The sequence below is a fragment of the Megachile rotundata genome, chromosome 9 (assembly GCF_050947335.1).
Source record: "Megachile rotundata isolate GNS110a chromosome 9, iyMegRotu1, whole genome shotgun sequence".
Lineage (NCBI taxonomy): Eukaryota > Metazoa > Arthropoda > Insecta > Hymenoptera > Megachilidae > Megachile > Megachile rotundata.
In genome coordinates this window covers 4597429-5742379 of record NC_134991.1, presented here as the reverse complement: position 1 = coordinate 5742379, position 1144951 = coordinate 4597429, and the positions used below count along the sequence as shown (strand labels likewise).

Here is a 1144951-nt window from a genome sequence, read left to right as displayed (position 1 = left end):
TTAAAATGTCCATCCATTAGTACACCCGAACTTGCCCACTTTTGCACCCTTAACATAGACCAACACTTCATTTGAATCATTCTCGACATAATTTACTATTTCACCCCCGAACCCTAAAATTAATCTCAATTCGTATCCCTTTGTAAAACAGCTAATGACAATATTCCCCAAACAGCCGAAAATCGGAGAACACGATTAATGCGATTAACCCGCGCGAAAACCGCTTCCGTGTCATTAATTCCGAAAGGATTTTCACATAGGGGTACATAGCGATTTCCTGAATTCTGGATTGACATAGGGGCAGCTGCCTTCTCTATCCCCCTGTAAATACAAAGAGGGAGGAATGCATTCGATTCCCACGGACTTTCGGTGTAAACATTCGATGGTGACGTTTAATCGTGCCACCCGTTCATCCCCTCAACCCTGTTTGCAACGCTTCCCACGTGCCTCGGTCAGGTACATGTACTTTGCTCATCCTGGTAACACGCACAACGGCAATTACAATCCAACCAATTTATCCGTCTTATCAGAAATTTATCTCTAGTAAGGACGACGAAGCGAGGAGCGACGATACCGCCACGACAATTATCGTTATCGTTATTGAACGGGTCCGCGGTGGTGTCGGGGATCAAAGCACAGGGGGGATGTAATTATTGCGCCACCTGCGCCGGGACGATCGTCATCGTTGTTTTCCGATAAGATCGACCAGATAATGACACGAGTTTGCGGGGAAACATTGTGCTTTATTTCCTGACCAAGCTTTTGTGTTATGATATTTCAGCCTTTCTACTTTCCACCTTTCTGTTTCCATTTCTCTCGGAAATTGACAAACCGTGGGACAGTCTTTCGCTGCTCGCCTAATTACGCTCGACATTAGCCACCCATGAGTGAATTATGACCGGACTGACACGAGGGAGGTGTACGGATAATTCACCGAGGGGACCTCGAAACAGACCGTTGGCTAACTACAATTTTTTGTCGAACTTCTGATTTGGAAATTTGGGAATCGGAAGGTTGGAAATGCAAGAAGGGGATTCGGTTAGTAAATTTGGGTGTTTAGGAGTTTGTGAACATTGGAATTTGGGGGTTGGAAATTAGGAAATATGAGAGTTTGGAGATTTAGAAGTTTGAATACATAGGAATTTGGGAATTTGGAAATTTCAGAATGTAGAAATTTGGGACTTCAGAAATTTAGCAAACCAGGCATTTGTGACTACAGGAATTCGATTATAGGAATTTTGTAAACTTAGGATATGGCAATTAGCGTTTCAGAAATTTAAAAATTAAGATGTTTGAAAATTTAGAAATTTGAGAACTCAATAATTTAAGAATTTAGATTCTTGGAAATTACAATCCAGTTAAAGAATTTATAAGCAAGTCCACATTTCAAATTTACATTTCAAAGTCCACAATCAAATCATCCTCAACCATCCTTACCGCTATCTACCCTATTTTAATCTTATAGCACTATGATTGTTAACAGCAAGTTTATCTATACCTTTCTATCGATTCCCACCCAAAGAACAAAATTCCCGTATTTAAAGGATCGAGGCTGAAGTCGTTGACAGAAAGAACCAGTGTACTCGAGATACTCCGCAGACATTTTATATTCGCAACATTAGAAAGAGCACGCTTTGCATGCTTTCGAAATTCCTCTCCCCCTTCGTGCGTTTTAGCTGAACAACCGTGTCGCATAATGCTGTAAAGTTCCGCTAAATGGAACCACTAGAAGGAGAAAGAAATGCTCCGGGTCCACTTTCGCCTTGCATTCATTCGCCGTGTCGATTCGTAAGCATTCACACCTATACCTGTCCACGTGATGCACTTAGGTATCGATAGTCGCGGATTGTGTGCGATACTCAAAACCAAAAGCTTACTTCTTGTTGATAAGACACTTTAGGTTTAGGTCTTGAGTGGCAGCTGAAATACATAGACATGTATGTCATATGGGTAGTCTATTTCCATTTTCAACCCTTAATTTGGTTTGTCACTGACTTATTTCTCTTTTGGATAATTTAGATGAATCTCTTGATGCAGTGTGAATTGAATGCAACTTATGTGGAGTTTAATGACGTCATTGATTAAAAGTAACATACAGTATTATAAGATATCCTGTTAATCATTGGAAAACTTGCCCCTGTTATTATATTTTATTGCTGAACATTATAGTCTAAATCATCTTCATTTTTCTCAAAGTCATTCAAGATCAAGTCATTCAAAAGTGTAGTCTTCTTAAAGCATATTTAGATCAACCTTCAATCTTCAATCATCAACGAACATGTTCACATGTCAATCAAGTAAAGTGACTCAGGATAGACATACGTATTCATAAACTATATTATATCTTGGTAATAAGAGTAAGAGAAGAACAAAACCGTGGAAAACCTTCATTTCCCATAGGCAGCGTGATATGGCAAATTGCTCGGGCTAGCACTGGCAACGCAACATCCCGTGATGAATTTTTAACAGACGGTGTATTACAGGAATTTAATAAACGTTTATTGTTCGTTGGAATTTAATTGCCGCATTAAAAGTTCGCGCTGTGCTTTTTGAACCGCTGCCGCGTAAAAATTCGTACGGCACGAAAGAGGAAGAACCAGGGTCCGTTCTTTTATTTTTTGTTCCACCGCGTAATCATATGTTTTAAGGGGGTGGACGAGGGATCAGAGTTGAATACCACTGATCGCGATCGCGACGGCTACGAAGGACAATTAGATTAAAAGCAGCGCCTCTCGCGGCGGCTTGAGATCCATTAGTGCCCATTGTACCACCCCATTTGTACCCCGACGTACCACCCCCGTGTGCCGTTACTTCAGCCCCTTCCACCTTCTCCCCTGTGCACAGCCACCATCTCGAAGCCAGGTACTTATTCTCAATAGTAATATGCTCACTTCATACTTCCATCCCCTCCTGCATCCTCACCCTCTTTTCCCGCCTTCGACACCCACGAACACGTACAACTACCCTTCTCTCTCTAACGTACCGGTCCTCGCACACACGTTGCTACCGTGTCACTCTCTCTCCCGTTCCTCTGTTCAACGTCCTGTTCTCTTCCTCTGTTCTTGAGAAGCGGAAAGTCGCGAGAAGTGGCACGGTCTGAAAAGATTTCTCCGCTTGTGAAAATCACTAGCTGCTGATACCGCGTCCAAGACCACCGACATTAATGATACCCTGAATGACATCAATTAGTCCATCTACCGTGATAAACCTCCATCGTCGAGATTACTACCTATTCTCGACGGCTTTTCTTCCTCGACTACCAGCACGCTGCTAAGTAACTGATTTCCACTGATTGCACTGTCCTGTGCGATATCGCGACGCAACATCTTAACTACGGTAAACTTCGTTGCACGCACGAGGGGTTGGAAACGCTAAGAACTTCCAAACGTTTCTTTTCTTCGGTATACACCGTGAATTAGTTTTCAACTGTTATTGCAATTTTTTCTGATAAATTGTGTATATTTGTAGTATATTTCCATACGGTAAAACTACCGCCCTTCTATTTTTTTTATCCCATAAAAATTTTTTACTGTTTGAGAATTTTGAGAAGTTTGAAAATATTTTGGGAACATAGAAATTTAGGAATTTGCTAATTTAAGATTTTATACACATTTTTTATATCACAACTAAAATTTCAATTACTTCATACTTCAACTACAATCGAATTAATACATCATATCGAATATCATATCAAATATGTTTTTTCTACATCTGTCAGCGGAAATTTGTAATTTTATATTGTAATTTTTGTACACAATAAACAAATGAATTATCATGAAGATATTGTTTGCAATTCACATTGCGAAAAATGTGTTGCTTATTCTCGCTCGAAAGGTGCAACGATTTTTCCACTCGTTCGCGAAGCTTCGTGACGCTTAAATTGTATCCACATTTGCAAGCTGTTAGAGAGAACGAGCCACTTGAAAACGTGACTACAATATAATGGTTCGCGATATTGTACGAAATCGGTGTATAATGAAACGCAACGTAGCGAGGAAGATCATGATACGATTGTACGGCTATTGTTTAACGCTTTATCCGTTGGAAAATATTAGGGGATCCTTTTCCGCTTCCGAGAACGTTTCGGCTTCTTGCATTATCTTTACACCATTTTGTTCGCGAAAACCGCGTAGTTAATGTTCAAATTCTGTCGAAATAGAAATGCGACTTTAAATAAAAAATTTTGGGGTGATTCATGATGTTAATAATAAAAATTGATCGTGAATTGTTTCGAATAATAGAACGATCGAGTGGTTGAAAGAAAGATCGAACAGCGGTGCAGACGGCTCGAATAATGAAAGCAGCCAATTACACGTTGGTTTCTCGGTTAGGTATTCCCAAAACTTCAATGGAACATTTCTGGACACCCGCGGCGTAAGAAAAATCCGCGCGAAGACGCCAGACTGACTGTCGTCCGGAGTGCGACGATGCGAATGTTTGAGAACTGCTCTCGTTCACACGTTGTGAAGCTGAGTGTACGATTATGCTTAAAAATTAGTGTCGTTGCGTTCTAACTCTATACACACGGTGCGTACACACTTCATTAAGGCCATTAGAGGGCATCTGGGCACAGCAAGGCGACGACCTGCAACCCCCGAACCGATCTTTTTCGCCTTTTCAGCCCCTCCAAGGGTGACCGACAATAATGTCCTTTACGCCGATAGGCTTACGCCAGATATCGTCAGCACCCTGTACGCCTGCACCCCTGGAAATTGAGATATATACCTGCACGGTTCAGAGATCTCTTTTTTTCCCTACTTCCTTTCTTCGGTATTTTTGTATTTTCAAGTACACCGTAATTTTATTACGAGCAGTATTTTAGGTATTAAGTATTTTAGGTAATAAATATTTTAGGCATTAAGTTTGTATATAATAGGAAGGGCGGGAGGATATTAATACTGACTAACAGTGGAGTTCTCGTTATATGTGGACGCCATCACCATATGTGGACGCTGCGCATGGAGGTCTGTGAAGGTCATTGCAATATCTAGCAATCTCTGCTTTGAAAATTTAGAAATTTGGTCAGTCAGAAATTTATGCATTTTACTATATTATTTATTAACAGCATATAGAAATTTTTATGTGACATCAGAACCTATATGTCACATGAATTCTAGGATCAAATCCTAGGACCCTCAAGCGCATGACGATATACAGATCAGATAACAAGATTCTTTGTTAGTAATAAAGATTGTTAGTAATAAAAAGTGCCTCAAACATGTTGATTAAAGAGTGTAATAATTTATGCGCCACACATGAATTCGTTTTCACACGGACTCCTTCGAGCTGGCTTTGTTAAATTTAACGACTCGAGAGCGACCGAGCCGTTTATAAACGAGCGACTTTTTGCGGTCGCAACCCGATTTTTCCACGATGGAAACGAGGAGTGAAAAGAGCGAGTAGTCGGTGAATTGCGACGCGATCTAAGGCAGCCCGATAAAAAAAAGTATGCACAACCGCGCGACACAGATAATCAGCTTAATGTAATGTAATATTACAGTGCAAGTCGTGAGACGGGGAACGGATGGTTTATCAAAAGCGTGCCCGCAGCCTTTCGTGTCTCACGCTTTATTAGATTGCACACTGCCAGCTGGAAATTAATAGTACGATTAATTTATGACTGCGAAATGTGTCCACGCCAAAGTCGCCGCTTCTGCCACATTTTATTCCTCGAAACGCGATAAGAACACCGACGAATAATTGCCCTGTTATAAACAGAATTAATGAAATATTTTCTCGACACGCTTGATTCATTATCAAAATTACCTACTAGAGATGAAGAAGGAAATGCTACGATATTAGCCGTATTTTAGTCGATCTCTGAATTTCGTTTGGACACCTTTCAACGTATGGATGTCGAAAGGACCCCCGATGCGCGACGTATACGTGCATGGCTTGATGCACCTTTTATCCCGCGAAAACCGCCTCATTCGAGAAAATTGATCGAGTGTGAAAGACCTCGTTCCACGATCCATTAGAATGCCGTGAGCTTTGATCTTTTCAACGAGCTGGAGCATCCGATCGGTCAGACCTCCTCCCATCTTTCTTCCCTCTACTAGTTTTCTTCTTTTTTAACGAAAACGTATCCGATGAAATCAACCGAACCTCATCAAACTGCATCGAGGATCATCTTTTTAGTCTCCATTTATTACGATAATATCGTTCTTCGTCGAGTAGCTCACTATTTTTTAACATGGAATCAATAGAAAGTCATATTAACATGTAAGTCCACTTTCTTTATTCCATCGATTTTTGTAGGAGTTTTATACTTTTTGTTGGGGAGTAACAAAATTGTATATCTTTTTTAAAAAGTAGCAAAAACTTAGTTCTCTCAGGCACAGATGTGGATGCTCAGTTATTGATAATTTTGAAATATTAACAATATTGTATGTTACAGTGGGTTAGCAGTCTGGTACAATCAAGTGAGAAGTGATTTTCGAAATTTTTAAATTGTTCAGAATGAACAAAGTGGCATGGAAAATAACTTCGATTCTTTCATTGGAATAAAAACTAGAGGTATTAAAACGAAGAAAATTTCTTAAATGTAAGGAACGCTTGCAACGTTCCTCCACTTCGTACGATAACAAATCTCCACAAATTCTGGAAGAAAGTAAATAATTGAAGGAACTGATTTTGGAACGATCACCGTAAGAATCATTATGAAAGCTGGTGGCAATAGCCCTGTGGGAAGGCAAGGATATCGTTGCACCGAGCAAGAATCCGTTCTGTATCCGTTTAGCCCTAAAGTGCTTTTACGGTCGTTTAAGGGGCGGGTTTAATGGCCGTTTAAGGGGATTTCGGTGGATAATTAGCGGTGCTGGATAAAAAAAGAAGCGTCGTTCGGGTATGTACGCGCCTCTCGGTGTGAAAAGCCGCGACAAAGGGGGTCGGTTACGCGATTACACGTAGACAGGGGAGCCCTGTTCGACGATTGGTAGATCCGCTAGGTGTTCGGTGCTGCTATTGGTGGCACAAAGACGCTGCCGATCGTCTGGACTCGAAAATACAACGGGCTCGTCCGCACGGAAGCGTGGAAGGAGATTTTTCGAGGGCCTTTCTCCTCAATGGGGTCCTATGACCGACCTCCTGCGGTGCCATCGGCAGATGTGGACACCCGGTATACATATACGATCTCTCAGTGTACGCGCGTACAGAGACCGAATAATAAATCCACGCAGTGTTTGGCCACAGAAGTATCTTTTATTGTAATTTCAGTCCGAAAGGAGATCTGAAAAAGGAACCCTCGAGAGGTGTAAGCTTACCAGCTTTTCCTCTAGCGCCTGCCATGATGCTTGCAGGAGAGAGACCATCGCTGGCGTCACCATACCCAGAAAGAAGACACTTCTCGCTTTTTATTTTGTTACTCGCGTGCATCGGACGACCTCGTGCTTGTTGAAACGATGTTACACGATGCAATGTGTCCCTTTCGATGACATGCTAGATTATTTAATTCTGCTGCAAATTTTTTTATCGAGAAAGGGACCGGTGACATGATATTTCAAGCACTGGAATTTTTATCGGACTTTCATATTTAGTTAGTAGCTTTGCATTTGCATTATGGAATCTTTTAGAATTACTCTGAGAACGATTTTTAAATTATTTTGGACGTACAAGTTGACACTCTTTGTAGAAGTTATGTTAATATCAAGGGAGCAAATGATGGTGAGAATGTTATAACCCTAAGTAACCTGCACGACCACTGGTTATAGACAATAGGCTGACTGTCTATTTTGTATTCATTTAGTGCTTCTAATAAAATTAATTGATTTTACATAAATGTAGAAAGAGATTAATTTTCTTTACATGATGTTAATACGAACAGTAGCGAAATTGTAATCAGTCCAACAATAGTCAAGCCCTAACAAAAATATGATTTATTAAAAATGACATACTGAAGACAAATATCCTTCAGTGAATATACTGACATGAAATGTAATAATATATTAGGTCAATCTTTACAATAAATACAAGAACCTAACCTAACCATTTAACTACTCGGTCTACCATTGAATTGATCATATCGATAAAACTGATCGATAACGCGAAGTAAAATAAGAATACGCCATAGAATCAGAGTGAAAATACTTAAGTAGCCCTCCCCCTAAAAAGAAAGGGTTAATAATTGACGGTAGACAGCTGATTCGAGCTAAAATTAAATTCCCTCTCTCGACGACACGTTAGGCGGATAATCAGGATTCGAGGATCGCAGTAGACGGCAGCCTCCATTGTTTCATTCGATTTACACCCGTGCTCCATACCCATAATACAGAACCTGCAATTTACAGGAGAATGAAAAGTTAAGCCCGCGCAGAAGGCTCAGGGGTGGCGTGCAGACAATGGGCCCTGGCTTTAAAATCTCTCCAGCAAACAAATGGGAAAGCCCGGCTCAAAACGTAATTGAGATATTGAGATCTGATTAAGATGAAATCAATAACACGGACCGGTTGCCGCATTTTGCCTCGTCCTACATTCTGTCTGTTCACGAATCTTCAACGATCCACGATCACGGGGGTGGCGGCGCGAATGGCTGACGGAATACTTTCGATTTCTCTCGACAAATTCGAGTTCAAAGAGCCAGCCCCTGAGTACAAAGGGGTTTAAGTAGCGAGCAAATATTTCTTGGGTTATGCTTGTCTGACTCGACATATTACATAATCTTTGCAGCATCTATTTACACCGAGCATTTCTACCAAATTCAGGTTGTCCAAGATTGTTGTAAGCACCAATTATTTAAGAAGTCATCAAACAATTTTTTAAGAAGATTCAAAAGTACTATAAGTACTTTTTCAACTCTTTCTCAAGAGATACAACTATTCAACATGGCTACTTTGCTAGGATCCAGTTTTAGGTTAAAATAAGCTCATCTACTGATTCTGTGTGAGCTACACAACTTTAGCAATCTTTTCGAAATACATTTCTTGCATTTGACTATCAACATTCTTTACATATCCTAACAATTAACATGATACATCCACAACTATACAAAATGAAAGATGTCTGTAAAATATGATATTCCCTTTGCGTTAAATGAAAGGATAAGGTTGATCTTGCAAGAAAGATTAATATCACCCGATCAATTTTGTTATTATTAGCCATCGGTCTCGGGATAGTTGACGGTCAAACGAGGGCCAGATTGCCTGGTCGTTGATCCATCAAATTGGCAGGAAATGGAGCGGAGGCTAACGCGAGCTGGGTGTTCATGAAGTCGCGCTAATTAAATAAAAGGACGAAATCGAGGAGGACGAGAATGGCTGGCGTGCGTAACGCGTCACGTGTTGGCACGTGTGTACGCCTTTCGTCTGTCTACGGCTCTGTTCCTCTATAATGCATTATTAGTTCGCGGAATGCGATATATATTAGTTTGAGACCCGTCGACAGATTCGGGAATCAATTAAATAACAATAGCCGCTCGTTAATCCCTCGCTCGAGACCGCAGACGCAACCGTTTACCACGAAACCCCCGCGATCATTAATTACTCTTACCTTCGCTTTTGATCATCGTTGTTGCTCGGTAAATGTACTGTTTCAACGTTTAACTGCGTCTTTTAAATCAGAGTAAAACGGTATTCAAATTAATGATTAATCCCAAATTAATGATCATTAATATTTCGTTACAGGGTCAAACTTTTTCTGTATTGAAAATTGATTTCACAGAAAATTATCGATAACGAGATCAAAAATAAAATAACGTAAAAATAACGAGTTTAAATAACGTAAGTTCTAACGAGAGTTTTTCGATAATTTTACGGGTAATGAAGTAAGTGATTCTTCTATGTTTGACAGAATAGTATTAAGAGTATTACAGAGTGTTACACGTAGCAAATGTGCAATAATCTCGATAATGTATAAATTCTAAAACTGCTCTCTGCTTGAGTGTAATTACACGGTATAGAATTGTAATTATTACTGATATTCGATGGGTACTCGACGTTAAACATAATCAAACCCCGTAAAAATAAATCTCTGCAAATTGGATAAATTATATTGCACAACCGCGTTCACACAAATTATGCATATCGAAATCCCAATGACTGGTTAAATAAATATCGATGCACACTAATCAAACACGTTGCCATAAAAATATATAATCATAACGAACTGTTACAATATTCTCTAACTTCGTTCTGTGTTATACGAATGTATGGTCACAGAAAGGTCAAAATCAAAACCGTAGGATCTGCAGGATTGCAATCTACCCCGAAAAGTATCAAAACCATCCCCAAAATGGTGGTTTGCGTTCGAGAAGCTAACCGTCCGTGTTATTAAAGTTTGGAAGCTAACTTCAGCCGATATCAAGCGGTGATCAGCAAATGTAATAACGCGGTTTCAAGATCCTCGGCTGGTGACAATTCGAGGGCAAAGGGGTTCCGAGAGCTAATCGCGAGGCGGCTCGGAATTTTCCTTAAAAAGCTGTGTATCAAGAACGCGTTATCGTCGACGGTATGCGTATATGTACGTTTGATCGTGGAACACGGGGTAGCGCGAAGATAGACGGAAGCGCACATAGGCGGACGTTGCGACCGCGGCAAGTTCCATTCACGCATACACTCGCTCGCAAACAGATTCCCGGCTTGAGTCGAATATATTGAAATAATCTGGGCAAATACGACAAGTTCGGTTATGAAATTTGCCGAAGGGCTTGTGAGCTCTCTCTGCTCCTGTCTCTGCCTCCGTCCTGCCGCACCCTTACCTCCTGGTCCCTTTGCCACCCCCTCCGAGCCCCTTTTCAGCCTCCTTCTTCCTCCCTTGCTCCTCGTGCAACCACCAACTATCCCGTCACTACGGCATCGCGAATCTCCCCGACCTGCTTCAAGTGATATTTGCTCAAAATCGGTTCAATAGCAACTTGGGTATTCGCCTGTTCCTCTTATACGTTTCGGGTACCCCTCACATATAACGTCTGCGCCGACGTGTGCGTGCAACCACGTGCACCAGTGTACGAGCACGTATGTGCTACCAGAACGTTTCGACGTGGGTCTTTGGCGGCACGGCCTACGCGCACGTGTGTCACACGGAATATCGTCTCGTCGACGATTACCTCATCGTCGCGAAATTAATTCGCCTTTTTCCACTCGATTCTAATACACTTTTCGACGGTTTTCGACTTATTCTTTCATGCGTAGATTGGTCTTTCATGTAGGGGGTGGATTTGAAAAATTATTGTTTTGGATAGGTCTTTGAGATTTTGGGATTCTCAAGTTTTGAAGATCATGAGAAGTTAAAGAATTTTGAAGCTTTAGTTTGTAGACCTAGGTGTTTTGGGATTTTGTGGAGGACATTGAAACTTTGGGAGATTGGGACCTTGGAATATTAAAACTTTGGTATACTGAGACCTTGGGATATTGGAAGTTTGGATTATTGGGACTTGGGATGAATTGTGTTGCAGGGACTATAGATCCTTGAGATTTTAGGATTTAAAAACCTTTGATGATGGAACAGGTTTTGAGATCTACCCCCAAATTCGATGAAACCTTGCAACTCTCAGACTCTGGGTCCTCAGAAGTAAGAGAGCTTGAATTTTTGGTACTTTGAGCCCCTAGGACTTAGGACATATTTTGGGATCTACTGCATGCAAACTAATTGTAATAAATTATCATTTATAAAAATTGATCTCGACGCTAAGTAGTGAATCTCACCCTCAAGAATTTCACCCCAATTTCAATTTCAATTTCACCCCAATTCACACTTACAATTAGTGAATATCTAGTACAATATATAAGAGATGTAAAGGATATCGGTAGATCGTTGACCCACTGTATTATCAAATATAATAACATGAATCGCATATAAACGTGCGAAACGACGAAGCTACGTGGATTTATAACGCGCGTAGTCAAGCAGAAATCGAAACCTTTGATACACGGGGTGGGACAATTAAACGCTAAACTACCCCTCGAGGGCACGGGCGCACCCCTAATGCGCTCTTTATGGCGACTTAATGCCCCTAATATTGCATGCGACCCTTGTTTATACCAGTTCAGCGCTTCCCATTTTCGTCCTGTTTTCACTTACGTACGTACGACCGTCGCTACATACGTGTGCGTACATACGTGTACACGGATGAATATGTATCCACATATAAATCCGGGTTCTTCTTCCATAAATTCTCATGTTGGATGACCGTGTTCGTGATACTGACCGTATCGCGAGCTTCGTTTCGCTGTACCGAAAATACTTGCCGTTTAATGTTCGCTAATGAGCTTCAATAATAACAGTGTAAGCACGAGTAATTACAGGCTACGTGAAATTCCTATTGGGTAAATGCAGCTGCATTTCGAAAGGAAATATCTTTACGAATGTAGTTTAACGTGGGAACTTTGCGTTTATAATTGCAAGAATAATTGGACTTTATACATACCTATTTTTAAATTATTGTTTATAGATTTTTAAATGTTCTTATTTTACTGTTACTTAAGTCCTTAATGTTCTACGTCTCTAATTTTCTAATTTTTTTTTAAATTTCCAAATTTTAAACTTTTTCTTCTGTTCTCCAACCTGCCACTCAGTTTCTGATCACCTTACCTTCCATGTTATCTAACATACACATATTTTCTAGCGTGATATGTTCACTGTGCTCTCTCAAGACTACTCTTGAGATTTATAAAAGTACCCGAAATTTGAATAAGCTGCAAGAATTTTTATGAAGACACACTGTGTCTGAAATTAGCAATGAGAGGTTTACGAAGAGATTTACAAAGTGGTAAAAATGGTAGTAGTTTCTTTTTTTAGAGCGGAAAGAGTTTTCAATAGCCGGTATCAACACTCCCCGCAAAATGGAGCAGCTACAGAAATTCGATAAACATTCCTGACAGAATCAATGATTTCTCCGTGCGTCACGTTTATCCAGAGGGAGAATCCTCGCAAATACGGTTGACATCGAGAGGTGGGTAACGGGGTGGCAAAAGGGGGTTGAAGAAGAAAGCTACCCCCGTGACCAGCTCTGAGAACCCCTGCCGCGTAGAGGGAGATGCCATGGGAAAAATTGATGTTGTGTTTGTCGTAGAGATCTACCGGTCGAATAATGTAATGCGGACGTTTCCATTGAGTCACGGCTAATATATCTGTCACCGTATCGGGGATGCTCGACGTAGCCCGCGGGGTCACCGTTCTTTATTAAATTACCAAGTTACGAGCTGATGGCTGGCCAGACCGATGAAAAGAGCCACGGAGATTGATCGATATCTCGAAGGTGCATCCTATTCAACCGTGGCTACGGTGGATCTTTCGTGAAAATTAAACAAGCCGCGCTGCTTAATTGAAAAGCGAGCGAGACCTTCTTTCGGCCGAGATTAAGCGGGGCTGCAAGAAGTATTTAAGGACTTTCTTGGTTAGCGTTAATTAACTCGGACGCACCGGCGATATACACCGACGTTGGATAGTTTTAGGGTCACTTCTTCATCGCGAGCTTTATTACGTCCGAGGATAGAATTCATTAACATTCTTCGCTCACTTTTGTACGGGGTTATTTTCTAACAGGTGCTACGAATTACGACAGCGAAATTTTGGTGCATAAATTTTTTGGTGATTAGTCAGTTTGACTCGTTATAGTACTATAGGATTTTTAATTACTAGTACACTACTATATGTTCAAATCTCTGTGTATTCAAATCCACATATGCCCAAATGTCTACGTCCCCATATCCATATATGGTCCAATGCCTACGTCCCCACATACCTACGTCTCCAAACTACTGTATCTTCGAATTCCTATATCTCCAAACTTCTATATCTCCGAATTTCTGTATTTCCAAATCCCTATAGCCCCAAATCTTCACATCTCCAAATCCACATATGGCCACATACATATGTTTCCACATCTCTACGACTCCAAACTACTGTACCTCCAAATTTCTATATCTCCGAATTTCTGTATTTCCAAATCCTTATAGCCTCAAATCTCCACATCCCCAAATCCACATAGGCTCACATACATATGTCCCCACATTCCTACGTTTCCAAACCTCTGCACCTCCAAATACCTATATCTCCAAATTTCTATAGCTTCAAATTTCTACACCCCCATATTCCCATATCTTCAAAACCCTATAGTCCAAAATTTTCACATCCCCAAAATCACATATGCCCACATACCTATGTCCTCACGTCCCTACATCCCCAAACCTCTGCATCGCCAAATTCCTATATTTCTACCTCCATATTTCCAAATCCCCATATCCCAAAACTCCAATACCCTATACAATCCTTACTTTATAAAGCATTCAGTCACATCACAAACGTTGCTAAACAGCACCAAAAACGAGACCAATTAAACGAGTCTAATTTGAAGGTAGTCGCTAGCAAAGTACCATTGCCAGTGAAAAGTTGAACGAAAAGCACATTTTCCTTTGATCGTAAAAATCGAAGTATCATCTCATTTTCTGGGCACAGGCCAGGCCCATTGAGGCGTCGTTTAATTGAAAAGTGAAAATCGAGGGAAAACCGAGCAGAACGCAAGATAAAATCGCGATGTTCATCGGATGAGAGGGTCGCGCGGGAACGGGTTGGAAGATGTTTGAGGATTTTTTGTTCGACCAGGGCGCGGCGTCACTTTTACGTAACTTGCACTCGTTAAAACCGTCATACGAGGAAGCTTACAAAGCCGTCCGACCGGGTGCATTGATTTCCGGCTTAAAACTTAAGCTCCCCGGCTGGCAAAACTAATAACTGCTCGGCAAGGTCCTCTCTCTTTCTCTATCGTCCGGTTTTTTTTCTCTTTCTCTGGCGTTAGAGGATTTTTTAGGTAGTAATTTTTGATCCTAGATCGGGGCTGAACGGTGTCGTCTTCTGACGTTTTCTATCTATCGATCCTGCGTACGCTTGTCGACGGAAATTAGACGTATTAAATTATTCTCATGGCTAATTTTGACTATCGTTCAATTTCACGTTCAATTTTATGTTTCTCAGTCGTTTGCTATAGATAGCGCCTTTTCTACGGTTAACGTTTTTGATAATGGAGTATTTTAGTAGTCGATTTATCGAGTTGAAAGTATGGGAGGTTTTATAGTTGTGAAGCATAAATTTGTATTATTACACTCACACATTAATTTTTGTAGATTTTTGTTCCACGTTTTCAGGAGCAATATAACGAGACTGTACCATGAAGTCTACTTTTATGAAAGCCGAAATGTATTTACCATACTGTAGATTATTATACATTGCTTTTTGTATATTTTGTATATGTCAGTCTTCACACATCGTTCCACGTTTCTAGCGGCCATATAACGAGACTGTACCATAGTCTACTTTCATGGAAGCTAAAATTCTTGGAAATTTTTTTTATAGAAAGACAAATACTTTGAAATGCTAACATTACGATGACCTATCGAAGAAAAATTTTTAACGATTTTATCTTTGGAGTACACGCATAAATTCTGACAAATGGAAAGCATCGCAGAGCGATAGATCGTTATGCAGATCGATTTGATTACAGACGATACGAAATTGGAAGCGAGTTATTTGCAGGTGACATGGGTATAGTTGCTGCGGCGCTGAAGTTCCAGTAATTTAGAGGTAATGCGATTAAACTGCTCGTGAGATTAGAACTTCATAAATTGGTCGCTCCATATGACATATGACAAAGTAATTAGGTTATCATTACGTGACGGTGCCAGACGTTAACGGGATTATTTCATATTTATAAATATTTCATCGATTCGTTTCGAATTTGCCATTTTCGGATTGTTCCTTGTAACAGACACTTCGAAGCTTTAACGAGTTTTAATATCGCCGCTCTTTATGGCCGACACGAATTACCGGACAGATACGCGATCGAATACGCTGGACGTTATTTATCGCGAACAGGAAATGGTAATAACGATGTTCAAACAATTTTGTAGGAGTCGTGAAATAAAACGAAAAGAGAGGGAAAAAATAGAAGGTATTTTTTCGATGAACGTCGCGAGCAAGTAATTACGATCTTTATCGCGAGCGAAACGAAAAACATCGCGTGTGATTTATAATGTATCGAATGGTAGAACGCAATGATGAGCGACTTCTTCGTTTTGTATATCGCTGCGTAAACGAACGATATATTAATCATCCACGCGTTTCAACGAAAAGTTGATGGAATCATGGAATATTAATTGTGATGCAAATTCGGTGACGCGGGTGCAATTGAACACGCGATACCTGTGAATCGATTGTACCGGTACCAGGAATATTCCGGTAAATCGATCAGCCGACATCTGTACCTCAGTAATTAACATACCACCTTTTTCCATCTTCTCAAAATTATCGTATCGTTTTAGAACTACTTTTAGCTTCAAAATAAATTTAATATCGGTTAATTAGGAATCTATCAAGTTTGATGTAGTCAAATATTCAACGTAAATTTTCCTCTTTTTCGAGGGAAACTATCGATAAGATTTAGAATAAGTTTATGCATTATACGCGAGCTCTTGCATTTTTCAGTTTACGAATCCAATTTTAAATGACAGTGGTCATCGCGAAATAGCTCTGAAAATCGGTTAATACCTTATACGACAGTGAGTATTAATTTTATTGACTTTTTGATTAAATTCCAAAGACCTCGTTGCGATATAGCTCGTTCTAAGCTTGTCTTGTCCTATAACTATTTCAGCTTCTTATAAATAAATCTATAGAATAGTATTAACATTTCAGTACCATCTATTCCTGACTACAGTGTATATTAACGAGGGCCACTGGGTTTTAGGCAAGAAGTCCAGCTTCTCCAGTATACATCCCTAAGCTAATACTTTTAAATAATTATAAATATATATATTCTTTTAATTTCACCTCAAAAAAGTTGGACAGCGATGTTGCTAATAATTAAATAGTAACCAAATATTTTACTGAATTCTTTTTCTTTAATAGCTTCCTACTTTGTAACAAATTTTATTATCAAATTTATACGTACATATTGTAATGTTCAAGGTAATAATTTCTTTTTATTTAAACTCTTATTGAAATGTTAAATTATTCAGACTCTGTTAGGTTACATAAAATTGATTTCAAAAATATTTACATGCCTAGCAACATGTATTATATTCATCAACAAATAGACTAACAAGAAATCCTAAAACAGTTCAAATTTTTCTAGCATGTTTAAAATAGTAGATATTTAGATTTGATATAGAGTTTAATCGAATCGATGAGGACTAAGTTAGATGCGTTAAGAGAAGACTGGTTGCATTGCAGACAAGTGCATCAGGACGAAGAAGGTGCGTGTCAAGTGGTGGCTGGTCCACCCCCAGTAGCCGACGAGCCACTCGTCGGTAAACTTCAACGTTCTTTGCCGCGATTTCTCCGTCTATCTCTTCGTTTCTCGCTCGATCTCCTCTCCCTCTCCCCGCACACTTGGAGAGGGTCTCATTTCTCTTTTAAGCCGCATACAATGCGGCAAATGAACCGAATTTGCGAAACTCGGGGATCGACGAGCGGCGGATGGCCCTCCACAACAGTCTTAGTGGCCTGGCCGGGCTGATCTATAGGCGTTAGAACTAACACCATTCAAGGTGTCAAGGAAAAAAGAGGTTGCGGGCCTCGCAGGTACTTGCGAAAAATCCCTCGAGATCCTGAAGAGTTCATTACCTGGCTACGTGTTTCTCGCGTTGAGGGGATATCCTTGCAGAGATGAATCGGACGCCACGGACCCCTTCTCACGGTAATTCCTCCTTAAATACGGATCCTGCTTCAAACATTCTGCATTATCGACTCTGTTGACTTCGATCCTTGTTTCGAGGACGATTTTTCTCGTGTTTGACACGCGACGTAGGAGCTTTGTACTTTTGAATAACGGTAGGGTAGTACAAAAAATGGTGATGTAGGGAAAGGTTTGTAGACAAGTAGATTAGGGGTGGTGTAGATGAGTACTGTAGATGGTGGCAGTAGATGAGAGGTGTTTGAGATTTTGGGAAATTGGGAATTTGCAAATTAGGGATTTGAGAAATTGGGGGTTGATTATTTTGGTTTAGGGAAGATTTGTAGCTAAGTAAATTAGGGGTGGTGTAGATGAGTACAGTAGATGGTGGCAGTAGATGAGAGGTGTTTGAGATTTTGGGAAATTGGGAATTTGCAAATTTGGGATTTGAGAAATTGGGAGTTGATTATTTTGGCTTAGGGAAAAGGGACGTGGAAATTTATGAATTTGGAGAGATGGAATGTGGAAACAATGGAAGTTGGAGTTTAAGAATTTAGGAGCGTGGGCTGTGAAAATTTGAGCATTTGAAAAATTGAGAATTGAACATTTGAAAATTGGGAGAATGAGAGATGAAAATTTCAGAATTTGGAGCATAGGATTTGGAACTTTGAAGACTGTAAAACGTGAAAGTTGAAAATTTAAGACTTGACAGTGGGGAAATTGACAATTTGAGAATTTGGGAGGGTGGGAGTTGAAAATTTGAGATTTGGGAGCGTGGGAGTTGAAAATTTGAGACTTGACAGAGCGGAAATTAAAAATTTGATAATTGGGAGCATAGAAATTGAAAATTTGAGAATTGAGTGCGTGGAAATTGAAAATTTGAGGATTTGGAAGTGTGGGAGTTGAAAATTTGAGAATTGGGAGCGTGGAAATTGAAAATTTGAGAATTAGGAGCGTAGGAATTGAAAACTTGAGAATTTGGAGCGTAGGAATTGAAAACTTGAGAATTTGGGCGCGTGGGAGTTGAACATTTGGGAATTGGGAGCGTGGGAGTTGAAAATTTGAAAAGTTGAAAGCGTAGGAATTGAAAATTTGAGAACTGGGCGCTTGGAAATCGAAAATTTGAGAACTCGATACCATAGGAGTTGAAAATTCAAAAACTGTGAGCGCGGAAATAGAAAATTTGAAAACTTTGCAGCACAGAATTTGAAAATTTGAAAACTTGCAATCCTACAACTTAAAAAACCTTAAATTCTCCAAATGAAATCAAAGTGTCTATTCCAACACCTACACCCGCTCCTTAATTCCACACCTTGACACTCCTCATCATATCGACACACTTTGTATCTCCCCGTTCATCACCACACCCTATGTGCTCGTTCCCCAGCAAAATCCACCCGTTCCAATAAACTATTTTCCGAATATTAGAACGTTAGAGTTACCAGTTGGCGAATGTTCTTTGATCGTTGACGGAATTTACGAACAGGCGAATGGAAACTCTGGACGTATCGACAACCGGCGAGAAATCGACAGGAAAGAAAGAGAGGTGGCACAGAATTTTCGCCATTAGAGAGGCCGGGAAGCAATTCAATGGTGCGTTTACGCGGCACGAAATTGTTGGCCAGTATTTGTGAGATTAATGAGTTTCATAACGTGCTAACGACATTCACGGTCAAAACGAAAAGTAGATTACGCGGCTGAATTGGAGGAGGGAAGGATGTGACGGGGGACGAAAATGGCGCGGGGGTGGCGGCCCGACAAGGGAAGGAGGGTTGCATGCGTTACGCTTAGCCATCTGCGAGTTTTGGTGACGATGATTTTACTTGATGAGGCCGCTGCTACTATTATCAAACCGTTCCCCTGGGTACTCGGAATTTTCGAACGTTTCGTCACCATTTAAATCGTCGCATACACCGAACGTTACTTCCACGAATCGAGTGTAAGCCGATCTTCGAGATATACTTTAATTAATTCAATTATATACTTATTGAATTTTTACTTTTATAGGACACTTTGTTTCTATGAGAATGTAACTGAAAATCCTCTGTGATGTATTTAAAAAATAATTACTTCATTATAGAAAATACAATTGCAGAAAATAAATTTATTATAGGAGATACATGTTCCTTTTTGTTAATTATTATTTCATTATAAAAAACGTAAAGTACAATCAATGACTAAGTTTGCTGATCAATTAGATTAAGTTAATCAAGTTAGATTAATTTATTATCAGATGGAGGCTTTATACGTTAGCATACCTGTTTACTCGTACCTGCTTTATTTTCTTGCTTTACACATATCATCACATATGTCCCCTACGGTACAGTCAATGTCTAAGCTTGTTAATCAATTAGGTTCAGGTAATCAGGTTAGATTAACTTGTCATCAGATGAAGGCCTTATAAGTTAGCATACCTCCCCTAATTTATTCGTACCTGTTTTATTTTCTTGCTTTACTCATATCATCACATATGTCCCCTACGATATTCTTCCCAGTTTTCATAAATCTAGATCATCTATAAATTCAGGTATTTAAAAGCTTAGAAGTTCAACAGTTTAAGAAGACGGGCAATTAAAAAATTAGCCCTCTGTGCACATCGTGTGTATAACGCCCTCAAAGTTGCCCCTCAAAACGGAACATCCTTCGAAACTAAATATCCAAAGTGTCCCATGAAGGACGCCGAGCACTCTCGAGCGGATTCGGTGATTTTTTCAACTGCGCCGCCTAAAACGAAAATCGCCCGACGAGAAAAAAGAGTAACCCTAGAATATAGAGAAAAAGCAGGGAACCGGTTGGAAAAACGTGTCGCATAGAGGTCAGAGTTGCCTATGGAACGCGACATCAGCGTTATTCGCGTTCTCCTTGTTGCATCCGGGGCATCCGCGGTCGCTCTATCTCTGTCAGTGGGCAGAGAGACACACAGGGGCGCGCAAACACGCGCGCATTTTTTTCTCTAATCTAATCTATCGACAATTTGACGGGCGAAAAACTCGCCGCCATTTTTGCACCACCCTCCTCCTGCACCTCCTACCTTCGCTCGTCCACCAGGTTGCACCCTCTAGCCACCCCCGTGGCCTCGCTCCTACCACCCCCACGTGGCGCGGCGTAAAGCTATTAAAATTCATAACCCCGGACATACGCCGAGGGGTTAAAACGCGTAGCGTTCTACGCGACCAGAGGGTTCCACGGGGGGTGTATGTGTATGTGTGCGAGGAGGAGGATCTGGCGAGAAAGGAGGTGGTGTGAGGTGGCCAGGTGGGGTTTCGGGCGGTGGGCCAAAGGGGTAGGTCGGGTGGTCAGGGCTCGAAATGAAGTAACCGAATTTGCGGACTCGTGCTTCATGCCTGTAGCAAAACAAGAGACTCCGTTGCCCTGGCAAGCCGCCCGCGGCTGGATTTTGAATATGCATTGCTTCCCGGTGCAGTGTCGCATCCATATACATGGGAAACACGTCTTTGTGCCTGTGTTCCTATGGCTGTGGTGTGCACGCCAAGAGTCGGCTGGAAAAGAGACAACCCATCGGAGGAGGGGGATTGGTTATGTGACGGAGAACGGGCAGACAATGAGCACCTATTGGATTATACCGACCTCTTTGGCCTGGCCAAGCGGTGCAAATCTCTATTAAAAACTTCAAATTGCTGACTATGGTGCTCTGCTGTTCTTCGTCGTCTTATCTTAACGCATCTGCTTCGGATATTCATTTACCTAGGTCTGCTCTTCCTTCCATCCATTTTTTTTCGTTGTTCATGTGTGAAGCTACAAAAACGTCATCTCGAAAGAATGTAGGTCTCATTGGTTACAGTAAAGTCAAACTGTCTCGTACGTATTTCCGGTTCTATCTTATCATTGTTCAAAGTGTTCTTTAACGTGTTATCAATGTCAGGATGATGCATAAATTTAAACAAGTTAGTGGTTTTATGAGGTATGTTTTTACTCATCAATGACAGAATGATACACAAACCTGAACTAGTTAGTGGTTTTATGAGGCATGTTTTTACTCATCCATGTCAGGATGATGCACAAATTTCAACTAATTAATGGTTTTATGAGGCACATTTTTACTCATCAATGACAGAATGATGCACAAACTTGAACTAAGTCTTGATTTTATAAGGCATATTTTTACTTACATTTTAATAAACTGATATTTCTATGACCAAAATATTCCACACCCCAAAATCCCAAAGTCTTAAAATCTCTTATAAAATCAGATATATCGAAGTACCTCCATTTCAACAATTAAAGGACCACATGGTGTAGGATTAAAGATTGGAAGACCTCCAAATTGGTTTGAAACGACCAAGGTCGTTTTAGGAGGTTCGTTAGGTAGTGGTTGAACCCCTGATACCAAAGGGAGGGTTGCGTGAAACTTCACGAGGCCGTTAAGGGTTTTGATTATCGAATTTCAGTATAATAAAAATGTATGAAAGTTTTGTGAAATTTTAGCAAATCGGAGATAGAAATATTAGACGTGTATGGTATTCGAAGTGCTGGAGGTGTCCGATGGAGAGCCGTCAAATATTTGCGAAACAGAACGCGAATCGCGCAAAGCCGCTTGTACATACATTTTCTAATAATTGGTATAAATCCGACCACCGGTTACGTTCTACGGTTCAATGAGTGGCTAACCGTTGGCTTAATGAAATTCTATACAAATTCACGAGCCTCTCTCACGCGCACCGGCTGGAAATCATGACGAATTAATGTTACTAATTGTAAACAGCGCGATTATGGTGGATGTAGTGAGGGGTAGTAGGAGTGGTTTCATTAGAACCGTTTTAACGAGTGGGATCGGAGGTACCGGCGTGTAAATAGGATTAATTTCTATACGGATAATTTCGAATAATTGGACGCACGAACGTTTGATGTAATAATGAATATTCAACGATGCAGAAATTTCCCTATTAATGCGTTTTAATATCCTTATAACGCGTTTCAGGGATTGCTCCGTTTGTCTAAGTGAAAATTTCATAAACTGATCAATTTAACCAACCATCGTTTATTGGATTTGAATCAGCCACAGTTCAATTATTCAAATAACTACTACATAATCGATTAAGCAGATATTTTCGAAAGTAAAAAAGATTTTCAGTTTCAAAATTTCTAAATAATTATATATTTTTGGGGGATGGACATTTTTATCGATCGAGTTTCGTCGATGAGGAGTATGTTCTACTTTATCTGGCTTGAATAAAATGTTATCGACGGTGGTAAAATTTTACCGACGTCCTATCGATCGTTCTACAAATTCAGCTACTCGTTCGCTTCCACCCTGCTACGCGTCAGCACCTGTTCAGTTAATCTTTCAAAAGGGGTGGAATAATGTTTCACTTTATTATAATTTTTGCACTTCATCAAAATGAAAATCGTTCGCAAAATCGAATCGTATGAGTGAAACAATTACTCTACTCAATTACGAATCAAATTTAGTACCCTTAATATGTACTCTTAAAGAAACGTACCCTCATGTACTAAGTTCCACAGAAATTCTCCGCTTTGTTCCAATAATAAACTCCATTGTACACAATTTCAAGCAACCGCTTCTCGATGCTCACAGGTTTCGATACCGCTGTCTGTCAGTGCACCGTTATAATTACGGAGTAGCAATCAATTAGTACACCAATCATGCGTTGATTAAGGGGTCGATTGGAATGTAATGGGACTGTAGGTGGTCAGTGATAATTAACGTTCGTGGAAACCACCCCGATGCGTACTGCGTAAAATCAAATACAGCACCGGCCACCCTGCGACGCAGGAAACGAAATATTCGTCCTGCGGGGATTGCGATTCCGTGTCTCACCCTGTCGGTCTCCTCGTTGCACCCTTCGAATCCTCACGCGTTAAAGTTGATCCCAGTTAACGCTATACCCCTGTTACTATCAATTTCAAACATTCCTTACGTCAACTATTTCATCTATTATTCTTTTACATTTTGGAGAACGCGGTTATTTTACCAGTTTATCATTTCAATGTTCATTTCGTCTTAATATTGTATTTCATTATTTTACTATTTTATCATTTCAATGTTCACATCATCTTAATATTGTATTTCATTAGTTTACTATTTTAACATTATGTGATTTTATTATTTTATTATTCTGTCATTGTAGTATTCTGCTACTTGAGTACTTTATTGTAATATTGTTATACTAGTTTATTTAATTGGTTCACTATTATATTATTTCCTTATTACAATATTTTATTATTTTATTATTCTGTCATTGTAGCATTCTGCTACTTGAGTACTTCATTGTAGTACTGTCACACTGATTTATTTAAATAGTTCACTACTCTACTATTTCCCTATTACAATATTTTACTATTTTATGAAAGTAAATGAGAATTTATTAATGTTAGTTTTAGGTGTCTACATAGGGATCGGTTAAATTAGAGAGCTGCAGTAGGAACATAGGAAATTAAGGGTAGACAGAGGAATACAAGAAATTAAAAATATAAGAATGTAGGGGTGCTATACAGAAATCTAAGAATGTAGCTCCTAAAAAATAGATGATTGTGTATAAAAAGAGAAAAGCAAGAAGCTTCTAAAAGGTAATTAAATACCACGAGAAGAATCTTTTCCGTGCATTCCCCGTTGGCGACGTAAACGTTCGGAAACGTTAAAAACATTATATTCACGAATATAATCGTCGGGGCGTTCGGTGGATCGGCGAGGCGGAAAAAGCGCGAATTGACGTTGTTCCATCGACGGCTTTAATCCGGCACGAGTTTTATGCAATTTGTCGTTCGCAAGCGACCAGGGCCGATCGTGTGCGTGAATATACGTAGAATCGGGAAGATACACGTATCGGCACGCACACAGGCCACCGTGCCGCCGCCAGTCAACTTTTAACGGGGCGCATTTTATTTTTATGCCGGACTACCTTTGAAATGCAAATCGATTGTTGGACGAGCCCCTGCAAAAAACCGAGCAATTAGCGGCAGAAACAATCCTGGCGTATTTGCACGGGTACTCATTTCGGAACTTCTCCACCGATCCAGCCCAACCCCACACACTGCCGCCACCCATCTATCCCGAACACCCACCACCCTCTATCGCCACCCTGTTCCTGACCAATCCCTATGCCTCTGAACTGGCCGGAAGTCGCCCTTCGATACCGATACCGGTTTCACCGATTTTTTTCCAATTACCAATGGCTATCCACCTGGCGAAATTGTTTAATTAACCCTCTTTTTTCAATACCAACACCGGCTTACACGAAACGATTTACGGTTACTAATGAATGTTGCGATCAACGCTCCACATATTGAGGGCCTCCGACTAAATTATTTGTAATAAATGCTTCATGCATTCTCATCGATTTAATCCACGTTTTAAGAAACCTTTATCATTAATTATGTAGGTTAGATTGCTCACAATTTTGCTTGCGTTCTGCGAGTATCTGCTTTGGTAATCTGCATCTTATGGATAAATTCTAAATAATTTTCCCTGTAACTCTTCAATCTTTACATTACAATCTTTACAGTACAAGACAAATTATTTAGGACGCTAATTTAATATAGTGTACGACATTATATGTCTGAAATGTATAAGACTTTGCTATCATATGTTTAAAATGTAAAAATCTTATAGAATGACTTTAGTTAAAGAACATCCAAACTACCCCCTCCTGCAATTAATCACTCAAAATGCTTCTACGCCTCATCCAGACCAAACCAACGCAGAAAATTACTGGGAATATAGTCCTTGATAAGCAATTTCAAGATCATTTAAGTTAGTGAAACATTTTTGATATAATTATCTAGAAACGTGTTCAACAAGCTGGTCAATTTGTAGCAGTGCTCCTTTTCGTACCGATTCGCGGAGAAAGAGTTAAAGAGATTGATATGACGCTACCTACGACTTTATTATCGTTTTATTACGCTGCGTCGCAATTTATAACGTTCGTCGATGGGTGAAATTGAAGAGGCGGTACAACGGTGTGCGCGCGTGTGTGCACACGGATGGATGGGAGAGTTGAAAAATTGTCGGTCGACCGTGTTCGTGTAGCGCCAGCCTTTTAACGGATTATCATTCGGTTGTATTATAATGATATATTCCCTGGAAATGCAGATTTTGATTGCCGTCGAACGGCGGACAAGTGGATTATATGTTTATAATGAGGGATGCGCGAAACGAAAAATACTCGCGCGGGGATGTGGAGGAAAAAAATGTACGTGTGTGTATACATAAAAAAAAAAAACAACTTCGTCGTTATATTTTTCCGGTCGAATACGTCCGTCAGCGTTTTTATCCGGCACGAAAACGCATTTGCGAGCCCGTTTATTCACGGGATTACATCCTCGAAGCGCGTTCCGTAGCACGGCAAATTAGAACGTTCACGTCGATATTTATTTATTTTATTACGGCTCGATTCCGTCGTTTATTCGCTCGCCGATGAAAAAATTTTATTTTCCGCGCCGATGAAGAACGCTGTTCCGAACGTCATCGCCCGAGAGTGTGAGATTGATTCTATATAAAATTGAATATCTCATTTTTTTTATAATCATGAGTTTGTACTTTCAACACAGGAGTTCAATTCTGTGGTATAAACTTTCATTTAAACTTCGTATTAAAGCGTAAATGAACGTTAATGACTCGATCGTTAGCTCCGTCGTTAATAAAATAGGGGTTGAAATTGTAGAAACACTTTTTTTATTTTCAATTTTATATATTCCTTTTGCAGCGTTATGATATTCAGATAAGTTGTAGCACAATATTTTTGTTTAATTTTACGTTATTTTATTTTTAACATTGTTTTCAATGCAATTTGCAGGTTACGAACTTTTGTGCTAGCATATACATGTTTTTGTTGTATTATTTTATATTAGATAATTTAGTTTGGATTTTAAAATAGTTGTTGTATTTTCTTGACGGTATTTTGTATATGTGCTAAATAATTAATTTTATTTTCTTGTTCACAGCGTACATTTTGTACGCAGCAAATGTTAAACTCCTCAAAAATTTTTATTCATGATAAATACAGAGGTTTCAGTATTTTATAATTTTTCAAGGGAGTATCTCCTAAAACTTAACAATTTTCCGAACATCAATTGCTTCCTTAATTAAAAAATCCGTTCATGTCTTATAATCAATACGTTTAAAAATCAACATCGTATTAATCACCCTATTAACCTCTACGTACCATGTATGTCCACATACTTAAAACCTTCGATTGACAAATAACAAAACAGTACAATAGACGTTAAAAGACGCAGACGAGGAAGCTTAAAAGGAAGAATCAAGGATGCATGTAACATTTGTAATGGAGATGGCGAATGATCCTCGTTTAAATTGAGACCTAATAAAAGCTCTCTGTCGTTTAACGAAACTCGTTTCAACTTCTCGCGAGTTCCGCATGAAAATTTCACGGGAAGCTCACCACCCCGCTTCCTCGAACGCAGATTCGCGCGTTACCGTTTAATCCTCCATACGGGTAAAATTTATTTTCATTCCGTGAAGAGGAAGAAGGAAGGTTCGCTGCAGGTGGTGAAGCCGTTGGAAGGAGAATCAAAGGTGAGCAGAGAATGACCAATTAGCGTGGCCAGCAGCAGCAACGTCGGGTATTACATTAATCAGGGTGAAAAAACGAAATTTTCCCTGAGCGTATTTTCGCGTTAAGGGGGTAACCGCGACTTTCATTTAAGTTACCTAGTGGTAGCCAAACTACCCCCGTAACTCTACCCCGCTATCTCTCCCGTCATGTTCATCCCCCTTTCACCCTGTCCTTGTCCAACGGAAGGGAAAAGGAGACGACACAGAGAGAGATGGTTCACTTTGTTCCCTTCCTTCATTTTATTCTTTCTTCCTGTTCTCCTTTTTTTCCTCTCTTTCTTTCTGCGCGAACAAGGCGAAGGGAGAGCCAGCGAAAAGGAAAGGCAAGGTTATTTTAATGAGAATCCAACCCGTTTGCGGCGCCATCTCGTGCCCTCTGCCACGTCTAATGAACGCCAGTGCAAATATTATTTCTGCTTATGTACTTGCCAACTTAGAATGACTTTGACTCTAATTAATAATGCTAAACAGTCGGACTGCGCCGCGTCGGTGCATTCTACTCACCTCTCTTCTCTGCGCTTCTTTGCAGCGTTCTACTTCCTCTTCTTTCTGTTTCTCGTGGATTAAAGGAACATTGGTCGTTTACCATTGTGTTCGATTCAGACTGATATTTTATGCAATTACATTTAGTGATTTAATGTGAATCGCTTTAGTGATTTATTGTGTGTTCATATGTGACATCTTGGATTTTGGTATAATTTCCATAATGCAAAAGTGAAAATTCTTATTCCGACCTTATAGTTTATATATGCACAGAAGCAGAGACTAATTTTGGGTGAAAACGATTCTCAAAGAGGTGCTATCTTTTAGTACATTATTTAAACAAATAGTTCCTTGAAATTCAGGTCTGCATATTTTGTCCGAAGATGCAAATTTGGAATTATTTTACTGATACGAAAGAAATGTTCCTCGTAATTTTTCCTTCAATTTACCTAACCTATCGTTTCGAAATTTTATTATTGAATAAAAAACACGAGTGCAGAAATTCGAAGGTTAATACTAAAAATAATTTCTAACAATCGAATTCGAGTATCCAAAATGGAATGAAGTGGAGTTCTAAAGCATCCAACGTGGAAAAACAAGGAGATTGGCAAACAACGTATCTCAATCTCAAGATCAGATCAGCAATCTGAGGAACCGCGAAGCGAACGGTCCTGTCATAGCCAAAGCTAGGTATCCATTTCCAACGTAACCACCGAATTGTCTTCAGGACTGTTTGAACATTCCGCCCCGTTGGTTTGGTGTTTCATTGATCTGGTTGGTCCTAAACTGGTCTTATTCGGCTCCCTTGTCGGTTCTTTACTTTGTCGAGGCAATAAGGTTAGGCAGGCCAAGCATCGAGCAATATTAGACAGACGACGTCTCTGCCAGAATCTAGGTCCTCCGCCTCTTGCCGCCTCATCCCCTTACCTGGTCCCTAAACAAATTTAATAAAGCCACGATTTCCGTGCCAATTTCAACCCTTAAGAGATTGCTTGCCGCCTCCAATCTCCAAGCCGTTGCTTAACACGATATACGCGTGTATTGCTGACCGGTCGCTCGTCTACAATCAATTATCACCCACGTTACCTCAATACGTAAGCACAAATTGCGCTATTATCCTTTCTAGGAAGTAGAATGTCTTCACTTCCTAACGTCGAAAATTGCAACGTTTACTTCAAATACCTTAGAGATACCCTTGAGTGTTGTCTATTTATTTGCAAGTTTATTTTCATTTGCGTTTTGAAATATATGACGTATGTCGATTTGAAGCTCCATAAAGGTCTGATGTAGAACCATTTCAGTAAATGTCATTGGCTGATTGTAAAATTCGTTGCTAAGTAGTAGTAAATTGTACATTGCAATTATTGACTGCAACGAGTACTTCTTAATAATATGAAGCCATTTGCAAGAAACCTTATAATTTGACCAGAAGAGTCTTGATAAAAAAAATCATAGGTTAAGGAGTTCCTCGATAAAATTAGCAAAAGAACTTCCGAATGTATTAATTTTTAAAAATTAAATAAGAGAAAAATGCAACAGGTACAGTAAAAAGTCTACACATGGTGGATTTAAAAATAAAACAAACCTCTATTAAAATAAATCTTTAACCTTACATCTTTAACATCTTTAAACACACATAACCTAACACTGCAATACAAAAGAGTTCTAAACGCTCCCTATTTTTCCGGCATGACGCGTTCCCCATTTCTTTCGTCCACGTGCACTTCTCACGCACTCTATCAGAAGATTCAAGATCAAACTAGCTTTCAGGGTTTCTTCCGTACAACTATATCGGTGTTGGCAGCTCGCTTCGGCCCCGAGTATTATTAGTCTTTGGAGTTAGAGAGTACGCATGGACTCGAATCTCCAGGCTCGCTCGCATGGTTAACTTCTGCAAACAGGAATTACCATTTTATTGGGCGAGTTCTGCCACCCTCTTACCGCCGGCCCCTTCCAACCCTCTCTGCCGCACTTCACAGCGACCCCTAACGCGACGATTGGAATACCTAATCGTTCAGGGACCATTCAGCACTATTGTTCCAGCGAGCCGGCGTTGTTGGTGCTGTTAACGTCGAATCCTTTCACGCCCCGTCATTGCACCCGCCCGTTTTTTTTTCCACCACCTTCGAAAAAGATAACCAACTACCCTCTTCGTGGACCCCTCGCTACCGATTCGTGCAGCCTGGCTGGATTTTTCAAACGATCCTTTGTAACCGCCTGCTATGGCACCGGCGATGAATTTTAACTCCGAGGGTCTTGCAGCATGATTTCGATCATCGGTTTTGGACGGCGAATCATTGTACCTTGTTTTTCTCGCTTTTTGCTTGTACCGTTCATCGATACGGTTGTACCATTAATTATTTTAAATTGTACTCTGTACAATAGTGTACACATTCTGTTTGTTCTTCAAAATTTTATTATGCACTCTGATACACTCAAACTGTATCTAACCCTTAAATTAAATCATGCTTCTAACCCTTTGAACTCGAAGGCTTTTAACATTCAAATGTTCTGACATTCAAATGCTTCAGAGAAGAGAATCAAGTGCAAGGTTAATTTTAGAAAATTATTCTACAAAAACAATTGCAAAATTTATAAAAAAAAAATGTTCCATAAAATTACAAGTAACTTGAAGAAAATATTTTTGAAGTTATCCGAAATATTTGCATGTGTTTAAAAAAAATTCCACACAAAGAAAAAATGTTAGAAAAGTCATTCTATAATTTGACAAAAAATAGCTGACTAAAATGGTGATTTTGATAAAAGTAGACCAACTACCAAAAATAACCCGAAAATTGACCAGACCCTATAAATCACTGAACCGTAAAATCGAAGAATGGCAAAATAATTGTAAAAATAAATATTGGTTGTTCGATTACCGTCAAATATGTTGCTCAGACGATTTTTAATAATTCCGTCCTTTTTTTGTCTCGCTCGATTTCTCGACTGCTCGAGTTCGCCCGAGTGGTTCTTCGATTTCAATTAAGTCGAAAGTAAGGCGAACAATGAGCCGCCAACTTGGCTCGACGCTCTCCGCGAAATTAATTAAGCCTTAATTGAAATCGTTCTTTGAAATGCTAATTCCTTAACAAATACGCGCTGCCTCGCGCGGAAACAATTAAAAATCCGCCACCGCGTCGACACGGCCTTCTCCAGTCGTTTTCGAGATCATTTTCTTTCGCTATTAACGCTTATGCCTGAAAGCGAAAGAACAAAAATAATCCGCGGAAGAAATCGAGTAATGTCCGAGTAAAAAAAGAGTGGAGGAAAAAGCGTGGATTAAAAGCTGACCTCGAGAAGGATCGATCGGAAGGAACGCTCGCGAAAACGAGCAATTTTATTTCAGGAAGGATCGTGGACTACTCTGATTTTTATTTGAGGGATCGTTTGTGGGAACGAACGTGTGGTATGATTAAATATGTACATCAAATTTTATTTTACCACGAGCAGGTATATATACAAATAGACGTTCGGGGGTGGGTAACTGTCTACGTTCTTTTTTCACCCTCTACTTGTTTTCTCTCTCGATTCGCATGGAAGACGACTGGTGAGAAGCTTGATTTTTTATTCAAATTATGAAAGTTTATAAGGTAAGACGAATCTGGAGATTTGAAGTGCGATTTGGGGATCTAGGGATTTGAGAGAAAAGGAATTTAGGGAACTAGGAATAGCTGAATCTAGAGATTAGGGGGTTTAGGGATTTTGAGAGTCCAGAGATTTGGGGATTCAGGGATCTAGGGATTTTTGGCTGCAGCGATTTAGGGATCTAGGGATTTTTGAATGGAGAAATTTGTTGATCTAGGGATTTATAGATTTGGAGATCTAGGGATTTTTCTATCTAGGGAATTTTCGATCTAGGGATTTAGGGATTTTTCTATCTAGGGAATTTTCGATCTAGGGATTTATGGATTTAGGGATCTAGGGATTTAAGGATCTAGGGATTTAGGGATCTAAGGATTTGGGGATCTAGGGATTTGGAGATCTAGGGATCTGGGGATCTAGGGATCTGGGGATCTAGGGATCTGGGGATCTAGGGATCTGGGGATCTAGGGATTTGGGGATCTAGGGATTTGGGGATCTAGGGATTTGGGGATCTAGGGATTTGGGGATCTAAGGATTTGGGGATCTAGGGATTTGGGAAATTGAGAATTTGGGGATTTGGGAAATTGAGAATTTGGGGATTTGAAGATTTGGGAATCTAGGGGATTTGGGAATGTAGGAATTTAGAAAGTTACAGATTTATGCATCTAGGGAATTATAGATACGGAGATTTGTGATCTCAGAATTTGGTCATTTGGAAATCTGAGAATTTGATTTGTATGACTATTTCTTATGATTGAAATGTGATTATTTCTTGTGATTTAGGAACTTGAAATTTAGGGACTTGAAATTTGCATATTAGGAATTTCAGGGTACAGAAGTTCAGAAGTTTACTCATTTGAAAATTATGAAATTCAGAGATTTAGAAATTTGACAATTAGAATATTGAGAGATGAATTTACAAACGTATTTAACTTGAAAATTTGGAAATTTACAACTCTTAACAACAAAAACCCTATCTCAAAATCGCCGCATCCCAGTCTCCTTCCATGCAACCGAAATTCACATACCGTAGTCATTTATTACGTACTTATGCACAATTCTTCGCCTTAACGTATTAATACTGCAGAATATTGTTTATGCCAAAATGCGTCTCCCGCGCTGTCTGCACCTCGAGTCTATGCTACAAGAAATATTGGATTTAGTCTGTCAGGGTTCGTCGCAGCTCGATCCAGTCCGATATTGATTTCGCGATCGAACGATTCGATAGGAAATTCTGGAAGAGCGTTCGCTTGTTTAATGCAGGACACTCGACTCTGTTTCGGAGATAAAATTGCATGAGTTTTACACGTGTTCCGTCGCTCGTCGACGTAGAAGCGCAAGTGACAAACGTTTTAAAATAGCACGAATCGTGTCGCTGTTCACCAGGCTCGTACATGATTATCAAACAATTATGCTAAACGTATTTCGGATACAAGATCAGTTTACACGATCCTCTTGGCCGATGGGGTCGTTCACCCTTCTCGGTTTGTACCAATTCATCTCATTGATAATTCTCTCTGCCGGTCTTTTACCACATTTAGGAATTTACTTTTTTACGTTAAGAGTGCAGGAAATAAAATTTTGTCAGGTTTCTTTAAATAACTCTAGTATCTTATGTAATTCAGATTTTGTAGACGTTTAGTTTGTATCTTGAGAGTTTAAAAAAATTGTAAGTACGAAGTTTTAAATCTGCACCCTTAACGTGGGTATAAATGTCAAGAATTGTTATAAATTCATGATTGATATGCATCCACATGCGATTGTCTCGATACTTGATTGCGTTTAACACGTCAGCCAACTAATTCGATCAATACTTTTTCGAAAATGCTAATGTTGCTAAGTTGAAGCTACCTGATAAGGCTGTCCACTTGACAGCGTCTGATATCAGATCGACATCGACACATCGCGTCATTAATGTGCGTCCATTTGTAAAATATCATCAAAGTATTCGATGTCGTTCAGATATCAGTTAATTCTTTGAAGGGAGGTTTCAGATCCACTTAAAGTTTGAAATTGCTAACGCGTTAAACCGAACAGTCCAGATATTCGCCAGTCTCAACGTCCATTCGAAAGAACACGTCTTCTTGTTAGAACTATAACATATTACTTACTGATCGTTCAGGAAGGGGTCCTCGGTTCACTAACAAGTCTCTGACCTTACATCTACTCTCCTCAACACTACGAAAAGTCTCTGACCATTCTGTTCGTTTATTGCACTATTATGAACTAGTTTGACTTTTCTCTTCTCCGGCGAACTCGAATCGACTGGTATCAAAGAGCGACGTAACAAATTTCATTTACCAATCAGCCAGTAATCGGACCAGCGACTAGCTGCTTCTCGATTACCATCGAGATTCGTGCGTTTCATAATCGTCCGTTTCTCTCGTCGAGGTGCTCGATAACCGATAAACCGATTCCAGGGGAAACGACCAACTCGAGTCGTTCCAGCAACTAGAAAAAGGAGCGAGAGAACTTGTTTGTCGATCTGTCTGGCTTCTACTGGACATTCTCCGTGGTCGAAGGGTCGAAGGTAGAGTAGTTTCGCTTTCGGTCACGCCCGCGGTGTTAAAAGCGTGGCTATGGCACGCTCCAACTCGGTCTGTTGCCTTCCTCGGTTGTACGTTAAACTTCAGACCATTTGCAACCCTTTGGTGATGCTTTCGACGTGTTCTTTGGCTCGCATTCTCAGAGCCTGGATGCTGGTTGAGCGGAGATCGTGTCCCGGGGGACTGGGAGGTGCTGCTGGAACGTGGCCGCCGGTTCCTATGCTCGCCATTCCTCCGCTTAGGGTTCCTGTTAACATCATTCGTTTCCTATTTATTTCTCCTTATTATTACCTCATTTACAAGCTTGATGCAAGTCAAATAATTGTTCATACAAGTCAAATAATTGGCTACAAGTCAATTGGTCACTTAAATCACCAAACTGATAGGGCACTGTACATTGTGAAATTTTTAAGATCATTTCAACAGACAAACAGTATTAAACTTCAACCACTTCAGAATCTTTTTGAGGTTAGAAAAAATTGCAACTTCACTATTTATAATTCTACAAATATATGCTGAAAGAATTTATAATATATGTACAAAAATTGGTAATCTTCATATGTCATCTTTAATCGATGAATAGTAGGTTAAAAGTCTACATATGTGTAATAGTTCTTGAACAACTACAAAATTTGAGGTTAGGTTTAAAATTTAAACCTAGTGAATCCACGATGGCCAACATAAATTATACGAGTCATAAACTGGAGATGTTATTAAAGAATCAATCTAATATTGAACCTAATTTAAGTTAATCAACTGAAACACTGTCCCTCACATTAATATAACCACCAATAAATGAACACAATTGCCTCGAATTAAATACTGTAATAATGTTTTACCTGGCACAGTGTTTGCAACGGTGGCAACGTTCGGTGGAGACGGTAATCGTCTAGGTGATGTCAGATAACTAGGATATCCCGTATGAGGAGCAGCCAGGAAGCCAGGAAGAGCGCTTAATAATCCCGGAGGAGTCAGCCAAGGATCACCTGGTAGACCCAAAGCTGGCCCAGCCACGTTTCTGCGATACAATAGTAAACTTCAATCAACTCGTGTATTCGTAAATACGGAACATTAGTATCCACACAATTTTATAAGAATATTACCTCATATTTGCCGCGTGGTATTCGCTGAGACCGAGTCTTGCGGCTTCCATTTTCTCCTGCCTACGCCATTTTGCTCGCCTGTTCTGGAACCAGACCTGCAACACGAAAATACAGGAAAAGATATTACGTTGAATGATAACTTCGTTGTTATTTAAGGAATTTAAATAATTGATACAAGTATGAAAATATTGATCAAATAATTGATACGAGTATTAAGGTATTGATCAAATGATACAAGAAGTTATATCAGTAAGTTCAGTAACTTTGAAGATTTCTTTCACATTTTAGTAAAAGAAGGTAATCGAAGAATATTAACATGTGTAGCATTAGTGAATTGAAAGTTATTCAACATTGTATTATATCAGTAAAATGTATTAAATCTAACGTGAAATTATTAAACATATTTAATGTCATTATTAAACCTAACGTCCTAAAACCTAAATGACAAAAGCATCTTCTACGCAGCTAGAAAAAGTAACCCTCGTACCAATCTGACGCATCTTGTGCAAATATACTCTCAGAGAGAAAGAACATAAATTCCAAACACACCGATAGAAAGGTCACTCAAGAAATTTTTCCAACAAGATTGGAACAGGAAGAGTCTACGACGAGTTAGACAAAGAGAGACAATCGCTAAGCAGAGGTAGCCAGAAAATGGAGTTCCTTTGGCGTCGTGTATCCCGGTTCAGGGTGAGAAAAGTGGCTGCCAAAGCTCTCTTATCCCGTTTCTCTCTCTTTCCTGAATTCCGTCTTCGTCTCTCCCCTCGAGACTCTCTGGTTCGCTTCAATTCCGCAGCTTCTCTCCTTCTCATTCATCCTCTCCATCCAACGCGTTAGTTTCTTCAATTTCACCGTCTCGCTCGCTCTCGGTAGGAAAAGAGGGTTGCGGAGAAATATCTCTGGGCGGGGCGGTCCACCCCTGGAAGGCAGCGCAGGCCAAGAAAATGAGGTAAGAAGGGAGCTCGTAGGGTGAGTCGGTGCGGGGACCACCCTTCGACATCAAGAGGGTAACGAGGGTAACTGTGGGGCAAAATCGAAAGTGAGCGACGTGACGGTGCTCGCCCAAGGTGGACCGAAGAAGGGCAAGAACGGCAGCCGTGTCGAGGAGGGACGAAAAGGACGGTCGGCCATGTTGATTTCTTTATTGTAACATGGCTGCTGTTGGCAGCCCGCTAAAGTCTATCGCGATAAGTATCGAGGCTGCTGGCTTCTCGACTTATGAATTATTCAGTGCCGCAAAGACACGCCGATAGGCCCTATTGAGCCTGTCTGTGACGAATGTACGAACGGGTTCGGTTGTACACGAGAGAAAGATCCATCGATGGTAGCAGTGAAGTGGTCAGACTCGATCATCCTTTTTTGGTCGACCATAAATCGCATAGTCACGTTCGTGTGGGCTGTTCAGACCAGTCATCGTTATGGGTAAATGATCGATTCCCAAGGAGAGCAGAAATGGAATTGCTTTAAGTGTTTCTGAATTACTTGATTCATGTGTACAGTGTGTAACGGACGGGCTAATTGCTCGATTAAAAGTTGCTTAACGTTCGCTACCGGTATTTAATACTCTCGATGTACATGTTACTTTTAAACTGATATTCACGTTGACAAATATATAATTAATGGAGGAACGTTGTGTAATAAGTTTTTAATGGCAGTTAATTTGTGCGAAAGTATATTCATGTTTTTAATTCGAAATTGAGATTGTAAGATTTCGATGGGTTTCAAAAGAGAATGTAGTTAATAATATTATAACACATGATTATAAAATAATATACAATATACCATAATACAGTATAATGTAATGTACTAGAATTCACTTAATATGTATTATAATAAATATTAATGAATAAAACACATGACGGTGGTTAATTATATATCTCATTATGGGATATTACGATACGTGTATTATTGTATATAATGCAGTATAAATGATAGATTAAATGATCGTCAAAGAACTCACAGGGACTTTTGACTTCTTTACAAGCATTCCGTGTTGCATATTACATGCATCTACACAAAATGAAGAAAATAAAGAATTTATGTTACAATAAGAAACATCCATTAATACGTATCTTATGTATCCTTATATGTATCTTATGCAAACTTTTAATTCATAACCTATGATGCTGATAAACGTGTGTACTGTAATTTAAAATACGAAACGTCATTTCTTGTAAATTTTCAGAACTATAAAACAAGATATATTTTCACGCGTAAATTCCTATCGTTTACACAGTCATTGGTTCACGAAGCAGGATACAACGAATAAAGCAATCGGATTTCTGGAGAATCTGCAGATCCCGAAATCGGATTTCCCAGAAAGACTTCCGTCGCACCGAATATCCTCCCTGTCTGAGGGACGCGACGGGCGGCATAACGCGCGTGCGTCGCAAACGAATTCTCGGCGTCTCATCTCGTCGACAGTGGCACCTCTGCCTTCTTTTATTATGTAATCCACTCCGTAATTTCCCATTTAACTCCACGAATTCCCCCGGTGCTTTTACGCAGTTGCAAGAAGTGTCGCGTTCGAATAATAACGGAATAAATTGAATGTTGTCATTATCGTCACCGGCGAAACGGTCGAAAACGTTGAAGAAACGAAGCCGAGGCAGCGAGACGAGAGGGGTACATCTGGGGGACGGATATCGAGGCATTCCCGGGCTCATCAGGACGATATTCCGCTTTCGAGGACGAGAAGCAATTTTCTTTCCTGGCTCCGTGGATGAGGAAAGGCCATGGACAAGATGCCACGTCGAAATGATGGGAAAATAAGCGAATTTCCCTTCGTATCTCTTATATATCCACTTCTTCTCGTCTTTCATCTCTCTATCTGTCCTTCCTTGTCCTCCACCCTTGACTCTTGTCTCGTGTACAACGATGTTTCCCTCGAAAAGAGAACTGCTGCTGAGTACCTCTTTCTCCCACCTCCCTCTCGCGGAAATATAAAGAACAGGGCTAACGCGGCTTAACCATTTTAGGTCGTAAATTTATTAGAGTAGGTACTTCCACCTTCTCCATCTCCGACCCATCTCTCCGCCCATCTTCAACGTTTTCTCTTCCCGTACCGTTTTCTTCTTTCTCGGCCGACCATCTCGCCCTGCACGACGCTCCAATGATATTGCCAAGGTAAACTCGCTTAGACGGTTTAAATGCAAGAAAATTGGAATAAAATGGAAGTAATTCCGGGATTAAAATTGCACGTTGCGTCGGCCTGCGTGGAGTGCGGCCTGGACATGGGGCGACACCTCCTCGCGCATGACCACTACGAACCTGAAGACACCAGACGAGTCGTACTCTGATTCGGTAGCTGATCGAGCAGTTCACGATTGCGCGGTAATTGACTGGCCAGAGAATACTAATTATACTCTTAATCATTCTACAGCGGGGTCGTAAAATTGGTCAAATATGAACATTCAATCTTTCATACGATTTAGAATTACCAAATGAAAGTCTGCTTTTCGTAGCACTAGGGTGCTACAGATACAAACATATAGGGTGTTGTACTTAAGTCATCTAAATTATTACCACAAGGAACTAATGCCTTTGAAACGATATCCACGATTTCATATCACCTCTCCAACTATTTTGCACATTTTGTTCAGCAGTCAAAATCAGTACATTCGAGTTAGGTTACCCTTTTACAAACGTTACAGAAAGCTCCCTAAAACATCTCCGAGTATAAAAATTCACCTATGTTCAGCAATTTTTCTGGACATTTTTCCCATGCGTTCTGCAGGCGGATTACGCTCGAAACGCACCGAAAACGTGTTCACGCCAAGCCCGTTTACGGAGGACGGAAAAGCACTTTAGGGGTGCCCAGTTGTACCCGGAAAATCTCGGGAAACAGCGGTAGTTTACATGGGAAATATCGATGTTAACGTAGTTCGGCCAGCCGTGTAACGGTTTTCGTCGATCGGCCATACGGTGACAAGTCGTGTCTCGACGAGGTCGCGTATCGCGGCAAAAATCAGTTTTTCCATCGTTGCCGTCTCTTTTATCCCTGGTGGCCCTCGTCATCGTTGCATGGACGCTGCGCATCGTTCCGGGACGATGGTCGCTTTATCCTCGCTCTCGTCGAATTCGGATTAGCGCCGGTAAAAAGGTATTCGAGAGCCGCTCACGCCATTGTCGTTCGTGCTGGTATTAACAGATTTCCTCTATTGTTCAATGGCGGTGGTTTAAGTTGTTCCAAAGAGTTACGAGTTGGAGAGGTATCTATCTCATACTCGTTTCGATTCCTTTTATACCTCTGAAGATGATTTATATGGTTTAGAGATGATTTATGTGGTTTAGAGATGGTTTATGTGGTTTAGAGATGATTTTATGTGGGAACAAATTTTTTTGGGAGAGATAAAACAATGAAGTGTAATAGTTTCTATATTATTGTAATATTGTAACATTTGTAAAAATCATGTTCGTTATAGTTGTCTGTTATAGTAGTATTTGGTTCATATTACATATTGGAAAAATCAAATTCAAGTTTTATGTAAATTTATGTAAACAGATTTATTCGATGGAAGCATTATTTACACATATGCATATGTATACATATACACATATGCACGTATCTCCACATGTATATATGGACATACCTATCTATACATGCACATGTACCTATCTGTCTATCTACATATACCTACATATTCTTAACTAATCCTTAGTACATGTAGTACCATTTTATACACATATGCACACATATCTATATATTCCATAAAACACCTAATACTCATATACAATCAAATCTGCTCCAAATAATAATTTTTAGAATGCAAAAATGAAAGTTTGTATAATAAGTAAAATATCGAACATGTATCAATCGAACAATCGTAATGGAAAGATGGAGAGAAGATTAAAAACTCGATCATAGGGGATGATAGCTGTGCAAATAGGTCGGCGGAGAGAGACAGAAAAACAGGACAGGGTTAATAGTTATTTTTCCTTCGGTCGTATTACAAGTTTATCGAGAAGCTCTATCGTGGATATAGAGCAGGGGGATGGAAGGGACAAGTTTCGAATATAAGCCTAGATTCCGGTCCAGGGCACCGTGACCATGGTATGCATAGAGAAGGGAGATGTTTGGAGAGGGTTGGAGTCTATTATTCAGCGTGCTTTTTATGCCCTCCCTCCATCAACCCTCCTTCTTGCTACCCTAGCCCATACTATTTCCCCTTCTCCTACGACTCTGTCAAACTGTCGTGCAAATTCAATCCTCCGTACAGTCGTTCTCATTTCGATTCGGTTGGGAGAGCCCACGAAACGGGCAACGTCTGTGCATCCGCACTGCGGATACACGTTCCGTGGATAATTGACGATGCGGCGTGATTCGTGCAGCGTGCGAGTTAAATCAATTCCAGCGGGTGAAGGGTGGTCAGTTTCTAGTTAAAACCGGTAAACTGCTTCGATGATCGCATGACTCTAATCATTCTGATTTTTGACACCGTTTTGCGTTACTCGCATATTCAACTACTTTCAACACGGAATATTTTTGACGAACGTTCAAACCTTCATCATGTATTCTGTATGGTTGAATAAAGTAACCGATAAAATTAATTGCCCTGGCGCAAAATGTTACGTCCCTAATATTCCTTCATTAACCATAGTTGCATATACATATACGTTTAATAGATTTGTCAGATACTTGCACTAAAAGAAAGTGGCACATTTTTTATATTTGATAAATAGAAGCAAGATATTTTTAAGAAACCTTCATAAACATTTCATAGACAAAATGCTTTTATACTCAAACTTGTTTTAAGAGTATTCTAAAATTGATGTTAACTAACATAGTAACGAAAGTAACAAATGTTCATAGCAATTAGAAATGTCTTAGACTGAGAATCACTGGCGAGCTTCTCCAATAAAGCCACCCCTGTCGTTGCGTGTAATCACCCTTAAACACTCCAACGCCCCGGTCTAACCCCGACGAACTGCGATACAATACTAATGTGCTACAAATAACATCCCAAACACGAGGCGATTTCACTTTTACAATGAGACTAAACGGCTCCATGTACAACTACTATGGATACAGCAAAGATCGTTCGTAGTCGAGAGGATCCTTGTACACCCGTTGCCGAACAATGAGCCTTGTTGTGCGTATTTTATACGGAGGAGATGGTTTTTGTCAGGAAGTCATGGAGCTAAGAAGTGTGGAAACATTTTGTGAACAATCTTAGACGGAATCGAAATAGATTTTAGAGTTAAAATGGTTATTCAGTTTTGGGGGTTTAAGGTTATTTAGCGGGTGACGATACAAGGTGTGGTAATATAACTCGTGGTGAAACTGTATGTGAGTACACATGCTGTAAAACTGTGTGTGGTGAATGTTAATTCGTTGCAAATTATTCGAGTGATTCGACACGTGTCGATGCGATGCGTGGAAATATTACTCGTAGTGATCTAATGCGTGGAATTACTACGCCTGGAGATACAACGCGTAGAAATACCACTCGCAGGGACCTAATGCGTGGAAATACCACTCGTGGAAATACCACGCGTGGAAATGCGACGCGTGGAAATACCACGCGAGGAAGTACGACGCGTGGAGATACCACGCGTGGAAATAAGACGTCTGGAAATACCACGCGTGGAAATACGACGCGTGGAAATACCACGCGAGGAAGTACGACGCGAGGAAGTACGACGCGTAGAGATACCACGCGTGGAAATAAGATGCGTGGAAATACCACGCGAGAAGGTACGACGCGTGGAAATAAGACGCATGGAAATATCACGCGTAGAAGTACTATGCGTGGAAATACAATGCATAGAAATACCATTCGTATAGATGTAATGCGTAGAAATACCACGCGTAGTAATCTAACACGTGGAAATCCAGCGCGCAGTAATCAAACTTATAGTAATCATCATTATACTATTTATCCTTTTTTTTATATTTATCCACAAAATTCATCGAGATAAAAGCTCCACGTCAAAGTAAAAAAGAAAGGCGTACAAACTATGAAGAGTTTCATAACTTGATGCGTTTTTATCGAATGTTGAAACAGAGGATATTTTTCAAGCACCGAGAGAACGTCGAACGATTGTTTGCATTGATCGTTCGCATTTATCGAGGCAGATTCGAGGATAAATATATGAATATTACAGTTATTTGATTAACGATGGAATTATGCAAAGTATCAAGCGTTTCAACGACGGATATTAATCGCAGGTAAAGAGCCGTTTAATCGATGCATTTAAAATTAGTCGCGATGGCCTAGTTCGAAATGCACCTATTTCGTTTCTCGTCGTTCCACCCAACTTCTTTTTTTAATCCGATAAAAGAATGAACGGGAATAAACGTTATTAATGGATGAGCCCTTTCCGTGTAACAAAGGATTATTAAATTGTGGCCGATCTAAAGATAGACGGATGAAAAGCGAACGCTTGCTAATTCTCGAAATAAGAAAAGGTAAATCGTGAGACGCGAGAATAATGTGCTGGAATTTAGCGCAAAGGGGCTGAACATTTTTCTTATTCTTTCCCCTCTATTATTTCCTTCCTTTTTCCTTTTTTAGACGGATTACGGACGATCGACTTTCTCAATGATCGGAGAAACACGGAAGTGTCAAGAACACGAATCGTGCCCTGAAATTCGATCCTTCTTATTAAGACCCTGTCGACGTCGAAGGAAAGAGGGGTTTAAATCGAACGACGAGGGTGCTGGCCGTTGCGAGGCAAAAATAATTCAGCGAAATTATGAAAATCCGAAGGCTTTCCTCCTTAATGCAACACCGTTTTCAAAAATTACTTCGAAGAATTACAAACCTATCACATAAATTACCTTCAGTGAAATACCGCCATTTTATGCAAACCAAGCGCTAAGAGATGACTGCGGTAATTACTCCTATCCAAAATATACATATATACAAAGATCCCTTAATATAAAACTTCCTTAATACAAAACTTCCTCAATAAAAATTCTTTCAGAGTTAATTTTGTGATCCATTAATTTCTCCATAAATAATTTTCTACCATTCTTAAATCAAGACCGCGGTGAAATCAAAGGTTGAAAGTTCTTTACACCACGTGTCTGAGCACCGGTTGTCATTAGCCCGTGGTCTCGTTTTAAAAAGTCGGTCACAATGCGGGAGAAACCGAGACAACGGGCCTAACTTCCAACATAATCGCGAGGGTGTACCGCGTGAATGAGGCGCGCAGAAATTCGGCAAATTAGCCTTATGGTCCTCCTGTATTTTGACACCGCGCGTTCATTGTCCCCTTTTTCGCCGTCAGCCGCGGAATCGGGTTCGACTGAATGCACCCTTTGTTACCAGAACCTATTTGCCCGGCAATATGCTCCGTACGAGATCGACTCCTCTCTGATGCGATCTTTGCAAGTTGGCGAGCCGTGATGGCCGCCATTATGGTGAACCCACGAAAATGGAGAGACAATCAATCTCTCCGCTACTGAAACGTGTTGCATTGCAATAATTTAGTTAAATTTGCTTTAATTAATATTTATTTTGGTACAAGTATATTTATTTTGGTGCAAGTATATTTACTTCGGGCTCTTTTATATTTTGGTGAGTTGTTTTCTGTTTTGTATGTGGATTTTCTGGGAAGGACATTAATATCAGACTGTTTCACTGTAATTGCGGGTGTTTATGCATTTCTGATAAATTAATGATATAGACATAAATTAATGTGAACTGAAATATATTTACAACAATGTCTTTATGAAGACTGATTTGTGTAAAGTGCATTTTTTTATGAAGACCACAATACCTTCATAAAGACTGATTGTTTTTGAATACACTACCTAAACATTGTTCTTCATACCTTCACAAAGTTTGATTGTTCCTAAATACACAAATTAAACATTGTTCATCATACCGATGTAACAGTACCACATATAGTACAAATTGAACTAACATCCTCAGTTTAGCAAAACACTGTCCTAACCTATTTAGACATGAGTCGAAAAATATGAAACAAAAAGTTGACATAAAAATGAGGGAAAATATCGCTTTCTTATAAAGGAGGGTTTAATTGATAGGGTTTCCAAAAAAGCTAAAGGGTTGAAAAAGCCGCGAGTCGGATAAAAGGGGGTTGCATCGACTGCAACGTGGCTGCACGTGAAAATCCGTCGCCGATGTAATAACTCTAATAACTCGTAATAAAGCCCGGCTGGAGTCATATTAGCGTCAGGAGCACGCGTGGGCGCACAAAGGTCGGCCGCCCTCGACAAACACTGTGACTTTTGATGATTATTAACTTCACGGGGCCAGCCACGTCGACCAGGAGATGGGTAGGGAGAAGGCGAAGGGGAAAGGATCCATAGGCCGTACACAGTAATCTGTTGCCCCGGAGGCTTTTCTGGTCCTGCCTTTCACCCCCCGGGCTTCCTTCCCGTTCGCCGACTTCCCTCGGCTACCCCTCCTACTACCGCCTGGGAACCAAATTAATAGTTAGTTCTGCTGGATATATCTCGAATTCGGTGTATTCCCCCGCGACTGACCCAGCCTTTCCTTCCTCCTTGTCTCTGGCTGCGTTTGACATCGGTTACTCGTTAAAGGGTCGCGCGATATCTCGATCAAACGAACCTCTTGCGGCCCTCGAATGGGGTTAATTGAACGGGATCACGGAATTGATAATTTACAGTGCCCTTTGCCATGGACGCTCCGTTTTCGGACAATCGTTACTTTCAAACATGGCTCTGTATTGAGACCTCTTCTGAACAACTATTCTTCAAAGGAAGGTCTGGTAGGCGAATGTCTTCATGCTGCGCAGGTTTAGATTACCTAGATGACTAAGAGGAGTATCTTCTTCTTAGACAATTGTCTTTTTATATTTATGACACATTTGTAATACGAAAGTCATTTTGCATGGGTCTGTTAATTTGCTACTTCTTCATAATTGGTGAAGTTCAACCTGCAACTATTTGGATGAATCATTCATAACAAGATGGATGCAAAATTGTTATACGCCATTTTCTACCAACATGGTTATAGAAACGATTAAGAGAAAGTTTACTAATCTGAGAAAATGGTACAGAAGGTGAATGATGTTCTCGGGAAAGTTATCTAAATGAAGGTTCAACTAGATATGTCCAAATCTAACTCATCATCTAACTAACCTATCATTCTTCTATATCTTTCAATTCACTTATCTATATGTCTTTAAATTCTATGAAGTCTACAATCATCATATTACTTTTATGACTCGTATGACCTCACTCGGGTAAAATAACAAAACAAGTATTAACAAAATATTCCAAATCAGACTGAAATAGAAAGTCTGACTGATAGACCGATAGAAAATCTGTCTATGGATACGATGGATTTCATAGTATGTAAGAAGGTTTTCCCACGAAGGAAGGATCGTGAGGCAGGCCCACGTAACGGAGGCTAGCAAAAGACCTTCATGTAGGGCACACGCATTGAAAATCCACGTATGTGCCTGCTCGTTTTAATATTCCATATAATGTTATGAAACCTTTGTCGGCATATGGTCCTGAGGCCAGCAATTAACAATTAGCTGGCGGTCCTTGTAATCGAATTACGAAGCCCATTGTCGGGCTCAGGTACAAACGTATTCAGTTCCACTGGTTGCTGCCCTCCCTACCTTCCTCTCCTTCTCTCTCTCTCTTTCTCTCGATTCCCCCTTTCCGCGCCTTCATTGGCTCGTCTCCTTTTTTTCCAGAGTGGTTTAAGATCGAATTTCTTGCCGCTGCATGCGCTCCGCTCCGCTCGGACGGCGCATAGATGCAAAATGCAACCGTGAGGGGATCCCTTACAAAGGCACGGACCGAGCCACTCTCCCCGTCGGGGATGAATGTCACTTCGTGAAAATATATCCGTTTCAAGAGTTTGAGATTTCTACTCTGGCCGGGTGAAGCGCAGGTACACCCTGACACAAACCATCCAGATGAATGCGAACCTGGAAATCGTGCCCGGGATTAGTAACACTAAACTGTTCTGTGATCCCACGCGACGTCTTCATCTCTTTCGGATCTGTAACCATCTAGAATTCTACCTTCTCGAAACCTCTGCAGTATACGTAGATCATCGTGAAAAACAGTTGGAAAACCACTTCATTGAAAAAATTCCAAATTCCACTTGTAATATGAATATTTTACAAATGGCGGAAATGGCATCCTGATTTACATGTATAATGTTCTGGACCATCCCCTTTTCGACGCGATTTTACTCTTGCAAAAATAAAATTTTTTATTCTTGTAAAATCCTAAGATGAAACGACTTCCTTTAGTAGAGATAACAGAGATTTACTGCGTGATCAGCTAGCTCATTTCCGCAGATACGATGGTATTCGTATAAAAACTACGTTCTTTTATTTTCATTGATCGTTTCAGCTTCTTGATATATGCAGGATATTATTAATATTTAGCCAGTGTAGCAAGGTACATTTTAATTTAGCCTGAGGAGTACTTTGCGCACGTGGCAAAAAGGAAGTCTGAAAAGATATCTAGGAAAGGCGTCGACCGAGCACCAATTACCGCAACAACAACCATCAAGAGTGCTCGAAACGCGGGTTCACGAGGCTGTTGAACATTAAACGGCCGGAAACGGTTGTCGCTCGCAAGCAGAAAAGCTTCGGTCGAAAGACAAGCAAAGGAGGTTGCACGGAGGGGGCAAGAAAAAGCTCGTAGTCCATCGTTTTCCTGTAAATACGTCCAGGAGATTAGCTGTCCGAGGTTCTGAGGTCTGTGGCTCAATTAAGCACTCCGTTTAGCGCTTGACTAAAAAGGGTTGCCGTGGAACCCTTGGGCTCTCTGCCCCCTCGAGCATCAATCATGTCGGAGCAACCCTTTTCCCCGAGGGCGGTTTTGCTCCTCTATTGAGACGAAGTGTTGTGCTCAAACACAAAAACACTTCATTTGGCAGATTAGCCGTTAAACACCGAGGGAGTACGGGCACGCGTTCACGCTCCTCGGGTAGCGGGATGAGCGGCTGAAAAAAGACTGGTCGCGTTCGGACGATGTTCGCCACCGTAAATTGCGGACGTAATTACAAGGATAATTAATTGCGACCAAGTCGTTCTCGAAACTGTTAACGAGTTCAGAAGGACTACCGTACACTTCGATGGATAGGAGACGATAAGAAACTACCATGCGTGTGGAACTTGAGCTTCCTACGATATACGTAATGCTCAACACGCGACGATGGATTAAATCTTGCTAATTGCGAACAAGAAATCCCACCGAGACTGAATGTTATCGCACACTTACTTTCCTGCTAACTTATATTCTTTACCTGGAACAATGATGACCCTGGCTTATCTCAAGGATAATATTAATCCATTTTACCGCTTAATAAAATTAACTTCTGTAAATATGCACTTTGCATTTTTCATTATCTTTATTTATGCATCTACATTCGTATTCATCTTATTCAGACCACTAGTACATCTCTGGGTGTTTGTATTGCAATAGCTGTATAGGGATATAGGAATACAGGATATGTATATAGGGACATAGATATGTAGCTACCGCGATATGAAGCTACTTGTACTGTAGAGAAATATCAGTACATATATCGGTATGTACACCAGTCTATGTATGTATAGTATGTATGTGGATATGTATGTGGTTATGGAGATATGTAGATACATGGATATGTGGATATGGAGATATGTGGATATGTGGATATGTGGATATTTGGATATGTGGTTATGTGCATATGTGGATATGGAGATATGTGCATATCTGGATATGTGGATATTGAGTCCTAATGTTCAGTAGCATGAATAATCCTCGTAAAAACCATAATCTAAAGATTACTTCAATAAGAATTAAATTGATAAAAAACATGAAGAAATAAAACTTTAAATTTTGAAAAGTCTCCTCATCGAGCTACTTTCATCGTCGAATATATACGCGTAGGTGAACGCGCGGGTTGCTCGCAAGCGAACGAAAGGACGAACACTGGGCCGTAATGGAGTTTCCAAATATTCGGGGAGCCCTCGCTCAATTTCGAACAATTTGCATTTAGGGTGAAGTGCAATTAATAGAAGCGGGGTGTTGTCCCGCGCCATTCCACGCCTATTAACACTATATTCCGCGGGAGTTTAGCATATCGAGGGGGCAATATTGAGTTACGCGACAGTAATTATAATACTCGTTAGACGGCGCTGCAAGAGTTTACCCACTTCGCATGCTCTCGCGACCCGCAGGATCGAAGGACGTGTTCCTGCGCCGACTTAAGGGTCCTGACAGTCTGTTACTGAGAAAACGACGCCAACCAACCTCGACCCTTTTCCACCGACTGTTCGAACGACGGGGGAGGAAGATACACCGTTAATGAAACGGGAGGTGTTAACGAGTTAAAGGGTAACCGTAACTTTTGTTCCAGTATAATCGTTTTCAACGGTGGAACACGTCTCCTTTTGTCGCCTAATAAACGCTACGGGAAAAGTTTGCTTCTTTTCTTGTGAAGATTGTTTTATGAAACGGTAGACCTTGCGTAATCTCGATTAAAAAAAGATGAAAGCATACAAAGTGTAAACACAGAAAAACGATGGATCTCATGATGGGGTAAATAGAGAGTCCTCCTTCAGAAAAATCATAGAAGCAAACTCTTTGAAAATTCTCTATCATAATGTATTAGACAAAGATTCCTCCAGAGGGATGACTCCATTTTGACATTATACGAATGAACAATAATGCACTATTAAATCATCTAGCTTGAATGATTCTGCCTATAAATTTTTCTGTTTCTCCACGTGCGTGTAGATGTCGAAAACACGTGTTCAATTTGTCACCAGACAATCGTCACGCAAATGAAACTTCAATTACACGTTTCACGCGAGACGGATGAATTTGTCTGACTTATATCGCCTGTTTCTACTTGACAGGCCATCGTGCGAGAGTCAGGACTAAACGGCCGACATTTTTCCGCTCGCTCGTCGGCTTAGGACTAGGGACTTGTCCTACGCGTTCCGTTGCATTACTGTTTTTTTTTCCTTCCACCGTGACAGCCTTCGTCCCACAGCAGGTGTCCCGCTCTCACGATCTTCGCTATTTCTCGCCGCCCCATTTTCTCTCCTTGCTGCCGACGGGGCTGCTCTCGCGCCTAGCACGAGGCCATTATCTTATTTTCCGCCTGGAAACATCGCACCCACAAGAAAAACGATCTGACGCGGGGGAGGGTGTCTGACAAGAAAGGCCATTCGCTGTTCACGCGGAAGATCGGAGGTGCTTGCGTGTAATAACATTTGTATCCGCGACGTCTTCTTTCCATGGTCGGACTTTTCTTTTTGAAAAATTCAACTACCTTTTGTTAATATTGTTGGATATGAATTTTTGAGATTTCTATGCAAGGACGTTTGTGTATTTCTAGATAGCTATGTTACTGTATTTTTAGATCCACAGTTTTCGATTCGTATATCAGTATAAGGTGAATTAATGCATGGGAATAGCAAGCGTAGTAATCTAACGCGTGGAAATACAGCGCGTAGTAATCTAACGCGTGGAAATACAGTGCATAGTAATCTAACGTGTAGAAATTCAGCGCGTAGTAATCTAACGCGTGGATACACAACGCGTAGTAATCTACCGCGTGGAGATACAACGCGTAGAAATACCACTCGTAGTGATCTAATGCGTGGAAGTACCACTCGTAGTGATCTAATGCGTGAAAATACCACTCGTAGTGATCTAATGCATGGAAATACCACTCGTAGTGATTTAATGCGTGGAAATACCACGCGTGGAGATTCAACGCGTGGAAATACCACTCGTAGTGATCTAATGAGTGGAAATACATACCACTCGTAGTGATCTAATGCGTGGAAATACCACGCGTGGAGATTCAACGCGTGGAAATACCATTCGTAGTGATCTAATGAGTGGAAATACCACTCGTAGTGATCTAATGCGTGGAAATATCACGCGTGGAGATTCAACGCGTGGAAATACTATTCGTAGTGATCTAATGAGTGGAAATACCACTCGTAGTGATCTAATGCGTGGAAATACCATGCGTGGAGATACAACGCGTAGAAATATCACTCGTAGTAATCCAATGCGTGGAAATAGCACGCGTAGTAATCTAACGCGAATGTTCTTGAATCCTCAGGATCATGGTTCGTCGCCCGATTTCTACGTTCTTATATTTCCACTCTTTAAATTTCTACGTCCTTAGATCTCCACATTTTTAAATTTGCACTTTTTAGATCCCTACGTCTTTAGATTTCCACATTCTTAGAATTCCACTCTTTAGGTCTCTACGTCCTTAGAATCGTCATTCATCAAGGTGTTATTTTGATTTATATCTGTGAACGAGCAACTTACATGGATGCCATTAGTCGTAATACAACCTGGTGTGAAAATTCTCATGTGCCCTACACTAAACAGTTTTATGGTGCTATGCATGAGTATTAATATCGCGAGGTCGAGCTTATGGTTCTCGGTCTAGTGACCACGAGGGGGTACAAATACGCTCGGATACAACCTTGAGGGACATGTCCCTTCGGAACTTATGTCAATCCAGTAATACATAACTTAATCGCGGAATAAAAGTAGATTTATTAGCTTTCTCAGATCTTGGTGTACTTGTTTTATTGTTGGATTAATTACAGTATTCCCTTTTCTGAATTTTTGAGTGTTGGTGGATAAAACATAATGTAGGTAGGATTCAAAAATTTCATTCGTACACATATGTCCGTGACAATAAAATATTTATTAATTTTCAGTTTAAAATTCACTTCCGAACATTTTTATCACATCGCCAAATGTATCCATCTTGACTGCATCTTTACAATTAAAAATTTGTTGTCGCAATAAACACGACGCTGCCAGATTTTCACTATAAACACGATGTAGTGCCATTAGCGTTCTCTATCAGCAGCAACCGAAATAGGAAAACACGTGTGTCATAATAATCATCAATTACCAGCGCGTACGATGAAAATCACGCGGCTAGCGTAATTGGTATATTACAAGATTGGGAAACGATCGGTGAGGTCATCAACTCTACTCTAGGGGTGACATTCTTCAAATTGCGCTATAATTTCAAAACTATATTTCAAAATGTACTTTTTAAAATCAACACAACCACTCTAATCAAATTTTCGAATTACTGTAGATTACAAAATTTTTACTTGACAAAATTTTATCGATACTTGACAATTTTACTATTCTTATATTTTATTGATACTTCAAATCTGTATCAGGTATCCATCTAACAATCTGCAAACGCTATTCAACGAAAAAGTCTGATCATATCACTGCTTAGATATTTGGCTTTTGCAGATTGCTATCAACCTAAGAGTTCAAATGTATTAAAAATATTTTTTTCGTCAAACTCAAAGTAGCAGATGACCAACAATGTCAATGATGATAATTTCTATTAGACTTAAAAGATTAAGAATGAATTTGACTTGATCTGAATGAATGTTTTAATTTTGCAATTTTGTGTTAAACAAGTAATTAATTGCGTATTACGGGGAGTATGTTTGCGTTGATTTCTCCGTTTTTCCGGATTGCGTGCGCAATCGCGAAGCGGCCAGAAGCGTGTAGAGAAATTCGCGGCAGTAGCCATGGTTACCGGGCGTTGATCGCCGGGACTGGGCGTAGGCGGCGTGCGTGACTAATTTGACACCCCGTAGATATAGGTGCGCCTAACCCAGACAGTCACCTGCGATTCGTGCCGGCCTCGTGTCGGCGCTAACGATCACGATTTGCCCCCCTAATAAAACCGAATTAAACGGCCCGATAAGCGCCCCTCTAAATCGATCCCAAAGAACCAGCCATCACGCTTATTCCACCTTCGATTCGATACTTTTCTCTTTGGAAATTACCGTTTTGCCGAATTCGACGCTCTCTTTCATCGATGCTTCACGCACTTCTGAATATGTTTGTCAGACATTTTTTTGTATTTCATGATGATTAATAATTGCTGTGGACGAGATAATTGAATAGATTGGAGAAATTATTGGAGAAATGTTTTTGGAAACATGTTTTTAGATATTTAGGTACTATTTTCTTGTCACTTGTGTATTTCTAGAAGAACCTTGTCCGTATTAAATAAATTCAAGAGTACTAACCGTGGAGCAAATGTTCTTCGTGATTTCTTGCTCCACCCTCAGAGCCCCAAGCGCAGGAAAATATCGGAGATCGTATTGTACTCAATAACTTTGAAATCATATGTCAAACCTATGTATCCTATGTATCAAGTCTTCCAAATCCTATATGAAATCAAGTATCAAGTAATTTTGAAGAATTAGTCCTAAATGACTGAAAAGTGCAATTTACAAAGAAATTTACGAACTAAATTACAAAGTTGAAATTATTCTTTAAAAGTACTTATATAAAAAATGATAAGTGCAAGAGTTTTAAATTAAATGTCTTGAGATATAAATTGAAGTAAATATTCGATAAATGGTTTCCTCTACTCGTAACAGTTTTAGAGGTACTCGATTTTCACAGGGAAACAATTTACGTTGAACTTACACTTCGTGCTCTATATTATCCACGTTTGTTATTCTTAACGAGAGGGGTAAGAAAATTTCACTATCGTATATTATACCATTAGGGAACATCGTCGACTGTGAGTTTCGCTTTAACGTCACGCGAGCTTCGCTGTAAAAACTGACGGTAACAACGATTTGTTAGAATCGAAATCGATGCAAGGGTTTCCTTGGAATCACTTATCAAAATTAATTCGGTCAAACGGGTATCGATTTAATTGTCCTGTTGGAAGAAATATTGTGAATACAATAACTCTGTCATAAAACGTTCCTTTTATAGCTAATTTCAGTTTTGGAAAAAGGAAGTAATCACATGGAGATAAGTCAGAATTTGAAGGATGTTGGAACAGACTTGTTTTTTCGCCAAAAATTCACGAACAGTGACAGTTCACATGGTGCGTTATCATGCAACAGAAACCAACTTCACGGCGCTCGATATTCGGGCCTCACACGAACGATCCTCTTTCACAAATGTTCCATAACACCCAGATAATATTCGCCATTAACATTTTGTCCCTGTGGAACGAATTCCCGAAGTATAATTCCTTTAGAATCGTAAAAGCAAATTAACATTGTCTTCTTTCGGGACTTCTGGAATCGCAACTTTGATTTTGGAGGGCCTGGAGATTTCCACGTAGCACTTTGGCGCTTTGTTCGAGGTTCATACTTGAAGCAGCAAGTCTCATCACTAGTTACAATTGGTTCCAGGAATGTACAGTTTCGTCTGGCTGTTTTGATAAGATCCTCGCAATATTCAACGCTAGCAATTTGTTGCGCTTGCCCGTGATTTTATGACACGGTGACGAAAAGTTCTGTCGCATTAAACGCTATAAGTTTACAATTCGTTGCTCGATTCCAATAATGAATGTTGTGTTTTGTAGGGGAGGTATACTGTTTTCAGATGACATATTGTTTTAATAGATGGCGCTATTTTTCCTTAAATTTAAAAAGTTCTGTAACTTTTTCGACATAGTATATACATGCGATGTTGAAAATGTTAAAAATTTTCTGTCAGTAAATGTAAAAATATTACTGTCAGATCACGCGCAATGTATAGAATTTTATGTTCATCATTTCCTCATAAAGGTAATGTGCATAAACATCTGATTGCATAGAAACTAAACAAGATTCCTATATTTATTAGGTTTGCAAAAGTGTATGATTTTATGATTATAAATAGAATGCGCGTAAATGGAATGCTGATTACAGGTAAAAATGGGGAATTGTAGGGATTTAACGCGGGTCAATCGATCAATCGACGGAAATTCATTATCGAAGGAATAGAGGACACACGTGTCCGGGCTGGAGCTCGAATCGGGTATTTTGCCAGCGAGTGCGGGGAATGGAATCGACAATCGGCGGAAAGCACGACGTGGTGGGCGGAAAAAAGCGGGCAGATTGATTTTTCGCGGTAGGCCAACTAATTTGGCGAGAGAGACGGCCGCCGATGGCCATCGTTCCGCGCGGACGGTCCGCTAGCTCGACGATTGCCAATTGGAAAAATACACCAATTCGATTACAATTTTTTTCGTCGTTCGCGCACACCGGGCCACGAAAGAATTTCAAACCTACGACCAGAGAAATACGCTGGTCGATTTTCAATGGTTCAGGGACGCGCGCCGTAGGGGAGGGGACGTAAAACTAATATCGAAGCTGCAATCGTTTCTGAAAGCTTTTCAGAGCGCAATTTAAAAGCGATCTTCCCTGTTTTCGTTCCATTTACAAAGAAAATCGGCACCGATCTACGCCCCCGGGAAAATATTTCGCTAACGCGGAAATTATCCGCCGAATCGAACGTTAAGTAACGTCGTGCAAGAAAATCATCTTGCTCCCGGGGGCAAGAGCGTAGAAAATAAAGGGTGGCCTTTCTACTTGGAAGGTGTTGCGCGTTATTTACCGTCACGTCGGCATGGAAACCGTTTCAAAGGCAAGAGACACGCGTCGTTCTTCAACTATTTCCTCGCGTACCAAACTACCTTGATGAAATTCTACCCGGTGAACAATTACCCCTCGTTTAAAACAATAATTCGCCCTCGCCCCCTCACAGAACAAACTTGTTTGATCTTTAACCCCCGTAGACGACAGTTTCTTTCGTAGAATGGCCTTTTTTAACCCTACTGACTGTGTTCCATTGCAGATTACATGATCAAAGATTTTACACCATGTAGTTTGTCATAGCTCAACTACACCCTGTAACAGTTCACATATAACCGACTGCTAATTGCATTTTGTATTTCGTCGTTAAATAACATTTACCAATTTCGTTCGAAATTAATGAATTAGCTGAATTAATCTTTTTTAATAATTAAATTAATCTTTATTATTAAATTAAATAAAACTTTCAGTTAACGTTAATGAGTCGGTAGAAGTCATCTTTGAATTAACATCCATAAATCAGATGAACTAATCTTTAAGCAAAATTAATTATATAAATTTTTATATAATCTTGATGCGTGTTATATTCATCCCTTATTGTACTTGATTTATTTTACATGATATGAATTTACAAAATTATATTTTTTATATAGTCTACAACTGTATGAAGTTAGAATGAATCCTCTTGTGAGAACACTTCTAAATGTTCTTGTGAGAACATTTTTAAAACAATAGGCATTAGAAATAAATGACAGATAAAAATGGGGTTTTGATAATATATAAGAGTGTCGATTAAAATACATATACAGAGTGTATATTAAAATACATATAATTGAGAGCTTGGATTGTTATTAATTGATAGGTTAAATTGTTAAGTGACTAGTTTGCAGATAATTTATCAATGTACGAAATGTAACTTGCGTATCGATACCGCTAGACGTATTATCGGTGTAATTTTCGAATGAGGTGAATCGTCATCGGTGGAATGAAGCGTTTCAGAATGCTTTTTAACGACGGCCAGTTACAATAACAAGCTTAACAAGCAATTCGACGTTTCGATATCGGCCGAGGCGGAACGGAATCGTGTGTCCAATAAAATCTCCGCGCTACGCGGACGATAATTATCGCGAGAAAACAGCGTTAATCCCCGCAATCAATCTGCCGTATATGCGCGGAGAGCGGAGGCATGCATGAAAATCTGGAAAACGCGCTTTACCCCGGTCACAATCGGGTGACCGCCGACCGGGACACCCTGCCCACCCGAACAACCCGGTTTGTCCAATAAAAGCTCCGTTTCCCTTTGCTATCACCCCCCTCTGTTCCACCCCTCCGCAAAACCATCTCGTCGAGCGGCCTAATAAATCCGACAGATAGGATTGGCGTGCGCTATCAATTAAAAATGATGAAACCGAACGTGCGTCCGCCTCTTCGTTGCGCCTACTATCACAACCAACCAGCGTTTTCTCCTCCGCTTGTCCCGTTTTATCGTTCCGTTTGTCTTTTTCGCTCCCGTACGCTTCGACTGATTCCTTGTCTGCTCGCGTAATAAGCTTAAGCGATTAGGTGTACCTTAGGGGCGCACCGACGTTCCCTTCTTCGACCTTCCAGGCTCCTCGTTCGCTTTTCAGCTCGACACCGGGCGAACTACGAAAGGGGCAACCGGCACGAACGAGACGGTAAGACAGAAAGAGGCGAGGCGGGTCGGCAAACCCCTCCGGAGAAAATTGAAAAAAGGACGAGCGGGTGGCGCACGGGGTGGGTCGGCAGCACCGGCAGGTTTTAAACGCAATTTAAAATTTTAATTGCGATTCTCCTCTGGACGAGGAGCACCGCTGCGTTATCCGCCGTCCTTTTTCACGCGATCACGCTTTATCCACTTGGATATTACGAGCCTGGGTTTCTTTGCTTATTAATCGGTGATTGTGGTAGCTTCTATGTTTAGCATGGGGAGACTTCAGTAAACTGATATTTTTTTAACTTATGGTCACATAAAAGTTTACAGGTCATGAAACAACTGTATGAGTGTATGAATTGACTGATAGTATGAATTTTGACTGTATGAATTTTTAATGGTAGACTACAGAACAGGTCTTTAATGGGTCCATCAAAATATTCGCAAATTATACGTACCAATTATTCAAATATTTCTAGAAATTTAGCAGCAAGTTTTTAAAAGTTTTTTCGAATATTTAAAAAATAGACGACCTGAAATCTTTTAATTGTTACACTAGTACTATCTACATATCACTTTGAAAGGAGGTGTCCTCATGAAAAGAGTTCAAGAGTTCTTCAACCCTTATCTACTATTAGACAAAGTCACGAACAATTTCTTAAGTTAAAGAATTTCTTCAACAACATACACCACAATCTAATTTTCAATACAGAATTTATGAACCTTGACAGAAGAATATTTAACTTCATAACTTAAGGGTTGCTTATAGTACTTGTGGTTAATAAACATTCCTTGTCCCATTCCTTGTCCCAGTTAACAAACATTTCTTGTCTATATTAGTTTGTCTATAGAAACTTGTCTATATAATTTCATAACAAAAGTTGATTTTAAAAATCGGCAACTAAAATTGCAGGTGTTTTAAAGATCATAAGGTAATATTTGGGCCTCGTTGAACAGAATATATCGCATAGACCGCACGAAACGCGTACCCCTAGGAACCTAATCGATGCGTCGTCGCATGCGACTGCGTGCTTTTATCGCTGTCACGCACATAATTAATTTAATTTAGTTTAATACGACGGGGCCAGCGTCAGCCGGCGATTGCTGTTCCGATTGTTTGCACGGAAACGCTATCATTAAACTCGGCCCGCTCGTCGGCCGCGCACGACACTCGTGTCCGCTCGATTCGATAGAGATAGAGAACTACAGGGAAACAGAGACAGATATATTTGCGAGAGATCGCGTTGACGAATCGCGTCGATTACCGTTAATAACCTAGAACGCTAATTTCCGATTTCAGAAACTTTTCAATTTTTCATTTTGCAAAACTTTTACGTTTTAAAATTTTTTTTCTTGAAATTTTTTAGGTAATTTTTCCTAATTTTAGATTTTTAAATTTGTGGTTTTTTGGGTTTGTAAATTTACTGATTTTTAAATTTTAGAATTTGGAATTTTTTGTGGGTCTGAATTTTTACATTTCTAAATTTCAGAATTTCTAAATTTTAGAATTTCTATGCTTCTGAGTTTCCATGTTTTCGAGTTGTTGGACCTCCAGATTTCTGAATTTGCGAATTTCTCAAACCCCAGATTTCTAAAATTCCGAATTTCCACTCTTCCAAATATCTAAATCCCCGAATTTCTAAATTTCCAAGCTTGCAATTTTTCCAATTCCTAAATTTCCAAATTCTCACATCCCCGAATTCCCGACCTCCAAAATTTCTACAATCCCAATTCCCACATCCCCGAATTCCGACTTAACAAAATTTCTACAACCCCAATTCCCACATCCTCGAATTCCTAACCTCTAAAATTTCTACAACCCCAATTTCCTACATCTCCAAATTCCTAACCTCCCAATTCCTAAACCCCAAATTCCTACATCCCCGAATTCCTAATCTCTCAATATCCATAACCCCAATTTCCTAAATTCCCAAATTCCTAACCTCCATTTTCTAACCTCCCAAATCGCACAATGGAGTCTCTAAAGTCTCCAAACTAAAAAATTTCAAAAACATCCATCCTTTCTTCCTCCTGCATCGAATTTTCGATTCCACAAAAATCGCCACTTCTATGTCTGTTTCCACTCCCCAATTTCTACTCCTGCGAAAGGTTGACCGAGGTGTTATTTTTACGGTCCGTATAAAAGTCGATGGACGGAAATTCGATTAGTCCGTTACGTCAACAGTGACTTTTAATAAACGCTGCAAGTCGCGTTATTATATAGAAGTACCGTTCGTTTGTTGGTAAAATCGTTCGAGTAACACAATCGGCCACCGGTGTCGTGAGGGTTAACGAGTTAATACGTTGTTAGTTGCGTGACTCCGCGAGGCGGGGCGATTATTTAAAAATGTATGAATATTCGTCGTGCCAGCGAGAAAGAGATCTTTCGTTTCATACCGATTAACAACGCGATTCTATGCAATTATTCTTCTTAATCTGCCATCGGACAGATCTGCGATTACTGAGAGAAAGTGCTTACAACGTCGCGAATTTTTGAATTTCATGAAACTATCTTTTCTTGGTTAGTAAATAGCTATAAGCTTAGTTAGTGTTATAAATAGCTGACATCGGGCTTAGATATTTTTTATATGACAAGATTTCTGAATAATTAACTTCTCTGTCAGCGATAACATGACTATACGTGTATGTGGTTAATATACATGGTTAATTTACACGGTATCAAGTTACAGGAGGTTCAAAGTACGTATTTTTTATCGAGTTTCATGAGTTTGCAAATTTTATATAAATTTTTCTCAGCAAATTACGTTTTATGTAGACACATCTGGTTTACAGTTATTAGCACTTTTTATTATTATATTGATTTTTTATTTGTGTTATAAATAGCTGACATCGGGCTTAGATATTTTTTATATGACAAGATTTCTGAACAATTAATCTCTCTGTCAGTGATAACATGACTATACGTGTGTATGTGGTTAATATACACGGTATCAAGTTACAGGAGGTTCAAAATACTTATTTTTTATCGAGTTTCATGAGTTTGCAAATTTTATATAAATTTTCCTTAGCAAATTACGTTTTATGGACACATCTGGTTTACAGTTATTAGCATTTTTTATCATAAATTTTTTACTATGATATTGATGTTTTATTACCACATTGATATCAGTCATAAGAAGTCGAGAACTTTGTTATTAAATTTCAATTATGAGTTTGCAAATCTTATATAAATTTTTCTTAGCAACTTACGTTTTATGGACACATCTGGTTTACAGTTATTAGGATTTTTTATCATAAATTTTTTACTATGATATTGATTTTTTATTATCACATTGATATCAGTCATAAGAAGTCGAGAACTTTGTTATCAAGTTTCAGTTATGAGTTTGCAAATCTTATACCTGCCTTGCTATATCAATTTTAGTAAGAATTTTAATAAGAGTATTCTTTTCATAAAAATAGTTATATTTTCAAGATACTAATTTTTGCTGTTGAAGATATTAATAAAAAGTTACATAATATTCTAACATGTCTCTGTTGCACATATCAACACTAAAACTACCAAACTGTCCAAATGACCCCTTCACAAGTTTCTTATTATAAGGTACACATTTTGCTAAACTACATTCCTTGCAATCATCATCGATTTTCATCAAGATAAAAAATAAATGTGTGTACTAATTTATGTTTCGTCCTTTGTTTATTTATTTTTTAACTTCACTTTTAATTTCAAATTAAGTGCACATTATATATCGGTACGTTTAGTGTTAAAAATTAGGTTACATCTTTAGGTACATCCTTGAAATCAGCATCGATCTTCATCAAAATAAAGAATAAATATGTGTACAAATTTATATCTCCTCGTCTATGTATTTATTTTTTAACTTCGTGTTTAATTTCAAATTAAGTGCACATTATATGTAGGTGCGTTTAGTATTAAAAATTAAGTTACATCGAAAGAATTACAATTTCTTGTATGAAAGAAAGTAACTCACCTGAACACGAACTTCCGGAAGATTGACTTTCATAGCCAGCTCCTCCCTGGAGTACACATCGGGATAATGAGACTTCTCGAAGGCCCTCTCGAGCTCGTGCAGCTGGTAGGTGGTGAAGGTCGTCCTGTTTCGGCGATGCTTCTTCTTGCCGCCATTCCCGTTTAAATCGTCCCCGCAGCCTGTCCCGATTTCCTCGTCGCTGCCGCCGCCGGTGGAGTTGCAGCTGTTCTCACCTGGAACCCACGGGAGTGGTCAGGTCTCCTCGGAAACGGTCGTTACGGTTAATAGGTACGGTAATGGTGATCGATTTATCCAGTCCCAGCTATTACCTCTATTATGCGCGTATAATGCCAGCTATTACAAGTGTTGTAACGCTCATCACCGTTCTACGAGCTGAATTTCGCGATCGCGTGCATCCTTCCGATTGTTTCGTTTATTCACGAATTTCTCTTGCGAACTAACTGATCGAACAATTTCTTTGTTGATGAGGGACGAAGTTTGTTGGGCTCTGTTTTGGGAAATTGGAAATTTAGAGGGAGGTAAGTTGGAGAATTTAGAGGGGTGAGAATTTGGGGTGGGAGAATTCTGAAATTTCAGAGTTTTGGAACTGGAAGGAGGGTAGACAAATTTGGGTGTTTAGGAATTGGGAAATTTGAGAATTTGGGGTGTGGGGATTTGGGTGATTAGGAATTTGAAAATTCGAGAATTTGGGGATTTGAGAAGTTGGGAATGTGAGAATTTGGGCGCTTAGGAATTAAAAACTTTGAGAATTTGGGGGTGTAAGAAATTAGGGATGTGATAATTTGGAGGTGTGACAATTCGGAAGTTTGAAAATTTGGGGGTGTGAGAATATAGGCATTGAGGAATTCGAAAATTTGAGAATTTGAGAGTGTGAGAATTTGGAAATTTGAGAATTTGAGAATGTGAGAATTTGAAGACGTGATAAGTTTGGAATGTGAGAATTCAGAAACTTGAAAATTTTGGGAATGGGATTTAGGGGGTGTGAAAATTTTAGCATTTGTAAATTTGCAAATTTGTGAATTTTTGTAAACTTCTGAATTTCTGTAAGTTTGTGAATTTATGTAAATTTGTGAGTTTTTTTAAATTTTTGAATTTATGTAAATTTGTGAATTTTTGTAAACTTATGAATTTTTGTAAATTTGTGAGTTTTTGTAAATTTGTGAATTTATGTAAATTTGTGAATTTTTGGAAATTTGTGAATTTTTGGAAATTTGTGAAGTTATGTAAATTTTTCAGTTTGTAAATTTGTCAATTTGTTAATTTGTCAATTTGTCAATTTGTCAATTTGTCAATTTGTCAATTTGTCAATTTGTCAATTTGTCAATTTGTCAATTTGTCAATTTATCAATTTGTCAATTTGTCAACTTCTAAATTCGTCAATTTCTAAATTTCTGAATTCATGAATCACTGAATTTAAAAATTCTAAAATTTGAAAACAAGCTCTCTAAAATTTGTAAATCAAACGAAAATGTAACATGAAATCACAAAAGAATAATTCTAAAAAGAACATATCACAATTTTGTTCTCCAAAAAAACTTCATTTTTACCAAAAACTATAGAGCACCGATTTATCGAAAATTGCATCGAAGCAAAGTATTCAAAGGTCCACCCTCTACCTCGTATTATTCAATTCCAATGGCACACTTCGTACTTGCTATTATTGATTTACACGGGTTTGTAATTATTGCCTCTATTATGCACAACGACGTATTCATTACAACTGTAACGATTGCAACACGAACGAACTCATAATATTACACGCGTTCAATATTACCGAATCTTAATAATTAATTATCGATTTTTGTTCAATGTATAATTTGAAATCTGTCCTGTAGAAATTCATAATTGAAGCACGAATTAAAATGATGGAATATTTTATTTCTGCCTGTTCCTTTATCGACGTTGAACAGTTAATTAAATGCGATAGAATTTAAAAAGGTAATCGCCTTGGAAAAGCTCGAATATGCATTGACACGCGTGTTTGTGTATACTGAATGTCGTGTTGAAGATTGTAACCGTTGATTAAATATTTGTAAGCTCTCGTGCTAAATGAAACGAAGCTTATCTGCCATTTTACAAAGTAGCAACCATATTGTGGCTGTGTTACGCGCTATCGCTAAAGGAGCAACGAGTTGGAAAAAGGAAAATTTACGATGTTTGACGATATTTTATAATGCTTGAGTTATCGCGAGATTTGCTTATGAATTACGGTTTTAATTAACCTTACACATTCGCAATTAAAAGATTGTTTATCTGTTTCCATCTAAATAACCTAAGATTTCATTTACATTTTATTAATCTTTACTTCTTTTAGTACATGAAAATTTTAAGAAATTTTAGGTTGAAAGAAATATACTTTAATTGTCTTAATTTGTTAACAAGTTTCAAGTTTTATTTATAATTACAGAAGAGTAATCAAATTCTCAAACATTTCTAACATTTTCATTCTAAAACAAAATTTCATAAAGTGCTGTAAAAATTTTGTCAAAAGTTTTGTTATAAAAGTGTGTAATAATCGTATAAAAAAGAATTTAAAGCGTAAACTCAAAAACAGAATATTCGACGCACAATCATTTATGGCAGAAATCGCTGCAATTTGCTCATAACACACCGGAAATTGGCGGCCCAGCAGCAAAAAGGGAAAAACCGAACTTTGGACGCAATTACTCGTTTTATTTGAACGAAAATTTTGTAAATTGCCTCGGGAAAGCATTGTTCAAGAAAATTAGTTGCAACGTTATTAAACAACAAGTAGCTCGCGTCTTACGAGACATTTCGTTGTCGTTAAACAAGTTATAGCACGTAACCGCGTACCATGTACTTCCGGCAAACTATTACACGCTCCTTTTCACTGCAAATTACCGCCATCTCTCGCATTATCCGTCCTTATTATAGTATCCAGGAGCACGAACGCCGTTATCGAGGAAGAAATTGATTCTGTGGAACCACAGGGAACATTCTCTCTACTACCACATATTTTCTTTGACAATTTTTGATACGCTCTCGCTAATCACTCTTTAGCGTGTATCTTTATCGTTTTTAAATATATCTTCGCTATATCGCCATTGAGGGAACTTTCATTGGTTATATAGGGTATCTCATAATTAGTGTTGGTCCCTGAAATGTAGCTGACGTGATTCTGAATAAGATTTACCTCTGCAAAAATGGAGTTTAAAGCTTCGTTTTTGAATTATTAAGGAATATAATTTTTTGCTCCGTAATTTCGATGCGCTGTATTTCCACGCGCCATCATTCCACGCTCTGTAATTTCTACGTGCCGTATTTCCACGCGTTGTAATTTTCACGCGCCATAATTTCACGCGCCCTATTTCCACACACCGTAATTTTCACGCGCCATAATTCCACGCTCCGTAATTTCCACGCGCTGTATTTCCACGTACTGTATTTCCACGCGACGTAATTCCCACGCGCCGTAATTCCACGCGCCGTATTTCCACGCGCCGAAATTTCTACGCGCCATAATTCCACGCGCCGTATTTCCACGCGCCGTATTCCCATGCGCCGAAATTTCTACGCGCCATAATCGCACGCGCCGAAATTTCTACGCGCCGTAATTTTCACGCGCCATAACTCCACACTCCGTAATTTCCAAGCAATTTATATTAAGGAATACAATTTTTTTTAGGCTCGAAGTTGTCGCTCTCGCGTCTGCGCGTAATCTCGCGCTCTGATTGGTCCGTGCCTTAATAATTCAAAAACGAAGCTTCAAACGCCATTTTTGCAAAGGGAGATCTTATTAAAAATCACGTCAAGTACCATTTCAGCGACCTACATTAACTTTTAGACGCCCTGTATATTGGGGTGATTAAAATTTTGTTGATGTACAGAGTTTGTTGGTGTATGAACTCTGTTTTGTGGATTGGACTGATCCACAATATCTCGTAGATATTGGTACTTAATCATACACTTTATAATGCTTGATATAACAAGTGGAGCTGTAATCTTTCAATACTCAACGGAAATTTATTATTTCATACGTATTTAATGTGTCAGTGTTATATATTACTGTGTGTTATGGTAGGGTTGTGTCATATGAAAGTTGCCGTCAGGTGATATAACGAGGCGTCGTAACGAATCAGATTTATTCTAATAACAAATAATCAAAAATCTGCAAGTACTAATCCATTCCTCGCGTGTGCTATACGCGCTAAATTTTTTCGCGCGAATAATACGAAATTATATGTACTTATAAAATAACAAAAAGCCGTGGCCCAATTTTCCCCAGCAATTCCGCCGCTAATCGTCCCCTTGCGTGTGTATTGACAGGGTTCATATTTTCAAAAGAAACATGAATCTACACAGAATAAAGCAGCGATACGTGTCCACACGTTCTAACGTGATTAATTTGCAACGGGAAGGAAATGGAGGCCCGTTTTCCGGCGTTCTTCGACCATAACCAAACGCAACAATCGAATTCGTCCGAGCTCCAAGTGATTCTCTTTTCGACGTCCCATCCCGACACCCTGTGGGGTATATATATTCAGGCTCTCATTAACTGCATAATTAACCTTCTCTCGCATCGCAGCGCAGCGCATTAGATCGAATTGTGGGGGGGTAATAGGGTGGCTCAATGGCGGCGTTCTCGTGTATACACACACACACGAGAACGCTCGTTGGTGCACACCGACACCTATGCAACGTATACAACCCGCTTACGTGTGTGCATGTGCGGCATCGGGTCGGTGCTAACCAACAGCCTAATAACCTCGCCTTGCCTCGTGATTGACGCGCCTGTACCGGCTAATTATCAACAACAATCAATAATAGCCCCCGAGAGTGCCAACACCATCGTCCTCCTTCGCTCGAGGTCCTCCTACGAACCCTCTCTTTCTACCCCATTCACCAGACAGAGAACACCCTTCCTCCAGGCTGCAATCACCTAACAGGGACTTCTGTTCAGAATGCAACTACCTCCTTCCTTTAAACTTGCCTAAATAATGGCGAGATGAACCTTCGACTTTTGATGGTTGTTTCGACTGTTGAATGGTTTGACTCATTTAGCATGAACTTCCGATCGGTAGCACGATAATTATACATCGCGGATATTTTTATAAAACTTGCAGAACGGAACGTTCATTCAACTTGATTAACAAGATGGACAAGCAATGATCGACGATGGTTTCTAACCGAAATTCCCGCCTCTGTGATGGACAAGCGGCTGAAATTAAATTACGAGCGCATACATTGCGTCTTTTCCAACGTTCGTGTCAGAAATTTCCTGGTACTAATTGATCGAAAACCGTGGACATATCGCTATCATCGAATGTTATATATAGCACGGTCTCATTATATGGCTGTTCTTTTATATAGGTTCTTCCACATGGACAGCTCTTTTATGCTCTTAACCTCTGTAGACATTTCCAAACCCTTAAATTTTTAGATTGAATAATTAGACATTTTCAGACGCTTTTAAATTTCTTATAAAAATATACTCATTGCTGAATTCACAGATTTTTAGGTTTATAAAGTTTCAAGTTGTGGTACATAAAAATTTAGACATTTTCAGGTTCTTAATTGTCAGATTTACAAATTTAGACAGCTTGAAAATTTTCAAATTTAAACCTTCATTTTAAAATTATCAAACTTCCGTATCTTCCATATTTATACAAGGAGTTGTATAACAATAAATTCATCATATCAATGTATATGTATTGGGTAAGAAAAGAGAAACTATTAAATTTTTGTTGGTGTGTCGGAGAATGATAAACTCGAAGTCGCTGGCGTTTAAGAGGAAATTAACGTGGACAAGTAATATATCTATAGGAGGACACAGAGACTTCTGTACGCAAGGTGAACACAACCGGGGCGGTGTAAACGCGTGTGTGGGTACGTCTGCGCAATAATTGGTTTCGGTCGGACAGAGTAATTATCAGTGATTAAATTCCACGAGGTGCAGGTGCGGAGAGCCGATGCGCCGTCGCTGTTGTTCCTCTCCGTTGCACCAAGTTGTATCAAGAGCACCCTGTGTATCGTTCGAAGTGGCTCGAATTTTCGAGGATTTAACCCTTTCGCCGCTAATGTCGGCTAAAATCATACTCTATTAGACCAACAACGATACCGTAGGTAAACCGAAATTCTGATCATCAACCACTTTAATTTTCGTTCATATTCACAAATTATAAATACTTATAACAATTTCAATAATAAATAAAACTTTCATCTTCAAAGTCCCAAATTTAAAGATGTCGAAAATTGACAATTTTTAACTTTGTAATTCTCTGAACTTAAAATTGTTAAATCAATGAGAAAATTTTAACCTAACCTAACCTAACCTTATCTAACATAACGTACCCATAAAAATTTGGAATCGAGGTACATTTTTAGTCGACCTTCAAAAATTATGAAAATGGACTTCAATTAGCAGTTAACACCTTCAGCAGAAATACAGATTAACAATTTTTACGGGTTTCTAAAGAATCGTGTTTATAGGAGAATGAAAAGGGTTATTTATACCCGGTATTGCATGGATACCCGCGACCTCACAGCAGACAAATACATTAACACGAGTTTATTATCTTCCTTAATCGATTCTCTGGTAAGATCCCGGGGCAGAAGAATCGAAAGGTGGCCCGTGGCGTTTTGAAATTTATCAGTGATCAGTGTTGGCCCATTAGAGCCGGTGCCCGATTCAGGAGGAGGCTACGATTGCTTCTCGACCGCTTCGTCCATTATACTATCTTTCCGTGTCAATCTTTTAAGTAGCTGAAATGGACTAGAACCGCTTCATAATCACGCGATACCATCTTGTTTCTCCCTTGAATACGAAATACCGATGAGCCTTAGCTTGTTTCTTCTTCAACTTCTACATGATTGCTGTTAATCGATTAACAATGGATTTCGATAATATTTCTGATGGTGGTGTTTACGTATACTCTGGCAATGTAGAGTTTAAGGCGAGGGATGGATGCAGAATCTTTAGGGATTTCGATATTTTGAAGGTGGCAGTTAATTATTGTGAGATATTTAGGGAGAGATGCTGTAGCGTGTGGTACAGCGTGTGATAATTCCACGCATGCAAATTCAAGGCATTGTAAACCAACGCGTGGTAATTCGATGCGTAGGGATTCAATGCGCAGGAATTCGGCGCGTGGTACTTCAATGCGCAGTAATTCGACGCATTGCAACTCAACGCGTGGTAATTCGGCGCGTAGTAACTCAACGCATAGTAATTCGGCGCGTGGAAACTCAATGCGCAGTAATTCGGCGCGTGGTACCATCATGTGCAGTAATTCGATGCGTGATAAATTCGGCACGTGGAAACTCAATGCGCAGTAATTCGGCGCGTGGTACCTCCATGCGCAGTAATTCGACGCGTGGTACCTCCATGCGCAGTAATTCGGCGCGTGGGAACTCAATGCGCAGTAATTCGGCGCGCAGTAACTCAACGCGTGGAAACTCAATGCGCAGTAATTCGGCGCTTGGTACCATCATGTGCAGTAATTCGATGCGTGGTAAATTCGGCGCGTGGGAACTCAATGCGCAGTAATTCGGCGCGTGGTAACTCCATGCGTAGTAATTGTGCGCGTGGTAACTCCATGCGTAATAATTTGACGCGTGGTAAATTCGGCGCGTAGTAACTCAACGCATGGTAATTCGATGCGTACTAATTCAGCACGTGGTAACATGGCGCGTGGAGGTTCCGTAAATAGTAATTGGTAATAGCAACAAGGTAATACAGCGCATTATGATACGAATCGTAGCGTAATAAGAACGATAGTGCACCGTAAGCTTGATAGTACACCGTATAAAAATGCAAGTCTCAAAGATAATTTAAAATGAACCCATTTGTTAGATATACAGTTCTCACATTAATTCCCTTGAACGCTAATTAAATAATTAACACCGGCAATTTTCCAGGTATTAAATGAAACAGGTATAAATAACGATCCCCAATGAACGATTCCTTTTCCTGGTAAAAAGAGATCCCGAGCCTGATCCGTGAATTCTTGTCTCTCATTTTTTTCAACGTTGTTCGATGTCGCATCGTCGTTTATACTTAAGCACGGCTGTCGATTCGAAATCGAATTTCCTTGATCGGCGTAGGAGGACAGGGGTGAGAGAAGGAAAGGCAAAACGAGAGGAGGAAATAAGAGAAAGAAGACGATACGCCGTCACACAGAGGGCTTAGCTCGCCGACCAAAGAGGATTACAGAATTTGTCTTCTCGTGGACCGTCACCGGTGCACCTTTCTCTCTTTCTCTCCCGCTCACTGAATTCTTTCGTTCTCTCCTTTTTCTCGCTCGTTTTCTCTGATCTTTATTTTCTCCTGTCTCTTCGGGCTCCTTCTGCTCGTTCCTCCCTGTCCCTCGCTCCACGGTTTTTATCTCCGGAACGAAACGCAATGGCCACTTTGCGCGGCACAAAGTTTCGACGGAAATTTCTTCGTAAAAGCCACTGTCACCTGTCGCACTCTTTAATCCGACGCAACGTATCGATCCACGAAAAGTGTTTCCACCCGACAGCGTTATCCGGTTTTTCAGCGTATCGGTCAACCAGTGCCCTTAGAAATCTCTGTTTTGTTAATTCGACCATTCTTGCAAAATTGACAAGGTCAATTTCAAGGTACCATGTATATTGTGCATATAGAAATCATAGTTTTCAATGTTGATGACCCTTAGGGCCATATAACGAGACTCTGTAACAACTCTCACAATAAAACCCTTCTTGCTACACCTTCAGTAATTTGTCAACCCAATAATATAAAAAGAAGATAGAATTTCAATTTACTGATGGATTTCACAAAAATATGCCAATACACCTGCTTTTCACTCCATAAACAGAAAATTGTCCGAGTTAAAGCTTGTTAACCAGTTTTTCAAAGCACACGATGCACCGTGATAAAAAGAGCAGTAAGAACGTGGGTGAAGTTCATCAATTTGATTTATTAACGGTAACGCGAAAAATGATAACATGTTACAAAAGCGTAAATCAGGTTTACTTTTTATTGCGCGGCGTGCAACAGAGGTTCTTCGTGGCGCATCCAGCGTGAAAGGTAACTCAATAAAGTACGTTTAAACATTAAAACAACGAGACGAAACATCAGGCAGCGATTTGAAAAATTGGAGAACGCTCACCCACGGAGTTCGTGATCCTATTTCATTCTTCGGCGATCAAATGACGGACGTTATCGGCATCGAATCGGAGTCATTAATTTAATCATGCAGTCATGAAATCACTGGACGAGATATTGCGTGCAATGGCCGGCTTTATCGGATAATCATTTTTCTTGCGATCATTCGACGCGTTTAATCTGATGAATTTTATTGGCGCGAGAAACCGGAAGGTTGGAGAGAAAACGCCGATTCCCCGATCGGCAAGAGGAGAGTATCAGGTTCGTCGATTATTCGCGTACCCGGTATCGAATTATTAAATTGTCAAAGCGGTGGTGAGAACGAGCGGAGAGCGAGAGAGAAAGCGCGCAGCGAGCCTTAAGAACGCCTCGGCAAAAGGCTCTTAAGCTGTCATCAAGTTCTTGCAACGGGGATAAAATTTCCATCTAAACGGGTCAACGTACCGGTAATCATCTCGAGGTGCGTTAATTGAAACGATACCGGAGTTAGAAATTGTTAACTGAGTCGAGGGGTGCACCACCTCTGTCTAATTGAACTGAAGTGGCGAACCGATGTTTCAACTATAATTCATGACTAAGACATTCTTTTTCATTCTTCTTCATTCTTCTTCGTCTGATTTGTTTCATTTTTCATTCATTGAATAAAAGAATTCAACTTGTTGCTACTTACGGCTGAACTTTTCGAATGTCACATATTTTAGAACAGCACATTTAACAGCATCGTCAATGACTTGCAGGTGGTTCTTTTTTAATATAATTGAAGTTTTGTTTTATAACAGTCCATCAGTAAATACAACTTTATATGATGTTGCAGCACCTGTTTCGTTAATTGATCGAGAATATCTGAACTGATCGAGTACACGTCTCGCTAAACTGACGTACCTCCGTAACTGATCGAGCACATTTCACGTTAACTGATCGGGCAAACGTTTTCGATGAGAAAGCAAGTACCTTAAAAGTAATTAAAATTGTTTATTAACGAATTCTCCGGCACAACAAGTTCACCACTTTCTGACAAAGTTTCAGCAAGAAAATGAGGTCTCAATTCTGTCAAAGAGCAATTAATCCCTGAAGTTTGTGTCATGCAACTTGCCGTGTTCTCGTGAACATAATCCGCTTCTTAACCAAGAATTTTCCAAGCGAAATAGAAAAAAAATGAAACGTTGTATTTGACTTGCGTTGCCTGCGAACGGATCGAGATTCTTGTCAGTGCTTCGGCTTCATTATAATAGTAATCAACACGGCTGCCCCTCGTTATCGTTACTACTTAATAATTTAATTGTTCGGTGGCGTGCAGCCTTTATTGGGATATCTCTGACTTCATCGTGCGACGGTCGATTGCTGTTGTGTGTTCTCATCCGTGAATACCCTCTTCTGTCGTACTAAAAAAGAGTTTAAAGGCGCTGTAGAATCAATGATTTCTTCGGTCGATCTCTTTTCTGTCCGTGACGTAATTAAGTAAGATGGTAATTAGTGTTGGATTATTCAAAAGGATTAGTTTATGGAGTTAAGAACGTAGGATTTTTTGTATTAGAAAGTTTCTACTTTTCAAATTTTCGGATTTGCAAATTTTTGAATTCCCGATTTCCAGAATTTTCAAATTTACGAATTCTCGAATTTCTGAATTCTCAAACTTTCAAATTCGCAAATTTCCGAATTTTGAAATTTTGAAATTTTGAAATTTTCAAATTCCCAAGTTTTCAAATTACCGAATCTACAAAATCCCCAGATACCCAAATTCCCGCATCTTGAAATCCCTAGATCCCCAAATTCCTACAATCTTCAAATCCCTAGATCGCCAAATTTTTAGATTTCCAATTCCTCAAAACCCTAGATCCAAAAATTCCCAGATTCAGAAATCCCTAGATTCCGAAATCCTCAGATCCAAAAATCCCTAAATTCCAAAATATACACATCCAAAAATCCCTAGATTCGAAAATCCCTAAATTCCAAAATTCCCACATCCAAAAATCCCTAAATTCCAAAATTCTTATTGCCAAAAATCCCTAGAGTCTAAAATCCCCACATCCAAAAATCACTAGATTCGAAAATCCCTAACATCCAAAATTCCCACATCCAAAAATCCCTAAATTCCAAAATTCCCACATCCAAAAATCCCTAGATTCTAAATTGGCCACATTAAAAAATCCCTAGATTCCAAAATTCCCAAATTCATAATTCACCAAATCCCCAAAACCCCATTTTGGGCAAACCAAAAATTTCAATATCACGTCCCCTAAAATTTTACAATCAAGTCATCCAGAAAATTGCAATATAACGTGCGGCGATACAACATCAATGCGATCACCTATGTGTCATATAACTATCATATATTTCTGCTTAGTATCAATGTGTGTTTCGGCTGATGCGAAACGTCTTTTTCAATAAAGTGTGCAGGTACAACACGTGGCCATGCGAATGAAATTGAATGTTTCGCGATCGTCAGCAAGCTTGGAAAGCAAGCCGGAAGCAGAGAGTGCGCCACGCAACAGAGCACCCCATCGTGCACAATGTACCTACTAATAATTTAATTGTTCTCTAACATGCAAGGCTTATTACAATCTCTCCATCGACGTCGCTGGCACGAATACAAATTCTCGCGTTTCGATTCGAGTCGACCTGCTCCGCAATAGTCTTTCTCCTTCACATCTTACCATTTTCAATTTTTATGATTGGCTGTCTCGAATCGGAACGTTGTAATTTCATTCTTCGCTGTTCCTCTGTTATCGAGATAACGCGGTACTCAAATAAACCCTTCTGTACAACAATTATCAATTTTACACAAATCACGAATACATTTGCGATTGCTGCTCTGCAATTTTCTTGATATTTTCTTATTGCGGTGCAATCGAGTTGCATGTAATTTTGATTACAACTGCTATTATGGTCACGAATTTTTACTGTTTGTTATTCTACTGTCAAGTGTTGTGTGTTGAAACTTTTTTTTAATTGTTAATGTTTGTTCTTAATGTAAAATTGTTATGTTAGTTATGGACAATGGAGGATTTAAAATATTCAATGTTACATGATGACAGAATTTGAGCAAAGTAATACTTATTTTATATGAATTCATAAATTGCTTTAATGTATGAATCACTTATTCATATTCTCAATACAAAATAAATATATCAGTATACTCATACATGGTTTGATGACAAAATTATTGGAAACCTATTACAGCTTGAAGTTTAATAAAAATTACTGCAGAAATCAGTCATCAGCATTCTTAGTACAAAATGGCTGATCCAAACAGTCATGACATCAACAATTACATTAAACTCGACCTCGTGACATGAAATCATCACAAAGTAGTTGCACATCAATTTCAAGGTCCATTACAAATTTCTTAAGCTCCAAGTGCACCATATATCAAAATTTAATAAAATGATGTAGCCCCATTTATTCCAGCCTTGAGACGAAGATATACATGTTATGATATACATAAGATATACATGTACGAGACCGATAAAATTTTGAAATTGTTTCTCTGTATGAATCATACACAAATTGCTACCACTATTGCTAGAAATGTAGTCGCCGAAATCACAGGGTATCCGACGCGGAGTTTCCTCTTCCTTTCCATCCCGTTCCTCATCCCTTTTATCAGTTCTGTCTGTCTCCGTATCGTCGCTCGATGATGTGTCTCATTGGATTCGTCCAGGCACGGAGCCCGTCTGCTCGCACGATCGATCACGAAACGTTTCGGTATCCGAGCGAAATAGCTTCCCTGACGGACGGTGTACGATTGATCGACGACACCTGTGCGCCAATTACCACTCGCGAGCTTTGATCCAACGGTAATTCGGTTAAATCGGCGCGTATCTCGCTCGCTCCCTCGTCTCGTTCCTGTCTTCGTGACTCGTCTACGTCCGACCGTCTCGCTTAACGATTCAGAAAAAGAACAGAATTTCGTGGTTGTACGGAAATCGCATGGAGAATCTATCATTTGATGAATGATAGAACTGGGAGACTGTTCAATTGTTAGAGAGATTCGGGGTATTTTTTGAAATTGGATCTGCATCTTCTAAATTCCTGTTTCGTAAATTCTCGTTGAGTAAATCCCTACTTCAGAAATTTCCACTTCTTAAATTTTTTCTTCCTAAATCTGTATTTTCTAAATTTTCACTAACTAAATTTCCACTTCCTAAATCCCCACTTTTTAAATTCTCACTTATTAAATTTCCACTTCCTAAATTCCCAAATTTCTAAATTGCCCAGTATCCAAATTCCCAAATTCCTAAATTCCCACTTCCTAAATACCCAAATTCCTAAATTTTCACTTCTTAAATTCCTACGTTCTAAATTCCCAAATCCCTAAATTCCCAAACTCGCAAATTCTCAAATCCCTAAATTCCCAAATCCCTAAATTCCCAAACTCGCAAATTTTCAAATCCCTAAATTCCCAAACTCGCAAATTCCCAAATCCCTAGCTTCACCAAATCCTAAATTCCCAATCTCCTAAATTCCCAAACTCCTAAATTCCCAAACTCCTAAATTCCCAATCTCCTAAATTCCCAAACTCCTAAATTCCCAATCTCCTAAATTCCCAAACTCCTAAATCCCCAAATCCTAAAGCCCCAAATCCCAAATTCCCACTTCCTAAATTCCCATTACCTAAATCCCCACTTCCTAAATCCCGAAATTTGCAAATTTCAGAACCCTCAAACTATCCACCCCAAAAATTCCCAAATCCCATATATCCTCAATATTCCCCAATATTCCCTCCCTTCCAAATCTCAAAAACAATTAATTTCTCACCACGTCCGAATTAACGAAGCACTCAACTTCAAGCTGTCCGTCATTATCGATCGATCTCCCATAAAAAGCAGCTAAGCGCCGCGATTAAATAAAAAGCCTTAATCCGCTCTTATAACAACTGGAAGTAAAGAAGCGCGAATAATTAATAGAGTAGAGATGTTCCCATCAGATATTCACGTGGATATCCTGTTTCCACAGGAAATCATAGTTTCAACTAGATGCGAGTCTCGTTCGTCGTAAGAACAATCGATAACGACCATTTCCCTAGTTAATTAATTTTTCGTTCCAATTAAAAATATTATCTTGACGCAGCTGCGAAACCGACCGAAAGTACGGCGGACGAAGGAGAATGTAAACAGGGACGCGAGAGGATGAACGATTAATGGGCAGAAAATATTCCCATTGAAAGGAAGGACAGAATTAAAGCGGTCGGGATATATGTAACGGCGTCGCGACGTTCTGAAACGCCGCAGGTAAAAGTGCTTTGTTAGGGGGAGTAATTTCGATCGCGTGACAGCGGCAATGTAGCGCGAAGGGGGAGGAAGGCACGGGCAATTACGTGTAATTTCATACCCATTTATTGCCTGGATAGCTCGTTTTTCGATTCTACGCTCTCACCATCGAACATCCAATCGATAGACAATTGTAAATTTTACATTCCTTATGACCCTTCGAATACGACTCTTCGCAAATACAACTCTTCACCACACGTAGAATTCCCTACGCGTAAAATTTACCACGCGTAGAAGTTACCACGCGTAGAATTCACAACGCTTAGAATTCCTTACGCGTAAAATTCACCACGCGTAAAATTCACAGCGCGTAGAATTTACCACGAGTAGAATTCATCACGCATAGAATTCTCCACGCGTAGAATCCACAACGCTTACAATTCCATACGCGTAAAATTCTCCACGCGTAGAATGTACCACGCGTGGAATTTACTACGCGTAGAATTTACCACGCGTGAAATTTACCACGCGTAGAATTTACCACGCGTGGAATTTACCACGCGTAGAATTTACCACGCGTGGAATTTACCACGCGTAGAAGTTACCACGCATAGAATTCACAACGCTTAGAATTCCCTACGCGTAAAATTCACAGCGCGTAGAATTTACCACGAGTAGAATTCATCACGCGTAGAATCCACAACGCTTAGAATTCCCTACGCGTAGAATTCACCACGCGTAGAATTCACCACACATAGAATTCGCCACGCGTGGAATTTACCACTCGTAGAATTCGCCACGCGTGGAATTCATCACGCGTAGAATTCACCACGCATAGTATTCACAACGCATAGAATTCACCACGCGTGGAATTTACCACTCGTAGAATCCACCACACGTCGAATTCGACAACTTACATTTACATATTCATATGTACAATATTATTTCGTAATACATTTTCTGTAGATATTTATATTTTATTTAGAAGAGAAATTTGTATGTACAGGATTTTACATGAAAATTAAACGCTGTTATAATTTTTTTAAATAAACATATTCGTTCCATATTAACCCTTAACTGTTGTGGCATGACTCATAATTATAATACATATGATCAATTTTATAATGAGTTTTGATTTATTTCACCAGCTTACTTTCTGCTTTTTAAGCTAATAATATAACAGAATATGTTTTAGAATATATACAAGTTAAAAAATAATTTTCAAGTAGAAAAAATATCAGAATAATTCTAATTCTAATCAGAATTATTCATAAAGAAAAACTGCACAGAAAGTACATTCCACTGAATGAAGATCGTCAGAGAAATGAAGCTGCAAGTAGCAGGTGCACTCTTAAAGCAGATCAATAGCAAAGACAACCGATTAATTGTCTTGACTCGACGAAACGACATACTTTAATTACGCGGGAGACTTGCGTGGTCCGCGTGTGATTAATTGGAAGCGTGCTCTCGAGCAGTTAGCTTGTTGCAGGCCGGAAAATCAGAAAGGATAATTGTGCGAATTACCGAACGAATTGATGCAATTACGGTGCGTGGTCTCCGCGGCATTATCGCGGCGTTAAGGAAAGTTATTCGTTCGCCCCGTGTTTCATTATGCAGCGAAGAATTAATGAAATTTGAAAGTGCATTAATCTTCTGGCTCGCGTACAAGGTAAGATTGATTGCGGCACACTTCACCGTTTCTCTTACCGGCAATTTTCTCCTTTTTCTTTCTTCTCGCCACCTCTCTTTTACGCCCTCGATTCTCTTATCCGACCGATTTATCTCGGCTTGTCATTTCGAATTACGTTCACGTATCCTCCAACGCGAAATTTTGCCTATGCGACGATAATTACACGACGATACGGCAATGATATTTTACAGGAAGTTTCATTTTTCTAGGTGGATATCGATGTGGTAGATTATTACACGTTGGATATCTACCTGTTTGATTCTCACGTGTTAGATTAGTACGCGAAAGATAACTACGCTTTAGATATTTACGCGTTCGATATGTACGCGTTAAATTACCACGCGTTGGATATGTACTCGTTGAATCACCAAGCATTGGATAACTACATGTTAAATATTCAAGCGTTAGATTATAAAACGTGGTGTATTTATGAGTTGTATTTACCATGCGTAGAATTGCCACGCGTTGAATTCACCATGCTTCGCTACGCATACTTACGACGCATGGAATTTGCTACGCGTTGCACTAACCACGTGTTGTACTTATCACACGTAGAATTACTATGTGTGGAATCCACCACGAGTAGAGTTCACCACGCATAGAATTTACCACGCGTAGAATTTACCAAGCTTAGAATTCATTACGCGTAGAAATTACCATGCGTAGAATTTACCACGCGTAGAATTCACCACACGTAGAATGTACCACGCGTAGAAATTACCATGCGTAGAATTTACCACGCGTAGAATTCACCACGCGTAGAATGTACCACGCGTAGAATTTACCACACGTAGAGTTCACCACGCGTAGAATTTACCACGCGTAGAATTCACCATACGTAGAATTCACCACGCGTAGAATTTACTACGCCTAGTATTCACCATGTGTTCTATTTACAACGCACGGTATTCGCCACGTGTAGTATTTCCCACAACATTCGCCACCTTGAATTCCCATTATATTCACCCTGTCATATCACCTCTCCTTATATCACAAAATTTGCAACCTTGAATTCCACCAATTTTTCAGTTTCAACCGGTAGTATAACAGGTCCCCTTGCTACCAGAGTAATAGTGGCGGTACACGAGGGCCAAGGATAAGAAGAAGAAGACGCCGCAGAAGAAAAAGATAAGGTGGAAGGAAGAAGACGAAAAAGAGGTTGAAGAAGAAAGTAGATGGGGCAGGCGCGATCCATTAGTAGACACGTCAATTCAGTTCTTAAGAAGCGACTGACTTAAAGCCGCTTCCATCTATCTCTTTTTTCGGCCCGTTCTCTCTTCATTCTTCCCTTCTTTCCATCATACTTATTAGCAGAGGCCGAGCTCGCTTTTTACCTTTTCTTCTTTCTCGCGCACGGTATCATAATTAATGATAATTCGATTAGCGGGACAAGACTGGGCTCTGGCTAAGCAGCCTCCGTTCTCTCTCTCTTTTTCTGTTTTTCTTTTCACTCCCCATCGCTCCTCGATTTCTCTCCTTTCAATTATCCCGTCACGACGATGGACTATCCGGAATTGTCCAGAAGCGCGAACCCTTAAGTAGCTCAATTACTGCTCGACCTAGCGGAAGAAATTATAGGCATTCCTTCAAGCTTTTTCTTCCGACGAAACTCTCTCGAATCGAGAAAATTTTAAGCAAGGAATGTCAAATTAGTTTCATTATAATTAACACAGTTGGATGTTTTCAGTGGAAAAGGACGACGTCGAACAAGAACCTTGCAAGTTCCAGCTGATCGCCGGAAGTTACCACCGATGGAACTTCATTATTTCTCAACTCGTATCAACCCGAAACTTTCGGGTTCTCTTGAAGTTCGAACGCGACGAAATCGAGAATGAAAATCCAGGGGTTTAATTGCTATTACTTAATCAACAGACGTCGAATTACACAGTCATCCTCGTATCGCGACGCATTAATCGGCGAGAAAGACTCGACACTGAGCCGAGGAATCGTAAAAATAAATCGGACATCGATGACGACTCTCTTCGGAGATCTACCAAACACGGTGACAAACGACAAGTGCATTATGCAAAAACGTTTCGGTTATCGATCACTGTAGCCACGGCAACGAGATTACACCAGGCTTAGCTGCACGACTGAAACATCGACGAAGATCGTGGAGGATCAAACCTGTTAACTTGTGAGTCAAGTGTTTTGGATAGTTTTCGATTTCTGTGGAATTTGATAGGATAATGAATTACAAAATGTGCAGTTGAATAAAGTCAGATAGGCATTGTACAATTTTTGTAGACTATCAAAATAAAAATACACATGAACAAGACTGTTAAAAGAATGATTCTTATGGAGCAGATTATCAAAATAACAGTCTATATGAATTAAAACATCAAAATGATGGTTTACAAGAAACAGACTATTAAAATAGCAATCCATATGAAACTGACTATCAAAATAACAATCCACATCAACTAGACTACCAAAGCAATGATCCACATGGAAGCGATTATCAAAGTAACAGTCTACTTGAACCAGAATATCAAAATGATAGTCTATATGTGAAACAGACTATTAAAATAACAGATATGTGAAACAGATTATTAAAATAGCAATTAATTATGAAACAGATTATCAAAGTAACAAACCACATGTACTAGACTATCAAAAGGATCCATATGAAACAGACTACTAACATAACAATCCACATGAACAAGATTACTAAACCAATGATCCACATGAACCAGACTACCAAAATAACAAATCACATGAACTAGACTATCAAAATAATGTACATGAAATGGACTACCAAAATAAAAATCCACATAAACTAGATAACCAAAGTAATGATCCACATGAAACTAACTACCAAAATAACAATCCACATGAGCTAGACAACCACAGTATTGATCTGCATAAAACTGATTATCAAAGTAACAGTCTACATGAACCGAAATATCAAAATAGACCACCACGACAATGATCCACATGCAACAGATTACTAAAATAATAATCCATATGAACTAGACTAGCAAAACTTCAAATCTCTACATTCTCAAATCCCTAAAATCCTAGATTCCCAAATCTTCAAATCCCTAAACTCTTACATTCCCAAATCTCCAAATTCCCAAATTCCTAGATTTCCAAATCTCCAAATCTCCAAATTCTTGGATTCCCAAATCTCCAAATTCCCAAATCTTGAAATCCCCAAATTCCTAGAGTCCCAAATTTCCAAATCCCTAAATTCCTAAATCCCCAAATTCCTAGAGTCCCAAATTTCCAAACCCCCAAATTCCTAAATTCCCAAATTCCTAGAGTCCCAAATCTTGAAATCCCCAAATCCCCAGATTCCCAAATCTCAAAATTCCCAAATTTTCATATCCCCAAATCTCAAAATTCCCAAATTTTCATATCCCCAAATCTCCAAGTGATCCACACGCAATAGACTACCAAACAATCCACATCAATCCAACTCTCAAAACAACCCTCCTCATGAACCCAATAATGAAACTAATACAAAATCGTCCAACCAAATTCACATCAATCAAAATCCCAAAAAATCACCTCACACAACTCCATCACTACCCATCAGCGAATAAACTATCACTAAAAAATGATCTATTACTGAACTATCTACGAACAGGACAATAAAAATAAAATGTTGAAATATTCGATATCCAAGGGTTAATTTAGGCAATCGATCGTCACTTTCGGTGGTGCGGCATCCCGATGTCCGTCGAATTGATACAAGCTCTTGTTGCACGTGTAATTTTTTCGTTAACGGCGGCTTTCGATGACGCGGCCAAAAAAAAGGAAGAAAGAAACGAAAAAACGAGGCAACCAGCGCCCATACGAAATTGTTTTGTCGATTTCGAGCCTTCCGGCGAGAGCGTCGCGTCGATAGAGGTGCGGCGAAACGTGCAGCCGATACCTTGTTGTATACCGGTGACATCGCGAACGACAGTCGGTGGCTAGAGCGTTTTCGCGAGACAACGACCGAGTGTATCCAGGGACCACGACACGATCAAGAGGAGCACGATTCGCTCTCGAAATTGGAATTATCGGATATACGTTTAGACGGGCCGATACAGGAGACAGGCTCGCGTTTCACCTCGTCCCGGACGACTAATTAGCGCCCGTACACGACAACGTGCCACTAACACCGGCTACGTGATCCTCGCGATACTAACGATTTTTCAATTACACGTTTACAGTCGTACAGCCGCTATGTACGTTTTATTTCGATCTGGTGAACTCGTATCACGTCTCATATCTTGGGGAGAGTTATCCAATTTTTGAGGGCATAAAGTACTTTTTAATTTTATTTTAAGTTTTATGATTTTTTAATTTTGGAAGGTTTGGGGTTGTTCTATTTGCGACGTACAAATCTGGGATTTTTTGAATTTTCGAATTTTTTTAGATATTCAATTGGGTTTCTGGATTTTCTAATATAAATTTCTAAAATTTTTCTTTTTTAAATCACCGAGTTCTTACGTTTCTAGGACTACAAATTCTTAGATTTCCACATCTCTCGCATTGGATCTACAAACTCCTAGATTTCCAAACACCTAGATTTCAAAATCCTTAAATTTTTGGACTCTCAAATTTCTAAAAACCTTGATTTCCAATTTTCCAAATTCCCAGATTCTCAAATCCCCAAACCCCTAGATTCCCAGATCTCCACATCTTAAAAATTCCTAGATTCACCAATTTTCAAATTCCCAAATTTCTAGATTCCCAAATCTCAAAATTCCCAGATTCTCAAATTCCTAAATTCCTAGAGTCCTAAATCTCCAAATCCCTAGATTCTTAAATCCCCAAATCCCTAGATTCCCAAATCTTCAAATTCCCAAATTCCTAAATCTCCAAATCTACAAATCTCCAGATTTTGAAGTCTCCAAATCTCCAAATCCCCAAATTCCTAGATTTCCAAATCTCCAATCCCTAGATTCTCAAATCCCCAAATCTTCAAATTCCGAAATTCCTAGATCCCCAAATCTACAAATCTCCAGATTCTCAAATCCCCAAATCTCCAAATTTTCAAATTCTTAGATTCCCCAATCTCCAAATCCCCAGATTCACAAATCCCCAAATTCTTAGATTCCCAAATCTCCAAATTCCCAAATCCCTAGATTCCCAAATCTTCAAATCCCCAAATCCCTAGATTTCCATGTCTGTAAATCTCCAAATCACAAAATCCCCAAATCTACAAATCCCCAAAATTCCTATACTCCCAAATCCCCAAATCCCTAAATTCCCAAATTCGGCATCTCTACCTCACAAAAAAATATTTCTAATCTCCAACTCTAAAATTTCGTCAACAAATAAATTGAGCCCAAAATAATCCAAAACATGTACTGTAAATAACATGTCAACAAAATTACTTAAGATAACTGAAATAAACGAAGCACATTAATACCGTCTCGATAAAATACTGCCGTCATTTTCGTTTCATGGATTTCATAATCTCTGGCAGAGTGCAAAACAAATACATGAAATCCGTACGGATCCGTACGGATATTATCTACTATGACGACCGAAGCAGACGAAGTGCATTGGTCAAGGGTAGGTGTTCTGTTTGATAAGTAGTCGATCGTATTATCGGATTTAGACGATGAAGTGTGCGTTGGATATAATACAAGAATCTTGCATTTCAATCTATTTGATCTGAAGTTTAATTTTATCGAACATTGATTGGTCTTTTGAACTGTGATGCATAGTGTAATGATTTTATCTTTTGATGATTAGTTTAGTTGGTTCGAGTAGTTGGGGAGAGTAGATGAGAATTCTGATTTTGTTGTTGGGAGAGGTGATATGTAATGTTGTAGATAATCTTTAGATATTTTCTTAGAGATATGGTGATAGAGGAATAGAAAGACATAGGGATATAGGGATATAGGGATAGAGGGACCTAGCAATATTAAGATGAGGGAGAAGTTTAGAAGCACATGTATGAACAAATTTGGGGTTTTCAGGAATATGGATGTAGAGGTCCTAAACATATACTGTAGAGAAATAGGAATTCAACACTGTAAGAATCTAGAAGTCCAGGAATTTAAAGACATAGGTACCCACGAATATAGAGCTCCAGAAATATAAGAATCTAGAAGTACAAGAATATAAAAATATAAGAAGATATAAAGAATCCAGAGATTACAAATCTAGAAGTGCATAGATATCTTGACATACCTAGAAACATTACCTAGTAACGTATCTAACAATACAGAAATCGCAGAATATAGAAACCTGGTAACGTAGATCCAAAGATACACAGCTCTAAATATTCGTAAATGTAAATTTCCAACATAACTGTATCACCCCATTAAACAAGAAAAACACAAAAACAGCGCTATTAAAGTTCCGCAAAAGAAGCATAATGAAGTTATTTAAAAAATGAAAATTATACACGGAGATATATATTCCGCACGCAATTATTTCCCGATTTCTAACGCGAACAAAAAAGTGCTAATGCATTCGAGCAATTAGCGAACGCCTAAGAAGCATTAAGGTTGTCAGGAGAGTATTATCGCGAGCGTCATCTTAATTTGCCTAACTAGCGTATTATTAATTGCCTCGATCGTATACGCACAGAAATTTATTTGTTCCATTAATCGTGATGTATCGAACCACTTTTCTATCTCCGATGATCACGAACGTTTGTTGAACGAATTAAAACGACAGGACCAAGCTTCAGTCACAATTTTATTCTTGTTACCGAGTTTAAAATGTATGTGAATTTTGATCGAAACTCCTGCGGTTTGATACCCGATTACATTGAACTCGATTGGAGCGAAGGATAATAGCGAAACCAGTAATTGGATGAAATGATTGATCGAAGCTGCTTTGTTAATAAGTCTCCGAGGGTAACTTGAGCCGTTTTGGGATTTGGGATCCAATGTCCTGGATCTAATACAGGGGTAGCAACAGAACACGCTCATGCGTGAACCGTCGGACAGATCGTGCGACGCTATCGTGTCTATCCTTCAATTAATTCTCTAAATCTATTAGTTATTCAAATACACGTCACAATTCTTTATTCACAATTTTTTTAATTAAAAAAAAATTTTAATAAGTTAATAAATCAATTTGCACACCACTTATCCAAATACTGTAACCACAGGATGCTCTTTGAACTAAAAAATTTCATTATCATAACTTAAGTATAAAGTAAATTTGTCAGAAGGGGTTCAAGTCCACCATTAATTAATTTAAGGGAAAAGGTTGGGTCTTAGATGTATATACATCTCATTAAATATTGCATTTAATTAAATTGGACTACTTCAATGAATCCATAATAAGATACCTATTAATTAATTACTGCTATTCAAATCGATAAGAGATAACAAGAGAACTAAAATATTAAATCTACTGTATCTACTGAACGAGAATCACATGGTTGACAAACTTCCTAGCATATCATATATAACCTCGCAAAGTTAGGTATCAAATTGAAGCTTCAAGCAACTTTGCAAACCCCACAAGTGCTAAATCTTCTCACGATTCATCATGACAAACATTCACATTTGATCCAATTAGACTAAACCGACAAATCAGAATAAACCTGAGAATGAAACGTTACCAGTGTTCTCTTGGGTGTCTCTCGCGTTATCCTCCATCTCTTGATGGCCCCTTTTGTTATTCGCCAGTCCAAGGATCGCGTCGATACTGTGTCTCGGTGTGCTGCTCGCGGGTTTGGGCAGGACGATGTCCTGACTGTTCTGAGAGGCCGTGTCAACCAACTGCTGCGAATCCATCGTAGAAAACCTTCCCGCTAATGGAATGATTGTTGAGAATCCTTGTTAAATGCTATTAGTGTTCGATCGAGGCACGAAACTGTCCGTGACACGTGTCTTCGATTACAAAACGCATTTTGAGATCACCCCTGCCACGTGATGCTTGACAATGTCTTCGAGAGCACTTGACTGTTTGAACAATCGACACCTGGACAATTATCACAAAGTCTATGTCGAACGAACAATTCGCACGCGAAGAGACACACGATGACAACGGTACCAATGGCTCCAGCCACCATCCATGACTGAGCGTCACACGACACTACCAGCTGATTTTCCTCCGCACTGATCAAAAACTGATCCGTCACAGGAGTCGGTGTGAACTTTCGCGAACTTGGTTGTCCACCGATTCACGATCGATCTAAAATCCCTTGACGCGTAGATCCACCGAGCAGTGTCCGTCCATCAGGGTCGACGGGTACTCCTGAAGAGGCAAGCCAGTCGGGCCAGAGGGAAATAAAATTGTCGACCGGCTAAGGTCGAAGTTGTTGAGCGTGCGTCGTGCCAACGAGGACTAGTCGGTTGGCCAAGCAGCAACGGGGTGGCCTTTGTTGTAGTAGCACACAACTACTCCGCCTCGAAGAAGCGAAACGCGGAAAGAGGTGGTCCAGCGTTTGCCGAACGAGGCGTGGCCTGATTCCACGAATCCGCGTGGCCGTTCGTCAGATCTGGAGCCAATCGGGGCCGGGATCGAAGAACATGGCGAGACAGTGGTGCTCAAATCGTTCGCAGAACGATCAACCCTCCCTCGCGGCGCCTGGGTGGGGTTAATTCGTAGGGGTTGAGGAGGTGGTGGCTTTCGTCGGGCTTCTGTGACACTGTACCCACACGAGGCCAATTTCGTGTTCGTGTACAAGGCACGGGAGGGTTGTGTGAACGCTTCGAGGGATGGATACAACGACGGGGTGGTTGGCGGGCGCGCACACGCTGCCTTCGCGTAAACGGTGCCCGCACACACGCCCGATCGGCGCGGCTTGATTCTTGCGGCGGATTCTGGCATTCCCTGTAATTGCCAGAAATGAGCTAAAGCTTACCGCTTACGCCGAGCCTTCTACGCTTCTGGCGGCGAGCTACGCGCATTCGGCCCGACTTTGCCCCCGCGATACCACCCCCGCGCGCATTATGCGTGCACCCGACGAGATCGCGACGCCTGTTGGCGACTTTTCGAAGACAATTGCTTCTCAGCCGTTTAACTGCTTGTAGACTCTGGGGTAAGGATAAGGATCACGCCTCCACGCGCTAATTGCTTCCTTTCGATCTCTCGGTATCTAAATTTTCTTCTCTCCAGCGTTATTGCAGTTGCTGCTTCTTTATTTGCTATAAATCTTCGCATGATTTTCGAAAGGTACTTCTACCTTTATGGACGATTGTGAGAAGTATAACTTCCAGATTTACAAGGTCACGTAAAAATGCAGCAAAAATTTTAATTATAAAAGACATGTGGAAAATGTCATATGGACATGTATCATGAATATAAATGTAAACTTTTGAAAATATTCATGTAGCAATATAGATATTGGCATAAGTTATTGATCATTTCATATTGCTCTTCAAGCAAGTTAATCTTCATGTGGATGTAGATTTACTGAAAATTACATACCTATATGAGTTTTTTACATGTATACACATAACATATGTATACGTATATGTACATGTTTAGTTTTTATTATGTATACATATTATATATAAGCATAATCTGCAGTCTTGAATGTTTCAAGTTTGACAAACAATTCAGTTGTATACATAAAAACCATATGTGCATCTCATGTTATCTCCACATACTCACACACGAATTTTGATTACAAGTAACAGATTTAAAGTGCTATTATAAATGCTATTATAAGTGCTATATTAAATGAATAAGAAAACTTCATTCACATAAATGTCCTCACTTGTGTCACCATGTTACCAAGTCACCATGTGTGATAAAGTACATATGTGATTATTAACTCAAATTTGAATATTAAGTTGTTGATAAAATATTAGAGACATATATGTTGACAGACATTTTAAGGGATTTAATTATTCGATTAAATTGAAACCAAAGAATGTATCTTTCTATAATAAACGTAGAAGGGTGCGTGAACCACGGGTTGATTGATACAATGTTATTTTCCGAACGATCTCGATATTTCGCGTTTTGAGTGGGCGATCGAAACCGCAGCCGAACCACAGACACTGCGACAGATTTTTATCTCGATTTCCTTTCACAAACTTTCGGAATTAGCTTCGTGACAAAGAGACAAGGAAAGCCGTACGGTTTTCGGTTGTCTGGGACGTGGCGCGTCCGGCATGGAAGTTGTTTCTTTTTCGTTCGCGCAACCGAAGACCAACGTGCACAAAACAAATCCCCGTTTCCCATTCCACATTCGATTCCGCGTATCGTCGTTACCATTTGGCGTTTTAGCCCAGGGGGAAGTGTACGCCCACAAAACCGCGACACAAAAGATATCCGCCTGTAGCGAAACAGTAGCTGTTCAAAATCGATCCGGCTAAATCCAGCCAAATTATACGTTTCGAACCGATTCACGTTCCTTTTGTCACAGAAAAAGCCTCCCGTCTGGACCCACGCCGATTATAATTGTCCTACGAAATAACGGCTGAACTGTGTTTCGCGGATGCTTGTTTGCTCGAAATAATTCGACTTTTGAATAAATTTGCGGAGGAGTATGATTCGTTTTGAAATGGATCAATTTTTGGCGGTGACAGATGTCTATTAGATTTCGTTTTATGTTGTTAGTCGGGATATTAACACTGGAGTTGGATTTCCACTTCCTAAATTCCCACTACCTAAATTCCTACTTTCTAAATTCCCAAATTCCTAAATTCCCAAATCTCTGAATTTCCCATTCCCTAAATTCCCAAATTCCTAGATTCCCCAATCTCTAAATTCCCCAACCCCTACATTACAAAATTCCTAGATTTCCCAACACCCAAATTCCAAAATCCTTAGATTTCCGAATCCCTAAATTCCCGAAACCCCAAATTCCCAAATCTCTAAATTCCCAAATCCCTAAATTCCCCAATCCTTAAATTCTCCAACCCCTAAGTTTCAAAATCCCTAGATTCTCCAACCCTAAAATTCCAAAATCCCTAGATTCTCCAACCCCCAAATTCCAAAATCCCTAGATTCCCAATTTCCCAAATCTCTAAATGCCCAAATCCCTAAATTCTTAAATTCCCCAACCCCCAAATTCCAAAATCCCTAGATTCCCAAATCCCTTAATTCCCAAATCTCTAAACTCCCAAATCCCTAAATTCCCAAATCCTTAAATTCCCAAATCCCTAAATTCCCTAATCTCTAAATTCCCTAGCCATTAAATTCTAAAATCCTTAGACTCCACAACCTCCAAATTCCAAAATTCCCAAATTCCCAAATCCTCAAACGTAAAACTCTCAAAATTCCCCTATACCTCTATTATAATATCTCTCTCATCTCTCAGAAGCTTTCACAAAACATTCCCACGTGCTCCACGCTGTCGCACGTCGAGTATACACGCGTTAACAAGCAACGCGCGTTTTCCATGGGGTTAATCTCGCTCTCGAATCTGGCTCGTGGTGTTCGTCCACGGGGCAGAGAGTAGGGAAAAGGCTTTTAGGTCCTGGTAGAAATCAGATCAGAAGTTGCATTTAACCGGATCCCACTTACCGCGATAAATATCTGCCAGAGGATCGAGGGACCGAACTCTCGAGTTGGATCGAAGCGATTATTTCGTGCTTGGCCCGGTTAAGAAGCAGCGGCAGCACTTAGCTCCAGTTTTAGCTAATTTCCTGAACGTTGATCCTCGACTTGAAACTCAGGGGTTCCTTCGTAGACAGCTCTCTTTCTTTATTTTCGTCTCGAGTTATCCCGAAAAACTCTCAGGTAGACGTGACGGTTAAACGTTTTAACCTGTTTAACGTTTTGGAGGCAGCTGATACTGTCCTGACCGAAAGATAAACGGATTTATCTTCAACGAGTACAAGTTTTGCCTTTCGTTCGTCAAATTTGAGGTATTCTTTTCTGCATAATTTAGGTATTTATTTTGGACGTTGAGTTTTGTTGCGTTCTTTATTTTTCGTTCGATTTTGATTTTAAACTTCGTAACTTGTTGTTATCTTCTATTGTGATGTTGTAGTTTCTTATTTGGACATGTGTATTTTAATATGAAATTCACGTATGAAATACATTATTTTTATGTGGAATACACGTATGAAGTACATAACTTTAATATGAAACACATGTATGTAATACACATATGAAATACCCGTATGAAGTACACGTATGAAATACACGTATGAAGTACATCATGTTAACATGGAAAAAAAGTATGAAGTACATGATAAATAGCATATAATATTCTCCTTATGTGACAAAGAAATCATGCAACACATGGTGCACTTGACTGTATAACATATAACACATGGGGATACATGTGATACAATGATCTGCTCCTACAATTTCACTTTCATTACTCGTTCATTTAAAGATCGAAAGAGAATTCCATAAACCACTCGAGCCGAGATAAGAATCGTTATTCTCCTCATCCATCGATGCAGAAGATCTCATACGCTCATAAGACCCTGTAGTCCATTCTCCAATAAAGGGACAAAATCGAATCTGCTGGAAATTACCTAAAATCTGTACGGCTGTACGGGGCTTATTGTGGTGGTCGTCTTGTAGATCGGTGATCGGAAACGATCGGTTCACAATGGCGCGTGTCGAGGCCGTCGAAAGGAGCAACGTGGAAAGCAAAGAAAATTGTTTGCAAATCGTGCACAATGAAGAAACTAGGCCGTCTATTCACGCGAATCCACGCAGCTGCGTTTCAAACGAACCTCGATCACCGAGATAAGTCTAATTTTCTTGTGTGCAGCCATTGAGACCGACCGAATCCGCTCCAATTTTCTCTGGACGAGCCGCTCGTGTGCAACGATCGAGAGGTGCGAAACGGGAAGATGAAAGAAATCGCGTCGATGTTTTCGCGGATGAAAAGCTTGTTTGGGCTACGGTAGCCACGGGTGGCGGTTGCCATTGTTGTTAGAAGGATTTCGCGACAGGTTTTGGGAAAACTCGCAGCGGGGTGCCCACTCGATCTTCAGATTTCAGGAGCTTTATCCGTCGTACGACACTCTGTGTACTTCGAGTAATCTTAAGATACTTGAAGAGTGTTGGGTACAAATAGGGTGATCGATACGGCTTTTGGAGGATTGTATGGGGTTATTGGGGATCAATGAGGAGATGCAAAATCGAATTTGGAAATTTGGGGTTGGGATTTTGCCTGAGAATTGAGGATTTTTTACTTTCAAAATTTGTATGGACACATTTGCAATAAAATTAATTTATTAAATCTTGTGCCAAAATGAATTATTTTTATTCAAAATACATCAGTTCCCCTTGGCATCAATACAAGGCTGGGCATGCTTACACAACGTTAACATAGGTTTTTATATGTCGTTTTGCGAAATCGTTCAAACACCCTTGTCACAACTACCTGGACTTATGTAACAGTGTCATAAAACGTTCCTTTTATAGCGAACTTCAGTTTTGCAAAAAGGAAGTAATCACATTGAGACAAGTCAGAATTTAGAGGATGTTGGAACAGACTTGTTTTTTTTTCAAAAATTCATGAACAGACAGTTCACATGATGCGTTATCATGCAACAGAAATCAACTTCCCGACACTCGATATTCGGGCCTCACACGAACGATCCTCTTCCACAAATGTTCCATAACACCCAGATAATATTGGCCATTAACATTTTGTCCCTGTGGAACGAATTCTCGAAGTATAATTCCTTTAGAATCGTAAAAGCAAATTAACATTGTCTTCTATCGGGACTTCTGGAATCGCAACTTTGATTTTGGAGAGCCTGGAGATTTCCACGTAGCACTTTGGCGCTTTGTTCGAGGCTCATACTTGAAGCACCAAGTCCCATCACTAGTTACAATAGATTCCAGGAATGTATAGTTTCGTCTGGCTGTTTTGATAAGATCCTCGCAATATTCAACGCGAGCAATTTGTTGCGCTTGCCCGTGATTTTGTGATACGGTGACGAAAGGTTCTGTCGCATTAAACGCTATAAGTTTACAATTCGTTGCTCGATTCCAATAATGATTGTTGTGTTTTGTAGGGGAGGTATGCTGTTTTCAGATAACGTATTGTTTTAATAGGTGACGTTACTTTTCCTTAAATTTAAAAAGTTCTGCTACTTTTTCGATATAGTGTGTATGTATAACTTGTACAAATTCAAGCCTTCATATCTGTACTGACAGACAAAAGAGTCTTAATATGAATTCAAAGTAAATTTAACAAGACTTATTGCCAGTTTATAAATAAAATATCAATCTTGCAAAAGCTCAGTGCATAAAAAACCGCACTACATAAAACGTTCGAAGTAACATGAAAGTTCGCCGAATTATATTTCATTGTCCGCGAAACCGCGGTCCAGAGAATACCACGAATTTAGGTTCCATTTTGGCTTTTTCCCCAGGTTCGATTCGTCCCAGTGGCGTGGCACGCAGCGATCGAAGTTTGTGCCACAGAAATAATAACGACTCGAATCGTCCCGAAAATGATAGAAAAAAAAAGGAATTTCTGCGGGAGGGAAACGGTACGAAATCGAGTTAGAAAAGTTTCGGGAAACTGGACTGCGCGACAGCGCACAATGCGCATTTCTAACAATCCCGAAAGCGTGTTCGTATTGCTTTTTAATTCGAATTCACCGATAGCCGACGGTACGGTGTTCGCAAGAATAGCAGCCCGGCAAAACGCAATTTCGCGTTCGCAATTTCTTCGACAATGGCCGACAATCGCGCAATAACCCGGCGCTGGCCAAAGCCGGGGAAAAATCGGCCACGCCACGAAAAAGCACCGCCAATCAGCCGTTCGCTTTTGTTTACGCTGGTAATATCGATGGACAGAGAGTTCGGCATCAAAGCGGCCATATATTCAAAGGATCACCTGGCTATCTTAGGCATATGTTTAAAACGCTTCAAACTTTCATTGACATAGACAAGATTATTAGAACATAGGACTTTATGTATATGAAGCAAGAGAATGATTAAAAAAAATGAAAATTTTTAACCCTTCAGATACCTAAATTTTTAGTAAGAAGATGTCTATGTGTCTCAAGAAAGAGTATGATAAAGCAGGTCAAAATTTTTAGTTCTTCAAACATTGAAATTGTTAATAAATAGGAGTCTATGTGTCTCAAAAAATAGGATGGTAAAAAGGGTAAAAATCTATAGTCCTTCAAACACCAAAATTATTTATAAACCTGAGTCTATGTGTCTCAAGAAAGAGTATTGTAAAGCAGGTGAAAATTTTTAGTTTTTAGTGTTTGATAGCCACACTTCTATGTGTCTCAAAAAACAACATGATAAAAAGGGAAAACACGTTTGATCCTTTAGACACCAAAATTGTTAATAAGCCAGAGTCTATGTGTCCCAACAAAGAGGATGTTAAAAAAGGTACAATTTTTACTCGTTCAGGCATCTGAATTATTAATAAGCATGAGTCAATCTTTCTCAAGAAAGAGGGTGGTAAAGAAGGTAGAAACGTTTAGTCCTTCAGACATCTAAATTGTTAATAAGCATAAAGCTACATGTCTCAGGGAGTATGATAAGGAAGGTTAAAATACACTCCTGCAGGTATTTAAATTGTTAATAGCGTGAGTCAGAGTAGATGCCATCTATGAATGTAATGGGATGGTAGTGAAAGATGTACTTATCGTTAGATGAGTAGTGGAAACTTGCTGAGTTTTATCCTGTGACTTCGGAATAAAACACAGATATTCATGGGGTGTTCTATAAATTCCTTCATAACTCGATTTTACGATACATCTAAACATTCTGATATTAATAGAAACAGTGTATAGTGTAATTAGAAACCTATTATCCAAATCACTGACAATAAAACGTAAGATCGTGAAACGTAAGATGGTAATGTGATGTTCCCAAAAATAAGTGTCAATTTCCAAAAGGTTGAACGGTAAAAATTGTGATATTCGGTTTGGCAAATTAGCGTTTTAGGAGTAAAATGCTAAAGTTGAGAGTCACTGAGACTGCATATCCAGAGAGCAAATTACCTTTGCAGCCCACAGGACAAAATTGTTCGTCCCTCTCTGGCTGTGGAGCGTTCATGGACGTTTGTCTCGTTCCAGTGACCCCTTCTCTTTCTCCGGTGTACACCTCTCTGTCCGTGTCGTCCTCCTGGCTCCTCTTCGTCCCCGTTCCATCATCCTCCGTGGTACTCCGGCTTAATTAACTGTGTATACACTGCAGTCAACTCCTACCGTTGTCTTGCTCCCGCCAATTGGAGCTCGAGTCGTCCGGCTCCGCACGCCGCGCCACGCCAACGACGACGACACACGCCACGGGTATCCCCCGTTTAATTCTCGCGGCATGATTTCATCAAGTCAACCATCTCCGAGCTGCGTCTCGCTCTCGTGCCGGTTCACAACCATTTCCTTCTTGTACACTCCGCGTTTCAGCGAGTCGCGTCAATTTCGAACGGCCGAGACGCGCTCGTCGAGACGTCACCGGGCCAAATTAGTTAACCACCGGTTGTCGATTGGCATATCATTGTGTTCGCAACAGACCCGGTTAGAGAACTCGTTTTGATTGGGCGGAGGTGATCGTGTCAACGAGCTGCGATCGAATTGCTATTGGTAGACGAGGTGATGGATAATTGCCGCTCGGTTATGATGACTCGGGGGTGATTCGAGGATCATCTACGTACTCGGTTTTTGGTAATACAGAAGGTGGATGCATTTAGAGATCACTTTATATACGGCAATTTGGATCAAACTTCTGAATTAAACTTTCAAAATGTTGTCTCTCCAAATTGATCTTCTATAACACCATACAATTCTCCAAAAGCTGTAGCGATCACCCTATTTGTACCCAACACTCTTCAAGTATTTTGAGATTGCTCGAAGAAATACACAGAGTGTCGTACGATGGATGAACACATTCCTGAATGCTTAACACTAAACCTACCGACATATAATGTGTACTTAATTTGAAATTAAAAATGAAATCAAAAAATAAATAAGCAAACGAAACATAAATTAGTATACACATCTATTTTTTATCTTGATGAAAATCAATGCTGATTTTAAGAAATGTGCTTTAACAAAATGTGCACCTTATAATAAGAAACTTGTAGAGCGGTCATTTGACCGGTTTGGTAGTTTTAGTGTTAAACACCCAAATTGAATTCACAAGTCCCCAAATGTCTCCACATTCTCTAACTCTACAATTCTCAAATTTGCCAGAGCACAAATTTTCCAACCCTCATATTCCTTAAAACCAAACCTCCCAGCCCCTATTAGTAAATTCCTGAAATTTCACAGTGTCAAAATTTTCCAACCCCCAAATTCCTCAAAACCAAACCTCCCATCCCCTATTCTCAAATTCCTCAAACTTTCCAGTATCCAAATCTTCCAACTTCCAAATTCCTCAAATTCACATCCCAAATTTTCAAATGCAGTCCTCAAATTCTACACACCAAATTTCCAAATAGCACCAGTACCCTTAACCCAAGAACCTCCGCAAATTGCAGCATCTCCATTCGGATTAACCCCCGGGAGTGACGATTTGCAGCGTGATAAGAGTAGGTCCCGGGTCTCGAATGATCGCGTTCCTCCAAGTGGTTCCCGTTGATGGTTACGCTTTTAATCGCGCGTACGACTGTCTGACCCTAGGTCTCGTCCCCGTAGTTTATTTAACAGCGCCCTGGGCATCGGTAAACACGGGTTAGCGAATTGGCCCCAGGGCGAGACCGAATGATAGTTAACGTACCGCTAAACGCCATTGGAGAGGACCTCGCGTCCCTTCCCGGCTGGAATACACCAAGCCTCGTATATTGCGTGCGCGAGGGGACCGAAATTTAATTTTGTGCTTTTTGTACACGCCAAATCGTTGTCTCTCCCACTTGGCCGTTCCCTGTCCTTCTCTGTCTTTCTCTGCCCTCTCGCCTTTACCCTGATGAAATGGGGGCGATAACGCAGGCGTCGAGGAGATTTCGTCGCGATTTTGGACACCGAGATCAACGACCATTGTGTTGCTGAATCTCGTTCGTTTGTGCATCGCTCGCGGAAGACTATTTTTTTTTCTAACACTTTGAACAATGGAATTTTTTCAGAGAAGTTGAGTACTTTATTTTTTATTCTGGGATAATTAAAACTTCTCAGGATCCGATGATCCACTTTCTTTTCTCTCCTTTTCAAAGATACGTAAACTAGTATACCTGTACATCTTTTGCTTTAAAAGAAAAAATCGATGAGACTACTTCGATACCATAGAAGTATACCAAGTTCGTTTTATCCGTGCAATTACATCGTCAGCATTTCTATTATTTTTCGATTTCGTGTCTGAAACGCTGGGTCGATACAGAGGGTACTAATTCGATCAAGAGCGGATCAATCAAAGACGAACGATAAACCGTGGAGATAAGGGGTGGCCAAGGGGTACTCGCGTGTTCGCACACTCGTTCGCGTCCACTGTTAGGCGTTATCAAATTTGAAATCGATTACGGGCTTTGTCGCAAAATCGGATCGCTGCAGATGGACCAAGCTCGCTTCCTGCTGCGTGCATATGTGCAAGATACACCGGCAGAAACGCGCTAGGCGTGCGCTGCAAGTTGCCGACGTATTTATCCCTGTTGGATACCTTTGTAGCCGATACCGGAGTACCCTTTCGGGCCATGTGTTCCGTTTACCGAGTCTCTCCTTGCTCTCCATGTTTCTCTGCTTCTCCCTTTGATCATTATTACTTGTTACCAACGGTGATCCGTGCTTGCTATAATTGCAATCCGATTTTTGTCAACGGGTATCGTTGCTGGATCGTCGAACAGAATCAACGCGATCGCTCCTTCTATATTTTAATCCGTTCACTACCTTTCGTCTTTTACTGCTAGAATATTTGAGAATTTTATAGGGTAGTTTTATAGGATTAATTTTAATAAAATCTCCATAGTTTTTCTGCATATGTTTTGGATATGTGCTGATGATGTTTGTTGAGATATTTAATTTTGCTTGGTTAAATGTTAATTTAAATGTTAGTTTGGTTAAATACAAGTTTGATATCTGCTGTCTGTTCGATCATTACCATCTTTCATATTATGTATGAATATGTGTGTAGAACATGTTCTATAACGCATAACATTCTTTTGACCAAAACTGAAGACTAGCTTCAGTCTCAACTTAAGTATTAGATCTAAAATATTAGACTTCTATCTTCAAATTAGTGAACAAGACTTTGAAATTGTTATTTCAATCATTAAATATTAGTTAAGAAAGTTGACTCTAAACGATGGTGATTCTTACATATCCTCACTTATGTGATCACCGTAACCATCATGCCGTTAATGGAACCATATAAAGTCACCTATTCCTTCTTCACACCTGTACATATTTATTTTGATAAATATACACATTTATTAGAATAGATGTCCTTTCACATCGTCTTCCACATTGAATAAATAAAAAGAATGACCTGAAATCGCAGTAGCCTGAAAAGCGTCGCTCCGTAGAGTAACGCAACGTTATTGCGTAGAGAGAATTTTTGAACAATAAATCTGCGAGGAGTGTCAATTATAAAATTGTCTGGGTTGTCTCCTCCGAAACAGTCGGTGTGGAGTAATGTCTGTTGAAGTAGTCCGGAAGCGAGACGACAGGTGGAATCCGCGAAAGTCGAGCGAAGACCGAGTAACGAGATCACGCTAACAGAGTTCATCCGGCTCGTTTATCAAGCGCACTAGCTTCCACCTTGCACGGGGATCAAATTCCGCGATGCGTAAGGCAGCAGACAATTTTCCTTCGCTTTTCTGCCGGTTCGTTCCCAGTTCAAAGTCTTGGTAGTCGATGGTGATCTTCGGCGTGGTCGTTTACGCGAGCGGAATTTTCGCGTACGCTCGGCTGACTCGGCTTTATAAATCCGATGTTCGACGGCGTTGTGTGTCGGGATTCGGTGGCGTGGCGAGAGGAGGCAAGACGAGGCGAGACGAGCGCCCTCCGCCAGCCATGTTTGCGGGTTTATAAATTGGGTTCGGCGCTGGGGATTTTTCTATTAGGACAAAATTGGTTCTTTCAACCGCCACCAGAGCGGTCGGTCGCTCCCTCTGCCCCTCTGCAGCCCACGTTCCACGTTCCAGGACCGACGTCGTTCAGCTCTCGATCCTCTCTTCTCCTCGTGCATGTGCTCCTCTACTCACTCGCGCTCTTCCCCTCTTTGCCCGCCCCTTCGCTACCGCTCGTCCTCGTCTCCCGCGAGCGAACGAGAGGTCCGCTATGATGGGGTGATTTGCCAGGGGCTGATGTACCCCGGCAAGGGGAGGGGATGCTCGTAGCAGCTCTCAAAAGTCGATATTTCCGTCACCGGTGTTATCGGTGTTTCCTACATTCTGTGTCCAGCGTCACCATAAACGAGGTTACCGATCAAAGTGCCGTCGTCGTCGTCCTGGCATTCTTACGCTTTCACGGCGACCAGTCTGCCGACTTCCGCCATGTCCTCGTTACCTTCTACGTTAACGTTGTCTAAGAATAAACGTTCCCCGACGAAAATACAAGTAAATCGGATAATTCTGCCTGCAAAAGCGCTCGCTTTCCGGGGGATGCAATTACCTCCGTAATCGCCACGGTACAGCTTTCATTGCCGCGCACTTGCTCCTTCGTTAAGGCTAGTTTTCCACGAAACTTTTCCGACTGAAATTTTCAGCTTAACTCGTTAACATAAACAGATTACCAGACAATTACGCGACAGATTCTGCGCGAATTGCCAACTCGTTTATTACGAAGATGCGCCACCAACTTTACAAGTTATTTTCTATTTTATATATCCTATTTATACATTCTCAAGCTTATCTTTAATTCTGCAATTTTCATTTACTAAATAATTTTCAAGTTTGCAATTTTACAAATTTAGAAATTGAGATCCTCGTCAAGGTCCTCAAAAATTTCGCATCGTTGCGTATTACTCGGTATACGACAAATCGTATTAGGTAACTTTTAGAGAATTTCGAGACAGGAATAGCGAAATTGCCGCGCGAAATAACTTAACTCAGTTAAACGTGTCTCTTGAACGGGTTCTCGAAGTGCTGATCAAACTATCCCCGGAGCACAGCTGCGAAACACTTCGGAATCGGTTCTTATTAGTTTCCTTATTCACGGGGTTACTTTGGCACCGATATTTAACGAGGGAATCTAATTAGTCGCGTTCTCTCGACATCGCCGGAATTAATTAGATCGTACCGCACGATTAATGGGACGATTGTTCGTGATACTCGATTTTAACCGGTCCTCCGTCGATGTTTTTCCTTTTTTCGTTTTTCCCTCCGCCGTTCGATTTTTTTCTCTTCTTTACCGGTGGTTCCAGAGCGCGGCTGATTAGTCGCCGCCATTTTTCCATCGGGCCAACCTATTATCGGCCATTGAGGCAAGTACCGGCTAACCGGAATAGAAGTTTAATGAGGTTTACCACGGCGAATCGGGGCGATTTCACAAATACCTCCAAAAAACTCGAAAACTATTTTCAAACGTCACTGTTCTTTCAAATTAATGACTTTTACTCTGACGAATATTTTGTGTCACTCTTTTATTACGATCATTACAATCTTTTATTACAATCATTTAACTAGTTTTACGTTCTTCGTGATTGATTAACATTCGTTATACTTTTGAAGAAATATTATAATACGCAAATACATAATTATCAAAAACTGTTCAAAAGTTCTCTATTTTTAACACGTGACGTCAACGAAGATGACTTGTATATGTATAATAAATCGGAAAAGAATGACAAACAAAATTTTTACAAATGCTCACTCACCGTTAGTATATATTTCCATATTAATGACATTTTTAACAAACAGTGTATTTTAAATATTCGAACGAAATTGATAACAAATTTCTTTTTTAGCGTCATGTGAAATTGATAAGAAATTTTGACTTATTTATCTTCATACGAAATTGATAACATATTTTAAATATTATATCTTTGTTCGAAATAGATAAAAAATTGATCTTCGTACAAAATCGATGAAAAATTAATCTTCGTACAAAATCAATGTGAAAAATTGATGATACGAAATCGATAGATAATTCCGTAAGGAGATGGAATAACCCTAACGAAAGTGCGTCAATACGGTAACTCGCTGGTGGAGATTGCACATCACCGAGTTTCTAACAATATTGCCACACCGGAACGTTTCGCCAAACAGAAAACGTTTCAGCTGAGTGTGCGCAAGGGTGGCGGACTAGTCACTGCAAATATAATAAGGGAAGATAATGGAACCGGCTTCCGTAACGAGCAACAATCAAATCGCGCTGTCTCTCGATTTCTTCGCCCGGCAATCTCTGTCGCGAGTCAACCCTCCCACCCCCTCCTTTTGTGTCCCGACAAAACGGACGATAATACAAGTTATACGCGACAGCCAAGAGAGACTAAACGGGAACGAACGAAATTATTCGATTTGTCCGTCGCGGAGGTCGAAAGTTATCGAAAGTCCCGTTGGGGGTGAGACGAACCTGCAAAAACGCGGTACACTCGGGTGCAAGCGTGTCTATGTAAACTTTATAATTCTTTTTAAAAATTTTTGGAGATTCATATTATTATATCTTTCAATTTTTCATTTTTATATTTACAAGTTAAGAGGTTGAGAATTTTAATATTTTCTCATCCCTGAATATTTGATTTTTTAAATACTGAAATCTTATTAAAATTGCAAGGTTTGGAATATTTACGTTCGCAAACTAGACCTACAAATAGTACTCAGGTCCTTAGATCTCAAACTTTTGTCTTTACATTCTTAGGTTGAAGACATAGAGAGGTTAGGTTCCTTTGTCTTCAATCTCAAGGTCTCTTAATTACTTAGGCCCTCAAACCTATATTTTTACTTTTTTAGATTTTCGAATCTTGATGTTCTCAAATTTCTAACTCATCAAATCCCTCAAACAAATTTCCAAATTTGTAGATTTATATATTCAGGGTTCCTGCACCCTTAAATTAACTCATTCAAAAATTCCTGTATTCTTAAGCTTTTCTCAAATTTACAAATATCTATGCACCTACTTGTCCAAGTCGCTAAATCTTCAGATTTCACTGCAACTTCATATGCACCAAAATGTCTAAATCAGTAAATCCTTAGATTTCACTTCATCTACAATGCACCAAAATGTTCAAATAACCAAATCTTCCAATTTCACTGTATCTCCAGATGCACCTAAATGTGCAAATGACCAAACCCCTAAATTTCACTGCATCTCCAAATGCACCTAAATGTGCAAATACTCAAGTTCCCAAATGCCAATATCTCCAAATCAACGTCCCAAAATTTCTACTCCCCAGAATTGTCCCAAAAATCTGTAAAAATCGAGAGTAACATTTGCAACAGTTATAATGTCGTCTATGAGATTTGTGGTGGACTGTACATAAGAGGGCGAGCCTCGGTCATTTGGCTTGACTTCATAAGTCATTAGAATCAGCCCTGAATCGAGTCGTTTGTCGCGAAACACCCGGTGGACAGTGACGGGAACGGGTATAAACGGTACACCGCGGGGGTTGCACGGAACAGAGAAAACGAGGGAGGACGGGGGTGCGCGCCTAACCAAATTACATCAATCCCATTTCACATCGTTTTGACATGGCAATTGAGTTGAGTCCCGCGCAACTGTTGTGTTTTTGCCGGGATGCAAGAGACGGGAAGAAGCGCGACATCGTCGAACGGGGAAAACTACCCCTCGCGAGAAACGTTCAAGTTTTCGCCCCCTCCGTTTTCGAGCGAACCGCAGAGGGCGAGTGCCTTAACTTTTCCTTATCGAAAATAAGTCGTTAGCCGGCCTTTCATCTTTAAACGAGTTTTCGCGGTGCCCTGAGTTTTTACCCGAACTCTCTCTCTCTCTTCTATCTTATTTCTTCTCCTTATTCGTCCTTCGGGACCGCACTTCTTCGCTGTCCCTTCTGTTCTCTCCCGTACAGCCACTTTTGCTCACGTTGCCTCGGTTTAAGGGATTTTTCAATTTCGCCCTGAGAAGCTAATTCAATTTCTGCGCGGGACCGATGTGGAGCAAAGCACCGGTTATCCGTGACACTTGGTCGTTACGCCTGATGAAAACGCGACGCGAAGTAAAATAAATCGGTGTATCCCGGGACAGTCCTGATTCGAAATTAGAGATTTTGAAATGTCTTTATAAATGTGTAAAATAAATCACGCATGCGGAGTTAGTATGTGATAACATCAATTTCCTCGTTTCGTTTTGTCGTAATTAAACTGCGTTTATTTATTATACATTAAAATTTACAATTGGTACATTCAAAATATACAATATACACAACATACATATTTGCATATAATATAGGTGTAAACCTTGCATGTGTAATGTATATCTAACCTTGCATGTGTTATGTATGTGTAACATATGTGGTAAACCTTACATGTGTAATATATGTATAAACTTTGCGTGTGTAACATATGTGTAAACCTTGCATGTGTAATGAACATATATATAAACCTTCACTTACACGTGTTATAAATACATACCTACAATTTTAACTATAATCAATCCAATAATATTCTTCTCCACATCACACATATGATATCCACACACGAAGAAGCAATTATAAAAATTATTTAACAAAGAGATATTTGGAGATACTTAGACAACTTCATGTGCAAATGTCTATCTACACACAGCTGATTGTCCATCGTTGATGAAGATGTTAGAAGGCGTTAATTGTATACGTCCCTAGAATGCCGTTGCTAATTGACTCACGGTTGATGCAATCTAGCTGGCGAGTCGCAGAGTAACCGTGAATTTGTTACAGCTTGTTTCTCGCTCTATTTTTTCGAGGAGCTATTAAATATTCAAGGGATCCGTAATGGCTCGGGGTGTAATTAAAACGACACTGCAGATACAACCTGCTCTTGCAAATATCTTTCACGGTGCCTGTGTGCACTTTTACAATTTTGTTCGACGATCGTTAATGTTGGACCTGGGTCAATTGAAGCATTTGGTATTTTGTATGAGATTGAAGGTTTTTTGTGTGTATTGAATGAGATATGTGTGCATATGTTATGGATGTGTATATGTGGATTTGAAGATATGTCGATTCTTAGGTTTCTAGGTTTTTGGGTTTCTAGTTTTCTAGGTTTCTGAGTTCTCAAACTTCTGCATCCCCAGATCCCTATATCCCCAAATCTACACATCTCCAAATCCACACATGCCCAAATCCACACATACCCAAATCTATGAATCGTCAAATCCACACATCCCCAAATCCACATATTCCCAAATCCACACATCCCCAAATCCACACATCCCTAAATCCATACATCCCCAAATCCATACATGCCCCAATCCACGCATCCCAAATTCACACATCCTCAAATCTACACATCTCCAAATCTACACATTCCCAAATCCACACATGCCAAAATCCACACATGCTCCAATCCACATATCCCCAAACCCACACATCTCCAAATCTTTACACCCCAAATATCTATGTCCCTAAATCGTTATCTTGTAGCCCTAGTATGCTCTGCTCACACTATAAATATATATGTAAGAATAAATTGCACCTATGAAACACTGAATTGCTACTTGTCCACTTGTATTTTTTCTATCTTGTATGTAAGTTTTAAATAATTTAAAATAATTAAACTACATCGTGAGTACTTAAATCAAATACATGGCACAAGAAATTACCAAGGTCTCGCACGATCACCCCAAAGAAAAAGAAAAAGTTTCTCGTCGTCTCAGGGGGAGAAAAATGAACGTGTTGGCTCATTGTCAGCGTTCGAGGGGTGGCGAGAAGCAACGGTCCCCTTCCTCTTGTCAGCCTCGTGGTGTGGCTTAGAAGAGTACAATGCTGTAAAACCGCCAGCAATCCGCTTACCAAGTGACATCTTTACGCAATTACCAATAATTGGTGGCCGGTCTCGGCCCAAAGCTTCGTAAACCTTATTAGGATAAAGAACGCAATCGGAGACGTACCGAGGGGTACGTTTCGAGTGACACGAGAATTAAATTCGTTTTCAATTAATTGTCGTTTAATTTTGCATTTATTCGAAAGTAATCTGTTATGTACGTTGCTTGAAATTTTTCACAGCGACAACGTTCGTTAAGGGTGGAAATTTTCGTTATATCGAAATTATTACCGCACCCTGTTTGCAGAGAAAATATAATTTTAATTTGATTCGTTCATTATTTCGGTATAAACGGTTTAATGCTGCTACCATTTCGGAGCCATCTCCATGGTTATAATAATGAAAAAGCTGCGTTCCATAATGTCGAAGAAAATTTAAATGAACTGACGTAAAAGTTACCCCATTTTGGTTCTGAATTAACCGTTTAATTACGAATGTAATATTTCGTGTAATTAGCGAACAATTGTAACGCACGGTTTCATTTTCTCGCGTCAAACGAGAACGCGAACAAATTCCAGTTTGATTTCAGCAAAACTCGCTTGTTTCTTTCGCGAGTCACGTTGATCCGTGACTCGAGTTCGACCTCGAGTTCGTAATCGATTCACGGCGCGAACGTGATAATCGTATTATCGAAATCGAGTAATAATCGAATGAAAGCATTTCGTCCCGACCCAGATGAGCGTCTTAACGAAGTTCCACCGAATTATCAGCAATTATCGGTCCTTCGGTGTAATTCTGTTAGCCAGCCTGAAGTTGGAAAAGGCGCCAACTAAAAGCGTGTTCCATCAAAAGGTCAAATCAGATTTCAACCCCGACCGTCCAACCTTGAAGACTCTCGATTAAATCAGAATTTTCTCTTTAGCGCCTTCTTAATACCGTCGTTACAAGAACAATAAAGAACGACTCGTATATTCTCGTCGAAATATTCTGGTTCAATACCTTCGACATCGTGGAGAAATGTAAGAAGATGAAGGCATTGGGAAGTCTGTAAAGGAACCACGAAATTTTCGCTTACACCCCATGTGACATCGAATCGCTTCGAGCTGAAATTCTTGCCATTGGCGTATACTGCGATGTAATTGAGAATTTTTGAATTTTAGTTTGACTTTAGGATTTTGGGGTTTTTTAAGATTGCAGGATTTTAGGATAATGGGTTGTATTAGGATTTTCGGATGTGATATTAGGATTTGGGGAGTTTACGATGTTGCAATATTAGAATTTAGGGATTTTTGGATTTTAGGATTTTGGTACTTGAAGGGGTTGAAATTTTTTAATTTCTGAATTTTAAGAATTTTGGGATTTTATGGTTTCAGAACTTAAGATTAAGATTATTTCAGAATTTTTATATTTGAATGTTTTAGGTTTTGGTACTTGAAGGGGTTAAAAATTTTAATTTCTGAACTTTAAGGATTTTTGGATTTCATGGTTTCAGAACTTGAAGGATTTAGAATTTTGTGTCAAAGAGTTTGAAGCTTCAGGACTTAGGTACTTGATACCTGTACAATTTTGGAACATTCTAAAATTGCAAAGACTAATTAAAATCAACTCTGCCTTCGAACGAATAAAAGAATCTGAAACTTCAGGACTTAGGTACTTCATAACTGTACAATTTTAAAACGTTCTAAAATTACAGACTAATTAAAATCGACTCTGCCCTCGAATGAATAAAACTTTCTCAAATCCTTTCCTCAAGTTGTTCTTCCAAGTCGTTCAAACCAAGTTCCACAATAAATACACCCATTTCATACCCAACAAAAGTTACGCCAATGACTGTAACCGATCCGTTTGTAACCCCAGATCGGTTGATTCCGCATTCACAATAAAATTGCCTTTCCTTCCCGACTGTCTCAAAACTCGCGATTCCCGCGATCGTATACACGAGAAATCAAGAGAGCCCGAAAGAGCCTTCAGCTTGTAGAGAAGGTGAAAACGTTGAAGAACTTAACACGCGACAAAGGGTGTGGACGAAGGTAAGGGTGGAGGGTGACACGGGGTTATGGTGGAAGGAGAAACATACGTAAACACATGTTACACTTGGGAAAGCACTTCTGTTAGAGGGTCTCTTTCTAAGAGACGGCTTATAACGTGCCAGACGAGGTGAAGGAAACGTCTCTTACTTCTCGAAACGACGTGTGGCGACAATTCCATTGTGCATTCCATTCGGTCGGCCGCTTTGAGATACAAGCATGCACATTCTTTGTCCCAACGAGCTACGAGGAAGGTCAGACCACGGAGGGGTACGAGAACGATCTATACGGTGCCACGAAAGGAGGATTAAAGGTAGAGAGAGGTATTTTGACACCCCGTATAATGCCACGACTGCGGGGTGCACCCAATTAGGTAACGTTTGGGGCGTGAAGGGCCCACTTTTGCCGCGGGAATAAGATACTAAACTATCTCGTGAACGCTGTATTAACGCGGACTTTCAATGCACCGAAATTTTCATCCCTATTCAATCGTTTAGGAGCTTTCTTAGAATGGAGATGTTTAGAAACATTTCACCCTTATTGTGCCATTTTAAACAATGACACTTCAAGCATGTTTCCTTACAAGCTTTGTAATATTTCGCCTCCGTATTGTTAAAGGAATTTGCAGACAAAAGATAATACCTCGACAAAATAAAGTTGGCTCTGAATTAACCCCTTGCACTATTTTTAAGAGTGACGTAATCGTACTTTGGTGATGGTGGATTTTATTCGAATTTTTTATACAATTTGACTTGTTGATTCAATTTGGAGATCAAGTCTAATTATTTGAATAGACGATTGATATCAGTTGAGGCAAGATTTTAACTTTCCTTGTCTGTTTTAATATTGTAGGTGTAATTAGTTGACGAACCTAACAAATACATTACAACCCCCATGGACTTAATGAGTTTCTATGACACGTGTTATTTTCTTGTTCAATTATCAAGACATCGCAAGAAGAAGTACTTATTGAATAGCCAAAAATGTGTATTTATTACAAAACTAAATGTTTACTCATTAAAAATTAAATTATCGTAACAAAAACAGTGTTGAGCAATTTATACCGCTTAAAGTATAAGAAAAATTTTGTCAAGTGTGACATCATGTATTTATTGAGCAAATCATTGACGAATGTTCCAAAGCGTTATAAAAGATAAAAAGTAGGGTCCGAGCAGTGACGTATCAAGTAAAGTTCACCGGGTGACACGATTCTTAATCTCGCGGTCGAAGGAAATTTCCTCGGCAGAAGCCCGGTCCCGAAGAAAACGCCCCGAGACGATCGACCAATGCAGCATCGTTCCAGCGGGAAAATAATGAAATTTGCAGGATAATCGGTAGGCAATTCATAGTCGCTGAGTGGTTTCTATTAAGGCTAACGACAGCCGGCACCGAAAGGGGCTCTACGAGCACCCGAAGGAAGACAATCTCCCGTGAGGAGATGGGCCTTTTTTTTTCATCCCCGTTCGCGCGCCTCGGCTTCACCTCCTCTTGATCCTCGTCACCACCGCCAATCGCGAGGATCTATTTCCTATCGGCGGACCCGTCTCTTTCTTTTTCGCCTCTTTGCTCTGCGACACGATTTCTCCTCCTGTTGCAACCCCACTCCGCCTCCTTTTATATCTTCTGTACTTTCTCTATCTCGCTCTGTTTTATGCAGTCTCTTACTTTGACTCATCCGCTTCTTCTCTGCCTCACCTGTGGAGCTCACGGCACTCAGGTTGGAAGCAGGCGTAAGCGGAATCGTCGGAGAGTTGATTTTAGGTCGGCTAATGTCGTTTCGCTTTTAATGAACTTCTACGTTCGTTAAGTACGTTTCTCCATCTCCGTCTTCCCAATACGACTTCTACTGCATCTGATTGGTACGATTTTTCTGTTGGACACTTTCGGGGGATTTTAATGAAATTAACACTGGAGGTTTCTATGGGCTTTGATCGTTTTGCTGGTAATATGTTTTACGGGATAGTGATGATCTCTGGGAAATTTCTGCATTTTATGGTAGAAACTTTCTTCTGGAATTGCAATGTGATAAATAAAAATAGGGATGTGGTATGAATGAGACATTGTGGTAAGATTAGTTTGGACAACTAGACTAGATGTCTATGTAGTTGACTTTGATAATTTATGAACTTGGGAATTTAGAGATCTGGACAGTTGAATATTTGGAAATGTAAGAATTGAAAGATTTAGAGGGTGGAGAACTTAAAAATCTGGGGTGTAGAACTTGGAAAAATGTAATTTAAGAATTGCAAGATTTAAGAATTTCTGGACTTGAAAATTGAGAATGGCAAAATTTAGAAACGTTAGAAAGTAATTTCTTACAGTCGGTTCACTATACAAGAACAAGATGTCGCTACTATGGTGACTCGAACCTGAAAAATAAAATTATAAAATATATTTCTACGTCAAAGATGCGTTCAGAATATCAGCGACACTTATTGTCAGACTGTCGACTATCTTTCCCATATCAAAATTAATTCTTTTCTGCCTTTCTCTTCACATACATCACACACGTTACATATCCCATAAGTACTGTACAAGTAATTTAGAATAAAGGTAAAACATACAGTTACAAGTTTCTTCACCATTTTATAAGATGGCCTTCCTACCGTTTCAACCGAACGCCGTACCGTCTCGCCAAACTAGATATTAAAATAATTTATTTCTCACAAGATACGTTCCATCTACCGACATCTTGTCTATCGCTACTTCGTTATCAACCAGCAAGAGCGCAGCATCAGCGGATTTCGTCAAACCGATTATCAAATAAAAAACCTGAAGTCAAGCATAACACGTCTATCACGAATAGATCTCTTTTAATCGTACAATTTTCGAGACGCGGTCGAGGTCTATTATCGATAATGCTTTAAATAAGATCTACTGTTGCATCATGCACATGGAAAAATATCCCCGGCTAATGTGTATTGTCGATGATAATTGATAAGAATTGCTTATGCAAGTTTTTACGTAATCGCATCCCGGATTGATCCTGAGAAATTCGCGTCACCGTTAAGGTGTCACCTTGTCGCGGCAGGCTTGTCAGCTGATAACCTTATAATTGTAAATTAGTCGCTCACTTTCGCTAATTACTCCTTGGAGATAATTCAATCTTTGACCTCGTATTCCCAAAAATTGTTGATTATGATTATTCAAAAAAGATTGCATTTTTTTTGGTGGGTCATAGGTTACAAGTACATTGAACTTCATAGGATCTCTCCAATTCACTCTCTAAGGTTTTCTTGGATTATACTTACTTTTCTGAGGAAATCTCTGATTTCTGGAGTTTTTGATTTTTTAGGAGTAAGAGTCTTCGCTAGGTCCTCAAATTTTTTGTATAATTTCCCTAACTTGATATTTAGATTTTCCTATAATTTTGTTAGGTACTCCAAAGAGTAATTTGAGTCATTTCTCCAATGAGATTTGTCAAGAGTAAGAATTTTTAGATTCTTCAGAATCTTTAGATCTCCATAACTTTTCGTAAGTCCCCATCTAACCTAACCTAACTCTCCAAGTTCTAAGCAGTTTAATATCCCTCAAGCCCTTCCACAATCCTAGATATTCCCTAGACGCATAATCACGTATTGTTTTCGAACGTCTCTTGTCCCGCCGTTATCGCGTGACGTCTCAGCAAAACGAAAACTGAAAACGGGATAGCAAAGTGACACTATCGGGCTGATTTACAGTAATCATGATACTCTTCTTATTGGGATTCCTTCGATTCAGTTATTTAGCGTCATTGAACTCGAAATATTCGTACATCATCGTTGCGATATGGAAAGTACAGAACTTATGGAGTTCTAATCGAACGATTAAAATGACGGACGTTACGAGTACCGTTTCCTCGTTGTTATACAATCGATTTATATATAAACTGTCATTCGCATATTTTGTCTAATTACGTAATTGCGGATTACGGGTGATAGATACGGTGTTATTTTGCATAATCAAATGGTTTTATTATCGGAGCGATACGTTGGTCACGTTATACGTTTAATTCTATATAATAGAATGTGTAACCTTTCAACCTTTAGCGATTAACGGGGAAACAATTATTCTTCAATTGCAATTTCAATTGCAATTACTTCATTTTTATAGTCAAAAAGAATTCACTGCTGTGAAAAAATATTTCTTATTAACTAAATCTGCAAGAAATCTTCCGCATTCTGAAATTTCTCAAATCCTTCACTACTCCTTCAAGTAAATTCTTTAAGCGATTAATCTCTGAATAAAATTTTCATTAAAAGATGAAAATCTTTCTCACAAAATCTACAAATTCCATCGATACATAATTTTTATATACAATAAAATTTCTTCCGATTTTCATCCACTTAAAAGCCTTCAACACTAAAAGCCCGTTAACAAACTTACGTAAAAAGATTTCTACATCAAATTTTTATCGATTCGCAGTTTAAAAGTAGATACGACTCGTTCATTAACGTGTGACACAAAAAAGCGGGCCACTATTTTATTCTTTTCTAGTTTCTTCTGTCTGACACATGTTTATGTATATGTTAAACGAGTCGTACATAAACAATCGCAGTCTAATTAAGTTAGGTCAACCGCCTCGTCTGCCGAGGAAGATGATCACGAGGAAGGAACGAAGCCAAGTAAATCCTCGTCGTGTCTTGCATCAGAACATTGCTTACGAAATTTCATGTATTAGATTAATGCGAGGCAAAAATAAAGAAAGTGGCGTGCTCCCAAGTTTCTTTGGTGGGAGTTGCTCGTCTCCGCGAAAGATACATACACTGTCTGCTAAAAGTTTCTGATAACTGCGAAACACTATAATTATTTTAACTCGTTCGATTTTACGTTGATCACTTTTCTTTTTATTGTAAATAAAATTACATTTGGAACCTGTTACTGTGAATTTCTGTAGAAGTTATTCATTTTCAAATTTATTTTATTTTTGAGACTATAGAAGATCTGATAGAATTTTTATTTGTCGTATAAAATCAGCTAATATTGTTTTGTTCAACGATGTGAAAAACGATCTTAAATATTTTCTTGTAAAAACGTTCTTAAATGTTTCCTGACGTTTGCAAAAAATTTTTGAAATCATCTAGAACATATGTGTTTAAGCAGCAAAATAAATATCGGAATATAAAAATAATTTTACTCAAAAATTCATGAATAATCTTGAAGTCACAAGATGCCAGTATAAAATGTAACAACAATATAAAAAAAATATACAATATGTAAAAAAAATTACTGAATAAAATACTAAAATGACCTAATAAAAGTTCCACTAAAAAATTGTCTATTAATCTACTAAAAATTGTATTTGTCAAAATATTCCAGCAAGCCAGAAGAGGTGTAAATTGTTGCATCATGAAAGTGTTGAAAAAAGCTCGGTAACTGGAAACTTTCGAGCATCGATGTACATACGTCAAACGTAGCAGCCAATAAAAGAGAAAAAATTTATCAAGCCAGATTAATTATCATTTATTTCTCAGCCCCGGCACGAGAATCGAATGTCACGGTTCGTCGACGATCTATCGCTAATCGTCCTTCTTGCTCGACTTGTTGCTCGATCAATAATCGATTGGTAGCTGAAGGGGAATCTCCACGTCCTCGTCGATTCGTATCGTTCGACGTCAATCGTTTGTTTATCGACGTTTCCGTGACTTCTCGCGAATATAGCAATATTTTTCAAACCCTCCCTCATCGTTGAAAGGCGAGGACAAAGTGGCAACAAAGACTCTCTGCCGCTTCGATAACATTGTAACAATCGAACAAGATGCATTTTTCGTTCAAGAAACAGATAAGCTTGAAGACGAAACAACATTTCGTAACAAGCGATTAATCTCCTGGGCGGCCATCTTGCAGAAAAATGTTACACGAATTTTCGACCAAATTTCCATAACATTCTCTGTCATTAAATTATTATTTCATGAAGATATCATTAAATTACTTTGGTCCATAAGAGAATGATGTAATTTTAGTCGACCTTTTTCTAGTTTAAACTTTTTCTATTTTAATTTAATGTTTAGACATGCAATGGAGAGGTTTCGTGAGATCATGAGGAAAGTGTCTGACGCTTTTCGGAAAAATTCAGCGACGAGTGTCGGGGAAACCGGGTCAGTGTCACTGTCATTTTCGTCATTCATTCATGCCGATGTAAACGCTGAACAGAATTACATCATGACTGGCAGATATTGCGAATCTTTCGACAGATGTTCTCGTCGCGTGTGATTCTGATTCACCGACAAAAATCCCACGATTCAATTTTTCTTACATCCAAAATTTTCCCCGAATACTAAGAAATCGCTTAATTCCCCTCTGGTCTCGTTTTCCTGCGTAGTTGCGTGAAGAAAATAAATTGCTTAATTATTTACCAAAATATTCACCGTACGTCATTCGTGAAGTTATTGTACGAAGTTTGTTTACTACGTCACACGATTATAAAGAGTAATAATATTATTACAATTGCTCGATAGTGTTCTATTTTAACCATCCTTATTTTATGTAGGTCGTCCATTTTGTTTCGAGGAATCGTTTTCACTCGAAAACCTTTTTTTATTGATGACAACGTATTATGAATGATCGATGGGAGTATTAGTAAACACATCTGAACACGCGTGCTCCTTTCAGAACGTGTTAACGTTATCTGACGCAACCAAAGCTATCGCTAAATATAAAAGCCGGGTAAACGAGAAGCGCTGTCAGTGTTGATAGTGGTAGCGTTGGTATTTCATGAAAAAGAATGTGTTGTTAACCGGCGCACCTTTCGTTCGACTATTTCTTTGTCACTGTGTTTAGTAAATTCAAGACGAATTTCAGTTAGTAATTTCAGTTAGTAATTTCAGTTAGTAAAGGGAAGAGTGCTAGGTAAATTGTAAGTAGTGAATCCCTTTTCAAGATGCATAAGAATAAGGAGGAATTGAAGATGGATTATTCGTTGTTTACGAATGAGGTGTCCAAGCGACGACGATCGGCGACTACCAGGGAATTAAGTAAGATTTTATTGATGATTTTTGGTATTATATGGGGAACTTTTATGGGGAACAGTGACAGAAGAAAGTTGTGAATTTGAAATGATTTTATTCTAGTGTTCACTGTCATCAAGCTTTGTATCGTCACGCGTTATATTTCCACGCTTTGTAATTTCCGGGGGTCATATTTTCTACGTGCAGAATTTTCTATGCATTGTACTTTGTACGTGTAGAATTTTCGAAGTATTGTATTTTCTACGCGTGGAATTTTTAATGCGTTGAATTTTGGACGAATTATATTTTCTATGCGTTGTATTTCTCAAGCTTTGAATTTTCGACACGTTGTATTTCTCAAGCTTTGAATTTTCGACGCGTTGTATTTCTCAAGCTTTGAATTTTCTATGCATTGTATTTTATATGTGTAGAATTTTCGAAGCATTGTATTTTCTATGTGTAGAATTTTTGATGAGTTGAATTTTCTACGCGTTGTATTTCCACGCGTTATGTTTCTACACGTTCTCCTTTAACTTTCTGTATTTCCACGCTGCGTATCTCCACGCTCCGTACCTTCATGCTCCGGATCTCCACGCTTCGTATCTCCACGCTCTGTATCTCCACGCTCCGTACCTTCATGCTCCGGATCTCCACGCTTCGTATTTCCACGCTCCGTACCTTCACACTCCGTACCTTCACACTCCGTATCTCCATGCTCCGTATCTCCACGCTCCGTTTCTCTACGCTCCATATCTCAACGCTCCGTATCTCCTACGCGTTATTTTCGCCAAACGATTTTCTATATTCTCTACGCACTGTATCTTCGCGTATTGCATCATCAAACCTTCCTACGTAGCAGTAGAGTCTACTATACTTAATACTGAGATTGCAATCACAAGAAAAACTAAAATTTAATGAAAAAACAGAAATTTGATAACAGCTTCTAAGTAATTTTTAACGATGTATTACAGCGAAAATAGCGTACTCAGCGCCCAAAACCCTGGTATCTCTCGCCGAGGGAATGCCAAACGAGGAGACGTTTCCATTCACAGAAATTTCCATCAAACTTAAGGATGGATCGTCTTTCACCCTCGACGATCGAGAATTGGGTGCTGCGTTGCAGTACATTCCTACCCAAGGATATCCACCGCTTCTTCAGGTAAGCAATTTCATAATATCATAGCAACTTTATTCATAATCAGAAAGATGCATAATTTAAACGTCGAGTAACATTTAAGAGAATCACTTTTGAATCACGAATATGCGTTGTTAAAGCAGTCTTTCAATCTTATAATATGATTGCTTCCAATATGTTTAACAACGTTGGATATTAAATTGATTTCAGACCCTGAGGGAGTTTCAGAGAAGGGCGCACGCACCACCCTTATGGGAGAGCCGCGATATTGTGGTGGTATCTGGATCTCAGGACGGATTAAGCAAAACTTTGGAAGCCATAATTGGTCCTGGAGATCCACTTCTGGTGCATGATCCTTTTTATCCGGGCGTGGAAGTTGTGGTTAGTGATTCACCATTTTCTGTTTACTCTTTTTTTTATTCCTTTTAAATCAAATATTTCGATCGTAAGCAATATCTTGACGAATGCTACACATATTAATTTTTAGAAAGTTAAAATTTTTAAATCCTTATGGATTTCCAAATTTTTTAAAGGCTTTACATTCAGATTTCCTTAAAAATCAAAGGCTACTTAAACGATAACCAAACGTTATCATTACACATTTATGTAATCTTTAAACGTACAATTTGAAGAAAGCATAAAATTAAATTTTAATTTTTATCTTGGTCATTAGTTATCGTCAACACTAGTAATTAATGTTAATTTACCTATGAAATATTTATTAAGTCGTTGCGTATGTTATGAGCATCGTTCAATCTATTCTGAAATTTCGTATGTAATATTTTAATAGTAAAATATAATTTGTAAACTAGAATAGGTATAGGTAAAACTCTTCCGGGTCACTGACGTGTTTTAAACGATCTGCAAAGTTACAGGTCATCGAAAGATAAGAAATCGGTCAACATTACAGCCACGCGCTGTTTAACAAACCGTTTAGATAGCTTGAAAAACATAACCTTGCCGCAGCAAATATCTGCAAAGTTCATCTCTCTCGCGTGCGCTTGATTAGCCTAGTAATTTTTCATCGACTTATCGATACATATAATAAATCTAATTTATAATACAATTTCCTCTAATCGGAAAGGGATAGTTTGTTCTTTAAACAATTATTTCAATACCTCGTTATCAACGTTATTTGATAAAACCATACGTAAAACAATTGCTCATTTCGCGTTACACTGTGCAAAGATTACACAAACAACTCCTCTTATCGCCGTTACATATTAACAACAGATAACAAATAGTTGACACAACATAAACGCATCGGGTTATCGGGTTCAAGATGAAACATATGTTCAATAAATATTTATTTAATTACAGGTGACGCCTCATAAGGCGGAGCTGATACCGATTCCGCAGGACGAGTATGGCGTTGTACCTGAGATCCTTAGAGAGACGTTGAAGAACAGGGAGTTATCTGGCAAGAAAATGCCAAAAATAATGTACATAAACGCCACCGGGACAAATCCTACGGGAGTCGTTATTCCATTGGAGAGGCGGAAGGAAATCTACAGGATAGCGTGCGAATACAACTTCCTGATTATTGATGATGATCCTTACCATTTCATGCATTTTGACGATGTGAGTGAAATGTTCAGATTTCCAAAAATTTTACGTCTTTTGACATCTTTTGATACTGAGAAGTTATATTGATACGCTTTAGAATCTGTGCGATAGATAACTGCGCATTAAATATCGACCCGTTAGATATTGGCGCGTTAGATATCGGAGCGATAGATTTCGATGCACAGAGTAGCCATGCGTTAGATTGCAACGAGTAGATTTCTCACGCATTAGATTGCAACGTGTAGAATTCTCAAGCATTAGATTTCGACGCGTCAGATATCTCCACGCGTCAGATTTCGGTGCATAGAATCGCCATGCGTTAGATTGCAACGCGTAGAATTTTCACGCGTTAAATATCGACGCATTAGATATCTCCACGCTTCAGATTTCGGTGCATAGAGTCGCCATGCGTTAGATTGCAACGCGTAGAATTCTCACGCATTAAATTGCAATGCGTAGAATTCTCACGCGTTAGATTTCGACGCGTTAGACATCTCCATGCGTTAGATTTCGATGTGTAGAGTCACCGTGCGTACGATTGCAACGCGTAGAATAGTGAAACCTTAGACTTCATCAAGTTTGATATCTCGATGCGTTAAATATAGACTCGTTAGTTATCGACATGTCAGATATCTCCCCGTGTTACATATCGATGCGTAAAATTTCAATATATAGAGTCTCCATGTGTAAGTTTGCAATGCGTAGAATAATCAAACCTTAGCTTCCTCTGCGTTAAACACCACCTTCTAGATATCGACCCGTCAGATACCTCCACATTGGATATCTCCCCGCATCAAATTTCACTGCACAGAATCTTGCATAAATTTCAACGCGTTGCATCGTCCTATACACATCGTCTTCACCCCCATAATCGACACAACAATCCAATATCCGCTGAAATACCATTAATACCCGAATTCATCCAAATTCTAATGCCATCGATCGAACATTAATCGCCGCATATTATAATACCGTAGCATAACGTTCCAATCATTTATCCCACATAAATGCAGTTTAAACAGCTGCACTCCACAGGTTACTAATCAAGTCTAAATCGAATCGTGTTTGCACAGGTGGAACCGAAGTCGTTCTTATCGTTGGACACAGAAGGACGAGTGATCAGGTTGGACTCCTTCTCGAAAGTGGTCAGCAGTGGTATTAGATTAGGATTCGTGACGGCTGCAGCTCCGTTGATAGCCAGTATAGAACTACACCTGCAGAGCAGCCATTTGCACGCGCCTACGTTATCGCAGGTTGGTAGGGTGGTTTTCTTCAACCCTTCGTTGGTACATTCTGGGGATATTCAGACGATGTTTCAGTTTTATCGAGGCACGATAAGCTCAAAATACTGGAATGGAAAATTTGTTCCAAATTCGATGGTTAATTTTGGGTCATTTGGGACATGAAGCAGTTCTAAGATATCGAACGGTATAATTTTGCTGACGCGAAATCGAGTTCAGGTCTACCTCCCTAGGTTATCGTGTCGATTTTTAGACGCTTCTTACAGTAGCGCTTTCTATAAACATGTCCAAGGTATTACGTCAATGAATTATCAGACGTGTACATGATCGAAATGTTTGTAACAGATTCGATATGCAAATTATGTGATCATATTTTTGATGAGAAAACAACTATACAGGAGAACCACAGGAATTTGTAGAAACTGTTATCAGGCAATAGACTGCAACAGTCAGAAATAATTATTAATTACAATAGAAATTAAAATCATTAAAGAAATTTAAAATGTGGCCATTTTGTATTCAACGATCTTTGACTATACAAATTATAATTAGACTTGAACTTTAAATCAAAATGTATTAAATATTAAATAAACATTTGTCGCGAGTGCGTCACCGTAAGTGCGTCCCAAGTCTAGCTCGTTAAAATACTGCAAGGGGTTAAACAACGAATAAACTGAAACTCGAGCCAATAACCCTAAACCCTAACAATCTCCCACTGTTGAATAATCGAAAAATCGAACGTTGAACAGTCGAATTCATCCTTTAAACTATTTTTTGACAGTCGAAGATCAGAACAGCCCTAATAAATTAAAGATCGTAAATAAAATGCATGTCACCGTATGCTTCGTAACGATATAATAATCGCGAATAATCGCGAAAGTGGGCGTCGGCCAACCGTAAATATTATTTTACCCGAATGACGAAATACAAGAAGAAAAATACTACAGCCACGCTTCTTGCAATTATCGTGTAAGCTTTGCCAACAGTGGCGCGTGTCCGCTCTTATCGCAAACGTAAACATGGTGATTGCACATTATCGTTAGTGATAGAAGCACGCGAAAGGGGAAACCGTTTTCTTCATGATCGCTTGCTTGTTTCTAGGTGATACTGTACAAGCTGATAAAGACATGGGGATACGATGGACTGATGAGTCATTTCATGGGGATCAGGTGTTTTTACAAACAACGGAGGGACGTTATCGCGGCGTTGGCTGAAAAACATTTGAGAGGTTTGTAGTTGTGTTTTGTTAATGGATGGTCAAAGTTATGGAGATGGAAATTAGCGGGTATGGGAGTGTGGGGTAGGTGTGTGGGGGTAGAGTGAGTTGGAGAGGTAGGGATTTGGGGATGTGGAGATTTTGGGGATATAGGAATTTGGGGATGTGGAGATTTGGGGACGTGGGGACTTGGGGATGTAGGGACTTGGAGACGTAGGAATTTTGGGGACGTGGAGGTTTTGGAGATATAGGAATTTGGAAACTTAGGGATTTGGAAATGTAGGAATTTGGAAACGTAGAGATTTCGGGATGTAGGAATTTGGAGACTCAGGAATTTGGGGATGTAGGAATTTGGGGACGTAACGACTTGGAGATGTAGAGATTTGGGGACATAGAAATTTTGGGGTCATAGAGATTTTGGGAATATTGGAATTAGGGTATGTAGGAATTTAGACACGTAGAAATTCCATTTAGTAATTTGGGGGCGTAGAGATTTGGGGGTGTTCGTATTTTGCGGACGTCGAAATATGGAGACCTAAAGATTTGGGATATGGAGGCATTTGGTAACGTAAAAATTTGAAGATACATAGATGTTTTTCATATGTTATTCCTCATATTCCTCCACATTACTCATAGAGACACTGAACAACCTATAAAGAATTGTGGGCGTACAAACTTGGAAATATAGAAATTGATGAATATAGGGATTTACAAGTACAGAAATGTAAATATAGGGACCGAAACTAACTGTCAAAATATATGCAAATTACTATAGATACAATAATCTAAACCTTGTTGTCCTATGTTTCTATAGGTCTGGCAGACTTCTCAATTCCCATGGGAGGTTTCTTCCTGTGGATCAAAGTACGAGGCATCAAAGACACCTGGAAGATGATCATGCAAAGGGGTGTCATGGAAGGTGTCATAATGGCACCTGGTGCAGCCTTCATGAGGGATCCTAGCAAGCCCTGCAATGCTATCAGAGCAAGCTTCGCTAAAGCTTCTTATGAAGAAATGGATCTGGTATGTTTTGATATAATACGTTGCACTTCAAAAGAACGCATAATCATCCGTTGTAATTAAGTACTGCTGAGGTTCTAAATCTACTCTCTTGTGTAGATTACAATCATTGTGTAGATTACACTCATTGTGTAGATGTTAGGATACAAAAATCATTGTGCAGATGATAGGATAAAACCTAAAAATTTTAAATGTAGATTTTCATCTTAAAATATAACAAAAATTACTAACTCAGATTAGAAAATCTTGTTTCGGATGCAACAGATTCCTTCTTTACCAACCGACGTACAAACTGTTACCAGCATTCGATACATTTACTAATTTTTGTCTTTCTGCTTCTTTTGCAGGCGTTAGAGAGGTTGGCGTACCTCATCAGGTCCGAGTTGCTCAACAATTATTCAATAATGAATGGGAATTAGGGTATTAGTCTCTTAGTTTAGTAGTATTATATCAGTTAAAAGTGGTGTACCTGCAGTTGTTCTATTAGCGACATTTAGTAAGAAAAATTCTATGACGACGATGCACAATACCATTCGCTGTTAATAAAGGTATCGTGTCATCAAATGTAGAGAATTTACCGACGGAGATAAAGGTAGAAAATTCAGAATCAATATGGGTGCATGGAGAAAATCTATCGAAATATTTCTTGCGCTTCTTGTTAGATGACTGTCAAATCAAAGTTTCCGAATTGCTTTAATATTTATAATTGTATATTAATGTTTTTGTACCATGTGTATTTTGTACGATCATCTTTATAGCAATTTTAACGAATTACTTTCACTTTCATCGTTTCATTCATCACTGTTTAAAAATCAATGTAAATTTTGTATGTATTTAAGTTCTGTACAAACGCGTGTATTTATCAATCGGCCAAGTATTGTCAAAACTTTAAACATTTTTGTAAATAAAATTGCATTATTGTACCACCGTGTTTTGCATTCCTTAACCTAACAAATAGAGGGTGTCTCACAATTGTAGGTCCCTGAAATGGTAGCTGACGCGATTCTGAAATAAGATTTCCATTTGCAAAAGTGGGGTCGAAAGCTTCGTTTTTGAATTATTAAGGAATATAATTTTTCGCTCCGTAATTTCCACGCGCTATATTTTTACGCGGCGTAATTTCCACGCACCATAATTCCACGCTCTGTAATTTCCACGCGCCCTATTTCCACGCGATGTATTTCTACGCGTCGAAATTTCTACGTGCCATAATTCCACGCGCCGAAATTTCTACGCATCGTAATTTTCACGCGCCATAACTCCGCACTCCGTAATTTCCACGCGCTGTATTTCCACGCGGCGTAATTTCCACACGCCATAATTCCACGCTCCGTAATTTCTATACGCCGTATTTCCATGCATTTTACTTCTACGCGTCGAAATTTCTAAGCGCCATAATTCCACACGCCATACTTCCACGCGTCTAAATTTTTACGCGTCATAATTCCACTTGCCATAATACCACACACCGTAATTTTCACGCGCTATAACTCCACAGTCCGTAATTCCCAAGAAATTTGTCTCGAAGCTGTCGCTCTCGCGTCTGCGGGTAATCTCGAGCTCTGATTGGTCCATGTTTTTCCTTAATAATTCAAAAACGAAGCTTCAAACCCCATTTTTGCAAAGGGAAATCCTCTTCAGAATCACGTACCCCCGATTTCAGAGACCTACACTAATTGTGACACACCCTGTGTAGGTAATTAATTTTATATGTGTACTATACATGTAATGCTAGTAATTGAACCAGCAAGGTATTGTAAACTAAGTTTAAGATCGTGTTGACCTGAAGAGCGAATGTGACCTGTAGAATGAGCGTTATTGGACGCCATTCTCTTCGGACAATCGCAGATCGTAAAGTCATAGAACTGACCTCTATGATCCCCATACGGAAAATGAAAGTGAACAGGTTTCTCACCAAAATCCCACTCCTGAAAATGTGGCCATTCGTATGATCGGCCGTATCTGTGCATCCCCTGTAACGGCTCCCAGAAACGTCTTTTAATATACACTATATCTTCGAAGGGCCCTGGGATTTCCCTTCGTTTCCCGCAGGAGAAAATACACACAAGTTGCTCGCCTTAAATCCGTCATTAGGTTTATATTAACCTGGTTCACCGAATTCTCCTTTCACCCTTGTCGCTGATACGCAAACGTTTATTTCGACTGGTGCGTTCTCTTTCTTTGGTCAATTTACTTTCTTGTTTTTTGGAGGTGAAGGCTCTTGCGTTTTATGGGGATGTGTTGTATCGACGTGTGTATTGTAGCAATGGGTGGTAGAAATTCAAAAAGCTTAAAAATATGGAAACTCGTCAAATTGTAATCTTAAAAATTAGCCACCTCAGATATAAAAAGAAAAAACCGAAAATATGAGAGTCTGAAATTAGATTAAACACCTCAGTATCTCGAAGTGATGAATAAAAATTGCGAACATCCAGTTGACGTCTGTCAACCGCAATTTTCTGCACTTATTTTTACTCCGATATCTGCAACCAAAAAAAAAAACAGTAAAGAAGCACAATATCCGAGCAGATGGACGGCAGAACTGTCATTCATTTCGAAAATATTCTTCATAGGAAATCGATATTAATGCTAATGAATGCACGGAAATAAGCTGTATCTTTTTGTTTATTCTCGCTATCCGCGAGGAAGGAAAAAATGAACATCTGTCACGTTTGTTGTATGAATTTCTAAAGTTTATTTCGAATCGGAATATGTCATGCAAGAAACCGCATGCTGGTTCGACGTCAAGAAAGCGTGCAGGCCGCGGGATACTTCATGGCTTATATTGCGGCAGATTAAATTAATTTCGTTCAATTAATTGGCAGTTAAGATGTTTAACGTTAAGTGAAAGAGTCTTTCTCCCCTATTTCTTTACGTTTCTCTTCTACCATCTTTCGTCCCTTCATCACCTTTTTTCGAGCAAAATTCGAATTCATTTTTTAAGATATCTATTTGATTAATTCGTGCTGAATCGATTTATACAGAGTATCTCACAATTATAGGTCCATGAAATGGTAGCTGATGGGATTCTAAATAAGATTTCCCTTTGAAAAAATGGGGGTTGAAGTTTCGTTTTCGAGTTATTAAGGAAAAACACGGGCCAATCAGCACGAGATTACGCGCAGACGCAAGAGCGACAAAAAAAGCCTACAAGAAATGTATATTCCTTAATATAAATTACTTGGAAATTACGGAGCGTGGAGTTATGGCGCGTGAAAAAACGACGCGTAGAAATTTCGGCGCGTGGAATTATGGCGCGTAGAAATTTCGGCGCGGGGAAATACAGCGCGTGGAATTATGGCGCGTGGGAATTACAGCGCGTGGAAATACAGTGCGAGGAAATACAGCGCGTGGAAATTACGGAGCGTGGAAGTATGGCGCGTGGAATTATGGCGCGTAGAATTATGGCGCTTAGAAATTTCGACGCGTAGAAGTACAACGCACGGAAATACGGCGCATAGAAATTTCGGTGCGTGGAATTATGGCGCGTGGAAATACGACGCGTGGAATTATGGCGCGTGGGAATTACGGCGCGTGGGAATACAGTGCGTGGAAATACAGGGCGTGGAAATTACGGAGCGTGGAATTATGGCGCGTGAAAATTACGGTGTGTGGTATTATGGCGCGTGGAATTATGGCGCTTAGAAATTTCGACGCGTAGAAGTACAACGCACGGAAATACGGCGCATAGAAATTTCGGCGCGTGGAATTACGGCGCGTAGAAATTTCGGCGCGTGGAAATACGGCGCGTGGAATTATGGCGCGTGGGAATTACGGCGCGTGGAAATACAGTGCGTGGAAATACAGGGCGTGGAAATTACGGCGCGTGGAATTATGGCGCATGAAAATTACGGTGTGTGGTATTATGGCGCGTGGAATTATGGCGTGTGGAATTATGGCGCTTAGAAATTTCGACGCGTAGAAGTACAACGCATGGAAATACGGCACATAGAAATTATGGAGCGTGAAATTGTGGCGCGCGGAAATTATGCCGCGTGGAAATTGCGAGGCGACAAAATTATATTCCTTAATAATTCAAAAACGAAGCTTCAAACCCCATTTTTGCAAAGGGAAATTTTATTTAGAATCACGTCAGCTACCCCCTATTTCAGGGACCTATAATTGTGAGACACCCTGTTTAGAAAAGGAAATATATTTTAAAAAATTTGAGTGCCAATGTAGTTGCATAATTCAAAATGCATAATTGCATAATTGTATCTGTTTTTATATACAAAAAGAATTTCCACGTGTTTGTAATCCTTTAAACTTCGAACGTTTAAATATTGATGACAAGTTCCTCAGAATAGAATCTTAAAACACGTAAATAATAATTAAGTATTTTTATCGTTTTCACCTTCTGCACTCTTGTGAAATGCACCGAAAAATTCTTTAATAATTCTCACCGAAATTATTTTCGTGCAAAATATTAATTCAGGGTCCACGTTTAATTTTGAATTAATTTTCATTCTTATTTGGACTACTATTCCTCCAACATGTATGAAGGTCTTTTATCTTAAATCTTAATTGATGCGCTATTTTAATAGTGAATTTTAACCACTTAAACCAATTTATTTGTCAGATGCGTCAGTCAAAACTAACTATTCATAGCTGTAATGTTTAAACAAACAATAAAAATGAAAATATTGTGAATATTTTATATTCAGCGATGCTTAATAATTCAAATTATAGTTGGACCTAAATTTTAAGTGTCATATTATAGAATCAGTAAAAAAATTATTATTTTGAATTATGCTGACTGAGAGTCACTTTTCGAGCAAAGGGTTAATCGTCGCACAAACTCAATTTCAATCATTACGTTTCACAAGAGGGTTATATCCAGCGTTTGAGGACTTACAGAAGATTCATAAATTCGATCAATGGTCCGGATATAAAAGAGCCACCGATCGACGTCCATCTGCCAAAACATCCCAAGATCGACTACCCATATAAAAATTTCTCAAAGTCACTCTTCAATCCTTAAGTCACCTACGAGCATTATTTTTACAAATCTAACCCCCAACCTATCTCCACCGCTGGCTTTCAAGGATGCGCGATACACGAAAGACGGGGGTAGACGGGTACAGAAAAAAGAGGAGAGAAGCGGAATTCTCGGATTCGTACCCTTAGTCGCGGCTCACGCTCGTATATAGCCGGCTACGCTTTCTGTCGTTCTTCTATTCGCCGTTGCCGCTCCATATAGCAGCTACGGTAAGGGGGTTATTCCCCGGGGGTAGGTCGGGAGGTGAGATGCGGGGGTTGCTCGAGAAAGAGGAGAGAAGGCTGGTTGGACGAAGAAACCGAAAGGAAGGATAGAGAGAAGCTGAAGAGTGGAACAAACGAGAAAGAGACAGTGGGAATGGGAGAGTACAGGGTCCTCCATAAATGCAGTCTCCTTAATAAAAAACGTTCCACGAAATTAACGTACTTTTGATCTCCCGTTCGATAAAATGTTTTACTCGATGTTTTTTCAAGTACCTTTAATAACTGTCGGGAGATTTCATACGCACAGAATGTTTCATTAAAAAAATATTAAATATAGATTTCGGATCAATTTGAACGGTGCCGTGTCGAGTGATGTTTATTATAAATTTAAGTTCATACATTTTTGTGCGCTGATGCGGCAGAATGCAACTGCAATTTCGGATCGATGTTTTCACTTTTTGGTTAAAAATTGCGTTCATTTTTGTCGATGTATTATGCGTTTATTGAGTCGTGTGTGGAGGGACTGCATTAGAATGCAACTGCACATTTACTGATTCAGTTTTGCACTTTTAATGCAATTTTTATTATAAAATTAATTTGAGAAGAATTATTGATTAATTTTAAAAATTAGCAAAATTAGAATGTATTAATAGAATGTTCAATGTAATAGTAGCACAATGTTTTATTATATGAGAATGATTTGGTACGTTATTGGTATATTATGGTATACAGTTGCTATATTACAATATTATTATCTGTATGCCATTATATGTATTATACAATACAATATACCACAATATATACCATAATTTGTATATACAATATACATTCACAATATAATGTACCAATTGTCTATACAATTTTATAATTTTATTTTATATTTTACAGTTGCATATACAATTGTTATATTATAATATATTATTCTCTGTATACCATATTACATATCATACATACAATACAATATATAATTTACAATTAGTATGTTTATACCATAATATACCATAATTTTCATATACAATATAAAATTACAATATAATACACCAATCGTCTATATAATTTTATATTTTATTTTATATTTTACAATTGCATATACAATTGGTATGTTATTGGTATATTATTCTCTGTTAAAAGAACGAAAGACAAGGCCATAAAAAATGTCCAAAAAAAAAAAAAACAGAAAGAAGTATCAAAAAAGAATTACTCAGATCATGATAAGAGTAAAAAAGGTGCAAAAAGGAGATGTTGTATATATAAACATGTAATTAGTACGTTGTATAGTTTGTCCAGAATGCATGAGAGAGCCTGTATAACGAACGTAGCTCGAAAGGAGAGGTTGGCAAGGGTGTGCGAGGGGTAGTGCAGTTTCGTGTTGGCATTACTCTTGATTTCCGTGGTGACGTCGCTACCTCGGCTGCCCTTTCCCTCCAGCTACCGTCTCTTCTTCCTCCTGCCTTCTCTCCTCCACCGTGTCTTGTGTTTTGCCGTTTCTATGTGGGGGCTACCACCCCGCCCATCTAGCCCGTTCTGATACGGAGAAAGAGCAACCACCCGGACTATCCGGCAGAGATAGATCCTTTCTCGCGCCCTACCTATATCGTCCTGGCCACGAACACAACCCCTGGTACCCTTTCTTTCTGTGTTGTCGCCCACGGAAAAAGCCTTGCCCTGCCCTTTCTTGTCTTCGCGCCCGCGGCCATTATATCACGGTAAACATCTCAACCACCCGAAACCGTGTTACAACGCCGTGCTAAAAAATTAACGAACACCGGCCAACTTTTTCACCTGGTCCATAATGACCTGCTGACGAATTAAATGACTGATAACGAACGGCTCGTTGGTTGTTGGCGGAAGAAAGTTTGCTCGATGAACACTGATTGACGGAGTAGATTAGAAATTTTACGGATATTATACTGATTTCGGAATTTTTTAGTTTTTGGATGGGGTCAGGGATTTTCGAAGGGTTTGTGGAAGAGAGAATTTGTTCTGTGTTAGCGGATTTTGGGGAATTTAGGTATTGGGAAATGTGGGAATTGGGGAATGTAGGAATTTGGGAATTAAGGAGTTCAAGACTTGGGAGTTGAGGATATAAGAATTTGGAAATTTCGAAACTTGGGAATTTAAGGATTTAGAAATCTAGGGATTTCGGAATTTAGGGGTTGGGGAGTCTAGGGATTTTGGAATTTGGAGGTTGGGGAATCTAGGGATTTAGGAATTTAGAGATTTGAGAATTTAGGAAGTGGGATTTTACGAAGTGGAAATTTTAGAATTTGGGAAATTAAGGATTGGGGAATTCAGAGCTTGGGGAATTTAGAATTTGGGGAATCTAGGATTTGGGGAATGTAGGAATTTGGGAATCTAGGTATTGGGGAATTTAGGAATTGGGGAATCTAGAATTTGGGGAATCTAGAAATTGGTAAATTCTCAATTCCTACACTTCAAGTATAATATATAATATATTTTCTATATTACAAACATATTACATATTATTTTCCACATATATATTAAAAATGTCCAAAATATTATTCCTACACAGTTTCATGTCTCCAATACTACCAATAAACGTCCACATTAATGTCTCTATAACATGAACAGAATTTATCTCGGATACAATTCTGTCAGATCGTTTTCAAATCTCGGAGAACCATGGATATTTATCTGCGATGAGTGGTTTCTTGTAAAACGATCGCAAATTGCATGGAGATTCCAGATGCTAGCGAAATTGAATTAGGATATCTTCTGCTTCTCGTTCACCAACTAAAGAGATCGATTGTGGACTCGTTCATTCGTTTTAAATGAACGAGTTACGTCGAGACGTTTGCTATTGGACGCATCAAATCTTCTTTGCTTCGAAGAAAAACAGATAACAAAATTATGGAAGAGGTAGAATTTCAAACAATTCGAATGATTGTATAGACTTATGATAATCATGTATTTTAAATATGGGTGAATGTTAAATTGCTGTGGGGGTTGATAATAATTATTATATTCAATCTAGTGGTTCATTTATGCTTGCTGTTGATAGATAATTCCCTGCGTTCGGGGCTCTAGGGAGGGGAGAATTACTTGGACATTGAGAATTTGGGTTAGGATTAGAATTAGGAGAATTAGGATATGGTAAGAAAATTTTAAGATTGAAATTTTTAGAAGGTTCCCAAACTTCCAAATTTCTAATTTTCACATTCTCCAATTTACTAATTTTCAATTTCCAATTCCCAAATTGTCCAAATCCCAAATTGTCCAAATCCCAAATTCCCCAAATCCCAAATTCCCCAAATCCCAAATTCCCCAAATCCCAAATTCCCCAAATCCCAAATTCCCCAAATTCCAAATTCTCCAAATCCCACACACCCCCAATCCCAAATTCCCCAAATCCCACACACCCCAAGTCCCAAATTCCCTAAATCCCACACATCCCAAATCCCAAATTCCCCAAATTCCACACCTCTAAATTCCCAAACACCCTAATCTCAACCTCCCAATTCCAAAATATCCAAATTCCATCATTCCCAACCATCCACTCTCCCAATTAAAAAAATATCCAATTCAAACGTCCGAATTCCCAATATCCAAGTCTCCACTTTCAAAGTCCTCAACATTCCGAAAGCCACTCACCCATCCCCGTAAGGTACATAAACACGACACTAAAATCACGTTACCCCCCGACAAAAATGTCCCATCTACCCAATATCCACAAGCAAAGCCGAATAGCAGTAAGTCGATTCTAGAGACGATCCTTCGATCGTCCATCGAGCCTATTTGAAACTCCGAAAGGATCGCGGAACAACGAGTAAAAGAGGAAGCGAGGGTTTGGATCGGCGCACAATATAGTCGCCGCGATTGCCCAGTAAATATCGGAGCGAGGTTATAGCCGGCTCCGCGGCCCGTAAACCAAGACATTAAATTTTATAATATTGCGTCCCGTCTCGCTCCCGTCCCTCCTCGACATCGGCCACCGGCGACCCCTCTCGCACACCTAACCTAACCCGCGGCCCGCTCGTTGTCGCGCTTGCTCGCACGCGGGCGTGCGCGTGCACGCCGTGCTTTTATTGGCTATTTACAGAGGAAATGGCCTCTAAATTAACTGCAGACTACCGGATTGCTACGTATATCGAACGGCCTCGTATAACGCCTCGCTGCTCTCGCCCGTTAAGATCAAAATCGAAATGACAGCGCGACGACGATTAATTTCGACCTGGCAAAATGGTGCCCCCTCGATTTCTGCCTTCTTCGGAAGGTGAGAGGAGTCGATACGAGGGCAGCATCGGGCTTCCTTTTAATTGCGCCCTGAATTTTTGATCGCTCGCTCGGAGAGAATTCGACCGAGGGAGATACTGAAGCCGAGGGCCCTGAGAGTTTTATGAGCACCGGCAACCTTGATATTGTTATTTATCGCTGTTTGATAGTGGTTTCGAAGGCGCTGCGAAGGGGTTGCTAAGGAAAAATTCTACTCGAGCCTGATCTATCGCTGGAAATTTAAATGTACATGAAGGACGGAGAGACGGTCAGAATAAACAGGAAGAATTTTGAAGTGAATGCATAAAAAATCTTGTTTTCTTGCAACTGCATTATCTCTTTGAAAATTGCAGACTTACTTTGGTTGAATACAGGACTTGCTGAACTTATGTTTAAAATGAAGAACATTGAAAACAAAAAATAAAGTTTGTTGTTAAAATTTAATTGCATGTGATAATTACTGAAGTTGGTGATAAGATTCAATGGTGACCTTAAGATATACTTGAAATTATTTTCAGATAATGAATTTAAAATAACCTTGAGATTATTTGCAGATAACTTTGAGATTACCTTGAGATACCATTACGGTTGCCTTAAAATAACCTTGAGTTAACCTTAAAGTAACCTGAAGATAATTTTGGGATTGCCTTAAGATAATCTCGAGAACACCTTAATTTAACCTTCAGTTGATACATAACCTCAAACTGATCTCAAATCTAGAAACCTTCAAACCTCAGACCAAAGTTAAAACAGAAAAGTTGACGTCCAAAATCGTTCACTTCAAATCAAACTTAATATCAAACCTATTTCTCAAAAATTAATGAGACTGCAAATAAATCGATTAGTCAAAGTTAATTTTAAACATGCGTACCAATATATCAATAGATAAATATAATGTGTGATAGTAATGCGTCCATAGATAAATGTAATGTGTGATCACATGTGAGACATATGAGAAATATTTTGTGAATTAAATATGGAAAACGATCAGATAAAACGGTGTAAAGTTTTCACGTAGAATATCGAAGCTGACAACACGGTGCCAAATAAATTTCATATCTCAATTAGTTTTTCGGCCACGTGCCGTCACGTGCCCAACGTTCAGGCTGCAGTTCGATCTGTGTTCCCCTTCTGGTTCTTCGACGGCTAGCAGGGGCGTAATTCAAACGCAAATATATTAAGTGTTGTCTGCACCAAGCTTCCGTTTAGTGTGTCGGTTTCATTTAGCCAGATAAGCATCTTTAGCTTCGACTGGACCCGATTCTAACTGACGGGATGAGCACGGCTCGACGAGTACACTGTTTCCGTCGATTAATTAAACGTACCTGTACCTGGGTGCGTTAGAAACTTTCGTGTTATGTATATTAAAAGAGCGAGGAAGATATATATTTGTACTATAGATTGTTTATTTTCTGTTGTTTTAATGAAGTCTTTTTGCAAATTATTCTTTTTGTTTGTTAATTGAATTTTATATGATATGTCATGTGTGATATGAGTGTACACATACAGGGTGTATAATAAAGGTCGGAACCCTTGAATATTTCGAAAAATATAAATTTTATCAAAAAATGTTTCAGACAAAAGTTGTAGGGTTTAAAAAGTTCTACTTACTGGCAATATCATTTTGACCTTGAAGAGTCACTGGAAGGTCACGTGAAGGTCACTTCAATTTTTTCTAATGGAACACCCTATATATTTTTGCATATTCTTGTAGCTTACATCGAGACCTTTTCAAAATATTATAATAAATGATTTTTATATTAATTTTTTTGGAGTTACTAAGGTTTGAAAGTTCCAATATTTTAACAAATTACAAAATATCTTACAAAATATTCATTTTTCAATAATGTTACCCTAATAATTTTATACACAGAATAATGAGATAAATTGACTGGCGTAAAGAAAATACACAATTGTTTAAAAAAAATAAATAAATTTGCAACAATTACAAATTTACGATGTTTCAAAAAAGCTATCTTTTGACATTGATACTGATCATTCCTCACTCCCAGGTACGCGGGAGTACAAGGGGGGGTTAAAAATTTTAAATAGAACCCCCTATTTTTTATTGCATATTTTTGTAGCTTATTTCGAGTTGTTTTCAAAACATTATAATAAATGATTTTTATATTAATTTCTTTTTGAGTTATGAGTTCATTTGTTTCATACATTACATCTTTTTCATTGTCTCAACGACAATACCAACTGGCGAGTGAGATATCATTTTATGTAAAAATACTGTAACTTTTAAGCCTCATAACTCCAAAAAAATTAATATAAAAATCATTTATTATAATGTTTTGAAAAGGTCTCGAGGTAAGCTACAAGAATATGCAAAAATATATAGGGTGTTCCATTTAAAAAAATTGAAGTGACCTTCACGTGACCTTCCAGTGACTCTTCAAGGTCAAAATGATATTGCCAGTAAATAGAACTTTTTAAACCCTACAACTTTTGTCTGAAACATTTTTTGATAAAACTTATATTTTTCGAAATATTCAAGGGTTCCGACCTTTATTATACACCCTGTATGTGTATATTTAATGTATTAGACATGTGTATTATATTACATATGTATTTTGTATATTCGAGTATTATATTACACATTCTAATGCACATACTGTATCACACATGTGTATACATATACTTAATGTATTACATATGTGTATGTACTTAATGAATTACATATGTGTAATACATTACATGCATTATATAGTATGTTTAATATAATACTCAGATCATATAAGATACAATATAATTCTTACTTCAGTCACTGATAATATTAAATTAAAATTATTGCAGTAATAAATTAGATTATTTTAGAAAACTGTTTAAAGAGTCATCTTTAAAAGTACGCAGTTGAAATCAAATGATCCGTAACCACAACCTCAGTATTCCCAGTGCAAACACGATCAGTAAAGACATATGTTTGAGCAGTGTAATATATACATAGTTCCTGCTCGGACACATCGTCCTACAACATATTAACAGCTTAGCCGGTAAGCCTTTTATATTACATTTTTCCCTCTATGGGGTCTCCTAATCCAATGGGGTAGCTAGCCGCCCTACAATGCGGGAGCTAACATAGCGAACTCGAGCCGAATCGAAGTTTGATACTGTACGTGTATCGAGGAACCGCCATTTCTTAGATTTTTGCAGGTAAGCGATATTAGGACGATGGTTAATTGAGTATTGAGTTTGTGACATTTGGCGAGGATTGATGAAGAGTAGTAAATTCCCACATCTCAAATTTCCACTTTCTAAATTCTCAGATACCGAAATTCCCGCTTCCTAAATTCCCACTTTCTAAATTCCTACTTCCTAAATTCCCAAATTACCAAATTTCCAAATTCCTAAATTTCCAATTTTCCAAATTCCCAAATCCCTAAATCCCAAATTCCTAAATTCCCAAATCCTTAAATTCCCAAATCCTTAAATTTCCAAATCCCTAAATTCCCAAATCCCTAAATACTCATATTCCTAAATTTGTACCACCTAAATTCACACCTCTTAAATTCCCACTGCCTAAATCGACTCCAGACCTCGAAAATTTCCATATCCTCAAGAATTCACAACTCCAAAGTCCACAATAATTCACCCAAAAGTCCACAAATCACAAATTCATCTCCAAAACTCATAAAACAAATTTAACCCATTTTACAACTAAATCCACGGTAACAAAACTAGAATAACTAATATACTAATATACTATCCACATTTGTTTACCAACATTTAACAAGAATCGACACACAAAGCGCAAAGAGTTAACCCTCCAGCTTTTCCCATGAACATCGTCGATCCGGAGGCCAGTTTTCTAGGGACAGTCACTTCCTCCAACTTGACTTTGTGAACGTTTCACGCCCGAAGCCCCCAATTAAGTAGAATGACTGACCCGATCACGGGTACCGTGGATTTATTGTCTCGCGAGACTCTTTCGTATACGATCGAGCAACATGGACATAACTTTGTCGGTCGGCTTGTGTTTGCAAGGCGCACCCTGACCGGGGTTGGCTCATTGTTTGCCCTGAAACGCACGCAATGCGGAATCATCCCTCGACGCGTGACTTACGTGCCTGTAAAGCCAAACGCAGCGGGACACGCCGTATATCTTTCGCGAGATTTTCACTCCGTGAGGCAATCGACTTCATCCATCGAGCGTTTCATTCTTTTTACTTAAAATTTTTACACTTTTATCGTCTTAATAGATAAAATATGATAAATTTATATTTTACGATTACATTTTAATTTCTTTTTGAGTTTCTAGATTACCAAATTTTTGAGTTGTTCAATTTTTACGCTTGCAAATATTATAATTATTTAATTTGGAAATTTTCACTTTTTCAAGTTTTGCTGTATCATAAATTTCCACTTCTTCAAATCTTTGAATTTCTTACTTCTCGAATTTCTAAATTACCAAATTTTTTAATTGTTCAATTTCTACACTTTGAAATATTTTAATTATTAAATTTGTAAATTTTCACATTTTCAATTTTTGCTGTTTCGTAAATTTTCACTTTTTTAAATCTTTGAATTTCTTACTTCTCGAGAACGCTCAATACGATGATCGATTCTGAAGTTGTCTTCTTAGGTCCTCAGCGTTTCGTTCCATTTAGTTTTCTTTTATATAAAAACGATCGATGTCATGATAGCCTGATGATCAATTCTGAAGTTATCTTCCTCAGATTCTTAGTGTTTTATTCTATTCTGTTTCTCTTTGTATTAAAACGATCGATGTCATGAGCTCTTCAGCGTTTCATTCCATTTATTTTTCTTTTATATGAAAACGATCGATGTCATGATAGCCTGATGATCAATTCTGAAGTTGTCGTCCTCAGGTTCTTAGCGCTTTATTCTACTTATTTTCTTTTTATATCAGAACCATCGATATCATTGGTCTAATGATTGATTCTGAAGTTGTCTTCTTCAGTGTTCTTTCATTTTAAAACGCTCGCCATCATGTCAGTCTGATGGTCAATTTTAAAATTGCCTTCCTCACTCTGCTTGCTTACATTTTATTCACCTGCCTTCTTCTATTGTATGTTATAATCCGATCGACTTCTTGAACAAGGCTAATTTAAACTTTTTATTTTCAAAAGAAGTTGAAGATGGACTCTCTGGCTGTTAGATAAATTAAAATGTTATATCATGCCAATCATATACACCATTTGCAAGTAACACTGAAGATCAACGTTTAAATGTAAGGATAAACATCATAAAAGTTAATTACGTTTAAAATGTACAAAACTGATGTTTGAGGTTAGTCTGCAAGTTTAATGGAAGTTGAAGAACGAGCGTGCAAAGGCTATCACGATCGAGTGCAGAGTGCATCAAAATGCAGAGCATTGCATCGGTACGAGGCAGTAGTCAAGAATTCGAAGATACGAGAGGCTCGGTAATAAATCTTTAGGCGGGACTTAAGTTTCGAAGTAAATCTTGCCACGTTTTAGCAGTAAGTCCAGAGCTCACCGCGAACGGGATCAAGAATAGCGACTCGCTGGATAACAGCTTGCATGGACCAGCTACGTTGCTGTAGCGGCTGCGTAGTCCAGGAAAGGTGCTAAATCCACTTGTGACGAGTTTAAAAACGACTCTATCGCCCATACTGATGTGTCTCGGCCATAATCCGTCAAGGAAGCACGCAACTCATGCTCCTTTAAAACGTTCGGAGAACGTAGTTCGCTGGAAGTGCTTCTCGAACAGAATTTAACGACGGAAACGTTCAAAATGGCACTTGGCACTTTTCTCTTTCGGGGAAACAGAACTTACGTTCTGATATAGTACAGAACTTCAGTTCTCAAATTTTTTATTTCAGCCTAAACTTGGAATTTGGACGTTTGGAGATTTAAAAATATGGATGTGTTGAAGGTTATAATTTAGGAAGTTGGAGATTCAATAAATAAGATATTTGAAAATGTAGAAATGTAAAAATTGAGAAATTAAATTTAGAAATCCGAGAAAAGCGAAATTTGAGAGCTTAAAAATTGAGAAATACTATTTCAAAATTTTTAAATTTCAAATTGACCCTCCTTGCAAAAAGTACCAGAAATGTAAAACGTTTCAAAAACGACTGAGTAGATTTTTATGTATCGAGCGGAGAACACGTATCGCGAGAGGGTAGATTATCAACGTTCGATTACATTTTACAATAAATGGTCATCGCGTCGTAGTAAATCACGAGCGAATAAAACAACATAATTCGCGTCGTTTAAATTTACGTTAATACCGCGTTTCGAAACGATATACCGCCGTGCCACAACTAGATCAATAATCTCGTTATTTAGACGATAATAAATTGTTTTTCAATCGTGCACAGCAATCAAAGAATTATGTTCATTTCGCTGGTATTCGTTCCGAAACTAAGAGACCATAATAACGCGTATGTTTCGGTGATTATCGTGAACAGAAAATCGCCGGATAAAGAATTGCGACGAACTGGCGGCGTTGGTTGTTGGAGGGTGAGGTAAAGTTTGGCCAGACTAGAAGAGAGAACAACGTGATTTAGATATCGTCTTCTTGCGGTAATCAATTTCCATTAACGAAGTCTCGGCGCAGGTGGAAAGGGAAAGAGGTGAGGCGAGGGAAAACGGAAGGTGAAATGGAGATAAAGAAAAACCGAGATGCTGGAGACAAATCTAAAGAGCCTCTGTAATCGAGTTCTCGGCATTTTTTATCCGTACAAACAAGTTAACACTACCATTTTTCGATCAAATCATCTTACAATTTTCACTAGAATCATTTACATTTTCACTAAATTTGGCAGAAATTTTAGGGCGAAAGGTGCAGTAAAATCTTTTATTTGGATTGATGATTTTTTCCAGCTTTGTTGTGAGAGATGGAGTGTTTTGTGATTTACGAAATTCTGTAATTTATTTTTTGGGATATTGTTTTTTAGTGTTTGAATGGGGTTTGGAGTCTTTGTGTGTTTAATTTATTTGGTAGTTAGGTAGATAAATATTTAGGTATGTGGATAAGTAGAGAGTTGGACATTTGGACAGTTAGGTATCTGGACACCTAGGCACTTAGAGATCTAAGCACCTTGAAAGGTAGATACCCAGATATCTACATACTTAAATACATAGACACTTAGACACCTAGACACCTAGATATCTAGATAGCTGCATACCTACATACCTACATACCTAAACACTCAGATACCTGGACATCTAGAAACCTGGACTCCCTGATACCTGGATATCTAGATATCTGAACACCTAAATACCTGGACACCCAGATACCTAGTCACCTAGACATCCAGATACCGAGACACCCAGATACCTAGTCACTTAGATACCTAGACACCTAGACATCTATGTAGACACGTAGACACCTAGGTACCTAGACACCTAGACACCTATGCACTCAGACAGCTAGACACCTCAACACCTAGATCTCGAGATCTCACCATACGTGTATCTCCACATATTCCCAAATCTACAGATACCAGGCATGTCCACATTCTTAATGTCCACATATCCCCACATCTGTATATCCCAAATTCTTATGTTCTCAACATTCCTACATCCAACATATAGAATCTATACATTCACCAGATCTCTACATCACTAGCTACCTATTCCATATCCTCACATCCCCACATCTCCACATCCTTCCGTAGTTACACGAAAAAAATATTAAGATCTCCCTGGTCCCCTAAGAATTCCCCAAGTGTAAAAACTTGAAGAAGCGATCTCTTTCATTCTACAACACAACAATAAACAAATCCGAGATAAGGAGAGAAGCGTCGGTTCCGATCCTCTCCAGAACAAGTCCGTGAGCCGAGAAAATTGAAAAACTTCTCGGTAAAACTGTCCCGCCACTAGAACTTGCACTGAACTTAACCTGCTCCTTCTCACCCCTGGCTCAATACATTCTAAAAAGTAATTAAACTTTGGACACACGCAAGAAGAGGCTCGACCACAAGTTTCCGTCGAACGATTCTCAGGGGCGAGTCGCAAAAATGCTTGCAGCTGAAGTCTGCGACGAGCGGATGCAATTAAGGGGATGAAATAATGAGATTGCCAACGAAATGTTTTCAATACTGTTAGAACAAAAATTTGTTTGTTAGAACTCCTTTATTTGATTTTGTTAATTTCAATTTTAGAAGTTTGCGAGTGAATTTTGGAATTTGGAAGTTGAGGAGAGGTGAAAGGCGGGATGTTGGATTTTTAGAGGAGGATTTTGGATGTGAGGGATTTGGGGATTTGAGAGTTTGGGAGTTTCAGAATTTGGGGAGTTGAGGATTTGGGGATTTGAGAGTTTGGGGGTTTCAGAATTTGGAGAGTTTAGGATTTGGAGAGTTGAGAATTTGGAAATATGGGAATTCGGGCACATATGAATATGGACGTATGTGAATTAGGAATATGTGAATTTGGGAATATGAGAATTTGGGGGTGTCAGAAATTGGGAATGTGAGAATTTGGAAACATGTGAATTTGGGCACATGTGAATTTGGGCATATGTGAATTTGGGCATATGTGAATTTGGGCATATATGAATTTTGGCATATGTGAATTTGTGGATGTGACAGGTCTTTCTGCGCTACGATTGCACCTCACATAGTGCAAATAATTGTCATCAATAAATAATATTTGTTATCCACACATCTACATTTCACATCAAGCTTAAATAATCTAAAAATTCCCAAATTGACTCAAATCTCTTCTCCTCGCCAAGGCTTCACGTTACCATCCAATATTCATTTTCAATCCGCAAAACCTACAGTCACATTCCACCACAAGAAAAATAGACTTACAGCTCGTTTCACTCTGCAATTGTCATCAAAGCATCGACTACCGTTAAAGCGATCTACTTTATCGTTACACTGTATGACGCAAAATCCTCCCGTCAAAAAAGTTCAGCAAAACCGCGTTCGATACAAAACCCGCGTTAAAAATCTTCCTAATGAAAAGGTATAACATTTGAATCGAACAAAATGTTCATCTCTTCAATTTATTGTATTTTTAGCAACGGTAGCTCTCGATTAAATTTATAAAATCGAGGGAGAAAGGGTGGGTGAAAGTCGTGGTGGGTGAAGACAGAGGCGTGTTAACGGGCGAGGATCGCTGAAAATCCGGCGCGTAAACGGCGCAACCCGGGGATTGCGGCAATTAAGCAAAAGCCGGCCCTGTCGAGTGGCAAAATATTTGCAGAAACGTGGCATCGACGTTCGGGAACTCGTTGCTGGCCATAACTGGAATGTGAGATATGGCAGGAACTCGATCGACGTCCAAATGAAGCACGCTAGAGAGTCAGCAAGTGCCTGGTCGGATATTATAGACCTGTGAACGAGGCTGAGGGGTGGTTTCCGCGTTAAATTGAAACGCTCGAAGGTAACGTCTAATGAAAGCATACGCGCCGAGCTAATATCTACCCCACTAGAATGTAATAATTTCGGAATGGTACTTCAGAGAGAGGCTGTGCTTCTCTGCAACAAAGGTTTCAGCCCGCGTGCAGTTATCCGGAATCGCGAGCGCTTACCGGGTTTCGAGGAACCCGCGAAAACTACTACGCAGGGGTCAGGTATAGACGATTTATTAAAAAGTTCAGCCACGAGCGAGATCGACCCGCGTTGCCGTGCGTTGATTTCGTTATCGGCGCTCGAGCGCCCACGAGAGCGAAGGCCAAACGGAAAATCAAAATTTGCACTTCGAGTCGATTTCCTACATAACTGCACCGATTCGGACGCGCTGGGTACGCGTTACTGTTCCGATTCTACTACCTACTCGTTAACCAAATCGACGATTTCGACTGATTGAAATTGAGAGTGGCTAGACGATTTTGTTCTAGTGTTGGTTGTAATTGCTATGCAAATTTTACGTTGTTTTTCACTTTTCTTTTTTTGGGGTTCTGAAATTTTTGTGTGATTGAGGGGGTGATTGTTTTGGAGAAAATTTCTGTTAGGTTATTACTTGACTTTGACTGTTTTTATAATATTTGGAGAATTGATATTATTGTATAATATTTGGGGTATTTCTGCAATTTTATAATTTCAGGATTTGTGAGTTCATGGTACATTAGTGAATGAAGATAAAATAGAGAAGACCGATGTGAATTGGAGTGAAGTAAGAAAGTGAGGATAAGGGATTTATGTACAAATAAGGTAAAAAGATGATGAATATTTTGGAGAAAGTTATAAGGTTTGGGGAATAGGTATATATTTCTTTAATTTTTTAATTTCAAGATTTGTTTTATGAAATTCATTGTTTCATTGAATTCATGATAAATTGGTGAAAGAAAACTTTAAAAGGTTTAAAATTCAGATTATGTAATTTCTTGTCTGTAATGTTCATAATAGCTATTACCTATTATCAAGTTTCAAAATCCAGAAGTTTCCTTGAGTCTCCAAATCCATATGGTATTTTCAATTTCAAAAATTGTCAAAATTCTAAATTTCCAAAATCTCAAATCTTGAAATCCTCAAATTTTTACTATTGTAATTCTCAACAATATTTCCACATTCTCAGATCTCCATTTTACTAAATCTGCAAGTTCTCAAATCCTTAAGTTTCCAAATTCACAAATCCCCAAATCGCTAAATTACCGAAATCCTCAAATCACCAAATCTGCAAATCCTTGAAACCCATAGGTTTCTAAATTCCCAAATCCTCAAGTTCTCAAGTTCTCTAATTCTTAAGTTCCCAAATAACCAAATTGGCAAATCCTAAATTTCCAAAATCCCAATCTTCCAAATTCCGAAATCCCAAAATTTCTAAACCACAAAATTCCTGAACTTCCAAATCAACTTCTCAAAATTCCAATTTCTGAAATTTCGAAATCCCCAAATTTCCAAATCCTCAAATCACCATATCCCCAAATCCCCAAATTACCAAATTTCCAAATCTTCAAACCCTAAAAATTCCAAAATTCTCAAATCCCTAAATTCCCAAATTCCCAAATTCCCAAATTCCCAAATTCCCAAATTCCCAAATTACCAAGTTTCCAAATCTCCGAACCACCAAATTCCCAAATTACCAAGTTTTCAAATCTCCAAACCCCCAAATTCCAAAATCCCCAAAGCCTCAAATCCCAAAATCCCCAAATCCCCAAATCCTCAAATTCCAAAATCCCCAAATCCCCAAATCCCCAAATCCCCAAATCCCCAAATCCCCAAATCCCCAAATCCCCAAGTCCCCAAATCCCCAAATCCTCAAATCCTCAAATCTCAAGATCCCCAAATCCCCAAATCCCCAAATCTCCAATCCCTAGAACCCCTAAGTTCCCAAATCCCCAAATCCCCAAATCCCCAAATCCCCAAATCCCCAAATCCCAAAATCCCCATATCCCCAAATCCCCAAATCCCCAAATCCCCAAATCTCCAAATCTCCAAATCTCCAATCCCTAGAACCCCTAAGTTCCCAAATCCCCAAATCCCCAAATCTCCAAATCCCCAAATCCCCAAGTCCCCAAATCCCCAAGTCCTCAAATCTCAAGATCCCCAAATTCCCAAATCCCCAAATCTCCAATCCCTAGAACCCCTAAGTTCCCAAATCTCCGAATCCCCAAATCTCCACAAGCTCCCAAACTTGCAACTCTCTAATTCCCCAAAACCTCCCATACCAAACCCCAAATTTCCAATTTCTCAAATCCCAGTATCCCCAACTTCCCAAACCTCCACATTCCAAAATCTCCGTATCACAAAGTCACATAGTCTATCAATCTTCAATAAACGGTAGCAGTAATTGTAACACGGAAGGGAATTTGCGCGATCATTGAAGTATATTAAACGAGGAACAGGCAAACGTTCAGTACACTTAGTAAAAAAGAGCGAAAAGGGAGGTATAACAAGTAGTCTTTCGAGCTTGCACGTGGCTGTAATATAATCGCGCAACGGTTTCATGAAAATCTATCGGACGAAAGCTTTTGACGATCGACTGTAATCGTGTATAGACAGCCGAGCATTTCCGGAAGCCAGGGTTGAAAAAAGTTTTCAAGAGTTCCAGCTGGAGAAGCGTGCGCGTAGAATGAATTTCGTTGAAGGACCATTTCCCTGCGATTGTGTATATGTGTATCCCATCTAGACGTTTGCATCGATGTATACACTCGCGTGTGTGCACGTGTGCGTACGTGCGATTGCAAGTGCGCGCGCGTTCACACTCTAGCCGGTGGCTCGGTGTTAAAGAGTGGGGGCACGAGAGCATGTGGGTGCTGTAAGCACAAATTGCCACAAATTGGAGAAAATTGAATGAAGCTTACAGCTTAACGAAGGCACTAAATCCTTGTGGAACGACCTATCTCAACGTACAGCCCATTTTCGTGATAAGTGAACAGGTGTCGCTAGTGATGAAAACACACCATTGACGAATCGCTATTGACTTGTCGATAACTTCTCAAAATTCGGATCGTAACGTAATTCTTGATTCGCTAATTTTTATACATTGCTAAATGGTTAATCACATTTTTGTCTTTGACCTTTCATGAAGGTGGTCAAGCTTCTATAGAAAAAATCGAGCTGACTGAGTTTCACTTTTGTGGATTTTTCAGGACTCAAAAATTGGGAAACGGGTTGAGAGTTGGGAATGTACGAGTTTGGATATTTTGGCTTTGGAGAATTGATGTGGAAATTCTGGAATTCGGTGGACATAAATTTTGAGGTCTTGGAATTTGAGGAATATTTGATTGGGAAACTGAGAAAGGTGGGAACGTAAGGTTTTACACAAGAATTTGGAGATCTGTGAGAGGGATGTGAGAAGTGTGGGATTTGGGAATGTAGAAATATGGGAATTTAGAGATTTGGAGATACAGGGATTTGAAAACGTAAGAATTTGCAGACGTAGGAATTTGGGAACATAGGAATTTGCGAACATATGTATTTGAGCACATAGGAATTTGGGAAAATATGGATTTGAGGACATAGAGATCTGGGTACATAGAAATTTGGTAATATAGGTACTTCAAGATGTAGCAGTTTGGAACATAGGTATTTGAGGATATAGGAGTTTGGGAATATAGGGATTTAGGAATATAAAAATTATTTTTTGCAATGTAAACCTAGTGTTATTATAAAGTAGTTTATTATATCAAGAGATGTAATTTTCCAAGAATCGCAATAAATAAAAAAAGCTGAATTCAACGACCGTTTTTATCAGAAGAAAATGGGTGTACGGTACATCCGTCGGATTACGGTATTTAAAGCACATTTAAACGTTCTCTGTGGACTCAACTGGTTACAGTAGGCTTCCATCGCGGTTAACGGGCCCGACGCTAATATCTTAAAACGACTGGTCCGTTCGCGGAGCAAATTCAAGCAACTCTCGCCTTCTCGTATCTCCCCGTGGTGGAACAATATCGATACAAACTTTCTTCCCCTCGATCGAGAGGCAGTCTTTTATTGAAGTGCGCTTCTTCCACGTTAAAGACGCGAACGAGTCCGCGGGGTATCGAACGAGTGGGGGCCAGCAGAAGGGGCAGAAACATAAAGAGGGAAGAGACAGTTCCCTATTTGTAGCGAACCGGGAGACACTGACGAGAGCCCGGGAGGCGTGCTAGACGCGAAATATGTCTGGCGTATGTGGAGAACCTCGTACACTCCCTCGGGATTGTTATGGGGGCATTCCGGCTTCTGGTATGTAATATCAGAAATTCCTGTCTACCTGTGTGTCGCCTGTTGCCCGTGCACGTTGTTCCAATTCGAACGGGCGCGGACGGGGGCACACACGCCACCTCGCGAAAGTGGTATTACTTCTGCACGGTATACAGAGGCCCAGGGTGAACGACGTCCTCTGATACGTCGAATATTCGGAGAACGCAACTATGCGCTCTACGAGAAAAATTAACTAGCCGATGGGGATTTTGTTGCATATCTAATGCCATCTTTTTTCTTCGATTTTTCTGGTTACCTTACTTTAAGTCTAATAATTAATATTAAATATAACCAGCGATCTATTAAATTTTTTGATTAATGGTATTAGTCGTACCATTTCTTACAACTAGCTAACTGACCAATGGCGTCTAAATTTTAATAGAAGTCTACTGCAACTATGGGTGGATCTCAAAGAACATTGTAAAGCCAAATATTATATTAAGGGGGTGAAAATTGAATTCAGATACGTATTTAAAGAAGCACATTCTTATTAGAACCTGATTTTCTCTTCATTCAAATTTCTTCTCATACGTGTTGTATTTAACTGTTTTATACTAGTCAAAGTTAACAGGACACCAATTAAGGTATACTTTCGCTATATTGCCATGAACGGATTCCAACAGATTCAAATCCCAATTTCTGAAGTTAGTAGTATCAGATGAGATAAAGCGTGTGTTTTCAAGTATTATCAAGAATTAAATTTGAATTTTTGAAAAAAGGGCTTCCGGTAAAATGCGAGCACCTAAAATGGACCTCCGGTGGCATGGAAGGGTTGTTTTAGCCAGAGGCATCGGTTGTCTGCATTCGACACATTGTCAATTTACCACTGTTCGTCTCGCCTGTTTAAAATCGATCGTGTACACGTACATATGCCTCTGCGTGTTTTCGCCGCCTAAGTGTTTCTCCGTCGCTGTCATTCATCTTCTTTAACGACGTTATAAAAAATGGTGGCCAACATTTTTAATATTATTATCAAACGTATGGAGGCTAACGTCAGATTTTATTTGATGTACTTGATATTTGGGTAATTCGGGTATTTGGGAATTTGGGGGTTTAAGAATTTTGGGATGTGAGAATTTTAGGGGTTTGAGAATTTTGGGGGTTTGAGAATTTGGGGGTGCGAGAATTTGGGGGTGCGAGAATTTGGGGGTGCGAGAATTTGGGGGTGCGAGAATTTGGGGGTTTGACAATTTGGGGGTTTGAAAATTTTGGGATGTCAGAAATTGGAAATGTGAGAATTTGGGGGTGTCAGAAGTTGGGAATGTGAAAATTTGGGAGTATGAGAATTTGGAGACGTGAGAATATGGAGGTGTGAGAATTTGGAGATGTCAGAAATTGGGAATGTGAGAATTTGGGAATGTAAGAATCTGATGATGTCAGGAATCGTGAATGTGTGAATTTGGGTATATAAGAATGCAAGAGTGTGAAAATTTGGAAATTTGCGAATTTGGCTGCGTAAAAAGTTGAGACCCTAAGAATTCAAAAATTCCACAATTTATCCAATATTTTGTGTCCATAAATACTCTTACACTTAACCATTCCACTCCCAAAAATTAAAAATCCTTCTCTCCGTAAATTTATCAAAACGTAAAAATACGAGAATTGCCACAATTTCCTACAATCCTTTAAAAACTTTTTCTTACCAGATTTCGAAACGTATCGAATCGATGTAACTAACGTAATCAACCATATCGCATTGAAAATAGTGGCCATGCAGTGGAGACGACGACGAAGATAAAAATTACGAACGCAGAATATTTGAAATATGTATATTGTGTTGGTGGGCGAGAATTCCTGTGGCACGAAGCTCGAATAGTAGCGCGCATTCCCCGGCTATGTCTGTTTCATTAAATTGGAGAATTCCAGCGTATTTTTGGAAACAGAGGAACCGAGTTAAACCGCTGGTTACACCATTTTCCGTGGACCAACAGCGTTCGTTCGCACATATTGCCGCGATACACTCGAACATTTCGTCGGTTGATCGGTGATCGAATACTATGGTTCGGCAACGTTAATTATTCTTAATACGATTAGCAACGTATTTGCATATACGAATTCGAATGTTTTTGTTGCATTTGCCTGCGTTTGTTGCCTTCGATAAATGCAAAGGGAGAAGGAAGAAATAGATTCATTAAATGTTCTTCAAAAATTTATTAGAGTAACAAATAAAAATATCAGGAGAATTTGAGATTAAAAATTTTATTTCGTATTTAAAATTGTGTATTGTAAAATTAGTTCATTTCCTGTGTAATGTATTGCATGTGTTATGATTCAGAGATTAAATGTTTACATTCCGTGTTAATTAAACATCTTTTGAAATAACATATCAATTACAACAGTTATAACATAGTCATCTATTACATTTAAAATGTAGAACTGCTATTTATTAAATAATTAAAAAATTGAGCATGCAGTAAACAATCTTCTTAAATATCTAATTAAGTATCTAACTAGTCTCTTCAGCATGAAATATGATTTTGAGACAAGTTCCATAAAATGACTTCATACAGCAACATACGAATCGAGTCAAATAATTAATTGATTAAGAAAGTTATGTCGAATCTTCGAGCAGAACCATTCAGTTGCATCAAAAAGTACACGTCGTCAACCAGAAGGTGTAATTTCAAAATCTAATTCCTGGCTGCTCTTTCAAGTCGCTTTTAAAGCATGAACGTCTCTGATATTAACTCTGCGTTGTAAATTATTTTCATATTAATGCAAGAATGCCGAACAGTCAACCGACGAGGCGTTTCTGCCGTGTTTATTAAATTTCTTTGACATCCACTCCCCGAATCAATATGGCTTCTATGCGTGTCGTTTCTCGAAGATCTGCTTTCAACGTAAGAGCTCGCAATTTCCTTTGAAATTTTCATCCACCCGTTCTAACTGTATCCGTATATTAACCGTGCTCTACCGTTCGCCAGTTAAATAATCGACGACGAAAACAACAACTAATTGCATCCGATAAAAATGAATTTCGATCGGCCCGTTGTATTTCAACGTTTATTACTGATTCTTTGGTATTGTCCGGTGGACAAGTATAAATATTCGCACAACGATGGAAACAATTTTCTTTCCAACAATCGAATGTTTCCGATAATTATTCGTGTCGGTATTTGCAAATGAAATAAAGAAAGGAAGCTTTCATTGCAAGAGTTTCAATTATTATCAGCAATTCATCCCATTTGATTGCCCTTACCGATGTCTCCACTCAATCCTTTTCATTTCTACACGCATCAATCGGTAATTACAATATACTTTTAACTTTTCATTTTATCGGATATTGCAACTTTCTGCAACTACTTATTTTATTTATTATATTACAAATCTACAGTATTTTCTATCAGGTACATCAAAATATTTCTATCATTTGTATATAAGAATATTATATTTCTAACTCAAAATTTCATGCATATAACATTTATTGTCAGGTTATAATCACCTACTAAATTGATTTAAGAAATTGGATAAAGAAGTTGTTAAAATTAAATGAATAAAACTAAATGACTTGTCAAGAAGAATAAATGTATAACCTTAACGAGGACCATTAATATAAACTTGATTTTTCCTCACACAAAATATTGCAAACTAAGCTCAAAATAAGTAATGTTAACCGTGACTTTATTGAGGATGGATTAAAAAAATTAAGACATCAAGATAAGAATGTTTGAATAATACGCGAAGCGCAATCCAAGTGGTCAGACAAGTAGAATCAGACAGTAGTTACTGTATAACTTTTGAGCAGCATCAAACACAACACACCTTACTTCTATTATTACATATCGCTAATACCCTTCGAATTTATACTGCCACTTAAATACTTAGCATCACATGTGTTCAAATAAATCAATACAAAAAGTGTTGGTTTATTCAATAAAACACGAAACACTGAATCTTTAAATCTTACAATATTCGTACATTGAATACCACGATTCTTTAGAAATTTAGAAAAAGCTTTCCATTTTCCAATTTCTCAAAATATATACAAATCGAGGACACTCTCTAATCAATTACCGCTGTGTAATTCTTTCAGTACGTCATTCGGTTATTTGAACGTATTAATCAGCATAAGAAAATTTGCTAAAACCGTGCGGAAGTTAGGTTTCACCCAGTTTCAGGCCCAACGAGACCGTAATTCCCAATCGTCGAGATAAATGTCCCCCTCGAATAGTCGCGTTATACATCCCCCGGTGGTGGGACTCGAGTAAAAGGAATATCAAGTCGGAGTCGCGTCAATACCGTGGCGAAGTGTTTGCCGGCATATCGTCGCTGGCTCGGCCGACTTCCGTCTTCGCCCGCCACCTTATAAAAAGGGTAGCTATTGAATTAAAAGGACGTAGCGAATAAAGCGGCCGGGCTACGCGGTAGCGCAGAGCCGGGCCAGATAAAGAGGAAGAGGGAAAGAGCGAACGAGAAGAGCCCGTGAGAGGGTGGGTTATCGTTGGCGAAACAAGAACAGAGGAAACGTGGAAAAAAAGTTGGAGGAAACGAGAAGGAATCCTGTTCTCTCCTTCGCTCCTGTCTGGCCCTGGCGTGCAACTCCCAGCAACCCCCTGCATCCACCGGACGCCGTGCTCACCGGCCATAAAAATAAAATTTCAATAAATCTCCAGGCAGAGGGTAAGCTAGTGGGGCATCCAGAGGGCGGGCTACTCGCTCATTGGAGCTACGTCCGTGGCGGTTACCGCCTACCGCAAAACAGAGACAGCTAGACTACAGTAACCTGGATAGAGTTTACCTCGGATATGGACAGCCCCGCCAACCACCGTAGCCCGCCAGCTGCACACTCTGCCACTGCCGCTTCTCGATTTCTTTCCACCGGTTTTTCTCACCCCTTTTTCTTCCCTCTCAGACGACTCACGCCTCGAGCACTCTTCCACTTTCTTCCTCTTTTCGATTATTCCTCCACTCCGAATTTCTTCCTCTGTCCGGATCGTCACACCGGATCGATCTTATCGACTCGTAAACAACTTCTCTCTATACAAATCGTCCAAGTTCTCATTCTTTTTAATAATCCGACAGTTTACAAAACTACAGATCAATAAACACTCGTTAGCCATCAATTATCGCGAAAAAAATTGGACAAAGGTGCTCGAGGTATCGGCGATTGTTTTCAGGATCCTCTTCAGCTAGCTACGTTCCTGGCGAGTCTGAAGCACAGGAGCGATTTGATATCACGCCCACGAGGCAGTCGCGGGAGCGAGAAAGAGCTACCGAGGGCAACGGGGCAGAAGAAGAGGAGCGCAAGAGGGTGTTACGAGCTAGAGAGAGAGAGGGGCACCATCCGTGGATCGGGCAAAGTGGGGGAGCTCGGATATGGCAGCTAGGCAGTCCGCTGTTTGCCTTGCTGGGACACGGGCCGTTCCTCGGGCACATTCCGGAATATACCGCAACATTGTCGTGCTAAATCTACGCTAAATTCGCTGTATCTCTTGGTGGTTGCTTGAGCTTCAGCGGACGAAGCTCGCGAGGGTGGTTCGCGGTAAGTATTTCCGGTAAGTAACCCTTTGACGTGTCAATGGTACCCGATGCGGTTTGGATGTGTTCTCGACGGTGCCGACGAAAAAGGATACTTCTTGTGGATATTTCTGATCACTTGGACACGTCCATAATTATTTGTCCGGGGGTTGAAGTTGTGGTGGAGGTTCGCGTGTGTTCAGAAGTTCCGAACCTTAGAGCCAAAGTGTTCTTTTGCATCAAATTCTTCGGTTTCAATTATTTAACGGTGGAAAAATTGTTTTGAACATTTGTTCAAAAAATGTGACTTGGCTCTTGGGTACAGACAAGGTAGGGAAGTGAAGTTAATGATGTTAAGTCGCTTTTTTATGAAGAAAGTGGCACTTTCGTGACACGTGTAACAAAGAGATAGTAAAGAGGAGTTAATTCATAGAAATTGTTCAGTAATTGTATTAGCATATTCTAGGCATGACGAGGTAATTTCTTCTTAATAGACAGGTTAAACATTCCGGTGTTTGACACTTGAGGAAGAGTGAAATGTCTTTGATGTCAAACTTCAGATATCTTCTGAATAGGAATTGGAGGTAGTTTATTGTTTATATTTATCAATTTTTAATTAGAGTCATTTCGATGTTGAAGAATAGGTAATTCACTGTGTGTTATTTTTTATTTACCAAAGGGGTAAAAAGATATACGAAAAGAATGATATTCAGCAAATACAGGGGATAAATTATAAAAATAGAGCACTAATCTTCCCTAAATTAACCAGAAAATCAAAAAGTTAATAAACAGTTTTGAAGATAGGTTGAACAGCGACGGCAAATGATGGTACTTGAAACGTGATTCTAACTGTAGTTGCGATTAATATAATTCTTGTTACGTTACGTTTAATTAATTATGTGTTAAAGCACGATTATATGAGAGGATTTTTGTCAGATACGCGATGTTAAACATACATTTCATATTCGCTGAGTGAGTAATGGAACCTAATATCCTACACACGCTAAAAAGTATTTGCAAAACTTTCCACCACGCATAATTAATTAACCTAATTTTATCTATTTTAAATGCGAGAGGTAATAACGATATTTCAGAAGGATAAATGACCGCTTTAGTGTCATTTCAAAGTTTGTTTTGGAATTAAAAGATCGGTGGATCTAAATGCTTATAATTCACGTGTTATTTTACTCTATTTTTTTTACATGCATAAAAGACATCCCTTATTAAAATTTAAAGTGATACCAGGATAATGCGTCCATTTGTGTTTAAAAAGTTGTTAATTATGAAAGGACGATTCGTATAATTGCAGGCGCGAAAAAATCTGTTAAGACAAATAATTCTGAGCATAAAATATCTTCTGATGGTTATTTTACGAATGTTAAATAAATGAACATTTACAAATTTAACGATTAATTATTTTTGCTGACAATTTTCAAACTGCCTCTACCCGTCGGCGTCTGCTCTTTCAATAATCTTCGTTGCGAAGACCAATTGCAATACACGGTATCTCACAGTAATTCAATACACATTTATTTCCATCGAGATTCGATTACTTTAATTCTCACATTTTACCGGAAGTAATTATCCGCTGATTAAAGAACCTGTTTTAATTAACGTTTCAATTAGGATTATTAAATAAAAGAATCATTTATCTTTTGCTGGGGGTTTCACACGCTTCACTTTTATCTTGAATATTAAACTAATTAAAAGTTTTGCAAGGATTCGCTTTTCGAACGCTTTATCTTACAATCATTAAAATTTGTAGAAAATTTATGGCACATGTTAAAATATTATTAAAATGGCAGGTATTATGACAGATATTATTAAAATATTTTAGAAATCAAAATTTCTTAGTTCTTAAAATCTGGGAGTCAGAAATTTCGAGAGTTAGAAAGATGCAAAATTTTGATTTTTAAATTTGCGAATTGACAAATTTGGAAAGTTGTAGAAGTCATGAATTAAAGTATCGGAAAATGTGAGGTTTGAAAATGTTTAAACGCGAAGACAGGGTTCCGTATTCAAAATGGCGCAGTAAGAGAAAGTCAAACATTCGCGAAACAAATGGGAAAAGTGGTCTAATAAGAGGAAAAACTCTGGTCCGATAACACGTGGCGACCTGCTGTTCTCTCTCGTTCAAGGAAACCGTTTCTCGAGTTTGATGACCTTAATTACCTCAACACTGTTTACATTAGGCAGGAAGTTAAGGAACGATTTAGAGTTGGGAGCTAGTGGTAGAAACTGAGCAAAAGTGCGACGAATCTAACCACACATTGTTCTCATTCACGTTCGTTTTTCTAAATCAATTATTTCAATAGACAGACTTTAACATTTTCAATAACCTCTGAAATAGTTCATTTTATTTTTTGTAAAATTCTTTATTGGTACTGAACGACTATATAAATATTGTGTACAATTATCTTTTACTGTAAAATCAAAAATTCGGTTCTTGACACTCAAAGCAGTATGAATTTTAATAATATTGAACTATTAAAACAGTAGAGTGACAATACAGATTGAATTATTGAAAAAGAAACTAAATATTTTAATATTGAGACAATATATACAAGATTAAAAGACTTGTTCTTAATAATGTGTCTGACCACAAACGTCACATTCCACTGACATCAACTTTCCATCGACATCAAATTATTAATATTGAAAGAAATAAAAATTGCGACTATATGAACATTAATATTTTGATGCAAAAGAGAGTATATTCTGACGAAGATGAAATATTCTTAAGGGTTGAGACACTTGGGGGTCCAGTTTTTTGTAACGAGGCTCAAGAACAAATTTCCGTTCTGTAACAAGGCTCAAGAACAAATTTTCTTCTGAGAAAAAAATTATCAGAAGTGTCAGGTCCAATGTTAAGTCAGGTTACATTTTTCTTGGAAAATAAAACCCTGATTGTATAATACAGTCAATGTGTGTTACACTATATGGCAAACCACTTGCTCTAATGAACAAGTTTATGTTTAATCCCCCCAATAATTCACGTAACTAATTACATGTGTAATTTAATATTGCATGTATGTAATTTAAAATATATAAAAATGCAGAATAGCGTTTCAGGTTAACTTTGTCACCGATCTTCACACTTTGATAACATAGAGCCATCAGATCCACCATTTTTTCATCCCTTCGTGAAAAGCGCAAGGGCGGTTAATGTAACAGACGACTGGCGACCAAGTAATTTTATTACGAGAATTAATTGCATTTGGTGCAGTCGGGAGACAATGCAACGCTTTCGATTCCCGACGTCGAAACGAACGTGTCCATCACAACGTTTCCGGATTGAATAATGTGATTTATGAATTTATTAATCAGACGCTTTCGACCGTTTCGATCCGTCAATCGGCAACTTTTCAAACGCCCATCAATGCGTTTTTGTCACGAGACGTTGACTCGTGGATCATTCGACGTGTTCTTTATTGAATTTTTTTCTTTTTGAATGGTTTGGGAAAAGGAGAGGATAGAGGAAATAATCGAGGTTTCTCTTTATAGAGTCTTATCGATTTAATTCGATTAAAAATCCGATAATAGGAAGGAATAGGATTAAACAATCATTCTCGGAGGTAATGAGAGGCAACGGTGGAGAAGCAAACAAAAGGTCTGCCGCTAATCCTGCCTGCTAATCGTATATCTCGTTTATACATTTTTATCGGGGCTTGAATTTAGAGAATTAGATGGTTATGCGGTTTCTTTGCGGAACGAGTGTAAGGAATTTTCAAATTTCTAGAGCTCGAGGTTTTAAATTTCTTCATTTAATATTTTGACCAAATTACCAAATTTCATAAAATTCTCAAATTTTCTAAATTTCCCAAATTTTCCAATTTTTCCTAAATTCCCAAATTTCTCAAACTTCCGAATTTCCCAAAATCCCTAATTTCCACATTCCTCAATTTCCAAATTTCCAATGTCCCATTTTTCCCAATTTCCACATTCTCAAATTTCCAATTTTACAAACTTCTAAATTCCCTAATTTCCATACTCCCAAATTTCCAAATTCCCGAATTTCTCAAATTTCCCAAATTTTCCAAAATTGAAATTTTCCCGTTTCCCTAAATTTCCCTAAATTCAAAAATTTTCCAAATATCCCAAACTTTCTAGAAATCCCAAAATTCCAAAAATTTTCAAATTCTCAAACCCACAATTCCAATTTTCCCAAATTTCCCAATTTTCCCAAATTTCCCAAATTTCCCAAATTTCCCAAATTTCTAAAATATTAAAATACAGTCCTCAAGTACATTTCTACCAGAACATCACTTATTTTTTGCACAACAAGTTAATACTCATCCTCTTGACATAAACACATCAAAGAACGCGCCGATTTCATTTTTCATACAAAAACGATTTAAAACCTTGTTTCCCAGAAAATTAATTGTAATCGGGATAAATAAAACCACACAACTTGTGTATTATTCGTGCCTTCATACAGTGATACTTCAACTCTCAGTTCGTTTCTTTTTTCAATCAGTTTCAGCAAAAACTCGGGAAATTCAAGTTTAAAGAACAATCGAATGTTTCACGCGTTCTCTTCACGGTTCTTTGGCACAAGCAAAAAATCACGATGAAGAGATCAAAGAAACCTTCCGAATTTCAGAAGGGTACTCATAAATACCGGTTCTGCCGGCAAGATCGAAATAAAATCATCAGCACCCATAAAAATAAAAACCAGTCATAAAGTTCATTCATACGGAGGTTCCATTGAGCAAACGGTTGCTGCACGGTGGTCGGGCCACACAGTGTTTCGAAGAAACACTCGATGCACATTTTACGATCCTTCGATACATTTGATCACTTATTGGTCAATTACTATGCAATTTTTTAGGAAGGTTAATTCTCGAATTAATTTAATTATTTTCATCCTTTGTGGAACAGGTGCAGGAATTGTTATGGATTGAATTTTAGAGTGGTTTTTTTGGGAATTTTGGAATTTTTAGATTTGGGCGTAATCTATTTTATAGATGTATTAATTTCCAAATTTCCAGACTTTCAAATTTTGAAATCTACAATTCCCCAATTTCCAAATCTTTAAATTCTCAAATTCCAATTCCCAAATTTTCAGATTCCCAAATTTTGAAATCCACAATTCCCCAATTCCCAAATCTCCAAATTCTCACATTCCAATTTCCGAATTATGAAATCCACAATTCCCCAATTCCCAAATCTCCAAAGTCTCAAATTCCAATTTGCAAACTTCCAAATCCCCAAATGTTGAAATCTACATTTCCCCAACTCCCAAATCCCCAAATTCTCAAACTCCAACTCTCAAATTTCCCAATCCTTACTTCCCAAATTCCCAAACTGTCCTACATCCAACAACCCGCTTTTCCAAATCCCTAAACCACTAAACCCAAATTCCTAAATTTCCGATTCTTAAATCCAACACACAGCTTCACCTTCCATCGAACATCAAATTTTAACTCGCAATCAATTAACAAAGAAACCGAAATCACCCTTCCGGTAAACCACTCATTTATTAAATAACCATGATAACGAAAACGATAGTAAGTTCCCGTACAAACGATTCTCCCCAAAAATATTCGACAGAAAATCCAACACCTATTTTCGATATTTCGAAGAACCTCAAACATCGGACTATTAACGTTGTTATGCGCATATGATCGTATTAAACATATCGAACACGAGCTCGCAGACGCCGAAAATGAATCATTATTAACAGGGGTGGATTATAAAATATCGATGCAAAACTGCTGGCTCGCGTGGCATATTTATGAAACCGATAAAATTCCTTCGTTAGCACATTATCGTTTCGTTGTGACTTCATAACGCTTGATGTATCGTTTCACGCTTAATTAACTGGTTACGCGAAATCGAAAGAAATGTTCGGTTTGTTAACCCTTATCCGTGACCTACGATCCGTTTATGAATTATGCAAATTTCTCGACAGAGTGGGTATTACGTACCTTTATTTTTCACCCTTCTAAGGGATGACAGCATGCCATTCTCTGTCAAGATCCGTTGGAAGAATTTTAATTTACACAGAGATCTAATTAACATCTGTTAGGGGAGATTCGATTGTATTATTACCGCGTCTGCGGAACCTAACTGCGAGTTTTGAGAATTCGTGTGATTTTCATAAATTTTATTTTTTGAATTACAGCACACAGTGAAATTATTATAGGAGTACTTTGTAGAACATAATTATATTGTGTCGAGGGTTGATTTTGTCAAATACAGGGAACATGTAAGAGAATAAAATATGGTCAGGTTTGTTTTCAACAGAACTAAGTATGATGACTTTGTGGATGTTCCTGAAGAAATTTGAAGGTTTAGCTTTTTAGCTACTTTCACAATTGAGGGATGATACAAACCTGATTGACATATGTACTGACAGTACGATAGTATTTAGGGTACACTAAATTTCAGAGGTATTAATATAATAGTTACATTAGTTAGTTCACGTTTATAGCATAACAGATATCGTTATTATTTAGGATTATATTAAATCATTGTATAAAACAATAGGGTATTGATAACATATTAAAGCATTATTGATACCAAAAATATATTGCCTTAAGACATTCTGTCTTTCCTAACGTTTCTCAAGATAAAGTTTCTCAATTATATATGATGAAAAATGAGAAAAGGGAATTGAAGTATTAATCAATTTAACAATGGTTAACTTCCAAAGCAACCCCAACTTCAACCAAATTCAAAGCTTGAGGCCAATCGAGACCATCCATTTCCGCGATCTCCTTTCCACCTCTTCCATAAATCCGTCCAAATTCACCGGCGATCCAGCTCTGTCTCCCATCTTACAATCGCAGAAAATCCCTAGTAGGTTGAAACTAGTTTACAGGCTTACGTAAGTCTGAGTCGTTCAAAGCGCGATGGCCGCTCGATCACGGTTCCGTCGGCGAACAGTCCTCCCACGCATTCTAGAAATTTTCTACGACCAATACGCGATCGGTTCGCACGAACACGTGTCCATAGGTGCACGAGACAGAGTTGGATGTGTGTGTTTGCTCGCCTAGAAGCCGGAGGCCGGTGACGATTCTCGCACCTCCGTGCTAAGTGGTCCGTGCTCCCCTCACCACCGACCGGCCAGCTTCTGCTCCTATACAAATTTAAACTACATAGAGCGAAAAAAGGGAGTGAGAGGTTGTGAGGCGGCGGATCCTCCGGGAGATACTGTAATGGCTCATTTTTATCACGTTTCGCATTCGCAGGAGCGAAGGATCTTCATGCGCAGGACCCGAAGAGGCACGACAAGTTGTACGCCGTGATGGGAGTGAATTTGGGGCCCGGGTTGTCTGCCAACCTCACGCTTCATCGGGAATTAATCATGACCGTGCCTGACACGGGTAAGCGTTTTACCGTGTTGAAACGTTTCTCTTTTCTGTGTTTTTTACTTCCTTTTTTTCCGCCCCTCCGGACTGACTTTGTCGGTGACACGGAGCTCGATACATTTTCAAATTCGCGCGCGAATGTACTTGAGGAAATGGAGTTTGTGTCGATGAGATACTCGCGGTAATAGAATACGTTCGCTTGGTTTGATACTCGAGAATTCAAGGGAGGTTTCCTGCCATTTTACGCTTCGTGGAAAGTATAATTCCTAAACTTTATTTATTTTATTTTAGCTTGGTAAAATTAAATTAGTTTTCTACATTTTCGTATTTACAACCTTTCTGAATTTTTACATTTGGAAATTTCTTTCAACTTCTGAATTACTAGGTTTCTATATTTTTTCTTTCTCAGATTCTTAAATTAACAAATTTTTCTCAGATCCACAAATTTCGGAGTTTCACAAACTACTAAATTCTCGGAGCGTCTCTGCATCCCTCACTTTCCAGATTCACAAATTTTTCATTTATGTATTGTTAACAAGTCACCGCTCATGTTTTAGGTTCTCAATTTTTTGGAATGTCTCTAAATTCTTAATTTGGTAAATTGTGTTTGCAGACATTCAAATTTCCAAGTTTCGAGTTACTCCATCATCCCTCTTCTCCAAATAATCCCATGTTAGTAAATGCAATATGTTTACACAGTTGCTAATCTTTAAATCCGCAACTTGCCATGTTACAAAATTCAAAGTACGATTGAAAATTGGTTCCATATTACAGGAAACACGGGGACGATCGAACAAGGCGACAACAAACCCGCCAAACAGAAACGACATCGGACAAGATTCACGCCAGCTCAGTTGAACGAATTGGAAAGGTGTTTCAACAGGACCCACTATCCGGACATTTTCCTCAGGGAGGAAATTGCTGTGAAAATTGGCCTCACAGAAAGTCGGGTGCAGGTAAGTGTCATTGATAAGATTTCCTCTCAAATTTTCTACGATTCGACATTTTTAATCCCTTGTGGAACGTAAACTCGACACCCTGATATAAAATACACCCTTCAAATTGTGTATAGGTGTAATAATTGCGTTTAGGTATATTAATTCGTGTCAAGCTTATAAGCAGATGTTTATTTAACTTATAATATTTGCATTTATCATCCCCGAATGGTTAATAAGAATTTTTTGAAGTAAACAGAATTTTTCTGGACAAAACGTGAACAAATGTATGTAACATCTGCGTTTATCATCCCTTAAACGTTAATAAGAATTTGTTAGTACAAACAGAATATTTCAGGATAAAACATAAACATGTGTGTACATAACATCTGCGTTTATTATCTCTTAAACGTTAATAAAAATTTTTTAGCATAAACAGAATCTTTCAGTAAAAAACATAAACACGTAATCACCCCCTAAATTTTAATAAGAATTTTTTAAGATAAGCAGAATATTTCAAATATCTTTTAAAGTTAATCTGATATATTTTGAAGATAGAATTTTGTAAAGTAAAATGTTGAGTATACGGTTTGAAGGAATAATGTTGATTTCTCAAGATACGTTTAATAGGCATAAGTAAATGGTACGTCTCGGAATCAATTCCGTCGGCCTACCGTGGCTTTTCGGATTAAAGTGAAACTTGGAGTAGCGTTAAGCCTTCACCCTACGGGGTGCGGAATTTTGGTGGACTACGGGACAACCGCAAAACTTTCTGCAAACTTTCCCCTGCTCCGAGCAAATTTCAAAGATCACGGGAATGACCATATTGCTGTTAATGAAATTTTAACGCTTTGAACGTTTATTCGCTGCAATATGTAAGTGAAAATTATTTGAGGGAAGAAAATATTTTTGAATCCGAAATGTGTCAAAAGTAAGTTTCCTAATATTAGGTTTCCTTAAGGTCACATTAGTTTGGTATTACTTTGATAATGGTAATAATTAATAATTGCTATGAAAATAATTTGAGATTAATTCTTGCAATTTTTCTTTAAATTGCATTTCAGAAGTTTTTATTAGGTTAGAAATTTTTGTACACAGCTCTAATTGACAGTCAAGAAAACTAAAATAAATTAACGGAATCGCAGTTATAATTTATCACTTTGTAGTTTCGAATTTTCTTCAACTGTTTCATAATTGATTCTTAATCAACTTATTTGTGTATTTACTTTCCGCTCGTGTTTTATGCAATTCGAATACATAAGTCCCTGTAAATATGACAGAAGATTAATATTAAAAAGCGTTCGGATTTATTAATATACCGCAGAAACGCAAACCGATGATACAGCTAATAAACCTATCATCAATTACAACGAATAGTTAATATTTAATACCCACTAAAAAATTAGTCACTTGCTTCACTATTACGTGGTAAATGATTCAAGTACGCATTAAATAATTTACTGTGGCGTTGCAATTTTATAATATCGAAAAGAAAGGAGCAGAAACGCCGATAATAAACAGAATATTTGGAGGAAGCTTCGTATTTGGGTCGTTATTAAATAACGAACGTCGTTGACCGCGCTTTAAAGTGGGAATTGATAAAAACCGATACTCGTTGACCAACAGGGGGTAGTTTCCACCCCCAACCGTCAGCCGGTTGGAGCTTTTTTAAGTCTCCGGGGCACGTCTAGAAAAACGAAGCTAATAGAAATTCATGAAAATTTTATTCGCAACTTGGAAGCGTCAGTCAAGCCAAGCGTCGAGCTGCATATCAAACAGTTCTGCTCGTCTTCGTTCTCGAACACGTGGAAGCGGCGACATGTGTGCGACGTTCGTGCACAGATCCCCGATACTTTTTCGTCCCGATTATCAGGAAACCCACTGCCTCTCATATGTTAATCCCCCGTTTCGTGACATCGCGATCGACGCCGTCCAGAAATATACTTTACAGATTCGGTCCATTAAATACGCGGACACTTTTATTTCGATCTCGAAAGCTTATGACGCTGCTTCTTTGTGTCTCTCTTTGAGAAATATTGTTCAAGTTCTACAGTTCAAAGTTTCTTTATTTTTGAATTTTTATATTTGTGAATTTATATGGTCTCCAATTTTTATGTTCACAAAGTTAAAAATTTAGGAGTTAATATTGGAGTTCATAAATTCAGGAGTTCAGAACTTTAGAATTTGCTAAATCCTTAGATTTATACAGTCCTATATTCTCAAGTTTCTATATTCGCGAATTAGACCTCCAAATTCTGGCAATCACATAAGTTTGAATTCCCAAATCTCCACGTCCTCAATCCCTACGTTTTTAAATTTCTACATCCCCAAATCTCTATATCATCAAAATCTCCATGTCCTCAAATTCTTAAGTTCCCATATCCCTACACCCCCCAATCTCTACGTCTCAAAATTCTTAAATCTCTAATTCCCACATCCCCAAATCCCCACGTTCCTAAATTCCCACATCTCCAAATCCCCACGTCCCCAAATCCATAATTTCCCAAATTCTCAAATCCAGAATTCCCACATTCCTAAATCTCTCAATTCTCTACTTCCCAAACTCCCAAACCCTCAACCCCCCAAAATTCTAAGTCTCCACCTCTTCAAATCCCCTAATCTCAAATTCCCAAATTCCCAAATTTCCACTTCCTCATCACCAATCTTCCCAAACGACAAATTCTCAAATTTCCAAATTCCTAGTTATCAATATATCCCCTCCTGATCTCCAAAATTCCTCGAAAAACAAGTAACTCCCAAATCGAGAAACAAGTAACCCTAAAAAGATATCCATCGTACCGTCGAATGTCGGATTCAAATATTCAGCAATGATTAATCAGAGTGGTTGAAAAACAGGAGAATCAAGGGAAAAAGTCGATGCGAGTTGCAGGTAGTTCGAGAAGGTGGACGCAGAATAAAGATAAAGGGAGAAGGTAGGAGACACAGCAAAAGAGAAAGAGCGAAGGGAGCATCGGGGTGGCTGGTTGCCTAATTGAAAGAGGTTTTCCGTGGGCGAGGGTAGACATCAGAGCGAACGAAGCGTTTCCAAGGAAACCCAGCGGCGGGCTCTCGTGTGGAGAGGGCCCAGGCACCAATGGGGCTGCTAGGGAAAGGCGCCGGCGCCCAGCGTCGCTATACTATCGAGCGTCGCTATCAAAGATTTCTTAACTCGCCATGGCGGACCCGTCGCTCAACGTTTTCGCGAGCATTGGCCCACTACCGTCACTCTTTCTGGACGGCCACCCTCCGCACACGTGCTCCTCTGCAACCCCTTACGAACGAACTCGTCCTTTATTATTGCCGTCTTCTACAAATTGAAACTGCAATTTCTTGCTTACCGATTGCTTCTATGGCCTCCTCTATCGTTTACGATGACTGTATTAACTTTTGGACGTACGATTTATTTTCTGGATGCGTCAGGCGAAACTGTTATAGCACTGTTACTGTAGTTAATTGTAACTGTTAACGTCTAATTGTTATTCTAACTGTTATTATAGATTTATTGGAGATTTTTGTTTGGGTTTGTTGGGAAAGATTGCGGATTTTGTTATAGGAATGTTCTTTGATGCTGTTGAATATTAGTGAAATCCTTCGATTTTGAGATTTTGTTTTTGTGTTTGTTCTTGCTGGTTTTTAGAAGGAAGTCTTTTTTATTTTTCTTAGAAGAAGTTGCTAAGTGATTCTAGGATTTCTGACTACTACAGAAATGTTAATTTCTTGAAATTTGAGATTTTATTCTTGTGACTGGTTTTGCTCGTTTTTAGAAGGAAGTCTTTTTTAATTTTCTTAGGAGAAATTATAAAGTGATATTTTATGCTAAAATGATCTTCGATTTCAACTACTACAGAAACATTAATTTCTTGAATCTCGAAATTTTATTTTTGTGTTTGATTTTGTTAGTTTTCACAACGAAATCCTTTTCACTTTTCCTTGATAGACTTGTAGGAAGTTTATATCATAGTACTTTCTACCGAAATAACCATTCAGTTACTATTGTAATCTTAGAAGTTCACAAATTTTGCTTCCTGTGTTTGAAGAAGTCATTGAGAAAATTTTGAAACTTCTTTTTTGAGTCTGAAAAAGTTCGAAGCTTTGTTGCTGTGATATTGGGAACATTCACAAATTTTCATGTTTGAAGTTTCAAGACGTTGTAACAATCGTAAATTTTCGAATTTCTTTTTGTGCGAAAAACTCTTCAATTTCTCTTTGAAAAAGTTAGTATTGTCTTCGTTGTCATTTTGTTACTATTGCAACTTCACTTAATTTAGAAAACTTCACTTCTGTGTAACTGATATTTTTTCTGATCAAATATTGCATAATTTTTTATTCGAAAGAACTCATGCAGCAACTTACTATTATATAAAGTCAACGAATCATGGAGCTTCATTTTAGTGATTAATTTTTGTAAAATATTCAGGTTATCTAATTTTCCTCTCAAAAAGTTCGATTCCTTGCAGTAACATTCGCAGTTCATACACATCACTACAATCTTTGCAATTAATTTTAAAAGCAATTGCAATTGCATTTTGTTTAAATTCCAATGCATTTTATTATCAAACTTTTCCTCTGAAACTTCGCCAAAATCCCCCGAATACTTACAATTAATTTCAGAGAAAAATTCTAATCACATCGAATTGCTCCCAAAACCTCGCTTTAATTCTAAATCCAATAGCAACGAAATAGAAATCATACTTTCAAACGACGAGTTCTCGAAATAACGAAGAAACTATCCGCAATTAAACGCAAAACTAAAAAAGCAGCTATCGAATCAAACGACTCCCATATTAAATTACGACTTGAAACCGAGTAATTATCGATAGCAAGAATCGCCGAAAGCTGCGTTTATAAAGTTTGCGCGCGAACGATCGGGACTTTTTAATCGAACGAAACAATCAGGATTGCAACGGGGGTAGAATGGATCAGAGAAATCGGTGCATCGAAAAATTAACCAACGACCGGCATTAATGCGATGATAGCGTTATAGTGAACTGGGGGGCAAAAGCGTTTCTAATTATCAACAAAATACTCGAAATAGTGCATTGAAATATTACGATTTATCGATCTGTTGTAATTTATTACTACTCGAAAAGAGATGTAATTGCCGTTCCGTCTCTAATTGCCGTTAATTAACAACTATTATATTGCTTGCACGATAACGCATCGTCGGGGCAACTGCTTTACAATCAACAATTACTTCGGTGCGGCATCACGTAGCCGATTCCGAATTATGCGAGGCATTTAATTACGCTTTAACGTAATAACGTTTTCAATTGTGCCACTCGTTTAACGTTGACCGTGGCCATACGTATCGTGGTCCGATTTATCTCAGATACAAACCGATGCGCGAAATATTTTTTTTTTTGTAAACGCGATAATCAGATATTTAATGAAGGCGAACCCCTATGAAAATCCCCTCAATCAGCCAAAAATAAAATAATCAAAAGCCGCTGACTTTATCGTTAAAAAATTCACGCGCCTCCTCGCGGACCTTTCACTTCGTTTAATTAGTACCAATGGATATAATGAATTCTACATTAGACCAGCTTTTATTATTACCAATAAAATACACACATCGCACCGTATTTATCTCTTCTCTCCGTTTCATTTATTTCACTACGAAGAGTCGTATTGAGAAAATAGATTGTTTAACTCTTCCTATTTTTTTATGCGACAATGGTAACAACTATAACTAGTAGTTACTCATAACTTAATTATGAGACAATTAATAATTCTGTGTTTACTATCAAGTTTATAGACTTTTTGTAGTGGAACACTTGTTTGAATTGTATTTATGGAATTTCGAATTATTAACATATTTATAGTTTACAACACATTGTGTAATGATGCATAGATTTTCCTATATAAATTCTCCCTAGGGTTTTTATAAGCTTTTCATAGATTTTTCTTAACGTTGCGTTAATGTGATGGCATCGACACGTATGTAACATAACCTAATTGTAAGTTCATGTATTGTATCGTACATTTGTAACATAACCTAACATTACATTTTTACTAGTATTATTTACATTGAGTTGTATTTGCCATACATTGAATTTCTCACGCGTTGTATATCACGTGTTATATTTCCTATGCGTTGGATTTGTCAACCATTTTGTTCTCGACGCACTGTATTTTCTACGTTGTGTATTGTCCACATTCTGAATTTCTACGCTTTGTATTTGCACCCATTGTATTTCTTACGAGTTGTATTCCTCGTATATTGTATTCCTCGTGTGTTGTATTCCTCATGTGTTGTACTTCTCATGTGTTGTATCTGTCACACGTTAAATATTGTACATGTTATAATTCTCACACATGAAATTTCTTGCACATTGTACTTCCGCCCACTGCATTCCTTACGAGTTGTATTCCTCATGCGTTGTTTTTACCACACGTTGATTTTTGTGCGTGTCATATGTCTCACACATTGATTTTCTTACGTGTTGTATTTATACAAACTATATTCCTACACCTTCAACTTTTCAAGTATTGAACTTCTCCAACATTTTGGGAAATTTGGGAATGTTGGGAAACTTGGAAAAATTGGGAAATTTGGGGATTTGGGTGATTGGAAAATTGGGAAATAGGGAAATTGAAAATTTTAGATTTTGGAATTTGGAGAGTTGGAAATTTGGGTAATTGGAAAATTGGGAATTTGGAAAATTGGGAAATTTGGAAATTGGGAAATTGGGAAAGTGGAAATTTGGAAATTCGGGTTCCAAATCCTTTTCCGTTGTTTTACGCGCCATATTTCTACAAGTTGTTTTTCCTACATATCCTCATATTAAACCACACGTGATCACCATATCCAGACGTATCCCCACGTGTTGTATCTCCTTGTCTCCCCAGTTGACTCCTGCAATCATTATCGATTATTGTGTCCCACAACTTATGCATGCCAATCTACATCCCTCCAATCCTGTCATGTTACTATTATTCTAGTATTACCCTAACACCTATTATTCCATCAAATATTATTCCAAAACAATGAATACCACAAGTGATCCAAAAACCCCAAACTCCGAAACTTGTCATTCAACAATCGATTCAAAGACCACAAAAATAATCTCCCTCCAAAAGTCCGGAATAAATTTTTGTTCTGTGCAAAATCCTGATCAGAGGTCAATGGCTGGTTTTTTACGCTCCCGTGCAGTTTTAGAAACGTGCAACTCGTTCCTTACCGTCAATCATATCTAGAATATTAATTAACCGTTTTCGATGCTTCGAATAAAGCTCGATGATCCGCCAATCCGCGTATCGTTCCGCGTGTGTCCGCGCGTGCGCTCTGTTCGAGACGAAAAGCTTTTGCAGCCGGACATTTATCGCACGATAGTCTATTTTCGGGGACATGTATCGGCGCTTTACGGTTTTAATTACGCGTATTTTAATCCGCCCAGGAGACATTTTCTGTTTCCAAAGCTGCGCTTCGGCAGCGACGGCGCGGCGGCGGCCGCGGAACGAGCTTTATTAGACCTGCACACAGCCGATTTAAATTTAATCATAATGAAGAGGCGATTAAAATTGCAATCGTCCACGGAATAGAACCCATAGCGGCGGCCAGTTAACGTCTGCTAACAGGCATTTAACTTAACTGCCTCAGGTAACTGCTCGTTTCTAGGCTGAAGGGTCCTTTCGATTACTGCCGCCCCGGAAATTTTATGGGGCACGACCTTTTCGCCGATGGCTACGACTTGCATGAAAGCTCCGAAGGAAAGGGAAAAAAACAGCGACTGGAAAAAATGCTGGATGCCGGTGTCTACGTTCGAACTACCCCCGCGGTCGTTCGTTTTCCGCCCTCTGCCGTTGTTCGTTATCCATCGTCATCTTCTCGAAACACGGATTAATGCTACTAATGGATGTTGCCTCGAATGAAAAGGAAACGTCGTTTAGGTTTATGAACCTGAGCTTCGGTTTTATGATTATCTCGGTGATAATGGTCCGTGCTGCAATCGGACCGACGCGACGTAGCCTCTTCGAGAACAGATGTACTTCACAGTTTTCCCAATTCTCAACTTTCCACTTTTCAAATTTTCCAATTTTCCAATTTCCCTATTTCCAAGTTTCCCGAATTTCCAGATTTCCAAATTTCCAAATTTCCAAATTCGCAAATCCCCATATTACCAAATTTCCTAATTTCCACATTCCCAAATTACCAAATTTCCATTTTTCCAATTTCCAAATTTCCCAATTTTCCAATTACCCAAATTTCCAACTCTCCAAATTCCAAAATCTAAAATTCCCAATTTTCCAATCACCCAAATCCCCAAATTTCTTAAAATTCCCAAATTTCCCAAAATTCCCAAAATTCCCAAAATTCCCAAAATTCCCAAAATTCCCAAATTTCCCAAATTTCCCAAATTTCCCAAATTTCCTAAATTCCCAAAATTCCCAAAATTCCCAAAATTCCCAAAATTCTAAAATTTCCAAAAATTCCTAAACTTCTAACTTATGTAAGTTCTTCAACAATTTTTTAACATCACATTTTATTAATAATTGTTGCTATTTCCCTTTATGCTTCAATTTATATTCGGCAACCGTATACAGTCGCGAATTTATATTTTCTAGAAATAGAATTTCATTAACACGTTGGTCGCCCATAATGGTTATCGGCAACGTACATTACGAATTTAACACGTTCGTATCGTGCGCATTCATCGAGCGAATGAAATAAACAAAGACAATATAAATATTGATAGTGATATTAACTATGAGTGCGGTATAATATTAATGATATTATTAACATTGAAAATAACAATATTAATTATATTAATAATTTAGTGCGTTTTACACATGCTTGTAATGAACATTATTCTGTCAAATAATTAACATCCGAGTCGCACAATGATGTGTCTTCAGTGATGTAGAGTGTAGAATGTCAAATTTACACAGATTTGATAACATAGCAATTTGGGAAATATAGAAATATGTCAGAAGAAAAAGATTAAACTTCTAGATCTCCAAATCCCTAGATCCCCAAATTTCAAAATTCCCAAATCCCTAGATTCCCAAATTTCAAAATTCCCAAATCCCTAGATTCCCAAATCCCTAGATCCTCAAATCCCTAGATCCTCAAATCCCTAGATCCTCAAATCCCTAGATCCTCAAATCCCTAGGTCCCCAAATTTCTATATGCCCAAATCCCTAAATTTCCAAATCTCTAGATCCCCAAATCCTTAGATTCCCAAATCCTTAGATCCCGAAATCCCTAGATCCTTAGATCCCTAAATCCCCAGATAACCAAATCCCTAATTCGTAAAATTCCTAATTCGCAAACTTTCGATGCCTAGATCTGCAAGTCCCCATATCCCTAGTTTCTCAGATTATTTCCCAATTTCCCCAGCTTTTCATATTTCTGGTTCTCCACATCCCAAAAATCTCTGCATACCCTGATTTATTTTGGGAAATAATCGAAACTCGAATATACGACTACGCTACTGCTAAAAGTCACATATGCCGCTCGGAGAGACGGTCCACAGTGGCGAATGTCGGAGTATTGCTTTCAAAGTATCCCACGGGAGCTGGACGAATGGCGGTGTCATTCGACCATCCGCTGGGACAAACAAGTGACTGCACCGAGGGTAAATGTAGTTTGTTATTGTCTCGTCCTGAGAAATGGGAAATGACTTTGGTGTTCGATAACTGCGATCACGTGACAGTTCAAATACTTTGTTTAATACGAGTACCACGTTGAAAGTCTCGTTATATGGCCTCTACGCAACTATACCCACATTGTTGGAGAACAGCTTCAATTTTGATCTTAGATGTTTCTTTTGACTAGAAACATTTGTGGTAATAAATATGCAGCAAGGAATATTCTTGCGAACGTGTACTATCTTACAAATTCCATTCACCCTCTTTACCTCTCAATTCATATTCCCAATAAAAGTTTCAAAGTCGATTCATTTTATTCGATCGATATCGAACGATTTCACCCTAACAGTGTATTTTCGCGGCTACGAAATTATTCAGAGCCGGTAGACGTCATAACAAAATGGGCGTTAGATGATGCTCCCTGGGGTCATCGCGGCGACATAGTTTATCCATTGAGAACCCCAATTCTCCTGCTCCATACGTAGTCATCCGCGTGTGTACACGGGGATGCTTTTCTCTTCGCCTGTTCCCGTGGTCGTCGGTGTTCGTGTGCGTACACAGCACCCGGCGTGATATTTTTCGGCTCACGACACGTAAGAGCTAATATCGCGGTCTATGCATATTTATACGGCATTAAAAATCACCCCTCCCTTAAAATGCATAGGCTGTTGCATAGCAGACGCGTTGGATCTTCGTCGACTCGCGTACGATGAAGCGTTTGTCATGATGAAGAGGATGAGGAACTGGTTACTACCCCTTCTTTTACTATTTCATCGAGACGCTCTTGTAGTTGCGTTGTTCTTTTTGTTAGACTGCTATTTTGAGTGGTTGTTGTGAAATTTTTAGGTATTCAAGGTACTGTGGTTTGGTTAGGTTAGGTTAGGTTGTGGTACTTATTGAAAGAAAATAAGGTGACTATGATAGTATGTAGGGGTGGTATTCAAAGTACTGTGGTTAGGTCAGGTTAGGTTAGATTGTGGTACTTATTGCAAGAAAATAAGGTGACTATGATAATATGAAGGGGGTGGAATTAATTGATCATCGTCATTGTTATTGTTAAAATAATAATAATGTATTTCAAGTCAACATTTTGGATAATTAGTTATATACATTATATATATAATGTTAATGGGTCTCAGATAGTCCAAAAGTTTATGTCAGATTTCATACATTTCCAAATCCCTACAAGTACCATCTATCTTCAAGTACCTTCCCCAAATTCCATGTGTGAATCTCTATAGCGTATATCCACACTTTACATTCGCTAATCCCTGGATCACACATGTTCTCAAATCCTTATATGCTCAAATCCTACATCCTCAGATTTCTGCATCTAATCCCTGCATCCTCAAATCCCTACATCGTCAGATTCCTATATTTCTACATCCTTGCATCTCCAAAACTACTCCTCTAAATTTTAATATCTCTATGTTGCACATAATCTCAAATCCACATATCCCATATCTCTAACTCCCAAATTTTGACATCCCCAAATCTTGATATTCCACATTCATACACTCAAAAGTTTTGACGTCCCCAAATTCTTACATCCCCAAATATATATATCCCCAAATTCCTACATTCCTAGTTCCTAGTTCCTACGCATCCCTAAATCCTCACATCCCCATATCTTCAACTTCATCCCCTAATCCCGTAAATTTCTCATCTCCACAAAGGGTTAATACACTCTGCCCGTCGCAAAAAGATCGAACGTATGATTAAGGAAGCTATTTTTAAAACACACCAGATATTTCCAGCGCATTAGTAAACGTGTTTGAATTTCGAGAGAGCGGGTTTAATGCGAGACTAATGTTAGGAGGGTAATGCCCGTTGTCCCCGTGTATTCTTATTCCGTCAGGACGTTGATTTATTTTGTAGCGTGTGCCTAGGCGTATTCGATATTCGTTCGATGCCGTGGCGGACGGCCGGAAACAATGTGTCGGTGATTTAACGCGAGACAGAACCGTGATCGAGAGTGATTCGCGTTACGGTGAAACTTGACGCGCGCATGTTTGATGCGCCATCGTAAAACACTCGATTGCCGCGTACACGTGTCTGGTTATATACGCTGGACGCATCCGCGTAAATGATCAGTGATAGTTTATGGGTAGAGAATTTTGCCGATGGAAATTCCAGATCGATCATATCTGACTTTCAATGCTTGATTCAATGCGCGCTCGTACTTCCATATCTGTCTTCTGCCATTTTTGATCATTTTCTACGCTTTTTTTTAAATGTGTTTGTTAGGTGGTCTTACGTACTTTTTAATTAGATTTCTTGGTATCTTTGTTATTTTAAAATTAATTAGGGGATATATACAACTGTTATCAGGGAATTTCATTTGACCATATGGGTTGATACTTGTAGGGTTGATTTGTACATCTGTGGTTTTAATATTTGTTTCTGTATTTCTTTATTTCCAATTTTGTTAATTAGTACATAAGTTTCCAACGCACAACTGGAAAAATACAAATTTCTAAATATTCTAATATATGTATTAGTAAATTTTGTAAAAGAATGAATATGTGAACATTTCAGCGAGCATTTAATCTACTAAAATATTTTTCTTGGAAGTACCACTCAGTTATTGACGACATTCGAATGTGCCAATTTTCGAAAGTTAAATCCAGCTTCATGAGTAATTCGGGCTAATTTAACGACAGAATCGTCTTAACGGTATTGCGTTCATGAAATAATAATAAAGCATAAATGGATCAAGTTTACGGTTCTCCATGGTTGCCAGGGTTGCAAGTGTGCATTTTATCGGTAGTTACCACCTTTACGACTACCTATATTTTCTTAAGATTACTGGTAGTACCTTTAAACACTCCGAGGAAATCTACCTACGCATTACGTTATCTAAATGCACGTAATTAACAATTTATACACAGTAACCCTTAAAACATTTGAAATTCCGCTACAAGAATTGTTGTTAAATATTCAACTTGTTTAATTGAACATTAAACATTGAGAAAGTTCAACTAAAGTTTATCATTTTTTAAGCGAAGTAAACGATCTTAATATTCGTTTAAGGTGAGAAACGATGAATATTGTATAGATTAGTCGATGCATAGCAGACATGTATCATTGAAAAGTCTAAAAATTCTGGAGATAGATTAAAATTCAATCGGTTAATTTTTTGTTAGTTGCTGCTGTTTATTCTGGGCTTTTTCATTTAAATTTATCGCACCCTATCTGTCCGAACATTTTTGGAACATGTACATTTTTAGAAAATCAAGTCACATAAATGTGGAGCTGAACTGAAGAAACAGGGGGATAATGTGTTTGTCTATGTGTCACATTTTTTATTTAAAGTCTAGGAAAAAAGTTAAACTCTTGTCTTATAATATCGTGGTCCACACATGATATGATCTTTGATACATACTCGACTCACATTTTCTTCAGGATTGAATTTTGAGTAGAATTTTAATTACCTGCTCAATGATCCACATCCTAAAGTTAGTATTTAATCTCTGACATTTAAATATTCTTTGACTATCTTACTGTCATAACAATAAATTTCTTTGTCTGCACTTGCCAGAAACTTTGGTTTAATTCCAAATATAACCTGTACAAACAATTGCAATTCATTGTAATATAATTTCGAAATATAGCGCCTCAACATTCTTTACCAGTTCAGATAAAGATTTGCCAAAAAAAAAATCGTAGGTTAAGGGGTTAAAGTGAGGGTGAACCTGAAATTTTAATTCCGAGTGACATTAGATCATGACGATCCACTAATGGCCCAACGAAAATGTCCCTCCTGACGTGGCGCAGTGTGAAACAGTGGGCGGTCCGGGTAATGCGTCTTGCCACCCTTGGACAGGAGGCCAACCACCGTCATCAATCAGGCTAACATCGCACAAACTTATGTAGTATTTATTTTCATTAAACATTAGCCGCACCGTTTTCTTTCCCCGTGTTGCAGCATTATCCGGTCAGAAAACTATCGCCGGCCAGATTACTTGCAATGAATTATCAAACCGATATTGATCGAAATCAAAATTCAACACCGTTCAATAACTTCTTAATGCTTGATCGTTTATTCACGGCCGAGATCGAAACGTAGACAGATATTTTAATTAATTTTGAACGGTGTAAATAGTGTATAGGTCGCGATTCCGCTTTTGAGTTTAAAATTGTGCGTGCTTTTAACCCTTAAGGCTCCGACTTTTAATATGTGAATATCGCAGCTTATTTTCATCGTACTTTACCTTGCAAGTTTTAAAATTTTTAAATGCAACAATGACGTGTAAATAATAATATTAATCTTTATTCATCTCAGAAGTGATTTAATTTTTATAACAATGTTTATATAAATTGTAATGTGTGGGATTTTTTCGAGGGTGCTTGAGAGGCATACTTGAGGCGTTAAGCGTTATGTGACTGATGTAACAGCGTCATAAAACGTTCCTTTTATAGCTAATTACAGTTTTGGAAAAAGGAAGTAATCACATGGAGATAAGTCAGAATTTAGAAGATGTTAGAACAAACTTGTTTTTTCTCCAAAAATTCACGAACAGACAGTTCACATGGTGCGTTATCATGCAACAGAAACCAACTTCCCGACACTCGATATTCGGGCCTCACACGAACGATCCTCTTCCACAAATGTTCCATAACACCCAGATAATATTCGCCATTAACATTTTGTCCCTGTGGAACGAATTCCCGAAGTATAATTCCTTTAGAATCGTAAAAGCAAATTAACATTGTCTTCTTTCGGGACTTCTGGAATCGCAACTTTGATTTTGGAGAGCCAGGAGATTTCCACGTAGCACTTTGGCGCTTTGTTCGAGGTTCATACATGAAGCACCAAGTCCCATCACTAGTTTCAATTGATTCCAGGAATGTACAGTTTCGTCTGCCTGTTTTGATAAGATCCTCGCAATATTCAACGCGAGCAATTTGTTGCGCTTGTCTGTGATTTTGTGACACGGTGACGAAAGGTTCTGTCGCATTAAACGCTATAAGTTTACAATTCGGTGCTCGATTCCAATAACGATTGTTGTGTTTTGTAGAGGAGGTATGTTTTCAGATAACATATTGTTTTAATAGATAGCGCTAGTTTTCCTTAAACTTAAAAAGTTCCGTTACTTTTTCGACATACTGTGTAGTTTCTTCATAACAGACAGTATGCCCATCGAGGCTGACCAGTGATCATCACTTCTACTTTGCAAACTTCGCCAAGCATAAGTACTTCGATAATTTGTTATTTAAAGAAAAATCCAAATACACGATCAAAATATATTCGTTCCACATCAACACAGCATTAGACTAACCTAGTGAATAGATTTCCGCAAACCTATTTGTGAAATGACCTCCGTAACCTCTTGATCAATCTTGATCAATCGTCCATCTTCGTCTTGAACAAACCATTTCATCGTCATTGTCCTGTACAGGAATTGCTTGATAATATTCGATGAATAATTGTAAACTTGTGTACCTCTTCGTCCGGAAAAATTCAGAACATAAAAGAATGTCAGTTGAATTAAATTTTCATCGTCGGAAGATCCCTGCGAAAAATCTAGAAAGCGTTATCTCGCTTTGGCGGCGATTCCAAGCATTTTTCCGCGAAGTGAGTCGAACTATTCTTCAATGGCGTGCTGAAAGCTACTTCTATATATCTTAGGGTGTTGGGCAGATCCCGCCGCTTGCCTTGATGGCAAGCTCAATTTATATCAACGCCCGTTGAAACCCCCTTTACGAGGTCTCGCCGCCTCTTTCACCTCACCCTAACCTTAGACCACCCCTGAACTCGCCCAAACCTTCGTTCTTGCCACCTACAGACCCCTGAGAGATCCCGGGAACTCTTTTCTACAGTTAAACTAAGCTATTCGCGATTGACGTGGAGAAATAGAAAGAATCACGCGTTTCCCTGATACTTTCGGTTCTTTTCAATTGGGGTTAATGTTGTGATTAATTGAACTTGAGTTATGACAAATTGAGTTCATTGCTAGATATGTATATTGTAATTTGTCAGTTTTATCAGCAACTTTTGTATGATGGATGATGAAGATTTTATACTTATTGCTTTTATTCATGTAGGTTGTAATATTAGCATATTGGTATTAGTATAAAATGGAGAAATTGTGTAATATTTTTATGAGATATAATATACTGAATTGTTCAGAAGCAATATACAAATGGATGTACAATCAGCTATCCACTGAAGGGTTAAAGGTTGAACAATGTTCCAAAGTCCTAAAGCACTGAAGTCCCAAAGCTCTCAAGTCCCAATCTTCAAAAGTCCCAAAGCTTCAGAGTCCTAATCTTCCAAAGTCCCAAAGCTCTCAAGTCCCAATCTTTCAAAGTCCCAAATATCTCACGCTCCAATCTTCCAAAATCCCAAAGCTCCCAAGTCCCAATCTTTCAAAGTCCCAAAGCTCCCAAGTCCCAATCTTCTAAAGTTCCAAAGCTCCCAAGTCCCAATCTTCTAAGGTCCCAAGCTCTCAAGTCCCAAAACTCCCAAGTTCCAAAGCTCCCAAGTCCCAATCTTCCAAAGTCCCAAAGCTCACATGTCCCAATCTTCCAATGTCCCAGAGCTCAAAAATTCCAACCTTCACAGTTTTGATAATGGGAATACCAGAGTCCCAAAGCTCTAAAGTTCCAAAACTACAAAGTATCAATCTTCCAAAATCCCAAACTTCGAAAGTCCCAAAACTACAAAGTATGAATCTCCAAACTTCTAAATCTCCAAATTCAAAAAATTCCAAAAATTCGAAAGATTCCAAAATTCTCCAACTCCCACAGTCGAAAACCTAAAAAATCCCAAAACCGTGAAACGCAAATCTGCCCGAACATGAAAATGCGAAGGCCACGAAAATAAAAATAAAAAAAAATTCCAGAGGCCCACTTTCGAAAACGGTAATTTTCCATGAGCGGCAGATACGACGTTCTAATTAGCTAATTATCTAGGGGTGACGCGTTAGCGGTCTCGCAACGGAACGTTAAATTCACACGGACTCCTCGGTCCACTCGTGTACAATGAATCGCGCCTGACAATAATCGTTTATGCAAATTCCGCGTCAACTTGGTGGGTCGGTTGGAACCGTCGGATAAATCCGCAGCTCGCATCACCGGCAGAAAAAGTAAATCTCGTTTAACGAAGAGCGTAATTAAACCGCGTGAATGGGGCGTTCTAATAAATTCTCACGGTTTCGAAACACGTTCCATGGCGGGCTCGTTGAAAACGCGAAATACGGCTGACCGACGATAGAAATTCCCTTACGGACATAGAAATGCGACACGGTATTGCCGGATAGCGGTGAACGGCTCGTTCGTTCCAATCGAACGTCGGTACGTGGCCGTCATCGCGACTGATGCTGATTATTCGAGAGCATTTCAGCTCGTTTTCACCCTCACCGTGATTCCAGGTGCTTCCTGGGAACAGCTGCTCTGGCGCACGCGCCTCACAACCGAAGTGATTGATCAATTTTTAAAAAGCAATGTTCCTAATTGACCCGCACGAAAGCAACCTTAGTCATCGAAAGGTGTGGACCTTCGATCCGAACGTTTGCCTCAAACCTTCACCTTTACTGTGTTAACTGACCATCTTCGAAATTTTATTCTATTCATGCACGTTGGATGCACAACCCCTCAGCAGAAAATGTAGAAGATTGCTGTCTTAGAGAACACGATGCACCCGACAGACATTCTCGCTCCTCGGAGAACAAAGAAAAATATCGCAAAAATGCTGGTGTTATATGTAATACATTAGAGGCCTCTAGTAATATGGAAATGTTGATTAGTGAATGTACATCAATATTAATCGCGAATTCCGCGAAGACCGCATTCGAGAATAATTTACAGCGTCATTGTCCAAATAGTTGCGTCCACAGATGACGTGAAAGGAAAGCGTATCGATTCGCGAGGTCATTTAACGGCGACTATAGGTAGTTTTTAAAGTGCCTGAAATTTAACGAGCACTGATCTATTGATCACACTAGGTATGCAATTAGCGCAGAAACATTCGAACTAACCACCTTTGTCCGCGTGTCGTCATGGAGAACGATAGTTTCGCGTGATTACTCGACCCGTATCGTCATATTTATAATTAACGCAATTTAATTGGTATTCGTAATCGCCCCTAACCGCGAGTCATTCGAGGTATTCTATACGTTGGTTATTAACGATAGTTCGATATATGGGTATTGAATAAAAATCAGATTTTCTGTTCAGGGCGTAAAGAGATCGTCGATCGTCGGACGCACGAAAGCTCTCGTTTTGCGTGCAGTTATTTCGTAACAAGAGTCATTAGCATTCACCTGCGTTAATTAACGGAAGTTCTAGCGTGCGTACATATGCAGGATGCATCAGCCACGCGCGGCGGGGAGGGAGGGTGCAAGTGATAATGCGCGATATATACGTGCGACAGTCCCTTGTGCTTTTTCCCTCTTCTGGCCTGGTGCCGTCGATGCTCACGTGGCGTGTAACAGCAAATTATCCACGGGCTTTTAGCCGCCAGTTCTGCTGTAGTTGTACCGTGAAATCGTGCCAACCACACCCACGAACGCCGGCAAGAAACATTGACAACGCCGGCAAGACAAAAGGGATCGAGGGGGAGGATTTTGCATATTCGAACCGAGATTGCTTCCTAAACGATTCCTCTTTCGTCACGCTACCTGAGCAAATATTCGCAACCGAGCTTTTCCGACACATTTCATCTTTGCAGATTTAGATAGACAGTATTATCGTTAAATGCTACGCCAATGGGCGATCCATAGACACTGATTTGATCCCAATGCACTTAACACCCATCCAGCTCTAATGCTACTCTCTCGTCACGAGCGTTCATCCTTGAGAGGCAACAGACGTGCCAGATGTTCCTAAGCTTCGCCAAATGAACCGATATCCCCATAGACGGTATACGGGTCAAATCATTTTTGTCCTATCTGGTAAATATGGTGCACAGGAATCTTATTCTACTTCTTTTTCATTTAGACTGTTTATGCTAGGATGACACACGTTCTACACTTCTGACACATACACATGTGATCACACTAAGTGATCAAGTTTAGTGCTTGCAATCAGACTTAGATTGATTGCTGAGTAGCGTTTAATATTTTCTGTCAGACTTTGTGTTAAAACACACAAAACACTCAACTGCTGAAGGGCGCCATTTTTATAATTTTCAACTTGTACACCTTTCATCCTTAAAATTTTTAGACAAGTAGCTAGGAAGCACAAAAACTAGCTGACAAGTAGCCAGACAAGCAGATAAGATTAAAAATAAAGACCTGATAAGTTTGACTCTTGGATACTGACAGTACTAGTTACTTGTCTGGTAACTTGTCTGACTACTTGTCTACTCTAAACACAACCTAATAGTACAAAGTTGCAAAGAACATAATGAAACACATGAGGATTGTTAATAAACGTGCCTGTTCAATTATCATACATTATTTTAAGACAGTCAGTACAGTAAACACAATCTTTCTTTATAATTTGCCAGCACATCTGAAACTGTTAGACTTCAGCGGTCATAGAATGTACCTTCAAGTAGACCTACTTGTATGGTCAAGTTCAGGATTTTAATTGTGAAGATTTTTTGAAGACTTACGAAATTATACCATTGTATCACAATTCATCGAAATCATGTGATAACTCTAATATAGGTAGACAGTCCATGACATGTGAGAATCATATGAATGATCATATGAGATTATAGAGAGCTAATGAAGCACACAAGATAGTCCACATAAGAATACCTTCTATCTAAATGTAACTCGGATGTTGTCGAAGAAAATCAACATCCAAAAGGCAATGTATAGTTAGAACAAGAGTTTTCATTCCGTGGGAAGTTGATGTCTGATAATAAAGCGTCTTCGCGTTAGAAATCCGACGATCGCTTTCCGGCAATACCTGGAGTACAGTGGAGCGTGTAAATCCCATATATCCAATTAGATTCGTATAATCCCTGCATGTTAGCAGAGGGTGTCTCCACCCCTCGAGCTGGTTGGTTTGTCTCGTTTCCTCTTGGCGTGCCGGAAGCAAAGCTCGGTTACTCTCGCAGGTACGAAACGCGTTGCTACGTTGTGCGTCGGAGGCGCAAGCGCAGATCCGTGCTCTAATGCTAAAGTACTAATTTATGGGCACATATGAGATGGCTATAGCGCGCTTTACCGTGCCAGGAAAGGGACTGTAGTCCGTGGAACAAGGGGTGGAAGAGGTTGGGGATGGTGGGGATGTAGGCCGAGGGTATATCGGAGAACACAGGGGTGGGCTTTGCATGCGATATCAATAAATCAAGTCCCCGGGACCCCGGCAGCTTAGGGGGCCACTACGTGGCCAGAATCAACAGCTCATAACGTCGGCTAATAGCTACTCGCCCTGGGGTCGAAGATATTGTCGTAACACCCAGGGACATCTTAACGTCTCGCGCCGAATTTGCTTTCGGGAAAGAATCGTCTCAAAAGAGGACACGATTTACTCGATGTACATTACCTTTTCGAATACCATTTTTTAGTATTATAGCGTCGACACCTGTATTTTAAAACACGCTCTGCAAAATTCCGATTTGAATCTCTAAAAGAATTTTAATCGTATTAAATGAATTTATGAAATATAGCGAGTGATAGAAACTTAATAGGTTAGAATCGTGCAAAGGTTTTTACATTATATTTCAGGGTTTTAAATGTGTTTTCCGATATCCTTTGATTTATGCATCGTGCACTCTATTCTCATACCAATCGTAATAAAAACTAATCATAATGATATATTAATATACCTTAAGTAAACATTAATTACGAATAAGTAATTAAAGCAAAAACCGATAACAAGCAATTATACTTCAGCTTCTGTATTAAATTTATCTAATTCTAACCGAATGTTTTAAAATAGCCCACATTTTTTTAGCATCGGGAAGCTCGCGGCACGAAAGCAGCACGAATTTATACATAGAACAATCTAACACTTTTATAACTTACCGCAAGAATAATTTAACAGTCACGCGACCGTTCCATGTTCTATGACGATAATATCTACCACTTACCAGTTCGATGGAATCCTTGAATAATTGAACGTTTGCAGGTGTGGTTTCAAAATCGCCGAGCAAAATGGAAAAAAAGGAGGAAGTCCACGCCGGTTTACCGTTCCGCGGGCACGTTGCTGCCATCTCATGGCCTGCCACCGTTCGGCCCGATGGGCTCCGACCTGTGCGGTGCTGGAATGTTTCATGGATCTGCTGAGAGATGGGGAATGGGAACAGGTTAGATACATTCACTTTTATTTTTGCAATAGACAAATACGATTTGTAGACAAATAAGGTTTATGTAAGTTGGTCCTGGAATGTGGAGGTGTTGGGGGACGCAGGAGTTGGAGGACACAGAAGATGATTGTAAGGATGGGTCTAGGGATCTTCAGGGGTATTGGGGGATGTAGGAATAGGGGATATAGGTATTTGGAGATGTAGAAATTAAGAAAGCCAGAAATTGGATGATGTGAGGGTGGTAGTGGAAGATGTACGAATAGAGGGTGTAGGTATCTGAAGATGTAGGAATAGGGATATAGGTGTTTGGAGATGTAGGAATCTGGGAATATAAGGACCTGGGAATATATAGAAATTGGGAGATTTGAAGATCAAGGTATATTGAAATCGGAGATGTAGAAATTTTGGGAATATTGGGATCTGTAGATATAAAAATTAGAAGATGTAAAAATAGGTGATGTAGGTATTTGGAGACGTAGGAATCTGGAAATATAGAGATCCGGGAATATAGAAATTGGGAGATTTGGAGATCAAGGTATATTGAAATCAGGGGATGTAGAAATCTGGGAATACTGGGATCTGTAGATATAAAAATTGGGAGATGTAGAAATAGGAGATGTAGATATCTATGCAGGTAATAATTTAGAAACTTAGCATCTAAAGATCCAGTAATCTACTAATCCACTCATCCAGCCATCTACTCATCTAGCCATCTATTCATCTAGCCATCTACTCATCTAGCAATCCACTCATCTATCTATCTTCTCATTTACCCATCTACTCATCCTGCCATCTACTCACCTAGCAATCTACTTATCCAACCATCTAATCATCAAACCACACAAACATCCACAACCCTAAAAATCTACCAACACAAAAATGCAACAACCCATCCTATTATTTCTCATTCTTCTATCATCCCCATTTCTCCCTAACCTAACCGCCTTTAACAAACACCCTTCCTCCCAATTGATTCTCCACAAAAAGCAATACCAGCACAACTATAGTTAACCGAACAAATAGTAAAATATAAAACGCGAAATTACACCGCTGACAGGAAAGTTCTTGCTCTATTTTAATCGTACTTCACACGTCAAACATGTATAATCATATTATCATTGGTCCACAGAATAGCTAGAGGGGTGCGAGGTCTTAAATAGCCAGATCATAGACGAAGTCTCAATAGCATTCTGTCTTTAATTCAATTCCGCGTGTCTATCGAGCAGGACAGTTTAAATTGCCTCGTGGATTCCATGGATTTTGATCGACTGTGTGTCATCTTTTCCTCGCGATACTATTTTTATTGCTTCTTTTAAACTGCTTTAGGTTATAGACCGTTCTTTATCGCAGCTTATACTCTTCATTTGATGTCTCATAAAATTTTTTGGCATATTAAAATTTTCTTTGGGATTTTTTCTTGTATTCCGCAAACTTCATACATTTTGATCGACTGCATGTTATCTTTTCCTCAAGATATTATTTTTATTGCTTCTTTTAAACTGCTCCAGCTAATAAACCGCTCTCTATGACAGTCTTTACTCTTCATTTGATATCTCACGAAATTTTGTAGCATGTTAAAATTTTCTTTGAGGATTTTTGTCGTGCCGATGAACTTCATAATAGACAAATAAAATCAATATGAGTAAAATCGACGTTTAATCGAAATCACTTGTTTCACAGGTCTCGGACAATTAGGCCAAGGAAGTATGACGATGGGCGGTTTCGGCCAAAGTTTAGGACAACTTGGTCAACAAAGTACGGGCAGCCTGGGTTCCAGCTTGGGTCTTGGTAATTCTGGCCTCCCGATCAGCAGTCCGTCGCAGACCGTCTATCAAGCTAGTTACGGACTGAATTCCCTCGGTAAGCTAAATTCCCTAAATAGTTACCTAAGAACCCAGAAATTCTTCCAAATAAATTTATTATCGTCTCGTTTAATTCGAATTAAATGAATCGCCGCGTTGGATTGTTACATGTTAAACGGTCCATTTGCCCACGTAAAAATAGAACTTGTAATCTACTAGTTCGAAGCTTCCAAATTGCTTCATAAACTTTTCACGAATGTTTCTGAAGGATCTTATCGTTCGTTGACTTTAATAATCGTTATCGATAACTGACTGTTTTATAACAAAATAAGGATTGTATTAATACAATCGTATAGGTTTATTTTGAAAAACAAGCTGGGTACTTTGAAATAATTTTATATGAAATGTTAGACTCTGTATTTCAAATTGAATTACTAAAAAAAAAGAGTAGAAGTAGAAGACATTTCTTGAGGGAAAATTTTGTCGTTGAATGTCAATGTCATAGAAGATGATTTTCTTCAGAAGTGTCATATTTACTTGCATTCTTCAACTCTGTATTTTTAATTGAATTTCTAAAAAAAATGAGTAGAAGCAAAAGGCATTTTTTGGGGGAAAATTTTGTCATTGAATGTCAATGTCATAGAAGATCCTCTCAGAAACACCATATTTACTTGCATTCTTCAGCCACCATCTTCAAAATATCAAAACGTTTGTCCAAGTAATTTGAAATGTCAAGTTCGATAGAGAAGCGTTACTTTATGGCAGTTTTTATGCAACGACCAAATAAGATCATAAGTGGAGCGAATTAACACTGGAATATTTATGCAATACAAGAACAGCCGAAACGTTTATAACCGGTCGATTCTACGAGGTCGTTAAGAACAGCAATAAAAGTTTGTGTGCCGGTGTTTAAAACGTGATTTAGACCGGCATAGATCGCAAACGGATCTTTTTAGGAGAGGAATATTTTCCATCCCGAGACGAATATTAACGCGACGGACAAACGCAGACGCTTATAGCCGATTCGATAATCGTCTTGCCAAACTTTTGGACCGTGACCCTCTAAAAAAGACGATGTGCAAACAGTATCGAGGCAACCCGGTACCTCTTTGACGAAGTCGTTAAACGTTACGGTGCATTATCGCTCGAAGGGGTTATGCGGCTGCATGTAAGGAATTTGAGACAGAAACATAAACTCCGTCCTCTTGTCTGTTTACGCAGGCAAACTTCGAGCCCGGTCTCACACCTAGGTGCGAGATCTTTCGCTGTATGTTTACCATAACATCCCGATGCAACCTGTCTTGGTTGAGTTACGCTTCACCTTATCCAGGGACCTTGTACCTTCGAAGACGAGCTGCCTCGAAACGTGTGTGAAATTCTTTGTCTCACCAAATTTTACCCATTGCTCCGAAGTTCTCAGAGTTTTAAAGAACATTGAAGAATGCGGAAATGTTCGGAATCGAGACATATTTGGGGCAGTTTTGATGCAGTCGACAGTTTCACAAGATAGATCTTTCATTTTCTTTAGTAATTTGACATTGCATAGGGTTCTGTGATACTACGGTTTTTGGAATCTTCTAGGTGAAATAGTAGGTTGAAAATATTGTAGTAGACTGTTGTATTCTTCATCTTTGGAAATTGTGGCAGATGATTTCTTCAAATTACATATGGATAGGAGATGGATAGAAAGTTAAGGTCTTGTATCGTATGATTGTGTGGTAATTTAACGCGGGGTAAATCGACGAATGATTATTCAATGCTTAGTAATTGAATGTATGGTAAATAAGCGCGTAGCAATATAACGCGAGGTGGTACAACGCGTGGTAATACGACATGTGGCTATATAATGCGTGGTAATTTGATACGTGTTAATTTATCTATGTGTGACAATGTAACGCGTGGTATTTCGGTATGCGTGGCGATATAATGCGTAGTAATGTGGGACGCGTGGCGATATAACGCGTAGTAATGTGGGACGCGTAGTAATTCGGCAAATGGCGATATAGCACGCAGTAATTCGAGACGCATGGTGATATAACGCGAGGTAATTCGGGATGCGTGGCGATATAACGCGAGGTAATTCGGGACGCGTGGCGATATAACGCGAGATAATTCGGGACACATAGTAATTTCACAAATGGCGATATAACGCGTAGTAATTCGGAATGCGTGGCGATATAACGCGTACTAATTCGGAATGCGTAGCGATATAGCGCGTAATAATTCGGAACGCGTAATAATTCGACATACGGCGATATAACGCGTAGTAATTCAACATATAGCAATATAACGCGAGTCTCTATAACACGCAAAAAAATAACACTTCACAATAACATCCTATAACAGTATAACACTATTAACCCCAATAACCCGAAAAAACAAAAATAATTTTCTTCGAACGCGAAATTTTTTCTAAATAAGAAATAAAATAAAGTCGGTGAAACAGAAATCCATAATTGAACTATACATTTTTCCTAATCATTTATCTTCCTCGTTCCATCCATTTCTTCCTTGTCACAGTGATTCATATTTAAAAACATCATATCAGATTTCGTCAGCACCAAATACATAGTGACACGTCTAAACAGATTAATTATAACCGGTATATTCGATATCACCGCTCACGGAGGTCAACAACACCTAAGATCAGTTTTTCCGATATAGACCTTCGATGAAAAGGGAATCACGTTTTGTCAGTCTTTCAATATTTCATTGTTCATTTCCGATGACTTCAATTACAACAGCTTTTTGCGGCGACAATTGAAAAGCAGTGTCTACGATGAAAAATTGGATCGTATGATAGTTGAAATTGAAGTACATCACTTATGGTGGACGGAAATAGTAATGGTACGTCAAGTTTCACTCTGTTAAATATAAATACCGATTGAAATATTATCTTCCAGTATTTTAATAGACTGTACGATATAATGTACATAGATCAAACAGCATTATTTCTTTTAGACGTTTTTTGTACTTCACACATGTGAACACATATGAACTCTAATGCAGAATATATTAAATCTATCATATTTTGAAGTTAGATTTTCATGCTTCAGAAACTACATCTTATCCAATAGTAATTATTTTACTCCAAAACAATTCTCATTTAGACTTCAAAATAATTGTATAAAATAACAATAACATATGCTCACATGTGTGACTTAATATGGTTCGGCTTAAACCTATCACTACTAAATTATAATCATGAAAAGCAGAATATAAAATCACACAGATGTTTTTATACACGTACATATTAATCCTATCTCAAGTGATAAGAAATATATTCAAATCACCATTTGACGGTAGCAAACAAGTTAAAGTGTCAGATATGTCTTCATATGAAATCAAGCGAAACTTAGTTGCAAAAAGGACGGGGGTTCGATGGCGAAACTGTCTTTAGGTGTAGCACAGTTTCACAATGTACTAATGTGAGCGTGTCTCAAACGCGAACGTACGTGTGTACATACGTAACACGTACAAGGTGTCAATTATCACGTATTATCGCCGCGGGGCAGGTAGCGTCAACCGACAGTAGAAGAAGGAGGAAAAAAATTACCGTTCCACAGACGCGATTCATCATACGTGTGGTTCATGTGGACTCGCTTTAAGGTAGATGCCAGTACACCGTGGCTGACCACAGTCAGTTATCCGCTTTTACTCGTCGGTAATGTCTAAGGCAAACACCTTTTAGAGAAACGTCTTATTTTTCGGTTTTTGACGATGATTAGCATCGAACGGTAGCGTGGCCGAGGTTCACCGGTTTTCGAGTCGATTACGGGCCTCTATTTTGTTTAGCCTCGTCTAGTGGCGGCGGTCGAAAGAACGAGGTGTAAATTAACTGTGGCCAAAAATGCCCGACTTTCGAATCGCGATCGACCCCCTGAGACCTCTTTCGATTATAGTATGTTTGGGATTGAGATAAGCTGTGGGAGTGAAGTGTAGGGGAGGTCTGCTCTTGATTTTAGGGGACTTAGTATATAAACTTTAATAATTTCAAATCTTCAAATTCCTAATTCCCTAAATCTCTGATTCTCTGAATGATCAAATCACCAAATTCCTAATTCCATAAATTTCAAAGCCCTCAAGTTCCCAATTTCCCAAATTCTCAAATCCTCAAATTCTTAATTTCCAAATCCCTCATTCTCCAAATCCCTAATTCCCCGAATTCTCAAATCACCAAATTTCTAATTCCCCAAATCTCCAAGTCCCCAAGTTCCCAATATCCCAAATTCTCAAATCCCCAATTTCTTAATTCCCAAGTCCCTAATTCCCCGAATTCCCCAAATCCCTAATCCTCCAACCCCCTAATTCCCCAAATCCTTAATCCTCCAACCCTCTAATTCCCCAAATCCCTAATCCTCCTACCCCCAAATAACAAAAACTTTCACTCCTTTCCCCCCAGAAACCACATAACTCTCGAAAAAGAGAAAGCGATGTACTCACACGACCGAACGAAAGAAATAAAAAATAATTAATATTAATTGAGTCCGCCGCAGCGTGTTAATAACTAATCATTCCGTTAATTAGCAGATTGTACAATTTATCAATGGACGCTGATCGAGCCGTCTACAAAAGCACCACGGAATCAGTTGTCCATTAGTTATTCCATTGTTTCCATAAAGCTTCCTAAAAGGGACAACTGTCCGCAAACCCGTGTACTCGCAACGATACCGTCATAAAAACGATCCCTTTTCCTTGTTTTTCTCCCGGAGCCCACCAACGTGGATACGGAAACGACTTTACAACACCCGGTAGCACTACCCCTAACACTTTGTGAGTCTACCGTATTAATATCTACCGCGAAGAAGGGAAACGTTCTACCGTGTACCTGACGCACTTGTGAATTGCCCTTTCGCTACCTGACTACAGGAATTTCTGGATAGTCGATTCACGAATTAACGATGTTGGAGTCTTCTAGTTTCTATATTCTACTACTGATTTTCTTAATTTTGTTCGTTGATATTAATTTTTGAATTCTGGATCACATATGTAGTTTAATGTTTAAGTATAGACTGTGTATTCGTTTCAGTTATGGGTATTGTTTACTTTTAACTTACTACTATGTACTTTTAGTTACATTTGATTTGAAATTAAAAGTACAGAAGAATGATAAATAAATGATACAAAGTATATTCATCGTTTCTTCATCTTGATAAAAATTATTATAGGTTTCAAAAGTGTCATAGTTTTGTATTATTGTTTACAGTCCTTTGACCAGCTTGATAGTTTTAGACGCGTTTATCGAGTTAAGGTTGTCGCTTACTTTGCAAAGCTGAAGTCGTAGGAGCAACTTTGATACTCGTGTACATTAATAATACGAATATGTCGATGTCGATCTTGCTGTTTAGATGCTGCCACGTGAGCGACAACTCTTACGTTAACTACAACAAAAGTAGTTTTAAACGACGCTGAACATTGCACTGAGTATGCCAACGCATGCGTATTAATATGGACATCAATACATGACTATTAGACACAAAGTGATAGCAGAAAAATTAGACAACTTCCATTTAACATTTTTAAATTTTTAATAGACAACATAATATCAGTTTAACTTCTCTTCAGTTTATGTATATATGAAAGTAGCTTATTACATAAAACATGTGGATATCTTTACATTAATATTTTATTTCGAATCAAATAATAAAGATATATTGCATGCGACTCTCAAGCAATGTGACCTCTAACTAAAACTATCAAACTGATCAAAGCGACTTGTTAAAATATAATTTACCTTGTGACATATTCTATGCATCCATTTTGCAATCGCAAATTGAGATTGTTCAACCCTGTAAAAATCATTCTTGTCCCCTCAGTACAAAACAATACTTAAGTCCAACAGAATTCAACCTAAAAGGTTAAACGTCAGATAAAGAAGGTTAAATTATAATTTGCAGGGGGTGTGCACGTGACGGCGTCTCGGGGTTCGCCTCCAGGAGGCTCGAGCGTGGGCGGAGGTCAGGGTGGCGGTCTAGGATCGGCCTTGAACTGCGGTCAGGGCTCGCCAGGGACGACTTCCGGTAGCGGAGGCGGTGGCGGTGGCGGCGGTGGTGTTTCCTGTGTGGCTGCCGACGTGAACGTGACCGAAGCGTCGGATTGGAGAGACGCCCACAGCATCGCGGCGCTCAGGCGTCGTGCCTCGGATACGTCGCAACAATACAGTCCACAACCACCGCCACCGCCAGCAGGACCACCTCAATATGCCCACGACATAGAGTACAATTCCGTTTACTGAGCTGCTCCGGGATTCTCCGTTTACTCTACGACTGGTTCCATCGGGGATTTCGAGGACGATCGATTCCCTTGGTGGACGACGAGACCCTTCCGGGCAGTCCATGTGCAGGGTAACGCGTGATCGGAGGAAATACTTGTTGCTATTTCGTGGTTCACCACTACGTGATCTTTTCCTCATGGTTTATGTTCGAGGCTGGAAAATTTGGGGATAATCCTTTATCTAAGGATGAGCTACAACGAATTTTCTCTCATTTATAATTGTAACGTTGGATTCGAGGTTCGAAGTAGTGATGGGTAGTATCCGCCAGAGTGCGGGACATGGTGTACATGGTTCGTGGTCTGTGAAAATTGTTTTCAAGTTTAATTTAGTAATTCGAAAATTACAGTGTACAACTTGACAAAGTTGTGAATCCCAAAATTTGCAAATGTGGAAACTAAAAAATCCTGTAAACCTGTCATTTGCCCGTCACAGCTCAAAACCTAGCTTCCAATATAACAAACTAATAACAAATAACGTGGTGCAATCACGAAGAAAGCTAAGCATTTCTTCTTCCACTACGCGTGACCGTGAAGTTCAGAATGTGAAACTGAAGAAAGAGGAAGTTTTCGAAAGGACGATAAAGTGGAAACGGAAGGTTTGAGATGTAATAGAAAACGACTTCTGCGTGTAACATTGAAGAAGCTGTGCAACACTGGTTACTTAATATATGCATACATTAACGCTGTCACCGGTGCTCGTCGGACAATTTTAAACTCGATGTACAGGAGTTTTCGTGCGACATCTTCGTTGTTTTTGAAGAAACAAAGAAAGATGAATCGTACGGGAAGTCGCGCACATCCTTCAATTCCGATTACAGATTCAACGTTCATTTGAACGTTTACTTTAAATCTTCAGAATCTTTGAAGCAAGGTTAAGTGCAATCTAAACGAGTATTTGTTTGAACGTGAACGATTAATTTATTATATGCGTTACGTACTGTTTCAATAATGGAGTTTTTAGGATTACACGTAAGAATTCGCGACACGGTGTGACGAAAAGTATACGACAAGTTATTATAGTAATTATGTATGGTATTGTAAATATAGCAAAAAATTATGATCATTACCGGTAAGTATTGCGTACAATTAAATGGCTAAGTTATTTTTACTTGACCAGTTTAGCACACGATCCAGCTTGCAGTTCCTTTTACAAATCCGTCAGAAACCAAAGGAAATCCTTCGATTTTCAGCGAATTTCACACGTTCACGCGAAATGACCACGGAGCCTGTTCAACGATCGCATCAAGCTTTAATAACGATTTAAAAAAAGCTAGTCTCTTTGTTCGGCTTTGTATCAGACTGGCTATCTGAAGAAGTTTTGATCGCTTCGAGAATAACAGGCTGTATGTGTGTATCGTTGAATCTTGCATGAGAGGATAGAGTATTTCGAGTAATTAACCCTCGGACGGTGCATCAATACCATTCTTTTCAATTTTTAGTCTTCAATCTTTAAATTGACACTTATTGTCAATTTTATTGTAAATTGACAATTTGAATAATAAATTTCTTATTATTGTAAATTGACACCTTTTTGGTAGTCACTGTGTTAGTGGACTTACTAATATAGGTCTTTTCAATCACTTTGTAATGTATCATTTTTCAAACCTTTCAAATTGCAGAGTCAGTACTTCAAAATTATGAAGTTATATATTTTCGAACTTTACGTCACAAAGTTTAATAAATTTGACATTACAAAATTTCCAGTGCTTAAACTTATAAAATTAAACTTGCGAAGACCTGGACTTTCAAGACCCTAATTTCCATAGTCCTAAACCTCCAATCCCAAAAGTTTCATAGTTTCAATCTTACAGAGTCCCAAACGTGCAAAGTCCCAAACTTGCAAGACCCTAAATTCTTAAGGTTCCCAGTTGCAAAGTTTTTAACCTTCATGAGTCCCAAATTTCTAAGGTTCCAATTCTTCAAGGTCCCAAACTTCTAAGATCCCAAATTTTCAACGTCCCAATCTTTCAAGGTGTCAAACTTCCAAATGTCAAAAATTTCTAAAATTCCATCTTGCAAGGTCCTAAGCTTCCAAAATCCCAAATCTGCAAGGTCCCAAACTTCCGAAGCCCCAAACTTGCAAGATCTCAAACTTCCAAAGCCCCAAACTTGCAAGGTTCTAAACTTTCAAAGTCCCAAACTTGCAAGGATCCAAACTTCCAAAGTCTCAAACTTGCAAGGGCCCAAACTTCCAAAGTCCCAAACTTGCAAGGACCCAAACTTTCAAAGTCCCAAACTTGCAAGGGCCCAAACTTCCAAAGTCCCAAACTTGCAAGGACCCAAACTTCCAAAGTCCCAAACTTACAAGGGCCCAAACTTCCAAAGTCCCAAACTTGCAAGGACCCAAACTTCCAAAATCCCAAACTTGTAAGATCTCAAACTTCCAAAGCTCCAAACTTGCAAGGTTCCAAACTTTCAAAGTCCCAAACTTGCAAGGGCCCAAACTTCCAAAGTCCCAAACTTGCAAGGGCCCAAACTTCCAAAGTCCCAAACTTGCAAGGGCCCAAACTTCCAAAGTCCCAAACTTGCAAGGATCCAAACTTCCAAAGTCCCAAACTTACAAGGGCTCAAATTTCCAAGGTCCCAAGCTTCTAATATCCCAAACTTGCAAGGGCCCAAACTTCCAAGGTCCCAAATTTCCAAAGTCCTAAACTTACAAGATGCAAAATTCTCAAAGTTCGACACTTTGTTTTAAATTCTAAGTGTCTCAAAATTCTAAAGTCTCAATCTTCCAAAGTCCCAAATTTGCAAGATCCCAAATCCCAAACTTCTAAAATCTGAAATTGACAAAGTAATTTTCAGTGAATACCATTCGGGGGTTAAACTACAAGTTAGCACCTTCGTATATCGCAATTCCCGGCAAACCTAGAACGCTATAAATATAGATTGTTCTGTTGTTGTATACCGAGGCGTAAGTTTTGTAAATAGAGTATACGTCTAATATTAATAATAATCGAATATTATAAGCGGACCCGATATCTCATTTAAGAACGAACGCGAGTATACTTGGACATTGTGATATTTTGGGCCCGCTGTTCCCTTTATTTCTTCCAACAGCGACCAGCACACGATATTGCAAAGGGAAAAAGCGGTACCAGCAGCGACCGCGACCGACGACGAACGTCGATTATTCTAGTTACGAATTTACGGTAGTCTTAGGTACAACTTAGTGATAATACATGAAATTAACGAATATGCAGTTGTCAGTGTATCACTACGAAACGTATACGATTTTTAATGTACAAACATGAAAGATAAAAAAAATATTAACGAATGTGGTATGACCGCGTGACGAGGATGTATTCAAGGTATATCATCCTGCTGGTGTGAATTGTGTTCGGGATGAAATAATTTATACTCGAACTTTCGACTGTTCACTAGGGTGGTGATTATTTAATAAAAAGAAATTTCTTTGTATCTGATGGGTTCAACACTTTCCAATGGGGGTAGCAATTTTTGTCTCTGCGTATTTTTCAACGTATTGACTTAACATTGAAATATTATTACTGAGTATATTTGTGAACCAATAACTTTTAAGAACAGCCAATTCACATGTTTTACGGAATCTGTTTCGCAAATAATATCGTTAGCCTAATGTGGTATATTTTGTTGGCTAGTCGGAACTGCTTGAATAACAAATATTCGATGTTTTTGTTCTTCGTTAACAATCGAGTCCGTATTTTGAGGCTGATTTACCCTGATTCGTACTTAGTCATGCCTAGTAATCTAGCGTATGAATTCATTCTTTAAAGTACGATATTAATAAGCTAGTAGCAGTCTGAAATGTAATGAAATTTTAATCAAGCCAGTTTCTCCGTATAGAGAAGAAAAGTGTTAAGGTGTCCAAGCAATATTTTAAACGTTGAACTTTAATCACCTCCTTAATGTTCACTCGTTCTTTTCCTCTTCGTTCTCGTTTCCTTCCGTCGTGCATATTTTCTAAGCTACCGACTGTCACGTTTTTATACATATTTAAAAATAAGAACCGAACACGGTGCTTACGAGTGTAATTGAGTCATAGTTGAACACGCGAAAGACAGTAATATTTATTTATTATCACCTGCGTGAGTGGATCAAATGATTTGGTGGAAGTGTCGTGCTTGTTAAACGATCGAATTGAATTGCGTGGATATTTTGCAACGATTATATTATGGACATTTTTCTTTTCTTTTGGTCCGTTTGCGAGCGATTAACACGTATTTGATAAAATGTGCTGCACCAGAGTGGACTGACTTTATGCATCTTCAACACAAATCATTATCGTCGATGACCTTAATTAGTGATAAATAGAAGAATTTTAATTTTTATCGTTGTATAGTTGTGTATAGAGGACAACTAAGTGTGTAAAATAAATCATTATCTAAAAGTAGCCCTGTGTATATCGCCACACGTTATACCACCTAACAATGACTCTTCGATTGTATAGTAGTATAATTTCCATAGTCCTCTGACTTAGTTCCAGCGTTGCAAGATCCCAAACTTCCAAGGGCCCAAACTTGCAAGATTTTGAATTCTCAAAGTTTTACACTTTTAAAGTTTTAAATTTCCAAGTGTCCCAAACTTCTAAGGTTCCAATCTTCCAAGGTCCAAATTTTCAAGTTCCCAAATTCTTAAGTCCCAAAATTCCCAAGTCCCAAAATCTTAAATCCCAAAATTCCCCAGTCCTAAAATTTCCAAGTCCCAAAACTCCCAACTCCCAAAACTCCCAAGTCTCAAAATTTTAATTTTCATCGTTCTATAGTCATGTACAGAGGACAACTAAGTGTGTAAAATAAATCACTACCTAAAAGTAACCCTGTATATCACCACGCGTTATATCATCTAACAATGACTCTTCAATTGTATAGCAGTATAAACACCATTTTTATTTGAAAATATACATTTGCATATTGAAGAGTACATGTTTATAGTATTATGCATAGTATCCGTAGCGCGTAGAAATAAAACAATGTTAATCGAACGTTCAATCAATATTTGAAGAAGAAGTAAAATAGTAAAGATGAATGTTCAGCTCGCTAGATCAGGTACTAGGAAAATACTCTTTCATTGAACACATTTGTATGAGTGCAAACAAGAGACTACAAGACAAAGACAATCAAAGATACAGTTACTGCAGTTATGCTTTCAGTATTTCTAAAAGGATATGTTAATGCTTTACGGCAGATAGTTACATGATGTACCTTAGTACATACAACAAGAATTTGGTCGCTTTTTAAATATCATTTGCAAGGCCATTATTATCAGGTAAGTTACAGTATTTTTAAGTAAATATTCTTATGATTAATTCCTTTAAATATGGAATATACAGTAAGTTTTTTATAATTAGTATTTTCAACAAATAGAATATTCTCTATCGCCTATTATTTTACATAAACTTTAACGTTATTCAGGATAAATAATTTGATACAATGTTTGAAGTGATAAAATAATTCAATCTTTTAAACAGTTGCACTTTACCAGTTATCTTCACAGAAACTCTATTGAAAACTAGTTTTTAAAATTACAAAACTAATTCAGTCACGAAAAACAACATTTAAAATATCGGCAGTTTTTTAAAGTATCTAATTGCACCGTAGTCGTAAAAAGCAACTGTCGAATCTATTTACTTAACAGAAGCGCGAAAGCATTTTTAATTTTAAATTTGCCGCCAACACACAGAACACCCACATATATGTAACGCGGTATAACTTGTCTCTCAGTGTCGGATGTAAGGGAAGGATTATAATATCTTTATTCACAGAAATATTGATAGAAATGTGCCTAAAACGTGCAGTATCGGATGCAACATAAGGTAAGTAAAATAACAAATAAATAATATTCGAAATAAGATATTTAGATAGATATTATAGATATTTGTAAAACGCGGGAACTTTCAGTCATCGTCGATTACATTCGATCGGTTACAATGATGGTAACGTACGAATGCACAGCGAAGTCGTACCCGCTATTATATTAATTTTTTAGTAAATTAAATCTATTTCACCATTACGTCTTAATTAAACTAACGCATACTTAATTAAACGAGTGAAAGTGTGCTCTCAGAAGACAGTTATGAATTCGCAATTGAAACGTGTTTCACGAAATGTCATGGCATTTCATATTTGAATCCACATGCAGAGACAATATGTCGAAAATGAATTTGTCAAAATTGATACGATTAAATGATTTTCGTAAAACTATTTTCTGGATGTTCATCCTCCGAGGTTTCCGGTTCCGTGTTCAATTTACTAAAGTCTCGCGGGTTCGGCCGTTTCTGCAATATCTTGAAGCTTTTGCCTCTTCTGTTTTCCAACAGACCCGACAGTTTAAAGTTTTCTCGCCTCTCGGCTTCCCAGTGCATTCGTTTGCGCATTATTAACAAACACCCTGTTTACAACAAATAAATTTGCAATTAGAAAACATTTGGTTTTGAATGTACTTGTATTTGGTGACAATGGCACTCTGATCTCTTTTATTGTTTTCTATTTAAAATTTTCTCAACAACATGTAAAATTGCATTGAAATCTAATAGCTACATATTTTGAAGCATCATGCACTATGTATCGTTAAATACTTACATAATTATTGTTGAATATTACTGAAGTTAAAGAGGATAATAAGGGGAATAACAAAAAACATTGTTGAAATGAAAACATGTATATTTGCCTTTACAAGATGAGCATCTAAAATAAATAAATAATCATATACAAGTACAAAATAAAAAATGCAATGTTTTCAAATGAGTATGCGCAAAAAACATGTCAAAAAATCTTAAAAACATTCAGCTTTTCATACAATGTACTCTTGGTTTGTATACAATATAAAGTTCAATAGTTGGTCTATAAATAAAAGAATTATCTTTACATTTGTGCGATCACAGAAAAGTGTAAACAATATTTACATAATAAGTACATAAATTACTAAATATTCTATTGTTTAAATGGAAGTTAAACAGTTGAAAGCTAATCAATTAATATTCCATCGTTTGATCCCAATTTAGGAATAAACTACTTCATTTGTTTCTATGATAAAGTCTAGAAACTCAAATAGTTATTTTGCAGAATAGTAATATTAAATATTATTACTGTATTATAGTAATAATTTGCACAAGTATACTCTCAAATATATTTGGAGTAGAAATTGTAAATACTAGACTGGTATTCTCTTAAGTAAATTGTACATTTATATGCAACCCTCTTGTACTGGCCTAGTTTTAAAACAATCTTTGATAAAAAGATTGTAAATGCATTTACATTAAAAGTACTTAACAGTGTAAAGTATGAAGCAGAAATTGAAAATAATGTATTACAGCTCCTATGATATAAATATGTGAAACTGAAAGAAATAATAAAACAAAGCACCACGTTTTTTATAGTTTAAATAAAAATGCTAAAGTTTACAAAAATTTGGATTTCCTATTAAATTGTAAAATAGTATTATATAAGAGATACATGCAAAGCCAGTACAGAAGTTTGTCAAATTTTATGCTAATTATTTTTTAGCAAACTAGACAAAAGTACGTTCTCAGATTTTCATACATCTTAAATCATTGGTTGTTTTTTCCTTTACTGGCTATTTAAGAAGTTGCTTTGTTAAATGATATGTATAAGATTACTAAAATTAACTAGATTTGATAAAATTTCTACCAAACGTTTGATTCTGGCTAAACTAATCAACATGCGTGCACAACTATTATTCAATAACCCAAAATTAGTCAAATGAATATTCTTATTCGACTAGTTTTGAGAATTCGACAGCAGATTCATCATACTGAAACAATCTACCTCTTTTCTGACATCTTGCTACAACTGCAGCAATTGCTACACAGAGGGCAATAAAAATGACTGTTGCTGTAACAAGGGATAAGACTAATGTTGCAGTTGTAGTACCTCCAGAGGAAAGATTATCAGAGTTAGTATCCGTTAATGGTGCTAGTTCATGACGAGGGTTTATGCGTGTCACTGAATTTCCACTTTGTGTCGACGAATTTATGTCTGCAAAAAGTAACATTTTAAATTTCTTAGACGTTTTCTTGTCAAAAAAAAATTCTACATCTATGAATTGTTTCTTTGCTTTACTTAGTTATAAAGATTTAACATTATCTTACCTTGTAAAAATCTGTAAACAGTGTGTATGTTCAGTTCTACTACATATATTTCAGAACCATCATCGGACACAGCTATATCGTGGGGACTGTCCATATCATTTTTTGGTCCAAATTGAGATAATATATTTCCAGAATGAATATCAAGAACGAATCCTCGTATATGAACATTAAAATTCAGAGTTGGATCACGACCATTGATCAGGTAAAGCTTTTCTTTATTGTATGCTACACTATAAATTTTTGTACCGATGACAGCAGGATTTTTATATTCTTTATGGAATGTTCCATTGACTGTAGAAAAAGATAAAATTCGTCCATTTTCTCTATCAGCAACAAAAATCAATTTTAAGTCAGTAGCAAGAGCTAAAGCATGAGGTACAAAAAATGCATTTGGTGGAGGAACTTCTTCATACATGCTTCCTGCAAAATAAGATACATTTGAAATATGATAGGTTGTTATTCTTTAAGTAAATACATATGGAGAACAGATTTACCTCCTTCTCCCCAATGTCGGCCCCACTTTAAAATTCTTTCCCCTTTTGCATTAAATTTAATAATTCTGGAATTGCAATAACCATCACTTACAAAGAATTCATTATCATTCTGTACAGCCACTGCTGTTGGTTTGCAAAACCGTTTGTCATCATTTCCAGGTTCAAAAGGTATTCCAAGAATCAGTGATGGTTTAGGAACATAATCTTGAAACATGCTATTTACATCATCATCATCGTTAGAAAACATTTTTTCTTGACTATATTGCCTTTTCTTTATCTTCTTTGCATTTTCCATCATTGCTATATCCTTAGCATCAAATTTAAATACCTGGTGCAAAGCTACATCGGTAACCCAGTAATTTCCATTAGAATCTATTGTTAAACCATGCGGTAAATAAAACATGTTTGCACCCCATTCTGATATTATTCTTCCAGTCTTGTCCAGAAGAATTATAGTGTTTTCCCGAATTGGTCCTTTATTTCTATCAAATCTATTTTCATTATCAAATGTACTAATGTCCCAAATTCGTCCAGCTCTATGAAATATTCCAATGTTTTCATTTGGGTCTATTGATACTGCTGATATGTGACCAAACTTTGTATTATTTGCCCAATGGGAATCCCATACTATATCTGCACATACGAAGAAAAGAAATATATACAAGCTTCTTAAATTCTGTAGAGTTATCAAATATTTTACCCACTTTTGTCTAATGCATCTGAATTGTAGATATCTGAATTTATTGTACTTTTGGGTAAATAGCCATTCTTATACAATAGAGGCATTTGATTCCAATGTAATGCCAAAGATCCTCTATCCCTCTCATCGTTATCAGGATATTCAGGGTACTCATTTACCCCAAACTTTTGATCAGGCAAAGGTAAAGCTTTTTGCTGCAATAGTAAAAATAAAAATTGGACATCTTGTTAAATTATTCTACATTGTTATTCCATAGCTGTTTCTTTTTTCAGTCATAACAATTACTCTTGTCATTTACCTGAATTTTCAAGTAGTCCTGAAGACTCGCTTTGGCAGCACTTAAAACAAATAAAACTGAAATGCAACAGGCAATGTCATGTTGTAGATGCATCATCCTTAGACGAAACAGTCATTAGACTCTTCTGTTCTCGCTTTATTTCATTCAAACTATCCTTAATTATGCGACTAAACGTTAATTATGCTGCATAATATAATCTTAAGAAATTAAACACCGAATTCTGATGTGGGTCATCTCAAACTTACGAAACTGCCTCAAAGCCACGCGTATGTTCACTGACGTATGCAACAGGGAACACGAACAAACCATCTGGCGGCCATTCACTGAAATGCGTACAACAATTCGATTGATTGTAAAGGTTGATACTAATCTATACTACTGATTTTTATTGTTAATAGGTTCTGCGAGTCCGATAACATGCAAAGGTCTAGAGTTTCAAGAACAATAAGCAAGATTTAGTCTACAAATTATTGGCCGGTTGCTGTGGGGTTCGTAGAAAAAAATTGTTATTAAATATTGATCCAAAGTCTTTTGACGGATCATACCCATTATTACGGACATTGTTCGTTACTACTCTTGCGTCAATAAAGCACAAAAGATTATTTTATAAAAAAATTCTACTTTGTGTTAGTATCTTCACTCACCTATAGATGGTGATAGAAGTATTGTTTCTGAAGCTGTTATACAAAAATATAGAAAAATAAAGCTGCGAGATATTTTCAGCTGATTAAATTAATTATTTTATAATACGTTATTAGTGCGCAAATTTTTGTTGAGAATGTTTAATGGAAAAAGTTTGATATTCAAAGTTTACTAAGTTTACTAAGTTTAATAGAACGACTAAACGAATTCTCTTGGAAAGTTAAATTATAATTATTGGTACAGCCTGCAAAAATTGACTGATAATTCAATCTCTCGGTAAAATGGCAGCAATAATCAAATTAGTAATTTTGTTACGGTAAACAGAGGTATTTTTTCAAAAAATATAAAAAATACTGATGTTAACCGAATGTATGAACCAGCACGAAACAGTGATGGAGAAATTTGTGTTCCCGCTATTTTTCAACTGAAACGGTAGAAAATTTACGGGAGCACGATGCTTTTGCAATGTCAGCGTGTGAACGATCGATGAAATCGACGCTTTGACACATACACCATTCGTTGCATCCGAAATCCAACAGTTTTATCACCGATCCTTCCATTCTTTTATCAGCTTACTACTATTTCATCATTCCATGTTACATAAAAGCAATTCGAAATTGATAAAAGAACTTCATAGTTTGCAATACTCGTACTTATATAATTCCAATTTTATCAGTTACATAATATTACTCGTAGTCTTGCTAATTTTAATTGCATTACACATCTCGATATAACAAGTAAACATTTTTTTCTCTATTATCACATATTTTTTTCTTCAAGAAATTTTTTATGATATCTCTTTTTATGAATTAAACATTCATATTAACATTCAGTAATGAGCTGAATATCTTATTAAAGTATTCAAAATTATTCGGAGTGATGTTTCACCCAGATTAGGTCGGTATATCGATTCACTCGTGCAGACATATTTCAGGTTCTGGACGCTGCAAGGCACCACAAGTTTCATTCTTTATTCCTGACACTTTAAATTTCCACAAGTACCGTTTCAATCAGAATGAATCATTTATATTCATACGCACGAACAAAATCTCCATTTACGGATACTTCTGTATCGGAGTGTTAAGTGCCTGACTCATACTCCCAATTGTGTGAGCTCAAGATATCACTTCCATTCATAAAATACATTTCTTAGAACTAAACCTTACTCACATCTTCGAAAATTTATTTTCATCAAGATAAAATCTTTCGAGACGACAAATGTTTTTTATTGCAGTAATTTATTTCATTAATCAGTTTAGGTTTAAATATGCAATGGATATTTAAGGGTTTTTATAATTAAAAATGTCCTCTTGTCCCTCTTAATTATCTACTAAATTATATTTACAACTAACAATAAGTAAATTGATTGACATGTGTATAAATTGACCTGTGTGTAAATTGACATGTGTGATCATAAGGGTTGAATCAACCTCATAATTTCTTAACCTCATTCCTCCATGTTTACACAAGGTTGTTTACGAAAGACAAGTTCGTCAAATTGAAAATAGCATCATTACATTCAAACCCCGCTGTTTCACAAATGAAAACTGCCGATCTACCCGTGCGAACAATCTTCTTACCCCGCTAAGAACCACAGGAGGTTAATGCGAAGAAAAGAATTCGCTCGTGTTTTGCTTGCTGTAACAGTTACAGGTTGAATGGATGAAAATCCTCTCTGGTTACACGATGTATCAAAGTGTCTTCAGAAGACGCGTTATAATATATCGATATCTTCTGGCCCGACCTTTACGCATCGCTTTCAAAGCGTTCGACGCGTGTAGAAGCTCTTTACGGGGGAGGACTACATTGTTACCTTCGACGTAGACATATTGCGCGTCTATGGGGGTCCATTTTCATTCTGCGCGCTCTGGGTTAATATCCCGATTAAATTTTCTTTTCTCAATGCGCCGCGTTGAAAAGAGATCCTTGCTGTCCGAAACTATGAATTACAGTGTCCGTTTAATGGATTTCCCAAGTCACTGGACGAATGAGTGGGTTAGGAGTAATCAGATAACACTCGCTCTTCTTTCTCCAAAGAGCTACTTGATAAATGTAAAAGCCAGAATCTTAGTCTCACTCGGATTCTTCGAGTTCTGAAGGCGGGAGTTTTAGGCAGCTAACATCCTGGTTTTCACTTTCGTATTTGGGAATTTAGGGAATCTGTGAAATTTGAAAAATTGGGAGCTGTGTTAAAAATTTAGGAATTTGATGACTTAAACTTTTGGAGAACTGATCAGTTGGTGAATTTGGTGAACTCATCAGTTGGGGACTTCAATAACTTCTCTACCTGAAAATTCTAAAATTTGAGACCTGAAAAACCTCTATTATAAATTTTTACATAAATCTAAATGTAGAGACGTTCAACCTGGAAATTCGAGTACCTAGAAACTGTAAATTTGTGGTGCTAACAATTTCGTCTAGCACTCAACTCGCAAACGAACAAAATTTCTGACTGAAAAGTTAGGAGTACCGGTGAATTTAAACGACCTACAAACTATTTCTGCGATAATTATTTTTACGATTAAATTCGCTGGACGTTTCACGATCCAGGGTGTCGAAGACAGTACGTCGTAAGATAAAGGATTCCACCAGAGGTGTCAACTCTTTCACCTTGAAGAGGACTCCCGGCTGGACATTAAGTGCGAGTATGGAACAACAGTCGTTCCGTTTATTTTCGCTAAGCAATTGTCCTAGCAACGACAATACACGAATCACTGTCGTCTGCAGCGTAAGAAGGGTGGCTGGATTGTCGATTAGAACAAAATCGAATACGCAACCCTTTCAAAGGGATATGCGAATAAGCACCATTGACGTGTCTCCATGGTTCCGGCCGGATATAATGGCAGAAGTGTCAAAATTCAAGGTATCCGGAACAATGAACGCAATGGCACAATGGGTAGAAAACGAGCACGCTTTTGTACCAAAATAAGTGGAAACCATCAATTTCTGTCGGGTTGAACGGACGATTTTATTCTACTCCTTCGAGGTTTATTCGAGAGAATTATGTATTCGTGCCGGCTTTTCCAAACTTCTTTGCATTGGGACTCTGATTTTTCTTTCGACTTTTTGTACGACAGAATAAATATTTTATTTCTGCAAATGGTTCTGATGGTTTTCGAGTATATTTCATGGAGACTGTGATTTTGCAGAAATTCGATAACTTCGTCGAAAATTTCTAAATCTTCAGACTTCCGAGTTAAATCTCAGAATTAAATTAACCCCTTCCCGTACTTTGACGAGTCTCACTTGTGACGTACTTACAGCTCAAATGTGACAAACCTTACTCAAATTTTGAATACTCTTCAACTTGAAATTTAGGTCCAGCTACAAGTTACACTATCAAGGATCCCTGAATATAAAATAGTGACATTTTAATTTTTTTTGTTCGTTCTAGTGTTATAGCCCTGTGTGGTTAGTCTTGACTGACGCATCTGTTAAATAAATGGCACGGAAGGGGTTAAAAATGAACAAGGAGTATAATCCGTGGCGATGGTACTTAGGTTCACTCCTACATTAGTATACATTGCCCCTATATCGTCACACACGAAATAACAGTTAATTTAGGAATGCAGGGTGAAAATACCTAATACCAAAAAGCGTGTATTTGATCATGGCCGTTTTACGCAATTCGCGAATCTATTCAGCTGGAAACTACCATCGCGTTTGGAAAGAATCAGCGACGAATATTCTGCCTGGAGCCGTTTGTTCGATTTTTCCCAGAGTCCCGGATGAAACGGAATAAAGTGGAATAAAAGAAGGCAAAAAAAAACGAGAAGAGACGAGAAGGGAGAAAGTGTGCCGCAGAGGTAAAAAGGAAGCGATCCGCGATACAACGAGATTCTTTAATCTCGTCTGTCGTTCGACGCGTATCTGTGACAGATGTTCACACAGATACCGACGAACGCCTATCGAGTTTCGGTTTTGTGCTTTTTAACCTTTCAGCTCGCGGGGCTGAAAGAATCGTCGCTACTTTCCTTTCTATTTTTCTCTCCCTCTCGGTCCTCCACTTTCGACCTGTCTGTTTCTCGAAACGCGAAAACAAGCGCGACAAAAGGAGAAAGAATCGTCGGAGTACGTGGTCCGCCATCATAGGAGTCGCGTTCATTAAAATATTCGCGTTTAAAAAGGAACTTCAGGCATTTGTGCATCTGATTGCGGCGAAATAGAACGTTGAAATGATTTCAACGTACGTTGCGGAGCAACAACTCCGCAACGGGGACAGAAACGATTCTGGTAATAGAAAAAATGGAAGTTTCTTGTGATACGATGATCAAAGAGCACGATCCGTTTGGCGGAGATGACAAGGGACGAAATTATACAGACGGAAGATTGCAAAGTAGCGTCGGATCGAGTAATCGTTAAATTTACCCCTTTCGTACAATGGTAACCGCGTTTTACCCCCGTGTCGTGATTACGGACAATTAAAAATATTCCAGTTGGCATACTTTCTGAAGTTTATTGCTGATTAACATCGGCGAATGCAGCTCCGTTTCTTTATTAACCTAATAAATTTATTTCTCATTTGTTTTGTCTTACGACGGGGCATATTTAAATTACTTTTAAGGAGGGGGCGATAAATAATTAAATGTGGGGACTGTAATTACGACGGTAATAAATTATTCATTACTCTTTTCTTAGGTTAAAATAATTTGAAGTCAGCTCTCATGTTGATTCAAGAACACGATATTGAAATTTTCTTGGGGTTTATTTTTTTTATAAAAGATAATTTATACACTGTAAACTATATCTTTAGTAAAAAAATATACATTGTACCTAAGATGCAATATCCCTGGTAAATGTACATCTATTATTTTTATAAAAGATAATTTACATACACTGTAAATTATACCTTCAGTAACAAAATATACAATGTACCTAAGGTGCAATATCCTTGGTACATGTACATTTACAATTTTCTTTATAAAAAATAATTTGTACAGACCGTATATAAATTATATCAATTCTGACTACTTACACCCCCAATATTTAATTATAAATATCGGACATCTATTTAAAATACCAATTGACATTTAAACATACCGAACCCCTAAAGAGCACTCTTTCAGTTCTCTCCTTCTTCTCAGTCTTCTTATTACATGCTTAAAAACGAAAAACTACCCTTAATCCGACAAAACAAAAATTTGTCACAACACTACAGTTAAGAACGAGTAATGAAAACTCGTACGAAACACGACAGACCGAGAATCGATTTGTTTGTCAGAATGACGGTGTCGAACGGAGGAAACAAGCTTGCCAGAATCGCAGCTCCGATCGCGCGTTAAAAGCACCATCGTCGATCGATAATACATGCAACCAAGGGCTGGCTGCAATAATAAATTATCCGTGCTCAAGGCGCGAAATAGCGATCCGCCTAGATAACGTCAATGAGCCAGAACATGCTAAGATTACCGTGGGATTTCAATTTGCTGTTCGTCCTTTCATTCCTCGTTGTCTTCTTTCCTTTCCGAATCTCCTATTCGAGCACTATTTTAACGGAACGTCAATAAAGATACCTCGGTATTTTTAGCGACACATTCCGTTCAGGGAATGGAAATATCTTTCGTTGGAAGTTTGTTGGCCGTGACTTTAGTTTTGTTGGAGGCAATTGTGGTACTTGTTACAGTATATCATGTGTGGTTTTATATTTGCATCATTTTTAGATTTGGAATGGACAATGCTCGTTGGAAATTTGTGGATTTGAGGGTTTGGAGATTTGTGGGTGTTGAAATTTGGGGAGGTGGGGATTTGGGGATGTAGGGATTTTAGGGTGTAGAGATTTGGGGGTGTAGGGATTTTGGGGATGTAGAGAATTAGGGATAGAAGAATTTTGGGACTTTAGAGTTTGAGAATTTAGGAATTTGGGGGTGAAGAAATTTGGGGATGTGAGAGTTTGAGAATTTAGGAATTTGGGGGTGTAAAAATTTGGGCATTTGAGAGTTTGAGAATTTAGGAATTTGGGGGTGAAGAAATTTGGGGATGTGAGAGTTTGAGAATTTAGGAATTTAGAGGTGTAGAAATTTGAGTATTTGAGAGTTTGAGAATTTAGGAATTTGGGGGTGTAGAAATTTGAGGACTTGAGAGTTTGAGCATTTAGAAATTTGGGGGTGTAAACATTTAGGGACTTGAGAGTTTGAAAGTTTGGGAATTTGGGAGTGCAAAAATTTGATAACTTCAAAGTTTTGACATTTGAGTGTGTAGAAACTTGGAGACTTAAGAACTTGCACATATGCGAATTACAAGAACTTCAGAACTTAGAAACTTGAGAACTTGTGGCTAATTAGGATGCTTGACTACTTGAATATACAGGGTGTTACCTGTAACGCTACTCACGATTTTTCTCCCACTTGCAGCCACCTTACGAAAAAAAGTTTAGAATAAAATTTGCAGGGTATGAAGTGCACAATAGATATTAGTAAAGCAAATTTTGAAAACAGTTTGTTTTCTTGGCAAAGTCAAGGTCACCTTGGGTTTCTTAAATAGGAACATACATTTTTTTTTATTCATAGCTTTAGAGGACATCGAGACGAATTCGAAACATATATTACATTATATTTTTATTAACATATTACTCGATTTACAGAAGTGGAAAAATGTGAAGTACTTAGCTTTTGACTTTGGTAGGGTAACCATTATTTGGTTCCAAAGAGATCACTGAATGTAAACACGCGACTAGAATATAAGAAAAATACACTTTATTTAATTACATGTTCAAAATGTAACATATGCCGCCTTCCATCACATAATATTCCAGTCTTTTACTTCACATTTCCACTTCTGTAAATCGAGTAATATGTTAATAAAAATATAATGTAATATATATTTTGAATTCGTCTCGATGTCCTCTAAAGCTATGAATAAAAAAAAATGTATGTTCGTATTTAAAAAACCCAAGGTGACCTTGACTTTGCCAAGAGAACAAACTGTTTTCAAAATTTGCTTTACTAATATCTATTGTGCACTTCATACCCTGCAAATTTTATTCTAAACTTTTTTTCGTAAGGTGGCTGCAAGTGGGAGAAAAATCGTGAGTAGCGTTACAGGTAACACCCTGTATACGAATTTGATTGCTTGAGAATTTGCAGAAGTACGAACTCGAAAACTTGAGAATTTGAGGACATACAAACTTGTAACCTCCAGAATTCGTAGAATTCACAAACCTGTTAACAAATTTCCAAAATTAGAGATGAAAACAAATGGCACACCTTATAACTTCTCAACAAGCAACTGACGTACCAACGCAGACAGTAACTCCAGCGATAAAACGCGTCCCCTCAACAACCAAGCTATCATGGTAACCACGAAGGTCAAAATTTCTCTCTCCGTAGATTAGCAAACATTCGGAAGGGTTGATATCGCGTCGCCAAGCCATGAAAATTAATTACAAACTCCAACAGTTTCTCGCCGCGCAAGGACACAGCAGCAAAGAAGGAGTAAAAAAAAGGATCCACCAGGGGTACTTTACGGAGGGGTGGTACGTTTATATTTATGGGGTGGCGAGACGTAAAGGACGAGGTTGTTACACGTTGTATCGTTGTTGCGAAATGTTCTCAAGTTTTGGATGTTCCGAGCGTGCAGCACGACGCTAACACAGGATTCAAATTACTCGACAAGGTTCGTTTTTGCGGCGAAAGTCTTACGGTACCATAAATGGTAATCGGTGTTAATGACGCTACTCGAGGGTGCAATTGGTGTAATTGAAGCAACACCGAAGGCTTTTTGTCGGGGACCGGTTGAGCATTGAAATCGCATTGAAACCTTAAACTGTTTTTAACCTTCTGAAAGAATCTTTTATGGACATTTTCTAAAGAAAAAATTTGTATGCATACTTTGAATAACTTGAATATGTATTGTGATCTTCGAAACGTTTTCACGTATGGAAACGGTGTATTTATTGCATAATACGTCTCCTTGAATCAGCTATTATGAAAAGAATTTCTGCAAGGTTCACAAATTCTACCATATTTAAGAAACAAAAATTATGAAAGATTTCTTCTATTTACAACACGGACACATCTCAAGGTTTACAAATTCTACCATATTTAAGTAGAAACAAAAATTATGAAAGATTTCTATTCGCAACACATCTCGAGGACATTAAAGAAAATGTCCGTTCTTCGAGGCGAAGCGTTTTTCTAATCGGTACGATAATTTTTCACTACCCTATAGAAAGCCACAACTCGGCCAGATAACATTGAACAAGCACGTTATAAGAGAGTCGTATTTGCGACAATGCTCGTCGGGAGGATGTAACATTCCGGAATGTGGATTGCACTTCTATTCCCAATGCGTCTGTGCGCGATATAGACGTAACTGTAGCCAGGGACGGATGAAACTTCTCATGGTATTCGGGGCCATCACTCTAAGGGAGTAGGTTTACGTGTCGCGAAATTAGCCAGCAACCGCGTAAGATATTCGGCTAATGTATATCGGATTACAGAGCGGGTGCCGTTTACAAAATAGCACGTAACCTTATACAGATATACGTCGTTTATTAATTCTAACCTCATTCATTTATTCACGGTCAGTATGAATAATTTGGTAGTGGGTTGAGAGCTCTGGCAATTTTGGAATTCGGGGAGTGGAGAGATAGGGGGTTGAAATTTTAGAGTTTGTGGATTTGGGAAATTAGGGGATTTGGGGAGGTAGAAGTTTGAGATGGAGATTTGGAAATTCAGGGATTTGGGGGTGTTGGGATTTGAGAGTGTAGGGATTTGGGGATTTAGGGATTTGGAGATTTAGGGATTTGGGGGTGTATGGATTTGGGGATTTAGGGATTTGAGGGTGTAGGGATTTGGGAGTGTAGGGATTTGGGGGTGTAGAGATTTGGGTGTATAGGGATTTAGATATTTGGGGGTGTAGAGATTTGGGAGTACAGGTGTTTTGAAATTTAGGGATTTGGAGGTGTAAAGATTTGGGAGTGTAGGGATTTGGGGATTTAGAGATTTGGGGGTCTAGGGATTTGGGGGGGTAGGGATTTGGGAGTGCAGGGATTTGGGGATTTAGGGATTTGGGAGAGGTAGGGAGGGGTAGAAAATTGGGGGTATAGGGACTTGTGAGTATAAGTATTTGGGAATTTAGGGATTTGAAAATTTAGGGACACGGATTTTTAGAAATTGTGCTATATAGTAATTTAGAAATCTGAAGACTCAGAAAGCAGGTTCAGAAATGTAGCAATTCAGAAATTTAGATACTCGAATTTTTAGAAATTTGCAAATATACCAATTCGAAAATTTAAGGACTCCCAACAGGAATTCAGAAACACAGCTACTCAAATATTCACATATTCAGAAATGTATAAATTCTACAATTTATTAATTCATCATACTTTAGAACTATTATAAATAAACTTGAAAGCCGAAGAATCTATCCCGAAACCTAAATATCTGACGACCATCCGGTCAAAACACCCCACATATAAAGAAAGTATTCCTAATGCCATTAAGGTGACAGATATCGAGACGGTATTCATCGTGTCTCACAATACGTTTCCCGAGCAAACCGGAAATAACATTAGGTCGAAATGTGGGTTACATTCTCATAAGTACAACCGTGGCGCTTCGTAGCCGTATTAGAGCGCCCAGAGGCGAACGAGGGGATGGTTGAAGGGGTATAAAGGGGTTAGGAAGGAAGGAAGAAAGAGGAGGAGGGGTAGGGTTGGTACGAGAGGAGAGGGCGACGAGGACGCCCTCAGAGCCCGAAGGTAAAGGAGTGGAACGCGAAAGGGGGATGAGCGTAGATGGCGATGGAGATGAGGAGATCGTTGGAATGGGAATGGCAATGGGGTGGATAGGGGTATGGGGGTGTGTACAGCTGTATATATGCGACGGTACGGGACGACGACGACGTCTGTTGGCTGGAGCCACGCTGTCGCTGCTGTGGCATCGATCCACCACTCGCTACGACTTTTTGCCACCGTTCCAACGAGATCTTTAACCCGAAAACTGCTCTGCGGCATCGCCAGTTTTCTGTTTAGGAACCGAGCAAATTCGACCTTGATCGCCCTACAACTTTTTAGCCCTTTTAGGGGTTGTACTTAAGGGGCTTTATTTTGGGAATTTTGGGGATTTTGGGAATTTTGGGAATTTCGGGATTTAGAAATTTTAAGACTTGGAAGTTTGGGACTTTAGGAATTTAGGAATTTAAAAAATTAACAACTTAGGAATTTTGGGATTCGGGAATTCGGGAATTTGGGAATTTTGGGATTCGGGAATTTTGGGATTCGGGAATTTTAGGATTCGGGAATTTGGGAAATTGGGAATTTTGGGATTTGGAAATTTTAAGATTTGGAAGTTTGGGACTTTGGGAATTTTTGAAATTTTGGGAATATCTGAAATTTTGGGAATTGTGGGATATTTAGAAATTTTTGAAGTTCTGGAATTTTTGAAATTTCGGGAATATAGGGAATTTTTGGGAAATTTGGAAATTTTGGAGGTTTTGGGAAATTTATGAAATTTGGGAATTTTGGAAATCAGGAGTTGTGGAATTCGGAATTTGGGAAGTTCGCATTTACCAATTCATTTATGCAAATTTATCTTTCGTCTCTTTCCGCATGACTTTTTCATTAAGGGTCCTGAATTTTTGGGTGTCTTATTTGCATGTCATCTCAAACTATGAGAACAGAAGATTTTGGTAAAACTGACTTGATACTGATTTTAGTACTGATCATTAACTTGATACCTGATACTTGATATTTGATATTTGATACTTGATACTTGATACCTGATACTTGATACTCGATACTCGATACTCGATACCTGATACTTGATACTTGATACTTGATACTTCATACTTGATACTTGATACTTGATACTTGATACTTGATACTTGATACTTGATACTTGATATTTGATACTTGATCGTTGTAGCATTGACTTGAAGTTATAAATTCTTGCGTCTTCACTTTTAATGTTCAAAGAGTCTAAATTCTCTGTAAGAATATGAATAAGTGATTTTGGCAAAAGAATTAGTCATTTGAAAAATACTTTCCTACATATCTTGACAATTCGACCCAAGTATCACGAACGATCTCGATTTCGATGATTTTATAGAGCTCCAATTGCAGCTGGGTTAGCAGTAATAGTTGCTGAAAAACGATACGAGTCCGATCGATTCGAACGTGTTCGAGGATTCTGAACGAGGTATTCAATCAGTCGTCGATTTATAAGTCCGTCGGGATAAGTTAACGCCGGGCTCATTTATGGAAGTACACGGCGATGGTTACACCGTGGTTTTGGAACTAGATTCGACTATGGTCGTGATTGCTTCGTCTATCACGTGTTTGACCAACATTTGATTGCAATCATATTCTTTCGTTGTATATTGCGCATTCAAAGTAACACGTTTATACACTGCAAAATTCTGCAGCAGTAGGCGAAGGAGTTCTGATTTTATTTTTCATAGATTAAACATCGGAGGATGAAGTTCGAGGAGCGTAAAAACGTAACGAAGAAACTCGAACTTATATACTAGCTGTATAATTAATGTTATAGCCAATGTCGGATGATACTTCGGAAAAGTTTCTGACAAATTACTTGACACTTTGCCAGCCAACTGGGTTACACAATATTACGGGATTTGCATATTTATACTAGAATTAATTTAACTTTCAAACTACTTTCGAGATCCGGATGAAATTCTTGTAACAAGCTTATCGAACATTATTTCTTCGCTATAAGCGGCACGTTCTTTTTTTTCGTACGTTCATTAACGAACTCTCTTAAAAATTTCTACGCTGCAAACACGAGTATCCTTCCCGGAGAGGGACAGATTGGAAAAGTGGAACGAAGAGGATGCGGGAGACATTAATTTTCATTCGAAACGAAAATATTTGTTTAACAGTTCAGCCGGTACCATAAAGGGTCCGCGTAACGACAAATGCAACGCGAAGTAACGATGTTTGCGCGTGACATTATTGGCCGTTACGTTGCTGCAAATTCATTTACACGTTAGAATGTTTCTCTGTCGTCGTTGAACCCTTCATTTTTCATTCCCTAGTGTGTGCTGTCCCCTACCCCTGTCCCTACACGAACACGTGTACGAGGGTCTTACGGGTGTAATGTAATAAAATTTCACGTTGAATCGCGAGCACCACTCCATTCTCGCCGGGGATAATTTGTCACCAGAAACTTCGGCGAAAAGTTCAAATTAGTCTTGGCCAGTGGCAGGTTGCCGGCCTTTTCTCAACTTTAGACCAGATATTTCGTCCACTAGTATATCTTTCAAATTTCCTACACCATTTTCCACCATTTTCTTTTCAAAATCTCCTTGGCTCTCCATCTGCATAACATCAAATTATTTTATACTAAGAATTATTCACAATCTAACAGGGATTTTTAAATCTTATATTAAAAATTCAGAACTCTAAAATGTTAAATGTCCACATCCTTGATCTTCAATAGCGAAGGTTCAAATTCTGAGCAATAATTTTATTTCTGCCTTTATATATTCTTTACATATATTATACACTTATACACATATGTATATATTTCATTCTTTCATACGTTTTTCATGTTCTATTTTTATTACTATTTTGTATAGAACTATTTTATTTTGATATACCTTAGCCACGCGTCGAATTACCACGTATTGAACTACTACGCGACGAATTACCAACCGTAGAATTACGACGCGTGGGACTACCATTCATTAGAATTACCACGCGTGGAATTACCACGCATTAGAATTACAACGCGTGGAATTACCACTCATTAGAATTACCACACGTGGAATTACCAAGCGTGGAATTATCAAGCGTAGAATTACGACGCGTGGGACTACCACGCATTAGAATTACAACGCGTGGAATTACCACGCATTAGAATTACCACGCGTCCAATTACCAAGCGTAGAATTACGACACGTGGGAATACCACTTATTAGAATTACAACGCGTGGAATTACCACGCATTAGAATTACAACGCGTGGAATTACCACGAATTAGAATTACCACGCGTGGAATTACCAAGCGTAGAATTAGCATAAGCAACATTTTTCATAATGTGCTGCCATCTCATAATTTTTCAGTAAAAATATTTTTGAGATTTCCTTTCAAATTAAAGTCAAGTTATACATACAATATATATGAATAACTATATATAACTATATATGAATTCAACAAAGAAAAATTGTTAACAATTACATGTTAGACAAAATACTACAAGGTCTCCCTAAAGTTAAGTCAATGCCCCCAACTAAGAGATACCCACATGTCTGGTTTACGGTACATAATTTGCAGGGCATCAGGGTTTAGGTAAGAATTAAGCGAACGTCTAAGCACTGTAGAGAAACAGAAATATGTCTCGGGTTTGTTGTTCGTGCCATATTCGTGTGTACTTTACGATCGCCAGTGTCTCCGCGGTCGTGTTGTTACTCTGGGAATATTCAGTGTAGGGTGGAAAAGCTCGGTGGAGAATAATGCCGGTCCCACAGTATGGGTCAAGTGTTTCACACCAGTGGACGTGACCTTTACAAGAGCGTGCATCTACCTGTCGAGTGACATCATGAGTCAGCCACGTTAATTAGCGGACTCGAGTGTCCCGCCACGCGAGTAGGTCTCAGGCTTTCAGGAAGGCTGCGGCAACAGTAAACGTTTCCAATGCAAAAAACCCGAGTCCTTTATTACCGGCTCAGCTAACGAAGGGCACCTTTAAGATCTACGAGGTCTTTAACCCCGCGAACGTAATCGTTGTAGCATCCTCGGTATTTGTATTATTTCTCCTCTTCGTCTGTCTTATTGTCTCCTGTTCATCCTCGTTGATCCTACACGAACGATTAAAACGGTTCCGAACGCGGAAACGGAGTCTTCATTGAAATTCAATTACGCCGGCTATATTAGCATTCACCGATTCGCCGTTTCTTCTCCTTGTTACGGATCTTTCGCTTCAATTATGGCCGTCCGTTCGATTTTAATTATCGGGCGATACAGATACTTGATGTACTTCGAAATTTGCACCTAGGGTTATTTCGTTCATCTAACGACCCTAAATACTTTATTTCGTTTACCTATCGAATATACAGGATCCTCGGTACCGCGTTAAATTTTCGTGTTATTATTATCACCCTATGTAAACTTCGCAAAATGCCCCATTTCTGTAAGCTGCCTTATCACGAGCTGGTTACAAAACGTCCGGGATCCGCTCGTGCCGGTACAGAAGTGGCTATGTCTTGACGGTCGTTGTGCTGAACGAAATCACCTGCGGAAATTCACTTACGCCAGCAATCTGGCCGTTTACGAGGAACCTGGAGCACGCTGCCAGCGGAGCACAATGAACAATAGACCTCATCTCCTTATATCTACACGTGTGTCAGACGGTCTTGTCATACACCGGCTGTTTCGCCCGTGTAACATGACGCATGCGTGTACAGCTCGGTGCAACGCACGCTTCTTGCAGCGAGTAGGCAAGCTGCGAATTTACTGATTTTGACGTTTGGAAAGTTGGGAACTTGGGAGTTTGAGGAGGTTAGTTGGAGATTTTTGGAATTTAGGAGAGATTTGGGTAAGGAGTTTGGAGGATTTGGGGATTTGGGAATTAGAAGATTTTTGGAGGTTTGAGGATTTGGAGATTTGGGAATTTGGGGCCTTGAGGATTTGGAGATTTGGTTCTGAGGATTTGGAGATTTGGTTCTGAGGATTTGAAAATTTAGGGTTTTGAAGATTTCAGGATTTGAAGATTTGGAGATTTGAGAATTTGGGGTTTTGAAGATTTCGAAATCTGAGGATTTGGAGATTTGAGAGTTTGAGGTTTTTGAAGATTTGAAGGTTTGAAGATTTGGAAGTTTGAGGATTTGAAAATTTGGGGTTTTTGAAGATTTGAAGATTTGAGGATTTGGAGATTTAAGAATGTAGGGAATTGAAGGTTTGAGAATTAGAGAATTCCGAGTTTGAAAATTTGAACATGTACCAAATTCAGATTATCAAATTCCCAAGTGCCTAACTTAAAGCATAACTTAACCTAAACTTATTAACCCGAACGTTCTCCAAAAGAGAGCACCATTGCACGCGAATGTACGAGTGTCGCGGAATCGACGTCGTACGAAGACTCACGAAGAACTACCATACCGTATAATGCCGTCGTTTATGCGGTGCACGTGCGCGAACAGCTGCATTTTAAAATCACGGATTCGGGCGCACGATTTGTCAGAAAATTCGTGTACGAAAAGTCAGCCAGTCAGCCCAGGGGGGTACCTGGATGCGAATTTCTTCGGCTGGCGCGCAACCTCTCGCTCCTCGGTCTTGACAACATCAATTTCCTTCGGGCAAGGACAATCAATTCTTGCCGCGAAGATTCCGCAGAGGACGAAAAGGGGTAACAAATCGTCGATGGATTTTTCTGTGACGGAAATAAGACAGCGGACGAGCGTTTTGTATTTGAACAGGTTATGATGTCGAAATGCAGGATGAATCTTCTTCGACCATCTTCTGATATTTTAAGCGAGAATTGTAAATTGTATCCTCTTTGGTTTCGGACACTATTAGGTTGAACTTGAATTTACATATTTGCAAGGATTTATTTTTACTGAAGTTTATTTGGATTGGTTTGTTTTAGGAACTTTAGGAGTTATCACGCGTCGGATTACCACGCGTCGAATTACCACGTGTTGAACTACTACGCGTCGAATTACCAAGCATAGAATTACGACCCGTAGGACTACCACTCATTAGAATTACCACGCGTGGAATTACCACGCATTAGAATTACCACGCGTGGAATTACCAAGCGTAGAATTACGACACGTGGAACTATCACAAATTAGAATTCCCACGCGTGGAATTACCATGTAGTAGAATTACCACGCGTGGAATTACCAAGCGTAGAATTACGACGCGTGGAATTACCAAGCGTAGAATTACGACGCGTGGGACTACCAAACGTAGAATTACAGCGAGTGGGATTACCACTTATTAGAATTACAACGCGTGGAATTACCACGCATTAGAATTACCACGCGTCGAATCACCACGCGTTAATACTACTATGCGTCGAATTACCACGCGTTAGTACTACTACGCGTCGAATTATCATGCGTCGAATCACCACGCGTTAGTACTACTACGCGTCGAATCACCACGAGTTAGTATTACTACACATCGAATTACTACGCGTTAGTATTACTACGCGTCGAACTGGTTTGTTTAGGAATTGTAGGAGTTGCGGGGGATGTGAGGTCGGTTTATTTTTTTTTTAATCTATTTTGGAAATTTTGGGTTTCAGGAATTTTTTTATTAAAAATGAACAATATAAAGAAAAAGAAAAATTTCGCTCCTCGAATGTTCAGAAAAAGATCGTCTCGAATGGATTAACCAAACCACGTTAAAAGTACTGAAACACGTAACTATTATCCTCGCATCTTGAGCGTTAAATTGAACAAGTGTTAGCGTACTTTTATATAAGCAATAACAAAGCGTATATTTTGAAACGTAACAACGTAGCGATATAAAAGCCCTTTAAAACTGACCCAATTTTATCTGAAACTACGCAACGGAAACAAGATGTCTCGCGGAGAACATTTCCAGCGAACGTGTCTGGAGAAATAAAGCGAAGGATACGTCGTTGGTAAGAGGAATTAAACCGTGGACTAACAACCATTACCGCTTTCATCCATCGTTAAACGCGGAAACAAGTTGCAAATGGTTAGAACGGGCTCAGGTAAGCTCGTAGTCCGGCATCGAAGCGAAATTTGCTTTGTCGAAAGTTGGCCCGGTTCGCTCTCATAGAAATCGATTTCACGCCTAAAGCGTGCGAACACTTTTTATTTGCGTTCCATATCTGTGTTTCGAGCGGATCATTTGCACCGGAAAGAGCGTGCACATTTTTTATTTTCCTACCCCCCTCTGCGCGTCGTTTTTGCCTTTTGTGGACATTTCCATCGGTGCACCGCAAAAGGGATTTTTCATTTATTCTTTGAATACATTCCAACAGCAAAGTGGTTATACGCGAATGGCTTAACGTTTGCCAAGCGAAATCGGCAAATTTTAGCTCGACCGAATGAAACGGCGAAAAACGTTGATTGACGAAGGGGTATATAGATTTTTATTGTTCGACAACAATAGTCTGTTTGCACGATTTAAAAGCGGCGTGTAAATTCTCTTTCCAATTGCGCGTTGCGAGCGGAGCACCGGACAAAAAAAATGAAAGAGACGCCAGATAATTTGTTTATCGAACAAAACGAGCCTCTATTGACTTTAATATTAAACGCTGCGGAGAGGTAGAACATAATGAGATTCTCGATTCTATTCGGTAATTGTATCCGCTCGAAAGTTTCAGGTAAACCCTGCACGTTTTAACGAGAAACTTTTTCGAGAGAAATAATAAACTCCGAGGAGCTTTGGTATTAAGATTTCGACCCGTTTAGAACCCGTTCGATGAAACGCTTTCTGCTCTCACGTCACTTTCTCTCTTAACACTTCGTGAACACGCTGTCATTCATCGAAATAAATATGCTGGAACGAGGAAGAGGGTTTTGTACGAGATTGGTGGCGCCCTTAGTCCGCGTTAAACGTTTATCCTCTGTCGAAGTAGGGGATGCCATGGATTTAACGTGGGGGACGTCAAAGGATCCGCCACTTTGATTTCCACGCTCGGTGATGAAAATGACGACCGCATTCGACTCCTTGGAAAATTTAATAGCATTGCTATTGTGATCTCTGATTAATTTAGAGTGATATTTATTGGAAATAGAGGTGCTCATGGGAGATGTGTTTGGGAATTTTTTAATTTGGGATATTGGAATTTTGGGAACTTTGGGAATTTAGGGAATTTAGGGAATTTTGAGATTTGGAAGTTTGGGACTTTGGGAATTTTGGGAAATTTGGGAATTTTGAGATTTGGAAATTTGGAAATTTGAGACTTTGGGAATTTTGAGATTTGGAAGTTTGAGACTTTGGGAATTTTGGGATTTGAGAATTTTGGGATTTAAAAATTTTGGAATTTGGAAGTTTGGGACTTTGGGAATTTAGGAATTTAGAAAATTAGTAACTTAGAAATTTGGGGATTTGGGAATTTTGGTATTTGGGAATTTTGGTATTTGAGAATTTTGGCACTTAGAAATTGTGGAATTTGGAGATATGGAAATTTTGAGAATTTTTGACATTTCAGGAATATTGGGAATTTTTGAAATTTTGGGACTAGGAATTTCAGGAATTTCAGGAATTTTAGTAATTTTAGGAATTTTAAGAATTTTAGGAATTTTAGGAATTTTAGGAATTTTGGAAAATTTGGAAATTTTGGGAATTAATTTAAGAATCCAGAACAGCACGTTCCATTGTAGAAACGTAATAAGCAAAATAATAAACGAGTGTATCAATATTTCAAAAACATTAATCAACACGAAATGGTTGTGACTGATCAGTTGTAAATAGTGCATGAACCGGGTGCAGCTAATTACATATATCAACAGTAGCTATTTAATTACAGCTTAATGATTGATCACCGAACTGTATTATCAAATAATCAACGCGCTGTTGCACTGTCGTCCATAAATTATCACGATTACGTCGCACAGGGTCAGATATCGAAGTTATTCAATTACATCGTGTTAATTATCGCAACAGACTACGAAGATTTCCTTTATTCGATATGTTCATTTCATATGTAAATTTTCTTCATTATTCTCACGACTTTGTTATACAAGAATCAATTATCGTACAATTGCATTGTTTCATCATTTATTAATTATTCATTATTTATTAATTATTTTTGAAATGAATGTCAGGTAAATTTTACTTCTTCAAATCATTTTAAAGCGAACCAATTTTATTTTTAAAAATTATTAGGATAGATCTTTTAACATTGTATAAGAAATCTTATCTGAGATCAAATAAGATATCTAATTATTTATACTTGTTATGTGCTTGTATCAAATTAAATTTTCCCATCGACCACATCCATATGTTGACAAGCTCTATAAACCTTAACCTTACCGAACCAATTTGTTTATTATCCCACAAATGCTCGATTCTGGTACGAATTCATATGTCATTCAAATACGAGACTCGACGATTAACCCCTTGGTCTATGATTTATTTCTCAAGTGCGTTAGAATCACAGCTCCAATATTAGAACAGACAAAAAATTCAATTTGGTGTCAATCTTTGCAAACTGGCCTTAAACTCCAAGTTACATATTCAAAATCCCAGTAAAATTGATCCTGAATCAGACTCGTCAAAATAAAGTTAACACCTTAATTATCAAAAGAGATCAGAAGATTGTACACGAATCTTGACGTAGTAAGAGTAATAAGAGAAAGCAAAATGAAAAAAGGACATCGATGGACACGAAGTGCAGGCTCGATTTAAGATGCGGAGAGGATCCAGTTTATCCGGGTACCGTTTATCTAAAACGGTGATCGTCCGAATACGGCTTATCCGAAGCGGTATACGGATCTCGTCTACCAGTATGTCGTGCACGACCTTGTCTTGTATCGAGCACACGTCCTGCGGAAACTCGAGCATGCGTTATATACCTATCGATTCGATGCAGTTTCGAGCATCGATACGATCCAAGTGGTATCCCTTTTTTCTCCAACGACGGCCAGTTAGTTTGAAATAACGAGACGATTGGGGTCGATATGGAAATCGAAATCTGTTTTCCTTACTACCGTCCTCTGCGAGATCCCTTCTAGGATAATCAAATTTACGACAATCCTTTTCTTTTGGTTTTTGAACACACTATCGCGCAATTTTAATCTTTTAGGCTAAATAATTTCGTGCTTTTGGGTAATCGGCCAAATAAATTCCTGCTCTCTGATTCTATCTTTAAGTTCTTAAGTTGCTCCCTGAGTTAGAAAATAAAAATTATTTATCTGCAAGAGGATTACGTTTCTAGTCCTCTATGCTACAATTTGTACATTTTTAATAATGTACTCAAGAAATTTTATGGCAAAGATATGAGGCGGTGTATGTTTGTTAAGAAGGAAAATTTTTAAGACACAACCTAGAAGGTTGCTTAAGATGTGCAAGTTAACAACCCCATTAGATATATTTCATGCCCCTGTTTGAATTAAAGGAAAATATTACATTCCAAATATATTGATACTAACTAAACAATGTAACTTTCTAATGATCTCTCACCACCATGAGTGCATTTAATTTCTGTAGAATGAATTACGTAATGATTACAATATGTACAATATGTGGTAGTGTAATACATGGTAGCTTGGAACGTAGCGATATTGACGCGTGGTAATTCGACTCGGAGTAGTACTAACGCGTGGTGATTCGGCGCGTGGTAATTCGACATGCGGTAATACGATACGTAGTAATTTAATACGTTGTAATTTGATGCGTAGAGATCCGACGCGTGGTAATTCGATACGTGGCAATTTAATACGTTGTAATTTGATGCGTAGAGATCCGACGCGTGGTAATTCGATACGTGGTAATTCAATACGTTGTAATTTGATGCGTGGAGATTCGACGCGTGGTAATTTGATACGTGGAAATTTGACGTGTAGTAGTACTAACGTGTGGTAATTCGACGCGTAGCAGTACTAACGCGTGGTGATTCGACACGTAGCAGTACTAACGCGTGGTAATTCGAGGCGTAGTAGTACTAACGCGTGGTGATTCGACGCGTAGCAGTACTAACGCGTGGTAATTCGACTCGTAGTAGTACTAACGCGTGGTGATTCGCACTGGTTGCCACAGTTCTCAAATATATCGATTAAAAATGCAGTCCAACGTAACATATCCCTGTTACTGTCGACATCTAAATAGTTACCATTCGAACCGAAACGAACCCCGTAACATTTACGTGCGCGTGAAAGTGTAGAGAAAGCGTGGCTAAACAAGTCGTTCGATACTTATTGACATTACGCGACAGGTGGATGAGAAAAAGCGGCTGTAAATATCCGTGGAAGGGTCCACGGACAGAATTTTATAGCTCGACGAATTTCCTGATTCACCAAGGAAATATCTTTTGTGAAACGCTCCGGGAAAAGATGGATTCCGGTGACGGAGATTGAGGCGGGCCGACGATGGAGATTTATCGATATTGAAAATCCAACGGGTAACGCCGGTGTATCCGGGGCTATTATTTGAAAGCTTGTCAATGCGTCAAAAAATCGGTCAGCGCAGAAATGATTACTGTCGTGTACGCGATGCGTTCGTTGTTTGATGAACGTTAATCGAAACGTTGACCCGATTCGATTCGGTACGCGTGTGCGTGCCGGCGTTCAATCGAACGTCTATTTGTTCTGCGTGCAGGCTGCAGTACATGAGAAATGATGCGTGCGACCGGTAGCCAGCGGTATTCGATACGAATAACCCAACAAACTGTTCGGCGTTTTTTTGGGGAGGAGACGCGCGTTGTAATGCGAAATTCCAATTGAAACTACCGTGTCATTTTACCACCTACGGATTCGACGAACGTGCTGGGCTTGCGTTCAGCTTTTTACTCGGTTAAACGAGATCACGCGACGGAATTTGCTATTGTTTATCGTGCTACTGTAAAATTGTTGCTCTTTACTTAACGTTCCACTTGTCGGAGAAGTCTTTAGAGCTTTTTGACTGTAAGGCGATATAACGCGAGGCAACTCAGTGCCTTCCTCGGCGCACGATTTTGGACTCTTAGGACTATGTAATGTGAAGAATGGGATCTTGGAGAGGTTCTTGGAATTTTTGGATTTTGAAATTTATATTTTGAGAACTTAAAAATTTGACAATTCACAAAGTTACGTAATCCATAGAAATAACGTAGTGATTCTTTTTTTTGTGTCTATCCCTGTGCAAAATACTTTCCATTACGATTACACCCTTTGCAGTGAATTATTCCAAAACTTTGCTAAACTACACATCATCAACGTCCAAATTTCAGATAAATTTCCCAATAAATCGCAACCGCATAAACCCCCAAAAGACCTCAGACTTCCGCGTTCCCAAATAACTGCAAGCCAATCCAAACAGCGCAAACAATTAACCCTAAACCTTACCCCAGCGCCCCGGAGCAAACAAGACTGATTAAACAACACCATAAAAAAGTTCTCATAACAATCTACGGGTCGAAGTTGGCCCGCGAAACGTTGAGTATCTGGTGTTATCGGTCTCGTTCCATGGCTGCGGGGCTTCGATCGGCTCGTCTTTCTCTTCTGCCCCTTCTTGGTCGAGCAGCCAAACCACCCCTACGGCAGCACTTTATTCCAACCTCGGCCTCGTCGCGATGTGGGTGGACGTGGGGTTGGGGGTGAGAGCGCGCGAAACAGAGAGAGAGAAGTTTGAGCAGCGACGGGGGTGGGGGTGTACGAGGGGGTTAGCGATGGTTAGGGCAGAAGGGGGGAAGGGCAGAGCGTGTTTCTCCGCGAACCCCTCCATTCCCCACCCTAGCCACACGGGCGCCAACGTCAAGCGCTTTCGAGACGTTAAGGCCGACACTCGTGCGGCGCACTTCGGCCCGACGACATCGGCTAGCTCTTCGTGGACACGTGCGTGGTTCGGTGTGCCATTGGTTTGCTCGCATCCCTCGTAGATCGTCGTCGACCGTCGAGGCTGACGCGCCACGAGGTCGTTTGCTCGCGTTTTCGTTCCGTTCTACCGTGACGTGCTCCCCGTGCCCGAGTTTTCCACCCCGTTCGATTCAACATTTCCCCGTAAAAGATCACGTGGCCAGGGAGACACGGTTGTACAGTGGCGATGCGTGCAGCGCACCGCGAAGGAGGGTGAAAAGTGTGACCTATGTAAATGCAAAGTGAGACACCGCGACGCGAAGAAGGGTCGGACCAGGTCCTCGATGCGCCCTTCTCTGCAGGGCGCAGCCTGTACGCGGAGGCAAGTCGAACATCTCTGACGAATCAGATTAGGATCGAGTGGAGAAATTCGCCGATAGAGGAATCGGACCAACTTGCCGATCGACCGACAGGATCATGAGGAAGTCTTACTTCGTCTTCGTGAGTAGTCTTTTGTCCTATGCCCGATTGGAGTGTTTCCGGTGTACACCCTCTTTTGACACCGATGTCTTTTTGACGTCCGTTTTATTTCCTGCGCTCGATTGTCGCTGTTACGCGCCAGTTGACAACCGGCCGTTCTTCGGGGAGTTCGTCACCCTTTGCCGCGCGACGAGCTCGTCTTCGCTTTTTCTTGCCCGAAGATCAAAGTCTGATGAGGACGCTTTAATCTGCCAATGGCGCGTCTTTTCCTCGTTACTCTTCGTCTAGGTCTTGCAACGAGATGTACGCTTTTTGAATACCCTCTCACGGGATTCATACGCTGTGTCCTTCGTCCTTATTCGTGCTGGAGAAATTAACGAACACGTGACTCTCGTTGCTGCAAGAGGGAATGAGGTCAGTCGGTGCACGCGACCCCCGCAATGTCGATTTCGGCCCTCCGGAACTTTTACGGACAGAACTTAACCTTTTCCTCGGACACCTGAGACCCTTTGAACACGGCTCTTCTTTACACTGATAAAGTTTAAGTGGATAGCTGGGAAATTGATTCGAGCTATCTCTTCTGTATAAAATTTAGCGACCGATCTTCGTTTCTTCAATTTCTGATAATGTCATTAAATCTTATTAAATGTAATAGTGTTATTATATTTTAACAACGATTCATAGTTAGAAAAATATACATCTGAACATCATCTAGTCAAAATCGGCGCAAATTATTTAAAATATTGACTCACGCGTGTTGATACAATCTGTACTGTTTATCGAACGCAAACTGATTCGTAGGTATTCTGTTTGAACATGTAGAATCGCTAGAATAGGCAACGGGAATTAGATGACTTACAGTGCCTTTGCCCGTTCATATGCAGAATGTGTTTATGCTGGAAGTTTGAGGTCAGGAATGTGGGTTACCGAAAATCAGAATTTGAAAAGCGCACTTCTATAGCCGGAGAACGAATGATAAATTTTCCAAGCTCCTCGCGTAATATTTAGGTCACATGCATGAAATGTGCTATATATGCATTTGAAAGTAAAACTAGGGGAAAATGGGAGTTAAATCGGAGTCAAAACGTGCTACCAAACGTGATTGATTACGATTTCAAAAGCGTTTCATCCGAACTTCTATCCCGTTAATTTTATAACGAGATATTCGAATTTCCTGGGTGTTGAATTTAGCGGGAAACCAAGTGAATTTTTTACTCGTCGAATTATCCAAAGTTCCTCGCATCCTAATTAATACCTCCTGTTAACGTCACGAAGTTAACTGTGGCGCAAGCTGGATCTCGCCTTGAACAGGATCGCACTTATTCGTGACTGCATCCTCTTAGTTCCCGAAGAAACTTATACACCTTTTGGATCGTATTGTACGGATTTCGGGCCGTTGCTGTTTGCCGCTTCAGAAACTTGCCCGAAAGTTGCTAGCGATCCTCGTCCTCGTATAATGCACAGAAAACGTACGGAGAGCTTGCTCGTTCATGAAAGAACTCATAAACGCGTGAATATTTTAATACACGATCGAATTGCTTATTCTTGTATTTCTATTTTGTTTAAATTTTGCTTTCAAGCTTAGACATATCTTTTTACACTTATTAGTATTATAACATTTAGGCTTACTTACAGAAAAATTATTTTTGTGACATTTTAGGGGAAATTCGGTTATAATATAATAATTATGGGAGCATTGAGGTTCGTAAATTTTTTATTAAAAAATTGTCAAATTTTTAAACTTCCAAGTCCTACAGAGACCTAAAAGTTTAAAAGTTCCAAAGTTATGAATTTCCAAATTTTTACAAGCTGAAATTTTCAAACTTTTAGAAGTTCAACTTTTCAAACTTTCAAAAAATTGCAAAATTTTTCAAATCCCCAAAGTTTCAAATTTTTGAAGTCCTACTGTCCTAAAAATTTTGATGTCCTCCAGTAAACTAGGTTTCCAGAGTGCAAAAGTCTTTGAGTCCCAGTTCCCAAAATTCGGAAATCCGGAAGTCCCAGTGGAGAAACAACAGGAAAGGCTTGGTATCTCGGTTGGATTACCATTTCCGCGTAAACCGAGCATCAGAATCTTCGCCTAACCGCAGCGATCGTATCTTCTTCGCAATCCCTTGTTCGAAGCGGCATGAATATTTCACGAACGCTTCAATCGCGTCGAACATCGGGGCTAGTTACCTGTTCTCGTGGAAGTGCTTCCGAGGCAGAGGAACAAGCGGAAGGCGATAGGCCATCACCTTCGAGGACATAGATCAGGTCGAGGAATTTTCTCAGCCGTTAAAAAGGGCTGGTCCGCTTTATTGCCGGTCAATTTTTGCGTGGCCACCCTTGTCGAGCCCTATTCTACCTGTCGTCTCTTTTCCCGGTACCTGCTGTTCGTGGAAGGCGTTTCAACCGGCACGAGCCGATCCGACAAATAAAACTTCGTGACGAGATGAACGGATAATGCAAGCGTAAAAACAGATGAGGCGTCGAAGGCGTAGTTCGAGTATTCGCTGCGTTAACGACCACATCCCGCTGAGTACTTTCGCCGATTCTCACTGCTATATCCTCACAATTCGAACACTACGATTGGAAATTATGTACCGATGTTTCGAGAATCTGCGAGTCGTTATCGTTTCGTTTTGAAAACAAGAAAGCGAAGAAAGCGTGACCTATATGAACTATATTCGCGAATCGAACTGATAAAATATTGCACAGATAACATTTCTTGCTGAATATTTAATCTTCTTGACGGTTCTGTACTCAAATGAAATTGTGTAATGTCACAATTATGTGGCGTGGTTTATGAATGAAGTTTATTCATAAAATGTTGGAAGCAGTAAGACTGTGTCTTAAGTCACGAATGTATATTTTGTACCTCTATATATTTACGCACCATAAACTATGTTAATTTTCATCGTAAATGATTTGGATAATTTTGTTACTTGCTATCGTGAGCAGATCTTCGTACGTGTAAAAATACGTATATGAGTATGTAATAATAAATCTGTCATTCTAATCCCCGAATGGTTCAATACCATTAGACAGGCGTGCCATGGAATGCGGCGAAAATAGGATTAATAAATGTGTACCACAATAATAGCCGACTGTGTGTCTACACATGTATCTCGTGCGGATTCACGCGCTCTAATGTATGAAAATTTACGAAATTAACAAATTAAATTAAAAACGTACAAGTCTCAAATCGTGAAATCATCAAATTATATATCATTAAATTCAGAAAAAAATTTTCTTTTGTCGTCACGTAAATTTAAATTAACAATCCTTCAGTTACAAAAAAATTTCACAAAATCTATGACTTTTTATTTTATCTTAAACCATGAAACTTTCCCCTGAGTTTTCTCATATGACAGCTTTTTAGATACCATTTTTTGTTGAAACTTCAGAGGGTGATTTTAGCGCCCAAAACTTGCGATTGAACGACTATAAAAAGAATACGTGTCTGTTCACCTGCTTAATATATCCAAGATTCATAAAAATTGGACAGTATGTTTCCTTGTCTGAAGTGCAGCTATTTTCAAGATTCATGAAATATTCGCATTCTTCCGAAAGCATTGAAAGTGGCCATTTTACGTACGTCCGCGGCTTTCAATTCGAGCACGAATCGGAGTTTGCTAAATCTGTTGGTTAAATCAATGTTACTCGATGACGTAGTCGGAGCTGTGAATTTTTTAAACTGGGCTTCTGCTATATCATAACTATTTATAACCAATTCGATTATACCTGCTCTTTTGGGGATTTTTAATAATATAATTTCCGCACTTCGTTCATCCTTAATGGTTGTTGCCTAAGAAACTTCATATAACAATTAATTTATAAATATTAATACATAATAATTATAATGATATCCCTACTTAAATTTTATGGAAATACAATTACTGTAGAAAATTAATTTTAAAGTTTATAGAGGACCAATGATCATAGCAGGTCCTCATAGAATAAATCAAACAAAGTTTATGGAACAAGTCAATCAATCAAAGTTTATAGAACAAAAGACTTGAACAGTCGATAGACTTTATTATTAAGAATTACTAGGTCATAATTAGTTTCAGTAATAATTAAAATCATTAAAATCATTAGAATCATTCGTTTAGGCGTTTGCAACCCTCAGATACGTGCCAAATACTCTTCACATTTTGAGACGCTTGTTGCAGTACAACTTGTCTACGTAGTTGCCCAGGCGTTCCCCATAGTTGTTCACAGCTTTTGGCAGAATTGGTAAAGATTGCCAACCAATAAACCCGCTTTGTTCGGCAACTACGAATTCGACCACGTTCGTTTTCTAATGAGCTGGGACGTCAGGATGTGCCAGCAGAATTACAAGCACTCTCCTTTGTTCATTATCTTTTTGCAACCTGTTGTCTTCTCTCGAGTTAAACGATCATAATTAGAGGTTTTACGATCCGAATCGACAGTGTCCCTGTCAATGTGACTGGATATTTCCGGGGGGAATTTAATTATGACATGCAATTAATGTCACTTCTCTCGATCGAATCTCCTGCAAGCGTGCGGCGTCTATCGATAGAGTTCAAATATTGCTTCCAATCTTTTCAAAGTATTTCTGTGAATAGGAATTCAAATATTTTGGCAAGTGGGTCATAGAGGTTTATTATAAAATAATATCAAGATGATAATTTTTACATTATTAAATTTATGAGTGTATTATGGAGAGGTCTTACTGCTGCTGGATTTATTAGGTTCGTTATAAACATGGAAACTAGAGCATTCTTAATTACCTCAAGAATAGTTCTTCATAAATTTACCACTGCATATTAAGAACGTTAACGAATAATTTATTGTCACTTTCAGCACCAAGCTTCAAATAGATAAATAAATATTACTTATATTGCAATATGTACAATATGTGGTACTATGATATATGGTAACTTGGAACGTAGCGATATTAACGCGTGGTAGTTCCATGCGTAGTAGTACTAACGCGTGGTGATTCGACGCGTAGGAGTACTAACGCGTGGTGATACGACGCGTGGTAATTCGACGCGTAGTAATACTAACGCGTGCACACTTAATTACCTTCTTAACGTCACTTTCTGCTCCAAGCGTCAAACTGATAAATAAAACATGACTTAGCAGTCCTTCCTCCTTAATACAGAAAATGATCTCCTACTGCAAGTTGCAAAACAAAAAAATATTGCATATTGTCCCCAGTAAATAACATTTAGATCACTACATCTTAACAGAGATATCCTATATAGTATAAAGTATCCTCAATTTTGAGAATTGCACGTTGCGCCATGTCGAAATCAGATCGTCAACCTAATTGAAGGCTTGTTTCTAGCGATTGAAATCATGATTATCGACGATACACGAAACGTTATGTAAAGTAGCACGCCAAAGGCCTACAGAACAGCCCCGCGGACTCCCAGTTACACGACTACCCATGGGAAATCTCGGCAGAGCAGCTCTGTCACTGCAAACCACCGGTTCGATGGCAAGACTTACAGAAACATTCTATGGATACAAACTGTATGCGCATCTAACAGCAGAAGTGACTAGCGCAGATCGGTAATGGCTTCGAGAATTTCCAGTCTCTTTGGACCGGCTGACCGACCTCGTCGTTCGCCATTCGAAATGTATTCTAGTCCAGTGTTCTGTTCGATCGAGTCTTTTGATTAAATTTTCTCGAAGCCCCCGGGTAATTTCCCCCGCGTGATTGCCGCGGTAATCAGTCAGCCTATTCGAGTCGAATATTACACAGCTCGACACAGCACCTTTTACGATGAACCACGGTAAAAAGAGACGTCGTAAATTGAACCTTGATTTTGGCGCTTTTTAGACGTGGCATTAAACTTTATTTGATTGCAAATTAGGAGGAGATTAGTAGGAGAGGATTTTTGGAAGCTTTTTCTAAAAGTGGGACGGATTGAATTTTTGTAGTATTATTTTGGGTTTCATGTTTGATAGAGAGGGTTAGGACTGGTCGTTAGTATAATAGTATTAATGCCTGGTAATTCGACACGTAGTAATACTAATGCATGGTGATTCGACGCGTGGTAATTCGGCGCTTACTAATACTAACGCGTGCTAATTCGGCGCATAGTAATACTAATGCGTGGTGATTCGACGCGTGGTAATTCAGCACGTAGTAGTACTAACGCGTGGTAATTCGACGCGTGGTAGTTCGATACGTGGTAATTCGATACGTGGTAATTCGACGCGTGGTAATTCAACACCTGGTAATTCGACGCGTGGTAATTCGACGCTTGGTAATTCGATACGTGGTAATTTGACGCTTGGTAATTCGAAGCGTGGTAATTCGGCGCGTGGAAATTCGATACGCAGTAATTCGACGCGTGGTAATTCGATACGTGGTAATTCGACGCGTAGTAATATTAATGCGTGATAATTCGACACTTAGTAGTATTAACGCGTGGTGACTCGTTGCGTAGTAATACTAACCCGTGGTAATGCGACGCTTGGTACTACTAACGCGTGGTGATTCGATGCATAGTAATACTAACGCGTAGTAATACCAACGCGTGGTAATTCGTCGCGTAGTAATACTAACGCGTGGTGATTCAAAATGAAATGAAACTAAACTAACAACACATCCGTAAACTTCTCTCACATCTTAACGAACAGATCCTCCCAAAATCGTCGGACCTTACATTCATTACAGCAATGTAGTTGTTCGACACCGTTTTCCCGAATCGTGTCGGAACAAAGTTCCTCGAGTGCAAATACAAATTGAAGACGTTGAATTCACCCGGTTGCATCGTCGATAAAAAATGCGCTCATTAACAGGAATGGTCGTCCTGTACGACAGCTATGTTCTGGTCCCTTCGATCAGTCTTTATTCGGGGCCGGCGTAAGTGGCCTGTTAATGGGTCGACGAGCGACTTTGCTGGTCCTAGCAGCCACTTTACAGATTGCCGTCGAGTAGCGTGCCGTTAAGCCTCCGTTGCTGTATACAGAAAATGTTTTAAGAAGCGAACCAACCGAGGCTGCCAGGCTAAAAGGATTACGGGCAAAGCGGCGTGACCACGCGCGACAGAGCATTTAACCGTGGATGCTCCCGAACAGCTTATCTCGCTAACGACCGCCTCTCACGTTTTACGGATTCGTTCTTGTCCGCCAATCTACCACTCGTAGGTGATGAACCGACGTTTTCTGGATTCTTATCTCACTTTTCGGACCGTGTATAAATCATGGAAAAATGCTACTCTGAATTTCTAACACCAAATCGTTCGCCATCGTTATCTGGAACTGCTGATTATACCCTGCACGCGCCACGAGATGAATCCTAGTGATGCTAGGCTACTGGGTTTACTTTCTTTTTGTATTCTTATATTACACTACTATGGTCTTTTATGGAAATGGTTTATTGTGGCTGTTGTTATATAGCTATTATACCATTGTTCTTACTGGTTTGTCATGACTTCTGTTATAGATATTGTTATAGTTCATTATGGCCACTGTTATAGTTTGTTATAACTATTGCTGTGGTCTTTTATGACCACTGTCATAGTTGTGTAAAACTATTGTTAGGTTACGTTACGTTACGTTAGGCCACTGTCATAGTTGTTTAGAACTATTGTTAGGTTAGGTTAGGTTATGTTAGACCACTGTCATAGTTGTTTACCACTGTTGTTAGGTTAGGTTAGGTTATGTTAGGTCACTGTCATAGTTGTTTAGGACTATTGTTAGGTTAGGTTAGCTTATGTTAGGCCACAGTCATCTGTGATTATTGTCGTAGTCGTTTATAATTGTTACTGTCTATTCTATTACGATTATTGTTACAGTCTGTCATGACTATTATCATAATTATCAGTATTATAATAACATTTTCTTTTCAACCAAACTCGTGTGTGTTCATATGAATAATTGTTCAGAAAAATACACTTTTAAATTTAATCAATAACAGCTACATTCTTTTAACTCATTTTATTGTCGAACTGAGTTTACAGTGTTCAATTTGTTTGACCTTCAGAGTTCATCTTGTGGCGCGTGCACAGTCTTCTTCTTACGAAAATGGCGGGAAAATTGCGCCTAATTTGCCCACGACATTTTCCCCGAGAAGCAACAGAATTTTCCCGGAGTAAACGTTCCCAAGTTGCGAAACCTCCTCCTCTTATATTGCCTTTTTCCCTACGGAAGGCTAACGTGCTCGACAGTATACCTTGCCCTCGAAGCGATTTCACCGTACTCGTCGAAAGGAAGCGGGAAAGAGCCTTCTTGAATTTTCATCGCGTGCACGTTCTTTTCGTATCGCTTTCGTTACCGAAAACTCGGATTTCCGTGAAAGGTTCATGATGGTGAAAATCTGTTTCGATCCGGGGTATCGGGTTACCCCGATGGTTCTGTATATTCGAATTCAATTCAATTTTCGATGCAGTTCGCTCTCCTATACGGTATTTGTTCACTGCAATTTGAAAAAATTGCTTCGATATTCATTGTTGCACATTTACTGTGCGAAAAAATTTTCCTAAAACCATCACATTGTCTTCAAGGACTTCTATGATTTATTTAACTCTTCAACAACTTACTTATTCAAAACTGAATATTTTATACGAGGTTAAAATAGTCGTACAATGTTTTGAATTATATATTCAAAATGAAAGGAAGAAAGTTCATTCATAATGTCACTCCCAATCACTTTTAAAATAGTTATGGAAAGTGACTGCATTCAGATGAGAATGCTAATAAAAATAAACTTTTTCATTATTTCTAGACATTTTGTTTAAATATGATATGCAGACATTTTGTACGTAGTTTCAGCATCTAATATGACTGAGTTGTTCTAAGAAGAAGGTAAAGGTGAGTAGGTATTAGCTATTTGTTTTGGTTCTATGTAGCAAAGATAATGCCTTTTCCGATGTAATAGCCTCTCCCGCGTTTTATGGATTTTCTAGTGGCCAATCGATACGAGCAAGACGTTTCAGATGACGAGGTCCAAGTACATCAAGCGAGTCGGTGGTTGTGTCTTTCATCGTTCGGAGCTGGTAATGGGCCAGTACCGTCGGGATATTCTGTGTATTGTATTCTAGATTTCTCCGACTAGCTTCCTAGTCAATAGTTTCGCGTCTGCTAGATACAACCGATGCTTCCTCTAAATATAACATCTTCCCTTGTATTCTTCATTGTGTTAGACGATCAATGTGCAAAGTGGGAACAAAACGAACTACCTTTCACTCGTGTTTCAATGTCTTATTATCTGATAAAACCATTCTGCTTAAACCGTATTCGTTCTTTACCTGCAATTATAGCTATACATCACGACATTTCTTTACCAAATAACTCACTTCTTCTCAAATCTTACAAAACCCTTCTTGCATAAAAATCTCGTATAAAAGTTTTTCAAAATATTTTGTGAAAATTTCAAAGTAAAGAATTGAGGAGGTACATTGAAAGAATTTTAGAAGGTACACAAATGTAGCAGCAAAAATATTTGTATCAAAGCTAATCTTCAGTTCAACATTTTTGTCCAAATTATCGACACTCGTACTTGCAATATTTTGCAAAAGTATCCATCGTACATTGCACACCAATTTGTAAGATCGAATATTTTTATGGATTATGTTGCATAAACTTGCATAAACAGCGATGTAAGATAATCGTAGTAAGCTCTTGCACCGAGCTATTCATCATAGTTGATCAGCGGCCCGATAGAGAAGAAAGATTACAGTCGCAAATAAGGTCCACTCCCAGGTATTTCCGAATTATGTCAGACACATGCTCACCCGTCACCGATAGATGCTATCTGAACGACATTTAACGCTACGATCCCCACTCGACGTTGACTATCCGCCTAACAATACACGATTCATAACGCTCGTGACTAGATTAATCGCGCGCGATTAAACACCGGTTTGCGTTCAGAAGATCGTCCTGGCCACGAGGACGGCTAACACACGTGTCGGGGAAGCAATTAGCCGCGTAAACGTCGGCCAGTCAGCGAACAACCGAGCCAAAGAGAAACTCACCCTCGTACAGGCTTCTTCCAGCGTGATTGATAGTCATGCTCGACCTCGTGGCCGCTTACGACTGTTTCGTCCCGATGACCGTACGCTAACAACTAGATATCTATAAATAAGTGCATTTCTTAACTGAGAGCGAGTTGTAAAAATAGATAGATAGATATACTTGGAAGAGTGTTGTGGTTTTTTGGTTATTGGGTATTTGGCAATTTTGGGTATCTGGAGATTTAGGTATGTGGACACTTAGGAATTTGGACTCTTGGCTATTTGGAGATGCGACGCGTGGTAATTCAATGCGCGGTTATTCAATACGTGGTAATTCGACACTAGTAATTCGATACGTGGTAATTTGACACGTGGTAGTTCGACGCGTGGTAATTCGATACGTGGTAATTTGACGCGCGGTAATTCGATGCGAGGTAATTCGATTCGTGGTAATTCGACGCTTAGTAGTACTACGCGTCGTGATTCATGTGTTGTAATTCGACGCGTGGTAATACTAACGCGTGGTAATTCGACGCTTAGTAGTACTAACGCATGGTGATTCGACGCGTGGTAATACTAACGCGTGGTAATTCGACGCTTAGTAGTACTAACGCATGGTTATTCGACGCGTGGTAATACTAACGCGTAGCAATTCGGCGCTTAGTAGTACTAACGCGTGGTGATTTGACGCGTGGTAATACTAGCGCATGGTGATTTGACGCGTGGTAATACTAGCGCATGGTGATTTGACGCGTGGTAATACTAACGCGTGGTGATTTGTCGTGTGGTAATGCTAACGCATGATACTCTAAGAATGTGAGTAATTGTAAGTGTGAAAATGTCAGTTCTAAACATTCCACAACTCAAAACTATTTTCAATTTTTGATCAAACGCATAATGCACCTTGCCCTATACAATAACAACATCAATTTTTGTTATCCCAACAATATCTATGAAACTTCCCTATTATAAAAGCATAACAAGCGTACCCAAACAGAAAGTCGCTCAACCAATACAACTGGAGTCGCGTGTATTTACAGAAGCGTATTTTCTGAACATTTATGTGCAAGTGTTTGCGCTTCGAAAGAAAGCTCCCTTTGGAATGACCGAAAAGCCAGAAGAAAAGAGAGGGAAATGTATTATGAAAATGGAATTTACCTCGAACTTTTAACTCGGACTCTTCCGTCCCAAGAGTTACGAAAATGTTTGTGTCCCGAGAGACTTTAGCCGGTAGTAAGCTTGTTGAGACAATAGGATGAGATCACGCATGTCTGTGATTTCCTTGAGGGACCGTTGCTTCCATAGATTTTTTCGTTTTATCATCGATCGATCCCCCAGCGCGATTCGGCCTTTCACGGGGACGAGATTAGATATCGATTGCATCGATGTCACGCATTGCGGATGGAACGATATTTTGCCCGGTCGATGGAAATGAAATAGCTCGAGCAAACGGATAAGCAGTATCTGTTTTAAAATAGAAATCGTTACTTTGACTGTTTTATTGACACGGGTTATCGATGTTGATCTTTATGGCGAGCTTTATTACGGTATTGTCACGTTATCAAGCTCGATGTGTCATATTCGACGAAGCACGAAATTTTCTCAAATTTTTAATTTGCGTTCTAAGAATACTTGGCTTCTTTTCTTTCTCTTATTATTGGTTCGATCCACCCGGTAACTGGGTTAAGCTTCCCGTTTCGAGGACCTCTTCAACTCTTTCTTCGACTTCTTCAACCATTTACAGAAAGAATGTATTATACATACGCTCTTTAAAACGAAATATTAATACTAAGGATGAATGCAAAGCAAACGTATAATATGGTAATTGCAATAATTGCAGAAAATTGGAACGTGCTTTGGTGCACGTCTTAGCAATTTCTGTTAACTTGCTAATCTCTGTTGGTAATCTCTTTGCTGACTTCAGAGGGATCTTTGTTAACCTATAATTAATCTTGAATATATATCAAAATTATGCATCTTATACCTACGTGATATACATTCAATTTACACATGGTACATAATACATGTAATACTTGAAACTTACATATAGTAGACCTACATATATGTGGTACCTTGAATTTGCATATATTACCTTAGTACCCACATATGACACCTTCAATTCACATATAGTACATAAGACCTACATGTGGTACCTTGACTTTGCATATAGTACCTTACTACCACATATGATACCTTCAATTCACATATAGTACATAAGACCTACATGTGGTACCTTGACTCTGCATATAGTATCTTTATACCCACATGTAGTACATTGAACTTATAAATAGTGCCTTGATATATACAACCTCGATACCTACATACAGTTTCGAAAAAGCCTTCGATCGAATTCTCAACGAAGTAACAGTGGGTGCATTATAACAGCGATAAGGTCTCGTGAGAAGGCAGCCCTCTTATCCACGTAACTAGTAGACCTAATCTCGCACGAGGATTCCTGGAGGGTGTCACGTTGGGTGCAGACCTATACCAGCGATAAAACGCGTGTACACAACTATTCAAGAGGAACTTCGTCATTGTCGAAGTTCAGGGAAATGATTTCTACTTACTCGAGAATGCACGTTTATCGGCCGACACATCCTTATCTATCGTCTCGTTATTTCGATTGTTTCGTAGCACTTGAATTTATTCGATCTTTTGTTCCCTCGATCGGTGTTTATCACGTACCGAGAAGATATATAAATACGTAATTGTATTTGTATACTTAAATATGCACATAATATTGGAAAGGGAAATAAATTGATTGTGATTAATAAAATGTGCAAAATGTGTGTCGACATGTTTAAAATGAGTGGATAATAAAAATGAAAGCATTGGTATTTTTGCCAAAATGTTTTGTATAAAATTTACTCATCGGAAAGCAAACTTGATATGGTTGTTACCGTGAAAGTCCGAAATTGGAGAATTTCGACTTTCACCGGTGAATGTCAACACATACCAAATATGTCGGTGAAAGATCGAATATTTTATTACATTCTTGTACATTCGGACCTTCACCGGCGTATGTCGACAATCACAGATATACTCTGGTGAAGGTCCAAAAGAGAGGAGCCGACAAAGAAGCGACTGGCTCTGTCCCGCCAAATCCTGTGTTCTGCTGGGAGTCAGTCAGCTTTGTCAATCTTATGCAAACTTTGATGATGCGAGCAACGTTTTCTTAATTTTTTTTCCAATACCATAATTTATACTGTATGGATACTGCAGTAAATCGTGATCTTTTTCTTGAAAAGTTAAATGCATTAATTGCGGGTATATGAGAAGACAATTGTTTTTATTTTTCTCAAGAAAAGCACTCTAAAATACTTTCTGAAGTGGTTTCTGCTAAAACTAAGTGCAACACACCTTTGGATTACAGACGATTAAAACGTTTTGACGTTTTAAAAATTAATGATGAAAGGAAATTAATAATACCATTAAAATCAGGGAAAATGAATATACAGTATTATGTTATCAACGAAGAATTGTTCAGTATACTATATGAAACTCACGCCAGAATAGGCCACGGAGGAAGAATACGTATGCTTAGAATGTACTATGTGTTTTAAATTCTTGGTCACTCCTCTCAGAAAAAGAGGCGAAAAAGTTACGTCACCCTTTTGTGACGTTTTATAGCGACTAAATTACGGAGAAAAAAATATAAATCTCCGACATATTCAACATTCACCATTAGTGCATGTTGAATGTCGACATTTACCGTTGTAAGTCAGAAATAAGGGTATTTAGCAAATATTTCGGACATACACCAAGCGACTATGTGACTGTTGACATTCACCGGTGAAAGTCGATATTCTCCAGATTTCGGCTTTCACGGTAACATGGTTTCATTCAGATCGACCAATCCTATCTCAACCGATAAGATTAGAGTCTTCAAGGTAAACCTATGGATGGAGATAATTTTTACCCAAAACTGCTGCATTCAAATGTCACAGATACAACATCTACTCAATGTTCAATTTTTGCAATATAAAATTAATGATAAGGTAACGAAGGCTTAAAATTCAACATACAAAACTTCTCACAGTCGCAGACAGCAATATTACACCCAACTCTATCATCGCAACATGACACAAAGATCGTTAATTTCTCTTCAATATTCAGCTTAGCCTAACGAAAGAGGTTACGAGGGTAGAATTGCATCATTAAAGCGGAGGATTTCGCGGGAATCAGCATGCGAATCTTTATTGACATCTTCGCCGGTACAACGATGCTCTATTTCACTATATACGCACACGTTGCGTTTCTCCGCTCGATGAAATCGCTTCTGGATGGACTTTCTAGCCAGTTTAGAAACGATTCCGTCGTTACACACAGCTATTTACCGTTCGTAGCGAGAAAGCGTAGCAAAACATAATTAACAAGCTGGTCGATAGCAAGAACCCTGGGGCTGTGAATAGAGTTACAGCGTAAAATCGGAATTTCGTGAAACCTATGGTGAATACGCTACATGTGATATCGACAAAATCACCTCACTGCAGTTTTCGTTAATTTCAAAATGCTCAATGGTAGATACTAGTGCTTTCTTCTAGTTAATAGTGGAAGTTGAGATTTTGCGAAATTTTCAATTTTGGGAAAATTTAAGGTGGAGAGATTGGAGAGTCTTTGGAGATCTTGGGGACTGGGTAATTCGACGCAAAGTAGTACTAACGCGTGGTGATTCGACTCGTGGTAATTTGACGCGTAGTAGTACTAACACGTGGTGATTCAACGCATGGTAATTCGGCGCGTAGTAGTACTAACGCGTGGTAATTCGATACGTGGTAATTCGGCGCGTAGAGATTTGACGCGTGGTAATTTGACGCTTAGAAATTCGACGCGTGGTAATTCTGCGCGTAGTAGTACTAACGCGTGGTGATTCGACGCGAGGCAATTCGGCGCGTAGAGATTCGACGCGTAGTAATTCGACGCTTAGAGATTCGACGCGTGGTAATTCAACGCGTGGTAATTCGACGCATGGTAATTCGATACGTGGTAATTCGACGCGTGGTAATTCGATGCGTGGTAATTCGATACGTGGTAATGCAATACGTGGTAATTCGATACGTGGTAATTCGATACGTGGTAATTCAATACGTGGTAATTCGATACGTAGTAATTCAATACATGGTAATTCGACGCATGGTAATTCGATACGTGGTAATTCGACGCGTGGTAATTCCATGCGTGGTAATTCAACGCGTGGTAATTCGATACGTGGTAATTCAATACGTGGTAATTCGATACGTGGTAATTCAATGCGTGGTAATTCAACGCGTGGGAATTCAACGCGTGATAATTCGATACGTGGTAATTCAATACGTGGTAATTCGATACGTAGTAATTCAATACGTGGTAATTCGACGCGTGGTAATCTGATACGTGGTAATTCAATACGTGGTAATTCAACGCTTAGTAGTACTAGTGCGTGGTAATATTAACGCGTAGTAATACAATACGCGATCTCGTCAGACCTTAGACACTGTTCAGTTCATACGTAGTCCTCCACATGAAGTCCACATGAAGACCTTAACATATGATATATTCATTTACCTATAATCCTAGTATACTATTTTTCGATGAACACAAACCTAAGCAGAATATAACCAAAGAGTACATAGTAACACATCACTAAAATATTTTCCAAGTTGTTACTCGACATTTCAGCCTCCGTAAGATGAAAGAAACGGCGTAACGGCGATGACGGAAGCGTTCTCGTCGAGTTTTGCAAGCGACTATTTGCTTTCGGCAGACGGAGAAACACGCGCAAGTGTTGTACACGCTTACACGAGTGTTCGAGCGGTATTCGTAAGGTTCAAGCGTGCACTTTATTAACGCTCGACGGCTGTACGGTTCGCGTCGCCGACAATCCGGCAACCACAACACCCTGCTGGTCCACGATTACAACGGCTGGCTTCATTATTATCGCGCAACTGCTCCATAATGTGGGCAAAAGGCTTTCATCGGACCTGTTATCCTCGCGGTTCTCTGAATTCATTTCAGGCATCTTCATGTCTGTAAAATTTAAACGTACTGTGTTTTTCATGTTTCGTGCACTAACAAGCAACTCGATACCATTTTTAACGATGTATTTAGGTTCAATATTGGAGTTCAATTTATTCTTAGTTTGTATTTATAGTTCCTTTTATATTTCTGTCTATAATTGTAGATGTTTATTATTGGATTTTTGCTGAGATATGTTGTAAGTTTGAGAGTGAATGAGAATGTAATCGTGCGTAGGAGGACTCCGGTGCAAAAAAGGTTCTTAAATCTCTTCACCATATGAATGTGAATGACAAAGGAATTGATCGTAGTGTTTCGCTTTGACCACTCACAGAACAATTCCACCCCCGCGTTCATCGAGTAATTCACGGGATTATGCCGTCTTAGTTATGGAAAGAATAATTCAACGAGTCTCGTCTTGTCTTTCGAGGGATTATGTAAATGGTCGGACTCGATTCGAATCTCCGGATTACTCCATGAGGTATTTCAATCGCGATAATCGTTGCTAACTGCCTGCCGCTTCTCTTAATTACTTTCCACAGCGTCGGCTCACTCGTCGATTTTTCTTTTTTCCATTCTCTTCTTTTCTACGCTCGGCTCGACGGTTTTACGGCAGCCCGGATGACAAATGAATTCGCGAAAAAGTTCCACCGAGCGTTGATATTTCTAACGGATCCCCCATAAGGTGGCACGTGGAACGGCCACTTTAAGCTACCGATTACATGACGCAGCAAAGACACTTACGTTTCCGGAGAAGATTGAGCACGCGGCATAAAAGTTTTATAGAGAACTTCTGATTGAACGACCATTTTACGACGTTAATACGCCCCTGAGTGTACGGTACACCCGATACACACGTTCGATTCCAGTTTTGATTCCGCAATTTCCCTTTAATCTTCGGATACCAAAGCGATGAAAATCCGCTGAAAGAAACCGGGCCACCAGGCCACTTCGCCTACTTTTTACCGAAGCGCAATTAGGAAAAGATCGCTCCTTCAGGAACAAATCTTCTGGGAACACGTTTGTCTCGAATCGCTTTACTGAATATTCACAAATGTAGCGCATGAGTAGTTTCATAAATATTCCGCAGATATTAACGAGGGAAAATATTTAGCTTTCCAAGTTTAGATACTTTAAGGTCCTAATTAATAAACTAATCTATTCATTACTTTATCGGTTCTATTTTGAATACATTTGAGAACAAAATTAGGAAAGTCAAAATCTAACTTTGTTATTCTAATTTAGGTTTCTGAATGTATTCAATCCAGAAATGGTTCCAAAATTTTCAGGTAACTTTAACGGTCTTAATTTTGAAGAAAATAGACCTCAATGTATATTTACCTCGTTCAATAAAGTACAAGATAAAGTAAAAACGGTTTTTGTAATTGTCCTAACATTCAAAATGCGTCAAAATGACGCACCCCGTAAACCTAGAGTTATCAAGCTCCTGGTATCCCAAGTTACAATATTCAAATATGGATGACCCAAGGGTGGAATCATGATCTCTTAGCAGCTCCTCGCTAATTGCTCTTCCAAACGCGAATTCGTTAACCTGATGTTGGTTAACGAGCTATTAAAAGAAGTTGGATTAAACGGGATCGGAGGGTGGTTAAAGAGATTTACATCGTTAGCAGTGACTTTTGCTCACCTTTGTGTGGATTCTTGACTATGTTTAGAGCTAGAGAGGATTGACTTTTGGGTCAAACCCTTATGAGAATGAACTTCTGCGTGACTCCCGTTGGGAGTGTTATCCCTGGACAGTAGTCCAGGTGAAATGGTTGGGAGGGTCGTTTCTTGAGGACAGTTCTAGTGTCTTTTACGTGTTCTTAACTATCGTGGTCAGTGATTAGATGCAAGTGTAATCGAATAATAAAAGTCAGAATTTTTAACAGTGTTGAGGACACTGGAGGATACTCCACGCGTTGTAATTCCACGCGCTGGTTACTCCACGCGCCGTAATTCCACGCATTGGATATTCCACGCTCCAGTACTCCACGCGCTATAATTCCACGCGTTGGTTACTCCACATGCCGTAATTCCACGCATTGGATATTCCACGCGCCGATAATCCATGCGCCGTAATTCCACGCGTTGATACTCCACGCGCTGTAATTCCACGCGTTGGTTACTCCACATGCCGTAATTCCACGCATTGGATATTCCACGCGCCGATAATCCATGCGCCGTAATTCCACGCGTTGATACTCCACGCGCTGTAATTTCACGCGTTGGTTACTCCACGTGCTGGTTACTCCACGCGTCGTAATTCCACGCCCCGGTACTCCACGCGCCGATACTCCATGCGCCGTAATTCCACGTGTCGCTACTCCACGCGCTGTAATTCCACGCGTTGGTTACTCCACGCACTGGTTACTCCACGTGCCGTAATTCCACGCTCCGGTACTCCACGCGTCGTAATTCCACGCCCCGGTAGTCCACGCGCCGATACTACATGCGCCGTAATTCCACGCGCCGATACTGCACGCACCGATATTCCACGCACTGTAAACATTTTGTATATCACTCGATCATTTGAAAATGTGAATTCGTTTGAAATGGCTTAAGGATGTTCTTAACTTTGTAATGTTTGGGCTGTGTTTAATTTTGTTGACATTTTCAAACTTTTATTATATTTGCAGTTAATAGTGTATATACATATATTAGAATAATATTATAATAAATTTGTGTAGTGTTACAGGAGTAACAGATCATATTGATAATATCTTTTACATTAACATATTGATAATATTCTTTACAATACATTTGATGACTTCCAATAATTATATATCAGAAACAAAAATAAACTTCACTGTGAGTTCAGCAAATTAATCAATTTCAAACTATTAAAGCCACAATCATTATATCACGGTATAATTTCCATCAGTGTAAAGTATCAATTAGTTGACATTTAAAAACAAGTTACATATTAATTTCCTTAATAAGTTACCGCGTGTTTTACACATGTCCACTTTCACCGCAACAATCAAACAGAACGTACTCGATACCGGTACTTATCGTACTATTAACTCTTAAATAACTATGTTTAAAACAAGAAAAATACAGTGTTTCAGAAATGTACTCGTTTGGTCTTTCTCACGGTCTCCCTAATAAAGTTCACAATCGCCAGGCAAAGTGGTGGTTTTCATAGGGTAGCGTTTCACGCACGCGACCACAGTTTGTGGCAATACTTCACATTCCATAAGGAAACTATGAAAACCACGGAATCTCTCTTTTGCGTGGAGAGCGGCATACCGTTTAAGGTACAAGTGTTCTCCTTTCTCCTTCAATTTTCCACGTAACGATCAGCTATTGCCCACATTTAATCAATTATGTTGTAAACTAAAGTTTGGGACGGTGTTTGGATATTTGGGGAATTTGTTGTTTGAAATTTTGGGCTTTGGTGATGTTGAAAATCGAGGATTTAGGGATTTGGCGATTTGGGGGATTTGGAGGATTTGGGGATTTGGGGATTTAGGGATTTTGGGATTTTGGGGATTTTGAGGATTTAGAGGATTTAGGATTTTGGAGATTCAAGGATTTGGGAAATTTGAGGATTTGGGGATTTGGGGAATTTGAAGTTTGGAAATTTTGGGATTTAGGGATTCAAGAATTTAGAATTTTAGAATTTGGAGATTTGAGGATATGGAAACTTGAGAATGTAAGGTTTTGGGGATTTTGGGGATTTGAGGATTCAAGGATGCGGGAAATCTGAGAATTTTGGGAGTTTTAGAAAACTTTGGGATTTAGGGATTCAAGAATTTAGAATTTTAAGATTTTGAGATTTGGGGATACTTGAGAATTTAAGGATTTCGAGATTTGAATCTTCTGGGATTTGGGGATTTGTGCCTTTAGAATTTGTAGATTTAGTCGAATGAAGAATTATGCAGTCAATGATCAGCAATTTGTGAAAATCAGTTTGATAATTTGCGAACTTAAAAATGTTTAGATATTCAAATTAGAGACTTTGATCTTTCAGATTCATAGATTTGTGGATTCATAAATCTGTAGACTAAGGAATTCACGAATTTGAAAACTACAGAATTTGTTGATTTGGAGATTCAACTTAAAGTAGAGCCACCCAAAGTTGATAAACATCAACAACTCGCTAATTGGACCAGATCTGACAAAGAATCCGGCAGGGGTTAATAACGATTGCCTTCCGTCTTATTACAATACTTTCTTCTGGTCGTGGTCTCGTTAACTCGCGGAGACAATTATCGTGGCGTAAACAGGATCGATAGCTCGGATCGATCGGTTTGGCCCGATTGAGTTGTTCTACTGGTTAACCGTGGAGCACCATTAGCGGCTACTTAGCCGGTTATTAGGAAGTTTCCCGGCTCGTTCTGTCGATCTCTCGACGCAAGAACCTCGTTCGAGCAATTACTCGGACACGAGGGTTCCGAGAAACGTTCGTGTCCCGCGGCTAGAAACACGGGACAGACACGACGACCAGACCGGAGTAATCGTTTCGTCGATATCGGTTCAACCTGGCTGCGAAAAGCTGTCTCCGTTTGGCACTTTGGTCTTCTTCTTGGCGGACAACGAGCCAGAAATCACTTTGATAGCGTGATTTAACCTTGTCGAAATAGAGATGGCTGGCTGAAGAACCGGGGTTTTTGAGGTGGACTCACGAAATTGACTTGAGACGTAATTTCTACGCGTTGGCTATTGTGTGCGTCGATATTTTAGGAGGTATAACTCGATGCGATGGATATTTCACGCGTTAGGTACTTGTTGGGCCGTAATTTCATGCGTTGATACTCCACGCGCCGATACTCTATGCGTCGTAATTCCATGTACTGTAGTTACACGCGTTAGCTATTCTACGCGTTGGTTACTTTACGCGTCGTGGTTCCAAGCGTTAGCTATTCTATGCGTTGGATATTCCACGCGCCGATACTCCATGCACTGTAATTCCACGCGCTGTAATTCTACGCGCCGGTACTCCACGCGCTGTAATTCCACGCATCGATTCTCCACGCGTTGTGATTCCACACCCCAATACTCTACGCACCGATACTCGACGCGCCGATACTGCACGCCCCGATAATCCACGCGCTGTAATTTCACGCACCGATATTTCACGCGCTGTAATTCCACGCGCCGATTTTCTACGCGCCGATACTCCACGCGAAATTGGTCCGAGCCACTTTGATCGGGCAATTTCCTCGCGCAACGATCGTTCCGCCATTACTGTAGTAGCTTCCAAGGGCCTCTTCGGCCATTTTCTCTTATAATTTCAACGCCGCGCTGAAATTTCATCCCGCGTTTTCACCTGATCATCGGAAACTTTCGTTATCTTGAATATCTTACTGGAACTTCTCCCGTCGACCAGAACGAGCCGAATCGTACGTGGTTATCGAGAATGGAACTCGTGATCCAATCTCTACGTTGTTCCATTGTGGACCGGATTATTTTGAACATGATTCATTATTCGTTGATTAAAATCGTTTTCATGTGGATAACAGAAGGAGTATCAAGCAGAAAAGAGGCAGATGTTTTGTTGAACATCAAAAACGTTAGTTGTTCATTATAGGGTGCCTAATTAGTCAAAAATTCGTTTGCGAGAATTATTAATGGCTCAACCGCGCTTTGTCACCCGTGCCACCGCTGCACCCTTTTGGAACTCCGAGACGAATCGGATTTTGTGGTCGATCCTCTTCGTTTGCTCGACCTTAATTACCTTTACGCAAATGACTTCACATTGGCGTAACCGCGGTGCCGCAGCAATATCTCGCGAGACTATCGATGAGGTTTTGATCACCTCGAGTGGCAATCTTGATCTTTTACGATTCGCGTTTGAAAATATCGTGCTGTTATTGATTCTCAATTTTACATATACTATATTGCATTTTTATAGTATAGTATAGTATACTGTTTTAGAACTTCTCATTACCATATTATAAATTTCTGCATGACTGTAGGATCATTTTCATGAGTACATTTTACACATGAGTATATTTTATTTTCTCTGTATAAATTAATTTATAAATTTCTCCAAAATGACCTTTAGGTTATAGGTTCAACTTATAATCACACGTTTATTCAGCAGAGAGTACTCTTCATTTAGTGCCTCGAAATATATAAATTTTATAAATTTTCTTTATATTTGCCTCAATAAGACTTATCACGTCTCAAAGAAATTTTTGTAGTCACGTTAAAAATGATAATTATATTTACAATTTGTAAAGGTCTAGTAACATTTCATTTTTCGTGTCAGGAAGGTTTCGAGTATATTTTGGAATATTAAATTAAGTGTGGCTATACAAACACATCGATTGTAGTAGCTTAAACAACGATGAAGTGAACCGCGTTGTGTCGCCAGGAATCGAATGCCTCAGTGCTCAAAGCCAACCTAATTAACGCTTCGAGTGCAAAGGGTTAAATGTGTCTTAAACAGGCGCATCCTCCGCCTTTGCAACGCGATTGAGGAATATTTGGGTGAAATGTTACGAGCCGATAGCCGTCGAAATTTTCGAGCGTGAATTTCCAACCCCTTTATCGGAACACGACCCAGTAAAATGCTATAAAAACGATCAACCTCTGCTTTGCAGGTCGTTAAATAATTTTCGATGCTGTTTCGACGGAATTATTCGTTTAATTAAATCGTTAGTAATATGTTAAAGAAAAGGAATTTTTGAGTGATGGGTGCTTTTGATGCTTTTTAATGTGTTGAATTAAATATTCTGAGATGAATATTTTAAGGTTGTAATTCGGAGTGTTTTAGTTTGCAAGTTTATTCGTTTTAGCACTTTTTGGGGGTCCCCTCCATTTTTGTACTTTTTTAGTTTTTCAATTTTCCAAATTAATAATTTTCTAAGTCTCAATTTGTACATTTTTCACTTCGCAAAATAAATGAGTTACCAATTTCACAATTTTCTAATTTCCCAATTTTCCCATTTTCCCATTTCCCAGTTTCCAAATATTCCGAATTTTCCCCCATTTTTTCAATTTTCCCAAATTTTCAAATTTTCCCCCTTTTCCAATTTCCGAATTTTCCAATTTTTCGAAATTTGTACAAATTTTCTCACTTTTCACTTGTCCCAAATTTCTGCATTTTTCAATTGTCTCAAATTTCATTTTCCAATTTCCCAAATTTCTACATTTTTCAATTTTCCCAAATTTCCCCATTTTCCAATTTTCCCAAATTCTTCATTTTTTCAATGTTCCCATGTTCCCAATTTTCCAATTTTCCCAAATTCTTCATTTTTTCAATGTTCCCATGTTCCCAATTTTCCAAACTCTAAAATTCTCACTTCTCGCTTATCCAATTTCCCGAATACCTAATTTCCCTACTTCCCACCCCACCACAAATCCCCTTCAATAATCCTAGCCTATCAGCAACTTCCCACGACAACATCTCCACTTGTCCCACAAAAAATTTTGCAATTCCCCCGCGATACAAAACCATCCCCCAGCAAAAAATTCCCGAAAATAGGAAAAAAGTACTTCAATTTCCCGCGAAGATGGTGTTTGACCAAGAAATAACAGAAAGGTGAAATAAGTTAGATTTATCGAGACACACTGGGCGGCATTTATTATCAGTTTCCTTCGATGTTCCTGAAGTTGCTCGCAACTTTCCACAATATGAAATTCCAAGTTTTCCGTGTCTCAGCTCTCATCCGTTAGCCGGTGGACACCGAAAGCGGTCCGAGCGGTGGAAATAACCGGGAGACTCCGGGACGTTGAGCAAGAAACGCGATCCGGTGCAATGTCGTGAACTCGTGCAAAGTAATGCGCTAAGTTCGTGTCAGCCAAAGAAGTCGGGGGGTTGGAGAGAAAAAAAAGCTTGTTCGAGTTCGCGTCAATTTGTCAAGCGTACCGAAACGTATCCGACTCCCATGTTCCGTTCGAACTATCCCGGATCGCCGTTTTCACGCGGACCGACTACGGCCGACGAGTAAACTCGACGTCCTCTTCTTCGTCCGCTTCGTCTATTTATCCTCCTCTGGTTTTGAACGGAATTGCACGCGCGCATTTATATCAACGAACTTCAGAAACTTTGCCTGCTTGCCTTTCTTGGCGTCATTTCTTAGAAGTATTTAACAGTATCGCTAGAACTTTCTGATCAAGCTGAAACGTATTGGCAAAACTTTTGCTACGTCTTTTTACGGTCGTGTTTTTATTAACTAGTGATCGGGGAATTTTGACTCTAGAAGATTGTTTTGAAGATTATGGATTTGTCAGTTACGTATTTGTCATATACACGTGTCGTAATTTCACGCGTTGGTTATTCCACGCTCCTATACTCCACGCATCCTAATTCCACGCACCGTAATTCCACGCGCTGTAACTTCACACTTTGGCTATTCCATGCGTCGTAATCCCACGCGTTGGCTATTCCACATATCCTAATTCCACGCGTTGGTTACTCCACGTGCCGTAATTCCACGCATAGTAATTCCATGCACTGTAATTCCACGCATAGTAATTCCACGCGTTGGTTATTCCATGTATCCTAATTCCATGCATTCGTTATTCCACGCGCCGTAATTCCACGCACCGTAATTCCACGAGCTGTAACTTCACACTTTGGCTATTCCATGCGTCGTAATCCCACGCGTTGGCTATTCCACATATCCTAATTCCACGCGTTGGTTACTCCACGCGCCGTAATTCCACGCATAGTAATTCCATGCACTGTAATTCCACGCATAGTAATTCCACGCGTTGGTTATTCCATGTATCCTAATTCCATGCATTCGTTATTCCACGCGCCGTAATTCCACGCATTGTAATTCCACGTATTGGTTACCTACTTCATGCGCTGTAACTTCACGCGTTGGCTATTCGACGCGCCGTAATTCAACGTGTAGGCTATTTCACGCGTCGATATTCCACGCGCCGTAATTCCACGCATCGATACTCCATGCGCCGATACTCCACATGTCGTAATTCCACGCGTTGACTACTCCACGCACCATAGTTTCATATGCCATATTTCCATGTGTTGGCTACTCTATGAGCCTCTATTCTCCGTGTCATAATTTCAAATACTGTAATTCCTCCCATTGACTATTATGTACGCCACTATTCTCCGTGCTATAATTCCACATGCCGTAATTCCATGCATTGGCTATTCTAAGCATCGTATCTAAAAAGCTAACATTAAAATTAATCTTCGATTTTGATAATGGAATTGCACACGATTTAATAATGTAAAAGTACTACTAAATTTGAAGATTAAATTTTTGAAACTTGATGAAGTACTGAAGTTGATTTGAAAATTAAAAAACTGCCAAATTAGGAAATTAAGAAATTCAGAATTTGAAAATTAAAAAGATTGATAAATGGGGATTTGATTTAATAATAATGATTTTAGAACGAATCCCTTAGGATTCACCGATATCAATGAACCGACTATGACATTTTTTTGCTCAAATTCATCGAGTTTCAGGCGTCAAGCTTCCAAGAATAGAGCATTTACATCGTCTTGCAGTAATTCAGACGTTGACACTTGACAGTTTCATAACGCGGACAATGCAGCCGCCACTTAATGAGATTCGTGAGATACGAGACACCTTGAGACGACTTTCTTTTTTTCGTTTCTACGTATTCTTCTTCCATTATGGTATTCCTCTCTGTTCCTTCAATGTTGATCACGGTTGACGCAAAATATTAAACAATTCCTATTATATGCATTTAAAGACCACAATTTACATTCTCTTGCATCAAGTTATCTTTCATAAACCGATATTATTATGTGTTTAAAAAAATTACAAAGAGGTTCATGTATAGGATACATAGATCAAATTTATCGGGTTCAATCAGATATTAATTAAAAACAGTGAATTCTTGTATAAGATCATTCTTGTTATATTGCCACGGATGATATCGTAGGAGTAGTAGAAAATTTGAAAATTAAAATTATCTTAGATTAGAATTGTATGAGAATTCAATGAAGGATTTGCGACTGTATTCTACGTATTTAATGAATACAATATGTCGCATGTTGAGTATGCAACTGGACCATTGTGCGAAGGGTGCATTATGCAACCCATCGAGTATGTAATGCGTTGACTATGCATCGCGTTCATTATTCTATGCGCTGACTATGTAACGCCCCAACTATTACATGCGCTGACTATGCAACGCATCAACTGTGCAACGCGTTAAGTTTTAACGCCCACACTATGTCACACCCCCACTATGCTATACGTCGACTATGTAACGCCCTGACTATGCAACGCGCCAACTATTCTATGCGCTGACTATACAACGCATCAACTATGCGACGCAATGAATATGTAACGCCCCCACTATGCCACGCGCCCGCTATGGAATGCATGAACTATGGAACGCGTTGACTATGCAACGCGTCGACTATGCAACGCGTCGACTATGCAACGCGTCGACTATGCAACGCGTCGACTATGCAACACGCCGACTATGCAACGCGTCGACTATGCAACGCGTCGACTATGCAACGCGTCGACTATGCAACGCGTCAAGTATTCAATGCGCCAACTATTCTACATGTAGACTATGCAACGCGTCCACTATACAGCGCTTCGACTTCGCAACGGCCCACATCGAGAATAGAACACATCACCTATGCAACGCACCAATTATGCAATGTACCAAATATGCAACGCACTACCTATACAAACTATTACTATCCTATCCATCACTACCACCATTCAAACTATCACCGCGCCAAAATTCAAAATCACCACTCACAATAAACCTTCAACCTCTACAATTGCATTCTATAAAACCTACTTCTTATTAACAAAACCACCACTCCACTATTTACCTATTTCAAAAACACTCCACAAAGAATCTGTTATACCCGTCCACCATGAAATATAGGTACTAAATACCTTTTATCTCGTCAGTTTTGATAAAAGTGCAGTCTTTCGCTCACAAAGCCGGCCACAGAAACGCTTTAACGTCGACGCGTTGTGTATTTTTCCCGAACAGTCGTCTCGCGTTTGCGTGCATCTCCACGCTTCGCGCGTTCACAGTTTCGCTTCGTTCTAAATTCCGCGCGGAGTTGGTCCGAGAGGAACCATACAGAACCGTTTATTGATCAACCTGTATATGCGGTGTCGCGCGGCGGGGGATTATAAACGAGCCACGTAGTTTCAGCATTCGTTCGTGAATTTCCCTCAAATAACGTTACACAGCCTGTACACTCGCGCTCGTTTCGCGTCTTGAATTACGTACTTAGTTCTTGTTACTCTTGTGCCACGTTAAGCCGCGTATACACTCGTAAAAATTTTCGTCGTGCGTTGAATGTGGGACAGGTGCTCAGAATTCCGACAGGCTTTTCGAATTTACCGCCCGTAAGAAATTCATGAATTAACGAGGATGCACGACCTTCGGATTGACTTGAAACTTTGCATACTGCTGGTTAATTGTACGCGTTATTTATAGGTCATTGTGTATGTAATTTATAGGGAAAGTGTTTATAATTTATGGTTGATTGTGTATATAATTTATAGGTTATGTATATACTTTATAGGCAATTGTGTATATAATTTATAGATAATTGTGTATGTAATTTATACGTAATTGTGGATGTGGTTTATAGGGTGTTCATAATAATCGAATATACGTAACTTGTTATAATTCCGTGTGATATTTATATGAATCTTTATATGTAAAATACATGAAACATGAAACATATGAAATATATGAATCATATGAAAATTATATGTAAAATATGTATATGAAGTTATGAAGTAAATATGAAGTTACGAAATGCACATGAACAATAATTCGACATCGCAATTTCGAACGATCGAGTTTAAAGTGGAAAGGACAACAAAGGCGCTGCAGCTATTTTCTGATTATCGACATCTTAAACCAAGCTCCATAGAGGCTGTTCATCAGGGAGGATAAAAAGACATCGGAATGACGTCGGTTCATCTTCGTCGTCATAGCGACGCCAATCAATGAATGAAATTGCATTTGCATCTCCCTCCCGATTCTCGAAAGATGTATATATATATATATATGTAGGTCAAGACAATTTATCGGATGAAGCAATCCAGGATCAAGCTGAACGAATAAACAAGACTCGGCCCCGTACCTCGAAATATCGAGTATTCTGGCTGATTTCAGCTTCGATACAGCTAGGTAAACAGCAGGAAGAAGCGAGCCCTGTATTTCGAGCGGAATTTCTGGCTGGATGGCGAAGATTGATGGACTTGTCCGTGGTAACACGGTATGCATGATGCGGCGAGAAACGACCGGCTAAGATCGAAGAAACGAACTGTTTCATACCGTGTATCGGCAGTTTGAATGGCCGCCATGGAACACGGCAACATTGCTATCGACACTTGCCAACGAAAAATGCAATTCACCGTGTGTAGAAAAGCTGCTACAGTTCTGCTATCGATTGTCTTGACATTTTTCAACGTTATTTTACCTTGATCTACGATCGACGATGGCTCGCAATAAATATCATTAATAAAATGTTCAAAGGACTTTCGAGCTAATAAAGTCAGATAATATTCAGATCATATTGCGTTCTTTGTAGTTTAAGGTAGGATTATAGTTAATTAGAGGTGGTAAATGGATAGTACTTTAATATATTTAGTGATGAAGTAAGAACAGGATGCGATTTTACGTACTGTATTGGAGATGATAATTCACTTTTGCTTGAACAAAATTTGTTTAAGTTAGTGGCGATGATTGTGTTAATTTAGAGGCACTCAGAATGCAATTCATTGACGTTCTATGCGTCGTAAGTCCACGCTTTGATATTCCACGCACCGTAATTCCACGTGCCGATACCCCACGCGCCGTAATTCCACGCGCCGATACTCCACGTGCCGTAATTCTACGCGTTGACTATTCCAGGCGTCGATTCTCCACGCACCGTAATTCCATGCACTGTAATTCCACGTGTGGGCTATTCCACGTGCCATAATTCCACGCGTTGGTTACTCCACGCGTGGTAATTCCACGCATTGGCTATTCCACGCGCCATAATTCCACGCGTTGGTTACTGCACGCGCGGTAATTCCACGCGTTGGCTATTCCACGCGCCATAATTCCACGCGTTGATTACTCCACGCGCCGTAATTCCACGCGTTGGCTATTTCACGCGCCAATACTCGACGCACCGTAATTCCACGCGTTGGTTACTCCACGCGCGGTAATTCCACGCGTTGGCTATTCCACGCGCCATAATTCCACGCGTTGATTACTCCACGCGCCGTAATTCCACACGTTGGCTATTCCACGCGCCGATACTCGACGCACCGTAATTCCACGTATTGGCTACTCCACGCACCATAATTCCACGCGTTGGTTATTCCACGCGCCGTAATTTCACGCGTTGGCCATTTGACGCGCCGTAATTCCACATGTAGGCTATTCCGCGCGTTGTAATTCTACGCGTCAATACTCCCCGCGCCATAATTCCATGCATTGACTACTCCACGCGCCATAATTGCACGTACCATATTTCCACGTGTTAGCTACGCTACGCGCCAATACCCGCCATGTCATAATTCCATATGCCGTAATTCCACCCATTGACTATTCTACGCACCACTATTCTCCATGCCATAATTCCACTTGCCGTAATTGCTCTCATGGGCTATTCTACGCATCGTAATTCCATGTATCCATATTTCACACGTCACTATTCTACATAGCGATATTCTGCGCGTTGACATTGTCTCATTGACTACACAATGCATCTCATACATCTAGTACAGAATACCTCACGCGTGCAATACAGACTATTCAACACCCTATGTATGCACCGACTATACAACCTGCCAACTATGCAACCTAATCGACTATGCAACGTGTCGTCTAACATACTAACAGATAAAATTTAGCATTCAGATAAAACGAATTAGTAATAAACCTAAATGCTCAAGTACAGACGCGCTAAGAACCTCAGCTCGTTTAGCTGTAACGTAATCGGATTTCTCGACACTTGGATGCTTTTCAATCAGCAGAACCTTCGATTCCCTGGATAGTTGGATACAGCGTTCACAGGTTGTCGCGATGGATATCTGTCGAAGCGTGAGACAAGACGGCCGGAAATCAAGAATTCGATATCGCTGGATTAGCGGCGGTCGTCGGGAAAGATCGTAGCGAATGCTCGAAGGAACTGTTCCGGATTCGCGAGGCTGAAAGGAATATTTGACGGGGCGAATGTTGATCGATTCAATTGACTGGAGTTACCTCGACGAAGTCAATACTTGTTCCATGTACGTGGCTGTACGATAAAATCGAGCAGACTGCTTCGCGGCTCGTTTGCTCGTCTCGCAATTGTTCCCTCGACTCGATTGATTTTTCCATAGCGCGGTATGTTTCGATACGGACGTGATAATTTGTTGCCTGTATTCGTTCTGTTAGAAACTCGATATTCGAGAAAGGGATTGTTCTGGTCAGACTAGCAAATACATGTATGGTTACTGTTTACATGTCATGAAGTTATCGTTACATCATTGGTTTGGAAGTCAACACTAAATCTACTGGCATATAGTGTATACTTAATTTGAGATTAAAAATGGAGTTAAAAAATAAATGAACAAACGACGAAACATAAAATAGAACGTACATTTATCTTCTACCTTGATGAAAATCAATGTGGATTTCAAGGAATGTATTTTAACAAAATGTGTACCTTATCAGAAACTTATGGAGCGGTCATTTAACTGGTCTAACAGTTTCAGTGTTAAAATGGAATTATAGAATCTGGTATAAATATCGAAAGGGTTAATAAGAGTTTGAAAAGATTTTCACATTTGACATGAGTTGTAAGTGCATCTTTAAACTTTTAAATAAACATGGTTGCTCAAGAATTGTGCCTTCAAAGTCTCCGATTCTTCCTTCTATTTTTGATGTTCTTTTCTTGTTACCGCGTTCACTTTTTCCCCCTCGATGTTCCCTTTCCTCGTTTAATTGGCCTCCCTCTGTCCGCGTTCTCCTTTTGTTTGTACCCCTTACTTTCTCCCTCTGTCTTTCGATTTTTCTTCGTTTTTTCCCACGTTTCAACTCCGGTGTCCGGAAACCCGAAATGCGCGTTTGGTGCGGAACAATTCGAGTGAACTGAACGGTCGTCGATCGATCTCACCGAGTTTCGATGATTTTTTAATCAACGAAATTGGACGGATGCTTTCTTTCGTTTACGCAGAGTTTTTCGACATTTTCGTTCGCGGTTCCTTTCCCGCTCGGTTTCCCTCTCACGGTTTTGTTACGCTTTTGTATATCTTGGCGTGTTTTTCTTCGAGTTCACCTCTGTTATTTCGTCGTTTCCTCTTTCTTTCGTTTATTCCCTTTTTTTTATGGATAAAAGGTCGCGATAAAACGGCACCCGTGGATCCGCCTTTTATTCGCAATTTCTCTCCTGGCCGACTAACGCACAATTTTCCCTTTCGCTTCCGCTGGGGAGAAGTTCTCGAAATCGCTTCTACGTACTCGAATAGAAATACCAATACATAACTCGTGCAAACTCGCGAGAGAATTTGTCGAGCCCCGTGAACCGCATAAAAATAGACCGCCCCTATTCTTCTGCAATTTTCGAATCAACATACATTTTCCTTCTATAAACGCGACTTGAATATTCGACCACCTCTGCATTCAACTTATTGTTAGACATATCGTTTTTTTCTTATACTTGGAATACCATTTACCTCTATGATACACTTGTACAATCATTTATAAACAAATCGAGTACATTACACTGCTATACATTTTCAGTCTCTTTAGGGGTGCAGACACTCAGAATATATTATCCTAAAATTATTTAATATTTCTTTTATAAATTTCGATAACTTACTAGGTTTGTAGCTGCTTAGTTTATAGCTGCTGCTATAAGTCAGAATTCATGTAAATGAAATGTAATAACTTCCTCAGAATTCATATAAATAAATAAATTTCTATTCACATAATTCCACTTCAGACATATCGTTTCTTTCATATACTTGGAATACCATTTATCTGTATGATACATTACACTTGTACAATCATTTATAAACAAATCGACTACATTACACTGCTATACATTTTCAGTTTCTTTAAGGGTGTAGACACTCAGAATATATTATCCTAAAATTATTTAATATTTCTTTTATAAATTTCGATAACTTACTTGGTTTGTAGCTACTTAATAGTTTATAGTTGCTTCTATAAATCAGAATTAATGTAAATGAAACGTAATAATTTCCTGATAATTCATATAAATAAATAAATTTCTATTCACATAATTCCACTTCATGAATGAAAACATTCTAAAGAAAACGTAATTTACATGGATCATTTTCAAGGTTTAAATGACACATAAAAAAGATGCACCATAAAAAAGTACTCATGAAAATATTCAACAGCCTCATAATCACCGTAATAAGCATTGAATTTCATGAAACGAGATTTACACTAAAAACGAGTGACAGCTGAATACCATAATTGACTCTCGAGGCACCAGCATTCAAATCATTTACCACTCGAATCAGCCCGTTACCTCGAACCACAACACATACCCGCAACAATTTAACGCGGTGGTGTACCGTTGATACCGTGGTACATCCTCGAGATGGTTAGTCGAGGAAATTAACACGTTTTGCAGCGGTTAATTAACGCAAATTGGTTGCTCGTCGTGACAGACGTTGCGTATAAGCGTTATCGCAGGGGTGGTTAAAACGTGCGTCGAAATGTTGGGGGATCGACAGCCAAACTCTCCCCTGTTTTTACTCTGCGACGAACTAGAAGATACATCTAGATAAATGCGGCGAAACGTGCCGAGGGCCGAGCGTAAAAATGTTGTCCCTAAGGGGTGAACCCGGGAGACAGGACTTTTTGGAACGAGATTTACCGTCGCGACGGATGTCGGCGTCGCAGTCTTCCATCAGGTGAACGCAGTTTACTGGAAAAGCCGCGGAAAACCGGGTTCTTTCGCTTGAATAGCCTTCCGAGTGATTGACATTCATTTTACTTCTTTAGTAGCTATTGGCGGATTGACGATAATCGGGGTAGTTCGGAATTTCAGAATTCTTTGAGTTGGAAACGTGTCTTAAAATTTGAAGCGTTGGAATTTGGGGGTTGGAAATTTTAGAGCTTGATAATTTTGGGGTTGCACTTTTTTTAGCTGGGGATATTTGGATATTTGAGGGTTCTAATTTCACGCGCCATAATTCTACGCGTTGGCTACTCCACGCGCCGTAAATCCACGCATTGGCTACTCTATGCGTCATAATTCCACGCATTGGCTATTCTACGCGTTGGTCACTCCACGCGCCGTAATTCCACGCGTTGGCTATTCCATGCACCGTAATTCCATGCGCCGTAATTCCACGCGCTGATACTCCACGCACCGTAATTTCATGCACCGTAATTCCACGCACCGTAATTCTACGCGCCGTAATTCCATGTGTTGGCAATTCCACACGCCGTAATTCCACGCGTTGGTTACTCCACGCGCCGTAATTCCACGCATTGACTCTCGATCGAAGTGAATTAGAACTACGTTAGTTTTTTAACAGTTTGGCTATCGGATGGAAAGGCTATTTTAAGATTGAAAATTTAGGAGTTTGGGAGTTTGGGTGTAGGGGAATTTGGGGATTGGAATTTTAGGAATTTTTCAGTTTGAAATATTTAAAATTTTGGAGGACTTTCAAGATTAATTTTACAATATAAGAAGCTTCATCCTTCAAAAATTAAAGTATTTCAAATTTGCATTTTTGACCTTAACCCTTTGCACTCGAAGATAATTTTATTCTTTGCAAACAGCAACTTTCAAATATTAATTGAAATGTTAAATGAGTTCTTTTGAAGTTATTACTTCTCTACTAATAATTGCCACTATTGTCTATTTCATTATGTTTATACAATACGTCACATGAGCATTATTATAGAATTAATTAAATAATGCTTATTTTAAATCATTCTATTAAATCGAATGGTGCCTGAGAGGAGCCACTCGAGCGCAAAGGATTAAATTTGATAACCAAAAATATTACCAATTAAAAATTACAAAAATTGCAACTCAGCTGAAATTGAAAAGTCCGCCATCGATCAGTGCCCAGATTCCAACAAAGACTGGTATTTATGCCAAAGCCGAACATCAAATATTCCCAATATTTAAAAGACAAAGCTGCAGCTGAAATATTTTGAAAGAAGCCATCGGAGCATACAGGCTGTTACTGATAAAGATTAACAATATCCCGAAAGGCGGTCGCTGCTCCCAGCGGAAAAGATTAATCATACTTTAAGACCGGGTCGCCGCGGGGACTTTCCTGTCGCCTGAAATAATCCTGAGAGCAATCTTTAAGGACTTCTCCTGTCGCGAAGGAACAGTGCTCGATGCGCAAACGTTTTAACGAGGCTCGTCGATGAACGAAGATTAATTATCGGGTCACCGGCCTTAATCGTATCTAATTCGAATAACAGGACGCCTGCCGACACCGTGAACGATTTATCTATCTCGATGGGCCGATATTTTTCGACCGGAAGGAAAAACGGAAGGGGAGTTGCGACGACTTCGAGCTACTGGCTCGGAGAACGTTTTCCCTATCTTGTTTAAAAGACTGGAAAACAAGGCTGGCTGGGCTTGGATGGAAGCGCAATTTTTTATCGGACAAATTCGATCTCTTTTTCTCTGTCCCGCATTTACAAACACATTGGGGGAGACCTTTCCCTCTCAACATCCAGATTTTTATCCGCTACGTTACACGATCCTTGTATCTCTCTTAGCATTCCTTCACTTTTTTTCTCTTGACATTCCGTTTCCACGTCGACGCCTGCGATTCAATTTTTTGGAAAATTTGATCACGCGCGCGTTCGAGCTTCGGGCAGTAGATTAGCCTTGCAATATGTCAGACCTTGTCATCTTTTCTTTGTTTATGGGTTTTATTTTTTAATGAAATTGAGTTTTGTCAGATTTTTACTACAAAGGCAGTTAATTTAGAGGCGTTGAGAGTGCAATTCATGGAGGGTCAATGCGATGACTATGCGGGGTGTTGAACTACATTATTTTTAGAACGCCGTAATTCCACGCATTGGCTATACCATATGTTGTAATTTCACGCGTTGGCTATTGCACGCGCTACAATTCTACGCATTGGTTACTCCACGCACCGTAATTCCACGCACCGTAATTTCACGCACCGTAATTTAACGCGCCGATGCTCTCCGCGCTATAATTCCACGTGTTGGTTATACCACTCGCCGATACTTCACGCGTTGGCTACTCTATGCGTCGTAATTCCACGCGTTGACTATTCTATGTACCGTAATTTCACGCATGGTCTATTCCACGCGTTGGTTACTCCACGCGCCGTAATTCCACGCGTTGGCTATTCCACGCACCGATACTTCACGCGCCGTAATTCCACGTGTTAGCTACTCCACGCACCGTAATTCCACGCGTTGATTACTTCACGCACTGTAATTTCACGCGTTGGCCATTCAACGCGCAGGGTAGGCTATTCCACGCGGCGATACCACGCGGTGATCCTTGCCTTAGACGCGGGAATGTATGGAAAGCTTGGACGGAAGGCTTGTTGAGTACTAGCGAGAAAGTCTGCTTCATCTAGCGGCGATGAAGCGAAGCCACAGTTTTATTACATTAAATCCTTACACTTGAAGCTACTTTTATTGCTGTTGGCTAACAATCCCAAAATTGTAGACAATATTTCGATAGTTCCATGTAAGATCCACAGACTATTACAATTTACTATTACATTTATTTCGTAGACTTTGTTAAATGTGTAATTATCCTTAGTCCAATAATATTATAACGTATGTCATAACCTATGTTGTAACACATATGTTATAACCTTAAACTGTCGAATCACGTTAAACTGTCGAAAAATTGTCTCAAAACTATGTTCCTTCTCCAGTGTAGGTTTTTGAATATCCATCTTTGAGAACAGAGGTTCCTCGAATCAAAAGCAGTCCACAAGCTGAACCGCATAGAATTTATCGATGTTGACGGAGCACTCGGCTGTTCGTGTCACGTTCCTGGTGCAAGGTTCTCCGTGAACCTGTTCGGTACATTCTGTCGAATACGTCTCGAGTTCGTGTCGCAAATACGCGTACGGCTACATTTACGCTTCGAATCATTTCCGACTGTCTTTTCGCGCGAGCTGAATTAACTTCAGACACGGGTTTCGTTTGCTTACGCTCCGCGGGAGACGCGCCGTAATTTGTTTGAAGGGTTTATTACGAAAATAGTACAACTCCTATTCCGTCAAAGCCTTTCTTGATTGTTATAAATACACAAATATTTTATATAAATATTAAAAATTGCTTTTTGTTAAATATTGCTAACTGAAAGGATTTTCAAATTGAATCACCTCGAATTGAATCTCAAAGAATTGACTCCCGTTGAATTAACTTAATCTGCAAAGAACCCGTCGAATCTCGGTAAGTCCAATCACGTGGAATTGAATGGTGTCGAACTAAGTCCTGTCAAATTGGATCGCGTCCAATCAAAACGCATCATATTCAATGATATCGACATGAATTGCGTGAAATTCCGCTAATTAACGGAACCTTGTCGAACCTTGTCGAATTGAATGCCAACGAATGGAACAGAGTTTCATACTCAAACCACGAAGAAAATTATTTTTGAACATCGCAAGAATGATTGTCTCGCGTGCATTACGTTTCCGGGCGATTAGTCCGTGAAACAAGGTAGAAAATTGTTCGAAAATTGGTCTTGATAATTTGTCGCACGAATGTGGGCAAACGCAATTGAACGAACGAGATGGATGTGTCAAAGCCATCTGCGAGACGCGACGAAGTGTGAACGCACCGCGAGCAGATGTAATAAAATCAACTCGAATGTTTATTTTTCTGCGGTACTCTTTCTTCTCTCTCCCTCTGATTTTTTTCGCTCACCTTATTCTCCGCTGGGAAAATTCGTCGACCACGCCATCGCGCGATTGGTGACGGCTGCCGGGGGTAGTTATTTAACGGGCACAGCCACTTCGTGTCGAGGAATAAAAATAAAAATAAAACAGAATACTTCGCTACGGCGCGGCATTAATGCACGCTGCCGTTTTTTTTCGATATAACGAATCGGCGAAATCAATGTTGAGAGAGTAAATAAAAAGAGGGGAAAAAGGTACGCGGAAAGGGAAAAACGGACGACAGGTTGAATGGCCCGAATTAAAAAGTAACGTGACTTCTGTGTTGAAATATTTATCGAGAAACCTGCAGGGTGATTCGGCAGTTTCTTAATCGATCGAGGACTTTACAGAAATGTGGCTAAGAATTGTTGATAAAGTTTGATGAAGTTATAGAAAAAATAGTAAAGGGTTTTCTTATAACGATGTTACTATTAGCTTTGCACTTCTTAATTTCTATCACCTACCTACAACTTCATTCACAAAAAAAGATTAAGAAAAGTGTCATCAATTAAATGTTTTGCAACAGAGTGGCTATGTGACAAATATATTTTTCTTTTATTATAATATCTCCTAAACTAATGATTTTTTACATAAGTAGGTTAATCCTTTTTTGTAAAGGACATGAAGGAGCATCAGCTGATGCAATAAAAAATATATGATTCCATTTAAAAAAACATTAATGACCTTCATATGTCCTTTACACGTCCACCTACAAAAAAAAGTATACCACCAGCATATGCCCCTTTCAAAACCATTCAACTTCATCTGCATCATTGTTTGCTATGATTAATAATAATGACGCAAATCTAGATGGCAAAATGTGGTGAACCACTCTGTATACATATATTTAACCAATCCATTTATCTGAATTACTTATAAGATCTAAAAGAAATGTGGTGTCGAGCCACACTCGACGTAGGAGTGCAAAGGGTTAAGAATATTAGTAGTATTAGTCTGAACGAGGTATTTGCACCCATGGTCAGTTTTATTTATATTTGCAAAATTTGGATGTAAAAGCTAAGTGTCTATGTGTGGAGTATTGGGGCGTGGAATTACAATTGTGCAAAGTATGCTCCATAAAACTCGGTATGAAAAATCAGAATCCAAGATTCCATTGCAAGCTGAAAAGGTTTTTGTGGGTCGCGTTGTTAATATTGATAAGGAAAGCAGTGGTCGCCGGACTGTTTGCAATTCGACAAGTTTCCGGTTGTCGGTAGTTTCAGTCTTCCGTGTTTGTCGGTGGCAAACCGTCGTAATAAGAGGCAAGGTAATCGTGAAACAGCGTAATAACGCCGGTTAAACAAACTCCGGCGGTCGCTAATAATCAGAATCGAATCAGGAAACCCTTCGTTACCCTATCCCCAGAGGGATTGGCGACTCGTTCAGATCCGTCTTTATCCTTCGTCTCCTTGATTCCCCCCTCATTCACAGGAATATCGTCCACTAACTGTTTTCCCGACGGTTTAAGAACCTTCTTCCTGAATTGGCCTCTATTGATTTCCCGAAGTATGATTGCGCGCGGCTATAGAAAGCGGAGTGCCGATTTGCTTCTCGAATCTCGAGGAGGCAACCAATCGAGCGTTGAAACGGGACCACGGAAATCCTCCAACGAAGGGATACGCTTTATATTTAAGAAAGAACGAGTTTGATAAATATTCGTGATCGAAACTCAGCCGCGAAGAATAAGGCTGACATCGAGGATAACGGGAATTTTTCTTCGAACGAATGTTTTTAAGACAAATAAAGGGAGAGCTTTTCTTTTTCTCCTCTCCGCGGTAGACTGGCTGGAATTTTTTAGGATTCCGGAGCTTAAGAGGGTGAAACTTGCCGCTGGCGAAGCATTGAAATCGCGGCTCCAGAAATCTCAACTTTTGCTTGAAAAGATTTTGGGTTCAATTCTTCTCTTACTATCGTGACAACCGATTATATCGCTGCTTCGTTTTATGACCTATCGACACTCGGATGATGCTTAGCATCGAGGGCTCTAGTTTTTATCTATTGGCAGGTAAACTATATTGTATAATATATTCACATACAACAATTTCATGTTATATCGCTACACATCACACATTAAATTTTTGCAAGGTATTAAATTTTTTAATATACACTACTTAAAATTTTGTCAAACATTTTTATCCTCATTTAATGACCTTAAATTCCACAAAATGGACGCTTAAATGACCACATGACATAAACATATGAACACAAAATTAGCATCCATTTCATCGAATGGTTATAATTTTAAAAACGATAGTTTTGAATGTAAACTGCTAAAAAAAGACGATTGAACAATCATAATCGGTTCACGAAAACTCCGAAAAGCAAACTCACTAAAACGGAAAAGAAATGGTTCTCGATGTTGTCCTAATCGACGACCATTTACCTTTCCGTGACTGGAACTCGTGTCGTTGTGCAATTCTTACGAGATTCGGGAAACAACGATCGTTACTTGCTTGATTCGACTGTTTCGCTTATTCAGGCACGCTTTATTGGATTTCGATTTGATCGAATTGCGACCAAATGCATACTCGTGTTTTCCTCGTATCTTTAGTATTTTACTCGCAATCAAAAACTTTGACAGCAAAAATGTGCAAATTGAAAGTTCTAGATTTTATTCCTTTGGTAGAAAAATACAAGTTTTCGAACGATCAGTTCTATCAGATCCCATTATCGAGTTCGATTCTCTCTCGCCATTTCGGTAATGGAGGGCGACTAATTGCGAGTAGCGGGGCTTAAGCTAGCAAATTGTAATTCGATGTTCCTTTTTTTATCCTCCATTGTTCTCGCTACTTAAGCGTAATTACATGGTAGCGTAGCGAACAACGTCTTTAAGAGGATAAAAGGCGTTCTTTTGAAGTAACCTCGAATAATGTTCGCGAAACAGTTGTTCGTCGAAACTGTTAACCGGGTTTGTTGTTCTTTTCTCTTTTCTCCCCTGTTTCCGCGAATAACGCGGTTATGCGCCCGATTCGATCAACTCCTCCGGTTATTTGGTCCCGTTCCTTCCAATCGTCGTCTCGTAAACCAATTATCGATTAAGAAGCTCGAAGGAAGGCCCCGTTCGGAGGGGAAAGGAATTCGTGGCGGATCGAACCACGATAAAATTAACGTTCTTTTACCGGGTCGGTTTTGCGGATATTCGGGATGAGGTCGATCGATGAACATCACCGTGGGCACACGTCGAGTTTTATATTAAACGGAAAGTATTCGATGTAAAAATAACTTCCACGCAGAGTTTCGGGACATTGATGTCATCATCTGGTTGCTGGATATTTTTATAGCTTCAAAATTAACGGATTTGTGTCAGGGAGCTTTGGGACCCTCTGTAAAATGCAAGTGATTATTGCATTTATTATTAATGTAGGCAGCTTTACTTTTCAAAAGTGTATTTTTATTAACTTGACACTAAAACTACCGCTTCACAAGTTTTTTATTATATGGTACTCATTTTGTTAAACATTCTTTGGAATCAGAATTGATTTTCATCGAGTCTTTCATCAAGAAAGAATTTATATTCATCAAGATATTCAACAAGATATTCATCAAGGTATTCATCAAGATATTCATCAAGATAAAGAATAAATGTGCGCACTAATTTATGTTTCGTTTGTTTATCTATTTTTTGACTTCATTTTTCCTCTCAAATTAAGTGCCCATACGGTAGGTTTGGTTTTTCTCAGGTTTTCTAAATTAAGTTTTTTTTTTAGGTTTTAGAAATGAAGAAAATAAAAATAAATCGGATTTGGTGATTCACGTATAGCAATTGATCCATAAAAAAGTCCAACTTCAAGTACATCTGGCATCAAATTATTCTATGATGTTGTAAGAGGTTATTTTATTCATATATTCCCTAAACGAAAAAAGTAAAAATAAATCGAATTCGATTCAGCCATATTCTTCATGAATAAAACAAAAAAAGTTTAGCTAAATCGGTTGAGTAGTTTCTAAGAAAAAAATTCCTAAGTGGACCCTATTTTCTCCAAATTGTTAAAAAATTGCAAACTTTGAAGGGTTGTTATTCATTAACAAGTTCGAACCCAGCAAAATGATGACTTAAACCCCCCCTAATTTCACATGGACTACAACATATTTCGATTAGAACAAAATGGTGACTTCCAAAAGTGATCGATTCGGCGTGGAATGACCCGTATAGCAATTGATCCATAAAAAAAGTCGAACTACATATGAAATGATTCCAGCATTAAGCGACAAAAAACGTGAAAATGTCGAACAATAGAGTCGGTAATCCAGAAAACGGAGGGCAAGTAGATCGGTCATCCACGTCACGAACAACCTTTTCGAATACGGTAGCTTCGTGATCGGACTGAGCTGATGCAGGAGTATGAAAAAGCATCGAGAAACAACGTGCTCGTATGCAGCCAGTCAACGACGAGCATTTTTCCCATGTCAGGTTTTCGTTTGGCTCGACATCGATTCCTTGGCATTTTGAGCGGGATCCCACGCAGCGAACGCACTCACAAAAGCCTGTGGGTGGTCCACGCATAGACGTCAATTTGCCTTGGCACAATGGCCCAATCAGAGCGCAAACAGCCAGCGCAGTTTCGAGCTGCATTTTAAATCGCGACGACGCGTTGATTGCGACCGCGGAGCGTTTTGCGATTAGCGAAAGATTCGCGAGACACGCGACCTCCGCCGGAAACGACAACTTTTTACGGGGCCGAATTGTAGCGAGATTTATGGCCGTGCCTTCCGCCGGACAGACTCGAGAATTAATTAAAGGGCGTTAATTAAAATTCGCCGGGGAAACGTAAAATCGGGCCAACGCTGGTCGCTCCTCACGGTTGTTGTCCCATCGATTTTATTCGCGTTCTGTTTTTGACGCTCGGTGTTTATTTTACTCTCGACACGTTATTCTTGAAATTTCCGACTTCGATTCTTTCAAGAGATTTATGTGTACTCGCAGGATGGCGAGGGGTGATTCAAAATGTGGAGGAATGTTATTTAAATTGGACAAATTTCTGGAGGAATTTCTTTCTTTTTTAAATCTTTTTTTAAAACACTGGTATTTGAATGTTACACATGTGTTGAATAATCTTTAATATGTTGATTGCCACGTCACTCATATATGGGTGATACTTAAGTATCTATACTGAGTTAACAGGTATATTGTTAAAAATTTATTCACTTTCCTAATCGCAAATTCTCGCATTAATTACATGGATCTATGGAAAATAAATGTAATAAGATATTGTGCAAATATTTAGAAAAATTGGTCAAGAATTAAAACACTACTGGATACAATTGAAAATTACTTTAGAGTTGTTAACATGTTAACACTAACGTGTTAATAAATTTATTCTAAAACACTGATATTTGAATGTTACACATGTATTGAATTTTTAATAGTTTTGTTTTAAAACTGATATTTTAATGTTAAAATATAAACCTTGAAATAGTAAAATCAGTATCAGGAGAATCATTTCAACAAATTGTTTAATTTATAATAAGTAATTGAAGATTGCAATACATGCCTAACATTTTAACGTGATTTATTTTAACACCGCAGTAATAATTGTAGCGCTGACACAACTGTCGAAAAATTTGTAGGTTAAGAGGTTAGGTTAGTGAGTAAGGTAGATGTACCTAGTATCGATCGTGTCCCCATTGTGCTGTTTATTTAATTTCCTGAATTACCTGTTCATTTATTTTCATAAGACCTCTTATTGATGTTGAAAGTTTATTTATTATTTAAATAATCATTTTTATATGATGCTGCTTCTTAACAAGGTATTACATACATACATTAAATCCAGTAAATTTGCAGAAAATTAATAAAAATCCTGGTAAACAACTTTACAGTACATAACAAGTAAATTAAATTTTAATAAATCTTTGAAAAGCACAATCATGTGATGGAAGAAAGAATAGTTCCATTTAAAAAATAAAACTTCATAATTTATATATTAATAAACAATTTTCGTTTACGCCAAGACAGAGTCCCTTTTATCCTGAAATTTTTATATAAACTTCGTTTATAATATATAAACTATATTATATACGTAACAAATTTCATCTATATAAATTTCATCAGTGAAACAGCGTGGTATACTTAAGCATATGTGTGAACAACACCTTGTATGTAGATATGTGTTCATAAGATAACTTAATTAAAAAATTTCATTAGAATTAATAGTTGCTTTCAAAGTCGATTTAAAGGACATTAATAAATTTCGGAGTCAACATGGTAAACTAGTGAGTTATTATTCGACATGACATATACATACATATGTCATGTACGTATGTCATATACGTATGTATGTGCAGTTGACGCACAGTATATCAGTGTGTAATAAAGTGTACGTCAACGCGTTATAATTCGACGTGTGATACATCAGTGCGTTGTAAAACGACGGGTAGTATATCAATGCGTTGTAAGACGACGCCATATCAATGCGTTATAAGTGGATGTATGATGTACCAACGCGCTGCAAGACGACATGTGACATATCAATGAATTGTAACTCAATACGTGGTATATTAGTGCGTTGTAAATCAGCACGTGACATATGAATGCGTTGTAAATCAACGGGTGACGTATGAATGCGTTGTAAATCGGCTCTTGTTGTATCAACACGTGATATCAGTGCGTCCTAATTCGAATAGTTACAAAGGTCTACTATATCAACACATTAAGTTTCAAATTTCCCAATTTACAAACTGAGAAATTTGCAAGCATAAAAATTATAAATTCTGTTATTAAAAAATTTTTAAATTCTACCATTAAAAAAGTTGAGACTATAATTTTGTGAAAACGAAACTTAAAAATTACTAAATATTCGAAAATTTCAAGTCTAAAAATTCAGATACCTAAATAAACTTTCACAATTCTGCGTTGCAGTGTCGAAGAGTTATTTACGGACCGTTTGTCATAAAAAATTAAAATAAAGAAATTTTAAATGTCGGTAAAAAGGTATCGCTTAATGCGAATGAAAGATTAAAGCTTCAAATTGGAAACGCGATCTAAGTTATTGCTAATGATTTAATATTATCGCGTTTAGTGCCAAATATAGTTACCCCCACTGCGGCTGCTGATGTTTTTAGGTTATAATCACTATTTCACTTTGGAAAGTGCTGTTTTGTACTTTTATAGCAGCAAATTCCTTATTAAAATATGAATTAATTAATAAAGTATGAAGTACCGAACAGAAAAGTTCATTAATATATAACTCTGAATTTTTAAATACCAGGTCACTCTATTTATATCATATTGTCCTCTCTTCATTAATAAAAATGTGTCATTTACACGTACATACATTCTCTATAAATAAAAATATACAATTTATATGTACATTTCCTAACAAAAATTTGTATTTCCTAACTAACTTACATATTCAAATATTTTCTATAAATTCTAAATTACTCATTCACATATTCCGTACAAATAAAATTGTACATCTCGTGTACTCGGTAGTAAACAATCAGTAAAAACAATTCAATTTCTCTCATTGAATAGAAAATTCATGATAAGATCGTTCAGATTAACCAACGTGCATCGCACAAAGCTCGGTTGAATTAAAAGCACAAAAATCAATATCCTTTCACGCCAGAGCTTACGTTTAGCTCTCAGCTCGTATGCGGCACACGATAGCGAGCCCCTTTAAGAAGTCCTTTAAAATGCAAACAACTTTCTCGCAATTTTTTCAACTTTTATTAAACTATCATTTCTAACGATACCGTACGGACACGGGAAGTTACGCGGACTTTTAAAAGAAGTAAGAGGTACAAGCTTAAACAGAATATTTACAAAGTGATCAAGCAATTTCGACTTTAAAATCAACCTACCGTTCTTGAATTGTAAAACAACGGAACGTGGGCAAGAAGGAACGAGGAAGATATTCGTGTTGTAAACTTGTTTCGTGGTGAAGCTTGGAAAATTTCAAATTGTGAGCTTTCAAGTTTGGGAAATGTAAAGTTGGGAACTTCAAGTCTGAGAAATGTGAAGTTGGGGGTTTTCAAGTTTGAGGAATGTAAAGTTTGGAGCTTCCAAGTTTGGGGAACGTCAAGTTCTGAGCTTTCAAATTTGGGAAATTTCAAATTGTGAGCTTTCAAGTTTGGGTAATGTTAAGTTGGGAGCTTTTAAGTTTGGGAAATGTGAAGTTGGGAGCTTTCAAGTTGGGGAAATGTCAAGTTGGGAGCTTTAAAGTTCGGGAAATGTCAAGTTAGGAGCTTTCAACTTGGGGAAATGTCAAGTTGGGAGCTTTAAAGTTCGGGAAATGTCAAGTTAGGAGCTTTCAACTTGGGGAAATGTCAAGTTGGGGGCTTTCAAACTTAGGAAATGTCAAGTTGGGAGCTTTAAAGTTCAGGAAATGTCAAGTTAGGAGCTTTCAAGTTGGAGAAATGTCAAGTTGGGGGCTTTCAAACTTAGGAAATGTCAAGTTAGGAGCTTTCAAGTTTGAGAAATATCAAGTTGGGAGCTTTCAAGTTTGGGAAATGTTAAGTTGGGAGCTTTCAAACTTGAAAAATGTCAAGTTGTGAGCTTTCAAGTTTGAAAAAATTCGAATTCGAAGCTTTAAAGTTTGGGAAATTCCAACGTAGGTATTTTCAGGCTTGGAGAATTTCGATTTGAAAACTTCCAAGTTTGAAAAATTCCTATTTAGAAGATTACAGGTCTGGAAAATTCCCGAGTGAGAGCTTTCAGAATTAGGATATTCCGACTTAGCAGCTTGCAAATCCGGAGAATTCATGACATGGAGCTTTTACACTTGGGAAACTCTAACTTGAGAGCTGCCAAATTAAAGTTTCCCAATCTGGAAAGCTCCCAAGACGTAATTTCCCTATCTTGAAAGCTTCCAATTCGTCATTTCTCAAACTTGAAAGCTTCAAAACCGAAATGTCACATTCTTGAAAGTTCCCAATTTGAAATTTTCCACGCTTGAAAGCTCCCAACTCGTAATTTTCCAAACTTGGAAGCTCCCAATTCGTCATTTCCCAAACTTGAAAGCTTCGAATTAGAAATGTGCCATACTTGAAAGCCCCGAATTCAACATTTTCCATGCTTGAGAGCTGCCAAATTGAAGTTCTCCAATCTTGAAAGATGCCGAAAAGTAATTTCCCAAACTTGAAAGCTCCCAACTTAACTTTTCCCAAACTTGAAAGCTCCCACTTAACTTTTCCTAAACTTGAAAGCTGTCAACCTTCCATTTCCCAAACTTAAAACCTCCCAACTTTACATTTCCCAAACTTGAAAGTTCTCAACCTCCCATTTCCCAAACTTGAAAGCTCCCAACTTAACATTTCCCAAACTTGAAAGCTCCCTACTTAACATTTCCCAAACCTGGTTATCTTCAAACTGAAACTCCCTTGAAAACTTCTAAAGTACGAATTTCTCAAAAACGAAAGCTCAAACCTTAACTTTTACCTCAATTTGCCTACCAACCAAAAATTTCCCAATTCGAAAGCTCCATTCCATAACCATCCAACCCTACCCAGAATTTGCAGCTACATAACTCAGAAGTAAGTAGTTGGCAAGCAACACACGGTATAAATATCGCAGTTTTAGATAAACTGGCTGTTAACGATGCGGACATTTGCCTTCGTCGCGCGTCCGTGTTGCATTGCGGTTGCAGTAGTCGCCGGCTGCTCTCGCGGTGCAGCATGCAGTTCCACGAAGGTCAAACCGGGCTCTGCGGCGGAATCGGAAACGTCTTTGCTGTAACGCGCGTTGAAACTTCGCCATCCACCGATACAATTTCCCTGCCATTACTCCTGAAGGATCGTTCGCGTCGATACCATCTCTCGCTATCGAATGAACGATAGCTGCCGCAACGCAGTCGAGGCTGGGAAAATGGGGCGTTAGTGTCGTTGCTTGTAACGCGTCTCCGTTTCTGGAGCAACTTCTTCCACGATTGGAAACCAGTAATTTGTTGGAAATTTTGGCAATCGGATGTTACGATCGACGAAGTAGGTCGATCGTTTTGAAGCCACCGGAACGTGGGGTAGTTTCGGAAAATGGCTCCGAATGGAACATGTATTTTACGATTGTTAACTTATTTAAGGCTAGTTATTCGGGTCTTATCTAAAAACGAGCATGTTTCTCGTGGATCTTTAACGTAGGACACTTATAGAGCCACATTTTGTACCAAATGTTAGCTTGTTAGAAGTTCAAAAGCAACTTTTAGTCCCCTCTCCCTAATAATATGTAAAGGGAGTTAGCGGTTCTGCCTTTGCGAAAGCAGATTTTAAAATGTATAGTCTCTACTGGATCGAAGCGGAAAATAGAACATCGCTGGGCAAGGGTCCTTCCATTTTGGTCTACCATTTATCCCATCTCTTTTCGACCCTAACGTAAACACACTCGTGGTTCTCTGAGCCACTCGGCTCCACTTGTAGACTACCGTAAGTGCGTGCTACACATGATTCATGAAAATTGAATTAGACTGCAGGAAAATTCTCAGGGGTCTCATTCAAATTTCAATTAAAATAGTAGTAATATACAATTATGAAGAGGTACGTTCTTCCGGTTGTTACTTAATTTTACTCGCTACTTAATTTATTTTGGTTACATTTTATATTTAATATTTTGGTATCAGGAAGTATAAGTAACTTTGATTGAACACATGATGGTGCAATTATAATTGTTCAACATCTGTCTGATTATAAATGAAGTATATCTCACATTGACTCTCTGACATTATTTTTTTTGGAATAACTCTTGGTACACTGTTAAAAAGAAAATAATTTTGCAATTATAATTGTTCAACATCTGTCTGATTATAAATGAAGTATATCTCACATTGACTCTCTGACATTATTTTTTTTGGAATAACTCTTGGTACACTGTTAAAAAGAAAATAATTTTGCAATTATAATTGTTCAACATCTGTCTAATTATAAATGAAGTATATCTCACATTGACTCTCTGACATTATTTTTTTTGGAATAACTCTTGGTACACTGTTACAAAGAAAATAATTTTGCAATTATAATTGTTCAACATCTGTCTGATTATAAATGGAGTATATCTCAGATTGACTCTCTGACATTTTTTTTTATTTGGAATAACTCTTGGTACACTGTTAAATAGAAGTACACCTCTGATTGACTCTCTGACATTTTTTCTTGAAACAACTCTTGGTACACCCTTAAAAAGAAAATAATGTTTGATGCAAAATTTCGAAAGAGTTTGTAGAAATTGCAGTTTAATGTCCCAAGAAACGTCTCTCAGATAAAAGCAACAAATTGCAAGTTCTCGATTTGATCTTCGTTCAGGCAGATTGTATTAGCAAAGGAGAATCAGCGTTCCATTTACGAAACAGCGGGCGAGCATAACAGGAAGTTCTCCTATTAACGGATCGATTTACTACAAATTTCGGCAATTGAATATCATAATGGAAATATCAGCGTCGATCGTTCTCGTAATAAAGTTAACGGCAGAACAGAGCGTTAGTTTCATCGAACGTACAGTTAGAGCGCTATCTCCGACTCCGGCCTCCTGGCGGAACTACTCGATTAACGGATCGATTCGTAGCGAATTTCGGTTTTCGAGCGATAGTATCGAATGGAAATATCGTGTGTCGATAGCCGCTACGGTAAAGTTATCAGGAGAACACGGGCCCGCGTTACATTCATCGACACCGACGTGTTGTTTCGAAACCGCGGTAGCTCGATTAACCAATCGATTCGTTTCGAGTTTCGACAAATTCGTTTACCGGCCGCGAATTTTCCTTCGAAGCGAACTTAATTCCTTTGTAGTATTTTGACAAATCTTGCTTTGAATATTTAGTACATTTCAATTTGAAGTTCAAGGACAGTAAACCAGTTTAAATTTCCCGCTCTCTTTCAATTGGGCGAGCGGGAAATTTAAATCGAGCAAAACTTTCATGTCAATCTCTAATAATTTGAAATATATTTGTAATAAGTTTTCTTGATATAATATTGTCTTTTGAGATATTTTTATCAATTGTACGATGTTAAAAACTTGAAAAAGAAAAGAATAAAACTGATTGTTCTACAAAAAACTTTTCCAATGATTGTAATACTATTGCAGTTAATAGTTCTGACGCACCTAACAAACTAATGAAACAAGGAGTTAACTTCGCATGATCGACGAAGTTTAGAGAGTGTTTCACGTTGGCGTATCAAAATATTATTCACCTGTTTTATGTTTGGCCTCCTCGACCGACTACAATTTATCCTTATCTTTAGCCGCGTTCTTCCGTGGGGTGCAATTAAATTTCGCGACGCGCCAAGAAAAACGGTGCTCGCGGCGTTGAAATTACCGCTACGCTTGCCTGGAAACATTTAATTATCGTCGGAAATGCCAGTTTCGACCTTCGTCCCCTGCTTTTTAACCGTGGAACGTTAATAAAACGCTGGCGTTTCTTCGCTCGAAGTACTTCTCTTTCTGGAAACGTCCTATATCGCCGCGACGTTTATCCTTTCGTTTCTACACCCTACCGAGACTCCACCGTATTACGGCTAGAACACTATACCTTTCTTTGTGAATCTTTTTTCGCGGGATTTAGTGATTTGCGGGATTTGCGAATTTCTCAAATTAGAAATTTTATATTTGAAAGTTTGGGGTTTAGGGATTTGGAAATTTGAAGTCTAGGGATTTTGAAAGGTGAATATTTGAAGATTTAGAAATTCAATGACTTGAAGAGCTGAAAACTTGATAATTTAAGAACATAACATTTTCAGACTTCGAGGATGCAAAAGGATTTCGAAAATTTGGTGAGTTTGAAATTTGAGACTTTGAAAATGTCAAAAGAAAAATATTAGAATTTGATGTTTTGACGAATTGAAAACTTGATGGTTTAGAAATTTAGAAACTTAGGAATTTGAGGAATTAAAAGTTCCACAATTTAGGAATTTATAAATTAGAAATCTTTATGAGCAGTAAATTCAGGAATCAAAAAATTTAAAAATTCGAAAATTCGACAAATAAAAATTTTCAAAACTTAAACACTTGCCAGGTTCAAAGTACTTGAAACCTCCTCCAAACAAAATAGAATTAAACCCACAAAACTTAACGATTTAATATGCAAATCAAAGCGAAGAACGAAGAATCTCTAGCAGTAACCGCGATCGTTGCAATCCGGTGAAATTCGTGCTCGGTGTGATTCGAACAGAATCGAAAGAGGGTAATTTTCGAACGGTATGTTCGACGATATCGATTGTGAGACTGTAATTTGAATTTTTTATTGAGTTCACTCGAGATACGCGAGCAGTATCTAAATCATGCCCGAATACCCTTCCTCCCTTCGCATTTTGAAATATAACAGCCTCGTCGCTGGGAAAATTTATATTCCGCTTTATCGGGCTTCGCTTCTCGTTTTTCGATTCGTCGATCGTGATAGCGACACTGTCGAACCTGTTCGAGAACGTCGTTACAAAATGTTCCTACTGGTGGAGGAATTTGTGCACGACGGTTATTGTTCGACGACATGCCACAGCTGTTAGGGGATGCGAAAATTATCGGCTGTGTTTAGGTATGAATCTACGTATCATAATATATGTATGTATATTATGTATCTAACTATAAACTTATAAACCTATGTATCTAAAAATGAGCCTATGAAGGTTCATAGCCTATGTACCTACCTATGAACCTATGTATCCACTTATGATCCTATGTATCCACCTATGAACCTATGCATCCACCTATGAATCTGTGTATCTACCTATAAACCCATGCATCCACCTATGATTCTATGTATACTCCTATGAACCTATGTATCCATCTATGAACCTATGCATCCACCTACGAATCTATGCATCCACCTATGAAGCTATGTATCTACCTATGAAACTATGTATCTACCTATGAACCTATGTATCCACCTGTGGTCCTATGTATCCACCTATGAACCTATGCATCCACCGATGAACCTATGTATCCACCTATGAACCTATGTATCTACCTATGAATCTGTGTATCTACCTATAAACCCATGCATCCATCTATGATTCTATGTATACTCCTATGAACCTATGTATCCATCTATGAACCTATGCATCCACCTATGAATCTGTGCATCCACCTATGAAGCTATGTATCTACCTATAAAACTATGTATCTACCTATGAACCTATGTATCCACCTGTGGTCCTATGTATCCACCTATGAACCTATGCATCCACCCATGAACCTATGTATCCACCTATGAACTTACGTATCCCCCTATAAACCTACATATCTAAAACTCTAAATATCATAAATACATATATCTAACAACATACTATAAAATCCAGATATCTATAAATCTAGAAATACAATGATGCAAGTATAGGAATATACATCAAACTACTACTATAACATAAATAATGGTATAAAACCCTCACAATGAAATTTAATGACAACCATTTATCTTGTAACCGTTGCCTTCCTCCAGCGCTATATGGTCTCATTGTCTAGACGATCGAAGCTCCGTCGCTCATCACGGTGGCAATTATTTAAACTGCCATTCGACGATCATTTATTTGCACGTTCGCACGGCGAATTTACACAACAGAATTGTTCCTGGCTACCCCTATACAAATATGTGGGATCATCGATGTCGGTTGCGTTCGCAGGACGTTTCATTATCGAAAAACACGCGATCGCCGTGAGCAAACACGTTCGCGGAAACAGCTGCGACCACTGCAATCGTGGTGTCATTTCCGCATACAGGCACTGCCCCATACAGGACAACATTTTTTCGGGAAAAATCCTGCTACCTTGTCACCGCGACGCGACGTCGTCATCGATCATCGAGCGTGATTGATCGACGCGGGCACATAATAAATTCTTTGTCGCAAATACGCGATAAACGACGTGTTCCATGATATCATACCACTTTTGTCCGCTTCGCTATCAATAACCTTTTAATTCATTTATTTATTTTTGCAACTTTTTACATTGATATTTGATAACGGCTAAATTATCGATAACAGTGCAATTAGAGGAAATTTTCTCGTTTACTTTGCTTTTCGTCTTCAACGAACTTGCAGTTTGTTCTACTTTCAGCTAAAAATTAAACGCGTGACGTCGAATTTTCTAATTCCCTACTGTTTCCGTCCATTTCATTTTTAATGCGCTGGTTAATGTACTGAGCTCCGAACGACTTCCGAAAAGAGTCGCCCGAGTTTAATTCGAGACGTGAAATTGGAAATTTTACGATTCCTGGTATCCGGATTTTAGAGTTTTTCTCGGACCGATAAATCTAGCTGAATTCAGTACGTGTAAAATGTTGGGTTGTGATAAAACACTGGGTTGAAGCATTTTTTAGTTGTAACGTGCGTGTGCAAATTGTAACTCACTTTTGTTGCAAATTCATAGTAATGATCGATAAACTGTCATGTGGGGATGTATTTGCTATATGCACTTATCGATGCGACTGTGTGGCATTAATTATATAAAATTAAATTATGGGACCCTTGTTATTATTTGTTAGTACAATTATTTATATATTTACAAGTATAATTTATATATATTTATCAGTATAATTTATGTACTTACAAGTATAATTTATATATTTAATATATAATGTACACATATGCACATATACATATGTATGATACGTCAATACATATATCATACGTTAATGTATACATATGTGTATGTATGTATGTATGGTACGTTAACTATAATACATTAATTGTATAGACAGGTTATGTACATATGTACATACATGTATGATACGTTAATATATCATATGTTAATGTATACGTATGCGTACATATATGTGTATATTTACGTTAAGTATATTAATTGTATAGATAAGTTAATTTATCTTAATTTACCGGTAATTCGCTGCAAAATAAAATTTTTTTAATGCACAAAACTCGGTTAACCCGCCCTCTTTGTATATAAAAGCGGTTCGCAGTTTCGGTCAGAAACATCAAACTAATTTAAAAGTTTCCTTAGTTAGGTAGCGCCGGGCTAGAAGAATGCTCCGGGTAGTTTAATCACGACGAAAAACAGAGAGAAAGCACTTTTAATCGAAACACAATTATCGGGTAGCTGGAGTTTTAAACGCGACGAACGAACGATGAATATATTCTCATCGACCGGCAGAAGTTTCCTCTATCGCCAGATTTGATATCAATTCGTGTTACGATGATCCACAATTACTCTTTCAGATTTAGACATTTGAAACTTTAGAAACCTACGATAGATTGATTTTATAAGGACTGCTATGATCATTGGCCAGAAACCTACGAATTAGAGTATTTGATTATATACAAATTTACAAAATGAAAAGTTTGAAAGTTTATTGCAAATGTAGTTAATTTTAGTGACTTGACAATTTTAACAGCTTGATAATTTAGCAGTTTGATACTTTTATTGTCTTGCCAATTTAGTAGCTTGACAATTCCAGCATCTTCAGATTTGAACATTTGAAACTTCAAAATTCTATTACCAGATACTATTATAATAAGAATTAAAGTGTTTGAGACTGCGTAAAATATAATAAAAAAATGTAAAAATCTATTGAAAACACCATCGCTCGATGAACAATCGATCCGAAAAGCAAAGTGGGTAGAAATGCTGATCGCGTTCCACGGCAGTGTCTTCATCATAACCGGCAACCCCCTTGCTTCTCCTCTTTCGATCCTTTTTTCCGGCGCAATCTGAAGGGGGTTCGATGTCGGGCGCTAGCTGCTCAAGATGTAGGCGTGATAACGAACTAATACGGGTTACGGTGTAATCTGCATAATAATACGCGGGCGTTATTGGCCCGTGGATTCCTCTTCGGCTGCATACAGATTCAAAATTACCCAGACACCGCGACGCGACGCCGAGAGCTTCTCTACAGAATCGTGGATCTCGACTTCCGGTCACGATACAAAAATTTCATCCTTTCGACCATTTTATCACATTTCGTTTTATACATTTTTTGCATGTATTCTTTTTTTAGCGGCATTTTATTGAACAGACTTTATTTGAATTCTTATTGCAATTATAATTAAAATTTTATTGCAATTTTAATTAGTCGCACGTTGTAATTTATTCTTTAAAATTTTAGTTGATCAGACAGAATTTTATTGTAATTTTAATTGCAACTTTATTGCGATTTTAATTAGTCACACGCTGTAATTTATTTCTGCGAAAACCGAGCATTCCCTAAAAATCGTATCGGTACTTTAGATTACTAATAACTTTAGAACGAAGAAATTCTTGTGGACATATATTAAATCTTTGCAAATTACAATAATAAAATTAGTGATAAACTGTCACCTGAAATTGCTGATCAAAGGTAGTGAACTCATTTGAATATAATGCAACGAATGAAAACGAGGATTAAGTCGATAATCAGAGACGAGCTTTGTTAATCCTTAATCAACCGATAACAGTTCATAAATATTAATAGCTTTCAGTGCTATAGAATATTAAGTACATTATTTTCACCGATGGACAATTCTTTATTCTCACATTTGACGATCTCATTTAAAAGCAAATTGAATGACGTCCAAAAATACACTTAAAAATTTCGAATATTGCATTCTATTTTTTAATAGCTTCGCAGCTAATCTCTGTTCTGTAATCGTTCGGGAACGAGTTTTACAACTTGTGTAAATTTCATTGGGAAGCAAAACACGAAGTTGAGACAAAAAGGGCCTTCGGGGTCAGGTTCACGTTTTTGCAACAGGATCGGTAGTTTTTTCTCTTATTAGCATTCACGAGGATCAATTAAAGTTTCGAGTACAAACGTTTCCACGTCGTCGGTCAGTATTTATTATTATCGAGCGTTGAATTTAATAAATGTTTAATTCAGGATGTTGGCGATCGAACGAGGGTGGCCCGCAGCAACGGAAGTTGTAGTTAACGTCAGCATTGTAAATTCCAATGGGAAGTAATTATTGAAGTTTAACGGACGGTCAGGCAGGAGTTATCCAAGTGTAAGAAAACTCCGGTTCCTTTAAAATTGAGTTTAATATCGGCGAGATATCGCGAGCAGACGGGGATCTTTGAAGTGTACCGACGTCGGATAAACTTCGTCGAAAAGTTAACCCATCGGGATCCTTGAATTCGTGTCAATAACTTCAATTATTCAGAACGGATCACCGACTTCTTCGCGCTCCCCTAATAATTCTGTACAAATAAGCTCCTCTGCGTAGCGGAATTCTTTGACAAGAATCTACCGATTATCCCTTGAGAATGTATTTCAATTTTGTAAATGAACGTTTTTCTTATTTTATTTATGGTCCAACGTAATTGAACGTTAGATGAACTTGTTTGGCAGTGTTGAAAAATTACAACACTTTTTAGTATTCATATATTTTTTTGTTAATGTGTGAATGTGTATGTATGTGACATATGAGTGTGTGAATGTATGTGACCTATCAATGTGTGGATATATACATGTGTTTGAACTCCACATGTGAATGTGTACATGTGTGTGACTTCTACATGTGTGAATGTGTACATGTAGATACACCAAAATATATACATATGTATAGTACCTTTAAAAAACCACTTTTATTTTGTACATTTTTCTCAGACATTTTCAAGTGTTCCCAAATTTTCAGAATTTTGACCACCGTAAATGTTTTACCAAGTTCTATTACGTTGCTGATAACGTAACACTGCAGCAAATTTATATTAAATTTGATAATGCGTGAACGCAATTTAATTAAGTATCCTACTATCTACCTTTGAGCCTTTGGTCTAATAATAATCAGGGCCACAAACCTTACCTCTTCTAATTACAAATTCATCGATCTCATACTCTCGTAATGCAAAATTAATTAATTCTATGATTAATTCTAATTCCAGTAGCCAACATTAGTGTACCAATATTAACCATTTGATGGAGACCCGAAACTAACAGAGAAATAGCGACATCAATTTCCGAATCAGAGAGGTTCAAATCCTTACTTTGTTGTATGATCTGAAATTTATTTAATATGATGACACAACGAAGCAGTCGATAATGTTTTTAAGTAATCCTACTGATTAGTACAATGTTTTGTTATAATTAGTATTTATAGTTGCAAGTGGTTATGAATAATTTTTAATTAGGTATGTGAACAAATTCTTAATGATATATGTGATGAAGTCGTACACATGTGTGGTACATGTGTAGAGTCATATATGTATATATGTAGTACATATGTAGGGTCATATGTGTGCATGTGTTGTACATGTGTAGGGTCATATATGTACATGTGTAGTACATGTGTAGAATCAAGAGTTATATGGGGTCATATAGAATCATATGGAGTCATAAGGAGTCATAAGGTGTCGTATAGAGTCATATGGAGTTATGTGTTAATAGAGTCACCCATATATAAATGACATAGTAGAAATGTTAAGCACCTTGAGAAACACAAATAATTATATCTTTGTTTTTATCTTATAAAATATTTGATAAAGACATCTACAAGAGGGTGCGTTACCATTCTACATACATATGTATATATTCAATCTGAAAGCATCAACGAGAAAAGCATCGAAAAGAATCCCAAAGCGCCACAATGCATTCCGAAATAAAAACGAACACCAAAAAAAAAGCAGCAACGTGATCTCTTAAAATTAGAAACAAGAGACAAGCGACTTGTAACGGAACGAAAAGCGACAAGTGCTCCTAAAGGAGATTCAGTCTGTCAAGATTCTATTTCACGAGCGCATAAACTCGGCTATCTCGGCGGACAAAAGCTAAGCGGAAATTATTGTCCGAGACTAAACACGCCGGAATAAAGTGAAAACAACAAAGAAACGAAAACGGGGGATGCGGTTGGCTCGTGATCGCGGACCTCGTAAGGTACGACGAAACAGGAATTAAAATACGTAAAAACGTTGGGGAAAGAAAGAAATTAGATGGCATCAGGGGATTAAGCGTAAATTAAGTGAGACGGTGTTTGCCTTGTTCTATCACGAGCTACTGTTATTGTTGCACTTGCAAACATAGAAACCTTCCGTTTTACCTTTCGGTATTTAATTATCGTTTTTAAGTCTTCGTACAAATATCCTACGTAGACTTTTTTAAAAAAAATAACTTTTGTGGGAAAAATTTGTGGTGACTATTACTTAAGATTGTTTAACACTAATCTTACAAAAGTTTATATAATTAATTAATAATCTTACACAAGTCTACAAGTTTCGATAAGTTTGTTGAGACTTTCTTGAAATCTACGTTTTCGTTAAGATTAGGAGTTAATACGATTTTATGTTCAGTCTGTTTATTTTTCATCATTCGTAATTTTCAATTTGTCAAACCGTTCACACACCGTTTACTGTGGAAATTATTTAATAATGAAGTGAGAAATGTACCCATTTATAATGTTAAATGTGAGTATGAAGTTTGAAGAGCAGCTCCAGCTAGTAGAACAAGCATGTCTGACCACAACCGCTGTAACTACTGCAACCGACTTCAACCCGCAAATAACAGTGTTTAAAAGAAATTGTCTTACATTTCCTACTTTAAGTACTTCTAGTACATAAACCTAATATACACGAGAAATATTAGTAATAAAACATCTGTAAAAACATTACACAAAACAGTTAAGAAGATTATAAGAAACTTTGAGTTATGATAGCATAAATTGCAGCAGTGTAACACTATCATGTAACATAATAATAACATTGTATAAATTAAGAGAGCCTCGCCTTATCACGACATATTATTCTTAGACTTCAAAACAACCTACCAGAGAACCATTATGTTTCGGTATTTAATTACCATTTGAAAGTTTCACAACGGCCATAGTGATTCTTGGCAGCGAATAGATCAATAACGTTAGCGGAAAGTTAAAATATAATGAGGTGGCGATGAACACGACGTGTGGTTGTTGAACAGAAATTCAATTGTTCGTGGGAAATTTCGGATCACCGACAGACCGACTCGGTCAATTAAATCACGTTGATTTTACGCTGGAAAGGACGCGCTGGAATATGGATCGACCAATGGTAGCATTTGTTTTGACTTCACCGCTTTCGTTCTGATTTAACCGACTTATATTTTCACGTCTGAAACTTTCAGTTAATTGGTCTGGTAAAAATTCAAGATTTTTGGGAAGTTTGCAATTTGGAAATTTGGGATGTGAGATTCTTGGTTGAGAATTTGGGGAGTTAAAAATTCGAGGGTTTGAGAATTTGGAGGTTTGAGAATTTGGGGGTTTGGGAATTTAGGGAGTTGAGAAGTTAGGGGTGTCAGAATTTGAGGATTTGAGAATTTGGTGATTTTACAAATTAGGGGTTTGAGAATTTAAAAATGTGAGAAATTGGAAATATAGGAATTTAGAGATTTACAAATTTTGGAAAGCAGAAATTTGGGAATATAAGAATTTGGGGACTTGAGAATTTAGGATTTGTGACTTTACAAATATGATTATTTAGAAATATACTAATTCCCAAAATGTCTAATAGACACATTACATGCTTCTGTCAACAAAAATTTTCAAAATCCATCTCAAGTATTTCTATCTTCAAAAAATCTTAGAAATCGTATGATCGATATCTCCAAATAAACAGACCCGATCTAATTGGAGTCAGATTCATCTGCAAAAGGTAAACGCAATGTCCTCGAGACGAACGCATGTCGCATTCATTCGCGCCATTACGCAATTAACACGGCTCGCCTGATTGCTGCGAAATACACCCGAGCTCCATTTTCGATGCAAATATTTATCGTCAAATATTTCCTAGAGGGTCGTGCCCACAGATCTGTAACATCTCTTGCTCGTGACCCGACATGTCGGTGCTCTCGTTATTTAATAATGAACGGTTGTCATTAGCGCAAGCCTGATTACTCATAATCAGCGGCGTTCGTCGATGTACTCGAACAAATTGACGCGTGAAATTGCACAAACGAGCAGAATGGCCGGCTCGAAATTAGCAAGGAAGCTTGGTAAGCAATGAGAAACAATGTGAAAATATCGTCGAGGTATATGATTATTGCGACGCGAATTGTATATTAAACGTTGAGGTTGTTAAATTGAAATTAACAGAGACAAATTAGATAATACCAGACGTTCTTATTATTAATACGTTGTCTGTTGTGGACAGCGTAACCTGTATAAATTTAATTAAATTACTTACTTAATGGTCATTGAAAAATTATGCTGGTTCTTAATAATCTGTTGTATGTCTAAATGTACATGTTAGACATGTGAAACATGTTACACACTTTTTTAAAAAATTATTGGATGTCTTTAACATGAAAGTAACGATTTTTAAAAATTAATTTATTTTACAGAATATTTTAAGGTTAGGTTAGGTTAAGGTTAGTGAAGGGTAGGTCAAAGTTAGACCAATGTTAGGTCAAGGTTAGATCAAAGTTAGGACTAATTTGGCCTATGTTAGGTCGAGGTTAGGTATATGTTAGGTCTAGGTTAGGTCATTGTTAGATCAACTTTATATCACGTTTAGATCAAGGTTAGGTCAATGTTAATCAAGGTTAGGTGAACGTTAGATCAGGGTTAGGTCGAGGTTAGGTCAATGTTAGTCATAATATATGTAGTCAATTATTAAATATTTCTCTCTGGTTTACATCTCCGCCTTAAATCCTCGAAACTATCGCAGTTTAAACACAGATTATTTTCAAGATAAAATATTATTTACTTAATCATTTCCGGACGCACTCTGCCCCAACCTCGACACCGTTGAAACTACCTACACACGTCGATGCCCCGAAACCCGTGAACGGTTTCGAATAAAATGTCACGCTTGGGGGACGCGAAAGCGTCCAACCGCAACGAATAAAAACGTTTTCGCGTTTAGCTGTTTCCGGCAGCTTTTCAAGCGACACGTGCACCGTGCAACAAGTTATTTTTTCGCCTGTTACCAACGAGGTGGCAGTAATCGGCCGCTGTTCAAACAGCCGTAAGATTTATCAGCGTCCACATGGTCCGATCGTCTCCTCGTAATCGCGAATATCGATCCACGAAGAACGAAATGCATATGACACTATTAAAAATTGCCGTCTGAAGTGGCAGAAGTATTTTTTCCACACGCAGGATTATCCGAATGAACGAGCGACGTGCGTGCGTCAGAAGTGTCTTCTGATTGAAGAGCTGGAACTTTTCTGAGTCACTGGAAACTTTTTCGGGAACTGCTAAATAACGATTCTGTGGAATTATTGGAGGTATTGAGAATATTGAGAAAAATATTTTGGGGCGGTTGGATGAGTAGATATTTCAGAAGTTGGAGATTTGGAGATTTAAGAAATTTAGAAGTGGGAGATTTGGAGAGTTTGGTGCTTTAGAAGTTTGGGAATTTGGGAAGTTGGGCTCTTAGGAATTTGGAGAGAGAAGTTCGAGATTCTGTAAATTTGAAGGTTTTGAAATTTGATAATTCATAAATTTGATGATCTAGAATTTGGAGATGAAACTTTGGAAATTTGGAAGTTGGAGATGTAGAAGTTTGTGAATTTAAAAATTATGGAATCTTGGATATTTTAGTAGGAACTCAGCTATTTAGATATTTAATAATATAGAAATTTAGAAACTCAGGAACATAAAAATTGAGTAACTCAATATTTAAAAAATGCACAAAATTAACAACATAAATTTCAGAAATTCCAAGATTCAAAAGCTAGCACCGATAAAAAAGTAGCTCGCTTACACCTGCAACAACGTAAAATCCCATCCCTATCGAATATAAAAAACGGAACACATCAAATGTAAAACTCTTTAACTTGGAATATTTCATAAAACACTCTGCAACCCTAGGAGAAAGCTGATAGTGGTACAAAAGAATCGAGGAGGAACGACTAAAGGATACGGGATAAAGGAGGTAAAGGGATAGAGAACGATAGTTTACTCGGCTTAACCCCAGTTTCCATTCCATGCAAATCCTTTGAACGTTACCACGGAGGAAAGGCGTTACGGTTTTATTTTAGCATCGATGTTTACCATGGATTTGCTTGTTTGCGCGGTTTACCCCTTTGTGGCCAGCCAGGGGAGCAAGGACGAATCGACTACGAGGGGTTCCTCGACGAGGGACCAAGATGGTCCTCGCTAGAAAAAGGGACAGCGTAAATAACTCGAGGCTGAATTATTCTTTCACGGGGATAGATATAGGTCGAAAGAACCTCGAATGAATGTCGCGTTTTATTTTCAGCTTCGTAAATAACTGACGGTACGAACGTTTTTGTCAAAAATTAATCGAGACTTTTATCTCTGTTACTTATTTAGACGCCAATTCTTGTACAACTCGGTTCGATTGTACATTGCCACTGTCTCACCTTTAATATATATTGACTGGGTTATAATTCGAGAGATTTATGCCTTTAATAAGTATTTAAAATTAGAAATATGGAGACAAATATGTGGATTTATCTGTAATAGTCTGGCTTTATTTCTGGATATTGGATTTGACACTTTTATCGCGTACTTGAGAATAGCTCAGTTTCAGACTGTAAGAGAGGTTGCTAACAATTATTCTCGATATTTATGAACATTTTTAAACGACCTACATAATGACAGTACCAGTCATGTTTATTGACATTGATTTTCACATACTAGTTTGAGCAAAAATTTTTCAAAAAATGCATTCTAAAACCACCTCTATAATGAAACCGATTGAACAGTACTACTAAACTGACTACTAAACCAACTATTAAACCCACTATTTTTCAAGGAAAATACCTAAATTCCCAAGAAAAGTTGAAAATTATAGAAAAATTTGTGAACGTAGAAACTTCCGAATTTTCCTAAAATTATCATCGCGGAATCTGAATAAGTCGATCGTGTAAATCGCACGGAGCAGAAGGTGTTCCTTGGAATTTGCTGGGGTAGTATGAAAAATACAAAGAGCCGCTAAATAATTCATGGCTGTTCGCCAGCAGCGAGTGGCAAACACAGGAGAAAAAGAAATCGATGGAAATCGGCGAACGTCGCAGAATCGGCACGGTGTTTTCAATCGTCGCCGTCGCCGGGCCATAAACATTTTTATAAGCGAGCTCGGAAATATTTTACGATACGACACTCGTCGGCAAGCACCCCGTCTAACGATCGGCTCCATTGCTCCCGGATGAAATCGTCGAAATCAAAGAAGAAAATCACCCTCCGCGATACGAGTGTTGCTGGATCCGACAACCTAAGGGATCCGTTTAATATCGCAAAAGGGAAATCCGACGAAATAGGTCGGACTCCGGTATCAATTATGAAATTCTTCGATCCTCTATTTTTGCCGGTTCGCAGGAAATTCTTGGATTTTCGATGTTCCCGGGCAAATTCGAACTCTGTGCACGCGAAATATCGATTGATTCCGGAAAATTCCTTTGAGCCCAACATCGTCAATCTCGATGAGATCCGCTGAGCGCACACACAGGATTCCCAGATATTCAACTTGTTTGACGTTCTATCCGGTATTTCAACCTGATGAAAATATCCCTTTATGAAATTGAACATTCACCTTTATAAGCCGCCCTTTCAATATGGCTGCTGAAGAAACAAAAGTTTTCAGATCGAAGATGAGTTATGAAAGCGATGAGTTAGATCGTTGTTAACGCGTTTTCAGAGTGTCGAAGAGATAAAGGATATTAGTATTAGGATATTGAAGTTTTTATTATGGACGTGATTTAGAATTTTCTATTTATTATATTGCAATTTTAGGTTAAAATAAAATATTTTAAAATTAAGGTTAGGTTCAAGTTAGGTGAAGGTTGGTTGAAGGTTAGGACAATGTTGGGTCAACGTTAGGTTAGGATAGGTCTAGGTTAGGACAATGTTGGGTCAACGTTAGGTTAGGATAGGTCTAGGTTAGGTCTAAGTTAGGTTGAGGTTAGGTCGATGGTAGGTCGAAGTTAGGTCTGGGCTAGGTCTAGGTGAGGTCTAGGTTACTCGGGGTTAGATCAATGTTAGATCAATGTTAGGTAAATGTTAGGTAATGTTAAGTCAAGGTTAGGTCGAGGTTAGGTCATTGTTAGATTATATAAGTCGTGGTTAGGCCAATACCAAAGTATTTCAAAGTTATCCAGGTATTAATCATCGTAGAAGCTTTAGTGGATGAATGTCAGACAACAACGTCTAGTCGATATTACGGATTCAATTTTGTAAAACGCTTCTTATATAACACTTCGAAAACGAACGAATTACAAGTTATTCTATAGCCGATTCAAGATTTCCGCCGGTCGTTTATTCGTGTCCTTTAAGGGGATGTAATTCGATTCAAAAGTCGAATTTATAGTACAAAGTGTAATCAAGTTTCGTCGTTTTGCGAAGGCACGTTGATTGTTCACTTCTCCCTCTGTTCCGCGTCTTCTTTTCCCGTAACTTTCCTGGAAAGCATCTCCTGCTGGTAACGGTGAACAACGAAAACGAGTTGTTCCAAGCAGCAACGTTAAAAGTCGTCCGCTGCATAACGCTTTTGTTATACATTTCTGCTCGAAGTGAATTCCGGAATCGTGTCAGTTGAATGAACTTTGTCGGAGAGTCCGGCACAATGCGGTTCGAAATGGAACAGCGTACTCCATCAGCTCGAATTTTTGATGCCAAGTACTAAAAGAGAAGGAATCTCCGGAAGCAACCTTAGCCAACTACTTAATGTACTTTCCAACGTCCTTTGAATTCTTATTTACGAAAGCATCCGCATTATCGAACGTTGCAAATATCACTGACGCACAGCTTCAGATTTCGAAACATCTCAAATTAATTTTTAATGTCAGGATTTCTTTTGTGATTCAACTGGCGATGAAGCATAACATCACAGAGTTGAATAGCAAGCTTGATTAATTAGCGATTACGTAATTAACCTTTGGAGATCTTTCAGATCTCTTTCAACTCATTTATTTATTTACAAAGGCAGTACGAGAGTAATTAATATTTATACATTTACCGTGCAAAGCTATCTCTTGCTTCGTTTGTAATCAAATTTGCATTAACATGTTTATGTTACAAATTCTTTCAAACCATTTATCTACAAATGTAGAACAAATTATTATATCGGACTCTTGAATGGGGGCTATGTTAAGGTTACCTATAATTTTTAGATGCAAATTCTAATACACCAAAGTTTATTATACATCAAAAGAACTTTTCTCAACGAAACATTCTTTGAAATGTCTCCAGAAAATCCTAAAATTTTTACAAGTTTCACAGAAGACATTCAGCGACATATAATACGAAAAGTGATGGGAACGATAACGATATCAAACGAAACACCCGGACATTTTCCTCAAGCTTTTTTCCGCAGAGAACCCGTTCAGCGCTGTCCAGAGAAAAAACGACGCGATGAAAATCTGACTGGAAATTGAACGGACGTCCCACGATTCCATTTTCCTCGGCCAGATCGAAATCGTAACGAGAGGCTTACTTTGTCCTATCCCTCTTTCTTTTCACCCTTTGTTATCTCTTTTGACCCGAAAACCTACATGTTCTTTTTTTCCTACACGTTCAGAGCATATTAAATTTCTCCTCGAATATTTTCGCGGTGTTTCCTGGATTTTTATAACAGCGATCAGATGAATTCACCTGGCACTGCGATTCCGACCGTTGACTAAACGACTTTCATCTCGTTCCTTCACGATCTCCAACGCTCGTATTCGGCCAAGATAGAGCTCGTGTACGAGAATATTTCGCCTGGAGCTTGAATTTGTCCTATCTAAGATATCATTCGACGCGTTTGAGTAATAGTTTCGGCCTTCATCGCAAAATCTAGAAGACGCTTGTAAAAGCTCGGAATATTCCATTGATATACTTCATTTCATTTTGGGAAATAGCTGATTATTAATTTAGAAAATTACTTGTATTATACATATGTGGTTTTCAGGTATTCGAGTACACATGTGGTATTCACATTTGGAGATTCTTGCAATGAACTTTGTCAGTATTATTCATATGTGGTTCTCACATATTCTAGTACACATGTGGTATTCACATTTTGAGATTCTTACAATGAACATTGTCGGTGTTATCCATATGTGGTTCTCAAATATTCTACTACACATGTAATATTAATGTACGTTTTAAAGTATTTTAATAGCCCTACTACAAAATGATATATCAGTTACTATGAATGATGTGTCTCAATATGTGTCTCAAGACTTCAGCTATCTAATGTTTTCATAATGAACGTACATGTCATGCAATCTATGTAACAAATGGTATCAGAAAAACCAAGTCTATAATTTTACAAAATCTTCACTGTGAAACCTGACTATGTCAAACTCATACAAAGATACCTATAAAAAATACAGTATATCTCTACCCAAAAGACATGTACATACCAACAGAAATGCATAACCCACGTAACTTCAATCTTCGAACAAAATAACAAACTTAATCCAGCTGAACACCTATATATAATATCCAAACTGAAGTTGTAGCAACAAACAAAGTTACAGATCCCCGAATGATTCCTCCGGGACCAAACTCGCGCGCAGTTGGTGATTATCCGTCAAAAGTGTACATCGAAGCAGTATGAAAAATTCAGACGTTTCAATATTTGAGCAAGGTAGAACCGTGTTCACTCATTCATCAGTACATCCAAGTTTAAGGATGAAATTTTCAGTTCGTCATGCATCGTAATCTAGGGTCTTGTCTCGTCGTCTAACGGGACCAAGTTCCGCGCCAAGACAAATGGAACTTTACAACGAGCCCGGAAAAACAGTCGGGAGTTTCGCGGTTCCAGTTTCGTACGGGCGCCATGACTCAGACAGACTTAAGTCTACGCTAATCCGAGCGAGGACGCCGGTTCGAGTAAATTTACTTGACAGATATATAGAACAAAAACAAGCCGACGATACTATTACTCCCGGTCGTTTACCGCGTTTCAACGTCAACCAAAGTCGTTAACAATCAAACGCATTTTTTAGGTGGTGTATTGTTTTTGGAGACGCAGAAAAATATGGAGTCTGATAGTTTAAAGTTTGGTCGGGAAGTGTAGTGGAGGAGGAAATTTAGGGTGTTTGGGCGTTTGAAAATTTGCGATTTGGGGAATTATGTGTGCTTGATTTGAGGAAAGATGAATTATGGAATGATGGAATTGGAAGGTGTGGGATCCGGGTATTTGGGGATTTGAGAAATTGGGAATTTGGAGAGATTGGGATATTGAGAGATTTGGGGTCTGAGAATTTGTGGAGTTGGGAATTTGAGGACGTTGAGATTTGGAAACTTGAGGATTTGGGGACGTCAGAATTAGGAAACTTGAGAATTTGGGGGCGTCGGGATTTGGAAGATTTGAGAATTTGGGGGCATTGGGATTTGGAAGCTTGAGGAGTTGGAGGACAGTCAGAATTGGGAAATTTGAGAATTTGGGGGACATCAGAATTTGAAAGCTTGAGGATTTGGGGGACATCAGAATTGGGAACTTGAGAATTTGGGGGACATCAGAATTTGAAAGCTTCAGGATTTGGGGACATTAGAATTTGGAAGTTTGATAGTCTGGAAGCTTGAGGATTTAGGGAAGTCAGAATTAGGAAACTCGAGAATTTGGGGGCGTCGAAATTTGGAAGGTTTGAGAATTTGGGGGCATTGGGGTTTGGAAGCTTGAGGAGTTGGAGGACAGTCAGAATTGGGAAATTTGAGAATTTTGGGGACATCAGAATTTGAAAGCTTGAGGATTTGGGGGACATCAGAATTGGGAACTTGAGAATTTGGGGGACATCGGAATTTGAAAGCTTCAGGATTTGGGAACATTAGAATTTGGAAGTTTGATAGTCTGGAAGCTTAAGGATTTAGGGAGGTCAGAATTAGGAAACTTGAGAATTTGAGTGACATCAAAATTTTGAAATTTGAGGGATTTGAGTTACATCCAAATTGAGAAACTTGAGAATGTAAATGACGTCAGAATTTGGATACCTGAAGATTTGAGTAACATCAGAATATGGAAATTTGAAAATTTGGAAACTTGATGATTTGAGTGATTAGGGTTTTGAGCTATAAAAATATGTAATATTAAAGAATTTACAGAATTAGTAATTTGATGCAAAAAGCTTGAAAATCTGAGGACTTCATTTTGAACATAGAAATTGGAGAATATAGAAATTGGAAGTTGAAGAATTTTCAAGGTTAGATATTTTCTAAAAATTAGATCTAAAAATCCAGCTACTCAAAAACTTATAACCTTACTCTTAAAAATTAAAAAATTGAAAACTTATTAAAGTTTTCCTTGAATACTTCTTTTAAAAGGAACTCGTTCCTACAAACAATGGACAAATAACACAATTTTATAATCCCGAAATTACAAGCCTAAATCCCCAACTTCGAAAATAAGTACATATTTCAAAACTCGAAACTGTACATTCAAAAATAGACCTAACACACGAATAAAAACCTCCCGTATAATCAAACCCAGTGACAGTCATAACTCGTAGCAGTTTCCTAGAAACAGCCCGATTTTTCAGCGTCTAGTTTGCAGACTCAATTTGCCGGACTCTACGTGGCTAGTGCGATTGGATCCTAATGTTGACCGTGTCGGCGTAAAATCAATTAGAACTCTTGAAAGCGCGTCCGAACGTTCGGGTGTGTCGCGTTAACGAAATTAAACGTCGGCTGAGATAATTGCAGGCTGTTTCAGTGAACTAACCTACGTCATCGCAAACTGAAAATGATGCGAATTGTGTCGATAATCGAGGTATTCGATTCGTTCGGTGGCTGGTCGTGCCTCGTTTGAAAAGCGAGCCCGAAACGAGAGGCGAAGAATGGGCCTCGAGGTAAAGGAGCTCGACGATGAAAGATTTCGCGAAGTTTCGCTCGTTGACACGCTCTTTCTTTCCCGGCGTGTCTGTCTCTGTCCGTTCGCTCGCGTCGTTTGAGTGCGCCGTTTTAAAAAGGAAGAGTCAGAGCACGGCTGCTGAGATTAGCGCGATTCCTTCAGACGAGCCGATTACTTTTTGAAAAGCGAACGAGACACTTTGAGTCTTCTGCCTTTTCACCGTGAACGATGCTTTTTTTTTTCGTCCTTCTCCGACGCTCGCGCTGTCTCCTTCCACGTGCAACTTGTCAGGCTCTGCATCGTCTTATTCGGCTCGTTTTTGCTCCTTTGATACCCTCGACCGGGACCGTACTCCTCCGCTGATTTCTTTTTCTCTTTTTTTTTTTGCCTCTTCACGAAACTCTTTGGATGATACGGGATTAGCTTGCTCTTGCGCGAAATGCCTCCTCTGATTTTTTTTTAGGTTAATCATGATGCGGTGACGTAACGCGGTGGGCAGTTCATTTCCATGTTTTAACGTTTTTAGACTGTTGGATTTCTTCATTTTCAGATTTTTAGATTTGTAAATTTCTGGATAAGTAAATAGTTTAATTTACAAAACTTCAAATCCTTAATATTACCAAATACCTAGATTTTCAAGTCCCTAGATTCGAAAATTCCTAGATTTGCAAATTTCTCGATTTCCAAGCCCCTAGATTCAAAAATCCCTAGATCACAAATTCCTAAATTAAAAAATCGCCAGATCCCCAATTCCCCAGATTCCCAATTCCCTAGATTCCCAAATTCCTAGATTTCCAAGCTCCTAGATTCAAAACCCCTAAATCCCAAATTCCTAAATTTAGAAATCCCTAGATTTCAAAATTTCTAGATTCCCAATTTCCTAGATCCCCGATTCTCCAGATTCCCAAATTCCTGGATTTCCAATTCCCTAAATTCCCAATTCCCCAAATTTCCAATTCCCTAGATTCCCAAATTCCTAGATTTCCAAGCTCCTAGATTCAAAAATCCCTAGATCCCAAATTCCTAAATTTAGTAATCCCTAGATTTCAAAATATCTAGATTCCCAATTCCCTAGATTCTCAATTCCTCAGATTCTCAATTCCCTAAATTCCCAAATTCCTAAATTAAAAAATCTCTAGATTACTATATCACTAAATTCGCAAATCCCAAAATTCCAAAAAAGAAAATCTGAACTTCCAAATCCCTAAATTCAAAAAGAAAACTTGAACTCCCAAACTCCTAGATTCTTAAATCCCTAAACTCTCAAGTTCCTAAACTTGAAAATCCCCAAATTGTTAACTCTGCAAATTTTCAAATGACTAAATCTGACTCCCCAAATTCTCAAACCCTGAATCCTAAAATTTTCAAATTTCTCAACTCAGTGAATTCTGAGACCCCAAATCACCACATAACAAAATATATATTTAGATACTTTCAATATTTATTTATTGGAATTCGGATTGAATTGTGAATGGAGCTTAAAGTTTCATACCTGACGCTGTCAGAATGCGTAGGTAGATGGTTCATGGACGTCCTGTGGCCTAGAACCCTTTACAAGAACGCGTTCCTTTTTTCTTCCCGCCTCTTTCCTTTCCCCTTCACGGCCGGCTCATCTTTTCTTCATTGACCACTTCCGCGTCACCTTTGTCCTCTCCAACAGCGCCGAGGGTCTCAAATAACACGCTCCTCTCTGCAATTATCCTTCCAGCAGTTTTCTACTTAAACGCCTTCGCGAAACGCAGAGAACAGGGTGAACGAAAAAATGGATCGTAATAAAGGATATTCTCTCTTATCTTCTTTGCAGAAGTCACTTGCTGTTTCAATTTATGCCTGGGTAAACGTTTGTGGGACGTTAACAAGTTATTACGGTAGTAATAAGTTTTTAGTTTGTTAAGAAATCAACTGTTATAAAGAGATTGACATTGTCAACTGAGAACTGATTTAATGATATGATTTGTTATAAGTAGTTTTCTTGTTCTTTCGTGGTTTTTGGTGCTGCTATGTGATCTATATTCGATTATTGTTCTATTGGAGAATCACGGTACTGGTTGCATCTAAATGAAGCTATATTTGATTTCAGTAATGGAACTGCGACACGAGAATGCAGATCATATTCCGGGGTATATTTTACAGTTAGCCACTATTTCTGTTTCGTACATTTTTCGAGTGTAGGATTTCACTTGCAAACTATATTTCACGTTAAGTTTGAATCAAATGTCTGCTGAACTCATTTCGTTTCACCAAATCTCCAACTCTCCAACCCTCCAAATCTTCAAATCTCCAAATCTCTAACCTTCCAAATCTCCAACCTTGCAAATCTCCAAATCTCTAAATTGGAAGGTCGGAGATTTGGAGATTTGGAAATTTAGAGGTTTGGACATTTGAAGATTTGAAAGTTTGGACATTTGGATATTTGGATATTTGGACATTTGGACATTTGGAAGTTTGGAGATTTTTGAAGGACCTGGAGGTGGATGATTTTTAGGTGATTAGGGTGAGAGCTATTTTGGAGCATTTTAACGCCCACACATGTACTACTAAGGGTGTGATGCGTGACGTTACGCAAACCTACTCTTAAACAAGGTTAGTCGTCCACACATAAGTATATATCAACTTCAAACTAAATCTCTGAATTTTACATTTGCTTGATTTATCAAAGTACTTTTATTGCTGCCTTTGTCTCTATTATCTGATCGACGACACTTTTAGTGGTTAATTCACAACAGCACTTTTGTTGACTGACTGATGAAGTGTACCTCTATTGACTATTTAATGACAGTATTATAGCTTGACTGTCAAAATTATCTTTCTTGAGTGTTTGACACCTTTATTGCTTGATTTACAAGAACACTCTCAATGCTGACTTGATAAACAGTACCCTTATTAGCCGACTTATAAAAAATACTTTCATTAGACGATCGACAGGACTCGATCTCCAAGACAGAATTGATATCCAAGAGAGCTTTCGATAACTTTAAACAGTAAGGTGGCTAATTAATTTTGGTTAGGAAGGATAAAGCCGCGAAAGAACCGCGGTAGAGTTTGGACAAAGCTGGAATTCGCATACAGGCCACAAAATACGAATCGTTGCCCCGTCGAGGCTCATAAAACACTCCACGAGCTGCGGTACCATTCCAGAGGGGTGGTCCATTCTGGCTCGTTCGAGCGTTAAGATCGCCCGCTCAATTACGATGAGAACGAACCGAACGTAGAGGAACAGAGAAAGAGAGGCGAGAACTGAAACCCATCGGGTAACCACGTTCACTATCCGCGATGTTCGATGAACCCAAATGGTAAGAACACCGGATATCGATGCACGGTGTCCTCCGTCAGTTGATTCGCATGGAAATTGAACAGAAAAGACCTAATCGTTTCCCGTTTATGGGGAGAGCAACGGTTCACGTGTATGATTTTGATTAGCGAAATGACAATCGGTTTTTGAGTTAAGTAGTTGGAGGTTTGGAGATTTGGAGGGTTGGAGATTTGGAAGGTTGGAGATTTGGAGATTTGGAGGGTTGGAGATTCGTAAGGTTAGAGATTTGGAGATTTGGAGGGTTGGAGATTTGGAGATTTGGAAGTTTGAAGATTTGGAGATTTAAACATTTGGAGATTTGGACATTTGGAGGTTTGGACATTTGGAGATTTGGACATTTGGAGATTTGGACATTTGGAGATTTGGACATTTGGAGATTTGGACATTTGGAGATTTGGACATTTGGAGATTTGGACATTTGGAGATTTGGACATTTGGAGATTTGGACATTTGGGGATTTGGACATTTGGAGATTTGGACATTTGGAGATTTGGACATTTGGAGATTTGGACATTTGGAGATTTGGACATTTGGAGATTTGGACATTTGGAGATTTGGACATTTGGGGATTTGGACATTTGGAGATTTGAAGATTTGGAAGGTTGGAGATTTGGAGATTTGGAAATTTGGACATTTGAAGATTTGGACATTTGGAGATGTGGAGATTTGGAATCCAAATCTCCAAATCTCCAATCCTCCAAATTAAGTCAAAAAGCCATATAACTACTAACTCCCAAAAGAATTACCAAGATGCCCCGAATAAGATTACATATTAATCAGCAAGAAGCTTTAGAACGTCCAGGAAGCTATAGATCCGAAGTCAGGTATTGAAGTTCACGCGAAAGCAGATGGACAAGAAGGAAGAAGCACAAAGAGTAACCGAGGGCTAAAGGGCAGATGGAAAGGTCGAAAGGAGTCGGGGCAAGTTCCATGGAGCATCGGTATGTCTCTCATGGGAGATCCTGTCCTAGTTGGACTATGCCGGCTGACTCGCAGGTTAGCGAGTGACTCCCAGAACGGATCTCCTCTGCTTTTAACTACGTCCCAACGCTGATTGCTTGCAAATTGCCTTCCTTTACTGGCGCCAACCATCTTTCCCGTAGACGACGCGATCGTGCCGTGACGCCTTACGATCAAAGTCTCAGTTCAAAGGTAATTATACGATCCACGGGCTTTGATGGTTCGATGGGAAAAAGTTCTAGGAGAGAGACAGACAACTCTTCGAACCGAATATCTGCCTCCGTTTGTATGTCGCTTTAGTCCGGTTTCAGAGACATGGAATCGTTAACTGTGTCTACTTGATAAACGGTATTCGATCTTCCAACCCTCTTTTCGATTTAGAATAACTTCTTAGAGACGTATGCTATATTGAAATTAGGATAAAGAAATTAGTCTGACATTTTCGTTTTTTATATTTGTGTAAAACTGCATTTTTTAAAAATTATACTAACACTGCCATTTTAGAAATTATTCTAACAATTCAATTTTAACAATTAATTTAGTGATGCAATTTTAAAAATTCCTTTACTGCTTCATTTTTTTTAAATTCCTTTAATGCTGCATTTTTTAGAAATTATTCTAACAACTCAATTTTAATAATTAATATAATGCTGCAATTTTAAAAATTAGTAAAATACTGCACTTTTTAAAAATTGCAGTAACATTACAATTTTGAAAATTATTTTAATGCTGCGTTTTTAAAAAATTCTATTGAGACCATCGTTTTATTACAATAAAAAATACAGTGACTTCATGATATATTATTCTAGTAGATTTGCAACAAAGCCACGAAAGAAAGGTATAGAAAATTTCTCATTTTTCTTTGGAAACTTCTTCGACAATTACCAAGACGTAGTTACCTGAGGGATCCCAAGAAAAGCAGGAGCTAATTACGAACTAACTAAATCGCGAGTCGACCGAATCCTCTCAAAACCCTTAATCTGGGGCTAACTTTTCAGAAGACAAAAAAAAAACTAAGTTTCGCTTAAGTGTACACGCTTGTTCATTCCGAGTGAATTCGCCAATGAAAATCGCAGCTAATCGGCGACGGAGAACCGTGGAAAGTTGGGTAAACAAGGAAAAAGGGTTTCTTAACGTGCATCGATTCGTTGAAGTTACATCTTTTAGAACTTCCAGGTTTTTCAAGTTTCGTTTTACTTCGAGTTTTTCAAACTTCTAGTTTGGGATTTTTGGGATTTGGAATTTTACGATGGAATTTTAAATTGGAAATTGAAATTTTTTAATTTTATAGCTTTGGGATTTTTAAGTAAAATTTTGAGACTTGAAAAAAAAATTTGAATGTACGAAACGATTGAATATTCTTTAAAATATCAAAGAATTGATTTACGACGGATGACAAATATTCAGTAATTAAGAACAACAGTAATTAACAAATATTGAGTAATCAAGTGAACCGTGCCGATAAAATTAATATCACTGAATATCCTTCGTGACATATCAATTTCGACAAAGTATCTGAAAAGTGTGATAAGCCCACAATGTCACGAATATTAATTAATAATATAAAATACTTCATCAACCTAACGTTCATTTTCTCTCGTTAAAAACTGTTTTACTTATTCCCTATAATTAATTATTTTACTTATTCCCGATAATCTGCAACAATTACGAAAGCAACGTTCCAGCTTATTCCAATAATGCAGCAATTTTCGCGAACAGCGCTGCTCAAAAGCGCTTTTAGATACGTTTAATTCATCTCTTGATTCAATAATTCTCACCGGCTTACGATCAGAAACGCGTTCTTTTTCGAACATTTAAAATGTTGAAAGGTCAGGAACGTTCGCTCATCTCGGATACAGCAATACATTAATTAACCGAATTAAAAGTCCATCTGCAACGAACTGACGTCGAATAAGATACTAATGTAACTTTGATGTAAAAATCATTTCATCTGATGTATCTTCCTTTATCAAGCTTCCTATTGAAATACATAAACCTCGTTAAAGATCCATAAAATTATTAATTTTTATTTTCAAAAAATTCGGATGAGGCAGAAGGTGGGATTTAGGAAATAAATTTATTAGGAGCAATTTTTAGAAGAGATATTTTAACAAATAAATTGTGGAGTGTATTCAATATTTACTGTATATTCATATGGAATTTTTAAAATAATTAATTAATGTGTGAAGCTCGAGAGTTCAGTTATTTTTAATATTGAAAGGTATCCATCAAAATTTTGCTTCAAAAAAAAAAAATTGCACCGTTGACAAAATAGAGTTGTCGAAAAGAAGAAGTCAGAAAATATTAATCTATAGCTCAGCACTTTATCCAGACATCCTATCGATCCTACCCTTTCGATAATCGACAATTAATCAAGCTGTATCGATCAATTAGAGCCTGAAGAACAGATTTAAAAAGTGCGAAACCTGTCCAAGAAGGTATCTTCCGCAAACGTTTACAATCTCGTAACAAGTGATCCACTTTTGCTAATTAAAGCACGAGTCAGCCACCGAGACACCTTTCTCTGGTGGGAATCAGTCGACCGTTTATAAGAGTATTAGCGTGCGTGTATGAATATGGAGATTGGTTTTACACGTGCACACAGATCGATACTGTAGACCGGTTCAGCACGTTGTTCGAATGTTAAGCAAGTTTGCCGACACTTCGACCAGCTCTGTTCCCGTTAAGTTAATTTAATTGCGAGTTTCTCGGAGAAGCAACCCTGGCAGCCACCTAAATCATTCGTTTAGCCCTGCTTAATTCTCGTCCGTTTTAAAACTGCTGGTCACATCTCCTTACCCATTTTCGAGTCAGCCAACCGCCCCCTTAGTTACTTCTCGCTAGCACTTCCGGCTGCCCCGAAGATACTTGGCATTTCCGTCACAGTTAGATGCCGCTCGCGGAGTCTGATCGCCTCGCGGAATACTAAGCACCGTTTGGCAAACCGACCATCCAACTTTCTTCTTTCCTCGATCTCTTTTTCACCCTCTTCTCTTACCGCGAACGTGATATTTTATTTATAACCCGTCGCGGACAAATTCACTACCCTTTTGTTTTGCTTGCTCTGATTTGAGCGCGAAATTCAAATTGCCCTTTAACGCGTTACGTGATTTCGTACTTTATCTTTGGACAATTTTTAAGGAAACAACTGTATTTATTCATTCTTTCATTTCCAAATGAATTTCCAAATATTCATGTCACTAATCTTCAACTTCAAAAATTTACAACACCTAACCTAACCTTATTATCCAACTTCTTTCTTCGATCTCTTTTTCACCTTCTTGTCTGCATAAAAATCACCACAACTCAGATATTTTATTTATAACATGTCGCGGACAAATTCACTGCTACCATTTTGTTTTGTTCTCTGAGGTTTGCGCGCGAAATTCAAACTGTCTTTCAACTTGTTACGTGTTTTTGAGTTAGTTTGCCTTTGAATAATTTTCAAAAAATCATTAAACCAACTGTATTTACACATTCTTTTATTTCCAAACGAATTCTCTTTCCAAATTAACCTTCAACTTCAAAAATTCTCTTTGACCATGACGTCATGCGTGACAGCTTAAATTTTCGTACGATAGGTGTATTGTTAAAAATTTGTTACTACATAACTACTTGAAATTATGAACAATAAATATAAATCATGAAAATATTCAAACTTGTCTAAAATAAAAATACTACGAAATAAATTGCCGATTATTTGAAATGTGAATGCGTGAAATAGCAGTCGAAGTTGCCTGTGAAGTTCCGTTAAAAGTCCGTCGGAAAAAGCGTACGTATTCAGTGGGTCTAGTACGTGTTGATCGAGCTTAAAGTCTAAATGGACGTAACTCGTCCGTAAGGGGACAAGGATTAAACAGCTTTACAGGAATTTCGTAGCCCTCGTTTTCCCAGGATAAATCCGACGCTTTTAACGGGGCAGGGCGACATACGTACACGTCCGTACAAGCGGTGGAAAGAAGAAAGCGGTGACATAAAGGTGTTCGTGTCACTCGGCTTAAAACAATTCAAACACGATTTTACGATCGTGCCGTGACTTCTCGCGCGACCAGAACCCGCGATCGTCTTCGCACGATCCTTTTCCCTCTTCCGAAAACACCGTTTTCCACTCTCGAAACGCCCCGTTAAACGATCTAAAACGGTTTTTATCTCGTAACCGGGCAAGCTTCGTAACGTGATTTCACGAGGCTGCAGATCGATAATTCCGGAGAGAGAAAAAATAAAAGAAATCGAGCGTGGTCGAAAGCTCGACAGCCAACGCTTTAGTCGTCTAACTTCTCTCGCGGGTTACTTCGTGCCGATATTATTCTTTCGGATTTCTTCCGCCGTAAAGTCTTTATTAAAAGCCGGGTCACCGCCGGCTTGGGCAAACTTTTAACTCGATTTTTTTTTGATACCCTTTCCATTGTCGTTATCGAGTTTCCACGATCAAGCAACCTTCGATCGCGTCTGCGTTTCTCTCTTTTTCGCCAAACGTTTCATCGTGGCTGCTCGAGTACGCGTTAAGTGTCCCCATGAAAATGTTCACGTTCATGTTCCGCTTTGAGAACCGTAACAAAGCTCGTCGACTTTGCTCGACGTTTCTCGTCCTAATATTTACGAAACCTCGTTTGACTCTTTTCTAGGGCTTTTAACAAGCGTTTGGGCGCAAGGACGATTACGGTATTGGTCTTGACAGTATTTTTTAGATGTTTATTTTTTGTTAAAAGTGATGTTGTTGATTGGTGTAATATTTACTGGATAATTGTACTACATTGTATTACGGTGGTATTGGTTTTGACGGTGTTTTTTAGATGTTCATTTTTTGTTAGCAGTGACGTTGTTGATTATGGTAATTCTTATTGTGAGATTGTACTACATTATATTATGGTGGCATTGATTTTCACAGTATTTTTTAGATGTTCATTTTTTTTTTACGTTGTTGATTGGTGTAATGCTTACTGAGTAATTCGACTACCACCATTACGAAGTTGTTAACATCTTCATCCGGGGCTGATACTGGTACTTGAAGTTCGAGAACTTTGAAATATCGATGTCATAATGTTTGAAAGTTTCAAACTGTCAAAGTTACAAACTTGTGAAGTTACAAAACACGATCGAAAATTTTAGAGTCCCAAATTCCAAAAGTTGCAAAGTAGCAAAGGTGCAAAAATGTAACCTTAAATTTTGGAGTTCCAAATTTCAAGAATTGTAAACTTCCCAAATTCTGAAGCTGTGCAACACCAACATTTCTAAGTCGAAATCATAAAAGTAGCAAACTTACGCAGTTGCAAAATTCTGTATCCAAAAATCTGAAAGTTCTAAACTTGGAAAATTTTACACTTGCAAACTTGAGTTGCAAAGTTGCAAAGTCGCAAACTTGCAAACCTCTATACCCCACAATTTGAAAGCCCTAAATTTCAAAAGTTGCAAACTTGCAAATTCGCAAAACTCTATACCCCAAAATTTGGAAGCCACAAATTCAGAAAATTTTACACTTGCAAATTAGCAAAACTGCACCCAAAAATGAAAAAATTCGAAATTCGAAAAATTTTGCATTTGCAAGCAATAGCCAAAAATATTAAATTCCCAAATTCCAAAATTTGCAAACTCACCAAGTTTTAAAGCTCCAAAAAATGTCAAAATTCCTTAAAAAAGTTGAAATTTTCCAAAATGCAAAAGTGGTGAATTTGGAAAATATCAAAAAAGGGTGGCAATGAAAATATATATGAATTATGGTAATGTATAAAGAGCACTTTCAATAACAGGAAAAGCGTGCTAGCCTAATTGATAGATGGCAAGATACGCGGTCATAACGACGCATTAAACATTTTCGCGGTGTTAGGTAATTATAAGCGGGGTGGAATTTTGGGGGGATAATGATGGTAACGTGAAAGCAGAACCATCGATGATTATGGCTAATACCGCATGATAGTTTGATTGGATTCCCTTTTGGTCACTCCGTTGGACAGAGCTGGGAATTATTCTAAAATGTGATTGATGCTACGTTGCGCACATCTGAGCCTGTTACATTTCCATACGATGATAATGTAATTATATGATGCATAACTAGGCAGCGTAATAATACCCTATATGAAATGAAAATTATAAGTATATAAGCTTATTTGTTATACGTAACATTGTACTTATCTTACAAAAATTATTTTTATTAGAAGAAAAATTATTTTTATAAACATCTTTTGTATATTCAACGAACATTATGCATTATGAACCTTAAATAACCGAATTATGAATAATTTTATCAAAGGTAAGGTGATTAAAAAGAGTTACGGTAGCTTACTATATTTAAGCTTAAAATTGAATCTACCAGATTATTTTTGACAAATAAAATGATTACCGAGAGTTTTTACCGTTACCGTTGGAATATGCTTTTCAACGAAATTTTCAGGAAGTAATTATGTAATTGAATTTATTGGGAACAATGGATTCCATATCGTGTTAATTCCACCCTAGCAAAGTCACCTTCGAGCGGTTTGGTTTCTACAGAAATTTCTATTAAAGCCATGATGCGCGTGACGGTAATCAAGCGTTAATTTCGCGATGCATGTCCATTTCATTAACGATTCTAATTGACGGAAGCTCGAGCAAGGTTGTATCTTTCATGAACGCGGCGCGATTACGGGGATGGTATTTTTGTTCGCCATTAACCCACTTGCATCATTAAAGGATCCGAAAGACAAAGTACTATCGGCAAATTGTAGCTTTTATATTGAACGGCTATTAATTACTTGCTAATTGCGGAAGATGGGTGGGTGGAATTAAGGAGAGCGCTTTAATTATACGTTTTAGTGTGTGTTGTAAGGCTTTAATGGGAAGTAGTTTGGGGATTTTATTGTTTATTGTCTGGAAGTTTAGGGGGTTTGGAAGTTTGAGATTTTGGAATTTTTATGATGTTGAATTTGTAGATTTTTAGGTTTTAAAGGTCTCAAGTTTCCAAGTACTTAAGTTCAAAAGTTCGAACTTCACAAAGTTCCACCTTCCCAAGTTCTCAAATTCTCCAATTCCAACCTCACAAGTGCCAACTACTCAAATTCCAAGTTCTCAAGTTTCACCTTCTCAAGTTCCAACTACTCAAGCACCAAGATCTCAAGTTTCACCTTCTTAAGTTCCATCTTCACAAGTTCTTAAATTCTCAAGTTTCACCTTCTCAAGTTTCACCTTCTCAAGTTCCACCTTCTCAAGTTCCAACTACTCAACCACCAAGGTATCTAGTTTCACCTTCTCAAATTTCACCTTCCCAAGATCTTAAAGTATCAAGTATCATGTTCTCAAGTTTCAACTTCTCAAGTTCTGAATGTCTCAAATTCTCATGAATGTATCAAGTACTCAGTGTCTCATCTTCTCAATGTCTCAAGTTGTCATCAATGTATCAAGTACTCAATACCTCATGTTCTCAATGTCTCAAGTTATCATCAATGTATCAAGTACTCAATGTCTCAAGTTGTCATCAATGTATTAAGTACTCACTGTTCCCAATGTCTCAAGTTGTCACCAATGTATCAAGTACTCAATATCTCATGTTCTCAATGTATCAAGTACTCAATGTCTCAACTTCTTCGATTCTCCAGTTCTCAAAATCTCACATCCACAAATTTTCAAATCTCCCCCTTTCAAGAATCCCAAACAATCAACTTCCTAAACCTCGAAACCCCTCAAACTCCCTGCTTCCTACAATCTCAAATCCCTTTCCCAAATTAATTCCCCAATCTCCACTCAGTTTTATCAAAATTTCTACCATACTGAAAACTTGTCTCCCATAAAAAAAACAAAGGCATTCGCTAAAAAATTCCCAGGATTTTCATTGGGATAAGTATCGCGTTTGAAACGGTCGGGTCATACCGTCATCTCGATATGTTTTTTTTTCGCTGTTCCATTAACGGTCGCCGGTTGGTAGTGCATGACAGGGGCGGCGGGTGAAAAACGGAAAAGCTACGCACGCGAAACGGGTTTAAAGGGAATTACAGTGTAGAGGTTGTGTTACGTAAACAGGTAGCTCGCGATGCAAAATGCAAGGGACGCGATATCGCAACGACAACGCGTTCGCCAGGCGAATTTCCATTTGCCTTCTGGTTACGTGTGCCCTCGCGTATCATGGAACGTATTGTTGCACGCAATTCGTTCGAGGGACACGCGTGAAACTCGATTCGGGAGTTGCCGGTACGCTAATTAACCAACTTTTCGCGATCACCAGAAACAACTCGAAACGCGGTCATCAGAGGGATGGCGGTTGTTCGCTGCTACCAGACTAATTATTGACGCCGAGATTTAACGCTTTGATTGACATTCCAACAACGGAATTCCTAGTTAGCAGTTTTGTTTTTCACTTCGTTAGACTGTTTTCAACTTTATTCTTTATTAATAATATATTTCAGTAAATGAACAGTTGTCGTTTATTTTATGAAATTGTTGTTTATTATGGTGTTCATTGAATTGTGTTATTATGATAAAATATATTAGGTATACATACATTTTTTCTATGTTCTTTCATTGTCAAAATAAATGTTTTAAAAAATTATAGCTACGTATCAACTTATAACATAACTTCTAAATATTTAATTCATTTTATAATAATTTATTACTGTTTATTATTTTGTAAATCAACCATATGTGACTCGAAGTGTTAACCGAATCAGTTATAACACACATATATTTTTTTTTAAATATTTCATTCAATTTAATAAACACATTCCTACAGCTTCAACAAAAATATTTGTAAACAATTTCGTATTTATTTGGGTATTTGATAAAAAAGTAAACGCTCCGAAACGATTACGTCATGTTCGAGTGTTCGTTTTTCGCCACATTGATATTTGTGCATATAAAACGGCCATTTTCCCACAACCAACCCGAATGAACCACAATCAGACTGTAAACGAGGTTTTCAAAATGAAAACAACCAACTAACCAACGAAACTTTATTATTCGACCGAATACGAAGAATGAAACGAAAAGTCGAAAAAACGAGAAGCGGAACAAACGAATCACGATATTCTCTCTTCGCCGGAACAATATCGAGATTACCGCGAACGTTGAGCGAATAATTAATCGTCACGGACAGTATTTTGCACCACGAATCGAGCCATTCACCGTGGACATCAAAAGTAACGATCAATTATTACGTCCCGAGCGAATTCGAGACGCCATTGTTACATTTCCCTATGAAGATTCACTATTTCTCTTCGTAAAATGAACCCCGAGTAAAAAGTCATAATAGATTCGAAATTGTCGATAAGCCAGAATCAATTATTACTCAAGTTATTATCGACACGAAAAGTTGCTATACAAATAGGTTATAGTTCAACAATTGTTCAGGAGTTCTAATAGGAAAATTTTAATTATAGTTCTAAATGTAATTTAGAAAGTTACGTTCAATATTTCAGGTTTGTGAACAAATTCGACCGAAAATAGGTCATTTTGGTATGTTCGGGTTACAAAGTTTCGCGTTATATGGTGTATGTCTGTGGGTTTGCGTTGTATTAACAGGGGTTACACTTCTACTTGTTATTACACTTTGAATGAACACGGGTTTTATTACAACATTGCAATTATTATATGTCGGAACATTATATGGTGACGTATTACTTTACATCGGCATGTGTTGGAGTACTAGGTACCGAATTGTTATGTACCAAAGTACCATGGGATGAATTATCACGCATTCAATTACCACGCATTGAACTATAATGTACTATACTGCCACGCGCCGAATTACTGTGCACCGATACTACCACGCGCCGAATTACTGTGCACCGATACTACTACGCGTCGAGTTACTGCGCGCCAATACTACCACGCGTAGAGTAACTGCGCGCCAATACTACCACGCGCCGAGTCACTGCGCACCCCTACTACAACGCGCCGAGTCACTGCGCACCGCTACTACAACGCGCTGAGTTACTGCGCACTGCTACTACCACGCGTTGATTCCTACGCACCGATACTACCACGCACCGAGTCACTGCGCACCAGTACTACCACGTGTCGAGTTACTGCGCGTAGATACTACCGCGCACTGGTGCCACCACGCGTCGAATTACTGTGCACTGATACTACTATGCATTGAGTTAGTGCGCACCGAATTACTGCGCGCCAATACTAATATGTGCCGAATTACTGCGCGTAGATACTAGCACGCACCCATATCACTACGCACCGATATCTCCACGCTTCGAATTACCACGTATTGAATTTTCTCGCGCAGTACTATCACATGCCAAATTACTACGCGTTGCATCACCACGCACCAATATATACTAACCTAACCAAAATATTTATCGAACCCAGAATCATTACACCATACGATCACGCAACCTGTCACCCCTCGTGACACTCCACACATTTTACGACACTGTATTATACATGAAAGCATCATAAAATGCACGTTTTCAAATATTCATCCGTAATCTAAATGAGGATCCACTTAAACGTCGTCGCAAAAATACATCGCGTTAGATATTCACGTGATTGTTATTATTACGCGAGTAGCATGTTAGTAAAAGTGTCAGTGAATCGATTTGCGTGACGCACGCGCGGGATTCCAGTTCGCGTGCACGTCTCGTGCACCGAGTAGTAATTAATAACGTGCTATTGATTAATCGCGTTTTTCAACGAATTCACACTTTTCTCGGCCGGCGACCGACTCGGCTACGGTTTCTGTCGACGCGAGCTCATTAGAACTCGCCTCGCTTCGCCGATTAATCACCGTCCGTTTTAAAAACACGCTGCTACTTTGGACGGCTGGATCTTTATTGGACGGTGTAAATAGAATTTACCTTGCCTTACCGGCTAGATCACGGACGTCTGGATAATTCAACGTGGATTCATCAATTTGCGGGGAAATTTATGGATTCTTCTTTACGCGTACCGGCTTTAACGCTCGTTCGTCTTTCTTATAATACCGCGACGGATGTTTACGTGTTTCGGTTTAAGTAGATTATTTTTATCGATTACGCTATTATTCACTGCCGTTATTGATTCAACGATGTCATTATCATTCCTTATACTACTATCTGATGCATCGTATCTGCAAGTTTATTGATTTTTTTTTTTTATTATATTCACTTGCGTATTTGGGTGTAGTTAGATTATAGACAAGTTAGACAAATATTATACAATATTTTACAAGTATTATATTGTATAAATCATAGTAGATATTTGTTGTGCAAAAGTGTAGAGTATAATGACTATTATTTTGATAATTTCAATAAGTCCAAGAAGTGTTCGAAATAAAAATTATTCAGCTTCTGTTCGTCCACAGACTTTTTCAGATTGAATAAAAAATTAAAGAATAAGTTAATGGTATTAGAAGATTTATGTCCTGACAGGCTTTGTATATTTGTTTTAATGCTCCTTTTATGTTCAGTCACGAAAACCGTATTTGCGAAAGTCCTCCATTTTCCAGCGGTCGATAACAAATTGCGTTAACGGTCCACCGTTTAAAATTGACCGCAGTCACAAAGTAATCGGACAAATTGTCCGAAACAGGACGAGCGAAAAAAAAAGGGCCGACTAATTCGAGAAAGAAAGTTCGTTCAGTCGTGATAACATTGTTCGATGTTCGGCTATATGCAGGCGATTAAATTAGTTGCAAAATTTTGATGGAAAATCCATTAACGGGCACGTCGCTGGAACACGGCGCACGTCGCTCGGCCAATTTCCTCTTTGCGACGGAAAACGTCGAGAGTGAAATTAGCTGTGGGAAATTTTTACGATATTCGATTTTAACTATTTTTCCTCGCAGGCTCGTGCAGCTGTGTACATACACGATCGTCGAATTTTCCGCGATATTTTCGTTTGCTTTGCGAAGCTGACTGCTTACTATTGAAAACTCTCGAACACCGGGTAAAAAATTAATCACGAATTATTGCCATTGGCTTGTTTCTTTCGGGGCTATGCTTTGTGCTGCAGGAAGGATTCGGCTTATTTTTAAATATTTTTTTGAAGAGTCTCTTTGAGGACGTGTGCTTATTTACCCTTCTTTTCGGGGGAAACAAAGTGGACGATTCTTTTAGGGTTGTCATTTTATAATTTATTTTCTTCGTTGCTTTTTAAAATAAAAATGTAATTTTATAATTTATATAAATGAATCTTAAATTATGAACAAAGTCATATGTGTTTACATATATGTGCATGTGTAGACATATGTGTATTTGTAGATTACTTAAATGCATAAATGCATGAAATCACACAAATGTGTCATACTTGCATAAATTACATAAACAAATCATGAAAGTATAAGTCACACAAATAAATCATAATAATATAAATCACATAAACAAATCATATTTGCATAAATTACAAAAAATATCCTATCTTTATAAATCACACAAATAGATCATACTTGCATAATTTGCAAAAGTGTGTTATAATTGAATTACACAAATAAATAAATCACTCAATTGTACTTCTGTATAAAATTAAATCTTGTCTTCTAAAATAACCTCAATCTTAAAAAGGCTAATTCCTTCACACAAAATGGGTTCAGTAGAAACGAATATACAGTACGTCATAGCAATAATCCGAATATAAAAGTTAATCTCCGTAATGTGTTTCGACGGTATATAAAGAAGTTCGGTAGAAAGTTGTAACTAAAATTTTGCCCGTCAAAAAAAGACAAACGCGGTAAATGTGACGGGCGGTTTGTTAAACGACGTCGGCTTAATCCGACGTTCGCGTAAATCAAACTGTAAATCACCGCTTCCTGCGTTGGTCGTACGTCGTTGAACTTGGAACAGGAGATAAGTCGAAGCATTAAAGATTTGTAGTAATTTAAAGTGTCCCTCAGGAGCACCTAACGTTTCTCAAACTTAGCCTTCCAAGTAATTAAGAGCGCGATTATGAATCTGTTCAAGGAGCTGCTTATTGTCCAAAACTTCTAAATTGATGTTTGCTTCTAGTGCTCAATAAATACCCTGTTTCATAGCGAAATCGTTCGAGTGTAATAATATCAACCTTTATGCAAAACTTTCGTTATGGAAGATTCTTTGGCGAATTTTATTTTTTAATTTATTTTAGTATGTAGGCATTTATTGTTTGTGTGACCCGTTAATGATTGTAGATATTCTTTGAAGTGTGAGTGAACGGCGCCATAATTCCACGTGCTGTATTTCCACGCGGAGTAATTTTCACACGCCATAATTCCACGCGCTGTATTTCCACGCGGAGTAATTTCCACGCGCCATATTTCCACGCGCCGAAATTTCTACGCGCCATAATTCCACGCGCCATAATTTCACGCGCCGAAATTTCTACACGCCATAATTCCACGCGCTGTATTTCCACGCGGAATAATTTTCACGCGCCATAGTTCCACGCGTCATAATTCCACGCGCCGAAATTTCTACGCGCCATAATTCCACGCGCTGTATTTCCACGCGCCGTATTTCCACGTGTTGTATTTTTACGTGTCGAAATTTCTACGCGCCATAATACCACACACCGTAATTTTCACGCGCCATAATTCCACGCTCCGTAATTTTCACGCGCTGTATTTTCATGCGCCATAATTCCACGCGCTAAAATTTCTACGCGCCGTAATTTTCACGTGCTGTATTTCCACGCGACGTAATTCCCACGCGCCATAATTCAGAATCACGTCAGCTACCCCCATTTCAAGGACATACACTTGTTGTGAGACACCCTGTATCAAATTATACCAGCACCTATCATATTCGCAACCTCAGCTTTTGATCATAACAAAAAGGACAATCGAAGCAGTGCAAGTCTTTGATTTCACAAAATGGATAGTTACATAGTTGTTAACATTCCCCGAAACCTCCATAACAATTCCCGATAGAATGAGAAGAAATTCTTGGACAACTGAACATCGTCGCGGAAACAGGTGTCAAATTCAGCCAATGAATAGGAAACTTTGCCAGTGTCCCTTCCAGTGAAACTTTGCAATCGAAACAGCCAGCACCTGACCAGAATTCTCTAGCTCCGCTGGAAGCAACGATACCCAATTCCTGGGTCATCTCTCCGGTGGAAGCCACGAATCGACCAACTCCTGGTAACAGCAAAAACTATAGCCCATTAATCGATTCACGTGCGGCGGGCATTCAGCTTCCCGACCCACTTTCGCCAGATAATGGTGGCGTCGGCCGGGTGAGTACGCAAAACTGGTCTTTTCACCGTCAGGAACGGAAGCACGTAATTTAGCAAGATGTAGGATGTGGAGTGGGTTGAGACTGGGATCGCGATATCCAACGGCAAGACGCGTGGTTATCGACCTCTGAAGAGGACGATGTTCGCAGTGGGGTAGCCGTTGTGGCGCCTAAAAGAGCCCACCCCTCTGCTGGGGGGTTGCAGGGATGAAGGTTGGCTCAGTTACATCATCTGATACGTAACCAAGATACTGCAAAGTCGCTCATGTCTGACCGTTCTTTAACCCTTTTTTGGGCTAATTCTTCAATTCTATCTCTGATATTCTATCTTTTTGATGTATGGCTACGTTTTTTTACAGAGATGCATGTGAGATGGTAATTTCGAATTCTGCATTTACTACTGGCTGAATCTTCAAATTCTTGAATTTCCGAGTTAACCATTTTCCAAAGGAAAATTCCCTTTCCAAATCCTAAAATCTTCAAATTCAACAAATTTCCAAATTCAAAGATCCTCAAAGTCGACAAATTCTCAAATCCTAAAATCCTCCAAAATCTACAAGTTTCCAAAACCCAACAATTCCTAAATTCTACAAATCCGCAAACCCTAAAATTCCCAGAATCTGAAAATGTAATATCCTAAAATTCCACAAATCTCTAAAATTCAAAATTTCACCGTCGAATGAATACCGGAACTCGCGATTAGTATAATATTATACGAACGAACAAAGCTACCGTGATAACCTCTTTTCCCAACAAATGTACGAGTCCATCAGTTTTCAAAGGGTTAAAGGAGACTCTATTACACCGAGTCGAGATGGGTTATGAAGAACGGTCTGGTCTTTATGAAAACCGTGAATACCGTTTGTTCGTGAACGGATGAGAAGGTAATTTTTTTTAACGCCCACCTTTTCATCCATATTTATGCACATGTAACGCCGGCTAGATAATAATTTCGGTGCACCCAGGACAATATTCTGAATAGAATGAAAACTACATCGTGGTTATTAATACCTTGAAGCAGAAGGAAAGCCGTTGGTTATTACGGCCAAGATAATTGATTCCTTCCTAGAGATGTTTGTTTCCCGATCTGGAGCACTGATTGTTCGTTTAATTACATTGCGCGATCGTTTGATACTGTTGCTGCTTGCTTTCCCGTCGAGATTGATCCTTTAAGACTGTTCCTGAGAACGAAATCTCGAAAACGATCTTTAATGAAGAATCGTTATTGGTTAAACACTTGTGGACGAATCTCACCCTTTCTATTCTCATGACGAAATTAAATATAATTATATACTATGGATTATTTCAAAATTTTATATCTAACTTGTAGGAACTTTTGACTGAATAAACGTTAGTTAAGATATTTTAAACATTTAATTAAATTACAAAGAAAATTACACACGTTGTTATTTCAAGGGTAATTTCGGCGCGTGGAATTATGGCGCGAAGAAACTTCGGCGCGTGGAAATACAGTACGTGAAAATATAGCGCGTGGAAATTATGGAACGTGAAATTATGGTGCGTGGAATTATGATGCGCGGAATTACGAAGCGTAGAATTATGGCGCGTGGAATTATAACGCGTAGAAATTTCGACGCGTGGAACTACAGCGCGTGGGAATTACGGCGTGTGGAAATACAGCGCGCGAAAATTATGGCACGTGAAATTATGACGCGTGGAATTATGATGCGCGGAATTACGAAGCGTAGAATTATGGCGCGTGGAATTATAACGCGTAGAAATTTCGACGCGTGGAACTACAGCGCGTGGGAATTACGGCGCGTGGAAATACAGCGCGCGAAAATTATGGCACGTGAAATTATGACGCGTGGAATTATGATGCGCGGAATTACGAAGCGTAGAATTATGGCGCGTGGAATTCTAACGCGTAGAAATTTCGACGCATGGAACTACAGCGCGTGGGAATTACGGCGCGTGGAAATACAGCGCGCGAAAATTATGGCAGGTGAAATTATGGCGCGTAGAAATTTCGGCGCGTGGAAATACAGCGCGTGGTAATTACGAAGCGTGGAATTACAGCGCGTAGAATTATAACGTGTAAAATTTTCGATGCGTAAAAATATCTCCAAATTTTTCAAAGAAATTCTGTCAAATTGCACATCAGTGCATTAAATGGATCTCGAAGTATTTCCTTCCAGCATAATTCAGCATATCGATGCTTTTCTCAAGACATATGCGTGACGAGATGTGGATGCGAGTAATGCTCGTTGCATCAATAGCTAGGTCCATGTATCGCGATGTATCTATCATGCTCGCCGAAATGCAAAAAGGGAGATCCAACAACGAGCTCGAGAATTTGTCTAGTTTACCTGAGTCCCGATGTTAATGGAAGATAAATGATATCGCACCGCGGTGCATCGCAAAGGGGCAAATGGTGGCCTGAAGATTGATACACCGCTCCGTGAACTTTCATAAATATTCGAGAAATATTCGATATTGATACAAACGAGATTCAAGGTGCATCGCGTTGTATGATCGTTCTTCTTTAAGCTGTTCGTCTGTTTTAAACGACGCTCGAAGAAATGGAGCTATCAGAAGACTTTTTTAAATTTTTCGAGTTGAGCTCTGCTTTAGCTTTCTTTTTGTACTTGGAGATTGTTGAGATTTAATGTTCAAAGGATCTTTGTATTTGTTTGAAGCATTGCATTAGTAACGTGATGACACTGTGTCTTATGTTCATATATGAATATTTATATTACTTTTTTGAATTTTACTAGTTGAGCTTTGCTTTAGCTTTCTTTTTGTACTTGGAGATTGATGAGATTTAATGTTCAAAGGATCTTATATTTGTTTGTATCTGCATTAGTAACTTGATGACTAGTGTCACGCGTTCATATGTGGACACTTACATTATCACCGTTTCGCAGCAAATGAAGTTACTTCAGAAAGTACAAATATCAAATTTCATGGTGCAGATACACGAAAAATTTTACAAGGAAGTAAAATGTAAAATTACACAAGTAATTAATCACTCGAAATAGAGATATCCGGCTACAGCTGAGTCAAACTTGTGGATAGTTAGTTTCAGTTACTTCTGTACATTAACCAGCTAATAATCTTACTTGGAAGTTCTCATACTAATTTAAGTCAATTTGCAGTCTACCCGTTCTAATAATAACTTGAACATAATTAGTTGTACTATGCTTTATACTTCATAGCGAACTTCCTTGACACCGGTTTGTGACTTGACATCTTCAAAAGCAATCATAAATTTTGATGCACGTTACTTCGGATAATGTACAAAATATGAAGTCAAAATCTTGCATAGAAACTCTAATAATTTATTATACAGGTCCTCAAATATTCTGAGTCCTAACTGACCCTTCACCTGTAGCTTTTAAGTAACAAAATTTTTATTTTTTGTCCTCTTCAACGCCATCATAAAAATGTACCATAACGTCACAAAAAATTCAATCAACTTCACAAAAATAGTAACGAAAAAAATATTTCTCGAAGTACTGATTTGGCAGTGAAATAAAATTATTGTAAGAAATAGAGAAAAGTGGAGGGTACATCTTTCGACAAGTGTCCAAAACGAAACTTTGAGAAACTAACTAACCAGTCAATGCATCCGAAAACGAGATGCATCTCGGCAAAGGACTCGACACATCATCGATGCACAAAACGAGAGCGAAATAGGAACAAGAGGCTCACGTAGCGTCACTTTGTATCCTCGTTAAAGCATCGAACACGTCGTTATACGTTCCTCTCGCGTGGGTGGCGCGAGCGCACGAGGCGGTAGCCGACCACGACAAAAGTGCACGAATAATGCCCGGCGATTTGTCACAGAGACAATTTGTAATCGTTTGTCAGCCGGTGTACACCGTAAACACAACTAACTGCCGTCTTATTCAAATGAGCACGGAGGCGAAGCCTCTCCTACAAACGATATGCCTATTCGCGCTGCCTAGCCTTACGAAACGCGAGTTACTTTTACCGCTTCGAAATTCCGCGTCTTGTGTACGCGAACGCGCCTTGATCCCGCCATTAATCTTCGGGGATAGTTCCTCCTTCGCCCGATTTCGAGGCTTCTTTCCGGGCTTCAGCTCTTTGTGAAATTCGATGTGGACTGATTTCTTATTTCATCTGGGAAGATTTTCAACTCTTGGATTTGGAGTGAGGATACGCAAAGATACAGGATAAGTAAATGACAGAATATTCAGTGACATAAAATGAACACATACAGCTAACACATACAGCTATCACATACAGAATGAATACTCTAGAGAGGTTCGACTCCTATGTGGACATGTGTCCACATATGTATTTATATGATATATCCATATGTTCAGGTCCAAGTTAGGATAAAATTCAAAGATACAAATGTATGAAATAATTTTAGTTGTTAATATGTCACACGATAAGAAGAAACTGTCAGCTTTAGAGTATTAAAGAGACACAGGGTGTCACTGCAAACAGTTGTCCACAAGGAAGGAGATTTCAGACCTGTCACATGACACGCCTCAGTGACCCATGCAGTTGAAAGAAAGAAAAGATGAATTTTACGCGACAAGTTTAACGCATCACGATAAATTGTGCATAATCATTGATTGAAGATAAAAATGGTCGAAGAGTAATGGATAGCGTGAACGGGCGGTAACGCAGATAGGATTTGAAATCTCATCGGCGTTTCGCAAATGATAAAGGACAAATACGACGAAGCTTAGTCACCGGTGATTTGTCGTCTGTCTGGCTCGTATTTCGTCGAGTTTTATTCGTCTGCCGGATTGCGGGACGTCCTGATTTCCAGTGGCCGCGCGTAAGCGACCTGTAAATTCATCGATATTTACGAGTCCCGCGTTCAGTCCGTAAACCAGCCATCGATTCTGGAAAATTACGCTTGCATCCGTTTCTTGCCGTACGAAGAGGAAGCCGGAGTCAGCACTTCCTAGAGGGTGACGACGAAATAGATGGCCGTGAGTATCGACGAGATTATAGTCGGACTTGAAGAGTACGTGTATTTCGGGGAAGCATTTATGGAACCGCCCATGAATGTTTGCGTGGAGCTATCTGGCGCCGGGGTGTCTGCTCTCTGATGGTATTACTTCGTCAGAGGCGAGGAGAAAGAAGAGGGATGAATGTTTGCGTCGTAGCTCTGGAACGGGATAGACGCAATTAGGTTTTAGACGATGAAAGGTGGAAGACCGATTCGATGAGAAATTGCAGGATGCACCGTCACCTGTTTCCTCTGCGGGATTAACGAGCACAATTGCTGAACTGAAAGGTCCTAGGACCTCTTCCGTTTATCGTGAAATACTCTGATATCTGCTATGGAGACAAATCAGTTTTTTATGTTTGTTTATATTTAAATAGCCAACTGAAGCTTTACCACACATGATTCTTTTTACAAGAATTATTACTGCAATATTAACACACATAGCAATATTAACACTTAGTTTGTGGACATATTGTATACATATGTAACATACACATATGTAACATATACATATGTTATGTGTGTTATGTAATTATATACATATGTCACATATGTTACCTATGTTATTATACACATGTTATGTATGTTATGTAATTATATACATATGTTACATATGTAGTCATGTGACACAGTCTGGATTTAGGAATTGCACAAATTATGTTTAATATTAAACTCCATCAAGTATGAACCATTGTTTGAACTATGTCACGAGTCACACAACACAAATCAAAAAATGACGAATAACTTACAGTCAAATTTTAAGATCATTCAAATCCCCACGACATCTCTTCCAAAAACTTTGTTAAATTTTAAGAATTTTCTGAAAGATCGTTAGGCATTCCCAAGAATGTTTCGCAGCAGAGAAAAACGCAATAATATCAGCGAAGAATGTGGACTGTTCTTGGCAACACGATGGCATCTCCATTATTGAATCTCATATTACGAACAGGACGTTGTATGTCAAGTCTGCCGGATTTCAAGACTCCTCGAGTAAACTTCATTAGCAGAAACAAACGTTATCACGGCAATCGATAAAGATATGTCCCCGCAATTTCAAGGACCATGAACTTGAGCGAGACCGAAGTTTCTTGGACTCATGTCAGTCGAGGGTTGAACGACTTCTGTGTTTATTAGCGCATGTAGCAATCGAAACGATCTGGTAGGAACACGTAAACGCCGATCATTGGTCGCAGTCATCCGCAGACACGACGCATTAACACAGCGCAGACATGATATCCTATAATCTTGCACGAAAGGCTGCATACTGTGACGCGTGATTCCTGTTTAGTTAATCGGAAGCTGGTCCCGGTGAGAAGCTGTCAGACTGCTATCGCACAGGTGGCTCACTTCGCTCGACTTGGCTGCCATCGAATGAGGATTATCAATTAAGCAACGAACAAAGGTCTTGTCTACGACAATCGAACACGCGCGGGGCACGTTAATGATTCATCGATCGACTACCGATACGCACAACCTCCATACTGCGATCGACGGCCCCGTGTGGCTCTCTATGTGTATTCGACAGCTGTCATCTTCTGTTAATTGGATCTTGCGGGTTCCAAGTTATTCCAACGTCTTGCCAGAAATCTTGCGATTAAGCATACAGACGCAGTACGTGCCTAATCGCCGAGTTCAGGTCGATAGCAGGGAGACATACGCGTTTGGGAAATTGCAAAAGCTAGGGGTGATTTCAGGGCTTCGGTCTTCTTTGAACTACTACTTCTACAAATTTGAACTAGTACTTGAATTTGAAGGATTGAATTGAGAAGGTTTGGAGATTTTCTGGGGGTTTGGGGATGAATTCGAATCAGTTCAAAAATTTGGAAACTTGGGACACGTTTCTATCTGAAAGATGACGTGTTCAAATTTGACGTGGATTAGCAATGTAAAATGAATAGGAATGTCTTGAATAAACCCATGTAAATGTAAGGATGATTGAGAAACTTCTTGAAATAAATGGAAACATACTTACATAAAATGTACATAATTTGTTTTAAAAGCTCTCGAGTATTCTACTATGATGGAACTGAAGATATGTGTCTTTTAGCGAACGCTTCTTGCAAGTTAATACTTCTTGAAGAGTTCCTTGCAATGCTGATAAAATATGTATGCGCGTAATCCTTGCATTTCATGGAGATGAAATTTCTACGCGCCATAATTCCACGCTGTGTGATTTCCACGCGCTGCATTTCCACGCGCTGTATTTTCACGCGCCGTAATTCCCACGCGCCAATACTCCACGCGCCATAATTCCCACGCGCCATAATTCCACGCACCATACTTCTACGCGCCGTAATTCCCACGCGCCGATACTCCACGAGCCGTAATTCCACACATTGGCTATACCACGTGCCGTAATTTCCATACGCTGTATTTCCACGCGCTGTAATTCCCACGCCCCATAATTCTACGCTCTGTACTTCCACGCGTTGTATTTCTACGCGCCATAATTCCACGCGCTGCATTTCCACGCGCCATAATTCCACGCCCTATAACTACCACGCGCTGTATTTTCACGCGCCGTAATTCCCACGCGCCAATACTCCACGCGCCATAATTCTATGCGCCGATACACCACGCGCCGTAATTCCCACGCGCCGATACTCCACGAGCCGTAATTCCACGCATTGGCTATACGACGTACCGTAATTTCCATACGCTGTATTTCCACGCGCTGTAATTCCCACGCACCATAATTCTACGCGCTGTACTTCCACGCGTTGTATTTCTACGCGCCATAATTCCACGCGCTGCATTTCCACGCGCCATAATTCCACGCCCTATAACTACCACGCGCTGTATTTTCACGCGCCGTAATTCCCACGCGCCAATACTCCACGCGCCATAATTCTATGCGCCGATACACCACGCGCCGTAATTCCCACGCGCCGATACTCCACGAGCCGTAATTCCACGCATTGGCTATACGACGTACCGTAATTTCCATACGCTGTATTTCCACGCGCTGTAATTCCCACGCACCATAATTCTACGCGCTGTACTTCCACGCGTTGTATTTCTACGCGCCATAATTCCACGCGCTGCATTTCCACGCGCCATAATTCCACGCCCTATAACTACCACGCGCTGTATTTTCACGCGCCGTAATTCCCACGCGCCAATACTCCACGCGCCATAATTCTATGCGCCGATACACCACGCGCCGTAATTCCCACGCGCCGATACTCCACGAGCCGTAATTCCACGCATTGGCTATACGACGTACCGTAATTTCCATACGCTGTATTTCCACGCGCTGTAATTCCCACGCCCCATAATTCTACGCGCTGTACTTCCACGCGTTGTATTTCTACGCGCCATAATACCACGCACCGTAATTTTCACGCGTCATAATTCCACGCTCCGTAATTTCCACGCGCCGTAATTCCACGTGCTGTATTTCCACGCGTCGAAATTTCTACGCGCCTTAATTTTCATGCGCTATAACTCCACACTCCGTAATTTCCAAGTAATTTATATTAAGTAATATAAATTTTGTTATGCTCGTAACTGTTGCTCTTGCATCTGCGCGTAATCTCGGACTCTGATTGGTCCGTATTTTTTTCTTAATAATTCAAAAACGAAGCTTCAAACCCCATTTCTGCAAAGAGAAATCTTATTCAGAATCACGTCAGCTACCCCATCTTTCAGAGACCTACACTAATTGTGAGACACCCTGCACATACAACTAGAACTAATAATTTTATGTGCTGAACTATGAAACGCAGATACAATCGCGAAAATAACTAAGCTTTGACACAAACTCTATGATAGCCTAACAAATTTTGATGATAAAAAGTTTGAGAAACGTTTTACACGGCTGGTAGAACGATTAGGTCACGATCCGCTTCGAAAACCGCGAAGACTATTAAGCGGAGGCGATTTACCGGCCCAATCAGAAAATCCATCACACGGCTCGGGGATTATAATATAATTTCGATCCATCGGGTAGATAATATCGACGAGAACTTGCTCCACGGATCACTCGATATTTCTTGCGCGAAATCCCCCCTCGGCTACCAGCGAAAGCTTCCATCCGAATTTATATCGACGATCGGAGAATAAAATTAAAGCTCGCGGCGCCGCGAGGGTAAGCAAATCGCTCTATCGACGTTTATCGAAGCAATTTTTCGGAAATCACCCGGTAAGATTTTGCGGGGTGAATGAAATTTTTCCAAAGTGTCGTTCTATTAAAATATGCTGGCGCAGGAACAAGCAACTGGCGGAAAATTCGTTCAAAAGTTTTCCGGGGCATACATTTTTCCTGGCCCTCCTAATTCAGCATCGTTCGAGTTGAAAATTTTCTATAAGAGATTCTTCCCTCGAAACAACTTCTGAATTACGCGTCTCGTAAATTATTCAAGGATTATTCTCGCGAGGAAAAAGAGACGGAAACGTTACGGTAAAATCGTGCGCAGCTGCGTTTTTGTGGTCGCGATAAGGGTGCAACGAAAGGGTTGAAGGGAATTAAAAAAAAAGAACGCTGACAATAAAACGAGCTTTATCGTCCAACTAGCTTGTAGGAAAACAATTTCGCGTGGGTAGTAGGTGCTCGACCCTGATTACGATACAAGCATAACACCGTGCTTACGTGAATGGCTCGTACGAGGAAACGGCTGTCGACCGGAGCTCGAATCGATAAGTTGATTTGAATATAACGCCGAGAACCGTGTATGCTGCTCGTGAACGCTCGACTATTTTTAAATTCCGTTAATTTTATAGCCCGGATGCTGAATAAATGTTGAAAGTCTTAATCGCGTCAATTATCGAAATTGTTTGCCGGTCATTTAACCTCCTTTTGTACTCTGGAGATTATCGAACGTATGAAAGTATTTCAGTCTTCTCTACATTTTAATTTTAAAATCTGATTTAAATTTTTCGTAGTCGTTAATTTTAATTAAGTTCTAATTTTTACGAAGTGTTTTCAAAATTGACAATTTTTAATTTTTATATTTGCAGATTTTTAGTTTCTTCAGTTTCTGTATTTCCGTATTTCTGGATTATAAAATTTTCCCGATTTCTAAATATTTAAATTTGATAATTTTTAATTTCTACATTTTTATAAATTTGCAAATTGAATATTTGAAATTTTTATATTGGAAAGTTTCGAAATTAGAAATCTCAGAATGAAAGTTGAATATTACTTCGCACTCCTGTGACCTTGAATTCCGGTACTTGATCAGCGACGGAGACGGAAAACCGAAATCGTTAAACGAAACGAGATAGGCACTTTTAATTAAACGTAAGTTAATCGGTACTGCGATGAACTTTCGTGAATTGTGAAACCTTTGAGGGAGAGTATTAGAGGTTTCGGTGTAAATGTCAGTCGGGAAAGTAGTATAGGTTAGAATAAAGACAGATATTTTACAAATATAAAAAAGAAACAAACATAGTCTATATTAATACTTAATACTCTTTCACAAATTTTTGGTTAAAATAATTTTGACTAAATTCACAAATTTTTTACTAAAATTATATTCTCCCTAAAATATGAAGAACGCAGGTAATTTTCATCCCCCAAATATTTCACATGTAATATAAAATTCAATAAACCACCAATTAAAATAACCAAAATTTTCAATGAATTAATTGTGCGCGTCCCTATAGTCCACATATATATTAATTAAATATTCACAACGAAATTATTAATCCCACAGAAACCAGAGATACATCGAAAAGCGATAAAATAATAAATCCACGTTGGAAATAAATTCGTTAATTCGAAAATACTGCGATTTCATCGGACCACAACGGCGAAGTCGCAGGTACAAAAAGGCCGCGAAGCTAGTTTTCTATAAAAGCTCTTCTTGCTTCATCCCTAAACGTACGTCGTTCAAGCGTTATTCTTTCGCGCAAAATGAAAAAGAAGACCGGTACAAGCTTTCTCGGGCAAGAAACAAAGAAATCTCGTTTACCCGAACCTGCATCGTCGCGGTCCGAAAGACAAAAGCAGGATAACATTTCGTCGCGAAAAAGCAACGCGGTCGATCCTTTAAAGCGGACGTGTGGAAACCGTTCCCGGCTTCTCGGCATTCTCCAAATTCCAGCTATTTTATTCCCGGATTGTCACCAGAGTTGTTCGTGCCCGTACAGGAATTAAATCACGGCTACTCGTGTGCCTTACCGAACAAATCGATAATCGAGTGACAGATACTCGATAGCTCGATATTTTTTTTAATGAATCCAATCGAAACGCCGCGTGACGACGCGTTTCAATTTGTACCGATCTTCCCGTTTTCAACAGTTGAATGCTCGGTACGTGACTGCCTGGCCAACGATCAATCGAATTACCAGTCGATACCGGTTGTCATCGATTTATCGATAATTCGGTAACGTGTGTCTATCGTTAATAGCATAAGTTTCGATGGATCTTTTGACAGCCGAATTTGGGGACTCCGAGGTGTAAGCTTTTGGGGTGGAGGTTAAGAATTTTTTAATTTTGGGGATTTAGGGATTTAGGGATTTAGGGAGTTGGGGTGTGAAATTAGGGAATATAGGAATTTGGAGATATAAGAATTCAGTGAGGAGACTAGTGAGGATTTTATTCTTACTTGGAAATGACGGAGTGTGGAGTTATGGCGCGTGGTAATACGGGGCGTGGAATTATGGCACGTGGGAATTACGGCGCGTGGAAATACAGCACGTAGAAATTACAGAGCGTGAAAATTACGGCGCGTTGACATTTCGGCGCGTAAGAATTTCGTTGCGTGGAAATATGACACGTGGAATTATGGCGCGTGGGAATAACGGCGCGTAGAAATATTGCGCGTGGAAATTACAGAGCGTGGAGATTACAGAGCGTGGAATTATGCCGCGTGAAAATTACGGTGTGTGGAATTATGGCGCGTAGAAATACAGCGCGTGGAAATACGGTACATGGAATTATGACGCGTGGGAATTACGGCGCCTAGAAATACTGCGAGTGGAAATTACAGAGCGTGGAAATTACTGTATGTGGAATTATGGTGCGTAGAAATACAGCGCGTGGAAATTTCGAAAAGACTTTAAATAATAAATTATTCAGATTTAAAATTTCCCAAATGTACTTACATACACACTTATGCATCACACCTATAGTACATACTCACGACATGGTATCGAACGAGTTACCCAGTCATTCGAAATGAACAATGTTATAACCAAAGACGTTCCAAAGCAGAAAATCATAAGAAGCTAAAGTGCAAAAGCGAAGAGAAGAGCCGCGAAATTACTTGGCATGGTATCGGGCAAACGATCGTCATGGGGTTAAAGTCATTCTCGCGTATGGTGTAGGGGGTGAAGAGGATGTCACAGCCCCCAGAAGAGCGAGTCGTTTCTCACGACTTCGGTATACACGGTGGTGCGGTTCGTACAGCGGCTCCTTGTCGTCTTTACACCCGGAGAGGGTTGAAACTACCCCGATACGTTTGCCAAAGTTTAATGCACCTTTGGTTTTCGGTCGTCGCGTTTCGCCGACGGCGCAAGAGCGTCGGGACGCCGCTCTGGCGCCGGCGATCTGCTTCGTTCTTCCACTTTTCACTGCTTCCACCCCTCTTTCACCCCCGGACTCATCCACACCCTCGTGACGGTGCTTCCTTCGCCGTTTGCCTCGTTCTTTTATATCCGATTCCTGGCTCGTTGCTTCTTTCTCCTCCCTCACAATCTCCTCGCTCCTTACGAGCTAAGCGTCTGCAAAGATATCTTTCCATCGTTGCGTTTTATTGTCAAGCTTTTGCTCGTTATCGGCCATCTTCCTTCGCGCTTCTAACGCGAGTACTGTTTCATCTTTGCCTTCCAGCTGTCTACGCGTTTATCCTTGTATATTGTTACTGCCTTTTGGCTACCTACCAATGACTTTACACTTCTAGGAGGACATAGAAGAAGAGGAGGACATAGAAAGGAAGGACATTGTCTTGCTATTCTTGCTATGCTATTGCACCTCTGAATGTAGAGTGTTTGTACTAAATCAGATACAGCATTTAACACACTGTCATATTACTCTCTTTTCAAATTTTTAACTGTATGACTGCATGTCGCAACTATATACTTTCATGACGTATTGTGTATCCACATATTCAAAACATATGTGAACCAAAGAAAATCATCTCTTCATGGTTCTACTTTATTAGCAACATCGTATTTACGACTGTTCGACGACTTAGTCGACAAGAGTGTTTCGTAGAAGCCCCACGCGATGTGTAACGTTGAGCGAGTGGGCGAATTACTCGTGTCGGGATACCACGAATAGCCCTGTGTGCTCGACGGGCACGAACATTCGCCGACTATGTCGGACCGAGTCGAGGCACGCGTGAACATCGATTCCTGATCGTTTCGGTGCCAGACACCACAAGGTCCTGTCACGTGATCGTGCATTGCACGGAAGAACGGGACAGGATGATTTCCATCGTTCCCGATACCTCCGAACCCGATCCTATGATACTTTTATCAGATACAGGTGCTTTACTTCCACATATAGATCACATTTTGTGATCATACTCTTTTTAGTACTTTTTTACTGTTTAGCTGATTTGGACCAATAGATAAATTGGATCAAATATCTGTGATATGAGCTGGTATGGTTGAGATCAAGATACTGTCATCTTCACTGATACTTTGTATAAAAGCAAAACACATGTCTGACACAAAAATAAATCACGTTACATTAGGACGAAAGCACTAATGATTTATTCCAATAATTTAAATGTATCTTTGACTACATCTTCAAGTCTGACACAAAAATATCTGACGTTGTATTAGAACTAAAGCACTAGTGATTTACTCCAATAATTTAAATATATCTTTGACTACATCTTCAAGTCTATACATCTCTAACATCCTAATTCTTAATACATCTCTTACATCATCCTAAGTCTCTCTAAATCTCCAAACCTTTACATCTGACACCTAACAGAACATCCAACATCTAACAGAGCCATCATTTAATTTCTCAGCTCACATCGGGCTAAATCATTCTCCCTTTCGACAAAAGCATTAGTCGAAAGTTCCCAGAGAAGATAATCGCATGCAATCTTGAAAGTTTGACCATGATACCCATCCGATCCCATCATTCTGGAGGAACACGTCGTTCCTGTATGGTTCTCGTAAGTTTCCGGCCAACACGAAAGCTAAGCAACACAAGCAACAGCGGAAGCCACGTTACGGGTCCGAGCACTGTCAGTCGCACCTTCCGGGTGCACGCGATTCAACGACGTTTACAATTTCCGGCAGACGTCGTGCGCTCCGACGTCGACCTACCCCGTCTCTGGTAATCGCTCGTGCAACACCTCCCAGGGTAAACTGCTTCTACGCAATCCTTGCTGTAATAATCCGGAAAACCGAATCGACGGAATATGTCGAACATCGTGTCTGTTACCATCATCACTATTCACGAGATAATTCATTCGTCAGGGGAGTACTGTGCAATTTTGGTACTACATTTCGTTCTCCACTTCTTCAAATTATACATGTATGTTCAAACATTTCTCTTTCTTCAAATATTTTTGTTATTTCCTATTTCTGTTTTTGCATTTTATACTACTTTGAATAGGTTCGTTATTTGTATTTTTTAATGGGGAAAGATAGGGATGCATTTTATGCACGGTGTTTGGTGGTGCTTCAAGGTGTGAGTCGTGTAGGAAGACTTTGGGGCGTAGTTCTCATATTTTACTCGTTCTGAATATTTTATTTAAAAGGAAGGTGTACATAAGTAGTTCATACCCTGTACTATATTTATAAGGTTAAAATACAATTGTATGAAATATTGAGATATATCAAAATAAGTATGTCAAATCCATATGGTATAATATTGGATTATACGTACACATGTGACACATGTTATATATACCTGTTATACATGTGATACGTGTTATGTATGTATGTTATGTATACATATTATTCATATAATGATATTATACATGGTATGTCCTGAAAGTAATGTCAGTAAGTCGATTACAAATCATTTATTGAACTGCTCGTTACAAATGATTAAAAATCTTCAAAATAGGCTCCTTCTGCGTCAATACATCGGCTCCAGCGAGTCTTCCAGCTCTCGAATGCATTGCTGTAGGCCTCCTCCGGAATTTCCTTCAATGCCGCCGTACAAGCTCTTTTGATTCCGTCTACTGTCCTGAAAATCTTGCCTTTCATGGGTGTTTTGACTCGTGGAAACAAAAAAAAGTCGGGGGGAGCTATGACCGGGCTGTACGGGGGCTGGGGAATCGTTGGCACCCCTGCTTTAACCAAGTAGTTGGAGACGATAAAGGCAGTATAGGCCGGAGCGTGGTGCAACGTCTAGTTGTCTGCCGATATGGTTCGTGACGATGCCATACACTTGAGTTTTTGGAATATTTAGCATATCGGTCATTAAACGAACACTTAATCGTCGGTATGAGTTGAACAATTCCCTCACTCGTGTCACATTGTCGGCTGTGGTGCTCGTGGATGGCCGTCCGGCACGGTCCTCGTCGTCGACCTCTTCCCGGCCTTTCAAAAAGGCCTTGTGCCACCGAAACACTTGCTGATCTGACAGGGCATCTTCCTTATAAGCTGACTTAATCATAGCAACCGTTTCCGTCGCGATCTTTCCAAGTTTCACGCAAAACTTGATCGCAATTCTTTGTTCTAACGAGCGCTTCATTTTGACTTGTACAGTGACACAAAACAATTCTCACGGATAGGCTCGTCCTCACTCTCCGGATGCTCGGAGCACCTTTAGCAGCGGAGATCTGTTTAGCTGACTTCCCGTACTACCAATTTCAATCGAAAAAATCGCGGCCCGACGTGAAGTCGCGTCACAATAAAGTCACTGACATTACTTTCAGGACATACCATGTACATATGATACATGTTATGTATACATGTTATTCATGTGATGATATTATACATGTGATACATGTTATGTATACATGTTATACATGTGATTCATGTTAGGTATGCATGTTATTTATACATGTTATTCATGTGATAATATTATACATGTGATACATGTTATGTATACATGTTATTCATGTGATGATATTATACATATGATACATGTTATATATGCATGTTATGTATACATGTTATCCATGTCTACCAGATCGAGCGAACGTCTCTATCAGAAACGACGTTCCCGTAAACAGTGGATCAATTTCTGATATTTCTTTTCTAGAAGAAGGGAAAGTGGTTCCGTTTGAGCCCATTACCGGTGCCATTCTGCCCGCGAAAGTTTCCCAAGCGATCCCCGACGACCTTCCTTTCGAATGCTCTCGAACACGAAAACCTCCTCGTGCATTAAATGAATAATCCGTAGCCTCTGAATTTCCTTTTTATAAGGCAAAGCGTTCGAGCGATGTTCCAGGTTCGACCGGCGCCGACCGCGAAATTTACTTTTTGGGAAAAGATCGCCGCAGGAAAAAAGCCGGAGAACGTTAGGAAGAAGGATCGAGGCGGAGAAAAAATGATTATTCGTCTGGAGAGTTTCCGAGCGTTTTCGCAAACGAGCTGCTCGCATATAACGAGCGACTCGCAACATCGCTGCTTATTCGTTCGGTTAAAACATAGTCCATTTCGCTGGTTCTCCCTTCTGGGATTTAGAAGTGGTCCACGATGATTTATGTCGCGAACGCCATATTGAACCGCTGCCAACGGCACGCGCCCGGGAAAAATTTCTAAATTATTTTTCGTGTCACTTCGAGTTAACTGCTCTTAACATATCGTTCTTTTCACGTCAGCTACTTTAACGTGTTTTGATTATTATTTAAATTCATTTATTTATAATTTACATTTAGACTTTCTGGTTCGATCACTGACATGATACTCATGAATTTTGGGAGCAATAAGAAAAAGATTGACAGATACAATTTTTTATTTAACAAGATTAAATAAATTTTATAACTGATTTTGACACTATTCTTTCGTCTTTTGATTCAAACTTTAAAATTTTAAATTCTTAAAATAATTACAAGAGCTAACCTTCGATCCCTTCGTAACCCAATAACCTTAAGGTTAACATATTTCATAAAAACCTTCTCATAGTTATGTACATTCCGTTCTCAAAATGAGATGTCTAGAGAATATCCATAGAAATAAGAGATCCAGGGAGAGTTGCAGACCGCAGGGTTCGAAAAGGACGCCATTGCAATTGGGAGTAAACAAAAAAGCACATAACAAGAGGCGAAGGAACGGGGGAAGCAAACGATGCACGGGGCAACGGTTCTCAGATTTATCGCGGTGTTCTCTCAGAATCTTAATACAGATGGGTTGGCCAGCATTAACGATGCACCTTTGCCGGATGCGTGCAAGAGAATCCGACCTGTTCTCGGGATTTGACGCTTCGTTGGCTTCGCTGTTCGTGACGATGCATCGTCGACCACAGAGAAACCTCCTCCGCCGACATCAACGTGCATTTCAACCCCCTTTCATCGTTCATTCGCTTGTTTCGATGGCTGAAAATCACGGCGTGATCACCTACCGTGGACCGGCTCTTTGGATCCTTTGCTACTTTCAATGATTTTCATTCACTACTGCAATTTTATTATCGGTATTTTTAGGGTTTGAACGTTGGGTTGTCAGTGAAATTTGCTAATTTCAAGTATTAGAGAATACTTGATTAATTTAGACTTTTATCAATGTCAGAGTTCTTCGAATGATTTTCATCCACTATTTTACTGCGTTTTTATTATCAGTTAGGTTAGGTATCAGAGTTGAATGTTCATCGTGGTTGTTATCAAAATTTATTTAATTTCAAGTATTAGAATTTTCCAATTTTAAAAATGTTAGAGTACTTTGATAGCTTGTTAAATTGTAGGGAAATTATCTCCAAGAAATCACAGATAAAATCACATCGACTATAAGCATTTTTATTGGTACACTAAGAGTTACAAAGAAAATCGATCGATATCCCATTGTTATTATATAATTGGTTCAATTATCTGCAACCTTTGCATTTCACAATTTTAATCGTGTTATAATTACGTTTCTATTGTGCCCACGTTACATATCCATTGTTCCATTTTCCTACATGAAAAATTGCTAATTTTTCTGAAAATTCATAACGATCTATTATAATTCTTTTTACGCAACTATGCAATGTAGAACACGTGCAGGCCTAGAATAAAAGACACTTATAATATTCTTACATTTTGATATAAGACAGTAATATAAATATAATAAATAACAAATTATATAATAATATAATAAAATATCTCTTTATCTCTGTCACTACTTGATCAAAACCAGCAACAGAATTTTCCCTAACAAGTAGAATTTTTCCGAATTCATAGAAATTATCAATGGAACTCGTTCGAACAACCCTTGAACTTTCCCGGTGAATTCATGTTCTGTGCCAAACTACCGTCCCTATTTCATAATTTTCCCGATGAGTTCCGGCGATTCTCGAACGGGCGTCAGCCACTTCTTCACCGGCAGTTCGCAATAACGCTCGAAAGTTGCTGCATTTATGTTGACGTTAACTTTGAATAATTCGCCAACTTCTTATCTCGTTGCGCTGTGCATGGTGCGTAGCCAGAAGACGCCGGAAGGAGAAGCAAGAAAACCGGCTGGCTTTCTGTTTCACGAAATTAATGCCCGGCCAGGCCAAAGGAATTTCCAGTGTATCGCGATTTCTCCACTCGAATCGAGTTTCCGGTTATACTGTACCAATTAAGACATTCTCTGTCCGCCTCGTTTAACAGTTCGAGCGTTACTACCTGCAGGTTATGGGACTTCCAAGTACCGTGTCAGATGGCCCATGATGCTGGGTCGGGCTGATTTTTATTTAAAACGAGTGATTTCGAGAAATTCAATTGGCGTGGTTGAAACGGTGGTAGGGACTTCAATTTTAGTAAATGGCGAACTTTTTTAGTAAAAGTAGTATCACGAGTTGGTAGGAAAGTAGTGAACACTTTGTATAATTAATTTAATTTTACAAAATAATTAATTTTGGATTTGAGGAATTTGGGATGTGGGGAATTTGGAATTTGGGGAATTTGAAATTTGGGGAATTTAGAAATTGAGGAATTTGGAATTTGGGGAATTTGGGATTTGGGGAATTCGGGATCTGGTAAATTTGAGATCTGGGGAATTTGGAATTTGGTGAATTTAAAGAATTTCGGAATTTAGGAATTTAAGAATTTGAAAGCTTCGGAATTTCGGAATTTGAAAATTTAGGAATTGCAAAACGTGGAAATTTAGGAACCTTAGAAGGATTTCTTTCCATTATTGGCCCTTTATTCCATTATTGACAATACAATATAAAATTACACCCGAGTATTTTCACGATAATTCGGTTACATGGAAGATACAGGCATCGAGTTATCCGAGATAGAAACAAGATTGCAAAAGAAAATCTTATCGGAATATTCTTGGAAAAGTTCGAGAAGTTAGAAGGCTTTCCACGTTAAACGTTGAACGGTTCATCAACGCCTCGCCGAGATAATACGTGTATCTTACGTAACTTGGTATAATTACATAGATGAAGAACACGGATAGAGCGACCTGGATCGCAGCCAATTGGCTACCTGAGAAAGAAACGACATTTACCGATACTTTCGCGTCTACTCGACAATCTATCAGTAAATTGAACTTAACTGGGAAGCTAAATTGCCAAGTGTATGTTAAACCTATCAGGTTATCACCGATTTCTATTGCCATCAGATTTCATCGTTTAAGATCGTTTAAGTTTATTGAACTAGGATCTATCTATTTGTGATCGGACAGATTCTTTGATTTATGAGGATGTTGAAGAATTTGTGCTTTTGCATTTATCATGATTGATTTTTATGAAATTATATGATATTGTTAATTGAATGTGTTTCACAGTTTTAGTTTTGAACATTTAATTTTGAACAATTTTTGTTTTGGGACGAGAAACCAGAAAAACTGAAGAGTGGACAAATTTTAAGTTTCATTTTTTATTAAATTTTTAAAGAGATGTTTATAAAGAAGTTGATAAGAGTAAATGTAAATGAAAATTTTATGAAAATTGTGTATAATAAGTTTGTATGCATTTTGGCAAGATATTGCAGTAAAAAAAAAATTATTTTTGGTACAAGCAGTTTTATTTCCTGTTTCCAATATCTCTTTTCCATCAAGAAGAAAATCAATATCAAGTATTTGCTGAATTCGCATTTGCAGCCGTTTGAGAATCATTTCAACAGATTTTCAATCACATCAGATTTACAAGTCCGCATGCGTGTGCATCCTCATGAGAATAATCTCAAGGTAAACGACGCTTTTGAATGCTTACATCGAAACGAACGACTTGGAACTCTATCTCACGTATCTATCGAATCCTCATTCGCGCCAAAACCAGATCCCGTTGGAAACACTCTTTGATCAGTAGCTGGCAAAGAGTTCGAAAACGTAAAGCTTGCAGTTGATAAATCTATAAATTTATAAAACTTTACAAAATTTAGAATCTTAAAAATTGGTCGAAATTAGCAAATTTTTGAAATCGGATTAATTGTTCGAAATTTCTAAAACCAATTTCTAAAAGTCCATAGTCCCAAGTTTTATTTAAAATCAAGTTTATTTAAAATTGAACTAAAAATAATCTGTATTAATATCTGTCCAATGTATTTGTGTAAAGTCTATTGATTTCTTTTCAAGATATTCACCCAGTCAAATATTTGGCAGTAGAATAAATATTCAATTATAATAGCTTTTCATGAAATATAAATTTGAGACACGAATGTACCTAATAAAATGTACAAGAAATAACGAACTATCATTGGAGGAAACTCGTCCTATTAAGAAAACATCGAGATGTTTCCTCGATCTAGATTGGCAAAAAGTACCTTCCACCTAGTTTACTGACCAACCATTAATACCGAACGTCACTTTACCACTCCATTTCGTTGAACCTCTTTCGGGAACACGATAAAACCACCTCGAAGAAGTTGGATTTCAACACGATCGATTTGTTCGATCTCGAACAGTGACAAATTTCAATAAATTCCATTCAAATCTTGTTCTCGAACTGCGACAAACGTAATGTCGTTCCACAAGGAACCCGTGACACGTGTCATCGCGAGATCCCCACAATTTCACGCACGGAATGCAGTCTTTCACGAACCTTATTTCCTGTCGATCAGCTTCCGACGTATTCTTCGCTACATTCGCGCTTCACTTGCGTTTGCGTGCAGGCCACAAAGATCGCACTATTATCGGTGAAATCGTTTAGGGGTCTTCAAATGTCATGTTTTGTTAGAATCATTTGAATTAGGTTAAATTGGTGAATTTAAAAATTTTCAAGTTTGAGTGATTAAATTGGCAGATTTTCGAGTTTTCAGATTAGTGAACTTTTAAATTATCAAGTTTTGCTCTAAATTCCATATTCCGCAAATTCCACATTCCCCAAATTCCCCAAATACCTCAAATTCCACTCATCCCAAACCCTAAATTCCCCAAATTCCACTCACCCCAAATCCTAAATTCCCCAAATTCCACTCACCCCAAATCCTAAATTCCCCAAATCCCGCATATCCCAAATCCCGCATATCCCAAATGCCGCATATCCCAAATCCCGCATATCCCAAATCCCGCATATCCCAAATCCCACATATCCCAAATCCCACATATCCCAAATCCCACATGTCCCAAATCCCATGTGTCCCAAATCCCACGTGTTCCAAATCCCACATGTCCCAAATCGCACATATCCCAAATCCCACATATCCCAAATCCCATATGTCCCAAATCCCACATGTCCCAAATCCCATATGTCCCAAATCCCACATGTCCCAAATCCCGCATATCCCAAATCCCGCATATCCCAAATCCCACATATCCCAAATGCCGCATATCCCAAATCCCGCATATCCCAAATCCCGCATATCCCAAATCCCACATGTCCCAAATGCCGCATATCCCAAATCCCGCATATCCCAAATCCCACATATCTCAAATCCCACATACCCCAAATCCCACATATCCCAAATCCCACATGTCCCAAATCGCACATATCCCAAATCCCACATGTCCCAAATCCCGCATATCCTAAATTCCATATATTCCAAATCCAACATATCACAAATTCCTCAAATTTCCCACATCCCCCAACATCCCAAATTTGCCAGACCCCAAATTCTAAACTCCCGAGGTCTTCAAATTTCCCGAAAGTCCATTCTCCAACCTCGGAACGTTCAAATCTAAAAATTTCCCAATTCTTCCCTTTGATCCATCACTAACCCATCACTAACCCATCACTTACCATCGTCATAAACGCCCTTGCCCCATAAATCTACATAAATAACGTCAAGGTTATAAACTAAAAGAGGCAAAGATATTAAATTAAGCCTCTTGCATAATCTGACATCGGTTAAGTGTAACGAGGTTGCATCGATCTCTTTATCAATAACCTTGTACATATTAATATCGCAATGCAGACCAACAAATGAAGCTATTAAGCTACCTTAGCTGCATAATAACAGTGAACGAATTATCCGATGCTCGTAACAATGCTACTCTGTATTAGCCATTCGGTACAGCACCGTATCATTAGACGTCCTCTTTAATATCGTCAGATATTTTTTGCTAGTTTCTCTTCATCCCATTGTTTCTCCTTCGAAGAAGGGTCGGATGCAAATTCGACTGTTTCTCTCGCCAACTTCGCAGTCTTGACGCCGGTTAATTCGCGCTAAAAACAGGACGAATTGGATCGTCGAAAAAGGTTCGGACTAACTGAAAATGGCACAAACGTTCTCTCTGTCACGAGTTGTCGGAATTTATCGATGGACTCGGAACATTTAATGCGAACGATTGATACGAGTAACTTTCGTTCGTTCTCATAGAATGCGAAACGAACGAGAAACGAATTTATCACCGACGAGAAACTCGGTCGTTCTTCGTTCTTTTTTTTACTTCTTTGCTCGTACATTTTATTCGAGGAAGACACGTTCCTCTTCCGTTCAAAGAGTCCGCGAAACTTCTTCCTCTTAAAATTCTGTTTAATTTATTTCTAGCGCGTACCGGAGGAGCTGGCTCGAATAAATTCTCAGGACACGGGCCGAACACGATTCTTGGCTATTTATTAATTGAACGTGTGTCTGCATCACCCTGCAAAATTTATTTCGGCGCTTTGTGAAAGATCCATGTTTTAGACAAGCTTTTATTTCAATTTCGAGAATGTGCTTCGGTTTTTAATTCGAACTGGTGACAAAATTTTTCAACTCACTCAAGCTCTTCATATGATGTTTTTTAAATTTGGAGACGTATAGCAAAATTCATATTGGTCATTAGGATCAAACAGCTCGATATGTTTTTTTAACTTATGTTGCCCAATGTACTTATTAGAGTACACTGCATTCATTGACTTTCATAAAACATGAAATGCACACATGTGTTCCTACTGTGCTTATATGAGTACAGTACTAACGTTTGTAATATGAAGAGATTTTTTAACTCATTTTGTCCCAATGTTCTTATTTGAGTACACTGCATTCATTGACTTTCATAAAACATGAAATGTACACGTGTGTCCCTAGTGTGCTCATATGAGTACAGTACTAACGTGTGTAATATGAAGAGATTTTTTAAACTCATTTTGTCCCAATGTACTTATTTGAATACATTACATTCATAGACTTTCATAAAACATGAAATGTACGTATGTGTTCCTAGTGTGCTCATATGAGTACAATACTAACATGTGTAATATGAAGAGATGTGTTATAATTTTTATTGTGACAGAATTTTTATTTGCCCCATAAAGTTGTATTGAGTACCTGGGTTAATTGTAAAAAGTTTGGACCTGGAAGTATATGTCATGTACAACGATGTAACGCATAAAAATAGATACATATGTGTTAAGAAATCAACGCATGGAGGTAGAACGTGTGGAATTACAGCGTATGAGAATAGAACCCGTAGTCTATGGAAGTCTGCAAACGTGATTAAATATAAAAGGAACGCGTTGAATAGTACATTCCGAGACAACGCAATCAGTAATAGATAATCAAATAATCCCGAAAGGGAAACCGGGCTAAGCACTTGCCGTGATTAGACAAGATAGCGATCTTGATTTATCCTTCGCCATCCGTTCCTCCAGTTCAGCTTCAGGCTACTTCAGTAATTAGTACCGAATATAAGACACAATTGTCCCCAGAAATTCCTCATTACTTCCTCCTCTATTTTCTGTCGACATTAAACTATAACAGCAAAAGCATCGAAGTTTTCAAGTAAATCTTCAGAACTTTTAAGTAAATCAAACGATCCTTTAGAATCGATAAAAAAGTATAAAATACGAAGTGGAACTTAAAACGCGAGTACACATTTTTCGATCTGTTGAACGAGGAGGAGGAATCAGGACGACGTGAATGAACAAGGATGATGGAGTTTCACGACGCACGGAAATTTGGATCCAGCGGGATATAAGGAAGATAGAGAAGCGGATACACGACCAGGGATAGAAAGGCTTTTGGAAATGAGGGCGTTTGAATGCCACCCCGAAAACGGGTTATCTCGTTATCTTTAGGGGTTTGTTTCACAACCTTTTCCTCCCACTTTTCTCTGCCCTCCATGTCAGCTATATCGCACGAAAAAGTGTATTAGTTCTCGGCCCCTGTCTCGTGCTTTTACGGCCGACCTCTCAATCCGAGTGGATACGCAGGAATTTTTCTGCCCACAAGTCCACTGTCTTTTCTTATTCTTGAAATATAGTCGTTCATGAAAATTGTCTATTCTCTGGGGTTTGTGCCATTGTAATCATTTGTTATTATAATCAGCTCAATATATGTACACATTTTTATTGGTACAAGGCAGACACGTATACATATGTTTACATATTATTTGATATGGATTGGACATGTATACATACGTGTTATTTTATCTAGTTGCACATATGTTTACGTACTATTTTTATTGACACAAGTCAGACATATGTGTGTTCACATATTATTGATACAAATTAGACATGCATACATATATGTTATTTTACCTAGTTGAACATACGTGTACACACTGTTTTTATTCATACAAGTCAAACATATGTACGTGTACATATTTTGATTAACACAAGTTGCACATATGTACATACCTACACATACTATAATTAACACAAGTCACACACGTACGCATGATTGACATAAGTTTGTTACATATTCAGTGTATGCTAATAGAACGTATTATTATGTTGTGCATACACTCTATTATTATGTGGCATACGCACTGAATTATTATGGTATACATTATGTTCTATAATCTCATACATAAATCGATCAGAGTTGATATTACGTCGGCTATTTTGAAATGTTCAAAATCTGACGGTCACCGACGTCAAGTTATTCAATATTTTTCCTATAATTTTTTATATTAATGTCCAAATAAATATGTTAAGTGTTTGCACGAATTCGAATTTATGTATATGTACAGGCCGCGCTGTTCACCTGTGTCCAGCGGCGACACCTTGTTTGTGTTTTTATTCGGAAGTATGTAACGATAATCACACTCATTGTCCTCGTAACCTCGTCCAAGTGAGCACGTGTTAACGAAAAACAATATCCTATGTAATCCGTTAGTTAATATACTATTCGTTAAATTTAACACTAGAGATTTCTTCACATTCTATTTAACTCTGCCCCCTAATAAAATATTTTAAGGAACAACTAATATATTCATACATTCTAAACGATTGAAACATCAATAATAGATAGAAGTAATTTATCGACCAATTTAAAAATGACAAAAATTACAGACTGCGTTAGAATGAGAAAATTCCATTAGGAAATTCTAAAACAACTATCACAGAAAATTCTCCAGTGATGATCCGTGAAACCGTGTTCGGAATATCGAATTCGATTGATTCGAATGGAAAAAGAAAATAGAATTTTGAATTTCCATCGGTAAATGTACGCGCGGAAGTTCGATGACGGACGGGCTCGTTCCGGGGGTGAAAATTTCGAGCGCGATCGATCGATCGATTAACATACGCGGCGCGGGAATGCATGAAATTGAACAGACGGAAGCGGGCCGATTACATGTCCATGAAAATTGCATCCTCTTCCCGTTTTCGAGAGACACCCCCGCTATTTTCGTTTCGAACGATTTGCATGTGGCACGTGTCACGTTGTCGTGTGCACGAGTTTTCGCGGATAATCGCGAAGGACGCTCGAATGGGTCGTTCTCGGTTCGTCGGACTCGGAACGTTTTCGATTACACTCGATCTCGTTTTTGCCCGACCTGTCATCGGGTGAGGCGCGTTTTTCAGCTCGACATTCGTCGCCAAACGCGTTTTAAAAAAGTGCAGCCATTTTAGAAACCTCGCACTGGGATCAAAGAATCGCGAAAATTCGATTAGAGCTTTTTTTGTAGGTGTTGTTTCGACTCGGATTCGAACCCGCCGCGAGATAATAGCGCTTAATTTCGTGTGATGGACAGTTTATCGATGGTATAATTACGCGTTTGTAAAACGTGTCCGCTGATCGAAACAGAACGAAATTGATTGCAGCGTCGAACGAATTCGATTAACCGGCAACGATCGTGAGGTTTTTCCTTGTTAATAGCGTCCGCGTGAGTTTAATAGAAATACTGGTATCGAATTAAGCAATCACGTAATAATTCGCTTTACGGTCAATGCTTCTATATTTTACTTCCAGTTTCGGATATTCTTCGTGTCGCAAATATCAATTTATATCATTATCCCAAATTTTCATCTGAAAGTTATGGGTTTTTTATAAACTTCAGGACTCCATTTTGGTACAGCTCTATGAAATAATATAACAAGATTTATCGTTAACACTAAAATTCATTTTAATTTTTTCATTTTAAAAAAAATTCGTTAAGACAATTTTTTTAGAATCTCTTTTAATCTTCATGAAGGTAAAGAATTAGTATGTATATTAATTTATACTTTACAATTTACTTATCTATTTTTCGACTTCATTTTTAATTTCAGAGTAAGTGTGTATTGCACATCGGTACGTTTCTTGTTAAAAAATGATCAAATTTAATGAAAAATTAAAAAGTAAAAATTGTTCTCAAATTTTTACAAATAAATTTCCGGATCAAGGTCTTCGTAGTTTTACCCAGAAGCTACAGATTTTAATAAAAATTCTCTACTTTACTTAAAATATCTCCAGGTCGATAAACTGGAATAATAAAAAATTGTTATGATTTGTTTCAACGATTCATTGTTAAATGGATGGTTGGAATAACACGAGTGTTGTGTGTGCGCAAAGAAAATATCAGTCCAGGTATCGCGATATTTGAATGTCGAGATGCAAATATTTATTCGTGAAGATATCAATCGGCGTACGTTGTTAATATATTTGTTTGAAATATGGAAACCGAAATTGTGGAACGTGGAAGGATATTTTTCTATAATGATCTGGTCATGTACAAATTTTCTTGAACTTCCTATGAAAGGTACATGTGAACTACAAGGTATAATAATTATATGTGTGAAAAATACATATGAAATACAAGGTATAATAATTATTTATACCATACAGTAACAATAATAGATATGACTTTTTAGTTAGTAAGAATATATGAATTATAAAAAGAAATAGCGAAGATATATTATTCAGTGATCCCTAGTTCACCATGTTTAATTATTTTTTTTTATTAGTGTGCTATATGCATATGGTATGTGTACATTTATATACATAGTGGAACAAATCTGTTTCTTTGTAATATTATTAAAACTAGTAATAGTCAAAGAAATGATAGATAAACTTATCCAATATTCCCCTCACTGAACCAGAATTTTCAATCACTTTCATCACATATTTCTGCTGCGCCCACATTATAATAAAATAACCCCCTGTTTCAATCCACATAATTTTTGTAAACGACACTATATCACCTAATCCCCATCCTCGACATCAACACCAGTCTGGCAGCCACGTGATTCTCATAAAATCCAACGGCGATATTCCATGGCACGCACAGGGCATCCATCAGACATGGCGTCTCGACCAGTTCGAAAGGAATCCCTCGGCCTTTGTCGAGTCTGAAAGGAGCCGCGAATCGCGGCTAGGAAATCGGACCCGTGCGAATTCAATTGCAAGGAAAGGGGAGCGAATCGAGGAGGGTTCCAGGATCGCGAACAGCTTTTCATGCTAGTCCTGCATGTTAGACATCGCGTCGACCCGACAAGCCTCCCCAACGAGGAAATTCGAGTAGCGTACGGGCTTCAGCAGCTGCAGGTGCAACAATATGCCCCCATACGCCTCCATCGAACGCTGACGAAAACGTCGAAACGAAACTGTGGAATTAAATATCAACGGAACTGATAGATATTCGGTGTAGGGGGAGATTTATTTACTAGGGTAAATTTTGCGATTTGAGGATTTTTGGAGAATTTGGGGGAATTTGTAGAAATTTTAGGGATTTGACAATTGTGGATTTTGGTGATAATTGGGCTAGTTGAGGATTTGGAGGTGTAGGGAATTTGAGAACTGAGAATTCTTTAGAGTTGCTATTTGGGAATTTGGAGAGTTCAGAATTTAAGAATTTGAGAGTTTGGAAATCTTAGAATAGAGTTCTTGACAATTTCAAAATTTTACAATTTCAATAAAACACCAATCAAAAAATCTCTTGATTTCCCGCATGCGCAGCGTCGAATTCGATAAACATTTCATTCTCGCGTCCACCGATGAATAATCCAGGCTCCGGCGTTAAAGTTTGCAAATTTTGGCTGGCAACCAATGCTGTCGACACGAGTGGATTACGATGGCGCGAGTGTGTTTATGAACTCAATGTAACGATCGTTCGTTGTGCACGAATATGAAAAAAAAGAAACGAAGAACAATTTAACGAAAGAGAGAGAAGAAACGGGGTCAGATGATGCTTTTTACGAGAACGATCTATCGCGAAGCACACGTTTCCATCGTGCACAACAAACGTCATGGCAACGATGCCCAGCGTTTTTACGAGGGTCCCGTCATTGTTTCGCTGGATTTACACGAAATCGATAAAAATATGGAACATCTAGCGTTCGAGTCGAGTAGGCGCACGAATAACCGGGAGCATTGCCTTCCTATTCCAGTTTCTTGGATGATGTACACGGTCCCACGGTTATGTTCTCTTCTGTCCTCCACGCAAACATGCATACTAGTCACACGTACGTAACCAGTTATCGATAGCGAACCGTGCATCTGTACGATTATTACCTTGTATATCACGAAGAAACTATATTCTTTCTTAACGTGCCTGCCAAAACAAGCCACATTCGGGGATTGAAATGTGGGCAGATCTGACGAATATCAATGAAATTGATACTCTATAACGTACTGTCCAGAGTACGGAAGAAAACTAGCGGGACGGGAACGGGGCTAGAGGGACGAGAAGAGCATCGCAGTGGTCGGATTGTAACGTTGCCGCCTATTGTCACACGCATTTTCGGCAACAACACGCTATTTGTCGAGGCGCACACATACATTAATCGGTCGCGTGACGCGGAGAGTGGGTCAGATATATGTAGAACAAGCGAGACAGAACGAGCGATACGTTGAGCGGCATTCCATTGTCATAATGTCCAAAAGTTTTACGCATCGCGTAAGAGGAAAAAGATAGAGTTTTTTAACATATAGTAGCAATATCTGTTTCTATACCTACGTAAAACTACACCATTACGGATGAACGGTGGGAGCTACGCGTGAGTCGAAAAGTGGGGATTAGGTGGTCCTAGCGGCCTACCCTCTTTGCCCCGTTCCCGTCCCGCTAGTTTTCTCTCTTACTCTGGACAGTACTTAAATACTGAAGTATTCATTGTAGCATTAATTTTGAGTCAATTCAAAGAGTTGAAGTGATACATTCACATCAGCTCCTGATACTTTGAAGAACATAGAACAATTCCAAAATCATTTGTCCTTCTCCAAAGCTGCATCAGATATACCTCCTCGATGGTGAATGATGTACTTGTACATAAATACTCAAATATTCAGTGTGACATTAATTTTACGTAAATTCAAAAGACCCTCATCAACAATATAAAAAAGCCAAAAAAAACCTGTAGATACAATGTAAACAGATATTTTTGAAGGATGTTACACTTCGTGTCATATGCGCGTACATCTGTGTCTATAAACAAGATATTCATGGCATTAAAGAAAGGGCCGTTCGTGACCGACATAAAGTTCCGTACGTGTTCGCGAAACATCGAAGCGGTGCGATCGATTTCCCCATAGCCGCGGTGTGGCCAGGGAATTTGATATTAATCCGAGATGGAAGCCTGCGGACGACAGGCTTGATCTCGCGTTAATCAACCGCGCGCGAGGAGCATCGACGTCGACAATCTGTCCGGAATACATGCTCGATATATCACCGCAGCGTGCATCTGGTCTCGCGATAATGTAACCTTAAGCCTTCGCATACGTTTCTACGTGGACGCACGCCTGAAGGTGATACTCCTGTAGCTGCACACGATCGGAAAGCGGTGTTCCTCGTGCGACCAGATAATGCGTCTTTAAACCTTCGATCGTGATTCACCGTGGATATTGGACCGATCGATCGATGTAATTGGCCGTTATTTGCTCTGCTACCTGCCGCGGCACGCATACGCGTGATGATAAATTCGATGGATCGCGTCCAGGGCTAATTGGACAGCGAAATTACTGGACATGCACCGGCAATGCTAAGTTTTCACGCGAAATTGCAGTAATACGATTGTTTGCACGGTTACGTGGAGTGTGTACCAGAGTTTGTTGTTCGATGATAAATAAGCTAGAATTACGGGATTTTCTGAACCTCCCAGTCTTCAAATATTCGAGCTGTATGCTAAATTCAGCTTGCAGTTTTTTAAATTCAATTGATGAAATGTTTCACGTGATAGTCACATCATGTGATGTCGATGTATACATTTGTTCGATGTTTACATTTATTTATAAGAATGTTGAAAGATTAAGATGATAGTACCAAACTTGATCGAGTTTCTAGTGCTTACTCCACTAAAAAAAATTAATCTCAATCATTTTTTGCTGTTAGGGGACTTTCATGAATTTTTCACTCAACTAAGTATCTACATATATACATATACATATACATATACGTATACATATAGTATACACATACATACATATACATATGCATACACAATTTTGACCTATAAATTAATCAACAAATTTTCTACAATATTTATTACTCGAAAGTTGCTTCCCTCTTGAAGCATGACAAAAATGATCACCTATGTACATCCATACATATGGCACATATATACATGCACATATCTATGTATATATGTATACATATATCCCTCGCGATAGTCATGTTATGTGCCATGATACTTCACCTTAATCTCCCCAAACATATAATTCAATACACAAAGTCAAATGGATAAGAAAGAGTATAAAAGAATAGAAAAACGAGAAAGGATGATCCCTGCGTTTACGTGTGGTTCCTCGCATCCCCCTTCGATCTCCCTGACACATAGTTGCATTCATGGACTCATGGGACATTCGTGGTTGTTACTTGCGAACTCTGAGGCAAGTGTAAGCACACATAGAAGGATAAGAATAGAGTGAATGGAGGGATGGTTAGTTCCGTAAGAGCTCCCTGAGGCATCCCATGGATTCTAGGACTTGGTTCTAGATTAAGACTCTTTTTTCTTATGTTGCTTACTCTGATTTATTCTTCTCGAATCAGTAAACTGGTATTATCTTCAACGTTCCACAATTATGTAACATGTAAGTAAAATTACTTAAAACATTTGAAATTACTTGAAACCTTTATTAAGCCACTTTGTGTCTTTGGCGAGGACGCGAGAAACCTGTAGATTTAGGGACAGTTTGAGGCAGTTAGAAGTCCTATGGAGAGGTGTAGGGTTACTGTTTGGGTTAAGTGAACGGGCTTCTTTCGAACAAGTTCTTACGTGTATAAAATTACTAATTTTTGAATCTGGAATATTTGTAAATTGGGGAATTTCCTCATTTTTAAGTCTACAAATTCTCAAATTCTTAAACTTCTGTGTTTCCTTCAATTTCCTAAATTTCTACGTTTCTAATTTCCTTCTAAATTCTCCAATTTTCATATTTTTAATTTTTTAATTTCCAGAATCTCAAATGTCTAAGTTTCCACATTCACTAATTTCCAAATTCCCCAAGTTTCAAATTCTCCAAATCCCAAATTCCCTAGATCCCAAATTTCCCAAATTTCAAATTATCCAAATCCCAAATTCCCTAGATCCCAAATTTCCTAAGTTCCAAATTGTCCAAATCCCAAATTACCTAAATCCCAAATTTCCCAAATTTCAAATTATCCAAATCCCAAATTCCCTAGATCCCAAATTTCCTAAGTTCCAAATTCTCCAAATACCAAATTTCCTAGATCCCAAATTTCTCAAATTCCAAGCTCTCAAATCCCAAATTTCCTAAGTTCCAAATTCTCCAAATCCCAAATTCCCTAGATCCCAAATTTCCCAAATCCCAAATTCCCTAGATCCCAAATTTCCCAAATTCCAAATTCTCCAAATCCCAAATTCCCCAAGTTTTAAATTCTCCAAATTCCAAATTCCCTAGATCCCCAATTTCCCAAATCCCAAATTTCCAAGTTTCCCAAGTTTCCCAAGTTTCCCAAGTTTCCCAATTTCCCAAATTTCCCAAATTGCCCAAATCTCAAATTTCCAAATTTTTCAAATTCGTCAAATTCCTCAAATTCCCCTCATCCCAAATTCTCAAATTCTCATCTTCCTCGATTCCTAAACCAACTTCCAAATTTCCCCATTCCCATGTTCCCAAACTCCAAAATTCTCAACCAATCAGCATCAAAAATTTCCCGATCGCTGAATTATGAAAAAGGTGTCAGTCTCTCGATAAGAAGTCGTCCTCCGGTAACAATCGTATCGAATAATTTCAATTTCGTACCATCCTTACCGTGGATAAGATATCAATACGTTGGGTGCATCATTGGCGGGCAACGCGGAAAGCGCACGTCGCGTCGCCCGGGCATTTACCTGATTGCTCGAATTGGCTGATATTATACCCGCGGCGAATTCGGTATTACCTCGATGCAAGATCCGTATGCCCCGTCGTTTTCCCTGCAGCTACGTGTGGGAACGGTATCCATACGGTGTATCGATATCGGCCGGATGGAAACACGACGGGAATTCCGTATATTTCCGGTCGATTCCTTAAAAATTATATTCGGCCCAATTTGCCGGAATTGCCGTCTTCTTGGACGGTGCACCAGCTGCTGTGCCGAGTACGTGTACGTGTGTACGCTCGTAGACGGTTACGTGTTCGAGCTGCGATCCACGAGATTCCGCTCGTACCCTCTCGCCCGGGTTATAGGATTCTCTTCCACGGAGAATCCCATCTCGCGAGATGATCAACGAAATTTCGCCTCCGGGCCTCCTCGGAACGAATAAACGGAAACGCGTTAATTCCGCATCCGTCTGCCACCTAAATCGAGGATTTTGATTTTTTCCAGATTGCGGCAAACTTTGTAAACGAATATTTGCAGGAGGAAATTTTACAGCTTAAATCAATTTATTATTTTCTCTTATTTTATTTGTATACGACGTCTTCTCGCTAATTGTCCTGTCGTATTTGTTTATTTATAACTTTATATAAACAGTCATCTCATGACGTGTTTAACTGTGAGCTTAAAAATATTCTGATTTAATTATTTACAGTTTTATCACATTAATGAAGAATTTCGAGGGGCTACATTTATAATTACCAAAATATAGAAATGGTAGTTTATTAGCGATCATCGTTTAATCCGTAATCGTGGTTAATGCAATTGGTATTAACAATTAATATTCGAAAATGTACCGATATGGGAAAATCGCGCAAAATATTAAACATAATGGTAATGTACCGCTGAATAATTAATTTAGAGTGGTTGAAATTTGTAATGAAAAATAACGGTAACCTAGAAAGATATTTGATTGTACGTTATAAATCTTGTTATTTTCGCCGTGACAAGAATTCGACTATTTTTGTTTTCAACTTCATTTCGTTTCGAGCTATCATCCCAACGGAATTGCTTTTGGCAGAGAATCTCGAAAGGAGGAAACGACGGTAATAGAAAGTTAGGAATCTATATTATAGTTCATGGAGCGTAACTTACGACGCTTCGATTTTACCGCTGTCACATTGTTTGCGAAACGCGAGGGGCTCCACCGAAGACACGCTATAACTGTAACCGAATGATCATTATACCCAGATATTAGCCAATTCGATGACAAACCATGCATACCTAATGGCCAGTTATCGCACGATAGTTATTACCGTTTAATTACCTTAATTTATCGTTGCGTCGGCCTAATTAGCGCTTACACGTTCGAGCACGACCGTCGAATTTACCAGGGCCACATATTCAATACACGACAATTAAACGCGTTTATTTTGTCACGACCAACAACTGCTCCCGTTCCGAAGCGCGTTAGCAAACTCTTATATTGGAGTTAGGGTTTCGGATGGGGCGATATAGTGCGCGGTAACTTGGGGTGAAGGTGGTTCAATATGTGGTAATTCAACGTGTGATGATTTCTTTGCATAATAATTCAATGCGTGCTAATTCGATGCGTAATGATTACACGCGTAGTAATTCGACGCGTGATAGTTCTACGCATGAATAATTCGTCGCTTGATGATTCCACACGTGGTAATTCGATGCGTAGTAATTCGTCGCGTGAGTAACTCGATGCGTGAGTAATTCGACGCTTGATGATTCTACGCGTGGTAATTCAACGCATGAGGTATTCGACACGTGCGTAATTCGACGCGTGAGTAATTCCAAGCGTGAATAATTCCACGCGTGGTAATTCGATGCGTGGTAATTCGACGCGTGAGTAATTCGACACTTGATGATTCCACGCTTGGTAATTCGACGCGTGAGGTATTCGACACATGAGTAATTCGACGCGTAAGTAATTCGACGTGTGAGTAATTCCACGCGTGGTAAATCGATGCGTGGTAATTTGACGCGTGAATAATTCGACACTTGATGATTCCACGCGTGGTAATTCGACGCGAAAAGTATTCGACACGTGCATAATTCGACGCGTGAGTAATTCCAAGCTTGAGTAATTCGATACGTGGTAATTCGACGCTTAATGATTCCACGCGTAGTAATTCGACGCGTGAGGTATTCGACACGTGAATAATTTGACGCGTGAGTAATTAATTCCAAGCGTGAGTAATTCGATGCGTGGTAATTCGACGCGTGAGTAATTCGACGCGTAAGGTATTCGACACGTGAGTAATTCGGCGGGTGAGTAATTCGACCCGTGAGTAATTCCACGCATGGGTAATTCGATGCTTTATAATTCCAGTGCGTGGTAATTCGATGCGTACTGATACCAATGATTAGTAATTCGACGAGTAGTAATTCGATGTGTGGTAATTCGATGCGTGATAATTCAACGCTTGATGATCCCAACGCGTGGTAATTCGATACGATAATAGTTCCAACGTGTAATAACTCAGCATACAATGATTCCATAGACAATAATTCATCACAGAACGTACCTCTGACAATTTAATAATCAAGTGACAATCTATATTACATGAAAATCTACTTTATACTTTTCACCCACCCCACCTCATAACCAAATTTGCTTATGTTTCCTTAATCCATCCTCCAGCATTGTCCCTGATAAAACATGAAGATATTTGCAAACCGAGTTGAAATGATGAAAGACTACGTTTTCCCTCGGACAACAACGTACTCGATTGGTAAAACTAGAGAGCAAACACGAGGACATTGAACGCATGAACGAAGATTCTATTTGAGGAAGCTAATTGTTCGCCGGGAACTTGCATTAGTAGGGGTTGATGTTGCGAATTCTGTGGCGGAGAACATGAGAGATACCGTCATATCGAGCGCGAGTATTAATTACAAACAGCACTGTCGCAGAGAAAATGCCGTAGTTCGCGTCTGATCACTGAAATGAAACGCCTCGAATATGGCGATGGGTTTAATATGCACTTATTTGTAAATCGATATCTATTCCAGGTAAGTACCTCTCATTTCGAGATGGTTCGAATAATTATTCATAAAACATTACGGTTCGTTTTATAACACCTGCTTGATTTACCGATATCACTCAAAGGTTAAGAAATGTTTTAAATGCGATTAAAATTAGAGGTATCCGAAAAGTTTTAGGAAAGAGTGAGTGTATGTCTGACTACATATGGCTGTTTCTACTTAGTAGTAGGTTAATTGATCGCTTCCGGAAGAGTTATATTGTTGGCCAACGGTTATGTATTTAACAACAAGTTAATTTACGGACCTCACAGTTGCCCTAATGATAGTGCGAGCTTGTGTAATTCAGTTTCACTAAATTAGTTGCAACCGCAGTCAATCTAAATAGAGTGTAATCTCGTTATTAAGATCTCAATTTAGGCAGCATTCAGAACCCTACTGATGTTCAGTAGGAATATGTAATCAGAGGAATGATCAAAGGCATAACTGAAACGGTAAACTATCCATGAAAAATAATTTTAATCTGTACTAATTAACAACTATACATAAAGCAATCTTGACAATTACTGTAACGTAAAACTCACAAATAATCATTTAGTAAATAGAAAGTAATATTCTTAAAAATCACCTCATACATGGAATATTCAGTTTTAATTAAAACTATGGTTTACCAATAGTCCACGTGGAGAGTGCCGACGATCAACAAGCTCTCGAGGAATTTCAGTTATTTGCTTTAAAATTCCACGGAACAAACTCGAGGAATTCAACGAAAGACATCGACAGAGAGAGAGAGGGAGAAAAAAAGAAGACCGCGAAAAATTCTATTCGATAAGTTTATCACGATTCTGCCTGTTCGAGGCACCGTTTGAAGCGATGCCAACGATAATAAGATTTGCCGCGGTCGACGATTCGTGATGACTTCTCGCGTTTTCATCGGGTTTCGACCTATTTCAGTGGAACAAGGTCCCCGTGTGCAGCTTCGTGCACAGCAGCCATCGATAACGTGGTTAAAAATAAAAGTTCCGTCAAAGGCGAACGTATCGCCACGTGAAAAGCCACGAAAAGTATCGTGGAACTCCATGTTTTCGAATTCACGTGATCGCGTTTGTTTCGAACTCCACTTTCTTCATGTCCCAAATATTTCTACCAAACTCTGCATCGATATAAATCACCGACATTGTGCCAATTTCGCGATGCATGGATTCCATTCTGAAAATAATTTTGATGATTCTTTATTCGTTGATTTAGGGTGTAGGAAATTTAGGATATGAAGAGTTTAGGATGTGTGGATTTTTACATATGTGGAATTCTGTCATATGTGGAATTTGATATATAAGAATTTTGACATATGTGGGATATGTGGATTTTGACATATGTGGAATTTTGGCATATGTAGAACTCTTACATATGTGGAATTTAAGATATGAGAATTTTTACATATGTGTATCTTAACATATGTAGGATTCTGTCATATGTATATGGAATGTAGATTTTGACATATGTGAAATTCTAGCATATGTGGAACTCTGACATATGTGGAATTTGGGATATGAGAAATTTGACATATGTGGATTTTGACATATGTAGAATTCTAGCATATGTGAAATTTAGGATATGTGGAATTTTGGCATATGTGGAATTAGGGATGTGTAGAGTTGTAGCATATGTAGAATCTAGGATATGTGGATTTTGACATATGTAGAATTCTGGCACATGTGGAATTTGGGATATGTGGGATTCTGCTATATGTGGAATTTGGAATATGTAGAATTCTAAGATATGTGGAACCTGGGATATGTGAATTTTGAGATATGTGGAATTTGAAATATGTGGAGTTTGGTAAATGGAGATTTCTAGATACTGCAAATTTTTGAACATAGCAATTTTCTAATTTAAGGATTCACTAAGGATTCAAATCTAAGAATTTTTGAACATGTTAATGTAATCTTATGCATCGTGTACCCCACTGTATATGTATAACCATATATGAGCAATAACCCTCATAATAAACTAAACGATCCTTACAAGGTATTGATATCATTAAGAGGTATAACGTTGATTAATTTCCGACAAAAACACAGAAAACGACGAAACATTCATTTTTTCGAATCAATGACCGAGTAAATCTGGTCCGAATGAGATCACGAATTAATTAGACGGGTCCGAGGCGTGTTTACCGAGTGGACTGGAGTCCGTGCGATCCAATTAAAAGTTAAAAACGGCCGCGCGACTGGCTTCAATTTATTTTCTTCCATATATAACGAACAAATGTTATTGTGCTTCATGGCAGCGTGCACGGACAACATTTTAATAAGTTCACTTCTCACGTCGTGGACCATCGTTGCGCGTTAATACTGAATATAATCAGTAAACGCCTTCTCGCCTCTCAGCGTTTGGTATATCCTGCGTTCTTATCATTATACGAACAAGAAATATCAAAACATCAAGACGTTATATAATTCTTATTAAATTAGATTATTTACTTAAATTTTGACAAAAATTAATTTACTTCGTTTTACTTAAATTTTAATAATTTGTGGTTGACCTTATTGATCCTCAAATTAAATTCTTTGTGTAGTCTCCAAGTTTTTAGGTTTTAGTTCATTTATTTTATATGTTTTTTTTTTCGTTAATATATATGGAAATTTAAGTCGAACATTTAAATTCTCATTGCTAGTAAAATTGGGGGAAAGCATTTAATGGCACCGTATACGGTTTTATATAGTTCCAACGATAAAACTTTAATTTTTATAGCGAAGATAATTTCGAGGTTGAACTTTAAATATATTCATTATCGAAATACATGTGTTAGAGAAACATATATGTAATTATGAGAATATGATTAAGTAGAGGTGCAATGGACACAGACTTGTTTTTGACAAGGTGTGAAATTCCTGCATCGCGACGTAACCATGTGGACTGGCTGCTAAACAGGAATTGAAATTGAATAATCCCTTCCATATCGATCGGATTAGCTGCAAATATGCAATACACGTACAAGGCTGGTTGAACACCTCATACCGCGTTGGTACACTTCCACTGACCAGTAAACTGATAAACGCTGTTTGATGTCTACAGTCTGAGAGGGATTGTCGATCGATGCCAATAAGCCAGTGTACACAGTACCAATCCGTTCACTACTCGTTCGATAATCTCTTCCGGTCTTTTTTTACTTTTCGGAACGATATATTATACCTTAGATCTTTCGCGATATTGTATTTGCCTCTCCAATGATTCAATTTTGTAATTTGTGGATCCTCATATTATATAACCTCACAAAATATTTTCCTCATACACAGAATATTTTTTGAAATCTAATGAAAAGTATCATAGAATCTTCCTACTGAATTATTCCTTATTGAATATTTTTTTAGAGAAATATTCCCTCAAGTACATTTATCTATCCCCCACAAAATATTTTCTTACTTGAATATTCCTCACACTATCATTACTATTTTACTATGTTAGTTGTACCTTTTTACTATATTTTACTGTATTATTTCTCACGAAATATTGTCTTGAATATCATAAAAAACAATAAGTATGTCAATGCAGGTTACCTATCAGCATATGATTTGTTAAAATTTCCAATAGAAGCTCAATACAATTCCCTTCCCGGTAAAACTTATTTACAAGTTTTAATTCTCCATAGGAACGAACTTTACGTATCACTGATTCCTCATTTCCGTAATTTTGCGGTATCAGCGTCTACGATAGACCTGTAAAATAAACAGCTGGGGGTTTGGAACGAGAAGAGAAAAAATAAACTTCGGACGCGGCACTTCTACTAGTTTCGCTCGGAAAACCACCTACGGAGGTGAATCCCGAAGGTAAAGTCCGGAATCTCCGGGGATCGTTAAGACTTTCGACGAGGCAACATCGGCTCCTCTCTTTCTGTCGGATGTTCGACCCTCTCGAGGTCTTACGCGGAAACTTACCGTACGAATGAAAAGACGTCGGGGGGGAGCAAGATGGAGGAGGGAGAACGGGCCAACGAACGACTGCAGCTGCGAAACTTCTCGAACCTTTTCTGCTGTCAAGTAGTCATTGTTACGTGCGTGCAACACAATGCCTTTCTTTCCTTTTCCGCGATTTTACGGCGTTTCGACGCTGCGAAAGGTAAGCGCGATCCGTTCAACGACCAAACGAACTTTTCGTCCAAAAATTGTCACCTTAGCTACAGTTTCTTTTGTCAAATAACCATGTGTCGTGAAAATTGAGAAGTGATTTTTGAAAGAAATAGGCAGATTTTATACTGTAACGCATTCACTCTAAAGCAGTTTAAAGCACTGTATTTCTACGCGCCATAATTCTACGCACAGTATTGCCACGCGCCGTAATTCCCATGCGCCATAATTCCACGCACTGTATCTCCACACGCCCTAATTCCCATGCACCATAATTCCACGCGCCGAAATTTCTACGCGCCATAATTCCACGCACAGTATTGCCACGCGCCGTAATTCCCATGCGCCATAATTCCATGCACTGTATCTCCACGCGCCCTAATTCCCATGCGCCATAATTCCACGCAGTGTATCTCCACGCGCCCTAATTCCCATGCGCCATAATTCCACGCACTGAAATTTTTACGCGCCGTAATTCCACGCACGGTATTTTTACGCGCCGTAATTCCCATGCGCCATAGTTCCACGCGCCGAAATTCCCATGCGTCATAATTCCACACGCTGGATTTCCACGCACTGTAATTCCCATGCGCCATAATTCTACGCGCTGGATTTCCACGCGCCGTAATTCCCATGCGCCATAATTCCACGCGCTGTATTTCCACGCGTTGTAATCCCCATGCGCCATAATTCCACGCGCCGTAATCCCCATGCGCCATAATTCGACGCGCTGTATTTCCACGCGCCGTAATCCCCATGCGTCATAATTCCACGCGCTGTATTTCCACGCGCCAAATTCTTAATAATATAGACATTAGACTTTCATATAGAAATTCAAGTGTCCACACTTGTCATCCACATATGAAGTATATTTTTCTCCGGTTTAATCACTTATAGTACTCGTTCAGATAAAGAATGTAACGAATCAAACGAGAATAACCTTATAGTGACACAGAAATTAAAAAGTCCTTTATTGCAAATTGATTCAGAGAGAAAAAAGTATACTATCGCACTGATGAGCATGTATCAGCGACGCGTAGTTCGTTATCGAATTTTTAACGATAAAAATGGAAGATTCACATCGTTGGTGACTATTATCTGCTTTCAGAAAGGTTCTCCTAGGATTCGATGTACAATTAAAACGCTCGTTAGATTCGAGATTGCGGTTGCAAAGGTATCGATATTTTACTGCGACACCATGGTAATAGAACGATGAAAAGGGTTATTTATTACGAGTATACGGTCGGGAAATTAAGGGATTAATCTTTTTCTAATCGGTGCTCGTTCGTTCTTATTTTTTTGAATGGTGAGACGTTTTGTGTGACTTTTAACCGCAGATTGCCTTTTATCAACGTAGTTGGAATATTGTAGTTATAATCATGTTTATGTGAAGATTAAATGAGTTTATTAAACTTGATTTATTTATTGAATTTATGCAATGTTATTTAACATTGCCAAATTTAACATATAATATTGTTAAACATTGTAATGTTATTTTATTATAAAAATAAATATATTATTTAGTTATTTATTATAAAATAAATTTTTATAAGGTTATGAAAGTAGATTAATTGTATAAATTTATGAAAGTAAATTTATTGTGCAAGATTAAAAGAATAGATATATTTATATAACGTTGTGCAAAAATATTTAACGCCCTCAAAGTTTGGTTTAAAGTACACGGTATCATGGCCGTGCGTGTTTTGTTGTATCTTCAGCAGTAGTCTTGTAAACACTAATCAAAACTTTCTTCTTAATTTTCTTCCGTAACTTCGACATTCTCGTGAACAGCATGCAACAAGTTTCGTTGCAACTACAAAGTACCAATCTGCAGGAAGTGCTCTTGAAATTTACCCAAGACTTAATCAAAGTATCAGCAATTTCAAGGAGTTCGTCGATTGATAGGTGTACCTCTTGCATCTCCATACAATATCGTCCTTCACGTTTCTGTATAATCATTCAAATTTTAACGAATCTTGCAGATAATTTATTCATTCTATCGATGTTTCATAACGTCCTTTTACATCAGAATACTCGAACTAATTTTGAGGTTTTGTGGGTTATTTCTGGTCATACAATTTTAGATCTTAATTCTTAGGACTTCAGATTTTGAGCTTCAGTCGACGAAATTGTGTCAGACTTTATATCTCGAGAATTAAAGTATAATCACTGTCATTGATGGCAGGATTTAGCTATCGAATTAGCTTCTGTTACTAGAGTTCTTAATGATATTCTTAGTGTAGTATCAATGAAAAATTGTTTGTGAACAATAGCAGTTTTAGGTCGTTTCTGTCACTACCAATCTTTAAACTCCACATCATCAATGTCTCCAGTTGTCTATATCAGTATCAAAACAATTAACCAAAAATTCAGATACTAAACACAATGTATAATAAACCTTCCACCATAATCCATCATAGTTCGACAACATCCACCTTCGACATCATTTCAGCATTCCGTCTCGAAAGAACTGTTAACCGATAATCTTTAATCATTTACACGAATTCGTGAACGGAGTAAATCACGCGAAGGGTTATCAGAGTGTGAGGTCGAGGTCGTCGAGCCAGAAAATTCGCGATGATAGCCCACTTTAGAGGGTGTAACCCCCCCGTAGGTGAGTGATTGCCGACGAGCCAGTCAGATCGCGAAGATCGATCGACCACCTAATCGAACGATGCGATGAACCGAATCGTGGCAGGAACCGTTGCAAGAAGGAGCAGAAGAAAAAATAGATGGCGAGAGAAAAAGGGCAAAGTGGAACGGGTTAGAAAAACGGACAAGCTTCTAATAACGTGAGCTCTCTCTCTCGAGTAGATGAATAGAGGCAGTATAGGTAAGGCGTGGGTCGGTACTATCGTACGCTCGAATCGGAAACCAATTTGAAAGCAATACTGCGCTCATCGTTCTACCTTATCTGATCAACGGTTCGAACAAAACGTTCTTGGATTCGGCCCTGATCGCTCGACGAAAGCCTGATGACTTAAGCGCCTTAACACCTCTTGGTATTTCAGTCGATTCCAAAGGGATCGTTCATCGCTTGTTCTTTCCTGCATGAGCTAGAATGAATGTCCTGTCCCAGAAACCGTGATTCCAGATACGTGATCGGGTACACAAATCTAATTATCTGGCTACCCTGCATGTATTTATACAAACTGTCTCTTCTGATTTACAGATCTGTTTCTATTACTTTTGTGAATACAAAAATCTTTCACATAACATCACTACATTGAATCAACTAAATCTAACATAATTTAACAACATCAACTTAATTTTATATACAGAATAATTGTACAACTTAAAACACATTCAACATATATTACATATATTCATATCAACATATGAATATATCATTATATATACCATTAATCTTTTGTTGACTACATTTTAAAGACTGAACTACTGCATTTATACTTACAGTAAAGTCTTCGACATTAACTTTGAATTGATATACCCGTAAGAGTTAAATGAAACAGTTAAAGTATTTCAGTTTAGAACAATAACTTAAGAAAAAGAATGGACCGAGAGTTATGAACCGACACGTTCCCCGAACAAGGGTCGTTAAATCAGATTCTATTACACGATCGCCTACGGCGCGATGCGTCGGAACCCACCCTGTTGCACGGAAAAGTGACAAAAGGGGCAGGTTATAAATCCGACCGCTTTTCTTTGCCCCGTGTCCACTCAAACTCGAGAACCTGTACCACGCCTTCGTTTCCTTCTCGAAAATTGTAAAAGAACCGCGTTAACGCCCACGTTCGAGGGCTCTAATAAATTTCTAATCCAAGTGGGACGAACTCCGGATCCGCTGGACAAACGCCTAATTGGTGGGGAAGATTTGTTTCGATTCTCACGACTTCCTTCAAAAAACCGTTGAAAATTTACTGCTGGACCACCAACGGAATGAGCCACCGGTGAAATTTATGTTAGGGAGCATCGAATCGATTTTTAAGCGATCACAAATTGTGCTCTGAAGCAATCTTTGTTTAATGGTGGGAGAAGAGACATTGTTAGTTTTACGAATTTATAAAAATTGAGTCTGACAGAGACATGGAGAAAAACTAACTTATTAAGGTGACCATATTAACAGGGTACCTCCCAAAAAAATTTTTTAAATTGATTTAGATAAACAAACCTCAGCCTGCTGCATGATCAAAGTATAAGTAGTATACGTGCACTACAAAGAAAAATATTAAAACAATACCATATGACTTATTAGGGTGACCATATTGACAGGGTGTCTCACAAAAAGATAAATAACAAACAAACTACATATGGTACATATGTGACATACATATAGTACATATACAGTGTATGTGTACCACAAAGAAAAATATAAAAAGAATACCATATAACGTACTAGGATGACCATATCGACAGAGTGTTATTAGGACCATCATATTGACAGTGTCCCAAAAGAAGACATATAATAAAAAATTACATATGCATATAGTGTGCATATACCACAAAGACAATTAAAAAAAAATACCACATAATTTAGAGAGTCCATATCGACAGAGTCCTCCAAGATTAAAAAAAATTGATTCAATCAAACAGCCTGCACGATCAAACTATAAATAGTGTACACACAGCAAAATGAACTTCGAATTAATTGGCGAAACTAGTGGTCCGTTTTCGAACCATAAACTAGTAAAGTGAACGGCAAAAACGGGACACGGTCAGGAAAACGAGGAAGAATGAAAGCAAGCCATTCGCGTATTTCATCGAAGATCGATTTCACGGCAACGAAGACTTCGTGGTTGACTTCCGATTTCCTGAGAATTAATTCCATGCCACGGTGTTCCACTTAAATTCGTCGGCGTTCCATTTTCGAGGTTAACCAGTGGTGCAGGCAGCTCCATTATAACCTATCATTAACGGATCTGGTCCACGCTGCCTCCTCGATAAACCCACCCTCTCGCCTATTTTTTTTTCCTCTTTCCACTCCTCAGGATAATTCAATTTACGGACGCCAACGTGATTAAACGAACCGCTTTTCTTCGGCGCTTTTCAGCCCCTCTTCGTGTACACAGTGGTCGGAAGAAACGCGGACAGATATAACCGGCTGTCGAGTTGCGGCGATGAAAAATGCCGCTGCACTCGCGAAACGGCCAGGAAATAGAATCTTGGGGAAGGGTGTCGAGGAGAGGGGATTTTGAAGGGAAATAACGCTGAAGAAAGTTAGGAACATGAGAATAGAGGGGAGAACATGTGTACATGTATGGATGAGCGGGTTGAATAGTGGAGGATACTGGAGTAATATGGGGTGGCAAAGTGGAAAGAGGATTGTAAATGAGGGTGGAAAGAATGTTTAAGGAACATGAGAGCTGTACTGTATGAATTAATAAACGGAGTTTAGAAATCCAAGGTTTTTATACATTTAACGTGTAATTACAATAGTTATGTATGATATTGTAATAGCATAGTAAGTATTCTAAATATTATTGTACAATAGTATTGTCTAACAGTAAATATAAATATTTTGTAAAATTAAATGTTATAAATATTTTATAAAATTAAATATTATAAATATTTTATAAAATTAAATATTAAAAATATTGTGTAAAATTAAATATTAGAAATTTTGTATAAAATTAAATATTAAAAATATTATATAAAATTAAATATAATAAATATTCTATACAATTAAATATAAGAAATATTGTATAATAGTAAATATTATAATACGATAATGTAATTTAGCAAGACATCACATTTAAAAAAATCTTCACGTTCTGACTTCGCAATTATATTTCAAGTCAAATTCGTTCTTTGTTATGTACATTCATTGTTTCGATCAAAGGTATCTTATTCACTGGAAGGGGCGAATGAAGATAAGGGTCGACACAGAAGGAAATAAAGATAGGAGGAAGATATTCAGCCGTGTAATATAGAAACCTCCATATCCAATGAAGTGAAATGGTGAACAGGGGATGACAAAGTAACCTACAAATGACCTAAAAAATTTTTCCTTTACATCATTATATTCTGTGAGGGAGGTCGTAAAAAGAATTTACGACGTTCTTTTTTGTCATCTGCTACTTGATGCTTAATACAAACCATAACAATTTGTTTGAGAGAAGTTTCAAAGTTTTAATGTGCCAAATCATAAAATCTTCTAATTTCAGAAATTCCTAAGTTCTCCAAATTTTTTTAAATATTCAAGTTTTCAAGTCACCAAATCTATATATCTACACAATACTCAAATTTTCAAATTTTTAAATTGAACAAATTTTCAAAAAATCAAATCACTCAAATTTTTTGCGGCTTCTAAAATTTCCAAATTCCCAAGATTCTTAAATTTTTCAAATTTTCTAAATTACCCAAGGTTCCAAGTCACCAAATATCTAAAAAAATCACAAATTTAAAAAATTTCCAAATCACTAAAATTTTTTGGAATTTCTAAAATTTCCAAATTCCCAAAATTCTTAAATTCCCTGTCACCATTACAAATTCGTGATGATTACTCTAATAAAACTACCCCATCCTATAAATTTCATGTACACACACTGTTTGAAATACCAGAGCGTTCCGTTTTATGCAGTATATGGAGCGCGAAAGAGGGTATAACTTTTGGAACGACATCGATACATTGAAAATTTACGCGACACGAAAATTTGCATCAGCCAGGTCAGTTTCTTTCGTTGCAAAGGCCACTTGGTATCCCATGGGGTTGCGCGAACGATCGGAAAAGTACGTCGAAACGGTTCGTGCAATATTGAAAGTAACGTTTATGGTGTTCTGCATGGTAGAATCGATGGTAACGCGTTCTGGAAATGTCCCGGTCACGTGTGCGCGACGACATAGCCGTGAAAATCCGTAACACCGTGAAATTTTCCGTTTCGCGTGCTGGATTTGGGTAAGCCGAGGTTTTAAACAGAAGAAATCCGCGGATTCGTGAATACTCAAGGATACGGAGAATTAGCGAGAAAAATACTTTTTACGTTACAGCGAGCGTGTTCGCGTAGTTTTCTATTTGCGTTTCGAAACGAAAAGATTCGCAACAGGCAACGGCAAAAAAGAACGGCAAAGCTCGTAGGCTTTTCAGAGAAGAAACGGGGAAAAAGTTATCTAGAAGAATTTTGCAGAACCGGATAAGAAGGACTGAGCGGAAAGAAAAATTCTCGTGAGATAGAATCTTCATTCAGGGAGAAGTAGAGCGAAGCCGGCGGAAGTGGAGGTAGAAAAATGTCGATGGTTCTGGTCTTCGATTGTAGAACCTTTGATATTTATCTGTCGATAAGTAATTTCAACGTGTTTGAGATTTTACGAGCTTTAAAGGATTTGGAAATTTTTAGAAATTTTTTTTTATTTCCGCATTTGATGATTTGGAAATTTTTAAGGTGCATTTGGAGGCTTGCAAACTTGAATGGTTTGGAAAATTTGGAGATTTTAGGAATTTTAAGAATTTTTGGGATTATAGGAATTTTAGGAATTTCCACGCGTTGCATTTCCACGCGCCATAATTCCACGCGGAAAAATTTCTACGCGCCGTAATTTCCACGCGTTGTATTTCCAAGCGCCATAATTCCACGCGCCAAAATTTCTACGCACCGTAATTTCCAAACGCATTCAAAACTAACCAATCAGACTTTTCGTTAACGCAACGCGGAACTTTGAATATGTTGAACAACGATCGATCACAGAGAATGTAGACGTAGAAATGTCAGAGAGTTTGACAGAAAATAGACAGCGATTCCATCGAATATATTATTCAACGCAGAGCGAGCTGCTCGTCTGGAAAATTCACGGGCCGCTTTAATTGGCTTAATCCTTGCACCGAGATAAGGGTAAATGAGAGTGATAAGGGTCGTAGAATAATCATGATCCTTGCACGTTTTGGGCTACCTTATTAAGGAAAATAAAAATTTACCTTCACTTTAATGTCAACCGAAGTGAAATTTCAATTTTGCAATGGTGGTTCTAATCGGCGTGAATTCGTTGATTTAAGGACCTCTAATTTCATTCTGTTAGTATGGCTATTAAAATTAAGAAATTAGTTGGGAAAGTTGGTGGAAAACTAAGTACTTTGAGATTCTTCACTGGAGTTAATAATTAAATTATGCTAAATTTGATGATCTTCTTGTTAAATAAATTAGATGAAAACAACATTGTTTCGCCTTTTAGACTAATTGTTTTATTTTACGTAATTTCTGCGCGCCATAATTCCACGCGCTGTAATTTCCAAGCGTTATAATTCCACGCGCTGTAATTTCCACTCGTTATAATTCCACGCGCTGTATTTCCACGCTTCGAAATTTCTACGCACCGTAATTTTCACGTATCGTAATTACTACGCGCTGTATTTTCTACGCGCCATAATTCCACGCGCTATAATTCCTCGCGCTGTAATTTCCACGCGTAATAATTCCACACGCTTTATTTCCATGCTTCGAAATTTCTACGCACCGTAATTTTCACGCGACTTCATTCCTACGTGCTGTATTTTCTACGCGTCGTAATTTCCTCCCGTCATAATTCCTGCAGGTTGTAAATGTATTCGCCGTAATTGCGCATTTAATTGAAGTAATTAATCAAATTCAAATAAAGAACAAATAGAAATATAATTACAATTTATCCGAATGTCCAAAGATAATGAATCGGAAATGTCCGATATATAGGAGGATTTAGACTGAATCGGAAACGGTAACCAGAGAAAAAGTATCGAATAGAAGGCCGGTTAGAGGCTGTTCCGAACGGTCCAATCTTATTTTATGGGGATAGGGAACGAGAGGTGTTTAGGTTTATAGATGACGGCAGATAGGTGAGCGAGTTTAACCCCGTTTTAGCGGTAGAAAAACACCTTTTGCCCTGGGAGGTCCACGGGCGTTGAGATTTTATCGCGTAACTATTGGGCGGTTACGGTGCACGAACATCGAACCAAGTTTAGCATACACACCGCCTTCTAATACGTTCACCACCATTCGACCACCATGGTGTCGAGTAAACAGCCTCGTTGCTTTTACGACTCGTCACGTGCCTTGAGAAAATTACCACTGTATTTTTTTTTTCGAATTAAACAAAAGTGGATGAAAATTGAATCATTCTTTGTTAAAATCATCCCCATTCATTCTTTAATTAAAATTATCCAATTCATTCTTTGATTAAAATCATCCCCGTAATTTTTTATTTTGTTTGAAGAAATATTCTGATCACAGACAAAATTTGTATTTATTTTCATTTGAGAGAAAAGTGTTTTTAAATGTGTTTTTAAATGATACATGAGGTATGGGGTTGAAATTTCCATAGTCATTGTATAAATATTTTCAATGTTTCATTTTGTTTAATTACTTTTTACCTGATCTTACATTTATAGTATGCTCAAAACACAAAAGCAATAAACAAATGAAATTGTTCTTTGTTACAACAAATAACGGAGTTGAAATTTGTATACTCAGAATGCATAATTCTATACAATTATACTCGACAGTATTTTCATTCATCCCATCAAGTATAATCCTCGAATATTAATTATAATTTCGAAGCACTGTAAAAAGGACTTAAAGTAGAAACAGTCGAAAAAAGTCGAGAGACGAATTAATTTGAACGATCTTTAGAACAGGGTGGCAAGGATTAATTTTTCCTAATAATATTTTATTAAGGGAGGAATAAATTGGAAGGAACGGTATTTCCATTACGGCGATTAAGAACGTTAATGAAGTTAGAAAAGAAAGGTAACTTTTCTCCACCTTGAACATCTAAATGCTAACTAACCTGTCTTATCTTTTTTCAATCTCGTTTTTATTCCTTTATATAATATGTCTCTGAAAATATTTCCATAGAATTATTTCTATTTTGTTCATTTATCTTCATTTAATAGCGTTCGTTGATGAGTTTTCGAATAAGGTATTGATTGTATCAGTCGATGTTAATGTAACGTGGGTGGCAAAAACGCGAAAAATCAATTAATTCAGCATATCGACCATCTGAAGTCTATTCTGTGAACAAAATAAATAACGTAAAGACTTTTCGCATTTGGTGATCATTGTCACTTTATTGATCAAAGTTTTTATATGGAATGAGTCAGAAGTAATGTTTATTATGACTTGTTACCTATTTATTGTGTCAGGAAATATTTTCAATAAAAAATTGTAGGGCCACGCTCTGTAATTTTCACGGGCCATAATTTCCATGCGTTGTATTTCCACGCGCTGTAATTTCCACGCGTCGTCATTCCACGCGCCATAATACCACATTCTGTAATTTCCACGCGTCACTATTCCACGCACCGTAATTTTCACGCGCTGTATTTCCACGCACCGTAATTCTCACGCGCCATAAATCCACGCGCCGTATTTCCACGCGCCATGATTCCACACTCCGCAATTTTCAAGTGCCGTATTTCCACGCCTTGTACTTCCACGCGCCGTAATTTGCACGCGCCATAATTCCACGCGCCGTATTTCCCCGCATTATATTTCCATGCGCCATAATTACCCACTCCGTAATTTTCACGCGCTCTATTTCTACTCCCTGTAATTTCCACGCGTCATAATTCCTTGCTCCGTAATTTTCACGCGCTCTATTTCTACTCCCTGTAATTTCCACGTGACATAATTCCTTGCTCCGTAATTTCCAAGCGCGATATTTACACGCATCGAAATTTCTACAGTACGCTCAAAATATGGGATTGAAATATCCATAGTCATTCTATAAATATTTTCAATGTTCCATTTTGAAATTTTTGAAATGAAATTTTTTTTTGTTTCAATAAATAATTGGGTTGAAATTTTCATAATCGTTGTATAAATATTTTCAATATTTCATTTTGAAATTTTTTGAATGAAATTTTTCTTTGTTTCAATAAATAATGAGGTTGAAATTTGTATACCTACTCAGCTCCCTAATTTCTACGCATCGTAATTCTTCTCAACCGAATCCGACATTTGCAAATTTCTTCCTGTCTGACGCCCTCAAAGCAGTTAATTAGTAACAGTCCAGTTAAATCGGTTTTCGAGATCGATCGAAACAATCGCTACGGTAGGAAATGGGGTTCCTTAAGTAGCTCACGACCATTTATCAGTAGGCTCGCGCACTTTTATGCAATCACGCGTATCAATGGTGCACCTTCGTCGACGGAGGTTCAACACGAACTCGAACCGGCAGCTCGATGCATTAAATCAATCCACCTCCTTCTACCGATGGATCGTTTTTCATTAGACTTCGAACCTCCGGGAGTGTTTGATTCATACCGGCTCTTGGTAAAGAGCGTTGATTATCGTACTCGTTCGCAGGAAGGGTGTGCGTCATTCAACAGGATAAAATGATAAGTGAACCTCTTCGTTTTTCACGCCTGTGTTCGAGAACGTTGATCGGATTTATTGCACGTTCTTGCACGCGATACCTAACGCTTCGAGTTGTGAACGAGTACTTGCTTTTGAGATGAATGATGCTTTTTGTTTGGCGCAGGGAAATTATGGTATGAGGGTCACATTAAGCTTTGTATTTTTATGTGATAGTATCGTAATTTTACGAGATGAATTTTGTATATTTCTGCGTGAATTTCTACGTGACGAAGTTGTATGAGTTGAATTTTGGTGCATGGAAGTTTGACGCATAGAAATTCCATGAATTATATTTCTGTGTGATGGAAATTCGGTGTTTTGTAATTTCAGCACGTTGTAATTCCACGCTCCGTAATTTCCATGCGTTATAACTCCACGCGCCGTATTTCCACGCGCTGTATTTCCATGCGCCATAATTCCGCGCTTCGTAATTTCCACGCGTCGTATTTCTACGCACCGAATTTCTACGCGTCAAAATTCTACGCGTTATAATATCTATGCGCCGTAACTTCAGCGCACCGTTAGTCAACGCCAAGTAACTCTACTCGGCATATCTCCACGCGCTATAGCTTTTCGCTTCATATATCCCCGCGCCATATTCGCACACCTCACTTCCCTACATCGTATCTCCACGCACCATAAAAAATTCTCAATAATATAAAATCAATTGAAAACCAAATCATCCTTGCAATAACCCCATCAATTTAATTTATCCCACATTTGAAAATTGTCGTCGTATGAAAAATAACAACGTAAATATATCTCACAGAGATTAAGAGTCATATTACTAACAATAAGTAACCACCCGGTAAATGTCCGGATGTTCGACATACGACCTCTAATAACAGGATCATAAATAAAAAATGTTATCTTAAGCGATGCACCGTGTAGATCGAAAACGAAGTATTGTTGAAAGTCGCCACAGAAGCGAGATTAGCTCGATGCCGGAGCATGATCTAATCTGTTTACACGAGCCACCTTTTAGCGAGGTTGCTGTTACACGCAGCCAAGACTCGATATTAATTCTTTCACACGTGGAAAATGAATTTGATTCACACTGAAGCGCAAAGTAGTGTCCCGTGTTCGAGTTGTTGAATTCTTTTTACTGGTAGTAGTAGGAACCGTGTGAAGATGCGTGTTTGTACAAGCAACCATAATCGGATATCGAGTTTTTTTATTCTTTCTTTATCAATATGAATGTGATTGATTGATGAGGTAGATTGAACTATTCTTTGGGGGTCTGTAAAAAATGATGCTCGAAGTAGATCCGGTGATTCGTAATTATGTAAATATGCCATGTTTTAATCCATGAATCATTCTTGTACCACATATGTTCATACATATAATAATGTACATATATGTTCCTTATTACTCTAAATTTATTTTTAAAAATATTTCAATGTATTGCAAGTGTTTGAGGTTATGATATAAATCATTCTTGTACCACATATGTCTACACATATAATAATGTACATATATGTTCCTTATTACTCTCAATATATGAATCATTCATGTACCATATTGCTGTTACAAAAACATTGAATTTTTCTTTAATCACAAATAATTTTGTAAGGCCATTAAAATTATTTATGTAACATTAAATATCATTTACATGACCTAGTAAATTATACTCAGTTTGAATGATTACTTCCCTTACATGTTTAGAGCGCAGTAAAAAATTACAGGGAATAACAAGGTGTTCGACATCGTTTAATTCTTATCTAAACCACTTGATTGGTCGCGTGCCATATCTCGATTAACGTCGCCGGTCCACATTAATTCTGGTAATTAACTTAGTATCGCCTCGACACGATCCGAATTGCCGTATCGACACGGAGTTCCAAGAAACTTCCGATGGTTCGATCAAAAACGCAACTTCGTAATTGAATCGATCGTGACTCGATTAATGATACGTCGCTCGTATTAATTGCTTGGTCATATTACGATCGTGAAAGGACTTATAGAGCTTCAATTATACATGTATAATTGTAATATATATTAAATTCTGGTATTTATTTTATAATAGCAAAGTATAGGTGCAATGCAGAGATAATTTATGAATACATAAGATGAAATTTGAAAGAAATATCTCGAATGATCGAATTCTTAAGTCCTCAAATTTTCATATGACCAAATTCTCAAATTCCTTATTTCGCAAATGACTATACCCTCAATTCCCCAAATTCTAAAATCTCCAATTTCTCAAACTCCAAATTCTCAAATAAACAAATTGAAAATCCCCTAATTCGCAAATGACCAAATTCTTGAATCTCCAATTTCTTAGATGACCAATCTCTCAGTTCCCCAAATTTTCAAACTCCCAATTTTTCAAATAACCACATTCTCAAATCCCTAATTTCTCAAATGACCACATTCTCAGACCCCAAATTCAAAATCTCCCAATTCTCAAATTTCCAATTTCTCAAATCCCCCAATTCTCAAATTTCTAATTTCTCAAATTTCCAATTCCTCAGATAACCAAAATCTCAGATCCCTAATTTCTCAAATCCCAAATTCTCTAAAAATCAAATTCGAAATCCCCCAATTCTCAAATTCCCAATTTTTCAAATCCCCCAATTCCCAATTCCCCAAACCCTCAAAAACTCCCAATCTCTCAATTCCCACATCCCCAAATCCCAAACACAAGAAACCTACTTCACCCATAATTAATAATTTCCCCAATAAATCATCAATCCAATATTAATTCAGCATCGACGACATAATCGAAGCGTTTCAAATGCTTCGACTACTTTGTCGCGAGTGAACGATAACTACATACAGCAGAGAGTACATATTATATTACTATCAAGATAATAACGGTGATCAGTTAATCGATCACAGCAGCTCGATCACTATAATTTTCTCTGTCTTTTTTTTCTCCTCTTTCCGAAGATAAACCATACACGGTCGGCAAACGCGCTAGGTGGTCGATTGGCTAATCATAATGATCGGGAGGATGAATAATGACTTTCCAGTTTCAATAGGAAGCCCCTACCAACTATTACGGCTTGATCAATTTCGAGAGGAAATTATGGTCTCTCGTATATTTTGAAATTTCCTCGTTAATGATCGGCTCGTATGATTGCGCGTAAATGCTGCGGTTCGTTTACGCAACCCTAAAGAACTCATTCACTTGTAACCAATAATTCTTACAATCTTATATTTTCATCGATCTTGTCAATTGACCTATTCGATATATTGTAACGTCGTAAAACCTATATGCATTTAAATTATTGATAAAATAGCGAGGTTCCCAAAGTACTATTTCCTAAAATTTCTAAATCCACAAATTGTTGTATTTCCAAATTCCTACATCCACAAATTTCAAATCCCAATATTTCTGGATTTTCAAAGTTTTCGATCTTCAAATATCTAAATCCCCAAATTTGTAATTTCGCAAATCTCTACATGATCAAATCTGGACATCCCCAAATCCTTACATCCTCGAATCCCTGCATCCCCAAATTCCTACGTCTCCACATCTCTATGTCCCCAAATTCCTTCATCTTCAAATCTCTAAATCCCCAAATCCAAACATCTCCACATCCCTAAATCCCCAAACTCTAACATCCCTAAATTTTTGTGTCTCCAAATCCCTATCTTGCATCTCAAAATCTCTATATCCCCAAATTCCCACATTTCCAAATCCCTTTTCCCCGTAATTATTTACTCATTTTCCTGCTTTACATTTTCTGCATTCTACTAGATTCACTTTCATACTCTTCAGAGTAAGTACTCAATCAACCAATAAACATCGAAGTCATTATAAGTTTCCTCGTTTACCTGAAGTATGAATGTTATTCTCTGAACGATTTATAAGCACAGATAAATTTGCGAGTAAAGTGTTCTTTCGACGTTAACGAACCGAACCTTGACCAGAATCTAATCAAGTCGGCTAATAACAAGCCGGTAAGCGCAACGTCATGCTCGTAAAATCCATAAGCGGTGTATCTTTGCATCGCTCTGCTAATCCTGATCCGTACGAGTTCATTTTCTGATGGGTCGACGCGTCTGGCGTTAACGTTTAATTACAGGGCGGCGTAGGCGTCCAAATTTATCGGTAATAAAGCTCGTCAGACATTGGACCGTTTTATTTGACGTTGCACCTATTTCTTCGCCGTATGATTCTTAATATAACATCTTCCACAACGTCTAATGCAACATCTTAATCTTTTGCACTTCTATGTTCACATCATTTCTAGTGCACATCACATTTCTCTTATATTGTAAATAATTCAGATAAATACGTTGTCTGAATCTATGTACATGTGGCAAGGATATGAGAATAAGGATTTGATCCAATCTGTAAGAAACTACCCGAAATTTTGTGAAGCGAAGTAAATTGAAAGTATAATGGCACAGTTAATGACTTTCTATTCTTGCAAGGCGTGAAACGTACTATTCACTGCCAACTTTCACAATCCTTCACAAATTCAGACACCATCAATCATGAAAGATTCAATTAAACGGAGGAACGTACGGTCACTTAACACGTGATTTCATCAATTATGATCGGCGACGGGTGCTAGTCGATTAAGTTTAATTGAATCGGAGGAATTTAGGTATTTAGAAATTTAGGGACTTGAGAATTTAGGAATGTAAGAGCTTATAAATTTGGAGATTGAAACATTTGGGAATTTACTTTGGATATTTAGGAATTTGGGAATTTTAGGACCTAGAGAAATGAGTGTGCGGATAATTATGAATTAGATATTTAGAAATTTGAGAATTTGGGAATGTGGGGATTTGGGGAATTTAAGATTTGGGGAATATGGAATTTGGGGAATTTGCGATTTGGGGAATTTGGGATTTGGGGAATTTGGGATTTGGGGAATTTGGGATTTGGGGAATTTGGGATTTGGGGAATTTGGGATTTGGGGAATTTGGGATTTGGGGAATTTGGGATTTGGGGAATTTGGGATTTGGGGGATTTGGGGAATTTGGGATTTGGGGAATTTGGGATTTGGGGAATTTGGGATTTGGGGAATTTGGGATTTGGGGAATTTGGGATTTGGGGAATTTGGGATTTGGGGAATTTGGGATTTGGGGAATTTGGGATTTGGGGAATTTGGGATTTGGGGAATTTGGGATTTGGGGAATTTGGGATTTGGGGAATTTGGGATTTGGGGAATTTGGGATTTGGGGAATTTGGGAATTTGGGATTTGGGGAATTTGGGATTTGGGGAATTTGGGGAATTTGGGATTTGGGGAATTTGGGATTTGGGGAATTTGGGATTTGGGGAATTTGGGATTTGGGGAATTTGGGATTTGGGGAATTTGGGATTTGGGGAATTTGGGATTTGGGGAATTTGGGATTTGGGGAATTTGGGATTTGGGGAATTTGGGATTTGGGGAATTTGGGATTTGGGGAATTTGGGATTTGGGGAATTTGGGGAATTTGGGATTTGGGGAATTTGGGATTTGGGGAATTTGGGATTTGGGGAATTTGGGATTTGGGGAATTTGGGATTTGGGGAATTTGGGATTTGGGGAATTTGGGATTTGGGGAATTTGGGAATTTGGGATTTGGGGAATTTGGGATTTGGGGAATTTGGGATTTGGGGAATTTGGGATTTGGGGAATTTGGGATTTGGGGAATTTGGGATTTGGGGAATTTGGGATTTGGGGAATTTAGGATTTGGGGAATTTCGGATTTGGGGAATTTCGGATTTGGGGAATTTCGGATTTGGGGAATTTCGGATTTGGGGAATTTCGGATTTGGGGAATTTGGGATTTGGGGAATTTGGGATTTGGGGAATTTGGGATTTGGAGAATTTGGGATTTGGGGAATTTGGGATTTGGGGGATTTGGGGAATTTGGGATTTGGGGAATTTGGGGAATTTGGGGAATTTGGGGAATTTGGGATTTGGGGAATTTGAAAATCCACGGAATTTGGGAATCTAAAGATTTCCGAATCTAGAGAATTTGGGAAGCTGGGGATTTGGAAATCTAGGGATTTGGAAATCTAAGGATTTCGGAATCTAGAGAATTTGAGAATCTAGGGATTTGGAAATCTAGGGACTTGGGAATCTAGGAATTTCAGAATCTTGGGAATTTGGGAATAAAATCCCCAAAAGTAATGCTGTCTCTCACAAATTTGAAAATTCAAAGAAAAACATGACCCTGTTCATGTTCCCATTTCTATAACTCAGCAATGATTTTCAAATTGCTCACGTTCTCCACAAGAAACACCGTCCATGTTTCGGTACTCCGCAGCTCGTTGAAAACTATCGGCACATGTTTGAACGAGAAGAAAGGCAATCGAAAAATGGTTCGTGTCCTCGAAATAAAGGAAAGTCCCTTCTGGAGAACTACAATTTAATTGTAGCCGCGTTTCCGCCCGAAAACGGATACCCACTTTCTGACATTACCGTACAAGCCGGAACTTTTATAACAAGCCCACACCGCGGCTCGTCCGCTTTTCCACCGCACGTACACCTCGTTCCAGGAAATTTCGAGCCTCTCTTTCTACAGCCGACGACCTGGACCAACCGGGTGATCCATATTTCATGAAAGCCCGCGATGTCGCTCGTTGCGTAATGTATTCTTGTAGAAACAATCGCGATTGGCTCGAATTTATTACGACAGACATTTTATGTACATGTAGATGGAGTAAGGAAAGTATTTCTTGTTGGGGATTTATTCGGTTACGCATTTTGACATTTTGGAATGTTCTTGTTTTTGAATTTGAGGGGGCGTGAAGTTTCAAATAATGGAATTCTCACATTTTTGTTTGAAAGTAATTTGAGGGAATTTGAGGGTTTGAGAGTTTGAGAGTTTGAGAGTTTGAGAGTTTGAGAGTTTGAGAGTTTGAGAGTTTGAGAGTTTGAGAGTTTGAGAGTTTGAGAGTTTGAGAGTTTGAGAGTTTGAGAGTTTGAGAGTTTGAGAGTTTGAGAGTTTGAGAGTTCGAGAGTTTGAGAGTTTGAGAGTTTGAGAGTTTGAGAGATTGAGAGCTTGAGAATTTGGAAATTTGAGAAAATGGAAATTTAAGAGAATGGAAATTTGAGAGTTTGGAAATTTGAGAATTTGAGAAGAATAATTCTATTTGAGAATAATTCCCCAATTCCCAAACCTCCAAATTCCCCTTCCTCAAACTCCAAAATCCAAAACCCTAAAAATCTCAATATTTCTAATTTTACAATATTTCAAATTTCACCCCTATTAACGTACCCCTACTTTTATTGTTTCAGATATGCCTGCTAGGCCTCGTCGTCAGCGACAACAGCACTATAGGTGATTCGAACATCGAAGATGTTTCGGAGGTATCAGAAGCCAACAACAACCTCGACATTGACTCAGGAGATCAAGTAAGAGTTTTAAACATCTATGTTCCACACGAAAGTTCCGGGAGAATTAAAATTAAGTATGTAAATTGCTTGCTTCAAAATCATACACACTGCTATTCGAGTTAGTGCTTTGTGTTGCTCAAACAACTGTAGATAGACGAGATGCATCGTATTGGTGTTTTGATTGTCTTCCTAACTTCAGGTTGCCTAAGCAAAGCAATCGAAACACCGGCGAAACTTGAAATGTCATAATTACTAATTCAATTAGTTGCGAAAGCTTTCGGTGAATTATATCACCTTCCGTTATTGTTAGGCTTTTACATGTATACGTATAAACAAGTTACATACTTAATTAGGTAAAATACAAAATAGCTAGTAAATAACTAGTAAATAGCTAGTTAAATAGCATCAATGTTACTTAAATTATATTGAAGTCATTTAACATGTTGACTATTAGAAATAATTGACATGATCAGACTTCTTATGTACATATTTACAAATTTATCTAGTAAAGACTTAATAATTTCACATATTAATTTTTTTCATGTATGTTGAGTAATTTAATTGGAGGTCCTGAGTCAAACAACCATTTTACACAAATAAGTGATACATAATGAGAAATAATATGATGTAAGTCATGTGAGTTTCCATGTATCATGGATCGTAACCATGTATCACCCAAAACTAAGCAACGATTACACTATACAAGTTCGATTTGCTCGTGTTATATCGTCACAGGTTGAATTTCCACGCGATATATCGCCACACGTTTCAGTTCACCTCGCGTTGAATTGCCTCGTGTTACATCGCCACTCGTTTTTTATTTCTACGCGTTATATCACCACACCTTGTATTGCCACACGTTTCAGTTTTTACGCGTTGCATTGCCGCGCGTTATATCGCCATTCGGTTTAGACTTCTACACGTTGTATTACCACGCGATACATCGCCATGCGTTGTATTGCCACTCGTTTTAGTTTTCCACGCGTTGTATCGCCACGCGTTATGTCGCCACTCCGTTTAGATTTCTACGCGTTATATTTCCATGTGCTATATTGCCACGCGTTATATTGCCACATGGTATATTACTGCGCGTTATATCATCACGTATCTTAGATTTCTATGCATTATATCGCCACACATTGCATCGTCACGCCATTCGAGTCATTGTATCGCCACTCGTTATATTGCATGCGTTATATTGCCACGCGACATATTGTAAGTCACGTGAGTTTCCATGTATCACGGATCGTAACCATGTATCACCAAAAACTAAACAACGATTACACCATAAAGCAAAGGTCACAATACCACGTACCTTGCAGTATCGAAACCGTGACAAATCGAAGTAACGATCTGCTTCGAACGCAAACAAGTCGCGTACAATCGTATATTTCATCCGTTTTTCGCGTTCCATGCTTTCGTACCTGTGGATTTCAAAAAGAATAAGGGACATTGTCGGCGGAGCTGCGGGAAAAATAAACAGCTTTATTCATGTCAGCCAGCCGGAAATAGGTCGCAGAAACCGTAACATCCAGCATGAAACCACGGGCAAAAGCTCCCTCCTCTTTTCTCCGACATTTTATATATTTTTGTTGTTTTCCCCTGGCGAAACACACGGTGCACGCCGGTGTAAAGTCTTTTACGCCTGGCGAGGCCTCCTCGTTGCTCTTTCGTGCTCTGTTTAGCCGACGACGCGAAGCTTCGTCAACGGGGTCTTCCGGTTCGCCATCTTACCAGCAACTCGACTAATCTCAAGATGACGTTACGGACGCACTCTTCCGGCGCTTTTTTTCCGGAACGCTGTCGCGAAACGACACGGAAATGGACCGAGAGCTTCCCTTTTAATGGACGTTCACCTTTCCAGTCTCTTTCACCTCTTTGCTTCGACATAATTTCGCTTTAAATTGATTCTTTAAAAGAATTGCATTTTTTATTGGAATTCATTTGAATCATGGGACTCGGGTTAGTTTGTATAACTTATAGGTCCATTGGAACATATCATTTCGCGTTAAAATTAAATCATTTGCATTTTTTATTGGACCACATTTTGGGTTAAACTGTAACTTTATATTTTTATAATCTCTATAATTTATACAATTTTTTAAATTAACATTATATTTGAGGGTTCGCTATTAGATTGGGAATGAAGTAGAAAAAATAAGTGACAGATGACGTTAACTGAATTACTTTATCTTGATAATGGAAAGAAAATAATCTTTGATTGTTGAAATCATTTCCTTTTCATCCTTTCAATTATAACCGTCTCGCCCATCCGCTCGACAAATTCATGACAGGAAAGCATCTCAAAATACTACTTATGGCACACCAATTTCAAGCTTAGAGTATAATAAAAGCGACTACTTAAAAGTTTCGTTAATATTCCCAAAACAGATTGTCTGACTCTTCGTCAAAGCAGAGGTATAAACTACTGAAACTGCAAAAACATTCGCGTCTGTCCTAACGAGTTTGTATTGACAACACAGACAAAGTATTTATTTTACACACTCATTTTCATCGAGCCTTAATCTACAAATTGATATGCAGTAAGCATAATTTAACTTTTACTTCAATTCGTACTTAGCAAGTGTTCAACGTCCGCAACCCTTAATTGCACTAAAATTTGAGCGCACGGAAATCGTACGGAATGCGACAAACAATAGTCGGAGACCCAAGAGGAATTCGTGTACCCGTGTCACGATGCAAGATCGTCGCCATTTGTGAAACGATCCTGGTAAATCGCTGGAGGAAGAGACGACTGGTTTTACGCGCGATAGGAGGACTTCCGGTCGCGTCGGAGCGAAATAAAATGGCGCAAAAGGAAGGGTGAAGTTGAAGGTTGTAGCGGGTGCCAGGATCGTAAAACTGGTCGCAGGTTTTTTGAACGTTTCGCGCCGCCACGGTTTACGGATGCACGCCGCGAAACTCGACAGGCGTGACGACACTTCCGGTCGCGGCGATGAGGAGGAGGGGATTTAATCGCGTCAACGCGGGGAAACAACGTTGTAAAGTTTGCGCCACGAGAGACACGGAGCGTTACGATTTTTCCAGCGTGCTGGTTGAATTAGGATGGATGAACTCGCCAGAGAGAAATTTCTCATTTTTACCAGCTTAATTTTCGTTTCATTTTCGTTCGCTTTTTCCTCTTTTCATTTTATTCCATTTTTTCCTTTTCAACGCCACGGTGGTCGCTTGTGAAACTGTTCCTGTTAGAATATTCAATTTATATCAATTGTTTTTATAGCGAATGTAAATGTACATTTGTGTGACCTACAAATTTTTGATTGCAAGCTTTCCATACGTAATTATGTCACACACAAAGTTTTGATAGGATATTTCGTTCAAACTATAACGAATAATTTTCTAAGTTTTTACAAAATTATTGTAGAAAATTTGCAAATTACAATAACACGTATTTTCGTTCAGTTTTTTAATTTACCACATGTTTCCATCTGTCGAACTTTTCAAAGTTTTAATTAACAAGTATGCGTATATTCACGTGGATATCTGAATGAAAAAATTTCAAGCATCCATAGAATTTTGTTACAGATCAGCTTCAATTTTAACGGTATTCAGAATTTCGTTCTACAGTTCCCAGCTGTGTAACCAAATTGAATTCGCAAGGTAGATCATCAGTCCCTATGATAATCAACGTGCTAACGTACGATTTCGTGCCGACAGTTCGACAGAATCCCTTTCAGAAGGTTTCTTTCGTATTCAGTGCAAAGGGAGGGAAGTTTTAATTCATTTTTCCGACGGATCGAAAATTAGTTAAGCGGCGAGCGAGTTAAAAGGGCGGAACTTTGAAAGGGATGAAAATTGTCGGACTGACCTACATACAAGCGACCAGTGTTCTTCCTCTTTTTTTTCCTCCGTGAATAAGTTCATTGTTTCGTGTGAACTCATTTAATTAATGGACGATTCCCGGGATTACGATTAATAACGCAAAAATAACTCGGCACACCGAATTTATCATCGGCTGCCCTTGATTTTAACAAATGCTGTTTGAATTTGTCGCGCCACAATGGAACTCCACAAAGTTTAAAACGTGCATTTATACGATAAAAGTACATTTTATAAACGCGACAATCCACGAGTTAACAATTGCTTTTTTTAATACAAATACTTCTGATCGATTCGTATTATTCTACGTAATAAAATTTGAAATTATTTTAAATTCGAGAGTGAAATACGTCATAGAAATTTCAAATATCTCACGAAATATTTGCTGTTCATAATCGAGGCACGTAACAAAATTTGCAAAAAATACTGCACTTAAATGTACAAATTGCATTTTTTAAATTTATATAAATTTTTAATTACATCGGATGTAAATTTTTACGCTGCAAATATGTAGAACGCTCTTCAGAAAGTTTCCGTAGAAAATTTAGGCGATGATTACCATCGTCATGATTAAAAATCAACAAAAGGGCCGCACGAAATTGCCAGCGAATTCCAGGTTTAAAGTAGCAGTGTAGCTGATAGTAAAGTAAAGGAAAAGTATCGATTTAAAGGTTTCGAGCAGTAGAGCGATATTCAAACCGCGTTTCGGGTCCAACAAGAAATATGAAGAAGCGTTACACGTGTATCGACTGCGGTGCATCGCGTTCCGTTTCGTCTCGTCTTACCACGATGGAAACTAGGCCAGCGTTACAGCCTCTGTGTGCTCGAAGCTCTCAAGAAAAGTGGAAATTCCTCGGCGAACACGAGAAGAACCTGTCAACGCGACAAAAAAAAGACTTGGCTAACACGGAATGTCTTTAGGATCGCGATAAAAACAATTCCCTCGTAAATTTTTATTCGATTTATTCGCTTACGTGGCTTCTTCGAAGGCATTCTTGAAATTCATCAGTACTTTCAATTATTGAGAACTACTTTAACTATATGTGCTTCGTTATATTGCCTTGTTGCAGTTTTGTACAATTTTTGCACAAGATTTTTTAAGGGTGGTCTTAAATTAAATTAATGTCATATGTTTTTGTAGTTTCAGTAATTTATACCTTTGCTTTGACGAAGAGTCAGACATTTTGTATTGAGAATATTGATGAAACTTCTAGATAATCGTTTTTATTATACTCTGAGCTTTAAATCAATGTACCATAAGTGGTATTTTGAGATACTTTTCTGTCATGAATTTGTGTCAGACCTTGCACGTTTCAAAATCGATCTCCTAATACACAGTAATGTAACACAATGACATTCTTCGCTGCGCTTGGAGATCAGTCATTCGGTGTCGGGAATATTGATGAAATTTTTAGGTAGCCATTTTTGTTATATTCTAAGCTTTAGATCAATGTGTCATAAGTGGTATTTGGATATACTTTTCTGTCATGAATTTGTGCCAAACGTTACAAGTTTCGAAATCAGTCTCTCACACTAACACAACGCAGCCATATTGATAATCAGCCATTTTACATTAAAAATATCGATAAAGCGCTTAAATAGGCATTTATATTAAACTTTAAGCTTTAATTCGATGTATCATAAGCGTCATTTTACGACACTTTTCTGTTATGAAATCATATCAGATTTGAAACGTGCGATTTGATTTACGGAAACGTCTGTAAAGCGATAAAAGAAAATAGCACGTCAGAAATAATGTCCGACAGAAGAAGTAGTACAACGCCATTAATTCTCCGTACTATCAGTAGCTGTATGAAAATAACCATCTGTTTGAGCGTGTTAAAGATGTTTTTTCATCAATGGGAACATCAGCGGTGTAAGAATCGAAGGGAAACTGTTCTTTGATTTATGATACAATCACGCTGAGGGAGGAGTTACGAGATGGTTAACGTGAAAGGATGAAGAGGAAATGATTACTTCAAAAACCAATGGATCAGAATTGATTACTGTATAAAGCTTGCTTGCTAAAAGGGCGGTATGCAAAATGAAGTATCAAACTAAATCATTTTAATTACGCAGATTTTGGGCAAAGCGTAAGACTACTGGTAATTAAACGCGAATTGAACGAATTACATTTGAAAAATTTTGTAATTTCCAAACTTCAAGTATTTTTCATTCGGTAATCAAATTTGTAGATTCCTAAATTTTTGCAGTTGACAGTTTTTAAATTTATAATTTTTTTAATTCGATAATGTACAAATTTATTAGGTTGTAAATTTATAAAGTTGACAACTTAAATTTGTGAGAATATAAATTTATAAAGTTGACAATTTCTGAATTTACAAGATTGTAAATTTGAATATAATTTATGAGAAACTTGTAAATTTTAATGTAATCTATGTGAAACTTCACTGTATTATTTATGATAAACTTCACAATAGAAGACGTCAGATCGCGTTTCATATCAATTTCCGAATGAGCGTACAAAGTATGTTTCTGAACAGGCCACGGATTATTTTAATTAATCAAACGTATCGGATAAGGGAGTTTGTCACGCGAAAAGAATCGCAGACGTGATTGATGAATGCAAACGCGATTTCTACAACGGATCGCAACAACAGATTACGAGACATTTAGAATGCTCGGCTTAACGGACGTATATCACCGAATGCGCAATTCGCTTATCGTATTTTGAATGCACAAATCGCAATTTATGAACACGATCGCGCAAACCCTGCGAACTTTCCTGCGTACGTCTGTATCCTACAAGATGGTAGCTACGTTCACATATCGCTTTTAAATCCTGTTTATACTCGCATAAAAAACTTTTCTACGTTATCTGATAGCTGACTCATAAATTTATAACTTATGCTTGCTTCGATTCAGGCTTTAATTAATATTTCGAATTTTATTTACTATTTTTGATAGTTTATTATTTATAGTGTTGTTAGATTTCGAATGGTTTTTCAATATTCGTTCGTCTTTGAATTTCACTTTAGGTATCTTATTGTATTCTAACTATCAGATGTTCAATTATCTAACCTCCAGTATATGAAAGTATTCATTTAATCTCCTTATGTTAATATTATAATCTCTGAGGAATTTCTGAAAATAGACAACGTTCATTCATCTTTAAATTTTAGTTTGGACACCTTATTGCATTCCAACTATCGGATGTTTAATTATTTAACCTCCAGTGGACTAACACATTCATTTAATCTTTTCATCTTAAGATTCCAATCTATGAAGAATCTTTGAAAGTGGATAGCATTCATTCAATCTTAAATTTCACTTTAGACACCTTATTGTATTTCAACTATCAGATGTTCATTTATCTAACCTCACGTACAAAGGCATCTAAACTCCAAACACCTAAATCCAAAACTGATTTTCCAGATCAAAAATACCACATCCTCAGCTTCAATGTAGTCCGAAAATGTTGACATACTTAGAAAGTTGGCATATTTCACGAATGATGAAAGGTAACAATAAACGAAGCGTCCATCGAAAATGCCTTCGATGACCCACTAGCAGTTGTCGGATGAAAAGTAATACCATTAAGTAAGAGCGTTATCTAGTGACATTTGTGTATATTGTTATTTCGGAGTTGTCAAGTGTTCAAATACTCGACTGTGTGCATTTCCTTTCCGAATATATTTCACTGTTTCCCCGTAATTGCATTGCCTGTCCCTGATTCGAGTGCAAAACTAAGTTCGCGAATGGCGGCCGCCCTACGGGTCTCGTCTCTGTGTTTCGCGAGCGAATTAGGATGTCACGGCTGTATCGAAATAACGTTTGTTTCGCTACGTATTTTTCGGGAATTCTCCGTGTCGCGTCGCGAATACCGAATCACCGAAACTTTCCGGAGTTGGAAAAATTTGGCAACTCGATTTGCCCGATACGACAGCCTGAAATTCGCCGAAACATACACGCGAACCTCCAGAAACAGGCACGATGGATGAAATTGGTAATTGAAATTGAGGCGGGTCGCGGTTCGATTGATCCTGATTTCCTATGACGAACTTCCGCAAGTTTTGTCAAACATTTTTACGTACTTTCGCAACTGACGTTCTGAATAAACTGCGGAGACACAATTGGAAAAATTTGTCAATTTTATAAATTTGTCAAGAAGAACATAAATATATGGAGACGTAAATTTAAGTTTGTAAGACTTAGTCGTTCCTATAATTTTAATGAATTAAAAAATCGTCTGACATCGAATATTACAAACTCGTAAGAAAGGAAAATAGGTAGCAATGAAAACGAATCGTTATTCGATTAACCGTCGTTGAATCCGTAATTGAACAATTCCAGGATACACGAAGAACAAAGAAGTAACGTAATTAGAATTCTAATAAATTGTTGTTCAAGTGGCAATTTTATAGACGTCGGTAGATCTGATAACTCGATTTCTCCGATAATACACGATCGTGTGATTCCGAACGAATCCCGAATAGACGAACATCGAAGCGAAAGAACGGGAGTGAAAAAAGGGTAAAAAAAAGGACGTAATTGGAATCGCGATGGCTCGTTACTCGATTGGCTGTAATTCTACCCGAGGCTCTTCGGGTGAAAGTTTGAACTTCGAGGAAAGTTTTGATGAGCTTCATGTTAACACGAATTATTTGGATAATTGCCAAAATGGTTATTAGTGGAAATGGTCGTCGCCGTCTGGCAATTGTTTCGCCAAAAGTGTTCGCGCTGAATCTGCTCGCTGGAACTTGTAATTGCTTTATCATCGAACAACGTGCCACTCCCGATGCGCAAGAATTCATTTTAAACGAAACTTATTTCATTTAATTGCATAGAGACGTGGGTGGCTCATGGTGAAGGCGAAAATGTACGCAAGGATAGTTTCTTTGGTTTTATGGTATTAGAATTGGGGCATCGACGAATTTGCAATAGCAATCGATTTGCTCGCGTTATATCGCCACGGGTTAAATTTCCACGCGATGTATCGCCACAAGCTTCAGTTTACCTCGCGTTGTATTTCTATGCATTACATCGCCACTTGTTTTATATTTCTATGCGTTATATGGCCACGCGTTATATTGCCACGCGTTGTATCGCCACGCGTTGTATCGCCACGCGTTGTATTGCCACGCGTTGTATTGCCACGCGTTATATCGCCACGCGTTGTATCGCCACGCATTACATTGCTACGCGTTGTATTGTCACGCGTTGTATCGCCACGCGTTACATCGCCACGCGTTACATCGCCACGCGTTATATCGCCACGCGTTATATCGCCACGTGTTGCATTGTCACACGTTTCAGTTTTCCACGCGTTGTATTGCCACAAATTATGTCGCTACTCAATTTAGACTTCCACGCATTATATTGACAAGTGCTATATTGCCACGCGTTATATTACCATCTGCTATATTGCCTCGGTTGTATTGCCACGTATCTGATTGTTGGATTTTCATGCATTGTAGCGCCACAAGTTATATCGCCATGCGATTCAAGTTTGCCACTCGTTATATTCCCTCGCGTTATATCGCCACATGTTATATCACCAAGTGTTAGGTTTTAATGTGTCGTGCTATCAACTAATGTATCGCTAATAAAATATCTTTTATAAAAACTCATTTTTCATCAATACATACACGTACAAAATAATTTGAATGATTTGAAAATAATTGCAACAGAAAGAAGCATTCGTTTAATTGAAATAGCACCAGACATGTAATTATTATTTGCAATGGGAGTATATATTTGGAAACAAACAGAATACCGCGTTTAAAGCATATACGCCGTTGTGCCATCGCTATATTTCATATTGCATCATTTCAAAAGCGTACCTTTGTCTTTTGAAACACGGACGCTTCATTATCTGTAATCTGAAAAAAAAATAGGAAAAAAGGGGGACATAAAACACGCAACGCGGTATTTGTTCGCCGTTGCTCCGTCGTTGAAAAATACCGTCAGCGAAATGTTTGTTTCGAGGATTGAGATGGAATGTGGGTGCGTTTAACTAATTCCGAAAAAATAGTGGCTTAACGAAAGATTCATTTTAAAGGTGACTCTAACGAGGGGACATTTGTTGCGCTCAATTATCTGCGAAAATATGGAACAACTGCGAGCGGAAAGAATTGCTCGAAAGTTTTGTTCAATTTGCACTCGGTTTAAATCTTTCTGGTTGTTAGATATATTTTTGGTGATATTTACGAGTCGTTTACTTTTTCAATCCGGTCTTTTTTAATTATCTAATCACTTGTTAAATATTTAAACTTATGTGATGTTCTTCATTTCTCAAGCTTCCCAAATTCCTAACTTTATATATTGTCAAGTTTCCAAATTTGGGAGTTTGCAAAACCTGCAAGTTTCCGTATATCCAAATTTTTAGATACAGAATACGAAGTTCTTACATTTGCAAGTTTCTTTCAATTGCTAATCAATCGGACCTTTAAATCAGTGATCAGATAGGAAAAAGCCGGTTGGCAAGGGTTGAGAAATGGGAGGTCTGTGGGTACAATGGGTCAAGCAGGTTCTGTCCCAGTTGGAAAAATCTCCAATCTTCCGGAAGTCATGTTTCCCGCTAATTAATGACACGGTCGAATCGGGTGCGAGCAAAGGTGCCGGCACGACAGGAAGTCCCACTCGCGACGTCGAAAGAAGAAATTGGTTCGCCACAAAGAAAGTGCAAAGAGTGAAGAGTTAGGTAGCCGTGCGTGCCGTGACAATGAACATTCCTATCTCGTCGTCGACGTCGTCGTCGCTGCGACGAACGGCTCTAGTGGCCCTCTCGAGTAAGGGTGAAAAGCGTCGACGAAGCACTCGCTCCATTCTCCATCCAGTGTAGCCGGCTGTAATTGTCTAATTGCATTTAACGGGTGTTCGATTTGAAAGCTGGACGACTGGCTGCTTATAGGCTGCATCTGAGGCAATTCTTGCGTAATAGCGGTCGTTCTCTGCCGAATTACCGTAACCGATACTAATATCGTTTCCGCCGAAGATGCAACGGGATCTTACGGACTAAGCGGCCTGCGTTTACGGGTCGAACGATCGTTCCGGGGCGTAAAAATTTATAGAGGAACAACGCCTCGATCTGGACCCGTGCCTCGTTAAACGGAAAACTTGTTTTCACGAACGCTGGGCTCGCTGTTTTCGAATAATGCGAATATTCGGATACTCTTACTTTTGGTACATTGAACTGTGGAATAACCCTTGCTCTTATGTGGAGTCTGATGTCATTTGGAAGAAATAACACATTTCTATACCCTCCATTTCTACATATTCGTAGATTCATAAAGAAATTACTATATCGCTATACTATATACTATGTACTATTACTAAATTACTATATTCTATTTGTATTTACAAATTCGTAAATTATAAATTAATGTAAGGATAGCTATACTTCATAGAACTTTCACAAATATTATTATTGTCTGATTTCTTTCTTCACGTTCTCTAAAAAGACTCTAACAAAACGCGTCGTTACCGTAGATTTCACAAAGTTTTATGGGGAACGCATCCCTACTTTGCACTTTTGGGAAAAACACAAGCTTGTCTGGAAAATATCAATCAAGTCTCGTTCAAACCTGGTCCCAAAACACTCTGAGAGTGTCATTAACCTATGATGGACCTAAACCAATTCTGATCATTGTCAGAATTCTGAACAATTCTGATCATTCTATGTTGCGAGGTTCTTATATGCCTCAATTCTTAAATATACAAATTTCCGAATTCGCAAATTCTTAAATCTCCACATTCCTAAACCCCTAAGTTCTTAGGTCCCCAAAGTCAGGTATTGAAATTTCTAAATTCTCAAGTTTCTCAATTCCCAAATTCCTAAACCCCCAAATTCCCATATCTTCTAATTCCTATATCCCCAAATTCCTAAACCCCCAAATTCCCATATCCCCAAATCCCTAAATCCCCAAATTCTTAAGTTTCCAAATTCCTAAATCCCCAAATTCCTAAACCTCCAAATTCTCAAATCCCCAAATTCCTAAACCCCCAAATTCCCAGATCACCAGATTCTCAAATCCCCAAATTCTTATCCCCCAAATTCCCATATCTCCGAATTCTCAAGCCTTGAAATTCCTAAACCCCCAAATTCCTATACCTCCAAATTCCAAAATTCTCAAATTCTAATATCTCCAAATACCTAAATCTCCAAATTTCTAATTTTCCAAATACCTAAATCCCCATATTCCCATATATCCAAATATCTAAGTCCCCAATTTCCTAAACCCCCAAATTCCTCAATCCCCAAACTCCCATATCTCTAAATACCTAAATCCCTAAGTTATTAAATTCCCGAATCCCCAAATATTCACTCACATCTCTAAACCCCAAAATCTTAAATCCTGCACCCCTAAATTTCCTCCTCCCACCAGCATCCTCCCATTTCCAACTTCCCAAATTTGCAAATCCTCAAATCTTCCCACCCCCAAAATTAAAAATCTCCACCTTCCCAAATTATCACACAATCTCCCAAAATTCTCAAATACCAAATGTTCAATTTCAACATGATTCATCACAACGAAAAAGTAGTATTTCAAGTCCACAGAGGTACGCTAACCAATAGTGGTAGGACAGCCCCTCTGCCAGCAGAACCTGTATAGGGGCACTTGTGTGTGGAGAAGCACTTGTTCATACCTAACGTACAGTTTTCATCTGGAGAGACAGGGTTTCGCGAGACGACGCGAATATCGATCTGTCGCATTTTTGGCAAACGTGAATAGAGTTGAGGAAAAAGGAGAACGCGGAAGCTCGCGAGTTGGCCGACGATTAATTCTCCGGCAGGAGCTCTGAATACGCGGTGAACAGTGGACAATCGAAGTCTAGAATTTTTTTGGGAACAATCAAACGTTTTTGAAAAAAAAGGACAGAAAAACGTACACTCCCGTTCATAAATGGAACGCCTTAACATTTTATTATACTGTCGCGAAAATAACGCGTGAAGATGTTCGAAGGAAAGGAAGGAAAAATCACGGTACGAGACAGCGAGAGTCATCCGGCTCGTCGCGAGATGCCAAGAAACATTAAAGAAGATAAACGGCCGACGAAGTCGGTCTCATTCATAATTCATGCCGCTAATTTCTCATGGCTGTACGCCGCCTCTACGTTATTGCATTATCTGGAAAATCCTTGAATAATTCTCATCCGGCCGCGGCTCTTGCCACGAAACTTGGCCCGTTTTCCAACACCCTTCATCCCGCTGTTTTCTCGTTTCGTTTTTCAAATCTTTTCATCGAACGATCTCTTATCGTTATACAGACGCTTATACCTTTTATCCAAGCTTCTTTAGTTCTATCGAACTGAATTCAATCTGCTGTGTCAAATTAAATCGTCCATGTCAAGTGTTACGTCCCGGATGGTACCTTTGCTGAAGGTCCGGAATCGCTCTTGAATTGACAATCTTTTAGACCACGCGGTACGTGCGCCCGTCGTATGTCAGGGATCCCAGGGTGCACAAATATGCCACAGTACTTACCCGAAGCTTCCTCCTTAACTTTTACAATAGATTTCTCGTCTTGGATCCTTAGGTAGAAGATCCTCCACTATGATCTTCTTCACAGGTATATCAATAAGTAATAACTGATACTTAACGTCGCGGATAACTGGTCGTGGAGTAGGAGCTAGACAGGGTAGGTATAAGGTGCGTAGGATCTTACGTAGTTGGTATCTACGACCTCCTCGTCTTTGTCTCCCCATGAGCTGACTAAAAATGCAGAGGCATCAAACACATCATATGCGCACCGTGCGGCTATGTCTCGTACCACCGTGGCGATGTGGATTACCTATCTCGACTTCGCAATGTAATTGATCTCGTGCGGCTATGTCTCGCACCACCAGATCCAGCGTAATCGAGTATACGTATTTTAAATAATCAAAAGCTCTTAAAGAGATCTCGGGTTTATAGGAAATGATTAAAGGCGAATATAACTAAATATAAAATATATTCAATACTAAAGATGATGTCGGAATATAAACTAATACAATGAACTTAGAGTTATAATATAAATGAGACGCGTAATTTGGAGTTGGTAGGAAATGGGTGGAATTAAGATGGAAGCTAGCAGAGTCCAGCACGAGGGAATCGAACCCTGTGACTAGTCGGACCGCTACTGTTGCGAAGCTATTCGAACTGGGCTTTTATATTGCTCGGTGGTGTCAAAAGGGAAGATAAAGAGAGATTAGTTATGATCTGTTATTGTCTGGAGATTGCGTGATGTAAATAGAGATTCGCGGAATTAGATATGAATGTGCATAGCAGGATGTTTAGGTTAAGATAAAGGGGTGAACTTAAGGACCTAGGAGTAAAGGAATGTGAGACTTATGCTATCTTATTTATAACGCATGCGGGACTGTGTCTTATAACTAATTATGTCAGAAACGCAATATATATATGTATATATATAGTCCTTAAGCAACTAGATCAAACGTCGTCGCACGACGTCACACAAGTGAAGTCATCTACGTTCAGCATACATGTATCTACAGATATTTCTTGATCTACGTCTGGAATTATATTTGAAAGTAACACTATAGTATTTTTGGTTAAATTCAAGATTTCAGGGACTTGCATATTCTCAGATTAAAATGACTGATTTCAGGATTCACATTTTATATTACAAAATTTTGTTACAGTCTTGCAAATATTTTTTTATTGACACAATAGTTAGTTTTGACAAATTAATTCATACTCCATTATTTCAAGGAATTGTTCTATGTGATATTTCATGTATATTGCTTGTTTATTTAATAAAGTATTTATAGGCTGGTTCTAAGATCGATCTTTTAGCGAGGCAATAAATAAATTGATCTTTTATTACTTTTACAGAAATATGCAGGTAAAGGGTTGTATATGTGATTTCATGCTGCATTAATTTTCCTATTTTATTTTCAATTTATTCGCGCTGATAACTTTAATAAACTGATATTAACCGAGCAAATAAATTGGTGATCTTTTATTATTTTCGACGATGTACCGTAACGCATCTGGGTCATAATATGTCGAGCGGGGTAGGATGAACGTTATAGGAGCAAATTCGACGGTTACATCTGCGATCTAATAATTTCGCGAATCACACGGTGAATGGTGGATGGAATAATTGGAATTCACCGATGGACGTCGATCGACGGATGGCTCTCGCGTTCGTTTGTTAATTTAACTGCAACGCGGACCGCTTGCTCGGCGAAATCTATTTTCCTTGCATTTCGGCTGACCGGCAAAATATTTTTTCCCCTCCGGTCTGTTGCGAAACGTTTCAACAGCTTCGGGGAATTGTTCTTTGATTTCGTCGATACGGATACTGTGATTTCGAAATGTTCGTTTATGTTGATTAATCGATCGCAGGTAAATGTTCGATAATCGAACGAAAGTAAAATCAAATAAAAATAGGTAGGTACTCGATATTGCATAATGGAGTCCTGACTTTGATCGCTTTATACGATCGCATCAAAAATTACTGAATTTTTGTATGAATATACATATGATTTTATCGATGTGTGTTTATTTATTCGGTATGGAATTTTATATTTCGATTACTTTCACTCGATGATGTTTTTCGCGATATTACACTCGTACCTGCAAATTATTGGAATCTGAATTTTATTAATTTAATAATGTTTTACAGAAGAAATTCCTGAAAATATTCATTTATTATTTACCTTTAATACAATATTATACAGGGCGTCTCACAACTAGTGTACTACGTGCGCAGACGCGATAAGGACAGCTGTGCGCTGAACGTCTGCGCATGCACAATCCTCGCGCTCTGATTGGTCCGCGTTTTTCCTTAATAATTCAAAGACGAAGCTTCGGACACCATTTTTGCAAAGGGAAATCTTATTCAGAATCACGTTAGCTACAATTTCAGAGACCTACGCTAGTTGTGAGACATCCTGTACACAATAATTAAAGTATAGTATTAAAGAAATACGACATACAGTAGTAAAGTCTCTATATGTATATGTATTTACTCTTCATCAAGATGTCTGATAACAGTAATTCTGAACTTGAATAACATACAACTAATCATGCACCAATTAAATAACTTACAAATCAGTTTAGCTTCAAGAATGATTCATTAAGATCAAGACAAATTTTCTAGGGCAATATTTTACTCATTTCAAGCCTGTAGTAAATTATACAAATAAATCCCAAGAAAGTTCATAATAAAGCGATGTACATCCTTAGGTCTACATGTATCACGGAAAAGATGAATAATTTCAAGAAATCAGGTGAATTCTACTTCCATTTTATTCTCTGCAAGTGCATTCCAATTACAGGACATTAATAACCGAATTTCCATTTTTGTCGAAAATTGTGCGGCGCCGTAACTGGAATGACGTGATTAAAAGCCGTGCCTCCACATTTTAATGAAACGCAGGGGAACAGATATTATAGCGAGCGGCTTTTAAATAATGGTTTTCGATGTTTCACCGTGGAAAGCGTCCACAGTCGAGCAGCGAAAGAAAGAAGAATAACACGAAGTCGATCGGGAGAGAGAAAGATAGGATGCCAGACCCCGTGGGTTAATTTAACTTGTTCCCATCGAGACACGCTCGGTTCCTCGAGGAGCGAGTAAAAAAATGGCACCACTCCGGGGTTAATTTGTAAGCGCTGCTTCGACTGAAGCTGGAATCGATGTCGGGCATGAATTCGCTGAGGGTTGAAAAGCGGTCGAAAGGGAGGGGGCTGAAAGTCGTCTCGAAACACGGTTTGCCGGTGGCACGGGGTTATTACACGTCAGTCACACTTCTCTCAAAATTGCGAAACTTTTATAAGACACAACGATCCTCGTCCAACCACGACCCACGCAACTTATGAGCTCGGCCCTTTATTATCCTCGAAATCTCACTCGATATTACACCGAGACACAAATTACTTTAAAATCCACTCTCTATTTACAAATCTCTTACATTTTCTTCTATTATACCACTGAAATAGATATCATCTCTTACTTCTTACAAGACTTATTCCATTACGAACATGTATAAGGGACATTTAATAGGTTCGAGCCCGGGGTAACAGCTGTTAATGTATTTGCCCATTTGGAGTGTGTAATATTACCTACTTGGGACTGAATGTGTTCACATCACTATTTTAACCATTTTTCTATATCAAAATTGTGTCAGGATAAACTTTGGATAACCAAAGTAGAATAAACTGAATATCTTTAACAGCCTCGTTGTATACTAATAAGTTTCGTTGCTAAATTAATTACCGTCCTTGTCGGAGTACATATGTAATATTACCTACTTGGGACTGAATGTGTTAACACTACTATTTTACCCATTTTTCCACGTCAAAATTGTATTAATTCCAGAATTGTAACAGAATAAACTGAATATCTTTAACAGCCTGTATAACGCATTTCGTTGCTAAATTAATTACCGTCGTCAGAGTATAATTGTGTACACAAACATGGAGAAGATTCGAGGAATCGTTGCTTTGAAAGCAAACACCGAACATTTAGTAGGACCGGGTAAACGTGAAGCACAATATTTTGATAATCCCAAGCCGGTACATTAGCAACCAGGTCCATCAACATTGTATCCACCGGTATTCGACAGCGTTCGCATAGCAGATCGGTATCGAGACTTCTTTTTCGATTAGGCTGGGATTCTTCAATCGTAAAAGCTTAATGAAGCTCCGGACGTAATGGCGGACGAGACGGTGAGCAGCCACGAATGATCATAAATATTAACGGTAATCCTGCGCTATCAGGAGTCCTGCGAACTCACGCGGCCCTCTCGGCTTTATCGGACCATAAAACGCTTCGTTGGAGAATGATTTCGTATTTAACGTACACTTGACCCACGTATCGCGGTGTTTCGTCACGAAAATTTGTGTCCTTTCGAGTTACTGCGCTTCTCGTTGAGGCTCGATCCATTAGACGAATCAAATGACTTGATGAATTTATGGTAAAATTGTTTTTATGAGCTGACAATTATTTGTTAAAATAGATAACTGATAGCTAGTGAAATAGGGAAGAGGCTAGTGAGACTCAAATGTGGATGCATCAAGGTTGTAATTTTTTAACTGCAGCGAACAGGACAATGTGGATGCTTTAAGGTTGTAATTTTTTCATTACAGCATACAGTACAGAGATGTGTAGTTTTTTAATAATACGTTTTTCAAGAAAATTATATTTTAAATTTTAGAGTATCATCACTGTTATATCTAATAATGATTAAACTTTATCAGGTATAACTTCTGGAGATTGGAGATTTAATTCTCCCTAACCTCTTATGAAGTATAGAAGTGGCTCTAAAATACTTTACGCTTCATCTATAGTTCAAGTACCTCAGAAATTTCTTTTAAATCAAGGGTGTACTCAGAAATTCTTAATTTTCCTTAATTTCTAGATCCCCAAGTTTCAAGGTTCCCAAATCCCTAGATCCCCAAGTTTCAAGGTGCCCAAATCCCTAGATCTCCAAGTTTCGAAGTTCCTAAATCCCTAGATCCCCAAATTTTTACATTCCCAAATTCCTACATCTCCAAATTCCTATATTCCCAAATCTCTAAATTCCCAAATTCCTACGTCCCCAAGTCCCTACATCCCCAAATTCTTACATTGCCAAATTCCTACATCTCCAAATTCCTATATTCCCAAATCTCTAAATTCCCAAATTCCTACGTCCCCAAGTCCCTACATCCCCAAATTCTTACATTGCTAAATTCCTACATCTCCAAATTCCTATATTCCCAAATCTCTAAATTCCCAAATTCCTACGTCCCCAAATCCCTACATCCCCAAATTCATATATCCCCAAATTCCTACGTCCCCAAATCCCTACATCCCCAAATCCATATATCCCCAAATTCTTACATTCTCAAATTCCTATATTCCCAAATCTCTAAATTTCCAAATTCCTACGTCCCCAAATCCCTACATCCTCAAATCCATATATCTCCAAATTTCCACATCCCCAAGTCCTTACATCGCCAAATCCCTTATATCCTCAATTCCCTACATCCCGAAATCCCTACCTCCCCAAATCCCTACCTCCCCAAAATCCCTACCTCCCCAAAATCCCCAAATCTCTATACCTCCAAATTCCCATCTTCCTAAATCCCCAAATCCCAAAATTAACAAAAACCTCAAAAATTCTACCTCCAAAAGATCTCTTCCTCCTCCTTATCCACATTTATCACAGAATAAACAAATTTGTCTTGGACTGTACCCCTATTTTCGAACGCATTCTAGAGTATAATGACCAAAGACTAAACGAGGATTATATAAACGTGAGTTTACCAAAAAGCATCCTCGAAGTCGAACGTGCCTCCTTGAAACCCGGTGTCAGGTTAAAAGGGGTGCGTAATAGGCTTAAAAAGACTGATGTCTTAAGCGGGATAAGAAATAAGCCACGGAAATAAATCTCGTGGAATTTCATGCGGCCGATTCGAGAACAGAGAGGTTATCCACGTAACGATATTCGGAAGCGCTTATGAGTTTCGGCTGTCCGAAAATAAAGTCCCGATAGAAGATAGAGCCGTTTCGCTTGCCTATTTAGGGGATACGACACACGATTTGGGCTGAGAGGGTGAGTGGTTTAAATTGGCGCGCGTGTCGGAGATAATGGACTCATTTTAATAACAATGGCAGCGGGGATATGTGTACCTGGATATATGGCAAAAAACCGGTCGTAAATTGTGGATGGCTTAAAGACTATTCGATGACGCGACTGTTTTATTTATGACTTGAAGTTTTAAATATATACTTGGGGAGAAGTGTTGGTCTTTGGTCATCAGATCATTTTTCTATATTCTAATTAGCTCCGGTATAAGGACCTCTAGGTGCAACCTACCTCTAAGTAAAATTTATATAAAAATTTTTTGTTTGAATTGTTAAAGTAGAACATTGATATTACTCGTACTCTGTGATGTCTCTAGGTGCAACCTAACTGTAAATAACATTTATATAAAAATTGTTTGTTTAAATTATTAAAGTAGAACATTGATATTACTCATACTCTGAGATGTACACCATGTCTTATAGATATAGGAGAAGTAGCAAGTATCTTTTCTACTGGTCTTTTTTTATAGCACATCAATTAATCAAAGTTCAGAGCTTCAAGTATGAATAGGCAGTATGTTGAAGGCAGTACTAATTGTGCACCTCTATAGACATCATAATATATGAGATCTTCATATATTTCTTTCGCCATCTTTGAATATAATTCTGTACGTGCTTCCTGTTCTACGCAAGTGTTCATATACTTCAACACTGAGGTATCAATTATATTACTCATGTAGAAGCTTGTTATTTCTCCTAAAATTTCAGATCATCCCTGCATGATCCAAAACGTCCTGTCACACCGAATCAGATACTAGCAATTATAACTAGTCAATTCGAGTGCTATTACAAGACCGTTGTTCATCCTCGATTTATTCCCGAAGTAGGCAACCGACAATAACGTAACCGAGTGTTTTCCTTTTCGCCGTTCGATAAGAGGGCTCGAACGCTGGGAATAGAACGGATGATTGAACTTTTAAGCAGGATCCTCGCGTCGCTTGCATTATTCACGGCTCCTCTTCCTCGTCGACGCTTTTCGTCCTGGCCACATCCAGTTCGGGACTCCATTCTCGCGTGCAGGTGTCAATTTGTCTTTTTCCTTCTTGTTCTCTCTCGCTCTTCGACACCTCTTCGACCTTCTGTTTTCGTCTCGACTGTCTTCCCCTACGATCTCCCGGAGCAAGGCGCCCGAAATGCTCTTCCAGGATGGCGCATTAGACTCCCAAATTATTGAAAGCAACAATAGGAGAAGCCACCCTACGGCTCCGTCTTTTTCTCCTTTATGCACGCTTGTCACACCGTCATCTTACCGATTCCATCTACGTTGGTCGCTAATGGAGCGTCCAACGTTCGAGATCGGTATCTTAGGGCCATTTTCGTAGCCGTTTCCGATAATCACGTCGTCCCGGGAAAAGCCAAGAGTCGAGGAACATCGTGTCGATGCGACATCGCTCGATCGCAACACCTGTCCGCTCATTATCCATGCAAACGCTTGGAGTGTCCTACGATCGGTGTTGTTCTCGATAATGCTGGACACCTATCTTCCTATGCGAATGGCATAACTCCTTGTTCGTGTTAATCACTGTTAGATCAAATGATTTCGTGGAATCTTCATCAAATATTTTATTGCAATAGTGTAGGATATTTTAGTTCTTTCTTAGTTTGCAAATGTGCGAGTAACTTTCTAATAGTAATTTGGAGTTGTAAACTTATATGCAGGTTTCTAAATTTAAAAATACAGAGAACGTCAAGATTATTTTGCAGGATTGTGAATTTCAAAGTTGTTGAATTGTTAGATTTTTTATTTATTGATTGCTGGAAATAGCTAGATTCGAATAATTCTAAATTCTCAAATCTCTGCATGATGACTTTTCCACATTCCCCAATTCCCACATTCCTACATCATCAAATCCCTATACTAAATTCCTACATCATCAAATCCCTATACTTCTAAATTCCTACATCCCCAAATATACAAATTTCGATACCAACGCCAACCCTTAGAGCACCATAGCCCAAAATCCCCGAAATCCCCAATTTCCAAATCCCCCAATTTACAACCTCGCAAATCCACAAATTTCCAAAGTATAAAATAGCAAAATTTGCAAAATCCCCAAACGGCCATAACTTGTCGTAATTACCGATGTAACGAATACCGCTACAACTCGGTATACCACCACGCAGTAAGCTTCTTTACGCACAACGTAAAAAAGCCGAGAAGCGCCGGTATAAACACTCCAGGGGAAGCATACTACAGTTTCAACCATGTTTTTCAGTTTTGCTTTCTTTCGTTCGCTTATCTTCCGTTGCACCGTCCCTTGATTTCTCAGGGGTGCCAACTACTCGCGCCAAAGAACGCGGGACAATGATGACACCATGCCAGACTCGTTCGAGGCGTCCATGAAAAACGAGCGTCTCGTATTATCATCGAAAGAATGATCGATTTTCTCTTTTGAAAAAAAAAGACTTTTTTGGTTTAATGCTATAGTTCGCCGTTTTTAATTGTTTCTTCCACGGTGTTCGACGTTTGTTTCCGTTCTGCAGTTTTTTAATTAAGATAGGTGAGCCCAAGGGGCCTGTAATTAACGCGGACAGGTGAAATGTGAAATTATGAACAAACAGGAACATTGTGTTGGAATGCTTAATTATAAAAAAATTTTACCGACGTTTTCGAGAAGGTTTCTATCGAGGAACATTCTTGTTTCGAAATAATGGATATAAGGTACTAGTTTGTTGTAAATGAATTTTACAACGGGAGGATCCATGAAAATGCTTTAAACAATAGCGTTCAGAAAGTGTACTCGAATTGTGTTAATACCGTATTATTGGAACGAACTCGGAAGCTAAGAACAATATTACGTTCGCGGTTTAATTAGGAAAATATCGTTCAATGTGCCGAGTAATTCTAAGTATAATATTTAATTACCAAATATTGATTTTTCGTTAGGAAACGAATGGTCGCTATTAGCGATTCAAATTTATTTTAGAATCTCTTTCATTCTTATTTTATTTCTGACTGCTCTCTTGAATAATGTATAGTCATTTTTCGTGTTAATTCTGCCTAACATTTCCGAATTGATAGATTTCTAAGTTTTTTAGTTTTTTAAATATCAAGTGGATCTTCAGATTTGTCAATTTTTTAATTTAGGGTATTGGAAGTTTGGGATATTGGGATTTTGGATGGGTAGAAATTTGACGAATTTAGAATTTTAGGGTAATGGTATTTTGGGGTGTTGAAATTTTGAGGGGTTGGAATTTTTGAGAGATGGAATATTGGCAGATTGGGATTTTTGGGGGATTCGAATTTTGGGGTATTGGAATTTTGGGATAGTGGAATTTTGGAGGGTTTGAAATTTAACGAATTTTGAATTTTAGGGTGTTGAAATTTTGAGGGTTGGAATTTTGGGATTTTGGAAGTTTGGGATATTAGCATTTTGGAGGAGTAGAAATTTGACGAATTTAGAATTTTAGGGTAATGGAATTTTGGGGTGTTGGAATTTTGAGGTATTGAAATTTTGAGGGGTTGGAATTTTGAGATATTGGAAGTTTGGGATATTGGGATTTTGGAGAGATAGAAATTTGACGAATTTAGAATTTTAGGGTACTAGTATTTTAGGGTATTGGAATTTTGGGATATTGGAATTGGACAGTAGAATCCAGGGATCAGTCCCATCCCTTAAGAAAATCCTGAGTTCAAGAAAATTTTCCAAACAGCAAGCAACAACGGTAAGTAATATTACAATGTAAAATTGACCCGCGCGATTACACGTAGCGGGCCGAATATTTACGCTCGAGTTCCCGGTAAATTCGTCTAACTTAAATGCTCAATTTCCGTGGTACGTGGTTGTAACGTGGAGCTCCTTTGGCGTCGCGTATCAGCCCGAAGCAGTCTGCCAGACCGAAACGTCGAACGTAATCCAAATTCCAATGAATTTCAAGCGAAACCGAACGCAATAGAGCAACGTTCGCGACAAAATGACTTCACGCATTCCCGGCAATCCCTTTCAAAGCATTCCCGCTAATTTACATGCATACAAGTCTAAGAGCGGAGGGGCAGAGTTTAATAAAATCAAACGAGAAGGGAGATAAAAGCGTAGGGATGGAGTCGGAAGGAACGAAAGGGGTTGAGAGAGTGGAAAGTGTGTTGTCAGAGAGTAACGGGCCAGCTATTCCCAATTCCCACCCAATCTAAAATCAATCTTAGTTCGTGCTCTTAGACGAACTGGAAGTAGGATTCTAAAGGGGTGTTGGGGGAGGGGGGTCGTACCGATCACTTTTAAGCAGGCTTGCAAGTCTGCATTATTCAAACTTCACCGCCAACCAAACTAGAGTTCCAACGGTGCTCTCTAAGGAACCCCCTTGTGTCTCTCCACGAAAGCGACACCCTTCTCTCACCCTTTCTTCTTCTTACGAACTGTTTCACCACCGCCCTCCTCGCTACGTCTATTCACGTTTTTCCGACAGAACCGCGCTTTTTAATTGCCGTTCCGTTTTTCTTCGGACGAGTTCTACCCTCCATTTTCGCTGATATCAGAAGTTGGGGAATTTAGGAATTTTTTAGCGGAAGGTGGATACTTCGTGGTTTGCGGGTGGGCCATTTGGACCAAAATTATAATACCCCAAAATACCATTAATCTAAAATTCTAAATTCGTCAAACTTCTACCGCTCCAAAATCCCAATATCCCAAACTACCAATACCCCAAAATTCCACTATCCTAAAATTCCAACCCCTCAAAATTCCAATACCCCAAAATTCCATTACCCTAAAATTCTAAATTCGTCAAATTTCTACCCCTCCAAAATCCCAATATCCCAAAATTCTAACCCCTCAAAATTTCAACACCCCAAAATTCCAATACCCCAAAACTTCATTACCCTAAAATTCTATATTCGTCAAATTTCTACCCCTCCAAAATCTCAATATCTCAAACTTCCAATACCCCAAAATTCTACTATCCCAAAATTCCAACCCCTCAAAAATCCCAATCTGCCAATATACCATCCCTCAAAAATTCCAATACCCCATCCCAAAACTAAAATATTTCACATCTCCTAAACCCTCAACCTTATACACTCCAAACTCTCAAAATCCGAAAGTCCAAATTTTTCCAAAATTCCTAACAGAATGAAAATCCTAAAATCCCCAAAATTCCTAACAGAATGAATAGTTACCGCAACCAACGCATAAAGCAGCAGAAAGGCAACAAATTGACCATATAAATATTAGTCACGCAATAAATCGTATTTAATCGTGCACAGCCGCGTTTACGCATGAATATGCAAAGTTTTGTTGAACAGACGCAAAAGTAAGCTGGTACGACTGCATACGACCGTGAAGATTCGTATGCATAAATAGGCAGGAAATTGTGACCACCAGATACAAGCGCAATATGCAAAGAAGCACTGATGTGTGCCTTTGCCGGAAGCAATGCTTCCTTCCGTTGGAGGAAGTTGCTCATTCGTTACTGTAGGATCATTAAGAGATCGGTTGTTTAATGACTTAACACTGTTTCAATCTTGTGAACGGATCGTTGATTAATTCTGGGGATTTTAATTGAAATCGATGTAAAATGTGAGGAGATAATATTGAAATGACCTTTATTAATTTTTGAGGTCTTTGTTATTTTGGAAGTTTTGGAATGCAGATGAGATCATTCTGATGAATTTTAAAATTAGCTTCTGGCATTTTTGGTTGAGATGTTTATTATTCATTGTATCGAGTGCAGAGCCTAAACTCTAAAACTACCAAACCAGTTAAATGACCGCTCCACAAGTTTCTTATTAAAAGGTATACATTTTGTTAAAGTACATTTCTTGAAATCAGAATTGATTTTCATCAAGATAAAGAATAAACGTGTATACTAATTATTTATGTTTCATCGTTTGTTTATTTGTTTTTTAACTTCATTTTTAATTTCAAATTAAGTACGCATTGTATGCCGGTAGGTTTAGTATTAAACTCCTTATCCTTACCCTTGTTACCATAATTTAAAAATTGCAGTCATCAGATATATTGTCATCAGACTACATTGATATACACTACCGTCCATAAGTATCCGGACACTTGGTTTCGTGACATAAAACATAGTTGAATTTTGTACGAAAGGTATTTAGGGTTATCATATCATTTGTAATAATTATTATTATCTTTTTTGAGGTGTCATAACGTAATAGAATTAATTTTTAAGTACAAATTATACAATGAAAGTGTGAAAGTAAAATTCATGTCCAGAAGTACAAAGTCCAAATTTGTGAATCTAATGAAACACTTTCGATTCTAAAAAAAATTTTAATTTCTACTGTGTTTCATTTCTATGGTGCAGAACGTATTCAAAGGGTTCTTCGATATGTTTTAAGTGTTTATAAACTGTTGGTAGATGTTTAGATTCCCTCAATGAAAACAAGAATGGAGGCAATGCTACGCATTCGACAGTTTCGGTTTAGTTCGTCTGTAGCTTCTTTTCCATCGAGATATGAGTTCCAAACGAAAATTATCAATGGAAAAACGTTCCAGTATTCAAACGTTCGCAGAAAAAAAAATCGATTTTAGTTACTGTTGCAGATACTTGAATAACTTTTATGCAAAGTGAATGCATATTTCGCTTGTGTCCGGATACTTATGGACGGTAGTGTATAATCTACACATATTCATAGCAGTGTAATCTGAGCAGCTTCTACTAATTAATTTCCCTGCACTGAAACATCAATTAATCCAACAGAATTTAAAGACTTCGCAGAAATTCGCAGATGTCGGCATTCACCGAAACAGCCATAATTAACTTGAAAACGAAATACGGAGAAGCCGGACAAAGGCAGAACGAGCGATTTTCTATAAACAAAAAAGCAGAAAAAATACTTGAAAAGAATTTCAATTGATACGAAGAGCTGGCCCCGAACCGGGTCACGCTTGTCAAAGCGTTGAAATTTTCTGCGAGAAGAGAACACTCAGGAAAATCGCGTAACATTTTCACCGTAGAATCATTAAATCATCCTGGGTCTCGATTAGAACGATTTATGCGATCGGTCGTTGGCGATGTTTGAAAAAGCGATTCTTATCGGACAATGTCCTTTCGCTTCTAACTGCGAATCTCTCGCAAATTGGCAACGAAAGGAAGGGGGTGCAAGGTGGTGAGTTGCGAATGAAGACGGATACACGACTAGATAGATAGAACAGAGAAGGAAAGATAGAAATAGACGAGCAGAGAGGACAGGCCAATAGGCCGATAGGCGATCTCTCATTCCGCAATGCGGGCTTTCGCACCGTTCTGTACTGGCTTCCTCAAAATCTGCTGTTTCCGAGTATCGAATTAAATGGAATCTTATTTTAGGGTCACCATTTTTCGTTTTGCAATTATTGAGGAATATAATTTTTTGCTCTGTAATTTACACGCGCTGTATTTCCACGCTCTGTAATTTCCACGCGCCATAATTCCATGCTCCACAATTTCCACGCGTTGTAATTCTACACGTCGAAATTTCTACGCACCATAATTCCACGCTCCGTAATTTCCACACGCCATAATTGCACGCTCCGTAATTTCCACGCGTTGTATTTCTACGCGTCGAAATTCCTACGCACTATAATTCCACGCGCCATAATACCACACACCATAATTTTCAGGCGCCATAATTCCACGCTCCGTAATTTCCACGTGCTGTATTTCCACGCGCTGTATTTCCACGCTCCGTAATTCCCTCGCGCCATAATTCTACGCGCCGTATTTCCACGCACCGAAATTTCTACGCGCCATAATTCCACGCGCCGAAATTTCTACGTGCCGTAATTTTCACGCACCATAACTCCATACTCCGTAATTTTCAAGTAATTTATATTGAGGAATATACATTTTTTTAGGCTCGAAACTGTCGCTCTCGCGTTTGCACGTAATCTCTGATTGGTCCGTGTTTTTCCTTAATAATTGAGAAACGAAGCGAGACATCTTGTATATGGGTTGATCTTTCAATTTCATTTTTTAATCAGTGTCTCAATATTAACAAAATTTTCTATTGTTATAAACAATTAATTTAGCTGACACAGCGTTGGTCATATATGACTACCGTGGTCAACATGTTAATAATTTATATTACGTCTGACCACAAACGTCAGTTTTCACTGTGCTGGTCAACATGTTAAATATGTATGCAATAAACAATGAGAACGTATACTGTTTCTGAATAACAAATATTGCGTACTGAATAAAAATTTGTATGTATAAACATAGTACATTTTGTATGTCTTATTAGCGTTACATGTGATCATTACATATGGTCATATGGTACATATGGTCATTTTCAACATTCAGCTAATGAAACTATAAAATTATATTTGCTAGAAATATTTGTCTATGAATCATCTACTTTACATTCACTTTTTCATTCAAATAACATATTTGATCCTAAATGCAAATATATAAAGGTAATTTTAAAACAGCTTGAACAAGTAATTCATGTATGAGTATTGATTCATAAACAAAAGTTCACATACGATCTCACATTAACCTAAATCAATTTTTTCAACAATATAGCCTGCATAACAATATAAAAATTGTAAGACAACAGAACAACATTTCTAAAATAATGCACAGTAACGTCCAAAATAATTACACAATGCGCCCTTATCTTAAAAACGCTCGAATTTGTTAATAAATCATGTCTCCAAAATTAATTTTCCTACAACAGATTGAAATATCATTTAACAGTGTACAGTCTTAAATAAAATAATTCAGAGACACAGCTTTTAAGGACCGCCAGTAAAACGAGTAAGCGTAGAGGAAGCAGCGAGAGCAGAGACCGCCACTTCTTTAATCAACGATTCAAACAACGAACAAGCCCGCGAACTTTTAACAAATGAACACGTTCCCGGAGCTTGTTCCGTGCTTTTTTAATGAACCAACTCGGCGAATGTTAACGCGCCGCGTATATACGCGACCGCTGTCACCTCGTTGTATCCCACGAACTTTCACGTTCGCGAACTCTCATAAAATAACCGTCAGAAATGTCGACAGGTCGATCGTTTTCGGCCGAAATTTTCTTGAAATCGACGCTCCAGTAAATCCCAATGACGATTTGCCTCCGGCATTCAAGGTTATTCATCCAGCACGAAAATAAAACAAACTGCTGAAAGCTTCGGAGTGGCTTTTCGTTGGTGTTTTCTTTCGATTTTCTAACCACTTTCAACCCTTCTGTTTGCGCCATTAATCGTTCATGCGTTTCCTCGAATTCATTTCGAGTTCGATCATCGAAGTTTTCTTTCTTTGCTGCTGTTCTTTCGAATGTGACTCATGGTGTTTTAGAAAGTTCAGTCGTTTATATAAAACTTTGGGACAGGAGAAGTTTGCTCAAAATGGCCGGTCTAGGAAGATCTAGGTACTTTCAATTACAGACGATTGAATAGGACATTTTTAAATTGTTTTATAATACCTTTGTTATGTAAAATATAGAACTCAGAGTATTTTTTATTTGCTTTTTTTTAATTGTCTACTCTAGGAAGATTTAGGAACTTTCAATTACAAACAAATAAATAGGACATTTTTAAACTGCTTTATAATACCATAGCCATGTAAAATATAGAACTCAGAGAATTTTAAATTTGTTTTTTTTTAACTTGTTTTTTTTTAATAAACATGAATGAAAATAGTTATCAAAATTAAAGTTGAAAATGGTATTCCGCCGAATGTAATGTAAACAAATAAATTTTCGACAAGCTGTGTACACGATGAAAGTTCTCATTTAAACAAGCACGATTTGCATTGGGCTATTTGCGCCACTTCATCATGGTTGTTTGCCGATGCAGAAAATATTTGTCACCGATATTTTTTTAAATTTCGTGTCATATAGAAATTGAATGAAAATCAAGTTTTTATTGATTGATGTAGCAACTGTGTTTGTTTTATTAACCTTTGGTGCACCTAACGCAAATATTATGTCTCAAATAATGTAGGTTCAAATTCGTGTATTTTAAGTTTTTTAATAAAATATTAGACATATTAGATTGTTAATGTGCAGGAAATATTTCTTTTATATTTATAATCTTTCTTTTGTATAAGTTTATAAGCTTTCAGTTGCTGTTTTAATAATTAATAGTGTTTAATAATAATTTGTTTTAATACGGTTGACATAACCTCAAAGTCGGCCATATTGTCACCTTAAATAAATTTATAAAATGGAATATTATATCAAGGACATTCACTTGTATGAAGATAATAAAAAATGTATATACAATTTATACTTTATTTATGATACCTAGAATTTTATAATGAAATATTTGTTAAAGTCATCTGCAAACGAAAGCGATTCCCATCTTGAAGGTACATAGACAATACACAAAGAAAGAAGCGTACACTCGAAACACGTAGTGGTAAATAGTCATTAATCCTATTCATTAGGAATTCGTAATTGCAAACGTCCTTTAAGAGGATTATAACGAAATGCAACAGTTATTTGCAAAGAGTCGAAACGGAACGAAATTTTCAAATCAGTTATTACTCGAAAAGTTATTACTTGAAATCGTCTGACAATTAAATGTCTGTTACATGCATGTGAAAACATAGGTATTCATATTCATAATTTACTTTTTATATATATGATATGTATATGCGTATGATATGTATATGTATACATATGATATACATATATATGTATATATATGAACATATAAGCTTATACATATGAACTTATACGTTTGTACACATGGACATATAAGCTTGTACATATGAACATATATTATTATACATATGAACATATGAACTTATACATATGAACGTATATTAAATATATGAACACATGTGAACATATATGAACGTATTTTACTATCTTATAATTAGACAAATGAAATGAACAGAGTTTAAACCACATTCAATTTAAAATTATTTTTCATACGACCTTCCTTGAATACACGATTCAATTTCCTCGCAGGTACGACGCAAGCGGTGCGTCACTGAAGCATAACGCGTTAATTCGTTCCGGAAATAAAGTAGGATATAAATTACCGGTCGTAAAAATACAAGATACACGCGCAATCATTTGTAAAACAAACTCGTTAACCTAACGAACATCTCATTTCGCGGTGCACACACTCTCGAATCCGTGTCATTATAATTTGCTCGAGCGTGAAATTATCGCCCATTACCCTCGATCGCCACTTTCGTGTCGGGGTCGGGGCACAGCCAACATAATACCACCTGTGTACACGATAAAAAGAGCGAAAAAAGGATACAGGAGCAGAGTTCAAACATCGCATCGGCTAGAAACTAGTCTCCAAAATAAATTTCCACGTAGGGGATGAAAACTGCCGATGGCCATTAACGTCGAGCTTCTACCAGGTTCTTTGTTCTTTACTTCGATCACTTTTGTTCGTGTACACCTCTTTCAATGGCGTTTTCCATAACCGTTGCAACTTTTATATCATTTTATATTTTCCCTCGATTTTTGGTTCGTAGTTTTCGTTACCGTTTTTCTTTCTTTCACGTTATCCTGTTTTTCTCTTTCTTTCGCGCAGAGAACGTTGGCCGGATAAAAGGGATTAATTGCCGGAACTCTTGCTGCTCTTTCTCTCGGTTGAAAGCCGATACAGCGGCTCATTATCGGGAAAAGAGAAATCGAAGGAGAAGTATATTTCATATTTTCGCAATGGCGGTCTTCAACATTTTACTCCCACTTTTCTTACTGACTATTTTTCTTTTATTTTTTATTGTAAAGCTAAACAATGTTTATAACTTTATATATATTCACGTTTATTAATTTTAATTAGAGGAAATATGAGGAGTATAGGTTATGTACAGAAATTAAACGAGTATAGGTTATGTTCAGAAATACAACAGATAGAAATATAACAATAGAAATGTTATGAAACTAGTGAAGTTTTAAAACAAATAATCTAGAAATATAGAGATCTAAGAATTTCGGAATATTTCCCAATTTGATAACACATCTGCAACAAACAGTTCAATTTTCGTCCACCGATATATCGGTTGATTAAGTTTTTTAAATTTCCTACAGAAAGCGTTCGTTTATTCGTTTTCTTTCGATCTCAATTCGAAATTCTCATTACAATCGAAAATTGCACGCTATGAGAAAAAAATTCGGACTTCTCTAAAAAAAGAGTTGAAATCCAATTCAGAATAATAACTAAACAAACTTCGTTATCAAGTGGTCGCTCCGGCAGGCGTTTCGAAAAATCCATTCCTCCAATATCACGTTTCACTTTCCAGTTTCCAACTGGACCACTGGTTTTCCTCTCTTTTTTAATATTTTTGCGAGCCATTTTGTCACGCTTTTTTTATTAAACGATTTTTCGACCCTAATTGTTATCGTTCGTTTACATCAAATGTTCGAACTCGGTCAGTGATCTCCACGATTATTCATTAATTACATTAGAACGTGTACATGACAAGCTTTGTTAAATAGAAAAATACTGAATTCAGTTTGGTAAACTGACATCTCTGTTAGTAGTGCAACAAAATAAAAATAGTACTCGTAGTTATACCGATAAAATAAATTTTGTATAAGTGATCGATTGAAAAAAAAATATAGACAAACTTTGAACAAGTACAAATTTTATTTCCAGGCGTCGAAATTTCTACGCGATATATTTTCTGCGCGTCATAATTCCACGTATGATAATTCCACGCTTCGAAATTTCTACGCACCGTAATTTCCACGCGTCGTAATTCCACGCGTTACATTTTCTCTACATCATAATTCCACGCATTATAATTCCACGCGCTGTAATTTCCACGCGTTGTAATTCCACGCTTCGAAATTTCTACACACTGTAATTTCCACGCGTCGTAATTCCACGCGTTACATTTTCTCTATGTCATAATTCCACGAGTTATAATTCCATGCGCTGTAATTTCCACGTGCCGTAATTCGACACTTCGAAATTTCTACGCAACATTTCCACGCGTCGTAATTCCACGCCTTGTACTTCCACGCGCCGTAATTCCACGCCTTGTATTTCCAAGCGCCGTAATACAACTTTCCAATAAAAATTAACAATCAATTTCAAAAGTGTCTAACGTTAGAATTTCATTTAGTTTTCATCAAATTTCTGACCCAGTTCGAAGCGACGTAAAAGGGTGTTAAAAGCTTCATTTCGTGGATTCACCCGAACGGCTCCGAAGAAACGCGGGAAGGAGACGCTTTGATAAATGCGACGTCGAGTAAGAACGACGATACATCAAAGTATTTAGCGTCATTCCGTGGAAATAGAAAAATCTCGTCCGTGAAGCGGATACGGGGGGTTCGTTCGTACATCGATATCCCTCTCGGAGCAATAAGTTCGCCGTGAGACGTGATAAAAATTTCGGCGCTGCTGCAGAAACCGCGTGAAATGCTTGGCACGTCCGCGGCCGAACCGAGCGGATTTCGAAAATTCACTTTTACCGGTCGGCTCGAGAGCTTGTCGAGTTGAATTCCTGTCTGGGTATTTCATAGAGGAACGAAGGGACTGCTGCAATCTCGTACACGGCCATTTAAGAATCCATGGGAATAAAGTGGATGGCTATACGCTCTTTCTTTGTTCTTACAGATATACAGTATGTCGGAAAAGTAATGGTTTTTAAATCTAAGGAAATCTAGGGCCATCTAGTGTCTTTTATTACAACGATTTCTCATTTTCAATTTTTAATGTTCTTTTTTTTTATTTTTATTTTAGTGGTTAACACATATTGTCACTATGGTCATGTATTATGGGACACGTTGCAATTATATTAATTACTAGTTACTGACAATATTAATAATTAACAGTAGAAATACAATTTCGACGCGTAGAAGTTACGGAGCGTGGAATTATAGCGCTTGGAAATTACAGCGCGTGGAAATACAGCGCGTGGAATTATGACGCATAGGAATTACGGCGCGTGGAATTATGGCACGTGGGAATTACGGCGCGTGGAATTATGGCGCATGAGAATTGCGGTGCGTGGAAATCCAACGCGTGGAATTATGGTGCGTGGAATTACGGCGCGTGGAATTATGACGCATGGAAATATAAGGCGTGGAATTACGGCGCGTGTAGTACAAGGCGTGGAATTTTTATAGTAATGTTATTAAGGGTTGAGTTTGCAGTAGTGAAATAATATTAATGAAATAATAATAATGTGTGTTGTAGAGTATTTTCAATGTCCATGGATCCTATATTTCCAGATCTCAATACGAATCCTTATATTTCTAAATTCCTATAACTCTACGTTACATTTTGTTTTCTAAAACAACTCCCACATGATATATGAACAATTTCCGGAGAAAAACAATAATTTCGCAGAAACGCGAGACAGGGATGGAAATTTGTTATTACATAGATTAATTGTCGAACAATTTCGCGAGTGTCGATTCAATTACCTATCGAATATTTCTACAGCATTGGCGGCGTTTTAACGAATTTATTCGCTCGCGATGGATTCTCCAATTTCATTAAAAGTAGCACGCAGAGGGGGGTGAAAAGGGGTGGCGGAAAACGTGCGGGCGTTCTGCAAATACGATCTCGGATTAATTCGACGCGCGGAATAATCGAATGTCGAATTTTTGCGCGGAATGATAAACAGGCGTGCACGGTGCCGCGTGTTGCCGGACGAGCATCGTTTTATTTAGACAATTTAATCGCGTGACAAATTGTTTTCTGCTTGCAGAGTGTCACGTGGGGCGAATGGTCACCTTGGTCAAAATGGTCCAGTTGCTCGAGGTAAGCACTTCATGATCCAATTTCGCTGACGCGATCTCCCCGTTGCGTTTCACGCATCCGCGGATATAACGGATAAATTTTATTAACGATTCATAAATGAAATTGTTCCGCGAGGTTTTCAGGGTAATTACCTACCCGCGATTTTACTGCTGAATTAGAAGCTTGCTCGAAAACCACTTCTTTCTGATTAATTAACCGTTTCAATTTATTTTGGATCTCTACAATTTCATCATATAAGTACTTCTTTTTCTTGATACATTTCTTTGTGGAACTTAATTTAGATTAAATGATTTAATTGAAATTAACACGGGAGAAATTTTCGCGGGTTAATTACTAACTTCCATTAAAATCATATTAAATTATCGCGCATTAAATTTGATGTTAAATTAGCGCTTCATATTACATTTCGAAATTAGCGTATTAAATTGGCGTTAAATTATATTTATACGCTATTGGCGCTATCATATCGTTGAAAAGTATGTTTAATTCGATGGATCCGTTTAACCTCGTGCACTATAATTTATTTGTCAGATTTAGCTCATCACGCAAGAATGAGGTTTGAAGCTTCGTTTCTGAATTATTAAGGAATATAATTTTATACTCCGTAATTTCCACGCGTAATTTCCACGCTCTGTAATTCCACGCCTTGTACTTCCACGCGCCGTAATTCCACGCCTTGTACCTCCACGCGCCGTAATTTCCACGATCCGTAATTTCCACACGCCGTATTTCCACGCGTTGTATTTCTACGCATCGAAATTTCTACGCACCATAATTCCACGCATCATAATACCGCACACCGTAATTTTCACGCGCCATAATTCCACGCTCCGCAATTTCCACGCGCTGTATTTCCACGCGCCGTAATTCCCACGCGCCATAATTCTACGCGCCGTATTTCCACGCGCCGAAATTTCTACGCGCCATAATTCCCCGCGCCGAAATTTCTACGCGCCGTAATTTTCACGCTCCATAACTCCACACTCCGTAATTTCGAAGTAATTTATATTATGGAATATAAATTTTTTTAGGCTCGATGCTGTCGCTCACGTCTGCGCGTAATCTCACGCTCTGATTAGCCCGCGTTTCCTTAATAATTCAAAAACGAAGCTTCATACCTCATTTTTACAAAGAGAAATCTTATTCAGAATCACATCAACTATCTCCCACCCTGTATATCAAGAACTAAAATACAATATCAAAGATTCGCAAGAGTTTAAGCTTCGAAAAATAACTGCTTCGTGAATTAAAAGCATGTCAGTGATTTGGCGTAGAAACATCGATAGCGGGTGTTTTCTGCAGGAATGGCAGGTTCGATTTTCGCAATACAGTAACGAAACGTTCAGAGATGTCGGATATCGCGTCGCGTCGCGGCGCCGACGCGGTCGTGGAATGTTAAACGTTTCAGAACTCATTTCGACGTCGGTGGAGTTCCGGTGGCGACCGCTCGAGCGGCCAGCTCGTTTTTCAACCGGCCAGAAACGGCGCACACTGCGCCAACGAATAATTTATGACCCTTACTACTGGTGAACTGCACCCCGAGAAGCTTATTGTATGATGTACGGTGCCGTACATTCGACGCTACGACCGCGGCCCCTTCTAAATCTTCGTTCGCGTTCCCCGATACAATTATTAAAATTTCTTCTTTTACGCTGTCGCCGCGCGCCAACCGATTTACGATCGCCGCTTTAAATATCCGCGATACTAGCGTACAAACCGACGATACTGATTGAAATATTAGGTGAGTTATTCCTTTTACGTGATAGAGAACGCGGGGCGACATAAGCACGTAGCAATTTTAATGCGCTACGTGGTGGGTGTGCGATCGTGATCTGGGGTGTTTCTTGATTTTTCGTATTTTAGAATTTTGTCGTAGTTTTTCGGAATTAGAAATTTTGAATTTTTGTGTTTAAGAATTGACGTATTGATTAATGTAAGATTCTTTGGGTTCTGAATTTTTGAATTTTAAAATTGACAAACTTAAAAATCTTAAATCTCCAAATGCACCAAGTTTTAGATTTACAAATCTCCAAATCCAGATATCCAAATCAACAAATCACCCAATACATAGATTTCTAAATCTTTAAATCTTCAAATCTCTAAATCTTTGAATCTCTGAATTTCTAAATCTCTAAGACTCTAAACCTCTAAATCTCTGAATCTTTGAATCTCTGAATCTCTGAATCTCTGAATCTCTGAATTTCTAAATCTCTAAGACTCTAAACCTCTGAATCTCTGAATCTCTGAATCTCTGAATCTCTGAATCTCTGAATCTCTGAATCTCTGAATCTCTGAATCTCTGAATCTCTGAATCTCTGAATCTCTGAATCTCTGAATCTCTGAATCTCTAAATCTCTAAATCTCTAAATCTCCAAATCTCCAATTCCCTAAATCTTCAAATTCCTACATCCCTAAATTCCCAAATCCCTAAATCCCCAAATTCCTCCACCCCTAAATCCCTAAATCTGTAAAACCCCACCACCCTAATCCCCCAAATCCCTAAATCCCTAAATCCCTAAATCCCTAAATACCTAAATCCCTAAATCCCTAAATCCCCAAATCCCAAAATACCCCATCCCTAAATCCCTAAATCCCTAACACCTCATCACCCTGACTCCCCAAATCTCTAAATTCCCAGACCACCAAATAAACCATAAAAAATCCCAAAATATCAACATCACAATTATAAATCATCCAAACATAACCTAGCTCCTAAAATATGAAAGAGTCCAGCGAAGTAAATTACGCGCAGGTCGTAAATTTTCATCACGTTACACCCAAATTAATTATTTACCGGTTAATGTACTGAATGATCTTGCGAATTTTTGATTTGTCAAATTTTCAACACGTGCCACACGAATTTTGTCGCAGTAATACATATCGACATTGCTCTCCCTAATACGCAAATTTATAATACATTACAGCCTTGTATCACCGAGTACCAGCGAGTACACATATGGTCCCATATTTTTTTCTTACGCGCGCTCCTGTGGCACACTGTCGGAAGTTTCATGCATGTTGCTTGTTACAGTACATGCATATATTGTTATTTCTCGCATTTTTTTTTAATTGCGCTTGTCCCACTTCGCAGAAGCTGCGGTGGTGGAATTTCACGTCAGCAGAAACGATGCAGGAGGAAACCGTGCAAGGGCAGATCATGGAGCACGAAATACAAGATCTGTAATCCGGAGGTGAGTCGCAATGCCAACTTGTTAGTTTTAATTGTTCTTGAATATGAAACATCGCTGGTAGCTGGAAATCGCGTTACTCTTAACGCGTCTTACGTGTTGTGTCTTCATCACGATTTAAACTGACGTTAACCGATTAGACTTATAGGTAAATGAAATTCAAAATTCTAGCTTGATCAAACATAATAACCAAACATAATAATTCCTCAAATATTATTGAACACAACTTTTGTTCAAATACAATCAATATGTACATATGTGTATATTTTTGAATGTACATTTGTATGCATTTTTTAAGTCATATGTGGACATGGACATTCATTTGTTAGCTAGATTAATTGTCTTTTAAATTCGTTTGCAGGTTCAACAATTCATTAATCATTTATATATATATGTTCACACACATACTCATGTTATCATGTACACATCATGTGTGAGACAAAATTTGAATGTTTTAAATGTCATAAAAATTATCAGATACTATATAAAAAAATTTTTAAATATTAAAATTCTCAGATTGTAAAAATCATTTCATCTTTATAATTCAGTTAAAAAAAAAATATACAGTCACACAATATACAGAATACAATATGTACATATACACATATGTGTATGTACAAATACACATATGTACATATGCGTACTTGTGAGCATCTTACGTAGATACATAAATCATGTATCTATCATGTATAAATCAAATACAGTCACACAATATACAAAATACAATATGTACATACATGTATAAATCCACATATGTGCATATGCTACTTGTGAACATTTTACATAGATGCATAAATCATGTACCTTAAAAAATCATCAAAGATAAAAGAAGCTTATAGTCAGAGTACAAAACAACGACGATAATGCAGCATATCTCGCATCCAATTACTGTCCCCAAAGCAGCTTCCTTATCAATATAATTCTATTGAAACTACATCTCCGTCGGAAAGACAGAGTAGTGTAGACACCGACGAGAACTAACATAGAGAACGTCGGTTGCAGCGTGTTTCCCTATATCCTTTATCAGGAACGCGGCGTATAGCGAGCAAGTTGTCACGCGAGTAGAAACGGGACGACTACCCTCTCCTGGCCTGGTAACACGTACATCCGCGTGATTATAACGGCACCGTGGCTCTGAGTAACTGGAGGAAATTTGCGGTTCGCGCAAACAACGAAACGAAGTTAACTCCGTCGTTTAACTGGCAACTTTTGAAGCTGCTTCGCCGTATTCCATCCGCGATACGCCAACCCCTGATTCGAAGCGAATGTCCCCGTTTACGTAGAACACGGTAGAACACGGGAAAAGGTGGCTGGATGATTGGCCCCTCGCTTTACTTAACCTTTTCGCGCCGGGAACCGAGAAACTTCCAATGAACCGGAGAGAATTCGAGAAGAAGATTAACGACGTTTACAGTGTTAACGACTGCTGGAATTTTGTGTCGCCATTTTCGAGTTTTCGCAAAATTTGGGGAAGGAAAGTTTGGAATTTCGGGTTTGAGGGTTTGAGGATTCTATTAGTCCTAGGTGGGACATTTAGCAAATTAGGAGCTGGGGAATTTGGGAATTTAGAGCGGTGGTTTAGAAATTTGAGAATTTAGGGATTCGAGGATTTAGATATTTGAGAATATGGAAATTTGAGGATTTGAGGACTTGGGGGTGTGGAGATTTAACGCTTAGAAATTCTGGGGCTATGATATTTCAGGAATTTCTCAATTTGAGGATTTGAAAATTTCCAAATTTCAAACCCATCACTACCACCGCCGAAACTCCTGTCCAAATTCCACTCCTCCTATCTTCCAAATCTCCAACCCCACATCCCACTAGAATTAACTAGTGTTCCCCCTGAAAACATTAACCGAAATAATTGCTATAGAGTCCACAGCATAAAGAAATCACTTTGGCAAACAAGAGACAGCAATCTAGCCTGTCGAAAGTCGAAACACGAGCCGCTTGACCCGTGATTATGTACAAGAGTTCATACATCAAAGAACAGGTGAACCTCGCTATCGTAATTAATTATTCCCCGGTTATTACGGCCTTATGCCAACAGACCGTTCAGAAATTACGCGTATTATCAATTCAAATTCGACGCGTGACGGTCAGCTGCAGTTGTCACGTATGACCGTGTACCGTTACTGCAAGTGCATCCTGTACGTGTGCATCCTGCAGCACACCACCGGCCAAACCTAACCCCCGGGAGATGTACGGATGCAGGTGACCCGACCTACATTCGAATCTGGGCCGAATTTCGACCCCTCGACAAGACACGTGGCCTGGCCATCCCCATTGATATCTGCCAACTCGATATTCCGTCGAATTTGGACGGGTCCTTTTGAAACGGGAACGGTCCGCATTGTTCGCGTCGCCTGTAGCCTCTCTGAACTACTCGATTTTCTAAGGACAACAAAAATAATAGATGTTTCGACGGAACGTTGGTGACCATTGGAACCGCGGATAAGTTACATGGTATCGTGAATTCTGTGCTGGGAATCGATACTCGCACCCTTTACAAATGTATCGATTTTTTAGTCGTTTGTTTTAGTTGTACCGTTTTCAAAATTCTGAGATTTTATATTGTGGAATTCGTAGAGCTCCAAATTCTCATATTTTTGAAATACCGAAATCTGTAATTTGCTAAACCCCCAAATTCTCAAATGTCCAAATCTCTGTGTAACCAAATCTCAAAATCCCCTAAATTCCCCAAATCTCTGAAATTCCAAAAATTTCTCAAGTCTTACAAATACCCCAAATTTCCCAAATTCTCAAATTCTCCAAATTCCCTAAATTTCCAACATTCCACAAATCCCCCAGACCCCAAATTCCCCAAATCCCAAATTCCCCAGACCCCAAATACTCCAGATCCCAAATTCCCCAGTTCCCAAATCCCCCAAATCCCAAATTCCTAAAATTCCACTCACTCCAAATTCCATTCACCCCAAATCCCCAATTCCCCAAATTCCACTCATTCCAAATTTCATTCACCCCAAATCCCAAATTCCCCAAATTCCACTCACCCCAAATTCCATTCAGCCCAAATCCCAAATTCCATTCACCGCAAATTCCACTCACCCCAAACTCCATTCACCCCAAATCCCAAATTCCCCAAATTCCACTCACTCCAAATTCCATTCACCCCAATTCCCAAATTCCCCAAATTCCACTCACCCGAAATTCCATTCACCCCAAATCCCAAATTCCCCAAATTCCATTCACCCCAAATCCCAAATTCTCCAAATTCCACACATACCAAATTCCATTCACCGCAAATCCCTAATTACCCAAATTCCACTCACCCCAAATCCCAAATCGCCCAAATTCCCCAAATTTCCCAAATTACCAAAATTCCAGAAATCTCCCAAAATCCCCGAAATCCCCAAATTCCCAAAATTCCACAAATCCTCAAAATCCCCAAATTTCCTAAATCTGCCAAATTCCTCAAATTGATATATCATATTTTATCATCTCCTGACCCGATCACCGACTGCTTAAAATGTTACAAGATGCAGAGAATCATACGACAAAAATAAGTAGATTTCGCGGTACAAAAGCAACGGTAAGTCAATGTTGATTATTCACGAGCCATCGATTCAATTGTTTGTGTTCCATTCGATAGCGGAATCTTTTCTCGCGAATTAATGGTTTCATGAATATTGCAGAATGAAACAAACCACTTGTGACCGTGGAATATTGCGCAATATTCTGATTGATAGGTAATCAGTTACTATCAATGCTCGTCACGATTCGATATTCACTTTTACCCCCTCGATACATCTGCATATTACCGCTACAATTTGCTCTATAAATTCCTAAGTAATCAGTCTCGAGTAGCTTGCGCATAAAAATTCATGACGCCGGAGTATTATTCACGATCAAATCATTTCAAACAATATTCATGTCTCTTGATTGATATTGCGTGGCGGGACACTCAATATAAGTTCGCTTATTTTGCTGAGTGAGAAATATCTCTTGAGACAATTAAGAGTAAATCGATTTTTTGTTACTTAATCGGATTATTTGTAAAATGTTGACAATTGTAATTTTTGTATTGTAACATTTCTTATTTCATATTCTTTCACATTTTTGTTTTGAATTTATTTCTTTGTCTGTTTAAATCTTTCACTACCTTTTTGTCTTGAACTTATTTATTTGTCTGTTTAAATCTTTCACTACCTTTTTGTCTTGAATTTATTTATTTGTCTGTTCAAATCTTTCACTACCTATTCGTCTTGAATATATTTATGTATTACGACAGTTTTGTCTGTGGTACATTTATTTGTTACAACATTTTTGTCTTTGATATATTTATTTTTTACAACGTCTCTTGAAAATATTTATATGAAAGATCAATCCGAAATGTAATAGCGGAAAGACAAAAAGAAGTAACGAAAGATAAAGAGAGATCCTCACAGGGACTGATAAACCAGGATAAATTTCCTGTTAGGTGCTCTTACATGTTACATCGCCCACCTTCTCGTTTTCAAGAATGTCACCAAGAGATCGATGACACGAAAACGACGTCCTTAGCAAGGAAGCCCGAGATTGTCAAGGGATTCAATTTCCCCCATCGAACAAAGGGAAAAGTGTGAAACCGTTCACGGACTATTCGAACCAACTTGATCGGTTAGATTGGGGGCATAGCGTTTAAAATAAAGTCCATTGTACACACATTTTGCTATACATTAAACACACCCAAACTTCCAATCAAAACACAGAACTTCCATGTGTGAAAAAAATATCAGCTACATATGGAAATATTAGAATTTCGAACACTAAACTAAAATTTTGAAGCTGGGTGTAAAATTTCAAACAATCAAAACAACTATACAGAACTTTCATGTGTGGAAAAAAATATCACCTAGATGTGTAACATATGTAGAATTTCGAACGTGATACTAAAATTTCGAAACTGAATGTGAAATTTAGAAAATGAATGTATACTTTCGAAAATGAAATTAAAATTTAGAAAATGAATGTTTAATGTCGAAGATGAAATAAAAATTTCGGAGATATAGAATTTTGGGGATGAAATTAAAATTTAGGGGAAAAATGTAAAATTTATGAGAAATGATAGCGAAGAGATTGTAGAAAGGAGCATAAAGTGTCATTGCCCGGGTAAGTTATCGTCGGTAGGTATAAACACGTTCGGAATGATCTGCCTCCATGTTGACGTTGTTTCGCGTATGGGGGTCGCGTATCACGGTATAAAATTGCATCGAGAATTTTCGTCGGTTCTCCTTTGGTCCCAAGCGAGAAACAACGTTCCTGGCCGTCGTTGACGTGACATTTCGCTCCGGGGGTCGTTGCAGCGCCGTTGCAACGAGAAAGTGGCTGCACTGGACGTTCGTAAATGCACCGCCGACAAAGCTATCGATATGGTGGCCTTCACAAAGGCAATGTCGATCTTGCCAAGCTTTTTCGCCGCTACGACCGGCGCATACGTAACGCGTAATATCTCTTTCGCTTAAACGGCCCCGAAACCGGCTTTATTGGGCCTTTGTTGCACCGAACGATTCTCTCTTTCACGCGTTCCTGCTCGCGAAACGTGCTGTCCATTTACCGCCGCGAAATAGAAAAGAAAGAGCCCCGATCGGTGTGCGATACCGCTGACGAAATTCTGTTCGAAGGAAAAATCGTCCTTAGGGATGAAGAAATCAGAGATAAATCTGATTCAAAGTTCCACTTTAACATTTCTGGCAGAAAGATTATCGAACATTTCAATATCATTTGGGATGTAATATGAATTGATCCTTTATCTTTATGTAACAGCGTTCATATTAAAATGATAGGGTACACTTTAAACTGAAGAACCTTGAAAAATTACTGAATGATAGAATGATAGAAACATGATAGAATATTCATATTTTCCAGATAAATTTCTTATGAAAAAATTACGATTATCTTGTATAAAGAGAAAACAAGAGTTACGTGTAATGGCTGTTCGTAATTTCCTGCCCTGCCTCTAGAGCCCACAACGCAGTGAAATATCGAGATGGTAAACCCAATTCACATACGCGACACGATATTAAAGACGTAACGAAAAACGTAAATTTGAACGAATATTTGCAATTAAGAGAAAAATATATAAATTTGAGAGACGGTCTCGATTATTCAACAGACTTAATAGGTTGACGAAATTAAAAATTTGGAGAGAAGGTGCAACACTTGTTCTGTCTTATAAATTCATTTACCTCCTTGCAGCCTTGATTGCACTTTAAATTAGATTCTAGCGCACTTTACACCGCCCACGTTGCGAAACAGAGATTACGTTATTTGCGGCGAAAAACTGCGGCTTGAAAATTACTCAGCGATAACGTTACGGAACGTTTAATTTCCTTGCCTCCTACTTTCGTTATTAAAATTGGCGATGAAGAACAAACATATATTTTATGATTATTGTTTTGATACGATGTTTAGTTTTGATAGGACAATTTTTTATACAATTTTACAGCTTCTCGTATATTTATTGAAACGTGTAAGATGTACTGTACGTCGCCGACTCTGCGGACAAATGGATATTCATGAAAGACGTAATGTTTAGTATATGCTAAATAGGTGTTGAGTTATAATGGTATATAATGTTAAATTGATAAAAGTTATAATTAGTGTAACGTTGTTGGTTGTTATAGTTAATTTTATATTATATTGGTAAAGATTATAAATAATTATTGTATATGTTATATAGTATTGTTCAATGTTTTAATCAGTGTCATGTATTATTAAATACTATAACTAATGTTATAGTTTATACTGTAGTTACATAGTATTATAGAAGTATACAGGGTGACTCACAGCTAGTGTAGGCCCCTGTAGATAGTAGTATACTGATAGTTCATATTGTAACTAATGTTATAAACAAATGTATTATTAAATACTATAATTAATGTTATAGTATTATAGAAGTATACAGGGTATCTCACAACTAGTGTAGGTCCCTTATAGTAGTTTAATAGTTCATACTATAAAATTAATACTATAACATACCATAGCTCACAATAATGAATAATAATATAAAAAATTCTTATAAAAAAGATATAGCTGTATAATCCCTATAACATCGTCCACATACGTCATGCATCTCATATCCGAAATACCGCCCGTTAAACAACAGTTCAGAAATTTGTCTCGGTTTCAACGTACGTGCAAAAATAATACGGATTGGCCGAATGTCTCCCATTTTGTCCGATGGTCGATTTTCTGTGGGGTCGTAAGCGTTCGTCGAGCTTTTTACGACGTCACATCCAATCTGAGTCGCGTGATTGGTCAACGTGAATCGACGTGCACACTCTTCGTGGTATAAACAAGTAAACACGAGGCTGACAAATCTGATAACATCGAACGTTTCTCTCTGTCTCCCATCAATTCAACCTTCTTCGCAAAAGTACTATGACGATTTCTGTCGATATACCACGGATAAATAGGAACATATTCTTTTTCTACGTCGCACGGAATTACGTTTCTGTCGATGAATTGGCAGATCGAGCACCAAATTGAAGGAACCTTTTTCCTTCATATCCTTGATTCTTTTATCAACAATACGTCCTCGTATTCTCTGGCCTTCTTGACTGATTATCAGACATTTTTCCAGTTTTTTATGATTTCGGTGACCTTTCGGATAAACACGAAACATCTTATTTATTTTTTGTAATTTTATATTGCTTCTGTCTTCTGACTTTTATATTCAGAGCTAAATTATCAATATAGCTAAAGGATTGAAATTCTTAAAAAATGCAATGGTTAGTCAGAAAAGTGTATTACTTGCATTTAATCTAAACGCTTAAACATTTGTACACAAAACGGAACTGAAAAATCATTGTTTTTATACTCCGTTATGATTGAAAATCAGCCGCTGTACGCGTCACGATATTGGCTTATTGTGAAAATCGGTAACTCAGACTCGCGCTGGAAAACGTGATTACGCGGATAGTTCAATAACAATTTGTTTTCATGAAACGAAAACAAAGAAGTATTTTGTGAAATTCGTTCGTTTTATTCGCTGTCATCCAATACGTAATGGTACATTCGGTAACGGGATAAATGTGCCATAACAAAGCGGGCTTACTGCGTGTGTATAGCAGATATTCGAAAAGATAGGGTAAAACTTCAGCGATACAATGTACTCGTTAAAAACGAACAAAAAAAATATTTATCCATTGAAAAGTCATTAATTTTCGACTGACAAGATATACGTTTGGAAAAAGCGTATTAAATTAGAGCGCAAGTGTGTAATGTATAAAAAATGGTGTGCTCGATGGAAAGCGTTACGTCATTCGTATTACAGTTCGGTTTGACCCAAAACTGTGTCATCTGTCGATAAAGTGTTAAACAGGTCGATAAATTGTAGGAAATAAATCCTTGAATTAACTGTAATTGACATATTCCCACGGTGATGTGCAATCGCGACAGGCTGCAATCGTTGCAGTTCGTGTAACGGCAGCTGCATCGCGATGCACGTTGCACGGAGATACGCAAAATTCGGCGAAACGAATTTATTTTCTCGATTATAATCGTCCTGTTTTTTCAAAATATTCGTTTGGACAATTTCGTGAATGAGGAAACGAACCGAAGCGAATTGTAACAATTCTTATTATACATATGTATAATGATAGCTTCGTTTGCAAAAATAATGACTTGTATTCATATTTACTTATTTGTTTATTTTATAATTGTTCAATTTTAAGCTTAATTTTAATTTCTCATGTCATCAAATTTCAGAGTCCTCAAATTCCCCTAAATCCCAAATTCTACAAATTCCACTTGTTCTCAAAATCCTTAAATTTCCCTAGTACCTATTTCTACGAATTCCAAAATTCTACGAATTCCCCTAGTTCCCAAATTTTTCTAGGCCCTAAATTCCTCTAGTTCCAAAATTCCTCTAGATCCCAAATTTTCCTAGTCCCAAATTTCCCTAGTTCCAAATTCCTCTAGTCCCGAAATTTCCCTAGTCCCGAAATTTCCCTAGCCCCCAAATTCCTCTTGACCCCAAATTCCCCTAGTCCCCAAATTCCACTAGTCCCAAATTCTCCTAGTCCCAAATTCCCCTTGTTCCAAATTCTCCTAGTCCCAAATTCCCCTAGTCCCAAATTCCCCTTGTTCCAAATTCTCCTAGTCCCAAATTCCCCTAATCCAAAATTCCCCTAATCCCAAAATTCCCCTAGCCCCCAAATTTCCCTACATCCCAAATTCTCCTAGTCCCCAAATTCCCCTAGCCCCCAAATTTCCCTAGACCCCAAATTCCCTTAGTCCCCAAGTTTCCCAAATTCCCCTAGTCCTCAAATTCTCAAATTCCTAATTTCCTACATTAAATCCCAAGATTGCCAGATTCTCAAAATACAGTTCTAAGACATCAATTTTCTCTCGACATGTAATCCCGCGAGCTATTTCGCCGGATAAGCGAAGAAATTTTTAGCTAACCAGAGATTGTATCGGCCGAAGCACGTGAGGCCGATTGATTTTATATTTTTTAAGTATCCAGCGGCTCCGAGGAACGAAGATAAAAATCCGCGTTTTATTGTGGCACGTGCTGGGGAATTGAAATGTTTAGGGCGGATCCAGAACCTCCCACACGATTCTGTTTCTCTTTATTTTATAGGGCGTAGCGGTGGTTATTCGCTGAAGTCTTCGTTTGAAATTCGTTTCGTAGCTTTATCGTTGTGTACTCTGAAAGAGACATTACAATGTAGTACCGAAACAAATTGCATCGGTTGCTTCTGTCGATGTTGAGATAAAGTAAATCTTACAGTTTAACTTATTCGGGCACGTCTTGTCTACGAACCATTTATATTAATCTCGTCGTGTATTGCTTTTTGAGGGTAGGTTGAATCATTTCATTTTTTTATGCATTTTTATTTTACTCATAAATTCGTGATGACTATAATGTAATACAATTTTGAGCAATTATATAAGTAATTGTAAAAGAATTTGTAATGTACAGAAATAGTAGCAACATCCACATGTGTGATCTCCATTTGATCAATTTGACATATGTGAACGAAATGTGCATGTGTATTTTTAATATCAATTTTAAAAGAATTTGTAATATACAGAAACAATAGCAACACATGTGTGATCTCTATTAGATCAATTTAACATATATGAACAAAATGTGCATGTGTATCTTTAATATCAATTTTAAAAGAATTTGTAATGTGCAGAAATAGTAGCAATGTGCCCGTGACCTCTATTTGATCAATTTAACATATGTGGACAAAATGTGCATGTGTATCTTTGAAGAGGTTAAATGGGTTAAATAAATTGCACTTATCCGATCCTTTCAATGTTCTATAATAGAATGCAAGCCATAAGATACCTTCAGAAAACAAGATACCTTAAGAAAAACAGCTTATTCTTAATGAAGTTATCGAATATTTTTCTATTTCACCTTGTCATTAATATTTCCTGTCAAACGATCCATAATGCTCCATTCCTATTGTGAATAAATTGCGACTAGCTGACGCGTGAAATTTTCTTGAATGCAATTCATCAAAAAACCGCATTCAGAAAAGTGGCAAGCGTTGTCTCCCCGAAGCTTCTCACGCTTCCATAAAAGAACATAAAGATAATGGACGAAATACGCTTCGAGTAAGACGAGAATAAAGAATTTGGAGCAATTTGCGGCTAGGCGGTGAAAGGTTGGAAAATCGAAGGCACTTTGTATTCTCGGCTCTTGACTCGTATTCTTCTTCCCGGTGTCTTTCGATAAAACATCCCCTGTAAAAAAATTACAGAATATAATCCGATACAACAAACGTTGCTCCGAAATTCCCTTTGGCCCGCTTTAATCGGTCATAATTATCGTGTCACCTGGTGTCCCGTCGAGATGAAACGATTTTTCAAACGCTTCGTCGCTCTACGCTTGTTATTTTTTTTACTGTTCCGTTGCGTACGAATCCGGATATTGAAATTTAAAAATTCAAAACGCCGTCCCACAGATTTAATATAACCGGCAGTCGTCCCGCGGTCATGCACAAAGAACGAAATTGATACGGAACTGCGGGAATTATTTAATGTACTCGTATCTGAATGCATATAAATTTTTTATCCACGGTAAAGAAAACGAAGAGACACAGAGGCGGAGAGAAAAAGAACGTTGAACTCGGATTTTTATAAAGCTTGACTCGTACAAAAGCTTTTACAGCTCTGCAAAAGATATTCCGCGATGCAAATATCATTTTAAACGGGGAACAATGCCAATAATGTTCCGAAACCGTCGCTACTTTAAAGCACGGTTCGGTTTTCAAAGACTTTACTGCAGATTATTCGGCTTTTCGGGAAATACTGCGATAATTTAAAGCTGATTTTGGGGTGGTTTTTCTTTTTCGTTTATTTTAGGATAAGTAGATTTTTAGATTTCTGTTTATTGGGTTCTTGGATTAGTTCTCAGATTTTTAGGTTACAAGATTTGTGGATTTGGGAATATATAGAGTTCTGAATTATTAAATTTGCTAATTAAACTTTAGAATTTTAAAAATTCCTGCATTCTTAAATTTGTAAGATTTCAAGTTCAGTAATATTCATCTAAATTCCTAAATTTCCTAATTCCACATCCCCAAATGTCCAACAAAACCTCTTCCTAAAAAACATCCACATAAATCCTTCCCAAAAAGGTATCACATATCCAAATCATTCTCCCTTAATCGTCAAAGGTTGCCATCGTATCGAACCGTATCGAACGCTCGCAATATGAACAAAAACTAGAAGCGGTATTAACGCGAGTTAATCCGAAGATCAAAGTGATAAGGAAATAAATTTATCTCCGCGAATGGAAGTAAAACGCGAGATTACAGTGGGTTTATCGTCGACTTAGAGGCAGAAAGATTTACGAAGCTCGTTAGCGGCAAAAAGAGAAACGATAGGAAAAATGAAAGGAAGCGAACGATGAAGAAACGGAAACAAAAGGTGGCGGTCACCGATCGAAGGAGGAAATAGAATATACGATCCTGTGATACGGACTCATCAGTCCACGAATGTAAATTTAGCCGGTGGAACGAGTACCCACGGTTAATGCAAAACCAAGGGAAGGATTATGCTGAAAGGAGGGATTACGTGGACTGGCGACCACGAAATTGGAAAATTTATGAAAACCTCTATGTTGCACTCCGACACACATATTCGCCGATATCTATCCGGCTGCTATTTATAAAGTAATCGAAGCCCAGGTTAACCTCGCGAAATATTAATAACTTGCATGCTCGATCATGAAGCTAGCCTTCTCTGACCCAGCTGCTCCTACGGGATACCCTGACGGACAATAATTTATCGGGACCGCGATAAATTTCACGTTAAAATCCGGCCGGAAGGGATTTACGTCCGCGAAGACCTTATTCGAGCCTTCTTTGTCTCTGTTTCGACTTTTTGCCGCCCTCTTTTCCCGCTATCTTTCTGTCTCCTGCGGCCCCGATCCTCGTGTCTTTTCAATTTCTCTTTCGTTATTTCTGGATACTCTTTTAACTGATTATGCGCTTCTGCCTTTGGCCTAGAATAATTCTGACGGTCTCTTCCTTGGAGAATTGGCTTCTAGGTCATTTCGAGGATTTTCGAGGATCGTCTTAAATTTTTAGATTTAGAGATATTTTTAGGTGGAAATTTGAGATGTGGAAATTTAGAGATTTTGAAATGTGGTTGTTTGAGAGTTTGAGGAATTTGGGAACTAGAGGAATTCTGGGACTAGGGGAATTTGGGGAACTTGAGATTTACGGAAATTTTGGTACTAGGGGAATTTGGGGAACTTGAGGTCTACGGAAATTTGGGACTAGGAGGAATTTATAGAGCGGGAATTAAGAAATTTAGAAATTTGATGAGTGGGGAATTAGGAAATTTAGAAATTTGAAGAGTGGGAAATTAGGGAAATTAGAAATTTGGAGAGTGGGGGATTAGAGAATTTAGAAATTTGAGGGTTTGAAAACTTGGGAATTTAGGAATTTAGAGAGGGGGGAATTAGGAAATTTAGAAATTTGGAGAATAGGGAATTAGGGAAATTAGAAATTTGGAGAGTGGGAAATTAGGAAATTTAAAAATTAGAAAATTCGAAATTTGCACAAGAAACTGGAAAATTTGAAACTTCGTAATTTTGTAAACTTTCAAATTTGCTAATTAAAAACTGAGAAACTCGTAAATTTCATAGTAAAGATTTCTGAAATTTGTCCTAAGAATAAGAATGCCAGTGAATTCGGTAAAAGTAAATTCGAAATTTTTCAAGCACAGGTAACAATAAATCTGACCACATGCAGGGTAGAACGATAAATTCGCAGAACCGAACATGAAGCATCTTTAAAATGCACCGTTCCGTGAAACTGATATCCGTCTGTTAAATTGCCGGCAGAAAAACGTTTCGTGCAACAGGGAAATGTGGGTCACAGGTATTAAGAAGAAAGTGGATTACAGTAATCCAGCGTGCGAGTAATGAAAGATTGAATTTTTTCTGCGTTTATTTCGAGAGCGTATCAAGAACGAAAGAGTATCGCGAACGGCTTTGATGCAAACGTAACAATAATTTCAGCAGCCAGTATAATTATCTCGACATCGCGGAAACGGAAGGAATGCATTACACGCGAGTTAAATGCACTTCACATGGGAAGGAAGTTCTATTATTTATAATTGCGCCGGCGCAACGGTGGCCAACATCGCTCTGCATCCACCCGAATACGATACACATACTAATACCCGAATAAAAGTGTAATTATGGCTCTCTGAAATTTACGAGTGAATGAACATTGATACCACAAATTGCTCTCGTGGCACCCCTTAAATGTTCCCTCTTTTTAACGTTGTAAAGCGAATTGTAACAACGATATTAGCAATTAACGGAGCAAAGATAATTTTACCCCTTGTTCTGTTTTCATAAGTCTCGCGACTTCGCTACTTCTGTGATCAATTTTACTCGAATTTTTAAAATTCAATTATTTGTTTTGATACCAAATTGACATAACATTTCAACGTTCTTTGTCTTAACACCAGATTCACAGTTTGATCACTTTTATTTAAATTTGAACTAAAGTAGGAAAATAAATAAATTGATGATATACAGTATGTCAGAAAAATAACGGAACTTCTTAAATAGAAAGAAAATAATTAGTTTAAATTTTGTCTCTTAAAATAAGGTATCTACGATGCGCCATTTTGACAGGTTTTATGAATCTACTGTTAATATTATAGCTGTGATTAGTTAATTCTAACATACCTAAAAAATAAATTATACTGCAAGAAGTTAACGGAAGATGCAACGGAATTCGACGAAAATCTCACAAATTTTGTACCCAAAAAATAAGATCATTTGTAAATTGAAATGATAATTAGAAGTATTCGACAGAGGGTTTGCAGTTTGCGAGAAAACGATGTAACTGAATACATCGTTATGGAGCAGGCACTAAACGCGAACTCAAAATGTCCCCATAAAGTTTCGATTACTCCAATAAAAGTTACGACCATAATATCTACTATACGAGCATTCGCAATCCTCTCTTTCAACCGTACAATAACACAAATCCTATAGAGCTTTCGTGTCCTCGATTCCACTGAAATTCCTTTGTACCTTGTGGATGAATCATACAGGATATTAAAACACTTTTTCTTCGTTCAACAATATGAACTTAACCTTTTCGAACGTTGCGGTTATACAGAGTGACCCGGTTTTTAAGCTGTGTAACTGCGATTATTTATTTTTTAAGACCTTACGTGTTTACGGGGGACATTTGACGGAGGTCTTCAAGATGGCGGCGTTTTGGTAGGGACATTTCTGTGAGCCAAATTCCGTAGTCTCCAAATTTCTGTAGTCCCCAAATTCCCCAGATTCCCAAATCCCCAAATTCCCAGATCTCCGAATCCCTAAATCTCTAAATCCTTGAATTATTGAATTCTAAAATTGCCAAATTCTAAATCCCAAATTCCCCTAATTCCACTCATACCAAATTCCACTTACCCCAAATCCCAAATTCCCCTAATTCCACTCATTCCAAATCCCAAATCTCTCAAATCCCAAATCTCCCAAATCCCAAATCTCCCAAATCCCAAATCTCCCAAATCCCAAATCTCCCAAATCCCTAATCCCCAAATCCTTAAACTACAGAAATTCCCCCTCCAAATCCTCAAATAACACCTTACGTCACATAACTACATTCCCCATGTCAAACTAAAAACACTAAAAAATTCCAAACTTAACCATTTAGTATAAAAGTCGAATATCTCCGAGTCTTAACAAACCATCCAGTATCCCGTTTCGCGAATATACTCAGGATGTTAGACCGTAAATATTGGCGAATTCGAAACACGTTTCTCGAAACAATTCTATAAACAACGTTTGAAACGATCCACTCAGGGAACAGGATCGTACACCGCGGATGAACCAGTCTCATTTTTGGTCATTAATATTCGATTTAGAGGTGGCACACGCTTGGCAATAATCTGGTGAAAATGTGAGCACAGGAATGAAAGGGAGACGTGTAAGAAGACTCGAACGGTTGGTGTACGGTGAAAGAATCACGGGGGATGAAACGGTCGACCAGAAAAGAGGGGGACACAACATCATTAGCATAACAAAACGGAGAGGCATGTAGTGAATTCAGATTTCCAACCCCTCTGCTTTCTCTCTGTATCCCGTTCCGGTTCTACTCTGTTAACACTGGTAATAGGATAGTGTATATTTCACGGCTACAGTTGGCTCGCATTTTCTTCCAGAAGAAAAGTGAGCGAAATCTTGAGGGAAATCCTTGTTTATTTTGCGTGCCGAAAAATAATCAATCGGAGGATTTGTGGAATTCTATTTGAAATTTAGATTACAGTGTACAATCCGAGAACTATATTCTTTACTTTTCGATACAATAACACATTTTAAAATTGAATTATTAAATTAAAATCAACTTAGAATCCAACGAGTTTGTGTATAAAATATGCATAAAATTATTGACTTAATAATTACATTTGAATTTGTGATTAAAAATAATTTATAATATAATCGTTTATTCCTAAACAAGATTAAAAATCATTTAATTAATAATTGCATTTAAATTTGCAATTAAAAACAATCTATAATATAATCATTTATTCCTAAACAAAGTTAAAAATCATTTAACCAAAAATTACATTTAATTTTGCAATTAAAAAATAATCTATAATCGTTTATTCCTAAATGAGGTTAAAAATTTCAAACTGCAGTTTGCGGAACTATCCCGCGCAAAAAAGAGCAAAAATGAAAATACAAATAGAATAAAGTGATGGTACGATCAAAAACAAAAAGTTTGCCTGACAGAGTTAAAAAATTTCTGCGGTATATTGTGCATAATTTGCAATTAGCAGCAGGAAATTTAGTGCATGAATTTTAGAGGAACATTAAAACTGAAAAGCTCGCTTTTAACCGTCTCGCATAAATGAAACTTTGACGAAGCTTCCGAGCGCTGCTGGTGAAATCGACTTGCTTTATTGCCCGGAAAACGTGGATCATGGGTGTCGGTTTGAAAAATTGAAACTATTAAACGACACATTAAAATTAAAAATTATGGATCACCTATTAAAATTCTACATATTCGCATTTTTATACTACAGCGACAAAAGTTCTAATTTCCTTTAACAATTAATATAATCGCATGCTTCAAATTACAAGCCTGAACTTCACACAAGATTTTAAAATAACGTTCATGCGGGATATTGCGTGAATGGCGTATAGTATGCATGCATTATGTTGTTATATTCCTAGTTTGTAATCGAGGTTTAATAGCGCTTAAAACTTTCCTCGAGCTATGGTTAAACTTCAATTATGTAATTCTGTGGAACGTGGGTAAAACTTGTATTTTTGCAAGACGTCAACAGTCTTTTAACCCCTCGGCTTATGACATCGAATCAGACGTTACTGTAACGTCGTACTATACAGTTACTTAAACTGTTTAAAGTGCACATGATGTTGGGAAAAAACCAAACTTAGGGCACCATATTTTTCAGACCATAGTAATCGTAGTTAACCATTATGCTGTAAACTTGTCTTTAAAAATTAGAATTTTTTCTGAAGTACTTGAAGAACCAAACTCCATCTTCTCAGATCTACGAGTCCCTAAATCTCCAGAACCCTAAAAGCCCAAATTTCTAAATCTGCTGATCATTAAATCCCCAAATCTCAAAATCCCAAACTCTCAAATCCAGATACCAAAGTTTCTCCATGCTCCCAGATCCACAAATCCCTAAATCTCCACATCCCTAAACCCCAAATTCCTAAGTCTGCTGATCCCTAAATCCCCAAATCTCAAAACCCCAAACTCTCAAATCCAAATACCAAATTTTCTCCACCTTCCTAGATCCACAAATTTCTAAATCTCCACATCCCTAAAACTCCAAATTCCTAAATCTGCTGATCCCAAAATCCCCAAATCTTAAAATCCCAAACTCTCAAATCCAAATACCAAAGTTTCTTCACCTTCCTAGATCCACAAATCACTAAATCTCCACATTCCTAAAACCCTAAATTTCTAAATCTGCTGATCCCTAAATCCCCAAATCTCAGAATCCCAATCTTTCAAACCACGATTCCAAAGTTTGCAAATCTCCAAAAGTGGCGATATAACGCGAGGAAAACCCAGAAGGAAATATAACGCGTGTCTAACAGCAATTCAATATTGATTCCGTACCTAACACATGTGAATTCCACAAAAGTATAACACGTGCTATAACACGTGCATATATTGTATATCCAAAATTTATTTAACCATAATATATCTATATAAGACTCCACGAACCTATGTTGAAACTCTTTTCGTTTAACCATCCGGTAATCGATACATCAATTTATTATTAGCGGCAGCTCATTATCGCAGTGGCAACGAACGCTGCGGTTATAAAATCACGTGGCAACCGAATTATTAACGCGATAATGTCCGATTCCGAGGCGTTACACGCGGTAAATTAATTAATGTTCCACGCCATCAGCGTCGGTCCTTTGTACGAAGCGTTTATTCATATTTTCGCACGCTCGCCCGAAGAACGATCGAGCGTTCAACAAAATGGTGCTCGTTCCCGTCGTTTGTCGAATCCAGGGAAATATCGTAATTCGTCCGCAAACGATTGCTTTTTTCCACCCTCCGTCGTCCACCGTCGAACCGTTTTTTAATATAATTCCAACGGATGCTCGTAATTTTTGAACATCGTAATTCCCGCGTTTGCATAATACTCTCGTTAAACGCGCTTGTTTTTTCGCATGCACTTGAGATCGCGTCCGGTGATTTCGATGCCTGGTAAAAACCGTGCGTCCCGATAATCGCGTTTCGTTTCATTAATTTTCTCGCCGACGAATTTGAACGCCGCTTTTTCGATCGACCTTCCGGACAGTCTCGCTGTTCAAACACAAATGATGCCCGAAATATTACGATTCGCGGTACGGTTCATTCGCGAGCGAATATTCCGACAGAAATAACTTCGTTGGCGGCGGTATTCATTGATCGAATCGTGTGTCAAACAATTAATATTTATATGCAATTTTGGGATTGGGAGCTAGAGATAGATATTGACCTAGTAATTTCATCGTTGCGAACTTTGGAAATTTGAAGGTTTGGAAATTTGGGGATTTTGAGGTACTTTGAAGGTACTTTGCAAATTTGGATATTTAGAAGTTTGATAGTTTAGGGGTTTGGAAGTTTGGGAATTTGTAGAATTGGGAATTTGGAGATTTAGAGATTTGGAACTTTGGAAAAGGGAGGTTTTAGGAACTTCAAGTTCTCAAGAATTCAGAGATTAAAAAATTCGGAGATCTGGAAATTGCAACACTTGGGAATCTGAGAAGTTATCTGAGAATTTAGAAATTTGGAAATTTGACTCCAGAATTTAGGAATCCTAAGATTAGGAAATTTACAATTTTAAGAACATCAGAATTTACGAATCTGATACTCTAATTAAAGATTCAAACGACTTTAGAAATTACAGTCAACAAATTTAAGAATCTAATAACCTGAGTCACTGATGATCTAAATATAACTTTGTAATCCAGAAATTAATCTGAAAAATCTAAAATTCTCATTTGTCAATTTTTCAATATAACCTAACGTACCCATCACTCAGAGTACCTTTCTATTTAAAAAACAAAGAAGTTTCATTGATGAAAATGTCGAAGACATTAGTCGAAAGGTTTCAGCGAGTTAACGACATCCAAATCCGTTGAAGTATCGTTTTCACGCACCGTCGCGACGTTGAAGAATGAACAGTGCCGGTACCGTTGTCCGATCGTATTTTTCATCGATTTGCTGGATAATCGAGCGTCTTTGTCCTTCTTACCGTGTATAAGTGCTGTCAGGAATGGACTCGGAGCGGTCGTGTGCATGCCACTAAACCGCAATCTCGGTCACGACAGAGGGTTGCGGTTTAGCTCGATTAGATTTCAAGGGCACTGTGGTGTCACATGATGTTCATTGAAACTGTCGCGTGTGTTGTCCCGTGAGATCCATAAAAAATTAACAAATTGATAAAAATACGCGATTGTAATTACGACAGTAAATCAAATGAATTTACATGTATCAAATGTACCACAGAGAAATAGCGTATGTTGTAATTGTAGCCAAATACGGCCTAATTGCAATCAAATATGCTGCAATTGTAATCAAATATGTCCTACTCTCCTAATGCCAAATATTACCGAATGGTCGATACGTATTTAATATGAAATAGAGCAGTATTGTTCAGTATAAAAATTGTATATTTTTAATAAATACTATTATAGTGTACTGTACGTACTATGCGTGTATATGTATATACACACATATACATGATGTGTACTGTGGCGGTTCGAATTATTTCTGAACAGTGTTTTCCGTGGCAAAGTTCGAACGGTGCAACAACCTCATACATCGACGTATAGCCTACGAGGGCAGACACACTTCCGCTTTCCAGACCATTAATTTTTTACGATCGGGTTTCATATGTCTAGTATGTAGAGAAGCGTGCAACCTTTCGATCCGTTCATATGGAAAATCTGTCCCCCACTTCGATTCACCCCCTACACATAAACTCATCGGACACGAAATTCAGTTGCTTAATTGTCTTACAATTATTTCATTTCACTGACTGAATTATTACCACGTTGACTGCCACGTCACACATATATGACTCGTAACATGTATGTATATGACTCTTAAGTTTCTATATTGATCTAACACTACATTGATCTTGTATTATTAAAAATTTTTTCACTGTTCTAATCCAAAATTCTCGTATTAATTACATAGTCCATGGACAATAAATGTAATAAGATATTGTGAAAATATTTGATAAAATTTATTATAAAATTAAAACACTGCTGGTTGCAATTGAAAATTGCTTCAATGTGGCAGTTAATGTATCAAGAAGTTAAATACCAGAATTACTCATACAATTGTAAGGTTAAGTTTTACACCTAATCTAACCTAACCTAACCGTAATAAGATTCATTGTCAAAACAAAAGAAATATTTTTCCTCTATACTATTTAATACTCGAGAAACCTGCAGATATCCCCGAACCTAAAAATGTTGATCACATTTCGTAAGGCAAATATTTGATCATCCTATTTTTTTCGCCGCGTGTTTTCTCTCCGTGAATCAATAAACAAGAATTTTTATCGAGAAGAAGCAAAAAGAGGAGGTTTAACGCCGGGATTTCGAGGTCCTTGGGAACAAACGCGAGCAAAAAGAGGGGGGAAGAAAGGATCCGAAGGACGAACGAGATACGTTTCCAGTCAAGCTCTGAATCCACGTTCCATTCCGAAGAGCAACGGGTCTCGTGTCTGATGGCAATCACAGAAATGCATTCCGTGAACCATGCAGAGTGCTGCATTTCCGTGCATCGAGACGTTCTGCCATGTGAATATCCCTTTGTACGTGCATGCGTACGTGGCCGGTCGCATAGAGGCGAGTGTGTGTACGCGCGCATGTATGAATCTGCGTGGACGAAGTGGGTCATCGGTGGTCGGCAAAGGACTGTAAACGGGAATTAGACCGGGTTGTGAAAGGAACCGCATCAGCGACAAGAAAATCATTTCATTTGCGTTCGCCGATTAATCGATTTTGGCGAACAAAGTGAACAGGAAAGAAAAGTGGTAATTTTCTAATTATCGGACTGAATGCTTCTCGTGTATTGTCTGCAATTGAGACCGGATTTTCAACACAGATTTTTAACGATCCTATAACTGTTTTGGAATTTTTATGTGCTTGATTCGATAAATTCCATCTTTCAATTTTGCAAATAGCTCTATTCAATAATGTGAAAGGTCAAAAAATTGAAAACTTGACATTAAAAATTTAAATATGAAAGAATTTGAAAGTTTGCAATTGTGGATAATACATTGCAGAGTTAATTCGCCTACAGGTAAAATGTTGAGTCGTTATCCGCTTTTTCTCTGCTTCCACTCGTTCGTATTAAATACATTCAACCGGTTAATGTTTGACGTATGTTCATTTGCTAGTCATTATTAATTGTCGACGTTCTGAGCCATATTGTCCGAGCGACGCTAACGATATGAAGCCGTGTACTCGCTTTAATTTCATAAAATAATAATATTAACAATTCTACCGGTAATATGACAGAATACCGCTGGTCACCACCTAATTAGATCTACCAGGATCACGGTAACTAAATTCAAATTCGCCTCTCCCGAGCTAAAATAATAACCGCATGATTTCATTGGCGGTAAAGATCGTGATTTAACGATTTCGATTCAATCGAAATACGTGTTCCGTGAGTGTCATACTGTGGTCCATAATTAACAATGAAGATCTGCTAACAAAAGTTATTTTAACTCCATCAATCAAGCGATTAGTGATATGTGTACTATGCTGAATATTCTGCTATGATATTAGTTGCAATTAGGATTTGATATGCAGGAAAGTATTCAAAATGCAAAATATAATATTAATTTATATAAGACTTCAACAGTGCTACATTAATTTATTTAATTATTGATGTTATCATGGATACGGCAATATAACGCGAGGGATTCAAACGCATGAGACGCAACGTGCAGAAATCTAATACATTACGACACAACGCGTGAAATTTATTATTTGGCGATACAGCCTGTGCGAATCACATGGCGATATAACATGAGAGAATTTAATATTTGACGATATAACGGGTGGAAACCTAACGCGTGGAAATCTAGCACGCAGAAGCCTAACATAAGAAAATTTAATGCGTAGACTCCTAACATACAGAACTCTAACGTGTAGAAATATAACACATGGCAATATAACGCGAGGGAGTGTAACGCGCGGCGATACAACGCGTGGAAAATTAACATGCCGAAATCTAACGCGTAGAAATTTAATTTTGCAAAAATTTAACGTGTGACAATATAATGCGTGGAAATTTATGAAATGGCGATATAACACGAGGGAATGTAACCCGCGGCGATACAACGCGTGGAAATTTAACATGCCGAAATCTAACGCGTAGAAATTTAATTTTGCAGAAATTTAACGCGTGACAATATAACGCGTGGAAATTTAAGAAATGGCGATATAACGCGAGGGAAGGTGACACGCGGCGATACAACGCGTGGAAATTAAACAAGTGTAAATCTAACGCGTAGAAATCTAATTTTGTAAAAATTTAACGCGTGACAATATAACGCATGAAATTCATGAAATGGCGATATAACGCGTGGAAATTAGATATATTCTAAATTGAAATTGCAGCAGAAATATTGAAGTTTACTAATTTCCCTCCTAAAATAGCAATTTGTGTTTGAAATGTAAAATTCATGATTAATTTTCAGTTGAATATAGCATTAACGTCCAACAAAAAAAAAAAGTTAATTCCGAAAGTTATTTTCGTTCCAACATTCTGTCGTATTAATAACACGTAGCTTAATGAAAAGCAAACTGGAAGCGGTGTTAATTTTACGCTTGATTCAAGAAGGATCCATCTGACGTCAGTGATTCACGAGCCAAGCTAAAATCAGGTCAAATTCAGCGGAACCAGGAATTGTTACAATGTGGCCTGGAATTAGGTTGAACTTTATTTAACAAACTTCTCTCTCGTTGCTACGAACAGCCATGAACATGGGGAGAACTTTTCAGATTAATATTACCGGAATAAAGTTGATCCACTCTTACAATCATTTTTATAGTAAAATATTAAAGAAACGACTACTCGTTCGTTATATTTAATCACTTTTAATTTGTGCTGATTAAATTTTGTTGTTAATTGAGGCATGGGATTACGAGAGGATTATTGGGATTCGTTATTTGCACGTAATCAGTAGTAGTGAGATTTATGAGGAGAGATGTATTCAAATAATAAAATTTTTTGGGGTTGAAATTTTTAGATTTGTGGAATTGTACATTCGTAGATTTCTAGGTTCCTAGATTCCTACATTCCCCAATTCCCACATTTCTCAATTCCCACATTTCCCAATTCCCACATTCCCCAATTCCCACATTGCCCAATTCCACACATTCCCCAATTCCCACATTCCCCAATTCCCACATTCCCCAATTCCCACATTCCCCAATTCCCACATTCCCCAATTCCCACATTCTCCAATTCTTGCATCTTCAAATATAAAAGTCCCCAAATTTCCAAATCCTCGGATCTCCAGATCCCCAAACCCCAAAATCCCAAATTCGCTCTCGACCCAATTCCGAAATTAAAAAATTTCCAAAGTGCATAAATTGTATTTGAATGGCCTTGAAATATCAATAGCGAGAAGCCTCCTTTCATCATCAATTTAGTTGAAACAACATCCATCTCTAAAGCCGTATTAAAGCATACAACACGATGCAATGGCCAGGATGTGAAAGGTCAATTGACGTCAATATCTGACGAAGAACGCGAAGGGAAAATCAGGTCAGTTTCCATGAAACCAAGGGCAACTGGCGGTCGGTCAATAACAAAGTTGCATATGCCCCTAATGCGTGTATCCTTCGATCGATGTCCTCAAGCTTTAATTAGAGATTGACTGACGTGTTCTCGTTGAAATAACGATGCGCCGTGAAAAATATACATAAAAGACATCGTGCAAAAGCATGACAGTGGAATTATGCTAATAAAGAATATTCTTCGTATCAAAGAGAAAAAAGAATTAGTGCTGGCTCAAAGATAGGTGAGCAAGAAAAGACCGTTCCGACGGTGGACCAGCGAAAGGAAACCAAATGGAAATTCGTTTTATTTGGCTGGAAAGTAAATTCTAACTGCGAACTCTGGAACGAAATCAAGCGCGTTCACAAACGTCTCTATGAAAGTTTACAATTAAAAGAGAGCTCGAAAGAAGGAATATTCGGAGCGAGGAAAGAATTCTGCCTTGAAATATTAATTTGGTTTTCAAACATCATTTCTACGATGGCGTTGAAATTTTACAAACATCGTCAAATTTAATTTAATTTAATTTTACAACTACATACATCAAATTACTACACGTCAAATATTCACACATTTAATAACTGCGCGTTAAGTAACTGCACGTTAGATAACCACCCGTTGAATAACTACGCGTTAGGTAACTACACGTTGAATAACTACGCGTTGAGTAACCGCACGTTGAATAACCACGCATTGAATCACTAGTTGTTACGTCAGCACTCATTGAATCACCACGCTGATGTACCACGCGTCAAACAAGTGCTAAATTACCACACGTTAAATCACCACGAACGGTACGCATCGAATCGCTACGCGTTAAATCACCATGTTGTCACTCGTACCTCCATGCGTCAAATATCGCCACACATCACACATTATCCCCAAATACCTTCCCAGACCCCTACACTACATCCACATAGGCAATTATCACCAAACCTCCTCCTCTTATTATAAAAATAATAATGTCTGAATATGCGTAACAAAATACTGTACCTTTCATAAACTAGAACGGCCTGCAATCCCATTCGCTGTCAGAGGGTACGTAACAGTGGAATCATAATTAAAAATGGCGCAGAGGGATTCGTTTCCGCTCTCCATTCAGGTATTCGTTTGAAAGTATCAGTGTCTGCGACCGGCCACGTCGAAAGAGGAACACAATCGCTCGGTAAATTACCCGAGCAGTGTCGCTTCAAAGCTCTGAAACGCGAGAGAACCGCGTCACGAAAAGCGTCGTCGTACCACGACGTCGAGGAGAAAGAATATGATTCACCTTCGACGATGTCAAAGTCACAGCCTGAGCGAAATACCATAGCTCATGAATAGCCGCTCATTGAGGCGCGGCAGAAATAAAGGAAAAAGTCGAGGAGAGCACGTCGTCGTCGTTGCACAAGAATCGGACGATATCTCCGGAGGAGATGGAAGTGCGCCTCGTGGAAAGACATTTTCTCTTATCCATCGACCGAGTGACGTTTCTACGTTGACGGTATAAAGGAAAACACGGGCTCGTGGTCATGGTAACTTCGTGCCTCTTTTTCCACGGAACGAGGATCTTCGGATACAGCTTGCGAGGCGGAAATAACGTCTCTAAAACGTGTTCAGGACAAGTGGCTGCTAGGAATCTTGTTATCTGCGCGGGAACATTTGAAAAAATTTGTGGAAATACGCTTTCAGAACCTCCATTCGAGGAGGCTGATTTTGCACCGCATCGGGGATTTTGAGACACGAGATATTTCGCGGGAAATTTTCTCGGGGGTTTCTAGCGATTTGAGGATACTTTCTTATGTATCGGGATTTTTAGAGAACTTCAGAGATGTACAAAAATGCGCCTATTTACAGGAATATTTACCTCCTTCGTCATAGACCATGTTTTCAAGCTTTGAAATACACGAGATCTCGATTATTTCGGTAAAGAAAAGATTTGGCGAGTAACCAAATTTTCGAACTGGATTCACCGCGAAAATCTTCACGACCCACATTTTATCACGAGAGATCCGAGAGTGTATCGATCGAGAGGTTACGGGACCGGGCTATCGTGGCTGAGAATGAAAGAGCACCGGAAAAGAAGAACAGGAAACAGAGGAGCCGGCACGTTTCTCGATTATCCGTATTTACGGAAATTCCGTCCACGTTACACCCGATAACTTTCGTAACGGATTACTCGTCGAAAGTTTCGCCCGGTGAGAGCTCGCCCCGATAAACTACACCCGACGAATCGTCAATGCAGTCAAATAGACCCGGAGGGTCGCCGTCGACTCAAAGGAATGGAAACGTATCCGTTTCCGGGAATTTTCATGTCTGGAATTTCTCCATGACACCACGCGTCTCGGAAAATACTTCTGCTGTTTCTTCTTTATCTTTCGGATATCTGAATACCAAGTTTTTCATTGATATGTTACTTGGATATAACGGATGATATTTCTTTTCAAATTATTGTTAATTAATATGTCGGTAAATTTATTTTGGTACTTGTATTAGCTGAATATTAAATACTTTGGGATTAATGAGACTTAGTATTTGGAATTTAAAATTCGACAATGTTTTATGCATGTTTAGTATTCAATATATGATCCTTAATATTTAATATCTGGTACTGAATGTATAATATTCTATGTTTAGTCTTTGATATTTGATATTCAGTATTTGATACTTGAGATGTAAAACTTTATATGTAAAACTTGATATCTGAAACTTGATATGTAAAACTTGATATATGTATAAAACTTGATATCTGAAACTTGATATGTAAAACTTGGTATGTGAAACTTGATGTGTGAAACTTGATATCTGAAACTTGATATATGAAACTTGATATGTGAAACTTGATACGTGAAATTGATGCTTGACACTGATACTTTATATTTGATACATGGAATTGATACATTTAGTAATTTGTGTTGATATTAACAAAATATGTTTTTGTACAGATAACATTACCCACATTTTGCTAACATGCACACTCTCCACGAAATACTACGAGAACATTGTTTATCGTACCACGTTAAAACGTGGCAGCAGAAATCCGGTTAAGATTGAAAAACTTCGTGACTGGTAACTAGCCGACTTAATCCGCATGAAAAAGCTACGAACTTGTTACAAAAGTAAACTGCTACTAATGCAGTTTTCTTCACGAAAACAGAACCGCGTTTCTTCCATATTTTCCGCGGCTGCTGTTGTCATGTGCACACAATCTCTCGTGTTCATGCAGTTATGTACAAATTATCACTATAAATGAAAATAAATACGTGACGTTAGACGTGTTAACACACAGATTAAATTCTACTATAATTTATGTGATCTTTATTGACAATTTTTTTTGAATGAATGTGTTTCAAAAATTCAAAACTTGAAATAGTCGGATCATACATTATATGTATGTCAGTACAATTATATGAGGAGTTTATATAACTTCTGTCACTAATTATTCAATTACACAATTGCACCATATAACATTAGTCAATAATCGCCACAACAATTAGCAAAATAAAATCCACAAATATTAATATCAATGCATTTCTGAGTACAACGATCATTCAATAATTGCTTAAAATTCGATTTCCATTCATCACACCGTATTTCATCAATCTCCATAAAGAAGAAACAAACGATTCCACCGTCATAATGCAACAGTAGAAGAAATATTTGACGGCGATCGTAACGAAGAAGGATACCCAACACTGCAAACAAGAAACAGAATGAAGATGCATCCCGACGAGCATCGGCAAGTTTGCACAGCGAAACTATGGCATTAATTCCAAAGGCAGATACACGGACTGCCACTTCTTCCAGACATCCATCGGGTTTCGAAGATTTTAATCATAGAACCGCGGATTCGGCTTGATCCACCAATTCCCGTTGCTAGCCAACCCAGCCTCCACTGCAAACACATTCAACCACGTTTTCAGCTTCGTTCTGACGATACTACGCGATTCTCTGCGATTCGACCTGATTTTCTCTCGCCTTCTTTGCCAAACGCTTGTTCCATTTTGCTAGCCACCTCCGCGATTATCGGCGTTGATTACGTTTGCGATGCTGGGAAATTTTGGAAAGCGTGCGGAGAGTAAACTGATAGAAATAGGCTCCTTCAGATGGAATAATATGATTTTGAAGAGTTTTGATAAATTAATTTTCGCGTTTAGAAGATTCTTTGGCTACAATTTATTGTTATTAAATTTTGTTTAGCATTTATTAACACTAAACCTACCGACATATAATGTGTACTCAATCTGAGATTAAAAATGAAGTTAAAAAATAAATAAACAAACGACAAAACATAAATTAGTACACACGTTTATTCTTTACCTTGATGAAAATCAATGCTGATTTCAAGGAGTGTACTTTAACAAAATGTATACATTATAATAAGAAACTTGTGGAACGGTCATTTGATCGATTTGGTAGTTTTAGTGTTAAGTTGTTTGTTTGTATTATATTATTATTGGTTTGTTAGGATTTTTTTATGTTCAAGTTTAAATAGGTTGGAAGTGTTCAAAACCTCGAATTTGGGAATTTGAGAATTTAGAGACATAGGGAATATGATTTAAGAATTTGGGAATAGAGAAATTTGGAAATCTGGGGATGTGAAAATCTTACAATTTAAGAATTTAGATATTTAATAGTTTGAAAGTTTGAAAAATTCTGGACTCTGGAAATTTGAGAATCTGGGAATGTTGGAATGTGGGAATGTTGGAATATTGAAATATTGAAATGGTGAAATGTGGAAATGTGAGAACATTGAAATATTGAAATGATGAAATGTGGAAATATTGAAATATTGAAATATTGAAATGGTGAAATGTGGAAATCTGGAAATATTGAAATATTGAAATGGTGAAATGTAGAAATGTGGGAATTTTGAAATATTGAAATGGTAAAATGGTGAAATATGGAAATGTGAAAATGTGGGAATATTGGAATGTGAGAATGTAGCAATGTGGGAATGTTTGAATGTGGGAATGTGGGAATGTGGGAATATGGAAATCTGAGAATCTGAGTATATGGAAATCTAAGAATTTGGAAATTTGGTGATCTAGAAATAGTGGAATCTGTAAATCTAGTAATTAAATTACCCCAAAACTGAAAAACTGCAAACTTAATACTAAAAACTAGTAACTTCCCAAACGAAAAAATCCCAATATAGCCCTTGAAACGCCATGTTCCCTCACGAAAGCCCGAAAATTCACCTCGGTTCTAACTAAAAGGCAGAAATTCCAAGTTTGACGTATTTGCAATTATCACATGATACGCAAATGAAAGGAGAAGAATGAAAGGATGTAGCCAAGGGGTCTAGTTTCGAGAGTTGAGAGGATAGTGCGAATGTTCAGGATGAAAGCAGACGAAGAAGAAACTATGCGAAACCAGGTTGGAAACCACGAAAGCCGCAGTGCAGAGTTGAGACGCTCCTTAACAAGGAATCTCAACTACTCATTACGCGAGAACGTTTCTACAACCCATCGTTTCGTCGGATCCCCAACGGGCATTTGCCAGACGTTTTAGCCGATTACGCTGCTTGCCCCAAAAACAATGGATAATACCTTGACTGGTGACATAGGTCCGAAAAGCCTCGACTCTCGCTGAAGCAACATACTCTTTAAGCGATTAACACGTTCATTAGCTACGTTTATTTGCAGCTTGTTTTCATTCGTTCGCAAAATAATGCGATATAAAGTACTTGACACGTATCATTTCTCATTCTTCAAATTATTTGTCAACAATTTAATGAAAGTATTATTGGCTGTTATTCGTTTATTATGGAATGACAGTATTATTCGTTGCTCATAAATATTTAAGGTAATATGACAGTAATACTTGTTATTGTTTCGAATGAAATAAAGGTATTAAAACTGGTTTTTATAAAATATGATATACGATTTATTTATAAGGTTAAGCTACTAGCTTTCAGTGACATAGACATATAACCATAAAGAATTGTTACGGTAATTTATTTTATACAATCGTTTGACAAATAAATTAATATTTTTTTCATTCAGAGGACAATAAAGAAAAACTATATAACGTCATTCACTTATAATATAAACCTTGAAAAAGATTATTACTTTGCTTAAAATAAATTGAAATAAAAATAAATGTCAACCGTAAGAATATCTCTGGTTTCAAGTAAAATATTTTCATCGTTCGCAAAGTAGAGAAATAAACTCAATCGAATTAGTACGACATTGAGATAGCTCTCCATATTCGCGGAATAATCGTCGTTCTGAATGCTCACCGTATCACTATCGAATTCTCTCAAGATTTCATCGAATTATCGATAGATCCCTGCGTGGCGAGAAGTTTCGGATTCGAAGTGGCGCAGGCAAGTTGCATCTCGAGTAACCCCGCACTTCAAACTACGAATCAAGTTAAAACTTCATCGATGTATATCAATGTTAAGTCGCGATGAATCTTCGTGAATTAACTAATAATAAACCAGATCACGTATCCAAATAGAGTTCCAATATTTCCGGACAAACTGGATGCTGGGAAATTTAACCGCTGGAAACTGGAATTGTGAAGGGTAACCTGGTGGAATATCAAGTTTGATCAGTGTCTTATAGTTTAGAAGAATATCTGTTTCATATACTTCGTTTTTGAATTATTAAGGAATATAATTTTTCACTCCGTAATTTCCACGCGGCGTAATTTCTACGCGCCATAATTCAACGCCTTGTACTTCCACGCCTTATACTTCCACGCGCCGTAATTCCACGCGCCGTAATTCCACGCTTTATACTTCTACGCGCCGTAATTCCACGCCTTGTACTTCCACGCGCCGTAATTCTACGTTTTGTACTTCCATGCGCCGTAATTCCACACCTTGCACTTCCACGCACCGTAATTTCTACGCGCCATAATTCCACGTGTTATATTTCTACGCGTCGAAATTTCTACGCGCCATAATACCACACACCGTGATTTTCACGCGCTATAATTCCACGCTCCGTAATTTCTACGCGCTGTATTTCCACCCGCCGTAATTCCCACGTGCCATAATTTCACGCGCCGTATTTCCACGCGCCGTAATTTCCAAGTAATTTATATTAAGGAAATAAATTTTGTTAGGCTCGAAGCTGTCGCTCTTACGTCTGCACGTAATCTCGCGCTCTGATTGGTCCGTGCCTTAATAATTCAAAAACGAAGCTTCAAACCCCATTTTTCCAAAGGTAAATCTTATTCAGTATCATGTCAGCTACATTTCAGAAACCTACTATTGTAAGACCCTGTATACTCCTACTTCTCTATATCTCCATAGTCGTATATCTTTCAAGTCCCTATGTCCCTAGATTCCACATACCCCGAGTTATATCCCCAAATCTCCAAGTTCCTACATACATGTTCGAATCTCCACATAAATCCATATGCGTCTAGTTTTCCTAATTAAAACGTACACGTTTCCATCGAGTTTCCACGTTTCCTGTAATTTGCATCCCTTTATTTCTACCGTAGAAACGTTCCAAGTAAATTCTCTCGTTACTACGATATCGGCTACGATTACATGAAAACGCGTAGAACCACGTTGAAAACTGCTCTTTGAATTGGCTGGAAATTTTCCACGAACACTCGCCCGATCCTCGAAGGAGTTGAATAGAAAAAGTCATTCAGACTTGCGTTACAGTGGCCAGCATTTTCGGGATAAAATTGACTCCGCCAATGGTCAGCTTTATTTCCTGCACTCGCAGTAGAACGCATAACCAGCATACACCCGCACTACTTCACCACAGATACACCGGTTTTTGCATTTTTTCCATTTTCTTCTCTCTTTTTTTTGCGCTCGCGCCAGCTCGTTTTTACACGAGAGGAATTTCTCTCTCGTTTTATTTCGCCCTCTGCGACTGTCCCTCAGTGTCCTCTTTTTATCGCCATACCTTTCTGCCTACAGCTTTTTTCGCGGAACAACGGCGTCGAATTACTCGGCGATCTATCATTTCTCGCGTCCGGAATGTAAAACGCTACTTGCGGGACACCTGTTACTGAACAGCATTGGCTGGTGAAAAATTCAATGAACTGGTGGAAAAAAAAGAGATATCTGTCCCTGCACGAATCGCGTGAAAAGCAAACAATCAATCCCCGTGCAAATATGTATTGGGGCGAAATTGCAAAATGATGCCGTTTCGGAATTGTGGCTTCCTGGGGAAAATTCGTTTGGGGAATTTATCCATAAAACGGTCGACTGTTTATAAAAAGTTCTTTTTTTACTTCTGTCCGAATTATTGCAATTTGAGAGGTAATTCAAAGTGGTAAAAAATGAATGAATACGTTTAAATATTTCGCGCCTTTACTGTCTCTTAAAAATAAAATTTTAATTATATTCGTACATTGAAATAAAATTATAAATTGACGTGAAGTACAAAATTTTACGTGTTGAAAAGTTAATTGGCATCCATAAATTATATTAGTTGAACATTAATTCACTGACTGTAGATAATTTTACTAATTGAAATAATTACAGTATTTCTCCGTTGAATATACAGGGTGTCTCATAACTAATGTAGGTTCCTGAAATTATGAGACATACAATAATTGTGAGACACCCTGTATAAAAGTCCCTGAGAATAGACATTGAGTGAATATTAAAATTTGAATACAAAGTCGAATTCAATAAAAATTAGTTGGTCAATAAATTGTCACGAGGTTAGATTAAATTGTACTTCGTAACTGTTGAACTTCATCTCCGATAATATTCGCGCACGATAATTGTTGCAAGGGAAATGGTAATAGTATGTTAACAGGTAGTAACACTGCTTGAATCCCCCATTGTCATAATTGTGATATAATCCCGCGGGATTAAGGATTTAAAGCTCTCTCGAGTCGGGGCCGCCGTAAAATAGCGCCAGTGTGTCTGCGTAAACGTAGGAAAAGTGAACGACCGGAAGGTAGAGGGTGTCACCCTCTTTCGCTCCTCGCAAAATTACTTTCACTGACGCAGGCTAAATGACAACGCTCTCCGAGCGAAAATTCTTTGAAATAACAAATGAAAGGTAGTACATGTACTGCAAGTTTGCGTTTTAGAAAACGCAGCCCCCGGTGACGTTCTGTAGTACATTTAATTCGCAAATACTCGGAGCCTCCTCGACGCGACGGAAACGCCATTTTAAACAGCACACGGAATAAATTTTGCACACCTATGCACGTTAAATTAGCATTTATCTTACCACTGTAAACTTTCAAAATTTCTAAGTTATATTTTCAGATCTAAACATTTTCAAATTTACAAATTTTTAAATTTTTAAATTGTCAAATTGTGAAATTGTCAAATTGTCAAATTGTCAAATTTTTAAATTTTCACATTGTCAAATTGTCAAATTGTCAAATTGTCAAACTTTCAAATTGTCAAATTGTCAAATTTATAAATTATAAAACATAAAAATATCAGTTTCTCAATTTTTCAAATTAAGAAATTTACCCCTTGTTGCTCATCAAATTTGTAATGACGTACAAATGAACAGAAGTGCATTTATTTTTCTTTGTTTAACAAATTATGCACATACATAATATATTCGATTTGTATTGTTGAAGATAGCACAGAAGAATGAAGGAGGACGTTAATGATCCTTTCATGAATTTACATCGGGCTATAGTTGTGTGCTGGCAAAAACGTACAATCGAAACGCCCTCGAGTCCTATCCGATCTGATTACGAGGTGGTTAATTACCTCGATAATTAGCGTCCATCGACGCGGTTGAGTATGTTGACTGACGTTGCAAGCCGCGAATGATCGAGTATCACGAAATGCAAACGAAACACCTTTTTTAATCTCGTATATAAGCTCCTAAACATTTTTCTTTTAATTAGTAAGTATACTTATTTGCAAAGGAATAACACAAATTCTAAAACGTTACTAATATAAAAAAGAAATACATATGTGACTATTAAATATGTAGACATGTGTTACATATGTAACAGCAAAATACATTATATTATACTTGAAGAGACTAATTTATAACTGTGAATATATGAATTATTTTGTCAATTCTACAGCATATGTGATATATGTAACATATGTAGCATATAGAAATAACACGTAACAGCAGAACACATTACATTATACTTGAAAAGCCTAATTTATAGCTGCAAATCTATCAATTATTTTGTCAATTCTCCAGCATATGTAACATATGTAACAACATACAAATAACATATGTAACAGTACACACATCACAGTATACTTGAAGAGCCTAATTTATAACAATAAATCTACCAATAATTTTGTAAATTTAACAACGTTTATAAATAGCAATTATTTTAAAATATAGTTGTCGCAATTTAAAGACAAAGTTATTGTTTCTGGTTTCAGCCTTGCGAGAAGCCGAGCGATTTTCGAGCGGAACAATGCGCCGCGTTCGACGACGTACCTTACAGCGGACAACTGTTGAAATGGTATCCGCATTACGATCCAAGCAGACCGTGTTCTTTGATCTGCCGCGGTGAACAATCGCTGGAGAATTCGGAGAACAGGCTACGACAGGAAACATCCGTCGAGAAAACGCTTCCGCGCGACGCCACCGAGGCTTTGCAGCTCGACAGCGAGGAAACCATCGTCGTTCAACTCGCGGACAAGGTTGAGGATGGCACGAAATGCTACACCGACGGCTCCGACGTTTGCATCAATGGTGAATGCATGGTGAGTGATGTTTTTAACTTTTATATACTTTGTTCATTATAATTTCCTTATTCTTTTATTCTTCTTCTCCTTTATTCTTTTGTATTCGTCCACTGGACCTGTTGCGACCATAATCACATTTAATTGTAGCAGGACTTAAGTCTAGCTTGTAACTGGAATAGCAGTCAAAAAGTATAAGAAACGCGTCAACCAATCAAACATTATTCATTTATTTCCGAATCTGATATATTGACTGAGCCGGCAAATATTCGTGGAATTAAAAAACACGTAAATGAATAATTTTATAAAATTTCCTTCCTTAACGACATTTTACCTCTTCAGAAAAATTTATTGCAAGCCTTTCTGTTCCTCTTAATTAAAACAAAAATGCAATTTTACCGTAGTTTTAAAAAAGTAATTTGAACCTTGTCCGAATGTTAATCAGCGTTAATATGGTGACAATCCTCAATTTCAGTTCGCAATATTAAAATATGTAGAATGGCAGTTGCATTGAAACTGCCATTTTTGCATGTTGAAACGTAAAATTGTAGCTAGCTAATTTAGTTGGACTGCATCACGCAAATTTGATTATCCAAAATGTAGCAAAGTGTATCCGTTTACTTGGAATCCAATTTGATAAGTGACTGGTGGATCGTTCGATTCGGGGAAAGTTGGCAGGTAGCGAAACCGGAAACGTTCATCTCACGGGAGAGAATAATTTTTGTGCAATGTCGGTATCCCTTCTGGTGCACCATATTTTGTGCCTCGCACGGAAGTTCGCAAGTTTGCCCTACTATACCACCCTCCATCCAATCTTGTGTTTTACACACGAGCGCTATTTCCGACACGCGTTTAATCGAGCATAGTGCATCGTAAAATAGTTGAACCGGTATAAATTCGATCGATTTAATTGAAAAATTTAGGAGAAAAATTATGAAATATGCATAATGGAATTAATGGTCAAAGTTGGAACTTAATGGTCGAAGGGACGAAAATAAGCGAAGGGGTGGTTCATGCATGTTGCATCCTTCGTTCATGATTTAGAAATAGAAAGTTAACAAATTTGATTTGTTAAATTTCCCCACATTCCCCAATTCCCACATTCCCCAATTCCCACATTCCCCAATTCCCACATTCCCCAATTCCCAAATTGTCCAATTCCCAAATTGCCCAATTCCCACATTGTCCAATTCCCAAATTGTCCAATTCCCACCTTGTCCAATTCCCACATTGATAGATTTGTGTATTTAGAAATTCAGCAATTTGAGTATTGTGGTATTAGGTAATTCAAAATAGAAATTTGAGGGTTGAAAATTTAAAAATATAAATATAAATATAGAAATTTTTGACTTTCAAATTTAAGTATTTAGAAATTCAGAAATATACTATTACTACTATTAACTTATGTACACGACAAGTCTCACGTTAATAATAATAATTTACATCAGCAAGTTTTTTATCAATGACAGTAACTTTTAATGTAACTTCATTTTATATCACCATTTTAATTGCAAGTTGAGAAATTAAGAAATGAAGTAACTGAACCGAGTTCAGTAAAATATACCGTGAAACATATTCTAAGGATCACAGAACTGCAAATAATCTTTAATGAACAATTACATTATCCCAGAAACGTAACAAGTAATAAACAGATAAACCCATGTGCACAAATTCCTCTCGAATATTGACGAAGCACTCGCTAATGTTTCGATATCCTAAATAATACCTAACACGGTTTTCAAACAGGATTATTTAATTCCCGGAACGAGAGGACCAAATTGTTTTCATTAAACGAACGCGGGAACTTAAAAAATTGGAACTCGTACCTCAAATATTCGTTTATTCGAACGCAGTTTGGTCGTCGGAAAATTACTCGATGCGTGAGGACAATTTATTTATTACAAATTTAATTAAGCGTAATAAGTCCATCGAATTTTGTTCGTTATTATTAATCAGTCTGAAGATTGCAGCGGATTTCAATCACCGATTATTCGATTAAAGCAAATTGCGAGCTCGGAGGAAAAAATAATTGTGGAAAGTGATGAATTTGACTTTTATCGATTGGAAATTGTTTGAGTGCTTATATCTATTTGAAACATACATTTGTTTTTATTTTAAAAAATATTTAATAAATTTTTAGTGTACTAATTAATTTGTTTTATACTTTTCACTTAAATGTACATACGTTGATGAGTAAATTGGTTATGTACGAACTTAAATGTATTCAGGTTTTACTGTTCTGTAAAAAATATTAAAAATAAGTAGTAAGACAGATAGTCAACTAAGATTTTAATACCTAATATCGTTTAGAGCAGAATAAAATCGATAAGTGCAACGAAGATGAATAACGAAATCAGTAGTATAGACAGGGCAATGGTCAGACATGTCATGTGATGCAACCACATGATAAATCATCCAACTCGTAAATCAGCAGAGTTAGCTTCCGAACAATTCTTAATTAATTTTAATAATACGTACATCATTTAATTGAGATATTTTGTATAATTCACATACATAATTACACATAAACATTGTATAAAAATAATAATAAAGATCGTAACTGTAATGAACGTGTACCACACATTTTAATTTTTTTCATTAAAGAAAAGAAATGGAAAGAGAAAGTTAGTTCGTGCCGTCCATTCCTGCAGTTTCTAGTTGATATTCGCGGCATTCCAGCGGAAGCGAGCCGGCTGCCAGGATAATTAATTAAAAGCGGTGATCAAACTTTTAAATATGCGATCGCGTCGAGGCCCTAAGATTACGTTGAAAAGCGTCGGTTAAGAATTAAGTCGCAATTGCTGCATCCCTTGTCGAAACTTAGCGAGGAAGAAAGTTCCAACGGAAACTCGAGGCCGGAAAATTTGCCCCGGCGGAGTGGCACACGACGCCCTATCTGTACCCACTTTCCACCCTATTCCATCGCCGCTGGACTCGTCCAAACTTATTTATAACTTTTGGTTTCTGGTCTACGATTGTGCGCGACCGCGTTCTTCTTCGACCGAGGAAAATACGAGCTAACGAGGCGTCGTCCTGTCGTCTTCGGCCAATATTTACCCTGGGTGCGTCGTAACGCCCGCACTTCTCGTCCATTAAGTTAATTCGATCTTACTTTACACCGTTGACGACTTTGTGTACCGAGAAACAGGCCACGAGAGGCTACTTCGACGATTAGTCGCTTAAGTAGTGTGAACCTTTTAGCCCATTAACCCTCGGACTCTATTCGCACCCGAATGTTGCTCTGCACTCCCGTTTATGATCGCGCATTGGCGAAATAGAGATTTCTCCTTCCAAATACGAGAAACACGGACGTGACTGGAAGTGAAAATTTACGATCCCTAAAATATGGAAAACTCGAACTTCAGCATCACATTCTCCAATTCCCACATTCACCAATTCCCACATTCCTAAATTCCAACATTCCTCAATTCCCACATTCCTAAATTCCAACATTCCTCAATTCCCACATTCCTAAATTCCAACATTCCCCCATTCCCATATTCCTCAATTCCTACATTCCGTAATTCCCACATTCCTCAATTCCGCGTCCCCCAATTCCCACATTCCTCAATTCCCACGTTCCCCAATTCCCACGTTTCGCAATGCTACATTTTCCAATTCCCACATCCCCAAATTCCCACATCCCCCATTTCCCACAGTCCCCAATTCCACATTTCCCAATTCCCACATCCCCCAATTCCTACATTCCAAAATTCCCACATTGTCCAATTCCCGCATTATCCAATTCCTACCTTGTCCAATTCCCACCTTGTCCAATTCCCACATTCTTACATTGCCGCATTCTCACACTCCCACATTCCTACATTCCTCGATCACCTCCTATTTCGACACGGTATAATTCACTTCACCGTACAGTTTCGTGCCACTCGATGCAAATCGGTTCAACGTAACTTAATTAGACGTTGCATTTATTGACTTACAGTCAATTCATAGTATAATATAATTACGATAAACACCTCTAACGGTAGAATTATATAAATAATCCAGAATTGCAGTTTAGCAGTCCTCAGTAGAATAAACCTTCTTCAACTCCTTGAAAAGCGTGAGGTGTAAGTTTTACGAGTAAAAAATACGAAATTGTAGGGTTTCCGAGGAGAGTCAGATAAGAAACGATTCACAGAAACGTTCGGAAGGGCGTCAAGAAATAATTAACGGGATTTCGTGGCGGTCACAGTGTCGACGAAGTTGGAGGGACAATATCTAATCAGAAGACAGGTCTACGTAATTAAGCACTAACCGAGCTCCGGTAAACGCAAACTGGTTTTGCATTATTAAAGCGTCGGCGAGTTCTCTTCTCGTGTCGGACACGCTCGATAAGTGCGCGACGCTTTTGTGCTATCACGACTCGTTAGAGTTTGTCTTCCTGCCCTGAAATTTCTCCGATTGTTTCGTTTTGCATCCCTTTCCACTTGTTCACCCGGAATAACTGTGTACTTGGCTATCTCTGTGTCCGATGCATTCATGCACTCTGTGTTTCGAGATTGTTGGAGTGCTTCGTTAAGAATTAACTGTTTTATAACTTCTAATTGCGAACCTGTTTCGTGAATTGCTATCGGATAGAGATAAATGCGGTGTAATGAAAGATTAATTGCGGCAAACGCGAATTTGTGTATTTGGAAATTTATGGGATTTTAGACTTCTTTGGGACGTTGAATTTCAAAGGGAATTCTGATATTAACAAGTTTTTGAGCTTAGAAATTTCTACATTCCCTAATTCCCACATTTGGCAATTCACACATTCCCCGATTCCCACATTCCCCAACTCCACATTCCCCAATTCCACATTTCCCAATTCCCACATTCCCCAATTACCACATTCTCCAATTCCCATATTCCCCAATTCCCACATTCCCCAATTCCCACATTCCCCAATTCCCACATTCTCCAATTCGCACATTTCCCAATTCCCATTTTCTCCAATTCCACATTCTCCAATTCCACATTTCTCAGTTCCCACATTTCCCAATTCCCACATTCCCTAATTCCCACATTGTCCAACTCTCACCTTGTCCAGTTCCCACATTCCCCAATTCCCACATTGTCCAATTCCCATATTCCCACACTCCTCCATTCCTATATTCTCATATTCCTATATTCATACATTCCTACATTCTCACATTGCTACATTCTTACATTGCTACATTCTCACCTTCTTACATTCTCACATTCCTACATTCTCACATTACTACATTCCCAATTTAATTTACTGACCATCAACCGTTTCTCAACAAATTATCCTAAGTCGGTATGCAGGATTTATCCGTGTTTGATCGCGCACATAATGGAATACAAAATAAATCCGTCTCTTTTCTGATAACAGGATCCTGGTCGAGGGTAAATCAACGATTTCCGCGACTTTCCGTCTCTCAGCTATTTCGTTACGTAAATTTGACTAGCGTTCAATTATTCAAATTGGCTTTCAAGGTTCCATTCGGTAGTCGGTACACCTTCCACAGCCCTTATCGTCCACCCGAGTTAGCCCATTACGTTCAATACACCCCCCACCCCCGCGTTTCACCATCCCTTTATCATTCCCCCAACCCTCTTCCAACGATTCTTTTCTCTACACTCGTTTCTGCCTTTTAACATAGTTTCCCGGAGAATGGGATTTTCCCGGCTGTGCAGACAGGGCTGGCTTGCTCTTCTCCCGATCACTTCGTCCGCCTTATTCCGGCTGTTTTCACTGAAACGATGGAATTTATCGTGCTTCCGTTGAAACTTGTACGCCCTTAATTCGTTGGCTACCGATCGCTTAACGGATATTGTGAGCTTTGTATTAATGGGCTGCCTTTTTATCTTCGATATCTGCGAATTTCTATGAAACCTCTGTTTGTGGAAGTACGATCGGTCATCGAATTATGTCCGTATTTGCGTTCATTAGCTATCGAATGCTCGGGTTAATTGTGAGTGCGACAATGGAGCTTTTACTTTCTTCTTTTTTATCGACCTTCATGTCTGCGAAGTTCTATACCTTTTTTGTAGGAACAAATGAAGGTCATTCCGAGAACTAAGTTAATTGAATTCGTTTATTAAACCAGAGCTCGCTCTTTTAACGAAGCTATTCGTACATTTATGGTAATTAACAATGAGGTGCTTAAAGGATCATATAACATAAATCATATAAAAAAATCTGCAGAGTCTGCATATAAAGGTTTATAAGTTTTAGTGAAAATACATGAATATTATGTATTATCTCAAAATTCAATGAATCGCAAGTTTATACAAAAAGTGTTCCGACGTATATCGACATTTGTGTCGATGCTCAGACATATATCAAGTTAGATATAAATAACGAACGTTAAATAATCGAAGATATCTTTCCAATAGTCTCCGCAAAAGGCAGCTAGGAAAGTGATTTACAAATCCCATCTGCCGTTCGTTTTAAAGGATCTAGAGGTTTTTGAAACGAGCCTTTTGTGCCCGTTGGTTCATGAACTGTCTATTCGCGTCCAGGGAAAGTATTTACTGGACGGTGATGGTATTATTTGCACGGATCGAGCCGAGGACAGCCTGGATTGCGAGAATGGAGGATCGACGCCGTTAAGTTCCGCGATATTTCATTTTGCACGCCCGAACGGCTGGCCGTTTCTCTTGGCTTGTTTACCTAGAGAAATAACCGGTTGCTTCGATGGTCCTATCCTTCAATTACGGGGCTCCGCTGCAGGTTTCCACTTCTCGAGCAAAGTAAACCTAATCCTGAGCGCCCGTATTGTGTGTCCCTTTCGTTCTGTTTGCCCCTGCGCTGTGTATTGTAGACACAGACAGAAGCACACACCCACATACCTTTACCTACATACCTATATGTACGTGCATACTATTCGAACATGTGCATAGCTGTTCCTTTCACATTTGTCCCTGAGTGTACAAAAATTTCGAGATCTGGAGGATCCAGCCGAGTCTGCATTCGAAATTACTTTCCAGACGGAATTTCAGACGATCTTTTATTTTATTTCTACGCTTGATTGCTTTTACTTTTATTGGAGTACGAATATGTTGAATCGTAGGGTGGATCAATATTTTATTTTATTTATACGGAAGACTGTGTCTATGTACTGTAGTTCTTGGATCTCTATATTTTCCTTGATTCTTAGGTGTGTGAATTCCTTAGATATGGGTGTATGTGATCAGCTATGAATATCGTTAGACTATATTGTTTGGGTAGCTAGATTTCTAGACCTCTAGGTTTCCTAAATTATTGCTGATTTGTGTGTTATATTTGGAAGTATTTCCTTATATTCCCCAATTCCCACTTTCCCAATTTCCACATTCCCCAATTCCAATATTCCCCAATTCCGCATTCCCCAATTCCACATTCCTCAATGCCACATTCCCCAATTCCACTTTCCCCAATTCCACATTCCACAATTCCCACATTCCCCAACTCCCACATTCCCCAATTCCCACATTGTCCAATTCTCACATTCCCCAATTCCCACATTGTCCAATTCCCACATTCCCCAATTCCACACATTTCCCAATTCCCATATCTCCCAATTCCCACATTCCCCAATTCCACACATCCCCAATTTCCCATTACCTTCACATCTCTATTTGTACTAACTCCCTATATCTACATGCCTCTATCCCTCCATCCCCATACTCCATTCTACCCTCCATCCCTATATATCATACTACCCTCCATCTCCACATTCTCCAAATCCTATACCTCTACATCCTCCCTATCTTCCTTCTCCCCAAAATTCTCCCCAAAATTCATCTAACGATATCAAGAAAAATTAAAAATCTCATTATTAACGAATTCGACTGCAACTGAATGATTTGATTAATCGTGCTTCCTCCAAGTCCTGCGTCTTCAAGTTCTTTTTCCTTCCCTCTTTTATCTCGCTCGTTTTTATCCTCGGAGAAACATGATTCGCCAAAGTTACTTCCTACGCGAATTCCTCGAATAAGATGCACGTGGAAGAATTTTTCGCTGAAGTGTAAATGCGGTTTCTAAATGCTGGCGAGGAATGTACGTGTTCCTGATGAAAAGACGCGGTTCCACGTAAGCGAGACAGAAGATTGACAGAATTTAGTGGGAAATTCTCGTGGAAATGCCAGAATCGAATATTAGCCTTTCGGGACCAGTTCCATGATTCTCTACGTATGGTACGTGCATCTTAAATTTTGCCGCCGTTGCGGTAGTCTTTTGGAGAGAATACAAATGACGGTAATGCGGGTAACATTATCGTATAAATACGAGAAATTGACCATTCTGTTTGTGAGAATTAATTAGTAGCGCACCAAATTTTTTCTGCATTTTCTTCACGTTTGAAAATTGAATGTTACAACATTTTTAAGTTTTATTAATAAGAACCGTGATCTGGGGAACACGTACTGGACGAGTTAACAGAATCAATTTTCTGGAAACGCGGCACACTTTTCCACTTTAATCAGGGAAAATTCGTTGGAAAAACGACCACAGAATAATTTGTGGAATATGTTACATGAATTTTTTAGTATACTCTACATGCAAAGAAGCTTTTACTCACAAAGTGGCAAAACGTGGAAGCTGAGAAAAGTTATTTTAACTTATTTATGTATTATGGTACGTTAAAGCTTTCGTGGAATATTGGAGAAATGCATTTAATATTCTGTAAATGGATCTTTGTAATTTTACATCTCAATCTCTAGATTCTATTTCTATATTTCTATATTTCATTAGGTACTTATGTAAATCTACAGATTTATAAAGTTATAGGCAGTTAAATTTTTATATAGTGAGGTCCCTATGTCACTTTTCTATACTTCCAAAGATATCCCCAAATTTCTACACCCCCACATTCCTATATCTCCAAATTCTTAAGTTTCCAAATTCCTAAATCTCCAAATTCTTAAACTCCCAAATTCCCAGATCTTCTAATTCTCAAATCACTAATTTCTAAAACCCTCAAAATTCTCAGATCTCAAAATTCTCAAAACCCTAAATTTCTAAACCCCCAAATTCCTAGATCTCCAAATTCTCAAATCCCCAATTTCTTAAACTCCCAAATTCTCAGATCTCAAAATTCTCAAAACCCTAAATTCCTAAACCCCCAAATTCCTAGATCTCCAAATTCTCAAATCCCCAATTTCTTAAACCCCCAAATTTTTAGATCTCAAAATTCTCAAAACCCTAAATTCCTGAACCCCCAAATTCCTAGATCTCCAAATTCTCAAATCCCCAATTTCTTAAACCCCCAAATTCTCAGATCTCCAAATTCTCAAAACTCCAAATTTCTACATTCCCAAATACCTACATCCCCCAATTTCTACCTCCTCCCCACATTCCCATCTCCAATACCTATTTCCTACCACTCATATATTCCTAATTACTCACCCAATAATTTCTAAATGTACTACCACCAACATCGTCCGAACTGCGACAGTCGATCATGGATGTAAGAATCTCGTTAGGCTCGTGTTTCTCCCTTTTTATCTCCGTCCCAAGTATATCCTACCCCGACTGGTCTCCACTTTTACCTGACACCTTTGCCACCAGTTTGGTTCACTCTTCTCGCCCGGATAAGGGATGAATAATGTACTCCTCGACCTCCGTGCAAACCTCCATGCAGCCTGAATGACAAATCAGTTTGCCGTCCGAGCCAGGTCACGAATCGACGTCAGCTTACACCGTCGACTTTTTCTTTCTTCTGGCACCGCTGAATTTGTACGGGACGGCTCGTATTCAGATTCTGACGTACCTCTTTATTGTCGTATTGATTAATTTTTAGCTTTCACGATTTGTACCTTGCTCATCCAGCTTTAATTTAGACCTAAGTAAATTTCTTTGTTCCAGCAGTTATTCCTGTAAATTACCTACTGTTCTATTTATTTATTTATCTATTCTATTTATTTATTTGATCCAACGTCTTATACTTACTGTTCTATTTATTTATTTATCTATTCTATTTATTTATTTGATCCAACGTCTTATAGATGTGATAAGAATTGTTTACATGTTGAATGTAATTGCAATCATGGATATTTGCAACTTTGTATTTGACTTTTGAAGATGACTCTACGAAGAGCAAGATCAATGATAATTTTTAGATATTTTGTCTGCATTTGATTGAAGTAAGAGGTCAATAAAGAGTCGACACAGTTGACGAGAATCTATCGGAACATTTTCAGACTGTCACTCCAGATCGTTACAAGGGGAGATCCAGATTTGCGATTCATTAAAAGTTAATCTGATCAATAATTAATGTTTCCTGTGTGGAAATGTATAATCCTCCGTTTAACGTTATATGATAGGAATCATTTTATAAGGATACTTTTCTGATAGAAATGTGAGCATTAAGTCTGACATATAATAATCCATATGTGACGCACATTAAATATTACATACGAGTCTGACTTACATTTTAACACGTCTAAATTTCAACTTTTAATTCCGACCCCACCATATGCAAAATATCCCCTAACATTTGATACTTAAGATAAGAATAATGATGACGCACAACGTACAGCAATGACGTACTACTTACAGCAATGACGCACAACTTACAGCAATGACACACAACTTACAACTATGACGTACAACGTATAATAATGATGTATTCAAAAAATGATAGGTTAAGAGTGGTGATGTTAACGAAGAAAAAGAATGGAGTTGTTATTTCTCCGAGTAAATTTAACGCGGCTTGAGTAATAGCGACGAAGAAGGCGATTTGTAGCGAAGCGGAGGGAGAACGTTTTATTAATCGAGGGCGTTGCTTTCTGTTTCAGAAGGTTGGTTGTGACCTGCGGGTCGGCAGCAACAAGAACACAGATGCGTGTGGCGTGTGCGGTGGAAATGGATCGAGCTGCCAATCCCGATACTCGTGGAGTTTGGAATCGATATCCGCCTGCTCGAAATCATGCGGCGGAGGTTAGTGTTGGTTACCAAGTTCATTTACTTGAACCGCTTAGTTCTGGGCTATTAGTACATTTACATCGGGACCGGGAGCAATGAATTCTAATGAACTCCGAGTCCGCGAATCGTTAAACGTTTACTCGGCCCTTTGTCAAAATTAATAAGGACTACTTAGAACAGTTGTTCCCCACCTGACTAACTCGGTTGCCGTTTTCGTACGATATTGCTTTGCTACTTCCTAATTTCTTTCATCCCATTTTACTTTCAACTATCTCACTTTTAACTTTTAACGATTTTAATCACTGCACTTTGAACAATTTGGTCGATTAAGTGATCTTGTCTTTAATCACCTTACTTTGATCAATCTCATTTTTTAACAATTTTTAGCTTATCTTTGAACAATTACCTTCAGAGATTAATAATATAAGAATTGTTAGTTCTGACAGTTTTAAGTATCTCTTAAAATAACTCAGAATTTTATTTCGGTTTTTAATAAATATGAAAACGTATGATTCAGAAGCTTGACGTAAAATTGTTTTTTTTTTTGTTATGGCCACATACGGTATTTTACGAATAACTGAGGTTTTACGTTCATAAATATTCATAGACAGATTTCTCTACTGTCCACGAGAAAATGAAAATAAAAAGTAGCGAAGTTTTATTTACGTCACATCGATGACCCGATGCTCTACATTTCCATGGAAACGAATACATCACTGTTCCGTTAATATTTCCTGTGATTCATTCTTATAACTTGTATTTATTATCAGCGCAGTTCTTACTCAATATTGTTATTTAAACATGCTTAAGTACTTAAAATCTTTCATTCATACCGAGCGAATTAAAACTGAGAAAAGAGTTCTCGACGTTTTACCGAATGCAAGCAGCACGTTTCGAAAATGAGAATTTAAAACCTCGGAACTTCATTTACTTGCTAGTAATTCGCTCGTTTTAAAACGGATCCTCCGGAATACCCGAAAGTTAATTAATGTTTCCGCGATATTATCACTTCTATCAGTGCCGTACGTATCCATTAAGGCGGATTTTTATCATTCCTCGTTCTGTGTAATCGGAAGGATCAGATTATATACATCATTTTTAACTGAAACTCCAGTCCCTTTCAGAAAACTTTAACTTCTTGTAAATGCGAAGAAATATGCCATACTCCTATCGTGCATAATGGATTATTTAAACTCGTACTTTCTGCGAAGTTTCTTTTATATTGCCACGATTTATATTACTGCGTGTTGGGGATTTGGGAAATTCAGAAGTTACGAAGTTCAGAAAATTTGAAAATTTTGAAATCTGGAAATTTGAGAACTTGGGAAGCAAGGAGTTACGAGTATTACGGGATTCTTATATTCGGGGATCTGTGAGCTTTCACATTCATATGTGAACAAATTACTAAATTTTTATGTATTCATACATTTTTACTTTTATTGATTTTTATGGTGCATCCAAATTCCTATGTTTGCAGATTTCTGAATTTACTGGTTACTGATACCAAGTCCATATATCACAGATCCATTTATGCTACATTCACATATCTCAGGTCCACATATGCCAGATCCACATATCCTGGGTCCACATATCCCAGAACCACATATGCTAGATCCACATATCCCTGGTCCATATATCCTGGATCTACATATCCCAAATCCACATATCCCCAAATTCACACATCCCCCAATCCACACATCCCCAAAGTCCACATATCCCGAGATCCACATATCCCAAAGTCCACATATCTCGAGATCCACATATCCCAAAATCCACATATCTCGAGATCCACATATCCCAGATCCACATATCCCAGATCCACATATCCCAGATCCACATATCCCAGATCCACATATCCCAGATCCACATATCCCAGATCCACATATCCCAGATCCACATATCCCAGATCCACATATCCCAGATCCCTACATCCCAAATCCCTACATCCCAAATCCCTAAACCCCAGATTCCTACGTTCTTCAAATACTACATCTGCCCCAATTCTTATATCCTCCAAATACCTACATCACCCAATCTCCATATCATCCGAATCTCTGTATCGAGTCCCTACATCCTCCGAATCCTCATACCTCTCCCTATAATCCGATCCCTATACCATCCACTCCTCTAATTTTCGAATCTCCATATTATTTCTCCTCATATGTCATAAGACATAGAGATCTCTAATAATATCCTAATATAAACGTACAATACTCTTTTCGGCAGGTTTCAAGATAGCAATGGCGGTATGCAAGTCCATCGGGCCGGACGACAACGTGGTAGACGATAGCTATTGCGATCCGGACAATAGGCCAGAAAAGACCCTGATGCCGTGCAACACGCACCCGTGCACAGCAAAGTGAGTATATACCTTCTGAATGACGAGCCTGCGTGTGCAGTATCCGCATCAAAGAACGTTAGCTGCGTTTCCGACACGGATTTCGCGTATCAAACTCGAACGGATGGTTACGTTGGCACACGAAATACGTGGCACACGTTTGCACAAAAGCCGGTGTCGTTTGACGGATTGTTCGCGGATTTCTGCACGCGCTCTGGATCGCGTGTTTGTACAGGTTCGTGATAAAAATTCGACTTCATCTGGGAACGACATTGACGCCCGTGGTCTGGATTTCCTGCTCGGTGTCCCTTGATGTCGATGAAAAAGGGATGTGAATTTACTTCTGCTCGTGATTGATTGCTGTACCGTCACAATGTACATTGTGATTTAGCTGCTTTGAAGTTCATTCATTTTCGAGGAGCCTTTTTATTCGTTACCAATTACATTGCTTTCGAGAGCTGACTGATAGTAGTAATAATAATCAGCGTTTACAACGCTTTCACGAATTTAAACTGTTAGGTTCACTGATAGTTCTGCTAATTCAGCTTCTAGCTTTCTATTCACTTATGTTTATAATTTATGTTCAAGACGCAATATTTTACTCTTACACTTCAGTGACCTCTTCCGTATTTAAAAAACTATCTTCAAACATTTCAAGTTACACATTTCAAGTTAATTGCAGTTTTACTCATCGAACCAAAAATTGTGAAGACATTTCGGATCCACAGTCTCGTTTTCCACGATCGGCAGCACTTGTAGCCGCCGCGAAATTCCGGCATTTTCCAGCGATACAGAATCGAAACTCCCACTTCCGGGATTAACGCCGGCCAATCTTCCCTGACCAATTTCCTCGCGCGGACAAAGCGGACGAGCAGGCAGCCCTGATTATTGTTACAAGGCGAGCCTCGGTGTGCACGAAATCGTCAGAGAAATGGATACACGTTGGCCGAGAACGGGCTTCGCAATACGAGCTTGGTTGAACACGATGGGCCGGAGCTTTCAAGCGAACTGAACGGCCATTAGTCGGCGGGACGAGAGGGAAAGAGCAAAAGCCCGCCGGGCCTCTTTCTGAAAGAGACCTGGAAAAACAAGCCCCGATCCCTTCCACGGAAAGAGAGAGACGCGCACATACACCCTCTCTCTCTTTCTGTCGCTGGAAACCGTGGAAAGCGCCGATTGCGAACACTTTGGCCGCGAGAACGCGCTTGAATATCGAAAAGGGGTCACTCGTTCCTGCCAGCCACATTATTTAAGTGTCTGCGATGCATTTCGGGGTTCTGATGCCGGTAAGTGGTCTGGGTGCTTGAGGGATGTAGAGAGAATTGGAGGGCTATACAGTTTTTTGGACTTGAATTTTATTTTTTGAGAGAATCGTTATATGATGAGTAACATACTGAGGATGTAGGTATTAAGAAGATAGGAATATACGAACCTTACTCAGAATCACGACGCGTGGTGATTCGACGTATGGTGACATTCAACGCGCGGTGATTCGACGCGTAGAGATACGACGCGTGGTAATTCGACGCTTGGTAGTTCGACGCGCAGTAATTCGACGCGTGGTAATTCGATACGTGGTAATTCGATACGTGGTAATTCGATACGTGGTAATTCGACGCGTGGTAATTCGACGCGTGGTAATTCGACGCGTGGTAATTCGACGCGTGGTAATTCGACGCGTGGTAATTCGACGCGTGGTAATTCGACGCGTGGTAATTCGACGCGTGGTATTCCGATACGTGGTAATTCAACGCGTGGTAATTTAGAAACTACATCTGAAACACTCCCAAACATAATTTCCTCCTACACCTTTCAAATTGTAATCAAAAAACAAACGACACACCAAGATATCTTCCTAATCACTTAAAAATCAATAGCTTGTTTTTACTTAAAAAAAAAACATTCCTATTAAAATCTGCTGATGCACGTTCTACATAAAGATATCGAATATCAATTAATCGTGGAATGGGAATCGCATATCGATTCCGTTATCGTGTTATTCTCTGCCTTTATCGAAATTTCAACATCATTTTCCTCTCGCTCGTCGTTCTTCATTAAGCCCCCGGTAAAAAGCATCCAGGAAACGGTTGCATCAACCACCATTCGCGCTCTTACCCTCGATCCTTCATCCGAGGGCGTCGCTCCTCATCGAGCATTTTTCATTTTTTATCGCGACGTCGATTCGCGAAGAAAACGTTACCGAAAAAACATGCTCGAACAGCCCGAAGATACGAGAATGCGCTGACTGACTCTTGGACAAACAATTCGTTCAGTGATACGTCTGTTTTTTTTCTTTGGACTCACGGATAAATTCTTCTTCTTTTGTTCTTCTTCGCTGGGTACGATCAGAACGATCGCGAGAGTAACTTCGCCAGATATGTCACCCATAAAATACCTACCACTGCCAAGTTAAAGTATCTTTGGATCTTGTCAAGGACCAGTGAAAAAGTTATTTAAAGGAATTCGACTTTTATGCTCGCTCGAAACAACTGACTGCTTCGAGAAGATGTTTGTTACGCCGTTGCAGTCCGACTATACGACCCGAGTAAAGAAGATACAAGACACTTTATTCTCTGTTACTACGGTGTACATGTTTTCAGCCTTGTACTGCTCCCGTAATACTGAAATTCGTGATAATTTATCGGCGATGGGGAATAAGATTCTGGATCTGCAGAATCCTTTCTGTGTGCAATAAGGTTATTTCTTCGTCATGTGACATTGACTGTAATAGACGGACGCATTGTAACTACTTGTATTGTTCTATCGTGAAAATTGTTCGTTGTGTGGTTCATAGAGGAGGTTACCACGCGTCGAATTACCACGCATCGAATTACCACCCGGCGAATTACCACGCGTCGGATTACAACGCGTCGAATTACCACATATCGAATTACCACGCGTCGAATCACCACGCGTTGAATTACCACGCGTCGAATTACAACGCATTGGATCTCCACGCGTGGAAATACCACGCGTTGAATTACCACGCGTCGAATTACAACGCATTGGATCTCCACGCGTGGAAATACCACGCGTTGAATTACCACGCGTCGGATTACCACGCGTTGAATTATCACGCATCGAATCACCATACGTCGAATCATCACGCGTTGAATTACTACGCGTCGAATTACCACGCATTGGATCTCCACGCGTGGAATCACCACGCACAGTACATCGCCCCTAATTAAATCCTCACGCACCGAGTCACCTCGCACACATTACCATTCGAATCAACAAAAAAGTAAACCACTCAAAAGCAAAATCACTTTTTACCTTTATCACGAATATTCCTGTACTAGTCTGTTGGCGATAAAGCGTAACGATCGGACGGAATAACGAAATGGAAAGGAAACGTCCCGAGGATATTTTTTCGAAGAAACAATCTTAGTTCTCGAAACGATATGGCTCGTTCTTTGTCCGGATAAAGGAAAAGAGGGATAAAAAGAGACGCTTTAAAGCTCGCTCCCGATGAGAATCGTTCCACGGACGAGCAGACATTATGTCGGCGACGAAGTTTGGACAAAAACTCGCCGTGAACCATTCTTACCGAATATACAGCCGCGCTTGAAAACATAGCACGTCGTTGAGACCGTGCAGAGGCGCATGTATATTGAACCTGTTCCATTGTGATCGAGATTATGGTTCGATGTCCACGAAACGATCCTCGATCGACGTTTATCTTCGCTAAATTTGACTTTCGGTTTCACCAGTTTATTCTGTCTGTTTGTCTGACCACTCCACATAAACTCTATCAGCGTTCGTTCGAATGTCTTGTTTTTATAAGAGAATATTTATCTTTCGATATTTGTTTATATTTATTATACCGGATAATATGTATGTGATTCAATTGTATAAATTGTGTATGAAAATAGATTAAGCACGATGGAATCGGAAATTAAATTGTTATTCTTAATCAGGAAGACTTCAATTAAACATGATCTGTCGATACAATCTTTAATTTCACATCTCATTAAAATGCCTACATTAACTTTGAATTATAGAATCATGCAATCAGTAGTTATAATTTAATTCTTGATTTGATAATGAATAAAATGCCAATTTTAATTGGCGTCCAATCGAATCGAGGACCTAATTAATTACTTAAACCTTTGCAACAGAGAACTGCGAAAGGTTAAACAGTTCTCGAACGTCATCTCGGAATCTCATTTCGAAAATGTCACCGGAGAGTCCTGTTGGCTCTCCGATAAAGTAGCAAGGGAAAGAGTCATACCGAAGGACTCAAAGTACTCGATAAGAAAAAAATACGCCGAGCGAAATAAGGTTACACTGGCACAATCGTCGTAATTGGACCATGAATAATTTAACGACCGACGTTCTTCGTTAATCACGAATATTTGTGCTGCAAAAACGAAGGAACGCGATCGATCGGTGGCGTTTCGACTCTGTAAAAGGTAAAAAGGGGAAAAAGGAGAAATTTGAACGTAACGATTGCTAGGTTAACGACTACTACGGTGCCGGTGATTAATAAATCTCAGGCCGTGGAGTGGGGCCTCGTCAACGTTAAATTGGTGCTAATTGGCCAGGTCGAGAATTTAGTTTAATTCGGTTCGGGTTTGGCCAAGTGGTCGACGCGTTTCAGCCATATCCCCCAGGAATACAGGGATTCCTAAACCGCCGCCTACCCGCAACTGTGTATTAAGCTACTGAATACTTCACCGGCTATTATTCCGTGTCGTGTCACGGATACAGGCTCAATTAAATTCTATTAAGCGTTTTCCGGGACATTTGACGATTAATCTCGCGATCCGGCTCGAGAGATCGATCGTCGAACCGACTGTACTCTCAGCTCGCCATATAATTCATAACCCAAGGATCACATAAGGACAGATCACTCGAAGTACACTGAAAATGGAAATTTTGAATTACCACACGTCGAATTACCACGTATCGAATTACCATGTATCGAATTACCACGTGTCGAATTACCACGTGTCGAATTACCACGTATCGAATTACCACGCGTCGAATCTCTACGCGCCGAATTACCATACGTGGAATTACCAAGCGTCGAGTCACCACGCGTCGAATCTCTACGCACCGAATTACCACGCGTCGAATTACCACGCATTGATAACAGAAGTGAAAATATTCAACTTTATATTCTTTTGTAATCTTTTAAAGACAACGCTGTTGTTATGATACCCAGTTTAATTTAAAGTTCTCCGCGTTTCGTGCAGCAAAATTTTTACCGTCAGATCGATCTATCCCAATTATCTTGTGCAGCAAATGAGCCTCCGCGAAAAAATTGCTGTGAGTAGAAGAGAATAGGAACGGATGGAGTTCATCGAACGGGACACGGCCATTGAGCGTCTGCTTTCCTGCCATTAGGGTGGCTTTTACACCGGGACAACGGGGAGGAAAATAATCGGCACACTGGCCGGACGTATCGAGACACCCCTACACGTGTTACACGGGCACGAGAACAACGGGCAACCAGCAAAAGTTTCGAGCTACCATCCGATCGATCGACTCGTCTGACGACCCGCAAACACTTTCGCCTGACAAATAACAAAATGCGAGGGAAATTGAAAAAGTCTCCGTTGTTTCAGAGTTCTGATACTTGACAATTTTAATTACAGTATCAACCCTTTGCACTTTAAACCATTTTTGTCGTTGATGGATTGCAAATCGGAAACTTTTTAGATGAAATGTTTGATGAATTTTTTGGTTGTTATTTTTTTATTATTAATTGCCATTGTTATCTGTATTTAAACATCACTTATATAACATAGTTTACAGTATAAATTTAGTTGAAAAATATTTATTTATAATTATTGTATAAAACTGATTATCGCTTTTCGAAAGTAGAGGGGTAAAAATAATATATTGTAAGATCAATGATAATTGAAAGTTTGAGAAATCTTCAATTTCATTTATACAAAATAAATAAAAAATTGAACATCCACCTGTTAAAAATTCGAATTTTCAAACGTAAGTCAAGAGTGGTATTGCCTTTGATGTAAAATTGTACGAGTGCTTTTTCGATGATAAAAATCTGGGAATCTGATCGCGCTACCAAAGATGGCTTCAGGCTGAAGAGAGTCTCGATGAAAGGAACGCTCTCGATTTTAATTCGTGGTTCCGAACCCTTTTGAGCGGTTTCGTGATTCTCCCAGTATCCGTGTAATTTGGATTTCTGGAGCGTGCAGATTTGAAAATATCTGCAATTAGTCTGTCAAAATACATGATTTTGCGTCGAGGGAAATGCTAATATCGGATCTATCAGAAACGGTGGTTTTAGGATAAATTCGAAATTTTACTGATATTTATTATTAAATATAATAGTATATTTAACATGTACTATTACTAGTATATACATGTAGTATATTTAACGTATACTATTATTTACCAGTTTGCATTTTATTCGTATGTTTATGGTTATAGATGGGTGGCTGGTGATTGGAGCATGTGTAGTGCCAGCTGCGGAGGTGGTTCGAGGACCAGAACAGTTTTCTGCACCGAAGAAAGTGGCAACGAGACTACCAAGGTAATCAATAAAACATATAACTTAAGTACACATCCTTGAATTTTAATGACAGCGTTTCGATAATAAACACACACCTCCACTCGTTGAAAATTGTTTCTCGATTTCCTTTCAAGGAGAAATAAAAGAACATTGCCACTCAACTTTATATCACTGTTCGATACAGTATTATGTATCATACGAAGCAGTTTCAGAAAATGGCGGCCGTAACTCGAGGCAAAAATACGTTTACGAAACAATACCTACCCCGTTTCATTTACGAAAAAACAGTCTTTCCCGAGTATATATTTCACGAAGCTCGAAAAGACTCGGTTCTCTTTTAACAGAAATTTTCGCACATTAACGACGAACGAGCAAATTTACACGGTTACGTCGTTGCATAAATGGGTTAATAATTTCCTTCGACTTTGAGACTTTGCGATGCACTCGTGTCTCTAGAACCGTCCTACAGATACATATACGACCGGGGCCTACGACAACCTCGCAGAACCCACGAACCCTAACCCAGTTCGGTTCGTTTAAACTGGAAGGGTCGTCGGTCGCGGTTCTCCGTCAACCACCGTAAAATCCTCTCATCCGAGACGAGTACCCGAAGAACACATGTACATTCGGTATACATACGCTCTCGTGACATCACGAATCTTCTTCCTCTTCTATGCCGGTTTCAAACGCATGCTTGCCGATAATAGGGGATGTTTTAGGGGAACATATACACAGTATGTCGGAAAAATAAAAAGAAAATAATTAATTATTTTACCAAAATTTTTTTTATTTAAAGTACATCCCTTCAACACTTAATATAAACAAGTAATAACGTTCGTCCATAAAATGTAAATAGGTGTAAGAAACCATAAGCTCATATTCGATAAATTTTTGTATGAATACTCACGTAATGTCTGATGATTGCAGCTACCCGATCATAAATGCAGCAACACGCATAAGCCGCGGAACCAAGAGACTTGTAACACCATCTCCTGCCCCATGTGGGAGACCAATAAATGGAGCGAGGTGAGTACAAGACAATCTCAGGTATATACCGGAAGTACGACCCTTATGCGACCCGTAAACATGCAAAATGGGGACGCGCAGACAGACGAGAGTCATTCGCTTGGCGCTGGAATTTAGAAGCTTTACGAGATGCCAGGGAAAAGGAGTATTTATTGCCACCTAGTGTGATGATATTTCGAGCGTCGAGGAATTAGGCCGGTATTTATTATCCTTTTAAATGAGTACTTTGGCGAAAGAGCGCTCGTTAAGTCGAGGAACACGTTAACGCTACAAATTTCCTCCTGGAGGACAATTTTTGTTAGCTTCCAATTTTATCTCCTGAGAATTTATTTTCCAAGTTGGAAAAATTTTATAAATTCGTAAATGCGAGAGCTTAAATATTTTGTGAATTTTCGTAACTTGGAAATTTTATAAAAATTTTATAAAGCTCGAAAGTTTATGAAGTGGAATAGATATTTCTGGCCGTAGATCGGCTACAATTTAATGCGGTGAATTTTTATATCGCGCGAACTCACCGGTTCAAACTTATTTGCATATTACAGAGAAATATGTATAATTTGTACACCTTTTATCACGGATGTCCGACTACATTTTATCCGAAAAATTTCGTATCTCGCAAATAAGTGTGCAAAAAAGGAATTAATAACATTTAGTATCTCAGAAATTCAGGTCAAACGTATACAATTTTGCATTGTATAAACGATGAGGAATAACGTCTACCCGACGGCTTAACGTCGTTAGGCGAGTTAGACGAACCTTTTGTCTGTTAAAAGGACGTTAACGGGCTTCATGGATGAGGCGAACGAACGTGTAACCTTTCTCCTATCCCGGTTACATCTGTCTATTCGTATCAGGAAATCGGATTTCCTCCGGGAACAGTAAACAGATCGAGCTGATTGTTGCAAAGGGAAATGAAACTCGTTCTACAATTTGCTTTGTGCGAGCCGGATGTTATGTTATCGCGTTTTCGCGACGGTTTAACGTTGACCCGAGTCGACCACGGGAATGCAATTTTGCGTTTCTTTCATTTCTTGCATCTCGAATCGTCGGTAACAAAATTCATGATTCCTCGACAATTTTACATTCGTTACGGAACATTTAGACGGATATCGCCGAGAAATTTTCTCCTAATGCCTACGATAAAGAAGTTTTTATCGCGTATCTGGAAACATGTGGAATTAGTGGTTTGGCGTAATAAATAATTTCCACGCGGTGAAGTTGGAATGTGCTTAACGATGCGCGGAATTTCTGCGAATGGTTGAATTTTTGTATCTATGATAGTAGGGTGAATACATCGAAGAAACTTCCGAGAGGAGATCAAAAAAGCTCTTTGACGTCATGGAAACTGAAATTTAATCAAAGAAAATTTAATTAAACACTAAGTTCTAATTTAAAAATAATTAGTGCCCGACTAAAAATCTAATTAACTGTTTGAAAGGCTAAATAATTTCCGGGAAAAAGAAGGAGAAATATAACGAGGCTGGTAGGACGAGAGAGCATCGTTCATAGACCTTCAAAACTCAGGTTCTTCGAAACGACGAAACCAGACGTGAAACAGTTTCCTCCTCGCAAGTAATTTCATATCCTCAACCGTAGTTCAGTGGTCGGAAAGCGCTTAATTTGCTCAAATATTTTCGTCCCTCTCTCTAACGACATTAGCGCCTCTCTAAAGCGTCGCGAGCGAAGCCGACGAACTTCTTCTTCAGCCCGGCTCAAGAAATTCGTACAAATCGGATTTTCTCGAAACCGAGGAAACCCGACCGAGCATAACTGTTACCCCGAATCACCCCCAATAACTCCGGAGGAAAAGCGAGAAACTCGTTTGATCGCGCAAAAGGAATGACGGTAGATTTTCACCTTCGCGAAACGTCGAAACTTCCCGACGATAAACGCATATTGTGGCTACGTCTTCCTGAAGAATCCACGTGAAATTTCCCGTTTCATCCCCCCGTCTCGGTGGATGTTCTTTGAGGAGGTTCCAAGCCACCGACATCAAACAGGACAATTTAGTCGTCAAATAAACCTCTCCTCGCCCTGACGTCCTCATGACCTTCTTTCAACCCCACCCTGCCTTCCGCTGAAAAAATAGACACGCTTTCTCGCAAGTTTCCTCTAGAAAAAAGACGACCTTCATTTCTGCATCAAAAAGACGGCGAAAAAAATAACAGCGATGATAGGAGCATGGAATTATACAGGGTATCTCACAATTAGGTCCCTGAAGTGGCGGGTTGCTGACGTGATTCTGAATAAGATTTCCCTTTGCAAAAATGAGGTTCGAAGCGTTCGACAGCTCCGAGCCAAAAAATATTTATATTTCTTTATATAAATTACTTGGAAATTACGGAGTGTGGAGTTATGGCGCGTGAAAATTACGGCGCGCAGAAATTTTGGCGCGTGAAATTATGGCGCTTGGGAATTACAGCGCGTGAAAATACAGCGCGTGGAAATTACGGCGCGTGGAATTATGGCGCGTGAAAATTACGGAATGAAAAATTATATTCCTTAATAATCCAAAAACGAAGTTTCAGAATCACATCGGCTACCCCCCATTCCAAAGACCACTAATTGTGAGACACCCTGTATTTTCAATAAAACTGTGTTCAAGGGATGCAAGTACACGAAAGCGAGGATTCTGCGAAATCAAAAGACTGTGTGGTCGTAACAGGTAATTCGATATGGATGGTTGACGAACGTGGAATTTTAATAACGGGTGCAAAGGGTATACGCGATAGAAAAAGAATGGAATACGTGATCGATGCGGAGGGTTGAAGCGGAAGAAGTTGAGGAGAGAAAAAAATACTGACACGATAAGAGGTTTCTAGAGACAGAAAGAAAGCGAGAGCACGCCAGAGTCCATTATTGGGGAAAATATCTCGATGAATTCATTGCGTAAGTATATACTAGAGGGCGAGTTTACTTTGCATAAGAATGTAGCGTTGTGTGAAATACAACGCGTTACTTGCCCTCCGTTTTGAGGAACGGTCGGAATTTACAAATTTTTAAACTTTCTAGCTTTCAACTTTGTATGTTTGCGAATTTTTAAACTTGGTTTCTCGATTTTTGGATTTACAATTTTTTTTTTATTTTCAAATTTGCAAATTTTTTAATTTACTAGTCTTTCTATTTTCAAATTTACAAATTGTTAAGTTTACTACTCTTTCAATTTTCAAATTTACAATTTTACAAATTTTCACGTTTCAAAGTATTTCAATTCCCAGCTTCTCAAATCTGCCAATCGTCGAGCCCCAATTTTCGAATTCCTAAATTTCCTAAAACCTCGATTTTCAAGCTTCAAAATTTTCAATCTATTCGTCTTTATGAAATATATCATCTGTATTGATTTGTGCCACGTATATATCGATATTCCTCTCGATCGCGGTTGTAAAATAAATGCGATTCAGATACAAGGGATGCGAACAGAATGCTCGACACAGTGGCGCCTATGGGAGTTTCACAGGGACTCGTTTTGGCACGATGCTCGATGACCGACTCTTTTCCGTACCCGTCCCTTTTTCCCCGTGCCATTTCTTGCCTGGTCGGACAAGTGTGTCCTGAAAAGCGCGATATCTGCTGGAAACATTCCAGACATTTGGTTTCGGGGACGTCCGATTTCATGCGTTTATGGAAATTTAAGTCTACTTCCAGCCTCTTGGATTTCATTCCCATTCTGTTCTACCTCGGTGCATTGGGAATGGATTGGCTCGACGAAGTTTTCAAAACGGGTTATTATAGTTACATACTACTGTGAAAATTATTGAATCTTAAATTTGATCGATTCTACGTGTATTACTGTTGTTTTCTGTGGGACAATAGGTCACAACTTAATAGATAATTTATTTATTAGTTATTTTAACGCAGATGACTGTGTAACAGGTAGAACAGGTCATCATACTAAAATATTTAACACATCTACGATGTTGAACTATTAAAGTGAATTGATGTCGAAACACGATATTCAGTAGTTTAAATATGGAATTATGGCGCGTAGAAATATCAACGCGTAGAAATACAATGCGTAGAAATTTGGACGTGTGGAAATTACGGAGCGTGGAATTATAACGCGTGGGAATTACGGCACGCGGAAATTACGGAGCGTGGAATTATGGCGCACGGAAATTACGCCGCGCGGAATTATGGCGCATAGAAATATAACGCGTGAAAATTTCGACGCGTGGAAACTACAGAGCGTGGAATTATGGCGCGTAGAAATTTCGACGCGTAGAAATACATCGCGTGAAAATTTCAACGCGTGGAAATTACGGAGCGTGGAATTATGACGCGTAGAAATTTCGAGGCGTAGAAATACAACGCGTAGAAATACGGCGCATGGAAATTACGGACCGTGGAATTATGGTGCGTAAATTCAACAACTCAGAATTTAATAATCACCAAATTTCAGAATTTCAAAATATGTAAGTTTGTGAATTAGTACCATTGATTCAGAAAATCCTAAAGTACAGCACGCAGGGTTTGCATTTTATCAGACATAGCATCACGTGCCGTAAAATAATTTGATTCTCGCTAAAGTTTTCAATTGAATCCGCCAAGTACGCTCAGTAACAATTGTTTTAAAAAAAGGCAGCGTGTAACTGGTTCCAGGGAAGAAAATTATTATCGAGACGAGAACAGGGTACGATGGTGTTTCAGCGAAGGAAATTAAAGTAAGTTGAAGGTGTAACCCCGCGCGACCGAGAGACCGTTTCGTTTATATTCAGAGACAAACTGGGAACGCTAAGAAACTTCTGAGGACGATAAAATTTTACAACATCGTATTTCAGCTGGCAAACGCGAAACAAGAGAAGGGAGAAGTCTTTTGGAGATGCGGTAGAGTGACTGCGTGGTGCAACCACGAATATAAAGTTGCGAATAAGAGATACAACAATGAGGGACAAGTTGTAGATGAAGAAGGTTGCGTCTTTTAGTCAGGCAACGCGGGAAAAATCAACGGATCCCCCGTGGGTTATGCTTTATTCATGAGACACCGTTAAATGCACTCGCGCATCCTAGATACGGTATTTATTGCCGGTACAGCCCGATACGTAAAAAGCATGGCAATATTTCGCGGTTCGTGCGGACTCATAATGCGCCTTCGTAACGACGAATCGCGGATTCGTTCGTTTTCATTTGCGAATATTTTAACATTCGCATCTCCGATGCAACGATAGAGAAGAAACGAGTTTCTCGTTGCAAATGGAACGTTAAAGGAGCATGATTGGAAATGGACAAACTTATTCCCCTGACGAGGGATATTTGAACCGGGAATGATTGCGCGGAATATCGAGAGATCTTGAATACGGAATATTTATCAGAAACATGGTAACGTGTCCGTCTTCTGAGGCTCAACGTGTTAAACGTTGCCAGGGATTAAGAGTAAAACTGCGAGGTGATAAATGATATCCTGTCCAGGAATATGTGATCCCTGCATGAAACATTGCTTCTTCAAGTTTCTTGGAGTAAACCCTTTGTGTTTCGAAATAAAAGAGTTAAATTACGAAAAATAGAAAAAATATGTGTAAGATGTTCTTGATAGAATTGACCGGAGAACGTCGGTGCTTTATTACGCACAATGGGGCGAAAAATCTAGTCACGTACGAAGAAAGGGGCTCGTATGATTTACGACGTTTTGTTGCTCGGTCAATAGGGGCAACAGTCTTCTCATTTGCTACGCGAAATAAAGAAGTCGTAAAGAGAATATATTAGAGCTTCGCACAAGATTACTTTCTTACCTTTTCTTTCTCTACTATCAAACACATAATATTTCTGTGAGAAATATTTACAATAACTTTGTAATCTACTCTGTTGTTAAAGATACTAATAAGATATTAACCCTTCGCGCTTGAGAGGTGACTCTCAATCACCATTTTTTTTAATACAATAATTTGAAACAAGCATTTTTTAATATGACAAGTGTGACGTATAAACATAGTGAAACAATAGTAGAAATTATTAGTAAAGAAATAATAACCTCAAGAGAATTCATTTAACTTTTTAACAGAGTTTTAAAGCTGCTGTTTGTAAATTACCTTCGAGTGCAAAGGATTAAGATATCTTGAAAATTATACATTAAAAAAATCAGAGAATTTATAAAATGAAAGCAGGTTACCAAAAAATGTTTAAAAGTTAAAAACCACCATAGAATCAGGTTCTAGATAACAAAGGTGGTAAACAGCACGCTTTCGAATATTATACGAAAACATCCCTAGTCACGTGTAAGCGTGATGTTGTGCAACATGATTTACGGCTCATCTCGTGCTTGATCGATACACAATGGTCGATGCTTGACGAAGGAAACCGTGCAGACTGCCAGAAGCGAAGAGATGGCGTCGGTATCCTTTTGCTAGCGATACATAAAAGACGACCCTCTTATACCCGTCAGCACGGTAATGATTTCATCCGGGGCCACGGAGGAACGAAGAACAGAAAGAGAGAAAAAGATAGGAAACCACCTACCACCACCACCACCGGAAGACAGGAATTGATAGATTTCTCTCTTTTGTGAACTCAGGAGCCATGCAAATATTGAACTGAAAGCACAGGGCTCCTTAAAGCACTCCCGCGATATCGGACCACCTCCTTGAAGCTTCTAAGGAAAGAGGGAGAATACATTGGGGATAGTGGAAGTTGGAAAACAGAGGGAGATGAGGAAAAAAGGAACGAGATCTTGGTACAAGAAAGCAAAATGTGGAATAAAAGGGAAAAAATAGGGGTATAAGGGGATGAAAGCGAAAATAGTGAGGGTATCGCTAGATAAATGCAGGGAAAGGGTAAATCACTGGCACCCGTGAAAGAAGCAACCTTGAAAAGAAGAGATACGACTGCAAGAATTTAGATAAAGAGACGAATATTAAATGAAGACAACTTCATACACTCCCACATTTCCAAGTGTCTCTTCATCATATCTGACATTACTAAATTGTATCTGACTTACAAAGAAACCAAAGACTTCATAAAAAATTCTCAAATAATCAAAAACCCAAAAAATCTTCTAATCGACCCAAAGAACTCGCTGCAGAGAAGTGTTTCTATTTAGCCATTTCAATAGAAGCGATCGTAAAAAAAAGGGAGAATAAATAGGGAAAAAGAGAGGCAGAAAAAGAGTGGGTAAGAACGATAGAATAGAGGCAAACAGAAGATAGAAAGGAGTAAAGGGGAGAGCAAAGTGCCTAAGTCGAGTGGGTTTCCGCTTTTCTCGTTCATGTCACCTTTCCACCTTCGACGTCTTGAACGATAGCTTCGGTATCCGGGCTTTTTGTTCGCGTTCCTTCTCGCTCGCTCCTCTAAAACCGCTTCAAGCTCTTCTTGCCGATCAGCAGACTTTATTCTGACTGAGAGAAGTTTGAGGCCACGGTACCCGTGCCGGAATAAGACGCGTTCTCTGTAAGAGGAACAGGCCGCTGAAAATGGTACCTGCCACTTGAGATTCGCCCGTGATTTGGTTCGACATAAAAGCGAATCTGATCGGTTCGGATGGAAGAGTGAGCAATAAGGAAGCCGGCACGTCGACGGGATTTCAATCGTCTCTCTGTCGTGTTAATCAATTCGATCTAACTTCCGAGCAACCTTGCCGATCTTTCTGTTGGATTTAGGACAACGGAGATTTTACGTGTTGGTATACGAAGTGATCCAAGATGGTATATTATATTATTTTTTGAATGAGGTGTAATTAACGGTGAGAGTTACTCTGGGATCTAGAATATGGACACTCGGTAATTCCCCGTTTTCGGAGTATTACATGAGATGTAATTAACGATGAGAGTTACTCTTGGATCAAGAATATGGCCACTCGGTAATTCCCTGCTTTCAGGGTATTGCACGAGGTGTAATTAACGGTGAGAGTTACTCTTGGATCAAGAATATAGCCGCTCGGTAATTTCCCGCTTTCGGAGTATTGCATGAGGTGTAATTAACGGTGAGAGTTGCTCTTGGATCAAAAATATAGTCACTTGATAATTCCCCGCTTTCGGGGTATCAGTGAACAATTATCAAACGGACAATTACCGAGCGTACCATTACCGAACCATCAGACATAAGCGCAAACTCTCGCCATTTTCTCCAAAAGAATTCCGATTTGTTCCAGCTTGTACACACATTCGATTGCTTTTTATTCCGTTACCTTTGTATTAACGCGTCCCACCGTAGTAAAAGGGTAATAAAAAGGCTAGAAAAGAAGAGTCTCGACGTCAGAAGCGATCAACGGAAGTAATTACTTCATGTCTTCCGTGACAGGAAGCAAAGAGGTCAGTCTCTGTGCTCTGTTTCCGGATTTACAACACGCTGAGAGGAAATTTGTTCGATATTTCTGCATGTCACGCGGCCTGTACGTGAGACACACACATTCGACAGATAATGAAGCAGGAAAGTCGCTTCTTGAAGCTTGAAAAATGTTTTGCAACGTACCTTTGAGGGTTGGCTTTTCTTTTTCAGACCGTGATAATGTATTCTATGGAGGCTCGCCTCTGAAAAGGCAATGCTTCCCTCGAATTGAAAGTACACGTGTCGTGGTTGACACTGCAGTCTGTGTTAATTGTTAAATTATTCTTTCGGATGCTTCAACAGTTCCTAATTATTTTCCTCTTTTTTAGGAATTAATTACAAAATTCAAGTTACACGCACCATGTGAGATTACATTTAAAGTTCCAGTTTTTTAATTGAAAGAAAATTTTTCATTTCCGAGCAATATAATTCTTATTGTTGGATCATTCTCTACCTAAAAAGTAATTTGTGAATTTTTGAGAAATTATTTGTACTCGAGGCGACCGAACTTTCCGATAGACCTAATACGTAAAAATTCAGAAATTGAAAGTTCCAAAGTTTGTCCCCTTAAGCCATTCTGGAGGAATCTTATAAATCTTTTGAACGCTAATACGAAACCTTGCAAATACCAGTTAGTATACGAAATTAGATTCCACAGTAGCGTCGCGAAACTTTATTGTTCCTTCGCTTTGCCTTTCCTTCGCGTTTTCTCGTTTCCCCTATTTCTATGGACTTTATCCTGCACCAGGGGTATTATCTCGCCCCGTATTCCCTTCTTGCCATGAAAAGCGTGTTCCAACTAAAGCTGTTCACATTTGGCGAAATAAAAGGCCGAAAATGAAGCTGAACGCGGAATGAAACTTCGCGTTTGCATGGATGTTGCTTCAATTTCGACATACATACTTCATTCCATATTCTCCGAAGTACTGTTCAGACTTGATAGTCGTTCCCTATTTCGTGCTTTTAGTTCGCACGAGATCATGCTGACTTTAATTAATCGAGGTCTTATCGAACCACTGCATATTGTGCAACGAAAGAAATGATACTAACATCATGATATAAGTTAATCGAGTTTTACTTGAGGAACTTTTTTGTTCACGTGTTTCATGTAAGGGTAACATTTATTTGCATCAAATAATTAGTTTAGGTTTAATCTATACGAAAATTATAATATAATAAACATTTATTTCAGAAATATGAAGTTATTTTTCTTACGATTTGAAGTATATCTAATAAAATTTAATGACATTAAAGGGCTATAAAATTACATTTATAGTATATCAATTTAAAGCTTAAAGTTTTACGAAGATATGTGAGTAAATTAATATTGTTGCTATAAAATGTTTCTAAATATAAAATAATTGTACACGCTTCTAAATTGACCATCGTTAGCTAACTGACCAGCCGCCATTTTGTGTCAACATTCTTGAAACGTTCACGTAATCATTTTAATGAAACTTTAAGCTTTAAATTGATGTATTATAAGCGCCAGTTTGTGGAATTTTTATGTCATACTTTTTTTGTATGTTTGCAAATCGATCATTGTTTGCTATGACAGTCAGCCATTTTGTGTAGAGAACATTTACAAACTTTGAGTTGTAAATCGATGCAAGTATTTTGGATTACTTGCCATTCTGACTTTAGTGTATTTCTGAATGACTATTACAAATGATAGCCATTTTGTAGTGAAAATATCAAACATTGTTTCCATAAAGGAAAGAGATGGAGAATTTATTGAAATAAATATAAGACAAGTTTGCCTTTACGTGAAATCACTCCAGAATTTCTCCGTTTAAAAATCAATGATTCGATGTAATATTTAAAAACGATTCGGAGTCAGAATTTATTTTTCTCCCGTATGATCGATAGTGTTCTGTGACCTGTGGTAGCGGAGTCAGAACGAGGACAATCGAGTGCAGGGACGCCGTTGGTTCCATCTCAAAGGATTGCGATCCAGCTGAACGACCGCACACCGAGCAGGAGTGCAAAACAAACATCCCCTGTCCAATATGTAAGTTTTATAAGTTACATTCCCATGCACCGGTCGTTGTTATTCGAGCCTGGCACCGATTCAGCACTAGAAAGCTGTTGTTCGATTTCTCGCGTGCGAGGCGAAACGATGGCCGACGCGTATATCGAACAGGATCCTGTGGCCAAGGAGAGAAAATTTTCTTTCAGATGGAGAGGAAATGACGCAGCCGTTGATGCAGCCGTATCCTCCTCCTCCCATGTCGGCGAAATTGATCGACCAACCGATACCCTCGGAATCCACGTGAGTACTTTGGAAAAAAAATTGATAAACGCACTCACACACGCGACACACTAAATCGGTTATAGATGTTCCGTACTACGTGATTTACACACGAACGTGTCGTAGAGCTTCTCGTTGCACCCTTACCCCCTTTAACGAAATAACAAAACTAGATAGAAAATGTTTCGTCTTAAGAGCATTCATTTCTTGACGTCAATTGGTCTGTCCCGACAGATATACGATCTACTTTGCCTGTGGCTGGTTGTATCTGAGGTATCCCATTACTGTGTCTCTTTCTACTCTCTATCACTTTAACTCTTCTACTCTCTCTATCTTCCCTTTATTTTTCTTCTTCTTCCCTGTCTCGTTCTAGTTTCTCTTATTCTCTTCTTTACTTCTTTCTTGCTCTATCTTAACAACCTCCGCGACCCATCTAATGCTGCTCCCAAGAGCTACCAACGTTTCTTGCTTTAGGACACAGCACACCAACGTTTATCCTTCTTCCATGCTGAATTTTTCTCTGACTTCCATTTCGTTGACCACCGTTTCTCTCTCTCTTGCTCTTGATAACCGTGTGTGCCCGTTTCCAAGATTCCTCGCATGCTCTTCTTAATCACCGAGAAGTTCAACGACTTTTTTTTTCTTTTTTCTGCGAGTTTTACAACCATTTGATCTCGTCCATTAGCGTCGAATAAATAGGACGCTTCGTGTTTAGGGACCTCATTACTTTCGCGTGTTGTCAAAATTAAATACAATATGTTGGCAAAGAAAAGGGACATTAGGCTTTCATTAGGTCGCCATCTTGTCGAGCACTTTCATGCATACTGATTGTGTCCATGCTTATGACCATTCAGTACCACGAATTTTATTACTATGTATTATCAAAACTATCACAAGGATTATCTGTATTACCATGTGTACTACTTGTTCGAACTTAGTACGTCTCGAAGCTATCACTCACTAAAATTATCACACATCGTCACACGCCAAAATTGTCACATGTCGAAACTATCACATCTCGAAATGACTACAAACAGAAGTTACCACGTATCGAAGCAATTAGCATGTCCAAAAATTTTTCGCTACTCCAGCATGAAATCATGCATTTTTGCATTCGTTTGAACACAAAATGAAATTTATGTTTTTTTCATGGTAAACGCGATCACAGTACAATTTTCTACTGACGTTTCCCCACCCGAATATCTTTTTCACTTAAATTCCACAAGCTTAATCTTCCCACTTTTTTACAAAGTTTTATCCTGCCTCTTGCTACTAATACAATTTACGGAAATTAAAAGATTTACCATGTTATTTAATTAGCGCATAATACGAATGCCGTAGAACAGGCGTAGAATTACGACGATGATACTGCGTAGAGTATCATCCTCTTTCCACGATGTCTTCCTTTTTGGTTCTGTTTTATTCCGTTTTTATCCCCGTAGGCTCAGCATGAATAATTTAGAGAAAAGCATAAAACTATCCTTTCACTCTCTCGCTAGCTCGTGAGAGGAGTTCCTCACAATTTTCGGATACGTTATGAATAAAAGTATAGAAAAAAAGAAGGTGAACTTTATTCGTGCGGAAAAATCGAAAATTATTGTGAGCGTGTAACGTACGAGCTGTGTTCACAATTTAATCGAACCGGAACGCGCACAATCGAAATAGATCAAAGCGACCCGTTAGATGAAAGTCAATTGAAAACGTTGTCAGCAAGAAAGTCATTGATGGTTGAACAAGTATAGACACTCGTGAATAAGCTTCAATGGGTCCGATTGGATCGCGTTGAATAAACGAGAAGAGATAAATGAAACGTACGGTTTTACTCGATATCCATTATACTTTTGCGACGTTACTTCTGTTTCTGGTTACAAAAATTTTTGGTTAGTAAAATTGATATTAAGTTCATAAACAATTGGAAGTTATTATCTAACTATTATCTAACTATTATGTAATTATTATCTAATTGACAAAATAAAAGAATACTAGACTTAAACCGAATTAACGATTTCGACATAGTGACAGAATTGACACACTTATTTGATCAAAAATGAAACACGTGAAACACTAATATATAATTGGACATGAAAGATAGAAGCTTTTACTTGTTAGATGTACTTCTTTGTTACCTTTAAAAAGAACAGCTCTTTCAAAAAAAGAACAGTCGATTTTACCTAAACTAGGTCTAGAGTCATTTGAACCAGTACTCCATCTTTTTCCATTCCTTTCTGCAAATGGCTGCGAATTGGTCACACTAACGACACAAAAGAAGTATCCTAGAGAACCCAAAACCGCGAGTCACCCATAAAAAAGCAGTCATTTCAACCCGAACGAATCATCGAACAAACGACCCTTCAGGTTCATCGCAGAGGAATGGTCACCGTGCAGCGTCTCCTGCGGCGAAGGCATCAGACGGCGAGAAGTCCGTTGTAAAATATTCCTCGAATTCAGTCGAACCATCGCTGATCTACCAGATCGACAATGCTCGGGACCAAAGCCTATTGAGACGGAGAAGTGCGTGATGGGACCTTGCAGCGTTATAGAGAACAGTTTAACTTATGGCATCGACACAGTGGGCGACAGCGGATACGCCGAACCCAGCTTGACGGACACCTACAGATCCTCCGCGGGTAGCTCCAGCGGAAGTGGCTACGATGCTGGAATTAAGGTGGCTCCAGGAAGCGATGTGCAAACCACCTTCTCATGGAAGGAGGCTGGGTATACACCCTGCAGTGCTACTTGCTTGGGAGGTGAGTTTTATATTTGCTAATGTAGGTTTAATGTGGACAGTGGGGGGGGGGGGGGGGGGATGAATAGTGGAGTATTTAACGAGCTACCTAGGTTTCAAACTTTTGAACTTTGCAATTTTTTTTTTTCAAGTTTTTCACAAACTCCTCAAATTCCTACATTCCCAGTTTCACGTGTATACAAATCCACATATCCTTAAATCTCTACGTCCCTAAATTGCATCTTCAAATTCTTGTATGCTCTTCATATATCCCGAATCTCCACAGTCTCAAGCACTTATATCTCCAAATTCGTACATCAGCAAATCTTACACCTCCTACGTCCTCACATCTCCCAAGTCCCCAGATTACCAAATTTTTCTTAAAAACGCCTACTAAGCCCAATACCGCCTACGAAGCCCACTAGCAGCAAGTTTCACGCGAACAGAAGTTAGACCTAATAATTGAATGCTTCCTGACGACGAAAATGAAACGCGTGTTAAAGCGAACAGGCGGTTGTATTGTAAAGGGTGTTTTGTGAATTGGCCCGGTTAAAACTGGCACAAGACTGAGATGCTTGAAATTTCACGGAGGCAACACACGATGGAAATTGAATGCAAATTCGTGAGAGGAAACGGGGAACTCCACGAAAGTGACGCGTTCCGTGTTCGAAGCTCGAGCGAACATGTTGAAGTGACTGCCTTGTTTAAAAAAGCTTGGATCGGAATAATAATTGAACACCGATGAATCGTTTAATAAAATTGTATTATCTAACCGAAGCCGTGTTCCGTAAATACTGTATTCAGTCGACGCTAATCAGCCGCAAACATAAGTCAGAGAATTATCGGTGATCAGATCAGAAGGGATTAACGGAACGAATCTAGCTTCGTTCCACATAGAACGCTTAATTAGCCGGGATAATTCAACCCGATTGTACAATTAACGGTGCTCGGCGACGAGTTACAGCCGATTGAATTGCATCCAGCTACTAGATTAAAGTCGTATGAATCGCGTCGACTTATGCAAACGTAATCGTTTTGATCGAGACATATGTTCTGATTCTATCGATTAGAATCATTATCCTATTATACTGGAAAGCTAATCATGGTTCTGTATTGTACCGATATATATAACAGAAGTTTTGCACTCAGCAGCATGTGTAGATATCAAAAATCTAGTGTATTCTAGGTTATCACAATAGTTCTCATAAGTGGATAAAATCAAGGTTTGCGTTATTGAATGATTATGTCTGTTTCAGGTGTTCAAGAATTGATAATAAATTGCGTGCGAGACGACAGCGGCAAAACCGTGATGCCTTTTCTCTGCAGCTCCGACACGAAACCGGAAGCCAGGATAAGAGTCTGCAACGACCATCCTTGCCCACCTAGGTATCCTACATCAAGAATTTCTACACTTTAAACCATTCAAGCTAATGCAAGCTGATGTCTGAAGCTTCACTTTATCACTCTTATCAAGTTCCTTCCTCTTTTAGTTATTTTTATAACAAATTTAGTCACAGAAATGATATAGTTTCCTACATTATTCACATAGGCCTAACATGTCTCCTACATCACATAATTACATCACATGTTCCTCGTTCACATAAGCCCATTCTAATTTCATACATGTCTCTTGTAAACGTTTCTTATCCACCTAACCCAGGCTTGACCCCACTTTGCTGTCTTCTAATTTGCTTAATCCTATCCTAATCCATAGGTTCCCTTTGCATATGCCTTTCATCCTAATGCCATACACTTCGTTCTGTCTTCTGTACGCATCCTTTCCTAACCCAGATCTAATTTAACCATACCATACGTTATGCTGAGCACATACACGTAATATTCAATCATTGCGATCCGTTTCAGATGGAATTTCAGTGAATTTTCCTCGTGTATGAGTCCATGTGGAATCGGCATACAAACACGTGACATCGCCTGCATACATGAAGTGACACGGGGTACACGTAAGACTGTGCCCAATAACATGTGTCCACAGCCTCCACCGGCGGATAGACAGTACTGCAACGTATTAGACTGCCCGGTCAAATGGAGTACCGGTGAATGGGGCAAGGTAATTTCGATTCTATTCAATTAAACCGTGCGATTCGCTCTATCGACACCTGATTCTACGGTTATTGCAATTAACTTGGCTCCACGTTAATTGAATTAAGAAGATTTAGGGCGTTAGAAGATTTACTGTCGTTATTACGTGACCTCGAGAAGTCGTGCCGTAATCAAATTGAATCGATATTAATGAAAAAGGATGTCCTTTTCAGTGCTCGAAAACCTGTGGAGGAGGCGTGAAGAAGCGTAAAGTGACCTGCGAGCAAATAATGGCACAGGGACGCAAACAAAGTCGAGAGGACCGTGAATGCCCGTCGCTGAGACCTTCTTCGGAGAAGCCGTGCAACACCATACCGTGCCACGACATGGACGCTAGCTCCCTGCCGATTATTTCCAGCCAAAACACCACCTACAATCAGACGGACCTGAACGCGAAAGTGGATCTGAAAATAGGAGGCATTGCTAAAGTGTTCCAAGGCACATCCTCCGTTAAGATACGTTGTCCCGTCAAGAAATTCGACAAGTGAGTCTTTGTTTTTCCGGGAAATTGAAACAGTAAAATTTTACCGATGTTAATAAATTTTATGGAAAATGATTTCAGAGCGCAGATCATATGGACCAAAGACAAGAGAGAATTGAGGAAATCGAGGAAGTATAAGATCACCAGGAAGGGGGCTTTGAAGATAAACGACATAACATCGTCGGACTCTGGCTTCTATGCGTGCATAGGTAAATTAGATGAACCGAAGAAATATCAGTAAGGATTGACTTGATATGGAGGATCAAGTTAATTTTGGAATTAACGGAATTTGTATTTTGCAGCAGGAAACTCGCACGCGGAAACGCAGCTGATAGTGAAATTTCATTCCAAGGAACAAATTAGCAGCGAGGAATATCTACGACTGAGCAATTCCGTCCACCGACAACGAAACGCGAACTTAGACTCAGCGCCAGCTAACTCAGGCGAGAATCTGTACACCGACCGTGCAGGTATAAAAATAATCACCTTAGAAGATCTAAATACGAAAACACACACTGTACTAGGGTAGCACAAATCACGAATGTGATAGATTAATTAAGATACTGAATGAATGTTCTAGCAGCCGCTTACGGAAACCGATTTGTTCCCATCGACAGCGAGGATCTGAGTCACGAAAGAGCGTACCCCAGCAAAACGACGAAGAAACCGAATCAGAAGAAGCAGAGACTCAACCCGACACCCGATCCGGCAATGATACAAAGAGAACACACTGTCACGTCCCTTAATCAGGTAAGGTTACGTCCATGTTTTAAGTTTCACCTCTGTCAAATTAACAACTCGAACTCTGTATGCAAACGCATGAGAAACTAATTATCTATGACTCTTTACTTTCTTGCTTGCGTGGACTTTTACGGTGATGGATTTTTTGGTTTTAATATATCAGCCAGGATACCACGAATCTGTAGAATCTACTGCACCGTCGAGCTCAGGTGCCGCTACTCTAGTACCGCACTTGACTTATTTTATATCGACTTTAAAGGTGAGAGCTGATCAACGGTACAATCGGAATTAACCGCTAATTTCTTCTTCGTCTAAAATAAAAATTGTAAATTAAATGCAGGTCTAATTGATTTCTTTATATCTTTTGCAACAGGAATACTGGCCTTTCCAGAACGAAGGCTCTGCCGAAAAGTCCCATAGGACAGCCCCGGTGTCATTCATAGACGACGTGAGGAAGGAAATCCTCGCGACGAAGCACTCCATACCTGACAAGGGTTCCGACTTCAGGTACCAGAATGTCGAAGAAAATTTGGATACCTTGTATCGCAACACCGCCATTCCGGACGAAACGTTCGGACCCGACGAGGAAAGGATATTCATCGATGTTGATCCCTACGACTTAGACGAGTCCTTGTTTGGACTGCAGCACAGTGATCCAGTGAAGCTCACCCCTGTTCTAAACGTGACGACCATGAAGCCTAACGTCGATTACGTGGAGGAATCGTTGAAAAATGTGAAGAGGCAATGGTCAGAGAGGTCTGAGTCTAAGAACCACTGGAGCTCCACTAAAAATCAAAATAAGGAAGCAACTACCTCGGACAACATCGGTTTAGAGGTTTATTATATTCCCGAATCAAGTACCAAGCACAACCCGGTGAAATCCAGAGGAAATTCTGCTGAAAATCGAGACAGCGATCGAAGAAATGATAATTCTGAAATCGAGGATGTTCGCTCGACGATGTCGCTGAAGGATATAGACGCGTCTTCAAAAGAATCGAACACTGGAAATGACAAAATGGAGTTGTTGAATAGAACAGAAGAGTACGAGGAGATGTTTGAAGAGGAGATGAAGAAACGGCGGGTTTACGTTGAGAACGACACGGTCGATGATGGTACCACTCGAGCACCGACCACCAGAGATCTTGAGGAAGATCTCATCGACTTGGCGTTGACGGAAGATCGAGGATTCGCGGAGATGGAGAAGAACGTTAGAAATCTATCACAGAATCAGGGAGATCGACACAATTCGTCCAAAGAAACGACTGATTTTCAAGAACGCTCTACTAGCGAAGAGACGAATAAAACAAGATCGTTGGATTTTACGAATAGTACTCTCAGTGGATCTAATGTTACTATTGATTCTACAATTACGTCTTTTACTATCTTAGGTAAGAAAGATTTATTGGAACATTATCGAGTTTATACTGTCAATTAAATGTATTTAACTTGTTCAGATACTACGGAGGATCTCGTTTTTGAATGGGTGACAACGGATTGGTCGAAGTGCTCTCAAACTTGCGGAGGCAGTGGATTTCAGGTAAATTTACAAATATGTGAAAATATCGTCCCTCGGTTTCTTTGTATTCCCTTCTACGCGACAGACAATTTATTATTTCATAAGACCTCGTGGTTTTATTTAAAGAAATCATAAAATGTTAATGACATCGTAATAAGAGTCCATATTAATGAAAACCCCTTACGTCTATATATTTAATATGCATGGATGTAAGGCGGGTCACCATACGTAAGGAGTAAACTATGCAGTAACCATACAATATCACGCGACCGAATAAATCGAGGGACCAATATATATTACAGTCTTTATAATTAATAAATTTGTTTGAAAAGATGCGAGGAGCTCAATGCACAGTACGTGCATCGAAACCAGCTGGAAATACAACTCGCACACCACCGAGGACTGTAATAGGAGCAACTTTGTGTATAGACGCGGGTCATCCAGTGCCTCAGAAAGTGAGACCCTGTGGTTTCGGTAAATGTCCTCAATGGCACACAACTGAGTGGACCCCGTGTGAAACGTCCAGGTGCTTCAATTGGAAGACAGCGATGCAAAGACGCGACGTTACCTGTCGTTTGGTCGAGGACACCGAGAATGGACAGCAAAACATCACATTGATTGACCCGAATAAATGTGACGACACAATTAGACCCCTGCAGAGACAGGAATGTTACAATGATGCCTGCAAAGGCGTCTGGAGAGTTGGCGAATGGTCTGAGGTATATGTATATTTTAGTATAAGGCTTTCATAAAGCTGGTATTTTATAAAACTTAATAGAACTCATTGTACGAACTGTGCTTGACTGTACAAATATTTCTTGATGTAAAATGACTAGGCGTAAATTATAGTAGTAATATTAAATTATTGGTTTTTATGATTCTCTTTGACTACTAATCTGGAAAAGCTGTTTGTTTGTGTAGTGTACAGCAGCTTGCGAGGAAGACGGAATTAAATACAGGATCCTGCAGTGCGTCTGGTACGGAACGAAGAAGCCAGCTGGAAACGCGTGCAGAGATATTCCGCGACCTCCGGTGATGAAAACGTGCAGGGGTCCTCCGTGTCTTCAAACGCCCGGTAAGAATTTACCTACAAAGACAGAATCATAATGAATTTATACACGATGAAATTTTAGAACAATGCTGCTGAAAGATTGCTGTTCTTGCAGACGACTGTAAGGACCACTCGCAATTGTGCGGCAGGGTAAAGACGATGAACATGTGCAGGGTACCCCTTTATCAAAAGCAGTGCTGTCAATCGTGTCACTAGACGCTAGAAGAAATCGATAGAAATTGTTGATAAACAGAAATGAAAGAAGTTAGGTAGAAATTGATACGAAGTGCGTGCAAAAAGTAACGGATCGAAGGTTACCTTCGCAATGTTTGTTGAAATGCTCGCTGATACGCTTGTCTGTTGATATAATATAACAGCAAATAAAGAAGACCGAGATAAATCTCGCATGGAGCGTCGGAGCCTTCGAACACGTTCAGGTGCTCTATAACAGAAGACAATGTAAAGAAAATGTATTGAAGAAACTATATCGACCAAATTACTTCAGCTGGTAATTGTTTCCCGATTCTGTCTTTGTGCCCTCGAACAAACGTGTTCGCATCCGGATTCTCCTTGACCCAATAAAGAATCCGATTCCTAATTGTGTGCTAATTAAAGCTATAATTTTCGAACGTGTGTAAAAGTGTAGTTTGGCACAGCTCCTAATTGCGCACGCTCACACCCCATGGAAGAGAACGAGGGAATATCCCGGCATTCGTCCAAAAAAGTTGAGAAATTATATTGTTGAAGTTCAATGAAAATGAAATAGGAAAAGGTTTCGGTTGTTGCATGTCGAATGAGCGATTTTCAAACTATGTACCTTTATGAAAACATTGCAGAACACCACTTATTTTACTAAGCTTTTGAAGCTTAAAATTTAATAAAAATGACACCATGAAACTGTTCATAACTTTCTACTTCAATCAAGTCATTGGATAACGAATATTTACGAAAAATGAATTAATGAATAAAATACAGTATTAATAAATCGATCATTTGAATGGCAACAACTTAATTAATGGTATCCTGAAAGGATGTACGCGGCGTATGTAAACGTTGGTGTTTCGAAAGATGAGCATTAAAGCTGTTCAAATTTTAGATGGAAATGTTACGAATAGAGAGAAAGAGATGAACGGAACAGTACATGTCGATCACACTGTTCAAAGGCGGCACAAAAAATTCATTCTCGAGGCTTTATTTTTTTACGTACATCCCTTGTGAACGACACACTTTCAAACTCTCTCAGTTGATTTTCGAAAAACGTGCAAGATCATTTATCGAAGACTGAAACATTACATTAATTTCTCTTTCGTATGTAAGATTCGTCGTTTCTGATCGCACTCCCAATTCTTGTTACGTCCTAAAGAGTTTTCACAAACATTCCACCTGTACCGTTTCGTATGTTACACACGTTCTGTTACGTTTTCACAGGAGTATATATTTGTATTTATTGCGACGTGTTACCTGTTTTATGTTCGACGATACGCGATATAATAAATTATTAACGGAAAGATGTTTAGTTAACAAATGATAAAAGTATAAAAGTTACTAACAACATGTAAGTTATAAATGAATTATTATGCGCCTATAAGCGCCTCGTCGGGCGAACGTAAGCCAATAGATTCTAAGCAATAAAGTATATAAGTATTGTAATATACTATTTTGTTAATAACCTCTGGCGAAAATTCGTTAACACGACGCTGCCATTGTTAATCGAAATGGCTCAAGAAAATTCATTTGTTGTGCCTCTGATCATGCGATCGGTATTTAATTTCTAACCAATCGAGATTATTTGATTCGTCAACTATAATTTTACGTGTATCGTGTAAAAATGTTTCAAGAAAATACGATCGATTTCTTACGTAATATATAAAATATTAATCATTCCTTTTCACGTTTATTTTAACAAGGTACTGTGAACAGATTTTCGCTATCAACGAATTTGCCTCAACACAGCTAGACAGTTTGCCAAAAACGAACTGACGTGAATGAAAATGAAATATAAATAAATTAGTATATTATTGAAATCGAGAAAAGAAATATATATATATATATTACAAGCTACGTAAGTTATATGAAAGCACACGCGGATAAAAATGACTTTCACCACCTTAAACACAGGTATGAATGTATTATGCAGGATCGAAATGTATATCGTCTTACGGCAATATTTGTAAACAAAATTCTATATGTTATATATTTCGATAAGTGTTTGGTTAGCATTTAAGCCCATGATGATTGTTATTCGATCCAACTAATATACATTTCTTTGATGTCGTCTACCAATTACCTACACGCAATTTCCCGCGAATTGATTTCTTGATACCTGCATTTTTGTATATACCACGATCTAGCTATGTAAAGTGACTCCACACTATTATATGAAGAGCATTATTGTTCATTATATCTATGTAAATATGTAACTGCCTAAAAATACGAATAAAACCAGAGGATATATCACTGCACAGTACCTCAATTCATTTGTCTTAGGTATTCTCAACATTACATCAGACAACTACAATAAAATCTACATTTATTAGCGCAATTAATTGACAATAAGTATTAGCATTGACATTAGACTGATTGACGCATGTGACAATTTGAATTCTCACCATCATCAACCTAATAATTGACCTATTCAGCTAAAGTTTCTATATATTAACCTAATAATTGACCTAAAGTCGCTACAAAAATTCCACAGATTACATTGAAGTTCTACGTTTATCTTTAATCCAACAATCCCCAATCTCGAAGTACCTCATTCTGACTAAGTGACCACAATTTTTTCAACAAAGACCATCCCGATTTCTGCGTGTATAGCAAATACTCATTTTGTGGATCGTGATGATGGGAATAAGCACCCATGACCAGACTCTGGCAAAGCCGGGTGCATACGGTGATCTTTAGAATTTCCTTTTCAAGATTCGTTAGTTTTCTAACATCTTGATAACCTTCCACGACGTATTTACCCATCATCACATCGCCAGCTTGCAGAATCATGTAACATAGCGTGATAGCTAGCTCGAAGATCAGACAAGTTATATGTGAATCCCCGAAATCTATCACGGCGGCTATCTCTCTGCCGTTCGAGCTGACCACGATATTCTGCTCGTTGAGGTCGCCGTGTATAATCCCCTGTTCAAGTTGCGATGTCACCTGAAGCACCTCTTCCTCGAAAACAGATATCACCTCGTGTGCCAAGTCTCTTTCTAGGGTGTTTTTCACAGCGTAAGTGAATTGCCGCAATTTTGGTACTGAAGCTAACATCCATAATGTCTTGTGGCTGGTATAAGCAGGATGGGAGAATCCCATGAGAACGTTGTCCAACCTGGCTGTAAAATTACCAACGTTTCGTAGCAATTCGCTAGTAATAGGCACCTTATTCAACATTTCACCAGGTTGATAAACGAGCAGTCTAATGGCGTAACTATCCGTCCTGGTATCGACGTTCAACTGCACTAGAGAATAATATGAACCTTTCAGAGTTTTAATCGGTGAAGGACAATTAATGTTCCGATGATTCAAATAGATCAGCATCTCTGTCTGTGCCTCGATCACGTGACCCTTTCTCGAATCCAAAGAATTTATGATTTTCAGAACGTAACCGTGCTTGCTTATGAGCTTTATGTAAGGATTCCTGTGAGATTCCTGACAGATCACATGATAATTTCTGTCGTCGTATGCGTTTAACTCGGTTACGCTCGATGCTTTCAGTCCGTAATGCTGTTCCAATAACTCTAATGCGATTTGTTTGTTAGTTGGCGGGCGAATTATTTGCCCCGGCATCAGCACTGCGTTCTTATCCTCCATTTCCGGTTTATTACTAAAAACGACACAAATGCACACCACGTTAATATATTTTATATTTTTTTCTTTATATTTCATACTTACAAATTATTAAACAAATTATTAAATTTACAAATTATAACTTACTTGTTTCAAAAATAAGAACACTACACGATGCATACACGAACGAAACAGTTAAGGAAGTGAATTATACGTTCATATACGCAATAGTTGACGCTCAATCAATTCCACTGTAGGGCGACAATGTACAATAATTGATATTTATGTTGCTCGAGATTGTGCTCTCTTTATATTCCATGTGTACATATAGATATTGATTCTGTAAGATAATAATTCATTTCTTATCGGAATGATAAGAGTAACGAACAAAAGATTTATTCTTACTATGTTAGAATAATAATTATTAAAATTTTTATTATACGCTTTATGGCACGCAAAAAGAGCATCGGAATTTTCAGTATTTTTAGTATTAGACATTCAAATTACGCACATTACCGAATTATTAATTTTAAATTATCTCACCACACATAAAAGTAATACATGTTTAGATTATTTGCAAAATACTTTATTTCAATTTCTATTTATTTATTTATTGAATCAAGCAAATGAAATTTACAAAATACTACTCTAAGGTTCTTCTGTAATATTCATAAATTCGAATTGAAATTTAAAATTCCCGCAGCACCTAATTTTGTAAAATATCATTATTTATTAAATTGTTATTGAACTTGCGAATTCATTATAACACAAAGTAATATAGCGTATTAAGCACTAAATATAAATAACCTTTGATAATGACACTTACACAAATCGTCGTATTCATGAAAATTGAACTACTAACACATTTTACGAATTTTAAAAGGGGCCGAACAATTTGTTTACCAAGCTTTGTCATTAATTACATAGTTCTAGACGCGAAATATGCGTATGAAATTACAACCAGAGGTTATTTTTAATAAACCAATAAAATTAATGAACAAAGAATAGCCTACAGTGCTGCATCTAGACATTATTAAATACATGGTGATGCTAATTTTTGCGGGAACGCATTGAATGTTTACCAAACAAAGATTTGTACAAAGGTTTTCCTGTCTATTTTTGAGAACTTGTATAACATATTATAAATTGTATATTTTATTTATGATATAAGACATAAATTTTGCTATTTGTATATTGAATCATGGCTGTACAACCGAATCAACAGTTTAATATGGGTTAGTTGAACGTAACATAATCTTTTTAACTAATTTCTGACTCTATTTTAATTTATAAATATATTTATACAAAATATTAAACATTTTAGATCCTCCAACTCAACAAAGTTTTGTACGATTCTTTAAAAATTTACCAGAAGTAAGTCATTATTTTTATATTTTAATCTATATCAAATTATTTTCTTCTATCTAATATGTTCTATCTAATTACTAGCTCTACTATTGAACTTATAGAATCATGTTTCTTTGAATTATTGGTAGAAAAAGGAACAAAATATTATAAAAGAAATTTATTTAAATAACAACATATATGGTAACAATAACTATAGAATAATTGCATTCTATAATACCACATTATTTTTTTGAAATCATTAAATTAACAGGTTGATTGAAACTAATATATTACATGACATTGATAAATAAAGTTTTTACAATGGCAAGTCTTATATAATATACAAAATAAGATACGTATAAATAAATATCAATTAACAAAGTTAATAATTATATTTATCCAAAAATATTTCTAGCTTTTTCTTTGGCTTTACCGAAAGTATTTGTTATCTTATAACCTAGTTTTGACCAGAAGGATGGTGGAGGTGTTGATTCTTCGGTTGGATAATCTGTTATTAATGGTTCTACAGGCATTGGTGGAGGTGTTGTTTCACTTGGTTTTTCTCTAATATCCCATGGATCAGCACCAATAATAGGTGGCAATGTAGCACTAGGACTTAATGTTACTCCATGATATATATCACCATTATGAGATCCATCATATGGGCCACCTCCATAAGCTTCCAGTATTCTTGGTTCTAATTGATGTTCACCTATGCTGCTTCGAATATGCTTTTGTTCATTCATAATATCACTTGTCTGTTGACTATCTTCATCAAATTTAGTTGTTTGTCCAGATGCATAAGTTTGAGATTGTACATATGGGTGGGATGCTTCATTATATTGATTAGATGATTGTTGATATACATTGTCCATTAACCGTACGTCTTGACTTTCTTCCTGCTCCCTGGTTTGCTGTAAGTCAGAAAATTTTATTTGACTCATTTGCTGCTGTAAGTTTTCCTTATCCTTTCGATCTGTTTGTTGTACAAATTGTCTTTGATCACTAGGATGATATGTATAATGCCATTGTAAACCTACCGTTGCATCATTAGACTTATGTAACCAGTTCACTTGATCCCCATTTTCCCCTTCTATATTGTATGCATTAATTGCACTTTGTTGATTTAAGTTTCCAGAATTATTTTTGTTGGAATTTTGCACAGCTTGATCTCCTCTCATCTCTAGATTCCTAACATTACTTCCATCACTTTCTGCATCAACATAAGCTGGTATTTCATAAATGTTGGGAACATCTGTATCTTGTTTTTTATGGTCTATAGGTTCCTGGCTGTTAGTATTGTACACATTTTGATTCTGAATCTGTACATTACCTACTGAACCAACTCTTGAATATCTGGACCTGGGTTTTGGCTTTCCTGCAGGCTTAGGAATATGTGAAGTAGATCCTTGATCAATTTGGTGCACATCAACCTGTGACTGCTGTCCAAATTCAAGCTTCCCTGATTGCTGAGTGAAATCATCAGACATGCCCGTTTGCTGTGTTAAATCTTCAGAGTACTGACCTGCATTATCTGGTTGCCAAACATGGTAAGAATGCTGTGATTCCTGCCCAAATTCAAGCTTCCCTGACGTTTGTTGGGTAAGATCATCATGGCCACGTGTTTGTTGAGTCAAATCATCTACTTCTTGATTTGCACTACTTGGTTTCCATGGCTGATAAGAGTGCTGTCCAAATTGAAGCTTTCCTGATGTTTGTTGAGTAAAGTCATCATGGCTACCTGTTTGTTGTGTCAAATCATCTACTTGGTCTACATTAGTTAGTTTCCAAAGCTGGGACGAGTGCTGTCCAAATTCAAGCTTCCCTGACGTTTGTTGGGTAAGATCATCATGGTCATGTGTTTGTTGAGTCAAATCACCTACTTCTTGATTTGCACTACTTGGTTTCCATGGCTGATAAGAATGCTGTCCAAATTCAAGCTTTTCTGATGTTTGTTGTGTAAGATCATCATGATCACTTGTTTGTTGTGTAAGATCATCTACTTGATCTGCATTAGTAAGTTTCGAAGGCCGGGACGAATGCTGTCCAAATTCAAGCTTTCCTGTTGTTTGTTGAGAAAGATCGTCTACTTCTTGGTTTGCACTACTTGGTTTCCATGGCTGATAAGAGTGCTGTCCAAATTCAAGCTTTCCTGATGTTTGTTGTGTAAGATCATCATGATCACTTGTTTGTTGTGTAAGATCGTCATGATCACTTGTTTGTTGTGTAAGATCATCATGATCACTTGTTTGTTGTGTAAGATCATCTACTTGATCTGCATTAGTAAGTTTCGAAGGCCGGGACGAATGCTGTCCAAATTCAAGCTTTCCTGTTGTTTGTTGAGAAAGATCGTCTACTTCTTGGTTTGCACTACTTGGTTTCCATGGCTGATAAGAGTGCTGTCCAAATTCAAGCTTTCCTGATGTTTGTTGTGTAAGATCATCATGATCACTTGTTTGTTGTGTAAGATCGTCATGATCACTTGTTTGTTGTGTAAGATCATCATGATCACTTGTTTGTTGTGTAAGATCATCTACTTGATCTGCATTAGTAAGTTTCGAAGGCCGGGACGAATGCTGTCCAAATTCAAGCTTTCCTGTTGTTTGTTGAGTAAGATCGTCTACTTCCTGGTTTGCACTACTTAGTTTCCAAGGTTGATGAGATTGTTGTCCAAATTCTAGTTTCCCTGATGTTTGCTGAGTTAAATCATCATGATCACTTGTTTGTTGTGTAAGATCATCTACTTGATCTGCATTAGTTAATCTCCAAGGCCGGGACGAATGCTGTCCAAATTCAAGCTTTTCTGATGTTTGTTGTGTAAGATCATCATGATCACTTGTTTGTTGTGTAAGATCATCTACTTGATCTGCATTAGTAAGTTTCGAAGGCCGGGACGAATGCTGTCCAAATTCAAGCTTTCCTGTTGTTTGTTGAGAAAGATCGTCTACTTCCTGGTTTGCACTACTTGGTTTCCAAGGTTGATGAGATTGTTGTCCAAATTCTAGTTTCCCTGATGTTTGCTGAGTTAAATCATCATGATCTTCTTGTTTGTTTGCACTATCTGGTTTCCAAATCTGATGAGATTGTTGTTCAAGTTCAAGCTTTCCTGATGTCTGTTGAGTAAAGTCATCATGTGCACCTACTTGTTGAGTATAATCCTCTGAATTTTTGTTCCTACCTGGCCATTGTGGTTGATAAGATTGTTGTGATTCCTGATCAACTTCGAGTTTGCCTGATGTTTGTTGGGTGAAATCATCATATTTACTGGTTTGTTGTGTCAAGTCCACTGAATGCTGACTTGCACTATCTAGTTTCCATGGCTGATAAGTCTGCTGTGAGTCCTGACCAAACTCCAGCTTTCCAGACGTTTGTTGAGTAAGATCATCATGTGCACTTACTTGTTGAGTGTAATCCTCATATTGCTGATTTGCACTATGTTGTCTCCAAGGTTGATATGACTGCTGTGTTGTCTGACCAAATTCAAGCTTTCCAGACGTTTGTTGAGTAAGATCTTCTTCTTGATTTGTTTGTTGTGTCAAATCCTCTAAATGCTCGTTGGTACTGCCTGGTTTCCAAGGTTGGTAAGATTGCTGTGTATGCTGTTGAAATGTATCATCTTCTTCTTGATCATCCTTTATACCGCGTTTATATTTCATTTGATATTGGGAGCTGTGATGGTCATATTGTGAGCCATAAGCACAATCAACAGTATCGCCTGCAGTACCTAAATCAAGTACTCCAGATACCAGCTTTCCTAAGTGTGTTTGGTGACCAGAATTAAATTTGGTTTCTTTATTAAAATAGTTATCTTGTTGTAGAGTTTGATGTGTACCATGTAGGCTGTCATATTGGTTACTGCTGTGTTGCATATTATGACCTGATGAATGTGAAATACCTGTGCTGTACTGAGGAACTGATGTTTCTTTGGTATGACTAGTATGACTCCAATGTTCTTTATGATGTGCGGATTGTCCTGTACCAGACTGAATTGCACTATTTTGATTATATCCACTCTGTCCCAAATGATCAGAAAACATTCTACTTTGATCAAGTCCTGATTGATGAGTATTTAAATATTCTGCCTCTTGCATATTATCAGTTTGTTGTTGTGAGGTTGCTGTATTAAATACATTTCTGGAATGAGTACTACTTCCAGTGTTAAGTACAGGAGTATATCCTGGTGTAGGAATAATGAGTTGCCTAACTGGTTGAATTACTGCTGCATGACCTTCGTGTTTTTCATAAGTGCTATGACTATTTGTTTCATAAGAACTTTGAGAAGGATTTCTAATAATAACACGTTCACTTGCAGGTTGACGTAATTGTTGTTCATTATGTATTAGAGATGAACTACTTTCATAGTTGTTCCTATTTCCATACCGGTTACTGTTTACATTCTGAAGAATAGATTGATCATATCTATTAATATTTGCAGTGTCACTGGATCCTACAGTTTGTACACCAATTTCCCTGTGAAGTTTGTCTATTTCCTTTTGTATATCTTCTACTCCAACTCCAACTGTGTCGGGTATTCCGCCATGTGAACTATAACTGGAAGTATAATTTTTTGTATAATAACGAACTCTTTTTGGTCCTGTCACATATTGGCCTTCTACTGTATAAACACGTCCATGTCCTCCATCAGTTTTATATGAATCTACCTTACTCCAGTTTCCAGGTTGAGTATCAGGATAGTATGGTACTTGTGAATGTTGAGTATTTGAATTAGATAGACCGTGTTGCAATACTTGTGAATCTCCAATGTGTTCTCCAAAATCTTCTAGTCTTTCACTTTGAACACCAGATCTGATTGTTGATTGCAAACGTTGTTGGCTGTGCATTGTATTATATCTTTCTTGCTGTGCACTTAACTCTGAATGAGCTACTTGATCATATATTCTTCCAGAATTAGACTGCATGATATTAAATACTGGAATACCTTGTCTATAATTACTGTTTTGTTGTTCAACATCTGACAATCCTCCACCATATTTTGTACTATATGAGGACGAGTAATTCTTCTTATAATATCTCACAGTTTTAGGACCAGCAACATACTGACCTCGTTCTTCATGTACTTTTCCATGTCCATTGTCTACATTGTAATCGTTATGTTCAGTCCATGTGCCTGGTTTTGAAAACTCAGGCCCTTGTAATTGACTTGCAGTTTGTAATCCATGATCATTAAAATGACCAGATGTTTCATATTGTTTGAAATAAGTATCACAAGATTCTATACACCCTGTTGGTGCAGAAATTACTTGAATTATTAACAAGGATAAAACAGCAATTTGTTGAACCACCATGTTTGGTCTCTGAAATACAAAATATATTTTGATATAATTTTCATGATAAATAAAAATAGCATATATATATATTTTTGTGTTTTTATTAAAAAATTGTCTTATTACTTATAGACTTTTTTTCAATGAAGTAATTTTTAATACCTGTGGTGCCACTATTTTCATGTTTATTAATTGAAACGATAAATGTAATTACCTTCTGATAGAAGACCAAAATCACTCAATTCAGGTAACAGAACTGACGATTGAGATGTTCCCAATGGCAGTGTATATTGACATGTACTCCCATCAAGTTGCAGCAATTCCATTTATGTTGGTTGCCCCTTCTTCCCACCACATCTATGAAAACATTCTCTTTCATTCTTACATGATGATAATGTTTTCTGTGCATTTACTTCAGTTCATATACATTCTTATCGCTGCTAATAATTCTCAGTAACAATAAAAATATCTGTAAGGAGAATTTGACAGACCTTTATGATACTTGATTTAATTTTATAATGTAAACTTCTTATATCAAAGTTTATAATTTTATGCATATAAGACATTACTTCTAAGGATGTATACCCACTTCTTTGACTTCTAGGTAATAGTTATAAATGGTTTCCCATATTTGGTTTGATGTGTCATTAGTGATGTCATTCTAAATGTATAACATCCTTGTTGTGACGTTTTAATTTATTCCTATTTCATAATAGGCATAGCTTTAAGCTGATTATCATTCAGTTGCATCATACGTGTACGTGATCCTATAACTTTTATTTTAAGGAGCACATATATCTCAGTTGTTATCAAATGCGAATACACTTTACTGAGAAGAATATGTAATTATTAATAATTAAGGGTAGTAATAACAATTATTATAATACTGACTACATATTGAATTTTCTATACATGTATATAAAATTATAATTATTAAGATAAGAGTAATTAAAGTAAATGCCACTGCACATACTTAAATATCAAGTATATTTAAGTAAGTAAAGCAGTTCATGTTTTTGTAACGGCCTATTTAAAATGTATTACTGACCTTCCTGGAACATGAACTGTGATCTTTTATCATAACAAAGATGAATAATACTTCCAAGATAATGACAGCAAAATAATTGTTACCAAAATTTCAGAATTTTCCTTCAGATTATTTATTCATAAATTATGTTTAATACATTTATTTTTATGTGATATTAAAGTTATTGAATATTACTGTTTAAAAGCATAATAATTTCAATAGAAATTTAATATAATATCATAATTATTAGTAGATAGCTTACCTATTTGATATATACTTATATATTACATTATTTTCAATTCATATGTGATTCATTTAAAATTATGTATTCTTTTATGTCATATTTTGAAGTTGACAAGTGTTTATCACAAAATGCTAAGTTTCCTTGAAACCATGCACATCACATTAATATCAGTTCATGATGCTCTGACCCAAGATAGACATTGACCTACAGATATATGACGAGATTCTTCATTTTCTTGGAAACAAATATCACAGTAGTAATAATTTAATAGTTAGTTATCATAATTTTTGTTTCAAGTATTCACATTACATGTAATTTCCGAAATACTTATGCAATAAAAGGGAATCCATTCATTATAAAAAATTGTATTATATGACTTTGGACATTGTTTATTGAAAAATATTTTATTTCATGTAAATAATAAATAGTATAAAATGTATAAATTTAAAATGTATGTTTTCGTATTTTGCATATAGAACTTAGAATATTATAAAATACATGTTTAATAAAATAATAATTATTTTCAGAAACTTAATACAACTATAAGATTTTTCAATAGATCAGATTATTACACATTACATGGCAGCGATGCTTTATTTGCTGCACAAGAAGTATTTAAGACCACAGCAGTTTGCAAAATGATTGGAGCAGGTATAATCTTAAATCTTATTTTAAAAGTGATTCATTTTCACTGCTAAAAAATAAAAATATCATACAATTATAACGAATTTTATTTTTAATATCCAGATCCATACAAAACTGAGGGTGTTATTTTAAATAAAAATCATTTTGAAGCATTTATACGTGATTTATTATTGGTGAAGCAATACAGAATAGAAGTTTATGTTAATCAAGGATCATCAAAAAATCAGAATTGGGTATTAGAATTCACTGGTTCCCCTGGTAATTTATCCCAATTTGAAGATGTGTTGTTTGGTAATAATGATATTGCAGTTAGTGTACGCGTGATAGCAGTGAAATTAGGAATGGATGGAAAGTCCAGAGTAAGTCATAATCTATCTTCTAAGAATTTCTTTCTAAAACAAAATTGTTCATGACTAATCTCCTTGAATTTTATGTTACAGGTTGTTGGTTTAAGTTGTGTAGACACCACAGCAACCTCATTTTCCGTTTGTGAATTTCAAGATAACGAGTCATTTTCTAATCTGGAATCACTCATTGTTACACTTGCTCCCAAAGAATGTTTATTAATTCAAGGGGAAGGCAGCTATGAATTTCAAACTCTAAAACAAGTATACAGATAAGATATTATCTTTATTACAAAATAATTGAATTAAAAATTCAATGACATAACAGTGGTATTTGTTTATTCTTACATAGTTAATGGAACGAAATAATGTAATGATCACTTTAAAGAAAAAAAACGAATTCTCAAGTGAATCAGTTGTACAAGATTTAAATACTTTAATCAAATTTGCAAAAGGTCAACAGCCGAATGTACAATCTTTACCTGAAATCAACTTAAATTTTGCTATGTCAGCTACTGCTGCTCTTATCAAATATTTAGATGTGAGTACTATTACATCATTCTAAAAGAGACGTAATGCATTTATAATAGTTTAACATAATACTCTTTCTATTAGTTAACATCAGATGAAGGCAATTTGAATCAGTTTATTCTTGATCAAATAGAACAATCACGATATTTGAAACTGGATGCTGCTGCTATAAAGGCTCTCAATATCGAACCACGTGTTGATACTCTGTCTATTTTGAGTGGAAATGCACCTACAAGTATCTTAACTCTTTTGGACAAATGTAGAACAGCTCAAGGTCATAGACTTCTTGCACAATGGGTCAGGCAACCTTTGAAAGACTTGTCTCTTATAAAAGAAAGACATGATATTGTTGAAGCATTGGTAAATGATAATGAATTACGATCTAATCTAAGTGAAGATCATTTAAGACGTATACCAGACTTACAAGTGCTTGCAAAAAAATTGGCTAGAAAGAAAGCAACATTACAAGATTGTTATAAGTAAGTGGATTGTATACTTTATGTATATTATACATTTAATTTTGCATATATATTATAATGTGTTCATTGATTCTTTTAGAATTTACATGTGTATGTTGCATCTGCCAAGATTAATAGAACAATTTTCTAACATAAATGTAGTTGCCTTAAAAACAGTGTTTAGTAATCCTTTAACTGAACTTATTAAAGATATGGATAAATATCAACAAATGGTTGAACAGACAATTGATTTAGATGCTGCTGAAAAAGGAGATTTTTTAGTGCGATCTGAATTCGATGAAGAGTTGAAAGGTATTTGTATTGTTTTGTAATTCAAGGCGATAATGTTCGGACATATCAAATTTATTTTTAACTTACTGATATTGTATTACCAGAATTAAAGAATACTATGGACGAAATGGAAAAGAAATTACAAGCACAGTTGAGTAAAGTTGCTGATGATTTGTCAATTGATGCTGGCAAAACTCTAAAATTAGAATCTAATCAACAATTTGGATATTATTTTCGGGTTACATTAAAAGAGGAGAAGGTGTTAAGGAATAAAAAGCAATATACTATTTTAGATTCTAATAAAAGTGGTGTACGATTTCGAAGCAATAGATTAAGCGATCTAAATGATGAGTATATTGCAACTAGAGATAAATATACAACAGAACAAAAAAAAGTTGTATCAGAAATAATCGAAATTGCAGGTTTGTACATAGGGTTGCAAAATTAACAAAAAATAATTATATAAATTTTTAAGTTTACTTTTATTTAATTATGTTTACTATTTACATAGCTGGTTATAGCAGTCCAGTGAAAAATATTGGAAATATATTAGCATGTCTTGATGTGCTTACTGCCTTTGCATCTGCTGCTGTAAGTGCTAATAAACCTTACATACGTCCTCAAATGTTACCTAGCGAAGCGGGTGAATTTAATTTGGTTCAAGTTCGACATCCTTGCTTAGAAAATTTAGAAGGCATGGATTATATAGCCAACGATGTCAATTTCAAAAGAGGTAATATATTTTAATAATAATTTATTTGCATTAATTTTTATAATTATATACAATAATTACATTAGGAGAATACCATTTTTGTATTATAACTGGTCCGAACATGGGTGGTAAAAGTACCTATATAAGATCTGCTGGTGTTACTGCATTGTTGGCACACATTGGAAGTTTTGTTCCGTGTGATGAAGCGAAAATATCATTATTAGATTGTATATTAGCTCGTGTGGGAGCTGACGACTCTCAATTAAAAGGACTTTCCACATTCATGATGGAAATGATAGAAACTGCTGCCATACTAAAAGTAAATGACTGATATATAGGACATAAAATATTAAATTAAATATACTTCATACGTAATTTCAACTTAATTTTTACAGACGGCAACATGTAATTCTCTTGTATTAATCGATGAATTAGGTAGAGGAACATCGACTTACGAAGGTTGTGGCATTGCATGGTCAATCGCAGAGTACGATATAAACAATATTTTTTAAAATAAATATAATTTTATAATTTGTCACTTATTCTTGCTATAATTCTATTGCAGATATTTAGCAAAAGAGATAAAATGCTATTGTCTTTTCGCTACACATTTTCATGAAATCACTAAATTAGAAGAGGAAGTATCTGCGGTTAAAAATCAACATGTTACGGCTCTTGTTGATGACAATAAATTAACTTTGTTATATAAAGTAAAACCCGGTATATGTGATCAAAGCTTTGGAATACATGTTGCTAAAATGGCTAATTTCCCGCAAAATGTGATAGAGGTGATATTCTTTCCTAGTCCTTCTATACTTTTTGATTAAAAGTTTTTTATAATAATGTAGGAAAATGAACTTTATTTTTAGTTTGCTAAACGAAAACAAGCAGAACTTGAAGATTATCAACATTCAACTTTTAAAGGATCTGATGATCCACAGAAGAAACAAAAAATTATCAAGGTATCATAACTTTTTATACATTGATTAAAAACTAAAATGCTATTTTAAGCAATGCTCTACATGCTATTAATGATATTGCAGGAGGCAGAAATACTTATTGCAGAATTTCTTAATAAGTGCAAAAATCTAGATACATCATTATCTGATGCAGATTTAGAAGATAAAATTTCAATATATAAGAAAGAAGTTTTATCTCATAAAAATCCCTATATAGAAACATTTCTTGCAGCCTTGTAAATTAATATAAGAAAATAACTAATAAGAATGAAAGTCAATATTATTTACAATAGTATTCTTATTTTAAGTTTGAAAATGATACAGTGTTGTTTTTATAAGTCTTAAATTAAATAATTAATTTTTATGCAAATATACAGTATGTTTCTTTATAACCATAATATTTTACAAATAAATATGCGCCTGTTTAAATATTTAAGTGCAAGAAGAGGCAAATGGTTTGTGATCTTGGACAATTGTGAAATATTGATCACAAAATTTTTGTTAATTCTACTACGTAGTACTTTTAACAAGGAAAATTGTCAATTATATAATAACTGTATAGTTAATCTTTATTGAAGTACCACCCGTTGATAACATATTGATTCACTATTTTCACCATTGTAACCTTGAACTTGACTAACGTATTCACTGTTTCTGGGGAGTGTCTGCAATCTTGTATTAGTAACTGTTAATTGTACCTTTTGTATCATTTTTATTAATAATTATGGATCCTTCGATCTTCCCTGAAGAAATTTGGATAAAAATTTTATTGTATTGTGATGTACCTGATATTATTGCTTTCGGTAGTACGTGTAAATATTTAAAGAAAACTTCTGATACTGATTACCTATGGTAAGTTCGAGGTTAAGTTTACGTCAAAGTTACATTGAAGTTTAATAATTTAACTGACAAATAAATATGAAATCATGTTATTCCAAGTTTTTTATAAAAAAAGTGTATATCTAAAATTACATACAAATTTTGAAATTATTGTACAAAATTTTATTTTATAAAAACAGATTAATATATTTCTGTGGAAGCTGTATATTAATATTTCAATTGAAAGTGTGTCTTTGAAAAACTATTATCTTCAATCATTAGTATAAATTTTCTTTACCACTTCTTTCAGGAAAATGAAGTGGCTACAATTGATTTCAAAAGTACATTTTAAATTTCCAGACATTTCATGTCTGCAACTACTTAGTGTTAGTTTTAAAGCAATGTGTTATAGACTGCATACAGTAATTACGTTAGAGGAAAATTTTCCAAAATGTCGCCATTGTAGTGGTTACACATGTCAAAGAAACTGTGTTGAAAGTTCTAGTGCGAAAGTAGTCATTGAAATTGGAAACAAATACACATGGGTTATTACGCCGCATTTTGAATTAAGAAGACATTTTTCAATGTTTGGTGTACCTAAATACAATAATGAAACATATTTGGAACAAACACAGAATGTTCCAAGTAGCAGCGCACGCCCAAAAGGTGATGGAAAATCATTGGCCAAAAAATTGAAACTACTCAAATTATCTGAATTAGCAAGTGCTAAAATCCCAAGACCAAGTGGTCCATTTTGTGTATTTTGTAATTCTGTAAAATTATATAGAGAGAAAAAAAGATTAATTACACATCAAAATGATCCAACATGTTATGCAAAGCCAAACCCAATTTATGAGAAACTTATAAATGGATATTGTACAGATACTGTTGAAGTACTTGGAATTCCAAATGTTGATCTTGTTAGTCCAGCAGAAGCATTATTAAGTGATGGAACATTTCCTGTTCTTAAAACATTTGTTGGTCATTTGTTTCATCAGATGAGATTAACATCTACCTTAAGAAAACCCAATGCAGTGCTCATGTTCTGTGAACCATTAGCTATGCATCCATCACTCAGAAAACAATTATTACATTATTTATTTCAAGAAGTTAAAGTATCAAGGTAAGTTAAAAGAATCATAATAACTAAAAAGATATTCTTTAAAATTAATTCAGAAAACATGATTATTATGACAATATAATTTACACGGCATTTTTAATTAAACTTCATTTCTATTTTTACTAAAATTATAGAGTATGTTTGGTTCCAAAGCCTCTAGCAGCGTGTGCAATGCTGGATGTGGAAACTTGTGTAGTTGTTGATAGTGGAGCTCTTAGTACAACAGTAGCTGTTGTAATTGGTGGACGTGTTATACCACAACGTTGGAGATTAGTACCCGTGGGTGGATGGCATGTAGCTTATCATTTAAAACAGGCTATGCATTGGTACCTAAAAGAATGTTATCATATTCCTATATCATATTTGGATACATTGTCTATCAAAGAAAGATGCAGACTAAGCTACAATATTAAAAATGAAGAAAAACGTGTAGGTCAAAAAACTAGGGAGTGTATTAGAGTTCGTAGTTATGCTGACAACAAACAATTTTTGGTAAGTGAATCTTATGTCAATGGTATTTACAGATTTTTAGTACAAATTGATGTTAAGATATATTATTGCATATTTAAGGAATTTAAATGCTGAAAACATATAAATAAACATTGAACATTTTCCAGAGAGTTTCCCTAGGTTCAGAATTATATATTGCTCCTGAACTGATGTATATTAATCTTGGTTTACCACAAGTGATAAAAGATGTAACATTTGGTTTATCAGAAGAAATACTGCATGATTGCCTTTCACATATATTACTTACTGGAGGCAACACACATCTTTCAGGCTTTGAGTTAAGATTGACTAAAGATTTACGAGAATTATTACCTGAACATAGCAAAATTTTAGAAGTTAGAAGTTGTCCTGGTACTCATAGTTGGAATGTTGCCATGGGTTCTACGTTTCTGCCTTTAACTGTACATCCTGGTGAGCAAATAATTCTCATTTTCAAAATATACTTATTTATTTTTAAATAATAAATGAATGTGCATAAATATTTTATCAATCATTATGCTAGATAAAACGCCACCTGAATACATAGAGGGTAATCCATTTTGGCTATCAAGAGAAGAGTATATTTTATTTGGGTGTGAATCATTGGAGCAGTAAAACTATAATAAGTGATCTGATACAATACTGATACCTCACTTATTATATAAATGCAAAACCATGCATGTGTAAAAATATTGCAAAAGTAAAAAAGGATAAACCATCATGAAGTAAATCTTGTCATGAATTGCCTTTAAATTAAATGCAGAATTTAAGATAGATGATTAAAGATACATTCCAAGATAAAGTGCTTGGATAAAAATAAATATTGGTTGGTATTAATTGTTTAAAAATATTTTGTTATATAAATAATTTTGTATAAATATGCTTTAAATCGATTAGATCTTAATTATACACATAAATAACGAAACTAACATTGCACAGGAAGCATTATATTTATGACAAAATAATTGTTGGGCAAATTTAAGTAACATATTTTTAAAATACCGCTTATATTTTTACTATGTTACAGACACTTCTGGGGCCCATTTTCTAAATAAGGGAGCGGAAGGTGTGAATTCTCCCACCGCGTATGCAATGAATCTCGGATAGATATACGTTGCTATACTAACACGTATTAAGCACTTCTCTTCATTTTGCCTTATTACTCCGTGTTTAATCTTTCAACTTTACACCCTTTTAACACATATAGGTATTGTTAATACATGTAATATTTCACAGTATCTCCCTTTTCATATTTGGCTACGAAATTTTTCTATTTCTACATCTTATTTATATCTTGTTTTATAGATACAAGTTTTATGATTTATTTCTTTAAAGAGCCTCAATTGATTTCATAAAATGATTAACATTTTTTTATTTGGATAACGACAGGTTTACTGTTGTTATCCAATATTTCTATTATTAAATATATACCAAAAATACATTAATTTTCTTATTGTAGACATTCTTTATTAACGCCTATATTTCTTGCTTTTGTTTAAAATTATTCAAATCCAAGAATTCCGTCCATCCCAGGTTTTTAACTATCTGGTAAATTCTATTCAGATTATCATGTATAGAACGTCTTTAGTAAGTGAAGTCCCAAATGGCTTTTTTCCACATTTAACTAAAAAGAAATAAACTTTAATGGGGGAAAGCCTTAATTAAATTATAACCAGTATTCGTTGTTCTATACTTGTTTATAGTACCTTTATCATACTTTAAGTTTACTTCACGACTTATTTCATAAAGGTTGAAAACCTGGCATTCCATATTAAAAAATCATGATTTATATTTACAGACTTAAAATTATAATTCCCTCTTTCTATCGTAAGATTATCATTGTACATACGTAGTACAAATAGTAAATTGTTTTGTAAATACAAAGTATATATAATATATATATACATATATATAAAATCGCTTAAAGTATATTGTACAGGTGGAACATTTTAGAAAGTATTATTTGAAAAGAGGTATTACTTATAAATACTGAATAGAGTATTTCTAAGAAATTGTCTACGATTTCGTATATTTACATCACGTTATCTTGCCAAAATAATAAATATATATGATAGTTAGAAAGAAAAAAAGTTAACATTTCTAGTCACTTTAAATATAATTGAACTGTTTAGGCTTCCCTTCCAAAATAGCGAGTACTATTAAAAATAAGAATTTATAACGACTAATAATAGGAATCTTTGAAATTTAACTTTATCAACTAAAAGATCATTATTACTATAACTTTTTTCAATTTTAGATTTAATTTTATGAACAATTTAATATTTTAATATGTACAGCAAATACTTCATGAATTATTAAACTATAATTAATAAGTTATATAATATTTAAAAAATGAAGTACATTTTCATACTATATTAAATAAAACATGGTATCAATGTACAAGTTGATTTAAACATGTTACAAATATTGTATTATATATCACATATTTTCTAATGAAAATCGCTATAAATTATTATACTATTGTAACAAATTTTAATTCATAATATAATATCATTAGAGATGCTTGTAAAACATAAAATTTGTATAATGTAAACATGTACATAATTTAACAAATTTAAACCATAAAACGATATAAATATTTGTAGCATAATTTTTACAAATAATGAATCCGACATCGAGTATGTTATTCTTTATTTTTGAGTTACAGATTTTGTTAACATTAGTTTTTCAAACAGAAGTAAAAAATTGTATAGTTTGATTTTCTCAATTTTAGTATTTTTTATAACAAAACTTATTTCGTAATTTATAATTAGTATCTAACTAATTTAAACATAAAATATTTAGGTATAGTTGATATTAAAAATGTATAATTACCAGTGAAGTACAACAATAAGCTATTTTAAAAACAGATTAACATTTTTTACTTCTTGTTAATGGTGTCATTTAAATGACTGTTTTTTACTTCAAAATTTTTATTTTAACTTTTTCAGTTAATACACTATATTAGGAAGATCTATAGTCTATATTATTGAAATGTATACAATAATGTAAAAATATTGATTTGTATATAATGTACATATACATTTATTGTGTATTAAATATGAAATTCTATATCTCATTGTTATTTTGATTATTTTGTTGATTACAGTCTTGAACTAAGTATATAGATTAGTATTTATTAGTGCCTCAATTGTTTTTTGACTTATACAATGCCCAACAAAAATTGATAAATAAATTTAACTTTGTGACAAGAAAGCTATTAGTATTGTACAACGGTAATAGTATTTTTATTTTAAATAAAGTCGATTAAAATATATGAAGATCGACCAAGTTATTACTACCAAGTAATTATTTCTTTCCAGAAAAATATAAAATTAGATTTATCTAAACCATTAAGCAAAAATTATTTTTTAATCTGGTTCAACTTCACTATTATGTACATACACTGATTTATGGAAAAATAATATAACATTCTGTAATACATTGTTTATTTTTCAACATGATTATTTATAAATGTGTAGTGCACAAAAATGTACGTATATTTGAATTTATCAACTTATACACAAAATTACACATTTCATGAGAAAATAATTCTTACAAGTACATGTTCTTGAACTATGCATACATATATGTCTCTTTGTATTATGTGTAATATTTATAAATACATACATGTCTATATATTAATCGAAACAATATAAAATAGAAATTTATAATAATTCACAATTTTAATGTATTATACAAAATATATTTTAAAACAAAGGAACTCATAACTTTGGATACTATTAATATAACAAATTTATATTCTCCACAAATATAAAAATTCATTTCATGGATCAGCACTGCACATAGTATTTCATTATTATCTACTGACTAAAATGTAAATGTTTGTATATGGAACTATACAAATTTAGTGACAAGGTATACATTATTAATTCACAATTTTTTAAAATATCTACGAATTTTTACTTTATACCACAATTAATACGTATAAAACTTCATAAATTGATTCTATTTATGCTATTTTTATACTCATTATCTATACAAATACAAAGTTTACTGCATTTTTGTCTGAATGTATCATACACTGCATGTAATATGTACGTAAATAAATACTTTTCTACTCAATCACTTGCAGAAAAAGTGCAAGTCATATAAATAACGTTTAACTGTAATTTGACTACATTGCTTGTATCATAAAAATACGAAAATGTTTACTTTCTTAACTTATATTCTGAAAGTCAGAAAATTCTACTTGTTTTGGACACAGATATGAAAAAGTGTAAAATATGTCACCTAGTAAAAAATGGTTATATTAAAAATATTACATTAGATCATATAAAACCTTCTTTTACTTTGTATTTGAACCGATATATTTTGTATTTTATAAGAACATATAATATATTAAGAACTAAACAGTTCTTAATTGGTTCATATTAACTTATACAAAATTAAGGTACATCGTCTAATTTGATATTTTGTAATAAATTTTTTAACAAGAATTTTTCACATAAGCATTCGATGTATTATGTACACAGTAACGAATTTTTTTAAATTAGAACACATACACCATAGTTTGCTTCATATTGTTTCCATAAATTAAGTTGTAATAACTAATTTATTATCCTGTTTTTTTAAATTAAATAATTAATAATAGCAGTATAGGTATATATTAATTTGGCTTTTTATGTATATGTATATGATATTATCACAAACTCTGGCTTTAAAAGAAGGTATTAACTGCTACAGTTTCAGAAATAATAAAGATCATAACTACTATAAGCGTTTCATTAGTAGTGTCTACATGTATGTACAGTATATAATATGCAATCGTATTTTTATATTGAAAATTTGTCTCAAAGTTATTTTATAATGTTTATAAATAAATATCTTGTATTATAAATGAAAAATTATATGTTTCTTCTTGTAAAATTTATAGTAAACTTTCGTGATATCATTTAAGGAATTATTCTGAAAAAGAAGCACAGCCGTTATTCCTTCTATACAGCAAAGTAGTTAATATACAACAAAATATATCAAAAACATTATGGTTAAGTTTGTATTATAAACAATGTTATTCATGCTTATGTAATTTATTCTTTAAATAACATAGAAAACACTCCTAATTTAATATCTGTGTGCTTCAATAATACAGAGTTATTTATTTATACAAGCTATGTACAGAAACGTGTAATCAAGACTTATACACAGTTTTATATTTACTGTTAATGGTTTCTTCAAAATCGAGAATGCAGCAAAATCTTACTTTTGTAAAAGAAAATCATTCTTTTTGTCAACTGAATTGATATTAAAACATTTTAATCATATATGTACAATCTAATTGTATACATAAATTAAGACCAGTAATGTATACAATTAAAATCAAACTGTGAAATATTACCACTGAAGTGAAGAAATTTGTTGATCTTTTCAGTAAATTAAATATTCACTTAACAACAAGAAGTTTTAGCAGGTTCTGCTTCGACTAGATTAAAATCTAAACCACCTGGCCTAGCAAATCCAGTTTTTATACCATCCCAACCATCTTCTACTTTGTATTCACCAGTTTGTATTCTGTTATAAACTTCCTGTGTAACTGTTCGAAATGTCTCTTCAACATTAATTCCTGTCTTTGCACTAGTTTCAATATGATGTACTCCATGTTGATCAGCAAAAGCTCTTGCTTCTTCTTTTGAAACTTCTCGTCTACCACCATTAGTAACTAAATCTAACTTACAACCTACCAATGCAAATACAGGGCGATGTGGTTCAATATGCCTACGAGCTTCCATCATCCATTGAGGAATATGTTCAAAACTGGCTCTATTGCAAACATCATATACAAGCAAAGCTCCAACAGAATTCCTGTAGTAGGATTTTGTGATTGACCTAAAGTAAACAAAATATGAGAATGACTAACATTTTCACTATGAAAGACTTGAATATACGAAGAAAAGATTAAACAGTGTACCTGAATCTTTCTTGGCCAGCTGTATCCCACAATTGTAACTTTATTCTTGTTCCATCTTTAACTTCGATTAATCGAGCAAAAAAGTCTACTCCAACTGTTGGGTCTGAAAGCTAAGCAAATAAAAAGATTAATATAAAAATTAGAAACTTATAAGACATCTAATTCATTACTAGGTTATTAATAATACATTTATATAAAATAAATACAAGCAAACACGGAAATTAATACATTAAAAGTAATTTTTAATAATATTGAATTACAATGTTCTATTATCCTAAATTTTTCTGTTGGAAAGCAACAAGAATATTATTAGACCAGGAAATTGGAAATGGTCCAATTGTGCCACTGAATTGACAAAATAATATTTTTAAATCACATAAGATCCCAATATCGATTATGATTCAATTCATTAGCATCATAAAAAGCAACATCGAGGACGGAGCGTGAACAACTTTTTTCTTCGTTCAAAATCAATTTCCGTATTCTTATTTGATGTTGTTGACGAAACAATGACTCGCTACATACCTCTGCGAACTTCCCATCAGTGAAATATCTCAATAACGAACTTTTTCCGACTGTACTGTCACCAATCAGTATCAGACGAAACTGATAGTCAAAAATCGGTTCCACCATCTTGACGTCTATTACGATTAAAGTTCTTCACAAACAATACCCGCGTTGTCACTTAGAAATTCATGATTTCCTATGTACTCTTGTCAAGAGTGAGAACCTTGCTGACCGTGACATTAATCATCAGCTTCCTGCTTTTGCCCAACGCTGTACTGTTCTTATTGCGCACAACACTATGCAAATAAACATGCAGCTTCGTAAAAATCATTGTAATTACATGTACTGTAATTTCCAATCAACTATATAGCTATTACTGATCGTTTCTACTTTCTCCACTCATCTCCTCTTTCTTAATTTTTTTTTAAAACTCGAGAAACTACGTGATTATAGTGTTCATTCAAAGTACAGTTGGATGCAACGCTGGTTTTCTTTAGATAAGAATGAGTGTAGAGGGAGGAACACCTCACTATTTGTCCTTAATTTCAAATAATCAAATGTCTATGTAATCTCGAAATTTTAAGCAGCCGAAATATCCAAATCTCCAAATTTTCACATTTCTAATTTTTTAAATTTAGAAATTTCAAAATTTTTGAAGTCCTAAACTTTCAAGTTCTAAATCTTAATAAGCGTAAATTCTTAAATTTTCAATTTTATATAGTTTTAAATGTGAAAATTTACCAATCAGAAATTAGCGAGTAGTAGAATTTCTTTCCCTACGGCTTTATTTTCTCTAGATAAATCTACTATACTCGTCAATGTACAGTTAAATTTTGTGTGGTAATCTTTTAATAATTTTTAATCTTTGTTTATAATTTTATTTACTCGTGCTTTGTACTTTTCTTTAGATACAAAGTGTTTAAAAAATTCAAAAAGGACATGTATATCTACATTTTGTATTAATTACGATTTTCTAAACAATGCGCTAAAAACACATTGCAAAAGTAAATAATTGTGTATATTCTTAGAAGTATTGTTTTCCTTTTCATTTGTTCGTAATGATGAAAATGTTATCTTATCTATTACAACTGAATTGATTAAAGGTTAATTACACGATAACTCAATTAACCATTTTTGCGCGTACTAATGCGCAATACGTTTATTGTCATTCGTGTTTTATATATGAAACTACGTTTTAATCATCACATATCCAGATTTGTTATTTTCTAATTACATATTTACAATTGATAGTATCAAAGATTAACGATAAATGATGTTATGTTATATTTACATACTTTAAAATTTTATCTAATGCTTTGCCGATTGGTGTAGTTTGTTATCTACAGTTTCATAACACGTGTTAGACACTCACTGTCAGACATTTTTTGAACAATTAAAAAGCAATTTATAGGCTAATTAGGTATTTTTCCTTAAGAAATTTCAACCGCTTTTCCTTTTAGATTATTGAAATAAAAGAAAAGAACATTCCAAGAAGTTTGATTAACAAAAATGGATGAGGAAAAGTTGATTAACGAAATTATTAAATTACGTGAACTGTTGCGCGAGAAAGAATATCAACTGGCTGCTTTAAAGCGCGAAAAACAAATTTTACAGAACTATGGTTTGAACAATGCTGAGATATCAAGATACAGTAGACAAATTTTTTTACCTGAAATTAGCATTAGAGGTGTATCTTATTGATATTATTTACCTTTTATATCAATTATTTAATATTTTCTAATTATATATGTTACAAAATATTTTAATCTTTAATTATAATATTTTTTTTTTTATAATTATAGGTCAACTAAAATTAAAAAGTAGTGCAATATTAATTGTAGGACTAGGTGGTCTTGGATGTCCTGCTGCGTTATATTTGGCATCTAGTGGTGTTGGACATATTGGTTTAATTGATTATGATAGTGTCGAACTTAATAATCTTCATAGACAATTGTTATATACAGAAGCAAATATTGGAACACCAAAAGTGGATGCTGCTGCAGAAAGCCTTAATAGGTACTCATGAATTAACATATTATTACAATTGATACAATTGATACAATTGATACATAAATTAAATACATTATATCAATTTCAGATTGAATAGTAACATTAAAGTTACACCATATAAAGTTCAATTAGATAGTAATAATGCTTTGGAAATAATAAAATGTTATGATGTAGTGTTAGATGCTACTGATAATGTAGCAACACGTTATTTATTAAATGATGCTTGTGTTTTAACCAAGAAGCCTTTAGTGTCAGCATCAGCATTAAGATTTGAAGGGCATTTATCTGTATTTAATTATTTTGGTCCCTGCTACAGATGTATATTTCCTACACCTCCCCCTCCAGAAACAGTAACAAACTGTGGTGATGGTGGTGTTTTTGGTCCAGGTTTGTAACTATTTTATATTTAATGAATATTTTATCTTCATAAGAAAAACATTTATTATTTTATTTAAGCACAGCTGTTGGTACTATTGGTGTTTTACAAGCATTAGAGGCCTTAAAAATTTTACTCAACTTACCACACGTATTATCTGGTCAACTATTATTATTTGATGGATTAGAAACGAAATTTCGGAACATAAAATTGCGCACAAAGAATGTAAATTGTATTGTTTGTGGTGATCATCCAACTTTACAAAGGCTAATTGATTATGAGCAGTTCTGTGGTTCCAAAGCAAATGATAAAGATCCAAAATTGAATTTATTAGGAGAGGAAGAACGAATAAGTGTAGAAGAATACAATACAGCATTAAAACTGGGAACAGAAGGTCATATTTTAATTGATGTGCGTTCTCCTGAAGAGTTTGAAATTTGTAATTTAAAGAATTCTATAAATATACCATTAAACGAAATTAATAACGACGAAAATGTATCGCTGGTAAAACGTAAGATACAAGAAATACAGGAAAAATATAATGATGCTAATTGTATGTAAATATTTGCTTAAAATTTTTTGTGATAATCATAATTATACAGGAAGTATATTTTTTTTAGTATACGTTATGTGCAGAAGGGGAAATGATTCGCAAAAAGCTGTGAGAAGTCTTCAACAGATTTTTAATGGAAGTACATTAAAAATAAAGGATGTAATTGGTGGAATTCATGCCTGGAGTAGAAAGATTGATCATACATTTCCAGTGTATTAAATATCTAAAGTTATATAATCATGATTATTCATGTTATATTTTTTATTCATAAAATGAATATAGTTTCAATATTTACTATACATTTTTATAAACGATGTATATGTAAATTACATATACACTTACAAAAATATATTGTTGTATATAAAGTAAGTGAACTCATTTAGTATATTTTTCTATTTCAAAACTACTTAAACTTGTTTCTGGGTGCTTGTAGTGAGAATCTGATAAATTTCTTAATTTTTCTGCTGCCTGTTCTGGTGTTAAGTCTCTTTGTGCTTGTGCAAGAAGCTCATATCCAACCATATGTTTCTTTATACTTGCAGAACGCAATAAAGGGGGTAAGTAAATTCCATGGAAAGTCCAGTAAGGAAAATCCTGTCTTATATACTGACCAGTTGGTGCACCTTTAAGTAAAATGTATTATGAATTAAATGTTATGATTAAAATGTTTTATACGTTCATGTACACAATAAGTACTTAATCATACCATGCCATCCCATAGAATAAGGAAAAGAACAATGAAATAAGTTGTCATATTTTGTACATAATCTTTTCATAATAACTGCCAATGATTCCTGTTGTCCTTCTGTTAAATCTTGCATTCTAGACACTTGGCTCTTAGGTAGTACCATAGTTTCATATGGCCATATTGCCCAGAACGGTACTAAAACTACCCAATCTCGTGTTTCTAACACAATACGTTCCTATAACAGCAGCAACAATTTAAAAATACAAACGTTTATCCTTTTCCATTAACTCATTTTACCTTTTTAAGGAGTTCTTTCTGCATATAATCTATGAGAAGTGGTTTTTTATTACGATTGTAGTAATCACTAAGAAATCTATCTTTTATTTTAGCTTCATTTGGTAAGAAAGAGCTAGCCCAAATTTGACAGTGGGGATGTGCATTACTACAACCCATTAAAGCGCCACGATTTTCAAAAATTTGGACCCATGTCCACTTTTCTCCCAATTCAAGCATTTCACTGATCCAGCTAAAATATAAAGTTACTTATTATGTTATAAAACAAAGAAACAGATTATGTTTTAATTTATGATATTCTACCGTTTAACCACTTCTTTGATGTCAGAAATATTCATCAGAGCTATTGTTACATTAGATTTTGGATGAAAACACATTACTTTACAAGTACCCCTAGCAGCATCCATTTGAAATAATTCATCTTCTGATTTTGTTGGATTAGGAACAGATTCTAGTAATGCAGGAAAATCATTGACAAAGGAATAGGTGTTTTCATATATTGGAGTAATCTATTAGAAAAAATAAATAAAAATATTTAGTACATATTACAAAATTATACAATGTTACTTAACTGGATTTATGAAATAAAAACATGCATCGATCAGCCAACTACTTTTTAAAATAAAAGGACAAATGTTTCAAGGTATTACCTGTCCACTAGCTCTAATGTTGCCTGGACAAAGTGGATTATCCGGGTCATAATCTGGAAGGTCTTCTTCTACATTTGGTTCGATTTGACCACCCCATGGTCGTTTCATTCGATGTGGTGATACTAGTACCCATTCCCCTTTTAAGGGATTATATCGAATATGTTGATGTTCTATAAAATATTGATCCAATAGTTCGAACATAGAATTTTAATTTTTAAATAATTTCTTTGGAAAAACAAAAATTCTGACCAGTAGAATCAAATTCTTCCTTCAATGATTCTGTGCCATTTTTTGATTTACTTTGTTTATCACCTGGAAATCAGTATAAATACATATTATGTTTTAGAAAAAAAAACAGATACACAATAAATAAAACATTTTTACTTTGTTTAATCAATATATACGTATATATGTAAACACATATATATAGAAATATTACTTACAATCGGAATAATATACCTATATCATCTATAACATAAGTTTTAATAGTCACGTGAATTTTACATCAATTTTAATTAACAGACTTACAGTAACTTTTTGGTAATATTAATTACATGTAATTTATTATAAATCATAGAATTATTGCAGTAAACATGACAATAAATTTATAGTGTAAGAAATGAAAAAAAAAGTTGCGGCAAGTCATATGATCGAGTTGTAGTCTCGAATAATTGATATATTTAAAAAATGGCAATATGTATTAGACAAATAATAAAATAATTATCCTTTATGTTTTAAATTTCAAATTTATTTAAATATTGTTAATTACTGTATTTTTACCTGTTAATGCAGACATTTGAATTTTTGCGAAAGGAAGATCTTCTTATATAGTTAATAGTATACTGGCAAATTTCTATAGTATTCGAAGTAATTTAAGATGTATTTATCATTTCCATTAGCAATAATTTAAGATAACGTATTATCTTGCCTACGAAGGACAATGTTAAACTACTTATCTAAATATGTACATAACAATACATGTATATTAATGGTACATGTATGTAAAATTGATTAAATTTGATTTCAATCAAATGATAATTAAATCTTCAAGTACATAAAGAATAGTATTTGTACTAGAATGTAGAAGTAATAATATATATATGTATACACCGTAAATAGAAAAGATTCAATTTATAGAAAATTTTCTAAATGTTCTTGAAACAATTGCATAATAATGATTTATTATACCCATAAGTGGAAGTATTACTTACATAGTACTATTCAAATGTTCATCATAAAATTTTATTTAGTCAAAAATAATTAACAATTTTTAAAAAATCAAAAAATTTGAAAATTTATTGAAAGCATGTTTTCAAAATTTAATATTACATAATTATTAAATATAAATTTTAAAAGAAATTGAAGAATGAAACTTTTATTTTGGTTCTATTTTATATAAAATAAAAATAGAATAAACAAGTTTACTGGATAAGAAAAAGTACGTCGTTCAATGGAAACTACCATAATATACATTTATTATATAGCATGATTTGACGTTTCGAAAAGTTGCCTGCAGTTTTTGAACACAACTAGTAAGATTATTTGCGAATATGGCGCGAGGTAGTAGTGCTGGTTTTGATAGACATATTACAATTTTTTCGCCAGAAGGGCGATTGTATCAAGTAGGTAAGATTCGTAGAACTATTTTATATCAAACTACAATTAATCTTCAAATGTTCATGACTGTCTTTCATATTATTAAATTATTTTGTATGCGGGAACCATGACATAGCGTGATCTGCAATTTTGGACTTTTTCAAACAATGTTTACGAATATTTTGTAGAATATGCATTTAAAGCGATCAATCAAAGTGGCCTGACTTCTGTTGCGGTTAAAGGAGTCGATACAGCTGTATTTGCAACACAAAAGAAAGTGCCTGTAAGATAACCTTAATTCACTTCTTTACTATTCTTAATAATAATGTTTATATACTGTTTTCTGATTTTTCTTATTGTTCTTATTTCATCTTGAATAAAATAAACGAAACTTATCAAGTTTATCAAAAATTTATTTATAGGATAAGCTACTTGATGCTTCTAGCGTTACTCATATTTTTCAACTCACAGAACATATTGGTTGCCTTATGACAGGCATGATAGGTAAGTAAAAAATAATTTTAAAGATATACATTAATAAATAATAGTTTATTATTTACATACAGTTTTTCATTTTACTTTCTATTTTAGCTGATGGTAGATCTCAAGTACAACGTGCACGATATGAAGCTGCCAATTTTAAATACAAGTATGAATATGAAATCCCTGTAGATGTATTATGTCGGCGCATTGCAGATATCAGTCAAGTTTATACACAAAATGCAGAGATGCGACCTCTTGGCTGTTCTATGATGCTAATTTCATATGATAAAGAGAAAGGTCCTTGTGTCTATAAAGCTGATCCTGCAGGGTATTATTGTGGTTATAGAGCCATCTCTGTTGGTGCTAAACAAACAGAGGCTAATTCTTATCTTGAGAAAAAGTTGAAGAAGAAACAAAATTATGATCACGATGAGACAATACAGTTAGCAATCACTTGTTTATCCACTGTTTTATCTGTGGATTTTAAACCAACAGAAATAGAAGTTGGTGTTGTATCAAAAGATAATCCCAAATTTCGGTAATTATTTATATTATAACACAATTACTCTTTACAAAAGTGGATAAAAATTAACTAAATATCAAATATTTTTTGTTGCAGAACTTTAACAGAGCAGGAGATTGATAAACATCTTACTGCAATTGCTGAAAAAGATTAATAATTTCATGTATAATCACCTACAAATAAATGTCATGTCTTATTTGATATACTGTTTCTTTCTAATACTTCAAACTGGTATTTTGCTATATTAAATATAATTGTTAAAAATAAAGCACACACATTTGTAGCTTACAGTAAAAATTTTATTCCAGTCCATCACTTTTATCATAAATTACAAAGTATGAAAATTATTAAAAAATTACTTTCCTGATGCAGTTGCCAAGGGATTTCTTAGAACTAGAATTACTGAATCTCCTCGCAGAAACATTTTTGATATAAATCTATCCTTATTCACTGGTTTTGCCTAGTAAAACAAAAAGCCGATTTATAGTTGTATTATTAATGTGAATTGTTGTATTTTACCTTCTTTTTTCCTTTCCCTGTACGAGGAAGTTCAGTCCACATTTCTTTCACATTTTCCAAAACCATATTACAATGCCTATCAAACGCTTTTACTCTTCCTAACAATTTCTTATTATTCCGACAATTAATTAGAACTTGAGTATTATTTTTAACAGATTGTGTTAATACTGAAAGTGGTCCAGTATTAAATTCTTCCTCCTCTCTTTTGGCTAATTCCTCTGGTGTCATCTCAGATTTTGGTTTAGTTAAAGAAGACCTGTAACAAACATTATTTACTAAGAAAATACAATAAATTTTAAAAGAAATTTAGAATTTATGAATAAACTTAAAATTAATAGGTAAACACAAATAAATGTTGAGGTTATATTTTATTGTTTAAATACAGTAAAATAAAAGTAAGTATTATACAAAGACTTACATTTTTGAAGATATTTTATAGTAAAGAAAAATACTAATAAAATTCTTCTGTCAGAAGTGTTATTAGTACAGTGAAATAACGTTTTAAAAATGAAAAACCAAACAACGCAATGTTTTTATATATTTATTATACGTATATTCGTGTACATTAGTATGAGTAATATGCAGAATGGTAACTGCCACACATGTTTCCGCCAAAAAATATCAGTAATACCATCTAACGAACAAATACAGAATTATCGAACAAACTATCGACTCCTAGATGATAGTAGCGACACTGTTTGTGAGCAGCGCGCACAGAAATTTAAATTTTAAAATACATGTAAAAATGAGATCTTAAAAATGCTTACAACTTTTTAAATTAATTACTTAACAATAAATTAATGTTTTCGTACTTTTTTACATATTAATCACCGCAATATTTCTATTATGAATGTAATGTTCAATTATATGAAAACGTTAATATAAATAAATTTAATGCTGAATTAACGTAATTAGTATGCTGATGCAGTTTCTGAAATTAATTTTTAGAAATGTAAAGTGTACAAATAAACAGTTTCTTTTTAGAAATAAATATTTATTTGGGAAAATTTCATCATTTATCGATTTCGAAAATGCCTATACCCATTGGACGCCATTTTCCCTAGGAATCCCAGATTTGCACCGGAGTGTACTCGTACATGTTGCATATATAGACGGTACTAACAGTACTAGTTTTCAACGGAATATTGTTTTAGAATGGAAATATTAGTGTCTGTATAATTTAAAATAATATTGTAATAAATTGTAGTTTATTCAAACTAAATCTTACAAATAAATTCTTTCTAACTCTTATAAAAAGACATTGAACCATAAACATAATGAGGTGACCAACCAAGTTATAAGCACGATTACCGATATATGTAGTACTAACACTAATAGTAAAAACATAATTAAAAACAGCGGTAGAACTAATAACGTCAACGAAACTAAGAATAATAACACAACTTAAATATTCTGCCAAAATTATACAATCTTTCTAAACTTCATGTTTTAAAGAACATGTAGAAGTATCATTGCTTGAGTGTGAATTGCAAAGCACCTAATACAATATAAGATTTATTCATTAATATAACTATTAATTATAGTTACAATACTAAGTGATAAACCTACAGTCTTAAATGATTTATATTTAATGAAAACCTTGGCATGACTATTCAATATAGCATGCCACCTTTTGGAAATGGAATACAAGAAAATTGCTATTATATTAAGAGGGACTGCATTAAATAAAGAAGCAGATCATTGCCATTATTACTATAGATTTTGTAATAAGAGTAAATGGCCATGGCTGAGAACTTGGAGAGTGAAAAATATCCTTTACACAAATGCATATTTCAAGGAGACGTTAAAACCTTAAGTTCTTTAATTAGGACTTATGATATTGCAGAAAAAGATAAACAAGGTTACTATGAGTGTCATTTAGTTTTTCAACATTATATTTATACTAATAATTAAGGATAATTTGATGATATAAATTTAATTTTATTCCGTAGGAAATACTCCGTTACATTTAGCTGTCATGTTAGGAAGAAAAGGTAGAAGGATTCATTTCAAATATTGTCATTATTTGATATCGCTTATTTGCTGTAATAATGATATAATTTAAGAATAATGATTTTAGAGAAAATAAATTTAAATGTAACAATGTACATGTACATTACACAAAAACCATTATTCATGTACTCATTTTTAAAAACTCACTTTTAAGACTTATCAGTAAAAAGTATAAGTAAACACCATTCTTTATATTCTAATGACTGAAAAAGTATAAATTCTGTGTTATATCATTATTGCAATAAATAAGTAATATGTGATTAAAGTATACATATATTAAATTATAAATAATTTTTTAGAATCGGTCCAATTATTACTTGCACATGGTGCACCTGTAAAGGTAAAAAACTTGGCTGGATGGAGTCCACTTGCAGAGGCAATTAGTTATGGAGATAGACAAACTAGTTAGTATTAATAAAGTTAATTATATGCTGTTTATTAAATAAGTGATTATAAAATTTATAATATAAATCTATTTACAGTATCATCATTAGTGCGAAAATTAAAGCAACAAGCAAGAGAACAAATGGAAGAAAGAAGACCAAATTTAGTTGCAACATTACGTCAAATGGGTGATTTTTATATGGAATTAAAATGGGATTTTCAGAGTTGGGGTATTTAATAGCACTATTACATTATAATTTCATAACTTATTAGCTTATAAATATTTTTCATTCTTCAGTACCATTAGTTTCTCGTGTACTTCCTTCTGATGTGTGTAAAATACACAAGAGCGGAGCATCTATTAGAATGGATACTACTTTGGTAGATTTCAATGACATGAGGTGGGAAAGAGGAGACATATCGTTCATTTTTAATGGTGATCAGAAACCAAGCAAATCATTGACAGTGCTCGATAACAAAGCTAAACTTTTTCAAAGAGTGAGATATGAGGTAAAATTACTTTTTTATTTATTTTTATTTTTATTATTCAGCACTTACAATTACATATTTTTAGCTAATACAATCACAAATGAATTACCATTAATCACTTTTTAGGAAACAGAATTAGAAATAGAGGATGAAGTAGATATTCTCATGTCAAGTGATATCATGGCAGCCCAAATGTCAACAAAAGGTATTACATTTTCAAGAGCACAAACTGGTTGGATATTTCGTGAAGATAAAAGGGTATGGCCAACATTACTGACTTTACTTGAGACTTTATTTTTTTTTTGCTACTTTTTCTTCAAACAATTTTTAAATGTATTTAAAATATTTAATGAAGGAGATGGTAGGACCTTTCCATGCAGATTTTTATCAAATCAATGGAATGGTTTTGGAAAGTAGGAAACGACGAGAACACTTAAGCGAAGAAGATTTGCAAAAGAATAAAGCTATTATGGAATCATTAACTAAAGGAAGTTCGCAAGGATTTGCAAATGGGAAGGTAAGAAAAAAAACCCTCTTTATCAATATATATTAATTTATCAATTTTTATAGCCTCCAGTTAGAAGAGCTTCTTTAAATCCCCCACCAGAATCAAATATTACTTGGGAAGAATATATTATGGCTCCGCCTGGTCAATGTCCACTTCTTGGAAGAAATCTTGTTTATAAAGAAAGCAGTAAATCATTTAAAGCAACAGTTGCTATGAGTCCAGATTTTCCATTGACAGTTGATATGCTACTCAATGTTTTGGAAGTAATAGCGCCGTTTAAACATTTCAGCAAATTACGAGAATTTGTCCTTATGAAATTACCACCTGGATTTCCTGTAAAAATCGATATACCTATCTTACCTACGGTAACAGCAAAAATCACTTTTCAGGAATTTGCCTTTCGCAATGATATAGATCCACATTTATTTCAAGTACCATCAGATTATTTTGAAGATCCTATGAGGTAAATTCAAGAAACCTATTTTACACTATAATTATTTTGTTATTTTACTGTAATTTTATTTATTTTTTAGATTTCCAGATTTATGACGACTCCGTGTTCGACGGAAAACTCAAGTCAATTGTCAAAGTAAAAAACAAATCATTTTTTCTCAAGAAACTATTTGGCTTTACAATTTTCTTAAATTATACTGCTGCCAAAAGGTCTCTCAAAAAGTTATGAAATATTCTTTAAAAAAAATTATTCTGATTTTGAACATAAATGGTAGAAAATATTGTTTATGAAAGTACACAGAAAGTTTAAAGAGTGGCATACTTTATTTACACACTTGTACGCTACATCCTAAAGAAGAAAATAACGTAATAAATCTATGCACATTAAGATATACATTTTACTCCACTGAGTGCATAACAGATAATTACATTATGCACCTTATTTTACCTCATTTAGTTTCAATTTTGAATTTTCCTTTTTCATACGTAGCAGTTATTATTTAAAAAGTATTGTATTTGCGAAATAATGACATTTCGCAATATTTATTTATAAACAGTAAGATTTTCTCTTTTAAAGAGAATATTTTTAATTAATATAAAGTATGGGAGATAAATATTACAAATAAACTTTTTTTCAATTAATAGCCAGTGGTGTCTCCTATTATGATTAGTTGTACCAGAGTAATGAATATGATTCAAAAAAATATAGTAAGGGCATATTGACATGTTTTCATTTTAAGTACAACATTTTACATACATTTTATGTTCTGCTCGCTAATTTAGACTTGTGATACTATACATGGTAGTGTATGCGTGTATGCGTTTCTATGTATGCGCGTGGCATGTGTTCATACTTATGTACATGTGAGTGCGCATTTAATACAAAATTTTTAAATAAAGATTTTAAATTAAGATTTTTAATGTTTAAATTCCTAAATTTAGTCATAAACAGATATATTTTGCCCACCGTATATACAATTGGCAAAGTAGGAAACATACAAATACCTTTGCAACAACGTAGGGAATCGGCTGAAGTTAACCGAATTGCGCGATCTTGGTACGATTATTCATGAAAAAAAGTAGTTATTCTTAGGTCTATGATCATCACCATTATTATACCAAAATATATTTTATTTATATCTCTAAAAATGATTTTTCTGTATACCTTAAAATTTACCTAAAAAGCTTTCTAAAATAGCAGCTCATATACACTAATAAAAAGAAATTGTCGCTATTATTTGGGATTTGATAATTTAATTATAAAGCTGCGGAATATTATATTTTTATAAATAATTGGTATTTATACAATTAATGCATACAAATAGTTGAACACCTAATTTTAAATAGAAGTAATAAAATATTTTGGAATTATCTTATTTCTACTATTTTTGGAAATATAATATTATCTTTCAAAAATTTAAATTAAATTTGAATATAAATTTTAAACATTGTTTTATAATAAAATTAAATAAATTAAAAATATGAATAAAATTAATTAAATCATATTTATCATTTATTGTTATTATTTAATCCATTAAATTTGATAACTGATAAAATTGTACATAGTCGTTTGTATTTTGTATTTTATACGATTCGGCTCTATTCGGTTCGATTCGGTGATGTTCTGCTTACTTAGCAGCAGAAAGTGACTGATCAAGATTTAGAGTACATATATAACTGTTGAAACGGTGGTTGATTGATGCCTTTTTTAAGGTAGAAATTAAATTGTTTTGCTCAGAAATCATACAGGTGATAAAATTTCAATGACTTAAAGAATGCTGCGTCGTATGAAATTAATTTTATGCTTTTGCATTGTTTTATGCGCATCGAGCACCAAAGCCGATGATAATCAAGTTTCTTTAACCAAACTTGGTGCAAAAGGACCGACTTTGAAATTTTTTTACTGGTAAGTTTTGTAAATTTAATTGCACAAATAATAATTTTCATTTTACTTTTATTTTATTTAAATTTTTATTTAAACTTCTGCAATTTGTTTATTAAATATTTTATTTTTCTTTTTCCAGTTATTCTTGCGGTTACAGAAAAGTTTACGAGGAGTATGTCAGTATCCTTAGACAGAAATATCCAGAGTTACAAATCGAGGGAGAAAACTACAACCCTCCTGGATACAACATGCTTATTGCTAAAATACTAGTAATAATAAAATGTTTGTATATTACTTAAAATATTTACTGTTTATTAACATGATTGTATTTCTTTTTGTTTAGGGTTTTGCTAAAATTTCGCTAATAATTTTAATAGTAAGTGGAATTGACCTAGGACAGCCATTACCATCATTGTGGCAATGGTGTATAGACAATCGATTCTATTCTTGTATTATGATATTTTTCTTTTGTAACGCAATAGAAGGGCAACTCATATCATCAGGAGCTTTTGAAATACATTTCAATGGTAAATGATAATTTATCAGTTGTTATATATATATAAGTACATAAAATCAGTATAATACTATTAAAAATATTTATTGTAATGTTTTAGATGTCCCAGTATGGTCCAAACTGGAAACTGGTAGAATACCTCAACCACTTGAACTTTTCCAAATAATAGATACTCATTTAAATATGCAGTATGCGGATGTAGATATAGGATAGATTAATTTTAATAAGAAATTTAATGGCATTTTTATTTGCACCAAATGTTATTCATTGTAGTTATAGAACTTTTATTTCTGTAAATCTATAACTGTTTAAAAAAAATACCTTCATTTTCATATCTTGTATATGAATTCTGTTATAAATTTTATTATTACTCATTTTAATTAAAATAATATTATATACGAGATAGATAAAGTTCGCGTAAGCAAAGCTGAAATAAAACTTTTTAATATTGCTTAAGAAACGTTTTTATTATCATAATTTAAAGTTGAAAAAGAAGTAAAATAGACTGCAGTAACATAATTATTATCCTGGGATAATGAACTGTTAACAATATACTGCATTTAAGATATTTAAAATGTTTGTTCACAACAAATTTATAAATATTCCTACTTACTGATATTTTCTCAGACACTTGTTACTGTTTCTTAACGTTAATAAATTATGTTTATATTACAAGGAATATTTTTTGACACATTTAGTTCAATAATAAAATCTAACAAATGTATGTAAAATGAATTAGTTAATAAATTAATATTTCTACTAAATAATTTTACGTGAATATTATATTATAATTTTAATCAATATAAGGACAGATACAAAAGAGATATGTAAACATACGGAAAAAGATGCGTAAAAATATGTAAGAAATTCGATCATTAAAAATTAATATGCTTAAAAACATTTGTCATGCTTTTTCTTTTGTTGAAAAATATAAAAATACATTTAAACATAATATTAACATGATTTCAAACATTATAAATATTCCTAAATAGAAAAATATCAAATTCGAATGTAACATTTCCATGAAGAGTGTGATGATAAAGATTCATTAAACGTCCCTTTTATTTTGCATGAATTATTCAAATTTGTAATACAAAATATATTTAACATCGTTTTATATGAAATTATTGCTCATATAAAACAATTTATTTATTTTAAAAAATTACGATATATTGTTTCATATAAAATACTTAAATGTTGCGCCGTTTAAAAGAAAGAGGGAGAAACTATGATTTTAGAAAAAGATCATTACAGATATAATAATTCTCCTTCCTTTTTCTCTTTTTCGATGATTTATAGAAGTTAGTTTTACAATCGGATCATGTATTCTTAGGTTTGTGGATTTAACGAAGACTCAAGGCTACCAACAAATTCAGTGTGCTTCAATCGTGAAAGATTTTTTCTAAGGAAGCAAAAGGATCGTAGTAAGGTCTGACATACGCGTGCTTCACGATAAAAAACGGTGGAAGTTAGACGATCAATTGAAAAAAGCATAATTTGCTTGTTATTAATGATATTACTGAAAAATCAGTATACACTGAGGTGTTACGAAATTAAATCAATTTGCAATTTCTAACCCGGTTTCTGTACGATAGTTCAAACAGGAACTGAAAATCAAGAAAACATCTAAACCACTCTTTGTACTTTGCTATTTCATTCTTTTACTTTGCATATTTTTAATTTGGTGGAGTTTACGTTTCGACAATTTTTGCATTTGGCTATTTTATTTCACTGGACGAAAGATTGATTATAAACATTACATGCTGATAGCGTGTCAAAACGTAAAATGAAAATCTAAGCGGCAGTTTAAATGATAACTCAAATGCGGCATCTCCTTCATTTCTGGTACAAAGAGGCAAAGTTTGTTGTTATCAAATTATCAAATAATAGCAACAGAGAAAGACATAATATACATTAATTTTACACTCTAAATTAACTGTTGATTTACTCAGTGAACTGTATTGTTGTGCACACTTCAATGTTCTTCGAGTCTTTGACTAGTGTCTTTAGACAAATGTACCAAGAAATAGCTAGTCCAAATAATCATGGATGTTGATTGCACAGTAGTTAGTTTAAAACGATCTAGTAGTGCACCCATGATCAACAAGATCACTGCAACAATGTCTGTGACATCACCTTCTGCTACTACACCAAGGTATTTACTATTAACTTTTAAATCAAAATAGAATAGATACCAAAATCATATGCATGGTTTTGTAACAAAGACTAATTTCAATTATTTTCAGGGATGTTACACCAAATTTTAACATATTCTCAAGTTCACCTCGAACACGACGCTTCAGTACTAGTGTAAGGAGATATCTTTATAGACATGGAGAAATCATATAATAAGTAGATTGCAGATATTTATATATTCTTCATATATAAAAGTTCATAATATACATGTACATTTTTATACTTTGCTAACATTGATCTTGAATACATAAACATCTGTAGTCTGATAAGTTATAAAATTAAACAAATATGACAATTATAATGTACAGTTATAATATTTTGTTCTATTGATTATATTTAAAATTGTGAAATATTTATTATTTTAGAGTTCTGGTGCAATTCCCAGGCTAACTCCACGTGTAAGTCAGTTGAGACAAGAAGAATGTATAGATGTTGCTGGTCGTGAAGCAGCACATGAAAAAGAAATACACAGTGCCATACAGATCTCTCAGTCATGGGAAGATCTTACAATAGAAGCAGAAGGATTATCTTTTAAAGATTCTGAATCAGCTTCATTGCAATTTAAAATAGAATCACGACCAATTCCAAAACGAGTTTTAGATCCATTAAGTATAAACTTATCTGTAAATGGTTCAACTATGTATTCATCGCCATCTCCAACCAGGTCTGGTTTGAGTCAGAGACAGTGTTATTCACCTGGTGTTCATGCAGTCACTTGGAAAAGTAATTTGTCACCTAGTCCTACTAGAAAAGCTTTTGCTACAAGGTATATTTATTTAATACTACAATATCTATTTTATGATGTACATCTATTATGGGTTTAATTAAATTTGTGCACATGTATTTAGGCGAAGTCTAAGTCCTATTGCAATACGACCAAGTTGTTTAGCTTCGGTTAAGAGAAAATTTGAATTAGACGATTCCGGAATGGATCACCAATTACAACCTCCACTAAAACGTACTTCCGGTCTGTTAACTTCTGCTACATCTAGGTAATTATATAAATATTATATACAAATTATATAAACCTCTAAAGTAAACTCAGATTCTCAATATATGTTTTGTACTTTTCATTCAGGTTGGATGTGGCAATATCTAGTCTACATCCGGGAACTATTAATTCAGTTGGAACTCCAGAATCTTGTTCAAGTCTTGATTCCTCTGGTTTTTCCTTTCGACCTGTACATAGTCCATCTCCCGGTCCAGGTATTATTTCAATCGTTAACGATGATCCTTCTTCCTCTTCATCTTCGTCTTCATCTTCCTCGTCTTCTATTACCTTTTCTTCCTCTACTTCTACTTCCTCGTCTTCTATCACCTCTTCTTCTATCGTTACTTCCTTGGAAGGGTCAAATGTGCAGGTTCAAACTTTTGAAGAGATACAAAATAAACAAATTATACAAGAAAACCATAAATAAGTGGAAGCATATAAACAAGTTCTTAAGAAGTCACATGTATCATTGCAATGATAAACTTATTCTTGTGACCAGTAAAAAATAATTATTATAATGACCAGTTGTATGTACTGAATTAATCCATGGCCATTTTTTTCATATTTAACGTTTACCTGCATTCTGGTCATTTCTAGTTATTAATTTTCGTATCGTGAAAATTATCCAAATATATATATGTATTGGTTGCATCAGTCTTATATTGATGCTTTCAGTTTTATTAAGATGCTTATAAATATGAATTAAAAATAAAAATAAAGCGATAAGATACATGTACAAAAATATACATAAATATAATATAAAGCAGTTCTAAGACCAAAGTGAATTATTTAGGAAAATATACGTGCTTCCTATTTTTAAGACTGAATTCTGCGTTTTATACTACATCCAATTCAAAGATTTTTTGCATAGAAAGGGTATGTATATATGACGTTACCTATCTTAATTTAATATTAAAATACGTCATTATTAACATAATCCTCTTCTTCATCAAATAACCTCACCAATTTGTCCTTGCGGGATTCTTGATTTTTCAAAGTAATTGGATAAATATCTGTACGATGTAGGTGAATTGATAATTTTTCGTATTAGTAGTATTATTGATTCTATGAATCTCCAATTCTGTATAGTGTGTAAATAAACTTGTAGTATGTACTTTTATTTTGTGTATACAATATTTCTGAAAGTGAATTATGTAAAAGAATAAACAATACGTTTTGGATAAATAAATACAAAAGATTCAATAAAATATAAACAAATTTCTTTACTCTTTCTGAAATTATAAGACAATATTTTTAATAAAAGAAAAATTATTTATAAAATATTTTTACATGCACAAAAATTTGAAATATCCCGAAGACATCACGTAATTCGGGAAATAGTTGGGATACATCCGAAAGGATAAAGTTTTTTATTTCTTTTTTCTCATGAAATGTTTATCTATAGATTTTTGACATTTTTTTGATTAAAAACATCAAATTCAGCATAATTCAGAACTCCTGATAAGTTATTACAATATGTTCTGAGTCATGTCGCATTTATGTTTTATCTTAATCAAAAAAATGTCACACATTTGTTATAAATATTATATATAATAACAATTTTAAGAAGTTAATAAAACATATATATCAAATATTTGGTATTCTTAAATTTATTTTTCCTAAAATAAATTTCGGTGTTATTCAAGTGTGGTCATTTTTTAACAAAAACAACAAAAATACTCCTAAAATAGTAACTTCTAAAATAATTTACTTTGATAAAAAGAATGATAACATACTTTAGATATAAAATTTTCTATTCACATAAGTTACAGCATTTTAAGAAATTTCTTATTTGTGAAATTCCTGTAAAGAAACTAATATTATTTATACTTTTAACTGTTCAAAATATTCCATTAATTGTTCTAATAATTTATAAATAAGTAAATCAACAAACAAACAGTTAATTACATACAATAACAGGTAACTATAGCCCTAATTTAGTTATAGCAGATCTAGTTCAATAACATATTTTTTATGTTATTGACTATTTGCTTCTAAATCCATATCAGACCAAACCGCTTCAGTTTCGCTTTCATCAGGTGCTTCCTCATTATCAGTATCTGGTAAGCCATCACCCACATCATAAGTCGTATCTGTCTGATCTTCACTCACAGTCATATAGTAAGCTGAATCTAGCTTATTGGAAGAGTTGTCTAGTCGGTGCATACCTTCAAGTGCCCTTCTATTGCTCGGATCTAGACTGATTTAAAATATGATATAACATTAGATAATCAATCAACATAAAACATTAGATAATAAATATTTTTGAATAACTTTAAAAACTTACTTTAGAGCAATAGCATAGTGATCTAAAGCTTTCTCCTCATTATGAACTCTTGCCCAGAAATCTCCAAGCATCTGATGTAATTTACAGGTTGACTGAATTTCTACTTGTCTTTCAAGTAGTGCAATTGCAGCTTCCAAGTTCATTTCCTGTTCATATATTTCAGCTAAAAGATAAACTGCAGGTAAATAAACTTCATCCTGAAGTAATGCCTTTTCCAAAAGATTTTTTGCTTTTCCAACAGAAACTGGATCTTTCATAAGAACAGATGCATAAAGCTGTGAGAAAAAAATACTGTTTTAAAATCAATAGCCCAAAGTATGGTATTAAAATTCTGCAATGTATTAATACCGTAAGAACTCTTGCTGTATGTCCGAGTTGTTTACAAGATCCACTTGCAATATTGAGAGCTTCACGTAACCTGTGCATTCCTACAAGGCAATCTACTAAACCTTTATGTGGCTCATATCGATATGGTTTTAATTGTACAGCATGTCTAAAGAAAAACAATGCATCCTGGTATTTTTTTTGCTCTATAAGAATATTTCCTCTAAGAATTGTCGCTTCTATATCATTTGGATTCAAGTTCAAGGCTTGTGCTGTTAAAGTATTTGCTCTACCAAGTTTTCTAGTGGCATATAGAGAATATGCCATAGCAACATAAATTTCTCCAGTACATTCATTGCTTGCTGTTATACTTGGAATTAGTCTTTCAAGTTCCTTAATATGGTGTGTTTTATATAATACTGCTGCATAAACATCAACCCTATTTTAATAATAATAATTTTAAAAACAGTTTATAGTTTAAAAATAAAAATTAGCATAATCTTTATATTTTTAAAAATATTATTACCCTTTCATAACATCTGGTTCTATGTTCCTAGCCCTTCCTAAACATAGCAAAGCATTTTTATCATCTCCTGCATAGTAGTAACATTCTCCCATTGTAGTTAATAGGTTGAAATTATCTCTTAACAAATTAACATTGTCTAAAGACCTTAATGTTGATACTGCATGGGTATATTCTCTATTATGTATATGTGCATGAGCTTTAATCCAGGTATTCAACCACTCTAAATTTGACAAACTGGATGCACAACCAACAATTAATGAATTTACTTCAATTCCTTTTATTCCAAGGGAAAGTAAACCTTCTGCAGCTTCCAAAGCTAATGGACATTCCCTTAGAACTTCTTTATATGTGGTTATTGCAGATCGTTCCATTCCTTGTTCTTGGAACATTTTTGCAAGTGCCATATTTACCTTAAAAGTTAAGTCACTTATAAATTGGCTATACATTAAAAATTAAATGTATTAAAATTACCTTTGGAGTTCTTTGTTTACCAGGTATATTTTGCAGCACTTGAAATGCTTCTTGAGAATTCTTTAATTTCATTAAACATAAGTGAATTTGAAATTTTATGTCAACATCTGTTGGAAAATCTTTTTGGCCTTCTAAAGGTTTTGTAGTACCTTTAGATTTTAATAAACACTTACGAAATTGTAATGCTTTTTTATATAATGCTTCTGCTCTTTTATATTTTCCCAAGTAAAAGTGAGCATCAGCATAATATACATAAATATGAAATTTTCCATATACTGGCAATAAATCTGAATTGTGTTCACTTAGAGATAGTACTAAATTTGCCTGCAGTATAAGAAAAATTATATTAAGTACATAAAGTTACATATTTTGTTTATAAAATAAAGACTTATGAGATACATTGATTGATGAAATTATTAATAGATAATATTGTACTTTCATTACACATTTTCTTAGTGCAATTAAATAAAAATATATACATATTTTTGATTATTACATTTACTTACCAAAGAAATAACATTTGAATATAAGGACTGTTCGTAAAGAAGTTTTATTTGATCATATAAAGTCGACATCTTCTGTAAAATATTGTGTCAAAGTATATACTATCCTGAATTCTATCACCAAGCGTTCTTAACCTATGAAAAATCAAATTATAAAAAATAGTATCATTAAATAATGAATTAAACCTAATAATATATTACATATGATGATTAATTTAAATAATAAATGAGAAATATTTAGCTAAAATTTACTTACAATCACTGAACACCACAAGCAACATTTAAACAAAGAACGTAGAAGTGCCGCCATTTTAAACCCGAGCAGAAACAACGTACTCTGGTGTAAGTTTTTTAAAGTACAGGCTAGGTTTCCCTAGAGAAAATAACGACGTAGGGAAGGTCCTCACCGGTTACTAATAATACAGAATTGATCACAGGACTAACACGAGATAATTTGATTCCAAAAAACAACAAAGTTTTTCTATGCATAATTGTTCAGTGAAATATCACCTAACAAACTTCAACAAATAACTAACTTTAACTTTTTCATGACTATATCAAAGAGTAGAGATAGAACAAGAGTCGACACTCAAAGAAACTTACTTCGTAGAGAAAGACAGAGAAGACAACCAATTTAAATGCCCAAGCCAAATGAATCGGGAGTGGGGATACGATTTCGGAGTATTTTGATATGCGAAAAAGAATAGTTTAAGGGACTATGTTCTCGAGACCTCAAAGGTCCCGATAAAGAATGTCGTCTCTTGTTGCATCCCTACTCTTTGACTATACTTTACTACTTTACCAATACCCTGATATAAAAGTTTAGAAAAATATAAATATCACAATTATCTGAATTTATACGCATTTATTGTTATATGCTTCACAGTTCTTAAGTTTTATTTTTATTTTAAATTTAAAAACTAAAATTACGATTATTCTTAAAGTATAATGAAAATTTATAAAACTTCTAGCCAGAGGCAGTTAGCATAAAATTTTGTGTATAATCATATTCAATTGTGGGAATTACAGATTGCACAAATTTAAGAAATATTATCAAATACATGTGTACTCCAAGTTCACGACCACCTTCCATTACTGTTTCAATAATTTTTTTCATTACCTCTGCATGCCTGTAATTTTATTTTGATAAAAGTTTATTATTTAACTTCAAGCATTTTTTTTAACACTAATTTATATGTATAATATTACCTGCATGGATGAACTGAGGCCATAGGAGGTCCAGGTATATGAGGGTGAATTTCCATTGTAACAGTCTTTTTGGCATGATCTTGACTAACATCTTCATACATTTCTACTACTGTTAAAGGTTTGCGGTTCTTTTATGTAAAAAAATATGTATTAAAATTTGAAACTCTTTTTTATATTTTAAAAATAATCATAATTAAAGTCTGTAACATCTAATCATCAACTATGTGCTGTTATAACTATCAAACAAGTTTATTAAATAAGGAACAAACCTCATCATAGCCTGAAAGCCATAATCTAGGTGTCTGATAATATTTATCATATGTTATGTATAAATCATATGTACGTGTATGAATGATTTCTCCTTCAGAAAATGTCTCACACTTTTCCTTAACTGGTTTCTTTGTAGTTTCTGCTGTATACTATTTAGTTTATTCAAAATATTACACATTATAAAGTATAAGTATATATTATTTAATTCTAAAGAAATTGTAGAATAAGGAATGTGTAGTTATTTTAAAGTATCTTCTTTATATAAATAATATTGAAAGAATACCTTATCTTGTTCATCCAGCATGCCACTAACTTCAAAAGCTTCCATATCTGCAGCATCTTCATCATCATCATCATCATCTTCATTATTTTCCTCTGTACCAATTGATTGAGAAAGCTGTGTTTCATCCAATGTCATTTCTGTTACTCTTTCTTCAATTCCACTAAGACTGGTGTCATAATGGTGGGTATCTACCCAACCACCTTCTGGATCATCTGCTTCTATAATGCATTCTTGATCTTTGCTGTATTCAATCTAAAAATTAATAATAGAAAGATATGTAACATTCATTATTACTTATTTAATAAAAGACAAATAAATCATGTAGAATAAAACTTAAAAATTATAAACATTTTTAATGAAAACAATACCTGTTTGCATCTGCGACTACAAGGAACATTACGAATCACCAAAAATTGTTTATTTTTAGGAAGATATGATTTTATCCTGGCTTCATCACCAGTAGCCCATTGCCATGTTGGGCAATGATGTACCAAATGATCACCTGCTGCTACAAACTCTTCTGGAGTCAATACTCCAGTTTCTCGAAATTTACTTTCCTGTAATATTATAAGTAACATTTATTATATAATAAAATCTATTAAATCCTTAATAAAATACATTTAATTTTTGACTAACATGTTTCAATTATATTTAGCATAAAGATTAAATTTTTATTAATTTTTTTTCAGAAATATAATATTGTAAAAAAATAGAAAAAAATTATTAAAACATATAGTACAAAATGATATATTATAAAAATTATTTTTATGAAAAATATAAACAAATATTAAAAATAAATGGTATCATTTAAACAAATTCTGAACCGAAATATATATGTTTAACATAATCATCACAACTATAATAAAGTGATAAAAGAATAATTCAAAATCGATCGCTTTAGAATTTTCTTCTGAGTCATATCCTGAATTTATTAAAACATAATAAAAGTATAAGAATGTACTATAAACAAAAATAAAAGAATGTAAAATTATAATATGTTTATTATGTGGTATTACGTTGTTTTAAACATATTTTGTTTACGTATTATTGTTTAAGATTGCATATTTACGTATAACCATACCTTCAAAACAGGGGTTAAGTATTCAGCAACACCAAGTGCAGTGCCCTTTACGGAATTAATGACACTCTGCATTGCAATTCCGTATAACAAGAAATTTAAATTCGTTGGAAACGCGAAAGATCAAAGAATACAATTTTTAAGTGCAAACATTCGTGTAACAGTAACGTATTATCGATTTGAACGAACATAGGACTCGTATATGCGGTATCAAAAAACTATATGAAGTTCCCCTACTATTCATTATTTCCCCTCTACTTTTTGATACAAGAGAATAAGCATGCGTAATAAATAAATACTTGAAATAAAAGATTTAATAGAAGGCTTGTTTTCAATTTGGAATGAATTCAATTGTTATCATTGTGTATGATAACAAATCATGGACTTAGGAATATAGGGATGAAGAGTAAGCTTCGCTTAGTAGTAGGTATCCTTACTCTTTGGTAGTAGCACAGTATACTGTGCTGGTATAGAGTAGTTATATCTACTCTTTGATAGTAGCTTATTTTTCCTGGTACTATTGTATAGTGTACTCTCAGAGATGGCAGGTGCGTAACTATTTCTATAGAGTTTGTTTTTCTATATTTTAAATAGTCAATAAGCAATAACTTTTCAGAAATAACTGATTTATTGAGATTAATTTTGGATTGAATTCAGATATAATCAAGGAATGAATAACGAACGTTTTGCATTTTAAAATACAATTGAACATAAATAAAATTGAATATCAAGTACAAATAAAATTCTTCTTTATCAACGGCGTGAAAATAGAACTCCTCTTGACTGACGACGACTCCGATGATCACCACATTTTTTTTCTCTGAAAGTGATAGCGTCAAAATGGTGTCTAATGTATTGCTACGTATAAGTAGCTCGTAATTCAAATGTATTTGTTGCATTATTTAAAGTTTATAATTTCAAAGAGTGTTGTATTTTATTATACAATATATAATTTGATAAAATAGATGATGATGTATTATCGTGGAAGAACGATTTTTACGCATGCCTTAAAACAATTAAACAATTATTTTCAATTAACTACTTCACGTCATTTTCAAAATCGTAATTAAAGTTTATAAACATGTTGTAAAGTAATCTTAAAAATAACAGTAGTATATTGAATAATTATAATTTTTTAGTAATGTATATATGATTATACTTTAAGAATTTTGAAATCAGTTTATTTTAACAGCTAATGTAACCGTACTAAGTGCCAACAAAAATGTGTGTAACAATCGCATAGTTTGGTTAGATATGGAAGTATGTTAATATTATGTTTCAAATATTTTTTATGATGTATTGACTAAATAATTTTATATACATAATAAACATTTCAGATGACTGGACTTGATATAAATACAGATTACATTTTGGAGATAGCATGTTTAATTACAGATAAGAATTTACAAGTTATAAGTAAAGATTTAAATATAGTTGTACATCAACCAGATGAAATATTAAATAATATGAATGATTGGTGTTTACAAACTCATAAAAAAGTAAGGAACTTTAATGTTTCATTTGATTGTATTTTGTTTTTGAGAACTAATTTTTTTATTCAAAACCTATCAAACCAAATACCAAAATTAATACCAAATTTAATATCTACTTAATAATAGAAATTAAAATATTGTTGTTATTCCTAGACAGGATTGATTGATGCATCACGTTCAAGTAAAATCACAATACAAGATGCTGAACAAGCCATATTGGAATTTTTAAAACTGCATGTTGAGGAAAAAACATGTCCATTAGCAGGAAGTTCAGTTTATATGGATCGTATATTTTTATATAAATATATGCCATTAGTCAATGATTATTTGCATTATAGAATCATTGATACCACAACTATTAAGGAGTTAATTAGGCAAGTACTTTGTATAATTTTAAGAAGATTTAAATAGTGTATAAATTTCTTACTTGTAGGAGGTGGAATACAGATATTCCTGCATTAAACAAAGAACATGATCATCGAGCATTATCAGATATAAAGGAAAGTATAAAAGAACTAGAACTGTATAAAACACATATATTTGATAGATGTACTAGAAATTGAAAGTTAGTACATTTTATAGTAATAAACTAAGACAAGTACAAAAAAATAATAAATAAAATAAATAATTATTTTCCATTTATACTAAAATGAATTTATTTATATTAGAGTAATATTATGAATTTCCATTTTATTATAATTATAAGATTAAAGAAATGAGATAGGATGATATGAATAACTTAGGAAGATGTAAACATCAGCATAATAGAAGCAGAAAAATTTACCAATCAGCATCAATAGAAAAATTGTTTGAAAAATTCTCAATATCATTCTCAAACAGAAATAGTTGTGCTCTTGATATACTGTTTTTGTACTCTGCTATAGACAAAAGTGATATATGAATTAATGACTCCATACGCGATATTTTACTGGTATAGGTTTTATTAGAAAGCTTGTATAATATTTTCTGGTCAAAAAAGAAATTGGATACCAGGAATGCTTGACTGAAGTGTTTTAAGATGTATCTATAAAATAGAAGTGCGGAAATGGTAACTCTATCATTAAATATGTAGCTCTTGCTATACGTAGAAATTCACACATCTTGTTAAATAGGATTTGTATTACTATCCAATACAAGATACAAATACAAGATTGTAAACTACAGCAAAATAGACTAAAACATAATTTAGAAAGTAGAAAGATAAATTTTTTGCACAAATAATTTATTTTTTAACTATACCTTAATTTAATTTATTTCTATTTTCTGAGTATGATATTCACAGCTGATATACTCTTACTGAACTGTTCTACTAAAACTTTGCAGGAGGTTGAGGAGCAAACGGGGCTCTATTGCCAAAAACACTTTTAGAGGCTTTCTTCTCTAATCTAACTATATTCTTTAAATCTAACATAATTGTATATCATACATTCCTTATCTTTTTAAAGAATTCTACATCTTTCAATAACAAAAGTAAGTTATAAATAAAGCAAAATCTTTTAAAGATTCAATATACTTGCGTTAATAAAAAATTAAATGATAATTACTAAATTTTGTATGTCCTATAAAATTTCATTGACATTTGAATTTGTGTCATAACACGTTTAGTTATAATTATAAATATAAGCGGAAATATGAGATGATTCTGTATAAATGTACCAAATTTGGTAACTTAAAGTTTTATTAGATTAAGAATATCTGTTTTATAAATTACTACCAATCTTATGCTAATTTAAATATATTAAAAGCTTTTGTTATTGAATTCCAAATAAACGAGTTGCTGACCTAATCTTCTATTAATTTTTGTATCATTCATATTTATTGTTATTTATATAGTTCTTCTTGTATTACAAGATTTTTTCATACCCATAAACTCCACTATTTTGATGGTAATTACAAAATTATCTGTTACGATTTAAACAATATAAATTCAAAGTGTATGGTACTTCCAAATACCAGTAGGTGCGCTGTAGTGTATGTACAAATGCAATTTACAATGAGCGTAAAAGAAAAGGGAATAAAATCATTCATTTTTAACGAATATATGCAAATAAGTATTTTCTACATGAGATGTAATTTGATTTATAAATGCCCAACAAATATGAAGGTTAATAACAATTTACCGATTCTAGTATTAGCCGTGTTAACACACGATAACAATAGTTGGATATATAAAGAGCGAGAAAGATAAGAGGAAGTCATCTTTCTCATACTCGTGCTATTTTATCAATGTAAATCTGCCTTTACTACGAATATAACCTAAAATTAACTTTAAAACCAATCAAAACTAACATACTGAGAATGAATGAAAATTGCGCGTTGCATGATTTTCACGTGGAAAAGATAATAAAGTAAATTGAATTTAAATATCCTTTTGAGATTATGCACCGTCTGATTAGAATTAAAAATATTTTATAATGGCAGAGGTTATTTTAAGTTCTGGCGAAAAGACTTTTATTCTTCATGGAGTAGATGTAAGTTAATGAATTTCATCATACAATAATAAAATATTGTGAACAATATTTAATGATATAATTTTATAATTATTTTTTAAGGCAGACTTCAGAAATGATGGAAGACAGAAATGTGAATATCGATCAATAGAAATTGAAACAAAATTAATGCCACAAACTCATGGATCTTCAAGATTACGTATAGGAAATACAGATGTACTTGTGGGTATCAAAGTTGAACTTGATTCACCTCATGCTGATAAACCTAATGAAGGAAAGTTAGAGTTTTTTGTTGATTGGTGTGTAATATTATTAATATATTCATTTGTCGCAAACATTTATTTTCTGTTTCAAAGTGAAATATAAGCATATATACTTTAATTATGCATTCAGTATCAATTAATTAATTAACTAAACAATTTTATATTAAAAAAGTTATTATGCATATTTTTTTACAATTCCACAGTTGTAATATATTGGTTTTAGTTCTGCCACTGCAACTCCTGCATTTGAAGGAAAAGGTGGAGATGATTTAGCAACTGAAATAAGTAATATTTTAACAATTGCTTATCAAACACGTAATGCTTTCGATTTAAGAACATTATGTATTTTACCAAGCAAAAAATGTTGGAAAATATTTGTTGATGTTTTGGTAACTAAGAATAATGTTTATGGAAATAATCAAAAATTATTTTGAACAATATTTTTAAAAATATAATATTGATGTGTAACACAGATTCTTCAGTGTGGAGGTAACCTTTTTGATACAGTGGGTGCTGCAGTTAAGGCTGCATTATATAGTACAGAAATACCAAAAATCACAGCTGCAACTCTTGATGGTGGAGAACCAGATATCCAATTATCAGATGACTTATATGACTGTATTCAATTAGATACAAGTAATTATCCAGTCATTGTAACATTGTGCAAAGTACGTTTTTATTATTTCATTTGGCTTTATATTTTGTTACCTTCACAAATCTTACAAAAATGCATAATGTACTTAAAAGAAATACGTTTTCATATATTCTTTTTAAATTTCTTTTCATAGATTGGTGATAATTATATCGTGGATCCAACTTCAGAAGAAGAAGTATGCAGTGCAAGCAGTATAGTTATGTCAGTATTACCAAATGGTAGAATATCATCTGTGATTAAGCTGGGTTATGGAAGCATTCAACCTAACACTTTCAAGAAAATGTTAAAGGTAATAACATTGTCACCTACTAGTGCATTATTTATAAATTTAACAAAATGCATAAATTATTAGGAAAAACTTCAGAGGTAGAGAATATATTATTCATATAACAATTTAATATGCTTCTAGACTGGACAAAACGTAGGATTGCAGTTAAATGAAGACCTTATGAAAGCTCTAAAAGAGGAAGATCAACTTGGACGACAAAGGCAAATATTTGGATTCCTTAAATAAATAAATAAATAACTACGTATATAATTCAGTCTTAAGCATTTTAAGATCTATTAATTATATTTAACATTTTTCTATACTTATATTTATTTAAAATTTATAATAATTAATGATACAGAAGAACATAAATTTTGCAATTACGAAATCTATCTATATTATTAAATGAATTATATTTTACATATTACTTGCTGCAAGCAAAAAAACAGGTAGTCTATTAATTAACTTTTGAATTACAAAATTGAAATTAACAGTCACATTCCTATGATTTTTTTTAGCTAGTACCCATAATTAGTAAAGGTTATAAATTACCTATTCTTTTTGATATTGTTATACATAAGTATCAACATGCTTTATTTTTAGACCAAGTAATTCTTAAATAAAACGAACTTTGGTATGGAAAGTTATATTCACAAAGTGTTCGACTATTAGTGGGCATAATTTCAATTGGGTCGTAGCGGGGTTGATACTGAACAACTTTTCTTTTACTAAAATGTTGGTTGAATCGTAGTTTTTGAATTCTTAATGAAAAACGACCATTCAAAGCGCGAGAATAGCGCGCGCCCAGATTGTGAGAGTAATGGGTTCGAGTTTGGCGGTTGACCATGGTCGTAAACAAGCACGTTTGTACCACGACAGTACACTTGCATAACAGGAAGCCGCTACGTCAAAGTTAAGTCAAGATCAGAATCGTTGCAACAACCAAGTCATAGGGACACATTTTCACCGAAGCAGGATTATTTTTAAACAATAGGTGAATCTGATTTAAGTTATTTCTGCATATTTAGTGAATTTTAAGTAAATAGTTGTTAATACGTTTGTTAATCATTAGATTTAAAATTTTTCTTGTTGAAGAAAAAAGTTATTTTTCCTTCAATATGTAGGAATTTGTAGTTTTGCATTTTTGTAACCAGCAACTAGAATTTTTTAGATTTTATTCCTTATTCCTTTCAAATAACAAATGCAAGCATCGAACAAATTCAATACTGCCAGCTTAAATTAATAACAAATAATAGGTTTATCCTCCACATGTAAATAATGTATAATAATGAATTTTATTCTTAATTGTTTTATTCGTTATTTGATATAACTTTGATGTAGCAGCTTTCTGTTATGCACTTACACTGTCACGGTACAAACGCGCTTGTTCACGGCCATGATCAAACGTCATGCTCGAACCCGTCGCTCTCATATCTGGACGCGCGCTATTCTCGCGCTTTGATTGGTCAATGTTTTTCATTAATAATTCAAAAACTAAAATTCAACCAACATTTTAGCAAAGGAAAAGTTGTTCAGTATCACCCCTGCTACCGCCACTTAAAATTATGCACACCAATAACCGGACACTCTGTATAATATTAATAATAATTTATCAAAGTATTTCAATTCCCTTTTATAAATTTTGCAATGTTTAATTATACAGGAGTGATTATGTTGTGTTATCATATTTCAACAAAATATTAAAAATTGGTGAGGGCAACCATTATATCACTCAAACCAAATTGCAAGTTTAATTTCTTTTTAAATTAATTTGTATAATTATGTTTCTATATATATTATCAATACTTTTAAAATACATCATTTGTAACATTTGTTCGGCCGCGAACCGAAGCCTTTGTCGCGATTAAGGAATTTACAACAGGGTTCAAGTGGTTCAGCGCGCGGACTGCTGTGAGTAGTTTATACCTCGAAATACGGGTCACCGAGGACCCTTTTGTCTCTCAAATCCTGTCCGAACCAGTCTTACTGTAAACACGTGCGTGCCATAAATCAGCTAACAGCTGTACCTCTCTTTTTAAACAGTATTAACGAATGAAAACATAGAGTGTTTCTTAACTGTCGCCTTCGGAAACGCGAGGGTATTTAGGCGATTTTTCGTACAAAGAAGAGTCAGTCGAACGTTAAAGCTTGCACGGTTCGGATCGAGAATCAAAAAGTCAATCGTATGTTAGAAGGTTCCGCGTAACGCAACGTAGCATAACCAATGCAGGGTGGTTCGGAAATCATTCACAACACCATTCGAGCGGGACCCTGCACTCCTCGAATGGGCTATGGTAGGGTGGTAAGATCATACATACATACTGTTCGGGTGAGTCCTACACTCCTTGAATGGGCCATGGTAGGGTGGTGAGATCATACATTACACACTGTTCGGGTGAGTCCTACACTCCTCGAATGGGCCACGGTAGGGTGGTAAAATCATACATTGCAACATTATTCGAGTGAGTCCTACACTCCTCGAATAGATCATCGTGAATAATCTCACGAAACGTGAATTATCACGCAAATCGAACAACATTGAGCGAGACTCTGTTCTCTTCAATCAATCCGCAATCAACTCAACCATATACACAACGCATACATACTCGTACACACTTTCACCGTAGAATCGTTAACGAATACATATTTTTGTAAGGGGTTTTTTATGCCGCAAGGCTTTTTCCCCTAATTCGAATCACTCGAGCCAATAAACTATCAAGATTTTTGAGGCTCAATTATGACTAAACAATTTTTATTTACCCTCTTCCTCAATCAAATACATCCATTCCTTTGAAACACGAAATTTCTCCATGTTGGAAAGATTTCGACGATACGACATTATTTAAAAGTTGTAGAGCTTTATGTTTCACGGGAATATTGTGGTATTTACAACAATATTGGTAAGTAAACTGTTCATAAAATAACTGAAATGTGTACTAACACATAAAATATTAATATATAAAATATTTGATTTTTAGTATTATTAATGTATTTATAATATTATATTATGTACATTCAAATGATAAATTATAAAATAAGAGTTATTAATCACTATATATATTGAATTATTCTATTATATTTATGACTATTTCTAAAGTTAATTCTCACAATGTCTATATGGGAGACTTTTCAAAGCCAAATGTAGCATATTCATTAGGTTTCTTTGGTCCCGTAATCTTGGGAAATTCTGGAGTTCCTGGGAATACAGTCTCACGGTCTCTCATTACTCTCCAACCAGATTGACGCATCCAGGTCTAACAGAAGGATTCATGAGTTTTGTATTATACTTACTATTAAAATGTTATACCTTTAATGCATAGTAAAGCAAATTAATACATACTGCTGTATTATATCTGTAGTAATACCATCCACCATAAATCACAAAAATACCAATTATAGACCTTCCTAATAAAGTACGTATAGCATATGCAGCACAATCACCCTACAAATAAATATATTGTATAACATTAAAAAAAATATTTTATAATATTAATTTGTTCTCTTATGTATTTCTACAAATTCTCTTACCACCATAGGAGTTATTGCACTTTCAAATTTATTTAAAGGTGCCATGTATAATCTTCTTAAAGGATTATAATATTCTTTATTAAAATTTTTGGGTATTATTGGTTCCTCTGGTGCTAGTTCCAGACTTTTGAGAAATTTTGCTCTATATGCACGTTCTTCATCTGTCATGCCAATTAAACGTTCTCTTTCTCTGGCCATACGGCCACCAAGTGTAACTACAGTTACACCACCGCTGTTAGAAGATGCCATTGTAAATGATTTCTGTAAAAGGTATAAATATTAAGTGACAATGAATATATATAATATGATACTGAATATAAGAATGTATTTATATATCTATATGTTTACAAATTGCAAGTATGTTATTAGAATATAAAATATTAAAACATATTTATAACCTATATGTAACTTTAGTATTGACAATAAAAATAATAATAGTACAAAACGATAACTTTTTAGATATAATACATTACTAGACATATAAAATATATCATCGTAATTAACTACACTTAAAAATTTTTTTAAACAAACCTTTGTCGTTCTATAGAGGACTTCAAATGTTACGTCACAAAATTATGAGAATGAATTGTCCACATAACCTCTATACAAAGTAGAGCCATCTAACATTTTGAGATATTTTTGAAATTGTCGACTATACCCACTGGCGATACTTCGTGCCGGTTCTTTTGATATTAGTGTTTAAAATCACATAGCATACGGCTATGTTCTTGATTGCATCAACACATTACTATTTGAATTTAAAAAACGGAGGACATTTTAAGACAATTTTTATATTATACAATTAATCATAATTCATTTTTCTTTAAATAAATATTATAAATGTATAGTATTAAATTAATTATTTCTTGTACCATGCATATAGATTAGCAATTAGCAATTATATAGATTAGCAATTATATGTGTTGAAAGATAAAATAAATTATTGTTAACCAGGAAAAATAATAAATGTTAAATTCGTAAATTCTCAGATTTCGAAATTTAATAATTTTGATCCATAATAAGTACATAAGTTTCAGTTGTAACATGTGCAGACATCAACCATACAATTAATTTTTTCACATATGTGCCATAAAATTAAAAAAATAATAGCTATTTTAGAAAAGGAAAGAAATTAGACATATAGATAGTAATACCCGTATAATAAAGTTTTACAAAAATTTTAAAAGATTTTGTTTACAACGTTGATAATAATAACAATTATTACTGTTATAAAAAAATTCTACAATTTAATTTTATTTTTACAATATTATATGTAATATAAATATGAGTATTTTCCGTAAATTATATTATGTCGATCTAATCTTTGCGTAGTATATTTTGTATTGCATTTTTCGCTTTTTGTACACCAAGACGAAATTGTCCGTATTCTGGACGAATTCTCATTCCACGGTAATAATACACAAGACTCATTTCAAAATCGCCGAGATGATACAATGCTTCCGCTTTGCAATGTATTGCTTTAGCCATATTAGCATTTTTTAATTTATGTTGTAATGCATTCTCAGCATCTTGTAATGCTTTCTCAGCCTCTCCGAGAAGAAGATGACACTTACTTCTTGCAATTAACGCGTTGTTGTCATTTGGTTCCAATTCCAAAGCCTAATAAGAAAAGAACACATAATATATATATAATATAATTGGACCACATGCATATACAAGTATTTTATATTCAGTACTGAATTTTAATGTTATAAAAATTACTTATAATAGTGTTTACAGAAATGCTTTTCGTATAAATGCATCTTAAAAATTTTTAATTTACTACTACTTTTGAATCGAAAAATTTTATATCTTTTAATGTCATAATGGTAATTATTTATACAAAAGGTAACATCATTGTTGTACAATATGTATTTAACAGAATACAGCATAGCAAGTATGTATTTCGATTTTTTCATTGTAAATTCACAATTTAAAAATAGCTAAGTTCGATTTGAAAATTATGTATAGTTTATAAAGAAACAATATTTAATGGTATCATGTATGTCATATTTTATTTAAAAAGCTTGATTTTGATTAAAGGTAATCATTTCCTATTGTCCTACATTTTACTTAAAAAAAAAAATAATAAGAAATTTCAGAATTCTCAAGTTTTCAAATTTTCAAATTTCTATGACATCAAATTTTTGAATTTCCAAATTTCCAAAAATTCAAATTTTCGAATTCCTAAATTTCCAAACTTGCCAATATTCAAATCTAAAAAATTTTAAATTTTCAAATTCAAATTTCTAAATTATCAAATTTCCAAATACACTGCTCAAAAGAAATATGGCATAGAAAAATTTTAGGCAAAAATTGGCCAAATTCGACTGATGATAACTCCGTGAAAAATCATCGCAAAGTTATGCTCTTTTTTTTAAATTAAAGCTTGAGATCTCTACTTTAAGACCCTGTAGTTTGATTTTAGATTTGATGCATCCCTACCACAATAACACCGTAAATGTGAGGTCATGTTTGCAATATTGAAAATTACAAAGTTTGACGAAATGCATGGACTTGCCACATTTTTTTGGGGCGATACTGTTTACAGCAGCATAAAGTACAAACCTTTATCTTTAATTTCCAGTATGTGAAAAACCGCTACCATTTTTTTCTGCAAAGATACAGAACTTTAAAGAAACCCTTGCATTTATGGCATATACCGCCGCCATTAGCATTACCCGATGTGCAGGTCGGAGAGGTTGCTGGACAGATTTTGCACATTATATGGCTCTGACAGGAGCCTTTTCTATGTGTATTTGTGTATGAGAATCTGTGTGTGTGTATGAATTATCGTCGAGAAGCCTCGTTGAGAATCATTCTCGAATTTTGCAGTCCCAATTCAATTTGATTGCTTCCATATTCTGCAGTAAGTCCAAATTTGAACCCTATAGAAATTTAACAAGACAACCTACCAATCTGTAAGATCTATCGCAAGTCTTAACTGAAATTTGGAATGACATTCCACAGGAAGAAATTAGGGCTTGCATTAACATGAGTAATCGACTGCAAGGGATAATTCAACAACGCGGTGGAAACACGCGTTATTAGAATTCAAACATACAGACACACAGATACTCACACACAAATACACACAAAGAAAGGCTCTTGTCAGAGGCATATGATGCACAAAATCTGTCCAGCAACCTCTCCGAGGTGCATATCGGGTAATGCTAATGCCGGCGGTATATGCCATAAATGCAAGGGTTTCTTTAAAGTTCTGTATCTTTGCAGAAAAAAATGGTAGCGGTTTTTCACATACCGGAAATTAAAGATAAAGGTTTGTACTTTATGCTGCTGTAAACAGTATCGCCCCAAAAAAATGTGGCAAGTCCATGCATTTCGTCAAACTTTGTAATTTTCAATATTGCAAACATGACCTCACATTTACGGTGTTATTGTGGTAGGGATGTATCAAATCTAAAATCAAACTACAGGGTCTTAAAGTAGAGATCTCAAGCTTTAATTTAAAAAAAAGAGCATAACTTTGCGATGATTTTTCACGGAGTTATCATCGGTCAAATTTGGCCAATTTTTGCCTAAATTTTTTCTATGCCATATTTCTTTTGAGCAGTGTACTTAAATTCTTTAATTTTCATATTTCTAAATCCTTAAATTACAAAATCATAAACTTTCTAAATCTTCAACATCAAAAATGTTCAAATTCCCAAATATACAAATTTCTATATTTTCAAGTTCCCAATTCTGATATTTACAATTTCGAAATCCCTCATTCTCCAGATTTCTATATTCCCAAATGTTTGATACAATAACCTATACAGTGGAGTCCGAACATGAACCCAAGGACGCATAGCATAATCATAACGCATGAGCATAAAACGCATGGCAATATAAAGCATTGTTATCTAAATGTAGCCCATTACAGATAAAAATTCTAGTTACATCAATGATTGACTTACTTGTAAGGCAGTGCAACCGAAATAAGAAGAATATATTTTAAATTAAAAATGAACTAAATAAGAAAACAAAATGCATTATCGACTATAAGTCATTTCGATTTTAGGAGGAACACAACTAATTAGAAGATGTGAACAATAAAAACAAGTTGAAGAAACGTGAACCTTATTAATACAATTCATTGCGATTTTAACATCCCCGAGGCGCATTTCACGCAATCCTAGGGCTAACACAGCGGTCGGTTCAGTGTCTTCGGCAAATTTTAAATTTCGATCTTGCTTCTGTTTCATTTTCAGTGATTGTTTGATATCTTTGGTACCCATGTTTACCGCCGCAGCTCGATCTTTGTCCGTATACACTTCTTCGTGACGGCGAACACCATTGTCCTGTCGGCGTCATTTCTTCTTCTTCTGAATTTTCATTTCTGTCTCGACGGACGTTTTATTAGAGTCTTTCTTTTGCTCCTTCTTGTCGTTTTTCTTCTTCCTCTTTTTGTCGCTAACTTGACTTTCTTTATTGACATCCTCGGAGGATGTCGTAGCGAGACAGATGCCCAAAGAGGGAGACTGATCGTTCAAATTTTCTGGTTCTTCGGTTTGCTTCGAACTCGAAGGACCCTCAACAGGTGCTCGCACGTAACTTTGCAAGAGATCATGATGATGAAGAGCCGGATTCAATATGCTCATAATCTTAGTATTAATGGCGTCTGTGACTGTCGATTCTGACGCTACTTCGGTCATTGTGTAAAATTTCTTGTACTTTTAATTCAAAATTGATGTTCACTTTTTCGGTGAAAGCGAATTTTAGTTTACGCAAACAATGTGATAGGAGAATAAAAAGAAATAAATGTGTTTATATCGATTCTATATATATTTGATAATATAATGTGTACGATTTTTTTTAAATTTAAATTTAGATTAGTTTAATTTAAAGTTGCTGTAGTATGAAAATCACTGGTACTTTTTACAACGAAAAATTAAAAGGAAACACTTATCGCGTTTTATTCACAAGACTGTAAGGTACTTTTGTGTTTTGCGTGCGGAATAAACGTGTTGTTATCGACACCTTCGTCAGATGGGTTGTTTCCTTAGAAACAGTCAACAATGCGGGCATATTTAGCACAAAATCGTTGATCATACGTGTATAATATAATTTTAAACGGTTATTATTAGTTGTTGGAGGATTGGTTGGGTTATTGGTATAATTTGATAGTTGATCATAAATAAAGAGTAACTATAAATAATTTAAAAAGGTATTAAATCTCTAATATATTTTGTTAACAAAAATTCACAAAAATATTCTAAGAAGTTAATAAAGTAGCAGGTAAAAGCACAGTTTTTGTGTTTTGGTTACAAAATTTATTTGCTTTGAATTCAGGGTAAAATTTGATTCTTGTAGATTTATGTATTTGATTATGTATACAAAGTTGTATTAATTTATAATTTTACGAAATTGCAAAAATTGTAAAGAAACAATGAAAAGTATGAGTAAATTTTCCGAAACTTATTATATCTAAAATAAATATTTTAGATATGTAATAAATATTTGTTTACTTTGTTAACAAATACAAAGTCTTAATAAAACTACTTGCATTAAGTTAAATATTATTAAAAAAGAAATTTTGCTTTTGTAACGAAAGTAGTAATAAATTTTCTATTTCTATTGTTTCATCGTTTTTTTAATTACTAAGTTATATAAAGAATGTATTTATTGAAAAATGTAAGCGTTGTACGAATAAAAGTATTTTTTATCAAAGAATAGTTATGAAGTGGTGTATCACAAAATCTGGAGAGCATATTTGTTGCAGTTATTGGTATATTTGAATAACAGAGTAATTCATTAATAAAGTTATTAATATGTAACATTTCGACTTCAAGGGAGAACTCCAATCAACAGGTCGAAGAAATCAATGATCGTGAGTTTATTACATAGTGTATAATGAAGATCCATTGTGTACATTAAACTGAATAGTAATTAGAACTTTCTTCTAAATTAGCATTCAGGATAATTCAAAACGATTTAAATTATTTTCATTCCGATGCAAAAATTTACATAAATATTTTCATATTTACAACTTTATTCATTAATTTTGTTAATTTTACAAGTTTTACTACGATTTGAAGTTAATTATTTCCATACATTTTTAAGAAAAGAAAATATTATTATTGTTCTGATTGTGAATAAATAACATAGCCTACTAAAACCTTAAAAACTTGCATGCCTTATATTTATTTAAATGATTTTTTCACTAATTGTTATTTGTAGCTTATTAATATTTTCTTTTCTGTTTATAAGAATTAAAAAATATCGTCAAAGTTTCACCGTTTGGTTTCCAAAACCAACTCGAAGTTTTTTTATGATTATCGAAAATTAAATTTACAAAATTTAGTTAAATTATTTCATTGTATTAATAAAGTTTATGCCAATCAATAAAGTAATCATGTTCATTATATTGATAGGTTGAGTTGATGAAAGAAAAAGAAACTTTATAGAAACTATCAATTAAATAAGGAATTAGCGATAAATATGTAATGATCAATTTATTAAAATATGATATACAATGTACAATAAAAGCTAAAAATACAAAAAATTATATTTAATATTCATAAATTTTAAATTTACGATTTAGGTACATCGTGTCAGTAAGATTTATTTATTGATTATTTTTACACTAACAGAATTAACCTTAAATTATTGAAAACGATAAATTAAGATAAATTTTTAATGACAACGTGAAAAATAAAAATAATGTTCGGTGCAAAATATATATAATGAATATTATTAATTAACAGTTAAGCTTTATTTGTTTATAACTTACTTTATCATACAGATACATTGCTTTATAATAATTTTCGTTTTTTACGTGAGCCATCGCTTCATTTACTAACAATTTCTTTTGAAACGAAACACATTTTATTTGCGATTTTGTTTTCCGATTTACCATATTTAATCAAAACCTATAATATATTTCATCATGTTGAATGTTAAATTAGTTCTAATACTTTACAAGATATTATTTATATCGTAATATACAAGAAGATATTAAGGAAATATTTGACGAATTGCATAAATAATTTAGTAAATAAACAACAATTTTTGTTTATCAAAAATCGCATATCATACTAGTAATATAATTATATAGCAAATTTAATCAATTTCATGAAACAATTTCTATTTGTAAATTTGGTAAGAAATATTTAATTGGGTGAAGATAGAAATAATATTATACAGGGTGTATAAAAAAGGTCGGAAGCCTTGAATATTTCGAAAAATATAAGTTTTATCAAAAAATGTTTCAGACAAAAGTTGTAGGGTTTAAAAAGTTCTATTTACTGGAAATATCATTTTGACCTTGAAGAGTCACTGGAAGGTCATAACTAAAAAAAAAATTAATATAAAAATCATTTATTATAATGTTTTGAAAAGATCTCGAGATAAGCTACAATAATATGCATAAAAAATAGGGGGTTCTATTTAAAAAAATTGAAGTGACCTTCACGTGACCTTATTTTACGTGAAAACTTATATTTTTCGAAATATTCAAGGCTTCCGACCTTTTTTATACACCCTGTATGTGCAAAAAACAATTAGCAACTGAAAATTCACTAATAACTACTGTTCTAAAAATTATTATAAATACAAATAACTACAGGCTACAACAGTTGTAAAAATTATATATCAAAGTTAATTATTTTTAATAAACGTTTAAATTCCAAATATTACAGTACATTTTAACAAAAAATTTCGAATTTTATATTTTTCGATTGATGAAGTTTGCACTTCAGCAATTAATTTAATTTTAATTAATAGTTACAAACGGGAATAATAATTAATCTACGCAATAATTAATAATAACATTTTTTTATTAATAACAATTATTTAATATATTACTTACCCAGTGACGCTAGTTCTCGTGTCAAAAAGTAATTCAACTAGACATATTTTTATATTCCGCTGTTTCGACCTTTACGAAAAGTCTTTAGGCTATCAGATATCATAACTTTCTTGTACTATCTTTACGATCAGAACTTTTCTGTCCATACTTTTTATACTGTCTCCCTACTCCAGGTAATCAGGACTAATCAATATGACAGTAGTAACAGGGGACAAAGATAACGGATTTCTTTTGTGACTTCTTTCTATGTTGGCCTACCTTGATGTAAATGTCAATAAAGAAATTGATCATATTACATTTTAAGGTATACATATATCTATCATGTGCATACAATTCAACTATGCCTCCAAAATTAAATTAGAATTCATACTAACAATAGAACAAAACTTTTAGAAGTTTTAAATTTTCTCTTTTACTAAAAACATTTAAAGATACGAGTAAATATCATTTATTTATGTAATTGTTGGTGTATTTTCACATTTTAAAATTACTCTAATCGATTTAAATATTTTTAAAAATAATTTTAACATTCAAACAGAGTCATTACTACAGTTTGCGAGTCCAGGATAAAAATTGATATTATTTTTTTATATGATATACGGTACGCGTCGATAGGTGTAAATTGCTTCTTTATATTGTTACGGATGAGGGTAAATGTTGATATAAAAAAAAATACTCTTATGCGATGCTTGAAAGTTTGTAAGGTTGAAAATTTATGATTTTGAAAATTTCTAATACTTACATTTAAAATTAAAAATTTTCTAAATATGAAAACAGATTTCATGAATTTGAAAATTTAGGAGATTTTCCGTCACAATGCGAATTTTCAAAAAAGTTAGAAAAATCAGCTTTACCTATTCTTGACACATGAAATGAACGAACATTATCGTTGAATAATTTATTCATTATTATATATTGCATAATTATAGCATATATCAATGTTACTATTTTAATTGAATTATAAAAAAATCAATAATGATCAATAACGAAGGTTAATTGGTTGTCAGTGAACAACTGCTGACATCAAAAAGTTTGATAGGCTTCCAATCAGTAAACTGTTAATTTAGCTAAAGAAAATAATTCATATGTACTCATATACTTAATTATCTTTACTCAAGTAAAAATGATGTTTCTATAATTCATTATTGATTGATTGATTGATTGATTCTTGTTGCGGACGTCGGCTACTATGGACATTAACCCGAATTCATTATTGCTTAGGTTGTTGTAATTAAATTTTTTAATATTTATTACATAAATATTGATTAACACAAAAGAAATTGTTCAGAATCTTAAACAGATTCTATGTTTTTCTTTCAGATACTTATGCTTAAATAGATATGATTAAATAAACCGAATTCCATAAGGAATTTAAAGATAATTTACTAATCAGCTTAAGTTCCCCTTTTCTATATTTATTTATAAAAAAATATTAAGTAGTCATTTTCTTACATAAAAGTATATTTACGTACACAGTAAATCAATTTTGTTTTTTTCCTGATTCTTTTTTTACAAACTTAAAAATGTCATGAAATTAAGTTATTTAAATACAAAAATTATATTTTAATTTTGATAAGAAGAGAACATTTTTTTTACACGAATAAGCAAAAACTTCATGTAAAATATAAAAATTAAAAATTTGACAATTCTCAAGTTGTTAATTATAATAAATTGTATACCTATATTTAACAATATACTACATAACTGTATACACTTTTATACAGATAATTATTTTATTTACAGTAAATTACATGTTTTTCTTCTTACTAATGTAATTATTCTAGTTTATTCTACATGTAATTATGTGCAACAGATGTTGAAAACACATTATTGTGGAGGTTTCCAAGGTTCGATTTTTGGTTTCGTAGTACTATAAGGCATGTAAGCTTCATAAGTTCCAGTCATATTTTCTTTATGATCTGCCATCCATTTATGTTTTGGACGTCCTGGATCTTGGTGTGGAAGTAAATCTGTTTTATAATGTAACCATCCAAACCATTCTGCTGGAACTTGAGAACCATCGTATTCCATACCTACTCTCTCTGAATATACAACCCATCTGTTACTACCTAAAAACAAGAAACTCGATTATATCTTCGATAACTCTCCAACTTAATTTGCCTTTCGGTACCAAATTGACACACCAGTAAAAAATTAATATAGTGACAAAATAAACAATTAAACTTAAATAATCATTTATCGAACATAAAAAGAGCGGCATATCTAAATATTTAAATATAAGATTTTGCACGTTACTCTAAAAACGATTAATCACTATGTAATGTGCATGCTTCTTCATCACTGTGTATATTTATGTTTAATTACTTTTTACTATGTGTAACATATTTTAAATATATGTATAAAGTAAAATGATGTAAGGAATAAATCTTATATGTTGCATATTTTTCTTTCATGTTCATTGCCAATAAAATAACGTTATATTTATAATAGTGTTATAATTATGATAGAAGAAATACTACATATTTTCTAAATGTCAGATTTTTAAACATTTCATTTATTTTGAACATAAAATGAACTTGATTTTCTAGCTTACCATAGAAATATGAGTTATTTTCATAATATTTATTTCCATATTTATCCTCGCCTACTAGAGTTCCACTTTTCAACTCATCCATTCTAAAACATTAGGAATATTACAGTATTAAAATTATTATAAAAATTAAATACTTATTTTATTATTGTACTGAAATATTTAAATAAATAGTAGCAACTTTATTCTATTATTAGGTTTGTCAGCACAGCACAAAATTATAGTTAAAATAGTAAAACAGTACTAATCATATTTTGTTCATATTATGTATTTAATAATATAATTACCTGTACAGAGTACGCATAGAATTAATGAGACCTCCATTTTCCTTTATTATTTCAAATAATTTTACAACTTTATCCAGCCCTAACCACCTCGCCATGTTTGTTGCTATATAAAACCATCAAACATGTCTACAATTGCATAACCTTATAGAATTTGTACTTCAACATTAAATTATAATCATATATTATTTATGAAAAATGGATATATTTTTGAAAAACATTATGCTTTGTGACAACCAATTTTATAAAATTTGAAAATAGTCCAAATTTAATTTTGATTCAATTGAAATTAATTTTGCTTATATTTTTCGATTTAAATAAATTTTATATGTTTTTTTTATGTTAATATTAAAAATAAAAATAATAAATTTACAAATATTTTCAGTAAATTTTAATATTTTGGAAATGGATCGCATTTATGAAAACTAACCTGCAAACTGTTGCGCGGGAATATTTAAATGTTGAATTTTTCTTTCATTTCACTCATAAAAATGGTAAAAATAAATTTATTTTAATAAAGACTGTTATTTATAATATTAGTATAAATAAAATTAAATATACTCTTCACTTCTCGTAACGATAATTTAACACCTTTTATTTATAATAATAAGTCTTACAGTAATTATTAGCTTTATAATAATAAATCATTTTACGTTTAACGCGTATTCAAATTTTTTTGAATCATTTATATATTTTTCAAAATGTTATAAGCGAAATTAAAATTTTAAAAGATAATTTTAAAGTAACAATATATAATTTTAAAGTATTAGTTTCGTGTACACAAGCTTCCAAGCTATATTAATTGATTTGTAATAATTATTAGAGACAAAAATATTAATGCTAAATATTACCATTGACTACTATTAATAAAATTGTTTAACAACATTTATATTTTAATCTGTGAAAAATATATGTATAGTTAACAATAAATTTAACAATAAATTTATTGAAATAGCTCCAAAAATTATAATTACATAATCCTAGAATTTTTTGAAATTATACCAAAATTGTCATATAATCTAAAAATTATATCGATGAAGTTATCAATATACTGTCACTTGAAAATAGTAAAAAATATTATATTTTTTGAAATGGAAAATAAATGAGGTACAATGGTAGTAACTGTGATGCAAAATCTAACCTTTAATCATGACGTTTATTTGCAAGAAATGGTAAAAAACTACTTGAAGACAAAATATACTCGCGAAGATATATGCAATCATTGTATTCGATTATCGCGTAGACGTTCGTACATAGGGTCAAGGTTTAATAATATCGTGCATTGATCAGAATATCATTAAGTTAATTATTAATCCAGTTTCATAGAATGTATAATTTTCCAACATGCTACGATACTAATTCTATTCAATTTCTATTAAATTTCAATTTTCTCTCGAAACGGTTGAAACCTACGTAGTTTAACTTGATTGAATAAATATTAAGAAATTTTTAGCAATGTTAGTAAAAGTAATGCGCGAGAAATAAAAAAGATACCAAAATTTTCTAATGACAATGAATGTTAAAAAGTTGAAAAATTACGTTGACCTATCTAAATATTTAAAAATAATAAAAACAGAAAAACACGGAGAAAGTTTTTGAATAAAAAGACGTTTAATTGACACATAGATTTCTCTTCGACAGAAATTACAAATTGTAGCTATTAGCCATATTTAAATTTTAATCATGATCATAGTAAATTTAAAATTATCATTCTTTTATTTTATAGGAAGTTTGAATATTTTAAAAGTTTCATAATGACTGATGAAAATAATAATATAATGATTTTTAAATACCTTAAGTTTCTGTTTTTATAAATATTCGAAAATCATTAGTATTTATTTGATTGAATAATCTGTATTTATATAATTATGTTATATTATAAATTTTCTAGAAAATCAAAAAAACACAATGTCGGAACCATTAATCATTTTAATCTAATTATCCACGATATTAAGTAATATAAACGGGAATACAAAATAAAAAACCAGTATGCATACAAAAACAGTTCAGAAGCGAAAAAGTGAAGGTGCCAGAAACAGTTTGAAAGAAGAAGAATCGGATGAAAAGGAAGAACAAAATAACAAAAATGAGAATGAGCCGGCAGACGAAAAACCAAAAACCAATAAAAAAGCAACTACAGATTTACGAAAATTGCTGTTTGCTAGCATCGATCCTAATCATAGACTTTTAATGTGGTGGGAAACGGAACATGTTAGATATGCGTTAGTTATCATTTTTAAAAATTTACATACTTAAAAATACTAAAATCCTCAAATTCCCTTTACAAAGTCTTCGAATTCTTAAATTCCTAAATTTTCAAATGATCAAATATTTGAATTCTCGAGTTTATAAACTTTTAAATTTCAAAACTTACAAACACACTTTTCAAAATTCCAAATTGAGGAATATTCATACTTTCAAACTTCCAAAGTCAAAAATTCCCAAATTTAAAAATTTTCAAATTCTGAAATTCCAAAATATAAAACTTCTCAAAATAATTTATAACATATTTCACAAATATCAACGATAAAAAATTAAATATCCGAAAGTAAAATGAATCCAATATTGCAACCGTTATTTTAATGATACCGGAATATTTATTTTAGTTATTTTTTCCAGAATAAATTACCCTCCGGTAAAATCGCGGTTGGAGAAAGTAATGGGAAGTCATGTGGTTCGACTAACGGATTATCAGTACATGAAAAAACTTGCAGCCAATCTCCATGAAGATCATTTAGAGCAACAGAGAACTCGTATCGAGGGAAGAAAGTTGGCGCCTCCTTCCATTATTAAACGTTTATTAGAAATATCTAATAAATCGTTATGTGAGGTGATAAGGGATAACAAACGTAATAAAATTAAAATGTATATGTGAACCGGAGTGTTAGAACTATTCTATTAAATGTGAGATAATATAAGATAGAAGTTGAATATAACTTATAATTATGTACTGGAAATTTAATCGCTGCAAATAAAGTAACTGATTTATAAAACAAGCAATGACTGCGTTACCCAATAAACTTCATTATCTTTGTCACATAACTTTTCTAATTTAAAGAAAAAATAGATTTTTCAACTTTTAAAAGTGATAGTGACCAGAAAGTAGCAGTGAATAAAGTATTATTACAAGAAAGTTCTTGCTAAAAGATTGACAATGCTGTGAGTTTTAAAATAATTAGTATAAAAAAGCCTTTAACGAGGATGTTCAAGATATAAAACTAATCTGACCATTTTCAATATTTAGGTAAAAATATGTATAATAGTAACTAAGTTTCAGTAATGTTCGTACATTGCTCTGATGCATTTACATCACGAAACAGAAATTATGCAAATTACTACCTATTTAGCGATAATTGTTTTGTATGGAGGTTTTTATTCCATTTTTAGAACTCGTGAAATGATCGAGATAATTATTGTACTGGAACAAAACCAAAAATAAAACATAAAATATAATCACGAATACTACTTGGATAAAAATATGTCCGGTTTGTTAAATAATTTCCAACAAGCTGTATTTTCATGTGAACCATCATTCCCATGGACGAGAGAGAGGACATACAAAAAATCCTTATGCAAATGTGGCTAATAATTTTACGGAAAGTCAAAAGTAACCAGAAATAGTTAGATACTGCTACAAGCTACTGGTTTGAACCAGAAGAGAGACTAACTTACTACAGAAAGTATCCTGTGAAGTATAGTTATTCGCAAATATTACATTATGTATTAGTTTCATAATAAAACTAATTATTAGAAAATTTATACCTTAGAAAATTCTATACGAAAAATGTACTATAAGATTTATTCATGGGAGTAACCATTTTCTTCTACGATTCCTTACAAATCTTCAACTTTCATAAATATTTCAAAATGTACAGTATTAATTGCAATTGATCGGTCATTTATTATAAAAATAATTTTAAAGATTTTATGATTCGAGATACTACATACACGATATCATGTAATTAATATCTTAATAAAAAATGAGGTAATTCTGTAATAAAAAATAAGACGAAAATCTAAAATAATATTTTTTATACAAGTCTTTAATAAGTCTGAATATTTACGAATTCAGTACATTTTTTGAACATCATTGTGTTCGATTATTGTTCAATTTCATTGGTACCCATTACTTGAACAAATAGGTTGTAAAAAATTCATAAGTAACATTATATAATTAACATTTGCGACACAGCATTTATTCTCGCTTCAAAAGAAAACATATGACAGCAAGAAACGTTCGATAAAAATAGAAACACACTAGTCAAGTCTACTATATCATTAAAATAATTAGAGAGACCCAACGTATGCGTCAATAGCAGCGAAAGTGTTAATTACACTTTTTTAAAATATCCTTGATAGTTTTATAGAACTGACCATTTGTTCTTCGACAAATGTACAATTCCTGTACATTGCGCATGCGTTTATATTTTGCGATATAAATTTTATGAAACGCTCTTTTTCCATTTTTTGTCAAAGTCAGATTTCTCAATGACGATTTTTTCTTTAACTGGAATTTCTACATATATATCGTTATTGATCCCGTGATTCACTGTTTCTACAATTTCTACTTCTGTAAGTATAAAATTATTAGAAAGCATAAATTGTAATATGTGTATCATTTATAACACTATAAAATTAAGTTTATTCTTATATTTATTCATTTTACCTGCAGTTTCCTCCTGCCATGGTACGGAAGTTTTCCACGAGTTGAATAAATTTAAAGGAATTTTTATCTTGGGCTCGGGAACATATTTGTATCCATAATCTGACCATCCAAGAGTCTCAAGATGATGGCTAAAAATGATTCTTTTGTTATTAAATAATATCGCGTCATTTTGTAAGGTCATTTAATAATTTTCTAAAAGATAACAAAATAAAATTGTGCCGACCGTCATTTATCTGATACATGTCTTACTATAAATGAGATCAGATAATGTTACATTGAAAATTTACTAGTGTCGATTGCAATTATTGTAAACAATTATTGTTAAACATTGTTAATTGTTTATTATTACGACACGTATTATAAATTCCGGCCATCGTAAAGAGATAACACTCACTGACAATAAAAATCTTTTAATTCTCAATGTTTGTTTTCAGTGCATAAAAAGAAAACTTCATATGGTGGCATAATCACTGGTTTCATTTAAATGAATGTACATATATAACTTCATTAAAATTTCAAATGTCAAGTTTGCTCTAAGCTTAATATAAGTAGGTGTACAGAATGTTACAACGCTAGCGATCAGAACGTTATTCTATTCTTTTTAAATAACTATTTAGTGACAATTTTAAATGTATAATATAATTTGAACTTGTATCTAATGTCTGATATAAATTGACAGCTGTAGAGATGATCTAAAATCAAAATAGCAGTGTTAAATTTAACAAAATTGTATACATTGTGTACACAATTTTTTTATGATACAGCAAATTTATATACAAGCTCCATTGCAACGTGTAACTAAGTTATATTCCACAAAAATGTGTACAATGAAATATGATCGATTTAAACTTATTATTTTATGACATGAATTTTATGATAAAATACTAAAAGCTGGCTTAATTATATATGATAGTAAGTCGATAGCTGATTAAAAATAAGTAAAGTAAAAATAAAACTAGTATACATAAAAGAAATTTGAGCATTTACTACATAGTTTTTTTGAAAATCAGTGATAAAATTGCCAGCAAGGTAGTAGTACTCATTTGAGGCAAATAACTAATTATATTGATAGTAAAATTAAAAGTTAACTACAGTTTCAGCTAATGAAGAGAACACGAAATTTATCATATTAATATTTGTAATAAAGTAACTGTTTCATAAACTATAGCTCGTATTCACCGTGTGAACAGTAAAATCAACCCCACTCAATTACATTGTTTCTTACAAAAATGTTTATAATTTAACATGTTCCATTTTTTGCATGCATTATACGTCGAAATTTCTTCTTAAAAAATGCTATTTATTGTTTCAAATTCTTTGTTTATGAATTCCTCGAGGGTGGCTTTAAAAGCACTAGCGAAATTGTATGCACTTACATTATATTTACGATTTATGTGTTGCAAACTATGTATATTAAAACACAATCGATTTCTTGCAATTGTGAAACTTCTATAAACTTTCTTATAGTGTATAGTTATGTATATTCTTGTTAACTAAAGAAATGTATCTACTGTTGAGGTAAAACGTCCAAAAATTTTGTTCGTACTAATTTACAATATCAAAAATGATAAATTTACTTCGAAATATCCATTTCTTTCGTCAATTATTACAAGTCTTTAGAACGTCTTTGAATCTTATTTACTTATGAGAAATTATTTTTTATTGTTAGGACGAAAAACTTTTATTTTTGCTGAATTTGTCGATGTCTAACTAGTTCTAACTGCAATACTATAAGTGCAAAATTGCTTCATCAAATACATTGTCATAGAAAAAAAACATATGTAATGATGTGACACTAAATAGTAGTCACGAAAATGTAAAAGTGATGGGAGGGCGAGGACCAATTCACAAACAGAAGTCATAATACTACTTCCTCTACTAATTTGTGTAAATTTTAAATAAATAATTCTTTATATTATTGCATTCCATTTTGTTTAAATAATTTCTTTTAATATTATCATTATTGCATTAAAACTTACTTGTAAATATTTTCTAATTCGTATTTTTTGGGTGCTATTGTTGGCGGATCAGATGGCAGTATCACTGGATAATAATGAACGTGATAATGATGTATATCATACGGATTTTTCTTCGCCTCTTTCTTTGCCTTCAGCGAATGTATAAAATCACTCACAACCTTCTTAGGGCTGCAATATAAATCATGAGTGTACTCTCTATTTCTTTGACTAAATACTAAAATTCAATACAAAAACAACGTTCGATGATTTGTGTTATGAAATTAAGTGTAAAAAAACCCTTGAAACATAAATATCATTACAGAACAAATTATATCAGAACAAAACGTAAAAGTACTTACTATTCGAAAAAGAATCCTTCAGATGTAGTAATGAGTAATGCCATTAAAAGTATGGCAACCTGAAAATTATCAAGATTTAATTGCTGAATTACACATTAAATTTAAAGCAATTGTAAAAATAATTTATACGCTAAAGTCGCGAAATATTTGTGTAAAATTGTGTAACTGTTTAAAATTTAAACACTTGATAGTATACTGAAACATCTGATATTAATATTTTAATGTTTATATGAATTATAAAACACATGTGTATTATTATTCTTAAGTATGTAATAACGATTTACTTGTAACAATAATTTCATTTCCATGATGTAATGTTAATCTACAGACTCGGTAGTAAACTGAGAATTTCAATGTACCACCTTTCCTTTATATCTACATACTTGGTTACTCTCTTTTTCACCAGCCTGAAGAGAAATTCCATTTTGTTTCATTTTTCGTGCAATTTCCAGTTAGACCGTCGGCATTACTTATCGATAGATATCATTAACTGATAAAATCCACTTTGACATCCGTTGCATGAAAGAAAATGTCGATAAATGTCAACTTTAAGACTTGGTATATTTCAGAAAACTTTTGTTTATCGTTATAATTATCTGTTTAACTTTTGAAATGCAGTAATGCAATTTGTATTGACAATCAATGATTTTTGTACTTTTTCAACTTTTTATAATTTGGTTAGCAACTATCACTAAAATCAACAAATTGGAAAGAGTTAATTACATAGAAGCAGGAATAAAAATTGATATAATGGATTTATAACTTTATTTTTGGTGAATATTAGATCTAATTATTTGTGTAGACAATTTGTCGTATTATTAATAAATTTCAATAGTTTAAGCTTAACTGCTTAAAGAAAAGCAACAGTTTTCTTTGCAGAAAAGAATTTTAAACGCTTAATATTTTGTTCAACTTTCCTTGTGACGATAAAAACTCCCAAACTCAAGTCCATTTGTATGTTAGTTTAGAACTTTAACTTCTTTATCGTAATAAAAAATTAAAATATAGTATCTTTTTGTTCTTGAAATATATATTAACAACATCCCCATAATTACGACACATATACATAGATTAAACAATAATTAACCCACTAATTGGACGATTTTTCATTAAAAAATAATGTAACTTTTCTTTTACGCTTGTGATAAGATAAGATTGATATTGTCGCAGTACATACAAATATATGCAAATGTATTTTGGTAAATGTAATACTCTCTACTGAAAAACAGGTCAAATGTGTTAATTACTAGATTAATGTGTTAATTACGTTTCAATCGGTAATCGCTTACACCTGTAAGTCTATTTATAGATTCTCAGTACAGAAGGTATTAATATAACATTAAAAAAAAAAAAATATATACTGATCGAATTGAGTAACCTCCTCCTTTTTCGAAGTCGGTTAATAATTTTCGCTATGTCTAGCTGGTTTAATCGATCTTATATCGATAAAAAGGAAATTTAACGACATTCTTCTAGTTGTAAACCAGTAAAGTTATCAACGTCATTCTGCATAGGCATTTGATATATAAAGTAATAGACAGGGGAAAGTACTAACTTTTAAAATTCACATTATACATAAATGTTACTATGATTGTATAAAAACATTTATTGGACACAAACAATTATTCATTTGATCTGTTGATTTCACTCAAATACATTCGTAATTTTTAATAACCCTATGTGACAATAATTTATATTCCTTAAAATAATTATATTAATTAACTGATCGTTTAAGTCCTCAGCAGCAAAACCTAGTTCAATAATGACATTTTAATTAAAGTTAAGTGTACAATTTCTTAAGTGCAAAGATTCCATGTTTTAGAAAAATAATATTTCAAAAACAAAATGTAAGTAGTATTTAGAAAATGAAAAAAATTTTAAATATAAAATTCAGTTGAAATTGTCACTCATCAATGGCCCTCTAATTACAAAGGTAATGTAGACAATTAATTATTATATTAAGTAAGCAATAATTTATTCTTAAAATATAATTTATAACTCTGAATTACGCACAAATTTTAATGAACTTCTACTTCTAAATCATCCACTTAAGGAGCACTTAAAAAAAATAAAATAAATCGAATTCGCGTTGAGTAAACAAAAATTACATTTGTCCTTTCATTTATAAATTATTTTATCCTATTATTAATTGTTCAATCACGTGATAGCTGACATCCATTAAAATACCTGAGTAAATATAGATGTTACCTTACCGATATTAAAATCAAAATATAATACTACTATACTCAAGTGTTACATAAAAATCTAATTTAAAAGTTTTTTTTAAATCTAATTTAAAAGTTCAATTTAGCGATCTTTTCATTTCGTTGTGTACTAGATGATCGTTTATTGTATATATAGCCGTAATTTCAAGAAGAAAACTAGAAGAAAACTAGAGAAAATTAATCTTCTTTATACATCAATCATACGTAGTAAGTTATTGTACAATAAATTCGTTTTTAATAGGATCGTCATAAAGTTTATCAAACTTTCATATAGTACTTCGTCTTCTCTTTTTTGAATTACATAACAAAAGTCGTTTGACGTTTGTAATCAGCATTTCACACCGCGCTCTTGGATGTAGTTAGGGAACATAAATTTAAACTTCCACGTCACTATTTTATTTATGAGAATGTGTTTATATGCTGCGTTAAAACGATCTTTCAGTGGCACTTTTTTACGATTTTCAAATCAATTCATTGAAGAAAGTATTAATCACAGTAAAATAAATCCTTGAATTACAGGTTTACATTTTTAAATTCAAAACAATCAACACACTTTTCTCCACAGATTCACAACTGAAAAGTGCTAAAAAAGTAAAGCGAAAATCTTTTCAAAATGATAGTTCACAGGTGACTTTTCTTTGAAATATGCTGACTTTCCTTTATTCTCTTAGAGAAAGCTTCACGATACGAAGAACGTGAATTTTTTTATGAAGGATCGTTATTTCTAAACCGGTTTTGCTTTTGATTTTTCGTGTACTGCGATTTACTGATCTGTACTTGAAATAGAACTACTTGCTACATACGTACCGCTTTTTACTAGAAAACAGAAAATATAGTTTCAAGTTCTCTAGGTTTTTGAGCAAACAAAAACAAAATTTAACATAAAAATAAGTGCTTGGCAACTACAGAAAACAAATATACTAATTACATAAAATATGCACATTAATTACTTTTAGGAAGTTTTAATTTAATTACATCAATTTTCAATAAGTAAAAAAATGTTAAATATAATAGAAAAAATAATAAGAATGTTAATATTTTATAAAAATATCAATTTAATTAGTGACTAAAATTGAACTCACAATTAAGGAATTAATTGTAATTAATGTGATCTTTAATTAGAAAATAAACTCTAAGTATCAATTCGCAGAAATTGCAATGAAGGGTTAAAATAAATTTTTAATCGCACGATTAATTATAATTAATTGTATGATTAAACAATAAATTTTAATCTTTGATTAGACGTGATTAAATTAAAAGTTGAGTTTTTATTCGGAGTTAGAAAAAGTTTAATTAAAGATCGGAAAATTGTTAACTAAAAAAGCTTTCAATTATTCTCAATTAGTTAATTGATAATAATCAATCAAATAACAATTATATTTCAATCGTCAACTAAAAGATATTTGTCGGTTATAATATAATCATTCAATTGTTAATGAATTAATTAAAAAAAAAACCTTGATCGGTATACTTTGTATGCATATTTTATAATTGATATTTTCTACACTTTAATGAATTATTTGTAAATTTGACTAACGAATGAGTTGATGTAATCAGATATAATTATAACTTAACATTACATATATTATTCTGATAACATTTCTTAAACATAAAAATCGAAATGGTAAAAAAAAAATAATGTGTTTGAATTTATTAATTTTAATGTTTGCTAGCAGATGGCGTGCCTGATTGCAATATCCGCTGGCAAGCATTCGCGAGATCTCGTATTGTTATATATTTTTCAGTAAGTATAATTCAATAAATGAGAGAACATTGTGCAAATATTTTTTGCGAAACGTTTATAAAAGTAATATAGTATTTTGTAATATAAAATCGCTAATTAATATCGAGTAGGGTGTGGAATTCCTTGAATGTGTTCAAAGTGCGTAGTTCATCGTTTGCTTCCAAACTTCCTCTTACGAAAATTACATTCCTATATAAACTACAGTATCGTGTTACTGAATGAGTGAAGGTTGTAATATTCTTCGTTAGTGGTGATAAAACTGTTGCGAAATACTGTGTAAATATAAATTTTTAATTCGTTAAATAATCGACGAGTAATAGAAATCGATATGTTGATTAATGTGAAACGCATCTAATGTATGTATCTTCCCTTTTTTCGGTAAGTATATAGTGCATTGCATATTCATTAAACAATGCGTAGTTCAATGAAAAGTTCAATTGCGGCGAGTGAGCCATTTATATTTTGAAATATAAAGAATGCATGATTTCCTTAATTCGAGTAAATATTAATTACCATTTGATTCATAGGTGTATTATATATTGACGTATTAAAAATATATACATGCGCATGCAATTATGTATGTTCATGATATTTACATACTTTCTAACTCATACATTTTTTGCTATTCAATTTCATAAAAAGTAAATTAATCATTCTTCGTATTTTATATACAATTTTTCATATCCTTTTTATTCTTTTAATTTATAGAATTAATAATAATAAATGTTATAAGCAAACAAATGCTTTAATAGTTCACGTTATTTATAAAACATGCATGATGTAATTACATTTTATAGCAATAAAGAGAGCAAATGTGATAATGCCAAAAGTATACACATAAAGAATAAATCTGTGAAGCACATGTACTCTATATACATTGTTTTATTTACTTTCATAATAACATTAATGCTTTTTTTTCCCTATACATAGTATAGAGTAATAATTATAATAACAAAGTTTAATATGTTATATTAATCTTTCATATAATATTTTTCTGCAAACAACTTTTATTTTAATTATATTTTGTTTGTAGAATATAAAATAAAATTACAAATTTGCTGTTCTGTTATGTCTTTATTTATAGGTTTTAATTGGAGCATGCACCAGCCTTTATGGACTATTGTTGCAGCGTTTGTGTATATAAATGCTGAAAAATGCCACCAAAGCAGAGGAAAATAGCCATTATGGGTTATAGATCCGTAGGTAATAAAAGTTGTTTATTATAATTAATGATAAGACAAATTTATTAAAATAATACGTTAAATATATAATTATTACTTTTTATTCTCATTAGTTGTTACTGTAATGCATTATATTTGAAATGTCTGTTCTAACTATTATATTCAATGTATTAGATAAAATATTGTACATTATAGAACAATTATATTATACAACGGCATTAATAACCATTTTTTAATTTTTCTAAAATACATACTTTTAGATAATTAAATTTGCTATTGTACCTGTTTTTCAAAAGTGACATAATTAAAAAAGAGTATGTTTTCCAGGAGACATAAAAATCTGTTTTTAACCATAAATAAACAATATATTAATGTCAAATACACGATTCTAAAAGTATACATACATAAATGGATGTTTACTTTTAGTTGTTTATTATTATTATTAATACAATTACTACTACTACTATGTTTATACTAAGATATATATTAATTAAAAAAAATGATAAAAGTGAAATTATAAAGAATTATGTTACTGTTAAAGAACATGTACAGTATAACGAATATTTATAAATAACTAATAGTTCTAGCTTATTTATATATTGTTATAAATAATTTTCATACATGTATATGAAAATATTTAATAGCAATAATATAATGTATTTAATTGATATTTATTTAATTTTAATAGGCAAGTCATCATTGAGCATACAGTTCGTCGAGGGACAGTTTGTGGATTCATATGACCCTACTATAGAAAATAGTAAGAAGCCCTGTATCGTCTTACACGCTACTTCAAAGATTTCTAATGACACTGTTAGTAGTATTTTCTGCACATTCTGTTAGTAATTCATGCTGTGAACAGATAATAGGTTCATGAAAACTTATTATTTAATAGAAAAATATTTTACTTGATGTACTATATCCGATAAAGTAGATATACTTAAATCAAAAATAAACATCTTTAATGTTTTTACATTGTTAATGGTTATCAACTTTTAAATTTATATTTCAATTTACTTGTATAATAAAATCACATATCTGGACTCCAGAATCAGAGTGTATTTAGTTATGCTTTCCAAGTTTTAGAAGAAAATAAAGTTAGATATAATAACCTTAGACAAGATATGGATTTCATATTGATGGTTTAGTGCACAAATATTATCAGTCCACTGATTGTAAGATTTGAGATTTTATATTCAACAAATATTATTTAAATGTCTCTGTACATTGCATAAATATCATACTTTATAAGTTTGTTATAATTAATATATTTGTTTATTCTTAACCCTTTAATGTATTATTCTGGTTGCGCAAATGTTTTAATGATGAAGACTCTAATATTTATTGCTCATTAAATACTAATATACATATATACGAAATACTAAAGTACTATTGTATTTTTACATGTTTCAAAAATGTTAAAAGTGAACTTAAAATATTTGTGCATTAAGCAAACAACATTATTTGTATATTACTATATCAAAAATTGAGGAATTTAAATAATGTAAGGATACATGTAAAATGTTACTTTTTTGAAACACTGAACTTAATACACTCTAGCTTCAAGATTCAAATATACAAGTTTTAGTACATATTGAAACTATAAATTAATTTTTCTATAATTATGTAAAGCATCAAAGTAGTTATACTTTTGATTTAATGGAAATCTAACTTATAATGGATATAGAATATCATATAGGATGAGTCTTAAAAAGACTACAATATTTACTGGCATATTGTACATTTTAAAATTAAAGAAAAATCTGCTAAAAATAAATTTGCAAATTATTTGTTATATCATAATAGTCATTCGAAGTACTTTTTATTATTCATAAAATGTATATTGATATATCATTTATATTATTAAGTTCTTTATGTTCTTTTTTTCAATTTGTTTTTAAGTTGCATGCACCTGTTATTATGTATATGTATGATCAGTACGATAGAACTCTATTTATTCAAACCAATTGAAGACAAGGTAATTCTAATAACTGAATAATTCGAGTCTGCTAATTTGCCTCTTCATTATTATTTTGTTAATCCTACAACAGAAGTTGATGTTTGACTACACATATGTAATTTATTCTTAATATAAACAAATGTTTAAAAGCATTCATTATAAGATTAGATACCCACATAACTGGATTCAGTATTTGACTATAGTTCAGATATCAAAAAGTTAGGTATGAGTATGTAATTGAAAGCCAGCATTAACTTATGAGAATAGAGTGCAGATGAATAAAATTCCATTTCATTACAATTTGAAGGATTTATATTTTAAAAAAATTACCTACAAGAGAATGTTTAGTGGGGTTATTGATTTATTTTAAAATGTAAAAATATCTATAAATATTGGTACTCTTTTTAGACTCACCTTACATATTTTCTAGTAACAAAAGTCAATGATACAGAAAGATGAAGTAAGTGAAAATTACATTGAGACAAATTGATGCAAATTTTATTATTTGTTGAATTAGCGATATAATAAAGATTAGATTTACATTAAAATATGTTTTAATTTTATATATATTAATTATTAACATAAATGCTTAGTTTGAATGATTGCATTTATATTTGAATACAGTTTGTAAATAATGTTTGCATATGTGTTTAATTTGTATTCTTGTAAACGTAATGCTGCTCACAGTCATTAGTATATTACTTACAATACTATAAACAGTATTAATGTTTTTAAGTTGTTAATATTGTTATAGGATATCATTGTGATATTATTGTTTTAAATATAAGAAAGTTTATTCTGTTTATTTAGTAGTACTATTATTTTTATTATGCAGCTAACACTTATTTCAGACATATATAAAAATGTTAGAAACTGACATATACAAATTATTATAGATACTGAGTTTATATTTAATTATGTTAGATTATTTTTTTTTTCTTTTATAAAAATTCAATAATTATCAAACTTAATTCTGATTTTTGATTTTATGTATAATTTTGCTTTATTAAATTACTTTTTTACATTACCAATTTTAAGTTTTATGGCTTTAAAAATATAAAAATTTGTTTTACAATTACTTATTTTGTATACTACGAAATAAATGTGAAATATTTAGAAACATTTGTAGATGCAATAACTGTTATTAGTTGTAAAGTAACTATTGCTATTCATTTATAATACAAATAATACCATTTTTGTTTAAATGGTATTAATTTAATGTAAGTACATTTATCAAATTAAAATTACAATTATATTGATTATAAAATTAAACATATTATTTTAAATGTTTAAGATTTGACTAAATTTTAGAAGTTAGAAGACACCTGATTTAATTTCACTGCATATAATTATATTTCTACAATACAATGTAAACGTAAATGGTAAGGTGAAATTTTGTGACAGATTATATGCTGTTTTTTAAGACTGGTTTTTTTAGCCAATTAATCGTTCAAATTTCTTCAATTTCTTTCATATATATTCAAGTACAAGAATCAACACAATCTACAAAATTGATTTCATTACAGCATGATGCATCGTTAGTAATATGCATGAATTATTACTTCAATTATTACTATTTCGGTTCTGTGTAAGATTTAAGTATAATTTATGATTTCTATTTGCTATGTTAAATGCACTTAATACGGTAGTATCCTACATCTTGTTTGAAAACCATTTTTTTAATATGTTGAGTGTCATGCTAATTCTATATAGCTTGGCTGCTGTTCAATATGAATTTTATATTATGTGTTACATATTATAGTGAAATATTATTTGCAACAGATAAGTTAAAATATGTAATCACGTGTAATACATTTATCTTAATGAGGGTCCATCTGTATTCCCTGTAGTGCTGAAATGCCTTTTTTATGTTTTCACATCAAAATTTATTCAAATTATGTATTCTTAATAATCTTGGGAGTTGCCAGTTACTGGTGTTCCCCATGGCATTCAATGTGTTAAATTTAGATGGGAAGAATATATTAACATATTTTGTAATATCTTTTGGATATATTTGAACTTAAGTAAACATTTTATAAATGTGATTTAAAAGTGCAGGAAAATTTTAAAAGATGTAGGTTCTACTAATGAGTTTATTATTGCTTCTTATACAATTCATTTACATGTTTTTCAGCATTTACAAAAAGTACCAGAGTAAATAGTCAAGATTATGAAGTTAAGTTGGTAGATACAGCAGGTCAGGATGAATATAGTATATTTCCTGCACAGTATTCTATGGACATCCATGGTTATGTCTTGGTATATAGCATAACCAGTGCAAAGAGTTTTGAAGTTGTACAAATTATTTATGACAAGTTATTGGATATAACAGGAAAAGTCCAGTATGTTATTAATTAATTACTTATTTATTTTATGTATAAAAATGAATACCTTAATGTTATATCTAACAAAATATATGTTTATATTTTAGTGTTCCAATTGTATTAGTAGGAAATAAAACAGATTTGTACGTAGATCGAATGATAACAACAGAACAGGGCAAACGATTAGCAGACTCTTGGCATGCAGCCTTCCTAGAAACCAGTGCAAAACAAAATGAGGTATATGTATATTATTATCTTTAATGTTATTATGCATTTATGTTATTAGTTCTAGTAATGCCTACTAATGTAACATAATCTGTTGTTTCATTTTAGTCTGTTGCAGATATTTTTCATACGTTATTGATTGAAATTGAAAAAGCAGATGGAAATGTACAAGAAAAGTCAAATTGCATTATTTCTTGAGCTATATTAGCTGGAAATTTCATAATGCAATATAAGTGTATAAAATCAAATAATAAAATTGGCATTATATTAATATACGTTTCCAGGAACAAATTAAGTGTAACATTAAAAATGTAAAATGGTGGATATGAAACAATTGTTTCCCTTTGCTGATAAGTAAAAAAAAACATACATATTATCTACTTGAGAATATACATAATAATGAGTATTTTTATTATTTACTTTTGTAATCATTATGTACAAAAAGAGAAAAAGTAATTAGTTTAAATGCGTTTACTTTCATTATACAAAAGTATGTGTGTAATAAAATATTTTAAGAATTATTTTGTAGTAATGATCAAACTACTGACTTGCATTCATTTTACAGAGTCTGTGTTGAATACTTATGTCTTAAAATGTGCTAAAATAAAACTTTAACCAAATGTATTCTAATTTGTTAGCATACAGTTCTATCCTAACTAGAACACTACTTAATATAGGAAGTAATAATGAAGTGAGGAGAGAAATCAATGACATGTATATAACTTGAGACTGAATCTATCCTTATTTAGTTGTTTCCTCTGTTACTCTCTAATAAATTTGGGTATAGTTAGGATAGAGCTCAATGTTCATTAGTTTTCATTAGGATATGTTTATACTAAACGAGCAAGAGCGGAACCTGTTCTTTACATTCGTTCAGTATAAACGGTAAGCGAATGTTTATAGAGTTTAAATCTAGTATTTCAATGCTCAATATGGTACATTGAACCACATAGAATAAAACTGCGTCAAATATGGTCATTCAGAAATTTGGAAAATTAAAAACTTAAAATTTAGAGAGGAATATTAAATTTTTAAGTTGTTAAAATACAAATTTAAAAAATTTAGGAATGTAGTAAAGAAATTTCAATTCAAAAAATTTGAGAACCGTCTACCTGTCAGCGCATACGAGTGCGTATCTATGCATTACTTGCGAATACAGTTGCCTATCTTTAGATTAAAGTATAATGGTTAAATGCCTTAAAGACGCGTACACAAGAATGTTTTAAAATAATGATTATTAAAATTTTAGAGCAAAAATATAGACTTACTATATTTTAGCGCAAACAAACGTTATAATTTTTAATAAAAAATATATGAAATTATTCCAAATTTATCAAATTATTTTCGACAAGTGTTTTTCCTTTCTATGTATCATATGCCAATATTCGTGCCACGGTCGTTTTATTGAGTATCTAGTGGCTGGAAGTACTTGTCGGGGTTGTGATAGAAATTTACGTTTAATTTAAAGTTAAGCCACTATATAAATAATAAAATGTTTCGACAGCTTTTACGACCGATAATCCAAACTACACGAACCGGTGAGTTAATAATATTATTTTTTTCATTATATTATTTAGGTATTTAGAAGATATTACGTAATATCGGTTTTCCTTAGTTTTGTTACATCTTGAAAATATTCAGTATTAGTTATGAATTATCATTTCTATATAAATTTATATGTAATTTAAATTAAAATATATACTATATTTGTGTATACAATTACTTATGACGTTATTTACTTATTAAGCTATAACGTTATGTTGAAATACCTTTTCTAATTAAACAGTGCTAAAGGTTCCTTAATAAATACGTATAAAATTATATAGCTTGTCACAATAACCTTTATTTTTTAAATAAAATTTCATGTCTTTTCTTATATGATCTTTCAATTATATATATGTTTTTATTATGCGTATATCCTTATCTGTTAAGTTTAATTAATAATAAATTCTTATTGAAGGTGCTCGTGCATCTCATGATATACCTCATGATGTTAGACCTCCACACTTAGATGAAGTACCTGTACCTTGTGGTTCATGGAAAGAAGCATATGACAAAGCTAATCAAAGATACAATTTGCAATTAGCAGTTAGTGTTGTTACACTTATTGCTACAATAGCAGTTGTACGTATCTCTATAAAATAACTCTAACTTTTAATCTTAGAACAGTATTCTGGAACAATTTGTAACCTTCGTACATCTTCAATTACTACTTTCTTCTATGATTTTTCAGCTCTTTTATTAATGTCAAACGTATTTTTCCTATCTTAAATTTATTAAAGTGAAGAATGTGTTATAATAATTACTCATTATTTAGGAAACAAGTTTAAAACAAGTTTTTTATAGTGGTTAAAGGGTTACTTGTTATTCCAGTGTATTATTTGTGGATATATTCAACTGATATACCAGTATAAGGTTACATATTAATTGAAATGATTTCTAATAGTATTTAAATTTTCAGGGAAGGTATAATGGAATGCTATGGCTTAATTTTACTCCACCAACGCCAAAACCAAAAGAAGAATAATTTTTTTATTAAGGTAGATATTTAAATGAAACATAGTATCATGTAATAAGTATTGTAACTGTTCTTTTATAACTAAAAATTGTAGTTCAAAATTATACCTGCTCTTGTATTTATTTTCTTTTAAGGAATATAAAATTTCATTAAAAATATCTATATCAAACACGTCTTAGTTATTTATATTTTTCTATAGACAAAATAGAAAAATATGTTGATTTTAAAAATACAATTTATTGAAGACAAATTATTGTATTATTTCTGTTTTGTTAAATTTCAGATTCTATTTTTAATAAATGTATGATTATTACATTAAATAAACTAAGTAATCAAAATAAATCTTATTTTTTAATGATTTTCGTTAACACTGGAGAAAAATTAAAGATCAAATAAATGTTTTAATGTTACTAAGCAAAAATATTTATAATTCTATTGTGAAGAAATTATATTATATCGTTATAATTACATTTCATTTTAAATACTTAAACATATTATGCATTTATTGACTGTACAGTTCTTGAATAATGAATTTCTTAGTGAGATCGTGCTATTTCCGAGAAAAATTCTAAAATGTCCTGAATAGTAAATTCAAGTGTTACCATACTATCTGGGTAACATCTTTGAATTAATTCTTCTATGTATATATACTGTGCAATAAATTCACCTTGCATTTCACGCCAAACAACCTGAAATGAACAAATATACACCATGGGGTATTTAGTAACAAAATATACAAAGAAATATCTATTTTACTTACTTGTAATAAATTTTCCTCCTCGCACAGATGTTTTTCAACTTTTCTGTACAAATTTTCCAGGCCCTTTTTAACTTCTCGTGCAGGATATTCTTTTACAACACGTCTCAGTTCTTGCTTACTAAAAGCCATTTGATAACTGACTTCAGATTCTTTAACTCCAGCACCAACTTTGGCTTGTACGCCTTCAAAGAATAGCTACAAGTATATTATATATTGTAACTACTTTAAAAATTAATTGTACTAGTTAAGATATATAAACAACGAACATTAAGCTTTTCCAGAGGTCTTCCAAAATATTGTGTAACATACGCACGTAGAGCGTCTTGATATTTTTGTTTTGCTTCTTTTCTTTCATGATCAAGAACAGATATTTTCAATTGTGATAAAAGATCATATAAATGATGAAAATTTTCTAAAATTTGACAACTATTATATAAATAGTATAAGTAAACATATAATAAAACAATACAAAAATTGCTGGAATTTTAATCTTACCCATTTTAATAACTTCTTGTGGAGTTTTATGATGATCTCTACTATGAATAACAATAGCCTCAAACATCGTACTCACTAATTTTGTATACCATTTCTCAAGATCAACTTTTCTATCCGAATTCTTAAAGATTTTTTCTGCCGTTCTTGCAAATGGTTCGAAATTTTCTACATATGGCAATATACCACATTTATTTCTACGATTAACTTTTGTATCACACAAAATTGATTGTAACTGTGCTTGCATAAATTTGTCAAATGCTCTTTTAACTTGAATTAAAGCAGAAGCAAATGTCATAGATAAAAAGGAACCAGTATCTTGTGCTGACATAACATGTTGTGATAAGCGTACCAGTACGTACATACACCAACTAGAATATTAAACTGCATATTAGTATAAAAATAAAATAAAAATAGGTTGAAAACCAAGTTTTATGAAACAAACTTACAAACTATCAATTTTATCTAGAAAATTAATAAAATTATTTAATTCAGTTTCTAATGATGGAAATATAGCTGCCATTGTTGCACGTACTTCTTCATTAACTTGTCTTTCTAACTTTTTACTTGCTGTAGATGTTACTGATTCAGGACTTGCAGCTCCATTACTAATATTATCTGCTTCTTCCATTTCACTGCTCTAACATATTCAGATAAATATTTAGTTGTTAACTATTGCAATATATCCGTATCAATGATTTACGTACTTTTGATGGGGAAAGAACAGAATCTAATTGCAAAAATAAAATACAAAAAGCTTGTTCAGCAAGACAAACTGGTTGCATCTGTGACAGCATACAATCCAAAACTGAATCCAAAAGATTCCCTTCTCCTACAGGTGCCCATGTTTCGCCACTTAATAAACAAATGGGTGCTGGGTTTAATAAATCTTCTGCTTTCTGGCCACTAGATTTTGATGTGTTTGCTGGAAAAATATTTCATCATTAAAAACAAAATGAAGCTTATTTTAATTAGAAATAAAAATATGTATTACACCCACCTGGAAAACGTTTGCAAATAAGTTTGTTTTTGGCTTCTTCAAAGAATCGTTTTAAATCTCTTTTATACAACTTACTCATTGTATCTGTATAAACCTTGGTTAATTGCACAAAGGCCTTATTATCTAATGCTTTTAGCAATTGCATCAATTCAGTGTATGGTTCAAGTTCATGATGAACTGTTTGATGTGTTGGAAGAATTAAATCTGTCACTGACATTGATACATCTCCAACATCATTACCCTATAAAGCAAAATTTGTTTTATAATGAAAATTTGTTTTATTTGTTTATTTAAATATACATACCAAATGTATGAAGAGGTTATTTAGATGCCTGGCAACAATTATGGAAAATTTTGCTCTAAGTTTATCAAGACGCCTTTTTTGTTCAGTCACAGCACTCAGCTTGTCAAGTCCTGGTGGTAAAGGAGCTGTTATTGCTTTTAAAAGAGCAGCACCTGCTTGACTAAGCTCTTCTTTATCTCCTGGCAGTTCAGCCTCACTTAAAGAATGCTGATGTGTTGGTGAAATATCTAATTGCGACTTACAAAATTAAAATTACAAATTTTGTATAGAAAAGATAAAATTAATTAAATTTGTGTTATACATTTTAATTAAATTATATACATTATATACTTTAATTTCTAATATAAAAATTGCTTACAATTACTGTATTTAATTGATCTAATAGAAGTCTTGCATTACTGTTAGCTGTATGAATAGCTTGATTTTTTTGACCCACACGAGCCATAACTTCTCTAATTCTACCAAGCGCTTCATCATAATTTGCAAGACGAGCTTCAACAATTGATGCTTCTATTATTGCTTCTTCTATGCTATTCATCAGTTGAGTTACATGTGTTTCCGATGCCAAAACTGATTGGACATTTTCCTAAATTTATTGTTAAAAATTAATTTTCACTAATTACAAACAAAAAATTAAATTACTAGACTACTTTAAGAAAAACTATATTTTCTACATATTTTAATAACCATATTTCTGAAATATATTAGTACGTAATTTCAAAATGTAACAATATTTTTTTAGATTATTTGACTCATAGAATAGTTAGTATATTAAAATTTAATTTTACCCCATCAAGAATTGATAGGTCCTTAGATAGGTTTTCCATAAATAATTCAGCATTAGACACTGCATATTCACAGTTTTCCATCATTTGTTTCAAATCAATAGCTTCTTTTTCAGTAATAGGTTGATAACTTGATGAAATAGGTGATGTAAGAAGCTCTGAAAATGTATCACTTCTAATTTTATATATGAAAATAATAATATGTATATCCTGTTTAGATTAAAATATGGAGCTTCAATCATTACACACAAGAAACATTTACCTGGTGTGAAAGTAATACTGTCACTTTCTTTCAGTGAACTAGGATCTATAAGCCATTCTTTTGGAATATTTTTAAATTGGGGTCTTTGTTCTAAATTACAAGAATAAGTATATAAATTGCTTATAAATGTTCTTCGCTCTTGTGCTGCTGTTGCTGACCATTTATACACTTTGTCAATGTGTAATTCTATATCCATAGAATCATTTTTAACTCCATCCACAGTTTGAATGTCATTTAATGACCATGATTGCTTTTTCTTAAACACATTCTTATCATTTTTCTTAACTTGATACAAAAGTAAAGATGAAGGTGTATCTGTAGTTGTAGTTAAGCATAAAAAGCTCATTTTTTTCTTTTTGTATGCTTTACTGACATAACATATGCTTAGTAACTTCTCATCACTGGGTGTAAACACCTCTCTTTGTAACGTATGTCTTATTGCTGCCATAATTGTAGTTACAGTATCAGGTTTATATGTAACTATTGTTAGTTTCTATCACTATCATACATTAATTTTTTAATTTAACAACCTATAAAAATAAATTTTCATAAAATTATATAATTTTGAACTTTTGTTAGTAGTATCTTACTATTAAGTATTCGGTTAGTATATTTCAGTTTCATATTCTTGATTTCTGGTATGACTACTAACACTAAGGCTTCATACAAGTAGTTTAATAATAAATTAATAACAATACCTGCAAATTTTATTTTTTCATGAATTTTTGTCAAATAAGACTTTTGACTTTTGACTTCCTTACATCACTGTCATAATTATGTATTCACCCTTCAATAAATATGATTAAATGTATGTATATTTTATATATGTGGGTGTTTAAAACACAATATGACGGCACAACTCTCAAAACAAATGATTGAGTTTAGCGCCTCCTATCGTTAACATTGGAACTAAACTTCAATTGACTTCCCGGGAAAAATCGTAGGTGTGTGAGCGAAAAACTTCAAAAAATCATCATGTTATGATATCGATCAAATTTTGCAAAACAGCTATTTTTTACAAAAGAAGACGAGACGACAAGTTGTTGACAACTTAAAAGAAAGTTTGTTACCATTCTTATGTCATTCCCTATATTATCAACGAGATGCAGTATAGTGTGCGCACTGTTCTGAACACATAATTTACATCTTCGGACCCACGGAATACATCATAAACAACATAAAAACAATATTAATAAATATATAATTGTCTGAGCGAGGCGAAGCCGAGCGAAGACTATACTTCGACTTATGTAATGCACTTTTCTCGAGAACCATCATAGATAGAGCCTTGAAACTTCACACATTTCAAGATCTAAATAAAAACAACTTTAAATTCAATATTGAGCAAAATCGGATAAAAATTAAAGGAGTTAGACTTAATTTTAGCCTAGAACGAGGTTTTTTCACTAGAAATAGCAGAAATCTGGTCTTTTTCCTTTGGTGAAGGTCTCATTAGACTATTTGAGGTTCTGAGAAGGTCGAAAGGACCAGTTTAATTAGTTAGATGAATATCTTTAGTATCCCGGCTTTTTCTTCAGAGGAATTAAGGAAATGGCGCGTTAATCTTTTTGGCCTAGCATAGGTTCTAAAGGCAATATTCGAGATACTTTTCCGAGAATTTAGAGACGACTTAGGAGACTGGTTTCAAACAACTTTTTAATCGGGTTAGCTCTCTTGGAGGACATACTCAGGTATAATACAATGGAAGAAAAGGGGCTAATATTTTTTCTTCACATGATTATTTACTATAAAAGTATTCTTTCTTAAAACTCTCTTTTAACCAAAAACCATTGCATAAAAGCAAGCCTAAGGATGCCACGTCTGAAGAGAACAAGTATCGCCAAGAGAATCGAAGCTAATAGACGACGGGTGCAAGCTCATCGGCAAAGATAGGAAGAGTCTATATTTTATTCTCTTGATCTTCGAAACATTACAGGGTATAATGAAAGTATGGTTGAAGTAGCCCATAAGTTTGACGAAGAAATGTCAAGTATAAGGTTAATGACCTGCGAAAATTGAAAACGCTGCTATCCTGATATAATTAGTCTTGCTGTCAGCAGCGCATTCACTGATTGTTTAAAAAATGAATATTTTCTTGATAAACCGAGAGTAAGTTTGCAAAAACATTTAGTCGGTCAGCGTCAGTTACGCTTCGCCTCGCTCAGACTTCACTGTGAGCAGTACTCCTAGTAAATATATTACATATTGATGAATAAAATCAATATCAATTGAATTTCTACGGAAATGGAACAAATGGCACCATCTCTCCTCCAAACAGAGTGAACTACACGTTTTTGAAGTTGTAGTTCCGTTAGTTTCCATATTTCACGGCTAGATGGCGATACGTTTCAATTTAAATGTATTTACTTATTTATTATTTATTTACTTTATTTTCAATTCAATTCTATTCATATTGATTTTATTATCTTAATCCACTATAATATGCGTCAGATTATAGCGGAATACAAGATTAATTAACTTCGGAATGTTTTTTAACTTTACCACACCATTATTAATTTTAACCCTTTCGCTTCGGCAGTCCGGTCCGCCGAAGTGTCGTCACCTTACGGAAGCACGCGCCAGAAATGTGCACAGTGCGCGTGGTTTTTGTATATACATTTTTTAAGTCTTAAATAATTACTATGCTTAATAAAACAATTGTTGCTTTAATATAGCACGTATTTCTCACATTTTAATATGAAAACAGTTAAACAAAATTATATTAGTTACTTTAAAGACATTAGACTAATTACAATTGACAAATTCTTAGCTATTTACATATTTACAAGACTTTAAAATTGAACGTTTAATATTATTAATAATGTAACACAAATTAGTTAGTATACTAATATTTAGAAATTAGTAGTGTTCTGCCGATAACGAAGAATTTGTCATTGACCACAGATGGTACTTGTATACACATCATGTGGATGCCGGATATATCCGGCGCTTGTACACACAGGTTGCCGCGCGGATGCCGGATATATCCGGCGCTCGAAGCGAAAGGGTTAAACAATTCTTATGCTAATTAGGGTTTCCGCCTTATATGCTGCTGTCTAGTTTTTCGAAGTTTCGCATTTTATTATAAGGTTTGTAAATCTTTTAAGTTATAGAGTACTAAGTATAAAACTAAAGTTATATACTTATTTGATCGATGCAGGTTTAATGCACGGTTTTTGGAACTCTGATAGGTGCATTTAGGGAGCACAATATCTTCAGTCCAAAACATTTTCATAAAAGAAAATTTTGGAATAAATGGAATAATTTAACAGTAAATCGTAGCGCTTAGCTCGCTATCGCTTTCTAAATATTATCTTTCGAAGATCTTTAAAAAACGATATCGATTACCAGGTTACACCACGGGGAGGTGGCTACGACAGTAAGCCACTCTAACTCCAAATTCCAACCACCCGCCAATTGCAACTACCTCATTTATCGGAAGGATAAATGAGTCCTGACTCTACTTAGCTCATAGGTTCGCATATACAAGTTCTTTACCACAATCCAGCAAAGAACTTGTATCACATACACACACACATACATTAACTTAATATTAATTGCATGGGATCCCATACACATACGCTTAACTTATTCTAAACGCCGCACGTGTACCTCTCATTCTAAGATTGCACTCAAATAATCTATGACGACTTCAAAAAGCAAAGGGAAGAAATTTAGAAGAACTTTCTATTAAAAGTAAATAAAGTTAGAAGAACTTTCTACTAAAAAATAAGAAAGTTAAAAGAACTTTCTACAAAAAGAAAGGAAAGTTAAAAGAACTTTCTACAAAAAGAAAAGAAAGTTAGAAGAAACTTTTGCAAAGAAGGGGGGGTTTAAGAATTTTTTGCCAAATGAACCCTCGCGCCTACCATGAGTCAAAGGGTAGTCACATAGTGGCTTACGTGAACCACGAGACAGAGATGAACCGAAAATAATAATTTGTATCGATAATTCACTGTCAATTTGTCGATCGCCAAAACATCTTAAAACTAAACCATGTCCACCTGCCCTAACTCATGCGAGTAGCATCTAAGCTCGCGCATGAATATAGAGCATAAAAATGAACACGGCCACATATATTTTGCCCTGCCAGTTTTCTTCATGTGTGCTGAAAATCCTGAGCTAAAAAACACGATTAAAAATATACTAATAAAGTGTCTTCCAACAAAAATTGACTAAATTTTCAGAAAAGACAATGGAGAATACTTTGCAAAAATCTAAGTATCGATTGTTTCATTCTCAACAGATTTTTAATGTCAAAGTAAATTTACTAAATGATCAAGAACATTCATAATTATCTTTGATATCAAAATCTGTTTTTCGCGAAACTTTCTTGTACATACAGTGGATTTAAAAAAAGTTCGCGATAATTGAAGAATTGAATTGAATTGAGTAAAAATTGAAAGTGACTATAATTAAACCAGCACGAAATCGGAGTGTCATCCGACTTCTGTGAATTAATTTTAACTTGATTCGTAAAGAAGTTAAGTTAAAACGCGATGTACAAGAAAACCCTGACCTAACCTAATAAATATAATAAACAGTTTGTACGAATTTTACACAATCGTGGTCACTAAGCTCGCTCAAATATAAAAATACAACCAGTTCCCGTGCCGTTTCGGACCATTCGTCCTACGACATGATGGGAACCGGAGGAATCGTAAAGCATGCGACTCACCAATCGCTGACTTGCATCACTGCGATTGTTTTACCGGTAAAGCATCTGAGAAGTTGCTCATCTCATTGATTGGTTGCTTGGTTGATTGACTGCTTGGCTGATTGATTCATTGATTGATTGATTGACTGCTTTCATCAAATTTGGATTTGGTGGTTTGTCCGTGAAGTTGGTGTAACCTCCTGTAATCATAAAAGGAACACAATGATTAATTAACTGTGTTTATCGCTTTTGCATTCTGATTAACATGCAGGAGTACAATAACTAGCCCCAGTCGTGTTCTTCGAGAGTTCCTGGGGCCCCCCCTCATGTGTCGGGGAAGGACCACCGTGGGGGTATTAGCCAGTAAGAATACGGCATAACCCCGCGCCCTTACCCAGGGTGCAGGGTATCTTTCGAAGATTTTCAAAATTCGGTTATAAATTTGCAAACGTTTATCAATAGTAATTACAGAACACGTGGGTAACCACACCGTAAAACATACTAAACGTTCACAAAAATTTGTAAAAATACATAGGTAATAAGACCACAAAACCCAATAAAATATTTGAAAAATAACGGTAAAACACTTGTACACTATAAAAGACATTAATATATTCGTATATACAAGGTATGTTCTGAAAGTAATGTCACTGACTTTATTGTGACGCGATTTCACGTCGAGCCGCGATTTTTTTGGTTAAAATTGGTAGTACGGGAAGTCAGCTAAACAGATCTCCGCTGCTGAAGGTGCTCCGAGCATCCGGAAAGTGAGGACGAACCTATCCGTGAGAATTGTTTTGTGTCACTGTACAAGTCAAAATGGAGTGCTCGTTAGAACAAAGAATTACGATCAAGTTTTGCGTGAAACTTGGAAAGACCGCGACGGAAACGGTTGCTATGATCAAGTCAGCTTATATAGAAGATGCCCTGTCAGATCAACATGTGTTTCGGTGGCACAAGGCCTTTTTGAAAGGCTGGGAAGAGGTCGACGACGAGGACTGTGCCGGACGACCATCCACGACCACCACAGCCGACAATGTGACACGAGTGAGGGAATTATTGAATTCAGACCGACGATTAAGTGTTCATTTAATGGCCGATATGCTAAATATTCCAAAAACTCAAGTGTATGGCATCGTCACGAACCATATCGGCAGACAACTGGATGTTGCACCACGCTTCGGCCCATAGCGCCTTTATCGTCTCCGACTACTTGGTTAAAGCAGGGGTGCCAACGATTCCCCAGCTCCCGTACAGCCCGGTCATAGCTCCCCCCGACTTTTTTTTGTTTCCACGAGTCAAAACACCCATGAAAGGCAAGATTTTTGGGACAGTAGACGGAATCAAAAGAGCTTGTACGGCGACATTGAAGGAAATTCCGGAGGAGGCCTACAGCAATGCATTCGAGAGCTGGAAGACTCGCTGGAGCCGATGTATTGACGCAGAAGGAGCCTATTTTGAAGATTTTTAATCATTTGTAACGAGCAGTTCAATAAATGATTTTTAATCGACTTACTGACATTACTTTCAGGACATACCATGTACATGCATAATTATAAATTAAAACGTTCACAAAAATTTGCAAAAACACGTACGTAATAATACCATAAAACCCGATAAAATATTTCGAAAATAATGATAAAACACTTGTATAACAACACTATAAAACACACTAATGCATACGTATACACATGCACAATTATAAATTAAAACACCCCGGTAAGCACTTTGACATATGAGGAACCACACCATAAATCGTATTAATACACCCCCGTATTTATTAAAAAACACTTGATAAAACACACTAGACAATTGCACTAATAGACTAGGTGACACTGGGATGAACACATAATAGGTTAATTGACACTTTGACTCGTACCGGTAGTAGATGTCACAGTCGATCCGAACAATTCGGCAACTTGAACAGTACTGAACATTTGTAACACTTATTAAGTTAAGAATGATTGGCGAATCGCGAACCAATCATATCAGTGCTCTAATACCAGGTAGCTTGAACAATACTGATCACCTATGACCTTTAAATTATCAGTGATAAGTGATCCGTGGACCAATCAGCTATCATGTAATTCACCAATACCGGGCAATTACGTGATCCATAGCTGTATTTGTAATAGCGACAATTTTGATTGAAATTTTTAATTTTTCAATTGTTTATTTAACAAATTATTATTACAAATATTAAAATTTATCATTTTTATTAATTTTTATGTATTACAAAATTTTATTTCATTATTACATTTTTATATGATATTAAAAGATAATAATAAATTATACTATTGTGGCAGTAAAGCCATAAATCGCGTAGAAAGTTTTGGAGGTCCTTGAAGACTTAGGCTTGCTCGAACGTTTTTACGCATAGGTCCTTGTTTGCCTTTTTAGGGCCATGTGGTTATTTTCTTCCTTGTAAGAGCCGTTGGAAAATTCGGCAGAATCGTTCTGACCATTGCAGCTTACACATCGCGCTTATTTACCGTCATTTAGAGTTCAAGTTCACAGTTTTGTACAGATTTATTATTGTTATTTGTTATTGTTATTATTATTGTTATTGTTTTGTTAAATATAATTTGTTGTCTGTTACCCCGTGTCACAGTTACTTCACGTTATCCTAAACTATCTTCTTTTTAATATTATTTAAAATTTTTAAGTAAACGTTCGTTAAATTGGTATTCTATGCATTGAAATTCATGTTTCTTTTTCAACTCTCACCCGTTTCTCTGTCGCATTTTTTTTTAAATATTGTAAACACATTCTGTTTATCGTTTCAAATAACAAATATTTACCAGTACTTTGAATTTTAATTTCAAACATTATGGGTTGTGTTGAAATTGGTTCCAATTGATATGGTAGTTCTGGAATTCTTCTTTACCTACAGATGCAATTTCGGTACAAAACTGCGTCAGTAACTGTTAGTAATTTTGGCTTTTCTGCGGAAAACCATCATGCTCTAAATCACGTCAAATTTTGCAAGTAAGCTCAGTTTTAAGAAAGGAAACATCTGCGAGAACAATTTTTAGCAACTCGAAAAAAAATTGTTACCATTTTTATATCATTCCCTTATCGACGATATTCTGAAAATGATGCCGCGAATAATAAAGGTAAGTGTATGCTTAAATACATATAATTCGTGTAGTTTTATTGAATATTGATCAAATTTTGTAAACCAACTCCTTTTTTCAATAGAAAACATCTGTAAGAATGATTTTTGAAAACTTGAACGAAAAGTTTTTACATATAAAATAATAAAACATAGTTTAGTAGGAGAAATGATGACTTTCAAATGTAGTGTACATAGTAGAGAAATAGTATTTATAGTAATTCTCATTTTCTATTCAGTTCTAAAATTATTTTATTCTATTTTATTTTGAAGATAGTAACTTTCTGTAGATTATAAGGATTTTAAGGCCATAAATTATTACACTTTCAGCACATACTATTTTTAATTTCTTTATGTCCAATTATTTATTATTTACATATCCTTAATTACATTATTTTCAGTTTCATGGAATATTCTTAGAACAGAATGTTAAAAATTATTATAATGCATAAAAATCTTCTATTTGATTAATGAACAAGTATAATAGTACCATTCTATGTCAAACTGACCACTTATTGACATTGACTTTAAATTTTGTTGCTAATGAAATATAACAGACACCTTTGAATCTGCCAATATTTGACTATTTCATAAATAAATATAATGTATTTTAATCTACACATACATAGTAATTTTTTACTTGAAAACCAGATTAAACATTTTTTAAAAATGGCATGATATTTCTCAAAGTTGTCCCTATAAAATAAACTCTTATTTGATAGTAATATTGTACTGATGATGAATATTATTGCCTCAGGACACTGTGGCACAATTCGGAAACCATTGCACTATATCATATATGTGTTAGAATACAATTGTTTAGGTCATTGCCAGAAAGTGATTCGTTTTACGTAAAATGCTTGAATAATAAAAGATAACGAAATTATTCTACTTATTGTTTACGTCACCATGCAGAAGAAACTTTTTGAGAAACATAATTCGCATAAAATTTTTCTAAACTTTCTTATTTACTAAATGCGCATTTATTAATTATGTACATCTTATCTTCTACTACTTATTTATTATAAATTTTATTTATATTGACTGATATTTTTATCAAATACACAGCATTTTGAAAAACATGATAGCTTCTCTTGCTGTTCACTTATAATATTTCTATTCACATTTTTGGATATGACATGGTATGTGCTTATATTTAGTTGTGAAAATAAAATTACATTGTTTGCTAGAAAATTTGGAATTTGTTGTTCAACAGTTCTACAATATGGTTTAATGTATTAAATATAAAAATGACTAATTTAAATACAGTAATATGAATAAGAAGTATATAAGTATATAATTTAGATTGAATTATAACTAATATAATATGCATATATTATTATTATAATGGCTTTTGTAATACCATCAGCTAAGTAATTTAATATTTTTATATTTGTTAAAAATATTTTCAAGTAATATTTAAGCATTGTATGCTTAAATTTTCTTTTCTTTTTATACAAAAATTTATTCCTCAAAGAAATCAGTAACATTCTTATAAACCTCTATTTGTATATAATTTCTGTTCTGCAGTTACAAAATTATTCAAAATGGTTTTTGTGATTAAAATTATATTCTTTTATGTAAATATATTATTTTTTTTATTAAGATGGTTGAATCTATATGTATAATTTCAGTTTTTACTTAATTAAGGAAACATCAATGAACAATACAGTAATTAAATGTTAATTTTTATTGAAATAAGTGCCACTTGAAGCAGTATCTAAATTTGTTAAATCCAAATATTAAAAGTTAATTTTCTCCCATTGTTTTGTGAATATTATTTAAAAATCAATTTGTATATCATAGTGGTATACTTTTCTGCTAATATACTGTTAAATAAAAACGGAAATTCAATTATAACTTATAAGTGTATTTTGGGATATATAAGAATTCTAAAATTAAATTATGTTACTAATCTGTTAAAACATTATTCAAGTGCTCTTTGTTATGTATATCTTTACTTTAAAATAGTATCGAAAACTAGTTTTGTATTCAAAATTTTTGTGGACATATTAGTAATTTAATAAAATTGTCAGAATGTTGAAGTTGGAAGTAAATATATAGCACAAAGCTATTTTTCTAAATAAGGTTTATATACTTAAGTCTCTCCATTGTGTGTAAAGAAATTCCAATGTCTTCAAATTTAAACTCTATTAGGCACTATTCTAGCATAATAGATAAATATTATTTAATATTAAGATAATTATTATAACAGTGTATTTAACAGCTTATAACATGAGTCGTTAAGGCAATATTGACTTTATATTAATTTTTTTCTAAACTAACAGGATATTAACAAGAAAGTATGCCTTCTCATATAAAAACAGTTTCATTTTGGCAAGTAATTTTATAAAACAATGAAAAAATGTAATTTAAATACAAACAGAGAGAGACGTATTGAAAATTAACAAGAAACAAATCATTATTTAAAATATTAATAGTTCAACACGTATCCAGTATCATATGTTTATATGCCTATATGCAACACTTTCAATTTTCATAACGAATAATAATTTTATTTGTATTATTGATTTAAAAGAAAATTGAGCTATTGTATAGGTTTTAAAGGGTACTTTTAACAATATGAGGTTGGCAGTGCATAAAATTTAACATAACACATCTAGAACTTATGTTTACACATATTCTTTGTTGAAAAAGGATTTTCGAAAGCAGTATAGTATCCAAATGAAAATAAAATTCTACCATAACATTTAAAATTAACATAAAATTTAGACAATATGGATATTTTTGACTCATATTATTATTGTTATATAAATAAAGAAATGATCTGTAATGAGAAAATTTTCAGATGTGTGATGGTAGTAAACGCATTAAACCCTATTTCAAATGATTTGATTTCTTTATAATTAAAACATATGATATGAAAGATAAATTTCTAAAACGCAGCAAATCATTCTGTATAGAGTAGAAAAGTTGACACTTTGAAAGAATGTGGGTTAGACTGGCTGCTTAGTGATAGTACAAGTGAAGTACTCCTTTTGCTCTTGTGCTGTTTTAAGTGATTTCTTTTCAATTCTGCACAATAGTTACAATAACGCATATGTTGATAAAATGCCAAATAAATAAAATTATAATAACAAGATATCAGAATATAAGGCAATTATTTAATACATAATACGTTACTTAAAGAAATATATATTTTACATAACAAAGATTAAGAAACAGATATGAACCACTAAATTGTTGAACATGTTAACATATGTATATAATAGCAACTAAATTGGTATGGAATACATAGGCAATTATATAATTGGCACTTATGTACATGTTTTAACCACTTGTCTTCACTTAGTTCAGTGGCTTTCATTAGCAGTTTACATTGTTACTGTACACTATATAGTACTTTTGATGTGAAAAATCACAATGTCTCTACAAAAAGCATAATAGTAATCAAGTATATGGTGTAATTAGTTCAGTATAAGTACAGGGTACCTTATAATTTATTTGAATTTGTCTTGGGAAGTGTGACATAGAAATAAATTTATTATTATAATTTCTAAAAAGTTCTGATCTACTTCTGTTTTCCTTCACTTGATTGAAATTTTACACCAAGTCATGTATTTTTACATTTGCACAATATTTATATGCATGTTATGTATATAGATATTTCAATTCTAAACTCAAGTGTTGGACAATAGTTTCTTAAGCTATCATATTTCATCTTAAATTTGTATCATTCTAATTATTGGTTTACATATTTTTTATTTTTATATTAAAAAAATACAGGATTCATTTAAAATGGTTTTTCACAACTTTGAAATGGTTGTAATGTTCTTTCAATCAGCTGTTTACATTCAACAGTCCATAATTACTATTTGAAATATATTTACTTTATTGCCGAAGCAATGATCTGTTATCATTGGAAATTGGAATGTATATTAGCAATCATAAAATGACTATCAATCATATTTTATAATTAAATTTAAAATAAATGTAATATTTAATTATAATTTAATTTACTTTTTTTGCAGCAATTTAACTATTAAATTATGTATGCACATCGTTTTCTTTTAACAGAAGATAATTTCTTCGTACTCTTTTCCTGAATTATAATTGTTTTTAATGTTCCTTCTTTTACTTATTACATTGCAGTCCTTAATCAGAAACTTTCATAGCCTATCTTTAAATTTGTATCAATCTTTTATACTCAGCTATTACTATTATTATTACAATTGCTATCACAAGTACTGAATCTATTACCAATAATGATAGTAATAATAATAATAATATTTTATTTTATATTAATCTGATACTATTATGATAGTTTTATCATTTTCACTCATTCATTCATGCCGTACAGAATTATTACATAATTAGAGTTTCGAGACTTTCACAATATAGTTTGTTACAGCAAACACTGTTTGAGGCTTACAGTATCAGTGCGACCTTTGATCCCTCATCTTTTTAGGTTTTCCAAAAGAATTGTATGATGTATTGCATTGGCATAACTACCTAGGGCCCAGTGTGAATTAAACTTCTATCAGAATTTATTGAAATAATTACAATACAGGGTACGGTAGGATTCCCTAGGGATAATAAAAATATGACAAAAGAAGGCCCCATCATTTGCTATAACAATTGGAACTTATGCTTTATGCCTAATGTGTATGAATGGTAGGGCCTGCTTTCCTTAAATCATTTTTTCTAGAAAATACTATATTGCTCCATAATTTTCTAGTTCTTTTTCCATCATATTGTAATGCTTGCTAGAGAAACATATTTGGCTAATTCTTTCCAAAGATATTAGTTATGCCAATGATCATATAATAGGTATGTATTATTGTTTCCTTTATTAAATATGTCTATGGAAGTATATATTGTACAAAGCTCAGTAGATGCTCGTACACTAAAAGTTATAACAAGGCAAAGGGCTAATGCCTTTCATTATCAACTATACACATATCTAAATATAGATGGACTGCTATCGTTAGCCATCATTTTGTTTTTCAGAAATAGCGCTATAGTAAAATGTTCGGCCAACGACAACCTTATTTCTTTCAAAGGCAGTCTCTTGAACTTCTCACAGTACTTAAAGTTCTTATGTGATTTTTAAAACTTTTTGTAATTACATTATTTTTCCTCTAAAATCGAAGAATCTGTTTTTTCAAACGGTTCTGAGTCAATAAAAATAAAAGTTGTCTTGTCATTCTAACTAACAATAAAAATAAGAATGAAATAACACTAGATATGCAATTTAGATAAAATACCCTGTACTTACTACTATTGGCACTTAACAAATACCTCGTTAAACTTATTATTCTAATTACATAATAATTTGCAAATATGTTTAACATAAATCCAAAGCGTGAGTACGATGAACATCAGTTTGTCTTACAGTGGAACAAATTATTTCATAATTTATAAATTTATGTATTCTGAATATTAATCAATCTATTACCTACATTCGGCAACGTATCATCTAGGAATTAACAAACAAATTACAATGATAAACATTGTCCAGTTTTCAAATATTCCTGCAGATGAGCAATATAAATTGTCTCTATGATAGTAGGTTGCAGGTGGGTGTTCATCTCCTGGCTTGCAATGTTCGTGCTTTTCTTTTAGTTCCTCCTAAAAAAAAGTCAAAAAACGTGAATATTTTTTGTCCAAAGTGTGCATGATTATGTGAATTAATAAGAAAAACTTACAACTTAAGATTTACTGGCATTTGTGTATATTGAACGTACTAAAAATATAGGAAGTTATTCTCACCTCGCAAATATCTCGACATGGGGGACAGATTAGAGCACCTTTATGGAGCCAACCATTTTGTATTATTCGAACAGCAATTTCTTGACCAGCATGGTAACAAGTATAAGTGTAATTCGCAACCTGAAATATGTATAAATATACTCTTATTTTGTACATTCTAGGGGGGAAGTATTAAATTATTTAATTACTTATCTACTATATAATATTCAATAGTGTATTTAATTCAAAACACTAACCATAATATGTAGTCTTCCAGCTTCACATTTATATTGATAACAGCCAGAACCCCAATGTCTCCACTGTCGAGCTTGCTTACAGGTTCTTTCCTCCCACATTTGGTCTGTATGATCAAAGCATCTTGAATGTGGACCATATTTTTCTAACGCAAAATTTTTGTCCGCATCTAGCAAAGAAAATAATAAGAAAATATTTGAGTTTAATTAACATTAAGACACTTTTCTTTTATTTAAACAAGAAAAATGAACAGTTATTAATAATTCTAGAAGAAAGGAATTACTGAATTAACTAATTTGCTATTCTCTGTAAAAAATGCATTTAGCACATGAAGAATAGGATTGAACTGAAAGAAAGTTTCAATTAATTATAATAGTTGGTGTTACTATATTTTAATCAAACTGTAATAAATAAATGTTCACAATTATTGGCAAGATAACTACTTACGAGGATTGTTTTCTTCATATAAACAATGAGATCCTCTGACTACTATATTTCGAGCTCTCCATGTAAATTCTAGAATGTATGGACAATAATCTGCAAGAGATACAGAGCCTCCATAGTATTGTTCTTCTCCAGCTGGTATGTGAGGAATCGAATCGAAATTCTACAAGAATAGAATTATTTCAGAATAAATTGCCATTATTAAGTTATTAAAATATATAAAATACAATTGCACATGCAATTTGTGATCAGTTAAAAAGTAGAAATAAATGAGGCTGTAAGTGCCATTTTTGGAAAGTGAAAGTGTTTTTTATTTATAAGAGGAATATTTATACAACAGTCAATGTTAGTAAACACGAATGAAAATTACTATTAATCACAACTTTAATAAGCAATACATTTGGATATATTTTATCAATAACTAAAATTTTGATAAACAAAAAGTAGTCTTTGTAGTTTTATTGCTTAGGCCTTAGTTATTTTAACTTTTTAATTTTTTATTATAAAATTTTGCAATTTTAGCAAAAAAAACAATTAAGCAACTTAAGTAAATACAGAATATATAGATAGTAGTTTTGGAATAGGAACTAACATTTAAAAGTATATCTTAATTAATTTCAAAATAAAACGTGTAATGTTGTACCTGATACATTTTTGGTAATGGTTCTGGATATCTAATTAAATTGCAGAGTGCTACCGAACTTCGATCATCGGTACATTCTGTTTGTAATGGATCTTGCTTTACTTTATTACAGAATGGATGAATAGACTTTCCTCTGTGAACAATAATTATTTCATTAGCAATGTTATACACATAATGTTTTATAAAAGAAGTTTTGAAAAATTGACATAATGTAATATCTTATTTTAATATTATTTGTAAGGAATTTTTGGTTTGGCAATGCTTCAGTGTACTTTTTATTTATACAATTTTGAACATGCTCAATTAATATTATATGTACATTCAGACTCCTTTCACTTGTTCTTATTTCAATGGTGTTTTGATTAAAATTGATGTAAGATTATAGGAATGAAAAAGTATAGAGTATAAAATTAAATTTAAATTATTGTCCCATATCCAATGACCTTGACCTACACATATGAAACCACTATATCATAGGAATATATTTTGTAGCAATATGCATATGTAATATATTACATAAAAATATAATTTAATGTGGGATATTCCACCACTATATTACCACTATATCATAGGTGTATTTCTATTTAAACAATCTAATCTATTATATCTATACTTTATCTTTAATAGTATAAGATGTTCCACTACAATATAGCTACCATAGTTTCCTCTTCTTTTATAATTTCTTAATAAAAAATGACTGATGACAACATATGGAGCTTCACAACATATGTAAAAATCAAGATCATTGTATGTGTACATTAAGAGCAGATAATAATTATAATATTTTTGTCAATAACTTAACAAACAACAAGTAAGGGTTAAATCTTCTTGAAGGTTATTTATGAGAATGATCTTAATAATATTTGAAGGTCAAAGTTACTGAGGATAGGATCTCTAAATTCCACTTTTGTTAAAGATACATACGACAATCTAGATGATTTTGAAGATATCCACTCCTTACACGATTTCATTGCAAAATCGCAACCAAGATTTTTACCCCATCCTAGTTCTTGAGCCATTGAATAATTTGCGCTATACCATCCTGTATCTTCCATGAGGGCGAGTGTTATTCTCGAATAAACTGGATTTTGAGTATGAGTCCCTGTCATTGCTTCATTCTAAAATAAAATTTATATTTCGTATATATTTTACAATGTAAGCAAAATTATTTTGATAGAACGTTTTTAACGTTTATAAATGTTAGTCGTAGTCTCGCAACTATCACTTTCGTCAAAAAAATTATTTTTTACTAACAAAATGGGGGAAGTATATTTAATGTAGTTCACATTTGTTGAGTCATACCTAATTAGATAATAAAACTTGTAAGTGAAATACTTTGTTAATATTATACAAATATATTCGTGACAATTACTAGAAATGTTTTAATTTTTCATTTGTTATATTTTATTTTAAATAATTTTTGAAACTTTGATTCGTTCATCTGTATGATAATTATTTGAAGATTTCTAATTTAGGAAGGGTTAATTAATAATTTATAAATGAAGTTAAAAAAACGATTTATCCGTTCGGTACATACGAATGTTGTGAAATGACGACTTACTTCAAATACTCGTTTTTCCCAATGTGTCAGTGCCGTACCATCTTCTCCCTGATCTTCCAACTCTGCACCCTCTAATTCCGGGCAATTGAAGTGAGCTCGAACTTCGGCGCGAACCTTGGGAGTAACTACTATTTGCATAGACCTTTCTATATAACCATCATGTACTTGCCAATGCGGTCGGATTACGGTTTTAATAGTATTTTCACTCCATTGATGCGTTTGTAATCTGCACGTAACAAATACCAAACGTTACATTTCCTTATTAACAGAGAAGTTTTATTTAAAAAATATTAAAAGTTATTTTTTCTTTTGTTTTGTCAATTTTCAAGAATCTACGTTTAGCTTTTATAAATTTTGGAATTGAATTTTCAGATTTTGGAATTTTCGAAATTTGGAACGTTGAGATTTTGATATACTGAATTTTAAGTGTCAATACAAAATCTGTACGCCACAAAATATTATTAATTAAAAAAATTTTTTAAATTATAAATACTTGAATAGTATTGGTCACTTGGGCAAAACATTTGGGAGTCAAGAACTGTTTTTGAATAATCATAATTATTATTATTAACATCGTGAAAACTTGAGAAGTATAAGTTTTCTCATATTTTGAACATGAAGCCATGATTTTTTTTATTATCAATTAAGGATTAATCTTTATTAAACTAAATTGGTCAACGAATGTCCAAATTTTCAGAATGGTTCATTATTAATAATATATTGTTTTAAACACAATTGTCGAGTTGAAAAATGTAATTGTTTACTGTTAATTTGTAGTTTGGGAGGAAATGCAATTATTGATGTTTATTCGACATAATTTGTATATATTTATGTAATGACGCGATAATGATTATTTATGTCAGATTCTGCATAATATTTATGCAAGTTTTAATATTTGCAGTAGTTAAAGGTTAAATTAAAAACAACGAAAAATGTTTACTCACTTTTCGTTCAACAACGGTTTTCCTGTATCACTTCTCCTTGGTGTTCTGGGTTCACCGTTTTCATCTCGGTAGAAAGCGTACAGACTTGCAGAAAATCCCAAGGCATGCAATATCTCGTGTTTTACGGTACTTAGCAGAGTTTCCAGTTCTTGTGGTTTCGTGGTTATACCCTTAGGACACAAATTGGCGTGTCCCGCAATTGGTCTAGAAAATATCGAATTTGTTTCTCAAATATTTTAAACAAAAAAATCGATTTTTTACAAGATTCAAATAAAAAATGATCTTTTTATAATCACTTTTCTGTTTAATATTTTTCAATTTAATATTATTATTTTATTCAAATCTAAATTTATAAAAATAAAATTGTCTTAAATAGAATTTTTACATTACGCATTTTGTACACAATTCAATTTTGTTTACATCTAATACATACTTAAATATTTCTTTCCATTGTATACAATATACTACAATTACTTAATATACAACAAACATTTTGTGTACAACTTGAACGACATGTGAAAAATATTTTTGTGCTAAGTTGTCGAGGGATTTTAAATTGTCATTGGTTGTCACTAATAATTTCTTTTATGTAAGCATATAATTTTCCGCTTATCATATTATAGATTACGGTGCAGTAAAATGCACTCAGAAATGTATAGCATAGCATAATATTTCGTATAATATCTGATTTCCGAAATAAAAATTAAGTACAAAAACTTCTTGTCAGAAAAAAAATATCAGCGAACTTGAAACCCCTGAAGAAATATTTTAACATAAAAATATTCTTTGTATTCGTCCTTTAATACAATACATTTTATATATGTATGATCATAATTAAAGGAAATAGTTAGATAACTTTCTTTTTATTCTAAATGATCTGTGTAACCTATTGTTTGACAAAATCCTATGCTCATATAATTTGCAAAAATTAGCGTTACAGCACTTCGAAATTAGTATACATTTTAGACCGCGATTGAATTATAAATGTTTAGAATCGCAAGGTTAAAGAACAGAATTATTATTTGCTTCAAGTGAAATGGAGAATAAGTGGGTGATTAGTTTACCGATCTAATGCTGCTTCTTGCTGACAATGCGCTGCATAAGCTACGGTTAATCCTTTGTTACATCTTGCTGTTTGCATTGCAGATACATAAAAAACAAAATCAGCGCCATCTATTCCTGGGCCGGCTTTACTGCCCTCCGCAATTCCACAGTTGTGTCCTGTTGCATTACATGTTCTGCAAACCTATATAATTATACGGATATATTGCATGTTTTAGTTTCAGGTTTTAATGTAAGCGTCACACAAGATGAGTTGCGGAAGTAATGGGCTTTACTGATTGCATAATTGCACAGCCTCAGAATTGGTGAAGTAAACTTTTTATGAAAGTGAGGTTGAAGAAATAAGGAATATTCGAGATTGGGAATTTGAGAATTTTAGAACTTGAGAAATTGTAAGTTTGAGAATTTAGGAATTTGGATTCTGAGAATTTTGGAAATTTGAGAATGTGGACATTTTGGGGTTGGGGAATTTGGGAATTTGAATATTCAAGAATTGGGAGATTAGGGAACTTGAGAATTCGGATATTTGGTAATTTTGGGAATCTGGAAATTTGAGAATATGGGGATTTAGGAGTTAGTACATTGGAAATCTTAGAAATTTAAGAATTTGGGAGTTTAAGAATATGAAAATTAGGGAATTTTGAGAATATAGAAATTAGGGAAATTTGAGAATTTAAGAATTTGGGAATTCTAATGTTAATAGATTTGGAAATTTTGAGAATATGGAAATGGGAGTTTCGAAATTTAGGAACTTGGATTTTAGAAATTTAGGAATTTGGAAATTTGAAAGTTCCTACACTGTCATTTTAGATTTTATTTTCAGTCTACAATTTGAATTTCAATTTCAAATTTTTAATTAGTGACCAAAGAACGCCTTCAAATACTAATTTCTTTCAAATTAGTAATGAAATTGTGAGTTAAATAAATTCATGGAGAATTTAATTATGAAGAAATTAAAAAAAATATATCAAATCACAAAAAGCGCAGAAATACATTTTTCGTTCATATTTTGAGTACTATAAATATTATTTATATTATTAATAATTTCGTTAGAAAAAGTAATTAAGTTATTTCTTACATCAAGATGTTCTTCAGGGACGACTACGTCACCACACATAGTAGTAGAACGACAGGTGTCTATGCAATGTGTATGGTGATCTTTAACGAAGACTTGACTACTTTCACATTTCCTGAAACATAATAGAAATTCACGTGTGACACTTTGCCTCATACAAGTAATAATACATTGCTATAATATTACAAATCATAAATGTTTTACGTTCATGTACCTCGTTTTCTTCTATCTACGCAATTATCTTCTAAATTAGAAATTATTTGAAAAAATATTTCAAGTTGTTTTAACCTTCAACCAGTTAACTGTGGCAATCTTTTTGTAAACCCCACACCAGCGGGCGCGATAATCAAGCGATGACGACTTAGCTCTCAAGAATTTATGAATCCATCTCAAATCATTTACACTTTTTATTTGTTTATTTCATTTCGTGTTGACCTCTAAACATATTAAACATGTTACAATTTACGAATATAATTTAGTTTTCGCCAAAATTACAATTTACATATTAAAATTGTAACAACATTTTACGCATGACGGATATAGTCGTCATGACACAAAATTCTGCCACATCTCCATGACGGATATAGTCGTCAAACACACTTAACTGGTTAATGATCATATCTTGTATAAGAATAACATACTTGGTATATTGGAACGTTCAAGACCCCAGAAAATAATTATAAATAATCTTTGAAAGTTGTTGTAATATATTTCACAGTAAATTTTCAGTAAATTTATACGTTGAATATGGAAAAAATTCAGAAATGTAAAAAAGTTGAAAAAATGACGGTTTTCACAAAAAATTTATTCGATTTTAATATAATGGGTGAAAATTTCAGCTGAACACTGTTGAGATATAACAGCTTTCAGACAAAAATAATAAAAATATTGATGTTTCAAAAAAGGTATTTATTTAGATTTCCGGGGTATAAAGTGGCTAAAATTGACGTTAAACTAGCTGGTGTCATTTTATATCCCAATATGACCATCAAGAGTTAATGATGACCATTAAACTCTAACTGGAATCGTTTTACAAATGTTAAGAGGATCCTGCTTTTTTAAAATAAAGTATGTGTTCACCTTTTTAATATTTGAGCAGTTATAGTTTTTTTTCAGTTTTTAATAGTTTATCAAATTGTTAATGAATCGAAGAATTAGGTTACCTGCTCAATCTGATGGTGCCCTTCGTTTCACGGACCATAAGAGCTCGCTCCCAAAAGTGTACAGCTTCCGGTAGTATGGTATTCTGAAATAGATTAAGAAACATGGATTAGATTCAATTAAGCTGTATTATTATTGTAAACACACGTAAAACATTTGTTAGTATTCACTCAATTTCTTAGAACACGGTTCAGACGTGCAAAATGTTAATTCAAAATTTGTATTAAGTGATTACAGTTTTAAGATTATTTTTTTTATATTCACTCAACGTTGTTACATAGGTATTGGTCTTTACTGACTACAAATATTAATTTGGAATTTTTTCTTGTAATTTTGGTATTTGGTGTTAATTTATATGAATAAATATTGCTGATTAATTAAAACTAATATAAATATTTTTGTAACAATAATAGATACATTTTCAAATTATAAAAATTCTGAACTCCCAAAGTCTTCTTCTAAATATGAAATTCTCCAATTTTCAATAATATAAATTTCAAAATTTCCAAATTTTCACATACAAATTCCGAAATTTAAAAAATTCTTTAAGCCCAAAGTAGGAAATTTCCGAAATTCTAAAAATAATTACTTTCGAAATATTCAAATTCTCAATTTCGAAATACTTAAATTCTCAGATGCATTTGCAAATTTAAAAATTTGAAAATTCCCAAATCATGGAATTACCAAATTACTAATTTTTCAAATTCTCAAATTCAGAATTTGAAAACTTTCAAATCCTCAAATTACAAAATCCATAATTTCTCAAATTTCCAAATTCGAAAGTTTTGGATTTCTAAATTTACAAATTTCAAATTTATCAAATTCATAAATTTAAAATTTTTAATGTAAGACTCTGCAAATTACCAAACACTAAAACATTCAAGTATCTTAAATACCAAATATTCAAACTGTCAAGTTTTCAAAGTAACAAATTTCCAAATTCCTAAATTTCTGAATCTGCAAATTTCCAAGTTACTAAATCTCCAAATTCTAGAATTCTCTTTTTTACTTAAACATTCTCAAAAACCCACATCTCTTAACTTCTAAATTCTGACATTCTGAAATTTCCAAATTTCAAAAATTGTTCTCCAAACTTTAAAAATAATTGGCCTACTGACCCTGGGTAAAATACAGTACAATTACAATCTTGTTAAAGACAGCAACAAACAGTAAATCTACGATATGCAAAATATTTTATGTGTTAAAACTAACATGTAAACTCTCAAGAGCGTCAAACTATGATTTCGGAATTGCGGGCATGTTTTCCAAACCAAGGATGTGCAACAGAATTATACTTGCACTTCGTGCGTAATGTGGTGCACAGATGGTACAGGGAAATTTTGGAAAACCATTTTCAACCGTTTATTGACAATTTCCACGCCTCCTTGGTATGCTCTCTGCGAAATTGACCTAGGGGAAGCACATACACGAAATTTAAGATCAGACATTCCATGAGGTACACATTAAGTACGTGTGTAGATTTTTAAATTTATTTTAACGTTGTAGACTGTTGACAGCACTATTAAAGCTATCAATCACATTTTCGCGTGGAAAAAAAATTCGTCACATTTCAATAATCTCTGATGTGATTATTCAAAAGTGCATATACAAATTTTCTAAATAAAACAAAAACAAAAAAAAATAAAACTTAAGAAATACATATACATTCACGATTAGGAGTTAATTACTAACATGAATTTTTAATTAAAGGAAAATTTAGAAATTGAAAATTTAAGCATCGAAAATAGAATAGTCAAGAACAGAAAACTAGCTTTATCGACTTTTATACGGCTAGTTAGATGTCGGTATTATATGCAAATGTCCGGTCCTATTTAAATTTCAAATGCAATTAAATTCATTTAACGTGACAGACGGCAATTATTCGACTTACAGAACGGAGCCGAGTGAGAGTCGTATCGTAACGAAAATTTTTTGCATTAATCAGCAAGCGTTGGTGATGCATGAATTCTGACTGAATGATTCTATTAACGTTTCGTTCATGATCCTCCATTGCGATCTATCACCGTTCTCAAATTTCATTCAATTTATATGTCAAATATTGGCTACCCAAAATAGTTTGTGCTGTGTTGTCCCATATAGTAAGACAGGTGAAGTTTTCTTCAAACGGAAGTATCTAAATATTTCAATACATTCACTGTCAATCAAATTTAAGTTATACATACAAGCAGACTTCGCGAAAGATAAAATTAGTTGGCCTTTTAAATAAATCACTTGGTTGATGTGGCAAAACTTCGGTTATTTGGGTTTCTACACAGTTATCTGTTATTTTTATTTCATGGTGATTAAATAGTAATAGTTTTACATTTTCTGGATCAGGTTTTCCAGTTAGTAATTTGTAGCTATTTTGAATTGTGGTCCACAGTTATTTGTTTACCGCTCTAATTTCCAATTCCCAAATTTCCAAATTTCCAAATTTTCAAATTCCCAAGTTTCCAAATTCTCAAGTTCCCAAACTCCCAAATTCCCAAATTTCCCTAATTTCTATATCTTGAAAATTCTCTAATTTCCATATTCTCAAATTTCCAAGTTTCCAAATTTTCAAATTCCCAAATTTCCAATTTCCCCAGTGTCCAAATTCTCATACTCCCAAATTCTCAAATTCCTAAATTCTCAAGTTTCCAAATTCCCAAATTCACTACTTTCCCTAATTTTCATATTCTTAAAATTCCATAATTTCCATATTCCGAAATTCCCAAGTCCACAAATTCCCGAATCCCAAAATTACCAAATCACAAAATTGCCAAATCCCAAAACTTCCGAATTCCAAAATTCCCGAATCCCACAAATCCCGAATCCTACAAATCCCGAATCCTACAAATCCCGAATCCTACAAATACCGAATCCTACAAATCCCGAATCCTACAAATCCCGAATCCCAAAATCCCCACATTCCCAAATTTCCAAATTCCCATATTCCTAAATTCCCACCTCCCTAACTTCACAACTCCCAACCGTACACGAATCTGAAATATGTGAAGAAATTTGTGTCAATTTCTGGCCAGTATTAAAAGCTACAACCGTAGTAAATGGTACAAAAATGTTTTTCCACGGTGTCCAACAATCGATCAATGCCGTTCATGGCGGGAGGTTTGTCAGAGAGCGAAGCAATCGGTTTTCAGGGGTTGTTCTCTGGTTCGAATCGGAGATTATCATATGACTAGCCATTATGCGGAGTAAACGATAGCCCCGTGTGTTCGAAGCTTGCCGGGTGCTCTGATTGAAATGCTCCCGGTAATTTCCGGTTATTTAGCGCATACAGCTATGTTCGCAATGCAGCGCAGTGCATTAGACTGCTATGACGCCGGTAACGTTTGATACGACGCAGAACGCGTCCGTTTATCATGCTCTATTTCCAGTTTCCACGATCCGCATATGACTATCAGGATATAGGGAAAACTGATATAATTAGGAGCAGGGTAATTTCGGGAGAGATGGTCCTGATGACGGCAACGGACAACCTACTACGGACTAAATTAACCCTTCGTACAGGCTGTACCAAAAATTGTGGTTCGAGCTTCTGGGCGGTAACATATTCTACGTTAACATTTTTATTAACGCATCTACATTTATATTAATATTATGTATATTAAAATATAAGTCGAGAAGATGAATAACATTTTCTTGTGAAAAAATTGATTTTGAAAATTGTATTGTGTAGTGAGTTGGCTGAAAAGTTGTCGATTTTGTTAGTTAGTACATTTTTTAAGTTTAAAGTAAATTATATTTATATAAATACAAGGATATTGTAATAAAAAACAGTGCTGAGTGTAATAGAATTTTTCATCTGTATGACCATATACATGTGTATACAGTTATGGTATATTTAATTGCGTAATACACTTATTATATTTATGTATTAATTATATCAAGAGAGTTATTGTGTATTTTACTGTATAATGTGCTTGTTTTAATGTATAATAATGTACATATCATGTACTGATTATATTAATAAAGTTATTGTATATTTTACTGTGTAGAACAGTTATGTAGTTCTCAATGAGTAATACGAGTATGAGCGAAATACGTAATATTCATATAAATAGTAATTTGAATAATATACAACATAAGAATTTTATCGTCCAAGACTTTACCTTTGCTGGTAAAAAAATAAACAAAAAATCACCAACCGTGATAATAGAAATGTAAATATGGCCGCAAATCCATCAAATAATATGTAATATAACATTTCTTGTACCAGATATAATAGAAAATATTTCAGTATCTGATTCTGCAGAAAATGTAATTTATTCCTCAAGTGCTCTCAGCTTTTATAACAAGTTGTAGCGACAGTAGCAATTTTGGTTTTAAACATGTTTCCAAGAAACTAGAATTACAACTTATTACAGTTTATTAATATGGAGGATGTGGCGGTTTCACTTCCACGCTCATCGCCACTAGACGGCGCATAGAATCAAGACCTAGACTTTCTCGCTAGTACTCAAAGAGCCTTCCTATTCATATATGTATATAGTTCCTGTCTATCCCTTTTTTACATCCCCGCGCCTAAGGCAAGGGCCTGCTAGAACGTCTTACTGATGAGTCCACTAGCACGCCCCGGACGAAACGTTCTCCGCCTCCTTTACTTTTCCTAGCCTCCCTACCATAACTAGCCGAACCGCCAAAGAGGATGACACACTTAAATGTAAATACCTTACAAGGAAACATATCGAACCGGGACACCGATTTTAACGAAACTTATGTGAAAGATAGTTCTTAAAAAAATAGTTGACACGTACTTTTTTTATCGACCATCGTTCACATTGAAGGGATGAAAATAGCCCTCGAAGTTGGAGGTCGAAATCATATTTTTGAGAATATCTCCGGAATTAAAGAAGATAATTTGATTCTTTTTTTGTAAATTGTTGGTCTTTGAATAGGGAACTTTAGTGCGGCAAAAAATTTCAATAAACTTTATTTGTTTAAATAATATTTTGAAAATTTATAATTTTTGTTTAAATTTTTGCACTAAATGTTGATCTATTTTTTTGCAACTTCGTGTACGTAAACTATGGACAAAAATAGAGGATACGTGTTTTTGCAATTTGTTGTTTGTTGCAATGTTTATTAGATATATAATTTAAAATCACCTCTTGTGAAGAGGGGCAATCAGCATTTTTATTAAAAATATCATTATTTTTACAATCTTTTACAATATTTTAGACATTTTATACCTCTTCATATACCTCTTCATGTTCCTTGCGACGGTGATTATAACCGCGTCACGCTCATACCTGCGACGCTTACAATAATTATTCAGAAATCACTTAACGGCATATGAAAACGTATAAAATGTCTAAAATATTGTAAAAGATTGTAAAAATAATGATATTTTTAATAAAAGTGCGGATTGCCCCTTTTCACAAGAGGTGATTTTAAATTATATATCTAATAAACATTGCAACAAACAACAAATTGCAAAAACACGTATCCTCTATTTTTGTCCATAGTTTACGTACACGAAGTTGCAAAAAAATAGATCAACATTTAGTGCAAAAATTTAAACAAAAATTATAAATTTTCAAAATATTATTTAAACAAATAAAGTTTATTGAAATTTTTTGCCGCACTCAAGTTCCCTATTCAAAGACCAACAATTTACAAAAAAAGAATCAAATTATCTTCTTTAATTCCGGAGATATTCTCAAAAATATGATTTTAACCCCCAACTTCGAGAGCTATTTTCACCCCTTCAATGTGAACGATGGCCGATAAAAAAAGTACGTGTCAAATATTTTCTTAAGAACTATCTTTCATATAAGTTTCATTAAAATCGGTGTGTCCCGGTTCGATATGTTTCCTTGTTAGATTGGTAAAATTAGTGAAATTCAGTTTAGATATTGTGACGTCCGCCATTTTTGAAATATCAACGATAGGTTGATTTTAAACATGATTGCTTATTACCAGAAAATAGTGGTTTATTTGTATATAAAACTAAAAATACGAAACAGATATGAAACTAAGGATACGTAAATAATAATAATTAATCGATTCGTGGACAGTGATTATAACTAAAATTAATAATAAATTACTTACATTAATGACATCCAGCTTTTCATCATCCAACCTGCAACAAAAAGAAGGGAAAATTTACAAAATTAAATAAATGTACATATTCATTCTTTAGTAATTATTCGTTATGTGCAATGTCATAGGTCCCACTCCCCCAGTTTTATGTGTTACAAAAAGACAGAAACGCTTACCGAGCTTTAAGCTATGTCGAATATATTAACGCTTCAAAATATATATTAACGCGACTCTGTACTGCGATGTGTGCATTTTTGCCAAAGTATTATAGAATGATTCAGAGCATGGAACATTCACAAACGAATGGCGGTAAAATCTGAAGCTCAGGATGCAAAGAGCTTTTAGTTTTTAAACGTGTACGTCGGTGAAAGATATTTACACCGAGCATTTAGTCACGAACGTTTTGTAACTAGATCGTAAAAGTGACTATACACAGAGATACTCCGTTAGATACAGTGTTTAAACACGTTAAATACTGCGATATTAATGTTTACTGATGAAAATCAGTATCGGAAAAATATTATTATTAAGAAGAAATATGTATTTTGTCGAATTTATTCAAACGCTTTCAGTGAAATTATTTGAGTTCAGTTTGAAATTAATTTGAAATATAGTTTGATGTATCTGTTAGAATTATATTTAGTTGGTGAAATTTGATTAGAATAATTAAATAAAGTTATCGATGTTATGTCCATTAAATTTGATAAATTTGACTGTGGTTGAAGAAAAGAATATTCTCTATTTATATTTTTTATGGTATAAAAATACTTATTCGTACGTTAAAATACGTCAACTTTAATTTAATTGTGATTCTAATTTGTGTGGAATAAAATAATTATAGATCCAGCATTTATATTTCATTTTATACCTAAAACGTGACATAATAAAATGTAACATCAAATGTATTTTAGATTTATATTAATATACTGTATAACATTGTTATTTTTGTAAATAAATCGATAATTTTTAACATGATTTTGAACCATTATTATAGAAATGAAAGATAAGAATCCGATTAAAAATAGTTGATACACTGTATCATATGGTCCATAAAAAATGTATAAATCAATACACTGTGTCAACGCACTCTATAAAGAGAAGACATAACCTACCCCATAAAAAGTCATTATACGGAAACGTCTGCATATAATAATCATATAAACGGAGCATCAAAACTTACCCAGTCTTCACAAAATTTAATGAGCAGTAAAACTAATTCATGACACAAAGTTTCATAAAGTGTCTCGAGACTGATTAGAAACTCAGTATAAATAATTTAATATTTCTATTAAACGAAAATTGTTGAAATGCAATTGCTAATATCAATGTACACGGACGAGTGTTTGGAGTCAGACAACGTTAACTCTAAAAATTCACTGCCTATGTTAATGACAGATTTCCGAAAGTCGTACGTTTTGACTACAAAAATATTATGAAAAAAATGAATAAATTAAAAGTTTTGATTTTAAGAAAATCGAAAGTCAAAGAATGCTAACTAGACATACTCTTGTCTCACTCTAACAACTACGGTTTTTGGAGTTAACCCTTTAAGTTATAATTTTCTGAGCAACCACGTCATTCATGGCTACCTAATTATTGCTACAACGTTGAGACAACTAAAGAACATTAAAATGTTTGCCACGTTTTGTCTTCAGCGATCCTTGATGATACAGATGGTAACTAGCATTGAACCCAAAATTTAATTGCATTGAAAATACGAGTCTATCACATTCCGTAGTGTGCGTCACACGTGTAACACGTAGTTATAGGGTAAGGGGTTAACTTTTCTGACTCTGAACCATCGGTATGTTCAATCGTAATAAACAAGTAAGTAATGATCTTCAAACATCTCACTCTAATAGAGTTATAATACAAATCTCCTTCCTTCACTAATAGATCTAATTAACTGCTAAGTATACACAGTGACTAAAAAATTGCACTGTATCAACTGCTCGAGCGGTAGCGCAACTCAATAATATGCTCTCAGGGATTGCCAAACAAAGAATTAATGTATACACTTTGTAGGATTATTTCCACGTGCTGTCATGGTTTTTTCCATAGAATGACCGTTAACATGGGTTTTTTTCCATCAGCGATCGTATTTTGTTTTAACGGCGTTGGCGCGTGCGAAAGACTTGCGGGTCAATCGTGATTTTACTCTCTTGCGCGTAGCTTCGACGGAAAGCAGTGCCGTCCGAAGTGTTGTGTGTCTTTCTTTGTGTGTCTTTCTTTGTGTGTATTCTTAAATATATATATTGTTAATCTCTTTCTTTTATTAAAACGTACTCGAGTGTTATTTCTCCTTACCCTCCTATCCTACAACTTTTTCCACTGCATTCGTGGATACATGTACTGACAGATTTAGCTATAGGTTATAACGTAGATTAGCAGTAGAACTCAGGACGCTTGTTAGTGGTTAATTATACGGTGGGATTAGCTTGGTCGACGCCGCCGCAAACCAACCTCTATAATTTTCTGGAGAGTTCAAACTCGAGCGTAAAGCGAATTACTGTGTGTAAATGCAAGTCAAAATACATCTGGAGTTGACAACATTCGGCGCGTATTTTGGTGATACGACATTAATCTGATTTACAGTAATTCGAGAGATGTTAAGCAGCTACAAGTTGTCAGAATTCCCTTGACAGATCTAAGTAACACCTCAATTAGGAATGTGTGCATATTGTTAAAGAAAATCATTCAAACGTACTTCGATCTTTGAACCCATTAGGATCTATTTTTCAGGTGCGTCACACGGAACTAGCTGTTGGGACGCACTCTTAAAATCGTAAGACCATATTTTTATTTCTTTTTAATGTTCTTCAACAAATGACCGTTGCCTTTTGCAGCGGTTTATTACGAACAATTTGTAATTCCAAATTGTTGTCAAGAGCATACTTTATGGTTTATTACGGTTGAACCGTTAGGTGACGAGCGACAGTGTAGTCGACACTTCAGGTTAAAGTTGGCCTCAGTACAAACATCTTGTAAGGGCGGTTCTAGTCCCCTTCTATTAATATTGTATTTTAGGAACCAATCTAATAGTCAATTTTAAGATGTCGCTTGTCCACCCCCAACAACATCGCACTCCTCATTTTAAGTTTTCGTGGAGAATATTTTTTTAGATAGAGATGATTCTATCGTCAGCTTTCCACAAGCAAAGTACAACACTCTTATGAAGTCTGTAACTACGATGTGTCATTTTATAAAGTACAGGGTGTAACAAAATGTTTTGTCATGGCTTCACCAGCTGATTCTACAGCTTTTAATCGGCGAAGATCTGTAAAAAAAAGTTGCCGCAAAATTGACCTTGACGGAAAATTTCAAGGTCAATTTTTTTTTATTGCATTACGATGTACTCACTCGATAAAACAAAAGTCTCAAAGGCACCATAGGTCGCAAGTGAATCCTTCACTTGGAAAACGAGGTTAACCGTTTCTAGGGTTGTCCTCTGCGTCTTGAGCGGTTTCTTCTTTGCCACAGTATAGAACCATCGACATTTATGCACCTTAACAATCGTGCTTGATTACCGGCTTCGATATGTCCACCATTATTGCGTAGGCACGTCTTCAATCGTTCTTTTAAATTGTTGCAAACTTTTTCATAAATATTGGCAGTATGCTCCACACGGCGAAAAGCGTTTTTTATTCGCAATTTCAATTGCTCCATACTTCTAATTTGTTGACCTGACCGGTAAACTAGATTCTTTACTGCTCCCCAAAAGAAAAAGTCCATAGGTGTAAGAACGGGAGAGCGAGGCGGCCACAAATGAGGTGCTGGTCTACGACCTATCCACCTATTTCCAAAAATTTCTGATAAAAACTCACGTACCGGTCTAATAAAATGCGGTGGGGCACCATCATGCATAAAATAAATTTGACGACGTCTATGATGTGGTATAACTTGTCTCAGCTGTGTTATGAATCGCGTGCGAAGAAAATTAAGATAACGTGTTCCGGTTAAGGAGTTATGAAAACAAATTGGACCGATAATATGGTTCCCAATGATTCCTCCCCACACATTAATTGAGAAACGGCCTTGATTAAATGTCTGAATCATCGCGTGTGGGTTTCTACGTGCCCAGATTCTAGTGTTCTGCGAATTTTGGTGACTTATGTTGGAAAAGTTACTTTCGTCTGTGAAACACACATTCTCAAGAAATTGTGGATCGCGATCTAATTTTCTTAACATCCAACGACAAAATTTGCGTCTCATGGAGTAATCTTGGCGTTGAAGTGCTTGCACTTTCCGAACACGGTATGGACGTAGTCACGATATTCGTTCATCACGAATAATACGATGGACAGTCATATGAGAAACACCAACCCGACGTGCAATATTGCGTAAACCCATAACGGGATGAGTATAGGCAAGTGCAATAATGCGCTCCTCTTTCCTCCAGTGAACGCGCGGTCGTCCTGCCCTTCCATATCCACGATTGATAGTGACTTCCAAGTCTTGAAAGCGTTCCTCAAGTCTTTGAAAATCACGTCTATCAGGAAGATATCGAGAATGTTCTTGTCCGCTATTAACTAAATAATTCCGATATATGTTGCGAGCTAAGGCATAATTCTCAAATGCTTCATCAATAGCACGAAGCATTTGACGAACATCATACCGATAGAAATAATTTCTTCTATTTCTTCTTGTATCCATAACTCACTATACGATATCCACAACACAAGAGATCAGAAACTACTGTGATTATTGGCATTCCTGTGAGCATATCTAAGCGTCACAACATGCTAGAACTATCCGAAAGTCAAATTTTACATCTAAGTATACCCTACTACAGATATGTAATGTGACACCGTAAGAAATATTCGCTGAAATAATGGTGAAATCTTCAACATTGTTTTTCCAAGTGAAGGATTCATTTGCGACCTATGGTGCCTTTGAGACTTTTGTTTTATCGAGTGAGTACTATACGATGCAATAAAAAAAAATTTGTCCTTGAAATTTTCCGTCAAGGTCAATTTTGCGGCAACTTTTTTTTACAGATCTTCACCGATTAAAAGCTGTAGAATCAGCTGGTGAAGCCATGACAAAACATTTTGTTACACCCTGTACAAACAAATATTCGTTATTTTAAATAAAATACAACATGTATCTCTTAAATCAGTTGTTCATTCATTTTGTCGAAATAGTTTCACTGATACACAACTAAACTAGCTTGCGTTTTCATTAAGTTGGCGTGAAAGACAATAACAGCCACAGTATTAAAACAGAGGAAAGAGGTTGAAATGTTATGTGAATATTGTATTCAGCAATTTTTGACTATGCAAATTATAATTGCACTTAAACTCGTGCTAATAACTCGTGCTCGTACTAATTGCACCTAAACTTGCACTTAAGTAAAAAATTAACAAAATCGTCAGGTTAACAGATACACCCACAATGTTATCCTCTTCTAGAGGTTCATGTTATTCAAAGATAACGAATTATCACTCATTTTGAGAAGATTTTAAGTCTTCAGGCCTTCGACCAGATGCAGTTTAATCTCAAGATCAGAAATTTCAAACCTTAGTTTTATTCCAAAAGCAGAATATAAATTTCAGCAAATAATTTGAAATATTTGTTAAAATTTGAATAAATAATTTGTCAATATGTAACAGGAATACTGTATCGAATTCGCCTAGCAACAATACTACGATAAATATATAGCTCTTCTACGTCCACCGCTGAAATCCAATTATCAACCGACAAGCACTCCGTGTTTGTAATTTTCGTATTAGCGTTCACCGGGTAACCTAATTCGATGATAGCACTGCAAGGGTAATTTCAAGCCGAGCAACGATCGTATCTACCCGAATATTTGACGTGCTGATGGTAACGTGTATCGTGACCCCATGAACGACCTTTCAATAAATCGGATTCCCTTCCTTGCTCCTCTCAAATCAAATTTCCGGCACAATCTCGTATACTCTCGGCACGAAAAAGGATAAGAGACCAAAAGTGCGAATCGGAGAAGAACTTTGAAACTCTATTTGGTATATTTTCTCTGTATCTAATAAGAAGACTGCGGATGTTTATCCATTTATGATATATCGAATGAAACGTAAATAAATTGTTTAATCTATGGATTAAACGATTTATGTTTATTTTAGAGATATTGATATAAGTATTTACATACATTACATAATTTATTTACAGTTTGCAGACATCAATATATAAATAAATAAACAACCGCAGTCTGTTAATAAATAAATGATTTTTGGGTAAAATGGAAATGGCTGTTACTCTTGAAATAGAGAAATTTCCTGAAAAGCGAAAATTTGTTGATAACAGTTAACATTATTGCCAGAGCGAAATATTAAGGAGGGTTAAGGGCTGCAATTTTAAGACTCTTCAAGCCCCATTAGAAATTTTTCGATTTTTATAAACAATAACTAAATAAAACATTATGTACAATTTTTGTTTCGGAGCAATTAGAAATTGTATTGAATACGTTATGGAAAAATGGAAAACTTAGAGATTTGAAGATTTAGGGATTCAGAGATTTATGGTTTTGGAGATTTGGAGAGTTCGGGATTTGGACATTTGGAGATTTGGCAATTTGGAAATTTAGAGATTTGGAGATTTGGTGATTTGGAGATTTGGAGATTTGGAGAGTTAGAGAGTTAGAGATTTGGAGATTTGAAGATTTGGAGATTTGGAGATTTGGAGATTTGGAGATTTGGAGATTTGGAGATTTGGAGATTTGGAGATTTGGAGATTTGGAGATTTGGAGATTTGGAGATTTGGAGATTTGGAGATTTGGAGATTTGGAGAGTTAGCGATTTGGAGATTTGAAGATTTGGAGAGTTAGAGATTTGGAGATTTGGAGATTTAGAGATTTGGAGATCTGGAGATTTGGAGATTCGGAGATTTGGAGATTTGGAGATTTGGGGATTTGGCAATTTGGAGATTTGGCGATTTGGTGATTTGGAGATTTGGAGAGTTAGAGAGTTAGAGATTTGGAGATTTGAAGATTTGGAGATTTGGAGATTTGAAGATTTGGAGATTTGGAGAGTTAGCGATTTGGAGATTTGAAGATTTGGAGAGTTAGAGATTTGGAGATTTAGAGATTTGGAGATCTGGAGATTTGGAGATTCGGAGATTTGGGGATTTGCGGATTTGGAGATTTGGAGATTTGGAGATTTGGCAATTTGGAGATTTGGCGATTTGGTAATTTGGCAATTTGGAGATTTGGGGATTTGGAGATTTGGAGAATTGGAGATTTGGAGATTTGGAGATTTGGAGATTTCGCAATTTTGGGATTTAGAAATTTGAGAATTTTTGAAGAAGAAGATGTAGAAATTTGGATATTTAGAAATGTGAGAATTATAAAATTTCGGGATCTAGAAGTTTGGGAATATATTAGGGGTACCGAAAAGTAATCAAAATTTTGTTTGCTGGCGAAAAATATTTATTTATTAAAGAAATCGTAAATCAACAAAATAATTTCCATCACTTTCTAACGCTTTTTGTCAGCGTAAAGGCAATTGTTCCCTTCTTAAAAACAGTTCTTCGATTTTTCATAGAAAAACTTTGAAATCATCGAAGAAATTTTTATTACTTTTCGGTACCCCTTAATAGAAGTTTTGATACTGGGATATTTGGACATTTATAAATTTAGGCGATGTGAATACTCAAAAAGAAAAAATTTAAAAATATAGAAGTTCCATTATCTAGAAATTTGTGTACTTGAAATGAACTGTGAAATATATTAAAACAACTTTCAAAGATTATTCAAAATGTAGTCCATGTTAAAATAATAAGTGGTCTCTTTGTAAGAAACGTTTTTAGTGACTTAAACGTCCTATTATGTCATGAATGTTATTCCACTGAAGTGTGACCGTTAGTTGCTGAAAAAATCATCTCTGACAAAAAATCTTGTTTCACAAGGTTTCGTAGACACTGGGGTCTGCAACTCTGCGATCTGCAATCGCCAAAACCAATCATTTCATATTCCATATTCAGTTAGTATGTCCACAGTGTACACTTATAATAAAGAACGCAAAGTATCCAATCGTGAGATATGTAGAAATGTCAGCAGATTTCGAGGTGATATTGAATTTATAGGCTTCTCTTTGATCTTGTAGTAGCCAACTAATAGCCTTCGAAGTTATTTCTCTCGCACGATAATCAAATTCCAGAAGCAGTAGTCCGACACGCTTCAATAAATCGAGAAATTCGAGTTGGTGGTTTTGGAAGGACGCCAATTATTGGACCGGATAACGAGGATCAGCGGTGACGAAGCGCACCGACGTTCATGCTAAATCTAATTAGATAAACTGATCTTTGTGGATGTCCAATTCCGCAAGTCCATAGCTGCTAGCTATGTGCATAGTAACAAGAGCAAATATCCTCAACACGTGTACAGCTGTGCATACATTTCTCGGGATATGTCGGTATCTATTCGCACATCGTTACGTTTCGGAACGAAATACTTTCATACAACCGACAGGTTATAAAACTGACGAATAAAACCAAATGAAAGAACATATATCTACATAGATCGGGTAGCAAGAGGATGGGTGGGCAAATTATTATAGTCAAACGAAGCATTCTATATTGTATAGCGTTTACAAATGAAACGGTACGGATGTTTCGATTGTAGATATAATATTATTTCTTTATTAATAATATACGTTTTTAAAAATGCAAATTGAATATTTAAATATGACTTAAGCAGTATGTTGTATAAGAAAATATTTAATATGATGAAACTTGGGAATTTTAGAATTTTTGTTCACAAAATATTTGTTGAGTTTAAGTCGAAATTATTGTATTTTAAAATTTATAAACTTATAAATTCGCAAGATTCATGAAGCAAAATCTCAGAACTATAAAATCTTAAATTTATAAATGTCTGCAATTTCCACATTCACAAATTCATAAATTTTCAATTGTTAGAAAGACAAAGTTACAAATATTTAAATTTCAAAAATTCAAAATTTCAAATGGCAAAATTTTTAATTTTACAACTTCTCAAATTACCAACTTACCTGAATTTTCAAATCCCTAGTGTCTTAATTTCCCAAGTTCTCAAGTTCCCAGGTTTCCAAGTTCCCAAGTTGCCAAGTTCCCAAGTTCCCAAGTTGTCAAGTTCCCAAGTTCTCAAGTTCCCAAGTTGCCAAATTCCCAAGTTCCCAAGTTGTCAAGTTCCCAAGTTCTCAAGTTCCCAAGTTTTCAAGTTGCCAAGTTGCCAAGTTCCCAAGTTCTCAAGTTCCCAAGTTTTCAAATTCGCAAGTTCTCAAGTTCCCAAGTTCCCAAGTTCCCAAGTTGCCAAGTTGCCAAGTTCCCAAGTTCTCAAGTTCCAAAGTTCACAAATTCCCAAGTTCCCAAATCCCAAAATTCCCAAATCCCAAAATTCCCAAATCCCAAAATTCCCAAATCCCAAAATTCCCAAATCCCAAAATTCCCAAATCCCAAAATTCCCAAATCCCAAAATTCCCAAATCCCAAAATTCCCAAATCCCAAAATTCCCAAATCCCAAAATTCCCAAATCCCAAAATTCCCAAATCCCAAAATTCCCAAATCCCAAAATTCCCAAATCCCAAAATTCCCAAATCCCAAAATTCCCAAATCCCAAAATTCCCAAATCCCAAAATTCCCAAATCCCAAAATTCCCAAATCCCAAAATTCCCAAATCCCAAAATTCCCAAATCCCAAAATTCCCAAAACCCTAAATTCCCAAATTCCCAAGTTTTCAAATATGAAAAGTCCCAAATTTCTAAATTTATAGATCTGGTTACATAACTTGAATACTATATTATACAAAGAAATAGACTTAAATTTCATTTTATCGATCTTTAAAATCGCTTCAAAATATGAACTACTTGTCATTCTGTTGTAATCTGTAAAACATTCTCAGTGCAACCTAATACTTAGCTTATTCGTATTTTTGCAAAACGAATACCAATATTGATAAAAGAACTACACTCTAAAACTCCTAGAATAAAATCCGACACCTCGTCTATATTTCTCGAGCACTATCTCATCGCACAAGAAAGTTAATAAAACGGTGTCCTAAAACAAAATCTACTCAATTTTCATGAAAAGCTATTAACAATACTGAACCGTTGAAAGCGTGTTTTGAAGATCGGGACTTTAATACTGCGCTATTTGAATGTTTTCAATCTTCTGTTTTGAATACATACTTTTACCGAGTGCGAATGCCAGAAATGTATACAGTGTATTGAAACATCGTGTCACAGCAGAGTTCATCGTCAATGGCTGGATTTTCCAGCGATCGTCATTGTCCAGCAAGTTTACCGAGAGTGCTCGCTAAAGTCAATACCAGGTCTGTCGTGCGGTGCGAGAAGTTAGTTTTGTCAAGTATGCTTTCGACACGTATGCGGCTCGTTGGTGAAACCTTTTCTGAACCTTTTCACACAATTGAGGTTTTTTCATAGCCCACGAAGGATTATGAAGAGGAACAGTTTTATGGCTCTTGATATCAGACGTGACGCTTAGGTCGCAGTTCTACTAACACGAATACGCGACTTCTTATATAAAAAAAATGGTGATGTAACTTTACTTTGGGACACACAAAATTATGGATTTTTTTATTGTTTACAATTTTTTGACGTTTAGAATGCAAAAATGCAAGTTTGAATGCTAGGAATCTAGTAGTTAGAAAAGTATGCGTATGTCAATTTAAGCGTTTTGGTGTATTTGATTGCTTAGTACGACGCCATATTGGTTTTCATCTATGCTTTGTTGGGCGGTTAGGTAAAGAATGCCATTAACCCTTTCGCTACGGTGATTTTTTCTGAGAAATGTGATTATGGTCTTATTTATTATAATAAAAAGTCAGATATTCTGATTTATAAAAAGCAAAGCTAAAGCCTTTCTATACAGTTTTTTGTCCTTCTTTTATGTACAAAGGGTAATACAAATGACAAATGTTATAACACGCCGTCATAACTCTTTTTTATAAAAATTTTTTAATCGCTAGGAAAAAACTGTTGGTATAAAAGTGGGCGCCTATAGGCGCTCTCAGTAATACAAACACAAAATTTCTAAGCGCCTATAGGCGCCCACAGTAGCCAAGGGGTTAAACACGATTTTCTCGAACCAAGTTTTTCGGAATCCTATGATTTTCGCGAAAGCTATTGTTTTGTCTTTATGCTGCATGTTCAGAACATCTGCAGTGGCACATGTTTCACATATTGACATCACGCTTACATTTTTGAAACTTTGATTTCTTTAGTATTTGAGAATTCAAAAAATTGCACAAAAAGTGTACATCGCATATTAACCAATTTAGATGTCATTTAATAGATAATTTTTTTAAATTTATCATTGTGGTAGGAACCACAGTGATATTCATTAATAATAAATCAAATCACAGTCATTTTCCCGCCAAATTTTTAATTTTCATTGTACATAAAATTGCATTGGCAAAATTTTGATTGCAAAAGAGAGAAAAGAAAAATTACAAAGAAATTAAAGGGAAACAATTTAAGTTTACATAAATTTAGTCGGGTGTGCGGAAAGAATTCAATTTCTGGAACTCGGGTTAATTCTTGGTTAAGTGCATTAAGGTATTAAAAATGGTTTGGACTTGTAATAATGAATGTTTTAAGTGTTTAGTAACGATTTTGAACAGTTGAGGATGGAAATAATAAAAATATAATATAGTAGCTTTTTTATCTTGTAAAAAACAACATAAAATTGGTTAAAAAATTGGGCAAACTATTCTACTTATAAAAATGGTTAATTTTATTCTTTCAAGTCTATACAGAAAGACTCCCTTTTGCATTTACAATATAAACATTCATTATTAACATATTAGAGTAACAAATATATTTAATTTTATTCTTTTTAATACGAAACCAATCAAAATGGCCAATTCATAAGTATCTCATTTTAAATTAAATTAAGGCGCTTTTTTTGAGTCTGATGTTTTTTATGAAGATAAATCGACGTATGTATTACTCTATTTTATATATGTTCATATATCTATCCTTTTACTTTTAATTCAATGTAGCTGTGCATTGTACGCCGGCAGATTTAGGTGTCAACTTTATACAGAGAACAAAGATTCCCTTTTTGTATTCGAGAAACAGTGTACTTATTCTGCGATGAACAATCAGCAGTTACATAGGTAACTGGTTATCGTTTTGTTCTCTCGCGCCTTGTTTCCTCAAAGTTTGTCGTCGAGGAGAGGAGAAAGTGCGATAAAGGAGAGAAAGGGAAAAGCCGAAGAGAAAGAGAAAATGGTGGAAAGTACAGCGTAGATGGGGACATCCCGAAGGAATCCAGAACAAGTCAACCGATCCTACGTTTGCATTCGTGCATTGTCGTACTCGTTCTCTCCCTACCGTTTGCGCTCGAGAGTCTGGAACAAAGCTCTTAACTTCCGTAATTTCAATTTCAGATTATTCGTCTCGGTATTGCCACGGTACGGTTTCGCGTGCATTGTCAGCCATTGCCGTCACGAGACTCGCAGCTGGCGCAATTCAAATTGAATTTCCATGTGGAAGCTGGATGTCTGATAGTCGGATATGTCGTTATTTCGTCGAGCTTCTACCAACGCGAACAATGAGTTACTTATCTTTAATAGTGTAAAACTAACGTGACTTTTTAATACGGTGTGCACTGCTTTTACGCTCAGTTAGTAATACGTGAACCAAAGTGATGCTTAAAGTTTTAAAATTTTACTTGCATGTTCTGTTCTACAGGTTGGGGAAAGGGATTTTGTTCAAATTGTGCAATTTATAATTTTAGAGGGTGACACAGGCTTACTGTCATCTAAATATCCGAATATTAAGTTTTTTAATTTTCAAATTCCTAACTTGCGAATTTCATTCCCGTTTTTATCATAATAAATATTTTAAAGTAGATACATATTCGCACCCACATTGACAAGTTGATATGCAAATCAATAAGTTAGTATGCAAATCAAAATCCATACTGTTTCCAGCCAACTCACCAGACGCACAACGAACATAAATCCTGTACATTATTTCATTAAAAAACATGTAAAATATAAATCATTGAAAATACCAAAAATCTTATGTAACATAAAAAATATTTTACTAATTTAATAAAAATCTCAGTGTCTGTATGGAAGACACTTGTTTATGGTAATTGAATGTTTGAACATCCACATAACTTTGCTACAGTAAATCAGTAGGAGATTCGGATTTGCTGTGCTATCATGAATTAAAGCGAAAGTTTCGCACTCGTTTCTAGAGCAGATGGTGCGGATTAAAATTTTAGCTGACCGAGGAAGCACAGCGGAGTTTGGTACTAAAAGAAATCAAAGGACAAGACTCTAATCGCGAGATTAAAGCCTTTGGAGTTGAGCTTCGGATTAAGGGATAATCGGTTCTCGCTTCCTAACAACGAGAGAAATAACGAACCGAGTCTAGATCTTATGAAGCGTGTGATTCCCCGTAACTTTTAGATCCGTTAAATCCATCCTGATGCTCCCTGACACACACCAAGCACCTCGTTGCTTTTCTCTAATGAGATTGCTATCCGTAACTTTACCATTTTGTAACTTTTTGTACGTGGAATGGAAGATGCGAATATGCGATATCCTTCTAGGCAATTATGCAGAATACTGGGTAATCATAGGTACTTTTTCTGAATTTTTATATCTTTTTGTAACTTTTTTGGTAAATAGCTTTGTTCTGAATCTGAAAACGATATTTGGGGTGAGGCTGGATTAGATTAAGTGAGGTTATCGTGGTCGTAATATATTTTTACGAGGAAATTTGCAAAAAAATATATAAATTCGGAAGAGTAATTCTGCGTAATTACCTTCTTTTGATTTAAGGAAGAAACCTGTCAAAATACTTGATCTTTTTCTCTTTATGTTATGCGCAATAAGTTTTATTATCTGATAATTCCCACCTGTGAATATTTGTGTTATATTGAAATCTACAGAATAAACATAAATCGTATAATATATAATCTGAGGATTTTAGGTTATACTTTCCAAAGTTATTGTTATTTACACTCTACAAAGTTTGTGTATTATAAATACATGAATATGTATAGTCCAATAATTATCGAATGATAAATCCTTTTGTGACAATTGAATAATGAGAGGGTATTTATATTTGTTTTATTAGTCAATTCGATTAATTTTGTTGTTGAAATTAAATTATTACAATATTGCAATTTTAATTCATGACGAATGACTTATTTGTTTCATTAGTCAATTTGATTAATTTTGTAATTGAAATTAAATTATTACAATATTGCAATTTTAATTCATAACGAATGTAGTAGTTTTGAAGCTTAAGAATTTTGATATTTTGGGCATTTGGAATGTCGGAATATTGGAACTTTCGGATTTCAGACTTTGAGAATTTACAATTTTGGAATTTTTGTATTTTGAAATTTTACAGATTTAGGATTTTGAAAGTTTTTTGGTGTGAGAGATTGAAATTTTACTTTGGAGCTTTGGGACTTTGAGTCTTTAGGATTTTAAAACATTGGTACTTTGGCACTTCAGAATTTTTAAACTTTTGAACTTTAGAATTTAGAAACGTTTGTACTATGAAATTGTGAATCCTTGGAACTTTGAAATTTTTAAACTATTTAATTTTGGAACCTTAAAACTACTGAATTTTGCACTTCGGAATTCCGAGATGTCGAGACTTCGAAATTTTGAAGATTAGTACTTCGAAAAATATGGCTCCTTATTTTTTCAGAATAATTCATAATAATACAAGTGTCTTATATCATTACTAACTTGTTTCACTTTTTATCGATATATCATAGTCAAGAACACAATATACTTGAAATTTTTAATAACATTCTCAAACTACAATTATCACAGAATTACCTTTTTTGTTATTTAAAAATCACAAAATACGGAAGAGTAAATTACAGTTTAATATGTGTATGCTAAACTATTTCTTACGATTGAATCGAAAATTATCTATAATAAACGACAATGGACAGTGATAGTTGTTATGGGAGGATGTTATAGTATTCATGATATTTCACTTCTAATCATTGTCGAAGATGTGGGCATTATATACAAATTAAAATTTCAGTATCTCATATTTCCACCTTACTTTATATTCGTACCTCCTCCGCTATATTTCTCAAAAAGAACAAGAAGTACATTTAAATTCACGAGGTCGATGAAAACCTGTTATAAGGTGAAGACAACGTCAAGTTCGGTGTCGACAAGTTAATAGTTAAATTATTCCAAAGATTTGCAACGAAATATCATAACATACTATCTTGTATTATACTTTTAGTGTACTGTAAATGTACATATACATATGTATAAGTATACTACAAATCTGCTATTAGTTTGTAACATGATTTCGTTCCGTTTCCATAAATATCACATTTCTCTTCCAACGTAAGAATTGATTGTTTCTTTCACTATCAGAAAATACGACTATGATACTGATAAGATCATCAGTAGTAACTTAAACCTAGCATTGCTATTTATTAAAATTTCTATTAAATAAAATATTATACAATATGTCCTAAATTTAATCGAATTTTATATTACAATCGAAATATTGATTTTTTAAAGAAAATAAATGCAGTCATATTGCAGATCCTATAAAACCATATATTAATGAAGCAAAAGTGAAACAAAGCGATTATTTTTTATCAAAAAATTTGTTTTAAAGCGAACACGTGGCGCGATGTATTGCTAATGAAATTAAATTCAATATTTTCGAATGAAATAAACGTAATATAAAGAGTCAGAGGCTTCACATAAAAAAAGTACAAAAAATAAAATGACAGTTGAATATGTACGTACCAAGACTATTTGTTATGTTCCAATAAAAAATTGTTTATTAAATGAACAAAGGACAATGAACAAGGGAGGTTGTAATAGAAGAATGTTATAATCTTCGTAATACATTCTTTTAAATTATTGTTAAAAGTTATTGACTTTGCAAAGATTATTGATTTACTTTACAGAAATCAAGAATCTTGATCTCATATTTTTATGTTGTTTTATATTCATACATTGTCCTTTATATGCTGTTCCATATAAAACTGTAATTTGCAAGTATTATTCATTTTAAATTACTGTTAAAAATTATTGGCTTTACAAAGATTATTGAATTTCTTTATATAAATGAAAAACCTTGATCTCATATTTTTTTTTGTTTTATATTCATACATTGTCTTCTATATGCTGTTCCATATAAAACTGTAATTTGCAAGTATTATTCTAAATTACTGTTAAAAATTATTGACTTTACAAAGATTACCGAATTTCTTTACATAAATCAAAAACCTTAATTTCATATTTTTAGTTGTTTTATATTCACACATTGTCTTCTATATGATGTTTCATATAAAACTATAATTTGCAAATATTAAGTGTAGATTATACAAATGTTTTATTGTGAAATACAAGTTGAACAATAGTAGATTGTCTTTTCTTCCGCTGTTTATTTTAAACGGTGTACTGTGTTGAATGGTAAACGTTTAAACAGTATCTTACTCTTTTTACTGCTTCAACGTTTCGACGTTTGATGGATTTTTCTTCCGGGGATTATTTCAATACTGTGATGGGCAGCTTTGCCCGCGAGGGCACGCGCTCTAGCATGCAACTGACATGCTTCCACGGAATTTGATGGATAGTTAATTTCTGGACGTTTTAATTTGTCTATTCCTAAATTTTCTAATTTTGAAACTTGCAAATTTTGAAATTTCTAATCTTGCAGATTATGGAAGTTTTAAACTTAAGAATTTATGTGCTTAAAAATTTGAAAGCTTTGCACTTATAAATTTCCAAGTTCCAAAGCATTAAATTTCTTAAATTACCAATGTTTTAAAATTTTGAATTTCAAATTAACTTTCTTCAATTATGAATTCCTCGAACTCTCAAATTACAAATTAGCTTTCTCGAATTATGTACTAATGTCTCATTAAAAAATTTAAAATCACCTTTCTTGAATTATTAATATTTAAACTTTCAACTTTTAAATTAGTAATTTTCTAAATTATCGAACTTGGAAATTAAAAATTTGCGAAGTTCTGATATTTGAAAAGTTGAAAATTGTACATTTCTAAATTTTCAAGCTTTGAAACACCCAAGTTCCCATGTTCTGAAATTTATAAATTAAAGTTTTTGTCTCTATATTACCATATTTCTAAATTTAAAAATTTTGAATTATCGAAATTAAAATTTCAGATTCTAGAAAATCCTAGAGTAATTTTACCCCTTAAGAAATGGGAACTTTAGAAGTAAAAAAATTTGAGACTTTCGGAATTTAAGAAATTTCATAATTTAGGAAGTTTGGAATTAAAAAAATTTTAAGTTTAAGAACAAATGGAAATTTTTTAACTAAAGGAATTTAAGAATTTAGAGATTTGAGAAAATAAAAAATTTAGGAAATGAAAGTTTCAGAAATTTGAATATCTGAATTTGAGAAATTTGGAATTTGAAAAACTGGAAACTGAGGATGTAAAGGAATTTAGTTGCTAGAGTAATTTAAAAAACAATTAAAATTTGGAAATTTAGTCATTAGAGAATTTCGAAAATTTCAAATTTTTAGGATTTTAAAATTTCAATAATTTCTAATTTAGAAATTTGCAAAATTGGAATTAATGGATAAAAATTTGAGTATCAATTCCTTATTGCATAATATCATACATGTCACGTATCATAATAAAATAATATCAAACCTTTCTGCAAATTAGTTAAACAGAAATATGTAGTTTTATTAAAAAAACGATCATCTTGAGATTTCGAGAATAAAAAGGTTCGTTGATTATCATAAGTTGTCCTTAAACTTGGAAATTTGTTACTTTGTTACTTTGATTTGAAACAATTTGTGGAAAGCTCACATTAACAAAAATTGCAACAAAATCCCGTAATTAAAAAACGAGTATATTGAAAGAGGTAAACTATGGTGATTTGCTTGATTGTGCGAGCAAATGACGTCGTGATTCATCAGCACAAATTGATTTGACCATTTCAACAGCTACACTGTTCTCGGTTACACATAAACGAGTAAATACACATACAGTGTCGTCTCATTGATCAATTAATCAAGGCGGTTCTAGGAATTTCATTATAGCAGTCAGGTTTACAATTGTATCGTAGGCTAATTGAAACTTTTGCGATAATTTACATGTGCAACGAGTCCCACAAGTAATTACACTTTCGCAATTAGTAACTGCGTGTGCAAAATACTATGTGAGAAGAAATGTCACGAAATGTTAATTAACGAATGTAAAGTACTCGTGGAATAAAGAAGTTACATCAAGATCCACTTAATTAACTGTACTTAAATAAATTAAAGCATAAATTACAAAAATATGTCAGTGATATCTTCCATCAAATGATGGAAGAGATAATAAAAGACACATGCAGAAAGATTATACACTACGGAATGTTCTGATGCAAATGCACATTGAACCTTTTCTGTAAATAGACATTAAAATTAAAATATCTCCTAAACTAATGATTTTTTCACATAAATAGATTAATACTTTTTTGTAAAGAATATGAAGGAGTATCAGCTGATACAATAAGGAATATATGATTCCATTTAAAAAAACATTAATGACCTTGTTATGTGTGCTCTTCGTGATGTTTCTTGAAGGCAGCATGATTGTTGCACCCAATGTATCGGGTGAACTTATTTATGTAGGGAATAGGTTTTAACAAGGATTTACAAGTTATTCAGATTGCTGAATGAGTTTATTCAGCTTAGGTTTGCGTTAGATTTTTAAAGTAAACTTGATGAAAGGTTGGTTGATTCCGCTTAAAAATTATGGTGCCCTAAAACAATTTGGGTTTTTCCCTGACGTTACATACAGTTGTAAATAGTTTAGGTTTATATACACTATGAAGACGCTACAGACCTTCATATGTCCTTTACACGACCAGCTACAAAAAAAATATACCACCAATATTTTTATACCAATATAAAAAATATACCCCTCTCAAAACCATTCAACTTCATCTAATACATTGTTTGCTATGAGTAATAATAATGACGCGAATCTAGATAGCAAAATTGTGTGAGCCACGCTGTATACTGTATTCGAATGAACGGCCTTGTATGTCGATATAATGATGGATTTAGTAAATGAAAGTTCCATTATGGAATATTTTATAATTTGCTGCTAGACACCTCTTATGCGATCCTTCATATTTTCAGGCGTGGTTTCGATACACTTTTTTGTTTGCAAAAATATGGGGAAAATCTGAAGGTTTCAGATTGATAGATATGACACCTTGGCTTATTTCCAAATTTCTAAATATTTAGGTTTTCGGATGTTCAAATTTGCAAATTTTTTAATTTTTCAATTTACACATTTTGTAACTTCTAAGTTTTTAAATTTAGTAATTTTTAACATTTCAAATTTTGTACTTTTTTTACAATTAAATTTTGTAATCCTTGAAGATTCAAATTCTTTAGATTCTAAATTTACAAATTTTGTCATTATTCATTTTTTAAATTCTGAAACTTTGAAATTCCCAAATTTCCCAAATTTTTAAATTGTTTTTACTGAGTAAGATTTGCATTATTTATCACTTTGTTAATTTTAAGATTTAACATCATTTCATTTAATAACTTTATTTTCCACAAATCTAGTAAATAATTTCTATAATATTTAATAATACCTTTACATATTTATTATAATGTATACAAAATTTACTACTGAAATGGTTTCTAATAAAGCCTAACCTAACCAATAAAACATTAAATGTCCATGTAAAAATTCATATGTCTTTCAGAAGTAAAGAAAAAAGTACTCAAGATAGTTAAGTAAATTCGGTTGCGCAGATTACTTATAAAATTGTATCGAAAATCCGTGTGTCGAGAATAACCAATGAATCAGAAATCCGTTAGTGATTTATAGTTATATCAGGATACAGGCAATGCGGACGATGCGCAAGTCTCTTGGGGTTAAGGGGAAACTATAAACCTTGCATTGTGCTGGAACTTTATGGACGTTATGCGTAAATCTATCACGATCAACGGATTTCCGGAGACGTTTAGGAGAAGTCAGTGTCATTCGGTAAATCAAACGTATCTTTACTTCTAACTGGTATGGTCACTATTTTGTCACGTTCATACTAATCAAATATACTTTGATCAGTCGTTAATATTAGGGGTACCGAAAAATATTCAAAATTTCTTCGATGACTTCAAAGTTTTTCAATTAAAAAGCGAAGGACTTTTTTTAAGATGGGAATCGAACAATTGCCTTTACGTTGACAAAAACTGTTAGAAAATGATGGAAATTATTTTGCTGATTAGTATTTAAGATTTCTTAAATAAATAAATGTTTTTGTCAGCAAACAAAATTTTGATTACTTTTCCTCTAATACATCAAAGTATGCAGCGCAAGAATTTATAAAAGCATCATTCACTGATACAAAATTTATGTTCGGTCGCGAACCGAAACTTTTGTCGCGACTAAGGAATTTATTGCAGGGTTTAAGTGGTTCGGCGCGTGGACCGCCGTGAGTAGTTTATACCTCGAAATACGGGTCACTGAGGACCCTTTTGTCTATCAAATCCTGTCCGAACCAGTCTTACCGTAAACATGTGCTTGCCATAAATCAGCTAACAGCTATACCTCTCTTTTGTGAACAGTTTTAACAAACGAAAGCATAGAGTGATTCTTAACTGTCACCTTCGGAGACGCGAGGGTGTTCAGGCGATTTCTTCTACAAAAACACAGTCAGTCGAACGTTGAATCTTGAGCGAGTCGGATCGAGAGTGAGAAAGTTCCGCGTAACGTAACATAGCATAACCATTGCAGGGTGGTTCGGAAATCAATCATAAGGCCATTGTAGGGTGGTAGAATTCATAAATTACACACTGTTCGAGTGAGACCCTACACTCCTCGAATAGGCCATTGTAGGGTGGTAGAAATCATACATTACACACTATCCGAGTGGGACCCTACACTCCTCGAATATGCCATTGTAGGGTGGCAGAAATCATACATTACACACTATTCGAGTGAGACCCTACACTCCTCGAATAGATCATCGTGAATAATCTCACGCAACGTGGATTATAACATGAATCCAAACAACATTGAGCGAGACCCTGTTCTCCTCAAATCAAATCAAACAATATTGAGCGAGACCTTGTTCTCCTCAAATAATCAAACTCAACAATATACACAACGTATACATACTCATTCACATTTTCACCGTACAATCATTAACAAATACATATTTTGTAAAGGCTTTTTCCCCTAATTCGAATCATTCGAGCCAATAAATTATCATGATTTTCAGGCTCAATTATGTCTAAATAATTTTTATTTACCCTCCTCCTCAATCAATTCATCCATTCTTTTGAAACACGAAATTTCTCCATGTTGGAAAGATTTCGACAACACAATTTATGTACGCACAAGATTAATAAAGATGGAAATGGGTGGGCTGATCACCCCTTAAAAATTATGTGCACAGTAGTGCCTCCTAAAACTCGAAGGACCACCCAATGGCTAAATTGGGAACAAATGATACCCAAGCTGATCCTCAGATAACAATTTATTCAGTAGTAGTGTGTGGTGTCGAGTGTACGTGTGTAGATGTGTGTGTATGAAAGTATTAATTACAATTTGTATGTGATCCCTGAACTAAATAATTACAACTGACTGATCCAGTTGACTGACTGAAAACGACTAAGTACTTTGACTGACTGATTCGATTGTCTAACTAATTTTGACCGACTGATCTGGTCACTGATTTTTGCTGAACTGCACTAATTGGAAAATCTTCGCTTCCTGGTCACCTTCCCTTCCAGTGCGCCCTTAGCGCGCTTCCCTGTGGAAGGGGAAGACGAAAACCAGAGTGGGCGAAAGTTAGACCCAAGGCGAACCCAAGAGTCCCAGGAAACTGTTTTTCGTCACTCCTTGAAACCCCTAGTCCCTGCCATAAATTAGGCCGTGCCCTAACAAAAGAATATTTTTGATAATGATTGGATTAGGAAATAATTAGGAAATTATATTTAAAATTAAGGATATTTTTAAATTACAGTTATTTGTGAATCTCATATAAAAGTATACTAGTTCAAAAAGTTTGATATCAATCTGTATATACATATACATATACATAAAATTTTATAAATATATTAATAATAATTTAATACAAAAGTGATTGTAAAATAAAAATGGATTTTCGAAGTCCAAGAATATTAATTACAATAAAATATAATAACTAAATAAAGTTCTTATTATGTCTACACGTAGGAGTAAACAGCAATGAAAATTTCGATATGTATAATAATATAATTGAGAAACCATGATTGAAATTAATTGCAAAATCAATGAATATTTAGAATGTTTATAATAAAATATAAGTAAATGAAATGCGTTATATCAATAGAAGTAAATAATATATGTAAGAGTTAATAAAAATGTAAATTTCAATATGTATAGTAATAATTAATTAAGAATTGTAGAATTAATATGAATTTCCGAAATCGAAGACTATTTACGCTATTTGTTCTAAAGCATAGTAATTGTTTACTATAATGTATATTTACATATATGGTTAGGTTGTATAATAAATATATATATGTATAATAAAAATAACATAATAATAATTGTTATAATATTTACGTAATGAAAACAATATAACAACACTTATAATATTTACATTAAAACAAAATGGCTACCAATGTAAGTTAGTATAATTTCAGATATGTTTAGGGTGCTTTATAGTGTGGTATATGTTTTAGCATATTTTTACGAATTTTTCAGTGTGTTTTATAGTGTCGTTACTCATATATGTAAATATTTCATGTTCACTTTATTATCGTGTTTATTATATAATTATTTGTGCACAGCTGTGAAGCACATGTAAATATAAAATGTTTAAAATGTAAATTTTTACATGTGCCTCTTTCTTAGAATAATTACAAAATTCTTAATTATCAATGTTTATGTATCATACATTTGTATGAATACGTTAAAATATTAATCATAATATAATAAAAAAGAAGGTACATAAACAGATATCGATCCTGATAGGAATCGATAAGAAATACATCGTTGTTTGATTCATTTTTGCTGAATGTACTATATTAATTGCGTTTTCTGTCTTCGCGGCTTTGTTTTAAATATAATAAATTATTATTATACTTCGTATTTTTCCCATGAATTTTCGATTCCAATCAAGTTTCCTATCTGCTGAGTATTTTATTTCAGATAAATTGTTATATTATTCACGTATTTTTATCAGTTTATCACGAGTTTTATTTTATTTTTTTACGAAAGTGTTGAACGTCCGATTAATCGGATTTTTCGCGAGTGGTTTTGCGAGAGCTTTGCTTCAACAAAATCGACTATTTTGTGACAGAAAAAGAAGGTATTAATTATTATGCATCTTTCAATTTAACCTTACAATTTTTATACCCTATTATTATTAAATTATGAATAAATACTCTGTTAAAAATTTTCATTGAAAAATGCACTATGTTTATGGTAATTTTAAGTTTTAATATTTTTACGTAAAATATTTTGTGCGATTATTTATTCCTTGATTTGGACTCTGTTAATGATGCATTCAATTGAAAACGTAACGCATGATTTTATACTGTAATTTATTTTCAAACTTTTTAATTTTTAGTAATTCATTTCAATTTGGAATTCATTTTCCTTTAGAAAAAATAAAATTATTTTTTATCCCGTCTGTTTCTTCCTTGGATTATTGTTTTGAATGATTTTATTGTGATTTTGAAATTAAATATATTTAAATTTCTAAAGTTTTACGTTTGTGAAATATGCTTTCAAAGATTCGGAATTCTAAAATTCTAAAATTCTATTATAATTCAAAAATTTCAAAATTCCAAAGCTATAAAGTTCAAAAATTCTAAAATTCAGGTATTTAGATATTACAAAATTTCAAAGCACTAAAACTCCTCCAAAATAAAAAATTTTCAAAATTCTAACTATTTCTAACTATTAGATTTCAATATTCCAAAATTCCATAACTCAAAGTTGAAAAATTTTTAAATTCTAACATTCCATACAATTCCTGCTTTTAAATGTAAACCCAGCACAACTATCAATACAACTACAAGAGCATTGACAATCTACCAAAACTACAGAAAACCGTTGTTTATTTTAATATGCATTTCAAATAAAAAGAAAGGAAGAAAATATAAAATATAAATACATATCCGATATTTGAACACGCGTACACAATAAATGGAACGCAGCGCAGAAACATCGATCGCTGTAGGCGGAAAAAAATAAAAATGAAACAAGAAGAGATCGACTAGAGAGGAGAAATTTAACAAATGGAAAACGGAAAAAGTGTCTGAACTGTGCGGGATGTATTCGTCCACCAAAGAGAGGTACCACGTTGTTCCTTCCACATCGTTGAGTTCGGTTGCAGGTGTAGCTCCAGACACTTTAATTCTGGGAAGTGCATCATTTGCATTCTGGCCAAGCGGTCACATCACGGGAATCACTAACCGGAATCAAATACGAATAAAACTGAAGCATCGTTGCGGAAAATTCGAGAGAAAATCTTTCTCCGGGATTAATGAGAATTTTATTAATTACGATTAACCTACGAGTTCTGCAATCTCTTTAATGAACTTCGGAACTGTTTTATGAAAATATTTTTGGGGAAAACGGGGGAATGAAATGGAAGTTATAGAAATTGGGTTTTTATTTGAAATATGTTTGATAATTGGATATTGATCGGTTTGTTTAATTTGGTCTTTGATATGAGTATAATAATAGTTCTTTAGAAACATAAATTGAAATGCATAGAAAATGGGTGGAACATTTTAGATTTTAGATCTACGTGGAATTTCATCCTTATTGCTAGAAACTTGAAAGGTGTTTTAAGGTATTTTATTGTAAAATTCAAGTATTTGTGGAGTGGAAGATTTTGAGATTCACGTTTATTAATTTGTTTGCATTTGTGACTTTTTAATTATTGAAATTTTCAAACTCGCCAATTTAAAAATTAACAAATTACCAAATTTCCATATTCCCAAATTCTCAAATTTCCGTATTTTCAAACTTCCAAATTCTCAAATTTCCGTATTTTCAAACTTCCAAATTCTAAAATTTCCAAATTTTCAAATTTGCAAATTTCCCTAAATTCTATATTCCCAAATACTCAAATTCCCAATTTCCCAAATTCCCTAATTTCCATATTCTCAAATTCCTAAATTCCTAATTTCTCAAATTTCCATATTCTCAAACTTCCAACTTCTAAAATTCCCAAATTTCCAAAGTTCCAAATTCCCAAATTTTGAAATTCCCAAATTCCCAAATTTCCTTAATTTCCATATTCTTAAACTTCTAAATTCTAAAATTCCCAAATTTCCCTAATTCCTAAATTCCCAAATTTCTGATTTCCCAAATACCCTAATTCTCAAATTTCTAATTTCCCAAATTCCCAACCTCTCAAATTCCAAAAATCATAATATTCTCCAATTTCCTAAATTCCTGAATTCCCAAATTCTTAACTTCCCAAATTCCGAATTTCTGAACATCCCAACATCCCAACTTCCAAATTCCTCACTCCTCAACATTCCAAATTTCTAAATTCAAAATTCTGAATTTTCCAAAGTCACAAGTCTTCCTGATATAATAACATTTGTCCACGTGTCATACTAAAATATAAGAGAAATTGAATATTGTTTTTTAAATTTGAAGTATTTTAAATTATATGGAAAGAACCTGGGCTGTTTGCATTGAAAGGGGAGATTCAAAGTTCGCGCGCAAATTATATACCCCTGATGGAGTCTCTTTCGGTCAGTGCGTTCGCTACACTTCCTTCTTCTGTTATCCTCCGCATGCGAAGTCGTTATGAATTACACGCACAATTCATTTAAATATTAATATGTTTAATATATATACATATTTCTTTCAAGACTCCTTGTATTATTTATTTCTCACCCACATGCCCAACTCAACAGTTTCAAATGCGATGACAAATTTTAGTGATTAACCCTTTGGACTCCTATGTCGAGTGTGGCTCGACGTCTCTTTTTTTTTGGATCTTATAAGTAATTCAGATAAATAGATTGGTTCAATATATGTGGGATCGGTTTATTCGATGTCCATCGAATACGATCGGGCGCGAACGGGCGAGCGGGAAACGCGGACAATTGGCGCCAAGATAATTCGGCGTTACTACGAGTTGGCGCGAAAATTAGCGAGGGAACAAAGAAGCGATTAGCAATTGTTTCGTTTTACGCGGGAATTGGTAACGAATAAGGAAAACGGCGTGGCGTCGCGGGACAGTCCAGTCGTAACTGTTGAAGTAACACGTTGTCCGAAAAGTTGTCCGAAAAGTTGTAGCCTAAGTGTTTGTATTTGTTTTTTATATTCCTATTGATTCTTATACCCTTGTTAAATTATTAAAATTATTGTTATTTCCAAAAAACTTTTTAATTCCGTCAACCTCGATAATTTCCGATCCTACATATATATTTTCATTAATTTACTATTTATCATAACTGAAAAATGTATTTGTCACATACGCGCACTGTTACAATACACTTGATGGAGAAACTCTTTCTTGAACTATTTTATAAATAAAAGAGTTGGTAGGTAAAAGAAATTAAGGAGTGCAAAAGTTAATTTTGAAAGTGGCTTATTCTTGGTAAAAAGACACATATTCATTCACTCAATAATTACTATTACTTTAATACGTATTGTAAACTTAAATCTTGTATATGTATAAACATAATTTTGGGTATCATATACGTATATTTTTAATTTCATTGAAACGCAAACTCTCAAATATCTCGATTTAAACATAAATGGACTTAGCCAATTTTCAAAATAAACGGCCCATTTAACTTATTTAGAAATTGCAAATGAGCATCGTATCTACCATAACTACCAATGTCGTATTACCAATTCTGTTTGTGATTTAATAACTTATTAGCAAAAAAAACTTTTTGTACGTAGTACAGAAACTCATTACCAGTAGCAATTCGTGAAGGGGTGTATCCGCTAGAGTTTACAAGCTCTCCAGAAAACAATAACGCTGACTTGTTTCGCAGTAAAAATACCCATTAGGATGGTTGTATTTGCAAGCAACTTTTCCGCCTACCAGCATTCCCAATTTGCATTTTAATAATTTGTTTGGGAATAATAAACTACGATAAAATTTATTGTTTTCACTCATTACAGTAACGCGCACGAAATATATTATTTCCTCGTTGGGTAGTGAATTCATGTCGTTTGTTAATTTTCGCAGTTATGTGTACAAATCACCTGAGAAATAAATGTTAAAATCAATTTTAATCTGGATAATATTTAATAACTTTTGCAAAGGCACATAGAAAGCAATCTTTCGACTTCTGACATTAATTTTGTTACATACATAAAATATGATGTTATTGCTATTGAATAGGAACAAGATAAATTATTTTAAATTTAGGAATCAAGAAAATCTGATGTATACATATTTCGAAGTAGATTAAGTAATTTTAAAATTTATAAATTTTTGAAGGGAAGGAAATTGGAATTTTCAATGTAAAAGTTCAAGAATTTAAATATTTTGAAGTTTGGGATCTTTTAAATTTTTCAGTTAATGGATTTGTGTAATATCTATATAACAATATTGTGTAATATCTACATAATATCTACAAATTTACATAGAATTGTAAATTTCAAATTTAGGTATTTACGTAGTTGGAAATAGAAGCTATTACATTTTTTGACTTACGTTTTTTATGTATTTAGAGATTTTTAAATTTGTAGATATAGAAATATGGAATCTTTAAATTTGGGGATTCAAAAGTCTGGAAATTATAAAAAGGAATATGGAAGTATATACATATTTTTAAAGTCGTGAAGTAAGAGTATCAAAAATTTTCACATTTGAAGATTTATAAGTATAGAAATTTTCGTAATTTATCAACTTTCGAACTTTTTAGCCCAGTTTGTGAATTTTGAGGTTAAACCATTGTCAAATATACAAAATAGAACGTTACAAAATTTATAGAATTAGAATCTTAGACATTTTCAAATTTTTAAATTTATGTGGCTCGTAAATTTTAAAAACCAAAATGGAAATTGTTGAATTAACGAATTCAGAGATTTAAAAATGTAGAAATTCGGTAATCCTTAAATTTACAAACTTTTAAACTTAAAAATTTGGAAATTTTCCGATTCTCATATTTGATCTCCCAAAATTTGTTACTTGATAATTTCCTGATCCGCCAATAGAGCCCTTGACACAGGGAAATATCGAAGTCTTATTATACATTTCTAGTGTATTTAACTCATTATGCAAATAAACGAACTGTGGAGAAAGTTCTCAATAATCATCTCAAAAGTTCAGACTCGATAATTTTTAATTTCTAGCAAAAGCATATTTCAAAAGCCCCAAAAATAGGGAACTATCAAGTAGTTATTATATCCTACCTATAGTGATTTAATGAATGTCCATTACTTCATTTTTTCCTGAAATTGGCTATTTCACCAAACGAAATAAATCTTAGTGAAACTTGAACATGAAATATCTTTTAAACCCTTGAACTTTTACGCTTAAAATCGTACACATGGGAATTCGTAATCACATGATCTATCAACATGCAAAAGCTCATTAAAATCTGAAAGGAACGCTTGAAGTGGTTTTCTTTTCAGAACGAAACGCTCGCGCCTTTTTCCTTTTTTTCCTCCTTTTTCTTAGCTATATGTACTTGAAATAAGTATGTTTAAACTTAGCTGCATTCAGTGTGTGTTACCAAAATATTATTTTTCGTCTTGGATTTGAAATGTTTTTGAATGTATTAATTTTTTGCAATAATAAAAAGACATAGAATCAACAAATTGACCGATTTAAGTAATTGTAAGATCAAATAATTTTTTTATGTATTATAGGAATAGTGTTACATAAATTACAAATTATTCTGTAGTGAACAAATTAATAAATTCTATATGGAAATAATCAATAACGCAGGTATTGAAGAGACAATATTACTATAAATTCACTTATGTTAATTTAAAATTTGATTTTATAATAACGTTTTACAGTAACATTCTTAATTATTGTAATTGAAAAAATAACAAAAATTAATTTTGTGTGGCAAATTGCGAAACCAGAAGTGTACTGAAGTATTCTAATTCATTTAATTAGAATATATTGTTATCTCGAAAACAAAAATTTATGAAAGATAGCTGATAATATTAGGTTGGGGAATAAGTTCGTGGCGTTTTGACATTTTCTTTTTTTTACAGCGACCTTTTGCAATTTGCAAAAAGTTATAATATTCATTCGATAGAGCTCTTTCTGCTCTACAAAACTGTGTTAATCGTTTTTTTCAGTAGATTCATTCGTCATTGCTATTGAGGCTTAGAAATGGAATATCAAGAAGGTAAAAAGCAGCATTTTCGACACCTGCTCTTCTTCGCTTTCCATCGCGGCCAAAAAGTTGTGAAAAGTTGTGAATAGTTGCTGAAACAGGCCGGGATATTTGCAATGTATACGGAGAAGATGTCATAGGTGAGTCGACAGCACGGAAATGGTTTGCAAAATTCAACCTAAGGTTGGGCAATAAGTTCGTAGCGTTCACTTCGTGAGGCACCCAGGCTCCCAATTTTTCGACAAATCCCATTGAATGGAGATGATTGAGAATAGTTTTGTGGTCACAATTTATTTTTTCGACTAATTCACGACTAATTTGAGGATCATCCTGCTTCACACGTGCTCGGAGACGCTCTTCGTCGAACTCAGAAGGTCTTCCGCTGCGGGGCGGGCTTTCGACGTTAAAATCGCCATTTTTGAATTTTGCAAACCATTTCCGTGCTGTCGACTCACCTATGACACCTTCTTCGTATACATTGCAAATATCCTGGGCTGCTTCAGCAGCTTTTTTGGCCGCGATGGAAAGCGAAGAAGAGCAAGTGTCGAAACTGCTAATTTTTACCTCCTGGATATTCCATTTCAGAGCCTCAATAGTAATAACGAATGAATCTGCTGAAAAAAACGATTAACACAGTTTTGTAGAGCAGAAAGAGCTCTATCGAATGAATATTATAACTTCTTGCAAACTGCAAAAGGTCGCTGTAAAAAAAAGAAAATGTCAAAACGCCACGAACTTATTCCCCAACCTAATAATTGAAACTATTACAAAAAAGAAATGTGAGATTACGAGAATAATTATACAACCATTCATTTTTGGATAGTTTGATTTATAAAGGCAAATTAATTTCTTAAAATAAAGTGATATGTTTGATACTGTTTGAAACTAATATTTCCTTCTCTAAATCCACCATTAACGTGGATTAGTAACTTTCACTTTACTAATTGGACTTGAAATGCCCGTTATCTCGTTATCTACAGGACAATGTTACCATTGAAATAATATTCATTGAACGTTTGATAAATGAATATGAAAATTGGAGATCATAATTGTGATAATTATAATGTTAAAGTAAAAAGAGGGTTACGATTTTGATTTAAAAATCGACTGCATTGAAAAAAAAATGGTGTACATAGAAGAAGTGACACTTCTGTATTTATTGTTGATAAAAATTTAGGAATTTGGAAATTTAGTAATTTGACAATTTGATTATTTGGAAATAATCAAATACTTAGTTAGACTTTTACATAGTTAGAAATTGAGAATTTAGGGATTTGGAGATTTTACTATTTGGGAATTTAGGAATTTGAAATTTTGGCAATTGATAATTTGAAGATCTTGATATTCTGTAATTATGGAAGTTTGGGATTTGATGATTAGAGAGTTTGGAGATTTGAAAGCTGTATAGAATTGTGAAATTAAAAAAATTGAAAACAAGTGTATTTGGAGATCTAGGAGCATAGTAATGTGTTTATAAATACGGGAAACTTTGAGAATTTCAGATATTGAGAATTTGAGATTTTGAGATTTTGAGGTTTTGAGATTTTGAGACTTTGAGACTTTGAGACTTTGAGAAATTGAGAATTTGAGAATTTAAAAATATGAGAATTTGAGAATTTGCAATTTTGAGGATTTGAAATTTTGAAAATTTGAGGTTTTGAGAATTTGAGAATTTGAGAATTTAAGAATTTGAGGATTTGAAAAATTGAGAATTTAGGAATTTGAGATTTTGAGAATTTGAAATTTTGAAAATTTGAGGTTTTGAGAATTTGAGAATTTGAGAATTTGAGAATTTGAGAATTTAAAAATTTAAGAATTTAAGAATTTAAGAATTTGAGGATTTGAAAAATTGAGAATTTAGGAATTTGAGACTTTGAGAATTTGATATTTTGTGAATTTGAGTCTGTAATTTTGAGGACTTAAGTGTTTGAAATTTTGAGAATTTGAAACTCCAAGAACTTGAAATTTTGAAAATTTGCAGATTCGCGAATTTTCTAAATATTTCGCTAAATACATATTTAATATTTCTAAATTTGTAAATACACATGTAGTCAAGAAATACTCTTTTCTCTGAAAATTTTGTTTGTTTGGTATTAACATACTTATAATAGTAAAACGTATTGCAAGTACTGTTGATTTTGATTTTGAAGAAAATCCAAAAATTAAAATTACGCTTACTATCTAATAAGTATAATATATACATAAGATTCAGTTAATTAGCTAGAAATCATTATAATTATAATTAAAATGCAGCAATGATAAATTTTAAGCATATTATTACTGCAATGCAATATTATAGCTATTATAAATGTACCATTTATACATATACATAAATGTATATATATTATTAATAGTAATAACTATTATTAACCAGTAAGTGTTATACATGCATATATAGTACATACACATTATTAATCGTGACTATAACATGTATAATTACAATACTATTATCCAACTGAAATTAAATTAAAAAAAAAATTGCAAAACAATTCAAATTCAATGAAAATTATTTAAGAATTTTATAAAAAATTATTATTTATCGTTCCTTTTAACCAATATATATATAAATGTTACGTTTAGTGTTCAAGAATTTTAGTGTTGGTCAATTTAACTGGAACAAACTTCGTAACAATATATCACAATCTACGGACTGACAGATCAAATTGAGCTGACACTTTGACAGACAATTTATCAATTTATTCTGAATAAAACTGTAATATCACAACGATTTACATTCAATTTTTTATTACAACAGTTACTTCATTTTTCTGGGTGAAATACCTCAGGACAAAATGCCAGTTAAAACGACTAATTATTAAAAAGAAAAAGCGTTAGAAAAATATTTTAAATCTTGCATAAACGTTCCAAAAAATTGCGCTACGCTTTCTAATAGAATTCTGGAACTGCGTATAAACCTGTCATGAACGAAAAATGGCGTGAAGAAAATTTTCCGATTTTCGTTTCATTGTCACTTTGGTTTCCATGTTCGCTCAACGTGAATTTCATGCTTTTTACGGCGTATTTTTTTATGAGCAAGGTCAGCATTGAAAAATTTGTCGGACTTGAACAGCTGGAGAAATCGTTTTCCGAAAAATTGCTAAAAATTTTGCAGGTTTTTGTGCAAAATGTGACGAATTCATGATTGGGTGAAAATTATTTTTTTTCTGGGACGAACATATTGCACAATTTGCTTGCAAAGCTTTGAAGGTTGATCAAATTTTTTATTGTTTTGTAGAAAGAGCAAAAATCGTTCATTTTATGCAGAATATCCATAATTCAAGGAAATGTAGATCAATTGACAATATTTGTATAATGACATGTGATTTCAAAAATTTAAACACAGGTGATTTATAAATTTAAGAATGATTAAAGTAATAAAGTCTTCGAATTTTAAAGATAAGGTCAAATTTGGACATTCTTAAACTTAGAATTTTAGAAATGTGAAAATTTAAGAATTTTAGAAATGCGAAAATTTAAGGATTTTAGAAATGCGAAAATTTAAGAATTGTAGAAATGTGAAAATTTATGAATTTTAGAAATGTGAAAATCTAAGGATTTTAGAAATGTGAAAATTTAAGAATTTTAGAAACGTCAAAAATTTAAGAATTTTAGAAATGTGAAAATTTAAGAATTTTAGAAACGTCAAAAATTTAAGAATTTTAGAAATGTGAAAATTTAAGAATTTTAGAAATTAAAATTTTTGAATTTATAAATTTAGAGATTGAGTAATTTGATACTTTGAGAATTTGAAAATTTGAGAGATCGAAAATTTTCAACTTCAAGATTTGTGAATTAGTGGCATTAAGAAAATTAAGAATTTGGAAATATGAAAAATTGAGGAATTTTGGAAAAATTAGGAACTTGGAAATCTCTGAATTAGTGAAATTTGAAAAATTTGACAATGTAGGAGTTGGGGAATTTAAAAATGTGAACTTTGGAAATTTGGGGTTTTGAGAAATTTAATAATTGCGAACTTTTGTAGTAGAAAAGTTTTAGAATGTAGAAATTTGAGACATTTGATAATTTAGGAATTTGAAGAATTTTAGGCTTAAAAAATTGGAAATTTTTGAACTAAAGAAATTTGAGAATTTAGGGATTTGAGAAATTAGAAAATTTAGGAAATGAACATTTCAGAAATTTAAATATTTAGGAATTTGGAAAATTGCAAAGTTAGAAACTAAATTTGAATTTTGGGAATTTACGAATTTGAAAAACTTGAATATTTAGGAATTAAGAAATCTAGAAGCTTAGGAAGCAAAGGAATGCAGAAAATAGAAAATATAGTTACTAGAGTAATTTGAAAATACACTCATTACAAAAATTCAAAAATTTGGAATTTTTAGGATTTGAGAAATTTCAATATCTTCGAATTTAGGAAATTGTAATTACTGAATAAAAAAATTTGAGAATCAATCCCTTATGTATATTATTACAAATGTCACGTATCATAAAATAATATTGGAAGTGTTAATCACATTATTACTTTCCCGATAGCGATTAAGATTTCTCAGTTACAAGAAATTCATATAGTACAAGCTGAAATACTTATGCACTGGCGCGTGACAAACTAAAGATCAATACTTCAGATTTATCGAAGTAGATTAAAGTGTAATGAGATGGAATTCTCACGACGAAAATCTTCAACGATTATTGTTCATCGTAAAATCATGATTACTGCGATTACTTACATTCTGACGATTGGTTGCATGTTCGTTGCACTCAACTCGCGTTGATTCAAACTATTGAGACTCGCGGGTTCTACTCTTGTAATTAACGGGGTTTGTTTCAAAAGTAACTGTAAATTTACTCGAATCGATGTTCACTTCTTTATGAAAGCAAAGGAGTTTTCCTAATCGTTCGGAACGAGATTATCGATAGTGGGAGTTAATTTAAATAAGGACAATTGTTTCTTGCGGTAACCTGTCCTGTCCTCAAGCAAAAAGTTCTGACCTCTTGAGTGCCACACACATGAATGACACTTAAATTTCTGTGCAAATCTCTTATCTACGTTATTAAAAATTTGATCTCTAATTTGACCATAAATATTCACATTAATTATTTTCCTATGCTTTTTCCTGTGTTCTGTTGGTTAGTTGGGTAGTAAGTGCTATTAAAATGGTAAAACATGTTTTTTTAATCACGGTTGTAAACAGATGTTAATTGTTTTTGTTTTAACAAACGACATTATAGAATTACTTCATGTATAAACGTAACCCAATCAAATTATACAGGGTGTTCCATTTAAGTTAACATTGTAAAAAATCTCGAATTCTCTAATTTTCGAACTCTCTAATTTTTTAATGCATGGGTATCTTCAAAGTTATTTCATGCTCATCTTTTTTTATCGTAAACCCATATTTTTTTTATACTGAAATCATATTCTACATGAAAAACTGTATGACTTTTGTTTGACACATTTTGTTGTAAGTTCCATATCACACTCACATGTCATATAAGGTAAAAATGTTCAACTTATACGTATTACATTTTAATTACTGAGTTCCTAACATTAAAATTTGTATTTTTGTATTCCAGACATCAAAAACAATTAAATAATAAAAAAAGTCAACAATTTTGTGTGTCTCAAAGTAAAGTTTAACCAAGAATTTGCAAATACGAAGGTTCAGAACGTAAAAGTCAAGTTTACGTGCGTGTCCTTATTCAAAAGATGTCTACATTGCAACCAAGTGTACAAGGCAGAAGGAAGCTTGATTTTGCCGCAGGTGTTTGCTGTAACGATTCCGTTGATTCGACGCCAAGCAAACTGTGCATGCACGGTGACTGCTCGTTCCAGACTTCCGTGATTTTTACACGCGCATATAAATTCTGACAAATGAATGCACGCTCGCGCGCACAATGTCGTGTGCATTAATTTCACACACAACACGTGCGTTGGCCGAGCGATATTTCGCTTGTTCGTTTATCGAGGGTTAAACATTGAAAAGGGTCAAGGGACGTTGATCGATGCTCGTCCATTATCGACGTTTAGTGCACTTCCGCAACGGTACCAATACCGTGATGCTTCTATCTGTCGAACGTCAACAATAGAACGATCGCTTGTTTAAAAAAAAAGAGAAACTGTATATTTTGCGAAAGGTCCATTGTACCAACCTGCCGTATCATCTGCTTTTTATAACCACGGTCGGCTACTTTTTATTTGAATAACGAATAAAAAGTATTGTGCGTGGTAACTGATTATCAGAAATACAATGTTGTAGTTCTGGAACTTGAATCAAGTTAGAGGTTAGTGTTTTGGACAATGTAAAATAAATTTGATACAGATGCTTTATTTAATGTTAGTGTTCGATCTTTTGAGTCATATTCGAACACTTTCATTTGATATTTGAGCTATTTTGAAAGTGGACAGGTCCATGTTTAGATATTAATAATTTAAACCTAATCTAATTTAAGGCTTTGCACTTCACTAAATTAAAAAAGATTAATAAACAATTATAGTCAAATTTTTTATATTTTGTGATACTAGATAATGTACGTTTATTATCTAATAGTGTTTAACGTGCTGACTAAAGAAAGTGTGATTTCTCATTTGATAAAATTGGTACATAATAACAACAATAATATTAATATTATTTGTATGTAGTAAATTCAGATTAATATTGTCTGTGAACAAAAGAAATTTTCACCCTAACTCGGAATCTGAGTGTGAGTTTTTTAGACTACTAATCCATTACACTATCTGCTACATCAGAACATCTATCACCGTTAATTTTGATACAATAATAATTCCAGTAAATATTATCGAATAAAAGTGTTTAAAGAGATCCAAAATAGAGCTCGAAGAAGCGTAAAAGTAATGTTAATAAAAAAAATCTGTGTCAAACCTTTTCTTTAGCTGCCCGCAGAAGTCACATGTACCAATCGATGTTAAAAAGTTTGATTGAGAAGCAATTCGTTAAGAGGCATGAAGAAAGTCTCCTTTTGACATTGCGGTAATTGAGGAGTTGAAATGATGGATGAGGTACAATCACTCATACTAAGAATTATACAAGGCATAGCTATGCAAATTTTGGTTTAATTCAGTAACAGGATAAGAACTTTGATTAAAACTGATTGAACAACTTCTAGTTTAACTCTTGCATTGGAGTACCGTGTTACTCTTGACTTATCTTACTATTCACACGTGACGAACCAAACTCACATTTTCATTGCAAATGAATTTTGGGTTTAATTGTATTTAAAGTCTTCAAAATCAAGGAAAGTTGAATACAAAACGTGCCTAACTTTTCAATTTTCTTTATTTGTTTTCATGTTGTAGAACATTAGTGCGCTGTGAATGACGCAACTGTTTAGAAAATTATAGGTTAAGAGGTTGACATATAAAGTCCAAAAATAGTTCTTGTTCTTAGGATATCTTAGGGATGGAGAAATTCGAGAATGTGAGAAGTTGATAATTAAAAAATTTAGAGATTACTATCTAGAGATATAGTAATTTTTATAGAGATTTAGTAATTACAAAATTTGGAAATATAGAAACTCAGTAATCCAGAGGACCCAGTCGTCGCTAATGACCTAAAGGTCGATACGACGTAAAACCTGAATAAAAGAAAAAAAAATTTGGAGATATAAAAGTTAAGTAATCTAAAAATTTAAAGATTTGGTGAATCAGAAATTTGTCAATATGAAAAATTCAGGAATTTGGGAATGTGAAAACTTGCAAATTTAAGAATCCTAAAAATGAAACTGGAAAGATTCTCCAATGTAGATATTTTGAAATTTGAAAATTTAACAAATTTAAGAACATATGTATGAACTTATACATTGAGAAATATGAAGATATTCAATTTTAAAAACCTAGAAACTTGAAAGATTAGAAATTTAGAAATACGAAAGTTTGTAAATTAAAAAATCATCTTTACATATGTATACGAATTGAAAGAAACCAACCCACAACCAAATTGTACTTCCCCATATTTACAACATAAACGAAATTAAAATGAAATTAAAATATCTCAAAGACGAAGGTCCATTCCGAAGAAACCCATAAAGATTTTACACCACTAAACGTGGACTACAACCTGAATACATTGACGTTCCAAAAGCGATTTCCGCATTCGTTCCTTCCTCTCGTTAATCACCCTTAACGTTACCAAAGATTAGAGTCACGAAAACGAAGCCGCAGTTAAACAAGTAATTCGTACGAAACACAGATGGATAGTACAATTAAGAAAATCGAAAATCGCTCGGGTGTTTCACGATCTGATATAGATTAATCCTGGTGCTGTCTCATTTTCGTCCCAGATGTACTCGGCTGTGAGCGATTCGAACCACTCAACCAGACCCGCTAACTGTCGGTGCATCAAAGTGAGCGTGTGATCAATTCGTGCTCAATGTGGATCGAGTTTATCAGACATAGTACAGTATTCTCTTGGAAAGTGTCGCAACTAGGTCCCGAGGCAGATGTTCTAGAAATTGATCGGGGTTATCCCATCCAAGCTCGAATGCATCAGGGACAAGAACGAGATAGAGTGAGAAATCGAAAAACGAACCCCGATTGTGAACGTCGTGACTAAACTAAAGTTTATGTAGATAAAATAACCATTAATCAAATTTTCGATGTATCGCCAGGTAAAATATAAATAAATTATTTAGAATGTGAAGGTCGTTATATTGATTCAAGTAGTAAATATAAGATATAATGTATTATAACAAGGTATTGTAGCAATGTGCAATACTTGTGTTTGTAAATCATTAAAACTCTGAATTGCTATGTTGAGAAATTTTTGGACCTACATTAACAAATATCTGATGTTCCATATCCCTATATCTTCAAGTTCTAAACGTACGAAATCTTAGTTGTCAAATTTCAAGGAGTCTAATTACTTAATTCTCCAAATATCTAGACTGAGTAATACTTAAGTCTTCAAATTTAGATCCATAATTATAGATCCTCAGATTTCTAGATTTCAAAATTCCCAGATTTCTACATCCACAGACCCGTAAATATCAAAGTCACGAAATTTTAAGGTCAGCAAATGTGAATGACCTTAATTACTTGTCGCTCCAAATTCTTAGATACTCAAATCCCTATTACCTGAAAATCCAAGGCTCCCAAACTTTTATGTCCAAGAAGAGGTCTACAAATCTCCTTCAGATCTATAAATTCCTACATTATCAAACCCCTAGACTTCCATCTCTGGATTCATCTGAACCCAAAAACTAAAACCCAAAAATCTGAAACGTGAAATCCATAAAAATCAACGAGTACGTTCCTCCGCATGTTATATTTGTTCCCTAAGTAAACTAAAGTTCTCGAACGTGCACGATAAACTTTTCCACCTGAACCACTGTATTCAATTTTCAAACTCGTCTTTCTCTTGTTACGGATCTATGTCCAACGTTACACATTGTATGCACATATTTTACAGCTTGTCATAAAACATGTTCCGCGTCAGATTCTTCCCTAACCAGTACAGCCTGTGAATTCTACTAGCGTTATCAGAGTTCAGTACTGACTGCGGCTTTTGCCTGCTAGCTATAAAGTGTCGAAAGATAACATCAAAGTATGAAATGCGTGCCTGCACGTAAAAGTTATATTCTCGCAGTGGCTACTAACCATGTGCGTTATACATTTATAGGTTCGATCGCTGTTACCGATAATGGACATTGTATGTACATAGGTATAATTTCTGTAGTACTGACATTAGAGTTGAGAAAGGCACTTGGCCTTGTGAAACACTTACGTATTTTGTCAAAATTGAATAAATTGCTTTGGAAATTTGAATCCTGGGATCTCGGAGCAAGTTCTAACTTTGTAACTGTGGTGGATAAAGCTAATCATAATGTATGAGTATTATGAACGGTACTGATATTAATGTAGAGCAAACAGGTACTTGGCTCTGTACTGAGGCACTTCCGTATTTTGTTAAAATTGAATATTTTAAATTAATATAAGATTTTGAATCTTAGAATGTTGTGACAGGTCCAAAGTAGTTATGGCGGTCAGAGTTTGTCATGGCAAATTTTATTTGTTAGAAATACTTTCTACTACACTGTTATTTTATTCATATACAGGTATTGATATGTAAAAATGACTTTAAGTTATGGTTAATAGATGTATATTTTATAATATGCATTTTAGTTTCGATAAGAATTTAATGCGATAGAAAATGAAGTTTGACTTCTCCCTTTCTGAGAGCTATGTTAAGTATGTAAGAGAGTCACGTTTGGTTCATAATTTGGCGATTGTTGATGTATGTATATAAATGCAAAATATTTCATGAATTTATTGCGTAAATATAATTTTTCATAATTTGTTAAAATTAAGGGAAAACATGTAATTAACAATAACACAACCTTCATTTATATGTACATCTATAAAATATAGAGGTGGTCAAAAATTGCTATTCCTCACAAAAACCTAACCAAATGTAAGTTTTATTAAAAAGTTTACTTAGAAACTTAAAATTATCAACATTGAATAATCATTATTTTATAAAAAAATTTGCATAGTGACTACGTTTTAACGATGACATCAACCTTGTAAATATGATCCTAGGCTCATAACAATTACAGCGATCATAATTCTCCGTAAACAGATTATTATATCACCCTTGAAAATGCAGTAATATAACTGTTTTTATAGATGACTCTATCTTGCAGTTCAACAATGTACACTTTCAATTTTATATGTAGGATCAAACGGTACAGCACGTCGAGCTGTCTATTTTCTCGCTATACGAGATGACAGGGCGATGATTAATAATTCCATTCGATAATTTTGACAGCTCGAACGATATATCGTCTACCAGATTGGCGATGAAAGGTTGCGTGCTATACTTGCGTAAATTGTCGGAGAGAGAAAGACAAGTGTCATTAATCATGTGATGCTGCGATTAACATAACCGTATGTAATGTTACCGGTTTATGTATGATCAGAAGATCTTCGATTATTTCAATACGTGTTTCACTGAATGATATTAACACGCGCGGAAATATTAATAACGCGTTTATGAATGGCACCTACAGTCGTTATAGAAAATATTTGTACAGTCATAAAGCAATGTGTGAAGGTGTCATCATTTTTTAATTTTCTTGTATAAGAGAAATCTTTCTGGACATTTGAGAATAATTCTTGAATGTCATTAGTTAGTGTTTATCTAAAATTTGATAAGGATGTAGTGAGAAATAACAATTTGCTGTTGTTGTTTGTCGAAAAATAACAAATTAAAATATATTTTTGCATCTCACAGGAAACTAGAGCTTCTTTCAATAAAAATGCTATACTTTTTCATTATATGTATAATAATTCTTTCATTATATGAAAACACTATGCTTCGGTAGGTTAGTAAACATAACAAGAGCATTCGGCAGTTGATGACAGCGTTTCGACGATGCAGGCTTCGCGGTGCAGGGAGAGCGGCGCGTCTTCTTCTCCGTGTGGCGTAAGCCCTGGCGTGTTTTGTCAAAAATTGCGTTAAATTCGGAGTAACGTTAGAATCGGAGCAGCGTCGTTGCGAGGAAAGCGTGCGTCGGAAACGTGGTTGTAAGCGAGTCGTTGTATGTATCTTCAAATATATTTCACATCACATAATTCTAATCGATCGTGCATTTATTTCATTGAACTCTTCTTCATTATATAAATTATTTTTAACTATTATTTTTATTAACAAATTCATGAATTTCTAGAACTTGTCTCAAGTTTTGATCATAGACTATTCATAACAAAAAAAAAATAATATCAATAAATTGTAATAAATTCTTACAAAATATTATATAACAAAATCATACATTGATACCAAAATGACCCGAAAAGTTTTTTCAACAGAGAAATCAATAATTCTACTAATAAATATTTAATTAGTAATTAGTAATATACGTGGAATGAATATAATAATTAATACCGATAATTTTATAAGCAACGGCAAAGAAATATTAATTAATTAACAAAATCAACGTAATTATTCGATAACGTATGCTCTCGATTCTTCTCCATTTTTCTTCGTTTAATTTTCCGATTAAATTTTTCGCTGTTTTATATTTGAGAACATACATTGGTTCGGACGTTCTTCTTTCTAATTAGCATAGCAGGTACTTATTAGAGAACAAATTTTCGATTTTTCATCCTCTGTTTCGCCAGTACCGAGAAATAATCTATCCACGTACACGTTCACCCTCCAGTTAATCTCTCGTTCGGCTGGAAATCCATTTTAGCCGAGAATTTACGGCGGGTCACGTAAAAAAGGACATCGTGCTTTTAATTTAATTCAACATAATTGGAAAAGAAATTGATGCAATTGTCGCGAACAATTCTTTCGTTGGGTGAATATTAAAAAACGATATATCGATTAAATATGGCTAACTAAATTGTAAAATACTGTGAATAACAATGAATAACGTCCATGATTCGGGTACACAGATTTACTACGTTAAAAAGTACATGTATGATAAAAATCCACTTGTCATGTATAAAGCCTGTTATTCATGGAACCTCCTTCATTTCGATAACACAGTTTCGAATCTCAGTATTAAAGTGTATCAGAGAAGCGACATTTTGCCAAATTTAGACAGCAGTAACTCAAATGTGATGAAATGTTGGAATAAAATATTGATTTAATACTGCATTTATGTTAATATATTAAAAACTGAACGATTTAGAATCGAATTACTTATTACTTATATTATTAGAGAAAATGAGACATTTGAGACGGAAAATATGGAAAATGACATTTTAAAAAAAATAAGATGTTATATATTTTGATTCTGAGATTTAAATACGTAAAATCGAATTTTTTTATTTCTAACAGTTCTACACTATCAAATTTTTTAATACTGAAATACAGAAATTTTCGAACTTTTAAGCTATCAAATTTCTAAATTTTTAATTTTCAAAGTTTTGTACTTTTAAATTCTCAAATTCGTATATTTTTAAATTATCAAATTCCAAAATCTCTAGAATTCTAAGTATTTCAATGTTCATATTTTCAAATATTCCAAATAGCATTCACCTTTCACCTCACGTGCTATCGATACTGGAGTCTAACTTAAAGACTAGCACAGCCCTTAATCGTTCATCATCCGCACAATTTATTATCACAATAATAACAAATTGCTATGTACATATCGTTATCTACGTATTTAGTAATAATTTTGTATAACCTAAGACAATTTTCCACGTATGACATAATATTCTGGCTATAAAAGTGAAATTTTCGTACGTAGTCCTAATTTAACGACCAGGAACCTGGCATTTCATTCTTGTTCTATCTACATGTTCATAGTAGAAAATCGAAATTTTAAATACACATTTGAATTCACACGAGACACCTGGTCTATAGACCCACTAATCTGATAATATCGTAGCTTGTATCACCGATATCAGAAGCATGAAATCAATAAGTTCACATTAATTATATTTTAATTAATACAATACGTGTATCACAATTAAATTATTCATACTTTCGTAACACATGACATCATACTACGCTTTCTAGGCTACCTCTGCAGCATCGTAGTGAAAGTAAATAGATTGCAAAAGTCAAGTTGAATGGCATGAGAATTAGGTGTACCGCCACAAATGTTATATGTTAACTGCTAACCCATTATGTGATCCTCCCATAACCTTGTCATTAGTTAAAAGAGCATCGAATTGTTTAAGAAAATGTACAAACGTTACACAATAGAGAATCACACGTGTTAGGCATAATTTACTGTTGTCTGTTATTTGAAAAGTAAATTGGAGAGTTTGTTTGAAGAGTTAAAATAGCAAGAGAATTTCATTACCTTGCGTAAACATTCTTACGAAGGGTTGCAATATAACGAGAGTCTATTTAAATCCCTATACAAAAATCAAGCTTTTAATATGCAGCAGTACTCAGATCATTTAATTATAACAACATATAAAAAATAGAAAAGTACTGCATTTTATGTGATGCTTAACACATAAAAACGAGTAAGAGTTCAAAGAACTGAAATTCTGCAAACATTTTTATATCTTAATCTTAAAATAAAGCTTGGAACTTTTTACTGCCCATACAATAAACTAAAATATTTTTATTGCTGACAGAATAAATTAAAATATTTTGATATAATACATTCAGATATTTTTATCGTCGATACTGTCCCTCAAATCTTGCATAATATTTTGGAGCAATGCAGCGCAATTTACTTCGTTTTCAGTTGGTAAGTTTTAAAAACGCAATCGCGAGCACCAGATGGAACAAACGACTGTATATGAGAGTGCGGAATTAATCAAAAACAGTTGGAAATGAGTCAGATTAATTATTGCAATTACGATAATTGACGGAGCTCAGTTCTGGCTGTAGGCGATTGTACCACTAAGCACTACTGCTAACGGGATTTAATAAGAGTTAAGAATAATTTATTTGTACGAACGTCCATATTTTATTGAACCATTTTACCTCAATAATTCAAATATTACATAGTAAAATTCATATATCCCCTGTTCAGCTACTGCACATTTAAATTTACCGTGATATTAACTGAACGGTCGATAAATGTTTAGATATCTAACAATAACAGTTTGAATATTTAATAAAATCATATTCGATGAATAGTCTTGTTATTCTTACATTATTTTCATTGGCGTTGAGTATCTGCAGTGAAAAAATTTTTACATACTTAGGTACAAGAACTATTTCAAGTGAATATTATAAATTTGGATAACATGTACAGGCACTCAAAGTAATCCTTAATGGTCACACTGGGGTATAAAACGACCCCAGGTTGAAAGGTTGAAATGTATTTAATATACTATCTAACGAGTAAATAGGTTTCATTCATATCTATTACGTAATTGTATGATTGAATGAAATAGAAATTACTTCATTAGGAAATAGAAATTATTTTATACTTTTTAGTGCATTTCGAAGTCGGCGTATTTTTTTTCTTAAAATTATTTTATCAATTTTTTCATATTTCTAAATTTTTTTTCATATCCAACGTTTCAATTCTTGTCAAGTTAAAATAATAAATAGGTTCTTTGTAAGCAACATTTTTAGGGGCTGCAGTCTTAACTGTTATAGTGTGTCAAGTATGTTACTCTGATGAAGTGTGACTATGAAGGGTTAATATTCGGACAGAATACCATTTTTACGTTAGTTATTTTACATAAGAAGAGTTAATTTAGATATTACATTACTTATTTTGCATATACATTTTTCTTCATAAAATTTCCAAATATTAATGTGATATGAAAATGTGATAGGCTATTTAAAATTGATTACACATTAAAAGATTATAAACGAAGTGGAAAATATTTACAATTTACAATAAATGATTCATGTTTTTGTAAAATATGCAGTATAGTATATAAACCATTTCTTTCTGTATACCATAAACACAGAAGTAATATAACTATAGGTTATCAAGTCATACAGAAGGTTTTCAGTATTCAAATACTAACGTAAGTAACTGTACCTGAAAACTTTAGTAATTATACTATATTTTCGATTATAATAATCAACAATCGTAAAAGAATGACCATCTTAATGTAGGCAAAATATGTCAGATATTTAGTCGAAGATTGAAAGAATACACATATAGGTAAACAGTTAGGTCAAAATACGTCACACAGTCAAATATACCAGAATATTACATGGAAATTGGACACGCCTATTCGATAAAACCACAATTATCAGGCCAGCGTTGATGAAATATGGAAGCATCCGAACAACGTCGGTACGAACAATGGATACGACATTAACCCGATTTGGCATTCCACTCCCTCGGTTACTTAAACATTAATAGCTACACAAAAAAGTCTCGCATTGAGCTTTATAAACAACTGGGACAGAGTCCGGCAGATTGAGGTCAACCCTGAAGAAGTAAACTGCAGTGTTTACGAAACGTTCGTAAGATAAGCAAAACATCAACATGGCGAAAACTTCGGAAGTAACAGCAACTAACTTATAAATAATGTTAAATAAATTTGAAGAGAATTTTTGTTTACATTGACAAAAAATTGTCGATGTCAAATTTAGAAGATATTCTTTGATTAATAATTTCTTGTGTGCAAAGTGATTCAAATTCACAAACCATTCCTTGAATATGAGAACTGTGTAACAAGTATATAATATTTTATAGTTAAAGTTATTGGCTTATGAAATTTTTGTACATTGAAATTACGTTATATTCGTGCTTAGAGGTTAGGATAAAAGTGGCTCCCTCTTTTGAGGTATACAAACTGTGACGAAGATAAATGCTTTGAAAAAATATGCGAAGAAGTTAACCTAGATGGCGCGCCATGAAAAATTCTACCCTCTTTTATGCAATAAATTCAAGCATTTGAATGAACCAATATATGTATACTTATTAGTTTAATACATCAAGTAGTTTAATACGTCAAAAATTTAATCTTAATATATCAAATTTTTATTAAATTTAGATGTTCTTGAGGCATTCTTAGATTTTTAGAAATTCATGTTAACACGTTGAGCGCCACGTCAGCCATCGGTGGCTGACACTAGACTTTCCGTTTAGGCCGCGTCAGCCATTGGTGGCTGACACTAGACTTTCCGTTTAGGCCGCGTCACTCATCGGTGGCTGACAGCGTGTAACATGAGAACTATAAAATTTACACTATTTTACGGAATTACAGAAAATTTATTTAAAATTTACTTAATTTGGTTCTGCTCGGTGGAATGTTTTCTTTGTCACAACTTGTAAGATGGACTGCTAATTTTTTCCGAAATTCGGTGGCCTGAACGGGATTGTCTTAGAAATACGCGTGGCGCTCAACGTGTTAAATCGTATTTGTAGCTTTTATTAATCGTAATTTATGAGTTATTTGTTTGCATTTTTATAGAAATTTATGTATTTGTAAATGTAAGTCTATACTGAATAATCAATGGATATTTTAATGACACATATTTACTAGCTTTATTGATATTTATTTATTAATACAAATATTATTATAAAAAATGAAGGAGATTGAATTAACCTGCAGTATATCTCCACGGTTGTTACTATTATGAACTATGTGCTCCTTTTACAGTAGTTTTAATGAACTCCAGGAAGAAAGGATCCTTGAAGAAAATATAATTAAAACTGATATAATACAAAGTGCAATAACGAAGAAAACATTGTACAAAGGAAGTGAAAAATGCCTTAAGAAAATATCAGATTCCAAGAAGTATAATGAAAATATGCAGATGCACAAGCTGTATACGCAGTTCCTTAATACTAATACTACAATTCTTTATTGGTAATAAAGTTAGAAAACGATTAACAAGAATTTACATGATTTATTTTGTATTAAAAAATCCCGTTGCAGCGACTACAAAAAAGTAATTATTTTACCTTAACCGTCGTATTTTTTCTGAGTAATGGCACCGTTACATTATTTTGTTATTGCTTATATAATGTACTTTACCTACAGGCGATTATTTATCCAACTGCCACATTTTTGCCGACTACCTTTCAGTCATTTTGATAACAGAAGCAGCAAAATATAGACTCGTAGAGCTTTTAATGCTAGATGCTTTTATAATGCCGCAGGCTACGCAGAGAAATGGAAAAGTAGGTCTCCGGAGGGATTTCGCTGAGAATTGCGCTTTCGCATGTAAGCTGTAAACGTGACGCGACAGCTGACACTGAATTGTAGAAATAAAATTTTGTTCGTGATATAAACGTAATGAAACTGAAAGAGAAATATTGATCTACGTATACGAACTGGGGAACTCGATAATTACCAAGGCACTCGCTATTTAATGCGAAATTTCTGTTAAGTCAAAATTTCTGATGGATTTATGATGTAGCGCAGATGTCGAACGTGATTTTTGAACCGTATTTCTATACACAGCGACCTGTATTGATATTCGCTTTCATTTAGAAATTGTGTTAAACGAGGTCTCTGATGTTTTATTTTACCTTTATTTTATTCGAAAATACTGAACTCGCTTTCATTAGCAATATACTGCAACATTGTAACACGTATTTTCCTTAGAAACGAATTTGCTGGTGAAAATTAAACGCGTTTTTTGACATATAGTTCCTTATGACCTGCGATATGACTTCATTTATTTTCTTTTAAAACACAACACATGTCGGGTTGTAATACACAGTTTGGTTAATACATACTTTCTTTATTTAATCGGAGTTATGATAAATAGTAGTACTAGATTTAAATTGAAAGTTGATGATCTTATTATTATTATAATTGTATTTTCTAGTAGCGAAAGAAACAATCAATTCTTACGTTAGAAGAGGAATGTGATATTTATGGAAACGAAACAAAATCATGTTACAAACTAATAGCAGACTTGTAGTATACTTATACACATATACATGTGTACTTATACACATACATATGTATAAGTATACATGTACATTTACAGTACACTAAAAGTATAATACAGGATAGTGTGCTACAGTATTTCGTTGCAAATCTTTGGAATAACTTAACTATTAACTTGTCAACACCGAACTTGACGTTGTCTTCACCTTATAACAGGTTTTCATCGACCTCGTGAATTTAAATGTACTTCTTGTTTTTTTTTGAGAGGTATAGCGGAGAAGGTACGAATATAAAGTAAGGTGGAAATATGAGATACTGAAATTTTGATTTGTATACAATGCCCACATCTTTCACAATGATTAGAAATGAAATATCATGAATACTATAACATCCTTACATAACAGCCATCACTGTCCTTTGTCGTTTATTCATTTAATAGAAAATTTTCGATTCAATTGTAAGAAATAGTTTAGCATACGCATATTGAACTGTAATGTACTCTTTCGTATTTTGTGATTTTTAAGAAAACAAAGAAGGTAATTTTGTGATAATTGTAGTTTGAGAATGTTATTAAAAATTTCAAGTATATTGTATTTTTGATTATATATCCATAAAAAATGAAACAAGTTAGTACTGATGTCAATATTTATGTATTTATAGCGTATCAACTTTGCAAACTATAAATACCAATAACAATTACATTGGAAAGTATAACATCCTCAGATTATAGATTACACAATTTATACTTATTTTGTAGACCTTACTGAATCATAAATGCATATCCGCAGGTAGGAATTATCAGATAATAAAAGTTATTGTACATAACCTAAAAAGAGAAATACGAATCAAGTGGTTTGTCAGTAAAACGTAAAATAAATTCGAAAAGCTACTTTAACCTGTGAACGGTTCATTTGTGAAGGCTCTATTGAAGAGTCTAACAGACAGACGATACCGAGATGAAACGACTTTCTTTCTTTTTCATTTTCCGCTTCTTTTTTATCGACCTTTGTCCGCTCTCTGAACACCGTGCGGGAACTTTTCAGGAGAATCCAACTCGAGTGTTGGCCCCTAGGGGAATTAGACCAGGTTAAGTCCAGCTCGGAGAAAATCCCTCCTGGGGACCCCAGACACTAGAGACGAGGCAAAAACTCTCTTGTTGCGCACCCATCTTACGTGGAATGCGATACAATTTTACGATTATACTTTGACTTTATGTTTGTAATGGCACTTTTATTTAAGCGATTTAAAGTGCTTTTTCTCCCCCGGTGCTTTTGGCAATAAACTGTTGATCGAACGAAATTTTATGAAGTTCAGGGGATGTGGTAGTTTTTTATATGTAAACTGCGTATAAATATACAAATGTTATACATATATCGGTATAAAATGTAATAACATTAAATTGGTCAGTTATAAAGCTAATGTATAAGAGATAGTCAAAATTCTTGTTTATGATTGAAATTTACCGGCCTACAGTGAAAATTTACTACTCATTTGCAGTAAATAATGGGTGCAGGTATTGTTCTTTTTAAACTACACCTTTTTATATTGATTTAAAAAATTGTTCAAGCAGGAAAATTAACGTTTGTGAAAAATTATGAGACTTTTTATGTACTTATAGTGATGTGAAAGAGTTTTCGAAACATGTTTTATTTTACAATAAATAAAAAAATTAATGGTATTTCGGGTTTTAATGAAACACTTTAATACTACACCTAGTGGCGTACACTGTAGAAAATTATAACTTACGTATGTTTACATATGTATACGTATGTTTCGAATGCTGACGTATGTATGTTCTGCATGTTTACTTCTGTATGTTACATATATTGCTTTTCGTATTTTACGTCTAACCTAACCTATTTACGTATACAATTTTTATATTATTTACTAATTCTACTTTAATTTCACTTTATACTATATTTTATAGTATATTGTCATTTATAGTATAATCCATTTATATACATACAATTATTGTTATGTTAGACATTTATAATACATTTACTTCTTAGATTATATATCTAATAAAATAGTTTATTTAAAATAGATGTTTTGCTTTCTATAAAACAAATACACTTATTTTTTGAATTTTATGCCTAATCTAACCTATTTCAGTATTACGATACACCGCCATATTGTGACACGAAAGAGACTCACTCTAATCTACTTTGTAGCATCAAAAGTATCTGTGTTCATTTTTATAGTGGAAACTAAAATTTCAATAAAATTTATACGAAATTTTAATTTCAGTTTATAATTATTGTTAATACTGTATTATTGTATCTCAATTGTTACTATATTGCATTTCAATCATTCTTTATCGTTTTGATTTATTTCATATGATAACGTAAATTCTTATATTGCCTTAAAAAAAAAGTTAGACGATAATGATTATATTGCATAATATTTAATTAATTTGACGTCATATCGCTCAATATTGGCACGAAAAGTTGTTGAAACTTGTAATGGAAAATTCCTTTTGAATATCGTTACGCTACATTTCATATTTTATTAACTTTCATTCCCTCGAGAAATGCCTCGATAGTTAAAGTCTTGACTACGGGATAAAGTGATCAATGTAACTCATTAAGAAGTTTAAGAGTGGGTAAATATTGCTTAAAAAAGCAATATGAAAGTTCCATTCATTAGTGGCACGAAAGACGTCGAAGTCGTTTTCAAGGGGTAGCAGAGAATTACGAGTAGTTAGAAAACTAGCACAATTTCTACCAATCTCTGCCTCATTCCCGTATAATTTCACTTGAATAAGAGAAATTTCGTTCTGGAAATACGAATTCATATTCACAATCAGATACGAACATCGTCATATTCAATTTTAAAAATACTTCTACCCTTTTTCTGAAATGTGGCAATTCCGTTTTGTAATCCTTAACAATTTATAATTCTCACTTTCTCAAATTCTCGATTTCTCAATTTCTCAAATTCTCAATTCCTCGAATTCTCAATTTCTCAATTTCTCAATTTCTCAATTTCTCAATTTCTCAATCTCTCAAATTCTCAATCTCTCAAATTCTCAATCTCCCAAATTCTCAATCTCCCAAATTCTCAATCTCCCAAATTCTCAATCTCCCAAATTCTCAATCTCCCAAATTCTCAATCTCCCAAATTCTCAATCTCCCAAATTCTCAATCTCCCAAATTCTCAATCTCCCAAATTCTCAATCTCCCAAATTCTCAATCTCCCAAATTCTCAATCTCCCAAATTCTCAATCTCCCAAATTCTCAATCTCCCAAATTCTCAATCTCTCAATCTCTCAATCTCTCAATCTCTCAATCTCTCAATCTCTCAATCTCTCAATCTCTCAATCTCTCAATCTCTCAATCTCTCAATCTCTCAATCTCTCAATCTCTCAATCTCTCAATCTCTCAATCTCTCAATCTCTCAATCTCTCAATCTCTCAATCTCTCAATTTCTCAATCTCTCAATCTCTCAATCTCTCAATTTCTCAATCTCTCAATCTCTCAATCTCTCAATCTCTCAATCTCTCAATCTCTCAATCTCTCAATCTCTCAATTTCTCAATCTCTCAATTTCTCAATCTCTCAATTTCTCAATCTCTCAATCTCTCAATCTCTCAATTTCTCAATTTCTCAATTTCTCAATTTCTCAATTTCTCAATTTCTCAATTTCTCAATTTCTCAATTTCTCAATTTCTCAATTTCTCAACTTCTCAACTTCTCAAATTCTCAATTTCCCAAATTCTCAATTTCTCAAATTCTCAAATTCTCAAATTCTCAAATTTTCAAATTCCCAAATTCCTAAATTATCAAATTCTAAAATTTTCTAATCATCACATTCCCTTATTTGTCAACATTCAAATTACTAAATACCCAAATTCCTACATTCGTACGTTCAAAAATGTCCAAACATCCAAATTTCATTATTACCAAACTATAAAATCCCAAAATTTCCAAATTCCAATATTCCTAAATTCGTAATTTTTCATTTTTTCAAATTCGAAATCTTTTACTTTCCAAAAATTCAAATTTCAAAGTTCAAAAATTCCAAAATATCTGCGCCGTAATATGATCAATAAACATGATTTCAGTGTAACCTAAACTATAACAGAATAGCTCATTAATTATTTATCGGTAATGTGAAATATTGATTATATCATAAGAGTTTCTAAAACATCACATAGCGTTAAAACCTTTCGTGGCTTTATTCTTCTTTACGTCGTCCTCACTTATGTATAAATTATGGCTTGCTAATCTGGACTCTGCATCATGATGAATATATTAACATGATAAGAGGCGTACAACACATATTTCTCCATTTTACATTTACCGCATGCGTCTACAGTGTGTACTAATTAATATCGGATCTTATTAAAATCCAATTGTATTTATTAGACCTGTTAAACTTGATTATTTATTAAACTTGATCAACTTGTGGAACTATTTTTGATAGTTTTAACGTTAACATCTTAACCTACGATTTTTTCAGAGCTAACTTGATTATTACTGTAATATGCAAATACAAAAAAAAGCATAAAATGTCATATATATTTGTAGAAAGTGGTAATACTTCCGAGACGACTCGTTTATCTGTTTATTTATCCGTACTACAATTTTGGATTTTTTCACTTGAAATTTTGAGTGTAGACTTGTGAGGCACCCTAAATTTGCTGTATAGATTTTGGCAGCAATCCGAGGCAAGAACCCGTCGTCATCGACATCGATCGCCGATTAATCGATAAAAAACTGTGTTTTGGTATCGTTTTCGTTAATTTCTGACACATAGAATCGAATAGAACCACGTTAAAAGTATTATAACTACACTTGATCGTCATTGACGTCAGTCGTAGAATCAACAGTAGTCGTATTTGGTATCATTTGCGATAGTTTCAGACACGTGTAATTATTTGGAACGACTTCTATATCTCTACATCTCAATCATGTTCTACCTACACTACAGTAGGTACTCTAAATTTTAAATACACCTTGGAACTCGTGTGAGGCAGCCGGTTTGTAGCGCTACTAGTTAACTAAATTGAAATGAAGATTTTGGGACACCCTGTACGTGATACGAAACGAGTGGCGAACATCGGGAAGCGTCTGGGATATAATTAACAGTACCGATAAGCACACGCGAATATTATGGTTAATTTACGATCACAGAATATTGCCGGTGAATTTATGGTATTCCGCTCGGGGGCATTTAGGCCCAGCCCGTATGGTTGTAGCATATCATTACGTCAGTGCAAACATTGACCAGAACGAACGCTTGGGAGGAGGCAACGAGGTGGCAAAGGACGAGAGTAACGATGGCCAATGTAAAATTTACACGCGCAAATGTAAACGGCCAATTAGAGAGAACCTTTGATGCTGAAACGAGTGGAAATCGTGTCCGCATACACACATCGCTTAAACCTATCTACCTTTGAAAAAGAGTCAGAAACTGTAATATTTCATAAACGACTATGCCAGCAGCAATAATGTCCAGTACGTTTCGCTGGACTGCTATTTACAGCGGGTGGCCAAATTATTATACTCGAGAGAATCTTTTTAAAAATGTGTGCCTGACACGACTTTAATTTGTTTCACAATCTTTCTGATACTTGATATATGTTAAATATTTTATTTACTCCATATTCCTAATACATTGATACTTCATATATTCTATACATATGTATATTTGAAATGTGCTATATGCTTGGCATATTCTACATATTTGATATATATTCTTGATATGTTCTATACATATATTTGACATATTCTACATACTTGATTTATTCTATATATTTGACATATTCTAAATACTTCACATATTCCGAAATAAAAGGTGAATGTGGATATAAGTGTATGTTAAATATTTCATGTTTCGAGCCTACATTAGTGGTTTGATGAAAAACGTGACTTTAACTTAACACTAGGTTATAAGAATAAAATAGAATAAATAAAGGGGCGAAGCATCGCATAATTTATACTATTGAATAATCTATAAATTTCTATAAAAGCATCTGAATAATTTTCATAATTTAAAATAAAGAAACTAGTAAACTAATGTTAAATGATGTTCCAGTCTTCATGTACTTAGGATTATAAATAAAAAGTGCAGAACGCCGAAATATTAAATAACTGTACAACATCTGTTCTATCCATCGGTTAAATACACGAAATAAGAAACTTGTTATTTGAGTATAGTAATCTAGACAGCTACTATATTTTCTAATTGCAATTACAGATACAGAAGTAAAAACTGTACGCTTTCATAGTTATCAGGTCAGATAGAATCAGAGATTACTTGGTTGTTACGCTTCAGCAGAAAATTCCATTACATGCAATTTACACTGAAGACCCAGCACCGACCGAGCCGATATTAACATAAAAGTTCGTGAATGGCGAAAGTGCACGCCATCCTCTTTTCGTATCTCAAGGGTGGTTAAGCACTTCTCCGTAGTAGACATTGCTTCTAAAGCGGAAAATAATAAATTGGTAGACCTCTCTCATAAAAGTGCACTTTAACTGTATACAACTCATTTTCGAGCAATATTAATGTTTGACTGAATGATGAACAAACATAATCCGTGGAAGAAACGGACAGTTTGAGAGCGTACTTGATTCTCTAAATAATTATTATGCAGAATGTACGCTTGGGAGCAAATCTGATAATTTAGAAATGTAGAACTTTCCAAATTCGTTTAGCATATTTGGGAGTTTGGGAATGTAGGCAATGCGCACTTTGAGAATTTGAGAAGGTAAAAATGTACGGATTTGGGGATTAGAGAAGGTTGAAATGTGAAAATTTGGGAATGTAGAAATTAAATGGGGATATAAGGATCTGAGAATTTTAGAAGGCTAGAATATAAGAATTTGGGAATCTGGAATTTTGTAATTTTTAACAAGGTGAGAATGTAAGGTTTTTTGAATTTAGGAAGGTTGTAGAATGGGAATGTAGGAAGGTTGAGTCTGGAAATTTTGGAAGATTGAAATTCGATGATTTGGAAGTTTTAAAATATTACAATTTCCTATTTCCACATTTTCCAATTTCCGATTTCCAAATTTTCCGATTTTCCAATTTTCCAAACTTCCAAACTTCCAAATTTCCATATTTCCAATTTTCCAAGTTTCTAAATTTCCAATTTTCCAAATTTCCATATTTCCAATTTTCCAAGTTTCTAAATTTCCAATTTTCCAATTTTCTAATTTACCAAATTTCCAACTTCCCAATTTTCCAAATTTCCAAATTTTTTAATAAAAAATACTACTCAAATTTTCGAATCTTAAAAATTCCCAAATTCTAATCATCAAATTTTCAAACTCCCAAATCCCTAATTGTTAAAGTAATTAATATGAATAAAAATCCTAGAAATTCTAATAATGTCAATGTACATGCAGTTTCAAATACAAGCTATATTTTTTTAATTTTCTATAAAGGCTCATTTAACCGCTTAGACACGACGCACAGTGGCGAAAAACGGCGAAAACGTGGACAAAAATCAAAAAATGAAAATCGCAATTCTTGAAATCCGTTTAATGGAACTAGTTTATAAGGAATCTGTGCATACTGTTTTCACAGTTTTAATGACTTTATTATTACCGTTTCGAAGATATGAGCCTCCAAAGTTGAACATTTTTAAAGTCAATTTTTTCTGGGTAAAGTTTAACATAAAGCTGTTCATTATTTTTTAAATATTATGTTCATCCATTATTATCGGCTGTTTATATAATACTTTAACATTATAATTATGTAAGTTGTACAACAAAATGTTTATTTTTAACACTGATATGGAAAGAGATATAAACCATAGACATATTTAATGTTTATGTAAGGTAAAAGTTGTGATCTTCACCTCGGTTCACCTACCAAATAGGCTTAAATGAAAGCTGGAAGCTTCCCGAACAAGAATCTGTAACGATATCTTGCGGTAATTTGCGGTTTTCTGAGTTATTCGCATTTATGTTCACACGCGCGCCCTATTATCATACGTGACAACAGTGGTTTCGAATGTTTTTCAAATATGTCGTCGCTGACCTTTGCAAAAAGTCTTGTTTTGTAGGTGAGATTTCAATATCCACACCCATATATATGTATATTTATTTATTTATTTAAAAAAGTAGGTGACAAAAATAACGAGCACATGTGCTATTATCAGCTGTTCACAACCGCCATGTTGCGGTATTAACAAATATTAGGCCACTTTTGGGCAGAGTGAACCTACTGTGCTTTCTTATACTGTGGCGCAACCATAGTGGCTCACTTTACTACCTTACTCGCTCACCGTTTGAATCGAATGATTGTTTCCATATGTTTTGATTTGCACTCTTTTTGCCTTCATCACGTTTTATAAGAGTATTAACAAATCCCACAAAAGTACATTACATGTAAATAAAAGCTAACAAAGTAGTTTAGGCACTGTGGGAGCACCTCTTTGCACTAATACACGATATTGTAACATTTGGAAATTACATATTTTGTGGATTTTCTAAAAAAGTAAATTATCAAAGTTAAAGTATATGTATCATATCTTTGGAAAAAATTGTGATTTAATCATCAAAAACTTCATTCCAATGTACTTGCGCAGAGAACAGCATTGTCAGACATTGTAGTCTTGTTTTTGCGTAATTCACGTAAAAATATGTTATACAGAAAAGCAGCGTAAAGTTCAGTCATGCCTAAAAGGTTAATTTTAAAAACTACAGTAATAGCTTTTCAAACGACGACGATAACGTAAATAATTACAGCGAGAAACGCATTAAATGGTTCATATCAAAGAATCAGGGCATTCACGTAATAACTGAAAAATGTTGAATATTTCATTACTGCAGAAACGAAACCATGTTTTAAGAAATTTAATATAAGCACGGAATTTTTAAACGCAAACCTTAAAAGGTGGTCGGAACAAAAGCGTACGAACAGGGATTTTAAATAGAAAATTAAAGGTGGCAATTAATGCAACAGAGAGAATAGTTAAGATAATGACCGATTGCGATCTATATTTAACAAAAACTTGGGAACAAAAGCAGTTTGCATTGCAAATTGTATAAAATTATCGCTGCTGTTAGCTGAAGACAGTACGTTAAGCTGGAAAAGATGCATTAACGCGATTGTTTTCATGGCTATTAATACAAACAGTAATTAGGAATGATGTAATTAGAACGCAATGACATTGCGTAAAGTGTTGCATAGCTTTCCTCTCATGTTGTTCTCGGCGAAATTAATTTCGTGTTAAATTAAATAACTCACTATCTTTGTGAGAAATTTGTCATCGTGGCATGCAAATTAGCGAGGGATTATCCGTACACGTAACGGTAACTTTTCGGTATTTAAACGCTGTTATTTCAAAACTAGTTTAGAATATGAAGAAGATATATATACGAAAATTGTAGAATACTGAATCAACTTTTAATATTGTTTAATACTAGAACTACCAATCAGTCAAAATGACCGGTTTCAGATTTCTCATTTTATATTACAAAATTTTATTGTCACGATTTTATGGAAATGTCTGTCATATTTTGTTGAAGAAAAAACTAGTTCTATATGTTACTTAATGCTATAGTATTTATTTATTAACCTTTTCATTTTATTTTTCATTCTTCCATAAACGAGCATTTAATGTCGGTAGTTCTAGTGTTAAACGAAAATTCGATAGGGTTTACCATTTTTGAGAAAATCTTTAAAAATTATAAATCTATTAATAAGTTTAAAACATTTCTAGGGGTTTTCCTTTTAAAAATTTAAGGTGTTCCCGGTAATATTTTACATTTTCAGATATTAATTTTTAAAATTTTCTAATTTAATGATTTAAAAATGACTGAAATTTATAAATTTTTGGAAGTTCTAATTTGCTGACTTCTAAAAATTCTTAGAATCTTTAAATTCCTCAAATATGAAATTTTTATAAAATTTCTGAATTTCTTAATTTTACAACCCATTTGACAATTCGAAAATTGGTTAAAATTCTCCAGATATTAAAATTTGGAAATTTTCAAATCCAAATTTTAAAACTTACAAATTTTCGAAATGTTAAATTTCCAAATTACATAATATCCTATTTTTAAGAATTTTTAAACTTCCAAACTTCTAAATTTATAAATACCCGATTTCCGAAATTTGTTAAATTTCCAAATTTTCGGAATCTCGCATTTTCCAATTTTCAAAACCGTTAATTTTTAATTTCTACAAATTCCAAAGTTTAAAAATTCTCGAAGTATTGAAATTTTCAAGTCTCATATTTCTAAATTCTACAATTCCTGAATTTTGACATTATAAATTGTCACTTCATAAATTTTAGAAGATGTCAAAAACGAAGTTTGTTAATGTTTAAATATTAAAACATACAAGAATTCCAATTCTTTAAATTCTCAAGCAGCACAAATTCTTAAATTGTCACATTGTTAAATTGTTAAGTTGTCAAATTGTCAGATTGTCAAATTTGGTCGTCAAACTATTAGGTGGTCAAATTGTCAAGCTAAGTTGTTAAAGTATTAAATTGTCAAATTATCAAATTGTCACATTGTCACATTGTCACATTGTCAAATCGTCTAATTGTCAAGTTGTTGAACTGTGAAACTGTGAAACTATCAAATTCTCAAAGTTTCAAATTTTCAAATTTTCAAACTTTCAAACTTTCAAACTTTCAAACTTTCAAACTCTCAAAGTTTCAAATTCTCAAACTTTCAAACTCTCAAAGTTTCAAATCCTCCAGTTTTCTTTACAAACACTCCAATTTTTCCGATAACAAAAATTCTCAAGTTTTAAAATTCCCAAATTTCTTTAATATCATCTTTAAATATTTTAAAAAAGATTTAAAATATCGCCAAAGTGAAATTTGATAGAAGCAAGTACAAACGTGTGAAAAGTAGGCGGTTACAGTATTCGTGATGGTCGACATCAACTCAAGCGATTGTCGTATGATTGCAATCGAGAATCGTGACACGTTCACTACACTACCAGTTGCAGAGGAACACGTTAATGTCACTAGTGAGATTCACACGACCTGTTTTAAAAGTTACACAGAACTCGATGCAGAAGGTAATGTACATAAGAGTGTTAATCATAGTAAAGAGTTCGTAGTCAAGTATAATTTACTTCGAATCTGAGTTAGACCGCGGGTAAATTTCGATGAAATTTTAATTAAATGAAATTGAATAAATGTTAGCTAGTGACGCATACTCAAAAAATGGAATCGTACTGACGTCCTGCAAAAGAATGGCTGACAGGACGAGAATGTTTTCACGACAACAAATTTGCATTTCGACTGTGCGAATATTTATGGCGACAATTTTGTCGCTGAAACAGTATTGACTTAATGGCATTGTTAATGGATACGATGCGAACACAATATGTGTTTTACTAAATAATAAAATTCATGTAGTTAGCAAAGTAACTATAGTAGGTACTAATGTAGTTACTTATACTGATGCATTATACTAATGTAGTCACTAATATAAATTTACTATTGCACCTATAATTTCTTTCTTAACACATTGATAGCCACATCACCCATATATGGGTGACTTAAGTTTCTATACTGATCTAACATGTGTATTATTAAAAATTTGTTCACTTTCCTAATCAAAAATATTCACATTAATCACATGGATCTATGGAAAATAATTATAACAAGTATTGTAAAAATATTTAGTACGATTTATTAAAAACGAAAGCACTATTGGACGCAATTTTAAATTGCCTCAGTGTGGCAGTCAATGTGCTAAAAGAGCGTACATAGTTTTTCCATTGTGTACATACATTGTTTGTCAATCGTTTATATTCATTTATTAATATTCTTCAATCTGTTCAAGGTGTTATCAAATCGAGTTGCTATGAATGCATACTTTACAATTTCTCGTTATCAGATTATGCAAAGTAAAACGAATGATATCCCAGAAGGTTTAACCATGATATTAATTATACAATAGCGCCGTTTTCTCCATATTGATCCGAATAGATCGCATAGTATTTTCGATTCTCTACATTATTCAATATTCGAGTCCATCTTGAACAGATACAAACATTTGGCGTAGATCCATTGGTACGGAGCAGACCTTCTTCAAATATCGTCGACGGTCACGGGTGAATCGCAAATTGAATAAGGCCACGTCAATCACGAAGCGACCCCATTACATACAAACAGTGTGATTTATCTGGCGTATGCCCAAGTTTTTGACTATGGTCGACGAAAATTTTAACGCTTTCTATCTGATTGGCTGCTATCGCGGATTTCCCAGGAGGGAACATTGAATAGTCAAATACCGGCCATATCGATAGATTCGGCTTTATCGGTTAATTTTCTACCGTTTTTTTATTTCCATTCTCCAGGCCACAAGTAACAGCGGATTAATTATTGGTAACGAGGAAAATACGATTAATTACTGGCGACAGTTTCTGGGTTGCAGAAACGACAATTTAGTGCCGTTATATTATAATTTATGGAGAGTTCGGTACATTTTTCGAATTAACTTGAACCGTATTCGCACAAATCGGGAAAAGTATGGTTCTGCCGATATTTTAACAAAATGGGAACTCTTAATCGCCAGAGATTATACGTACTGCAATAAAATTATGACACGTTTTGCAATTTCGGGGAATATACGTGATAACGTTTCCTGCGGCGAAGTGGAAATATTTACATCAATTTATAAAAATTGGATTATCACTCGTAACCAGAATATTTATTTTAATGCGAATGGTTTGTATCACGATATGGAAAATAAAGTACATAATGTTCTATCGGATTTATGAGAAAGCTTTTTTTCATTCTTTAAAATGAAATCAAATAATTTTTACATTGCAGCTTTCAATAATATATTCGTTAACATAAATAGAAAAATTACTCTCATCTCAATTCTTAGGTTTAGCTCTTTTTAGGAATAGATTGCGATAGGTTTAAGGTTGGGATTAGGGTTATGTTTGAGTTGATCATAGATTAGGGGTAGACTCGAGTTATGTTAAAATTTGAGTTCATTTTGGATTAGGTTGGATTTACATTAAAAATACGAGTTAAATTAGGAAGATGTCCGAATGGAGTTAGGACAGGGGTTAGTTAGGGTTTGTTTCGAATAGATTATCTACTAATTTATTAACTAATACATGTTTTTAATCTGAACATAATGTAAACATTACTGCATTATAATATAGTCATAAAGACAAATTCAATATTTTTTATTTAACAAGTACATTATCTTCTTAGAATGATATAATTAACAATTTCAACAACATACATTTGTTTTTAAAATATATTTCGAGAACATAGAGGACAGTAAAAGTTATATTTTATAACTTTTAATTTGTAATAAATTTGTTCGATGTAATCATATAATAAGAAATTTGATAAAATTATTTTCGAATATTCTCTCTATATTATATTAAATGAAAATTTGACAAAAAATACACAAAATGAACAACTTTTCATAGAATGAAATTAAAATGTATCAAGATGACTGTTAAGCAAGCTGATATTGCTCTGAGGTATATAAATACACATTTAAAATATTTTACTGTAGTTTTCAATAATTATATCTATTTCTGTATCCCTGAAGCTATACTAGTTTTTTAAAGAATGTGGAATACATTTCTGAAGCTTATGATTTCTCAGCCTCCTAAATTCCGAATTTTCAAATCTCTAAAATTACCTTTAAAAATTCATAAGGAAGTCTTTGCTCCAGATTGTACTCTAAATATCCAAAATACTACATCTTTTTCCGGTACCAAAAAAGCTGTCCTCACACAAGGAGACTTCGAAACTGCAAGCTCGATTCAAGATTCAACAATACTTTTAACATCCAAGAAGTCCTAGTTCGGTAACTAAAAAGTTTAACCGTGTTCCAGTAACCGAAAAGTTCTATTTAGAGATCTCGGAATTGCTGTTTTGTTTCTTCATTAGACAAGCTCATCTCCGACAATCGAGAAAGTTAAATTTTAACAACTGCCAGGTTTAATGAACTGCACTCTCTTTTATGAAACTTGAACTTCGAGTTTGGTACGATGTAATTATCACTGTTAGTGTACTTCACGTATTTACCAGCGTCTTCACTGTTGAGAATGGAAAATCCGAAGGGAAAGTGAGAAATAATTTAAGTGAGAAATGAGAAATAATTTAGGAAATGTTATTAAGAAATTTTGTTAATAGAATGCTTGTTATTAGGAAATTTTTATGTGTAATACTCTCTATAATTTTGTTAAATATAGCAGGAATAATAACAAATTATTTTCAGAAGTAATAACAAATTACTAGAGGTAATAATAAATTATTTCTTACGAGTAATAACAAATTATTTCTTAGAAATGCAACAAATTACTGTTTAGAAGTAATAACAATTAATCATTTATGTAATAAATAACAAATACAAAGTGCATTAAATTTATAGATAAAAGGTTTAATATTTAATTGTACAAAGACGTTTTTTAAATTATTGTGTTACGAGACCAGGGACGGATCAGAAGGAGCTAATGAAGGTGTCATCCCTTCTAAATTATATATTTAATAAAATTAATTTATTGTACCAAATAAAATTGTTTGCGCTATCTTAATTTTAAGCTTAATCTTTTCATAATCTTTATATTTATTCTTTTTCTTAGGATAATAGTAATAATGACAGTAATTGCGGAAAAATGTCATAACTGTTTGAATTCTTGTCACGACGAACCTGATAGTCTGATAGACCTGATAAATTTTTTAACTCAACATTTGAAGCAGATTATAGAAATTATATTTACACTATTACATTACAGTATATTTACTTATTATATTATAATGTAATAAAAAAATGAAAGAAAAGAATAAAGAATAAAGAACTGTAAGATAAATAAGAGAAGAGAATGAAGCCTTTCCACCCATATGGACATTTATGGGAACGTTATGGCCGATCTTCAAGCGAAGACTATAGTGACACTATGATCAAATATCCAACTTTTATGCAATACCTCTTTGGATATCAAAGAATACATGAAATCATTATAGAAATAATCATAGAATCAAGGATAGAAAAAGCAAGTGCACTTCAGAAGTCAATCAATAACTTCTTCGACCTTAGTGAATTCCAGTTTCAACAGGAAAAATTAAACACATCAAACTTTCATGAACTTACATCCTTAATAACAGTCCACTCGTGTTATGTAAAGCAGGTACAGTTACTCGATTTAATATTCAGACACTATGGTATTTGCGAAATTAAAGCTTTATGTTCTTACTTGCAATTTGATTATCGAATTTTCTGATCCATAATGAGTTAAAGCAAATATTTTAGTTTACAAATATGTAAAATTAAATCTTTAAATCAGTTTCATGTTACTGGTTGTAACAAACGAAAATTAGTGTGACGTAAACCGAATGGACAATTAAAAATAAGTAATATGAGACCGAGGATGAAACACGGTGGTGGAAGCCTGATGGTACGGGGCTGCATTTTTAGTGCTGGAGTAGTGGGGCTGGTTTTTATTCAAGATATTATGGAAAAGAACAAATATTGAGATATATTAATAAAAAATTTATTAAAAAGTGCAACGAATATGGGTATACGCGACAGTTTTAAGTTCTACCAGGATAACGATCCGAAACACAAATCGAGAATAGTTCAGGAATATTTATTATATGCTTGTCCGAAAGTGCTCCATCCTCCACCACAATTACCGGAATTTAATCCAATTGAAAATCTATTGGACTTATTGGATCGTAATGTTAAAACCACCCCCATAAAAACAAAAGACGAATTAAAAATTCGACTGACGGAAGAGTGGAAACGCATTACTCAAAATTGTTTAAATAAAATAATTTCAAACATGCCAACACGTTTGTGACACGTCATCAGACAAAAGGGATATCCCAAAAAATATTAAATTAATATTAAAATTATAACTTTGTTGTTACAAACACTCTAAATAAGAAAAAACTTTATGTAATATTAAGTGACCGAATATTTTTTCGACACCAATATCGGGTCTAATTTCGTTTATAATTTATTATGTGGAAAAAAATAAAAAATAAGGTTATATATATAAATAAATAATTTAATTTTACATATTTGTAAACTAGGATATGTGCTTTAACTCATTACGGATCAGTGCATGAGTGCTTTAACTCATTAATTTCGCAAATACCATAGTGTCCGAATATTAAATCGAGTAACTGTACTTGCATTCTAATTAGAATGTATAACATATAATTCTAGAAGGCAGGAAATACCATAAGGAACGAAGAAGATTAAATATTAAGGATAATCTCTTCGAAACGATCATCTCAACATTATACTAGAACACAGTGAGCACATTCTGCAAGACCATCTGAATACTCAACAGACCATAGCTATAGAACTTACAGTTTTTCTCCTTTTTCTTGACTTTTATTACTGATATACTTAACTTACAAGTAGACGGTCGCTAATAATCTACGATGGTGATCCGATTTTAAACGTCGCGCCGTTCTAAATGCGGTTTTTTCTATTTCAAGAAAATACTTTTTCAGGATCACAATCTAACTTTGTTTTTCTCAAGTAGTGCAAACAAAATTAGAAGATAAAAATAACGATTAAAAGATATTTATTTTGACGACGTTTTTTAAAAAAGTGTTGTATCTATTTAAAGTTAGTTATTTTTGTATGAGCAGTATCATTATGTGAATTATAGTAATTACTGTTATAGCAGTTTGGTATTGAACGTTGCCATCCCTAATTATAGAAGGCCATTTATACATAGTCCAAAGGTTGTTTACAGGTGAAAATGTGCTCAAGGATAGAACAACCACGATGAATACAACATGGAAACTCCGAAGTAGTACTGAGAAAGTTTTGCATTGTGTGATGCCGAGGCATTTAACAACTGCTGAACTTCCGGTCCGGAACTTAAAAGCAACCTAGTCGCAACAACAGTCACCATAAAATACGTCTTACGTGGAACATATTTTGCTTACGACACGTATAACTTTATATAAGAATTTCTGTCAACAACTTCCGATGTCATATTATTAAATCCAATCTTCTTTTAGTGTATACGCTTACAGCACAGTTTGGAATATTCTGTACAAAATTAATTATAATAATTGCATTATCGTATAAACAGTCAAGTCTTTAATTTGAAAATTTGAGTTTCCATATTTTTCTATCGAAAAGATTTGTAAATTTTTAAATTCTAAAGTTTTGTGTATGAAAGTTAGATATGGAGATAATTTGCAAACGGGAAAATCTAAAACTTCTAATTTGCCAAAAAATTTGTTTAACTCTCAAAAATTGGGTAAAAAGATTTCAAATTTAAAAAGAACAAATTTATTACATACTTTTTTTATGGAATTGTAATTGTTTGCACTTCGATAATTTTTCAGTGAAAATTTTGAACTCTTTTAATATTGCTGTCTCCTTAAAATAAAATTATTTATATTAACATACCTGTAGACACTTTCATCGTACGATAGGAGGATTCGAACTGGTTGATTGATACTACGTTTTTTTACTTCATGTGCCGGCTCTATATGAACACCATGAATAACCTGTGAACCAAAGAAGAAAATTACAATTAAAAACAATTGAAAGTTCATCTTTCAAACAGGCATAATATATCGAAATATTTGACAATAAACAATATAATTTAAGAAACGAGATCTCCTTTAATCGAAATATACAATAACACTAAAACTACCAAGACGGTCAAATGACATTCATAAGTTTCCACAAGTTTCTTATTATAATTATGACTAAATTTTCATCGAACTAAAGAATGCGTATGTTAATTTATGTTCTGCTATTTACTTGTTTATTTTTCAATTTCATTATTAACTTCAAATTAATTGCAAATTATACGCTGGTAGATTTAGTGTTAAAAATGTATAGTATGTTCTTCAATAAACTGAAGATCACTTTCATTTCTTCATTCGAAAAATAATTCGCACACAAAAGATTGTTGTCACCGTGTTGCTAGTAAAATATGGTACAATTTTTGCTTCTTCCTAAAATCCTTACTGTATTCGAGAAAAACAAGGATCGTTCAGTATATGACCGTTTTGACGTTCAACATACGAAACATATTCTTTTAAAAATAAAATTCTCAAACGTTGACAATTTTTCGTACAAATTTAATTAACAATTTCACAGACACCCTAGCTGAAGTTCGCTGCAAATATTTTCGAGCAAATTACTTGGAAATTAATTGAGTTATGCGCGCGGCCAGTTTCAAACGCGACTTTGACAAAAATGTGTCCAAACTTTCGGAACAAACTTCCTCCATAATAACAGCGGAATTTCTTAACTTACTAAAGTGCAGCTATTCCAGAACCACAAAACATATATTTCTTAAATTGAGAACATCATTTCGCAGTTCGTTCAAAGCAACTTTTCGTTGGAGTTTAGTCGCATGTGTCGTTGCTTCAGCTTTTCGCTGCACAGCGAAAATACAAGGTGTACTACGCTTGTCGCGGCATGCGATTGCTTGCGGTCTAATTTTTATTCGAAGAACCTCCATTATTTGCAGTAATCCAGTGTAGCCATCGTTAAACAGGATTACAGTTAAATAAATGGCCAGCCGGACGATTCCAGCTTCGGTCGATGTTGTTTTAGGAGTAAATTTTCAAACGGGAGTATTGCGGTCTTGGTTATTATTTCATTTCGGGTGAAACCATGCAAGCTCTTAAGAGCTTTTTGTCGTTTAAATCCTCGTAAATTGAAGCAATGGCGGCGATTATATTAGCCACTATTCCTGTTTTATCCACGTAATCTAATAATTTAAAGTGGCGCACACAGAGAATAAAGAAATCCTTCAAAAAGAAAAGAATCATGAAAAATTCATATATCTTTTCCTAATATCACTGATACTTTTCGCAATCATTCTTTTATTTGTTTATAATGCTTTTTCTATTATTTTTGTACTTATTTATTAATTATGAATTTATTTTTTTTGAAGTAACTCGAATTTTTTAAAGAGAGAACAAAAACTAAACTTTATTTTTTAAATAAGTTATTAGAATCACTTAATGAGTATCACTTACTTTTATTCGATTTTCAAGATCCGATAAAATTATATTAGCCGTGATTATTTCATGGACATCCTTTAAGACAGTGACGTACTCACAGGACAATAAAAAGACCACCCAAAAAAGGACCACAGAAAATTATTCAAAAATCTGTTTCTAATTAACATTAATTTTTTTGTGTTCATTCTAATATTTATTTATTCTATTTATTTACATTATTTACGTTATATCTTATTTTTAAACTGCGTATTTATTATGAATTGACGTTTTATGAAGTAACTCGAGAGTTTTGTAAAAAGAAACAAAAACTAGATTTTATTCTTCAAATAAATTTATACATATATGTACAATCACCTAATGAGTATCACTGAAAATATCTTTATTCGTAAAGCGATTCTTGTTAAGATACAATCAAGATACTACTGATTTAGGGTGCGTTTTCACGCGATAATTTAATGCTATGATTTTATCGTCGTGAAAATTGGAGTTGTATTGCGATAACATTGAACTTTGTACGGTGAGTTTAATCTGATAACATTGAATTTTTTATGTTGCACGAATGTCGTTCATGACGAATATGTCATAAATTTGGTATTCAAGGAAATTAAAGGTCATACTGTGATTGTACTAATGTCATTGATGTCATTAATGTGTTAGGGTCGTAATATTAATAGTATAAGATTAACATGGGGTATGTTGAATTATTGTGCTACTTCAATTTGATAAATTTAGTTTACAGGCAAATAAAACTAATTTACTAGTAGAACGATCATTTTTATTCGATGACTGTAATTTTCAATTAAAGTATTTGCAGAGAGGAGAGTTGTGGGGATGATTTATATCATCATTATTCTTAAGGGAAACTTCAGAAAATCTATTGAACTGTTCACTATTTCTTGATTTCTGGTTGAAAAATTTGTACATTTATATACATTCACATTTAGAAATTTTATAATATTAGAAATTAAAAATTTAAGAGTTTAGAAATTTGAAAAGTTGAAAAATTGATAATATGTGGAATAAAAGGTATGAGAATTTGACGATTTATAATTTTGCAAATTCAAAGAAATTGAAAATAGAATTTGAGAGTTTGAGAAATTAAAAATTTGAAGAATTTAGAGTTGATAAATTTGGAAATTTAGAAACGTAAAAATTGCCAAATTAACAAAGTGGGAAATTAGAAATTTGTTAATTTGGGAATGTGGGAATTTGGAGAATTGAGAATTTGAGAATGTGGAAACGTGGGGAATTGAGAATTTGGGAATATGGGAATATGGAAGTTGGTCATTTGATAGTTTGATAATTTGGTAATTTGATAATTTGGCAATTTGGAAATATAATAATATAAGAATATGAGAGCGTAAAGATATAAAAATTTGATGATTTGAAAATATGAAGATTTGGTGATCCAAATGTTTGACAATTTGCTAATAGGACAATTTAATAATCCAATAGTGCTGTAATTTGAAAACATAAAGATAAGAAACATAAAAGTGCAGAGGTTTAATGATTTGAAAATTTAGAAATTTGGTAATCTAAGAATTTGAAAGTTTGAAAACTTGTAAACTTAAAAATTGTTAACTTTGATATTAGTTAATATTATAATAGATCTTTGGACCTAAGAAGGGAGAGATCTTTCTCTCCCTCTGCAACTGTTCTTACTCAAAGGAAATTTACATTACACAAAGCGTGAAATTATATCTAAACAGCTAAGAATTGTTGGACACCACATATAAATATTCATTCAACGATCACCATTTGGAACACTTGTATTCAGACTAAACAATATTTCAGTCTACATAAAAATCCAGTATTATCGTACGTTAACCACTCTAACACACTCTATTTTCTTCCTAAAAATAGTGTTAAAATACACATCAAATATTAATTTCACTCGACATTAATTTGGAGCACAATAAAAGTTAACATTCGAATTTATCAGTTTTTTCGACGCGGCTGTACGTATCTATTTCGCGTATAGTTATTCGATATTGAATGTTTCAGCAATCGTTTAGTGTTTCATATCTGTGAAATATTTCAGAATATTTCAATCACCATTTGCTTTAAAACTTCGTTCTCAGCATGCATCATTTAAATACCTTTAAAATTCTCACTCACTTCAACGCATGCATGAAGATACACGCTTCGAGCTTACACAGTATCTTCAGCTGTTCTGATGTACACGGTTCTCTCTGTGAATCGTTACATTTCAAACAATGTAAGTGCACTTTACTCTCAGAAATGTTTACTCCGGATGTACTGAATCATTTAAAAGAATGAATAGAACTATAAAGTATAATACTTCTCGCAGTTATTTTCTTAAGTTTTGAGAGCTCTTCTTCTCAGAAGTAGGATAATTGGAATAAAGAGATATTTTATATTTTTCACAGTTATTCTGTGGGGATTGAGAGCTCTTATTTGTAGAAGTCAGATAAGAGAAATAAAGAGATATTTTATACTTTTCACAGTAATTTTCGTGAGGATTGAGAGCTTTTACTTTTAAAAGAAAGATAAGTGGAATGAAGAGATATTTACATCAAATGCATTTTTCTAAATAGGTTAATAATGAATTATTAGTTAATTTATATATGTTCTCATTTTTATTCCATTTTCAATTTAAGAATTATATATCGATATAGTATTAAAGACCTAAAATTTTTATGGGACGAAAAATGTATTAACTCTGCCTTATAATGTTGTGTCATATCACTGTACAAATATGATAAATTGGACTTGTAATTTCATCATGACTCAATTTTAATTCTAGCTGCGATTTATATAAGCATCAATAGTAATAAACTAATGGGGCTATAGAGCAGGTACCTCGCATATACTTGAATGTGTGTTTAAAATTTAGAGTACCTACTGTAAACACGCAGGTAGACCAAGAACGAGATTTTTAAATAGTCCCGAACGATTACACGTGTCTAAAACTATCGCAGCTCTACAAACAGGCTGCCTCACGCGAGTTCAAAAGTGTATTTAAAATTTAGAGGACGTACTGTAGACGTGTAAGTAGAACATAAATGAGATGTAGAGATATAAAAGTCGTTTCGAATGATTACACGTGTCTGAAACTATCGCAAATGATACCAAATACGACTACTGTTGATTCTACGACTGACGTCAATGACGATCAAGTGTAATTGTCAACGATATGTTGTAGAGCTTTTAACGTGGTTCTATTCGATTCTATGTGTTAGAAATTAGCGAAAACGATACCAAAACACGGTTTTTTATCGATTAATCAGCGATCAATGTCAATGACGACGGTTTCCTGTCTCGGATTGCTGCCAAAATCTATACAGCAAATTTAGGGTGCCTCACAAGTTTACACTCAAAATTTCAAGTGAAAAAATCCAAAATTGTAGTACGGATAAATAAACAGATAAACGAGTCGTCAACGGGAGTCTTACTACTTTCTGCAAATATATATGGCATCTTGTGCTTTTTTTTATATTTTCATATTATAGTGATAATTGAGTTAGCTCTGGAAAAATCGTAGGTTAAAATGTTAACGCTTAAACTACCAAAACACGTTCCACAAGTTTATTAAGTTTATTAAGTTTAACAAGTTTACAAGTTTCTTACTTTACTTGAAATCAAGTTTCTTAGTTTTCTTGAAATCTGTGTTGACTTTCAAGACAAAGAATTAATGTCTTGACTTTCAAAGTCAATTTAATTATCAAAATAATTGTGAAAATTGATATGTCCAAAATTATGGTGTAGTCTGAGTTTACTGCGAAGTGTTTTTTGTGGTAGTTAACATCAAGTGGTACATGTTACCACAGTTAACAACAAACAACTTCCAAATGTACATACGTCACTTTCAAGATAAATGATACATATAGTATATGATTCATATAATTGATAAATGACTACATAGCTAATAATTGTTTCATGTAACTAATTGTGCAACTAACTGATCTCACCTTACGGTCATCATGAAATGCAATTCATTTAACACTAAAACTATCAAACCAGTCAAATGACCGCTCTACAAGTTCCTTATTATAAGATACACATTTTGTTAAAGTACATTCCTGAAAATCAGCATTGATTTTCATCAAGATAAAAAGCAGATGTGTACTAATTTATGTTTCGTCGTTTGCTTATTTATTTTTTAACTTCATTTTTAATTTCAAATTAAATACACATTATATATCGGTAGGTTTAGTGTTAAACTTCACACAAAAATATAATCAGTACTTTCACCGATCCTTACGACCGGTAAACTGAAGACATAGATACACGCTGTTCTTTCCGGTTACTCGATAAACCGTGCGATAAGGATGGAAATTAGGAGAATTCTCAAAGTTTGATAATTAAGAGAATAGTAGCGAGTGGGCGGCAGAGCGGTTCGTAAGTTACGATAGAACACGAGGAACATAGTTAGCGTTATCTTATATACCTATATGCACTTCCCACTATCTTCTCCTTTACCTTCGACCTTTGACCTAGCCTTCATGATCCTTTGCCCCATGGGTAGTAAAGTTAATGCCTGTCCCATCCTCTCAAGATATCGTATTATCATTAAGAAGCTTTTCGCGTAGATCATAAAGTCACCGCAAGTATAAAACTGGATCAAATTAAAACTTGTCGCAGATCCTTGCATAATTGCATTCTTAACAATGTCCTTTCTTGTTACGGTGAAACCCAGCCGAGGCACTTCGTGATCACACGGTATTCAAGATGGCGATATACTGAAATACGCTTAACGAAGGGTAAGACCCGTGGAAAGAATATAAATATGTGGTGTAATAGACAGAGCCGAACAAAGTTTTGTATGCACAAGTAACGTTGACTGACGAAGCTGAAAATTTGATTAAGTAGTATTTTTATTTTTAACAAAACTTGTCAAATATTTGCGTAATATTTTGTTATATTAGTCACAGTTCCAAGTAGTTAACGTTTAAGTTAATTCCAACATTCGAGATCACTGTATTTCGTTTATATTTGTCGATTGCCATATAATTTTGTCAAAAGTGAATTAATAAAAAAAAGCTTCTGGAAATTATACAACGTTTGTTCAAAAAATTCTTTTAATCATTTAAAATCGTCACGAACTTCTATAGTAAAATGAATAAATTACGTTCGTTTTGACATACTCCACTGTACAAGCAAAGACATTACAACCGCCAATAAAAAGAATGAGTATAACAATGGCGAGCCAGCTGCATAAGATGGATGAAATATGAAGTAAAATGAGGTAGGTATATGAAAGAAAAATTAAAGGAGATAAGAAAGGAGAGCTCGGATGTAATAGATATAATAAAAGATTTTACAAGCTTAAAGAAAGTAGAAGAGGTGGGTAGTAGAAAAGAGAAAATTGAAGAGAAGAATTGAAGTATAGAAATAAACCAAGAAAAATTATAAGAGGGGAGAGATATAATGTTTTTATCAAAAGACTGCTAATAAAAGATAAGGAGAAAAACATGGTTGCCCTGTGCTGATATGAGGGTTGTGTTTCGTAAAAGTTCCTGATCAGACAAGACACTGTTTTAAGACGAATAATGATAAATTTTTACACAAAACGTAAAACTTTATTTCAAAAGTATTTCATACAATATTCTGATTCATGAAACTTCATTTCAGTGGTATTTTAAACGATACTTATTTACGGTGAAAAATTTTAATTTTAATGTTTGAGGAATAAAGGTTTATATCCTGTTTTCTAGAGAAATTGCGATAAGTTTATTTTTTATAGCTTTGAAAAATATAAAATAATATTTACATCGACGTTGTAATCATGAATATTATATTTTTGAGGATAAAATATTCCGAAGAGAATTTATACTGTTTACTACCTGCAATAAAAGAGAATCAAAATGATAAATTGTTTTTATGAATTATTTATATGCCACATAATAAAGATAAAAATTAAAAGAAAATATTATGTTGTAATTGTTAAAAACATATTGTGTATCACTAATTTATTGTACTAATACTATGATATACCTTAACATCATCAGTAAATATTAAGGATCCAAAACAAATCTGTAACAAATCAATAAATAAAATAAAATGTCCGAGGTGACGTCAGAAGTTTAATTTTTTTCAAGTAATAATTTTTTAAGCGAAAAACTACACCATCAAATTATACTCTTGCTAATTTCTACAAATTTTAATTTGCCAGTTAAAATGATTTACAATATCAAATGTTTTACGAAAATCTGTATAAATGGCACTCATTTAAAGACTGATTTTTATTATACGATAACATCAATATAGAAACGTTTGGATAACTGGATATTGATACACGGGTTAAAAATACAATGTATACACGTTTAAGCAAGCTGGTATGTGTGACAGTTTGACGTAACGAATATTGGCATTCGCATCTTCATTTATCTATTCCTTTTTTCAATGCGAATCTGGCACGGTGTAACTCTCAATATATTGTATGTCCGCCAGCGGAAAAAGAGGAAACCGATAGGGGATCATGGAAACTGGACAGGTGCGCAATTTCCGTAGTAACCAACGACATCGTAAAAGCTACTACTCTGTTTTAGCTCGATGTATCTGAACGCAAAATAGTAAAAACCTCTCCATTTCTAAACATCAATAAAGCAACTGACGGTAATTGAAGTTGATCAATTTCCAAATTTCTATGACAAAACAAAATGTGTAAATAATTATTGAGCTGTGAGATAATACAATAGAAAACTTATAAAAGGTTTACTGAAAATAATATACCTAGGTTGACAATAATATTCAATTATGGTTGCTAAAATTTATCTAATTTATTAAGTAGATAATTACATATGCATTTTACTAATTAGATAATTACATATCTCTTTACTGATTAGGTAATCACATATCTCTTTTCTAATTAAATAATTACATAATTTAAATTAATCTATTTTTGTAAAACTGATTTCATTGTTCTTTTTTGATAATATCTCATCAGTGAAATAATATTTTAATAAAAGTTTTGAATTTTTCTGGGAGAACCGCCGTTTTTCAATTTTTTCACATTTCTGACTTTTTGTCCACATCCAACGTTCAAGTTTACTGAAATCAGCTATGAAATATGCTAAAAGAACTTTCAAAGATTTATAATTTTTTTATGTTAAAATGAGTCCCAAATCAAATGTGGTCACTAATAACCTAAGAAGGTGCATGTGACCTTAAGCATTCAATTAAAAAAAAAAATGAGCAGCCTCTTTGTAAGAAACATTTTTTTTTGAGGGTCAGCGTGCAAGGTATGTAATTCTGATGAAGTGCGACCATTAAGGGTTAACCTCCAAGTAAACAGGAATAGAGAAAATTATTAAAAAGTACTTGATAAAATAATTCATATAGTTCACCTCAATAATTCACATCTTTTGCAACGCACTGTACATAAACCTTAGTAAAAAGAAAAGCTGCACTTCTTTTTACCGCGTACCATGCGTAATGGTACGAAGAGCAGAAGACTACGGATCGTATCATCCTCGTTGCATTCTGCGGTATACATGCGACTGCACTAACGTCCAAGTGCATTTACTGTGTACACGATTCTAGCAGCATGATCAAAGCTTGTCTCACAGTTCTGAGCTTTGTGTAACGCGTACGTGCCTATGGGACGAACCATCGACCACATGAGCTACGCGGAAAGCTTAAGGCAGTAACACATGTACAATTACAGATGCGGAAATGCGTATTTATAAACGTGTATTTGCATATGCATCTATACGGCATATACGATTCTTATATTGCTGTCGGTGGTACGTGAGTTTTTGGTACAACGTGCTTCTGCATAGTTGTAGCATGTTCTAAACTGTGTATACAATTGGTATACCGAGGGGAAAGAGGCCTACCATTAGGTGATTGTTGGGAATTTTGGAGATTTCAAAGTGTGGATAGGTATGAAGTTTGTAACACAGAAACTTTGGAATTTTGGGATATAGAGATTTGGGGATATGGTAGTTGAGAAATTTAGGAATTTGAGGATATTAGTATTTAAGAATATATTTAGGGATCATGTAATTTAGAATTTGGGAAATTGGGAATTTCTGGATCTTGGAATTTAGAAATATTCGATTGGGAATCTATGGATATGGAAATTTAGGGATTTGCAGATCTCCAGGTACAGGAATTTGGAAATTTGAGAATTATGAAACTAGGAAATCGTAGAATTTAGAAATTTAGGAATACGGAAATTTACGAAATTATGAACGAAGAAATTTGGAAGTTAGTGAACTCGAAAATATAAAATTTTAATAATCTATTAGATTAAATTATTAAAATAATTTTAATAATTTGGGACGTGGAGAATTAAAAAGAGTCTGGAAATCTGAAAAATTAAAAAATTGGAAACTTCAAAAATTTGTGATTTAAATGCAATAAGTGAGAAATTTTGAATAATTAAAAAAGAAGAATTTGATCTTGAAATTTTTAAACCTGGAGACTTGGAAACTTGTATAATTTAAAAATTACAAAATTTTAAACATTTCAAAGTCATATATGAATCTAATTTCTCGCCATCAAACTTCGATATGTATGAGTGCTCAAATAAAATATCTTACAACTCTGATTTTAACATTTTATGTCAGATTATTCTCCAGGATATTTTATCCGACAGTAATTACTCATTAAAAATAAGTAATTTTTCAATATACGTTTATTTATGAATTAATGCAATGAAAACGTCAAATGTGCAAGAATAGAGAGATACATATTCTTCGTGCACGATAAATTTTCTCGACGTTTCAGGGTAGCATTATATTCGTGTCGATGCAGTAATATGCACGACATGTGTCAATACGTCAGTAACAGTCCATTAATCAAATAACAATAATATTACATTACAATCACATTACGAACTTCAGTTTCTAGTTTCTGTTGAGAATGTACAAGATATCAGCAGCCAGGTTAATGAGGTAATTCGCTATGCATGAGGAAAATCGGAAGAGGCTGAAAGATAAATTGGAACACGCAAAGAGGACTGTATTTTTGTATACTCGTGTGTATATCGTAAAGTCTCGTATAAAGTAATCCTAGCAACTGGGGTAGAATATATTCTCATTTCCAGTGAAGTTAAAAAAAACGTAGAAAAAGATTTGCCCTGATAAAATTGTGATTATCTGTTTAATTCTTGCGTAAGTTATTTACTTTTTGCTATTTAATTATTTAGTTTCACATATTCTTATTTTATTATTAATTATTAAGTACTGCGTAGTATAGCAGTACTTATTGAGATTGCAGATGGTGTCCGTGTGTCCGTGTGTCTGTGTGTTCGCATCATAACTTCCGAACGGTTTCGAATTTTTGAATTATGTTTTTTGCAATAAATTACTTATCATTAGGACTCAACACCTATTGATTTTCAGAGCAATCGGTTGACGTTTACCGTTAGAAACCGTTACCACTTTGAAATCTATATAATAACATGTACCGTGTAGCACATCATTCAACTCCACTATTGCTTGCAAAATCTTAGGATCATAGAAAAGCAAATAAATACATCTTTAATGTCAAAACGCAGTACTTATTTGTGATTCTTACTAGAACTCCTTTATTAGTTATTTTTAAGTAAAGCTTACCTGATGTTAGATATGTGTAGTATACAGGGTAATTCATGCAACTATATCGAATGCACAATTGCACTTGTAAAACAAATTTCGTCCTAGGAATATAGTACTTTTTAAACCCTACTTATTTGTTCTGCAACATTTTTTTGTATCAATGTTTCTAATAGAGTTGTGACCTAACTCAGTTGAACCACCCTTATAAGACTGGATCAATAATTATCAATACTTGGTTAACACTAGATTGGTTAACAATTGTTTAATTAAACAAAGCATTTCAAAGGCAAGAAATACTTAGAATTACACTCAACAATTTATTTCAATCGAAAATGGCTTGTCAATTTTACAATAAAGTTTTATCTCTGTTTCCTTCAAACATATTTTCATTGGAAAAGAATTATTCATCACTCGAACATCGTTGTTTTATTTAAAATTAAAAAATTATTCGAATAACGCTGTGCGTTCGTAATATAAATAAATCTCGGGTAACCGGTTTAAAAGTCCATATCGCAGAGAATTCAATTCAAACCACTTCAATCTAATTTTCTTTTCACCCATAACGTAAATAATTACGTTGATCAATATATTCGCTGAACATTCCGTATAATATTGCTCGAATAAAAGTCATATACAAAGTCGATTTAATTTCCGTAGATTTATGATAAAGTACTTCATTAAAATCTACTTATAGTTTCGGTACATGATAAGCTGGAAATTTGTTAGCAAAGTCGAAATTAGAATGAATAACTTCCGTTTCCACGTTGTACGAATTTAAAGCGATATTCCCACGTATTATACATGTTAAATGCCTTCGAATCCCTTATTACTACTACGTAAATATTGAAACGTTCATGTACGGCTAGGTAATACATGTTGCACGGCTTAGTGCAGCAATGTAAATGCACCCTTATTAGGGACGTCATTTCAACGCTGGTCAGTCTCATAATTCATTGATTATGTACGACCCTGATCCTCTTAGTTTCCTCCCTGCACACAATAGGAGGGCCGCTATGAAATTGGCCTTCTAAGCCAAACTGGCATCCTCGAAGTGCTGAAGATTATGGCAATACTCTCTAGGTATCTGCTGTTACAACGTTTAATAAACGTGCTATTGTATAATGCGGCCTTTAACAGAGGTGAATATTATTGTACTATTAACTAACTAAACACCAACAAATTTTTACAGATAATTTACATTTACATTGTTATAAATCTTATAGGTATATGTATACATAATCACTAGGATGTATGTCCTAATTATGGAGTCTTCAAGCCAGTTTGTATAATCATATAATAATTCGAAACTATCTCTATATGGATGTTACATTCTAAAAAACAGTACTTATTATTAAATACTGCGTTATACTATTAAGTACTGCAGTATTTACTATTATTTAATTATTTTTGATCTCTTGTCGTGTGATTTATTTGTCAGATGTTATACAAAGAAATGTTATACCTACTAATTTGTTTTCCAGATCTGCTAAATATAAATAACTATTCAATGGTTAGGTAGTATTCTAAAGTAAATAAAGAAAGTTAAAATATTGTATTTATCGATTCATTTATCAGATACGTGGGAGAGAATTAATTAGTCACTGATACAATTATTAAAGCAAATAAAGAAAATTGTAATGTTATATTTGTTAATGTCTACTGTTATGTCTATTGATTTATTTGTTAGATGCGTCAGTCAGGACTAGTTGGAAACAATATTAAATCAAATAAAGAAAGTTAGAATGACATAGCCAGTTTGTATTCAGTGATTCTTGGCTATGCAGGTTATAATTAGACTTAAACTTCAAACCGTATTAAAAATTCGTGTAAAATTTATTAGATCTGAACTGATTGCGTCACGAGATAAACTTGTTCAAGTGCAGCGAGATGTTAAATAAAATAAATTTAATTTTCATCATATATTTAGTATAATAAAAATACTAGTAAGATTGAAAATTTTGGAAATTTAGGAGTTTTAGGCTTTGTAAAATTGTAGATTCAAATAATTGGAAATGCTGAAATAGGAAAATTTGAAATTTTTGAAATATAAAGCTTTGGAAACTGCAGAACTCCAAGAATGAAGATGTGGAAATTTAGGAATGAAAAGATTTGAAAAATTGAAGATTTAAAAGTTGGAAATCATACAAATTTCTATAAACGTATAAATTTGAAATTTCTAATTTTAGATTCGAAAATTGCGAAGTTTGAAAATTTGAATAATTGAAAGTTGGACAATTTGAAAAATTGAGAAACTACATAAAAAATTAGTTCTTCATCATCAAACTGTGATAGATTTGTATAATCAGTATTTATACAGAAAAAAGTATTGATTATTTAATCATACATTATATAGATTAATAAAACCATCCACATAATAATTACACATTCACGAACCGAAAAAGAATACCTTTAAGGTTCGCAATTATCAATAATTATCAATAATTAGTTTGCTGAGTAATTGTCCAGAATTAACTAGGTCAATAATTACCAATAAATAGTTTGGTCAAAAAATTTTAATAATCAGTATAGTCCATAATTGTCAAGAATCATTATAGTCAATAATTGTCAATAATAATTAGTTACTTCAATAATAACCGGTTCATTAATCGTGACATTTACCACGAATATACGTTCTCAACAATTGCTACGAGTGTAAACGCGTAATCGTGTATAAACGCGGTTCAACAACTGCGGCGTAAACTTGAAGTTCACGTGAAAGGAGTTGCATTGTCAGCTATTGTGGAAGTAATGCACCGTGGCCCGTCGCAGTTATGGATACCATTTGCGGATCGTTCTAACTTCTCCGGCCAATCCTCTTTTCTAAAGTCGAATCCACCTGGAAAGTCTTCGGTGTTTCTCCGAGTTTGCGATGCGCCGAAATCTCTTCAATATTACGGACCTTTGCTCGTCCAGTTCGCGGCTCGCCGACGCTGTTTATACCATGAATTATGCAATAGCCGGTTCGTGAGAGTATGATAAAAAGCTCCACCATCGTACTATTTCAGAATTCCTATTCAAACGAACGGACGTGGCTTCATTTGCATTCGAGAAAATGATTAAGACGCTTCAGACACTTCAAATATATTTTGGATATCATAAATTCTTGTTCGTTCAATCTGCGGTATAAACTGAATCAATAACAGAACTGCCTTTGATATTATACAGTTTTTAGAGGCACTTCGAAGGATATGAGGTACTTCACAAATATCCAGTCATTTAATATGTTATAATGTCAAGTTAGGATTATAAATTCATATTTTTTAGAGATTTGATGATTCGGGAATTCGAGGATTCGGTGATTTCGGAATTTGGGAATTTAGGGTTTTAGAAAGTTGGAAATTTAAGGATTTGACGATTTGTGAATTTGGGGATTCAGAGATTCGGGGATTTAGGGGATTTGTATATTCGGGGATTCAGGAAGTTGAAAATTCGAGGATTTGATGATTTGTAGATTTGTAGATTTGTAGATTTGAGGTTCAGAGATTTTGATATTCGGGCATTTAGGAAGTGGGAAATTTGAGGATTTGATGATTTGGAGGGATTTGGGTATTCGGGCATTCAGGAACAGGGAAATTGGAGGATTTGATGATTTGGGGGATTTGGGTATTCGGGCACTTAAGAAGTGAAAAACTAGAGGATTTGATGATTTGTAGACTTAGCAATTTCGGAACGGGAATCCTTGTACATTGGAAGACTCAGAATATAACGATGTGAACACTCGAAAGTCCAAAATGTGTTAAATACATATAGTAAATCTGGAAAACTGACATTGGAGTTTAGAAGATTAGTATATGTGGAGTTTTGAAAATTCCAATTAAAGTTCTAAATGATTGTAAGAATTTCGCTATGCGGATATTTCATAATTACTCGTATAACTTGTGACACTCGACTCTGATCGTAACACGCTGACATCGCTCCTACAACTTACGCTTTAAAATTTCATTCTATATTATCGACCCATTTTCGCGCGTATATAGAATCATCTTGAGCGCGTACTATTACGTATACCGTAGTACTTGTAGTACGTTATTCGTGGCACCCTATATAGGTAGCAGCAACAGTAGTAGACACGCATAGTCACAGATCATCGAGTTCCACGGTAGGAGTAGTACGCTGCAAAGCGTGGCAATCGATGCTCAAGCACGTTCTCCATACCCCGAACCTCTCTTCAATCTGGCTAGCAGTCGCTAACCTGGCCAAACAACAGTCTCCAGGTATGGTATAAATTAAAGCAATTTGCATATCACGCGCGTTTCCACGCTTCACCCACGAAATTCACCAGTCGCGATCAAAGTTCAAATTCGTTGTATGCCCAATTAAACCACTTCTATCAGCTATTATACAATCGATTAACATCTTAATCGTGTTTCTATCGTGCAAATTGCCAGAAAATTTACGTACTTCGCATTTGTGGATCTGTTAATATAGTTATTTATTTCTTTATTTAGTGATCGTAAACGTACATATAAATGCATATGTACATATGCATACATACATACGTGCATAATTGCATATGTACATACATAACACCTACATATATACATCCAGACATGCATATGTACAACATACATATGTACATACGTACATATGTACATACATACATACGTACATACACACCTGCATATACATATATATGTACATATGTACGTACGTGTATACACACATGAAATTTTGAACTGATTAAATTAAAAAATTATTAAACTACCATATTATCAAATTATCAAATGACCAACTTCCCAATTTAACAAACTATCATATCATCAAATTACTAAGTTACCAAATTACCAAATTTCTAAATATTTAATTTACCAAATTACTAAATTCTGAAGTTTCCAATATATGAAATTCCTAAATCTCACATTTAAAAAACTGGAAACCTCTAAAAATGTCTGACACCTAACTACCTACTATTTTTCCACGCATTTCCATGAACAATTGATTTACCCATTGCAGTTATAAATACCAGCGTATGAAAAAAAAGATGCGTACATCGTATAACTACTCCACTTGAACGTAAACTAAAATAGAAGAAACATCATATTTAAGAAACATTTAATTTAGCCGGTATTATCTCGACCGTCAAGGAGTTCAGGTCCAATTAACGATTGTATATCGATACAAGTTGCTAACTGGGGTGTTCATGCGTGTGGACATCTGTATGTTATATATGTACATGATAGTGTGCGTGTTCAACGTATTTCCTCGTGTTATTGCGCATCTGTGTGGAGCTGCATCCCTACGTTTTCTGTTGTGGTTTCCCGTGAAGCTAAACACGTGTACACGAGCATTCCAGTGTGTTTGCTTATGTGGCTGAATATGTTTGCATATACGTTTCGTGTATTTTATGGCGTATTTTATGCCTCAACATACATTACTGAGTGAATTTTATGTTTTAACGTACATTACTGAGTTTTACAGATCCTCATATGTGGTTCGCCATATATACATATGCATTACCGAGTAATGCATTATCAAGTTTTGTATCATGCTTCCTCGGGTTTTAGTTATTGTATTATCTAATTTATTTTTTAACGGATATACACATATTAACGGATGTATACGCATATACACATGTACGCATACATATGTATACATGTACATATTTCCCTTGCTTCCACAAATGTTTTTAAACAATCTGTAATTTATAGTTGCATATGCATATTATCTGTTTTGTTTCGTTAATGAGCACTGAATTATTATATGAATTGCATGACTTGGTTAAACTGAATTACGATTTCACATCATTGAAGCAAAACTACCATTTCCACTTTCTTGTTAAAATTCATAATTAAATTATTCATGTTAAACCAATCACTTGTTAAAGCAATCTTAGGTAATATCTTCATCTTACAGTTAATTTCAATGAAACATAATTTGTAGGTTTTAAGACTTCTGCTTCGGAAAACACTATTAGAGACGAAAGTAACATGTTACTATAGAAACGAAAAAAATTGTGAAAATCTACTAAGTATAGTGTAGTATACGTGTCACAACTGAAATTAAGAATAAATAAATAAACTATAAATAATATCAAAGAAATGCTCAAAACTAATTATGCGTTCTATTTCTTGTTATTTAAATGTCTCAATATTTATCGATACTTATAATATGTTTAGTTAAGTGCCAATTTTAATCTTTTCTTATAATAATCCTATTCTGCGTCAGAGAAAGTATGTTTGCTTAACTCTGTACGAAATGATTAATGTTACTTTTGTCTTGATGGGTTGGAACGATAGTGACAATGACAGTAGCTGCGGAAAAATGTCATATAGCTCTTTAACTACTTGTCACGGGGAAGTTAAATTTGGGTCAAATGGTAGATCGATAAATATACTTTCTTATGGTATAATTCTGATCTTTATACTTTTAAAAGCTAATTTGCAAGTAGACCGTAAAAAATATAATTTTTATCCTCCCTCTTCTTTACATTTGCGAGATTAAATGCCTAATTGCATTCTTTTCTTTGTATAGTTACACTAGTTTTTTAAATTTATTTGTACGCATAGGATGAGACAATAAGGACCAAAATTTGCAATAATTCGTTACACATTGGTTTCATCATAAAACATTTCAAATTAAACATAATATAACACTTTAATCCTACATTTGTGGATGATTGATGACCACTTATTTTAAAATTGAAATTAAAGTAGAAAAAGGAATAAATTAAGGATGATACTTAAACTATCTAATGATCCTTCATATTGACAAAAGTCAACATGCATTTTTAGAAAAATTTTTCAAGAACTGTTATAATTTAAAATAAGTAATCTGAGATCCATTATTTTGACGGGTTCAGTAAATCTATTGTTAAAGGTTTGGATGGATGCAATTAAATTTCTTTAATATTTTACTTTTTTCTAATTTGATCAGTAGGTAACAAGTCCTTAAAAATTCACCCTATACATCATAAAATTACTAACATCCTTATACATTGATAAGTACACTTAAATAAACATATGTTTCTTAGCTATTGCACATGGAAAACCCAATGTACATGTATGTGTGTCGTCGTGTCGACAATAATTAGCGACGGTCTCTGACGCGTAGAATTTGTGACAATTCTCAAAGTTGGATATAAGTGGACTGTATTGAATAGTTGACTTCGAATTCAAACAAAAACGGACTTTAGTGAATCGTGAGTGATACCGGACTTGTGTATAAGTTGAATGTATGAATGTTGAACTTTGTATTTTGTATGTCGAAGATTGAACTCTATCTAATGTCTAACTTCTAATGTATAACTGATGTCTAATGTATAATGTTTATCTAATATCTAATGAAGTTGTTTAATGTCTGATTCTCCGACGCTTTTCCGCGATCCAGGAAAGCTCGGAGTGTGCGTTCACACTTCCTTAAACTTGGAAGGGATAGTAAAAATGATGTTCCTATTGGATAACAAATATTGAGTAGAAGTGGCAAAAAAATGACGTAGAGAAAGTTGGGTTTTTCTCTAAATGACCATAGCGAGTAATAAACCTAAGGAGTACCTCGACATGAATGGAAAGTGCAAACAAAAGACTCTACGACAACGGCTAAGGGTTTTGACCCCAGATGTACTGGCAATAAATCAAGAAAAATCTCGCTAGAATGTGATGACTCCTTGGGTCCTATTTCTGTTACGAGTCAAAAGCTATTGAAATTAACAAATGTTTTCTGAAGGACCTAAAAATTACAAACTATTGTGCCCAAAACTTGGCCTAAGGTCTAATCCTCTCTAATATGTATTCTACAACCTAACAGTACATGATTTAGAATATAAATTGGTCAACGAAGTTTATTAATCTTTGCAATTATAAGTAATTAAAACAATTTGGGCTGGTGAGAATAGATCCTTCTTCTGCGGAAGTAGATGACCCTAATTTCAATTACACAGTGGGTAATGATGTGACAATAGCATGAGAGAGCTTGGTCAACCATACGTCATTTCTCGGTCGATTTACAATCTACTGTACGATGAACTCTGAACGCAGTGGTGCAAGTCAACGATCAGTGAGTCGTATATTTTATGGTTCCTTCGATCCCCACCATATTGCAGGTTAAATAGTCGATAACGACACGGATTATTGGAAATGTCTCGTTTTCTTTTAATTGATTTTAATAAGAAAGTAAAATCTCTGGCAACCTGAAAGATTTTTAAACCTAGGTACTTTTTAATTTCCAAATTTTTTAATTTAATGACTTAGAAACGTAGTAATTCAGAAATATTTAATAAATACTTTATTATAAAAGTACAGGAATTTGGTAATTTGAAAAGTCACAAAATTTAGTAACTTGTAAAGTTGAAAATTTATAAAATTCGAAAATACATTTAGAAATCTAGTAATTTGAAAATTTATACCATTATAAAGAATTAGAAATTTAAAAATTGTCGAAGATATAAAGTTAAAAACTCGGTAATTTAGAGATTCAGAACTATAAAAATCTTGATTCAGAATATAAAATTTTCAAATTGAGAAGTCGACTACCCATCAATTCTCTCGAGTGTGCTCCACTTGCACGTCCGCTTTTCGCTAGCGTAATTGTCCATCACTGGTTTGGTCCCGTGTAGTTCTCAAAACCATCATCCTGATTCATGGAATGTGAAATAAAATGGCTGGCAAAAATGAGATTTTGGACGACAACGTAAGTACTCCGGAACGCGAGACACGAACTTCCATAAGATGATTGGTTTATCCTATATCTTGTTCGTGGAATCAATAAGATATCGATAGCAAGTTTCGTAGCCTCTATCGAGTTTCGGGATTTCGATTAGTGTAAAAGTATCGAAATCTCGTCCGATCCTATCCGAATAGTTCCGATTCATCCCGAAGTTTGGGTTAAAATCGTATACCTCTGATAATAATGTTAGAATAATTCATAGACTTAGAGTATATGTATTATGCATAATTTTATAAATCATAAATTATGCGTAAAATATATATTTATACACTATACATTGTAAGATATACATATGTTATACATTATACATTCTACAGAAAGTAATACTTTTGAAAAAAAAAAAAAAAAGATAGAAGGACAAGCGATTAAAGCTCACAAGGGACATCACCAAGGTGTCACACGCGGATTTTAATGAAATTGACATATGTTGTAGCTTTTTAAAAATCATTTGACACGTATTTTTTTATATCTGCGGACATCCATGTTGAGGGGTTGAAAATAGCCCTCAAAGTTTGGGGTTAAAAACACATTTTCTTTAATATCTCGGAAACTAGAGGGAGTAGGAAGGTAAATTTTTTTTTAAATTGTGTAGTTTTTAGTGAGGAATGTAGTTAGTGTCAAAAATTTCGGGAGAAATTATTTATTTAAATAATATATTAAAAAAATGCACTTTTTTTTCAATTTTTCACCATAAATGCAGTTCGATTTTTTTGCAGCTTTGTATACTAAAAATATGCATCAAAATAGGGGATACGTGTTTTTGGAATTTTTTGTTTATTACAATTTAGCAATAATTATTACATATACAATTTTCTCCTACTTTTTACGGAGAAATAATTTGAGATTTGTTTTCGAAGAGGGTCAGCCCTTTTTATGCGATAATCTGTTACGTTTTTAACAATTAGACAATATCAGATGTTTATTGTGCCATCGGTAGCCAGGGAGGGTCTAACGGGCAGGTATAAATCCGCTGCGGTGCCAGTCGTCACTTTACGGAACATAGGTTTCTATGGTCAATAAAACTTTTAGCTGAAGATATAAGTTTATTTATTTGACTTTTAATAATGAATTTCTTTATTGAATTTTATTATTGTGCACACTATATAGCATAATCTTCAGAAGCAAGCATTCAACTTTTATTACAAAAATCAATTTTTATTACATTGTCTTTTGTGAATAAATTTGTATCTAAATTCAATAAAACTAAAGGATTAGAAATTTTATGAATAAAATTTTTTCAACTTCGAAACCTATTAACATTAAATGGTTGAACAAACGGTAGGGTATTTTTTGCTATTTTTAATATTTCCTGTTTTTTACACTGTTTCTTACCTAGGGATTGATCGTCATAACTTCTTCTTGCTATATCTTTTCCATGAATCAAGAAGCAAAACAGTATTTTCTGGTTCACACGGATCAAAAACATATTGGCGGGTTTTTAAATAAAAGGTTGTTCCATTTCCTCTTAATTCGCAAAAATAGGCAAGAATTAGGCATACGTCAAGTCATTAAATATAACCTCTTGTTGCATTTCTATATCCGTATATGCGCATTCTTTATACATGTCGATTGCATCTGTTATGCTTTGTGCCAGTTTAACTTTGTTTCGATTTATGTGTACTTCCTACTTATTAGAGTTAAATATTTTCATTAAAATGTTTATAACATTAATGGGATTAACATCCATACTTATAAAAAATAAATTTTACAAATGTTCAAAAAGGGAATCAATAATACAATTACCATATACTTATTCATATCCACTTTCCTGCAACAGTATATTTTGAAATAATTTTCGTAAAGAGTTTCATTGGCCATAGAAACCTATGTTCCGTAAAGCAACGACTGGTACCGCAGCGGATTTATACCTCCCCGTTAGACCTTCCCTGGCTACCGATGGCACAATAAACATCTGATATTGTCTAATTGTTAAAAACGTAACAGATTATCGCATAAAAAGGGCTGACCCTCTTCGAAAACAAATCTCAAATTATTTCTCCGTAAAAAGTAGGAGAAAATTGTATATGTAATAATTATTGCTAAATTGTAATAAACAAAAAATTCCAAAAACACGTATCCCCTATTTTGATGCATATTTTTAGTATACAAAGCTGCAAAAAATCGAACTGCATTTATGGTGAAAAATTAAAAAAAAAGTGCATTTTTTTAATATATTATTTAAATAAATAATTTCTCCCGAAATTTTTGACACTAACTAAATTCCTGACTAAAAACTACACAATTTAAAAAAAAATTTACCTTCCTACTCCCTCTAGTTTCCGAGATATTAAAGAAAATGTGTTTTTAACCCCCGACTTTGAGGGCTATTTTCACCCCCTCAACATGGATGTCCGCAAATATAAAAAAATACGGGTCAAATGATTTTTAAAAAGCTACAACATATGTCAATTTCATTAAAATCCGCGTGTGACACCTTGGTGATGTCCCTTGTCAGTAGTGGTAAATCGGTTAACTTCGGATGCATTCGGTTCGCGTTGGTTAAGCACTATTGTGTGGTGAGTAAAGATGGTATGCAACATTACTAACAGTGATTTATCACAGTGGTAAAAAAATCACGATTGTAGTAAGAATTTATTCACAACTGTGATTCGGAAAATGACGATTTAGGAGCGGTTCACGTTAAATGTAATTGTCAGTGTTAAGATTACCTTTAGTAGAAATTAAAAAATGTCAATTTAATTTTGGCTATTATTCGTATTAAGTTTTTATACATTTATATGACATTCCGTATACATATATGCATCTTATATTTTACTTTTAAAGGCAACAAGAAATAAATTGCAATTGAAAACAGGAAGCAGGTTAGTTTTACGCATACATTTCTTTGGTAAAGAATTTTATGAACATTTCTGAAACGAAGTTTAAAGAAATAAGAATTTAACTTTTATTTACAATTTATTCATTATTTTTAGTTTTCTTTTTCCTATTAAGAAAATTTTATTGACGTTGCTTTTAAATCATATTATAATAAAATACATATATAATCTAAGAACATAATTCATGAAAAGAATGCTATCTACCAGATAGAAGTAAGCCCAAAGAATCGTGAATCACTGAAAAATCACCGTGATTAGGATCACTCGTGATTCAAAAGTAGCAGTTCACACCATTTCTGATTTATACGTTATACATTATACATAAGATATATACTTAAACGTTATACATTATAGATAAGATATATACTTGTACGTTATACATTATAGATAAGATATATACTTATACATTATACATAAGATACTACTTTACACAAAGAAGCCATTAAGACGGAAGAGAAGCGGCAGAGTTCAGTAGTTGTAAATCGGCTACCTTCGGATGCGTTCAGTGTATGTGGGTTAAATACTATTGTATGGTGTGTTTTAGGAGAGGTAAGGAGTATTGTAGGCGTTATTTTCATATAAACTGTGTTAAAGGCATGTTGAAAAGAGTATTTTTGAAATACTCTCGAACTGAACTGAAAGAGTTGGAAACATATGTTTCTGCATATGTCATACGAGATACGTATATGCATCGTACTTGGTTGTGTGAATGGCAAAAAGAATAAAAATTATTATGAGTTAAAAAAGAAAATATAAACAATCTAACTATTGTATTTGATACTTAGGTATTGCGTATGTACAATACATAGAAAGAATAATTACATATTATATATAATTTTAATGTTATGAATAATGTACATAGTATGTATGTAATTATATGAATTTATTTGTGTTCCATCAAATACATTATACAATAAACTACGTAATGTACAGAATTTTCAATGTCCTTACTTAAAAAATAGTTTTTCAAATCTTTTTCTTCGTCCTATTGTTATTAAATCATTTATTCTATAAGATGTTAACTCATAATCCAATTATATACATATAAGATGTCCTACTTTTCAACTAATAAACTTTTCCAATATATTTCATACACAAAAGGAAGCAAAGATGTTATGTTAACAGAGACTTTGAAACACTTTAAAAGTTATAATAAAAGTATAAAATGACTTCCAGCTGCTTTGTTTTTCGATGCCACATGCTGTGTGTTCCAGTTTCGTGCGTAAAACTTTATCAGCTCCTTCTATAAATAAAAATGATAAAAAACTATTATATAAACATAAGCTGTTAAATATTTTATTGAAAGATTATGAAAAATACGAATAACTTCTCTATATTTCATATTTCTTTTAATAATTTTTGATAATGCATTTAGTGGCCTATGTTTGTACAAACATTTTTTCTTATTTTTGTTCTTAGAATATGCTGCAAAATAGGAACAACGTATACACTTATCCAACGTATTATACAACGTATCCTTTTCATAACAACCTCTATCATCCTTTTCGATTGACACGTCGATTGTATAAGTCTAGGATTTCCTCTGTCAGGCATATCCCGTAATTATCCGAACCGAAGTGCCGAAGAGACTCGAAGTTACCGCATTTACCACTACTCTTACTGTAAATCTTACCTTGCTGATTGTACAGTCCGTCTATATGTACGTCTACGGACTGACCCCATCTACCCTTCTCTCAGAATGTCAGTCCTTGCACCCTTAATGCCATCGGGCAGGTTTCGCGAACCATGTTACGTTCTATTATGTATACCGATCGATTTTCCTCTAGCGATTTAACATGCATTAACTTGTAAACTCTTGTCGTATCCCAGATAATGTACGATGCCAGAGCTTTTAATTATATTATAGAAATACATTATTATCAATTTACAGGCATCTCAATTTCAGGTTATGCACCTATCTTTCATCTTTGCTAGTCGATTTACTTGTTAACGTGTTAATCTATTTAATTATACGGGTAAATATCCTTATGGTACATAGAAAAGATTAATTTTACGGATTCGAAATGTGAGTGACAAGTTTTTCAGTTTACTGCGTGAGATGAGCATAATAGTCACGGAGAAATTGCAGTATTATTTGTTATGACGTGTATGCTCATCAAAAGTAATAAACTCAAAAAGTTGTTACTCACATTTCGAATCAGTGACATTAGTAAGTACTTACAATTTACTGTTTAAATTGCAATTTTAGTGAAAACAAATATATTCATCAATTTTAAGATACACAAGAGCGCGTACACTTTTCATCCACAAAAATATCCATGACTTATAGAAATGTGTTTTTAGTTCAGAAATAGCGATATGTCTATTAATTTCTTGATTAATGTTGCATTTTATCTTCTATTCGCCATACACAGCAGTATTAAATAACATACAACCTAGAACAAAATTTATTGTGTCGACTTGTTCCTATCTATAAATATAACCAATTGAAGGACAAGCGATTGAAGCTCAGTAATGGTAAATCGGTTAACTTTGGATGCATTCGGTTCGCGTCGATTAAACACTATTGTGTGGTGAGTAGAGCCAATATAGCCAATTGATTGACAAACTGAATAAACACATCTTAAAAAATCAATTGTTATTCACTCTCTCGCAAAAATGTCTACATTTAACCAATTTTTAGTTATACGTGAATTATCCACCTGTCAATTGCTGAAAAGAAATACTGTCCAAAAGGTGTATGCATAACTCACAGCCTGCTTGGAAGTACTTATACGATATTTCGATCAATCCTCTAGAAAACGAATTTTTCAGCTGTCCAACATCTGACATATTTTTTAGCGCTGATCTTGCTCATAAAATATCTCACATCGATAAATGCAAAGAATTCTGGTGGGGGAACCTATCGGTCGATGATGAAATGAAACCCAGAACATCTTCTTCGAGCTATTTCTGGTTTATGACGACTACGTGTGCAAGTGCCAGATCTGGTTCGAAAACCTAATACCTGTTTTTAAGATGTTCTAGCTAGATCTTTAGATTATACCTTGACTTTAGTGTACCTAGGTTTTCAAATAACTTCTAATATTAATTCTTGATACTTAATCATATCATGGTCAAAGTAAATTCAGGGTTAGTTAGGGTAAATATTACTGGATCTTGTGGGAGCTATTTTAGTAAAAGAAATTAACTGCTGCAAATAAATTAATTAAAAAAATTATTGTAGTAGTACTAATTTTAGAAGGAATCCTATGTCAAAATTTTAGCTTGTTAACGTTTTAAATCCTAGCCTTATAAATCCATCACACGTGACGCATACCACTGTTGAAATTAGATAAATCTGGCTCATATTTTCCCCACGATTGAATTTCGAGTTTAATTTTACTTCCAACCCGTCCACTAATTGCCATGTCCATATCCCTAACATTTCAACATTATTTGTCTGTCTTAATATTGTAACAATAATTAAATCGCTTTGTCTGATGCACTTGTCGACACAATCATAATTTAAGGGGTTCATAACGTCTTCATGCAGCCTGTTGCATAAACTTCACGATTTCAATAACAAATCGCATTGTGTGAAGAATTAATTGCGTCAACAATGAAAATTGACGTATTAAGAAATAGACTTTATATGAAAATTTTGATTGGAAACAATCCACACTGCCATTTTCTCAAATATATCTGTTCCTTCTCAAACATCTCGTTTCGCGCTATTGTAAGTCTTTGTATATCTTCAAAATAGTTGCTAGAGATTCCCATAAAATTTAGCAAGGTGAAGCTTCAAGATTATCGCTTGTTGACAGAATTGGAGGATTCATTTAACATTTCGAAGGAGCAAACATCACGTACACGTCGTAAACCTGGTCGCTGTTGCTTTTCTTAACAGAACGTCTACGTAGTTACTATGTAGTTTACTGTCGGTCAAACTCATTACAAGTTCCGTTAGTTTGCTTGTCGACCAATTTCTCAGCAATATTAATTAAGAACGCGAATGCACAATAGAGTATAGCGCATTCAACTTGCATTTATGATGGTAGACGTGTTTCAGGAATTTCTCTGGGTCCATGGTCCCTTTAGTATATGGAATATTCATGCGATTAGCCCAACACTTAGCTTATCAATGCTACGTTTATGGTATAAACGCAAGAAGAATTATCGACCTCAAGAAATCAAAAAACTTATTGTTAGAGTTATACGTTTGGAATTGGGCATTATTTAAACGTTGATTAATGTGGAAATATTGGACAACTAAGAACGAAAATATTTAGAAATAAAGAATGAAAATACTTGAAAGTGAAGAATGAAAACACTTGAAAATGAAGAATGAAAACACTTGAAAATGAAGAATGAAAATATTGAAAAACAATGAAAATATTTTTAAACATTCAACGAAAATTTATTCCTGATCTTCGAAGTAAAAATTTTAAATGACATTAAAAGTAACGAACAATATGTAATTCTAATGCATCTGTATTTCAAATAAAATATAATTTCATTATCTACTCACTGAATTCCTATTTATACTATAATAAGTATTAATGATGTGATTCTTCTTTAAATTGATAGCAAGTGTATTTCACTACGTACAATACAAACTAATATTTCATAATATTTAAATATATTAATTATTTAAAAATATTTTATTATATTTGTAATTTATAAATATTTTATAAATATTTGATGAGGTATTTTTATCGTAAAATTTATTTTATATGTATTATAATATGTTACAATATGTAATATAAATTATTGCACATTCCTTTGTATGTAAAAGGACGAAAAATTTTAATGAATAATAATTCTTTTGCATTATACGAGAGTGGCTCTCGAATACACTTCGGAGAAATTGCAAAGTTGGTATTTGATATTAGGTCGCTGAATAAGGTCGTTAATATGGAAATCATTCTAAGAGTCCTCTTCAGATTTTAATGAGCGTTTGCTTGTTAACACATCCGCTACCACGATAATCATCGATGATGTTCAATGAGTCAAATAAGTACGAAATAAAAACAGGAGGGAGGTTTTGTATATTATTAAAATCTACTTTAATATGAATTGTAATATTTATTATATAAATATGTAATTTATTATAGGTTATAACAGATTTAATGCAGATTATGTAAGAATATTGTATGTCTAAGTTTAAAATCTGTCAAGTTTGATACAATTTTACAATATAATTGACATATCTATATTTTCAAATTCACAAATTTATCTCGAAAATTTTCAAAATTTTGAAGTGCCAAATTATCACGAGTATACATTTCTAAAGTTTTCAGTTCTTACATTTTTGAAACTTAACATTTATAAATTTCAGAATATCTGAATTTCTAGATATTAAAAATTTTGGATATCTGAATTCCCGAATTTCTAAATTTTAAGATTTCTGAATTTTTCAATTTCTGTTTTATATTTCAAAATTTTTCAATATCTAAATTCCTTCATTTTCAAAGTTCCAAATTCTTAAATTGTTAAATTCTAAATTCTTACATTCCCTGCATCAAGTCTACAAACTGTAAAAATTCGAATTTTCTAATTCCAAAATTTTCGAATTTTGCAATTTCTACATTTCTAAATCTCCAAATTCCTCTATTCTATGCGAATCATGTAACGAACCTATAAGTATTAATCATATTATACTAGACTGCAGGAAATACCACGAAGAATGTAGAAAATCTAACATCAAGGACGACCTCTCAGAAACAATCACTTCTACATCGTATCAAGACACCTTAATTACATTCTGCAAGTCAATCGGAATTTTTAGCATGATATAAAACCCCATAGAATCTGCAACCATCTCCTAAATTAATCAACTAAAGACATTAAGTATTTAAATCAGTCGATAGTCACTAATAACCTTTGATGTTGATGCGACTGTAAGCTCTAAACAAAAAAAAATTCCTCAGATTCTACAAATTGTATGAATTCCATAAATTCGATAAATTCGATAAATTCGATAAATTCGATAAATTCTATAAATTCGATAAATTCTATAAATTCGATAAATTCTGTAAATTTTGTAAATTCTGTAAATTCTATAAATTCTGTAAATTCTGTAAAATCTGTAAATTCTGTAAATTCTGTAAAATCTGTAAATTCTATAAATTCTATAAATTCTACATATTCTACAAATTCTACAAATTCTACAAATTCTACAAATTCTACAAATTCTACAAATTCTACAAATTCTACAAAGTATATGAAGTCTATAAAGCCTATAAAGTCTACAGATTCAATAAATTCTACAAATTCTGCAAATTTTTCGAAGTTCCCGAAGTGTCTTGATTTCAAATAATATCAATAATATCTTTTTGCATTCGTGAAATTAAAGTCCTTTGCAAGTAAATTGCTATTCAGCTTATCCTGAAATTCACGAAATTACAAAGAACTTCCTCTGTAAGTGAAAGCGCAAATTTTCATCAGCGTCTCGCATTTCCTTATACGAAGCAAGGATTAAAGTATATTAACAGAAATTTCTACGAGAGTAATGAAATTCATTAGCCCTTCGTGGAACCACAATGTTTTACTTGCGCGCTACAAATTAATTTTCGAAATTAAAATGTTGCAACATAGTACAACAAATAATGGTAACCAACAAGGAAACTACAGTCAGCTGCAAGTTTCTCATATTTCGCAGAAATTGGTCAGTATGCCGAGTTATAAAACAAGCGACTCATGTAATAACTAGCGAATGCAAATTTGAACCTCACAAATTTAATAATGAGGAACTTCGTATTCATTTTTCGTACGGTTATTCGTTAATATTTCGGTGCAATTTTATGGATTCGGTTTCAGTTTCATATAATATAAAGAACTGACTCAAAATGGGTTTTGCAAAAACATGGACAAAATTAATATTTTTTATTTTTAAGTAAATTATTGAGGTTATTGTAGTAATTGGATTAGATAATTATTATGATAATTGTCATAATTATTCAATCTAATTGATAATCATTATTAAAATAATGATCAAATTTAATTATTGTAATTATTGTAATAATTATGTCGTCGAAATATTATAATAATTTGAATAATTCATTTCAAAATGGAAAATAACGTTATTATAATGATTTAGTATAATTATTACAAATATCATAATAAGATGATTAAAAGAACTGAGTAATTTGCATCATTTGGCAATGAACATTTATTTTTGGTTTTAGTCATAATTACGAATTTGACAAAAAAAGAAAACTGTATACAGGGTGTCTTACAATTAGTGTAAATCCCCGAAATGGGGGGTAGCTGACGTAATTCTGAATAAGAATCTTTGCAAAAATGGGCTTTGAAGCTTCGTTTTTGAATTATTAAGGAATATAATTTTTCACTCTCTAATTTCCACGCACTGTATTTCCACGCGTTGTATTTCTACGCGCCATAATACCACACACCGTAATTTTCACACGCCATAATTCCACGCTCCGGAATTTTCACGCGCTGTATTTCCACGCGTCGTAATTCCCACGCGCCATAATTCTACACGCCGTATTTCCACGGGCCGATATTTCTACGCGCCATAATTCCACGCGCCGTATTTCCACGCGCCGATATTTCTACGCGCCATAATTCCACGCGCCGTAATTTTCATGCGCCATAATTCCACGCTCCGTAGTTTCCATGTGCTGTATTTCGACGCGCTGTAACCCCACGCGCCATAATTCTACGCACAGTATTTCCACGCGTTGTAATTTCACGCGCCATAACTCCACACTCCGTAATTTCCAAGTAATTTATATTAAGGAATATAAATTTTTTTAGGCTCGAAGTTCCACCGCTAGGGTTGAAGCTGTCACTCTCGCGTCTGCGCATGCGTAATCCTTGGCGCTCTGATTGGTCCGTGTTTTTCCTTAATAATTCAAAAACAAAGCTTCAAACAATATTTTGGCAAAGGGAAATCTTGTTCAGAATTACGTCAGCTACCCCCCATTTCAGGGACCTACATTAATTGTGAGACACCCTGTATATCAGAAATTAGAGAATATAAATATTTACAAATATAGAAATTTGTATACGTAGATATATAAATATTTGAATTGATACAATGTTCCATATATTATAAACTCTGAAATATAAATACGTGATTTAACGTCCTCATGTGTTAATTTGCATTCATTTGCGTTAGGTATGATTAATTCAAAAACTGGTAGGGGACAATGAAATATGTAACAAAAATGATAAACGTAAATTAATTTGAAAATGTAAGTAATAATTTATAACAGTAATAAAGCTGTAAGCAATAATTAATAGCATCTATAATTGTAGCATGACAAAACACGAATATTATTGAATTAATAACAACAATGAGTAATAAATCGACAATAGCAAGAAATATGTTTGTATTTGGGAAGTAACAATGCAAAATAGTTTGAAAATCATAAATAAGAAGCGAAGAAATATTTCTTGTAACGTCATAAATACAATGAATATTTTATGCACGTCTCACTTCGTAACAAGACTGGTTCAACTGTATTTTTATTGAAGTTGTTAATTATTAAATAGAATTATTATTATACAGGGTGTTAGGTAGGTCGATAGAAAATTTGTAGGGGATGATAGAAGGTCATTTGGAACATATTTAGCTATATATACGTTTATACATACATACCTTTGTATATACCTTTATGCAAAGTATCATGTTTTCTGAGATATTAGCCACTTTATTCGTTTTGCTTATTATTGGACATTTCCGAAACGAACGATTGCAGAAAGTTAATTATGATTATTATAAACTCCAAATTTGTATTTTTTCTTATCTTTAGAATGTATCTTATCTGAATCACATAATAATATATTTCTGAACGTGATTCAACATATTTGGTAAGCGAATGAGTCTGCCTACATACCGTCTTGTAATTGAAGTCAATTTTTAATCATTATTTTCTCAAAAACAGCTAGTTCTTGTCAAATTAAAATACTTTAAAAATTTCTTTGTTTTGATCTGATACAAATTTGAAGTATGTAATGATCATAATAAACTTTCTACAATCGTTTACTTCAGAAATGTTCAGTAATAAGCAAAGTGAACAAAGTGGCTAATACCTCAAAAACCATAATACCTTGCATAAAGGTATATGTATTGTAATGAGGCATATCTCTATGCTATGTTACGAGTGGCCACTAAGCCCACCGGCCTCTCACCTCCGCTCTGCCAACCCCTCGTGGCGGTGCGTATGGAAGTGTGAGTACGGCTTTTTTTTTTGTATATTTCATTTTTTTTATTGTTCTTCGACGTTTTGAGACGTCTCCGGGAGGACATTCGTCGGAAACGACCACAACTGTGGGCAAAGAAGAATTGGGTGCTCCAAGATGACAACGCGCCAGCACACAGAGCACTCGTAACACAAGAGTTTTGTGCACGAAATAACATGACCGTCCTTCCTCACATTTCATACTCACCAGATTTGGCACCCTGTGACTTCTGTTTCTTCCCCAAAATGAAATTGAAGCTAAAGGGTCGACGGTTTGACACGGTGGACGAGATTCAAGAAGAAGACTTTCAGGAAGCTTTCCAAAAATGGCAGAAGCGCTGGGGTCGGTGTATGGTTGCCCAAGGGGATTACTTTGAAGGGGATAACAGCCAAAGTTGAAAAAGGTAACTGTATCTGCATATACGGGACCAGTCCGGGAACTTAATGATTGCACCTCGTAAAGCTAAATACATGTATGTTCCAAATAACATCTTCTCCTATTCCTTACAAACTTTCTATCGATCTACTCAATACCCTGTATACCACAAAATGTGCATGTAACAAAAAATGTACACTGAAAAGATTCAATAAAATAATACAAAAATAACGACATAAATAATACATAAATAACGAGAACATAAATTTTATCAAAATTTGTGATTGATACGTCTAATTGTAAGAGTAGAATAAGAATTTAATGGGTAAATATTGACAAAAGCGGACATAGCCTTAATTGACCTTGACATGTCGTCGTCATGAGTAACTTTTCCTTATAACTAATCGTTACTTATGGTTTAATACAAAGATATCAACAAACAAAAAAGTTTGGAAAAATATTAACCTAAATAAATTTAATCCAACTTATCATTTTTTATAATTTATGGTATTAATCTTCTGACATTCATTTTTAATTATACTATGAAGCATGTGAGGTTGGTTTGGGTTAGAATAATATACCTCGAGTTACACGACCTGAAATACAAAATGGTTGAAATCTGTTCATCTCGATTTATAAGTGTATAGTAAACTAATAAAATAGTGGGATAATATAATAGTATAGTAACATAATATGTGAAGTAATAGATGAAAATTATGAGCTGTTTTAATATTTATTTGCCAGCTGCATACACAGATACATATTATACATACATAGATTTATTTATATATATTGTATATAATTTTCAGCGTCGTTTCATTGTACATAGTTATATTTATTGGTTTTATATTAAATTGGTTACCGTGCGATTACTAATGCAAATTAATTAGTATACATGTAGTGACGCGTTAACTCACCAAGCTCGAATCAGAGACGAAACAACAGTTTAATAATAGGATCATTAATTCGTAAACATCCTTCTATATGCGATTAGTATTTCCATTATACTTACGGTAAGGACATCTCAATTATACGTTACAATCCGTTAAACTGAATAATTACATGCAAAACACCCCAGATGACCCCATCAGATTTTAACGAGCTTTTGCATATTCATATATTACATCATTATCAGTCCTGGGAATTGTGAATTTGGGGATTTGGGGATTTGAGAATTTAACTTGACATTTCAGGCATTTGGGAATTCGGAAATTTGAAAATTTGAAGTTCGAAAACAGAAATTTAGAAATTTGGAAATTTAGAAATTTAGAAATTTGAGAATCTGGACATTTGAGACTGCCGAAATATCAGAAAATTGGAGAAATTTGAATATTTCAGAGTTCAGAAATTTGGGAATTCAAAAAATTTGCAGTTTAAGAATTTGGAAATTTAGGGATTTGAAAAGTTTAGAGTTAAAACATGTAGAAATCTGAGAATTTGAGGATGTAGGAATTGTGGAATTTGGAAATTGCAGGTTTAAAAAATTTGGGAATGCAGAAATCTAAACATGTAAAACTTAAAAATTTAGAGAAACTTAGAATTTTGCGAGTTCCAAGATCTTGAAATTTTAGATTTTAAAATCTATAACATCTGCAAATTTGAAAGTCTTATAATTTAAAAATTTGACAAATCCGGAAACTGCAAATTTGGTGGAGAGATAAGTTTTCACAAAGTAAAATTGAAAATTGAAAGATTTCTAAATTTAGGAATTTAGTCACCTGGTTACATTCAATGATCACCTCTTCAGCGTCAAACTTTGTTTACACTGTGCTAAAGTGAAATACGACCAAAGGCTAAATATTTCACACTTCCATTACAATAAATCGAGTAATGTGTATTTCACATTCTTTTCGATATTCCCTTCAATATTTATAATAATAAAGAAAATGTGCTCCTATTTCTAAAATCGAAAGTGACCTGGATTTTGCCATGAAAACAAACCATTTTTTTGAAAACCATTTCCAAATTGTTTTTTTTCCGATATTCTACACTTTATACCCTACAACTCTTGTCAGCCTTTTATCACGTAGCTGCAAGTGTTGCATTGCAAGTGTTTCCCTACAATAAAAATCGCGCTGTACGTAACACCCTCTATACCGATACTATACCGTTAACCAATATTCAACATATAATAGCTTCCCTTAATTTAAAAGTGGTTTAAAAAACAAATCCCTCGAAAATCGGTAAAATCCTCGATACAGGCGATGCACCTAACCCAATAAAAGCAGGCCAAATTATGCACGATTAGCCTAAATTCCGCGGTATTTATCGGTTTATTGGAAATCGACTCGAATGTTACGGCAGCATAGTGAGATTTGTCGTTGTGTCGTTTGAAAACCGAAGATAAATTGTAGACGGTAAATCTGCGTGGAAGTCATTCGAGAAATCCTTCGTTCGAGATAGCAGTGCTGGAAAATCCTTGATGAGGAACGTTACGATTGAAAGCCGCAAAACTATTTTCCGATAACGACCAGCACTCGGTTGGTGGGCTACATTTGTTCCAGGTTCGTCCTCTGATTGCGTGAGGCGCACGTTTTCCCCCGATGTATATTTTACTACGTTGACAGATTTATTGTAGGCATGGTTATCCGGCCGTGCCAGCTTCGTCTTTTATTTTATTATTTGTATTGTCATTTGTTTTTATTTCATTCGTCTCAAAGAGCCCCACACCTTCGGCTGTCAGTAGCACTCTGCTCAATAGACAGATGGCCAAGTTGTTCCATTATTAAACTGTGTGCTAGATCGATGTCGGAACCAGACACTTATTAAGGCACTTTTCAAGTGTCAAAAAACCTTTTTGTTTTATACGTAAGGGACTGTTTACGCTGTGTCAGTAAGCCGGGCTAGTGGCACATGTTAGTAGCAATTTTTGTGTTTCTTACTTTGCACCAGGTCTGTCGTTAGCAAAAGAAAGCAAGAAAGGAAAGGAAATTTCTCTTTCTAACGAAAGATCTAGTATAGACAAAGAAACCTAAAAATTCGACTAACTATAGTGCCTATTACTACATGAAGAAATTACATGAAGAAATTTGGAATTTAGGAAATTTTGAGGCTTGAGAAAACGTAGTATAAATATTCAAAAGCAATGTTATTAAAAACATATACAATTTTATGTAGAAAAAACTGAACTACGCATTTATAAAGAAATAGTTATATCACATAACGTTTTCCACGAAACCATTCGACTTCTTTCCAAGCTATTTTCTGGAGCCATTAACAGTTTGAAAAAGGTGGAATTTACAGTTTAAAATGGGACATCCAGTAAATTCGCTTTCAATGGCAGCATTATTTGACATTATGGTATTATGTGAGAGTGCAGCGGTACACCGCTGGTGGAAAATGATGTTCAATCGGAAGAGAAACTTCGAAAAACGTAGAAGGGGACGAAAATAGGGGGTGCGTTTTTATCCCCTTTGTTACAACGATCAGCCACGTACAAAACGACGGGTAAATCGAGTCTCCAGCAGCTTTTATCCCTTTCCTACGTTGTTACGTCGTAACACGGTACGCGGAATCTCGCTTTAATTACTTTTCGAAAAACAAAAAGCCAGGATATAGCTTACGCTAAGGAGATTGAATTTTAACGTGCCAGACAAGAAACTTTGTAGAATCCAATTCGAACAACGTAACGATTCAAACTTTCCTGGCAAACACTTATCGCTGGACTCGAATCCGATAAAATTATTAATAAAGCTTAATTGGACAACATGGTTCTGTGTGAAATAAATTTCAATCGTTTCAAATAAAATTAACTTTGGAAAATATACACTGTTTCAGTATTCTTGGACAGAGTATTATAATTGTTTATTATATCGGGAATCTCATTTGTGTAACCCCAGAATATCTTTTTAATTGTGAAAACAGAAATTATTTCATACGTAATTTCACTTGTATTAAGTAAGTCTGTTCTATGTTGGTCACATAATACTTATATGAAACTTTTTCTGCAATTTTTTAAGTAAAAGAAATATTTTTGCAATTGTGTTTAAGTTAGATATCCTGTACTTAGTTATAACGTTGTAATTTTTTACTATATTCAGATATGATATTATAGTTGTTGTATGGTTTATACAGAGTGTGTTGAAAACGTAAGGAAATAACAGAAAATAACAAATAGAATTGGGATTAATTAAATTATTTATGTACGAAAACAAAAGTATACAATTCGCAATACAATAACGACGACGATAATTAACGAGAATAATTGACGATATGTATAATATACAATAAATATTATAATATAAATATATATAATAAAACACGTATTTGCAATAATATATCAATTAATAATAATACAATAATACAATAAGAAATAAATATTAAATAATCAGCAATAATTATGCAACAATTATGAAATAATCAATAATTATGAAAAATAAGGAACGCAATATTTCAGCAGTAATAATAGTGAAAATTGGAAAAGAAAGTTAATTTTGTATCACTTTGTATATCGAATACAAGACGCGTGAATACGGAATGACCGAACCGAGGGGCGGCTATCGAAAGAGTGATAAGGGGTCTTAATCCATCGCGGCTCGGACCCCGTCGAGTCATGTGGACCTTCCCCCACTAGGGAAAATATCGATCCGAAACCAATTCGAAAACCTGGTGGCTTTGCTCTTGGGTCAGCCTGTACGCCTCGGAAAATTACCGTAGTAATTTCCGTCCGTCGACCCACACAACAGGAAATGCCTAGCATTTCCCTCATGGGGCTTCATGGAGGCCTCAGAGGGGGCGTTGTGAACGCCCCCCTTAGCCACGGCTTGTCAGCCCCAGGTTCGCATAAAGCGCCCCAGTGCACGCAAAGAGATCGCCTACCAGTCCATCAATTTACAATAAACCGTTAACAATTAGCAATTTAACAATTTAAATGCCTCTCGTTTCGACTCGTTAATCCCTCACAAGGGCTCCCATAACTCAAATCATTATATATAAAGCCAAAATCGCAACAAAATTAATAAACATCGGTAATTAGTAAACTAAACGAAATATTCGAGCGTTCCTGTATTTAACAGAGTGTCTCACAATTAGTGTAGGTCCCGGAATTGAGGGGTAGCTGACGCGATTCTGAATAAGATTTCCCTTTGCAAAAATGGGGTTTGAAGCTTCGTTTTTGAATTATTAAGTAAAAACACGGACCAATCAGAGCGCGAGGACTACGCATGCGCAGACGTGAGAGCGACAGCTTCGAGCCTAGTAGCGCGTAATCCTCGCGCTCTGATTGGTCCGTGTTTTTCCTGTATACAGTGAGTATACAGTAAGACGCCCTGTATAATATAATTATTTAAAATTCCATTGTAAATCATATGTGTATGAATTGCAATTATAATATTGAATTAAATATCGTTGTAACTGAACTTTTTTTGATACTGAATGGATAATATTAGTTTTATAAAATAATACATTATTATACAAATATTAATATTCATTGTTTATATTGAATTTATTAACAAATAAACAAGAATATTATGTTAAAATGTCTTTTATTTTATTTTTCATTTCACCTACATTGAGATTGTTATTTGTTTAATAAAATATACATTATGGTAATTTATTTTGTCATATTATTAACGAATATCAAGTAATAGTAATGGTAATAAGGATTGACAATGATCGAATGCAATCGTAATAAATTTTTGCCATCGATAATGGTTCAGTGACAAAAACAGTTATTAACGATGAACTATTAGTGACAAGAAAATAATCATTATTGATAACAAGAAGACTTTCAGTCATCTGCATAGGTTACGAAATGAAATTGAATTAAAAATTAAATTTCTGTCATAACTGATTCATAACCAAATAAATATTAATCATTCATATCGAACGGTTATCCGTCCACAGTAATTATCCAATAAAAAAAAAATTAATACTTTAAAATTATTTTCATTACGATAAAAAATAAGCATTAACTACAAAAAAATTTTTAGTAATAAATTACAAAATTGAATTGTTACAAAATTATTAAAAAGAGTAAAATTTGATATAATTTATCAAAAAATCATAGACAAATTAAGAAATAAAATAATGTAACATAATATTTAACAGTTTTATTGTGGACATTTATTTTCAATTAATTTAAATTAAGTATCGTTGTTTTCGTGGTTAAACTTTCATCGTATCAGGAAACGGATAAAGCAACCGAAAATGATATTCGAGTGTGCGTCATCTGATATTCACTGATGTTATTCATGACGAAACTGTTCTGAAATATATTTAAAATTATTTCATCGGTTTTTCGTTCCACCACGAGACAGCAGCAATCATTTCGCAGCCCAATAATTTACCGCGGCTCATTAATTTAACGCAAATTATAACTTGAGAAACTCTGTTCTGTTTAACTTCATTTTCAATTCAGATGTATTTGAAAAATGAAACAAAAATACCGTGAAACAGTATTAATTGCGAGAAATCGTAATATTGTAGGTGTTAACTGTGCAAAAAGGTCAACCTTACTCGATTTCATATCGCATTTATTCGGTCATGTTTATTTATTCATTATGTTACGTTTCAAAGTATTAATGTACGAACGCGTGATGTGTGTATATGTTACGGTGAAAGACCGAAATCTGGTGAATGTCGACATTCACCGGTGAATGTCCGAAATATGTATGCCGAAATATGTATGCTAACTACTCTTATTTCGGACATTCACCGGTGAATGTCGACATTCACCAATTTCGGTCTGACATTCACCAATTTCGGTCTTTCACCGTAACATATACATTAAGCTGCAGAACAGAATTTCTACAGTGAAACGTGTATTATGAACATTTTCATGTATTTCCCGATTCTTAAAAGTAACTGAAAAAATTCTATACTGTACACTTGGGTAAAATGGAGGTTTTCTTTGAGTAAGAACAGATGTACAAAAACATGAAAACATATTAATTTCTGAGGTTTAAAATTTACAAATCTTTAAATTTCTAAATTTAACAATTATTGAATTTCCAAACTTTTCGAATGTATTAAAATTTTCGCTTTTAAATTTTTATACTTCCAATTTGCAACATTTTGAAATTTTGAAATTTCCAAATTTTTTAAATTTCAAAATTCTGAAATTGCTTCAAATTTTTTAGTTCAAAAACTTGCAAATTTTTAATTCTTCAAATATCTCACATTTTTGTCTTTTCAAGTTGCCAAATTTTCAAATGTTTACGTTTTTAAATATTTTTTTTTTGAACTCTCATATTACATACAGTTACTCGATTTAATATTCGGACACTATGGTATTTGCGAAATTAAACGTTTATGCACTTACTCGCAGTGTGATTATCGAATTTTCTGATCTGTAATGAGTTAGAGCACATATTCTAGTTTAGAAATATGTAAAATTAAATACTTTATTTTTTATTGTTTTCCATATAATAAATTATAAACGAAATTAGACCCGATATTCATGTCGAAAAAATATTCGGACACTTAATATTATATAAAGTTTTTTCTTATTTAGAGTGTATGTAACAACAAAGTTATAATTTTAATATTAATTTAATATTTTTTGGGACTTCCCTTTTGTCATATGACGTATTACAAACGTGTTGGCATGTTTGAAATTATTTTATTTAAATAATTTTGAGTAATGCGTTTCCACTCTTCCGTCAGTCGCATTTTTTAATTCGTCTTTTGTTTCTATAGGGGTGGTCTTAACATTACGATCCAATAAGTCCCATAGATTTTCAATTGGACTTAAATCCGGTGATTGTGATGGAGGATGGAGCACTTTCGAACAAGTATATAATAAATATTCCTGAACTATTCTCGATTTGTGTTTCGGATCGTTATCCCGGTAGAACTTAAAACTGTCGTGTATACCCATATCATTGCACTTTTTAATAAATTTTTTATTAATATATCTCAATGTTTGTTCTTGTCCATAATACCTTTAATAAAAACCAGCCCACCTACTCCAGCACTAAAAATGCAGCCCCATACCATCAAGCCTCCACCACCGTATTTCATCGTCGACCTTATATTACTTATTTTTAATTGTCTGTTAGATTTACGCTATACTAATTTTCGTCTGTTACACCCAGTAACATGAAATTGACATAAGGGACGAAAATTAGCGTGACGTAAACCGAATGAACAATTAAAAATAAGTAATATGAGACCGAGGATGAAACATGGTGGTGGAAGCCTGATGGTACGGGGCTGCATTTTTAGTGCTGGAGTAGTGGGGCTGGTTTTTATTCAAGATATTATGGAAAAGAACAAATATTCAGATATATTAATAAAAAATTTATTAAAAAGTGCAACGAATATGGGTATACGCGGCAGTTTTAAGTTCTACCAGGATAACCATCCGAAACACAAATCGGGAATAGTTCAGGAATATTTATTATATGCTTGTCCGAAAGTGCTCCATCCTCCTCCATAATCACCGGAATTTAATCCAATTGAAAATCTATTGGACTTATTGGATTGTAATGTTAAAACCACCCCCATAAAAACAAAAGACGAATTAAAAATACGACTGACGGATGAGTGGAAACGCATTACTCAAAATTATTTAAATAAAATAATTTCAAACATGCCAACACGTTTGTAACACGTCATCAGACAAAAGAGATGTCCCAAAAAATATTAAATTAATATTAAAATTATAACTTTGTTGTTACATACACTCTAAATAAGAAAAAACTTTATATAATATTAAGTGTCCGAATATTTTTTCGACATGAATATCGGGTATAATTTCGTTTATAATTTATTATATGGAAAACAATAAAAAATAAAGTATTTAATTTTACATATTTCTAAACTAGAATATGTGCTCTAACTCATTACAGATCAGAAAATTCGATAATCACATCGCAAGTAAGTACATAAACGTTTAATTTCGCAAATACCATAGTGTCCGAATATTAAATCGAGTAACTGTAAGTGATACAAATATATTTTTTATTTTCCATATTATAAAATAATTTTATATTTCTTAACTACTGCTTGTACAACTGATGATAATTTTTAAACAATGTTTTATACATGTTGCGTGCACGATCAGGTACAACGTAATTTCAAGTTAATTGCTACACATGTGCTGATTTCAAAGCGTGTAATTATAAGTATAAAGACATAAAACACAATTAGAGGTCATTATACGACGCGTAGCGCGTGAAATCATAACGCGATTAAATTTACTGAAAGAATATATAAAAATTACTAAAACATTTCGATTCCTTTTCGTCCGTTAGTGGACTGTTTTTGGACGGAAAGATAACTCGAAGAAGTTGACGACGGTAATTTCCGGGCAATCAGAGAATTGGTATTAAAATTCTTGTACGTCTAATTAAATAATTTGGGAAAAAAATATCTTTGAATTAATATGCATAAGCGAAAATAATAGTAACATAACATTAAATAAATATTACTACATTTTGTAGAAAATAACGCAATTACAGTTATAAAAATGACATAAAATTGAAAATTTGCCATACGCATTTGGAGAAAATAAACAAAAAATTGGAATTGTAAAATTCTATTAAAGGCAAGAAATAGTTGCAATAGTTTAATTATTATATCTTTGTACTTTCACAAATACAAATAATAATAACATAAGAAAAAGAAAAGAAAAGAAAAAGTAAAAATTTGCCACTTTAAAACTACAAGGTACTATGTACATTTTAAGAATGCTATTGTATACAGAAAGAAAATAAACTAATGAAATTTCGTGTATAGATTAAATAAGGTAAATACTAATCTTATATGTTAAAAATTTAGAAACTGTGCACTAAAAAATAATTTTATTAACATTATTAATTCCACTTCATAAAAATCAATTTTATAAATCTTATTTTATACATTTCATAAACTGAATAAATTATATACAAATCGTATAAACTGCATAAGTTTATACATTGTACAAAATATATAAATTGTATAAATTGTATAGATTGCATAAATTGTATAAATTGTATAAATTGTATAAATTGTATAAATTGTATAAATTGTATAAATTGTATAGATTGTATAAATAGTATAGAATGTATAAATTGTATAAATTTAATAAATTGTTGAAATTGTAGTAATTGTAGAAATTGTACAAAATTGAATAAATTGTAGAAATTGTATGAACCGTATAAATTGCACGAACAGTACGAATTGTATAATTGATATAAACTTTCCAGATTTCACAAATCGTATAAATATAACTAATGCTATAAACTCTTGAAGTGGCTATAATTTATGGCATTCTGAAATTGACCGTCAAATACGCAGCAAGGTAACACATTTATCTTTTTCTTACCAAAGTCCTCCAGATCCCAGAAGGCAACAGAATTGTCACGAGTACATACTGCCGTTGATTGACAGTCGATTAACCTTGTACCAGATCGAAAATAAATAAGCTTCAGTGGATAGAGAGGAAAGTTCGCGAGGAGGAGGAAACAAAAACAAAGAAAAAGAGGCAAGTTAAAAACGTAAGTCAAGTCGTGGCACAACTGTGCGTGTTAGCACAAGGGATTTGCCAGGAAATGGAAAAGCTTCGAACGGTGAAATCCCTTACCTCCATGCGGAAGTTTCAAATACCGGGGCGAAGGAAAATGAATATTACTGGCAGACAGAAGGCTTGCCAGACAACAGTCCATTCGCGAGTAATTTCAAAGCGTTCAGAACACAAACGATACCGTTCTTTGTGCTTTCAATGCAGCTTTCTTTCTTGTTGATAACAGTTTAAAGAAATGGAATTAATCTAACAAAAGTTTTTACACTTCATCGGATAAATAAACGAGCTGTAAAAAATGCTTAACGTAATACTTATACATATTACTTTATAGGATTTATAAAATGTGAAAACACAGGTTTCATTCTGTACGCAAATATTATAAGTATTTAAGTTGGGGAGAAATTGTAACGAAAATTGGTTTAGTGTCCTGGAAATTTGGAAATTTAGAAACTTGGAAATTTGGGAACTTCGGAATCTGCTAATTGGGAATTGGAAATTTGGAAATTTGGAAGTCGAAAATTTGGAATTTGAAAATTGGATATTTGCAAATTTGGAAATTTGAAATTTGTGTATTTGGAACTTGGAATTTGAAAATATGGAATTTCGAAATATGAAATTTTGAAATATGGAATTTAAAAAGTTGGAATTTGGAAATTTGGAAAATTAGAATCTGGATCACCAAGGGAAATTAATTTTCTCATCATTGTTACATTCAATATGTTAGTGTAAATGTGGCAATAAAACGAAGCTTTACTGTATTGAATTAGCTACATAGTTTTCCCCATAATCCAGTAGCAGGAATTTGCCAGTAATCTTCCTATTTCCCTTGATCTGAAATAATATTTGAGTGCTATCAAATTTCGCAAAAATCCTTATACATATGGCAATATAACGAGAGTTTACTATACGAAGGTCATCAAAAGTTCTTCCTAACATGCCATACTACCTTTTATGAATTCCTATATTCTAGTTAAATTTTAACTAGTGTTAAAATAGTGACCATGAAAATGTATGTACAGATGACAATATAAAAAGAATCCACTAAATAGTGTTAGTCAACAGTTTTCTGGCATATACTACTGCAATTATTATGATTTTCCATGATCATTGGCAATGAGATAATATTTTTATTCTACATGAAAACCTGTGCAAGAACGGCAATATAAGAAGAGTCTACTGTACTGACTCCATCAAAAATTCTTGGCATTATATTGTGCTAGTTTGTATGAATTCTTATATTCTGCACTAGCGTTAGAATGTCGTTATCGGTCATAAAAATTTATGCCAAGGTGGCAATATAATGAGAGACCACTAAATTTTGTTAGCGCAAGGTTTTCTACCTTATACTGCAGTAGTTGCTATGATTTTCCATATTGAACAGTAGTGAATCAATATGTTCATTGTCCGTGAAACTCTATGCATAGACAGCAATATAACAGGAGTACACTATACCGAGTTGATAAAAAATTCCCTCTCTTATTGTACTAATTTGTACGATGTCCTATGTTACTAGTGTTAAAATATCATTATTGTCCGTGAAAATCTATGCAATGACGGCAATATAACAACAGTATACTATATTGAGTTCATCAAACTCCTCTCATATTGTACTAATTTGTACGATGTGCTATGTTACTATTGTTAAAATATCGTTATTGGACATGAAAATCCATGCAGAAATGGTAATATAATAAATATTTTCATCGTACGTGAAAATCTATGAAAAAACGGCAATATAACGAGAGTCTACTGTAGCAGCACGTCGAAACCGAGCACACCTATGATACTTTATAACTATTTCAGCAGAAGCAACTTCTGCAGCGGTGAAAGCGTCGTCTCATGGTATTTTCTTTAAAAAATTTAAATCCTGCTGTCCCGAAGCTGTCACAGGAAGAATAAAAAGAGGCGAACGAGAATAAAGTTATATGCCAGACCAACTTTGAAATCTAATTTCATGCGCACGGAAAGACATACATGCATACGTGCGACGAAAGCATTCGATGCGGGTTGGCGGATTTTCCTTTTCAAGTCAATCTTTCAAAAAGAGCAAACATTTCGTGAAAGACACTACTCTTTAGTTTTTAATGAAAATATAGAAATGTTACAATATTTCTCACTGTGGCATAAAAAGTTCCTAATGGATGACTTGGTCCTATCTTAAAGATGCTTTTAGCATTATACTCTGGGGAGTATTTTACGATCGATACGTCGAAACCGATATCTTGAAAGCGCTATAGTGTAACAACATATATGTACTATCATATTCATTTATAATACTCTTATACAAGGATAGAATGATTAATTTGATGGCTAATAATAGAGAGCTGTCTCTAGCTTCTACATCGATTAAAGCGATAATTGTTCCTTTGTAACTTAATGCTATTAATTATCGAGATGGTTAATGTTATAAAATATTAGTAACAATAAAATGGCTATTACTTACATTAATTCGTACAGAAATACACGTGTATGCTTATTTCATTGCGCTAATATTTAGAGTATTGGCAAGGTTACAAATAATTAATCGGGCTTTTAATTTAATTTACGAATTAACAGAGTTTGTGGAATAAGTAATTAAAATTTCCTTAATTCAGAATTAAATTATAAGTATACTTTGATTAGTTTAAATTCACTAATTTTAATTTATTTTAATTCTTCGGTTAAATTTAAGCGAGTTTCGAATTGAAAATTTTTATTTGTCAGTAAGACATTTTGAATTAATGTGTAGCGAAAGAAAAAATAGGTAATATTCAAAATTCTAAATTTTTGAAATCATAAATTGCTAAATGACGAGGATTCCAAATGCTTATATTTTTGGATTAAATTTCTATATCTCAAACTGCAAAACTTAGAATGTTGATGTTATCGAATTTGAAAATCTCCAAACTTCTAAATTCCTATATTTTCAAATTATTATATAATATTATCAAGTTTACAGATTTATAAATTTCAAATTTTTCAGAATGCTACATTTTCAAATATCTGAACTATATTTTGTTCAGGTACCTTATGTATCAAAATTTCAAATTCCAAATTCTTAAATATCCGAATTATCAAAGATTTTAATTGGAAATTTACAAAATTAAAAAATCTTAATTGCCAAAATCCCTAAATTCATTCATTTTCAGTGCGTCAATTGCAAAATTTATAAATTTAAAAATTTGAAAAGTTGAGAATTTGAGAATTTTTAAATGTACAATTTAGATATTCGGAAAATTTCTAAATTCGAAAATTAGAAAATTTGGATATTCGGAAAATTTAACAAAACTTCAAATCCTAACCATCCGAATCCCTAAATTTACTAATTTTCAATAAATAATTTATAAGTTAAAAAATGTGAAAATTTCAAAAATTTCTAAATTTTTTAAGTCTTAACCATCCAAATCCCTAAATTCTCAAGTCACCAAGTTTCTAAATCTGAATATTTGAAAGCATACAAATAAAAAAATCTGTAAATTTTGAAATTGTCAAATATCCCTACTCCTAAATTCCTAAATACCTAAAATATAAATAATAAATGTAAAGTTGCAATTTCACAACGATGCTCTGTGTTGAAACATACAGAAAAATGCATGTATAACGATGTAACGATTATAAATAATTTGAAAAATGATACTACGATACACCATTGTAAAGAAATAGCTGGGTTGTACAACCCTCCAATAAACTCACCATCTTTATTTCCCTATTTCGCGTTAACACGCTAACGCTAACATGCAGGTTCTAATGAATCCTTCTGTAGCTGCGCGCATTTATAAAGTTATTATCTTTACCTGGTTTAATATTGATTACAAACGCAGTGTAAACAATATCGTGCCGCGAAATATCATTTTTAAAGGATTTTATTGTATTTTATATGGAACGTACTCGTCGATGCTCGGCAATAAAAGCTAATCGATTAACACATACATTTCTATCTTCGTATGAATCTGTAAAGGGGTTATTTCACGTAAAGGGGTTACATGTTATACTTTATACAAGCAATATTCTGTTCCTTAACATTATTCAAATTTTTTTGATATATGATTACATTCAATTTCGTCTTTATTTTTAGAATAGGTGACGAAAACGGAAATGTAATGAAAATTTATACTATAATTAACACTAGAACTATCGTCATTAAATGTTCGTTTATCGAAAAATGAAAAATAAAATGAGAATGGAAATAAATAAATATTAAAACATCAAATAACATATAGAACTATTTTTTACCTCAATAAAATATGATTTTCTATCATTTCCATAAAATCACGACAATAAAATTTTGTAATATAAAATGTGAAATCTGAAACCAGTTATTTTGACTGGTTGGTAGTTCTAGTGTTAATACATTAACAAAGTTGTATATAAAGTTTGAAAAATTTTATTTTGCGAATATAGGAAACTGAAAATATTACTCGATACAACATACATGATTAACTTCTTTGATTTTCTCAAATATTCTACAAAAACGGTTTCTTATTTTAAAAGGAGCTTGTTTGAATTATTCAAATTTTCCATGAAAATTACCTTTAGCGTATTTAAAAGGGGTGGAACTTCTTTGAAGTTTTCAATTTTTCCATGAAAACCATCGTCATTTATTTTAAAAGGGGCGGATGCTTGGTTAGTATACATACGTGTTCGGATTAAATGAATACGCGCTACTATTTCTCTATTTAATGAAGATGCGAAAAAATGTTTCATGCGAAAGATTATCTGGTTCGAAGAACCTGGATTTCTACATTTTGTTTTATACATTAATCAGAATCGGTTTTTTAGAATGAAACTCAACAATATTTTAAAAATATTATAATAATTAAGAGTGCTTAATGTATACTGTACAATATAATAATTATAATAGTATAAATAATTAAATAATAGTACATAAATAGTAATACATATACTGTATGTACATTAATTACGTATAAATTATGTGTACAGTATATACATATGAATTACGTATAAATAATTGTATCATGTAAATATATTAATTACATGTAAATAATTATATAATATATATAATTAATGACGTCAAAATTTGTATACGTTCAATTACATTAGTTATGTATAAAGTGTGTGTATAGTGTTTATACATTAATTATATATAAATTAAAATTGCTATTATAAAATTATAATAACTATTAAAAACAACGCATACTCTCTATTTTTTGTAGATTAAATTTCATTAGAGTAAATATTTTGTTGTCTTTATTATAATATATTATTGTTTTTACATAAACATTTAGTGTTGTTCTATGTACACGTTCTCTCAATTAAACTTTTAAGTTAAATTACTAATTTTTAAATTCGTAAACACTTTTGTCTACATTTTACATTCTTAAAATCATTAAAATACGTAAGCAGTGGAAAATATATATTTTTTGACATGCACATGTGTGACTATATTTTAATCATATTATATTATATTCACTTTTGGGGGAAAATACTAAACAATAGATATTTTGGTTTAATTATACAAAGGAGTAAAATCGTGCAAGCTCATTGCCACTATTTAACAGAATACGTATTAAACATGACCCTTCAAAAAGTTTTCGTTTTATGTTACGTTAACCGAATTGGAATGCCTGGTTAAAGCACAATCAATCACCTTTTCGTGGTATTACTTAAATATTTGAGTAAAACAGATTAGCATATTGAATTACTGTAACCGATCCAATTTCTATGCATTTATACGGCTATGTGTATATAAATAGAAACACATCATTGCTATCATTGGAGATTCAACTCACGTTGCTGAATTGATTTATACATTCCGTGTAAACCAAATGTATCGTTCTGATAATGATGAAGAACGTTCTGCTAAATGGCAACGAATGAATTACATTGCCGAAACAAGTTGCCATGAAAAATAATATCGTAAAGTAACCTCTGATATTTACTGAAATATTCAAAATTAACTTTAGGATATAATTTGCTTCATTAATTTTTTGTACTCGAAAGATGATATTCAGTTTAATATGATTAAAATAATCATTTTTCAAAATCTATAGTAATATAGTTCTGATGTAAAATAGTATAATAATGTATAAGCACAAGCAAAAAAGTAGTAACAGTTATTAATAGAGAAGTGAAAATTTCAGTTTGTTAAACTTTACAATCAGGTTTTTAAATTGCTGATTGCCAACAGTAAAATACCTTCTAGTTTTTCTTGAGATTCATGTGGATTCAAGAAACGAAAACTGTTGAGAAAGAAAATAACCACCTGAATCTAGGTGGACACGTGCAAACAAATATGGCGGATACAAGTGTACTTTTAACAAGAGGTTCATAATGAAAGTTTATTGGGAAAAATTGTAAAGAACAATAAAATTTCGTCAAATTATATGTCATTAAAATTAAAATTATATAGTATCGTTAAAAATACTTATACTTCTTTCATTATTATAAATTAGTACGATTACGTATATTTACAACAAAAGTTGAATGTTGGCCATTTTGATTAGTTCACACCGACCTTTAGTGTTGTGTTTTAAAATTTAATTTGTAATTATGATTTATACACACAAATAAACGTTTGAATAAACAATACAATAAGATCAGTAGATGTATTCATTTAAAACTGTTTTTATCAATTTTCGTTTAGCTCTTATAATTTTATTTGTATCAGTTTGTAATTTTCAATAAATTTATGATAGTGTAAGGTGTGCATATATGTATATTAAATAAAATATTATTCTTATGTTAAATCCAGATATTTTTATCTCATACAAAATAATATTTTATATCATATGACATAGTAATTTACATTTTATATTATATAAAAGTAATACTTTGTACATTCTGTATATAAATAAAATAAAATATAAAAATTGACTAAACATATATTTAAATTACCTGCAACAATAAAATTGATTAAAATTGATTTTATAAAAATCTGCAACGTTGTTAATCTGCTGTTAAAAAGTTAAATCAAGATTCCAATTTTAGGATGTTAAAAAAAAATAAAACATGTTTAAATGGAACATATATTATAAAAATATAATACTATTACATATTCAACTAATTGCTACCTAGTCATTCGATTTTGTTAATTTGTAAATTGAACTTCATTCATTCATTTAAAAGCACCAACCTATTTGTATCAATAGCAGCCATCACATTCATCTATTAACGCATTTGAATTCAACATCCATTAAACTGGAGTCAAAACGTATTCATATTAATGCTTCACACATTGTATCGTCGAAATCTGTCCAACATGGAGAAATTTCGTGTTTCAAGGAATATATGAATTCGATTGAGGAAGAGGGTAAATAAAAATTGTTTAGATACAATTGAGCCTGAAAAATCGTGATCGTTTATTGACTCTAGCGATTCGAATTAGGGGAAAAAGCCTTGCGGCATAAAAAACCCCTTACAAAAATATGTGTTCGTTAATGATTCTACGGTGAAAATGTGTACGAGTATGTGTACGTTGTGTTGATTGCGTATTGAATGAGAATCGTTTTGAGGAGAACAAGGTCTCGCTCAATGTCGTTCGATTTGAGGAGAACAGAGTCTCGCTCAGCGTTGTTCGTTTTGAGTGATAATTCACGTTGCGTGAGATTATTCACAATGATCGAGTTGAGAATGTAGGACTCACTCGGATCATGTTGATGTGTACGTTTAACCACCCTACCGTGGCCCGTTCGAGGGTGTAGGACTCGCACGAACAGTATACAGTGTGACTTAACCACCCTACCGTGGCCCATTCGAGGAGTGCAGGGTCTCACTCGAATGGCGTCGTGAATGATTTCCGAACCACCCTGCATTGGCTATGCTACGTCGCGTTACGCGGAAACTTCTAAGTCACGATTGACTTCTTCGACTCTCGATCCGAACCGTGTAAGCTTCAACGTTCGACTGTCTTTTTCGTTGTACGAAAGATCGCCTAAATACCCTCGCGTTTCCGAAGGTAACGGTTAGGAAGAACTCTATGCTTTCGTTCGTTAAAATTGTTTAAAAAGAGAGGTACAGCTGTTAGCTGATTTATGACACGCACGTGTTTACAGTAAGACTAGTTCGGCTAGGATTTGAGAGACAAAAGGGTCCTCGGTGACCCGTATTTCGAGGTATGAACGGTTTACGGCGGTCCGCGCGCCGAACCACTTGAACCCTGTTGTAAATTCCTTGATCGCGACAAAGGCTTCGGTTCGCGGCCGAACACACATAACATAAAGTCTACACTTTCGTGCATAATTTATGATAAACGTTCAAACACCTAATTTCAATAGAACATTAATCAGAAAGAACAGATACTAACACCTCTGAGTAATAGCACTTATAATACAATTTTCTATATTCAGTGCTGTGAAAAAGTATTTGAAACTTTTCTATGTAGCAAATACATTTCTTAAAAATAAATAAATAAATAGTATTGAGATCTTTAATATATAATCTTATTCACTATTGAATATTAAAAATAATGTAGCATAAATACCATAATCTTTTTAATCTTGAAAAAAGAGATTTAATTATAGTTATCAATGAAACGTCAAGAAGTACATATATAAAACTTCTCTTCGTGGTATAATAAATAAAAGAAGAAGTAATATTATTATTTGAAATGCATTTACGAATAATTATGTGGATTATTAAGTATTAAAGATATTCTAACACGATTGGTGTAGCAGTTTTTCAAATTTTAAATAAAAAAATTTAATAAAATTTTATTGATTAACGAAACGTTAAGAGATATTCAAAAATGATTTCCCGCCCTTGTTCAAAATGGTGCCATATTGGTGGATAACCTAGTGTTGTTATTACCTACCAGTTTCACTTTCAAATGCGTCGCAGTTATAATTTACATTGAAGTCATTTTGCGCCATATATGTTTTAATAAAATAAACCCCAATGTGTAATTAATTTTCAAGTAACAGTAAAACTATTAAGGAATTCTACACTGCTGAAACAAGAACCGTATCGACTTCATTGAGCATTTATTAGAAACTGAACTAGAACTTGCAGCTGATAATAGAAATCAGGATCTTACAATTAGATAGATCAGAATACCTAGATACAGGTAGATCTACAGATCTTAGCTCATACTAAAATTTACCGGAGCTAAATCATACTGTAATATATTCTAAAAATAATTTATACCCAAGCTAGACTTGTACTACTTTCAAAATAAACATCTTTCCAATACTGTCAATCACCCGAATTTTCATCGTCCAAATATCAGGAAATTTAAATTAGTTTAACTATAAACTGCTCGCAGACAAAAATATCATATCAAGTTTTATCTTCACTTTTTTTTAACCGAACTTGTTCCACTTTCGAATTAAACGACTCATACGATTATTGTGGGCTTGAATGTGAAACTGATTTGACTTATCATGTTGCAGAAGCAGCAATTGGCTTTCTGAGGGAGCAGGTATCTCGGATATTCGCCGAATTTCGTACGTGGAAGTTTGACTGACCGTTCAACCAGTTAGTTACCACACACGTTTTGGCTTTCAGTAGAGCAAACGCGTCTGAAAACAGTTAGTGGTTAGACCTACCTTGGACCTTATGTTAGTGACACACCACAAACATTTACCGTCTCCCTATTTGACTCACTTTCCATATCAATGGGTTGCTAAGGCGTCCCATCTTGATCGATTATACTTTTGCTTTTATAAACCTTATTGTACCATCCGTTTAGATACCAAAATGACTAATTGATTTTACAAGTAAAAAAGACAAAAAGAAAATAAAAAGGTAAAAAAGAAAAAAGGAAAGGAATGACACTTTTGTAGACTTGATCACTTTGGCTATAGAATAGATGCATTATTATTTAACGAAGTTATAGAGAAATAATTATGTACTTGTGTAGAATAGGTAGGAGCTAAATTGAGGAACAAATTCATATCAACTTTTTATATAGGATATTACAGTTAATATTAAGCTTTTATTAAGAATATAAAAATTAACATTTTTGTTGATAGTAATAGGAATTAATATAAAATTTGTATTGGGACAACAAAATTGGTATTAAGTTTTTGTCGAGAGTAATACATATTAATGATACATTTCAATCAAGGCTACATACAAATTAGTACCATCTTTTTACTGATAATATAATGTTATTATTATAATAAAATCTTTAATATAAAGAGCTAAAAGGGTATAGCCGGATAAGGTAGTTGTTGAATACAGGAACGCTCGAATATTTCGTTTAGTTTATTAATTACCGATGTTTATTAATTTTGTTGCGAATTTGGTATTATATATATAATAATTTGAGTTATGAGGACGCTTGTAAAGGATGCGAAGGAATAACGAATCGAAACAAGAGGCATTAAAATTGTTAATTGTTAATTGTTTATAATTTATTGTTAATTTATGGACTGGTAGGCGATCACTTTGCGTGCACGGGGGCGCTTTATGCGACCCTGGGGCCGTCAAGCCGTGGCTAGGGGGGGCGTTTATAACGTCCCTCTGAGGCCTCCATGAAGCCCCGTGAGAGAGATGCCTTGCCTCTCCTGTTGTAAGGGCTGATGGAAAGAAATTACTTCGGTAATTTTCCGAGACGTACAGGCTAACCCAAGAGCAAAGCCACCAGGTTTTTGAATCGGTCTCGGATCGATATTTTCTGTAGTGGGGGAAGGTCCACGTGACTCGACGGGGTCCGAACCGCGACGGATTAAGACCCCTTATCATTCGCTCGATAGCCGCCGCTCGATTCGGTCGTTCCGTACGCACGAGTTATGTGACCACCTGCAGTCCGGCCTTATCGCCACCGGCGGGATGAGGCCCCGCCATAGACGAAACAAAAGATAAGAGCCGTGGGTACCATCGCCTCGGCGACGAGACACTGATTCATTATTAATTAAGCCTGTGGCCTGTACGAACGGACAAAAGAATTAAAAGAGACGTGCTTATTTCAAAAGTATTGTGTATTTATTTTAAAAATCATCCGATCATCCCGTAACATAACTCACGCGTCTCGAACTCGATACAAGCGATAGAAATTGAATTTTCACCGAAAAATCTGAAAAAATTAGAGAATAATAGTTGCACTAATATCTAACTATCACATTAATATAAAAGTAGTGCTCCGACATCTAAACTAAAAAATCGCATTTTTTCGGATTTTTTTTTGGTTTTTGATTTTACACGACTAGAATTTGCCATAAAAAAATCTGAAAAAATTCTATAATATGCGCTATATGGTCCTCAATGTTTTAGAATTTTTTTAGAATTTTTGTACGAAATTAAATAGGCAAAAAGGGCCAAAAACCGGAATTTTGTTTTTTTCCTTTTACTACCCCCACGGATGAGATAGGGAGTTGAAACTTGATGTGAGATATTTTTTTTGGATATGCTACCGACTGACGAATTGGGTTTCTTATTCGACTCAAGGGCACATCTGACTACCTTATCCGACGATACCCTTTGAGCTGAACACTTTAGAGATGTAACAGTTTGAGAAAAATAATAATAAAAATACCGAGATTTCAAAGAAGGTATTTATTTATATTTTTAGAATATAAAGAGGCTAAAATTGCGATTAAATTGTGTGGGGTCATTTCATGCCCATTGCGACGATTAAAAATATGCGAAGTTTAAATTGTTATTAATAAAGAGGACTTCATTTTTTAGAGAATATGGTCTGTTAAACGTTCGCAAGTGTTCATAAATTGAATGTTACCGCGCTATACACTGGATAAGAAATAATAACTCGAGCGTAATATATTCAGCAGAAAATATGCATAGTGATGATAGAAAGGGGTAGAGGGTAAAAAGTACTTACACAAATTACACAATTATCGCGTACATGCGGTTCGCTCTACAGGCTTTCGCATATAACTGGATATAAGACCAAAAAACAGTTCAGCAATATGAGTTGCAACTCTCTGGTCATCCAATAAGTAATGCGAGTAAAGCGGAAACTCGGCAATAAAGCAATGAAATATTGTCTCTCTAAACAGGTATATCTCGCTGGGATAAATATACGTAGAAACTCGTGCTTTTGTTTATGTTTAGGTGCAGTACTGATGAATAACATGTCTCTACGATGGGTCAAAATTGAAAGCTTAATAATAAGCAGTTACAATGGAAAGAGACTAATTTAATGCTGTAAAAGTTATTGTATAAATTGGATAGGTACGATAAAAAATTATAGATGTGACTGTACTAATAAATAATTGTAAATTATTAATACAAATTGTTATAACCGGTTATAAACTATGATAACACGTTATAAAGTATTATAAAGCATCATGTAAATTATAATAAGTTATAAATTATTATAAACTACTAGAAATTAATACAAATTATACAGAAATTATTATAAATGATTTTAGTTAATTTTAAACGATTATAAACGATAATGTAATTTTTATATTAGTATAACTGTTAAAACCTGTATAAATTACTATAACACATTGCAAATTATTATAAGCCATTATAAATTACTATGAATTAATATAAATCATTAGAAATTGTTATAAATATTTCTAATTTATTAAGAGGTAACACCACTTTAGGATTTTCAGAAAGTCGATTTTTTTTCTTTGCTAAAACAATACTTTAGGATCTAAGGAACAGAAAGCCGTTTGATTTATAGTGGAAAACAAATTTTAAATGGTTCAATTATCAATTTTGCCGCAGCACTTCGGAGCGCGCACTAAGTACTCGTGCGGAATGCTGCAATTCATCGCTTTCGTATTATTGTTATCATTTAAAATAATAAGTTTACTTGTTACCTACAAAACAAACAGAAGCATTTAGAAAACTGGAGAAGGTGGCAAACACTGATCTGAATAGCCAAACGTATGGTACAGGCATTGCAGATTAACGGTGAATTTAAGGATTGAAATGTTCATAAAACTTCAAACGTGTTTTTCTCGAAACCACTTTTTTCAAACTGGGAGGACAAATTTCTCGATGACTATTGCATGGATTGAATTGAAATTGTTACAGTAGCTGCACAACAATATTGTCCTTGGAAGTACGTAGCCATTTTTTGATTGAATGTAAACTTTTTTTTTTTATAAACAATTTAGTGCTCATTTTTCATGCAAAAAGTCGATTCATTCCGTAAAAAACGCATAACTTCCACAAAAATTGATTAATCAAAAACCCCTATGTACTTCCAAAGCCAATGGTATACAGATTCTAAATTTTTTTGATTTTTTATCCCACGACTCATACATAACGAGAAATCCGTCTTCCCGTAGGAGTGTTTTTACAAAAGCTGTTTCCGCCGATCGGCTTTGTCGCCTCCATTTTGTACGAAAATGACAATCAAAAATTATTTTGTTGTAGTTCAATATGTGTTAAATAAACCCTCTGAAAAGAAATTCTTTTCCGTTTATCGTTCTTCCAAAAAAAACTGTCAAAATTAGGCCTCTTTTTCGGGCTCTAGAGTGGTGTTACCCCTTAAAAACGATTATAGATGATTACAAATAATTTTAACTGAGTAAAAGTGATTACAAATTATTATAAGCTGATGTAAATCATTACAAATTATTGCAAACTATTATAAATTTATATAAATTTTACAAATTATTAAATGTTAATGTTACAAAAATATAATTTAGATACCAAATACGCAATTTTGAAAATGGAAATTCAAATAAAATTGGATGAAATAAAAATATTGCAAAAATGCAATTATGGTACATCAGTTTGAAAATAAATCTTTAACCGAGAAAGACTACGTAAATTTCTCGTTAATATTCTTAATATAAAAAGATTAGTTACCAATTACAGCGAACGATGATCGATTTCAGAGTCTGTAAAGTCTGACATAGTTGGGTGACCTAAAACGATCCCAAACTAACACCTATAATATATGACATTAATTTAAAGTTTAATATTCCTTAATTTCAAATTATCGATTGTTAAATAACACATTTCATTGTGTATTGTATATATTCGTGTATGATGAACTTTACTAAGGAAAATAGTTAATGGATGATTCTTTAAATCTAGAAAGAGGTAATGGAAATTTGGAAGATTGAGCTTTTGAAAAAGTTGAAGAATTTAGGAAATCTGAGGATTTTTATGAAAATTTTGAAATTTGGGGATGCTAAATATTTGAAAATTTGAGGATTTAAAAATATAGGAATTCGGAAAGTTAGGCATTTAGAAATTTAAGTATTTGAGAATTTTGCGATTTAGCGATTTAGAACTTGGAAACCTGAGGAATTTGGATATTTGGGAGTTTAGGATTTGGGAAATTGAGGGTTAGCGGATTTAAAAATGTAGGAATTCGAAAATTTAGACATTTGAAAATTTGGAGATTTATTGATGTAGAACTTGCAAATTCAGGAAATATGGATATTTTGTAATTTTTGAAATTTGGAAATTTGAAAGCAAGGAGTTTTGAATATTTGAGGATTTGAGTAGGTGAAAATTTTTAAATGTGGAAGTTACAGAATGTAAGAAAGCTAAATACTTGGAAATTTAAGATATTTGTTTTGAGAATACAAGAGTTTAGAGATTTAAAAATTTGAGAGTTTGGAAATTTGGGAATTTGAGAATTTGGGAATTTGGGAATTTGAGAATTTGGGAATTTGAGAATTTGAGAATTTGAAAATTTGAGAATTTAGGAATTTCAGAAATTTAAGATTCTTGGAACCTTAGAAATTCAAAATTATGGAATTTGCTCACTTTTAGACTTGATAAACTGGAAAGGGTATCTTGCAGTTACTATAAGCTAAGAATTTAGAAGTTCAAATCTCTGAAGTTGTAGAATTTTAGAAATCTACAAATTTTATGATCTAGAAGTAAAAAAATTACAAATTGATATGTTTCATTCCCTAAAACTGAAGTTTCTATTTCAAACAAACATGTATACATTGCAGTGGACTGTACAGAGTAATCGATAGGGCGATTTTCTGGCAATCAGCCAGATCGTATTAAGAACATTTATGAAACGTTTGCGTAGTCATTTTCAACGACCTTTAGCTTCAAACTGATATATCACAAGTTCTACTTTATGGAATTTTTAGGCTATCCTATGGATTCAGACTTTTAACATCCCAAACTCGGTTGTAGAATATGCAATAACTTCAATTGTTTTTATGTATATAAGATTTTATTTTAATACTTTCAGTATTTTATTGAAACTTTTTACTGAGGAATTTAAAGTAACACATTTAGTACTTTTTCGCTTATTATTTGCGCAAAACGATAACAAATTACAACAGATATTATTTACGATTATTACAAATCAGTTTTATTAAAACAAATTAATTTTTATCAATAAATATAATTACCAAAATTAAAATTCTATTATCTTCAATTTTTTTATTTTGCTATTAAATTTAATAATCATATGTAAGTATGAAAATAACTAGAATATTTGATAACAGCATGAATCAAATTCTAATTTATATCATGTAACAAGTATACTTAAGCTTTATACAAGAATTTTAACATAATTTAAAATATCTTAAAATTAGGTATTATTTCTACTTAAAACGAGTAGAAATAATACATAGAAAATGCAATTGTATTATTTTTTATCGTGTAATTGACCGAATCTAGATGCATTTTTACGCTGTGACAGATTTTGGGAGCTGCGTTATAAACGGAAAGTTTGTTTTCAGTGACGGGTAATTTTTATGGATTGGACGTCTAATCTGAGGGTGGACAGCCTACTTAGGTATCCTTCCTGAAGAATATCTAAGTGCACTTTTCCACTTCGAAGAACTTTGAAAGGTGTGCTAACTTCAACTAGACTATGGTTTCTTCATTAATAAAGCGTAGTTTGTTGGGAGTAAAAGTGTAATATGAATAACTTAGATAAGCTTCCTAAAGAATAAATAAGTACATTATTGCGTGTGAAAAGTATTATCAGATGTGTTACTCATATATCTGGAACTGAATTCTTCTATACATGTGCGACGGTTTCTGGAGGATGGATAATCTGAGAATACTCAACTAGCTCTAAAGAATTTCTAAATGCATTTTTGCGTTTAAAAAAATCTTAAAAAGATTACTGCATGTGTAACTGAAACTTGGTGCTTTTATTGTGTATCGCATGGAACTCTCCGATTTTCAAGAGTCGCACTCCGGTGGGATTTGATTTTATTAGACTGAACAATACTAAAACCAAGACGAGTATACAAATCGGAGCACGCACTTGACTGTATCGTAAAACGAAGTTAACTCTACAAATCGTAAAAACGAAGTTAAAAATCGTAACCGAGTTGACGGTACAAAGCGTAAAAACGAAGTTGTCTGAAGTGCAAAATCTTAGCCAAGTTCAGCACACAAGTCGCAAAAACGAAGTGCGGGCCTCGAGGCCCTCGCTGATTTATGTTATGCATTCCCCTACGACGTCTCCTAGCAACCACGCTGATTTTTCAAGAAATCAGCAGCGTTCTTCGCCAATCTTTATTTTGATACTGTTGGAGTATCGCGATATTTTATCAGATGTTACGAATTAACATGACCGCCATTCTTTTGTTAATGCATCGTGGATCGGGAAGACGCGCATGTTGGCGTCAGTGCGAGTGAAGACGCTGTACGAAACAGTCATATTGTATGTATAACACACACTTTATATTTATAATAAAACTGCGCAAAACCAACAGAGACCATCCCTCTACAGCCAAACCGCCGAACCTTACGATATCGCCAGCCCTCTGCGGCCGAACCGCTATGTCGCCATGCCGTATGCCGACACCGGCGGCTCACCGGCACTTGCCGATATCCGCCATCAAACGGAACGGTCCGCACCTTTGTACGTGTTTCCAGAAATTACACGTCAGGAGACGTCGCCGAAGAATGTATTTTTTCTTATTCACCGAAGTGCGCACCAGGGTTCGTCGACATACAGCGGCCGGATCAAATACCCATTAATTTGCGTATTACTTGGAATCTCAAAGCATGTGCCACCTGCCACGTGCACCGTGCATGTGTACATTTCTTAGAGAATTAATTATTTATCGTTTTCGAGTGCTACCGATCCCGCAGACAGCCAACTGGAACGCGGGGCGAGCTAGTTCACCCCCGTCCAGGTTCTTACCTGTCCTGCGCGGTGCGGCCCCCGGTGTTATGATAAGCACCATCACTATCCGACGGATTCTATACTCCCGGTGCTATTCATGTTGAAACACTCATGGTGCTCGACGAATACGGCTACAGATTTTCCGTGTACGTAAGACCTCAAGGCATGGGCTCGCCATGCTTGCTGCTTTTGACCAGTTGCCCCCGAAAACCCCACTGATTTCGTCCGATCATCTGTGTACTTTTTGGCTACTGTTTCGTGCTCTGATTTTCCTGCGTTAATCTAATTCTATCCATAATATATTGATTAGATGCAATTTTTTGACGGTGGAAGTCTAGTGTCAAGACGATCATCAAATTCAGGTAACATTCTTGTACAGTCCCGGGTCATCGAATTTGGACCACTATTTTCAGTATTTTACACGTTTTCCATAAAATTAAAACGCTTGTTCAAATTGAAATACATAATTTATTAGCTGATGCACACTACTTGCTAACATGATGCACTACTACTATATATAACATTGTTAATACATGTTAATATATTGTATTTCCACCCTTTGCTTTGGTGGCAGCTTGTATTCGACATGATCTGTATACATTGATCATATGCTTTATACTTTTATTATTTTCTTAAATATCTGTAATTCTTCTCAACTCAGATAATGTGGTTGGAGAGTTATGAACTAGTCTTTTGAGTAGGCTCCATTTTCTATGGCATTCACCTTTCACCTCTTGCGCTATCGATACTCGAACCTAATGTAATCCCTTGCACAGCTCTTAATTACTCATCCATATAATTTGATTATTATCACGATAGTAACATATAAATTGCTATTTATATATCATTATCAACGTATATAGTAATAATTTTACATGACCTAAGATAATTTTCCACATATAAAATAATGATATAGCCATAAAAGTGGTTTTCGTACGTGGTCTTAATTCGATGGGCAGGAACTGTACAATGTCCAGATGCAATTTCGATTACGAAAAAGTTTTGTGAGGGTTGACACTCGAGTACCAGGAAGCATATGCCAATTTTGATAAGAGGTGGGCTTTGAGGTTTAAAGTCGAACCTGTGAATGATTGGCTAACTTATATTGCTATTCTGATTGCTTCTCGTGCAGTTAGAGTTTAGCGTTACAATGTGATAATAATGCCACATTTCCTTAACCAGTTAAGTGTGTTTGACAACTATACCCGTCATGGAGATGTGGCAGAATTTTGTGTCATGACGACTATATCCGTCATGCGTAAAATTTTGTTACAATTTGATATTTAAATTGTAATTTTGGCGAAAACTAAATTATATTCGTAAATTGTTTAAAATGTTTAGAGGTCAACACGAAATGAAATAAACAAATAAAAAGTGTAAATGATTTGAGATGAATTCATAAATTCTTGAGAGCTAACTCATCATCGCTTGATTATTGCGACACACACTAGTGCGAGCTTTGCAAAAAGATCAGTTAAGGGGTAACACCACTCTAGAGCCCGAAAAAGAGGCCTAACTTTGACAATTTATTTTGGAAGAACGACAAACGGAAAAGAATTTCTTTTCAGAGGGTTTCTTTAACGCATATTGAACTACGACAAAATAATTTTTTATTATTATTTTTGTATAAAATGGAGGTGACAGAGCCGATCGGCGGAAACAGCTTTTGTGAAAACACTCCCACGGGAGGACGGATTTCTCGTTATGTATGAGTCGTGGGATAAAAAATCAAAAAAATTTAGAATCTGTATACCATTGGCTTTGGAAGTACATAGGGGTTTTTGATTAATCAATTTTTGTGGAAGTTATGCGTTTTTTACGGAATGAATCGACTTTTTGCATGAAAAATGAGCACTAAATTGTTTATAAAAAAAAAAAGTTTACATTCAATCAAAAAATGGCTACGTACTTCCAAAGATAATATTATTGTGAAGCTACACTAACAATTTCAATTCAATCCATGCAATAGTCACCGAGAAATCCGTCCTCCCATTATGAAAAAACTGATTTCGAGAAAAACGCGTTTGAAGTTTTATGAACATTTTAATCCTTAAATTCTCTGTTCACCGCTAATCTGCAATGCCTATACTATAGGTTTTATTGTAAATGTAACTTTAAGTGTAATAGAGATTTGCTGTGATACTTGCACATCTATACGTCGCGGCGTCTAACGAAATTCTGCCACGAACACGCGTGCAGGTTTCGACACGTCCAAGAAACAAACGATGATCGCTTCGACGCAAAATTCCGTTGAACACGCAAAAATCGTTACTACTTCACGAAATACGTTACTCTAACTATCATACAATGTATGTTTACTTACAACTATGTTACACTCCCTACAATACCATACATTTGGCTATCCAGATCAGTGTTTGCCACCTTCTCCAACTTTCTGGATACTTCTGTTTGTTTTGTAGGTAACAAGTAAACTTATTATTTTAAATGATAACAATAATACGAAAGCGATGAATTGCAACATACCGCGCGAGTACTCAGTCCGCGCTCTGAAGTGCTGCGGCAAAATTGATAATTGAACCATTTAAAATTTGTTTTCCACTATAAATCAAACGGTATTCTGTTCTCAAGACCCTAAAGTATTGTTCTAGCAAAAAAAAAATCGACTTTTTGAAAATCCTAAAGAGGTGTTACTCCTTAACTGGTTAATGTATGGTTCCAACTTTGACGTCTTATGTCTCAGAAATTAGACGTATCTTAAACGTGAAACTTTTTTTTTAATGGGATATCATATGCTATCATTTGACATATGAATTAATTTTAAAATGGGTTGTTTTTGTGTACCTTTTCATCTAATGCATTCTAACGAATGAATCTCGTATGTTCCTAATGAATAATCAACGAGTACTGACGATTACTCAAATTTTAGAAAAAGCCGGCCACAATTATTCATATATCGTATGACAACTAATGGAAAGTAACATATGTTATGAAAAGGGTGAAGAAATGGTTCCTACGTAATCTGAGGCATGGACTGCCAGAATTTCGTTGATGCTTACAGTTTCACATATTTGCATAAACTCGAGAATGCTTTGCATGTATACAGAAGTGAATGTAACCGTTGGCTTTACACGATTTGGGCTAAACTTCACAGGGCAAGAAATTACTATGTTCAAGAGAATACCTACGATTCCACATTCCTTTGTAAGATCTAACACGGTCGAAAAACAGAATTCCCTTACGCCAAATTTCAATATCATCTTTGGAGCGTTTCCTTCAGGAAGAATAAAATTTACCGTTGGCACGTTGTCCTAGCTTGGCTTCTGGCCATATTGATTAAAGCTTGGTCTAGCAAATGCAATAATTCTTCATAAACGGTTTACAACGTCTCGCAGGATGTTTTGGAATAAAACTGCTGATAGGACTCGAGTAGAAAACTTGTACAAGAAACTGAGATACTCAAATACTAAATTATCAGATAATGCAACATAGAAAATAATAATGCATTTGAATACTACTGAGGATAGTATGGGGTCATTGACACTTTACTATAAGTTTTTGTTAAAGAAATAAGTAATTAGAGGACATGGGTGGAAAAATAATATATCTAATATTTCTGTTTTTGAAGATTCTTTTTTGAAAGTTTAAAAAGATGTACTTTTTTATACAAAAAAAATGACAATTTATTTGGATTGATAGAAGAACGCAAATTACATTATAATTAAATTGTAAACGGTATAAAAATCATAGTCATTTTATCATAATTTTAATGATATATTAATTAATTTATTCATAATCAGTGATAGTGAATTAAATTATCTAAAATTATCTTAAAACTTTCATTTAAGTGCATACGTTATTACTTGTTCGTAGGTGGTCTATATCATTTTTTTATAAATACTGTACTTAAATATTATTAAACAAATAATTGTATTTAGAACTGTTACCATAATAGAAAGTCAATATACATATCTGAATCTGACTAATATTTATATCTGTTCCATAACATAAATGTTATTTGTACACAAATATAAATAATAACAAATTAAATTTATGAAAATATATTATACTCATATTTTTTGTATAAATATTACTTCAAGACTGAGAGTATTATGATATAAATAATATAAAAAAAAATAATGCCAACAAATTTTAGCTTTTATTACACAATGTAAAAAATGCGCAATAAAAAATATTTACAGACATTCACGTACAAATGAATCTGAAAATCGTTTTCCTCCATCATCACAATTTAAAGGAAAAATGCAATTTTCACCTTTAATTATTTTTTATTTGAAAATCAATCAGCGAAAGTATTAGAATTCCTTTGTGAAAAAAAATCGTCAATAAAAATGTAAAATTATATTTACCATGGGATAAATGAAATATTGAAATAATAAATTTACTGAAGAGGGCGCTTTCCACGTCGGACAAGAGCTATCGATTCATTCCTCTTCAATTAAATATTTGTTTTCCTACAGACTGTTTGATCAATAAATAAATGTCGCATCGAAACGCTAGATTATATTCAAATAAATATTTGAAAAACCAACAGTAAGTAAATACCGTATCGTAAATACAATGTCGTATGTAATTATATGTGTATACTGTAATTGAATAATTTATGGATAAGTAAGGAAAAAATGAAATGTACATGTCTGGGTCATTATACGAAATAGAAAAACAGGAAATTTTATTCGGTTTTATATATTACGATGAAGTAGTTATTTTATTTTTACAGTGCTCAAAAATTGAGAGGTTTGAATTTTTAAAAACTTTTGGATGAAAGTGCTTAGAAATTCGAAAATTTAGGAACATGAGAATTTGAGAGATTGAAAATTTGGAAATTTGAAAATTCGAACAATTAAAACTTTGAGGAACTTCGAATCTGAAAATTTTGGAATCTGAGAATTTAAACATTTGAAGATTTGAAGATTCGAAGATTTGAAGATTGGAAAATTTCGAAATCTGCAACTTTTTGAATTCCAGAATAAAAAATAGTACAATGTTCTCCAAATTTCTTCGTGTGAAACTCAACACTTGAAAATAAAATACTCCACAAATTGTATACAAATTATTTCAAATTACATAGCTGAAATAAAAATTTGAAAACAATTTACTTGAACGCAAACTAAAAGAAGTTTTCGTATATTGTTCTTAAAATAAAAATAATACTACATAAAACTATCAAAGAAATATTTTATATTTACAACTAAAATGTTTCAAAAAATGTGTCCAACTCTGATCGATATTTATTTGTCGAAAACGTTATCGATAACAGAAGTTCTATTTCAGGCCTGCTGAAGGCAACTGATGTTGAAAAGCACAGAAATTTTGTGGCCAATCCGATAATTTAAGGGAGTCGAGGAAAATAAATGGAGGCAAAAAGTAAGAATTTTGCTAGCATTCGATATCGTCTAAGAAAGCCAATTGACAGGAGAAGATTAATGCCATTCCGGAATTGCTCGATTCTTCGGACAAACGAATAATTTCCGCAGAGACGTCATATTGGTCGACTGCTTTTGATAAAGTACCACCTTCTCTGCTTTTTGGTGTCACGTTTTGCTCTTTCAACGTTCTATTTTTACCAACTCGAACCGGGCTACGATTCTCTCGTTAAAAGTGCAACGAGAAACTAAGTGACAATATATCTGACGACAGACTGACATTATCGTTTCAGTCGAAACAAGAGAAATAAAAATATGAAGTATTTAAATCAAGTCTGATTTGACGACTAATTGTTATTCGACAACGGTTTTTATATGTTAATGAAGCTTCATATGCGTTTATCTTGACTTAAAAGATTGGAAAAAGTGTCGATCGATGAATCTTGTATAAATATTTGAAACAGGAATGATAATTTAACGTCTTCAAAAACGTTTGAAAACAAATAATGATTTATTATTATCGCATTTTGATGTCTTTTATTTTATGGAGTAGTTCATATATTACTTTATATAATTTAATAAATAAAATGAACACACGTAATGTTGATATTATGATGGTTATTTTAAAATTACAAGTGTAAAGGTGATCGTCATCATTATTAAATTGATGTAATGTTTTTGTTATCATTTTTATTCTTCAAATTTAATGTATGGCGTTAATATTCATGTATTATCACTTACACGTCGCTTTAAATAATACGGGCAAATATTCATATTTATTCAAAAATTTTAAGCGTAATTTATTTATATTACTTTACACAAATTTTTCCCCTCCCATTTTACATTGACTTATTGATTATAACATTTTGTCATTACATAGTTGTGCATAATTAATGAAATAGCTTCAATTATTCATAACTTTTAGTGAAACGAATTTAAAAAGAAATTAATAATATTAACCAAAGAAGAAGAAAATATTTTTTGATTTATAAATGACTACTTACAGTCTAGACAGTTCACTTTCTAATAATATCTATATTAACAAAATTTATATTATATAAAATAAGCTATTCCATTAAAAGTTTTAAGAAGCACTAGAGTGCAAAATTTCATATTCGCAGGATATGGCACATGGCTAAATAATTTGAAAAAATTACCGCATAATGGGGTAGAACAGTACAAAATAAAACAAATAATTTCGTAAGTCGAAAAACTACTAATCTTCATCGAAAAATAACAGAATATAACATTACACGCTATTGTAAATAATATGCGTGCAAATATTTTAATAGAAATCTATTAATAAACTTCAAATTTTTTGGTGTTACGTATAAATTATTTCTGCTTGCAGCACAAAACAATTCATTTTTCTTGTTATCACATACATTTATTTTCTTTTTAGGCCTTTTAATTATGTACCATGTAAGCTTATTTTAATAACATTTATAACGTGTAATTATTATAACATACATATATCCATTATCTTTTCCTCCCATTAGCTTATGCATTGTACAAATATAATTATGTAATTTTTACAAATCATCAGCTATTTTAATATCAATAGTTAACAAAATATATCAACCGTTAAAGTTTCAACAGGATTATAACAAAAAACAATCAATGATATCAAACAAAAAGCAAGGTATTAAATATATTATAATTTATAAGCGATTATGTGGACACCCTCTGCTCGACTATCATATACATTAATAAAACCTAAAAATTGTACGGTGTTGTTTAATTTCTCAAAATTTCATTAGAATATTTAATATCGAACCAAAATTACACGCTTCCAAACGGTGCGAGACCGTTTTGTCTCACATGCCGCCTGTTTTCTAACGTTAAAATATAGTATGTTCAGAAGAAATCGAGTTGTATCTCAAGTTGAATCAATACCATACTTTGTACGTGCTTTAGAAGCGATAAAAACGTGGTCTTACAGTTGATTGGTTAACAGAGATACGTTTAGCAAGGTCTCGCTGCAGCATTCGCTCAACTTTATTATGGTTGACAGTAGTCGCTGACCAATGTTCGGTAGACGCTCCATTTATATCAGTAGTAAGACTCGGCGCAAAGTCAGCCTCACGTAGACCCACAAGTGCTAAAATACGCATCGCAATGCTGTACGCGTGCCGAGAATATTTTTAAGGGAACATATCCTCCACTAGAACTTCGAGAAACTTTTTGTTACCAATTTTTGGTAAAAACAACGACTATTCTTGCGTCCAGCACAGTTGCTACTAAATCATACCAGCCTGAATCGATCACTCTTTGACGATGATATTTGACATTTTGTTCCTGAAGCAGCACAGAGTCATATTATGGTCGTTTTTTTGCTGATCTTGAATTTATTTATAAAATATTGACCTTTTCACCTTGTGATCTTCGCCTATTTGCAGAAATACCGACTGTACTTTCGAATTTATACCTGCAACACTGTTTGTCCTATTTAAATTCATCGTCATTCTTATCTTAATCAGGACGAACTTCCCTACTGTATCCCTATTGCAATATTTAGTATTTTCGTTATTTGAAGTATTAATTTTGTGATATTGAAGGTTATAAACAGATATTAATTGTTCGAATTTCTTCTGAGAAGGAATGTTGTTTTTAAATTAGAAAAAGATATGAGTATGTTACTTCAAGTTTTGCTTTTATATTGAAATCTTTGTTACACCTTTTCTAATTAATATCATACGAAACTGTTGAAAAATTGTATTGCATTAATGCACGTTTACACAAAATACTTATCTTATGCATTTGTTACATGTTATATAGTGTGAAACTCCAGTCATCTATATTGAAATTGTAAATCAGATTTTATGTATTTAAAAAAACCCCGGGAGAAGTAAAAATACATATACATAATAGAAGAAAAAATAGTAAATAAATTTACGCTACGATTCTAATATTTTTATTACTCATAATAAAGGGAGTTTTATTTAATTATCTAAATTTTCATAATGAAATAATAGTGATTTTGAAATGGTATTCAGAATTTTTGCCTTCATTATATGATCCTGATACAAGGTTTCTTTTATCCATTTTTTTTTTACTTTTAGTAACAGTAAAATATATTTGGACATTCACCTTATTTTAAATATTCTACACATTCACATTGTAAAGTAAAAATTATATTTTTATTCTGATGTTGCAACATTATGTGCTAAATAAATACATTGTTTTGTCGAAATCTCGTCAATGTGCCGAGATTCCGCACTTCAATTTGTTATTTTGACCTGTCTTGTTTTCAATGGGATGGAAGGAAGGGGTTTCGAATAAAATTACGCAATGTTGGGGACAATAAGAAGAATTTATTGCCCCAGAGAATGAAAAACCTGGCTTAGTCAAGTAAAAAAACCTCCTCGAAGAAATACAACAATTTGCAGTGAAAACGACGTATGTGTGTGTGTGTGTGTGCGATAATATCTCGCGTGAAGCGAGAGAAAGAGAAAGAAGGGGGGGGGGGGGGGGGGGGGGGGGGTCCAACTGCGGTGTTATAATTAGCTAGTGCTGGATTAGGAAATGTAAATAGGCGCTGGGCCGTAATAAGAAGCTGCCGCGCGGGGATTGCTTAGAAAAAGGGAATTCGCGTGCCGAAGACAGCGTGTTGTTGACGAGACCGCGCGAGATCTTCTCGAAGGTTCGAGAGAGACGGCGAGACGCTAGGACGTCGTGTCAGGAATTCCCGCATGTTTCCCGTGACTCGACACTCTTTCCTTTCGAGAAATAATATTAGATCAATTAACGCGTGAAAGGATGCGGCTGATCTACTGATCGTAGCTCGCACTGAACACTCAATTATACTCGCAATCGATACAACTAATCCGTGACGGACGATTATACGTAAGAGATAGCTGTTGATCTTTCGATTGCCTATTAGCAACTAATTTTTCCGGCGCGTGCCGTACCGGCTTCGCTTTCCGCGCGACCCCCCGCGCCTCCGCGGAGTAGCCCTAACGGTCACGAAGGTCCCCGAACCAAAACGATCCCGGACGAACCTGTCGATTCGCGAATCGTAACGGACAAGCTCGAACCTGTCGTTTCTCGAATTATCCGGTATAAACTGGATTTTAGCTATAGGCGCACGTGTTCTCGATCAACAACACGTGCTTGTTTATGCGACGCAATTTCGGGCTACGTGTTTCCCCCTTTTTCTTGGAATTCGACTCGACAGAGGTACATTATATTTATATAATACACTAATGGAATATGTCAGTTACATATACTGAAACTCTTTTTCCGTAGCGAATACGCATGGAACACGGAAAAGGAATTGATCCCAGCTTTTATTTTCGACGAAAGTACCGAGTTTTTCGTTCTGCAGTGATCAGTCGTAAAACAGAACACGAATTTACCTACGTCGACAATATGAAAGAATCTCGGGAGCCAATCGTAAGCACACTCAGCAATACTTCACAGAAGAAATCAATAGGTTTTGATTCGATGTAACTCGCAATCCTCTTCCTAAAGCTTTACATACATGCACTTGAGAATTTAAAAATTATGCAACATGTTCTGATTGTATACTTTCCCACTTTTTAAATAGTATACAATAAATATGTGATATCTGCGAATCTCTCGGGTCTGAACTTTCGTTCATATCATATACATATGTAGATTGTACACTGATTAATGTTTAGCCGACCGTGAGAGAAGATCGAACGTAAACAAACAATAACATACAGGTGGGATATTAATACAAGAATAAAACTGTTTCTATTGATATTGTTGTTACGAAATTTTTACCAATAGATTGTTTATCTTCTTCCGATTAAAATGAATCCAAACATGACGTGATTCGGGACATATTTGCTTGCAATTTATAAGTTTCACTTATACCGAACACTTTGCTCGAATAAATTATCTGAAGTAAATATTTTTCAAATTACGTCGTGTTTGATTTCATTTTATTCAGGAAAATGTCACAAATATGCTAGTGAAGGTTTCATAAAAAAAAAAATAAGGAAGTTTTACATTTGCATTGGTATTGTCTCACGAATAAATGTATACGAACCAGTCCACGTTACATTTCTCGGCTTATATTTATAAATCTCGAGGGGTCATCCTCAACCTAATCCGCGCTCCGAAATTATCAGAATCGTTGTAAACGTAAACCTATCATTAGTGCCCGTGTCACGACGCATAATCGAGAAAACTATCGAATAACGTTATGCGATTAAATTCTATGCTCAGCTGAATAAAAGCCTCGCTGAAACCAACCAAACGATTAAGGAGGCATACGGAAAATCTGCTCTTTCCTATTCTCAAGTTTCCAGGTGGTTGAATTTATTCAAGAACGGTAGAGAAAACGTGAAGGATGACTTCCGCTCTGGACGGCGGATAAGCACCAGAATTGACGAAAATGATTCCCGTGTTCAGAAAACATTTACTAAGACACTATTAACTTCTTAACAATGATCAACGAATGAGTGTTCGAATGATTGCAGATCGAAAAGAGATTGCCACTACGTGCTGCACCAGGACAACGCTCCCAGTCACACCACCTTGCGCGTTGAAGAATTCTTAGCCAAGCATAGCTTGGTAACATTACCACAGCCCCCTTACAGTCCTAACATGGCTCCGGTAGATTTCTTCCTGTTCCAGAGGATCAAGTCTGTCTTCAAAGTAATGCATTTTGGAACCGTAGAAGCGATTTAAACCGCCGTGACGAAAGCATTAAACGAGGTTCGCATTAACGCCATCCGGGATGCGTACCGTGCATGGAAAAGTCGCTGGTAAAAGTGTGTTGAATGTCAAGGAGAGTACTTTGAAGAATTTTAAAGGTTTATATCAATAACATAAATAAATTTCTTTTTACGTATCTAATTGCATTACTTTCCGGACAAACCATGTACATATGTGTACATAAATTGTTAATTTTATGCATTTTTTACTCTCACATGTTGACCCAATAGTTAAACAATCAGAAATTTTCATTTTCAATTTTGTTAAAGTGACATTATTCTGTCGGTTGACTATCTCATATTTCGTGAATGTTATGCATAAGTGAATAATTTAATTTTATGTAGAATAAGTTATGTTTGTACCGGTACATTACATGATATCATTGGCCATCTCTTTAACAAAAGTTCTCATGTACCCTTATTGAATTTACATTTTAATTTGTTACGTCCGTTGGCTCTTGGTATATTGCATTACTCCTTTCAAAGACGAAAGTGTACCTCATTTGCATTGACGTCGTTTGAGTTTCGTTGAATTTACATCCTTTAAGTGAAAAGAGGGTAGATTCAAGAAATGAGAATATGGATTTTCTTTCCCTGTTGGTCTAAGTATGCAAAAGTAATATTATTTTTCTAGCAAATTTTCTTGATTACCGCAGTTATGGGTACAGTTTGTTCAAAATTAAAAAGCAATAGCAATTCATCAGAATACACTCAGAAACTCAATAATTTCATAATTTTTTAAAAAGATTTAGTTTATACGTTTCGAATAAATTTATAAATCAACGAACCTAGTAAATTTTCGCGTTACTTTCACGATTTATATGCAAAGTGATACACATTACGCTGTTTGCGAACGAATACAGAAAATATAATTTAGGTGGAAATTGATGGCATGGAAAAAAAGAAATAAAGTTTATTATCAAAAGCTGGTTAGCTGCAAAGGAAGGTGGAGTAAGATAAAAACGAAAATAAATACAACCTTTTTATTTCTTTTGGAAAAGAAGTGAGATTGTACATGATAAGCATATAATTACACATATAAAAACAGTTTTAACCGTAGATACAATAGTCGTATCTTTTATCTAGAGAATTTGTAAGTGTTAGCTGTGTGGTCTGATCGTATAAGATAGCGTTCAATCTAAGACTAACCTAACTCTAATAAAAACTAAATTTCTATGTTAATTTAATGAACACAATCTTAACTGTTGAATAATTCAACTTTTCAATAATTAATGCAAACTTCATCTCACCATTTTTAACACTTACAACACTGTTCAGTCTTCTAAAAGATTTGTATATAATTAAAACATTCTGTGATCAAACTGCTTTGTCTGATTTTTTAACATAATTCCATAGTATTTGAAATTCTGGTAATTCTGAAGTACATTCATTATAAAAGAAAATAAATTATTCTGGTAAATATGACAGCCTCACCTCACGAACGTTACATAATTAACTAATATAAAATAATGAACAAAATAATTTAAATCTTTATGTGACATTTAATTGTGCACCTTTGCAATCATCGAACTTCACTCTTCATGCGACAATAACCTTTATTGAAGTTTCTATTTATTAACGAAATTATACATTTATTAAACCCGCAAAAATGACAGATATTGTTAGATTTCTTATTTTAAATTTCTTAGAATCATTATATGTATTACGTACTTTATGTATCATCCCTAATTTATTTATTTTTATTATAGTATTGTTGAAGGTGAGGAGATCCGTGGTCGAAAAGTGACGTAATAAATTATATACAGAACGAGCAAAATATTTATTTAAGAACGATTACAAAACGAACAATTTAATTACGTGAGGAAAAGCAAAGAATAAAATTGAATCGAAACATGCGAACATAAGAAGAAATGTTAATGGTGATTAATTCCATTAGATGGAGACAAATATTAATTCGTGTATCGTTTTATCACCAATAAGTATAGCAATGATGCTAATATTTTATGAGCTACACTTATGAAGATTGGATTTCGTTTTAACTTCCTACTGTTTTAATTAGTGTTTGTTTTGTTATGCTGAATGTGAATACCGACCGATGCACAGAGATGCGAAAACAATAAAAACCAGCATGTGTTGAAGAAGCAAAAAATTGCACAACCCATCTTTCCCCGTCTCCCTTAATTAATTTACAGTGTCAATTACTAGCGAAAATTTTATACTGTAGCAAGATAATGCAAGCTTGCACACAGGGTAGCGTGTGAAAGACTATTTTAATTAAAAAGGAGTAGATGTTTTAAAGTGGCCAGCGAAATCACCGGATCTATAATAGAAGTATAATAGAAAATTATTAACGAAAGCTTTATCCGAAAAAGAAGGACAACTTTAAAGTGTTAAAGGCTTGAAAATCTGTGTTGAATATAAATGACCATAAATGATCCATGAATATATTAAAGAATTGTGTAAATTACCTTTAAAAGATGTGATAGGGTTTTCACTGAATTAAGCGGAATATGTACGAGGTGTGACACAAAAGTAACGAGACTAGTCCAATAAATCATTGTACCTGCAGAATCAGTTCTCTGTGACATTATCACCTTCAAAGTAGTCCCCTTCAGCATTCACACACTTATGCATTCGGCGCTGCTATTGCTGGTAACAATTCTGGAACGAGGTTTTTGGAAGTCCTTTCGGACGATTCTCCGTTTTTGCCTGAAACTCTTCAACTGAGGTGAAATGGGTTCCCTTTAAGCAAAATTTAACTTTAGGAAATAAAAAAAAGTCGCATGAAGCCAAATCAGGCGAATAAGGAGGATTCCCTATCACAATAATAATTTTGCTGGTCAGAAACTGCTTGACAGATAGTGCCGTGTGAGCGGGTGCTTTGTCCCGGAGCAACAGCCATCCATCGCTTCACAACTGTGGCCTTTTTTTCCTAATTTTTTCACGAAGTCTTTTTAGTATTTCAATGTAATAGTGTTAGTTAACAGTCTGACCACTGGGAAACCACTCAATCATTACAATTCCATTAATGTCGAATTTTGATTTTGACATGCGTTCTTTTTTGGATTTTGGGGATCCTGAAGACTTCCATTGCATCGACTGGCGTTTACTTTGTGAGTCATAGCTAAAAATACATGTCTCATCACATGTTACAACAGATTTTAACAAATTTTACAAGAAACTTGATGTTTATTCGCTGTTCGGTTTTTACGTTAGACATTTTTCCGGCAGAATGCAGTTGCACGTGTTCACTAAATAACGCAATATTTCCAAATGGTATGACCGATTCAATCGAAATTGGCAACATGGATAGAGGAGGTATGTGGGATGATGCCACAAAAACAATTGCTGCTAATTCCATTGTTTTTTCTAGTTACAGACCTAGTCTCGTTACTTTTGTGTCACACCTCGTATTATGTATATAAATTCAGAATGACCTTTACTGAATTTTAACATATAGAGTTCTTTTTACATATAAAATAAAGAATAATTTCTTTTTATATATTTGTAGCAAATTTATAGTGTATATTTTATTAATTGGATCTGTTGATTGATATGATGTTGACTTTGATTGGAAATACGATGTTATTTCATGTAAAAGTGATCGAATAATACGTTATTGCAATGAAATACAATTTTCAAACTTCAATTCACAATTATTCACTGAACGGTAATAAAAAAATAGCAGAAATATTTTGCATGCAATGCCAGTAATAATGCAAGTATTTTAGTTGTATTAATTTTATTATAGTTATACTAAATTTTGATAACAACTTGAAATAATTCAATAATAATAATCTTATAAAAATGCACTATCGATTAAGCTTAAATAATTTAATAAAGTTATTAAAAGTTGCATGTATATTTTTCTTTTAAAAGAAAAATTAATTAAAAAATAAAAAAGAATTTACAAAATGGGACAACAATTTACATTATTATTCAACACGTTAGACTTCTCTAGAGAAAATGGCGAGAAAAGATTCCACAAGTCGGTAGTATGGATAAAAATATTAATGCTAATACATACATAATGCATGCAAATTCTGAGAACTTCTATTTTAAAGGTGTTAATATTAGATTTAAAAGATTAAAAAAGAAAATAATATGGAAATTAGTGTCGAGACGATTTCGAGTAATATTATTTTTAAATAAGTAGTGACTATCAAATACGATACTAAATATTTTTATATTAAAATCAAATATATGATTGTATAATACATTTATTGTATTTATTTATTATTGATTACACGAATAAAGTTATTCTATATTTTCTGTAAAATACATTAATTATATTTAATTATTGATTTCGTTAATATAGTTACTGCGTAAAAAAATTTTGATAAATATAATACATTTATTATATCTATTTATTGTATATATCAATGTAGTTGTTATGTTATGTTATTCAAGAAGGTCATTTTTATAAGCACATGACATTTAATTTACATGTCAACACTAATCTTGTTCAACAAATATAATGGTCTTGAAGTTTAATTTTAGAATATCGTATTATATTTACAAATATAACTTGTAAATATACGGCAAAGAAATAACTTAATGTAATCCATTATATAATACATTTATTACATTTTATTAGTTTATTTTAAAGGTTAGTGATTGAATAACAATTACTTAACTCTAAAACTATCAACGTTAAATGTACACTTATTTTTAACTGAAAATAAAATTTAAATATCGAATCAGCTAACATACATAATTATTTTTAGCTCTAAAGAATATTTTCGACAAAATTTTGTAATGTAAAATTTAAAATCTGAAACCAGTTATTTTCACTGCTTAATAGCTGTCGCATTAATTTTACTGATATCGAGGTACATATATTTAATACATGATTCCAGCTAAATAATCTGTTGATAAGTAATTAAAACCGATGACCCATGCCTGGAATGTCCAATGACTCTTGACTATCTCACCGCAAGCGTTGTAGCCAGCTATTCCATATGCGTGAGTTGTATCTACCAATTAGCGGAATAATCTCGTTGTTTAGATCGATTGAGGCTACCTATCGACAAATCTGACCATCCTGTCGTGCTTACAGCTGATAAACTTAAGCAAAATGGCGGTCTCCTGGAAATACGATATCAATTTCCAATCTCCTTTGCTGCCGCTCTTCTTCCGCTTACGAAATTTACGACTGCGTTCGCATATTTCATCTATTCTCAACGACATTTAGGGTAATGTTAGCGTAAGCACTTCCGAATACTTTGAGTTATTACTGTTATTTAAAAAAACACTGTGATTTAAAAACGTTCGTTTATTTACTGATGTATATATGTCCACATACGTTACTATCTATGCACGTTCACATAATTTTGAATCGACTAAGCAAGCACATACTTGTGAAATACTTAACAGAAAGTTTATGTAATTGTTTGATGAACTTATATACACATTAAGCATGTTAGAAACATATAAGCATTTTCATAAGATTAATATTTTGAGTTCACAAGTTAAAGACTTACTAATTGTTCATCATTAAATTACGAAGATTCGACCTTAGAAACATATCAGAAATACTACATGTATAAATATTTTTATATGTTTAAAATTTTAAATTCACAGGTTTATGAATTACTTGATCATCAATACCGAAGACTCAACTGTAAATCTATTTGGCAATTACAATCTTATTATTTCCCATATGGCCGCCTGGAAATTGTTGTTGTGAAACGAGTTCTTTAACACGTTCACGCCGGGCGAATATTTACATTTTTCTTCGTGGAGCGAGGCGACATTGTTACTCCTTCGAAGCTTCGAACGCGCTAAATACGAGATCAAAACAGTTTTGACATTGAGTTTTCGAAACGCATATTTCTTGCATCAAGTGTAAAGGTAGGTAAAATTATCTTTTCTTCTACAGAGGCGGTTAGCACTTTTCCTTTTTAAATTTTTCACAGAGAAATCGAAGGATGTGAAATAGAAAAGAAAAAACGGTCAAGAAAACACACACATTTTCTACAATCGTTCAATGGGGCTACCAGAAAAACAAGAAAACGATGTAAAGAATGTTACAAACAATTATCGAAAATACAAGGTAGATTATACGCCGCGAAAAAAAGTAAAAAAGTAAGAACATATTGTAAAAGTTGTAAGGGCCAGCCCGCATTATGTTCAGAATGTTTTAAAAAGTTGCATGCTTATAAATAAATAATTGTTATCAATTTAAAATATTGAATGTTACTGCTTATAATACTCAATTTTTGTTTATAATGTTGACAAAAAATAAAATAAACTTATTTTTTGAAAACCTATCAGTGATGCACGTCGCCCCACGGGACAATTAAGTGTGACGCACCGGTGGGTCACGCCGCCCCTCAGAACAGTCAAGCGTGCCCAACCGGTGGGTCACCCCGGAGTGAACGTGTTAAATTTGTTAATTTAAATGCTGCTTCACAATACAGTTGTGGCACATATGCCGCTATTTCTCCCATTTTCTATGTCTGTTCTGTTTTCTAAAGTCCTTTTTTCTGTTTTCTATCTTTAATTATATGTTCACTAATTTTTCAAACTTTCAGCAGGGTCTCTGCGGGGTCTAGATAGTGTCAGCTCTTAGGTTCTTGCAAACCTTCACTTTCCTCTTTATGACTCTTTTCCGCTGCGTATGTCCTTATCCGAATTTTTCAACGGTTTCCAAGTTTCCCTCTCTCAATTTTCTCTCTCTATCTTCTCTTTTTTTAATGAGTTGTCGAGGAGGAGGTTTGACCAGCGCTTGGACAGTCACGAGTTTTTACCGAGTCAACATTGCGCCTTCGTACACGTAACATAAAAATAAACACTGTGTTGAAGAACGGAACGTTCATGTAAAATATACCTTCCTCCCACGTAATTATCGTTAAAGAATTTCTTGTAACATGTACATCCGAATTCTCGAACCTTCATAAACATTTTTACCATTTATTTTCTACCTTCAATTTAGTAAATAAATTATATGTTCTTAACTTTTCCACTTCCTGTAGAAAAACACTATTGCTACACAAAGCAATGCCACAATTTAATTTAATCTTTCCTCTAAATGGTTGTAAAACTTCAGAACACGTTAAGGTTTCATTATATTTATTTTTGTGTAGTTCACCACGTAAATATTGCTAACATGACCTGTAAATTATGGTAACAAAAAATATTATTAACGTATATGATCTCTAGAATTATTTATTCTTTTGATTAGCTGCTTTTTCTTTCCGACATGAACGTGCCTAAACTTTGATCTCATCTTTGCATGAAATATTAAGCATTGCTCATGAACAGCTGAAAAATTACTGAAAGGGAGAAATGATTGTGACTCGGAAACACGGTTAGATAGTGCAAGCGTTTATGCGAACTTTATTTTTATTATTTACGTGTGGTGCCTTCACCACTGATGCGATGCCTACATATTATGGTACACGTTGTATGTCATGGAACGTTACTGCAAACTGTATCCATGTTATAGGTAGTTGTATAGTGTTCATACATATGTATGTAAAACTGAATGCATCTATGTATGAGAAGTCTTGTATTTTCGAACGATAACCACATCGCACGATGTCCATGATGATGTAACTATTAGCATGAAAAAAAACAATGCTGCCCCGTTGTTATCGATTTTCGTGAGATGAATACAAATTTGCGAACCATTTGTTTTTCAACTACCGTCAGTTTTTGGCAAATTTTATTTTGCTTTTATATCAAAGGCTTTTTATTTTGAAATGGAAAAATAACGTATTGTCGTAGAGGAAATAATTATTTCACATTTGTATAGTGGATTTGTTGAGAATGTATATTTGTTAGTGTATACAATTGCAGTAATGAACAGAACGATCGGACATCATATATTTTTGCGTGTATTATAAAATTGTATAGAATTTCATTTTAATTAACGAAATATATTAATTTTATCAAAGTTCATTAGCTCATTGTTTTGATGAAATCTGATAAGCAAGCATCATAAAAGATTCGTACTGAGAATAAAATTTCAAACAATACATGTACTCATATCATTTTTAATTCAGGCACAAACAATGAGAACGAAAAAAGCATAAATAAAAACAAAATATGAATTTGTTTATCATTTTCATCATTGTAAAACTCAATTTCAGCTTAAGCTGGTACTTATTGTTAGTCCAAAATACTTTTAAATCAGAAAAGTATGCATTACTACACTAGACATTATTTACACGCGAAACATTCCACAAATGCTTATACATTAAGAAAAGTAAATGAGACTACAAACTACAAACTTTGTAATTGAAGTATAAATGAAAATGAACTCCCATCGAGAAGTGGTCACCCAGATAGAAATTTGTACGTTCAGCCGGTATTTTTCAAAATAGGCAAAGATCATAAAGTACAAAGTCAGTATTTTATAAATAAATTCAAGATAAAAAATTCAAGGTAAAAAGATGATAAAAATACGCCTCCGTGCTTGTTTAGAAACCAAATGTTAAATGTCAACGTCAAAGAGTGATCGATTCAGGCTGGTATGATATAGTAGCATCTGCGCCGGACGTAAGAATAGTCGTTGTTTTTAACAAAAATTGGTAACAAAAAGTTTCTCGAAGTTCTAGTGGAGGATATGTTCCCCTAAAAATATTCTCGGCACGCGAACGGCATTGCGATGCGTATTTTAGCACCTGTGGGTCTACGTGAGGCTGACTTTACGCCGAGTCTTACTACTGATACAAATGGAGCGTCTACCGAACATTGGTCAGCGACTACTGTCAACCATAATAAAGTTGAGCGAATGCTGCAGCGGGACCTTGCTAAACGTATCTCTGTTAACCAGTCAACTGTAAGACCACGTTTTTATCGCTTCTAAAGCACATACAAAGTATGGTATTGATTCAACTTGAAATACGACTCGATTTCTTCTGAACATACTATATTTTAACGTTAGAAAACAGGCGGCATGTGAGACAAAACGGTCTCGCACCGTTTGGAAGAGTGTAATTTTGGTTCGATATTAAGTATTCTAATGAAATTTTGAGAAATTAAACAACACCGTACAATTTTTAGGTTTTATTAATGTATATAATAGTCGAGCAGAGGGTGTCCACATAATCGCTTATAAATTATAATATATTTAATACCTTGCTTTTTGTTTGATATCCTTGATTGTTTTTTGTTATAATCCTGTGAAACCTTAGCGGTTGAGATATTTTGTTAACTATTGATATTAAAATAGCTGATGATTTGTAAAAATTACATAATTATATTTGTACAATGCATAAGCTAATGAGAGGAAAAGATAATGGATATATGTATGTTATAATAATTAGATGTTATAAATATTATAGAAGTAAGCTTACGTGGTACATAAGCAAAAGGCCTAAGAAGAAATTAAATACACATGATAATAACAAGAACGAATTGTTTTGTGTTACAGGTAGAATTAATTTATACGTAAGATCAACAAATTTGAAGTTTGTTTATAGATTTCTATTAAAGTATTTACACACGTATTTTTTACAATAGCGTGTAATATTATATTTTGTTATTTTCGAGGAAGATTATTAGTTTTTCGATTTACGAAATCACTTGTTTTATTTTGTCTTGTTCTATTCCATTATACGATGATTTTTTCAAATTACTTACCTATACGGCATATTGTGCGGATATGAAACTTTGCAGTGTAGTGCTTCGTAAAACTTTTAATGGAATAGCTTAATTCATATAACATATAAATTTTATTAATGTAGATATTATTAGAGGGTGAACTGTATAGACTGTAGGTAATCATTTATAAATTAAAAAATATTTAATATCTTCTTCTTTGGTTAATATTATTAATTTCTTTTTAAATTCGTTTTACTATAAGTTGTGAATAATTGAAGCTGTTTCATTAATTATGCACAACTATTCAATGGAAAAATGTTATGATCAATAAGTCGATGTAAAATGAGAGAGGAAAAATGTCAATAGAGCAATATAAATTAATTACGTTTAAAATTATTGAATAAATATGAATATTTGCCGATATATTACTTAAAGAGGCGTGTAATGTGATAATACAATTACTCGTATTTTAAAAGAAATATTTATTTAACTTACAATTCTTCGCTTAACTTACAAAGCGTCGAGTTTCGATCGCCGTCAGCTGGTTTTATCGCATTATGCAACGATTTTTTTAGGATCACTTAGCTATACAGTAAATCCTACGAATATAAAACTTTGCACGCTAGTGCTTTGTAAAGCTTTTAATGGGAAACGAATTAAAACTCCGAGGTGAATTGTTCCATCGGGTAAAGTTAGTTGCACCTCCGCCACGCAGTCTAGCAGGCTTCGTGACTTCTTTCCTGAAACGAATAAAACTTGAAAGAAACACTAACTTTCCACTTACTCAATTTATTAACAGGAAATGAAGCTGGATTGCCATTGTCGTTGCATTGAATTTTTCTTCGTGTACAAGAATTAATGGTGGTCAGTTGGTATTTGATTACGTACATGACGTATACATATAATATATTACGTATACTACGTATACGTTACAAATGTATATTATATATTACGTTCAATGTAATTAATAATTAACAGATGCAATTTATTATTAGCCTACATTTCATGAAAATACGTATCAAACAGTTTCAATATGAAAAAGAATTGATTTACAGTATTATTCGTAATGAAAACAGCCGAATAATAAAATTATAAATTAAATTACAGATTTATATGGCATAGCAAAGTGAGTAAGAGTAATAAATATAGTACATCAATTTTGCAGTAACAAAATATTATCTTCAAAACAGGTTAAGGTTTCAATGCAATAATGTTTCAAAAAGGTTTAGTTGTGTAAAATATTTTACAATCATAAAAAGGTGATTTTACTCTACGAGGTGTGACACAAAAGTAACGAGACTAGTCCAATAAATCATTGTACCTGCAGGATCAGTTCTCCGTGACATTATCACCTTCAAAGTAGTCCCCTTCAGCATTCACACACTTTTGCATTTGGTGCTGCCATTGCTGGTAACAATTCTGGAATGAGGTTTTTGGAAGTCCTTTTAGGAGATTCTCCGTTTCTGTCTGAACCTCTTTAACTTAGGTGAAATGGGTTCCCATTAAGCAAAATTTAACTTTAGGAAATAAAGAAAAGTCTCATGGAGCCAAATCAGGTGAATAAGGAGGATGCCCCCTCACAGTAATATTTTTACTGGTCAGAAACTACTTGGCAGACAGTGCCGTGTGAGCGGATGCATTGTCCTGGTGCAACGACCATCCATCGCTTCATAACTGTGGCCTTTCTTTCCAAATTTTTTCACTAAATCTTTTTAGGGCTTTAATGTAATAGTGTTGGTTAACAGTCTGACCACTGGGAAACCACTCAATCATTACAATTCCATTAATGTGGAATTTTGATTTTGACATGCGTGCTTTTTTGGATTTTGGGGATCCTGAAGACTTCTACTCCATTGACTGACGCTTACATTCTGGGTCATAGGTAAAAATCCAAGTCTCATCACATGTTACAAAAGATTTCAACAAATTTTACAAAAAACTTAATGTTTATATGCTGTTCGATTTTTACGTTAGACATTTTTCCGGCAGAATGCAGTTGCTCGTGTTCACTAAATAACGCAATACTTCCAAATGGTATGACCGATTCAATCGAAATTGGCAACATGGATAGAGGAGGTATGTGGGATGATGCCACAAAAAACAATTGCTGCCAATTCCATTGTTTTTTCAAGCTACAGACCTAGTCTCGTTACTTTTGTGTCACACCTCGTATTAACATGATTTCCATCTCTTTCTGTCCAAGTCAAATACGAATGTACTCTTTTTGAAGACAAAGATAAATATAGCTATTAAACTGAGTGCAGCTGGTCTATTAAAAAACAAGAATATCTGTAACCCAGAGACGCAAGACAAGATCAGATAAAGCAAACACTTTTACAAAACCTTTTCACTATTTATGTGCGCTGGATTGCAGGAGTTATGACCACATGATATCGTACATCAAAGCAGGGAAAAACAACGTAACATACACAACTAAGAAGAAAGTATAAAAGAAATATGGAAGGAACTGATGAATGCAGTTGACTTGGACATCCAAGGCCGATGATATAAGACGGTCATCCACATACTTAAAGAAAAGGCTCCATTCTGTGAGGTAGATGAAGAAACGGCGAAAAATGTAATATCTAGTCTTTTCATTAGGTGCCTCATGGAGTATTGGACCTTCAGAAGAGCAACCATCATCCATCTTCTCTCAGAAGACGATGAAATACCCCGTGTCAGAAGTTATCAATCCTATGAAACAGGTGGAGACATGAGAAGCTCTGAATCCGGACAGATTTTCGATTGCGGAGTGTAGCTTTCTGCTATTTCTCTAATTCGTGATAAAACACGTGCAGAGAGTGATCAAATTCTTATAGCGAAGAAATTTCACTGAAAATTTTTCAGAATTAGGAATATGGAAATATTACATTTTTTGATTTATGCTTTTCAACTTAAATTTTTACATAATAAATTTCTTTTCTTTCAAATTAACAAACCTTTTTTTTCATATTTACAAATTTATAAATGCTCAAATCTTCAAGTTCTCAAATCGTCAAATTCTCAACTTTTCACCTCGTCAATTTTTCAAATCTACAAATTCTCAAATTCTGAAATACTCAAATTCTCAAATTCTCAACTTTTCAACTCGTAAGTTTTTATAATCTACAAATTCTCAAATTCTGGAATACTCAAATACTCAAATTCTCAAATTCTTAAATCCTCTAAATTCCCAAATTCCCAAATTCCCAAATTCCCAAATTCCTAAATTCCCATATTCTCATATTCTCAAATTCTCCAATTCTCAAATCCTCAAATCTTCAAATTCACTAAATTCTCAAATCCCCAAATTCTCAAATTCTCAAATTCTCAAACTCTTAAATCCTCAAATTCTCAAATTCTCTAATTCTTCAATTCTCAAATTCTCAGATTCTCAGATTCTCAAATTATCAAATCTTCTAAATTTTCAAATTCTCTAAGTTCTCTAAATTCTCAAATACTTAAATTCCCTAAATTTTCAAATCCTCTATACCATATTCAAAACGCATCAAAATCGGCGTGTGTCGACTTGGTAACATCCCTTGTTAGTTTTAAAGAACGAAACGATGAACAATATTTAAAAATTGAATTTTAAGCACCTTGCTCTTCATCCTTCGTTAGCAAATTTTTTTTATGTAACACTTGTTAGCATTACATACTATGACTTCACTTAATTAAAATTAATTGCGGCATTTCCTTTCGAAAACGCCTCACAGCATCCGTAATTAAAATCAAGCAATACATGCATTGAACATAGAGCATTTCATTATAAATTTCACGAAAGGAGGAATGGTTACATTTTTATTCGATAAAAAATAAACAATCCATTAACACCCATCACAGCGAAATAAAGTTTTAGTTCGCCGAACGAAGTTGGTCAAATATTCGTGAACCCTCCATCACAGGATTAGAACACAGTCGTTTCCAGAAGCAAAAGAGCCAAACATCGATTTCTTCTCGTTAAATCCAAATGTCTCTTTGACGATACGGAATACTTTGTAATGCCTTACTGTAGAGAAATCGCGACTACCAGCTAGGAATAATAGAAGTGTTAAAACTAATCGTTTCATGAATATTTTAACACGGATTAAAAAGTACAAAAAAAAACGTTGTACGTTCAAAGTGGCGAACATAGACCATACCATAAAGCACGTTCCCTCGGATACGACGTTACACAGTCAATTGCTGCAATCGTCGCTCCAGGAAATTCTAGAATTTCGAAACTGTTTTCCACGCGAGAGGGAAATCCTCTCCGATCGACTATTTCAACCTATTTGAATGCTTAAAATCCCACCGTATCTCACGAACTACATCACAACGATACGTGCGGAAATCGACTAGAGCGACAGTTACGCTACTACATTCATGAGATCGAATGTATCACAATCGCGACATTATCTGGCTTTTCTACTCTGGTTCACGAAAATAATCGAATAATTACACTTGGGGTAACTGCGTCTATGGAATGGCATTTAATATGGAACAGCACCTGAACAATTTGTAATATGGAACATTATTTAATATGAAACAGCACTTGATATGGAACAGTACCTAGTGTTGCGGTTCACTCTTAAAATCGTGAAACCATCAAGTTTATCTTTTCTTTCTGGAATATTCTTGAGCATGCAACAGTTGCTTTTTGCTCTTTATTACGAACGATTTGTCTTCTCAAATTTCTCTGTTTTAATATATTTTGTCTTGACCCAGCAAACTTTATGATTTTATTATTGTCGAACCGTTAGGTGACGAGCGATGGTATATGAATGTGACGCGTCAGGTGCGTCCTCTACATGCTCAGTGTATAGAAGATTACATTAATTTTCTTCACAATTCTTGTTTATATTATAAAGTGTACTACATATATGCAAATATATTACAGTATAATACAAAAAACACAGTATTTTGAGATTCATTTGTACCTTTCCTAGATGTGTCATATTAACCCCATGCTTTATAATATCGTATCACACTTGTGACGCACCTTGTAATTCATACCTGACAAAGCAAACTCATATTTTCATTGCAACTGAATTTTGCGTTCAATTCTGATTATAATCTTCGCAATCAATTATCATGAAATACACAACGTGTCTAACTTTTCAATTTGCTTTATTTGTCTTCAAGTTGTAGCAATAATTAGTGAACTGTGAATGACGCAACTGTCTAGAGAATTCTAGGTTAAAGGGTTAAGTGTCGTTTTTAATTCGTCGCATGTGCCTTTTTTTACCTATTTTAAATAACTTTAACATATGTAAACTTTTACATCTTCGACTAATAATACACGAATGTTATTAGTTAAAATAATTTACTTGAAATTTACTTAAAATAGTTCTGATTATAATAGAAGCATAGTTCTTGGATCAAAATATAAAATGTACTACTTCATTGTTTAAAATATGAAGATGTACCACTTCATCATTTAAAAGCAAAATGGCGTACTGAATATTATTGCATTTTGAAATGAAAATGCTGCCTGTGACGATAAACTTAATATTTCAGTGATTTAATAAGAACGTGTCCTGACATAATACTGCTTGGTTCTAATCTCGTACCTTCTCTTGACTTAACATCATGAACATGAGCTTGGCTGTTAAGCTTCAACGTCATAAAACTGGATGCAGTATAGTTGTGTCGTATCTTTTGAAGGAGGTATTAAATTCAAAATTGTTATTACAATACACTCGTTGACATTTTGACAAACATTTGAATTATACTTGCAACTAGCATAAGTTTCTGTTTATCACAATCCTCTACGTTGCAATCCTTCTTTATCGTTATTTCATTATACAATTTAAAAATTTATTGCATAACACAAGTTTTTATATTTCTTAAAATTAAATGATTATTATAATATACAGTAATATTATTTATCGTTATAATACTGTATGTTGTTTATTATTAAATATTAAACACTTATCCTTTTTATATGTAGATTAGTTTTACTTAGTGCAACAATTGTACTATCATTTATTATTAGTTTTAGCTTCAATAATATTTAAATAATTAATTATATTATTCAGGTTTTCCGGTTACCTCTGTATAATTTATATGTGCATTATAACACTGAAATTTGTCTAAAAATAAATAGACATATAGCAGCTTGCTATTAATCGTCAAACCCAACTTGAATTCAAAATCTAATATAACAAGTTTAATAAAGTATACACGCAACAAAAACCTCAGTTCTACACATATTTAAATAAAAATTCAGTTCACCCAAAAAGGAGCACATACGCCACAACATGATAAAATTACACGAAAGATAACATTTCTTTTATTATGTTGCGAGAGTTGATCGATGGTACAAAAAAGGTAACTGCTGATTTGCATGTGAGCCACCTAATTGCGTATTACTGGAGGGTGAAAGATTAAAGTCATCAACGAAATTGTCCACTTGTGTATCATGCAGTTGATCCCCAAAAATAAGCTGCATGCCAGAACATAATCCCCCCGTAACGAAGATCAAATATTTCTTCATAACTTTGCAACCTATAGGTTTATGCTTGATATGTGGGCGATAAAAAAATTTGATGCCTGACTTCCGAACACGCGATTTAAACCCCTGGGGATCTGGCGATATAACATACATACGTTTGATCGTGCGGCTGCAGAAATTTGCGCTCACACGCTAGAACACATGTAGATCAATACGGAGCGTTCTAACATTACGTTGATCGGAAAATTATGTGATTTTCTAGAACGAAAATTTGTTCTCTTTACATATGCAAAATTTTACAAATCGGGTTATAACATATATTTAAACAAAAATGATTGGTTTATATATCCATATATTGGAATAATTAGTTTACATATATATTTGGACAATTATTCTATATATTTGAATAATTATCTTATATATTAGAATAATTGATTATTAACACGTAATTAAGTTGCTTAATATAAAGTAATTGTTAATTAATAATTTATTTATGATATACATTTATATATCATAATAATTAGTTTATATATTTATATATTATAATAATTGATACATTGAAGGTTATGAATAATTATAATTAATTGAAAGTTTATCCTCATTATGGAGAAAATATTGCTTGTAACTTTAAATCATTATGCTGTAGAGAACATAAATACAAATTTTGAAGGAGTCTTTGCTACAACAGTTTTACTAGATTTACTACGGACTATTGGACTAATTAATGCACAGTTCTTTATGTCCTTAATGTACTATTAATTATAGAAGTAATTTGCATTGCATTTGAACAGTCCTTCATAAAGTATAAATTTAATTACATTGTAAGCTATATAATAAATGTAGTAATTACAAAAAATTGTAAATAATATTTTAATACATTTATAATTAGTAACTCACTTCTAGCTTTAAATTAATTCCTAAGTAACTAACTACAATTCTACAAATTATACGGAAGTTCTACTAAACTGTAATATTCCAGCAATTTCAATTAAAATTAACTCGTAAGTATCCATAACTACAATAATTATGATCAAATGCAAGTTATACTAATTGAAGGAAATATTCTAATCTGTTTACAGTAAGTAACTGCAATAAACTACAGTACATACAATGTATAAACAATTAAAATAAATTATAATAAATTACAATAAACTACTTAATTTATTACAGTTCCTATAAGAAAATCGTACAAGGCGTTGGTGTCAAGAAAACTTTCATTTTGTTTCTTATATATCCACTTTATTTATTTCCTTGATATTCCAGTCTTCCCTCTATCCTGCGAAGAGGTCAACTTGCATTTAACCCAGGCCGGATTTATTTAAGATCAGAGAAAGGAATGGCCGGAAACTGTCGAACTTGGCACTTTGTTCGTATAAAGAAAGGGAAAAGGAAAAGAAGAAATTGCGGTGTGCCAATCGTAAAATCTTTCTTTCTAGCACCGACAGTTGTTCTAGAAAGAAAACGATCTTGACTTCTTGCGGAAAGTATTTGAAAAAGATTATACACGTCTTTAATTAATTATTTATACTATTTACTTCAACAATACAACATCGCTAATTTCATCTTGGAGAAATATTATTGTACACGTTTATTGAAATTTTCGTGTATTTTTGAATGGATTTTAGTGTCAATCACAATATGCAGGAAAAAATATGTAATTAAATATATAAATAAACATGTAATTAAAGATACTATTCACAATCAAATATGTATTAAATTATTCCTAATTAAAAATACATATTAAAAATGCAGTTACATATAAAATATAATGTAATTATATGTAATTAAATATAAAAGTACATTTCTAACCTTGAAAATTTCAGAAGAAAATAGTAAGGTAGACATATTTTATTATTCTGAATGATCACAAAACATTACAAATAATTAATTGTTTCTAATTGAGAATTAACCAATTAAAAATTAATTAATTCAAAAGCAAACTGCAGTTATTAAATTAGCAGTTATTAACTGAAAATTAATGTTTAGGTTTTAATTAGAAGTTATAACTAAAAGTTGCTTCAATTAATTCAATCGACAATTGTTATAATTAAGAAAAAAGGTGTATCTTGAAGTCAACAGTTTTTCATTTAAGATTGTTTTTAAGTTTTCAATTAAAATTTAATTTAAGAGAAGTAAAGTTCACTCTTTACTTAAGTTTGAAACGAATAAAAATAAATTTTAACATATAATTAACTATGATTTCCCCAAATTATTCATTACAATATAATTTTTAGGTAATAACAATCTAATATTCTAAACAACAGACAATATCCATAATTATGCACAAATGATTACAAATATGCAATGTAATATAAATATCATTTTATATTACATAAATATAAATATAACATTTTATTAAATTTGATTAAAATTATCTTTTGACGAAATGAATGATATTTATTATAATTACTAACGTAAATACTAATGTTAGTTTAGTAATGTCGTTAATGATAGAAATTATTCAATAATATAAATGTCAAAATATTTCTATTAATACTCAAAATTAATTTAATTTAGGTTAGAAAAAGGAAGGTGTAAGACAATAACAAAAATAATAATACAAAATACTTTAAACAAAATGTTGGTAGTATAATCTATCCAGGCTACCGAATGCATAAGTTGGTAGAAATGTAAAATGCGAACGTCTTTTGTTTAATTCCCGCTTCCTGTTGTGTTTGGCTACCGACGATGCACGCGCAACGTGCACCAGCGCGTCTTGAATTTTATATCCATTAATTATAGTGACATCCTTACATTTAATAAACATTATATATATTTAATATTAACAAGCGTTAAACTCTGTCACAAAATAATTTTAAAGATAGACGGAACAAGGTAGAAACGCGACAGTCGGGCAATATTATGGTGGTCAATAATTGGAATGGTTTTTCCGTCGATTTTCTGGGAAAGACTTCAAAAAACATCTACCTAGAACAACTATAAATCTTCATTTTCCAGAATGATTAAATTTGTAACTATTTTGCAAAAAGTTGGTCATATATCTCCTACGTACAGGCGCGACTAGCGGGGGGTTAATATACCATAATGACCATTTTGTAATATTTTCATATCACGCGGACGTTCAACACCCCTAAATCGGTCATTGCACACGCAACAATCTAATATCAGCAAGCCATAACCGAACACAGGACGGCAACGAATAAACAAGGATTAAAAAATTATGAAAACGACGGGGCGTAAGAACACGAAAAGAAGATCGTAACTACTAAGAGTACTAAGAGTAACGAAAAATAAAAGTAAGAGCGACGAACCGTGCGTCTAATTTCAATTTCCATGGGAGCGGCACTTTCCTGCTCACTTCCAGTTTAATTAAATTTGTTTGGAGGTAAGATAGCATTGGTGGTAGTGTCGGCAATGTTGAAGATTCTGCAGCCCTTTTCGTTCACCGTGCCACGAATACCAGCTAACATACATACATACACATATATAAATGTATATATACGCGTCCTTCTTTATCCAGTCACACGGTTCAATTCTGTCGCAACGAGCAACGTCGCCCAAGATGGAACTTTTTTCGACCTTCGTGCCGTCGAGATTTTTTCGTCGAATACGAGAAAAATTCTCGCCGCCGTGGAAATCTCGCAAGGGGTTGCAATTTCACAAGGGCGTGTTTTCAGGATCGTTCCCGACCGAAGTAGTTGCCGGGTTTGCCGTAAACGAACAAAATTAGAAGTTTCAAAGCCTTGCAAAATTTACAGAATAGCACCTCCTATCCGACAAAAAAACTTGCTCGACGAAATCTCGAACTTGCTAATTTCTTCCAGCTGGTATACCTACTCGTTAGATAAACGTAGTAAGTCCTAGTAATCTGAAAATACCGATCATTATTACGGTGTGCTCTAATCTTAGATTCATGAACGTTTAATGACCACTTAAATTTAAACTAAAGTACGGATAATAAGTAAAGTAGCTTATACAATGATTCTTTATCTTGATGAAGGTTAATATAAATTTTGACACAAGCTTTTTAATAATTCTCGTAACTGAAAATAAAAAGATCCGCCATTTTGATGGGTATCGTAAATCTAGTTGACGAATGTATAAAAACTTACAATTTTATTTTGGTGACATTAATGACATATTAATTTTTTATGAAATAAACGTGTAATTCTTCCTTCTTTGCTTTACTTCCTTTTTAAACTAAACTGCTGTTTTAACCGTAATTATAATAGCAATTGTAAAAAATTGTTTTTAATTGTGAACGAGGTTTAAGACTCGAAATATTAAAGAAGAAGAATATTTAACTGGAGTAAAATCGATTAACAAAAGAGTGTTAAAAATGATAAAGAATCGTTTTTCATTTAAATTATTTGTAATATTATATTCGATATATTATCGGTTAAAATATTATTAGGGTGTCCCATAAGTTTCTTTCTTTTTTCTAATATGAAATGAATACGCAATATTTCCTGTTTAAGATATTATTTATTTTGTTATATAAGAACCCTTTTACTCTGTTACTTTTCTCCATCTCTGAGGAAGCCTCATTATGCCCTTTATTCAAAATTGTTGTGTTTTGGATGAGAAACAATTCTTGAGACGCACTTTTATTTCGCTGATGGATTTAAAGCGCTTATCGCGAAGAAAATTTTTTAAGGTAGTAGTCTGATGGTGCGATACCTGGAGAATGTGCGGGATGCGGTAAAACATCCCAATCAAATTTTAAGACCTTTTCTTTTACCGGTAATGCAATATGTCGTCTCGGTCAGTAAGTGCAGCACCCAAACTTCGCAGCGATTAACATAAACCATCTTGGTTAGTTGATTATGTGTAGTTGTTTTGGCTATCCTAGCGACATTCAGTATCACTTGTATACTATATCGGGGATTTTCATCAAGTATGGCCTTGATAAGGTCGGCATCCGTCGTTTTTGGACGACCGCTGCAGTCCTCATCTTCGAGATTAAAATTTCCCTCTTTAAATCGCTTAAACCAATTGCGAACGGTTGTAACAAATCTCGTTAACAGTATTTTTTACACTATCACCTTTTTTAAAACAATGCAGCATGACATACCGTAAATGTCGCCTTCCGCTGCCCATGTTTAAAAACGTGGTTGAAGGTTTTAAAAGATACTGTGGCATAAATGAAACGTACTGAAAAAGAGCTCTGGGATGACTGAAACCAATGATATAGACGTTTAATAGATGAGCCTGTATGTTTACACAAGGAGAGTCAGATGAAACCACTTATAGCGTGAAGAGAAAAAAACTTATGGGATACCCTAATATTTCATTTTAATGTTATTTCATATTAATTATTACAACATCTGCTTTTAACGGGTGTACACAATTTAAAATTTTATTTCGAAAACATTAAATAAAATTTTTTACCGAATAAAAATGTAATCTTTCCTCGTTTTTCTCGTCTTCTTCTGGAGGATATTTCAAACATCTAAAGTGAATTACGTTATAAAAGGACGTCACGTTTGAATGCTCTTCCTTCTTTTGTTCCATTATGGTAAATTGTGAATGCATGCGTGAGACTATCCGTGATTACATTTCATTAATGTCTCTTTAATATTGTGTAATAAAGAAGTCTCATTTAACACGGTTTTGTAGAAGTAAAGGTTTTTAATATTAATAATTGTAACAGGAGGCTCTAGAAACTTAAAATACAGAAAATTAGGAATTCAGTAATTATAAAAGTTAGAAATTACGAAATTAAAAAATTCGGAAATATAAAAATCTAGAAATTAAGACTTTTAGAATTTGGAATTTTTGAATTTTAGAATTTAGAGTTTGGAATTTTTGAATTTTTGAATTTTAGAATTTAAAGTTTGGAATTTTAGAATGTAGAGTTTGGAATTTTGGTATTTTAGAATTTGGAATTTTGGAATTTTACAATTTTACAATTTTACAATTTAATTTGGAATTTTGGAATTTAGTTTGGAATTTTGGAATTTTAGAATTTGAAATTTTTGAATTTTAGAATTTTTAAATTTTAGAATTTTAGAAATTAAGTCATTCGCAAATAGAGGAATTGAGAAATTAAAAGGTTTAAAAATGTTGAAATCTAGAAATTGAAAAATATAGGAGTACGGAAACTGCAAATTGCGAGATTTTAGAATTACCAAACTGAGTGTCAGCTGGGCAATTTCCCACCACTGATTTATTCAAGTACTTATACAATAGAAACAAAACGTGCAGGTTCCCCTCTCCTCGAGACACATGTATTTCCATCAATTAACATATGCACATACACTCCCAAATAATCACACTGGAATTATTTATGTAAGAATAAGTATCTTAAAAATGTTCACACTCGAATCAAAACACGAAAAAATTATTCAGAAAATTTGTTTCGATTTATTTCATCTACACAAAACATACCATATGCTTTTTATTCAAATAAAACACTTTTCACACCAACAAGAAAATGGCGCAAAATAATTATTTTTTAAATAAAGTAATTCTGTAAAACGTTTATTAAAAAAGCGAACACTTTAAGAAAGAATTATACAAGCACATTAAAATCGGACACCCTGTATGAAAACAAGACTTCAGACAAGTAAAACGTACAAAATAAAGCCGCTTGTCTGAGAAATAAGATCCTTGTAGAGGTCTTCATCTCGAGAATATGCCGTCAGTCTGATGAACAGCATGCTTGTGATTCTCAAGCAATTATAAGTAACTACTTAACTTTAGACTGAAAAAGTTGCTTTGTAGCGTTTCAAGTTTTTAAGTTGTAATAAAAATTTTGTTATGTTGCATGCGAACATAAAAATTGAACGTTACAATAACTATCTTCTACCTTTTAAAATGTTTGCACGAAATTGCGTAATTAGAAAGGTACATTTAATGGACATTTATAGGATTTTTTATACCAGCTGCGTATATTACCTGCAATCGTTATATTATTAATAATTTTTGATTAATAATGATTAGTAGGAAAGAGTGGAAGTGAAAATGATGGTCTGATGAAAGTAATAGGCTTTTACTTTGTTTTCACGAACATTTTTGGATGTATTTAAGACAAGAATAGTTTCTCATAGCTGCATGTGTAAAATATTTGTCTTCTTCTGTCAATCAATATTGAGCCAAAAAATGAATCGTATGGGATTGAACTGCAATTCGGATCACTCAAATAAATTTCTACCATTTCCACTTTCTTGTTAATATTCATAGTTAAACTATTTATATTAACCCCTTCTCGTGCTTTAACGAGTCTCACTCGTGACGCACTTACAGCTTAAATGTGACAAACCTTACTAAATTTTGAATATTCTTCAACTTGAAATTTAGGTCCAATTATAAGTTGCATTATCAAGGATTCTTCAAAATAAAATACTCACAACATTTTAATTTTTGTTTGTTCGTTTTAATGTTATAGTCTTGAATAGTTAGTCTTGACTGACGTATATTGATAAATAAATGGCACGGGAAGGGGTTAAACCAATCACTTGTTAGAGCAATCTTATGTTAGATAATATTCTTATAAGTTCCTACAGTTAATTTCAATGAAGCATAGTTTGCCCAAAATTAATTATGCGTCTATGTTTCGTTATTTAAGTATTCAGATATATATCGTTACTTAAAATATAATATGTTTATTCAACTGTTTCTTTCTATCGTCTTTTATAATAAAAATCCAATTCTGCGTCAGAAAAAGTATTTTTACTTAATTCTCTATACTCTATAAAATGATTAATGTTCTTTTTCTTCTGACGGGTTATGATGAAAGTAATAATAATAGTAATTCCGGAAAATGTTATAGCTGTTTGAGTACTTGTCACGGAGAAGCTGAATTTGGGTCAAATGATAAATCGATAACCGTCTTATGGAATAATTCGGGTTTCTATAGCAGTTTCTTTACAAGGTGATTGCCAAATGGGCCAAATATAAAAATATTACTTTTGTTCTCGTCTACACCTATTCCACGTATCTAGCAAGTATTTATCGAGCGGATATTTATCGAGCGAACACTGTATTTTAAAACAGTTAATTCTTTGCTAATCATTGATAAGTATTATCGTACAATATTACTATCATATGTCGATAAGAACATTTAAATATTTTATATAGTTATTTCCGTAAAATTTTAAGTTTTAAATTAATACGAGATAAATATGAATTATTAGCTATCAGATTCTTAGTGTATAGAAATCAAGTGTTACTTTTGCTCTCATTTTTCCATATTATTATACAGTTAATACTTATTATTAGATGCCAATAATAGATGGTAATATAGATACTAATTTTAATATTAAATTCGTAAAAGCAATTGATATTCCAATTCAAAATGCCCACCGTCTTTTGCATTACAAGCTTGGCACCAATTCAAAATAGAGTTTATTACTTTACGCTACGGTGGTCCTCAGCTATAGAACTCGACATTTTTTTCAACTTTTTCACGATCGCACCCCTTAAAATTTTGATACTTGGTAAAAAAATGAAGTGAGGTTTGCTCCCCCTAGCGAGGCGTTCATGTTTTACATACACTTCCGTTTTATCCTTTCTCGCTAACATGCACGCTGTGTAACGGTTGTATACGAAAATGTATTGTTGTTTTATTTTATATCATATAGTGTATCATTTTTGTTTATCATTAGTGTTTATTAATAAAATTATAATTGCATGACAAAGCCTTTCAATGTTTATGGGCTCAGATACACTTAAAACTGCGCGAGTGAGCCTAACCTAAAAAGTGCTATATATATATAACCATGGCAGAAAGCACGCGTATATATGGACAAGTAAGTAAATTATCTGACAACAATTATTAAACATGGAAAATCGAGATAAAGTGATACCTCAAAAGTAAAGGCTTACTAGATTATGCCACAGGAAAAATTAAATTAGAAAGCACAGCCACGACAGAACAAAAGAATATTTTTCAAACAAATGACGACAAAGCTATTGCATTAATAGGGCTTCATGTAGAGGCAAATCAGCAAATACATATAGAAGAATGCAATACTGCTGAGGAAGCATGGAAAGCGTCGGCACAAGTCCATCAACCAAAGTCATGGGTAAGGATCATGCAATTAAAGAAACAATTATATCATACGAAGATGAAAGAAGGAGACTCTATGCTATCCTACATAAGCAGCATCAAACTTATGTCAAATAATCTAAGAGAAGCAGGTGCGGAGGTGCAAGATGAAGATCTAGCATACATCTTATTAGCTGGTTTACCAGAGTCGTATGAAACAATAAATATGTCATTAGCAAACCTGCCAGAAAACAGTTTTACAACCGCGGAAATTAGTAGAGCACTTTTGTTAGAATATGACAAACGCAGATCCAGACATCCAGAAGAAAATGAAACTCAGAAAGAAGCACTCCAAATTGGGAGAAAGCCAAAATACACACATCCAAGTACATCAGGTATGAATAAACCAAAACCTGCATATTATTCACATTGCAAAAAGAAAGGACATGATTTAAAGAACTGCTGGACAAAGAATAGAACAAGAACTCAAAATTATAATCCAAGCTTAAATCAGAGGAGAAAAGAAAACGATGAAGGATTTTTCGTCTCACTCAATAATGTGGATATGGGTGATTCATGGTTGTTGGATATTGGGTGTACACACCACGTATGCAAAAGAAGAGACTGGTTCAAAACATACAAAGAAGTGAAATTAGAGCCAATCAACACTGCTGCTAATTCCCAGGGACAGCCAAATGCACAGCTTGCAGCCAAAGGCATTGGAAACGTTGAAATTAAAGCATTCATTGGCAAACAGGTACGATACATAACTCTACACAATGTATATTACATGCCTCACATAAGAAAGAACCTCTTATCTGCGTCACAAATAGAACAAAGGTCAAAAGAAATCCTTATACGTAGAGGAAAAGCAGAAATCTACGATGTTAAAAATAATTAACTTATGTGCATCGCAGATAGAATAAATGATTTGTACGTTGTCAGAGCACACACCATTGTGCAAACAGAAGAAAGGTTAGAATCTCATAATGTAAATATAAAGATAGTACTTTATGGCATCAGAGATTATGCCATATAGGCCAAAGTACAATTGACAAGACAGCAGAACTCAAACGCGTTCACGGATTGGAGAATACTAAGACTGAAGAAAGTGCATGCGGTGATTGCTGCATAGGCAAATCTACAAAAGCTTCATGCCGCAGATTAAAGGACCGGCAATCCAAAGAAGTCTGTGAACTAATACACTCTGACGTTTGCGGACCTATGCCGTCAAAGTTATTAGGCGACAAGTTATACTTCATTACATTTACAGATGATTATTCCAGGCATACTACTGTAGCTTTTATTAAATCATGGGATGAAGTGAAAGACCACGTCAAGAAATACATAGCAAACGTAAACTGCAAACAGAAAAGAGAGTAAAAAGATTTCGTTCGGACAGTGGAACCGAATACTGCAACGGAGACCTGAAGACATACTTCGAGCAGAAAGGTATCAAACACGAAACGTCAAATGTCGAGACCCCCCAAATGAATGGGATTGCAGAACGTATAAACAGAACGTTGCTAGATTTAATACGTTCAATGCTCAAGTCAGCTCAATTACCCAAGAAATTCTGGACTGAAGCAGTGGCCACAGCCGCATACGTGAAAAATCGTGTCTGCCATACGTCCATAAATAATCAAGTACCATATACTATTTGGTCAAGAAGAATACCCAGCGTGCGACATCTTAAGGTGTATCGCTCGCTTATACACACTTAATAAGACAGGGACAAAGGAAGTTAGATATTAGGGCTGTTCCATGTATATTAGTGGGATATAGCACTCGAACGCAAAGCTACCGATTATGGTGTCCCGAAAAAGGGGATGTAATTGTAACAAAACACGTGCGTTTTTCAGAAGATAAGGTGTAATATGATTGGCTAATAAACCGAAGTTTGGAGTATAACTACCCGTGTACTAAATCTAGTCAGACGAAGAAAATGAAGAAGGAGAAGAAAGACCGAAATTAGTACCAGAAACCAGAGAAACAGAAGAGACCAACGATTCAATATCAGCAAGTGATAAAGAAGAAGCCACTAACGAGACAGTGGGGGAAATAACAGGAAAGCCGAAAAGAAAAGTTGGAAGGCCAAAGAAAAAGATTCGAAACCCGTACGGCTGCAAAGGAAAGCCGGAAAATAGTAACTTGGACGTTGGATCATCCGATGAAGAAGGAAGCCAGAATGTGGAATTAAACTTCGTAGAAATCGTGGAACCAAGCACTGTAGAAGAGGCATTGAGCTCACCACAAGCAAGTAAGTGGAAACAGGCTATACACAATGAGATGAGCAGTCTAACCCAGCGAAAAACCTGGGAAGATATAGAGCATTTGCCGTCAGGACGAAGATGCATTGACAGCAAATGGGTATTCAGAGTTAAGAAAGATTGCGAAGGTAATATAACCAATTATAAAGCAAGGTTAGTAGCACGAGGCTTCCCTCAACAACAGGGTATTGATTATAACGAAACATATTCACCGGTCACGAATTTTTGCATAATACGTTTATTATTAGCAATTACAGGAATTTTTAGTTGGCACACCAGACAATTAGACATAAAATGTGCATACCTTTACGGTGAACTCCAGGAAGAGATATACATGAAATTGGCTCCGTACCATAGGGATGGCAAAGAAAGCCTAGTTAGATTAAAACGACCAATTTACGGACTGAAGCAGGCAGGACGAAATTGGAATACGGAGTTAAATAACTTTCTCGTCGATCATGAATTCATAAGATTAAACTCATCCAGTTGCGTTTATAAAAAGGGATATTGGATCATTGCGGTAATTTATGTAGACGATATTTTCTTGTTTTCAAATAATGCGATGTCAATCAATAACTTTATCAAAGATATCAACAAGAAATACGAAACCAAAGATTTAGGTGAGATTAGCGATGCGTTAGGCGTTAAGGTAAATACAACTGGCGCAGAAATTACTTTGGACCAAAGAGCTTACATAGAATCACTTCTAGTAAAATATAACATGACTGAATGTAAAAGCGTTTCGACACCGTTAGATCCAAGTCTGAAAACATCGAAAGATGTACAATCAGATTCCCTAGACGAAAAAGGGAAAACGGCATATCGGGTACTGATAGGTTGTTTGATGTATATAGCTCTACGAACTAGACCTGATATATTGCATGCCGTAACGAAATTGTCTCAATATAACTCATGTCCGCGCGAAATTCACCGAGTTCAGGGCAAACATATTCTACGCTACTTACGTAAAACTAGACATTATAAAATAACTTATACAATCGCTGAAGACCTAAAGACTTTTTGTGATGCCGATTGGGCGGGAGATTTGGATGACCGACACTCGTACTTAGGTATGATTGTAACTATAGGTTCTAATATTGTGCACTGGGTGTCGTCAAAACAAAAGAGTTTGTCTACATCTACTATGGAATCAGAGTACGTAGCCTTGGCATCCGGAGTAAAAGAAGCGATTTGATTGCGTACATTACTAACGGAATTAGATTTATATGAACATCTATCAGAAAACTGCGAAATATTTTGCAACAACAGATCCGCAATAGATTTTTCGAAGAGTCGGATAGAAAATACGCGGACGAAACATATACGAGGTGTGACCCAAAAGTAACGAGACTGATCCAATAAATCATTGTACCTGGAGAATCAGTTCTCCGTGACATTATCACCTTCAAAGTAGTCCCCTTCAGCATTCACACACTTATGCATTCGGCGCTGCCATTGTTAGTAACAATTCTGGAACGAGGTTTTTGGAAGTCCTTTCGGAAGATTCTCCGTTTTTGCCTGAACCTCTTTAACTGAGGTGAAATGGGTTCCCTTTAAGCAAAATTTAACTTTAGGAAATAAAAAAAAGTCGCATGGAGCCAGATCAGATGCCCCATCACAGTAATATTTTTGCTGGTCAGAAACTGCTTGACAGACAGTGCCGTGTGAGCGGGTGCATTGTCCTGGTGCAACAGCCATCCATCGCTCCACAACTGTGGCCTTTTTTTCCTAATTTTTTCACTAAATCTTTTTAGTACTTCAATGTAATAGTGTTGGTTAACAGCTTGATCACTGGGAAACCACTCAATCATTACAATTCCATTAATGTCGAACTTTGATTTTGACATGCGTGCTTTTTTGGGTTTTGGGGATCCTGAAGATTTCCACTGCATCGACTGGCGCTTACTTTGTGGGTCATAGGTAAAAATCCATGTCTCATCACATGTTACAACAGATTTCAACAAATTTTACAAGAAACTTGATGTTTATTCGCTGTTCGGTTTTTACGTTAGAGATTTTTCCGGCAGAATGCAGTTGCACGTGTTCACTAAATAACACAATACTTCCAAATGGTATGACCGATTCAATTGAAATTTGCAACATGGATAGAGGAGGTATGTGGGATGATGCCACAAAAACAATTGCTGCCAATTCCATTGTTTTTTCAAGATACACACCGAGTCTCGTTTCTTTTGGGTCACACCTCGTAGATATATCTTACCATATTGTTCGAGAAGTGTTAGAAAAGAAAACAATTAGTTTGTCTTACATTCCGTTAAATGAAAATCCAGCGGATATAATAACGAAACCGCTTAAAAGCGTAACGCATAAGAATTGCATTCAAAAATTAAAGCTAGAAGTCGCAAAAGTGGGGGATTGAAGTGAGGTTTGCTCCCCCTAGCGAGGCGTTCATGTTTTACATACATTTCCGTTTTATCCTTTCTCGCTAACATGCACACTGTGTAATGGTTGTATACGAAAATGTATTATTGTTTTACTTTATATCTTATAGTGTATCATTTTTGTTTATCATTAGTGTTTATTAATAAAATTATAATTGCATGACAAAGCCTTTCAAAAAATGATAATTGCAAAGTTTCAGCATGATTGGATAACAGGAATCCGTGCCGCAAACATGGATGAGTTGAAGTCTTCAAATTTCTATGATTTCAGATTAACGTCTAATAGGCTTGCGGCCCTTTATTTTGAAAGTATCAATGAATATTTTTGAAGTATTATTTTGAAAGTATTAATGAATATTAACAAAAATATTGTAGGATAGGAGAGTAAGGAGAAAGAACACGGGTATGTTTTAACAAAAAGAGATTAACAATATATATTTAGGAATACACACAAAAAACACACAATACTTCGAACGGCACTGCTTTCCGTCGAAATAACTCGCAAGAGCGCAAAACTACGATTGACCCGCAAGCATTTCGCATACGCCAAGTGTCGTTAAACAAAAGACGATCGCGTTGATGGAAAAAACTCATATTAACGGTTATTCTATGGAAAAAACCCTACAGTATAATTGCTGACACGTGTAATACATGTGAAATTAAATAACAATTCATTGTCGATTCCAGACAATTGCAGTCTGTTACACTAATTCTTTATTTTGATGAAATACACATATTCCAAAAAAACCATCTTAACAAATTTTATAACCTAAAATATGAAATCTGTAAGATGTTCATTTGACCGCCTTCATAGTTTTAATGTTAAACGACAAATATTTTCGACTAAAATTTTTTCTTATCTAAATTCTCAGAATCTACTCATGAAATTCGACATCTTAAATGTAAAACCCCTTGTATAATTTGCAATATATGATTGAATAATAATAAGTTCATTATACGATGCAAATTTGGTTTCTTTTCTTTACTTACAATATCACTGACACGTCGCTAAGTGTCGTTAATTACAAGACATCGACTTTCTATAGCCAAATCTCTACTATAAAGTCCAGATTTAAATCCAATAGAGAATGTATAAAGTACACAGTACACCAAGATTCCATTAAAAGCGTAACAACACAGAATTATTAATAGACTAAAAGCAGCATTTGAAGCAGTCGGTACAAATATAATTGGGAAACTTGTAAATAATATTCCATGATATTTGGAGCAGTAATTTTACCGAGAGAGGATAATACGAAATATTAATCGTTGGCTGTTCGTAATTAACTCTGACTTTCATGACCACTTAATTTTATCTATTGGCAATAGACGGTTTTATGTTTTAAATTTAATTTACCTGTTTCGTAATGCCATTATTTAATTCAATTATTTATTGTGTACAATACTGAACAAAGTATCGTACAATTTTATATACACTGAATACAATCGATATTTTTAGAAAAATAACGATGTAGAGGTTCTTAATGTTTGCTTGAAAAATTTTATTTATTTACAGTTTTATACATATTTGGTCATAGCGCAAATATCTTTCTCCGTGGCAATTTTTCTTACAAACTAAAACTAAATTGGGAATTTCTCAAAAATAAATTTCTCTCACTCGAAATCGCAAATGAATACTATCATTGCAGAAAAAAAAATTATTAAAATTGCAAAGAAAATTGTATATTTGCAACTCATTCTTTCGCAAAGTATTTCATTGTTTGAATTGCCAGAATACAATGTATTATTGAACATCTAATATTCTACTTTCCTAATATTTGTATTATACCTATATTTTTATATATTTTATATACCTATATTTTTATATAGGTATAATACTTGCATTATACCTTGATAGTTAATATCGAAAACTGTTTAATGCATATCAAATATAACGTTGCTTCAATTTCCTATTAGAGGTAAAAAAAGACAAACCTTACGTTCCTGTCGACAGTCTCAGGTTATTGATGTATTATGTCTCTTCGTGGAATGAACGATATAAATCGGGGAAAAACGAGAGAAGGTAAAGCTTGTGTTGTATCCTAAGATTGATCGTCGTCTTTTGGGACTATATGGTTCTTTCTTTAAATTTTCAGCGTTTACGATGCGTCGAGTCATTTTCTCCGGGGCGAAAACGACCTCGAGAACCCGAGTTTCGTAGATTGCAACCCCTCGAAGAATTTCTACTATTCTTCTCGAGAAATTACCACGGAGGAAAGATCGAAAAAATTACCAACCGTATGAAAGGGATGAAAAAGGTACTGCGAAGTTAGCTCGAATGCGAAATTCATGATGTTGGGTGGTTCAGTCTGACTCATTTTTTATTTAACCCTTTCAGACCTAATTTCCTCCGCACTGAACCAGTTGTATGACAAACAAATTATTAATACTCAATTCTGTAATACCGATGCTATTTTCATATTAGTGGCATATAGTAGCATGATTTATTTATATAAAATAATTCAACTAATGTATACATGTAAACAGTAATTTAATACTAAATTTTATATACAAATATATGAACAATTTATATATAATATGAATTTGATATACACTAGTCAAAAAAATAAAGGGAACAGAAAAATTCCTTAAATTTTTAGGTCATTTTCAAATTGCTCTGCCTCCGTTGAAATTCATCACAGAAGACATCCAGAATAGTCATTTTGAAGCTTCAGGTCTCTAGTTTCCGACCCTTTATCTCAAAAATTTTTGAACCTATTATCATTAACAAAGCATACAAAAATCGCGATGAAAAAATTTTAGAATTTTTTTTCTTTTTTTTTAAGGTTTGTACTGACATAGAAAAATTTTTTTGATTAATGCCACTTCTAGACTGCTGTTCCCTATTCCTTCCCCTATAATTTGCACGTCCATGAAGTTCGTTTCGACGATCGGTCGCAAAGTTATGAGCTACCAAAGCCAAAATGACGCTTTTTCCTTTGATAGTCATTATCTCATTAACCCACCATCGAACAGAAATTGTAAATACGGTTCCAGAACGCGGAGAATGTACCCTTTAAGATGGGTATATCAGTTTTTGATTAAATGTTTTTTTTTATGCTTAATATTCATGTAAAAAACGTCAAAAAACGGCGTTTTTTCCTCAAATTACAAAAGTTACGGTATCTTTGTAAATAAGTATTGCAATGATTATGCCTAGGTTTTTTTTTTTAAGCTCATATTGCCCACAAAATGTATGCGAAGTTTCAAATGGCTCCGATTCTTTGTTCCCTATGAACCGATGGATCAAACTTTGAAATTTGAACGAAAAGAGTTAAGGAAACGTCATTACTACTCCGATTCGCGACTAATACGTTTGTTGGGTAAAAAAGTTTGTGTCTCTACATTTACCGGTACTGTTGCTGAATTTTTAAAGAATGTTTTGGCTGAGAAGGTCGGATTTACGCTTCCTCTTGTGTGTGTGAGTTCGTGTGTATGTGTGCCGTGTATATGCAGGTATATGAACGTGGGAGCGCGCAGGTATGTGCACCTGTAGCAATGTCTGCGCGGGTGAGTGTAATTTTGTTTTTTGAAAATGACCTAAAAATTTAAGGAATTTTTCTGTTCCCTTAATTTTTTTGACTAGTGTATATGAAAATAAATTTGAATGTTATATACATGAATATATTCATAGAATTTGAAGTAAATGTTTTAAATTTCAAAAAATTAAATTAATTAATATTATAATTCATTATAAATCGATATGGAGTTAATTTTTTTTATTGCAAAGTATACATCATTCTACTGTTTAACCATCTGTTATTAATTTGTACTGTTTGTTAATTTTTAAACGTCTGGTTACGTTTAATACGATATTTGTACATTTTGTGGTTCTTGTACATCGTATGTCAACAGGAAAGGCAAAAAATTTTAGTTTTTGTGGCATTTTAAATCGTACAGTGTAAACGGCGTCCCGATGAATTCTCTTGACATTTCTGTACGGATTTCTTGTGACGAAACGAATATACCCGGTATAAATGCAGAATATCCCGAGGGAGAAAGCGAGTCTATAAATGAGATCTTCAAGGATCGGTCATTGTTCTGCTTAAAATATCAAGCAATCTTGTAACTCTAGTAATCGTTGAATAAATGAAGTTTCATTGAGTTGATAGCACGATTGTTTGCTTCTAATGAAGGATCGTTGCGACGGAGAAAAGCTGTTGTCGATAACAGTAATACTGTGAAACACTTCTCATTACTGTGTTCAACAGCTATCCAAATTTATAGCACTCAACTGGTGTTTTTTATCAATTTTTATTCACTGAATACGAATGTAGAAACACTTCTCTCACGGAACTTTAATTTTTGGGAAAGTTTAATTTGAAAAACATACAAATTTTCAATTAAGAAGACAGTGTCTATTTATAGCCACTATACTATACTGCAGAAAAGGGTGCAAATGTAAGATGTTCAAATATATGATACTAAAGTATTAATAAGGTTTTAAAAGTTGAAAGACAACACAGAAAATATTTTATGCTTAAACAGTATTATTTTTACTTACATAAAAATTATTTATTTATTGAATTGCACTTTATGTGTATATTGTTTTTGCATGTGAAACATTGACTCCATCAAATGATTTATTTGTCAGATGCGTCTGGCATAATTAACTATTCACTGCTGGAATATGGAAATAAATAAAGTTAAAATGTTATGTCTATTGATTTCTTTGTCAAATGCGTTGATCAAAACAAATTATTCATTACTACAACAATGAAATGAAGACAGTTGAAATGTTATGTCTGTTGATGTTTGTTGTTATGTCCATTGATTCATTTGTCAGATGCGTCAGTCTGAGTTAATTATTCGCTGCTATATTATGAAAACAAACAAAGAAAGTTAAACTGTTATGTTTATTGATGTCTATTGTTATGTCTATAGATTCATTTGATAGGTATGTCAGCCAGAACTAAATATCCACTGCTACAATATGAAAACAAATAAAAAAGTTAAAATGTATCTACTTTATATTCAGCGAATCTGAAATACGCAAATTATAATTACAAGTAAATTTCATATTGAAGCGTATTAAAAATTCGAGAAAGATTTATCACAAATTGAACTGCGAGTGCGTCAAGCACTAGACTCTTCAAAATACAGCAAGAGGTTAACATTCAACAACCATCTGGATTTATAGCACTTAACAGGGGTTTCTTATCGATTTTTATTCACTGAATACGAATCTGAACACCGCCTTTTCCAGCAACTTGAAGTTTTGAGGAAGCTGGTTCCGAAAAAAATTTGAAGTTTCAATTGAAAAGATATTTTACGTTTAAATAATACTATTACTGTTTATATAAATGATTATTTACTTAGTTACACTTTGTAAGTAAATCGTGAAGTATTAATGAAGTAATGAAGTAGTGATGAAATAAGTCATTAACTATTAGTGAAGTAATGAAGTAGTAATGAAATATGTTAGTAAGTATAAATGAAGTAATGAAGTAATAATGAAATAAGTCAGTATGTATAAATGAAGTCATGAAATAATAATAATGTGAGTTATCAATGTATTATGTATCAATCTATATCCAGTTAATCATTAATGTTTAAACATTTGATAATATGAAAAACTAAGTATTTGATTTATATGCAGTACTCACATTTTTAACAGTGATTAGAAATTAATCATTACGATGACAATAAAGTACTTCAATAACAACCATTGTTGTCTATTGAAGTTTCTTTTATTCTATAGACAACTTTCAAGTGTAATTTACTGTTGTGTAATTTTTTCTTTCTTTATAAATATTATATATTTATACTGAAACTTATAATATATTCTTAATATATTTACGTATTGTTTTCCACAACTTCCAAAATTCCTCAGAAAAAATGACTAAAACAACTGCTTAAAGTAACTACATTCAGGTTTTAAATTTTATATTACATAATTTAGTTGTCATACTTTTGTCAAAGTGTCTCTCATACTTTGTTGAAAAGAAGAATGATTATTTATGTGTTAGTCGATGTTTCAGTATTTACTTATCTACTTCTCCACTTCATTTTCAGTTTAAAAATAAGTGTGTATTTAACGCTAGTAGTTCTAGTAATAAATATTTCAAAAAAGGAATAAAATAGTTTGTTTTCAAACATAGTGAGGTTCCTGAGACGACTAAGTTTACATTTGCTTGTTTGTTTGTTTGTCTGTACCACTACACAGGCCGCAATTTTAGGTCGTTTGACTTGAAATTTTGTGGGTAGACTCGCGAGACACCTTTTTGCTGTATACACTTAGGCGGCAATCTAACGACAGGAATCGTGTTATCGATAAAAAACCTAAGGTAACCATGTTTTGATGTCGTTTTCGACAATTTTCAATACACAGAATTAACTGGAACCACCTTAAACACGTGTCAGTTTGTTTTTTTTAAATCACAGGTCTTCAAAATTTTGTACAGTGTCAACTTAAATGAAACACCCGGTATATTCTTGATTTAATTATACGTTTACGGTAGGTACTTTAAATTTAAAATACACATTCCAGTTTGCGTGAGGCACATGATCTATAGACCCACTAATTCATAAAGTGTATAATAAATGTAATAAGTATCGTCCGCACAGGTGACCAACCACTGTCACGTGTCCAAGTATTAGTTTTCATCCTACTTTTTAATTGAAGATGACAATGATGTTTCAAACGTTTTAATATAATGTTACGATTCACTGAACGCGACACCTGTCGTTTCCGAGATTCCCGCGAGCGTGAAAGCGAGTCACACGTTGATGGATAGCCACATCGAGCAGATCAATATACAGTATCACTCAAAAGCATTCGAACAGCTGCACTGATAAAGAAAAACGAATCTCTGTTGAGAAGAAAAACCATTTTGATTCAAATCTGTTACTAAAACTGACATGTAAACAACGAAAATAGATACACAACCGGGCACTAGACTAATTGGACAAGTGTTGAAGATTGATGTCATTTGGTATATCTAAACAAAAAACAATACAGCCAATGTGAACATCATTGTTCACTTATCATAAATCTCTATTAAGGATGGACTTCGAAAATTTGTGTAATGATTTGTGACAATAATTTTGAAATTTTACTACTTTATATTGCTAAACTTCCAAGTCCCTGAATTTGAAAATTTTATATTCTTAATTTTGTAAATTTCTAAATTTGTATCTATCGTGGTTCGTTAATGATTATATTTGAGTTTAATCATTTTTTCTATGCTTATTTATATACGTAATTTTGTTACATGTATTTTATTTATTTATATATTTTTATTATGGGTGATTTTAATATAAAAGTTTCATAATTGGTGCACATACCCTATTTGTTTCTTTTAACATATTTTTTATGCCTAATTTTAACGGAGGTACTTAAATATTAGAAATGAGTTTCTTGAAATGTCGGAACCTCGAAACTCCTCGAAACACAAGAAAGTTTCAAGTTTCAAGAATTCGAAACTTCGCTCTTCTGGCGTGATTTGAAACACTCGAAAGCCAGATAGGAAAACGTACAAAATCAATGAATAAAGAATCGTGCGTAGCGTACCTTAAGAATATTTGGTCTATTGTACATCCCGAATATTCGATACCTATTATTTTACGAGTGTTCGGAGATTAGTTTTTGTACTTGAGGATATAAGCAAATTGGCACTCGATCACGATCGTAGAACTGCAGATCGGGTGCGTGTGATACATATGAGCTTGAAAAATTTTACTGACATCGGTTCATAAAATGAGATATTTCTCTCGCTAAGCAAAATCACCAATTCAAATTTCAAGATTTTTGAGACTTTCAAGAGTTTCGAAATTTCATAACATTTCGGACTCGAGTTTCGAAAGTTTATAGATTCGGTTTAAACCCATCTGTAATTGATATAATTTGGAGTGTTCAAAACACTCCAAAAATAATATAAATATTCGATATGTGCACAAATGATCTGTACGATATGTGCACCAAAGTTATCCCCACCACTGCACAGTGGTTCCAAATCGTAAAAACTTGGCCAAAACCTCGAAAATGAATTTTTCGTTGGGGCTATTTTAACAACTGAGTTGTACACTCTAATACTGTATCTATGGGAAAACAGAGGAGTAAAGGTTTTATTACTTATACCTGCAAAATGGTGAGTTATTACTTAACCTGCAAATTGGTACTATTTTAATCAGAAAAATGAGACGAATACAATAATCAAAGTTTCATTGACGAAAAACCAAAACTAAAGAATTTTGATTTTTGAATTTAAAAGACAGAACACGCACGAGTCTTTCATGTTTGCTGAACCTCAGTCCCTCTTTGTCTTTTGTGTTGCTGTCTTTTTCTATGTTCGGCTCACTACAAAGAATGTAGTATGTAGTATGTACCTATTCCATAAATGTTACAATCGAGACCGGCAGTTGTAACATTTACAGATAGAATACTGTAATTGTGCTTAATAATAATAATAATATTATAAATATAGACGTAGAGCATTTTTATCTGTTTAAAATAAAATATAACAGCTTCACCAAATCAAAAGGTATCAACTTAATACATCGTGGTACAACATTTTAAAAATAGTGAAACTTGAATATTTATCTATTTTATCTCAATAAATAATTTTTATAGTAAAATATTTTCCTAGATTTTTCTTAACATTTTCGACGTATTTTATGTCGGACACCATGTTATCGACTCATCGCTTTCAAATTTTTTATTATAATTTTAAGGCACTTAATTTTTATATAATTAGTAATTAACAGACGAATATCTATTAATTCTGTCACATTTTAACATTATTGTCCTTGAAGAGAAAACATTACTTTTGCCAAGCTTTTAAAATCAAGTGTTCCATATTAGCCACAGTTATCCCATTACGTTCTCAGTAAATTCCAGGACCTGTCCATTTAATAATATCCTTGATTATGTAAGAGCATGTTAGAAATGCAACTGCATGCCTCGTGTCCGTTCGGGAAGGTTCGGAGGAGTCCGTACCGGTTCGGAACCGATTCGTGGTGCAGAGCATTGAAAATATCGAGTGTAATCGGACGTAATCTTAATATGTTCTTTGAATCTTTGAATAAAATACATTAAATCGCATCAGAGCAAATATAGGTAATTGACTGAAAGAGTGAATGTAGTAAAGTATGAATGGATAGTAAGTGAGCGTAGTAGTTTTGAAACGAGTGAATGGCAAAAGGAAATGAATGAAAAGGCGAATGAATGAAGGATTTTATTGAGTGCTCGAGTGAAGATCGTATTCCATATAAAACTATTTCAAAACATAGAGTATACACTGATTAAAGATTAAAGGATAAGCATTACGGTATTTATAAACAGACGGTGCTTTTCACTAAAATCGTGAAATGAAAACTGTAGATATCATATTAAAAATATTTGAAAATAGTAAAACGAATAGATTTATGTAACTGTATGCAGAAAATAATTACGTTAAAAAACGTTGATTCTAAAATTAAATTAAATTACAAATTTAAGATTATAAAATTATTTTAATCGACTTTATCATTTTGTATAGTAATTAACTGGTTTTGTGGGGGTAATTGATTCTTTAAGGTATAAAACCTCTGATTAACTAATTAATCATTAAAATACTAATCAACTATTTCAAGCAAACGAAATTATTTATGACTTCAACATTACAAGTATACATTAATTCAAAGCTTTCATTTTATTTATCATAATATTATATTTTGCATTTTACTGTCTCACTGTTATAATTGTAACACAAGTTTTATTTTCCTATTGTTAACATTATTTTTCATAAAAACGTATTTTTCTTCCTTACCGTTGCGTTTATAAATTTAATTTTATTTTTCATGAAATTTTGCTTGACAAACAATACAGCTATGTACAATGACACTTCTAAAATTTTGTATCAGAAATGTACATAATAAATCTTTAAATTTCAATGCATGAAGTTATAAATCAAGTATTATCAACTGCTAAACTTCTGAATAATTTACAAATATAAAGATATATTCGTATGTTATTCATTATATATTTTTTAATAAATTTCCTTTTCTACATATTATTAATCTTGATCTCTTACTTTGAAGAACGTGCGTGACGGAACTTATTACCCGACTATGGAAAGAGATATTGAAGTGCCTAGATTATCGTGAATCATCCCCTATTTTGCATATTCATGTAAAATTTCTGATAGTATCCATTTAATTGTAACACTACAAAGATATAAAGCAGCACATGAGTACTGGTACGTTATTGCGTGTGAAGGAAACATGCGAGTGAAATGCACGTGTCAATAAAAGGGTCACCGTGATAAAGAAGCAATACAGGGTACAGCGAGTACAAGTACGAATAAAATATTCAAAGCTGGCGTGATGAATAATTTTTCATTTGAATAGCAAACGAAAATCGCCGACATTTCATACATGTTAATGTAAACAGTGCTCAACCTAAATATGACTGTTGGTTTATGAGTGCGTTACTGACCTACTATAATTTATACAGGCTGTCATAATAGCGACAGAAGTATGAAAGGGTAGATTTCTCTCGAAGAAATACATTGAAATTGTAGAACAAAAATATTTTGAATGGGGATTTTCGAGATAATTGAATTAAAACACTTTTTAAAGCACGAATATTTATTTTAAAAATAAAATGAATAACTAAATAAAAATATGGATTTTAGGAAAAATGTAAAATGGATTAATTTCCGATAATTTTTCATTATCCAATTATCGTAATTGTCTCAAGTAGAATACACGTGAATGAATAAATAAATGAATGTGATTATTATAATGTAGGACCGATTATTTCAATTTCTTCGCAGTATTGGCATATTGCTGAACCATTTTCATTATCTCCGGAACAAATAACAGACGACAGGAATCCATTAAAAAGAGAAAAATAAGTGAAAAGTCACGATGTACATAAATGAAACACCAAAGGGGTTTTCCCTGGCTGCAGCCATGTTATTCTACCTCGTTGCATAATGCTAAATCCGTACCAACTCATTACCACGTGAGATGCAAATTGCGATAACCTGACGCACGATTGTAACACATCGTGGATCCATATGTAGATTCGCTGTTGGTGTTCATGAGAGTGGACTGGTATAGAGGGATGAAGAGGGCTGTGCATAATACAAACGATATTACAGGGTTTAGTATGCAAAGCGAGGTATCGAAAACCTACCACGCCTCTTTAGCCTAAATTGTTCCTATCCGCGAATTATATTATCTAGTTACGATTACGTTATTACAAGATACAGATTGCCATGAATATTCAGTCAGGATCATAGTCTGAACAAAATATGCGCTAATGATACTAATTTGAAAAGGTCCAGAAAGTTATGATAATTTACAGTTACAGTTTGAACAAAATATGCGTCACATAATGACACATAAAAGTTACAAATATTGCAAAAAAAAATGTAATGATAATTCTTTCAGGGATATAGTTTGAACATAATATCACTAGACACCATTTCAGTAAAACTGTTTTAATCACGATAAAAAAATATTAAATATTTGATTTAATTTGATTCAGAACGTAATTTTATTAATACAAAGTTTGGTTGAAGTTGTTTTCATACAATTGTCTGATGAAGTCTGGAAATAATCGATATACTCAATTATTCGTTGATAAAAATCAACGTTAGAATTACATTAGATGTTGTATTTAATCTTTAAACGATCAATATTGTAGAGTGTTAATGGTTCAAGGATTTCAACATTATTATACCTGTAAAGGTGCCCTCGGGCGATCAATTTATGTCTATATTTATTGATAAGCTGCCACATCCTCATATGTTCAATATTTATTGACAATACTGCAATATTGCCAATATTATATTGACAGTATAGAGGATGTCATACCTCAATGTATCACCTCGAATATCTCGCTTGTTTTTGGCAATATTTGCCACTGTTAGAGATCTAGATATTACCTTTTCGTACGGTTCATGTTTTATGACGTGAAATATTATTTCTTGTAAGGTTAAATCGTTGAGTCTTATCTGTAGAGTCTCAATTCTTTTTGAGAGCACGGATACTTTCAGAGAACTAATTAGATTTATCAGAGGGAACTAATTAATTAGATCTATTTTAGAAAACGGAAGTGTAATCTGACCTCCGTATTATGACTCTTGTATTAATCAAATGAATGCACCTGGCACAAATTGAAGGTTTGTTGCTATGCATAGTGGTTGTTCCATGGTATTTAATTATCACTACCGCGATATCATTCTTAATAATCTAAATTTCTAAACACTTCACAATACAGTCAATATGTTCAATGTCATATTTTTTGTGGAATAATAGGATGTGTGGTATTTTGCTCGAAGATAATCCAGCTTTCCTCTTTGAATATACCCTTTACTTGACTGAAAAACTGCACTTTAATTCATACTGAACATCGCACTAGTTACGATTATTTCGGATGTATAAATCCAATAGGAAATTATTTTAACTCAGTTCATTATAATATTCATACATTTAGAAACTCCATAGCAGTTTTAAAACATTCGTTAGCCAGCTTTCTTTAATTCTTAATTATGTTTCATTTTCGTGTTTATATGCAACATGTAAGGTTTATATGTTATATTTTATATCATGTTACATTATATTTCTTCTTTTCATCGCATTTTCGATTTAAATTTTCAAAAATGAAAGCAAATACGAAAAGACGTTTCCTTTCGACTTATTTTTACACACAGAGTTGTCACAATTTGTGAAACTCCCTGCATTATTCAAATTCTCATTATTTCTTATTTGTTACGTTTCGTTTGTTGTTCACTTCATTACTATTCTAAACTGATGTAATCACGAATATGTTTCTTGTTTTACCTGAATTTTACTTCAAATTGCAAAAGCGAATTTTTTCTCTCTGACAAGTATACTCGACGTAAATATCAAAAAGGTTAATGTTAGTATGTCTTGAAGTAAGAATTCATTTTTCTTCTTCTAAACGTTTCCAGACAATCGATTTCTGACATGAAACTTTCGTATCTACGCTTATTTTAAATGTACTGCATATCGACTGATCACAGCAGGTGATCTATATGCTACGGATATTTACGCAACTAAAACGTATTCAAGCATGCATGAAATATGTAGACAGTATGTTAAAATTATACTGAATATATACATACAATTTATCCGGTTTAAGCATATGACATAGGGCTCCGTATTTTAGAAGATAACAAATTTTACCTGTAACAAAAATATAAGAATATAATTAATAAGTGGAGAAATAATTGTTAAATATGATATATATTATACCTTCTTTGCAATCTTTTACATAAATCTTTATTAGACAAAAATCATATTTTGTTCTTTATTATTTATAATCTTTCAAATCAGGTTATTAACGATAATAATACATAATAAATGATAGCAGTATTAATAATTTATTAAATTATAACATCATTTAATTGATAATGTTCTGTCAGATAATCTTTGCAATTTTTAAATAAATACACTTTTTAATTCTCACAAGTAATACTAGTCAGAATATTTAATAATAATACCAGCAAGAATAATTAGTAATAATACAAAATATAATTAGTAATAACACGAAAGAAAAATTATATTGTAAATTTGCAATATTTTCAAGAGGTACAGTAAAAAATTGTAATTACAAGAAATGAGAAATATTTCCGATAATATTAATTATGAAATTTATAAATCATTTATACTAAAAAAACTACAAGGTGTAAAATATAATATATCTATGCAGACAACATATATATGCAGCAAAACAATACATAGTTTGCAACAACACAAAATAAATAATTGTCGTCCTCCTATTATAACAAAATAAAGCATTCAAAAAATTCTATAGAATATTCAAATTTAATTTTCTCGAAAACAAAATCACGCATGTCACAGTTTTATTCCATACGTTATTTTTGCATGCAATGTTACATACAGCACCATCAGCATTTTTAAATACGGCATACAAAACACTATATCTAAATACAATACTTACATTATATTTCAAATAAAATTTATAAATACAATGTCAAAATACGTAATTTCAACTATAATATAATTAAGGTACCTAACAATTATATAAAAATTCTTCACCATTTGACGGTTTATTAAAACGCCCTTTCAGATTTGCAAAATCTTCGAGTGAATTTGATAATTAGTAATTATGCATGTCACGTTCCCACTCCGATCTTTTTACAGATGCAGTAATTAGGGATTTGGTATGTAAAGGAGAGTGTCAAAATTATGCAAAGAACATACACAAATTTGAAGCATCTGGTGTGGTATTGGAGTTCACTAGCAGAATTTCAATGAATAGAAGACTATAGGGATGGTTACAGAGAAGCAGAAGCCAAAGTGTCTCTCCTAGTTCATTCCATTCAATGGTCGCGGCCACAGTGGTTACTCTGGCATGAAATTAGACTGGTAGTTCCCAGCTTTCACTATTTCAGCAGGTTATAGTAAATAATTGCCCATCATTTTATATTATTCCGGATAAGTGGCTTTCCATGAAATGAATGTGCACCGGATTCCGGCAAATCGAGCTTCTTCCTCTTAAACTTTACGAGTCCATTTTCTATTCGGAAGAATTACTGTTAATGACGGAATTCGAAATATTTATTTTGTCGTTACGAAATTTTCTACCCCGTATTATACGTTTTTTTTTTATTTTATGAAGATATTTTTGAACCCTTATAAGTAATAATAACTGCTTTTTATTTAAAAAATTTGTCAAAAGAAGAATTATATATTTTGAAGGAAAAGTAATAAATAACTGTAATTATTAACTGTTGTTAATTTATTATTAAAAAATATTTACGAACTTTTTATTTCTGAATTAAACACATTATTCATATTTCATAAAATATTAGATTTGTAGAATGGATTACTTTATATAGCATATTTGTAATGATATAACAGAAAGATAAATTACGAGGATATGAGTAAGAAAAAACTTAGAAACATGAAATTTTCAAGTTGACTAATTTTATAATTTGACAATCTGCAATTTTACTAATTTACGATTTTGCAAATTATCAATTAATCAATTTATCAATTTATCAATCTATCAATCTATCAATCTATCAATCTATCAATCTATCAATCTATCAATCTATCAATCTATCAATCCATCAATCCATCAATTCATCAATTTATTAATTTACTAATTTACTAACTTATTAACATACTAACTTACTAATTTACTAATCCACTAACTTACTCTTATTCTAATTTGCAAATTTAGAAATTTAAAACTGTAGAAATATTAAAATTTGGAAAAATCAGAAATTTAGAAACAAAGAATTGAAATTTTCAAACTGCCTAGTTTTCAAATTCTGAACTTTGTAAAATCTGAAATTTAAAACTGTCACTCATGAAACTTTCAGAACCATAAATCTTAAAATTTGAAAAACTAAAAATTTAGAAATTCCATAATTCCCCATTTTTACACTTTCGAATACTCTCGTACTATCAAATAGATGGTTCACTAGCAAGAATTCAATAATAACTGCGTAAATACTAGAATAAAATTGCACAAAACACGAAATTACTGCTGTTGGAATGAAAAAGCGAAAACGGTAATCAACTACCCAATTTTTCCCGAGAATAACGAATCGTTTAAACAGAGGGGAAAAAATGACCTAAAGCAAGGAGATATTTAACATCTCTGATTGGAGAAGGTACTGGGAATAAATCATTCTGAATAATGCGGCGAACAATTTTACTCGCGCTTCGCATGCAAGCTGCGCGGTGGTGTTCATACAACAAAACAAAAAGAAAAGTAATGCAGTAAGATTAAGGTTATTTCTCTGTTTTATACCAGACTCTTTTAGAGACCGCGGAACAACTGGAAAAGTGATTATTTCTCATGCAAATATGATTTAAATTAAGGGAGCAACAATTTTTTTTCCTCCATTAACTACTTTAATTATGAACACGTTTTTAATGCTCTGAAACAAACGCAGGAAACTTTCCTGCAGATGATGGCGCTGTAGGATAAGAAAATACTGTCATTTGCTGTAATGAAACTTATCGCGGATAGTTTGCACATGAATTTGAGGATTATATTTGGTTTTGAGTTTGAAAACTTCAAGATTGTGTTAATGAGATTGTGATGATATACAGATTTTTAAATACAGAAAGTTTGTTAGTTTTTGGAAATTTTTTAGCTTGGTAATTTTGAAAGATTTTGTTGATTTTCTGAATTTTGTTAGTTTTGTGCATTTTGAAAAATTCTGTTAATTTTCTGACTTTTGCTAGTCTTGTAAATTTTGTTGGTTTCATGTTAGCTTGAAAATTTTGTTAGTTTCATGAAATTTGTTAGTTTTGTGCATTTTGTTAAATTTGCAAATTTTGTTAATTTTGTGTATTTACTTAATTTTGGAAATGTATGGATATGGACATTATAACATTTGGGAGTTTGGAAATGTAGAAAATTGAATACTTGAGAATTTTAAGACTTGCAAAGTTGAGAATTTGATAATTTTGAAATTTTTGAATTTTGGGATATGAAAGTTTAAGAGTTAAGAAGTTTGGAACTATGAGATTTTGAAAATTTTCGGTATTGAAAACTAAGAAATTTGGAAGTTTGATAATTTCACGATTTGGACATTTTGCAAATGAAATATTTTGGGATTAGCACATTTAAAAGTTTTATGATTTGAGAATATGAGATTTTAGAAAATTGACAATTTCAAAAGTAATAAATTTTACATTCCAGAATATAAAAATTTACGAATTGAAAAATTACAAATACGTACATTTGCACCTTTGGAGTTTGGAAACGTTAGTTTTTGAAAATTTTTAAATTTACAATAAAATCTTGAAAATCTTGAAAATACAAAACTGCGATAAAAAATCTGGAGAATTTAGAATATTTAAATATGTAACATAAAACATAAAAATTGAATTAAAAATCTTGAAAATTTAGGAACGTGGCAGAGAATCTCAAAAATTTAAAAAAATTAATTTAATTCAAGAAAATTTTCAGTATAACATTTGATATAAAATTTTGTAAATTCAGGAATTTGGAAATATGAAAATTAAAGAATTTGTTAGAATCTTCATTAACTACTGACGTTAATACATCTCACATAAAAATAAAATACTATCAATGTAAGTACTCTAATCTACGTTACACTATAATTCTCTTCATTCATCTTACTTGTTATATAATTTATCAAATCGTTTCGCAGGTTGCATAATTCAGCACGTTTAGACTACAAACTCGCTAACTTGTCGGTTACAGGTAATGCCGGTTATATTCGCTTAACACGGTCTATCACCCGCTATGTTTGAACAAGTTCGAGTTCGATTATATTCTTGGTTCTAACATACTCGGTTAAGTTCTGCATTCCATAACCTCGATTAATTTCTCACAAGGGAACATATCCAACCCAGACACGCCGATTTTGATGAAACTTATGTGAGATATAGTTCTCAAAAAAATATTTGACACGTATTTTTTTTTATCGGCAATCGTGCATATTGAAGGGGTGAAAATAGTCCTCGAAGTTGGGGGCTGAAATCATATTTTTGGGAATATCTCCGGAATTAAAGCATCCAATTATCTCCTTTAATTCCGGAGATATTCCCAAAAATATGATTTCAGCCCTCAACTTTGGGGGCTATTTTCACCCCTTCAATATGCACGATTGCCGAGAAAAAAAAATACGCGTCAAATATTTTTTTGAGAACTATATCTCACATAAGTTTCATCAAAATCGGCGTGTCTGGGTTGGATATGTTCCCTTGTCAGTTCTTGATTCCGTGACTTTTGATCAATTGTACAGAATAGTTTTGCCATAACAGCTATTTGATATATACCATGATCATACCATGATCTGTTTTATTGAAAATATCTTTTTAAAATATAAAAATGGACAATTTTATAAAGTGATATTCTATAAAATTATAACAATTGTTCGGGTAAAATTAAAGCTAAATTAATATAAAATACGATAATAAACATATATGTATACAAGTCATATGTTTAGTAAATCATAAACTTGTACATCGTAAGCTCCTAATAAAATCATTAGTATAGTGGAATTATAATTATAACATCAAAATAAAGTTATACCAAAAAACTACATTATCATAAAATCAATACGATTTTAATAGATCACATTATTATTTAAAAAGAATTTAATTATGATACTTTCCACAAAAATGAACTGTTTCGAATAAAGTATATGTTTGAAAAGTTTATAATGCTATATGCAGTATTCACATCAAAGTTGCATTTAGCATAAATCCATGCTTTCAATGTTTCAATTTTTAATGATGGTTTTTCACTGGTTCACACATTGTGCACTATCGAAAATACTCTTTCAGTCGTTGTGGCTATTAAATCCAAAAAGACATACGCAAAATTCGACGAATATTAAAATGACTTTAAACGATACATGTTTATCCGTGAAACATTTTAAAGTTTTAAGTCTTATATTTGTATGGGTCAACTTATGAAACGTGGGACAAAGTGGACGATTTAGAATAAAAATAAATGTAAAGAACAGAACGGTAAAATTAAGGTCTGTCCATTTAAATTGTTACTATTGTACAAACTTAATATGGTGGAAAAATAGGGTTCTCGTCTTTAAAAAAAAGATATAACAGAGCATGTTTGTTTTTCTTTCTTGCAGTTGCAATCTCCCGAATAATGTCTCAGTTTGCTCTAAATATATTTTAGGAAAATTTAGAGATACATTTTCCAATGTTTTAACTTCCAAATTCCTAACTTTAAAAATCTCCAAATTACCCCATTTCACAATTCTCATATTTCTAAATACACAAATTTTCAGATTCCACATTTTCTGAATTCTCAGATTTCCGAATTCCGGGTCTTCAAAATCTTCAAAATTGCAAATTCGCTACTTTCCAAGGACTTAATATCCAAGTCCCGGAATTCTTCAATTCTCAAATCTCAAATTTACGAAAATTTTAATCTTAAAATTTTTAAAATCCGAAATTCCCAAATTTCCACTGTTAAGCGTAGAAATGCATAAATTCTAAGTTTAGTTTAAGCGTTTACGTTATTTCTTAGTTTCACGTTATTTAATTATTTGTCGTAAATAGAATTGTAATTTCAGTTTATTATGCATTTATGCACATTTGCATATTGTTAAATTCAAGACATGTAAAGGAGCAAATGAAAAACCTGAGAGAAAGGTAGAATATTGGAAAATACGCGTTTAATTGGCAACCTGGACGGTGATCTCTTTGCGTGCACAGGGACGCTTTTGCGAACCTGTGGCCGTTCAGGCCGTGGCTAGGGGGGACGTTTACGACGGACCCCTGAGGCCTCCATCGACACCGATTTGGACGATGCTTGCATCTGGTGAGGGTCCGCGGATTAGCCATGTAATTTTTCCGAGACGTTCAGGCTGGTCCTAAGAGTAAAGCCGCCAGGTATTCGCAATTGTATAGGTCGGAGTGGGGAAAGGACCACGTGATAGCGCGGCGCTCGGACCGCTACGACTTATCAATTGCGAGCATTCTTTCGATGACCGTCCTTTCGCTCAGTTCGTTCATTGCGCTCCTCGATACAAATCGTTACTTAGAATCCATTTGCTATAAATTATTATAAATAAATAAAGCTACGCTATTTGAGTTGCCTTAAACATTATATTCAAAATTGATTTGCAATTTTGTTTGTATATATTGTAAATAATTCAATTTGTTTTTTTCCAATAAATATTAATTAATTAATTCCTTATCTTCGTATTTTGTTTTTGTTATTTACACCCTTAATATCCACTTTCCCAAATTTCACACTTTCTCAATTCCCAAATTTTTACATTCTTGATTTTAAAGTTTCAAAAATTGGAAATCTCTAAATTCCCGATTTTACAAATTTCCTAATTTCCAAAGGCTCAACTCCCAAGTTTCCAAATTTTGCAGTTCCCACTTTTCAAATTTCTAAAACTTTAAATCTTCTAATCTCTAAAATCCGAAATTTACAAATTTCCGTTTACCCAAATTTCCTAATTTCTAAACCCTGAATATCGAAATGATCAAATCCTCAAACTTTCATATTCCAAAATCTGTTTTATTATCTATAATAAATTGTAGAAAAATAACAATAGAAGTACATATGGGATACATGTAATGTGTGGAACATCTTGTATGTTTTTTGTTTGTTTAAATAAAATTGTAACAAGTATATAAATATTAATTTGTAATATAGTATCTTGTTGTACCAGAAGTTTGAATTAAATTCTGAAATACAGGTAACCTTAGTATTCTGAAAGCCTAGTTGAAAACTTGGAGAATTCTGAGTATTGAAACTCGATCAGAAAGTGAGAAAGAACGTTCAGTATTGAAATATTGGAAAATAACTACAATTTTCATAATAATTTAAATTCCGTAAAAAATTCGATATTATAGTCCCCGTTCATCAATTTCAGTAAATTATTCGTTAACTAAAAAGAGGACACAAATTGATTCTCTTTTGCTTTCAATAACTAGTAATGATAACAGACTAATGAATAGCTATAAATTTTTTAAAATTAATAAAATAATATAATTCTTTGAAAATGAGGGTTATTACTCAAAAAAGTAGTTTTATTTTAATATTATTACCTATTATAATTTTCGTTGAGATCTTTGTGAGTCATGTTTTTCTTTTCAATAAAATAAACTACAATTCCTAAATAATTTTCTAATAACTTTGTTAAGGAGTTCGATACTAAAACCGATGCTAAAACAAGAACCGTGTCGACTTCATTGATTATTTATTAGAAATTGAAGTAAATGTTGCAAGCTGGTAATAGAAATCCGAAATTATACCTAGACAGATCTACAGATCTTACAAGGGACATCACGCATCTGATACACGCCGATTTTGATGAAATTTTTATATGTTATTGAACTCGAAAAAATATTTGACAGGTATTTTTTTTTATCGGCAAACATCCACTTTGAAGTGGTGAAAATAACCCTTAAAGTTGGGGTTGAAAAAACTATTTTCGCAAATATCTCGGGAACTATTAGGCCTAGACAAAAAATTCAAAATGCAAATTTTTCTGTTTTTAAAGGCCAACAATATGGCATAAGTGGAGTTTTGAAAAATTTATTTATTTAAAAAATATGTTAAAAATTAACATTATTTTGCAAATTTTTTTCATAAAACGTTGTATCATTTTGATCAAATTTCGCATACATAAACTATGGGTCCAAAGAAAAAATACGGATAAATTGGAATTTCTAATTTCGCTTGCGGAAAAAATATTACTGTCGTTGAAGTTATACGTACATTTTATACCTTCCGTTCGGTTCACGACTGACTTCTATACATAGTATTCTGGCAATTGTATTATATTATATTTTTTATTCTAATTCATTTAAAAAAAGAATTTAAGGGTCCATAAGTGCCTCTATAAAAATATGGGGATAGCGTCAGGTATCCTATAAACGCATAAATTGTATTTCTGTGAAGTGATAATTTAGAGCACATGCAATTAAAGGAATTGCATCTGTTGATTAAGAATTGCCTCACGATTGCAAAAAATATGATAACTCTGAAAATATCATTTTTTTATCATTTTGAAATTTATGTCTTTTATTTTGAAATGATCTTCTAATCATTAGAAAAAGAAAAATAAGTGTCAAATATTTTTTCGAGTTCTATAACATATAAAAATTTCATAAAAATCGGCGTGTATCAGTTGGGTGATGTCCCTTGTTAGTTCATACTGTTATGCCACCAATACTATACAATTTGTAGTTCTTCGCAGTATTGTATTACAAAAATTTACCGGAGCTAAATTGTACCGTAATATATTGGTCTAAAAATAATTTCAACCTAAGGTTGACTTGCACCAGTGACTTGTACCTCTTACACCACTAGACTCGCATTACTATCAAAAATAGACGTCTTTCCAATACCGTTAGTCACCCAAACTTCCATCCTACAAATATTAGGAAATTTGAATTATTTTAACTATAGATTGCTTACAGATAAAAAAAGTATATTAAATGTTACTTATTATTATCTTTATTTTCATTTTCTTTCAAAAGTAGACTTGTTCCACTTTCAAAGTAAATAACTCAATCAATAATGCAAAAATAATAGCTTCAAATAATTTCATCAAACTTTTGAACTGCAAAGTTTTAAGGCTACTTACAAATATCAAAAATACTTTCCAGAGATATTACCCTATAATCAAATAATACTTCATAACTATAATACCTGTTACAATTCTTCAAAAGCATAACTTTATGTTAATCTTCGTTGCATAATAGTATAACACATTGTACATAACATCCACAGATTAAAAGTCCAGAAATAAAAGAAAACAACTTTCGTTTTTCTAATTAACATAAGTTTTGTTTTCATCAGATTCTCGTATTTCGTTTCATCAGCGAGCAGCAAATCAATTGTTTCTCCTTCGGAAAATATTGAATAATGTTGAATGTAATGAACCCAATTGAAGCTTCAATTTCAATTGCTTGTCGATAGCAGTTTTTGATCTCGAAAAGCTACGTCATGAATATCAGCTGTACATCATCGAAGCTCTTGGTAATTAGCTCTCGGTCGTAACTGGTATTAAAGCGTGGCACGGTATGTTGATAAAGGCTCGAAAAAAAACCACTTCGAATACCTATAGGCTAAAACTGTTAATAGGAACGCAAAAATCAATTGCAAGAGGAGGAAAAGTATGTTCAATACTCTAGTTAGAAGAGCCACATTGACCGGCTATTGTGTTCCCAGAAGGATCAGCTATACTGCTCTCGTTATTCATTCTACAGCGCGATTCAAAACTGACGTCAAGTTTTTTATGGAATATCAGTTCTTCGAACGTACTTCAGAAGCTGTTCCATTATCCAACCGTGTGCTAGATGTCGAAATAACACACTTATTACGGCAGTATCGCAGTAGTTTTCGGGTTTCTAAAATCGATTAGTATCACAATAAGTATATTCCAAAAATCGTGGTACGTGCGGACTCATGGTGATTCTACGAATAAAATTAAGTTGCAACACAAGATTTTTTTTTGTGAAGACGTATATTTCTCCTAGTAAAAGTCAGCTACTAACGAACAGAGGATCAATCACTATTTCTTTAATCTTTAAAAGTGGTCAACTTTTGAAGTAACCTTTTTTATAATGTGGTCTTGGTACATAATCTAGAAGACTTAAAAATGTTCACAGGCACCTTGCTATTTAATAACAGAGCAAGTGGTTACCATTGTTTACAATCATTGTGGATTTCTCTTAACTGGTCAACTACTGATGTCATTATCTTAATAATTTATAAATTCATACTTGTAAGATATTACAGACTATAGTACGAACTATAATATTAATTTAGATGTTATTTCATTTTAACCACATTGCTAAAATTTACATCTGCACTTACATGTCCTAAAGATGTTTTTTATATTTAAAATTATCGAGTAATTAATTAACTTGCTAAATTCTTGTATCATTAAGAAGCTGTATGCTATCACTGTATAAAATCATATTAAATCGAAGTTAGTTAATTAGTTTCCTACCCTTATTAGTTACGTTGTCATTATTTGTTCCTTGCTATATTTAGCATAAAAGCGACATGTCATCGTAGATCGTCATTTTCGTTTCATTTACCTCCTTCCGATATTTTAATATTCGCAACGGGAGATGAAATCCTTCCTACTCAGCCTACCGTTTCCACGCTCATACCACTTTCGTGAAATATTCATGACGGTTTCGCGCTTTCTGCCGATGTTGAAGAAAGAAAACGCGGTCGTGTCCTTGAATAAAAAAGGACGCACGAAGAAGCTAGAGGAAAGAAGCAAAGAACAAGAAAAATAGAGAAACATTAAACCGTCTCTCCTTTGAAACCGAAGAGAGTTACGCTTTTGACGCGTGTATAACCACTTCCTCGACTCGGGGTTGAGGTGAAAGATAAAAAATAGTCGAAAACCACAGCCTAATAAATAATTTTTCCTCGTGCGGACTTTTCAAAATTTTATAAAAATTTTAATAGACATTTATTATGATGATTTAAACGTTTTGCTACTATAACTGCAAAAATAATGATGTAATCGTGATTAGATTCTCCATAATATCTTTAGCAGAAACACCTACGTACTGTAACTATTATATACAAACATATTTTTAGAAAGTGCAAATTTTACAAATAATTTACAAATTTTACAAATAGAAGCTTAAGTATTTGACAATTTCATAATTGCGGATTTAGAACCTTGGGAAATTGAGAAAACGAAATTTTGGGAATTTCGAATTTTAGAAATTTGAAGATTTGAATTTTTGGAAATTTAAGAATTAGGAATTGAATTTGAGGACTTGGACATTACAACTGTGGAAATTTAGAAATTTGGAATGTTGGAGATTTGGAAAACTGAGAATGTGAAAATTTGGGAATTGAAAAAGTGTAAAATTTGGGAAAGTGCAAATTTGGAAATTTCGGATTCTACAAATTTTTAGACAGAAATTTTTGTAAATTTGAGATTTGGGAATTAAAGAATTTCGGGACTTGGACATTAAGACCTTCGAAATTAGGGAATTTGGAATTTTGGAGACTTTGAAGATCCGGAATTCGAAAAATTTGAGAATTCAGAAAATGTGGAATTTGAAAAATTGTAAATTTAGAAATGTGAGATTTGTGAAATGGAGTAATTTGGAGATTTCTAAATTTCGGAATTTGGAAGTTGGAAAATTTGTCTCTAAATTTTACTAAAATATATTTATAGCAAACTGAGACGTTACTTGGGAGACTACAACTGCAAGAAAGAAAAATAAACATGCTCTGTTATATCTTTTTTTATGGAGACCAGAACCCTATTTTTCCGTCATATTAAGTTTTTACAATAGTGACAATTTAAATGGACAGACCTTAATTTTACCGTTCTGTTCTTTACATTTATTTTTATTCTAAATCGTCCACTTTGTCCCACGTTTTATAAGTTGACGCGTAGAAATATAAAACTGTCATATACTTATTATTAACGTAAAATGGGTTAAAACTTTAAAATGTTTCACGGATAAACATGTATCGTTTAAAATCATTTTAATATTCGTCGAATTTTGCGTGTGTCTTTCTGGATTTAATAGCCACAACGACTGAAAGAGTATTTTCGATAGTGTACAATGTGTGAACCAGTGAAAAACCATCATTAAAAATTGAAACATTGAAAGCATGAATTTGTGCTAAATGCAACTTTGACGTGAATATAGCATTATAAACTTTTCAAACATATACTTTATTCGAAACAGTTCATTTTTGTGGAAAGTATCAGAATTAAATTCTTTTTAAATAATAATGTGATCTATTAAAATCGTATTGATTTTATGATAATGTAGTTTTTTGGTACAACTTTATTTTGATGTTATAATTATAATTCCACTATACTAATGATTTTATTAGGAGCTTACGATGTACAAGTTTATGATTTACTAAACATATGACTTGTATACATATATGTTTATTATCGTATTTTATAATATACAGTGTAAAACTTTCTACATTTATTAAAACTAATAAATAAATAAATTTATTTACTTTTTTTTATGCTTATGAAACAGCCTTCAATTTAACTTTAATTTTATCCGAACAATTGTTATAATTTTATAGAGAAAACATCTATCAAATAGCTATTATGGCGAAATCACAGGCAAAATTACATACAGCAAATTTTTATTGTATACTTTGGACTGATTTTTGCATACACAATATCCTTGAGTGTTTCATCAGTTATGGAGCATCTTGTATATTGACTTGAAGGAGCCCTTTACCACATACCTCAGAAGTTGGATTAGGTGCATAATACAACATGCAAATTGTTAGAAAATTCAGTACACTTTGGCTGGAGTAAACGACGAACTTAAACTACAAGCACTTGTAGAAGTATGTGATAGTAAATCACCTGTATCGGAACATGGAAATTACATAAGCCAAAACTTTCCAACTGAATCGTTCAATAATAACGCTACAGATTCTGACACAAACAACATTACAAGGATTTTATTACATTTTCATTTTCAAATACTGAAACATAGAGAAAATTTTTTATTGACAAATTGAGTAGTCTGGAAGAAGTATAATCAATAAACTGTACAGTATGTATTGTATGCATTAATGCAAACAAGTAAAATGTTGCTAAAAATCAAAAAACAATTATATTTGAGGTACGTATACGTTTCATTTAAAGAGGAATCACGTCAGTTGAGATTTGTGTTAGGTCACATGTGGTCAATATGAACAGCAGTTGAACTTTCGTTGACATTTCTCCTTACGAATGTTGACCATTACTTTTCTACTGAAAGGTATAGGTCTCGCTAAAGAGAGCAGACTTTTCCGATATTGTGTGTCATTATGTATTACAATCCACTCAATCGTTTAAAATGGTATTTATATATGCATAAAATCAACTAATTTGAAACATCAGTTTGAAACATGATAAAATATCTTTTTCAGTAATACATATGTGAAAACATGTTTCATACCATATCAGTTATATTCTGCTATTAACACAAATTAAATTAAATATACTATATAAAATTTGACCGTGGTGTATAATAACGCAATACATATAAAATAATTCCTATGTTCAGATTAATTCGTGCAAAAACGCACCGAATCGAGTATTATGATTACGGTTGAAAACAGATCGGCTTCCCTACAAAAAATTTGACAATTTGAAAATATGTAACTCTAGGAGTTTGAGGACCTAGGAATACTGGGATCTAAAAATACTGAAATCTAGGAAAGCTTATATCTAGGAATACTGGGATCTAAAAATACTGGAATCTAAGAAAGCTTATATCTACGAATATTGGCATCTAAGAATACTGAGATCTTAATCTTCTGACTTGGTGATTTGAAGGTGATGAAACTTGACAATTCACATATTCAAAAACTTACAAATTTTAACATTTACAAATTTGAAAGTTTGAAAGCTCGAAAATTTGAAAATAAAAATTTAAAAATTTAAAAATGTAAAAATGTAAAAATATGAATATTTCTGAATTCCGAAGCTTGCATGCTTTCACATGTCCCCCTATCTAAATGAAACCTACGCACGAGTGTACTTCTGAGACCATGTATTTATACAATTTTATATATCGATTTAAAATGAAATCAGGTAAGCAGATAATACCGCGGGACAGAATGTTTACGGACAAATACGGAGGACGGTAGATGTTGCTACAATTCGAGCTTATATCGGTTTCTTATTATTGGTCCAAGTGTATAGATCGCATGCTGAAGCAACGAAATGTTTTTGGGATACAGAAACCGATAGAAATACTTTTGAAGTAGCAATGTCTCTTGAAACTTTTGTATGATATCCTGGGTCAATCGTTTTCACGATAAATCCATGAGGGGAGAAGGAAAATACCGGCAAACTTGCAGCTGTCAGTAGCATTCGGAAAATGTGGACATTTTCTCATAGAATGCATTCATCAACTGGACTGCTCTATACTGACTAAAATATAAAGCAAATAAAAAAAAATTATTTTTGGAAAATACAAGAATAACAAGAAACATGGAGCGTTTTAATGTTATTGTATTATAAAAGAACAAAGAAGGAAGTACGTTAGGTGGTTAAATACATGTATGTATGGCAGTGATTAACGTTAAGCTTTATTCGTTTTATTCATCATAAATGTCATCATTATATATTTTGATAATTTTATTCATCGACTATAACAAAACATTTTAATTAATTTCCAATCTAATTAATTTCTACATACTTCAACAGATTTAAATTTTTAAATGTAAATAAAAATGTAAGATATGAAAACTCGGAAGTAGGAAAATTTTGAAATTTAAAATTATTTATGTCAATCTAAATTTTGGAAATTTTCAATTTTTCAAAGTTCTAAATTTATAAATTTCAAAATTTAGGATCATAAAAATCCTCAAAATCTTATATTTCTATATTTCTAAATTACTTCATAATCTAAACCTTCAAACATTGCACAATAGAAGGAAAATGCTCGACGTTATATTTATTTGCAAAATAATGAAAGGTAGGATATCCTGTCTGAAGATAATCCAACTTTGAATAATGTACCCTCAATTTGCCTTGCAAACTGCACTTTAATTCATACTGAACAATATCGCAATAATTGCGGTTATTTCATCAAATCAGAAATTATGTTAATTACGTTTATCATGATTGTATCAGAACAAATTTAATTTTCGACGGCGAAAAATGCGCAAATGTATTTCAGTTGACGTATAACAAATGTATTACAACTAACAAGGAAAGGCACGCAAGTGTCCCCCTCCGATTTTGATGAAACTTCGTAGGTTTGTTAAGCAGGCAAAAATAAGGGACACGTATTTTTTTTTATCGGCTGAGACGCGGGTTTAAGGGGTGAAACGAGCCCTTGAAGTTTCTACCCCTTTGGCTATCTCGAAAACCATACGAGATACATTAAAACTTCTAATAGAAAAGTTGTATGGTTTCTTGCGTATAATAACAGGATGTTAACCAATTTTGCAAAATACAATATGTTTATAACAAAAAAATTTTTCATAACCTTATTTTACAATTTATTAAAATGTGTATAATGACAAAAAGTGTAGAGAATTTTATTACAAATCCATTGGTATATATACATACAATATTGCCTCCTACAATTCCTCAGATTTTTATCATAAAGGTTCGCGCGCGCGCCCGCTGACGCTCCACACTACTAAATCGGATGAAGTCGGACGATATTACACTGTCAGTCAACATTATTTATAAGCATAAATGAGAAACAATTACATTTGCGTTGTAATTAACATTTTTCGTTAAAGTACAGAGGTATTCTATATGTTAATTTTATTAGGTAATGAATAGTTTAAATACGTTAAGGAACATAATCACGGCAATGGTGGTATTGCTCGAAGAAATGATTCAAACGGTTTTCGATGCACCGTGCACATAAAATAATTGCTGCGTCACTACATATGTGGCATAGTGGTTCATTATGTGATGCATAGCAAAATACGGGATTTTGAAAATGAGGTCTTGACGATATGTATCTACTTTATACCATGGAGTATTTGAATCTCGATTACAGCAGACCATGTTCAAGGCGATGAATATTTTTGTTATGGCATCGACATCCGGAAAACTTACAAAAGAAAATTTTAAAACCTGGTTAACAGAAGTTTATTCTCCAAATACAAACAATAAAACAGCTCTATTATTAGATTCTTGGAGCGCGCATTGTTGTCGTAGGATTGACGAAGCTATTCCGATAAATAAAGAAATAATGTTATTTATGATTCTAACTGGAACCACAAAATATTTACAACTATTATACGTGTACGGATTTCGCGTATGGAAAAATTTTGTTTGTCGCTTTTCGGACATAGTTGTTATATTGCAATATGACATTAATCTCCACACACGAGATAGCATTCTAAAACTACAATGACTTGTTCATAATCAGTTTTCTTCACCACGATTTGAAAATTTCATTTTATGATATAAAAGTGGATTCATATCGTCAAAACCACCTCATTTTCCAAATACAGTAGAATTTTGCTATGCATCACATAATGAACCACTATGCCATATACATATGCCGTGACGTACCTATTATTACATATATTTAATGTCGGAAACCGTTGTGTTTGAAACATTTTTTCGAAGAATACCATTATTGCCACGATTATGTGTTCTAACTTATTCAAACTATTAGTTACCTATAAAATTGACATATACATAGAATACCTATGTACTTTAACAATAAATGTTTTGTAATACAAATTTAATAAAATTAACAGTTATGTATAACGCAAATATAATTGTTTTTTATTTATGCTTAAAAATGACGTTGACTGGTAGTGTAATATCGTCCGATATGATTCGGTTTAGTATCATGCGGGCGCGCGCGCGAACCTTTATGATAAAAATCTGAGGAATTGTAGGAGGCAATATTGTATATATATATACCAATGGATTTGTAATAAAATTCTCTACACTTTTTGTCATGATATAAATTTGAATAAATTGTAAAATAAGGTTATGAAAAATTTTGTTGTTATAAACAAATTGTATTTTGCAAAATCGGTTAACATCCTGTTATTATACGCAAGAAACCATACAACTTTTCTATTAGAAGTTTTAATGTACCTCGTATGGTTTTCGAGATAGCCAAAAGGGGTCGAAACTTTAAGGGCTCGTTTCACCCCTTAAACCCGCGTCTCAGCCGATAAAAAAAAATACGTGTCCCTTATTTTTGCCTGCTTAACAAACCTACGAAGTTTCATCAAAATCGGAGGGGGACACTTGCGTGCCTTTCCTTGTAAGTCTCGCAGCAAGTGCTAATCGGAAAGGCAATGTGACAATTTAACGCTATCACCGAATGTATCAAGTAGACGAAAAGTTTTTTAAGCAACAAAAACGAAGTGAAGCGCACAATGACAAAATACGAAGTGAAGCCTGGGCCCCGATGCCCTCGCTCATTTTATGTTTCATTCCCCTACGCGACGTCTCCTGGCAACCACGCCGATTTCTCTGAAATCTGCCACGTGCCGTCCGCTCTTTGTTTCGCGGTCATTTCTCTACGACCGAACCGCCGAACCTCGCGATGCTGCTCGCCCTTTGCAGCCGAGCCTTCGCGCCGCCACGCCGCGCGCCGATACCGACGTCGCGGCACTTGCCGGTATCCGCCATCAAACGGAGCTGTCCGCACCTTTTTACGCGTTTCTGGAAATTACGCGTCAGGAGACGTCGCCGGGTAATGTCTTTCATTTCTGCCGAAGTGCGCACTAGGATTTGCCGACATTCCGCGGTAGATCAAATACTTATTAATTGGCGTTTTACTTGGAATTTCAGAGCATGTGCCACATGCCACTTGCAAGTGCGACCGATCCCGCAGACAGCCAGTCGGAGCGCGGGACAAGCAAGCTCGCCCCCGCCCGGGTTCTCATCTCTCCCAAGCGGAGTGGCCCTCGGTGTTTTGGTGAGCACCACCACTCCCGGGCGGATTGGTTACCCCCGGTGCTACGATGGTGTTTTTCATGCCGAAACACTCATGATGCTCGACGAATACGGCCACAGGTTTCCTCGTGCACGTAGGGCTTCGAGGCATGGGACTCGCCATGCCTGCTGCTCTTGACCAGTCGCCCCCGAAAACCCCGCTAATTTCGTTAAATCGCCTGTACACTTTTAAATTCTCATTTTATGCTCTAAGACTCCTCGTTCGGCTAGTTCTATCTGTAACAATGATATTGATGTATTCAGTATTTCATAGCGTTCTTGGAACACTCGTTGACCAATCTTCTTTAATTTTTAAATATATTTTCTTGGTGATATGTGACTTTTATATGTATATGTAGTTATTTTTATACATTTCATAATATACCGCATTCTATTTTTTTTTCTTCATATTTCTTTAACCGTTTGAGTGCGGCACAAATTTTGTGAGCATATGCCAAAAATGCGGATGAGTTTCGGTATATATAAAAAAAAATATTAATAAAAGTAGATAACTTATTTTTACTTGTAAACCGATAACTCATATGCTTTGTTAGGACTTGTCAACGCATGGCTATGTGCGGATGTTGTGGCAAGCATGACGTATAAAGTTTGATGCGTAAAATTGTGGGAGTCCCCATCTTTTGTTTCTTCCCCGACGCTCTCTCTGTCCTGATGTAGCAAGTGCGCCGCGTGTCTTTTTCACTTTCTTGATATAATAAACTAATAATGCAGTGATATAAAGGTAATATTATTTTTATTTAAACCCATAATTCTAACATGCTTCGCTAGTGCAACCAGCTTAAATTCACACCAAATTGAGAAAAAAAAGTAGGAGCACAGTCACTCTCTTTGCAATTTTAACATTAAACTAGAAAAGCGCGATAGCGCTCCCCGCATTTTTGGCATATAAACAGAGGAGCGCTGTCGCGCTCCTCCGCACTCAAACGGTTAAACTTTATTCTGTTTGTTCATATAAACTTTACTTTGTATCTTATTTGCTGCTTATTTAAACTTTCATCAATTTCCTATATGATCTAAGTGATTGTAAAATTGTGGTACATGTCGAATCTTCTCCTCTATATTACTTGTCTCTTTATATAAAAAGATCTACCGTAATTAAATAAAATAATGAAAGAAGGTTTATTTTGATTGACATAGCGTATAATATCTTAAGCAATCCTAGCTAGATAATTCTCCCCTAAATACATATCTTGATATTCAAACGTTGATATAGACTACTGAAATAATATCTGAGAACGGTGTTCTTGATCGATTAAGATATTCCCGTATGATATTCGGGTTTAATGAAAGATGCCCTGTCTCGCCGTATAATAAATCTCCACCCGTTCCATCTTCTCTTTACTCTTTGCTCTTTCCTGCGAGTGTTTCAACCTCCATCTCTTATCTTCTTGTTCTTCGCCCTCCTTTCCTTCTCTTAATATCACTCAAACCCAATATACCTTCCCACTTGTCGTTAGAATGGTCCATTTTCTAAGAAGAACGTTTTTCCCTGTTACGTTCAAACGTATTTTCGTCGTCTACTTCAACTGTCTTCACGGTATTTTCCTGCGTAAGTTTGGTCCTCGTGTAGGGTGAATCAGGAGAAGTAAAATATATACTAGCGATGGGTTCGAACCGAATTTTCAAACTTTCGAAACTTGAACCCAAAGTGTTATAACATTACAAAACTCTCGAAATTGCAAGCGGTGATTTTGTTGTTTGTTTTTCAAGACGAATATCTTATTTTAAGAACCGATATCGACAAAATTTTTGAAGTTCACATACATCACACACACTCGATCTGCAGATTAAGTTCCAACATTTTTTTTATTTTGTACCGCGATGTATTAAGTTAATACATTTTGATTTGGTAAAGCTGATATATTTTATTTTAAAAAGATAAAAATGACCTACGTCTGCTTTTATAATATTACTATTATTGAGCACAATTACTGATTAAATATCCCATGTACCGCTAAAATGTATAGTAAGTAAAAAATAACGTTAACATCAATAATACTTTTTGTTTTGAATACTTCGAATTATATCAATTACAGATGGGTTTAAACCGAATTTATAAACTTTCGATACTCGAATCCGAAGCGTTATGAAATTTCGAAACTCTCAAAAATCTCAAAACTCTTAAAATTTGAAGTGGTGATTTTGCTTAGCGAGAGAAATATCTCATTTTAAGAACCGATGTCAGCAAAATTTTTCTAGCTCACATGCATCACACGCACCCGATCTGCAGTTCTACGATCCTGATCGAATGTCAATTTGCTTATATCCTCAAATACAAAAACTAATCTCCGAACGTTCGTAAAATAATACGCATCGAATATTCGAGATGTACAATAGATCAAATATTCTCAAGGCACGCTGCGAACGACTCTTTATTCATTGATTTTGTACGTTTTCCTATCTGCCTCTCGAATGTTTTGAACCACGAAAAAAAAACAGAGTTTTGAATTCTCGAAACTCGAAACTTTCTTGTGTTTCAAGGAGTTTCGAAGTTTCGAAGTTGCGAGAAACCCATCGCTAACATCCAAATATCGCTGTTGAAAATGGGCATCGGAGAATATATTGAAGGGGAAAGATATTCGAGGGAACAAGTAGGGTAGATGTATCTTATTATGGAGTCTTTATATTGAAATTGCCGATAAAAATACATGTGTAAATAAGCATCGAGAAAATTGTTTAAATTAAATGTAACCGTTAACGAATAACTAGATATAAATTCAGAAATTTAGAAAATTAAGAATACAAAATTTTTCAAATTTATATTTCCAAAATTTTTAAATATAAAAGCACTAAAATTTCTAGTTTAAGATCTTTGTTATTTCATTTGTTCAATTTACGTATTTAAAAATTCTTAAATTTGGAAATTTGGAAGTTTCTTACTAGGTGTTTTTTAAATTAAAAATTTAAATAAAAATTTGAGTAAAATTTATTTGAAGATTAAGTAATTTGATAATTTGATAATTTTATAATCTTATAATTTTATAATTTGATAGTTTACCGATTTGATAACTTAGTAATTTTGTTCCGCGTCTTTAAATTCTAATATTTTCAAAATAAATTAATGAACGCAGGAAATTGAAATTTATCGCTGACAAACTTACCAGCTACTAATTATAACTTACAGCGTTATATCATCACAAAATAATTATTCCAACCACGCTATAATTTATACTACTACGGAATCTTATACCTTAGCGTTTACTTTCTGAAACTTGTACTCCATGTTCTATTTACTCGTCTCTTACGAACTTATGTACTTTGAAGTTCGAATAGATAATTTGACGTAACGATGCCGTGATATTGATCATAGCCTGAGGTGATCTCAAATTTAACAACGTATAGGATAACTGTACATAATGCAGAGCAGCGTGTAATATGGAACACCGCAATGCCACAGTAAATACAAAATACTGATAATCATCCTACAAAATATATTGTTGCAAATAAAACACATTTATATTAACATTTTAGCTTTAGCTAAAAGTATGTCCTTAGTATTATCGTTAAAAAAGTTTTTAAAAAACCATATAGTAATTAAATTTTTAGCGAAAGTAAATTACAAAGAATTATATTTGTATGATTTATGCAAGAGATATCTTAAATCATTTGTATCATTTTCGATCTTAAATTCAAAATATCTCGACTCTTGATCTTTTTAGTATGATTTCATTTTTTTAGAAAGAATTTTCCATAAAATTGCTGTAAAAAAATATACGGTTTTATTTAAAAAAACATTGATGACTTTGAAATATTACAAAATAGAAACTTAAGTAAAAATGCTTTTCACTTTAACATTTATTCCTTGAAATGAAATAATTTTTTTTTCGATATTTGGTTGTATCAATAATAGTTAAGGAGACATTTTCCTATAACGAAGTTTTTGAGACACAGTGTATATTATCCTATATAAAGTGTTTGCTGTAAGCTTTCTAGTTTCTTCTAGTTTATGCTCTTTGTAGGTTTGAAAAGTTCTGAATTTGAGAATTTTTAATTTGGTAGTTTTCAATTATGAGAATTTACTATTACGAATATTATTAAAAATTTGTGATTATTAAAATTTTTAAAAATTTGCGGTTACGAATATACTCACTAATTTATGCTTCAAAAAACCTCTAAGAATTTCTTTCTGAAAATTCCCAGATTCCTAACTGTAAATAGAATGAACGTTCGCAGAGTGTACAGTTTAGTGTAAATTTGAAAATTTATAATGCTGTGTATTCTTTTTTCGTTGTAAGATACAGTATGACCTTTCCCGTTCAATTTCTTCAAAATCCTCACAGTGTACGAGAAAAACACCGGTCCATATTACCGCGAACATATGCGCACAGGTAACCGAAGACGTTGTTGTTGAAAGAGGAAACTGTACAGGTCAGAAATTTTCTAAGGAGATAAGGTGAAACGATTGCAAAAGTGAAATTATGAGTATGATAACGTCAAGTTTTGCCCTTAGGCTAGGCGGAACAGCCTCTGTACGCGACCCGTTTCTATAATGTAACGATGTGATGCATGCGCTTTCGTGGCCCGTGGGCTAATGGGGTTGGGCATGAGTTATAAAGGAGGTGAGACTACGGCAGTCCTGGAAGAAGCGAGGAACGTATCCGGCGTGTTTAACATCCGAAAGAGCTTCAGAGTAGGTACCTACTCTGGTTCAACCACGCTCAAGAGAGAATCTTTACGCGTTGTTGAATTAATATATTGTCGGAACATGACGTTAAGTTCCTTTTCCTTAGTCGCCTTCTGACAGTCTTAATTTCTCTTTAATTAACGACCACCATTATTCCGGAATTGTCAGCGACGATCTTCGCTTTTAAAGTTAAACCTTCGATGGTTTACATGTCGACTAAAATTGCGGGTCAGTTACATAAATAGAGCTGTGAATTATGTTGGCTTAGTTCATCCTATTTTTTATATATTTGTGAGCTTCATCATTACTTGTTAGTGGAGTATAATTTAATTCTTTAATTCTCAAACATGTCATATTTTCGTGTTTGTGTGATATGTAAGTTTTATATGTTAAATTTCATATCATGTTACATTATATTTCTGCTCTCTCAATACTTACTACTGTTAGAGATCTAGATATTGCAGAAATATTTCTTGTAGACTTAAATAGTTGAACTTCATCTATACGGTCTTAAAATCTTTTTGAGAACATTGATATTTTTAGCAAAACTGACTCTTACAGTAATTGTAGGACACCCTATACGTAAAAAATAAATATAGTCATAGGTGTAGTAAGGTACAGAATAAACATAGATCCAATAAAATAAAGAATAAATACAGCTCTTCATATAATAATATAAAGAATAAATACATTTATAAAAATCTAAAATTAATCTTAAATGCAAAATTTTCATATTTTCACAATTCTCTAATCAATCCAAAAATCATATTCTGAAACCAATTTTTATCTCCATAAAATTAATTCTTCCACAGTTAAACCTCCTCAACGAATTAATAAACTAATCGACTAGTCCATTAACGAAATTAATATAACGAAACGATAACGAAGAATTATAATATGATTTACTTCGCTGTTGTCGATATACACAATTAACTGTGTAACCCGTATGGAGTTGAAAACAGAGTTTTCTGCAAATGATGTCGCGTTACAAACTCGTGAAATGGCGGCAGTTTAACAACCGGCAGCTTTTCGCTGTACAACTCTGTGCGTTTGGTGGGTATTGAATTTTGTCAGAAGAGGATTTCCCTCACAAAGCTATCGCAAGGTGAACCATGAATCGGGTAACAAACTGGGTGCCATACGGTTGCCGTCAGTGCTTTGACGTTACGTGGAAGCCATTTCTGCCAATAAAAGCAAACTGACATAAAGGCGCGAACACAATCAATGCAGGTATTTCTCTTTTCCTACGCTACCGAATAAAAATATAGCACACCGAATAAATTTGCTACCTTTCGACGACACATCAGAGAAATTCTAAATACTGTGAATTCTATAGGAACAGTGCGTCCAGAAAAAAAACTAAAAGGAACGCTTCAATACAGAGCAAAGTTTTCAAACACATGCATACTTCCTTAAAATGTATCTAACTTACTGTTATTTAATACTAAATTTCTATATTTCTATATTTCTAAACTTTTGCGTTTCTAAATTTTTTAATTTTTAAACTTTTATTTTTCCAAATTTTTAGGTCACCAATTTCTCAAACTTGCCAATATTCTAATTCCAAAATTTTCGAACTTCCTAATTACCAAATTCTCAAATTATTACATTACCAAACTCTTAAACTGTGTTCAAATTTGCAACTTTCCAAACCCAAATTATTAAACTACCAAATCCTTAAATTTCTAAATTTTCAAATTCCCAAATTAACAAATTCTCACAATTATAAATTTTTAAACTACCAAATTCTCAAATTTCTAAATCCTCAAATTATGATCCCAGCAAGTTCCTAAATTTCTAAGTTTCCAAATTCTCAAAAGTCCAAATCTTCAAATTCCCAAACTTCTAAATTTCCAAATTTCTCTAAAATTCTAATGTACTATTGCAGAATTCCTATATTTCCAACTCTATTAAATTCGCATGATTACATGTACATCTCAAATTAGCAGTCTTGTAACATAACCTGTTATGACTAACTGTATGAGTTCTGAAATTATTATATGTATATTCAATGTTGTCTCATATACAGACACATTATACGGTTTTATAAGCTTTAAAGATGTAGAGTTAGGATGTGACCTTAGTAGTGTGGTATGAAAGACTCGAAGAAGTCCCTTCACAACACGTGATAGTTATCTTTAAATAATTTTAAATAATTGGAATTCTTATATACTTGGCATCGAGGCATATTGTGTACATCGTGTGTGAATCGTTACTTTTCTATTTTTCTTCTCTGTGATTCAACAAATTCAGCTAACGTTTACTTTAGAGCAAACAAAATAATTGATTGGTAAAAAGATCAATTATTAAATTGTAAAAAATTTAATAATTTTTAATTCCTAGAACTGAAAAATGCAAGTTTTATGTTAGGAATCCAGTAGTTAGAAAGGCATGTCAATTTGAGCGCTTTTAGCATATTTGACTGGTACCTGCGACGCTGTATTGGCTTTTACCCATGCTCCATTGGACGGTTACGTAGAAAATGTCATTAAAAAAGTAATGGTAAAACGTTTTTTCATGGAAAAATTGCGAAAATTTGTTTTTCCAATTACAAGTTACAAAAAGATGTTTTTCTTTTTTAAATAAATGAAATTACAGAATGTGTTGAGAATATAACAAATTATCGCACGTTTATAAATCGATTAACAAAAAACTATTACATAGTTAATTTATATAAAGCGTGAACTCTGTCATAAAATGTCATTCCTTATCGTATATTTGCCATCGTTAAATCGTTAACAGTTTATTGTAATATTATTTTAATAAATCAATTATATTTGGCTTAACATCCAATAAAGTTATCGTCGTCGATCACTGCATAATTCTAACAGAATGCATTATAGATTATTAAAACTAAAACTAAAAACTAAACTAAACTAACTATTTAACCACTGGGTTTCTAACATTAGAATTTGTATTTTTGTATCCTAGTCATTAAAAGCTATTAAATGGAAAAAAAATCAATAATTTTGTATGCACTAAAGTGAAATTTAATCACAAATTTTTTTGTATTAAATTTAATCATTGTCATAATATATTTCGTTTCCTTCGTCAATAAACTTAAATATATCGAACATTCTTTAGTCAGTAATTTTAAAAGGGTTAAATCGAAGAATGGTAATCACCTTCCGAGAATAAAAGATTAAATTTTCAAGAGTTCCACGAAACACTGCGTTAATGCATATAAAATCAGGTGACTGTAAACACGTCTGGAATACCATTTTCTATCTACTTTTTATGTATCACGTATCGTGTAATTTTTACTGCTATAATAACACAGCTACGTGCGTATTATCCTATTCAGTTTTAATTCAATCATGCATCGACAAGTTTAATCTGGAATCGAATTTCAGTCGTTAATGGTAGAAGGCAAAATTCGAAACCAATTGTAATTAAAATGTTGAACGTTCTCGACATACTGTGATTATTAAATAATCAACATAGTTACAGGAAAATATCACAAAACAGTAATTACATGGAAATTGGCGCATTATATTTCACCTGTAATGTATAAGCTACTAGTTTATGCTTTGAAAGTTTAGTTGATGAATAATAATTTTTGAGATCTTATAATATGTTTCATTATTATTTTATGTTGTGTGGCTTCACTATTTTCAATGATTATTTCATGAAAATTGAATAAAATTGTTTAGTTTTCCTATGTTTATAAATTACGATAACTAATGGCAATACCTTGAATACTAAAAAATGAATACAAACAATTGACAATGTATGTATACAATATAAAACTTATGTACATTCTTTCAACAAAGAAATTATAAGTGCAACAGTAATCTACTTACAGAATGCTGAAAGTTCTTATTTTCTTGCAAAATTGGATTAGACTTGATTTTCAATTAATTTTCATTTTTATTTAACTTCTTTTGCATAATTTGATAGTACTTACTTAATAAATATAGACGAAATACAGTGATTTAAAAAATGCCATGAGGTCAATATTATTTTGGCGACAAAATTGCTGCTATGAATATTCGCACAATCAAAGTGCCAATTCGTGAAAATATTTTCTTCCTCTCATACAATCTTTTGCAGGACTTCAGTATGATTCCATTTTCTGAGTATGCGTAGTTAATATTTATTCAACTTCATTTAGTTAAAGTTTCATTAACCCTTTCGCTTCGGCAGCCCGGTCCGCCGAAGTGTCGTCACCGTACGGAAGCACGCGCCAGAAATGTGCACAGTGCGCGTGGTTTTTATATATACAGTTTTTAAGTCTTAAATAATTACTATACTTAATAAAACAATTGTTGCTCTAATATAGCATGTATTCCTCACATTTTAATATGAAAACAGTTAAACAAAATTATATTAGTTACTCTAAAGACATTAGACTAATTACAGTTGACAAATTCTTAGCTATTTACATATTTACAATTTTTTATTCTTAAAAAAAGAATAATACTTTGAGCCGATCTATTCTTAATTCTTATAGATATGAAATACACGATATGTATTTGTAGAAAAATGAATATAATCCGCAAGATCCGATAGATATTTTAGATGCGGTTTTGATGTAACACCAAAGAATAGGTGTACTTTATTGATATATAGGATTAATCGAATATATCAATAAAATCAGTTCAAAACGTTCTGCCGATAACAAAGAATTTGTCATTGACCACAGATGGTACTTGTATACACATCATGTGGATGCCGGATATATCCGGCGCTCGTACGCACAAGTCGCCGCGCGGATGCCGGATATATCCGGCGCTCGAAGCGAAAGGGTTAAAATTTGACCGCAATCTACCTCAGATTCACAGTAAATTATACTTGCCTACGAACTCTTTACTGTGATTAACACTCTTATATATGTATGTATATAGCCTTCTACATTGAGTTCTGTGTAACTTTTGAAACTGTTCGTGTGAATTTCACTAGTGACGTTAACGTGTTTCATTATAAGGAAAGTTTAGCTATTTTGTATCCTTATACGTTTGTACTTTTGCATTTTCGTATTTTGTCGAATAATATGTATGTTGAATAATTTTTGTATTTTTACATTTGGTCTGATAACACGTAAATTATACAATTTTAGCATTTTCATATTTTGTCTGATAATATGTACGCTCCGCAGTTTCTGTATTTTCTTATTTTGTTTGACAATTTTTTTAGTTTTGTATATCTGATGATATGTACACAAGACAATTTTCACATTTTTATATTTCGTCTGAAAAGTACGTACTGTATGCAACATCTCTATTTTAATATTTTGTCCAATAACATGTACACAATGTAAGTTTTGTATTTAATCAAACATGAATAAATAAAATATTTCAGCGCAACAAATTTAACTTAGCTTTGCGATTAATATAGAATTTAAAAGATAATTGCATTTATACTTCCTTTCAAAAATATCATAAAATCACACAGCAAAGAGTTATACGAAAAGTTTTAAATATCGAAGGTCCAACGAGTACGCTGGTACCCAGTTGGTTACACAGATATTAATATCGACGTACGTAGAAACATATTTTGTTCTTTCAAACGAAACTAATCAAACACCAAATAAAATTACAAATTCATTAATGAAAAATTCCAAAATATTTGATACGATGTAATTTTTAGAACGTCTGCTGTTTTCCACGGATTTTAAACCGCAGTATAACGTTAAAATATGGATGTGGAATTCATGATAGTTTGAGGTTGCATGTTCGCGGCTAAAGTTGAAAATTTGCATTTTATCGAAGGAAAAATGGTTACATAGAAATATCTGGATATATTCAAGAAAAATTGAACAGATACCGTAGGGAAGATTTAGTTAGTTCTATATTTTAACAGGATTTACTTTTGGTCTTTTCTGAAAATGATTTCGTTATAGCTGCATTAAAATTTTACAAATATTTCTTCGGTTGAATGGTTTAAATTCATGAATAGAAAAAATGAAGAAGAGATTTATATTTGTTGCTATTTTATTTGGAATAAAGATTTGAAAATGGCTGACGACCTGAATATGACGACCTGAGTGGCGGTGGTGCACATTTTGCCATGTAGATTTACGTCATTATTATTATTCATAGCAAACAATGTTTCAGATGAGGTTGAATGGTTTTGAGAGGAGCATAAGCTGGTGATATATTTTTTTTTGTAGGTGGATGTGTAAAGAACATACGAAGGTCCTTAATTTTTTTTTAAATGGAATCATATATTTTTTACTGCATCAGTTGATACTCCTTTATACTCTTTACAAAAAAGTATTAATCTATTTATGTGAAGAAATCATTAATTTAGGAGATATTTTAATTCTAACTTGTTAGGAAATCATGGTTTTCTGATCAATATTATGAATTGCCCTAACTGAACAGCAAATGTTTTCCTACATGCTTTGAGAGGTCACGTGTCACCAAATGAATTGTGAGTTTTTTTTTTTTTTTTTTGTTACGTAGTAACAGTGAAATTTAGTCTCTGTTACGTCCCTAATACGATGAATTATCATTTCATAATGAAATATTCTGAAGAAGAAAAGCTAGACATATTATCAGTTTATTTTGAAGCTTGGAAAAGTGCTACACATGCAGAAAGATTATACACTACAGAATGTTAGTAAGTCATTAATATTTCGATTCAGAAAGTGTTCTGATGCAAATGGCCGCCACATTGAACCTTTTCTGTAAACAGATATTAAAATTAAAATATCTCCTAAACTAATGATTTTTTCACATAAATAGATTAATACTTTTTTGTAAAGAATATGAAAGAGTATCAGTTGATGCAATAAAAAATATATGATTCCATTTAAAAAAACATTAATGACCTTCATATGTCGTTTACACGTCCACCTACAAAAAAAATATACCACCAGCATATGCCCCTCTCAAAACCATAAAACGTTATCTGAAACATTGTTTGCTATCAGTAATAATAATGATGCAAATCTACATGGCAAAATATGGTGAGCCACCTTGTAGATAAATAACATTATAATTAACCACTTATATTTTGACGAGTCTGATTGACGCACTTTGAGATCAAATGTGATAAATCTTGCATTAATCAGAAATCTAGGATAAAGATGCATGAATACAGAATTTCGAGTACCGGAGAAAGTCTTAGGAAATTTAGAAATTTAGAAATGTTTGAATTTCCAGGTTTTGGAGAATTTGGGACCTGGGGAATATGGATATAGGATATTTGGAACATAGAGAGATTTGGATACAAATCTGGAAATTTTTAAATTAGGAAAGGGGAGTTAAAAATATGGGAAATTTGGGCTTCCAGAAATCGAAGATCTGGAAATTGAATAACTTGTGAATTGGGGTAGTTGATAATTTAAGAATCTAAAAATTTTATTAAGGCAGAAAATTCTAAATTTGATGATTTTGGAATTTGGGAATTTGAGGGTTCTAGAGGTCTTAAAAGTCGAAAATCTCATTTATTAATGCAAAAAATTCTGAGTTTGAGAATTTTAGAATTTGGGGATATGGAACTTAAATATGAAAATTTAGAAAATTGATAAGTGCAGAATTTTAGAATTCGAAAAATCTGTAATTTGACTCATTCGACATTTGGAAATTCAAGTAATTGGAAATCCTAAAATTGAGAAATTTGGAAATTTGGAGTATGAGAATTTTGAAATTTGAAAAATGGAAAATTAGTAATTCGAAGACATAGGAATACGAAAATTTGTAGATTAGAGAATTTGAAAATTTAAAAATACGAAAATTTGAGACGTTACAGTTAGAATTGATAAATTTAATAATACGAGGATTAAATAATTCAGTATTAAGGAATTTGATAAATTAGGAATTTAAGGAATTTAGGAATAAATTTAGGAATTTAAGATATTGGTGATTCAGAAATTTGAGAAAATAAATCTAACAATACGACCACACGCATAAAAATAATATGTTTTATACATTAGAAAAAGGATGCTTCAATCTTATATCTTCAAAGATAACTAATCATATCGTTATAACCTTGATTGACATTTTATAACAGCTTTCATCACGTATGATATGAAATGAACGATATTTTGTAAAAGTATCTAGAAAATATTTTCCTCGAACGCACTCGAAAGCTATCAAGAAAATAGTCTTTATATGGGTATTTGCTGAAGATCCCGGAAAACGGTATCTGAAACGAGACACAATTACAGAATGCAATAGTAATGTCCTTTAGAATGGTCCTTCCGACTCTAGAAAAATCCAAACATAGCGAGATATGCTATTTTCAAACGAAAATGTTGGAAAAATTCTTTTTCAATTTGCTGATGTTATGAACTTTAATTTATATGTTGAGATACACAAACCTGAGTGTTCAAAGTAAAGTTCCGCACGAAACCAGAGGAAAGTTATTTCGATAAAGGAAATATTTCTCCTTATATTAGACAGAATATTACTTCCTTTCCAGAAAAGGATACTTTTAACAGTTCTTTATAGTGTTAAATTGTTAATAGTTGTTTTGTTAATGGGATCAAATTTCAAAATTTAATTCTTAAAAAATTTCAAGATTTAATGAGAGCAGTTTATTTTGAAAGTGAGGCAAGTTTATTTGGGTTATTTTATTTAAAAGTCATGACAAGTTATTAGATTAACTTTACTTTTTCAATGGTATATGTTCTTTTACAAACGTATATTATCTAATACCACAAAACAAAAAAAATTGTCTATTAATAATTATTAGTATTTTTAAATTTATTGAAATGCAAACCCTTAAATATCTCGTAAGGACAAAAAATGAACTTGGTCCACTTTAAAAAAAAAACAAAGCATATGACAATATTGACTTATTGATAGAATAGTTCATACTCAAAAAATAAAATCACACTCATAATAATAATTTAGCTATTTATGAATAACTGCAAAATTGCATTTTGGAATAGTTTTTGACATTCTGTTGATGATTATTTATAATTGATTGAATATTTTTCAAAATTTGAAAAACTACAGAACCAATCATGCCAAAATATTTTTAATACTTCATAATCAGCATAATCATCTATCAATAAGCTTATCACAAATGGAAATATAATTTACTATTTTATTTGTTGCACCACAAAAAAAGTTCCAAATACATTTTGCCTCATCGTTGATTACTAATTATAATTTATAAGAATTTTTTGAGTATTCAGTAATTAAAGGAATTATTCATAAATACGTCGATTCAAAATTATAATACAATTCATTTCTCTGTCTATTGTATTAAACAGAAGTTTTAAATACTTTTTCATACCACTGTCTACGAGGATTCCTGGAAAGTTCTGTCATTTTTTATCCGGATAATAGCTAAGGATATAATTTGATTACACAATAACCCAAAGTAGGTTCCATTACATATGACAACCTTTTTCTATGGTGTAATAAGGTCATTGGTACCTTTCATGTAGAATTATGACCACTTAGCCTTAAACTACGTAGACCGTACCTCTACCAGAGACATTTATAGCCTTAGCACAGGGTGTGATCCACTTTGAACTTCCAGATCAAGAGCTACCCATTATTGCAGTCGCAATTGTCTGTACACTCGGGTGCAATATAGCATTCCTTTGGATAAGGATGAGAGCACGGCAAAAAACCAATCGATCTTAACCCTTAATGGTCACACTGGGCATGAAACGACCCTAGCCAATTTAGCTTCAATTTCAGACACTTTTTATCCTAAAAATCTGAATAAATACTTTGTTTGAAACACCGGTATTTTGACTATTTTATTCCTCATTTTGTTCAACTACAGTTTTAATTTTTTATATTAAAATTGAACAAAATTTGGAATTTTTCTGTGAAACCATTTTTCAAATTTTTTCACATTTTTGAATTTTGTTCATATTCAAATTTATTGAAATCAGCTGCGAAATATGTTAAAGCTTGCAAAGATTATTTACATTTTTTTCAAATTTAAAATAATGAATAACTTCTTTGTAAGAAACATTTTATGCCCCAGTATGCCATTCTGACGAAGTGTGACCATTACAAATTAATGGTAAACTTCTTTCAATCGAAATTTGCAAGACATTCTCAAATTCTCGAATAATTAAATTGTAAAAGTGTCAAACTCCTCTATACATCAATTTGCAAATTTTCATTGATATATTCAAATTTTTTACTTTTTATTTTTCAAATAAAGAAATGTGCAAATGTTTATGTCTCTAAATTTCCAGAGTTTCTAATTGCTTAATTTCACAAACCTTAAACAAGCAAAATTTTACATTTCCAATTTCCAGAACAATTCTCATGGAACTTCCTATAATCAATGCGACGGAAACAAAGAAAATAATTTCTATGTTTCGTGATATCTCGCGTTTCATCTCGTGGATTTTGAGTGACACGTACTATTTTGTATGCCACACGCAACCATACCGTACGTGGTCACATTTTATTGGATTTCACAGCCTTACACTTTTAATTATCAAGGCTGAAACATGCTCGGTCGATCGGAATGTGAAGCTAAACCTAGATTTAAAAAAATATTCGAGATAACCGTAATATTATATTATTTCTTCGAATACAGCGAAAACTTCATGAAAAAAATAATGTTGAACGATTTATGTCTATATTTAGAATACCAATGCAAATTAATGCGTTCTAAAATGGTGAAGAAATTAGAAAAAGAAAAACGTTTATTATTTAACATTTATGAGCAGCGATTAGTATAATTAACTTGTAGAACTCTCGAACCATATTCTGTTACGTACAGCATATTCGCATTATCTATAATATCTTATTAAGCAGTATAATATTAATCTGACGATACACATATTTTGAAACAACATGCTGAAATACGCATTTATCCGGCTTTAAACGAAGATCCATAATTCGTTTAGTGATTTGATATTCTCCGGATTAACTGAAGCTCTCAGTACAATAGTAATTTAGCACACAATTTCAAGTGAATTAACATTTCAGCCCAATATTCAATAGCCTTCCACGAATTACACTATCAATGATTATTATTATAATAATTTAATTCATCATAATCTGCATAATAACCTTTCAAGATTAGGTTACTAATGCGTTGATAGCTCCAATTATTCGATAAAATTAAATAATGTTAACAATTTTTTGTAATTGAAAAAAGAGATATTTTCAATCTTTTAGAATTTGATGTAAATAGTCATATCACTAAATAAAAATTCTGATAATTATTCTTTACAAATTATTCAAAGTGAGGTACATGATTTTCAATTTTTATTAATAGATTCATTGCATAACTTGTACTGTTTTATCGCACAAATGTATTATTTAAACCTTAAAAGTAATTATAAGAAATAACATATATATTATCTGTAAACTGCTAGTAATAGTAGGAAGTAATATAAGCAATATTAATAAAAATGAGAAAATAATAATCAATCATCAAACTAATCTATCCTATCCTAATACAACATAACCTAACTTATTCATACCTATCATTATTTTATTTAACTAATCAAATTTAATATAATTTAACTCGACTAACAACATTATTTAATATCTAGACTTCTAACTAATTTTTCATTAGAAAATTTATTTTAAGAAAGATGCAATTTTATAACATTGTAAATCTGTATGATTTTAAGAAAATCATTTGAAAAGAATTTCTTAAAAATAAGAAATGTTTGTAATTATGTCATTATGAAGTTTTTTCTCAAATTTTATTATTTCATACAATATAGTTGCATGAGAAGTAATATGCAGATGGATTAATTACATTTTAAATTACCATCAATTGTTTTTCTATTCCAAATAATGTAATTTGAAAACTTTTTTATTTCAGAGGTAAGATTTATTTTAATACTTGTTCTAATTATGACAATCAACTGACATACGAAATTGGTTGTAAAAATATAATATTGACCGAAAGAAATATTCTAATGAATCAAAGCAATCGGTCGTATACTTGACAATGTTAATTGTTATTTTAGACAACTTCACGTGTAATAAAAATCACAGATAAAAAATTGAATAAAGTTGTGCAGAGACTACAAAATGTAACAAACAGAAAGTTAGATAGATATCTAAACACTGATGTAATAAAACAAAACGCAAAGAGGGAAAGATAGGATTCGCGTAAAGGATAAAAAATGATATAGACGAAAGGGGTTGAGAAAAATAGAAAAGAATAAGAAAAATATGAGAAAACGATGAAAACGGACAGAATAAGGAGTGAGAGAGGGATTCGTTCACGGTCGAGCGACAACGTGAATCATTTTACCTTAAAGCTCCCTTTTGCCCCGGGCAGTCTTCCGTTCCGAAAGCAATTTGCCCTGCCAAGCGTTGTACCACGTATACCTCCGTGTATCCAACGGACTGGCAAAAAAAGGCTTCGAGCTCGTTACGTCTCCCGGATGAGGTAAATTCGAGGTGCAAAGGATAGCAGAGAAACAAACCTAAATTCTCTTTCAAACTGACCACTAGATACAGTGCCGTTTCGTGTTTCTACCGCTACGCTGCACGAGAAAATCATAAATTTCTGAGTTCGCAAATAAACAAATGTGTAGAGCTCTACTTAAGCTCCTGGATAGAATCATATCACAGTATCATTTATTGTGTCGTTCTTAACACCAAAACTACTGTTAAATGTATATTTAGTTTCAAATTGGAAATAAAATAGAAAAGTAAATAAGTAATAACATCCACTTATGACCTTTATCTTAATAAAATATACATATTGGCAAATGCATGGTAATTAAATTGTTACGCGCGATGGGTAAAATATAAACTGTTTACAGTTATTTACGAAGGTTGTAAATCTTCGTCGACCCATGGCGTTTCCAAAACCTGTTACAGTCGTGGAATATTTCTAAAGTTAATATTATGAAGTAGAGTTTTATTGTAAAGTAGAGTTTATATAGTGGCTCAGAGTCCTCCACACTGGTGTGTCCAGGTCAAATGAAGGATGTAGATCATCATCCCACTAATTATACTGGTTGTTATGTGTTGATGTAGTTGACAGTTACAAAGTTAATCTAAGACTGACTAGTTGTCTCTAAACAGCCAGAAAAGAAAGCACAGGAGGAAATTCAGGACGTGAAGGCGTTGCCAAAAGGGACCAATCCGGACAGATTGTTATTTGTAAAAAACAGTGATTGGTGAGATGGTTCGACGAATGGGATTGTAAGATTTTAGCCTTCAGTCCAGGGTTGTAAATAACGTTTCGTTAATAAGGTGACCCAAACAGTTAAGTGATTTGGGTCCTTCAAAAGAACTAAATAGTGGGACACATTGCGAGACTGCTGAATGACCGAGTCAGAGTGCCTGGTCCGCCGAGTACGCAAGGGTTTTCGTAAATACTGCACACAGCAAGGGTGCACAGTTTAGGACTATGGACATAAACTTCTTTAAGGAAAGATATATTGGCGTTATAAAGATGTGCTTTCCTGGCCTGTTAAAAGGTTATTGTCAATAGTTAAGAATGTCAAGCTGTAGAGACATCCATGTGGTCTTGAAGATCCGTTTGAAATTGCAAGAGTAAAGGTTTGACAAATCACCCATAAATATTACGCTAATTATATTCCGAGTGCTTCGGAACATCCTCCCCCCGTTGAGAGGGTACCGATCAATAAAATAAAGTCTGGGTACTTATCTTTGAACTGTAGAGTTTCGTGTGGTATCACCTACGATTATCTTGATGTTACCGGGTGTACTTGTCCTATTTGATTGGTAGAAAGTGACACTCGCTGGATTTCGTAAAAAGAATTGTTGTAGCATCTTGAACGTTGAACTCCTGAATGGAGCTGTCTGATCTTGTGTATCATGGCACCAAGAGACCATTGCAATGATGGTGTATTTAGTTTTCTTAATGATGCTTTCTTTCGTTTGATCACTGAATCCTGATGATTCACTTGATGATTTAATGTCCGCTTGCGTAGAACTCGTTAACGAATCGCCAATAACAAATTGTTTGAAATCAAAGAATGGTACATCACTGCGTCTGATGTGATATGCGTGAATGAGCGTGATTTCACAATGACCTTGTTCAACTAATTAACATGTTGTAATTTTTAATGTGAATAGTTTAGTTCTTGCGACACATTCGAAGTAGAATTTGGATTGTGTATGTCGTTTAACTGTGAATTTGTGATGAAAGCAGTCTGAAGAAGAATTGGTAATTGAATCAGTTACATGCATTCGATGTGGCTGATAGATCCTCAAAGAATACTAAAGTTGTAAACTTATATGAAAGGCAGTTTGAGGCACCGTTGTACTGAGCTTGTGTGATTTACAGATTGTTTGAAATTGATCCGATCAACGAAAGTTAGTTTTTCGTCTCACTTCGTGTTCTAGTGTATTCTCGTATCTTGGTTGCGTATGTTGTTGTTGCGATGAGTTCACAAAGGTGAGTGTGCGTCACCAAAAGATAGTTCAGTTATTGGCCATTATGATGGTTAGCAAGGTGATCAAACAGTTGAATGATTTGGATTTTTAAAGGAAGTAAAGAACGGGCGCCATACATAGCTGTTTATTGTCAAGACCCAAGTGTCTATCTTAAAATTGTGATTAGCGGCAGGGAGTGTGTCTAACGTGGGCGTCACCGTGTGACTGAGAGCTAGCCTCGTCTAGCTCCTTTACCAACACGAAAGACGCTTCACCATGTATGCTGTTTGTTTTTGCAAGAATCTCCCTTCTTACATCTTGTAACAAATCAATTCTCTGCTCGTGTCTATCTTATAATTGTGATTAGCGTCAGGGAGTTGGTCTAATCGTGGGCGTCACCTTGTGACTGAGAGCTAGCCTCGTCTAGCCCCTTTACCAACACGAAAGACGCTTCCCATGTATGCTATTTGTTTTTGCAAAAACCTTTCTTCTAACATCTTGTACCAAATCAACTCTCTGCTCGTGTCTATCTTAGAATTGTGATTAGCGTCAGGGAGTTGGTCTAATCGTGGGCGTCACCTTGTGACTGAGAGCTAGCCTCGTCTAGCCCCTTTACCAACACGAGAGACGCTTCCCATGTATGCTACCTGGAAAAACCTGCGGCTGTGGTGCACGTGGGCAACTGTTATTTTGCTAAGACCCGTTGACTTGGGACCCTGTCCTTGAAGTACGCATACTTCGCGGACCGTGACACCACAGGAGGTACGTTTATGTGACCCCGAAACAGAGAGTGATAACTTGAGAAAAGTCAGTTTTATGTTGTCCGTTTGGGTTTTCTCAGGAGTTGAATGAAAGGAGGAAAGTGTCCGAAATCATAAATTGACTTTCTTACGATAGCTAAACAAGACGTGATAGAAAGCAAGGAATTGGAAGATAATGCGCACAACTGGGATGCACAAAGGGTGCCAAATGAACAGGTTTGATTGTTATAAAAACCAAGACTAAACGAGTTGCCTCAAAACTGTCAGAAAGAAATAGAGGATGAGCCTCAATGTTTGAACTGTTTTAATAACACGAATCTGTGGTGTTTTGGTGTCTCTAGATGGAATACCATGTATTTGTATATTGTTTTCGTGTTACACAGAGTCTCCAATTCAAGAAGGTCGTAAATCTTCTGAATTGAAATATTTCATGAAATTTTGATCATGAACAATGATCCAAACTTAATCTGTAATATGGATTTCAATAATAACATTTTAATGGTGTTTCTGATGTTTTGTTCCATGAAGTTAAAGAAAAGTAAATTTCATGATAGAATAATGTAAAATTGATAAAAAATAGGACTCTGTGACCATGAGGATAGCCAAGGTTTCATCAGGTAGTATTCTAAACGAGGGTCGAAACCTGATGACAATAGTATGTCATTGATGACCGTCTTCTACACTTGATTTCAGCTGACGAAAGGTCGGCATTGAATTTTTATTGAATAAAATTTGTTTATGACCGTATGTATGCATACCTAAAGTCAGCGTTCTTTTCGCGAACATGAACAATTGTTCCAAGTTTTTGGAAAAACTTATTGGATTTTCTTAAAAGAAAATCATAAATGAGTTTACAATCGATCTCATATTACTGACAATCTCTAATAGTTTGAGAAATAATTCAATGAATAAGTTTCGTTTTGAATTGAATTACGAATTTTAAATTATAATTTAAATGAAGAATTCATGGAGTCTGAAATGTAGAGGAAAGACGTAAGCATTTTTGCAGATGCTGAACTTGTAGTTCATTCTCTCACTTTTCAAATCGAAGTATGATTACATTACAAATTAAAGTGAATTGAATTACACACGGGACGACATATTTTGTATGAGTTGGGGAACTGTCGAGCTCCCCCCGATGAACCGATTCAGATTAAATGTTTAGAAGTACGAATCTAGATCGATGTAGGAAGAGATTTCAGATACTTAACAATAGTGAGGATTGAATGATTGATACACTAAATCTGAATGATTAGATAAAACCTTAATCTGGTTAAGGAAGTTAACGTGTGCTGATTTTGTTGAATAGATATTTTGAACAATCACAATAGATTTATCTGTTATTACATAGATGATGAATACATTAATTTCTTATCCTCTTGAATTGTTAACATATCCTAATCATGTGACAATTGACAGAACTGCATTTGTAATAAAATAGAAAAGCTAACAATGAAATTAGATCTTGTGTGAATTTGAATCTAATCTTCTTAGGATGACAACTGTAATGTCAGTGATAGTTGATATGACAGAAATTCAATTACACAAAATATTAGAGAATAAATTTTCAAACAATTTAGATATAAGAAGCACCTTATAATATTCATTGTTTATTAAAGAAGTGGCCTGAGCAAAATCCTTCAATTGTAAATAGGGCAACCTCTTGCAAGAAAAGAGATAATATCAATGAGGTAAATTTTGAGATAAAGTTTTTAATTTTAATACTCTGACGAAATTGACGATAGATCATATTTGTGGTAGAAACCTGTAATTTCAACCAATGATATTAAGATCCGCAAGTTAGTTGGTCATCTGTCTGTACAACCAGATGTAAGAATTGTTTTGAAGATTTTTATTATATCCATTTTGTACGATTTTGAATGAATGTAAGAAGATGAATGGATAATAAGCCTGTTTTATCAAAGAATACGTGCAAACGTGTTTGCAATGGTTTTATGACCATTAGGGTAGGTATGCGAGAGACAGGTAGTGCGCTAAAACAGTGGGTCGAAGGACCTGTCGGACACTCTTCCAGAGTAATAATGTAACCTTGGCTATGACGGTATAATAATTATTTTGAATTCTGAAACTACATGTTTGCTTAGATTCATGGAACAATTAAAATTGATTTTTGTTGAAAAGATTGAATATTTGAATCAAGTAATTGTATTTACATGAGAACATGATACATCGTAATGATGTGACTTTCCGTAATCGTGAAAACTGGTCATGTGCCAAGAGACCTGATTGATGTTATTACTCCATTTGTGTCGCAAGCTGTTAATGTTAAATTCTTGTGCTAAGAATTGTGTTTCGTTTATACTTGACGGATTTGACATGACTATCTGACGTCATGAAATCGTGTAACAACAATATCAAAGAATTGGCGAAACGATTAAACGAGCCTACTTTAGAGAAGCGGAATTGTATATGGTCTGTCGACTTATCTTGTTGAAGCCTCTGGAATATCCTCAGATTGTCCGTTGTTTGACATGTTTTAGAGTTGATTAAACTTAATAATCCGTTTGACACGTATGGGAACACACCAGTGTGGTCACTCACTGTGATTTTTCAAACACTTATGATACACATTGTAACACATAATCCTGTTTATTGCACTTGTAACTGAGTTTATGCACTGAGCAAGTTCGTAGAATCCGGCTCGAAGGACCAAATGTTACGCGCGATGGGTAAAATATAAACTGTTTACAGTTATTTACGAAGGTTGTAAATCTTCGTCGACCCATGGCGTTTCCAAAACCTGTTACAGTCGTGGAATATTTCTAAAGTTAATATTATGAAGTAGAGTTTTATTGTAAAGTAGAGTTTATATAGTGGCTCAGAGTCCTCCACACTGGTGTGTCCAGGTCAAATGAAGGATGTAGATCATCATCCCACTAATTATACTGGTTGTTATGTGTTGATGTAGTTGACAGTTACAAAGTTAATCTAAGACTGACTAGTTGTCTCTAAACAGCCAGAAAAGAAAGCACAGGAGGAAATTCAGGACGTGAAGGCGTTGCCAAAAGGGACCAATCCGGACAGATTGTTATTTGTAAAAAACAGTGATTGGTGAGATGGTTCGACGAATGGGATTGTAAGATTTTAGCCTTCAGTCCAGGGTTGTAAATAACGTTTCGTTAATAAGGTGACCCAAACAGTTAAGTGATTTGGGTCCTTCAAAAGAACTAAATAGTGGGACACATTGCGAGACTGCTGAATGACCGAGTCAGAGTGCCTGGTCCGCCGAGTACGCAAGGGTTTTCGTAAATACTGCACACAGCAAGGGTGCACAGTTTAGGACTATGGACATAAACTTCTTTAAGGAAAGATATATTGGCGTTATAAAGATGTGCTTTCCTGGCCTGTTAAAAGGTTATTGTCAATAGTTAAGAATGTCAAGCTGTAGAGACATCCATGTGGTCTTGAAGATCCGTTTGAAATTGCAAGAGTAAAGGTTTGACAAATCACCCATAAATATTACGCTAATTATATTCCGAGTGCTTCGGAACATAAATTTTGAAATACAAAATTTGAAATCTGAATCTAGAAATTCTCTGTGAAAGTGTAGAATAGTATAAGCTTGTCAGATGGTGATTTGTAAATAATAGAATTTAGTATAATCTATGATTAGATTTATACATATAAATAGAAGGTTCACTATTGGAAAATATTAAGATTGAAATATCTTTAAATTTGAAAATTTCATTTGTATAGTAAATATTCATAAACTTAATCTGCAGCAAACGCGGGAGTGACAAGACTCTTATACCGCCATTTTCCCTAGAGAATTATAGCATGTACAGTGTACAGTTACGATTTGTAAGAGTACAAATATTTATGCACCTTGCTCCACATTATTCTCATCACTGAGGCTGTAATATCTGCCGTTTGTTCTCGTTATCCAAAATCGATTATCAATCAGTTCGAAATCTTGGCTAAACCGTGCTTCTCCTTTCGATAAATAAAAAGAATATTCTCGAAGCATCGTCGCTAGCGACTTCATTTACTGTAAACTCTCAGGCTTAAAAATTGTTCCTTTCTTATTCCGAGCCTCCTTTTCTTCGGCTGAGTCGTTGTCTTCGATCCTTTCTTCAAATTAATCGCGATCCTCTCGAGACTCCTCTCGGCAGCCTAACTTTTGCGAACTGAACTCCTTCCATTTATCGGTTTTATGTTCATGCCTCTCGTTTTTTACTTGTTCTTCTTTGATTTCTTTTTTCAATATAATAGCGGCACGAACGAACGAAGCTCTGTGCATTTGAGCGTAGTCGCGACGAAGGATTCTCGAATTGAATGACCCAGCATTTATTCGTTCGGTCTGACACTTGAGAGCCACGAGTTTAACACATAAAAAATCAATAGACTGAAATACCTGAATGTTCATATATAAAAATAAGACCTCGACACGTCCTGCTAGTTGAACACCTGTGCAAATACCTATTATTTCGCATCGTTAGACTCATACCATATACATATAATTACACAATTGATTATATCACACTGAACTGAATTACGTTCCATTTTATATTTCGATATTACACAAATATTTCTCGTAGCTTTAAATCGGGTCTTAAGGTTCCAGTTTTGTAAGAACAAACATTTTCAAAGAACCAATTAGAGAGGTAATTAATTCGACCTACTTTAGAATACGAAATAATTTAGTCTCCGTATTGATGATATTGAATTCAGAATTTCGAAAGCCGAATTGGGTTGTTCCATGCTTAATTCTCACTACGATTTAATCCTTGATAATCTGTACCTCCAATATGCAAGCGAAGAAAATACTCGACGTTATATTGTTTTGTAAAATAATGAGAGATATAATATCTTGCCCGATGATAATCCAGCTTATTCTCGACTTGCACTGTAATATGACCGACCTTCTTTAATTTTTAATTATATTATACTTTTGTATTCATAAACGACATGATTCATACATTATATACATTATATTATAGTATAATATGTTATGATGTATTTTCTTGCTGATATGCGATATGACTGTTATGTTATATTACAGTATAATACATTATATTATTTCATAATTATATTATATTATATTACATTACAATACTAATACTATATTATACAATATTATATTATATAACATCATATTTATATTGCATTTCCTCTGTCCATCGCCCCATTCCAAATTAAACTACGCGTCTTATGTACTGAATCTTCATCCTCCACATTTTTTTCGTATAAAAGAGCATGCGTAAATAAATAAACGAATAAGTAATCGATAAGCAGAAAGGGAATCACTCGTGAAAGCTCAGGTCCCTTGTTTGCGTCGATATCGCGATAAGCAGTTCAGAGTTCTATGGGGTCGAAACTTGACATGCGCTATTGCGCTTCATCATACGTTAACCGCGACGGTCCATAATGTGAGCGGCTGTTATGGACAAATTCCCTAGGGCTTACATTGGGCGATATTAAATCTGTCTGCTTATGCTCACAACGTGCTTGTCAGAACCTGTGCGACGTCAGTCGTGATGCTTGTTAAGGATTTGTATACAACCTACGCAATTTGATTCAGTGCAATGGATTTGTGGAACTGGCTTACTAGACATAGTTCCCAGAATGCACTAATGGAGATAGTTCCCTGAATGCATTAATAGAGGTAGTTTCCAATTTCCTATTCGAAGAAAACTGGTAGTATCTAGAGGAAGTTATTGTAGTAGCAAATATTGGGAAAAACTGGTTTCCAAATTCTGAAACTCCTAGATTTTGAAATTTATTAATTTTTAGGTCAGTGTTGTATCCTTTAAAGTTTAAGTGCAGGGACGATGTAACTCTCAAAATTTGTTATACGCTGCATCATATTTTATTTAGAATACAATCTTCTCGCTGTAGAAGGAGACTTAATTTGATCTACCTCGTGATTTGATCCAACTTTTCTTTCTCATAAAAGATGCGATTTATTCTCGAGATGTTTAAAATGGCTAAATACTTTTCGGGTTGAGCTGCTACTTTTTTACATTCAAGGAATTAAATTGTCGCACCTCGTATATAACTTGACGTGGTCGGTTTAACGGATTGTGCGTAAATTTCGAGTACAGAAGACTCAAGTGGCGCGTATGTCCAGTTTTCTGTCAGTATACAGCAAACCTTTCGGTATGCAGACTTATGGTCTTGTCTGTAACGTTCCGAAAACTGTGTATCCAACGTTCACTCTAATTGTAAGTTTCTGACCGCATCAATCTGAACTTACAAATAAAATAAGATTAAAAATACGTATATTAAATACTGAAAAAGTTAATCAGTTAAGGTAAGGGAAGTGATGGTCGACTTTTTAAGAAATTCTGGAAGTTAAAAAATTTACAAATTCGTTTAGTAAATTTTAATCGATGTATTACGAGACAGAAATCGAATTAGAAATTAACATTTTAATATTTAATTGTGAAAAGCTTCAATTAACAGTTAATAGTTAATTATTCATTGGTAAAATTCTTAATTAAAATCAGATTAAATTGGTTATTTTAACAAGTCTGAAATAAAAATTAAATTTTAATATTCATTAAAGAAACAATTTAATAAAAAATTTCATTTTAATCCTCAGTTAAAAAAGTATTGAATTATCATTATCAACTATTACAACGTAATCGATTAATTATTATTGAAGTCAATTAAAAGTTTGAAGGTCTTATACACCTTTTTAATTGGTTTTACAGAATAATCGATTTCATATATTACTCGGTTTGTTAGCAGAATAATCCACGATATTACAGTTTCAATCTTAATACAGATTTATACAGTGTCATTTGTTATAAATACAATACTTTAAATAAAATTGTAGCAGGCATATTTTGTTATACCAAAAATTTTAGAGTTACTAAATTTTCAGTAGTTTAACAGTAATGTATACAAAAATTGTATACATGTATACCACTTTTTTATTGCAAATTTTATTAACATATTCTATTGGTAAAAATGAAACAAATATGTTGTATTAATGTATTGTTCCAAACACTTTATTAGTAAATTAAAACAAAAATGCGAAATAACATGTCTCGAAATACGAAATGCTTTATTGTTCGATAAATATAGGGTGTTCAGTTTTTACTACATAGCTTGACTAGCATATTCTATACATAAAAGTAAGATATTTATACGAATATAGGCTCGAATGCTTTATTAAAAGTTATTAAAAAAATGTAGAAGTCGATAATTATTCGTATGTAGTATCGAATGAGAAAATCGTCCATCATTTTATACATTCCCCATAATCTTTCAGTGAAACATTTAAGAGTCCATGTTTATATAACATTTTTTTATCGTTTTTATTTATAGACGGTAAAGTTTTAAGTACAAAATCGAAACACATTGAAAAACCATGCAATACAAATTCTTTGTACAATCCAAATTTTGTGTACTTTTATTATATTTCATGCTTTTCAAGACGTATTTAAAAATTAATTTAAATTGTTTTATCTCGTTTTTCGCTTATTTTTGCATATGGAATATATTGAAATTTGACAGTAAAAGAACTGTGACACTGTATATCTAATAATCATATTTCAATCGTATTTTCTACCCTAATAAACTGACGTAGACATATCATTGCACATGTATCAGAATAATCAATCGAATAAATAAATATCAAGAATGATTGCTGCATTTTCTTATTTTTAATATCGCAAACTTGTAATCTCGCAAACATCGCACGATAAAATACTAATGGCCTCTTTTTAGAGTGTAGCGTAGTCAAAGGGTTAAATATGTTTTGAAACCTCATCCATCACTATGTCTATCCTGACAAATAGAACTTGCACAAGCGAGGCTAACTAGTTCTGTAATGGAGCGCCATTTAGTACCCGGTGTAAGGAAATTGCACCCGTAAATACCCTCATTGTGCGGTACTGATTTTATACCTCGATGATGGTATAAATATATTTAGTTCCCAAACAATACAGCTTCGCTTGATGAATCATAAATACGTTTAACGACAATTTTATATTTAACGTTTTCACTTATATTAATCATTTACTGAGATTAACGTTTTTACTGAGTTTATTTTGTATTTACTGAAAAACTTTTCGAACAATCTTTTTTTATTTACGAATAAATTATACATAGATAGTATTGCTGTTATAACCAATCAAGTTTTAAAGAATGTTTTAAAATATATAGCAATAAATTCAATTGTTGATACTTTGAAGAAATTTATATAATATGTTTTATATTATGTAATTTACTTATATTGTGTAATATACTGTTTTTAAATATATATTGCAATTTTAAATTATCATTTCTATTTTTAAAATGTATATTACAATTTCAGGTGTGTTTCAATTTTAGAAATGTACGATAAACTTCCAAATGTATCTCAATTTTTAGGATGTATATTACAGTATAACGGAATTTATACTTTTTGATTCAACAATAAGATAAATAGTACAGGTGAGGATGGTCGAATACGCTATTTCGATCCAAATGAGTCTTGCAATGTTTTCAACCTTGTTTCAACCTTCTACCTCAACTGGTAGTAACAGGTACAAATTAAAATTCATTTTTCCCTTATTTATGAAATCTGAAAAATTTTTGAAACATTAGGGATCCAATAGCACATATTACAAAAATTTTTCTGTAATAGTAGTTGTTAAAAATGAAAATTTATATTACTGTAATAGTAACATATTGGCATTATTATTCTTCTCAAATTTTCCAACATTTAAACTACAAATAAATTCTAAATTGCAGTGTATAAGAAATTAATGTTTTTCTGTGGAAAATATTGACATGCATAGAACGGTATATTAAAAAATGATTCTATCTTGTTATATGACCTTTATATCTACTATAAGTGTCTATATAGAAGAAAGTTATCTTCACTACATGATTTTTTCCCTAAAATCAAAAAACTTTGGTCTGAAATATATTATACAAATGTTTATTGAAATATTAAATATGAATATATGAATATATATAATATTTATATTAATAATAAAAATGATTAAATTATATGAACAATCATATCTTCAATATTTCCAAAATATATTTCAACGGGACAATTTTTGTATCATCAATATTATAAAAAAATATATGAGTCGATTTATACGTATATGACACATACATAATAGGAGTTGTGTATTAGAATTTAATAAACAGATCTCATCAATGTGTTTTTCGTATTTTCTGTAGACGTATCATTGCATTTAGAACAGTTGATGTTTACGCGGAGTGTAAAACATGATACCGTAACTTCTGAATTTCCTCATTGGAATAAATTTCACTAGTGGTCAGTGATCGTGGCGTGAGATATTGCCATACGAATTTTGTACGAGACTGAAGTTTGTTTAGTATCAAAGCTGTGACCGAAATGGAGTTTAGTCCATGTAGTCCATTTTGTGTGTGACAGAGAAAAGCGAGATACTCTTGAATTCATATTTTCATAATACTCTGATTTCCGGTATTAAGAAGTATCGTTGGTTTTGGCATGTGCATTCAGTTTCTCTCGCGCAGGAGGTAACGTGCAATACGTATTTCGGTTTGAAACAACTAATGGCTCTGTAGATTAGGTGCCTCACACAAATTCGAATGTGTATTTAAAACTTGGTGATAATTTGTAAATTGTCAAAATGGAAATGTTGAGATTTGAAAATTTGGAAATTTACAAATATTTATGTCAATCTAAATTCTGTAAATTTTCAATTTTTCAAAGTTGTAAGTTCCTAATTTCAAAATTTAGGACCATATGCTATGAGACAAGAATATGCTATGATACAATAAAACTGTAAATCAAATACAACACTCTCACATGTAAGTACACATCACACATGTTTAAAATATTTATGTCATTTCATTTGTGAAAGTTTACAGAGTTACTTTTTGCATAAATTATAATTCTTATAAAGCTCGTATAAAAAATACTAAAATGTAAAAATATAGATTTCTTTTCTTAAAATGAATTTCTGACAACTGTCTGCTAAAGAGGGCCCATTTTTCCCAATTAATAGAAACATGCGAATCTACAAGAATCTCTCATTCGATTCTCTCGAATCTCTCATACAAAACAAGAAGTTCAAATCTGTTGCACCAAGAAAGAGACAAATAAGAAGTAAAATATAGAAAATGTAAATTTAACCTGTTAACGAAGACACGTCACTCTGGTTTCAAAACGTCAAATATTTTTACCAAGCTTTTCTTAAAGTTACACGTGTGTAAAATATTACGACAAAGCGATATATCAAATTCAAAATATCTAGGAAGTTACAACATGGATATGAAGAAAAATCATGTCGTGTGGAAAGGCTTCGAGGATAGTATGAAAAGAAAATATAGCTCCGAGGCAATTTTTTGCTTCTTATGCGAAAAGATAGTTTCCTCAGATATATAATAATTTAAGTTTCTCATATTATGTGAAGTACGGAGTAAGGTGGGTTAGAATAATTTGAAGATTGTGGTCCTGGAAAAAATATTATGAAACTTCTTTTGTGCTTTTCTGTTTGAACTGTATGTATATTCATTTAGCTGTTATGAAATGTTTCGGAAACTGACTTTCAAATATTACTAAAATATTCTATAACACACAGGGTAGCTAACCACATTTTGCCATCTAGATTTGCGTCATTATTATTACTCATAGCATACAATGTTTCAGATGAGGTTTTATGATTTTGAGAGGGGCATATGCTGGTGGTATATTTTTCCTTTTTAGGTGGTCCTGTAAAGGACATAATTTTTAATTAGGTCCTTAATTTTTTTTTAATGGAATCATATATTTTTTACTGCGTCAGTTGATACTCCTTCATATTCTTTACAAAAAAGTATTAATCTATTTATGTGAAAAAATCATTAGTTTAGGAGATATTTTAATTCTAACTTGTTAGGAAATCGTGACTTTCTTGTCAATATTATGAATTGCCCTAACTGAACAGCAAATATTTTTCTACATTCTTTGAGAGGTCACATGTCACCAAACGAATTGTGAGTTTTTGTTTTTTTTTTTGTTACGCAGTAACAGTGAAATTTAGTCTCCATTACATTTCTAATACGGTGAATGCGACGATACGGTGAATTATCACTTTATAATGAAATATTCTAAAGAAGAAACGATAGACGTGTTATCAGTTTATTTTGAAGCTGGGAAAAGTGCTACACGTGCAGAAAGATTATACACTACGGAATGTTAGTAAGTCATTAATTTCTCGATTCAGAAAGTGTTCTGATGCAAATGGCCGCCACATTGAACCTTTTCTGTAATTAGACATTAAAATTAAAATATCTTCTAAACTAATGATTTTTTAATACTTTTAAAAGTATTAAAATAGATTAATACTTTTTTTTCAAGAATATGAAAGAGTATCAGTTGATGCAATAAAAAATATATGATTCCATTTAAAAAAACATTAATGACCTTCATATGTCGTTTACACGTCCACCTACAAAAAAAATATACCACCAGCATATGCCCCTCTCAAAACCATTCAACTTCATCTAAAACATTGTTTGCTATAAGTAATAATAATGACGCAAATCACGATGGCAAAATGTGGCGAGCCACCCTGTATATGAGCCATTTATTTCGAAAGCAGTTGAAGTCAATTTTTGTTTAAATTGAGATATTTAATAGTTTACGTTTCAATAAAATTAAAAATATACACATAGGATACCAATCTGTTACTCCTATCTAACAATAAGAGAGTTGAATTTACAGTCCCTATCAAAATAATACCAAGTATTAAGTGAATAATATGTCTCTTCTTATAAAAAATGAACTTAAACCCCATTCAAAAAAAAAATGTTCAAAGTTGGCTTATTTCTGCATGACATCTCTGTTTCTTTAAAATCTACTAAATGAAAGTTTAATCTTCGTTACACTTACATTCATACAATTGTTATAACTGCAAAGAAAATTCTGCGCGACATTCTACGTAAAAAATTCTCATTTCTGAGTTATAACTGTCAAAAAGGATTTTTTACTTCAAACGTTTTATTCTTGTTCTTGTTAACAAGCTGCTGCAGCAATGTCTTTATCATTTAAAAAATTAAATTTCTCTTGTTCAAAGTTACAAACGAGCTTTTACTTCTCAAATATATTCAGGAAAATCAGGTTCTTCTTAAATTTCAAGCAGCTTCAAATTCTACTTAACAAATAAGTTTATTATTAGACATCCAAACAATTCGTATTTAATGTTTAAATAAATTTGAGATCTGTGAAGTAATAATTAAAATCCATCCAATTTTACATAAACCATTGAATATTTAATTTGGAATGAACTCTGTGATATCAATGTCAAAAAATAATTTAATTAACGTGAAGCGATTCAGGTGAAGTTATCATGATTTAATTAAAATGTAATATATAATAATGGTTGAATTGAACTGTACATATCATTTAATCAGAATGTAGTTACTGTAATTTAATCAATGTGAAGTTATTAAGATTCAACCACACTTATCTTTTCAAACGAATTATATTACATTATCGTATATGAAACGGCCGATTTCGGAAATAGAAAGACAGGCAGATTTGATAGTATAAAAGTACAATAAAAGAGCATTTATGATATATTAATTTGAAACTGAAAATATAATAAAAAAAGACTATACTAGTCCACCGATAATAATAGCTAACTGCCAATTACAGAAAATAATGTCCAATTCTGAAATAGAAAACTTGATACAAATTGTCGACATAAAAGAATGTAATTATGAATTGTGGTTTATTTTATTAAGAGAAAAAAAGAGGCTCAGAATGATTTCAATGAAAATTATAACTGCGATGCACCTGAAAGTGAAGCTGGTAGGTAATAACAAGAAAATAAAAATACATTTCTGGGTAATAATTTCTTCAATAAAATCCTCATTACCAGGAAATTTTATTATTTTCATTATGCTTATGGAAATAAAAATCATGAGAAATGGTAATAAAAGAAGAATTTTGGAATCAGGATCTGAATATAAAGACAATTTGGACCAAAATGATTGAAAGGAATTAGAAAGAGGGATAGTTATAAAACTGAAATATTATCGTTTAATTAACGATTACAGTAATTCATTCATTTTAAGTAAGGAAAATCCATTTGGGTATAATAAATCATAAGTCTTTTACAAATAATTTGTCTATTAATGCTTAACAATGCTTTTAAACGTATTCAAATGCAAACCCTTAAATATCTCACACTTAAATTTAAATTTAGTTAAATATCTCACGCGTGCCCCACTTTGAAAATAAACGGCTGCAGAATCAAATTAAATGCCGAATTAACATGCACGCTAATTCAAGTAAATATATCTAAATTATTCGCTAGGATTTACTACATGCTGATAAATGTATTATCATTTCATGTTATCAGAATATGTATAAAGCCTTGAGTGTTCAGTGTGGAATAGCTTGTAACCGCACAGTGATTGCTACGTGGTCTTTGTAAAGGCAAATGCAATTTCTTTTATGGTTAGGGAACGAATGGTTGGTCCTTGGGGTAAATTTTCCTGAACTCGCACGGTAATTTTACGATACTGCTTAAAAGTTACACCACCTCGACTAATTTTTACTTGCTAATATTTGGAACATTGTATTTATTTCTTAAATTAAGCTATACTTCTAAATATACATAAAATCAACTTCTATCTAACGCTTTAAAAAAATCTGTTGTACGTCACTAAAATTTACTTTTATTGAATTTTATTGAATTTTCAAATTCAAATTTCTCAAATTCCGAAGTTCTCAAACTTACAAATTTTTCAATATTTAATTACATATTTTATTTATTTACTAGTACACTGCTTTATACAAGAAGAGATGTACCCTACGAAAAAAGATATAACATGTTCTACAGCTTACAATCCTTCAGGGCAAATAAGATAAATTGATATGTTCCGGATAAACTCGTTTCAGATGTACATCTTACAATTTTTTAAGAATCACAAAATAATATTAACCAGGAATCAGAAAAGGAATACAATAAACATGATATTAAGATGCCTGCATGCTAGATACCTACATTTCTAATGGAAATACGGTATGGTTTCTGATAGAATATGGAAGATTATTATATTTAAAATAACACAAAAACACAATAACTTTTAAAAGGCTAAATAAATTTATTATTTAAGAAAAACAACTTGGAAGGACCTCTTTAAATAACCAACTATATTTTATACGTGTGAAAAATTATAATATCAGAGAAACAATAACAATAACAATAATTATATCTAATGAATAGATATAAGAATATGTATAAGAAATACATATAGTATCTTATAAGTAATCGATAAATGCACGAACTTGATTACCGACTTCTCAATACATTTAGTTGTGCTAACTTCATTGATATGAAAATTCAACAGATTCTACAATAAATTTTTAACAAATTCATCGTTTCTGAATGAGAATTCCAAGCGACCTGTACAAAACGTTTAGCGTGAGTCATTACACTCCACGCGAAAACCTTGTAACAGATGAAGAGAAATACAATAAAATATTAGTGTTTTAAAAATGTGTTTAAGAACGCGAATAAAGTGTTTTAAGAATGACAGATTTTCTGACTATTAATTTAAATTCCTATGAAAACCTACTTGTATCAGAACAAACTCAATTTTTATGACGGTGAAAACGCACAATTTATTTCGATTATCGTATAATAAACGTATTATAATTTAGTTCAGATCAAATCAAGTATCAGTATTACAATCAAGTAACGAAATATTTGATCAAGCATCGAAAGTCTTTGCACAATGTCAAAATATGAAGTCCGCAATGACAAATACGAAGTAAATGCGCAATGGCAAAATATATAGTACAGTCCGTAATAACAAATACGAAGTAAATCCCGTAGTGACAAAATATAAAGTGAAGAGCGGGCCCCGGTGCCCTCACTTATTTTATATGTTTCACTCCCCTACGACGTCTCCTAGCAACCACTCGATTTCTTCGAAATCTGTCACGTGCCCTCCGTCGACCTTGGCTTCGCGGTCATCCCTCTACGACCGAACCGCCGAACCTCGCGATGCCGCCCGCCCTTTGCGGCCGAACCGCCGCGCCGCGCGCCGATACCGATATCGCATCGGCACTTGCTGGTACCCGCCATCAAACGAAGCGGTCCGCACCTTTGTACGCGTTTCTGGAAAATTACGCATCAGGAGACGTCGCCGAGGAGTGTCTTTCTTTTCTGCCGAAGTGCGCACCAGGGTTCGCCAGCATTTCGCGGTGGATCAAATACTTATTAATTGGCGTTTTACTTGGAATTTCAGAGCATGTGCCACGTGCCACTTTTGCCACCTGCCATTTGCCACGTGCACCACGAACGTGTACATTTCTTAGAAAAATTAATTATTTATCGTCTTCGAGTGCGACCGATCCCGCAGACAGCTAGCCGGAGCGCGGGGCAAGCATGCTCGCCCCCGCCTGGGTTCTCACCTCTCCCTAGCGGAGTGGCCCTCGGTGTTTTGGTGAGCACACCACTCCCGGGCGGATTGGTTATCCCCGGTGCTACGATGGTGTTTTTCATGCCGAAACACTCATGATGCTCGACAAATACGGCCACAGGTTTCCCCGTGCACGTATGGCTTCGAGGCATGGAAACTCGCCATGCCTGCTGCTTTTGACCAGTAGCCTCCAAAAACCCCGCTAAATCCGTTAAATCTTCTGTATACTTTTAAATTCTCATTCTATGCTCTGAAATGCCTCGTTCGACTAATTCTATCCGTAACACTACTACTTATTCGCGTATACAAATGTACAAGCTAAACTATGCCACATACGACATTTTGTCAAAGAATCAAACTTTCTTAAAATGGGCCAAAACCCCTAGAAAAATGGTTAAAAGTACTGTTACGTTCCGAACAGGAATATTTTTCAAAATTTCCTTTGTAGTTCTCACCGACCGGACGTGTATCGATAATGCGAATTGCATTCTGGGAATACCCTGATCGAACGCAGTAACGGTCTTTTATGTTATTAGATGGACTATCTTTTGGCGACTAAACTAAGATTGTTAATATAACACATTTTCCTTGAAATCAACGTGGTCCCACGGGCAAAATCTTAGATCATTTTACTTCTCCGAACCGCCAAATATAAGCGGAAGTCACACTCGTGTGGTTCGATAACGCCAAGCGTTCTGGAATGTTCCTCAAGGGTCCGCGACGCAATATAGAATTGTAATAGAAATTGTCTTTGTAACATTACAATATTATATAAATTGCCCATAGTATTTCATTATACCGTTATTATAAATTGGCATACGTCAATCAGTCCTACAATAGTTACAGTACCGAGCGCAATTTAACTTTAATAATTGTAAAACGAAATAGATAATGTTTCATTCTAAATTTTTATAATGTGTGCAGATTAACATTTTATACTGTATTGGTTATGCATGTAAAAATTATTTAATAATTAATCAATAGTCCATAGCTCAAGAGTAAAGGAAAAGAACTATATAGGAAGAGAGAGAGAGATAAGAGCTGGACAAGGGAGGAACACACATGCACCCACCATCACCGCCTAATTAACGAATTACGGTCTCTTATGCATTGGCCTCGCAGCCTAATTCGTTAGGCGCATATCAATGCAACATAAACAATTTCGGACTAGGCCCACTCTGGTCTTCTCCGAGAGGTGCAAGTTGCGACACTCTTCGGTGTATAATCGAGAGGTGCGTGTCGAGAGTTCGTGAAGTGGTTTAGAGACGAGTTTGTTCTTGAATTTGTTAAAGTGCAAAATTCAGACAAAGACTCTATCTTCACGTAAAGCTTTCGCGTTAATAATCACGTTAAATTTTAATTCAATATATTATTTTATTTTTCCTTTCAATTATATTCAATTTTATTCTTTTTAATTTTTAAAGTATAATTTTATTTTATAGTTTATTTGAATTCAGCAATTGGTCAGTTTCAAAATTCTCATTGGTTGAGACCTTACATGTGTGTGTGTTTTTCCCAGGAACCAGGCGCAGCCGTCATTTCACATTTTGCAAAGGGAGTTGTTAATTTTAAATTCATTCAAGTACAGATATTTCGGTGAGTTGTTTCCTTTATTCTTCCAGCTATTCTATGAATTTTTCGGCAAGTAAATCTAGTAGTTAATTATTTAACTTTAGGATTTCCCTCACTGGATTATAATTTTATTTTGTATTTGAGTAATTGCTACTCCTTCAAACCTTTGAATTGCGCGTCTCGGATATTTACAATATATTTGTTCAGTTCATTGTAATTCACATTATATTATATACGCTACCATTCTAATCACTTCATATTTTATAAAATATAATCTTTTGAATATTTTAATTAGTTTAAATTACATTTCTTTAATTGCCTCCGTCATTTCCTCTAAGCATTGCGATCTTGTGAAAGGGCCCGTATGGGACTAGCATGTCTCCGGATCCACAAAAACATTAAGTCCCGTTAACAATTAATTTTGTTAGGGCAAACAAACCTTCGAGGCTTTATACGCGCGCTTCCCGCACGTAACAGTACCGAAAGGTGGTTAATGATGGAAGGTAGAGAGCCTTCAGCAAGCAAAAGCAAGTATCAATTCTACGATGAATCGAGATAAAATAATTTCCAGTTCGATATATGCAAGTGAAGTAACAGTAATAAGTACGATGTTCAGTGCAAATTAAAATACAGTTTAGATACAAAACTGTAAAATACAGTTTACAGTTTAAAATACACAAAGAAAAGCTGGATTATCAATGGGCAACATACCACTCTCATTATTTCACAAAAGAATGTGCACAAGGTCGAATATTTTTCATCTCTTGTCTAGTGTTCACAGGTTCAAATTATTAAGAATGAAATAGGTAAGAAAATTCTAAAACTAGCATTTCGTATTATAGAAACTTGCACGTAGATAATCAACGTTTTGTCAACAGCCCTTGAAGGGAACTGTTAAAGCTACAAACACTCCGCAGGCTAAACTGGCGAAGTGGGTCCTAAGACTAGAGGTGTCCTTTTCAGAGCGTTCTTATTGTAGCTGTCTTGACGTGAGCAAGGCGATTATATTACAAGAAGACGCATTAACTTTTATTTTACTCCCATAATTACTTTCAGATTTAATTTACCTTTTACGCTATAACTCAGTCATTTCTTATATGAGATATCCAAGGATTGAATAATTTTGGAATTTGGGATCTAGAGATATGGAGTGTAAGGATTTTTGTATCTACAAACTCTGGGATCTAGGAAAGTAAGAAATATAGAAGTATTAGGATGTAGGCATACTTATTGTTAGATCTAGGAAAAATGAGATCTAGGAATGTGTAGTGGAATCTAGGAAAACGAGGAATATATGAATATTGGGATCTACGAAAACTGGAATATAAGAAAATTGAGAACTAGGAGTACTAGGATCTAGATACACTGGAATCTGAGAAAGCTTATATTTAGAAATACTGAGATCTAGAAATATTGGGATCTAAGAATACTGGAATCTAAGTGTTGCGTGAACCCAGTCACAACGTAATAAGCTCTGAGCCTGATTCCAATTGATAGTTCGTGTTATAAATTTGTTGATTAGTGTTATAAGTCGATTAATTTCGTGTTATAATGTCAAGATATTAGTAAATTTGGTTCGTATTTTAAGTGTTTATTATTCGATATATAAATGAGTTCGTTTCGTGATTTAAATGATTACTGTTCGAGATATAAGTATGTTCGTTTCGTGATTTAGATATGTGATGTTTGAGATGTTCAATGATTCTGTTCTTTTCCACAAAAGTAACTATCGACGTTACCTCGGAATTGGTGATTTGGAAGGGGCTGTATATGTTCATTGGTTGTGATTTTTAAGAAGTTACCGCCCTAAGAAGTAGCCGCGGCCAAGGGGTGACGCACGAAGGATTTCGCGATTTGGGAAAAACCGTAGCAGATAATAAGGTGAAAAAGCACTCTGACCCTGACGGCGATGATTGAAAATAACAGGATAGAAAATTAAACATGCTGGTCCCAAGCAATAAACTTGGGTTGCCGACGCGAACGTAATTTTTGCTAACGAAAAATGGTCAATGGTTTCATAAACTTATTGCCGGTACGGTTAGTTCGAGATCCTCGGTCTATTGCCTTGTAAAAATATGAAAAGATAACTGCATCGCACTCTAAGGCGATGCAACACTAAGAATACTGCGATGTAAGAATATTGGAATGTAGAAAAACTGATATCTATAAGTACTGGAATCTAGAAAAGCTTAGAAAGGATCTAGAAAGACTTCATTCAAGAGATATTTAGATCTAGTGTTATAGGTTTTGTAAAAGCGCGCGAATGATAAGAGCGAATGGGCTAACGAATGAACGATGAGTACGAGAGAAAGAGTGAGAGAAAGTGAGAGAGAGTGGGAGAGAGAAACAAAGGTGCGAGTCAGTAGGAAGTTAGGAGATTCAGATCGAATCAGACCGTTAGTAGAGAGCGACGCAAGCGATAGATTTTCTTTAGTTTCCTTATTCAAATAAATATTCCTTATTCACATGGACTGCAACATATTTCAATTAGAGCAAAATCGGAGATGGCGACTTCCAAAAGTGATCGATTTGGCGTGGAATGACCCAGCAGTGAAATCCACGAAAACTGTGGTTTAGGAATATTACGAGAATACACGCCGACTTTTATTTTACGCTCACAAATAGTTTCAGATTTAATTTACCTTTTACCTCGGTCATTTCTTACAAATAGTAGTTCCAAGATACGACTGTATTTATAATCCTTACACAACTGCAAGTAAGGGTTGTTGCGTTCTTAGACCAAAGTGCTGACTACGAACTGCATAGTTTGTATAGTACAGTTAATTTGATCCGAACCGACTTGTTTGGCTTCCAATATCGTTCGCCCAAGATTACTTCAGGAATGCAAGGAAGTTTCGTAAACTGGTTGTTGCTATATGTAAGAGCAACGTATACCTACACGTTCTCATGTACCAATGAACTTACATGGCTGTTTTAGAAACAATAAATCAGCTTACCTTATCACTTGGATTGTTCACTCCAAACAAAAACAGACCATTATGATCTGTGAACATTGACGCAAAGTTTAAATAACGAACATCTTAATTTAAGCAGAGTAATTATCAGGTAAGTAATATTATCTGGAACTAGCAGGTCATAAAAATAAGACTAAACAATTTTAACACTGAACTTACCAAACCGGTTAAATGACCGCTACACCAGTTTCTTATTATAAATTACACCGTTTGTTAACCCTTTAACCTACAATTTTCTAGACAGTTCATTCATAGCTAGCTAATTATTGTTACAACGTTAAAACAATTAGAGAAAATTAAGATGTTAAGCACATCTTGTCTTCAACGATTTTTGATTATACAAACCAGAATTAGAATTGAATAAAAAACTCAACGGCAGTGAAAATACGAATCTGGTTCATCACGTTTTATAGGTAGTGTGCGCCACGAGTGTGACACGATATTGTGGTACAGAGGTTAAAGTGCTTTTCTTGAAATCTGCATTGGTTCTCATCGAGATAAAGAATTAATGTGTGTACTGATTTATGTTCTGTCATTTGTTTATGTCTTTTTCAACTTCATTTTTCATTTCAAATCAGATACATATTATACAACGGTAGGTTTAGTGTGAAAAGACTGTCTGCTACTGTCAAACTTTTCTGCGACGAAGAAACTTTAAACGGTCTCTTGTTTTCAAGATCTCAGATTCTATGGCTGCTTTTTACTTCTCAAGATTATAAATCATCTTAATGGATGCTATTTTTGTATGTATAAAAACAGTTGAAAGATCGAAATAGATCGTCTCAGGATTTCAAGGAAGAATACTTCTGACATAGAATTGGTATATCATTTCATAAATGAATTAAATGGCAGATGACTATATTAATGCTTCAAAACGAAAATGATTAAGTGATGATTTGAGAGTCACGTTTTCAAATTTTAACAGTCTCAAGTACTCATATTTGCAAGTTTTTAAATTCCCATGTTTTCAAATTTTTAGTTATCGAAATCTTTAAATACCCAAATTTTCAAATTTCTAAATTCTATGATCCAAATTCTCAAATTCTCAAATGTTACAGTTTAAATTTCTCAATTTCCAAATTTTAAAAGCACCAAATTTCTAAATTTTTTCAAATTTTAAGCTTATAGATTCTTAAAATTTCAAATTTCCTATTTCTCAATTCACCAATTTTCCAAATTTCCAAACTTCTAAATTTTCAGATACTGAAGTTTCCAAATTCGTATACAAATTTGTGAATTTTGCGATTGTCAGAATTTCCAATATTTAATTACTGAAATCTTACAATTTTCAGATTTTTAAATTCTATAATTCAAATTTACAAATTCTCAAATTTTATAATATTAATTTCTAATTTCCCAGATTTTAAACTATCAAATTTCCAAATATCTAAATCTAAAAATTCTCAAATCTTCAGATTTCCAAATTTCCAAACTCACACACAATTTTACAAATTTTTAAAAACTCAGAATTTCAAAATCTTAATTACTGAAACCTTTTAATTTTCAATTTCATAATTAAAATTCTTAAGTTCCTAAATTTTATAGTTAAAATTTTTCAATTCCCAAATTTTGCAATTTAATTTTTTCAATTTCCTAATATTGCAATTTCATTTCTTCAATTCCTAAACTGTACTATCGAATTTCCGAAATTCATAAATCACTATATTTTTAAATTCTAAAAATCTCCAAATTTTTATGTTTTGAAATTTCTGAAATTTGTTCGATGAAAATTAATTTATATTCGTAAAACAGTTATCCTACATTATACGATAAAGATATTTGGCAATATGTAATTATCAAATTTATCTCAGTAGTGACAAAACTCCAGAAGAAACACAGACAAACAAAAACATCAAAATAAATGGAAAGAAGGAGGAAATGAAGATTAAAAAAAATATTAAAATTAGCGAAATTATCTGAATGAAAATTAATGGGTGTTTAGAAATAACAGATAATAAGAAAATAAAAAAGAGAACAGTCACCGTAAGAAAACAGAACGCTCGAAATAGAGAAATATAGCAGGGAAAGAAGAAAAGAGTTTGAAAAAGATCGTAAACGTAAGAAAAGAAGCTAGACAAAGTGAAACTGTACGAGAGAGAGAAAAATGTCTGGAAACAGATCGAGAAGGTAAGAAAAAGTTAGACAAAATGAAACTGTAGACGTAAAAGAAAAATGGCGACCTGGAAAACCACAGATTAAGATTGGTTTCAATGAGATTGAAATATTCGAATCTCAGATATATTGTGTTGAATGTTTAATAATTTAAGATTCTTAATATGTGTAGTGTAGTATACTATAAGCTTATTTTAGGAAATTATTAAATTCTCTAAAATTTGTTAATTTTAGAAAATTAATTCTTTGAGCAACAAATTGTGTGTAATTCGTCTTGTATCCCAAAAATGCACTCAACTTTTGATACTGATTGATATACCGTGAATATGATTATTTACAAAATGTAACTAAAATGTAATTATTTGTAAAACTACAGATATAATACACAAAATCAGTACTGTAAATTAAACACTGTAATACACATAATAATTATATGATGACATAATAAACTTTTGTATTATCATTTCTTTATGCATTACTAAATCACATTTGAATAAACAATCGTTTGCTTATCATTTTTCAAACAAAGTTACATTTCTTGCAAAGTTTTCTTTACCCCCCTTGTTGAGACGTGAGCAAATTAGATTTTAAATTTTGAAGGTAGATCCTTTGAATATGCTCACTTTGCACGTCAATGACGAACGAATCGTTATACCAAAGTATCCAAAGATGACGGAATGATGAGTAAAGTTGCCCCGAGTAACATAACAAACAAGTATAACTTCATTAACAATTAAATTAGTGAATTAATGTGAGAGTTAAAAAATATTGATTGAATACTGTGTGGTTGGTTTATATCGGTTAAAAGTTTGTGACAATCTAAATGTTGGGGAAGTTTTCTGAAATCATGTCGGTGAAAATGGAATGATGCGAAAACGAAAATTGTGATATGGCGTTTTAGGAAGTAACCGTGTAAGGATACCTCATGTTCTAATAGTCACCCTCATGTAATAATAAATACTCAGTGACGTGCATAAGAATTTCCCAACGCAGTGATTGTGGCAGATAATAGCCTTATGAAGCTCTTTGAATTTACTAAAATATGCTGAAGTTAAACAAATAAGCCAGAAAAGAAAAGAAGGCAAAGAGAAGGTAGAACAATTATAATGGACAAAAATACTTAATTGTTCCATAAACTTATTCTTAGTACGGGTCAGTTCAAAATCTTTTTAAATGACTAAAACCATTTATAGAATTAAAATTCTGAACTGTTTTATTGCATGCACCGCAATTAGCGACGATGACCAATTTGATTTACAGCTGCATACTGTGTAATACTTTTAACCCTTTATCGTGCAATTTATTGCTATAATTAGCTAGTATTAGCTATAATATTAAAACAAAGAAAATTAAAATGTAATTTATATTTAACAATCCTTGACTATACAAATTATAGTTGGACCTAACTATCAAGTTAGAGAATATTCAAAACTTGAGCAAGGATTGTCGCATTTGAGCTGTGACGCCACGAATGAGACTCGTCAAAGTATGGTTAAAATTGAAAAGTTATAATTTACGCCGTACTCCCTTTTTCCTTCGTTTTTAATTCTTCACGTTGACGATTTTTCTCTCCATTCTCGCCTCATCCCTCTATCGAGTGCTCTCGTTACTTGACCGCCGCTAACAAAACACTTCTGGAGGTGACTGTTGTACTCTTCGAATCGTCCATCACCAAAACGCATTTCAATGAAAAAGTCTACGGCAAAGTAAAGGTCGGCACAGTGCAAAATCATGTCGGTAACGTTCGATATTGGTTTATCGGCGTATGTGTTATGCTCGATGCGAATTGAACCGCATACACATACTATCGCACACAGCGTAACATTATTTAACGTGGATGAAGGAAGAACCCGTGAGAAATGGAAAATGAAAATAAACACCGTGAAAACAGAAGCGATTAAACTTTTATAATTTTCGAGAATTCGATTCCGTGGTTCGTTTACTTTCGTAATCTCGTAACGTTGAAGACAATCGTATTTCGACTTTATTTCGTACACGACAGTGTACAAATATTTATTAGAAATTTCGGAAGGGAAACGCTAAAGCGAATCTGATAATACTAAAAGGAGTTTTATGAATTACTAAAATTTTTAATTATTGATACCACTTTAGTAGTGTAAAGCTTTTGGAAAATAATTTTTGTGTGTACTATTTAAGAAATTTTAATAATTAAGAAACTTTGTCAAACTTTCAAAATAATTTATAAAATAATTGGTTATAACGACAACAAAAAATATGTAAGATTATTAATAAAAAATAAGAATAATATACTTCTACTGTCTCATCACCTAAATTAACTTCTATTAATTTTAACAAGTTCATCATAGAATTTACAAATCAATTAACTATTACTATTTTTAACGCGACAGTTTTATTTTATTTATAACTCCTTGAACCGCTATTTAATTACGTCTTGGTACCATATTCACATACTTATCCCTTCATCTTGAAGCATTTAAGATTCTATTACCAACCGTTCTTAGATGTCACTTTGACATACTCTCAATCTCAATTTCAAAGCAGTTTAATCCTCGAAGGACTTCTCAAGTCTTCGCTGGCGTCATACGTTTTATTATTACTTGCAACTTGTTCTGACTTCCTTGAATTGTTAACTGCCTTTCAAACTTATAAAGTAGTCTTAACACCTTGGTGACAGCACATTTTACAGAATTTTTTAATTTTATAACTTTATATTCCGTTTTACACGTATTACGTACGAGGTTATTCATTGAATTATAACTGAAACTTTCAGTTATACAGTATTACACTGTAACTTATAAATTATTCACTAGATAATATTTTCTTATAGAAGTGAAATAATGCATGTGATACTATTTTTAGTAGAAAAATATAATGTTCTCTTATATTTTCCGGTTTTGCACTATAAATAGTATTCCATTATTTTTACTAAAAATTATTTTTCATTAAAAAATTTGTTCTGAAAAAATGATATAGTACATTACATAATTATAAAATTGTATAATATTATATAATACTACTTTTAGTAGAGAATAGGAAAATACAATAGAGAAATATATTTTCTACTAAAAATAATATTCTTACACTTGTTAGTATACAATTAATATTTTATTTTTAGAACATACTATTTTCATTAAAAGCAGATCGTATTTTATTTCAAAATTCAAAATCCATGCAACAAAGAATTAACAAGAAAAAATATTTTATCGAATACTAAATAAAAGGTTTTGAAATATCAAAAGTTTAACAGAATTTAATAAAATGAAGGTATTTTCAAATAACACTTTTTCTGTAATGATAATGTAATTAAACTGCAAATAATTTCACCTTTAAAATTTGTTAAAATTGATTACGTAAATGTATCATCAATACACATGTGACAAAATGGCAGGTCACAGCTACAAAATGGCTGGTTGCCAGTTACAGCAAACAGTAATTAATTTTAGACCATCAAATTTGACACAGTAACGGTGTAAAAGAATTATAAAATAATGTTTGTCCTATATTAATTTGTAGTTTTAGGTTGTTCATAAGCGACGTTCAAATTTTTTATTGGAAATCCGCTGATTGGCAAAAAATGTTACTGTATCTGTGTATTACTGTGGAAAATACAGTATAATGCACAGTCAAATATTTCTGTCATGTTCAGCCATATTATTCATAAAATGATGATGTAGTCATTTTCCCTAAATTTTTTTATTTAAATTGATGCGTCAAAAGCTAATTTAGAGTATTTTTATTGCATTGAATCATAACAGATTTATTTTTTTAAATTTTTTTTTCCATTTTTTCCATTTAAGTTTATTAATTTTGTTACTTTGACATTATCAAATTTAAAGACACAGAAATTTGGTAATTTAGAAATTTTAATATTCTGAAGTGCAATGTAACAATGTTATATTTACAAATTTACAAATATGAGAAATTGAAAATTTGGATAATTGTATACTTAAATATCTAAAAATGAAATACAAGCCTGCAATATTTATAAATGAAAAAGTTCATTATATTACGAGTCCATTACACTTGAAAAAAGTGAAACATAAATGAGATATTAAATGAACGAAAGAGCAGAAATTATTGGGAAAAAACGTGAAAAATTATGAAACGAAATTGTTTTTTATTCCGTGTAAATGAGAAACGGCACGAATTATTTCGATAATATTACGTATTAGTATAAAATAGTAATACCTTTTTTGATAAAACACCATTACTTCTCTCCATTTCGCTGATAGTCCCGTTAAAAGACTGATGAAATCTAATTTCTCGAGAGGTTTCAAACGATTCCAGAAGTGAATAGTGATGGAAGTCCTCTGAGGATTAATGGAATTGCATATTTATTAAAGAAAAATGTTCCGTTTTATACAGTGTATATGAAACAACGACCTTTAAAAAATTTTATGAAAAAATTTTGTATTATGAAATGTTTTTCACGTGAAAAAACATAATTTGAAAGCTTCCATGTTCAGCTTTGAGATAAACACGTTGTATTTAATTGTGACAGAGATGCTTTTATTATGGTTAAGAATGCACATTAAATTAATTACACAACGATGGATGCAAACAAATTATGCCGCAGAAAAATTAAAAATATGGGGTGGTACAATTTTTATCGATACTATACAATTACATTTATGTGTAACGTTACATATAATACGTTGTGAAAATATTTGTATAAAATAGTAATAATTGTATTAAAACTAAAAGGAGAAAGAAATTTATCTAAATTTGTACACAATCAAAAACAAACATGTATCTTTTCATTCTGAAATATGTAATTAATTATATTTGTGCAGTAACATATATTTCATTTGATAAATATGTATGACAGTCGTTTTTTCATGAAACGAAAAAATTTCAGTTTTTAGCAGATTAAAATCTTTACATTTTTGAAATTTTAAATTTCAGCTAATTATAAAATTTTGAAATTTAGAAAGATAAAATTTGTGATATTTATATTTTCATATTTTGTACTTTCAATTTTTTAGAGCTGTAGATTCACAAATTTTTATAATCTTTTTACATTTCTAAGTTTCTACATTTTTCAATTATCCAGTTTTCAGAATTTTAAAGTTTGAAAATTTCAGTATTCTAAAATATTTTAAATTTACAGTTAACAAAATTTAAACGTTTGTAAATATATAAATATAATAGTTGTACATTACATCCTCAAATATAAAAATTTCTAACTTTTTAAATGTGATAATTTGAAAAGTACAAAATTTAGAAATTCTAAACTCGAGATTTCGATATTTTTGCAATTTAGAAATTTCCAACTTTCCAAATTTAAAAATTTGACTAACTGATATTATACATACAACTTTCTGAATGACAAGATTATTAAATTTCTAAATGTGAAAATTTGAAAATTTCAGTATCCAAAAGTTTTTCAAATTTTCAACTTTCTATATTTGCAACTATACAAATATTGCAAATTCTAAGTTTCCATATACAATAATTTAAAGTAACAAAATCTAAAAATTTTAGAAAGATTCTAAATTTGAATGTTTAATAACTCGGTAGTTGAAAATTTCGAAACTGTTAGAAACAATTAGAAATTGAGAAATTTTCAAAGTGAGAAATTAACTATCCATCAGCGTCCGCGAGTACACGTCACGTGCATGTTCATGTAAACGCTCGTGCAAGCGCAATTGCCCATCACTATTTAACCGACTTCGAAAAAGGAGGAGGTTACTCAATTCGATCAGTATATTTTTTTTTTTTTTGAAGCTCGCGTTGTTCAGATTAACTGACATCCAGCTATTTTATTTTACAAATTTTAATAAACGCTTTATATAGTAATTTTCATCAAACTTTTTCTATTTTATTTTTCCAAAATTAAATTATGTCTAACTTTCAATGTTTCAAAATTACACGTCTATTTTTACAAGCAAATTAATTATTTTCTCATAAATTTGCACTTCGTATTGAAAGATTTAACAAACTTTGTTTAATGCTGTTATATAATAATATTTATAAAAATATGTTATTTGGACTGGTGTAGATATAAATGTATATCTAATCATTTAACTGTGTACTTTATACATATAGTATACATATGAATAAATGTTAAAATTAATTTTGAAAATATAAGATAATTGTCAAGTGTTTGATACATACAACGAACATTGATTTTGCAAAATATAAATTTATATTCTATAATTTCTGTCATTTCACTGTGTAAACGCTCGTGATTCGAGTCTTGTTGAATACTGCATGTAATTTGCTAGTAATTTTGTTGTTTCTATTTTATACTACATATAACTATTTCCCTACTCGAGGGACCATTGTGGAGACTATATTATTAATCCTTTCGCTACGGCGCACAGTGTGTCGTTTGGCCAATCCAGCGGGACAAAAATCAATTTTTCAACTTACACAGATATGTCCGCTGACATTATGTATCGATAATAAAATGTCCATTTTATAAGAAAATATCAATATTAATGTAAAAAACAATGTGTAATGATCTGTTAACAGTATCTGAAAATGTAGTTTGACGCAACTGCCTCTACGAACACTTTTTCCGCGCTTCAGATTTTTGACAGTTGTGTTGTACCAGTATCCAATATTAATATTTGTTTGTACGTAGTGTTATCTTCTATCATTCAGAATGATTTCTACACTTGTCATATTTTGAAAGCATTTTATTAATCTTTTATACCTTTTCAAATGTTAGCATATAATTTAAATTCTATTTCACAATATAGGTAGAGTTTTAACATAGTATACCACTTTATATCATGTCGCCACTTTTTGTGTCGAAAGCTAGACTTATAAACAACATAAACCTGAAAGGGCATTACAGACAAACATTGACATCTATCATTTTTATTTAAACATATCGCGCTGACGCATGTCCTTCTCGTTAAAACGGAAAAGCTTCAAGAATGGATACTAACAGGGATTTATTCAATAGATGTTAATTTCTTCAGATCCGCTTATTTCACACTTATGAACTTCTCAAAAAACTGTCCGGAAAAATATAATAATAGAAATACAACAATTCTTGGAAGAACCATTAGTTAATCCCAGTTCCTCGGAAGATGTATCACACGAAAGCAACGTTGACTAAAAAATATATTCATGTTTTAAAAAATATAATAAAGATTTTGTATACTAGTTTTATAGAATAAATAATGTATAATATAATAGAAAAATTTGTATAATGATTTTGTATGTTTATTTTATTGTTATGTTTATTTAACTGTTAAATAATTTAGCAACTATATATAATCATTAATGTTTAATGAAGTATCATGTTTTTGATTAATAAAAAACTAATAAAACGAAAAATAATCAATATTTCGTTGAAGCAGGATTTTTGTCACTCTAGAATCTAGATTGGCCAAACAACACACTGTGCGGCGGTTCAGTCCGCCTGAACGGGACGGCGGTTCAGTCCGCCTGAACGGGACCTTCCGCCGAAAGTGTGCACATTGCGCGTGGATAGTGTATTTTGGAAGAAAAGAGATTTTTCTTTAAAACAATATACTTATAATATCTACGTAAGATATAAACTTATTTAACGGGTAAAAAAGTCTCATTGAAAAAAGTGAAGAAATAATATACAATAAGAGTAGAGGGCGATCATATGAATGTCGGATATATCCGGCGTTCGTTTCCAGAGGGCGATCATGTGAATGTCGGATATATCCGGCGTTCGGCTTCGCGGGTTTTCATGTGGATGACGGATATATCCGTCGTTCGGAGCGAAAGGGTTAACAATGATAAGAATTAAATGCGAATGTTATACAATAATAAAAGCTGGCTATACGCGTGCAATTTTACAAAATGGGGGTGGGGGAACCAATTCCTGTTTTCCATTGACTACAGAACTTTGGGGGGAAATGGAGGCCTGAGTGACGCACGATGTGTCTGCGTTTTCCCCAAAAAGTGACCGCAGCAAGTAATAAAACCAAACAGTACCTTGACATGAATAGAAAATAACGAACTCTACAGTTAAGAACCCGTTAGCGTTAGAATGTAATGACTCCTTGGGTGTTATTTCTGAAACGGTTACAAAGCCTAACCGAAGGTGTAATTCCTCGTTATGGCATATTCTAAAGCTTAATAGTGGACCACATTGTTCAAACTAAACAAAAGAGCAAATCGAAGTACCTTGTAATTAAAAAACTATTAGGAATACCAATATCTGATAACAACTACGTTGTAAGTTTACACTAGATCCACAAGGGAAGGATTTATTGTACCATAATTCTATTATGTTATTTTTCGCAACAGAAAGGAGTTCAACATCATTTCATATCTACTGTTTATGAGTCTAACTGGAACTTAAGTATACATATTATCTTTTTTTCTGTCCTATTACATGACAATAATAATCCGTCTTTTGTACAAGAATAAAAAATCAGCGTTTGCTGAGGTATATGCTAAAATTGAAAAATCGTCTATCATGAACATGGCAAATGTAAAGTCAATTATTACTATGTGAACGACGTTTCTATTTCCTGCTTTTATAAGTGTGGATTAAAGATAGCGTGAATTGCTACTTTTGAATCATTGGTGATGTGAGCACGTTCATTGCCAATCACAATGATAGACAGTATTCTTTTCACTTTTCACGAATTATGTTTTTACTGTTAGATTACATGTATATGTATTATGTAATAATATAATATACATACAATATTATAATATATTAATATGTATAATAATATAATGTATACATGTATTATATAATAATGTAAAAGCAATGTTAATGTAATTTTCTTATTAGGAAAAGGAAGACGTAAAACCAAAAATAGTAAATAAATTGTAAGTATAAATTTAATTTTTAATTTCAAGAATGTTCATAAAATTTATTATCAAATTCAATCATACGTAAAACTACCTGCCTCTTGTTTTAAATTGTAACTCATTTCTTATTATCTTTTATTGATAATTATTATTACCTTGTCATATAAATGTATAAAAGCTTAATATGAATAATGGTAAAAATGAAACTGATTTTCTTGAATTTCCGCTAAGGGGAGTCTGCGGAACACTGACGATCACAGTTAACGTAAACCGCTCGTAAAACGCCACCTTCCGGATAACGGTCGTGAATGAAGTTTAATCACGATCATGATCGTTATTTTGTGCTTACTGTGATAAATCACTGTGACTGATATCACACGCCATGTCTAGTATGGATGGTTGGCGCCTCCGAGTGCAGTTTTTCGTCTCTTTTCTTCAGTAGATCGTTTCGCGCGTATCCTCTAAAAGAAATTGCCATCCACAGTTTCCAATGCATGGTTATCTTTTTAGTAATTGTCGTCTTCCCTGAAATACTATTTTAAATATGTTATCATACTTAAGTTGGCTAAATAGTTAGAATAGGGGAGCCACCTCCGATTTCGATTGCCTTGAAATATGTTGTTAAGGTCATCATTGACGAATAACATTTTCAGAATACAAATAATTTAACAATTCGTCGCGTTCTTAGTTACAGTTAGATTAGTCGTATATTGTTCATGAAATACAAGAAATATCAAGTTCGCTGATAACTTTAGACATTGAGTCAACTTTAATAAGAAACATAATCAAGATTTGTGTACATACATATATACACAAGGCGCTCTATTGAACGCGAAATGCTATTGAAAATTTATGTGGTCTTAAGATAACTATTTTTTCAAATATCTCGAAAATTAAAAGAGTCCATCTATCATATGTACAGTAAAAAGTTATTTAGAATGATGACCTGGACAATATATTTCAAGATGATTGAAATTGAAGATGGCTTCTTTATTCTAAATATATTAAGCTGTTCGAATGACATAATTCGACTGCAACATAATAACAATGTAGAGCGTTTTTTATACATTCGTGGAGATTTCCAATGTTCCCGATCAACGGAAAAACAGATCTCCACACGTTCCAGGTGTCGCAGTATGAACACGTGCCATGAAACATTCTCAAAACGTATAGTTTATACTACCGAAGTTCGTGTCCTCTCCCAAAATAAGTAATGTTAAGTATATAAATCTTGAAAATTTGTTTGTTTGTTTTATAAACATAAATTGATCTGATTCTTTTTATCTCACTTGTTTAATTTTAATATTTGTATACAGAGAGAGAATGCTTTATACATGTTGAAAAGAACAAAATTATTATTTTATAATAAACTAATTCTTAGAATTGTTGCCATCATGCAGCGGAAGAACAGATAATTTTTTACAATCGCGTGGAAAAAGGTGCTGCTCTCACAATCCTTGCACCTTCTCTAATTGGCGCCAATATTGAAATTTAGATTGACATATCCTAACAATAACTAAATATATATGTGCTTAGCTATTGCAATGCCTCCCCAGTTAAGCGCAGAAAATAAAACGTGCCTGATTATTGACTCGTAAGTTTCGGTGGTTTGCAGAACCGTGAAAGGAGGGAAGAGATCGAGATTAACATCGCATGATTGGAAGGGAGAGAACAGTTGGAAGAGAGAAATAGAATGACTCTCAAGTTTGGAAACGCGGAACTACTTTGTATTCCGAGATTCATTGTTCACCGCAACTCCTGTAACCTACGAGCTTAGACTGTGCATTATGTGAGAGCAACGGCAAGACGCCATATAAATGCTCCCAAAGGTTACCCTTCCCTGTCGACCCTCATCCTGTCCGTGGTCGGGGATGTCGTGTCGCGTGTCATTGTGTCTTAAATAATGCCACTGTGCCCGTAGAAACCCGTGCTTACCATAGATGAAGATGTTTGCTGCTAACAGTCTGACTATTCTGTGTGTCGACACATTTCTGCCAGACTTCATGTGCGTGTTACCTTCATTACTGTCTTCGGTTCCAAATGAACAACCATACTCGTACCGAGCAAGGTGATGTCGCGTCTCTTGCGATCAAATCAAATACAGTTTCAGGTTTGAAACAGAGCATGAAATTTGAAACAGTGCGGACAAAAGAATCGTGTTCGAGGAAAATAATGGAATATTGAAGGCGATATACACTTCGTTGTGTAGCAGACTTTTTCAATTTTTTAATTGTTTTCTATATTTGTAGATTCATAAATGATGAAATGTTTGAAATTAAACTAGAAAATTATTGTAGTTCTAGACTGTAAAGGTTGATATTTGTGAATTTGTTAATTTGAAAATGTGATGTGTCTACATTTTTGAATTTCTAGATTTACAAATTATCAAATTTCAAAATTATAAAAGTAGGAAAATAAACATGATAATTTGAGGACATATTTATATTTAATAACTATTAATCTTACATAAGCGATATATCTTTGACAAAGTATTACAGACAATTACACGCCATGATGCATGTGTACACTCACACATACCTACATACATACATATAGTATACAAATTACTCGTATATCTCAATATAAGAGTATGTACTACTATAAGAGTTGCACTCGAATAATATTTAGAAAGGGATTATCTTTGCTTAAGTTTGGTAAAAAGCAGAGGCGAGATGTATTAACGCCCATAAAAATAATTATTCTTTTTTTTCTCGTTTTCACGCGAGCAGATATTCTTCCTCCTACTACATATATCCATCTTCCGCCTACGCTATTCTTCTCTCCTCGTTTTGCCAATATCTTTTCTACTTGGCACCCTCGCGTAACACGCACTCTGTATTGTACTTGCTCGGTGATAAAGCGTAAAATAAAAAACAAAGAGAATGCTGGTATCAAGGGAGAGCAGAGGTGGGTTAGGACGACACTGTTTAAAATGGGGTTGCCCGTAATTATACGTTGTATACTCAGGATTTACTTTCGCAGAGTTATAAATTAGATTTTTTTGTATTGAATATAATGCTTGTCGCATGTGATTTATTAGTATTTGTAATATATTTAATCTCATTATTATGTAGTCTCCTACAATTTAACTTTATTTATGCGATTACAAAAATTAAAAACTGGAAAATCATACATTTTAATTTTCGACTGACAATTTATTTCAAATGTTAAGTATTCTATTATGAGTACATCTATTTGTATGTATGTGCGTTTATGAATAACGTAGCCTTTTCGTATCTTTATATTTATGAATTTCAAGATTTTTGAATTTTTGAATTATCAAGTTTTTAAATAGTTATTAAATAATAATAAATTTTAAAACCTTGAATTTACTAATTTCAAAGTTTTTTTAATTCTTGAGTTAACATCAATCAAATGGTCAAATGTTAAAATTTAAAATAAAATTTTTGCATAAGTAATATAAAAATAATATTAAATTACAAAAAATGCTAATCTTTCACGAAATAAATTTATTTAAAATAATCTTTGTTTTCGTACACTCTCCATGAATTCTTTTAAATATTTCAGAGGTAAAGACGAATTTGGTACTTGTTACTGACAAATCTGTCGTGACAGCTTAATGCATCGAAAAACATGTCAACGTTTCTCGGAGATTGCCCGAATGCGAATAAAGTACACTACTTCGAAATGTAACGTGTAATATTGACAAGTGCTTTCCGTCACAAGAATCTGTGTCCTGAATATACAGCATATCTAAAAAAAGGTACACTACAAAAATGACAAATTCTCCACGGTAATAAAACGATATATAAATTCTTTCGCCATTTTGCAATCTACAGCTTCGCTTTTGCCATATAGTCGATTCACCAGTGTTACGACCCGTGACTGATTGACAATCAATCAAGCTTTATTGGTAACTGCATGTGCACGTTATTTTTCTTTCGCAACTTTCAAAAATTTAATCATCAGTTCGTTACAGTTTACACACTTTTTGAAATACGAGACAGCGCGCTTGAAATATATACAATGTACTCTTAAATTGACAAAAGTCTGTTTTATTGAAATTGTACAATTTTGTTAAAACTTCAGTGTTATTAAAATTCTATAATTTCCGTAAGTAAGACGTTCATTTTGAAAGTGGTCTCAATGAACGTACAAAAATCGAAGTATTTAAGGGTTTGTGTTTTAATAAATTTAAGAAATTGATAACATAGTATAATGATTCTGTGTTTAGGTATAATTTAGCATTTAACGTGATCAAGATGATTTAAAAAATAATGTGTTTTGGATTACTATAAATGAACTTAATAATATTGAATACTTTGCTCATGGAGACGTTTAAGACTCCAGCAACTAAAAATATTTTAAAAAATTATAAATAATCTTTGGAAATTGTTCCAACATATTTCACAGATGATTTCGGTAAATTTAAACGGTGAATACGATAGAACCGTCAAAAAATTAATAAAATGATGGTTTCGACATGAAAACTCAAAATTTTGTTCGATTTTAATATAAAGAGTTAAAATTTTGGCTGAACACTCTTGTGATATTACAGTATCAGGAAAAAATAGTAAAAATACGAGGGTTTTAAAAAAGGTATTTATTAGATTTTCAGGATATACAATAGCTAAAATTGAAACTATATTGTCTAGGATTGATTTATATGATACAGGACGATACATAAAATAATGACTCACATAGTTACTTCTTCGTTGCCTCATTAATAATTAATGACTTACTGCATTACTACTTCATTACTTTGTTAATGCTTAATGAGTTATTTCATCACTACGTCGTTACTTCATTAATCCTTAATGACTTCTTTCACTGCTACTTCGTTACTTCCTTAGTACCTAATGACTTAGCTGCAAAGTGGAACTAAATAAATAGATATCTACATAAACAAAAATAGTACTATATGCATAAAATATCTTCAAAGTTTAATGTTCGAATTTTTTTCAGAATCAACTTTCTCAAACCTTAAAGTTGCTGGAAAAAGTGGTATTTAGATTCGTATTAAGTGAATAAAAATCGATAAGAAACCCCTATTAAGTGCTATAAATCCAGATGGTTGTTGAACGCTAACCCCTTGCTGTATTTTGAAGAGTCTAATGCTTGACGCATTCGCAGTTCAATTTGTGATAAATCTTTCTCGCATTTTTAATACGCTTCAATATGAAATTTATGTCTAATTATAATTTCCGTATTTCAGATTCGCTGAATATAAAGTAGATACATTTTAACTTTTTTATTTGTTTTCATATTGTAGCAGTGGATATTTAGTTCTGGCTGACATACCTATCAAATGAATCTACAGATATAACAATAGACATCAATAGATGTAACAGTTTAACTTTCTTTGTCTGTCTTCATATTGTAGCAGCGAATAATTTGTTCGGACTGACACATCTGACAAATGAATCAATGGACATAACAATAAACATCAACAGACATAACATTTCAACTGTCTTCATTTCAATGTTGTAGTAATGAATAATTTGTTTTGATTAACGCATTTGACAAATAAATCAATAGACATAATATTTTAATTTTATTTATTTTCATATTCCAGTGAATAGTTAATTATGCCCGACGTATCTGACAAATAAATCATATGATGGAGTCAATGTCTCACATGCAAAAATGATATAGATATAAAGTGCAACTTAATAAATAAATAATGTTTATATAAGTAATAATGATACTGTTTAAACATAAAACTTTTAAAACCTTACTAAAACTTTCGTATCTGAATATACCTTACGATTCGTGTACTAAGAATTCCGATAACTTGACAAGTTAAAATTACCGATCACGGCAAAATTAATGTTATTGAATGCGTTCAGCACAAATTTTAAAGACTTCAAATACTTTTCGTACTTACCCCGTAAATAAACAAAAGTTTGTACGTCAATTTCGAGCTTAAACCTTGAATGTAATTAAATATGATTGCAATTAAAAAAGCAAATTAGTTTTTAATAAAACTCAGAAGTAAAATCTTTTCAATTGATTCTTATTTGGATGTTCCTTCAAGTGCCATTAGGCGCAAGCTATTCGTGATCCTTTTTCCTCGTGCTCGAGACGTCCTACACTTTATCGATAATTTTGTATATTGATCGTGAACTACATTACAAGAACGATCTTCGACGATATAGTTCACCAAACTACACCCTAATTAGCCACGATGTTTAGTTCTGACTCATAAGGGAGCGTCTGCATTATGCCCGTAAGTGACGTCAATAGTCTTGCCAGAGTGACGGACCTCAAATATTAAATTTTCCTCAAATCAACCATTTGAGGAAAACATGCTAATAAGTCTTTCTCCCGGACATATCATCCATGAGTCATTAAAATACAAGAGCGGCCCTAGGACCCTTCATTGTACCGTTAGGCTTGCGAACTTATACCTGACGAGCCTCCCTACATATATAAGACCCCAAACCCTTCTGATTCGACTCAGTACCGTAAAAGACGTTAACCTACCAGTTACCGATAAATAAAAGTATTCCAAAGTCTTTCACGATTTAGTTTTTCTGCTAATATTAGAAATCGAGTGTAAGTTCACCTTGGAACTCGATAACAGTTGCTTAGACGTCACATTTTTGGTGATTTTTGGTGACTACGAGCGCTACTTTTGACGACAAGCGTCAAATGGTATCAACCAACCGAGACAAGTCATAACTTCCAACGAGGATCCTATTCTTGTACGCAAGAGAACGGTTACTAAACAAAGTGAAATGGCCAAACCAGACCAGTCTATTAATGAAATTAAACAAGCTGTCAGTGCAGTAACTAAGGCATTGGCTGATCATATAAATTTGTTCGAGCAAGAAAATAGAAATCGGCGACAAGAAATCGTTAATCTGGCTAGAATTTTAAACGCAAACGTAATAAAGGAAGAAAGTGAATCATCCTGGCTGCGTGACTTAAGACGACCCCTGCAAACAAGTTCTCATTTACAACCTGAAGTAAACAACCCTCCACCAACTGGACGATGCAACATGGAACAGGGACCTACTCAATCATTAACGCGGCCTAGTAATCAATTTTCGGGATCAACAAGGAAAGCTACCACCACGGGTGAACTATACAATACCGAAAGAAGAGAGCGAGATCAAGGAATAGCAAGAATACACAGCAAACCAGAAAGACTTCAGTACGTAATCACATCCAAAAAAAATGTAGTGCGGCGAATTGTGATAGATACTAGTGCGAGTGTGAATTTAATTAAAGAAAGCAGTACAATTCGTCCACGAAGTTATAACACCCAGACGATATTAGTGGGGAATGACAGATATGTGTCAAACGAAACTGTTACCATCCATATAGCAGACAAAGACCATGTATTCCATGTTGTCTCAGATTCCTTTCCTTTTCCTGGCGACAGCATAGTAGGTTTACTTTTTCTCCAACAATATAATTATGCATTTAATAACACCCGTTTATTCTTAGATGAATTTAGGATCAACCTACATATTGAATTAGATCTCGAACCAGGCGAGAGTACAATCAAGGAAATGTACGTGAACCAAAATCTAACCCACGTTTGCTTTATCAACACAGGTAGGAACAAAATTTCTACCTGTCAGGCTGAAATTCATACCGAGGAAAGGGAATTAAATAAAATCAACACACTTCTGTCAAAATTACGTACTTCCCATATTGAACCAAATTATAAAGCCATAATAGAGAAAATTATTATTAATTATTATATGGATGCGTTTGCGTTAGATCCTCTTCCTCCTACAAACGTAACCTCTTACAAAATCGAATCAAAGCCTCAAAGACCTGTTAATATGGAGTCATACAAACCTACACAAAGTCACAGACAAGAGATAGAAAGACAGATAGACGAAATATTAAATAAAGGATTTATTGAACCTTCAGATTCACCTTATAACGCACCTGTTTGGGTGGTTCCCAAAACGATTGACGCATCAGGCAAAATGATATGGAGAGTAGTTATAGACTTTAGGAAACTTAATGAATTTATGGACTAAGACGAATTATAACAAAATAGAGAAAGAACTTTTGACAATAGTATGAGAATTTCAAAAACTTAGGCAATAGTTAGGTAATACACTAGAAGTTGCGGCATAACGTTGATATTTGTTTATTTATCGGCATGTTGCATTGTAATGTACACCGCTATATTTATATTTTTAGATTGACGAATTAAGAGAATTTACAACCTGATTAAATAATCTGTAATAAAAATACATCAATGTATCAATAAATATGTTCCTCAAATTATTTTAATAATTTGTAATCGAATTTTTCCAAACCTACTTCTGTTTGTATCAGGTCTGTCGATGGAAAAAAAAGACAAGAAAGGAAAGAAACTATTTTCTTTCCAAAATCCTAAAATTCCTGCATCCCTAAATACCTACATCTCCAAAATCCTATATCCTCAAATTCCGATATTTCCAAATCCATACATCCCTAAATCTTTACGTCCCAAATTCCTACATCTCCAAATCTTTAGACCCCCAGTTTTTAAATCCTAAAGTTTCCACATCTCCAAATGCCTAGATTTTCTGGACCCCCAAGTCTTGAAACACCAAATCTTCAAATCCTCAAACCGCTAAATCCCCAAATCGCTGAATTGCTAAATTCCTATATCCCCGAATCTCTAGATTTTCACAACCCAATTCTGAAGTTCTCTAAAATCCACGAAGAAAATGGTTTCTTTCCTTTCTTGCCTTCTTGCCTTCAAAAATCTGATTAAATTACTGGCAAGACTAAAGGTGTTAGTTATTGGCATATGTTCCCTAAGTGAAATGCAAATATTGATTTTTATATATGCCAACAATTACAAGTGTCATATACGTAGAATATGAATGGTTTGTGTGTAATTGGGGATGCTTGTAACTCTTATGTAATATAAAGAATGTAATATACATATATAAACGACGTGAGAATGCACTATTATTGAATTCGTGTGACAATCATTGAAAAGTTGTCTAACGAGTTGTGAAAAAGCTGTCAACGTTTTTCAAAATTGTTTGACAATCAGAAAATTGGATCAGTTGATTGTAAAACGTAGTTATTAAAATAAAATTGTACAAATTGATTCCCTACATGTATTAAATTTTAATTACGAACGATGCGGATAGTACAAATTGAAATTTGTTCGGGGTGGAATTTAGAAGGTATTTTCTAGTCCGCTTCGTTTCAATTATTAAAGCGAAGCTGTAAAGCAAGACGAAAGCGGTAAAGCATCATCAACTAATGTCTGCAATGACAAGCACGCTTCGAACCAATGGCGCTTCTCGGTGGTTAACGACGCTCATAACGAGCGATCGCTCACAATTATCTTGAAGCGGATGCGACGTTCCCACAGGATCCGGTGCACGATGCCGACATATCGCGAAGCGTTATCGTTACCAGTGACACGTGCGTTTAATTACGGTTACCGGGAAAGTGGGTACAGCGCTTGGGTTATTGCACTTACGGCTATTGTCGATACTATGTATATTGTATATTGACCAAGGCACTTCGAACAACGATTAAGCTACCGACAGAGAAAAGTTATCGTGCTTTATTCGTTCGACACTTTTATCGATCAATACATCGCTAGTGACATATCTCGCTAATGATGTGCGTTAAGCGAAATTTCCACATTTATTTGAAATTTTCGGTAAATTTTGGATGATTTGTTAAAAATAAACGAAATACATTTATTGTCCTGATATTCAGTACATTAAGAACACGTTTAATTATCTGTAAGCTAGAATATGTGTTTGTTTCAAGAATAAATTTGGTAAGGGACTGGACTGTTGTACGTAAAATGATCGATTTTTAAACATCAAAAGTTTACATGCAATTTGTTAACATAAAAGTATCAGAAAACAGCAGAGGTGAACGAGGACAAAAATAATAGCTCTCCTTGTTTCTGCAATAATTTTGGCACACTTTGTTCTTCATAGCCGTTTTTTTTCCGTTAAGGGGTTCAAAAGAATTTATTTTTTTTTTTGTATTTTGTAGAAAACATGAAACTGTAGAAAGAATTTTTGAACTTGTGAAATTGACAAAGTTTTAGACGGATAACAAAGACCTATTCTGTAGCGACCATGCCACTTTCATACATACATATAACGGATACGAGAAACTATTGGTTTATTTCAAAGTAATATATTAATTCTTGGTGCAAAAATAAATTGAGTTGAGACACTGAATATTTATTTAAATAGAGTAATAGTAAAAATAATAGATACACTGCATATTGAACGACAGACTTTTCCAGCAAGCGTTTGATCGCAATTTCACTTCGCGTCTGCTTTTAGTATAGAAAGGGTATAGCCGGAGAACCCGCGCCAAAAAAAGTATGCAGCGGTTTACGAGTCAGACGCCTTAACCGCTGCGCCACCGATGTCGTTGAAAAACATTTAAACATTTAAGTATATAAAGAACGTACCATAAAACTAATTAATTAAGTTAATTTCATTGTTGTAATCCATAAATCAATTGTATGAACGTGAATCCTCTTAAAATTACTTAATGCATCTTTTATGGGAAAATGACATAAAAATTCAAAGTAGAAGTTTGTTTTTCGCGCGAAAAAATCGGTTTTTGATTTTTTTAACTACGGCGCACCTCACCGAAAAATCTGAAAAAATTAGAGAATAATAGTTGTACTAATATCTAACTACCACATTAATATAAAAGTAGTGCTCCGTCATTTTCTCTAAAAAATCGCATTTTTTCGGATTTTTTTTCGGTTTTTGATTTTTCACGACTACAGTTTGCGATCAAAAAATCTGAAAAATTCTATAATTTGCGCTACCTGGACCTCAATGTTTTAGAATTTTTTCAGAAGTTTTGTACGAAATTAAATAGACAAAAAGGGCCAAAAACCGGAATTTCGTTTTTTCCATTTTACTACCCCCACGGATAAGATAAGGGGTTGAAACTTGGTGTGAGATGTTTTTTTTGGATATGCTACCCTTTCCTTCTGAGTCTATTTATTAATAAAATATTTCTAAAATTAAATCAAAGTTTTATTTAATTATAACCCATTTTCAGTAGAAACTTTTCTTCGCACTCGCAGGCAATACCATTTGGTTTAAAACAGTATTTGTAATAAATATATTTTAACTAAATTTATAGTTAAAATATCACTTATTAGAGCAATCTTAGATAATATCCTTATACATTCCTATAGTTAATTTTAATGAAGTATAATTAATAGGTTTTAAAACTTCTGTTAAATTCGTGTGTACTGGTGTACGGAATTTGTTTAGTGATGGAGCAAATGCAAACTTTGCCTTTCTATAATGATTGATTTATCTTATCGGTTGTTATCTGTTGTTACAAAAATTCTGCTTAAAACTATCGAGTTATGCTTTTTATCAATTTTCGGTTGTGGGAGTGTATTCGGAGGTGAGAACTAAAATTAAGGTGGGGAAAAGTCGCTGTCCAATCATTATTTTTGGGTGATGTCGGAGGTTGTTCTACCCTTTCCTCAGGGTCCGTGTTTCGAAAAAACCCCAGTTGGCGCGCAGGTAGTATGAATATTCTGCCTATGGTTTATATTGTGTCTATTGCCGACGACTATGAAAGGGAAGTGAATTAGGTTTGAAGCCGGACCGTAATTTAGGTTTCTTAGGTTATTACACATGTCCTAACAGCATACAGCGTACATGTCCTAATTGAAGAATAGATGAATAAATCACATACACAATACATGTTTCTTTTTATTGTTTCTTATAATATTCTACGTTAGGTAAAGTGTTTGTAATTAATTCTCTAGAAAATGGTTCATGTTACTTTCACCCTGACCAGTTGCAACGAAAATCGATAAGAAATCGTCTCATGGAATACTATGTCCAATACGTATTATGATAGTTATCTGACGATTAACAATTTTATATTAAGAATATCAGCGAAAGATATTGTTACGTGCGGGAAGCGCGTGTATAAAGCCTCGAAGATTTGTTTGCTCTAACAAAATTAATTGTTAACGGGACTTAATGTTTTTGTGAATCCGGAGACATAAAAGATTATATTTTATAAAATATGAAGCGATTAGAATGGTAGCGTATATAATATAATGTGAATTACAATGAACTGAACAAAAATATTGTAAATATCCGAGACGCGCAATTCGAAGATTTGAAGGAGAAGCAATTACTCAAATACAAAATAAAATTATAATCCAGTGAGGGAAATCCTAAAGTTAAATAATTATCTACTGGATTTACTTGCCGAAAAATTCATAGAATAGCTGAAAGAATAAAGGAAACAACTCACCGAAATATCTGTACTTGAATGAATTTAAAATTAACAACTTCCTTTGCAAAATGTGAAATGACGGCTGCGCCTGGTTCCTGGGAAAAACACACACACAAGTGAGGACTCAACCAATGAGAATTTTGAAACTGACCAATTGCTGAGTTCAAATAAACTATAAAATAAAATTATACTTTAAAAATTAAAAACAATAAAATTGAATATAATTGAAAGGAAAAATAAAATAATATATTGAATTAAAATTTAACGTGATTATTAACGCGAAAGCTTTACGTGAAGATAGAGTCTTTGTCTGAATTTTGCACTTTAACAAATTCAAGAACAAACTCGTCTCTAAACCACTTTACGGACCCTCCACACGCACCCTCGCGATTATACACCGAAGAGTGTCGCAACTTGCACCTCTCGGAGAAGACCAGAGTGGGCCTAGTCCGAAATTGTTTATGTTGCATTAATATGCGCCTAACGAATTAGGCTGCGAGGCCAATTCGTAAGAGACCGTGATTCGTTAATTAGGCGGTGATGGTGGGTGTTCCTCCCTTGTCCAGCTCTTATCTTCCTCTCCTTCTATATATATAGTTCTTTCCTTTACCTTTGAGCTATGGATTGCTAATTAGCTATTGAATAATTTTACATGCATAACCAATACAATATAAAATGTTAATCTGTATACATTATAAAAATTTAGAATGAACATTATCTATTTCGGTTTACAATTATTAAAGTTAAATCGCGCTCGGTACTGTAAATATTGTGGAACTGATTGACGTGTGCGTATTCATAATAACGGTATAAAGAAATACTATGAGTAATTTATATAATTTTGTAGTGTTGCAAAGACAATTTCTATTACAATTTTATATTGCATCGCGGGCCCTTGAGGAACATTCCAGAACGCCTGGCGTTATCGGACCACACGAGTGTGACTTCTGTTTATATTCGGCGGTTTGGAGAAATGAAATGATCTAAGATTTTGGCCGTGGGACCACGTTGATTTCAAGGAAGGAATGTGTTATATTAACAATCTTAGTTTAGTCGCCAAAAGATAGTCTATCTAATAACATAAAAGACCGTTACTGCGTTCGATCAGGGTGTTCCCAGAATGCAATACGCACTATCGATACACATCCGGTCGATCAAAACTACAAAGGAAATTTTGAAAAAGATTCCTGTTCGGAACGTAACATAGATTAAATTTTAGTATTAAATATTAAATCAGAAAGAAAATTTGTTTTGCTACTTCATTAAGGTAATTCTACGCAAATAAATTAAAAATTTTATCGCCATCTCACGATCGGTTTAGGTTTAGATCAATATGGCGGAATATTTTACCATCACTCCCACAAAGGTTACCGATAAAACGATTCTACATTTAGCCATGTACCTAAAAAAGAAATAATAATAATTACAAAAATAGAAATTGTTCACCACCTCAATTTTAATGTATAATAATGTTTATATTAGTTTTATGTAAAAATAGTAATACTTTTATACCGTACAAAAATATTATAAAATTAAGAAACGTATTAAAACTTTTATTATTTACAAACTGTGCTGATATTAAAAAACATTTTTGGATTTATATTCTGATAAACTATATGCACTTGTAATCATTGCATCAGCGTGATAATGTTATTACATTATTAAAGTAACATTAACCAATCATTGATTATATCATAAATACATAGCACATCCGCACTCTCACTTTGTACAACGAAAACTGAACGTGGGTAGTTTATATTATACTACAAGAAAGTAGATCTAGTCGTGCTTCGACAATGTTTATGAGTTGGGAAAGAGGCTCCATTATCGTCCGTTTATACATATAGCATCCACTAGTTTATTACAAAATTGGAATAGATATCTATCTATTATATGAATGTATAATAGATTTAGAGGAATAGAAAGATATAAAAATTTTTGCAAAATTAACAAATTTACAAAATTTCGAATGTTTTGATTTTTTAATTGTTGAATTTTAAAACTTCTTAAATTTTAAAATATTCAAATCTCAAATTTCTCAATTTTTAATTTCTAAATTCCTAAATTTCAAAATTCCTAAATTCTTAAATTTCTAAATTCCTAAATTCCTAAATTTCTAAATTTCCGTATTTCCAAATTCTTAAATTTCTAAATTTTTAAATTACCTAATCCCTACCTTTCCACGTTTTCTAATATCAAATTCTCAAATTTCTACATCCCCAAATATCATCATCTTTGAATTCTCCAAACCTTTCTGCACACGTTCGAGTCTGTAAATTCCTCAATTTTCACATCTTTGCATCTCCAAATCCCCAAATTTCTACATCTCTAAATCTTCAAACCCCCAAAATTTTACATCTCTTTAAATCCCCAAATTTCCACAGCTCCGAATCTCTAAATCCCCAGATCTCAACATTCTTCAGTTCCAGAATTTCCAAATCCCCAAATTTCCAAATTCGCAATCTTTCAAATTTTGAAATCCTTAAATGCCCAACTCCTTGAGCGACCAAATCTCCAAATTTTCAGGTTCTCAGATTCTCAATTTACATCGGGTACTCAATAATGTATTTCCAAAGCACTCGACGAAAATTATTAACCCTCTGTTATTTCGAGTTGCAACTATGCTATATAAAACATTAACCTATGAAGATTCCTATACATTGTAAAACATAAACATAATAAGAAATTTCATAGTCCACAAAATTATTTCTTACTATTATTAATTCCAATTTTTTGTTGTTATATAAAATGTGTATGATATATAACATATTATCCTATGAAGATTCGTATACATTGTAAAACATGAACATAATAACATATTTTATAGTCTACAAAATTATTGAAAATGCGTCTTACTTTCACTAATTCTAGTTTTTTGGTGTTACAAATTTGTAATATAACTGATGTCATTTTTCTTTAAGCATAGATAATACTTAGAAAGTATTTGTTGCTATTTTCTTATTATTACTACTATTAATATTATCTATATTTTTATTATTATTAATACTGTATATTATCCATATTTTCATATTTTTATTTTCATTTTTATTCTACTATAAATATTGTATACATTTTTATTATTATTACTAACATAAATATTATCTATACTTTTATTCTTACTTTAACAATTTCTTGCTAGCTCTATTAATATTTTCCTCATTATCTCTGAAATACATTTTTTCTCTTTCAAATTGAAAAAATCATCCAACGAAGGGTTACATATAAGACGAATTTTTATTCATAAATATCTGACAATGTAACTAATGCAATGTCCGTAAATATATGTCTGACGTGTTATATCACTTCACGATCGTTTTGCTCTCGGATATAAAATTCCCCACGGTATCTCTCCCTTTTCCACCAGACTCTTACCTCTATCTCGTTCTATTATTCCGTTATACAGGACACTCGAAACTCGATTCGTCCCGTCAGGAGATTTACGAAATCCCTACCTTCCACTTTCTACGTTTATCGTATTCCTTTTCTTTCCTGGTGTTCCTGTTCGTTGGCCTGCATCCGTCAGTGTCGCGGCAGAGGAAGTTCCATGGAAACAGGTAGCCGGCAAATGTACGTACGTTTTTCAGTCACGTCTCTTTGCACGTAAAAATGCGTGCCAACTTTCTGCTGCTCTTCTATGTATTTTAATGTGCATCACTTTGTTAGAGAGAGTTATGGAATAGTAAAAACAAGGGATGTCGAAACGGTTGGTTTGACGCGTGTTAAATTGCTATTTCTTAGTCCAATAAGGTAAATGTCCTCGTGGTTAAACGTTTAAGGAAGCAGTTGGACGACTGCAATTTTCTTTATATTCGGACAATGTGAAATTAGAAATGTGTTTATTCGAAAGAGTACAATTTCTACTTTTAGGTAAAATAAAAATCATTTGTGAGAACAGTTTTAACTTAATTCGCACTTTAAAATGTTTACACTGATTATTCATGCCACGTTATAATGCTGTCCCAAATATTAATTTTCATTATTTAATTAAAGTATTAAGGTGACAATATTTTGTGAAATGAAAATATTTTATTTATAATAAATTCAAATCAATCGATTACAATGAATTTTCTGAATTAACCCCTTGCACTGACTTATTTGTCAGGAGCGTCAGAAATACCCGAAATACCCAATTAAGCTATAATATTAAAATAGACAAAAATATTGAAATATTATTTCAATATGTTATTATTTAATTGTTGACTATGCAAATTATAATTGGACTTGAACTCCAAATTGAAGCGTATTGAAAATTTGAGTAAAATTGATCAGGGCCGAGGTACGAGTGCGTCACGAGTCAGACTCGTCAAAATAGTGCAAGGGGTTTATTTTGACACATGTAATTTTTGACTGGAAACTTGTCACAAGGAAGCTGTTTTTAAAAATTATTGAATTCATTATTGGTATAAATTCCCGCAACATAAGAATATTATATATTTCCTTTAAAAATTCGAATTTACAGGTATAAAACAGAATAGATAGCAAAATGGATATTAGAAGGAAAAGGTGATATTTTATGATTGAGAAAAAGAATACTGAAAGAAAATGTTACATGACACCTCCATTCACTTTTGAATGGGTTCAATTTATCGTAGCAACGATTTAGGTATTTCATATTTAATACGTTATTTCCGTCTACTCGCTCATAGTTTCAATCGAAATGCTTGATTAGTGATGTAGGGCAGTTACAATAATAGAACCACAACTAACTAGGTCAATACAATTCAACACTTTGATCAATATGGTAGCCAACTCAACCCATGATGCTGACTTAGAATGGATTGCTAAAATTTTTCTAGCGTTAATACTTAATTTCCTCAGTTTTTTAATATCATTTCCACTCCTTTAATTCTTAATTGTGTTATACTTTCGTGTTCATGTACGACATGTGAATTTTGTATTATATTTCTTGTCTTCATCGTTTTTTTTTACTTAAACTTTCAAATATGAAAAGAAGTAATTCTTTTTTTCGATTTCTTTTTACATAGAGAATTATCAAGATTTTTTACCTGTACTGATTTAGTATACCCTGTATTATTCAAATTCATATCGTACCTTGTCTGCCTAAAATTTAAAAAATAAAAGCAAATATGAAAAGACATTATTTTTGTCGACTTATTTTTACATAGAAAACTGTCACAACTTTTGCAACTCCTTATATTATTAAAATCCTCATTTCTTGTTTACTATATTTTGTTTATTGCTTAGTTTATTATTGTTCTAAATTGTTGTAATTATGAATGTTTCTACTTTTACCTGAATTTTACTTTAAGTAGCAAAAGCGAATTATTTCTCCCCGACAAGCGTACGCGATGTAAATATCAAAAAGGTTAATAATAGTGCGCCTTAAAGTAAGAATTCATTTTTCCTTTTCTTGCAAACGTTTCCAGACAATCGATTTCTGATACGAAGTTTCTGCGCTTATTTTAAACGAACTGCATATCGATTGATCACGGTCGGTGATCAATATACTGCGGATATTTACGCAACTGAAATGTATTGAAGCATACATGAAATATGTAGACAGTATTTTAAAATTATACTGAATATGTACATACAATATATCCGGTTTAAGTATATGACAGAGCTTCGTCGCATATTTTAGAAGACAATAAATATTACCTGTAACAAAAATAAAAAAATTACATTAATAACTGGAGTAATAATTATTGTGTTATACATTCTTTATAATTTTTTTCATAGGTTATTAAAAGAAAATTGTTTAGGTGAGTGTACTTACATAATCCTGTAATTAATTATAATTATAGGATTTTGTTTAGTTTTTAATTATAGCATATTTAATTCTTAATTGAAGGATTTAATTCTTAGTTACAGGATTTTATTTGACTGTGAATTGTTCTTTAATTCATAATTATGTTATATTTTCGTATTAATTCGTTATATGTAAAGTTTCTATTCTGTATATTATACTACATTTTATCTGCTGTCTTCATCATTCTTTTTATTCAAATTTTACTTCGTGTCTTATTAACTCTAAGTAATTTTAAACATAATATATGATATTATACATACTCTATAAACATATTTGTATAATATTACGTATGCTTCTTATACAAGAAAGCAACAAGAAATTTGTATCACATTATACAAGAAAATTACATTACAATACAATACTTGTATACATTATATTTATTTTTATACAAAATAAAAATAAAATATTGTCAACAGCTATAATCCCGTCTGTAACACATATTAACATTCGAATTTTCTTCACTATTGTAGTGAAGACAGAACGACTGGCAGAATGACGGGCAAAAATGTGAGCAAATAGAAACGTATGTCAGAACCAGCACCAAAAGAATAGAATGATTGATAAGAGGGGAGCAAGTTGATTGGTATGCGTGAGTGAATGAGAAAAGGTGCTGGACGGCAGAAGCGTTACTAGTGCAAATATAAAAGAAAACTTTTTAGAAGATCGAGGAGATAAAAATCTGCATGATTTAACACTTTAGCTGCCACGTTACCCATACATGGGTGACGTTTAAATTTCCATATAAATCTATCACCTATATTATTGAAGAATTTATTTACTTACACCATTGAAAATACTTGCATCAACTTTTTGGAAATGTGAATAATAAATGTAGTGAATATTCTGAAAATATTTGGTATGAGTTGTTCTAAATAAAAATACTATCTAACGAAATTTTAAATTGCTTTAGTGCTGCAATACACGTATTAAAATAAGCAATCATCATGCAAGCAAGTCGATTCGCATGCAAAGTGTAGATACAAGTGTATGTATCTGTGCATGCGTAAATTAATTTGCGGTCTTTTGTTAGTACGATTAATTACGAACAAATGACAATAGAATCTGTTTTGTTAATAGTTGTTCTAAAATAAATAAACACAGTAGTCAAACTTACAAAATTTGGAATTTTTCTGTTTTGTGATACTAGAGAGCTTTAAATAACTTAAATAACATTTCTGTTACAACTTTAATTTATACCTCAGAATTGTAGTACAATATTAATTTATAACTCACAATTTTAATTTTGTATAAAAACCTTTATAACTCAGAATTATAACTTACATTATAGTTCTAATTTACAACTCACAATTTAAATTTATGTTATACTTTTAATTTATAACTCAAAATTTTTACTTACATTATAATCTTCATTCCCAACTCACAATTTCAACCTATAATTTGTTAAAATGTTTTTCCTCAAACGAACAAAAATTTTCATCCAAAAAAAGAATTAACGTACAATGTATACCAGTTTATTCATTTCTTATTAATTTATTTTTCCGAATCATTTTTTATTTAAAGGTAAATGTGCATATATCACAATTTTCAGCGTTAAAAGTTTCTATCTATCTTAATTCGTATAATAATATCACATTTTCGACTGGTATTTACGTAAAAAGAAAATGTAAAGGAATCCTTTTAGCGACCATAATATTTTACTGTTATTTGTTTCGCTTGACGTAATATTGCTGTTATTTGCGCTTTATCAAAGTTGGAGACAGCAATATGTCCGAGTGTGTATAGCAGAAATGTAGTCATTTTTTTCTGTTGTTTTTCAAAGCTACGAGTGTACGTAATGCAAAGTAACAATGATTGATTGCTTCTCTTTTGAAGTGCTACGATGAATGCAGCACAAGAGTAGAAAATTCATAACGGCAATGTATAACGCTGTAAGTGTTCTCACCCTGCTGTTTGAAGTGATGAATCAATGTCGACGTAGTAAATGGCTTTTTGTAATAACTATTATTATCTGTAGACCTTAATTGGTATTCTAAACAGTTTATATTTATTCTATTATTTTTTTATACAACATTAAAAATTGTTAATGTATATATTTTTGTTCATACTATTAATTTTTCTTAAACTTAACATTTATTATCTGATTAGAAAAATTAATATCATGGAATATTTTGCAAATTTAATTTTAAATTAATAAATTGTTAAATATCCACTATGAAAATAAAAAATTACCAATAATATGATTTAAATGAAATTCATATTTTTTATTCAACGCATTTACAATTTCTTGAACATACTATTTAATTGTACATATACATATGTATTAATATATTTAATGTGAACACATATGTATATGTATTAATTTTATACATGTACTTACATATGTGTACACATATACACATACTTAATACACGTAATATTTTTGTTCAAAAATAAAACTTTGTTCACATTTAAACGTTTAACACCACTTCTAATATCTCTCTAATACATAGCCGTAGAGATATTTTGATCATTTGTGGTAACATATTTTTTATTATTGCACGTCTCTACGGCACTTTTAAATCCAATTTGTTTCATGATAAACCACAATCTTCCACAGCAAAGAATTTGTAACAGGGAATCCACTAATTTTCATGGTTTTTTTTTTAGCAAAACGTGGTTTACCGAGAGCCAAAGGATTGATTGAACCTTCCGGAAATATTTCTTTTGAACCGATAGTTTATTAACTGGGACACTTTTATGTCTTTTATGTGTTCGAAAAGCTGGAAATTGTAATTTGCTGCGGGCAAAATATACAGAATACCGATGGAAAAATAGCATGGATGAAAGGAGATCAACATGCTTCAAATCTATGAAATATTTTTTATCGTATAGCGAATAGAAGCAGTATTCGTATTGCATCAATTGTTAACTTTTTACAATTTACATTTAATTTTGGCGAGCGTTATAGAGAGTAATGCAGTGAGATGTACACGCATTTTGAATATTAATATCAAATAAAAAAAGTAGCAAGAATGTTTGATGTTGATAATGTTTATTTAAAACATATGTAACTTCGTGAAAATCAGTATCATATTCAATCTATATGCATTTTTGTATTATATAATTTCTTAAATTGGAATTCTTCAGTTTTCGACTTTTCATACATACACTTCCTGTATTTTCTGTTAGTATATTCGTTCGAAATACGCGGCAATCACCGCGTGGTAAAGTTAATATCGATATTGCGTTGTTCTTTTTTTTTTTTTTTTTTGGTGTTCGTGTCGTTGCACGTTGCATAGTTCTTTCTTCTCTTCCTGGCGATCACGCGGATCGGACGCGTTGACTACACTTCTGCGTATAATAATTTTATATCTGTGTTTCACGACTCTTTTGTATATTTCAATATATATAAATCATAGTCCTTAACATTTTCAAATCCTCAATTCCCCATTTTTGAAATTCTCCAATTATCAAATTCTAAAATTTCTAGAAGTTCGATTTTCAAATTATGAATTTTTCATATAGCTCTCATATATCTGAATATTCGATTTCCAAATTCTGAAATTCTTCAATTTCCAATGTTCAATATCTCAAAAGTATGAAATCTTCAAATTTCTAATTTTCCACATCCTCATTTCTCAAATTTCCAAATCCTCAGTTTTGAAAATTCTAAATTCTTCAATTTTCAAATTTTGCTTATTAGTACATGATACACACATAATTTGAAATTAAAAACAATAAACAAACAACAAATTATAAATTAACATATACATTAATTCTTCATTTTGGCAAAAATCAACACAGACTTCAAGGAAAGCTTCTTAAATAGCTTTGTAATTTAAACAAAGAAATCTTGTGAATCAGTTGATTAAATTAGTTCATTACTGCAAATACCAAAATGATAAATTTAATAGTTTTCTTGTTGAAACTCTATGTTAATATAACATCGTTCTGTTATTTTTGCATGTGGATGTTGGTAAAGTTTGGTGGTAAAAACTGGGACCCCTGGTGTCCCACAAGTTTATGAACAGATTTTATTAAATATTTTAATGAAGAGATGCAGTAAATTGTCTATAGATAAAATGATCATTAAATGTAATAATAAATATAAACTTATGACAAAATATTAAAAACAATTAATGAAAAAAGACATTAAAAACTTTCCATCTTCTTCGATCAATTTTTTAACGGTCTTTTGAGATTAATTTTTTAATTGCTGTCATAACCTTCTTTACTTCCTTCTCTTTACCTTTTATAAATTCAGCTTCTTTCAGTTTATTTCTTCCTTTTTATTACCGCTCACCTATCTCGTCATTTTTAATAAAAATTTAAATTGAATATTAAATTCATAAATAAGTGCATGCAATTACTGATACCTATCAAAGTATTAGGTTTTTTATCTACAAAACAGCTTATTTTCTGATCGCGTTGACAATGAGAAACAAGACAAAGGCCTCCTCGTTCGCAAGCAAAATCCTGTCAGAAACGAAAAGAGGACATAATCTGTGGAGAGCGATGAATTTAAGAAACCAAAGAAGTAGAATGAGGTGGGTGGTTGTCGTGAGGTTTCAAAGTAAAAGTCTTAATTACGTTATCTCGGCCGGATGCATCCTCTTTTACGACCATATCGCGGACCGGTTGATCTTGGCCAAATGCCAAGAACCGTCACTGCCAAGAATTGTAACGTAGAAAAGAGGATGCTTCGAAAGGGAAGTCAGCCAGCCAAGCAATGGCTGCACTAGACGGTGTCGTAGTTAGGAGATTTTAATTAAACCGACCGCCAACGGCTGTTTGTAGTTTGCAGTTTCACGTAAGTAAGAGAAAAAAATGGCCGATAATGACGAAAGAAAAAACACGTTCTTATCTTCGAACATCGATGAAGTCCAGGCTTTTTCTATTAGTTTTCAGTAGGGTAAGATCGGGAATTACATCGCTTTGCGCCAGGGCTTCGGCTGTTCCTGAACGAACGTTAATTAAAAGTTCCATAATTAATATCGTATTATCTAACCTGAATTCCTTTAACCAATCCTTCGAATCTGTTCATACTACGGAGAACAAAAGTTCCTTTGAGAATGTCTTATTAACCTATTCATCCGTCGAGCAAATCTTTCATCTATGAGATTCGGTAATATGAAACTGTCAGGTGATTAATGAAACTTCCTCTTTTCCGCTCGCTTTATTTATTGTTCCACAGTTTATTCCGACGAAATATCGATGTATCGAAAGGTGAGCCATGAATATAAAGTTTATCTCGAAAATTGGATTTGTGAATATTGTTTATGATTATAAATTATTAATTATAACAAGTTCAAATTATTATTGTGAATATTTGCTATCGCTTTAACATATTCATCATGAAATCCTTTTTTTTTTAGTTTGATTTAATGTTGATTAATAGTATTAGTGTTAATTACTAGTAATTAGCCTATTATTAAGCTGCAGTGCTATTTAGAGTATTAGACAGGTAGTAGTATTAATTACTGTTATTCTTAAACAAATTATTTTTTATTAGATCAATAATTATCGAAGATGGACAAAAATGAAACAAGAAGATAGTTCTTTTTATGCAAGTACACACATTCAAAATTAATTATAAATTATGAAACATCAACAGACAACTATGTTCACTACAGTATTACAAATAATTATATATAATGAATACTATAAAATTAATAATAAACTTAAAAAATGTATCCAATGCAATTGTTATTTTTATCCTAAAGTAAAAGACAAGAACATTTAAAAGACGAGAACATTTCAACCGAATTTTTTTCTTTGTAACATGACAAATAAATAAAATTGTGTAACATAATGATAGTCAATTTTAATCTTCATACGTGATTTAATGATGAATTTATAATTTTTAATATTTTATTAAATACCTAGGTCTTTAGATCCCTCGGTTACCACATTTATGGATCTCGAGACCTCGAATTCATTAACATTTTCACTACGAAAGACGTAAATATACGTCCTGAGAAGTATATCGATATACACGAAAGACGTATATATACGTCCTGAGAAGTTGATCGATATACACGAACGACGTATATATACGTCCTGCGCAATCTATTGATATACACGAAAGACGTAAATATACGTCCCTAGATGTTCATCGATATACAGGGTGTCCCGCAATTAGTGTAGGACCCGAAAAGGGGTGGTAGGTGGGGCGATTCTGAACAACTTTTTCCTTTGCCAAAATATTGGTTGAGGCTCCATTTTCGAGTTATTAGCAAAAAACACTGACCAATGAGAGCGTGCATAGACCGGGCGCGCGAAAGCGTGAGCGACAGCTTCGAATATGACGGCCGATCGTCGTCGTGAACAAACGTATCGATACCGTCGGTATAACGTCGGTATAACGTTGGTATATCGTCGGTATAACAGGAAGCTATTAGGTGAAAGGTAAATTGAATAATGAATTAAGAAGTTAAGAATAATATTAAGTTCTTCGTAATTCGTGAATGGGAGATAAACCAATTAGTTGTTGTTTACCCTTTTACCCAAGTATCTTGTATTTATTTTAAGCCTTCAAAAAGGAAAAAGAATAAATTCACGAAAATTCATTCTGTCGATTATTCTAATGAAGCAAATGAATAAATTCACGTTTCAAAACGAATGAGTACCTTCCCTACGAAATGGGATAAAATTGAAATAAAATATCTAATGCAGTACCTCATTGAAATGAAATAAATCAATTGCTGCGTACGTATAATTTTAAAAATACGGAAACAACTTAAATAAAACTTACCCATTGATTCATGAAAAAACTAGCTTCGATAAAAAATATTTATGTCACCGGGTAGATCCACCGATCAGAGCATCAACAGCTGATATCCTGGCAGGGTCAATGAACTCTCAATTTATTTCACTGTCTCTTTCTAATAATTGCACAACATAAGCACGACCGGTAAACGGACCGAATGAAAACGCGTGAACGATTATTCATAAATATGTATGTTTAACGATACGCTATATTCTCATTATAAGGTATCCGAATTGAGGAATCGATATTATATTGTATTTTATTAGAAGACATTGTTAGACTGGCCACGGATCGCGGTTTCGTTCTCGATCGCGAGGCATACGTCGCGAACGGTTGCCATGCAACGATGATCTGTTGAACGACTGCGGCGTCGATCGACAGTCATCGTTTATTGTCGAAAGATACGTGTTGAAATAAAATGTATCGTTGTTTTTAATAAAAAATTCTGTTTTCTTGCTTTCAAGATAATATAGTTTAAATTATTTATGAATATTCGTTTATGTGTTTTCATTCGTCGTATTTATGTGTTGAACTCACAGTGAAAATTAGTGAAAATTAGTAAAAAATGACAGAAAAAAGTGATAATGAAAACTAATAATGAGAGATGACAGTGATAGGTGACAGTGAAGTTTCTTGAGAGTTTTTTCAGAATTTATATTATTTATGAGTAAGGATCGATGGATCGACCCAATGACAGAGATGCATTTTCATCGTGATTATTTGCGGTTCAATGGGTGAGTTACATTTAAATTTATTAATTATTCAATTCAAATTTTTATTTGTTGAATAGAAAAGTTATTTAATTTTTAAAAAATGAGAATTTGTTCTTTTTCATCATCACAATATCGAACGAAAATAATTTTCCATATTTTATCCATTATTTCTTTGCCATAACGAATAAACGTATCGAATAAATTCGATTTATTCTGATTACGTGAGTACGGACTGATTTCGTTATTTCTTATTCATGAATGAATGATAATTCAAGAATAATCCAGATTTTTTATTCATTATTCGATGTAATTTTCACCTAACAGCTTTCTATTATACCGACGTTATACCGACGTTATACCGACGCGGTATCAATACATTTGTTCACGACGACGATCAGCCGTCACATTCGAAGCTTTTGCTCACGCTTTCGCGCGCCTGGTCTATGCGCGCTCTCATTGGTCAGTGTTTTTTGCTAATAACTCGAAAATGGAGCCTCAACCAATATTTTGGCAAAGGAAAAAGTTGTTCAGAATCGCCCCACCTACCACCCCTTTTCGGGTCCTACACTAATTGCGGGACACCCTGTATACAAGAGACCTAAATATACACCCATTACGTCTTATTAAAAGGCATTTTCCCAGCACATATTTTAATCCGTCTTCTAAACAAAAAATCCTGCTCGAAAATGTGCAGTATGCAGTAAACACAAAATTCGTCGAGAAACTAGGTATGAATGCAAAGAATGTGATGTAGTTTTGCTACATTTTTATAAAGGGCTACTTAAAATAAAGCAATAATAGATATATTTAATTCATTTCTGATAGAAATGGGAGTACAGATTTATAATATAATATTGAAAACTATTAAATATAAGACAAGCAATTAACACAATTTGAACACTAAATGAATTTATTTTAAAACGAGAAACAACAAGGAAGAAACTTTAAATGAAACACAAGATCTTTCAATATACGTGTACGATATCGTAATTGCAGAGAGAACTGTAAAGAATAATTATATAGATATTATTTTATTTTAACATTTGAAGATCTAATTGAAACGAGCGGTATCATATAGATAGTAGATAAATATACATACTTGGTTACCGACTTATTGGCAAATTACCGACATATTTCTGTATTTAATTTTGCTATTTTCAACAATTTGCAGTGATTGTTTTTCAAGTCCTACGAATAGTATCAAATTTCTCGATACTGTTATGGTCACTGGTCTGCGCGGCGCAGCGACCGACATGCATCTAACAAGGAAACATATCGAACCGCGACACACCGATTTTAACGAAACTTATGTGAAAGATAGTTCTTAAAAAAATATTTGACACGTATTTTTTTTATCGGCCATCGTTCACATTGAAGGGATGAAAATAGCCCTCGAAGTTGGGGGTTGAAATCATATTTTTAAGAATATCTCCGGAATTAAAGAAGATAATTTGATTCTGTTTTTGTAAATTGTTGGTCTTTGAATAGGGAATTTTCGTGTGTAAAAAAATTTCAATAAACTTTATTTGTTTAAATAATACTTTGAAAATTTATAATTTTTGTTTAAATTTTTGCACTAAATGTTGATCTATTTTTTTGCAACTTCGTGTACGTAAACTATGGACAAAAATAGAGGATACGTGTTTTTGCAATTTGTTGTTTGTTGCAATGTTTATTAGATATATAATTTAAAATCACCTCTTGTAAAAAGGGGCAATCAGCACTTTTATTAAAAATATCATTATTTTTACAATCTTTTACAATATTTTGGACATTTTATACCTCTTCATATACCGTTAAGTGATTTCTGAATAATTATTGTAAGCGTCGCAGGTATGAGCGTGACGCGGTTATGATCAACGCCGGCCCGTAGGGAACATAGGCTTTTATGGCCAATACTGCTTTTATACTTTTACAGGCGTAAAGTCTTCAATCTAAATAAAATATTTAGAACTTTTGGAAACATTGGGCTTTTTTAAGAAACTAAGAAAATAGAATTAAATTAAATTATTTTTTAACAATATTGGCCATAAAAGCCTATGTTCCTTACGGAGTTGATTATAACCGTGTCACGCTCATATTTGCGACGATTACAATAATTATTCAGAAATCAATTAACGGCATATGAAGAGGTATAAAACGTCTAAAATATTGCAAAAGATTGTAAAAATAATGATATTTTCAATAAAAATGCTGATTGCCCCTCTTCACAGGAGGTGATTTTAAATTATATATTTAATAAACATTGCAACCAACAACAAATTCCAAAAACACGTATCCTCTATTTTTGCCCATAGTTTATGTACACGAAGTTGCAAAAAAATAGATCAATATTTAGTGCAAAAATTTAAACAAAAATTATAAATTTTCAAAATATTTAAATAAATAAAGTTTATTGAAATTTTTTTACGCACAAAAATTCCCTATTTAAAGACGAACAATTTACAAGAAAAAAGAATCCAATAATTATCTTCTTTAATTTCGGAGATATTCCCAAAAATATGATTCCAACCCCCAACTTCGAGGGCTATTTTCACCCCTTCAATGTGAATGATGGCCGATAAAAAAAAATACGTGTCAAATATTTTCTAAAGAACTATCTTTCACATAAGTTTCATTAAAATCGGTGTGTCGCGGTTCGATATGTTTCCTTGTAAGGCGTCGTCCCTGTTGATAGATTACTCCAAAATCGCGCCGCAGTGAAAGGGTTAAACTCCTGAACGATAAATATCCGCAAATCCCCATATCTATGTATTAATTCATTACTATATATCTATATTTCTCTCACTAATAATTTTACTGCTAAAACTTGTGTTCTGAGTTCTAATCCTCTCACTGAAATGGGTACTCTACGACATAATGTACGTACAAAAATACGTCCAATTCACAAGGTGGTAAGTTTTTTGTACAGAAACATTTTTAATTTATACTAGTTTATGTATTTCATACATGATATATGTATATTATAATCTAAATTGTACAGTTCATATAGGAAATGTGAATATAATCATTACCGAACGTAAGCTCCTGGGACGACTCAATCTGCATTTATTCGTTTGTCTGTTTGTGTGTCTCTCATCACGCCATAGATCATAATTTTGGGTCTTTCGACTTGAAATGTAGTCGAATTTTAACTTGTACTACAATCTTAATTTGTAATTCACAATTTTAACTTATGCTATTGTTTTAATTTGTTACTCACAATTTTGAAACACCTGTAATTTGCTTATACATAGATATTAGCGGGAACCTGACAACAAACACCCGTCATAAAACGGTAATCATCGTCAAACCGATAAAAAACCATGTTTGGTATTGTTTTCGATAGTTTCAGTCACGTTTAGTCATTTGAAACGACTTAATACCTCCACATCTCATTCTTGTTCTATCTAAACATTTGATGTGGATACTCCAAGTTTTAAATACACGTTGAAATTCATCTGAAGCTGATTTATAGACTCACTATTATAAATTGTATATTTTAAATAAGAAATATTTACATAACGATATACATTACAAGTTTTGTACAGAAAATATGAATAGTTGTATATTCTGTTGTAGGTGAGGAGATCCGTGCTCGAAAAGTGACGTAATATATTGTATAAAGAACGAGCAAAATATTTATTTAATAACGAATACAAAATGGATAATTCAATAACGCGAGAAAAAAGCAAAGAACAAAATTCAATCGAAACATGCAAACGCGAGAAGAAATGTTAATGATTATGTAATAAATAATAAATTCCGTTAGATGGAAACAAATATTAATTCGTGTATCCTTTCGTTTTAAAAACTATATATTGCATATAGGAAATATTTATATAAAAAATGAATTGAAAATTTTATACAAAAAATATGAACAGAATAATACGATTCACATATTATACAAAAAAATATAGATATAACAATATAAGAAAAATATGAGTACACAAAAAAACAAAATAATAAAATAAACTATATACTTCGTACAGAAATATTTTCAGTATACACTAGTTTTGCTACAAGAAAATTTCCGAGCTTGAGTAAATCCGTTTTCGAAGTAACTTCTCGATAACTTCTGCCATTTTAGATTTCAGTCGCTATTGAAGTACCGTTGAAACGTTCGTATACATTGTAGATTTACTGTTCACGTTTCTAAAGATGAATCTATTGACATTTCACACTTTTCGCAATGTCCAATAACTTTCCAATTTATTTGAAATTTGACTTTTATTGTTACTTATCAAGATTAATACAGATGGATACAATTTTGCGAGTTTCTTAAAATTCTTTATCCAGAAACAATTTACAAATTACAATTTACAATTGCTAAGCAGTATAAGGATAAAAAGTTTTTAAGAAGTAATAATCAAGATAAATACAGATAGACACAATTTTGCGAGTTTCTTAAACTTCGTTATCTAGGAATAATTTACAATTGTTAAGTAGTATAAGGATAAACAGTTTTTAAGAAGTAATACAAAGAATGTAAAATCTGTAGCCACAAAAAATTTTGTTTTAGAGCTGTTCAGTACAAAAATTACAATGTAGTAGTGGAACTAGAATTAAGAAATTTAGAAATGTAGGAATTTAGGAATTGAGTACAGGAATTAAGAAATTTGCAAATTTAGGAATTAGGGAACTTATGAATTTAGAAATTTATGAACTTGGAAACTTGAGAATTTAAGAATTTGAAGATTTTGGAATTTGGGAATTTATGAGTTTGAACATTTGGGAATTTAGGAATTTGAGGATTTAACACGTCCATGACAGGCGAATATTTACGTTTCTGTAAATATGTATTTACGTAATGCCGGGGCGAATATTTACGTTTCTGTAACATCCCTGAAGATTTTTTAAACTTTTATTGCAGTGTCATTTCTTCAATTATCGACTGTATTTCACCCTTACCGACCGCGACATTAGACAAATCGAGTGTCATAAGAATTCAGTAAACTGTCGGTAATAAATATATAATTCTATAAGGAAAATTCCGCAATGCTATGCTATGTGCCGCGAAGCTCGCCCCGAATTTCCTGGAATTCTCGCGTAGTCTTAGAGAAGGATAGAAATACATTTTACAATTGCGATATTATTAATTATCAAAAACTATTAGCTAAACAAATCAGTTACTACATATCAAGCGTACTAATATTATGTTATCCAGAATTAAAGTCAAACGTTAGTTTATTACAATATATATTGTAAATTATAATATTATTCAATGGAATGTTCTAGAAGCATCCTATGCTTATACATTTAGCTCCGATCCGTATAGAAGTCGTGCACAGCGTATAGAAAGAGATAGAAAATGCAATTTCATTAAAACACTATTAAATTACTATTTTTATATCAGAAATGTAAACCATAATGTAGAATGCGATATTTATAATGTAATTAAACCGTTCGTTTGTACAATTAATGTCTAATTATGAATTTATAAGACAATTATATATTTCGACGTTATGGGGGTTTTCCGAGAATTCGCCAGGCTGGCGAGTATAAAAGGCCGAGCGGAGCTCGCCAAAATCGCAGAACAGTTTTCGAAGTCGAGCCAGCTAGAAGTCTTCAGATAAGTATAACCGGAACAGTTTTCGCTGTGAAGAGCCGCAACGATTCTTAATACTTGACTGGTAAAGCGGGTATACGCCATTTGGATACTTGGTCGTGGGTCGTTCTAGTAGCTAGCTAACGCAGGCTCCCCATTCAAACGGTCTCGTATCTGAAACTCCTTTAGGAGAGTGCTATACTTGGCGCCAAGAAAGGCTAAGATATCGAAAGGATAGCTCTCAGCTACTCATATTTGATTTTACATCGGATTGCTAACTCGCCATCCGATTCTCGGAGCTCGCTCTGGGTCGTTTCGTAGCTAGCTAACGCAGGCTCCCCATTTGAGCGGCTTGGTCTCTGAAGCCCGTGTCTTTTGGGTGGCAGTTCAGCAATTACGATTTTATATTAGAATCAATTGATTTGCTACCCTGTCAACTTATACTGTTCACCCTTTTCCTGTATCGTTGGGTCGTTCTAGTAGCTAGCTAACGCAGGCTCCCCAATTAAGCGATCTGGTTTTGGCTGTCAGTGTTCGTTTTGACGAAAAGGGTCATGGACAATTAGTTGTCGAGTCAAATTATACAAGAGTAATTGTTCCGAGTAATTAATTCATTTAGATTCAAATAAATTTTGAACTTGAATTAGTAAAAGAATATTGTTCTGTCATTAGCGTAATCTCAGTAGTCGACTACACCGCGTTAGATATCAGATAAAATCATTAATCTGTTTAACTTTGCGAAAGCGTATTTAGGTACACTTAGAGAATCACACTTAGGTCGTGTTCCTCGCTGCGGTAGACTATCACGCGCTAGTATTAATAATTTCGTAAAAGACTTTTCATTATATAAATTATAAACGTGTTAATCAATATAAACTTTGTAATTGCGATAGCGTTTGAGACGAGAACTGAATAATATAGAATATCGAATTCAATTAATTATATAAAAGCGAAGTTAGCTTCATCCGAAAACAGACTTAGGTACGATCTAATATAAAGTATTACCTAGCGAGAGTCATTTAGTTAGATTCATAATTATCTATTACGTATTGCTTAATTTGCCAAGTTCTGTTATTTCTATTATTAATATTATACCAAGTTTATTCTAGTTTCTTTAATCAAACCAGTATACTTTTCATATTTTGTTGTTATTTGTTACTTGTTATTTGTTAAATTCATCATCTTCGTTATTTTATTGAATAAACCTTATTGTTGAAAGATATTGACCTGTGGATTTCACTCCTTAACCGCACACCACACGAATCCCACAATCTTTAGAATTAGTTATTTTCCAAAACGAGTCGTTCAGTTGGTAAAAGCCGCTCTTTACCTTACTAGCGCTAGTAACTATCTGAATTTAGGTTCCAGAGTCGTTACATTTCGTTTCGTGGGGCGGCGCGACATTGTTGCTCTTTCGAAGCTTCGAACGCGCTAAATACGAAATCAAAACAGTTTTGACATTGATTTTCAGAACGCACATTTCTTGCATCAAGTGTAAAGGTAGATAAAATTATCTTTTCTTTTACAGGGGCAATTAGCACTTTTCCTTTTTGAATTTTTCACAGAGAAATCAAAGAATGTGAAATAGAAAAGAAAAAACGGTCAAGAAAACACACACATTTTTTACAATCGTTCAAAGGGGCTGCCAGAAAAACAAGAAAACGATGTAAAGAATGTTACAAACAATTATCGAAAATACAAGGTAGATTATACGCCGCGAAAAAAAGTGAAAAAGTAAGAACATATTGTAAAAGTTGTAACGGTCAGCCCGCATTATGTTTAGAATGTTTTAAAAAGTTGCATGCTTATAAATAAATAATTGTCATCAATTTAAAATATTGAATGTTAATGCTTATAATACTCAATTTTTGTTTATAATGTTGACAAAAAATAAAATAAACTTATATTTTGAAAACCTACCTGTGATACACGTCGCCCTACGGGACAATTAAGTGTGACCCACCGGTGGGTCACGCCGCCCCACTAAACAGTCAAGCATGACCCACCGGTGGGTCACGCCGGCGTGAACGTGTTAAGAACTTGGGGATTTGGAAATTTGGGAATTCGAAAATTTAGAAACTTACGAGTTTGAACACTTGTGAATTTAGCGAACTGGAAATTTGGTAATTTAAAAATTTGGGAATTTATGAGTTTGAACACTTGGGAATTTAGGAATTTATGAGTCTGGAAATTTAGGAATTTATGAGTTTGAACACTTCAGAATTTAGGAATTTGAGAATTTACGAATTTGGAAATTTGACGGTTTTCGAATTTTAGGACATACAAATTTGGGGTTTACATGATATTTGAAAATCTGAAAATTTGAGAGCGTGTAGTTTGTGGAATTTGGTAATGTGGTGATTCAAGAATTCGCAAAATTGGAAAGTAAAGTTTAGTAATTGAAAAATTTTAATTGCAAAATTTGAAAATATAATAATTCAAACTATAAAATTAAACAATTTGAGAATTTGAATTACAGAAGTTACACCTGAATTATAGGAGTTCCAGGTAGTCGAAATCGGAGATGACTTTATTCTAAATATTTACCATAAAACTGATTCATGCATAAATAATCAAATTATCTTTACAAACTGATCACGTATGATGTGAACTCCGCGGACCGTAATTTCTAAAATTTCCGTATCGTAAATGACTCACAAGTTACACTTTAAAACCCCCTGTTGTATACCTTCTTCGTTAATTAATGAATTCAGCTTTGTTCGTATGGCAATGTTTTCCGCATGGTCGACGTTAACGAATAAGTCCCCGGATTATTACGTACATGCAGGTAGGTAAGCAACTCATGAGCACGCGACCGTGAAAGCTTTCAGTGATAATTAGAAGAACCTAATTGTAATCCTTTGAAATGAAATACCAACTTCAACTTGTGCCCTTACGCTTGGTTTCCCTCGCGTTTGTTAAACGGCTTTTCAATTTAAATTCCCTTTCCATTGACCTCCCACCCTTTTTTTACAAGTCCACGAACAAAAGGAACGAAATTAATCGTCGGATCGATCTTACAATTAATTACCGCGTTCCTGTTAGATTTAATCCTATCTATATACGACAAATAGAATAGCATTGATTGTTATATTCTCGGGAACAACTATTTCATCACAGTGTATGAGAATAGTGCTGTCATGGTAATGAATCGTCATTGTTTCTCTATTATAGGAAAAACATTAATTAATTACATTTACTATCGTCAGCTGTTTCCATTTCGGAAACGGTTCATTGTCACGATTTTAGAGAGATTATGGGTAGCAATTATTGTGAGAGAATTTAGAGGAAAATGCGGATTGAAATGCGAGTGGATGCAAAGGATGATGGAATTGGACGAGCTTCTATAGCTATTGGAAATGAAATATTTTTTTGTAGTATAATTATAATTTTCAAATGGAGAAAATTATGGTAGTTAGGTCTTTATGCAATTTTTATTTCTCTAAGACCTGATTTTTTTTTTATGAAACCAGCTTATGATGGTTTATGATTTTTGTAACAGTTTGAATGAAGAAGATTAGAAAGATAGTACGAATTTTTCTATTTAGTATTTGAACACAACTGAATATAGAATTTTCTTATTTGAAACGTTAAATTTTTAATTTCTACATTTTCAAATTTAGATTGATTAATGGAGAAATTGAAAAATGGAAGAATTGAACAAATGAACAAATGAAGAATTGAAAAATTGAAGAATTGAAAAACTGAAGAATTGAACAATTGAAAAATATGAAAATTGAATAATTGCAAAATTGGAAAATGGGAGAATTAAAAGTTTGAAATATTGAACAACTGAGAAATTGCATTATGTAAAAATGAAGAAATAAAAAATTGAAAAATGGAAGAAATTGCAAAAATTAAAAAATGCAAGAATTTGACGAAGCTTAGAATTCATTAGTTGTTAAACTTATCTGTAAAATTCCTGTTAAATTTTGTAAAAGTGCAAATAAAAATACTCCTCAAAACAGAGATACCTCATGAAGTTGACAATGAATAGACTCCGAAATTTCCAAATCATCCGTTTGTACGCATTGTTAAAGAATGATACCTTGAGAGTGATTTTATTCAATTTTAAGCTGATTTAATGAGAAATAAACGTAGTACCAAATAAAGTCGAGTGCCTCCAAGTACGTTAAGTATTTAGAACACCAGTAGTAACTTTTACACTCATTACAGTCAGCCTCTTATCTTTGTTAGTAATTCGTTTTACGCCTTAGCAATAAAGTTTATGGTACCATGTATCATTAAATGAAGCAACGTACACAGAAATGCACGCATCAAACTACGCCTTTTTAGTAACAACAATCAAGTAATTACTTACCATGTAAACTAGCCGGGAAAATTATTATCATTATAACACTATTATAACACTTGCATACTTTAAAGCGCTAAGCTTCGTCTGAGGGCAAGTAATTATTCTTAACATTTTGCATAAAGATAGTACTTAATAAATATAGACGAAATATAATGATTCCGAATGTCAGAATGCATCGTTCAAAAATGACGTGTTGTTAAAATTTGGTAATTTTGGAGTACTGAGTAGTTTAATGTGACAACTACGTGAATTTTAATGCTTAGTAAAATATATTGTGTTCGGATCGTGTCTGTTAAAAATTTGTTATATTCTTTTAACAAAGAAATTATAGGCGCAACAGTAACCTACTTACAGAATGCTGAAAGTTCTTTTTTACAAAATTGGATTAGACTTGATTTTCAATTAATTTTTACTTTCATTTAACTTCTTTTGCATAATATGATAGTACTTAATAAATATAGACGAAATACAGTGATTTTAAAAATGCCATGAGGTCAATATTATTTCGGCGACAAAATTGCTGCTATGAATATTTGCACGACCAAAGTGCCAATTCGTGAAAATATTTTCTTCCTCTCATACAATCTTTTGCAGGACTTCAGTATGATTCCATTTTCTGAGTATGCGTACCGTTGCTAGCTAACATTTATTCAACTTCATTTAGTTAAAGTTTCATCAAAATTTGGCCGCAATCTACCTCAGATTTAAAGTAAATTATACTTGCCTACGAACTCTTTACCGTGATTAACACTCTTATGTATGTATATAGCCTTCTACATTGAGTTCTGTGTAACTTTTGAAACGGTTCGTGTGAATTTCACTAGTGACGTTAACGCGTTCCATTATAACTGGTAGTACAGTAAACACTTCACGATTCTCAATTATTATCATCCAGCAGACTCTTGTGTTAGTGTGGAACATCCAGCACCCAGGACGTCTACTTTTCTGACAAGATTATATTTTCTTTTAACAAATTTCGTTTTGTTGATCTTTAAAATCGTGTTAAAATATGAATCGATTTGTGAAACATTCTCAGTACTGAATATTTAGCCTAGACTCCTAATAGATCTCGACACTTGGAATAGTCATATACCATCTATACAATGATTATGCAAAAAAAGTTAAAAAATAAAAAATTATGTCTTAAAACGAAGTTTAGTCATATGAAGAATAACAGTTTAAAATCAAGAAGTAAAATGAAGAAGAATCTTTCATGATTCAGATATTAATTTTTCATTCATCCTGTCTTTTTTAAATTGCGTATAGAAATTTCAGATCCGTCATAAAATCAATCGATAACTGCAAATGTAATAATTCTAAAACACTAAAAGCATTATGTAACACTAATCGTCAATTTTGAACTCGTACTGTAATACTCGAATTTCATAGCAAATATTTTATAAGCAAATTATTTATTAGCCACTAATTTTGTCTACTCTTTGGTAAAAAGAATAGTTTGGTAAAAAGGAGAAGTTTGACTATTCTTTGGTGTTCCTTTAATTTCATGATACTATGTTGAACAATCAAAATCATTAAATAACAGACTTTTCATTTTTCGCTTTTATTAATGTACTTTTATGAAAACGAATATTGGTTTTTATTATGAAGAATGATTACACATATGATGACATAAATACGTATAATGATACAGTAAATTTTTAAAGAGGTGTAATGAAATATTAATATAAATTGATAGGGAAGTGAATTATACGCTAATGCAAGTACTGAATACAAATGTTTCGTAATTTACGCAATTAATGTTTACATTTAATATTTCAATAATTCTATTAAGTTGATTTATAGGGCTCTTAAATTTAATATGTACATTCTCAAGTCTTTTAATACAATTTTAATATAATTGAAACATTTATAATTAAGGTCTGATAATTATCTATGATCTGATAAGATATGATGTTTCTATTAGAAAATTATATATTTATTCACTAATCTCTAAATTATTGAAGTAGGTATCAATTATTAGACAATAACCAGGCAGACATACTCTAATATATTTTTAATATCAATCATGCAATCTTAATCTCCAATCTAAGATTCCATAATTTTAACACAGTATATTCATAAAATCGATCAGTTTAGCTTCGAACTCGCATATATAACTAGATATAGACATTGATTTCTTCAAACCCATTTATAATTATTCAATTAATGAACATCGAATTCTTTTATCCAATCAGATACAATTAATGTGCCTATAAAATACATTATTTCCCTACTTTTTAAATCTTCGACGATAATCAGGATCTTTCATGTGTTATTTTAGTTACACATGAATCAATTTTTTAAATAATTAATTCAATTTAAGATAACTTTTAATATCTACTACGTTTAGATTATTTTTAATACAATCAATTAGTACACACATAAAATTTTTAATTCAATGAATTATTGCATTAACAAAATTTCTAATACAAATAATCATTGCATTTAAATAATTTTCAACACAAAATAAACTAGTCTTAATTAAAATTGAAATTCAGTTATGCATCTAATTCTAATTAATATCCTCGAATATGTCTTTAACATTAAGCATTTTTTAAATTATTGACCAATTATTATTTTCTGCGTAAGTCAATTTTGCACTGAAACATGAACACTAAAACTACCAAATCGGTCAAATGACCGCTCCATAAGTTTCTTATCGTAAGGAACACATTTTGTTAAAGTACATTCCTTAAAATCAGCATTGATTTCCATCAAGATAAAGAATAAATGTGTGTACTAATTTATGTTTGGTTGTTTATTTATTTTTCAACTTCATTTTTAATTTCAATTTAAATACTTACACATCATATGATAGGTTTGATAGGTTTAGTGTTAAGAGAATTGTATTCTGTAATTACTATTTATAAACTAGCGTTTTTATCCGCGGCAAAAATTAAATGAGCATTTTATTTGCTTTCACTGTATGTCATCCGTACACGTTACAGTTTACGAAGATTTAATCATAATAATATTCTTCATCGGAAAAGATTGTGCAGTAAGATCTTGAAGTACGGTATAAACGTCGTTAATTAGTACTTCGCAAGTTTCTTATTCGATTTAAACTTTGTCAACGGAAGTGTCTCGTAACTTGTAACCGTCAACGAAACTTTAGTAAAAGCGTGATCGCAAAATGGATTAAATTGAATCTAAGTACATTCTTGATCACGTAAGATTCAAGAAGAATGAATAACGTTGCTTTCGCGTGAAATCGTGTTGTGCCTTTCAGTATACGCACGAAACAATGATAAATTAAACAATATACAAACTGCATCATTATGTGCATCAACATGTAATCGTGCAATCAATTATTTAACAATGAGTTTTAAACGAAATAATTGTATTTCACACAATTTTTAATAAAAAACTAAATTGTAATTCTGCGTTTAGAGAAATTACAATTTAATATTAAAATTAACATTTACTTATGCAAAATTCAATTAAAATATAAACTTTTATTTCTAATTAGAAATTTAATTAAATAAAGAAAATAATAAAAAAGAAATAGCGAATAAAGAAAAATCTTTATTCTTAATTAGAAGAAATTTTAAGTACCGATCGAAAATTAATTGATAGTTAAAAGAATTCTCAATCAAATTAAACTTTCAATCTTTAATTTGGCAAGTTTAACGAAACTTTAATTTTCATTCACAAGATCATTTAATTAAAAGCTAGACAGAAAGTAAAACTGTTCGATTATAAATTAAAAGTTATTTAGCTACCAATTACAATTAAATCGTTTTATTTTTAACTGGGCAATCAGAAATTTCGAAATCCTGAATAATATAAATGTGACGGTGTGGACATTTTTAAAAATCAATAATTCATTTACCATTTTTTGAAAATTCAGTAGAATTTTTTCAATCACCGATTTTCACTATTCAATGGCGAATAGTTAAAATTTCTCTAAATCAGTTCGAACTTTTCTCATGGGTAAATAAAGGATTGTAGTATCGGGGAATACTAATTGTTCAATCGTAAAGAAGACTTAACATCTGGAAACGTGCTTTTAACAACGGCACAAAAATTTCGCTTTAAACGTGGTGGATTCACTGATTCTACGCTGAACTTTACGAGTTCTCCAATATTCCACTGAGAATTTCAAAGAGCTCGTTCCTCATTGCGACGCCAAGCGTTGGTGAGCACTTGAAACGGTATAAAATCGCTTTTACGATCTCAATTTCCTTGGTTGTTATCGATGATTACTGACAAACCTTTTTTTCCGTGTCACTCAACATGATATATAAGATTAGTGCATATAAAATGATCGATTTCGAAAATGGAAAGTCAAACTTTGATGACACAGAATTAAGATGAGCTTTTTATTTTAAAAGTGGTGCAGGTCTAGGTTTTATTATTGCGAGACATTTAAGAATTTACATTTCAAGAAGTTTAAAAATACTGGTGAGCAGTAATACAGAAATTCTTTATATATATGTATATTGTCTAATAGTCTTCAAAATGTTGGCTAAAAGATTTTGTTCTATACTCAAATGGATTTGCGTCACTTTAAAGATAAACTTCTCAAATAGTATTTATGTGATATGAAATTGAAGCTAAAAGAATAATAAAGATTATGTAAATACTTCGATAATATACTTACTATAAAATAACTAACTATGATTACAGAAAACAATGTTTGATTCCGAAGTAGAGAATCTGACACAAATTGTTGACATAAAAGTACTTAAAATATTTATGCTGCGTCAATTTGAAGCATAAATGAAAATAAATTTAATGGAAATTAGTACGTAAACCGTTCATTAATATGTTTCTTAAAAGTAAATGTTACGAAATCTTCTTTGTCTTAAGCCGTAGCACATCAAGAGTACGACTTTGAAACATCGAAAGTCTAACAAGATTTGGTTACATAAAAGTACTATAAAATATCGCGTATGTTATATCAACTTATATCAACTAAATCAACTTGAACTTAAGGTTCAATGAAAATGACTACGCAAACGTTTCAGTAATATTTTAATCACAAGATGGCTGTCACATACAACAAACAATGATTGATTTCGGAACACCTAAAATGTGAAACAATTTGATGGCATAAAATTGTCGTTAAATAGCACTTGTATTACATCAATTTAAAGCTTGACATTTGTTGAAAATGACCATTCAAACTGTTCACTAATTTAGTACAAAATTGTTAATTGTTAGATCTTGCTGTGCACTGTACAGAGTAATCGATGAGATCTGCAACCAGCCAATTCATGCTAAAGAAGATTATGGAAATTTACATAGTTATTTTCAGCAAACTTTAATCATCCAATCGATGTTTCATAAGCATTGGTTTGTAGACATTCTATGTCATCAAATTGTGTCAGACTTTTGATGTCTGCAAATTAACTGAGCAGCCTAATTCTTGTGATGTTAAATTTGACTTCCAGCCTAAGTTTGTGATGTTATGCTTCCGTGCTTTGCCGAAATTTCCATACGTTGTAAACAAACTAATATTCCAAATATAACTTCCTCCGCTAATAAAATAAATTACAAGTAAATAGTAACCTCATTAATCTTCGCAGGAGATTAGTGCGTCAGCAACAATGAATAATGCCTTTGTGCAGTACTGCTGATGTGCCAGGCACATTTCGACGTATATTGCACAAAAAAAATATCTCTTTTATTGTGAAAAGTGCAGAGTAAGCCTATGTTCTTGATGTTGTACGCGGATTACAACTTGCGTAAAGGGAATAGACACAAAGTGGAGGGATTCTCTTTGCAAACTGTAGTCAGCTTTGGATCATACCACCATAAATAATGAGTGAGTTAGGTAAAGAATTTTCTCACAGGCCGCGGTAATGGAAAAAAGAACGCCAGATTTCATTTACTAAAGAATACGTATTGCTTAATCCACGATGTTACAAACGAAGAATGTAGACTCATAGTATTTAGCGCTTGGTTATACAAATATAAGGTATTTCAGGAGTTTGTCACGCTTTTTTTTACCTTCGTCATAAAAAAGCTGTTAAAAAATAAATGAAAACTTTTTAAGTCAATCTTTTTACTTTCGCTATCAGTTAAAAATAAAAGATTCTAATTAATTAAATTATCTGATTTAATTTTATTAATCTAAAGTTAGTTAAAATTACTTTAATATTTAAGGAGATGCAAAAAATAATGTACAATCAAAGAGCTACAAATTGTGCACACAAAAATAAGTACATTTATAAACCGTTTTACATTTTTGTGAATACTGAATAGTTTGTGCATTTTACCAAACATGAAGTATTTGAAATAAATTGAATATAAATTAAGATAAATAAAATATTTCGAACTACGGTCTCGTTGTTTTAGAATACACATTTACAAATCTATTGTAGATAAACCATTTCGGTTTTCTGCTTGTTTGAACAATTTCAAACAAAATAGTCTATTTAGTATCCGAAATAAAATTTCGTTTTATGTTGATCTATTTCTCATCGCAGTTACTTTTTTTATACCCATAAATCGTTGAATCGTGAAAGCTATTCTGTGTAAGGATTTTTTCTGTCATAAAAATTCCTGTTCGATTCTCTTACTTTCAGAATGCGTACTTAAATCCAAACATAAAATATATATTGCAAATGAAGACTTATCCAGTATAATAAATTTTTGTGTGAATATAGCAATAAACGGTATTACATTGAATATTAACAAGAAATATAAATTTTGTACGTTTTGTAAGTTTTATCATTTCGCCACTTGTCGTTTTACCATTTTGCAAGTTTTATAATGTGAGAATTAAGAACAAATGTGTCTCTCAAGCACCACCGATGTGCGGTGTCACATTACTCAATTATAATTAATATAAATATTGTAATCAAAATTATATTACTTCTGATAAGAATGAAGATTGTTTTTAACCCCTTCCCGTGCCATTTATTAATCAGACGCGTCAGTCCCGACTCAGGGCTATAACATTAACACAAACAAAGAAAATTAAAATGTTGTGAGTATTTTATATTTAAGGGTCTTTGATAATACAACTTATAATTAGACCTAAATTTCAAGTTGAAGAGTATTCAAAATTTGAGTAAGGTTTGTCACATTTGAGCTGAAAGTGCGTCACGAGTGAGATTCGTCAAAGCACGCGAAGAGATTAATGGCTTTAACATTATTATTTACACGTCATTGTAGCATTTAAAATTTGACACATATAAACTTACAAATCGAAATATGATGAGAGTAAGTTGGAGTTCGATATTCACAATTAAAAGTCGGAGCGTTAAGGGTTAAAAATGGGAAAAGGCAAAATAATTATTGTAAAAAATACGATGCGATTCAACGATACAGTTGTACCATAAAATATGAAGACTATAATTTTGCAAATACTCACCATCTTTCTGTGTATCATTAGACTAGTTGATAACTTAATTGGTTGTACAGTAATAATTGACATACCTGTAATGAAAATAAACATAGTAGGTTAATGGAGTATTTACAAACAAAATACATTAATTATAAGTGTATAAAATTTTAATTACACTGTAAATGAACAAATACACCTTAATCCATATAAATTAAAATGAAAGGAAAAAGAAAAAGAAATTCAGATAGAATTAGTTGAATTAAATAATTCCTGAATTCGTACTGATTACTAGTTTACTTAAAATTATATTATCATGTTAATTTTATATCATCGTACTATTTTTATAGTATCATATGATTTGCGTCATCATAACGTTTCTGCGTTATTATACCGTTTTTGAGTCATCATACTAATTTTGCGTTATGGAACTATTTTTACGTTATCATACAATTTTTACAATAGCGTAGTATTTTCGCGTGATCATACTATCTTTGCATCCCCTTATGTATTTGCATTATCATACTATTCTACTGTCATTATGTTACTTTTGCACTATCATATCATTTTTGTATTGTCACAATATTTTTCTGCCACCATATCACTTTTTCATTATCGCATCATTTTCCGTCATCATATTGTTTTTGCAACATTGTGCTACTTTTGTGTCATCATGTTTTTACGCCACCGTACTATTTTCGCAACAACATACCATTTTTGTGTTATCCTACTATTTTTGCGTCATCATACTATGTTTATAGCATCATTTGAACATTATCATATAACGTTTCCTTTATATCTTTTTGCATTACTACGCTATTTTCAGATAATCATGTTATGCTCACACAATTATATTGATTTTTAATATTCCGAAAATTCAAAGAATAACATACTTTTCCAGTACCCTCCAATTTTCCCATCTCACTTGCAAAGTACAATGCCATAACACAGTTAGCTCCGATAAATTTCCTCTACGATTGTCTTCAACAAGCAATATCTTACTTCACTAAAGATTCCCCCTGCGCAAATACGAGAGATTTACCGTAGCACGCACCTAATTACTACCAGATATACTGTCATCTATTCAGAAGTTTGGTTTATACTGAAACTAGGAGAAAGGTAGCACACAGCGCGATAGAATAAACCGCTGACATTCAACAACCACCTGGTGTAACCTTCTATCTATACACCCTATGTAAGCAGGTTACATTTGTACATATGTACCAACATTGGGTAGATACAAAGGGAATGAACAGAACAGAGGACCATCATACTGGAAGCAGAAGTGGAAGTTGCAAGTTTTGATTTATGTCAGGGAAACACATTCGAAGTTGGACGAAGTACGAAGTACATTCAAGTCGGAAATAATCGTTAATTCGATTAGGTAACAACTTGTCCGTCAGTCGCTGATTCTGACAAAATTTGTTATATGAAACGTAATCAAATCAAATATTAGAGAGACACTAAATTGTAGTTGCACCGCAGCAGTGGTTTGCAATTCTGTGTCTACGGTTGCGAATGCGTTTATGAAGTTGGTTGTGTAGATACATTACAGAATAAATAGAAGGAAATGAAATTATTGTAATATTTTACGGGGGAAATAAAATGGAGATTGATGGACAGAATTTAATTGGATATATTAAGGATGTTGATTTGGGGAATGTGTAAAGTAAAAAGCAAGTTTTCAGAAATGTTTAAGATTTAAGGCTTGCGAATTAGAAGATTTGGGAATTTGGGAATCCGTAAGCCTGAGAATATGGAAATTTAGGATTTTGCGAAATTGAGAATTTGAGAATTTGAGAATTCAGGAATTTAGAAGCTTAAAAATTTGGAAATTTAGGATTTTGCAAAATTGAGAAATTGAGAATTCAGGAATACAAAAATTTGAAAATTTAGGAATTTGAAAATTTGGAAATTTGAGAATCTATGTTCCGAGTTGCTCGGAATATTATTAGCGTAATATTTATGGGTGTTTTGTCAAACCTAAGAGCGCTTCACTCTTGCAATTTCAAACGGATTTTTAAGACCACATGGACGTCTCCACAGCTGGACGTTCTAACTATTGACAATAGCCTTCTAACAGGCCAGAAAAGCACGTTTTCTTAACGCCAATATATCTTTTCTTAAAGAAGTTTATTTCCATGGTCCTAAACTGTGCACCCCTGCGGTGTGCAATGTTTACGAAAATCCTTGCGTACTCGGCGGGCCAAGGCACTCGGGCTCGATCATTCAGCAGTCTTGCAGTGTATCCCAATACTCAGTTCTTTTGAAGGACCCAAATCACTTAACTGTTTGGGTCACCTTATTAACGAAACGTTATTTACAACCCTGGAGTGAAGGCTAAAAATCTTACAATCTCATTGGCTGAACCATCTTACCAATCACTATTCTTTACAAATAACAATCTGTCCTGATTGGTCCTTTTTGGTAACGCCTTCACGTCCTGAACTTCCTCCATTGCTTTCTTTTCTGACTTTTTAGAGGCGACTGGTTAGTCTTAAACTACCTTCGGTGAAACATACTCACTTTTACAAACCATAGTCACTATCAACATACAACAATCATTACTACTAGTGGGATGATGATCTACATCCTTCATTGACCTGGACACACCAGTGTGGAGGACTTTGAGCCACTCTATAAATTCTACTCTACAATAATAATTCTACATATAATTCCACCACCGTAACAAGTTGTGGAAACGCCATGGGTCGACGAAGATTAACAACCTTCGAAAACAGCTACAAATAGTTTATATTTTACCCATCGCGCGAACAATCTGAAAACTTGAGAATTTGAAAATTTAGGAATTCGTAAGCTTGACAATTTCTTAATTTAAAAATTTGTGAATCTGAAAATTTAGTAATTACATAGTTTGAGAATTTGAAAACTAGTAACCTTGAAAATTAAAAAATGTACTAGTCTACAAATTTGGAAATTTTGAAACGCTATTTAATAACTAAATCATTAATATCATTAATTACAAAAATTATTCATTAAAATCGAAAAATATTAAATCATGTTAGGTCACATTGATTTACCAACATTCTATAACACATTAGTGTCAGCATCAACCTTCATAATTATTTACTAATAGAAACATCACATGTTATCAATTACGATAAATGATGAAATGCTATGATAAATTGAAATGGCCAGACATAGCAATAATTTAATTTAGTATAATTAAATGTATTTGATTAATAACATAGAACATTATTATTTAATTACATTTGAGTGAATGGTTTCAATTTATGTAGTACTATTACAGAATCAATTTACCAAATTTTAATTAACGAGCAGAGACAAGTTTCAAAAAGAATCATACAGCAGAAACGAAACGCTTTTGTATAATAAATTGTTAAATTTTTGTTCACTGATTGAATGCGTAGGATAGATTTTACGATCAAAGCATTTCTCTCGTTATTTTTCTTGTTGGTACATAAACGAACAATGCCAAATGGCCCATTGTGCATGCGTTCGTCACAGAGGCATTAAATGGCGTGTAGAAAACAATACCAAAGCTATTTCGCTTTTTAATCTATACGCTTTTTAATATATACGTACATTACCTATTAGTATGTATTTAAGCACCTTGTACAACACAACATCCAATATTTGCATTTCAACCAGTTTAATACAGTTTAATACAGTTTATTACTGATTTGATATAATAATATCGAAAATAAATGCTCGGACAAATTTCATGACATATAAGTAACGTAGTAGAGCGCTTACGAGATATCAATTTAACCAGTTAACTGCGGCGATTTTTTTGCAAAGCGCGCACCAGTGTGTGTCGTGATAATCAAGCGATGACAAGTTAGCTCTCAAGAAATTATGAATCCATCTCAAATCATTTACACTTTTTGTTTGTTTGTTTCATTTCGTGTTAACCTCTAAACATTTTAAACATATTACAATTTATGAATATAATTTAGTTTTCGCTAAAATTACAATTTAAATATCAAATTGTAACAAAATTTTACGTATGACGAATATAGTCGTCATGACACAAAATTCTGCCACATCTCCATGACGGATTTAACTGGTTAAAGCTTAGGTATAACAGGAAACTATTCTAGACCTTCGATAATATTTTAAATATTAGGGGTACCGAAAAGTAATCAAAATTTTGTTTGCTGGAGAAAAATTTTATTTATTAAAGAAATCTTAAATCTTCTAACGCTTTTTGCCAGCGTTAAGGCAATTGTTCCTTTCTTAAAAAAAGTCCTTCAATTCTTCATAGAAAAACTTTGAAATCATCGACGAAATTTTGAATACTTTTCGGTACCCCTAATATAAATAACTGATTGCCGATTACAGAAAACAATGTTTGATTTCGAAGTAGAGAATCTGACACAAATTGTTGACATTAAAGTACCTAAAATATTTATGCTGTGTCAATTTGAAGCATAAATGAAAATAAATCTAATGGAAATTAGTACATATGTTTCTTAAAAATAAATGTTACGGAATCTTCTTTGTCTTAAGCCGTAGCACATCAAGAATACGACTTTGAAACATCGAAAGTCTAACAAGATTTGGTTACATAAAAGTACTATAAAATATCGCGTATGTTGTATCAACTTATATCAACTATATCAACTTGAACTTAAGGTTCAATGAAAATGACTACGCAAACGTTTTAGTAATATTTGAATTGCGAGATGGCTGTCACGTACTACAAACAATGATCGATTTTGGAACACCTAAAATGTTAAGCAATTTGATGACATAAAACAGTCGTAAAGTAGCATTTGTATTACATCAACTTAAAACTTGACATTTGTTAAAAATGACCGTCTAAAGTTTTCGTTAATGTATTTAGTATAAAATTGTACAGTTAGAAAATTTATGAATTGGGAAATTTCCAAATTTTGAATACTGAAAGGTCTCTAAATTTGAAGGGTTGAAAATTTCCAAATTTTTAATTATTTAAATAAGATATTGCTCTACATATATCTAAATATTCTAATTAATAGATTTCTACATTCTAACACAAATTACTAATTTATCAGAATACTTAACAATGTAAAATTTTCTTAACAGAAAAACTTAACAATTTAAAAATTCCTAATTTTTCAAAAGTTAAAAAATATTTTAAAAAACAGTATAATTTGCACATATAAAATTGTATGAAATTACTAATAAAATTGTTCATGTTTGTTACGGATAGAACTGGCCAATTGAGGCATTTCAGAGCATGGGATGAGAATTTAAAGATAAACATAAGATTTAATGAATTTAGCGGGGTTTTCGGGGACGACTGGTCAAAAGCAGCAGGCATGGCGAGCTTCCATGCCTCGAAGTCCTACGTGCACGGGGAAACCTGTGGCCGTATTCGTCGAACACCATGAGTGTCTCGGCATGAAAAACACCATCGTAGCACCGGGGGTAACCAATCCGCCCGGGAGTGGTGGTGCTCACCAAAACACCGAGGGCCACTCCGCTCGGGAGAGGTGAGAACCCGGGCGAGGGCGAGCTTGCTTGCCCTGCGCTCCGGCTAGCTGTCTGCGGGATCGGTCGCACTCGAAGACGATAGATAATTAATTTTTCTAAGAAATGTACACGTGCGTGGTGCACGTGGCAATGGCACGTGGCAAAAGTGGCACGTGGCACATGCTCTGAAATTCCGAGAAAAATGCCAATTAATAAGTATTTGATCCACCGCGAAATGCTGGCGAACCCAGGTGCGCACTTCGGCAGAAAAGAAAGGCACTCCTCGGCGACGTCTCCTGATGCGTAATTCTCGAGAAACGAGTACAAAGGCGCGGACCGCTCCGTTTGACGGCGGGTACCGGCAAGTGCCGGCGCGACATCGGTATCGGCGCGCGGCGTGGCGGCGCGGCGGCTCGGCCGCAAAGGGCGGGCGGCATCGCAAGGATCGGTCGTAGAGGGATGACCGCGAAGCCAATGTCGACGGAGGGCACGTGGCAGATTTCGAAGAAATCGGGTGGTTGCTAGGAGACGTCGTAGGGGAGTGAAACGTATAAAATAGGCGAGGGCACCGGGCCCGCACTTCTTTCGATTCATTCTCTTATATTTGTTGCTACGCGTTGCATTCTTTATATTTGTTGTTACGAGGCTTCACTTATAACTTGTCACTACGGGACGTACTTGTTTTGTCATTACGGACTTTACTTTATATTTTGCAAAGACTTTCGTTGCGGGATCAAGTATTTCGGCTTTGATTGTAATATTGATGTCACTCGCAGACTAAATTATAATACGTTGTTATAATAATTGAAATAAACTGTGTGTATTCACCGTCGAAAAATTGAGTTGTTCTGATACAATGTTATTATATGATATTATATGATATATGTTATTATATGAAATAACTGTTCATACAATCAGATGATCAATTGTGGACACTCGAAAGTTGACACCACCATTAGTTTAATACAAGAAATTAAAATAAATATTCTTGAAATCAATCTATAGTATAATACGTGTGATATACACTATGTATAAACACAGTAAAGCAGACAATAATACCAATTAATAACAAAGAAATAATAACTTCAAACTTTTCCGCTAGGAAGTTTTAAAGTTGCTGTCTGCCAAACAAAGTATCTTCGACTGCAAAACGTTAATTTTGAAACTTTCATAAATATTGTATTAATAGAAATAAATAATTTATTACTTGTTCGTAACAAAATCCACACATGCAGAACCTCGTAACATTTAATAGGCTTAATAAACAATTCCTATTAAAATATACAGATGCAATAAAATTGAGAAAGATGATTTCGTTATGTGACGTACGAAAATATTCTTAAAAATAGATCATTTTCTACTTTTGTTTCTCCTTTATATAAGTAAGTAAATATTTTCATTAATATCACAAACTTATTAAAATAAGAAGGTTTAAAAAATGATTACAAGATTTCAGTCCTTAACACTAGAAAGACTGAAACTTAGTATATACCTATATTGCCCAAAAGCAGTCAAAATGACTGCATTGTGAAACAATAACTGTTTTGGCAGAGCAAAGATGACAAATTTTATTTTTGAAAGAAACTTTCCGAGATGCTCCACTTCACACGCTGACTTAACGGCGGGTGAATATTGTAGTTAAAAAATAGATGTACATATGTACAAATATGTTGTACAAAAAGTCACAAAATTCTAAGAAATTGTGTCATTATAAACATAATTGTATAAAAGTGAAATAAAAACGTTTAGAATAACTCTATGATCTAAGTATTAAATATTCATGAAAGTCTCCATCAAAAGAATATTGAGAAAGTTTTCAATGTTACAAACAGTTACCAACTGTTGCTAGAAGCAAGTAATTTATAACTGTACGTAAAAATAATTTGTTTCAACCAAGAGCAGTCATTTTGAGGAGCGTTTAAATTTTGTTCCAAGTACAAAGACAACATTTGGTTCTCACAATTTATTGTATCTGCCACATAAATGAACAAAGTTGGGTATTTTAAATATGTGGTGCGAAGATGAAGAACATAAACTTCTTGCAACAGCTGCTGCAAGTTGTATTAGGTTGAAAGAAAAAGGACAAGAAAAGTAGATAGCACGAATCTTGGCTGAGACAAAATCTTCAAGAAAGAAACAAGTATGGTACGTTACGTTTAATGGTCTTACAGGTAGAATACTTTTTTAACAGAATCTGAGAATGGAGAAAGTTTATTTAGCTTAGAAATTAGAAATAGCGAAGTATTTAATTTTCTAACTTGCGAATTTGTACATTCTGTAATTATTAAATTTTTAAATAAAGGAAAATTTAGAAATACCGAAATTCAAAATTTTCTATGTTTTGAATATTTTATTGGGATATTTAACAATTTAGAGGTATAGAAATTTAGAAATTCGGTAATTTAAAGATATGGAAATATGAAAATTTTTAATTTTCTATACTTTAAATTTTTAATTGAGGGATGTAACAATTTAGAGGTATAGAAATTTAGAAATGTGCACATTCAGCAATTTAAAGATATGGAAATATGGAAATTTTCAAATTCATAAATTCAGAAATATAAAAATATCAAATTAACAAAATTCCAAGCACAATAGTATGGAAACTTAGAACCTTAGGAATACATAGATATTAACACGTTGACTGCCGTGTCCCCCGTATTCGGGTGACAGCAAAAGTTCTCATCGGGCCACGTCACCCATATTCGGGTGACAGCAAGAGTTCTCATCGGGCCACAGTGGCACGGGTGGCCTGACGGGGATTTTGCTGTAAACACGCGTGGCAGTCAACGTGTTAATTCCAAAAATTTTCGAACTTTAGAGATTTGAAAATTTAAAACTTGCTTCAAAATCTGAGATTCAAGCACGTAAGGATATAAAATGTTCAAATTAAAAAATTTACAAATTTGAAATATTAGTAAATTGGAAAATGAAAATTTAGAAATATAGGAATTTGTAAGTTTTAAAGTTCTTGTATTTTTAATTCAGAAATATAAATAACTAATAATTTAAAAATTTGAAAATACAGAATTAAAAATATTTCAAACTTTTGAAATTAAGAAACTACTATATAATACGAAACTGCAAAAATGCACGAAACTTAAAATAAATTAAGAAAATTATGAAGAATATAACAATTAAAATGCTCTGATAACGCAAATGAATAAATTTAATTAAATAAGCAGTTTACTTAATGGTATTGCCATAGTCAGAAAATCAGATAAAAGAAGTAGAACATAAGAAAGGGAAAACGACAACAATACCTAATTCATTCATATCGTTATTATTTTACTGTCTTTTATTGCTCATTTCTCACGTAGAATAATTATCTTGCTGCATCAATGCGGTTAATGAAACAATGGATGCACATTGTCGCACATTTCATTGTGATTATACGATAATTATTTAATTTCGTCAGGGCTTTTGTTCCCTCGAGTGAAATCTACGGTGTCACGTGAACGATACCATAAAACATCGGTCGAACACAGAACATATTCCATTGACTGAAAACCCACAAGTGGTCACTTTCGTTGTATGTATAATAGTTTCCATGGTAGCTGCAAGTACACAAACCATTATTTTATTTTACTTATTTACGGAACAATCTTATTCATACTAGAATAAATATAATGTATGCCATACGTCGTATGGTATTTAACATATTTTACAGTTCTACAATTACTTACAATAAATAATACACAAATTCAAGTTTGCATAAAGAAAAAACAAAAACAAAAAGAAGAAGTACAATTTTATGGAGTATGAAATATAATATATGATACTTACATGTCGTGTATCAACACAAAAATACATAATTATACTTAATTGTAAGATTATGAAAAATGAACATAATGAAAGACCTAGTAGTAACTAAAAATTAAATAAGATCCTGCAATTAGGAATTAAAGAATATCCTACAATTAAGAATTAAATGAGATCCTATTATTATAATTACACAAGTTTCTGCGAGTATAAATTAATTAAACGATTTTCTTTTTACAACTTACAAAAAATATTGTAAAGAAAGTGTAATATAATGGATAATATTCGACAATTATTGCTGCAATAGTGTTTAATTTGATTTCTATATTTTTGTTACAGGTACCACTGTCTTCTCAAGTAACAGACGAAGCCCTATGTTCTATACAGGGTGTCCTATTTAACTTGACATTAAAAAAAGTAAAGTAGTCAAAAATCTTGAAGACGTATGATTTAAGAAAAACAAACTGACACATGCCTTTTAGTATTTCAAGTGGGCTGTTAAATGTCATTACTAATTTTTTAATGCATGGACGTCTTCGACATTACTTCAAGGTCATCTTGTCTTGTTCATCATAAACCCATATTTATTCCTAGAATTATATTCTACGTGAAAAAATGCGTCACTTTTATTTAACACATTTTGTTGCAAGTTCAATAATGTCACATATAAACACGAAAATATAATATAATTAAGAGTTAAAGAAAATCAGCTAACGAGTATTTTAAAGATGCTATGAAGTTTCTGAATATACACTGCTCAAAAGAAATATGGCATAGAAAAATTTTGGGCAAAAATTGGCCAAATTCGACTGATGATAACTCCGTGAAAAATCATCGCAAAGTTATGCTCTTTTTTTTAAATTAAAGCTTGAGATCTCTACTTTAAAACCCTGTAGTTTGATTTTAGATTTGATGCATCCCTACCACAATAACACCGTAAATGTGAGGTCATGTTTGCAATATTGAAAATTACAAAGTTTGTCGAAATGCATGGACTTGCCACATTTTTTTGGGGCGATACTGTTTACAGCAGCATAAAGTACAAACCTTTATCTTTAATTTCCAGTATGTGAAAAACCGCTACCATTTTTTTCTGCAAAGATACAGAACTTTAAAGAAACCCTTGCATTTATGGCATATACCGCCGGCATTAGCATTACCCGATATGCACCTCGGAGAGGTTGCTGGACAGATTTTGCACATTATATGGCTCTGACAGGAGCCTTTTCTGTGTGTATTTGTGTGTGAGAATCTGTGTGTGTGTATGAATTATCGTCGAGAAGCCTCGTTGAGAATCATTCTCGAATTTTGCAGTCCCAATTCAATTTGATTGCTTCCATATTCTGCAGTAAGTCCAAATTTGAACCCTATAGAAATTTAACAAGACAACCTACCAATCTGTAAGATCTATCGCAAGTCTTAACTGAAATTTGGAATGACATTCCACAGGAAGAAATTAGGGCTTGCATTAACATGAGTAATCGACTGCAAGGGATAATTCAACAACGCGGTGGAAACACGCGTTATTAGAATTCAAACATACAGACACACAGATACTCACACACAAATACACACAAAGAAAGGCTCTTGTCAGAGGCATATGATGCGCAAAATCTGTCCAGCAACCTCTCCGAGGTGCATATCGGGTAATGCTAATGCCGGCGGTATATGCCATAAATGCAAGGGTTTCTTTAAAGTTCTGTATCTTTGCAGAAAAAAATGGTAGCAGTTTCTCACATACTGGAAATTGAAGATAAAGGTTTGTACTTTATGCTGCTGTAAACAGTATCGCCCCAAAAAAATGTGGCAAGTCCATGCATTTCGTCAAACTTTGTAATTTTCAATATTGCAAACATGACCTCACATTTACGGTGTTATTGTGGTAGGGATGCATCAAATCTAAAATCAAACTACAGGGTCTTAAAGTAGAGATCTCAAGCTTTAATTTAAAAAAAAGAGCATAACTTTGCGATGATTTTTCACGGAGTTATCATCAGTCAAATTTGGCCAATTTTTGCCTAAATTTTTTCTATGCCATATTTCTTTTGAGCAGTGTATAATGTTATAATTAAATTAAAATAATTTTCGATTCGATTTACGCAACTGAAACAACCGTAATTAGTACGATGTGCAGTACGAATTAAAGAGCAGTTTCTTGGGCAAGCTGAAGGTATATTCAAAGAGAAAAGCTGGATTATCATCATGCAAGCTACCATACCATTATTTTACAAAAGAATATAACGTCGAGCATTTTTCTTCTATTGTGCAGCGTTTGAAGGTTTAGATTATTAAGAATTAAATCGTAGTCGTGAGAATTAAACGACATGGAACAACCACTATGCTTGGCAGCAAGCCTTCAAAATTTGTGCTGGACGCATTCAATATCATTAATGTGAGAGTCATAGTACGGAGACCAGATTATGCTTCCGTACTCTAAAATAGGTCTAATTAGTTGGCTTTCATTAATAGGTTTAATTAGTTCTTTAAAAGTGTCAGTGTTCTTAAAAAACTTTGAGATACTGTAGATGAGACTCAACGATTTAAGACTATGAGAGATAATAGCTTTGGAATGTGTTATAAAACGTAAATTAAATGAAACAATAATTATTTCAGATACTGCAATAAATTCTTTGCTACGTAAAATTAGTATTATATAATATAATTTAAATTAATTTTTTTTTCATTTATTCATTTATCTGTTTCGCATCAACCGCTAAGGGTTATTAGCGACTCGGAGAGTACATTATTAGAGCTTGTTGTACAATTTAGTCATTTTGAGGTACTGTAGTAGATTTTGGATCGATGTGTTGTCCTTCAGATTGTCCTTTAGGGTTGGTTTTTAATGTTATGCCGTTGCCTGATTGGAATATATTTTCTGCAGTGGATGATGATACATGTATGTTCAATTGTGAGGTGGTCATTGCACGATTCGCATATTAGTGGGTCTGCTTTGTGGAGGAGGTGTTGATGGGTCAGTTTAATGTGGCCTATAATAATTCGAGATACTATCACTTGGTCTGGTCTGGGTAATTTCCAGGTAATGGATCTTTCGTAAAAGTCGTTTTTTATTAATTTTATACGGGGTTTTGTTAATGCACTCCACTCTTTGTTCCAAAAATTTTTAATTTTTTCTTTAAGATTAAATTAATTATTCGTCGTTATTCTTCATGATTATTAATATACAAATGTGTACCGTATTGAATTTATACGAATGTGTGACAAATACACACACAGTACACAATGTTATAATTGTGTATATTACAATACCATAAAGTATACCAATTAATAATAATTTAGAACTAAATTTCTTAATCTACAACATGCACTAATTACTGACTTAATAATGAAACCGTTAAAATTGTCATCCACCTTTTTGTAAACAAATGATCTTACAAAAAACTCCCGCTTTAATTTTTACGAAAATGAAGCTGCATGCAAACCATGTATGTTTTTTACTAGGTTTTGCATACAAAATTATTCCTTTCTTGTTTGTATCATCAACACAGAAACGTCCTGTACAATACCAAATTGACATCCTGTAGAATACCAAATTATACCTACATTACCATGTAATGAAATTCTCAAGTATTCTGACCACATACGAGGTGTGACCCAAAAGTAACGAGACTGGTCCAATAAATCATTGTACCTGGAGAATCAGTTCTCCGTGACATTATCACCTTCAAAGTAGTCCCCTTCAGCATTCACATACTTATGCATTCGGCGCTGCCATTGTTAGTAACAATTCTGGAACGAGGTTTTTGGAAGTCCTTTCGGAAGATTCTCCGTTTTTGCCTGAACCTCTTTAACTGAGGTGAAATGGGTTCCCTTTAAGCAAAATTTAACTTTAGGAAATAAAAAACAGTCACAGGGAGCCAAATCAGATGAATAAGGAGGATGCCCCATCACAGTAATATTTTTGCTGGTCAGAAACTGCTTGACAGACAGTGCCGTGTGAACGGGTGCATCGTCCTGGTGCAACAGCCATCCATCGCTCCACAACTGTGGCCTTTTTTTCCTAATTTTTTCACTAAATCTTTTTAGTACTTCAATGTAATAGTATTGGTTAACAGCCTGATCACTGGGAAACCACTTAATCATTACAATTCCATTAATGTCGAACTTTGATTTTGACATGCGTGCTTTTTTGGGTTTTGGGGATCCTGAAGATTTCCACTGCATCGACTGGCGCTTACTTTGTGGGTCATAGGTAAAAATCCATGTCTCATCACATGTTACAACAGATTTCAATAAATTTTACAAGAAACTTGATGTTTATTCGCTGTTCGGTTTTTACGTTAGAGATTTTTCCGGCAGAATGCAGTTGCACGTGTTCACTAAATAACACAATACTTCCAAATGGTATGACCGATTCAATCGAAATTTGCAACATGGATAGAGGAGATATGTGGGATGATGCCACAAAAACAATTGCTGCCAATTCCATTGTTTTTTCAAGATACACACCGAGTCTCGTTTCTTTTGGGTCACACCTCGTACAACTATTGTAACAGACTGCTACAGTATTATCTACTAAAAGTTAAAACACATTCATTCGGCCCAGTTTATTTCAGTCCCACACGCCATTTGACTTTAACAAAAGGTATTGCCCACATAGAAATAAATTTAATACAGGTCTACATACCAATTTAATCCGACAGGATGGTGTAACAAACTTTTCGTTCAAGTTAGATACTGGGCTTACCGAGTCGAAAAAGGTTGGCGTACTTTAATCTAATAAAATGTCACGATTTCTGTCTTTCGAACTGTAATTCAGCGATTTTTATCCACTTGTAAAACTTCTGCAAGTTCGACTTCACTTTTTCAATCATGCTCGATCGATATTTGCGTTGATACTTGCATTTCTTACAGAGTTTCTATAGTTGAGAAGTCTGCATATGTTGATAGACCAAGTGCCTCGCGCGAATTCAAATGTGTAATTTAGAGTAGTTACTGTAAACATAAAGGTAGGGCAAGGATGAGATTTTAAAGTCGTTCTGAATGATTAAACGTGTCTGACACTATCGAAACCGATATCACACACAGTTATTGTTGATTTCACGACTGACGTCAATGATGAGTACTATCGTTACTATCGTATCAAGTACTATCGTCAACGATAAATTATACGTAGAGCTTAATATACATTTTCTATTATCTTACAACCCCTATTCCATATTTTCTAAAATCATGTGACTAGTATTACACGTATTTTAATATTCCTAATCTTGTGACTAATAATATAAATTCTCTAATATCTTGTTACTGCAACCGTATATTCCCTAATATCTTTTATCGAACGTAAAAATGTTGTTTATCCTTCGTACATAGAGAAACGAGGGAAATCGTAGCAGTTACATGGAAACTTCACAGGTAAATATACCGTGGGTGAAAAGGCAAATTGCTCTGCGATACTCGTTTGTTCGTTCGCAGAAACGTAAACGTAGAAACGACGTTAAAGGATGGCCCGTCAAAGGGCTGTAAATGCCTCTACTGGCACGTTCCCTGCTACTCGCAGTACAAAGCATACGGGATGTGGAATTACGTAGTTCCGAATAAATGAAAGAGCACACATACAAGTTGAAACAAGCAATGAACAGTTATGATTCAACAACGGTACAGTTCTTATAAGCTCTGGTTCATTGAATTTCTTAATCTCTGAACGGTAGATTCTGGCGTATTCAAAAGTTGAATAATTATTCGTACTGGCTTTACTACTACAATAGGTCGCAATGTTAACTTAAAGTATTGAACAATTTTTAATTTCGATATTTAAGAAGTTGTCTTGCAAATTTTTATATTTTATATATTTTCAAATATTGATGTTTTGAAATTTTCAAATATAAGACTGGGCTTTTCACATTTTAATATGATTCAATTTTTTGATATTTTTGAGACCATCAAATTTTAATAATGTCCATACTATTAAATTTTAAGGTAGGCAAGTACTCAAATTTTTAAAAAATTTTGAAATGTACGAGCTCCACAATATCAAATGTTCAGATTCCCAAACCTCAAATTCTGTACTTCCAAAATTATAAATATTTAAAATATTAAATTCCCAATTTCTAAATTGCAGAATTCTTAAATCCCAAATATTCAATACCTTGAACTCAAAAATGTCTATACATATTTCTAAAATAAATTTAAAAATTACCAAATTTCCAACTACCTAAAATTCCCAAATCACTAAATTTGTAAAGTAAACTTAAAACATACCAAACATTCCACTTCAAAAAGCTCCCAAATTGCAAAACATCCAAAGTAAACTTAAAAACTCCCAAAATTCCAAGTTTGTCACTTCAAACACTTGAAAAATACAGCCTTCTCTAAAAATTTCTCTATCACACATATCAAAACTATGTAAACATCAAAACTGACCAACAATCCACAAAATTCTCCCTCAACAAATTTCAATGCCCGCATAACCATTTGTCCATATACTACCACGTTTTTCTATACATCCTAGCATCCACTTTAGTGTACGCAGATGTCCGTACTCCGTCCCAAACAACTCGAACGTTAAAAATGTATATCGACAAATGTAGCGCCCGTATCGATGCTCTTACTCGATAGATTTATCCTCGTAATGCATCAGGCTGGTGTGTTACTGCAATCTTCAATAAACGACGCTTTCGACGTCCGCAGGGTCGTAAAGTTGGGGACAACGTAGTATCTTGAATGTATAGAGTTTGATCCCGGTTTACGCGATACAATGCACAGGAAGATAATACGTAGTCGTGTAGAGGCGAGGCTACAACCTAACCTAAAATGGAAGAGAAGACCGTGCAGAAAGCTATGCGAACGAAAGTGAAGGGCGTGGGATAGAGGAAACCGTAATCCAGTTTATCAGACTGAAGTGCATAAGATCAGGCTAACCCTCTGGCCTAAGTTCCGTTGGATGAATGATATTGCAGGTTACGTCAGCTCTTTCAACTTACCATCCTTACGATGCATTACAATGTCTTTAATGCTATAGTTTTCGATCTGATACAACAAGAAAGGAGGTGAATCTACAGAATAAGTCGATATTGGGATTTGGGGTCGATTTAATCCTTTGTCGTACGTTTGTTCTCAGGCATAAAAGCGTTTTTGTCACTACAATCATATGTTGGATTTGGTTCTTTTGCAGTTGTACCTTAGGGAGACTCTACGCCAATAACTGATACTGGGCTTGCCAGTAGTGTAGCATGATTGGACTTTGCATAGAATAGAACAATTTTTAAATTTTTAAAATATGTTTAATATTATCGTCCGACTACTTTCTTCTTCACTCACTCAGAACTAGAAATCGTAATATATTGTCCTCATGTTTTACCAATGAATTTCTGGGGAAACGAATCCTTACTTTTTCAAAAAAACCTAAACATTGTCTGCCAGGGTCACGATGAACAAGTTCCATATGGCGCGGTTACCATCTTGGCCGCGACACTTCGACTTTCGTTTTCGTGTGTGTTTTTAATGGGGCTGTCGAAGGCGATTACGGTCATCGTCACGTCCACCATATATTTCATCGCTTGCTCTTACGGTAGTTGAATTTTTGCGCTCCTTTGCTTATACCAGAACTATCGTTGGGAAAAGAAGGCAAGAAGGGAAGGAAGTCATTTCCAAAATCCTCAATTCCTACATTACCAAATTCCCTACCCTCACATTTCCTACATTTGCAAATTTCTAGACCGCAAAGTAGCTAAATTTCCAAAGCCCCAGATACCCAAATTCCTGAATTCCCAGATTCCCAAATTCCAAAATCCAGGGATCCCTAAATCTCAAAATCTCCAAACTTCTGGATCTCCAAATCACTGAATTGTCAATTTGCCACATTCCAAAATTCCCACATCCCTTTCCGCACCTCCAAATTCTCAAAAATTGCTAAACTTAAATCATTTTTTCCCTTTCTTTCTTACTATTTCCACCGATAGACCCGGCACAAATCAAGCAAGAAATGCAAATATTCAACTAGCTATTGGTAAGACTACTAGCAGCAGTTACTGGCATAATATGAACGCGCCCTTAGGCCCTGAGAAGTGGTCCAGCCTGTTAATAATTTTATGGATGCGTGACTAACGGACCACCTTGACCTGGGTCACGTGCGTCCTTCACCGAGGGGCTTTATTTTTTAAAAAGCAGTAGAAGAAAAGGCAGTTGTTCTCGATAGAACCACATCGCGTGTGTAATAAACGTATTTAACTCGACTGCTATAGACTCAGATTTTATTTTCGTAGCCTCACTTTATAAACCAAGTCGACAAGCTTTGGAGATAAATGGGAATTCGCAACAATATTTTACAAATTGTGTTCAAGCATTTAAGCACTTTCGTTCTGTAAAATGTTTGGAAAATAATGTTCTAAAATGGAGAAGAGAAAGTTACTGAAAGAAGCTACCTGGAATTAAAACGGGTGACGAGTTTCAAGTTTTGGAATAGTGACATTGATATAGAAAGTGAGTATAGAACTACTAGAAATATTTATTTTAGTGATTCTGAAAGTGACACGTGTGCAACAAATCCAGCGATAATGAAGTACAAGGAAATGATGAAAATGAGAATAACAGTATAAATGAATTTACTGTTTGGAAAGATGTTACCTACACGGAGCAGCTTCGATTAAAAACTTATTTTCGAATCTACGAAATCGCCTCGTCTCCTTCGCACATCGTATTAATGTAAGAGACACGAGTTGATTTTTGTAGATTCGACTTTGACGCTCGAATATTGCGAAAATGAAGTTTTTACGAGTACAGCACCTGTTAGTGGTCTTCACTATAGGGTGTTCTGGTCGCTTTAGACAGCAATAAATACTCTATACTGCAAAAAGTCGAATTTTCGAAGATGCAAGAGTGCGACAGACGCTGAGGTAAACAAACAAGATGGCCGCCGTGAGACACTCTCCTTAACGCTGTTTTTAACACTGTTGCAAATAAAACAAAAGTCAAAAATGTGCAATACTAAATTAATTTGAACAGTTTGAAATATTCGAGAAAATCCATGGTATGGATGTGAAAGTACTGTTATATATAGATAGGTGGATACATTGTAACATTTCATGGATGACGCGTTTGCTTCGTACTCATGACGACAATAACATATTTGAAAGATTTAATAGTAGTCGATGTTCCAATATCGATTTTTATTACTTTTTCCATTATACGTATGTCACAAATTAATCAAAAAGTTATTTAAATCCACGTTGGTATCGCGTATCTATAAATCGATACATTGTAACATTTCATGGACATTTCTTCGTGTTTATGACAGCAATTAACGTCGCTTGCGTTTGATTGCGATTTTACTCTGTTAGAGCTTATTTTAGAGAATTTCATTTCAAAAGGAATTTCAAGAACGAACGAATCAATGCAAACGAAAGAATTTAAAAAATAAATTGTGGTTTGATTGATCTCACAGAAATTGTACGTACAGTAAGTTGCATAAGTATTTGTATTCTATGGGCGTAACTGGGTTATCAGTTTAACGATGAGCTAAATTTATCTTACGTGTATGTTATTTATCTTATCTTATGTACTACGCAGGTAAAATAAATTTCATTGTATTCCTTTAAATGTATTTTACATTTATTTCTATGTGTAATATATTATATAATATAATTATTTAATTCGGTTAAATTTTACTTTGGGACGTACAAAATTGTTGAATTTTTTTTTACTATTTAATAGTTTTTGATACTTAGAATACAAATAAGCACTCACATGTCAAATAAGCTGAAAATGTTCAACTTCACATAAGTTTTTGATCATTGGATTTCTAACATTAAAACTTACAATTTTGTGCTCTAGATGTCAAAAGCTATTAAATTAGAAAAGTCAATAATTTTGTGTTCCCAAAATAAAGTTCAGCTGTTAATTCTAGTTCATTTGAAGAAGAGCAAAATTCCAAATTATTTGTTTAAAGTAGAAAAAACACTTTTTGCTATGTAGTATAAAAGTAAAGCTCTGCGCGAAGTTATACATTCATAAATATTTACATGCGTAAATCTGCAGAATTCAATTTTCCTAAATCTCTACTTGTACTCTCTTGTAATCTCTACTTATACACCTAAATCACTCTACACATTAATCCGTTAACATTTTTATATCCCTAGATCTATACATACCTACAATTCCCTTATAATTCAAGAACTTAATATTCCTAGGCCGCTAGACATTTATGCATACATATAGTTGTATTTCTAAAGTCTCTACATCCCTAATACTGTATATTCCTGTATCCTAAAATTTACATATCTCAAAAACTCTACATTCTCAAATTTTTACAATTTCTACTACTTTTACATTCCAAAATTTCTATATTTCTAAAATCTCTATATTTTAAAATCTGGAGATCCTAAAATCCGAATATGCCAAAATCTTTATATCACAAAACCCCTATATTTCCAAATATTCATATTAAAAAATTTCTATATCCCAAAACCTCTATACCCCAAAATTTCTACACCTTAAAATGTCTATGCCCTGAAATCCCTTTCTTGGCAAATATTCCAAAGTTTCTATGTTCAAATTCTACATTATGTTCAAATTCTATATTTCATTCTACATCTCAAAATCTCGATATTAAAAAATTCCTAACTTCCTGAATTCTTACATCCCTAAATACTCCAACATCAATTTCTACTGACAAAAGAAGTTATGTCACTCTAAAATAAAAAAGAAAACTGAAAATTTGCAATAAATTATGATTCAAGAGGAACTAATATCGAACATATGTATTTTGGCCTTTAAACAGTTTCAAAAGTGCAAACAGATTCTTCTACAAATTGTGAGTTTTCATATTATCATGCATATTCACAGAATCAAATAAGATATAATAACGATAAATTAAAGATACATCATTTTGAATATCGAGCTACAGAATTTTTCTAATTTTCGTACGTAAAATATGTTGAATTACTAAAAAAATTACAAACAACAGTATTTCGATAATTTGATTAAATCAAATTCATAGAATCATTACGCAACGGAGAGTTCAGCTTCCTCATTTGGCGAAGTAATGGTACTTACTAATTGCTGCAAAACTTCTCTTGATGGAATTCACACGAGTCTTTTAAAAAGTGTTAACTTTCAATGGAATCTTGTAATGTTATATGCCTCGTTCTTAGATCGCATCATTGATCTTCAATTGTTCAAACGCTCAGAGTACTTACACAACACGTGTACAGTCAGGAGCAAATCTAGCTTCCCTAGAGGAAATGTGGTAAACAAAGCGTAGAAGCCTCCTTCTAGTTCATTTCTAGAAATTTTTAAGGAATTGAAGATTCCGAGATTGGTTAAGAATTTAGGAATTTTGAAATTGTAGAATTTAGAAAGGAAACATTTGGATATGTAAAGAATATCAGAATCTAAGGATTTGGCGATGCAGCAATTTGAGGATGTAAGAATTTATGAATTCTGTGATTTTTAAGGTCTAGGAATTTTGGAACACAGTAATATTGGAACCTTAGAATTTAAGAACGTAACAAGGTAACGACTCTCTATTTTGAGAATGTAGGAACACATGAAAGCAAGTCAAAGTTCTAAAATCTAAAAATTGGAGGACATAGTTATTTGAATATTTAAAAATTTGGGACAAATTTGGAGAAAATTTGGTAATTTGGGGGCATATGTATTTAGGTGTTTAGAAATTTGGAAACATAGATAATTGGGATTCTAGAAATCACGTATGAATTTAGGAGACGTATGAATTTTGAAATACTTTTTTCAAATATTGTATAAAGTATTTGAGGGTCTACAAATTTAAAAATATACAAATATGGAAACATAGGTATTTGTGAGACTTCAAAGTTTAGAGCCAAAGGAATTTATCACATGTGTATTTAAGGGTTTAAAAATTTACGGACGAATTTGAAGGAATAAGTATTTCGACGTATAGAAATTGGGGCCGTAGAAATTTGGGACATAGATGTTTGGTAGGCTATTAATTTAAAAATGTAAGAATTTGGGGATATTTAAATTTGAGAAATAGAGAATTTTGAAATTCAAAGATTTAGATATTTGAAAATCAATAATTAAGTTTAAATATTTTTATTTAAGAGAAGCCTACATTGCACCCGAGTGTACATAGGTATATACTAATGGCTACATATTTCCCATTCATCTACACATGATCTTTTAATTATTGCGTAAATATACTTACTATTATTAAACATAATAAAGGTTAATAGCATTAAACACATTGTTGTTTTCCATCTAAAAGTTTTCCACTAATTAATACAAGGAATATAAAATATAAATGCCAACTTTTATACGTTAAAAGTGAAATACTAATTGCAAATATAAATAAAAGACGTCATATCAATTTTTTAAAAGGATGCTTAGAGCACATTTTTTCTATCCAATTTTTCATTTTATGAACTCGTTATTTATTTAAAAAATAATACTCATATAAATAAATCTTGGTTTATCTTTCATTCACATTATTGTTTTTCCCTCAATTTCCATTATTTAATAAAAAAGAATTCAAATATAAAAACAAGCAAACGTTTGGACGTTAAAAATACAACAGTGATTGCAACTATAAATAAATAAAACCACTGATTGCAAGTATAAATAAAAAAGGTATATCATTCCGAGTAAACAATATTTTTCATTGTACTTGTGGTATTTCTTTCAAAATCAATATGACTGATTATGACCGAAAAAATTCGTTTCAAGTTTCGTAAAAGTTGCGAGAGATGTATCGAATTGCTTTACACGAGCACGTCCGCCTCCAATAATACGGTTGAATGAACAAACTCGGAATGCCATAGGAATTTAAATTTTCTACGAATCATTTCAACGTCAAACTCTGCGAACGATGCCCTGAAATAATTGTGATCTTGGTCAAAGAAATATTTCAATCAAAATATTACAAATGGCTGCACCTTCTACGAATCTGGAATTTGAATTTCTGCCAACGTCACCAGTCCTTTCTATTGGGAACAAAAATTCCTTCGTAATACGTTCGAAGTGCATTTGTACAAAATCCATAACTAATTACTGATGATGTGGTAGTCTTTATAAATTGCTGCATATTGAATTATTCATTTCGAAATGAAAATTTAGTACGATTTCATGATATAATAAACTTAATTATTATTATTATTAAACTTAAAATGTAATAAACATTACAGTGTGAACCGTTTAAATATTCTTGTAATAATAGTTATTTATAAATAACGGTCAAGTTTAAAATGTAGCGCTCGACAAATATCCGCTTGATAAATGTCCGCTAGAAACGTGGAGTACATACGGTATAATATATAACTTCTTTTTGATGATGGTAGATATGAGTGTATACAACATTATTTTATTGAAACATCTTCTAAATGTTAAACATTTCGAATTACATTAAATTATATTGCGTACTATACATAATAATTATAAATAATTATATAAGTAAATAAAATTGTAAAATTGTATGACAAATATCAGTGAAATCTCATTTTGTAACAGTATTTTTAAAAAGTGTATATTCTTTCTTTGAATAAAACATGTTACGTTGTGTTAGGTCAGAATTCTTTAAATTACACGACCTGAAAATCAAACTGATCGAAATCTGTTCAGCTTGAATTATAAATTCACCCGTTATATAGCTCACAGTAGACATGGTCCCAAATATTAAACCGCTTTTATAAAAGTTTTTCGTTGTCAGATTACAAATCCTTTTACAAATAATGGCTAATAACTTTTTAATAAATAATGAGCTACGATTAAGTTATAAGGAAAGGTCATTCTAGAACATATCCTTATTTCCTCGTCATATGATATTTTCGGCAATTGCCATCACTCAGAGGAAACTAATGGCTGCAATATTAAGACAAATGAGGAAGATGAAATATTGAGTATATTTTGATTTAGAGATCCTTGATTATACAAATTATAATTGATATTAAACTCCAGACTCAATTGAGCTGCGAATATAATTTCGACTTGTATTTGAACTGTAATGTGCGTCATAAATGTGACTCGATATTCATGTCAAAGGATTAATAATATGTGTCAATGTCAAGGTTACTGCTTGTTCCTTTTCTCCAATATGCACCTTAATTTTCATTCATAACAGGTGTCGAACACAACAAATTATTTAAATCGATGCAAATATAACCGTAGAAATCAAAACACATCTGTATCGAACAGCATGCCGAAATGGTATTACCAACGTAATGCAAAGTGTCTGGTATAAAAGTCACAAACCGTTCACACACACAGACATGTTCGAAACTTTCTTTTATCCACCACTGCATTTTACGATTTTCTTCCTCTAATTCTATAACCTTCCGAAAGTTTTTACTTTGAAGTTTTACTTCTACCGGTCGCAATTTTGACGATGTTATTGCGTTTTACGGTCGGGCGAAAGGCTTTTTCTAGAAAAGGTACAGTTTTCGACCGTAATCAAACGATAACGTGACTACCATCCGAACGATCGTGCACGTGAAAGCGTTGCTCGAGAAAGTTAACGACTGCTGTTCCGGTATGTCATCAATGCTGCGTAAATGTTTGATGCATGTGCAGAAGCTAATCTGTGAATCTCCACACGAATGAAAAGCACGCACGATTAAGAACATCGCACTTACGTAAAAACATTCAATTGCATCTTACGTTCGCGTTTTTCCCCCGTTTAGGTTATACAATTGATCTAACAGCATTGAAGCAAAATGGTCTTTTAAATCAATATTCGCTTTATAGAATAACAATCTAGAGAAAACGAGGACATCATTAATCTTTCACCATGTTGCAAATACATACAGGTTGTCCCAGTTTTTTATCGTCAAACTTAATCAATATATTCTACACAAAAGGAGCATGCTATATTAACGTAAAATTTAAAGAGTTATAGTAAAAGTATAAAATGACTTTGGACTGGCTTTGTTTTTTGATGCCACGTACAGTGTGACCCAGTTTTGTACGTAAAACCTTACCAATATTATCATAAAAATATTAAAATAATGTTATGTAAATATAGGACCACAAATATTTTTTTAAAAAATTATGAAGAATCTTTTATCTTTTATTGAAAGATGATGCGAAATGATAACAGATTTTCTCTTTCGATACTGCGTACGAATAATTATCGACTTCCATATTTTCTTTAAGAACTTTCAATAATTTATTTGAAAGCTTATGTTTACAGGAACAGTTTTGCTTATTTCTATTTGTAAAATATGTTAGTGAAGTTATGTGGACAAAACTGGAATACCCTATATATGTATATCGATCAAAGCAGTCCGTTGCAAGTTTGTGTTTTTGCTACAACTTTTTATAAAATATTTGAAACTCTATGTTGATACAACATATTTTTATGTTTCTATGAGAACAATATGTTAATGAAGTTTGATGGTAAGGGGGAACTTCTTGTATGTGTGGTACATAAAATAACGTACTACGTTTGTATTTTATAAATAATGTACTATTACAGAAATTAGCAGAGACATTTCTGACTTTTGGTAATTACAATCTTGAACCATTTTTCTTAAATAAATTTTTCAATTTTGGATAATTTTTTAAATAAATTTGTAATCTTACACTATTCTTTAAAATAAATTTGTAATCCTAAATCATTCTCTAAAAGAGATTCGATTGTTGCCATTTTTTTATTATTATATTATCTCGGAGAAGTGAAAAATGTACACTTTTGTGTAATTAAAACATAAAAAATATGTTATTTCAAACCATTTGAAAATTCTTTAATTTCATAATTTGGAAATTTGAGGATTTGTAAATTCAAAAATTTACAAAATTTAAAAATTCATAAATAGAAGGTTCTAAAGAATATAGAAAATGGAAGGAACATGTGGTATTTGTGAATTTCGGAAATTCAAGAAATTTAGAAAATATGGAAATTTTTTAATTTGACAAGTTAAAAATTAAGAAATTTGGGAATTATTAAATTTCGTAAGTAGACATTTTTTTGTTAGATAATCGCGAATTATTAAATGTAATAAATTAGAAATTAAAAAATTTAATACTATGCATTTAAAAACTTACAAATTACAATTTCAGAAATTTTAGAATTTAAGGAACAAACAATTTGTGAACATAGTAATTAACAATTTTTTAAATTTACATATTTGATCAGCTAAACTCGAAGACAAACGAGAGGTACTATACCTCTTAAATGTTAGTTACATTTTCATAAATTACGATTTTGCTCGGTTAGCATAACTTTCTTCCAAGGTTAAAAGTGATTATATTTAACATTGTTGCGCCACAAATTGTTAAAACGAGAAAATGCAGATGTCGAGAACGAATAAAAAGTACTAACGAGTTAATTCAACAATTTGTAGGGTGACAGTATCGAAAATGATCATTTTGTAGATTTGAGGTAAAGTTACGCTAATCTGGTTAATCTTATCTCAACTTATGGTATACGAAAAACGAAATTAGTTTCCAAGAACCCAATATACCGGGTGTTTCCGAAACGTTTCAATCAAAAAGAGAATTTGCACAAATATATAAATGAAAAATATGCAATAAAATATTTCCTTACTCAGCATTCATATTCAAGAAAAGTAAATTCGAACATTTTTTAAGTATCGATAATCAAGATTTGTTTATAACCTATAAAATGACAAAATCAACAAATCTTTTTATTAATACTACAGTCATTAAATATTTCAAATCAGTAAATGTAATTATTAAAATATTAAAATAATTAAATATACACTACAATACATCTTCATTATTAACCAATTAAGTGTGTTTGACGACTATATCCGTCGTGGAGATGTGGCAGAATTTTGTGTCATGACGACTATATCCGTCATGCGTAAAATTTTGTTACAATTTGATATTTAAATTGTAATTTTGACGAAAACTAAATTGTATTCGTAAACTGTAATATGTTTAAAATGTTTAGAGGTCAACACGAAATGAAATAAACAAATAAAAAGTGTAAATAATTTGAGATGGATTCATAAATTCTTAAGAGCTAACTCGTCATCGCTTGATTATCGCGACACACACTGATACACGCTTTGCAAAAAGATCGCCACAGTTAACTGGTTAATACATATTTCAATTAAGTTGTTATACATATATTAGCACCTACATCAGTATCAAGATCAAGTAATAAACTTGAGCGACATTAATGGCTATATTTATCTACTTAATAATATTCATTAATCCCAAAAATGATTAATCAGCAATTAGTCATTTGCTGTGAACAAATATTTCTACAAATGCTTTCACAAAAGAAACATAGTGTCTTTTACCAAAAATAAAGCTGTGTTTTCGCTTAGATTTGTGTTTTTTCCTCTGTACCACCAAACTGGACACATCCTGTATACAATGTGATACATATATAGCTAGTAAATTATTGCAGAAAGGCTACTGGTCTTATCAGTTACATTCTGCAACACCTTTATCAGTTCAGTAACATGCAAGCGAAATGGATAAGCATTGTGTATACATTCGGCTATCCAGTACGCCGAATCGAGTGTTATTACTGTTGTACAATGTCAGTCTCATTTCCCAGTATCTGTAATGAAATCTTTGCTTGTACTCCGTCCTCTGCACACCATTATAGTTCGACCTTCATTGTCCTAGCCACTGTATCTACGCGTCTCCTACCTCGTATATAACAGTAATCTTAAGAGTGTGTGTAGATATGTGCAAGTGAATTGCATTTGCGATTTAATGATATCCCTGGACGCTGTTGTTTCGAGACATTAAATACAGATAACGACTTTTCGATGTTTCCGCTTCTACTATATGTTCCGATGCATTCTTAAAATCGTAAAGCCATCAGGTTTATCTTTCATTTGTGGAATATTCTTGAACAGCAGCTGCCTTTTGCTGCTGTTTATCACGTGCAATTTGGATTTCAAAATTTCTCTATTTAAATTTTAATTCTATTTAGATTTATTTTTGTTGAGCTGGGCATATGGGCAGGAAATAAATGATACAGGGACTTTTGAAAGGACTATGTATATATATGAAACATATTAATATGTAAAATTGAATTACACGTGTAATTCGTAATGTGCTTCGCACACGAAGGATAACGGAAGAAGGAAGTGTTAGCGAACGCGCTGGCTGAAAGAGGCCCTGACAAGAGTACATGTAAGTACAGGTCTCACAATTAGTGTAGCTCCCTAAAGTGGGGGGTAGCTGACGTAATTCTGAATGAGATTTCCCTTTACAAAAATGAGGTTTGAATCTTCGTTTTTAAATTATTAAGGAAAAACATGGACCAATCAGAGCGCGAGGATTCTGCGTGTCTAGACGCCAAAGCAACAGCTTCGAACCTAGCGGTGGAGCTTCGAGCCTAAAAAAAATGTATATTCCTTAATATAAATTACTTGGAAATTACGGAGCGCAGAAATACGGCGCGTGGAAATTTCGGCGCGTGGAATTATGGTGCGTAGAAATTTCGGCGCGTGGAAATACGGCGCGTGGAATTATGATGCGCGAAAATTACGGTGTGTAGTATTATGGCGCGTAGAAATTTCGACGCGTAGAAGCAGGACCTCCACACTTTAATTTGAGTCCACACTTGACTATTCTTCTTAGATATTTTGCTAAATTCTTTCATCAGCTTTCAACGAATACAAAATAGAGTTCGTAGTCAAGAAGTGTCTTTTTCAAAATGCTATGAGCAAACGTTAATTTGTAAAGGAATTGAACGTATTTATCCCGAAGCAGTTGTTCGTTCATTTTGTGTCTCAATGTCAGTGGTCTACACATTAAACGAGCTCGCGTTTTCATTAAGTTGAAGCGTAAGCAACACAATACTTTGCTGCAGTAACAAGTCAAAAATGCATTGAGATGTCCAAGTTTTTGTTAAAAATATTATATTTATTTAGATATGAGTATTTTAATGTAGATATTATAGATATTATATTATATTATAAATATGTCACGTTTATTTAAATATGTGCATTTTAAAGAATTCAATAATAAATATGATATGAGAAAATAATATGACGTAATCATATTGCGTGAATATTTATATTGTACACTCGCAATTACTCTTGTGTTAAACACTTATTATAATTTCAATTACATGCAGTACCGTTGCATTAAACGGCGATTCTGAATGCAATATGAAGGTGCATCATGTTACGTGTTGCAATCGTTTATTCATTCAGTTATGCATAACGTTCCACCTACTTTCAACGAAAGTAATGATACAATAACCACAGATTCGATTTGTATTATACTGTACTTTTCTTACGTCACTTCTTTCCATTCAGAAAAATAGAAATTGTTTATTTATTACGCAATTGTTCATCTCAACTATTTTTAAATTTATAAATTTTCAAAATCTTTAATTCTAATACTGAAAAATTTGCAAATTGTTAAATTTTTAAAGTTTCATATTTTAAGATTTTAAAGCTTTTGATTTACTAAATTTTGAAGTTCTAAAATTCTAAGATTAAAGAATTTTGTAATTTTTAAATTTTCAAATTCACAAATTCTGAGATTTAAAAAATTTGGAATTATTAAAATTTCAAGTTTTCAAATTGTATGATAGGAACATTTTCAAATTTGTAAATTTGGACATTTTTAAATGCCCAAATTTTCACATTTTTAAATTAAAAAATTCACAAAGTGTAAATCCTCAAATTTAGCAACTTTTGATTTTATAAGAGGTAATTTCCAAGTTACCAATTTCTTAAACCGAGATATTTTAAAGTTTCGAATTACCAAATCACTAACTTCCGATATTACATTTAATATTACATTTAAGTCATTTAAAATGCATTAAAATTATAATACATTATAGACATAGTGTATTATTATACTATAATTATGAATGAATTAGAAATAAATCATACTAAATTAATTAACCAATTAAATTAGTTAACCTTGTGATTAATGAGAACAATTAAATAAATATTTTAATAAATAAGTACAAATATAGCTAAATAAATGAATAAATAAATAAAAATTATAGATATATATTTGTGATTAAATATTCAATCAAAATTCAATTATTTTCAACTGAATTATATAATTCAATATATAATTCATAATTCTTATATAATTATTATTTATAATTAACACATGTCGTCTGCAAACATTAAATACAATATCTGAAGTTATATTGGCGCTACAATTATTTCTCTTACTAATTATACATTGTGTTATGTATATCTTACTAAATATAAATTGTGTTATGAAGAAGTAATTTATAGGCATTTATTGGTTCTGTATTATTTGTGTGACCCGTTAATGATTATAGTCATTCCTTAAAGTATGAACAGAATGGGAGTTGCAAGTGGCGTCGTGTGTTCGTTGAAAAACGCATCATTGCCGCGAATGTTCGTTTACTTTTCAGTCAGTCTTATGTTATCCTTGAACTGTAAAGACGTGTGTAATTTGCTTTGAAAAAATTAATTAAATGTTTAAAATATTGTTCTCTTAATAAATGTTCATTCAGTTAAAAGTTTCTACACATATTTACCCAATTTCTTGCGAAGCTATACATGCACATATGTGAACCGTAGATATTACACAGGTATGCTTATGAATGGAATGACCATACAAGTTCGCATTTCTAATGAAATTGATGCATACAGTTGGCTGCATATTTCTGTGGTTAGATACAACTATCCTTGAATTCCACATGCCGCCGGAGGAATACACTACAGGTTAAAGTGTAAATTTCGATTTCCATCGTGACAAGAGACTAGTCAACGACCTACATTTCTGCTAATCTAATATAATGCACTCGAGCAGCTAAGATCAAAACAGCGTATTTCTAAGACGTCACACAGTCCGTCGCACTTTTGATAAATGTCTTACCGTGTGCTTGTGATTTGCTAGAAACTGGTTATTTATGGTGTGAAAATAAAGAACGCGTTAAAAAGTCATTATAGTAAATGTGCGGCTATATATCTTGATATAATATAGCGCTGCTGAAATTTATAAATTTATATTAAAGTAATTTTGTTAGCACTATATTAATTTTATGTCGAAATAACTAAATTCTTATACTTCGTGATGACAACTGAATTCATTTGAAGGAGTACAATAACTATAAAATAGAAAAATATTAGTAATATGATAAGTATTAAATATGATAGTAAACTTTTTGTAAATTTAAAAAATTTTGAAGTTCAAAAAAAAAAATTGTAATGTTTTAAAATCGAAAACAAATGGTGTTTTCAATCGAAAGCAAATTGAATGTAAATAATAACATGCGCACTATTTAAAAATATTTACTCTCTTCACAATTTATTAACGTAGAGGCTACAATAAAATCAAACTGGATTAAATCAATTTTCAACGATTGCAACTAATATGTTACAATTTTCCTTCAGTCCCTTTTATTCGCCTTAACGATATTATCGATATATCGAAGCATCGATAACCTTTCGACATCGCCGACATTTATCGATAGTCGCACCACTAATTCAAGATAAACGTTCTTTATAACTGTTTCAATAGCTGAAATCGATAACCTAACTGTTTTCAACCCCCGCTAAAAATTGCTGATTTAAGGGGACCATTTATCACTTGTCAAAGACAGCAAAGATATGACACTGAAAAACAACAGATACATCGTTAAGATTGAACGTTTAATTTCGACTGCAGGTGACTTTCCTGAGCAGAAAGATTGTTTCATCGCCTCGAACCCTGACATTTTGAAAAAGAAAGAACTGAATGAAAACGGGGACGATTGTCAGTAAATCTTTCTTTTACGCGTTCGGAGTGAATCTATTCAATTGAAAACACAAAGGAAACTGATTTCTGTTTATCGAAAATGAACGACAAACATATCAAGCAATAAACGTTATTATAAAGTACGATTGTAGAATTATCGTGAATCGATGAATTAGCAAAATTGCTTCCAATGAATTTTCAACCGAATATATCGGACGTTATTAGTACGCTGTCGATGTTTATGCATTTATAACGCGCTAAAATACGTATATCAAAAAGATATGAATTATATGCATAACGCGTCTTTGAAAATCAAGCGAGTTTATACAAGTAGAAATATGCAAATTGTCACAAAAAGGTCACAAGTCTGCGAATTATGTCTGGATTGAAAATGGTTAATAAAAATATGTGTCATGCCGTTATTTTTATCCCAAAAAAGTAATAATAGATACCGAATTAGTTGTTAATAGCTTTATTTTTGAACAAAACTGTTTTTATGAACACATTAATTTTTACAAAAATGGTCAGCTTTTATGAAACTATCCTTTACAAATTTTTTTGTATTTTTAATAGTTTTTTAGATAGTCGATTACAGGTAAAACTTTTGGAAGTCGTCTTATCCACTGTAAGGTAATAGCGGTAGTTGACTAGTTAAGAGAAATTTTCCACATGAATAATCGTAACCAGTTAGTTCGTTAGTAAATAGCGAAATTTAATGCCTCAAGACATTTTTTAAGCCTTCTGGATTATGTAACAAAATCATAATTAAAGGAAGTGAAATCATACTTTGAAAAGTATATTTAAAAATTCGGTAAATACTTCAGAGTATTTAAAAAATACTTTAAAACATAAATACTCCTTAAAAATTAAAGAATTAGTAATTCACCCTCTGTTTTTACTAGCTTATCACTTATACTAGAACAAATATATATATCATTCACAAAATCTTCACAAATCTTTTTACTTGAACCATACAACTATTCCTCAGAGAGACATTAAGGAAATAGAAATACAACGGCATCTTACTTACATTAATGAATTTTAACGTTGGTTATTATATTGGTATACTTCACTTCATATGTAATTGGTTTAAAATTTAACTGGCAATCATTAACTTTGAACTTTCATGACATTAAAAATTGACAAATCTGGAGACGGTTATTTTAGAATCCTCTAATATGTATCAAAGCAATCTGAGATGGACACATGAAATATTTGGTTGCCAGTTGTATGTAAGTCATTAGGTTGTCAAACTATTGGTATGCAGACCTCCTTCAGAATGGCTGCTAGGTGATATATCGAAATTCATGGCACGAACAATCCACCGCAATCGTCATGCGTATGAACGCTTATACAAATCTAATGGAATGACACCGATGTCCCAAGCGATGTCAGTTGCGTGTTATATGAATTATAAAATATCATCAACATGTGCTAACGTACACAACATGCGTAGTATTGCATTGAAAATAATTTGCAAACAAGTTTCTGTCTATTAACCCTACCTAGTTCTAAGGAAACAATTTCTTCATTTCTTCGTACTGCAAAATCAAATAACAGCTTTTAGATTTTTATATAATGAATTAACGATCATGCTTCACCAGAATAATCTGCCACACTGGGACGTTTAAAATCATAGCCACAAAGACTGTCTCTTACAAAGAAGCTACTCATTATTTTAACTTGAAAAAAAATCATAAATAATCTTTGCAAATGGTTTTACCGTATTTCACAGCTGATTTCAGTAAATTTAAACCCTCGAATTAGAAACTCATTTCATTTTTAACTAGTTTGGTTTTATGAACAATGCTATCTGTTTCTTTTGTAGCGTCGTCTAAAAATGATAGAAAAGCAACATTATATCTGAGAAGAGGTTTCATAATTTTTACACGGGGAATCATTATTTATCAACGAAATTTCGTTATTTTATGTGATACTATTTCTGAACATAATATGATCGTCTGAAAATAGCCTTTTTCTGTTAGCATATGAAGATTTTTGGGAACAACATTAATTATTGGATGATGTTCCCCAAATTTTTGAGTGAATAAATTTTTAAATGCAATATTAAATAATATTGCAAAAAATAATTATTAATGATTATTAATCCTTAACGGCTACACTTTACCTGTATGGCACATTGGGACGTTCAAGAGCCCAGCCACTAAGACTGTTTTTTACAAAAAAGCAACTGGTTATTCTAACTTGAAAGCAAATTATAAATAATCTCTGCAAGTGGTTTCAACATATTTCACAGCTGATTTCAGAAAAATTTAAACGTTGAATATGAAAAAAGATCGGAATCATGAAAAAAATGGAAAAACCACGGTTTCGCAGAAAAATTCCAAATTTTGTTCGATTTTAATATAAAGAGCTAAAATTGTAGCTGAACGCTCTTAAAATATAACAGTATGAGGAATAAAATATTAAAAATACCGGTGTTTCAAAAAAGGTGCTTATTCATATTTTTGGGATGCAAAGTAGCTAAAATTGAAGATAAATTAGCCGAGGTCGTTTCATAGCCCAGTGTGACCGTGAAGGGTTAATACACTTTCATGAAAACGTGTATGTACTGACTTTTATCGGAGTTACAAAAAATAATTATACATGCGAAGTGTCTCATTTAAAGAGTGATTATACGTATAGGTATATAGTTACGTATGGTATTGCAATATACTTTCGTTAGTCCACTTCCGCTGTAAGAAATGAAGTGAACGGAACTGTTAATTTCTTTATACCTTCAGCTTCTATTTTTGTTATTTCAACTTCAATCGTATTAATACATTCCTCGAATTTTCTTCACAATAAGTTTTCTTTGTAGCAGATCTTGTGAGACGCGAGAAAGTTATTTATTACGAAATACTGGATTGGATAAAATGAACATTAATTATGGTTCTTTACAAAATGCGGTATATTCTGTTTTGTACAAAACATTCTGTGCCGCATTGTACGAAGTTCTAGGAGTATACGTGTATAGTTATGACGATTTCACACAGTATTTTGAATGATTGGAATTTTTAGAAATTATGGATTCGAAAATTTTTGAATTTAGGAATTTGATAATATAAGAATTTAAAGAATGTGTTAATCTGATTAAAAATGTCAAAGTATAGAAATTTGACAATTTTGAAGTTCGAAAATTTATGAATTCTGCAATTTATTCTAAAATATTCTGAATAGAATAATTTAAACAATTTTTTTACGTTTTTCTATTCGAGACGAACATTTTTTAGAACTCTAAAGATATCTTCTCAAGTACTCCAATATAAAAAACTTTCCCTATTATTAATCCTGTGCTGTATTTTTAAAACAGAATACCCTGCATAATTGATGGGTAAATAAATAATATTTTTGTTCATTTAATATCTATTTAAGTACTCCAATATAAAGAATTTTTAATACTGACAAAATTGTAATGCTATGTATTTTAAAAATAAAATATCTCACATATTGGATAGATAAACAATATTTTTATACATTTAATCCAATTTTGCCAAGACTGAAATGAAATTGTACGATTATATTCTACCATTGCATTAGTATAGCTACCACATTGCTTGCGAAAATTCCAATTGTAGGAACTAGGACCAACGGTATACATACGTGTACATACAAATGTCCAATTTGCTATTTGCAAAGTTAGGTACAAGGTGACTGTGTTGCTACACTGTGCTTGAAAGCAAATGGACCCTGCTGAAATTTGAAATTACTTGCGCCAACAGATGCGTACAACTTGACGTATCAGGTTTTATAATGAACGGTACATTAAACTTTAGTCTGCTTATTAATCTCGTACACTTTCATTAATGAAACTTAATGAAACAGCTTAATTATTGATAATAATTATTAATTATTAATAATAACTTGCTATTAGGTAGTATTTTTATTTCTAACAAATCTTACCAAATATTTTCGTAATATTTTGTTGTACTTATTATTCGTAGTTTCAAATAGTTGATACGAGTATTTTCAATTGGTTTAGTGGATAAATTCTTAATAATACAGATAGATTCGATTGTATTTAAGATATTTGTGAATGATGTGAGTGTTAAAATGTTAATGTTATTTTAGCAGTAGATAAATCAATATCTTGCAATTTTATTTTGTTTTTTATTGAAACTGTTCCTTGTTGCAGTAATTGATTTTCCAATTTTACCGTTTATTTAGTATATCTTTTTATCCTAGTTAAATTCGATTGTTATGTAAAACACATAATGTTGTACTCAGTATTAAGTGTTTAATTAGTACTAATTTACTTATGCATTGAGTATGTTATCATACAAGGAGTTCTGAAGTTATAGATATATACAAAATTATTATAGATAGAATATGAAAATTAAACTATTTCATAACTTAGAAATTGCTGAATACAGAAACACTTCTAAATTTATCAACATGCAAACTTACAAAATTTAGGAGCACAAATATTTAGAAATTTCAAGCATAACTATTTAGAAATATCCAAATTTGTACTTTTCAAATTTTTTAATTGTGAAATTGATTGCCTACCATCCCCTTCAATACTGATATTTAACTCTACACAGAATGAATGAAAGGAATCTAACATTGTACAAAGAATTGTGGCTGTCTATTTAATACAACAATGCAATTGTTGAATGCACGCGCACCACTGCATTTCTAAAAAACTTAGTGTCACGAATATAGTGCCGTTTGAATCATTCATCCTTCTCTTTTGACATTTTTCTGTATAGGCATTGGTAACAAAATTATAACCTGATATGGTTGCATGAACCACCCTATATAATTGCGGACATAAACTTCAAAATGTACGACATGATTAAGAAGTGTGATATAAATAAGAATTAATGATTCCGTCTTTTATAGCGGACTGTAATAATACGCATATCAAAGGAGGAACACGAAGGTATTTCAATATTTTACCTATTATCGGATTTACAAGTTATCGAAGATTACTGCGTAAAAACATTTCAAATTATGCTCGAGCAGTTTATGAATAAAAGAACGTAATTACGTTCGTGGTAAACACTAGAACACGTGCATGTGAAGGATCCGAACAAATGTATGATATTCGTAAAGAAACATGAAGCAAGAACTTTTCTTACCACAGCATGTAGGGTGGGCGTGAACCACCCTGTATAGCTGGCCATTAGATGCGAATCGTTCAAACCTAACAACAACTCTAAGAAAACCACTTTACAATGGTTTGAAAGCATAAGACAATTTATAAAGACATTGTTTGTTTTACCCGAGAAATGATTATACTTTTTGTTGAAAACGTAAGGGAAATAACAGAAAAACAAATCGAATTGGGATTAATTAAATATATTTATTAACAACACAAGTATACAATTCGAAACAAAATAACAACAGGAATAATATGTACAATAATATACTAAATATACGAACACTAATAAACAATTTCAAATAATATATATGTGGGATCCTATTTGTTTGACTGAATCTTCCTAAAGGATATTTCAGGTTGAGGATCCTCGAAAATAAAATAAAACTAAAGATGAAGGTGAATAATCGACACACTGAATATGAATAATAAATGTATATATATATTTAAAAGAACAATTAACGTTGTGAATGCTTTCGATGCTGGACAAAGACTGTCCGTGCTACGCGCCCTGTTCGGCGTTCTTTCTCCCGTCGATCGTATTTTGTCTTAACATAATTTTTCCATTACACGTGTCGCACGCTTCACTCCCCACATATATGTTAAATAGTACGAATTAATTTGGAAAATAGATAATAATCGACAAAAATAAGGAACGTGAAATCACAATAAACTAATTAACAAAGAAATTAGTTTTGGAAAATGATTTTAACAATAATTTCAATGAGGCGAGGCAAGGGCGTAAGTACGATCGAATTGCGAGGCGGCTATCGAGCGAACGAATGATAAGAGCGACTCGATCCGTAGCGGCACGGACCCCGCTGAGTCACGTGGTCCTACCCCCACTACGGACGATATCGATCCGAGAACGATTCAAAATCCTGGTGGCTTTGCTCTTAGGTTAGCCTGTACGTCTCGGAAAATTACCGAAGTAATTTCCGTCCGTCGACCCTCACAACAGGAGATGCAAAGCATCATCCCTCACGGGGCTTCATGGAGGCCTCAGAGGGACGTAGAACGCCCCCCCTAGCCACGGCTTGTCGACCACAGGGACACATAAAGCGCCCCCGCGCCGCAAAGAGATCGCCTACCAGTCCATAACATAACAATAAATTATAAACAATTAATAATTAACAATTTTGATGCCTCACATTTCCACTCGTTACCCTCTTGCATTCTTTACAAACGTCCTCATAACTCAAACTATTAAATATATAACACCAAATCGCGACAAACTAAAAAATGTCGATAATTATTAACTAAAATGAAATATTTCACGTTCCTGTCATCAACACTTTTATTTAAAAATTGCATATGACAAATATTTATCAAATTGAAATAAACAGGGTTGGGACAAATAATCTGAAACCTATCATTATGTGTCTTAGAATTAAAAAATTTATTATAGTTCAATAATTTGTCGATACAAATACAATTACCACTTTTGCCACGGGATTTTGTAATAATTGAAAATTATGAAAAATAATTTTAAACAAATTTGCTTCTAACAATACACGAAATAGTATTGCTTTTTTTAATCAATAATACTCTTATTTGCTTCATATAAACTGTTTCATATTTAAAAAACATTACATGGTGTTTAGGATGATAACCAATGTCTTCTGACTAATTATAAAATTGTTAATTTACGTAAATATCGATAAAATACGCGAAGTATGTTAATTATAGAACACACAACTATTCGATAAAACACGACAAAGGAAACTATTCATTGTTGAAATTGCACACGTCCCAGAAGCGCTTCTTTATTTTGGTAACATGCTGCCAAAAGACATACAAACAAAAACTTTACGGTTCTATCGGATTTTCTGCAAAAGGGAAGAGAAATTTGATTACCCCACACAGCAACGACGAAAAAACAAGAGATAAAATCGAACGTACAGAACCGTGCGGTGTGAACAAACAACCTTTTGTTTTGTTAGGGTGTTCGGATCGTTGAATATACAGGGTGGATCATATATCTTGGTGCAAATGGAGCGTGAGAGATTCTGTGGCTCAAAGTAAGCCAAAATGGCAGAGTAATTTTCTTGCTATATGAAACTTCACGTACAAAACAGAAGAAAAATAAAATGGGAGTTTAAAAGCCAATATAAATAATGTTTTTTCTTAAATCTAACCATCTTTATAAAAAAAATACTGCACTGATTTATAGTGAAATAATTATCGAAATCTCAATGTGGATCTATTAGTTAAAACCGAGGAGACCGAACGTGAAATTTGCATAGAATGTAGGGTTAAAAACAAATTTAGTTTGTTTTAGGAAAAATGTGGCAACTCAAAGGGAAAAAACATATTACTAGTCAATGTTCTGAGACTTTCAGGATTTGATAAGTTGGGAAGGGATTAAGAATTTGAGGTTTTTGGAGTTTAGTGATGTAATTTTCAATTTTCAAATTCTTAACTTCTTTTTCTAATCCTCAATTTTCGAAATTCCTATAGCGCCAAATTTCCAAATTCTGGAATATCTAACTCTTCAATTTATGAAATTACGAAATTACAAAATTATAATATTCCCAAACTCCCAAATTCCTAAATTTCAAAATTGGAAATTTAACAAATTAATAATTTCTGTAGTTTTCTGTAGTTTCCATAAATCCTCAAATAATTCAGTCTACAAATCTTCAAAATCCTAAATCACCAAATGTTCAAATTCTCAAATCACCAAATATGCAAATTCTAAAATCTACAAATCTTTACACTTCTAAATTTAAAAATTCCTAAATATCAAAATCTTGAAATACTACATTTCACAAATCCCTAAGTTATCATATTAACAAATTCAAAGTTTTTTTTTTTTTTTTTTTAATCCAGGTTTAACGTCGCAGGTTTAACATCTACCTTCAGGTCATTAGCGACGACTAGGTTCTATTTCCTACACTTTTATAGACTATATATGTTCCGAGTCACTCGGAATATAATCAGCGTAATATTTATGGGTGTTTTGTCAAACCTTTACTCTTGCAATTTCAAACGGATCTTCAAGATCATATGGATGTCTCTACAGCTTGACATTCTTAACTATTGACAATAGCCTTTTAACAGGCCAGAAAAGCACATCTTTATAACGCCAATATATCTTTCCTTAAAGAAGTTTATGTCCATAGTCCTAAACTGTGCACCCTTGCTGTGTGCAGTGTTTACGAAAATCCTTGCGCACTCGGCAGACCAGGCACCCTGACTCGGTCATTCAGCAGTCTCGCAATGTGTCCCATTATTTAGTTCTTTTGAAGGACCCAAATCACTTAACTGTTTGGGTCACCTTATTAACGAAACGTTATATACAACCCTGGAGTGAAGGCTAAATTCTTACAATCTCATTCGTCGAATCATCTCACCAATCACTGTCTTTTACAAATAACAATCTGTCCTGATTGGTCCTTTTTGGCAACGCCTTCACGTCCTGAACTTCTTCCCTTGCTTTCTTTTCTGGCTGTTTAGAGGCAACTAGACAGTCTTAGATTAGTTTTGTAACTATCCACTACAACAACACATAACAACCATTATAACTAGTGGGATGATGATCTACATCCTTCAATGACCTGGACACCAGTGTGGAGGACTCTGAACCACTCTATAAACTCTACTTTACAATAAAACCTCTACTTTATAATACTACCTTTAGAAATATTCCACTACTGTAACAGGTACTGGAAACGCCATGGGTCGACGAAGATTTACAACCTTCGTAAATAACTGTAAACAGTTTATATTTTACCCATCGCGTAACAATATACTATGGTACAATTTAGGGTATTCTTTATGTACTTTTGCGAAGTTAAGGCTGTGGTCGGTGTTATTCCATACTTTTGTCTTTGGGTCTGATATTTGCAGCATTCAAAAAGTAAATGGTGGATCGAGATATTCTTTCTGCAGACCGTGCATATTGGTGTTTTATTCTCAACTTTCAAAATATAAAAAATTTCTTAATTTTCACTGTTTAACATTTCAAATTCCGAGTGTTAAATTTCGAATCTCAAAATTAAAAAATTTCCATATCTGTTATTCGTCAAATTTCAATATTCCTGAACTCCGCTCTGTTCTGGTACCAATCTAGTACTCGATCGATTTTTAAATACATTTTTCCAAATACCGAAGCGTGTCGTAACAAAATTGTCTAAAAACCGAGGCTTCGTGTAATCAAATTTTCTGCAAACCGAAATTTCGAGTAACAGAATATGTGGCCTGCAAACTGAAGCTTCATATTCTCTCGCTTAGACATATTTCTATTTATTTACTTCTTTATTCTATACAAAAAGATCTCCATTTATACTGAATTAATCATCTAATTCTGCTATAAAGACATTAACTTATAATCTGTCACAAATATCCTAATGAAATATATCAATTTTCCAATAGCTGAGTCAAATGATACAGGAACTGATTTTAATAATCAATTTCTTTTAATAAACAATTTTTATTATACTTAATTACTAAACAGTTGTTTTTTTAATAAATGATCTTAGCTTCAAAACTTATTTTAAACTTATTTTAAAGTAAATTATTTAAAAGTTATGTCAATAGTATGTCGTTACAATATCATTATCCCTTAACGGCCACACCGGGGTATGAAGCGACCTCAACCAATTTAACTTTAATTTTAGCTACTTTACATCCCAAAAATCTGAATAAGTACCTTTTTTGAAACATTGGGATGTTGACGACTTTAGTCCTTATACAGTTATATCTCAAGAGAGTTCAACTACAATTTTAGTCCTTTATATTAAAATCGAACAAAATTTGGAATTTTTCTGCGAAACCGTCGATTTCCAATTTTTTTACGTTTCTGATCTCTTTTCATATTCAATTTACTGAAATCAGCTGTGAAATATGTTGAAACCACTTGCAGAGATTATTTATAATTTAATTTCAAGTTAAAATAACAAGTTGCTTTTTTGTGAAAAACAGTCTTAGTGGCTGGGCTCTTGAACGTCCTAACGTGCCATGCAGGTGCAATGCAGCCGTTACAGGTTAATAATTATCAATAATTATTTTTCGTAATATTATTTAATATTGCATTTAAAAATTTATTCGCTCAAAAATTTGAGGAACAACACCCAATAATTAATGTTGTATCCAAAAATCTTCATATACTAACAGAAAATGACTATTTTCAGACGATTATATTATGTTCAGAAATAGTATCACATAAAATAACAAAATTTCATTGATAAATAATGATACATCGTGTAAAAATTACGAAACCTTTTCTCAAGTATAATGTTGCTTTTTTATCATTCTTAGACGACACCATAAAAGAAAAAGGTATGATTGTTCATAAGAGCGAACTAGCTAAAAATGAAGTGAGTTTCTAATTCAAGAGTTTAGAGTCAAACAACGCTAACTCCAGAAACATAACTTTATAGGAAAGTTATGTCAGTAGTCTTTGACTCTCAATAAAATCCACAAAATCAAAATCTGCAGAAAACTTTTAAAGTACGAATTTTTTAGTAATAACATGTTTGCAGTCGAAAGTCAATTTTTGGAGATAACGTTGACTCTGACCCTCGAATGTTTACTGTTATCGAAGATATAAGAAAAAACCAGACAAAAGCATAAGAAATCGCGGGTTGAATCAGATAATATTGAATTTGGAGCCATAATGTTTTCTGTCACTTCGTATTCTAGCCATTCAGTATAGCCAATTCCACCCTTCGATTTTCCAGCCTTGGGGGTTAGATCGTGGCCCGCCTACAAACAGGATTAGACTAGATTAGACGAGTGAACGGACGTCCTGGAGAATCAACCAATTGATTCGAATTCAGAATCTCGAATTCACGTCAGTTCGTGCACCCTAGTTGTACCTAGCTATCCAAGTACCGGTATCGAGCTCCCCAATGCATCACAAGCTACCTACCTAGATTTCCAAAGGCGGTTCGTGTTAGTTGACTAATGGAGACGGATACTAGCATCTTCTATTCACGTAACTGTCTCATACTTGTCGGTACCTATTAGCATATATCCCAGTACCTTCAGGGACGTACATACGTATGGATAAGCGTAACAAGCTGCCTTGTAAATTAACCCTCATACGTTTCGCAGAAATAGGTACGTAGAATATCTTCGAATGAATATTTCAACCATATGCATTGTATCTACGCTCCAATTAATTTTACGGAATAAGCAATTTTACAACAGAAAGAAATACAATGTAGGAAATTTAATATGTTTGGCAATTGCTTAGAGCACATATTGCACGAATTAAATTTTAATTAACAATGTAGAGAAGAAATGTAATGTACGATATATGAAACTCACATGTTGCGTCCATATGCGAACAATAGGAGAACATAATATAATTAAGAATTAATAAAGATTCTGCAATTCAGAAGTAAATAAAATCCTATAACTATAATTAATTGCAAGTAATATTCTGCAATTACAAGACTTATAGAAAAAGATTGTAAACAGTATAGTATATATTTAATATTTAACAATTATTGTTCCAGTTGTTTTTAATTCAATTTCAGTATTTTTGTCACAGGTAAAATTTACTATGCTTTAAAATACTTGAACTTGTCAAATTAAGTTTACTTTTAAACTTGTTTGAATTATTATAACATAAACAAATTTTAATTAAAGATCTTTTTAAATTAATGGCTACCTTTCAGTTATTAATTAACGCTTTTAATCATGAAAATAATTGAACTTTTTATTTAGTCGGTTTTAATCAAAGACTAAATTTTATTTTTAGTCTGTATCTTGTACTTAATATTAATCTTTATGAAGAATTGCTTCGTAGTAATTTCTTAGTAACAACGGTGCCACGCGATCCATTATAATGTATTTAAAAAGTCATAAATCCATCCAAGATCTCATGTTCTGGGTTACCCACTTGCATATGCTTGCAATTGTAAGAAAGCAATATATTTCATGCTTTAAGTAAGTAATGGGTAATGTTTCATGACTACAATAAGAAAAATTTCAAAGTTCATTAAAAAAAACATGCACGACATAGTATAACAACGTTGCACAACGAAAATGTTTTAGTGCAAGGTGCAATAATGTCGGAGATTAATATAATATTAGATACGTAAGAGAACATTTGTTACGAGATATTAATGGAAATTTAATAACTTAATATAGTTCAGAGTTACGAAACTAATGTATTAAATTAATAGAAGTTTAACTATTACTGGTAATGTGATAGTTGAGGATTTACGAATTATACATTTTGCAATATTTGGAAATTAGAAAATTTATGAAATTGAAAATGTGGAATTTTTGATCTTCAGAAATCTGAGAATTTCACAATTTTTAAACAGTGGTTATACAAAATAAATTTAGAGGATAGAAAATATGAGAAATTATGTATTTAAGAATTTGAAAATTAAAACTTTTACCAATTGAAAATTTGGAAGTTTATAAAATTGAAAATATGGAAATTTTAGATTTTTAAAAAACTGATCGAAAATTTGACCAGCTTTAAATTTTGTTTCTTAAGATTTTGAAGATTTGAAATTTAGTGGATTCCGGTTTTCAAGGGCTTAAAGATTTGAACCCCTCTCAAAATGTAGAAACATAGGAATTTGGCGAATCAGAAATTTGAGAATTTAAGACTTTAAGAATGTGAAAATTTGAAAATATTAGAATTTAAAAAATTTCAAAATTGTGAAATTTAGAAACTAAAGAATTTAAAAACTTCGAATCATAGAAATGTAGAAACTTGGAAACATAGAAAGTCAGAAAATTTTCAAAACTTAGAAATTGAGAAATGTAGAGATTACAAATAAAAACTTTTCAATTTTTCGCTCAAAACAGTTGAAAATTCGAAACTTAAAGATTCTCAAAATATTAAAATCCATAAATTTACACAAGCGATAGGAACAGCTTGTTTCCTACTAAAAAATTTGCATATCTCTCTGCGTGTTATTTGTAGAAAAATTCAGTTTTATCAAAAATATTACATTCATCGAGAGACATATTTATGTGATATGTATGCATGCAAACAACGAATAAAATTTAACCATTAATTAAAACCAAATTCGTTCCAGTTAATTTGTTCAGTGACAATTACGCTCTGTACCACTGTATTTTCTCGCAAAATATAATTTCCAGCAATTATTTTTTTATTCATGTATAATACACACATTTTACAAAAACAGGATGTAAAATATCTTTAACAAGTTTTATTTTGGCGTCAAAGTTCTTTTCATAAAAATATTTTGCTAGATCAAAGACTCCTCGACTCTGAGCAGCGTAATTCTTGCGTAAAAGAGTTTCGTTACGCTAACCGACTCTCGATTATGAAATGTACAATAGAGTTCATGCAGTTGCCATAACCTTTTACCTGCCGTTGATTCTGCTACGAATAATGGATGCCTATAGAACAGGATTACAAAAGCAGCTCTGATAATTACAGTATTTTCAATGCTGAGTATACAATAGATAAAGTGCAACGAAAGCTAAATTACAAATATGTACGCTTAACACTTTGATGCACATTTTGTGGAATCTATGATTTTTACAATATTTCGTTTCTTCTATACAGGGTGTCCGTTTTGTATCACCAAACTTGTTTTCACATATTCTATTCGTAAAAGTAAAATCAGAATATGATATCAACATAGGGTTTCAAGTACTTTATAATAAAAGTTATAACAAAAAAAAAATGATGACAGACTGCCTTGTTCGATACACACAGGGTGTTTCAATTTTATCGACATAACTTTACTAGCATGTTCTACAGATAAAAATAAGAAAAAATGTTTATATAAACATGGACTCTCCAATGAATTATTAAAAGTTATTTAAAAAATGTGAAAGTTGACAATTATTCGTAAGCATTGTCCAAGTAAAAAATCGTTTATCATCTCGCATATTTCTCGTAATTTTTCAATAAAACATTTAAGAGCCTATATTTATGAAATATTTTTTATTATTTTTATTTATAGAACATGTTGGTAATGTTTTACATGCAAAGCTGAGACACTCTACGTGATATCGAAAAAAGTCATTTTGCACTTTTGTTATTTTTTAATAAGTTGTTTAAAACCCTGTTACAATTCTTTAATAAATTATTTGAAACCCCGTTATAATGTTTTAATAAATTGTTTAAAATTCTGTGTTAACGTATCCTTCTCTTACTTTTGTATATGGAATATATTACTACAGTTTGTAAGCAAAAAACTGGGACTCCCTATATGTAATAGGAAATCATTAACATGTTAATTAAGAAGGAACGAACGCGTTGTATAACACAACGCGTCATACTTTGTAATTAGACAGAACAGGATCATTTTATTTCCTTTCGCTGCTTGTAATTTTCTATTATCTGTTTTTTGCTTTCCGATTATTTGATTATTCGATATTTTAATTTATGCCGCAAAATTACTGATTTCTAAATAGTGATTAGCAAATTGAAATGATTTACATATTCGTTGCACATCAAAACGTGTGCGAACAGTGAAAATTATTGTAAAACGTACGAATAAATAAAATGCATTCTTGAGAATTTAGAAAATAATTTTGTTACGTGCGAGAAGCGCGCGTATAAAACCTCGAAGATTTGTTTGCCCTAACAATATTAATTGTTAACGGGACTTAATGTTTTGTGGATCCGGAGATACGCTAGTCCCATACGGGCCCTTTCACAAGATCGCAATGATTATAGGATATGTCGGAGGCAATAAAAGAAATGTAATTCAAAATAATTAAAAGATACAAAAGATTATATTTTATAAAATATGAAGAGATTAGAATGGTAGCGTATGTAATATAATGTAAATCACAATGAACTGAACAGAAATATTGTAAATATCCGAGACGCGCAATTCGTAGATTTGAAGGAGAAACAATTATTCAAATACAAAATAAGATTATAATTCAGTGAGGGAAATCCCAAAGTTAAATAATTAACTACTGATTTACTTGCCGAAAAATTCATAAAATAGCTGGAAGAATAAAGGAAACAACTCACCGAAATATGTGTACTTGAATGAATTTAGAATTAACAACTTCCTTTGCAAAATGTAAAATGCCAACTACGCCGGGTTCCTGGGAAGAACACACACACATGTAAGCGCTCCAACAATGAGAATTTTGAAAGTGACCAATTGTTGAACTCAAATAAACTATAAAATAAAATTGTACTTTAAAAATTAAAAAGAATAAAATTGAATATAATTAAATGGAAAAATAAAATAATATATTGAATTAAAATTTAACGTAATTATTAACGTGATTATTTAACACGAAAGCTTTACGTGAAGATAGAGTCTTTGTCTGAATTTTGCACTTTAACAAATTCAAGAACAAACTCGTCTCTAAGCCACTTCACGGACCCTCAACACGCACCTCGCGATTATACACCGAAGAGTGTCGCAACTTGCACCTCTCGGAGAAGACCAGAGTGGGCCTAGTCCGAAATTGTTTATGTTGCATTGATATGCGCCTAACGAATTAGGCTGCGAGGCCAATGCGTAAGAGACCGTGATTCGTTAATTAGGTGGTGATGGTGGGTGCATGTGTTCCTCCCTTGTCCAGCTCTTATCTTCCTCTCTTTCTATATAGTTCTTTCCTTTACTCTTGTGCTATGGATTGTTAATTAGCTATCGAATAATTTTACATGCATAACCAATACAATATAAAATGTTAATCTGTATACATTATAAAAATTTAGAATGAAAAAGTATCTATTTCGTTTTACAATTATTAAAGTTAAATCGCGCTCGGTACTGTAACTATTGTGGAACTGATTGACGTGTGCGTATTCATAATAACGGTATAAAGAAATACTATGGGTAATTTATATAATTTTGTAGTGTTGCAAAGACTATTTCTATTACAATTTTATATTGCCTCGTGGGCCCTTGAGGAACATTCCAGAACGCTTGACGTTATCGGACCACACGAGTGTGACTTCCGTTTATATTCGGCGGTTCGGAGAAGTGAAATGATCTAAGATTTTGGCCGTGGGACCACGTTGATTTCAAGGAAGGAATGTGTTATATTAACAATCATAGTTTAGTCGCCAAAAGATAGTCTATCTAATAAACATTGAAAGACCGTTACTGCGTTCGATCAGGGTGCTCCCAGAATGCAATACGCATTATCGATACACATCCGGTCGGTGAGAACTACAACGGAAATTTTGAAAAATATTCCTGTTCGGAACGTAACAATTTAAATTATTTTTTTTACTAAATTATCATTTTATTTTTTAAAATAATCTTATAGAGTTTATTTGAATAGAGTATACTATATGATAACAACATGTAATTCTGAAAACCCTCATCGCAGTAAACTTGAAGTTCCCAGACAAATTATTTAACTTGCCAATTCGATAAATAATTTCCAAAATAGATATTTATAAATACTAGCAGACTATATCCGTTTATTACCACCAAATTTTGATAGGAATACGTAAAGTTCGTGCAATTCAAATGGTATTAATATAAAATTGTGTATTTATATTATTTTTGTTCAAAATAATATATGTATTTTAATAATCTGAAATCATCCTCAGTATCGTATCATATATTACAGAAATGAATGGACTTCTAACAAAAGTTGATTTATTACTGAATACGGCATACTGAATATCTATGAAGAAAAAGATTAATCGGATCCATTTGAATCCATGAAAAAATGTGTTCAAATTAAATCCAGACCCAAGGGGATAAACTTCTTGAAGAAAAGTTCTATTCACGAGTTCAGTATGCGAAAAGCGATTCGAAGCAGTTTTCTTAGGTTATCACCCAAAGGATCCTAAGCTGTCTTCTGCAGTGGTAGCAAAATATGCCCATAAGTCAAAGCAGTCTGCACGTAAATGGTTTGAAGGATTCACGAATATAAAGACCGTTGGTGACCCGTCACGTAGAGGCCAAATTGATGATATAACATTTTGTTTTATTTATAATAAATTTATTTATTACAGAAAATAGGGATATTTATTCTTTTCCAGACATACAAGGTATATATGAAGTAATAAATTAAAAGATCCAGTAGCTGAATACCTATTCAAATAATTTATTAATTCAGCAATTAATAAATGTTTTATATTATAAGTTATATAGTTTATAATGAATGCATAAACAGGGTAACTGCGTCTTATTTTCATATCTCATCAAAATGAGACACCCTGTATAATTTATCCTTGACTAAATGTTTTCAGTAAAAAATACTTGTTTATTACAGACACCCTGTATATCACAAACAGTGTTTCTGTCTTTCTGTCACACTGTTTCCTGCATAGCACGTTTTCTATCTTCCAATTCTGTTTGAATAAAAAACGATAAACCTCAAGTGTTTCGACAGAAAATTTCACGGACAATTTACTGAGCAGTAAAATCAAAAGTGCGATATGTTTTCTTAGGTATCTGTTCTACGTTGGCACAGGACGAAATTCTTCAGCGATCTCGCTCAATAAGACACGTCCCAGAATGTACATCGGACAAGGGATTTCATTGAAACGAAGACCGTTCGGGTACTACGTATCGCTTACCGTAAATTTCTTTTGCAATTCCATCGAGCACGAAGGCAGAATGCAATAAGATCCGACCCAGCTTTCGCTATGTACATGTTGCTTCTATCGCTCTTTACTGATCTCACGATTCGTGAAATCACTAAACCGCTAGAGGTCCTTCCATCTTCCTTGTTCCTTTATGGAAACACTGCTGAACAAAGTAGATGGCCCGAAAATGAAATACGATCGATGAAACGAATTATAGCGAACGGTTAAGTTATTATACCCGATAGATATTTAAGAATATGACAGACGCGATTTTAGTTAATTGATAATTAATATAAGCAAAATATCAAACGATATAATTATAAGTATTGATATAAGCTAAATATCAAACGATTAAGCAAGTGGTTAAGATAAGTGCAGTTAGTATGATGAAAAACTTATGTCATGTAAGACTTGAATTTTTTGTAGAAATTAATTCAGAAAATTCTTTAGGAAACGGAAGTATTCACGATGATTAACAACTGCGGTATTCATCTTCTTTGACCCTTAGTCACACTCCATCGGAATAGCATGCTTGACACGCTGGAGCCATTAAAACCCCAGCTACGAAAAATGTTATTTACAAACTACTTATTATTTTAACATGGAAAAGTTATAAATAATATTTGCAAGCTGTTTTAACATACTTCACAGCTGATTTCAGTACAATTGAAACCTTGAATTAGAAACTCACTTCATTTTTAGCTAGTTCGCTCTTATGAACAATCATACCTTTTTCTTTTGTAGTGTTGTCTAAGAATGATAGAAAAGCAACATTATACTTGAGAAAAGGTTTCGTAATTTTTACACGATGTATCATTATTTATCAATGAAATTTTGTTATTTTATGTGATACTATTTCTGAACATAATATAATCGTCTGAAAATAGTCATTTTCTGTTAGTATATGAAGATTTTTGGGTACAACATTAATCATTGGATATTGTTCCCCAAATTTTTGAGCGAATAAATTTTTAAATGCAATATTAAATAATATTGCAAAAAATAATTATTAATGATTATTAATCCTTAACGGCTACACTTCACTTGTATGGCACATTGGGACGTTCAAGAGCCCAGCCACTAAGACTGTTTTTTACAAAAAAGCAACTGGTTATTTTCACATGAAAACAAATTATAAATAATCCCTGCAAGTGGTTTCAACATATTTCACAGCTGATTTCAGTAAATTTAAACGTTGAATATGAAAAAAGATCAGAAACGTGAAAAAATTGGAAAAACGACGGTCTCACAGAAAAATTCCAAATTTCATTCGATTTTAATATAAAGAGCTAAAATTGTAGTTGAACTCTCTTGAGATATAACTCTATGAGGAATAAAATCGTCAAAATCCCGATGTTTCAAAAAAAGTACTTATTCAGATTTTTGGGATATAAAGCGGCTAAAATTGAAGTTAAATTGACTGAGGTGGTTTCATACCTCTCTGTGATTGTTAAGGGTTAAACAAAATCTGAACCACTTATCATAGTTTTTAACACTTCTGAATCACAAATTTTCGATAAGAAGGGCTCTGCGCAATTCACAGTAATTTTAACGCCAAACCTACCCGCATATAATGTGTACTTAATTTGAAATTAAAAATGAAGTTAGAAAGTACATAAACAAACGACGAAATATAAATTACTATACACGTATATTCTTTATCTTGATGAAAATCAATTCTGATTTCAAGAAATGTATTTTAACAAAATGTGTTCCTTATAATAAGAAGCTTATGGAGCGGTCATTTAACCGGTTTGGTAGTTTTAGTATTAAACATGTTGAAGTGTTAAGTATATCTTAAAATGCGTTGAAGAATTAATCTTTTAACGCGTAATACAATGGACGTAATAGGTATGTATTTAAAGAAACAAACAGTAGTCTAATTCATATGGATTTATTATACGTATATGGTGTGTACACTATAACAGGACGCTATTTGAAATTTTCATTCAATGAAAGATCCGTGTCAAGGAAACCGGTTTATATACTAACGCTGTAAATTCAAGATACATGATACATTGCGCAAGAAACTAGTACAAAGCAGGTAAATGGCTAAGTTACTAATACTGTGATTCATCTCTAGGCTATGCTAACACGTCAGTGTACGTTCTTTCATTTTGAGGCAAAAGATTTTATCAATAACGTATGTATACGGGATGTTCACGCTAACATTGTTTTCAATGTTTCAGTTATTTGATCAATGTTGGGTCGACGACATACATTTGGAAATTAGGTAACAAGCGGATAGAAGCGTTTGAAATATTGGGGATTTGTGAATTTGGGAATAGGAGAATTTAGAGATTTATAGGTTTATCAATTGAAGATTTGAAATAATGACATTTTGCGAACTTAGGAATTTTTAAATCTGTAACATTAAAAATTTAGGAATATCGAGATTTAAAAATTTGGTAAATTTAGGAAATCAGTAATTCAAAAATTAGTAACTTAAAATTGTTAGAATTATGAAAATTGAAGACTTGGAAAAGTATGGATTTGAAAATTTCCAAATTGCCAAAATAAATTCCTAATATCTTAAGCTTTCAAATTTCGTATGATTTTCAAATCACTAAATTTGTAATTACTAAAACTGTCACATATCTAAATTCCTAAACAACCAAATTTGAAATTTCCAAATCTCCAAATCTTCAAATCTCCAAATCTCTAAATCCCCAATCCCCAAATCTCCGAATCTCCAAATCTCCAAATCCTCCAATCTTCAATTCCTTAAATTACTAAGTTCAACATTTTCAAGTTTCCAAAATTAATAAATTATCGTAATAGTTAAATAAACGAATAATATTTCACTCGTGCAGTTTTTTTTCTTATTTTCTTTAAATCAATTTAATTCGAATTGGTTTCATATTCAAACCTTGATTACAAGATTCTCCTTTTATTACCAAGTTTCACGGGTCTTATTCCTATAAATATAATAAAAATAATAAAATTCCTTGGAAATGTGGATTTTATTGGGATTTCGTTATTACTCAGAAAAGTATTTTCATTTTTTTATTATTATCTACCAGCTTCACTTTCCGATGCATCGCAGTAATAATTTTCGTTGAAATCATTCTGAGCTACATTTTTTTTTTGAACAAAATAAACCACGATTTGTAATTAATTTTCAGATAACAGTAAAATTGTTAAGGAACTTTGTCCACCGATACAAAGACAAGAACCGTGTCGACCTTGTTGAGTATTTATTATAATCTGAATTAGAACTTACAAGCTGATAATATAATGATACCTAAACAGACCTACAGATCCTGTCTTATATCGATGCTATTTATCGGCCACTAACATTATCCAATTTGTAATTTTTCTCAGTATGTCTGAAATTGTTTCTCAGTATTTCTGAAATTTATTGGAGTTAAATTGTAATATATTCGACTAAAAATAATTTTAACCTGAAGTGGATTTGTACCAATTTGAATATACCATAGACATCTTTCCAATACCGTTAATCATCCTTCCATCGTCCAAATATTAAGGAATTTCAATTATTTTCACTATAGATTGCTTACAGATAAAAATGTCATATCAAGTTTTATTTATTGTTATTATTTTCATTTCTTTTTTTTTCGAAAATGGATTTGCCCCACTTTCAAAATAAATGGCTCAGTTAAAGTCCTCTCGGCCGACGGTATGATTACGTGTAAATATTTGCGAAAAGCAGTGGATCGTGTTGCAGTAACGACGAGCAGAGACAGTTCTAATTCGTACTTCGATCCGGATCGATCGTACGTTACAGTCGAATTAACAGAAAGCCGCACCGGGACGCAAGGATTACCATTATTTTCGTCCTGTGCAAATCCAGCAAAATTCGTTCTGCCGTACAAATATTCGCTTTCCCGTAACTGCTGAACCATTTGTTCATAAATATTGATACGTTTAAAACCCCCCGACCAAATGAGGCATTTCACGTTTTAATTTCTCCTGTCTCTCTCTCTTTACGCCTATTCGGATTCACGGCAATATTGCAAAATCACAATGCAACATCGGTATCACGATAATTTGCATTTATTTGCTTCGTATCTAGCTTCCCGAATCGATTGACTATTTATACTGTGAATGATTAAAATACAATTAACTGCCCAAATAGTTTTGCGGAACAATACACTTTAATTCTGTTTAACCGCCCTACGTGACACTTTTCATTTCTAGAAATAACACAGTTCCACAAATTTCAACTTTTCTTTCGACACGACGTTTCGATTTCTGTTCAGTGATGATTATAGCTTAGATGTATTCAGGAAAGTCTATAAAATCTTATGATACAAACAGAATTTTAGTATCTTATAGTTACCTCACAAAATTGGTTTGAATTTGGAAAAATGGACTTTTCATTCAAAATCAAATTTCTCAAAAGCTGTACATGCTGGAGGGGTTACAGATTCATAATCAGCATAAGAAAAGTTATAATAATCACTTAACGGATGTGGAAACGCCAATTGGCTGTCGGACAGTGAATTTTATTCCTCAACTATTTGATATAATTCTAAAACAAGTATAATAATAAACAAGTGCTTTTAATGATGATTCTTACGGATAATAGCAATTTTGGGATTTGTAAATTAGAAAATTTTGAAATATGGAAATTTTGGGATTTGAGAAGCTGAAAATTAGACAAGACTTATTAAAGAATTTAATGATTTGGGTATTAGGAAAATTTGAGAATTTTTGTTCTCGGAAAAGAACTTAAAAAATCCAGAATTTGTTAGAAAATAACCAGTTCTTTTAGAATCTTTTCACGATTTTCAAAAAAGACAAAAAATTAGTATTGATACGCGTTCTATTAGGTATTCCACATTGCATATTTAAATATCATACAAACCGTAATCGAATTTCCTTTCATTCTTTGACTGTTTCATTCTTTTTTGCTGTTATACTATGCCTTCCACGCCATATACCGAAAAACTTTTGGTAAAGAGCTAGACCAACGTAAAGCCTGACCAGATTGGTTTACTTTTATGGACACTTCACTTCGAATTCTCTTTGATCACACAGGATCTAGTTTCGAAAATCTTTTGCACTTCGTTCGTGGAAAAGTAAAATGACTTTTTTTCTATCACTGCATAATCCTATTTTAAATTCCATTTAGTTTTTTTGTAACGAAATGATTCTTGTTCATCGTTTCTTTCGTAATACATCAAGCTTTCTATGAAACGAAAATCGAAAACAGACTTCCATTCAGTTTCTTTTGATATCACTACTTGTTTCGTGAAATATGCGCGAAATCTGTATAAGCAAAATTAAAATGAAGAAAATTATGGTTTTAATGAAAAAGTAAAAAACTTTGACATATCGTTTCGAAATTGTTATATTAAGAATGTGTAATATGTGATAATAAACACAATATAATTGCATTCAGTATTTAAATCTGTCCTTATAACATAGGTCAAGGGTAGCAAAATAAATCTGTGAAATTAACAAAAATGATAGAAATAATTTTATTTAAAAATATTTTACATGATTTTCAACTGTTACAAAATTGATCCATGGCAAAAACAATAATTGTATTTGTATTGGAAAATTACTGAACCACAACAAATTTTTTAACTCCAAAACACATAAACCTGTTAAAATGACAGATTCCAGGTTACGTGTTCTAACCCTGTTTATTTTAATTTGATAAATATTTGTCATGTGCAATTTTTAAATAAAAGTTTAATCATTTTTCGGGTAAAACAAACAATGTCTTCATAAATTGTCTTATGCTTTCAAATCATTATAAAATGGTTTTCTTAAAGTTCTTGTTACGTTTGAACGATTCGCATCTAATGGCCAGCTATACAGGGTGGTTCACGCCCGCCCTACATGCTGTGGTAAGAAAAGTTCTTGCTTCATGTTTCTTTACGAATATCATACATTTGTTTGGATCTTTCACATGCACGTGTTCTAGTGTTTACCACGAACGTAATTACGTTCTTTTATTCATAAACTGCTCGAGCATAATTTGAAATGTTTTTCCGCAGTAATCTTCAGTAACTTGTAAATCCGGTAATAGGTAAAATATTGAAATACCTTCGTATTCCTCATTTGATATGCGTGTCATTACAGTCCGCGATAAAAGACGGAATCATGAATTCTTATTTACACCACACTTCTTAATCGTATCGTAAATTTTGAAGTTTATGTCTGCAATTATATAGGGTGGTTCATGCAACCATATCAGGTTATAATTTTGTTACCAATGCCTATACAGAAAAATGTCAAAAGAGAAGGATGAATGATTCGAACGGCAGTATATTCGTGACACCAAGTTTTTTAGAAGTGCAGTGGTGCGCGTGCATTCAACAATTGCATTGTTGTATTAAATAGAAAACCACAATTCTTTGTACAATGTTCGATTCCTTTCATTCATTCTGCATAGAGAAATATTAGGTTACAATAGTGAAAAAGTTATTGGGTATCGAGGTATGAGTTGCGTGAGCTACCCTTTGTTTCATTACGTCCACCTTTTGTTCCTAAGTTTTTTAAGGCGTCTTTACACACTTGTTGCATTGTGTTGTAATATTCTTCAAAACGGTGGGTTTTTGAGAACAATTTTACGGTAACACTTTACTTTTAAAACAATTCGCAATCTGAAACTTCTGCGAATAGCTCTAAAGTGTTCCAATATAGAAAAAAAAAAAACGAGGAATAAGAATTACGCTAGAAATCCGAAGTTCCTCATTTTCATAAAGAAGAAATATCCCTCTGCGAATCTCGTACTAATCAACACAGTGACATTGCCCGAAAGCTAGAATCCTTTGCTCTGGACTCTATTCAGTTCCCTTCGAGTTTATACTATGACTACCATTGTTTGTTGGAACAATCCCTCGTGATTAATTCGGAACGTTTCCAGTGAAAACTATGGCAAACCTGTGAACAAGTGGACAAGAATTTCAACGGAAACAGTACAAACTTCCATAATTTCCGCCTGATCGATAATAATTAATGCGAGTGCGCTTTCCATGGAATCAATTAGTTAACGACAGTTTAAAACATAAATATTGCTACTAGTCAGTACTTTGTCAATATTCGATTACAAATCTAACGTATGTAATTAAAATCTCAGTCATTATGTTATGCGACATATTCATTTTTTTAGAACAGAAGTTATTTTACAGCTTATAAAAAAGTGCATTTGAATGTACTTAAGATGCCAAAACCTATTACACGTGAAAAATCAAAACTAAATGTCCTTGTTTTTAATTTGCATTTTGATAGGTATCAAAATATGCATGAATAATTTAACGTAGAGATTTTTTGTTCCTGTATATGTTTAGGAAAGTTGAATAAACGTTACATATAAGATTTTTGTAGTATTTTATATTTATCCAGAACTATCCTACACTGGAGTACAATTGCATGAAATACAGAATTAATTAAAACTGTTTAAAACATTGGACAAACATTTCACAAAAATTCATTGAAGACAAAAAAATTGGCTACGTTTACCTCTGTATAGAGCGAAAGTTTTGCTCTTTACAAGAAAAGTATGTTCCAATTTTAAAAAGCGTCCACATATGTTACATCCAGATTTTTATTAAAGGGTCATTCCACGCCAAATCGATCACTTTTGGAAGTCACCATCTCCGATTTTGCTCTAATCGAAATATGTTGTAGTCCATGTGAAATTAGGGGGGGTTTAAGTCATCATTTTGCCGGTTTCGAATTTGTTAATGAATGACAGGTCGTCAAAATTTGCAATTTTTGCCCGTTTTGGCGAAAATGGGGTCCACTTGGGAATTTTTTTCTCAGAAACTACTGAACCGATTTAGCTAACTTTTTTTTTTGTTTTATTCGTGAAGGTTTGGGCTATTTTAAAATATTTTTTTTAACTTTGTCAATTTGTTATGAAATGTTGAAAAATTTAAACAAATTCTTTTTTTGCGTTTTTCTCAATGAGGGGCGTAAAGGGTTAAAATTTAAAAAAAATATGGTCATATTCTTTGAAGTTTGCCCTTTAAAATGAGCCCTTCAGAACGATGGAGCCTCGAAAATTGACGACTCTACAAGCTGGAAACGGACGCGGGGTACCCCCATTTCACATAGGCGAGTCGCGCGTTCAGCTATTATGATCGGTTGTTTTATATCACTGGCCTCAAAACTATACAAGAAGACTTCGTACGCGATTAAATGACTCTGTTGGTACCTTGAAAAGTCTATTGGTAATATGTTAAACTTAATTCTGAAGTAATATCATTGTGATCTGTTTGTTCGGTCATCAGTTTGAAAATGTTAAAATCGTAAAAGTTGTTAGGTTCTAGATAACATGACTAACAGAACAGCTACGACATGTAAAAGCAAAAGAAATTATATTAATTCAACTTATCATTTTAATAATTTCGATGTTTCTGCAGAATGGCAATCTTTTACAATAAGTCATGGTAAAGGATAGTATTGGAGGATAGCATTCAAAGACTTGCAATGCGCACTAGCCCACAAAGACCGTTAAAAAATCAAATTCCCAATCCTACAGTTTTATTTGAATGGGCACAATCATCTTTATCAAACATAGCATTTAATTATGTAATACAAAATGAATATATTAAACAGGCTGCTTGCTTACAAACTCATTTTTTAACGGCTTTATGAATAACAGGCAATGGAAGCTTGCAAAACTTTGTGCCATTATCAAATAAACAAATGCTACGTAAAACTTGTCCGTACAATAATGATAACCCAGTGTTTATTGTAATAAAATAGTTGTCATTACATTCTCCTGCTACCATTTCTAAGACTACCCCACATGGTGGTGCACTCCATACTTTTGATCATAATTCCTCTTATCCCATCCCGATTGAAGAAAACAATCTTATTTTGCGGTTTCCATCGAGTATTAATGCCTTTTTGTAGAACATAAATAATAAATGTAGGAACTAATATCTATAAATCAAATTACGATTAAAAAATGTGTCATTGACCAAGAGTGGTTACTAATACACTTTTCAAGGTATCAACAGAGTCATTTAATCGCGTACGAAGTCTTCTTGTATAGTTTTGAGGCCAGTGATATAAAACAACCGATCATAATAGCTGAACGCGCGACTCGCCTATGTGAAATGGGGGTACCCCGCGTCCGTTTCCAGCTTGTAGAGTCGTTAATTTTCGAGGCTCCATCGTTCTGAAGGGCTCATTTTAAAGGGCAAACTTCAAAGAATATGACCATATTTTTTTTAAATTTTAACCCTTTACGCCCCTCATTGAGAAAAACGCAAAAAAAGAATTTGTTTAAATTTTTCAACATTTCATAACAAATTGACAAAGTTAAAAAAAATATTTTAAAATAGCCCAAACCTTCACGAATAAAACAAAAAAAAAGTTAGCTAAATCGGTTCAGTAGTTTCTGAGAAAAAAATTCCCAAGTGAACCCCATTTTCGCCAAAACGGGCAAAAATTGCAAATTTTGACGACCTGTCATTCATTAACAAATTCGAAACCGGCAAAATGATGACTTAAACCCCCCCTAATTTCACATGGACTACAACATATTTCGATTAGAGCAAAATCCGAGATGGTGACTTCCAAAAGTGATCGATTTGGCGTGGAATGACCCTAAAGAAAAATCTGAAATTTAACTTGACTTTTTTCAGTACTGAAACTTATTTTGTAAGTTATGTGTAAGATGTGTGTAATTCGAACTGAAACAAAGAGTGAAATTACAATTTTAATAATAGTGTATTATATTATATTATATTAATATAATATAACGCGCACCATATTATATTATATTATATTATATTATATTAATATAATATGGTGCTAATAATTTTAGTAATTTAATATAGTATGTTGGGATATGTTACAAGAAAAATATATTGTTTCGACAATTATAAATAAACAACTAATAACCACAAGTGACTTCTAGGACCTGCAATCGATATTTAATTCAAGATAATTGTTTCTGTGCTGTGATTTGTTGTCCTAATTCAATCATAAAAGAGAAGAATTTTATAATTTACATATTTTCTCAATTTTTTGAAGTAAAGATAAACTGAAATACCGCTATTACGAAGTACGCGTACCGTAAAAGAATCTTCTGCCATTTTTCAATTAAACCAAAGTTTTAAATGCTCTGTTCTTCATTGGCACTGAAAGTTTGAAATATGAAAGTTTTTTAGCGTCCTTGTGATATGCGGTTTTATTTGCTCCCATCTTTTGCCATAATTTTTTATCCGTCTTAAATGAACTAATATTCCAAGCACACTATACTTCGCATAACGTTATAAAGTTTATACAAACTTTATTTTTGTAAAATGTATATATACTTTTAATTTATACCGTTCATATACATATATTGCATTTATTTCTTTCAAAAAGTATTTTCTTTATATTTACAAAAGATTGGATTGTTAAGTTTTAACAATCCCTTTTTCAAAGATCTTACATTTAAACTTAAGTAAAATAGTGTGAACATAATAAAACATAATGTACGTTTAATAAGAGACAGTTTTACTAGCTATTTTTAAACTAATCTTAATATTTCTAAAATTGGTATTAGTTACATTTCTAAAGCGCTTACTGTTCGAATAATACATAGAATTGATACTTGATTATTTGAACATTTGTAACTTTCTATTACAGTTAAATTTTAATTTAAAAATTTGTAAAATTGTGATTTAAAATTTGGGCACTCAAATATTTAAATACCAAGGAAATTAAGATTTGAAATTTGAAAATCTGAATATTCGATTAAGAATAAATTTCAGTATGTGAGTTATTCTAACATCAGAATAAGTTCCCAATTTCTAAATTTTCAAATTGTGAGGTTATGAAATTTTTTAATATCCAAATCTATAAATCCTCAACTTTTTAAATTTTTATTTTTCCAAATTTAAAAATTTTCTAATCTCCATATCACCAAATTTCAAATTACTAAATCTCCAAACTTCCAGCTTGGAAATTATCACATTTCCAAATCCCAAAATTGCCAAATGCAAAATTTCCAAATTATGAATAAAAGTTTTAACACTTTCTTTTTGGTCCAATGCTGTCATATAAACTCAAATGTCAAATAGAAATGAAAGTTCTTTACATTATGATAAAAAGTGATTAAACTTTATTTTAAAAAATTTAATTTTAATTAAAATTGTTATTGTATACTACTATTTTAACAGTTTTAATTTACAACGCTCCAACTAAATAAGAAATTCTTAAAATGACACACCTTTCTATTAAAAATTGTGTGTCCGTTTTCTAAAAAAAACAATCTCCAGTTTCTTTCGCAAAAATGAAACATTTTAATGCTAAAACAACTAAGTTTGAATAACTCAGCGAAAATACACATCTTTGGAGTGAATTTAATATTACGTGTATAAATTTTGGTACGTTATAGATACATAAATGCATGACAAAATGAATTTTTTATTTGCTCAAAAATGTGAGCAAACCTACGTATCAAACGCGATAGATCAGTAGTCAGGTTTATGCAAAAAGAACAGCTGTTTGAAATACCGGGTGAGGCAGCTGACATGCAAATCTCGCATAACTATTAAATTATACATTCTATGAAGAATTGTTGTATAGAAAACTTGCAACGTTTCCACAGTGTCGGTACCAACTTGGTACGTGGATGCGTTACGAAGATTTAATGCTGAACTTTGTTCTCTCAAACGGAATAACTTTGTTATGCCGGAATTCGAAAGAATATCAAATTCTAAAGAGAAATGCATGAACTTTTGCTTGTCTTTATTCTTTCCTACTTGTAATTATTTCATTTTAATAACATTTTTACAAGTTGATCATTTTTAAACTTATAATTAGACATGGGTGAACTTTACAGCACTGATCCTCTGCACGACAAGTTTCGACGCGAATCACGCATCAATAGAACTACAATGTGTGACAATGCTGTTCTCTACGCGAGTACATTGGAATGAAGTTTTTGATGATTAAAATATAATTTTTCCCAAAGATACGTTACATATACTTTAACTTTGATAATTTACTTTTTTAGAAAATTCACCAAATATGTATGTTCGGCCGCGAACCGAGACCTTTGCCGCGACTAAGCGATTTATTGCAGGGCTCAAGTGGTTCGATGCGTAGACCACCGTCAATAGTTTATACCTCGGAGTATGGGTCATCGAGGACCCTTTTGTCTATCACATCCGGTCCGAACCAGTCTCACCGTAAACATGTGCTTGCCATAATTCAGCTAACAGCTATACCTCTCTTTTGTGAACAGTTTTAACAAACGAAAGCATAGAGCGTTTTCTTAACAGTCACCTTCGGAGACGCGAGGGTGTTCAGGCGATTTCTTCTACAGAAACACAGTCAGTCGAACGTTGAAGCTTGTGCGAGTCGGATCGAAAGTCAAAAAGTCGGATCGAGAGTGAGAAAGTTTCGCGGAACGGAACGTAACAGAACCATTGCAGGGTGGTTCAGTGAGCAATCATACCACCATTCGAGCGGGACCCTGCACTCCTCGAATGGGCCATATGTACGATGGTAAAGATCATACATCGCAACACTATTCGAGTGAGACCCTACACTCCTCGAATACATCATCATGAATAATCTCACGCAACGTGGATTATTACACGAATCATACAACATCGAGCGAGACCCTGTTCTCCTCAAATCATACAACATTGAGGGAGACCCTGTTCTCCTCAAATCAAACCACATTGAGCGAGACCCTGTTCTCCTCAAATCAAACAACAATCAAACTCAACAAAATACACAACGTATATGCTCATTCACACTTTCACCGTATAATCATTAACAAATACATATTATGCAAGGGGTTTTTTATACCGCAAGGCTTTTTCCCCTAATTCAAATCATTCGAGCCAATAAACTATCATGATTTTTGAGGCTCAATTACGTCTAAATAATTTTTATTTACCCTCCTCTTCAATCAAATTCATCCATTCTTTTGAAACACGAAATTTTTCCATGTTGGAAAGATTTCGACGATACAATGTAATTTCCAAATGTTTCCAATATCGTGTATTAGTGCAAAGAGGTGCTCCCATGGTGCCTGAACTACTTGGCGTACCTTTTATTTACATGTAATGTACTTTTGTGGGATTTGTTAATGCTCTTATATAACATGGTGAAGGTAAAAAGAGTGCGAATCAAATTATATGAAAACGATGATTCAATTGAAACGATGGGCGAGTGAGGCAGTAGAGTGTGCCACTATAATGGCGCTATGTAATCTACCATGATATTCGTGAAAGCCACTATAGTGGACCGTAGCGTTGTACCGAAAGATGATAACCGCGAAAGGCACTATAGTGGCGCGACATGCCTAAGCGGTTAAATACCTCTTACAATGATTCTACCACGTGTATAATAATTCTACTTGTGGAATCAATATACAGGGCGTTTTCGAAATGGTGGTACATCCGAAAAATGCGTGTATCGCCATGGAAAAGTAAGTAAAAACTATGCAATAAAATTTTATTGTACAAATATGTATTATTTTCAACAAAGTTAAATTTAAACAATTTTCAAGTATTTGTAAAAAATTATTAAAACACCATTAAAGTATTTTTGTTACTGTTGATCGACAGTATAAAAAATTATAAAATCAATAAATTGTTTCTTAATTCGAAAAATATTATCAATATACGGAAATAATTATTAATATTACTGAAATAGATTTATTACCTTATACTACTTTATTAGGTTCATTATTTGTGTTTTTATCATCGACTAAATTTTTCATATTAAACATTAGTATCTACATTAATAATGTTATAAGGAATGATTGGTAACGAAGTTTAGTACTATTAGTGGTTAGATTTATTTGTTTAATAACATTCATTAATTCTGAAAGCAATGAAAATTTGTTGCATTTATCATTTTATATGCCGTAAACAAATTTTTTTGCAAATATTCCGAAACTCACGTTCAGTTTTTTCGAAATTGAAGTAACATATGACAAAATTGTATTCTATATTTTTACTTCATTTTTCTACGTAAATTCACCCTTTTTCGGTTGTACAATCATTTCGAAAACACCTTGCAAAATAATATTACAATGATTTATTTTATAATTGTTGGAGTAACGATGCCTCGACCTCACACGACATCTACATGTATCTGTATGTATATGTACTGGTTTTCTACATATTGACAGTCGAGATTGTTCCACCTTCGCGTGCAGACAATACATAAATTACGCACTTATATTCTAACTTAATATTGAATAAGTTATTTTTCTGTTTCTTCAATTAACTTCAAGTGTAAACGCGTGTGTGTAAATTCCACATAGCCACTTTTAATCATCCAGTAATATTAATAATAAACAAATTATTTGTTGAAGAATTGACAAACACATCCAGAAAAATGTTTCTTTATTTTTATGTTAGTATATAATTTTTTATAATTTATAAAACAATATTATAATAAACAGTTTGTCGGAAAATTTGTAATTAATCCCAGAAGAAAAGTTTCGTTATTGCTACTGTATTACGTAATCTCTAGTAACTTATAAAATAATGTTACATTAAATTGTCATATACCAAACGAATTATTTGTTGGAAAAATTGTAAGCAGATTCTATAACTACGTAAAAGTTCATGAAACTTTTCCTTAACAAGTTTTCTTATATTTGTGATAGCTTTTAAGATAGTATTTTCCGGCCGCAACTTTATAAGGGGTGATTTCACCCCTCGTTGCTGCAGCTGTACAGATAAAGCGAAATTGGTCACTTGTTTTCACACGTTATATGCATTATAATTAAACAAAGTTTCATCAAAATCGGAACAGATTTTGATATGTTTCTTACTCGGCAATGGCCATTAACGAATATACAATTTTCAATTGTTTATATTCAAAATAGTAAATAATATTTCAATTTGTTGTACATTATAGAAAATGTATCAGAATGATTATATTAATCTTTGGAACACTTATAGAGGAAGGGAAATTATGAGATATATTTTATGCTTTTTTTAAAAGTACATTACTTCAAATTATTAGAGGGGCCGAAAAGTAATCAAAATTTTGTTTGCTGGCGAAAAACATTTATTTATTACAGAAATCCTAAATGTTAATCGACAAAATAATTTCCATCATTTTCTGACGCTTTTTGCCAATGTAAAGGCAATGGTTTGATTCCCTTCTTAAAAAAAGTCCTTTGAGATTTCAGTAAAAAGCTTTAAAATCATCGGCGAAATTTTGAATACTTTTCGGTACCCCTTGTAAACACTTACAACTGTGTAGGATACAGTTAACGGCAATATCTATGAGATATAAAATGGAGGAAACTGGCGAATCCATAAATCACCAAGTTTGCAAAGTTTCAAACTTTTAAATTCTCAAGACATTTAATTTCTACGTTTTCAAGTTTAGAGAACTTTTACATTTTCAAATTTCAAAATCTCCAAACTATCATAATTTTAAATCTATACATTTCTGACTTTTTGAATGGCAAATACTTTAAGATATCAAATTTTCGTGTTTAGAAATTTCTAAAATTTTTAATCATAATATTCTCAAAATACTAAGTACCTACTTATTCAAATACTCAAATTCTCAGATTCGGGAATATCTTAACTTTTAGGAAGGTCCAAGTTCCGAAATTCCTAAATTCCCATATTCCCAAAGTCCTAAGTTGCAAATCCCCCAATTCCCCAATTCCCCAATTCCCAAATTCCCAAGTTCCCAGTTCCTAAGTTCCCAAATTCTCAAATTCCCAAATTCCTAAATTTCCAAATTCATAGATTCCTAAACCTCAATATTTCTACATTTCTAAATTCCTGAATTCCTAAATTTACAAATTTTCAAACTCGAATTCTCAAATGCGGAACCTCCCATATTTGCAAACAATTAAACTCTTAAGTTTCCGAATCTTACTATCAAACACCCAATCTTTCAAAACTTCAAATTTTAAAAGCTGCGAATACTTAAGAAAAATTGGATTTTAAAATACAACTTCCTATTAAAGTATACAATACTCGCAAATGTATCTATAATTGATTGCAAACGATATACATATTTTAATTTCACTATATCAAATGTATAATACATACATAATAATAATTACTGATCTCCATCAATAAATTATAAGTACTGATTTGAGAAACATATGTATCACATATTTATTTTTACGAATATAAATACAAGCATATATATACAATAATATACGTACAATATTCGTGTGTTAAATTTATATTTACAATATATGAATGTGTAGTTAATTTAATAGCTGTACGTTTTACCACGGTCAAATTCAGTAATTCCCTCTCTATTCGCATTAACGACTATATCAATGTATTATCAAATATCAACAAGGTATCGATAGGATATTGACAATCAATAATCACGTCTCTAATCTGCGCAATGTCACTTATCTTAATTGAGTACGCTGGGATCCTTAAAATAAGAATTTCTTACAAATATTTTATAGTACTCTTTATGATACTGTTCGTTGCATTTTAATTTTTATTATTTTCAGTCGATATAATTTCAATTAGAAATTTTCTAAAACATATCTTCCACTTTTGAATGGTTTATGACAACTGTTTTTCATTGGATGTTTTTGTAGAATATATTTTCAACCGTCCTGTATGCATACAGTATACTGGTCACGCTTAACATTTGTCATTAACTTATTTTCTTTTTTTTTTTACTTAAGGTCATATACACCTTCTTAGGTTATTAGTGACCACATTTGATTTGGGACTGTGTCATAATCCTATTGGTATCACATTTGATAATAGAGACCGATATCTACCAAAAATGTTAGAATTTTCCTGCACAAATTTACATTTTGTAGCATACTTGTTACGTTTAATATGTTATATTGCGTCCTTTTAACCAGTTAACTGTGGCGATCTTTTTGCAAAGCGCGCACCAGTGTGTGTCGCGATAATCAAGCGATGACGAGTTAGCTCTCAAGAATTTATGAATCCATCTCAAATCATTTACACTTTTTATTTGTTTATTTCGTGTTGACCTCTAAACATTTTAAACATATTACAATTTGCGAATATAATTTATTTTTCGCCAAAATTACAACTTAAATATTAAAATTGTAACAAAATTTTGCGCATGACGAATATAGTCGTCATGACACAAAATTCTGCCGCATCTCCATGATGGATATAGTCGTCAAACACACTTAACTAGTTAACCCGGTATTTAGGGTACTGAATTACGATGTGGTCAATGGAAAGTGCATTGCACGCATCACAGATCGTTGATTTGATTTAGTAATAAGAAATGAATGTGTTAATTTGGTGTGGCCAATTTTTAATCTAGTTATTATTACTTGATCTTTTCGATTCATAAAGATTGCCGGGCTAATATCGTATATATTATCACGAATTTTATGCAAAGCTGTAGGTGATGAAGTTTTTCAAACTGTATTCCAAAGTTCTTTTACGGCTTTGATGAGGTGTTTTTGAAGGTCTTGGTAGGGCACATGTATCAGAAGCGTTTCGGACTTTTATTTCTATAAAAATACTTGAAAATTATTTTAATGTTAAGAAACAAATCCGAATGAAGCACAAGTATTATTAAACTTTTAACCTCTTAACCTAAAATTTTTTTAAACAGTTGCGTCGTTCGCAGCTCACTAATTATTGCTACAGCGCAGCGTGAAGACAAATAAAGAAAATTGAAAAGTTAGGCACGTTTTGTATTCAACGATCCTTAATTTTGAAAACTGTAATTATAATTGAACCCAACATTCATTTGCAATGAAAATAAGTCTGGTTCATCACATGTGAATTGTAAGTTGCGTCACGAGTGTAATATTGTAATGCAAGGGGTTAAACTTGTGCCAAAACTCAACGTTACTAAAAATATGAGGCAAAGTACACATATGTATAAAATACTAAAAATATAAAAAGTGTTAGAAAATTCCCAATGACCCACCCCAATAAAACAGGGACGACGGGCACATGGCCGTCTTACGACGACCACAACGGGGTAGAGGGCTGACGCTGTGACGTCCGGGCCATAAAACAACCCTGGGGCCTCAAGTTTCGCGGGGACTAGGAAACCTCGCGTAACGGGAAGAGGGCATTCGTCTACAGACCTTGAAAAGGCATCCTTCTCTTGAGGACATTACTTCGCCCACGGAATCAGCATATAAAATATATAGTATTTTTGAAATCGAACTCAGCTAGCGTGTCAAGCATTTTTCTACCTCGTCTTACAAAAGTGAACTGTGATTATAAAAGAGCATAAAATTTTAAACAAGAAAGTTTTATGTTGCATTCATCAAAGAGATAAAACATCTCCAATTCTTTGAGCGGAAAAGTTTTCGAAAAATTGTCCGCTTAAACTTTAATGGATTAAACTATTTGAAATAATATGTTTCTGAAACTTACAAACTTTCATTTCCAATATTTTTTCCAATATTTTTTCTTTCGACTGACAGACTTTATTTACACATTTTTCTTTCCCATAAGACGAATTCGAATACTACGCGTAAATTGTGGGACGGTGATAACACCTTTTTTTATCTTTATTTCTCTTATTCTTGCATATAGAATTGGTAAAATTTGACGGCAAAAAATTTGAATATCCTGAAAAGTATATCGTTTAACCTTCTGTTAAACCTAGAAAGTAAATCATGTAACCTTCTGTTAAATCTAGAAAGTAAATCATTTAACCTTCACAGAAAATTGTCTTCAAATAAGATAACAAAAAATCCTCAAATAAAATTCAAATAAAATCAAAAAATTGATAGTGACACTAAAACTTTGTTAGCTTTGCTTTCGACGGTACGTGTTCGTAGAAGGCTGTTGGTTATTCGAGCAATTTGCGTTCCCAGTCAGTTAGTTTATTGGAGATTAAAGGAAAAGGAAAACAAACAGAAGCAAACCGCTAATTCGAGCTCTTCGTTTTTGTCAAAGATTCAAATAAAAATAAATTCTCGGTACAAACCACATCGGCGTGGAAAAACGCGGTATATTTTTATAATCAATGGTATATTCTAAATGGGACATTCTTTGTTAACGAAGGAAAGGGTTAAAGTTAACATACCAGCAGAGAGCTGTAGAAAAGTTTCGAATATGCATGGCTGTGCAATTCATACGATCCCTGGAGGCGACAAAGTTGAATGGATAAAAAAGCGAGCGTAAAATGAAAGAAAAAACGAACGACGAAAAAGACAGGAAGAAAAGACAAAAGTATGTTTCACACGAGGCCGTCGACCATCCATTTTCATTCGTCTACCAAAGGACCGAAACTTTCTAAATCTCTGCAAGAAGTAGAAGACAATCTTAGCTAACGGTATGATCATTTATTTAGTATGCGATTTAATGCAATGCGGATGATTTATAAAGTTGCACAGATTGTGTAGGTTTGTAGATTACGATAAATAGGTCTATGAATACAATACCGAGCGTGGTAGGCTTTTTTAAAGATGGCAATGAAGAATCCATTACTCGGTTTTAATGTGTTCGCTATTGATTAAACTTCGCGAACATTTTCTGATTAAATAATATTTTCTTTGCAAATATTTATTGAAATTGATTCATAGTATCATGTCTGTACGTAGATTGATTAAAAATATTTTAAGATATTTTAATTGTTTGAGTTTTTGTTGGAAATCAGTCAATGACGGCCGAATATTCAATTTAAATAAAGCGCCAGTTTACTTTCTTTTGTTTTCAAGATTACCAATTTTTACTTTTACGTTGTTTGTGTTACCCATTATATTCGCCCGCATTCATTACGAAAAGTATTACGCAGTAAAGAGCATGTGCTTCCTTTTATTACATAATTTCATTTTGTGTATTATTCTTATTTCTTATTTAATAAAGTGCGTGTTGGCCGACCACAGTTACACATATTTTATTGAGACTGTCCCTAAATAAAAATTACAACAGTTTTGTTGTTCAATGTTCAGACGTTTCATTAGGCATAGTTGATACACAATGAATTTTTGTAGTTTGTGCGTTAATTTATTTGAATATTGTTAATTTAGAGAAGCTTGGAGTAACTTCTTTATTCCAAGAGCATAATGTTCGTGTTATATTTTATATTGCGGAAATATTTCAATGGAAAAATTTTTATATCAACAATATTTATTGAATTTAAATAATTTAGAAATATGAAAGGACGGAAATTATCGAAGGTAAATTTTAAAATTCATAGAACCCCAAATTTTAATTGAGAATATCTCAAATTGTAGTTTGGAAATTTTTTAAACTAAGTAATTGCAAAATTTGTATATTTACAAACTCCTTAATTATGGAACTTAAAATTGAATTTAAAATTGAAAATTTAAATTGGAAAAAATTTTTAAATTTGGTAGATTCGAAATTTGAGAAATTGAAATTCTGAAGATTCGGAAATATAGATATTTAAAGATCTGGAGATTAGGGAATTTGAGAGTTGGGATAATTTGAAGTTTGGAAATTTAGAAATTTAAAAATGTGGAAATTAAGGAATTTAGGAATTTGGAAATTTAGAAACTCGGAAATTCAGAAATTCAGAAACTCAGAAATTTAGAAATTTAAAAATTTAGAAATTCAACAAAACTGAAAAAACTACGACACATTGCACATTACAAACTGTTATATAAGTAACTAATGTCAGCAACATTCTAAAATACTACCATAAATTCTAATAAACATAAACAATCCCATCACATTTATTCCATTTTGCAGAAAACGAGCTTCAATTAAAATAAATTTGCTCCAACATTTCAGATAATTAGTGAATGAGCACTTCATTTCAATTATCTACAACAGTGAATTCATTACGATAATGTCCATAAAGTTTAAAACTAGATTTATTTGTAAGCTCGTATGTACAGTTTCATAGAAATAGTTCTTACTATATAAATGAATATATGTACATATAGCGTCCCTGATAATTTAATAGCCGAACGACGAAACCAATTAAAATAATGAATTTTAGTTTCCTTAATTTAAATTACTGAAGTTATTACAAAAGCTTCTAGACTTTAATCAATCAATTATATATTACCATTATAATATTTTAACATTTATTACAAGTATATTCGACTTCTGCATTTCAAATTTATTAATTTATTAATAATGTTTAATTTCGAGTTGACACGCTGTGATATGCTATTAAAGTAAAATTTATGTAATTATTCATGTATTTGTTATAAATATTTGATCAATACTAATGATACTTTATGTTCACCAGATGACTGTATCGATGTTTCGGATAATAATATGTTAATGTGGCAATTTATTCCGATTGGAGATTTTCGAACTTCATGAGTTTAAATTTCTGTAGTTCTAAATTTTCATCAATATAGGTAGAATTTGGAAATTCACAAATTTTTAAATGTTGATATTTCAAGATTTGGGAATATGAAAATTTGAAAAATTAGAAATTTGGGGATTTAGAAATTTACAAAATTCAAAAATTTTTAAATTTGACAAATATTTAAATTTTGATTAATATAGGTAGAATTTGGGAATTTAGATATTTACAAATTTTTAATGTTGGCATTTCAAGAGTTAAGAATTTAGAAATCTAAGAATTCAGAAAAATCAGAGATTTTCAAATTTGAAAACATTTTAAAGATCCAAAATTTAGGAATTTAAAAATTTTGAAAATAAAAAATTTAAAAATTTGTAAAATTAAAGTATTGATAATAAAGAAATTAAAAAATTTTTAAATATGGGAATATGGAAATTTGAAAATCTAAAAATTCAAAAGTTTATGTATTTGAAAATCCATCGATTAGCTCTCCAGCTATTTGTCTTAACAATATCATCGATATATCAAATTATAGATAAAATTTCGATATCTTGCAATCTAAATAGTGAAATCTAATTTTTCCACAAATACATACTGTGTCTTCAATTCAATTCTCCGTGAACACATATAATATACATGAAAATTCGAATGCACTGTGACCGCGACTACGCAGTTCAATTTCATGAAACTAAACTATTGTGAAGGCCAAAGAAAGCACATGTATCGTTTGATAACCCGGAAATACGGTAATTCAAGCCATGCAGTGAAATAATCATTATCCATCGATAAGGGCCATCAACGATATCGGATTATCGTTAGTACTGAACGAACGATATCAAAATGAAATTTAATTCGTACATTCAACGCGTCCATCGACCAACTACGAATATATAATATAATGCGACCATATTTCACAGGTGTAACTTATACGTTATTAACATTAATCTACGGAAACCACTAATTGAAAATCCAACTGTCATTATTAATAATGACGGTACAAAACAACTCGTATTTCGTTAAATTTCGATGTTTCAGCAAATCACACGAATATGTCCCAATGATCAGTTAACGATCACACTGAGGTATGAAAGGATCCCAGCTAATTTAACTTCCATTTTAGCCGCTTTATATCCCAAAAATCTGAATAAGTACTTTTTTTGAAACATCGGGATTTTGACAATTTTATTCCTCATACAGTTATATCTCAAGAGAGTTCAACTACAATTTTAGCTCTTTATATTAAAATCGAATGAAATTTGGAATTTTTCTGTGAGACCGTCATTTTTCCAATTTTTTCACGTTTCTGATCTTTTTTCATATTCAACGTTTAAATTTACTGAAATCAGCTATGAAATATGTTGAAACCGCTTGCAGGGATTATTTATAATTTGTTTTCATGTGAAAATAACCAGTTGCTTTTTTGTAAAAAGCAGTCTTAGCGGCTGGGCTCTTGAACGTTCCAATGTGCCATAGAGGTAAAGTGTAGCCGTTAAGGATTAATAATCATCAATAACTATTTTTCGCAATATTATTTAATATTGCATTTAAAAATTTATTCACTCTAAAATGTGGGGAACAATATCCAATAATTAATTAATGTTGTACCCAAAAATCTGCATAATACTAACAGAAAATGACTATTTTCAAATGATCATATTATGTCCAGAAATAGTATCACATAAAATGAAATTTCATTGAAAAATAATGATATCTCGTGTAAAAATTGCGAAACCTCTTCTCAAGTATAATGTTGCTTTTCTATCATTCTTAGAAGACACTACAAAAGAAAAAGATAGCATTGTTCATAAGACCAAACTAGCTGAAAATGAAATGAGTTTCTAATTCAAGGTTTTAATTGTACTGAAATCAACTGTGAAGTATGCTATATCAACTTTCAAGAATCATTTATAATATTTTCTCAAGTTAAAATAACGCGGAGCTTCTTTGTATTTTTAGTATGTTTAGTTGCAAGGGTCTTAACTCTTTGCACTCCAAGGTAATTTGACTGTTTGCAAACAGCGACTTCAAAACTTACTAATATAAAAGTTAAATGAATTCTTATCAGGCTATTATTTCTCTACTAATAATTTCAATATTGTTTGCTTTACTATGTTTTTGCATCACACATGTCATATTATAAAATCAGTTAAAATATGCTTATTTCAAATTATTATATTAAATAAAATGATGAGTGAGAGTTACGTCTGGAGTACAAGGGGTAAAACATCTCAGTGTGGTGAGTATGCTATATTGATAAAAAATTAAAATTATAAACACATCTATAACACTAAAAATTCTACATTCAAATAAAATAACATGAATCATTTCTCAAAAAAGTTTCAAATTATTTAAAACCACAAAATGTTTCATATGATAATTAAACAATAGTCATACTGTCCTAAATATTAAATATATATTAATTTAATTATTTTCATTTAATAAAAAAAATTGAGACGGCAGTATATTCTGGAATGAAGGTATTTTATTCATAACTTCATTTAATTAATCACAATGGCCCTTTTTCTCCTGAATTAATTTTGGCACATGAAACTTTTCACTGACAACTTTTTACGAAGTGCCAGCTTTAAGGGCTTTTATTGCTGCACATATATCTTTTTTAGCGTAACCTTTTTCCTTTTCCTTTTTCTTTGACATTCTGAAAAATTTATGTGACTTTGCAATGCAAGGAAAATGATTAAAAGCAAGTATATTATAAAATTGTAAGTTATGTTGATATTATGACGAGTTTAAAAATAAGCAGGTTTATATTTCCATACATATAGTTATTATTAACATAAATTTATAGAATGAAAAACATGATTATTGTAATACAGTAAATATTATCGATGTAATAAATTCATTAATGTTGATTCGTTTAATAATTCGGTCTCGCGTGTAATCGAGTTTGTCTCAATGGTGTTTAATGGTTAGGTCATGATATCACGTAATAATGGAACGACACAATATTTACATATTTAAACATAATTATTTTGGATTCTCTATTATTTAAAAAATCTAAAATAACTTCACTATTCAAAAAAATATATAATATTAATCAATTATAACTCAAAATAAATATTTTCTCGCTTATTTGAGTCATCACGAAACGAGTTTATTGAATCTTGAAAGTTTCTGCAATAATATTTTTGCATGGTATAAGTATTAAATTACACAAAATAATAATACCTGCATATGTAACGATAATACATTTTCTATTATATTTATGTTACTTTAAACGTTCAGTATAAGCAGAACTGTTATTAACCGAATTATCAGCCAATTGTTAATTACTGAAACTCGTTCGAACGCTAGGACGTTCTTTTCAGATTTTATGGAGTTTCTACGTATCGACGGTTGATATTACTATTGTAATTGTTTTTATACAGGATGTTCAATTTACATTGATCCACTCGGACATGTCACTGTCAATGATAATTTGAAAATACAAATTTTTTAAACAAAATGTAGATTTCTTCTTCGTGGATGTAAAAATATGAAAGACAACTTTTTAAAAATAAAATTATGTATTTTTTAACATCCCATTTGATGTAGTTATTTTCTGTACAAAAATATTAAGTCACTTATAACGAAGAAACGTTAGTTTAGAAGATATTATATTATTATTGCAAAATATCATTTCAACGTAGTTAATATGCATCGAACCTTAGCAAAATAAATACTGAAATGTGAATATTACTACTTATATCAGTCTCAGTACAAATATAACTGATGTCGTAATTGTTAATGATAAATGTTTAAAATTCAGTAAATTTTATGTACTAACCCTTTGTTTTATTGTATTATATGGCAAATATGCTATACAAAATAACACACTACAATATTGTTGTGGTTTTACAATATAAATGAATTGTCTTCATAATGAATAAAATTATCGAAATCGTTTCTTTTGAATTCACAAACTTTTGTTATGTCCTTTCAAAATGCAAATATGCAGTTTCCTATAACATTCCTAAATAAATTTGTTTACATTGAGATCACTTACATATTGTTATTCTGTAATTGTTACGGATAGAACTGGCCAATTGAGGCATTTCAGAGCATGGAATGAAAATTTAAAGATAAACATAAGATTTAATGAATTTAGCGGGGTTTTCGGGGACGACTGGTCAAAAGCAGCAGGCATGGCGAGTTTCCATGCCTCGAAGCCCTACGTGCACGGGGAAACCTGTGGCCGTATTCGTCGAACACCATGAGTGTCTCGGCATGAAAAACACCATCGTAGCACCGGGGGTAACCAATCCGCCCGGGAGTGGTGGTGCTCACCAAAACACCGAGGGCCACTCCGCTCGGGAGAGGTGAGAACCCGGGCGGGGGCGAGCTTGCTTGCCCTGCGCTCCGGCTAGCTGTCTGCGGGATCGGTCGTACTCGAAGACGATAGATAATTAATTTTTCTAAGAAATGTACACGTGCGTGGTGCACGTGGCAATGGCACGTGGCAATGGCACGTGGCAAAAGTGGCACGTGGCATATGCTCTGAAATTCTGAGAAAAATGCCAATTAAAAGTATTTGATCCACCGCGAAATGCCGGCGAACCCAGGTGCGTACTTCGGCAGAAAAGAAAGACACTCCTCGGCGACGTCTCCTGATGCGTAATTTTTGAGAAACGAGTACAAAGGCGCGGACCGCTCCGTTTGACGGCGGGTACCGGCAAGTGCCGGCGCGACATCGGTATCGGCGCGCGGCGTGGCGGCGCGGCGACTCGGCCGCAAAGGGCGGGCGGCATCGCAAGGATCGGTCGTAGAGGGATGACCGCGAAGCCAAGGTCGACGGAGGGCACGTGGCAGATTTCGAAGAAATCGGGTGGTTGCTAGGAGACGTCGTAGGGGAGTGAAACGTATAAAATAAGCGAGGGCACCGGGCCCGCACTTCACTTCGATTCATTCTCTTATATTTGTTGCTACGCGCTTCTTTCTTTATATTTGTTGTTACGAGGCTTCACTTATAACTTGTCACTACGGGACATACTTGTTGTCATTACGGACTTTACTTGTATTTTGCAAAGACTTTCGTTGCGGGATCAAGTATTTCGGCTTTGATTGTAATATTGATGTCACTCGCAGACTAAATTATAATACGTGTGTTATATAATAATTGAAATAAACTGTGCGTATTCACCGTCGAAAAATTGAGTTGTTCTGATACAATTTTTGGTGCCGAAACCCGGGACACTTTGACCGGACAGACGGTGTTTGACGCGATATCGTGACTTGTGTGGAAGTGCGAGTGACACACAAAGTGGACTTTACTCGAGACAATGGTACGAGGAAAACGAGCAGCAGCCCAACAGTCAGGGAAGCAGCCAGCGGCCAAGCGGGGCAGACCAGCGAAGGCGAGAGCATTGGCAGATCCAGGACCAGGACCGGCAACCATGGAGGACAAAGATTCTGCGGGGCCTTCCAGGGCACCGTCTCCCATCCTACCTGTCATCCGACAGGGGCGTCGGGCAACAAGGACCACTGGGAACCAGCGGCAGCAGGAGCTGCCAGGAGGCAGCGGTCACGGAGCGGGATGGCAGCAGCGACCCACGGAGGCGAGCATCCCATCCGCAGCCGACGAGGACACGGACTTCTCCGACGAGGCGGAGGAAATCCAGGGCAGCGAGGACGACAGGGCAACGCATCAGCCATGGAGCAACAGCACCGCGTTACCAGTAAGGCGTCAGCGAAACGTGAGTGAGCAATCCCTTATTGACCCGGCTGATCGACTATCCGCGGCTATCGAACGTACGTTAGCGGCGGTACGTGAAGCGTCGCTCGCAGGGGAAGGAAGTTCGCGATTAGTAAATCGTCTCACAACCGCGAAAGCGTTACCTAGCTTCTCCGGTGATCCCTTAGAGTGGCTACACTTTAAGGAGGCATATATATTGTCATCCGAATCGGGCGGATACTCGGACCGCGAAAACATTGCACGATTGTTCGATGCCCTAAAGGGCGAGGCACGCGACGTGGTTAAAACTTTGCTCGCGAGCAGCCGCGACGCGGACACAATAATAAAGACGTTAGAGTTACATTTCGGGAATAAACGGGCCGCTGCCGAGAAAATCGTCGCGGAGTTAAAGACATTACCGGAGATAGATTCGGGGAGAATTTCGCTCGTACAATTCGCGACGAAGTTACGCAGTGCAGTGGTAGCGTTTAAAACGTTTAGGTTGTTGGGGTACCTGCACAGCCCCGAACTAGTAAAATCCGTGGGACATAAGATACCGATAGCATTGCGATATGCATATAACCGGTACGCCGTAAGCGTTAGAGAAGAGAAATCGGAACTCGAGAAACTCGCGGATTTCATATACGCGGAAGCCGAATTAGCTACGGAAGCTGGGATTTTTGATATCGATTTCACGACGGAACGACCGACACAAAGGGTAGATCGCGGCGCGTTCGGTGGATCGCGGCGGCCGTCGGCGAAAACGGCTGTGGTATGCGTAGCAGAACGGCGAGATAGGCGCGTAGAAACAAACGCGACGGAAACTCGTAAATGCGCGTTTTGCAAAAAAGAAAATCATCCGTCGCCGAAATGCCTCTTCTTCGCCCGTGAGCCCGTGAGTAAGCGCTGGGATCTCGTGAAAAAGTACAACCTATGTTTCGGGTGTTTGAGGCCCGGTCATTCAAGAAACGATTGCAAGAGTGAGATGTGTAAGGTCTGCAAGAGGCAGCATCACATCCTGTTGCATAAATATGTCGACGCAAATAGTGCGGAAAATGAGGCTCAGCGCGGGGCGATATCCGGGGGAGAGAGTGCGCCGAGCAGGGCATACGTCGCGAGCGACAACAGGTCGGGGGAAAATCGCGGTTCCATAGATAGTTGACTAGACGGGCAAAGCGTATTGCTGAAAATTATAGCGGTACGCGCGGGTGGGCCGAAGCGAACAATAGATACATTCGCGTTACTAGACGAGGGTTCCACGGTCACCCTGATAGACGATAGACTGGCACGAGACCTAGGGGTAAAGGGTTCGCAAATAGACGTGTCTATAAAAGGAATAGGCGAAGGAGAAATTCGATTAGAGAACAGCAAAAAAGTAGATTTTGACGTAGAGGGGATCTTCGGCACACACCGGATCCGCGGAGCGATAACCGTAAAAAATCTGAAGTTTCCCACACAGTCGATCAGCCGGGACATTATTGCGCGGGTACACGGTGCCGCCAAAGACGTGGAGATCCGACCGTACCACGGAGCACGAGTAGAATTATTAATCGGTCAAGACAATTGGGACCTAATCGTAACACGGGAACTGCGCGAGATAATAGGTACAGATTTGGCGGTTTCGCGCTCCCGTCTTGGATGGACCGTGCATGGGTCCGCAAAATGCTCCTCACACGCGGTATACAAAATAGATGTAAGCGAATACCAATGTACAGGGGAGGCTCTGACTTCTTTAGACGACTTAGTAAAGGGTTATTTCGCGCTAGAATATACCGGAATAAAGGATAGCGTCGCGTGTAAAGGCGAGCAGGATCGCGCGTTGCGGATACTAGAGGAAACTAGTTCGCGTAAGGGAAAAATCTGGGAAACGGGCCTCTTATGGAAGGACGATCACGCGCCGAGCACGAACGGTTTGTCTACTGCGCGGAAAAGGTTAGAATTATTAGAACGAAGGTTAGATCGCGATCCCGAATATGCACGTTTATATTACCAGGAAATGCAGCGCTTTCTGGATCAGGGTTACGCTCAAAGGGTTGAGAACACGTTAGAGAGGGCTAGGACGTGGTATCTACCGCACTTCGGAGTGCGAAACGTGAACAAGCCAAATAAAGTTCGATTAGTTTTCGATGCCGCGGCAAAAACCGGAGGAATAAGTTTGAACGACCAGCTGATGTCAGGTCCGGACCTATTAAAATCGTTGCCGGGAATATTAATTCGGTTTAGACAATACGCGGTCGCGGTGAAGGCGGACATTTCAGATATGTTCCTACGCGTGCAAATTCGGGAAAGCGATCGTGGTGCGCAGAGATTCCTATGGCGAGGAAAAGACAGGAATAGAGAACCGGACATTTACGAGATGTCGACGTTAATCTTCGGCGCCAAATCATCCCCGTGTAGCGCGATCTACGTCAAAGATAAAAATGCGAAAGACTGTAATGAAGCTCACCCGGAGGCAGTTAGAAGTATTATTAATGATAGCTATATGGACGATTTCTTATCGAGTCGAAGAACCGTGCGCGAAGCGGCAGAGCTCGTTCGGGATGTAATCGCGATAAACGCGCGAGCGAATTTCGCCATGCATGGTTGGGCGAGCAACAAGGCGGAGGCTTTGCAAAATTCCGTCGATCACGGGCAACGGTTAGAGCAGGGCGACATGCGGTTAGGCGACCGAGGGGGAGAGAGGGTCCTCGGTTTTTTCTGGGACACACAGACTGACGAACTCAAATTCAATGTCGAGTTAAAGAATATACCGAAAGAAATCCTGCTAGGCGAAAAGAAGCCCACCAAACGAGAGTTCTTACGCGTTATCATGTCGGTTTTCGATCCGCTCGGTATCCTCGCGCCGTTCACGTTAAAGTCAAAAATCATCATGCAGGAAATATGGCGAAGCGGTATAAATTGGGATGACCCACTACGGGAGGAAGATTTTGTCCGTTGGCGCAAGTGGGTGTCCATGATAGACAGGGTAAAAGAATGCCGGATGCCGAGGTGTTACGGGGTAACGGAATCGCGGGAGTCAGAAGCGCAACTCCACGTGTTTTGCGACGCGAGCTTAACGGCTTACGCGGCGGTAGCCTATCTACGGTTCGAAAACAAAAATCAGTCTGAATCCGCGCACGTTTCCTTGATCATGGCCAAAAGTAGAGTCGCGCCGTTAAAACCGTTGACGATACCGCGATTAGAGTTACAGGCGGCCCTGATGGGGACAAGACTCGCGACGTTCGTAGAAAAGGAGCTAGACATTAAAATTAGTAGACGAGTTTTTTGGTCAGATTCGACTACCGTGATTTCGTGGATCAGATCGGAGCCGCGGACGCGTCAAGTATTCGTAGCGAACCGTTTAGGAGAGATCGGGGAAAACACGCGGACGACGGAGTGGCGATGGGTTCCGACCGGTCAGAATCCCGCGGACGACGCGACGCGCTTCGAAAATAGCTCCGAATTTATAAGCCCGCGATGGTTTGAAGGCCCGGAATTTTTGCGACGTCCGGAATCCGAATGGCCGATAGAAAAAACGTTGACCGCGAAAGAGAAGGCGACAATCGACGGATTGGAGCAGCGGAAAGCGTGCGTCTACGTGGCGACGACGGTAAAAGCAGAATTTTCGCTACCGATAAGATTGATGGGTTGGCGCGGTCTTCTCGTCATCGCGCGACGAGTACACGCGATCGTCGGTCGTTGGAAGGGGAAGAACACCGTGAAAGAACCGTTGGAAATAGTTCAGATAGGGGAACAGTATTGGTACCGCGTTATCCAGGAAGAATATTTCGGAGCTGAGATAGTTGCGTTGAGAAACGGCCGTAATATCAACAAGGGAAGTAAAATCGCCGGTTTAAATCCATACGTAGACGAACAGGGAATTTTGAGGGCAAACGGGCGCGTAACGGCAACGGGACTTGAGGGCTTTGACAACCGACCAATCATACTCGAGGGTCGACACCCTGCGACCAAATTACTAATGGCAGAATACCATCGGAAGTTCTATCACGCGAGTAGCGACGCGGTAGTCAACGAATTAAGGCAAAAATACCATATAATCGGTCTTCGACGCGTTTTACGTTCGCTCATAAGTAGGTGTATTGTATGTCGTATACGGCGAGGCAGGCCACAGAACCCGCTGATGTCCGCGCTACCGGTCGGGCGTGTAGCTTTTCGGCAAAGACCCTTTACACACTGTGGGGTCGACTATTTCGGACCATTGATGGTAAAGATCGGGCGGCGAAGAGAGAAACGTTGGGGAGTGTTGTTTACGTGTCTCACGACAAGGGCCATCCACTTAGAGATCGCGCATTCGCTAAGTGCTAGTTCGGCCATAATGGCATTACAAAGACTCGCGGCGCGAAGAGGCACACCGCAGGTGGTCTACAGCGACAATGGGACGAACTTTCGGGGCGCGGATAAGGAGCTGAAAGACGCGACCGTGAGTATGGACCGAGCTAAGATCGAGGAATACGCATTGTCGAAACGTGTGAAGTGGGTTTTCAACCCCCCTGACGCACCGCATATGGGTGGGGCGTGGGAACGATTGATTAGGTCGGTAAAAACCGCGTTAAACGTGATTTTAAGGGAACAAGTACCCTCCGAAGAAGTTCTTTCTACGCTCTTTGCAGAAGCCGAACATTCGGTAAACTCGCGGCCGCTCACGCACGTGTCGTTAGACCCTCGCGATAAAGAGGCACTGACGCCAAATCATTTCCTGATAGGATCGTCCTCGGGTGAGGTTCAGCTAGGTAGATATGATTTTCAAAATGTATGTTTGCGAAAACAGTGGCGAACAGCGCAGAGTTTCGCGGAGGCGTTTTGGAAACGATGGTTGCGCGAATATTTACCTACGCTCGTACCGCGAAAGAAATGGACCGAAAAGGAAAATCCCTTAGAAGTAGGCGATATAGTGTTGATCGTAGATTTACAAGCACCGCGAAATAGTTGGCGAAAAGGGACCGTTACACGAGTATTTCCCGGTGTAGATAAAGAAGTCAGAGTGGCCGAGGTGCGCACACGAACGGGTGATTTTATACGTCCGACACGAAAACTAATAAAACTACTAGGAATAAATGAGGTACAAAATTAAATGAATTTTGTACGAGGGGGAGGATTGTTACGGATAGAACTGGCCAATTGAGGCATTTCAGAGCATGGAATGAAAATTTAAAGATAAACATAAGATTTAATGAATTTAGCGGGGTTTTCGGGGACGACTGGTCAAAAGCAGCAGGCATGGCGAGTTTCCATGCCTCGAAGCCCTACGTGCACGGGGAAACCTGTGGCCGTATTCGTCGAACACCATGAGTGTCTCGGCATGAAAAACACCATCGTAGCACCGGGGGTAACCAATCCGCCCGGGAGTGGTGGTGCTCACCAAAACACCGAGGGCCACTCCGCTCGGGAGAGGTGAGAACCCGGGCGGGGGCGAGCTTGCTTGCCCTGCGCTCCGGCTAGCTGTCTGCGGGATCGGTCGTACTCGAAGACGATAGATAATTAATTTTTCTAAGAAATGTACACGTGCGTGGTGCACGTGGCAATGGCACGTGGCAATGGCACGTGGCAAAAGTGGCACGTGGCATATGCTCTGAAATTCTGAGAAAAATGCCAATTAAAAGTATTTGATCCACCGCGAAATGCCGGCGAACCCAGGTGCGTACTTCGGCAGAAAAGAAAGACACTCCTCGGCGACGTCTCCTGATGCGTAATTTTTGAGAAACGAGTACAAAGGCGCGGACCGCTCCGTTTGACGGCGGGTACCGGCAAGTGCCGGCGCGACATCGGTATCGGCGCGCGGCGTGGCGGCGCGGCGACTCGGCCGCAAAGGGCGGGCGGCATCGCAAGGATCGGTCGTAGAGGGATGACCGCGAAGCCAAGGTCGACGGAGGGCACGTGGCAGATTTCGAAGAAATCGGGTGGTTGCTAGGAGACGTCGTAGGGGAGTGAAACGTATAAAATAAGCGAGGGCACCGGGCCCGCACTTCACTTCGATTCATTCTCTTATATTTGTTGCTACGCGCTTCTTTCTTTATATTTGTTGTTACGAGGCTTCACTTATAACTTGTCACTACGGGACATACTTGTTGTCATTACGGACTTTACTTGTATTTTGCAAAGACTTTCGTTGCGGGATCAAGTATTTCGGCTTTGATTGTAATATTGATGTCACTCGCAGACTAAATTATAATACGTGTGTTATATAATAATTGAAATAAACTGTGCGTATTCACCGTCGAAAAATTGAGTTGTTCTGATACAGTAATTATTATTACTTGTGAAAATTCCAAAATGTATTTCTTTTTATCCAGCAACAAGGGATCAATATCATATTGTTTGTTAATCAAGTTAGTTAATATACTTCTTTCTATATAATAGTCATATTACAAAAAAAATATATGACAGTATTATAATATTCTGTGTTTCATTCCTATCTAAAAGACACTTGTACCTTGTATCAAAATTCTATAACTTTGATTATAATGGTATACTTTCATGGAAAGGTTGAGAATCACTGATGTAAACTATTGATCATATGTATGGAGACCCGTAATAACATGATCTATCAACATGCAAAGGCTGATTAGAATCTGAACACGACACTTGGAGTGATTTTCTCGTTACTTTAAATACAGAAACGAAACTGATAATGAGATAGTCCAGTTGTAAAATCATTAAAAGTGTCATTATATTAAAACAAATTTGAACAAAGATCGTGTTGTATCCATAATTTGTTATTTTGATGCTATAAAATATTTTAGTATTTTAGAAAATATTAAATTTTAGAAGCATTTTTAAAGAACAATGGAAATATACAACACGTTTAAGGAAGGACAGTACATCTAAGGTAATTCAGTTGTAAAAACATTAAAGGTGTCTTTCTGTTGTAAAAAGTTAGAACAAAAATCATATTGTTTCTACACTTTATTATAATTTATCTTGAAATACTTTATTGTATCCTGAATGATTTTGATATTACTATGGAAGAATATACAGGATATTTTAGTAAAAACAGTATACACATATAAAATAGTTTAGTCATAAAAACATTAAAGGTGTCAATGCAGTGTAACAAGTTGGAACAATAACTGTGTTGTTCCTAAAATTTTGTAATAATTTAGTCTTGAAATATTTGACCGTAATTTGAAACATTCTTAAAAAATTGTGGACGAAATATAGGTGATGTTTCAGGAATAGCAGTATACATATATTTTGGAAAATAGCAGCGTGGAGAATGTAAAAATTTGCATATAAACATGTATCCAATTATCAAGGTGTATAAAGCTAGTACGAATTTTATGTATAAAAGTATTATCTATAAAGTTGTATCAATTATCAATTTAATACATTTCGTATTTCCCCATTTCCCAAATTCCCAAATTCTCAAATCCCCGAATTTCCAAATTCCCAAGTTCCAAAGTTTCGAAAGTCCTAAATTCCCAAATTCTCCACTTACCTATTTCCCAAATCCCCGAATTTCCAAATTTCAAAAATTCCAAATTTCTAAATTTCCAAGTTCCCCAATTGCCAAATTCCCAATTTCGCAAATTCCCAAATTCCCAAATTCCCAAAAGATCTAAATTCAGAAATTCCTAAATCCTTAAATTTCTAATATTCAAAGTTATACCAATTATTAAGTTAATATATTTCGTATTTAGGAAAACTAATACACGTTTTGCCTATGTAAAATTCTCTCTAATACAAAATTAAAGAAAAGTAATATGTATATATTCCACCTGTATTATCTATGAAATTCTCCACAAAGCGCAATTTATAAGGAAAAATACATTTACTGGCTGTGTTATTTATATAATCATCCTCAATATTAAACGTATCAAGAAAAAACAACTAATTAAGTATATTTATTAAATGCTTAAATGACATAAGACACAAGACAAAATAATTGTTCAGAAATTCCATAAACGCCTTCAATACACTTTTTAACTCTTTTCGCAACATTGCATGTCGCTCTTCTAAAATTATCTTTGCATTCTTTTACAGAATGCACACTATTCATAATACGAGCGACCAATTCATTTCCCGCGTTTATTTTTACTTTATACACCGCGCTTTTCAGCTTGCAGACAAAAATCTGAAGAGTTCAGCTGTGGAGACCTTGGTGGCTAATGGATGTACTGGTTATATTGCTCCACACACACTGATAATCGAACACCTGTTTATGTAATAATTTTAATAGTCTGCTACTTCCTAAGGTATTTATGAAACACTACGTACACATAAAAAACTTGTTCTAGCAATATATAAAAACTTCCATTTCATCGTACTAGTTATTTGAAATATTTGATAAAGTATTCAACATGTTTCGCATCGTCAACCTTGAACAAAATGTTATACGAGAGTAGTGATATCTCTCGATGTATCTTAGATCTTAAATACCATAGCAAGAGGATTGGACCTCGATCCAAGTTTCTATCGATACGATAATACACCTTCTTTAGTTTCTCCAGACACTTACAGGTTCAAATCAATAGGTTTCCGTAGCAACAATAACACCCAAGGAGTCGTCAGATCCTATCGAGTATTTTTAATTTATTATTATGCACATTTGGTTGCCAGAGCCTTCAAGCTTCGTAGTAAAGTCCTTTATTTGTAGTTTCCTGTTCATGTCGAGGCTTGGTTTTATTACTACGGTCACTTTTTAGGGATTAGACCCACCGTATACGTCGGTTTTTCATTTCCATTCGAATTTGTGTTCCCAAAAGAAATCAGGAATTGTTTCTCTCAACCTTGTTCGTAAAAATTGTACACCTGCACCGAGCCTTCATCTTGTGAAAAGAGCAATCGAAAAGACACGAAGTTGTTTGCTTCGGAACAACAAGCAGTAGTTTAGTTTGGATGACCATTAAAAATAAATAGAAAGCACATATTAGTGTTATATAATTATTTTACTGTTTACTCATAAATAATAAAACTTCAAACGACATGAAGCTTCCGCGTCGTTTAATCATCGGTGAATATTGCCGACGCTGCGACGCATATATAATCAATCTGCATTTATAATTTGTGTGACAATGTAATGGATAAAACACACATTTATCACTTTATATCTCGATTATTTATTCAATATAAAACAATTATTGGAACGACGAGGAACATATACGAAGTTGCTAGATACTAATATTGTTATCCTAATTGTGTATAAATTATTTTATAATAATAATGAAAGTTATTATAGTTATTTCGTTGATGAGTATTTTCGCTGAAAATATGAATTCCTTTTATTGCAGTCTTTTGACTGAAAAATAGCACAATATTTTGATTAAGAAACTCAAGACTTCAACCTTGTGGTCCAATTGAACGCATTACTCAGTCGCATTAACTCAATTCTAAGAATTCTATTAAGCAAAGAAATATCGAAAGCAGTAATATATGTACGTATCTTCTGCTTTAAGACAGTGTTAACCTAACCTGGCCCTGCATAGACAATCTAGGTCGTCCACGAGCGAAATTTGAATTTCCTCCAAATTTTTACTTTTATTACAAAAAGGTTTCAACAGTTAATGCTGCGAAGAATTTTGGAACACTGTATGGACTTTAATAACAATCTCGATATTTTTTCAGGTTTTTAAAAACGTGAAAAGATAAAACAACATAAATGTCCCAATTGCCTGCAGAGTATAAAACAGTGTTGGTGAATGAAGTTAATTCCTGATATTTGGATTAGTGAAATGGCACTGATAATAAAATACGCATTTTCCGTTTCAGTATGTTTTCAGCTATTCAATTCATGGTATTTTGTTTGATGAAATAACACTGCTGGTAGCAAAACAAGAAATAAAGCAAAATAAAAATGGGACAGATTTAATAATTCGAAAGCAATTCGAAGAAACGAGACAAATAAATGTTTCGCTGTAAAATGACATATTTAAAAAAAAATAAAAGTAAGCAATAATGAATGTTAAGGTTTAAAAGTTTTCAAATGAATAAATTTTCAAAAGAAACATTTAAACTTTTGTATTTAATATTATTGAATTATTGAACTTTTTAAGTTCTTTACATATTTAAAAAATGAAAAATTCTCGAATTTAAAAATTTGCAGACTCTTGGATTAAAAATTACTTTTTAACTTTGAAGTTCTCTAAACTATTAAATTTATAAATATTCAAGTTGTATGATTTAAAAGTTTGCAGATTTTTTAATTTAACAATGTAGTCTGAAACTTAGAAATATAGAAACCTTGAATTTTCAAATGTAGACATATTTTAACCTCAAATTTCTAAATTTTTTAGATTTACAAATCTTCAAACTTCTGAACTGTTAAATTAATGAATTTGCAAATTTATGATTTACAGATATATAGATTAATAGATTAATAAATTTGTAGATTTATAGATTTACAGATTTACAGATTTACAGATTTACAGATTTACAGATTTACAGATTTTCAGATTTACAGTTTTGCAAATTTACAGGTTTACAGATTTATAAATTTGCAAATTTTTATACTTATAAATTTGTAAATTTACAAATTTTGAGATTTACAGTGAAAAAATTTTAAAAATTAGAAATTCATGCATTTTGAGATTTACACATTTTTAAAGTAAAAAATTAAAAGATTTCAAGTTTGTAAATTTCCTCGCTGTTAGATGCGTGTCAATAAAATGCATAATGCATAATGCTCATACAACTCGCAACGATATAACGTTTAATCAACCAAGACATGACATAAAGTGTTGCAATATAAAAGCTAAGTCTGCACCAACAATCTTTTACAATAACTGTTCTGCAGACTCCTATACAACTTCTCAAGTAAAACAAATAGCAAAAATAAAAATTATATTTTGACTCGTTGATCAATACCACAATGCCAAACTAATCAAATCACCGTTTTACAAGTTTCTTATTTTAAATTACAAAATTAAGATACTTTCCTTGAAATCTCCGTTGTGTTTTGTCAAGATTGAGTCAAGGAATTGTGTATAATACTTTATATTTTACCCTTTATTTATTTTTTAATTTCAAGATGTACATTACGTGCCAGTAGATTTATCGTTGATGTTACATTTTCATCAACCCAGCATCCTTCGCACGAGAGTTAGGAATACAAGGCAACATTTTTATAGGATAAAACAAAGAACGAAGCAGGGGCGCGAAATAAATCTACTGAGTTGGTAAATTTGAAATCCGAAGACGAACGTTGCATTATGAAATGACAACAAAGAAGCCAGGAAAAATATCTGGCCAGTTGCCAATATTGGCTCGGGTAATTCAATCGTGACTCTTTCTCCTGTGCTTCTTTTTGAAACAAACGGGGTGTATTGAATTATGAATTATATCAGAGAGTAATAACGAGGAAAATCAACACGTGAGGCTGCCGTTATGAAACATCATCCAATGAAAAAGTTTTCAGTATCCACGAGTTGGAGCTCGTAACAGTAAAATTCAAGTGCACGGAGAAACAATAAGCATGAACCAGTACACTTTGCGGACCGTAAACTTTTATTCGCATTCAAATTCTCTTTGATACAATCCTTAAGGTAAGTGCACTTTCAGGTACGTATCACTTTCACTGAATTTGACTGTATAACAATTGTCGTTTGAAATAGTCAGAAATAATGTCGTTTCTTTTTGCATTAAATTCAAACAAATAAAGTTTTAACAAGTTTTTATTTTTGATCAATGATGTAACCTTCATTATCGACAACCTTTTGCTATCTAATATATAAGTTTTCAATGTCGTATTGATAATAATCAATTAGTTTTTAAGAAAAATAACTGGAAACATGAAATGTGGAATATCATGAAAATTTTCAAACTTTTTGACACTTGTAAAGTGCCGTGATCGGAATTATTGAGAAACTTGGCATTTATGAATGTCTGACGACACTTGGATGAACGTCGTAAATGTTTTAGATAGTAACTGTTGCACTACCACCCTTGTGGAACTCAAGAAACATACAATGCCGGGTATGTACCTCTTTAGTATATGATTGGCTATTTCGAACAAAGTTGCAAAGAAAAATTTAAGATTTAATTATTTATGTAATCAAATACTGACATGCTCAAAAACGACATTGCAATCTCCATAATAGTTTATGCTAGACCTATAGTGATCAAATCGGTTGTACAATTAACAAATATAACATCATTTATAGAAAAGAACACACTCGACGTGTAAGAAAAAAAAAACACAAAAACTGAGTAAATGAACAAGTAGTTGAGTTGTTTATTGATACGTGAGCGTCATATGTGGATAGTTTTAGTGTTAATAGTGAATGAGACAGAATCGAAAATAGAGAATCAATCAAACAGATGTCTGACAGTAAGTGCAACCTAATAAAATTTTATGTTTCATAAAATAGAATTTGTATGAAATTTTCTGCGCAATAAATCAAGTTAAAAGCCAGGTTAATAAATTAATCGAAAACTAGCTATGTACATTAGACTCTCATTATATTGCCTTCGACGAGGTCGTATAAGTATAAATAATTGTTCACAAGATCTATCTAAGAATTTAAACATAATTTGTAATATAGAAAATATATTGAATTTAAAAATTTGTGACTGTGTTCATATTTGAATTCAGAGATTTCGAAATATCAGAAGACAGTGATGGTGGTAATTACAATTAATTATTAATTGATTAATAAAATAATTATTTACTACTAATAAGACATAATATCATAGAAGCACCATGACTTCTTCAAATTATAGATAGGTACGTTGTTATGTGATTTATATAGTCAAAAGATTTTTTGAATTGCATAAATGGTGTTTTGTAAGCGTTGTAACCAAATATAAAATAAAATGAATATTGTTTTTTCGATTTAAAGTATTTTAAATTACATCGAATGGACTTGGGCTTGAACTTCTTAACAAGAAGTGTTACGGATAGAACTGGCCAATTGAGGCATTTCAGAGCATGGAATGAAAATTTAAAGATAAACATAAGATTTAATGAATTTAGCGGGGTTTTCGGGGACGACTGGTCAAAAGCAGCAGGCATGGCGAGTTTCCATGCCTCGAAGCCCTACGTGCACGGGGAAACCTGTGGCCGTATTCGTCGAACACCATGAGTGTCTCGGCATGAAAAACACCATCGTAGCACCGGGGGTAACCAATCCGCCCGGGAGTGGTGGTGCTCACCAAAACACCGAGGGCCACTCCGCTCGGGAGAGGTGAGAACCCGGGCGGGGGCGAGCTTGCTTGCCCTGCGCTCCGGCTAGCTGTCTGCGGGATCGGTCGTACTCGAAGACGATAGATAATTAATTTTTCTAAGAAATGTACACGTGCGTGGTGCACGTGGCAATGGCACGTGGCAATGGCACGTGGCAAAAGTGGCACGTGGCATATGCTCTGAAATTCTGAGAAAAATGCCAATTAAAAGTATTTGATCCACCGCGAAATGCCGGCGAACCCAGGTGCGTACTTCGGCAGAAAAGAAAGACACTCCTCGGCGACGTCTCCTGATGCGTAATTTTTGAGAAACGAGTACAAAGGCGCGGACCGCTCCGTTTGACGGCGGGTACCGGCAAGTGCCGGCGCGACATCGGTATCGGCGCGCGGCGTGGCGGCGCGGCGACTCGGCCGCAAAGGGCGGGCGGCATCGCAAGGATCGGTCGTAGAGGGATGACCGCGAAGCCAAGGTCGACGGAGGGCACGTGGCAGATTTCGAAGAAATCGGGTGGTTGCTAGGAGACGTCGTAGGGGAGTGAAACGTATAAAATAAGCGAGGGCACCGGGCCCGCACTTCACTTCGATTCATTCTCTTATATTTGTTGCTACGCGCTTCTTTCTTTATATTTGTTGTTACGAGGCTTCACTTATAACTTGTCACTACGGGACATACTTGTTGTCATTACGGACTTTACTTGTATTTTGCAAAGACTTTCGTTGCGGGATCAAGTATTTCGGCTTTGATTGTAATATTGATGTCACTCGCAGACTAAATTATAATACGTGTGTTATATAATAATTGAAATAAACTGTGCGTATTCACCGTCGTAAAAATTGAGTTGTTCTGATACAAGAAGACTTATATTATTTACTTAATAATTACTATTATTTTAATAGGAATTGTAAATTTAACTCGTATTTGTACACGCAATATTTGGTGTCATAAAGGTATATTTTTAATTCCTTGCAGTATTGTGACGAGCCAGACTCGTGACGCACTTACGGTTCAAATGCGACAAATCTTGCTTGAATATTTAATACAATTCAATTTGAAGTTCAAGTACAATTATAATTTTTATAGTCAACGACCGTCGAATATTAAATAGTCACAACATTTTGACTTTCTTTAGTGATTTTTATACTATTGTAGTTAATAGTTATTTCTAACTGACACACCTGACAAACTAATCATATGGCAAGGGATTAATTCCATTGGAACGGAAATTCTTAAATATTTCAGTTTAAACGCAAATGCACTTAGGCCACTTTTCAAATAAGCTGCTCAATTTTTTTAGTACACAATTGTCACTTTAGATTTTGTGTATTTAAATATCTATAGTTGTAACATAAGATGTAGAATGTCAAATAATCATGAGGTATTGACATTTCAATGGCCTTTGCTCGGTACTTTTATAGAATAGTACATGGGATCGATACGTTTAATAGAAAAATTGGATTGCATTAGAAAATAAAAGTGTAATTGCACTTGATAGGTGAAGATGTACTTTGGTAGGTGAATATTTAGTTTTGAAATTGGGAAATTTGAAAATACGGAAAATTGAAAGTTTACAAATTTGGTAATTCAGAATCTTAGAAGAATTGTAATTTTGAAAATCTGTGAATTTGAAAATTGTGAATCTTAGAAAAATTATAATTTTGAAAATCTGTAAATTTGAGAATTTGACAAATTTATATATTCGAAAATTGAACAATTTGAAAAAATATAAAGGTTATAAAATTATAAATTTAATTGAACATTTGTAAAAAATATGGAAGTTTCAAAATGATTCAAAAACTTAAGATTTCGAAGATTTATAATTTTTGAACATGGAAATATAAAAATGTTAAAATTTCAAGTTTGCATATTCGATAACCTAAATTCGAACACAAATGTTGCGAACAACTAAGAATTAATAATTCGCTGATTAATAATCCCACACTATAAATTGAGTAAGTCATTGCATATTCTAACAGAGAACTTCGCAATTTATGTTCGAATATTGAACAAACCATTAGTCCAATTAATCTGATGAAATCTTAAGCTCCAAATTGATATGCCGTAATTCATGTTTTATGATACTTTTATGCTATCAAGTTATGGTACACTTCCTATTATTAGAAATTAATTATTTAATACGCAATTGTGCAAGCAAAATCATGTTTGCTGCAATTGGTAGATAATTACCTTGTTATCAAACTATCACTGTATAATACAGTTACTTTCATAAAATTTTAATGGTTAAAATAATGTCATAGATATAATTTCGCTATAATTTCATGTGAACAAAGTATGGTTAATTTTGTAGATATTAAAATTCAGAATTTGATATGCAATGAGCTAACACACATATAAATTAGCATCTAATAGTAGTATTATTTTATTCATATGTGGATTCAATGTAGATTTTTTAGCGATTAGGAGATTAGGAAACTTGGAAAAATTGGAAATTAAGAAAACTAGAAATTTAAGAGTTAAAAGACTTGAGAATTTGGAAAATTGAAGAACTAGGAACTGAGGAATATGTAAATTTGTAAAATGGATATAGTAACCTGGGAACTGAAATAAATTTGGAAACTGTTGGTAACTTGTCAACTAATATAAATTTCGGAATATTTGATAACCTGGGAACTGAGATTTTGGAAACTGTTGGTAACCTGGAAACTGATATAAATTTAATTTAGAATCAAATCACAAATTCCTTGCTTCGGTTTCTCGAAATACCTATGTAAAGAGGATGTCCCAGTTTTTTACCCCCAAATTTTACCAAAACATTCCAAAAAATAAAAAAGTATGTTGTATTAACATAGAATTTTAAACAACTTATTAAAAAATTATAACAAAAGTACAAAATGACTTTTTTCGATATCACATAGTGTGTCTCAGCTTTGCATGCAAAACATTACCAACATGTTCTATAAATAAAAATAATAAAAAATGTTTTATAAACATAGGTTCTTAAATGTTTTACTGAAAAATTACGAGAAATATGCGAGATGATAAACGATTTTTTACTTGGACAATGCTTACGAATAATTGTCAACTTTCACATTTTTTAAATAACTTTTAATAATTCATTGGAGAGTCCATGTTCATATAAACATTTTTTCTTATTTTTATCTGTAGAACATGCTAGTAAAGTTATGTCGATAAAATTGAAACACCCTGTGTGTATCGAACAAGGCAGTCTGTCATCATTTTTTTTTTTGTTATAACTTTTATTATAAAGTACTTGAAACCCTATGTTGATACCATATTCTGATTTTACTTTTACGAATAGAATATGTGAAAACAAGTTTGGTGGTACAAAACGGACACACTGTATAGAAGAAACGAAATATTGTAAAAATCATAGATTCCACAAAATGTGCATCAAAGTGTTAAGCGTACATATTTGTAATTTAGCTTTCGTTGCACTTTATTTATTGTATACTCGGTACTGGAAATACTGTATTTATTAGAGTTGTATAATTATTTTTCCCTAAATTTGAATAACATGAAATTTATCATATCAACTGTTTTAAAAGCTGAGGTTTCAAGAAACTGAAAGTTACCTTGATACGAGCGTGTTCTGCGAAGAAAAAAGATTTCCCCTTGAAACCATAAAACACGACAAAGGAGAAAGTATTCCATCTTGCCTTGTATCAGGAATGCTTTGTATATTAAAAGCAGATGCTGTAGAAATCTAAGAGTTCACAATTTTCAATACAAATATGCACACGTAAGTACATTTCTCCTTTACTTCTTGAAACCCTATAATTTGTTATAAATTATTAATACACTAATTATCACTAATATACATAGATTATTAAATAAATAATCTGATTTAAAACATTTTTTAAAACAAACATTTACATTGTATCGTATTTTGTTTTAACTTCAAGTGGCTATAAAATTAAATAAATCTTAAAAATAATATAACTATTATAGTTATAATCATTAACTATATTATTATTAAAAAATGCTTAATGCTTATATATGTATAAAATTAAAATCAATAGATTATAATCATAATATTTACTGAAACAAGTTTTCATTTATTCCATTATTTAGACTTTATATGAATTAAATAATACTAAATATGTTTTAAGATAAAAATATGAAAACCATAATATTCGTTTCCTCTTATCGGACAGTTTCAAATTTTTGTCCCACGGCTTAGATATGTAAAAGAAATGAGAGCTTCGCTATAAAGCAAACAATATGGTGGAAGTTATTCCCCAAGGATATAACGAAACCAGAATATCCCTTCCAGTGTACACTGTCAGGCAAAAATACGAGACTATCTATCAATTATAATGCAAAATGAAGTTCTTTAAGAAAGTAACTAATAAAAAGTGTCAGGAAATGATTTAATTTTCTCATCTTCAAACAGTATTATTCATTACTTTATATTTATATGACTAAAAATAGTGAAAGTAACACTTGCAAACTTTTCCTGCCAACGTATAAACTGCAAAAATTCTTCAATCATTTAAATCTCGAAACATTTTAATGCAAAAATAGGCAAAGTGAATATTTCACATTTTTATATTTTTATAAATAAACAATTATTTATTTGTATTAATTGTTTGGATTATTTAATTCTATTAATTATTTACATTTTTCTTGTATTTACAAAGGGAAAATATGCATGGTGTGGTAATAAACTGTATACACACGAATATTAACGTCAAATATAAAAATGATAGCAAAAACATTAAACTAAAACATAAAAATGGCGTTCATAGTGGTTATTTTAAAATTACCAATATAGTAACAATTTAACCTACGATCGTTTCATCTATTGAATTATTGTATAATAATAAATTTTGTAAACATTTTATTGGCACATCATACTATAATAGTATAATAGAAAACTGACATCATAAAATTCATAATATATCTTTAAAGCGAGAAATAGGCGTTTATATGTATATATTAGAAAATATAAGTTCAAATAATATAATTTCATACATTTATACAGGATATGTAAACTTGAGAACATTTAAATTTCCCAAATGTCATTAAATTTTCGCTTTTTCAAACTTCTACATTTTCAAATCTCTAAATTCCTAAATTTCGTAATATCAAAATTTCCAAATCCCTAGATCTTCAAATTTCTAGATTTCAACATCCCTAGATGCCCATATTCATAGATGCCTAAATCTTAATAGATTATAACTCAAGTACGATGTAGAACCTATAGTTGTTTCTCCTTTTCTCTTAATTACTGATCCATAATAAATATTTAATTTAGCAGACAGTCGCTGATAGCCTCTAATATTGACTCTAAATTGTATATACAAAAAATTTCAAATTCCTGAACTACATATTCCTAGATATACAAACTCCAAAATCTCCAAATACTTAAGCAACCATGTCCCTTAATTCATAAACTCCAAGATGCCCAAATTTATAAGCATTCATATCTCTAAATTTACAAATTCTGAAATACCTAAATCCGTAGATCTTTTTATCTCCGAATCTACAAATTCATAAGTAGCTATGTAAATCCCTAGACACCCGTATCTTTGAATCGAGAAATTCTTAAATCCCCACATACTTAGAAATCCACATCCGTAGATTCAGAAATCCCCGAATAACTAGAAATCCACTTTTTTTTTCCAAATTCCCAAATCGCTAAACTCCTATGTGCTTGAATCCTTAGGCCCACATATCTCTAATTCGACAAATTCTTAAGTTTCTAAATCCCTGAATCCCCATATCTCTGAATCAATAAATTCTTAAATTTGCAATTTGCTATATTCCCATATCTACAGATCCACAAATCGCAAAGTCTCCAAATACCTGTAACCTCAAATTTCTACTTCCTCCAAATTCCCACATCACCATATTCCCATGTCCCCGATTCTCCAAGTCCCCAAGTTTCTAAACCTTGAAATCGGCAAATTTCTATTTTCCCAGACCGCAAAATCTTTTGATCTCAAATCCTCCGAATCCTTAGATTTCCATATCACATTTCCAGATTTTTTAATTCCTAAAAATCCTTAAAATGATAAGAAATCTCTTTCCACTCAGTTGCCATGTTTTTCGTAGGGAAATCAAATATTGTGGTCAAATTGTTAGCCATAACATATAAATCATTTGAGTTTTGATTCACACGATTTAAATGTTTTATTAATGATTCACATTAAACAGCAATGTATAAATGAGAGAATAACTCCGTAGAACTCACTAATATGATAAATATTTAGCAACACCAGAAATAAAAACGTTTGCACGCATTGCGTGAATTAAATTAATTAACCGCAATTGAAATGATATCATTTTGCAACTGTAATGTTAAACTGTTTCACGTAATATTCTTGATTAAAATTAATGCTTTTCAAATTATGTACATACTGTAAATGTAGGCATTAATACTATATTAATTTAAAATGGTAATTTTTAAGTTGTTGGTAAAACATCTGGGTTACGTTGTATTTACACTTTCAATATAGAAGAGCGATAGATAGCCTTGAATTGTACGCGGCTAAGAATGGATAACTGAAACGTTTCTCAGGACACAGAGCATGAACGATTAATTAATACCACTCGAGTACTCGTAAAACAATACGTCGGAGAATATAAATGATGAACTCTTGAAATTTCTTACGTCATAATAAACTTTAAAAAATGTAATTATTTAATAAATGAATTAATGTAAAGAGCGACCTCGATATTCTTAACAATTCTTCTATTCTTAAAATATTTTAGTCTTAATATAAAATTTGATATTATATTAGTTTTAATATAATATAGTGTTGTAATATACATAGAATATTAAAATATTAAGGAAACTGCAAAAATGTCGTTTACATGACAATATTTGATTGCCATTTATTGGTTCACTTTGTGCTAAAGGCATTTGAAAATTGAAGTAACTTATTTACTTGCAAATAATTAAATCGTAAATTTTTCTTTGCAAATTTATGTGAAACGGCCAGTCAAATATTACAAAATAAAAAATAAATATAAGAAAATATTCAAAATGCCATCTCCAATTATTTTTTAAATTTATAGTCATTAAAAATATAAAATTTATAATTAACATATTATACCGTTTTTAAAGCTATAAATATAAAATTTGTAATTAATATATTATATAATTGTTAAAACTATACATATAAAATTTCTAAATTATCAAATTCTCAATTTTAAAGTTCTTAAGTTTCCAAATCTACAAATTTCCAAATTTTTTCATTTTCTAATTCTAAGGAAAGTTCTACTCTCAGTAAACATAATGCACGAAAATTTATAATAAATTTTGTGTATAATAAATTTATAACAAATTTTGTTATGTAACAAAATGATAAGAGCTCCCCTATATTTTCATATTGCCTATGTGAGTCCCCTATTGCTATTTTTATTCGAATAATTTCTGATAGGGAACCAGGCCTAGTTACGCTAATAATCGATATTCATCGATAACAGTATCGATAGCGTATCTCTACAAAACAATTTTTTCCATAGAACCTTGAAAAAACCAAATAAAATAATTAACTAATTACATTATTCGAGCTGAAAAAATTAAAGCATAATACGTAAAATAAGTCATAAGTAGTGGAAAGTTGAACAACAAGAATGCACTAGCACGTGTCTGCTCCAAAAACACGTGGTTCGCCGGCGCATGAAACAAGTTCACGAACACCTTTCTCTGCACAATCCACGATAGGCATATTCCAACAAGTACAGTTAATCGCAACGCGTTTATTCTCTCTGATCACCGATTGACGCAACAAAATCATTCGTTACATTCAAAACTAAATACGAAATCCAAAATAACTATCACTAGTTCAAGTAAACAAAACGCGCAGCAAGAAACACGATAAAAGCCGGCAGCGAATATCGCGGGCTATAATAAAAATGATTAACAGCGGTATAATACGAGAGTACTTAAACGTCCACTTAATAAAGGAGAGCAGTTGCCTCGGAGCAAAGTGGGACGCACGCAAAACACAGGTGTACAAGAAAGACAGCTAGAACACGTGACACGTGGAACGCACGCTTCGCTGAAATCCGCGAGGCGGAAATCTCGTAAACAAAATCTTGGAAAAAGTTTCGAGTTTTTGAATGAAAGATAGAGCCAGTAAATATCGTTTGAGAGAAACAGTGTTCGAAGGGAAGTGACATTACACCGAGAAGTCTAGCTGCTCGGTTGGCGTGAGTCTACCAAACGAATGCAGACAACAAAGGTGAAAAGAGAGTAAGGGTAAGGAAGAGAAAGAGAGTGCGAGTCATTCGTTTGTGCAACGCTTACCTCGTGTGGACGGGGATGCTGATGATTGCAGTGACGATGTTCGAACATTCCACACACAAGATCTACACCACACATCACCGCAATCACAACGAAAAACGATATAACGGTGTCGCATTGCATCTTCAACCGCACACGAGCCGCCATCACGGACGACGCTCGCGCTCGCAAAGCATGACACATACTGAGCGCGCGTGACGACGCCGCGCATTTATATAAGCGTCACGGCATCCAGCGCCACACCACTCACGTTCGATACTTCGAGCGCGGCAGACGCTCTCTGTTGTCGCCGCGATAACTCCCTTGGGAGTAACCTGCAAAGAAATCGAAGGGTTACTCTTACAAATACAGTCGCTACAACACTGTATCCTACGCTTCTTTCAAACATACAATACTATATTCTACGCTTCTATCAAACAATCAGCTAATTTGCGATAGATCTTTGTTACTTGCCGAGTAATTATTGCTGCAACTACAGTCAGTAAATGTGGATGGATCTAGATATACTGTGTCATATGAGAAGTATTAGAAATGAAATTTTGAAATTTTTAACTATGCAGCCTTGTATTTTCAACGATTCAGAAGTTGGGACTTTTAAAATTCTAAATGATTGTACGTACAAGTTTGTGGAATATTGAAATCCATATGTGCAAGCTAAACCTTCTAATTTCTAAATTTTGTACATTTTTAAAGATACGAACTTGAAGATTACACAAATTTTTAAGAATACGGATGCCTATATTTTTAAATATTACAAACTGAAATATTTTGATTTCTATTTCTTAGGAATCAAAATCTTCATTTTGATTTCTAAGGTTCCAAACGTAGGAATTTGCAAATTTGTAAATCTTCACTCCCAAGCCCTCAATTCACGAAATTCCAAATTTTCTAATTATTAAATATCTATACTCCCAGACCACTGATTCTTGAAAATTCAAATTTCTAAATTACTAATTCCTAAAGCCAACAATGTTTAAATATCCAAATATAGAAATTCGTAAATTCTAAAATATCCAAATTTTCTAAATGTCCAAATATACATTCAAAAACTTTTAAATTCTTCAATTTCTAAATATCCTAATATACCAATTTGTAAATTCCTGAATATCCAAATATTTTAAATCTCCGATTTTCCAATCCCACGAATTGCACATTTCTAAATCTTCAATCAGTTTATTATTAAAACTTCCAAATCTTCAAAATGGCAAATCTTAAAATTTTCATGTATTTAATTATCTAAAATAGATTTGGCTGCTTTCCGGGATCCTAGCATTCATTGTAACGCGACAAAAATTATAAGTAATTATACATTACAAATAATACTTTGAATTTATAAGACAACTGTACAAAGTTTGAGTTTTTCATTTCTTGCATGAATAAAAATATGAAGAAGATAACCCTAAATTTTACCATTCTTTTCTCGAAAACTATTAACACTAGATTTATAAAACAAGTCAAAATGACGTCATCTTAGATTCTTTGTTTTAAATTACAGAAATTATTAAGATACTCTTGTCGAAATGCGTGATAATTTTTATCGAGATAAAGGGCAATTGTATAAATTATTTTGTGTTTGGCCTCTTATGTGTTTATTATTATACTTTATTTTTAACTCAGAAATAACTACTCATTGAATATTCGTGTATTTAATATTAAAGGTATTTGCGCACAGTAAAATGTTAATAGAAAATGCTCATCAGTTCTATTTCATATATTTTTTCACAATTTTTGATAAATTATTAATGTATAAATGAAATGTTATATTTTAAAGGTGAAAGGTAAAATGTTATATTTTAAATATTTCAAGAATTTCGAGTTAGAAGGACATAGTTAAAAAGCTATCAAAATCAGTACTTAAAAATAAAATCGAATACTGAAAGCTTTAAATGACATACTCCAAAGTTGATCAATTTCTAATCTCCTTATTTCCATAATTCCGAGAATATAAATTTTAAAAAATTCGGAGTTTCAAATGTCTGCACTTCTAAATTAACATATTCAAAAAATTCTAAATCTTCATATTTCCATGTAATCGTAAATTCCTAAGTTTCTAAATTTTTAAATTAAAAAATTTACAAATTTACAAATTTGTAAATTCTCAACTTCCCTTAAATACCGAACTTCTACGTACGTAACCTTTTAAATTTACAAATTTTAAAATTGTTAAATCTCTATATTTTCAAAAGCATATAGTTTGTAAATTCTTAACTTCCCAAATTTCCAAATTTCTAAATTACCAAATTCTGAAATTTCCAAATTTTCGAATTTTTGTGTCTCTCACACTTCCACATTTTTAAGTTATCTAATGTACAATATTTTAATATTTTTACACATTCAAATTTCCAAATTTCTAAAAATGATTTCATGTCAACAATCGTAGTACGCTCCTGAACGTAATGGTTGAATTCATAATGAAACCCAAGAAACACCGTACATACAGGATGTTTGTGGTATAGCATTGTTCTTCAAACCTTTTTTGAGAATGTAAAAAAAGTTATCAACCACAAATTGTTTTTCTTAACACATAACTGTGATAAATATTTTGAAAATAAGTCCCTGCGTGTACCTAAGTAATACAGTATCATAGTTTCATTATTACGGTACGAAATTATTTAATAAATTAATCAATAAATTTAGTTACAAAAGTAACTTTTTTAGTTCCTGTTTGCACAAAATTTTTAAATGTAGGAAAAAATGTATTTTAACATTATGTTTATGTCTGTTTTCTCATCGATTTCTACAAATATAGAACACTGAAAAATACTTTACTTACAAATTCGAATAAACCATTCGTTATTAATTCACATAATTTTCTATGCCTCTATCAATTTTGAAAATACATTAATAAAACTCGTAGATACATATTATACAGTAATATATTCAACAGTATACAAGAACATTTACCTAACTGTGCTACTTAAATTATTTTTAAATGATTTGTTATGTGAACAAATATTTCAAAACAAAGCTTGTGTGACATCAAGAAAGGCACACATTGTAATAATTCTACTTTCTTATCGAGATATCAAGATCATTTAGATCGTTTTGGTGTTAACGTATAATATAACTTAGAGATTGAACAAAAAATTGAATGTTATGCAAAAAACTATTAAGTCATATGAGTTCGAAAATCAATAATAACAATACGAATAAATGGGCCACTTATTTTGAAAGTGGCCTAAGTCCATTTATGTTTAAATTGAGATATAATAAGAATTTATGTTGTTGTTGCATAAGTGTAGATATAAGTGTATGTCAGAGAGTTACATTTACAATTCCTATTAAAATAATAGCAATTATGAAGCGAATAATATGTTTTCTTACCAGGAATGGATTTAACCCCTTCCCGTGCCATTTATTTATCAGATGCATCAGTCAAGACTAATTCAGGACTATAACATTAAAACGAACAAAAAAATTAAAATGTTGTGAGTATTTTATATTCAGGCGTCCTTGATAATGCAACTTATAGTTGGACCTAAATTTAAAGTTGAAGAGTATTCAAAATTTGAGTACAGCTTGTCACATTTCAGCTGTAAATGCGTCACGAGTGAGACTCGTCAAAGCACGGGAAGAGGTTAAGCCACTTTCAAAATTAGCAACTACTTTTAATTAAATTTGAAACAGTCCAAGTCCATTCGATATAACTTAAAATGTTTCAAATTGAAAAAATAATATTCAATTTCTCTTATATTTCATTACAACAAATGCAAAACGTCACTTATGGAATTCAAGAAATCTTCTAACTACATAAATTACATAACAATTTACTATTAGTCTATATTTTGTACGTGCGGGAGGGATTTGAGGAAGTCATGGAGCTTCGGTGGTATATGTATATACCGTAGTAATATTAATCAATTATTATATTAACTAATTACTAATTAATTGTAATTACCATTGTCACTACCTTCGGACATTTCAAAATCCGCAGTTTCTAACATTATTAATAATAGATTGGATTTAGGCCACTTTCAAAGTCAATTTTTCAACTATCAAAATAATAACAAAAATTTATATGCCCAAAATGAGTCTGTACTCTGAATATACTTAACCACAACAAGTTTTTTGTTTTTTTCTTTAATTGATTGTTTAAGGTCACATGCACCTTCTTAGGTTATTAGTGACCATTTGATTTGGAACTGTCTCGTAAGCCTATTGGTATTACATTTGATAATAGAGACGGATATCTATAAAAAATGTTAGAATTTTCCTACACAAATTTAAATTTGTAGCATACTTGTTACGTTTGATATGTTATATTGCGCCCTTTTAACGCGGTATTTAGGGCATTGAATTAGGATGTGGTCAATGGAAATTTGTGCATTGCACACATTACACGTCGTTGGGTTTGATGAAGTAATAAGAAATGAATATGTTAATTTGATGTGACCAATTCTTAATCTACTTAATATTTTTATTATAGTTAACATCAAATAGTGTGTGTTACTAGAGTTAACAGCAAACAAATGAACTGTAGATCACTTTCGAAATAAACGACTCAATATCGTTCATGCCAATACTTCGCATAATTTACAAGAAATTCATAAAACGTGTTCATTCAAGTAACGTGTAATACATTTTTGATATCCTAAATTTTAACCACGATAATCTTTGCTTATTAAGCGTCGTTAGTTTCACGTTATTTTTATAACGATGAATACCTATGCAAGGTATAAATATTTCCGTTATTTTTAAAAATATAAAAATGTTTATGTACAAAAGGTGTATGGTATCGATGTTACTATAACATACCAGTAATAATTTTTCATACATAGAAACTTCCACGATTTTATTTCATGGAACAACATATTTTTAATTAAAACAATTCTTCGCGGCATTCAATGCACGAAAGTACTGCAATATAGTAACGAAAACATCAATAAATAATCTCGTAACGCATGTTACATTCAAAAATAAGTATTTTATACCAAAGTTTGAATTGTTAGACGTTCTTTATGTTGTACTTTTAATATTTTTATGATCAGGATGTATGAAAAAACTGATATAAGTTAGAATGAGTTACTATATTTAAAACAGTGAATTTGCATTTAAAAAGATATCAGAATATAAAGTAAAAAAATTAAACAATTCAAATAAAAAAAATTTATAGGATTTATCTATGCAAAAAAAATGTACTATTTAATTTGAAAGAACAAAATTCATATTCATGTTTTCGAAGATCTTTCATATACAAAAATTATTACTACTACACATCCTATTTTCACAAATAATGGAGCCACTATTCAAAAGTTCTTAGTTAATTCGGTTTAGTTAATTTTTTAGGAGTTTCACCATTTCGGAGTTCTAGCATTTGATAATATAGGAATGTCGTAGGGTGAGAATGTGGAAATATAGAAATTTGGAAGTTTGAAAATTTGGATATTTGAGAACTTGAAAGTATAGAAATTTGGGAATTTGAGATTTGAAAACATAAATATGTTGTAGCTTGAAAATTTAGAAACAAATAAATTTAAAAATTTTTGAATTTGCTAATATATGTGGGAGTTTGAGAATTAAAGAATATAGAAATTTGGAAGTTCTAGAATTTGAAAATACAGGAATTTGAAGAAAATTGTTAAAGTTCGAATATTGAAATATTTGGATAATGGAAAATTTGAGACTTTGAGAATTTACAATTTACTATCTTTCTAAGTTTTGAATTTTTATCATTTGTACTCGCTATTAAAAAAATATATTATATTAGTACGATGAAATTTCGCGAACTTCCTACTTTTAAATTGAAGATCAGCTTTGAACAGACTACACAATGCACTGAAGTTTATTAGTATTCCACTCTTTTCCTAACAGTGGAATTTTAGAACTTCTTGATTTGTAATTGAAAATTGGTTTTCAGCAGACTATATGCAATAGAATGAAGCTTAATAAAATTCCATTCGTTATTAAACGTAAAATTTTTAAATTTAATTTCCTCGAATATTGCACTTGTCATGAAAAAATTCCATATCATATGTTCAATCGACTTTTATTTATTTAACATAAATAACAATCTGTCCAATTTTATCACAAATCCAGCCATATATTTAAATATACTTGTAAATTAATAATTATTATTTTGATAAATAAGTACCGTATGTTCAATTATACACACATAATTCTGGTATTAAAACAGTTTTATAAAAAATAAATAAAATTTATAATTTTGGGTCAGTGTTTTTATAAACATTTTCAACTTTACTGAAAAAAGGTCAACTAAATCTTGGTATTATTTTAGAGATATTTCTGATGGAATATTTATTAAAAATGCATATAGATTTTAAATATTTTTAACTGACATTAACAATCCATGTGAAAATCGTAAGAATCGTTTTTAGTATTTCATAAACTATGATTTTTAATTTAGTTATTTTAAAACAACTGTATTACGTAATAAGTGGAATAAACGTACTACATAAATACACTATAGAACAAAAAGCGGAAACAGTATGAACTAACAAGAAATAAATTCTACAATCTAAATATTTTTTTTCATAAATAATAATAAATTTACACATTTAATAAATTAATTAAACTGTTTTAATTAAAATTATTTTAATATCGATTTAAGATATTAAAATATTTCGTTTAGTCTGTGTAATGTTTATTCGTGTACTAAAGTAAGAAACATACATATAAAACAAACAATTAACTTATATTTACATTTTAACAAAAATTGGTTAATTGCAGAAAATATATCACATGAAAATCATATTATATATAAAAAAGTGTTTAAAATTTAAAAAAAAAACAAGAGACATGTAAACATTAAAATTCTTTAATTTTGTACAAATATTACATAAATTAAAATTCATAAATAGATTCAAAAACTTTCGAAAAAATTCTTTCGAAATATTTTTTCTAGACATCACCGGACAAATCAATAAATAATAATTTAATATTAAATTATGTAATTACACTAAATAAATATTCTCATTCGAATATTACTCAAATCCATTTGTAGCAAACAGAATACATTTTGATATACATTTAAATGATATATGGAGATGTAAATTCCTTATTATATTTTTTGATAATGGTTTACTTAATAATTTTAGAAAATGTATTTCAGTTTAATATATTTTGTGCTGGTAAATGAAAGGGAGGGCGCAAAAGGAAAATAACTAGAAATTTTTCAAGAAATCTTGATATTTTATTGAAAATATTATATTATAGAATTATTATAACAATGTTTATTTTTATTTACTGCAGATATTTAACAAAATTAACAGCCTTTTATGTAACTCTTTATACTAATGTATAAATAATACAGTGCACTTTAAGCGTCTTTTTCTATATTTTCCATTTTCTTATTTTTTACACACTTGTGCGAACCAGTTTTTACTATCAACACAATTTTGACTTGTGCAATGCGGGCAACGTGTTAAGAACATATGGCTTATTGGTTTATTCGATTTGAGATGAGAATTAACAATATCTGTCAAAGCATCTATAAATATTGGATGATCATTTGGTGCTGCAGCTCTTCTTATCTTGTCGATGCCGAGCTAAAATGAAAAAGTAAGAAATTCTATAATAGTTTTTAAATTTAACCCTTGCTTACTATAGTAAGGTCCCGGAATACCTTATGTGATAACAGATGATTCTAACAAAGGAGAAACCTTAATTGTTCGACGTCTATTTTAACGAGCTTTTGTAAGATGATACGATACAAGTTTACGAAAATTTTGATGATATACAGTTCCACTCAAAAATCCTAGGATCACGATGGTTTGTAACAAAGATCTTTTGATACAGATTATAAACTTTGTACCATATTTACTATTTCATAAGTTAAGTAGAAATAGATGACCGAATTTTAATAGTTTTCTACTTCTCTATGTGCACATCTTTAGTATAATAGAAAATTATAATCATAATTGTGATTCAAACAAATTACTGAAATTGCAAATCATCCAATTTTACTGTGAAATTAAGGCCCATAAACTAAATATGTGATAATTGGATCTTGACAGAATTCATAGCTTTGATAAATTGTTAAGTGAGACTGTATACAGGGTGTTACCTGTAATGCTACTCAAGATTTTTCTCCCACTTGTAGCCACCTTACGAAAAAAATGTTTAGAACAATATTTGCAGGGTATGAAGTGCACAATAGATACTAGTAAAGCAAATTTTGAAAACAGTTTGTTCTCTTGGTAAAGTTAAGGTCATTTTGGGTTTTTTAAATAGGAACATACATTTTTTTTAATTCATAGCTTTAGAGGGCATCGAGACATATATTACATGAATTCAAAACATATATTACAAGATATTTTTATTAACATATTACTCAATTTACAGAAGTGAAAATGTGAAGTAAAAGACCGGAATATTACGCGATGGAAGGCGGCATTTAGAACATGTAATTAAATAAAGTGTATTTTTCTTACATTCAGTCGCGTGTTCACATTCAGTAATCTCTTTGGAGCCAAATAATAGTTACACTACCAAAGTCAAAAGCTAAGTACTTCACATTCCCACTTCTGTAAAATGAGTGATATGTTAATAAAAATATCTTGTAATATATGTTTTGAATTCGTCTCGATGCCCTCTAAAGCTATGAATAAAAAAAGTGTATGTTCCTATTTAAAAAAACCCAAGGTGACCTTGACTTTGCCAAGAGAACAAACCGTTCTCAGAATTTGCTTTACTAATATCTATTGTGCACTTCATATCCTGCAAAAATTGTTCTAAACTTTTTTTCGTTAAGTGGCTGCAAGTGGGAGAAAAATCGTGAGTGGCGTTACAGGTAACATCCTGTATATTTGTATCAGAACAACTCAATTTTTCCGACGGTGAATACGCACAGTTTATTTCAATTATTATATAACACACGTATTATAATTTAATCTGCGAGTGACATCAATATTACAATCAAAGCCGAAATACTTGATCCCGCAACGAAAGTCTTTGCAAAATACAAGTAAAGTCCGTAATGACAACAAGTATGTCCCGTAGTGACAAGTTATAAGTGAAGCCTCGTAACAACAAATATAAAGAAAGAAGCGCGTAGCAACAAATATAAGAGAATGAATCGAAGTGAAGTGCGGGCCCGGTGCCCTCGCTTATTTTATACGTTTCACTCCCCTACGACGTCTCCTAGCAACCACCCGATTTCTTCGAAATCTGCCACGTGCCCTCCGTCGACCTTGGCTTCGCGGTCATCCCTCTACGACCGATCCTCGCGATGCCGCCCGCCCTTTGCGGCCGAGCCGCCGCGCCGCCACGCCGCGCGCCGATACCGATGTCGCGCCGGCACTTGCCGGTACCCGCCGTCAAACGGAGCGGTCCGCGCCTTTGTACTCGTTTCTCGAAAATTACGCATCAGGAGACGTCGCCGAAGAGTGTCTTTCTTTTCTGCCGAAGTACGCACCTGGGTTCGCCGGCATTTCGCGGTGGATCAAATACTTTTAATTGGCATTTTTCTCGGAATTTCAGAGCATGTGCCACGTGCCACTTTTGCCACGTGCCATTGCCACGTGCACCACGCACGTGTACATTTCTTAGAAAAATTAATTATCTATCGTCTTCGAGTGCGACCGATCCCGCAGACAGCTAGCCGGAGCGCAGGGCAAGCAAGCTCGCCCCCGCCCGGGTTCTCACCTCTCCCGAGCGGAGTGGCCCTCGGTGTTTTGGTGAGCACCACCACTCCCGGGCGGATTGGTTACCCCCGGTGCTACGATGGTGTTTTTCATGCCGAGACACTCATGGTGTTCGACGAATACGGCCACAGGTTTCCCCGTGCACGTAGGGCTTCGAGGCATGGAAACTCGCCATGCCTGCTGCTTTTGACCAGTCGTCCCCGAAAACCCCGCTAAATTCATTCAATCTTATGTTTATCTTTAAATTTTCATTCCATGCTCTGAAATGCCTCAATTGGCCAGTTCTATCCGTAACAATATTATACATAATACTTTACTATTATTTTGTTTATATTTATATTGGGTTTATATCTATGCAATTCATAAGAATTATGGAAAACCTATACTCAATATACAACATGCATCAAAGACTTGTATACTACCAGCAAAAGTGCAAAAACTCACAATCAGTCAATTAGAGTTCATCCTTTGCAAGTATTCTACTAATGTTTAGTTAAGTAATCATATAATTTGGCAAATATATAATTAAATCTCTGAAAACATTCCATCAGACCATCATGGTAAGCTTTTTTAAATTCTTCAAACTGTATTTAGATTTCGCTGTAACAGTTAAGAATTAAATCATTAACACTTACTTGTTCTGCTAGTTCTTTGCAATATTCAATATCCAGTTCGTGAAGAGTTTCAATATGTTCATTAACAAATGCTACTGGTACTAACAAAAAATGCTTTTTTCCTTGCTCGACGTAAGCTTTTATGGCGTCATCGGTAAAGGGCGCCAACCAAGGTACTGGACCAACCTAAATACAAATTACTTTTAACATTAAAATATAATAAAAAGCTTTAGCCATTTGATATGTGGAATATCTGAAAGAAAGAAGCAATTATTGATCCTTATAAATAAACAAAATAAAAAGTACGACAAAAGTAATAGATCTTAACACTTTTAAAATTAATATTTTAAGGACAGTTTGTGGAACATGTACTACAAAGCATTAAAGTTAGTTCAACGATATTTCCACTGAAACTGGTGGTTGGAAGAATATTATATGTTACCGCTACTTCTACTGTGATACATAGTACGATCGTAAAATCCTTTAAAAGCCAAAAGCACATAGAATTGGTACACTTAAAAGAGTAGTTTCATACAATGACATCACATTTTGGCGATAAACGTAAAAAGGTGTTTTGTAATATCAATGTAATTTATATAAGTGATTATTAATTGTGTCTGAAAGGGAAAAAATATTTTTTAATTTAAAAATTTGAAAATTTTAAACTGCTACATTTATAAATATTTTAGTTTCTAAACATCTAAATTATTACATTTTTAGGTTTCAATATTTCCAAATTTCTAAATACCAAATGTAATTTTACGTTTCTGAATGAATAAATATTGATTACCAATATTACTTGTTTTATTATAAACTAATAAATATGAGGATTGTAATTTTGAAATTTTTATATTTTAAATATTTCAAAATTACAATCTCCATATTTATTATTTTATAGCATAACAAGTAATATTGGTAATCAATATTTATTTATTCAAAAATGTAAAATTACATATGTGCAATTAATATTCGAGTAAATGTTCGAAAATTTGTGCGCATAGTAGGCTCAAAAAATACTGATTGAATTTAAAAAATTGTATTACAGAATGTTAGTACTGACAAAAATTTTTCTCGTGGTATTACAAACCAGTTGTAACAACTTGTTGAATTTGGGGCCGTACTAGTATACACGGTTGTACCGGGTATAACCCTTCTGTCGGAAAAATTAAAAAAAAGTATTAGACGAAATACATGAATAGTTCAAAGGATATTGCGTGTAGAACATTCATTTTTTGCAAAAACAGTGCATATCACTTTTCAAATGGAACTACGGATGTTTTCACATAGATTATAAATTAAAAGTTAAAAGACAAATACATGAGGTATTATAAATTCGGAAATGAGATATTTTATAAACAAATTTTTGATATTTCACCAATTGTTAAGTTCTTTGATAATATACTTTAAAACTCACACAAAAAGATTCGATTTATGTAAAAAAAAATGTTGCACTTAAAAGTACAAACACCCCATTTTCTGATTTAAAATGCCTTGCGAATTGTTAATTTCATAAAAATTATAACGAAATATTATTATTATTATTTTTATAAAAAATGTTCCAAAGAGTCGATTCATTTAAAAGAGAAATGCAATTTTACTTGAAAAAGAATGATAAAATTGTTGGATTTAAATATATAACATTTTACATATACAGAAAAAATATTACAATTAATTTCTTCGGAGATTTAAATAACGTGATGAAACTGATATTGCATGTACTGTGTTCTATACATGTATACACATAGATGCTTATATAAACTCTACTAGACACAGCTCAATATCCGAAAGCCCCAAAGTTAAGTGTAATTATAAATTCATCTTTACTGATTAGTTTACTAGCAAGACTCAGTCTCCAAATTTCAAACTATAGACGAAAGTTAATCAGATTAAGTTTGTCAGATATCTAAATTACGTTCTATATAGAAACTGATACACTAAAATGAACATTTTCATATGAAATCAACGATATCATATCAGTAATTGTTAATCGAAATAATAAAATAATACAAATTTTTGTTTGTATTCCACTAATTCATTGCAACTGCTCTGTAAAATTATCAACAGCCGATAAACTTAACCTATAGTATCGAAATTGAAATTACGATTGAAATTTTCACGAGAATAATAATTATTTTTAATTAGTATTTTTTTGTAGCCAGTAATCTATCATCTTTCATTAAGACATGTTAATGCCATATTTTCATTGTTAATTGCGTAACTTTACTGATTTTAGTATTCAGAAATTTTTTTTTATAGTCAAACGTGTTCCGAATCTTGAGAAATATTGAGTAAGACTGTTACATATCGCAAATTATTGAATTTGCCATAGAAAAGACATAATTAACCCATGGTGAAATAAATCTTTTTAATCTTCTATTATAAACATTCCCGATTTCAAAAGTTTGCTATTTTTTTAACAAAATTTTAAATATTACTAAAACAAAATTTGTGTTCTTCATATAAAATATCTTGATCATTGTTTTAATTTAAATTAAACTAAAAACGTTTTAAATTGAATGAAAAGGTTTTATCCAACTTATTAATTTATCAATGATCTAATCTTACCAAAAATATCAATACTCAAAATACTCAGAAAATAGGATTTTCCAATTACTTGGAAAATATAGGAAACTTCCAAGAATTGAAAATGCAATTGATATATCTCTATGAGTGATATCTTTATCTATTTATCTATATCATTTATTAAGGTATACCTATATATATGTAGTTATTTGTATCAATTACTGATATCCATATTGTGCTTTATGAAAGCAAGAATATAACATAACTATGTTCCTGCAATTAAAACTTATAAAAAATATTTTGCGCCCATAAAAGGGCAGTAGAGGACTGTAAATATTTAAATCTAGTAACACAAACTAATGTTAATGTTAAAATCTTTTTTCAGTGTTTTTACCTACATATCCATCACAAAATATTTGCATTTCTATAGAACACTTTTTTTGACAATTAAGTTTTCTGATAATTTAATTTGGGGCACTAATCTGAATAATTCAATTAATCACATTACAAAAATTATACTGTATACCATTTCTTATGAAATTCATAATCATTTATCAAATGCAAAAAATTATAAATAAAGCATATACTTAATAAAATAAGTTCAATACCTTCGATTGCCATACTAATTTATACGGATTACAATATTGTAATTGTTCCATTACTAGGGCAACAGTGCTAGCAACTTCGGGCGCATAAGGATCTCCTCGACATACTGCCTAAAATTAAACAACAGAAAACACGAACTTTTAAGATTTTTACTATAAATTATATTAAAATATTCATTTATTTGCAATGTTGAAAAGTAACCTTTAACGGAAGTGAATGAGCAGAAAATAAAATTATAACATCGTTCCTGATATCTTCAGGAAACTTAATTAATTCTTCCTTAATTCTTTCAGTAATTGTCCGTATCAGCAATGGGTGCGTTGCCCACCTATCTATTATACTCCATTTCATATTACTTGGAAGCTGTCTGCAAATTATTAATAGTTAAATGTAAAGTAGTAATTTTTTATAACAGTTCAGTATCTTATTCTGTACTATTTTAACATCCTATTATTTCTAATATGTATATATTCAAAAAGTGTAAATAATGACAAACTGCTAACAAATGCATAATGTTTTAAAATGTACAAGACCATGATAAATTAATTATTTTTTATAGTTTAACAATTATTTTGTTATAAGATTTAAAAATAATTTGTAATTATTTAATATCAAATAAATTAAAACATGCATGAAATTTATCTAATTCGACATAAAGATATATGAAACATATAAAAGTTTTTATTGCAATAATATTAAAAGATAACTACCTCTGTGCATAATATTTATATATCTCAATAAAACTTGACCCACTTGTAGCACAAGAATATTGTGGATACTGAGAAAATAATACTGTATGTTCAATGCCATCTCTGAAATGAAAATATACATGATATGTACGACAAAAGTATCTGTCACATTTACTAACCATTCTAATTTTACTATTATTTTACTATTATTCAAATTCAGAAATACATCTACATTCTTACTGCTCTATTTGCTGAAGTGTACTTTCAGTAAGAGGATTTGCATAACGAAAAGCAACGTAATGTTTATGAGGCGCAGTTTCTGGTGAAACCTTATCCAATTTCTCACACAAAAGTTTACCCTGTTTATTTGTCCATTCCAAAATAGGAGATTTACCACCAATTTCTGCATATTTTTTTTGTATCTTAGGAGTACGAGACTGTGCTATCCATGGACCTAATCGACTGTAATGTATATTTATATTATAAAAGAGTATATATGTTTTTTTAATATAAATTAATTTCATCATAGCAATTAAACCTTTGAAATGGAAGCTGAATCATATCACGATCAGTCATTATGCGTAATAAGTATTCATGAACTTCTTCAAGACTACCAGGTCCACCCATATTTAACATTAAAATACCTGTTTTTGGCTTGGCATTATTATTTATTTGTTTTAAGTTTGTTGCCACAGAAAATTGGCGCCAAAAGGAAATGGAAGATTTTTCACAATGTCTTGCTAAATCACAACAGAAAATATATATCAGTTATTTGAATAAAAATAATAAATTTACTGAAGAAAATAAAATTTAACTGATAATATTTTATATATGCACACTATCATACAAACGGATACAGCATAGAATACATTACATATTACAACTTAGAATCAAATTATAAATAGTTGTGTTCTAGTAAAGCTTTTCATTTCATTTATTTTTCTTCATTATTATGTTTAGTAGAACTCTAAAATTCTGAAATCAGTTATGTGTACACAACAAAACCATAAAAAGAAATGGATATGAATTCGATTGAAATTAATGTTATTATTAATGAGTAAAAGAAAGCAATTAAATAATAATCAAAATGTTCAGAATTTATATTGACACTTTGAGTATCCATACTGAATTCATTAAAAATCTTAAAGAATAATAATTTTATTTTGAGCAAACTTCAATAACATTATAAACATCTTACAACGTTACTACAAAATTAATAATAAATATAACTAAACATTCTGTTAAAAAAATATATTTCATATTACAGTACAAAATAAAAACAATATTCTCTAATTTAACTCTTAATTTAATATTATACTTGCAATCAAGAATATAAGTATGTTTAAACTTTTATAGTTTTATAGCAAACTGTACAAGCACCAAAAGCGCAAAATATGTTAAATATAATATTTACTTACCAAATTGCACTACGTTCAATAAACTTGTTGTCATTTTTACCAAACTATCACTTTGAAATTAATAATGAGCGTAGCAAACGGCTGCTTATTTAATAAGTGCACAAGACTACACAAGGTTGAGTTTATGCACTATCACGATGACGGAAAGTTTAATGATAGTATGATTTGGAGGTTAGATTTAAAAGTAAGGTTATGTATGGAAAATAATACGGTCATAATATGATAACACGTTTTGCATTCATAGAAATTTCCTAAACATATTGTAGTGTTTATTACTAATTGCATACAAATACATTCGTAAGTAAATGTTATACGCAGAAAACAGTTGACAATACTTCTCATAAAATTAAAGAAATTTTTGTATTAAGATTATGGCAGATCAAGATACTGAAGAACTTGGTCCATCAGATTTAGGTACACTTGATTAGTAAGTATTACATACCGTACACGTAAATACGAAATGCCCGATAAGCATTACTTTATATCGTCACTATTGTATTACAGTTGGGAAAGGATATACTCGGAAGAATTTGATAATTTTAAGGATCACGGGGACACAGGCGAAATATGGTTTGGCAGAAATAATTCACTAAAAATTGTACGGTATGTCATTCAAATAATTCCCGAAAAATATTATTAAACGCACACATAAACAATAAGACCACTGGTGCTATCTTTAGTGTGTCGCAAAAGTTAAAAATTGTATCATTGTTAAGGGGTGGTATTTTCAAATTTTCAAAGCCGAAAAATAAGAATTTTTATTTATTTGCTTAAAATGAATGCATATCATAGGTTTAGTAATGTTTTAGACCTTATTTATGTCAGTAAATGTACACTTTTAAACATATAAAATTACTCTTCGTATAAATAACTTGTTATAAAAATATTAGATTTGCCAAAAAATTCTGTTCATAAGTACAAAATATATATAATCGATACCAATGGTATCTAGTATCAATATTTAAACACAAATCATAATTGGTAGATGTAATTAGATATGTATTCAGAAACATTCAAATGTTTATGTATCACCTTTCAAGTTAAAACTGATTTTTTCAATTAAGCTTTTAAGTCTTAATCTTAAATTTTGTATCCCAAAAATGTTCAAGTTATTAGCTAATTTGTGACTTTTTATATTCACATCTTCTTAGAGATACAAGTAAAACTTGTGGATAATACAATGGCATAAATAGATCTTATTAACTGATATGTTTGTCCCAATATTATTTGAGAGATGTCAACTAATTAAACATAATGTTGTTATTTTGTACAACACATGCTGATAGCAGTTTTGTAATCTATTAGTAAGTATTTATAATCTTGTATCGTATCAAAGGAAAGAAAATCTCAAGACCATAAAATGAACTAAACTTTTTGGCGCACCTAATATATAGTATAAAAATATACTTCCTAAATATAACCTTTATTAATTCTTTGTTTATAATTTCAGTTGGATTAATACGCAAATGAAACTTCACAAAGATGATAAAATAATTGATATAGGATGTGGAAATGGAATGACATTAGTTGAACTTGCAAAAGTAGATTTTAAGAATTTGATGGGTGTAGATTATTCTCAAAAAGCAATTGACTTAGCTGCAGAAATATTAAAAGAAAACAATCTGTCGGTTGACTTAAGAGTCTGTGATATATTGAATTTAGAGAACTCTGAATTACCAACAGATTTTAAGTTAGCACACGATAAAGGAACTTATGATGCAATTAGTTTGCATCCAGAGGATCCTGCAACAAAACGACAAAAGTATATAGAAAATGTGTATAAAATTCTGCAACCTGCTGGTTATCTAGTTCTAACTTCATGTAATTGGACTAAAGAAGAAATAGAAAAACATTTTGAAAACTGTAAGCAAAAATTATATTATCAATTTAAGCAAAAATTATATTTTTTAATCCTTTGTGGCTCTATAAATTATTATAATTAGCTAAAGTGGCACTGAACATGTCTACAGTTTCTTTTAAATTATTGATATAAATTCAACATCTGCAATTAAGAAATCATTAATGGAGTTAAATATAAATATATTGCATCATATAATATCCAGTGAAACCTTAATCAGGTATTCCTTAAATAATTGTTTTTTTTATTAATTGCTTATTTCATTTGATTTTGAATATTTCAATTTTAAATCATATGTATATCTAGGAGTTTCCCCTCAATTTAGCATTTACATCAGCAAATTCTTTAGAAAATCATAGATGAAGATTTCACTGTATTATTGGGTAGAGCCTCACAGGATTAATATATTACAGATAGTTGGATAATATAGTAAGTGAAAGTTACATATAGCACTAGTATACAAACATTAGGACAAAATAGTACTATTCCTCCCATTTTTTAAAATAATGTGTCATGTAGACTATATAAGTTATTCAGTTTAATTGACAGCAACATTTATAAAATGATCTTTTTGATTAAATTGCAGCAAGCAACTTAAAAGTCAGGAATACTGAATGCACTACAGATGATACATACTATTATTTATTACCAATTTTTCTAGTTGGGCACAGTAATAGTAGATATAATTAGAAGCTTTAAAATTTACAATTTATAGTATAGATATATGTATTTGTACATTCATGCATATGTAAGTACATACATGCAATCTTCTTAACTGAAGAAAAATAATTAATTTTATTAAAAGATACAGAATGTCAATGTTGTATAACGAAAAATAATATATGATATTATTTAGAATAACAAATTTATAATAATTTTGTATAGTTAGTTTTTTAGTTAAAAATACTTAGATAAAAAAAAATACAATTTCGAAGAAATACTGTTTTCATTACCATTTGTTTAACTCATTTCTTGCCGTCTTTTTTGGTTCAAAGATTTTTTTCATGCTTTCTATCCCTAAAATTTTCACTTGCCTTGTTCTACTTTACCACAGCTGATAATCTCTAAAATAATTTTGTTCTTATATCAAAATAATCGTATTATACATATCCGCAGATTGTCTTTGCAAATATAAAATCGTTTCATACTATGTACAATACAATTTTGTTTCAATTATCAATTAACATATAATGTGCGTAAAATGAAATGAAATTATTTTTTATTTACATTTATTTCATTTGATAGTGGTTGGAATAGTACTAATACATTTTGTAATTTTATAAGATTTCGCTTAATTCCTACACTTAATACTACAAATAATAATACGGATAACATTAATAGATTTCGAAATATTGTAGATTTTGTCATCCGTAATGTGCTTCCTTCTGATACATTTCGTTTTGGAGGACAATGTGGGAACACCATAACACAATTAGTTCTTCAGAAGAAATAATGGTAATAAATTAAAGGATTGATAAATACAATATCTGACATTTTCTATTTATTCACCTTTCATGATTTTCATTTATGCATAATAAAAGTCACTTATGTGTAATACAAATATGTTACTAATATGTTAATAGTTTACTATTACATTATTATTAAGTAATTAAAATGAATGCTACTATTAGATTTAATTTGATAAATCTGTATTCGTATAAATTATTGATATTTAATAATTAATTGATAAATATATACTCTTATACAGTCATATTGATATTTAAGGCATCATTGGCATATAAGAACTTCGCATTTGTCTGTTATGTATATGTGAACTGTTGAACTAGAATGTGCAATATAGTTTATGATTAAGATCGAAAAGTGAAACAATTTGTTTATGTGGCTAACAAAAAGATTCTAATATATTAATATTAGTAATATTTCTATACTTTGTTATCGTATTTTTATGTATTGAATAAGAATTTGTTATATAAGAACTAAAACCAAATTGAGTGGCTAAATTTTTGCAAATAAATATAAAATAAAAATTAGGTTTGTATATGTATACATATTAATATACATATTAATACATATATATATAAATATTCTTTATATATTTTTGAGGTACTAAAGGTAGTAATACGTCTTGTATTGTATCTAATATTTTTCACAACTAATTTTTCATTACAATTATGTAAAGCTTTATATATACTGAAAAAATGAGGAGTTTTCATAATTTTGAAATTAGCATACAATATGTAAATTGAAACTGTGATTCAATGTCCTAAAAACTATTTTGCAAAATCGTCGTATGGTATGACTCACAAATAAAATATTAATCATTCATTTAAATTCAAATGATAAAATGTATTATGTAATGTTCTATATAGTTACGTTCTTGTTATACATTGAAATAAATAGTCTCATTATGGTCTAACTGATATTTTGGTATTATGTCACAAATAATTATAACTTGTAATATAATAAAATTTATATATATGTAGTAGAAGTAGAAACGTTCTATACTTTAATTCACAACTGAATTAGCAAAACTACAGTTTGTTCTCAACAAATAAATGAATAAATTGAAGCATTATCTAAAGTAAGCACAAAAGTAAAATAATGAGACAATTATGAATCAAAGCACATAATGCAGTAAATTACGTACATATATGTATTGTTTTTGTATCTAAAAACTTTATATAATATATATAGTAAATTATTTTGTTTATAAATAATTTTTTGTATTTCAAATATAATTTTTAAGTATAATTATAGAATATGATTGACTTTATTGACTTAAAAATTACATTATTATTGCAATTACTTGTATTACGTTGGATGTAAAATTAATTCTTGATACTACACAGTATCATGCTGTTGGTTGATTTATGTATATACAGAAAAAATTAACACGTGTAGCTTCGGAATTAACGTTTCTCGGAGTAATGTTTTGAAATTTCAAAGGATTTACAGGAAACTTAAGTTCTGTGTACAAAGACTTAAAACAACTAAGAGAACTATGTGAACTGTACAGGTGAGGGATGCACTACCTGAAAAAAGAATTTATTGCCATTAGAAATTTTACATAATCATACATACATGTATATATCTATACATACATTAATATACACGTATGAAACTTATAAAGTGTTAAGCATTTTTTAAAATAATATATTTATAGTTACATGCATCAATGTTCAAACTCGTTGAGACCCTGAGAGTTTCCAATATAATCACTTCAGTCTCAGATTATACATAAATAGATATGTTCATGATTTACTTTCGTTAACTTAAATTTGTAAGTTAATTGCCTCGAAAATGAGGTTCCGAAAAAATCTTTTTATTGGCTTATTTATCTAGATTTTAAAATCTAGGTTTATCAATTGACCGAATATTTAATTTATCTTTAGAAAATTTAGATCGGTATAAATCGAAATTTCAGTTAGGATCTAGTCAAAATAAACGTTTGATTCAATTATATTTAATTTTAATGTACTAAAGGTTTACATATAATTAATATGATTTACCGTTGCATGCCAAAGGATAGTCTTCGTAATACCCTTCCTGACAATAACAACGTTTTCCAGACATAGTCGTGTTCCGTTGTACGCAGTGTGCACCATCAACGCATTCAGAGTCATCGTTACAGGGTGTATGTAAAGCTACAAAGTATAAAATATACGTTAGTTATTTATAATATATTATCGTATTAACCTAGAAAAACAATTTATTTGTGCAAATAGATGATATTTTTGTTTTATACAAAATATGATAAGGTATTATGGCAAAATCTAAATAAATGGTATAGGTATAATAAAAATTATAATATCTGGAATATGTTTGTTAGGAAAAGATATAAGGAAAAGACAGTTAGGAAAAGATATTTATAATGGATCACTGTGACCAGTCGAAAAACGATGCTGTTTTAAGAATATCTAAAAAGAAATAACAGCCTAACAATGGTGGTCTCATGATTTTTACAGCATTGTCAAAATAGTCGATGGGATACTTCTAGAAAAGAAGTAGCTCCAAAAGAAATAACAAAAGAAATGATTCATATTTCGTGCGGTAGGTTCTTTAATTTTGTATTAGTATGAAATATAAAAGTTGCCTCATGCAGTTTTAAGTCATATTCTTAAAATGCTTTAAAGCATTCTGTTAAATACAAGTAAATATTGCTGGATGTTTCACATTGTATGCATTTCATCTTTGAAAATGATGTCATCATTCTCACATCTTTAAACTGAACTGCGTATATTTTACATCAATACTGCATACTTGTTTCCCACCTTTCATTTTCTTACTTAGAAGTATAATTTGGGCAAATCAATTGGAACTTTGTACAATGCTACTTAATTAGATTCTGTTGTTAAAACATTAGTTTAAAGTTAATATATTATAAATTCTATCACACTCTTGCTCTCACAATTTTATGTTCTCTAGATATTATTGTGCTTTATTACTAGGATAAAGCAAATGTATTTTATTACGTTGTTCAATTTGGTAAGTTGCAATAACTTCTGAAAATTTATGTTACGCTTATTGAAACTTACTAAAATCAGAAAAAGTTATAATTTGTTGAATTGTGATATCGCAAAAACTCTGTGCGTTTTAATTTCACACGAACACGCAATTTCACGCAAATGTGTTCTCGACATGACTTTTAACGGTCGATCAATTTTCAACTTCTGCCGGAGTGTGCAATTTTACCTGAAATTATCTAAAATTCTATGTTCTAGAAGGAAGAGAAATTATTTACGGCAACCCTGTAATCAAATCGAACAAGTAAATTTCTAAGTCAATCTTTCTTCGGCATCTGACATTTATAAACTTATAAATCACATTTTGCCAAACTTTCATACTCTTTTGAAAGTATTAATTTAAGATAATTTGTTACGAAACATCGATAAACTGACATGATTTAATGATATATGTATACAAGTATCAATAAATATTATTTATTTTAGATACATCAATTCAAAGCTTAAAATTCAATGAAAATTACGACATAAACGTTTCATCAATACTTTTTATCCTTGACTATCGCGGTAGGGGTGAATTTGACCTCGTCTGAATTAAATCTACAGCTTTTCTTAAAACTAAATAGACATTCCGTAAAAATATAAATATGTAGTAAAATACTGCTACTGATAAAATAATATAATAATGCTGCTATTAAAAATAATATAATAATGCTATTGTTCAAAATAATATAATATACAGCGTGTATCTTAACATTTAATAGATAATTACAGTATAAAATAGTAGTCAAAATAATATATCAAAATAGTAGTCTTTGGTCATTTCTGTAAACGGTTTTATAACATTTGGTAACGTAGTACTAATAGTATTTCAATTTGATACTTGAAATTGAAAAATTACTGTACAAATCACTCTGTAAAGTCCTTAATGTGAAATTGCTGGTTGCCAATCTAAAATTATCACAAAGTGGGATTTAAAGAAAGCTATGAGTTATGTTCTCGACACTTCAATCATCATTAGCACCTTCAGCTCAAATATAGATTCGTAAGAATTGCTATTCGAGAAACGTATTGTATTTTTATTTACACGATACTCATCTTTAATTTATGTATCGTTTTTTATTAACGTTTTTAATTAATGCTAGTTGTCAGAGAATTTTCTTATTAATTTTTGTGACAAAAATTAAATATTAATATTATTATGTTGATTACTATGATTACCAGTGTCGACGTTATAAGTTTAATTATATTAAATGTTTAAACGAGAATGAAATACACTTTTTAATGCCTTTAACATTAAATCAATGATATAGAGTAAAAAATTAAGAATTGAAGTTGAAAAATTGAGTGCTTGTTTTTAGTAAAGTGTCTGGCTATTGTTACGTGCGGGAAGCGCGCGTATAAAGCCTCGAAGATTTGTTGCCCTAACAATATTAATTGTTAACGGGACTTAATGTTTTGTGGATCCGGAGATACGCTAGTCCCATACGGGCCCTTTCACAAGATCGCAATGATTATAGGAGATGACGGAGGCAATAAGAGAAATGTAATTCAAAATAATTAAAAGATACAAAAGATTATATTTTATAAAATATGGAGAGATTAGAATGGTAGCGTATATAATATAATGTGAATCACAATGAACTGAACAAAAATATTGTAAATATCCGAGACGCGCAATTCGAAGATTTGAAGGAGAAACAAATATTCAAATACAAAATAATTTTACAATCCAGTGAGGGAAATCCCAAAGTTAAATAATTAACTACTGGATCTACTTGCCGAAAAATTCATAAAATAGCTGGAAGAATAAAGGAAACAACTCACCAAAATGTCTGTACTTGTATAAATTTAGAATTAATCAACCTCTTGCAAAATGTGAAATGCCAACTACGCCTGGTTCCTGGGAAGAACACACACACACATGAAAGCGCTCCACCAATGATAATTTTGAATTAACTAATTGTGAAATTCAATTAAACTATAAAATAAAATTATAATTTAAAAATTAAAAAGAATAGAATCGAATATAATTAAATAGAAAAATAGAATAATTAATTGAATTGAAAATTTAATGTGATTATATAACGCGAAAGTTTTACGTGAAGATAGAGTCTTTGTCTGAATTTTGCACTTTAACAAATTCTAGAACAAACTCGTCTCTAAGCCACTTCACGGACCCTCGACACGCACCTCGCGATTATACACCGAAGAGTGTCGCAACTTGCATCTCTCGGAGAAGACCAGAGTGGGCCTAGTCCGAAATTGTTTATGTTGCATTGATATGCGCCTAACGAATTAGGCTACGAGGCCAATGCGTAAGAGACCGTGATTCGTTAACTAGGTGGTGATGGTGGGTGCATGTGTTCCTCCCTTGTCCAGCTCTTATCTTTCTCTCTTTCTATATAGTTCTTTCCTTTACTCTTGAGCTACGGATTGTTAATTAGCTATCGAATAATTTTACATGCATAACCAATATAATATAAAATGTTAATCTGTATACATTATAAAAATTTAGAATGAAACATTATCTATTTCGTTTTACAATTATTAAAGTTAAATCGCGCTCGGTACTGTAACTATTGTGGAACTGATTGACGTGTGCGTATTCATAATAACGGTATAAAGAAATACTATGAGTAATTTATATAATTTTGTAGTGTTGCAAAGACAATTTCTATTACAATTTTATATTGCGTCGTGGGCCTTTGAGGAACATTCTAGAACGCTTGGCGTTATCGAACCACACGAGTGTGACTTCCGTTTATATTCGGCGGTTAGGAGAAATGAAATGATCTAAGATTTTAGCCGTGGGACCACGTTGATTTCAAGGAAGGAATGTGTTATATTAACAATCATAGTTTAGTCGCCAAAAGATAGTCTATCTAATAAACATTGAAAGACTGTTACTGCGTTCGATCAGGGTGTTCCCAGAATGCAATACGCATTATCGATACACATCCGGTCGGTCAGAACTACAAAGGAAATTTTGAAAAAGATTCCTGTTCGGAACGTAACACTATAAACGTTAATTTGTACAGTGACATTCAACGTGTAAAATGTGTATAATTATTTGAGAATTAGCCAATTTACATTAAAGTCATTAACAAATTATATCAATCTCTTTATGTTTCAAAATTGATGATTCAATATTACTGACAATACTGTAAACATCTTAAAATTTTCTATCGTATTTAAAACAATCTATTATTCATTCATCTATACTCAACATTTAAAAATTCACTGTGTTTTCAAGTTACAAAAATGTTTTAGCCGTACATAAATTACTTAAAAATTATACTTCTATTTATAATGTAATTATAAAATATTAAAATTTTGTAAATGAATCGTATAAACATTAATAAGAATAAATTGTGTCTTTAATGCAAATTTGATCTTTCAGCAAAATAAAACGAAACTGTACTTTAATGTATATTTAATTATACACCTTTGCTATTAGTCCGACGATTTTTGAATAAGAGATTTGAATACTTAATATCGTTGACATTAACAAATTCGGATACATTGCACCATTAGCAGGAACGTTGAAGCGATTCGTGTACTAAATAATATATTGATTTTTCCGTACACTTTATGAAACGGCGAGTGTATTTCAGAAAAAACGTTATAGTACACGGTTAGCTGCGGTGATATTCTTAAAGCTTTCCAATTTGCATAGATAACCATAGTGCTAGTACCAACACGTGGGTATATGCAAATGGCAGTAGTTGATAGTGTGCAGAAAATATTCAATTTCCTTTTCTAAAACCTCAACTGGAGTTTTCTTCAAGATGAAAATAAAGTGCACGTGATATTCCCTTCTACGGGCATCAAATAATGTTCCAAACAAAATATCTAAAATGTCTATGTATATTGGTTTTAGATATTTTATTAATATCGATTAAAAATAAAGTGTATATAAGGATTTTGGATACAATGTTAATTGATCCAAATTTTACGTGAAGTGATATTTAGAATTTATTAGTTATTTCTCAAACGGTACAGGGTCAATCGTGAACCAAACGTATGAAATATAATATACGTAATGGATAATCGATTAAAACTAAGCATGCAAATAAATAGATGACTTTTAAAATTAGGAGTGAAAGGTCTAAAATTATTGTGCCGATTATCATGAGGTTACTGAAGACCAACATTTCGTACTTAGTCAAAACGGAAGAAACGAAAACGAACTTTGATTTATATTACTGTTAAATTGAATGTTTAAATGCAAAAATAAGCTATTTGTATCTTATTAATAATTAAGAATGCAAAATGTGTTATATATGTCCACTTCTCAGTAGACAGATAAATAATACTATGATCAGTGCAACTATTGTGTACAAATGTCTTTATTACTTTATTTGATTTAATGATTTGTTTATAATTAAAGGAAAGTTTATGTAATATTAATATCATTGTACTAAGTATTTATATTTTAAATAGTTACTATAAAAGCTCAAAAAAAGTGTTTGTGCAGTCGGTTTCATTAAAACTGTATTCAGAATTTGAGTATTTCAGGATTTGCAATTGAAAACTATTGCAAAAATGTATATTAATATTTTATACGTATATAAATCGTAATGTGGCTGTTTATTTTGTAAACATAAGAACTAGTATAAAAATTATACATACAATTTTTTGAAATTTAAAAATTTGCAAAAATACCAACCAGTAGTTAGATTAACTAAAGATATAATTTCAACAATAAAAGTATGTTTGTTTGAAGACTGATTAAATGTTCCTAAATAAATATCATCCTATTAGTAATGCAACGATCCTATACATGTTTTCTATAAATAGCAGGTAAATGGAAGCATTATTTTAAGAATTTTATGTAACAGATTAAATCCATTATCAAAATCATATGTCATTATAGATCTATGTATATTCGATTACGATAATAATCTATATTCTTTTCGCAAGGAAAAGCACGCAAGTGTCCTCTTTCAGTTTTGATAAAGCTTAGTACATTCGTGAAGCAAGCAAAATTGAAGAATATATTGTATATTCTTTTAAGGGATGAAATCACCTTTCGAAGTTTCAAGTACTATCTTGAAAATCAATGAAAGTACATGAAAATCTTTGTAGCGAAAGTTTTATAGTTTTTTATGTACAGTAACAAGATGTAAACAGATTGGTCAAAATAAAATTTATAACAAAATTTTTGATCATTTAATTTTTCAATTTATTCAAATTTGCATGTTGACAGAATGTGAAAAGAATATCTAAAATTCCATATTCTAAATTCATTGATATTTTTATGAAGTTCTACATATTATTCCTCAAATTATTGTTTACATCCACGCGATACCTGATAATCGAATCGCACTGAACAATATCATAGTTGCAGTCAAGGTTATTTATAAGCATGTGGGAAAAATTATTGTTACAATACATAATTATCGACTTCCGTGCATTTTCTTGTCAGATAGAGATAAATTTACCGTAGCATGCCACATTATACGTGTCCATTTCTGCTGCGGTAGTCAACATCTTAGATTTTACGTAATTAAAAGCATGCATTTTCTTATCGTTAATAATCATGGATTTAACAGAAGTAGGTAGTTAAAAAATCAATTTCTTTTTTTTCTTTTAACAACAAGAATATCCAAAATATGTAATAAAATTATCTTTCTATGGTTTTAGCTGATTTTGAGGTTCAAAATCATCTTGTTAAGCTTTATTCAATTTTTTTCAGTAATTACAATACAATATTCAAGGAAGACGAATTGACCTTGAAGAAACTTGACATCTAGCAGTACAAATCAGAAAAAATTAACTATAACCAGTCAAATTGTATATTTCTGATAAATTTCTTCAAATACAACATAATTCATTAAAATACATTTCTGGATACAAAAACTGTCAAGTTATCGTATAATCATTCTGATTTTCATACTATTCGCACTGTACATTATTTTTTAGATTATACGACAGTTTGATTGTCATTGGTTTTAAAAGATATAAAACAAATGAAACAAATTTAAAGGATAACAATGTATTTACAATATTAGGATAACAATAGCGAACATATCAAATTGTTGTCAAACACCAAAAATATCGAATGAAATGATTATTTATTCTTTACACTAAACTCCGCTTCCATATTTAGAAATATATTGAATATTGTGTTTAATTTATTATCGATGGTTAAATTTTCCATTTTGAAATGCCGATCGGAATTAATTTTTGCAGGTCCACGATCATTATTTTCCGTATTATTATCTAGATTATTTCTAAAAATATCCATACATGTGTTTTATGTAGAATTTCATATACTTTTATCAAGTCAATAATAAAATTTCTCAGTGGAGTTGATGAATGGAATATCTGTCATATCATTTTAAACTCTAAACTTCGTTGTAACTGTTTTAAATAAGTTTCACATTTTCTAACAGTAACAGAAGTATTGCAAACATGGCGGATGAAATAACTAAATCTGCAATGTGGCGCAAATTTATCCTAAAACGGTAAGGCATTCCATGATTTATGGATAGATATGTAGGTAGATGAACGTTTGCTTTATAAGAGACGTGCATGACCTTTGGAAGACCAATTTCGTTCAAACTTTGCATAATTACAGAAGATAGCAGAAGTAATAATTGTGCAAAATTATAATATGTACTTTCAAAAGTACGTGAACAGTTTACATTTCAAGTTATAATTTACACGGTTTTGCAACTGTTTCAATTTTGTAAAGTTACAAATGTATTTTAGATAATGCAAAAATGCTAATAGAATAATCTAGAAAAGAGTTGTACTATGAAATTTCTTTGCTTTATACGCTAAGATTTCTTAGGTTAACAATGCAGTTTATACAACTGGTTGCAAGTTTAAAGAAAAAGATTTAAAAATAGCGTGCTAAATTATAATTATTATAGAACTTTATATTTGTTGAATTTGTTTTCGTTTTGTCAAATAAAACCACCTGTATAATAAAAACAAATTCAACACAAACTAATGATTGTACGTTTAAGAATTACAGCCTACATCTTCTTTTCTACATTTGTCTTATTATATTTTTATTAAAATTTATGAGAAAAATCGACATATTTAAATGGTAACTAGAGAAATTGAAGTTAAAACATTTGTTATTAATATGAAGAAGGATATTTTAAGCATTTATAATTATTTATAGTATTTAATACAAGACATTATAGGATTTATAATTGCCTTTAATATTTGATATTATAAGGCTTCTAATTGCTCATAATATTTGAAATTACAGGGTTTTTAATTGTTTTGAATATCTGATATTACAAGGTTTATAATTGCTTACAATATTTGATATCATAAGGTATAAAATTTGCAAGAATTATGAAACGCGTCTGAAACTAAATAACCCAACACGAAGAGAGATAGAAAATGGCGGCGCAGAAATTCAGATAGCAGAGTACTGTATTTGATATTGTTTTCTGTATCGCAAGCCATAAAAATTGCAATTATCTGTTAGATTGTAACATCAATTTTTTTAATCACCACAAATATTTTCGTCTTCTAAAAGTTAGTTTAATTTAAACCTACATTATTCAATTAAACCATTATTCAATTACACACAAAGACATGTATTAAATTTGTTACAACCCACTAAAATGAGAAGAGTATATACTTCTAATATTTACATTAATTCTACTTTCGAAGTACCTGAGAATCAAAAATACTAATGAAATAAACTTTTGTTAAACTGGGAAATCATAGGAATAAGAAGGCGAACAAAAGAGAACTTAATGTTTGACTATAAAATTCAGGATAAAAGTATAAACTAAAGAAAAACTGAAAAGGCTATCGTAAAATCCTCAGGTACTTTCCTAGCAAATTTAATTAAACGTTATTCGTCTTAAATAATAATTCCAGCTTTTACGGATTTCTCCGCAAAGCCAGCATCAAATACAGAATCCTTCCAGTTTACCTTCTGCGCCACTATTTTATTCCGTTTTTCATATTTTAATATTTGAAAGACTTATAAAAATATTTTTGCTATCTTTATTTTACGTTTTAGATTTTCGAAGGAATCCATTCTGGGTTATACTTTATACTTTAGAAGAAAACGATTGTTTTATACTTTAGGGAAAAACCATCATTCATATTTCATAGTTCAGAAGGAAACCTTATCACTTTGAGATCTCTAGGGTATCGTAAACCCCTAACGTGTCAACTACTGCAATGAAAATGGACACGTAATCGCCACAAAATAAATTAAATCTCTAATTATTAAGCAGAGAATCGCTTAACTCCTTGCCGTACAATCTATTTGCGTCAGTCAAAACTAACTATTCTTAGCTATAATGTTAAAACAAACAAAGAAAATTAAAATGTTGTGAGTATTTTATATTCAGCGATCATTAATTATGGTTGGACATAAATTTCAGGTTGAAGAGTATTAAAAGTTTGAGTATTTGTTCACATTTGATTTGTAAGTGCATCTCGAGTGAGACTGAAAGTATGGCAAGGGGTTAATTTTCAAATTCTAGTTTTTAATTTCTTTATATTTTTCAACTATATATCACTAGTGCAATATTAATGTTATTCAATGTTCGTTTGTCCTTCTCTTTCAGATAAGAATATAAAAATTTAAGTCCGAATTTGGTTCCATTTTCCTGAAGTTGCAAAATGTTTGAAACATTATAAAAAGTTTGCTCTTTGACTGGACTGCGCAGTCCTTGTCAGCGTTTAAAAATCGATAATTTATGGTTGCATACGTGTAAAATGTAATTTCTAGAATGATTCGTTACCTTTGTATTTATTGGTACACGCGCCATTAAGGGGCGCCGAATAGTCACCGCATAGACAACGCGTTCTTCCATCTCTAGTGTCTGCCATACATGTTGTGTTTTGAATACCAGCGCAATCAGATTCTAATTTACATTCCCGAGCCTTTCCCACTGAAATTGCAACAAATTCTTATGTATATTATCTTTTATTTTTCTCTTATGTATACATTGATATTTTGAATTGGTTTGTTATTTCGTACTGTCATTGTGTTACTAAATTCTGTTCCTTAATCATGACATTTTATGTGATCAAACCTTTGGAATGTTATAATGTTAATTTTTGGTGAAAACAATTAACTACAATTCAATATAAGCAATTTACAGCGAAATAATTTGTCAAACCTTAAGTAGGAAGAGTTAAATTTTTATTAATTAAATTTTATCATATTACTTTATATGGACGTTAGATTCCTTTATGTACAAAATATTTCATAAATCTGTTCTAAATCTGTTCTAAACCATTTCTAAATCTCTTCATCAAATACTTCGTTAAATACTCTGATATTTAAATCTCTTTTTATAGATTTGTATGTCACATGAATTAACACAGTATCCTGAAAATATAAATCTATGTAGTTTTGTGATGTTTTCAGAATTTAAAAAGTTGAAAAACGACATAGAAATGTGTACCCTAGTTTATCCATACGAGAATTAAACTCTCATATACTAAACTTTAATACACATTAGTAAAATAGCAAGAAAGATTATTATATTTAACAAAAAATTAAAAGAATTTTACTAAATTACCAGTCTTTATTACATTTACACATTTACAAAAATAAAATGTTCTCCAACAGTGTATCAAAATCTACAATAAATATTATGTTTAAAAAATCCCAGATGAAAGTTAACCCGTTTCTCCCAAACCTCATGTACATTCAGTTTCTAAGAAAACACTTATTTCTATCAAGTACCTTTTCTCTGACCTTGTGAAAAATCAGTTAAAGTTCGAAGGTGATAGATAAACTATCGCCCAAGCATTGATTATGGTAAATACTGTACTTTTTAAACGTAATTGTATACAAAATAACAAAACTGCTTGATTCGTTAATGGATATTGTTTATAATAGAAGGTTATGTGAATGCGGAAATTATTGCAACAAACCTGGCGTAGGCGGTGGTGGAGGATTTTGGTTCTGAGTTTGGGGGTTGGTTTTTCCAAACGTAGTAAGGGCCCAAGTGGAGGACGGCGACACGAAGAAGACCAGCAAAAGAAACGTCGCAAATATCTTAAAAGCTCTTCCTTTTTTCATTTCTTCGGACTTGTTGCTACTTCAGAGTGAACTTGAAACTATTGGCTGAATAATCACTTGGTTTATTCACTGGCTCACTGAATTCGGTGTTAAACTCCTCTTTCGAAAGTCACTTCTCTTCACTAAAATGCGTAAATCCGATGACTTCTTGAATGTAAGCTCTCTCTTTCGACGTAACACTGGTATCTCGATTATTATTAGAGTAATCGTATCGCGGAAAAACCGAATAAAATTTCTGCCGCACTTTTCAGCTACTTTAACTACTTGAACAGCGTGGTATTACGTTCTATTCGAGAACTGCATGTCACAAGGACGTTGGAAGGCCTTTTAAGCGTTTGAAGTACCCCCACCTTGTGCCCCATGTGCTGCCACCATCAAAGAAGTAAGTACACCAAAACGTAGTTGGCCTACCACGTCGTCGAACAATCGGAGTATGCTTTGTCTCCTTTAAGTTTCGATCGGTACAAGTTGTGGCTGGGAGAACCGAACGTTATACTACTAGAAAGAAATCTGAACTTTGATTCCCTAACAGCGACATTTCTTTATGTTATTCACGCGAACGAACTTTGCAGCCATTTAATATTGAACATTTCTGCATTTATGTAGGGGTGTGCCAGGAAAATTTATGCATATATCAGTGGCACGTTTAAGATTTGTTCATGTATCTGAAATTCTAGATTTCCAAGCTTTCATACTATTAAATTGATAGATCTGACAGTTTTTGAGATATTTTTGTTTTTGTACTTGTGAATTTTTTAATTTTTAAATTTGCAAATTCCTAACTTACCGTATTTATAAATTTACAAACTCCCAATTGATCAAATTTATAAATTTCCAAACGTTCAAGTTTCCAAATATATTAATTTATAAATATAGTTTCTCCTATGTTTATGCTAACATACATATATTGTTAACGGAATGTATTTGAATCTTGATTTTTCTTTATAACAAAATGTAAATTTCTATAATAATTGCGAAATTCTCTAGTATTTTAAAATGTTTTATACATTCGCAGAAATGAACATGATAAAGTTTAAAAGAGATACTTTTATTACTATTTATAACTTCCTGTATTCTTTATTACATTTTTTGGTTCGCGTGATTATATCCATCTAGCACATGTATACTTTAATAATCATTCAGTGAGCATGTATAAATTAAAAATTTGTTGTACAATAACTGTGTCAAAAGATGTTTACAGCTTTTTTTCACAGGTTCTTTTTACAGGTAAGTAAGAATATTCGAAAATCTGTACATGTTAGGTGATTAATAGTTAACAATCAAAGAACGAATTCACGTTTAAACAAATTAGAAATAAATAAATATAAAATTTTACTTGAGGTAGAATGATATATTATGCATACAAATTATAATAGAGTTAAAGAGTTAACCAAATTTAACGTGTCAGGAAAAATAATACATATAATAAAAACACTTCTCTTATACTGTCTTAAAAATAGAAAAATAGATTGAAAAATTTAGATAACAAAAGATAATATTATGAAAGTGGGTATGGCGAATATTGACGACAATATGTGTGTAAATTACTTAAACTAAACTACAATTAAATTACTGAAATTAAATTGAATTAAAGGAGTCACATATTTATGTAAAAATAAATTCAAATAATTAAAGGAATTGTTGCTTTAAATAATAGATACAAGATAAATGTAAGCAATATGGAATTCAGCAAGATCACAAAATAAATAATTTTATCCTTATACACAATAAAATTAATATACTATATAATTAATATAATTAGTACAATATAATATTATTTCTTTACGAATAAAAGCAGCTCAATCAATTTTTAGTTTATTACAGCAAAATCTCTATAAAAAAATATATATTGTTGATTTTGAAGTAGCACAAAAGACACGAGGCAAATAACCTCAATTTTTAAGATTTATACATACAAAATCTAATTCTGCGTGATTTAGCATTTTGTTCGTAATTATTTCAGAGTAATTTACAGTTAAATTTATGTTTTTGATGATATAGTTATTACTTTGCTCGCAATTTGCGTGAGCAATATGAAACACGCAGCATGAGTAATGTTTCATACTTGAAACTTTTTTTCTGTCGCCCTCACGATGTGTTATTACAATAATAAAATTACAGTTTGTGAAATATGGAATGAGAAAAATAAATAGATTTTTATATAGATATAGAACATTATACATAAGTTGTGAAAAAATCGCCAAACAATAGAATAATTATAATAATGATGATATACAATACTAATTTTAAACAATAATTTGCAATTAAAATTTATTATTGATTATTATTATTACGATATTTATTACATAAATGTATTCAAAAATTTAAATTAAATGAAGATACATATTTAGTTATAATATAAACAAATGCATAGAACGCACACTACGCTATAAAATAATGTGAATTAATTATTGGATGATCAGCAAATTTTGGCGGAGAAATATTTCAAATTGCTGTATCTTTGTAAGAAAAATATCATACCCATAATTATTTACGCGAGTACATTTTAATGAACGAAATTTCTACCTTCATATCCCCAAAGTTAATTTTGTTAAAAACTCTTTTTTTATTATAATACAGATTTGGAAATTGAAGTTGTATCGTTCCTAATTTTTACAAATTCAAACAATTCAACGGAATATAAAAAGATCTTTCGCCAGATTTTCTTCAAAATAAAGTTTTCCCCTTGCAAAGATTTTTAGAAAATTGTTATATGATATTTTGTTGCTATTTTGCCATACTTCAAGCGAGTAATATGGCGAAAGTACTATAAATGCAGAAAACACGTTAAATAATTTACAAAATATTTATACAACAAACTGTGTTAATTATTAATTTTAAAAAATTTGATAGTTAATTTATTTTGTGATACAATTTTTGAATGATTTTTTAAAATTAATATATAGCTATTACAATGAATCTTGAATGACCCAATTTGTTAAAGAGTTAACATACAAAAGTAACTTTTTCTTAATAAATACAATGTCATACAAGATGTGGTAAATATCGCTCCTATAGCTGTAATTTGATAAAGAAAATCATAATGCTTATCAGTGTTTGGAAGGAAACTCCGCACGAAAACCGGTATTTTATTGTACGCAAGTCACGAAATCTGTGCGGTCATACAACTTTCCTATCAATTACGAAATCAAATTTGATTTAAAATGGGAGATACTATCTGAGGTTACTAATCTAATAATGAACGATTTATTCAGCAATATACGTATACTCAGACGTACTTATAAATGGAGTTGAACATTTCTTCTCGCATACTATTAATTACAAATATATGTATTCTAAAAATTGTTAAGAGTTTAATCTTTTATGTCTTGAAGTATATATTTTAACGTCATATTTCTTAACTTTCTTTTTTCATATTTTGAATTTTATATTTTTGTACTTTTTGAAGCAGTTTTAATTCTTCATATTTTGAAACAGTTTAAATAAAACATATTATAAGTGTAAACGTTTTCTATAATCATTTTTTTTGCGACATTGTAAGTAATTTTCAGTCGTCATATTTTGAAGCTGTTTAAATAAAACATGTTATGAATATAAATATTTTTTATTTATTTCTGCCCTTTTAAGCAATTTTGAAATAATTAATATTATTTATCCTTTCGTCAATTTAATAAGGTTTAAAACAATTCTTGACTAATTAATACGTGATGATCTCGTTTAATTGTCTAACAATTGAAACGAGAACGAAAACTTAAGTAAATGTTAACTTTATAGACTTTTAATCATATCCTCACAAGGTAGTTCTTTTAAACAAAATTTTTTTGCGAATATTGGATTACTTATACATAAGAAATAAACTTGAAACGTTTGCACGAAGAGGTTTAGAAATTTATAGCTCAATTTCTACCATTTTATGGTTTAAATTTATAAAAATGTACTTGCACGCTAGAACTGTACTGTTTTCGAGCACCAATTAACTAGAAACTTTCGACATATCACGAAGACTTCGTAGCAGTCGGCCCTGTCTCGCATTTTCGAAAGACAAACGAATTATCGGATGCTATTCATGAATATTCACGCAATTCACTTACAGTAAATGGCGGAAGTATTCATACCTTGTCAATTAAGAGATTAGACTATTCGCACTAAAATAATTGAAAAAATACCACATCTTTTAATATTTCAATATTAAATAAATCATTTAATTTAAGATAAATTGTAAACAACATAAACTGTAAGATGCGGGAATCAACGAAATAGCGTCTAGAAACAAGATAAATAATATATTCAATTTCAAAATATTTTTACAAAAGATTATATTCCACCGTACATTTTATTAATTTTTTCAATGTAAAGCACAGCTTTATGGACGAATAATTAAACTGTTGCATGAGAATGTTGGTATGAATTGCTCATACTTCATGTTACGAGCATTTAGTTTAATTTTACAGCGTAAAAAGTATTTAATTAACAGTTACAAAATGATTCAACACATCAGTGGATTGTCATAAATTATCAAATTTATTGCATAGAGTAAGTTTACGTAGGTGTAACAATAATGGTATTTTCACTGCAAATGTTTCAAACATAATGGCTTTTGATACCGAGCACAAGTATTAATACCTACATACATCACATATATGCCTGAGAGATTCATTATTTGCCACACAATTGGTACTTTTAATTTTTAATATTATACTCCCTTTTCCGTTTCCGCAAGACCTGCTGAGTAAATCGAACAACAATGAACAGAAATAGAGCGTTCCTTATGCGAAACAGGGGTTTATACTTGCTTTTTCTGCTTGTGTTATTGTGCAATCTTTGGCCATCCAATTAGGACTGCTATAAATTTTCAGCATTTTTCACGTTTTCCATAAAATTAAAAAGCCTATTCAAATTGTAATGATACAATTTATTAGCTACTAACATGATACACTATGTCGGTACATAATATTATTAACCTTTTGCGGCCGTATGTCTACTCTCGGCCACCAAAGCTTTTTACCAGTCCAGTTGTACTATGTTTGCTCTCAGCCCCCACAGCAAGGAACCATACTAATCTTACGCTTCATTCAACCACAATCAAAAACCAATTTTTCGACGGGATCTAAGATTGTTGCACCTAGTGTACCTGATCATTGCGCCGATACTATCAATTTTTTCAGACTCTTTTTCACAGATACACTACTTGAAACAATTGTATCAGAAACTAACTTCACAAACGTATCAAAGTAAGATCGGAGGAGGACACTTTTTCTATTTACTACTATTTCTGATAAACTTCAATTACAAAAGTTTTGTTGGAAATCAATTTTTTGAAAAATCAACTGTGATCGGAAGTGTGTAATATGTATCTTGTGTTTGTTTAAAAATATCACATTGGCCACATTTCAAAATAAAATGTTTACTCCTTTTTACATGAAAATATGACAGTTTTGCATTTATATGAGTCAAATTGAAATTACAACATCGATTAAATTTTATATCGAATAATAGATAATTTAGATTTATTTAACACCATTGCTCGAATTCATAAGAAGTGTATATTTATATATTAATTATTAATTATTAATATTTTATTATTAATATTTTACAGAAATCATCTAATTTATTAATATCTATTTTTAAGTTACATAAAAAGTAAAATACTTCTTATTACATTAATATCTAAAGGCTTCAGTGGCCTTTTTTATCAATAATTATCAGGTCACAATAAATATTTGAAGCAACAGATGAACAGTATATATATAAATGATTAATTAGAGAAATATTTGAAACTATTTAATCAGTGACCCAGTTTTTGCAGTGTATATTTTGAAAAACAAAAGTGTACGTTACACAATAGTGTCAAATGTGATGATTCTTGTCAATTTTGTGATTTTTGTGGTTCATTAAATCCTAAATGTTTCACTTTTTCCATCTTTCTCGTAGGTAATATTAATCCTTTTTATAGTTTGATTTTACCGATACCCTCTATTGCTTTTTACGTGCATAACACACCCTCTTAATCGCTTTCTCTACCGGAACTACTCGCTCGCACGATCTAACAGGTCAGTTATACCAATCTTTTCCGCTCTATGCTCAATGCTCACGATGCACGCATTCTCTAAAATACATAATATTAATTCTTAATATACTGGGTGTTTCCGAAATGATGATACAACTGAAAATTTACAAGAAAACAACCGTAACTTTGATTTTTACAACTAATTTGTAATATGTCCTATTAAAGTATAGTATACTTCAAGGATTAAAGGATTAAAGTGTTTTCGTTTATGAACAAACAAGAGCAAAAAATAAAAAATTTGTTTAAAAGAGTTTTTGATTTTACCTTTGCAAAAATAAAATTACATTGATAAACGCTTTTTCTCATTGCATTCGTGTCATGTATACAGGTTGTTTTTGAAATGGTAGTACAATCGAAGATAGAGTAAATCTACGTGGAAGAAGAAACAAGAAATAAAGAATAAAATTTTTGTCGCAACTTCATTTTCAAAATAATTAAATTAGCACATTTTAAGAATTTATAAGAAAGTTTGTTTACAACGTCGAAAATAACAGAATCAACAAATTATTTATTAATTCTGCAAACTGTGAATATTATCAATTAATAAATGCATTTATTAATATCATTAAAATGTATTCATTTTTACAACTTTGACTGAATTTATTTACTTAATAACATTAATCATTTATCAAATTAATGAAGAAGTTGTTACATTTGTCATTTAATATGCTGCGAATAAATTTTTTGATAGATATTTCAAAAACTTTTAAAATTTAATTCTTTCTAAATTTCTAAATTTTTAATTTTGCAAACTTTAACTTACCAGATATCTAAATTTGAAAATTACTAATTTATCAAAAATTTCTATATATGTAAATTTCGGAATTTCCGAATTCTGTTTTTTCGAAACTGATATTATATGGAAATAATATTATTATACATCGTAGACTCATTTTTTTACATAAGTTCGTCACTATTTGAATCATAATATTAGACCAGAAACACCTTGTAAACAGAGTGAGCCTCGCAACATAACCCTAAATAACTCGTATGTCTGCAGAAAATAATATTTAAACAGAAACTGCATAATATAGATGGATATACACAGTATACATACTGTAGTCACTTTATTGTATGTTTCTTTTTTTATCGAGATATAGTCAGCTTCAGCTTTTAACGAATTGTCCAATATTTTTTCTTTCATTTGAATAAAGCATGAAGTTCTGCGTAATAAAGTGTTAGATAGGGTTTAAAATTAATAGTCACTGAGATAGTTTTAAATTAATAATCGTGTACTAGATTCAATGAATATGACTGTAACGTAGCTTATTTTTCTTGTTTTTGTTTTATAAATGATATAAATCAACGCCTATCAAGTTTAAAGCTTTTCTGCATGAGTCTATTCTTTGTAAAATAGTCATTGAAGTTGAAATGTCCTGTTGAATTCTTTTCATACTATATTTTGGATAAATTACCAAAATGTGTTCAATAGTATTTAGAGTGTTACAGATGTCGGTTCTGTTTTTGTGATAAGTTAGAAATATATCCAACTTGTGTATGCCATGCTTAACCATTTAAGCGTGTTTGACAATTATATCCGTCATGGATATGTGGTAGAATTTTGTGTCATGACGACCATATCCGTCATGCGTAAAATTTTGTTACAATTTGATATTTATATTGTAATTTTGGTGAAAACTAAATTATATTCGTAAATTGTAATTGGAAAGGGGTGGGCTGATCATCCCTTAAAAATTATGTGCACAGTAGTGCCTCCTAAGACTCGAAGGACCACCCAATGACTAAATTGGGAACAAATGATACCCAAGCTGATCCTCAGATAACAATTTATTTGATAATAGTGTGTGGTGTCGAGTATATGTGTGTAGATGTGTGTGTGTGAAAGTATTAACTACAATCTGTATGTGATCCCTGAACTAAATAATTACAACTGACTGATCCAGTTGATTGACTGAAAACGACTAAGTACTTTCACCGACTGATTCGGTTGTCTAACTAATTTTGACCGACTGATCTGGCCCCTGATTTTTGCTGAACTGAACTAATTGGAAAATCTTCGCTTCCTGGTCACCTTCCCTTCCAGTGCGCCCTTAGCGCGCTTCCCTGTGGAAGGGGAAGACGAAAACCAGAGTGGGCGAAAGTTAGACCCAAGGCGAAACCAAGAGTCCCAGGAAAACTGTTTTTCGTCACTCCTTGAAACCCTCAGTCCCTGCCATAAATTAGGCCGTACCCTAACAGTAATATGTTTAAAATGTTTAGAGGTCAACACGAAATGAAATAATCAAATAAAAAGTGGGAATGATTTGAGATGGATTCATGAATTCTTGAGAGTTAACTCGTCATCGCTTGATTATCGCGACACGCACTGGTGCGCACTTTACAAACAGATCGTCACACTTAACTGGTTAATCGTATTATTATCATTTCACCTTTTCTGTTTAGTAATAACTAGCAGTGTACACTCGCTACGCGAGTAACGTGAGTTTATTGTTTATCAATGCGAGGAATGACAAAGTTGTCGAAATTGGAAATCGAATTACCTTTCAAATAATCATCTAGCCACTGCTGTTCTTTGTCATTGATGGTTTGAATGTGAGGAGTAATTTTAAACGAACCTGCCTCAATTCCAAATCGGCTGTCATGTGTCTTAGTTTGATAATATGGAATTGGTTTCGAAAGTTTGTTTGTTTGTTACTTTTTCTTGTTAATAATAAGTGTCTTAACAAAATGTAAGAGGAAAAAGTTTTACTGTTCTTTATTGCCGATATAATAGTGTGTGCACTTTTTTTATATTTGCAATATTTTTGGAGGAACGAAAATGACTCATAATTTTTTAAATGGAACTATATGGTTTTTCTTAGATAAATCGATTCTCTGAAATATTCTGAATAAAAAAGTATTAGGGTATAATGGTAAAAAAGACGATAATTTCGAAGATATTTTAAGTTTCTTTTTGAACATAGTATGCCATCTTTGACATCACCTTGTTCATCAGTGATAGTTGATATCAAAAAAATAATATAAACTTGCACACCTGTGGCCATAGACGAACATTTTGATACCATATGTGTAGGGTTGCACCTTGCCATCTTCTCACATAATTGCCAGCTGGAAACGGCTAAGCCGTTTTATATAAAGATACTAGATCGGCATTATTCATATTGTTACGAACTTTATATAGCTTAAAGTAATAGTACCGATAATTGATCAGTTAAGAGAAATTTTCCATGTAGAAGTGGTAACCGCTTGCTCTGCCATTAAATAGAAAGTCGATGCTCGGAAACATCTTTTAAATCTTCTAGATTAAACACCTTTTTAAGAAAAGTTAAGTTATGCTAATTTGGAAAGTATTTTTAAAAATTCGGTAAATGCTTCAGAAGTTGACCACTTTTAAAAATTAAACAACTAGTAATTCACCCTGTGTTCAGTTAGACTAGAAGAAATATATTTCATTCAAGAAATCTGCAGAACGTGTGAATTTTTTTATTTGAACCGTGCAACTATTCTTAACAGAAACACTAAAGAAATAAAAATATAATGGTGTATTATTTATATTAATGAATTTTGATGTTCATTATTAGCATACTTTACTTCACGTATAATTATTTTAAAATTTAACTGAGAAATGTGGCATTTGAAGTTCTTATAAAAACCCTATAAAAATAACGCAACTTATAAAAACTTTATTTTTTGCTTTTTGACAACATTGTTAACTATTGATACCTTTACCTTAGTTGATCTACCATTTCTCCATTCTTCATTCCATGTTTCCTTTAGCGCTTTGTTGTAGTACTAGAAGTCTTGATGATACGTATATTCATAATATATTATAATTGTACTAGAACTAGCCAATTTTGCTGTTGCACTACCTTTTTAATTGTCAAGAACTTCTTTTTTATTCCGCGTGAAAGTTCCGTTTAATTCAATATTTTATTGTGTTATTCGTGTAACATAGATTTTGTTCATGATAGCAAACTATGTTGCTAAACACAGTTAAGTTAGATTAAAACAAATTGTGTTATGGAATTTTGTTAAATTCTCAATAAATTATTTTAGACATTGCCAATATGAAAAATATTTTAACATATCTTTGTCTTCTTAGTTTCCGAAGACGAGTAATAGCAAAATTGATATTGTGGAAGTTATTTTGAGAATTATTATGTCCTACTTTCAATCTTTTATGATGCGTGTAATGCCGTGAGAGCTTAAATGTTGTATGCAACTAAATCCTGATCGAAATCAGCCGTTACACTCTACCATTTTTAGATTCAGTGACATACTAAGAGAACATGGTTTTATCGATATAAGGTAAATATAATAAAATTGTGAAAAACGAAGAATACTTAGTTATTTGATTTACTTATTTGGCTAGTTAGTTACTTACATAAGTATTTACTTACATATTTGATTTATTTGTTTACTTAGTTTTTGACTTATTTATTTATTTCACTTACTCATTTTGTTACTTCTTTATTAATTACTTACATATTTGACTTGTTTACTTGCTTATATACACTTACAACTCTCGCGATCACCTGATATAAACCCCATCGAACATGAATGGTGGGCACTTCAAAACGACATGAAAATCTAATATAACCTAACAAGAAACAACTAAACCTTAAAAATGAGAAATGTTGAAAACAGAGTGGTATAATATATAATTCGATTTCATTAAAAGTTCAGTGTTGTCCAAGTAATTTATCAAAAGGGCTATCTTACAAAATTAATAACGATTACTGACTGTATGAATACTTTCGTCTCAGCAAATTCTGACCACTTTTATTTGTTTTGTCTCCTTATAAATTAATAAACGATGTAACTAACTTTTGTTATTGCATATTTGTTACTGTAAGTGTTGTGTTCAGTTTACAGCTAAGGTGAAGTGGGCAAGTTCGTAAACGGGGCAAGTGCGTATACAGGCTACTTTTATTACAATATGAGCGAAATTTCACCATTTAGTATGTTTGTTTCCTTGTTTTGTTTCACTATTTCCCCTTTTATATTTCAGCTAAGAGTACTTGCATAATGCAGTAAAAAGCATTTTATAGCAAATTTGTTAATAATTCTGCTCTTGCCCCATTGCACATGAAATAAAATTTCAAAGTATTTTACTTCAAGTTACGCTCTTACCCCATTTTCGGGGAAAGTGCAGAGTGGTTGACATTTTAAACAATTTCCTATCAAAATCAAAATGTACAAGGAAAATTAAGGTCCTAGTTAATATTAATTAAATAGTAGTAATTGTGCAAAGCGTTCGATATCAACAGCGTTAAGTACTTACGTTTGAATACTAACTTTACAAAAACTAGTCTGCTCTTATCCCACTTCACCTTACATATGTTTATATATATCAGTATAATAATGCAGAAAATATTGTTCCTGGTATTTCTATGTTTCAAGTATACGAATAGATTTGTCCCTCACTGCACCTTATTAACCAACTTGCCTACTTTATTTACTTGACTTACCACATTTGTTTTACGTCTGTCGCTCATAATCCACATATCACTCGACACATATGGGTATCAAGTAGAATAGTGTTATGCATATTGTTCATTCTCAGATCTACATTATGCATCGAGTACATTAGATATTTCATGAGAACTTTGAAAAACCCGTACAATTTTGTGAATGATTGTTCCATCGGGTACAAAATGGAACATATCACTCTCTTATCTGGAGCTAAAGTAAATTTACAAAATACGCACTAGTGAGTAATGAAACTTGTTCAGAACTTGATATTAATCGTGGAAGCGTGGTTTCCATTACTCGAAATGAATTGATGCTTTGGAAAATGACGGCCAGATGGGTTCCGCGTTCAAACATAGGAAAAAGTTGAAACACTGGACACCACTTGATCACTCTCTGCAGTCCACATTTATCACTATGTGATCACCATTTGTTTGGTACACCGAAAGAGATATTAGGATAACAGAGATTCAACAGCAACGAAGAGGTGCTATACTTCACGTACCACTGGTTTTGAACACGATTTCTTTCATTTTATGGAATTAAAATAAAAATGCTGCCAATTCGGTGGTAAAAATGTATAAAAAAAACCGAGAGGTTTTTAACTAAACTTATATATAACTTATATTTTAACTAAACTTATGTAGGGTGTTACTTCTAACGCAATGCACGATTTTTCACCCACTTGTAGCTATCTGGTAAAAAAAATTACAACAATAGTTGCCGGGTATAAAGTGTAGAATGGATGTCAGTAAAAAAACAATTCGGAAACAGTTTGTTTTCGTGACAAAATAGCGGTTACTTTGGGCTTCACAAATAGGAACATACATTTTTTACTTTTACATTTCTCTTTATATTGAAGAGAACATTCAGATGAATTCAAAATACATATTAAATGGTCGTATTACATATCACTCGATTTATAGTTGCAGAAATGTGAAATATTTGGCTTCTTGTTATATTCAATTTTAAGAAATCCGATTTTAAATAATAGTTTACATATGAGTAATACCTACAGTCTTTGACTATTCAAATTATATATGTTTACAAGTTTTATTGTATTATAAATTAGAATCACGATTGTCACGTTTACACTGCAGGTTGCGATACGTGATTAATAATTTCATTTCTTTGATATTATTAGTTAAAAAAAATATAATTAATATAAATATCAATGAAATTAATAATTATCCTTTTTTAGTTTCATCAGGTGTATTAATTATACTTTCCTAATAAAGTATCAATAGTACGTTCAATTACTAATTGAAAGGACACGAATATTTATGCAAAACACTCCGTATGTCTTATTTCGTTTCAGCAATCACTCCTACATGAACAAGATAATTGATTTTCGTATAATTTATGCACCCTCTAAATCGAAACATTCCACTTTAATTTCACATTTCTTCCAAGGCTACAATCATAAGGTCAGCGGTGGTTCACAATTAGCATGAATAATGAAAGCGATGAGATAGCGAAAAGAAATTTGAGAATTATAAAAAAAATTGTAGAATTATTCAGTGTTGCCTTGACATCTGATTGTGAAATCTAGAATATTTGTGAAATTAAATAGAAAAAATGTTTAAACAACAATTACCACGTACACAAATTTTTATTAACAAATAGTTTTATTTCGTAAAGTAAATGTTCCAAATGCGTGCAAGTTTCCTTGAAATATATTTAAATACATTTTAGATGAAAATACTGCACTATTATCAACATATTCACCTTCGGAAGGTGAGTCACATCATTAGATTTAATGCAACAGTTTGTAATAAATATATTTTAACTAAACTTATAGTGTCATGTGACGTATAGTGAAACAGATAATAGTAGTAATTAATAATGGAGAAATAATAACTTCAAAAGAATTCGCCGAAATATTCGTGTGAAAGATTTTTAAATTGCCATCTGCGAATGGCAAAAATGTCTCCTAGTTCAAAGGAGTTACGTAAGTGTTATGGTTTTTAAATATTCGTAATTCTTATTCAATCTTTAAAATTTTATCATACATTACGTAAAAATGCATTCCAAATTTATTATAATTTTTATTATATCACGTGTTTAGTTCGAGTGTATGTTCGAGTGTGCGAAATTCTCCAGTTAAATCCTGCTTCTTGCTCATTGCGTATCGTGTTGTAACCGAACTGAAGCAGAATATGTTAACCTTTGGAACATATAAAAATAGCAGAAAGTCATTCATGAACTAGAATTTAATACTGCTCTATTTCGCAATATTCTCCAAACGAGTACTGCAATTGCATTTAATAATAAATCTAATTGTCTTCTGATATTGAAATTGGAAAAATAGAATTTCTTTTTTTAATACGTTTCGTGTTCAGTTTTTTTCTGTTTACATGTACGATAAAAATGTGATTTAAAATAGAATTAAAATTAAACTCGAATTAGAATTAAACATGAGTAATGGATTCGATGCTAAATTTTATTTATAGAAACCCACAAATAAGGTTCGTGGACGAACAAACCTCTTATTTGGGGTAAATGTGTAAAATAACGTTTTTAAATTTATTTTTTATGGAATGGTCTCTAGATCGTTTTGTATATTCTTGTCCAATAGAAGCTTCATAATTATATGTATTTGTATTTTTAAATAATTTTATTTAGATGCACTATAAACAAAAAACTGAAAAATAACGTATGATCAGATAACGTATTTTATTCAAATATAAAAAGTATTAATGTCTAATAAAATTAAGATAGTAGTAAAATTAAATTACAATATAATTTATCTTTTTCAAGATTCCATAACTTACGGCGATCTGAGTTTTATTATTAAAATTCGTAACCCGTTTTTTCTGCACCATACGTTCTTAAACTGTGGTTCGCGAAACACTTTTGACAGTAACATTATTTCCCCAACTTTTCGCTTTTGTTCAAATAACTCATTTAATAAGAAATATTTCATGTTCTTGTGTTTCTTGTTACTTAACTAGTTACTAACATAACTAAACAATAATTAAATTAGAAATTGTTCAAAAACGACGTAAAATATCTAGGGTTGGGATCGGGTCCACAAAAAGAATGTTGTTCAAGAGTGAGTCTTCGGACTATATGAGTTTAAGAACCTCTGCAATACGGTTTTTAATAATTTACCAATATATCGATACAAGCTGTTAATTTTGTGGAAAATAAATACTATAGAGCTTTTTTCATGAACAACAAAGAGTTTATGAACCTATACTAGACCATCCAAGTTATTTCAATCAAATTTAATTAGTATTCTCTAATTATTCGAATAAAAATTCATTCGAACTATGTAACAAAATTAATTTCAGTAGTATACAAATATTTGCGACTAATATAAATAATTATTAATTAATTTCAACAATAAGTAATTTTTTTCAAACAATTTAAATAATTACTCTTGAATTGTTTGAACATACATTTATACAGATTACGTAAGGAAAATAATTTTAGTTACATATAAATTTTTTCAAATATTATAAACAGCGAAAAAGTACAAATTTATTAAAATTCTACAAGCGAGTCAATTACAATCTGTAATAAGAAGTTACAATAACATATAAACGTTATCAAATGACATTAATAATTATCCGCGAATTTTTCAAATAAAAATCTGTCCGTACGTCAGAAAGGATTAATTTCAATAACATACAATTTCCTAAATATAATTTTTTCATATAATATAACTATTCTCGATTTGTTCGTACAAAAATATCTGAATTACGTACAGAGTTATCTTGAATAAGACACAAACTTTTTCGTTAAATTAAATTATTTATTAGTTTTCAATAATCATTTCTACAATTCTTACAATTTAATATCTTATAATTTTTATTGTAAGATTATTCGTAATAAAAAGGATCATTCGTCAATCTTGCATAACACTGTTTTATTCAAAGGTTAGTGGAATAATGACTCGTATCCAGATGACGTTCCAGAAATGAATACAGGGTTCAGTAGAGAGGTATTCAATTTATAGTACATCATAAAAAAAGTTAAGGGTTATGTGCGTTCCTTGATACGGATCTCTTTCAAAAACATGGTAAGACTGACCTACTTCACCAGTTCGTAATCGCTGACCAACCAATTGTAATTGCCTATTAGCCGACGTATGGAAACGTTATCAGACTAACTCTGGTGTAAATCGTTACATATTAGCATAAATAAGTTCAAGGCCCATGCGCAGTTGTGCGAATGATGCATTAATTATTTTGCGACATGGTTTTGTCAAATGGTATTAAGCTTTACGAGTGATATTTGTAATTATAAACACGTCGAATGCTAATTGGATATAATGATTCTGGATTAGGTTAGAATGTAAAAAAGGAGGATGGCGAAGTTCCGTAAAAATTTTTTTTATAACTTTAAAGTATACAGAAATTATACAGATATATATTTAAATTATAGGAATGTTTGAAAATTATATAAAAAAATTAGTTTAATCTTAACAATTAATTTTTATTGTTTATTTCGGTAGATCATCCGATGGAAATTCTTCGGAGATGTAATCGTCGTTCAGTTCGTGAAAATAAAGGTAGCGTTCATGCAGTTTATCGATATGAGAGGCTAATATCTCCATTTTATGGAAAAAATTAGTTAGATCATTTTTTATCAGTTGTTGTTCGTGATTGGGGACAGTTGCAATTTCTTGTGCTAATAGATTCTCTTCTCCGCGGATATAACTGTCCAAAAGAGATGTAGCTCTTCTGTTTGTCTGAGTATTCAGGGATGGTCCTGAAATTGTTATATTAAATATAGGAATTTGTTAACGTTTATTGTTGGTGCAAGTATGAAATGCTTTATACTTAATATAACGTTTGTGAGATTAATAGTATTTATTACCAACATCATATTTATTATGCGTTGGCCATGAAATTAAAATTTTTACGTCGACCAGAAATAATTGGTATAGAATTTAATTAGTACAATATTACTACAATTTTGTTGCATAGTCAAAAAAAATAACGAAGCATACTTCAATTACATATGTAAGTCTTCGCGTACACTATTTATTTGCAGATATTCAGAATAAGTGTAATTATATTACATAATTTGCAAAAATAACAAAACTTAAAAAATCGATAAAAATATACAAACAATATTTCAAAATCGCTTAATCTTTCTTTTAACATTTCAAATAATTAATAAGTAATTAATAAGCAATTTGATTGAATTTCAGAGAAGAATAGTTTAATTATTTCTTACTGACACATATTTAAGCCTTATTTTTAATTAAGTAAATCATGCTCACCAAATTCGACGTAAAAATAAATAAATAAAAAGTTTCATCCTTAATGAAATTATGGAATACATTCGTAACTATAATTTTTCATAGCTTTGAAAGTGTTATAAACTTGTAACATTATATCATTCTTTAAACAAATTTTTGTAACAGAAAATATTCGTTTATTGTTACTTTTTTGTCAGTGTAACTTATGAGAGTTGTCTTTAAATTGAAAAAGATTATGCAATGAAGGATAAAACACGTAATGCAATCGCAACAATATTGCAGTAAAATCATGATTTTCCTTTTGTGGCAAAAATCTGTGACGTTTTGTTCTTGCAATCACGAGAGATTTTAAACAAAGCTATGAATTATAAACAAAGATATAGGAAATGAAATTATAAAGTTGTGACGTCTTTTCTGGTTACTCGTTCTGTTTTTTTCTGATTCTGTGAAGTAAGCTGAGTTTACATAACTTCAAATAATTGAGTGAAACTAACTATCATCATTTGTTCATAAAAATTGTATTTGTAATATTAGTGAACATTGAATTGATAAAATATTCATATAGTATATAAATATATTCGAGAATTTGTATAATATTACTAGTAACGTAATAATTTTCATGAAATTTCAAGTTTGAGAGGACTTGATGATGAAATTTTGCTGCCCTTGCATTCAATCATGTCATATATTAATATTGCAGAATCCGCTATTTGATATGTAATCACGTAATAAGTTATCCCATTACATTGTAGATAGACTCGTGATATTCAAAAATAATTAAAATTACCTTCATTACTTACGCGGTTATATATAACTTCCTCTTTCGGTTTATTCAGATTATCATCAACTCGCTTATTCCATAAATGTTGTTCCTTAACCGGTGCATCAGAAATACTACGCTTGTTAATTATTCTGTAACAATAATTAAGACTCACAAAATAGTACACTCATGGATTCAAGAATACGAGAAATGCATACCCAGAATCTCTGTAGAATTTTGGCTCAAGCAAAACAAATTCTTCATCACTCGTCCACGAAGGTTGATCTACTTGAGAATCATCTTCTGGGTTATTTACAAAGTCAGCTGGAAATAAAATCGTATCTTCCTGCCCTTCGTCGGTAGTTGCATCCAAGAGCGCACTTTCATCAACTGGACTGTCAACATATTCTCCAATCGGATTTTCATGGGCGAAGTCATCTTGAAACTCTGGATTGGGCTCCGGATGATTTACGACAATATGCACCAATCCCTTTCCGTTCGTATCTTGGTCAACAGTTGGATCAACGTTAGCATCATCCGAATTGACATCCGTGTCTATATCTGGATTAACAAATACTGCCGGTGGAGTCAACATTACATTCAGCGGAGTAGGGATACCCATTTTAGATAAATCGTCAGGGCTGAGACGTTGGTAGGCAGTGGCTACGTCCTCGGTAAGCTCCGCAGATTTTGCATCGCGTAACACTTTCGCGATTTCCTCAATTATTCTGTCAGCTTCCGCCGAGTCGATCATTTCCTCATTCTCATTTTCTGGCAGATTCTCTGGAATTTTTGACTGTTCAGATCCGTCGTTCTCGGCAATTTGTGCTCGCTCTTTGATATTAAAAGCGCCCGGAAACAGGACAAAAAATCCATTACCGAAAGTCCATTCCAGAACGTTTTCTTCCGATTTTGACAAATTGGGACTTACTTTTGGTTCTTCGTTCTCTATGTCTTTTCCTAAATCTACTACTATCATTTCTGGAACGTTAATTTCGGATAATGGAGAGGATTTGAGTTCGACGCCACTTTCTCGCGAATTTTGCAACCTCGAATTGGGATCTTTAGAAGCCGTATTTATTCTCTCTTCATCCAATTGCTTCTGAAGAGCGTCGACTGTTTTCGACAGAGCATTTTCCGCTTGTAACAAATTTTCCATTTGCGTAAGAAACTCATTGGTAGTGGTCGGACTTTCCTCGAGATGTAAACGTTGATCGTGCAAATTGCGCGGCTCTGATTCCTGAATACTGTCCGTAACCCTGACCTCTATTGATTCGACACGATAAGTTTGCCATATTGCGTAACAACCCCATCCGACGAACAAGAGCAGTTCCAAATACAATATGAACTTTATGCATTGTATCAGTTTTTTACAAGTATCTGTTTGTACGGTGGGTCGAATGCGGGGGGTTTCTTCGTTGCAAATTAATCCATCTTCTATACTGACGAGTTTATCTGAAATAAACGGAATGCAAATATAAAATAGATTGTGAAGCTTTGTAAATCTTTATGTAGGTTTTTAGATGTATATTGATACGCATTTAATTATTCATGTAATACAAATACAGTTATGTTTAAACGAAAATTACTTCCAGTTTGTACTTGTACTTTATATTTGTATCTCTTTGTACTTGCTGTGATGTATTGGAGAATATTTTAGGAATATTATGGGTTTTACGTGACTGATATTTTATATTGCAGATATCGAAGAAGATATAACTATTTGTTGAATTTGGCAATTTGAAAATTTTGAGATTGGAAGTTTTGACATTCGTAAACCTTAAATTTGGGAATTTAAGAAATTTTGGAATTTTCTATAGTTAAACATTGAAAGACGCGTAAATTATTGGATTTGAAAGTCGGAAAATTAAAATCTGTGTGATTGTGTTTTGGAAGCTGGAATATTAAGTTATATTAAGTGTGTAATTGTGTAAATTTGGAAGTTGGAAAATTAAGAGATGTAATTGTGTAAATTTGGAAGACGGAAAATTAAAAACTGTGTAATTGTGTAAATTTTGAAGTTGGAAAATTAAGAACTGTGTAATTGTGTAAATTTGCGAACGTAAAAATTAAAAAATGTTAGAATAGCAAATATTAATTTTTCGCAATATCAAATGTGCAAATTTTTAAAATTTTTAAATGTGTAAACTTCGAAATTAAGAAATTTGTAAATTGCGAGATTTGAGAGTTTAAAAATTGAGATACTTGTAAATTCGTGTAATTTTGGAATTTGTAAAATTCAAAATTATAGGATTTGTAAACTGTGCGATTTGAAAAATTGAAAAATTGAGAAATTTGTTAATTGAGAATTTAGAAATTGAAAAACTTGATTTTTAGGTACTCGAAACAAAGAAATTTAATAATTTAATCAAGCAGTAGCTGAATAACTTTAGTTTTAATCATTTTTTTGTGCAATTGTTGAAACTGCTACAAGAATGGTGGAAACTCTTCAGGTGTACAACAGAAAATATACTACAGAATTTAGTATATAATAATAGTGTTCTTGTATAACTTTGACATATTATAACAATAAAAGTTTTTTTAATGTATGTTTACAAAATTATATCGACCCAAACATTGAAAATGGTTTTTCCAGCGACGTATTATTCAAACTACGTCGTTATTATAATAAATGTGCGATTGGTTATGTAAACTTCATGTAAATATTTGTCATATGCATCATGTCATATGTGGGATTCGGTAAAGGGCAATTAATTTTTGCGTGGTATGAGTGTGTGTGATGTACGAGTGTGAAACAAAAGAGTGTGAATGCGAAAATGTATAAAAGCGCGACAGCGTCAGAGGCGACAGTCTAGTCTTGGCCGAACCGTAGAAACGTGAACTATCATCAATATATTAAATTTTGTATTCCTTTCAATTTATTAAAATATTTACTATCACTTTAATCCGTTTCTCATCTTCTTGCTCCCATCCTACATATATTTTTAAACGGTTAACTAGTTTGTTGTTGTAAAGTGTTGACTAGAAGTATTTAAAAACTTAATATTTATTTTAGTTGAGGATAAATTCATTATTGAAAATATAATTTCTGTTTTATGTCTGGTTTATGCGTATAAGAAGGACAGTAAGGTTAATTATATGTATAAAAGAAATTAAAAAGATATAATATAGTAAGTATATAAGGTGAAGTGGGGTAAGTGCAGACTGGTTTTTCTAAAGCTGGTATTTAAACGTAAATATTTTCAGTGTGCAATGTAAATACTTAAGGCTGTCGATATCGAACGCTTTGCACAATTATTACTATTTAATTAATATTAACTAGGACCTTAATTTTCATTGTACATTTTGATATTTATAGGAAATTGTTTAAAATGTCAACTACTCTGTACTTTCGCCGAAAATGGGGTAAGAACGTAACTTGAAGTTAAATACTTTGAAACTTTATTTCATGTGCAACGGGGCAAGAGCAGAAATATTAACAAATCTGCTATAAAATGCTTTTTACTGCATTATGCAAGTACTCTATACTGCAAACAAGTACTCTTAGCTGAAATATAAGAGGGGATATAGTGAAACAAAACAAGGAAACAAACATACCAAATGGAGAAATTTCGCTCATATTGTAATAAAAAAGTCTGTATATGTACTTGCCCCGTTTACGAATGTTACGTTCCGAACAGGAATCTTTTACAAAATTTCCTTTGTAGTTTTGACCGACCGGATGTGTATCGATAATGCGTATTGCATTTTGGGAACACCCTGATCGAACGCAGTAACGGTCTTTTAATGTTTATTAGATAGACTATCTTTTGGCGACTAAACCATGATTGTTAATATAACACATTCCTTCCTTCAAATCAACGTGGTCCCACGGCTAAAATCTTAGATCATTTCATTTCTCCGAACCGCCGAATATAAACGGAAGTCGCACTTGTGTGGTCCGATAACGCCAAGCGTTCTAGAATGTTCCTCAAGGGCCCGCGACGCAATATAAAATTACAATAGAAATTGTCTTTGTAACAGTACAAAATTATATAAATTACCCATAGTATTTCTTTATACCGTTATTATGAATACGCACACGTCAATCAGTTCCACAATAGTTACAGTACCGAGCGCGATTTAACTTTAATAATTGTAAAACGAAATAGATAATGTTCATTCTAAATTTCTATAATGTATACAGATTAACACTTTATATTGTATTGGTTATGCATGTAAAATTATTCAATAGCTAATTAACAATCCATAGCTCAAGGGTAAAGGAAAGAACTATATAGAAAGAGAGAAAGATAAGAGCTGGACAAGGGAGGAACACATGCACCCACCATCACCGCCTAATTAACGAATCACGGTCTCTTACGCATTAGCCTCGCAGCCTAATTCGTTAGGCGCATATCAATGCAACATAAACAATTTCGGACTAGGCCCACTCTGGTCTCCTCCGAGAGGTGCAAGTTGCGACACTCTTCGGTGTATAATCGCGAGGTGCGTGTCGAGGGTCCCTGAAGTGGTTTAGAGACGAGTTTGTTCTTGAATTTGTTAAAGTGCAAAATTCAGACAAAGACTCTATCTTCACGTAAAGCTTTCGCGTTAAATAATCACATTAATAATCACATTAAATTTTCAATTCAATTAATTATTCTATTTTTCTATTTAATTATATTCAATTCTATTCTTTTTAATTTAAAGTATAATTTTATTTTATAGTTTAATTGAATTTCACAATTGGTCAGTTCAAAATTATCATTGGTGGAGCGTTTTCATGTGTGTGTGTTCTTCCCAGGAACCAGGCGTAGTTGGCATTTCACGTTTTGCAAGAGGTTGATTAATTCTAAATTCATACAAGTACAGACATTTTGGTGAGTTGTTTCCTTCATTCTTCCAGCTATTTTATGAACTTTTCGGCAAGTAAATCAGTAGTTAATTATTTAATTTTGGGATTTCCCTCACTGAATTATAATTTTATTTTGTATTTGAGTAATTGTTTCTCCTTCAAATCTACGAATTGCGCGTCTCGGATATTTACAATATTTTTGTTCAGTTCATTGTGATTCACATTATATTATATACGCTACTATTCTAATCTGTTAGAAAATCCCAGTGACCCACCCTAACAAAGCAGGGACGACGGGCACATGGCCGTCCTACGACGACCATCGCGGGGTAGAGGCCTGCGTCCGGGCCATAAAACAACCCTAGGGCCTCAAGTTTCGCGGGGACTAGGAAACCTCGCGGAACGGGAAGAGGGCATTCGTTTAGAGACCTTTGGAAAAGGCGTTCGTCTACAGACCTTGGAAAGGCATCCTTCTCTCGAGGACGCTATTTCGCCCACGGATTCGGCATATATTTAAAATATATAGTATTTTGAAATCGGACTTAGCTAGCGTGTCAAGCATTTTTCTACCTCGTCTTACAAATCTCTTCATATTTTATAAAATATAATCTTTTGTATCTTTTAATTATTTTGAATTACATTTCTTTTATTGCCTCCGTCATATCCTATAATCATTGCGATCTTGTGAAAGGGCCCGTATGGGACTAGCGTATCTCCGGATCCACAAAACATTAAGTCCCGTTAACAATTAATATTGTTAGGGCAAACAAATCTTCGAGGCTTTATACGCGCGCTTCCCGCACGTAACACGAACTTACCCCACTTCACCTTATAATATATATGTGTAATATAAAATATATATGTATATGTATAATTAGAATAATTATGTATTGAAAAGAACTATAATTAACAAGATATATATATGAAATTAGAAGCAAATCGAAAACAGAATGATCCTTCGAAAGTTATAAAATCAAAAAAATGTGATTTATAACATAAAGTACTGTTATTTTCAATGGTTCATAAATTTAAATTTAAAAATTTTTTGTACCGTGTTTAAATCTGTAAATTATTATCATGCAAGCCGTAATCGTTTCATTTCTTGTACTGCACAAATCTAAAAATTCCTATATTTCAGTTACTACCGCACAATAGACAGATAATAGAGAAATCGTAAATAAATTTGAATTCGTTAATAGAAAATGAAGCTTTTGTATTCAGACTCTATGAAACGTGTTCAATATTTAGTATTGATTGAAAAATGTTTACTGCATTTTGTGAAATTAATCTGTCCCAACTGACATTGCTGATGTTGTCGTCTTCTCTGCGTATTATTAATATTTATAGAATCGTATATTAAAAGTTATTCCAAACATCAAGGAATCAAACTTTACGAAGTATTTGTTTATGAAGCTGTGGGATGACGAAGATATTTATTTTAACGAAATCGTCGATTCACTTATCAGAAGCGTGTATCAGAGTTCAAATGACATGTGTATACACAATCTTAAGTATTTCAAAGTTCATTGAAGTCTTTTAATGCAATATTCAATCTGTTTTCAAAATTGTACTTCAGTTGTAAATTTAAGTTTGCATTTAAATATTAATTTTAAAGAGTGGAAATATTTTACTGAGGTGAGACCATATGAAATGAAATTTTGCTGTGCTGTACACCAAAGACCCTTTCGTACAATGCATATGTTTTACTATTAAATTATTATATATTATCATTAAACAAGACTATTCAATGTACTAAAGATTACTGTTAAATTGGATATCATTAAGTACTATTATTAAATAAACTTTATTATTAATTATTATTATTAATTCAAATTAATACTGTTAAATATATCAAATTGTATGGTACTATTAAATATTATTATTAAACTAAATTCTATAATTATGATTATTAAACTAATTCTCATTATTAAGTATTACTATCATATTAAATTTTATATTAAATTTTTTAGTATAAAAGCCTCGTGGCTTTTTAATACAAAATCAGTTTAACATTAGCTACAAATATGTAAGTACTATTTTATTATATGATAAATTAGCAACTACATCTCCACCAATTGATTTAATTGTTTAAGGGTGTGATCAATTTTTAACATTTTTAATATTATTATTAAATTAATAAATAATATAGTTTATTGGACAAATCTTTTAAATAGTGAAGTTAAAAGTATTTTATATATTATTTCACACATTGTCATTTCATTGTGTTTATTAACATAATTACGTTTAATTATGTTTATTAGTATAATTACAAGTTTTAGTAATATATTAATTTCTTAATATCATTAACTTCATAAGAAATGGAATGTTTGAATTTATCTGATAATTTATTCATATCTGCAGAAGATATGCAGTTGATAGTTCAATAACAAGGCAACGTAAATTTTCATTTATGTAATCATAAAATATTGAAGTCCGCAAAGAGAATGTCAGATAACATGTAATTTTTGATAATAATTTTTTTATAAACGTTCAACATAATTTGAACTGTCAAATTTGTTAACTCCATAATTTTATAGTTCCTCTACAATGTACAAAAAATATTTAATTTCGTACAGAATTATTTCATACAGAATAGTTAATTAGTCAATTGAATTACAGAATAGTTCATTAAAATTTCACACAGAATCGTTTAAATTGATAATCAATAAAACGATTACAAAATTCGAAATTATGTTCGCAACGAAAAACGTTACACTTGACCGCGTACTATAAAATTTACATTGAAGTTAATATACGGAAAACACTCACCTTTACTGATGCTCCACTGTTCCTTCATGATGAACGATCAACGACACACTGTCGACTGAGAAAGCATATTAAATGGTAAACGCAAAAGTACAAATTAACCTCGACCTGGCAAAGTTTAGCGAAAAGAGAAGCAAAGGTCACATAAACGAATAAACTTATCCTCCTACCACCAACTGTTCATTCCGAGGAAAATGTCCGCGGGTCAAGTTATATCTCTTAAGGGTCATGGATGATAATTGTTTCGTTAATTATCGTGTATTTTCTATGTTCTATATCCTGAACCGTTGTTCCAGAATAAATAAAGTTAAACGACTTCATCCAAGGACCAAACCAACATCAGTCTGACACCAGAAGCATAATTTGTTTGCATTAGTAACCTGTGTCCAGGTACAGTTATGCAATAATTTTAGAAAGATAAGGTAATTTAAAAGCAGCGATTTCATTGTAATTATTAGACTGCACAGACTAATTATGAAGTTTCATAAGTTGCAGCAAGTTTATTGCAAGAATATGCAAAATATATTCGAAATACGTGCGAGATAAACATTAAATATTATGCGATAAATTCGCACTTTTAAAGATTAGAGCATTCGAACAATTTTACGTCATCATATAGCCTGCGACGTGTAATCAACACTTATGCGCAGTTTAAATTTTTTCTTGTACTCGTATCATTGTGATTTACATGGAGGAGAGAATACGAATATAAGATATTGTAGACGTTTGTTTAATTATATAAAATTTTCCCGAGAATAGTATAGTTTTGGCCTTGAACTCGACCTGTTAAATTGAATAAATATTTGGTCGATAGATATCTTCGATCGATAGAGTCTGAGCATCGCGAACATCGTACAGCGCTTTTAATTTTGTTATACGTTTCAAATAATAAATTTTCATAAAATATAATCGTAATCGTTTATTACCCCGAATCCGACTGCAATATTAATTTTATTTTTCAATCTGAGAAATTTTAAACATAGCAGTATGATCTTAATTAATTTAATTTTATAATAATTATATGGACAGATTGTGTGCCTGTGTGATCATAATGAGGCTATAGTTACCACTAGAGATGCGGCTATTGACGAAGTTATCGATTGATGTTAACGGTATTGGAGTGTTATCGATATTTCAGTTATCGGTACTGCCGTTAAGATATCACTATGAAGAGAAGCGAAAGTAAATGAAATAATCGTAAAATTCCAAATTTTTTATTACGAAAATTGATTTCTATATTTTTACATTCTCACGTGGCAATATTTCAAAATTTCTACATTTCTATATTCTAAATGCATTCAAATTATACATACGAAAACAAAGTGTACATATAGTGGTAGTAATCCGTTGCATAGAAATATTCACGGATCAATCCGTTGCTCGTTGTGCAAAAAGACAATTAAAATTAACGAAAAACGTGGTTATGTTCTCTGTCAGCAAAAAACGTAAATTGTTAAAATACAACAGAATTATGATACAAGTATCTCATATTAAGAACGTCAATGATGTCCTTTTGTTTGCACTTTTTTATTGTCAAAGAAGTACTTTGTATTAATGATATTTGTTTCATATATTTGTTCAGTTTTCACTTAAAGATGTATATAATCAGTATCGTCAAGCATAGTTTCTGAATGAAAAAGTTCTTCAATCCGAGCTTTCGTGTAATATATTACGTCAATAATTACGATTAAATCTGTGAGGACAGATATGTACAATGAAGACAAAAATAACTGCCCAAGAGGAACAACAACTTTTACAGGTTTCTTCCTTGCAAACGTAAGGTCCTTCTTCTAAACTGGCTGGACAACCTGTGATAAACAAATTATAAAAATGAAGTGAATTAATAAAATTTATAAACACATAAAATTTATAATCATTATACTACTATAGAATTTTGAACAATGTATATTCAATATAGGCCCTAAGATTAATGTTTTAATGTTTTAATAAATTCATGGTAATTATTTAAAAACGAGTACACCACCTTAATCTAAGTAACCTCATCGGCAAAATTAATTGAGCATAGAACGAATAGGGCATATGTGATACTAATTTATTCTATTCAAATACTTCAATATGTGATAATAATCGATTATATATATTGTACTCAAAGTTCTACAGTTTGTGAGAATTAATATTTGAGGAAAAGTAAATATACATATTTTACAATATAATAAATTTACTAGAAACAGTATTATTCAGTATTTGCCACACTGTTTGCAATGACCTTGAAATACGTCGTCAAAAACGTCATTTTGAAAAACTTCTCCTTATGCATATAACTACCACACGGCTTCAATTTTTGGGATGTACGCAGAAATATTTTTAATACTGTAATTATTTACAAACGGCTGTACACCGCACCGATTTCGACGATCTTGAAATATGTTCTCAAGATTAACATTCCCAATGTCCTTATTTCCGTAAGGAATCAGTTTTTGACTTTAGTTTTTAAAATATGCGGAAAAAGCTAAATCTCCAAACACTATTCAATAAAAGAAAAATGCTTCACTACATTTTCAACTTGCCTAAGAAACTGCATTTCAATTTGTATTGAACAACTGTACAAATATTTACTAAATCGACTCGGAAATTACATTAACTCAGTTCATCATAATATTTATATACTCAGAAATTCCGCAGTGTGCTTCAAACATTCGCTAGCCAACCTTATGCAATTCTTAATTATGTCATATTCTTGTATTAACTTGCGATATATAAGTTGTCCGAATTATATTTTATATATTGTTACATTTTGTTTCTTCTCCTCATCGTTTTATTTCCTTTATTTAAACTCTAATTTGTGTCTCGTTTACTCTAAATGATTGTAAAAATGTAAATCATGTTAAACATTCACACCACCGCATTTCTGTTTATGTATAACCCAGTATATCCGAGTATGCTTCACTCTTACTCTGATTTACGTCGAGTAATCTGGAATCAACTAGTACATAAGTACGAGATAAGATAGTATTTAAAAAAAATAGATATTGCATTAAATGTATGCAACTATCGAAATTGAATGTCTCTGTTTAGGAAATCACTCAACTATTTTGACTATAATTCGGTGAAATTACATTTCTTTTTTGCTTTGAACCACCAGAACCCTATTTTTAAATATACAAATGCATCGGTATGTTAATGGAACGTCATCTTTACTACTATAGTCACGTATCTGAACATTATCTGTTCAATTAAAAAAGTTTAGTGGCATTGAAACTATTTTATCACGTGGCGTCAATGTTTGTCGTAACCTTTACATCCTGCTCTTACGTTCTCTACCTCTATCGTAAGAGTACTTTGTACATTTATCGTAATATTATCTCCTTTCTATATAATATTTTCAATATAATTCGCTAGTTTTTTCCTTTTATTTTAGATACTTTTATAGCCACACATTTAACATTGACCTGAACGTATGCAATTCCCAATGAAGTTATGTTATCTTCTCGTCAATAGTAAAATTAATCGTTGATAAAAATTTGTACTCCAGTTATTTACGAATGTAGTTGCATTACTGTCAGTTTCATGTTTTTGAATTATTCTATGTCTTTATATACGCGTCACAGTATTGTAATTGTTTACATTGCTACTGAATTAATGTTGTGATTTAAAAAGAGAAGACTCGCGAACAAAACAAATAGTCAGTTTGGTAGCTTTAGACTTCAGGTGTTAATTTGCAGAGAAGAAATTATGCTCTTACCTTCGTTTGAATATTCTGACATGATGAACTCTCAATCAATTGTTGCATAGAATTGGAAAGGTGTTCGGCGAGATGGTACATAAGCACGAGGACTATATTATTCACACCCTTCTACGACATTGGAAAACTTGCACTGAAAAACCGGGCAAAACTAATTCAAAATTTACACGATTTTCAAATTATCATAACTTAATGAGGAATATTTAAAAACTGACAAGACAACCGCTAACTTTAAGTGTAATTTTTCTACTTTTTGATTCTACAGTTATTCTAATTAAAATATGCAAAGTTGGCTTCATATTTTTCTGGCAAGACTTCAATAATGATGAATAATCAGTGAATGTGGCAAACCTCAAAAAATATTGCGGTCAAGAATGAAGTCTATCACTCGAGCACTACTATAAATTTTTCATAATTTTACAATTTCACGAGCGGATATGATCAACTAGGCATTTGAGAATTTTGGATCTAGATATTTTTGGATGCAGTCATTATTGGAATTTGTTGATCTTAGACTTATTTGGAAATATAAATGTATTGGAATTTTTGAATTCAGGCATTTGGAGGTTGCGGACCATTTGGGTTTGGTCTAGGGATTTAAGGATTGAAGATCTAGATACTTGGGGATCTAGAATTTTTGGATTTCAAGGATTTGAAGTTCTAGGAATTTGTGGGTTAAGAAAGTTTGATAATCTAGGGATTTGCAAATTTAAAAATGTGGTGATTTGAAGACTCAGAGATTTGAGGGTTTCGGACTTTGAGGGTCAAGAGATTTGAGGGTTTCGGACTTTGATGGTCAAGAGATTTGAAGATATGAGGATTTCAGAAAATAGGTAATTGTGGATATAGGAATTTGTGGGTCTAACAATATAGGAATTTGGATTTTATAGATCTACCAATTCGGATATTTGAGAATGTGGGCATTTAGGGAATTGGAGATCTATGGACCTAAAGATTAAAAATAGTAGGTGTCAGGGTATTGGGGCGAATGGCGAAATTTCAAATTTCTTATTAGCGATTTGTACAGTGTATTCGAAGTAGATATATGCACATTAAATACAATAATTAAGCACCTGCTTCTTTTGATATTACAAAATGTATTCTACAATAATGTTTAACCGATACAAAATTTGCGATATTTAGTTCGGCATTGTTCACATTTATATTATGATATTCAAATTTTAATTACCTCTCGTACAGTATAAAAAATAAGATTATATTTTAGTTCGTTTCCTGACTTCCGTATACTCCATTCAACGAAAGACCATACATTGAGTAAAACTGAAGCCAATTCAAAGAGTGGAAACATGAAAAAGAGGCGTGGTATCTCTTTTAGTTACGACTATTGATAAGGTAAGATTGGGAACAGAATACTGTGATAAAATAATGTTAGTAACTTTAGTCATTGCGATTTAGTTATCTGCACTCTATAGGATATGTGAAAGATAGCAAATGTAACCATATATGTTTGTCCTTTAAGCTTGGTTTCAACTTTTATTATGGGGGTTGAATACATTTGTATTGTATATTTACGGTTTCACTACCATGTGCTTTTGACTCGTTAGTCATGCTGAACAGAAAAATGCGAATGAGAAGAGGAACTGATATAGGATGTACAAGATGTAACAAAATGTTTTGTCATGGCTTCACCAGCTGATTCTACAGCTTTTAATCGGTTAAGATCTGTAAACAAAAGTTGCCGCAAAATTGACCTTGACGGAAAAGTTCAAGGTCAGATTTTTTTTATTGTATTGTATAGTACTTACTCGATAAAACAAAAATCTTACAAGCACCATAGGTCGCAAATGAATCCTGCACTTGGAAAACGAGATTAACCATTTCTAGGGTTGTTCTCTGCGTCTTGAGCGGTTTACAGTATTTTGCCGTAGTATAGAATCATCGACACTGTGATTACCGGCTTAGATATGTCCACCATTATTGCGTAGACACGTCCTCAATCTTTCTTTTAAATTATTGCGAAAATTTTCATAAATATTGGCAATTTACTTCACACGACGAAAAGCGTTTTTTATTCGCAATTTTAGTTGCCTCATACTTGTAATTAGTTGGCCTGATCGGTAAACAAAATTCAAGCCATGACAAAATATTTTGTTACACCCTGTACACAAATTAAAGATATATACACTCGTTCCCTTGAACATTGTAAACGTGCATGTGCGTTATAAAATGGATTCGTACTAATACGATCTAAGATACGCAGGAGAAAATGAAACTTAAAGAATGTACTACAAGTTTGGTGTCATGGCTGATGGATTTTCCATTGACTAACCATAACTTAGTTACTTTTTATGTATTTTAACATTATGTATATATACGTTTATGCATTATGTTACTCGTTTGTATGTAAGCAGTTATGTTACAATTTAAGGTGCCTCATGACATGACTTATTGCATAAGTCAATAATGATTTGTATTTCTCCTCACACGCAATCAAAAATTTGATTGAAATCAGAACGCGTGTGCCACTGTGACGTTTTAGGGCTGTAGAGTGGTTTGCTTTTTGAATAAAATGAATACATCATTTTGTAACAATTTAATTTAATGTAACACTTAGTTTATGGTTACATTGTATGTAATGTATGTTCGCGATATACAATACTGCGGCGCGATGAACAGTAAGTTGGTTTTGTGATTTGTCGAATTGGTGAATTAGTTGTATGACTGTCAAAGTTATGTTGAATACGAAGGTGAAAACTGGATTCTTCAAGTAATATTTAATACGAAGTTAAATTAGGTAAATTATATTTTTGAAGTACTTTATTTTCATTTTTTTTTTTTTTTTCGAAGTCGATGATTATCCACAGTAGCAACAACCACTGTTCTTTCTCACCGTAATGGCCTTTTGGACCCTCTAGCGTTCTCCTGGCCAATCCTTCAGTTATCAACATATTTTTATCTGAAATTTCCGTCATATTTTTTATCTATTTCTTCTTTAGAATTCGTATAGGCGTCAAACAAGATGAAGGGTACTTGTGACGTGCAAGCATTTCTACGTCACAAGGTACAAAATTTGCAAATCACAATAGTCGCTACTTTTTTTACAATTTCGATCAATTTCTGTACAAATAATTTCTTCCTTCTTGATTATTGTGTAAAAATGTAATAAAGAAAAATATTCAGATTGCAGAAAATTTTATGCTATGTGTTTATTCTCGAAATCTCATATTTTGTCGTTTCTTTTAATAGATGGATGATTAATTCCTTTAAAGTTTTACGAAGAAATCGTCCAATTCTTTTATGTAATTATATGTATTTTAATTATTTTTTACGGCGGCAAAGATCTTCTGACGGCAAAAGTAAGTTTCCAAAAAAATGAAAAATGTATAAGAACAGAATACTGTTTAAATATGTGGTCGTTTGTTTTTGAATTGTAATTATTCTAAACGTATAATTGTGTTAGCATCCTCGAGAAGTTAACATATACAGAAAACTGTATTTAGAATAATTCTTATCGTTTTCTTTATGAAGTCATAGATTTTTAAAGTTTACGTAATACTGATTTATAATCATTGTAGGCGAAATACTTACCGAATTGATGTGCAGTGTACGCAAAATTTTCAAAATAAAATAACACCTTTCGTCTCTTGTAATAAGAAAATATATTGTCTGCGACTTTGTTACTGATTTTCTTATTCCTATAATTCCTTTAATTTCTGGCAGCGTCCGATTTTTCGAACCTCACATAATGAATTGTGATACATCTTCAAAACTTTCCAGTTTCACTTATATTAGTATTGAAACATCGACGCGGCAAGTGCTAATTTGGTTTTCACCGAGAAAATAAGATCAGTCAAAAGGGATGTTTCACTTGATTTTTTATTAAAGAAATTTAAGAAGTTAAAAAATTTGAGGATAAATTAAGTGTTTGAGCATATAAGAAGTTGGGAATATAAGAATATAAGAATTGAGCTTGAAATTTAGGAATATAACAATTTGAGGTATTACGGATATAAAAATATGGGAACCTACGAGTTTGAAGATATAGAAATACAGAAGCTTGAGATTTGGAGACAAAGCAATGTCGGAATCTACAAATTTGTGAAGCTAGGAAATAAGGGATCCAGATAATTCTAAAAACTGAAAATCATTTGCTGTACAGTTTCAGAAATAACGTCTTAGATACAATACAATTGCATTTCTCATCCGAAAGAATATTTATTGTTTCCTTGTCTTAGATACCGCTAAAAAATATAGGATTCCAAATTAAAAGGTCGTTGAATTAAACATTTATTATTCATATACACATATTAAACAAAGTATTAGTTTCGTAGACAGTATTATTTACTACGAAAATAGAAAGAACTTAAGCAATATAAAATTGTTTTATAAATGTTTTCCTTATTACAAAATCTTGTGAAAAATTGAAATTAAGAATAAATATTATTATTTCATATTAAAAGGTTATTTATCATTTTCTTTTCTAAAACAAATTACTATAATAGCAGTATTAGTAGCATCGAAATATGCACGAATCAATCTGCTCTTCATTGTACAAAGATAAAAATAAAATTAAACTATGTTCTCTGCTAGTAAAAAACATAAATTACATAACAAAGTTCTAATAATAATTTCTCATATTAGCAGCGTCCATGATAACATTTTATTTGCACCTTTTTTATTGTGAAAGAAGTATTTTGTTGGACGATAATTGTTTCATAGTTGTTTAGCTTTTACTTAAAATGAGTATAATCTGTATCATCAAGCATTGTTTCTGAGTAAGATATTTTTTTAATCAATGTTTTCATGCAATATGACATTTTTACGCCAAGTTTTTGGTTAATTCGTGTCTTCACTGATTATTTAATTGTGTAGACTTCTTATTTATCTAACGCTGATTTTTAACATAAATTGTAATCAGTATTACAATTACTGCGATGGAAAACATAGTTACAGCGGCAACACCAATTCTGCATGCGGAACCAACAAGCCATGCGGTACAGCAGTCCATCTCCTTCTGTTTTAGCACGGTAACAGAATGCTTTGCATTCTGTCTTAAACCTCCTACGCTGCTGACTGGATTATCCATAATAAGCAGAATATAAAAATTAAATAAGTCAATCAAAATTATGAACATTATAATTTATGCTTCTTTTTTACATAAAATTATCAAAAATAGTTCAATGATTATAGTATTATTGAAGTTTGCAAAAGATCCATTCAATATAGGTTCTAAGATTAATGTCTTACTTGTAAAATAAATTCATGATAATTATTCAAAAACGCGTACACCATCTCAATCTCAGTAACCTCATCGGCAAAATTAATTGAGCATAGAACGAATAGGGCATATGTGATACTAATTTATTCTATTAAAATACTTGAATATGTGATAATAATCGATTATATATATTGTACTCAAAGTTCTACAGTTTGTGAGAATTAATATTTGAGGAAAAGTAAATATACATATTTTACAATATAATAAATTTACTAGAAACAGTATTATTCAGTATTTGCCACACTGTTTGCAATGACCTTGAAATACGTCGTCAAAAACGTCATTTTGAAAAACTTCTCCTTATGCATATAACTACCACACGGCTTCAATTTTTGGGATGTACGCAGAAATATTTTTAATACTGTAATTATTTACAAACGGCTGTACACCGCACCGATTTCGACGATCTTGAAATATGTTCTCAAGATTAACATTCCCAATGTCCCTATTTCCGTAAGGAATCAGTTTTTGACTTTAGTTTTTAAAATATGCGGAAAAAAGCTAAATCTCCAAACACTATTCAATAAAAGAAAAATGCTTCACTACATTTTCAACTTGCCTAAGAAACTGCATTTCAATTTGTATTGAACAACTGTACAAATATTTACTAAATCGACTCGGAAATTACATTAACTCAGTTCATCATAATATTTATATACTCAGAAATTCCGCAGTGTGCTTCAAACATTCGCTAGCCAACCTTATGCAATTCTTAATTATGTCATATTCTTGTATTAACTTGCGATATATAAGTTGTCCGAATTATATTTTATATATTGTTACATTTTGTTTCTTCTCCTCATCGTTTTATTTCCTTTATTTAAACTCTACTTTGTGTCTCGTTTACTCTAAATGATTGTAAAAATGTAAATCATGTTAAACATTCACACCACCGCATTTCTGTCTATGTATAACCCAGTATATCCGAGTATGCTTCACTCTTACTCTGATTTACGTCGAGTAATCTGGAATCAACTAGTACATAAGTACGAGATAAGATAGTATTTAAAAAAAATAGATATTGCATTAAATGTATGCAACTATCGAAATTGAATGTCTCTGTTTAGGAAATCACTCAACTATTTTGACTATAATTCGGTGAAATTACGTTCCTATTTTGCTTTGTACCACCAAAACCTTATTTTTAAATACTCAAATGCATCGGTATGTTAATGGAACGCCATTCTTACTACTGTATTTACATATCTGAACATTATCTGAAGTACATACAACATTATATTATCTTCAATTAAAAAAGTTTGGTGGCATTGAAACTATTTTATCACATAGCGTCAATGTTTGTCGCAACCGTTACATCCTGCTCTTACGTTCTCTACCTTTATCGTAAGAGTTCTTTGTACATTTATCGTAATATGGTCTCCTTCCTATATAATATTTTCAATATAATTTAGTTTTAGTTTTTTCCTTTTATTTTAGATCCTTTTATATCCACACATTTAACGTTTACCTGAACGTATTCAATTCCCAATGAAGTTATGTTATCTTCTCGTCAATAGTAAAATTAATTGTTGATAAAAATTTGTACTCCAGTTATTTACGAATGTAGTTGCATTACTGTCAGTTTCATGTTTTTGAATTATTTTATGTCTTTATATACGCGTCACAGTATTGTAATTGTTTACATTGTTAGGCTTTGTCCTTACTCATTTGCAACTGAATTAACTTTATAATTTAAAAGGAGAAGACTCATGAATAAAACAAATGGCGAGTTTGGTAGTTAAGACTTCAGGTGTTAATTTGCAGAGAAGAAATTATGCTCTTACCTTTCCTTGAAGGTTCTGTCATGATGAACTCTCAATCAGTTATTGTTCAGAATTTGAAAAGTGATGGACGAGACGACACATCAGCACGAGGACTATTTTGTTTAACTCTGTCACGCCATAGGGAATTTGCACTGAAAAACCGGGCAAAACTAATTAAAAACTCACACGATCTTCAAATTATCCTAACTGTATCAGGAATATTTTAAAACAACCACTAACTTTAAGTGTAAATTTTCTACTTTTTGATTCCACTGTTACTTTCATTAAAATATGTAAAATGTGCTCACATTTTTCTGGCAAGTCTTCAATAATAATGAGTAATCAAGGAATTTGGCTAACCTAATACAATATTACAATCAAGAATGGAGAAGACTATCACGCGAGCACTAAATTTTTCATAATTTTACAATTTCACAAGCGGATATGATCAATTAATGAGATTTGGGAATTTTGAAATTTTGGATCTAGATATTTTTGGATGCGGTCATTATTGGAATTTATTGATCTTAGACTTACTTAGAAATATAAACGTATTGCAATTTTTGAATTCAGGGATTTGGAGGTCGCGAACCATTTGGGTTTGGTCTAGGGATTTAAGGATTGGAGATCTAGATACTTGGAGACCTAGAATTTTTGGGTTTCAAGGATTTGAAGTTCTAGGAATTTGTGGGTTGAGAAAGTTTGATAATCTAGGGTTTTGCAAATTTAAAAATGTGGAGATTTGAAGACTCAGAGATTTGAGGGTTTCAGACTTTGGTGGTCAAGAGATTTGAAGATATGAGGATTTGAAAATATAGGTATTTTTGGTTGTAAGAATTTGTGGGCTTAATGATATGGGAATTTAGATGTTATAGATCTACGAATTCGGATATTTGAGAATGTGGGTATTCAGAGAATTGGAGATCTATGGACCTAAGCATCAAAGAAAACCTAAGTGGTCTTGGTAAGGTCTAGAGACCTAAAGGGTCTCCAGGGATCGAGTTAGTTCATTATATCGACCTGTCATGTGAAATATTCTGTAACTTCTGTTTTGTAACTCTAATACAAATATATAATAAAAAGTATCTTATAATTTTGTATGACGTACAAATTTTAGAACTGTATTTCCAATTGTTCCAGAAGAGGCGATATCAATCACATATCATTAAGAGAAATATAAAATGCTAACGAAGTTACCCTAGCGGAGATAAACTGCAGATGTGAAAAAAGGTGTCAGAAAATTGTAAGGAGCTTTCTTGTTTTAGAATAAATTGCTTAGAATGATGTTCAGGCCAGATGTAAATATACACTTACAATTAGATACATAGTTTTACCCTGAAAATTTGCTTTAAGTGTTATACGCTCATATTTGACTACAATTTTGTAACAACGCGTTCAACTGCAGCGTCTAGGTAACACGGCTTTGTTATTTTTATTTGTAGATTATATTTAGAAGAGTTTAAAAGAATCAGGACGAAACACTCTATACATTACTACTTTTTAATATAAGTTACACAGTTACCTTATTATAACTATAAAAATAGCATGCACCTTAGATTAAAAAGGTAATGACACTCTTAATTACACATTTATGAGAATACCTATTACTCAAGATGATAAAAGTTTCGTTAGCGACCTGTAAAGTGTATTCGAAGCAGATATATGCACAATAAATATAGTAATTACGAACCTGTTACTTTTAATATAATAAAATGTGTAAATATCAATTCACGAGTTGGCGTGTGATGCGGTCGATCCAAAGTGAAAGAAATTATGCTTATCCCTATTGTAAATACATCTAGTGTTACATTTCGGCAAATAGGAATAATAATGACAATAACTACTTCATCACGCAATTTGCACTAGCGCACTCACTCTCGAGTCGTTTGTGGACCGTCATTGTTTTTGGTCTAATGGGTGTGCGTGATCACTCGAACCAATTGTTAGTACTACCGAAAATGCGCGTGAGTCTAGGCGTCCATTTTTCTGTTCTGACCAATTGGAGTAACTCTTACAAACACCTGGGTCAGCCCCTTCACGCGCCAACTCTTGGGTTGACAACGGTATAATATTGTTTAACTGATGTAAAGTCTGTGATGCTTAACTCATCGTTCGAATTTTTATTGTATTATTCAAATTAAAGTTACCTCGCGTACACTATAAAAAATGAAATAATATTTTGCTTTGTTTTTCGAATACAGTATACTTCAACGAAAGACCACACATTGAGTGAAACTGAAGCCGAGTTCAAGGAATGAAAACATTAAGAACTGGCTTGGTATCTTTTTCAATTACGATACTTGATAGGGCAAGATAGGGAATAGAATACTGTGATAAAATAATATTAGTAACTTTAGTCATTGCTATTTAGTTATCGTTGCTCTATAGGATATGCGGAAGATACACATTTCTTATGTGTATAATAGCTACACTGCACATGTGGGATTTAAAATATTTCATACTGAAATTTTTTTCTCGCGTTAGAATTATAAAAGTATCGTTAAATTGTGCTGAAACATATGATAGACGTAAAATAACAGAAAACGTATTTCGTAGACAGATGTTCAATAAATATAAATAGTATATGTTTTTATTTCAACACTTACCTTTGTATAATGGACGAATTATGCAGGGCCGCCGAAAGCTAGAGGCATAAGAATGCAAGGACAGATTGTGACAGCAACACATGTATGGCAATGTAGTTAATAAATAATATGTTTAATAGTTACAGAAAAATATTTCATGTTTCCATAAACGTCTTTTTCAGATTAAATCCATTATCGAGAAGAAGATTCATAACTACTAATTTTTAATGAAGTAGTTATTTTATTTATGTTAGTTTTTTGGTATTCTTATTTGGTTTGTTTATTATTTTTATTGAAATAATTTTATTAAATGTTTCCATAAATAATTATTAGATGCTATATGTGATAACTATAATATTAAATACCAATAATTTGATACTAAACATTAAATAATAAAAGTAATTTCATTAAATATTTTAATGTTACATAATAATATTAAAAATTAATAATTTAATACTACATATCGAATAATAGATATAAGTTTATTAAATACTTTAATAAAATTATATACTTCTTAAATGCTCTAGAGAAAATAGTTATGTATCGTCAGAATACTTGTTCAAATGTGTTGAAAATATAATTATTATTCACTACGATTTTTTAAATAATATTTATATAATAATATTGTATATTATTTAAGCCTGTCCCACGTGCATGCACGTTAATTCAAAGCTTTACTTCAGTTTACGAATTGTTAATTTTATATCGAATAAAAATGTAACCATTCCTCGTTTTGCTTTCTCGTCAAATTTATAAGAAGAGTGCAATGTGTATACTCGTCATTGTCTAAGTTTAATTACGTATTATACAAGAAATATTTTAATCTAAAGTTTGCAGTTAAATAAAATAGCTTCTAAAAGAAATTTGCATGTGTTATTACTGTTGTAATTGGAAATAATATGTGCGTGAAATATTCTCTTACTCAATTTGAATTCAAATTATTTTTTAATGCATCAGGCTACAAAATAATCCACGACGGCCCTGGCTTAATGTATTGTGCAATGCAATGATGTCGATCTGTTGGCACGCAAGTCACATGCAACACAACTCCTCTTTGTCTACTTCATAGAACTGTAAGGGATACAAAAGGTAAATATCTACTTCGAAGAAGACCTTACCCTTGAATATGTTATCAAACACACTCACTCAATCTGTTAAAGAAACGAAATTGGCGAAAAAAGTTATGCGTTTGAAGAAAGTTTGAAAGGTGAGTTCCATTAACTGCAAAAGACAACCTCCATATTTCATAGGTAAATTAAAGATTACAAAAAGTACTCGAATAAGAAATTTATCACAGCAAAAGAAACAAGAAATCGCTTAATTGAGCCATCAGGTTTGGGCAATTTTTCATATAAAAATTTGTCGGATTATTATTACACGAGAGGTTATACTTTCGCATGGAGGTTTGGTTATATTTCAAGATAATTCAATGTAACTGATAAAGAAACCTTTTTATTGACATTCTGATTAAATATCTGTTAAAATTAACTACACATTTTGTAAACAACAATGAAGTGAAAACAGTTTTGAATTTTCAAGTACTGTGCTGCCATTTCGTTCTTACTCATGCAGAGGTATGTAGACCGCTTATTATATTCACGTAGCTTACATCCTTTAAATGTTTGTAATGTGCCAATATTATATTTTACTGTGAAAAAAGTGGGACAATATGTTAGTCATCTGAGGGTACTTAAAGTTAACAGCACAACAGCAAAAATTCATTACTCCTTTAACTTTTCCAGGCGATAAAAGAAACTGTTGTCGATATTAAAATAATTAGAAATTATAATAAAAAGCAACGTTTGTTTCATGTGTAAAGTATAGTCACTATATCTGAATTTTTTGAAAAAGTTTTTGTAGTTTTTAATTACTCTATTCTGTTGTCATTACTTCTTGCTAAACTGTAAGTGACTTTTAACGCTGTAAACTTTCGGAGTCAGAAAAAACCAAAGTTCTATACTACAATTTTTTCCTATCCTAAATGCGTTTTTAACAGTGGTTGCTTTTGAAATATTTTTCATTTTCGCTTGTATTCATTCTGAAAAATTAGGCTAAAGAAGAACATTCAAACTTGATAAAAGTATCTATTCTATAGTTGATAAGTTTGTACTTTTTAAAGGGATGTGTGGAATATAGATGGGTATTTTGGTTGTTCTGGTGGACCTAGTAGAATAATACACGAATAGTACTACAGCTGCGACTAGCAATGCCACAAAAAGTGAACAGAGCTCGTATGCAATTTGACGTATCATATATTTGCAGAATCTTGAAATGCAGGATGTTTGTTCCTTTGAACCTGCTTCTAAATTGATCGGTACACCTGCAATTGATAGAGCATAAAAATAAAAAACATATATACATATATGTACATATTATATGTATTAATTAATATTATTAGATTCATTAAATTATTATTATTAGATACATTAAATTAGATATATAAAATTGTACATTCAACAATAATCAAATATTACTACATACATGTATGTACATACATGTAGCTTCGTCACAAAACAGGATATATCACAATATTATCCATAACCTATGTTTAATTATTAATACATTTATATAATAAAGAATAACGGGCCGTGCCTCCAATTTTTTTGAGCATTTCCAAAATAATTGTACTTGATAATATACATATATTAAAGTCAAGGATCTCTTTGCTTTCACGTACGCTTCATATTCATATCTTTTGAAAACAAGTATATTTTAATCAGTACTAGTAATATGTAAACAAAGAACTACGAATATTACAATAGAAATAGTGAAATATTAAATGATTAGAATGAAGTAATTCAATATTTGGAATGCATCTATATGCTCACAGATTTTTACGAAATTTTTGTAAGGTCTTTTTTATAACATAATGCGTTGGTAAGAATGTTATATGAATGAGGTTGGTAAGGTACTGAGGAAATTGGTATGAGTGAGATATTTTATAGATTGTTATGAATGTTGAAAGAAGAGAGAATCAGGGATTGCCAGGATTGAACAAAGTGTGTTTTGACCAAGAAAAATGTCCCATTGATACATTGAGTCAGACAAATTAAATATTGAAATTATATATGTTATTTATTAAATACATATTGTAGACATAATGTTAGATTTTAGGATGTTTTATAATGTTGAAGGTTTGACATAGCAGTAATAAAAGACCAAGGAACCGTTACTTGTCCGGTTTAACATTTGGTAGGCACATTGAGCCCAGGGTTGGCGTAGTAATATTTCTTTTTTTCGGTACGTGTAATTTTAAAAGTCGAGGCGATCCTTGGGTTTATTACAGCTACGGTAATTTGTAAATCGAGGGACGGATGAGTCACCGGTCAGCGATTTTGGGCCGGATGACCGCTGCAGGGGAAAGTGGGATTTTCCAATTTTGTAGGACGTCACACTTTCCCCACCCCATGTTTCCTCCCTTCTCGGAGTCCCGAGAAGTTGATAAAATAGCATGTAAGAGAGGATGCGACAGAGTCTACATCGAGAATTGTCATTTGAAACATTAAACCTCCTCTGTGTGTTGCTATTTTAAATTGTGATCGGCCTTTAATTGATTTTTCCGTTCTTTAACCCGAAATAGTCTACAATATTAAATGTTATGCAAAAGGAAGGCTTCAATATTTTTCCTCCACAATTTTTAATCACTCTGTTGTGACATAATTGAAGCGTATATATGTTACGGTGAAAGACCGAAATTGGTGAATGTCGACATTCACCGGTGAATGTCCGAAATAAGAGTAGTTAGCATACATATTTCGGCATACATATTTCGGACATTCACCGGTGAATGTCGACATTCACCAGATTTCGGTCTTTCACCGTAACATATACATTTGCGACGAAGTAAATGGTGACTTTGAACACCATTACTTCACCGGTACTTCGTACAATAAAATTCTTTTCTGTTTGCTCAAGTGTAGGATATACCATAACGTATACCTAATGTGGAGAGTTCTTAACACCTTTCAGTGACCATATAAAATATTTTTTCGTAAACTGAAAATAATTATATTAACATTTGATCTATGATTGAGAGTGTATTGCTGACAACAAAACATTATTGTGTTTTATAGTGTTCAAAAGCTTCTAAAAGACACGCTAAACAGTTCACCTTCTTAAGGAAGATAAATTTTTGAAATATAATTGAAAAGATCGAATTGACAAAAGTGATTATGATCTTGATATTGAATTAAGATAAGTACAAATCGCAATATAGCAAAGATAATCTCGTTGAAAGTTATTCTCGTCACACCAGTAAACCACTTCAATTTCTTGAAGGTCACTTAAATATATTCCATTACTGAATTTTATTACTTTTCCGTTAGCGTACACATCGTAAAAGTTTCTTCAAAATCTGTGGAGCTGACACATCGATGGATTCGTTTTATTCCTTATAATAGATATGGATTTCATAAATCCAACTATTAGCGAATAAAAAATCATATGCAAGTTTTAAATCGTGCAAAATAACTAAGATTTTTTAATTTATTAATATCATATGAAAGCGTCAGTATTTTTTGCAAAATGTATGTTATACTTGTGAAATTAATCTACTGTGATTGTCGTTATGTTTTACCATTACACTTTGGGTATTCTACTAATATTTATTTAACTCACTTGAATATTCGGTGTTCTTTTTGCTTCAATAAAGAATTATTTTATTGCTGTTTAAATAAGAAATTTCTATTTCTATAATACCCGGAATAGTACAAAAAATTATGGTACATGCTTTCTGCATAGTGTAAAGTACGTGGCAAAAAAGGTATAGGAAACAACTTACTTACTTCTGGTTTATAATAATAATTAAAATAACTTACTTCTGGTTTTGCCCGAGTTGTCCTGCATGATGAATCCTTACAGTCACATAAATGTTCGACCTAAATTGATGGGAATTAATCTTCAGCATAGGAAATGCGACAAATATAATATTATGATAGCTTTTATTTTTGTCTTCTGCGATTCTACCTTGACCACGGGTATACTATACAGAACAATAAGTAACAGAAACGACATGTGGGATACTTACGAGGATAAAGAAGATTAGCACGTATATAATACGGCACTTTGTCGATCAGATAATGAGATTATTAACCATTTGCACTATAATTCTTTTCCTAGTTTGTTCTCCAACATTGATTTAATATTTCTTGTTTTGATATCACACCTTAGGAATGAAGTAATTATTTACTTCCTTCACGAAAGTTCTGATTGACTCGATGCTACTATGTGCACATTCAATAGTGATATGATTTGCCATTTCACGGTCGCAACTTTTGTGGCTGCCCTTCCTCGCGTGGCTCCTTGGTCTCCCCTGCACTCCCCTGGCTTTTACTTCAGTTAACGATATATTATCAGATAAAATTTCTGCCATATTTTTTATTTATTACATTTCAGTACACGTGTAGACGTCGAACAAAACGTGGGGCACTTGAGACGCGCAAGCGTTGTTACAAGATAGAAAACTTGCGAGTCGTTACTTTTTCTACAATTTCGATCAATTTCTTCACAAATAATTTCTTCTTTCTTGACTACTGTGTAAAGATGTAATAAGGAAAAGTATTTAGAATGCAGAAAATTTTACGCTACATTTTTATTCTCAAACTTTCATATTTTGTCGTTTCTTTTAATACCTGCATGATTAATTCCTTTAAAGTTTCACGATGAAATTGTGCAATTCTTTTGTGTAATTATATTTTAATTATTTTTTACGGCAACAGTGATCTTCTGCCGGCAAAAGTAAGTTTTCAAAAAAAATGAATAATATATAAGAACAGAGTACTGCTTAAATATGTGATCGTTTGTTTTTGAATTCTAATAAAGCTAAACGTATAATTACATTAACATCCTCGAGAAGTTAAAGTATGTTGCGGCTGTACAGAAAACTGTATATAGAAAAATTCTTATCGCTTTCTTTATGAAGTCATACCTTTTTAAAGTTTGCGTAATACTGATTTATCGTCATTATAGGCTAAATACTTATTGAATCATGCAAAATTAATTTGTTTCTTAATTTTTGTTAGCAAGTATATGTATATGCACCTATATGTTTATATATAATATTCACATGTTTTTAGAGTGCTGCTCATCAGTTCGGTTATATTGCACTTTATTCTGTAATTACTTTAATATTTAATTGGATGCACAGAATACTGGTACCTAACTGATAGTAGAACTTCGGTAAAACTACTCGCACCGATAATATTTACATTTAAAATCATAACATTTAATGCGTACGTAAAGTACTTATTGGAGATACATTTCTAACTGTAAGACGAAAGTACTATGTTTAATCTTTCGAAATTGAAAAATTGCAAAAGAATATTAATGTACGTTGTTTCAATAAAAAAAGAGATTATTTATAGATAAATATTTGTTTCTTTACTTTTCGTACTTTATGTGAATATTAAATAAAAAGTTATGTTTATTTTATCTTTCCCACCATTTATTATATCTTATTATAACCTTAGTCTGTATATCTGTGTTTATAGTAAATAGACTACCATTACGACAAAATCAGAAAGTAGTCACTATGATTTCCATGTAATCGGTACCTAACTCAGTATTATTAGTGAATAATTATTATTTTTGATATTATGCACAGTAATTTTATAAAATATAAATATATATGAGTATGCATATTACATCTTAAGAAACATAAGTTTAATAATGCTAGTAAGAAAAGTACACTGCATTTTTACTTTCATATCTCATCGAATCACCAGTCAGACTAAAAATTATGAAATATTTCAGACAATTTAATCAATCTTTTTCTTTCTTATTGGCTGGTTACAATAATCATCGGATAGTCGGTTTTATCTATTAGTAATAATTTCTGTATAAAAGCTATGAAAGACATTCATTGTTCTCATTGCCCCTACATGGTATATGGAATGCCATTCATGCCTGAGTGAATTTGAGGAAATGAAAAGAGACATAATTAAGTCTTTAAGTTAAATATTTATTATTCATACATGTGTATATACTTAAGAAGAACATTAGTTTCGTTGACATTATTATTTACTATTAGAATAAAAATAATGTAAAGCGGTATAAAATTAATAGTATTATAAATGTGTTCTTTAATATTATTTAATATCAAAAGGTCCTTAATCATTTTTCTTTAGTAAAGCAAATTGCGCATATAATGGTAATATAAATTGCATCGAAATATTCACGGATCAATTTCCTGCTTATTGTGCAAAGATACAAATAAAATTAATAAACAGCGGGACAATGTTCTCTGCCAGTGAAAAACGTAAATTGTATAACAGAATTATAATACACGTATCTTATATTAGAAACGTCAATGATATCCTTTTATTTGCACCTTTTTTCTTGTCAAAGTAGTACATTGTTTTAGCGATATTTGTTTCATAGTTGTTCAGTTTTTACTGAAAGATGTGTACAATCGGTATCGACAAGCATTGTTTCTTAGTGAGAAATTTCTGCAACCAATATTTTCGTGTATTATATTACTTTAATTCTTGTTTTTGGTTAATTCGTGTCTTTAACCATAATTCCATTCTGGTGCACTTCTTATTTATCCATATGCCATGTTGACTAACGGCTGGACATTACTCCAGTCGCTGCCAGAAATATTACAAATATAATTACAACTGCGATGAAAAAACAACACATGCGAAGCATCTGAAGAAGGCATATTTTGCGCATGGATGTTTCTGTTGTTATCGCTGTAATAGTGTAAGGTTGTACGGGAGCATTTACTCCTCCTCCGAAGCTAACTGCATTACCTGTGATAAACAGAACATAAAAATTAAGTAAATTAGTCAAAATGAACATTGTAATTTATACTTTTTTATATAAAAATATTAAAAAGGGATTCTATGATTATAGTATTATTGAAGTTTGTGACGTATCGGTGGGGGAAACCCGAAGGGGGTTTCCTAGAATGGGGGCAGTCCGGGAAAACGGCCCTCCACGTGCCGATGCTTACACCCACGGCCGATTTATTTCACGGGGCGCCAGTGCCAATGCATTCCGGCTGCTCTGTCGGGAGCGGGAATCAGATGGGGTCCGTTTGGTAGACCGTTCGCGGCCTCTAGTGTCCACGTCACTGGGGCCAGGGGTCCTATCGCCCTCGTCCACGCGCAAATGAACAACAACAAAAAAAATGGGTAAGGAGATGACTCCTACCTTTTTGGCGCAGTGGTCCAAAATTTCCACACAGGGGCGGCGACGAATTCTCCACAGGCACACAGTACAGAAGAAAATCAAATACAAAAAGAAAAGAACGCACTACTAATAGAAAAAAATGGAACGCAAAATACACGGAAACAAAAGAAAAAAGACAATTCGGGCTTTAACGGGGTTTTGGCGAAAATGTAGATTCTATGTCTCGCGGCGGCTCGCTTGCTTCTTTTCTCCGCGATCTTCTTCCCCGGTTCGCGGTATTCCCCCACCCCGAGGATTTCGGCGTCGAGGATGGGCCATTCCACGATGATGTCTGGTGGCCAGGTCCTGGGGCCCTCTCTAGGTGGCGGTTGGGGATGGCTCGTCCACAAGCCTGGCGTTTCCCGGTGGCGGGCTGCCGATCACTCCCGCGGAGTGTGACGGGGTGGCGCCGTGACCTGACAGCCGGGGTCTTCTTTGGTGGACCCAACCCGCGCTTCCGTCGCTCAGGGAGAGGTTCCTCCGCGACCGGGGACAACAACGGCTCCTTCCTGGTGGCTGGAGGGTAGAAGGGGGGGGGGGGGGGGGGGGGACGTGGCGAATATATAAAAAAAAACACACACACCACACTCTCACTCATTCTTGCCCCAGCGGCAAGGGGGTCCGCTTGGGCGGAGGAGTGGGGCCGGTAATTCGGGGGGATCCTCGTAACGAGGCATAACAACCAAAACAAAACTAATCAATTAAATAAAAATATGCCTCGTTACAAGTTTTAAGAATGTCTATTCGATATAGGTTCTAAGATGAATGTTTTCTTCGTAAAATGAATGTATGGTGATTATACATATAAAGAGTAGCACACCTCACGTCCCGTGAAAAATAGACAGAACACTTGACTTTAGTTTTTGAAAGTTTAGAAGAGAAGGGCATTGAAGAGCACCGATATCTTCGTGTGTTCGGATGCCGAGTGTGGACCTGGATGAAGGAGTAACAAGGGAGAAATTTGGAGCCCTCACTCCAGAGTGCGTCCTTCTAGGAAACCAGGACGGCATCAGTCTATCGTTTATGCATTCTTCTTAAAGGACCGTTTCTAGTACTGTGCCAGTAAGCCGTGCTAGTAACAGGGACCAGTAAGTAGTCGAATTTTTGCATTTCTTACTTGGGTTGTATCATGTCTGTTGTTGGTAAAGGAAAACAGTTTCTTTTCTTTCTTGCCTTCCTTCCACCAGGCCTTACGTCATTATTTGACCCACCATTTGACGTCATTATTTGACCCACTTTTTTAACACAATTGTGGAGATTCAGGCAAAGTAAGAAACATTTGATATAGAAAAAGTAAGAAACGTAAAAATTAAACTACCTACTGGCCCATGCTACTAGCACGGCTTACTGGCACAGTGTAAACGATCTCTAAGGCTCCGAGTGTCTCGACCCACGAAATTCTTGTGCGTGACAAGGAGGTTCCATTCTCCGTGGTAGTAGGAGCAGTACCAAGTCCAGGAGATAAGAAACAAGGTGTAAAAACAAGGAGTAAAAACAAGGCAGCGATGGTCGTGACCAAGTAGGGGAGAGGCAACAGCATGATCAAAAAAGGAGGAGCAGCAAGGTAATGGTGGCCCAAACCACATCGCCGTTCCTGTCGGGAAGCAGTCCAAGAAATCCAAGCGATAACGAACGCACAGGGATGCTTACACTCTGCCGTATTGTAGAATGGCGCATCACGCAAAAGGTGTGAAGTCCACATTATCCTGCCGGTTGACGTGGAAAAGGACCTATTCGAACTACATGTTCAGAATTGGAAGGAGGTGGAGGAAGTTAAATACTATGAAGTCTCAAGATACATAGGAATTGGTAAAGCGCTTCAGTGACTTCAATGTAATTAGTAGTGGATATTTACACTCGAACAAATAAAATTGTCAGTTTCAAGGCAAGCCTAAGCACGTGGTTTTAAGCAAAGGCTGGATGTCCATTATTTGGAGACATTCAGCTCAAGTAGACCAGCGTAAAAATCTGAAAATTCTTATGGCACTATCCGTGGAAAATGAGTGGACATTGTGTATTTACATGTTGTGAGGGCTTATCTAAATAAGGGTACTCATGTATCCACCTACATGAATCAAACCCCAGGATTTGATTTAAATAAAGAAAGATTTGTTTGTAGTTTTAGAAGAAGTATTTATGCTTTGAAAGAAACAGGTAGAAACTGGAACAATCATTTGCATAAATTATTGGTTTTAATGGGCTTTGTGCAGTGTGTGAAAGACTCTTGTGTGTGTCGGAAGGATCAAATATTTATTACTGTCCATATCAACGACATAGTGATTGTTAGAGTTAAGGAAGAAACAATTTTGGTGAAGGGGTTTTTGTGCCAAAGATTGGATAAAGGATCTAGGGGATACTTCTAAATTTCTTTTCAGTGTCATTACTACACCCACGAAGGATACATTGTACATCAGCCAACGATTTTATGTTGAAGAAGTTTTACGTGATTTATGACGTATTGTGCCTTACAAAGCTTACAGTATACCATTTATGATGATGCCTAATGCTCGTCAAAACGTGGATCTCTGATCAGGTAGAGTCTAGAAGTAGTGTAAGAAACTTTGTTAATTGATTCTACGCATATGCGTGATGACGTAGCAATGCGTACAGTGAACGTGTGCAGAAACAAACAATGTATATATGTACGTGGTCTAAAAAGGACAAACGAAAGAGGATTATAGTATTGGACGTTGAAGGCGAAATGTACATTATAAAATTTTAGCGGTTTCGTTTCGTAAAGATTTTATTTTCCATCGTAATTATATTTACAAATGAAAGTCTACTTTTCCCGTCCACCTTAAGTAGAGTAGATATCACAAATACGTCATATCTAATGAATCGGGTTTGTGAGAACCTCAGTATAGATAACTGAATGGATGTAAAATGTATTTTCCATTACTTCAATGAAACCAAAGATTATCAAATAAGATATGTTAAGATAGGAAAGATAATAAAAATTTTTGTTGACGTCGATTCGAATAATAAAAGTATTCCAAGTGCATGTCAGGATATGTAATAAATACTAGCTAAGCTGTGTCTTGAAGCAGTGGCAAGCAAATGTTGTTAATTTAACCACCCATGCAGAATATGTATGTAGTTATGTACTAACATGTGATAAAGTTTTAACGATTGAAATATTTTTAAACCGTGCTTTATTTTTGCTAATAGGTGCATATCCTTATATCAGAGAAATAGTCAAGTGGGATGATGTAAGTTTTGTAAGGTAGAGTCCAATAAAAATTTAACAGATTTTTTTAGCAAAGAGCCAGCAAGCAACAATATCTTGCTTAAATATATTATAATTTCTTTATCATTGTTTAAAACTTATATTGTGTTTATGTTGTATTATTTATAATTCACTTGATTGTTAATTTAGTTGTCGTAATTTAATTCAGAGAATCAGACAACCACTTTAATTTATTTTTCGAAGAGAGATATTGAAATACAGCGAAAAATGAACAAAAAATTCTCATAATAGTAAAAAATGGACTTATGAAATATTTCAAGACAAATTTTATTTCTATAGTACCCGAAATAATAAAAAGATTATAATACATGTCTTTCTGCGGAATATAAATTTTGCACTAAAAATAAAATACTTGAAACAACTCACCGTCGGTACTGGTCGAGTATACATACATGGTTGACACTTTGCAATTGAGTCACATACTGTGCAATTGACGGAATCAGTTTTTGCACGGCCAGTGGAGAGGCAAGGGAACTTCACTCCCACCATCCAAATTTTGGCTTATACGTTCTTAATTCATTGACACGATCTTTCATTCAGCCAATGAGTTGAGTTAGATATATTACGATAACTAAAGAAGGTGACGAATCATGACATTTGCCTTTTTTTATAATTTTAATCAACTACAGTTTATACTTTTTTGATTATTATACAGGGTGTCTCACAATTAGTGTAGGTCATGCTAGGCTCGAACCTTTTGCTCTCGCTTCTGGGCGCATGTAATTTTTGCGCTCTGATTGGTCCATGTTTTTGCTTAATAATTCAAAAACGAAGCTCCAAACCCTATTCTTGCAAAGGGAAACCTTATTCAGAATCACGTGAGCTACCCCCCATTTTTGGGACCTACACTAATTGTGAGACACCCTGTATCATAATGTAATTAAGGAAAGTAATTAGATTGATGAAAATGTGACTCTATGTTGCTTTTTAGTAAAGCAACTCCCTCAGGGATGATTCTTTCAAGGATAAAAGAAGACATCCAAATCTAGTATGCAATTATATTTTATTTACTTTAAACCAATAATAACCACATAAATAAATATTCTAGAAGGCGAGTAACGCACAAGAACAGAAGAAAGTCTTGTAATCATTTGTTGTTGAATTTTAAGAAAGCTAAATGTACAATTATGTGTTAGTATCTTTGAAGGAGTTAAAAAATGTTTGCAGCTGTACATGAAATTATATTTAAAACACTTTTTATCGCTTTCGTTAATAAATCACCTCGTGACAGACTAAATGTTTATGGAATTGTGTAAAATTGATTTAAATTTCAACTTTCGAAGTGTTGCTTATCGGTTCATTATAACATATTTTATTCTATAAATACTGTACGATCGAAAATCTTCAATGCGAAAATTCTCAATTAATTCGATTGAATCTCTTTCCGTTTCGACGGAAACGGAATCTCTTGGACGTGATATTGTTTGAATCTTCAAGAAGAAAGACGTGATCCTCTCAAGATCGGTTTGCGCAAGCTAGCGCCCCCTCCCCAAGTACCGGGTCGAAAACGTCTAAATACATAGGCACATGAGGAGGCATAGAAAAACTTGACGACATGCAGAAAAGGGAAACAGCCCGAAAGCATTAAAATCCTTTGATTTTTGAATTGATAGAATTCACAAACTTCGATGTTATGTGTGTGAGTGTGTTGCGTATGAAAATAATACGATCGTATACGCGAAGGTTGGACGCTTGTCAACGATTAAGTAACTGCGTGACACCGAATTGTTTAGTTTTACGGAAACAGTTCCCGTTAGATTTTGATGATGTGGAAACGATGTTAACGTCCAGATGATGTGTGATTACCGGGAATCACAATGATGCAGAAACTAAATTCTGATGGAGAGTCTCGTGTTGGGACATTCAGCCGTCACCAAACACATTAGATGTTTATCGTATGCGTAATAGTACCAAATTCTTCAACTTGTAAGTGCCATACGGAGTCCAAACTATGACCACGCGGACTATATTATCTTCTCCAGGGAGAACTGCGATGACTAGCTTCCGTTGAAGCGCTCGAGCATTGACATTTCCGAGGGTTACTAGGATGGCCTCCTTAATTCCTCTGCGATTTTGAGTGTACAATTTGCTTCATTGTGCGTAACTCCTGTAAATATTCTGTTTGCCACCTCTTCCAAAACCGTTGTTTAATTTGTTGGATGTGTTGCCAGAGTGACAGCTTATTAGTTTGCACGTCAACTAAATCATGTTCCGGTACATATCCTAACGAATCATAAAGACTGGGCGATAAGGCAAGGAAATCGTTAGGATGCGGGTGTGAAAGGGTGCGAATTCAGAGTTGCTTCGATCCCAGCGATTAAGGTGTAAAATGGCTCAAATTTGAATGTAGTATCAACGACTGTTCTATACAAATATTGGTTAAAGTTAAAAGTCTTAACAGCAGCATACCCTAATACTCAAAAATTTGTTTCATAATGACCCTGTAAAAAAGCCAAGCAGTTCGATGATGCTTAAATGAATAGAAATGTTATTCTGAAAGAATTTGGTCACGGAGTGGGAAAGGCTAGGGCGTTTTTTAGTGAGAGGACTAAGTTTGACCTATCGTCATTCACCTCAGAAACTTGGAATCATAAGCAGTCTAATTAGAAGTCTTTAGTCTTTTTTTGTCTGTCTCTCCGTATACCTGATCGTGGACTTGTGTTTTTAAGTGTAGTATATCTTGGGTAACCGGAGTATTTAATGTATTCAAATTCTCCTGTCCCATAATAGCTTCGCATGCAAGTTTGTTAATAAAATTTAACAGTTGCTTAAATGTAGGAACTTCCTCGTTTTTCAAAGTACGTTCCCACCTGTCACGAACATTTTTACCTAACTTACTCGCAACAACGTGTATTAAGAATGTATTCCAGAGCTCAGTAGGGTTGCTTACAGCCTGCAACGCGTTAAAATGCACTTGAGCTTGCTCTGCTAACTGTATAAGATTCAACGCTGTAGGTTGAGTAGTTTCTGGTAAGTCAAACAAATGTTTTAAATGAGCATTAATAATGTTTCGCGGATTATTATATCGCTTGCATAACAAGTCCCAAGCCACCAAATAGTTGCTTTCTGACGCCTCTAATGATTCGACTATCGCGGACACCTCTCCACAAAGTGCATTTTTTAAGAGATGGAATTTTTCCAAACCGATTAATTCCTTGTCATCGTGTACCGAAGATTTAAAGATATCATGAAAACTATGCCAGTTTATTGGATTGCCATTAAATGGCGTGATTTCAATTTTCCTTAAAATAGAACTGGTTGGTTTTACTGTACTTGACGAATCTGGTACCTTATAACTGGGTGCAGCTCTATAGTTTTCGGTTGTTATTACTTTTTGATTGTTAATTATTTCCATGGCTTTAAAAAATTGATTATTAAATGATTGCCACTCCTCTGCATGGTTACTAACTCCGTCATTAACCTCTATTTCTGTTTGAGTTTTCGAAAACGTATTGTACATCTGATCTAATTTTGACCGTCGTGCCATCAATGCCCCGGTAGACATTTCGGGATCCTCAAGTAAAGACAATAGAATGCGCGCCACTTGATCCTTAGCGTTATCACGCTGTCTGTTCAACAGTTGAAGCTTGTTCCATTTCACCGAGGAAGTCATTTCGTTTGAGATCTAAGCAAACTTGTGAATGTAGGAAACAAACAAAAGGAAGGTGAATCGTTAGCACTTACCGACACGAAGTTGGCAATAACGCAATATCTGATTGGCGTTGTTTTCGGATGCTGCTTTTCGCTACTGCTGGAATGAAGATACTATTCTCAACTTTCCTGGTCTGACGGTCGATCACCGTAGTTAGTGCTTGTCCAAGTAAGGTCTTCTAATTCAGCTGAATGCTACTTGTTAGATTGAAACGTCGTAGGCTCCTTGGATGCTATATCACTGTACTTTGGACTAACATTCACTAGTATCTCTCGTACAAAATCTCGTCACGAAATTGAACTGTATGTTCGTAAACCCGAACAATTGTTCGGAATAATAAATTGTGTATTTCAAGACAGGCCAAGTATCTCTCTCGAAGGACCAAAAATGTATGTATGTCGTTGCGTCAGCAGTGTTAAGTGGATTTGACTTTGAACGACTTTTGATACGTTCTGGATGAGTGTGTGTTCAAGAGTGACTTTTTAAAGATGTTTTACATTTTACAAAGGCTCGGAGTGGGCAGTCAACTTTTCGGGACATTGATGAGGGGAAACAGTTTCTAATTATCTATTGGTTTAGCTAAATTCGAGTGGAGGTGGAAATAGATATGCCGTATGAAGTGGGGTTGGGTTCCTCTAAAATGACCGTAGCAAGTAAAACCAAGGAGTACCCCGACATTAATGGAAAATTACGAACCAAAGATTCTATGGCTAAGGCTAAGGGCTCTGACAATCAGATGTATGAATATTTAATCGAAAGTTATGGATATGCTTTTGTCACTCGTGATTAATATTGATCTCCTAATCTTATCGTTATCATGAAAAAATAATATTAAGAAGTTTTCTGGTATAATATCTTAAATTATGAATCATTGATTTCATTAAATATATATATATATATATATATATATCATGTGTTAAAAAAAATGTTAGTGACAATAAATGATGTGCAGTGTTTCAAAACTATTTGTTATGACCACTCTAGCGTCATCCCGCACTTCTGTATCGATGGAGATTCGTTAAAAAAAGTTGCCGCAAAATTGTCCTTTCCCTTGGATTTTAAAGTTATATTTATCTTTTCATGCTATACATGAAACTTTTTATTATGCTATATATGAAACAAGCGCAACCATAGAATAAAAATGATCCATTCGCTGGAAAATTGACGTTAAAGTTCAAATAAGTTTTTTATTTTCATGATCCACCTCTTTAGCAGTTAAACAGATAATATATGGTAACGACATATAATTTGAAACACCTTGTACATCACATTTCTGTCTTCATATCTTATCAAATTATTAGTCATACTAAAAATTTTAATCAGCCTCTTTTGTCACGTATTGGCTAGTTACATAAATGATCGAATAGTCGCTTTCACAAAATAGTATTAATTACTATTTTACAGTAATTGGTAGTTAGCATTAATTATTAATTTTTAGTAATCAGTATTAATTACTATTAACTTCACTAAACGCGAAGCATAGTGAATGAAGTATATAAAATTGAATATTGCGAGGATCTGATCAAAATAGCCAGACGAAACTGTACTTTCCTGGCATCAATTATAACTGGTGATGACACTTGGCATTTCAACTATGATCCTCAAATAAAGCGCCCAGGTGCTACGTGGAAATCTCCAAGCCCTCCAAAATAAAAGAAATTGCGATTCCAAAAGTCCCGAGAGAAGACAAGGTTAATTAACCTTTACGTTTTTAAAGAAAGTACACTTCGGGAATTCGTTCCACAGAGACAAAATGTTAACTGCGAATATTATGTGGGTGTTATGCAACATTTGTGGAAGAGGATTGTTCGTGTGAACCCCGAATATCGAGTGTCGGAAAGTTGGTTTCTGTTGTATGAAAATGCGCCATGTGAATTGTCGCTGTTCGTAAATTTTTGGTGAAAAAAACAAGTCTGTGTGCTCCAACATCTTCAAAATTTACTTGACTTATCTCCATGTGATTACTTCCTTTCTCCAAAACTGAAATTAGTTATAAAAGGAACGTTTTATGATACTGTTACACAAGTCCAAGCAGCTGTGACAAGGATGATTATAGAGGGTTATAGAGAGTTGTAGAAGTTACAGAGGGAAAAGTGATTTTGCAACACGACAATGCTGCATCACATACAACAAAAACGATTAAAGGCACAATTTCTGCGCTTGGTTTGAAACCCTTGTATCCGCCATATTCACCAGACTTGGCCCTTTCAAACTACCACTTATTTTCACCAATGACTCACGTACTTTTCTAGAAGCACTGGTACAGTTACGAAAATGTCGAAAAATGGCTCGATAATTGGTTTCTTTCAAAATATCAATACTTCTTAAGGAAGGGCACAGTTTGATGAAGGGCAGATGGGAAAATGTATAGTTAGATGATGCATACTTTAAATGAAGCATTTGTTCCTTTTTTCCAAATGTAAGTTGTTTTCTCAAAAAAAGAAACTTAAAAATTACTGACCGGTGTATCTGGTAATTCGAGATTTACGTTGTTTGAGTTAACGGTAAGGAAATGGTCTTCTGTTAGCACGTTTCATTCTATAAATAAATTTGTAAAAGTCAACACGTGATAACAGCAACGTTATCGTTGTATATTATACCGTCCTTAAAATTTATAACACTTTTCACTACTTTGCAGCGTCCAATTGAAAATGAGATAAGTTTCAAGAAGTACCATTTTATATACTAGATGGCGTGCAGAAACAGCAATGTGTAACTTCTATTTAAAAAAATTTGGTGCAAGTGTTTAACAAACTAATATATAAACAATTTTATGTTCAGAATGAAGAAGTAATATAAAACGGTATATTGCTGTATATAAAGTAATTTAAATACAAATTTTAAATATACGCAATATGTCGGAAAATAACGGAACTTTTTAAATAAAACGAAAAGAATTAATTATTTTGTTAAAATTATTTTTATTATTTAAATACATCCCTTTTGCATCAATACAACGCTGAGCACGCTCAAGCAGTGTTAACATAAATTTTTTTATGACGGTTTGCAGAATCACTTCAATCACTCTTGTCACAGCTGCTTGGACTTGTGTAACAGTGACATAAAACGGTCCTTTTATAGCTAATTTCAGTTTTGGAAAAAGGAAGTCATCATGGAGATAAGTCAGGCGAATTTAGCGGATGTTGGAGCACACTAACTTGTTTTTTCACCAAAAATTTACGAACAGCGACAGTTCACATGGTGTGTTATCATACAACAGAAACCAACTTCCCGAGACTCGATATTCGGACTTCACACGAACGATCCTCTTCCATAAATGTTCCATAATACCTACATAATATTCGCCATTAGCATTTTGTCCCTGTGAAACGAATTCTCGAAGTGTAATTCCTCTGAAATCGTAAAGGCAAATTAACCTTGTCTTCTCTCGGGACTTTTGGAATCGCAATTTTTTTAATTTTGGAGGGCTTGGAGATTTCCACGTAGCACCTTGGCGCTTTGTTTGAGAATCATACTTGAAACGCCAAATCTCATCACCAGTTACAATTGATTCCAGTAATTTACAGTTTCGTCTGGCTATTTTGATAAGATCCTCGCAATATTCAACGCGAGCAATTTGTTGCGCTTGCCCGTGATTTTGTGACACGGTGACGAAAGGTTCTGTCGCATTAAACGCTATAAGTTTATAATTCGTGGCTTTATTCCAGTAATGGTTGTTTTGTTTTGTAGGGAAGGTATACTGTTTTCAAATGACATATTGTTTTAATAAATGGCGCTAATATTTTTCCTTAAATTTAAAAAATTCCGTTACTTCTCGGACATACTGTGTATATTTGTATTTATGAAGAATTGCAACAAAAGAAAGGGTGATTGCTATGAACCGTCCAAAAATCTTAAAAGACCTTTATATATTGTAAAATATTATTACTTTTTCTATTATTTTAAATTTCTTAAATTTTTTACAATTTCTATATTTGTTTCTTTCTCTTAAACGTGCTGAATTATTATGATACGTACTATTATTTAGTTTTTCGTAATTTATAAATAATTTACGTGAATGTTATTTAAGCTTGACAACACGTTGAAAAATAAATGATTCAGAACGATAGTTACGTAATTTCTATTGTTAATATTTATTCTTTGCAAAGAACGTAATTGTTATAGAAAGTTTGACAACATACTTGTACTCTTATTAATAAATATTAATAAAACAATCATTAAAATGAATATCAATAGAGATACTTTATTGTTACACTGAATGGAATAAATATCTGTATGACCGTAAAATTTGAACATATTAATATAAAAATAAGAAAAGTTATAAAAATAGCGAGTTTAAAAATACATGACATGTGTGATATGTAATTAATATAACAAAATAACAATATGAATATAATTATAATAACATAATTAATTACATTATGCTATACAAAGTAAAACTGTTATTACCATTATTATAGTATTATTTCATATGTAATAATTATAAAATTTATGTTACTTAAATTAAATTTTAAATTAAAATACATTATTTCCTAATTTACACTTCTATTTTTTATGCGTACCATTTTTATGCGTACCATTCGTTTTTTCTATACAACTTTTTTTCTCAGTTACTAGAAACATCCTCTGTAAGCAGAAATTGCTCAAGGCTGGGTGTACGTGTACTCAACGACTCAATTTCCACTTTTATCACTTAAATGACTAGACAAATAAAAGTAAAATCAACAATTTTCAAATTTTCAATAATAAGAACGAGGTTAATTAGAAATCATCATTTACATGTATTACAATTGTTATCGTCAACTTTCTTCTTCAAATGTAATGAAATTAGAGATTTGAATGGAGATGAATTCAAATAAATAAATGTGCAAGTTGAATGATTTGAAAATCGGGTGATTCAGAAATTTTGGTATCACACCATTGGAGGTTTTGGAAATTTGAAGAATTTGGGACTGTTAGAAAATTGAAAATATAAAAATTTAGAAACTACAGAATGTAAAACTCTGTGACTTGTTTAGTAAGTTAGATATTTGAAAATTTAGTTTGGAAATTTGAGGGTATAGAAATTAGTGAAATTAGGAAATTTAATAATTTTTGAATTTAGAAAGTTGAAATATTCAGCGCTTGGAACATTATGAATTTGGAGATTTGTAAATTATGGATATGGTGATTTGGAAAATTTGGGAATTAGATATTTGTAGGTTCAGAATCTTAAAAATATGGAAAATGGAATTTAGGGATTTGAGAATTTGGAGATTTAAAAGTGGAAGTATAGAAAATTTTAGAATTTAAAATTCTGGAAATTCAGGAAATTTAAAAGTACTGAAACCTAATAATTCAAAAATTAGAATATTTGAGATTCGAAAATTTGAGGATATGGAGATTTAGGGACCTGACATTCTGCAATTGTAAAGCTTAAAAAGTTATAAAATTTGAAAATTCGGAAGCTTGATAATTTAGAAATAAAGAAAATTGATATTTCGAAAAATAGAAGTTTAAAATCTTAAGAAATACAGAATAGAAAAACTAAAAAATTAGAAATTATAGATTCAGAAAACTTGAGTAATTTGAAGATTTAGAAATCCAAAAGTTGTATAAAAATTGTAAACAAATAACTGACAAAATAGGTTAATTTTGCACTAGTTTAAACATTTAAAAAATCATATAATTTTATTTAATCAATACACATATGGTTTATGACACTTATTACTATTTGCATGGAAGTGAACAAAATGAAGATGAATGCTGATTCTGCTTGATGATGTTTATTTTTTCGTCCACAATGTTTACGTACATTTTCATTAATGAAAATATAAAAAATAACGTCTCTTCACAGTCTTAGTTTGCAAATCCGCAACATTGCTAATTTAATATGTACAAAAATTTCAGTCGAATGATTCAGTCGATAATAGTTCTTCTAGGAAGGCAACACTCAATATGTCGCTGATCCAACATTTTCGGCGTAGCCATTTTCTCAATATTTCTATACAGTTTCTAATTCCGTAGATTCGCCATCTCTTCACGTTGAATTATAGTACAATTGTACCTTAGCGTTATGACGTTTGCAAACAGAAGAAAATCAAAATTCCATACTAGAATATTTTTTTACGACTTCGATGAGTCGAAATTAGTGTAGTCAAATCAGGAATTGGCGCGTAAGAGGATGACCCATGTGTTTGGAAGAACACGTCTCCAATTAGTCAAAATAGAAAAATGGACACCTCATATGTTTCTGACAGTAGTACTATTCGTTCAAGCAGTGACGCATATCAGTTAGGTCAAAAACAATGTCAGTCACAAACGTTTCGAGAGTAAGCGAGATAGTAGACTTGCGTGATGCAATTGTTATTGTCATTAATATTCTTATTCACCAGTATGTAACTCTGGACGTGACCACTATAGGTGGAGCACCGAGAAGCTTTTTTCACTTTAAATCAACCTCCTCACACACTTGGGTTGACAATGACTCTTTCTTCCAATTTATTGTTTTACAGATTTTCCTCCATTTTTATTTCCATCTTTTTTGCCCAAAGCAAACGATTTACCCTCGATGTTGCACCCTCATCGCAAATTAATTTCTTGCATCGTTCTGCTAATGACACTTTATCATTGTCCAACTGATTCTCAAAAGTGCTTACAATCTGCTTTGCCAATTTTGCACTTCTTGTAAGCGATTTTGCATTTCCAAAAAATACGCCTCTTCCGCTCTTTTAGCGGTGTCTATCATTATGATCTTCTCTTGTTCGGTTTGATTACGATAATTCCTATATACGTGAGCGCACAACCACGCGACGAATATTATAACTTTGAAAAACATTAGAAGTCTTGCGTACATTAAAAATCTTTCCAAGTTGCATTTCTTCTTTTTTCTCTCCACCATAGGCTCAGTGACGGATGTTCCTTCAGTGTTGCCGAATCCTTCTTCTAAGATGATAGCCTTATCTGAGATAAACAGAGAATGTAACATAAATTGTAAATATATTTTAAATACATGTATTTATGTATAAGGTGATGTGGGATAAGTTCGTAAACGGGGCAAGTGCGTATATAGGCTATTCTTATTACAATATGAGTGAAATTTCTCTATTTAGTATGTTTGTTTGCTTGTTTTGTTTCACTATATCTCTTTCTATATTTCAGCTATAAGAGTATTTGTTTGCAGTATAGACTACTCGCATAACGCAGTAAAAAACATTTTATAGCAGATTTGTTAATAATTCTGCTCTTGCCCCATTGCACATGAAATAAAGTCTCAAAGAATTTTACTTCAAGTTACGCTCTTACCCCATTTTCGGGAAAAGTGCAGAGTAGTTGACATTTTAAACAATTTCCTGTCAAAAACCAAATTGTACAAGGAAAATTAAGGTCTTAGTTAATATTAATCAAATAATGGTAATTGTGCAAAGCGTTCGATACCGACAGCTAGTAAAGTATTTACATACCAGACTGAAAATACTTACGTTTAAATATTAATTTTACAAAAACCAGTCTGCACTTACCCCACTTCACCTTAAACTTAAATATATAGTCAAATTCCTTTCTTTATTCATATTAACAATATAATAAAGATATTATTAATGCACATGTGGTGGAGGTTCTGTGTATACTCTGAGTCACTGGAACTCATTCCTGATAAATGGAGGAATGTCGTATTCTACGAATATGAAATCAATTTTTTTTACTAAGAATTAATTTAATTTTCAATCTTGGATAAGGTTGTTACGTGCAGGAAGCGCGCGTACAAAGCCTCGAGGATTTGTTTGCCCTAACAATATTAATTGTTAACGGGACTTAATGTTTTGTGGATCCGGAGATACGCTAGTCCCATATGGGCCCTTTCACAAGATCGCAATGATTAGAGAATATGACGGAGGCAATTAAAGAAATGTAATTCAACTAATTAAAATATTCAAAGATTATATTTTATAAAATATGAAGCGATTAGAATGGTAGCGTATATGATGTAATGTGAATTACAATGAATTGAACAAAAATATTGTAAATATCCGAGACGCGCAATTCGTAGATTTGAAGGAGAAACAATTACTCAAATACAAAATAAAATTATAATTCAGTGAGGGAAATCCCAAAGTTAAATAATTAACTACTGATTTACTTGCCGAAAAATTCATAAAATAGCTGGAAGAATAAAGGAAACAACTCACCAAAATGTCTGTACTTGTATGAATTTAGAATTAATCAACCTCTTGCAAAACGTGAAATGCCAACTACGCCTGGTTTCTGGGAAGAACACACACACATAAAAACGCTCCACCAATGAGAATTTTGAACTGGCCAATTGTGAAATTCAAATAAACTATAAAATAAAATTATACTTTAAAAATTAAAAAGAATAAAATTGAATGTAATTGAATCAAAAAAATAAAATAATATATTGAATTGAAAATTTAATGTGATAATTAACGTGATTATTTAACGCGAAAGCTTTACGTGAAGATTAGAGTCTTTGTCTGAATTTTGCACTTTAACAAATTCAAGAACAAACTCGTCTCTAAACCACTTCACGGACCCTCGACACGCACCTCGCGATTATACACCGAAGAGTGTCGCAACTTGCACCTCTCGGAGAAGACCAGAGTGGGCCTAGTCCGAAATTGTTTATGTTGCATTGATATGCGCCTAACGAATTAGGCTGTGAGGCCAATGCGTAAGAGACCGTGATTCGTTAATTAGGTGGTGATGGTGGGTGCATGTGTTCCTCCCTTGTCCAGCTCTTATCTTCCTCTCTTTCTATATAGTTCTTTCCTTTACTCTTGAGCTATGGATTGTTAATTAGCTATTGAATAATTTTACATGCATAACCAATACAATATAAAATGTTAATCTGTATACATTATAAAAATTTAGAATGAAAAAGTATCTATTTCGTTTTACAATTATTAAAGTTAAATCGCGCTCGGTACTGTAACTATTGTGGAACTGATTGACGTGTGCGTATTCATAATAACGGTATAAAGAAATACTATGGGCAATTTATATAATTTTGTAGTGTTGCAAAGACTATTTCTATTACAATTTTATATTGCCTCGTGGGCCCTTGAGGAACATTCCAGAACGCTTGGCGTTATCGGACCACACGAGTGTGACTTCCGTTTATATTCGGCGGTTCGGAGAAGTGAAATGATCTAAGATTTTGGCCGTGGGACCACGTTGATTTCAAGGAAGGAATGTGTTATATTAACAATCATAGTTTAGTCGCCAAAAGATAGTCTATCTAATAAACATTGAAAGACCGTTACTGCGTTCGATCAGGGTGTTCCCAGAATGCAATACGCATTATCGATACACATCCGGTCGATCAAAACTACAAAGGAAATTTTGAAAAAGATTCCTGTTCGGAACGTAACAAGGTTAATAAATTCATTACAAATAAAAGAAGTTCTTATGCATAAACAAAAATTTCATTTAATTTTAATGGTAGATACTGGATCTTTGTACGAAAATCGAATCATTTTTTATGGAGGATATATTAGGGGTACCGAAAAGTAATCAAAATTTCTTCGATGACTTCAAAGTTTTTCAATGAAAAATTGAAGGACTTTTTTAAAACAGGAATCGAACAATTGCCTTTACGCTGACAAGAAGCGTTAGAAAATATTTTATTAATTAGCATTTAAGATTTCTTTGATAAATAAATGTTTTTTGAAAGCGAACGAAATTTTGATTACTTTTCGGTACTCCTAATATAATGCATACTATATATGTATATTTATGGAATATAGAGGTCCCACTGTATCATTCACTGCCAATAAAATGTCAATAATTGGCAGTCCTATTTCTAGTATACAGGTGTTCTGGACAGAATATTCTGCCTTTTCTAAGAACAGACAGCGTCTCGAAATAGATATTACTAAACTGGAATAATTGATAAGTATACATAAAATTTTTTGGTGTATTTGATTATGTATTATGTCTTGTTGAATTTCAGTGAAACCTTCTTTAATCACTTTGTTGTGACATGTATAGTATAATGAAACGTTTTTCTTATTCTTGAAATATAATTTGATTTTAATGTCATCTGACAATGAGTTGGATTGCACTTTGTATGTAATTATCTTCCTCGTTATTATACCCGGCGTGTAGTACAATTAACAAAGGTCTCGTCAGAAGGCGGAATACATCCAGAGATTCACTATGATTTTCAAGGCCACAAGAGGATGTTTGATTTATTATTTTTCTAAATATATTATTTTCATGTTATTATGAGATTATTAATGTTTCCTTGCATCGTATTGCTACATGAAATAATGCGATAAAATTTTTGTTTGGTCAAATGTAAACGAATTGTAATTTGTTTAATAAATGGAAGTATTGAAAATATCTCTTGTTTTTTGTATTTATAGTTCTGATCTGCATCTTTTTAAAATATTGTAAAATTTTAGAAAATTTAAATATTTTAAATGGGAAATATTCGGAAGTATTTTGAACAGAAAATATTTATTCATCTATATCATTACTATTTATAAGAACTTCATTTTTAAATGGAGAAACCATGCAATAAAGGGTTGCAAGCAATTCGCGATACACAATTTCTATCATGAATAAATAATCCATGAAAATTTAACGTCACATCAACTTTTGAATTTGTTTACGTATAAAATGTTTATAGTCTACGTATTTAGACAAATTTTGTCTTTTCTGAAATTAATCTATTATAGTTGTTTTGCATATTATGAACATTTATGATTGGTGCAAACAAGAATTATGAAAGTTAACAAAGTTAATTTTACTAATTTTTCAACTACAAAAGAAATTAAATATCAGTTTTAAAACATTATAGAGTTATAGAAGAACCTTATGTATAGAAAATATGTAACTTCCTAAGGTTTAAGATTTTGCTATATCTAACTGTACAGTTATGAGTCAACAGGAAAAGTAAGAAACTTCAGATAAAGATGGGCAAACCCGTTTCTCCTCATGAGAACAGCAATCATGTTGACACGCAAGTAACATTTTATTGCTCAAAAATCTTGAAATGAAGAAATATTATAAATTAATAAAACGTAATCCACTAAAAATCGGATTTAAAAATATTTAATTTTCGCGAAAAGCGGATATGATATTTGTAATACAGTAAACTGTTTAAATTATTCAATAAGTACAAGATATTCGATAAGTTAAAACTACTTTTCGAATTCTGCTATCACTCTAATAACTAAAGAGTGGAAATAAAGAAAGTAAGTGCCATTTTCTAAAATACTGCTTTCGTTCAAAAAAAGAGAGTTTGCATTTACTATAATATTTCTAAAACTTCTTACAATAATTCATTATTCTTATACGAAATAAATTTTGATATATTTTGTCAATAGAGATAATCAGAAGGTTGTCTTTTCACTATTTATAACCTTATTTATTTCTACTCGCCACTAGTTCAACGGAAATGTGGAAAAAAAACAATGCCTAAGCACTGCTTCTTCATCTTAAACTCCATAAATAACGAAATTGGATTTCTACGCATCATGCTTGCTATCCTTGTCTCTCCTTAACAGAGTAATACGTGAAAGACGAAGAGCACCATAACTTATTCGGAGTTTCACGATTTTCCCGCATGAGGCCCCCAAGATCACTTCACATTTCTCTAACCTTCAAAAATTACTGTATGACTCTCTAAACCGAATTTGATCTATAGATTCACAAAACAAGGTCCACAAGAAAAGGAAAGATGATATACGTATTTTTTTGCGTAAAAAATTCAATGCGATGAAAAACTAACCGTTATTAATGCCCGATTGTTCCTTCATGGTGAACGTTCAACTGTATACTGTGCAAAGTTAGAAAGCTGGCTCTATATGAAACGCTGGTGGGGCAAGAGGTTTTCGTTCCGCGTTTTATAGATGTGACCTTGCCGCTGAACGTCTGAAATGCGTGAGCAGAGTCGCCAGTAGAATTTCCCCATGCAGGGGAAAAGATGACGTCATGTGAAGCTATACATATATGCGATTTGCGAACACCATGCAATTACTGCGTCACTAAAATTCTGCCCGCGATCATTTTCCGTGCGTATGGCAACGCTGTGCGTGAGTGAAACAGTAACTGCCAAAAGTATTTACTTAGTCAGTGATATCAAATAACCCAATAACTTTTCTAAAATCAAATAACTTTCTTAGACAAAAATCAATTTTTTGAGATTGGACTAACCGGTTTTGACTTCTATTTTGAAGGAAGTTTGAAGGATTTTATATAACATGTTTTCGTTGTTTCACAAAAAATGCAAGTGTTTGGTATCGTGAGTAAAATAAGCGATTTTAAATCTACTATGGAATCGGAATATAAATTTTTGAAAGATACCGTTTATGAGAAAGGTGCTGTATAAAATAGGCTAACGTATCCTCAACACTAACAAATGCATTTTCAAGTTTTTATATTTAAATTACAATATTGAAGATGTTCTTGAAATCTATATTGGTCTTTATCGAAATAAAGAAATTCATCGTTTGTTTATTTATACTTTTATTCCATTTTTAGTTTAATTTCAATTTTTAATTTAATTCAAATTTTTAGTTTAAAATGTTGAGTTAAAATCAAGATTCTCCACAACGGCAACAGGTCTAAATATTTTGCACATTTTGATACCTGTTGCTGTAACTGATCCCTCATGAAATTTTCAGCATGTTACCTTTTTAAATGTACAAAAGTTTTTAAACTTTGACAACACATTCAAATAAAAATGACGTAAAAATTGTTCACGGTTTCGATCAAGTTGTCAAAAATAACAAATTTAATCTCCAAATCCTTCGGTCCAGTTTTAAAAAAGTCACTTTATTTTGCAATTCTCGGGACTTTTTGTGGTCACTGTACATATACGATCGTGGAGAAAGATGCATTTACATTACAATCAAAAGAACACGCATTTACGTAGCTCGTCTTTCCTGTAGTATCAAAACCGGATTTACATGAATAGTGTCTGGTAGATTAACTATCATAGCAGAGAAAATTAGTCTACTGTCTTTATCTGAACACCCGGATAAGAGGTTAGTAGGCTGATGAGTGCAAACAATGAAGATGTTATCGTCAGATAATAATACTACTTGTTTCCCTACTATTGCACATTTAAGCAGTATATCTCCTGCTGTTTATTTGACTCACTACTGATTCAAAGTTCAGTATCACTGAGCTATATCGTAACTGAAGTGTGAACTGCGAGCCGAATGGAGGTCTGAGAGAGAGGGAAGAGATAGAAGATATGCGGTGAACGAAACTCTGTCTTACAACTTGCTTCGAACAAGGATGCGTTTATACCACTCCTGTATGCGTAAGCATACGACGGCCATCTTGCTTGTTTACATCAGCGTCTGTCTCACTCATGCACTTTCGAAAATTCGGCTTTATTCAGTATAAAGTATTTATTGCTGTCTAAAGCGACCAATGTGTTGTAAGGGTATAATGTGTTGTAGGGGTAACCGAAAGGTCCCCGACGGAAACCCATCAAACGTTTCAAGGATAACTTTGATAACATGGGTGCTATGGGAGGTACAGTGGCTCCACCAGGACTGTCGCCGGCCTGGTGCTGACATCATTTGGAGTTGGATTCGTAGTGGCAGTAAACTTCAAGAGACTAGGAGGTACATAGTAGGAAGTTTATTTTACGTATGCCCGATTGGGTGAGGAAGCTGATCCGCAGCCCTGTTCGGCAGGGCCGAGTTAAGAATAAATCTGTCTAAAGCGACCAGAGCACCCTGTAGTGAAATCCACCGATGGGTGCTGTACTCGTAAAAATTTCATTTTCGCAATATTCGAGCGTTAAAGTCGAATTTACGAAAATCAACTCGTCTCTCTCACACCAATGCAATGTGCGAAGGACATCGTATCCCTGTGAGTTAGCCTATAGTTGACCCAAAGTAAAAGAAGATCTATCCCCACCATTAACACTTCCAGCGTTAAATTTCAGCAAATAAGAATAATGACAACAAGAACTACATCACTATTTCGCAATATCTCACTCATTCTAGAAACGTTTACTCTCATTGTTTTCGGTCTAATTCGTGTGTGACTGCTCGAGCTAATTGTTTCTACCGTTGAAAATACATGTGAGTTTAGGCGTCCATTTATCTATTCTGACTAATTGGAGCTATAGCTCTTCTAAACACCTGGGTCAGCCTTCTCGTGCGTCAACTCGTGTGTTAACATGTGTATATCGACCATTCCTTCACCAACTGCTTGCACTTATCCTTATCGACCCTTATTGTTAGTCTCTCTTAAAGAAGATTACTTTTCCCTCTACGTACAAATATATAAACGCAGATTTACTAATACTGTAATCAGTCGATAGACGCAAATCTCTCGGGTTTGAATTTTTGCTTATATTACCCAAATCCAGGGGGCTCCCCTTGTGATGGGGATAACATTTTTCCTTATACCGTAAGGAACATTTTTGCTTATATCATAACCGACATTTGTGCTTGTATTGTAAGAGACATTCTTTCTTATATAGAATGGTTACTGTATTTATAAATCCGAATTCTGTTTTTACGCAATCTGGTATAGTGAGGCTCATCTGCAGCGCCTCTGATCCTATTTTCCAGATACTAATGCATCCGGTGCATTTACCCAATCAATCCTAAAATTTCGTTTCCAGAAATATTCCTATTTCCATTTCTGCAGTCAAAACTACCGTATAAAACTGGGGCTCTCCGAAAATTCAGAATCAATAATCTACAGGCTCTTTGCCAGTGTTATACTCGTTCGTAATAATTATACTAAAATAAAATAACTGTATTCGAAACTTGTAAGCTGAAAGAAATAAAATATTTAAAACCAATTCGTCTTGAGTGATTCGAAAATAACTAATGATGTTTTAAACGATAATATAGTTACGAATCTGGTTTTTGTCGAAAAAATATAGTAATCAAGGAAAAGAGGAATTTTACTCATTCATTTATTTCTTTCCGGAAATTTAAGGGATCCGAAAATTTGGAAATGGAGTAACCATTTGAGGGCATAGGAATTTGGAGACCATGCAGTTTGAGTATTTTGAAATTTGAGATACTAGGAATTTGGGGATTTAAAAATATGGGAACCTTGTGATATGAAAATACAAAAGAACAAGAACTTTGAGATTTGAGGTTCGTATAGAATTATAAGGACATACATATTTGCAGATATAGGAATTTTGAGATATGGAGATCTACGAATATGAAGACCTAGATAGTTGGGGTACTTAGGATTTTCGAATATAGAATTAGAAGATCTGGGAGTACGGTAATCTACAAACTTAAAGTATTAGAAATATAAGGGTTAAGGAATATGAGAACATATAAAATTGATGGAAATTTGATAGAAATTTGAGGGAAATAGAAATTTGAAGTTTGTGCGTCACGTGTGAGAGATGATATTGTAAGGTACGTCAGATGATGTCAATATCGAAACTACTGACTTCGGTTTGAAACATTTCTCTTATTGCTTAATAAAATGTATTTTATTCTCAATAAAAATTTCTCAATAAGATCATTGCACGTGTAGTAATCGAAATGGCTCCCTTGTACCATCTTTCAAGTTTATGGTCGATGTGTATACTACCATTTATGTAATAACAATTGTTCAAATTACTGTAAACTTGTATTACCTTTCCAACAGCAAAATTGATCCTTAAACAAATTATTTATGATATCTTTTTTCGGTGATGTTTTTGCGCTTTTGTTAATCCAAATATTATTTTTAAATATTTCCTCTTTGGCTCCGTAGTTAACACCACGTTTTAACTATACCACGTTGTGTTGTTATCAGTTTTAGTACTAACAAGGGACATCACCCAATTGATACACGTCGATTTTGATGAAATTTTTATATGATATATTCGAAAAAATATTTTACACGTATCTTTTTTATCGGCAAATATCCACTCGGAAGTGGTGAAAATAACCCTTAAAGTTGGGGTTAAAAAAACTGTTTTCGCAAATATCGCGGGAACTATTAGGCCTAGACAAAAAATTTAAAGTGCAAATTTTTCTGTTTTAGAAGGCCAATAATATGGTCTAAGTGGATGTTTAACTTTACATCAGCTTTACATAAAATTCGTAATAATATATACGATATTAGCTCGGCAATCTTTATGAGTAGAAAAGATCAAGTAATACTAATTAGATTAAGAACTGGTCACGTCAAATGAACATATTTATTTCTTATTATTAAATCAAACCCAACGATCTGTGGTGCGTGTAATGCACAAATTTCCATTGACCACATCCTAATTCAGTGTCCTAAATATTGCATTAAAAGGGTGCAATATAACATATCAAATGTAACAAGCATGCTACAAAATGTAAATTTGTGCAGGAAAATTCTAACATTTTTTATAAATATTGGTCTCTATTGTTACGTTCCGAACAGGAATATTTTTCAAAATTTCCTTTGTAGTTCTCACCGACCGGATGTGTATCGATAATGCCTATTGCATTCTGGGAACACCCTGATCGATCGCAGTAACGGTCTTGTTATGTTATTAGATAGACTATCTTCTGGCGACTAAACTAAGATTGTTAATATAACACATTTCTTCCTTGAAATCAACATGGTGCCACGGCCAAAATCTTAGATCATTTTACTTCTCTTAACCGCCAAATATAAACGGAAGTCACACTCGTGTGGTCCGATAACGCCAAGCGTTCTGGAATGTTCCTCAAGGGTCCGCGACGCAATATAGAATTGTAATAGAAATTGTCTTGTAACATTACAATATTATATAAATTGCCCATAGTATTTCATTATACCGTTACGATAAATACGCATACGTCAATCAGTCCTACAATAGTTACAGTACCGAGCGCAATTTAACTTTAATAATTGTAAAACGAAATAGATAATGTTTCATTCTAAATTTTTATAATGTGTGCAGATTAACATTTTATACTGTATTGGTTATGCATGTAAAAATTATTTAATAGTTAATCAATAGTCCATAGCTCAAGAGTAAAGGAAAAGAACTATATAGGAAGAGAGAGAGAGATAAGAGCTGGACAAGGGAGGAACACACATGCACCCACCATCACCGCCTAATTAACGAATTACGGTCTCTTATGCATTGGCCTCGCAGCCTAATTCGTTAGGCGCATATCAATGCAACATAAACAATTTCGGACTAGGTCCACTCTGGTCTTCTCCGAGAGGTGCAAGTTGCGACACTCTTCGGTGTATAATCGCGAGGTGCGTGTTGAGAGTCCGTGAAGTGGTTTAGAGACGAGTTTGTTCTTGATTTTGTTAAAGTGCAAAATTCAGACAAAGACTCTATCTTCACATAAAGCTTTCGCGTTAATAATCACGTTAAATTTTAATTCAATATATTATTTTATTTTTCCATCGAATTATATTCAATTTTATTCTTTTTAATTTTTAATGTATAATTTTATTTTATTTTATTTGAATTCAGCAATTGGTCAGTTTCAAAATTCTCATCGGTTGAGTCCTTACATGTGTGTGTGTTCTTCCCAGGAACCAGGCGCAGGCGTCATTTCACATTTCGCAAAGGGAGTTGTTAATTTTAAATTCATTCAAGTACAGATATTTCAGTGAGTTGTTTCCTTTATTCTTCCAGCTATTTTATGAATTTTTCGGCAAGTAAATCAGTAGTTAATTATTTAACTTTGGGATTTCCCTCACTGAATTATAATTTTATTTTGTATTTGAGTAATTGCTTCTCCTTCAAACCTTTGAATAGCGCGTCTCAGATATTTACAATATTTTTGTTCAGTTCATTGTAATTCACATTATATTATATACGCTACCATTCTAATTGCTTCATATTTTATAAAATATAATCTTTTGAATATTTTAATTAGTTTGAATTACATTTCTTTAATTGCCTCCGTCATTTCCTCTAAACATTGCGATCTTGTGAAAGGGCCCGTATGGGACTAGCGTGTCTCCGGATCCACAAAAACATTAAGTCCCGTTAACAATTAATTTTGTTAGGGCAAACAAACCTTCGAGGCTTTATACGTGCGCTTCCCGTACGTAACACTATTATCAAATGTAATACCAATAGGTTTACGACACAGTCCCAAATTAAATGTGGTCACTAACAACCTAAGAAGGTGCATGTGACCTCAAGCATTCAATTAAAAAAAAAATTTCATAAATATCGGCGTGTATCAATTGGGTGATGCCCTTTGTAAATTTAATCATTACTGACTTATACAGTAAATCATGTCATGGCACACCTTAGATTGTTTCGTAATTTTTTACATACAAAAGATGACCTCGTTCAACAACGTTTCGTTTAGCGCTGGAACTTATTAAATCTCCTGTATTAAGGTATAACCTACTTTCATGAAAACAACCAAAGGTTGTAAAATATGATGACGTGTATATTTTAAGAAAAACGATGCCTTAAATCCTCCTCCTAATTGCACGCACAATACATCATATTTCGTTCGAGATCTAATCTCTGACAGCGACGTCAAAAAGTGATCGATTTAGCGTAGTACATATAAACTATACATATAGAAAAAGAAGGTAGTATACTTGCATTATATAAAGAAAATATATGTACATGTGTTTCTATTTAAAACGTCGATTCGGTAAATTGCTGAAAAGGTTTCACATGAAAAATTTTTGTTTTAACACCTTAAACACCTGTGCAGTATTAATTCATTTTTCTTTATACATAATAATATTGATCAAAATGATAGCATCAGGTGACCTACTCCGTATGCAGGGCTGAAATGAATTGTGTGGAATATGTAGAACATTCTATACTTGAAACTTTGTTATGTCTTGAATTCTATATTTAGAAATTTTTGAAATGTTCAGTACTTTTTACAGCTTATTTGAAACTTTCATATCTTTTAATTTCTAGGGTTGCAAGTATTCAGGTTCGAGATTCTCAAGTTTTTAATTTCAAATTTTTCATTTGTTTTTATTACCGAATCTTCAAATTTTTAAATATACAAATTTCCAAATTTCCTGGTATTCAAGTTTCAAAGTTCCCAGATTTCCAAATTTTCACATTTCCAAGTTTCCAAATTTCCAAATTTCCAAATTCCCTAATCTCCGAATTATCAAGTTTCAAAGTTTCCTGATTCTAAAACCTTCAGATTTCTAAATTTCTAAATTTCCACATTTTCAAATTTTTCAATTTCAAATTTGGAAATTTTAAATTTCTCAAGAACTCAAATTTCTAAATCTCCGAGATTCCAAATCTTCAGATCCCAAAATTTTCAAATATTCAAATCCTCAAATCTTTAAATTTGATATTTTTAAATTCTAAATTTATGAATCTGCCAATTTTCAATTTTCCAAACTATTAAATCACTCCAGGTTGAAAATACTTATTCTTAAAACACACTTAGGATAAAATATACATCTATGTATTTTTGTCAAACATTCATATGATTTCCATAAAGTTATCTAAATGTTTGCATGATTTTTCAGCGTTTATTTATCGATACTTTACGTATTGTGCATATTATTGATATTTATTATACGTGCCTATAGCACGATACATACATGGATAGTAATTTAAAAAATCATGTAATATAAGTAATATCACAAATCTATTAATTATTGTAAATTATCATTTATAAATTGTAAAACAATTTACATAGTTAAATAAATTCATATATTATTATTATTTACAATATTAATTGTAAATTACACAAAATGTATTCTCACAACAATTTTTGTATGCATTTCAATAATAATAATCAATATGGAATTTGATTTTTTTAACTGCTCAACAGAATAGTAAATTAAATTGTGACATTTTTTCTCTTTCTTAGATAATTGAGATAGCGATGCAGGTGTTCAATTTCTATCAGATATGAACGGTGTGATAAAACTCATGGATGATTGTCACGTCAGAAATTCGTGTATTCATTAGTAGTTAGTGTAACAAATATGACCTGTGTACAAATTGTGTTTGGTGCATTACTCTGTTTGCAATGTCTTTTATATCAAGGTACGATTTTATATTTACTTAAATAATAATTTAAGTTATATAATAATTGAATGATATATCGAATTAAAGTGTTTCTTAATCTGCTTGTACAAAGGTCGATATAATTTACTTTTTACTTGTCGAATAATTTACTTGTAAAATGGTATAGGGATTGTCCAATTTTTAAAAAATAATACGGTATTTGTTGTTTTAAAATAAATATTTCGCTAGTTATTGTTTTATAGCTTTTTCACGAACAAATTTTTATCTCTCTGAACTTGTAGAAAAAGTTAATTTTATTCTATTAAATTATTTACAGTATATAAATTTTTACTCGTACTTTTGTTAGACCAATTTTGATTATGTTAGATACAGATTTTATTTGCATTAGATATAGATCTTTAATCCTACTTTTGTTAAACTAATTTTTTAACAGTGGAAAATTAAAATAGTTATTTTAACGTTTCAAGAAGGACTGAAACAAGTGATCTAAAATGTGCAAAATGTGACTTGTTTTCTGTGAATTTGAAAGTGAATAATAAATGTGTTAAATATTGTGTATTCCTGACGGAATTGTAAAAATTAATTTCTTTAGTGCTTTTCGCTATAAATCTTAATATATGCAAAGAAATAAGTTGATGTGGTTCCATTATTTGAAAAATTAATTTTATTTAACATGTGAACGTTTAAATGTACTGGTTATACATAAATACTTTAATATCAATTTGATAATAGTATTTTACTACTATTATTACTAACTTTCAATATTTGCTTTTTCTAATTTACTTAAATAATAATACCTGCCTAGCAAAATATTATGATAATATTATAATTGTATTTCACGATATAAATATAATATATATGTAATTTAATGCGGTTTCAATATTTTATACATTAAAGATATTTCATTGCAAATATCAAGACATTTGATTAACTTTGATACATATTCGATAATAAGTATAATTATTAAACATTCTAATACCATTTATTTAACTGTATTTATTGTTTCTATAAACTGATTCTACTATTCATTAATTTTAAACTATCTGGATAATGAAATCTACCTAGTGAAGTATATGGTAGTAATATAATTTTGTTGCAAAATTGTAATTATTAATACAACTGTAAAATTATTGTTTATAATAAGAGTATTCTGATATAATTATACTAATACTTTGCTACATGACTAATAATAAATATTTTAATTATAGTGACAACTATGATGAATTTTTATTAATAGTAGAATATTGTAATCAAATTTTTAGTAATACTATCTTGTTGACACCAAAACTATATTTCAATTTTCAATTGAATATTTAAATATAATTATAAAGTGCTGGAATGAAACTGTTATTAATAGCTTTTGTTGACACAAAAACTGAAGTTTAATTTGTAATTTAATACTTAAGTATAATTAATAATTTTGTAAAATACAGTCGAAGTAAGAGCTAAACAATATTTTATTATATAGATGATTCCTAAATAATTTACTGAATAATCAAATTCAGTTATAGCATTATAGCTATATTATTATTTATAGTACTACAACCAATAATATGTATTGTTGAATACTTTGGCAATAGTAATGCATAACTGCATCTTAACTATTGTTACTTTTCAGTTTCAGGTTCTACAAGCAATATAGAAGGCACTACAAATGATAAGACGTTTATGGATGATGTTTATTGGGCATGTGGTTCCGACATTGATTGTACCGTTGCTTCCAGCAGTTGTAAAAATGGCACATGTCAATGTCCTACTGGTTATGTTTACAATGGAAAGATGACATCATGCATTAAAGGTAAATTACCATGAATATTTTTCGGAAATTAACCATTTTGCTGTGTAGTATTTCCGTATATTATGATAATATTTGTACTTTATTAAAAACAAATCAATTGTTATATATCGTAGTTAATAAAATTATCGAGAACACCTCTAATCTATTATAATTGCAATTATCTGTTACGTCAAAATTGTGTAAAATAATATTCTTTAATTTATCTTTTAAAACGCTAGTTTAGTTGCAAGGATTTCGAAATGTTAAAACTTTACAATAATAGCATTATTTCTTTGCATAAATTTTAAAACAAAAAATCACTTTCTTGTTTACTGTTATTTGCTAATTATTATTAGTTGTGTTAAAAATAATTATACATAAAACATAAATTAATATACACATTAATTATTTATCTGTATGGGAACCAAAATTTTTAACGAAAGTAATTTAATAACTCTTGTAATTTAACGTATGAACCGATCCAAACCAATTCAGCTACAATTTTAGCCACTTTACATCCTGGAAATCTGAATAAATCTCTTTTTTTGAAAGTCCACTATTTTTTCTATTTTCTACCTCGAGCTTTTATATCTCAAGAGTGTTCAGTTTAAATTTTATCTGTTCATATTAAAATAAAAAAATGTTTTGAGTTTTTCTGTGGAAACGGTCATTTTTTTATGTTTTCGCTTCTAAACCTGTTTTTCATATTCAACTTTTAAATTTACCGAAATCAACTAAGGTGAAGTGGGGTAAATGCAGACTGGTTTTTGCAAAGTTAATATTTAAACGTAAGTATTTTCAGTCTGCTATGTAAATACTTTACTAGCTGTCGGTATCGAACGCTTTGCACAATTACCATTATTTAATTAATATTAACTAGGACCTTAATTTTCCTTGTACAATTTGGTTTTTGACAGGAAATTGTTTAAAATGTCAACTACTCTGCACTTTTCCCGAAAGTGGGGTAAGAGCGTAACTTGAAGTAAAATTCTTTGAGACATTATTTCATGTGCAATGGAATTCAAGAGCAGAATTATTAAAAAATCTGCTATAAAATGCTTTTTACTGCGTTATGCAAGTACTCTATACTGCAAACAAATACTCTTAGCTGAAATATAGGAGGAGATATAGTGAAACAAAACAAGCAAACAGACACACTAAATAGGGAAATTTCACTCATATTGTAATAAGAATAGCCTATATACGCACTTACCCCGTTTACGAACTTATCCCACATAATCTTATGTAATATATTAAAACAACTTTCAGAGGTTATTTGTAATTTTAGTCAAGTTAAAATAATAAGCAGTATTTTTAGTGGCTGGATTCTTAAACGTCCCAGTGTGCTAGGTATATTATTCTGGTGAACCGTTAATAGTTAAAAAAGAAAATTTATGACCCGGTCAAATGACCAGTTTACTTTTAATGTTACCTAAATCATGTAATGTATAAAACGTATGAAACATCCAATGACAGCAATTAACAATAAAGAAATAATAACCACAAAAGAATTCATCAAACATTTTAACTAAAAAATCTCAGAGTTTCTATCAACAGCAAAAGTACCTTCAAGTGTAAAGGGTTAAAAAAAATTATACTCAACAGTTTACTAATTATATTTATTGCTACTTCACTTAATCACTAACATAATCATATTATTTCCACAATGTGTAACAGTCGCTACAGGGTATGGCGAAGCTTGCGAAGAATCGATACAATGTTCGAGATTTTTATTCAATGGTGGAGCTTGCATAAATTCGACCTGCGTATGTGTCGAAGGATACTATTATATGCATGGAAGGTGTAATGCATATTCAGGTAAATTTTGCATGTAGCAACGTTATCTAAATGATGTGATAGATCCTTCATGAAGTGTGTTCCTATAGGATTATCTGGAAAATGTCACAAGGACGTTGATTGCCATGTAACCGGCGACTTCGAGGCAGTGTCTTGTGTTAATGGAATTTGCAAATGCAGTTCTGGATATTATCAACGTGAATACAGAAGTTGCCGTCCAATAGCAAAAGGTAGAGTATTCATTTTCTTTCCTGATTACTGGAAATGTGTAACGTTAGTTTATGCAACTGAATAGATTACGCGATGAATGTGTGGTGAACATAATAAAGCAAACTAAAAGGCACAGGGGAAAATATGTTAAGTATATTAGGGGAATGTCGTTCTCTATATTAAGTTCAAACAAATAAATTTTTAATCAGTGATATAATTACACTCGTTTTCAACATTTTTTATCTAACATGCAAATTTTTTAACAGGATCGATGAAAATGCTTTTTAAGCAAAGTAAGACAAAGATGAAGATGGAATTTTTGAATTTTTTGTTACTTGTAAAGTATTGTACTACGTAAAATTCTAATATTCCAAATTTATTAATTCCAGAATTTTTAAGTTTCAAATGTATCAGATTATTAAATTTTAAAAATTTCCAAGTTAGTTTACCAAGCTACCAAGCTACCGAGTCACCAAGTTACCTAGTTATCAAGTTACCAAGTTACCAAGTTACCAAGTTACCAAGTTACCAAGATACCAAGTTACCAAATTACCAAGTTACCAAGTTACCAAGTTACCAAGTTACCAAGTTACCAAGTTACTAAGTTTCAAAGCTACCAAGTTACCAAGTTACCAAGTTACCAAGTTACAAATTACTAAGATACCAAGTTACCAAGTTGCCAAATTATGAAATTACCAAATTGTGAAATTGTGAAATTACCAAATTTACTGAGTTGCCTAATTACTAAATTAACAAATTACTCAATTACCAAGATTTTTATCAAGATACCAAATTATCAAGTTACTAATTTACCAACTTACCTAGTTACTAACTTAACAGATTACCAAGTTACTAACTTACTTGATTACCAAATTACTAAATTATAATGTTATAATATTTTACATTTAAAAATACGTAATAAAACTTATTGCAATATATTATACATGTAAATGAATATTTAGTACTAATAATGTGTCATCAGTAAATTACAACGATGTCTCTAATTTAAAATTCATTATTAATCGATTTTAATACAAGTAATTGAAGATATTCTTTTAGTTACGCTAAAAAATAATTAGATCTGAAAGATTAATACGAAAGAACTTTATTAACAAACTTTATTCAAAATTTTATGTTTTGATCTTACAGGTGTTGGCGACAAATGTTTCATAAATAATGATTGCAAATTTAACTCTACTGCGTATTGTAGTTATGATTATGTTTGTACTCTTCCGGAAGAAAGTCTTCGTATGTCAAAATCCTTGACTAAGGACAACACTCCTGAACACACTTACACGTATCAAATGGGTATGTAAGAATTACTTTTTGTACATGCTTGAACATGCGTATCTTTAATATAAGTATAGTATGCAGCGTGTCTTGTAATTAGTGTTACTCATGTTACTGAAAGGAGTGGTAGAGGTCGTCGTACTGAACAAGATTTTCCTTTAAAGTTTAGATTGTCTCGGCGCACAGGCACTTGATCATGATCACGCTTAGTTACAAAGCTCGAAGCTATCGCTCTTGCTTTTGGGCACGTGTAATCTTCGCATTCTGATTGGTCCGTGTTTTTCCTTAATAATTCAAAGACGAAGATTCAAACCCTATTTTTCAAAGGGAAATCTCGTTCAGAATGATGATCGCTTTCAGGGAGTAACACTAGTTACGAGACTATACAAATAGCATTTTTGAGTTGCGATTTTAGTGTAAGATTTTTTAGTACTGTAAATCAAAACTTTTCTTCCTTACAGACATTAAAATCTACTCTAAATTTAATTTAAACTGCCGTTTAGCAGTTTTCAGTTTTATCAGTTTAAAAATACTAGTAGAATTATGCTTACGTAGTGTTCTACGACAGGTAACGAAAAAATGTAACCACCTTTTTTTTTATAGGAATTAATCAGACTTGCACCGAAAATGTGGATTGCGAAAAGTTTGATGCATTTTGTGATGCTTCTGGGAACTGTGCATGTAAACGAGCACACTTCTTCGTTGAGGAAGTTGGAAAATGCATTCCAGGTAGGATTTATCCATTTTCTTATACATATATTATATATTAATTTCTAGTATTTCTGTTTTTAATGATTGTACGTGAACATTGTATTATTTGTATGAAGATCATTGCAATAGGTTATGGGTTCTGTATAGTTATCGGAAATCTGTCACCATTTGTTTTTGATCATAGACACTCACAGAAAAATTTAAGTAAAGATTAGAGGGAATCTATTCTAGAGTCTGTTCTTTGACAATAGTCAATTTCACGTAAGGAGATTGACAATTTGGAGATTTTTGAATTTGAAAATCTTGAAATGTAGGAATTTCGTTATTTGGAAGTTTAGGTACTTACAAGGGACCATCCTGAAGTGATAATCTCCGATTTTGATGAAACTTGGATATAATGTAGTTCTCGAAAAAATATTCGACACGTATTTATTTTTAGCTGCTATCATTCATGTTAAGGGGGTAAAAATAGCCCTCGAAGTTGGGGGTTGAAACCATATTTTTGGGAATATCTCCGGAACTAAAGAAGATAATTGAATTCTTTTTTTTGTAAATTGTTCGTCTTTAGATAGGAAATGTTTGTGCGAAAAAAAATTTCAAGAAACTTTATTTGTTTAAATAATATTTAAAAAATGTTATCATTTTTGTTTAAATTTTTGCACTAAATGTTGATCTATTTTTTTGCAATTTCGTGTACGTAAACTATGGACAAAAATAGAGGATACGTGTTTTTGGAATTTGCTGTTTTTTGCAATGTTTATTAGATATATAATTTAAAGTCACCTCCTGTGAAGAGGGGTAATCAGCATTTTTATTAAAAATATCATTATTTTTACAATCTTTTACATTATTTTAGAGATTTTATACCTCTATATATGCCGTTAATTGATTTCTGAATGATTATTGTAAGCGTCGCAGGTATGAGCGTGACGCGGTTATGATCAACACCGCGCCGCGCCGTAAGGAACATAGGCTTTTATGGCCAATACTGCTTTTATACTTTTACAGGCGTAAAGACTTCATTCTAAATAAAATATTTAGAACTTTTGGAAACATTGGGATTTTTTAAGAAACTCAGAAAATAAAAATAAATTAAATTATTTTTTAACAATATTGGCCACAAATGCCTATGTTCCTTTCGGCGTTGATTCTAACCGCGTCACGCTCATACCTGCGACGCTTACAATAATCATTCAGAAATCAATTAACGGCATATATAGAGGTATAAAATCTCTAAAATAATGTAAAAGATTGTAAAAATAATGATATTTTTAATAAAAATGCTGATTACCCCTCTTCACAGGAGGTGACTTTAAATTATATATCTAATAAACATTGCAAAAAACAGCAAATTCCAAAAACACGTATCCTCTATTTTTGTCCATAGTTTACGTACACGAAGTTGCAAAAAAATAGATCAACATTTAGTGCAAAAATTTAAACAAAAATGATAACATTTTTTAAATATTATTTAAACAAATAAAGTTTCTTGAAATTTTTTTTCGCACAAACATTTCCTATCTAAAGACGAACAATTTACAAAAAAAAGAATTCAATTAGCTTCTTTAGTTCCGGAGATATTCCCAAAAATATGGTTTCAACCCCCAACTTCGAGGGCTATTTTCACCCCCTTAACATGAATGATAGCAGCTAAAAAAAAATACGTGTCGAATATTTTTTCGAGAACTACATTATATCCAAGTTTCATCAAAATCGGAGATTATCACTTCGGGATGGTCCCTTGTTAGATTGATAGTAATTTCAGAATTGAGGAATTTAAGAGATTAGAAATTTAGAAATTTAAGAATTTGGGTATTTAAAACGTTGCTAATTTAGCAATTTGAATATTTGAAATTCCAGAATTTAAAAATGTAAATGGAATGTATGATTTCATTTGTTTTTCATATCCAAAGAGATGTTGCTCGAAGGTTGGTTATTTGATGGTATTTGTTGAAAGCGTAAGGGAAATAACAGAAACACAAATCGAATGGGATTAATTAAATATATTTATTCACAAACACAAAGTATACAATTCGAAACAAAATAACAACAGGAATAATATGTACAATAATATACTAAATATACGAACACTAATAAACAATTTCGAATAATATATACGTTAAATAATACGAATTAATTTGGAAAATAAATAATAATCGACAAAATAAGGAACGTGAAATCACAATAAACTAATTAACAAAGAAATTAATTTTGGAAAATGATTTTAACAATAATTTCAATGAGGCGAGGCAAGGGCGTAAGTACGATCGAATTGCGAGGCGTCTATCGAGCGAACGAATGATAAGCGCGACTCGTTCCGTAGCGGCACGGATCCCGCTGAGTCACGTGGTCCTACCCCCACTACGGACGATATCGATCCGAGAACGATTCAAAATCCTGGTGGCTTTGCTCTTAGGTTAGCCTGTACGTCTCGGAAAATTACCGAAGTAATTTCCGTCCGTCGACCCTCACAACAGGAGATGCAAAGCATCATCCCTCACGGGGCTTCATGGAGGCCTCAGAGGGACGTAGAACGCCCCCCCTAGCCACGGCTTGTCGACCACAGGGGCACATAAAGCGCCCCCGCGCCGCAAAGAGATCACCTACCAGTCCATAACATAACAATAAATTATAAACAATTAATTAACAATTTTGATGCCTCACATTTCCACTCGTTACCCCCTTGCGTTCCTTACAAACATCCTCAAAACTCAAATTATTCATATATACAATACCAAATCGCGACAAACTAAAAAATGCCGATGTCATCAACAGTATTGTAGCTGCAATCTTCGCTCTAGAAGATGACTTTCCCATGAATGTACATGTGGGAGAGAACCCATACTATACTTATTATCTGTGTAATATAAAAAGGATCCGCAAAAACAATGTTTTCGGTGTGGGAGGATTTGTCAATAATATGTTATAGTAATATAATATAGGGTATGGCCGGCGGATGATATAACCCAGCAGGATATGATACTATATGTAAAAATAAGTCGATAAAAAAGAATAACATTCTTTCGTTTATCGCTTCATTTTTGAGAGAATCAAGTTCAAGAATTCTAACCAGTGCGCTTGCACTATACCAGCTTTAGATTTAAATATGTATTATAAATAAGAAATGTAAATGTTAATACAATTTATTGCGACCAATAGTGCTGGTATTATGACGAGCACTAAGTTTTTGTATATTTATCTTAGGATTATTAGCAACGGTATTAAGAATTTCTGTTTCTAAAAGGGATCTTCTACTGCCACTAGACTTATGGTAAGTGTGAAAAAATCGCACTCAATTAATCTTTGCTTTGCTTTGCGTATCACTCTCCGAATAGCGACGATTTGGAAATTGTTGCCTATATTATTCAGCTCCTGCTGTTGCACTTCCATGACAAGCTGCTAAGCTACTAACTCTTATCATATCGACATATTTGCGGTTGCTATAAGTAGACATTGTCACAGCTTGTCTGATCTAACCAAAATAAAAGTAGAAGAAAGTCGTATGGTTAACGAAAGGTTGTAAACATTAGAAACGTCAACAATAGAATGCAAAAGGAAACTTGTAGCGAACAATAACTTAGAGAGACAGTCCAGTGCACTCGTACTGGATAGAATTCTCAAATTCGATTCTCTCGAAAACGAAGCGTTAAACGATAAAATGTTATTCCTTTTTTTCGACTTATTTTTAAATGAAGACCCACCCTCTGCTCGGTTGTATCACCCGTCCGGTCGCACTTTCTGTATATGTACTTGATTTTTGTTTACTGATATTTCATAGCAGCAATTAAAGATAACAAGAAATAATTAATTTGAAAATGAATTTCTAAGTAAAAGTATCAACAGGTGTTATTTTTATAACCATGTGATTAATTGAGCTTGGTTTCAGTTTTTTTCCACGTAATCGATTTAAAGGCGTTGTATGTATATTATACATATTGTATAACAAATTGTCTGAAGCAATTTGAACATAAACAAAATATACAACACAATAATGATAATTTGAGTCGAGATAAACTGTCTTACGACGTTTTATGTTTCCAATTAAGATTCCTCTTGTTACTAATTAATGACATTTATGCGCTTCGATAAGTGTAAATGTTTTATTTTTACACTTCGATAATTTTATAAAGTTCCCTGCCTTTTATTACATATCTTCCAAGTTTGCTTTTAATCATTTTTTATTAATCATTTATGTAATTACGCATATTTAAAGAAAATGTAAAAGAAATAACAGGCATTTGTAGATTTGTAAATTCCTAAATTTGAGATTTTGAAATGTAATAATAATCATAACATATTAGTATAATACATTGTACTATAATTATATTGAACTGATTAAATGAAATTAAATCCTCGTTCACTCGAAGAATAATATTTCATATTATTTCATATTTTTTACAACTTTATTTATTATTAGAGTTATTTAATAAATTATTGCTGTTAGAGATTTTTCTATCTATAATTTGATTTATTTTTTTACTAATCGAATTTCGTTATTTCATTATTCCAATAGGATTTTCAAATTTTGATTTACATTATCAATAATTAAATTGTGAAATTATAATTAATAATTAAATATTTTTTGACCGAGGATAAAATCCTAATTATTTGAATAATTTTCAATCTCAAATAAAAATTTAATTATTAATTCAAGGTTATCAGCTTAAAATTAAAATTTACTTCTAAATGAAGCTTTTTTTAATGTTTTAAAGTTTGACAAAAAATTTATCGAAACTTCTTATGATTTACAATTAAAATTTAATTACGGATTCATTTTTCAATTAAATCATTTAATAAATATGCTTTATTCCTCGACGACAGAAGATTTATTATTGAATGAAATCATTTAAACAACAATTTAGTTCATTATTAAAGTTTGATTTGTATGCAAAGAAAATTGATAATGTATTAAAAACAAATTTGTATTGGTACCCGATTAAATGCAAAACCTTGTTTATTTTTTTTTTTTTTTTTTTTGGGGGGAGGGGAAATGCGTTACGCACACCCAGGGAGGCGACCACTTGGGTAAATCCTCTCCCGGATAGTGTGGGACTCCCGCGGAAGCGAATAATACGCTGACGTGGATACCCACTAAAACCCCTCCTCTTTACTCCCCTATTACCCCGGGGTGGTACCGCTCATCGCATTACTTCTCCCCGGGGCAGGGCTACTAGCGCCTGAGCGCATCGCGTGCTAGACGCCATTTGCCTTCAAGGTACCTGAAGGCACCCCTCTTCACGTTTGCGGCGCAGAACGCCCTCGACGTATTGCGCCACAAAGTCCCAGCTATCCTGGCTGGCGAGCATCACCCCTACGATGTTTTCGGGCGTGATGCCCGCTACTCTGATTCTGCGCTCCACACTTGCTCGCTCCTCTGCGAAATGATCGCAGGCAAAGAACGTGTGGAGCGCATCGTCGTTCTCCACGCCGCCACAGTACAGGCAGCGAGGTGAACTCACTTTCCCAATCCTCCACAGATACCTACGAAAGTATCCATGGCCTGTAAGGAATTGAGTCAGGTAAAAGTTCACCTCACCGTGGCGACGCGAGCACCAGGAGCTTAGGCACGTTATAAGACGCGCTGTCCACCGTCCCTTCGTGCTCTCGGTCCATCGCTTTTGCCAGCATTCCATCGTTCGGCAGCGGGCCTGCTCCGCTGCCACTGCTCGGCCCAGTTCGGAGCTCAGGAGATAGATCTCCCTTCGCTCCTGGGCGAGCATGTCGATGGGAATGCTGCCAGCGACGACCAGCACGGCGTCCTCGGATACTGTGCGGTATGCGCAAGTCATCCGCAAAGCACCTCGGCGCTGGACAGCAGACATGCGCGTCCTATACTTTTTCACTCGCAAGGCGTCCGCCCAGATTTCTGCCCCATACAGCAGGGCTGACTGGACGGACGCAAGCAGGAGTCTTCTCTTGCACGGCTTCGGGCCTCCGACGTTCGCCATTAGGCGACTCAACGCCGCTGTGTCATCGATGGCTTTGTCGCAGACCCTACGGATGTGCTCCCAGAAGGTGAGCCGGGAATCCAGCGTCACCCCCAGGTACCGCACCGATTTACGGGTCTGTGCCGCATGAGTCCCGACCATCATGGTGATGGGGGTGGGGATCCTCTTTCTACTGAGGAACACGATCCCAGTCTTGGCTAGCGCCAATTGGAGACCGTGCTCCTCCATCCACCCGCTGACCCTACGCATTACTTGGTTCAGTAAAAGTTGGGCCAGCTCAGGACTGCGTGCGGTGATGACAACAGCGACATCGTCTGCGTACGCGACCAAGAACGCGTCATCCGGCATCTCCAGGCGGAGCAGGCTGTCGTACAAGACGTTCCAGAGGTCCGGTCCCAGGACCGATCCCTGGGCTGCTCCTGAGGTTACTCTTTTCATCCTCGGGCCTTGAGCCGTCTCGTACGACAGCCAGCGGTCCTTCAGATAGTCCCTCAGCACTGCTGAGAGATAGGCTGGAATTCTGAAGGACCGTTCTAATGCCTCGAGCATGTCGATCCACCTTGCCGAATTGAACGCGTTCCTTACATCGAGGGTGACCAAGAGCACGACAGGTCGTGCCTTATGGCAAGCGGTGTTCGCCTGTCGCACTGCCCCGATCACCTCGTCTATCGCGCCGATCGTCGAATGCCCCTTGCGGAAGCCGTGCTGCCGGTGGGAGAGGCCCCCGGATTGCTCCACGGCTGCTTCCAGCCGTGGTTTGAGCATTCTCTCCATCACCTTGCCCGCCGTGTCTAACATACACAGCGGACGATACGATGATGGAGATTCCGGGTTGCCTTTACCCTTACTGATAAGGGCAAGACGCGCCAACTTCCACCTAGCCGGGAAGACTCCTGCCCTCAGGCACCCGTTGTACATACCGAGCAAGAGACTCGGGTGGTGTTTCGCTACCACCTTCACGGCCTCTGTCGGTATGCCGTCAGGGCCCGGGGACTTACGAGTTTTCATGGGCCCAACAGCCGCTGCCAGCTCGTCCACGGTGAAAGTGGGAACATCCTCTTCCGACAGTACCGGCGGGATATCTTCCCGTTCGGGGTGGTTCGGAAAGAGTGCATCCACGATGGGCGTGACCGTGGACTCGCTCATGAGAGGTCTGGGGGTGCGGAGCTTGCCCATCACAAGCCTGTATCCTCTCCCCCAGGGATTCTGATCCGCCTCGTCACATAGTTGTTGCCAGCAGCGCACCTTGCTTTCTCGGATGGCCCTGCCTAACGCCTTTTTGGCGGCTTTGTATTCCGCCGCAAGGGCGGCAGCACAATCCGCATTTGCCTGTCGCGTTCTGGCGCGTTGGGCCTTGCGACGGCATTTGAGGCAGTGCCTCCGGAGCTCGGCGATCTGGTCACTCCACCAGTAGGCCTGCTTCCTACCAGCCCATGCGCGTCTCCGCGGCATGGAGGCATCACAAGCGCGATGAAGGAGGCCCATAGTTGCATCCACAAGCCCCTCCACCGCACTCGCATCCACCGTGCCATCAGGCAATGGTGGTATGCCTGGAGCGCCGTCCTGCAGTGCTGCAACGAGTTTTCCGCCGTCCAACTTGGCTGCGTTCCAGCCAAGCGGTCGACGAGCGCTAGCAGTAAACTGCGTGCGTGCCTCGTCGATGAGCTGGAAGGTGATGTACTGGTGGTCGCTACCAGTAAAGTCTTCCATCACCCTCCAGTCAACGGCCTTGCGGAGCAGACCCTCCGACACCATCGTTATGTCAGGAATAGAGGACCCGAAGCCCGGTCTCCGATACGTCGGGGTTGTCCCCTTATTGAGGACGACCAGCCCGAGGCGGGCAGCCATCTCCAAAACCAGAATCCCTCTGGTATTTGGAACCGGCATGCCCCACTCTCGGGCTCTCGCGTTGAAGTCGCCGGCGACAATCAAGTCACCGGGTATGTCGCGGAGGTCGTCCTCAATGGCCTCGAGTTTCCCCCTGAATTCCTGGATGGCGTCGTTGGGGGAGAGGTAGCAGCTGGCGAACGTCGCAAGCTCCGTCCTCGCCCAGACGTATCCATTTCCCGCGCCGCTGTGTAGGACCTGAAGACGGGAATGATCCGCAATCCAGATCGCAGTGGTACGCGATTCATCAGCGAGCCACCGGTTCTTCACCTGGTAGGGTTCGCTGACAATAGCAACGCTCACGTTGTGTTCGTGAACAAGCTGCGTCAGCATATCGTCAGCGACCCTACTCCTGTTCAGATTGCACTGAAGGACGGTGGTCATCGCTTTTGATTCGTCTTGCGCTTGTCCAGCGCTTCGCGGAAGGCTGTGCACGCGCCCGAGCCCGGGACATGCTCAGGAGCCGCTACGTTGTTGCGCTCAGCGCATAGGAAGCAGCGGGGCTTCTCAGCGCAGCCTGCTGCTTTATGTCCCTGCTGGCCGCACTTCCAGCAGAGGGAGCTCCTATCTGGCCCTTTACATACATCGCGTCGGTGCCCATACCCCAAACAACGGTAGCACCGCTGTACTTCTACGCGATGACGGACGCGACAGCTGACCCAGCCAACGCGCAGTCGCCCGCGTTCGACCAGTTTTGATGCCGTTTTGTGATCCACCTCCAGGATCGCCATTCTCTGCTCGCGCTTATTAGGCGGGAAGATGGAGATTTTGAGTGCGCCGACCAAGTCGTCGCCAAGCTCCCGCCGAATGGCTTCATGCACTTCCTCAGAGGTGGTTAGACAGTCGAGGTCGAGAACCTCAAGCCGTGTACGACTTGTGAGGATCCTCACCTGTCCAGCCTCGCCAATGGCGTCCTGAAGGGCCTCCTGAAACACGGACTGGTCATTGCACTTGCCGAGTTCCAGAAAGACGGCGCCTTCCCTAGTCTTCCGCGCTGAGCGGACTTCAGCCCCGGTCACATCGAGGCGCACCTTAGTCCTGAGTGCGGTCAAGACAGATGCGTATGTCTGCCCCACCGCGGGTGTAACGACTATTGCGTCGTTTCTCGGTTTTCTCTTCCGTTTCCTTCGTTTCTTTCCCGCTTTGGCCTTCACAGCCTCCGCCAGGGGGTTGATGGAGGGGCCAGTTGCAACGGTAGGGGTTTTCGTCGCAGCCCTGTTCTTCTTTCTTTGGCGGGTGACGGTGGCCCATGTCGGCCCGTCATCTTCCGCCTTCTTCCTTTTTTGTAGCTCCTCCTCCGAGCTGGATATGACAGCCCGCGTGCGTTTACGTGCGGGCGGCGCTGGTATACCAGGAGCTGCAGCCGCCGCTGCAGGTCGAGCGGTTGGCTTCGTTACAGGAGAAGGTACGGCATAAATGGTCGCCTTCCGCCGGAGCTCCCTGCCGTGACGGAGAGCATCGAGGCACTCCTGGAGGTGCTGCAAACCATTCTTAACGTCCATCGAGACGTTTCGTTGCTTCAAAACAGCTGCTCTCATGGTGCCCAGCACACGACGCATGCGATCCAGCTGCTCCGCTTCCAGCATTTCAGCTATTGCAGCAGGCGACTGCAATTTAGCAGTCGCTGGTGCTGGTTGTGTAAGTTTTCTGCCTGTAGCAGGAGACGCCACCGTGGCCAGGTCAGCCACCACGGTGGTGCTACGGTTGCAGGATGACGACGCATAGGGGCCCGCTTGCCCACCCCTATACGCCGGTGCTGGGGTACCCGAACCCCCAGCTGGTGTTTTACTACGCGTAGTTTTCACCATAGTCGGTTTATTTTCGGGGTTCCTTCCCCTAGTCCATTTGGTCCGCGGTTGCTTATTCGTCGCCCTTAGGCGCTTATTTCGCAACTAACCAGTATATCTACTGGCCCCTCCCCTATCCGCCACCTGGGGACGCGCCGGGTTGCGGTGGACGACCGCCCCCGGGGATAATGATCCCCGGCCCGGAAAACCTTGTTTATTACTTGCATCTTGCTTAAAACCAATATATTTTTGAATTTTGAATTTGGATTAAAATGACATAATTTCGATGGTTACTATTTTGAAACATTCAAGATTGTATTAATTTAACCAGTTAAGTGTGTTTGACGACTATATCCGTCATGAAGATGTGGCAGAATTTTGTGTCGTGACGACTATATCCGTCGTGCGTAAAAATTTTGTTACAATTTGATATTTAAATTGTAATTTTGGCGAAAACTAAATTATATTCGTAAATTGTAATATGTTTAAAATGTTTAGAGGTCAACACGAAATGAAATAAGCAAATAAAAAGTGTAAATGATTTGAGATAAACTCACAAATTCTTGAGAACTAACTTGTCATCGCTTAATTATCGCGACACACACTAGTGCGCGCTTTGCAAAAAGATCGTCACAGTTAACTGGTTAAAACATGAGAGCAATGTTTTCTGAAACTTATTAATCCGAGTAATTATGATTAATGATAGAACAAAAAGAAAATACATTTTAATGCAATCGTTATTTCAGAGATTGGTGAACCATGTCAACAAAGCGATAGTGCCGTTATCGAATATTCGGAATGTCGAAATGGAAAGTGGCATTGTGAAATACAGAGAGTTGTTTCCGAAGATAATAGAATATGTTTAAAAGGTATGTAACATATCAAATTAATCTACAAACTATTACCATTTTTCAGAAATGTAATGGCAATAAAATATTGAGCAAATATTTTCTCCTTCTAAATTCCCTTTCAGTTGCTTACAATTTTTTTTACTAATTGCGTCTGCGGAAATATTTTGTATTATAATAACTGTATTATTATTGTTTTATTGCAATATTTTGTAAGTTTTCATACTATTTCGAAATATAAATGAAAAGTTCAAATATTATTTAATTCTTAAATTTTTGAATTTCCAGATTTTTAAGTATTTAGAAGTTGGAAAAATGGAAATTATTAAATTCACAAATGTTATAATTCTAAAATTTTCGAGTTTCTAAATTTTCCAAAACATAAGATTTGCAAATTTTTTAATTCTCAAATATATAAATTTCGACATTTCTTAAAATATCCAAATTTTCAAAACCTGAAATTCACATATTATTAAATTCTTAAATATCTAAACCTTCTAACACTAAAATTTCTATTTCCCCAAATGTAAAATGTTTCTAGTTTAAAGAATTTCCAAATTCTTGAATCCCTGAATGTCCAAATTTTGAAATTTACAGATTTTCGATTTCTAAAATTCCAGTTCCTAAATCATCAAATTTCAATATTTCCAAATTCCTAAACGTCTCCATAATATAGGTCGCCAAATTTGTAAATCCCCAAATTTTTAAATTTCTCTCCATAAATCCCCAAGTTTACAAATCTTCAAACTTTTAGGTTTCCAAATTTCAAAATTCGTAAATTTTCAAATCTTCAAATCGCTAGATTCCTAAACTTTCAAATTTCCAAATTCTCAAACCTTTTTCCTAACCTGCCAAATTCCTAAATCGCGAGGTTTCCAAACTTTCAAATTTCTAGATCTTTAAATCACTAAATCTTCAAATTTTCAACTCGCTAGATCTCTAAATTTTTAAATTTCCAAATTCTTAAACCCCTTTCCTAACCTGCTATATTCTTAAATCGCAAGATTTCCAATCTTTCAAATTTCTAGATCTTGAAATCACTAAATCTTCAAATTTCCAAATCACTGGATCTCTAAACATTCAAATTTCCAAATTCCCAAACTTCCAATTTTCGAAACTATCAAATCTATAACTACCAAAATCCTTAACGTTATAAAGAAATGTTCCTATTTTTGTTGCAGCGATTGCAGACTATAAATTTTCGTGTCTCTCGACTATGCAGTGTTATGTTTTCGGTCCGGATGCAATTTGTAAGGACGGGTTCTGCGTTTGTAACGAAAATTCTCGTTACAACGAAAGTGAATCATTTTGCTGGGGCAATAGAGGTATCGGTGAAAAATGCCAACAAGATATAGACTGTTATGTTAATGATAACTCTACTGAATTGTCCTGCACGGAAAATGTATGTTCATGTCCAAATGGAACTGATCCGAATTCAGATAAAACAGCTTGTGTAGAATCTTCGCCAGGTGAGGATTTATGACTTTGTTAAAATATAACATGCATTTTTGTTTCTTATTTGCAATAATTTTGAAAGCATGTTTACTTATATAAAATGTTACCACTGAGGAGTTATAATATAAATTAAATATGCATTTTTATATTTTATTTTGTAATACCAACCGAGAAGTGTTTAATCAAATAAAATAGTAACATTGTGAGATAATAGAATGGTCGTATAATAAACTAGTGAAATAGTAAAATGGTGGAATTAAAAAATTAAAAACTCATAGGGTAGCGGAATAGTATAGGAGTACAATGGTGCAATAGTAAAATAATATAATAATGAAATAGTGCAATAATGAAGTAGTAAAGTAGTGAAGTAGTAAAATAGTGAAGTAGCATAATAGTACAATAGTAAAATAATACAATAATGAAATAGTGTAATAATAAAGTAGTAAAGTAATGAAATAATAAAATAGTGAAATAGTAAAATAGTGAAGTAGTGAAGTAGTGACATAGTAAAGTAGTAAAATAGTAAAATAGTGAAATAGTAAAATAGTAAAGTATCAAACTAGTAACGATAATTGTAATTATTTTTGCATCCATCTAATAATGTATATGTCTTAAAAAATAGTTATATCCACATCGTAAGTTATTATTTACTATAATATTATTTTAAAAATTCACGTTGTTTGTATTGAATTTCATACTAGGTCTTGGAAAAAGGTGCGAAATAAACAACTGCGGTACGAAAAATGCTGAATGCGCAAACGGAATTTGTACTTGCAAAGCTAACTATTTCGAATTGGATAACGAATGTGCACCAGGTAATTTAATTTTCAATTAATGTCTCATATGACAATGTCTTTTGTCTTTATACGGAGTGTGCCAAATAAAATATTACAAGATATTTTTTATAAAACTAAAGCAAATACCAATTTCATAAAAAAAAATATAAATTAAATATGTTATATATGTATATTTTTTTTATTAGTACAAAATGATTATTTGGTGTGTAGCAAGTTGTTGTAACGCAAATGTTGTGATCAAAGAGCACCCGTCACTCTTTTTACTAAAACGATATATTTTCTTGAAGAACTGTGCGTTACAAAATATTAAAGTATTATATAAAAAGTCAAAGATATTTGCCAGATATTTCAAAATGAAAGAAGTGAAATTTTATACGTGAATTTTAAATACTCCAACAATTATAGATTTTTCCCATTATGCTCTAATAATTTCTTGCGCTGAATGTTCAGAGAAATTAATTCACGCAAAAATAGTACAAAATTTTGTATACAAAAATTCATTTGTACTCCTTTTTAACTGACTTCGAAAAAGGAGGAGGTCACTCAATTCGATCAGTATATATTTTTTTTTTTTCTATGTATGTTCGCGCATTACGCCTAGCTGGATGGACTGATCGGAACGAAACCTTTTGCATATGGTAGGTGCTGACACCCCATTGGTACCATTATCAAAAAATTTTTAATTCTTTAATTGCAAAGTGTTGTTATTGCAAAAAACCGGCAACTTTTGAAATAAACTTTTCTCGATTTTAATGCGCTTTTAATATCTTATCACGGACATGATTCTGAACAATTTTCTTCATATACAAAGTTCGCGGAAAGCTTTTGTTTTCGAGGTATTAGCGAAAATTGTTGTTAACTTTTGAAATCAACTTCGAACGATTTTAATGTCCTTCGAATATGTTATTAGGGGCGTGGCTCTGGACAACTTTTTCCTCTTGCATAATTGACGGAAAGCTTTTGTTTTCGAGATATTAGCGAAAATTGTTGTTAACTTTTGAAACCAACTTCGAACGATTTTAATGTCCTTCTAATACGTTATTAGTGGCTTGATTCTGAACGAGGTTTCCTTATGCATAATTGACGGAAAACTCTAGTTTTCGTGATATTAGCGAAAAAACTATTGTTATTAATATTAGTGGAACGCCCCGCGCTATGCACGGGAAAGACAAGAAAGGGCAATTACAATGCTCTGTACCAAAACACTAAACTAAGCTTTACCGCTCTGACACGCGACTTATACAGCAAGATGAGTTCACGTTAACGTTGGTGTATTATTCCCATTGCTTGGTACAGTTTCCGCATCGTTCTAAAAATGCATCAATTTGATTTGTTAGAAAATTTGTTGCGCAGGATCTGCTATTATTTTACGGATACTTTGACCCTTGCGCAGTCCTAAACCGTCAAAGATACACATGCGCAGTAAATTTTTGCAAAGAAAGTTAACAAAGAACAGATGAGTGAAGAACCCTCAATCATGATGTAATTAGTTTGTACTTGTCCCTGAAAGAGTGTCCCTTTTTTTTTTTCTATGCATGTTCGCCGGTTTTTTTCCTTGATGGTGGTCCGATCGAAACAAAGCCTTTCGCATCTTGTAGAGTCTGACTCCCCATTGGTACCATTACCAAAAATTTTTTCATTTTTTAGTTGCAAAGGATTATTGTTGCAAAAAAAATTGAAAAACGAATATCCATGTTGTCTTTTACTTAATTATGCTCATGGCATTTACGCAGACAAAAAAAAGCCCAGAAGAACTGTCTCACAGTATACCATACAATTCTCCGCATTCCACTAAAAAACGTGAAATAAAATAATTTTCAGAAAAAAAAATACACCGACTTCGAAATGCACTAAAAAGTATAAAATAATTTCTATTTCCTAATAAAGTAATTTCTATTTCATTCAATCATACAATTACGTAACAGATATGAATGCAACCTATTTACTCGTTAGGTAGTATATTAAATACATTTCAACTTCTTCGGAAGCGGCGCAAAATTAAAAATACCTCAGTAAACGTTCCTGCCAATAACCAGTTGATTGTGGTATGGCGTATTGGAAATTAATAAATCCTGAGAAAGAATACGAACCATTACAGATATATCTGATAATATACGTAAATGTAACGACTGCATCTTCATTTCGCAACGTTTCTGATATAAATGAAATTGAATCGACTTCGTTCGCGTGTGGAAGCCATGGATCTAAGAACCTATAAACGGAGCCCACGACGCGGGAATTACCAAATTTGCGGCAGATGGGCTCTATCTTTATAGAATATGCGGTGATCGAGTCTTTCCGTCGCATACTCTATGAATCTAGATAGACCATAGTTACATTCTAAACGCACTAACACCTACTTCGCGGCGTGCTGTCGAGTTATATGTACAGAAAAAAAAAAAATAGCTATACAAGCTTTGCTTATGTTCGGCTGTCCAAAGGTTGACATGTTCAAGAAAATCTTTTAATTTTGCGCCGCCTCCGAAAAGGTTGAAATATATTTAATATACTACTTAACGAGTAAATAGGTTTCATTCATATCTGTTACGTAATTGTATGATTGAATGAAATAGAAATTACTTCATTAGGAAATAGAAATTATTTTATACTTTTTAGTGCATTTCGAAGTCGGTGTATTTTTTTTTTAAAAATTATTTTATTTCTAACATAACCATGAATTTGCTTTTACGCGAGTTTTTTCTGAACATTCTGTGTAAAAAGATATTAGATTACAATGTAGAAAGATTAATAGTTCTTTGTTGATTAAAAGTTTTATATAAACTTTTTCACTTGTCGATTTGAAATAATTCACGAACTTATTTTTAATATAAAATTAATACATTTTTATCTAGAATTCTCCAAATAATTGATTTGTGCAATTTATATAATTGATTTACAACAGAAGAGAGGGTACTATTAAATGCTTTATTTTAAAGGTATCAATGCTACTTGCGACGGCAATGCAGATTGTAAACGAGAATACACGGAATGTGTGGCCAACATTTGCGTTTGTCAGGGAGAATATGTAGGTGCAGTTGATTTGTGTTTGCCAGGTAATGTAATTTTTATACATACTGATAATTAAATAACAAAGCGTAGAACTTTGAATTACTAACAATAATTATTAATAAGTGTGGAACTTATTGAACTTTAAATTTAGGACTTTATATTGTATATTTGGAACTACAATATTTAGGTTTAAAATTCTATTAATGTTATTAATGTTATTAGTATTTTATGTATCGTATAGCATATATTGTATATCATAGATATATCGTAAATCATATATTGGGAATTATATATCGTATATCGTATATCATAAATTATATATCGCATGTCATATATCACGTATCACATATCATTTATCACATATCACATATCATTTATCACATATCACATATCACTTATCACATATCACATATCATATATCGTATTTCGTATATTATCGTGTATCATATACCGTCGTCTGTTTGGACGTTAACAGATAAATCAACTAATACAGAAATAAAATCAACCACATTTTGATTCAATTTGTATCAGAATTCAAATAAAATGTTGTATTAATTCTTTTTTCAGTTTCGTTATTTGGGCAGCCATGTTCAGAAGACATTCAGTGTAGAGTCCATACAATAAATAGTGTTTGTTTAAGTAACAATAATTCAACAGAAGATTTAGTATGCAGGTGTCCTGATGGTTATCACTATAAATCTGGTGGATGCTTCAAACGCAAAGGTAAGTATACGATTTTACTAAAATCGTTTTAAAATTGAAACTAAATTTAAAACGAGCAAAACTATTCGATGTAGCCATTTCTGTAATCTTTTAAAGGAAACTTCTGAAGGTTCTCATTTTTAAATTCCTAGATTTCTACGTCTCTAGATGTGTTAGTCCCTAAATTTAAAAATCTCTAAATTCCTGAACCAGAAATTTCATTTCATAAATCTCTTTTACAAATTTTCAAATCCTTTAATTCTCCAATTTTTAAATTACCACATTATTGAATTCTTAAATTTACAAATCTCTAAATTTTTAAATGTTCAAATTTTTGAAATTCCTGAATTTTCAACACTTCAAATTGTGAAATTTTCCAATTTTTCAATTACCAAATTTTCAAACTTGGTAATCGAGTTTCTAAATTCATTTCTAAATTATTAAACCTGCAAATTCTTAGATTTCTTAATTCTGAAATTTCGAATATCTGAAATTTATTTGCGAAATAAATAAATTTTTCGGTAAAAATTTCAAGCTCGGTAGTCTTCATATTTCTAAATTTTTAAGTTTCTATTTAGAGCTAACTTGGATCCATCAGACATTTTGTTTTGTTTTAGTAATTAACATAAGCGTTAAATGAATTTGATAACATGATTTAAGAACACGCAACATGCAATATAGCAGTAATTGATATTGCTGTAACATGTACCAGCACTATGCTATAATAACACGTACAAAGTATTTTAATATGTATTCACACAATGAATTAAAAATTAAGAAAATTATAATCTCGGTTAATTAGCTAATTATGATAGTAGCGTAGATAGTAGTGTATTTTAAATACTTCTAACCCTAAAAACACGTGTTTATTATTCAATCTCATAATACGTTAATAGAAAAACAAAAAAGGCGATAAATATTTTATTTTAAATCTATCAATTGACAACAATCAGTTGAAATGATAATTAACTATTTATTAGATTGTTGAATATATATCAACTTTTTCTTTAATAAATATAGAATATACATATATAAATTAGTTACATCGCATTAGAAAATCTAGATTTAAGAAAAAATGACAATGACATAACTTTAGTAATTTTTTCTTGTATTTTCAGCAAAAAGAATTCATGGCTAAATGTTAAATTTAATTTATTATAGTCTTCAAGTATATTTAAATACTTTATAGTTTATAGGATAAATAAGTTCGCGGCTTTATAGGATAAATAATTATTTTATATCTACACATTATAATGTATATCATAATATTATAATATAAATGAAACTGGTTTATATATTAATTTCATAAAATATTATTTTACAAATATTTTATATATTCATCACATAAATTATTATAAGGTGAAGTGGGGTAAACGCAGACTGGTTTTTGTGAAATTGGTATTTAAACGTAAGTATTTTCAGTCTGCTATGTAAATACTTAACGTTGTCGATATCGAACGATTTGCATAATTACTACTATTTAATTAATATTAACTAGGGCCTTAATTTTCCTCGTACATTTTGATTTTGATAGGAAATTGTTTAAAATGTCAACTACTCTGCACTTTCCCCGAAAATGGGGTAAGAGCGTAACTTCAAGTTAAATACTTTGAAATTTTATTTCATCTGCAATGGGGCAAGAGCAGAATTACTAATAAATCTGCTATAAAATGCTTTTTACTGCATTATGCAAGTACTGTATACTGCGAACAAGTACTCTTAGCTGAAATATAAAATAAAGCAAGGAAACAAACATACTAAATGGAGAAATTACGCTCATATTGTAATTAAAATAGCTTATATACGCACTTATCCCCTTTACGAATTTACCCCACTTCACCTTATTATCTTATAAACAAATAAGTATTATTTATATTACTAACACGTCATGTAAATTCAAATAATAAATGTCCAATACATGAAGGAAACAGAAACAAGAATTTTAATAATTCCGATATACCGTTCTGATAATAAAAGTTTGTAAAAGAATGACAATAGGTCGACCAAAGTCAGAAACATGGTTGCAAGGTTAAGACATTTTATATGACTGCAAGCTGAAGAATTTTTATCGTAGCGTAAATTTTCCGGTAACAATTGACAAATATGTAAATTAATCAGAATATTCTAATTAATGTTTCAGTTCTTGGTATGAATTGCGATAGTATCTTGGAATGTTATCTGGATGCCGACGACAATCGGGCGGTCTGCAAGAATTCGGTGTGTTCGTGCGATTGGAATTACGTGCAAGTAAACCAAACTATATGCGGCAATAAAGGTATGTTTGTATACCAACACCTAAAACAATAACTTTATTATTCCAATATTTTCTACAAATTTTAGTTTCATACGTTTATTCATATTTTTTAAGAATTTTATTTTCGCTAGTTATTCTAATACAGGAGTCCAATATTTTCTATACATTTTATTTTTAAATACTTATTTATATTTTGGATGAATTTTATGTACTGTACCCTTATTACCCCATTATAGGAGTCTAACATTTTTTATAAATTTTAATTCTATGCGCTTATTTGGGTCTTTCATGAATTTTATTTACGCATTTATGGCACTTCTTCAATTTTGATCACTATAAAATCTGTGTTAAAACTATCTACAATATCAGATCTACCTCAGTGTAAAATTTCATGGAAAAATATTCAGTACTTTTTGCGAAATGACACGATATACGTAACTTTAATTTTAATCAATTTATAAATAAAATATAAGTCTGTGCCCACCGAATTAGGACCAGTACAAATTTTCAGCCTTTTTCGCGTTTTCCGTAAAATTAAAAGGGCTGTTCAATTTGTAATGATACAATGTATTAGCGACTATCATAATATGCTACTGTAAACAATATTATTAATACATGTTAATATCTTGTATTTCCACCCTTCGCTTTGGCCACAGCTTGTATTCGGCATACTTATTGTCAGTATACAGGTACATTGATCATATGCTTTATGTCTTCATTATTTTTCCAAATATCTCTAATTCTTTTCAACACGGATAATGTGGTTGGAGAATTGTAAATTAATCTTTTGAATAGGCTCCAGACATTTTCTATAACATTCATCAAATATCATCTCAGGCGCTATTGGCACTCGAAGCTGACGCAAACGTTCGCACGACCTTTAATCATCTCAAGACGTATTTAGTAATAATTTGCATGATCTAAGCCAATTTTCCATATACGACAAGTAAATAAAAGTTAATATATAAAAGTTGATAAAAGTGAAATTTTCATACGTGATCGTAATTCGATGGCCAAGAACAATATTACGTACACACGCAGTTCAGTTGTCAAGAGCATTTAGCACTAAAGAATTTGAGAAAGTTCCATTGCATTTGATTTTCAACGATAAAGAAGCGAGAGGCAAAAACTTTAACCACTGTGTTTTTTGGTTCGCTTATGAAATTCTTTAATGCGGCAAAGCAATGTGCTTCCAATTACCTTCTTGCAGCTTGCATGCCTTTCTCGAAGTTGCGTTGCAATTGCTACGATTGCAAAGCGTGATAAAGCATGTCTGCAAAGCGACGAAACCCATTTGAAATAAACCCCTTCACGGAACGTAGGGTAAAAAACGAGCAGTTTCTTTGAAACTATGATTTTTCTCTTATTCTTCCTCTGGTATTTTGGGTTTTATACTCTTTTTAATACTGTGTACGTAATGAATCTAATTTCGTGAAATGTCACAGCAAAGTAGAACGTTGGTACATTTATGAAAACGTTGTTGCCATTGCATGAATAAAAATTTATTATAATATCAGTAAATTTAGAAATGAAATAAAGTATTAAACTAGTCTATGTAATGTATCGTTTTTCGAAATGTTTGAGTTTTGGCGCTAAATGGAGGTTCTATTTTTTCAGTTCAAACTTCTGCCACACAAATTCGTTGTTAAAATTATACCTACGTTTCTTATTAAGTCTGCATTTTAATTTAAAAATAAAGTACTACATGGTAGTGTTAATTATATTGTTACTAATTTTAGTTAGTATGGAAATAATACTATATTATTATTACCCTAACAATTATAGCAGACTTTTTTATACCAACAAATAAAAGTATGATATCAAAGTTTTTAATAATATTATTACTAGTAATAACAAACGAAGGCATCATATAAAATTTTGATAAAAACTCTATCTTTTCAAGATTTAAGTTTCTAAATGAAAATATTATTAACAAACAATTCTTAGTATTTGTTAACAAATAATTCACAAGCTACTTAAAATAGTAAAATTATGAAAAACTACTGAAATTTTTAAACATTATCGATTATTGCAATTTATTATTCAATATTTAAATATAAAAAATGGCATTTTTGTGCGAAGATTGTTGTTCCTATTTTATTTGAATTACCTTGAAATATAGATTACAGAAGACACAAAATTACATTTTATTAATAATTTTTATTCAAAGATTGCTGGAATAGAATTTTATTCGACCAATGTAATTCCGAAGTTATTTTTATATGACCATAATGACCGGGTAAATTATTAATTATTATTGAGAAAAATGAAACAATTAATGTTCGTGTAATTATACATATAATTATGCATGCGATTAAATTCATATAATTGAATAATTTTTGTTATTTTCTATATGTTTATTGTGCACATTGATATATCAATATTAATAACTTTCAGTCAAAAAAAATATATATTTATTTTTTCTTTTCATGTATTTCAAGAAAATTATAAACATTATTATTATTTCTTTTTTAGGTAACAGTTCTGCAAGTGTGTCAACGTGGCTGCTCTCATTACTATTATTATTAGTAGGTTATGTGTTTAAAAGTTGAACATGTTGCATGAGATATTTGTTAAAAATAAGAAAAAATTTCATATTTAAGTAAATGATAATCAAATCGAAAATAACTGCATATTTGTAAAAAATTTATTTTTACAAAAAAACTGATTTTGTTAAAATATGTGAAAATGATTTGCAATTGAGGATAAAATTAAGTTAATAAGTGTATTTTTTCATACTAAATAAAAAATACTATTCTTCTCATTAACAAATTCTTGTATTTTGAATTATATAATTGACACTTGTTGCCTTTTACAATAATATTACAAATTGTAATAGTCTATTGCTTTTTTTAAAACAACGTTCTATATTAAAAAAAGATTATTTTCTTGACATTGTAACCTGTACAGATTAAAATTTTTATTAATCAAAAATTTCTATAATCGTAAATTACTAAATAATTGAAGTTCTAACTAAATTTTTAGTTATAATAAGACTTTGGTAATTTGTTACTCTAATTTTATCTTCAACTGTGTATTTTGTATATTAACGTTTTCTTATACTTAATATATATTCCATTTCTATATGTATAATCAACAGTATTAGTAATGCTTAATACTACTATCATGTATTATTAAATAATGATAGAGTTGTGTTACATCTTAAGATATGTATTTTAAATAAATATTAAAATACAAGATAATACAATAAATTAAATAACAATGACTTTGCATGTATTTAACATTTTTGTTTATTTATACCTCAATTTTTTATAGCATGTGTTCCACTTCAATAAAATGCGCTTTTATAAATCGTATATTTAAATAAATTTAGTTATTTTATTATAGATTATATACTTATTAAACCTGTTTTTCTTATATTAAGTGATTATTAGACCTAATCTAAAAACAGTATAATAGCTACAATAAGATTCGTCACTCGTGATATCTTAATACAAACCCCTGATAAGTGCGTTATCAACACTGGATTTACGATAAGCGGAAAAAGAAAATAGTTGTACAACGTAAACAGAAGAACAATAATTAATCAACTCTTTCGTAACATGATATCAGTTTTCGTGATCAGTCAAGTTCATCGCCTAAATTAACAGGTAACTCGACAAAAAATTCCATTTTGTAAGGTCATTCCACGGTAAATCGATTACTTCCTTGACGTCGATGCTAAAGATTTTATTTCAAATGAAATATGATGTCGTGGGCGTAAAATTAAGCCGTTATATTACTAGTTTTATATTTGTTTAAAAATTTTATAATTTTTATTTGATTTTTATTTCTTTTAAGCTTTATATTTTTAATTCGGATACTACTTAACGAATCAAGTTACTTTTTGGTTTTATTTCAATCTAGAATTTAGGAGAATTCACTTGCTATAATACCTTTTTTATATGCAAAATTGCTTTTGTTACGTTAAAAATTAGTGTGTGATATTTATTATATTGGCTGTTTCACATAATGCAATATTGCCGAAATAAAACAGATTTTACGTGCAAAAGTAATTTGAAAATACATAATAAAATTTTGTATGTTTTCATTTTTGACCAAACTAAATTTGACAATGTCAAAATATTTAGAAGAAAAATCTACAGAAAATTTAAATAATTCTTCTGTTAATGCAATAGTTCATATAACGAATTCAATATCATTTTCAAATATAACTTGTTTAACATTGGTGTTTAGTATAATTTCACTCAAATATTTATATTTTTATTACAATAAAAACTTTTCTAAATGGATCTATAAATTAATATCGATTAATGTTATTGATCTATCGAAGGAATAATATATACGTTAAGAATCTTGCCAATAATTCAGCAAAAATTATAAAATATTCTTTTCGCCTATTTAGGGTGTTCCCATTATAATAACTAAAAGAAACTGTATTTTTCAAATCTTTGCAAATACAATCACATTACATGACACAAAAAGCTCCATATTTTCGTGTTTTTAATATTTTTATAGGTACAACAACGCACAAACAAAATGTTAATACACCATTTTCTTGGATCGAACCGCATATCATCTTTTATGTAAGCAGATCAATTTTTCGAAACACTTATAATCCTTTAATAGTTTCTAAGAGTTGATTTGCATAAAAAAACGAATTAAATAGTGTAAAAGCTATTCATGGATCTATTGCAGTATTTTCATATTATTGCTAGGGTGAAAATCATATCTATTAAGTACTATCCATTTATAAAACTTATAAAACTTGCCATAGCTGATACATGAAACACCGTAGGAAGGAATATAATGAAACAGCTCAATGCCAATATGCCAATTTGAATTTTCAATATAATTCGTGACGGTAAGAACTCAAAGAATGTTTCATATTTTGTTTTTACATAAAACACGGTAAGATAGATTTTACGAGTACAGCACCCACCAGTGGACTTCACTACAGGGTGCTCTGGTCGCTTTAGACAGTAATAAATACTCTATACTGAATAAAGTCAAATTTTCGAAGATGCATGAGTGAGACAGACGCTGATGTAAACAAGCAAGATGGCCGCCGTGAGACACTCTCCTTAACCAGTTGATATAATTATGAAATGTGTTACAATAAAATCTATATGTGGTTACTAAATCGATCGAAAGAATGTGCATTTTATGTTTTTTCTTTTGTTTTTGCATTTGCGATCGGGCGTCTTGTAGTTTACGCAATGTCACCGTAGAATTAACATGCACTTGTATGTTTTATTAAGTATGCTCAAAACATGTAAATAGTTATGTCAATCCACTGCACTAAACTCTATCAAAATGCGTAAACATTAGTTTTACATAAGTCGAAGTGGAGTAAGTGCAGACTAGTTTTTGTAAAGTTGGTATTTAAACGCAAGTATTTTCAGTCTACTATGTAAATAATTGACGCTGTTGAAATTTTGATTTTGATAGGAAATTGTTTAAAATGTCAACTACTCTGCACTTTTCCCGAAATTAGTGTAAGAGCGTAACTTGAAGTTAAATACTTTGAAACTTTATTTCATGTGCAACGGGGCAAGAGCAGAATTATTAACAAATCTGTTATAAAATGCTTTTTACTGCATTATGCAAGTACTCTATACTGCAAACAAGTATTCTTAATTTCATCAATTTTGTTTTATAACTTACCTACACACTAGTATTTAAATTCGCCAAAATATTCAGCCAAAATCTCAGATTAATAAGAAAAGAAGGTGTTTCGGATATTTATGCAACACACTGTATTACTAGTGCGCTATGCACAATCAACTTACTTGTAGTTACGATCGATAAATGTAGATGTGCTATTAATACAAGAGCTGCTCTGAGTTTCTACGTTAACATGGAAATGTTCTTACGTGATTACCTGTAGCACGTCATATTTAGCACTCTTGATAATCGATGACAATGTACTCCTGATGCAACTGGTGAATAAGTACATTGATCTTCGAAAAGTATATTCTCTGAAAGGTGAGTGCGACTACTTTGAAAAAATCGATTACTGTTTTACTCATTGTCGTGGAGGAGTATATGTAATTTTACAAATATACCTATAAAATGAAATTGTCAAATTTTTGAACATATTTAGAAGAATTTGAAGGAGATTCAGTAATTTATTTGAAAAATGTTGAACGATAGAATTATTAAACCTGTGATAGAAATCTTAGATTTGCTATTATAAATTACATGAATTATTAAGCTGCTTTGTTTGGAATATTTACTTTATTAAAATAAAGAATGATTGTATTGGTTTATATGACATGTTTCATTTATTTTTTATTTTATTTTCTGTTTAAAAGTGTACACCGAGCTACAATGGTAAATATCACATTGGCATAGTACAAATCCTGCACTTTCAAATTTCTAAATTATCAAATATGAACTTCTGAATTTCTAAATTTTCGAATCTCTAAATTTCCGAATCACTAGATTTTCGAAACTTAAAATTTCCGAATCCCTAAATTTCTGAATCTCTAAATTTCCGAATCTCTAAATTTCCGTACTTTCAAATTTTGGAAATTTTGCAGAATTGAATATGTAAAAATTGGGTATTTTTAAATATCAAAATTTATGACCTTCAAACTTGAAGTGGTATGAATTTGTGATTCTTATAATACTAAATATAAAATAAATTTCTAATGCTTTTAATGATGGTAATCTGAAAAAAGAAAATTTGTATATTATTAAATTTTCTAAATTTTCAGTTTTCAATTAGTTTTAAAAATAAATAAATGTGATATCAGCAAGTTTTTGTATATTAATAAACTTGAGAATTAAAAATTTAAAAATTTTTATCATTTTAATTATTGTAATTTTTTATACATTTAAATAAGTTATCGCCCATTCAAGCAGATTATCATTTTCTGTTGAAATTTTTATCTTAATCTTCAAGGATATGCGAAGGTAATGGTATACTAGGTCGTTGAATTCGTTTTAACACGAGTTATAATGCAGTCAAGTAAAAAATACAAAGTGCCATTTAAAAAAGAAAAGAACATGACCTTGCCACTACAGAAAAACATTTTTCGAAATTTCTTTTTATTGCAATATATAGCCAATCAAAAACCAAGTATCTTTTGTTCAAAATATTTTTTGTCAGATTATAAGTAGTTGAAAAATGGTGAAAAGTGTTGGGACACCCCATATATCATTTCATTCGCAAAAGTCCATACAATTGTTTCATGTCAAAGAGAACTAGATAACCACTACGATAAAACCATAAATCATCCCTAAATTGAAAAAGTTTGCAATTTTTTTTTAAATTGTAGGTAATAGTAAAGAACAATTTACGAATTCGTATTTATTTGTCGAAAGTCCGCAGACGTTGCCTATTGAAGGTTACAAAATCGCGTACGTGTTGAACAGTTTTATAGGGTAGAACGAACACGCGATTATAGACGTAACCACTAATCTTAGGGGTATTTTCAGTGAAAGAGCAACGTTCTTGGAGAAACCTTCGATGACGTCCTCTTTAACTTCAACGCGTGATAACAATGACGTCATTGAACGAAGAGGTCAAGGCATATTTCTTAAATATAGATCCGTTCTTCGTTTGGCCTCCCATATTGCTTTCTTTGCCCGCACAGCTGAAAGAATGTAATATCTGTAACAAAATATTTAATAAAAAATTTAATGAGCTCTGCGACTCGTTTCTAGAAAATTTATTGAACACTTAATTTTTCTAATTATGTTTTGTATTGACATTTTGTTATGGTGGATGATCACATTAGTATGATTGCTATGAAATATTTTATTTGAAAATGCATTTACTGCGAATTTGAGATACAGTTGCAATGTGTCTCAACTACATACAAATTATTGATAAAAACATACATATAATTTCCTATCGACAAGTATTTCTAATAATATATGATTTTTTATTGTACAAAAAATATTTATATGTAGTAATGTGTAATTTTAGCTTCCTGCAAGTTATTAAAAATATTTAAATTTGTGATGTCAATATTTCGTCTGTTTAAATATGTCTAAACTTATTTACAACATTGTCGCACAGTTTTTAAAAATACTAGGGAACAAAGATGATTTTGCAAACCGTTGTTATTCAGTCACAGCATTAAATGAGCGAAGAAACAAAGAAAATGGTCGTCTTTGCACATGGGGTAACTAGGGTCCTCCATCTTTGAATATTTTGCTCTGATTTTTTACGAGCAAATTGGTGACATTGCTTTCGCTTATTCGTCAGTTATTATTTGAGGTCATGTCCACACTTTTATAATGTTATTAATTATATTTTTATTGTCTGCTATTTTGACGATAAAATTAAATTAACCTTCTGAATACCACCGTTTGATCCTAAAGAGAATAATCAGAAATAAAATTAGTTTTATTTGCCCTTTACAAAGCTCTTCATGTTCATTTTTTTATTTTAACCATTGTTTTCCAAGTACACGATTTATTTATTTCTTATTATTAACCCAAAATGAAAATTATAAATAATAATGCAGATTTCGGTATCGATTTGAGTGCAACGAAATATTTGTCACTTTTGAACAGACTTATAACGTTCGCATAAAATTATAATATTTCAAAAGATTCAAACTCATTTTTCTAAAATCACGATTTTTGAATGATGTCATTGTTGCAACAAATGAGCGATATGTTCCGAGAATAATTTGTCAACTGCAATCTACGCGTCATCAGGTGTTAAATCATCGACCTATTACAGTATTGTAATGCTTATTACACTTATCTCGCCTTTTGTTAGTTGGATTTTATTTCATGATAAATTTGACGTTCAGCCGACGTACATCTAATCGTAACTAACATCGATATATCAAATTTTATCGCAATAGTTCAAAGATATAATTAAAAAATTTGCTTCTTTTTCATTAAATGCTAATCCGCAGTGTTTGACGCATACAATCTAGCAGCAGCAGCTTCATAAATGTCGGCTATTATAATCCTTTTCCAGCTGTATGATTTCTTCGCGTTCTTGTGGTTGAATAGATTACTTCTGTGTTTCGTATTCGCTTATCAGGTATCTTTGAATTTTATCGAGGATTTACAAATGCGCCTTCATATAGTACAAAAGACTAAGACATGCAATTCCACGCGAAACATGCTTTAGCAACAGTCTTTCCTATTACATGCCTCATTCGATTCTGTTATATGGTTCATCATTGTTGATTATCGAAAACATACGCGAAATTAAAGCTAAATAGTACAAAACAGCATCGACAAATTTTAGAATTCTAATATTTAATAGTTCCTGCATGAAAATAAATATCTTTCTCATTTCTTATACAAAAGTGGTAACACTTTATTATAATAATTTCACATGTCATAAAACAAAATTATATAGACATATAAAGATATAATTTTGTAACTGTTACGAGATGAAAAGCTAATATATAAATGTCCCCGTCATCTTACTCGATTATTTAATAAAATGGCGGTCCTATTAATCTAGGTTGGTTAATGTAATGGATGTTTGAATAACCGAGCTCTTCAGTAATGAATACAGGATTCATGCAACTATTTTTAGTATTCACAACACTTTATGAAATTCATTAACAAAGGATCTGTACATAATTAAAGTATGTTATTTGTCTGTCTAATCTTCCAATACAATTTCAGTAACATTGTAATAATTGTGGTAATTTTGAAATATGTTAATTACAAGCAAATGAATTATTGTGCGAAGATGAGAGGTTGATCATTATATCTCATATACCATTATGCAAATAAATGAAATTAGAGGAACAATTATACATAAAAATTTTTTGAAGTCGCTGTGTGATATATAATGTTGCAAACTTTTAAGCAGCAGAATTCACTCCTCATGCAATGCTTACATTTATTGCAGTTTCTATTCATTAATATACATGATGTGAAAATATTACAAGCTACACTTGCGAAATCTTGATTTTGTTTTAACTTTTTACTGTTTTGGTTAATGTCTGTCATGCTGAACTGTACCGACCGATATGCAAGGATAATATAACACTAAAAATGAACATGTAGTAGTAAAAGAAACAAAAGAAACATTTGTCATCTTACCACCGACATCCTCACAGAAATTTCTAAATTGTTTTCCGATCATATTTCGAATCTTCGGAAATATTGCGATAAAATTGAATATTTTAACGCTAAAATATTTGTCGATATAAAATATAAAATATATCTTGTATAATTGCATTATTTCTTCAATTTAAAAAATACATTTTAAATTCTCGTACATTAATAAAAAATAACTATTAGTCAAAATAATTATGCGGAGAAACATGATAGAATTTTTCCCCCTGATATCTTGTGAAAAATATGTGAAAATATAGTAATTGTAAAATTTACGAATAATTTATGTCTATCAAAAATAAAAATGTCATATACAACTACAAAAATTATTTCCGATAATTTAATTCATTGTATTGTAAAATATACAAATCATTTATGCTAGTAAACATAAGAATGAACCAGAATACTATTTTATGTAATATGACATTTATAGAAAAATGTGAAGGTTTAATAATTTAACTATCTTAAAAAGAAATTTGCTTATTTCAATAAAATATATTTTAATATAAAAGCATTAAAACAATTATCCTGTATAAGACGCAAATAAGTAGTGTTAATAACTTATCGTTAAACACAGCGTTAATTGAAAAAAAAAATCGTGTTTCGATTCGAAATCCTGAGGAAATGAAAACGTTGACGAGGTGTAAAATAATTTCCGAGAGTACAACAGAGATTAAATCGGAATCGAAAATCAATAGAGTAAAAGGCGTTTATCCATTTGCCGATTTCCTGTGTTTTATCTAACATTGAATAGAACCGGTGGTAGTCGATCAATCACACAGTTTCGTTTCATTCGTTATTCGTCAGTGGTGGAGTGCAAAAGGATGTGAAAGGTCACACGCCAACCAGATGGACAGCTGATAAAGGCTTGACCTGGCTTCTTTCCTCGTGAAATGGGTTAGAAGCGACTTGTGTTATCAGGAAGTGACGTCATCATTGAAACTGTGTGCGCGTTACTTGAGGCGTCTTCAATGTGCGACATTATATAGGGTGTCACGATTCGGGGGTTTAGGGCCGGACAACGTCAACTCAAAAAATATAATTTGACAGAAAGGGGAAAGCATGTTTACTTAGTTTTTTTATTTTCAATAAATTTCACAATGTTGCTATTTCCAAAATCTTTTAAACTATTCATTTTTTCATACTATTATTTTTGTAGTCGAGACATACGACGTTTGTGATTGTAAATCTGTTAATTTTTCGAGTTACCGTTGTTTGATTCCAAATCTTCGAACTATTGATGCGAAACGAAAAAAATTTTTTAAATGAAGATTTTTTAATTAACCCCTTGGCGTACTTTGACTAGTTTCACTCGTGCCACATTCACAGCTCAAATATGACAAAACCTTGCTGAAACTTTCAATACTCTTGAACTTGAAATTTAGGTCCAACTATAATTTGTATAGCCAAGGATCGCTGAATATAAAATGCCCCTAACATTTCAATTTTCTTTGTTTGTTTTAATATTATAACTATGAATAGCTAGTTTTGTGTGAAGCATTTGGCAAACAAATTGTACAAGGGGTTAATATAATAGTATTAACCCTTAACTCTGTAGGGTATGAACTAAGTCAATTTCACTTCAATTTTAGCCAATATCCTGAAAATCTAAGTAAATACCTGTTTTTGAAACCCCGATATTTTTACTATTTTATTCTTGTAACTGTTATATCACAGAATGTTCAGCTAAAATTTTAGCTCTATATAATAAAACAAAAATTTTTAATATTTCTGTGAAAGCTGACATTTTTTCAATTTTGTACGTTTCTGAATATTTTTATACTCAATGTTCAAACTTAAAGACATCATCTGTAAAATATACTGAAATAACTTTAGATTGTTATTTGTAACTTTGATAAAGTTAAAGTTATCAAAAGCTTTTCTAGTAAATGAAGTTTTAAACAGTGTGCCAGGAATATTTTGGTAAAATGTGGCCATTAATGGTTAATCAAAATATTTTATTACTTTCAGAACAGAATATGGATATCGTAGTAATAGAAAATTTACGGATCACATGTAATAAATTTGCCAATAAATTGTCAATGAGTTAATTATTATTATTATTATAATATATGTTGCAGATTTTATTAAAGTACGTGATAACCTCCTAAGCTTGGAATTGTCAAGTTTTCAAACTTTTATAAATTCTAATTTTCAAATACACAAATTCTAAAATTTGTAAATTCTTAGAATTCTAAATCTCCAAATCTTTAGATTTCTAAAATATAAAAACTTCAGTATCTTTGGTGCTCAAATCTTCACGTTTTTAGATTTCTGCACCCCATGTTTTCAGATGCCTAAACAACTAGGTTTATAGATTTCTAAATCTTTTTTTATTTTCAAGTTTCCACGTTTACAAGTTTCTTTGTTTTCATATTTTCACTTTTACAAATTTCTAAAGTTTTAAATTCTTTAGTTTTCAAATTCGAAAATACTCAAATTTCTAAATTGCAAAATTCTACAATTCTCAAGTTCCTAAATTCTTAAATTGATGATCTGAAATAAAATCTTATTTGAGAATAAGAAAAGATTCTTATTCTCAGATTTTAAGATTTCTTTTTCGTCGTAGCTGATCATAACTACTACTTTTTAATTGATGCATCAATAAAAAATGTAAGAATTTCATTAATTCCTTCCGTTTTATCCAAGTTGATTCGACAAATTTATATTTTTACTTACTAATTAATATTTTACATAGTTAAACGGTATACATACATTCAACTCATACATACATGTCACGTATCGAACATCTTGATTCGTCATTTCATTCCAATAAGAAATGAAATTTATTTAGGGGTTGTTGCTGAGTATTCTACTTGTAATCTGGTCATGGTGATTTATTGGAACTGTTCCATTTGTGAAATGGATTCTTCGAAAGATGGCTGTCTCTAATTTTAAGTAGTGCGGTCATGTTCAAAGTTTTGCATTCTTGACCTTATTGAAATGGAATTGAACAACGTCATATACACACAATCTCTACAGATCTACACAATCTTTAATTTGTGGGAGTACGTAGATATATTTTAAGGATAAAGTAGTCCTACTTTGAATGAACTGCGTTCTAGTATTATGAAGATGTTTGTATAACAATTTTAATTTTCATTAATACTTTTTCAAATTAATAGAAATGTATATCGTGAGCTTCAAAATTGAGTTCATGCAGAGTTGTAGAGATTGTAAGTAATTAAGTGTATTGTAAAAATATAAATATCACTGAGAATGATGTTCGTATGCACATACAACTTTCAACATTTTATTAAATTCCTAAAAACGTTTTCTAGCAAATAGTAACAAATACTACTTATTAGAAAAGTAGCAATTTAATAAATATCGTTCTAATAAACAATGGGCAACGAATGTTGTATTAATCTGTAGTAAATACTGTATTGGTGGTCGTAATGTTTTCAAGATTTAAAACGTTGTAATGATAAAGAATACAAATACAAAATGACACTGAGTACAAATGATACCACAATATAAATGTGTAAAATTATTTATACTTGACCTAATTATAAGTGAAACTGTAGTATAATTTGTATTATAATTAATGTACGTCTTTTATACAAATACGTATCTAAAGTTTTTCTATTGTGTGTATAATTGCTTACAAAAAACAGATACAATATCTTTACTTTCTTCAATTCCCCATTTATTTCTTTTGTGAAATGAAATTAACTGATCTTGCAACTACATAACCTAACCTAACGACATAAAACGAATAATTAAGACAAATGGAGACGGGTAATAGACAAACTAAAAACTGAAGAATGTAAACAATTGTGATAAGAAGAATCGAAAATATTAATGTAGGAGAAAACAAGGAAGACTGAAAATGCCAACTTGATGAATCGACCCTACTGAAGGTCTGAAATAAAGCTGTGTTCAAATTTAATATGAACACCCTATAGATTTCTCGTAAAACAACCAGAAGGGCCTCGAACCTTGCTCTTTTTCTCATGCTACCCTTTCCACGTTAAGATATCATCGGTTAAACGAAAACAGTTCTATTTGTGCAATGTTTATCAGAGACACGTGTATCTCTTTATACTTTGCATTTCTAAATGATTCAAGAAGCGGATCTTATCAGTAGTATACTCGAATGCCACTAGAAAATGTAAATAGAGACGACTACAGTAAATACACATTATAGAAGAAAAGAAACAGATCTTGATACATAAACCATGAAAGAACTATTACTGATCAATCTAACTCTTATCTATCTATTACCGTATAAATCTATACCGTAAAAAATCTTTACAAATGAAATATTTCCGTTATTATGGAACATTATTATTATATGAGCCGTTTATCTTTAAAGTTCAATCACTGTTGAAAAACATTGAAGGGTTTACATACTGATAAATTTAAAAATATTGATAGGCCAATGTATAATGAGAAGCAAGTATGATAAAATAGGATTAGAAAAAGTTTTCTAGTTTTGCAATTTTATGCTTGTTTAGCAAAATTTAGATGTAAATATTGCTAAAAAAATTTGCTATTAAATGTGAGTATTTTTGAAAAGTTTGTTATTTCTAAATATAGATATTTTTGAGTAATATGCTATTTTTTAATGTTTCTGAAAAATGTTTAAATCTATTCTTAAATGTAAGATTGTAGACAACAGAGAGACTAAATAAAATATTTTCATAATAAAACAATAGCAACATTTAATTTAAAAAATGAATAAATAATTATTATTTATGCAATCTGATTTATTCTATGATTTATCCATAAAATCTTCACACTTTGGATTTTACTGAAAAATTGTGTAATGAAACCTTGTTGACTACTATGCGTCTATGAAATTGTATTTTTAAGTATTATATGCGATGGATTTGAATTTTAGATATTTTATATTTTATTCGGTAAAGTCCTTATCCGTAATTAAGGGATTTTTGAGAGAACCTCACACGTTAAGTTTTTACAATTTGCTATCTTTCATACACATTTTATTTTTAGCAACAAAAGCTGATTGCAAGTATTACAACTATGAAAATGTAAACAAAAAAGCATTTTAACATTCTGATTGTTGTAAAAATGTTATTTCCGACAATACGTATATGATATTTTTAATAGTAATTAATATTTTGATATTAGGACTACTCATAAGTAACATTCCCTTTTTAACAGTCGTATAAAATATTATTTTATTTCATTACAAATACAAATACCTTTAAAAACCGAAAAATACAGATTCAATACATAATTTCCATTATTAATAATATTCTTTCTGTAGCAAACTTTCAATTTACAAAATAGCTGTACTATTTATAAAATTATAATTCTAAAACTTGACGCATTGGTGTTGAATATCCTAATAATTGCATTTTATTTATTTAATTTAGTTAATGTGTTTTTTTACTTTTTATAAAAAATAATTTTTGAATGAAGTTTGTTTATACGAATATTTCTTTCCATTTTTTAGATAAACAATTTTCAGGACAGAATTGTAAAACCTCTACTACTTTACGTGTTCATAAATTCGTTAGTTTTGTCTCCTACCACGTTTAACCGTTGTCTTCAGGTGACTTACAATAATTACGATTTTACAATGTATGTTATTAAGTTACTCAATTACTAATTATTAGAGTTTAACAAGGCATTTGGACAGGAGTCTGGCTTTGTTTTAATCGAAGTTTAATTGGATGCATTTAAAAGGCGTGGCTTCACTGGTCAAGGACTAAATCGAAAGCCGTAATTTTATTGTGTCTTCAGTACAATAGCAAATATTATTAAACCTTTGCTGTACAATTTATTTGATGAATGCATCAATCAAAACTAACTATTTATAGCTACAATATTAAAACAAATAAGGAAAATTAAAATGTTGTGAGTATTTTATATTTAGCAATCTCTGACTATATATAATATTCTAGTTGGACCTAAATTTGAAGTTGAAGATTATCACAAATTTTAACACGGTTTGTCGCATTTGAAATGTGAGTGCGTCACAAGTGAGATTCGTCAAAGTATGGTAAGGGGTAAACTATTAAAAAGTTGAAATTTTTCCATTGAAATCGTAATTAAGATGCTCTGTAATAAAATTCGAGATGGTATTTTTTAATTAACATTTTTTGTTATACAGAGTGTTAGGTCGATAAAAAGTTTGAGTATCATAGTTTTGTATGCAAAGCGTCATAGTTTTTAAGATATTGGCCACTATGTTCATTTTGCTTATTACCGAACATTTCTGAATGATTATATGCATAGTATATAACTGAATATGACCCGAATGACCTCTTCTATCATCCCATACGAATTTTCTATCGACCTACCTAACACCCTGTATACACGTGGGTGTTAAACTCAATGCGAAAAGATTTAATCATTGTTTTCACTACTTTAACTAATATAAGTATTCTATACAATCGGTGATGATACAATTGATGTCTGCAATTTCTATCTCGTATTTTTTTTTGATACAATTAATTAGTATTGTACACATGTAGTTCTTTTTAATAAAAGTTAGTGTAAAAGGAGAAATTTATCATTAGTTGACTTCGACATTGCGGATCAAACATGCAAATTTGAAAATTTGTAAATCTCACCATTTTGAAGTTCATAAATTTTGAAGTTATCAAATTCCTACATTAATCACATTTCAAATTTTTATGTACCTCAATACTTATTTTGGAAATTTTGGATTATTCGAATTTAAAAATTCTCGTTTTCATAAACCATGTAATTTTCACATTGCTAAATTTTTCGAATTTTCAAAAAACTATGTTCCCAAATTCCCAAATTCCCAAATTTCCAAATTCCCAAATTCCCAAATTCCCAAATTCCCAAATTCCCAAATTTCCAAATTTCCAAAATCCCAAATTCCCAAATTCCCAATTTCCCAATTTCCAAATTTCCTAATTCCCTAATTCCCTAATTCCCTTATTCCCTAATTCCCTAATTCCCTAATTCCCTAATTCCCTAATTCCCTAATTCCCAAATTCCCTAATTCCTCAATTCCTAAGTTCCCAATGTCCCCAATTCCCAATTTCCCAAATTCTCAAATTTCCAAATTCCCAAATTCCCGAATTCCCAAATTTCCAAATCCCCAAATTCCCAAATTCCCAAACCGCCAAATTCCCAAATTCCAACGTCCTCAAATATCCAAATTAGAACTAATGATTCGTAAGAGTAAAACACTCAAACCCATGAAATAAATAAAAATAAATTTTTTAGATTAAATAAGCACCACTCTAATGGACACCCTATGTACCTATGGAAGCAGAACGCGGAACAAGTTGCAAGGATTTTGTCGCAGCGATTTCCTTGCAGTTGGTTTATACACATTGGATCGCGTGCCCAGTATTACCCTCTCTTATATGTGTCTTGCGTTATGTGTTAACTAATCACCACAGAGGCCAAGGTCGCCACTGACGATCCTCGACTCGTCTCACGTAGTTATACTACGATTCCCCAAGAGATTCATGACGAAAACATTTCACCTTTATTGAAAAACTTTATATACAGTGTCTTTTGGTATATGAAACCACTTTAAAAATTGTTTCAGCACTTTAGAATAGTGGAAAATATGTGTATGCATTGGCAATAAATTGAATAAATGTTTGTTTGGAAAAGCATAGTCGTCAAATATTTAAAAATGTTATGCAATATATGGAATCTTATACATAAAAACGGGAGAAAATTATTTTATTGGCATATAATGTAGATAAGTCATATTTGTTAGTATACATATAACATATTACATATTGCTAACATAGTTGTGTTATATAATGTACATATTCTGTGTTATATACTAGCAAATATGTCTTATTTTTAATTGTATACTAACAAAATAATTGTCTCCCTTTTCCATATGATTGTACAAAAACTTTTTGCATACGTATACTATATTGGATAATACATTCAATGTCATACGCTATTATATTAGTGTAGTTCTATATTATGTTAATATAACATAGTTTATAGCATATTATATAATAAATTACTCTATAGAATATTATATTATACATTATATTAGTTTCTATTAATATACAAGGTGTCCCATGCAATTGGAAGGCTGTACTTTCTAAACGACTCTAAAAATGTTATAAGGTGAACTGGGGTAAGTGCAGACTGATTTTTGTAAAGTTCGTATTTAAACGTAAGTATTTTCAGTCTGCTATGTAAATACTTAACGTTGCCGATATCGAACGCTTTGCGCAATTACTACTATTTAATTAGTATTAACTAGGGCCTTAATTTTCCTTGTACATTTTGATTTTGATAGGAATTGTTTAAAATGTCAACTACTCTGCACTTTCCCCGAAAATGGAGTAAGAGCGTAACTTGATGTTAAATACTTTGAAACTTTATTTCATGTGCAACGGGGCACGAGCAGAATTATTAACAAATCTGCTATAAAATGCTTTTTACTGCATTATGCAAATACTCTATACTGCAAACAAGTACTCTTAGATGAAATATAAAAGGGGATATAGTGAAACAAAACAAGGAAACAAACATACTACATGGAGAAATTTCGCACATATTGTAATAAAAATAGCCTGTATATGTACTTACCCCATTTACAAAATTACCCCACTTCACCTTAAGTAAAAATTAAATGGTATCAAGCTGTGCATTATATGCAATTATTTTTTCACAGTTTTGTGCATTGGTGCAGCAGAAAAATGCAACTACATTTATTTGTTAAATGAAAACCTTTTTTTTTTAATTGAAAAACTTATTTTTTTTTTAATTGAAAAACTTATTTTTGAAATGTTGTTGACTGCACAGTTTTGTTGTGCTTTACATAAAGGTGTTACTATACTTATGTCCTAGATTTATTTGGTAGGAAGTTATCACAGATAAAAGTCCTTCGAATTGTTTCGGTCACTCAACATGTGTTTTTGGACCTATGTTACGTTCCATTATCATGTTTGTAAACATGAATTGGCTGCTAATACTAATCAGTGTAAGATTATTTCTATTAGTAACTATACTATCAGTATGCGATCGTTTTGTGACCCAGTGATTCGAAATTATGGTATTTACGGATAGTGAGGCAATTGGTTTGTTCATTTTGTTTAGCGAATGTTACCGAAATGGTGCAGAGGCTGCAAGGCTGTATCGAGAGTCAAATTTCAGTCGGTAACAGCTTTGATTGAAGAATGAAGGGGATATAAATACACGTAAATGAAAACCTTATTCATTTTATTAGTAATTATCTAAATGTTAACTTGAAATGATTCTCAGTCATAATTAACAATTAAAAAATGGAAATGCTGAAAATACCAAGTAGCGCTTCAAAAAAATACTCATTTCTTACAAAAAAGGTGCTCTTATTATAACTGTCACGATTTATAATAAAAGTGTAATCACAGTTATTCATGGATTAATAGAAACATAAACTTTAAAAAATAATTCTGTTCATCAAAATGTTATTCGAAAAATGGCATTGCCCAAGAAGTATCATTTTTTGAATGACACTTTAATGAACAGAAAATAGTTCTTTTTTAAATTTAATTTTAGAATTTTCTGTCTTATTTATTTCCACTCTTTAATTATACTTATAAGACATTAAAAGTCAACAGACTATTGTAGGTTAAAAGTGATTATAGAATTTTTACGATATTTTCGTAAAGACCATGTATTTCAAGCAGTGTATGTTTGAAAGTGTCGTCAATTATATTATGTGACAATATGCAGTTGTATGTGGCATACTACTGTATTCAAGTCTTTCAGGGTACAAATTTATAGGTAGTAATTCAAATTTTATTACCAGACGATCGTGAAAATGAAACCATAGGAGATAAAATGTGTGTTGGAACGAAATTAGAGGACACTAAATTGCGAACCAACCATAAATGAATTATACAAATACACTATGAATCATGAAATACAAAATTAAACATATGCATAATACTATGAACCATAAAATACAAAGCGAAATAAATAAACTATAAACTGTAAAACATATAACGAGATATAATATGAACTACAAACATAAAATACAAAAACAAATATCAAATGATTTGCAAGCTATAAAATACAAAATTAAAATAAACTATAAATTGTAGAATACGAAATATAAAATAAAGTATAAAATGTAAAGCATAAAACGAAATATAAAATAAACTAGAAACTATAAAACATAAAACGAAATATAAAATAAACTAGAAACAATAAAACATAAAACCAAACATAAAATAAACTAGAAACTATAAAACACGAAACAAAATATAAAATAAACTAGAAACTATAAAATGCATAATTAAGGATGAAATAAACTACAAATTATGAAATACAAACCCAAATATAACATGAGAGATAAAACAAACATCAAAGTATGAAATACAAACCGAAATACAAGGTAAACTATAAACCATAAAATATATTCTACAAAATAAGAATTAAATTATGAAATGAATTATAAAAATCGGGAAACCGCATTGTGAAGTTGTAAAACGGAATAGATAAATTCAAAAATTACATCTCCCTATGATTGAAAAGCTAATTTCAATTTTTGTGCATTATTAGCACCACTTTTATAGTATTAGTTCACTTTAAATACAATTACCTTGGTACAGGACATGATATTTAAGTTGAACATATACATTATTTTCATTGCTATTAAAAGTAGAAAGGAAAAAGCGATTTTTATAATCCATAAAAATCAGTATACAGTTTTAAGACGGACACAGTAAAAAATTTTAAAAATACTGAAATTATATAACCTTTTAATAAAAAGAATAAAAATGTATTTTCTGAATAAATATTTTTCACATTCTTCAACATTTATTTATTTTTATAGCAATTTAGATGTTCATTTTAAATGTATAACTACTTATAATATATTCGCGTTCAACTACAAATGTCTTTGATAAATTATTAATAAGTAAAAATCATTGCATTGTTTTTTAGCTCAAAATTAGTTAAGAAATTTTGATTAATTTCATAAATAAATGAGACAACTACTGAAAAATCGTTATGTAGTATTTTTTCACTATTGTTGGTTCCACGTATAATTCTGCGTACTTATATATTTAACTTCTTTCACTTTTCTCTGCAACTCAGTTTAATTGCGTTTGAAATAGCATTAAATATAAAATATCAAATTTCGATTATAAAATAACGAGTGACAACTAATAGAAATACTTTATTGTTAGCCATAAATGCATTATTGAATGAAATGAGGTTATCAGAGATATCACATTAACGTAATCGACTAAGAAGAAACGAGAATTAAAAAACATTCGAAATAAAATGAACATATTAATTTTGTAAAGTAGCAAGCGTAAAGGTTAAATTTGCAAACGAAATAACCGCGCTTTGAATAATTATAATTATAGCATGTCGTGCTAAATACATACGTCCGTTTTCTCTACAGCATTTAACGCGTTAATTACAGTAATGATTGCCAATTAAGTATGGAAGTATGTCAATTTCAATGACCTTAAAGTATTCTAAAATCGCGAAACTGTATGATATTCATTCGACAACAACTATTTAGCGAATTATTTATTTTGATTGGAAATATTGATCACATTTTACAATATCTATGCTCGACATTGTTCAATATTAATGTAGCGTAATACATTTTACTTCGTGTCCCGTGAAACAATTTTCACTTGAAGTAATACTTATTTAAATGAATTTTATATGCGGAACACGCAACTGCCTGCTACTCTTACGAATTTATTTGCATGTTTCGTATGTGAACATGTTACATGCAGCCACATATGTGTGTCTTACACTGTGGAAAAGGTTATGAATAATAACGTTACGAATCATTGAAGTATGATATATACGTACACATTTATTCCATGAATTTTTGTTATTTCTGCGTTTGTTCCGTTTGAATACGTAAGCTTTGAAGTATTGAATAGTTTCGTGTTGTATTTTATTTACAAAGAAACATTGCGGACTCGATTTGATCAAAACTCTATGAATTTATCAAGTGGTCCATGAGGAGAACAACGGTATTGTTCGTTCGTATGCATGCGAATCCAATCATCTTTTATTGAATGTAAAAACTAAGTCAAAGTATTTCCTCGAAAAAACGCGATATTTCTCCATTTTTATTCGTATAACTTCTAAAATAAAAAGGATGGAGAAACATGTTTTAAATAAAAGTAATTTTACGTCTTTACTTCATACAATTAAATTTTGTTGTAAACATAAATTTACAAAATTAATAAAAATGCAGGGCACTTATTAAAAGTTTTAATTGGAAGAGATGTAGTGAGAGTCAGATTTTACTCGATTTTTGCTTGACTGCTCTTTATGAGAAATTGTAAACTGCAATAATAATATATTTTACAAATCATAATTAATTTCGAAGCTGATAAAAGAGATAAATAATATATTTACTACTATACATTTCTTTATTAGATATAATCTGCCTGTAATGTCAAATTAAGATGCACCTTTTTGAAATTTAAGTATAAATATAATCTTTGAGTCGAATAAAATAAGATATAGTATTGACGGGCTTTTATTATATCACATTTCTCTGTTATTTTGATTGACAGAACTCTTCAACAAAGTTCAATCATTCAATTTTAAGGCACTCCGTGTATAAATACGTGAAAATTGAACGTAAATGCGAAATATTTGAATACAAAAATGGTACGTGGACTCAGTAATTTCAACTATTACCAGTATATCAGAATTCGTTTTAATAAATATCTATACATAAATTTAACGATTGGTATTATAGACATAATAAAAAATAAAATGATTCATAAAGTAGGTGCTACCATCTGTTGAAGACAGATAGAAGCTTCAAATGCTTGAAGCAAATTCCCAGCGATTTCTCCATTATTTGCAACAGTTAATGGCAATTAATATCGTAAAGCAATTATAAAATTAAATGGGATAAGATAATCGCACAAAATGATTATAAGTATAATTATGGAAATAAACTTGTGGTATAGAAGTATAACATAGTCCTTACGAGACAACGAAAATTTTTGGAATTACATTTACCTTTCTTTTTTAAATAATTATTCCTTACAAATTCAGTGAACATTATATACAACGAAATTAATTGTAAAATCACAATTCAATTTGCGATTTTGGAAGATGTTTCTCTTTTCTAATATAGACTAGAAAGGACAATAATAGTACATTATTAACATTAGTGAGACTACTAAACAAAAAATTATTAGAAATTTTATAGTTAATTTTTTATTTATAAAATATCTTAAAAACTTGACATATATTATTTTCACGGTCAAATCTGCAATTAACGAATTAAATTGCCTAAAAATCTAGTTTCCTTCAAGGTCAAAATAGTGTGACCATTACTATTTATCAGATGATTGTTCTTATTGAAATTTAATTCCCCAATTTGTGTACATATGGTTTTCAGACTTTTCAAATAACATTTTCGAATAATATGTTCAATATTTATTGTGTTTAACACATTAATTTTTAATATATTAAAAATTTGGTATGTTCATTTTGAAAGAAACAATTTGCATAGAAAATTGTGGAAAATAATTGCCAATCAATTGTTGAATAAATTTTCGTAATGGTTTTGTCTTTCGATTTTTCGAAGCAACAAAAATTACTTCATATCTGATTAAAAAGCTTTTGAAATTCTTTTTGAAACGGTATATTTCGTTTGTTTTAACGCTATTCAATATAGGAATATTTACACACGACATGAAAAAAAAATTTCCAATCAGTTGTCTGCAGCTTCATAGCCTATTGTTTCGGACAGAGGGCTTACAAAAATCATACACGAAACATTCGACACTGCAGAAGTTTACTATTTTCGTAAAGAAAATAATAAAATGTAACTTGGGATAACCAGATAAAAGTATGCAAGTAAAGTAACGATTTATTTATAATAAAAACCTACAAATAGAAATTACAACTGAAGAGGTAAATGAAGAGGTAATTTAAAAGATAATAAATTATTTCCAATAATAAGTTTAACTGAAATGGTAAATAAAATAATTTTCAGAAAAAAAATACACCGACTTCGAAATGCACTAAAAAGTATAAAATAATTTCTATTTCCTAATAAAGTAATTTCTATTTCATTCAATCATACAATTACGTAACAGATATGAATGAAACCTATTTACTCGTTAGGTAGTATATTAAATACATTGCAACCTTTTCGGAGGCGGCGCAAAATTAAAAGATTTTCTTGAACATGTCAACCTTTCGACAGCCGAACATAGGCAAAGCTTGTATAGCTATTTTTTTTTCTATACATATAACTCGACAGCACGCCGCGAAGTAGGTGTTAGTGCGTATAGAATGGAACTATGGTCTATCTAGATTCATAGAGTATGCGACGGAAAGACTCGATCGCCGCATATTCTATAAAGATAGAGCCCATCTGCCGCAAATTTGGTAATTCCCGCGTCGTGGGCTCCGTTTATAGGTTCTTAGATCTATGACTTCCACACGCGAACGAAGTCGATTCAATTTCATTTATATCAGAAACGTTGCGAAATGAAGATGCAGTCGTTACATTTACGTATATTATCAGATATATCTGTAATGGTTCGTATTCTTTCTCAGGATTTATTAATTTCCAATACGCCATACCACAATCAACTGGTTATTGGCAGGAACGTTTACTGAGGTATTTTTAATTTTGCGCCGCTTCCGAAAAAGTTGAAATGTATTTAATATACTACCTAACGAGTAGATAGGTTTCATTCATATCTGTTACGTAATTGTATGATTGAATGAAATAGAAATTACTTTATTAGGAAATAGAAATTATTTTATACTTTTTAGTGCATTTCGAAGTCGGTGTATTTTTTTTTCTGAAAATTATTTTATTTCACGTTTTTTAGTGGAATGCGGAGAATTGTATGGTATACTGTGAGACAGTTCTTCTGGGCTTTTTTTTGTCTGCGTAAATGCCATGAGCATAATTAAGTAAAAGACAACATGGGTATTCGTTTTTCAATTTTTTTTGCAACAATAATCCTTTGCAACTAAAAAATGAAAAAATTTTTGGTAATGGTACCAATGGGGAGTCAGACTCTACAAGATGCGAAAGGCTTTGTTTCGATCGGACCACCACCAAGGAAAAAAACCGGCGAACATGCATAGAAAAACAAAAAGGGACACTCTTTCAGGGACAAGTACAAACTAATTACATCATGATTGAGGGTTCTTCACTCATCTGTTCTTTGTTAACTTTCTTTGCAAAAATTTACTGCGCATGTGTATCTTTGACGGTTTAGGACTGCGCAAGGGTCAAAGTATCCGTAAAATAATAGCAGATCCTGCGCAACAAATTTTCTAACAAATCAAATTGATGCATTTTTAGAACGATGCGGAGACTGTACCAAGCAATGGGAATAATACACCATCGTTAACGTGAACTCATCTTGCTGTATAAGTCGCGTGTCCGAGCGGTAAAGCTTAGTTTAGTGTTTTGGTACAGAGCATTGTAATTGCCCTTTCTTGTCTTTCCCGTGCATAGCACGGGGCGTTCCACTAATATTAATAACAATAGTTTTTCGCTAATATCACGAAAACTAGAGTTTTCCGTCAATTATGCATAAGGAAAAACTCGTTCAGAATCATGCCACTAATAACGTATTAGAAGGACATTAAAGTCGTTCGAAGTTGGTTTCAAAAGTTAACAACAATTTTCGCTAATACCTCGAAAACAAAAGCTTTCCGCGAAATTTGTATATGAACAAAATTGTTCAGAATCATGTCGGTGATAACATATTAAAAGCGCACTAAAATCGAGAAAAGTTTATTTTAAAAGTTGCCGGTTTTTTTGCAATAACAACACTTTGCAATTAAAAAATGAAAAAATTTTTGATAATGGTACCAATGGGGAGTCAGAACCCATCAGATGCAAAAGGTTTCGTTCCGATCGGTCCACCCAGTTAGGCGTAATCGGCGAACATACATAGGAAAAAAAAAATATACTGATCGAATTGAGTAACCTCCTCCTTTTTCGAAGTCGGTTAAAAAGAATGAATCTTTCAAACAAATGAATCACATTGTTGTTTCAAATAAAATATTGAAACTGAAAAAGTAATTAGCGTTATGATTTTAATATATCTAATGACGTAACAAAAAATCTTCTAACAAATAGTTAATTTATGAAGAAGAAAAGATTTATACAATTATTAAAATAAATGTGTTCCGAACTTTTAACCATATTGTAACTACATAATTTTATCACAAAAAGGCATGAATACATTTCAAATCTTCGTCGACGTTATAGTAAAATTAATTGATACCAATCAAAATAAGTGAAAAATTAAACTTTTTCAAAATTATGACTAGTTCTACTTTTAATATTTTTCTCATACAAGTATCATTTCCTAATTTACCGACAGAGGAAAGTAGAATGAGTGAAATGTTTCATTCAGTGCCCCCCTAACATCCGAAAAGGCAGCTATCGTACATTTACCAGATCTTAGACTTTCCTCAGCCTGAAAAATCACACTGCCAATGTTGTCCATTCAAGAACGACCCCTCCTGAATCCAGACTGAGTAGGATGCAGCAAGCCAAAATGCTCACACCACCAAAGAAGTCTATTCTTGATTAATCTTTCAAAAAGCTTACAAAGACACAAGGAAAGGGTAATAGGCCTAAAACTTCCACCATCTGCTTTGGGAATGAATAAAACTTGAACTATTTTTCAATCTTCAGGAACAATATGCTCAATAAAGAATTCGTTAAATATGTCCAGAAGAATAAGTTTAATCCGAATAGGGAGATGCCTCATCATACGAGGTGCGACACAATACAAAACGAGACTAGTCCAATAAATCATTGTCTCTGAGAATCAGTTCTCTGTGACATTATTACCTTCAAAGTAGTCCCCCTTCAGCATTCACACACTTTTGCATTCGGTGCTGCCATTGCTGGTAATAGTTCTGGAACGAGGTTTTTGGAGGTCCTTTTGGGAGATTCTCTGTTTCTGCCTGAACCTCTTCAACTGAAGTGAAATGGGTTCCCACTAAGCAAAATTTAACTTTAAGAAATAAAAAAAACTCGCATAGAGCCAAATTAGGTGAATAAGGAGGATGCCCCAACACTGTAATATTTTGATTGGTTAGAAACTACTTGGCAGACAGTGCCCTGTGAGCGGATGTATTGTCCTGGTGCAACGGCCATCCATCGCTTCATAACCGTGGCCTTTCTTTCCAAATTTTGTCACTAAATCTATTTAGAACTTTAATGTAATAGCGTTCGTTAACAGTCTGATCACTGGCAAACCACTCAATCATTACAATTCCATTAGTGTCGAATTTTGATTTTGACATGTGTGCTTTTTTGGGTTTTGAGGATCCTGGAGACTTCCACTCCATTGACTGGCGCTTACATTCTGGGTCATAGGTAAAAATTCATGTCTTATCACATGTTACAAAAGATTTCAACAAATTTTACAAAAAAACTTGATGTTTATATGCTGTTCGATTTTTACGTTAGACATTTTTCCGGCAGAATGCAGTTGCACGTGTTCACTAAATAACGCAATACTTCCAAATAGTATGACCGCCTCAATCGAAATTGGCAACATAGATAGAGGAGGTATGTGGGATGATGTCACAAAAACAATTGCTGCCAATTCCATTGTTTTTTCAAGCTATAGACCTAGTCTCGTTACTTTTGTGTCACACCTCGTAATATATCAAGTTATTTAAGTGGTCTTTCCTAAGTCTTTCTTAATTATAAATATAAAAGTTTATTTAAAAGTTATAAGTGTTAATTTCTATTATTCAGTATTTATATTAATAACTTTATTTGTTCATTTGATACCCATACCATATTCCATTCCAGACAGTGAAATAAATTGAGGGATATTGATCCTGCCAGGACATCAGCTGTTGATGCTCTGATCGGTGGATCTACCCGGTGACACAAATATTTTTTATCGCAGCTAGTTTCTCCATAAATCAATGGGTAAGTTTTATTTAAGGTGTTTCTGTATTTTTAAAATTAAACGTACGCAGCTATTGATTTATTCCACTTTAATGAGATACTGCATTAGATATTCCATTCCAGATCTATCTTATTCCGTAGACAAGGTTCTTATTCGTTTCGAAACGTGAATTTATTCGGTTGCTTCGTTAGAATAGTTGACAAAATTAATTTTCGTGAATTTATTCTTTTTCCTTTTCGAGGACATAAAATAAATACGATGTACTTGATCTAAACAACAACTAATTGGTATAACAACAAATTTCTCATTTATGAATTACGAAGAACTTAATATTATTCTCAATTTCATTATTTGAATACATTATTTGACGCAACTTTCACCCAATACCTCCCTGCTATACCGACGTTACACCGACGCGGTATCGACACGTTTGTTCACGACGACGATCGGTCGTCATATTCGAAGCTGTCGCTCTCGCGATTGAGCGCGCGAAATCCACGCACTGTAATTGGACCATGTTTTTTATTAATAATTCAAAAACGAAGCTTCAAATCCCATTTTTGCGAAGGAAACTCTTGTTCAGAATGATATCTTCTACCACCCTTCTCAGGGAGTAACACTAGTTACGGGACACCCTGTATACAAAAATTCCATAAAAATACGAGTAAGTAGCGAGGTTCCGCGTCTGTGAATGACGAAGCATTCTGAACCTTATCAGTAATGTTCGTCACCAATCGAAGCTCCGGTATCACGATATCGCTCCGTCGGGTCTGCGACTGCGGACAGGTGCTCTTTCTTTCCTCAGCGACCGAGCAAGTGATTTATAAGACGCTTAGTATACATTACACCTCAGAATAAAACTGGTTACATTTCTACAATTTTTGTATTAATTATTTACGCCTCAAAAATCCTGCACACCTAACAAGTATTATTTGAACGTGCTATGATGCTTCGGGTATATTACGAGTAAAGTATAGCATTAACTTATTTTCTTGCTGTCAATTTTACGGAACCTGCAGTTGTTGATTCTGTGAAATCTATAGCAATCAATTTTGCCATTATAATCGTAACAGTCTGAGTGTGTCAACTCTCAACGGTGTAGCTCAGCGTGCGCAGAGCTGTAGCGTGCTCGAAAAGATAGAAATCGTTCCGAGGCCGCTATAGATCTCAATTGGGTAGGCATCTCCTGCTATGAATGTCCAGCGTGCACGGGAAAACGAAGTTGTCCCGGGCCGCTAAGCTACCGGCGAACCCGGTAGAGTTGATTTTTTAATACGCGATAAATACGCGTAAGTAGCGAGGTGCCGCGTCTGCGAACCATGAAGCATTCTCGGACGATACCAATAATGTTCGTCACCAATCGAAGCTCCGGTATCGCGATATCGCTCCGTCGGGTCCGCGACTGCGGAACAGGTGTTCGTTCTTTCCTCAGCGACTGAGCAAGTAATTTATAAGACGCTTAGTATACATTACACCTCAGAATAAAACTGGTTACATTTCTACAATTTTTGTATTAATTATTTACGCCTCAAAAATCCTGCACACCTAACAAGTATTATTTGAACATGCTATGATGCTTCGGGTATATTACGAGTAAAGTATAGCATTAACTTATTTTCTTGCTGTCAATTTTACGGAACCTGCAGTTGTTGATTCTGTGAAATTTATAGCAATCAATTCTGCCATTATAATCGTAACAGTCTGATTGTGTCAACTCTCTACGGTGTAGCTCAGCGTGCGCAGAGCTGCAGCGTGCTCGAAAAGATAGAAATCGTTCCGAGGCCGCTATAGATCTCAGTTGGGTAGGCATCTCCTGCTATGAATGTCCCGCGTGCACGGGAAAAGGAAGATGTCCCGGGCCGCTAAGCTACCGGCGAACGCGGTAGAGTTGATTTTTTAATACGCGATAAATACGCGTAAGTAGCGAGGTTCCGCGTCTGTGAATGACGAAGCATTCTGAACCTTATCAGTAATGTTCGTCACCAATCGAAGCTCCGGTATCACGATATCGCTCCGTCGGGTCTGCGACTGCGGACAGGTGCTCTTTCTTTCCTCAGCGACCGAGCAAGTGATTTATAAGACGCTTAGTTTACATTACACCCCAGAATAAAACTGGTTACATTTCTACAATTTTTGTACTAATTATTTACGCCACAAATATCCTGCACACCTAACAAGTATTATTTGAATGTGCTATGATGCTTCGGGTATATTACGAGTAAAGTATAGTATTAACTTATTTTCTTGCTTTCAATTTTACGGAACCTGCGGTTGTTGATTCTGTGAAATCTATAGCAATCAATTTTGCCATTATAATCGTAACAGTCTGTGTTACGGATAGAACTGGCCAATTGAGGCATTTCAGAGCATGGGATGAGAATTTAAAGATAAACATAAGATTGAATGAATTTAGCGGGGTTTTCGGGGACGACTGGTCAAAAGCAGCAGGCATGGCGAGTTTCCATGCCTCGAAGCCCTACGTGCACGGGGAAACCTGTGGCCGTATTCGTCGAACACCATGAGTGTCTCGGCATGAAAAACACCATCGTAGCACCGGGGGTAACCAATCCGCCCGGGAGTGGTGGTGCTCACCAAAACACCGAGGGCCACTCCGCTCGGGAGAGGTGAGAACCCGGGCGGGGGCGAGCTTGCTTGCCCTGCGCTCCGGCTAGCTGTCTGCGGGATCGGTCGCACTCGAAGACGATAGATAATTAATTTTTCTAAGAAATGTACACGTGCGTGGTGCACGTGGCAATGGCACGTGGCAAAAGTGGCACGTGGCACATGCTCTGAAATTCCGAGAAAAATGCCAATTAAAAGTATTTGATCCACCGCGAAATGCCGGCGAACCCAGGTGCGTACTTCGGCAGAAAAGAAAGACACTCCTCGGCGACGTCTCCTGATGCGTAATTTTCGAGAAACGAGTACAAAGGCGCGGACCGCTCCGTTTGACGGCGGGTACCGGCAAGTGCCGGCGCGACATCGGTATCGGTGCGCGGCGTGGCGGCGCGGCGGCTCGGCCGCAAAGGGCGGGCGGCATCGCAAGGATCGGTTGTAGAGGGATGACCGCGAAGCCAAGGTCGACGGAGGGCACGTGGCAGATTTCGAAGAAATCGGGTGGTTGCTAGGAGACGTCGTAGGGGAGTGAAACGTATAAAATAGGCGAGGGCACCGGGCCCGCACTTCACTTCACTTCGATTCATTCTCTTATATTTGTTGCTACGCGCTTCTTTCTTTATATTTGTTGTTACGAGGCTTCACTTATAACTTGTCACTACGGGACATACTTGTTGTCATTACGGACTTTACTTTATATTTTGCAAAGACTTTCGTTGCGGGATCAAGTATTTCGGCTTTGATTGTAATATTGATGTCACTCGCAGACTAAATTATAATACGTGTGTTATATAATAATTGAAATAAACTGTGCGTATTCACCGTCGGAAAAATTGAGTTGTTCTGATACAATTTTTGGTGCCGAAACCCGGGACACTTTGACCGGACAGACGGTGTTTGACGCGATATCGTGACTTGTGTGGAAGTGCGAGTGACACACAAAGTGAACTTTACTCGAGACAATGGTACGAGGAAAACGAGCAGAAGCCCAACAGTCAGGGAAGCAGCCAGCGGCCAAGCGGGGCAGACCAGCGAAGACGAGAGCATTGGCAGATCCAGGACCAGGACCGGCAACCATGGAGGACAACGATTCTGCGGGGCCTTCCAGGGCACCGTCTCCCATCCTACCTGTCATCCGACAGGGGCGTCGGGCAACAAGGACCACTGGGAACCAGCGGCAGCAGGAGCTGCCAGGAGGCAGCGGTCACGGAGCAGGATGGCAGCGACCCACGGAGGCGAGCATCCCATCCGCAGCCGACGAGGACACGGACTTCTCCGACGAGGCGGAGGAAATCCAGGGCAGCGAGGACGACAGGGCAACGCATCAGCCATGGAGCAACAGCACCGCGTTACCAGTAAGGCGTCAACGAAACGTGAGTGAGCAATCCTTTATTGACCCGGCTGATCGACTATCCGCGGCTATCGAACGTACGTTAGCGGCGGTACGTGAAGCGTCGCTCGCAGGGGAAGGAAGTTCGCGATTAGTAAATCGTCTCACAACCGCGAAAGCATTACCTAGCTTCTCCGGTGATCCCTTAGAGTGGCTACACTTTAAGGAGGCATATATATCGTCATCCGAATCGGGCGGATACTCGGACCGCGAAAACATTGCACGATTGTTCGATGCCCTAAAGGGCGAGGCACGCGACGTGGTTAAAACTTTGCTCGCGAGTAGCCGCGACGCGGACACAATAATAAAGACCTTAGAATTACATTTCGGGAATAAACGGGCCGCTGCCGAGAAGATCGTCGCGGAGTTAAAGACATTACCGGAGATAGATTCGGGGAGAATTTCGCTCGTACAATTCGCGACGAAGTTACGCAGTGCAGTGGTAGCGTTTAAAACGTTTAGGTTATTAGGGTACCTGCACAGCCCCGAACTAGTAAAATCCGTGGGACATAAGATACCGATAGCATTGCGATATGCATATAACCGGTACGCCGTAAGCGTTAGAGAAGAGAAATCGGAACTCGAGAAACTCGCGGATTTCATATACGCGGAAGCCGAATTAGCTACGGAAGCTGGGATTTTTGATATCGATTTCACGACGGAACGACCGACACAAAGGGTAGATCGCGGCGCGTTCGGTGGATCGCGGCGGCCGTCGACGAAAACGGCCGTGGTATGCGTAGCAGAACGGCGAGATAGGCGTGTAGAAACAAACGCGACGGAAACTCGTAAATGCGCGTTTTGCAAAAAGGATAATCACCCGTCGTCGAAATGCCTCGTCTTTGCCCGTGAGCCCGTGAGTAAGCGCTGGGACCTCGTGGAAAAGTACAACCTATGCTTCGGGTGCTTGAGGCCCGGTCATTCAAGAAACGATTGCAAGAGTGAGATGTGTAAGGTCTGCAAGAGGCAGCATCACATCCTGTTGCATAAATATGTCGACGCAAATAGTGCGGAAAATGAGGCTCAGTGCGGGGCGATATCCGGGGGAGAGAGTGCGTCGGGCAGGGCATACGTCGCGAGCGACAACAGGTCGGGGGAAAATCGCGGTTCCATAGATAGCTGACTAGACGGGCAAAGCGTATTGCTGAAAATTATAGCGGTACGCGCGGGTGGGCCGAAGCGAACAATAGATACATTCGCGTTACTAGACGAGGGTTCCACGGTCACCCTGATAGACGATAGGCTGGCGCGAGACCTAGGGGTAAAGGGTTCGCGAATAGACGTGTCTATAAAAGGAATAGGCGAAGGAGAAATTCGATTAGAGAACAGCAAAAAAGTAGATTTTGACGTAGAGGGGATCTTCGGCACGCACCGGATCCGCGGAGCGATAACCGTAAAAAATCTGAAGTTTCCCACACAGTCGATCAGCCGGGACATTATTGCGCGGATGCACGATGCCGCCAAAGACGTGGAGATCCGACCGTACCACGGAGCACGAGTAGAATTATTAATCGGTCAGGACAATTGGGACCTAATCGTAACACGGGAACTGCGCGAGATAATAGGTACAGATTTGGCGGTTTCGCGCTCCCGTCTTGGCTGGACCGTGCATGGGTCCGCAAAATGCTCCTCACGCGCGGTATACAAAATAGATGTAAGCGAATACCAATGTACAGGGGAGGCTCTGACTTCTTTAGACGACTTAGTAAAGGGTTATTTCGCACTAGAATATACCGGAATAAAGGATAGCGTCGCGTGTAAAGGCGAGCAGGATCGCGCGTTGCGGATACTAGAGGAAACTAGTTCGCGTAAGGGAAAAATCTGGGAAACGGGCCTCTTATGGAAGGACGATCACGCGCCGAGCACGAACGGTGTGTCTACTGCGCGGAAAAGGTTAGAATTATTGGAACGAAGGTTAGATCGCGATCCCGAATATGCACGTTTATATTACCAGGAAATGCAGCGCTTTCTAGACCAGGGTTACGCTCAAAGGGTTGAGAACACGTTAGAGAGGGCTAGGACGTGGTATCTACCGCACTTCGGAGTGCGAAACGTGAACAAGCCAAATAAAGTTCGATTAGTTTTCGATGCCGCGGCAAAAACCGGAGGAATAAGTTTGAACGACCAGCTGATGTCAGGTCCGGACCTATTAAAATCATTGCCGGGAATATTAATTCGGTTTAGACAATACGCGGTCGCGGTGAAGGCGGACATTTCAGATATGTTCCTACGCGTGCAAATTCGGGAAAGCGATCGTGGTGCGCAAAGATTCCTATGGCGAGGAAAAGATAGGAATAGAGAACCGGACATTTACGAGATGTCGACGTTAATCTTTGGCGCCAAATCATCCCCGTGTAGCGCGATCTACGTCAAAGATAAAAATGCGAAAGACTGTAATGAAGCTCACCCGGAGGCAGTTAGAAGTATTATTAATGATAGCTATATGGACGATTTCTTATCGAGTCGAAGAACCGTGCGCGAAGCGGCAGAGCTCGTTCGGGATGTAATCGCGATAAACGCGCGAGCGAATTTCGCCATGCATGGTTGGGCGAGCAACAAGGCGGAGGTCTTGCGAAATTCCGTCGATCACGGGCAACGGTTAGAGCAGGGCGACATGCGGTTAGGCGACCGAGGGGGAGAGAGGGTCCTCGGTCTTTTCTGGGACACACAGACTGACGAACTCAAATTCAATGTCGAGTTAAAGAACATACCAAAAGAAATCCTGCTAGGCGAAAAGAAGCCCACCAAACGAGAGTTCTTACGCGTTATCATGTCGGTTTTCGATCCGCTCGGTATCCTCGCGCCGTTCACGTTAAAGTCAAAAATCATCATGCAGGAAATATGGCGAAGCGGTATAAATTGGGATGACCCACTACGGGAGGAAGATTTTATCCGTTGGCGCAAGTGGGTGTCCATGATAGACAGGGTAAAAGAATGCCGGATGCCGAGGTGTTACGGGGTAACGGAATCGCGGGAGTCAGAAGCGCAACTCCACGTGTTTTGCGACGCGAGCTTGACGGCTTACGCGGCGGTAGCCTATCTGCGGTTCGAAAACGAAAATGAGTCTGAATCCGCGCACGTTTCCTTGATCATGGCCAAAAGTAGAGTCGCGCCGTTAAAACCGTTGACAATACCGCGATTAGAGTTACAGGCGGCCCTGATGGGGACAAGACTCGCGACGTTCGTAGAAAAGGAGCTAGACATTAAAATTAGTAGACGAGTTTTTTGGTCAGATTCGACTACCGTGATTTCATGGATCAGATCGGAGCCGCGGACGCGTCAAGTATTCGTAGCGAACCGTTTAGGAGAGATCGGAGAAAACACGCGGACAACGGAGTGGCGATGGGTTCCGACCGGTCAAAATCCCGCGGACGACGCGACGCGCTTCGAAAATAGCTCCGAATTTATAAGCCCGCGATGGTTTGAAGGCCCGGAATTTTTGCGACGTCCGGAATCCGAATGGCCGATAGAAAAAACGTTGACCGCAAAAGAGAAGGCGACAATCGACGGATTGGAGCAGCGGAAAGCGTGCGTCTACGTGGCGGCGACGGTAAAAGCAGAATTTTCGCTACCGATAAGATTGATGGGTTGGCGCGGTCTTCTCGTCATCGCGCGACGAGTACACGCGATCGTCGGTCGTTGGAAGGGGAAGAACACCGTGAAAGAACCGTTGGAAATAGTTCAGATAGGGGAACAATATTGGTACCGCGTTATCCAGGAAGAATATTTCGGAGCTGAGATAGTTGCGTTGAGAAACGGCCGTAATATCAACAAGGGAAGTAAAATCGCCGGTTTAAGTCCATACGTAGACGAACAGGGAATTTTGAGGGCAAACGGGCGCGTAACGGCAACGGGACTTGAGGGCTTTGACAACCGACCAATCATACTTGAGGGTCGACACCCCGCGACAAAATTACTAATTGCAGAATATCATCGGAAGTTCTATCACGCGAGTAGCGACGCGGTAGTCAACGAATTAAGGCAAAAATACCATATAATCGGTCTTCGACGCGTTTTACGTTCGCTCATAAGTAGGTGTATTGTATGTCGTATACGGCGAGGCAGGCCACAGAACCCGCTGATGTCCGCGCTACCGGTCGGGCGTGTAGCTTTTCGGCAAAGACCCTTTACACACTGTGGGGTCGACTATTTCGGACCATTGATGGTAAAAATCGGGCGGCGAAGAGAGAAACGTTGGGGAGTGTTGTTTACGTGTCTCACGACAAGGGCCATCCACTTAGAGATCGCGCATTCGCTAAATGCTAGTTCGGCCATAATGGCATTACAAAGACTCGCGGCGCGAAGAGGCACACCGCAGGTGGTCTACAGCGACAATGGGACGAACTTTCGGGGCGCGGATAAGGAGCTGAAAGACGCGACCGCGAGTATGGACCGAGCTAAGATCGAGGAATACGCATTGTCAAAACGCGTGAAATGGGTTTTCAACCCCCCTGACGCACCGCATATGGGTGGGGCGTGGGAACGATTGATTAGGTCGGTAAAAACCGCGTTAAACGTGATTTTAAGGGAACAAGCACCCTCCGAAGAAGTTCTTTCTACGCTCTTTGCCGAAGCCGAACATTCGGTAAACTCGCGGCCGCTCACGCACGTGTCGTTAGACCCTCGCGATAAAGAGGCACTGACGCCAAATCATTTCCTGATAGGATCGTCCTCGGGTGAGATTCAGCTAGGTAGATATGACCTCCAAAATGTATGTTTGCGAAGACAGTGGCGAACGGCGCAGAGTTTCGCGGAGGCGTTTTGGAAACGATGGTTGCGCGAATATTTACCTACGCTCGTACCGCGAAAGAAATGGACCGAAAGGGAAAATCCCTTAGAAGTAGGCGATATAGTGTTGATCGTAGATTTACAAGCACCGCGAAATAGTTGGCGAAAAGGGACCGTTACACGAGTATTTCCCGGTGTAGATAAAGAAGTCAGAGTGGCCGAGGTGCGCACACGAACGGGTGATTTTATACGTCCGGCACGAAAACTAATAAAACTACTAGGAATAAATGAGGTACAAAATTAAATGAATTTTGTACGAGGGGGAGGATTGTTACGGATAGAACTGGCCAATTGAGGCATTTCAGAGCATGGGATGAGAATTTAAAGATAAACATAAGATTGAATGAATTTAGCGGGGTTTTCGGGGACGACTGGTCAAAAGCAGCAGGCATGGCGAGTTTCCATGCCTCGAAGCCCTACGTGCACGGGGAAACCTGTGGCCGTATTCGTCGAACACCATGAGTGTCTCGGCATGAAAAACACCATCGTAGCACCGGGGGTAACCAATCCGCCCGGGAGTGGTGGTGCTCACCAAAACACCGAGGGCCACTCCGCTCGGGAGAGGTGAGAACCCGGGCGGGGGCGAGCTTGCTTGCCCTGCGCTCCGGCTAGCTGTCTGCGGGATCGGTCGCACTCGAAGACGATAGATAATTAATTTTTCTAAGAAATGTACACGTGCGTGGTGCACGTGGCAATGGCACGTGGCAAAAGTGGCACGTGGCACATGCTCTGAAATTCCGAGAAAAATGCCAATTAAAAGTATTTGATCCACCGCGAAATGCCGGCGAACCCAGGTGCGTACTTCGGCAGAAAAGAAAGACACTCCTCGGCGACGTCTCCTGATGCGTAATTTTCGAGAAACGAGTACAAAGGCGCGGACCGCTCCGTTTGACGGCGGGTACCGGCAAGTGCCGGCGCGACATCGGTATCGGTGCGCGGCGTGGCGGCGCGGCGGCTCGGCCGCAAAGGGCGGGCGGCATCGCAAGGATCGGTTGTAGAGGGATGACCGCGAAGCCAAGGTCGACGGAGGGCACGTGGCAGATTTCGAAGAAATCGGGTGGTTGCTAGGAGACGTCGTAGGGGAGTGAAACGTATAAAATAGGCGAGGGCACCGGGCCCGCACTTCACTTCACTTCGATTCATTCTCTTATATTTGTTGCTACGCGCTTCTTTCTTTATATTTGTTGTTACGAGGCTTCACTTATAACTTGTCACTACGGGACATACTTGTTGTCATTACGGACTTTACTTTATATTTTGCAAAGACTTTCGTTGCGGGATCAAGTATTTCGGCTTTGATTGTAATATTGATGTCACTCGCAGACTAAATTATAATACGTGTGTTATATAATAATTGAAATAAACTGTGCGTATTCACCGTCGGAAAAATTGAGTTGTTCTGATACAGTCTGATTGTGTCAACTCTCAACGGTGTAGCTCAGCGTGCGCAGAGCTGCAGCGTGCTCGAAAAGATAGAAATCGTTCCGAGGCCGCTATAGATCTCAATTGGGTAGGCATCTCCTGCTATGAATGTCCCGCGTGCACGGGAAAAGGAAGATGTCCCGGGCCGCTAAGCTACCGGCGAACGCGGTAGAGTTGATTTTTTAATACGCGATAAATACGCGTAAGTAGCGAGGTTCCGCGTCTGTGAATGACGAAGCATTCTGAACCTTATCAGTAATGTTCGTCACCAATCGAAGCTCCGGTATCACGATATCGCTCCGTCGGGTCTGCGACTGCGGACAGGTGCTCTTTCCTTCCTCAGCGACCGAGCAAGTGATTTATAAGACGCTTAGTTTACATTACACCTCAGAATAAAACTGGTTACATTTCTACAATTTTTGTACTAATTATTTACGCCACAAATATCCTGCACACCTAACAAGTATTATTTGAATGTGCTATGATGCCTCCGGTATATTATGAGTAAAGTATAGTATTAACTTATTTTCTTCCTGTCATTTTTACGGAACCTGCAGTTGTTGATTCTGTGGAATCTATAGCAATCAATTCTGCCATTATAATCGTAACAGTCTGATTGTGTCAACTCTCTACGGTGTAGCTCAGCGTGCGCAGAGCTGCAGCGTGCTCGAAAAGATAGAAATCGTTCCGAGGCCGCTATAGATCTCAATTGGGTAGGCATCTCCTGCTATGAATGTCCCGCGTGCACGGGAAAAGGAAGATGTCCCGGGCCGCTAAGCTACCGGCGAACGCGGTAGAGTTGATTTTTTAATACGCGATAAATACGCGTAAGTAGCGAGGTTCCGCGTCTGTGAATGACGAAGCATTCTGAACCTTATCAGTAATGTTCGTCACCAATCGAAGCTCCGGTATCACGATATCGCTCCGTCGGGTCTGCGACTGCGGACAGGTGCTCTTTCTTTCCTCAGCGACCGAGCAAGTGATTTATAAGACGCTTAGTTTACATTACACCTCAGAATAAAACTGGTTACATTTCTACAATTTTTGTACTAATTATTTACGCCACAAATATCCTGCACACCTAACAAGTATTATTTGAATGTGCTATGATGCTTCGGGTATATTACGAGTAAAGTATAGTATTAACTTATTTTCTTGCTATCAATTTTACGGAACCTGCGGTTGTTGATTCTGTGAAATCTATAGCAATCAATTTTGCCATTATAATCGTAACAGTCTGATTGTGTCAACTCTCAACGGTGTAGCTCAGCGTGCGCAGAGCTGCAGCGTGCTCGAAAAGATAGAAATCGTTCCGAGGCCGCTATAGATCTCAATTGGGTAGGCATCTCCTGCTATGAATGTCCCGCGTGCACGGGAAAAGGAAGATGTCGCGGGCCGCTAAGCTACCGGCGAACGCGGTAGAGTTGATTTTTTAATACGCGATAAATACGCGTAAGTAGCGAGGTTCCGCGTCTGTGAATGACGAAGCATTCTGAACCTTATCAGTAATGTTCGTCACCAATCGAAGCTCCGGTATCACGATATCGCTCCGTCGGGTCTGCGACTGCGGACAGGTGCTCTTTCTTTCCTCAGCGACTGAGCAAGTAATTTATAAGACGCTTAGTTTACATTACACCTCAGAATAAAACTGGTTACATTTCTACAATTTTTGTACTAATTATTTACGCCACAAATATCCTGCACACCTAACAAGTATTATTTGAATGTGCTATGATGCCTCCGGTATATTATGAGTAAAGTATAGTATTAACTTATTTTCTTCCTGTCATTTTTACGGAACCTGCAGTTGTTGATTCTGTGGAATCTATAGCAATCAATTCTGCCATTATAATCGTAACAGTCTGATTGTGTCAACTCTCTACGGTGTAGCTCAGCGTGCGCAGAGCTGCAGCGTACTCGAAAAGATAGAAATCGTTCCGAGGCCGCTATAGATCTCAATTGGGTAGGCATCTCCTGGTATGAACGTCCAGCGTGCACGGGAAAACGAAGTTGCCCCGGGCCGCTAAGCTACCGGCGAACCCGGTAGAGTTGATTTTTTAATACGCGATAAATACGCGTAAGTAGCGAGGTTCCGCGTCTGCGAACCATGAAGCATACTCGGACGATACCAATAATGTTCGTCACCAATCGAAGCTCCGGTATCACGATATCGCTCCGTCGGGTCTGCGACTGCGGACAGGTGCTCTTTCTTTCCTCAGCGACCGAGCAAGTGATTTATAAGACGCTTAGTTTACATTACACCTCAGAATAAAACTGGTTACATTTCTACAATTTTTGTACTAATTATTTACGCCACAAATATCCTGCACACCTAACAAGTATTATTTGAATGTGCTATGATGCTTCGGGTATATTACGAGTAAAGTATAGTATTAACTTATTTTCTTGCTATCAATTTTACGGAACCTGCGGTTGTTGATTCTGTGAAATCTATAGCAATCAATTTTGCCATTATAATCGTAACAGTCTGATTGTGTCAACTCTCAACGGTGTAGCTCAGCGTGCGCAGAGCTGCAGCGTGCTCGAAAAGATAGAAATCGTTCCGAGGCCGCTATAGATCTCAATTGGGTAGGCATCTCCTGCTATGAATGTCCCGCGTGCACGGGAAAAGGAAGATGTCGCGGGCCGCTAAGCTACCGGCGAACGCGGTAGAGTTGATTTTTTAATACGCGATAAATACGCGTAAGTAGCGAGGTTCCGCGTCTGTGAATGACGAAGCATTCTGAACCTTATCAGTAATGTTCGTCACCAATCGAAGCTCCGGTATCACGATATCGCTCCGTCGGGTCTGCGACTGCGGACAGGTGCTCTTTCTTTCCTCAGCGACCGAGCAAGTGATTTATAAGACGCTTAGTTTACATTACACCTCAGAATAAAACTGGTTACATTTCTACAATTTTTGTATTAATTATTTACGCCTCAAAAATCCTGCACACCTAACAAGTATTATTTGAACATGCTATGATGCTTCGGGTATATTACGAGTAAAGTATAGTATTAACTTATTTTCTTGCTGCCAATTTCACGGAATCTGCAGTTGTTGATTCTGTGAAATTTATGGCAAACAAAGAAGTGAATACTATAATTTACTTGTAATGTACCCGAAGTACCATGGCATATTCAAATAATACTTAAGTTCTCACCGGTCAGTTGACGTAAACAAGATGAGCCTAAAGAATAGCGCAGTTTAGTGATCAGTAGGAGTATCAAAACAGGAGCAAATAGGCGCGTGGGAGTTCGTTAAATTAGAAAGTTTTTTTTCAACAATTTTGTTACGCACGAAATCGCTTCGTTTACATTTTTAGAAAAAAGCTTTATTTATCATCTCACACAATATTATAATATTACAGGTTATTGTTACAGTAATGTTAGTCAAACGATCACAAATTAATGAATCAGTTTATCTGAGTCCGCACAATAATCGATGGTCCGTTTGCGTTGACTGGCTCTGTTTTTAATCTGACTCGTAATATGATCTGACTAGGTTCAGTAGGTTGTAATTACCCATCGCTAAAGTTATATCTGCGACTTATTAACGGTAACATTTTCATGCACGACTGAGTGTGCGAATCAGCTCCGTGCGCCAGTATGAATATACAGAAAGCTGGGAGTGAAGAATCTTTCATTTTAAAATCTCACTTAATTTATTTAGAACTGTTGAATTACTGTCTGAGTATGTTCAGTGTAGTTTTTAATAGTGGCGACAATATTGAACACGGAAATGCTGTTTGCAATGTGTATTACGCGGGTCCGAAGATTTGAATTGTGTGTTCAGAAAGAAGAATTAGGATTTCAGTGGCAATGTGGCATACGGCATACATTGCAGCTACATTGGTTACATTGCGCCTATGTTGCTATACTTTCCGCTCAGGCGGTAGGACTTGAGTACTTCATGTACGCGTGATGCGGAGCTGCGCCGCGAAGGTAGCTTAAAACCTCTTCTTCCAGTTCCTCTCTGGTTCTGAAATGCGCCCCACCCAGGTGTTTCTTCAATTCAGGGAAGAGATGATAGTCACTTGGGGCTATGTCTGGGCTGTAGGTTGGTTGTGTTACAGTATCCCATCCAAATTTTTTGATGAGGTCGATTGAT

General features: G+C 34.2%; 39 protein-coding genes and 7 long non-coding RNA genes across 95 annotated transcripts; 21 read left to right on the top strand and 25 right to left on the bottom strand.

Moving 5' to 3' along the window:
• Window positions 1-31047: 31047 nt before the first annotated feature.
• LOC100877257 (retinal homeobox protein Rx1) lies at window positions 31048-84198 on the bottom strand. 2 transcript variants are annotated; one of them, XM_076535384.1, is made up of 5 exons: window positions 83340-84198; window positions 59800-60032; window positions 34867-34961; window positions 34603-34799; window positions 31048-34010 (listed from the first exon to the last, which is right to left on the bottom strand). In XM_076535384.1, exons 1-5 carry the CDS (start codon window positions 83512-83514, stop codon window positions 33847-33849), a joined length of 864 nt encoding a protein of 287 aa, XP_076391499.1. In that variant the 5' UTR covers window positions 83515-84198; the 3' UTR covers window positions 31048-33846. The 2 variants fall into 2 exon arrangements, with proteins under 2 accessions (XP_076391499.1, XP_003706434.1); XM_003706386.3 differs by having other exon boundaries at window positions 34603-34781; window positions 83340-84192.
• A 25878-nt stretch (window positions 84199-110076) lies between these two features.
• LOC100877030 (kynurenine/alpha-aminoadipate aminotransferase, mitochondrial) lies at window positions 110077-117459 on the top strand. The gene is made up of 8 exons (XM_003706384.3): window positions 110077-110385; window positions 111330-111517; window positions 111704-111874; window positions 112814-113074; window positions 114133-114312; window positions 115402-115528; window positions 116331-116539; window positions 116884-117459. Exons 1-8 carry the CDS (start codon window positions 110292-110294, stop codon window positions 116953-116955), a joined length of 1302 nt encoding a protein of 433 aa, XP_003706432.1. The 5' UTR covers window positions 110077-110291; the 3' UTR covers window positions 116956-117459.
• Window positions 117460-130856: 13397 nt separating this feature from the next.
• Window positions 130857-131857, top strand: LOC143265162 (uncharacterized). Of its 3 annotated transcripts, XR_013039363.1 has the most exons (4): window positions 130858-131006; window positions 131068-131168; window positions 131233-131363; window positions 131419-131857. It is a non-coding gene; the product is annotated as an uncharacterized LOC143265162 (long non-coding RNA). The 3 variants fall into 3 exon arrangements; XR_013039364.1 differs by having other exon boundaries at window positions 130857-131168; window positions 131422-131857; XR_013039362.1 differs by having other exon boundaries at window positions 130859-131168.
• Window positions 131858-144510: 12653 nt separating this feature from the next.
• otp (orthopedia homeobox) lies at window positions 144511-186869 on the top strand. Of its 2 annotated transcripts, none has more exons than XM_012292460.2 (6): window positions 144511-145032; window positions 152204-152338; window positions 153098-153279; window positions 173881-174058; window positions 175739-175918; window positions 181758-186869. In XM_012292460.2, the coding sequence occupies exons 2-6, from the start codon at window positions 152260-152262 to the stop codon at window positions 182093-182095; spliced, it is 957 nt and encodes a 318-aa protein (XP_012147850.1). In that variant the 5' UTR covers window positions 144511-145032; window positions 152204-152259; the 3' UTR covers window positions 182096-186869. The 2 variants fall into 2 exon arrangements, with proteins under 2 accessions (XP_012147850.1, XP_076391348.1); XM_076535233.1 differs by having other exon boundaries at window positions 144511-145045.
• A 103-nt stretch (window positions 186870-186972) lies between these two features.
• On the bottom strand, window positions 186973-192058 carry LOC100882634 (peptidyl-alpha-hydroxyglycine alpha-amidating lyase 1). Its single transcript, XM_076535232.1, has 6 exons — window positions 191712-192058; window positions 191418-191607; window positions 190714-191346; window positions 190220-190639; window positions 189897-190106; window positions 186973-188499 (listed from the first exon to the last, which is right to left on the bottom strand). The coding sequence occupies exons 1-6, from the start codon at window positions 191805-191807 to the stop codon at window positions 188291-188293; spliced, it is 1758 nt and encodes a 585-aa protein (XP_076391347.1). The 5' UTR covers window positions 191808-192058; the 3' UTR covers window positions 186973-188290.
• Window positions 192059-214694: 22636 nt separating this feature from the next.
• nolo (ADAMTS-like no long nerve cord) lies at window positions 214695-473235 on the top strand. Of its 5 annotated transcripts, none has more exons than XM_012292449.2 (24): window positions 214695-215232; window positions 359259-359375; window positions 393311-393363; window positions 396455-396554; window positions 430638-430964; window positions 441675-441816; window positions 444028-444160; window positions 450548-450650; window positions 451557-451655; window positions 461778-461919; window positions 462087-462180; window positions 464515-464906; window positions 466141-466270; window positions 466748-466952; window positions 467158-467468; window positions 467547-467674; window positions 467768-467935; window positions 468046-468215; window positions 468370-468465; window positions 468580-469594; window positions 469661-469743; window positions 470055-470441; window positions 470644-470797; window positions 470889-473235. In XM_012292449.2, exons 1-24 carry the CDS (start codon window positions 215209-215211, stop codon window positions 470987-470989), a joined length of 4674 nt encoding a protein of 1557 aa, XP_012147839.2. In that variant the 5' UTR covers window positions 214695-215208; the 3' UTR covers window positions 470990-473235. The 5 variants fall into 5 exon arrangements, with proteins under 5 accessions (XP_012147839.2, XP_076391750.1, XP_076391749.1 ...); XM_076535635.1 differs by lacking the exon at window positions 214695-215232 and adding an exon at window positions 340710-340779 and having other exon boundaries at window positions 468049-468215; XM_076535634.1 differs by lacking the exon at window positions 214695-215232 and adding an exon at window positions 340710-340779.
• A 51-nt stretch (window positions 473236-473286) lies between these two features.
• On the bottom strand, window positions 473287-475535 carry LOC100882305 (hydroxylysine kinase). Of its 2 annotated transcripts, XM_012292456.2 has the most exons (4): window positions 475383-475535; window positions 474704-474896; window positions 474247-474593; window positions 473287-474102 (listed from the first exon to the last, which is right to left on the bottom strand). In XM_012292456.2, the coding sequence occupies exons 3-4, from the start codon at window positions 474578-474580 to the stop codon at window positions 473498-473500; spliced, it is 939 nt and encodes a 312-aa protein (XP_012147846.2). In that variant the 5' UTR covers window positions 474581-474593; window positions 474704-474896; window positions 475383-475535; the 3' UTR covers window positions 473287-473497. The 2 variants fall into 2 exon arrangements, with proteins under 2 accessions (XP_012147846.2, XP_012147844.2); XM_012292454.2 differs by having other exon boundaries at window positions 473287-474593; window positions 475383-475533.
• A 69-nt stretch (window positions 475536-475604) lies between these two features.
• Window positions 475605-486771, top strand: spel1 (DNA mismatch repair protein spel1). The gene is made up of 15 exons (XM_076535638.1): window positions 475605-475791; window positions 475881-475930; window positions 482987-483110; window positions 483207-483463; window positions 483545-483712; window positions 483801-483989; window positions 484064-484458; window positions 484538-484749; window positions 484833-485150; window positions 485240-485461; window positions 485527-485759; window positions 485836-485927; window positions 486006-486228; window positions 486310-486402; window positions 486484-486771. Exons 1-15 carry the CDS (start codon window positions 475758-475760, stop codon window positions 486637-486639), a joined length of 2766 nt encoding a protein of 921 aa, XP_076391753.1. The 5' UTR covers window positions 475605-475757; the 3' UTR covers window positions 486640-486771.
• On the bottom strand, window positions 476067-481625 carry LOC105663484 (uncharacterized). 3 transcript variants are annotated; one of them, XM_076535632.1, is made up of 3 exons: window positions 481403-481620; window positions 477237-481218; window positions 476067-477116 (listed from the first exon to the last, which is right to left on the bottom strand). In XM_076535632.1, exons 2-3 carry the CDS (start codon window positions 481207-481209, stop codon window positions 476299-476301), a joined length of 4791 nt encoding a protein of 1596 aa, XP_076391747.1. In that variant the 5' UTR covers window positions 481210-481218; window positions 481403-481620; the 3' UTR covers window positions 476067-476298. The 3 variants fall into 3 exon arrangements, with proteins under 3 accessions (XP_076391747.1, XP_076391748.1, XP_012147984.2); XM_076535633.1 differs by having other exon boundaries at window positions 476067-476817; window positions 476944-481218; window positions 481403-481613; XM_012292594.2 differs by having other exon boundaries at window positions 476067-481218; window positions 481403-481625.
• Window positions 486772-486910: 139 nt separating the features above from the next.
• Window positions 486911-490436, top strand: LOC100876920 (uncharacterized). The gene is made up of 6 exons (XM_003706383.3): window positions 486911-487251; window positions 487529-488341; window positions 488473-488830; window positions 488956-489259; window positions 489351-489653; window positions 489855-490436. Exons 1-5 carry the CDS (start codon window positions 487124-487126, stop codon window positions 489440-489442), a joined length of 1695 nt encoding a protein of 564 aa, XP_003706431.1. The 5' UTR covers window positions 486911-487123; the 3' UTR covers window positions 489443-489653; window positions 489855-490436.
• Window positions 490437-492259: 1823 nt separating this feature from the next.
• LOC100876810 (RAS oncogene family member Rab39) lies at window positions 492260-496700 on the bottom strand. Of its 2 annotated transcripts, XM_012292445.2 has the most exons (4): window positions 496559-496700; window positions 495282-495559; window positions 494757-494866; window positions 492260-494674 (listed from the first exon to the last, which is right to left on the bottom strand). In XM_012292445.2, exons 2-4 carry the CDS (start codon window positions 495387-495389, stop codon window positions 494236-494238), a joined length of 657 nt encoding a protein of 218 aa, XP_012147835.1. In that variant the 5' UTR covers window positions 495390-495559; window positions 496559-496700; the 3' UTR covers window positions 492260-494235. The 2 variants fall into 2 exon arrangements, with proteins under 2 accessions (XP_012147835.1, XP_003706430.1); XM_003706382.3 differs by lacking the exon at window positions 496559-496700 and having other exon boundaries at window positions 495282-495811.
• Window positions 496701-496772: 72 nt separating this feature from the next.
• On the top strand, window positions 496773-498894 carry Uba4 (Ubiquitin-like activating enzyme 4). 3 transcript variants are annotated; one of them, XR_013039357.1, is made up of 6 exons: window positions 496773-496950; window positions 497066-497279; window positions 497362-497660; window positions 497735-498160; window positions 498270-498567; window positions 498745-498894. XR_013039357.1 is itself a non-coding variant. In XM_012292446.2 (5 exons), exons 1-5 carry the CDS (start codon window positions 496773-496775, stop codon window positions 498419-498421), a joined length of 1311 nt encoding a protein of 436 aa, XP_012147836.2. In that variant the 3' UTR covers window positions 498422-498894. The 3 variants fall into 3 exon arrangements, 1 of the variants encoding a protein (XP_012147836.2); XR_013039356.1 differs by having other exon boundaries at window positions 497735-498202; XM_012292446.2 differs by having other exon boundaries at window positions 497735-498202; window positions 498270-498894.
• On the bottom strand, window positions 498446-500807 carry Galt (Galactose-1-phosphate uridylyltransferase). Of its 3 annotated transcripts, none has more exons than XM_012292441.2 (7): window positions 500615-500807; window positions 500084-500146; window positions 499835-500004; window positions 499488-499693; window positions 499188-499416; window positions 498909-499125; window positions 498446-498825 (listed from the first exon to the last, which is right to left on the bottom strand). In XM_012292441.2, exons 1-7 carry the CDS (start codon window positions 500628-500630, stop codon window positions 498578-498580), a joined length of 1149 nt encoding a protein of 382 aa, XP_012147831.1. In that variant the 5' UTR covers window positions 500631-500807; the 3' UTR covers window positions 498446-498577. The 3 variants fall into 3 exon arrangements, with proteins under 3 accessions (XP_012147831.1, XP_012147834.1, XP_012147832.1); XM_012292444.2 differs by lacking the exon at window positions 500615-500807 and adding an exon at window positions 500278-500430; XM_012292442.2 differs by lacking the exon at window positions 500615-500807 and adding an exon at window positions 500278-500431 and having other exon boundaries at window positions 499835-500146.
• Window positions 500808-501299: 492 nt separating this feature from the next.
• Window positions 501300-502637, top strand: LOC100876702 (proteasome subunit alpha type-6). The gene is made up of 5 exons (XM_003706381.3): window positions 501300-501460; window positions 501619-501713; window positions 501853-501934; window positions 502022-502451; window positions 502533-502637. The coding sequence occupies exons 1-5, from the start codon at window positions 501385-501387 to the stop codon at window positions 502588-502590; spliced, it is 741 nt and encodes a 246-aa protein (XP_003706429.1). The 5' UTR covers window positions 501300-501384; the 3' UTR covers window positions 502591-502637.
• A 76-nt stretch (window positions 502638-502713) lies between these two features.
• LOC100876591 (small ribonucleoprotein particle protein SmD2) lies at window positions 502714-503549 on the bottom strand. The gene is made up of 3 exons (XM_003706380.3): window positions 503374-503549; window positions 502956-503211; window positions 502714-502896 (listed from the first exon to the last, which is right to left on the bottom strand). Coding segments are annotated over exons 1-3 (363 nt in total). The 5' UTR covers window positions 503376-503549; the 3' UTR covers window positions 502714-502791.
• Window positions 503550-504018: 469 nt separating this feature from the next.
• Window positions 504019-507716, top strand: LOC100881873 (ankyrin repeat domain-containing protein 13C). Of its 3 annotated transcripts, XM_012292439.2 has the most exons (10): window positions 504020-504237; window positions 504578-504816; window positions 504908-504949; window positions 505268-505372; window positions 505451-505582; window positions 505651-505862; window positions 505968-506099; window positions 506197-506358; window positions 506412-506812; window positions 506883-507716. In XM_012292439.2, exons 2-10 carry the CDS (start codon window positions 504693-504695, stop codon window positions 506896-506898), a joined length of 1326 nt encoding a protein of 441 aa, XP_012147829.1. In that variant the 5' UTR covers window positions 504020-504237; window positions 504578-504692; the 3' UTR covers window positions 506899-507716. The 3 variants fall into 3 exon arrangements, with proteins under 3 accessions (XP_012147830.1, XP_012147829.1, XP_003706392.1); XM_012292440.2 differs by having other exon boundaries at window positions 504019-504816; window positions 505451-505540; XM_003706344.3 differs by having other exon boundaries at window positions 504020-504816.
• A 683-nt stretch (window positions 507717-508399) lies between these two features.
• On the top strand, window positions 508400-510101 carry SelT (selenoprotein T). Its single transcript, XM_003706379.3, has 4 exons — window positions 508400-508708; window positions 508827-508956; window positions 509031-509214; window positions 509302-510101. The coding sequence occupies exons 1-4, from the start codon at window positions 508578-508580 to the stop codon at window positions 509412-509414; spliced, it is 558 nt and encodes a 185-aa protein (XP_003706427.1). The 5' UTR covers window positions 508400-508577; the 3' UTR covers window positions 509415-510101.
• Window positions 510102-510433: 332 nt separating this feature from the next.
• LOC100876370 (P2R1A-PPP2R2A-interacting phosphatase regulator 1) lies at window positions 510434-512909 on the top strand. The gene is made up of 5 exons (XM_003706378.3): window positions 510434-511356; window positions 511448-511511; window positions 511763-512163; window positions 512246-512389; window positions 512476-512909. Exons 1-5 carry the CDS (start codon window positions 511247-511249, stop codon window positions 512813-512815), a joined length of 1059 nt encoding a protein of 352 aa, XP_003706426.1. The 5' UTR covers window positions 510434-511246; the 3' UTR covers window positions 512816-512909.
• Window positions 512910-513586: 677 nt separating this feature from the next.
• Window positions 513587-517213, bottom strand: APC7 (anaphase-promoting complex subunit 7). Its single transcript, XM_003706367.3, has 7 exons — window positions 516756-517213; window positions 516503-516634; window positions 515997-516320; window positions 515526-515935; window positions 515024-515438; window positions 514676-514950; window positions 513587-514588 (listed from the first exon to the last, which is right to left on the bottom strand). Exons 2-7 carry the CDS (start codon window positions 516569-516571, stop codon window positions 514366-514368), a joined length of 1716 nt encoding a protein of 571 aa, XP_003706415.1. The 5' UTR covers window positions 516572-516634; window positions 516756-517213; the 3' UTR covers window positions 513587-514365.
• Window positions 517214-517344: 131 nt separating this feature from the next.
• On the bottom strand, window positions 517345-519556 carry Atg3 (Autophagy-related protein 3). Its single transcript, XM_003706376.3, has 6 exons — window positions 519343-519556; window positions 518630-518818; window positions 518262-518513; window positions 517978-518127; window positions 517709-517836; window positions 517345-517629 (listed from the first exon to the last, which is right to left on the bottom strand). Exons 1-6 carry the CDS (start codon window positions 519412-519414, stop codon window positions 517467-517469), a joined length of 954 nt encoding a protein of 317 aa, XP_003706424.1. The 5' UTR covers window positions 519415-519556; the 3' UTR covers window positions 517345-517466.
• A 189-nt stretch (window positions 519557-519745) lies between these two features.
• LOC100881657 (putative oligoribonuclease) lies at window positions 519746-521486 on the top strand. Of its 8 annotated transcripts, none has more exons than XM_076535841.1 (6): window positions 519749-519887; window positions 519997-520401; window positions 520532-520599; window positions 520677-520838; window positions 520986-521206; window positions 521266-521486. In XM_076535841.1, exons 2-6 carry the CDS (start codon window positions 520305-520307, stop codon window positions 521393-521395), a joined length of 678 nt encoding a protein of 225 aa, XP_076391956.1. In that variant the 5' UTR covers window positions 519749-519887; window positions 519997-520304; the 3' UTR covers window positions 521396-521486. The 8 variants fall into 8 exon arrangements, with proteins under 8 accessions (XP_076391961.1, XP_076391956.1, XP_076391958.1 ...); XM_076535843.1 differs by having other exon boundaries at window positions 519750-519887; window positions 519956-520182; window positions 520519-520599; XM_076535842.1 differs by having other exon boundaries at window positions 519750-519887; window positions 519956-520210.
• Window positions 521487-523096: 1610 nt separating this feature from the next.
• Rrp42 (exosome complex component Rrp42) lies at window positions 523097-524738 on the top strand. 2 transcript variants are annotated; one of them, XM_003706364.3, is made up of 6 exons: window positions 523097-523303; window positions 523385-523581; window positions 523769-523934; window positions 524019-524213; window positions 524334-524489; window positions 524610-524738. In XM_003706364.3, the coding sequence occupies exons 1-6, from the start codon at window positions 523247-523249 to the stop codon at window positions 524712-524714; spliced, it is 876 nt and encodes a 291-aa protein (XP_003706412.2). In that variant the 5' UTR covers window positions 523097-523246; the 3' UTR covers window positions 524715-524738. The 2 variants fall into 2 exon arrangements, with proteins under 2 accessions (XP_003706412.2, XP_076391954.1); XM_076535839.1 differs by having other exon boundaries at window positions 523102-523303; window positions 523389-523581.
• Window positions 524739-527434: 2696 nt separating this feature from the next.
• ND-B17 (NADH dehydrogenase (ubiquinone) B17 subunit) lies at window positions 527435-528685 on the bottom strand. The gene is made up of 4 exons (XM_003706341.3): window positions 528528-528685; window positions 527997-528257; window positions 527809-527910; window positions 527435-527722 (listed from the first exon to the last, which is right to left on the bottom strand). The coding sequence occupies exons 2-4, from the start codon at window positions 528243-528245 to the stop codon at window positions 527582-527584; spliced, it is 492 nt and encodes a 163-aa protein (XP_003706389.1). The 5' UTR covers window positions 528246-528257; window positions 528528-528685; the 3' UTR covers window positions 527435-527581.
• A 471-nt stretch (window positions 528686-529156) lies between these two features.
• On the bottom strand, window positions 529157-532237 carry LOC100882414 (outer dynein arm-docking complex subunit 4). The gene is made up of 2 exons (XM_076535847.1): window positions 532079-532237; window positions 529157-529616 (listed from the first exon to the last, which is right to left on the bottom strand). The coding sequence occupies exons 1-2, from the start codon at window positions 532235-532237 to the stop codon at window positions 529314-529316; spliced, it is 462 nt and encodes a 153-aa protein (XP_076391962.1). The 3' UTR covers window positions 529157-529313.
• Window positions 532238-532309: 72 nt separating this feature from the next.
• Window positions 532310-532654, bottom strand: LOC143265192 (uncharacterized). Its single transcript, XM_076535855.1, has one exon. It carries the CDS (start codon window positions 532652-532654, stop codon window positions 532310-532312), a length of 345 nt encoding a protein of 114 aa, XP_076391970.1.
• Window positions 532655-537518: 4864 nt separating this feature from the next.
• Window positions 537519-538807, bottom strand: ND-B17.2 (NADH dehydrogenase (ubiquinone) B17.2 subunit). The gene is made up of 3 exons (XM_003706336.3): window positions 538648-538807; window positions 538364-538446; window positions 537519-537878 (listed from the first exon to the last, which is right to left on the bottom strand). Exons 1-3 carry the CDS (start codon window positions 538740-538742, stop codon window positions 537637-537639), a joined length of 420 nt encoding a protein of 139 aa, XP_003706384.1. The 5' UTR covers window positions 538743-538807; the 3' UTR covers window positions 537519-537636.
• Window positions 538808-539679: 872 nt separating this feature from the next.
• LOC105663467 (uncharacterized) lies at window positions 539680-542403 on the top strand. 5 transcript variants are annotated; one of them, XR_013039421.1, is made up of 4 exons: window positions 539680-540101; window positions 540536-540866; window positions 541264-541888; window positions 542032-542403. XR_013039421.1 is itself a non-coding variant. In XM_076535854.1 (3 exons), the coding sequence occupies exons 2-3, from the start codon at window positions 540634-540636 to the stop codon at window positions 541517-541519; spliced, it is 489 nt and encodes a 162-aa protein (XP_076391969.1). In that variant the 5' UTR covers window positions 539680-539973; window positions 540536-540633; the 3' UTR covers window positions 541520-542403. The 5 variants fall into 5 exon arrangements, 4 of the variants coding, with proteins under 4 accessions (XP_076391969.1, XP_076391966.1, XP_076391967.1 ...); XM_076535854.1 differs by having other exon boundaries at window positions 539680-539973; window positions 541264-542403; XM_076535851.1 differs by having other exon boundaries at window positions 541264-542403.
• Window positions 542404-542669: 266 nt separating this feature from the next.
• Window positions 542670-546669, bottom strand: LOC105663465 (uncharacterized). 2 transcript variants are annotated; one of them, XM_012292419.2, is made up of 5 exons: window positions 546011-546669; window positions 545628-545686; window positions 545290-545457; window positions 543311-543438; window positions 542670-543214 (listed from the first exon to the last, which is right to left on the bottom strand). In XM_012292419.2, exons 1-5 carry the CDS (start codon window positions 546059-546061, stop codon window positions 543087-543089), a joined length of 534 nt encoding a protein of 177 aa, XP_012147809.1. In that variant the 5' UTR covers window positions 546062-546669; the 3' UTR covers window positions 542670-543086. The 2 variants fall into 2 exon arrangements, with proteins under 2 accessions (XP_012147809.1, XP_076391965.1); XM_076535850.1 differs by having other exon boundaries at window positions 545912-546032.
• A 2859-nt stretch (window positions 546670-549528) lies between these two features.
• Window positions 549529-555807, top strand: Rheb (Ras homolog enriched in brain). 5 transcript variants are annotated; one of them, XM_012292422.2, is made up of 6 exons: window positions 549529-549596; window positions 550681-550799; window positions 551466-551537; window positions 554872-555079; window positions 555169-555298; window positions 555395-555807. In XM_012292422.2, exons 2-6 carry the CDS (start codon window positions 550751-550753, stop codon window positions 555482-555484), a joined length of 549 nt encoding a protein of 182 aa, XP_012147812.1. In that variant the 5' UTR covers window positions 549529-549596; window positions 550681-550750; the 3' UTR covers window positions 555485-555807. The 5 variants fall into 5 exon arrangements, with proteins under 5 accessions (XP_012147812.1, XP_012147811.1, XP_076391964.1 ...); XM_012292421.2 differs by lacking the exon at window positions 549529-549596 and adding an exon at window positions 549603-549952; XM_076535849.1 differs by lacking the exon at window positions 549529-549596 and adding an exon at window positions 549603-549974 and having other exon boundaries at window positions 555405-555807.
• Window positions 555808-556665: 858 nt separating this feature from the next.
• COX7B (Cytochrome c oxidase subunit 7B) lies at window positions 556666-557908 on the top strand. Its single transcript, XM_012292425.2, has 3 exons — window positions 556666-556824; window positions 557247-557410; window positions 557748-557908. Exons 1-3 carry the CDS (start codon window positions 556779-556781, stop codon window positions 557811-557813), a joined length of 276 nt encoding a protein of 91 aa, XP_012147815.1. The 5' UTR covers window positions 556666-556778; the 3' UTR covers window positions 557814-557908.
• Window positions 557909-558185: 277 nt separating this feature from the next.
• Window positions 558186-562258, bottom strand: Sec3 (exocyst complex component Sec3). 2 transcript variants are annotated; one of them, XM_003706319.3, is made up of 12 exons: window positions 562106-562255; window positions 561408-561937; window positions 561149-561303; window positions 560719-560946; window positions 560361-560597; window positions 560057-560297; window positions 559764-559981; window positions 559506-559696; window positions 559060-559427; window positions 558831-558976; window positions 558565-558759; window positions 558186-558493 (listed from the first exon to the last, which is right to left on the bottom strand). In XM_003706319.3, exons 2-12 carry the CDS (start codon window positions 561853-561855, stop codon window positions 558341-558343), a joined length of 2580 nt encoding a protein of 859 aa, XP_003706367.1. In that variant the 5' UTR covers window positions 561856-561937; window positions 562106-562255; the 3' UTR covers window positions 558186-558340. The 2 variants fall into 2 exon arrangements, with proteins under 2 accessions (XP_003706367.1, XP_012147806.1); XM_012292416.2 differs by lacking the exons at window positions 558186-558493; window positions 558565-558759 and having other exon boundaries at window positions 558853-558990; window positions 562106-562258.
• A 185-nt stretch (window positions 562259-562443) lies between these two features.
• On the bottom strand, window positions 562444-568078 carry LOC143265193 (uncharacterized). Its single transcript, XR_013039422.1, has 2 exons — window positions 567944-568078; window positions 562444-566264 (listed from the first exon to the last, which is right to left on the bottom strand). It is a non-coding gene; the product is annotated as an uncharacterized LOC143265193 (long non-coding RNA).
• Window positions 568079-572319: 4241 nt separating this feature from the next.
• On the bottom strand, window positions 572320-989360 carry Invadolysin (leishmanolysin-like peptidase, invadolysin). Of its 3 annotated transcripts, none has more exons than XM_003706340.3 (15): window positions 989222-989360; window positions 973331-973641; window positions 652901-653001; window positions 588091-588121; window positions 582039-582121; window positions 580879-580990; window positions 579803-579984; window positions 578739-578942; window positions 577795-578020; window positions 577158-577351; window positions 576234-576366; window positions 575594-575753; window positions 575149-575315; window positions 574913-575032; window positions 572320-574771 (listed from the first exon to the last, which is right to left on the bottom strand). In XM_003706340.3, exons 2-15 carry the CDS (start codon window positions 973508-973510, stop codon window positions 574616-574618), a joined length of 2049 nt encoding a protein of 682 aa, XP_003706388.1. In that variant the 5' UTR covers window positions 973511-973641; window positions 989222-989360; the 3' UTR covers window positions 572320-574615. The 3 variants fall into 3 exon arrangements, with proteins under 3 accessions (XP_003706388.1, XP_076391920.1, XP_076391922.1); XM_076535805.1 differs by lacking the exon at window positions 989222-989360 and adding an exon at window positions 766057-766117 and having other exon boundaries at window positions 973331-973447; XM_076535807.1 differs by lacking the exons at window positions 588091-588121; window positions 652901-653001; window positions 973331-973641; window positions 989222-989360 and adding an exon at window positions 583249-583369.
• LOC143265151 (uncharacterized) lies at window positions 598174-601375 on the top strand. The gene is made up of 3 exons (XR_013039338.1): window positions 598174-598588; window positions 600449-600662; window positions 600753-601375. It is a non-coding gene; the product is annotated as an uncharacterized LOC143265151 (long non-coding RNA).
• FeCH (ferrochelatase, mitochondrial) lies at window positions 980456-988922 on the bottom strand. 2 transcript variants are annotated; one of them, XM_003706339.3, is made up of 8 exons: window positions 988780-988922; window positions 987900-988101; window positions 987602-987823; window positions 987383-987484; window positions 986874-987039; window positions 986675-986782; window positions 983565-983729; window positions 980456-980832 (listed from the first exon to the last, which is right to left on the bottom strand). In XM_003706339.3, the coding sequence occupies exons 1-8, from the start codon at window positions 988811-988813 to the stop codon at window positions 980635-980637; spliced, it is 1197 nt and encodes a 398-aa protein (XP_003706387.1). In that variant the 5' UTR covers window positions 988814-988922; the 3' UTR covers window positions 980456-980634. The 2 variants fall into 2 exon arrangements, with proteins under 2 accessions (XP_003706387.1, XP_076391923.1); XM_076535808.1 differs by having other exon boundaries at window positions 980603-980855.
• LOC100877140 (EEF1A lysine methyltransferase 2) lies at window positions 988937-992121 on the top strand. 4 transcript variants are annotated; one of them, XM_076535810.1, is made up of 5 exons: window positions 988937-989076; window positions 989148-989206; window positions 989284-989382; window positions 990230-990642; window positions 991224-991551. In XM_076535810.1, exons 2-5 carry the CDS (start codon window positions 989151-989153, stop codon window positions 991325-991327), a joined length of 672 nt encoding a protein of 223 aa, XP_076391925.1. In that variant the 5' UTR covers window positions 988937-989076; window positions 989148-989150; the 3' UTR covers window positions 991328-991551. The 4 variants fall into 4 exon arrangements, with proteins under 4 accessions (XP_076391925.1, XP_003706433.1, XP_076391924.1 ...); XM_003706385.3 differs by lacking the exon at window positions 991224-991551 and adding an exon at window positions 991996-992121 and having other exon boundaries at window positions 989066-989206; XM_076535809.1 differs by having other exon boundaries at window positions 989066-989206.
• A 138-nt stretch (window positions 992122-992259) lies between these two features.
• sosie (oogenesis-related protein sosie) lies at window positions 992260-1005475 on the bottom strand. The gene is made up of 4 exons (XM_012292406.2): window positions 1004941-1005475; window positions 1003797-1003946; window positions 994108-994242; window positions 992260-993630 (listed from the first exon to the last, which is right to left on the bottom strand). The coding sequence occupies exons 1-4, from the start codon at window positions 1005086-1005088 to the stop codon at window positions 993548-993550; spliced, it is 516 nt and encodes a 171-aa protein (XP_012147796.1). The 5' UTR covers window positions 1005089-1005475; the 3' UTR covers window positions 992260-993547.
• A 15398-nt stretch (window positions 1005476-1020873) lies between these two features.
• On the bottom strand, window positions 1020874-1030233 carry LOC100881141 (uncharacterized). 2 transcript variants are annotated; one of them, XM_003706338.3, is made up of 4 exons: window positions 1030092-1030233; window positions 1022743-1023979; window positions 1022552-1022676; window positions 1020874-1021268 (listed from the first exon to the last, which is right to left on the bottom strand). In XM_003706338.3, exons 1-4 carry the CDS (start codon window positions 1030117-1030119, stop codon window positions 1021000-1021002), a joined length of 1659 nt encoding a protein of 552 aa, XP_003706386.2. In that variant the 5' UTR covers window positions 1030120-1030233; the 3' UTR covers window positions 1020874-1020999. The 2 variants fall into 2 exon arrangements, with proteins under 2 accessions (XP_003706386.2, XP_012147799.2); XM_012292409.2 differs by having other exon boundaries at window positions 1021227-1021268; window positions 1022565-1022676.
• Window positions 1026114-1031345, top strand: LOC105663463 (uncharacterized). 2 transcript variants are annotated; one of them, XR_013039407.1, is made up of 3 exons: window positions 1026114-1026973; window positions 1027196-1027347; window positions 1027580-1027947. It is a non-coding gene; the product is annotated as an uncharacterized LOC105663463 (long non-coding RNA). The 2 variants fall into 2 exon arrangements; XR_013039406.1 differs by lacking the exon at window positions 1026114-1026973 and adding an exon at window positions 1031118-1031345 and having other exon boundaries at window positions 1027071-1027347; window positions 1027580-1030510.
• A 6355-nt stretch (window positions 1031346-1037700) lies between these two features.
• Window positions 1037701-1043062, bottom strand: LOC143265187 (uncharacterized). 2 transcript variants are annotated; one of them, XR_013039404.1, is made up of 3 exons: window positions 1042941-1043062; window positions 1040815-1040945; window positions 1037701-1038825 (listed from the first exon to the last, which is right to left on the bottom strand). It is a non-coding gene; the product is annotated as an uncharacterized LOC143265187 (long non-coding RNA). The 2 variants fall into 2 exon arrangements; XR_013039405.1 differs by lacking the exon at window positions 1042941-1043062 and adding an exon at window positions 1042484-1042775.
• A 1783-nt stretch (window positions 1043063-1044845) lies between these two features.
• LOC143265147 (uncharacterized) lies at window positions 1044846-1048996 on the bottom strand. The gene is made up of 3 exons (XR_013039334.1): window positions 1048405-1048996; window positions 1048196-1048255; window positions 1044846-1045698 (listed from the first exon to the last, which is right to left on the bottom strand). It is a non-coding gene; the product is annotated as an uncharacterized LOC143265147 (long non-coding RNA).
• Window positions 1048997-1050667: 1671 nt separating this feature from the next.
• Window positions 1050668-1058590, bottom strand: LOC105663464 (uncharacterized). 2 transcript variants are annotated; one of them, XM_012292411.2, is made up of 3 exons: window positions 1058482-1058590; window positions 1055164-1058422; window positions 1050668-1051129 (listed from the first exon to the last, which is right to left on the bottom strand). In XM_012292411.2, the coding sequence occupies exon 2, from the start codon at window positions 1058408-1058410 to the stop codon at window positions 1057397-1057399; it is 1014 nt and encodes a 337-aa protein (XP_012147801.1). In that variant the 5' UTR covers window positions 1058411-1058422; window positions 1058482-1058590; the 3' UTR covers window positions 1050668-1051129; window positions 1055164-1057396. The 2 variants fall into 2 exon arrangements, with proteins under 2 accessions (XP_012147801.1, XP_076392017.1); XM_076535902.1 differs by lacking the exon at window positions 1058482-1058590 and having other exon boundaries at window positions 1055164-1058475.
• Window positions 1058591-1064159: 5569 nt separating this feature from the next.
• On the bottom strand, window positions 1064160-1070284 carry LOC100881030 (uncharacterized). The gene is made up of 2 exons (XM_003706337.3): window positions 1070145-1070284; window positions 1064160-1065352 (listed from the first exon to the last, which is right to left on the bottom strand). The coding sequence occupies exons 1-2, from the start codon at window positions 1070170-1070172 to the stop codon at window positions 1065045-1065047; spliced, it is 336 nt and encodes a 111-aa protein (XP_003706385.1). The 5' UTR covers window positions 1070173-1070284; the 3' UTR covers window positions 1064160-1065044.
• A 166-nt stretch (window positions 1070285-1070450) lies between these two features.
• LOC105663483 (uncharacterized) lies at window positions 1070451-1105566 on the top strand. 4 transcript variants are annotated; one of them, XM_076535899.1, is made up of 14 exons: window positions 1070451-1071993; window positions 1078144-1078322; window positions 1079923-1080102; window positions 1081759-1081899; window positions 1081968-1082108; window positions 1083238-1083396; window positions 1083982-1084107; window positions 1094458-1094580; window positions 1095741-1096028; window positions 1096716-1096829; window positions 1099748-1099864; window positions 1100388-1100543; window positions 1102663-1102797; window positions 1105252-1105560. In XM_076535899.1, exons 2-14 carry the CDS (start codon window positions 1078262-1078264, stop codon window positions 1105326-1105328), a joined length of 1818 nt encoding a protein of 605 aa, XP_076392014.1. In that variant the 5' UTR covers window positions 1070451-1071993; window positions 1078144-1078261; the 3' UTR covers window positions 1105329-1105560. The 4 variants fall into 4 exon arrangements, with proteins under 4 accessions (XP_076392014.1, XP_076392015.1, XP_076392016.1 ...); XM_076535898.1 differs by lacking the exon at window positions 1070451-1071993 and adding an exon at window positions 1076195-1076677; XM_076535900.1 differs by lacking the exon at window positions 1078144-1078322 and having other exon boundaries at window positions 1105252-1105559.
• Window positions 1105567-1109571: 4005 nt separating this feature from the next.
• LOC143265149 (uncharacterized) lies at window positions 1109572-1120148 on the bottom strand. The gene is made up of 3 exons (XR_013039336.1): window positions 1120004-1120148; window positions 1110809-1111068; window positions 1109572-1110358 (listed from the first exon to the last, which is right to left on the bottom strand). It is a non-coding gene; the product is annotated as an uncharacterized LOC143265149 (long non-coding RNA).
• Window positions 1120149-1134202: 14054 nt separating this feature from the next.
• Window positions 1134203-1144319, top strand: LOC143265177 (uncharacterized). The gene is made up of 3 exons (XM_076535658.1): window positions 1134203-1135682; window positions 1135788-1139581; window positions 1144212-1144319. The coding sequence occupies exons 1-3, from the start codon at window positions 1134203-1134205 to the stop codon at window positions 1144317-1144319; spliced, it is 5382 nt and encodes a 1793-aa protein (XP_076391773.1).
• Window positions 1144320-1144951: the final 632 nt, after the last annotated feature.

Excerpts from the sequence above, each read along its gene's own strand:
- LOC100881657 (XM_076535841.1), top strand. The coding sequence starts at position 520,305 with ATGATGATGTATTATCGTGGAAGAACGATTTTTACGCATGCCTTAAAA. Across the intron at positions 520,402-520,531 it reads TTCACGTCATTTTCAAAATC|CTAATGTAACCGTACTAAGT; the intron begins GTAATTAAAGTT and ends TTATTTTAACAG. Across the intron at positions 520,839-520,985 it reads GTTTACAAACTCATAAAAAA|ACAGGATTGATTGATGCATC; the intron begins GTAAGGAACTTT and ends TGTTATTCCTAG.
- Atg3 (XM_003706376.3), bottom strand. The coding sequence starts at position 519,414 with ATGCAGAGTGTCATTAATTCCGTAAAGGGCACTGCACTTGGTGTTGCT. Across the intron at positions 518,819-519,342 it reads ACTTAACCCCTGTTTTGAAG|GAAAGTAAATTTCGAGAAAC; the intron begins GTATGGTTATAC and ends ATAATATTACAG. Across the intron at positions 518,128-518,261 it reads TGCTGGATGAACAAGATAAG|TATACAGCAGAAACTACAAA; the intron begins GTATTCTTTCAA and ends TAAACTAAATAG.
- LOC100876591 (XM_003706380.3), bottom strand. Across the intron at positions 502,897-502,955 it reads CAGGGAAAGGAAAAAAGAAG|GCAAAACCAGTGAATAAGGA; the intron begins GTAAAATACAAC and ends TTGTTTTACTAG.
- Invadolysin (XM_003706340.3), bottom strand. The coding sequence starts at position 973,510 with ATGTGTCATGCTTTGCGAGCGCGAGCGTCGTCCGTGATGGCGGCTCGT. Across the intron at positions 580,991-582,038 it reads GGCACCATCAGATTGAGCAG|GAAATGTGAAAGTAGTCAAG; the intron begins GTAACCTAATTC and ends ATTATGTTTCAG. Across the intron at positions 579,985-580,878 it reads TCCCTGAAGAACATCTTGAT|GTTTGCAGAACATGTAATGC; the intron begins GTAAGAAATAAC and ends ATAATTATATAG.
- LOC100881141 (XM_003706338.3), bottom strand. The coding sequence starts at position 1,030,119 with ATGAAGGAACAGTGGAGCATCAGTAAAG. Across the intron at positions 1,023,980-1,030,091 it reads ACAGTGGAGCATCAGTAAAG|ATAAACTCGTCAGTATAGAA; the intron begins GTGAGTGTTTTC and ends CGTTTATTTCAG. Across the intron at positions 1,021,269-1,022,551 it reads TAACCGCGTAAGTAATGAAG|GACCATCCCTGAATACTCAG; the intron begins GTAATTTTAATT and ends TAACAATTTCAG.
- Rrp42 (XM_003706364.3), top strand. The coding sequence starts at position 523,247 with ATGGCAGAGGTTATTTTAAGTTCTGGCGAAAAGACTTTTATTCTTCAT. Across the intron at positions 523,304-523,384 it reads TTATTCTTCATGGAGTAGAT|GCAGACTTCAGAAATGATGG; the intron begins GTAAGTTAATGA and ends TTATTTTTTAAG. Across the intron at positions 524,490-524,609 it reads CTTTCAAGAAAATGTTAAAG|ACTGGACAAAACGTAGGATT; the intron begins GTAATAACATTG and ends ATATGCTTCTAG.
- LOC100881030 (XM_003706337.3), bottom strand. The coding sequence starts at position 1,070,172 with ATGAAGGAACAATCGGGCATTAATAACG. Across the intron at positions 1,065,353-1,070,144 it reads ACAATCGGGCATTAATAACG|ATAAGGCTATCATCTTAGAA; the intron begins GTTAGTTTTTCA and ends TGTTTATCTCAG.
- LOC100876702 (XM_003706381.3), top strand. The coding sequence starts at position 501,385 with ATGGCGCGAGGTAGTAGTGCTGGTTTTGATAGACATATTACAATTTTT. Across the intron at positions 501,935-502,021 it reads CCTTATGACAGGCATGATAG|CTGATGGTAGATCTCAAGTA; the intron begins GTAAGTAAAAAA and ends TTTCTATTTTAG. Across the intron at positions 502,452-502,532 it reads AAAGATAATCCCAAATTTCG|AACTTTAACAGAGCAGGAGA; the intron begins GTAATTATTTAT and ends TTTTTGTTGCAG.
- LOC100876920 (XM_003706383.3), top strand. The coding sequence starts at position 487,124 with ATGGATCCTTCGATCTTCCCTGAAGAAATTTGGATAAAAATTTTATTG. Across the intron at positions 487,252-487,528 it reads TCTGATACTGATTACCTATG|GAAAATGAAGTGGCTACAAT; the intron begins GTAAGTTCGAGG and ends CACTTCTTTCAG. Across the intron at positions 488,831-488,955 it reads CTGACAACAAACAATTTTTG|AGAGTTTCCCTAGGTTCAGA; the intron begins GTAAGTGAATCT and ends AACATTTTCCAG.
- LOC105663467 (XM_076535854.1), top strand. The coding sequence starts at position 540,634 with ATGCATACAAAAACAGTTCAGAAGCGAAAAAGTGAAGGTGCCAGAAAC. Across the intron at positions 540,867-541,263 it reads ACGGAACATGTTAGATATGC|AATAAATTACCCTCCGGTAA; the intron begins GTTAGTTATCAT and ends TATTTTTTCCAG.
- LOC105663465 (XM_012292419.2), bottom strand. The coding sequence starts at position 546,061 with ATGAAACAAAATGGAATTTCTCTTCAGGCTGGTGAAAAAGAGAGTAAC. Across the intron at positions 545,687-546,010 it reads GTGAAAAAGAGAGTAACCAA|GTTGCCATACTTTTAATGGC; the intron begins GTATGTAGATAT and ends GATAATTTTCAG. Across the intron at positions 543,215-543,310 it reads ATGGCAGGAGGAAACTGCAG|AAGTAGAAATTGTAGAAACA; the intron begins GTAAAATGAATA and ends TTATACTTACAG.
- COX7B (XM_012292425.2), top strand. The coding sequence starts at position 556,779 with ATGTTTCGACAGCTTTTACGACCGATAATCCAAACTACACGAACCG. Across the intron at positions 556,825-557,246 it reads AATCCAAACTACACGAACCG|GTGCTCGTGCATCTCATGAT; the intron begins GTGAGTTAATAA and ends TTCTTATTGAAG. Across the intron at positions 557,411-557,747 it reads TTATTGCTACAATAGCAGTT|GGAAGGTATAATGGAATGCT; the intron begins GTACGTATCTCT and ends TTAAATTTTCAG.
- LOC100877030 (XM_003706384.3), top strand. The coding sequence starts at position 110,292 with ATGCATAAGAATAAGGAGGAATTGAAGATGGATTATTCGTTGTTTACG. Across the intron at positions 111,875-112,813 it reads ATCCGGGCGTGGAAGTTGTG|GTGACGCCTCATAAGGCGGA; the intron begins GTTAGTGATTCA and ends ATTTAATTACAG. Across the intron at positions 116,540-116,883 it reads CTTATGAAGAAATGGATCTG|GCGTTAGAGAGGTTGGCGTA; the intron begins GTATGTTTTGAT and ends CTTCTTTTGCAG.
- FeCH (XM_003706339.3), bottom strand. The coding sequence starts at position 988,813 with ATGACAACAAGTTTATTGAACGTAGTGCAATTTG. Across the intron at positions 987,485-987,601 it reads ACACTTCAGCAAATAGAGCA|AGATGGCATTGAACATACAG; the intron begins GTAAGAATGTAG and ends TTTTCATTTCAG. Across the intron at positions 986,783-986,873 it reads CTCATTCACTTCCGTTAAAG|GCAGTATGTCGAGGAGATCC; the intron begins GTTACTTTTCAA and ends GTTTAATTTTAG.
- Galt (XM_012292441.2), bottom strand. Across the intron at positions 500,005-500,083 it reads GGAAGAATTTGATTCTACTG|AACATCAACATATTCGATAT; the intron begins GTCAGAATTTTT and ends AATATTTTATAG. Across the intron at positions 499,417-499,487 it reads ATCAAAGAAGTGGTTAAACG|CTGGATCAGTGAAATGCTTG; the intron begins GTAGAATATCAT and ends TTTATATTTTAG.
- otp (XM_012292460.2), top strand. The coding sequence starts at position 152,260 with ATGGGAGTGAATTTGGGGCCCGGGTTGTCTGCCAACCTCACGCTTCAT. Across the intron at positions 153,280-173,880 it reads TCACAGAAAGTCGGGTGCAG|GTGTGGTTTCAAAATCGCCG; the intron begins GTAAGTGTCATT and ends GAACGTTTGCAG. Across the intron at positions 175,919-181,757 it reads TTACGGACTGAATTCCCTCG|GGGGTGTGCACGTGACGGCG; the intron begins GTAAGCTAAATT and ends TATAATTTGCAG.
- Sec3 (XM_003706319.3), bottom strand. The coding sequence starts at position 561,855 with ATGGCAGCAATAAGACATACGTTACAAAGAGAGGTGTTTACACCCAGT. Across the intron at positions 561,304-561,407 it reads CAGTATTACTTTCACACCAG|AGCTTCTTACATCACCTATT; the intron begins GTAAATGTTTCT and ends ATACATTTTCAG. Across the intron at positions 560,947-561,148 it reads ACCTATCAATTCTTGATGGG|GAAAATGTCCAATCAGTTTT; the intron begins GTAAAATTAAAT and ends CAATAAATTTAG.
- LOC100881873 (XM_012292439.2), top strand. The coding sequence starts at position 504,693 with ATGGCCATGGCTGAGAACTTGGAGAGTGAAAAATATCCTTTACACAAA. Across the intron at positions 506,100-506,196 it reads TATTTCGTGAAGATAAAAGG|GAGATGGTAGGACCTTTCCA; the intron begins GTATGGCCAACA and ends TATTTAATGAAG. Across the intron at positions 506,359-506,411 it reads AAGGATTTGCAAATGGGAAG|CCTCCAGTTAGAAGAGCTTC; the intron begins GTAAGAAAAAAA and ends CAATTTTTATAG.
- LOC105663484 (XM_012292594.2), bottom strand. The coding sequence starts at position 481,209 with ATGGTGGTTCAACAAATTGCTGTTTTATCCTTGTTAATAATTCAAGTA.
- LOC143265192 (XM_076535855.1), bottom strand. The coding sequence starts at position 532,654 with ATGACCGAAGTAGCGTCAGAATCGACAGTCACAGACGCCATTAATACT.
- nolo (XM_076535634.1), top strand. The coding sequence starts at position 340,729 with ATGCCTTTCTTTCCTTTTCCGCGATTTTACGGCGTTTCGACGCTGCGA. Across the intron at positions 393,364-396,454 it reads AAATGGTCCAGTTGCTCGAG|AAGCTGCGGTGGTGGAATTT; the intron begins GTAAGCACTTCA and ends CCCACTTCGCAG. Across the intron at positions 462,181-464,514 it reads CCGATACCCTCGGAATCCAC|GTTCATCGCAGAGGAATGGT; the intron begins GTGAGTACTTTG and ends ACGACCCTTCAG.
- LOC105663464 (XM_012292411.2), bottom strand. The coding sequence starts at position 1,058,410 with ATGACTTCCTCGGTGAAATGGAACAAGCTTCAACTGTTGAACAGACAG.
- APC7 (XM_003706367.3), bottom strand. The coding sequence starts at position 516,571 with ATGTCGACTTTATATGATCAAATAAAACTTCTTTACGAACAGTCCTTA. Across the intron at positions 515,439-515,525 it reads GAACCAGATGTTATGAAAGG|GGTTGATGTTTATGCAGCAG; the intron begins GTAATAATATTT and ends TTATTAAAATAG. Across the intron at positions 514,589-514,675 it reads CACTATGCTATTGCTCTAAA|TCTAGATCCGAGCAATAGAA; the intron begins GTAAGTTTTTAA and ends ATTTTAAATCAG.
- Uba4 (XM_012292446.2), top strand. The coding sequence starts at position 496,773 with ATGGATGAGGAAAAGTTGATTAACGAAATTATTAAATTACGTGAACTG. Across the intron at positions 496,951-497,065 it reads ACCTGAAATTAGCATTAGAG|GTCAACTAAAATTAAAAAGT; the intron begins GTGTATCTTATT and ends TTATAATTATAG. Across the intron at positions 497,661-497,734 it reads TGGTGGTGTTTTTGGTCCAG|CTGTTGGTACTATTGGTGTT; the intron begins GTTTGTAACTAT and ends ATTTAAGCACAG.
- LOC100882414 (XM_076535847.1), bottom strand. The coding sequence starts at position 532,237 with ATGGGTACCAAAGATATCAAACAATCACTGAAAATGAAACAGAAGCAA. Across the intron at positions 529,617-532,078 it reads CAATGAATTGTATTAATAAG|GCTTTGGAATTGGAACCAAA; the intron begins GTTCACGTTTCT and ends TTTTCTTATTAG.
- spel1 (XM_076535638.1), top strand. The coding sequence starts at position 475,758 with ATGGCTGTACAACCGAATCAACAGTTTAATATGG. Across the intron at positions 483,464-483,544 it reads GAATGGATGGAAAGTCCAGA|GTTGTTGGTTTAAGTTGTGT; the intron begins GTAAGTCATAAT and ends TTTATGTTACAG. Across the intron at positions 485,760-485,835 it reads AAACTGCTGCCATACTAAAA|ACGGCAACATGTAATTCTCT; the intron begins GTAAATGACTGA and ends TAATTTTTACAG.
- LOC100877257 (XM_076535384.1), bottom strand. The coding sequence starts at position 83,514 with ATGGATTCGCAGCAGTTGGTTGACACGGCCTCTCAGAACAGTCAGGAC. Across the intron at positions 34,962-59,799 it reads TTCCGGAAGTTCGTGTTCAG|GTCTGGTTCCAGAACAGGCG; the intron begins GTGAGTTACTTT and ends TTCGTGTTGCAG. Across the intron at positions 34,011-34,602 it reads CGTTGCAAACACTGTGCCAG|GAACCCTAAGCGGAGGAATG; the intron begins GTAAAACATTAT and ends TGATGTTAACAG.
- LOC143265177 (XM_076535658.1), top strand. The coding sequence starts at position 1,134,203 with ATGGTACGAGGAAAACGAGCAGAAGCCCAACAGTCAGGGAAGCAGCCA. Across the intron at positions 1,135,683-1,135,787 it reads GGCGATATCCGGGGGAGAGA|CGGTACGCGCGGGTGGGCCG; the intron begins GTGCGTCGGGCA and ends TGAAAATTATAG. Across the intron at positions 1,139,582-1,144,211 it reads AAGAAGTCAGAGTGGCCGAG|GTTATTGTTACAGTAATGTT; the intron begins GTGCGCACACGA and ends ATAATATTACAG.
- sosie (XM_012292406.2), bottom strand. The coding sequence starts at position 1,005,088 with ATGAAAAAAGGAAGAGCTTTTAAGATATTTGCGACGTTTCTTTTGCTG. Across the intron at positions 1,003,947-1,004,940 it reads TCCACCACCGCCTACGCCAG|TGGGAAAGGCTCGGGAATGT; the intron begins GTTTGTTGCAAT and ends TTGCAATTTCAG. Across the intron at positions 993,631-994,107 it reads CTATCCTTTGGCATGCAACG|GTAGTGCATCCCTCACCTGT; the intron begins GTAAATCATATT and ends TTCTTTTTTCAG.
- LOC105663483 (XM_076535899.1), top strand. The coding sequence starts at position 1,078,262 with ATGACCTGTGTACAAATTGTGTTTGGTGCATTACTCTGTTTGCAATGT. Across the intron at positions 1,082,109-1,083,237 it reads TTGCCGTCCAATAGCAAAAG|GTGTTGGCGACAAATGTTTC; the intron begins GTAGAGTATTCA and ends TTGATCTTACAG. Across the intron at positions 1,100,544-1,102,662 it reads TGGATGCTTCAAACGCAAAG|TTCTTGGTATGAATTGCGAT; the intron begins GTAAGTATACGA and ends TTAATGTTTCAG.
- Rheb (XM_012292422.2), top strand. The coding sequence starts at position 550,751 with ATGCCACCAAAGCAGAGGAAAATAGCCATTATGGGTTATAGATCCGTA. Across the intron at positions 551,538-554,871 it reads TGACCCTACTATAGAAAATA|CATTTACAAAAAGTACCAGA; the intron begins GTAAGAAGCCCT and ends CATGTTTTTCAG. Across the intron at positions 555,080-555,168 it reads GATATAACAGGAAAAGTCCA|TGTTCCAATTGTATTAGTAG; the intron begins GTATGTTATTAA and ends TTTATATTTTAG.
- ND-B17 (XM_003706341.3), bottom strand. The coding sequence starts at position 528,245 with ATGGCATCTTCTAACAGCGGTGGTGTAACTGTAGTTACACTTGGTGGC. Across the intron at positions 527,911-527,996 it reads GTGCAATAACTCCTATGGTG|GGTGATTGTGCTGCATATGC; the intron begins GTAAGAGAATTT and ends ATTTATTTGTAG. Across the intron at positions 527,723-527,808 it reads ACTACAGATATAATACAGCA|ACCTGGATGCGTCAATCTGG; the intron begins GTATGTATTAAT and ends TCCTTCTGTTAG.
- LOC100877140 (XM_076535810.1), top strand. The coding sequence starts at position 989,151 with ATGGCAGATCAAGATACTGAAGAACTTGGTCCATCAGATTTAGGTACA. Across the intron at positions 989,207-989,283 it reads GATTTAGGTACACTTGATTA|TTGGGAAAGGATATACTCGG; the intron begins GTAAGTATTACA and ends ATTGTATTACAG. Across the intron at positions 990,643-991,223 it reads AGAAAAACATTTTGAAAACT|CAAGCAACTTAAAAGTCAGG; the intron begins GTAAGCAAAAAT and ends ATTAAATTGCAG.
- SelT (XM_003706379.3), top strand. The coding sequence starts at position 508,578 with ATGCTGCGTCGTATGAAATTAATTTTATGCTTTTGCATTGTTTTATGC. Across the intron at positions 508,957-509,030 it reads TGCTTATTGCTAAAATACTA|GGTTTTGCTAAAATTTCGCT; the intron begins GTAATAATAAAA and ends CTTTTTGTTTAG. Across the intron at positions 509,215-509,301 it reads TTTTGAAATACATTTCAATG|ATGTCCCAGTATGGTCCAAA; the intron begins GTAAATGATAAT and ends GTAATGTTTTAG.
- LOC100882634 (XM_076535232.1), bottom strand. The coding sequence starts at position 191,807 with ATGATGCATCTACAACATGACATTGCCTGTTGCATTTCAGTTTTATTT. Across the intron at positions 191,608-191,711 it reads AGGACTACTTGAAAATTCAG|CAAAAAGCTTTACCTTTGCC; the intron begins GTAAATGACAAG and ends TTACTATTGCAG. Across the intron at positions 190,107-190,219 it reads TGTTTACAGATTTTTACAAG|ACATAAATTCGTCGACACAA; the intron begins GTAAGATAATGT and ends TACTTTTTGCAG.
- LOC100876370 (XM_003706378.3), top strand. The coding sequence starts at position 511,247 with ATGGATGTTGATTGCACAGTAGTTAGTTTAAAACGATCTAGTAGTGCA. Across the intron at positions 511,357-511,447 it reads CCTTCTGCTACTACACCAAG|GGATGTTACACCAAATTTTA; the intron begins GTATTTACTATT and ends AATTATTTTCAG. Across the intron at positions 512,390-512,475 it reads TTAACTTCTGCTACATCTAG|GTTGGATGTGGCAATATCTA; the intron begins GTAATTATATAA and ends CTTTTCATTCAG.
- ND-B17.2 (XM_003706336.3), bottom strand. The coding sequence starts at position 538,742 with ATGGCGAGGTGGTTAGGGCTGGATAAAGTTGTAAAATTATTTGAAATA. Across the intron at positions 538,447-538,647 it reads TCTATGCGTACTCTGTACAG|AATGGATGAGTTGAAAAGTG; the intron begins GTAATTATATTA and ends CTAATGTTTTAG. Across the intron at positions 537,879-538,363 it reads AAATAACTCATATTTCTATG|GTAGTAACAGATGGGTTGTA; the intron begins GTAAGCTAGAAA and ends TCTTGTTTTTAG.
- LOC100882305 (XM_012292454.2), bottom strand. The coding sequence starts at position 474,580 with ATGGAGGATAAGAACGCAGTGCTGATGCCGGGGCAAATAATTCGCCCG.
- LOC100876810 (XM_012292445.2), bottom strand. The coding sequence starts at position 495,389 with ATGGTGGAACCGATTTTTGACTATCAGTTTCGTCTGATACTGATTGGT. Across the intron at positions 494,867-495,281 it reads CTGATGGGAAGTTCGCAGAG|CTTTCAGACCCAACAGTTGG; the intron begins GTATGTAGCGAG and ends TTATTTGCTTAG. Across the intron at positions 494,675-494,756 it reads GCTGGCCAAGAAAGATTCAG|GTCAATCACAAAATCCTACT; the intron begins GTACACTGTTTA and ends TGTTTACTTTAG.